The sequence below is a fragment of the Lycorma delicatula genome, chromosome 7 (assembly GCF_047948215.1).
Source record: "Lycorma delicatula isolate Av1 chromosome 7, ASM4794821v1, whole genome shotgun sequence".
Classification (NCBI taxonomy): Eukaryota; Metazoa; Arthropoda; class Insecta; order Hemiptera; family Fulgoridae; genus Lycorma; species Lycorma delicatula.
The window spans coordinates 28,199,073-29,155,418 of record NC_134461.1 but is presented as its reverse complement, the minus strand read 5'-3'; the positions used below and the strand labels follow the sequence as shown (position 1 = coordinate 29,155,418).

The 956,346-nt window shown below is 31.8% G+C and overlaps 6 protein-coding genes and 1 long non-coding RNA gene across 16 annotated transcripts; 1 reads left to right on the top strand and 6 right to left on the bottom strand.

The window, feature by feature from the left end:
* The first annotated feature begins 20,755 nt into the window (after positions 1–20,755).
* Positions 20,756–98,504, top strand: LOC142327952 (uncharacterized). Its single transcript, XM_075371372.1, has 14 exons — positions 20,756–20,897; positions 22,177–22,336; positions 26,249–26,499; positions 37,161–37,355; positions 41,773–41,900; positions 45,108–45,192; positions 54,318–54,412; positions 58,078–58,319; positions 60,746–60,839; positions 63,936–64,064; positions 75,850–76,003; positions 93,503–93,717; positions 97,842–97,947; positions 98,431–98,504. The coding sequence occupies exons 1-14, from the start codon at positions 20,756–20,758 to the stop codon at positions 98,502–98,504; spliced, it is 2,070 nt and encodes a 689-aa protein (XP_075227487.1).
* A 1,167-nt stretch (positions 98,505–99,671) lies between these two features.
* Positions 99,672–105,796, bottom strand: LOC142327488 (uncharacterized). The gene is made up of 3 exons (XR_012756998.1): positions 105,741–105,796; positions 104,500–104,587; positions 99,672–102,227 (listed from the first exon to the last, which is right to left on the bottom strand). It is a non-coding gene; the product is annotated as an uncharacterized LOC142327488 (long non-coding RNA).
* A 40,053-nt stretch (positions 105,797–145,849) lies between these two features.
* Hap40 (Huntingtin-associated protein 40 kDa) lies at positions 145,850–195,687 on the bottom strand. Of its 4 annotated transcripts, none has more exons than XM_075370424.1 (7): positions 195,458–195,687; positions 187,241–187,287; positions 183,756–183,946; positions 177,135–177,357; positions 175,083–175,182; positions 166,429–166,541; positions 145,850–148,536 (listed from the first exon to the last, which is right to left on the bottom strand). In XM_075370424.1, exons 1-7 carry the CDS (start codon positions 195,517–195,519, stop codon positions 148,475–148,477), a joined length of 798 nt encoding a protein of 265 aa, XP_075226539.1. In that variant the 5' UTR covers positions 195,520–195,687; the 3' UTR covers positions 145,850–148,474. The 4 variants fall into 4 exon arrangements, with proteins under 4 accessions (XP_075226539.1, XP_075226538.1, XP_075226540.1 ...); XM_075370423.1 differs by lacking the exon at positions 145,850–148,536 and adding an exon at positions 160,014–162,230; XM_075370425.1 differs by lacking the exon at positions 145,850–148,536 and adding an exon at positions 160,014–162,192.
* A 34,690-nt stretch (positions 195,688–230,377) lies between these two features.
* On the bottom strand, positions 230,378–847,457 carry exd (PBX homeobox extradenticle). 3 transcript variants are annotated; one of them, XM_075370540.1, is made up of 9 exons: positions 846,802–847,457; positions 823,140–823,213; positions 353,687–353,937; positions 331,950–332,140; positions 301,794–301,929; positions 295,006–295,102; positions 282,836–283,002; positions 265,509–265,553; positions 230,378–230,740 (listed from the first exon to the last, which is right to left on the bottom strand). In XM_075370540.1, the coding sequence occupies exons 1-9, from the start codon at positions 846,999–847,001 to the stop codon at positions 230,588–230,590; spliced, it is 1,314 nt and encodes a 437-aa protein (XP_075226655.1). In that variant the 5' UTR covers positions 847,002–847,457; the 3' UTR covers positions 230,378–230,587. The 3 variants fall into 3 exon arrangements, with proteins under 3 accessions (XP_075226655.1, XP_075226656.1, XP_075226657.1); XM_075370541.1 differs by having other exon boundaries at positions 230,379–230,740; positions 282,836–282,984; positions 846,802–847,454; XM_075370542.1 differs by lacking the exon at positions 230,378–230,740 and adding an exon at positions 246,092–246,602 and having other exon boundaries at positions 846,802–847,455.
* A 32,629-nt stretch (positions 847,458–880,086) lies between these two features.
* On the bottom strand, positions 880,087–888,740 carry LOC142328250 (uncharacterized). 2 transcript variants are annotated; one of them, XM_075371901.1, is made up of 3 exons: positions 888,588–888,740; positions 887,469–887,551; positions 880,087–883,472 (listed from the first exon to the last, which is right to left on the bottom strand). In XM_075371901.1, the coding sequence occupies exons 2-3, from the start codon at positions 887,508–887,510 to the stop codon at positions 881,319–881,321; spliced, it is 2,196 nt and encodes a 731-aa protein (XP_075228016.1). In that variant the 5' UTR covers positions 887,511–887,551; positions 888,588–888,740; the 3' UTR covers positions 880,087–881,318. The 2 variants fall into 2 exon arrangements, with proteins under 2 accessions (XP_075228016.1, XP_075228017.1); XM_075371902.1 differs by lacking the exon at positions 888,588–888,740 and adding an exon at positions 888,311–888,549.
* An 11,139-nt stretch (positions 888,741–899,879) lies between these two features.
* Positions 899,880–908,287, bottom strand: LOC142328408 (uncharacterized). 2 transcript variants are annotated; one of them, XM_075372120.1, is made up of 3 exons: positions 908,139–908,287; positions 907,018–907,100; positions 899,880–903,021 (listed from the first exon to the last, which is right to left on the bottom strand). In XM_075372120.1, exons 2-3 carry the CDS (start codon positions 907,057–907,059, stop codon positions 900,868–900,870), a joined length of 2,196 nt encoding a protein of 731 aa, XP_075228235.1. In that variant the 5' UTR covers positions 907,060–907,100; positions 908,139–908,287; the 3' UTR covers positions 899,880–900,867. The 2 variants fall into 2 exon arrangements, with proteins under 2 accessions (XP_075228235.1, XP_075228236.1); XM_075372121.1 differs by lacking the exon at positions 908,139–908,287 and adding an exon at positions 907,862–908,102.
* Positions 908,288–920,589: 12,302 nt separating this feature from the next.
* On the bottom strand, positions 920,590–932,647 carry LOC142328450 (uncharacterized). Of its 3 annotated transcripts, none has more exons than XM_075372237.1 (3): positions 932,560–932,647; positions 931,181–931,254; positions 920,590–923,861 (listed from the first exon to the last, which is right to left on the bottom strand). In XM_075372237.1, exons 2-3 carry the CDS (start codon positions 931,220–931,222, stop codon positions 921,723–921,725), a joined length of 2,181 nt encoding a protein of 726 aa, XP_075228352.1. In that variant the 5' UTR covers positions 931,223–931,254; positions 932,560–932,647; the 3' UTR covers positions 920,590–921,722. The 3 variants fall into 3 exon arrangements, with proteins under 3 accessions (XP_075228352.1, XP_075228351.1, XP_075228350.1); XM_075372236.1 differs by lacking the exon at positions 932,560–932,647 and adding an exon at positions 932,114–932,469; XM_075372235.1 differs by lacking the exon at positions 932,560–932,647 and adding an exon at positions 932,124–932,468.
* Positions 932,648–956,346: the final 23,699 nt, after the last annotated feature.

Here is a 956,346-nt window from a genome sequence, read left to right as displayed (position 1 = left end):
ATTGGGGAGGTTTAGTAGAACAGAAGATTAATAAAAGTGATTATGTACCAGTAGATAACCCACAAAAGGAATGCGCAGATAATAATTTGGATGGTTGTTCGGATCCAGATAATCAAATAGATACTATAAGGGTTTGTAAGTTTGATCGGTACCTAGGTTATTAAAAATAAGATTATACTGCATTATTCAACAATTTTATTTTAATATAAAACTGGTGTTAAGGATTAATTGACTGGATGGACTGGTGTATGTAAGGATTAATTGTACCGGTGAAGAAGCTACCGGTAGAGAATGATTTTTTAATTTTTATTTTACTCGAATGTATTGAATCAGTCGCAGTTTAACTTATTGTTTTTCTAAGTGATTTTAATCCTAAGCGATTTTCATCCAGCTATTCATTGTCTCCAGCGAATAGCAATGAGTTTGGGGTATGACTTGACGGGTAATTATATGGTGCATTTGAAAAGTAAATTTTACACCTGTCATGCACTTGCACAATTCGTAACATCATTCACCATACCGCAGTTGTTGAAGATATCCAGACCCCCCTTTTATATCCAGACATATCTGTAAGTTAAGTGTGATACTCGACGAGTTAACGAACTTTTATCTATTACAGTTAATATACATTTAACTGCAACTAATGCATACATGCTAATGAATTATAAAATAGGACGATGTATATCGAACGAGTCTGCTAGTACATGTTAATCGTATGAGTTCCTGACTGAGGCTGAATAATTGTTTTCACAGTCGGATTAAAGAAACAAAGGTTGTAGCTGCATTACATTCTTTATCACGGTAGCTTTTCCTGGAAACCATGGATAGGCTACACACGTGGCTTATGAAATGCAATTTGTCAGGATTTTACTTTAACATAACTTGTGGAATGTTCTTGGTGAATCGTGAGTAGCATTTTAAAGTTACTGGAGGGAGTGGAGATTTCCTTGATAAACATTACTTTTTGCATAATTTCAAAATTAAAACTCCATCGGCTAAAAAAAGTAAAACTTCAGTGGGCTTTAATCCACAGAACGAGGTGGCCACAAGCCCTTAGATATCCGAAAAGCACTTGCAGTAACTTCATCATGGATTGCCGTCTGTACGCGCAGTCACCCCGTCATATTGAATCCAAGCATTATTAATTTCGTCCGCAGGTAGCTCTCCCATGAACCAGTGAGAATGGCTTCACATGAACAAGCTGAATTTATTGTGTTACTGTGAAAAATATTGAGCAGATAATTTTTCTCCTGGTTTTGTATTCCGTATCCCAGTTTTCTTATATAGAGGGATTTTGTGTACGGCAGAGCATGGGAACGTGAGTTCTAGCGCGTACACATACCCTGATAAATGAAACCGTGCCTCTTATCAGTATAAAAAAGGAGTTAAAAAAATCGAGAATTGTGTCCAATAGAAAGCTGTTGAAACCGTTAACTCTATTGCATTTGTTTTCCACAGTCTTTGGCTAATAAACTTTGAACCGCTTTCACTTGAGCTTATTATGAACTCACTGTGCGCAAGCGCAATGATGGTCTACCACTTAGAGGCTCATAGTGCTTTATCGATCCTATCTTCCCAAATTTCTCGATTAGCGATGTTATGCAGTGGCGGTTAGGAAGTGGTGTACCTAGAAAATTTAAGAGAAACTGGTCTTTCACTATCTGTGTATATTAACCGTGCTAACGGAAGTTCTTTCCAAACACCGTTTGGATAGACAGCCTCAATCGTTTAAAGTTGACAATCATAAAATGAACAACTTTCTCGTCTGAAGGTCACGAGCCTGACCGGCTTGCTGAAGCAAACTTTATATAACGCAGGATTACCGGTTTTTGGAGAAAACATTACTCAAAGCGCATGGAATGTAATCCCCCAACATATGTTTTTGTAAACATATAGTAAACAAAGGTGTAATTAACCTTTCGAACACTCTGTATTATGCTAATTAGATTAAAGGTATGACAGTTTCTGAAAGAATGTTATTTTAATTTTTTGTTAATGTATTCAATTAAATTCTTTAAACATAAGACTCAAATTAGATAAATATTTAAATCGGTCATAAGCTTTAATTTCATAAACGTATTTCAAATATGTATTTACGTACATTACGTATTTCACAAAAAAGGGAGAATTTACGTTATTCTGTTGTACAGAATACGTTTACGTTATACATTACATTATACATTAAATTATCTGTCCCGGCCATGTGTGGTTGCCATAAGCAAAAGTGTCGCTCAGTTTTGCTTATGTGATGTGAGGTTCAGTATTTGTTTCTTCTGTAATGTAATTGTCTATTGAAGTTGAAGATTCATCGGTTGAGCCTACTGGGGAATCAGAAATCTCTTTACAAAAAGTTGGAGCGATCAGAATCGTAAATCAATTTCATGAAGTACTGGTCTCGTAGCTGAACGAACATTGTTTGAATTGAAACCGGTATTATTTGTTAAGCAAAAATAGCAGTCATCATAATGGTTAGTAGGCTCTCGCCAAATCATAGGTAACGCCAAAAGGCAAATGCTCTTTTTTCCTTTTAACCACTGTGTTAGCTAACTTATCACTTGATGCGTGCTACTTGTGGAGCTCAGAATTTATCTTGGTCTCCTAAGGGACAGTAAAATAATGTTTGTAAGCAGTTTTCTTCAGATTCGATGCTGGCTTTCGTTGAATTCTCCGCAAACGTAACAATAAATACTTGGAAAGTTTTTACAAGCCAGAGTATTATTCTTTTTAAAATTCAAAATGTTTTAATTAATGAAAGTAAACTGAAATATTACAGAACATACTTACTTACATTCTTTCGTTCGGCGTTTGGATAGAACAAAAATGCTAGAAAATAATAGAGAAAAGATTGCGTGTCGGTTGGGTACACTGCCGCGTCCAGATCAGGGAGTGGGAACAGAGATGTTTCCGATATTTGGCCATCGGACACGTTTCAGCCGAGTGTAAAGAGGTGGACCGTGGACCGGTCAAATTTGTGTTTTAATCACGGCAGGCCAGGTCGCGCAGTGTGGAGTGCCTGCTAGTTGTGCGATATGTTGTAAGGTATTTGTCCAGATCAACGCAGGGAGAAATAGACTAGCACAGGACCTCTGCTGGGATACTGCATTGAGAGAGCATGTGGACATTATAAACCGAATGTATTAATGGTCTCGAGGGACCTGCGTGGCTGGTTGATCGTTCCATGGTGGCGGTGATAGGCGCCTGGTGTTAAAGCCATGATAACATGGCTTTATATGGACTCAATCGGGTAGTGTTATCATTTTTTCATGCTGTCACTCGCCCAATGCGGATATTGCTGATTTTAATTGTTTTCCTTGATCTCACTGAGGAAATTGCTCAACAAAGAGGGAAGAATATATTAATTACTGAGGATTTTAATTCAAAAAGTGCTGAATTTTCCGGAGAAGTAAGCAATATTCGGAGCCGGCACCTCAGTGACAGGATAAGTGCGTTGGGTATAGTACGCATTAATGGAGCTGGGGCGACTTTCCAAAGAGGCTCCTCTCATTCTGTGATTGATCTCGAATTCGTTCCAATGGAAAGACTTCAAGATTACGTAAATTGTCGATCTTAGAGACCAAGAGTCTTTCTCATCATTTGTATATAGTGTACGAAACAAGGACAGGTGTGGTTAGCATGCATATTAGTGGACTGAAGAGATAGAGGCTCTCAGAAAGCAGACGTGGAAGATGCGAAAGGTGTGCCAACGCTTGTTAAGGAGGAACACCCCTGAAAAGAACATAGCTCGAAGCAATTACGTAACTGCTAGAATTCTATATAAAGCGGCGATTAAAGATGCCGAAAAGAGGTGTTGGAAAACTCTGTGTCAGAGTATAGATCAAGATCCTTGGGGAAGAGGCTTCAGTTTGGTTACTGGTAGACTTGGAAGAAAACTTCCTGCGTTGACTGAGCATCAGGTGAGGGAGCTGATGATTTCGCTATTTCCGCGATGTGATGATCCCGCTAGAGAGGAGATGGTGGCGGATGATATGAAGCTGTTTACAATGCGGGCCATGATTGAGGCATCTAGAAACAAACATGAAAATTGGGAAAACCCAGAATCCGATGGCATACCGGCCGAGATTACAAGAATACTAGTGGAAAAGATACCGGTATAGATGCTGGGGATCATGATCGGTATACTGCTCGATTAGTATATAATACCCCCTACGTGGAAGGAAGCAAAGAGTCGTTTTTATTAAGAAACCAGGAGCTGAGATTTCTTCAGGAGGATATCGACCCATTAGTTGTATTAATAATGCTTTCAAACTTCTTGAGCGGATGCCAATGTCTAGGCGTAGACGAAACATAGAAAGTAGAGTAGGTTTGAGTGATCCATAATACGACTTCCGCAAATATAGATCCACTATGGATGCAGTAGGGCCAGACGATGAGAATAGTAGATGAAGGCGTAGCAGGTACTTGGCGCACAAGGGAGGTAGTTGTCATACTGTTGGACATCAAAAATTCTTCTAATTGTCTACGGTGGAAGGCAATTTTTTGAGCATTGAGACAGAGAGAGTGATACCAAATTACCTAAGGCAGATGGTGCAAAAATATTTGAACAGAACAGGGAACTAATACTTTACGTGGAGGAAACTCAGATTAGATTCCAAGCCACTTGTGGGGTGTCCCAGGGCTCTGTCCTGGGCCCTCTTTTTTGGTGTTTGGTCTACGATGTAGTCTGAGGTTAGAATACCCTAATGGAATTGTACTTACCGCCTTCGCCGACGATCTTGCTCTCGAGGCGTGAGGAGGATGTAGCTGCTAGAGCGAATGTTGCCATTGATATGGTTGGTGATATGTTTTGGCCTGATACTTTTCCTCTGCCTTGCTCATTACTCCAACTTAGCAAGCTGATGTATATTCAATTAGTATGCATAACTACATAGTTCTGGGAGTAAGTAGTAGTATAACCATGGAACTCATGATTTTTGGGGTAGTTATGTTGATGTTAAAATGGATTTCCTTAAAAATTGGATGTCTTTTGTAAAAAAATATGATGTAGGTGATTATTGTAAACAGAGTAATAGAATTCTTAAAATTCTGTTGTTGAAAATTTATATCTTATCTGTGTATATCTATCTTTGATGTATTCCATAATAGTGATTGACTAACCTGAAAGTAGTTGTTAATGTTGGTTTTTATTTTGACTAAATATTTTCTGAGTCCAGACTGCACAGATTGTGTAGTGCAGTCTCTTTTGTACCTGCAAATTGTCTGTTTGAAATTTGATTTGTAAGTGAGGTTTTTGATAGATATATATTGTTAGATTTTTTAAGCCCTTTTGTAATATGGGAATTATTTTCCGGTGACGTCCTCATTAAGAATTTGAAGGAAATCGTAGAATATTTGTTACAAAATTTCTTAGTGTTTGTACATCTGTGCTGAATTTTATTATCTTCTGTTAAATATTTCCTTGTTTTCAAATTGAAAGTATCCATAGAAATTGGGAAAATAATGTTTATTCTGTTTTGTCTTGTTTTTCAAATTGTGCTCTGAATGATGATGAATAGAAGAGCAGTATTATTTTGATTGATCATTCCTCATTTGTAATGAATTTTTTGAAAATTGTAAGTATACACATTAGATAATGCGACATTATCGGAAAGTAATTAGCAATACACCCCAATAAATTATAACCATACACAGATAAAATCACTTCACTATGAATTAGTGGATAAACTAAAGAATCTAGTAATTTTTAGCATTAGTCAAAGATACGTTTACTTTACTATAGACAGATTTGAACAAATCTGTACAAAAAAATACTGTATTTTAGTTAGTTTTTGTATAATTATTTAAATATTATATATATTATTTTCTTATACCTCTTTTCAGATAGTCGTTTGTGTTACAAGTTTATTTTTAAATTTCCTTATAATTTCATCCATAGCTCCGCATATGATTATAGAAGGGACTGGTTCAGAATAATGCATGAATTTGTAGTTGGTGGAATACCTGAGGTAAATTTTGTAACAAATATTGGTGTCTACTCTGATGAAACCGTACACAACAATCTATGTAATCTTGAATTACATTTTCTTGATACGTATGTTACCCTTTGCTGTGGCTTTTTTATTTTAACGATTAAGTAATAAATTTTAATGGTTAATAATTAAATATTAATTTTTAATATCGAACATCTAATATTTCACACATCTTTAATATTTATCACCATTGGATATTTCCTGGAGTTTTTATGATCTGTATTTATGTAAAATAAATAATAAAGAAAGAAAATAAACAGAATAATCTCCATTACAACTGTTGTATGGTGATAGTTGCTGATTATAAAGAAAAATATGTATTTTTAAACAAAACGAAACTGAAAATTAAAAAAGTAATGAGACATAGGGGAAAAAATAAAGCATAAATAGATGCTTGCAGAGTCATATTCTGTTCTTGTATCCTGTATATATCTTATAGGTTTGATGAATTGAAGTTTTTATATTTTCAATGTAATACATCTCAGCATTCTGAGAAGAAAACATCTTTCCTTTGAAGGACTGGTTGATTGCCTGCTCGACTCATCAGTATATTAGATATTTGGTAAGATTTAACCAAATTCATAAAGGAATTTGCTGTCTAATTCAGTAACTGTTTATTGTACATTTATTGTGTAACTGATTATTAATAGGTAATCCATCTTTTATTCCAGATAACTGAGAATTGGTAGCTGAAAGTAAATCCTACTTACACTGGATTGGTTGAAATAATATATACTATATGCTTGACAACATTTTTCTGCAAGGAACAAACAAATTTTGATTTGAAAGTTTTTTTTTAATCAAATTTAAAAATAGTTCTTAGTACATTAAAGTTTTACCGTGTTCTAATATAACTTTATACTGAATTCAAAAATGCAATTTGACTATTTCCAATTGAAGAACAGTGCAGTACCCAAATTTACAATCTGCTCTAAGATTTCATGGTGAGGAGCAAGTAAGTTTAACATGAGGAGCAAGGTGATCCTGCTTTTGAAGCAGAATATTCTTCCTGTGAAACCCATATTATAACTCGAAGGATCAAAGCATTTTATCTTTAAGGATCAAAGCTGAAAGTCTCAAGAATCTTCTCCATACTGATACTAAAGTGTGTTTCTTTTGTAAATGTCAAGAAGTATTTCGAGACTTATATTCTGAAAGAAGGGATTTAGTGTACTGTAACAATATTTGTGTTGTCATGAGTGCAAATCTACAGAATTGAGACTGTTTATTGATGAAAATTGTTCTGAAAGGCTGTGTTGTTTGGCACAATGGCCACAAATTTCCTTCTATGCAATTAGCTTGTGCAACCACCATGAAAGAACGTATGATAATATGAAAATCCTGTTAACACAAAAATTACTGTTAGACTATATGTTTCGATTTAAAAAAGTAATTATGTGTCTGTTTCATTACACTAAAATTTGTTACTTTTTGAGCAAATGGGCTGCTGTACAATGAATGAATGGCCAAATCATGAACCACTTGCACCCAGACAGAAACATGTTGTATATCCCTTTAAGTTGGAAATGATTCTTCTACTTCCACTCGATATAAATAAGGGTTTTTCAAAAACTTTATCAAGGCGATTGATAAATAACGATACTTACTGGATTTCATTATTTGAAAGAAAAATCTCATCGTGTCTGTGACTAAAATCAAGGGAATTTTTGTGGATCCTGAAAATAAGAACTTCGGTTAGAGATGTACAATTCAAAGAGCTGTTAGCCAAGTGGAAAATCAGTATGGAGGTCATTTAAGTTCTGAAAAAACATTTTAAGAAACCCTCCAACTAATGTGAAATTGTGGGTGAGTTATGACAATTATACTGGCTGTAATATGGCCATAAAAACTCATTTTTGGATTTACACCTGGATTTCATTCTGAACAATCTCTGCTACCAGCACATCTGTCATGAAAAACAGGAACTAGTGAATGTGAAGTGCAAGAATGCTTGCAGGTTATTGTTAGATGCTAAACAGGAAAACAGCTCACATTTGTAAGTCTAATAATGATCTGTATGCAGGAATAAATTCTTTAATTTCTTTTAAAGTGTATCACAAAAAAAAACTGTAAGCGTCCAAGAAAACCTATTTACGTATTTGAATTCAGCATGAAAAGTTCTTTTTAGGATTACATATTTTGTTCCTTGTGCCAAAAAAATTTTGTTCGTCATTGTTATCAGACGATATTTGGGCTTTTAAAATTAATAAAAATAATAAATCACTTTCCTTTCCTTATTTAGAAATCGTATCGCTACAGATTCTTTCACCATATGCAATACAGTGATTATCATTATAAATTAAAAGAAACCACACAGGACAAATCTTATACTCGTAGATGTAATGTATATGAATGCATTATTTCTGAACTGAAAGGGACAGCAATCTCCTGGCACATGTAAAGCATGTATGCAATGTACAGAAGTACTTTTAACGGAATGGACATCACTAGTAGAGCTGAAGAACTACATTTTGGAGTGCTGATGTGCAACAGTGGAAACCAGTTTAAAGCAAACTGATCGGTGAAACATTTTTTATCGTACCGGGCTGTCATCCCCATTTAAAACTTCAATTTAGCCTGCCGATCACAACGACTCGTTTAATCATAGGGTAGGTAAACTTATAAAAAGTTAAGAAAAATAAAAGTCATAATGAACCGTAATCCGGTCACAGATGTACTGCTCGAGATATTGTAGTTTTTATAAATCAATTAATGCCAACTGTTTCGACGGGTTTACTTTTATCGTCTTAACGTTTCCAAGAACAAAAGATTTTGTAGAGTTAGCCTGCGGTAAGGAAGTTGTGATTTTAAAAATATAGAAATTTCCTTAATTTATACACAAAAGGAATTTGTTACTGTATGAAGGACGATATACAATTTTTAGTTATGAAATGAATAAAAATTGCTAGTGGTGAATTCAGTAGCAAATCTTAATTTCCTTCCCCTATCATGATTTTATGATTGATCATGTTACTTAGCTAAAATTTGAAATCGGTTAAAGATTTTTGTGTTTTTTACGATGCATGTTGTTTACTTTTAATTAAAAAGTAAAGCGCAGAAAAATAAATATAAATACATTTATAAATGCATACATTTAAATAGATTATATTCTAGAATGAATTTTAACATTTAAAACAATGTTATTTTTAGGATTTACGGGAACTTTCCAGGTATTTACAGGCCAGAAGTTTATTCATTTCTTCTTAGAGTGAGGTTAGTTGAACATCCGATTTATTGCGAAAATTTTAACTTTGCTGCTTGTAAGAATAATATCACTTGGTATAAAAGTAAGTTCAGTTGCTTAAAACTAGTTTAGCATTATTTTGTATATATATATATATATTTTTTTTTTTATTTATTTATATATATTATATTATCTGTAAACATTATTTTATAGACGATAAAAAGTACGTAATAGGTCAAATTTAAAATTCGAGAAACCAAAAGCATTTTGAATTTATTATAATAAGAAAAAAGTTATAGAGATTCACGTAAAAAAATTAATACAGATCAAGCAATATTTAATATAATTTCCTGCTTGCAAAACAGTTGTAAGTAAATTATTTGTATTCAAAATCAATCCTTCGCCGTAATCAGAGGCCTTAAAAGTTCATCCGTTGTAAGCTTATAAAAAATGTAATGTCTATAAGATTTTCCCTTACGATAATATTTATAAATACAAAACTTTTTCACGATTTTTAGTTTGACGTTACTAGCTATATATTCTAGTTCATAAGCACTTACGTGCTTATGTATCGATTACTCGATTTCTACGTACAGATATACTATGATGGCAATTTTGAATGCACTTTTTATTTAGGCGTCATTGAGTGCCAAATTTCGAAGGCGAACCAAGTCGTCTAGAACAGGGATGGCAAATAGAATTTGATCTACGTGAAATAAAAAGTGAAATTTACTGTGATCATGTGTAGAGGAGTTCTATAAACTGAGAACGGTAGAAACAAGTGGAGATCCACATAGATACAAAATTACTACTTTGGTAGTAGTAGATTTTGTAACTTATTCAATTTTTGTTCACCATTTGGATCCGCCGCACTGAATCAATTTTTTTTTTTAAATACGAAAGTGGAAGTGTGATAGATGATTTTAACATAAACCTTTACGAGTAAACCGATAGCGGAAACCATTCCTCGATATATGCTTTCGTTTTCAAGCAGTCACAGTTAAAAGTGGAAAAAACTAGGTAAACTGATCACTAATAACTTTCGTATTACCTTCAGAATTACATCCAATAACACTATTAATTACGTATTAAATGGTTAGGTCAACTGATATGATTTTTTTTTTTGTCTTCAGTCATTTGATTGGTTTGATGCAGCTCTCCAAGATTCCCTATCTAGTGCTAGTCGTTTCATTTCAGTATACCCTCTACATCCCACATCCCTAACAACTTGTTTTACATATTCCAAACGTGGCCTGCCTACACAATTTTTTCCCTCTACCTGTCCTTCCAATATTAAAGCGACTATTCCAGGATGCCTTGGTATGTGGCCTATAAGTCTGTCTCTTCTTTTAACTATATTTTTTCAAATGCTTCTTTCTTCGTCCATTTGCCGCAATACCTCTTCATTTGTCACTTTATCCACCCATCTGATTATTAACATTCTCCTATAGCACCACATTTCAAAAGCTTCTAATCTTCTCAGATACTCCGATTGTCGAAGTTTCACTTCCATATAAAGAGACACTCCAAACATATAGTTTCAAAAATCTTTTCCTGACATTTAAATTAATTTTTGATGTAAACAAATTATATTTCTTACTGAAGGCTCGTTTCGCTTGTGCTATTTGGCATTTTATATCGCTCCTGCTTCGTCCCTCTTTAGTAACTCCACTTCCCAAATAACAAAATTCTTCTACCTCCATAATCTTTTCTCCTCCTATTTTCACATTCAGTGGTCCATCTTTGTTATTTCTACTACATTTCATTACTTTTGTTTTGTTCTTGTTTATTTTCATGCGATAGTTCTTGCGTAGGACTTCATCTATGCCGTTCATTGCTTCTTCTAAATCCTTTTTACTCTCGGCTAAAATTACTATATCATCAGCAAATCGTAGCATCTTTATTTTTTCAGCTTGTACTGTTACTCCGAATCTAAATTGTTCTTTAACATCATTAATTGCTAGTTCCATGTAAAGATTAAAAAGTAACGGAGATAGGGAACATCCTTGTCGGACTCCCTTTCTTATTACGGCTTCTTTCTTATGTTCTTCAATTATTACTGTTGCCCTTTTGTTCTTGTACATGTTAGCAATTGTTCTTCTATCTCTGTATTTGAACCCTAATTTTTTTAAAATGCTGAACATTTTATTCCGGTCTACGTTATCGAATGCCTTTTCTAGGTCTATAAACGCCAAGTATGTTGGTTTGTTTTTCTTTAATCTTCCTTCTACTATTAATCTGAGGCCTAAAATTGCTTCCCTTGTCCCTATACTTTTCCTGAAACCAAATTGGTCTTCTAACACTTCTTCCACTCTCCTCTCAATTCTTCTGTATAGAATTCTAGTTAAGATTTTTGATGCATGACTAGTTAAACTAATTGTTCTGTATTCTTCACATTTATCTGCCCCTGCTTTCTTTGGTATCATGACTATAACACTTTTTTTGAAGTCTGACGGAAATTCCCCTTTTTCATAAATATTACACACCAGTTTGTATAATCTATCAATCGCTTCCTCACCTGCACTGCGCAGTAATTCTACAGGTATTCCGTCTATTCCAGGAGCCTTTCTGCCATTTAAATCTTTTAATGCTCTCTTAAATTCAGATCTCAGTATTGTTTCTCCCATTTCATCCTCCTCCTCCTCTATAACACCATTTTCTAATTCATTTCCTCCGTATAACTCTTCAATATATTCCACCCATCTATCGACTTTACCTTTCGTATTATATATTGGTGTACCATCTTTGTTTAACACATTATTAGATTTTAATTTATGTACCCAAAAATTTTCCTTAACTTTCCTGTATGCTCCGTCTATTTTACCCATGTTCATTTCTCTTTCCACTTCTTAACACTTTTCTTTAATCCACACTTCTTTCGCCAGTTTGCACTTCCTGTTTATAGCATTTCTTAATTGCCGATAGTTCCTTTTACTTTCTTCATCACTAGCATTCTTATATTTTCTACGTTTATCCATCAGCTGCAATATATCGTCTGAAACCCAAGGTTTTCTGCCAGTTCTCTTTATTCCGCCTATGTAATTTCCTTTTTAACATTCTCCCATTCTTCTTCTACATTTTCTACCTTATCTTTTTTACTCAGACCTCTTGTGATGTCCTCTCAAAAATCTTCTTTACCTCCTCTTCCTCAAGCTTCTCTAAATTCCACCGATTCATCTGACACCTTTTCTTCAGGTTTTTAAACCCCAATCTACATTTCATTATCTCCAAATTATGGTCGCTATCAATGTCTGCTCCAGGGTAAGTTTTGCAGTCAACTAGTTGATTTCTAAATCTTTGCTTAACCATGACATAATCTATCTGATACGTTGCAGTATCGCCTGGCTTTTTCCAAGTGTATATTCTTCTATTATGATTTTTAAATTGGGAGTTGGCAATTACTAAATTATACTTCGTGCAAAACTCTATAACTCGGTCCCCTCTTTCATTCCTTTTGCCCAGCCCGTATTCACCCACTATCTTTCCTTCCTTGCCTTTTCCAATGCTTGCAATCCAATCTCCAACTATTATTAAATTTTCATCTCCTTTTACGTGTTTAATTGCTTCATCAATCTCTTCGTATACACACTCTACCTCATCATCATCATGGGCGCTTGTAGGCATATAGACGTTAACAATCCTTGTCGGTTTAGGTTTTGATTTTATCCTTATTACAATGATTCTATCGCTATGCGTTTTGAAATACTCTACTCTCTTCCCTATCTTCTTGTTCATTACGAAACCTACTCCTGTCTGCCCACTACTTGAAGCTGAGTTAATTATTCTAAAATCACCTGACAAAAAGTCATTTTCCTCTTCCCACTGAACCTCACTAATTCCTACTACATCCACATTCATCCTATCCATTCCCCTCCTTAAATTTTCTAACCTACCAACCTTTTTTGTATTTCAGTATAAATTATTGTTGTGCTGAGGTAGGAAGGTTAGATTAGGTTAGGTGTTAGGTAGCTTATAAGGATTTGGAATTATCGATTAAGAGATTGAATTAGATTTCTTTAGGAATTGGGGTTAGGTCCACCTCGTATTTTCATAACTGCGGAGACTGACGCAAAGGCGCGTTTCCTGGGTTCGTAACTTTACATAACGCAAAATTCACTAATCAAATCGAAATAATTTCTGAAATATGTAGCCAAACTGCGTTGTCGTTCCTACAGGCAAAGTTAATGTATTGAAGACGAAAACTGATAAAATTGTTATTGTAAATCGTTATTGTCTACAGTCATCCGTCAGTGAAGTATTTATTTAGTTGCCGGAATATATTTATAAATTTATATATTTATAATATATAAATATATAATTATATATTTATATAATTATATGAATATAATTTTATATATTTATAAATTTAAATTAAAACAGGTGGTTAAATTAAAGCCTACACTTCCAATTCACTCAAAGCCGGATTCTTTCGCATGACTGTTAACCACAACTATAATTTTGCAGACCCCCAGGCAGAAGTTCACATCAAGTCAAAGCGGACGTTTCCGAAATGGCGCAATAAAAAAACACGCAGACTGCTTGATTACACTTCGACAGTTACTTTGCCAAATTAATGTGGCTCCGTCTGATCGAGCAGTGAATGTGTGCAAGAATTAAAATTTTCTTTTTAAAATATAAAAATGATTTTTTGAACGATTTTTAAATATTTAAATAGCAGATAGATCGTGTCTGAGATTTTATATTTTACAAATCTGGTAGATTCAAGGGCTACAAAAATTTAAAAGTCTGATTTTTAATTATTGAGACAATTAAAAATTGTTGAATGAAAAGCTCGTCCCGGGGGGGGGGGGGGGGTTGTAGCACGTTGTTGAAGAAAAGTGTAAGGACGGTGACAACCCTCAATCATAAATAGATGATTTTGAGGTATGAGAATTTGTTAAATTTAATTTTTTACTGCTTCACTATTTAGTGGGGTAATTATTTAAGAAGTATTATACAGACAACTTTTGAACTAGCCATAAAAAAACATAACTCTTGCCTTTTGATTAAGTTTGTTGTCTGAATTTTTTGTCAACATTTTTATTTTTCAAGAGACTTTAAAATTACATATTAAAAAAATCTATTTTTTTGGGAGGTAGGAGCATTTGGTGAATTTCATTTTTGTATCTTTTGCAATTGAAAAGTTACTTCAGAATTGCCGTAATATATTTAACATGTTTACTGAATCATATTCAAATGTCTATCCGTTATCTACATAAAATATTCAGGTTGTGTGTGTTTGAAATTAATACTTGTTTGATCAGAAAAATGATAATCTTTGGAAATGTTAAATCTTTAACATTTCCTTCCATTATCATCTTTTGTGCGATATTAGGAATGTATGTAGAAAATTTTAACTGATTTCTGAATGCTTGTTCAGAAGTAAACACAGTTAAAATGAAAGATCATGGTATTTTTAATGAAATTGCAATTTTTTGTAATTTAATTCTTGAAATAACTTCTTAATGTGAGAAGTTTTACTTTTTTTTTCAGACTGATCGCATTACTGTGTGAAGTTCCTTTTTCCTTAGGTGTAAACAGCATCAATGTTTGTTTTTTTAAAGCAGATAATTATTTTTATTTTTATTTTTATTTAGCAGATTATATTTTACGAGGTTTTTATGAAGGTAATGACTCCTCCCAAACGGAAACGTCTGAAATTGAAGGAATTCCTATAATGAATGGTACAAGTTTGCTTGATAGAATCAACCATATAGTGTTCTCACATACGCAATCATGGAAATGGAAAGATAATATCGTTATAACTAAGAGGGATAATTTTAATATGGTAAGTACTTACATCTGCATTTGGATTATGCAAGGGGAAACAGAATGGTAGCAATAGGGGAAATAACAGGGAAGCAATTACAGTGTATATAAAATGACACTGCCTTTCATTCATTAGTACTTTGATATATCTGAGAAAAAAACTTGTTATTATTTTTTTTTATTTTCATCTATAGATGAAATACAAAAATGCAACTGGTATGTAATTGTGAGATTAAAATAGTTGGGGAATCGATTAATCAAAACTACTGGATTATTATTGTTGGTGCTATATTAAATTTGAAAGTAGTTCATAAAAATACTTGTGTAGAATAAAGCGATTTGTGCACAAAATGAATTGAAAATACCATTAAACAAAGTCAGAAGATTGAGACTTAAAATTGCTTACATTTTATGTTATGTTGCTCAATGAAAGAAACATCCCTTATTGATAAATACAGTGTTAACACTAGGTTTCTTTGAGGTGGAATAAATGGCATTTCAGGTTGCTTCAAGTTGTGCTAATATAAGTTAAATGCTGGAATGAATTATCAGCAGATTAACCAATTCAACAATATAAAATGATTATAAACTATTGAAGATGGGTACCGGAAGAATTAACAAATGTGTATTAAAAAATGTTGAACAAGGATGTATGAGGTGTGATTAAAAATACCCCGACCTTGGTTCAAAAAACAAAAATACATACTTTGTTCAATGCTTGTTCCCTTCAAAGTAAGCCCAATGTGACGTAACACTTATTCCAGCGATGTTTAAACATCGCTGGAACAATTGTTCAGCAATGGAATGTTGTTTAACATTCCAGTTATATTCACTGGAATTAATGTACATAATTTCATACGCAACCAGAAAGAACGAGTCAAGGTCCATGAGGTTCATGCTGCGATACAACTGGTTCCTCAACAAAAAATAATTTTAGACTACATTTTGATTAAACCTCCTAGAATCGGTCATAAATTAATAACTTTTCCTTCTTTATTAACATGTACTGGTTGGAAAATTCTTCTGAGAATTTAGTTCAGCCTAAGTAATAAAAAAGGTGTGCATGACTATGCACATAGTCTTTTGTACATTTATCTGTTTTGACCGTTTCAGTGTTTAGAGCTAAAAGTAAATTTTTAGAACATTTAAAGTAAAAAGTTTTCAAAATAATTTAGTACTTTAGAGATTAGTTAGTCTAAGTTTGTAGTTTTAATTAACAGTAGTTAAATTCTTGTGATAAATTGTATGTAAAAGATTCTACTTCATGCCTTTCAGGCTTTCTCAGAATTCCCCAGCAATTAAAATTCTATACTGTCATTAAGGTTAATTTATTTTTTTAGAGTGTTTTACGAATAAGAGTGGCAGAACCTACTGCAGTTATATCAGGTGGAACTTATCGTTTGATCAATACTAAAGAAAAATTAATGTTGAGTGGATCTGATTCTTATGATTTGTTAGACAATAACTTTGGTTATTACTGGAGCTGTGATGTGAAAGACAATAAAGATTGCAGTGAACAGAAAGGAGGTAACATTTTTTTCCTTAATATAATTATTATCTAATAGTAGGATATCTAATTAAAAAAAATCCCTTCAGGCATCCCGGAAGGCGGAGGTAGACTTAAGAAAAACTTACTCAATACGACAATTTACTCAGTACGACAATGGTTGCGTGTAAAAACAAAAGTTTCACCTATTTAGCATATGACAAGCTCCATCTTCTTACTATTCCAGCAAAATGTTGGTCACTCCTTGCCATAAGGGTTGGTCATATCAAAAATTGTTTCAAACAAAAGTTTTAGGTAATGTTTAGATGACCACTTTAAACAGATTCAATATGGTGCCTACTAAGGGAGGTATGATTTTTTTTGTCATGGAAGCCCCATTTTTTTCCACCCTGTGGGTCAGTGATTGGTGATATCAAAAAACTTTACTTAGATAAGTTTTAGGCCCTTATCCAAAGAATAGTTGGAACATTAAACAAATTCGATATTTTACTTAATAAGAAAGTTATAGCGATATTTTTTTAGAAAAAGCCTCCATTTCTACCCCATGGTCTGATTTTTCCCATTAATGAACTTGATCCAGATTTTGGGTCATTATATTTTATGTATCAATTTGAAAGTGGCACAAAATTACGGCAGTTATCATGTCCACAATTGTTTGCCAAAAAGTTCCAGAAAACAAGAAGAATGCTAAAAATTAAGAGAATATCTAATTATGGAAAACTCCCATCATATTGCAATCATATTTTTTTTTAATTGAGTAAACACATCTATTGTAAGTGTAAATAAATGTTGCAATTGTAAAAGAAGACAACATGAACATGGAGGTTTCTGGTTTCTGTAGTCGGTAAATTAAGTACTATATTATATATTATTTATACATATATTTGCAAATAATGTTTATTGAGTGAGCACAAGCTCGTTCAATAAAAACCCTTTTCATCATTGTGCTTGCTTATTGTTCCATCTGAGTACCTCATCTCAAATTCAGATTTTGGCAATAACCGTTTTTCTATGTTCGTCGTAATAAACATTATTGGCAATTATTTCCGTTCTAAAATACAGGATAGACAAAAAAGAATACCGGGATTATAAAGCTAATAGCATCTCTTAACATTGACTTGCAGTAATGAATCACAAATAAAATAAGAGTAACTCTCGCAGTTTTTTTTTAAAAGTATACAATGCGATTGTGTCCTTTCGTCACATGTGGTCCAAATTCAAACAACAGGAGCATTTGTTCTATATTTTAGCCGGCATGCCTGGGGTAATGAAAACGGTAGATGCTTCAATCTTGTTTCTTAAATGTGGTAGATCTGTAGCACTAACACAAGATCCTCTAGAAAAAAAATCGCATGGTGTCAGATCGGCTGATCTTGGAGCCACCGCATGCAAACTAAACTGTCATCAGGTCCATTCCGACCGTACAGAGTTATGGCAATGAGGAGGTGTATATTGTTGTTAAATCCGGTCCACCTTGCAATTAAGAAAAGAACCATGAACATAGTATTGGAAAAAGTGAGTATTGAAAAAAAACGACCCATAAATTAGCCGTTGGGATATTGTACAGAAAAAATTAATTTTGTTGTATCCCTTTTGAATTGCAAAAGTTCATGGGGATTTTCCGACTCCCAGATTCAGACATGATCATCACTAAAGTCATCTTCATGCTGTAACATTTCGGTTGCCAAGTTGGCATGCACAGCATGCCGACTATGCAGTTTTTTAGGAGTAACAGATTTCTAACAGATTTTTAGGAGTATGGAGGGAAGACACCGTACCTGAATTGTTTTAACATTTTTTTATAGTCTCCCTCGGTTGTCTGGTACTTTTCCCTCTTGTCGTTTTAAACTGATTATGATATTCGAGAAATGTTATTTTCATTATAAGGATCACAAACTTACAATGGAACGCAGTTTAACTGCAATCACAAAATATAAACATTTAGCAAACCGCAGGTCCACAGAGTTGCTAGTGGTACTAGTGATTATGGCTACACCTCATCTAAGGGCTAATATAACACATTGAAACATAAGAAAAAATCTTTTCGTGCATATATGGAATCGGGCTTACATTGAACTACCCTAATCATACATTTTAGATTTGTTCTATTTTTATAATAATATTTAATAAAAAATTACAAAATATTTCGTTATGGGAATAAACTAAATCATAATTTTTAATAATCAAATCTGAAGCAAATAACAGATTTATTTATTATTCTACAGTAATTAAAATAAATAAAATGTAATTATTACATATGACAGTCAGTAGTACATAATGAGTTATGTGCAAAACTAATCTGTTCTGTACATATGCAAAAGAGTGCGACAAAAGTTTTTGTTTTGGTAAAACCTCTTGATAAACCAGAAGAAAACTGACCAGACAAATCGGTATGCAGAATTTCTTTAGGCATTTTTAAAATAAAATTGTTTTTTCTAATTTTGGACCCACAATTTTAACTCTTGATTCTTGTGGTGTGGCAAGTCAAATCTTAGAAAGTAATATATTCTGGAGTAGTTATATTTATACAAAGACAGAGAGAAGCTGACTTAACAGAAGAAAAACAACTTATTTTTCACTTAACCCTTCTGCTACCATCGGGATTCATATGTTCAAGAGCTTGGTAAAATTATACTGATGAGACATTGAGTTGTTGGATTTGCTAATTTGAATGTCCCATAACCTAGTTGATGTAATGAAATAACCTAGATGTTATGAAATAAAATCAAATCATCTTATTTTACTTTCAAATTTGTCATGACAGATGGCAGCACATCCTTGCAACTTTTACAGTGGTCATGTATCAGTTATTTCCCTTAAATTATTATACATTAAGGTTACATAAATGATGTTACAGTTTTACTGAGGAGTGAATATAAAATGGGAAAATAGAAACAAAGCTACATTATTTGGTAAGTTCATTTTTTTATTTACGTTTTTCTTCTCTGGGATGTATTTGTCCCAATAGTATTTTATAATAGTACAATTATGTCCCAGTGGTATTGAAAGATTTAGTATTCACATAAAAAATAGGTTATGTTTATGATGATTACTTGCATTACCTTTTAATTTACATTATTTTACTGCTACTGTGTCTTATAAAATTGTGCTGATTTCAATATGCCCTGTTTTTCATACACATTTCTGTAAAAATGATAAAATGATATTTATTTCTGATTGTTTCAGATATACTTCTTTATTTCTATTGTTTCAAATATAGTAAAAGAATTATCACTCCACAAGAGATATTGGACCAGCTGGAAACTAGTGTAGTTTCAGATGAATCTTTATTTTCTGAGTCTGAGCCAGAACAAGATTAGTCCTGCTAATTCTTCTGATTCTGAAGATGTTGTCAACGACAGAAATGGCGAGGTTATGCAAGTTGAAGGTAATGAAAATCCACTTATAAATAACAATATTAATAATAATGATTTTGTGGCAACATTTTTTTGTGGCATAACAAAATTTCACCATGGTTGAAAGTCACAGAAAATCGACAAACAGCACTCTTGACTAAGAAGGTAACCAGGGCATCACATGAATATGAATGCTTTTTTGAAATATTCCATGAAGCTTGTTTATGTATATTGCACACTGTACAAATCAGAGAATTGAGTTAATGAGGCAGGAAAAATGAATATATATTCCTTATAAAGATTTCAGTGAAATGGTGTTTCAGAGAAAGATATGTTCCAGAGCATTGATGAGTCAATGGCTAAAGTCAAGGGAAGATTTGCATTGAAGCAGTTTGTCATATAAAACTATAAAATGAAGTATAAGAATTTGGGAACAATGTGATTCTGACACAGGGTATTCATATGACCTAAATATATACTCAGGAAAAAGATCAATGAACCAAAAGATGACACCCTTGGTATAGAGTAGTGAGAAAATTATTTCAGATTTTTTTTACTAGTGTCCGCATATACTAGAATAATTTGACTACGCATGTCTTAGAATTCTACAAATTCAAACTGAAAAAGAATGCCAAAGTTTCTAAAGTTAGGCAAAAGTGAATATAAGTTTCAAACGATTGATTCTGGACTGATAGCTGCTAGATGGCAGGGTAGCAAGGAAATTGTAGTTATTACTAATTGTCAACTCTTAAACAAAAAGATGGAAATAAACTTGAGGTAGCCTGCCCTGAATGAATTGCTTTTTTCAACAGAGTAATGGGGGGAGTAGATCTTTTGGACCAGAAAGTTGCTGTATATAATTTGAACAGAAAATCCACAAAATGGTAGAAGAAAGTTTTTTTATAAATTATTGATTGTAGCTGTTTTAAATTTGTGGACCTTATTCAATGAAATGAAACATAAAAAGGTTCCACTGATAACATTTTTTGTTCTATTAGCTGAACAACTGATACCTGTAGGAAAAGAAAACTTTGGGGGTCTTTGGAGCCTTCCAGAATTTGTAGCTAACGTTGGTGATCATTTACCACATCAAGGTAAGACTAGAAGATGTACCAGCTGTTCAATAAACAAAAGGAGGATAATTTCATTAAAAAAAACTATTTTGATAATTATTTTTCATTTCTTTTACTTAGAGGTTTTTAATTTTTTAAATTGTAAATTTTGTAATTTTCAAAAATTTTATGAGTTTGTAAGTTAAGTTATTTTTATTTTATTTTTGTAATTATTTTTTATACCAATTTCTGTGGGTAAAAAAACTTAGCAACAATTTTTATTTTTTGAACCAATTTTTCCATGATTATTATGTGTGTGTAACATTGATAAAATAATTGAAAAAATAAACTTTTCTATTACATTTGATGAATTGTCTCAATTATTCACTCACTACAAGTGAGTGACTGCCCCCAAAGCCCTCCATCTAATTTATAAATATTTTCTGGTAGTATTGTGTATTTATTTATACATGTATAATCCAAATTAGCCAAAATTATACTCTACCAACAAAAAAGTAATTAATTCAAAAAAGTAAATAATTTTGATTCCACAATAGTTTTAACTCTTGATTATTGTGGTTGTGGTAAGTCAAATCTTTGAAAGTAATATATTATGGAGTAGTTAAATTTATAGAAGTAGAGAGAAAGACAACCAGTTGTTTTTCACTTAATAAGCTGAAACAAATAGAATGTGTTGTTGTGAAGTTATAACACAACAAACATATAATAAATAACTTATTATAATTTATGAGTTATAAATAATCAAACCAAAAGTTTAAAATAATTAAGCCTAAATAATAAGTAAGCCTAAGTTATGAATAATCAAGCTTAAGGATGATGTTCATAGTACAAAATAATGATCATGAAAATCTATTCAGATGATGATAACAGTACACATCTGTACAAAATTAACAGAGTGTTTTGTATGAAAATTAATCTATTAAATGGTGAAAATTAAATGCACTTATTTGCACAGTGTATTTTAACTTTGATTTGAGCAAGGCATCACCATATTACATTTTGCTAAGCATAAATTATAAATGATTGATCAGTAATAACGCCAAACATTTTAATAAAAATGAAGTAGAACTAACCTATAGCCTGTTCATTATGTGTACTAGACGCATCTTGTTGAAAGACACATGATTTGCAACTACTGTTTTTTAACTGTTAACTATTTGTTTCTCCTTTTTAATACCGTTTGTGTGTGTGTGTGTGTGTTCATATAATTATAGTAATATTTATTTTTAATGAATTTGTTTAATATAATATTAAATTAGTTAATTTGATACTAATTAATTGTTGTTTTTGTTGATAAAAGATAAAACACATTCCCCTAGCATCACTTTTAAGAGTGGGGAAAAAATAAATTTTACACTGAACGTGAAAAGTGAAAGAAAAGATAAAAGAATATCTAATCACAGTACGCAAATAACTATTCATGCAGTCGAAAACGTGACCGTGCCTGAAGTTCCCATCATGTAAGTGAATGTTTTGTTAAAATTCTTTGACATCCTTCTATCAGTTTTAGAAATACATTACTTATTTCTATTTTCTCTATATCCACCTCTTGGTTGCAAGAATTTTCTTGAGTCTCTTATACAAGATTTCAGTCTCACTTTCATTTCTGCCATTCTAACATGATTTGAAAATTTCTCCGTATAATTATGTATGCAATCATATTAATTTTCATACACATAGTTGTCCCTTATATTAAAATATTTCACTTGTTTATTGTAATTATTATAAAGAATATAATACAATATTTAATATTGTGATATAATTTATTGTAAGAATCAAATGTAGAGTTTGGATAGTTTAAATTTGAAGATGGTTTATTGCACTTGTCAAATTAAATTAATTTTATTTATTGCATACTGTTTTTCAATTTATTTATTCTTTTTCATAAAATTAAAATATAAAGTTATATTTTCAGGTTGTTTACAGTGACTAAACAGAAAAAATCCAATAGTGTAAAAACAGCAACACAAAATATGTACAAAGATTTATGGCGGTATCAATTGAACTGAGAAGTTGGAGTGATTTAAAGTCTGTTTCGGGTGTGTTAACGTGCTATCATGTTCATCAGTACTGTCACTTTGATCATCACAACTGTGTTACATGCCAATTCAAAGAGGAAACTAAATATACTATACCGTTTTGTTGTTTTTATACATGATTTTCATTAGTGATCCAGTCGTCAGTTCTTACTAATTCAAAGTATCATTTCAGTGAGTTGCATTAGCGGTGGGTTTACAGATTCCTGTTCACATTATTCGTAATCATTTTTTCCTCGGCAATTCATCTGCAATTAGATTGCACATACGAGGTCTGTAAAAAAGTAATGAAACTGGTAGAAAAACCTTTTATTTACAATCCAGTTATACATGGACTCCACCTTCGAAATAATTCCCTTGGGAAGCCATGCAACACTTCAAATGGTTTTCCCACTCTTCTTAGCAGTGTTGGAACTCAGAAACCGGAATGTCCTTCAGATGGTCGGTTACATTTTTTTTAATGTTTTCTACTGTTCCAAAATTGTGTCCATTAAACGTTTTCTCCAACAGTAAAAATTTGCAGGGACTGAAATCAGGTGAATGAACTGGTTGAGGAACTACAGGAACATATTTCTTTGTCAAAAACTCATTGATTGAGAGTGCAGTGTGACAGGTGCATTGTCATGATGCAGCATCCAGTTGTCTTTGATGGCTGGTCTCACGTGGGTAAATCTGTTCTGCAGTCTTTTCAAGAATTTCTTGGTAAATATTAGCGCCATTTTGATTTGTTCATTTTTGCTTTTTTGGGACATGGTGAGTTTGAAGTATGCCACTCCTTGCTCTGCCGTTTTGTTTCTGAGTCGTACTTAAATATTCAAGATTCATCACTCATAATAACATTTACTAGAAAATCAGGATCAGTTTCAATTCGCCCTAGATCGTGACACACTTCGACCCTGTTGTTTTCCTGTTCAACAGTGAGATTTTTTTTGGGACCAATTTTGCACAACCTTTTTCATGTCCTATTAGTTTGTCAAAATTTGATTGATGGACTGTGGTATGGTTCAAATTCAATTGTTTTGCAATCAATCTGACAGGTAATCTGACCGGTCGTATCATATCAAGTCTCTTGATTCGCTAAACATTATCGTCACCTTTTGACAACGGTCTTCGAGTCCTCCTAAAAAGTCTCCGGTCTTCCTAAAAACTAGGGCTCTTGACAGAGTATCATCTCCATACACTCTTTTCAATTTTGAAAAGGTTTCAGCAACTTTCTCACAGAATTCAACACAAATCTTGATTGCACATAATTAGTGTCACTAATTTTTGTAACGCACAACTCTTTTCACGAAAACTTTGTTTACGTCTCACATGGCATCAATAGACTAAAAATAGTAGTACTTATTAGTTTACCAGTAACTTTAGAGTATTGCTACTTTGGCTACCAAAAAAAAAACTAGTCACTTTTATTTACAGATGAAACTAGTCACTTTTATTTATATGGGGGACGATCGAATAGCTGTACGGTCAAAAACCTTTAAATGGAATCAATTTTTAATGCGTCTGTTTTGGTTTATTTGCTTCTACGAAACTGTAAAGCTTTCTTTACTGCACGCAACGTCCTTTTGTTGGAACTCATTTGTCTCATTTGTTCTTGCCTTATGATAACAGAGCGTAGTTAAGTTTTATCGTATCAGTTTTTCAGAAAATCATTCCTTGATATAAGCCTGACGTATGGTATGAACTCATTTCTGTTTCCAGCACGCAGTATTAAAATTCTATTTGATTCTTTGCAGTTAATGTGAACACGACAATCATTTTGTCATGCGTCTCACGTTTCGTCTAACTAAACTTTTCATACTTTTGTAAAAACTCCTTTATTTGTGTTGTTTACCTGTGTACTTGTTTACCTGTGTAAGAATAATTCAAATTTATTCCCATTTAATACCTCATTTCCTTAATTAATTTTTTTAGTGAATTATCCCACGGGAAATCTATACTTTACTTCATATTAGTTATTTGTTTCTGAAACGCTTATTTTCTTGATTTTCATCACAGTTTGTCATAACTGATAGTAAATAATTTCAAGTCCTTCAGAATACATTACTTTAATTTTTTGAGAAGATATTTTAAGGTAAAATAAGAACTAAAATTAACTAAAATAAAAGACAATACACAATGGCTGTGCGAAAAAGGCCCTGAATTAGCACACTAACATGCTCTAATAAATTTAAAAAATAGTCTAAAATTAGTAATGAATGATGCATTAAAGTAACTGATATAACTTATATAATGCTGATAATTAATGTTTTAATTGAGGTGTGATGCCTACACCATTACCATTATAATACACATTTGTTTACCTACCCTGGTTCATAGCTAAAGAACTACCACGGGTATAGTATATTAACATTTTTTATACCTAAAACTATGTTCAATTCATAATTAAACAGAAATTAAAGCCATAAAATCAATTTTTGTTTTATAAAATGGATTTTGTGGCTTTACTATGTTTAACAACGTTTGTGATGATGTGTAAGAAACCATAATTACATTTCATAATTACATTATGAAAGTAATGGTTAAACTACAAAAAACATTTTTGATATATGTAGCCATAATAATTTATCTGGCCTGAACTCGCCTCAAATCAAAAGTAGATTACAAATCGTACTTTAATTTTTAAATAGAAAATAAGTTTTTTTATATTAAACAATTTAAAAAATTAGTATACACAAATGCGTAAGGAAAATGTTGCTTCATTTGATTAAAGGTAGAAAAAAAAATTCAACTCTACCTAATTCAACTACACCGGTATCCACGATCTAGTATTCAAATCTGTGTGAAAACAATACCTAATTCAATTACCTTATAGAGTTCAAGACTGTGCATACGAATGTTCAAGCGGCCGATTCACAAGCATCTCCTGTAAATCTTGATGATGCATATAAAAGAAATTACTCAACGTTAATATTCAATAACTATGCTCTATAATATTTTACAAAAATTATACATATATTTATTTTAATAATTTTATCAAACATGGTCTGTTGGTATGATTATATAATTAATAATTAAAAAACCCACTTACCAACAATTCTTTTATATATTGCATTCAGCACTTTTGAAATAGAACTTAAAAAATGTATATTATTACATTCTTAATAAAACTAAAACTTTGTCGTCATGTAAAGTTGTTTATGCAACGTAATAAAATATAACAGTGGTTGTTTTGTGTTTAAAATTATGTCGACATAGTGCCCTGTCATTATGAATGCCTCTACCGTTATAACTGTGGATAATAACGTACTACTACTACTATTACTAATACTACTACTAATACAACGACGACATAATTAATTCTGCTGTTTCACACACCTTACTTTTTTGTTACAGGTGTTTTTGCAATTGCCCAGGATCTTATGGTCTGCCAAGCCCATATGAATATTCATGTTTTAGAGCAGATGTTAAAAAGAGCAACAAATCAGAAGATAAAAAAATCTATCGCTGGAAACTGTTAGCAAAAGGAAAGCCATTCGATTTGTCTACGGTAAAAATAATGAGCTCTCGTGAAAATGATCTAATAATTAATACAATGGCTTTGGTTGCTGCAACAAATTCTTATAACTTTGAAATTATTGCTGAAGGTAAAATGTTGTCTGTTGATGATGTTTTTATTAATCTGTCCAAATACAAGGTGTGTGAGAAAAGTAATGAGACTGACTTTTTACTTGCCAAAGTTATTTTTTTCAAACAATAATATTATCCCCTTCAAAGTATTTCCCTTGGGCAGCTATACACCGGCAGGCAAAGTCGTTGTTCCCACTCCTGGTAGCAGCGCTGAAAAGCTTCAATTGGTAGGGCTTTTAACTGGTCAATTACAGTCTTTTGAATGTTCTCCAGAGTTCCAAAATGATGTCCTTTTAAGACATGTTTCAATTTCGGGGAAAGGAAAAGTCATAAGGACTCAAATCAGGTGAATAGGGGGGTTGAGGAACCGTGGGAATGCGTTTTGAGGTAAAAATTCCCCGATGGAAATGGCCGTGTGACACGGGGCATTGTCATAATGAAGCATCCACTTGTCTGCAATGTCTCACGCGAATCACTCTTTTCCAGAGCCTTTCAAGGACACTTTTGTAAAACACTTGGTTGACAGTTTGTCCTAGAGGAACGCACGATACCCCTACTGTCAAAAAAGCAAATCAACATGGTTTTGATCTTTGATTTGCTCATTCGGCATTTTTTCGGTCGAGGAGATGACAGAGTGTGATATTCTTTGCTTTGACGCTTTGTTTCAGGATCGTACTCAAATATCCAGGATTCATCACCTGTGATCACATGATTGAAGAATTCTTGGTCATTGTCAATCCTCTCAAGAAGATCAACGCACACGTTTCTTCGATTGTCCTTCTCTTCCGTTGTGAAGTTTTTCGGCACCGATTTCACACAAACCTTTCATATGTCCAAAATTTGATGTACGGTGAAAGCGTTTAAATTTAACTGTTCACTCATCATCCTTATTGTTAAATGACGGTCTGATCTCACAAGAACCCTCACATGCTCAATGTTTTCGTCAGATTTTGAAGACGCTCAGGTCTCCCTGAGCGAGGGTGATCTTCAACGTATTCTCGGCCTTCCAAAAATGATTTGTTCCAGCAAACTTGTTAGGACTCTTGAAAAGCAATGTTCCCCATAGGCCTGTTTTCAACTTTTCAAAGGTCACACTCACGGATTCCCCAAGTTTCACACAAAACTTGATTGCACAACGTTGCTCTAAATTCCGATGCTCCATTTTCGTAACTCACAACAAAAACACAACTTCACTGATGGCGCTGTCAAAAATAATGTGTTGGCTGAACGGAGTTGAAACTCGTACTGAGCATGTGGAAGGGATGAACAAACCGGTCTAGCACAGACCGGTAGACCTCAGTGTTGCCAGATCGCTCGCAGTGTTACCAATCTCATTACTTTTTTCACACACCTTGTACAATTCTCTCATTTGTTTTATAGATTACAGATTTGTAAAATTTAGCATTTAAAATGTACAGTTGTATTGGATGTATGTTTTTGGACATCATTATGTAACTTATTTATATGCCAGCTGATTTTGATATTAGGTGAAACCAGACTTCAGACTTAATTTTTTGTTGTTGCTTAATGAAATAAAAGTCGATTTTTATTAAGGGTACTATTAATTTTTCGATTCATTGATGCATGTCTGGGATCCCAATGGGAATACCAAGTTAAGAAATATTGAAAATCTCAAACCATTCTTTTCTGATGCTACTGTACCTATAAAAGACAATAATTATTTAAAACGACTAGTAAATTCTAAATTAGGATTTCAATCATTCAGTGGAATGTACGAGGTCTGTAAATAAAGTAATGAGACTGGTTCAGAAAAACCTTTTATTTATAATCCAGTTATACATGGACTCTTATCATCTTTGAAATAGTTCCCTTAGGAAGCCAAGCAGGCGTTGGGAACTCAGAAACTGGAATATACTTCAGATAGTCTGTTACTTTTTTTTTGTTTTCTACTGTTCCAAAATGGTGTCCTTTAAGTTGTTTTTTAAGTCAGGAACAGGAAAAAGTTGGAGGGACTCAAGTCAGGTGAATGAGGTGGTTCAGGAACTACAGAAATGTTTTTCTTTGCCAAAACCTCATTGACTGAGAGTGTAGTGTGACAAGGTGCATTGTCACGATTGAGCACCTTGAATCAAATCAAAACTATGCTAATTTTTTCTTTGATAGTAATGGCATTATCCATAAGGAGTTTTTGCCTACAGGACAGACTGTAAACCAATATTTTTACTGAGAAATTCTTGAAAGACTGCAGAAAAAATTTGCCTGTGTTAGATCAGCCATCAAAGACAACTGGATACTGCATCATGTGACAATGAACCTTGTCTTACTGCATTCTCAATTAACACGTTTTTTACGGTTCTTGGCCTGAGGTCAAGAAAATTTCATTTATTAGTGAAAGGCGTAATTTTTTATATAACTTAATCAAAAGCAGGGTTGTTTTATTTGTTTTTTCTTACTCATTACATGTATTCCAAAAGAATAACAGGCATATAGTGTTAATTATTAATTAATTTTATTGATTGTGTTCTTGACCCTGGTGTCAAGAGCCGTTTCTTTGTATAACATATTCTTGTGTGTAGTGCCAAGACCCGAATTTATGTTATGAATAATTATTAAATTAATAAATTAATTATTAATTATTTAATTATTAAATTATGTTATGAATAATAATTTGTTATGTTTATGTTATGAATTTGTTATATGTTTATAGCGGTTCTTGCTCTGAGTCAATAACAAAAACATGCAGACATGATCATAAAATGATAAAATATAGTCATATTTTATGGCTCTTACGTCTTGCATCATTGAATGCAGACATATTGATTCTTGTCAGATCGTTCAATCAATAATATTGGTGTTGCAATGCTGCTCCTCAGTTCGTGTACAACCATTGATCTAGTTAGTTGGTGTCGTTTTGTTCTTTAGATAAAATAAGATGTCTTCATGAGTAAAGAAGTTACATTAGCTTTGATGCAACCTGACTGAAAGTGAAAGTGAACCATTTAGTATTGATGATGGCCAGAATTATGAACCTGAAAGTGAATTTAGCAGTGACATTAGTGATAAAAGTGACTGCGAGGAAAGAGATGAAACTTGTCAAAATGATAATAATGTTTTGGAAACAAAACTATCAACGAGTAGTTCGCTCAACAGAGCCAGATCAGCAGGAGCCAAAAACGGATTTGTTGCCATTAGTAAGTTCAGAGACAGGTATTAATTCGCAGCCGTCAGCAAGTCACCAGCAGCAGCCGGACAATTCGCTGTCTGTAAGAACTCAATCACAAAATAATTGGCAGCAGATAGTTGTATCAAATCCTGACTTTCTTGATTTTCCTTTAGACGGACAATATAGTATGGAATCCATTGAAGTTGATAATCCACTCCAAATTTATAGTTTGCTCATAGATAGCGATATTTTTCAATTAATAGTTGCGGAAACAAACTGATACACTACAGAAATACTAGCCAGGAAATGTAGTCCTAAGTCACACGTAAAAAATAGGACTGATACTAATGAGGTTGAATTAAAAAGGTTTTTGTCTGTTATTTTGGTAATGAGATTAGTTCCACTCCCTTCGGTAGATTTATATTGTAGTAAAGATAAAATGTTTAGAAATGAATCTATGAGCATCATGTCCGGGATTGACTTTTACTACTACTCAGATTTATTTTTCAAATAATGCAGAGCAGTCGAAAAACAGACTACATAAAATCAAGAAAGTATTTTATTTTATGTTAAAAAATTTCCATAAATATTTCACCCCTGGAAGGAATATAGTTGTTGGTGAGACTATGATTCCTTTCAGAGGACACCCATTGATTAAACAGTACATAAGTAAGCACACAAGTATGGCATTAAAGTAGTACCTCATTAGTAGTAAAAGATCTGGTTAATTGTTTTCAGATAAGAGTGTAGTCATTTGTACGCTGATAATTTTTATTCTAGCTTAGATTTAGCTAATTACCTTTATGCTTAAACAATAATTTATTGTGGTACACTGAGAATTAATCGGAAGGGCATCCTGGATGATATTAAAACAAGAAAATTGAAAAGGAGGAAATATTCGGTCTTAGCAAGGTAAATTAAAAGTGGATGGATAAACATCAGGTTATGATGATGCTGACAATTGATCTCAAATACCACACAACACTAAAACCAACTGGTAAAATGAATAGAAATAATGAAGCAATCAAAAAACCTCAATGTATTTTAAGGAAATCGAATAAGTGGTATCGAGAAGTAATGTTAGAACTATTACGTGGAACTGCTGTTGTCAATGTTTGGTTGATCTATAAACTCATGTACTTAACTAATTATCTTTCAGTAATGGAATTTTGCCGAACACTGGCAACCCTTCTTGCAGGAGAACAACATGATGTCTACCTACTCCTCCAAGACATATTCATACATTTGTCAGACCTGAAGGCACCAGAAGAAAAAGGCAGAAAATGTATGTTGGTTGTTATTCGAAATTACTCAAAACTATGAGCAGCAAAGAGGCTGATAAAAAAGCAAGACTAGTAATAAGTTACTGTGGTGAATGTGAAAATAATCCCGGACTGTGCTTGGAGTGTTTCAATGACTATCATAAAAATCTGAATTAATGTTTTGTGTATTTTTATTTTTTTTATTTCTTTCATATTCTTAACTTAATCTTATAGATTAAGTTAAAATTTAAACCTTGAATTTTTTGAGTTTTAGATACTCTGAAAAATAATATTGTTTTACAAATTAAATTCAGTTTTGATGCATTATGATAATATATTTACAATTATTTTTCTTAGCTACCGCAATTTAACTTTCACATTTTGATTTTATAATGAATGATGTAGGCCTACTTATTTTAATGAAAATTGTGTAATAATGATTTTGGTTTGTGACAGTTTTACCACTTGCAAAAATTTCAATTTTTTTATGTTAACTGCTATTAATGATGATGCCCAAATAATTTACAAATATATTTTAGTGCACACAGTTTCATGTATATGATATAATTGTTTATTAGAATAATTATTCAAGTTAATTTCCAAAACGAGTTGTTTCTTTATAAAATGTAATTGACTATGATGCATTGTTTAGATTTATTTTCATCCAAATAAATATTTTTCAACAAAATGTAATTATAAGTGTTTTAAGTTTTAATGATATTAACAATAATAAAATTTAAACTTTGTTTTATAATATATAATACATTTATAAAAAATATCTATGTAAAAGTTTATGTAAGTATTTTTTAAGCTTTAAAAAATTTGTTTAAAAATCTTTTAGAGTTTCTGAAATTGTTTATATGGATAACCAAATAATGATTATTATTGAAATTTTTCTAATTTGATTATTAAATGTATTTACCGGTTTATTCTTAATAAAATTGTGTTGTTAAAAAAAAAATTAATGATGATGATCACTAATAAAGATTTTTTGTTTAAAAGTATTGTAAAAAAAGTTTTTACAAGAATGTCATAATTTTTTTTGGAAAAAAATAATAAGAAAATATTTCATAAACGTTTTATTGCCTCTAACCATGGTTCTTGTTGCTGGAGTCAAGAACAGGCAAGAGAAATAAATACTTCATGTAGTGTACAGCATAGTGTAGTAAACGGTGTAGCTACAAAAGATTGATGTAGACTCCAATAGAGCGCTCTGTAAAAGTATGCATTCTTGACGACAGGGACAAGAGCCAAGACAAGAGACTTGAGTCCCTGCAACTTTTTCCTGTTGGTGTCCCTTTGAGGTGTTTTTTTAAAGTTAGTAACAGTAGAATTTTGGAACAGTAGAAAAATATCTAAAGTAGAATATCTACAGTAGAATATCTAAAGGATATTCTGGTTTCTGAGTTCCAACACTGCTATGAAGAGTGGGAAAACTGTTGAAATTTTTCTGAATCAGTTTCATTACTATATTTACAGACCTCATATGTAATTAGCATTAGTGTAGAAAAACCATTGTTCATCTCAGGTAGATGATGCTTGTTGCGTGCATAACATTTCCAATAATAAAATAGTAATTCTGTTCACTGTAAAACTCGTTATGTTGAAATAATGTGTGTGTGTTATGAATCATTTCTTTCATTGTGTAAAACATTCTCAAAAAGTGCAATTATCTTTGTCAACATTGGAAATTGTTCAATATCTTGTTATATTTTCCTGTTATATTGTGACATCATTATTATTTTGTATATACTGTATTATCATTTTACTTAGTGTATATCTTTAAATAATAACCCTTTTTCTGAAAGTTGTATATTAATATTTATTTCCAATAACAAGATTCAAAATAATTATTGAAGAAAATATGAAAACCATTGATTATTAACCATAACATATGGTAAATTGCTAAAATATTCAATATTCAACCTGAAGCAAAATTATTTAACAATACTTTTATGTATAGTATTGATTAAGTATAATAAAAATATTACACACACACATACACGTGCGCATGCGTGCACACAGGCAAATCAATAAATTTAGAAAAAAGCTTGATGTGTGTGAATATGTAAGGCAGCAAATTAGGTGAGTTGGGAAATATGTTTAGTCTTTCATCATCAGATAAAACAAGAGTATAATTTTGTAGTGGCCCAGGTAAAATAATCACAATATACTTAATTTTATGAAGAGGCAATAATATTCTATTGTGAAAAAGCAGACTTGATTGCCTTTCTATGCACTGAGAGCAAAGACCAAATCTGATGTCATTCAGAGAATTTTTAAAATTACCTGAATGACAACAGATTTCTTCAAATATTTATTTGAAGAATGAAGCTTAAAAGTATTGAACTTAAAATAATTATATAATATTAAATTAGATTTATTTAATATTTTTATTATATAATTAATAATAATATTCGAATGAATCCTGAAAGAATTGAACTTCAAATAATTTCAGGGCCTTCAATTTATTAAGACTGGAATGTGACTCGGTGTAAAATTTACCCCTGTAAAAATTATATTCAACCTTTTTACATATCATGATGTAAGTTTCAATATTTTTTTTCAAATCCTTTTTCTCTGGTAAATACAATACCTACAGATCACATGAGTATAATTACCACTAATAGTATGCCTGTTGCCCACAAAGCAAACTTTTTGTTCCCTTACAAAAACCAAAAAGATTTTTGTTAGGGAAATTCTTTTTGGATGAATGATCAAATTGATTTCATTTGTAACAAAATCAAACTGTAATGTTATGCTTTTAAACACTGTCAAAATACAAAAATGGGTGACAGTAAATGATCATGTTTAATATTTACCCTTTAGTTTTATATTTAGATATTCTTTACTAAAAAAGTCACTTATTGTTGGAAAACAATATTTACCTCTTAAAAAAAAGACAACACAACTGTTTTCATGGAATAGAACCCAATATTCTCTGGCTTATGTGAAAGGGCAGTCATTTTTAATACATTTTATATAGTTTTAAAAATAGTTTTACTAATTAAGATAAAATTATGCTACTCTATCAATGAAATTTTAAATATCGATTAGAAAATTAGGAAAACCTATTCTGTGCCCCATTCACAATGAGTACGTAAATATTTGCAAAAATAATTTTATATTTGGTATTTTCACTTGTTTTTTTTTTTGTCTTCAATCATTTGACTGGTTTGATGCAGCTCTCAAAGATTCCCTATCTAGTGCTAGTCGTTTCATTTCTGTATAACCCCCTACATCCTACATACCTAACAATTTGTTTTACATATTCCAAATGTTGCCTGCCTACACAATTTTCTCCTTCTACCTGTCCCTCCAATATTATAGCAACATTCCAGGATGCATGTGGCCTATAAGTCTGTCCCTTATTTTAGCTATATTTTTCCAAATGCTTCTTTCTTTATCCACCCATCTGGTTTTTAACATTCTCCTATAGCACCACATTTCAAAAGCTTCTAATCTTTTCTTCTCAGGTATGAAAATCGTCCAAGTTTCACTTCCATATAAAGCAAGCTCCAAACATATACTTTCAACAATATTTTTTTGACATTTAATTTAATTTTTGATGTAAACATATATTTCTGACTGAAGGCTCGTTTCACCTGTGCTATTCGGCATTTTATATTGTTCCTGCTTTATCCATCTTTAGTAATTCTACTTCCCAAATAACAAAATTCCTCTACCTCCATAATCTTTTCTCTTCCTATTTTCACATTCAGTGTTCTATCTTTGTTATTTCTACTATATTTCATTACTTTCGTTTTGTTCTTGTTTATTTTCATGCGACATTTCTTGCATAGGACTTCATCCATGCCATTCACTGCTTCTTCTAAATCCCTTTTACTCTCAGCTAGAATTACTATATCATCAGCAAATCGTAGCATCTTCATCTTTTCACCTTGTATTGTTACTCTGAATCTAAGTTATGTAAAGATTGAAAAGTAATGGGGATAGGGAACATCCTTCTCTGACTACCTTTCTTATTACGGCTTCTTTCTTATGTTCTTCAATTATTACTGTTGTTTTTGGTTCCTGTAAATGTTAGCAATTGTTCTTCTATCTCTGTATTTGAACGTTATTTTTTTTAAAATGCTGAACATTTTATTCCAGTCTACATTATCGAATGCCTTTTCTAGGTCTATAAATGCCAAATACGTTAGTTTGTTTTTCTTTAATCTTCCTTCTACTATTAATCTGTGGCCTAAAATTGCTTCCCTTGTCTGTATACTTTTCCTAAAACCAAATTGGTCTTCTCCTAACACTTCTTCCACTCTCCTCTCAATTCTTCTGTTTAGAATTCTAGTTAAGACTTTTGGTGCATGAGTAGTTAAACTAATTGTTCTGTATTCTTCACATTTATCTGCTCCTGCTTTCTTTGGCATCATGACTATAACACTTTTTTTTAAGTCTGATGGAACTTCCCCTTTTTCATAAATATTTTACACCAGTTTGTATAATCTATCAATCGCTTCCTCACCTGCACTGTGCAGTAATTACACAGGTATTCTGTCTATTCCAGGAGCCTTTCTGCCATTTAAATTTTTTAATGCTCTCTTAAATTCAGATCTCAGTATTGTTTCTCCCATTTCATCCTCTTCAACTTACTCTTCCTCCTCTATAACACCATTTTCTAGTTCATTTCCTCCGCATAATTCAATATATCCCACCCACCTATTGTCTTTACCTTTCGTATTACAAATCTGTGTACCATCTTTGTTTAACACATTATTGGATTTTAATTTGCGTACCCCAAAATTTTCCTTCACCCTTCCTATATGCTCCGTCTATTTTACCAATGTTCATTTCTCTTTCCACTTCTGAACACTTTTCTTTAATCCACTCTTCTTTCACTAGTTTTCACTTTCTGTTTATAGTATTTCTTAATTGTCGATATAAAAGGAACTATCGACAATTAAGAATTCTTTTACTTTCTTCATCACTAGCACTCTTATATTTTCTACGTTCATCCATCAGCTGCAATATATCGTCTGAAACCCAAGGTTTTCTACCAGTTCTCTTTGTTCCGCGTAAGTTTGCTTCTGCTGATTTAAGAATTTCCTTTTTAATATTTTCCCATTCTTTTGCATTTTCTACCTTATCTTTTTTACTCAGACCTCTTGCGATGTCCTCCTCAAAAATCTTCTTTACCTTCTCTTCCTCAAGCTTCTCTAAATTCCACCGATTCATCTGACACCTTTTCTTCAGGTTTTTAAACCCCAATCTATATTTTATTATCACTAAATTATGGTCACTATCAATGTCTGCTCCAGGGTAAGTTTTGCAGTCAACTAGTTGATTTCTAAATCTATGCATAACCACATGATATAATCCTATCTGATACCTTGCAGTATCGTCTGGTTTTTTCCATGTGTATATTCTTCTATTATGATTTTTAAACTGGGTGTTGGCAATTACTAAATTATACTTTGTGCAAAACTCTAAGTCGGTCCCCTCTTTGATTCCTTTTGCCCAGCCCGTATTCACCCACCCACTATATTTCCTTCCTTGCCTTTTCCAATGCTTGCATTCCAATCTCCAACTATTATTAAATTTTCATCTCCTTTTATGTGTTCAATTGCTTCAATCAATTTCTTTGTATGCACACTCTACCTTATCATCATCATCATCATGGGTGCTTATAGGCATATAGATGTTAACAGTTGTTGTCGGTTTAGGTTTTGATTTTATCCTTATTACAATGATTCTATCGCTATGCGTTTTGAAATACTCTACTCTCTTCCCTATCTTCTTGTTCATTACGAAACCTACTCCTGCCTGCCCACTATTTGAAGCTGAGTTAATTATTCTAAAATCACCTGACAAAAAGTCATTTTCCTCTTCCCACTGAACCTCACTAATTCCTACTACATCCACATTCATCCTATCCATTCCCCTCCTTAAATTTTCTAACCTACCAACCTTTTTTAAACTTCTAACATTCTGCGTTTATATTTTAAATAATTATGGACTTTAATCAGATCTAATATTTTATAATTGTTTATTCTATGATATTACATTGATGGTTTTGCCACACAGTGTCCCTTAATATAAACAGGGAAATGATAGGGGAGCCCGTTTTACCTGTACAGTAGCATATTTACCTATTCCTGAAGGTGATATGTTTTATTATGCATAAATATATATTTATTTATAATAATAAATGTAGATTATTATTATTGTTATTTGATATTTTTTAATTAAAATTGTTGTTTAATTATTATTATTTATAATTTATTTTTTTAAATAACATTTTTTGATTATATTAGTTTATAAAAACAAATGTTTTTAGATTCAGTTAAACCAGAACATGGTGCAATCACAAAATTTGAATTTAGTGTTGAAAAATTTCCAGGCGGTAATGTAGAAATATTTAGAGCAGGGAATAATGATTATCATATAATTGTAAAAATAGCACCTTTTGGAGATTTGAATTTTCCAACCATTTATGAATACTACTTTGTATCAGATCGTGAAAATAAACCAGGTATTTCTATAAATGAAAATTTTTATGGTTATTATTAAAATTAAAATGAGTTGACTGTTGTGTTGAAACAATTACTCCTTTCTCATGAATAGTAATATTTCTTACTATTGCCATATATATATATATATTAGTATTACTTTCCAAGTAATAGTAATATTACTTGGCAGCATCATGAATTACTTAGTATTCACAATGATGGTTTATTAAAGGTTGGTTTTTAGGTGTAGTACCTGATGATCAATGAAACTATCAAATACAATTCTAATTTTAATATAGATGCTGACTGAAATTGATCCACTTTTTAACATATATTATATATTTGATCTTATAAGATTTTTGGTTCGAAGAATTTAGTGTAAAGTTCTCAAATTTTGTGCTTCTAATTGAGGACAAGTCTTGGAATAGTCTGTTGAACATTGAGGTCTGCAGAAAGGCTGTCACTGTGCTTCATTCCCATATTAAATTAAAATTTGTGGCTGAAACTACCATTGATGTTTATTTTGATTGTAATGAGGATTTAGACTCATAATAAAAATCACAGATAGATGTTATGCTTGAAACCACATTTATTTGCCCTTAATACTCTTGGCAAATGCATTTGTTTATACAACATGTTAGAAAATAATTTACAATAGTTATTTTCAATGCAAGTTTATACATAATTCTTGCTTTTATAAATTGAGCAAATTACTTTCATATTGTGTAATATAATAGATGGAATTTCTATCCATTCTTTATACTATTCTAACTGTGCAGCTCTCTACAAAAATCTACCCACTTTTTTTTTATTCATCCAATATTGCATTTACTTTGGAGGCTTTGCCATTTTCAAAGTTAATCCCTGCTTGGTGCTTCTATCAGTATTTCTCATAGGTCTACCTAAAATGCTGCACTTACTTAAATACCAAAATATGAAAGCATGGTATAATTTGGAATTAACAGTTAACAAAGCAGGCTGGATAAAGGATGTAAAACAAATAAAAAGGAAGTCAATATCAAGATCTAATGCCCTGAAGAAATCTCTTGGAGAAGCAAACACGCCATGAATAACATTTATATCTCTGTCAATCCATTTCTTAGGTATGAAAGTGGTGCTCATCATGTCAAGCAAATTGAAATGTAAGCTTGTGAAAGGATAAACATGACTGTTATTTCTTTCATTGTAGACAAAAAATGATGTTATGAGATTAATGATATACTGTTATGCGTCACGGTACATCACATCATTAAATCCAAAATATAGAAATAAACTGCAGCATTATTTTCTTAGAAAATGTGCACAAAAGGAACTAATCTACAACTATTCCCTTTACACCACTGAGAGTATATCTGAGGGTATATCACCACTGAGAGAGATATCAAAATAAGGTTTATTTCTAATTCACATCCTTGAAAAAAAAATCTAAATGAATGATAAATGTGGGGATTATATTACTAATACAATGAGTTTGAAAAGAAACTAAATACCTAAATAAATAACATATGTTGAGGAATTGTATTCTGAGTGAAGGGAGAAATGTTTTCTGCAAAGGTTAATAATCCTGTATTATTTGCAGTTTCCATCTGCAAGCCAGTCAGGCTACCAGTCAGGCTTTTCACCTTGAGATGAAAAGGTGTGTCTGATTGTTTGTTGTTCGTTATGTGTTCATCACCTTTGAAAGATTGAGACAAACGAATATTTCTTGATAATGCATCTTTTGTTATTTATTTAGCTTATGACACCAAAACACAACACCAATTACAGTCAAAAATTACAAACAAAGATTTAAAAAATTAATATATGCTACTGATTCTGGAGTCGCCATCGGGAAATCTTCAGGATTTCCTTCATAAGCTGTCCTAGGGCAAATTTCTGTGAACATTGTGAATAAACACAAATAGTGAAAGACCAGTTTTCAGTTAAGTTTTCCAGGAATATTGGTTCCTATTTGACATAGTGTAAGAGCAGTATTAGAGAAATTTAGGGAGATGGGATTGATAAAGGACTATCAGCAAAGTGGTGGACCACAGACATCAGTACTTGAAGAAAAACTGCAGATTTATCAACTGCTATGGAATTGTAGTCCAGACAAATTCATGCGAAGTTAGACAGAAAAAGATCAGTGTTTCAGCAGGCAGTTCGTAAGAAGCTCGCTCTCATCCCATGAAGTGAAAGTGATTCAAAAGTTGTTGACCACAGACTGTGAAAAGTGAAATCAATTTCTTGCCAACTTTAAAACAATGCATCTGGCCCATGTCACTTCTGCAACTTCTGCAGTTATAAGATTTTTAGGTTTAGTGAGACTGGAAGGTAATAACAGATCCAATATTGATTTTTAAAGAAACTATAAAAAACAAATTTAAATTAAGTAATTATAATTGTTATAATTAATAATTAAAATTTGTCAAAATTTTTAAAAACTTGCTTTATACTTTTGTCATACTTTAATCAAATTATGTGGTAAACCCTGCACCCTTAATTTACTCCCATATGGGGAGGTTAGCAAAAGTAATGGTGTAATTTTTGTATTTTGTAGAAAATGAGTCCCAGTAGGGGTAAATGTTCAAGGACAAGTATGACTGATTGGATCCTTACAGTCGATGAAATTGCTTCAGAAGCGGGTGTTCATTCTGTAGATAGAAGGGTTCAAAGACTATTGACAATATCAGAAACAGGCTTGAGAGGAATTTACAAAAGGGCCATAAATCAGTTTCAATACAAAGGACATTATTTATTTTATTAGAATAATCACTTAGTGAGAAATAGATCCATTACTACATTCCTGTACTGAAATTCATGTATTGTGGAGTGAAGAGCCATGTCTGTAAAGGTGAAAGCTTGTCTATCAGCTGGGAACTTCTTTGCAACCCTCTTTTGAGACTGGAAAGGCATCTCATGAACATGACAATGTGAATGCTGTACAATACTGCCAGGTCTTTGATAAAGTGAAAGGTAATTTCAAGAATAAAAAAGGAGCTGTCAACCAATCAGAGATATGATTCTCCTTCATGACAATGCCAGGCCTCAGACAGATGTTAGCAATGGAATAAACTGATAAAATTTACTAGGAACTTCCACACAGTCTAGATTTTATCCCCTTATAATTTATTTTTGTTTTGGCCAATGAAGGAGGCATTGGAAGGATATCAATTCCAGAGTAACAATGAAAGAAGGGTTTGTGCGCTATTGGTTTATGATATGTTCTCAAACTTTTTATGAAGGTGTATACAAGCTACTCACAAAATAAGAAAAATGTGTAGAACCTCAAGGAGAACAGCAACTAATGTTCTGTATTTTATTCTGTACAAATAAATGTTAAAAATTCCAGTATATATTTTACTATCCTTGCATGTATTGTTAGTATTAAACACATCAGATTTCAATGTAATATATATAATTCAGAACAAGCGTCGCAGTATACTTCATTCGGTGTTGTTTTTTTGCATGACAATTCTTGTCCTCACAGTACTTTTGAATCAATTCCAATGGAACATTTTTGATTATCCCCTTTACAGTTTGGACTTGGTGCCAAGTGATTTTAATCTCTTCACTCGCATGAAGAAATGGCTTGCGTTGCAGCCCTCTGATGACGACGATGATGAACTTCAAAATGCCATGTAAGGTTGGCTCGGTACCAAGGTGGCTGAATTTTTTGAAAACGGTATTTGTAAATTAGTGAAATGCTATGACAAATGCTTGAATTTAAATGGCAACTATGCTGAAAAATAGTTAAAAGCCTAGTTTTAAGTTGCATATATTAAAATATTCTTTTCTATGGAGGTTTTTTATTTACAGCCAAACGAAGGTTACTTTCCAAATCTTTTTTATTTTTTATTTCTATTCTTTATTTCTATTCTTTTATTTTATTTTATTTATTTTTTTATTTTATTTTTTATTTTATTCACAGCAGTTACTATTTCATTTCATTATTAAAATTTTTCTTTCCAAAAGCTGAATGAATAAGAGAAATTTTATTTTGGTCCACTTAGTACTAAAGCTTAAATTTGCAATCTGGTTAACATGTAGAGATATTTATAAAAACTATTTACAGATCAGTTCTTCTCTTTGTCCTTGCTCAGTTTGAACGCTGTACCCAAATGGATGTGATACTTGAATATTATTCAAGTAAGAGATTTGATCACGAATTTTGTCAAAAAAATTGCATTTATTTGTAAGGAATTTTGTTTGTATTTGTGGTAAAATTAATAAAACTATAATTCATACAGCTTCTCTAGTTTTCAAAATAATCTTGTATAAGATGCTGTTAACACTGGCTATGTAATTAGGGACTGAATGTTTTGTTTAGCAAGTATTGTATTTATGACATGCGTGTTAATATTACATTCAATAAATAGCAATTAATGTTAGTGATTTGTTAAATTTGAAAGTGTTTAGATAACAAGAAAACTAATTTTAATCTTTTTTTGTGGTTGTTAGATATATTTTTTTTTTATTGTAACTGGCCAAGGATTTTAAATATAATTCCAATTTCAAGAATGATTAAAGTCAGATATTGTAATATGAGAGGTGGATGTGGAATGATACAATCGCATCAATTTAACTATGTAAGTATTTAACATTACATAATGATTTTAATTTTGGTCATATATTAATAAAATTTCTTTCTTGAATCTATGTTATGGAAGGTGTGATTTTAAATTATTTTGTTAAAAGCTCTTTTAACCAATCTTTCATTAATAATTAAACAAAAAATTGAAATAATCAGATTTCTCACATTAATTTAATACCTTGTTAATCTCTCAATGCCAAAACACCTATCTTGGTCAAGTAAATGATCCAAGTGTGCTCCTAGTCATCCATGTTGCTACTCTAGTTCCAGCCATCCTCTGCAGGGCAAGGAACAAGTAAGCCAGCAACTATATTACACTCCTCTCCAATCTTTCATCTTATCAAATAAGGCAAAAATTTATTGTTACAACCAACTCAGAGGTAGAATAAATTGGTATTTTTACAGATAATTTGTCAAACAAAAAGAAAATAATATATCAGATGAAGGTAAACAGCTACAGATCTGTAGTCTGATTTGTATTATGAAATAAAAATTTTGAATATATAATCAATGTTAAATTTAATTTCTAAAGTTTATACATATTAAACGTTATGTGTTTGCATAGAAGATATTCCATTTTAATTAAGTGTTGTTTAAGATTATTGATTTATTTATTAGAAGAATATAATAAGACTTGAACAGTTCAAATCACAATAATAATTGGCATATATAGAGATGTAACAAGGTATTAAATTAATGTGAGATAAGTGTTGAAAGTGCTCCTAGAATCACAGATTCTCATCAAGGAATAACACCTTCTGTATATACTTCTGAAGCAGGATGTACCTAATTAATGTCCTGCCATCGATACATGAGCTTCCATGTACAGGGAACTTGTACTTGGACTTTGTATCCAAGTACAAACAGGGAAATAACCAGCAAATAGCATTCTAGTAAAAATCCTGATCAAACTAACACAAATTCCAACACAACAGACAAGGAGTTACATCGTGATTCCATCAGAACCTGGGGCTTTATTCCTACCAGAACTCTAAATTATCTGATGTATGTAAATCATCCGGCAAAAGATTATTCAACAATATATTAAAAAATTTCAGCATTATCAAATATACACCTTCTTGGGTCGAGAAAGCCGTAAATGTCTTTCTTACACTTATGCCTAAGACTACACTCCATGGGTTTATTAATTTCCTTGTTCTCTAACAAAGGAAGGCAAGATTCTCTTTTAGATGTTTTAACTTCATGAAAGTAATCAGACCTCTGCCTACTATAGTCTGTAATTAATACCACTTAATAGTCAGAGTCACCCTCACATTGAGTAGTTCCATTGACTGGCATCAAAAAAAGCCAGAGAAAATTTTACTGTCAGACTTTGGTCTAAGGCACAGAGTCTTTCTTTTTCCTGTTTAGCCTCTTGTAATTACCGTTCAGATAATACTGCAGAGGATGAATAATGGTGTAAGTGAAGTGTAGTCTTGTACAGTCAGTTTGACCATTCCTGAGATGTGTGGTAATTGAAACCCAACCACCAATGAACACTGTATCCGTGATCTAGTATTCAAATCCGTGTAAAAATAACTGACTTTATCAGGACTTGTACATTGGAACTCTCGACTTCCAAATCAACTGATTCGGGAAGACGTGTTAACCACTAGATCAACCCAGTGGGTTAAGGCACAGAGTCTAACAGAAAGTATATTAACAAACTTAGTCCAGATCAGTTCACTCTGTACTTTGCAGGAAGTGTCCCTGAACAGGAACCTTGCACCTATAGACAGCATGCAACTTATTTAAAAACAATTAGCTGATGATAGAGTAATCGTCACCAGACATGAATTCTACCAGAAAATTCCTTCCAATAAAGTTATATCCAATGTTAATTCCACTAAACATATTCATACAATCTATCATTATTTAAAAATAGTAGCTAATTCACCAGGAACATTAAAAACCTCCAGACAATATTTCGCAATGAAACTTATTCATTTACCACTATCTGTGACTTCCCACTATGCCATAGAAGTGATTTGCATTTGCGTCAGTACCTAATGCAATAGGGATGGATATTCTCCATTCCATCTTTTCAAATATTCCTCAGCAGCATCCCTGTACTGAAAATATGAACAAGCGACAAAGAAATTGACAAAGACCATTGACAAGATTGATGATGGTATTGTGAGTATCAGAACCTGCTCTAAGAAAACAGTCTATTATCTAAGACCCTACACAGATTCATAGACATATTGACAGATGCAGTATAAAACTTTTCCAGTAATCAAAACTTGACAGACCACCCTTAACAAGTTTTGCAGAAGAACAATTTCTAAACTCCTCAACTTCATCTAATCAACGTGAGACACTCTTGAGCATTTAATTAACTAAACCAACAACCACTATATTTATTCCATAATTAACCATTGTATTCCAATAAATACATCTCAGTAGTTCATAAATAACAACCACATTCCTTATTATGAACAGAGTGCTTATGGTCCTTGTGCAACTTTTACAGTTCACTTCCTCCTGATGTCATCACCTGTTTGAGGCATGATCTATGTCCTATACAATGACATGAAGCAAGTTTATGATAAGAGTTATTTTGAGTCTGTTCCTTGTTGACTTTGTCCTGAGTAAGAGGATTAGTAAAGCGAATAATAATGAATAACTTTGACAACAGGAGTTCCCTACTGAATGTTCAGCTTTCTTCAAAATATTTTTAGTTCTTATTTTTAGTTAAAGATAAATAATGAGCTTATTTGTAATTATTACTGTAGTCAGTCATGTTAAATTTTCAGCTTCTTGTATAACAGCTGTGACATTTACAATATGGTTCAAAATGGATGAAAAATACAAAGGTTGCTTATTTATCTTTTCTATATTTCTATTGATGTTTTAAGTTTTATTTTAATTTAACATTTTTTATTCAGTCTTATTTTACTCTTGTATAAGTATAATATCCTGGAATAGATTAGTAAAATATATTCTGACTTTAGAACTACCTGCATATTAATGCTGTTTTTATTTCATTTACAATTTTAACAAATCTTAATAGTTGAAAAAAAAATATTTAAAAAAAAAATCTTAATATTTAAAAAAAAATTCAAATTATATATATATATATTTTTTTTATCTTAATTTAAAATTTTCAAATAATGTATGTATGAATTGTTAAATTTAATGAATTTTTGTTTGGATAGTACTTCATTTATTAATTAATTTTTTTTTTTTTTAATTTTTACAGGATTCTTTCACACCAATACGGTTAAAAGAAATATTAGTAAGGACAAATTATTTTATAAACAAAAAATGTCACGGTTATCTTTCAGGTATATGAATTTTTGTTATATTTTTCAATTTTTTCTACTTTGGACATAACTCTATATCTGGAAATAAAGGTTGTATTCTGAAATTGCATTTACAAAATAAAGTGGTCTGAGCAGAATATTTGGTTTGGTTTAACAGACAAATTTTTTCATCCCACATTTCTTCCTACATGTGCTGATAATTTCAAGTGCTGGTTCCATTTATACAATCTAAATATAATTCAAAATATGGCTAGATTTTTGCATTTACTAATAACAATTTTCATATTAAAATAATTAAATCAATTACATACAGTGTAAAATTACAGTGGTTGTTCATAAGAGACAAATAATAATGGAAAAACTAAACAGTGTTTCTAAAGTGGTGGGCTGACTATATTTTTTTTGGATTCTACTTGTAAAATTAAACAAAAAATATCCTGAGGAAAAATGGCAATTTCTCCTTCATTCTCCCACTGTCCGACATATTTTTAACAAAAAAGTATGTCAAAAAACTTACAATTTTTTTAAAATTTATGTAAAAATGTGTAAGTTCGGACAGACGAATCACATTGGTCAGCACCTTGGTAATAAAGTTTTAAAATTAGCAAAAAATCAGGCCGCAAATTACAAAATTGTGGCCACGTTTATTTTTCAATCTGTTATCTCCGTAAATATTAATTTTATCAAAATGTATGTTTTTGATAAAATATTAAGCTTTTTATTTTGAACAAAATAACGTTTTATTTTTTTAAATCTGTTAACAAATAGGTGAGTTATGGCAGAAAACTGATGTAATTTTGTCATAATTATTAGGTTTATTATTGTGAGAAAATTATCACTTAATTTGATACTAATTTACAATATTAGAATTATGAAAACGAATATTTAATCGAATTGAGCTTCAAGTGGAGGACATGAAAACACAAAAATTACATCAATTTTCTGCCGCATCGTATTTCATTTTTTTTAATGACTATTTAGCACTGTTATGAAAATTATGAAAATTACAATTATCTATTTTGTTATTTACTTGTAATTTTGTAAAAACTGAAAAATTGCATCAAAAGTTAATGGGTGCATTAGACAAAAAAAAATTTTTAATGTTTCTCTAAGTGTGGTACCATTCTTTGAATTGCTTTTTTGCGTACATTACAGATCTGTAAATAAAATTTTTCTATCATCCTCTGTTTTAAATAAATTACGATTCAAAAAAATTATAGTTAAAATCTGTAAAAAATTATTTTGCATTACCTGTGTTAGAATGATTTCGCTGATACTTTTCTTTTATAAATAGCCTCAGGCACATCCTGAATTAATGTCAAATAGTAATCGGCCAACATGTTACAATTCTATTCCCTTTATGGCGGCTTTCCATCACCGAAATGTCTTGGTGGAAACGTTCACTTAGTCTCCAAGGTTGTCCGGGAAAAAATCCAGATGTGAGTGGAGGAAATGTATTTTCAAATACATAATTCATCCTCCCACAGCTCTGTATGAAGTAAGAAGTTGATTAACAATATCGTGGTAATTGTCGGATTTCTGTTTGCTGAGAAAATTGTTGCAAACTTCTTTAAATGAAGCCCAAGGTGCACTTTCTACATTATTTAACATAGTGTTAAATACATCATCGTTGACCAACTCTCTTATTTGAGGACCAACAAATATTCCTTCTTTAATGTTTCCTTCATTCGGAAGTTTCTGCCTGATGTACAAAAATCCGCGACTATCCTTCATTGCTTTTACAAAATTTTTCATTAGTCCTAGCTTGATATGGTGAGGGGTAAAATTATTTTTTTGGGTTCAACTAAGAGCTCATGAATAATATTTTTCCCATTTGGAGTTAAGTTGTCTCATTTCTTCCACTCTTTGGTAACATAATGTTTAGCCCTAGATTGGCTGTCCCATTCGCAAAGAAAACGCATGTACTTATTATAGCCTAACTGCATGCCTAACAAAATAGCTATAACTTTCAAATCACCACATATGTTCCAGCTATGTTTTTTAATTTTTTTTTTAAGAAAGCCATTAATCAGATCGTATGTCTCTTTCAAATTAATACTATAAGCGATTGGTATCGAAGGATATTTGTTACCGTTGTGTAGATTATTTTCATCAATAAAGTACTGAGAAAATTCTTTTTGTCAGCTTCGAAAGCCTAAAATTTTTATATTTTTTGAAGTAAATTCCAACCTTGCAGTCTTTATCTAACAGTTCCGCTTGATTTTATGATAAATTTAAACATGCATTCAGAGGTGGCTCAGGAACTGGAATAAAAGTTAAACAATAAAAAATGAGCGAACAAAATACAATATAGGAGTTTAAAACGCTAAATATACGCTGAAAAAATAAGAAATTCCTTAATTAAAATTAAAAAAATTTTCAAAAATTGTGGGTGAAAGATAAATTCTGAGTTTATATTTGTTTTCAGCATCAAAAAACAGATTAAAATCATGAATCACATGTTAGGAAACAAAAATTATGTTTATCAGTGTTATCGGCTGTGAATGAGGCGATGTTTTTAATATCTAATTCTGCATGGTTAATTGTCAATCAAATAATATTAAAAATATATTCAGCAATTTCACCCCATGTCTGTTTAAAATCTATGAGAGCATGAACAATAGCATGATCAAATCTCATAAAACCGTTTTTGTAAATTTTCAATTTTGAAGAAAACCGGACAAATGAACCAATTACTGAATCATTATTCGAGAAACCGGACTGTCCGGGGGGAAGAAGGCAACATGTGTTTTTACACTGTAATAATCTCTTATGTTTATGATAAGATTTCGGCTACGCTTGAATAGTATACCGTAGAGATCAGATTGCTTGATAAGATTTTTTATATTTTGAAGATGAAAAACTGGTCGAAATTCACTCGCGGATGTTAAAAAGTCTTTTAACTGTGCAAATTTGTATAAGTGGGTCGAACAGTTTAAATCAAAATTTAGAACAAATTTCATCGTAGCGGAAGACCTGGTGGAAGTTTGACGATTTGCAAAATCATATTAATGATCTTACTCGCGAGACAGAAATTGCAGAAATTTGTAGTGCGAATATCGACACTACAATGTGGTTTATTATCCATGATAAGTTGGCTTACCGCTAAACGTGTTCAAGGTGGGTTTCCAAGACAGTCATTTCAACTACAAAGACAACCGGATTCACATTTGTACATTGTTTTTGATGCTTTTTTAGATTGTAAAAAATGCCAGGAAAAATTAAAAACCTAGAGTTATGGTAAAGTGGCCGACAGAGTTGGACTAAATTTATCGTGATTATTTGGAAGAACAATATACAGTCAGCAGTGAATACTATTGTGGTGTAGTAGAAACAAGTAAAATCTACATTACGTAGGAAACATGGTGGATCTATTTCTAAAGATAATTCTTTTGCATACAGTTTTGTATGCCCTGTACCCGCTCAAAGCAGAGAGCTAACCAAATGTCTGGTAGCAAGGTTTGCTACATCCACTTTACAGTGCTGATCTCGCATTATCAGATTTTTTTGTTTGCTCCTATAGATATTTTACGTGGCACAGAGTAATCAAGAATGGCTGACACAGAGGTGAACAATTCTTTATTATTGTAACAAGAAAGCTCACAGAAAGATACCTAATCGCTGATATGTTGAAAAGTAGTGTTAGTTTATAATAAGGTGACCTTCTTTAGTAAGGACAGTCCTTTTTTTGTAAGTTATGCCCTCCCTCGAAAAGTGTCCTCCTATCGATATTTGAAGACTAATTTGTAAATCTCCGTATTTGATCGATGCCGAGCCGGGCCAGTCCGTTGCGTGTGATGACGTATTGTATTAGACATGACGATTCGTCAAGACTCTGTACAATGCGGCGAAAGATGATACATTGACAAAAAATATACATTCACTGGAAAAGTACTAATTTAAATAATAATTAATAGGCCTGTAAGCCTATTAATTATAGTTAAGTAAAAATGTTACTCTAATTATCCTAAATATTCACTGTCCACCAAACTTTTATTGTAATGGCATAATGCGTGAGCACTCTGTATTATCTTCGTCCTGACTTTAAGGTTCCTCATCGTTCGCAGTGTTGTGGTGGTATACGAAGAACGATAAGTTTTTCTCTTGCCGTTTCGTCAATGACACGAATCTGAAATTAATTTTTTTTGAAGTTATGTTTTTCAGAAAGTCTTCCGGATAACCCACTTCTTTTGATGTAAGCCAATCCTTAATGTAATTCTTCTTTAATGCAGTAGTGGGAATCGTTTCTTTCTTACTTGAGTTATATGGGAGGATTATCCATAACGATAACACGCTTCCTTCGGGAAGTACTGCCATAACTTTAAACTGAAGTTTGGAAAATTACTGCCATTATTTACTACAGTAGAACTTGTGAAATAGCGGAGGTAGGTGGTTGGTTTTTCGTGAAATGCCCTTACGGCACTCATTACAGTCATTGTACTTAACTTTATGGCTAGTTTTATAAACAATTTTTTCCTTGTTTATCGCGGTGTGAGATTACCTTTTTCGTTTAAAATTTTATACATAGTAGCCCAAATTTTTTTTGTATAAAAAACTTTTATACAAATTTTTCAACTACGGAATTAATACTGCCCTAAGGATTTGTTTTTAGGAAATAATCATAAACATAACATTAGCTACAGTTAACCTCTCCCCATTCTTAATTTGTTTTCTTTTTTTTATGGGCACTTTAATAAATTAAAAACGAAATTAAATATACGGCATAAATGGATTAAACAAATTTTAAAGAACAATATACCCAGTAATGCGGTTTGCAGTCCTCACATTCAGTTGAAAAATTAATAATGATTGTGTAAACTTTTCGACGCATTCGGAAAGTGTGTGTCGCGATCGACTTGTTGTCATAAGAGTAGTCTAAGGGGGAAGAAGGGGTGTAAAATACATACTATGTTTATACACTTGTGTTTCAGTATAAGGTTGTGCATTCCAGCGAGGGTATGGGTAGATAAGTAAAATATATTATTTTTTAAATCGCTTATTAAGTTTTCGAGATATAGGCTCATGAAGAAAATAAATTTCCCAGACCCAACTTTTGATAGCAGCATTCCGTACATGCGGTACCTAAAAAATTCGATTTTCCGACACTTTTTCAAGATATATTTTTACTAACTTAATGCAATTTAATTTTTTTATCAACTGCCATGTTTAAGTTGTACTATTTGTTCATAAATTTGAAAAAGTTGTTATAAAAATGCACAGTATGATTAATAATTTGATTTCAGTATTTCACTTTCGCGTTTTTTTGGACCAGGAAAATTTATAATGAAAGAATAATATGACTTAATATATCAATAGCTCGCCGAGTACACCTCGTACTGAAATATAGTTATCTATCTACGTAAAAAACAACAACAATAATTATTTAAAGGGCCAAAACCTCAGGCCCAGGGGAATTAAAAGAACATGGTAAATTATTAACGATATTTATTAATTCAAAGTAGCTACAGATTAGACAGATTTAGAATATACTTTGTTGCCTTAACATTAATGGGAAGACTGAGTTTGTATGTCTCTAACCAAGGAATCATAATTAGGTGTATATCCTGACAAAGATAATAATAATGAGTCTTCAGCATGGGAATCAGTTAGGACAGAACGTTGTTTAGTCTTCGTTAGCTTCAAGTATGAAAATGCCGATTCGCATAGGTATGTAGGTCCGAAACAAGAATAGATATATTCGTTCCATTTGGTGATACTGGGATATTATTCTCGGTTGACATATTTCCAAAAATCTTCTTCGAATTTTCTGGCTTGAAAGATTCAGTTTGTAAAATTATAATTTCATTTTCTAATGCCCTTTGAAATATGTCTGAAATTTTTTTGCTAAAACGTTTCACACTTAAGATATAAATTCCACAATTTCTTTAATTTTTTCAAAATCCTGGAATCTTACCTCAAAATCTTCAATTACTTTTTGGATTTCCGCGACGTATTTGTCGATCTTATTATTAATATTTTTGTTTTTGTAGGTTGTCTGCCATATTTGGAAAATGATTCAGATTATTTTGTTGCAGATCTTCTATTAGCAAAATAAATATAGTTTCATATGCGTCTATGCAGCTGATCATATCAATTACTGTTTTATTTTTACCTTGTAATTAAAAATTTAAATGACTTAATATTGAAGTAAAATCTGTAATAAATGCTAAATCACTAAGCCAAGTTTCATCATTTAAATTTTCACAGTTTCCATCTTGTTCGTGAAGAAATTCTATAATTTCAGACAATAAATCACGAAATCGCTGCAGAATTTTACCTCTGCTTAGCCATCTGACATCGGTATGTAGTAATAATAATTCAGGTTGGCCTTCATCGAGCTGCAGTTGGAAGAGACGCCGTTTGAGGGAACTTCCTCGAATTGAAATAACAATTTTAAATGCTATGTTCATTACCTCTTTTGTGTTTAGTCTCTTGCTAGCTAACACTTGCTGGTGAATTATGCAGTGATACCTCAAAAAGGCTGGGAATTCATCTTCTTTTTGACATAGCGCTGTAAATCTATTTCTGCAACCTATCATTGCAGTTGCGCCATCCGTTGTTATTGAGACTAATTTAAAAAGTGGTACTTTCAAATCATATCTGTCGATTCATCACACTGAAGGGAAAAACAAGTACATCTATTATCATTAAAAACTGCTCTTTTACATCCCCACTCATCCTTTCAATTCGTCGCATCACTGTGTTTCGAGACAATTGTAGATCTTGAATTGCAGCAACAATTTCACTCTTGTTCATGCAGTAGTTGCTGCTTGTGTCTTCAACCTTGGCTTTTTAAAAACGCTTTGTTGATTTGTTAATTGAGTTTTAAGATCCCTAACTTTGTTTTCTCAGTTCAGAATTTGGTGGATAATCTGTTTGATACTTGTTATGTAAAGCTAAAAAATGTCTCTCCAGATTACTCCTTTTAGCAATGGTTACCGAGGTAAGGCATATTAAACAACATTTACCATTCACCATTGTAAAAATGTAATAGAGTTCCCATTCTTCATTGAAGTGATAAGTTTCAGATTTTTTCGGTTTACTATTCATGTCCATGGGTATACAAGAATGCAAAGAAATATGACAGTTTAAAGAATAAATATTGAATTAAAAATTTTTCTAGTAAGTTCAAAAACTCATGAACTGCGGCAATTATCTCCATTACATTGAATGAAATAATAACAATACTGCATATTACGATCGGGGACAGCAATACAAGTATATTAAAATGTAATATAGATATATTCAAATTTACAAGAAGTATGTTAAAGTTACAATATATTTATTACGGTTTACAATACTGACTTCTTAATTTAAATAGAATTATTGTTATTCCTAATATATTTGTAATACTGTCCCTTATTTTTCTCTCAGTGTAATGACCGCAGTTTAGAGATTTGTTGCCAAGAATGCTCACTTATCAAGTAAATAGATAGGTAAGAAAAGCAATTTAATTTAAAACAAAGAAAAGGTACTTACATTTTAAACAGAAGAAGAATTGAAACTTAGCGTGGTCACCGAGGATAAATAATATTGATTAATAATAATACTATTAATACAAAAGAAAAGAAGCTACCGTATGACACTACCAAATATTCAAGCTAACCGACTGTGTTCTTCGATGAGTCGAGTCGTAACTGTTGCGTTCACGCGTTGCCTCTGGTGACAAGTGTAACACAAGTCAAAATGTATTGTGCTGGGTGGGCGGTGATCACAGTGTCAGGCTGTCAGAATTCTAGGAATTTACCTTGGCAAATTCCCAGAATGCATTAAACTATCGCTAGAAAGTTTTGTCTTCTACAATCGCTTCAAAGTCCATGTACACGGAATTTCACCCCAGACAATGCGAGCGATCGACGATCGACCAAAATTGCCCTCGCGATCGACTTGTTGGCCACCCCTGGCCTATATGATAGCTACAATATAAAAAATTTTGAAAATATCGATTAATGAGCTATAAATGTAAAGGAAGAGATTTCTGTATGAGTCAGAACATTCATTTATTCATTAATCACAACTAATTGTTGAAATCTGTCAAGTGATTTATAAATATGCATATGTAATAAAAAGAATGCCATAGTATATGTTGATAAAAATAAATACACGTGGAAACGTGTACAATACGCCACATCAAATTTAAACATAACTTTTCCCACAGCTGACTGAATTGCAATTTTTTTGAAAAGAATAATATTGACTAAACTTGTCATATTATATACGTGTCATTTAGTATACATGATAAATAAATTGTTTCTCTATGAAGTAAGTATTTAGCTTAATTTGTAACTGATACTAAACTCGCAAAAAACATTGCAAAGTTATATAAAAATTCCATTTCAGCTGAAATTGAATTATGAAAGTTAAATCAAAGGTGTATCTACATCAGAATAATTCAACAGTTTCTAATTAAGAATTGTATTACTAATGCATTAAAGAAAGTTTTTATTTCAATTTAGTTGCAAAAAGGTTTTCCTTTTACAATTTGTTGTAGTTTTTAAATCCATACTAAAGTATTCTAAAAGTAACAATAGAATAGGTCTGTCCTGGGTAAGATTAAAAGGTTAAATTTTTCCACAGTAAACCATTTTTCAAAAAATGCCCAACATTTAATTGGGGAGTAAGTAACAATCTGGATTTTTGAGCTATATAAACATTTGTAGTCATGTAAAGTTAAGAACTTAATGTAAGAATTATCATTCTATTTTTATGAAAGATTTTTTATGAAACATGAAACATTTGATAAATTTACAAAACCACAATAAATCTGTGGTTTCATTACTTTCATTATTGAACACTTCAGCAGAGAAAGAATGTGTAGTAAAAATAATATAATAATTTTTATATTTTTGATGGATTAAATTGAAATTAATCTTTGTGAAGCTGTGTCTAAACATAAGCACATTAGATATTCTTGCTTAAAAAAGATGCATCTAAATAGATGTATATTAGGGTATAAATAATTACACAAGCTATTAATGTATAAAAGAGCAGCAACACTGCATAAAAATAAATTTAAATAGTAAATTATTTGTAAGTAATGATGACGTTCAGCAATAAAAGATAAATTGAAACATTTCAATAAAACTGTAATAAAATAACTTTTTTCATCCACAAACTGTTTAATAATTGTTTAATCTAATTTTCAGATGCTTTCATTCACATAATAGTAACGTGTGAAAACATTTTAGAATTCAAACGAGCTGAAAACGTGATAAATGAAATGCTAAGTTTCATTGTGAAGGTATAAACATGAATTATAATTATAGGATTTTATTTGTAAATTAAGTTGATGAAAACTTAATTAATTTAAAATAATGTTTTTTGTTCAATTTATACTATACGTAGACAGAACTGTTGCTAAATTAACCAAATCAACACTAAGCCAAAACTGTGTCTTAAACAAAAATTTCAAAAAGGAAATTAGACCGTATTTAAACTACACACCAAACTAGCCTGTCAGGTTATCTACACAAATTAATATCAGACAAGACTACTCCAAGTTTTAGGGCTACTCCAAAGCCCTAAAACAAGGACAAAACCATAAATGAAACCATAGTGAACCAACCGGCCAGTGATGGCTACTACAACATCTAAGCTCCTCATTCACCTCAACCTTGGACATAATGCTATATACTAGCCTGGTGAATTTGACAGCTGCACTCAGCAAACAGTGTTTTTGATGTAAAGGGTCCCAAAGTAAATAGTATCCAGGCATGTTTGGCTCATGTTGAATGAAGTCATGTGTTATTTTGTAAAATATTAGGTAATTTTCATTAAAGTAATTGTATCAGAGTAACATCAGTGTAACATTTTCCCAGTTTAATAAAAAATTTGATATAGTCTAAAAAATGAAATGTTTCTTAGCTTCTAGGAAGTAGCTAGTCTGTGAGTGAAGATGCTCAGATAGCTGATTTAGGAGATCGATCAGAACTACAGGTAGGAACTTTTTGTAAATCATGTAACAATTAGTCCTTATCATGTGTACCAGTTTAGTCTTTACCAGTGCTTTGTTATTTAATATAAAATAACTTAATATGGAACTAAATATTTAGTAATTATAGTAATATATATTAATAAATAATAATGTCCTTCTTTATTCTTAATCACTTAACATACATGATTTGGCATCGATTCAACAAGTAACCTTACTAGTATTATTACTGGTATTTTCCACAGCAAATAATTCTGAATCAGCTTTACTTTACTCGCTAATAACCAATCCTGAGCCGTAAGTTTTTTTGGCCACATTTACCTTTACTTGGTGAAAAGGAGCCAGTTACTTTAAATTGTTATAAAATAGAATTCATTTTCTAGTCAACACCACACTCCAAAGCTATTTTTCATGTCATAGTGGCATGCTCAGAAAGAAAATAATTTTCAAGTGCTTAAATTTTCAAGAACAATAACCTCACATTACACAGAAAACTAAAAGAATGATGTGGTCAAGCAGTGTAGCCACAACATAGAAATTAACAAAAAATTCCCTGTGTTCAAATTAATTTGCATGCTACTGTTCTACATTATACCCTTTAAACTTGATAACAAAATAGGGTCATCAGTTTGGCCTCTTGTCAGGATTCCACTGATGCAAATGCTTCAGCAGATATTCCATTAGTGTATTTACACAAATATTATTGCCTTTGTATTTGGCATCTTCCAACCACAACAGCCTACCATAACTTAGAATCCTCAACGTTTATCACGCTAACCGATTTGCGGAAGCAAGAGCCCCACGCCTTCCTCTAACACCGAAAGTTTCACATGAAAGCTCTTCCTATATCTAACTTCAATTAGTAGGCTATACACTATATTACTATTACTTGATTGAGTCTGTAAACACCAAAAATACAATCCTTATACCAACAAAAGAAGTGTTGATAAAAAAGGAAAATTTTATCCTACAATTAAATTTATTCTTTATTCACTTAAGAATCAAGAAACAGATTTAATAGAGTTAACAATCCCGTAATGAAAATGTACCGTATCTCTCTGCTCTGGTCCGATTTTGGGAGTGAGGTCAATGCCTACACCCTCCCACACTGCAGCTCCATCCCAGAGTTCTCCACACATCCATCTCATCCTAACAGTGAATATCTCTGCTAGCGAAGCTTGAATATCACTCCTTGGCGAAGTACTAGCCGGGCCCCTAGCCACCTGGATGTCTATTCTATCTATACATCTATAACAGCATCAAACTCCACCATGATTCCATCAAAACCCCCCGGGGCTTTATTCCTATCAGAACTGCAAATTACTTGACGTACCTCTAGTTCTGTAATTTCCACAGATAAAACTCAGAGCAAAAGGCAGAAAATTCCTTTCGGACCCGCAGATTATACCAGATTTCATTAGTCACAACAAATCCGGCAATAAATCATTAAATAGAATATTTAAATCTCACTTTTATTAGAAACAACACCCTGCTGGGTCGAGAGAGCCGACAAAAGAATTTCTTTCTTATGCTTATGATGTCCAAGGACTCTAATAAAAGTAGGCCAAGAATCCCTTTTTGATGTCCTAACCAAATGAAACATTCAGACCTCTGTCTTTGACAGTCATCTACCAAAACCGTTCTCCGTTCAGGATCACTTTCCCGCTGAGCAGTTCTCTTCACAAAAACAACTGTCTAGTTCACCAAGGGGCAATTCTCTCTCGACCTGAACAATGAGGAATTGAATTCTCAGCGGCAGCGGCGGCTCGATAAAAGCCAGAGAAAGTCTTTCTGCCAGATCTTCCAGTTATTTATCATCCAGACGTTGGTCTAAGACACAGTAGTAGAGAAAATTAAAAAATTTAGGCCAGTCCGCCTTCCTGTGCAGGAAGCACCTCTGATGAACAGGGACATTGCAATAAGCATTTTGCAACTACCTAACCAACAAGATAATTAATCGATGATCAGTAGAACAGTCGTCAACAACAGACCAAGCATAATGGTTTGGTGGAAACAAATGTCTCTCGAAACCGTTAGGCAGTATTTGAGTATTATCAGAGATAATCAAGCGGGAATGTAACGTTTTATTGACAGCTTGTTAGGCTAATACGACCTTGTAGGAAGAGAGTGATAGGGGAAATCAGCAAATGATTTCCCAACGTTGACTGAGGAACCTTTCTGGAATATTCTCCTACCATCGGTAATATCAGTATTTGTTACAGAAAACAACCTCCTTCTAATCTACCATTCCAGTACACATTGGTAACTCACCGATATTAAACATTTAAGGCTTCTAATCCATACTTCACAACAAAGCCTTCAACTAATTCACCACTGTCATGTGATTTCACTATGCTAAAGAAACGACTTAGTATTTACATCAGCACCTATCATTATAGGAGAGTTACAAGACAAGAACTCCTACCCCACTTTCTAAATGTTCCTCAGTGGGATCTCTATATTAAAAATACAACCTATCAAACCAAAAATCAAGACCAACAATAACAAGCTTTAACAGCGACATAATGAGCATCAGAAATCTGCCTCAGACAGAATCCAATATCCTCCAACATAGAAACGCCGACATACTGTTACTTCCACTATAAAACTTGTATAAAACCTGTACCATATATGGATGTTATGGTAGAATTATATTGAGGGATCTCCTTTTAACAATTTTATATAACTCAATATGAGAAAGTACCTTGAGAATTTATCTCTCCAAACTAAACCATACAATGAATTAAAAAATACATCTCGACACCCACAATTCTTACTGTCGACAGAATGCTTGCAATCCTTGCGCAACCTTAGACACTAACATTTTGTGAATTAAATTTTAAATACATATTAGTTTTAAGTACTGTCACCACATGAATGACAGAAAATATTAAAATGCTTAATACTTACGCTTAAATACTTGCGTATTTATGAAATTTAATTTGGCTTGTTATATTTTAATTAATTTTTTTCAGGTTGAATTACATTTTTTTAGAGATATATGTCAAGTATTAAGCATATATGTCCATTGCACAATCAAGAAATATGATATCTATAAACATCCAACATCTGAAAAAACTCATTTTGATATAATTTCATTGACAGATATCACTGATTACTTAGTATTTGTTGTTGAAAAACTTGAAACTGACATCAAAACTGCATATCCTGCTCAGCCTGATCATTCTGTGGATGATTATAGAAATTTTATTTTAAAGTAAGTTTTATTTGTTTTGTGTAATATAAATTAGTTGCAAATAAGATTCGCAAGATTCAATCTTATTTGTTCCCACTTATTAGTTTTCAACATTCAACATCAGCTGAATCATAGTTTTATTTTATGAGAGCCGTTCACAAAATTTTTGACAAAGAAAATTTTTTATTTTTAAACATTGTAGTAGTAGCCTTTCAGTATAATACATTTTGACCAACAATTTTCCAATTTTTTAATACCCTTTGATGTGATTTGTCCAATTCTCAAAATAAGCGGTTTAGGTTTGGGGAGAAGTAATTGCTGGGAATCAAATAACGTGAAAACACTAAATGTGAAAACACTTGGAAGTGTGGGTCAAGAGATGTTTGCCTGGTGAAAAATGGACCTTCTTTTTGGCCAGTGTAAACGTTTAAACTGAATATAAGCTCCTTTCAATAAGTCCAGTAGTATGGTCTGTAATATTCCTGGTGATAGACTTACCTTTTTCCAGTAGATTATGAGCACTACACCATGAGAATCACAAAAAATTGGAATCATTAGAATCCTTGAAGAAATTGAATTTAATTGTTTTTGTTTAACTGTTGGGGTTAAACCTTAAAAGTTCTTTATTACATAAAGATGTAATGAACAGCTTTGTTGAAGTTCTTTTTTAATGAATTTTTATCAGTTTTCTTAGAACATTAAAACTTGTGCTTTACTTGATTGCCACAAACAAAGCAAATAAGCACACTCCTCTGAAACATTGCTGTATGCTACCTACAAGATCATACTTTATAAATATCAGTCATTTGATCTTAACTTGTCCCATCTATGTGTCGAGCAGAAAACATTTTGAACGACCCTAGTATATTAACTATAAGTTATTAGTGTAAATAGTGCTATCTTAACCACGAATAGTTCTGCAAAATTAAAAAACATAAGTAAAAGTACTTAATTTAGAAGTGCTGAATTGATTCAGTGACACTCCAGTACGCTCTTCACATGCCGTGTAACAATTCTCGCATACTTTAAGTTTTGGAAATAGGCTGTGAAATATATTTTTCTCTATCTTTTTAAAAATTGTACCGCACTGAATTTACAATAGGATAATAAGTTTATTTTAAAGATATATAACATAAATGGCCTCGTAAGGCTGTCTGAATAAAAATACAGATTTCCACTTAATAAAGATGGAAACTCTCAGATGAGGAATGCTTGAAAAATAAGTACCATTTGGCTTATAAAAAAAGAAAAACAAATTTTTACCAGGTGCTTATGCAAATCAAACCACTTGTCATGAGAATTTCCTTAGTTCATAGAATAAACACTTGCAATGATTTTGAACTACTTTTTGTCATTATTTTTTATATACTCAGAATGCATTATGAAGTTCTCCTGGGACTTTCATAACCTATTCTACTCTTGTAAGTAGTAGGAAAATATTATATAAACATATGTCCTAAAATGCTTAGTTTCAGAGTTGTGGCTAGTGAAAATTGTCGCTCTAATTTCAGCTACCCCGGTGAAGTGAGGTCATAGTGAAATTTTTAGGACGTTGATTAAGAAGCAGAATTTGTGATTTTATATGGTTTTTGAACTGTAAAATCGAATAAATAATACCCAGATCCGTATCTGCAGTAGTTTTTGAGAAAGTATTTGACACAAGTTGGTCGGTCTGTAGCTCGGAGGAACTTCATCCAAGGTCGGTAATGTTTCACATTAAACCAACAGCTGTGTGCTCCAACACAGCCCCATCTGATTTTTTATTATTTAGTAACAAACTTCTATCAAATCAGAAAACAGGATTGTTTTCATGAAACACAACAGAATACTTATTTTTGTAAGAAAGGGTGTTATTATGCTACATTGAAGTTTTTTATCTTCTAACAATTTACTCAGTATAAAATTAAAAAGTTTATCTTTTACAAGAAAAATATTACTTTATCAATAAATTTTAAAATACTAATTGAAAAAATTAAAAACTTAAATTTTCTTTTTCTTAATATTTCCTTAATTGTGAAGTATTTTTTATGTTTAGTGTCTTTATGTATTGACTTTATTAACATTGTTTCACGTGTGTACTTTTTAAATTACTAATAGAGGAGAGACTTTAATCATATCATTTTTTTATATAATTAATTGTGTATTTTGTGGTGCTAGGGGAAATGTTAGGTTTTTGTTGCTAGGACATTTTTTTTATCTATGGGAAATAAATCTATCTATCTATCTTGCTGATGTGATCTGTGTAATGATTCTTCTGCACATGTAAAAGATTTATATATTTAATCAAATTTTAAAAAGATAAAATTGAAATTAAAGTTAATTAAAATTTGAAAAATCCCTGTTTATTTTTTATACTAATCTATATTTAAGACAACATTTTGCTTTAAAATTTATTTACTGATTTCAACTATTAACAATAATTTAAAGGTGAGGTAATTTTTTTCTAGGCCATTCTTCATTATTATTGATATAATTATAGAAAACAAATATATAATTTTAAGAAAACCCTCAACAAAAAAAGATCACAAAGGAATTGAGCAGGTATTTGTAATTTATTTTTGTATTAACATATAACACGTATATCTGTACTGGATGGGTTAAGTTTTATTTTATTATTGATTAATAAAATAAAATAAATTGGTTAAATAAATTTATTATTGGTTTATTTTATTTATTGGTCAAATTCTATGGACATTGTGACGGTACAATTCTCAGCATCTAATCTATTTAGGACATATTGAGGATTAATAAACCATATCATTGTTATTATATGGACATTCATGACATTGAGTTGCACAAAAACCAAAAAATCTTTGTTTTTAACCAAATGAAGAAGCATGATGTTTGTTTGTTTGCTGTATATGTTAACATTTTTATTGTAGGTTGAAGCCCAGCTTTAATAAATTGAATTAATGAACTATGAACTGTGAGCCTCTATCACTATGTTAGCTGGGTTTGGACTAAATGATCAAAGCAATCAAATGAATAATATTACAGAAATAATAGAATTAAATTTTCATTTCAGGAGAAGAAGAAGCATATGGTGCTTGCTGAAACCAAGCAAAAGAAGCATGGTTTGTTTGCTGTATGTGCCCACATTTCTATTTTGAATGAAGTGCTTCCTGGAATTTGCTTTCTTTTAGTGAACGTTATTTAGTTACAAAATGACAGTCTGACTGTTCTTAGTTTAAACTCTCCCTTTCTTGGAATTATATAAGCCACTCATAGTTGGCAAAAATCATTCTTTCTTTTAAGTTTTGAACATTTCAAGTGTTTCAGCTCTATTTTCAAACAAACTTTTATCACTGTTGTTTGTTTTTCTATAAAACCTAACAAAATGTCATAATAACAATTGACTGTATCAGCTGAACAGGTTGAAACTTGTACAATATATAAAAACTTTTGATGACAGATCACCAGCCATCTCCTTATTACTTGCTCGGTGGGTGCACGTGAGAATCTAGGTAGGTTTCAATGCTGAGGATATCTGAAAAGCCAGAGCACCCTTAGTTTCTTGTAGGCAGTTGTCAGATGAAGCAACTCAAGGACACTTCCTGACTAGTTGCTGCTATAACTAGCTTAATTACTCAAGAGCCTACAGGAAAAGTCGAGCCTTCTAATCCCTCCTCTCAATAACCAATGATGATTCAACATATCTACATATCATAAGTTCAAATAATTTTGAATGATTCATCAACAAAGCTTTTGCAATCCCTGGCTTTATTTTTGCAATTGTCCCGTCTTTCTGTGTGCTTTCTTTTTCTGGTTGTAAAGAATTAAGAATTGTTCATACCATTGTCTGAGCTATTTAGTACTTCCTCTATCTTCTTATTGTTGCCAAAGTTGGTGCCACGTAAAAACTCTTGAGGGCCAAACAAAAAGTCTGATGGTGTGAGATTGAGATTGGAACTGTAAGATGGATGTAGCAACTCCTCCTGACCCTACTATTGAATAGCTTCCAAACTACACCTTTTGAAAGAGAACCAGGATGTTTCCTCTTTATTACAGTTTCACTTTATTTTCTGGCACATAACAATATTACTGTGTTGATATATGTTATTTTTCACTGAGCTTCCACTGTGATTTATCAGTGATACTTGTTCTGCCAGATTTAAACCATTCGATCCACTTAAAGAAAACATTTTTTACCACACAGTTTTAACAAGAGTAAATTTCACTGTTTTCAACTGATATTGATATGCACCATGGTCCCCCAGCTTGTTGAACGAGACGCTTTTAGTTTATTTTGTTAAATAGTTTTTCTGCTGCTGCCTTTTAGGTAGTACATAGATACTGATCAGTTTCTTAGTATATAATATGACACATTGCTGCAATTTCCATGTGTCTTGTGAATTTCAACCTTCCAACCCCTCTGTAATCCTAAGATTTGGAGGTGTCCTGCAATCTTCACGTGTTTCCACAAGAGAAATATTAAGGATATTTATTTCACTATGAACTGAAAGACGCAATAAGGTCATGTAGAACAAGGATCCTTTCCATGCTTACCTTATCATAGACAAACTTGCTGCTCATTTACAGTTTGCATGATGGCTTCTCTTTTCTAATCAAAGGCGAGCATGAAACCATGCTCGCCTTTGATTTTTGTTTCATGCACTGTCTGATTTTTTTCTTTTTTTTTTGCTGCTACCTGAAAAATTGCTTCAGCAATGTTCTGCTCTCAGTCTTTCACATATTTCCATATCACAATAACCGGTTTGCAGATATCTGATCTATTACTGAATCACTGAACCCCATGAAATTTCTTATATCCTTATTTATCACAAAAAAATTGTAGAAAAATTAGTTTTTATCATCAACAGAATATTCTTAATAGATAATCTGTGTATTAGCTTTCTATGTAACTTTTATTAAAAATATGTCCCACTTAACTAATGTGCTTTGTGTTATCCGTTGATGAGTGTGGCTCCTTTGAGGCAGAAAAGCAGTGCTTACAATCAAGTAGAAGAAATTATAATAGGCCTTTATTAATCTCAAGGTAATTTACAATCCTTTTTAACCTGGCTTTATTATTATGGTGTTCCAGTGGTGCTGCAGCTTGTTTTTTTTATTCAGCTTTTGATAAAACCATTGAGTCGATTTTATGTGGAACTGAAGTAATATTTCATAAGTAACTTCCTTAAAATGAGCTTTTAATAACAAATCAAAAAGCAGAAAAAAATTGAAACAAGTGTTATAATCTTTTTCACATTGTTTTTTCTCATGTTCTTATTTATCGACTGGTATAAGTATATAACTATATAAGAGGAAATTGATGGTAATAAAAGTTATTTGTTCAGTCAACCAAATAACACCCAAAAATGCAATCTCTATTTTAATTAACATCTATAGAAAACTGTATATGAAAAGATGTTGAATCCAGTTTTCTTGGTGACAAAATGGTTAATTAATGAAAAATATTACATTTAGTAAAATAATTCTTATCTTTTATGGGTTAAAATATTATTTGTTAAACTACTTTTTATTAATCTGAAAAAAAATGTAAGTAAAATTTAATATTTATTATGTTTATTGGAATCTGTTAAAATGAGCCAATTGATGGACTGAAAAATAAATACAATATATTAATTTAATTTTTACATATCTTTTTATTTTATTGTTGAATATTTTTTTTTACAGCTGTATTACATTTCTAAAAATCTTCTTACTATCTTTGAAAAACTTAACAAAATATTTGGAAGGAAATTAGTGCCTGGTTCAATGAAACCCGTTACTGAAAATACAAAATATGTGTTCTTCCATGCTCAGGTACATTATAAGAAAATTTAAATATGTAAATTATCTATAATATTAAATAAAAGTGGTAAAATTTACATGTCTCTGTTTAATATACCTTGCTGCCACTCTTAAAACTGTGAGGAAAATGTACTTAAACACCACAGTTATAAAAGTTATAAATAAGTTTTACTTACTGTTTAAAAATAACTAAAATAATGAGTGTTCTTCTCACTGGCTTCCATCTGTTCCAGTTTCTTCTTCAAGTCTGCCTGACTAACTTGATCATGTTCAAAACTGCTTTTAAAGCTTCTTTTATATGGACTAAATCTTCAGATTTCAAAATTTAAATAGATACTTTACTTGGGTTTATACACTTTCATACACTAAAAGTTTACATTCATAATTTAATGTTAAAATAGCATATTATATGCCAATTTTCAAAGAATTTATTCACTTGGGAATTCATGCCCACACAAAATTGTTAAATCCTTTTGGCTAAATTTCTGAATACTGAATTTGTAGTCAGAATTACATCTTGACGTAAATTACTGCTGCATGCAGATAAGTGGTTTTTTAAATTTACATCTGAACTCTGGCCATTAGGGGATAAGCTTTGTCGCAGTTACCTGTGATCCCTTTTGGGAGTATATAGCCCATAAAATTTTCCTTATTTTCTAGATTGCCAATACTTCTTCTTATGGCTAAACATAATATAACTGCAGTATATCATCTCAGCATCTTTTAGTCTAATTTCTTCCTCCCAATTTTTTTTCATCATTCAACTTTTACACCTTTCAAATATTTTTTCCAAGGTCTTAACTTCAAATCCATCCAGTTCTGTATGTGACTAAAACCCCTGTACTGTCACCATCCCCAAGGTACTTCAAATATGTGACATTATTATTGGGAGTTCTGAAACAATTGCTGAACACTGGTCACTTCATTGCACCAGTTGATCCATCAAAGTGCAGGTATCTCTAGAATGATCCTTAGTACACATCTGACAGTACTTTCTCATTATTGCTACATCTAAAACATTTTCTACATTTACACTAGTTACACTAACAAATCCATTCTTCAAGTTTAGCCTCATATTTGCCATGACCTGTCAATAGCAAAAGCAATAACATTGTTCTTTCACAGCTTCTTATAATGCTACTCATACTATTTTTAGTACACAGTTCTACTGCTTCACCAATTATTTCAGTATACTTCTTACAACTTTGGTGGAGTAAAAGGGAGATCTATAAGTACACAACATTTTATTTGCACTAAGAACTTTTTCTATTGACCTCACAACATGGACAGATTTTAAATTAACAAATACTTTTCTTTCATGTTACTTGTTTCTAGTAAAGCTAAAATTTTGTGATAAAAAAGAAGAGATTATTATATTGGAAATGTCAGACAGTTTGCTTTTTTTATTACATAGTTTTTCAGTTGTTGCCATTTCTCTTTTTAATTATTGAATGACTTTTGCAGCGTAGATTGGTACAATTATACATGAAATTATACATGTGCTCACCATATGTTAGAGAATCAGTTTGTGGGTCAATCTACTGTAGAAGAAAATCTAAGGAATTTTTTCTTGTACCATTTGGGAGCATATGAGGATTAGAAAAACAATGAAATAATGTAAAGTCTGGCACTACAATTGCTAGTCTTATTAAGTGGAGCTCTTGCAAGGGCCAAAGTCTTTGAAACAGATTCTGTGAGATGTAGCCAACTACTGGTTTCTACAAAAGAAACTTAAGCAACATGAACACATTATGTATTAAAATATTTAGCATATGAAAACTCAAAAATTTCTTGATGTTTAATGAGATACCATAAATTCAGTATTTGATGAGTAATGCATTGCTGCATATTTGTGAGGCAAAATATTAATATAATGTTGCTAAATTATTTTTCTGTTTTCATTTTGTAAAACACATTTTGCTCTCACAAATTATTAGTTAGTAGTTAGTTTGGAAGAAGTCTTCCAAATCAGAACACAAAAACAGTCTTCTGTAATGTTGTCATCTTAATTATTTTGTCTTCTAACTAAACCTTAATCTGATTATTCCCTTCCCCATCTTCAGCATACATACATACGTACTGTCACCGAATGACTTCGGTTTTAAGGCACGTGGCACCTTAAAATCTTATGGTAGCATTGATAGGGCTATTTGACGTTATTGGAGTGATGGACCTGAACAGTGCCATCACTCCAAAAACCTTTGTGTGTTTGTGAGGTAGCCTAAAGAATCCAGGACTCTTCGCACGTCAGTCCCTATTTTCAACTTGCGATGCAATGCCATGTAACAGTTACAATCCACAAGGATGTGGTGCAGTGTTAGTTGGCAGTCACAGCAAGCACAAACGAGTGAATCTGTCTGAGTCATTTGCAAACGCCAAATAATGATCTCCTCTTGACTATTATTTCTGCATGAGGAGCTTCACAGTGTGAAACTGTGACACTATAGTATAGTTAATGTATAGATTGGTATAGTTAATGTTGTAGACTGTAGCATTTTATTCACTTTGCCACTCGATCATGAACCACCCTCCTCTGAAAACAGAAAGTCGTTCAAAAGAACGTGATTGATAAAAGGAGGTTGGAAACAAGATTCTTTTGCTGCACTGTCAGCCCACTCACTGCCGGAAATTCCAATATGGTTGGGTATCCAGGAGAAGCTCAGTTATATTATGTTTACTTAATTGCGAAATAACACACTGAATCTCACACACAATAGGGTGTCTGAAGTACATGTCACTAATCGCCTGTAAGACATTCATGGAATCTGAGCAGACATGTTGAAATGTTGGGTTAATTATATTTAAACTTTATTAATAGCCTACAGCTCTGCAAAAAAATACTGATGATGCTGGGTAGGCCACATGTGTGTTCTGTTGTCAACCACAAAACACAACGAACAGAATTAACGTTTTTAGAGCCGTTCGTATAAATTATAGTATTAGGATTCACTCTTTTTATAATGTAAAATTTTTTTTGATAAGATAACCGGGTTTGTATAAATTGACAAAGAGCAAAGCATTATTCAACAAAAGAAGGCCACCAAGGGGGGTAATAATATGGAGCAACACTACAGACTGGAGGAGGTAATTGTGTATTTTGAGTTAAGAAAAGGCGGTGAGTGGACCAGTAGATCTCTGTTCTTCTTGATATCTGTTAACATGCTGGTTGGTTGAAAATATTGCATCAAAGATTGGATGATTTGGTTGCTCTTTAATGCGAGCCACATAGGAGCTTATCGTTCACTTTCGTCTATTTAAAAAGAGATGGCTCGCCACCATCCACCAGCAGACTTAACCACGGGGCTGTATCGATCATCTGTAGAGCATGCGATGGATAAGCAACGCAGCCGTAGCCTAAGCGGGAACGAACCATAACTTGGTAGAAGCGCAACATGCATTTACGATCGACTCCTCAACGGGTATTAGTTAGAACTCTCAGTATGTTTATAATTTTAAATATTTTACGTTCACCTCCTTCAAATGTGTGTATGACTCAACTGGTTCAATATATACACAGTGAGGGTCAAATGCACAATATATACACAGCGAAGCAAATGCACTTCGTTTTCTTCAGAGAAAACGTGAATCCAGTCCTCATATACACCACGATTCTAAAGGTTTGAAGCAGCCTAATGTGTTTTGAAGCAGCCTCTCGTGTGTAGCTAGTTTCAGAAGCTATATAAATTTTTAAATCATCAGCAAATAAAGAACACACAACGGATTTTTGCATATAGTTTGTTATACTATTAATGGCTACGGCAAACAAGGTAAAACTGTGGATACTTTACTCGGGTACTTTCTAGTGTGAAACTTTCGGATATCGTCGTTCCAACTCGAACTCTAAAGGACCGATTATTGAAGAAACCCCTAATGAATGCATGTTGTAGATTCACTTGTACATGAAGTGTATTTAGGACTCCCATCCGCCATGGCACGTCTGTACGCCTTTTGCAAATCGAAAATACAGCAACCAGGTGTTGGCAAAGTAAAAAGGCGTTTTGAATAATAGCATCACGGGTAACTACGTGATCAATAGACGATCTACCTTGGCGGAAACTGCATTGTTCTCTGGCAGTTAGATGAGTTCAACACGCAACGCCGTAGAGGAAAGGTGATTGTTAGGACAGCTCCGCTGAGTTTTTTTCATAATATTGGGATTATTCTCAATATTTCTTGTTATTTTGGTTATAGTTTGAACTGTTTGCCCTTTTATTAATTTTATTGTATGATACGTTGATGTATTTGGGTATTTAATTTAGAATTGTTTTTTTTAGGGTATATAGTTAGCTTAGGCTAACTGGGCTATCTACAGAGTCCGGCATATAAACCTGACAATTTTTGAGGGATAATAATTAAACTGTGTTTCGTACTATTAAAACATTTAATATAAAATCAAAGATCAATTTTTGCAATTTATAGTGAATTACTTACATAGATTTCTTTTTTATTTGAATATTATGTCGTCCAAATGTTTTCCATTACTCCTCACACACTCACTTAACCTCATTCTAAAATTTGACATTGCTCGCTCAATCATCACTTGTGGAACTGCTTCAATTACTCGTTGAATGGCCTCCTTGGCCTCTGCAATTGACTGTGGTCGAGTAGCCAGATCAGGTGAACGTGCTGGCCAAGGATTGTCGCCAAATCGGGAAATCAAACGTCCAGGAAAGGTTTCTCGCAGAACATCCATTGTGATTCTCGCCGTATGGGCGGTGGCACCATCCTGTTGAAACTAAATTTCATGTCCTTGAAAGTCATTCAGTTTCGGTCGCAGAAATTCATTCGTTTACGTATCGATAAGATGTTATTGTTACTCTGCGATTTAACTCCTCAAAAAAATATGAGCCAATTATGCCGAATTTTGAAACCGCATACCACACTGTAACTTATTGACTGCGAAGTGGTTTTTTAAGAATTTGCCGTGGATTATGCGAAGCCCAATGATGATAATTTTGTTTATTCACAAATCCTGACAGAAGAAAATGCGCCTCATCACTTAAAAGAATAATGCCATCCTGGTGAACATTTTCAAGGATGACCTTGCAAGCTGCCCAATCATTTGCATTAAGTTGCTGCACTAACATCATCTTATACGGATGGAATTTCAGGTCGTCATGAAGAATTCGTCGTACACTTCGATCAGAAATGGGTAGCGCAGCAGCATGTCTCGCTGCTGAACGTCGTGGAGACCACGTAACAGCTAACCTTACAGCGTTAATGTTTTCAGGCGTTCTTACAGTTTCATTTTTAAAGCAGACGATGTGTTCCTAAAATTCTTCACCCACAATATCGTACTCCTACTAGGAACAGACGTGTCGATTTAAATTGAAATGTCTGCGAAATAAACGCTGTGTTACAATAACAGAGTCATTATTTTTAAAATAGGCTTCAATTACAAACGCTCGTTGCTACCCGACCTCGACATACTGGCTACTGAAATAGCATGAATAGACCTGTCGATGTACAACACTCCCACCTTCTCATTGACAGTGGTGCCAACGTAACAATTACTACAAAATCGTCAAGATTTATATGCCGAACCCTATATTAGGATAGTTAGTTTTAATAAACTGCCTCTCAGGGCAGGGGTAAGTTATTTGTAAGTATATCTTGATGAGTTTCTTAGCATTTATTTTATTTTTGATTAGCCAAATTATTTGGTTTTTATTTGTATTTAAGTTTATATAGTTGCTAGGTGGGCTACCACTGGCCGATCTTTTGTTTACAAGGTCTGCCAATGGTCAGTTAGTTTTCTTGCCGCTGGTGGGCTGCTTTTTACTTCCTTGTACAAAGTAAAGGAAGTATTGTGATCGCGAAAAATTTCGATTTCCAGATTTCAGCGGAAATATTCATTTTAACCATATCTGAATCCACAATTTGACTTGTTTCGGTGTGACATCTGTACGTATGTATGTATCTCGCATAACTCAAAAACGATTAGCCGTAGGATGTGTGAAATTTTGGCTTTATTACTGATGTTACATCTAGTTGTGCACCTCCCCTTTTGATAGCAGTTGACTTAACCAAACGTACCCAAAAATTCCTAAATCAAAAAAATTTGGATTTGGATTTTCTCTTAACTGCAATAATAAGCCCTCATTGAGATATTTTCAATGATATACATAAGTGGTACTTTTCATTGTTTCCAGAGTTAAAATTAAATTAAAATAAAATTTGAAATGAAATATTTTGAGCTTAGGGAAAGGCACATTGGTTCAAATGAGACTTCATCTCCTTTTTTAACTTTTTTTTTAATTTAAATATATTGATTTATTAATAATTATTCACCTCTCATTGTAAAAAAAAAAGTTTTACGTTAAATAATAATTCAGTTAATATCAGAAGTTTTAATGAAATAAAATGTTATGTACTTTTCATTTTCATTGGGAGGACTGGGTGGTTCTGTTAACTTAGGGAATTCGAAGAGAGATATGAGTCGCTAATGAAGTATTTAGAAAATCCTAAGTGTGGTCTCGGTAAAGTGCGTCAATGACTAATAACACATCTACGGGAGTTCAAATTGGCGGTCGCAGGCTTAGCTGACGGACACGAAAGGCTTGCTAGTAAGCCTGTTGAGGTATGTGAGGTCGTTGTAAAGGAGATTCAGTCCCTGTTGTAGCTTCACAGTCAGCACAGACGCAGCGTAAACGATATGCTGAGATGTTAAAGAAAAAGAGTTTGAGAAAAAGGGAAAAGAAAGAGTTTGTTCTGGAGAGGCAACCGAAGGTTGCTTTCGTGAACCTAAAGGAAGGGATTCCAGTTAAACCACTAAGGAGATTAAGGATGAATTCTAAGTCGTCCTGAGAGAAGAGGTCGATCCGAAATTTTAAATTTGAGGGAGACAAGAAAAAGAGGCTTTGATGACTCTGAATCAGTGAGAAGAACACAAAAATGACAGACGGTCTTTAAGGCTGACTGTCGTTTATTATTTAAAATGAGTAGGCGCAAAGTAGAGTGCTACCATGAGGTATTCAAGGTGAGTACTGAACTTTCAAATCGCTTCATTGCAAGAGGTAGATTGCTGATTTTTCTTCGTGTCGTGTCAAGGAGTATGTTGATATTCAGAGGTGTTTTTAAGTGTTGCCAACATGGACACAGAGTGAGGTTCTGCAAATGTTCTGTTGCAGTTTGTGTTCATTGTGGTGACGAATGGCACAAGCGAGAGGATTACCCTAAGAAGTCGGAGGGTCCGACTTGTCCTAATTGTAGGCATGCAGGTAAAAATCATAAGCACTCTGTGAATAGTAGAGATTGTGGATTCTATCAGAGAGTTGTTTGTACTATTACAGTTCATTGTCTTTAGATTGTTAGGATCAGTCAAGTTAAACGCACCAGGGTGCTTATATTGTCCAAATATTGCTTGGAGAGATTGCTTTACAACAAGGTTTGGATGTTGTTTTGTCCCAGCATCCTTACGTTATTTCTGGTGAACTGCCAGGTTTTTCCCGTTGGAAGAAGTTTAATTGTGGTCCCGATAGCACAATCCGCCCTTCTGTGCAGGAAGGAGATAGATTGCATTTTCATCGGACAGCTCTCAAATTTTCATCTTGTCCGTTTGGATGTTAACAAGTTGCATCTTTATGTTACAAGTTCATATTTCCAGTAATTGGTATCCCGCTGATCGTCATCTTGAGACTTGGGATAAAATTCTAAGATTCTCTGGTCCCAGTAGCGTATTACAACATCCGCACCTTATAGGAGCGGTTGTTAATGCTAAGTCGCTTGTGTGGCACAGTAAGTTTGTGTGGCACCGATGATTGTGAATTGATGTCACCATTACTTGGTTTTTTTTTACCTGCTAATATTTGTGGCTGGAAGGTGGTGGATGATTGCTCGAGAGATCATCGGCTGATTGTATATGAGATCGTTTGTGGATTGAGTGATCACTGCCGATGTGATGTTCCAATTCAGTGGGGTTGTTTTCTGCACAGGCATGCGGACTGGAAAAAGTTTGTTGATTTTCTTTCAGCCAGACTTTGTGTCTTGGATTGAGGTCTGGATGCTCAAGTCTGGGGGATCTGGCAGTTTGTCTGGCACCCTGAGCACTCAAGTCCCTGTATTTCTGGTCGAGAGAGGTTGGCTCCATGTTGGAGCAGGAAATTGTCAGCATTGAAGCAGGTTATAATGAGTTTAAGGCATAGATGTAGGAAGGACGTTTTTCTGTCTGCCCTCTCGACCAGGTTAGGTGTAATATCATGTGTAGTATATTAGGTGTATTACATGTCTAGTATAGTACACTAGTTATTTAATTAATTGTTGCCTGATGACAATGAAGTTGGTGAGACCGCATACCATCTGCAGATTCGCCTGAGGTTGCCCAGTTTCGTGGGGATATGGTATTCTTGGAGACTGCTGAGGCCGAAGTGCATCAGGCTATCTGTAGTCTGGGTAGGGGGAAAGCCCAAGGCTTCGATGGGACAACTGCAAAGCTCCTTGTTCGCTCAGTTTTGGTGGGGGAGGGGGGAGTGTGAGATCATCACATGCGTGTTTAATAAATTATTGTTTGCAGGATATTTTCTGATTTGCTGGATTGTCTGGAAGGGGATTGTCAAATTGCTGTTTAAAGAGGTGACAAAGATCCCACAGTTACTACTTACCGTATAGGCCCTGACATTACTGCCGGTTATTGGCAAGGTCTTCAAATCTTTGTATAAACGAGTGATCCGCAGCGATTGTTGATGGATAAACAGTACGGGTTTCGACCCGTAATGGACACTAAGAATGCCATACTCCGTGTGATGAGTGTGGTTGCTCAACCTGAACTACATAAGCACCCTGGGCATTAAGTTGAACCTAACCACCTAAGGAGTTACAGCACAGCTCAACGGCCCTTGTGGCCCACTAACAAATGGGTGGTCATGATTCTTACGCAATTTTTACAGTTAGCACAGGCCTTGTGGCCTCCTCACCACATGGGCGCACACCAAGGCAAACTTACAAAATTTGGCCCTGTGATTCTATCTTCAGCACTTTTAAACATCTTAAGCCGATCCCTTAGTGCACGCCTGCAGTCTACCAGAAAGAACAACAGGCTGCCTTGATTTTGCAGATGTTAGAGGGATGAATTTATTCATACTATCGAGAATTTGGTTTGTAAACTTGGCAAGTCGGATGTGCTACCACACTCTTAATACTGGCGAAAGGAATCCTTGTACCCAATCCAGTTCGCTTTCTGAACCTCGCGTCTGGGTGTCTGATCTGAGGCAAATCACCATTACCGACTGAAATTACAGTCTGTTAATAATCGCTGCCAAAGAAGTTTTTGGAACCAAGTAAGACGTGGAAAATAGGTAAGATGAGTTTCACCAGGTTAGACGTGTGAAAATATCCTTTACACAAGGATAGATCCATGAACGAAATTTACCTGATGAAGATGACATAAAATGTGTAAGATCCATCATTAAATAAGCAGAGATCTATGTTCTGCCTCCGTCGATCAACTATTTTGCCTCGGGGACAACGAGTCCCATGAATAGTAATGGGCGTTGATATCGCCAATTATTAGAGATGGTAAAGGAATCTGGTAAAATAGACTGGACAGATCATCCTCACTGATATAAGAATTAGGAGGAAGAATTATTTTATAGGTATTCACTTTGAATGGCGCCAATATCTTCACTGAGACTGCAGGAATGTTTTCACTAGCGTAACATCAGGTGGCTATTACGATTTCCTTCAGGAAAACGGCCACACCTTCACGTCATGTGCCCTCAGTTTGACAGTCGCATCTTTAGCAGCAATTGTGATCTATCACAATAGCAAGTGATAGCGAGTCTATTTGTGAAAGGACACATCATCCTGGAGACTGAACTGAGTTTCCTGCACAGTATTAAAGGATTTTCTTCCTTTAGAAGGATTTCAATATCCTCGCAGTGAGAACGAAGATCGCAAACATTCCAGTGAATAACATTTGTACCCTTAAATACTCTTTTCCTGTTATTACACAGTTGCCAGCAGATTATTTGTTAAATACTATTTGGTTTTTCTATTTGCTGTTAATAATTTTCAGGAAGTGCTATGCTTATTAAAGCATACCATCGGCCTCCACATTCTTGATTAGAACTTGAGATAGTTGTGGGGACTTGAAAGCCTGGGAGACCGGAGATTATGAACTAGGCGACGATCTTTTTATTGATCCCTTCATATAGGAATCTTTGTAGTTTGCTGCGTTGTTGGTGCAGCAGGAATATTATATTGTGGTGTACAGATTAAAGTGGTTTTCGATAAACCACTATCGGTCTTTCCACCAATAATACTTTTCTTCTTGTTGGTATTCTTAGTCCCTAACAAAATGGATGTGAACGTGGCAACCTGATCAGATAATCTGAAAAAGCTGTTAAAATTCTGCAGGATCCGCAATACTGATTACTCGCATTTGCAGGGATTTGGTTTGATGTAGCGGCTGCTGAAAAATGGACATCTGTTTTGAGTTTGTCTTTATACTCTTTTCGTACAGCCATAAAAGATAGATTCTGCTCTGTACAAATTTTGAGTATTCCCATCTCGTGAGCAAGCTGAATGTGATTCCCCATAGTTAAGACATTTTTCTTCCTCCTAGTATTCACAGTCTTTGTGGCCTTCTTTTGTGCATTGATCACATATTGCAGTGTTCAAGTAAGAAATTGTAGTGTGGCTATACCTTTGACACAGTAAACATCGCTGAGGGTTGGGAATGAATGGTCATACACGAATAGACATGTTAACCCCACTCATATTTTCTCTGATGGTAAGGGAACGTTAAACGGTAGTATAAGAGAGGGAGTAGGTTCCTCCATTCCGCTCTGATGTTTCATAATTCGTCTCACCTCTACAACATCTTTGGGATGAGGTCCATCGGTAATCAAACAAACATTGATCCCCAAAAGTCTCGGCAAAAGATTACTCCTCAGCTGTGGTATTCAAGGATTTGTGGCATACTGATTTTATGCCCATACCACCCTTGTTGGTGAGACATAAGGTGATCGATTCTCTTCGTCACTAAGTGTGTCAACCAGTATCGTTCTGTCCCTCTATGGCGTTCTTTGTGAGATCCTTTGATGATGGAGCCTCCTTCCTGATTGCTTTGAAAAACAACAACAACAAATCTTAAATTCTTATATTCTGGATGTGAGATAGTGGTTTCTGGTTAGTACCTAGTGTTGTGAGGGTGGTGGTTTTTAAGAGGACCATCAATGATAATAGTGTTTTTCAGAAGACTCTGAAATTCTGATCCCAGTACCTGGGAAATACAAATACACAGGCTAAGGCTAAATGCAGTTTGGTTTGCCCAGGTACCCAGAAGATATCATTGAGACTCCCTACATAGAGGCATGCACCCAACTGCACAATATTTCCACCTTGGGTTACAGTTGTGTTTTGTTAGGTGTCAAAATGACACTGAGTGTAAATGTAAGAAGAAACTGTGTAGAATGTTGTTTTGTGTAGTGTTAGTGTATGTGTATGTATATGTGTATAGTGTAATGTGTTCTGCAGCTCTGTGTAGGGTGGGAAGAAAAGCAGCAGAGGCTAGGGCCGTGGGGACGCCAACTCCCCAGTCGTAAAGAATAAGACTTTCCCTGGGGGTATAAAAAAATTCTTTCTAATTACAAGTTAGGTTTTTCAGTTGTTGCTATTTGTCATTTTAATTGTTGATTGACCCTTGTAGTGTAGATTGGTTCAATTAGATCACTGTATGTTAAAAGTATCATTGTGATTTGGTGGAGGGAAATTGGTTTTATTGTGGGACAACTTACTGTAGAAGAAAAGCTAAGGAATGTTTTCTTGTGTTTTATAATTATTTTTTGCTGTTTTGCAGAAAGATTTACCAAATTTTCTTGCAAATTCTATCATTCCTGACTATACATATTTTCCACGTGAATTTCAAACAACACATAATGATGTAAGAATGATTCTTCCAAAAACTTTAAATGAAACTATTTCTGAATCAAAAAATCATGTTTTATCAGTAAGTATTTAATTGTACTTTTGCAAAAAACTTTAAAGTAAAACAAACTGTGCAAGTACAATCATATATGTGTACAGACATAACAAAATATGAATGCATTGTTGTCATGGTTTTTTGTTATGTTTTTTTGTTAAGGGTAAGTAGCAACTTTTATGATAATATGGGTAATTGTTGCACTATTTATAATGGAATTTATATTAAACTCATTTTATACCCTATTTAACGTGCTCATTTGTGATTTCAGTATTTCTGTTTGTAGAGCTCTGCTAAAGAATTGACTGAATTTGTTTTCATGTCCTAATTTACTGGAAGGCTGAATTTATTTCTGAAGTAATCTGTTGAATCTGAAATTCTGATTCAATGAGATTACATGAATGAGTCTCTGGTGAGGTGTTTTATAATGAGTCAACAAGTCTAGAACAGTTAATTAATGATCTGTTGATTTGTTAATGATTTTTCAACTTATTAGAATTATACATTGTAGTGTTAATTTTTACATTCTTAAAGGACATTTAATGCAAATGATCTAAAACATTAGCGATTGGTTGCTTGATTTACTCTTACACATTCCATCAGAGATGGTGTGGGTGTAATGAAGTAGTTAGAATTTGCAACATTATCTTCATCTGGGAACACTGAAAAAATTTTTAATTTATCACACTAGAGACTTTTTAGGCTGTAAATAAATGGTTTACTACAAAAATTGTAACAAAATACAAGGTTATGACTGAACATTTCCAATGAGCAGAGTTTGGCATGTTTTAAATAACCAGATCTTATTAATTAACTGGAAAGATTTAAACTGTTTGTGAAATTTATTCTCAATAATACCAGTCTTTTTACAGCAGCATGCTAAAAGTGATTTTTTTTTTAAATTTAAATGTTTGGAATTATTTATTTGTATTAGAAATACATAAAATTAATTCCTTTCATATGAGTCATTTTTACTGAAAAGAAGAAAGTGTGTAAGGTACAAAGTTTTTATTAGTGGATGGGGAAACTGCATGTCTGTTAATATTCTATAGATTAACAAATATTTTTTTGTTGTAGATTATTGCTTTTGCAAAGGATCCGTTTCGATGGAATCCTTACGAACGTGTTATGGACTCTCTTATCATATATATTTTTTTTGAAAAGGAAGTCATTGAAAAATATAAATGTAAGTTTATCCGCTATCATGTTATTTTAGTTACATAAAGTTCAACGTTGTAATATTTGTTAAAAATTTAAATCTTGAATTTATGTCTGCTCAATAGAATATAATTTTAATTTTGCATTTACAGATTTGAAGACTTTCAATCAGGATAAGTGTTCTTTATCCTAAGCAATTAAAAGGGTAAATTACCAGTTCTGCAATAACTATTTAATTCAGATAATGTTGTCAAAGATGGTGTCTACTTAACTGTAGATCCCCAACATTATTCCTAAAAAGTAAAAGAGTAACAAATGTCTTAATGCAAATGAATAAAAAATTCAAGTACATAAAATTAGTTGGGAATATTGAGACTATTTTATAAGAAATGTGTATTAAAGATAAAAAAAATGTTACGTCCATCATGGATGGATGGGTGTCAACTTTTTGCTTTTTACTGGCAGAATTTTTAGAATCCTCTTGATTACAAACTTACTGTAAGGTAGAAATTCCCAATTCACTGTTTTTCATTCAGCTTATAGTTGTAGCTGAAAATATTCCCATCTCCAGATGGGTACTCATAAATCGGGAGGGGAGGGGGGTAACATCTATTTATAAGTTACCAATTACATCATGCGGAATCAAAATGAATTTTGGGTCTCTCTTACAGATGGAAATTCAACAGTACTTGAAAATAGTGTTATACAGCATAAGAGAAGAAATCATTTTTTTTTGTACTTCATCCATGAAAATAGGGGGATAAAGAGTTTGTGGTGTTTACCCAATGGTGGTTGTCAACCGGCTTTGACTCACAGGCATCTCATGTCCAGAGAACCAGTCCCCTATTTGCAACATTGCCAATGCCCTCTTAATAGCAGTCCATATCCTGACTGGATTCTTTGTTCTAAGCTGTATACATACTGGATGTATACAACTTCAACCCAAACAGAGGAGTTGGCTTGAACCGCAATTGTTTGTTACTTTTTATGTTGCTGCTACTATTATTATTCATTGTGTGTGTTATTACTCTTGTCTGTTGTTTTCAATTGTTTGTGCTTCAGTGCAGTACAGATTTGTTCTTTGCAGTCACTTTTCGAAAGTGCCTAATTTGATTTCTGAGCTTTAATTTTAATTTTTGAGTTTGTGCATTCTGGTTCCTTTCAAGAAACACATCTAATACTTGCCCATTTAACAGATCGTGAATAAGAGTACAGTAAGAGTACGCAATCAAATTATTCACTAATGTGTGTGTATGTGAGGTTTTACTTTTTACATATTACAGGTTTTTTGTCATGTTAGTTATATATTCATTGTTCATTTTTTATGTAACATAATTATGTAACATAATTAATAAACTAAATTTATATAACAAAAATTTTAAATTTATAGATGAAATATACTAAAAACAACAATGATAAATGAATATAATAATAGTTTTATAGATTAATTATTAAATATTTTATTTTTATTTTTTTCTTAACCACCTCAGCAGACTACAGACTAAAACTAACTCTGAACAGATTTACATATTTCTTCAGGTCGAGTCCTCCTATCCTAGCCTGAGAAGGCCGGCTGACCTTCTTTTCACCTGGATCAGGATTGTTCAGGTTGTCCTTCTTGGCCCTGAGAATGCCCCTGACGAATCGGGACCCACACTCCTCCCAGCTGCTAAGATCATCAGAACCATGTTGTGGGGACTCAGTGCTCTGAAATCCCCATCTAGTATCCCTCGATCTGTCACCTATCCCAACCCCGTAGGGGAAACACCACCGACCTTGTGGCAATTCTGGTCGCCACACCACCTCCTCTGTTCCTATCCCTGAAGGGCTTTACCGGAGATCGTCTATAGAGACCGCCTATATGATTACATCTCACCAGCCAGGCCTTTGGACATCTTCACTTTTCCTATCCTACAGCATAACGCTCTGAAATAGCACCGTGCAAAATGACTGGTGAAACATAGAATTATCGAATCTTCTATTCAACTTTCTCGGCAGAGTTTCCACGTAAAATAGGCTTGTCTTGGAGAGACTCTGTTTTCGCAAGCAACGAGGACGAAGAGTTCAGCTATAAGAAGAGTGCAGAGATCTGGAAAAGAATTAGGAAACTAGTAAGTTGTAACCGAAGAACAACGGATCAATACCAAATTTAGTTATAAAGAGGAAAGACGGCGATTCCTCGAAAATAAGCCCATTCGTGATTGCTCGTGGTATCACAGAAGCTGCTGGAGAAGTGGTTAGAGAAACAAATTGCAGTGGAGGACTGTTTGTAGAAACGTGTTAACGATGTTCAATCGTTACGGCTATTCAAAACCCAAGAAAATCGAAAAGCGGTACAGAAAAAGTACATTTGAGAAAATTCCCTTAAAGGATCTGTGAAACCAGAGATAAAGCTTTTAGAAAAAGATGAACTTTTTCTAAAAGGAGTGTTTTAGAAAATAAAAATAAAATAAAGTGTAACACGTGTACTTCCAAATAGTCACTATGACGTCTCAACTAATTCTTGTTTATTGTTTATGATTATTTTTTTATAGTCTTAAGCGAAACCTATCAACATTGATAATGGTATACATAATATAAATTACCATCATCATACATATCTATTTTATTGTTATTTTATTGTTACCCCTTTAACCCATCCAGCTCTTTCAGATTATGGTATTAAAGAATTTGTAATTGAAAGAACATTTTTCATAATCGTTGTGATGCCTTAATTTCTTGTCTTGCTACTTCTTGCGCGTTGATACTGTAACTCATCGAATAAAAATGTACCGGCAAAATTAACTAATTCTGAAGTTGATTTTTTCCCGTTTTCACCTACAAGCTATCCTGAAACAACAAAAAATCTTTCGCCTGGAACAGTATACACATCCGATTGATGTATTTGTATTCTAATCTCTTTATCAAGGTTATTAAGTGGATAATGCTTGTGGTATTGTTTATATGTTAACGTCACATCCAAACGCCCGACTTTTTGAACGTTTAAATAATTCACTATGGAATATAAAAGCATTTTAATTTTTCATTTCAGTAATCCATTGGCTTTAGTTTCCCTTCACCAACAATCTCAAATCCTAGAGATTTTAACTTTTTAATGCTTTCTACAGTCAATTTGTAACGTTTTTTTTTTTTTTAACAAAAAACTCATTATCACTTTCAGATATTTTTTTTTTGTCTTCAGTCATTTGACTGGTTTGATGCAGCTCTCCAAGATTCCCTATCTAGTGCTAGTCGTTTCATTTCAGTATACCCTCTACATCCTACATCCCTAACAATTTGTTTTACATATTCCAAACGTGGCCTGCCTACACAATTTTTCCCTTCTACCTGTCCTTCCAATATTAAAGCCACTATTCCAGGATGCCTTAGTATGTGACCTATAAGTCTGTCTCTTCTTTTAACTATATTTTTCCAAATGCTTCTTTCTTCATCTATTATATACCCCTCTAGGGGTATATAATAGATGAAGAGGGGACAATACCCCTCTTCATTTGTCACTTTATCCACCCATCTGATTTTTAACATTCTCCTATAGCACCACATTTTAAAAGCTTCTAATCTTTTCTTCTCAGATACTCTGATTGTCCAAGTTTCACTTCCATATAAAGCGACACTCCAAACATACACTTTCAAAAATCTTTTCCTGACATTTAAATTAATTTTTGATGTAAACAAATTATATTTCTTATTGAAGGCTCGTTTAGCTTGTGCTATTCTGCATTTTATATCGCTCCTGCTTCGTCCATCTTTAGTAATTCTACTTCCCAAATAACAAAATTCTTCTACCTCCATAATCTTTTCTCCTCCTATTTTCACATTCAGTGGTCCATCTTTGTTATTTCTACTACATTTCATTACTTTTGTTTTGTTCCTGTTTATTTTCATGCGATAGTTCTTGCGTAGGACTTCATCTATGCCGTTCATTGTTTCTTCTAAATCCTTTTTACTCTCGGCTAGAATTACTATATCATCAGCAAATCGTAGCATCTTTATCTTTTCACCTTGTACTGTTACTCCGAATCTAAATTGTTCTTTAACATCATTAACTGCTAGTTCCATGTAAAGATTAAAAAGTAACGGAGATAGGGAACATCCTTGTCGGACTCCATTTCTTATTACGGCTTCCTTCTTATGTTCTTCAATTGTTACTATTGCTGTTTGGTTCCTGTACATGTTAGCAATTGTTCTTCTATCTCTGTATTTGAACCCTAATTTTTTTTAAATGCTGAACATTTTATTCCAGTCTACGTTATCGAATGCCTTTTCTAGGTCTATAAACGCCAAGTATGTTGGTTTGTTTTTCTTTAATCTTCCTTCTACTATTATTCTGAGGCCTAAAATTGCTTCCCTTGTCCCTATTCTTTTCCTGAAACCAAATTGGTCTTCTCCTAACTCTTCCTCCACTCTCCTCTCAATTCTTCTGTATAGAATTCTAGTTAAGATTTTTGATGCAAGACTAGTTAAACTAATTATTCTGTATTCTTCACATTTATCTGCCCCTGCTTTCTTTGGTATCATTACTATAACACTTTTTTTGAAGTCTGACGGAAATTCCCCTTTTTCATAAATATTACACACCAGTTTGTATAATCTATCAATCGCTTCCTCACTTGCACTGCGTAGTAATTCTACAGGTATTCCATCTATTCCAGAAGCCTTTCTGCAATTTAAATCTTTTAATGCTCTCTTAAATTCAGATCTCAGTATTGTTTCTCCCATTTTTGTCCATCTTTGTTATTTCTACTATATTTCTTTTACTTTCTTCATCACTAACATTCTTATATTTTCTACGTTCATCCATCAGCTGCAATATATCGTCTGTAACCCAAGGTTTTCTACCAGTTCTCTTTATTCTGCCTATGTTTGCTTCTGCTTATTTAAGAATTTCCTTTTTAACATTCTCCCATTCTTCTTCCACATTTTCTACCTTATCTTTTTTACTCAGACCTCTTGCGATGTCCTACTCAAAAATCTTCTTTACCTCCTCTTCCTCAAGCTTCTCTAAATTCCACCGATTCATCTGACACCTCTTCTTCAGGTTTTTAAACCCCAATCTACATTTTATTATCACTAAATTATGGTCACTATCAATGTCTGCTCCAGGGTAAGTTATGCAGTCAACGAGTTGATTTCTAAATCTTTGCTTAACCATGATATAATCTATCTGATACCTTGCAGTATCGCCTGGCTTTTTCCAAGTGTATATTCTTCTGTTATGATTTTTAAATTGGGTGTTGGCAATTACTAAATTATACTTCGTGCAAAACTCTATAAGTCGGTCCCCTCTTTCATTCCTTTTGCCCAGCCCGTATTCAGCCACTATATTTCCTTCCTTGCCTTCTCCAATGCTTGCATTCCAATCTCCAACTATTATTAAATTTTCATCTCCTTTTACGTGTTTAATTGCTTCATCAATCTCTTCGTATACACACTCTACCTCATCATCATCATGGGCGCTTGTAGGCATATAGACGTTAACAATCGTTGTCGGTTTAGGTTTTGATTTTATCCTTATTACAATGATTCTATCGCTATGCGTCTTGAAATACTCCACTCTCCTCCCTATCTTCTTGTTCATCACGAAACCTACTCCTGCCTGCCCATTATTTGACGCTGAGTTAATTACTCTAAAGTCACCTGTCCAAAAGTCACCTTCCTCTTCTCACCGAACCTCACTAATTCCTACTATATCCACGTTTACCCTATCCATTTCCCTTTTTAAATTTTCTAGCCTACCAACCTTTTTTAAGCTTCTAACATTCCACGCTCCGACTCGTAGAATGTTATTTTTTACTTTTCTGGTGACCCATTCCTTAGTAGTCCCCACCCGGAGATCCGAACGGGGGACTATTTTACCTCCGGAATATTTTATCAAGGAAGGCGCTTCCATTATTGCTTTTGAAAATGCAGAGAGCCACATTTTCTTGGGAAAAAAAAAACAGCTGTAGTTTTCCATTGCTTTCAGCTGCGCAGTACTCAGAGGACTGAGTGACGTTGATATGGCCGTTTAAGTCATTGTGACTCACGCCCCTAACAACTACTGAAAGAGCTGCTGCCCTCTTTCAGGAATCATTCCTTAGTCTGGCTCTCAACAGATACCTCTCCGATATGGTTGCACCTTCGGTCCAGCTACTCTGTATCCCTGAGCACTCAAGCCCCCTCACCAACGCCAAGGTCTCATGATTCATAGAGGAGGCTTTCAGATTTAAAGGAATTATCTATTTATAACAAAATAAAAATTCAATTACAATAGTTTATTTACATTTCGTCAATACTAACGACATGCTCACTCGTTTAAATTATAATAATCGTCAGTCAACTCAATAAATTATAAATAAATCATCTATGGCTGCAAAGTCTGTATAAGGTGGATATTCTTCAGTCATATCACCTGAATCTAAACTTAACGGGAAATCATAAAAAAATACGATCTTACTTTTTATTTTTATAACTACCAGAATAATACTACGTTTTACACGTATTAAAATTACAGGAGCTTATATTGATTTGAGAATTCTCGATCCATAAACTGCCGATACTGCAATCCTTATCTGAAAAATCTATCCATACAGTGCTTTTAATTTTAATCTGTAATGAATGTATTACTGTTCGCCTTCAAGGAAATGTTTTTTTTTTCTAATTTCACTATTCAACAATATTGTCAACTCATAACTACCCGTCGGCATGTTTATGTAATGTTTTTTTAGTTATCTCGTAATTATTATTTTCATCTATTTTGACATCTTTATCGAATGCGAAACACAATTTATCGTTTTTATTCTCTTCCGCATTTGAAATAGTGTTGGCTGTCATCAACCACTTTAAACCAAACTCATATTTACTGTCGGAAAGGTCGATTAGAGGAAAAAATGATTTTTTAATCACTGAACTATTACAGTCAATTTATAATAGACACGACAATATTTAGGATAAAAAAATAAACATAATTTATTCGCGTAAAACCTCTATGCAAATTACATCGTCATCGGCTTGATATCTATTATAATTGTACGTTACATTAGATTCTCTACAGAAAAATTCATCAATTTTGAAGGGTAATTCATCACATTACCTATACTATCAAAATAGTCTACATTTTTATTTGTTTTTTTTTAAAAACCAATGAGTACCGCGACCGTTTGAAGTGTCTAAATTAACTATAGCGCGTAATTTTTTCTTTTTTTTTGGTAATGCGTATAACACCTCTAAAATTTGGAATTTTCAACTGTTTCACGTAAAAAATTCATGATCGTATAAAGCGCGTTTCAGTACTGAATTTAGTTTCTTAGCAATACCGCTGCCACCTTTCTTTAATTTCAATCTACCGCCAGATTTAAGTTTCATCGCGTTAATTACTATGTAAGCCGCCGCTCTTTTAGTCAAACTGCTGTCGGGTGCGATCATGCGTTTCCAAGCTCTTTAGGCTAGAGCTTTATCAGTTGCCGATCTCGTTTATCTAGTCCAATTTATTAATGCCAATATCACCACGCTTTTGTACCCGGACCGCAATAATTGTAACCCGGTAAATGTGCTTCAAATGGTAATAAATCTACAGCTTTATTGACTACAGACCCGATAATTCCGCTTCTTTTCTTCGTATTTTTATCTATATATATATATATATATATATATATATATATATATATATATTATATAAAAAAATTTATTTTTTATTCAGATGTATTATTGACTATATTTTCAAGCCGACCATTAGATTTGAGGATCGGCTTTTAACTAGGAAGAATCCGAAAGCGCATATTTGAACATTGGCTTTTTTCATCAGCCTGAATTCAGGTCGATGGAATAACTTAACTTTTTCAATACATTTTTACAATAAACAGCATTTTTAACGACAAAATTTTCAAGGTTAATGATTCTTTAATGTATCACTCATTTATCGGCTGGAATTCCAGCCGATGAGAACTTCATTTTTTCACTACATTTCTACAATAAACAATATTTAACTGGAACCCGTTTTCCTTTTCTACCTCGTTCTTTACGACCTAATTCTTTAATTATGAATATGATTTCATTCGAAACGATCTGGTTTCCAGCGTCATATTCACCTAAAAGTGTTTACATTTTTATAATTATAATTAATTGATTGATGTCCGATACCGCTAAAAGATGTGGATGGTCTTTTATATGGTGAAACAGATCTATCAATTTCAACTATTTGTTTCTCCCTCTTGTACGTGTTTCTAAAGAAAAAAAAATTAAAGTTCAAACGATTAGTTAATTCGCGTAAGAAAGCCGTTCCTTAAATCTGAGGAACGGCTTTCAAGAAAGTACGCCGCGGTCGATCAGTGTTAAGTCGACGATTTATCACTACAGCTTCTATAGCGACCTTTATTTTTATCAGAATCTTTATCAATTACTAGAAAACCGTAACTGTTCGCGTTTCAAACGTGCTCGCATAATGATTTAAATCCATCAAACGACATGTTAACGTTTACGTGTTCATTGTAAATGTGTTGTAAATTTAGACCGCCTTGTCTGAATAATATTAAAAAATTACAGTTGTCTCGTATCAGTTAACAATTGTCTCTAGGAAAGTAATCACTATACTGCTTTCTTTTTCTCCGATTACATCGTCAAAATTCATTATTGAATAAAGTATTTGATCGCTTGTGGCTGTGGAACCTGATCGTTTTCAGTATATTGAGTTCTCGATTTAGATTTATAAATTCAGATCTCTACAACGGTTGTTTTAGAGGTTTTGAAAAATGTACAGATTTAAAAAGCGTAATCCCGTTTTCGTGAAATAAAAGATGAAAAACATTTGTTTTGCCACAGTTTGAGGGATCGCGCACAAAACATCTTAGTAGTGTTAGGTAACAAAGAACTACGTCTATTTCGTTTGGGTGATATCATACCCTAATGTTGCATTTCCAATGGTAAGTTTTTTCTGTTGTATCTCTTTCTATATGAAATATTTAAATTGAAAATTATAATTTATTCGCCTACTCGCAACATATCATTTTCTTTTGGCCAAAACCTTCATGAATGCTGCATGTCTACGTTTAAAAGCTTCAACAAGCTTATCGATGTTATCTTGTTAATATCTATAATGGCAAATTTAGATTTCTGTTGCAGTTCCTTCATCATATATATATATATATATATATTTGTACGATATGTAATTTTTCTAAGTTCCCAGACTTTTATTTACAAATAATAAATTTTAAAGTAAAAATAACACTTTAATATGGCTGAAACAATCAATTCTAACAATGTGTGGGAATTTAAATACGAAAATTAATAAAGTGATTATCAATAAGTTATTGATAAAGTAAATGTTAAGGACAGTTTGCCAAATCATCTTCAAAGTCATAATCATAATATTTATCTAATGGCATGCAATAATCATCATTACCATAACCATGAAGAGTTAATAATACTTAAATAGCCTGAATAAAACTATGTGACACATTTATTATTATCTATACATGAAAGATTAAAAATTCGTCAATAAAATATTGTGTTTGATGTTCAAGTTCAACAACTTCACTCAAATCTATCCATGAATTGTATCTTTTATCGAAAACTAGCCATTTTACATACGCCTTGTCGCCTTTACGTTTAATTTTCTCAGTTTGATATACATCTTTGTTTTTTTGTAACTCGTGTTGATTAAAACGTCCTTTTACGAGTTGATTTCTATTATCGATTAATTCATATGTAACAGGTCTAGATTCAGAGTGCACCGTATGCATTTTGAATATTTCATTCGTCCAATTCGGCAAATAACCCCTATCGAATACTTTTTTATATTTGCTTATGCGAATATAATCGCCACATTAAATTTAATTTTTACAACACTCTTTTTTTCTATCATATTTTTTGTTTAGATTTACTAACACTTGCGCTTCATTCGTCGTATTTATATCTTTCGGTTTAAATATTTTAGCTGAATGGACGGTATCATTGTACTCTTCGACTAACGCTTGCAGCATATCGGTTCACTTGTAGCTGATTTGTTGAAAACGAAATGAACTCTAAATCGTTCTATTGAAACGCTCAACTACGGAAACTTTTTTTATCTGAATATGTGGAATAATGATTTATGTTGTATTGTTTTAACAATGCTTTCACATGTGAATTGTAAAATTCCGTTCCCTGATCCGTTTGAAAATGATTCATTTTACACTTTTCGAGTATCGGTCGCAAAGTGGACGCGACTTCTTCGCCCCTCTTACGCCCCTCTTCTTCTTTAACGGTATAACATACGCGATTTTAGTAAAACAATAACAGTCAAAAAATATTTATAACCGTTATTGATCTTTGAATGAGGAAGCATTTCACCTATATCTTCCTGATACAAATCAAAAACCTTTAATTTCTTCTTTCTAGACTGATGATTACGCCTGGCTGATTTGTTTCTGTCGCTAAATCGGCTTTAATTGACATCTCATTATCGTAGAAGAAAAAAAACAACGTATTAAAATAATGTATTACATAACTCGAGCGAACATTACAATTTCATAAAGTGTTATTCATATAAACTATCTAATTGTTTTAAATTATCAATATCGATCGCTGTATCAAAACGATTGCCTTTTCTTTTAATTTTAAGTTCGCGGCGTGCATAATTGAAAAATTTTACATTTTTGACTCTTTTACTTTTAGATATAAGGTTTCATGATTGGGATATCTTTTTTTCTTAACGCTGATAGCATTATATTTATACGGATGGTCCGGTTATTTTTTTTTAATATAATTTCACACAGTTATCTTCATTATCATATGTAAATGGTACAGCCATAGTTTTCAGTTTCTTTTACAACTTTTTCATTTTCATCTCGTAATTTTTCCGCGATATTTTCAAGCTATAGAAATTTCGCGTTATCTATCATCTTTATATGGATTAAAATCTTCGATGAAACAATCTTTTATAATTTTATTACAACTAACATAAAAACTTGGAGATATCCAAGATGCTATTGATAGTATTAAATCATCACAAACATACTTCCTCTTATGATTTCACACTTACCACCCTGTTTGTCATAGTCTTGTACTTACCACCACTTACTGTCATAGTCTTGTAAGTTTCCAAACCTGAATCGTCAAGACATGCTTTATATAATCGTCGATGTAATACTTTTTTGCACTGTATTTTTTTTTACACAGTTTGCTTTTTTAGTAATTTTATCGTTTAACGTGTTAAAGGTGGTGTACCATTTTCGATCTCAATCCGATAAATTCTATCATTTGATTACCGTTTACTTCATCTTTAAATTTGCCCGATACTTTTTTATTTTTCGCAGAATGATTCGGTTGATCTTTCGGATAATCTGATGTATCGAAATGTTGAAACAGATAATCTTATCTCATGTCGTCGTAAAAATCGTCAGTTTCAATATCGTAGATGAAGTATCCATGTAACATAAACTGATTTTTTCTCCGTAAGGATTCATAACGTTGTAATGAAAATCGTATATTACAATTTTATTATGATCCAATATTGTAAATGCACCGTATCTTTTGGCAATTTGAACGCCGACTAAAAAACCACGCTCTCTGTTTAAAGGACAGTATATTGTGCACTTGTTTTACAATCAATCTGTTCAGTATAGGTTGTTTTAAAACTACATAGTGGCAGACGTAGTTCGTTTATCGTCTAATGTGGTCAGTAATTTTCTACAATTTGAACCGGGTGACACTTCCGACACTGATAAAAATTGCAATCATTATGTTAGCGTCATGAGGATGATTCATTATAGAATCTAAAATTTGATTAAAATGCTGTTTATCGATCCATTTAAAATTATGACTCGTTGAAAATCCATATAAATCATTGGCGTCAACGTAAGTTATGTATTTATTGGGGCGTTATTATAGTTTTTAAGATATTTCTTGTTTGCTGCAGGGTGGTTTTTAATAAAAGTTAAAATGCCGCCTCTGATGCCTGATTCAATAAACATATACATGTCTGCGTCTGTAAACATGCATCAAAAGCTAAACCTGGTGCTGATGTAAATATCGACCTAAAACGATTCTTTTGGTAAATTGGACGCTAATTTTTCCAAACTCGAAGCCATAAATTGAAAAGTGTCTACAAATTTTACACTCAAATTTTTCGATATCCGTTTCATAAACACTGTATATTTTCCAGTAGTTTTAGGTATAATGTTTATATCATTCCAATCATAATCTGGTTGTCTTATTATAAAATGCGAATCGTAACCGGTCAAATTGTAATTAAATATCGGTATGGTATTTTGTAATTGTTTACAAAAATTACATTTATTGCATCAATGCACCTCTATAACTACCGTGTCTATAAGGGAAGGAAAGACAGTGTCTCTCAGCATGTCCAAGTACCGCCCGGAATTAAGGGTTCCATCGATGAAGATCATAATTCTAACATCTCCAACATTGGATGGGTCAATCCAATGGGGATTTTCATCACACCAATATCGGTAAAAATCTATAAATGGCAATGATCTCTTGACTTTTCGGTTGAAAGAGTGCATATATTGTAAATATGTAACATTTTTTCATCAACTTGATTTGCAAAGTCGGATAGGGTTTCCATAAAATGTTCAGCGGCTTTTACTCTTCTGTAAAGTACAGGTTGTTTCGGTAAAACTTGTTTTATTTTATCAAAAACCGATTCGTGACAAGCGAAATATAGAAAATAACTCATCTGTTAGTGTACGTGCGTTGTATAACTATACGATTTTGTATGTATTAGATAATACGGTGTCTGATTCAATATGCATTCAAAATCTGCTGTGCTACAACAGAAATTAATTTTCGTACTTTTTAAATTTTAGTACATTTTCACCCGGTTTTGGCATTTTTATATGTACCGGTTCATTGTAAATACAATGTTTTAAATTAGCTTTCATTCTATCTTCGCTATTTCTACTTTTATAATATAAAATAACGTTTACAAACATCTGTCTAGGATCTACGTATCGTCAATTGAGACCTAACTAGTGAAAAACCTTTTAATAGTCTGAAATACAGCAATAGTGTGAAATATCATTCGGATGTAAATTAATTTTTAAATATAATAATTCGAAATAGTTCGATTTTTCAATTCCGTTAACTTTTAAAGGTCTAACCTCTTCATCATAATCATATATAGAGTGGTCCAAAAGTCGTAGTACAACCTATTATTTCAGAAATTAAGAAAATGAAAAATTTGGATACACCGACGTAAATTAGGAATAAGGATCCACCTTTGGGGAGCATAACACAGCAATGGCCACCATTTTTAATCGCCGTCCATTTATATAAGTGGGAAGGAGAAAATGTGTCGTATCAAGACAGATATTACAATTTTACCAGGATTTGATTTCTGCAATCAGATTTCAAATAACTGTTACAGTGTAGTAGTTATTGGCATCCAAAACTCCTACACTGTTACAGTGGAGGGCTACTCCAAAACTGGAGGGCTAACGTGATGTGTTCAATATGTCGACCGTTTTGTTGAAAGCATAACTCAGTCGCAAAAGCACTTCTGGTACGATTTCCGTGCAGCACAGCGTAATTCTTTGTTGCAGATGGTGAACATCACGAATCTTTTCTGCGTAAATAAGTTGCTTCAAATGCCCTCACAAATAGTCCATAGGTGTGAGGACGGGTGATCTTGGTGGCCATTCCACTGGGCCACGCCGACCAATCCATTGCCCAGGCAACTGGACATCCAATCATTAACGAACTTTTAGCCCAAAGTGTGGTGGAGCACCATCTTGTTGAAAAAACGAAGGGAACGATCCATCTTCATTTAAAAGGGAAGGAAAGACGATGTCTCTCAGCATGTCCAAGTACCGCTCGGAATTAAGAATTCCATCGATGAACGATTGGGCCAACCACACGGGTACCTCATATCTCGCACCACATCATAATTCTAACATCTCCAACATTGGATGGATTGATCAAGTGCGGATTATCATCACTCTAATATCGGTGATTCTGCCGGTTCATCTCGTCACTGACATAAAACATTGCCTCGTCACTGAATAGGATACTCTGTGAGAATGTAGGGTTGCTCTGATATTGACGTAATGCCCATGTAAACTCGAGATGTCTGTCTGGGTCATCCTCAGAAAGTTTTTGCAGCATTGTCGAGGTTGTCTCATCAGTGGAAGATTTGGGACGACCACTACGTCGCCTTTCGAACATAATTCCAGTTTCCTTCAATTTGGATACGAGACATGCAACAGTGTTTTGCGAAATCGGTGGTCTCTCTAGATGGCGCCTGTTGAAATCTAATGCAACTATCTGCTTCGTTCACCAGACATCAGGATCGCCTCAATTTGCTCTTACTTCGTCAAAGCCATCATATGTCACCTGCAAAAGAATAAGATTTTCAATCTTTTGAGTCCCAATAACTTCTACAACGTGTAACAGTTATGTGAAATCTGATTGCAGAAATACCTGGTAAAATTTTAGTTTGTTTTGACGTCACATGACCACATTCCATTTAAATAAATTGACGACGATTCAAAATGGCGGCCATTGTTGTGTTATGCCCCAAACGTGGGCCGGGACCAATACCTATTTACGTTGGTGTATTCAAATTTTCATTTCCTTTAAAACTTCTGAAATAATAGGTTGTACTGATACTTTTGGACCGCTCTGTACAGTTATAGAAACATCGTTGACGATTTCAGATGCTAAAGCAATATCTATCTTGTAAATAAACAGTATAACGTGTGTATCTTAAAGCGTTGTGGATCATGACTGGTTACATGTTTTGATAAAATAGCCCATTTTAAGCAGAAAGCATTATCATTTTTAACATTAATAACAGCCTTTGTTTTTTTTTATTTCATCGGGTAAGTCTGTATAAGAAGAATCACATAATGATTTTAAATTTATTTATACGTAACAATAAACCGTCGATACTGATTAAAGACCAACCGCTGCCTTTACCTTGAAATTCAGATTCAACTAATAGTTTTTCAAACGCATCATCTAAAACTTGATCTAAATCATTATAATTATATATGTAAATATTTTTAGTTTTAAAAGCAATCGATTTGATCACTCCCGACTTTTTTTATATGTACATTCCAATAAGAAATTCAATTTTACAGCATCAGTTGTTACGTACGATTTTAAAATGTTGAAAACGCAATTTTTTATATTGTTTAAAAATAAATAAAATATCTGTATTTGTTTCACCTAAATTTTTATAATAATATGTGATTAAATTTTTGAATGAATTCGCATCACAGGTTCGTTTTTAGCGTAATCGTAATCATTCTCTAAACAGACTCGTTTACAATTCGTGATGTCTATATAATAAATGAATATAATAATTATATTATGAATATGCTACTGCGCATTCTTAAAAAAGCTGCAATTTACGTATAGGAACTTTGCTCGTTATTTAATGTGTACGGAGCCAGAGACGTTTACATTCGCCGCCATCAATACATTAAATCCAAAATAATACATGTTTTCGCATACATTAAATAACACACAATACTCATACCCTTCTTGAATGTATATTGGATTTGCACCATAAGGAACCAATATCTACTTAATATGTATAATAAAATTCCTGTAATAAAAGTTTTATTTTTGAATGTGTAAAACCAGTTAAACAGTTTCGGCCTGAACAGTGTCATAGATTTTCATGGTAGCAGAAGTGCGATGAATTTTTAACTGACACTAGCAAAGATAATAGAATTTATCAAAAAGGTTATTAGTTAACTTGTAGCGAATAATTTTGAGCCAGAATCCAAATATCAGTAGAGAATGGAAACAACAGAGGTCGCCCCAAAACTTTTTGATGTTTTGGGACTCCTTATGTATAAATAGGAAGACCCGATTTCCTAGTTATATGGAAGAACAAAGTACAATCAAACAGTAATATTCCAATATGCTACAAAATAAAGAAAAACCATAAGGAGGAAACATTCTGGTTCTCTTAAAAGATCAATTATTCTGCATTATATAGCCTGCTCTGTATTGCTCAACATACAAAGAAGTTTTTCAAAAGTTGGGTTGTGAGTTGTCATTTTAACCTTACTCTCCTGATTTTGCAACATTTCATGTCAAGAGTTTGGCTAGAGTGGCTTATATACCAATGTGAACAACTCCAATAGAAAGATTAGACACATGGATTCAAACAGTGCATTTAGGCACTGTTTGAATTCCCTCTGTTAGTCTGTTTGGGCTTGAATATTTCATATTAATGGTTTTAAAAAAAAAATTCCATTCAAACTTAAGTGGAAAAGAATTTCTTTCTTTTATCTACAAATTGCTGTTGTTTCAGCTGAGAGGTCAATTTAAAAATTTTGTATATTAAAACGTTTTGTACATTAAAACTAACTGTAGTTAACGTTATGTACATATCGGTTAAAAGTTATTTTATATACGTTATTGCTTGAAGTTATATTTACAGATAATCTAACTTCATATCAAGACTTAATACAAAACTTTCATTTGCGTTTTTACCTTGGTGCACCAAAATCATCTGTACAATATTCTGCTGTTGCACCACCGTCTGAAGCATCACTTAAAGAGATGGATGATTCTATTAATGTTTATATTTTTGATTGCAAAGAATCAATTTTTGAAGTAAGGGTTCTTGAAATCGCACATTATGAATATCTAAAAGTAAGTATTTATATATATTGAGCAAGTATATATTGTTTGGTATATTAATTCACGCTGTTATGAGAGAAATGTTCCGTCACTAATATTTTAATATTTTATCAAAGTGTACGCGCTTTCACGCACATTCATTAAATCAGCCCACACATGCTTATTTTTGGAAGCCACTTTGCCAGTTTGAATCATTCTTTTACAATTTCATTTTAAGTGAAGTATTTAAGAATAATTTAATTTGTAATTAAAAGTAATTAGGCATAAAGTATAATGCTACATAAAAACTGATTACTATTGAGAAAAATCAAGGAGTAAATTTAAAATACTCCAAAATTAATGTAATATTTTTATATCATTGTAATCGCCAAAAAAATGTAATGGGCCAGGCCATTTTTTAACAGGTTATGAGGACAGGATATGGACAGTAAGGATACATTCTTTTAAAATACATGAAGAAACTGAAAAAAAAATTGAATACATGTTCTGTCTTCAAAGTAAACGATCTATCTATATGGATCTGGAAATGCTTTATTTTCGACTTACGAAAAAACTTCTGCTCAATGAAGCCATACTAAAATTCTTGGAATTAAAGGAAAATTTAATTTGATTTTACATGTTTTTTGACCCGTGAAACTGAATAAAACATTTTCTAGAACTATATATTTAATCACTTTTAAGAAAATTATAAAATACCAAAAACCGAAATATCATGCCAAAACAGAATTTGAAGTAAATTTAATTCTGAGAAAATTGAAGAAGAGCAAGAAATTTGGCTAAAACAAAACTGACCAAAACTTAGCAGAAAAATACTTAATTATAATTTGAAATTAATATAATAATATTATTTATAATCAACGTTATTATAATTTTACACCAATATTCAAATTGAAAATGTATGTTTTTAGTAAAATATTTATTGATCTAGACAAAATCAATTATTAAAATAATGTAAATGTGTGTCAGATAACAGTTCTTCTGTCTAAGAAAGCTGCATATGGCTACTAATTAACTCTGTGAGAGATCCTTTGAAAGAAAATTAATCGAGTATTTTAAAAGAGAACTGTTTAATGTTCAGTAATTTTCAGGTATTTAAAAAGTTTGTCACATTTATGGTCACTGAGGAGATAGCTGTGCACTAAAATTATCACATTTAAGTTGGTTTGTTTTTTCATTTGGAAGGTTTATAGTTTTTGCACAACAATCTGAAAAATTCAAGTGGTTGCTTGTTAATTGAAAAGTGCCTTTACCTTGATTGAAAAGTTGCTAATACAATGACTGGAAACACTCCACGTTGTTTTGAAGTGTTTTAAAAATAATTTGTCATAGTAGTACTTCAAAAACTTACTGGAATAAAAATTTAGAAAAAAATTTTTAGTCTAAATTTGACACTAATATTTTTATTGCCTTCTTAGAGAGAATAATAGTGCAGAAAATTCTTTTGATCTAAATACAATTTAATCTATTTTTTCATATTTTTACAAGGTTTTTTATTAACAGAAAAATAACTAATTTTTTCAGATAATTTTCGTAAAAGATATATTTCCTGATTATGGTATGAATGCAACATTTACAAAAATAGATTCAAAGACTTCTTTTATTGTGAATATTACTGATATTGAAAACAATACTATTTGTTACTTGGGTATTTTTTATGTAAGTATGGTATAGTTTTAGTTAACTATACTAGTTAATATAATTGATATAACTAGTTATGACTTTTTACTTTTGTGTTCAAATTATAAAGGATGAAAAATTTATTTTCAATGATTGTCTGTTTATTTAGCAAACAAACCTTATTTTCCTAATTTGTTTGTTCCAATCTGTTCAACAATAAGCAGTCTCTGGCCTAATGAGATGAGGATGATACGTATGAAAGGAAATGTAAATGGGGTCTAGTCTTGTACAGCTGACCATTCCTTAAATGTGTGTACTAATTTAAACCCAACCACTGAAATACACTGGCATTCACTGTTTTTAGTATTAATATCCATACGAAAGTTTTATATTACCTCAGAACAATCAGACTTTGAAAATCAGCTGTTAAACAAGTGATTGTGATTATGGGCTTACCACTAGACCAGCCTGGTGGCAATGACAATGATGCATAAATAGAAAGTAATTACTTGAAAAAAAAATTATTTTTTGTTTTAGTACAATTTTTTTGTGTTTTTATTATTGTTTATAAAGAAAGTTTTTAAAAATTAAAAAATTAATTTTTTCCAATTATCTTTGCATCCTAGAAGCAGAACTTAATTAAAATCAATTAAATTGTAGATTTTGTAAGACCTAGAACTTACAAACCCCAAGAATTTTCAGAAATTTTTTAATATTTATTTTTTAACCTTGCAATTTGATGCATTTAGACCAACGGCTTCAAAATTTTTAATACTCTTATTATAATTTAATATGGTAATTTTGTAAAATAAGCGATTGTCTCAGCTGTGATTTAATCATTTGAAGTGAATATACTTTACTGGGAGCTGAATACAGTGCAAGTGGAAGCACTTCAAAACATAGGTCATGGGAGTTTGCAGCAATAAGCCAAGACCTGTGTGAAGGAGCATTGAACTTCTTTTGAAAGAGAACCTCTTTTTTGGCTAGATATGGATATTTAGCCTGAATAGCGCACCCTTAAATTGATCCAGTAGTAAAGAATAATTCTCTACAATGATAATCTGTCTTTTTCCAGGTAGTCTATATAAGAATATAACAGGTTTGTTGCCCTTAGATTTTCAGATTTTTGCTTCTTTTTACAATTAAAGAGGGATATTAATTGAATTCATTTCATCAAAGATGATGAACTGAAGGAAGCAGTGAGGTTGAGGATCAAGGAAAGACAGCCAGCATTCTTCACTGACTAAATGAGAACTGATTCATCGTTGGGAGACATATGTAATCTGTAAATGGTGATCGCTTTTTCTTACGAAAATTTGCAAATTTAACACTTGAATTTTATGCAAATTTAAATTTTGGTAAAAAGTTCTTATTGTCTGCTATCTGGTCTTATTTTTTGTTTATTTAAAAATAGTCAGTAGAAAGAATTTGAACTTCAAATAGTTAGGAATGAGAGAAAGAGAGAGAGAGCGAGAGAGAGAGAGAGAGAGAGAGAGTGAATCATGTTTATTAAAAATTTGTTTTATTTCAGGATCGCAAACGTTCTCTAAAATACAAATTGGTTATATCAGAAGTAGATTGTTACATCTGGGCAGATAAAAAGAGCTGGATGTTGGATGTTAAGTTGTGTAAAGTAAATATTTATATACCCACTTACTGTATAAAAATTACTTTACATAGAGAAAGAGATAGATACTTCTCGTCAATAATTACATTTTTTTTAATAATCAGTTTAAAACATATAATTAACATTGGTATAAAACATAACGGAATAGTAGCAAAAAAATCTGGACACTAAGAGTGGTACAGTGTAGGTCTCTACTGATAATTTTAAGTAAACAAAAATATTAGTTGGAAAATTTAACAACCACCTTCTTATCTACATTGTTTTCAATTCTGGGGTTTTATCCTTTGGAAGTTTGTTCACATTTTTTGTACTCTTAATTCTTCTTTCATATCTTCACCACTTTGGATACCTCTTCCAAATTTCCATTTTCATGTTGCCTTTTGGCTTTTGCCTCTTTTCTTCTTGGAAGAAAGGAAGAATTCCACTCGACTGAAGATCCCTGAGAATTGAGGAACCCATTCAAATCTTCTATCTATAATCTGCATTTTATTGTTTTTCATTCATATACATGTTCCTTCTATATATAGTGCATGACACCTTCTTAACTAGCTCCCCTTTTAACTGCACTTTTTTTTTTATTAAGTTATAGTGAGGTTTTGAAGAATTTCAATATATAATTATTTCAGATAATTATAAATAAAATTAAAACATTAATTTTGAAGTGTTTTAAAAATAATTTGTCATAGTAGTACTTCATAAACTTACTGGAATAAAAATTTAGAAAAACATTTTTAGTCTAAATTTGACACTAATATTTTTATTGCCTTCTTAGAGAGAATAATAGTGCAGAAAAGTCTTTTGATCTAAAAACAATTTAATCTATTTTTCCTATTTTTACAAGGTTTTTTATTAACAGAAAAATAACTTATTTTTTAAAATATAATTTTTTCAGGTAATTTTCCTAAAAGATATATTTCCTGATTATGGTATGAATGCAACATTTACAAAAATAGATTCAAAGACTTCTTTTGTTGTGAATATTTCTGATATTGAAAACAGTATAAAAATTAAATGTTTTATTTTAATACATATTATATTATCTTATAATGTATTTAGTTATTAAAGTTGTGCATTTTGTTATTTGGGAAAATGACTATCCCAATATAAATGGTAATGTGTAGTAGTTATGCTAGTGTGCAACTTTAATATTATCTTGAGTAGTTTTAATCTTAATATTTTTATTCTTCAAAATGAGTGGTGTGTAGTGTAGCATTGTTGATATGTACTACACCATAATGAATGACACATCTGTTTTTTTATAAAATCATTATACTAAAATGTAGGTATGACTGATTTTTTTTTTTAGTGCTGATTAAAATTCTCTAAACAAGTGTTCTGTGTATTTTATAAAATTCATTTAACAGATTTATTCATTTATTCATTTTGCTAGACAGCTGAGGATCTTGTTCTGGCTTCGCCAGTGAAGAGAGAGTGGAAGCCCTCTATTAGTACTGAAAATTGGCTTGTTTTTGCTTTTATAGAGCCTCTTGATGATGAGGAAAGGGAAGGGAGTTTACATTATTGTAGGGATCTGCATTTGAAAACATCAAAATGATCTGACAGCCTTTTTTAAAAAAAAATTATTTCTTATTGTTTCTGTAGTGTAGCTTGTGCACAACAGCAAAACATCACACCGCTGGAAGTGTGAAGCACACAGTTCCATACAAAAATCTTTGTATCTTTTCCATAAACTGAGAGGTTTACTGACATTAAGCTTAAGGATTATATATTGTAAAGGGGGGGGGGGTGCTGCAGTTCCACAGTGCCTATACGAGCCGCCACTAAAAAATATGTTATCCGTGAAATTTTTGTTAATTACTTCTTAATTAGCAAAAGTAAAACTCAGTAAATTGTAAAAATTCTTTGTCCATTTATTAAGTTAATATTAGACTACAGTATATTAATATTAGTGAGATGGATAATGGCTCTGCATAGTTAAAAAGCTTATTATATGACTGTTACATCACACGTACGAAATATGTTATCCGTGAAATTTTTGTTAATTACTTCTTAATTAGCAAAAGTAAAACTCAGTAAATTGTAAAAATTCTTTGTCCATTTATTAAGTTAATATTAGACTACAGTATATTAATATTAGTGAGATGGATAATGGCTCTGCATAGTTAAAAAGCTTATTATATGACTGTTACATCACACGTACGTTGTTAGGTAACATTGTTACATTAAACATACGTTTAATTTAAATCTATCTATAATGAAATCATTATAAGTAATATAAAAAAAATAATTAATTAGAAAGCATTTACGTTGTATATAACATATTTAATTTATGCATATTTCAAAGATTATTAATAAATTTTCCACAGGTTAATGTTCACAATAACCAATTTGTATGTACGTGTAAGCATTTATCAGCTTTTGCAGCGGGGATTGCATTAATTAAATTTAACCCTCTTAAAATCGTAGAAAATAGTCAAAGTCTAAGTGAATATGAGAACTATTTTTCTGTCTTAATTCTTTCACTTATAATTTTGCTTTTTTGTATTCTTGGAGTTATTGCATGGATGAGGGATCGAAAGGATAAATTACTAGTAAGTAAAGTTGTAACAAATTTTAATTATTAAATTAAATTAGTACATAAAGTAAATAATAAATTCAGTTAATCTACACAAAATTAAGTACATGTATTTTCTAAGTAAATAATGATTACAGATTAATATAAAAACCCATTCATTTTTTATATAATTATTGTTTAGAATTGAATCATATTATTATATATAGTGTACAAGTTTGAGCAGTCTTATCACAAAAGTCTTTTTGTGATATAATAAAAGAAAATTGTTTAAGATTAAATATATAGAGGTCTGTAAATAAAGTAGTGAGAATAGTTTTTTTGGCAGCCAAAGTGGCAACACTGTAAAGTTACTAGTAAACATATGTTTATATGAACAGCTGATTTATATTAGGTATGAATATTTTTAGTCTATTGTGAAATGTGAGACGAAAACAAAATATTAGTGAATAGTTTTGTACTGCGTTACAAAAATAGCCATGATACCTTTGGGCGAGTTTGGCTAGGTTTCGTTTGGTGGATTCGAGTCAATGTCCAGATTGTGAAACTGATACAGCGGACCATGTCCTCTATGTCTGTCCCCGATATGAGGTCGAACGTTCACGACCTGTTAGGGAAATTGAGAGAATACATTCCTTTCTGGATCTCCGTATTAACTGGATGATCCGCAAGGAGTGGTCGGTCTATAGTGGCTCATTTTCTTCGCGCCCTTGCGGTGTGTAGGTCTGCAGAGGATGTTTATTCGAGGTATTTGATCATGGCAGGATCCCGGGGGGCTTAGGGTTCCGGCCTAGGCATCGGATTGGTTGGAGGTAGGCGCACTGGCATCGTGCCACGGTTATATTGGTGTTTATGAATAAATTTTGGGCTCCCGCTGGCGGGGGTGGACATGCTGCCAGGGTATGATAGCCCGTGCGACCGGGGGCGTGGCTTCGTTCCGCCTATGGCGGTCCTGATTGTGACTTTGTAATGCCGCGCGAGTCTCCATGATTGTACCGGGTGGTGGTGCGGGATTTGTCCCCAACTCCTCCGCCGATCGGAATGAGGCTACGTTTCCCTTGTTAAGTGATTTAATTTGGTCGACTTATTTGAATGTAGGTCTGAACTTCTATGTTGCTTAAAACATAATTTTGATCGGTACAAGTATAGCATTGATTTAACTTTCAAATCGTTCGTTTCTGAGGCATTCAGTCACGAACGGTGCTGTCAAATTTGAACTAGGCACGGGGTCCGCGCTTCCGGTTAGTTAGTTGGAAGGAATTGTGTTAGGTTGGATGTGAAGATGTCCGTTTGAGGCATATGTGAAGGCAAAATTTGATTTTTATTGCACTAATGCAAAAGTCTGCCGAGGCACTTAAATCGGTGGCATCCCGACCGAGGCCTGGTGATGACTGTAGAGATGTAATCAGTTACGAGGCTCTAAAGACGACCTCCGGTAAAGCCCCTCAGGGCTCGGAGCGGAGGGGGCGGTGTGGCGACCGGTAACGTCACAAGGGGGGTATCTTCCCCCCTATGGGGTTGGGATGTTCACATGTGTAAAAATTACGTGTTAACAAGTTTTTTTATATTTTACATCTTGTTTAGATTATAATTAAAATTTTTAATTTAATAAAAGTTTTTAATAAAATTTAATTAGTTTAAAAAATATAACCTAATATAAATGAATAAGTTAGATGATACTGATGTTTTTTTGAAATATATAAAATTAAATTTCAGCTGATATTGCAAATTAAGTTCGCAAAATCGCTTCTGTGTATATAATAAGTCATCCTATTTCAATTATTCTGTACTTTGGTTGATCCATACAAATTAATTTGTATTGGCGGTACAAAGAAGTATGGTTATTCTTTTAATAACCAATCTTTAAAATGTCCTTTTTAAAATACTAATCTTTTGTTTGGTTCCCATCAACACCCAAGAGTTAAAAATTAAATTTAATGTGAATAGTAAACATTCAGAGAGTATTGATAATTCTGCTATATTTTTTTAAAAAGTTGTGGATTATTGTCCTACTTTAATTTTAATTAATGAAACTTAACTAATGAGGTACTTTTTCATTTGCCTTTCCCAGTATTAATGATAACAGTATTTTACATGATCAAACTGATTCTTTTTCAACAAATTATACTGCTTTGAATAATTAATCAATAATAAATTATTGGTTGTAAATGTACTGCATTTTATAATTTATCTTGATCTTTATAATATCAACACTATTTTGATGACTACCAAAACAAAAAAAAACGTTTTTTTGGCACGGTATATCAAAAATTAAGCCACGCACTAATAATCACAGTTACAACATGCAACATTTTATGAATGAAATGAAAAAAACATAAAAAATTAAATCCTATTTAGGATTTAATTGTGGAGAGGGTAGTAGCCTCCACATTTGATGTGTTACATATATGTTTGATGTATTACATACTGCTCCATCTTGTCGGAAGAAGATGTACTCTTTTTCATGATCTGTTAAGAGTGTACAATTTTTAAAAAAAATGTGTAGTACACTTCTGTCTGCGTTGACAGTACAGTCTAAAAATATAGGTACCCATTATACCATTACAAGAAAGAGCACACCATGAAGGAAAGATTTTCCCAATATGAAGTGGATACTCAAAGGATTGCAGTCCTCCAATATGTGTGTGTCATCTGCAAAAATAATATCTGGCTTCCTCACTGGTATATCTAATAGCATTGTTGTAAATGGAACCCATATTAAAAAAATTGTTTAAACCCTTTCCCCTAAAATAAACAAAAAAGACAGATGCAATTAATTGATGTATATATATATATATATGTATATATATATATATATGTATATATATATATATATATGTATATATATATATATATGTATATATATATATATATGTATATATATATATATATATATTTAAATAATACAGTATATAATAATGTAGTATTGTTTTTTTAAATATAATTGTAATTCATTTGTTATTTTCAGGATAGAGCCATATTTCTTGAGGACAACTATCCTGGGTACAGACATCCATATTTAATTGGAGTCTTCACAGGCAACAGGATTGGTGCTGGTACAACAGCAACAATTGGATTTCAATTATTTGGAGAGAAAGGAGAATCTAAAGTATATACATCTATTACTTTTGTTTTTTTAATATTGTACCTGTCTGAACACTGTTAAGATTGTCTAAATCCATTGTTTTTTAATAAGCCACTAAAACATTTCCACTTTCTTTTACCTTAAATATATTAACTAAATTTATTTTAGATATAATTTTTACTAAAAAATTAAAAACCTATGGTCCCAATTCCAGTGAAGCAATGCAAAAATAAAAGTCAAAAAATATAAGTATAGTTGTGAAAAAATGCACAAAGATTGTTCTGAAAAAATTGTGGCAAAATCAGCCATTATTTCATAAATTAATTATTGACTGTACGACTTTGTACAATACAATGCCAAATTGTAAATATAACTACAATAAGAGACTGCAAAGGCTGATAAATGTAACAAATATGAGTGATGGAACCATACACTGTAAAAGGAAGGGGTAGAGATAGAGATAGAGATTGAGATGGACTGATAATGTGTTGACAGATTTGAGGGTGATGAAGGTGGCAGGATGGGAAATGAGGGTGATGGTTTAATTGTTGAGGCCAAGGCCCAAACTGTAGCTGAGAAGAAGAAATAAAGAAATGTTCTTTATAATATTGTAGCATTTCCAAAAGTTACATTTTATGGCTGTCTTTTATAAAATGATTATTTAATAAAATAATCATAACTTTATCGGCACTTTGCCAATAAAAAAATGCCCAAAATTGTGTTCGCATTAAACGAAATGCCATATTGCTTTACTTGGACATCAAAAAGGAAGTAATGTTACTTGCTGTAATTAAAAAACAAGGTGTTTCTAGAGTTCTGTCTTACTTTGTCATAAGAATATAAATGAGGGCTGGCTGGAAAGTTGTTTGCCTGACAAAGAAAGCACAAGACTTTTCAGAAATTTTTACTTTTCAACTTTCAAATCAATACATTTAAACCAATGGCTTCCAACTATTTAATATGCTGGATATAATGTGATCTGTCCAATTCTGTAAAATAAGCAGCTGTATTGACTTTGATCTCATCATTTGAATTTAATGTACATCCAACGAGCTACTTCTTCAGGTTTGGAAAGAGTAAACCTAATGAACATGGAAGCACTTTGAGGCATAAATCATGGGAGTGTAATATTCTTCCTTTTTGTTCTGCCTTTTGCCAGGCAGTCTTATGAGCAACAAATCATGAGAATCCCATAAATTGTAGCCATTACTTTTCCTGCAAATGATGTCATTTTTGTATTGCTGCAGTTCACTTACCCCATCAACTCTTTGGAATGTGGTCTGTCATTTTAATGGTGAATCCATGTTGCAATGTTTCAACTCAGCAGAATGGTATTTAAATAAGTCTAAACCATGAAGTGTTCAGTCAAATGTGTTTTTTTGAACTTTGGGCATCCCAAGTGTTTTATCAACTTGAAAGAATGTACGACCATATTTAAATTCAGAAGCCCACATTTTTATGAAAACAAAGGGGAAGAATTATATTTAAATGTCAGTTTTTATGTCCGTTAGAGACCTTATTCGATTGCCACAAATAAGCAACTAAACTTGTGCATTTGAAACTTTGCAGCAGTTATCTAAAGAATAATAATGCTTGACAAATGTCATAATAGTCCACTTGTTCATATCTGGGCCACCTCTATGTCAATGCAAGAATTTTCTGATGATGGATACTTTTTAAAATGTGACATGAGAAATAGGAAGTTGTTGTTAGTTGGAATTTAATCATGATATTTATATAAATTATTCAATATATTTACCTCATTTAATAATTAATGAATGAATTAAGTGTCGTTAAGTGTATTGAAGAGTATATAACATTTTTTTTAAAAATATTTAGTGTTTTTACTCATACATATTGCTATCATTAATAACTATTCATCTGGTTAGTGATTTTATGCTGTTTTCCATAATTATGTTAGATTTTACTCACCATAAAATAATCAATGCAGAAAGGTAAAAACAAAGTCAGCTTAATCTTCCTTCACAGAATCTTATCAATGTATGCTGAGTAAGTAGACCTAAGAATGCAGAGAAACCTCTCAAAAGTGATGACAAGGCTCATTGACATTAAATTTTCTGGCGTAATGTAAAATTATTTTTTACAAGGATAAATATAACTAATATTAATAGCTAATTATATAAGTAATGTAATAGCTCAATCAGTAGCATTTTATAAGGTAGCTCTTAATATAATATTTGCGTGCTGACAAGATGTAAAATAGTTAACGAAATGTTAATATTTAAAATAATCAAGAATTTTTGGTATTTAACAGATATAGCCTAATTTTTTAAAAATTATTATTCTGTTTAATTTGAATTTTATTTTGTCTTCAAAGAATAATTTAATTTGTACTGCTATTTCAGCCGCACATTTTGAAGTGTAGCTACAGAAGAGTTCTTACCAGGGGTTCAGATGACTGGTTTGTTCTATTTACACCAAAATGTTTGGGCTGTGTTGATTATTTGTATGTTTGGTCAGATTTCCATGGAAAATGTCCATCATGGTAATAATTCATACTAGGTTTTCCTCATAGTTACTAAAAATTTAGTTTATTTTAACGGTCGGTCGATTAGTAATTTATAATAAGCTTAAAAGCTTATACATGGAATGTGGAATCAAAATTTTCCACCATACCTTATGCCATGCCTGACCAAGTATGGCGATTCGATTTTTTTATTTCCATCAAAAACAGTTGTGTTTAAACAATTACTGAATTCACAATCCTTTTTCATCCACTATCACGTATATTTAAAAGTAAATAAAACAGTATAATAAGTACAGTTTAATATAATAAAACCAAACTTAATAAATCCAGTGTTCTTGGTAATTTACTTAAGTTTTTCAATCTTAAGTGATACGCTGTTCTTATCATGGCGTTCTTTCAACATATGCCATCTAAATCCCGTAGAACATAACATTATTAAATAAATAGCACAAACAAATGTAACTAGCAGAGTCATTGACCAAAGTTATATTGATTCGTAATCTAATATTTTAAGAAAATCTTTTTGGAAAATTGTATATTGATTGTGGTATACTACAGTGAGCAACATAAAACCGAACCCATAACGTAACCGCTGCAGAATCGGTAGGTAATGTTGGAATGAAATTTCATGAATGATACGTTTAAATTAAATAAGAAAACATAATTTAAATGTGCATTTACTTACCTCAATTTTTTCAAAAGAGGTTCAACGACCACCTGGACATCGATGTAGCTTTTCACCTCGACTGTAGTAATGGGAAGAATCGTGAACGAGTCGTTCCTTCGATTCTTTATACTGAACGAAAGAATCGAGAATCGGTTTGCAGGAGAAACAGATTCTTTTTACCATTCTTAACGATGAAATGGTAGGCGACGGGAAACCAAATCTTTCTCAATTACGATTCGATTCATAGCAATCTTTCTTATGCATAGCTTGTAGTAGGGGATCCTCCTACCACACCAAATTCTAGCCTGCGTGACCAAATTCCACACGTGAATAACTTATTACATCCCCATCACTAATGTTTATTGACATTCGGCAAATTTATTACTTATGATTATAAAATATTTTCATTAAGTGTGCTATTTAACTGAGTTAATCTTAAACAATTAAATTTTATCTTAAGGCCCATAAAACAATTTTTGTTTATCAACTACAGCGAATAAGAGCCAAATATTTTTTTTTTTTTCAACTGTTATATCTTTTTTTTCTTGTTAACCTTCGGAAGAACCGTCAGGAATTACTTCATAAGGTGAATAAGAGTGATATGTATGAGTGTAAATGAAGTTTAGTCATGTACTCTCAGGTTGACTAGTTCTGAAATGTGTGGTTAATTGAAACCCAACCACCAAAGATCACCGGTATCCACGATCTAGTATTCAAATCCGTATAAAAGTATGTGCCTTTACTAGGACTTGAACCTTAGAATTCTCGACTTCGAAATCAGCTGATTTGCGTAAATGCGTTCATTACTAGACCAAGTAAAAGTATTTATAACTAGAAAATTTATCTTAACCAATTTCTCTAAAACTATAAATGACAAAATGAATAATTTAAAATAATATAGCTTGTACCATAACTTATTTTCGAGCGATCCATTGATTCCGTCTTTGTTCTTTTTTTATCACATCGATGTTATTTTATATCTACTTTATGTTTTTACTAATACGCGCACTTTATTACATTGTGACAAATTTGTGTCAAAGTTTTAGGATAATAGCAATCCAGAAGATATTCAGAATGAATATTTATTTTCAACCATTTCGTCTAACATAAAATCGCCTGCTTTAGAATTACTTGTTCGAATAGTTACGTTTGGGCCGACGTTTGGCAAGTTTTATTAAATGGTTACTTAAATAAAACGTTATTATTATAACGCAATTAAACGTTATTATTATTGTTTTTAACATTAATCTTAGAAATGGCAGAATTAAAACTAGAAGCGAACGAATCGCATTTTAATTTTTAAGAAAGAATTAAATCATTAAATTTGCAAACAGAGAATCTGTAATAGCAAATATTTTATGTGAGTATGTTAGAAAATTAGCTTTAAGAGTTATATTGAGAGTTATATTCCGTTTCTTGCAACTCTTAATGCTTGGACCCACCCGTATAACAGGATGCACCGTGGACATCAGCAATCGCAGTTTGCTGGCCTTCGGTCCGCCGATATTCGCCATAAGCCGGTTGAAAGCAGTTATGGCTCTCGCTTTGTCGGCGGCTCTACGAAGCTGCTCAGAAAAGATGAATTTCCGGTCAATCATCATACTGAGGTACTTTGCGGCCGGCTTGGTCTCGACAACCTCTATCCCGACCCTCAGGGAGAGAAGGGTTTCGATACGCTTCTTCGTGAGAACTACGATCTCAGTTTTGTTGAGGACTAGAGACAATCCATGGTCGTCCAGCCAGGCACCGACGCTGTGCATGGCTTGACTGAGCCTCAGTTGGTCGCGGTCTGCAACAAGTAGCGCAACTTCGTCAGCGTACCCAACACAGACATGAAGACAGCCTGAAGACAGATTCTTCAGGCATCTCCAGCCTCAGCAAGCCATCGTAGACGACGTTCCAAAGGTCGGAGCCGAGCCCCTGACGTGATCATAGTCCTAGGCCAGCCTGCCGCGGTCTCGTAGTCCTAGGCCAGCCTGCCGCGGTCTCGTAGTCCTAGGCCAGCCTGCCGCGGTCTCGTAGTCCTAGGCCAGCCTGCCGCGGTCTCGTAGTCCTAGGCCAGCCTGCCGCGGTCTCGTGTTCCTACGCCAGCCTGCCGCGGTCTCGTAGTCCTACGCCAGCCTGCCGCGGTCACGTAAATGAGACCGCAGTTCCTCAGGTATGCGTCCACCATTCTGAGGAGGTATTGAGGGACATGGAACGAATGCTTCAGGGCCCAAATCATATCCACCGTATTTTCTCTCCACCGCTTTCAACTCCACCGTGCGGAGTTGAAAGCGTTTTTAACGTCCAACGTAACAAGAAGGATCACAAGTCGCGAAAAATGATTGTGGTCCTCTGCTCGCCGCACTGCCTCAACAACCTCCTGAATTGCGTCTAGGGTCGACCGACCCTGCCGGAACTGGTTAGGTGACAGGCCACCTGCCTGATTCATCGCCGCAACTAGTCTTTTCTCCGAAAAGAAGAAGAACAAAAAGAAGCAACACAGCTTCTCCAATACCTTCCCAGCTGTGTCAAGCATACACAATGGGCGGTAGGAGTACGGCGACTGGGTTTTCTTTTCCCTTGGGAATTAGAGCAAGATGCGCGGTCTTCCATTTGGCGCTAAAAGACCTAGCCTTCAGACATGCATTAACATGTCTAGTAGAAGACGGGGCCTGCAACGCCCCACTAGTTTGAGTACCTCGGCCGGTATACCGCTGGGGCCAGGGGCTTTTTGCCTTTCAGCGACCGTAGGACTCCCTCCAGTTCCTCCATCGAGAAGAGCGGGAAGTCGCCCACGTTGCCCCGCTCGGCACGGACCGAATGGGCCGGGAACAACATCTTAACGACGTGTTCCGCTTTAGCCTCGTCTAGTGGAGCTGGTAACCGCGAGACCCCCAATCCTCGAGTTACTATCTTGTAACCCAGCCCCCAAGGGTCTGCATCCACGGTCTTCGTCAGTTCTCTCCAGCAGTTCTCTCGCCGCTTCTTTGCCGTATTATACTCGGATGACCTGGCGTTCGCGTCTGTGCGATTTCTTGCACGTTGTGCCACCCGTGTTAATCGAAGACACTCCCGGCGCAACTCCGCAAGCTCCGGTGTCCACCGTGGAGCATGGAAGTGTCGCATGCAGAAGCGATCAGCCAAATGGTCGTAGCAACCACAGCTTCAGCGCCAGCGTCCCTCCCGTTGGTGTTGTTTCCAGAGGCTACCACCCCTGAGGAGATCTTTCTTTTGAATTTATTCTCATCGATTTTATTGACGTTTTATCTTTTCACCAGCCGTGGGGCCCCGGGCGCTCTCGTGCAGCACCTAGGATCCTAAATGAGATATATTGGTGTCGCTACCGGTATAATTATCGACAACTCTCCAGTCCTGGACGAGCGTAACCAGCTCTTCGGAGGCGAGGGAAATATCGGAAATGGTTTACAAATATCTTGGGCGGCGGAACGTCGTCGTGTTCCCTGAATTGAGGATCGCGAGTCCAGTACGTGCCGCCATGTCCAGAATGTATTTCCCTCTGGAGTTTGTATGCACCATACCCCACCGCCCTGGAGTTGAAGTCCCCAGCTACCACCAACCCACCAGCGAGGATAACATCCTCCAGGGCGTCAACTTTCCGGCGAAAGTCCGCTATCGAGTCATTTGGGGATGAGGTAACAGCTAAAACTCATCACTTCAGCGCAGCAGATCCAAACCTATATCTCCGAGATCTCTTCTCAATGCTGTTTCCAAATCCTCCTTCCCTGTGATGCAGTCTAGATCTCTTCATCCTGGAGAACCTCTTTTTTCTCAAGTGAAGAGGAGGAAGAGCGTTGAGTTTTGTGTTAAAAAGGATCGACCAAGTATGAGTATTTGGTCATTAAGAAGAAAGGGGATTTTTTTAAAGACAATCCGTTCGTGATAGTTCATGGGATCATGGGAGCTGCAGGAGGACCTTCTAAAGAGACTAAGAAGACTTATCAGCTTGTTTGTAGAGACTATCAATATCCTATAGTCATCATGGATATTGAAAGCTACGGAGATAGAACTCATCAATGTTGAGATAGTACTGGGATTGTACACTAAATACCTCCAAGGGAGTTGTGTGCAAGGGACCTTCCATACTGCACAGAAGAGATCGTCGAGGAGCTTCGAGAAAGTTGAATATCGACTTTTGAACACTCGACGTAACAAGAGAAGTTGTACCTTCCGCGTAGCATGCTTTAACATTTAAGGCTGGTTTAACAGACTGGTCACATTCTATGCACAGGCTGCTGCTGCCGCCCCCACCCCCCCCCCCTGCAGCCTCCTTTAAACCAAAGGCCATGAAAACTGAACTGGCACCAGCTTTAGACAATTTAGTGGAATAGAGCATTAATGAAAAGATGAAGAGTCGACTAATTAGGGATAGCAACTCAGACGTCAAAATCAAAAACAAACATTATTGAACAAAAGAGGTCATCAACACTGAGGAATGAGCCTTCAATCAGTTCCAAGGCAAAGGACAGTGAAAGCAAAATAAACAAGCGGCTTAATGCCACAGTAGAGATTGCAAAATTTCCCATGCAGTGAACTGAGAAAATAGAGAAAAATACTAGAAAAAGTGAGAGGGAGAGGATTACAGCTGCCCCACAAGTATTAGCGGGGAGTGCATAGTTTCTTGAGTTTGATGCACTGCTGACCATAGCATCTGAGTCTTTATCATCTGATACCGGTAGTAAAGAATCCTGCAAAGGATTGCAGTAAAGCACGGAGGATCCTGGTAGATGCATGGTGGTTCAGGTGAAGGTTTTCTTTACAATATCATTTTTAATTTTGTTAACATTTAAAATTAATAACATTTTGTAATGTACTGCTTATTACAATATTTAGGTTGGTCATTAAAATTCTTTTTCTTAGGTATTGCCATAAATTTACTGTAATAGATCTTAATGAGAAGCAAGTGTTTGATTTTTTTGTTGATAAATGGTTTACTGTGTATTTAAGAGAAATGGCACTTTTAACTCATGAAGTGGATGTAACAGATCCATCTAAAGCACAACATAAAAATTACCTAACTATTTCCAATTCTTCCATAACTTTGAGAGAGAATCATACATTTTGTGGTGTACTAAACAGGTAACTATGTTAAAAATGTACAGTTTTAAGCCAAATATGCCATTCCTTAGATTAATATGTAGAGTTGAACTTCTATTATCTGGATTTTGACCTTTGCAAGGTTGAATATGGATAAAAAAATCCAGATAATTGGAAAATTATTTTTGATACATAGTTTTTTGGTACATAATGGACATATTATATTTAATGGTATCACACTTTACAATAAATGGTATCATACATTTCAATAAAAATGTAATTTAGAAATAGTAAATTCAAAAAAGTAAGAAAAATGTACTTATAAAGATATAATCTTTCAAAAAAGTATGAAATGTAATCTATACATGTTTTAATGTTGATCTTGTTTATGAGATGGAAAGATGAAATTTTATACAAACAATTTATCTACAATATCATTATTCCCTCCAACCAGAATTAATCAATCTCTTCAGAAATTAGTTTTATGATTATAAACACAGGAATAAATTTACTGTGCTTTGTACTATACAAATTGCAGGAAAGGCAATTAAAAAAGCCAGTAAAACAAGGATCAAGTTTCCTGATGCATATACTATAAACTTTGATTTATTCAAAGAAAACATACTAATCACCCGGTATGCTACTGCAGATTTTCAAATCTCTTATTGCAATTTGATTCTAGGTATCTAGATTTTCTTGCCTCACACTTTGCATGCATCCTACAAATATTAGCAATTATATTTACAACTTTCCTGTTAAGTTTAATATATGTGGTTCTCTGTTGTCAATGTCTGTTAAGAGTTCATAGCCATGTAATGAATAGCGAGTAATGAAGCCAATGGCACATTACTCCATCCTACAAAGCTTCCTTTTGCAAAGGAAGCTTTGTTACTTGTGAAAGGAGATCAAAATATTAAAACTGACTAGTTGAAACTAGTTCTTGTTTATTCAGTGACACTAGAGAGAAGGCAATAATCTAGGCTTTATTAAGTCATTTAACTGTTGATTCCATAGTGATTTTTCATTTAATTGTTTAATAGTTCAATATTCACTTGCTGTTTTTATGTACAACTTTGCTTATAGATTTTATAATTTGTTACAAACTTTTAATGTGAATTAACATTGCTTGGTGATCACTTAACCTGAACAGTGTGCTCTTTGATTAATGTAAGTCAGGTTGATCTGTCTGTTAATTCAGTATACTTATTAAATTCTCATAATCCAGCTCTGAGATAATCAGTACACATGTGGTGATATTTAAATCATTTCTCCCCCTTATATTAATGCACAAGAGATTTAAGGATTTTATTTTGTCAATAAATCCTGAAATTATTAATAAACCTTTCTAAATTAACAATACAATTATGAAAAGATTTGTTTTATATTTTTACTCTTTTTTTGTTTTTTTTTTGTTTTATAGCTGTAAACTAATTCTTTGTATTTTATTTACCTAGGCACCCACGCAGCAATCTTACCAGACTGCAACGCATAGGAGTGATGTTATTTACCATATTCAATATAATCACTATACACTTATTTCTTATAAAGATGATAGGTAAATATTAACTGATATTACTTATATATTTATGTCAATTAAAACTTGTTTGACAATCTGAGGCTAGCTGGTTGCAACATGCTTCTAGCCCACCACAAAGGTGATATGTTGGTTTAATGAAGCATATTTTATGTGGCTTAATTATTTAAGTTGTTTAGTAAACACTTATAAATCGCTTGACTAATAGAAAATTGAGAAACAGTAATAATTTTTTAGTTATCTTTATCAAGTGATGAAGAAAAAATGTTTTTCATTTTGGCAGTTCATTTTTGATCATTTGGTGTATGTATATTTTCTCAGTTCAGAGTATCTCAGTTTTAATTATTCTCTAATTTAATTAAAATAGAATTGTATAAGTTAAAAGTTTCCACTTATCAACAATTTTCAATTTATATTTCCATTTATAGGAAATTAAATCTAAAATAGAATTATATATTATAATTTTTCAATTATAAAATACATGATTAGAATAAAACTTAGGTAAAAGAAACCTTATTGTTGCCAACTATTTCTTTTCTGCCAACTAAATAAAAAACAGATCTTCTTTCTTCTCAGAATTTGAATAGAATAATTACAAACGTTTTCAGAATCTTTGATTAAACTACATCCTTATATTATCATCTAGTATCATGTAGGCTTCATTACAAAGAACCACTTTTTTAAAAATTTTTATCTAAATTAGACAATTTGTAATAACATAGTAATTTATTACAATTGTCTAATTCAGATAAAAAAACGACCATTATTGGTGGTCATCTGTTATTTTACCGAGAGTGTACTATACAAAGTCAAAACACAAAGATCAGGTGACTCATCATCCCTATGTTTGTCAGTAATTTCATAGTAGTACAAGAAGCATGCTATTTTCCCAGCATTTCAAATAAGATTATATTTTATTATAGTTGTCATCCTATAGCATTTGAAAATGACAGTTTGTATCCATTCATCAGTCTTTACAATCTCCAGAAAAGTTAATAAGGAAACTTTCTCAATAGTGTCTGGCCTTTTAGTCAAGGTTGTTCATAAGACTACAAAAATTCATGTTACACTCTTATCAAAGTTGGAGAATCCAACTTATCAGAATTCCATATTGTAGTTGGTTAAAACATTTAACAAAAGCCAGGGTTTCGAAGATGACCTCTGATAAAGCCTTTAAGGGCTTGGAATGGAAAAAGAGGTGTGGGGGGGGTGAAAATTATTACAAAAATTTGTAATTTTTGCATTATTAAAAAATTATTTCAACTTTTTTTAGTCTAGCTTGAAAATGAAAAGCAAAAGAAACTTTGTCAATATTTAAGGTGGACATTTCAACATTTAGTGTGTCATGTAAGTGGAAAAAAAATTAAAAACATGTGCTTGATTTCCTGAATAATATTATTAAATTACTTTGTCATTAAATAAAAATGTAGTTTTGTTTTATGTATGGCTAAAATGTAACATTTGAATGGATATACATTGTATAATAGAATTTTCACGTAGCTTATTTTGAGTTTGACAGCATATTTTCCACTGCTGTAGTTTGATCCTTGAATAAACTTTAAATCTTTTTCTTCAGTTGTTACTGAATAACTAGCAAATTTGATGAATAATTGAGAATTTGTTTGATAATTTATTATCTAATACTAATGTTAGATAATATTAAGAGATAGATAAATTTTAAAAGATAAAATTTAACTGATATGAATTAGTATAAATAGGAGAGAAAATGCTATTTTTGCTGGATTTCATCAGATGTCTGGGGAAAAGCTGTAGATTTATCTTGTAAGATTGTAACCCATTATTGCTTGGTATGGCATATGTCATTAGAAACAAAGGATACAATCAAAAAGAAAACAGTATTCGTGAAACTAAATGTAATAAAAAAAGAATGAAATCAGTATGATATTCTTATAGCAAAACATGTTTGAAAGTTATTCATGAGCCATTATCTGTGGCCAACAGTATGATTTATTAAAAAAAATTAAATAATTAAAAGTATATTTTTATTTATAATTTATTTTTATTTTACAGATAAAAAGAAATTGGATGACCCACATTTTATGGCATTAAGAAAGAGAGACTTGTATATAGCAATTATAAGCTTGCTTATTTCAATAGTTGTGACATTTCTATTGTGTTATATTTTCAAGTAAGTAGGAGTGAGAATAACTGATATTTCTCATGACTTATAATTTAGTAGTATAATGCACATCAAAACTTTGTTTTTCACTTTGACTATGTGATTTTAAAACTTTTAGCTATGTGATTTGTGGATTTTTTCAAAGTTTAGTATGGTAACCTCTGATTCAACTATCTTTATGCCTAAAGGTATGTCATTTTTCCTGCATGTTATTTTTAAGAAATAGAATATGATAAAAGAAACAACAAAATCTTTTAAAATTACAACAAATTTTATTCACTAGTATGTAGGATTCTTTACTGAAGCTAATGTAATGAACATCAGCCCATTCACACAAGCTTCTAGTTACTTTGGAAAGTTTATGAAAACTTTATTTGAATCAAATAATAAAGTGGAAATAATTCCTTTCCTAATGCAAACTATCAACTCACTGATCCAGCTAGGCAAAAATGTGTATTTCATTGTAGGTACACCTGGTAACAAACAAGTGAGAATCATTTCTAACCAAGTATACTATGCAACATCTCAGTTTAGTTACTGTGACTCGGTCTCAATATGTGATTGTGGATATGATTTGCTCATGGACGGACTACTCATTATATCATCTTTTTGAGGATGTTCCATTTTCTGATAATTTAGAAAAAATTAAAAGCTGATTGGAAACTGTAAATCTAAATTTATTGCCTCATTTATCTATTTTTTTAGCTTGCTTGTTATAAATCTATTGAATACTAGCTCCCAGTCGCAGCTTCGCTCGCGCTATATGGTTACTTGCATTTCCCGTGGTGGTCAATCTTTTTATTTTATATTTATTAGTCAAGTAACCAGAGGCAGGTGCAGTCAGTCACACATACAGTAACAGTGGCATATCGCATTGGCTGTTGCTCAGTTGTTTCAGTCGAGCTGGATGGATTGATCTGTGCGTATTCGGTCGCTTTCTAAATGTATTTCCCGTTGCTCAGTTGTTTCAGTCGAACAGGATTGGGCTGTGTGTATTCGGTCGCTTTCCAATCTTGACTGTCTTTCGTCTTCAGTCACTGCCGCACCAACAGTTTTTATCATACGTGCTTTTTTTGTATTTCTCCCAATTGAAGAATGTCTTTTAGGCATGGTATGATGTTTTGAAAAAAGATCACAGAATTTAAAAGATTGCATTTTAACACTTTACACATTTTAAATTAGTATCGCACACATGATAAACAAAAGCAGCTATTTATTTATGTTTTTAAACAGCTGTAAAAAATTGTAAATGAATGAATCGTAAAAATTACATATGCATGTGCGTGTGCTAAATCAATTGAAACTTAGGAATAACTGTATGTTAAAACCTCAGCCCTTTTCAAAATTAATCAATTCAATGTTGAAAAAAATGTCATTTTGAAAATTAAAAAAGCTTTAAGGAAGAAATAAAGTGTTTTAAATTTGTTGTAAAATTTTGTTATGTCAGAGGTCCAAAAAAATTAGCCTATGTTCACCGCAGAGCTTCAAAGTGTAGGTGTGCAGAATTTTATACAAATCTGTCTGGTAGATCTCGAGTTAAGTTGGAACAGACAAACATTGATTTTTATATATATATATAAGATTACCTCACAATATAATGAATGATTTTTAACAATTTTGCTTGATTTCATCAGGTGTCAGGGGAAAAGCTGTAGATTACAAACTTGTAAGATTGTAAGCAATTATTGCTGGAAATGATTTTATATTTTTCTGATTTTTATATTTTTTTTAGTGATTTTTTTTTTTCTATATGTGAGAAGTAGCAAAATTTCTATAGGTAGAAAGTATGAGAATGAGAGAGAGAGAGAGGATGAAGGAAGGCAATTGAAAAGATGAAGAGAATTAATAAAATAATAATGCTGACAGACAAATAAATGTAAAAGGTGATAAATCAAGAATAAACAACAAAAGATTTTTTTAAATAAGACTAAAAAGTTTGAAATAAGTTCTGGAAAATAAATAATCCTTCGGAAAAATAAGATGTTTTGTGATGATACCTTTATGCAATAAATTTGATACCTGTAGTTGAGATCTAATCACCTAACACTGTAGCACCCCTATCACCAGGTCTCTACTAATGTCCCAAGAATATTTTTCAGTGTATCATACTCAGTAAAAATTTCATATTGTCATAAGTGTTTACCTTTATTTGAGCTGCAAAAGCAAGAGAAATTTACTGTTTTTCATTTTAACTGTGAAGGATGGTGACTTTCAAACTCATAGAGAATCTATAAATAATCTGTTTCCTGTAGAATTGTAATGTTGTCCTAGTAACTCCAATAAAGAATTCATAACATTGTATTAGACTTTATAATCTTGTAAGGAGACTAAATACAGAAATTCTTGCTACATAACATATAAAAAACAATTTAGTGCCACTTCCAAGAAGGTCCTTAAAAAACTACCTTAAAAAAGGTAGTGACTGTAATTTTAGATAAATTAAGATAAGTATGTCAGTAGGAGTAATTTTTTGAGGTTCAGGGCTCTCACCTTGAAAATCTGGATTCTCTTCTTCATTCTGATCATCTCCTATTTTACACCCAATTTGTAGACCATGTTTACTTACTGGTACTTATAATAGAGAAAACTGACTGAGCAGTACAAACAAACAATTTGTTTCTAAAGAAGTCATTTATTTGTTGGCATATTTGTAACCTTTCTGGTTGTTTGCTCACAAGACTAAAGAAAAATTGGAAAATGTTATTTTTTTTATAAATTCCTACATAATTGATAGTAAATAATTTTATATTGTATAAGTTAAGAAAAATTATATCCATTTTCAGGAAAAGCACATCAGCTCCATATTTTCCTAATGAATATGATCGTAAAACTGACACTGTGATTTTGGTACCAAGAGCTTGTGAAGACTTGCGTATGTTTATTTCTTTCATAAATGCACTTTTAATAAAATCAGTGATCTTAAAATGTTTATTTTATCAATATATATATCAATATATATATATATATATATATATATATATATATATATATATATATATATATATATACCAATTTATTTAATATTTATAATATTTTGTAATGCATACATTATTTTAATTCATAAATTAAACTGATAGAATGTCCTTGAAATGATCTCCCTCATGGTTCCTGGCCATCAGGTCCTGTGATCCATAATGTGAGAATTATAAGATTTTTTTTATTTTTTGATGGCATAATTAATTATATTCTTTAAGTCTCTATTTTTGATTGATTGTTAAGAGACCTAGGTAAATACAGTATATACCTTCAATATTTATCATTAGTTATCAGATGTAGGTTTAGATATCAATAGTCTTGACAAAGAATATTATACATGAATTCTCTTCCCCACTACTAATTACAAACTTTTGTTCTGTACTGTATACTTTACTACAAGATTTATTAATAATTATTTGACTTCATGAGGGGTATTTTTCCATGACATTGGATTGTATCTTATTCTGAACCATCAATACAAAGATTGAAAGAAATTAGACTTGAAAACAGGTCTGATGATGAAAAAATAAGCTGAAGTATAGGTGATGATAATGGTTGTCAGTGCCACCATTAAAAGTTATAGTGGAACATTAATTTTAATTAATTTCATTAAAATTATTAAAAAATTTGATATAAATAAGGGAAAAAAGTAGAGAGTTGCTGAAATGTTGTGAAGGAGATGTTCCCATCTACCATTAAATAGTAGAATGTGCAATAAAAAAAAGTATTTTCTTCAGTTATTCAAAAATGCTAACTCATTGTTGTTTACCTTTTGTTGTCTTCATTTTAACTGTAAAAATATAAATAAGTCGTCACTAAAAATGCATAAACTTTAGCCTAGTTTTGATAGAAGTTTTTAATTTTTTAGCGAAACAGTAGTATTTCTTCATGTTTAATAATTTTATTTTCATTAAATGTCTTTATTAAGGAAAATTAAGGAATTTGTATTAAGAAAATTTAAAATTGTAAGCTTTTTGAAAAAAAATTACTTTATTTTATAATTTTTGTTTTTATTTCATAATTATAAGAAATTTGCCAATATTCATGAAAATAGGAATATATATATATATCTGCTAAAATCACTATAAAATATTTAAAAATCAGCATTAAATGTGTAATATGTAAGTACATATTTGAGGCACGGTTCTAAAGTAAGGGCCACATTGCCATCAGCTCATTGATATGTACCTTGGCGAGAAAGTGTTAAAATGAGTGTGGTAATAACAAATTCTGCCATTTTTAAAGTTCAATCAGTGATTTCTGAAGCAAGAGGACATAATGCTGCAGAAATTCATCGTCAATTGTGTGAAACATATATGGGCCTCTGAGTGAAGAAAAAATGAGGTAGTTGAAAGTAGGCTGTTCAAATGCTCACTACAGAGAACTGGCAGGCTTGTCCGACCTTATGATCTCATTGAATATGCGAAATGAAAAGTGAGAGAAGATAGTCTCTTTTAATAAAAGATTAATAATCTTTCTCTAAAATAGTTGAGAATCGTGGCTGACACTCTAAACTGGGTAAACTGTGTAGACGGTGGTTGCTGAAAATGTTGAAAAGTGCTCACAAATCACAGAATGACATTTGCACATGAATTTTTCAATCGCTTTAACCACGAGGGAGACAAATCTATTTCCCATGTCGTCACTGTGATGAAACTTGGATTTTTTGTTGTTGGTCTTCATTGTAATGCACGTTCATAAGGCTACATGCAAAATGGAAACAATTTAAAAATTAGGATAGGAGATTTTTGATCATCCTTCTTATACTGATCTCGCACCCAGTGACGACTACTATCTCTTCCTATACTCAAAAACTTCCTTTTAAAATGAAAGATTCAAGTTGAAGATATTGGTGTAAAAGTGGTTACAAACCCAGGCGGTGGAATTTTTATGCGTTTTTATGAAGAAGCTTGTTTCACTGCAACAAGTGTTTGGAACAAAATGGTGTGATTATCTAGAAAAATAAGTAAATATGTAAGTATTTGAAACCATTAATAAAGCCTTCATTTTCAACTGTTCTCATTTTGTTAAGATTGACCTTTGACCCTTTCTTTTGAATATAATATTTATATACTATGTATTTTAGATATATAAAGTTATATATTTCACTGTTGTGAGGTTGCACATATTCCATTAGCAAGCTGAGATTTTGTTTGCTTGTTAACAGCAAATTAAATGTTACTTTTCATAATTTTTATTCTAATAAAAATGAAAATGCGTTTTCATTTTCAAATGAAAACATTTCCAAATTCTGACTTGTTGTTGTTGTTGGCATAGTAGCTAATATTTAAATTTTCCTTGTTCCTTAGAATTATCAATGAAATAAAATGAATAATAATGAGGATTAATAGTTTGAAATGAGTTAATTGGGTGAAGATTTTAATCCACGTAGACGAATGGAAATTATTGAATAATTATTGAAATAATACTTCTTTTATTTGGGCAGAAAATTGAGAAAAATGTATCCAGTATTCTCATACCTGGAGAAGAACCTTTTTGAGATTACATTTCTATGCTTTTAAGTTTTGTGAAATGAGTTATGCTTGAAACGTATTAATTTAAATCTATTTCTGCAACTTTGCCTAATCTCTAGATTTATTCAAAGAGAAGTCTACTCTACAAAATAGCATTACAGAACATATGAGCAGACACAGTTATTGATTTTGTTTTATAGGAATTAAAGAACTAAAAATGAAAAAGACTAAACAGGTTAGGAATAAACTATATATGATTTTAAGCTTATTTTAACAATAAATTTCCCAGGGGAATATTTTTTAGAAAAATCTATGGTTTATTTTTTACATGTAATAAAGTTGTATTAAAACCATAACCTTCTCTGAAGAATTTAATCTAGCTGGTCCATAATCTAAAGCAGTACTGATACAAATAACAAAAGATTTGGTTTTTGGATATAATTTATGTAAATATAATATTCTCACTCTTGAACATTTCTTTCCCTATGCTTACATTACATTGTGCCACACTTTGAAATAAGCAATAATGCTGTATATTTGCCACCAATATTACTTATTGATTTCTGTTACACTCTACTGTACAAATGCTACAGATGTACTGTTTGTACATCTCTACAGAGCATGAAAATGAAATGATCAACAAAGGAAGTGTTGTATACAACACTTAACAATTTATTTTAATGTAATATTATACTGGTCCACATGAGTTTCGAAACAGATATGTTAAAAAGCGTAGTCAAATATTTTTTATGCTGAAATGGAAAATATAATCAAAAATCCTTTACCACATCCCATTTTTGGTAGAAAAACTCTTTTCTTTTGCAATATGCCTGGTTAAGACTAGTGACTAATTGCAGAATAAATAAAAGCTGAATCAAACAAATGACAATCATCCCAACCACAATTTAACTAATGAGTCATCCTAGAACAGGGTTGCCAGCATTTCCTGCTGCATTTTTCAAAATATCTTTTACATGTTCATTTTCAGTAACTCCTTGTGTGATGTCTCAAAATTTTCTTTTTCTCTTCTTTTAGCCTCCAAGATATTCAGCAACAAACGATTTCATATGAAGTGGACCATCTCACACTAAATGCATTGTTACACAGTGTATCCACGCCAGTGTAAATACGCCACACGCACCAATTTGAAATTCTTGTACTCACATTCTTACTTACTAAGCACTCAAAAACTGCAAGCCTATTAATAATGTACGTTTTGTTCGATTTAAAAATTTTCTTTGCAAATTGGAAATCAGAGATTGCATTTCGGGACGTGGAATTACAGTCACTAAATCAGGATTCCCCCCCTGAAATCGAGAGTCTGGCAACCCTGTCAGCCTCAGCAGATTTCAAAATTGATGAAAACTGCTTGTGTCCTTTATTTTGGTTGTCCATTGGGAGTTCGTGGTAAACAATTGGTGCCTCATATAACATGTATTAGGCGGAGTGTTAAGGTCATGCAGTGGTTACAAGAGAAAATGGAGCATTTGCCTTTTGCAGTACGTATGGTTTGGCGCACATCAAGTTTGATGTGCGCCAATGATTGTTACTTCTGTTTACAAATATCCACTGGTTTTCTTTAAAAAGAATATTATGTACTGAAATGTTCCATCAGTTACACGAAACCAACTGCTCATGGAGATGATTTCTTGTCCCAACAGCTCCAGATTCCTGGCAGTAGATTTCTGATTCTGAAGGATTGTTCTGAAAAAACTACAACGGCACAAGCTACAAAAGACAAATGATTTCATACCAGAAAAATCAAATAAACCACATCTCGTTTTACAATTGGAACTTAATGATTTGATTTATCATACAACAGGCAGAACTTCTAAGTTAATGATTAAAGGAGTGGAATTTTATACATATTTTATACAGAAACACTTAATAAAATATTTCACTGAAAGATTTGCTGTGTTGTTCACAACAAGTGAATGTTATGTGGTTAAAGAGGGATTAAAAAGAAATACTTTCACTCCTGGACAAAAAATATTATGTATGTTCCTTTAGTCAACCGTCAGCATGTTATTTTTCCTAGATTACATATAAAATTGGGTTGATGAAGAATTTTGTTACAAGCATTGAATAAAGAAGGAGAAAGAATTAAATATTTAAGACAAATGATTTCTGAGTTAAGTAAAGCCAAATTAATAGAAGGAATATTCACTGAACCTTCAATTCAGAAAATCACCCAAGCAAAAACCTTTTGTTGAATAAAAAATTTTGGCTGCTGTTGCCACTGAAATTTTCTGCATTTCCATTTTGACTTTTTCCCACCAAATTTGAGTGCTGTGTAAGTGAGGAGCAGTGAGAACTCTTCCACCAGGGTATGTTGACAGGAGGATGCAACCTACTTTGCATTACTAAGGTAGATGGGACAAATTGATGATAAATGATTACTGTTGCTGTATATACAGAGGTCCTCCAACGTACACAGAAGGAAGAACTAATTTATTCACAAACTAAAGTTATCAAAAATTCTTATCTGTTATAGTTGTATTGTACAAGGTTTTTTTATTTAATATGTGAAATGTTAACGCAAAAGATTTCATTAGTTTACGATTTGTAAACACTAGAGTCAATAATAATGTTAATGTTATTATAAACAAAATAATTTTTATTAACATAGTTGATGTTAATTTATTATTCTATATTGTGTTATAGAGAAATATAGAAAAAGTAAGAACATTGCATCTCTTCTTATGTTTCAACCTCTTAGACCGATTATTTTAACCCCAAAAAGAAAATATGAATATAAAACCAAAAAAGTACATTTAATTCTTGGATGGTAAGTATTCCTACAGCTCTAATTTCCTAAATTTTTTTCTTAGAGATTAGTGATTTCTCTTAATTTTTTTAGTGATGGATCAAAACATTTGATGACCCCCTTTTTAATTTTATAAAAATTAAAAAGAGGATTTCTGTACTTATAATTTCTGTGCCTTGAAGTATCATAAAACATAAATTTACTAAATGAACAAAAAAATGATTTTTTTTTTTAATCTTATTCATTAATCTCATTCTGCCAAAATGTATTTGAAAAAGTCATTTGAAAAATTCCATTTTTTACTTTGTTTTTTATGGATCAAAGAAAAAAGTTTGATTAATTAAAGGTCTAGAGATTTTGATTTAGTTTGAAATGGCTTATCTCTTAATTATCAAAATTACTCATAGTGACATATTACTGAAACCGGCATCCTAACAGAATTTCTTTTTGTAAAGATTTTATTTTATTTCTTTCTGTAGAATATATAATCTACAGATTTATCAAATTAAGAACCAGTTAGACAGTGAGGGAAGATTTCATATCAAACAAGAATTTTATTTCTGTGTAATGTTTTCATAGAAAAGTGTAGATTTTCACTGATTCTTATTTAGCAATTTTTACTATTTTCAGATAAAAACAAGTCACTAAAACTATAATACTTAAAAAACATTTATTTTTCATGATCTGGTTCTTTCAATTCATAAATTATATTACACTAAGAATGCAATTATAATTGTTTTAGAGCCCTGTTTTGCAGTCTATCCATTGAGAACTACAAGAAATTTCATGATTAGGTCATTATTAATCCCAGTCCTTCTGTTTCAATACTTCTGTATATTGTTGATGTATTGGGAACTGTAGCAAAGGGTAACAACTGATTATTTTCTTTCACAGGTGTGAAAGGTATAACAAACAGTCATGTAGTTCAAATCAAGTTAATTATGTAAAATAATAATTGTACTTAATTCCACTTTTATCAATGATTTGATGAAACTGGTTAAGTACTTAGGCAAATATTAAACGTAAGCTTTGTATAATAATATATTGAATAGAAAATAGAAATTTTGCATAAAGCTAAGCTTGAAATTGTATGAAAATGTTTTTTTGGGATTAAAATCTTAAGATTATTTTTGTATTTCCATTTTATATTCTGAAAATTTTGGAAATGCTATAAATGATGATGTTATAGAATTAATACTGACAGTGATGATGATGCTGATAAAGATCTGATTTTGAACTACTTTACCTCTTAAGTATTTTGCACAAGAGAATGTTATGATCAATTTTCTGAAAATGATAGCATTTCCTCTGAAATTCTATATATTTCCCATTGGAATTCTTAAGAGCCCAATTAGCTTCATTTATAATTTTTTTGGCATACCAATTAAGTTTCAAATTAATTAGTTTGCACTTTTAACAATCGAGTGCTACTGTCCTTTTTCAGGAATTATTCCTTTGGCCTATCAGTAGATATAGGTGATCAATATTCATCTGCAGCACTGCATCCTTTTCAACTTCGTGGAATATTGTTTTTGGCGTATTTTTGCCCCTCCCACCACCTTATGCTCCTTAGTACTTTACCTGCACCTCATACTACTGTCTATCCATATAGCTGCTTATAAATATTGTTTCTTGTTTAAAGTATTCATCATAGTAATAATCAACCTTGTAGGACACATCCTGTTGTCCAAGCAGTTGGGGTACCATTTCATAAGGAATGAAGTATATTAAAGTTACAGGTTTTATCTGTACAATTAACATCTTATTTATTTTGTATTCACACAACCTATTGTGTATCAATAAAACAAAATTGAATCTTATGACAATTATACAAAACATACATACGTACAAAAAATAACCTTATAAAATATATTTCAATTAATCTATAAAGCAAAATATTCTTCAATGAATAAAAATATTGCTTTACCAAACATCTTTAAATGAAGGAAGTATAATAACTGTAAAATTCTAAATTTTGCTGGATAGGTTAATAATAAATTATTTCCTGATTATTGTCATTTTTTCTCGCATATATTTACATAGCTTTGAATCAAAAACCATATAATTTTGAAATTCCCCAAGATGCAAGGAACAATATTTTTATTTAAAACTAGATAAAAGGTTGGCCTACGGCTGGTTTCTTATCAAGAAGTATAAGTCTTTCGAATGAATGTATTGTTTGGAAGTATAAATCGTTTGAACTAACGATTTTGTTCACTTACCACCACCTAAAATAAAAATGTTAACACATATAACAAACAAACCCACGCGAGTGTGATAAACAACTACCCGGTTGTTTATCATGCCCTGAACGCCTAGACTGTGCTCCCAGGACCCTCGATGCTTTTGTATCCTCATGATTTTGAGAATATTAAGTATTTTACAAAAATATATTAAGAAAAGAAATATTAGTGAGTAGAGATTATTTTTCTAAACTTTTGGTGTTTTTATATTTAAAATAGGTGTAAGGAGTAAATAATAATAGAATTTAATAATTTTAAGTAGAAATTTAACGTTTAACGAAGACCACGCTATTAATGTAGACAACATGGGAACTTTAAAAAAGGGGTCCCAAGGACCCCCCTTAGAATTGACTTAGAAATTTAGAAATTACGTTTATATTACAAATTTACTGTACTGAAAATTTGTTTGTTAAAACGAAGTAATTACTGTGAAACTGTCTACCTGAGACTACCTGTAATAATTAGTTGACTGTTCCATGCGATTAATTTTACTAATTTATATTGTCATAGATTAATCTTTTTTACAGGGTGATTGTGATTATTGTTGTATTTGTTGAATTTATTGTCGATTCGTTTCGTTCATTTACATATCCAGAAATGAAAAGTTTTAAATGGCTTTCAATTTCGGCTTTGACTTTTTTTATCCAATTTTTTATATTTGAAAGCTTCTTTCATACACTCATCAGTGTAATTCTAGGATACATGTTCAAGGTAAGGTTATATATATGTTATTAACCATTTATATGGTTATAGTGATAATTTGAAATAGGGGAGAATGGCAAGACTGAGTAGCGGGGTATGATGGGGGTAATTGAGTTCTTGACTGATTTTGGTGCCACACAGTGGTAAAAGGATTGTTATTATTAGTGAAGGCGTAGAAGAAGCCTATGTGTAAACAGTAGCTATCATGAGAGTTATTGGTTGAGTGGTTTTTCATGCAATTGATGCGATTTCTCTTAGTGTATTTGTTTTATAGTGGTGGAAAGTGTTACTTGTAGGAATTCATGTACATAAATCATATTAACTCTTTGATGAAACCCAACCTAAAAAAATAAATGCCACATTGACACTTGAAAGAAGAGCAAAAATGACTGAAATAAGCTGAAAAAAATGACAAATTATTTACTGTGACAAGTTTATGCTCTATAAAAAGTCTCTTTACTGTTGTTGAAGAGAATTTATTTGTTAGTTAATAAGAAAGATTTAGATTATCGACCTGAGATGTCTTGCTAATCAAAGTCACACACATGGCTAGAGCAGCTGCATTTAATATCACTGAATTCTCTGATTTGTTCACTCAAGTTTTTGATAGCATAAGTTTTACTGCTAATAGAATGTATAATTGTGACGAAGCTGAGGTAACCATTGTAGCTAAGCATAGGTTAAAAATACTGTCTCTGAAAGGCAGGAAAAGAGTAGGGATGTTTTGCTGAAAGGGGAATATAGTGAAAATAGAGTGTGTATTAATGCTGCAGACTCATACAAGTTCCTTTTTCGTCTTTACTTGAGTATGACTAATTATTGAATGACTGTGCTCCTGGAACTTGGGCAGAAGTTGGGCATCTATCCAAGTAAGATCCGTTGTGTGGATGCAATATCATAATTTTTTGGCTTGACTTAAAATGTTTGTTGAATGGAACAAGTAACTTAACAAGTCTCCAGTTCTTCTTCTTCTGGAAAATTGAAAAAATATGTAAATTACAGACCATGCGAGGGAAAATGTCATGTTGTTGTGCTTTTTGTCACATAACTTTCAACCTCTTGCTTTAAACTTTATGAAACCACTGAGTGTTTTTTACAATAAAAGCTGCAAACATGTCAACTTCTTTTAATGATCATGATATACTTTCTGAGACTGCAGACAGACATCAGATGCCATTGTCACCCCAGCTTGCTGTCACAGAAAGCCCCCAGTCTGCTGCTATCAATGAAACACCAATTTCTGCAAATGTTCAAACTTTCTGTGCAAGAAGAAATCCTACCACTTTCTAGTTGTAGTAGTAACCTTCATTTAAAAAATAAATGTCAAAAGCATGACAAGAATACAGTTTTACGGCGTCACTATACAAAAATGCTGAAACCAGAAAGAAAGATCATCAGAGACTTCTGTTGCTAAATGCCTTTACTGTGGATATTTATACTTACAGTCCACCTTTTTGTATCCACAATTTCCAGATATTCCTTTAAAGTACAGAATCTAAACTGTCAGTATAAAATTATTTTATAAATTGTATCAGTGTTAATAAGATTATTTTTTAAGATTAATAGTTATTTAAATACATTTTTTAAAAGAAAATATTTACATTTTATGAGTTTAGCGGCTCTATTAATCTCTTTGTTATAGATATCACAAAAAGTGACTACGATTCTAATTCATGACCCACTTGGAATATATTCATATTATGATCCAAAACTAACAGATGCTGATTGGTGGATAAGACTGCACAATATTCGATCTCAGCCATGTTATGAACCATTAGGAATCCGGAAAGAGTATGTGAGTATCTTAACTTGGATTTAGCTATTTCATTAACATTATTTTTTATAAAATCATATAAATTGAGTTCGAAAATTTAAAACTATATCCCTATGTTATGATAAATTTTTACTTCATAAATTTCTCCATAAGGCTTTTTTAGAAAATCACTTTATGTATACCGCCCTCCATAATCCATTCAGTCCCAGATGACTGAATGGTGTTACCTTATGGAATAGATCTGAATCCTGTGGAATTATTTAAAATACTTTTGAGATAGGAGGTTTTCCATTAAAATTACTATTTTACTATCTCCTAGCTGTTGATCATATTTTGTCAATTTTCAGTTAACAGGATGTGTTTGGTTAGTAGTACCTGATATGATTATCAAGAGAGTTCTAATACACTATTATTAATGCAACCGCACACTCTCACTACAATATTTGATTCATTGCATTCTTTCCTACTAGTTTCCTAACATGAAAACCCATCTTTCATTATGCTGAAAGTTAAAGGTCATCCACTTTCAACTTTAGATTATCCCTTTTAACTGTACAAATGGATAAGTGGGGTAGCAGGAAGTAGCCTTGCCTTACTTCCTTTTCTTATTGTAGTTTCTGCATTATATTCTTCAAATATCATTCCTGCATTTATTATTATGGGTACTCCATAACATTCTCAGCTTCCTTAATAATGTTATATTCTTGAAATATATTCTTTGTATCTAATCTATAAAATTACTTATAAAGAAAGAGCTATGCTAAATAGCTCTATATGTGGAATTTCTTGTAATTGTATCTATTATTGACAACCTGACACAAATAATTTGCTCCTATAAACAAGACTGTTATTTTTTAAAATGAACATGTATACCCTAGCAAAGTTTATTAAGGAAATTGAGAAATTAAATGACTGGCTGTTTACTTCACCAAAAGAAATTTAGTTTTGACATGCTGATATACCAAGATATACAGTCTTACAGATACACCGTCTTACAGATACACCTTCACACTATTTACTACAGGAATTGACTGCATTCCTCTCATTTCATCATTTCTCTCAGAGAAAGCAGCTATAGCTATGATTGTGCATCTTTGTTCCTTTATCTTTACAGCAATAAGAAAGACTGACAATGCAAAATAATAAATAGTTTTATGCCCTTTCTGTTATGAAACAATTCAAACTACAAGTATACTGCTTCAGCTCAGTAGGGGAATGTTGATAAGAACAGTATAAATATAAATAACTTTATAAATTAACAATATAAATTAACTTTGTAAAACTACAAAGAACAAAATAATATAAATGATTGTAATAAATGGACAAAATTTTTTTATGGTTTATTACAAAATGTGTACACAATCCTAATTTCCTTAGTTATTTTGGCTACTGATGAATTGTACATAAAAAATGGATTAGTCAATCTCCAACATAGCTTTCTCATTTATTATGTGGTATGGTCTTTGGATCTCATTGTTTTTTCTTATCACAGAGAAAATTATTTCAGGAGTACAGTACTTGCACATGAATCTTACTGAAATCTTGAAAAATAAACCAGTTGCAAATTAGGAAAGAGTTTATGCGAGATGTAAACCTGCTCACTTTTTTGGTTGAAATGGATCATGGAAATGCCATCAACTATTTCTTGTGGGGTTGGATGAAATTGTTGGTTTATTCTACACCTATTTGTATACAAAAAGAATTAAGAAATTTGCATGAGAGAAGCTGCAACTGTTAATAAAAGTACTCATAATGCTATTAAGATATGCTTTTAACAAAATGGTGCATTTAACAAAATGACAGACTTATAGAACTGCACTGAATATATGTTCCTTTAATTATAAATAAATAGACAGGAAATTAATAGTTTTGAGAAAAATTAAAATTGTCAATTTTATAAATTTACTTTTTAACCATTTTTTGTGTTTTGAGACCAATAATGTTTTTTAACAATTTCTTTTGCATTATGAAAAGAAAATTGTTCCACAAATTGTAAAGTTTACTGCCACATTTTGGCAGAAAAATCTAATTTTTCTTAAAATTAAAGTTTGTAAACTTTTCTATATTTGCAAGTTAAATTATAGCAAACCTATTGCTAAATTATAGCAAAAAAATTTTTTTTTACTTAGTTTTTTGCAACTTTATTTGGGAAACTAACCTGAAAACAAGGCATTACCAGATAATAAATTAAAACAGTAATACAAAAATATGTACTAAAATCATTTTTTTGTTTCTGTAATATTTCTCTAAGTTAACTCTACCTTAGCAGTTGTTGTAAGACATTTTTGCTTTATTAATATTCCAAATTTACTCCAAATTATTGTCCTGAAATTTTGAATCATTCTCTTTATAAATTTTCTTATTTAAATAGTTTCTGTTGCATATTCTACTGTTTAATTTATTCATTGAATTTGCTTGTTATCTAAGTAGCCCATTATTTTTTGGGGAATTACTGGAATAGACTCTACGGTCATTAGCCCTTTTCCTAAGCAAAAAAGAAAAAAATTACTTTTCCTCTCTTAATGTCTTGGATTGATACCTTTCCTTATACATTGGGCAGTTTCTTGATCTTGCAGAAAGATTCCCATGAAAGTTGACGCAGACAGGTGGATTCCTACATGGGTCATCAGGATGCAATGACTCACCACAACAGATTTGTTTCCTTGTACAATGTTTTGCTGCTGTCCAAATGTCTGATATTCAAAGCATCGCAGTAGAGTTGGGATGAACAACGGACATCTAATCTGTGAAAGCCAACCTTTATTTTTTCTAAACACATTGATGTCAAGACATGCGACGTGGAGGGTACTTCTCCAATGCATCGTGTGTTCAACTGTTGGCACACTACAATTCCCTGTTCATTCAATTCCTCGATGATTTCCTCTTCTGTGCAGTTCAGTAAGTCCCTGCATACAAAACTATCCTCTTTGAGGTATTAACAGTACCATGCAATGTAACTCAATGTCTTAACAGTCTAAATTTCCTTTGCATTTAGCACTGTGACAATGGAAGAAAGTAATGCTCAACATACTTTATAATTGTCGTCCTCTGTGTGTTTGAAGAAAATTGCTATAGAATAACAGAAAATAAATGAACCTATTATTTTTTTAGTATTATTAATTGAACCATAATTAGTATTATTAAAATTGAACCAATAACATCTCTTTTTTAGTATTAGATAATAACTTAATCAAATATCCACTTACAAACAATATAGTCCAATGGTGTTTAATTTAAATTTCTATGTGCAAAGAAACAAATACATAATTAGTTGTATGGTTTGAACGAATAGTACTCTATGTGTAAACCAGTCTTCCTAACCTCCTTTACCGGTCCTTCTGCAGATTCCGAGATGCCGCAAGCTATCATGAAAGGACTATTCTTGAAAAAATCCCCTTCTTTTTTTTTGTAATTAAATATTTCAGTATCGATGTACTGCTTTTTGGTTCGAACCGTCTTTTTTCTAAATTCGTAAACTCAACATTTTTCCCTTCACTTTACTTGCAAAGACAAAGGCCCTCTAAGACAAAGGTTTTTACATGGACCCTCTGCCACAGAAAGTGAGAAGTTAACATGTTATAAGGTGTGAATGGAGAAGCGGTTGAGTATGGCCGAATCACTGATCATGTCTGGTTCTCCCAGCCAACCACCAACCACAAATTTAACACGGGCCGGGAAATCAGGTACTACTTGACCCACTATATCGACATTCCAGGGCTCAGATACCCTTACCCATGGGACAATCCCTGACAAAGGCCAAAGCTACTGAATCATGCTTAGTTGCACAAGACTTTGGCAGAGCGAGCTCACATCAGCTCACCTGCAACCCAGTTCTGCTACCGGGAAGAGGGATAAGCACTTCCCATCCACACTCCGCCCAGCGTTAGCAAAACATATTATAGTTGTCATCCCCATTACCAGTAGTATCAAATCTCAATATAACCACCACAAAATAACCCTCACTACCAAGTCACAACCTCAATCTCACCACCACCCATCAGCATCTTGCTTTTAGACAATGAAGTGAACAAAATTTCACTGTTGGGTGGTGAAAAAGAGAACACAGGAATGGGTAATGCTCAACATACTTTATAATTGTCGTTTTCTGTGTGTTTGATAGAAAATTGCTATAGAATAACAGAAATTAAATGAACCTATTATTTTTTTAGTATTATTAATTGAACCATAATTAGTATTATTAAAATTGAACCAATAACATCTCTTTTTTAGTATTAGATAATAACTTAATGAAATATCCACTTACAAACAATATAGTCCAATAGTGTTTAATTTAAATTTCTATGTGCAAAGAAACAAATACATAATTAGTTGTTAATTACCTTCTTTTTCACCCTTCCACTGTGTTTTTGGACAGATTTGGCGATCAAAGAGAGCCCATCTTCTGATCACTACTGTAAAAACAACTAAACCGCTTTCAGATTCCTTCCACTGACTAAACTAGAAAAGGGAATGAACAGGGAATGTTTCATACACACGTGGAGTAAAAAAAGAACTACCTTCCACCAGCACGCCAGGGTCAGCACTGCGGGAGCGACAGTTCTCTCTCTCCCTTGCAGCTTCATATGCAGTTTCCTATATGGGCATGTGCACAACAGCCAAACACCACAATGCTGTAATAAGTGTGAAGCGCACAGTTCTATACAAAAATGTTTGTACCTTTTTCAACTGGGGGATGGCTACTGACATTTTTAAGCTTTATATATATATAAGCTTATATTTGTACGAGTATAAAGAAAGAATTAAAGAAAAACGACTCATTATATTAAAAGTTATCGATAATATCAAGTGGAAATAGGGGGGGGTGCTGCAGTTCCACAGTGCCTATATGCGAGTCGCCACTGTTCCAGACACATAAATTAAATTGTTGGAACAATCCCAGTTGAATACAAAAAGTTAGGGAAAGTTAACTACTTCAACTACTGTCCCTAAATTACTTTCTTCTTTTATCACTGAAAACATTGCCTAATGATTGCCCAAACAAACTAGGTCTCAATTTACTTTTGCAAACCACTAAATTGAAATAAATCATGGGCGTACATTAATAACATGAATTGTTTAAATTTGAAAAATCAGCATGAAGATTACTATGTACAATCAAATGATGAAAAGTAAAACTTGCTTAGGTAGTAAAAATAAATGAACCTACTAAAATTCATTCAAAAAGAAGAAATAAAAAAAAATCAAGATACATTAACAACATAATTCAAATGACAGCACAATCCATAAACAGGCACATCCAACAAAATGTTTGGTTGTTCCCTGTGGCAGACTCTAATGGAGAGTAAGGCTTTTTTATCATTTTTATTTAATATATATCTACCATATTTATGTATTATGTTTATATGTATCCAAAAATGTATGTAATTGTTTGTTTCTAGTTTATTCGGAGAGTAATGTACTCTCACTGGGCTCAGAAGTGGACAGTAATTGATTTAATATTAGTGACAATTTATTTGATTTTGTTCAGTTTCTTCCTAAGAAGTTTTTGTATTTTAGAATGCAATTTGGCGTATAATCATATTAACAAGTTATTTAATTTTGAAAGTGATAAAGTACTAAAAGTGCCTCAATTCAGCAGAATTTATACACATGAAGAGTTAGTATTTTTATTTCTTCTCTTTAGTAGATTAGTTGGTATGAATGTTTTTAAATTCAAAATATAAAAGTCTGCTATCGCAGACCTTGGCTATAGGTGTACTGCTGCTGCAGCAACATAATATAAAAGGGAAAGTATAGCAATCGACCAAAATTTTGGGTATTGGGGTTTTTGCAAATGTCAACTTTTTGAGATCAATTTCATTTATAAAACACAAAATGTTACAGATGTATGTAGGTACATAAATGTGTGTTTGCCTGTATTTTAATATCTATGAAATAGCTCAACATAAATTCTTGGAAAACTATTCAAATAATTTTTGTATATGGATCATTAGTGGCACTAAACTAGAATGAAACTATGGTAAAACATTGATCAAAGAGATATTACAAAATACACAATTGTAAAATAAAAAATGTATTATTCATAATTAAAAGAGTTAATAATAAATAAGTTAATACATAAATATTTGGTGTATAACAGTTGAAAATGCATTAATGAAAATTATTTGCACACATTAAAATTCAATGTTTTTCATTTTTAATTAGTATTTTAAAATAAAGTTGTTTCTGTAAAAGTAAAGGTAAAATAAGTTCTTTTAATAATGTCGTTAATTTATTAAAAATGGCAATGGAAACATAATTAAAAATGAATTTTTAACTTTTAAGGTGTACTTAGGTGATTTTTGGTAGTTTTCTGTTGTGTAGAAAATGTTTTCTGACTTTTTGAAGATCTTCTAGAGGTATTTCAGAAAATAAAAAACAATATTATTTAACCTAAACAATATTGTTTAGGTTAACTTGTCATCTCACAAAACACAAAGAATTTCTCACATTGAGTAATGATATACTGGCATAATAATACTAGTATAATAATGCTATCCACAAGGGAATTCTGGGAATAACTATCCAAGACTAGTATATCTATCTTGAGAATTGTAATTCAATGTTTTATTGATCAATGGATTTAAGTCCATTGGATAAATGTTTTATCTACTCACTGGATTAAATTACAATCCGTTGAAATTTCTGGTGCTTTTAAATAATTATGGTAAGATATGATTTTAACAATATGAGATGGGTAAAATAAATTGAATATCTTTGTTAAGATCTATACTACTTAAGTAAATTACTTAAATTTCTTGGTAAAATATTAACCAAAGAAATTTGATTATTTTCTTAGATAACTTCACTTATATTAGATAGCTTCACTTCATTATAGAGCAGACTTGTGTTTATTTTTCCACACAATATACAATAACATTTAAGTTAATAAAACAATCAATATATAATGATGGATTATTGTGGGAAAAGGAAAGATAAAAGTCAACTTTTTTAGTAATACCAGGTCCCTTGTGGACTTTCTAATAATAGGAACTCATGTTCTCTGAAATATTGAACCCCCTTTTCCTTTATTTTTAATATTTTCTTTATTTTTTTAATTTTATGGGAAGATTTCAATAACTTTTAACATAAAATTTTGTTTTAATTCATGTATTGCAAAAAAAAAACAGGATACATTGATAGATATGTGTTTAAATATGGGCTTTAAATTTGTTGCCTCTGGAGCTATTCATAATTGGACGGCTGGGTGACACATTTGTGTTATTTTGAGTGATGATTGAGGTTGAAAATCAAATAAGCAAATACTGTGCAGTATCTTCCAGTTAGTTGATTGTAAAACAATTAGAATAATTACAGAAATTTACGAGGATTATTTGGAAAGGTCTTGGCCTGACAAAGAAAGATTTTTCAAAATTTTATGTTACCTTCTATTTTGATACATTTAGACCTACTTTTATAAGTATAATGAGATCTGTCCAACCTGCAAAATAATTGGCTTGTTTCACCTTTGATTTCATCATGTGAAATGAATCTGCCTCCTGGCTCCCGCTAGCCATTCCTCTTTAGATTTGGGAAGAGGAAGTAATTGCTGGGAGTGAAGTACGCTTCACAGTATTACACTTGCAAAAGTGCATTCTCATTGTGGAGAAAGAGCACTGTCTTCCTGACCATATGAGAATTTAGCCTGAAAATCACTTACTAGGTAGGTCCAGTGAAGTGTAATACTCTGTGGTGATGGTTCTTTATTTTCACAGGTAGTTCATGAGCACAACAAGAATCCTAAAAAATTGTAGCCATTATATTTTGTGAGATGGAACATTGTTCGTTTTCTTCGATGCAGTTTTGCACACTGCCAAAAAAGTATATATAACAGAATATATTTTATAACTTCAATTTTATAGAATCTTCAGAAAATGATTTTATTTTCTTTACTCAACTGCTACAAACAAACAACTAAATACATATCTGAAACTTCACAGCACACCATTTGAAGGATCATACTTGACAGTTTTATACTTTGCATCATTTTAGTGTCAGGTCAAGAACTTTTCGAATGGCCGACCCTCATTTATTGCCATTTTGTCTGGAAAACTTTTTTTTCAAATTAGCAAAATAGTATTAAGGACTTTTAAAAAACATATTTTGTTAAAAATCAATTAATTTATGATATTAGTAAAACAATGATGTTTGCAATTTTCATAAGTGAAAATAAATTTATATAGAAATTAATGAAAACATTATTTCTAAATAATGCTGAAACATTAAAAAAGTAATCGTAATTTGTTGGGTGAAATAACTGAAAATAGAGTCATATACATAGTATTCAATAATTTTTTAATTAAATATAGTTTCAACACTTTATTAAATTTATTCCTGTTTTTTAATCTCATCAAATTCTACTGTAACAAAAACTATATAGTAGGCTTTCGATGGAGTTTTAAAATTTATTAATGATTTTTATTGCAAATCATCAATCATATCCATCTTATTGTGCAGGTATATGGATAAAACATTTCTTCCATTCTTGCCACCCACCATTGTTCTAGTATTTCTTTTATCTTCTTCTATACACTCACTGCTGATTAAAATTGTTTATTCCTTTTCCTCCTTAATGGCTCTACAATAAAATTGCACATCACATTGGCTTTACATCACTGATAGAATTGTCATCTACATAAACAAATTTTGTTTCCTTTCTGGGATAGTTTTTGCTTTCTTTGTAATTTTCTTACTTCAATTACCTTTTGAGAATAAGAAAAAGAAAGATAAAATGTTTGTTACAGATTAGAACATTTTCATTCTTCAATTTTGTCATTAAATCATTCTTACTGAACCGTATACCTAAAAAAAATTCCATAAAAAAATACAAATATATGCTTAACAGGCATCTAAAAGGAAATTACCTTTTAATACTTAATTTTCATTTTTTTTTTTCCAGGTTAATGAATTTTTTTCAGCAAAGTATATTAACCAAGCTTTATACAAAATATGATTACCGTGGAGGCTTGCTGGATCCTCAAGGTAAATGCATTTGTACAATGCTAAAAATAAAATAAAAGATTTTTTTTAATATTTTTTGTAGAATACATCATTGTACAGAGTGACACATGGGAGACAAGCGGTTTTTAAATAAGCAATACTGTGTTAATTTTAATATTAGATTTTTTATTGACATGAAATTAAAGCACAATAACATGCCACTTGAATGTAATTATAAAAAGTAATGTCCTCGAGGCGATGTCAATCAATTTGAATGCAGTTCTCAAGTCTCTTCACATGGGCCAACACCTGTGAAGAAATTGTAGCAATTTCTTGAATTATGGAATTCTGTAACTAGTCCAAATTGCGGGGTTTGTAGTTGTAGATACTGCTTTTGAAGTAACCCACAGAAAATAATTGAAAATAGTTAACAGTTGAAATAGACTGATAAGTCGGGAGATCTTGGAGGCCACGGATAATTGCCAAAACATGAGATGAAACATGTGTTGAAGAACTGCCATTGAATCGTTAGCACAAACGTTTTTTAAAGCGATTCTTTGTCTTTGCAGTTATGGCCTGAAGAACGTTAGAAGCATGTGATTGTATCGAGCCAAATTAACAGTGATGTTAACGCCATTTTCTTAAAAAAAAAGTAAAACGGTCCGATAATGCCAAAAGGTCAAACAGCACACTAGACTGGCACTCGTTGAGAGTGCATAGGATGCTGGGTGAATGTTCAGGAGTGTAGTAATGCAGGTTATGCTTATTTACGGTCCCGTTCAGATGAAATTGAGCTTCATCATTCATCACTAACCTACATTTTCATTCAAAATAACTTGCATTCTGTAAGCAATGAACTGGCGTGCAGCAAGTATTGCTGCACGCTTTTAGTACTGCTGCACTCGCTTCTAAGCATTGCAAATAAGAATTTTGTACAGGTGGAAACTTAAATTCTTTACGTAAAATTCTACTTAGATTGATTGCTAACTCACTAGAGCATGTCAGTTGACCGTCCTGGACTTCTGACTAGTGCTTCCCTTGCTTTGTTTTTCGGTGTCATTAGACTGCACCTTGGGCCTTTATGCTTCTTATTTGTAATGTTTTCAGTTGATCTTAAATGTCAACCATCTGCGGATTGTGTTATGACTCGGAACAGCTCCATGCCGACCGGTAGAGAATTTAATACGAAAGAGTCGCTGCGTAGCTGTAATACTCATCACCTATAACAAAACTGTCGTACGCGAACACATCCGATGTTGCCAGTTCCACGGCTCTGTTGTTTCTGAAATTGCGTCTTGTGAAGAGCAGAACTATCCCCACTACGACATTCTCTCATGACCATGCTCTCAGTACTACTCAGTTTAAAACCGTCCATCTCCCGTGAGTCACTCTGTATATCATCTGATGTGTATAACCTTTCTACACTGTGATGAAGTTGAGTTTATTATTTAACCCTCCCTATTAGTTATGCGATTAACCCTGATAAATCTCACACATGGCATCTGAGTTACAAAAAACTGTGTATGATTTTCACTATTACATTATATATCAACCTCAGCTGTTTCTCGTCATGGATACTTAAAAAAATTTTTTAAAATCATTATTCCAACATATACCATGTACAAATTAATCTAATCATTCACCAATTAAAAGCTGCATCATTCCAGTAAATTCCTATGAAAAAACATACACGGTCAGATCGGCATACTCTTGGCGGAGAGATGCAGCTGACATCATCAAGAAGAAAATGTAAAAAACACACAGGGCTAAGTCACTCTACCCCTGCCAAGATTGAGGCAGATTTCTCTTGGTAAACCTTCTAACTTAGCCGCCAGGCCAAAACATATTTTTAAGAATCACTTCTCTGAGCCACTTGTTAATTATGGAAGCATACAAACCAAAAGGTTCATTTCAACTGATTTATTCAGCTGCCATTGTGGGACCACCCTGGCAGTTGATGTCATACCAATTTCAAATTGGAAATTCAAGATTTGTATAAAAATTCTATTTTGCAATTTATCTTTTCTGAAAATATTTTAATCAAATTAAACTTGCCTGATGTAAATTAAAGGGAGAAAGTAATGGTGAATGAATAAAACACTGTTGCTGTCATTGAATTAACATGAATTATATTTTAGATTTAGATCTAATAAAGGTTAATGACTGTAACAATTTAATGCTTCGTCATTACATTTGTAAAAGCTGGATTAGGAAGATTTCTAATAGAATTCACGATCTAGTGACAAATTAAAAGTAAAAAAGTTGTGACAGTAAAAAATTAAACAGCTATTTTTTTTTTTTGTATAATACAATATTAGAAATTAAAAATTACAAAATTAAATTAAGTGGAAAAGAAAAAAAAGAAATCTTTATTTATATATGAGGATACTTCTCACTGGGTCCTTACACATGAAATTATTACAACTTATGCAGGTGCATAGGAGCAGTATTTAGAATAATTATTACTACAGAATGTAAATACACAGTTAACAGATGTAAAAAGTGTTGGGGAAAAAACTTGCATTTTATTAATAAAAATGTCAGTTATTAATAAACTGACCAATCTTATATGTTCAAATTAGTTAACTGTGGCAGCAATTTTCAGCTTGTAAATTCTATTTGTTTTCTAGAACAAATTTCTTTATATTGAGGTTTTTTACACGTAATGAACATATACATATATTTGTATATACTTAAAATATATATGCTTCTGTGTTTGTTTTTAAAATAGAAAATGATAAAACTGGTTACCTGGATGGTTCTTATGTCTACAAGTTACTAGGTGTTCCGAGAATTCGTCAAAAACGAGTTTTAAGTATGAAACATTTATTTTCTGTAGTTTTAGTAAATAAATTCTATTAAAAAAAATAATTAGCGCATTTTGTATTATAAGTTTCTATTTTTTGTACTAGTAACATTATTAAAATCGTTGTGTGTTCCTATCAACCCTTCCTAAACTCTCACCACATTCTTCATCATCCATGGTGAAATGAATACCTTTAATCTAGAAAGAAGTGAAAATTACAGGGTGCCAAATCTAGTGGGTATGGGTGTGGAATAGGTTTAAATTTCAATTTGACAAAATCCTTGGTTGCTGTGCGTGTGTTTGTGTGTGTTCAAGCATTATTGGTTGGCAATTATCGGCTCTGCGGATTGTCAAATATGACACAACATCTTCTAAGGTGCTTTAGAAAAAGGGAGGGTAGGTGTTTCCACCTACTTTTTGGTGCTTCTCAGCAGCTTAGAAAATGGTCAAACACTGCTAGGTTCATTCTCTATTACTTTATCAGCTTTTGATGCTCAGAATGTAATTGCAGTACTTCGATTAACAGTTTCATCACCAAAAACAGCTTTTAAATGATGAGAATATCACTACTGTTCACTTTTTCTGCTGATAAATTGCCACATATAATTTTGTTTTCAGATTCTGTTCCAGTAGATTACATTTCAGCCAGCTCTCATATTTGAGATTTTTGGTGCAATAACCCCGATCACTTAAAGAAGATAACAGATATTACTTAATTTATGGAGGCATCATATAAATAATAAAGAAGTACACTTAATCATGTTTTTGAGTGGAGGAGTAAATTGCCACATTTACTGAATTAAAAATAAAGATGTGTAACAAAGTTTATAAAATAATCATTGAAGATTTTGGGAACAGTTTTTGGATCATTTATTCTTTTATTTTTTTCAGTGATCGTGAGGTTTTGTTTTTATTTTTTTTTTTTTCATTAGTATTCATTTCAAATTCATTTTTATTTTAGTAACTGTTGATTCTTAGACTATTTCACAAAATCATCATTTTTATATACTGATGTTGACTTTTCCCTCCATATCTAACTGTCTGGGGTATGCTCATTAAATAGTACTTAACCATAAATTAGTAGATTATTTGATAATTTGTTCCTGATCTTTTACATCAATTTTTGTATAGATCTTCGTTTAATTTTTCTTTGAGGAAATGATCATAACACAGGTGGGATGGATATATTTTAGAGGCAGATTACTGATGATGATGATTTTAGGGTGCAATTGATGATGCGTCGTGAAGAATAGATATCTTTTTAACAGTGAACTTTCTCATAACTGAATGAACTTCGAACTATAATTAATATTTATACAGGTTTTTTAAAACTTTGGTTTTTAATAGGCTAAAAACCAAATCCTGGTAATCAGTTTGCAGGTAATATGGGCTGTGATAGATTTCTAGGGCCTTAGATATTTATAATGAGCTGGATGCTCTGTTAGTTGCAATATTTTAGTGTACTCTGCTATTTTAAATGATTGTTACAGTTCACTTTATTTAGGTCTGTTTTTTCATACTGCTTTTCTCAAAATAGATAGTTTTTTATTGAGCACTTTTATTTGTTGTGAAAATAAGTAATACCTTTAACTAGGAATGTTTGAATCAGCAGCTCTCAAATTGTGGCATATACACCACTGATGGTATGCAGACAAACAGAAAAATAAAAAAAAATAAAAAAATACAAAATTTTGTTATTTTAAATAACATTTACTGTTATTATTGTTTATTTATTATTTCCCATAACGACACTTAGGCACTCAACGACAACGGGATCGACTTTGTAGAGACGTAAGACCTCTATCAACCAGGAGTGCGGAACTGAGTCAAAGGCCTTCCTGCAGTCTATATAACCAGTATATAGGCTGCCCCGACTCTTCTTTGCCGTTACAGAGATAACGCTATCAATCACTAGCTGCTCTTTCCTAATTGCCTCCTGTACATCTTCTAGAGTGATTAAATGATCTACCATTGTCTGGACTCTATCAACTCGTTTTCGTTCCTCACGAATCCACCTTGCCCCCCACTGTTATGCTGTGAGGAACACGACCAAAGCGGGCCCCCAATAACCCAAGACCTCCTTACTAGTAGGGGACGCGTTCGCCTGAGGTTGTTGCTGAGGTGAAACCTGCAACCGCTTATACAGCTCCTTTTGATTGGTACGGAACAAGTGAGCTTGTTCCCGGCGCATGTTACTCTGCCGATACCGCCGCAGCCGACATGACAGTACCATCAATCGTTGCTTTAACAAATCCAGGACTTCATGTGTCCGGGTGTTTTCCGGGTTCTCATATGTTCGGATTATCGACTCCACCACCGATCGGATCCTTCTACTGGGGTTAGCAGATGTTAAGAAACTGGACAAACGACTAATCTCTTTCCTCAGCTTATCGACTTTCCTACATAATCTCTCCTCCCAAGGTGGACGCTGGGGACTCTTACGCATTGCAGGAGCGACGATTCGCTGGCCATTCGCTATGTCAGGCCATTCTGCGAACAGCCTCAACTTCCTATGACAGTGTGTCTGAGGCTTCGGACATGGCATCGTCTTCTCTTTCTGATGCCAATGACGTTCGCCGGCTTACATCAGGTGATGAAAGCTTCAATGGTGCTGTGAGCATCGTTGCAATTGAATCTAAACTCGCAAGCGATGCACTATCGGCGGCTGATGAACTTGATTCAATGTCTAAGGCTGTGCTTGGGCCGGCTGATACAGATGCTCTCGCCACAGTTCTCTGAGCTTTTGGAGCCTCTGTGCGTACAGTCTTATCATCTGTGTCTGGTGCTTTTTGTACACTCTTCTATTAGATGCTTGATTGTCAGTGTTTTATTACATGGTATGTTGGGTGAATAAATACGAACTACTGCCAATGAAATATTCAAAAAGCTTAATTGATTCCTTTGCAGAAAATGAACTGGTCTGGAAGCAGTGTGTTGGCTTCTGTTATGATGGTACTCAAGTTGTGACAGAAATAAATGGAGTTAACCGCAAAAATAAAATTTGTTGAAGAAAATTGTGTCCTCACTCAATATAGCATCCACAGAGAAGTAAAACATATTAAACAGTTTAAAAATGTTGTCCAGGAAGTAAATTCTATTAAATCTTCAGTCTTAACTCTCATTTATTTTCAAAACTGTGTTCTGAAAAACGGTGTTTCCGAAAAGGATAGTGACCATATTCAGTTATTGCTACACACAGAGATGGGATGACGTTATACAGGATAAAACGCTAAGCAAGTTGAACTACATTCAGAGATGCAGTTTTTTCTAATTGAATTTTGAACTAGCCTATAATCACAACATTAGCCTACTTATCACATATTTCCATAACTTAAATGATTAAAACAACAAATTGATGTGTAGAAGACAGACATATATCAAAAAATTACAAATGATACTGTTTTGAATGAAAACTTCTATGTAGTGTTATGCGAATTCGGAAAATTTTGGGACAGTACACAAAATTGAAGTGAAAGATAATCTCATTAATAATGAGATTAATGCCATTGCCTAGTGCTTACTGACTTAAACACAATTTCTTTCTTCATATTTTACGTGTTTGAGGCGCTAAAAAATGTTTAATTTTAAATGATTATTGCTGAATTAAGAGGAATGGAGAAACAGTGCCTATTAAGTTACAAAATATGTAAAAAAAGGATTAACATTTTTTTTATGGTTCATAATTATAAGTATATATAATTAATTATACTAATGTATTATATTATATATATATATATATATATATATATATATATATATATATAAAGTAATTATATTTCCATTATGTTGATTTATAATTGGTTTCAAAATGTTTTTTAGGAGGTACATGTTTTTTTCCTTCAGCATTAAATCTGTCTAATCAATTTGCCAGAGAATGTAATGATCAACTAGAAAATTCCGAAGACACTACACATTACTCTCCTGGCTGGAAATTTCTGAAACCTGAAGACGTAGTTAATGCAAGAAAAGAGAAAGAATATGAAAACTGGTTTCACTTTACTGCAGCTGAAACAAACACAATTGGAATGTTTGGTACTTTTTATTTTTTTTTATGATAATAAATTATCATGCAGTAAATTCTTCTTTATTTGATCCTTCTGCCTGTTAACATTGGTCAATCGCACATTAAAACTAATTTTTTTTTTAAAGTATAACATTTGTAATTTTTAATTACAAGGGAAGATAAATTATAACGGTAAGTTACTATTAATGAATTATTATAATTCATAATTCATTGAAAAAATACACATCTGAACTTATCGACAGTGCTAGTCTTTCTCCTTCTTATCTGTTATAAACATATCAACAGAAGGTACACAAATGTTGCACAAAAAATTGACAAATGAAGAGGGAGGCTGCTTTATCACAGGTATGTGTAAAACCGGATGAGATTAGTGCCATCAGACAAAAGTGTAATAATTAATAAAATAAATTAGTAAAAATGGATTAATTTATTCAGAGAGTCCTAACCTGGTTCCTGAAATTGCAGTCTAATAATATCAGTAGAAAAAAGCAGCTTTTGAAAAATGAAAACCACAGAAATAAAATGTTTTTGAAATAACTGTCTGAAATAATAAATATAGATCACATATTTTGATAAGGCCCATGTCAGGTTTGTGAAGAAGCATCCTTCAATATGGTGAGATGTGCTGCTAAAGTAGAACTCTTAGAATTCTTGGTGAGTCCCAAGAACTCTCCTTAGTCACTATCAACTCAAATTATGATTACAAAATGCGTTAAATCACTAATTTAACAACAATTTTAATGCTAGAGGCCAAATCCAGTATGTGGAAGCATTTTGAAGCAGTAGATTGTGGAGTTTTGCAGAAATAGCAACAACCTGAGGTGTGTGTACAGATATGTGCATTACTGTGGTAAAAGAGCAAATTCTTGGCCCAAGTATGGATATTTAGTCTGAAATTTAGTCTTGAAAAATGTTTTTTCTTAAACATTTTATGGGCTATAAAATAAGAATCCATAAAGTTTTGTGTAGGCTTAAAAAGTAAAATACTTGTAGTATTTGCAAAGCCACTTTCTGAATCACTTAGAGTCCTGTGGTTACCTCATCCAGATTCTTTCATAATAAAAATAATTCATATTTCCATGCAAAGAAATCATATTTTCATCATTCATATTCATTTACTAAAGATGTGATGTGCACCACCTTTGTTTTGTTCATTTTTTCTTTTTGAGATTAGGATAAAGATTTCCAGAAGAAATTCTAATTATATTTTATCTTCTTGTTAAAATTTAAATATTTGTCTTGAGTCATCTTTGGTGACCAGAGAGAGTAAGGTATTTAACAGCTAATTGCCTGGTTTTGTTTAGATAGCAAATTCCCAAGGTTTGCCCTTAGGCATCCTATATTCTATTCCATCTCTCTATTCTATCTCTATTTATTATTCTATCTATTATTATTATATCTATCTCTATTATTATTCTATCTCTCTATTCCATCTTGCTGAAGGCTTCGATGTCGAATTCCAAGATATCTGAGTCCTCAGATTCTTCTGATTCTCTGCAGTAGATCACAGAGGATCTCCTGTTGCTGCCATCAGATACTGGATCTGACGGTGCAGTCAGCAGTGCATCAGAGTTGAGATTTCGGTGCACAAAAGCCCCCTTACTGCTCGCCCTGTCTTTTAAATAAAGGCCTCCTGAGTTTTTGGAGGCTTCATTGTAGGTCATTCATGTAAATCTGACCAAAAAGGATTCTCCTTTTTGTCCCTTTCTGGATGCTTCAATTATTATATTTTCTATTATTTTCATAATATGGTAGGAATCCGTTATTCAGGCCCGCTTATATTTATTTAATAATAATTTATTTATTATTAAATAAATAATAATTTATTATTATTATTACCTATTATTTGTATTAATATTTTGTTTTTTAAATGTAAATGCAAAAGTTTGTGGAGGCTACTGTACAAAAAAATTACAAAATAATTTACCTGGTATATTTTTTAATAAACTAACTTGAATTTTTTTTAATGAAAAGACAGGATTATTTATTTTTCTGAAAATATCAATTTTATTATCTAATAATTATCTATTATACAATAATAATTATCTATTATCTGTATACAGTAAAATGTTTTTTTGAAAATTGTAATTTTCTTTTATGAACTAACAATCAGACCACCAAGTGTATTGATTATTAATTATTACAAGCAATTAAATAAATTACAAAATAACATTTTTAATTAAGATTCTGATTACTTTAAGGAAAATCTGGCAAACACTATGACGGTGGAGGTTATATCGCATTGCTGAGTAATATTCAAGAAGAATCAATCTTGAAAATAAGCAAACTCAGATCTGAAAGTTGGTTAGATGAATTAACAAGAGTAGTTTTTTTCGAGTTTGTTCTTTATAATGTTAACACAAATACATTTTCTGCAGTTGTTTTTATAGCTGAGAATTTTGCAACGGGGACATATGTTACAAAAATTGAGGTAAGTCTAAAGATTCATCTTAATATAATTGTATAGCAGACTCTATAAAGTGTGGTGATGTTTACCAATGTGATATGATTATGTAATTATTGTACACTCATCATTATACTATGTGTACCCATCTCATTTGCCATATTTCCTTTCTCAGTATAATGTCAGTATTACTGTTGAACAAAAAATAAATTTCAGTAAGCCGAATAATATAATATAATAATATTATATATATATATATATATAATAATATTTTCTTGTATTTATCAGTTCATAAGTTAATTACTTCATACAGCTAAATTTATTAGCTGTGATCATTTTCACTTGAGTAAAAATTGTTAGTCCTTAAATAAAAAGTTAGAATACAGGCTTTAATTCAATTATCTGTATACTATTACTCTGTTTCTGGCAATTCGGTTTTCATTTTATTCTTATAGAATCGTGTCATGTAATACTTGTTTTACAATAATCTTTGTTTTAACTACTATTAATAGTATTTTTTATGCTACTCTTCTGTGACATTTTCCTCCACTCTCTTTTAACATTTTCATTTAATGATCCATTATTCCCATCCTACAAAAGTTTTAATGGATTTTGATAACGGTTACAGAGTGATGTTAAGTTATTTTACAGAGTGATGGTAATACCACACTAGACTTCCAATCCAACCCATCGGCTTTGTCTAGTGGTGAACGTGTTCTCCCAAATCAGCTGATTTGGAAGTCAAGAGTTCCAGTGTTCAAGTCCTAGTAAAGTCAGCTATTTTTACACGGTTTTGAATACTAGATCGTGGATACCAATGTTCTTTGGTGATTGGGTTTCAATTAACCACACATTTCAGGAAAGACTACACTTCATTTACACCCATACATATCATCCTCATTCATCCTCTGAAGTATTCTTAAAGGTAATTAAGTATTCTTAAGGTATTATTAAAGGTAAACAGGAAAAAGAAAGAAGACTTCCGATCCAGAGGACCTTCTTTTATCTTAAATGAAATGATTTTCGATACAGTGACATTGTGTCAACAGTACTCTGCAGAGATGCCAAGGCATCTGTACACATTCTGTCGTATATATAGAAAAAAAAGATACAAAAAATAGAAAAGAAAAACTTAAGATATAAAATAATAATATCTGAAAATAGTCTTAAGTATTCATCTTTGTGATGTGTAGCCTTTATTAAAGTTGATAAAAATTAGACTTTAGTTTCATGAGACAGTTTACTAAAATAATACATAGCTGTGTATTTATGAGTCCTTGTTCCAATCTCTTTAAATATTCTGAATAATTGAATGGATTTATGAAATTATTTTTAGAGCCTATTCTCCTGTGTAACAATGACTGATGATTCTAATAAGTATTTTTTGAATAAATTAAGTGATAATTTGATATTTTTATTTAACTTTTATTTTAAAAATTTTACTAGTTTTTTATATATAGTTTTTGTAGTTATTTATAGTTTTAGTTTTAGCTGACCCCTCCCTCATGCAATTATATCATAGCTAATAATACTGTAATAAATTCCATACATACTTATAAATTTTATTTCAAATTTCGCAATCTCATCTGAAACATTGATCAATGGTAATACCTAAATTATTTGTGTGTAACATTTTCTTCGAATAAATTCATCGCTGATTGTGACATTAAAATCAGTAGGTATACATAATGATAACAAAAAATTTAGAAAGTTGCTTTTCCAATATATTTAAACTTCTAACCAAGAATTTCTATAACATCTTGTAACTGTGTCATCAGCTTAAGATAATATTTTACAATCATGATTTTGTAATTAATATAAATAATCTCTCAAGAATGATTCCCTGAGGAACGTCAGTACTCATATCGTGTAGTTTACTCATTATTATTTAGTCTTAGGTTATTACATATTATGTAAAAATTAAAAAGAAAGAAAGAAAGTAATTGTAGGAAATTAACTTTTGATTCAAATGTTTATCCATAGATCTTTGGGGTTCAAACACAAAAGATTTTCCATGGTTTTTCTATCTGGAATTTTCTTCCCTTAGCTGAAAAGTCCCCTCTTTAATGTGTTGAAAAATTACCTTTTACCTTTTCTCCCTCTTCCATTCAGCTACATAATGACAACACACAGGCACTGCTCACATAGTCTAGTCTCATAAAGGACTCATAAAAGTAGGATTTGTTGATAGACATCACCTACCATCAAGTCATTAGCAACCTTTCATGATTAATGTTGTAACAAAATGTGAAAGTAAGATAATATTCTTAGTCATATTACATGACTTAGATGGGTGAAGCTGCTAATTTACAGTACACGTTACAATTATTACAATAAACATTTTCATACAGAATGTCTGGAGAACTTATCTGGATAATAATTCTGCTCTCATTGTTGGGAACCTTTTCATTATTATTGTAGTAATTCTCTGACATGGTGGTACTTAACATGACTTACTGCTTACTATGTATTACTGTGATCTAAAATCTGATGTAGACATTACATGAATTCCTTGTACGCCAATTAAATTACATATACACACTTTTTTTAGAATGAAATGTATATAAAATTTTATTTCATTAATAACTATTGAATTATTATCCATCGTCATTTTTTTTACAATGAGAGGTTAATAATTATTAATATATTGACGTAAAGACGTCATGCCAAAACTTAAATCAAAATGGATACTTCCATTGAAATCTGAAAACCGAAATTTTTCGCAATCACAGTACTTCTTTTACTTTGTACAAGGAAGTAAAAATCGAAAAAAGTCAATCGTACCACAGAGAAACCAAGTTATTAAGAACAATTCAAATAAGTGTTGTATAATAATAATTTAATAGTTAACTTATCATTCTTATGGATGGATCTTCTGTTGAGCACTATAAAACTTTGATAGCACTGATAAAATTGAAGCACTTTTGTCTACACTGATACTCTTGACCTCATTATCCAACTACATTTTGAACTTTCTAAGTGCTTTCTACCTGCAAAATCAAGTAAAAACACATGGTATTAACAAGGGTTCAGGACTGTACTTTCAGAATAGTAGTTGAGACAAGTAAAATTTCAGTTATGTTAATTTATTAATGCTACCTACCACATAATAACATAAAATCTAAATCATAATATTATAATCTAAAGATTATAATAATCTTTATAATCATGATTTATAAAAGAATTTCTAAATCTTGCTCGTACAACATGCCAAACCATAGGAATTATCCTCTTGAAAATTAAACACGCTTAAGAGACAAATTTCTGCTTGCATGAGTTAATGAAAAAATTTGGGATAGCATTCTTTCTTCCTAAAAGTGTTTCATATTAAAAAAATAAAAAATTTTCATATTTTAATTTTAAGGCTCTTGCTTACTCTGCTGTAAAAAAAATTGAAGTAAAAATATTGAAGATTATATATCAATTCCTGCTGTGATAAAAATTAAGAATTTTCCTTTATATATCTTACTGTTCTCTATTTACTGCTTTTATGTGCAGATGTTGATAGTACGAGGCTCGGCTGATAAATTTTGTACATATATGCATAGCATGGGAGTGAAAATAGATAAAAATGAATAAAAGTACAATACCTTAGCTACAAAATACACTATTTATTTTTCAATATTATCCCAGTTTACACTGCTACAACGTGTTTTTGTATTCCGTCACTGAAAAATTCTGGTGGTCTTTCTCGGATGCAAGTGGCTACAGCTTCCTCCACCTCATCGTCGGTGGTGTAATGATTACCTTTGAGATCCCTCTTGTGATGAAGGAAGAAGTGGAAGTCGCACAGAGTCAAATCCGGCAGATGGCGAATAGACGACTCAAACTTCAGCTTGCGGAGAGCAATCAGAGAGTTTGCGCGGTACCCATTGTGCACAGATTTTACGGTAATCCAATTGTCCTATAATATGGCCTACTCGTTCTTTAGATATACCTAATTGAATAGCGATTCGTTGCTGAATGATTTGCCGGTCACTTTGAAGCAAATCGTCCACCTCCTTTCGATGTTTCTCGACAGTCACAGAAACTGGTCGTTCACTACGAGGTGCGTCCTAAATTAGCTACAGCTGAACAAACTGGTAAACGGATTTCAACACATTATCGCAGGTTTGGAGAGGGGGATTTTAGCTATCATGTGCTGCCATGCCCAACTCTATAATATCTTTTGTCTCCGTGTAGCACGCTAGGGTGCAGAATTTATCAGCTGAGCTTCATGTAAAATTTCCATCAGGTGAAGTTGCTACATAAAAAAAAACTGTTGCTTGACCTCCATGGTACATGCTCTTTAGCATTTCTCAGTCCTTGATCAAGAAGATTCCACATAACAAACCCGAGTCACACTTTGCATTTTTCATATTCTGTATAACTTCTTTACCATTTTCCTTCCTACGATGTTGGTGACTTAATCATAAAAAGGGAAATTTAAATTTCAAAAAAAAAACCATATAATTTTTTAAAATCAAATTAAGTATTATAATATAGTTCTTAAATGAAAGCAACTTTCAGTAATGGATTCATTTTTTTTTTAATTGTTACAGATACGTTCATTAATCTTTCATCTGTACAATATGAGTCTCTGGGGTGCATCTGCATGTTTTTTAATAATCATTGTATTAATTATATTTATTGCACGTACCATGTATTTGTTACAATTATATGGGTTAAAGAATTTTTTTCGAAAAGTTTCAAACGTACTAAGTTTAATAGCATGTTTTCTAGGTTCTACTGCCGTACTATTAACTATTATACATTTGAAATTTGATATATTTTCGAATGAGGCAATAAAAAAAAGTTTATCTGCTCCCATATTTTTAAATCTTTATAAACAAATGGTTCGTGAATACTTGGTGACTGTGCTTATCGCTCTGTTTACATCGACTGTTTTTATCAGATTAATATTTTTTTGGTTTCTTTCTCCTACATTTGATTTATTAAGTCAAACAGTTCATTATATTATCGGAGTTATTTTAACTATTTTGGTTATCTTTTTCTGTTTTTGTATAATTCTTCATCATTATATACCCAATTTGATACAAAATCCTGCATTTCAATCCTATTCTTCAGCATTAATGAATATCTACAGTTTACGCCAACTAACTAAAAATCTTATGCGTCCTGAAAATATCATTTTGCAAGTCGCATTGTGTATTATTGCTGCCGTAAGCTTTTTTTTAACTCGCTTATTAGTTATGTTCTATTATACCATTGCAAGGTATAATCGCACCACTAATCTTTTTCATGTAATAAATAAAAGATCTTTAGCGAGTATCATTTTTGATGAGAAGTATAAAAAGGCAGCAATGTTTGACCAAGATAATTTAGGTGGCCTGGCTGCTCTTGGCGAATATGGTGGCCCAACTGGTCATGGTAGCTCACCTGGTCGTGGTGGTTTGAGTTCTAAGAAAGGAGATGTTTCTTCAGATGATCTTTTTAGAAAAGGAGGTGTTTCAAGTAGTAATTTAGATGAACAAACAATTAGAAAAATGAAGCTTATTACGATTAAAACTTTGCTTGATGCAAAAAAAAGCAATTTTAATTAATAGATTTCAATTTATTAATAATTGAATTTAATCATTAAATTCAATGATTAAAATAATAAAATACCATTTATTAGAACATTAAAAAATGAAAGATAGCTTAATGAATATTTTATTTTATGAATATTTGAAACATACCTGCATATGAAAATTAATATAGACTATTGTAGTTAAATTTCTTTAGATATTATTATATTGTCTTCAGAAAGAACGTGAATTCTGGTCAACATTAACATTTGTTTTTTACGTGTACTGTTTTTTGACAGTATTAAGCGTTATTATTTACAGGGTTATCATATATCTACAAATAAATATATCACACTTATTAATGTGTTGTAATTTCACTCAACTTCTAAAATCATAGCGTAATACAGAGCAGTGATAATTTTTTGTTTTGCGAGAACTTGACATAAGAGTTTCCCATATAAATCTAAACAGAAGGTCATCAATATTTTTTAATAATTAAAAATTGTATTTTTTGTATTTCATTTAGACAGAGTTTCATCACCATCCACAATTTCCTTGTTATGATTAATGTGAACTTAAATTTAATTGTAAATTAATTGAGCGAATTTAATTTATCACAGATAATATACAAAATGACCAATCTTTTTTCTTTGTATTTATGCCAAAATAGGGAAGGTGCTCAATTACCACTCATTTTGTTAAATTTGAGATAATTTTACAAATAATTCTACACTTCTGGTGTTATACTGCAATAATAATTGACAGATGCTAATTGTTTCAACTTGAGTCTGTCATTGACTCAGATTCTTGGTCAAAAAGCATTGATACATTTTCACTTCCTTCCTAAGAGTCTGAAATCTGTACTATTCATTCACTTCAAAGTGACTTTTACAATAATCTAGGTTAATAGAATAATCCTTAATAACATTAAACATTTAATGTTATTTAATTTAATTTAATGTTAGAACTTCAATAAGAACTTCTGGTTTTATTTTGTCACTGGTTAAATAAATAGTAGATGCAAAAATATAGAATTAAATTAAATTTAAATTAAATTTGGCAGTGAAATTTAACTTTCCTACTTACAATACAAATCATATATACACTTCATACAATGCAAATTTAGAACTAGAGTGGGTGTTGCTGAAGAACTTTCTAATTCATTATTTTAATCTAACAATTTCTTTTCATAGCAATGCAATTTTTTTTTTTAATTTTATATGTTTAGTAAACAGGAGTACCTTAAAAAATGTTAATCTAATTAAAAGATCATGATAAAAATCTGTTTGTAGGTGGTAGTAAAACATATATAGATGTGATACAAATAGTGATCGATTTATGGATTCAAAGAAGATTTAAAAAATTTGTAAATGTTTACTTTTTGTTTAGTAAATTTTCTTTCAATAAATATATAAAGTTTACAAGTTTCTATACTGTTTTCTTTACTGCATTAATAACTTTAGTAAATAAGTAATCAGCAGTCATATGCATATTTACTTACTATTGCTTGAAGTGTTACCTAATAACAGTTTTTACTGAAGCGATGAGGAAATATGTCTTCGCGCTACTGAGCATCTCCCAGGGTCTCCATGGCTACTCCAGGAAAATAAAATAAATAACTGGATGAAATTAAGATTAAGAAAAAAAGTAGAATCAAAGTAGAATGCAAAATGGTTTGCATTGGATAGACAATAAAATCATTTGATAGACATAACCAAATGGCTTAGATATCTCTATATTTTCTTACTATGTGTGCCCTCTCCCTGTAACTACTAATACACTTGGCTTATTAATTGATTGGCCTAGTAACTTGGTCACTGTAATTGATTCTAAAAAAGGGCCTGGTAAAACGATTGGGAAGCACTGCCATAAACAGTTGTTTACTTTTTCAATGAGTATCTAGAATCAGGATCTGGAAAAACAAAAATTATTTAAAAAATTAATCTGGTTAAATAAATAAATGTTTTCTTTCATTTGGTGTTTTATCAATAAAGAGTGTTGTAACACTCTTTCTTGTAAGCTGAAGGTATTGTGTTGTGTTACATTGTAACTTGTTTTATTGTCTGGTTTAGTAGAGATGGGTTTTTTTACTATTCTGTTATGAAAACAATAGTATGCTCATAAATACAAGTATATGTTTTAACTGAATAATATAGTTAATTAAAAATATAATGATCATTTAAATTGTAGAGATGTGTTTTGCTCTGTCATTGAAATAAAATTGAATTTTCAGATCACCGTATTATAATCAGTTGTGATAAAATTTACAAAATTTATTTCAATGAGACATCTTAACAAAAGATTAAAATCATATCTTGATAATTGCAAAAGGAATGCTTTAATATAACTTATAGTAGAATAATGTGCACAAAGAATCAGTCTTCAATTAGGTTCTTACTAAGTTCTGTCAGTCTCTCTTCTCCGCCCTTTAATATTGTTTTCCTTTCTTTTCTGAAAAGATCTTGACTTACCCTCATTGCAAGTATTTTCAATCTATCATTGAAAATAATCCTTCACTTCTTGATTAGTAAAAAGGCCTTAGACAATATTTTGCATACTCACTCTACAGTATTTAATGGTTAATAACTAAATATTAATTTTTAATATTCAGTATTTAATATTTCACACATTTTTAATATTTTAAACCTTTGTTTGTTTACTGGAGTTTTTACGTATCTGTTACGTAAGAAAATACCCAGAATCTTGTCCATTGTATTTTTAAATTTTGTATTTTTTAACAAAATTTAACTGAAAACTAAAAAATGTTAGGAAAAAATAAAAACAAAATAATTGCTTGCAGTGTCATATTCTATTCTTGTATTCTGTATATATTCTTGTATCTGTAAATTGCCTATTTAAAAGAAAATGTATTTTTGTTGATCTGCTCACTGATTCGATGGAAGAATTGATTACTTATTTTGAAGTAATATTTTTCTGTCTTTAAACATTTTAAATTTATTTTCCATGTGCTCTTGACTGTTAACTCCTGCAAAACAGTTGAACTCTGCTGTGTCTTTCCAGATACAGTTTGCTATGAAAACTGTCATCTCTCAGGCTTAAGATTTACTAGTAAATTACTGGCATTCTCCACCATCTTTCAGTATTAAAAATTAATATATTAAAAGGTAGGTTTGACGAATTTGAGTTTTTATGTTTATTGATGTAATACATCCTAGCATTCTGATAAAGGAAACATCTTTCTTTTGAAGGACTGATCAGTATTTGATATTTAGTAAGATTTTAAAGTATTGAAATTTGTAAATACCAAAACCCTACAGTGATTTTTGCCTTTACTGGATAAACATCTTAAGTATGCTGTTACTCTGTTTACAATAATCACTTGTGTTACTTCAACATGACTACTCCAAAAGTTATGAGTTCCATTGTTAACTACTTACTCCCAGAGTTATGTAGGTATGCATACCAAATAAAAGCAATTTAATATATACATTAGCTTGCTAAGTTGGACTACTGAACAAGGCTGAGAAGAAAGTACTGAAGCCACAATACATCAGTAGACCTACACTAGGTCGCCAAAAGAAAAAAGCAATTTATGTAAATTTTCAGATGACTTTAGTTTTCACATATAACAGTCTATTATCCAGTAGTGTCAAGGTTCCAATAAAACAAGTGTCTTTACTAACATAAAAGCTTTAAACAAAGAACATGCTGGTATAACAAACTGTGAAATTTCAGTTTAACCCGTGTTAAAAAAAATGTTCCTTGCATTTCTGAATAACACAAGAAATTCTCTGAGTAAAATAACAATTACCCTGGTTTACTGGTTTACTCTAACAAGTGTTGCTTACTTTTATCAAAACAAAATCTTTTCAAATTTCTTCAGTTTTGTCTATGAATTTTTCAAGTGTCTGGATATATCTGTGCATGTTAACTTCAACATAGTGGAAATGTTGAAATTCTATCTGATCACTAAATACAAAAGTTTTCCCTCCAATTCTAAAAACTAAATAATTTACTACTGAATTGGTATTACTGCTAATTAAGTTCTTTTAGAATATTTTGCAGAAAATTTCTTAGGGTATTTTGAGCAAACCAAAATGTCTTGTTCATGGTATTTTCAATGGGAGTATTACCCACAATGGTTCTGGAAAATACAATGGGAGGAATCCAGTAGAGGACTGAAATAAATCGAAATCCTTTTTCTAAGGCTAACAGGTCCGTTTAACAATCGTCCTTTGTAATACTGCCCCTAGCACACAGTAAACAGATTTTCAATGAGAAGAATTACTTTACCAAAGTAGGAATTTATGGGAAAACGTAAGGACTCTGACAATAATTCTCACGGCGTTCTCACGTGCTGAACGGTGTTTGACGTGATGTCATAAGCATTCCAATGTGGATAGTACATGAATGCAAGAAGTGGCTGGGTGAGTTACCGGTAGTAGACAATTAGTGAAGGAGAAAGTACTAAACTCATTCATAAATTGTTAGAATTTTAATTCTAATAATTTTAATTTATATATAAGAATTTTAAGCTAATATTAACTTTGTATTGTAGTATTGCAACGTATTGTAGTATTGCAACACCATTGCAACTAATCCTTATAGTAGGAAGTTTAATATTAAAATAAAGTTATTGTATAATTCAGTATAATCTTACTTTTAATAATCTAGGTACCGATCAAACTTACAATCACTCATAACATCTACTGGAAATTCCATAACCAGAATACTGGATATTCCGAAACCGTCCAAGTCAATCATTCTGCATTCCGTTCGTGTAGTATATACTGATTCAAAATGTTCTTTTCTTATCTCTTTTTCTACTGTACCACCTCTTTCCTGAATTTAGAATTAGGAAACAAAATACGTATAATTCCTTTGAATGCTGGAATATGTATATCTTCTTCTGTTGTGCTAATACATCATCCTTTATTTTCGAAGCAATTCCAGGTTGACTAAGTCATTTCATTTGATCTAAAATAAACAATTCGCGTTAACACTACATGTATATTTCATATAAGGGTGGGTCATATTGTCGGGACATATTTATAATTTGAATACTGCAAACAATAACAGTCATGCATGTTTTTCACATAACTTAACAGGAAGTGTAAGGATGGGAGTTACTGATGCATGTTTCTTTCATTGTGGCAGGGAGTCATCGTGATACGGACCGCCGTTGAAATTTTGTACATTGTGGAGGCGTTCTTAAGTAGTGGAAGTTCCATCATCACACCACAACAGCGTTTCAAACATTTTAAGAAACGGGAAGCACCATCCCGCAAGGACATACAGCGATCTGCTCACAACTTTTGTAAGAGCGCAAACGCGAACAAAAAACAGTCCTCTGGAAGACCTCGATCGTCAAGGTCATAGTGAGTAAACATTGAACGTGTGTCCGATGCCATGGAACACAGACCAAAGAAGTCAACTCGGCAAGTGTGTCGTCAAGTGCATATTCCACATACCATGTGTGCGGTGAATCCTTAAAAAGGTCTTACAACTGAATCAATACAAGTTACAGGTGTTGAATTAATTGTTCGACCACGATAAGGTTCAACGAACCACATTTTGTGACCGGCTAATCAGCAAAGATGCAAAACTTTATCGCGTCCGACGAAGCTCATTTTCACCTCAGTTGATATGTCAATAAACAAAACTATAGATTCTGGGTTAGACAAAATCCACAACTGTTGCACGAAGCGCTACTGCACAGTTCCAAAGTTACTGTGTGGTGTGCAAAGGTGTGATAGGTCCCTATTTTTTTGAGAACGAATATGACGACACCGTCACTATCACCGCTGAGCGGTATAACACAATGTTACGAACATTTTACATTCCCGAAATGATACAGCTTTGTCTAAAGGACATGTGGATGCAGCAGAATGTTACCAGCAGTCATACTGCAGCAGTGTCAATGACAACCCTTCAACGACACTTCCTGGGATGCCTCATCTCTGGATTCGGTGGTATCCATTGGCCATCCAGATCCCCCAATCTAAGTCGACCGGACTATTTCCTATGGGGGTTATCTAAAGAAAAAGATGTACACCACAAAGCTCACTACCATCAATGAACTGAAGGCCAGCACTATGTTGAACATGATTTTAGGGTCAAAGAATGTTCTCATTAAGGTGTTGCCCCATCTAAGGGATGTAATCTTCAAAAACTGAACACAGTACAAAACTCCCATCCTTTGGCAATAAGTTCCACATAGTAGGTAATAAACGTTGTGTTCAACATGCTCCATAAATGCACTTAAATGTGTCCCATCAATATGGCCCCCACATATATATATATATATATATATATATATATATATATATATATGTGGGACTCGGACTGGGACCTCAAGGACTGGGACTTGGTCCCAGTCCTTGAGGGGGGCCCAGGAAAGACGTAGTCGGGGCCTGGGATTTACAGCAAACGTAATCATTTTCAAAAAATGCAAGTCTTACTGGTACATGGAAATTTATGAAGTATTTTAAAACACATAATAGTTATAAAAAAAGAAACACCAGGATCATTCAGAAAATTTTTGGCCTGTTACACAGAGATAAGGCAAGTAGGAAAAAATAAATATTATGTATTATCATTTAGTTGACATGCTGAGAAGTTTGATATCATACATTTAGTTGTGTTTTGTGGTGACTGAGTAAAGCAAACAAGTTTTTGACATTTTCTAAACATGGATAAAATTGAAGTCCAAGTTATGAAGTAATTTGTTTTAAAAATGTTTCACCACAACAGATATACTGAAATAGTTACATCTGTTTTAAAGGATTCTTCCTTTGTTTTGATAACAAATTGGGCTGCAGATTTTAAATATAGTTGAACTCCATTCAGTCAGGATGCCCAAAATCTGCTACAACCAACGAAATCGTCACAAAAATCCTCAATGCTGTATTAAATGATTGCTGACTGAAGATATAAGCTTGCCGTCATAGTAAACATTTCAAAAGACTGTGAATACAATGTTTTTACCCACTCTATAAGTACTGCGTTCATTAATAATCGACCAAAAACACATTCGCCTGAGCATTTCTCAAGGATTTAGAATTACTTAACAGAGATTCTGCTAAGCTTCCTTAATGTTGTATAACAGGAGATGAAACTTGGCTTCACCATTTCACACCAGTGTCCAGACATTGTGTAGGAAAGTCCATCAAAGAAAGGAAAAATGGTTCCATATGCATGAACATCATGGCTATGGTTTTTGAGATTCTTCATGGCTCATAGACTACCTGGAAAAAGGCAGGACATCATTAGGGGGCATTACACTTCACTACTTTACTGATTCAGACTAAACATCCACATCTAGCCAAAAAGATGGCTATTACCTTTCACCATGATAATGTGTGTGTACACACATCTCAGGTCAGTATAAAACTCCATGACCTACACTTCAATGCTTCAAAACGCACTGTATTCACCAGATTTGGCTCTCGGTGAATTACTTCTCTCCCCAAACCTAAAGAAATGGCTTGCTTGAAGTTGGACTAACTGCTTAATTTACAGAGTTGGGGAAATCACATAATATTGAAGATATTAAAAAGTTGGAAAGTAATTGGTCCAAATGTTTTGAATTGCAAGATGATAAAGTTAAAAAATAACATTAAAATTTCTGAAAAATCCTTTTGTTTCTTTATCAGGTCAAGAACTTTCTGAATAGCCAAATTGTTGCAAAGCGATAAATAATTCTGCCATCAAACACCGCATAGGAATATCACCTCTATTCGACTGTAACAAAGTTCACATCTGTTACATCTCAAAGACACATCTGTTAAACAGTTCACAAAAATCAGTTCGATACAATGCAGTTTTGATATAAATCACCATGCACTTTCTATTCTAATCTAATCTCTTTAACAACTCAACCTGCTACAGCCTATATTGTAAATTATCAGTTTCATTAACTTAATTATTTTTCTTTCCTTCTATAATACATTTAACTATTATACTTTCATAAAACTAAAAAAATGAACATTCTTTATTCTGCTTTTGATATTTTACTTATTTCTTTTAACAGTTCATTGTGAAACTACTGAAAATTCCAATAAACTATCCTGAATTCTTAAGTATGGGCTTGATGGACTACATATTAATAGACTGAATATTCTGTTCACAGCCTCTTACTCCTTTTATCCTATCCTCTCCTCCCTTCTTTAATCATAACATAGAATAACAACCGAAGAAGATAAAAATGAACATCAAAATTCACAGACAATATTATTATATTATTTTTTTGATGGAACAAAAAAATAAGTTGGAAAGAATGAAAATTTCAAAATGCAATAAATAATCTTTTATTACTGATAAACTGTATACAAATTAAAGTTACATTAGTATTAATATTATATTAATTGATAGGGTAGCGGTATAATACAATTTTTATATTAATAATATCAGATAAACAAAAATCATATTGTTTAATCAAGCTAATAAATTAAATTAAAATGAATACACTATGAAAAAATAATATAATAATAATATATATAATATAATAATATATAATATATATATAATAATAATATATAATATAATAATTTTATAATATTTTTAATTATTACATTTGGCAGTGAAAAATCAAATAAAATCAATTTTTATCAAACTAAATTTGTTATTTTTTATTATTTTTTAAATCTATACCATCAATCTTTCAGCCATTTTCATAAACTGGTGTTGATGTGTTTCCGCTCTGGGATAAAATGTCGTTATCAAAGCTCTGTATTTAATATTTCTTTTAAAATTATAGACTATTCATAGCAGTGGGGCACAACAAATCTAATGATGCTTATCAATATTGATTATTACATCTTGTATTTGTATTTATCCTACATAAAGCATTATGATTTGGAGCAGTTGATACACTGTTTACTTGGTGGTTGTGTTTGTATAACAGTTTTTTGTTCTGAAGATGGCAGCACTGCAACCAACTTTTCAATTTTTAAATATATGTGCTAAGTTTGTTTATACATGTTAATTGTTTCTAACTAATTTTAATAAAGAACGGAAGTTTTCAATTCGGCTTCCTTTTTTTTTTTGCAAGCTGTCTTCTTTAATGAAGACATGAAAATTAGTGCAATTGAAAATTAGTGCAATGTATTTTTTGTTACAGTATAAGAGTGTTACATGCAATTTTATTCCTAAGTATTTTTTTTAGATAGAGATTTTCTATGTGATCTTCAGGTAAAATGGATCAAAAAGCCTCCTTAGAGTTTTTCTATGTGATCTTCAGGTAAAATGGATCAAAAAGCCTCCTAAGAGAAAAATATAGAAAATATATATGACGAGAAAAATATAGAAAATATATATGACGTCAAATATATATATATGAGGCTTTATAGGAGGCTTAATATATAGGAGGCTTTTTGATCCATTTTACCTGAAGATCACATACAAAAACTCAATCTAAAAAAAAAAACTTAGGAATAATATAGTCATCACTAAACAAGGTTTTGTTTAACAGGTCGTACACATGCTCAATAAACTACAATATTCTTCATTAAAACAGTGGTAAACCAGGGAGGAGAAGGCTTTCCCTCCAAATATTGTACAAAATAGTACACTCCAACAGCACTGATAGAAGGTCATGTTACAATCCTCCTCACATTATTACATACTATTTCTTTTGGGTCTTTTGTAATATATGTATGTATGTCAAATATTTTTCCTTCTGGGCATTTTCTAATGTACAGTTAAATTTTTTAAGTTTATTTTACATACTATTTCTTTTGGGTCTTTTGTAATATATGTATGTATGTCAAATATTTTTCCTTCTGGGCATTTTCTAATGTACAGTTAAATTTTTTAACTTTATTTTTAAGTATTTTTATAATACTTTTACCCATTAAGTAACAGTATGTAAGAGAAAGAATAAAAGCTATATGTGTTCAACATTAACAACTTTGGAACAGAGTGATGGTTATAAGAAGAAATAACACATGTCTTCACCTTTAATCTTTAACTGAATATGATCTATAAGACATCAAAGTGAGAAAATGACTTTGATGGAGGTGCAATCACAACTGCATTTCATTTGAGACCTTTGCAGCTAGAAGAAAGGCTTAGCTTTTTTCCACTTTAAAAAGTGACAATAAAGCTGCAAGCATTCATCAAGAGCTACTAACAAATGTAAATATTAATTTATTAAAATTTTAGATGAAGAATATTATGGAAAAAAGATATTTAATAAAGTAACAGCTTTATTTTGAAAGCCATATGCCACAAAAGCATTTTATGTAAGATAAAATCTGGCATCAAAAGAACGAATCATGATTTTAACAAGAAGAAACCTCAAAAGGCAATTCCCAACCAATGCAGAAGACATAAACTGCAGTCAAAATCCTACAGTTCTCAAAGGATTCAATCAGCAAGAATCATCAGTAATTTAAACTGAAACAGGAGAGCACAAATAACAATATTGCTTTTTGAAGATCGGTTTACAACCTACTCTCAAACATCAATAAAAAGATCCTACGAATAAAATAACGTTAGCTTTAAAGTTTTGTTACTTTTAAATATCACCACTGGCCATTCTTATGTAATAAATGACTCGTGTGAAAATGTAGAAATTGTGTTTCTGCCTCCTAACATGACATCCATTTTACAGTATATGAACCTTGGAATGTTGCAAACTTTAATGCCCAACTATCTAAAAATCACTTTTGAAAAACCAATAAAAAGCACTAAAAGTGCAACAAAATTTCAAGAAAAGCTTGTTCTACAAGATAACAATCGATACAAAAGAATGCAACTGAAAATATTTGTCATGGAAGCGAGTAATATTAAGCAATAGGAGACATGTATGGAAAGAACTTTTACCACCTCATTGTGCAAATGATTTTGTAGAGTTTAATCATCAATTTATCACAGTTGTTTGAGAACTTTAATGCCAGTGAAAGCTAGGTATGCTGTTAACTTATAGTGGCTCTAATCATCTAATGGCTCTAATCATCAAAACAGATTTTTTTAAATTAATAAAAAAAGGGACAAAAAACAGAAAAAAATTTCACAGCATGTTAAAAAAATACGTTGATTTCAATCAGTAACAGCAACAGTATCTACAAGACACCTTAAAATTTGTTTTTGTTCACTGTTAAGAAAAGGCCAAAGCTGTCCTTCAGTCTCACGTAATGCTTCACCATCTTGTGCCTGGCAAGCAAGTGCAAGAGACTGTAAAAAAAGGAATAACTCTTCATCAAGCCAGTTTACTGAAACAAATTATATTACACATAAAAAATAATTTTAAAAAAATGATCATAAATATTTGTCATATATTTTAAAGGAAAAAAAAAATTTTTATTTTACAAGCAAAAAAATTACACTTTGTTCAAATTACTAAAACAATTTTATTATTAAGTGAAATTATTACTAGGGAAAAAATCTTAGTAATTCTGCTTGGTAAAATTTTATGGTTGAAGAAAAAAAATAAGCGTGTGTGTGTATGGGGGGTATGCGCATGCACGTGAAAATTATGGTAATTACGTGTAAATTACTTGACGTATAGCATTCTATAAGTCATGCACTTATATCACTATATTCTAAGAAAACTACCATGTGATGGAATGTAATTCAGCTGCATCCTTTGTTTAAAATAGAATATTAATTAGTACAATATAGACTTTCATGATTTAAAATACTACACAAGACACTACAATTATTAAACTGTACATGGAGAACCATATACCACGTACAGTTGAATAATTGTACTTGTTAGTTAACTTAAAATATTAATGTCCTACTATACACCATTAAATTATTAACATGTACATCAAATAATTAATAATTGTATTATTAATATTGTATTATTATTATTATTGTATTATTAATAAGTAAAATGCACATTATTTGCAAAATATTAACTGTAATAAATAAAGTTCGTTTTTAGGTAATTTCATAAGAAAGCTACCTTTCACAAGAAAACTTCGTGTTTCACATCCCCCAGACCACAAAACTACAATCACTTCAAAAGTTTATATACGAGGGTTATTTTTTTTCAAGGTCCGATATGTAAGTACTTACATAGTTACACTACTTCTCTATTTCTCTACATAGTCGCCACTCCGATTTAGACATTTGTTGTAGTGTGGTACCAACTTTCCAATACCCTTGTCATAGAATGGCACCGCCTGTGTTTTCAGCCATGTTTCTATGCTGGTCTGTAGCTCGATGTCTGTGCCTAGCCAGCTCGATGTTGTCCTCCTAGCCAGCTCGATGTTGTCCTCCTAGCCAGCATTTCATGTGAGCAAAGAGGTGAAAATCAGATGGAGCCAAGTCCGGGCTGTATGGTGGGTGATCAAACACTTCCCAACGAAAACGCTGCAGGAGCTTCTTTGTTGCAGCTGCAGTGTGCGGCCAAGCATTGTCATGGAGAAAGACAATGCCCAATGACAACATTTCCCTCCGCTTATTCTGAATTGCCCTTCGTAGATGTTGAAGAGTCACGCAGTATGAGGCTGCAGTGATGATGGTCACGTTCCATGAATTCCACCAAGAGAACTCCATTCCAGTCTTAGAACAGAGTAGCCATACACTTATTGTTAAAGTAGGTTTGCTTGAACTTCTTTGGTTTACTGGGAGAATGAAAATGCATCCACTTCAAAAAAATCTTCTCCTTCATTGTGGTAGCGCTGGAGAAATGTTAGGGAGGAGAAATGTTAGGGAGGCTTCCATTCTCATTGTTTTGTGAATCCATTGGGAATCCAATAATTTGCGATGCTGAAGTCTCTCACTCACAATAGTGTAGAGAGCTGAAATTTCAGGAAACGAATCACGCAATACAGAAATTGTGAACAGACGATTTTCTCATCCACTCGCTCAATGAGGTCATCAGTTGACACTCACTTCCTTCCCTGCCTCATCCACTCGCTAAACAAGATCATCTGTTGACACTCGCTTCCTTCCCTGACCGCCTGCATCATGAACATCTGTACGTCCTGCTTTAAAGTTCCTGCACTATTGTCGCACTTTGCTGTCATTGAAGTTTCATTGTACACATTACTTATTCATCGATGAATTTCAGCTCCATTACATTCTTCAGCCTGAAGAAATCAAATTACCGCATGCACTGCACACTTGGCGGGAGATGCTATTGTTGTTGACATGTTTACATGCTAGCTGCGTGTTTAGAACTAAACAAAGTGATGCAGCATGAAATGGTGAGCAACACATATATGCAAAGTTCATCCAATTTTTGCGCGGGTTTTTATTTCACGACCGATCGGACCTTGAAAAGAAATATATATTTCTAAAATGGTTGGCTGGCTATCTATACTTTTTCAGATTCTACTTGTAAAAATTAAACATAAGGTATCCTTAGGAAAGATGATGATTTCTCCTTCGTTCTCCATCTGCCATTTTGTTATTTTTATATAAAAATGTATATCTCAAGTTTGGATAGAGGGATCATATTAATATTTGGTAATAAAGTTTTAAAATTATAAAAACATCAGGAATTACCTTTCCAAATTACAAAATGGCAGTCATGTTTATTTTTCAACCCATTATATCCGTAAATATTAGTTTTATCAAGATTTCTAATATTTTAAGCCTTTTATTTTGAACAAAATTACAATTTTTTTTTTAAATTGATTAACAAATTTTCTAGCCAGAAAATTTTAATAAGTAATAATAATATATAATATATATATATATATATATATATTTTTTTTTTTTTTTTTTTTTTCCACTTTCTTGTGGACAAGAATTTTCCACCATTCACTTTCAAATTTATACACATAATATAATGACCCAAAATCTCGGTCAAGTTCGTTATTGGGAAAATCAGACCATGGGGGTGGAAATGGGAGGGCTTTAAAAAAAAACAAAATTAAAACAAAGTTCCTACTATTTTTTTGATAAGTTTAAAGTGGTCGTTAGTCCTCTAAACATTACCTAAAACTTTTGTCTGAAACAATTTCTGATATCACCAACACTTACGGCAAGGGATGACCAAAATTTTGCTGAAATTGTAAGAAGATGGGGCTTATTGTATGCTAAACATGTGAAACTTTTTTCGCATGCAACCATTGTCTTATTGAAGTAAGGGATTTTTTTAAAAAGGGATTTCATTGTGAACACATAACTGGCAAAGTTAGTAAGAGGACCTTTCAATTTTATCAGCACATACGATATCAATTTCGATTTCAATCGTTAATGAAAGGAACTAAATTAGAGCAAATAATTTAACGTTGATTTTAACTCACAAATGAAATGAACTATATTAAAATCGGTCTTCACTGATTTTATTGTTCTGTAGCAGCACCTGGTCAATGAATTAAGAGTAAACAATTCTGATCAATCAACACATCGAAGACATAAATTGACAGAGCTTGGGCATTACCTGGTCAAGTGAATCTTTGAAAACCAATCAAAAGGGCAACGGCAGACTATGAAGGCAATCTAAAACAAAGACAACAGTATATTGCTAACCCAATCAGGTTGGTGTCCAATAATTTGGATGTCGATCAGTTTTAACATCAAAGATAACTACAACTGCCTCACGCGAAATAGTCTTATAGTGCCCCTATCAAAGTAAGTAACAGGAGACACTAAGCTCTCAACAGAATATCGCAGTAGCTTTTATACCTCATTCTGGTTGGCCAAACAAGTGCTCTGTAAAGTAAAGTAAAGCTTTACCACCCTACAAATGCCAAAGAAGGCATCACACGCCTTCTTAGCGACTTTCTGAAAGCACTCCTTGAATCTGAAATGCTCATCAAGGAGTATACCCAAGTACCATTTGATGGCGATCATCAAGCCGCATAGTGGAGAAGCATCATGGTGGTCTTCTCAGGGCTACCATTTGTGCTTCTACACTAATAGTACTCTACAAGGTTGAGTTGCCCGAAATTCGATCTCATTTTTTTGACCAACAGAAGCCATCATCAGCACACGCATGGGAGAGTTCACAACCCAAAAAAGTAATTTTCTAGCACCCCAATCTCATCACGCCCACTGTTGTAATTGATACAAGGCAGAGGGCTACCACAAGTTGTTAAATGCCCTGGATATATCCAAAAATATAACCACGGAGCAATTCTCTCCTGAACAGAACTAAGAGGAATAGTTTTCTACAGCATCCACACAAGCAAGAGAAACCCTTTCCACCAAACTCCTTTAAATCCATTATTCCAAACTCCGGCCAATAATACATCAACAAATCTTTTGCAGTCTACCCTTCAGTACAGGAAACACCCTTGCTGAACTGTAACAATGTACCAGTACACCTGGAGAATCTGACAAAAACTCTTTTTTTTTCTTAAATCTAACAACAGTTATTGTTTGATTTCATTTGGATCAACCTAGCAACTGTAACGGAGTTCCTTTATGAGCTCTCCTCAAACATGACAAATAAAAAAAAATTATTCAACTAAACATTAAAGTTCTGTTCACATCTCTAGCACTTACCAGGTGGTTGATTTTGCCATGTATATTTTTCTAACAATGTAGCTAATCCTGGTGATAACCTCAGAGGAGGAGGTCTCAATAACAGCACAAGAAGGACTTTGGTAACTTCACATCTGTAAATTCAGAAAATAATACAAAAAACCAAATGGTTTTCCATTAATAAAAGTAGAACACAAACAATGAAAATTTCAACAAAAAATCAATCAAAAGAGTCAAAAAACTTAAAATATTTTGGTGAAATAGTTCACCCAAATGTTATTATATAGTGTATTATAATACACTGTACAAGTATATTATTATATAGTGTAGAAGGTCTACATTATTTCTCAGGAAAACTAGTATAAGTTGAAAATAGAATTTTAAGATAAATACATTGTCCTAAATGCAAAGATATTTATAAATTAAGAAAACCAGAAGAAATTTACCAAAATTAAGATGTAAATTTTATAGTCACTTACTAGTATAGTATAGTACAATGGATGAAACAAATATTTAACGTTTTTGAAAAATAGAAAACTAAACTAAGCTGATTCAGAGAAATTGAAAAAAGATCTAAAATTACCAAATATTTACAAAGAAATTATTTTTGACAAACACGCTTTCAGTAAACTAGTAAATGAATCTAAATTTTCAGAGAAACAGAAAAGAAACACTCCTGGGCGTACAACAAAGTATCATTATCATCATCCAGACATGATATTTATATAACAAATAAATAAATAAATAAAGTTAGTTGGCAGTCTAAATTGGCATTGGTCTGAGTCAGACATCCATTAGTGAGCCTAGTGTGCCCAATTTGCAAACAGCACTTCCTCACGACGGTTATTCCTGCATAAGGAGCTCCACGATGATAACAGAACAAAGTTCATTGTTGATGGGAGCATTCCATTCATTTTCTCAATCATCACCCTCTTCAGAAAACACAAGATCATCAGAAACAACACGATTGGTGAAAGGAGGGTGGAAACAAGTCTCTTCTGCCGCACTATCAACATGCTCATTGTCTGAAATTCCAATGGTGGGGATCCAGCAGAAGCTCATAGTTGTGTTACGCCGACTGTATATCACAGATGACAGGGTGTCTGGAGTACATGTCACTAATCGCCTGTAAGGCACTCATAGAATCTGAACTGAACATACAAGTACATGTCTAAATGTTGGACTAATTATATTTAAGGCCTTAATAATAGCATACAACTCCGCAACAAAAAAGAAGGCCGAACATGTATGTTCTATTGCCAACCACAAAAGCACAACCAACAGAATTAATGTTTCCTATAAACTATGGCACCAAAATTCAAATATATCATGTTATATTATATTATCATTTTATATCATATTATAAATTTCTCGTAATATTTAGCCTGATATTATTATTTCTGGGGGAAGTGTCACAAGAATTATTCAAGACATACAGGATGATTGAAAGAAACGGGAAATTAAAAAAATTAAATAACGTGAACCCACAAAAAGTAGTCACAAGCTGAGAGATCAGGCGACCTGGGAGGTCATCTAATGTCACCATTTCATGAAATGACACGAAATGGTGTCATTTTAAAAGATGAGCAGGACTTTGTAAGAGAGCAAGCAGAAAGAATGGGATCCAAGGAGGATAGACTTATACTAAAACACAAAACTGCAGTTATCAAAAAGCAAACAATTCAGTGTAAACGTGAAATATACAGATAGTTTTGAATGATATGGATTTCAGAAAAGATAATGTAAAGGCACTTGTAAAGGCACATAAGTGCCTTTACTTTGTGCCTTGTAAGTTCACGTATAAAAGTCCAGGTAATTTTATTTTTTAGGTGTGTATTATTTGGTTGGACTGTGTAGGCTTTGCAGTAAACAGAAACAGTAATACTACAACAGTTACAAGATTTGAAACCAAAAATAAAAAATCGCGTATCAAAAAAATAACAGATAGGGACTTAATTATGCCTATAATATGCCCATAATTAGATTTTTGTTTCAAAAGATGAGGCAGAAGAGAAAGTAAAATTTTTTAGCAGTTAATCATTAAACTCCCACGACATGATTTATGGCTTGTGATGGGTGATGTGAACGCAGACAGGAAGACATATAATGTGAAAGGAGGAGGCTGGTACAAAAAAACCTCTAGAGAGAAACAAACTTCGAGTGTGACTGCTAAATGTGACAGTTGAAAGTAATTTAAAAATCATGAATATAGCATTTCCAAGAAAGTACATACATAAGGTAACTTGGATTTCACTTAGAGGAAAACATTAGAAATCAAACAGATTATGTCCTAGTTGACCAGAGAAACAGAAGTAACGTTAGAAATATTAGAAGCAATTTAACAAGGCAGATAGAACGCAGATTAGACAACCTTTTGATCTTAATAAAAATTAGAGAATAGTCAGAAAAATCCACAAAAGGAAAAATGAATCAGAATCAGAATATTGCACTAGAATAAAACAGCAAGACAATTTATTACGATTTACAAATTTATAAATTTATAAATTTATCCTGAGTTACAAGAAAAAGAACTGGATAAACAGAGAATGAACAAAAACAAAAAATTAAAAAAATTTTGTCCTAGGTAAAAGTTACAACAGTAAAGAAGCAAAGCTTTGCAAGGGGAGAAATAGAGAAGAATACAGAAAATATTCATATAGAAAATCATCCCCCTCCATATAGAAAATCATAAACAATGAGGATACATTCCAAATGATTACATTAAAATATTCACAATACAAAGTAAAACAAAGCATAGTTAAAAAAAAAACAACTTCATACAAAATTCCCTGAGAAATTCTGTGCTTACAACCCAGTAAGGAATAAACAGAATTAGATGATCAACCAGCAATTATGACAAAATAAACCCCAAACCCAGAGCAACAAAAAAAAACATGCCATAGACAAATCTAAGAAAATTAAAACTAAAAAGAAATAATAACCAAAACAACAAAGAAATAACTAATACCAAAATATAGATTAAAAAACAAATTAAACAATTTCTAAAGAAAAGGAAAGAAAATTCCATCTAAATAACTTCAATGCATCACTAAAAGCCTGAAATAAATCCATATAACCAAGGAAACCTAGGACCCCAAGGAAACTGAATATATCCTAACACCGTAAGCGCAAAGTAAAAAAGTAAAAATAAATAAACTCAAAAAAAAATTTACTAACAGTAAAAAATACATATTAAATTCTAAATTTAAAGGTTTTTTGATGATTTGATTTTTTTTCTTTTCCTTATTTTTTTATTTTTCTTTCTTGTATTTTAGCTGAGATTACCTCAGTTTCTGAGAAGTTGCTGAATGAAGAAGAAAAATTTAACAAGGAATATACCAATAATAATCCAAAATACTGAATTGCTTAATAATAATCCAAAATACATGTAGAAGTGCTTATTAAAAAGGAAAGAGGAGAACAGCAATTAAATTATAAGAAACACAAGATCTCAGTAACAGAATAACCAGAGAAATGTTAAAATGAAGAAATAATTGTTTAATTACACTGGCAGATTTAAAAATCAGAGGAAGAAGAGAATACTAGCTGGATGGAAAGAAATAGTTACAGTACCTATAAATAAGAAAGCCAACAAACAGGCTTATACATACAAAGGAGATATCACAACTAATTATTCACAAAGTTTTCTTAAAAATAATTCCAAAGTATTTAAAACTGTGTGTAGAAAGCTTGGTTGGAGAAGAACAGGGGCTGATTCTATGAAAGGGAAATTTACAAAAAATTAATGTCAGCATTAATAGTGGAAAACCTTAGGAAAAGATGAATAAATTAGAAACACCATCAGTTCTGCTTTTCAATTTAACTAAAAGAGAAAAGCAAAATGTATGTATGCATCGGTGGAAAAATGAACACATTAGCTTTTGGAAACAACCTGGCTGTGCACTGAGAAACAAAAGATCTGAAAAACTAGTGTAAAGTGGAACTGGAAGTAAACTTTCATACATAAACTGGAAGAAATTTAGTTTTAGGAAAAATACAACAATATTGAAAGTGAAGGTAAATGTAACTGGAGAAACAGGCAAAGTTTAAATACTTAAGAGGTAATACTGAACAGTAGAAACTTGTTAGAAGCAGAAACTTTAATGATAGGACACTGAAAACTGCATTAACAAATAACTACCAACTAAACTTTATGATAAATAAAATAAAGTTCTGTAACACAACAGAGAAACCTGTTTATTACATGAAGCAGAACCAATGATACGGAGAAACAAAAATTAAGCGACCGGTAAATAAAGCTTCTGTAAATAAAGTATTAAGAAAGATTTTTTGGTCCAGTTTGTGATAACAGTGAGTAAAGGAGGAAGAATAATAGACACGAAAGAATTATACAAGGAACTAGATGTAATGAATGTAGTTGAAACACGAAGATTAAGATGGCTGGAACAAAAAGACAGCAGACAAGAAGATTCACAAGTGAAAGATGTGAATCAAGTCAGAAGGATAAAGATACATAGGACAACCTAAATTGAGATGGTGACATTAAGTCTATAAAGATCTGAATAAACTGGTAGCAGATACAGTTTTTTAAAGAAGGCTGGTTGGTGAGAGCAAAAACAACTTTGGGATTGAATGGTCAGGAGAATAAAGCAACGTAAATAATTCTTATATACATTTGAAAATAAAACAAATACTGCAATATAACAAAAACTAATTATACTTCAATATTTCACAAGTTATTTTTTTATTTAACCTATTACCTATTCCTGTTACCTATTCCTATAAAAAAAATCAGTGTTAAAAATTTAACACTGCTATAAATCTATGACAAAAACCAGTGGATATTTTATACAGAGCAAATCAAAAGTATGGAAGCCCCTCAACAACTTTAAAACTGTTCCAGATAGAATACTGTAAATTTCAGAATAAGATATCGGTCAACTACATCACCTTTTGACGAGAAATAGTATTTTAACCCCTTCTTCGGGGAGGGGGGGTGGCCCAGGGGTTACGACTCAAATATGTTAAACGGTAACACCGTTTATGTGATACATCATGTTAAAAGTACCTTTAAGACAACAAAAATGGTGTAAATAAACAGTTGGTATGATGTCTGTACCCAAAATGTTGGTACAGACCACCATAATTTTAATAAATTCAAATAATAAAATTAAATAAAAAGAAATTAAACTAGTCTCTTATCAGTGTTGCAAAAATCAAGTTTATTTCACTGTTGTGTAATATTCTGTTTAGTGTTTCATTACTAACTGTTAATTTCTTATGAGAATTAATTGTGATCAGTTGATTAAATCTCCCTTTACTGCATTTGTAGGCCACTTTTGTTATTTACATTTTTTTTTATCAATTGTTTTTTACTGAATTAATTTTTTTTGTGTTACCTACAAACATTGCTATCAATGTCACTTAGTGAACAGGAGAGGCTCAAAATTTTAATGATGAGAGGCTTTGGTGATAAAAGTTAGGTCGTATAATGAAATTTGTGAATTGTTCAATGGAACATTTAATAATTGTAACCCTATTTCGAAAGGTAAGTGTCAAAAATCATCAAGCGATTTGAAGAAACAGGGAGCATTAACAATAGCGAAAAACCAGGGAGGTCTAAATCTGCAACAAATAATAATAAATTGTTAGAGTTTATGTAAGAATTTATTGAGAATCCTCATTCCTCAACTTGAACAGCAGCACAAGAACATAACATTAGTCAAAGTTCACAGATTTGAACATTAAAAAGTGAAAATTCAAACCCTTCAAAAATCATCTGGTGCAAGAACTTAATGAAGATGACTACAATTGAAGACTTGAGTTCTGTGAAATTATAATGAACAATTGTGCAGATCCTAATTTATTAAACAAGATAGATTTTAATGATTAATGCAAATTTTTTTTAAAAATAATTTAAATCACCATAATTGTCAATACTGGACAGAAATTACTGAAATTATTCCTACTGCTATTAGGAGGCAAATACACAGTATCCAGTCAAAATAAATGTGCAGGCAGGTATTGTTGTAAGTACCAATTATTCATTTATACCTTTTTTCTTGTTTTAAAGAGACTTTTAAAATGATTATAACATAAAGAGTGTTAAAATGTTAATACTAATACCATATCCTGAAAGATACAGTATTCTATCTGGAATGCTTATAAAGTTGTTTAAGGTGTTCTGTAATTTTGACTCCCTCTACGATATATAAAATATAAAATATTTTATATCTGGGACTTAACAATATTTTATATCTGGGAATAATGAAAATAATAAGTTTACAAATGAAGTTATGATATTGAAGATCCACTAACGATTACATCAAGTACTGTAACAACACAAAATTACGTACCTATAATGTAAAATTAATTGAAATAAAAAAAGGCACAAACTTGCTGAGAAACATTATTATCTCACTGAATTTTAGACCCTTTAAAAACTTTTTAACATTTTCAAAGTTATTTAAAAGAAGATTTTTGAATCAACTAAATGATTTTTTCTAATTATGATTTTTAATGGAAACCAGTATAGGAAATGAACATCAACAAGGGTCATTTGAAAAGTTCTGTTTGACAAAAAAACACAAGATATTTCAGAATTTTTTTTATCAATATAGTCACCTAACAATTTTGATACATTTCGATCAACAACTTCCAAACTTTTTACTACTTCAGTATACTGTGGTTTTGTAACTCTGCAAATAATGGAAGTCTCAGCTTTGAACTAATCATTTGAAGTGAATCTTTGTCCAGCGAATCATTTCTTTAGGTTTGGTAAAAGAAGAAATCATTGGAAGCAAGTAATCTAGCACATACGGTGCATAAAGAAGCACTTCAAAACATAAGCCATTGAGTTTTGCAACAACAACCACAGGCATGTGCGTGGGTGCATTATTGTGATGTAAGAATACTTTTTTGGCTGGATGTTAACATTTACATGAATAGCACTCTCTAATTGATCCAATAGTAAACCGTAATACTCCCCGGTGATAGTTCTGCCTTTTTCCAGCTGTGACTTTACCTGCAAATGAAACCTACTTCACTATCCTTAATGCACTTTACCAGCTCCCACCCACTGTTTGGTCTCTGGCATGTAATGGTTAGTCCATATTTCATCTACTGTTATAAAATGTCAAAGAAACTTAATGAAATTGAGTTTAAGTAAATCTTACCCTTGAAAATGAAGATGAGTACAATGAAGATGATACATCTGAATGTATCTTTTTAGTTAACTGTTAACGTTGAATTCATTAAGCAGAAAGCTTTTTCATACCCTTAACACCAAGTAGAATTTAGTGAAAGATCTATTGAGATATCTGCAATGTCAGCAACTTTGCGAACCTTCGGATGGTGAGTAGTTAAGACCACATTGTGAATTTCTGTGACAATTTGATCAGTAATAGTGGTTTTTAGTTGTCTCGAGAGAATTCATAATCTTGAATGGATGTATAACCACATTAAATTCAGCAGCTCACATTTTTACTATCAAAATTGAATCTAATTCTTTGAATGTCCATTGCAGTTAAATTTCTTAAAACAGAATGAACAAGCAAACAGCTCAAACAAAGAAATAACAAACAGCTTAAATCTGAATTTTATAATTTTTTTTTGTAAAATTTGTTTGGTTTATTCAATTACTACAAACAAGCAAGCAACTACAGGAACATACTTTGATCAAATGCATTATCTCTGTATACAAAGCTTGTATGCAATAAAGTATTAAGAGACTTCGGAATATTCTTTCATCTTCTCATGTTTTTGAATTGGGGGAAGGATTAGGAAGCTTGACTTTACCTTAATGGTAAAGCCATTAGACTATCTATACAGTCACTGAACATAAAACACAAACCTCGGTCGATTAACAGGCCACCTCTAATGTACACTAAGGATCCAGTGATTCTTCAGGTCCTAGAATCTTTGGCATGGAGAATCTAGTGAGATCAGATCTGAACAAAACAGAATCAATAATGGGAAAGAAGAGACCGTGGTTAAGGAAAATGAGAGAATAGTAAAGGAGAAATCCTCATCTATGGATAGATGATGGTAATTTACTTTACCTTCTAAATCATGATTTGTTACTGACAGAGGACTTAATGTACATTGGGAAGCATTCATTTTTGATTTTCTATAAAATCACTGATTCCTGTAGTAAGTACAGCAACAGTTCTGTAAGGATATTTTGCTAATTTTATAAGCAAACCTTGTCATACCTAAAATACACAATTTTTATGATGAGTTCCTCATCTGCTGTTCCTCATCACTGTTTTTAAAATTAAAAAAAAAAAAAATTATCGAAAGGTAGCCGAGTACATTTCAAAGAATTTTAGAGATCAATATTTATTTATTTTATCTCCAGTAAATGTATTCTTTCTCCATGCCTCAACCAGTTCAACTGAGAATTTATTCCGTATCATTCAAAAACCTAGGTAAAACATTCAATGACTACAATCTGACTACTTGGATGTCCCAATCTGAACAGCAACTGTGCGAAGAAGTAAACACACCAGTCGACAACTTAAGTAACCGATTGGCAATAGATTTTTAAATAGCTCTTGTAATCAAAAACATTTCACATTTTGTGAGTTTTATTTAATAAGACCAAAATTTACACACTGAATTCAACTCCTTTTCTATAAGCACAGCCTAAAAGAACTGTAATATTTTTTATATAAGTACAAATATTTTTTTAAATTAAAATAAAATTGTCATACCTAAGCAGGATATCAGAATAAAGACCAAATGGTACAGATGTGCAACTTTCAACAGAAGCTGTTAGATCACTAGCAGTAGAAAGAGCAGCTTCATAATCACCTGTAACAGTAAACATCTTACCAAAACATTTGTGGGTGGGAGTAACACTCTTTGTGGTGAGTTAAATTCTTTCAGGTAATGTTTAATCTTAAGTTAAGGAAATTACATACTATTACTTGTAATTTAGAACAAGCAGAACATTTTTAACCTTTAAATACCAGACAGATTAAATTGGACAATTTAATTTCTACTTAAAAACAACTGATTATTTTAACACAATCAGCAATCATATCTACACAAAGGTCCCTCAAATATAAAGAATGATTTTAGAAATGGATTTCTTCTAAAAACATTTCAATTAATTTATGTTTGGAAATACTTTTTTCCATTTGTATATCTCTTTTTCCATCTTTTTAACAGAAACTCACATAACTCAAAAACAGACTGAGATATTTTAATCAAATTCTGTACATATGTATAAATCAGCATCTACACAAAAACAAAATTAAATATGGAAATTTTTCATTTCAAATTTCAAAATAATAACCACAATAATTTTGATGTCATTAAAAGTTCAGTAATTTGACTGTTATTTTGCTAAAATCTTAATAATTTAAGTGTAATTAAACTAAAATGAATTCAAAGGATATTAATTGATATAATTTTAATTTTCAACAATGATCTGAATTAATCTGTTGACAAAAACGTATGTCCTTAACAGAGTGAATAAACACTGTACTGGTGATAACAAGTATCACATCAAATTATCATATTTTTAAGCATCACATAAGAGCTTTACAAATGGCAATGTCAATGGTAATGGTTGTGAAGTACCATAGCTCTTACAAAGAACCGTTTCCAGATAGACAATAGTGAAATCATAAACCCATCTGTATAACACATAAATCCAATGCATCAGTTTTTGAGGAATGTATAAAAGAAATTTAGATATACTTAAAAAGTTATAAAATTATTGACATAAAAATTAATTTTTTCATAATGGATAGTGCAACTGTAATATTCTTTAGATAGCTCTTACATCCTTTTAAAGAAAAGTGCTAAAAATTAAAAAAAAGTGAAAAAAGAAGCGCTTAAAGAAGAGAGTAAGATATTAAAATATTTAGGTCCAAAGTAAAGAGTTATCCATGAGTACAGTTATTTTTAATAAACATTATCCGATTCATATAGATATAAACAAGAGAAAGACACATTATAAGAGATGGCAGTCTCACTGATAGAGATACTTGTACAGCTTTGATGGCTGCTCAAGTCACACACAATTCTGATGGCTCAATCTGAATAACAAAAATCCTATTAATATTTCTATTTCTGGAAAATATTTAAAAAAGATACCCAGAACAGATAAAAGAGATCAAATTAAACAGTTTTTAAAACTTGTTTGGAAAGGCAGAGAGATAATCTTCATAAGAGAATTTAATTTTATAGTAACTCTATCTGAATTTACAATTTCATTTGGTTATCAAATATCACACCAATAAATTCAGAAAAGAAAAAATTACAGAAAATTACTCTTTATAAAGATCAGAATTTTTATAAAGAGGCAGTAAACGTGTGAGTCAGATCGTGTCATTATTTCACAGAGGAAGAATAGTAGAAAAATTACTTTACTGTCATCATTTATAGGGTCGTGCATCTACTGACCCAAAAAATGACTTATGAGTATTAAGTTATGTTTTGCCACGACAAATAAGATATAAAATAACTCCATCTTGTGTATTCAACAGCAGATTTTAGAAGTAAATAAAAAAAACATAGTATTAATGACAACTAAAACTAACAAATTATATAGATGATCTTATATGTCAAAAAGTTAAAAAAAAAAAAAAGATACAAAAGATCAAAATTTCATGTATTTACTAACTTCAACGTGAACATGTTAACTGACCAAAACTATCCTACAATTTTAACAAAAGCACTTTAATACACTATCTTTTAAATATATGTTTTTTAATGCGGCTAAAAATGTTACAATTTATATATTACAAACCTACCAGCTTTTAATTTACAAGAGAGTAATTGTGATAATATTGGTAACTGTTGTGGAGGACAAGCTGTAAGAGTATCAGCAGCTCTCCCATAATAGATCGCTGCCTGCTGATAATCACCTTCATCTTCTAATGCTTTAGCAGCCTCTAAGAGGAGACCTGTATTCAAAGGCTGCTCTAATTCAGATTGCCATAGTTTACCAGCTTCTGAAAAACAACTCAACGCACCCTACAAGATAATACATAAAATTAGATAAACAATCTATTCAAAAGATACTGTACACAAAAGCAGAACAAATTATCACTAACAGTCAAATAAAATGAAAAATATGATGGTGAAAAAAATGAAGAATATCCTTTAATTTCAAGCATATGGAGCAGAAAAAACAAATTGAAAACCTACACCGGAGGTAATTTTTATTTAGATTTTTAAGAAGCAAGAGGGCTGGCTTGACCTGTAGGCATATTAGCTATCAGCTTGACTGATACCTAAACAATTGGTAAGTAGAAAATAATCTTTGGCCAATCTCACAGGCAAGTCATCACTACGTTAAACCTCATTAACCTTCAAGGGCTCGCACAGGCTGCGACAGATTGACTGCTTTTTTAACATTTTTATTGATTTTTTTTAGAAAGTAGTTTAATAAGCCAGTTGGGACTTCAGGTATTTTCTAATGAACTATTGAGAGACAAGGTCCCATTATAATGCTGACTGTTGACCACATGAGAGAGTGGCAAAAAAAGATAAATTCCCAAGGGTCTTTAGGCAGCCAATGTGCCACCTATGTGAGCCCTTGTTATAAAATGAGCGTTCACTCTGACCAGTGTGGCGCCTTGTCTTCTGCTGTGTGTTTGTTAAACTAAAATGTAAGTATATATTACTACTTTTTTCATTTTTTTTTTTTCATGTGTTTATAGTGTTATATTTATAAAAATTTGTATAAACATATTTGTTTTTTATTTTATTAGAACCAGAGAAATTTTATATTAAAAATAACTTTTTCTAGTATTTTTAGGGAACGATTCCATACACCAGATGAAATCCTTCAAGTTTTCAATGAAAACTCGAAAACAAGAACGAACCATGTGATATAGACAATGAGTGATATAGATTTTCAGCTGAAAATATTGAAGTAGATGAACACGACAGTGATTTCAAAGTCAATTTGGACACTGACGATAATGAAGATGTAGACGAAACTTCTGACTTTCGCTTCTTCATTGGTAAAGACGTCGACTCATTATGGGCCTCTGATCCTTTGTAACAGTGTCAAAAACAAAATCAAAAAATATAGTGAAGGTTTTTCCTCGACCTAAGGATCTTCTTGCCAAAGTAAAACAGAACTGGATTGTTTTCTTCAAATAGTAAATACTGACATAGTCGATAACATTTTAAAATACACAAATATTTTCATAAAAAAAATTGGCTCATCCTCATTGCCATGAAAGACACTATCGCAAAACTACAAGAACAGAAATACTACCTGCATTTGGTGCAATATTTTTGTTGGCTGTAAAACAAGGCAATCTGACTAACTTGTCCGAATTTTTCACTGTTAACAGCACTGGGCTAACAATTTTCCGGGCGAACTTCAGTGAAAATTGTTTTTGATTTTTATTGAAATGCTTATATCAGAATTGGATGATATAAATAATAGAGTTCAATGTTCTAACAGCGACAAACTAGCCCCAACTAGGAAGTTAATAATCTTGTAAGTTTGATAATCTTGTATCAAACTGCCAAATTTCATATAACCCAGGATAATTTTTTACAACTGACGAAATGCTAATTGGATTTCGAGACCATTGTAGTTAAAAATTAATATAATTAAAAACATTTTAGGCAGTAGAAATAACCATAAATAAACTTTTGGTTATTTTAATGATATACTGATTTATTTATAGATTTGAATTATATCAAACAAATATAAATACAAACATAAATAATGTTATATATATAAATAATAATAAAAACCACTTATGAAAACACCAAAATATCAAATTAAATAAAAACTTACAAATTTCTACAATGGTTTTGAATCTATGGATTTATCTATGTTTTTAAAACACAGATTTATCGGTTATAAAACACTATATCAGACAATGGATTATTATTGTTAAATGTAAAAACAGTTAATTGTCACAATCAACAGAATTAATTATTATTATTAATTACATTAACAAATTAAAATAGGGATTCCAATCTAAATACTTCATTATGTTCAAAATTTACCTGTTATTCACAAATATATACTTTCATACTTGTATTTGAATCATTCCATGTGAAGTGGACCAGGGGTACCCAGTCGACCATCTCCAAACTTCATCAAATTTTGCATGGATTTTTCCAAATTGTAGATCTGTTATCTGCTATTGCTGATTTTCTGTGCTTGAAAAAAGGGTACTTGCTGGTAGTTTGTGCAAACATGCAAAAAATTCTAACTTTGACTTACAATTTTGGAAGGCAATAATAAAGCTATAAGTTTGTGTTTTAATATTTTTGGTTACCATCTTATGCTGAATTCAAATATGTTATTCAGAAGTTTCTTCTTATAGCATCTGGTTTTGAGATATAGCAGCTGAAATTCAGCTAAAACGTTGTTGCAACATTTTGTAAGTTAAAGTTTGAGCTTATATAATTCCTTATCTATTTCTTTAATCGAAACAAGACTTTGTAACCTGAAAAAGGAAATAATTGTATCTAACATCCTAAAGTTTCAAAGCAACTTGAGGCTTATTCAAATTTGGTCAAAACGTTTTTAGCAGCTCGATTTTTTACCTACCTTGGAAGCTTATATCTTAGGTATATCTTCTTAGATTTCGTTAGTTTTATAATAGTTAGAAAGAGCAACATTTAAACTAAAATACCCATTCAGTTTGTTTTTTGACCCATAGTTTATAAGTAGCAGAAAAAAAAGTTGAAAGATAATGCATCTTTCTCACAGGGAGCAAGTTTTCCATAATGTTTATGGATTAAATGAATACTTTCTAGTAGAATGTAATTTCTTATTAAGTAATATCATCCATTTTTCTGCCTGTTAAAACAAAGTTGTTAACTGTATTAGCTGTACCATGCCTCCTATTGAATGCAGAGGAGACAGTCTCAACTAATTACATTTTTTATGGCAAGCACATTTTTTAAAATATTTATTATACATGCACAAATTACCAAAATCATAAACAAAATGAAATATAGTCATAGTAGTAATAACAAAGTGCAATAAAGTATTACAATATTATAAAATACAATAGCTTCAAAATAAAATAGGAATATCCAAAGTAGTCAGAAACGTTTTAGCGCAATACTTTTAATTCCACTTCAGCTTAAATTGTGTCTCAATCATAGACTGGATGTATTCTGAACACATATATTGTCGTCCTGATGATGTTGTTGATGGTGCTTCATGAATAGCACAAATGTGCTGTTCTGGAAAAAAGATTTGCAGTTCTTTTTCAAGATATTGTAAATTTTGGAACATTCTTTAAAAAATCTAATAATATTCTGAAGCATTAAATGTTTTTCCACCTTCAGCTGTTTCACTAGAAATAGACATTTCACTAGAAATGTCCATGGATTAAAAGTCTGTCACATACAAAAGATTAATTATTTTTGATAAGCTTTCTTACCAACTACACGGTGTCCCATATAAAACGCAACCCAACCTTATATTGGTAGGTATTGAAATAATAAAAGGGCATGTGTAAATGTAAATGTGATTTTTATTATAACCATCCGTTACCTTACATTTAGAGTAAATGTTGGAAGTGGCCGCCATCTTTTTGAATACAAGCTTCAATTCTTTTTACAGCGTTTCTTGCAACTTTTATCAAAGTTTGTGGCTGGATATTTAATATAGCTTGTTCAATATTGACTTTCAATTGTTCAAGTGTTCGTGGTTTGTTGCTGTAGGCTTTTTCTTTGAGGTAACCCCATAGAAAAAAATCCGTCGCAGTCAAATCTGGAGATCTTGGTGCCCAGAAGCCTCGACCGTCGACCGATAACACGATTACCAAAGAATTCCTCAACGAAATCAGAAGCTGAACCTGTGTAATGTGATGTCGCACCGTCATGTTGTAGCCAGCAGTGTCTGTCTTCCTCTTCCAAGAGTGCGATGAACTGAAATAAAATATCCTGATATCGTTCTGCATTGATGGTGTACTTGAAAAAAATAGGACCGATTATTTTCTTCCACGATATCGCGCACCACACGCCCAACTTCTGCGGGTGTAATTGTTTTTCGTGATAAATGTGGGGATTTTCAGCACTCCAAATTCTACTGTTTTGGCTGTTTACGTAGCCATCCAAATGAAACCGTGCTTCATCTGTGAAAAATTACGAATCCATAACATTAATTCCCTCACGCAGAAATCGACGGAACCGTTGACAATATTGTAGCCGTTTTTCTTTGTCGGGCTCAAGAAGTTGAATGAACCGTCTGAATGTGATAAGGGCGTAATTGTAATTGTTTGGTCGCCCGATGAACAGTTGATTTAGACAAATTAATTTCAGCAGATAAACGTCTGATCGATTTATTTGGCGGGGCGAGTGATCGGTCTTTGATTTCAGTGACTGTATCTGTATTCAACACTGACGCAGATCTTTTATTAACAGAACCAGTCTCTCTAAATTTTTTAACTAACCTTAATACTGATGTTTTGTTAGTAGCTGGTTTATCTGGGTACTTATGGTGAAACAAATCTTGCACTGCAACCACTGATTTTGTACTGAAGTACGACTCAACAATCACACGTTCATCTAGCGAAAACACCATCTTGTCTCTAGCAATACACTAAACGTTATGATTGTATTGTTGTTACTATCAGTAGTGTTCTACTGCATCGCCGCGATGTTCAGATGTTGGACGAGTCCATTTCAGTAACGAGATTGACTTTTGAAATTTCATGGATGAGTGATTGATGGGTTGCGTTTTATATGGGATACTCTGTATATAATATATGGATCAAAAAACAAAATGCATGGATTATGTTGTTTAAAAGCTGCCCTTTCTACACATTATAAAACTAACAAAATCTTTAAAAGCTGCCCTTTCTACACATTATAAAACTAACAAAATCTGAGAAGGTAAACCTGAGATATAAGCCTTGAAGATGGACCAAGACCAAAAATCATGATAAAATATTTTTGACCAAAGTTGGTGATGGATTTCTCCTGATATAAGATTCAAATTACTTTGAAACTGCAGGATCCTATACATAATTATTCCCTTTTTCAAATTTCAAACTCTCATTCTGATTAAAGAATTAAATAAGGAAATACATAAGCTGAAACTTTGACTTCCTAAATGTTGCAACAAATTTTTGGCTGAATTTCATTTGCTGTATCTCAAAACCAGGTTCCAGAAGAAACTTGTGACTAACATATTATGCATAATAAGCTATATAGCATAAAAAATTAATCAACAGTACCAAAATTCAAATCTGTATCTTTATTAATGATGTCAAAATTGTTAGTCAAAGATAACAATTTTTACATGTGTCCACAAGCTGTAAGTACCTCTTTATTAAGAAGCCACAAAAAATCAGCCACAGCAGATAAAGAGCTGCAATTTGGTTAAACGGCATTTCAGACCATGGGGAACCTCCACCAAAAATTTGATGATATTTGGAGATGGTCAATGGCGAACAATTTGTTCAGATTCATTTGTTTTCTTCGTCCTCTTGCTTAAATGTAAACATCGTCTTTCTTCTTATTTGTTAATGAAGCAGTCGGTCTTAATCATTATTAGAATTATTAATAGTGTGTATTGGACACTTTCCTTTAAAATGTTGAAGAAATAACATTACTAAATTCTATACCTGTTCTAGCTAGACAGCATATTTAATATACATTTAAAAATGTGAACTTAACTAAACGTATGAAACTATTGTAGCATAATGTAATAATTAATTCAATGTAAATTTAAAGTAAATGAAGTGCTTAACAATACTTTATTATCCAGCAATTACTTAATGTATACAGTTTACACAACCAACAAATTACACCGCGGTTTGAATTGTCATAGACAATTTTCAAAACTGACCACCTGACATGAAATGACCCACTTTATATTCATATTTTACTAACCTTCTAGGTATAAATGGATCAATTATTTAAACTAGCACACCTTTCTAATAGCCAGCTTAACTGTAACCAACATTTAATCAGTTGAGCATGACAACAAGCTGCCTTTAATAATTTATCAATAATTTGGTCTGTTAAAGAAAGTCTTTAATAATTATTAATAACAGTTTACTAGACGATACATTTAATAAATTATAAATTCTTGAATAGTAAAGCATGTAAGACTACATTATTATATTACAAAGATATCCCATATAAAGTTGGTTATAATATATTGAATTTGTTGAGGGGGGGGAATAAGCTGTTAACATTATTGTTAACAGTACAGTGTAGATAATATTCAAAGAGAACGAAAAACAATGGCTGTATACATCCTGATTTACAAATGTTCCAGAAATATTTTCATAAATTCAGTGAAATAAAAGCAGTCACTTTGTTTTTTAAATCATCAGGTATTTATGGGACATCTTATACACATTTATGTCAATAATAATATTAAGCATACCTTATAATATTGGATTATCAATAAAGCTATAATTACTCACTTCTAAACGATCTGTCTGTGGTGCTATGAGAGGACCGCTGTTAACTTTTAAAAAGTGACGACCTGCAGAACGTAAAGCCCAAGCCGCATTACTGGAATGACCAAGAGCAGCTTCACAACGTCCAACACCCATCTGGCAAAGACCTGCATACTCGACTACACCTGCCCTCTCACATTCAATTCCCAAAGCACCTGAAAACAAAAGACAACTGCAGACTTAAATTTTACAGGACAAAGGATACATCCTTTGAATAATACATATAATAATACATCCTAGAATAATATAAACTCAGATAATACAGAGACAGCTTAAATCAATTAGAAACAAATAAAAATGTACCACATATAAAAAAATCATCTTTTTTTATAAAAAGGAACATAGAACAAAATTTTTTTTTTTTTTTTGTCTTCAGTCATTTGACTGGTTTGATGCAGCTCTCCAAGATTCCCTATCTAGTGCTAGTCGTTTCATTTCAGTATACCCTCTACATCCTACATCCCCAACAATTTGTTTTACATACTCCAAACGTCGCCTGCCTACACAATTTTTCCCTTCTACCTGTCCTTCCAATATTAAAGCGACTATTCCAGGATGCCTTAGTATGTGGCCTATAAGTCTGTCTCTTCTTTTAACTATATTTTTCCAAATGCTTCTTTCTTCATCTATTTGCCGCAATACCTCTTCATTTGTCACTTTATCCACCCATCTGATTTTTAACATTCTCCTATAGCACCACATTTCAAAAGCTTCTAATCTTTTCTTCTCAGATACTCCGATTGTCCAAGTTTCACTTCCATATAAAGCGACACTCCAAACATACACTTTCAAAAATCTTTTCCTGACATTTAAATTAATTTTTGATGTAAACAAATTATATTTCTTACTGAAGGCTCGTTTAGCTTGTGCTATTCGGCATTTTATATCGCTCCTGCTTCGTCCAGCTTTAGTAAAATTTTAAATAATTATAATTTATAAAAACTCTTTTATGTACCAAAAAGCTTGTGATTCTCTTAATCTTTATTTTCATACTTCTTATAAAAATTCTCTTTCATAAAGATCATTTAAGAGCCTCTTTTTAAACCATATGTTCACATTAGCCACTAATTTCAAAATTCAATACCTCCCCATGAATTTTTATGTCTAAGCACTATAAAGTGCTACACTTGACTAAGCATTGTAATACAGAGATATTCAAAAGTCACATACATCAAAGTAATAAAAAAATAAGACTGAGTAATAATATTGAAAGATTTATTTATATCACAACATACTTTCAAAATGGCTGTCCTGTTCAGTATGCATGTACAAACTCTTTTTAATCAGAAAACTTTGTGGCCACTTTTGTTTGAGGCCATTTTGTGAAGCATGTGTATACTGATCTTGTTAATCTACATTGTTATGTTCATCTACAGTTCCTCCAGTGTGTGTGGGGCATGTTTTTATAGACCTTTCCTTTAAGATGACCCCACAGGAAGAAATCTGGGTATGTCAAATTAGGTGAACATGGGGGTCATAATCCTTTAGAGATGATAGGCTCACCAAAAAACTCACACAAGAAGTACACGGTTTCAACAGTTGTGTGACATGTGGTATCGTCCTGTTGCAACCAAAAACCACATTCACCATCTTCAAGAAGCCCAATAAACTATGTAATGATATCTTGGTACACAAAACCTTTCACTGTAGTTTCAAAGAAAATGGGGCCCACTATTCAATGACATGATATAGAACACCACCCTCTCATTTTATAAGAATGTATGGGTGTTTTCATGTAACACTTGTGGATTTTCAGTTGACAAAATTCTAAAGTTCTGACTGTTCACGTACCCAATAAGTTGAAACCATGCCTCAACAGTGAAGAAATCATGGTCAAGCTCTGCAACTCCATGGTTGTCAGAAGATGTCTGAAACCACTGTAAACATATATGCACAAAAGTGTGACCGCTTCATCACTCTCTGAGTACTTCCATATGAAATCTGAGAGTGCATTGATAGTCTCCTCAAGCTTTTTGAAGGCAAACAGGTTTATTATTAATAGCAAAATATTATTTAATAGAGTTCCCATAAATTCCAATGCTGGGTGAATACCCCTTGCGTACTTCTGATCATCTGTTAAGTGAATAATCACTATAGCAATAGCAATCGATGACATAAAAAAAATTCCCTGTACACTAGCATACCAAAATAGCTGTGCGTACTTTTTTCTTATAATTCTATACTATTTGTATTATGAAAATTTAATACCCTACTCACTCAATGACTCATTACCAAATTTACCATTTCTTGAACATAAAGAAAACAGAAATTTAACCAACACAATACACATTTTACTAACAACTACTAGTTCATTGAATACATAGTAAATGTAGTAAAAATTCTAATTTCTCAATAAAATCTTGGAAAATGAAACTTTACACACCCTAAATGAAGAATAATAAAGTAAATTGTATAATACTAATTAATACAAACCGCAGACTTATATTATCGCTGTATATTTACATATAATATACTTATATTACAAGCTAAAAATAAATTTCAAGAGTATTTTATGATTATATCACATGTTACATTGAAATTATTATCCTTTATATACAATATCACAACAGCAGTTCAAATTTAAATAAACTTTTACTCCTTTTTCACTGTACTATATCTGTGATAGATACCACATTTGTTACATGTTCAGAAAATTAAGTTTACCAAATTAAAGTGATCCAAGACTGTTTTTCTTAGATCTTAATGCATTCAATATTACAATGTCTGACCAAGAAAATCCTAGCACTGTTGCAAAAAAAAATCATAAAATTTTATGGAAGAAAATACAATAAAAATTGCAAGCTTCATGAAAATAAATGTTTGCATCAAACAAAGATGTAAAATTAGGCAAGGTCATTTCAAGAAGAAAGAGAGCACGTGACAAATAAACAGTTATAATCACCAGTAAATAATTGTTGTAAAACTGTTACAAAAGTTAGGAATCAATTTTGGAAATTTTGAGGAATACAACACATGAAATTACAGTAGAAAGTTATATATGTACGATGGTTTCCTTCTCTCCTTACATCAAAGTACTAGGAAAAATATTAAGCAAGTGGCTCAATTCTATCTTTAATTTATTAAATTAATTAAAGGAGTTACTGTTTGTTGAGATATAATTTTGTAATTTTAAATTTTATTAATTCAAATATTTTCTTAGGTTCCCTGAAGTTTTAAACATATTTCATTATTTATTTTGCACAAATATGAAAAACAATAAATAAGCTTCATAAAGGTCCTGTCCAAGAGAAAAAATAACAATGAAAAATGTTATACTGTTAAAAAATTTGTGTAGCAAATACATTTCATTACTTAAAGACAAAAAGTTCATAAATTTTGGTTAAGAATAATGATATGGTTCATAAAACAACCACTTTATTGCTAGCCCATACAATCTTCAATAAAAAGAAATATATATGTATACTCATAAATTAGTACATTATACATACCAAACTGATCACTTGGTTCTGACACATTTGGTTTTCTGAGAAATCTCCTGCAAATAGAATTGAAATAAAACTGCATTAAAGCATAAAATAAATTACAAAATAAACTTTACGGTCATAAATTTGATTAATTATTACTAATAGGAATTTGGGGAAATATTTTATTAAATGCAAGAGGTACGCAGAACATCAACCTTCATGGCAGTTGTAACATTTATGACTTTCATCTAAAATATTCTCAGCTTGAATCCCAGTCTGTTTTCCATACGCTACAAATTTCCATACAATATTTTCTCTAGAAGATTGGTGCCATTATAATCTGCAACAGGTTAGGGAATGCAGCTGTAAAACTCTTCAACAGTCCCTCCCATTTAAGGATAGAAAAAAGGGAATAGGCATAAAAGCAAAATGTAGTTTTAAAAATATGGCAAAAAGCTGATAAATTAAACAGTTTGAAATAATTGGTTATGAAATGAACTGCAAAAAAAATTTTACACAGAAGCTTGTAAAAAAGACTGATGAATCATACATTAAAGCAATTCAGTTAATTAGTTAATATAGTGGTATAATGTTAGGGAAGCATGTACAATTTATATTCTCAGTTTAAAAGTATACTTTCTAAGATGACAAAGTATCAACGGTATTTCATACATTACTTTTTAATCAACTGTACAATTATCACATCACCTCATGCTTTGTACTAATGAACAAAATCTGAAAATACCAAAGCAATGGGTGAGAAGTACAGCCATATAAAACTATTAGAACCAACGAATTATACACCAATATTATAACTTTTATGACTAATATTGTATACTGGGATGTATGATATCTACTTACTTCATTAAATCAACTAAAATATAAAATGGAAAAATCACCAAAATGACCTGGTGATTGAATAACAGAATGAACTGTAAGTAATGAGTAAAATGATTTGAAAAATACAAACTTGGACCCTACTGGATTAGCCTAAAAGTCAGCAACCAATACATTGATTTTTATTACTATTAAAATGTAAATATAAAAAGAATTTCCCCAAAAACCACTTAGTTTTTGTCATCAAACACTTTATATATTTAAAATTATTCTGTGTAATAGTCTGAAAAACATACCGTAATGTCCCCCAATCACATGTAAAATAGACGTTACAAACTATCAAACAATTTTCTGCTATACACTGTTGTCTTGTAACTCTAGCATACAAATTACAAAATGTTCAGTTTGACTATTAACAATTAATTCAACAAACAGGCATTTTCTTAGAGAACTAGTAGTTTTATAAAACAGTTAGCATTATTTTTTTCAAAAAGGTTACCTTCCAAGTACATACAGTTTTGTTTGTTTTAAAGGCAAAATTTGAAATCTTCAACTTCTATTTTTCAAAAAAATGAGGGAAATCTAAAAATGATAACACTGAATGAGAATATGATCAACCAGAAGATTGTCTACCATCTCTTTAACTGCTGCCTTTCATGCTGGCAAACTAATTTCATGTAATTCCAAGAAATACAATCATCACATGGCTGGCTCTGTTACTGATGAAACCAGAGTAATATCATCAGCCAGTAGTCAATGAATGCAAAAGCTGTTGTATGTCAAAGTTCAGCAGTGCTAAATGTGCTGTAAGCAAAAGTGATATCTTAAAAGCAATAAAAAAATGTAAAAACTATGAGGCAACCAGGTTGACATCATTTTATCAAAGATAAAATATTACATTATTTAGTTATTAATAAGTATTGACATACATCTCTAAATTCATGTAAAATCACTTTACAGCTTTTCATTGTACAAAGAAAAGTTACATATAACTTCTCCATTATTACAATAAATAATTATTAAATCTAATCCTTATATAAATTGTATATCTTATCTTTAACTTCTAATACTTAATAACACCTCATCCAGAAAAAAGTTACAATAATAGAAGTTTCAAGTAGATGGGCTGGTTAAAAATTATAAAAGTTTATATAACACTTACTTCTACTAGTGCAGATAAATTATCCCTAAATCTCTAATAAAATATGAAAACTTTTTCTATCGTGATAAAAGCTCATTAAAAAAAAAAGAAGAAAATAATTAATATTTTCTAGTCAAAATGTTCAATAGTAAAATAGAAGTCCTAGTCGTAAAAGTGAACTCTCTGATAAGGATTGAGATCTATTCCCACGTAATAACACTTCATTTAGAGAAGAAAGGAAGATTATAAATCAATAGTTTTAAGGTAAATTAAATTTTTAGGGATTCTGATATTTTTGTTTATTAGTATAAATAAAATCAGACCAAACAAATACATTTTTATAAATACTTAAATATTATACAATATTTAAATTTTTTAAATATTTATTGGATATCACAACAGGTTGATGTCAAATAATTGCTAGGTTAAATGATAATGAATTTCATACCATGTGTAAAATGCCATGACTGATTGAGACTCAAACCCTGAACCTCTATGAAAGGCAGAAATTCCAACTCTTCCCCACAGAGATTGACAAATGAAAATAATTTTCTAAAAACGTCATTATCTCCATAATTACTAATGATGATTTATTTGATAAGCCAAAAAACCTAATTAAAATTATCATAAATTCCAACTCCTTCAAAATGTAACATCTCTTTTCAACTTCCCACCAGTGATAATATTTTTTCAAAACTTTGATAGAAGTCTTTCAATGAAGACATTTAATGGGCACGCTAACATTTATTCATAAGTAGTTTTTTCAAATACCAAAATTTCATGGTTCTTGGATTTAAAAAATCTATCTAACTTTGGAAGTCAAAGCTAAAATAATCACAGTACTGTCCCTTAAACATATAACAGGCAGGAAAGTAAAAGTAATAAGAAGGAAAAGTAACTCAGTAAATATAACCCCAGTCTCTAAATTAGGTAACAGTTTATTCCTACAGCAGCTTAACCATAATATCTCCCTCATTGCAAAAACTAAGAACAGCTCTTTCTAGCAATCATGAGACCTGATTATTAATGAGACAGTTATTTACAAACAGAAAGGCAAACTGCAGCCATACTAAATGAGATGAAGTATCTATGGACTGCTGAAATTTTGCAGCAGTAGCTGAAAAATGATATATCCTGAAAAATAATAACTTGAGCTACCCTAGGCTTTAAGTACTGAACTGAAAACAAATGAAAACTATAACCATATTTTCTGAAGAAATAAAGATTTACCTAATGAAAGTAATGGAAATTTATATGCAAAGAAACAGGTACGACTTCAAATATTTAAAAGGAAGTGCAAATCTAATACTACAGGTTATCCATTTCAGAAGACAATTCCTTCTTTCTTGAGTCTAGAACATACAGAAAGGTATCGTACTAAACAATGATTAGACATAACGTTTTGAAACTAAATTTTGTACAATAAAACCTTAGAAGAGATTTAGAATTTTAGATTTAAGAGATGTAGAAATGATAGTGGATGCAGTAAAAATGAATGGGATTTTAATAAAATCAGGTTAATTGTCATCTTAAAAGATGTTATAAAGATATAAACTAGTAGAGAACCATGAATGGAAATTCATCAGATTGAAGATGAATTAAAAATTCATTTGATTAAATGCAGTAGAAAATAAGATAATGAAGACATGAAATATACATAAATCCTTCCTCATATATATTCCTTCCTAGTATAAGTAAAGAAATAAGATTAATGTAAAATACTATGCAAAAAAAAGTGGTTATAGGCGAGATGTAGAGACCCAAAGAAGAAAAGAATTAAAGAAATATTAATGTGTAGAAAAACAAGAGAGAATTTTGGAAAATAAACCCAATATAAATTAGCAAGAAAGAAGAACGAAGATTGCTATTAACAATTTATAAAAGGAAGAAAAAAGAAACTAATGATAATTTCAGAGAACAAATGTAAGTTTTAGATCTTTCTTTATAAATACCTACTGTCTAATATGCGCAAGCATGAGGCCAAAGGCTTTACCCAATAAATAACTCAGTCCCAGCTTATTTTCATAGAAATGCCAAGTCCACATAAGTTGCCCTCTTTCATTAAATCATACAAGCCATGAATGCAATAACCTATAAAGGCCCCCATATCCTTAGCATGTATCAAATGGGCATCCATAATATGCAGAACTCTACCAGAAACAGAGGGATAATCCCTCTGTTTCTGGTGGAGTTCTGTATCTTATATATCTTTCTCTCTTATACATCTGTATCTTATATTTTATATATATATAATGTATATTAATTATTTATTATTACTGTGAGACAAGACAAAAACTCGTCAAAAGGATATCTTAGAAGATAAAGGTATTTTTGTTCAGGACCAAATTATGATTAAAAATTTTGCACCGATCAGCCCAATTATATGTTGTGTAACAAACTGTGTTTCTTTCTGACATTAAACAACCACCTTTGAAAAGGCAGAGAGAGGCTTTCCAAAAAAAAAAAAACAGCCCTACCTATCACAAAATTGTGAACTATTAATTTCTGAAGAACAGAACTTGATCTACATTAATCTTAACACAACTGTAAACTGAAAAAATTATTTTCAAAAGCTTTCTACATCTAAATCGTTAGTACGTCCAGCAATAATTGGAGGTCTGGTCAAAATCATCAAAAAGATGTCATGAGGTCAGCAACAAAAGAACAAGCACGCCAACAAAAAAAAATGTTTCCTTTTTGCGATTTCAGACTATAACCAATATACCATAATACTGATTATTTGCTATCATATAGTCTTGGGATCAATGCGATAAGTTGTGTGCTTACACTGACATATATAATCATGGTGACATAGATAACTATATCCAATATTAACATTTTATAATTAATCACAATAAAAAGTTTGTGGTCAACAACCAGCAGCTTATGGAGGTCAAATCTCCACACAAATATAACAAATACTTGTTAGTCACCTACATATGTGAATTTCTCTGATGTCATTACCTCCGTCCTGATGTTAGCGCATTTGGACAAATTTATATGACATTACCTCTTCGACAGGTAAATTTATATTTCTCAACATTAATAAGAATTACAACTTGAAGAGGAAAGAATTTCATTGTTAGAAACAATTAACAGAAGAGTATTGGCCATTGAGATTTATAAATGTTTAAATATCAACAAAAAAATTCAGATAAACAGCAAATACTGACCCTAAGAGTGCTGGATATAAGAAATTTGGTGCTTTTACAAAATTTAAGTGAAGAAGAAATACATTTTTTAATTAGTAAAGAAAATGTAAAACATACTGTACTTTCAATCTCATACATTAACACACTGGATATTAAATGACAGGAAAATGAGAACACGCTAGAAGTTTATCTTGTGTAAAAAATGAAAGTAGAAAGAAACTGCATACATGGCATTTCTAATGTCAATACAGAATCTTGAGGTGGCATTTGATTAAGCTTACACAAAATGAAATTTTTTACTAAATAGATTCAACTTTTACATATTATAAGCAATAAATAAACTGAAAGAAAAATTTGTAAGCAGAGTACTAATTCAAGTTTGGAAATGGAAATTTTAGAAATTTTCAATTATACAATCTTTTTAGCAAATACTAACACTGGTTAAAAGGAAACTTGTGTGGCATGTTTTTATTGCAAATAGAAATTTTGTTTGAAAATAAAAAAAATCCAATACAATGAAATGATAGAGAGAAAGAATAGATCCCTAACCAAATGTTACATTTTTATTGTTTGTAATAAAATATGCAGTATTATTGTAATTTTGTATGGGTAATTCGGATAAAATAATGGAAAAATGATTCCATTAATATTTATCACACTAAAGTGGCTAAGGGTTTTAGTATGAAAAGAAAATTGCTGAATAGATGATCTAGCCTGTCTAAAATCATTTTAATCACAAGTATTTCACCTTAACACCTTCTGTAATAAAAATAATAATAATAATAAGAAATAACATAATAAAATTGAATTAACCTTTAAATCAAATTGTTGAACAATTGCAAAAAAAAGCTTACACATATTCACATAATATTATAGTTATTACATTAATTTAAATGAATAAATTTACTTAAATTTGTTTGAACAATTTATTAACAAAATAATAAAATCAAAAATAAATTTCAGACCTCAAGTGGCCATTAAGTTGTTATGTCTGAAATTTGGTTAAATAAATTACACTCATGGCGATGCTGCCTACAAATAAACTCACAGAGGTATGAATCTATAATGATACCTGTTGGAACACACTCTATCTTTTTCGTCTTTTCGCAATGGCCCATATTGATTCAACTATCTGAGTGTAAACCCTCATCCGTGGATCAATAAAATTTTGATCAAGATTCACTGTCATGTGGCAGTAGTAATTCATGTTAGTTACACCATGATGAGAACACCAAATATCTGATATGATAATCAGGCTCTTTAATGTCACTGCTGTATAATCAGAGACTGTATAAAAAAGCACTTATTTGTCTAACAGCAAACCCCACTGAACACCCATTACTGCAAGGAAAATCCATCCATGTTTTTCCTGCACTCACGAAACAAGATTCTTCTAGTTTAACTATGGTGTTCAGATCAGCCATTACTGTCGGATTTTAAACTCTCACCTCCTGCAGATTATTTTTCATGTCAGTCGTGACATTACAACTCATTCCTAATTCTTCGCCACAAAAACTGGTAGTTATATATTCCTTCATCAAGAAGTAAATAAATAAAGCACTGGTGTCAAAAGTTAATTTACTAACTTGAAGCCAAGTACTGTTTTTCAGATTAATTTCGTTTCTGCAGCCACCTTTCCTACAACTCCTATTATTTTGGAAAGATATTAAATGGTTCATTTCATGCCCATTACTGCGATACCATAGGTTATGTAGAATTCCGTTTTACTTTAAGGAATTGAATGCTTTTCATCTTCAACTCGATCACATAAACTAATTGAAAACAACATGTTACCCACACACTAACTTATCACTCACTAACCTGACAGACATGCTACTGTTAGGCAGTGATAATAATATAAATTGAAGAGAAACATGATATCACAGGCAATTATGGTTATTATATATGATTATGAATATAACTAAAGTACTTTTCATGTTAAGATATGTTAATCAGAGAATTATAGACATGAGATAGAAATAGATATTAAAGGTCAAAAATGTAAATAATAGCTTAAAATTCATAAAATTTAATGATTAAGGTTAAGCGTACACAGACTATGTACTGGCCACCGCAAATACAACCATGGAAAATTAATTGATGGTAATTTAATCTGGATTTAATTTGGCACTGAGCATGACAGGAAAAAGTGTATTTTGTTCCAGTGTCTTTTAGTAGTGAAATCTTTCACTACCACAAGTAGAAACATTATTAGGCATAACAATAATTGGAGATTGTTTGAAATCCTAGTTTTTTTACAGTACAAAGGATATATTCATTTAACAGTCAACCATTTTATGAACTTTGTTGATTCTGATTCTGGTGCACATAAACAAACCATTGAAAGGACACAGTAAGGTACCTGGAACTGTGCCAGGATAGAACAATAGAAAACAGTATTTAAATGGCCATATCACTCATTTACTGATAATATCCTTAATACAAAACACATATTCATGCTTTGTTTGAAGCTATTGGCGAACAATACAACTGAAGAATGACCAGAATCTTTTAAAACTGACCCTAAAATTCAGGACAGTGATAATTCCGAAGATGATATTTGAGGAAAAACTAATTCTTTTTTCACTTCAAATACTCATTTTTTAGAATATAAACACTACTTTTATTATCATAATTTTACTAATATGAAGCACATTAGAGCTCAGTCCATAATTATATGCAATTATCCAATTTTTTCAAATATATTATCTTAGATTTTGCTGGAACCATTTTTATGACTGTTCATATAGAAAACTGAACAGCTTTACTGTCGATTTAGCAATTTGTTGCGAGCCTGAATAAAAAAATGTAGTCTAAATTTACAAACAATCAATTCACGCAATACTTTTTTTTCATCATAATGGACATAATTTAATATTTTTTTAAAACAATAATTTCAAAATAATAAACCTTATCCAGATACCTGTCCACGTATACTCACGATACAGCACGCAAGCCATCAAAACTTAGGTTATGTCATAGTATAGTTCTTGCTAAATAAATCACATAAAATTAATAAGACAAACCAAAATCCACTAACTACATACACAGTAGTATTATCTCAAATTTTCATTACAAATAATAAAAAATACATATGGATTGATAACGTACTTTTTTAATTTACTTGAAATATTTTTATAGCGAACCAGAAAATCTTCCATCACATCCGCCATATAGGTAACGTTTAATTTGACAATTAAACACTACACTACAGACTCTGCATATGAGACAACAGATATGTAGAAATTTCATATGATAAATTCGCTTGTTCAAAATTCTTCTTTTACAAGGTAACTTGAAATCACTTCAAAAGCCGCAGACGATAATGTTCTTACTCACAACCTAATCGATACTGTTAGGTGGAAATTTTTTTTGTCATAAAATATCGATAATGTTAACACTTGATTACATGAAGATACATTTCTGTGGCGATCGGTTATTAGTCATAACCTCCCATTTCTTTAATATCATGGGTGTTAAAAACATTTCTTCCTAGGAATCCGACATAATTAACAAAAGGATAAACAGTGTAATATAGAAACTAAGTTACCTATCGGTGTACTTTCAAATTAACCTCTGCTACCTAACTATTCTTTCTTTCCTTCTTTTTCTGTTGAGCCTCTGGAACCACCGTAAAATATTACTTAAGAGCATGTATGAATATAAATGAAGTGTAGTCTTGTACAGTCCCAGGTTAACCGGGCTGGTCTAGTGGTTAGCTCATCATCGCATCGCTCATCATAACAGCATCACTTGCTGTTATGATTACATTTAATATTTGATGATAAAATTTGATTTGTGATCTCAAAAAGCAGCAGCAACATATATATTATTATAAAATAAAACATAGTATACTTACTAGGTAGTCAAGCATTTTTACAGCTTATATTAAAATTGTTTACAAAAAAAAATGTTCAGTATCGTTACTTATGAAGTTTTATTTAAAACGGCTAAAACATATGTATTCTTCAGGTCTATGGTTAAGCATAAGTATCAAATTAGAAAGCTTCATAAGTTGTAAAATATTAATTGGAAGTAGATTTGCAGGTTTGTTTCTATTGCTACAGAACTCACAGTTCCTGTTGACTGACCCCTTTCTTCTTTTTAGATTATAAGATTCACTTGAGTAAATATATGAATTTCCCTTACATAATTTGTAGTTTTTATTGAGGGCAAATAGTATTTTGGAAAAAACAGTTTTAACAGTCCAATGCTCTGATTTTTATTGATTAAGGGTGCAGAAGGGAGACTGTAGACTTAATGGGGCAACCCACTGGGTTGGTCTAGTGGTTAACGCATCTTGGAAGTCGAGAGTTACAGCGTTCAAGTCCTAGTAAAAGCCAGTTATTTTTACACGGATTTGACTACTAGATCGTGGATACCGGTGTTCTTTGGTGGTTGGGTTTCAATTAACCACACATCTCAGGAATGGTCGAACTGAGAATGTACAAGACTACACTTCATTTACACTCATACATATCATCCTCATTCATCCTCTGAAGAATTATCTAAACGGTAGTTACCGGAGGCTAAACAGGAAAAAGAAAGAAAGACTTAATGGGGCAACCCATCAGGTTGGTCTACTGGTGAATGTGTCTTTGCAAATCAGCTGATTTTGAAGTAGAGAGTTCCAACGTACAAATCCTAGTAAAGGCAGTTGGATACTGATGTACTTTGGTGGTTGGCTTTCAATTAACCACACATCTCAGAAATGGTCGACCTGAGAATGTACAAGACTACTCTTCACTTACACTCATACATATTATCCTCTGAAGTAATACCTGACGGTGATTCCCAGAGAAAAAAAAGACATGGAGCAAGAGGGGATTTGAATCTCTCTCTACTAGATGATATTTTTATTTTTCTGAAATCAACTTTTTTTCTAAAATCCATTTTGAGAAAGAACATTGAATACTGGTGTATCTCAATTCTACACTGCCCAAAAAAGAATGTAATGTATTTAGGGTGTATGTATGTTTGTTCCAACATAGCAAATCAACAGTTGAATTGATTTAGATGTTTGACCCAAAGTTTGGAATCCTTAAGATTGAATCCCAAATTGGAATCATTACCGGGATTGCCATAGGTTATATATGTATATATATATATATATATATATATATATATATGTGTGTGTGTGTGTGTGTGTGTGTGTGTGTGTGTGTGTCAGAAAATTAGAGAAAAAAATTATACTAAATACAAAATTGTCACCTGCACACTCTAATTATCCTATATGAAAAGGCAATGGTTTTTTGGTAGTCGTGGTTTTTAATATTTGTGATATTGCAAATAATTGAGAGTAAGTTTATCCTTGGAATAGATTTACATTATAAAATAAGATATGTATACTGCTTATTAAGAAGTCAAGCAGTTTTACAAAAAAAAAAAAGTTTAATATTATTACTTGTGAAGTTTTATTAATTGAAAGCTGCTTGACACGTGTATTCTTCAGGTCTACAGTTAAGTGTAGGTATTAAATTAGAAAGCATTGTTGGAAGTAAAATATTAATTAGAAGTCAATTTGAGGTTTGTTTCTATTGCTACAGAACTCAGAAATCCTGTTGACCCCCTTACTGAACATCAATATGTAAACTTCCCTTACATATTTTTTTTTTTTGAGGGTAGATTCTATTTTCTGAAAATAAAGTTACAGTGCAATACTATGATTTTTGTTTATTAAGGTGGGAGGCTGCAGACTTGTTGGGGGCAAGAAGGGATTTGAATCTCCCTCTACTAGTTGGTATTTTTATTTTTCTGACAGTAAAATCCACTTTGAGAAAGAATACTGCTGAATCTCAATTTTTATATGACTGCCCAAAAAGGAGTGTAATGTACTTAGTGTATATGTATGTTTGTTCCTCTATAGAAGCGCAATGACTGAAGTGATTTAGATGTACTATGACCCTAAGTTGGAATCCTTACGTTACCGGGAATATCATAGACTATATAAATATATATTTATGTATGTTTCAATTGATAAAAAAATAATAATATATGCAAAATTGTCATCCCCACACACTCTTTAATTACCCAATATTAAAGAGTAATGTTTCTTTTTGGCAGTTGTGTTTTTTAATATTTTAGTTACTGAAAATAATTGAGAGCAAGTTTTTCCTTGGAATAGATTTACAACATAAAATAAAATTAGTATACTTTTTAATAATACATCTAGCAGTTTTGCAACCAATGTATCCTTTCAAATTTACCTTGTGCTTCAAAGTAACTGATAGTGTGTTAAGGGGTGGTGGTAATTTATTAAGAGGAGGTGGTTTGGTAATTTATTTTGATTTTCATTTTTTCCCCATTTTTTTTTTTTTAATGTTAGTTATTTTGGTTTTGTTGTTAACTATAAAAAAGGCCTCAAAAATCCAAATATATAATTTAAAAACCTGTAGGTCCCCTGGGAAGAGGTTAAAAAAAGAGAGTTAATATGGAACCAAGTGCTAGTTTAGATTAAGTTTAGGTGACTTTAGCCCACTGTTTTTGATATTACTGTAGTTGCGTATGATAATATTTTACCTGTAAAGCAAAAGCTTGTCCGTAGCTAGAAGTACCAAATTAACAATTATAATTTATTAGAAAAACATTAAAATAAAAAACTTAACTTCTTACGCACACCCAGTTTTCTTCAATTATCTATTTCTCTTCCCCTCTCTCTAACACACACGCGCGCATGCACACACACACTTAAGCACACAACACAATATTGACACCATGTGTATTAAGATAACATTTAAATTTAAAATTGACTACTCTTTCATTTAAACTAAATCACCATTGAATATAATCCTTCCATCTCATTAATTGTAAAATAGAAAACCCACTCTTTTAAGTTAAATTTAAATTAAGATTATTGATACTTCTTACACTTCCCAGCAGGCAGTTAAAGAACTTAGGTCTAGAAAAAGAAAGGTTTTTGTAACAATGTACAATAAGGCCTAGGAACAGTAACATTTTCTATAAAATTCTGCTTAGTTATACAATAGCTTTCATTCTTAGCTATCACCACCCTGACGTTACCACTTCATTTGTAAAAGGTTAGAAGACCTTATAAACAAAGAGTTCTAATGCAAAATATAAATATTTACTGGAAAAAAAGGGGAAAGGATTTTTCCTATTCGCACCACACATTACCTGTACAATAGCATTTTGCAAAATTATAATCAGATGAAGATAGACAATAAATTGAACCTTCATCAGAAACAACATAAGTAAACTTTTTGATCGTTTATTTGTAATAGTAGACATACCAGTATACTGGTTTATAATTCACAATCTTTTGGCAATTCCCTCATTTTTAAAATATTGTTTTTTAGCTGCCATAATCCACACATCTATTTTTTTCTTAGGTTGATCCCCAGCTTCTTTTTTTTACAGTACAGTGCGAACACAGTCCCAACCCAAAAATTATGCGCCCAAGATATTTACATTTGGGATATTGACAGGGATCAATCAATCTAAAGTGCTAGGATAAGTGTGACCCTGAAGGTAAGATAAGTCTCACTCAACTATACAGGACAGTCTCCCTGGATGGTTCACTAGTGGTGACGGGAATGCCACTGTTGCACCTTGTGGCCAAGGAAAGAAGGTACAGAACCACAGATGGCAAAGAGGAGACAAGGAGCCACATGTTTACTGAGCAGCAGGAGAGGTGGAGGAATGCAAAAAAATGACATTGGAGCTACATTTTGATCCCAGAGGTAGCTCCATGGGTCAATAGACCACATGGGGAGGTGGACTTCTGGATAGCTCAGTGGCTAACTGGTCACGGATCGTTTGGGGTCTACCTCTCCAGGATTGGAAGGAAGCATACGGATCAATGTCAGTATTGCGAAGAAATGAACACGGTGGAGCACTATTTATTCATGTGTTCCAGGTGAAAAGAAGAATTGCCATGTGACAGTTTGGACTCACTGGAGAAACTCATGCAGTTGATGATCTCATCCGGCGAGGGTTGGACCATGTGCGCTCAGTGGTTTAGAAGAGTGCTCCACCAGAAGCTACTGCAGGAAAAACGTGAGGAGGACAGCAAGGATGTCGATTGAGTGCGGCATGGGCCCCAGTCTTTGGGAGGGCGTAGCAGGGATATCTCGGCATTGTCCAAAAAAGTGAAAAACGCTTTAATCCACCCGTTGCACAAAAAAGGGAGACAACTGATGTGAACAATTACAGAGGAATCTCTCTGCTGCAAGTTACCTACAAAATCCTTTCTGTTGCCACAAACTCAATTGGAACACAAAACAGGTGAATATCAAGCAGGTTTTCGCCCTAACAGATCCTGTATTGAACAAATTTTCAACCTAAAATCCATATTAACCTATGAAACTAAAAGGAACAGAGATACCATTAGCACTTTTGTCAATTTTAAAAAGCGTACGACTCAACAGACCGGAAATCCATAATAAATACGTCAGAAGAACGAGGGTTGGACAGAAAAAACACACACCTTATAAAAGATACATTAACAAACGTAAAATCCAAAGTGAAATTCTTGGGAGAAATTTCCAGACCTTTTCTGACAAAAACTGGAGTCCGTCAAGGAGACAGACTGTCCCCGCTACTGTTTAACATAATCCTGGCTAAAGTTATACAAAAATGGGAAAAAGTGCTAGTAAGACAAAACCTGTGTGAGACCACTGAAAATGGGAAGAGCAGCAAGACAATTAAACATTGCTTGCTTATCGTTTACAGATGATATAGCAATACTTACAGATTACTTTGCAACGGCTACAAGACAGATCGAAGTACTGAAAGAAATAGCAGAAAATGTAGGGCTCCAAATTTTTTTTGTTAAAAGAGAATTTATATCAAACAGAAAACAAACCCTGTCAAAAATGACCACAAAATATGGACAAATAAATAGAGTGCACAAGTTTAAATACTTAGGAGAAATCATGCAAACCACAGGGACAAAGAAAGAAGCTCATGAAATCAGACTATGGAAACTAAAGAAAGCACTTTGGATAACTGGAAACATTTATAACAAAAAATGCATGTTCAAACAAACAAAGATCAGATATTATAATGTGATTGAACCCGAAGTCTTATATGCTTATGAAACGCTGGTAATGAGCAGGAAAGGGGAACTAGAAAATCTCCAAAAACAAGAACAGAAAATAATAAGGAAAATCCTTGGTCCAAAAATGGCAGAGGAAGGTTTCAGATTAAGATCAAGAAAAAAACCAGAGAGCTTTCTAATATAGTAAAGGACATGAGGAAGAGAAGGCTAAAATTTTACGAACACATAGAGACTTCAACCAACACACCTGACCAGAAGAAACAGAATCAACCAAGAAAATCCAGTTGAACACAAAAGTCCAAGACCTACAGGAAGCTGGAATCTCACCAAACGACAAAAACATGTACAAACATAAAATATGCATCGTTTTTCTTCCGAGGCAATTTCACTAAATGCCTCATGCAGTCCTGGCAGGGCTCGGACACGTGATAATAATAATAATAAAAATCTTAATTTTTGATGGTCCTTATTCTTTAGTATTTTTTGAAAAATATTACTCAGAAATTTTTACCTCTTCCTAGAAAATTACAACTTTTTTTATTTAGAATTATGGCTGTATCTTTGTACTTTTTAAACAATTTTAAAACTTATATTTATTTTATTATCATCACTTGGGGATTATTTTCTTAGAAATTAATTTTACCCGAATGCTTCCGATTGAGTAAGGGAGCCCGCAAAACGAAAAAAAAATGTTTTTTTATAATTTCAAATTTTTAACAGTCAAAACCTACTTTGTCAAACAATAAAATCACTAAAATAACTTTATACTCCTATCATGATGGGAAACTTCCAAATTTAAAATAAAATCAAAAACTTTTTTTTAAATTTCCATTTTAATTTATTTAAATTCAATTTTATTGAATATTTTAAACATTAAAAAACATAAAAATAAAATAAGTATTGGATCACAGAACACAATTTTTTTAAATTTTAATCGACCTCAATTTATAGCTAATGTTTTGAACATTAATACATTTTAATTTAAATAAATTATTTGTGTATTTTATGTCAAATTTAATCGGCTCACTTTAATGAGCAAATTAATCTTTAATTCGATCATTATCTGCAAAAAAATTATTATGCATATTTCAAAATGGTAAACATGACAATAATTACAGAAGCGCTTATGGAAAGCTCAGACTTCTACAATAGAAGGCCTACACATGAAATGGTATATCATACAAATCAAAATGTATTACCTTCATTGAGTGCTGGTGCTGCATTTTATATTCAAACAGATATTCAAAAGTTAATGCAAGATAATATACTAATTAACATAATTGAATAATGAAATTGGAAATTACGGCAGAAACTAATTGAATGTTAAAACAAAATAAAGTTATTTTAATTAAAGATGGTAAACGCCATCCACTTCGCAAGAAATATTAGAATTTCCGAGGTTAATGTCGTCAGAATCATTACTATAATCACCACTGTCACTTTCACTATCTTCTTATAAAGAAATAATAAATAATCCCATAGTATTGACAATAGTGTGTTCTTGTCGCATATATTCAGCTTTTTTTCTTTAGCTTTATCACAATACACCTTACATTTTCTTCTTTTTTTTATTCGTGTTAGCCACTTTATTTTCACATAGACTTTGAGCACCTCTGATATCAAATGTTACGTTATGACTTGCAAGTATCCTTTAGCTTCTGACCAAACCATCTCGGTAGGATTTAAATCCGGGTGATATATTCATAGAACGCCATGCCCTTTTTTTTTTGTAGAAGTTCATCAAACATATTGGCAGTAAACATTTCCCTGTTAGTTTTTACCGATCAGGTTCAGCACCGAGGAAGAATGAGGAACAGAATGCTTCTGCAACCTCTTTATCATATATTCTCTTCTTGAACTGGAAATTGGTGATTTTTGTAAAACGGTATTGTAGTAGGGTGCGTTGTCAAAAGTTACCGCAGAATTATCGGGAAGGTTTGGAATTAACATGTCTTCTGTCCATTTTATGTAATTTTCCGCTTTCATTTGACCCCTGTATCGCCACTTTTGCTTGCCAAGCTATTAAGGCGTTTGTTATAAAATTCATTTCTCATCCGGTGTACACTATAATAAGTCTGCTGCCTTTTGAAATAGAAACTTTTAGCCCGTCACCTGAATCACTACACCACGATTTATTTGTGGTATGAGAAGATAATATGTATGACTGGTCGAGCTAAACTATCTGCCTATTTTCGGTTCTAAATTTTCTTATGGCAATCAGATACTAAATACCCTTAAACCGTATGTTATGTCGCTTAAACCGTACGTTGCTCAGTGAGAACCTTCCCGTTATTTTTGGGTTTTCTCCACCTAAATCCCAATTCTTTTATTATTTTTCTAAACTTGTCTCTTTTCCTAAATAACCGATGGCATTTTTAAGCGCTTACATTTTCGTTTTCAGCGTCGACAGTTGTTTATGAATTTCGTAAAATTCGTTTATACAAGTAAATTCGTTTACGTGTGACTGACACACTTGTCAGTCATCTTGTCCCGTTGCAGGCATTTCACGGGGTTTGTATTTTATTGGAGTAGAGAAAGAAGTCTCCGTCAGATTTTCGGCTAATTTTTCTCGCAACCGCTTTTTCTCTTTTTTCACTCTTTGAGTTGGGATGGCACCCTACAAGCAGCTGCTGTTCTTGTTTCGCATTTTTTAATGTGAATTTTTCTTTTTCTGTTTAGCTTCCGGAACCGTCATAAAGTATTAATTACTTCAGAGGATGATATGCATAAATTAAATGAAGTGTAGTCTTATACCGTTTCAGGTCGACCATTCCTGAGATGTTAATTGAAATCCAACCACCAAAGAAAACCGGTAGGGTTAACTTCTTTTTCCGACTACGGAAATCGATCACCTTCTTGTTTCATAAACTCTTACAAACTATTTATTATTTCCCGGGTCTGTTGTTTTAGTTTTTTTGTTTTTTACGGTAGACTTAAGTTCAGTCATAATTATAGAACACCGATAAAATAAGTACTCAACCGATTATAAAATGCGATTAATTTCCTCATTCAAAACTCGAATAAAAAGAAACGGAATTTACGCAAATGGTCTTTCAGGATCAGCAAATACAGGAGAACTATTAATTGTGTTTTACTCGAGAATTCACTAACTTAAGTTTACGCGTAATTATTTATTTTTATATTGGTCTGACTGTATTTCAAAACTACGAGCACATAGCAAACAACATAGCTATTTTGTTTCTTCATATGATTCTGACAAAGATCAATTATTTCCTGAGTTATAATACTTTCTTGTCCGTGTTTATTTTTACGATAAATAAAATCATGATAGATTATAAACTATGTTTATATAGGTCAGACAATTATAGTATATAATTCAGCGTTTGTCTGCAGATGTATTTATAATAACTGTAGAAAATAGGCTTACATTTTTATAACGTTTAAAAATATACCACAACATTTCTTTTTATAGCAAAATACTTAATCGTTTATAAAGTATACCCAGCGAATTAGAAAATATTTCAAAGTAATCCATAATACCAACCAGTATTTACAAGAAAGCAATTTGCTAATGCGCGTGAAAATTAAACTGAATGTTTTCAGTTTGGCTAACAGGCACCGTACTAGTCACTGTAGTGTAATCTTCAAGAATCATTGTGGCAGTTTTACTTAAACTGATTATTTTTGATAAACTTTTTTCAAATTTTTATTAGGGTTTATAAACAGTTTTTCTGTGTCATATGTGATATTTAAACTTGTAAATAAAATTGTTAAATTACTATATCTAAGCAATGACTCACTGTTTCCCTTTTTTTGCTTCCAACTGTATTTTTTATTCTTTATAAATCAAGCAGATTATTAAAATTTTACTTGACCGACCAAAATTATTAGAGAAAATATACTGCTCGTGTTTGAATCATTGTTATATACGGAAAATAACAAAAACAGAATTTCCTCAGTTCAGTCTAAATATTATTCCTGTTTATTAATGAGCCCCCCAGTTACGGCAAAGCAAACACAAGTTTTTCTACTCGTATTTACTGATGACAATTCTTTTTACTTCAAGAAAGTAGTTGTAAGCATACGAGTAAATCATAATATCAGGTATTAAGTCAAACGGATTACTTAATATGAATTTAAATAAAACAAAAGTAATTAAACACGGAATAAGATCAACAAATCTCTGTGACTATAAAGAAACTTATCCTGACTGATTCATCAGCGCCCAACAAAAACTACTAAAGAAAAATTGATGAAAAAATGTATACTGTAAATGTTCTTCTTACAGTGTAAGTGCACGCTAAGAAAGGATTTTTTTGAAATTGTGAGTTTAATGAGTTAAAATGGATTTTGACTTTTTTTTGAAACGCGGCAATTTTTTTTTTTTATTTCTCGGTAAAAAGTGAAGATATCAGTTGATTTTTGGTGTGTATAATTTTCATGTAAATATCTGATAACCAATTTCTAGATTTTTCAACATTCGACCTTGAAGGAATAAAGAATTTGCATTCTTGCAAATTTTCCCCATTTCCGACTATACTGGACGAGATATTCAGTAGATTTGGACTTGTAAATACTGTCCAGAAAATATTCTTCAAATAAATCATTTTCCGATTTTTTTTAAATTTCGTTTTTTTAAGGGATGCGATGGTGTACGGCGCGACGACTCAACAATGCAGTCATTGTTACTGTGTGTGCGACACGGCTGGCTCCCCCGGTTACTTGACTAAATAACATACAATAGAAATAACTAAAAAAAATTGAAAAATGAAGTACGATAATCTTCTAGTGTTATTTTTCCCGCTAAGAACCGGGAAAATACATTTTTACCCGTACGAAATGCGGGTGATCAGTTACATATAAAAACATCAGAGTGGACAATACATGACTTCCTTGTACGCCTATTAAATTACATTTACATTATTTTTTTTTTTAATGAAAAATACATAAAATTTTATTCATTAATAACTTCTAATATTTTCTTATTTTATTGAATTATTTAATAATAAACAAATAATGAATTATTCATCGTAACACTTTTTTTTTACAATAAGAGGTTAATGCTGGCCTCCGTGGCATCTCGGCCTTTCATCCGGAGGTCGAATCCCGGTCAGACATGCCATTTTCATACAAGCTACAAATCATTCCGTCTCATGCTCTGAAGCATGCCTAACGGTGGACCCGGAGGTTAAACCAAAAAAAAAAGAGAGGTTAATAATTATTAATAAATCAATATATTTAAATTAAAAAAAAAAAAAAGAGTTTAAAAAAAGAGTAGAAGTCTGATTCGAATCGATGTTCCTTCCTCTAAAATCCAAATATTTCATTAGGCTATAACTCTGCAACCGATGAAAATAAGTAGCATTTATGATATATCGTTGAAAAGCTCTCAATCGGAACTTATTACTAGTTAAGAAAAAGTACAAAATCCAAATGTTTTTGAATTTCGGTCTTTTTTGAACACTTTTGGTTTAGTCGATTGCAATCAAAAAGGGAGATGCACAGCTAAATGTTACAATAGTTCTAAATCCAAAATTTCAACATCCTACGGGTAATCGTTTTTGAGTTATGTGTACGTACGTACAGACGTCACGCGAAAACTATTCAAAATGGATTCAGGGACTGTGAGAATGGATATTTCACATTAAATCTGGAAACCTAAATTTTTCTCAATCACAATCATGTACAAGGAAGTAAAGATAATTAATAATTTTAAGATGGAGGCCGACTGTTTTGAAACCCACATTCTTAGATCACATTCTTGGGTCCTGTACTGATAACTGTTGCTCTTAAGATATTACTGTACACTAATAGTTTTTTTATAAATTGAACAGGCTTTAATTTTTACTATCATTATTATTCTCCCACGTGTGTTCATAAGTTTTATGAACACAGCGGGGTCCAAGGGGCAGAGCTCTATGGCTAGACGGGAATGGCGAAAGCGAACCATTCGCAGCCCTTAAATTGGAATTAAAAAAATCTGAAAATGGTTTTTAAATATTTATTTGAAGAGTATTTGCAAGACAAAATCTACTGAACATCTTGTTTACTATAATCGTGATTGGGAAAATTTACAATCAATATTCAAGAGTTTTTTACCTTTCTTCATCCCCTTTCAAGATCGAATTTCAAAAATCTAGAAATTGGCTTTCACATCATTCAGTTCAAACCCAGCTTACACAGTGATAGATACTCACAGTTCACAATTGATTAAAGTTTGTGCTTTGACTGGCAAATCTCCACTACTACATAATTTTGTAGATGAGATATATCCAAAAACCTTCTCAGTTATGCCAAGAAACATGGGTAAAAATTTGGTTGTGATTAATCAAGTAGTGTTTTTTTAATCCCGAACAAAAGCCCTCTACCTCTGCCTGTATACTATGTTTTGGGTATGAGAAAGATTTCGTTCAATGGATGCTGTGTTTGTTAATAGGTAACCAGTAACATATTAGACTGAACACTTCTCAAAGATATTTAGATTTAATTAAACATGATTCCGTTGAGTTTCTTTAGCTTTTTATAACAGTAGATAAAACATCGATTCACCATTACACGCTACAGACTAAAGTGGGTCAGAGCAGGTGAAAGTACACCAAAGAAAGCAAAAATGCTTCCATCTGCAGGAAAAGTTATGGCTACATTTTTGTAAGATTCTCATGTAATGGTGCTTATAAACTACCTGAGAAAAAGCAGGAACATCACCAGGGAGTAATATGCAACACTTCTGGATTGACTTTAGAGTGCTATTCAGGCTTGGATTGTTGCTGCAAAGCTTCATGACCTATGCTTTGAAGTGCTTCTACATGTGCCACATTTGGCTCCCAGCAATTACTTCGTCTCCCAATACCTGAAGAAACTGCTCATTTCAAATGATGAAATTAAAACTGAGACAACCACTTATTTTTGTGCAACTGGACAAATTACATTACACTAAGGGTATTCAAAAGTTACAAAGTCATCGGTCAAAATCTATCCAATTATAAGGTGACTATGTGTAAAATAAAAACAAATTTCTGAAAAATATTGTGTTTTCTTTATCAGGGCAAGAAATTCCTGATCAGCCCTCATACGTTTAAAATAGTTATATACATTCAAATTTTAAACCATTCAGTATACCATGGCACATTAAAGAATAGTCAATCTGATCTATTTATTAAATCAGTTCTGCTAATTTAAGGGATCATTTAGAAATTAGCTGAAATTTATATTTATTAAAGTAATAATTATTATATTAGACTATTTTTTTTTGGGGGGGGGAGGGGAATACTGATTTCTATAATTTCCATATTGTTTTCTATCTCTAATGCTATTTTTATTTCTAATTATTTGTTTTGCAACAGAAAAATTTATTATTTTCTTTTAATCATTAAAATACCAAAAATCTCTTTCTAAAAAGGTTTGGTGATTTTATTAAAATCATTACACACAGTTTTTTAAATATCACTTAATATAAATTTTTCATATTTGGGGTTATTTAGTAACAACTGTTTAATTACTTTCTGCAAGGTTAAATGCAATGTTATATTATTTATTATTATAAAAAAGGTAAATTATTTTGTATAAAAACTTCCCCTACTATCTTCAGCAGTTAGTCAAACTGCTAACATTTTCTGGTGTATGGTGTACGGCTTGGTTTATGAAGTTCTAAAGGAAGGTTGTCTATTTCATTTTGCATTTCAAATTTTCTTTTTCTATTTAGCCTCCAGAACCATCATAAGGTATTACTTCAGAAGATGAATGAGGATGATATGTATGAAGGTAAATGAAGTGAAGTCTTTAACAGTCTCAGATTGACCATTTCTGAGATGTGTCACTAATTGAAACCCAACCACCAAAGAACACCGGTATCCACGATCTAGTATTCAAATCTGTATAAAATTAACTGCCTTTACTATGATAAATTGCATTTCAAACTGTTCTTATCATACACCATTTTTTAATCCTATCATGCAAGTAGCTACTACTGGAGGAGGAACATGGTTCAGAATCTGATGCCAAGATTATTGAAGAAATATTTGGTCTTTCTGTGGGCCAGAAGAGAGAAACCTTATCGCCTGCAGACTAAAAAGGCTGAGGCTGCCACTTTGAAAGAGTTGGAAACGCGATTGGCTGCAACTGATATAGTTTCCAGTGAAGTAGTCACTGAACTAATTGATATGTTTAATAATATGTGTTGAGGTTGAAGAATTTATGGGTAATTAAAGGAACGTAAGAGAGAGTAGTGCTGACTATATACAGTCTCGTCTGCATAAGCTGCGATTCTTGCACTTACTTTCAGTCAAGAGGAATGAAAGGCTTCAGAGGTACATCGAAAGTTTTAGAGCTGGGATGGGCGAGCGGGGGAGTTGATTCTACACCAACACCGGTATTAATCAAGAAGAAATTGGTTTCTGGAGTTGTGCGAACTCCTTCAGTGTTGAGGTCTTAAGTTTTATTGATTGAGAAGCCAGCTGGTGTTACTCCTGAAGCATGCAAAGATGAAGTCATTAAGAAATTGGTTGCCAGGAAGCAGGCATTAAGAATTTTAAGTGTCAAGGAAATTCCTAAGGGTGTGAGAATTGTGGCGAATGACAGCAACACTGAGAATAATATTCAGCTGAATGCAATAGTAAGTCAGTATAGCATTAAGTTGTTGCAGCCTTGCATGATTATATCCCTCTAGAACTGGATGAAGCAGGTTTTGTAGAGGCTTTTTGTGTACAGAACACAAAGTACACAATCAGTGAATTTAATAACTTCTTTAAGGTAATATTTTGTGCAGATAGAAGGGACAGTGGTGAGGTCCACTACATCCTTGAATGTGACAGGAGTTGTGAAGGATTTTCATTGAGAAGGGACGTATTTTTGTTGACTTCACATCTTGTAAAGTTAAAGATTATGTTAAGGAGAGTCTGCGTTTCCGTTGCTTTGGTTTGGGACCGGTGGCAAAAATGTGTAAAGAGAAAGAACTTTGTTCGTTCTGTGGAAAGGAGGGTCACCATGCCCAAGGACTGGTTGATTAAGAAAGAAGGCCTGTGTGTCCTAACTGTTCCCATGTTGGGAAACCAGCTGGGCACAACTGTAGGTCAGATAAATGTTCTGTGTTCAAGCATGCAAGCGACATTCTATGTCGTCAAATAGACATAGTAGTGGATGTTTTATTTAATGTTTTTGTGTTCAGGTTTAATATGTTTATTTGTGTTACTGACCTTATTTTCAGTCATGTTTATGTTTTATGTTACCTTTAGTATTTGTTTGTTTTGTGTTTTTCAAGACTATTTAATATTTTTGGCTTTATTATTAGTTTCTGTTTGTTTATGTTTTTACTATTGCTTTGGTGTTTATTTTTAGGTTTACTTGTCAGTTTATGTTTTGGTTGTTGTTTTGTTGTTTGATGTTTGACAGTTGATATTTTTGTATCTAACTTTTTTGGTTTAGTGTTTCTCATTTTGTTTTGGTTAGTTTACTGATTGTTAGAGTTTTTGTTTTTCATTTTTTGTTTTGATTAGTTATAGTGTTCTTCAAGTTTTGTGTTTTCTTTTTGTTTATGTTGTTCTTGTTAATTCTCATTTGGTGTTGCGTGTTGAGCTCGTCTTTTTACCATTTTCGGGTAGGTATAGGACTAGCTCAGCTCAATCGGTATAATCTTGCTTAAGACTATTAAAAGGAAGTTTAGTTAGGTTAGAGGTGGCATCCAGACTGAGGTGTTGAGACTAAAGATGTCTATTGCTGAAGTATTGAAGATGAACTTTGGTAAAGCCCCTCAGAGCTAGGTACAGAGGGGTTGGAGTGGCGAACATAACTGCCATGGAGGGTGTCTTCCCTTCGGAGTCAGGGTGTATGGTACTCTTTGCTCAGGTACTGGCATTGAGAAACTTTTCAGCGAATATTTGACACATTTCTTGAAATTATCCAGAATATATATAAGCTTTCACTACAACAACCCTTTCCTTGACTGAATAAGATATTTTAGAAAAACATAACTGCAAAGAACATAAACTATACTACCATACCCCGGCAGTATAGTTACATTCTTTGCAGTTGTGTTTTGCACTGAAGTGTAAACAGTAACAACTAACAACAGTAGTAACATGCAGAACCAACTGTGGTGCTAGTAGTAGCAGTAGCAATGCTAGCAACGTTAAAGGTGACATTTGCAGTTTGAGCAAGCTAGGTTCATTTTAAGTTGCTAATTCAATATGTATCTAACATATACATGAGAAAGTTTTTGGCAGTTCTGTCCTTTTACAACAGCATCATGCGAAAACCAACCAACCAACTATTTCAAATTTTCAGGATACATTCATGTTGTCCCAAGGAAGGTTTTAAGCTATAAATCATGAGCTTAACTCCTTGGGGGTGAAGTTGTGAATTTTTCATCTTGGACGACAATCTAATATTGTTTTTGATTTCATTTTTCAACTTAAAAATAATAAGACTATGCATTTTATAACATATTCGATTTTCAGCTATCTACCTTCATCCTTCCCAAGATGTAGGGGTAAATGTCTGAGAAATTAGACAAGTATAAATCGGAGGTTTCCCAAATAAATAAACAATAACAATAAATCTTACTAAGAGCATTTGCATATGTGCGCATATGCCATCAATCAGACCAAACTTTCATTGGAGCACGTTGTGTTGAAGATATACAGCAGGTACCTGTACAGTAACAAAAAACTTGTTTGATTGACCCTCTTTCTTTTAATCACTTGAATATAGAGATGAATTCTATATATACTTGGAATGAATACAGTAAAAATCAAAACATGACCTAAACCGTATTTTAGCAGGTAAACCAACTGCATTCAAGTACCTATAACTTACTTTGATAATACAACAGAACAGTAAAACAAAAAGAAATCAGTATGATAAAAGGAATGGAAAGGCCCTCAATGTACTATTATCACTTACAAAATTCTTTTTCTTGTTTTTTCTGTTCTTCTTATTGACTAAATAATTTAACATTATTCTTTTTTCAGGTAACATCAAAACTATAGACATGCTACATTCTTCTCTTTTTTCACCCTCCCATCTTTCATTAAAACTAACCTCCCTCTACTTATATAATAAGAAAAATACACAAAAATCTATACAAATTTACTGCACTGAAAGTTAATGAATACTGGAAATCCCAAACATACTTAAAAAATAGTCATTCTTTTACATGATGGTACTATCCCCCTAATTCTTACAACCCCTTGCTAACTTGCTGCTTAACAGTTTCATTTTTCTAGAAATAAAGATTAAATAAATTTTACTAGGAATAAAGATTAATTGTACATAACCGATTAGTTCACTGGTTTTCACATTAAACATGTTAAAAAACAATTATTCAATTTTTATCTTTTTTGGTTTATTTATAATTAATAACTGTAAATATTTATTTAAAGCTGTAGATATTTCAAACTAACAAAAATATTTATTTTAACACGTCTTTTGATGTTTCCAAGTCAATGCATTTACGTTAGCAGTATTAGAAAGCAGTAAAAGTAGAAACATCCATGCATCAAGCGGGTTGAGAATATTAAAAGGAATTTCCATGAATATACTAGAAGATAGAGGATGATGACTGGTACCACTTAATGAATAATAATATTTTTTGTATGAGTTATGTTAAACAGACTTGTAGATGTGTCGAAAATGTGAAAATGATAACGTTATCTGACAGAGTAAGTATTATCGCTAGGCATGGATAGTGTACAAAATAATTTCTGGAAAATTGGAAATCTGAGTAACCTTTTTTTCATTTTTATAAAGGCAGTACAGGTAGCAAGCTAAGAAAAAAATACAATCTTCAACATCAATCATTATAATTTTAAAATTGTCTTAAAAGTTACAATACATACAGATTGCCAATTATATAAAATGAAAAACAAATAACAGTATAATATTATAGAGACCACATTATATAAATGTAATTACATACTGTGTTCATGAAAAACTGTTGTGTAAAGGCAAACTATTAATAAAAATATAATTAATAATAATAATCATCATAAAATAATCAATACTAAAATAATAAAAATTACAATGAACAAGAAATATTCTTGCCAGGTTATAATAGTAATAATATTTACAACAAACATTGTAATAAAAAATATCATTTTTTTTGGACATTTTATCATTATTATTACTATCGTATAATATATTATTTTATATTTATTATAATTAGTGTAGTAATAATAATAATAATAATTAATTGTATTCAAAATGCAGTCAGATACTCCGTATACTGTCACATGCATTTCTGCATTCGATTAAAATCATAAACTATAATAATAGTAATTATTATTAGTAATAATTAATTAATTAAAATGTTTTAAGAATAATTGTAACAAAAATAATATTCTAACAATAAATGACACTTATACATACTTAGCTAATAAAAAAAAAACAAATCATCGTCTAAAACTAAATAAAACTTAGTTGTAAAACAATCATTCATACATATCGGTACATACATACATACATATAAATAACATAAACAATTGATGTAAGATTAAAAAAACAAGTTGAATTTATTGTATTGGCGTTGCACAATTACAAGCAATTTTTTTTCCTATGCAACAATAATATTTTAATATTAAAAAATAGTTGGATTCAAATTGTGGAAATTAGTTTTAAGTACAAATAAAGTACTATTAAGATAATCAATTAAATTGGTTTATACTTATCAGAACAAATTAATAAAATGTAATAATAAAGAACTGTAATTAAAAATAAGTAAATATGTAGATAGAAAATTGTTTAATTGTGCATTTCATGGAATTTGACCGCTTGTAAAAATAACTTGTTTACAAATGCTATTTGTAAATAAAAAATTAAACAAAAACACAAAATAAAAAATAAACAATCACACCTATCTATTAAAGAAAAATAATTTAAAATAAGAAGATTATGATCTTCAATAGTAAGAGGGTAATATTTTAACCAATGTATTACTGATATTCATAGGCATGGGATACTCTTTGAAAAAAAGTGTCACAATGCCTACCATTTTCTGGTAAAACTCACACCTGAATGAATAAATGAAAAAGTAAAATAAAAGACCAAATATTTAATGCAATAAATAAAATAAATGATACTCCTGAATCAAGTTTGAGCTAAGATATTTGCAAGAAATGAGTGTAGAGTAATGAGGTAATGGATACTGTATAAGTAGGTTTCTTTATTTTAAATGGGTGGAAGTTTTATAAGGCAGCAAACAGCAGTAAATTAAGGTTTGGTTTTCTGATTTTTTATATGGAAAATAATAAAACTATGTGACTAAAGTAGCCATTAAAGTCTGAATTATGTCACTTATTGCTCGATGTCTGCAGCTTGAATTACACTATTCCTACTAAAAATTTTAATTCAAATTTTTTGAGTTACTGATAATAATATTTTAAATAATTTTTTTTTTATTCCACGAATAACCACAATTTATCTAAAAAACAATCTAATTCATAAAAGTATCTGTCTTTATCATCCACTGCTGAATCGATATGTACCTTGAATTATGACCACAAAAATATAATGATTGATTCTTTTTTTAATAATAGTACTTGCATATGTATAAAATCTTGAAACTAATTCCATAATCTGTCCGCATGCCACTTTTTATTATATTTATTTAAATTAAAGTTAGCATACATAATCTCATATTAAACAAAATAAATCAATTTAAAAATAAAAAAACCAAATATTATTACAAGTAATACAGTTAAAATAAGATTTTATTAATTTACTGAGAATAAACAAGAAAACTATTAAACAGATCAAATTTTTTTTAAAAATCAAAAAGTCTGATGATGTACATGCATTACTTTTCATTAATCACAGTAAACTTTTTGTTTAAATACATATATAAGTGTGCAATCAAATTTTTAAATATAAAAAAATAAATATTATTGTAATAGTAATAGGTAATAAACATGAAACAAAATAAAAAACATAAATAATTTTTATTAATATAATAATAGTTATGTAAAAAACATTTGTGTTCTTGTAAAATACACATTAGCAGTCATCTAATAATAAAAATCACACACAAAATAATCAATTAATTATATTACTTTTTTTAATTAACTATACCTATCTATTATTTAATTTATCAATGATGTATTGAATAATAATCATCATAATAATAATTAATAATAATAATTATATTTGTTTTTGTTGTAAAATCGTATACATTGATGCTTGGATTGTTTAAAAATCCTGGTATATTTCAAGTATTTATTTTTTTAATTTAAATTTAAATCACAAAATGTGTGCTCCGAGTAGATCACACAAAGCACTGCTACTACATTAATAATAATAATAATAACAACAATAATAATAATAATAATAATCATTATATACTAATAAATATACCAACTTCATGAAAGTTGATAAATAAATGTACATATTTTTTTATTTATTTTATATAGTATATTCTAAATATATTATTGATAAATGTATTATTTAAAAGGCAATTAGATAGTGCATATAATATTAATAATAATAATAAAAGTTATTATTATTATTAACAATAATTAATTAATTAATTAATAATGAAGGTACAAAAAATAAATATAGTTTAAATAAGGAAAACAATTAAAATTGTTATAATTAAAATTTCTGTTTCTTACCGTTTACGGTCAATAAAATACTTTTATTTTATAGCATTAAAGAATGATACTTTTTGTAATTACAATAAAAATTATCATAATTTATAAAAGATATGAATATATTTAAAAAATGGAGTTTCTCTCATTTTCAAACCAAAGAGTCAGTAATATTGTAATTTATTTTATTGGATTAGTTTGAAATACTTTATGTTTACAATGAGAATGAAATTAATGACTTATTTTTTCAGGGGAAAGAATGCCTTACAATATTCTGCCTTGCATTCACTTCACCGATTGTTCTTTTTAATACATTTTATAGTACACTGATCGATAAGTTAATGTACAACTAAAAAATTGTTTAATTATAAAATTCTCCAGGAATCTAATTTTCTAATTTTATGTATTTGTTATGCTAACATTTTTTTATGCAAGTACAGTAATGCGTTTTCCTCTCTCCCAGTTATCAATTATAATTATTTAATAAGATTGTTCAGTTTTTTATAAGAAAAATTACCATCTAAATTGTATTCATTAATAAAAATTTATATCAACATTTCCAATGGTAAATCAAAACTATGTTTTCATATATTTATAAAAAAAAATTAATAAGGAGAATAAATAATAAATGCTTTTAGATTTGGAAGTCATATCAGTCCTTAAAAATAATGATCAATTTTTTAAGAGATCAGGGAAGGTAAAAGAGAATAAAACTAAATCAGGCATCAAACAATTGTCTCATTATAGACAGTCTTATAATTGTAACTATCATTCATATGGGAACAATACTGTCTTGAATTTATTATCATTATTTAATAAAAGAATATACTAATTAAACACAAGATAATGTGAGTAAAAATGCATGCAAGCGCACGTGCACACACACACACACACACACACACACACAGAGAGAGAGAGAGAGAGAGAGAGAATTTGATCAACTGTTTTTATATCAATGGTAGCAACAGAAGTTGCAACGAGTATAAAGATATTAGAATTAAGAGAATCCAAGGCTATCTTTACAATGTACCAAATTTTTTTCTGAATTCATCAAATAATGCAACTGCTAAATAATACTTCAAAATTAAAAAAAAAAAAATAACTCTTCTGAAGGACTGATAGTTCTAAAAAGCTTAATCTTTGTGAAACAGCAAATTCTTCTCTGAAGAATTTATGACCTATGAGATTAATAAATAACATAATAAACTAAGCATTTACATGCAAAAAAAAAATAATCCTCATAAAAAATCATTAAATATATATATATATTTATTAATAGCCATTTTATTTTATTATTTATTATAATAAATTTTATCATTGTAATTATTATTATTAGTATTATTATCATCATCATCATAATCATAATTCTCTCTTAATAATAAAATTAAAAATTTAATTATTATTTTAACTAGATCATAATAAATTGTTATATTAACTATAATATTATACAATATTATATCATTATATTGATGTGTATGCTGTACGTATACTGGTGATTGCAATATTAAGCTCAACGTCACTCACTATTGCGTCTCTACTGAACAATGAATAGCAAACAATAATAATATTTAATAATAAATTAATATAATATTTTATTTTAATCTTATTTTACAGCTGACATAGTTAACATAACTTTATATATATATATATTTATATATATATAAACAATTAAAATTTTACTACTCACTGTTCAGCATATTTATTTAATTTATATATATATATATATATTTATACCTATACATATATTTTCTTCTATTTATTTTATTTATTTCCAGCTCTGTCAAATACTAACTGATCTAATTTTTTTTTAATACAAAAACTAATTTAAAAAAAAAGAAAATTAACAATAACTGTACAAAAAACCAATGAAATTCTCAATTAACATATTTCTGTTCCAAAAAGAAAAATTAGCTTTTAAAAATACAAAATGAAAGTCTGGAAAAATAAGACAAGAGGTTTATGATAAATATTTATTACATTTCTTAATGTAGAAGACATGCTAAGAGTACAGAAATCCATTGTAGTCACATACTAACGCACAATAGAAAAAGAAACTTTACTAATATAAGTATATATATGTATATTGTAAAATACAGTATTTATATATATATATATCACTATTTAATTATATATATATACATCCACACACACATATACACAAAACAAAGGAATTGTTATAGAAACCAACAATATATAAAATTGGGGTGAATATAAGTTTGAAAGAGTCCATGAATTTAAATGCGCCAATACGTGTTATAAACGATAAAAACAAAATGTATCTATAAAATATCAAGTCATACTGGAAGATTATTGTTATTATGCTTTTAACAAATTTATTTTTAGGATTATAACTTAAATGGTAAAGAGACAACCTATTATTACTGACTGATGGTTCCGCAAGGAGTAAAAAAATACGGTTCTGTTTGAAAAAGGATGAGAATACATTGAACATGCAAGAAAGGAAATCTCACACAAAATTTACGTTTCATTAAGTAGGAATGGAAAATGGAAAATGGAAAATACAGACTAATGCAGCGTTGCAGAAGTTTTACAGTAGACTTGAAATAATGTCAGAAATTTAGTAAGAATAAGTTGATTAAAACACGCTAAGCAGGTAAATAATATGAGAGATTACCTACAGAGGAAATGGATAAAGAATGTGAAGAATGATTACTGAGAGATGGATGTCAGAGTATGGAAAAGGAAATTAGCTTAGAGCAACAGTAGAATGACCAATTTAATGAGGCTTGGGTCCTCATTGGCCATAGCATCAAGAAACGAGCAAGTACAATATAAATACTCTGTTAAATATAATAAAAGAATCCTTCACGTAACAGTACCAGTATTTATTGATGCTGTAGAATAATTTATTTTTAAATGGTTCTTTTTTAAGCAAGCTGGATTAGAACAAAAAATACTCTTGAAAAAACAACCCAGTCAACAATATTTTTATGGCAAGAAGGCGAAATATCTGGAAGTAGAAACCAATTCACTGATTACATCAAGACAATATCGGCAGATGGATTTTCTGTGTCCATGGAAATGTTGCAATTTAAAGCATGTCAATTATCAGACAGCATGGGAATTTCTCAGAGTGAATTTAAAGCTAATTATGGCTGGGCAAGGCACTTTATAGCACAAGATGACCTCGTGATTTGGTTGGGGACAACAATGGTGCAGTGACTTCCTGACAACTACCAGGAGAAATTTTTTATGTTTCAAAGACATGTTCTGAAGTTATAGAAGATATACAACTATAGCATGGAAATAATTGGAAATGAAGATGAAATTCCCACCCATATTGTTCAATAAGCCAGGTGAAAATGTGAATAAAGCTGGTGAAAAAACTGTGAACAAGCAAACTTCAGGAGCAGAAATACAGCAGTTTACCTTGATGTCATTTTTAACATAAAACCTTGCCTAAGGAGAAGCTAACATATGTAATGTTAGTAACAGTGCAACAGAAGGTATGGACGACAGAAGAATTATACGTGGATTGGTTGAAGACAGTGTGGATTTGGCATCCAGGTGCAGTTACATCACAGGCCCATGCTAGTCATAAAGAGTTTCCAAGGCAATTTAACAGAAAAAGTGATGGAGAAACTGTAGCAAAAGAGGTGCAATATGGTTGCGATACCAGGAGTAATGACTGACATGTTACAACCACTTAACATTTTCATTATTAGGCCTTTTAAGACTCATTTGTGGTGGTGTTGTGTGGTTGGAAGTGATTCCAACTGGGCGTTTGAAGAAAGCTTCCTTATCTCAATTCTGTGAATGGTTCATGACTGCAAGGAAACTCATATCACAAAAAATGGTCACCAAGAGTTTCAAACTCGATCAATGTCACAAAAGACAACACAATATGCCAATTATCATCTGAGAGCAAGGACTATAATGGGGGTGATAAGGAACACTCAGCTGATGAGTACAGCTAGATGTTATCAGTGCAAAATAGTATAAATGATTGTTTTCACAAGGTATGTTTCAAAATGTTGTATTGTTTATTAATAATTTTTTTTTAAAGTGACCTATAGGCCTAATAACTTGAACATAAGCTGCACCCCCTATTTTTCCTCAGTGATTTTGGGTTAAATGTCTGATTAAATAAATCTATTATAACTAGCTGTTAATACACCGATCTGCTTGTTTTTGTATTTTTAAAATTGAATTTAGATGAATATCTCCATAACAGAATTAAATACACTATATGTATATACATAAAACTATAATAAAATGTAACAGAGAGAATTTAATTTGAGATTTCTTTCACATATTTGGAAATTAGCACCCACAGGAAACAGATAAAAATTAAATATAATAAAATTATATTTAATTTTTTTCTAATAAATAAGCAGAAAAACGTAATTTTATATAGCGCTTGTAACTCCATTATTTTCCTGGTTTTATGACACAGATGGAAGTCCTGATGCCAAACTACCAAAGGACACCAGCAGCACACAACGAAAACTAATGGTTAACAGCTCACTCACTAATCAAGTGTGATTTAACTTTGACATTTATATGAATTATGATAAGAACAATGCTAATGCCAGTGTTAGTAAAGAAACAAATTCAACACCAGAAAACATTACGAAATAGAAAAGCAAACTGTGTGATATTAACACTAAAAGGTTCATTATCTCATGAGATGAACGTGTTGTAATAAATATCTGTCTATTCATCACGCAATTAAAGATTACTCATTAAAATACATAAAATATAATTTTTTTTAAAAATTGTATCGATTTTATTTATTAATTTTCTTAAATTTAAAGACAAAGTTAGAAAATATTTGACAATATATTTCAATTTTTGTTCATTAAAATATGCAATTTGGCCTGGAAATATCAATTTTTTTCAATAAAAAGCTGTTGTCTGGCTGCCCTTCCCCCCTACTAAAAGTTTTAAAGTTTTATTATAGTTAAGGCTGAAATAATTTAATTGGTACTTTTAAGTTTTAATTTTGTTTAGAGGTAAGTATAATTAATTTTGAACAATAAACAAATTTAATGAGGCAGAACTTTATAGGGGGGAAATGGGTAAAAGAAATTCTATTAAAATAAATTTGGATAATTTTTTATAAATACAAATCAATCACAGACTACATAAATTGATGTTTAATTCATTCTTAAACCATTCTTCACTGAACCACTTCTCTTTATAGCAACAAAAAAAATGTTTAAAAAGTTAATCTACAATTTACTACATGGCAGCTTTAATTTAATAATTAAAATTTAAATACAAGTCTAGTTATTCTCATTATAAATCTAAACGGGAATTAAATTTAATTAAACTAAAATCAATTCAATAAGTTTAGTTTTAAATACAATTTCTTTTAATTAATTATTTATCTGATAATCTGATTTATTATTTGAACTGCTTTCAACTTATTTGAAATAGCTTTAGAATGAACATAAAACAGAACATCTAATGCTATAATCTAAAATTATAATTGATTGTTATAGTAAGAATTTAAGAACATATGACAATTCTAATACTCGAGAGAGAAAGAGAGAGAGAGAGATTAAAAAGGAGCAGAAATCCAGCTTTTATCCGATAGTTACCTCAGCTGCTGATTTGGTTTATTTGCAAACCCAGACGATAATGATAGGAACACATTCCTCTGTAGTTCAATGAAAACTGTAGAAACTCTTAGCATTATAATGAAAATTCATAATATGCTTCTGCTATAAATTTGGTAATAATAATTTTTGTTACTACAAATCTAAAAAATATTACAAAATTGAAAAAAATTAGGATTTTAAAAGATATAATTATTTTATAAATAGAAATTATAATATTAAAATATACATTATTAAATTAGATCAGTAGATTAACACATTTTATTTTAATTTAAATGTAATAGCGACAATAATTTAAAATTGTTTCAGAAAACTGGGAGCTGCATGAGAAATATATGTCACAAAGATGCTCAAATGCTCCTAATAATAAAAATAACATTTAGTGGAGAAAAATACACTCATTATAAATAATTATTCAAATAAAATAATAGTTTACAGAAAATAATAAAATACATCCAATACATTAAATACATAATAAAGTTACGAAAAAGAAATAAAAAATAAAATAAAATCACAACTGCAATCGCATCTTGCATTTTAACTGCAAAATAATAATATTAAATATATATCATATAAAGAGTATACGTATTCTTTCCATTACATGAATGGAAAATTTAGTTCACACAAACATAATGGAGCGGTGATTAACTGGCAACAAAATTTATTCATTATTTAGCCTATTTATTAATTTACTTATTATTATTAAAGTAACTAATAATAAAAAAAAATCATATAAATTTGTTAAAATTACATTTCTTTTTATACACACAAGAATATAAAATAACATGTGCAAATAAAAATAATACGCAGTACTTATCTATTATTAGTATGCCAATTATTTTCTGTTCTTAATATTGCTCTGTAACAGTACCATTGTTGATTCTGTTCTATTAATGTAAATTAAATTGTAAGCAATCAATAATTTTAATGATCTGATGTAATTCTTTGTTTCTTTCTATTTTCAATTATCTTTTTTCATTACAATAAACTTTTTAAACTTAACATCTTTAATTATTAAAAATAAATTATACTTTAACAAAGAAACATAGCATGAATAAAGTCAACTAAGCACTTAAATGGTAGAACATGTATAAGAGGTGGTATGATAGATGGGACTCGATGAATAAGCGACGTTGGACCCACCATTTAATCAGGGAGATCATACCAAGGGTTGAGAGGAGTTTCGGAGAATTAAACTTCCGGCTGATCCAGTTTCTTGATTGGACATGGGGCCTTTAGATCTTATCTGCACAGCAGAAATAGGGCTGAGGATGCAAACTGTCCATATAGTAGGGAGCATTACACTCCAGAACACTGGTATTCATATGCAGAAGGTGGACAGAAGAGAGGCACAATTGTGAAGTGACAATAGAGCCAATAGATGCCGATACTATTATTCAGCATCTGCTCTCTGGAGCTCGAGAATTCAAGGTAACCTCAAAATACATCACCAGTATACTACAACTGAAGGATCAGGAAGCAAGGGGGGGTGATGGACAGCCCCCTGTGGAGCCGCTGTCTGTCCGGGCTTGCTTAGATGTGCAACGGTGAGGAAGTATGGGACTCTGGGCATAAAAGACCAAGTCCAGCTGCCAGATGGGGACATTAAGAATGCCATAGCTGACTACAGCACTGCTACCCACATGGCTAGAGATAATGGCACCTCCCAGAGTCGTGTTTATGTTTAAATGTGGGTCCGACTCTGGGAGGCTGGGAAAAAAATAAATATTTAAAAGGTGGCTAAATTTATCATTAAGATATCACTTTAAAGGGCAGCTGTAAAATATAATTCAATAATTTCTTAATTCATAATTTTTAAGTTAAATAATTGTCGATTATTAAAAAGAAATTAACATATAGAATTACTAATTATTACATTATTCAAAAAGTAAAAGATACTAAAACTCACATTGATAAAAGTAAGATTGCTCTATAATATTTTTGTACTTTTTTTATTTCTAGTGATAATTCCAGAAGAATTCTTCCGAAGTATAGAAATTTCTATTCTACAGAACTATAAATTCTATTTCATATAGCTAGTTTTGCAAAAAACATTTTATCAAGAATTATTACATCTGATCTCCTAAAGTATACCATTATGCAACTTATCGTATATAAATAATACTCCCCTTCATTTATTTAATGGGCTCTGAGGACACTTTCATATGTCATTATATGCATAAATGTGAAGATAACTGTAAAGATGAATCTGATGAATATCTGAATCTATCTAGATCTCTGTACAAAGAAAGAGATAATTGTAATACCTTTCTGTATTACATTTTCTATTCAGAAAAATCATTACAATTACTGTTAAAGGGATAAAATATTATACATATATATATATATATATATATATATATATATAACAACAAAACCTAAAAAAAAAAACTAATATCAATAGTCAGTCAACTTTCTCAGGATCCCACATCATCAGTCAGTCCATAATTCTACAATCGCATCAACAAACAACAAAAGAGAAATAAAACTTAAAAATTTGGAAAAATAACACTCTAAAAACTACAAAATTTGTAACAACATAATTACACTACCATTATTCTAATAATATAGTGAATTATTCCAATAATGGCAGTGTAGTTGTGTTCTTGTTACAAATTTTGTGGTTGTTACAGAGTTATGTTTTCTAAATTTTTAAGTTTTTATTTCTTTTTGATTGATGCAATTTTATACAATTATGTACTGACTGATGATGTGGGATCCCACTAAAGTCAACTATTAGTATTAGTTTTTAGGTTTTTTTGTTACTGTGTTTGGTGGTTAAGTTATTGTTTTTTTAAATATATATATATATATATATATATATATATAAGATTTGAAATCCATTAATATTAAGATATGAATACAGAGTACTCTTGTGTTAAACAGAAAACAAGTGGAATACTATCAGTCAATAAATGCCAAGTAATTAATTATTAGCAACAAATTAACAACCATTGAAAAAATTATTTTTTTAATCCTAAACCACACTACATAAATACATATATATCCTAAATTTAAAAACAAAAGAAAAGAACAATAATAATAATACCAACAGTCAAAAGCAGCCAAATTAGGCATCACTAAAGGAAAAAATCCAAAATAATCATAATAATAATAAATCAGTAGACAAATGTCTAATATTACAAGAAAAATATTATAAACATGTAATATTTATAATAATATTTTTTTAGGATGCATAACAGAACAATGTAGCTGCTCCTTATACAGCTGCCACTGTCGATTACATCACTGAATATAACAGTCTTAATAATAACAATGCCACTATTATAAGTAAAAAATGACTGCTACTGCTATATAAAAGAATAAGAATATTAAAAAAAAAATTATAATAACTTGTAAATAAACCTTATGTGTATTTATTGTACTAAAAATTAAAAATTAATTACATACTCTAGAAAACAGTTAATTTAGTTATTAAAACATACTAAAACTATGTAATTTTTATTATACCTTCCACCAAATTTAGTTTTTTCATAATTATACACAGACAAACCATTTAACAGATAGATAAAATTTTATCAAAATAAATAAAGGTCAGCAAATTCTAATATATAAATGCGAAAGTTTGTGGCAGGTTCTTTCTGTCTGTTTGCAGTATTATCATACGAGAACCAACTGACCGATTTCTTTCAAATTTTAGATACATTCATGTTATCCCAGGGAAGGGTTTAAGCCCTAGATCAAGGATATAGCCCCCTTAGGGGTAAAGTTATGAAATTCTCCTCATCAAAAGTCCGTGTACTTTTGTTACTATACTTATTACTATAATAAAGTCTTTTGTAATTTACTTTCTTTTTCAGGTATTTTTAAAGTTTGTATACTTCCTTCTTTGTCATTTCCTCTTCTCTTTTCTTTTTTTGTAGAAAATGTTCCTTTTTAGTAATATAAATGCGAACACAGCGAAGGGGTCCAGGAGGCTTGACCCCTTGGCTAAACGAGAAATATTACATAATATGTATTAGCTTTTTAATTTACGTACTATATAATGCATTTAAAAATATTAAATTATACTTAACAGATTACTGAGATTTATTTTGCTATCTTCATCAGCCAAATCAAAGAAGCAAGCTGAAAATTTTTTATGCTTGATTCAATGAAATGGCAAAATATCATTAGTTTTAAGTCAATGATATTCATAAATGATATCTCACTAAAAGAGATAATCTCAAGAGACTTATTACTCTTCCTGGTACCTTAGATGGTTAAATTTGAATTCACCCTACCTTGAAAAACAGCAAAGCGAACAAACAATACAGTGCAACAAACTATGTTCAGACTGAAGTGTGATAGTTATGTACATATATAGAATTATGCGAGATCAAAGGGTAAAAAAAAAACTGTTCAAACACATTGAATACTTTTGCCTACATGATTCAAGCCAAAGTATTTTAATAAATAGAAAAAAAAGATGAATCAAACAGAAACAAATGAAAAAATCTAAAAGGGATATTTTGGACAAAATATACAAAAATTGTAGCTGAAGAACCTTCACGTAACTGGCATAATTCGAACACACAGCTCGACACTTTGCTGAGAACTAATTTCCTAGTAGTACAGAAGCAGTGTTATATGCAACCTTCTTGTGTTATATTACCAATAAATGATATTTAGTATAATCACTTAACAGGTTTATGTCCTTCACTAATTTCAATTACAGCAAGACTAAACTTTGTGTATGTAAAACCAGTAGCTTCCATCAAGATATGCATATTTAAATAAGAGACATGAAATAAATACATAAATATTTACTATAAATAAATAAAGGAGAAGAAAGATCAAATGAATTATATCATTCACATAAGTTTAGATACTTATTATATTTAAAAGATTTTAATATCAAAACAAAATAATTAAAAGCACAAAATCCCTGTTCAGATTTTTAAAAGAATTACTCAGATTCTTAACAGAAATTAAAAATAATGCAATAAGAACTCTAGTAACTCCTTATAAGCTATTAAATTGAAGAGATAAAATTAAAACCAACGAATACATAATTAGATTGTGAGATAGCATAAACCAACCTTATTAATTTTAGGTTGAGATGGGACAAAGACAACTTACCTTAATGAAATTAATTAATTGTACATATTAATTGTACAAAACATCTAAATCTTTTTTATTCAATCTAAAACAAAATTTCTATAAACCATTTACTTTCTTTCTTATTAATTAGAATTTACAATTTTACAATTATGTTATTATCATCCTCTCTATAAGCAACAAACAATACCACATCAGCAACGAAGAATAACCCCTTGTAGTAATTACCTCAATCAAATTGTTTTGTCGAGGAACTGTTTTCTTAAATAATGAGTTATTCAATTTCTCAGGTGCTGCTACTTTTGCTATATGTAACACTGCAACTTTAATTGAATTTAAAATGTCAGTCACTACAGATAAAAACACTTGGTCGCAAGAAATCTTTCATACTACCTGAGGAATTTATTGTAAAAATCCTAAAGTCATGGAGCAAATGACAGGAACCAAGAATCAGCTCAAAAGAGGAGAAGAAATGAGAGATTTCATCGTTGGATTTCATGGAAAAGCAAAGGAACAATAAAAAGTAATCCCTGAAATAAAAGTCTACAGAAAACTTTCTAGTACAAACATAGCTGAAGATTGTTAAGCACACAAAGTCGAATCCACATCACACCTTGTCTCACATGATTAGTCTCCTTACTCAAACCTCAAAAATTCTCACCACAATAATCCATAGAAGATTAGAAAGTAAAACAGATGTGCTTACAGATGAAGTTTTAGGTTTATTTTTTTTTTGGGTTTAGGCGAAGGAGAGGAACAACGGAAGCAATTCTTGCTTTGAGAATGATGACAAAAAGAAGAATGGAAAAAAGAAAGCACACATTCCTTGATTTTATAGACATAGAAAAAGCATTTGGCACTGTTCACTGGGAGATGTTCAAAATATTAAAAAATATTGGTGTAAAATATCACAACAGATGAATAATTTGGCAACTATATAAAAATGTGACAGCTGCCATAAATATTGGTAAAGCACAGGAAGAAGCAAAAATTTGGAAAGGTGTAACACAGAGCTGTAGTTAACATGTTATGTTTTGTGGATGACATTGGCATCAAGATATTTGTAGGTGAAAGCGAAGAGAAATTATGATGGAGGAGGTGCTGAGCAGACAATATAATCTAAGAATAAAACAAAAGTGATGGTCTGTAGTACATGAACAGCCTAGCATAAATGTAAGGTTGAATGGAAGCAATATAAAAGAATTTAGAGAGTATACCTAATTAGGGAGTAACTTAACAAAAGATGGAAAAAGAGAGATATTAAAACTAGGGTTGGACAGGCTAAAACTGCTTTTAATAGTAAATGAAAGCTGTTAACCTCAAAAAATGTTACATTAGAAACATGAAAGAGATTTCTTAAATGTTACATATGGAGTATAGCTCTCTCTATATGATTGGGAGATGTGGACAATGGGAGTAGAGGAGAGGAGAAAACTAGAAGCTCTGAAAATGTGGTTTTATAGGAGGTATTGAAAATGAGATGGATCGATAAGGTCAGTAATGAAGACATCTTGGAGAGAATTGGAGAAAAAAATATTTTTGGCAAAATATTATGAGAGAAGGGATGAACTAATTGGCCATTTTCTGCATCACAAGATCTTGTTAAATAGAATAACAGAAGGTTACATACAGGAAATAAGGAAGAGAAACACCAAGACTTCTGTATATGAAACAAATTGCCAATGATGTCAGAATTAACTCCTACGAGGAGATGGAGCAGAGAACGCAGAGTATAACAGAATGGTAGACTACCACAAGCCAATCTGAGGATTGTTAACTAAAGAAGAAGAAGAAGATCATTCAGTAAGACTGCTGCAAAAAGCATGGGAAAATGTGACTGAAGCAACATTAAAGCTAGCATTCTATCATGCTAGCTTTTTTGTACAAGCTGAAAAGAATAATCTGTGATTTAGAAGACAATCTGTTTACAGAGTGAATAAAATAACTTAAATTGCCACAAACACTTGCAGAAGGATTTTGATGTTAACTTAAGCATCAACGATAACTTGACCACATTTAGGAGACAATGCAATAATATAGAACAAAATCACTCAAAACTATGACAAAGAAAGTGAAGAAAAGGATGAAACAGTTCAGAGATAACACCGTCTTCCAATAAAGAAGCTCTTGATGCTACTCGTCTTGTTTTTACCTATTTCAGCTGTCATAACATTGATGAGAATTTACAGACAGGTTCTGAACATCGAAGAAGAAATAAAAGTCATTTTCTTACAATCAAAATATAAACAATCATTATCAGTTACTTTAAACAGGAAAAAATATTCATCAAAACTGATCCATACAAGTGAAATTTTTAACTTTAAAAGCGATAAGTGACTTAAATTTTTTTTAGCTTGTGTGTATTTGAAATGTTCTTCTATTCATGAATGAAATGATATAAATTTCATTTTTTTACTTCTTTGATATTTTTGTAGTGTGTTAATGTATTTACATAAGTGTTATATGTTTGTGAATAACTACAGACTTGGTACCCAACTTAATGGTAAGTGAATTCATATTTTTGTTACACATTATGCCAGTTCAATTTATATCAAAGTAAGATACTATTACATATTTTATAGCCTTTAAAAAATTATGAATAAAATTAAAACAAGAAATAAAACTTTACAGAGTTGTTATATTTAGGTATGACGTTAAACATGTCAAATAGCATCTCTTCTGGTTTGAAAACATGCAATTCTAGATTTCTTTTCCCCTCTCTCAATGGAAATCTCATTATTGTGGCAAAAACTCTGGGTCCCTTGAAATCTGTTATAGAGATATTTGACTCAAATTTGTAATTGAAAAATTACAAATAAATTGTAAAACAAGGTGTTTGTGAATGTTTGAAAAAATTAATATATAAATTAAAAACTGAAATAACAGTGTATGAATTTAATACATGCCAAATATTTATGATTAATTTTTTAAGGTCACAATACTTATCTGAATAGCTGTAGAAGGATTAGTCATTCTGAGCTTAGGTGGAAGCGAGTTTTGTTAGATATTAAGAAGAATGATTTTCCTAATATCAATATACTTAAAGGTGTCACCAATATATTTTGCGATCCTTGTAGTAACATACTCATAAAAGAAATAATAAATGTACAAAGAGGTAATAATTATTATCATTTCTACATAAATTTAATACCTAATTAATAAGAAACAGATATAATTAAAAAAATTAGAATAAAATTTTTCTCAAAACTGTAAATGATCTTTTAGAGATGATGATACTAATAAAAGATATCATGAAAGAGAGGTGCCGAAAGTAACAAAAAAGTGAATTGGAAAGAACATTTTTTAAAAATAAATCAATGAATGTCTGTCTATGTCTGTCTATTTCATGGTACATAATAAAAAAAGAATATAATTAAATACTTTAGTCAGATGTACCAATGATTTAAAACAAGAAAAACATATCATGATTTTTTTTTAAATATTTTGACAAACTAATTAAAACCATGCATTAAAATATAAAATTTAAACAATTCCACGTTTCAAATTAATTTATTTTTCTTGTTTCCTAAAGAAATGCATATTTAACAAAGAACTTGTTAAACTATAAAAAAGCAAAACAAATTCAATTTAAGTTCAATGTTGGTAAAACAAAACATTGCAGTAAATAGAAGTACGATAGAGTAGTGACATCTAACATTATATATTTGCTATAACTTAATTTTTAAAATTTTTACTAGTATTCAAAAACTTTAATACTAGTTTTGAATAACTGATTTTACTAGTACAAAATCTGCAATTTCATACGCGTAAGTAAAGTACAGTTTTCCTGATTTTTATATTAAAGCATAAATACAACAAAATACTACGAAAAAATAGTTCAGTCAACAAATAAAGAACACAAAAAAAAATATTTTACAAAAATACTAATCCGAAAAAATATAAGACTGAAATGTCATAAGGTAACGTAAACAAATAACAAAAATACATGTAGTAGCAGTAGCAGTGTATCGATAGCAGCACTGAATTAAGAACGCTGCCATAACATGATGTTATGCTACATTGTAATGGTGCTGCTCTAATCCTAGAGCTTAGGCCTCTTAATATCGAGGTCGCTTGAATCACCGCTATCATCAGGATGCAAGGGCTGGAAGTCCGGAATCTGTTCACGAGGTGGATTCCATCCCTCGCCACGAAGTGGCGGTGAACCTGACGCTTTTGGTGTCACGCCTCCTCCCTATAACAAAACCAACGAAGAAATTAATAAATCATCAATAATCACAAAAAAACTCAAAACTACAATCAATTTAGCATTTTAGCCACACTTCCCATTATTTTACCATTAAACAATAACAGTCATCGCTGTCATTATTTCTAAAACAAAAATTTATCACAAACATGACAATCTCTGTGTGCCTAAACCGATCCTACAACAGAGCAAGCAATTTGAAACCGCTTGCTTTTATTCCAGCCCTTGACTGACTGACTGACCTTAGTCCTTGCTAATTGCTGATTGACTCACAATGTCATTCTTTAAATTTCGGACAACACCACTTACAATCTGTAAAAGAACTGAAGGAGACAGATTGATGAGAAAATTAAATAGCTACTGTGGATTTTCTCAACAAAATCACAGATTGTAAATGCAGAATTTTATGAGTGATGACACATGGTTTCATCTATCTGGATATATTACTTAGTTATTCATTCACATAATTTGTAAAAGCTTAATATAAAAAATAATTTTCAAAAGATAAAATCAAATCATTAAAACATGGATTACATTACAGTTTACAATGGATTTACAAATTTATTAAATTACAGTAAAAGTATGTAAACAGTACACACTTTTTAATTTTTAATGTTCATATTTAAGTCCTAATGTTATTTCTCAGTTAATACTTCAAGCTACTTTTACATATTTAACTAGATAAAATACGTTCCCTGAATAAGATTCATTAAATTCATTTGATCCCTACCCTAATAAAAAAAAATTATTGCCCTAAATAGTGAACCTGCGTTAAGGTGAGGGATTGAAGAAATTTCAAGTATTGATTGCACATATTGAAAATGTTTATATTAATACAGTTATGAAAAAAAATTTGCATCAAAACATAAATTAAGCAAATTGTAATTTATACACTAATTTCTTTATGAAATAAAGAAATTATTTAAGTTTTACCTTAAACTCTCCTTAATTCAAATTTGACAAATTGAAAGAAACAGAGTATATCATTGAAAATGCCTTACTACCACAGTGAAATTTTTTCAGTTTTCAATAATAAGACCTCCAGCAACTCTTTTTTTAGTTCCTACCATGAAAAATGTAATTGGTTTTTATCAGATAAATTATGCAAGTCTTTATATATGATTGTTTGATAGATTATATTTTATACTGACAGAATAAAGTAATCATATGGCTTGTGAAACATATTTCTTAAATTCTGCTTTTAAACCTTAATCGATGAGTATTGTTGATGGGAAATATTTCTATTAAAGAAAATACCAGGTACTGAACACCAGCAACTCTAATTGACTGTGAATGAAATTACTTTCTGATAATAAAAATGTTATATGGTATATCGTTTCTAGTAATTACATTATCAGTCCAATATTTTTTTATTCGACTGTTGCTTCAGAAATGCCATAATTTTCAAAGAATTCTAAGTGCAGTAGATCTATGAGTGCTTCTTTCAATAAGATTATTTGTGGCAAGATAAATGACTCGCACCTTATATTTGATTGGCCCATGTTAAGAAATTTTCTACTAAAGAACTGAGCCTTAACCTTTGCTGTCAAACCATTCTTTATGGTTGCATATGCCCTGGATTAATTCACATGTAATTTTTATAAACACTAATTTATAAAGTTTAAAATATACATCACATTTTGAATTAACTTAAAAGTAATCTTCAAACACCACCAATGTCATTCATGGAATAAATTTCCATCGGGAAATTAAAGTCCTTACACAACTTATATGCTGTGAGGCTAAGCCCTTGAGATAAGGCTAGTTTTAAGTTATTTATTCTGTACGTCTACTTTCTGATGTACAGCTAGTTTAAAGAACATTTGCAAACTGTACGTTTGGTTTCTTAACTGGATGTGACTAATTTATTTCTACAAACTGCAGTCAGAAAGATGTAAAAATATAACGGAAATAGAATAGAAAAATGAAATGAAATAGAATCTAGATTAAAACATTTTCCATATTTTGGCTTGATTATTTAAATAACTGTTAACATAAATTAATAACTAATTAAAAAACTGAATTCATCCATATTTCCAAAATCGTTAAAATTTATTTATATAACAAACATAATTTTTTTAAATATTTTAATGCTCAATATCACTGATTTACATGACCCTCACAATTAACAATTACCCTTTTATAACAATTTTAAAATAGTGACTATTGCTAGTCTCTCTTAAAAATGAAATTCTATTAAATAAAATTGAGGAGAAGCTTGAGTAATACAATTGGAAAACCATATATCGACAAATGTTCTTACACTATCTAGTTACATTTTGAACATTTAAATAAATTAATGTGTTTACCTATTAATTTATATATATATATATATATATTTATATATATAAATTTATATATTTATATATTTATATATATATATATATATATTACCGATTTATATATTAAATCGGTGATTGAAAATAAATAAAAAAGGGTATATTTTAATTTACAATTTTAATAATTAAATATATTATCATTTGGAGTACACCCATCTTGTTTAAAATTGGTTTTTTGACATAATTCCCTCACATCAGCATTTTTTTTTTCAAAATTCAAATATATATTTTTTTAAGTACAATAATTATAAATAAATTTCTTTACTTATTTTCAGTCCATCCCTTGCTTTAATAATCCACTTGTTTTTATACGTAAAAATTTTACCTAAAAAAGTAACTAAACCTCGTATTTTAGTTTTGTGCACTGGATAAAGCGTACAAAAATAATGTTTTTGAATGTTTAAACTTCCATGTAGTTACTCACTTTTCATATGGATGAAAAGTGAGTAACTTGAGATCAAATGTTAACAATTAAAAGCAACCATGCATTAGAAAATTAACAAAAAAGAATATATAAACTTATTTTTTTTAAATTTGGTAAAAAAGTTAACAAAAATAAATAAAAATAATAAACCTACTTTACTTTAGCATCTCACTATTAATTTACTCAACTTCAAACACTGTTATAACAAAATATTAATTATTTAAAAACACAATCAAAAATTAGATGAACATGAGCGAACAAAACATTGCTGGAATGAATCCTTAAAGTCTGTACACCTTCAACTCCATCTAAAAACTTTTAACGTCTTGTACTTTCAACATCTTTTTTTTTTACAAAGAGCTCCAATCCTCTCTTGATGAAAAATGTTTCTAAATATTTCCTTGCTAATATTTTACACACAACCAAAGTCTTCAAGAAAATTAATTCCTATATAAATTTTAACAATTCACACGTTAACAAACAACAGATTTTTCAACCATTCTTGACAGACACAAGTAACATCTGTGTCTCTCACTTATACATTCCACAACTGCACACAATGTATAAGATTTATATATGACCTAAAGATCAAAAGGAACTCCTCAATTGCCTAGTTCTGTTTAATATTTGCTCTACCATATTTGGCAGCTCATTTACTAATATTGATACAGATAACCAATAAATATTCTGAAAGGTATGTGTAAATTTTTGGAAAAATTAATATAAATTTTATAGTATTTTCTTTGTTGGATTCACATAATGAATAATACAAAGGCAAAATTAAACTAATTAAAATTCATTTTTTTATTACATAAGTTTGCTGACTATATAATTAAACAAAAATATTAGGTCTAGTTCATCAGATACTTAATGTAATATACTATTATGTTTGTATGTGGTCATAAAGAAGTTTATTTTATAAATGAAGCGTGAAGTAGGTTGTTCTAATTATTTAATATGTGAAGGCAAACCTGATATTAATATTTTACTTTGTAGATAGTTAATAATATATGAAATAGTATTTTAATAATCACAGTTCTGCTTTTCTATACACTTTTATTTCACGGTGACCATAAATTCACCAGAAACATTTTACTAAAAATATAAAAAATTTTAAATTATATAACTGTGAATTCATTCTTAGTAAAGAATCAATTAACTTGAAACTCTATTGATATGATTTTTTTAATTAAAATTCATCTGATTATGTGATCAAAAAAAAGGGATTTTTAACTAATTAAATTTTCTTTAATAAGTCTAGTGAAAGAAATTAATGTCCTAAAGTGATTTTTTTTCATCAAAAAATTTCTACAAAAATCTACTATCGGTAATATCACTTCCACTTCCTACCGAACAGTTATTTTCATACATTAACATAATTTTCTGATTGACTGATTAGCTGTTTCTGACTCCATTTTTTATTCCCTATTCGATTTGTTGTAAACACTGAATGCAGTTCCTGTTGAAATCTTCAAGAGCAACATGTACGTTCACCCAGAACACACTATTATTACATGATGACATCATAGTAGTGTTTTAATGAAAATTTTGCCTTTACGTAGATTTTCAAAGTACTTGATGTGATACAAAGTATCTCCTTAAATCGGTAATATATATTTATATACATGAAGGAATTTTACACCTTCATCATTGGGTCTGATAACACAACACTTATTGTTGTTTCAGTGACAAGTAAAAACAAAACAGCCCAATATATTTTAGCTAATTCAATAATTTTGCGAATCAATTTCTGATAAAACTTTTTCAAAATTTTTTGAATTTAGGAAAAATTCTATTTATTCAAAATTTAAAGCCTTGTTGCACATGTATAGTAAAAGTTATAAATTTTCAATTCCTGATCACATACTGTCTTAATTATAAATTTATTAATTTTTTTTTTTTTTTTAAATTACAGCTGACTTATTTATACAACTAAAGATCTAGCCCTCCCCATTATCAAATGATTTATATTTTTGATACAAATTTATTCCAAAAGTTTATAAAAGTTTTGAAAAAATTATTTATTAATATATAACTGTTGTAATATTTTTTTGGGCATTTATTCATTGGCCAATTAGTTATCTGGACAAACTAGATGGCAAAAACACTTTATCTTAAATTATCTCTTCTGAATGACCATTAATACTAATGTCCATTCCTAAATTCCTAAATCTAACATATTTCCTTTTTCAGCTTGGTATATATTATTTTATCATCAAATGGATTCATTCAGAAGTTATTATCTTATCAAACGACTATAACTATGTGTTTTTTTCACAAATAACAATAGTTTACCATTAGAAGACTGTTTAATTTAATGTTATGAATGAAAAACTGAATTACATCATATTTTACAGAAATTTTTTAACAATTCTTTTCTCAAATAAATAGAAAATGAATAAAACATGAGAAACTGGTTAGTCCAATAATGTTCAAAATGTAATAATTAACAATAAAATAAAAAAATTGGTAACTGAAAGTAAAAATGTGTAGGGAAATCATAAAATAAACAATAAAAGGAGGGAAAAAGTGAGATAGCAATAAATCAATAAAAACCAATTAAATATTAAATAAATTTAATATATTATAATTAATCTAACATTACAATCACTATAAATCGGTTCAATCATTATTATTACTATTATTATTACAATTAATAACTGTAATAATACTAATAACAGAAATAAAAACAAAAGTAGTTTTAAAAAAGATATTTGCTTGCGTATACAATTGTATTGCTATGCTGTCTTGACATAAAGAACCAGCAGAGCATGGCCTGCAAATGATCACAGCTCTTCTAATATATATATATATATATATAAATATATATATATTTTTTTTTAATGAAAAAGAAAATTTCATAAATATACAACTATTTTTTGCATATAAACTTAATACAGATATATTTTTAAACACATAATATACATTATATTGACAACACGCTTTCCTCCAAACAAATTTTTCTTACAAAAATTGAGATTAACATTATTTATAAGCATATTATACACTCACAACAAACAATAAAGTTATTATTGCACAAAATTCATCACAAATAAAAATTCAATGATACATTAAAAACATTAGCACATACTCATGCATACATACATACATACATTAATGCCAAATTATAACAGCTGGTACTGAGTATTTCAAAAGTAATAAACTGCAACATAAAGTACTAGTAAAATAGAACTTTTCAGTTATAACTATGGTACAATATATAAAATTCACCACTCATTACATACCTAATCCTTTGTACACAAAGTTAAAAAAATATGTCCCTCAGTAATCTAGTAAATAATATCAACAGGTAATATCAATATTTTAGAATGTAATTTATAGATTTTCTTTTTTATTATGATCAATACACCATCCTTAGATTTCTAATATATTTACAAAATCATTACAGGATTGTATTTTTATAAAATAAATCATTATATAACACACATTTATTTTAAGCAATCAATTGTGCTACATTTATTATTGAAGAAATTAAATAAAAAAATTCTTTTAAATTTGTATGAAAACTCTTAGCAGAAATTCAAACAAAATAAATATATTTTATAAAATTGTGTCGGCATAAATATTGAAAATTTCAATAAAAAATTATATGAAAAGTGAAAACTATTTTCTAAGTGATGACAATTTTTTTTTTTTAGCAGAAGTCAAACACATCTTAACACAGTGTAATTTATAAAATGATATGACGTGTATGATTAAAAATAAAAACAAAAATGACTTAAAAATACACAAAAAAAAATAATCCTTTTTAAATTCACATTCAGATTTTTGATATCGCAAATTGGAAACACATCTCTAATCCTTAATTAGGCACAGATTCCATATGTCTAAATTTAAAAATGAATTTTAAAAATAACATATTAAACATTTAAAAACAATATTTTTTTTTAATTTTATTTTTAATTAAAATATGGGCAGGCCTTCAGGAAATAAATACCAAATGAAAAGAAATAAGCCATTCTTCAGAAATGCAAAGGTGATAAATCTGCAACTAAGTAAAAGTAAGAAAAAATGCATAGAAACAATAATAACTATTATCAGGGAAGAGCTAAGGCTGTCTGCAGTGTAAAACTATAGTATTTTTTTACTATTAGTTTTCTAACAATACCAGTTTTCTTGAAGTTTCATATGCAAATACTATTAATATAAGAATGATTTAATGCTATATATTACACTGTTGTATTACATATATATATATATATATATATATACTACGCATACAAAAAATTATTAAAACGGATAAAAAACCTTTTTTGCTCTTCAAATCGCAAAAAATGTATTCCCTTTTAATGAACAAGTATAAAATCTGTACTTTACTATTACACTTTAATTAAAAATAATATTTATTTTATATATAAATATAAAAATATAAATTAAGAAATATTTGATACAAATAAAACATACGTACTTCATTCACACAACTATACTTTCACATACATAAAAATACATACATGCATACAAACATACATAGCAGAAAAACTGATAGAAAAGAGATAACGGATTAATGAAGAAGAGAAAAAATAAGGTTAAGAAGTGAATATTACACTTCCATTATTATAAAAAATGCATAAATTTCTTAATATAATTCTCATCACACATCTCACATTAAAAGTAACCGAAATGATATACACCACCTCCTCAGATCATTCTGGAAACTAATACCTTAACTAATAAATTGGCTTAATTGCCTAATAAATTTGGATTTTCAACAAGTTAAGTTTTTTTGCAAAGATACTTGGAACAGATTATGCATTATACCAAATAAAACAGTAATTAATAATACGAGTATATAAATTTTAAGGTTTTATACAGACTGTTATAAACAAAAAATGGTCATAAAATTTAAAAATATTTATTGTTTAGTGGAAGAAAATACTAACAAAAATCATAAAAATTAATAAAAAGAGGTAAAGATAATTTGATAAAAAAATCTCATTAATAATATATCTACAGTTGGCCGTGAATGCTATTTGGCAGCACCTTTTCTAGCAACCACTTTTTCCAAAAGATCGATTGATTAGATCAGAAAAGCATGCCTTACCTCCACGTGGTGCGGCTGGATAGATCAAACTACAGTTTGGCTAAACTAAACATAGCACCTCCACAACTCACAACCTTTGTTGTAATCTTGTCAAATTTATCTGGCAAAATTTAAATCATTATATCATGAAAATGGCTTCTAATGAAAGTGATTAATCTGAACATAACGTTGGGCATTCAAATTCCAGGGATTCCAACCGTTTGAAGCAACTAGGAGAATTGGAACTCGAGGAAAAATTTTTAATACAAGATCTAAAGAAGATCTTTTCTGGTTATGTACAACTTATTCACTTATTCAGAGTGGAAAATTAAAATAATTAACATCAAAATTGAAAAAATTAAATATATTATTATTAACTCTTTAAGAAACAAGATTCCTAGATGAAGAAACAATAAAATCAGATGGATTCAGAATTTTTAAAGGAAAAATTGGAAAAAAAACAATGCCACATCTAGGCAACAGCATTTATAGTAAACACTAAATTTCTAAACTCAGTTAAAGAATTTAAAAGTATTAGCCCAAAACTGCCTCTACTAGATATTAAATCAACCAATAAGACTTACACATTAATCGACTGTCACCCCCCATAAATGAAGGCAATAAAAGCAACCCAGAAAAAGTAGAAGAACTTTGGGAAACTTTAGAATTGAAATTCTGAAATTACCAACCAATAACATTAAGATACTGACATATTTTAATGCCCAATTACATAAAGAAAAGAAATATAATAAAATCATTGGAAATTATCTTAACCAAACAGAAACAGAAGAACTTCTGTTGGAAACAGAAGAACCAACAAAAAAAATTGTGGAAGATTAAGGGGTTGTACCAAAAGGGGTTGGCACAATCTTGTTATTCATATTTTTTCTGATCAATTTGGTATAATATTTATTCTTGTATGATAATTATAAATACGTTTAATAAAATATAGAAAATTATTTGACATGTTGCATATTTCAATATTTAAAAGCTTTGAAAATAAATGTGCTTCATAATTTGTGTTTGACATAGTTTTGAAATTCTGGGTTGGCAGCATGATCTACAGCTGGTCTTGTTATAGAGAAAAGAGCTGTTTTATTGTATCTGTATTGTGTGCTGTGGTAGTTTAGTGAGTTTGCTGTTTTTTTCATGCATGTGTATGTGTGTGTGTGTGTGTGCCTTCGATAATAATTACACACATGCCTAGGTCACAAAACATTTCCAAAAAGTATAAAACAAAACATAATTTCTGTACAAAAAGATGATCAAAACATAACCTCGACTAGTGAAAAGGGAAATATCAACAACTCCTCTTCAATCTGATGTAAGTAAAAGTTTCAGTAGAAGCTCTTCAGATAAAAAATTTCACAATCTCTGCACAAGAATAATAAATTCATGAATGTAGATGATGAAAACATAATTATTTTATTATCATTACTTAAAAAAATATGTTATAAGAGGTAGGGTCATGTCAGGGCTGTGGTGGTAATTTGAAATTAAATTTATCCAATTTATTTAGAGTAAATTTATCCACAATTGGACTTATGTCATTGATAAGTGTTTCTGGTGGTAACTGTGATACTGATAAAAGCTTTTTCTCCTCAACCTCTATTAAAACTAACTGTGGTGATAAAGAACATACTTTATATGATATAAATGTGAGGCTTGTTTATGGGCTACATGCGATAGGCAGAGGATATACTTCTGCTCTTACATTGAGTGGGATTTTTAATCTTCCTAAACCTACTCAATTCAATAAATATACTAAAATTATTAAACATGCTGTTCAATCTATTTGTGAAGATGTAATGTTGGAAGCTGTAGATGAAGCAGTTCAAGTGAATGAAGGAAATACAGATTTAAGTATAGCGCTTGACAGAACATGGCAGAAATGTGGTTTTACATCGCTCAATGGTATTGTTACAGCAACAAGCATGGACACAGGTAAAATGACTGAAGTGGCCACCATGACCAAACACTGTAGGTGCAAAAATAGACTGACCAATGAACACACAATTTATTGTCAGGCAAACTACAGTGGGGTGAGTGGGGGGGATGTTGACTAATGGAGCAAAGAAGATTTATGAACGGTCACTTACCCAAAATGTGCGATACATGACCTAACTGAATGTATTGACAGGTAAAAAGAAATGTATTTAAAACTTTAAGCTTTGTTTTCTGAAAACTTCATTTTTCTGGCTTTCATTTTTATCAACTTCTAAAGAAGATACAATTTTTTTTTTTTGGGTATTCTCACTAATGTTTGTGGGAAGCAGAATTACAAGCAATCATGTACAAAAAAAATTAAAAATTGAAGGTCATGTTTTTTTAGCATTTTTTAGCTTTTTCAAAAAAAATTATAACTTCACTCTAGCACAAAATTTCAAAAAACTATTTCCCTTAAATTGTTCCACAAAACTATGCTTTATAAGTTGTATAAATTTCAAATTATATTAATTACAGGATGCTGAAAAAAAATGAACATAAAAGCTTCTAATTTAACATTACAGAGATAGGGTGATATAACTCCCCTTCATGAGACTGTATCAAAATTTAAATTTAAAAATCATGTCCTCTTATTTTAAAGCACTACCCAAAAAGAAAAAGACATGGGTATCTCCAAATCCAATGTTGGATGAATTTCAATCAGATCATGTAGTACAGAATACTGAAATAAGAAAATTTTTAAATGCAACTTCAGACCATCTCTATCAAATTGAAATGAACTTCATTCCTAATAAAAAAAAACACAAATAAAAAGAAAAAATCCCAAGGTTTGATACTGATCTTTTGAAAACTAAACAAGATGAATTCCAAAAGGCCCAAAAGAAGGTGTAAATAACTATAGAGGAATTTTACTACTTTCAGTAACATACCAAATATTTTTTAACTCCTATTAAACAGGTTAGAACCACAAGTTGATCACAAAATTGAAGAATACCAAGGAAGATTTATAAAAGGTATATCATGTCAAAAACAAATTCTAAGTCTAAAATTAATAGCTGAAACTCACATGTTACAAAACAGACCAATATCCATCTCATTTATAGATTTTCAAAAAGCGTGACTCTGTGGATAGAGAAACATTAATTAAATGTTTAGAATATGGAGTTCATTTCAAGACGGTTAACTTTTAAAACTTATTCTTTACTGAAACAATTTCAAAAGTTAAATTCTTGGGAGAAATTTGCAAACCATATCAAATCAAAACAGGTCTAAGACAAAGAGATTGTCTATAACCCATACTTTTCAATATTGTATTAGATAAAATTATTAAAACAATCTGGGAGAAGAATAACAGACGAATAAAATTGAACACCAAAAAGGGGGAAATAAATCAAATGTTTAGCATTTGCTGATAATTTAGCTTTACCAGCAGGATAAGAAGAAGAAGAAGTAATTGCTCAAATCTTAAAATTATAGTTGAACAGGCTGACTTACAAACTTCCTTTTAAAAAACAAAAAACATGACAAACATTGAAATCTTCAACAAAAAAATAATCCATATCAAATTTGGAAAAGTTACAACTAAAAATTGTAAATATTTAGAGGAAAAGACAAAACTTCTTTAGGAAATAAACTACCAAAATTAGAAAAATTAGCATTTTTAACTAAAAATCTTTAAAACAAAAGAATTTTGTCCATCAATGGTAAAATTAGATACTACAAAGTAATAATTAAACCTGTCATTCTTTATGGTATGGAAATAATTTATTTTACCAATCTAAAAAAAAAAAATATTAGAAGTAGAAAGGAGAATCCTCAGAAAAATTATGTACTTAAAAACCACTAAAGTACTTAGAAGTTAACATCAAACAAAGAAATATATCAGAATATCCACATACTAGAAGCAGATTAAGATTTCTTGGACATTTGATGAGGATGAATGAATCTAGAAAAAAAAGACAAATCTTTGATAAAATTTGGAAATACAGAAATCAACAAGTGCATCAAACAAATGAAAATAGAAATGCAAAAATTCAATCTAACTCAGGAAAGTTTTTCAAACAGAGATGAAAGTCCTTGTACACTCTGAACATATCTGTGGAACAGAAAAAAACCAGTGGTAGGAAGTAGACTAAAGATGAAAAAGGATGGAATCAGAACAGATGAAGAAATTGTGGGAAGAAAAAAAACCCAAACAGTAAAATTTACATGATCGTTTGATGGTCTATTCATAAAAAAATTTAGTCTTTTTACCTGACTGGTACATTAAGAATCTTATACAGTTGACATATATGTTTATACTAACTTGAAAACAAAATGACTAGATCAACTTTCATACTAAACAATCTGTCCCGATCATATAAATAAATGGAATGTACAACAATTTGACAAAAATAAATGGCAAACGATGCATCCCCATTTCTTTCAAAGTCTAAAAACCAAACTTTTTTCAACTAAAGCAAGCAGGATGTCAAATAAAAGTGGCTTAAAAACAAAATTTCAAATGTATATTTTATCTTATATTATTTTATATGTTTGAACATATTGATGTTGGTTGAACATATTGATATTTCCTGGTATGCAGGGTCAAGAGAACTACATCTCTATCAGCACCAACTACATCCACTCTGTTTGCTACAGGTACTACCTATTATAAGTGACTTGTCATTAGTTTCAGAGAAAAAACTCTAGTCTATCTTGCGTACATCAGATCCTTTACATACCTCACAGGCATAATAAATAATGTAAAAAAACAATTGTACTCTTTTTGTTAAGATACAATGCATTATGGATATATATATGTTTGCATTATCTATTCAATAAGAGATTAATGTCTAATAAAAGAATAAGAATAGAAACTAATGTGAGCAGGTAATTAAAATTGAATCGTTACAAATTCTTAAAACAAATATCTCAAAATTATTCATGAATATGGAAAAGATTTTAAGACTATATCTTAGAAATTAAATATAAACTGACAAATAACATAATTTTTTTTTAATGTTTATGAATAAGGTCAACAGACTTTTTTACCCACTGTTAATTAATGAAACTGGAAATATACAAATTATCGATTAAGAAGTACTACTAGAACTGTAAAGGTTCTATAACCACTTCCATAGTAATAATCTCACTATCAAAATTGAACAGTTTTTTCTTCAAATTAATAGTAATTTAGTTGGTAGAAATGCAATGTAAAAGGCGTGGTTCAAAAGTAAGTACCAGTGGGTTATAAAATTGGCAACACTGATTAGTTTGCGCATGCCCAGTGGCTTTAAGCAATTTGTTGGGCATGTAACTACCACATTACCATCATTTTATTGTTGTTTGCTCTTCACGAAACAGTGTGTTAAAATAACACACTTGTTAATAAGAGTGAATAAGAGCAGTAATAACAAATCCTGCCAGTGTAAAGTTTATTCAATGATTAGATTTCTAAAAGCAAGAGGACATAACGCTGCTGAAATTTACCGTCAACTGTGTGAATCATATGGGCCTATCAGAATGAGTCAAGGAGGCAATGAGGCAATGGTGTTATGAGTTCAGATATTCACAATGAATAGAGAAGTGGCAGGCCTAGTGTCCAGATTGCAATCTTGTTGAATGTGTGGTTGCAGAAGTGAAAAAAAATTCTCACTTTACAATTAGGAATCTTTCTCTAGAATTTCCAGAAGTTTCAAAGATAACATTGTCGAGAATCATGACTGACACTCTAGGCTATTGTAAATTGTGAGTACAATGAGTGCCGAAAATGTCAACAAGTGCTCACAAATATCAGAGAATGACATCTGTATGTGCTTTTCTCAACTGCTTTAACCATGAGGGAGACAAATTTTTTCCCATATCATCATTGGTGACAAAACGTGGATTTCATACATCAAAGCTGAGACAAAACAACTATCCATGCAGTGGCCAGTGGCGTCAGTCAATCTGGTTCACCTAAATATAAAAAATTCAAACAAGTCTAGCCTCGAAGAAAAATCACAGCAACTGATTCTGTGACCAAAAGTGTCTGCTTTTGATTGACTTCACAGAACCTGTAACATCCATCAACTGACAATCTATTGGGGAATGCTGAGATCAGGAATTGTTGTTCTTCTTCACAACAATGCATGTCCACACACGGCTGCATGCACAACAAACAATTCAAAAATTCGGATGGGAGATTTTTGATTATTCCCCTTACAGTCCTGATCTCGCACCCAGTGACTACCATCTCTTCCTATACCTCAAAAACTGGCTTGCGTTTCAACGATTTGAAGAAAGTGAAGAATTTAAAATCTCTGCGCAAAAGTGGCTACAATCCCCGGCAGAGGAATTTTATGCAATGGGTTTGAAGAAGCTTGATTCACAATATGAAAAGTGTTTGGAACGAAATTGTGATTATGTAGAAAAATAAAGTAAATGTGTTGGTATTTGAGTAGAAAAATAAAGTAAATATTAAGTATTTGAAACCATTAATAAATTTTTCAACTTTTCTCATTTTGTTATTGATCAGTCCTTAACTCTTACTTTTGAACCACACCTCATAATGTAATAAATATTGTCTGTAATTTGGTGGTTTTTCATATCCAAGTTTTTGCAACTTTCTAACATCCTACTCTAGTAACTATAATAAACACCAGATTACCATATATTATTAAATTAAGTAATGTGAAAGAAAAAATTCAAAAACCTTTGTAGTATTATTAGTATTTCTAAAACTCCTATTAAAATGTATTTAGAATATAGATTCCTATAAAAAAACTTGGATGCTTTTATTTTTTATTTTTTTTTCATAATATATATTCAATTTATTGTTTTGATATACTTATAGATATAATCTAACAAAAATCAGTTACAATGCAAAGTTTTTCTATAAACAAAATTATTTTATAAGTTTACTTGTTTCATGCAACAACTATGTATCAGTTCCAGTTATATCATAAGAGATCTATAGAGGAAATATATAATACTACATGAATATATAATGTTTGTATAGTGTTGTCTATATTTATTTTGTGAAAGGCACAAGACAAAATGTAACATATTAAAAAATTGCATAATCTTGCTCAAGAACATCAATCATTCAATACAGTACAGACTACTAGGGAAATAGTATTGCAATATTTTCTCCATCAAACCATTTAAGAAGCAAAATTTTCAAAAAGTTAAAAATACGAAAAAAAGAAGAAAAATAGTAATATTAATTTACAAAAATAATAATTATATTTTCACAACATGTAATTCCCACATTCACACTTAAATGCAACGCATAAAATATCAAATTACTTCAGTATGTATAATAGAAAAATATAATTCATACACTTCTTTACCCACTAAAAATACATTCAAAACTTATACATTGTAACATGAAAACATATAAGACCGTATACAATAATGAAGAAAAAAAATTATTTATAAATATATTATATATATCAGAGCAATAATGTTAGATAAAGAAGTTTTATAAATTGTAATCTTATTACCCTAATAATAAAATACATATTAAAATTTTATAATCTATGATTTTTTTTAGTGTTTTAAAAATCCTTTAATATATCAACAACATATAAATACGGTTATACAAGGGTTTAAATTATTGAGTCTCATACTAAAGTCCACAATAAAACAATAATGAAAAGTCTTAATTAAAAATAATAAACAAATATAATATTACAATGCCCTTTAAAAATCACTTTTTAACATTAAATTATAAGAAAGTATTGTTAATACTTAAGAACGATTCAATAATTCGTATACTTTGAATAATAATAATTATTATATTTAAGAAAAATCATGTAATATTGTTCAATGAAATTATAACAACTTTTTAAAAAGTCTGTTTTTTTGTTTAATAATTACAATTAATGAAAAAATGATAACATTGATTTATGTTGAGATTTAAAAATATGTTGCAGATGATGATTATGATGATGAAGTAGAAAAAAATTAGTAATATTCTGGTTGCAGTTGCACCGGTGGTAGAACTGGATTGACATCGTGAATGTGTGGATGGACATGTGGACAGACCAAAGTGTTGTTGTTGTTGCTGTTGTCATACTAGCAGCCATGCCTGATTGTGAATCCTCACATCTCCCCTTCTTTTCAGTGATGAACCTGGAGACAGAGGACCCACAATCAGACCTGCACGCCAAATAAATATTTTTTTTTATAATTAAAAATTAAAAAAAAAAAAATTTATAAATAAGCATTATAATAAATAAAAATAATCTAAAAACACCAAGTGCTTGATGCTGTAGGAAATTTTAAACACTTGAGGATAAGTTGACATCAGACAGAAAGAAGTAAAATATACCCGATTATCGATTTACCAAAGCCAGAATTGAGAAATACACCAGGAAGTGAGTTTTATAAAATTTTTATAGAAAAAAGTGAATAAAGACTAGTTTAAATAACATAAGCATTATTACTGATGGCATAATCCATATCGATTCCATATGATGGAGAAGTCAGGTATGTATGTAACATGAGGAATTAGAAGAACCAAATTTATTCAGTAACTACTTCAGACTCAAGTAGAGTTCTGTACAGCCACCGAATAACAAACAACATACCTAGATAGACTATCCCTCACTAAATCAAATATTAAGAATACATAATATTTATGCATCCTAAGCACAGATGGAATGTATAACAAGCCAAAATCTGCAGAACTGCAAAAGGAGGAATAAGCATTAAAAGAAAGGAGTAGGTGTTGAGAAAGTAACAATCTGCTCCAGTGAATGACAAATAAGATAAACAGAACCACCCAAAGAATTAGTTCAAAATGCACCCAAAGATTCTTCCTAGCAGTGGAAATCTGTGTCTCCTTGACCAGAATTCCTCAGGTATAGGGGTATACTTTAACCCATCACTTTTCTGAATAAAAATTTTCTACTGAATAGTTCTAATATGTAAACTTTCTGTAATAAACTGTTTAACAAGGTACAAAAAGAATCAAAAAGTAGGCTCATGCTTATAAAATGAAAACACCCTCTGCCATCCCCAGAGAAGTGGAGGATTTTAGTTGAACTACAAAAGTTCAACTGGACCATCACCACCACTGGAGATTCTATCAAAGCTAAGATTAATTTTTATCCAGTAACCTACATTTGAAAAATGGTTTGCACTACTCATTTCAAGAATGACAATCAAGATTATATATATTGTAATAATATGTTTCAGTTTTCATAACCAACAACTTCCAAGAAAATAGGGATTCTTTCTGAAAAGTGAGTTGTCAGACTGGTCTGAAGGCAGAATTACCTTCCCCACAAAGTATAGAATTATAAAGATGTAGTAAGTTTTCAGGTCTAGATATCCTTATCACAAACTGATGATGTGGGTCTGGTAAAAATTTACTGAATTAAAAATAAGGGAAAGTATGAATAACAATAAAAATTGTAAAGTACAAAAGGGGAGTAAATAAACGGAGCGATCAATTCACAGAAGACAATGGAACAAATGTATCCATCCAAAAAAGTACTTCAGTTCACCTCCACATAGTAAGTTCTTTTCACACAATTTTTAGATCAGGGGATATTTTTAGTCAGGATATGAGCAGAATACTACTGATTAATTATTTTGTGTTTACCATTCAAATAATTGCCATAACAAAATGCTTTTTCTTCAGATAAAATTTGATTTATTTATTAATTTTCTATGAATTTATATTTATTTTCAATAATTCATTTATAACTAATGATAATAAACAAAATTAAACAAACAAACTCTCAACAACAAAGCAAAGTTCTACTTCAATAACAAAGCATCAATACAAATTTTTTTTATACACTATTATGGAATTTATATATCAGTCAAGTTCAGATAATACCCAAATCCGTCCAGAATTCAATTTAACATTTTTCCAAAATTTCCATTTTGAATTAAAAATATTTTAATAACAAATGACATACTTTTTAAAACTGACAAGACCATTTTCTTTAACAGACATCTAAATACAATCTGTGAATGAAATTTATTAAGATTCCATTTCATCAAAATTATCATTCTGTACCTATCTTTTACTTCCAAATGTGATCTTTTGCATCAGCAGTGACTGTCCCTTCATTGATGATACTCTCAAATTCAAAAATACTGTCATCTCAGGAATCATGATACAGGATGGTGCATGAAATGACCCAACAATTGTTTAGGTTAATTATTAATGTGTCTTCTATTAACATCTAACTATTAAGGTGTCTTAAGTTGGCAGTTCATGCATATTAGTTTCTTCTCTTTCCAAGTGCACTGTTTGTGTATCATTCCAAGATGGCTGACAAGGGAAGACTGCCTGTTAAACAACGCATGAAGACTGTTGTATTTTAATAAAGCGAAAGGTGTGGTGCTTACACAAAGACGGTTTCGTGCACATTTTCAAACTCGATGGTCACTCTCATTTACAACAATATGTAGACATTATGAAAAATTTAATAGTGATGGTTCAGTGTTTGAGAGTAAGCGCAAACCAATGTTCGTTCTCTACAGGATGTCGAAGCTGTCAGGGCAGTGTTGCTGAGGAACACAGGCAAATCAATAAGAAAAGCAGCAACAGAACTTGGGAGTTCTAGGTAACTGTGCAGCTAATTTTAAAAACTGATTTGCATTTGTATCCATACAAAATAATAGTGTTGCCTAAATTAACAGTTGACAACAAACATCAAAGAATGACATTTGCTGAATAAGGTGTGAACCAAGACATATTGTTGAACAATGTTTGGTTTTCAGATGAGGTATATTTTCTTCACCTGGATGGGATTGTTAATGTGCTCTTTTGGGCTTCTAAAAATCCACAAGTGTTTCACAAAAAGGTGCATCACACTCGAAGAATTACAGTATGGGTCGCTATCTCAAAGTCACGAGGTAACAGGGCCATTCTTTTTTGAACAGAGAGTGAACAGTGAATGTTATCTAAACATGCTTCGTAATAATTTTGTTCCTCAGCTTCTCGCAAAAGGGTTTCGATTAGAAAAGTGGTTCATGCAGGATGGAGTCAGACCATACAAAGCTAATGTTGTTTTAGACTTTCTGCATGAAACTTTTAACACAAATGTCATTTCAAACAGATTTCCTAATCGTTTTTCGTGTAGACAGAACTGGCCCCCAACAGTCCTGATTTGAATCCATGTTATTATTTTCTTTGGGGATTTCTAAAGGAAATGATTTTCCCTAAACATCCTTATACAGTGATGGAACTGCAAGTGCTGATCGTTGAGGCATGCAACGAGATAACCAAGGATATGTATCGTCGAATTATTAACAACATAGGAGTTCGTGTTGAAGAAGTTGATAGATGTGATGGTGGTCATACTGAATATGTGATAAGCAGAACATAATCTCACAATGTATTTTCCTTTCTGTGCTGTGATCCAAATAAATATTTTTTTAACAAAACCAGATGTTGGATCATTTCGTGTGCCACCTGCATATAATTTAATGCGAAAACATATAAATTTATTAATAATAAATACCTGTGGATAAATATTAAGAATAATTAATATGACTGTATGGTAAAACTAACTGAAGATCAAAACATCCAAAAGAGATTTATGGTACTAGACAAAAAAGTAAACATAAAATATCTCATTTTTTAAAAATAAAACACTTAAAAAGAATACTAAAAATTAGTGAATAATATAAAAAAAATAAATAAATAAACTAATATTAATACGGTTAAACATTAACAATAGTCCTGGGCAAATCAGTCAAGTACCCCCTCCCTGGTCTCAGTCCCTTATACTAGGCACAGCCAATGTACAAGCTTATGATGTCACGAACAGACAGCTTATTACTACTCAGCCTGAAAACATCAACTCCACGTACCAAATCGAAGTATTACTTATTGTCATATTGTACGCGGTAATAACTATCTTATTTACATTTACTAATTATAAACAATACGTAATTAATTCTTTAATAACCTTTATTTATTTTAAATTATTAATTTTTAATAATAAATAAAAGCTTACTTGAATTTTCTTCATGTATCTAATTCACTAATTCAGACTTCTAGTAAGTTCACCATCCTCGCTAAATGAATCACTATCACTGTCACTTTCATTTTCACTTTCACTATCAGAGTCTACACGTATAATATAACGTTCTGTCGTTCTGTGATTTCATCTATCAGTGATTCCAGTTTTTCATACTCCATTTTAAATATTTTTTTTTACTTTTTCACAATAGGGTTTCCAGTCATCTTCATTTGTGAAATTAATTTTTGTCTGTAGTTAATTTTTCAACATTTGTGAAAGAAAATGTTGTATTATGACTCACCACATGTCATTTTACGGCTGACCACACCATCTCAATTGGATTCAAATCAGGATGGTATGGTGGGAGTCTAAGAACACAATGACCATGTTTTTTTTCAAAAGTTCATCCAAGTGATATTTTTGTACTTTAGTTTTATGTAACTTTACTAATTCATATAATTCTGGTTTCAGCATTTTTTAAATATGTAGAACATGGGTGTTCTCCAGCCAATCAGTCATATCTTTTCTTCAGGAATTAGAATTTGATGCTTTATCAATACCTGTATTGTGATAAGGGGTGTTATCAACAACCAACAACACTACTACTGACATTGGTGGAAGATTTGGAATCAATTTTTCATGCGCCCATTTCGTGAAATTGTCTGTATTCATGTTATCATGGTAGTCGCCACTTTTCAAACTGGCTTTCCAAGTTAGTAATGCGTTCAGAATAAAACCGATTTCTCCTTCGGCATGAATTACTATTAAACAGTCACCTTTATTAATTGACACATGAAGGCCCCAGCATGAATTACTATTAAACGGTCACCTTTATTAATTGGCACATGAAGGCCCTCAAAAATGCCATCAAACCACGAATTTGTTGAATAATGCAACTTAAAACATACGTTTCAACCAAATAAACAATTGTATAATTGCTTTTCTGTACTTAGCCATTGCCTGCAAATATTCAATTCTCTTCCACCTGATATCGGATTTCTCAATTAAAATTTTTTTCTGTTATTTTCAGTTTTATGTCATTTGAAACCTAACTCTTTCAAAATAACAGCTAAAGTTGATTCACTGCCTTTAAAATCAATAGGTGACTGAAGTTCTTGTCTTATTTTTTTTTTAAGTATGTAATTCATTCTTCTTTGAATGAAATTAACTATTCTTTTAACTATTCCTAAACCAAAACCGTCCAGTCTACTGACAGGGTTCGAATGCCGTTTATACTTTTTTGGAATGCTGAAAGAACATGATTGGGATATTGACTGAGAAATCATGTATTTTTTTCTCTTCTGAGTTTTTGAACCTGTGTTCTTGTTACCCCACAAGCAGCAGCAGCAGTTCTTTCTTCACATTTTTTAATGCCAATTATATTTGTCATCAGTTAATTTACCTACTTTTAAAGCTTCTTTTTTCATAAAATCATAAACATCATTGATAATTTCACTTACTTGACTCCTAAGTTTTTTTCTTAACTACAGATTTAAATTCTACCATAACAAACCACACTAATAACACACAAACAAAAAATAATATATTACAAAAAATTTGTAAAAAAACATTGAGTACTTATAAAATAATACGACCGCACAAAAACGCTATCTGAATACCTTCACTGAACACGATATAAACTGGACTAAAGTTTATTTCTTTATACACACATTGTGTATTACGAATGATGGATCTAAATATAATCGTGACGAAAGGCATCATTTCTAACTGCATGTATAAATTTATAGGCCTGTACATAATACCAATCAGAATATTAGTCACCGGTTAAGGAATTGTTATTGTTTACAAGATTTAGTCATTAAGCATTCTTATAAATGTAATCAACTCAAGTGGAAAGAATTGAACACGCAACAACATAAATGAATTGTTTGGACGCCCATATTGTTTGTAAGTCTAAAAATGAATTAAAAATAATAATTATGCGCAAAAATAATGATTTGGAAAACAATAATATAATGAGAGAGTCAGCATGTAACATCACAAGCTCATAGATTCGTTGGGGCAACTATATTTCTCACTGGTTTTATAGATGTATAAATAGCTATAATACATATATGAAGATATTAAATGCACAAAATAATTCAAAATTCAGAGACATTAATGAACATTACTTGATCATAGATTTATGTAAACATTGATCGGTATACAGAAATTCAGGGATTTTTTAATTAGTATTTTTAAAAATTCATTAACAGTAGTAATATTGTTTCATAAAACAATTTCTTTTAATTATATTTTAAATAAATTGACAAAATGATTTTTTTTTAAACAGTTTGGTAATTTATTAAAAATGGAAATGAAAGGATAATAGGGAAGGCCCTTTCTTATATGCTGAAACAAATGTAGTTGGAGCAAGCTTATATACTCAATATGTGGCAGGATCAAGGCACACTTCAATGGCAGAGGGGTCCCGTCATTACAAAACAAGGATTTATATAATAAACTTTTTTTTTTGCACTTTATGATAAAAATTTTAAACTTTTTTCTGAAATTTTACATACTTGATTATTTTTTATTTTTAATTATTTATGCTGTCTCACTCACTGCTAAACATGATGGCTGTGATACCTAATTCATTAAAGTTCAAACTTAAAAAAATTCATTGAATTCATTACTGGAATTAAATTTATTTATTTAATTTATAAGATACTATTCTTACAACTATAACTACGAAGTTCTTTCATTATTTGTTTTTTCATTAAAAATGTTGAACTAATGATTTTCTAACTATTTAATTTAAATTAACATTAACTATAAATATTAAATAACTGTAAAATCATTTTAATAATTTTACATTTTTTTAATAGCTTTTTCAAGGTTTTTGTAAAATTAAATTTTTTTACTAAATAATTTTTCAGGCATAATACATTACAGACCCTATAGTACTCTTACTTATATAACCCAAGTAGCATTCTTATTTAATAAGTTCCAACAAAAATTTGATCACAGCTTAAAGAAATATGGCACCTACCATCTGAAATTTTTTTTTTCTTAAATCATAACATATCCAATGTCTATCGAACAACTTCAAGAAAATTTTGCAACTATTCTGGGGGTTTCAAAAACACATACAAACATACAATTTTTATACATTAACCTCCACCTGGTATAGACAAGTCAAAATAAAATAAAAAATATAATGTAAGAATAATGCGACTGAAATATTATAATCACTCAATTACGTATTATAAAACAATCCAACTATCATTCTTTAAAGTAGAATTTCGAAATCAACATATTATTCCTCAACCGAACCCTTTAAACAAGCACAAAAAAAAATTTTAAACAAAAACCCAAGAAAATAAATCCTACAATTGTTCTTTACCACTCCTTTATATGTTATAGTAATAAATCATACTACTTGTAGGTTTATTATTATTAAATAAGATCTATTGTCTGAATCACACAAAAAAAAAGAAAAGAAAAAAGACACCACAACAAAGAATACAGATGTGACAGACGCAACTTCTTTAACCTGTATTTCTGTAGTTCCCCCAATCTCTCGCTTTTACCTCCTTCAGTTAAAGATATTCACCTCTTTAAAACAGATCACCTTTAACAAGACTAATTACTCTCAACGCCTTCTACCACCCTCTGTTCCTTTTCATTTCACCCCTTATGTCATGTCACATGGTATTGCTGTCTACGTACACAAAAAGAGTTTTACAAGTCAATAAGACTGTTAAGAAGAGTATATATAGTAATAAATTCACATACATTAGTCAAGGCACTAAGCTCCTAGCTGTGAACTCTCTCATTTGACTCACTTGTCATTGAATGCAACACATCTATAAAAGACAAACTGTTACAAGAACCTCTTAGTAAGTGTTATAATAATGACACGACAACAAAATCTTTGATGACTTGACATACTGTACGTTTTCATTATAGCATTATTGCTTTATACTGTATTTTACTGTATAATACATCTTTTTTTCATTGAATTTCTTAACAATGAAAACATAAATATACTTTGAACAATTATAAACAAAAATAATCTAAAAAAAAAATCTTTTATTATAATTTTATTTAAGTACAATGGCCAAGCAGAAACAGGCAAAGAAAATTTTTAAAGAATAAAAAACCATAAATAATTTTTTTATCAGAATATTATTAATACGCGGCAATTCACTACAAACAAAATCCTGCACTAATAAAATTATTTTAAAATTAAAAAAGAAAATAAATAAAAGTATTTTTATTTTTCATCATCAGGAATTTAAAAATATATTTTTTTCAGCCATTTAGGTAAGTTTACAAAATTAATAAATAGTAAAAATCCTAATAATCAGAATTATATTAGGTGCAGATCAACAAAGCTGTAGATTAACCACACGTTACCTTTAATCTATTTATCTTTATTTACAATAAAAACATTCAAACTTTTTTCATTATTGGACTTTTCAAAATCAAGTTTTTAAAAACACTAAACTTAGTCAATCTGGTACAATAATTATTAGAAAACTAAATGAATAAATTTTCATAAATTTTAATTTTCATTGATAATTTTCATAAATTTTCACGCATTGTTCATACCAGTAATGCATAAAAATATTAAATGATCTGTTATACAAAAAAAATAGTTAATGTAATATTTCTATTTATTATTTTTTCCTTCAATTTGTTGTTAACAATTTTACACAATCACTCCAAATATAGTGTGGATTTCTCAACTCTCTTTAGTCCAGATTAATGTACCGCACAAAGATCTTCAATTTTACCGAGTTGCATATATTTTCTAAGTACGGTTACTATTTTTGTCAACTTAAATTTTAATACCTCTACATTTTATTAATCAATTTAAAGTGGAATTGAGTACCGGTCACGTTAACCACAAAACAAACATCATCCAAAAATTTATCAGGAAGAAAGAAGCACTCTAACTTCATTGACCAATAGGAACTGTTTTTTTTAAATTACCATCAACTGTTGGTGATTTATCTTTATACCCTTTTATTTTCAATAGACCACTACAGATGATGTTTCAGTTGTTGCAGAATTATCAAATTATCAGTGGAAACTGTTCATTATCTTGCTCGGTTCACAATTCTAATTATTGATTACCAAGGAATTTAATTACAAATAAAACAAATAGGTATATAATTATTTACAAAGAAATAATAAAAAATAAGATACTCACTTTTAATTTGATAACATAGTTTTTTAATCAAAATTAAAAATGCAACCGTTTCATATACTACAGGTCATCAGTTTGAAGTCCTGCAATTTTTCATCACTAATATAATTTGTTTTATTATCTATATACAAGCGAAAAGCTTCATGTAGTTTAAAAATAAAACAAATCTTTAATATTATCTTTTTGTTTAGACAATTTATTACCGATAAAAAATAATTATTCTTTTATTATATTTTTATTTAATCACAATCCATTAAAGGAATCTAAACTTTGAAAATGTTCAAAATTACTATTAGAATAAAATTTAAAAGTAATATTCTTAAGTAATTAAATTTTGATTACTTTACATACATACTTCCTACAAAAGACAACAGTAAAAAATCTGTAAATAAAATTAACATCATACTAAAATTTTACTTTGGTTTTGTAATTCATAATACCAGTAATTCTAATTTCACAGCACAAGCTGTTGAATAAAACGTTTTCTTTTATTCTCATTTAGTCGAATAAGAAATATGTAATACAGACACGGTGATGGAGGAGAACATATAAAACTTAAAGCATTTAAACGAGTTGATAAAGAGTGAAAAGAAGGCAAACACCGACTACCCTGACAAGCAGATGTATTGAGCAGAGGTAAAAGCTCCTAATATATTAAATAAACACATGATAGTTACTGAAATACAGATAATAAAAAACTTGTTCTTATATTTTATTTTTAAATATTAAAAAAATCCCTAAAACTAATATAACTTTAAAACACATTTTTAATTTAAAATGCATTATCAATCTTAAAAAAAAAATAATAATAATAATAATAATAATTGGTCTTCTATCTTCATAATACCTATATTTGGAACAACATATTGATGTTCTAAAAAGGATTCAAAAATCAACATTCAGAGTCTGTTTTACATATTCATATTAACACTATTTTAAAATTAAAATCATATTAAAAAATCATACAGAAGGTTGGGATGATTACTTTGGGACCTATCATGACCCACAAAAATTATAAATGTCAGCTTATTACTTTTTTCTACAATTACATAAGAAAATCATAATTTAGACATCATAATGAACATGGAATATTTCAAAAACTTAATACAAGTTCTGCCTATTTCCTATTAAAATCTTCTTTAATGTTCAACACAATGTTGAAATTCACTATCAACGGTACAAATTCACTTTCTTGGAAAACCCAGGGCTTTAAATAAAAATAATTGTATAAATATCAAAATAAACCTTGAATCATTTGTTGACAGTCACTTTTGGGAACATTATCAGTGCACATTTTTAAAGCACTTAACTAGGTTTAATTTAACTACATTTTTGTATAAGTACACCTAAATCAATTACTACTTTTTTCAGATTAATTAATTTTCAATCATTATTTTCTTATTACAAAAAAATCATAAAAAAGATGTTTAATTAAATAAAACATTACATAAACCATAAAAGAAAAAAAAATACAAAAATAAATAAAACTGCCATTAACTTCTGTTTAGTTAGAATAAAGAATGATTCATTGGTAATATAATATGTATCAAGGAAAAGGATGTGAGAGTACATAATAAAAATAATGTGATGGTCATAGACACAAATCAATTTAATTTCAAACAAAGAAGACAGCAAAGAATCCAGTTTCTCGCACTAAAAAGAACCATAAAAGCGGCTACGGTATAACGATGCAAGTGAACGACAACAAACCAAAAGAGTGAGTAAGAAGAGTAAAAACATATTGTCAAGTGTGAGAGTGCACACATACAAACATACGAGGTAAGAAGTATAAATGAGGAGGGGGGTTTGAGAGAGTTTTTATTGCGAAAAGGCTCTGACGATGATGGGGTGACTTTTCATTACAGCAAGAGGTTATGGTCTATAAACTCTACTGGACATCTTTTACTGACCATCAGGGCTCACAGCACCTTCTTTCATCCCTTTATGATGATTTAACACCTCCATATGACATCAAACACTAGAAGTCTCATCCCCCACACAACACTAGAAACATACTGCACCTTGCCGTGGTTTGTGGCATGTGCTATTCTACTACTTAACCCGCTACAGGTTTTTTCTTTATTAATAGGGAACAATTTTCCTATTCTAGAAATCAGAAAAATAAAAACCAGATATCAAAAATCAATTTAAGGAAAAAAAGAGTAAAGATATATTAGGCTATATTCCACCATCAAGCAAAAATGAAAGCAACAAGATTGACCTAAATCCACACTTTTATTTATACCATCAAAAAAAAGGAAACAAAAAATCCAGAAGACTTAAACTAAATCATTACTATAATATGATATCTTAAAAATTTTCTTCACACCCTTCTATAAAAACCTAACTTCCAAGGCTGAGAAGTAGCATCTGTTTACTTTCATGCAAAAGCTTCTGGGTTCAAATCCCAGCCAGGTTTGGGCTTTTCTTTTCCACATAAAAGATTAACAAAAAAAAATTAAGGCACTTCTCATCTGATCATAGAGACTATAATTAAACATAAGCCTAATTTAATTGTAAATTCACAAATAAATAATACAAAAAACAGGAATACACCCAGGATTTTTTTAAAAGTAGAGATTGAGAAGTCCAAGCTGCATTCCCCCCATGAAAATCCTCTTGAAAGAAGAACATCAAATATAATATAAAGCAAAAAAATTATTTATTTATTTTTTTTAGTTCTATATCAGAAGATTCATTCTAATAATTTTAAAACATGTTTTTGTCTTTATTTATTATAATTATCATACCATACTCTAACAAGGGGACAAAATTCTTATTAGAAATATTATTTTATGCAATTTATGTTAAAAAAATACACCAAGTACAGTAAGAGACTGTAAAAATATTTATTAATATATATAGTATTCAGTATTCTAAATACTTATCTACAATTAAATTAATATAAATCCACTTAATTAAACATAAATCTATATTACTATATATAAAGAGTTAAAACTAAACAAAAAACTATTTAATCAATCACAACTAAATTTTTACCCATGTTTCTTGGCATAACTAAGAAGATTTTTAGTTGTATTTCATCTCAAATATATATATATATAAAGGTTTGTCCGTTTGTTTATTACTGCATCACACAAGAACCAACCGACCATATACTTTCAAATTTGCAGGATACATTCGTGTTATTCCAAGAAAGGTTTTAAGCCATTGACCGAGATTGTAGCTCCCTTGAAGGTTAAGATATAAAAACTATTCATTATTTCTTCGCCCCCAAGGAGGTGAAGTTGTGAATTAAAGATATTCATTAAGGAAAAAGCAGATTAATCCTTTTACAGGTTTTTCAGGTTTCTGTAAAACCCGAATACTATAATTATTAATTATCAGTATTATTCTCACAACCATGAAGATAACATACATTGTGAGGGTCCACTGGGTGGACCCCTCTGGGTAAATGGGAATGGCTACCAAAGCAAGCTCTGTGGTTGTCCAGGGTGCCAGTCCACCGGGAAAAATGGGAATGGTGAGCGAAGAGAGCTCTGTGGCCATGGGGTAGACCCCTTGGTCCTGAGGAGTTCCTTAATTGGTTCCAGGATTTACCTGAGCTGAACTGAGCCCCGAGGGTCCTGGTTCTGGCTAGATGGGCCAGCTAGTAGTATTTATTATGAATTTATTAGATATTCAATTCAAAATTCATTAAATGGAAATATTCACTTATATAACTTAGTGAAGAATTTTGATTAAATTAAATTATATTTATTAATTTTTTATAAGAGATAAATTTTCTAATAAAAAATTAAAAAAGCTGAATGCAAAGCCTGACTAGAATTCAAATCTAGAACTTTTCACATAAGAGATACTACCATTCTACTGTGAATTCAGTAAATTCCTTTCAGCCACAGATTCAACATACACCACATTTTCTTTTGATTCCAACAAAAATAATAAAAAATAAGGAATTTTAAATACTGACCAAATTACATACAGCATGACCAAGAAGCCACCGAAATCCTGCTGTAGGCAATAATTTTAGGATAAATAGAAAAAGTTGGATTAATTTATCAATGAGTTAGATCAGAAATAAATCAGGGAACAGTTGCATAAAAATGACTTGACACAAACAGTTATAGAACTGAGGAGCAGTTAGGAATAAAGTACAGGTTCACTAATAAAAACACATGGAACAGACAATGAAACAATTGCACGATGGCAAAGCTTTAAAAATCTCCACCACAAAAGCAACATTGTTTGCTTGATAAAAACATGTTTTTTAATTAGGCACTGTTAAAGTAGATCTTGCATTAGCCGAATGCCAATACGGTTTGAAACATATGCTGTTGCTGATCACACAGAATAATAATCGATGAAATCAGCTCATAATGCAACTGATTTTCACATCCTGAGAACAGTATTGCAATATCACATAAGAAAGGACGCAAGTCTTTTCTTATGAAAAAAGACTTTTCTTAGTTGTTACCTTTGATGATAATGTCATTTCAATTAATGATCGTGAAGAAAATATGAATGTAAAGATATAAAATGTCATGCTGAATCCCCCATTGTGTTTTCCTGTGCGAATGTATTTTTCCTATAAATATGCAATCTACTAAACTTCACTAGAAATGTAGTTTTCTGAGCAGTAGAAAACACCCGTTTCAAAATAAGAATTACAATGAAATCCATGATATGGATCATGTCATCAAATTCTTTGTCATTGTTACTTTTTTAACAATCCTGTGAACAGAACTTTAGAGATACTGGAATTACAGCTAATGCGGCTTCAAGATTAGAATCATGCTTAACAGGTATAGTAGCACAGACTAGAGCAACCAAACACTCTAATGAGTTTGTGAGTTCCTAAATAAAAGATTTTCAGACCACTCTTGATTGGCTGTGACACTCCATCACCACCAGCTCCATTATCATGGTCACCATGAAGTCCTGATTTTTATCAAGCTGAATAATTAATTCATTGTCGGTTATTTTTAAGACAGATGCATTTTAAGAGGTTATATTTTAAGACAGATTTGTAAGTTGTTAACACCATAAACAAAGAACTGCATCATGCTGTAAAAGAATTATTTACTTTATAATGTTAAAGTAAATAAAATATCAATTAATTAAAAATTACAGCTTTCCCAATTTTAATATTATGAATACACGACTTGCAACCCAACTCTAGAATATAGATATATAATTAACAAATAAATATTGAAAATAAAATAATAACTCCAAATCTATTAAAATTGCTGGCTATCTTGGTTATCAGCTGAAGAAGAGTAGTTACTTCACAATGAAACAGCTATAAGAAGGTTTATATCACTTCAGTTATGTGAAACGACTAATTTGTTTCTAACATATGACAATGAAACTAAAATTTTAATAAAAATTCATCTTTATTTCAACCCTTTTCTATCCCATTGTAAAATAAAATTATTAAATTGTATACAAAATTTATTATTTATAAATTAACCTCTAGTCAGGTATTACAGACAAACTGGTTTCCATAGCAACATAGCACATCTGCAGAAAACATCAGCTAAACTTAAATATCTTCATGAATACAGTCAGTTGCCCTTTCACTTGAATAGTGCATGATGAAATATGGAGCCGAAGGTACCTAATACCACTCGCTTTTTGCAAGCAGAAGAAACATCTGCAGCCAGATCTACATTTCAGTTGAGCATAGTTTACAGTAATAATGTAATGAGTAATGGTTCTATGAGAGAATGATGAAGGAGATTTAAGGAAGGGTGAACTAATGTCCATGAAGGAAGGAGCCTGGAACTTGTCCAGGATAAGTTCACTCGCATTCTATTGTGAGTGAACTTGTTGAAAAAATTGAATGTGCTATTCATAATAAATTCCACCTCACAATTACTCAACTTAAAGAATATTTTCTTCAAATTTCAAACTCCAAATCTTTACAGAATTGTTGAATGCCAGTTCAGAGGTAGATTAGATTTTCATAAGTACTGTGCCCAATGTGTACAGAAACAACTTACGGATACACATAAAACAAAAAGTATGGGAATAGCATTGAGATTTCTCTAGTAATATCAGAATAAAGGAAGTATTGTTACTGGACAGCAACAATACAGTATTTTCACAGGAGATGAAACATTGATTTGGATCATTAAACATTTTCAACCGACAGTGGATTCACATACACTTGTTAAACAAACCCAAAAAATACAAACAACCAAAAAAAATAATGGCTAATGTGTTTTAAGACTGTAAAGGAATTTTGTTGGCAAGATTTATGACGTGAGGTATTACGGCAGAAATTTATTGTGAAACACGTTGACAAAGCTTATTAACAAAAGCAATCATTTTTCTACATGGCAATGCATGGAGTCACAGTGTCGTAGCACTGAGGGTGTAATAAACAAGTTTAAGTGGTAGATTTTTTACCTTCCCCTTTACAGCTCTGATTTGGCAACACCTGATCTTCATACATCCACAAAACTTGAAGAATTGGCTAAAGCAATGATGAACTCACTTGTTTATTGGATGCAGTAAACAAATGGATGGGTACTTTGGTGATAAACTATTCTTTGAACAGGAAAGAGGCAATGTGATATCATGATATGACAAAAGCTTGAATTTGGGTGGGAACTATATATATATATATCTTTCATATATAGTAAATTATTTTCAATTTATTTTTATTACTCAACTGTAATAAATTTATAAATAATCCTTGTATATATTATAAGTGTCAGTAAAATACTGATTGCACAATAAAATGATTTCCTACCTTTACTTAGAACTTAAAGAGCAATATTTTTAAAAGTAGCCATCATTTAACTAAAAATCTAATCTTTATATAAACTCTTAACAAAGTTTATGTTACGTTGAAATTCCATTACTGCAATGACAGGTAAATTAAAAATAAAAGGATGGTACCTTTTATATTTAATTTGCTGTAATTCTTACACATTTTGTTCAAATAAAACTGAAACCATCAATAGTAAAAAAAAAGAATAAGTTGCAATCTGGTAAAGTAAATTTTTCATCCAGTTAGCTGTTTAGAAGCTATACTCTTTAATGAAAGCTTTTCACATAACTATCCCAAAAAGGAGGGTAATGTATTTAGGGTGTATGTATGTACGTTTCTTCCACCATAGCAGCTCAACAGCTGAACCAATTTAAATTTACAGCCCTGCGGTGAAATCCTTAAGTTATCAGGAGTGTCATAGGCTATATATATATATGAGTTTAAATAACTTCAAAAATTTTCAAAAAAAAATTATACTGTATATAAAATTCACACACAGTTTTTAATTATCCTACATTAAAGAGCAATGTTATTTTTTGGCAGTAGTGTTTTTTTAATATTTATCTCTTGTTTCTTTTATAAACGAATTATATTTCATAACACTTTTAATAGCTGTTTCTTTATCATTATTATAATTATAATTTAAATTTATCTATGGAGCCATATAGTCTAGCCAATATTGAAGTATACGGGCAAGAGACGTAAAGCTATCTATAATTTCACATCCACAACGTATACAAGGAGTGTGATGTGTCCAGCAACACATTCAATATTTTATAATTTTCGCAAACAATGAAAAGATGATGAGCCTATTACTGTTTGATCGATTAACCCATCTGGTTAAGAATTTTTAAACCAATTTAGAATTACATCTAAATCATTCATATCTCTTACTATTATAGTCATAAAGTATTCATTACACTACAGCCAAATCAATTAATTTTTCGAAATTATTATTAAAAAAAATATTGCTCAAAAATGTTAACAATATAATATTAAAAAAAATACGATAGTTCTGAAACCAAGGATGGTTGCTGATTGGATCCTTAAGGAAAACATTTCTGAAAACAAAAACTAAAGTTTAAACGACAGAAAATTCACCTTTTTTCTTCTTTTTTAAAATTTTAATTTGCTAAAAATATATACAAAAGTCTGATATAGAGAGAAACCAATCTAAGGGAAGTAATTTTTAAAGTATCATTTATGAGAGAGAAGAATATTTGAGTTTAACTTTTGGCCTAAATCTTCCTCTACTGACTCAAGCATCCACTTAAATTCCTCTAACATAGATTTTTAAATGCTGCAATTAATTCATCCAATACATTGTCTATGAATATCTGCTAAAATCTCTTAGTTCTCTTACAAGCAGACTAATGTCCTTAAAAAAATATATTATTACTGCTTCTGACTCCACTTTCAACCAAATGCACATTAAATCTTATTTTCTTTTTAGCTTGTATTAATAATAAAATTGATCAGCATGAATTGAAACAAAAATTAAAAATAAAGGAAAAAATTATTTCTGTCTGGATTATGGACAAGAGACAGTAAATTGCTCCCCTTGTAACCTAATGTTTCCTCAATACCTGCCACCATCCTAAGGTATAAATCTTTAAAAAATTTTTAAATAACAATAAAATATATTTCTAAAAATTACAATTATGCAATCCTGCATGTAATTTTAACTATGAATAATCTACTGCACGCTTTGGAAAATTAGTAGCAAAAATACCAATGAAAAGAGTAAACAATTCTGTTTAATATCGTAAGCACAACAAAAACTAGTACAATAAATCTGCAACCATTACTGTCTGCTGCTTAAGTAGGTATCAGTTAAAATGCACCCAGATAAACACTGCAGTACCAGTCCTGTTTATTTTGTGCTAGAGATCTTACTGCTACACAGTGACACAATCACTTACACTGTATTTGTATAATTACATAATGCCTCCTTAGCTGTCATTATACACCTCAGATTACAAAAACTTGGTGAAATGAAACTTTTACTTCACACCAATAATGCAAATGCCTTAATGACAAATCAAAGTTTTTAATTTAATCAAACTGGTAATTAATAAACTGTTACTTAATATTTATATTAACAACAGTATACATTATATGTATAAAAATAATTTTAAAATAATATAGTAATAAAGTTTCTAAAAAAAAAGCATAAATCCAATTGCATGTAATAAAACTAATACACAATATTTTAGTAATACACATTGCATAATGAATAATTAATTTAGAAACAATTTAATAACATACTTATATTAATAAAATAAAAAAATTAATATTACTGAAAGATATACAAAAAAAAAATGTTTTTAGTAAGCTCAAGGTAATAATTACTTGTGTTGTCAGATTGCAACAAATAAGTTTAGTTCACCAAGTACTTAATTTGTTCTTGGTTTTACCGTCTAGCTGTTAACAAGGGACTACTGTGTTACTACGTATAAAGCACCAACTCACTCCAGTTCCCTTATTACTTATCAATAACACTGCTGGATAATTGAAAAATTCATGGATGAAAAGGAACTTGTTTTTAATATCACTCACTGTACAAACCAATAAGTGCTTTTCTTAAATGTAAATCATTCAGTCTTCCTACTGTTGCATCATAGTGACGTTAATTGTATAGACTGTTTCGAATCAATTAAGATATGATTTTTAGAACTACTATTATATTAGGAAAGATATATAAATTGCCTTCATTGGCATCATACTGTAATTTCTGTGGCATCTAGTGAAACACCATACTGGTGCTACTAAAATTATTTTTGTATTTTCCACCTTAGTATTCATTATCTTATTTATTTTTAATTCAGAACAAGTGAATTTCATTCTACACAACGAATTTTACAAGCTCCTAGAGTCAAAATCAGAGACTGTTTTCTTCAGTAACTGATTGTCTTATTCTATAAATTCCCAAATAGCATGAACAATCATGGGAATTAACTGTACATACTATATTAATTACTTTCTACATCGTAATAAAATCATAAAGAATATCTTCGGATTTTCTGCGACAAAAACACCATATGCTACCAGGTAACTTGTATTAATTGCATTAAATACTTTAAACATTACACTAAAAAAAGTGTAAACTTAACAATTATAATTAAACAAAAAATGAATACCAAACTCACCTGATGCATGGCATCATAACCGAGACTGCCATCAGAATATGGGGCCTGTCAAAACAAAAATGAAAAATTACTTACAATAACTTAATACGGTTTTATAAAATATACTTATAAATTAAAATGTAATCGCTAAAGGTCGAAGATGAAATCCTTTAATGTGGCAGAAATTAATATAGTAATAAAGACCATATTACTGATACTGCTATACATAAGGACAACTAAACAACCTTCTACTTATAACTATAATAAATGAAAGTAAATCAATAGAAATGTTTTTTTTACAAGAACGACAATAATAGATGTGAAACAAAAAAAGGTATACTTTAACAATAACCAATAAACAAAAAATTTTAATTAAAATATAATAAACAATACAATGAAATTAACTTTATTAACATACTTTAGATATTTTTGGATATGATATTAAAAAATTCAGAACAAAATACAGTCTTCATAAAAGAATGGTGGGGATTTCTGTTAATTCAGATCAAGGGAGTAGGGAAATTTTGAGAAGTTATGTCGGTAGCCCTGATACCCTCCAACCCAAAAGTTTGTGTAACACCAGTTCAAATCACCACACTAGTTTTTGTAATGTTGCTGGTTTTTTGTTTTTTTTACGAAAAAGGCTTTTGTGTTTCATCGCCCGGGTCAAAAAAATTACAAGCCCCTTTTCGGATATTAAAATATGGTTAAAACTAATATAATAATAGGATTAAAACTAAAATAAAATAAACATAACAGATAGGATAAAATATACCTCACGAGTCACAAAATACAATCAAAATTTACGGTTACTTAAAATTACATTTTAAGAAGTATATTGATTCTTCTTAGAAGTAACAATACCCGTTCTAGTACATTCTTATTATTTCCTAGAATGCGACACATGTCTCTGTAATTTGAATTCGCGACGTAAGCCACATAACATATACAGCCCATAAGGATGTGGTGCACAGTCAAGCGGCAGTCTCTTACGCACAGTGGTGCGTTTTCTATTGACATCAGGTATCTGCGAGTAGCTCTTGTATCTCCAAATCGTAATCGGCACAGGCGTAATCGCTTCCTCTTGGTGAAATTTTCTACATGGAGTCCCACGGGAACACAATATCTTTGATATGTCGGAGTTTATTAACCACTGTTGCAGTCGTCACCCTGCCACCTGCTTCAAAGAGTATGTTTAACAGAATTAATAATTTCTGTAGTAGTAACTCGAGCAGTGTATTTAGTTCGTAACTATGTTCACTGTTCAAGAAAAAGCAAAACGCCTTTTGACAGGCTGAATTTAAGTCAGTAATTTTAGTTCAACGTGCTCGATATTATTTCTTTTTTTTTTGCTTAGCCTCTGTAAGACATTGTAAGCCATTACTTCGGAAGATGATTGAGGATGATATGTATGAATGTAAGTGAAGTGTAGTTTTGTACAGTTCTGAGATGTACAGTCTCAGGTCAACCATTCCTGAGATGTGTGGTTAATTGAAACCTAACCACCAAAGAACACTGGTATCCACGATCTAGCATTCAAATCCGTATAAAAGTAACTACCTTAACTAGGATTTGAACCTTAGAACTGTCGACTTCGAAATCAGCTGATTTTGCGATGTCGACTTCACCACCAGACCAACCGGTGGGTTAATCCATAATTCAACTTTTCATATTCAACGTGAATATGGAAAAGAGCCCCGAATGAAAATAATATACGACGTCGGTTCAAACAGTTCGAAGAAACTGGATCTGTTCTCAAAGTAAAATCAACCGGCAAATCATGAGTATCAGACGAAACGGTGGAACGAATTAGATCATCTGCAATCATAGGTAATAACAAATCCATCTCTCGTCGAAACCTCGATTTGGATATTCTAAAAGCAACATTTCAAAAAGTTTTACGTAAAAGATTGAAATTACACGCATAATAATCCAGCTACTGCAGGAATTGAAACCTGATGATGGAGAAAAACGTTTCGATTTCACTGTTGAAATTTTCCACAAAATTAATGAAAAAAAAAAATCGTTTATAGGCGATATAATTTTTAAAGCTACTTTCCATATTAGTGGGTACGTTAAAAAAACACGGTTCACGAATAAGGGGATATGAAAACCCACATGTAATTTTTGAGAAACGTCGCGACACGCCTATTAACATTTAGTGCGGAGGGATGAAAAATCGAGTAATCGAGCCTTTAAAAACTACATTTATCTCGATATGTTAAACGATTACTGCTTTTTTCAGCCGGCTGAACTTGAAAACATGCAACGAACATTTCCAACAAGATGCTCACTCCCGCGCTTTATTGCATAGGCTTTGAACGGAAAATTTGGACATCGATGGATAGGCCGACAAGGACCTACTACAGGGTGTCCCAGATAAAACGCAACCCATCTATCACTCATCCATGAAATTTCAAAAATCAAGCTTACTCCTCTACTCGTTACTGAAATGGACTCGTCCAACATCTGAACATCGCGGCGACGCAGTAGAACACTACCGATAGTAACAACAATGCAATCATAACGTTCAGTGTATTGCTAGAGACAAGATGGTGTTTTCGCTAGAAGAACGTGTTTTCATTGTTGAGTCGTACTTCAAGACGAAATCAGTAGTTGCAGTGCAAGATTTGTTTCGCCATAAGTACCCAGATAAGCCAGCTCCTAACAAAACATCAGTATTAAAGTTAGTTGCAAAATTTAGAGAGACTGGTTCTGTTAATAACAACGAACACAAAAGATCTGCGTCAGTGTTGAATACAGATACAGTCGCTGAAATCAAAGACCGATTACTCGCCTCGCCAAATAAATCGATCAGACGTTTGTCTGCTGAAATTAATTTGTCTAAATTAACTGTTCATCGGGCGACCAAACAATTACAATTACGACCTTATCGCATGCAAACGGTTCATCGACTTCTTGAGCCCGACAAAGAAAAACGACTACAATATTGTCAACGGTTCCGTCGATTTCTGCGTGAGGGAATTAATGTTATGGAATCGTTATTTTTCACAGATGAAGCACGGTTTCATTTGGATGGCTACGTAAACAGCCAAAACAGTAGAATTTGGAGCGCTGAAAATCCCCACGTTTATCACGAAAAACAATTACACCCGCAGAAGTCGGGCGTGTGGTGCGCGATATCACGGAAGAAAATAATCGCTCCTATTTTTTTCGAGTATACCATTAATGCAGAACAATATCAGGATATTTTATTTCAGTTCATCGCACTCTTGGAAGAGGAAGACAGACACTGCCGGCTACAACATGGCGGTGACATCGCACTACACAGGTTCAACTTCTGATTTCGTCGAGGAATTCTTTGGTAATCGTGTTATCGGTCGAGGCTTGTGGCCACCAAGCTCTCCAGATTTGACTGCGGCGGATTTTTTTGTACGGGGTTACCTCAAAGAAAAAGCCTACAGCAACAAACCACGAACACGTGAACAATTAAAAGTCAATATTGAACAAGCTGTATTAAATATCCAGCCACAAACTTTGAAAAAAGTTGCAAGAAACGCTGTAAAAAGAATTGAAGCTTGTATTCAAGAAGATGGCGCCCACTTCCAACATTTACTCTAAATGTAAGGTAATAGATGGTAATAATAAAAATTGCATTTACATTTACACATGCCTTTTTATTATTTCAATACCTACCAATATAAGGTTGGGTTGCGTTTTATATGGGATACTCTGTATATCCTGGCCTCCAAGGAGTCCAGACCTGATACCTTGCGATTATTTTTTTATGAGGGTATATAAAAACCATTGTTTATTAGCAAAAAATACGCGACTTACGTCATTTAAAAGAAAATATTAATGAAGCGATAGTAACAGTAATAGAAAAATGTTAATTCGGGTACGGGTAGAAACTGAGTATCGATTGGGCATTTGCCGGGCGACTAATGATGATGAACTTATTGAAATTTATTAGTTACGTAAAAAAACTGTGTAAGATGATAAATTCGTTAAATAAACATCAACTGTAACTATTTTTCTTTTCATTTAATCCATGTTCAAAACCCCACCATTCTTTTACGAAGACCCTTACATTTTAAAAGATAAATAAACAATTTTACCTAACTTTATAATAATATAAAAACAGTTTTTGTTAATTAACTGCTAGTTTCAATGAAATAAGGCAAATCTAGTATTGTGCAACATTTTTTTTTTAACACTATAAGTTCTTATTCTTGCCTTAAATATGAAATTTACACGAAAATAATTAACGTCTTTAATAATTTAATAAAACATGAAATATAAAATATACTGAACCTTGATTATGTGTGTCTGTATATATATATATATATATATATATATATATATATAAATGAAATGTCTAATAGAATAATAAAATAAAACTTAACCATCAAGACATTTTAGTCCTTATATTAAAATGACTTCCTTAGTCTCGATTCCAAATAATTTAAAAAAGAAAATTTAAATAGTAAATGCTTATTGAATGTTATTGGATACGTTAATAATCTCTAATGCAAACAAAATAAAAGGTAAGAAAAAATAAAAAAAGGAAAATATTGCATCCGATCGTTACACGTAGGATCTTTTCTTTGCTTCCCTTTTTTACGATTAATTCACCATATAACCTCGAAGCTTGTGCACGGGTATACGAAATGGAAATTTTGTAGCGTATGAAAAATGCCATGCCTGACCGGGATTCGAACCCGGGACCTCCTGATGAAAGACCGAGGCACTACCGCTCCGCCAGGGAAATCGGCGAATCAATAAGCGTGGAGCAGACTCCGTTCCCTATTATTGTGGTCAGCATGAAACGTGCAGCTTCGCATCTCAGTTACGATTCTTTCATCACTATGCGGGATGAGAAACACCTTTCATGTTCCAGAATACCGTCCATTTTTGCCCCTTCAGTACAAAATGTATTAATTACTATATCGATTAGATTTGACTAATATTTTTATTTTTTAATATGAAATATAAACTGAAAATTATCTAAAAAGATCAAAATACAGCAGCCGATTGATGTTATATTACCGTAATGAGCAACTCATATACTGATAATCATCAATAAAATGTAGCAGATACTAATATTGAAATTATTTTTTTTTCTAACATAAAAATATACATTAAGGGTTAAAATAACTTCTTACCTTTTTTTAAAAATAAAACATCACAAATTAATTTAAAACTATATTTTTTTTAAAATTTAAATTAAATTTTAATAAAAACGTGATTTATTGAAATAGGTTTTGAAAATAATATGTTTTAAATGCTAACCACTGAGAAGTTCACAAATCTACTAGGCTCATTTTGCAAAGTTAAACCAATGTTTCTCCGGTATTGCCGCTATATCGACTTAAATGTTGTTTTTTTTAGCTACTAAATTTTGTGGCTTATTTACATAAATTTTTTCTTTCAAATAGCCCCGGACAAAATGTCAGAAGCCGTCAAATCCGGTAACCTCGGAGGCCAAAGAAAATCTAAATTTCTCAAAATTATTCGATTTCCAAACTCTGTCCTAAGGAACTCCATCGTGGCTCGGCTGGTGCGTACCGTGACTCCATCTTGTTGAAACCAGCCTTCTTCGACAATCTCCAAGATCCGAAATGAAATATTCCTCACGTTTTTTGCCGATAACCACTGCTATTCATTGTCACCGAAACGCCATTTTCTTTTAAAAAAATAAATAAATAAATACAGCCCGATGATTCTTTGTCGAGAAATAGCGCACACAACACCGTAACTTTTGTGGTTTTGAAGGATGTTCAAGAGTAACTGGTGGATAAGCAGTACCCCAAAAACGAGCGTTTTATTTGATGACGTAGCCAATAAGGTGGAAACGGGATTCCTCACTCGTCCACAAATTACGAACTCGTTAGTATCATCGGGGTCGATAAATTGTCGCCGGTATTCCAGGAGTTACGCGTAATCCTTAGAGTCTATTTTACGGGCTAATCGGATTTTGTAAGGAAACATTTTTAAATCCTTGTGCAATACTGTGCGCAGCGATGTGCGATTAATGTCCGACTAAGTAGAACGTATTCGTGTTGACGTTGCAGCATCTTACGATACACTGTTACAGACTTAATATTTTCATTATTTGTGGAAGATCTTGGTTTTCCTGATCTTCTGGCATCTCCCACCGACCATGACTGTTTAAATTTTAAAACCGTTGAGCGAATGGCTGCGCCAGAAGGTGATTTTCTAGTTTTGTTCTCAAATTAGGAACCGGTCAGAATAGACCGTTAAAGAAGAGTTAGAGTGTGGGGGCAGAATAAGAATTTTACTATTTTGACAACCTAACTCCTATGTAAGAACTAACTAGTACATTTGCATTATATTTTAATTTATAAAATTTCCCTTTCATTAAAATAAAGTTCTAAATTTTACAACTTAATATTTAATTGTTGTGTGCGAGTTTGATTCAATAACTACAAAGCAGACTGATGCGAGGGAGTTAGGAGTATCACTCCTAACAAAACCATAGCAGCTTTTACGAATAACACAAGCAGCTGATTAAGGCTTATTAAGAAAAATAAGAAGCGAAAGGGTTTCATAGCGTCTTAAACAAGCCGAATCTATTTTTACAAATCGGTATGCCGAGCCAAGCCTTCTGAAACGTAATTGATGTTTAGCCTAATAATTGACACTTTCTTTTGGTTCACCGCAAGCACCGACTGTATAATGAATGTAGTTATTCTAATAGAAAGCGATTCTAACAGCATCACCTGTATTGAAAAGCTTTATACGCGCATTCAATCGTAATAAAAACCGGGACGTACAGAGTAACACACCTTAACGTATCCTTTTGTTATGAGATAATGCAACATACGTAGAATCCCACAAGTAAACTGAAAATAAATTTATTATGTAGAATAATATATTTTTAGAGTCGGCTGGCAATTTTCACAAAATTATTGAAATAAATTGATTTATTAGTTAAAAGAGGTACTTCATATTAGAAATACACAAATTAGAAATAGCCAAAGGACTTTTAAAGGCATGCTTTGTCAAATTTTAATATAACTCGTTATAATAAATTATCAAATAATCAATCTAAAATTAATATTTTTATCCACACTTACAGACGAAAGTTTGGTAACATTTGATTTGAAGGTATTAAAAATGAACAACAGAAAAAAGAAGGTTGCAATAGAATATAATGAAAAGAACTAATCGAATATGATATGATACTTAATATACACAGTACGTCTGAAAAGTTCCCGAACTAAATTAAATAAAAATACAAATTAAAGATAAACGAATTTAATCTCAAATTATCACTCTACATAGAACCCTTCTCTAGTTATACACACGTTGCATCGCCGGTACAGCCCGTCAAACGCTCTGGAGAAATCACTTTGTGGGATCCCTCCAACCGGTCGGTGTAAGCCTTTCGGATGGCCGGAATATCGTTGAAAAAGCGGCCTTTCATCTTCAACTTTAGTTTCGGGAACAGAAAATAGTCTGCTGGGGCCAAGTGGGGTGAATAGGGCGGGTGGGATAAAACGGTGATTTAATCTGCGACGTAATAACGTGTTAAAACTGTTGCCATGTGTGTCGGGGCATTATCGTGCGAGAGAGCAACTGCCCGGATTCCGGTACTCGGGCCGGATTCCACGAATGCGACCGCATCAGTAGTTTCATTACTTTCAAATAGTATTTAGAATTCACGGTTTGACCGGTCGGAATAAATTCGTGATGAATCAGGCCCTTTGAGTCGAAAAATGCAATCACCATCGTTTTCACTCTTGATTTTTTCCGCCCAACTTTCACCGGTCTTTGTGTTCCAGGACTCAGCCAAGCAACGCATTGACGCTTCGTTTACGGATCGTACATGACACCGGCTTTCATCCCCGATTACAATTATTTACAAAAACTTCTGGTCTCTATCAGCAGTTTCAACGAACTCTTGAGCAAAAGAAATACGCATCTTGACCGAAGAACAAATTCTTCGGTCAAGAAGTGCGGAACGAAACGGGAGCACACCTTTTGGCCGTTCATTTTTTCTGTTGTACGTACCGCGTCTTTATGTATGTTTAACTGTTCTGTTACGGCCCAAAGCGTAATATGAGGTTGTTCGAACAGGAGCGCGCACACTTTCGTAACGTTTTCGTCGTGAACGGTTATTGACGGCCTCCCGCTTCGTTCGTCGTCATCCGACAACTCTCTGCCGTCATTAAACCGCTTCCACCACGTGTATGTTGCAGTACAGATGCGGCTTCATCACCGAATGCTTGCTGTATCATAGGATAAGTTTCAACAAAAGATTTCAACACAAAATTTGATCGTGCTTCTATGTTCCATGTCGCGAGCTCGCACAAGATCACATGAGCACAACGTACGCGGCCGAATATAACTCGAAACTGAATTGACGAAACGCGATTAAATTTTCATACACACTCGTCAAACATCGTACTAAATAGTTCCTTGGTTGTCAGAGAGATGGCACTACTTAAATCGACGATAGAAATTTAGTTCGGGAACATTCAGCCCTACTGTGTTTATAGGATACAATTATAAGATCATACATTATTGTCTTTTATATTATAAACAACAATAATAAACGATCCGATTTTTGTAAATAACAAAAAAATATATATAATTATAAGGGTAAGTCGATAATTAAAAAGACAAAAATACCTGTAAAAAAATTATTTATTAATTGAACGACAATGAAATTAATGTTACTTTTCAAAATAATCCCCGGCTACATAGGCACTTGTCCCATCATTCTGTAGGCTTTCTTATTCTAGTAGTAAAGTGTTCACTGACAAACAAAAAAAAAGATCTGATGGTGTGATGAGATAAGGGCTGTGAAGTGGATGCGACAACATCTCCCGACCCGATTTTTTGAATAGCTTCCGAGTCTTTTGAACGGTATGGAGTGATGACATTATCCTACAGAAGAATTACCTTTTGAGAGAGAATAGAGACTTTTCCTCCTTTTTGCAGGTTATGCTTTATTTTCTATTTTCTAGCGTGTTGCAAAAGTACTCGCCGGCGATTGTACATTGTTCTTTGAAATAACGGCAATAAATTGGGCCTTTATAATCCCAAAACACCATTAATATCGCTTTACCGGCTGATAGGTGAATTTTCAATTTTTTCCTAGCTGAAAACTCGAATGTTTCCGTTTCATACTCTGACGTTTGGATTCTGGCTCAAAATCATGAATTTAGATTTCATCACAAGTTGTTATGCGATTTAATAAAGCACAACCTTCTGCTAAAACCGTCGTTTAAATTCTGTACAAATGTAAATTTGGACGTCTTTGTGACTTTTAATCGACCATCTCAGAACCCACTAAACATGATTTGTACTAATTCAATTTATCATGGAAAATGGAACGGTCAGCGGCCAATATTCGCACTAATTTCCCGAATTGTTATGCATCTAATCTCACAAATAAATTATTAACGCAATTTTGCAAAGCGTCAGTTAATACGCTTTTGACCGAGTAATGCACGAGTGAATTTTGGCCGTTTTTTTACACCTTCAGAAAATAAAATTTTTATCGCAGCAAGTTATTCTTCTAAGGTAGATATTTTAAGAAGAAACGACGTTTTAAAATAAACAAAAGAGGTTAGGATAATGAAAAGTTTTTTCAACAGCTCATATTTTGTCAGGCATGCATACTCGAACACGAAACTACTTCAATTTATTCCATTAATAGTTTTTCTACTGTCGCCATTCGTCTCTAATTACTGAAAGACCTTTGTATTAATATATAAACAGTCGAATCTCGACATAACGAAATCGAGAATCCCGGAAAAAATTCGTTTTAAATAGTGGTTCTTCAAAAAAATTATTGCTAAACTGTACGTATTATTGCTGTATTAAAATTATTGCTAAACAATTGAGGGAGTATGTGTTAAAATGTTTTGTTAGAATTTTATTGTTAATGGATTGATTATAAGAGAATCTTGAAAATGTTCGCTTTACCATTCAATAAAAATAACCTGTCATTCTTCACTGTTATCAAGAATACTTAGTGCTTGTATACAGATACAATTTAGATACGGAAATCAAAGGAGTACCTTAAACTCACAGAGATATCCAAAATACTAAATTTAATGTTATTATTTTAAAAAAATTAAAAAAAAACATTTCATAAAAATTACTGTATGTTGCTAAATACTGTTTTATGTTAATATTCAGTATGTCATCATTTCGTTATATAGAGGTATGAATGCGTTAAATAAAGGTAAATGTAGACGTAGTTTTATTAAAAAGTCACGGTACAGTAAAAAAATCTGTAAAATCTAGGACTGCGTAACATCGAAGTTCATTATGTAGAGGTTCGATTTTATAAAGTAATTATCAATTATGCTAAAATCAAAATAAAATAGTTTAAAGGGGGATAAATAATGAATAAAAACTACTATTAAAAACACATATAAATGTCGCCTAAAGAAATAGAACAATATAAAATAGAAAACAAGTTCTCTGTCTTTTTTGTAAACTACAGAAACGATAATAATATAACAAAATTCCTTATTTCTATAGCCAAATGTCTTTCCTGACGGCAAATTATATAAAAAAAAACGATTGAAATTTATAAAAACCATAAAGCCTAAGCAGGAATTTAAACAAGATCTTTTCAAGCGAAAGACGAAAACGGTAAAACTTTTCCGTGCAGGTCGGTGAAGTAGTAAGAGTCGAGGGAGTACAATATAGAAGTTACTGACATCATTAGCATTATGCTCTTAGTGAACGAAAGCAAAAATAAGCTAACGAAACGTTTTTCTTTGATGTTATGTTTTAAAGCACTCGTGTATAATACTTTCTTAATTTTAATAAAATTTAAAAGTATTTTAAAGAATAATTTATTATTTACTTATCTTTAGCTTTAAATAAAAAATAACCTTATGATACAATCGATTTGAATTTAATCAGCGATACCGCAATCGACGATAAGAATTCAGTAACGTTAACTGAATTTAATCGGCGTTAGCGTAGTCAAGAATATGTAGGAAACTTTGACTTGATACGAAAAAATTTTATAACATGAGATCAAAAGCTTTGAATTATTATAGATAAGACTGTCCTCTTAATAACATTAAATATTCCCCGAAACTGAAAACTAAAAGATTTTGAAAATAATTACAGTATCGTTTTTCATAATTAAAAACAAATATAACAGTAAGTTACCGATATAACTTTCTCCGAGCAAAACGTTTTACCAAATCGCAAGCGGTTATTTAATTAACGTCCCTGAAGTACTGAAGGTTGCGGAATACAAATCCCAGAATTCAATTTTATTTTATACAGTAAAAAGATCTCTTTTGTTCTTTATCTTATATATCTTGCAAACTAGAACTAATTCGATCCTTACTATGAAATCTACACGCAAAAAACTTGTCATCCGTATCCGAAATAAGTTTTCTGAAACAGATTCAGAAAATTTTAATCGGCACAAGAAATCACGCACAGATTTACAATTTTATTTTGATGTAACAAAAAAGTAACATTTTTTCTAATTGTTATTCATCATCCATCATAAAATGATAATAATTAGATGTCTGCTTGTTGTAACCATATGAACTAACAGATAATCACATTAATATTTTCTTAAAAATAATTTTTTTTTATTATTTAAAAAAAACTGCTGTAATTGCTAACTGAAATTCTAAATTTAAATATAGCAAAAATTACTGTGTCTCTTGTAGTACAAACATTTTGTACCATTAAAAGTTTGAAAGCATCGACCTCTACCTAGAGGGACAAGTAAAAATTCAATTATACGGTAAATAAACCTCAGTTACATCCCACTTTAAAATAAATATTATTAAAAATAAAAATTTTTTCCTATGGAATCACCTCTAAAAAGGTACAAATTCTAAAAATTTGAAATGTAACTTTAGCCTGAACTGACATTTGAAATTTTATTTTTTAGACAATTAATTTTAATGAACTGTTAAAAAAAACAAACGTGAATGAGAAAAAATACAATTTTTTACTGTAACTTATTAAATCTTTAAATAAATTTGAATAATTTATATGCTCGGACAGATATGGTACGGGAATTTATTTTATTTCAACAATATTAATTTACGATATATTCTTACTTCCTTGTAAGAAGTAAAGGAAGATCGCGAAAAATTTCAGTTTTCAGATTTAAACGAAAATATCCATTTTGACCATCCCTGAATGCATTTTGACTAGTTTCAGCATGACGTATGTACGTACGTATGTATCTCGCATAACTCAAAAACGATTAGTCGTAGGATGTTGAAATTTTGGATTTAGAACGGTTGTAACATCTAGTTGTGCACCTCCCCTTTTAATTGCAAACGACTTGACCAAAAATGTCCAAAAAAAGCCCAAAATCCAAACAATTTGGATGTTGGAAATTTTGTTAATTGCAGTAATAAGCCCTCATTGAGAGCTTTTTAACGATATATCATAAGTGGTACTTATTTTCATCGATTCCAGAGTTATAGCCAAATAAAAGTCTAATTTAAAAAGTTTAAACGAAATATTTGGATCTTACAAGGGAAAGGCACATCGGTTCGAATCCGACTTCATCTCCTTTCTTAACTTTTTTTTAATATAAATATATTGATTTATTAACACTTATTAATCTCTGATTGTTAAAAAGTTTTACGATAAATAATAATTTAATAACAATAAAAATAAAAAATATGAAAAAATATTACACGTAATTAACGAAATAAAATTTTTTGTACTTTTAAAAATGTGTATGTAATTTAATAGGCGTACAACGAAGTTATGCGGTGTCAACATCAATTTTTTTTTAAAAAATTCGGCTTTTTACTTATCTGAAGATCAAATTATTATTTTAATTACCAGACAACAAAAATATTTACTTCGACCTAATGCATAAATTACCAAATTTATTTAAACGCTTAGAAAGTTACAATAAAGAAATTTCACGTTCACTAGTTCACATTCTTGTTTTTTTGTGTTCTTAACACGATAATGTAATGTATCTTAAATCTGCAGACTGCAGATTTAAGATACATTACATAACCTAGAGCCAAATTTGTAAAGGAATATTGCGTAAAGAGCTGTCGTTTTGGACAGGATTATTATAGTAAAAATTATTTGCAAACGGTTGTACAGTTTATTATACGATTAAAACGACATAAAATTAACTTATACTTCCCGTAAAAAATATCTAAATATTCCCATTTTCCCTTAGAAAGTCTACGTGTCTTTTTAAAAGGAGAATTAAAATATATATATACGAAGAAATTTTATTACAAATCGATAAGTAGTTATAGGGCAAACTGTTAATAAAACATGTTTCAAAAGATACACAAATCTTTTTTCGTTGAAAACATATGTAAGGGTAAATTACACATTATTATATTTATATCCACATTAGTCGTGGCAACACTGTTCTCAAGATTAGCTCCACACAACAAATAAAATAAATTTATCGTGCGCCAGCGTCAATTAAGAATCTGTTTCTTTTTCTGCATTTACCGACTCGTTTTATGAAAAAACCTTTCCGTTGTCTGAAAGAAAAAATTTTCAGTCGGAATTTCTCCGTGTGCGTTTCCAACAAAACAATAGTATTATATTCGATACACAAATGTCACAAGAATGAACTTGTAGAGAATAAAAACGCCAAGACCCGGACCCTCACTGTTGACCGCATAGGGTTTTGAGAATAAGAAACAGCATATCACTGAGAAAATCTCTCGAAGAGTTATTTCACAGTCTGAACTGTCGACAGCTACTGTTTTCAAACAAACAGAAAATTTAAAATTCCAAATTTACAATTACGATGAAAATAAATCAGACGATGAAAGAATATTTCGAATATCGTCATCGACGAAAGCTTTTATGATAAAATAAGGTCGGATCGTTTTATTTTACTAATACATCTAAGTCTAACCTGAACGGCTAGGTAATCGGTCAAAATAGTGAAAAGTCTAATGCATTTCACGAACAATCATTGCATAAGGCATAAAACTGATGTTTGGTGTGAAATATCCCACGACTGTATAACAGATCCTTTTTAATTATAAGTTTTTTTTTAAATAAAGCCATCGGTCACAAAGTTTGTTGTGATATAATCCAACAGTACGTTACTAATACAAAAAAAAAAAAATAAATAAATAAATGTTGGTTTCGGCAAGATTATCTTTTTTTCAAAAGATGTGCCGATTCCAAAATTGTTTTTTCTTCAGGGATAATTAAAAAGTATCGTTTTTTAACGATAATTCTTATACAATTCTTATACATATATTCTTATACATCTGAAAACTAACTTGGAAGTGAGATTTTAAACGTTGAACAATTATTACAAAAAAAAAAAAAAATGGCTGGCAAATATGAAACTTGCAACTAATCTAAACTTATAGCTCTGTTAATACACGTACACACATTAAGTTTGAAATTAATAATTTAATCGTTAATACATTACATGTAGATGAAAAAATTAAGCTAGCATAAATTAATAAACAAATTAATAAATATAACAACGGGGAGTGTAGGGCGTGAAACGGAGAATGAGAAGGGATGCATTTATTTAAATTTGCTTCAAATTTACAGGTAGCGCGATTGATTAGGACAGTAGTAATTTATTAAATTTTTTAGAGCAGTAATATTTGAATTTTAATTACATTTTTCACTTAAGATGAGAATAATTTGAAAATTTTTCAAATTCTGTACAACAAATTACAAAATATTTAAAAAAATCTTCACGGTTACTACAAACAAAAGAAATGTACTATTTAATAAGTAATTTTCCGTTGTGCAATCTTTAAATGAAGATCATACGATTTCAACTAAATATATTTGCATCGCAATACAATAATATTTGCATATATAATAAATTCTTTTACAATTTTCTTTAAAATTACCAAAGCCAATGTTCTCACTAAATACGAGGGTTATTTTTTTCAAGGTCCGATCGGTCGCAAAATAAAAACCCGCGCAAAGGTCGGATGAACCTTTGCGCATATGTGTTGCTTAGCGTCTCCAGTATGGCCTTCAATCACGCCGCGTCACTACGTTTAGTTCTGAATACGCAGCTAGCGCGTAAACATGTCTACAACAATAGCATCTCCCGCCAAGTGTGAAGTGCGTGCGGTAATTCGATTTCTTCAGGCTGAGGGGTGTAATACGGCTGAAATTCATCGACGAATAAGTAATGTGTACGGTGAAACTTCAATGAGTGACAGCAAAGTGCGACAATGGTGCTGGAACTTTAAAGCAGGACGTACAGATATTCATGATGCAGGCGGTCAGGGTAGGAAGCGAGTGTCAACCGATGAACTCGTTGAGCGAGTGGATGAGACGATTCGAAAAAATCGTCGGTTCACAATTTGTGTATTGAGCGATTCGTTTCCTGAAATTTCAAGGTCAGCTCTCTACACCATTGTAAGTGAGAGACTTCAGTGCCGTAAACTGTGTGCGAGATGGGTTCCCAAGATGCTGTCCGACCATCAAAAATCAATGAGAATGGACGCCTCCCTAACGTTTCTCCAACGCTACCACAATGAAGGAGAAGATTTTTTGAACAAAACTGTCACAGGGGACGAGATATGGGTCCATTTCGAAATCGAAGAAACAAAAGAACAATCCAAACAGCGGATGCATTCTCACTCTCCAAGTAAACCAGAGAAGTTCAAGGGAACCTTCTCCAACAGAAAGCGTATGCTACTGTGTTCTAAGACCGGATTGGAGTTCTCTCGGTGGAATTCATGGAACGTGGCACCACCATCACTGCAGCCTCATACTGCGTGACTCTTCAACGTCTACGAAGGGCAATTCAGAATAAGCGAAGAGGAATGTTGTCATCGGGCATTGTCTTTCTCCATGAAAATGCTCGGCCGCACACTGCAGCTTTTCGTTGCTAAGTCACCCGCCATACAGCCCGGACTTGGCTCCATCCGATTTTCACCTCTTTGTTCACATGAAACGCTGGCTAGGAGGATAACATTTTGGCACGGACATCGAGCTGCAGACCGGGGTAGAAACATAGCTGAAAACTCAGGCGACTCCGTTCTATGACGAGGGTATTGGAAAGTTGGTACCACGCTACGACAAATGTCTAAATCGGAGTGGCGACTATGTAGAGAAATAGCGTAACTATGTAAGTACTTGTTACAAATAACCATTTTTTTATTTTCACTGCGGTTTTAATTTCGTGACCGATCGGACCTTGAAAAAAAAATAACCCTCGTATTTAACCTACGTATTTTAACCTTATGTTAAAATTTATTGTTGTAAAAATAGGCCAAAAAACGTTTTTTTTTTTACACAATCTAAATAATAATAAATAGGTTCACCGCACATCCGAGTACGGTTATATTACAAAAAAAACAACGTCTATGTTTTATCGATAAGGAAAAGTAAAATAAAAAAAATATATATGACAAATTAAAAAAAGTAATATTTTTTTCAAATTTTTTTTATATCGTGATTATTATATATCCATGTCAAATTAAAAACTATCGGTTATTAATATCAAATTTGCTGTGGACTTCGGAAAGTTGAAATTTAAAAAATAATTGAATAAGAACTATTTTTAGGTTTTAGTTGTTAATGAAGTTTTTATTATTATTTAATTTTACTTTATTTTACACTCTTTTAAGTTTATTTTTATTTTAAATTTGATTTTGTCGACAGAAAATTGGAGCCTACGAGGAAAATGCAGCTTAGAACCCTAAAAAGTAAAGAAATTTCCATATCGATAAAAAAATTGGAAAAAAAACAATAAGGGATTCACAGAAACAGTGTAAAATAGATTACTATGACAAGTAAGCTACGATTCACAGAATGCAGTAGTAATATGTGTTATTTTACACCGAGTTTTCAAACTAATTTTCATATAAAAATACTTAAAATATTACAATGGCTTCACACTACACAGAATTTTGAAACAAAATTCAACCCTAAGAAATGATGACGACAAAAAAATTAAAAATATTGTCAAATATACAGACTATCTAATGCGTTTCTGCTTACGTTAACAGGAAAAAACTTACAAGACCGCCACATGAATTTCATCTACAAAATAAAAAAGGTCGATTCATCAAAATCAGTCCATCTGATCAAGAGTAAATCTTCAATGCAAATAAAAATACATTGACAAAAATAAACGGATCGGATTCAGAACCTCCTTCTGTTTCGGAAGTCTGTAAAAAAAAGAAAAAAAAGTAGGATAAACTTACTTTTTTATCTAATAAAAATTGAAATAAAATTTGAACTCGATTACTTTTAACTGTGAATTACTGTAAACGTAAAAAGTGAAATTTACGTACGCTTTTAATTATGAAAAACTACGATGTACAGAATCAAATTTTAAAAACTATACTCGTTTATATAAAAATCATTAAAAATTTATAAAATAACTTAAAAAAGGTTAAATAATATGAAAAACTCCTTACCTGTGATCCAGACATCGGTGAACTGTAGTCACCACCGTTCATGTTCATATTGTAACCCATTGAATCCTGTGGTGCACCAGGGGGTGCCGGAGACATCATCGGGGTCGGTGTTCCTTGTGAAGCAGGACCCATGCTGTACGGTGACGCTCCTGGACATCCACACTTTGCTATGCATTACCACACAATAGCTAGCTAAGTATCACCGTTTACACCGTGTGACACCAGCGAGCAATCTTACGTACTAACTTAATCTATCTTAATTTTATTTAACTTAATAAAATTATAAAAATAACAATAGCAAACAAAAAATAACATTTAATATATAAAAATTAAACATTTACATTCGATATTCGAGTTAGAACGGATTAGAGATCTGAACTTTTAAAGAGGAAAAAATTAAGTATTCAAATACAGTATCGTTTACAGAAAATAGTGTGTAACCGCTGATATAACAACAAATATAAACTTCAATATACTATATAAAATTGCAAAAGAATTTAATCTGTTATTAATTTCATAATATTCAATAACCGTAGTAATAATTTCAGTTTATTATAAAAAGTATGCGCAGGTCATTTCAGAGAGATTTTTATTTAAAGATTTCATCTGTAAAAATTCTCTCGGTCTCTTGATACGTACACAAATATGTACTTAAATAGAAAAATATGGTGAATCATCGTTGCAGGATTGCCGAGGTAAACTCTTGAGATTGCCAGACAGCCGTTTAGTAAAATACATATGAAAGCTTTGTCTAAGTTTCTTCACGTTATGAAAGAAATGTTTTTATGTTGTTCTCTGAAAAATTTGATGCCACAAACGAATTTATCGCATACTAATTTAATTGCCTGTTCAAGCAATCATTATAATCAAAACTATTTGCAGCTGCTTTCACATAGCATTAACAAAAAATAAATATATATGCATATATTTATAAAAAAAAAATTATATTAAAAAATAACAAATTTCGGTCCAATAAGGAAGAAATTTTAGTAAAAAAAAACTGAAGATAGATCAAAGAAAAAATACATTAAGCGTAAATATTATTTTACTATTTTGTATTATTAATTTGTTAAACTAATTTTAAAAAAAGATGATAAAATAAATCATAATTAAGAAGTCTGAATAAGTGATAGATATATTTATTTCGTAAGACCGAAATATATTTCATGTTCATTAAACGACAGTGTAAATGCATCCGAATCGCGTTCAATGTTTCTAGTGATTACGGGGCAAAAACATCGCTAATAAGAACCCAAAAATAAAATAATAATCAGAAAAACCGATACCGTTGAAATATTTTGGGTACGGCTAAGTTTTAATCCATTAAATTTCAAAATATAAGGAAAGGATTTTAAGTTCTGTAAAATCCCAACATAACAAACACAATAGCATCTAAATGCTTTGATAATACAGACTATTTAAAAAGCTTATAAATGCGATTAAATGAAAGAAAAAATTGAGATAGCAGAATGAAAAGACGAACCAAGTAAAAAAAAAAAAAAAAAACTGTAGAGGAAGAGTTAGAAAAATAACTCGATGAAGATGATAAAAATAAAAACGTCGGTCAGAAATCCACAGGAACGAAGAAGGTCAATAATACTTAAATATAGCAAGGAAAGAGAACTGTTAAAAAAAAAAATAAGAAAATGCTGACGTTCAAGAAGACAAATTTGCACAAGTATCTTTATCCTAACCAATATTATTAAGACCTTGAATAGATGGTACACAGCAAATTTTACAAAGCAATGATTAATAGACTTTGAATAAATCGAGACAGACATCACGTAATAAAACGGTAATGAAATAATTCGACATTAACTACAATCTAATCGATCTACATTTATTTCTTTTAAATAATTATATCAAGCGACACGATCTAACAATAATTGGAACAACCTTACATCTTATGGTTTAAGATTCTTAAGGTCGCATATGTTGGATATCTTTAACATAAAAAAGCATTATTTGATTTAATTTTAGAAATGTAAATAATTATATGAAGACTTGTAAACAACAGTTTGGATTAACTACGTGTATACATTACTTGTCTTTCAAGCGGAAATTCTTAAATGACTATTCTTTTTCAATCAGTCAATACGTTATCTTGAAGACAAAACCGACAACCGAATGCCAAGTAATTCAGCTGTACCTACAGTCAATTCTCCATCATACGTACTCCAGAGCATCCTGACTCCGTAAGGAAAGACACGCCTTGCGAGATCCCAATCGACGCACCATCTCCTCCATTACTAGACCTGACGAGCTTTACCAGAGGTCATCGTTCACACCCTCTAAACCTGATAACACATCATAGTCATCGGTCTAGCCTCTGTCAGGATGCCACCGATGCAAATTTCTCGGCAGACATTTCCACGACTTATTATCGCCTTCATACGGCTTCCTCCAACCAACACAGCCTAAGATAACCTCAAATGAAAATTTCCACGAGTTTGTTCCTCAGGAACAAATTCAAGATAAATAATTCCTTTGCCGTCATAGAAGTACGCAGTATATTCTTTAACTTCTAAAGACTGGTTATTTGTCTTCGGGTGATCCTGTTACTTCACTGTAAAATCGAAGTAAAAATCATAGTTTCATTCTATCCCTCATTTAAATTGAAGAATTTTTAAATTTCATTTACAGTTTGGAAGGTATTTCTTATGTATTGCACAAAGTAATACCGCGTCTGATCATAAGAGCAAAAAAAAAATTTTTAAATGTTGCCTCACCCTGAAAAAATATTTTTTCTTTTTACAACAGTTTCATCCCCTGGACTCAAGTTTTTGTTATATTCTTCACAGAATAAGGCACTACCAGAGTACTAACAACCTACCCTTATAAAAGGGGCTGGGTTTGTTAATTTACATCTCACACCTAAACAACAGGAGTTGTGTAATTTTTATTCAAATTTTTACGGTACAATCTTTATTTTACATTACAGTAGTTTTCAATCTTTATCATAGGAGTAAGGGGTAAATTAATTTTTTTTTTTTTAGTCATAATTTACTCGATTTATCTTAACCGTAATAATAATAATAATGGTACTGTCGTTAATTAAGTAAAAGTGCCTTTAATTACATGCGATACTTTAATAAAGAATATGTTAGCAGGAGATAGAATTTATAACTTTTTTATAGTTCAACGAATAAACCCGCTGAAGAAATTTTTTCACTAAATAATGAACTATATAATCAAACACAAGGGAGAAAATAAATGTTTAATTTTATTGTTATGCAAGAGGTTAAAATTAAGAACGATGAAAATTTTGGTAAAGTTAAACAACATCATAACAGATTACATTTTATTTGTTTTTATTATTTAAAAACCAAAATTTTTTAATCGCAAAACTATGAATAAATTTAGCAAAAATCTCATATCATTGAAACCCTTAATGACAACGGGAATAACATGAATCCATGTGACAACTTGTAATTTATGGCACGACAACAAGTGGGCTGTAAGATTTCTCATGAATTAATTGAACATTTAACAACCAACACCGATTTAATTTCTCCCTGAACAAAACTACTGCAATATAAATATTTCCTTCAATTAGATATTTAAAACCCCTGAATCAACAATAAACTGTCAACTAAATTAAGCTACAATTATTATTATTATTATTATTATTATTTATTTATTTATTTATCCATTCGTACAGAATCATCAAACTGATATGAAATTATACTCTCTTTTTAATAACGGATAAAAAAATGAATTTGAAAAACATCAAGTCTATCCAGATATGAAAATATAACTTTTTGGATGAAAGTTACCAATCTGTCACAAAGACCAATGTAATAACAACTTTAATAATTAAACTACAAAAAATTCTTTTTTCATTGAATTATTACATTTTACTGTATTATTAAAATACAATTTAATTGTTACGTGTGACCGATTTAATACTACAACCGCAACTACTGTAAAAAGCCTAGGTAGCACTGAAGAGATGTCTTTGGTCAAAAGTTACAGCAAATGACCGATTCTTTTCAAGATCAAATGTGTAAATTCACTTCTAATAATGATGTAATAACCGATTACAAATATTACGATAAAAAAATACACGTTCATAGAGTTCAAATGAACAAATCATTAGTCTCTCGAGTTCACGCGCAGAGATTTCAATTTAAGAGAAAAAGAATTAACATCGAAAAAGGCTTATACCCATAATAAATAAATAATAAAAGTAAATCTTATCTATTGCGACCTGATATTTCTATCCCGCTTGGAATGTCTCAGGAAGCAAAATTCTGAAAATTGAAGACTGTAAAGCAAGAATTTAACGTAATATTTAGCATAATCTTCAGATCGAGGATGTTAATTAGGTTTATCTGCCGCCGCCAACACAAATTCGCAATCTCCGAAAAGAAGCAACAAACGTAGCGCTGTCAAAAAAGGATACATAATAAGCAGAAAAAGTAGCGGGCTCTATAACACAACCTTAATATTGGCAGCCAGATAATAGAATTATATTTAATATGTATAAAAATTTTATGAAAAGGTGGAGAATTAAAAAGAATTAAGAACAAAAATAAGTAAAATAAATGAGTTATCCGGTTCATTAACAAAAAAGAAAATCGATATAAAATTTCGTCATAGTATATCAGAAGAGAAAAACAATGTACTATTATAAAGAACAATTTTTTTCATCTTTAATTTAAGAGAGAATTGTTTGTACAATTATAAACAAAACACATATAACAGATTTTAAGTACAGACAGGTTTTTTGGAATGAAATTTCTAAAAATAAAACGGAGTATAGTGGACTGCAATAGAAATATTTTTTTTTTTAAATTAAATTTGAAAACAAAATTTATACTTTGAATCATAATAATTCATGACTTCTGAAATGGAACGACCCGGATAACCGGCGTCATCTTCCACAATCGAAATCGTAGCCGTGTACTATTCTTCTTGTCGGTTTGTCGTTGAACGGAGAGGAGGAGGCGCGGGATCTTAGCCGGCAGTGCCAGGACTAAGAAAACCCATTGAAGCTGTCAGGAGCAACGCTACACCAGAGTGATATATTAACTACATTTCGGCTGCTCCGCGCGCCTTTACTACGTACCGTTTCTCTCTCGCTCGTTCTTACCCCCCTCCCTTTACCGCACCTACAAAAGGCTCACTCATACCCTGAATATCCCCTAAGGGCAGTCGCATTCAAAAGTTTCACTGTTACTTCTCATATAAACCTCTGCTACCGGTACAGTCGACTCCGTATGCTACTATATGTACAGAAGTTATAGAGGTCTTCTATTTTTAGACTTCTATAAGAAAGTCATACGTAACAAACTAATAAATAATATCCAAAAAATATTACCTTTTAGTTTCGCCTAAGATAATGTATTCGGTAAAAATATGTATAATTTAATATTAAAAAATTAGATTTAATAATTTACACCTATTATTGTTAAACCATGTGTTTAATGAAAACGTCACTATCTCGTTTTGTTTAAACAAAGCGATAAATTTGTAACAGCCAGGTATGAAGTGCACCTAAACGTAATCTTTCATATAAAAAAATTATATTTATTGCGAAAATTAATTATTTTTTTAATTTAATTCATTGACGACTCTTTTGGAACAAACCTTTTTCAAATAATGTTACATATAAAAACATTATTGTAGCTGGGACGCGGAAAGGGACCAGCACCCTACAAAGCAACTACAACGACATGTATATCATAATATCCATTATGATATACATGCTCGTGCATCAGTATCATCAGGAAGTCGCATTCGGGTACCTCATTTTCATAAATTTGTTTTTCGTACAAAACAAAGCTAATAGAAACCACTTTTTTCCACTTCTATCTTGTCTATCGAAGAGGTGAATAATTAATGATAGCAAACTTTTAGAATTAACTCAAATTGAGCCCGAATTTAAATCATAGTTGATGTCAATGTAAATTTAAATTGTTTCTAAAGAGGTGATTTCTACATCTAGTTTATTTTAAGAAAAAAATGTCCTATTACTCTTTTTAAGGAAAAAAATAAACATACTACAAAACCTTTTACAACTACTGGAAATTTTCTAACAGGTATTTAGAATCTCATACGAAGGAAAAATATTTTTTTTACGATAAATATCAAGTGAGAATAAAATTTTAAAATAATTTTGAAAAAACAAACCTCTTTTTTATGTGTTCTACGGTGCAGATTTTTTTTTTTCAACAATTTACGCATTGATTACACATTTTAACGTAAAATTTTAAAGAGCAAAAACTAAACCAAAGATTAATTTTTTAACTATTATAGTTTTTTTTTTTTTTTTTTTTTTTTTTTTTTTAATTAAAGGCCATTTTAATAAACGGAGATGAATTTTAATATAAAATATTTTTAAATGAGAAAATATTAAAACAAAATTCAAACTACTACGACAGAAACCTTTTTTTAGGATTGACCACCCCGTTATCCGTTACTAAAAAATTATCTAACATCCGGGTAGTTTGGCTAGTAACGAATACGCTAAAATACTGACTATCGTTGGCGAAAAGACACTGTTACATATGAATACTGTCAACAATTTGATGTCAAAACTTCTACTAACATGTCAAAACTTCACACTACACATTAAATCGTTTTAAAGTAAAAATGATAATATTTTTGATAAATTAGACCTATTTTTTGTCACTGAATTTTTAATTTTCTGTTAAATTTTACATAAAAGTCAAGATTATTTTTACATCTGTCGGTCGAAATACTATTTATAATTCACCCTCTTTGCTCCGTACGCTAGTATCATAAATATTGTGGATGTTACGAGGGGTTTCTTTAAGTCTGAGCCTCGTCTCAGGTGGCTCTTTAACATTCGGATTTTAATAGAAAATATATTTGAGCCGATCGATGCAAAACAGTCGATCAATGATCCTACATTTAAAAGATCCTTTCCTACCGAATGGCGTAAATGTTAATATGATTTTGATACGGACGCCTCTCCAAGCACATACGATCAGCGATTCTCCTTGCTGTGGATCCATTAAAAGCCCGAGCTGATGTAAACCGTGGTTTCTATAATTCCTGATATAATATACTGCACAACAAATGTTCACCGTTCACCGTAAATATGGATGTACACCGAATTTAAGAATCGTTAAGGTTCCAGAGTAGGGGTTTGTTAAATGAATATAAAAAAAAAACATGTTTTTCTTAAAAAATTTAGTTTTACATACTATTCGCTTAGTTAGTTTACTAATTACTTTTAATGAAAAAATGTTATGTGTATGCGCCCGCGCGTGTGTAATGGTGACAGCAGTAAGCGTAAACTGTTTAAAAATCAAAAAATTGTTTATTATTAATAGTCGATCTGTTTGGATATATGTCCAGTACTTCTGCCGTCACCTAAATTTTCATCTATTGAAGCTCATCTATCACGAATAGTTTAGACCAGTCATTCTCAACCTTTTTAGCTCCACGACCCCCAAAAAATAAAAAAATATAATGAATATTCCGCGACCCGCCAACCCCAAACCAATGAAACCCAATTAAAACTATTTAGCGGCGTTGATAGCGAAGGGTATGAATAAGCACGTACGAAGTGTAAAAACATGAGCGATTTACAGGTTCCAACTTGATATGTACGAGCTCCTTGTATTAAGGTATGCTTGCATAATATTCGCGAAGAGAGCGTCATGTTTGAACATTCATATGATACGTTTGAACACATCGTGCTCTCAGCAGTCCAAAGAGGCATAAGGAATTGAAGAACATCAGTTTAGTTTCAAATGCGAAGCGTGCGTCTGGTGCTTTTATTTAATTTTTTAAAAGGGTAGTTTCATTGGAAATAATAATTGAGGTTTCCGTTTTTTAGTATGCGGTCAAACGGTGTAACTGTATTTTTTTTTCCAATTAGATTCTTATGCTAAATGGATACATTTGTGAAAAAACGAAGTGAGCCAACTACATCCAGTGAATCCATTGGTAAAAAGACAAGATTGTACAATGACAATTACTTAAATTAGGGGTTTACCTCATCGGATGGAAAGCCACAGTGCGTTGTTCGTTTTCAAGTCCTCTCCGATGAAACATGAAGCAATCAAAATTAATTCGGCACTTGGAAGCTAAACATCCGGATCGTAAACGCAAACCTTGAGATTTTTCGAAAGAGAATTACATACATTGAGAAATCAACAAGCTTCTATTTTTAAATCAAGCCGTACTGATAAAAATATACTTAAAGCATTTTATCTTATAGCAGAGTAGCTAACACGTCCAAACCCCACACTACCCACAGAAAACTTCACATTGCTTGCTGCAATTGATATGGTCAGTGTTTTAATAGGCGTGGAAAAAACAAAAAAAATTTTTTTTTTTAAATTCCGCTTTCTAACGACACAGTATCAAGACGAATCGATGACATGGCTGTCGATGTTCGCGATCAGATAATTCAGCAAGTGAGTTCGAGTGTATTTTTTTGGTATTCAATTTAATAAGACAACTTTTTGTCAGTTATTATGTTTTGCGAGATATGAATGCGATAGGGACAGATCAATCAAAGAAAATATGCTGTTTTTCAAATCAATACCTGGTAATAATACAAGAGGAAACTGTCTTTTTGATGTTTCTTGTGAAGCTACTAAAAATTATAACACGCACGACAAAATGTATTGCATTATGTAGTGACGGTAAAAAGGCTTTGTTTCAAAAAGAATCAATAGTGGATTTCTGAAAAAATTAAAAGATCTCTTATACCAAGGGCGGAATGGACGCAGTGCTTCCTTCACAGACATGTTCTTTCCACAAAAAATATGCCGGGAAATCTGAAACAAATTCTTTGTAAAGCTGTAAAAATGGTTAACTTTATTATAAGTCGGACCATTACAGAATAGGCTGTTTGCTAAACTATGCGATGAAATGGGTGAAAAGAAAAAAAATCTCTTCTATTCTATACAAAAGTCGAATGGTTATCGCGGAGGAAAGTGTTAATCCGGTTATTGAAATTGAGCTATCTGGAAAGAGGTACTTAGTTTATCGCTATACGGATTCCTGGATCCGCTTTCGGGTCACATGTGGGGTGCCACAGGTATCCATCCAAGGTCCCACTTTGTGGAATATTGTGTACGATAATGTACTGCGATTGGATCACCCGATGGGGTGGTACCGATTGTTTTCGCTGATGATCTGGCGCTTGTGGTCACAGCAAGGACTGCTGAGGTGGCGGCGGCGAGGGCCAATTTGGCTATTCGTCTGGTGTAGGACTGGATGATGGAGAAGGGGTTGGTCGTCTCCCGCGAGAAGACGAAATTCATTTGTACGGCGGGTCGGCGACCGATCCCTCCTATGCAGATAGAGGTGGATGGTCTCCCTGTATCGTAGCTGGAATCTGCGAAATATCTGGGCGTCTGGTTTGACCGCAGGCGGTCATTCTCTGTACATGTTAGGGAGGGGTCTATGCGGGCCGAACAAGTACTGAAGTCGCTGAGCCGGTTGCTGAGTAATGTATCAGGGCCACGATTCTCAAAAACAGAAAATTATACGCGCATGTGATTAACTCAGTACTTCTATAGGGAGTTGTTTGGAAGAAGGCGCTGGATTTTGGGGCCAACAGACGTGTACTGAAGTGCGTACAAAGACGAAGTTCCCTCCGTATAGCGTCGGCATACACGTCTGTCTCTACTGAGGCAGTACTAGTTATTATCGGAGTTCCCTCCCCATCCGACAGCTGGGAAGGATGCGGGTTAGAATTATCAATGGTGAAGATTAGGAAGTAGCACATAAGGATCTACTACACCAATGGCAGGATAGGTGGAATGTGCCGTCGGCGGGTCGCTGGACGCATCGACTGATACAACAACTGGAGCCCTGAGTAAGCCGGCCTTTTGGAGAGATTATTTACAGGCTGGTACAGTTTTTAACGGGACACGTATTTCAGGCTTATCTGTTTGGCAGGAAGAGGACGACCGATCCTAATTGTCTATATTGCGGGGGTTATGATACCTCGGAACACGTCGTGTTTCATTATCCGCGTTGGGTTGAGGAGAGGACTATTGTAAACAGGTCACTGGGCCGCTGGCGGTGACTCCGTAATGCATCACATGTTGAATTGTACTCAAAAATTAGGGACTGTGGTGGAGTTTGTAACAAACTTTCTTCAGAACAAGGACACGGAGGATGATGCGGCGAGAGAGTAAAGAAGGACAGTTACCCATGGAGTCGTTGTTCATCCGGGCTTGCCCGGGTAGTCGGTGGTGATGAAGTGGGGGGGATTCTGGAGTTCCTTACCTGTCATTTTTCTTTAGATTAACGAGGAGGATAGGAAGACTGAAAAGATCAAACCGGTGGGGGAAATCAGCAATGATCTATCCCATTAGAGTGGCAATTAAAAACTGAAGATCCAACCGTATTCCTCGGTACGTTAAAGATTGACTGAAATAATTTTGTAGTCGAACCTCCAGCTCGCTTAGTTTTTAGCAGTGAGAATTAAAATTAAAAAAAACCCGAATTACATAATTCCGCTTCAAAAATTACAATAGTTTAATTAATTAAATTAACCTTCCGATATCTACTTGTAAAAATAAACCGATGTAAAAAAGTAAAAATTGACGAGCCGAAGTAGAAATTGCAAATTAAAAGCGAAATAAATAACGAAACGACCCAGAAAAAAAACAGAAAATCACAAGCCCCTACACTAACTACAAAACAGGAGATATATAGAGCGGGGAGTGGCAGTGAAGAAAGAACTGTTAAAAACACGAAATGAAAAATAGACAGCCAGATGTAGAGGCAATTAAACATTTCGACAGAAAAGGCAAAGTGAGGTAGAGATGACAGACATAACCTCAACACATAGACAGAGCTACAGTCATGTCACTGCATTACGTTTAGAAAAGAAAAAAATTTCAACCGACAGAAATAAACAAACGAGTCGACACATAGGTTTCGTCGACGCTCGGTTCACTCATATGTATATATATGTATACACACACACACACACACACACACACAACTAACTACAGACCATACACTCTTGGTGACGTGTATGACGTGTGATGTTAGCGAACGAATTTCAAGTGTTTGATGTGACAACAGATGTATAAAGGCTACTGATATTATAAACAAACCGTGGGTCGTGTATGTGCGAGTGACAAATAAATGTGTCAGTGTATGTATGCACATATGCATTTAACAAAAATAAAATCAATGAATTTTACACGACTATGCTGCAAACAACAGCGAACACTATCACACTATTCAGTGACAGAGCAAGCAGTAAAGCGAACTCTGCCGACAAAAACAAACAGAAAGATATGTAGAATATAAATATACGACATTCTAAATCCCAACGGCTTAAAATAATAATTATAAATTATCAGAAAACATGTTTCACTATTTCAGTACGACTGAGTCAGGCGGAAGGAATTAGCGTGCACATAAAGAAATTTTAATAATATTAATTGCACTTATCGATAGGGCGATAAAAAAAATGCCTGCGCATACAGAACTACACTACATTGGGGCAGTAAGAAAAAAAAAATTATTCCTGTACTACATAGCATGAACGCTTTGTAAGAGAAAAAAGTACTTATAAAATTAAACCGTATATCGGTGAGAAATAAAATGCAGACGACAAAAAAGCTGTTAATAAAAGAACACGACAGACTACTGCACTATTCCGCAAATAACATTACAAGAAGTAACCCCCTCCACTCAAAATTTACTAGCTGTTCAAGATAAACAGCTACATAGTGGGAATATAAAATAATCTACTACTGACTGTTTTCGACATTAACAGTATAAATGGGAAACAATGATCGGTAGCCCTGATTCTATTACCCGACTACACAGTCTATATGAAGTCGATAAAAGGTGTAAGAATAGACTTTCATACTATTTGGAAATTACAGTAGAACTGGTTTTTTTTTGTTCAAAAAGAAAAATATTTTAATAACTGAAAAAATAAATTACTTTAAAAAAATTAAAACAGATATTTAAATTCAGTTGCATTTTACAAACACTCTATGTTGTTTTAATAGTTAAAAAATATACAAACTGTACATTTATCCATACTGAATACAGATTATTTATAATGTATTATGTTTCAATTTTTTTTTATGCTTGAATTCTACTTACAAGATCAAACCGATCGATAATTTGCTTTTTTCTTTTTTTTTTTGTAATATTTTCCATCTTACATATACTAAGATTATTAACAGTTATAAATCGCTCACCTGCTGCTTTCTTTGCCGCATAAAGGTTAGCTTCTTCTTGCGCTTTACCAATATTCTTTTTATATCTTATCCGTTTATTACCGAACCAATTTGACACCTGTAATAAAACAATTCAAAATAAAATTATTACTTAATTTTATTTACCTAAGTATATCTGTTATGTCCCGCAACCAAACGATTGCGGGGCGTAACTGATAATGCCGGTAAACCAGCATTAACGATGTATAATGGTAAAATTATACCAAAATATAAATTATATATATATATATAATGGTGTAAATTCACCAATATTTTTCATTCCGGTGAACCGACATGATAAATCGGTCGTCTGACGGGGGATGTTTTCTATTGTTTGTTCAATAATAACAAACATTCTGCGTCAGACTTACTAAAGAAAGCGAGACGCGAATGGATTCCTAACGCTTCCTTCAAATATCCCGAATACATCGTCCGGTAAGTAGCTCGCCAGGATATTCAGCCCTACGTGTTATACCTTAAATCCCACCGTTCAAGTTTTATCCGTATAACGAACACGTTTGTTCTCGGAGAAGCATTTTTTAACCGGCACCGCTTTTATCCAAGACGGTTTACATACGTCACAAAAACCGAGGTAGATAAAGCTTGTGGAAAACAAAATAGATTATAAAAACGGACTCCGTTCGGCAGGGGAATTATGTTTTTTTTTTAATAATAATAAAAACCGGTCGATTTTTAAACGATTATTTTTGAAAAACAATCGAGAAGTAACCGTATTACATATGTGAAACGGGATTAAAATTAATTTAACTAAAAAAAAAACCGCCGCATTTACCGGAAAAAATTTAATCGTTATATATTTCGTGCTACACCTGCGAAGCGTTTGCCGACATGTAATTACAGTCGACCAATTTGATTACCTTCCGTGAATGTAGTAAACAAAAATATATTATCTTCGGAAATGGAGACCGCTTATACGATAAAGGGTTACAAATACCTAAAAAAAAAAGTTTGCAATGTTCCGTATGAATCTGAGACAGTAACAAAAAGGAAAATGAATTTGGAAACTTTTAAAATAGTTTTGGAGTAGAATAGAATAAATGAAAACTTGACAGAGTAAATAAGGCATGAACCAAAAAAGAGAAAACTATTAAGATAAGACAGGTAGTAATTAACAAATATTTACAGCGACGAATTATGAAATGAAGAATGAAACGGTAAGAGAAAGTAATTATTAAACGCTAACAGAGAATTCAAAATAAAAAATAAATTAGAAATAAATATAGGTTCAAGAAGATGAGAACCTCCTCAGTCCGTAACTGTCCTACGACAGATTTATACTTAGAGAATTGTAAACTACTCGGCTGCGCCAACACAGCAAATAATTTTCTAACAGAATTTAAGATGACATAACGATGACGATTCCAAACACGAACTATCTAACAGGGCTACGGACTTTAATTTCCCCCAAACTCCCTCCGAATTATTTCACGCTAGCAAAGTAAGAACGATATAACGTCCGGTCATCCTTGCACATCCGAGATAAAGATAAAGAATTTTAGCTTTACACTATTTCTGATAGTTTTATCTAATAATATCAGATAAATATATTAATACCAGTATAACGAAGTAATAATACCAGATAAATGAATCGGCAGAACCGTAATACGTCAATGGGTAAACGACTATTCAAAATATTACGTTCAAAAAAGTACAGTCAATTTGTATTTTTATTTGAAAATCCTTACCTACCGATTGACGGTATTCTTTTTTCGATATGTTAGGGGTGATGAGGGAAGCTTAACTCCAGATTTTTAACATCCCCCTTTCTTTTTTCCTGTTTAGCCTCCGGTAACTACCGTTTAGATAATTCTTCAGAGGATGAATGAGGATGATATGTACGAGTGTAAATGAAGTGTAGTCTTGTACATTCTCAGTTCGACCGTTCCTGAGATGTGTGGTTAATTGAAACCCAACCACCAAAGAACACCGGTATCCACGATCTAGTATTCAAATCCGTGTAAAAATATCTGGCTTTACTAGGACTTGAACGCTGTAACTCTCGACTTTCAAATCAGCTGATTTGGGAAGACGCGTTAACCACTAGACCAACCCGGTGGGTTAACATACTCCCTGCCATAGTTTTTTAAAAAACTCAAAAAGTTTTTGAAATGCGTTTTTCTCTGAATCTATGCATTTCAGAGAAAAGTCTTACAAACAAAAACTGTAGAGGACATTCTCCTCTACAATTAATGTGTTTGAAGTTATGCCGTATAATTTGAAATTGAAATACTAGGTGCCGCTGAAGTTGTAAAAACGTGTTTTTTCGGGGTTTTCACCGGAAAAAATTGTTTTTCGTCTGTATTGCATATGGAAAAGTTGTTAATCTCAAATAAACAGACGACTTTTATTTAAACAATTTTCTTGTACGACTTACCGTTTTGGAGCTGTAGCTTGTGAAAGTGTGAAAATGTTGTGAATTGGGCACGTGTTCGAAACCCGTCTACTCGTTTACAACGTTTTTACAACATCCACGCCACCTAGTATTTCAATTTCAAATTATACGGCATAACTTCAAAGACATTAATTGTAGAGGAGAATGTCCTCTACATTATTTATTTGAAAAACTTTTCTCAAAAATGCGTAGATTCTGAGAAAAACGCATTCAAAAACTTTTTGAGTATTTCGAGTTTTTCAAAAACCTAGGGGAGGGGATGTTAAAAATCTGGAGTTAAGCTTCCCTTATCACCCCTAACGCATGGACAAATGATCAATCGGTAGGTAAGAATTTTCAAATACAGCCTATTTTGATGACAAATTGTCTGTACTTTTCCTTTTGTATCTACGAGTAATTTCACCTATTATGGCTTCTTTGAATTAAACGTTGCCGGAATTATTTTACTGTGTTATCGATATAGTTACGAAGCAGCAGGTCACCCCGTTAGTAAACGATTCTACTACTCTCCCGTCGATGTATTTGACAGCTCTATAAAGATTGAACTCGCACGGCCGGACCGGTTTTTCAGAGAACAGACCGATAGGGAACTTTTCTTTTTTTTCCCCCTACATCCCTGGGCCGGACATCCAGTTAAGTATACTCGGCCCAGGGACGTGTCTTTGACTCTAAGGCGGTCTTCCCACCCGCCGGTTTTACACCCGGTACGGCAGGTCAACCGCCCCGGTACAGATCTTTTGTTTGCCTGCCTCTAATTCCCACCAAGGGGGGCCAAGCCCGGCTATGCCGTTCTCAACCCCGCCCGACAGGAACCGGGTCTCGGTCTTTATGCCTTTTCGCCTCTAACCAGTGTGACCAGCACAGGGGGCGCACGCATCCTCCGAACCAGCCCCGCCGGCCGGGTGTAGGTCTTTTCTTTCCCCGCGATTTCTCCCCTGGAGTCCCCGTCCCCTCATTGAAATCCGCACACCAAGGCATGCAGGCTCTCAGAGACGGGGCTGTCCACCCTTCCCTATCACCGAATACACCGATACGGAACTGCTCCGGGAGAACCATACGATGATGCAAAACGTCTGGAGGATATCATCCACTTTGTATTTCAAAATGATCTACGATCCAAAAAGGTCGGAATCAATCCTAACTTCCGTCCGATCACGATAAAATATATAACCGCAGTTTCATAAGAAAGATCCTGCAGCAAGGAACAAACGTCAGTAGGTACGATGACAACGACCGAGTACCCCGACACGTTTACGTTCCGTTCCGACCGAGTCAGAATTCTGTCAACAAAGATACTCGGATGACATCCCGGCAAGAACAAATTAATAAGGTGCTCAAAACAGAGCGACTCGGTCGATTTCACCGCATCCGACCTTCCTGACCCTAGTTTTCTTAAATGTATATCAAAATAAATGTTACTAAAGGTTATTTATTCATGTAGACCTACTTCTAAATATCCGTTCCCGACTTAAAATAACAGCCGGTAATCGGGAAAACTTGACAACAGCGCCTAAATTGGGCAAATAAAACAATTATTTGACATTACAGGCAATAATAATATAAAAAATAACAAATATGTAAGAGCTACGGACAGTGATCAACGTTAATAACTTTTTTTTATTTATAGTATATTAATAATAATATGCTCTGTGTGAGTGTGTGTTGGGCGTGCGTGCGTGTGTTGGTGTGCGCGCACGCCTATATATATAAAACTTAGTATACAAAACAGCGATTTACGATTCAATACACAGAAGTAATAAATTATTTAGAGTACATATAGACAGTGACGCATAAAGGTTTAATTCTGAACAAGCAACTGTACAAGGTCATCACAAAGTCGCTTGAATCAAATACTGTATTTATTACATGTTGGAAATTTAAACCTAACAAAAATCTTTAACGCACACTTTATTTAAAAAAGAGTTTTGGTCTAAAAAAAATATTTAAATAAATATCCAAGACGTTTTTATAATACTGTACTACAAAGGAATTCCTCTCTTTTGTTTTATTATCATAAATGAATTTCTTCGATGCCGTAATTTTTTATTAAAGACTACAAAATAAAAAATAATTATCATATTTTAAAAGCAAAAATTAATAAAACACATCAATTGTATATTTGTTGATAGAATAAAAGGATTCATAAAGGAGTACTACTATATCAGAGCACGCATGGAACATCGTACGCAATAATGTCCTATTATACCGTATCTACTGAAAGAAATAAAAAAGTTTTATTTATTTTTATTCCTAGCGTGTACGTTGCAATCTGTTCAATTGGTAAACAATAAGCAAATCAGCTGATTTGGAACTCTAGAGTTCCATCGTTCAAGTCCTAGTAAAGTCAGCTATTTTTACACGGATTTGAATACTAGATCGTGGATGCCGGTGTTGTTTGGCGGCTCTCTTTTTTTCCTGTTTAACCTCCGGTAACTACCGTTTAAGATAATTCTTCAGAGGATGAATGAGGATGATATGTATGAGTGTAAATGAAGTGTAGTCTTGTACATTCTCAGTTTGACCATACCTGAGATGTGTGGTTAACTGAAAACCCAACCACCAAAGAACACCGGTATCCACGATGTAGTATTCAAATCCGTGTAAAAATAACTGGCTTTACTAGGACTTGAACGCTGGAACTCTCGTCTTCCAAATCAGCTGATTTGGGAAGACGCGTTCACCACTAGACCAACCCGGTGGGTTTTTTTTGTTTGTCGGCTGGGTTTCAATTAACCACAGTCTCAGGAACGGTCGAACTGAGACCGTGCAGGACTACACTTCATTTACACTCATACATATCATCCTCAGAAGTAATACCTGAACGGTAATTACCGGACGCTAAACAGGAAAAAAAGAAGTAAACAATAAACAGCCCCGATGAGATGAGGATTATGTATATGACATGTAAATGAGTTGCAGTTTTGTACAGACTCGGGCCGACCGTTCCTGAGACGTGCGATTAATTGAACCCGCCCATCAAAGTACACCGATATGCACAATCTAGTATTCAAATCCGTATGAAAGTAACTTCGAAAATCCTTCGACTTCGAAAATCAGCTGTTAAACGATAAAAAATTGCACGAAAAAGAACGTAATCTAACGGGTACAGTTGACTTTGAAAATGTAACTTTCCTACCCGGCCGAGAGAAATGGACTACAGCTACCCTCACGAGTCCGAATCACGATCGACTTGCGTGCCGCGTGCTTCTCTACTTAATAATTCACCGGCTCGGGTACTGGGCTGCGGGTCGTCCCGGCGTGAAACGTACTACTTATTATTTAGTATTAAAATAAGAAAATTACCCCGTAAACCGAAGTACAACTCTTCTCGCAAATATGTAAAAGGGTCGGTCAAAGCTCCCTTAAACAAAGCACACAATATAAAGAGGGGATGATACCACCGGGATCACGAGCTACGACCGACTTAAATTCATTTCAACATCGAAAACAAAGTATTTGTTACAGCCAGATCGTCTAACCCTAAATACCCGTTAACCGGTAGTGATAAAAAGGTTTATCACTACCATCCACAATCCCTCATAATCGGTAAAAACTGTTGAATTACAAATTCTCAACCGATGACCACAACGTCAATACGAAAAAAATATTGATATCTGGTTCGGTAGGATAGATTTTCCTTATTAAGGAACCAACAACGTAATGTCGGCTATATTACGCTTTACGTTCCCCAGGCGGTTATTAATTAGAACCCAAGAACGATGGTAATAGGAAGCAAAAAATTAATATACCGCAGCTAAAATTCAATCTGTAAATATTTTACAGGAAAAAAGAATCGACAAACCGTACCGCTAACCGGACACTTATATTCCAAATAACATGACAGCTCCTCATCATAAATTAATATCATTTTTAATTAAAAAAAAAGAAAAAAGCGCTTTAATAATAATAACTGCAACCTGTTGCAAAAGGTATCGATATCGTTTTCTGATTTGTTTTTATTTACATGAAAATTATTTTTATTCCTACTGTATTGAGTAAAAGTATATAATTTTAATCGTAATTAAAATTTATTTTGCCGATAATTTTTAGCGCAAAAGTCCATACGGATAGTACACCGATTACGTAGCTACGCAAAGAATATCAGACGTCACACCTTAAGAACGATTAAGGTAGGTATACTTTTACTGCACTCGAGTCATGTCTTCTTTTAATCCTTCGATCTAGAGCTACAGAGTTTGTGCGTACACCGTATACGGTCATATTGTTACTGTACGTTAAAAATAAAAGAACAGATTATAATCGACGGTCTAAAATAAGTAATAAATAAAACAAATTAATAAAAGTTATTTATTTTTAAAAAATACATAAACACAAAAATATATATATATATATTTACCTGTGATACTGTGATGCTACATTTTCTCGCCAATTCCTCTTTCGCTTCCTCGGATGGGTAAGGGTTACTCAAATGTGAATAGAAATACTCGTTCAATATTTCGGACGCCTGTTTGCTGAAGTTCCGCCTCTTTCTCCTGGAGCAGAAAGAAAACAACGCTCTCTCCTAAACACTAGTATTTTAAAATAACAGTACAACCATCTACTATAAACTAAATCAACAATTAATTAATTATAATTAAATTATCAAAATTCGGTGCGAAATAAAAAAAAAAATTAAATATGAAAGTTATTAATTTAAGATAAATTAAATTAATATAATTATTTTTGCTACATCGACGGGTTGTTGCTAGCCCAATTTTTTATACGTGCAAAAAAGAAGTCTGCCGGTATCAAATGCAGTAATCTTTTTTTTAAATACTTGAATGGAATGTAGCGACGGGTTACGGCAGTGAAAGAAGGACAATGGAAAAACTACAAAGAAAAAGAATACAGACCTTTGAAAGCTGATAATTACGTAAGATTGTAAGATCCGAAATACAGTCTTAATAATAAGAGAGAAGACGATTTTGAAATGAAATCTTTAAAAAAAGATAAGATCTGTTTGTGAGCAATTATTAGGATTTGAAGGTTCAGCCAATAAAGGTAACAAAGGTATTATATGAATAAGATCAAACTGTTGGTACACAGGTGATTCCAAATCAGGCGGCAATCTCCAAGGAGATGATTCTATAGCCAAAAATAAGAAAAAAAGCTTATATAAACATAACTCAGAAAACGGTTCGTTAGCGAGTTTCGGCCCGCGAAACATTTAGCGTGCTTGTGCTTCCTGTTTCCTCTGTGAAATAAACCGTATTCAAATTCTTAGGGTATAAACCGAGGATAAATTTGGTGATTCCTTATTTTTGATCTAAGAAATTGAATAAAAGTAGTCCCAGAACTCTATGTCATTTAGGTTTTAAGAAAAACGGGGTAAAACACGAAAAGGTTTTGTCGGAAAATACACTTTTTTAGGAAAGCGATTCAGGAATAAAAGGAAATTTTGGAACTGATTGTACAGGTTGAAATATGGACAATTTTCAGAAAAACATATATCCGAAAACGTTTTGTTATAGAGTTCGGCCAGCGAATAACTCAGGATATCAGTTCTCCCGGTGAAATGAGGTTATACTGAAATTTTTAAGCCATTATATAAGGGTTAAACTTGACGGTTTCTTACATTTTTTGACCTTTAGATCTCAGTACCGTATTTTCCGTAATTTTCATGATATCAAACGTAAAACAGAAAAATTCGGTGACGAAAAACAAACTTTTTTTAGGTTTGAAGTACAATAATTTTGTTAAATGACTAATAAGTGCATTAATTTTAGCATTAAAACCTATAGAGAATTTACTTCTGAAAAAATTTCTGTAATAAAGTCTATGAAAAACAAAACAAAATATCAATTTTCTTTACATATTTAAAAAAAAAGTTATGAATTAAAAATTAAAAACAGCTATAATTAACAGGCCTTTCATACTAGAACGTATTAAGGGGAGAAATTATCAGGAATTTTTAAACAATAAATTTCCTACATTGCTTAAAAAATTTCTCATAGGCGAAACGAATTGAAATGCACTATCCACTTACTGGAACACAAACATAATTCACCAATGAAGCAAGACAATGCTAGATAAAAGATTAAGAATAAAAATCTCAGTATAACATCATTTCACCGAAGGAACTGAAATCCGGTGAAATCGTGCAAAAATAGTTTGTTTAAAATTTACTTATTACATATTAACACCGAACTTTTTAACTCTAAAAAATTTGAGTAGAAAAAAAACCAGATCGAATGTAAATTTAATTTTAATTGAACAGTATTGACCCCAGATAATTCTACCGGGGAAAAAAACGAGAATTAGACAGTGCAAAAAAAGGAATGCACAAGAAGTGAGAGATATAAAAGCTAGCAGCAAAATTTAGGGTGATACGATATGAAAGGGGAAAGTAAGGGTAAGAGAGAATGAGCGTGCGAATAAAACGAGGGGAATAGAAAGAGGAAACGGTAAAGAGAGAAAAAGAAAGAAAGGTAATCGTTATATAAGCTAGAAGAAATTAATCTGCAGCTACTGTAAGAAAACCCGAACTGTAAGGCGAAACGAAAGAGAGAAGTAGTCGAAAACGGAATAAGAAAACTTTAGTTTCTGTTATGGACTCTTCAGTCTTACTTTCTTCTCCGGTTTCACTCGCTTCCATAATAGATAGAAGAATAAGAAAATACAAGGAGAGAAGAACAAGCAACACGGCATGCCAAGCCGCGCTGCCGCTACGGTAATATGTATATTATTAAACTTTTCCCCGTCTTAACAATCTTACGTAGTCGAATCCACAACGGCAAAGAAACCGTCTAAGACCCCGTATACAACTGAAAACAACAAAAACCGTAAGTCGAGGATGTAACAATATGTACAATCTAAGCTCGGCAAATACTATTCGCTATAAATGCAGCCGATCAAGTATATACAGCATAACATGGTATTCTAAATAAAATTATCACAGATTACTCTATAACATAAGCAGTAAAATGTCTGAAGAAACCTCTTCAGATGTTGATTTACATCGCAAAATAATCTTTAAAAAACAGAAATCCATTTTATAATTATTTAATTTTTTTTTTAATTATTTTAAATTCATACATAAAAATTAACTAACTTAAAGTCTGGGGAGATTTATAATTTACTACAGTTTTGACTCTAATAACTGAATAGAACAGATCCGAGAACTGTATGTCAAGTATTTTTTTTTTTAGACAATTTATTGTAGAACACAAAAATCTATGATAACTTTTTTAAACATTTTCCAATATAAAACATTTTTAATTTTTGGTTTAAAATTATAATACAGTATTTTTCTGACGCGTTTCGGTCTGTTATGTTTTCAGTAAAAGTCGAATTACTTAATTTCTTCTTCACATTGAATTGAGGTTACATAAATAGTTTTCTAGATTCTGCCTACATTACTGTGTCAAACCTAACAAAATTGTGTTTTGTAACACCAATTTTTTAGCAGTCTCACATTATTTTTTTCAAAACTTACTAGAGATCAAGCTCATGTCAAAAAAATCCTATGAAACCATCAAATTTACCCCTTAATTTAAATCGTAAGTATTTCAATAAGGTTTCGTTTTACCCTCGGAGCAGAAATCAGGGTTAAAAATTTTCCGCGAGCTGTAACTTAAAAACGAAGCATTTTCGGGTTATTTACTTTCAAACGTAAACAACATCTTGACAATCTTTCCGTTTATTCATGAGTCCACTCTGTATATAATACATCAGTTAGTTGCAGACTTCTTTTATTTACAAATAAATTAGAAGAAAATAAATGAAATATCGAAAACATTAAACGAAATCGGTACAAATAAAAAAAGTTTTCGTGTAGGAAATTCTACTAATATCAAACATACATTACGCTAGTATCAAATTTGTTATAATTTTTACGTTACTTAAGTACTGAAAAGTAGACATTAAGAATAAGTAGAAACTTTTGAAACCGGTATAACAGAAGGACGTTAAAAATTTAAATGAATAAAGTAAGAGATTAAGAGGCTTATACGACGAATTACAGGAGATATTTTTGCCATTAATTTGTATCGATGTTCCTACTTCTTTATTTCATCATAAGGAGATGAAATAGGTCAGGTTGTGGGCCGTACATTAAGACATCTAAATTTTATTTAATTCGGTAACATCGAACAACGATTAATAAATATAAAACAAATAATCGCTCTAAAGAGTATACTGAAATACGTCGGCGTTAAAAAATTAGCACAGAGAATAAATCGATTTCCAACCGGACAAAATATTCAGACCTCCCGCCAAAAAGATCTGGATTTTGGTCAGTTTATGATTTATTAAAAAGATTAACCGATTTATCTGGAAAAAAATTTCTTCGGAATCTAAACTGACAGAAAAAAAATGCTTTGTTTTTTTTACTGAGGTCTCCAATATTATTCATTACTTTTACAGAAAAAAAAAATCAAAGTAAAACTAAGATCAAGAAAACAAAATTAATAAATCAGTCAAAGGAGGTATTTCAGGTACACAAAACAGTTTTACGTTATAAACGCGCTCAAAAGTAATCTAGCGAAAAAAATCAAAGATAAAAATATAAGTTTTATTATATTAGAACGAACAGGAAAATGTTTTTAAGCTTTGAACGAAACATCGTTAAATTCTGTAGAAAAAATCGTGTTTGAATTTTATAAACGGCGTAATGCATTTTACAATCTTATAGGACAAAAATTGGGGGGGAAACAAAAATAGTGGGAATATCTACCCCTCACAGTAACAAAAAAGATATTCTGGGATTAACCCCGGTAATCTACCTATTTAAAATTGAATTTAAGCAAACAACAATGAAATAAATGCAAATTTAAATAAACTATAATAATAAGAAGAAATACACTGCTCTAAAAAATTCTTAGTTACGATACATTTGTATGTGAACGAGAGGCTTAATATTAATGTTAAACGATATTAATGTTAATTCCAAGACATAATCTGGAAAAATATTACACTTAAATCGATATTAACAAAGAATAATGTTTATTTTTATCTCAAAAGCCTTTTGTTTCTTAATTTAAAAAAATTCATAATTAAAAATCTAACCACCAACAGAGTAGTTTTAAACATATTCCCACCAAAAATACAAGATTTAGTTAACATTTTCTTATGAACAAAAATTACTGAGGACGAACTTAAAAATCGGAGCGGGACAACTCTAAGAAAAGCTAGGTACAAAAATGAAATAACTTATCTATATTTTGATGCCGCTGAAATAAGAAGCATTCTATTTATATTTGAGGGTTTCATCAGCTGAACGATCACCACTCGAGGTAGCGCATTTTTCGACCGACCTACTTCATTTTACTTTATCTTATATTGTTTTTATTTATTAATAGTACTGAAATTAAATTTTACGTATTAAAGAAGTACGTAAAATCTTCTTGTTTCTGCTTGTTTCCACAAAAGTACAAGGGGAACAATTTGTTTTTACTGTAGGACAAAACAATCTTTTGTTCACCGGAACAAATTTTTTTCATATTTTCAGCTAGTATATTCATGATGTTATCGCCTTCAATAAGTGAAAATTTAATTCACAGCGTTAATAACGATAATAACAAATAAGGCCCGAATTCGATTCTATTTTTATATATATTTAAAAACGACAAAGATTTTTGAAACAAATTTGAGTGGAGTCTAATACGGTGTAGACCACTGGTTCTCAAAGAGGGCGATAACGCCCCCTTGTGAGCGCTGGAGGTCTTCAGGTAGAAGACCCACAAGAAATTGGGGGCGTTCAGGCCATCTAGGAAGGCGATGGCTGATTAAAAAAAGGGCAAAAATTATGTTTTTCTGATATTTCAAATAAAAAATTAAATACCTACTACACTAGTACAAATAACTAAAAGGGACACCTACATTTTACGATAAAAAATGGTTGTATTCAAACTACTTTAACTTTGCGACCGGCAAGAGACTTACAAACGAATAAAAAGAAAAATGAAGCTAGAATATTCTACTTTTGACAGTATACTTTAGATTTCATTTTAATAAAAATACTTCCAAATACGACTAAACATGCATTTTAATTGTTCATTACAATGTAAGTTTCAACTCAGAAACAGGATACGTCACGTTTAAAAACATTTGGAGGACACAAGAAAAACCCACCGGGTTGGTCTAGCGGTGAACGCGACGCGTCTTCCCAAATCAGCTGATTTGGAAGTCAAGAGTTCCAGCGTTCAAGTCCTAGTAAAGCCACTTTTACACTGATTTGAATACTAGATCGTGGACACCGGTGTTCTTTGACGGTTGGGTTTCAATTAACCACACATCTCAGGAATAGTCGAACTGAGAATGCACACACGACTTACACTCGTACATGTCATCCTCATTCATTCTCTGAAGTATTATCTGAACGGAAATTACCGGAGGCTAAACAGGAAAAAGAAAGAAAAAGAGGACACTAGAAAATGTTTGAGAATCGATGGTCTAGACAATCCGAAAAGTATAAAGGAAAATAATAAACGATTAAGAAATGTAATGTTTAAGTGGAACGATTGAATTTGAAATGAACTCTTAAAACGAATCGGCAAATACTACAGAAACTTGAAGAGATAATTATAACTATGAATTATATTTTAAGATATCCACGTTTAATTTAATTTCGTAATAAAGACGTATAATATAAAAAAACCCATAAAGGTGGCTTGAAGGTTGAACTATATAAAACAGAGATAGATTTAGAACAAAATAGTCGACTAACTTCGGGGTAGAATAGTCGAAAAGTTTAAAATTAAAAACAAAAAACCTTGAACAGTTCTGCGCAAGAAAACAGAATTCATTACTTTATTTGTTTCCTTTTGAAAAAGTATATCAACTTATTTCACTTATCTAAAATTTTACAAAAACAAACTTTAGATCGAACAATATCGCTAACAAGGGACAGCAGATAAAGAACCGTCAACGTTCCAACTTACAGCTTCATAATAAACCACGCTTCTAATTTGTACCGCTCATATTTTTCAACATTAAATTGAACGTAACTCAAGAACAACTCGACAGATCTTCATAAAATTTTCATATGCATAACATCAGATACATCGCTATATGATATATAAATTTCAATGAAATTGATCAAGTAATTTTGGAAATTTTCGAGCCACAAATGTTATATATATGCCAATATAAGGAAACCACGATTTAAGTAAATGGTATTTTTGTATTCTTCGAACCTCATAACGTAAAGAAAATTCAATTTCAACCCCCACTCAAATCATGCGACCAAAAGCAATAACGAACAGCTGCCGCAAAGAATCTTGAAGCTTGGACTACGAGGCTATGATGGTGCCTGTTATCCTAACTGAAAACATTCGGTTTAGTTTTCACGTGCAGAAGCAAATTGCTTTCTTGTAAATACAACTTATTATTTTATGTTACGGTGGATTACTTTTAAATATTAACTAATTCTGCTGTGTAACTTTTTAAATGATTGTATTTTGCTATAAAAATAAATGTTACGGTATATTTTTAAATGTTATAAAAATGTAAGCCTATTTTCAACAGTTATTATTAACACATCCGCAGACAAACGCTAAATGATACATTATAATTGTCTGATATATATATATATATATATATATATAAACATAATTTATAATTTATACTGATTTTATTTATCGTAAAAATAAACACGGACAAGGCAAGCATTACAACTTAGGAAATGATTCGTCTTTATCAGAATCATATCAAGAAACAAAATAGCTATGTTGTTTGCTATGCGCTCGTACTTTTCAAATACAGCCAGACCAATGTAAAAACAAATAATTACCCGTAAGCTTACGTTAGTGAATGCTCGAGTAAAATACAATTAATAGTTCTCCTGTATTTATTGATCCTGAAGAGCATTTGCGCAGATTCCGTTTCTTTTTATTCGAGTTTTGAATGAGGAAATTAATCGCATTTTATAATCGGTTGTGTATTTTTAGTGTTTTATAATTATGACTGAACTTAAGCCTACCGTAAAAAACAAAAAAACTAAAACAGCAGACACAGGAAAAAAATAAATAGTTTATGAAACAAGAAGGTGATCGATTTCCTAAGTCGGTAAAAAATTAACACCTGATTCACATTAAAAAATGTGAAGAACAGCAGCTGCTTCTAGGATGCGATCCCAAGTCAAAGAGTGAAAATAGAGGTTGCGAGAAAAATTAACTGAAAATCCGGCGGAGACTTTTCTCTACTCCAGTAAAATAAGAACCCCGTGAAACGGCTGCAACAGAACTAGATGACTTTGACAAGACGGGGTATAAACTCACCGGGTTGAACTAGTGGTGAATGCGTCTTCGCAAATCAACTGATTTAGAAGTCGAGAGTACCAACGTTCAATTCCTAGTAAACGCAGTTACTTTTATACAGATTTGAATATTAGATCGTGGATAACGGCGTTCTTTAGTGACTGGGTTTCAATTAACTACACATCTCAGAAATGGTCGACCTGAGACCGTGCAAGACTACACTTCACTTATCCTCTACATATCATCCTCTGAAGTAATACCTGACGGTGATTCCCGGAGGCTAAACAAGAAAAATAAAAGACGGGCTATAAACGAATTTTACGAAATTCATAAACAACTGCCGACGGTGAAGAAGAAAATGAAAGCGCTTAAGATGCCATTTAGGAAAAGAGACGAGTTTAGAAAAATAATAAAAGAATTGGGATTTAGGTGCACAAAAACCAATAATAACAGGAAGATTCTCACTGAGCGACATGACAAGGTTTAAGCGAATTTAGTATCTGACTGCCGTAACAAAAATTTAGAACCGAAAATAGGCAGATAGTTTAGCTCGAAGAGTCGTACATATTATCTTCTCACACTACAAATAAATCGTTGTGTCGGACTAAAAGTTTCTATTCCAAAAGGCAGCAGACTTATTATAGTGCACACCTGAGAAGAATTAAAAAGTGGCGATTACAGTGGTCAAATGAAACCGGAAAATTACATAAAATGTACAGAAGAGATGTTAATTCCAAACCTTCCCGATAATTCTGCGGTAACTTTTGACAACGCATCCTATTAAAATACAGTTTTAGAAAATTCACCAATTTCCAATTCAAGGAGAGAATATATGATAAAGAGGTTGCAGAAGCATTCTGTTCCTCATTCTTCCTCGATTCTGAACCTGATCGGTAAAAACTAACAGGGAAATGTTTACTGCCTATGTGTTTGACGAACTTCTGCAAAAAAAAGTCACGGCGTTCTCTGAATATACCACCCGGATTTAAATCCTATCGAGATGGTTTGGTTAGAAACTAAAGGATATTTGCAAGTCATAACGTAACTTTTGATATCAGAGTTGCTCAAAGTCTATGTGAAAATAAAGTGGTTAACACGAATAAAAAAAAAAGAAGAAATGTAAGGTGTATTGTGATAAAGCTAAAGAAAAAAAGCTGAATATAAGCGAAAAGAACACACTATTGTCAATATTATGAGATTATTTATTATTTCTTTATAAGAAGATAATGAAACTGACAGTGGTGATTACAATAATGATTATGACGACGTTAACCTCGGAAATTCTAATATTTCTTGCGAAGTGGATGGCGTTTACCACCTTTAATTAAAATAACTTTATTTTGTTTTAACATTCAATTAGTTTCTGCCGTAATTTCCAATTTCGTTATTTAATTATGCTAATTAGTATATTATCTTGCATTAACTTTTGAATATCTGTTTGAATACAAAATGCAGCACCAGCACTCAATGAAGGTAATACATTTTGATAGGTACGTTATACCGTTTTATGATATACGTAATTAAATTTAAAATTATTATAATGTTCAACATATTAGCTATACATTGAGGTGATTAAAATTTTAGAAAATTCGTGTTCTGCGAGTAACATCACAATACATCTTACGAAGACCCATTTGTCGTTAATGAAGTAAATGTTATGCAAAAAGGATTGTAGAATGATTCGAATTGCGGCTGTCGCTGCCGTACGCATCAAGATTGATTGCGCCACTAATACTTTTCAGCGAAAAATCGGTAATAATCAACATAATAATAGAATAATAAAAAGCGATGCAAACAAACGATTTAACCAATATAAATAGAAAAAATGCTGAAATATATTAATACAAATTAAATGTAAAGTAAACGTAGAAATCATGGTCGCAAAACCAACAATATTAATAAATCAAACCGGAAATAAACAATAAAATTGAGTAAAACAAATAAAAAAAAAAATGACCTACAAGGATAACCATAACACCACAAATATATACACTATGACTCATCATCACAGCCATCAAGTAATATAAATTGTGTCACATGATTCGTCTAGGGGTCATATATATATATATATATATATACAGATTAGCTGAATTGACGAAACTGATTGATGTACTATTGCCAACATTCAAAACACAAAACAAAATGTACGCGACTATAACGACAAACAAAATTAATAATAGCACATATAAAATAAACAATACGAACGAACGCTAATACAAACAACATAGCAAATCATTTGGCAGTTTTAAACTAGAGTAATATATTTTATGTGTTTTGTGTGTATATATATCTACGTATGTTACAACACATCTACGCAGTTTTATATTCGGTTATAAAACAACCGCATGAATGAAAAAGTAGCAGAAAGAGAAGGGTGGCAATACTGCGTGTCGTTTATGCAACCGTAAAATAAAAATTACACGTAATATAAATCGGGTTGTGATAAAATATAATCATGCAAAAGAATCGTTCAATAGGACGATAAAGTTTTTAGACACCGCTTAACAACTTAATCAAATTTAACAACGTACTTTTTATTTTTTTATAAATACCCATGCTCTTTCACAAGGCGATTTGTTTTTGATTACTTGGAAAATATATAAAATCTTTTTAATAATGTTTCAGGCATTTGAGAAATTTTAACCGTTGAAATAAATAATTTCATAATAAGTCGCATCGAATCAAATAATTATTTTCTATTTTTTCCTTCATTTTTTTATCGTTCATAGACTATAGTTTAATGCGCTCTTATTTACTTTAACCTCATTATTAAATCGTATATTTGTTTAATTATATTCTAATATCGGACTTCCTTTACCGGTTACGTTTTCAATACTTGCGTCTAGAAGCAAATTAACTACCTTGAACGCTTCAATTTATGAGACACGAATCACGCGTTCTTTGTCTCTGCCACAAAATACTAATTTCATATATTCGTTTCGAATCTTCATACGATATAAACCGGCTTTAATTTTCTGGTAATATCACACCGCTTGATATCCTTTATTCTTTACGTTTCACTGTCAAAACATTACAATACGTACAATTTAAACGTTTTTTCAACTTTCCAGATCTGTTTGATACCGGCAAAAGAGTTTTCCTGCCACGTATCAGTCTACTTTTGATATTTCACCTCCTTCTTACTTTTACAACCAAAGTAAAAATATTCTGCAACTAGAGATATATTGTGTTCTATTTTTTTTTAATAATAACTTAATCGCCTTACATTTTTTTTTATTATTATTTAGTTTCAAATGTAACTCCCCTCCCCCAAATATGAATCCACAGTATTCATTATTAATAGACCCTTGTTACAACCAAAATAACAATACATAACCGAATTTTAATATTTAATACTCTTTTTTTTGGACTCCAGTCTTACATTTTTAAGTCAATTACTTTAATCAGGGCAATCAAGATCTCTGCCTGATTTTACTGCAGATTAGTTTCCTCATTTTCAACTATTATTCTTCTCTTAATTTTTACATCGGTCAATCGTTTAGGATTATCTTGGATGAAAAAAAAACTTAAGCTTAAGGAGCTTTTAATAATTTAAGTTTTCTCTGAAACAAAGATACTGCAATTAAAAAATATATTCTATACTCTTCGATAAATTGATGAATAAGAAAAACGATAATTATTCACAATTATAATTTAATAAAAATAAAATCGATATTCATTAATTTTATACACCTAATAATAATAATAGTAACAGTAATAATAGTAATGTATTCCATTAAGATGTTAAAACGGAGATTTCACTCTTTATATAATATTATTACATTATATTATATTATAGCAGAATAAGCCATTATGAAGAGGGTTAACGGTAAACAAGGGGGAGGTGGAGAAGAGAGAAAATGAAGACCGTGTTGCGGAGTAAAAGAAGTATATACGGCGTAAGGTCGTCAGGAAGAATAGGAGTGGGGAATAAGCGCCTCTTTTCATTAGTTCCACGACTTGCAGTTAACTAGAAGTGATGGCACGGAAAAACAAGCGAATAACACAACACAACACGACTGCTGAATAGAATAGAACGTTGTAGAGAAAACAGTACGACGAAAAGCCTCGGTCGCTTACCGAAGTGAGGTCGTGAGCTTCACCAAATTATTATATTGTGATGAACAATACAAAACTGCCTGTCGCTTTTTTTGAATTGACTAAATGTTTCCAATGTTTATAATAACTTATGTAAATATAAGATTTAGTAAAATTGCAGGCACATGTAACAAGATCCAATACACACGCACGCGCGCACACTCATTTAGATTAAATTGTAAATTATTTATAACAGCACGTGCAACATACAAATTAACAAAATATTGCTTTTAAAAGATTTTTTTAACGTTTTTATTAAAACATTAATTTCTTATAACCTAATTATTTTCATAATATTTAATTTTGAGTTAATAAATAGATTTTTTAAAATTTTCTTCGACTGAACGGGGCACAGAATACTTTTAAACCGTTTTTTATACATCACCCTCTTTCGGATCATTTTTGAATAAAATTATTTTTGATGAAGGGAAACTAATCTTAATCCAATTAATAATATAACAGTTATCCAATACATTGCAGCAGGTTCACGGCTCGACCAGCATATTGAGACACTAACAATTACGAATGTTTAGACAAATACAATTTATTAGTCTAAGAACATAAATGAGATAAATAAATAATAATAATAATCACAATAAATAACAACGATAATAATAGTATAATAGTGAATAAGTACGTTTTATGTGCTCTATTCCCAAACGGAAAACAATAACCTCCTCTCGACGTTTATTCACGAATGAGGAGCTCCACGGAGACAAACTGTTCTTAACTGGACAAAGTTTATCGTTGATGGTAGCATCTCATTCACTCTGACACATCATCCCGGGGACGGGAGGTGAGTTTCCCGCAGACACAGTATTAAAGGATTTTCTTCCTTTAGAAGATTTAGATTCCTCACGGCGAGTACGAAGACCGCAAATATTCACCGAATAACATTTGTATTCATAAAAAATACTTTTTCTTCTTATAACCTCTGCGTGCAGATTACTTATCAAATAATACTCGGTTTTTCTTTTTGCATTTTATAACATTTAGGAAGTGCTTTGCTTGTTTTGGGACTTCATCCGACTCCATATCCTCGGAAAAACCTCAAGATGATGGATGGGATTTGGATGCCTGGGAGGCCAGAGATACCGTAACCAGGCAATCTTTTTTTGTAGATCCCTTCATTGGGATCTAAATAGTTTACTGCGTTGTTAGAGCAGCGGGAATTTTATTTGGTGGTAAAACGACTGAAATGGTTTTCGGTAAACCACTGTCGGTCTTTCCACCAAAAATATCCTTTTTTCCCAGTATTGAACGCTGCAATAACAGAAATTAAGTATTTTATCTGGTCTGACAAAGCCAGGACAAATTTGGTTAGTTCTTTACACGATGCGGACTCGTTCTTCATTAGCACATTGTTAGAAATAGCCTGGATAAAACTAACACCGGGAGTTACAGAATTTCTCATTTTGAAAGATTTTTTGCATTCCCGACGAGCCACGGGAAAGAACAATCACTTTTTGTTCAACACAAATCCTTAATAGAGCTTGTTCCTCCTTATAAAGCAGGCATTCTCGAGATCTTGCTGAATGTAAACCTTTATAGTTAACACAATTTTTCCAGCTTCAGTGCATGCGCTACCAAGTCCCCACAGCTACAACAAGCAAATACCTGCTCCTTTGTACAACCAATGTTTTTGCGACCAAAATCCTGACAGTGAAAATAGTCGGATTTTTACAGACTCGGATTTAGTATATACGGTCGCACACGGTTCTGCTCTGTTCACATTATTCACCTCAACCAACAGGGCGCCACTCCTAAACTTTTTAATTGATTTCGGTGAGCCACAAGATGATTCTACGCAATTACTTATAAAAGAGGGAGAAACCTTTGGAACTTTTTTTTTTGTCTTCAGTCATTTGACTGGTTTGATGCAGCTCTCCAAGATTCTCTATCTAGTGCTAGTCTATGTAAAACAATTTGTTTTACATATTCCAAACGTGGCCTGCCTACACATTTTTTTCCTTCTACCTGTCCTTCCAATATTAAAGCGACTATTCCAGGATGCCTTAGTATGTGGCCTATAAGTCTGTCTCTTCTTTTAACTATATTTTTCCAAATGCTTCTTTCTTCACCTATTTGCCGCAATACCTCTTCATTTGTCACTTTATCCACCCATCTGATTTTTAACATTCTCCTATAGCACCACATTTCAAAAGCTTCTAATCTTTTCTTCTCAGATACTTCGATCGTCCAAGTTTCACTTCCATATAAAGCGACACTCCAAACATACACTCTCAAAAATCTTTTCCTGACATTTAAATTAATTTTTGACGTAAACAAATTATATTTCTTACTGAAGGCTCGTTTAGCTTGTGCTATTCGGCATTTTATACTTTTGGAACAGATTTAACTTTTTCCTTACTTTTCACTATAAGAAAGCTTACGTTATATAACTTAGCACTCTGTTACATTACTTCTATCTTTATCGCTCGACACATCTTCGGCTGACAACGTCGATCAAAATCTTTTCAAACCTCCTTTTTTGTTGTTTTTTCAAGTGGACCAAAAACCATCGAAAGATTTTTAATCGGGACGCCCGTGCGGTTCCCACGAGTACCGGCGATTTAACGGACTACTACAGCAGAGCGCGCGGGAACTGGAGCTAGGGCTGCATACAACTTGGTTTATCCTGGTGTCCAGAGGATATCGTTTGAGACTCACTACGAAGAGAAATCAGCACGATAGTTTCCACCTTGGGTTACGGTTGTGTTTAGTAAGGTTTCATAACCACACCGATTGTAAGTGTAAGAAGTAATGTTGCTGTATAAGGGTATATGTTGTATGTTTACGGTGTAAAAGGTTCAGCAGTAAGAGGAAGTGTAAGAAGAAACAGTGTAAGATGTTATGTTGCTGTATAAGGGTATATGCTGTAATTTGCGTAGTGTTTGTGATGTGTTGTATGTGTATGGTGTAGAAGGTTCAGTGGTTCAGTGCGTGGCAGAAAGAAAAGCTGCATAGGCTACGGCCGTGGGATGCCAACCCCTAAAGTCTTAAATAGTAAGACTCCCTGTCAGGGATCAAATTTCCAGCACGATTGTTAAGATGAATGACAATAAGTAACATGGAAGATGAAAGACTATTAAACATAATTATACAAATTCAATGAATATTAAATCAAATACAACAAAACATCAATTTTGTTGCTGTTCTATGATTTTTTTTTTAATTAATATTTCATTACTGACAATTCAAAAATAATTATTCTCTACCAGAAATGGAACTGACAATGGATTTTTTTAGTTTTACACTAAATAATATAATAATAAAAAATAATACACAACTTGGCGGTTTTGGAATGGCTGGAGAACACCTCAGAAATACATTATCATAAGTTCATTATGCAACTATCGAACAGGAAACAAGAATCCCAAAATAAATCTATGAACAACAACACTCCATACAAACAATTAACACAAAGGATATTCACTTAAGTCCCTGAATTCTTAGTAAGAAAAAATAGAATTTGACCTTGACCTGCATTCCAAGTGAATAATGATAAAAGACCAGCTATGTATGGAGAAATAGCAATATAAGACCAACAAATGCAATCAGAAAGTTGACTATCATAAACATATATTGAAAAAAATGCTTTCCCTCCAAAAATTAAACATCCACTTAAGAAGGGCATAAAATATTATAATAATAATAAAAAAAAAGAAGAAATCTTTATTCAATGTTTTTTTTTTTTTTGTTTTTTTTTTTTTTTAAATAAGCGAGTCTCCACAAAGTTATATCTAAGCAAAAAAATGAAATATAAGTTAATATAACAAGATTTAAAAAAATAAGGTGAGATAAGTACAGAGATATAACCACACACAGTATCAACATTCGTGAGCTAATTATTTCAGTTAATAAACATTAATTTACCTTATAAAAAAAATTTGCCACCAACATCGGATCTGTATTTAAAAATATTTTCAATAGAAAAAGAGTTTTAGGTCAGAATAAAATAATGTAGCAAAATTCCTCATATGTTATTTGTATTAGTCAAACTACTCACTACCTGCAGGACATATATATGTCCCACACCAGTACCAAACTTATCTAACAGGATAAAAACTACTGTTAATTTGGTTGAACACAGTCCCAGTGATCTTACATTAACTATTGTAAATAACCAATCGGTTATTAGTTTCTGTATCCAGTACATAACATCTTTGATTGATTTGTGACAAGTGGCATCATTTTTCGCTTTGCTCTATTTTAGCATGTTGCATGTATTCTTATATTTATTTGAGGTTGTGTTTTTACAAAAATTATTTTCAAATATAAAAGACATTTCACTCATATTTGTTAAGTATTCCTTTTTATATTTTTTTATTATTTGAGACATAATTGCCTCACTGCGATGGAACATTATGTTCCATTAGTGTTGAAAAAATTGTATTTTTAGTAAACATGCTTGGACCGCAATGCTCTTGTCAACACACTAAAACTTCACTAATTCACAACACCAGTAAATTCATATCTCACAAAAATTATTATTTTTGAAAAAAAATTGATATTTTTCTAGTTTTTTAATATTTTAAAGAAGTTTGGACTCAATTTGATAAGCAAAATGTGTAAAATAAATCTGAACTGTATTCAGTGTTTGTATAAAATTTGATTAATTATTTCTGGAAAGAGATTTTTATGTGTACAGTATCTGTATTTCTGTATTTATATACAGTCTCTGTATTATTTTACGCCTTGCAGTTTTACGTAGTAACATATATGAATCACCAATTAACCACTGCAAATAATGAATGTTTTAAAATAAATTAATTTAATAATATCCATTTAATAAAATTTTTATAAATTAATTTATTGGTGATAACAGTTCGTTAAATTACACTGGTCAACATACAATTTGGAACTGAAAGGGAGTTCCCTTTCAGTTTATTTGTCTCAATTTATTGGTTTCATAGTTCATGGAATAAACAATACAAATAAGTCAGTACATCTGTATGTTTGCTTATTCACATCTGATTTATATTGTGATGCATGCTGTAGACCTACATTTGATACATAACAATCAAAGAATGCCATTTCATGTCAAGCCAGACATGTACAGACATCAGTGAATCAAGTAATGAGTAATTCAACGTGATGAAATTTTCTTCAGTATGAGTTCAGCACTTGGTATGACTTGCTGTGTTCTTTAGTTGTGGCAGTGGTTTTACATACACATATTGTAAAGATTATTTCATAAGTGTTACCATATATTTAATGAAAGATTTCTATGACAGAACAACTTTTGGTTTTATTTTGTTGAACATCAAGATTTGTTAATTTGTGTGTGTGTGTGTTTTATGCTGTGCTTTATGGCACCCCATGGTGAAACAATTTTATGAAGTATTTTAAGTAATTAAGTATTTATAAATTAACACTTAATTGTTTCTATTGTTAAGTATTTCAGTTTATTTTGATTCCTTAAAACATTTTGAATTTTACAATGAATAAAAATAGGGCTTATAAAAGTTCTCCAAATATTTTTTGTTACGTTTGTGGAGAATTCACCACGAAAAGTCAATGAAAATCAGTATCAAATCAGCTGAAAACTGTTTATAAACATTGTTTTAATTGTCCCTTGAGACCAAGATAAATCCAGGGCTACACATGTGCACAGATCAAGTGCTATGTTTAACTAACCCAGTGGTTAAAAGGAAAAAAAGAGCATTTCCTTTTGGCGTACCTATGATTTGACGAGAACCTACTAACCATTATGATGACTGCTATTTCTGCTTAACAAATGTTAATGGTTTCAATTCAAACAATAAAAGCAGTATCGCATACCCAAATGTTCGTTCAGCGATGAGACCAGTACTTCATGGTACTGATTTACTGATTCCGACTGAATAAGGAGAAAGGTTCCACCAACATATATTGGAGATGGAGACAGATGGAATGAATCTATGATGAGAGACTACTGCTAGATGATAAAAAGAGAAGACTTCACTGAACATAAAAGGAAAAAAGAAATTTACATAAATGTAAATGTCTACAAAATAAAGGTAGGAATTTTAATTAGAATTATTATTATTTTTGTATTCTATTATTTAAGAAGTTTCTCAATATTTTAAAGGGTCATAACCAAAAATCTGAGGGTGATGAAGAAAAACTGGTTTCATTTTAAGATTCAGCATAAAACCCCCATTCCAATTCACTTACTTCTACCTCAGTTCTAAATTAATTTTATTTTTTGCTGACCTTTGTTACAATGTAATTTTTTTAATATCCAAACTTTATCCCGCCGCCATTTTGGGTACAGACATCATACCAACTTTTTATTTGTAACATTTTTCTTGTCTTAAAGAGATCTTTAAAATACCACACAATGGATGTTACCATTTAGAATATTTGAGTTACAACCCCTGTGGTCCAACCGCCCCCCCCCCCTCAAGAAGGGGTTGAAATTCTATTTCTTGTCAAAAGGTAAATAGCTGACCGACACCACATCCTGAAAGTTGCAGTGTTCTATCTGGAACGGTTTTAAAGTTGTTGAGGGGTTTCCATAGTTTTGGCTCTCTCAATAATTATGTAATACAAGAACAAATAATAATGTCATTTTCAATAGTTAATTTTATTCAGAACATTTAAGTAACAATTTTTTAAATTTAATTAGACATTACTAACGTTTTAAAAATAATAAGAATAGCTGTATAAATTAACAAAAACAAGTAAAATATTAGTATCTAATTCAATAAGTTGAGGAATCTTAAAAAAATGTTTCTGTTAAAAAACTAAAACACTTATCAAAAGAAGTAATACAAATTTAAGTAGAAAAAATATAATAAGTGACATAAAAAGAAGATCAACAAGATTGATAACATATATATATATATATTTCTTAAAAATAACCACGCACACACACAAAATAGAAAATGATAAAGAGTGTGAGAATAAATGTGGGTAGTGTGAGATGGTGGTAAAAAGGGGGGCTATACTGCTGATGAAAGGAAAAGCAGCCTAGGGAGAGTTTCTTTTCTTTACATCCCCAGAGGAACCTTTTTCAGGGGAAATAGAAAGCTGGTTAAGGGAGCTTGTCAGACCATGCAACATTGAACACAACTCTTAAGTCTAGGCACAAAACCAGGCAAACCAGCACAACAGACACGGACAATATCAACCCTCAAATAACTTACTTCCAAGTCTTAAGTTCAATTTTATAAAATTAGTAAATACAACATAGATTAAAATAAATAAAATATTATTCATTCATTTTACAGTAAATTAACTATTTTATATATTTTACATTGGAATTTTAAAATAACATTTCAGAAATGATTCAATAACTTAAGTTAAAACAAATATTATTTGAATTTTATCATTAAAATTTAATAATTTTATTTTATTAATTTATTTTAGGATTTCCACATCATTCCCCACAAACATCCGAACCACTATCTCTGTGAGGATACCTACATATCTAGGAAGTGGAATGATCTACACTAAGAACATGTGGCAAGTGTGCACAGAGAACAGAATAAAACTTTAATACATCCACTTGATTTAAACATGGATGCATGATAGCAGGTTTGAAATAGTCTGGAAACTGAAGGGTGAAGCAAAGATAAAATAACAATACGTAAGATATCGTTCACCAGATCACTTAAGTTAAACGATACTGAGAGCGGTTTCACTGCATGCTGTTGTTGCCATTCATTATCAGTGGATCATAGTCATACTCCAGTTGAAAAGTATATCTACTTTATTAAAAAAATAAAACCTACACATATGAAGGATTTGACCACTAATTCTCTTTTCAAATTCTATCAAGACCATCAAAGAATATAATAAAAACAAAAATAATGCAAATTTATTCAGTTGATCCATAAAGTAAAATATAGAAACAGAAAAAAAAATTGTATGTAGAAATAACAGAGATATGCATAAAAATGTACATAAGTTAAATTTATTCTAAATATATTTAAAAGAGTTAAGAGTCCTAAACCGTAGGTTGATAAGAAGAATAATGGAAGAGAATACAGGAGAAAAACAGTCTGGCTTCAGGAAAGGAAAAAGAGATGCCATCAGTCTACTAAGGATGGTCAGAGAGAGGTATTTAGAGAGAAGAGAGAAATGAGCATTTTTCAAAGATGTATAAAAGGCATTTGATACAGCCAAATGAGAGAAAATAATTGAAATTCTTAAAGATGAAAAAGTAGGGCAGAAAAACAGAAAGTTAATTAAAGATTATACGCAAGACAAACAATAACAATAAAAGTAAGTAAGAATATGACTGAATGGGTCGAGGTTAAAGTGTGAAGCAAGAATTCTGCCTTTCACTGACATTGTTCAACATTTAGACCGAAGATATGATACAGAATATACTAGAAGAAAGAGAGGAAGGAAAACAGAAGTATAGGAGGGCAAAAAATAGGGGACGCTTAAGGTTTGCTAATTATATGGTAGTTCTAACACGTGGCACACATAAATTTCAAACTAACAGCCCTGGAGGAAGGAATGAAAGGGTATGAAACAAAAATGAACATAGCAAAAAACTAAAGTAATAAAAGTAAACAACAAAGAGGCTTTAGCTAAGGTAAAGTGAAGGAAGAATAGAAAAGTAAAAAATTAGATATTTTGGAGTATGGTGATGGAGTATTGAAGAACACAATGGAAATAAAAGGAAGGAAAGCAGTGGCAAAAAGGAATCCTTTCAACAAGAAGGAATTACTATGTTGCAAAAGTTTGGACTTAGCGCAAGTTAAGGAAGAGATTAGCCAAATTCTATGTATGGAAGTGTGTCTTGTTTAGTGGAACAGAAGCACGGATAATGAGGAAGAGGGAGAGAACTGGACTGAAGCTTTTGAGACATGATACGAAGAAGGGTAGAGAAAGTAAGATGGATGGACAATGGAAATGAGGAAGCAATGAACAGGATAAAAAAGAAAGAACACTTATGCAGTAAGTACACCGAAGAAATAAAAACCAGTTAGTACAATCACAGTAGAAGAGAAATGACTGTGTTTCATAGATTTAGAGAAGGCATTTGAAATAAACAATAAAACAGGAGTATGAAATAAAGAAGGTATATTAAATAAATAGCAGTAATAAATAAAAATATAAGTGACTGGGTAGGCCTGGGTCGAGCTATTAAGCAACTATGCTGCCTCTTACAGAAACTGTTCAACATTTAAATTGAAAATATCATAAAGAATAAATTAAAAGAAAGACAAGAAGGAATAAGTATAGGAGGAAGAATAAGGTTTGCAAATGATAAGTAGCTCTAACTCATGGTAAATACATGCTTCAAAGATTGTTAACAGTCCTGGGGAGGAAGACATGAAAATATACAAAAAAAGATCGGATGATGGTGAGATTGAAAAATAGTTGTACAATCTACCTTACTCTCACTTTTACAGAACAAAATGTTAACACCAGAAATATTAATAAAATCTTTTTAAAATAATAACGCACATTTCCTCTATAAATTAGAGACAATGTGTATAATGCACCGTATCTTGATAGAAGAAAGACCTGCAGAGCCCAATGAAAGGTGTGAGATTTCACCAGAGGGATCAGTATATAGAGAACATCATTACTTCCCGTAATTCTGTATGATACCTCTTAAAGTTCACATGCTTTGTATGCATCTCAGCTGTATGAAATGTCTGAAATTTTACACACTACTTCAACTTCATAAATATTTATTTCTTTACCGTACCAGCTCAAAATTTATCTTATAGTTGGAGCACATAAAGTGCCTTGCATGCAGGTTATACTGAGTCAATTTTGCTAATGGTAATGGTTTCCATTGCACAGCCACTCATGATGAAATTTATAAATATTCAATAAACAAATACATCATTCAAAAAAAGATTCTTTAAGTGTATATGATTATAAAAAATAAGAAATTCTTGAATACAAGCAGAACAACTTTTTTTAACGAAATAAGAAAAACTTATGATTATAAACATCCATAAATAATATGAACCAATAACGAAACCAAAGGGGTTAAAGGTTCTACTGCAACTGAAACAAATAAAATAAAAACTGTGAAATTACAGTTAATTAATTATTAGACCAAGTATGGTCCCATCTAGTCCATATTATCACGTCACTACTTTAATCATATTTAAAAGTATAAGCTTAAGAAAAAAGGGCTATTTTAATCTCATCCCTCATTTACTTTTAAACACATTTAATTCCTTTTTCTGTTTTTTTTTTCTTAAAAAAAACAATAAGAAATACGTAATAAAATATTTATTTAGGAAAAAGTAAAGAAAATAAAGGATAAATGAAGATAAAAGCTAAATGAATGATAGTGTTATACGAACGTAATAATATCAACACAAGCGAATAAGCAACATGAAGGCGAATAAGGTGTAGTATATACGAAGAGGGAAGCAGTTTTTGTTGTGTAACAACACAGCAAGAGCAGTGCAGTACAGTACGGTATGGTACGGTGTAGGTTAATTTGCATACAGATAGGGAAGGCTGGAGATTTAGATTTAGGCTATCAGTGAGCCGTAGAGAAGCAAGAAGGGTTTAACAGTACAGTAGTCAGGAAAGAGGGTGTGAGGCATACTGTAGTACAAGTTAACTGATGTTATATATGTGTTTGTTATAACGCATAATACAAAAAGAGAAATATATAATAAGTACAAGTGCTTTAATACAATAAAAAAAGCCACTAGTGAAACTTCTGTGTAAAATGAATTCTGAATTTCATAGAAAATAATTAACTTCAATTCATTTAAAATAATTATTTGAAAGTATTCTATTTTAAGAAAGAAAACCAAGAGCAATATGAAAAATAGAAAAGCAAGACTGGAGGAGGGCTTCTAAACTCTGTTTCCTGTATAACAAGAGAATGGAAAAAAACTAATTGAAACATGTGATGTTTTAGGATAAGTTACAAAAGAAAGATATCTCTGGATAAATCTTATTATGATAAACCGGATCACGTTCCACCTAAGACTTCATCCGTTACGACAGGCATGGCCAATAGTTGCCTCTGAACCGAATTGGAAAGAAAACTTTTTTCATGGGCCGAATGAAACATTAAAATTAAAAAATGTTAAACACAGAAACAATTAATTTAAGTAAACAAAATTTTATACAATTTGTTGTTCTTTTATTTCGATTCATTAAGTAAAAGCTTGTTCACAAATATAAGTTGAGCTGAAGATTACTAAATATTTCTTGGCAAGTTTTTTAAATTTCCGTATTTTCCATTATTCAATTGCTTATAAAAATATCTAATATTGAAAAATTGTTTGCAGACACATAAATTTATTACATGGGCCAGATACAGCCAGTAAGCCATGCCTGCGTTACAATGTAGCATTACCACAACTGAAACTCTCATTATTGTAGATACTGAAGTGTATGAACTAATAATAACATGCTGAAACTAAATAAAAGCTGTTTTTTTTTTTTTGCATTAAAGATTATAAAGTAATAGGCCAAGCTCCTCAGATCCTCAAAATGACACTGGGTGCAATCTCAGTGAGCTGCACAAATGCCTAGAGTAGAAGAGGTATTTGATATCAGCTTACTAGTAACTGCACGAGCAGCAAACCTTATCATTTTCTACTGAATTTTTGTAAACTGAGTTCTACAACAAATTAGACTGTAAATTAAACTAAAATAAAAAACAAAATAATTGTCAACCTGTAAAAAGCAGCTAACTATTAGTAACTCAGAATTACCATTTCCACAGTTTTGTAGAAAATCTAATTGTAAAGATTAGGGATTTACAGTATTCCACCTAAAAAATTTGATTAAATTTATTAATAAGCTGTGATATTTCAAACTGCAATGGTTTAAACTAAACCGGCCAACATTTTGAAACAGAAGATTTTACCAGTAAACGGTAAATGCCAACAAAAAGTACAACATGAACTCGTTCAGCTCAGTCAATGATTATGAAATTCCCATCAATAAAAAATAGGTCGCTTAGCAGAGTCTTAAGTTATCTATAAATCTTAAATTAACAAGTAAATGCATTTGAGAAGGTAATAACTGTAAGAAAAGATAAACATGATATAAAAAGCATGTTAGCGAGGCAGTAAAGAGTAGCAAATTTTTTGAAATCGAAAGATTATCACAAAGAAGTATAAAATGGTAAAATAAATTAAAAAAAAATAACAATAAAAAAAATCTTCTTAACTTCAGATGTTTTTCTAATTATTAATTTCTGACTTAAGTTCAAGCATGTGTAGGAAGATGTTGAAAAAATCTGTAGCACATCAACACATCAACCTTGACTGAAATTAAAACATTACAATGATCTGATGAATGGCTGTGAAGCTATTAATTAGTGAAGGAGAACAGTAGAGTGATAAGAACCTGCTGTAAGGAAGAATATCTGTTATAAAAATTTTGTATTTTACAAAAATTTATTTTCAATTTTAAATCAATGATCAATAATAATAACAGAAGAAATAACATGAAACATTTTTTATTAAATTTTACTCTCACCGCCTTACATAACAATTACGACCGATTTCAATAAATTCAATGAATAGTTTTAACTGGGTTCACTGATGCGATATAAAAATACGAAGAGAAACGTCAGTTTTTATGTTACAATAAAATCGACCCACAAGTGTAATAAACATTGGACCCTGAAAAGTTCCTGCAATAATGTATTTTTTATAGATTGTGGCCAGACAAGAAGTCATTCATTCTCAATACATAATGAGTAATACTGCGGTTTCAAGAATGAAGGAAAATTTATTTCACATCAAAAATGATATGGCATATGATCAAATCAAGTTACAATTGGATTACTTTAGCTTAAACTATCTACAAATATTTCTTTAGCTTACACCACTCTGGTATCAGAGAAGGACGCGAATAAAATCAGACAGTACAAACTATTATTATTATTTCGATCAATAAATCTTTATTCTGACGGGAACATAAAAATACATTAGGTAGATCACTTCAATATATGATTTATGTAATCATGTTAATGTGATAAATTATAAGTATAAAACCAAATAGTAAGATAAAAAAATAGGTATGTTTTAAAGTCCATATAAACTATTTAAATACGAACAGTGAAATAATGTTAAAGTAAAAAAATTACTCCAATATAATTCACAATTCAGAAGATACTACTGAAAATTATTCTGAGCATATATTTTATGTACACATTAACATATGTTTATTAATTTAATCTTAACAAGATTATGTGTATGAAGGGAGAATGTGATATACATCCTTTCTATAAAAAAAAAAATAATGTAATACAGAATGTTCATTATTTATTCTATAAATATAAACAAGACTACAGTAATTATATAGAACAGTATGGGTAGGTTATCATGGTGTTAAAGATCATCCAGAAAATCTTCTATTATTTGTGTACTGACTCATAACGATGAAAATTGTCAAATAAACGCAAACACTGATGATTTTATAGTAACTTTCACTATAAAACTCACTAAATAAAATATGAAACATAAAATAAATTCAAAAAAGTATAACTAAAAATCAAAATAATCTATTTAATTAAGAGAAAAAACATTACTGGACTACGACAGAAAGTTTTATTTTTAAATGTAAGTATACAAAGGAAAAAAGCAATAAAAATTATTAAACAACTAAAAAAGGTTATTTCAAAAAAATTTATAAAAGTAATACAATAAAAACAAACAAGAAAAGATGAAAGGATAAATAAAGAGATATGAAATAAGATGATGTTCGGGAGTATTTAAAGTTGTGCAAACAGAATGTCAGTTAAAATGACAAATGGAGTCACAGACACAGTAACACAGAAACACAGTAATGTTCCATCTATTCCACCACTACTACTAGCGGGATAATAATACATGGGGAAACGAACATGAATAAATATTGGTTCAAGGAGTTAACAAGACTGAATCAGTAGCAAACAGTTGTAACAGTAGTAGTTGTCGTCAGGACATTGCACTGACAGACACTCCCCTCTCATCGTCATTGTCATCATCATCTCAGCAGACGTTTCAATAGGCACTTCTCAATACAGTTGTATGTCAACATAGTTATTCCCAAGTACTGCATGTATTTTACATTTATGTAAACACACACACGTGCACATACAAACAATAACATGTAAAAAAATGTTATCGAACAAATTTTACTTCTCTTTTCTTTCTTAGTCATTTAGGATTGATTAACACAAAGAAAACACTACTGATCACAAATTTTTAATTAACTTGCTAAATAATAATTGATAATACTATTTACATAATACTATTTACTTTTATTAGTTTCAGTAAAATGATATAGTCAACACAAAAAAAGAATCCACAAAAAGTAATCCTTTGATAAATGCCATCTTTTTACTTTTTGTAAACAATTTTAATTCTAAGAGATCATTATGACACGTTCTCAAAAATAAATAAGGTTTCCAAGTAAGGATTCATAGACTGGAATTCACAATAGTCAGCATACTGGAATTTTCAGTAGTCTGCGTACTGGAATTTATTTCAAAAGAATTAAATTTTTTATTTAAGAACCACGTAGAAGAACAAGTGCAACTGGAATCAGTAAAAATGAAGCTCTAACAATACTATCTTCACAATTTATTTATTCTCAAAGCAACAATACACTTTTGCTCGATTGCGGCTACTTTACGATAAATGAATACTGTAGTCTACAAGTAATGGCAAGATTCAAACTCAGAACCTTTGGATGAACAGCTGAGATGGTACCGCTCCACCACAGAGATCAGCATATTAATGACAACTACAATTTTTTTCTCAAAACAAAATAACAGTGCAATATAACTGCAAGTAAGAAGATTTTATTATTATAAAAATAAATGGTAGGTATAAAAAAATACTAAATTTTAGGGTCCTGATTAACAATATTCCTTACAATCCTTAAAACCCAATGGTTTCTTCACACATTTCAAGAAGTATTAACATTATTATCATCCTTAACCTAATTTCCATCTAATGTTACAGTAGTGTGCAAATTAATCTGAATACAGATGTTATGTAAATAAAAGGTAACTTTATTTAGATAAAAAAATCATACCTGTATAATTTATGAATATCTACTAATTAATATCCTCATTATTCCTTCTTTACTCTTAATCTCTCCTTTATTATTTATTCCTAATCCTCCTTTATTCTTAATCACTTCAAGTACACGATTTATCATCAATTCAACAAGAATACTAGACATTTTTCTGATCTCTTCATCATGAAACCATATCAATATTATTGCTTTAGTGAGGTCAATTTTTATGTTACAATCCATTTTTGAGGGATGTTTTTTGACTATTGCCAAAACCTCAAAAATAAACAAGGTTTCCAAGGAAGGATTCATAGACTGGAATTCACAATAGTCAGCATACTGGAATTTTCTATAGTCTGCGTACTGGAATTTATTTCAAAAGAATTAAATTTTTTATTTAAGAATCGCGCCAGATGGTTCTTAAATAAATAATAACCCGATATACAATCGGGTTAAGTCTGGGAGTTGCCTGGTGACAGGAGAACTTTAATGTTTCATTCTTTGAAAAATTTTTCTACTTTTTTGGCAGTATGGCACAGTGCCAAATCTTTTTCTCGTTGCCTTGTGGGAATTAGTTTTGAAGATGTGTCACAACCTTTTCCTTCAGAATCTTGATACATCCGTCACTTTTCAACATCTATTGGAAGTAATGAAAACGAGCCTTTAAATGTGAAACAACCCTACAACATTTTTTTCTGGGGTTGTTTAACTGATTGTTGGATATGATCAGGTGATATATTTTCATCTGATGCTTTTCTAATGGAACCATTTGCCCCAGAACATAAAAAAAAACAAGTTACATAAAAATCTGTTACATAAGTGACAAGTTACATAATTTCCACAAAGACATAAAAATGTGTCTGGAAATCATACCACATTATTCCAGTCTTCATTCCTCCAGATAGCATGTGCTTTGGCCTACAAAACAGCCTTTTTTTTCACGTTGCTGGTGTTAAAAGCTGCTTTTTAGCTAGGTCCGACGAGCTTTCCATCCAGCTACAAGAAATTGGCACCTAACAATTTTCAAATGTAAATCTGTTGCGCTGGCTGCTAATTCTTGATTTAAGTCCACAGCAGACAATTTTGGATCAAGTTTAATTTTCTCGATTTCAATTTTTCAGATTTCAATGGAAGTATCCATTTTGACCATCCCATCCATTTCAACTAGTTTAGCGCATGTCGTCTTACATGCTAAACTATATATACTAGTATATATGTATCTCACATAACTTAAAAACGATTAGTCGTAGGATATTGAAATTTTGGATTTAGGACTGTTGTAACATCTAGTTGTGCACCTCCTCTTTTGATTAAAATCGACTGTACCAAAATCCAAAAAATTTGGATTTTAGACTTTTTCTTAACTGCAGTAATATGCCGTCATTGAGAGTTTTTCAACGATATACCATACATAGTATTTATTTTCATCGGTTCCACAGATATAGCCAAATAAAACTTTAGTTAATGAAATATTTGGATCTTACAAGGGGATGACACATAGTTCGAATCTGACTTCATCTTCCTTTTTTTTTAATTTAAATAAATTGATTTATTAATAATTATTAACCTCTGATTGTAAAAACATTTTTACAATAAATAATAATTTAATAACAATAAAAAAAATAAATATAAAAAAACATCAGAGGTTATTAGTGAAATACAGTTTTAAAAAAGATGTGTATATCTAACTTAATAGGCATACAATGAAGTCATGTAGTGTCCACATCAGATTTTTTATATTCAGTATCTTAATGTATTACCTTAACATTATATTACGTGTTTAAATTTAACTAATTACTATGAACTTTAATCACATATAGTTTTTATTTTATAGCCGATCATGTATTTTGTAATATCACTCTAATCAAAGTTTTACCATGGGTTCCCTCGATCCATCCAGGAAAATATAAGAAATATTCCCTTATTTATTCGTGGATTATCATGTATTTCTAATCTTGACATGATCTATAAAATGTATTATTATGTAACGATTTATTTATGTAATATTATTTATTAAATTAAAAAAATTAGTCGATTATTCATTACAATTAATAATATTCATTTCAATCAAACCATCTAACCAATATATTTTTGCATTGCTATTTGAAAGGGTATTTCAAATAGTCTTTCAAAGGGTCTTTTTTGTTTTGTGCAGTTATATTAACTGCACAGCTGTTTAATAAATCGACATCTATATAATGCAATAAACTTACTGAAAGTTAAATGAAATAGTTCTTTCTTAAAATAATCAATTTTATTCATGTTTACAGAAATACTAAAAAAATATTGAATATTTAATGTGTACTTAAGAATTAATTAACTAACACCTTCAAAGTTAATAACTTAATTTATTTAGTAGCATCAACAAAAATGGTCAAGGTCATCTACTACTTTTTTTTTCATATAAAAGAGCGTTCAGCCACAAAGTTTCATTATTATTTTTTTTATATAATAATGTGAAATACAACACTTTTGTCATTTATTTGTATTTTTTATTATCGGTAAATGAGCCTTTGTTACCGATACAAGAGTGTAATATTAAAATAAAAGTTTGTGCACAGCAGAAAAGAAATTCAAACAGTAAATGTAATTTTAATATAAAAATTTTTAAAGAAGAAATTAATATAACGTACAGTATTTACATGAAATTGAAAAAATAGGATCACAATTGTCTTGAAAATTGTCTTTAAAAGTGAAAATCTAGACTGCATTAAATCTATACCTGAGTGTAGAATTTCAACAGAAGAAGAAATCAAAATAAGAAATCTACTGTCTTTAATTCATAATAATTATAATATGAATAGCTAATAATATCTCCCAGATTATAACATATTTTCCCGTTAACTACCAGCATACTACTGAAATACAGATGGACTTAAAATAAAAAATCTATTAATTCTTGAGTGAATGCATCTTTCTAGTGCAGACAGGTTTCAACACCTGAAAAAAGAATTTTTGAGTTTAACGATAATCTCCTATCTAATATAACCGGACAAATAAATACTAAAGAGCACAAACCATCTGGACAGTTAACACAAGACAAAAGCCTAACGACAATGACGACTCTCATAATACACCCTATTGTAAAAATTGAACGACTTCAAATAGTCACGGATGAAATATATTCAGTAAAAATACAAGTACCTACTCTTGCTTTTGTTATAAGCGCTTAAATCTTTACGTTATCTCAGCTTGTCAGCCGGTCGACAACTTATTTATAAATTAATAGAATAAAAAAACATCTAAAATAATAAAACTAAACTGACCTTGCATCAAGGAACCTAGACCGTAGTATCATAACCGCTTCACAAGTGCTCTGTTTAAGTTGCATTTGGATGGATGAAAATTTCTTATGAATTATTTGTACCATCCGTTCGATTTCTTTAGGTGTTATAGGTCTCGTCCGGGACTGTTCTCTGAGGAGGTTCATTACATGTGTTGTGAACTCGTTGCACGCCTAAAAAAATAACAATAATAAACAAATAAAGCTTATATTAGTAAAATTCATTAATATTTTTTTTTTGTTATTAAGTGTATTATAACATTTAAAAACATTTAATACTAAAAATAAATTTACTGCTGTAGTACAATAGTTTTAATCTACTGCGGTATGGAATTTGTGCTTCGTAAAAGCAGGGAACTTCATAAAATACAGAAGATATTTTTTTTTCCAGCGGTTTCAAACGCTTCATTAAAACGGTATCGACTATAGTTTAATAAAACCCAGGATTTCACCCCCAACACACTATTTACTTAGGAAGAAATTAAGCATTATAATAAAATATGTAAGTATGCGAGCAAATAATTACAAAAAAAATTATAATCTCTAGTACAATTTTGAGAAGCAGAACACACGGTAACCGCTATAAATGGATGCGAATATATATATATATAGTATAATACAATATGTCTATAACACAAGAGATTAAGACGGACACCTTTACCCGTGTTGCTGCACACTCATTCCCACCAGAGTTAGATATTTGTATATAGACACCGTATATGGAAAAAAGTAGGTCGATAAGCAGAGCCACCGTTTCCAATCGAACCCCACAAATAGAGAAGACAATACATAACCGCATACCCTTACAATCTTAAATCAGATCCGACGAGCGTCTACCCGAAACCCGCAGAAACACCGCTCGGGAGAAAAGGATCAAGGATCGGGGAAGGGAGCGGATGTATCGGATCGATCGACCAATAAAGGGATTTTGAGACAAATCAGACCGGGAAAATATTTCAAGACTCCCCGCGCAAGCAGCAGGATATCTTTACACTTTAAATTCCTAGGCGGATAGTAGATATTTTTATGCGAGATACAATCGTGTATGTTCTGATCGTATTTTTATTTTTACCTTGAGCGAATCAAAAAAAATGCTGCGGCATATTATATGGCGGCTTCCGGCCCGGCAAGAGCACGGAGGACGCCATATTGAAGGTGATGAATACAGCTTCCTCCAGTGTATGTAGGTATGTGTTAAGTGTTATTCTAGATATATCCTGGGCTTTTAATAACTTATGGTGGCCCTCTGCCTTGTTTTAAATATAGAAATGTGGTTGTACGTGGAATGAAATAAAAGATTCTTTCAAGTTATTTCAGCCATCGAACCGTCGCCCTCCGTATGGCAACTCGGAAGTAGGGAAGACCCTATCCAAAAGGGTGCCTGCAGGGCAGTGTATTGAGTATCCTTCTTTGGATAATTGAGTTCTATTCTATGTTACGGTTCAGATTACCTAGCGGTTGCCGCATTATTGCTTATTCGGATGATGGGCTATTGCTGGTTGAGGGGGATTCGTGGAACGAGATATAACTTCGAGCTGCCCGTGCATGTGAGATTCTCAAATCGTGGAGTCTCCGGCGTAAGATGATTTTTAGTCAAGAAAAAACCACGATGATGTTGTTGAAGGATCGGCTGGCCAATCCACGCCGGGCACGGGTTTCATTGACCGGCCTTCCCATTAGGTATGTTTCTGCTCAGAAATACCTGGGTGTAATCCTTTATGAGAATCTTCGATTCAAGGAACACCTTCAATGTGTTGCTAAGAAGGCTGCTGCTGCCTTTTTTTGGAATCGCAGAGTTACCATCCCGATTGGGGTTGAATTTCCGTATCATGCGTATCCTCTACAAGGGTGTAAGTGAGGCTATTATGTTATACGCTGCGCCTGTCTGGGCTCATCGCTTGATCTTTAGGTGTTATAGGGACATTCTTTTGAGAGCCCAGCGTCTCCTTCTGTTGGCTGTTTTCGGCGGTTACAGGACTGTGTCGCGGGAGACAGTCTGTGTTATTGCTGGCATTAAGCGATTTTTGCCGTAGAACGTAAGGAACGTTATATTTCCAAACAGGATGGTCTTCTTACTTCGGAACGTATGCGGAAAACTGAAACCGGGATTTTACATTTTGGCAGGCCAAGTGGGATGACTCCCCTGTTGGTCGTTACACGCATGGCATATTTCCAATTGTGTCTGATTTGCGCGCGGTTGGGTGGAATTCCCCCGATCGGTATATTATGCAATTCCTTTTCCTTTTCCGGGCACGGTGCTTTTCGGGAAAGATTGGCTAAGTTTTGTTTAGCAGATTCAGGTCTATGCCCGGACTGCGGGGTTGATGACAAGGTGGGCCATGTCCTTCATGTCTGTCCCCGGTAAGAGGCTGAACGTAACAGACTAGTTAGAGAACTTGAGAGAGTGAACTCCTTTCAGGATCTCCGAGTTAATTGGAAGGTCCGCGGGGAACGGTCGATAGTGGCTGGTTTCCTCCGTTTTCTTGCATTACGTACATCGGCTGAAGGTGTTCAAACGGAGTAGGATCCCGGGTGGCTGGGGTTTCGACCGAGACATTTGCTTGGCCGGGGGGAGGCGTTTTGGCAACGAGTTTCGGTTAATTCAAAAGCAATGACTGTTGAAGTCGAGTGGCGGAGCCGCTGTCGGCGGGGGATGACTGTGCTACCAAGAACATGGTAGTCCGTGCAACCGTGAGGTGTGGTACTGTCTTGCCGAGGGCGGTCTTCAGGTATGATGTTTATAGTGGGTGATGGGATGTAGGTCTGAATTTCGTTGTTACCTATAACACATTTTGAACGATATGAGTTTAGCATTGTACCGACTCGTTTCTTAGTAGATAGTTGAGGCATTTACAATCACAAGGGTTGGTATTAACATTGGACTAGACGCGGGGTTCGCGCTTCCGCGGACTCGGTTAGCTAGTTCAGAGAGTGATATTGTTGGAAAAGAAGAGTGGAGATGTCCGAAAGAAGCCTAAAGCGAAGGCGTTGACCGAGATAATAATTTTTACTGATGTAAATGTCTACCGAGGCATTTGCATCGGTGGCATCCCAACTGACGCCTGGCTGATGACAGTGAGATGTAATACAATATCTTAAAACGACCTCCGGTAAAGCCCCTCAGGGCTCGGAACGAAGGGGGTGGTGTAGCGACCGGAATCGCCACAAGGTGGGGTGTCTTCCCCTACGGGGTTGCGATGCGGCATATTATTTTTCCCTATAGAAAAACAGCCACAGGTTAATCCAAAATCTAAGCTTATTTTCGGAAAAAATGTTTTAAAATGAACTTGAAGGAGCCGCGGGAATCGTAATAAATTGTAGATGTACTAAATTGAGTTCAAAAAGATTTTAAAAATAATTAATAATATTTCTTTAAAACATTTTTTCTAGATATACGTGATTTTAATGCCTCATTAAATACTAAAATTTACGGACGTTACGAAATATTTTGAAAACGATAAAGTAAAACGAAAAAAAAATTATAGTGTATGTAATAACTGAAGACGCTCTGGTATCCGCTCCACTGTTCACATCACTCAGCGACTTTTCCTCACGCCAAAGCCAAAGTAGTGTATTCCAAAAGTCATATCAATTAACTTGCAATGACTTACACCGGATATTATTATGACGTCAGTATTTTAGTAATGAAATACGTTCTGGTAATTTGTTATTACAAATAAAATTATTTATGCCTAATATTTTGTTCAAGAATTATACGAAGAAATTTTTTTATTTATTTCTTGAAAGTTTTTTCAAAGTATGTTTATTTCAACTACGGTTTTGCTATAAATAAACAGTAACAATGACGTAATACAAAAGTTTATGAAACGAGTTGTTTATTTATTATAAAATATTATGTTATGATTTTCTTCGATGCGACATAGTTATTTACGTAAATTATTTTTAAATAGGCACGTACGCATTACTTTTGTTGCAACCAGTAGCACGTATTCCGCATGCCGGGTTATAGGAGTGGGGTACAAGAGACAAGTAGAGGCAGCTTGTACGGTGGTTAACCCACCGGGTTGGTCTAGTGGTTAACGCGTCTTCCCAAATCAGCTGATTTGGAAGTCGAGAGTTACAGCGTTCAAGTCCTAGTAAAGTCAGTTATTTTTACATGGATTTGAATAATAGATCGTGGGTACCGGTGTTCTTTGGTGGTTGGGTTTCAATTAACCATACATCTCAGGAATGGTCGAACTGAGAATGTACAAGACTACACTTCATTTACACTCATACATATCATCCGCTGAAGAATTATCTAAACGGTAGTTACCGGAGGCTAAACAGGAAAAAGAAAGAAAAGCTTGTACGGTGGACCCGATTTTAGATTTTTCATATAACAAAAAATTTTCTTACAAATACAAAATAAAAAGTTTAGTTTTAAAACAATTTATTAAGATAACATAACATCCGTTATACTTACTCGTATAAAGTAGAAAATAAATAAAAACAAGAACAAAAACGAATAAGCAGGCGATAATGTAATGCAATAAATGACAACGGGTATTTAAGTAGTAAACACGAACGACAGGCGGAGACAGAAAGAGTAAGCGAGAAAGTGAGACAAGAATGCAAACCGACTGTTTAGTGAATGACTGTCTGACAGACAGGAGGCCGACCGGTAAAGAAGTAGAGTAAAAAGAATAGGAGAGGGGAAGGGGTAAAGTCTGTTTTATGAATGAACGGCATCACATCACATCACATCAAGTGCAGCAGGGAAGTAACTTCGCCGCGACGTCAAAGCGAGAAGTAAAGACGGCCTGCTAAAGGAGGGAATCATGTTCTGTCGTAAACTTGAAAACAACCCCCCTTCCCAAACAAAAGTACCGTAGTAAGTAGGAGAGTTTGAGTTAAGAAGAGTCGGTCTTTCATCTTAGCCAATTCGTATGATGCTAAAATATATATATCTATACACAGGAGTATATGCATAAAAGACCACTGCTTTAAATAATTTTATTATAATATTGTTAATTTTAAGTTATTTTTTGATTACTTTAATAAGCTAATTTTTTACTACGACTAAATTTTTAGCCTAGAACTACATATTATTAAATTAACGCATAACAAACACCGAAAATAATAACGTTAACTATGAAGTCGGTTTTTTGTTGCAGGATGTTATAATATGAAAACCTTCATCGACTCTCACTCGTGACAAATTCTTCCATTTTTCGGTTAACGATATGTATATTTCAAAATCCATTCTAACTAATAGATTTTGCTGTTAAGCAGAATATAATTAAATAAAATTGATTGTATTTTTTTCCACTTACTACTTTTGTTTATTATCCACGTTTAGCAGTTTCGCCGGGATCTCTTAACTCATCAGAGCACTGTATTAATAAATTTAATGCAAAATATAAAATTGTAAAGACGTATGCTTAACAAACTCAAATCATAGAAATAAAATTAACTAATCTTCTATAAACAGAATCTTTTGCTACATAACAAAACTATTATTTTTGGTACCGTAATTTGAATGAATATATCTTTATAAATAAATTTGAATAATTCAAATTAAATGTAATCATTTCCCTAATCCAAATCATGATACTCACATATTTCACGTTTATTAAGTAATTATACGTTCAAATTTTTTAGTGTAAAGGATTTAAATTTCTTGCTATTCATTTTGAAATATCGGCACGAACAGAATAGTTTTCTTAATATCAATGACCGAGATACCATTAAAGTTTTAAATTATGTTTTTATAAAGATTTTATAAAATAACTTTTTTTGCAGGAAATGTGTCTAAGAAATCGCAAAAAAAAATATATATATATATAAATAATAATCACTGAAAGTATTAAGTAAAAAAAAATAATTTCAATATACTGCTTTATTTTTTAACCTAATTAATTTTTAATATTATTAATCGATTTTAATTAAAACCTGTTTAGCGTTTTAGACGCTAACTTCATCGTCTGTTTAAAAATGATGTTTTTAAAAATAACTGTTAAAATTTTGTTATAACCGATCAAATTACACGTCAAAAAAATAAAAAAACTCCTCCTGAACAGATGTTGACACGATTAGAGCCGGATATTATCGGCACATTTCGATAGTCTGCACACCGATGTAAATTCGCCGAAGAAGATAACAGGAAAGTTCTTCACCTTCATTTTCTTTAAAAATACTAGCATGAAATGCTCTTTATTTTTAGGATTAGTCGGGAGCGAAGCGTACAACTCACACGAAGCCTAAGACCGCTACGGTAAAGGAAGAATAAACAAAATATTATATATTTTACTTTGAGGTATCTCTTACTTTATCTTACGGCAGTTGTACGTTAACGCAGGATTACGTTTAAGATAATTTAAAACCGGTTTAAAAAATCATTATAAAAACTACTATTTCGTACCTATTTTTTGCCCACCTTTTATTTATAGTCGCATCAACGGTAAGTCATCAACGACTTAAATATAAGTAACCTCATAAGTAACCCACCGGGTCACTCTAGTGGTGAACTCGTCATCGAAAATCAGCTGATTTCGAAGTCGAGAGTTCTAAGGCTGAAATCCTAGTAAAGGCGGTTACTTTTATATGGAATTCAATACTAGATCGCGGATACCGGTGTTCTTTGGCGGTCGGGTTTCAATCAACCACACGTTCCAGGTACGGTCAACCCGAGACCTATACAAGACTACACTTCATTTACATTAATTCAATCATCATCATTCAACCTCTGAAGTAATACTTTACGGTGGTTCCGGAGGCTAAACGTGAAAAGAAAGATTATGTTGTTAACGTACGAAGTTTATTTCATGAAATTAACTTAAATATTTTTGATGCTACTTTAATATGAGGTCTACCATCATCATGAGGTCTAAAATAGCACCGTTCCAATTTATTGCAAACAGTTAAATAATATTAAGTGTTAGTAAGTAATCTGGTGATAAACACCAAACATTCGATAACAAATATCGAAACAGGAACACGACCGCTAGACTATTTTAGCTGCACCCACACAGTACTCCTGAAAGGATCTCGCGTAATCAAAACCGCTAAATTGAGTTTATCCCGCTACCGCAGAACAGTCATTTGACACATCGCTTCCGGTCGAGCAAACTCTTCGCATCTGAACCCCGTTTAATTGACAACGAATAGTCCCGAACATCGGGCGATCTTTTATTTTAACAAAAATTAATAAAACGATATTAAAAGTAGTAATTATCAACTTTGTCGATGGAAGAAGTGTTAAATTCTGTTATGTATGTAAAGGTTCAGCAACATCGCACCTATTTTTAATTATCAGAAATATTTTTATTGTATAATTATATTTTAATGAAAGAAAACGTAGAGCAAAAACAAGTATTTTTTTTTAAAAAGTTAACCGGGAATCCGTACACCACCTGTGTTAGTAATCCGTCCATAAAATTATAAGACAATATCTACTCATAATGTATATTAATATAAGAAATGAATTGCTGGGGGGAAAAAAGTTAATATAAAAAAAATAATCATAAATTACAGCTTTATGTGCATCGAAATGTTAAACATAAATACTGAACCAAAGCAAAGTATATAATGACAGCTGCTTAAGTGAAATTAATTCCACTGAATTAAGGAAGAAACAGACCTTTTTTATATTCATATATATATATATATATTTGTATGAAGAATAGTTAAACGAAAGAGAGAGACAGATAGAGGGGAGGGGGAGAGATAAAGACAAAGAGGGGGTTATGAATTAATTATAACAAGACAAAATGACGTATTAACGTAACACACATACACAACATATGAATATCTAACTGCTTAGGATCTAACAATAATATGACACGCCATATCCCGACAAATAACAATATACGTATAAATACGTACAGGGAATTGATGCGAGTCGTCATGTTTGTGTTACAACAAGCGGAAGACATTTAAATGCAAATGAAATGAAACTAACGAACGAGACTTAAGACTGACTTAAACAAAAAAAAAAAAAAAAAAAAATTAAGAGACATGTTACGTAAAAGAGGGAAAAGAGAGATAGATAGAATGAGGACAAAAGAGAAATTATTACAGATAGTAGATTACAAACACAACCGAAACGTAATAATAATTAAGCCTCCTGCTCCCGCTACGATAGTCACATCCACCTAAAAAAAAAAAAAATATCTGGTAATAAGTAGTATTTTTAACCTAATTTTTCTTTCATACATTCCATTCGATTCTTCGGTAGTTTTTTTCGAAATTCTTCTTTATTTCTATTTTATATCGTATTAGTAAACAGTTTGTCCTCTTTTTCAAAAGACAATCTTTGTACAAATTGTCTGCCTTTAAAATAAACCAAGATTAACCAAAATTTATTTATTTGTTTAATTTTTTTAAGGGACCTTCTTGGATTATTCCTCGATATCTTCTGTTTTTAATTAATTAATAAATCTTAATTTTAGCGCGATTCTATTCGTAATTTTGATTAACGTAAATTTTTTTTGGAATTTATTCTATATAACTGAAAAATAAGGAACAAAATGACGGAGGGTATCGAATACCTCTACAATTAAAAGTACAGATTTACGTTAAGTAAGTTTGCCTTTATGTGTACAATAAAAAAATCGCTCTACAGTTTATAGTTATATTTTTCTTCAGATAGATATTATTATATCTCGACTGTTAATAATTTTACGCGTAGGTTACTAAAACATTATTACGAGTGAAAAAAACATCGGCGATACACTCGGACATAACACTACGAGAAGGGTCGTCCTTCCTACACGATCACTAAAAATAGAAAAACGATATGCATTTTATTATACATTTACGTACGTATTTTCATCGCTTACTTTTTATCGAATAAATTTAAACTAATGTAATATAAATCAAATTTAAACGAATCACGATTGTAACCGAACAATTTTAAAACAAAAATATACTTTATATTCGAACAGGATTTTATCGAGCAGAATTAATAGTTTTGTATGAAATCTTAAATGAAAAACTGATAAAAATGCATTCCAGAACTGTATTGCCGTAAGTTCCCGAGAAAATTGTAAAATAAAAATAAAAATGGGAAGAAAACTACGGTTTTTTAGGTTTGACGTTAAATTTACCCTGTTAAATTAACCGTAATCAAATAAAACTTGAAAACAACATTTTTAGAGAATTTAATCGTGAAAAATTTATGTAAATAACGTCGGTAAAAAGTGAATAATTTCTTTTAAAAAAATCCAAACCGAACAAAACATTCTGCAGCGTTTGTTTCGTTAACTCGAAATCAATACTTTCCTCATCTACGTTTACATGAACAGTTTTCGTTATTTTGATTAGAAGACCCTATAAAATATTGCATAAAATATCATGAAACACGCGGTATATACTGCAAGAAACAGAAGTTTCTTGCAATACTACTCTACTAGGAATAGTAATAAGAAGTAACTGGGTCTTAATACGTAATCCGAATGGCTAACAGATGAGATGGTTCATTCGATCGATTAAAATAGCTGATGATATAAACAACTTATTACAAATAAAATAATTTTTATTAAGTAAGATAATTATAAAACAAATATCTCAACGGGAGGATTATGAGACAATGAAGGAAAAACCGGGCTAAGGAAAAAATAAATAAAAAATTAACTGAGAAATTAAACAAGGAAAAGGAGAAGAAAAAAGGCAGTAACTTTTATATATATATATATATAAACCATTACCACTTTTTTTTTGTTTTCGTATAAGTTAAGAAGGAAGAAGAAAAGTGACAATTACCGACTTAAGAGCGAAATAATAATTATAAAAAGGAAATAAAAAAATACCCGTGACGAGACAAAGAGAAAAGAAAACAGACGAGCAATAAGTAAAGAAAGAAGGGCAATAGAGAAATTTTCAACTCGACTCGACCCCGCTCGGATTGTAATCAAATCACTTGAATCCGATTAGCATCTAATCGGGCATCGATTAAAATCATCATCGTTATCGTCATTACTAAAACTGAATTAAACATCAGAAGTGTCGGGGTCTGAGGCAAGAAGCATCACCGTCTAAGACTGTGACGTCGAAACGGTGGTATTATTTTAAAAAGTCTCCGCTCACCACCATCGCCGCCACAACCCCCTAAATCTAATCTTTTCATCTTCAATAAACTTCTCTCCATTTAGTTAAAAAAAAATACTATAATACTACATCAGATCGACTAAATTTTTATAATTAATTTATGTAAGTACAAAATACAAGAAGAGAACTAACGTGGAAAAAACCACGGTTATTAATTAAAAAGTATTCTTGAATGGAAAAATAATTTATATTTTTTTAAATAAAAATCTCATTTTACAAGATGAGGTTACGAAGGCTTATAAAATATGTCACCAAAATAAAATTTTATCGAGAAATGAAGTTACTATACTACCTACTACGTTTACCGAGATGAGTTGAAATGTTTGCTCTCCTTTCCCAGATAACTTATTATGCAAATTGTGAAATGTAAAAAAATAACATTTCTTCACCATCCAAAATCGTATGTCGAGTGACAGGGAAAAAGTTATAAGTTTGTTTTTCCATGCGGACGATCGGCACAGAGAGCTTAAAATTTATTCTGACCGAATCAATTTAAACCTTTAACGATATAATTTTTTTAATTCTCCCTCTGATACGACTTACGATGGGTTCCAAATTAGAAAAATATAGTTGCCTTAAGAAACTATGAAGAAATTACAGTTACGCAGTAACTGGTGTTACGACGTGAAATACCTTCATGAAATCATTTACCGAGTCAAATCCTTGGGGGAACAAGGATTTGTGGATGCGATTCCGGCCAAGAATACGAAGTACTCGGTAAATCATTTCAAGAAGGTGTTTCACGTAGTATTTCCTGCTACCACGAAATAATGCTGTCTGCAGAGACAGCAGCAGTGGGCATTATATAACTGAATGTGATAACGAGTTGCGAGCAATATTTCTTGAGAACGGATGGTTATTTGTCGATTTTCAATCGTGTAAGATTAGGTACTATTTTAGAGCGAGTCGGTGTTTCCGGCGCTAAAGATTACGGCGTGTGGCTAGAACATGCATGGACCAAGAACTCTGCTCATATTGCAGTAAGGAGAGGCACCACGCAAAGGACTGTCCTACAAGGAAAGAGAGAAATCCTCCAGGCTGTGTAAATTGTTCCCGCGTTGGAAGCCAGCGTCGCATGATTACAGGTCTGAGGAATCTCCCTCGTACAAGCGTGCGTGAGAAGTATTGTGTAGCAATAACGATATTTGGATTTAGGAAGTTTTACGCGCAGTCTTGATGTTTTCTTTTGTTTTGTTCATGTTTTTGTATATACTTATGTTTTGTTAGGTTTTTGTTGTATTTGTATTGTAATTGTACTGCTCGAGCTGTCTTATTGTTTGTGGTGTCTGCTGTTGTCCTTGCTTCTTGCTTTCATGATCTGCTGCCTTTGATTTTTGTTATTTTGTTAGGCTTGTTTTCTCGTTAGTATTTACTTGATTTTGTTATACTTTTCGTGTTTTTTGTTTTCGTTTGTGTTGTTATAGTTTTCTTGGATCCACCAAGAAACCCGTTTTCCTTTACTTTTTCTGTTGTGTTTATGTTTATTTTTATGTTTGTTTGGTTTGATTTTCTTTAGTGTTTAGTTATGGTTTTCAATCGATTTGTTAGTTTTGTTGTGTTGGTGTTTTTGTTTTGAGTTATTATAGTTTTCTACGGTTTTCTGTATTGTGTTTTTGCTGTGGTCTGTGTTGTTTTTGTTTTGTGTTTTTTTTTTTGGTTACGTTTATTTTTATTTTTGTTTCGTTTGATTTCTTTAGTATTTAGTTATGGTTTTCAGCTGGTTTGTTAGTTGTTTATATGGTTTTGATGTTTTTACTTTGTGTTGTTGTTATAGTTTTCTAGGGCTTTGTGTTTTTCTGTTATGAGTTTTTATGTTTTATGTTCAGCTTTGTTGTTATTATGCGGTGTGTTATTTTTGCCATTAATATATTTTTGCAGTTCTCTTTCTTTTGATTGGATTGTTTTCTTCTATTGTTTAGTTGACTTGTATGCGTTGATGTTTTGTTGTTAGTTTTTTTTTATTTTTGTGGTCTTTTATTTTCTGTTTTTCTCGCCTGGTGTTGCGTGTTGGGCTTGTTCTTCCTTTGGGTTGGTTGTTCAGCTCAATCGGTATAGTCTCGTTCGAAACTTAAGGAAATTGGTTACAGGATCCACATCAGGCGTCAAACACCGATGGGAATGTCACTCGAGGCATTCGCATCGGTGTCATTCTGACAGCGGCCTGACTGCAATATGTCTTGTGACTTTTGAAGATGACCTCCGGTAAAGCCCCTGAGGGCTAAGTACGGATGGGGTGACGTGACGGCCGGATCCGTCACATGAGGGGGGGGGGGTTGTCTTCCGTCCGGGGTCAAGATGATGTCAACTCTAGAAAACTCAGAACCGACCTACCGGCCGAAAGAAGATTGATGCCAGGTAATCCCAGCCGCTAATGTCGACTTTTTTTAGGATCATCGATATTTACAAGGCGCTTCTTTTTCAATATCCGACGAGATTCTGTTTTTATCTTTATCGACCCGGTTCGTTAAAGCGATGTATAAAAATTAAATACAAAATCAAACGTGAAATAAAGCGCACGCAAACATGTGCCGATGCGTTCAAGTAATAGAGCGAACAAAAAATAAAACAATAAACCGGTAAACGTATAAGTAAATCTTACTTAAGTGTCTTTTTTAATCTATTGTTTATGACCGTTTTCAAACGTTCGATATTACTATTATTAGTACGTCATGTAGTATTATTAAAGAAACCCACCTAGATGCCGCTTTATTTTATTTTTATTTGTAACCGCAACTATTCACAATCACTATAATTTTGTTAAGGTAATCACGAAAGACCGCAATTACCACATTATATTCACATCTACCTCGATAGACCGAGAGAGCGCCTGACTATACTTACCGCCACAACCGCAGTACTATTACTACAACTAGTACTAATATGTAAGTATTCCAGTTAAGCTGTACCACACCGGGTTAAGGTTAGGTTAGGCGGTGCTGTTCACTTTTAAAACGTGTAATTTACCGCCCACCAATATAAAAACAAGGAATGATATATATAACCGACCAGCATACAAACACACAGACGGAGAGAGAGAGAGAGAGAACACATCCACCGCATCGGATTACAATGAAAGAAGAAATAATCTTTTTCAGTACTCTACCATTAAATGTATTCTCGCCATTAAATTCTAAACATTTACAATCTATTAAATTTCATTGTCTTTTAATAATACTGTATTATTATATAAATTTATTTATTCATTAAATAAGTAATAAACACTTTTTTATCCGATATAATTACTGTAGTTAACCCGTTTTTCCTCTAATACTCAAATAAATACCAATTTTCTTTTTTTTAATTTAACGCATTATAAAATAAAACAAATGTTTTATTTAACGTAAAAACCCAAAGAAGGTAAACCGTAAAGCTTATCTAATTTAAATATCATCTCTAGGGGCTCCCTTGAAAAATCAGAAGGAGTTTTCAAAGTACAAAAAACGGGTTATCAAATCATAGTTTGGCGCCCATAAATATGAATTATGTATATATATAGTTATTTAGAAAATAATAATTTACGCTTGTGTTTATAAAAAGGAATCCGCAATCTTCGCTAAAAGGAATAATCACTTGTTCTTCACCTCTGTTAAGCCGGACAACATAACTTTTTCATTTAATTCAAACACAATACATCAGTTTATGAGAAAGAGTTTTATTACAGTTCCGTTGCAATTTTTAGAAAATTAAAAAAAAAAATCTTCCCGGTAATTTATTTTAACTACAATTAAATAAAAGATTTTCTTTTATAGAAAACAAAAATAAAAAATTCTATCGAATAGAAAAAAAAATTCTATCGATAATTTTTAAATAATACTAATTAAATAATTAAAAAAGAAACACCGAGATATCTGCATCCTGTTCATAAATATATGCTCACCTAAGTTTCATTAATGCATTCTGAAACGCGAATAATTTTTGGTATTGTTTAAAAAATTACTTCCTTTGATCCATCCAGATAAATCCTAAGGGAATTCCTTTATTTATTCGTGGAATAACATATCTGCCCGTTCCTGCAGCGATCGATGTATTATTATAATTATACAATGGAGAATGAATTAATCCGTACATAGTATTTTTTAAAGAAAATTTTATTTTTAAAAGAAAAAATGTATAATAGTCAATCTTATTCAAATTTAATAGTTTATGTGTCCTTTATTTTTTATTATCTCATTAATCCTTTTTGGCAATGATTCCACTAAGGAAGAACAATGATTTTTGATTTCTTCATCTCGAAACCAAATCTGTATCACTGAACTAATAAAGTCAGTTTTTGTGCTACAATTCGTTTTCCCAAGTCTTTTTAGTAGACCCACAAATTTTCAACGGGATTCAGGTAAACGGAGTTTTCTGGCCATGAGAGCACTCGAATTTTTTGGTTTTTGAAGAACTCTTTTGCTTTCTTTGACGTGTGACATGGTGAGAGTTCCAGTCGGAAAATGAGTTCCGAGTTCTTCTGAATAAGCGGGGGATTATTTTTCTTTGGCATACGTATCGGTCCGATTTCATCATCCCATCCACAAGTATAGTGCTCCTGGGCTCTTCACGTGTAAAACATCCCCAAAACATCTTTTTTGGCTGGGCGCTTGGGAGCTTGTTGCAGGTGTGCCGGCCTCGTAGTCTTCTCCTCTGCTGAATTACGAATGTAGGTTTACTCTCTCACCTTGGACAAAAAAATGAGTCTCGTCTGAAAAGAAAACTTTTTCCACATCTCAATAGCCCATTCTTTATATTCATTTGCCCGTTGAAGTCTTTTTGTCTTCATAACCCGTGTCACTAATCGCTTCTTTTTAGGTTTCCGAGCAATCCTTCCCGCTGCCAACAACCTTCTACGAACTGTGGTATCAGAAACATTAGTCCTACTGGCTCTGAAGTCCCTATTAAGATCAATCGTGGATTAATTTTACTTTTTCTTATTAGTAATATATCCTGTGTAGGCGTGGGTTTTTTACCGTCCGCATTTTTCTTTTCTCTTTGGAGAGACGGTACCTGTTTTCCTAAACCTTTTTACGACTTCATTTAGAATACCTAATCCTACACTGCACTCACTGGCAATCTGTCTGAGTCATTTGTATGTATTGGGACAGAGCAAAACTTTTTGACCGCTTTTGTGGAGTTATATCCATTGTATTAACTAGAAACGAATAACAAACTTATAACAGAAACTCACAAAGTCACCAAAAAATAACTGACAATGAATTATAAAAGCACAAAAACTACTAATTCTGTTGGTATATATATGAACTAACAACATAATCTGAACCACTAATCAGCAAGCAGTCTACCAGAGAATAAAAATTCCCTTTGTTCAGATTAATTTGTTCGCCACTGTATACCGACCAAAATAAAAGATTTACTTATTTAAATTATACCTTAATCGTAAAAATTTTCTTACCGACTGGAAGCTTGTTTGTGTACGTTGATTTTCTGGTTTACAACAAAAAAGGTAGATTAATTTATAGCCCCATTTTCAATATTTTTTATAGCCTTTCATCGCACGAATGTAAATCGTATAAAATATTTCAAGCTATAAGCGGCGATAACCGCTGTAGCTTTCTTTCGTAGCAATTACGTTCACTGTGCAGCTAAGAACGGTAAACATTGAAATCTAAGATTTTTACGGTACTGGATTATTAAACAAACGTACGGCACAAGTATTGTCATTTTTTTTAAATTTTGTTCCGTGTATATATTACTTAAAAAATTAATTTGTTTTGTATACCGGTAAGTGATTTTATACAAAATTTAATTTTAAATTTTGAACAAAATAATTATTTTAAACGTAATAAACGTATTTTAACGTAGGTAATTTTGAACAAATCAATTATTACCTACGATTAAGGTTAAAAGTGGGTATTACAACAACCAAAAAAAAAGTCATTTTAGAGAATGTTATAACAAAACTTAAATACAGCGGAAGGAAAAACACCACCGATTTCAGGAGGGTAAAAAAAAACCCCGATGTGACTTAGATTAACACCGAGTGTGCTAAACGAACTAAAAAAACTTCAACGCAACATAGCTTAACGTTCTACTTCAACCGGCCTTCAGTTCTTATATCGATTAGAGTAAACGTGCCATTAAAAAGGCCCATACCTAATTACTCTAATTAGAGGGTTACTCTAATAAAGAATTTTCTTACTGGAAATAATAGTTTAGTTATTAAAGATATACACGTTTTTACCGAGAAAATCCGATCTAAAGATTATACAAGCGATCCAAATAGATTTGTAATACCAACGAAATGAGATATTCTTCCGAAGAATTGGAATAATAAGCTAACAGAGAACTTGAGCTAAGCTACAAGAATCAAAATATAAAAAGTCTAAAAGTATTAAAAAAATCATAAGTTATTGGTAAAATAAATGTTTTATGTTTTTTTTTTTTAAATCTGTATATTTAATTTAAAAGGCATACAAAACAGTTATGTGGTGTCCACATCAGATTTGGTGAAACATCTGATTATTTATTTCTGTTTTCATTTTGTTGATGGTTACATTATAATAATTTAAAAAACATAGTATTAGTCAGATATAACACATAAATTTATTTAAAGAGTAATAAAGGGACTTTTACTCTAACCTAATATTTCAGCTAAGGTCGGGGATACACGACGTAAGACAACACTCGGTCTTTAATATATTTAAAACATTATTTTTGATTGAATGTTAAAATTCATCGACATGTTATTCATTTTAGTTAGTTATAAAAACTTTAAAGTTTGATAAGATATGTATTTATACATCGTATATATATATATATATATATATATATATATAATAATAAATTAGTAGGCTTCAACTGACAACAAAAGAAAGTATTACTAAAAACTGTAATACTCTGAAATAGTAGTGACTTAAATCAATAGGTAAAGCCAGATAAAAATTTATAAAAAAAGAAACTTCAATACAAACGATTATGGTGTATCGTTTGTGTGCTTTGTTAAATAAAAATAAAAAAACTTTCAAATAATAATTAGTAAAATTAATTATATTTAATATTTTAAAATACCATTAAATTTACGAACAGAAGTAATAAAAAAAAAAAACGAGTAAATTTTATTAAAAAGGAAAATAAAAGAAAATAATAACAATAACTTAGCGTAAAAAGAAAAAAAAGATAATCAAATCTCTAGAAGTTTACAAAGGTAAAGGTAAACTGAAAACGTGGACGCGGACAGGCTAGGCTATGAAAGAGGCGAGGATAAAATTTAACTGACACTCAAGACAAACACGCGATACAACCATCGTAAACATTATTTTATTTTACTTATTATCTGTTTTATTTTTGAAAAAAAAATATTGCAAAAAACATAAAATTCACTGAAACAATACAGCATTAAACTAACTGGTAATGTCCAAGCTCACACATTCTAACGATTTTACTCTTTGAGTAATTCAATTACATTACTCGTAGCATTCTTCGTCTTTATTTTTACCTCTTACGTCGCCTCCCACTGTCTTTCATCTTCGTGTTTTCAAATTAATACCTCCTGAGTAATACTAATACTTTTCTCTTTTATTATTGTTCTTAATTTTCTTCTTGATCAAAACCAATAAATTTTCTACAAAGATTATTTTTAAATAATAAAACGAATAAAAATCTGTACGTACACCGTTCCTTTTTACTTCCTTCCTCCAAGTAAAGAAAGTATTGTGATCGCCAAAAATTTCGGTTTTCAGATATCAACGGAAATATCCATTTTGACCACCACCGAATCCATTTTGACTAGTTTCGGCGTGACGTCTGTACGTACGTATGTATCTCCCGTTACTCAAAAACGATTAGCTATAGGATGTTAAAATTTTGATTTTAGGGCTGTTGTAACTTCTCTAGTTGTGCACCTCCTCCTTTCACTGCAATCAACTGCATCAAAAGTGATCAAAAAATCCCAAAATCCAAAAATCTTGGCTTTTTTTTTAACTGCAGTACTTTGCCCTTATTGAAAGCTATTCAACGATAAAATATAGGTGGTATTTTCATTGGTTCCAGAGTTATAGCCAAATCAAATTTTAATTAATGAAATATTTGGATCTTAAGGGGAAGGCACATCGGTTCGAATACGACTTCTTTCCCGACTTTTTTTAAATTTAAATATATTGATTTATTAATAATTATTAACCTTTGATTGTAAAGAAATCTTTACAACAAATAATAATTCAATAACTGCAATATAAAGAAAATATGAAAAAAAAATCATAGTTATTGGTAAAATAAAGTTTTGTTTGTTTTTTTTTTAAATGTGTATACGTAATTTAATAGGCACACAAAGAAGTTATGTGGTGTCCACATCAGATTTGGTGAAACAACTGATTATTTGTTTCTGTTTTCATTTTGTTGATGGTTACATTGTAATAATTTTAAAAAAACATAGTATTAGACAGATATAACACATAAATTTATTTGAAGAGTAATAAAGGGACTTTTACTATAACCTAATATTTCAGGTAAGATTGTTGAATTAATAATCGTATAAATATTTGATGTTAATAGAAACTAATATTTTAGCAATCGTGTAACTGTCCACTTTATTAAAAAGTTGGAAGATCGTTATCAACTTTCAAATTAAATAAGTTTAAATGAAGTGGAGCAAAAATGTGTATATGTAATTTAACAGGCGCACAAAGAAGTCATGTAGTGTCCACATCAGATTTTTTTTAATAAGGCTGATAAACTGGTAAATTTTATTTCATTTCATATATTTCAAGGTAAAAATATATGAAAAAAAAACTTAAGTCGTACATCAGTTACTCGCGTTCGTTATTTAATTGCTTTGTTTGTCTGGTTTAACATCGACTGATCGTGTTATAATAAATTATTTAATTGTAATGTTTATCGGTTTCTAATTTCTACAGTCTGGCTCTCAACTCGTAAGAAAATTACTTGGGCAGAAATATATTCTAATACAACAAAATACCCGAGTGTCCGTTTCACAAATACGGACGTGCCTACCGACGGATTCCCAACTAAATGAACCGAAATACTTTGCAGAATATACGAATCGCTGAATAAAGCGCATAGTGCAGGGAGGAAGTCAAATTCCTAAAAAAGAAGGCGCCAACAAAAGAACGTTGTCAACATAGATGGAGATGTAGTGGAGGCAGATAGTACGCACAGAAACGGTAACAGTTTCGTTATCGGTCATAGATCTATGAAGAAGTTATTCTTTTATAATTCTTTTTAGCGAGTAAATAACTGATTTACATATAATTAAATGTTACTTCTGAAAATAATTGATGTGATTTAGTTTACATGAATATTGCTACAGAAAAGCAACATTAAAATTAAAAAAACGGTGTTCATCTTATCGATAAGTTTAGAGAGAGCCTTACGATGAATACGGACATCATTTTCCTCAATTAAACATCAAACACATCGTAACAAATTTTTCTATTATTTTAGAATAGATAGAAATGTTTTAATATTTTTTTTACTCATGATTTGTGTAGTTTCCAAAAACATTTTTGATGCTACAGTTTCTGTGTCCATTATTAAAGAATAAAAACACAAAAGTATTTTAATGAAGTAAAACCATTAATCGGTCGCAAAAACGGAATAACAAAACTAAAAAAAAAAATAGAGTTTAATTTTAGGACGTAAATACTGCACACTCTGCTGAAAGATTTACTGGCAGGTGACGATATGGAAGATGAGTGTCGGTATCATCTGCGTGTTAGGCGTGACGTCGCTTCTTTTCGGTTCGGGTATGGCATCTATGGAGATTACTGACGCTGAGGTGCGGCAGGTTATTTGCAGTTTTGCAAGGCGTAAGGCTGGCTGCTGGGTATGACGGAATCGCTGTGAAACTTCGTGTTCGCTCGTCGGGCATAAGCGTCGGTGCAATAACGAAGGTTTTCATTAAAATGCTTTTTGCTGGCTATTTTCCGCTTTGTTGGAAAGGAGGCACGATTAAGCTTATTTTTAAAGGTTGTGACAAGGATGCTACTGTGAGTACGTTGTACAGGCCTCTGACTTTTCTACAAGCGCTCGGTAAGATGTTTGAGAGGGTGCTGTATTTGCAAATTAATGGAAGATCGGCCTCGCGAAATCTCTTGATGGAGTACCGGTAAGGTTTTCGACCGGCGGGGGTAGAAGATGCAATTTTAAAAGCGACTGACAACGTTACTGACTCCGACTCTCCGTATGTCCTTAGTATATTTTTGGCTATACCCGGGGCATTTAACGACTTGTGGTGGCCCTCTGCCTTGTATCAATTACAACGGCGGGCGTGTACACGTGATGACAACGGGGTGCTACAAAGTTACTTTTGTAACCGATATGTAGTTATCCGTGATGGTGGTACTGAGGAGAGTAAGATGCTATCCAAGGCAATGCGCTGAGCCTTCTGCTTTGGGCTGAGGAGTTTGACTCTCTCGTGCGGTTGAGGTTTCGCAGCGGATGTCGTCTCATCGCTTATACCGATGATGGGTTTCTGCTGGTCAAAGGAGACTCGCGGAAGTAGGTAGAATTTCGGGAAACTCAAGCTTATAGAGTACTAGAGGTGTGGAGCAATCACCTCAAAATGGTAGTTAGGCTTGAAAAGACCACCATGATGCTGCTGAAGGGCCGTTTGTCCGCTACGCGGCAAGCCCGTGTTTCAATGACCAGCCATCCTATTCGTTGTGTCTTGTTGCAACGGTATTTGGGTGTACTTCTTGATGAGAATTTCAAATTCAAGAAGCGCTTTCAAAGTGTCGCTAAAAAGGCAAGTGATGTCTTCTTCGGCATTGGTAGGGTAGTCCATCCCGATAGGGGTTTAAATTTTAAGACAATCAACATTTTGTATTAAGGTGTAGCGAGGCGATTGTGCTTTACGCAGCACCTGTTTCGGCAAACAGAATGAGGTAAAATACTACCGCGAATTCTGTTGAGGGCTCAGCGTCTCCTGTTACCTACTGTGACTGGGGACTATAGGACTATTTCGCGCGAGGCAGTTCTAATTATCGCGGGTGTTAAATCGATTAACGTCCTTGCGTCGAACATCAGTTACGTTACGCTGCGAAGAAGTTGGATGATCTGACTGTGCGGCGTATTCGGGAAAAAGAGAAGGAAGGTTTTGATATTTGGCAGGACAAGTGGGATGAGACGGGATGGGCGGTAAATGCACGGTCTCTTTCCAGACGTAAAGGCGTTAATAGTCGTCTCGTGGATCTCCCCAAACCGGCATGTGAATCAGTTCCTTTCGGGGCATGACGCATTTCGGGAAAGGCTGGCTCGATTTGGCTTGGCTGACTAGGATCAGTGTCCTCAGTGATTAGTATCGCATAATGCATATCATGTACTGTACGTCTGCTTAAAATATGAGTTTAGGGGCATGCAGAGGTGGTCAGGGAGCTAGAGGGTATTGGTTCGAGTCTGGATCTGTAGACGAACTGGAAAGTTATAGATGAGTGGCGCACTGTTGAAAGATTTTTAACGTTTTTGGCGCTCGAAAGAACCGCAGAGGGTGTTTAGTGTAGAATAGTAACGTGGGTGGCTAGGGACTGTTTGAGTGCTTTTCCTTCAGACTAGGCATTTGGAGATCGCCTTGATCAATTTTCTTATAAAAATTCAATAATCCATTTCGAATGAATTAGTTTACTTTCTTCGGTATTTTGATATCAAAGAAAAACACTTTATAACGGAAAAATCTTGAAATTTAAAAAATTTAATAAATATTATAATTCAACTAACCTGTTCGTATTTTTCTAACTCCTGGTGGTATATTTGTCTGATTTGTGCGAGTTTAGCCCTATAATCCGAGTGTTCGATAGCATTATCCGGTTGCCCAGGTCCGCCAGCAGCCGCCGCTGACGCAGTAGCCGCTGCTGAAGCACCGCCACCTTTTTCAGGACCGGCAACACCTTCCGCTATCAACATATTATCCAACCTCATTAATTGTGGATCCGGAGGCTCTTCTTCTTGAGTGTTCCTCAGACTCAACACTGCAAAAAATAAAAGAAAAATGATAAAAACAAGAAAAAATACTACAAAATTACAAAACATAAAATTAAAATTTTGTTTTCTCAGTGACCACAGTTTTTCTTTAATAAACCGGTACAAAACTGTATTAAATTAGACGATACTCTCGGTTCGATTAAAAACTGTAAAACCACGTTTAAAGAATTCGACAGCATAAAGATGATAGTTCAGTTCAATACTTTCATATTCCGAGTATAATTATTGAAAGTTTCCTGAAGGAAATTTTAGAATGTACTCCGGTGGCAATTTTATACCCAAAGGTAAAGCTATTTATTCCAGCATTTATTTAAGCCGGTCGACGCAAAATCATTAATTGTCGACCGAGGAATTTTTGATAGACGGGCACCACTACCTGGAAGTACCATAAAGTAAACGTTGATTTGTTTTATCTAATTTCCTAATCCCATTCTGGATAATCTGTTTACCTTTTAAACTATTCCCTTTACCTTAAGCCCTTCTTTCACAAGATTAAAAAAAAATAAGTCGGGCTATTTCTGCGACGGAAGTGCAAAAGGCTATTCATATTTCCTGTCTGACATCACCGTTTCTACAACCGGCAGCAAGTTGAGGTGCCTCCACGCTACGGTCTTTAATTTAGAAGCTACTTGGAGCAAACGATTCCTGAACAGCTAGCACGCTGAGGAAACGGCCAATACATTCGTATGATCTGACGTCTTGCGATTTTCCGTTCTGTGTGATCGTCAAAGACTGGTATTTTCTTCAAATCCAAATTATTCGAACCCGAATTTTAACGTTGTCGTCAGAAAACTCAGTTTGTTTTGTGAATCGAATCAAAACTTTATTAGAAAAAAACGAGTAATTCAGCGGTTGAAAAAACAGAAAACAAATGCACGGCAGAGAGACGACCCCTTGAACACTTCTGATATGTATGAAACACGTGATAATAAACATCTTTTTTTTAACGTATTTTACAAATTGTATATATTAGCAGTAGGAGAAACTGAATTTAGCCCATCCGGTATATTTAAACACACACACACATACTCTCTCTCTCTCTCTTTCAACTATAAAAGTAACAATGTCTATTCAATAATAAGAAAGAATTTACATAAATAAAAAAAAATAAATTCGTATATCAAGACATTTATTTTTCATTTTTTAAAAGAAGCATTAATGAAAATTTAAAAAAAAATAAATAAAATGAATTAAAAAATAAAAATAAAAAGAAATAAATTAAATATGTAGAACCATAAAACAACACATTTGTAATACGTGAAAAAATAATAAAATAAATAGCCAATATTGTTTACTGTTATTAATAATAAAAATTTAACGTACAATAAATTTTTTTATAAAATAATCGTAATAATTTTATACGAACATAATATAAAACTGTAAGTAAATACATCATTTTAAAGAAGAAAGATGAGCAACAAGTAAAGTTATGGAACGAGCGACTGAGATGGATAGACTGTAAAAGGATGACGGGGGAGACGAGAAAGAAAGAAGGGGAGGAAAGTTTAAAGATGCACCTTTAAAGTACAATCAGGCGAAAAGAAAAAGAGGATGAAGAAGAGAGGCAAGCGAACAGTCGGCGGCGCTAGAGAGCATGTTACGACTCAAGCGGTGGTAGCTTTTACGATCTTGCAAGTACTCGTGTAAAACTTTGACATCCAACAAAACCGAGAGCTCTTTTACAATTCCATTCCGCTCTCTGGCAATGGGCTATCACGCATCAAATCAACCTTCTAACCTTTTACCCTGTCACCCTTCCCGCTACATACGCCTACTCTTCATCTTCATCATCATACCACTCGTCCAATAAGTCTAGCCATCATTTGATATTATCCTTCCCCTCCGCCCCACCCGCTCGTTCATCTATCTTAAATAACAGACTGACACTGCTACAATAAAACCTAAGGGAAGTTACTGTAACACGTATCAGCTGTAAGATAAAGTTTTATATACGTGCAGTATCGTATATAGACTCGTCAATTTTATCGTAACTGAAACGTTTAAATCAACTCGAATAAGATTATTAATAATTTACGTACAACACAACTCAAACACATATACGCAATTCAACAGATTGAGAGGGAGAGAGAGAGAGAGAGAGAGAGAGAGAGAGAGAGAGAGAGAGAGAGAGAGAGATAAGCCGATAATACTAAGCAAGATCTTTTTAAATGCAAAGATTCTTCTTGAGTTTAAGTTCAGATTTAGCAGAGAAAAGATTTTAATGAGGGCCGTTCTTAAATAAATAAAAAATAGATCCTGCTCGATCGTCTAAACGTCCAAAGTTACAACAGAAATCTATCTCCAAAATACAGTTGAACCCGTACATGCAGCGACACCTTCCACGAGTACTGACTATTCAAATAGGAATGTTCTGTCTCTTTTACGAGGGTAAGTCAAAAAGTAAAGGGAAATTCTGATTTCCCTCCCAATCACATGTACGGCAGCAATGATTGTTCTGCTATAAGTCATAACCTCTACCAGCTGTTCATTTAAAGTATTGTTTCATCGTTAGCTATTTGTGATCGTGTTTAAAATGAGCTCTCCTTTGTCTGATTGCAACAAGGAGGAAATGCGAGCAGCGATACGTTTCCTCAGTTTAGGAATGGTAAAACCAACCCACCGGGTTGGTCTAGTGGTGAACGCGTCTTCCCAAATCAGCTGATTTGGAAAGTCGAGAGTTCCAGCCTCCAAGTCCTAGTAAAGCCAGCTATTTTTACACGGTCTTGAATACTAGATGGTGGATACCGGTGTTCTTTGGTGGTTGGGTTTCAATTAACCACACATCTCAGGTATGGTCGAACTGAGAATGTACAAGACTACACTTCATTCACACTCATACATATCATCCTCATTCATCCTCTGAAGTATTATCTAAACGGTAGTTACCGGAGGCTAAACAGGAAAAAAAGGAGGGGTAAAACCAGCAGAGATTAATCGTCGAATGCAGCAGCAATATAGAAAGAGTTGTTTTTAGTGGAAACAAGATCTAGGAATGGATTGATCCCTTTAAAAATTCTAGGATTTCTCTCTGTCATGAAACACGGCAAGGTAGGCCTTCCACTTCAAAGACTAACGGCAACAATAAAGCGGTTAAACAAATGATTCTCGGTAATCGACGAATTATAGTTGATGACATTGTAAGCTGTGGCTCAGCATTTTCAATCATCCACGATTCTTTGAACTTCCGAAAAGTCTGTGCTCGCCGGGTTTCACGTCGATTGACAAGCATCCACAAAGAAAATCATTTGAAAATTTCCCAGTAACTTTTGAAACGTTACGAAAATGAAGGAGACAAATTTCTTAAGCGAATAATAACCGTTGATGAGACACGGGTCCATCACTTTGAACCCGACAATAAGAGACAAAGTTTAGCGTGGAAGCATCCTTTTCATCTCCTACATCAAAAATGTTCAAAACTCAAATGTCTGCAGGAAAGGTGATGATGACGATATTCTGTGATATGGAAGGTTCACTTTTGGTTTATTTCACACCTAAAGGCCAATCGGTAAACAGTGGCAGCTACTGCGTTTACTGAAGTAAAAATCAAATCCAAAAGACGTGATAAACTTTCTAAAGGCGTGAATTTTCTTTAGGATAGCGCTCGAGCTCATACGGCAAAAAGAAAAGTCCTTTGCCTTCAAGATCTCAAATCTCGGTTTTGAGCTACTGGACCACCCTCCATACAGTCCCGACCTGGATCCAAGCAAGTTTCATCTTTTTGGCCCATTAAAAGACGAGTTGCGAGGGAATCGTTATCGATCTCATGAAGAGACCGTAGAAGCGGTGAATAAGTTTCTGCACACCAGACCGAAAACTTCCTTCCAAGAAGGAATTCAAAAGCTCCTTAAAATATGAACTAAGTCCATAGAAGTAGGAGGGGTATAATTTACGTGAGTACAAATAAAAATATGTTGATTTTTTAAATTTCACTTAGTGTTCGGCTTGTCCTGGTACATTAAAATTATCATTTTAGAGCGAAAACAATTCAACAGCATTCTGTAACGGTCAACAGTTCCTAGACTGCCAGATTTTAAATGTAAACCTTTTAATTATCTATTACTAATAAGAAAAATTAATCCTACTACTCAGTAAAAACCTTTTTAAACTGAGCATAGGAGCGGCGTATACGATTACCGCTGCCTTTCTCTTGTACGAAGTTGATAATTCGAGGATTGGACAAACCCACAATATCACACCGGACCTAAACTCCCTGGAGATCGACGGGTGCAACAAACTAGGGGTACCGATACCTATAAGCCGCATTACATATCGGAAAACTTACAGAATATTATTATACGAATCGATTAATTGGCTAATAACTTTCATTTGTTTTATCACAATTAGTAATATCAATAATTATTTAGGCAATATAAAACGGTTTATTTCGATCAAAAACAATCCCTCTGTGGATAGAAGACATTGCTTTCCTGCATACAAGTTCCACAGAAAGCCAAACTAATGAACGGGTTATCGGAAGTAAATGGATCTGTTATTACTACACACATCGTTAAATAGATACCTATTTTTTGTAATTCAAATTTTTTAGCCTTCCATCATTTATTGTTCCATAAAATCAAACAATAGAAAGGCAAATATTAGACTTTAAACGACTGAAAAGTATTTTTTACCCTAGAAACATTTTTTTCTGTAGAAAAAAGTCTTCCTAAGTTTGTTTAAATGATAAATTTCAAAATATTATTAAATATTATCATTTTATATAAATAATAAATTATTAATCTATGATGTACATCAATTTAATCATTACTAACTCTATACATTATTCAGATCAAATAAATAAAATGTATTTATTGTGCAAATGTAATTTCTCTTTATATAGCGAAGAACTCTTTAAGGTACACATCCTTCGTTCCACAACATATAAATTACATATAAATATCTACCAAAATATATATATACATATATATTTTTACACACACGTATATATATATATATATATATATATATATGTAAAAATGTTAAGTTCGTTTCTGTACGCTTCAAAAACTCAAAATGTTCTGCACCGATTGAGCTCAAATTTTAACATGATATATAACCCGCATCAAAGATTGTTTTCATCTATTTTTAATAAATCTATCTATCTATTTTAAATATGTACATTTTTAATTTGGAAATGTAAACAAAGGAAAACCAATCAGATCAATGCAAGATGGCCGCTGTCAAACACAACGACCAATCACAAAGAGCCCGTATGGCCGTTGCCAATGTAAACAAAATCACAACTGATTAAGTAACAAATTTCTTTGAATTATATTTAACAGCTAAAACATCTGTATTTTATTTTTAAAAAACACCAAAACAAAAAGAAAAGCCACCAAGAAGGATGACTTACAGTAAATAAATTAAAACACCCAACTTTCTTATAGTCCAGATAGACTATCCAAACAAAAAAAATCGAAATAACCAAATACACAGAAAATAATATCCCTACATAATAACCAAAAAATCCTTTGTTTGGTTAAATATTCACTTTTGTCTGAATTTACAGAAGGCATTTACAACGAAGCATTGATAAATATTGAAGACGACAAGTGCTTAGTTAATGCAAATAAAGTTCTTAGTCAATTGGGAATGCCAGCACCCACCCGAGCTGCGATTGCTTCATTTGATGTGGATTTACGCCGTGAACAGAGTTTACAACGTTGGTGATCTTCAGTCATATGTCCAGTCAAACATTCCCAAATTAAAGCGTGAACAGAAAGGCATTTATGATCGCATAATGCAAATGATAAATGACGGAGTTGAGGAGACCTTCTTCTTGGATGCGCCAGGAGGAACTGGGAAAACATTCCTCATTAGATTGATTCTAGCAACGGTTCGATCAAAAAATGACATAGCCTTAGGCTCTTGCTTCGTCTGGAATAGCTACGACATTGTTACCAGGTGGAAGGACTGCGCATTCAGCTCTGAAATTGCCATTAAACATGCAAATCATTGAGACTCCCACGTGCAATATTTCCAAAGCATCCTGTATGGGAAAAGTATTACAAAAATGTAAACTCATTGTTTGGGATGAATGCACGATGACACATAAAAAATCGCTTAAAGCTCTTGATCGATCGTTACGAGATTTGCGTGGAAACTTTCAACCAATCAGGAATTCTTTAATATTGCTCGCAAGAGATTTTAGGCAAACATTGCCTGTAATTTCTGGATCGACACCAGCAGACGAAATAAATGCTTGCCTGAAATATTCAACACTGTGGCGACACGTACGTACATTACAGTTGACTACGAATATGCGTGTCCAATTGCAGAATGATCCATCAGCTGAGGTATTCTCACGACAGTTACTGGACACTGGAAGCTGCCATTCGATGAGACGTTTAGACGAATATCATTTCCTGATAATTTTTGTAATTTAATAACATCGAAAGAAGAACTGATCGAAAAAGTATTTCCTGATATTCAAATTAATCCTAGAAATCACGATTGGCTCAGTGAACGAGCTATCCTTGCCGCAAAGAATAGAGATGTCTATCAACTTAATAATGTTATTCAATCCAGCATTCAAAGTGAGGAAATTACATATAATAGACACCGTTGTGGAAGCAGATGAAGTAGTTAATTATCCAACGGAATTTTTAAACTCACTTGATCTGCCAGGGATGCCACCACACATATTAAAATTGAAAATAGGTGTGCCAATTATCCTGTTGCGGAATATTAATCAGCCAAAACTCTGCAACGGCGCGCGACTTGCAGTTAAGAAATTGATGAATAACGTAGTAGAAGCAACGATTTTAACGGGGCCTTTCAAAGGTGAAGATGTCCTCATTCCTCGAATACCCATGATCCCGACCGATACACCATTTCAATTTAAAAGATTGCAATTCCCAATTCGATTGGCATTTCCAATCACAATCAATAAAGCTCAAGGTCAATCTTTAGAATTGTGTGGTTTAGATTTAGATGCGGATTGCTTCTCACATGGACAACTGTATTTGCGTGTTCCCGAGTCGGCAAACCAGATAGCCTTTATATCTACGCAGACAGTGGAAAAACAAAAAATATTGTATATCCACAAGTATTGCAAAATTAAACTTCTATGAAACGTATGCTTTGTTTTGTTTCTCATTTCTCATCCATGCAACCACAATGTGCCACAGCGAAACGTAGCGGGTACAGCTAGTATACTTATAAAGCAACTTGTCCTGACTGACTGATTCATCAACGCCCAGCAAAAACTACTGAAGATAAATTGATAAAAATTTATGCACATGTTCTTTTTACGGTATAAGCGCACAATAGGAAAGGATATTCTGAAATTCCGAGTTTAAAGGGTTAAAATGGAGTAACAATGGAATTTACTATATTTTTAATTTTTCGGTAACAAATGAAGTTATAAACTTGATTTTTGGTGTTTATCTTCATGTGAATCTCTAAAAATTAATTTCTAGAATTTTTGCAATTTGACCTTTAAAGGAGTAAAGAAACGTAAAAAAAATCTGAACAATGATTGCAAATGTTTTCCATTTCCGACAACACTAAACGACAACTATTCACATTAGATTAGAGCTTGCAAATATTCTTCAGATAAATATGTAAAAATCATTTTCTAGTTTTTTTTTTAATTTCGATTTTTTAAGGAGAATGATGGGTACGGCGCGACGGCTCAACCAACACAGCTGCTGCCACCGTTAATATTTGTGCGATGCGATTGAGTGCACCTGCCTCCCGGTTACTCGATTAAAAAAAAAAAAAAAACAAGTACGGTCACCTCATAGTGTTGTTTATCGGGTAACGCTAAGAATCGGGCAAAATTATATTTTTACCCGTACTTCGTACAGGTAACCAGTTGCTAATATTTTTAAGACGGAAGTAGAGTGTTTTGAAAACCACATTCTTAGATCACTTATAGTTTCGGGTCCTGTACTGACCAAACTACTGCTCTGAAGAAATTACATAACACTCGATTTTTTTTATAAACTGAAGAAGCTTTAATTTTTATTTATCATTATCATTTATTCTCCAAAGCATGAGTTTAATGCCGAATAGCACAAGCTAAACGAGCCTTCAGTAAGAAATATAATTTGTTTACATCAAAAATTATTTTAAATTAATTAATTAATTTGTTTTACATCAGGAAAATATTGTTGAAAGTGTATGTTTGGAGTGTCGCTTTATATGGAAGTGAAACTTGGACAATCAGAGTATCTGAGAAGAAAAGATTAGAAGCTTTTGAAATGTAGTGCTATAGGAGAATGTTAAAGATCAGATGGGTGGATAAAGTGACAAATGAAGAGGTATTGCGGCAAACAGATGAAGAAAAAAGCATTTGGGAAAATATAGTTAAAAGAAGAGACAGACTTATAGGCCACATACTAAGGCATCCTGAAATAGTCGCTTTAATATTGGAAGGACAGGTAGAAGGGAAAAAAATTGTGTAGGCAGGCCACGTTTGGAATATGTAAAACAAATTGTTAGGGATGTAGGATGTAAAGGGTATACTGCAATGAAACGACTAGCACTAGATAGGGAATCTTGGAGAGCTGCATCAAACCAGTCAAATGACTGAAGACAAAAAAAAAAAAATGAGTTTAATGAACAAAGCGGAGTACAAGGAGCATAGAGCCCTCTGGCTAGTGGGGAAGGGCAAGCGAAGCGAGCCATACCGGCTAAATATCCTCTGACCGCGACGGAAACAAAAGTAACCATATAGCTCGGGCGCGGCAGTGATGGGAATGCTAATATATATATACATAAGTGACTTCATAAGTGCAACCTTCAGTGCTTGCAAAAATAAAAAATAAATAAATAAAATCTGATAATATTTACCTAAGTTTTATGCTAAACTGAAGTTAAAATTGAATAAATTAACATTAAATTGAAATAAGGAAAAAATTATTAAAAAAAATTGGCTTCAGTTTTTCTTAACAACATATTTTTTTCTTTAAACTGACTAAGTTGCGTAACTTTTCTAGATACGCTGCATTGATTTTTAAGTTTACTTCTCTTGTTCCGTAAAATAAAACGTAATGAATCTGTTACACGGTATTTAATTATTAGTAAGATTAATAAAATGGATGGTTAATTATACATTTAGGGTCAGGTACCGACCGAGTAAGTTTAGAGTTTCATTTGTCTGTGCCAACAAAAAGAGAAACAAACAAAATCAATAAGTCAATTTAAAATAAATAAATAAAATAAACGAAAAAAAATAAAACACCCGCCTAAGATAAAATTTCATCGCAGTCGATTTTTACCGACTTATATTAGCATTCTTATCGATAGATGAAGTAAATTATTTTTATTATAAAAGTAAAAGAAAAAATATACATAACTTTTCTTTATATAAAAAACGAACCATTTTATTAATAACGGAACTTATAACAAGTAATTTTTTTTTAAACAAGTAAAATAATACGATTCTACCACGGTGAATAAAACTAAAAATGTTGAGTGCTTATCGTTACAAACAGCGTAAATGGTTTTGATAAATATTTTTTGTTTTTATCTAATTTAAAATATATTCAAAAATATATTTTTTTAATGTTTTTTGAACCATTAAGGCCAACTGTAAGGATGAGCGTTCCACACACATTTCACTTTTAGTTACATAAAACCATATTGTTTTGATAACTGAAAATAAATTATTAAAACAAAAAAAAAAAAAAAAAAACATTTTAATGTATTTTAAATAAAATCGCTCTTTAAAAAAATTAATAAACTACATTTTTACTTTTTATTATTTAGTTTTAAAAAATACATGGATTACAATTAATAATACTGGCATATGATATTATATATATATATATATATGTTATAACAAACATACCATCCTATGGCATATCACTATAAGCATTAATTATTATTATTATTACTTTTTATCCCCGTTATAATTTATTTTATTACTAGCAAACCCGGCTTCGCTCAGGTTGTCCCTCATTTCTATCCCGTATAATCAACATTAAATATTACTGGTGAAACCGAATTTAACCGGTTCAGCGTTTTTGAATTTTAATCATCGACTTCCATATTAACGACTTCATTTTATCGCTATATTTTTATAAATTTAATCGCAAAATTTGAGGTCGGTTAGCGGGTACACTGACCAAACGATAAGAAGGTATTTTTTTTTTCAAAATGAAATGTAGATAATTCTACTCTTGTTTGGAACTATTAGTGTTCAAAATTTCATCACGATCGGAATAAAACGTAGACCTATATGAAAGACAAAAACGGACACCCAGACATTCTTCTTTATACATACATACATACATATATATATATATATATATATAGAACGGAAGATAAATAATTCTTCTAATTATCAAATGATATTAATTATTTATTATCAAAATTCTACGTAAAATAAATTTATAGACAACTATTTATTTCAAATCTATTGGATAATGCGAATAAAGTGGAAAAACATGTCAATATATGATAGGGGAAGGGCAGATAATGTGAATATGATTTTTGATGAAGGGATCTATAAGCTCAGAAGTACGGCTTAAATATTATTTTTAATTGTTAAATACCGTTTCATTAGTAAGGAAGAATAAATGATTGATAGGTCCGTAACATACGGTGACTACTTTTTCTTTCGCTTTTATATCAGGACTAGTTTTGATTTCTTTACAGACTCCAATGATAAGAAGTAAATTTATTTCTAATCATCTATTAACATTAAGAAGTTATCGCATTTACTACTTTATTTAATATTTTAGTTATTTTAATAAATTTTGTCGAGATTTTGACGATTAATTTTATGGATAATATTGTCAACCGAACAACAAACATTTTTTATTTAATCGGCTTTACTAAAACTATATTTAATACCCGATTTCATAGATATATAACAATTTTGTTCTTTTCCAAATATTCTTATTTAGTCCGCTATTTTATGTTCATCAAATAAATTGCATACCTTTCTTTATTTTTGTGACTGAAAAGACTCATTCGATATCTGTTTTGAAAAAATCTGTACATCTATAATGGGACTATATAACATAAGCTATAGGAATACACCGCCTGATAACATAACATCACACGCTTATCGGCACAGACGGAAAGGCGTAATTTACAGAAATCAACTACAGTATTTATTTATAAGTTAACTGAAGAAATTACGACCGTTTTAAAACAACATCTGTTAAAAATATGTAAACTTATTATTATTACTAAAAATACGGTGTTTCTTTTCCATTTAAAAAACTATCAGGTAAATGAGAAAAACAAACCTATACAAAAATCTATCTAACTATTTCTGTAAAAGAAAAAAAGAACAAAGCTGAAAAGTAACTTTTCATACAGTAAGTAGTAAAATGTACGTCAGCGTGAATACGATATAACAGGACATTTTAAAAAGATAGACACACCACACATCGCGCGAGAGAACAACAGGCATAATTAAAACTAGGAAAAGAAGAAAAAATAAAAAAGGGGAGGGAGAAAATTGTATAACAGCGCGAAAGAGGGATGGTCATGTAACATACAAGGGATGTATAAAAAGGATAGTAGGAAATTCCAGTGTCACCCTTCTGACCGCTAAAAAGCTGCTGCAGCATTGACCGACCGTACTGGGAAACGAAATATATACATATATATATCACACACACCCACACACATAGAAGGCACAGTGAAACAGAGGAGAGATGAACGGGCGAGGACGCCGTACCATCCAGGGCCATATACATAGAACTGGTGTTGAACCGGCTATAATTCTTCCACACCGACCCTAACAGGCCTACCAAACACATATACACACCTGTACGTTCATACACATACACGCGCACACACGTTAACGTAGTTAAAAGATTGTACACGTCCAGCGTTTAACCCCCCATCTAGTACTCGCACTGTACTGGAATAAGAATTATTGGCGGGTGTAACACTGTGACCGACCATGTGCTTTAGTCGTCCGACACTCGGGAACTCGCGTACACCGGTGACTCGCATTAACACATACCACTAAAAATAAAACCTCTTAATAAAATATACTCCGTCGCCTCTCTTCGACTGAAATGTGTACCCGAAACAAAATTCTAAAATAATTATCACTATTCGTTTCTTTTTTTTTTAAAGAAAAATTATAACCGCAAAGAAAGAAAGAAGAATATTACTCCAATAAACTAAATAAATAATTCACATAAATTATTAAAACGTACAGACACAGTTTACAAGGATAACATTACACCAGGATATCAATTAATGAATAAAATTACACATCGATTAATTTACCATAATTAAAGGAAATTTATCCTTAATAATCGTGTTTTAAAAAAGGTGCCCGACCGATGAGAACATATAAAATAATGAAAAGCTAACAACGACGTCGACAAATTTTCGAGACAACAGAGCTTAAACTTTTCATCATCTTTTCTAATATATTATTTTCTTGTTTTTATCAAATGGAAAATAATAATAAATTCTGAAACAAACTATTAATTATTAAAATAAGACAAAAATAATGAAAATTTAATTCTACGCAAAGTAATCCTGCTTAAAAGTATTTTCAAAAGCGATTTAATAAACAAAACCACTCGAATAAAAATATTCTGAAGTATTATAACAGAAAAAAATTCTAGCAGTTCTATGAAGAATAGATCTCTCTCGTTTTGTAATTCATTTAACAAACTGAGCCGATAATGAAATTAAATTCGTACAAAAAAAAATAAAAATTCAGTCCTTAACGGAATCGCCAATCGTTTTAGATTACAGAAAGTTAAATCCAAAAATAATTACAAGATAACATTATCGGAGCTATTATCCCGGAGGCATCGATGACCGTGATTGAGAAAGAGGTTATCTTTTTTAAAAATATTTTCAAATTCTTTTTATAAATAAAGTAGACCGAGGGAAAAAAATAAAAATAACCTTATTGACAACCAAAATATGATTTTAAATTTAACATTACACTGCTGTAAAGGAAACAGAAACAATAAAACAAAAAATGAAGTATCTAACTAGTAACCTCAGGGAAATATACTAGAAACATTGGTAAAATCAGTATAGATCACGTCAGGCATGAAGGAAAGACCCATACAACGGCGGCGTGATGATGCAGACCCAATCGCCTCGAAAAAACCCGTTTTAAAAAGTACAATTTCATGCAAAATGTTTCTCATACGTCATTCCACCTAATATCAAAGGATTAAAATGTTCAACTGCACGACAAATACACGATCGGACGAAGTGTTAAATTTAACAGTTAAAAGAGGGTTTGGTCAAAAAATGTTTAATAACCTTTAAAAAAACTGCAATAAAGATAAAAAAAATTAAAATTTGGGGAGTATAGGTTTTAATAAAAAATCAAAAAGAAGCAATACTAGGGTTTTGTGAGGAATTCCTGAGAACAAGAACTAAAAGTACTGTGGTTGCAAACGAGAATGCGAGTTCGGCTGTAGCGGGATAGAGGGGCATTTACTGTCCTTGGTGTGGTTTCTATAGCAACGGTACTGTAACTAGTTCGAACAAAAACATTGTGTTTGCAGTTGCAAGCGCCTTGATATTTCAGCTTCCGTATTATTATACATATTATTACTTCGTTCATTCGCTAGGAAGCGTTCTAACTGTCGAGACGTTTTTACTCCGGCAGTTTTCTTATTCCTTTACTTCTGCGTAGCGTCGTTTAAAAATTTTATTTTTTCTTAAATAGTCAAGTTTTATTGTTTATTTTTATTAACGGCTGTATAAATATATATTAGTTAATAGCTACGAAAATGTATTTTTTCGTAACTAGCAATTCTTTAAAGAATTGCTTTTTAAAAAACGAGTTCCAAACGAAAACTAGGGCAAACAATAGATAATGAAGCCCGAAAAATAATTCGTAGAGTTATAAATAAGTGCGACGAGGAGTATAGCGAGGGTAAAATTGAGCATCCCATTCAGAAAAGAAATCCGAGAGCATCGACATACACTGGAGTTCAGGAGCAGGTCATGTCTAAGATACGAAAGGAAGATTTAGAAGCAGGAGAAAGTGTTCTTACAACTCCAGGGAAAAAGAGACCAAAACATCAAGGAACATCGACATCCGTCGATGAATTTGATAGAAACGCGATTCGTAATTTAATAGCAGATATCTACACAAACAAAAATGTTTCTACAGCACAAAAATTGTGGTCGGCTGTTCGTGAAGCGATTAATTTTCCTTCCAGTATGCATACACTTAGAAGAATTTTGAAAAAATGGGGTTCTAATGGAAAAGGTGTCAAAATATGGGAAAGATTTTGATAGAAAGATCAAATATTGTGAACCGGCGTTCTCGGTATCTCCAGTCCGTTAAAAGAGAACTCGGAAGAACTATTGTCTACAAACGTGGGTGGACAACAACCTTACGTTTGAAAAATACTGCCAAAATAATAAAATAGCGGGCATAACTGCAAATCATAGTTCTGCAAACAGACTAATTACTGTTCACGCTGGCACAAAAAATGGCTTCATAACCGGAGCAGAACTTGTTATTCAGGCAGGTAAAGCGTCTGGGGATTATCATGAACAGATGAACGCTGAAAATTTTGAAAACCAGCCGCAAGAAAAATCAATATCTAACCTTCCAAACAGTTGTGTCATTGTTCTAGACAACGCGCCTTATCGTACCGTCCAGCTAAACAAGACGCCCACATAATACGCGACAAAAAATGAAATCGAGAACTGGTTGGCTAGCAACAATGTTCCATTCAATGAAGACTTGAGGAAGTTTGAATTATCGTCATTATTTGATCGCCACAAAAAAGAAAAGACCTACTGCGTAGATGAAATTCTAAAATTAAAAGGTCACACAGCGCTGCGGCTTCCGCCGTATATGAGTGAATTAAATCCAATAGAATTTATTTGGGGTAAAATAAAAAAGATTAATAAGAAATGAAAATGTTGGTGAAAATCTGAGTATAACGGCACTGATGACTAAAACACGTGAAGCAATTTCATCCGTTTCGAAAGAAGACTGGGGAATTTTCTGTAAAAAGGTAGAGAAGGTAGAGAATTTTTCCAGTAAGAGATTACTGGAAAAATGACGGACGATTGAAAACTTAATGGAAAATGCTATAATACAAATTAATAACGAAGATATGGACGACGACAATGAAGAGCCGTCGTTAGCAGACGTTTTAGCCGAAAAACACTACGAAAAAAATATATTTTAATTGTTTTTCCCTATTTCCCCATCTCAATCACCTCTTTTTTACCTTTATTTAAAAAAAAAAAATTGTAAAAAACAAAAAAAAGATTTTACAAATAAATTAATATAAAAATGATTTTAAAAAAATATAATAAGAAAAGATATTTGATGATAAAGAACAGAACTAAGAAAGCAGACGTATGTATCACATGGTTGTGTGTGTGTGTGTTTGTATAGCTAAAACCAAGATAGTGAATGAACAAATTTAAGGCAGGGTCAGGTTAGTGAGGAATGTTTTTAGAAAAGTATTTACAATACCTATCATGACGTAAACCGCTCGTTAAAGACCGCATTCCTCATCTTCGTATCTCTTCAGCAATCGACAGACTTTTTGTTACTTCCTTGTACGAAGTAAAAGAAGTATTGTGATCGCGAAAAATTTCGGTTTTCAGATTTCAACGTAAATATCCACTTTGACCATCCCTGAATTCATTTTAACTAGTTTCGGCGTGACGTCTGTACGTATGTATGTAACTCGCATAACTAAAAAACGATTAGCCTTAGGATGTTGACAGTTTGAATTTAGGACTGTTGTAACAATCAGTTACCTCTCCATTTGATTGCAATCGACTGCACTAAAAGTGACAAAAAAAAGCCCGAATTTAAAAAAAAATTGCTTTTGGACTTTTTCTTAACTGCATTAATAAGCTTTTCAACGATGTAACATAAATGGTACTTATTTTCATCGGTTCCAGAGTTATAACCAAATAAAATTTTAATTAATGAAATATTTGGATCTTATAAGGGGAAGGCAGATCGGCTCGAATCCGACTTCATTTCTTTTTTTAACATTTTTTTTTTTAATTGAATATATTGATTTATTAATAATTATTAATATGCGATTGTAAAAACGTTTTACAGTAAATAATAATACAATAACAACAATAAAAAATATCAGAAATTATTAATGAAATAAAATTTTATGTACATTAAAAAAAAAAAAAAATGTGTTTATGAAATTTTTATAGGCATACAAGGAAGTCATGTAGTGTCCACATCAGATTTTTTTTAGTAGGTAGGTGGGTGTAAAAATCCATTACTAAAAATAAAAATAAGTAAGTGATAATTTAAAGAAAAGCGAAAGAAATTATGATACGGAAATGTAAAAGAACTAATTCTAAACTAATGAAAAAAAAAATTATAATCTTCATAAATGTAAATAAAAATAGTTCACAGACTCTCTCGCTGCCTTTTAGAACTGTTGATCTCGAGTAAAGTTACTAGCAATTTTAAAATTTACTAGCAAGTTACTAGCAAACTCCTGTTACTGTACTTATTCAAATACATGTTAAAAAAGAACTAAATATGTAAAACATTACTATTATCATCAGAATCCCAAAAATTCTATAAAAGTTAGGTTTGAATATCGAGCGCAATGCCAAATCGCGTTGCAAGCCACTTGCTGCCTAATTCAGAAAAAAATTCAATTATTAGAGTGAAAAAGTAAACCACTTAAGACAATTTATTATCAATGGTAAAAGGTTTATTACTCTCCTGAAACAACTAACCATCCTTAACTTTGAAACCATTCTCACCCAGATAACGTCTGATTTAGACAAATAACAACAAAAAAAATAAAAAATAAAAATGTGAATAAAAATATATTTAATGGTAGCGAGCTTTTTTGTGTATCTTTTCATAGCCGTTTGTACAATGTTTCTAATGGTATTATTTTTTATAACATGAACGAATAAATTTCTATCAAATCCAACCCCCTTTAAAATCGATCTTCCTCTGTGTTGGAAATCGAAATCAATATTTCCAGCACAACTATTTTTTTCTTTTTAATAAAAAAATCCGATAAACTGTCATATAACATTTCCGGCTTTTCCCTTGGTAGATTTTTATTTCGTATACGTCTTAGGGGTTTTAAACATTAATGACTTAATTATGCAATATTTAGAGCACAATTATTAAAAATATCAACATTTTCAGTAAATCCTTTTTTCGTACAGTTTCACCTTCTTAATCAAATGATTCTTTTACCTTAAAAATTAAAAGTATCATTGAAAAAAAAAAAAAATTCTTAGTAAAAGGTTTTGGGTCCCAACTGACTCCTCTTGATCACAGTGACATTTTTATTATCAAAATTAACATCATCAATTATAAAAAAAAATATTGGGTCCTATTTCATCCCCTTAATAGACAGCTAATTCATATCCCGTTTTTAATAACAGCCACGATTTTGAAAACAGATACAGTATCAAAAATGGAAAATGAAATAAAAAATGTTTTTAATTTCCATACGACCGCCTTCTTTTAAAAAATTTCCACGTAGTCTAAATTCATACTAGATACAGTTGGATTTTCAAAAGTGAAAAATGAAGTTTAAAATATCTGTTATTTCAAATAAGATCCCGTTCAGCTCCTTGTTTTTTTTTAGGCTTAAAAGTTTGTTTATCGAGTAATTATTTACTTCAATAAGTCAGCCAGAATCAGTACAGTGTTATTAATCCAGAAGGCTAAAAAAAAAAAAAAAAAGGCTAAGAAAAACTGAAATATTTAAAAACATATCGGTCCTTTGGTCCAAAAATCATAAAAACGTTTCGGAAAGTGTACTTATGTATGTGTGTTGGCCTATATTTTGGTTAATATCTCAAACTATTAAAAACAAAAACAAAAAAAACATGATTACTGTGCCTCCTTACCGGATGAGTTCGAAAATCAGGCAAAATTGTAAGATGAGGTGATATATATATATATAAGTGACTGTGTCAAATTAAAAGTTTTCGGTCAACGGATTTTCCGAGATATGAAGCAAAAACTGTTGAGAAATAATGTTTAATATCACTAACCCATTTATATCAGTTCTTTGGGATTAAATAGTTTAATCGTACTAAAGGTGAATTTTGTACCATAACAATACAAAAGTCAAAAATTAAAAAAGGCGCAAACCACCGTCCCCTAATTAATTTCGTCCAAAATTTAATCTAATCAATCTCACATGTATAAAAATATTTTTTACAAATTTCAAAGAATTAATGCCGAGCTAGTCTGGACATATTAACCAAAATATACGCCAATACACTATGTACATTTACCGAAATATTTTGTAACTTTTTTTGTTTTTTGGACTACGGGGAGGGGGGTTGAAACGTCATTTGCAAAAATTCGATATCTAAAATTTTGATTGATTTCAAACTTCCCCTTTATAGCTGTGCTGCTGCAGAACTGAGCTGTTACCGGGAAAGTAATTTATCGTAAAATAATTTGTCTGTCGTTTACAATAAGAACAGTTAAGTTACTGTAGTTAACAAACGAATTAGACTCATTGCAAAATTATAAAATATACTGCAATCATTAAAAATTGCAGAACTTGGTACCTTTATACTTTCAGGCAGATTCCGTTCCTAAAACAATACAGTTAACTGTTCACAAACGAAAAAATCAACAAATAAGTTAATCGAATTCTAAATTTAAAAAAATTAAATAAATAACCAAACTTTGCCACGATTTGAATGCGGATATAACAGTCAACATCAAACAATACCAGCATACACTAATAATCGGCTTAATCATCAAACACGTCTGTAAGAGAAAACCTGTTTATAGTAACAAATTAAACCAACGTCTTCAAAATTAAATTAACATCATTATTTGAATAAAAATCGGATGTGGACACCACATGACTTCCTTGTACGTCTATTAAATTACATATACTCTTTCTTTTTTTTAAATGAAAAGTACATAAAATTTTATTTCATAAATAACTTCTGACATTTTTTTATTGTTATTACTGAATTAATATTTATCGTAATTTTTTTTTACAATCAGAGGTTAATAAATTATTAATAAACAAATATAATTAAATTTAAAAAAAGTTTTTTTTTTAAGTTAAAAGTTGAAGTCTGATTCGAACCGATGTACCTTCCCCTGTAAAATCCAAATATTTAATTAATTAAAATTTCATTTGGCTATAACTCTGGAACCAATGAAAATAAGTAACACTTTGATATATCGTTGAAAAGCTCTAAATGAGAGCTTATTACTTCAGTTAAGAAAAAGTTCATAATCCAATTTGTTTTTGATTTTGGACTTTTTTGGACACTTTTGGTTCAATCGATTGCAATCAAAAGGGGAAGTGGACAGTCTAGTTGACTGTAGATCAACAATCAGTGTTAAGGACTGTGGATCAACAGTCCTAAATCCAAAATTTCAACATCCTACGGCTAATCGTTTTTGAGTTATGCGAGGTACATGCGTACGCGCACGTAAGTACGTACGTACATACGTCACGCCGAAACTGGTTAAAATGGATTCAGGGATAGTCAAAATGAATATTTCCGTTGAAATCTGAAAACCAACATTTTACGCGATCACAACACTTCTTCCTTTACTTCGTCCAAGTAAAAATACCTTTTCTTAAGATAATCGTTAATATGTACTCTATTAACTAGGTTAAATAAACCTTAATAAAACAAAATTAATATTTAAAAAAATAAGTTAATAAACCATAAATCAAGGCAAATAAAAACCTGTAAATAGTGTTAAAAAAAATATACTTATATATATATATTAGGTAAAAAAAATCTATGAAAAATGTCGATAGAGGCAGTTTTTCATTTTGTTATTTTAATATAAATCATATAACAGAGGAAATATAAAAACATTTTTAAACTACTCTTTTCCGAATAAAACTATATAAAAAAGAATCGATTACAAGCATAAAATAAAAGTATATTGATATCCAGCCGCTGGAGTGAGGTTCAGTGGGAGGGAGAGAGAGAAAGAAGGACGGCATATGAACCGTACTATTTTAGATCGGTTGGCTCATTGACAAGAGAGAAAATGAGAGAAAGATAAACACCTAAAATAAACTGTTGATGAGCGGAGAACTTCTGTTTTAGGAATTCCATATATAATTTAAAAGAAAAAAAAGGGGGAAAAATATAGATGTATTGAGAAAAATCGGTACAAAAAAACATAGGAAACCGAATCGTGGAACCGATACGCTGGAAAAGTAAGGCAGAATCATTGACGAAACGACCAGCGCGACCGACTGACTACTAGCTAATGCAAGCTAGGCCGGCAACCGGCACAATTCATTTAACACTTGCAATTAATGCGATTCAAGTAACCGACCGTCCTGGAATTCCAATTTACAACAAAGCGCAGAACACAGCAGTAGTAATAATACAGAGAAAGGGTGAAATAAAGTAGAAAGGGGATAGAGACACAGAGAAACAAAGATAGAGACCTCCACTCCACTACGCCATCTAACCCCCGGTAACAAACATCCCTCTCCATATACCCCTTCATCAAAGCACCAGACTCATTCCATGGCATACCATCCCCCTATACGTACGTATAGTGTGTGTGTGTGTGTGTGTGTGTGTGTGTGTGTGTGTGTGTGTATGTATGTATATATATATATATATATATATATATATATATATATATATATATATCATACTATATAACACATAACATAGCACACTATACAATCAATTCAATCAATCCCATCATTCCCTAACTTCCTTCCCTACTCCCTTATTTTTTACTCCCTCTAACTGTAAAATATATATATTTTTTAAACACGCACATAAATGTAAAAACATTTAGAAAGAATACAAAATAGTTGTTCATCGATTTCAAAAGAGAAAAACTCATAAAAATAAAACGATAACTGTAATATAACAGAGAATTTCCCCGATTTTCAGACAGCTTCAAATTTAATCCTACTGCAAAATTATTTCAAATATTTCTGTAAGCACCCATTTTGTACTGAATTAAACAAATTAAATAAAATTTAAAAAAATTACACTATTACAGTGAAAATTAAAATAAGGGACAAACCGGAATTGTTGTTCGAAACTGACTGCAGAAAGTAGGTTTAACCGATGCAAAAAAATCAAAAAACAAAATCTTACCGTCCCCCGTCGTACCGCATTGCTTCTAGTGACAGGAAATAAGCGTTTGCCGTGGAAGTACTTCCACTATCCTCGGAAATCTTATTTCTTTTCTAGTATTTTTTTAAAATTAACATTTATCAATAACAATTAAAGATTAAGTCTTTAATAACGTGCTGAGAAGGGTAAGGTGCTGTAGAAAAAAGGTAAAAAGCTGACAACACAATTGTAGGTTGTTTCTGTTGCACGGCTTACACCGCACAACATAATTTAAAATATTTATCATTTTATTTTAATATAATATTTTTTCATATATTTAATTCAATAATTCTAACTAAAGTGCGTGCGCATACCGTATTTAAACCGCGCGGGTGTGGCGGTATTAGCGGCGATGCACTAACTCAATTAATGTAATATCACGTAAAAAAATTAGCTTTTACTATCGGCAGACTGATGTAGCCGCGAGGGTTAACGCACCAGGTACCGAGTCGACCGAGCGATCGAGTTGAGACCCGGCCTGACCGAGTTACTTTTTTACACTTTAAATATAATTCGTTCATTTAATTATACCGCTCACCTGTGACGTCACAACACAGCAGTAGTTTACAGCAGTTTTTGGGGCTGGGTGCGATTTTGAAAAATTTTTTTTCAGATTTTGTTATTTTTTAATCGTTAACAAATGCGCCTAAAAAAGATATGACCTTAATTAGGCGAAATCTCGAGATACTGAGGACGACCTTGTTCTACAGCCTCACCCCCATGACCGCTTAAGTTAAAAATTTAATGTCATCAATGCCCCACATATAGAAGTAATCTGAACAAGTTTGGTCAAAATCGGTCCAATAATTCTGATATAAGGTGATTTAGAGACTGACATCCAACACACGCACGTACATACAAACATTAACATCTGGAAAATTTCCATCCGGTTTTTCAGTCTTTTGGGTTCTTTAGGTGTCAAAACGTCAAGATCCGGTGAAAACCGAATATGTCCAAATCGGAAAAATTGCAATACTTTCCCTTTCAGAGCTATAGCTCTGCTACAGTCCTACCTAGACGAGAAAGTAAAACAAAATAAAACATCAAATTCAGATAGCGTAAAACGTAAAAACTGAAGGCATCAAAAGTATAACCGCTTAGAAACAAGTTTGGAAATGATGACAACATTTGAAATTATGATAGCTTCAGGAATAAATTGCATCAGGAACGTAATTGAAACCACGTGTGTTGATGGCTCGACGTGAGAAAACTTCCCCCAACCAAGGTATCTTTCACTCCTCCAAGGTATCTTTATAAAACAATTTCTGAATAAAACTTTCATTCACGTCGTTCCATCTATTATCGAAGGACCTTACTGTAGAAAATTTCATAAAAAATCGAAAAAAGCATTTAGTTGTAACAACATTACAAATGAAATGTCAAAAGATCGAATTAAAACAGCACCTCCTTTCCGTTCGGTCATTGACGTTTTAATTGACGACCTTTTGTCATCTCTTATATGTTTGAGTGAATTAATAAACTCTATATTTATTTATTTAAGTGGATGTAATATTACCGCAAAAGTTTGACGCTATCATAAAATATAAATAAAAAAGCACGAATTCAAATGAGAATATTTTGGGCTGGACAAAAAAAATGATTGTCTTTTAATTCCCTTCTCTACTTTTAGTAGAAAATACTTTTTAGTAGAAAATAAATAATGTACAAAAGTTAGCGAATTTAACGGATGGGGATTTTAGCATTATTCCAAGTATTGTTCAATGCCACAAACGAGATGTCTAAATTCTTGAATTTTGATATTGCTTTTAACTGTCAATTAAAGGAAATCCCTTACTGAATGGGGTCAATGCCCATGATTCTATATACAATCTTGGGCGAATTAATGTGAACAAGAGGTAATTTTTAGTTAATTATATTGCATCACTGATTCCAGATGTAGTTTAGCTGTTTCTCTCCATTTCAAGTATTTTTTTCCTGTTTATCTTCCAGGAATCACCGTCAGGTACTCCTTCAGAGAATGAATGAGGATGATATGTATGAGTATAAGTGAAGTTTAGCCTCGCACAGTCTCAGGTCGACCATCTCTGAGATGTATGGTTAATTGAAACCCAACCACCAAAGAACACCGATATCCACGATCTAGTATTCAAATCCGTATAAAAGCCTTTACTAGGATTTGAACGTTGGAACTCTCGACTACGAAATCAGCTGATTTGCGAAGACGCGTTCACCACTAGACCAACCCGGTGGGTTCAATTTCAGTCAAGTATTGCATAAAAATATGGTTTTTTTTTTTGAGAGGTTATGTGTACTCCTTACGTATTTTTATTTCGGTTTTTTTCTAGTGTAATTGATCTTCTTGTGATTTCGATAATAAATTCTGAAAAGTAGCTATATGGATCTATCAACTAAGAAAAGAAGCAAGATAATAACACTAGATAAACATACTCGTATGACACAAAGACTGCAACAGCAGAGTGTAAGATTAGTCTAGGTGTAGCTAATAATTAAAACAAAATTTTGAGACGGATATGATTTCACCCCGACGATGAGGTCGCTGAGGAAGAAAACGTAAAACCACCTTAAAAGATGAAGCTATTTTACGTAGAATAAGTAAAATTAATCCTCAGAAAAATAGTTTTGAATTAGAAAAAGACTTAGAATCAGCCGGTGTGAAAATTCACGATTCCACATGAAGACTTCCGGAAAGCGGTCACAAGGGACGAGGCCTATAAGAAAACAACTTCTTACGGACGCCGTAAAGAGGAAAAGGCTTCCTTGGGCCAAAAAATACAAAACTGGAATGCTGAGACTTGGAGAAAAGTCCTTTTCTCTGACGAGAATCATTTTCTAGTTCAGGGCGCAAGCGTACTGCATGTGCGAAGAAGAAGCGATGATAAGAGGGTTTCGCCAAAACCCATCAAAAAAGTTATACAGCATTCTTTAAAGAAGTCCATAACATGTTCTTAGAAGATATTACGTACAAAGTAGTAGCTGCTTCTGCTAGTACTTTGGACCTAAAACTTAAGTACCCATGTCTGGGAGGATGAACATGAAAAGTATATCCCATTATTGGAAAATATGGCTCTACCGGAACTTCAAAAACTTTCAGATTTACTTGTAGTCGAAAACGCTTTTTTCAATAAGATTTGGCTACCTGCAACTCATCAAAGAAAGTTAAGGTTTTCATATCTCAAAAAGGGATTCAGTGTTTGGACTGGCCTGGAAATTCACCAGACCTGAACCTGATTGAAAATTTGTAGGCATTTGTACAGAAAAGACTAAGAAAAATGGACTGCAAATACTAAAGTGAAGACGACTTGTACTGTGATAAAGCCGTGGTTTTACCATCAAGAAATTAAAGAAATGTAAAAAAAAAAATGTTATAGATTCAATGCCTAAAAGAATTGAAATACCAAAAATAATATATTAAACACTGTGCATTCTTTCTATGTAATAAATTTGATTATTTTTGAAAATATACTCTTGTTCACATTAATCTGCAAAAGACTGTACATACAGTTATCATATTTTTAATTCTGTTTCTCAACAGATAAACTACATTAAATCGTTACTTTAATTATTAGTCCCGTCTTTTTTACAGCTACAACGCATGTAAAGCACCATACGTACAAGCTGTACCCATCAGAATTGTAATGATATTCACTGTATAATACAACAACAAACAACATGTCTTCAACGAATTAACAAAGTGACAGAACCGCATATAGAGCTGAGCATCATAATTTCGGTGGCCTTGGAATGACGATTTGTAACAGTACGTCCGTCTCGGTGAAACCACTTCACTCCTCATTCGTATTAGTAAATGTGATTAGGGATGTTCATCCTCTAGACGATGAATTATCCGAGTTTTGCAAGTGATTTTTATCTATGTCAGATCAACTGTAATCATTTTGTTAAAACGTCAAGTAAAATTTATTTAGCAATTCCTTCTCTGAATACAACATTGACGTAGAATCTCTCCCATTCCTTAATCCGATTTAAAAAAAACACGCACACAAATTAAATCGATCCGCTATTAAAAAACTTACCACACCAAATTTCATTATTCGTGCTTTCTTCATCATTCTTTGACATTCCTTTTATTTTCGTTCTGGTCTTCCAGTTCTCTGTCACCAAAGTAGTGCAATTTTTTAATTTTCCATTCTTCCTTCACTTGTCCTTACCGCTAAATCCTCTTTGACGATTACTTTAGTTTCTCCTATATTTATTTTCATTCCGTACTATTTTATTTCTTTCTTCCGGGCTGTTAACAATCTTAAGCGCGTATATGCCATCGGCTAGAATTACCAATCTTTTGCATCTTACTTTGTAAACATTACGCATCTTATTTTTCGTCCTGTTATATTTAATCCTTTTTCTCTACAACATCCTTCCGAAATTTTTCAATGTTAAATTGAGAGGATTATGAAGCGTGTCAACATCCGCAAAAACCCCGACGTGCAAAGTTTGACCCGATCAGTATACTTTCCTCTATATAGTAGTACACCGTAAGCTATATAGCCAGGAAAGTAATAATTATAATTAGTAAGTAATGTTAATTCCCAAACTGTATTTAGCATAACCGTAGTACCTCAAGATCTACTGACGATTGTTTTAACAAAAGAAATGAAGTTTACTTTTAGATTAAGAAATTTTTTTCCCTCAATGGGTTCTTGAGCCCATTTTTACACTCCAACACCAACCAAATAGTATTAAATATCTCTTCCAATATCAAGGTTTCTAATTATTTTGATCTATAAAACAATATATTCATTTAATAATAATAATAATAATATAACATTCTTGAAGACGCTCATAAAATTAGCTGTGTCGAGAATTGATAGGGTAAACAAAATTCGGTCCGCTTATTTATCCATCAAAACCCGATTTTTTTTTCCATTGTTTACTTCATTTTTATAATATCTTAAGTCTTTTAACATATCTCTCTACCTTATTTTTACCACGAACGTTGAAATCTTTTTTCTTTTGAATTTACAATAGGACAACACTTCCTTTCATTGTGTCTAATTCGTAAACGTTAAAAAAGTGTGAAATAAAAAGGAATATTTTCATTTGTCCAATATTTAAAATCATTTAATTTATTTTTTCACTGTTGAAAAGAATTGGGAGTACGAGTAATGAAAAAAAAAAGATAATAAGAATAAAAGAAAGTAGGTAAAACGGAACTCACGAAGAAACTGACAGCAAAGCACAACGTAGCTTAGCATAGCTGAACACAAAGCAGAGAAAGAGGAAGATAGCTGCTAGCGTCACACTCATACCATCATCGCCCATAAAAACATTCCACCGAGCTGAAGAATGTTTAATATCGCGACATTCCCGGGTTGACGGTACCGAATAGTAGGACAGGGAAGAAGGGAAGCGCTGGTTGGTTTGAGGGTCCAAGAGCTCTCCGCATGTCACAATAACCTTTATCAAATGTTATTGCTAAATTGTTTCACTCACTAGCATTATTTTATATATATATATATATATATATATATAACAACGGAATATAATATGCCGAGGAAGAGCAGACCTAGAAACAGCCACGTAAAATCACGACAATCTTTAATAACACTTTGTCTTATATAAGCTATATACAGTATTATACAAAGTATAAATAATATGATATAAAAATTAAAAAAAGGTAACAATATAAAAAAAACCTAAATTAGCCGGGTCAATAGTCCAATTTCTTGACGCAAGAGACTGGCTTTATTTTTTTCACCGATCGTTAAATTTCAATCATTCTATATTATACTAAAAACGGACACGTAATAAAAAAATAATTAGGGGACCATTAAGTTTTTTATGAACATGTTTAGTTTTATATCGGCGAGTCAATGATAGAAAATTAGGTTTCTCGACAAGTACTTGAGATAGATTTGGTGGGGGCGGTAAAATGAGAGATGTTTTTGCAAATATTTCAAAAACTATTCATTTTAAAAAAAATATTTTTTTAAATGAAATCCAATTTGATGTGTATAGAAGAACTTTTAAATAGATTTATAAAAAATATCGTAACGCGCATATATTACACGCACAATTGAAGATATTGTAAATTGATAAATTAGAGGAGTAAAAGGTTTTGGAAAAAAAAGGTTTCACGAGTGGAAACATAATGGTTTCAATCAGTTTTAAGTAAAAAATTTAATAAAACGAAGTTCAGTCGACTATTAAATTGTCCAAAACCAAAGGAAAAACTAAATTTTAAAGAACAAAAGCCGAACTTTGAAAAATGCGATCCGTCGACAAAAGAAGATAGTAAATTATCTATTAAAAGTATCATAAACTATAAAACAAGTGGCGAAGATTCTATAACATTTTCGGAACCAAAAATAACAGACAACCTCCATATTTTACCATTTTAACCAAATTTGGGAAATGAAAAAATTCCTGACGAATGGCACCGATCTCTCTGATACCGGTTGCGTATAAAATATTCTCTAAACTCGAAGAAAGACTAGAATAAAATCTAGGAGATCAGTGAGGTTTTAGAAAAGGACGCGCTCAAAAAAAGAGCAAATCTTCAATTTAAAATCAGTAGTAATTCGACGCAGAAACTCATCAAACAATACAGTGATTTCGTAAGAAATCACGTGATTTTTTAAGAAAGTAAACCGAGAAACCTTAATAAATATATTTCAATCCTTTGAAATTTGTAAACGATTAAAAATTCTAATTAAAGAAACGTATCATCAAAAGTATTTATTCAAAAATAAAATATAGAGGAAACTTTTTAATTCTGTCTTTAAAAAAATGTATTAGAATGTGAAACCTAAAATTACTGAAATGTAAAATAAAGCCGATAAAATTACGATGTAAATCGGGAATAAAAATTACCTGTCTAGCTTTTGCAGACGACTTAGCGATCCTTTCTGAAGATCTAGAATAAGCAAAAACTTAAATTAAGATGCTGATATAAGATAGCTGTGAAAACAGGTTTAAAGTTTTTTACAGAAAAAAACTAAAATTATGACATATTAAAAACTCTCCGAAATCCGTTCGCACAGAAGTAGGCCACCAAATCGAGCCGATTCAAGAATTCATATATTTGGGAGAAATAAACAGGAAGAATGGCCCTGATAAATCTACAACTAGAAACAGAATCTCCAAACTCGAAAGTGCAAGCGGAATTACAAAAAATATTTACAATAAAAAATGCCCTACCAAAAATCTAAAAATCAGGGACTACAGTACGTACTATAAAACCACAATGTCTTTAAACCTGCGAATGCCTAAATTTAAATTTAGAAATGGAAGAGTTAAAAAAATAGAAAGAAGAATAATTTGGAAAATTCTAGGCCCAGTTTATAAAAACGGAAAATATAAATTGAGACGAAACGAAGAAATTTACCGACACGGAAAATTTAGGACAGGGGCCAAAATCAAAAGGAAAAAACCGAAGTGCGTGTGCGTGTGCGTGTGTGTGTGTGTGTAAGAGTTTATAAATATAAATAAAAATTTATATATACTCGTATATAAACTTTTTTTTTAATGAAGTAATTGCCGAAAAATATTTTTAATAAATATTTAATGTTTTCCATATTTTTATTCATAATTGGTCAATTTTGAAAGCGCAGTAAAGAAAGAAAAGGCAATTACAGGAAAATAATAATTTAAAAAGTTTGTTCCTTCGATTATTGGTTATAAAAAACAAATCGCGAAGGAAACACTTTCCAGGTGAAATAACAGAGTAAAGACTTTAAATCGCGTAACTAGATTATCTTTTATCATACAGATAAAAAAAAGCAATAAAATTTTGGAAGAATTGAAAATCTTATATTTTTTTATCGTAAAATCAATAATTTTTAACAAAACTCGAATTTTTTTCCTAATATAATCGTCAATAGATCATTAATTATATTCATTACAGCTCATTAAAATTGTAAATGATAATATCGGAATACAAAAACGGAAACAAGATTAAATAACATGAGAAACATAATTTGAAAAAAGACGAATTTCATTACTACATAGGAGGCGAACAAATTAAATAGCACAACGACTTATACGGGTAAAGGTATTCCGTTATCGCATATTTCACTACCATTAAAAGAAAAAAAAAAATACCAGAGTTCACGGCGCCGATATTAAAAACCACGAGATATGTAGAAACATACACGCATGCGTTTTCTTGCGCGCGCGCGCTCACACACACACACATATTGAGAAAACGTGATACACAGCGTAATATTGAGAAAATGTTTAATTTTGTACAAAGTTTGTTAAAAAAAACCAAAATCTTTTCGTATTGTACTAAAGTAAAGGTAAAACAACGTCGAACGTCACCTAAATATGAAGGGAATAAAAATGCTGGTACCGAGTGCGCGTGTACTGATCAGCTGCGACGTCCTAAGCCACGTCCCGTCGGGGGTCTTTCTAATCTCAATTGAGCATCCCTTTTAAATCGCACATAAATCAATTTACACTCGACGGCACGGCAAGGCGTAGTACAGTACGCCCTACAGAATGAGATGGAGCAATACTCTCCGTTCGAGGGTTCTTCAAAATCCCATCCTTCTAACCGTTACTACCATTCTAAGTCTTCTCTCCTTCGCTTCTTAATTCTAGTATATAATATCGCTCATCTATCCCCCTCTCTATTCGCCCATTTCATTCACAACACAGAACGACGTCATCATCTTTGATCCGACAACGAGAAATGAATGCCGTTAAAGAAAAAAATTCGTTATTCTAAGTTTAAAATTAAGCATATTAAAAAAAGAAACTTTGTAATCAAAAAATTATCAAAATACAGAAATTTTGTGCGCGCGTACGCGACCGACTGATCCACACACGCACACGTACAATACAAGAACCAAACAACCGTCTTTTATTCATCTAGCAACTCATAAAAGTACAACTCGTGTAATTATAATATTTTAAGACATACATAATTTTTTAAAAACCTTTTTCTGAAACTGAATGTCTTTCTAGAAACGTTTTATCGACTGACGCGCTTACCTAATATCATAATATAATGGAAGATTTTGATCATCCATATTTTATAAACCGGGTAAATCTGTTTTGAATTCGATAAATTTCCATCAATTTATTGAAAATAACAACACGCAATCAGACGCATTAAAATAAGTAGAGTGTTACAATTAACGTGGACGAAAGATTTTTTAATTAATTAATGAACAGATTACAAAAAGAGTTTATAATTTAATATACCGACGATATCCTTTATCGTTGTAAGGAAACTCAGATTACATAAACGTATTACTAAATCGTTCTGTACGTAACTCAAAATACATTGATCCACAAAATGTTGTATATTATTACCCGAATTCAATATAAGATTTTAAGATAAATACTGATAGTAAAATAATACAAACATATGATACTATTTACATACGCGTTTGAAAAAATGATAAATTTTCAAACGATTAATTTTAATTTAATGTAAAGAATTTTACATTAAATTACTAAGTCCAAAAAAACTCAGTCGTCAGAAAATTAGACAGTATAGTTTAGTCCCGAAAATCTTAAACGAAGACTGAAAAAGGGTCGAAAAACTGATTTGTTAGAATAATTAAATCAATTTCAGGAGGTTAATAGTATATAAACTAGATATATTTTTAAACTAAATATATTTCTCATTTTTTATTATTATGGAAAGAATGAAGTAGAGCGGTCTAAATACTGATAATAATCAGTTACTGAAGACAAGAATAGGTATATACAAAATACAAAAAGGAAAAATGTAAAAATAAAGAAATCAGGTGATCCGACAAGCCTTATTTGTAAATCCACCCTTTTGTAATAATTATTCCCAAATTTCAGGTCTGATGGAGCAGCCTCCTCCAACCGGTAGATCACACGAAGGATGATACAATGTTGCTAAAATTCCTGGCATCCATTCTGAAGGTGGATTTAGGAGGGTCGATCCCACAACCGCTGAATCCAAAATAGGAAAGAATAAATGTACGATAATGAAAGGGGGGTATACAAATTAGGAAGAATTACTCGCGGTACGAGACAAACGACTGGAGGATAGTTTAAGGTCCCGTTTACGGCGTCGGGGACGCTCACACCGCCCGCTTCGGTGTAGAGATTAAAACGTTTTTACTTGGGATGACAGCAGTGCGATACTGTTCACCGATTTTTCAACGTCCGCCTCATATATGTTTGAACAATAATGCAGTCTCTCCAGAAATTAAATATCAAATCGAGAACAGGTAGAGGGTTATTACACGAGCGACCTCGACTATTCCAAATACTAGAAAACACGAGAAAGTATTCGACCGAGCTACAACCAGGAGGGAATGTTAAGTCGCAACAAAATCTGTGTTAAGCCGCATTACCATTATTTGGTAGACAAAAAAAAACACGTAAAAATTTTCGATGGCAAAAAAAGCGAAATTAAAAAAAAAAGTAAAGCAAAAACGGCAGTAGCAAAGCTAGTAGTTCGTAAAGAATTCTTCACGACAGGAAAAAATAAAAATATAAACATTCTGGAAAAGTAATGCAGAAACTATGTTTACAGTCATAAAATAAAGGAATGACACTATAAGGTCAATTATCCGTAATCTGGAAGAAAACATAAATAAAAATGTTATCGATGAACTAATAAAAAGTAATAAAATAATAATAATTATTATTATTATTACAAGTTATGCACAGTAGGGTTCGACGAGATGCATAAAATCAAAATAAGAATTAATGTTACTCTACTTAAAGGTTACACATTTTTTATCTGAAAAAAAATTCTACCTAATTCAGACTTCAGTCTAAGAGATTATAAAAACGAAAATCATCAATTTCTCCAGCATTACATTACCAACATTAAAAACTCTTCAGATACTGGTTAGCTCTTAAAAGGCGTCCAGGGCATCTTTCAGATATCGGCATTAAATCCCCTTTCTAGTTATTATCTTAATAACTCGCTTTTACAAGGCGAAAAATTACGATACCCAGGTTGTCTGAAATGTTTTGAGCCTAAAATAGAAAGACGTATTTTTTGTCAAATATAGTTTTATTTTTCAACAGTCTCCTTGCAAGTCGATACACTTTTTCCAGCGATATTCTAACCTCTTTAACCCATTCCAAATAATAGGCTGGCGTCTTTTTTCCGCAAAATAGGCGTTTACGTATGCGATAACCTCCTCGTCCGATGAAAATTTCTTTCCTCCAAACGAAACTTTAAGGTTAGGAACAAGAAAAAGTCGTTTGGGGGCAATCTGGTGAATACGGTGAGCGGTCAACCAATTCAAAGTGCAATTCGTGAATTTTAGCCACGGCGACCGTTGAAGTGTGAGCAGGCGCATTGTCCTGATGGAAAAGCACTACCTTTTTCTTTTTCAAATACGGTCGTTTTTTTGCAATTTCTGCCTTCAATTTGTCAAGAAATGATGCGTAACTATCCCGTTATTGTTTTACATTTTTGAAGATAATCGATAAAAAGATTCCGTTACTATCCCAAAAAACAGTCGCCTTGCCGGCTGATGGAACCACCTTCACCTTTTTCGGAGCAGATTTACCATTTACAGTCCATAATTTTGACTGATGTTTCGTCTCAGGAGTGTAGTGATGGATTCACTACATCATTCACTACCATGGATTCATCAAGTTTCATCTACAGTTATGAATCGACGCAGAAAATCTGACTCGTTTTGCTTACACCGCTCCAGCAGGTACTAGGAAATGTTCAATCGAATGCGTTTTTGATCCAAAGCGAGAAAACACGGCACCCAACGCGCGGATACCTTACGCATATCCAATTATTTAGTTAATATATGACAAATACGCTCTTTCGAGATGCCCACAGCCTCTGCTATCTCTCTAACCTGAATTCGTCGTTCGTCCCGTACCAATTGGTAAAGTTTTTCGATGATATCGGTGGTGGTTGCAGTTTTTGGCCGTCCCGAACGGTCATCATCAACCAAGCTGGTACGACCGTTTAAATTCAGCTGCCCATCTTTTCGCAGTGGAAAATGATGGGATATATTTTCCCTGAACAGCGTCCGACTCGGTTTTAATTTGCGTAGGCGTATTGCCTTTCAAATGCAAGTATTGAATCACGGCACGATATTCGAGTTTTCCATTTTCACAAAAACACTCACAACGACTTACTCAAATCTCAAAAAATTATCAAACAACTGAGGGTCCAAAATGGCTGAAATTTTAGCGAGTACCTTTCAACGCATGCGCGAATACAGCCTAACTTTTGTTGACGAGTGCTGCCATCTTCATGTTGAGGCTCAAAACCATTCAGATACCGTCGTATAAGAACAAAAATCCGTGACCAAAAATCAATGTTGGAATATGTTCTTTGTATTTTAGTTCATAATACAACGTAAATCTTCTTTTGAGAACGAACGAAAAATATACTATTTAATTTTTTTTTGAAAACAGATTACCACAACCCGTGTAAAGTTCTTTCATTTACAAAGCTTAACTATATTATACAAAAAGCATACGCGCGCTTCCACGCAACCCTGCTGCGTCCATACACATCGTATAATATATTTTACTTCCAAGACCGACGTATATAACAGTTGTTAAATTGAAATTCTTTAACAATTTAGGTTACACAAAGAACCATTTCCCTTACCGATCAGATACCCGCATCATAATTACGTCAATAGCCGGTGGCTAAATTTTACATATGTTTAAATGGCTCCGCAACAACAAAAAGAAATCAACTTCTTTATAAATCAACAATCGAACTGTATTAACTTGTCTAAAAACAAAAAAAAAATTATATTACAAGAAAAACTAATCATAGTTAACACTTCAAACGGAAAAAAGATAAAAATACAAAGGAAATTATTTACATTTTTTAAAATTAATAATACCAAAAAAAAAGAAAAAAATAGCAGTTAGGTTCTAAAAGGTTCTATGCAATATACGAAATAGAAATAAATATTTGTTCGTAAGAACTTATTGAATTTAGAAATATTTAGCGTAATTTAAATTGCCACGCGTTTCTACACCAGTAGGAACACCACGCGTTTTCCCATTTTATTCTTTATCGATCTCTTCCGACGGCTAACAAATCCGAAAAATTTTTCCTAAATAAGAAAATTTTCTTCATTTAATCGTAGAAATATCCCTCGGCTTGATTCTACTATTAAAGTGATGCAACCGGCAATGTTTACAGTCTAGTTTTACGGTTCTTCACATCAAGATTAACGACGGGTGTCTTCTTTAGAAACCCTTTGTAACTGTTTTTAAACGGTTTATTTATTTCTACATTAATAATGAACTTTAGATCGGCAATCGGTGTCTTCAAGAACTGAAAGTAGTAGACGGCGGAAAAGGTTTGCAGTATTGTCGTCGGTTTCGTTCTCTCTTTGATGAGAACAGTATTGAAATTTTGGATCGTGATTATTTCAGAGACGAGGCACAGCCTCACTCACTCAGATGGCTACATTAACAGCCAAAACTGCCAAATTTGAAGCACTGAAAATTCTCACGCGTTTCATGAACGACCATTACACGTATGTAAAATTGCTGTTTGGTGTGCCATCTCGCAGCTCTTGTTATCAGGTACTTTAATTTTTGAAAAATCTGTAGATGGTGGTTTATCTCAGTTTAATCAAACAGTATATTGCCGTGTTAGATTTACACGAACGAGAATGTCGGTTCCAGCAAAATAACGCAACGTGTCATGCTGCTAATGAAGCGCTGGATGTGTTACGGGAATTTTTTGGCCGTCGTTTGATATCAAAAGGGTTGTGGCTTCCAAGGTCCCGAGATCTTATACCAGCAGACTTTTTCCTTTGCGGGTATTTAAAAAGTATAGTTTTAAAAAACAATCCTCATACACTTGACGAATTGAAGGCTAACATTGAAAGTGAGATTTCAAACATTACTGAGCAAATATCACGAAAACTGGCTGCAAATGTAATGAACGTGTACGAACCTGCATCGGGATCACAGGAAATCATTTTGAACATCTATTATAAAGATATTAAAGGTAATTTGAATACTGTAATATTAAAGTATTTTAACATTAATATTTGTGAATCAAATTCACTCGTTAAACAAAGCGGTTGCTTCCGTTTTGAAACTCCCGTTAAAAACTAAAATTGTTTCTACGATGTAGAAGAGGAACCACCGTGTACGTAACTGAACGCGTTATAATCAGTGTCCTGTTACCGTTAAATGCTGATCGTTATAAAGTAACTTCCACTACTGCGATAATAAAAGGAGTTGAAACATTTACCTCGTACGAAAAAAACGTTTGGATTCCCACACTAACAATAATACCTATGTATATTATGCTTAAACTTGAAACAACGCATAATAATTAAGAGTTGTAAAACAAATAATCAAAATCTACAATAAATAGGTTTTCCTTCATTAATTTTCTACGCTAGATTTCTTTTAATATCTCTTTTAAATTCTTCAAATTTTGAAAGTTTTACAGTACGGTCTTTTCTGACTTGCGATAAATTAATAATCAGGTGTCGTACTATATAAATTTCGTAAGAAAATAAAAAATTATTTTGAAAAATTTTTAGAAAGAATACAAAAGACGTGGACTGTAGTTACACATCCTAACCACCGAAGAGAAAGACAACGGCCTTCTGACGATCCCGCCACCTCTTCCCTCCGTTCCTAACCCTGATCGGGTTTACCAGAGGTCATCTTTTAGACCCTATAAACCTGACAACGTATCACAGTCATATGTTTGGCCTGTCAGGATGCCACCAATGCAAATGCCTCGGTAGACATTTTCATCGGTGTATTTACACGACTTAGTAAGCCTTAATATGGCTTCTTCACACCACGACCGTCTACAGTAACCTAGAACCCTTAAATATCAAATTAACTGATTCGCAGAAGCACGATCCCCGCTCTTTCCTCTAACACCGAAGATTTCACACAAAAACTCTTCTTACATCTAACTTCAGTTAAGACTATACACTCAAATCATTACTTGATCGTGTCTTTTAAACACCAAGAATATTATTTTCATACCGACAGAACACGTTACACAGAAAGTTATCGCTAATCACTTCGGTGAAGTAAACCTTTATCAACTTACCGACGCGATAACCGATTTTAATTAAACCGATGACGAAGCAACATATCAGATTTTTACGAAAATACACATACATAACACCGTTGTACTGATGTTGTACGTGTGTTTTAGATGGGAAAACATCTGATGATGACGCATTTCGTTTAAGTTCGGTTCAGGTGTGCATTTAGTCGGTCGACGTCATACTATATTGAACATCTGGACGGAGTGAGTTTGAGTCGGGAGCGAAAGAGGAAAGGCAAGGTAAGCGGAGAGGGTGTGTTAGTGTACAGTTGAGTGGTAGAAGCGGTGCGAGTGGTCGGCGGGGGGAAGGCGGTGCAGTAAGTAGTGCGAGGGGGGTTTTGAAGTAACACAGTTTGAATAATTCATGCGCCAAATGAAGCACGATAAAGCAAGGGAGAGCAGCAGAAGCACAGCAGCGACAACTCGTAGGAGGTTGAGTCGGAAGGAGGATGGCGTACGGGATGAGGTGAATTTCATAGGTGGAGCGGGGTTGGAGTGGTAATAGTGTGAGTAACAGGGACGGGATATCAGGGGAGGTTGGTTTGTGAGAGGAATAGAGTAAAGAAGGTTATGAGACAACCGACGCAAGAGAGAATTCTGAACGATCTACACAGCAACACATACACATATCTCTAACATAGTGTTTCTCTCTCTCTCTCTCTCTCTATTTTTTTTCTCTTTTAGAACTAGACTTATGCTAAGCACATTTTTGCACTTTGAATACTATTCTTTTGGTTTGTAAGAATCTCTTCATATAGCATTCTTCTCTTATACTTTATATTATCAAATTTCTTTTCATTTTTATACATTCTTCATCGTTTTGATGACACGTTTTGCTTTATACGGAGTGTACTTCACACTAAATTGCACGGCAAATCTCTCAAGAGATGATTCTATAGCCAAAAATAAGAAAAAACGTTCAGATATAAGCAAAGGTCAGAAAATCCCTGTGTGAAGTTAAGCCGTACTACAATTCTTGGGGTATATTTGATCCTTCTTATGATTTTTGATCTAAGAAATTGAATAAAAGTGGTCCGAGACCTCTATCTCGCATAGTTATTAAGAAAAATGGGGTAAAACACGAAAAGGTTTTATCGGAAAATCCACTTTTTAGGTTTGGAATAAAATAACTTTGTTAATTTACCGATAAACACATAAAGGTTTCTATTTACTTTTGTAGAGAATTTAATTCTGAGTAAATTGTTGAAAGTATCGTCTATTAAAAGTAATCAAAATTTTGAGAAAACAAGATACACGGATCGGAAAAGTGATACGATTTTAAACAGAACAATTTACATACAAACGCTAAAAATTATAAAAATAAAATTGAAATGCATCCTTCTAAAACATATTAATTTTTTTTTTTCATAGGTTGGCAATAACAACCGATCAACAATTAAGTTTAGTGTCCAGCAATTGAATATTCATTTGAGCGGTCTTTGTGCCGTTATTGTTCGGTCAGTCATTCAAAAAAGGTGATAGCACAAATTTGTTTTCATTTGGAGAGTTGACGAACATGTTAATTTATGGTATCGTAAATAAAAATGGATCGGCTGCTACGCGTGAATACCAAGAAAATTATCCAGATCGAAGAATACCGGATCGTAAAACATTTGAGGCTTTGGAGAGACGAGTTCCGGAAAATACAAAGATTCGATGCTGGTCGTGAACGTTTTGTGAGAAATGCCGACGCTGAAGAAGCAACATTGAATGCGGTTCAAATATCTCCTGCTTCAATCATCAGAAGGTTGTCACACCGCTTTCACGATTTGCACTCAAATATGTGGCGAACGTTACGGGAACAACAATTATACCCATTCCATACGACAAGAGTACAAGAGTTATTAGCATCTGATTTTGATAAACGGATGAAATTCCGTCGATGGTTAATTATAAAACGTGAACGTCGTCCCGATTTCCTATCAATATTTTAATTACTAATGTTCTACAAGAAATGGCATTGTAAATTATCCAAACACTCACACTTGGGCAGAAGAAAATCCCCATGAGACTGCTATAAGTCATTTCCAACGTACGTTTTCGTTTAATGTGTGGTGTGGTTTTTTTAGTGATAATCTCATAAACCCACCGGGTTGGTCTACTGGTGAAAGCGTCTTCCCAAATCAGCTGATTTGGAAGTCGAGACTTCCAGCGTTCAAGACCTAGTAAAGCCAGGTATTTTTACACGAATTTGAGTACTAGATCGTGGATACCGGTGTTCTTTGGTGGTTGGGATTCTATTTACCACACATCTCAGGAATGGTCGAACTGAGACTGTTTAAGACTACACTTCATTTACATTCATACATATCATACAAGTAATTTCCAACGTACGTTTTCGTTTAATGTGTGGTGTGGTTTTTTTAGTGATAATCTCATAAACCCACCGGGTTGGTCTACTGGTGAAAGCGTCTTCCCAAATCAGCTGATTTGGAAGTCGAGACTTCCAGCGTTCAAGACCTAGTAAAGCCAGGTATTTTTACACGAATTTGAGTACTAGATCGTGGATACCGGTGTTCTTTGGTGGTTGGGATTCTATTTACCACACATCTCAGGAATGGTCGAACTGAGACTGTTTAAGACTACACTTCATTTACATTCATACATATCATACAAGTCATTTCCAACGTACGTTTTCGTTTAATGTGTGGTGTGGTTTTTTTAGTGATAATCTCATAAACCCACCGGGTTGGTCTACTGGTGAAAGCGTCTTCCCAAATCAGCTTATTTGGAAGTCGAGACTTCCAGCGTTCAAGACCTAGTAAAGCCAGGTATTTTTACACGAATTTGAGTACTAGATCGTGGATACCGGTGATCTTTGGTGGTTGGGATTCAATTTACCACACATCTCAGGAATGGTCGAACTGAGACTGTATAAGACTACACTTCATTTACATTCATACATATCATCCTCATTCATGCTCTGAAATATTACCTGAACGGTAATTACCGTTGGCTAAACAGGGAAAAGAAAGAAGTGATAATCTTATAGGCCCTTTTATGTTACCGCCAAAGCTCAATGGAGTGCGGTACCAGCATTTTTTGCAAACAAATCTGATGGTACTCTTGGAAGACATTCCACATGTAGATATGGTTTTTCAATGATGGTGTACCTGCTTACTGCTGTCGTGATATGATGACTCATTTAAATAACGCATTTAATAAGCAATGAATTATCGAAACAGAAAAGCAAAATGGCCACCTGTATCTCAAGCCAGCGGTTTTTTCCTTTGGGGTTGGATGAAGTCGTTAAGTCTACTCCGCTCCTATTGGCACACAAGAAGAATTGAGACATCGTATAATAAAAGCTGGAACTACTATTACACTGGAATAATAATGATGCTCGTATGAGACGTGCCTGGCTAGCGTGGATTCGCCGAGCTGAACTATACATTGAACAGAATGGCGGCCACACCGAGCAACTGCTTTGAAGAAATTTTGAAGCTTTATCAAGTAACCGTTTTGATATTAATCATTTTTAGAAAAAATCCAAAAATGATGTACTTTTATCTTTTTCATCTATTTTTTATTCATTTTTTCCGTTACAGATAAGTTTTTTATTTGTTTTCATTTGCAGTATGATGTTCAAACATTGATGAAAATTGTTCTGTTTAAAATGGTATCACTTTTACGATCAAGTTTGTATGTTTTGTTTCTAATTAATGTTGAACTTCAGATATTTCTGTTAATTTTAAATAGATGTTGTTTACATCAATAATCTCACAATTAAATTTTCTTCAAGTTAACCAAAAATTTCTATTTATTTATCGTTAAATTAGCAAAGTTGTATTATTCCAAACCAAAAAAAGTGTATTTTACGACAAAACCTTTTCGTGTTTTACCCCGTTATTCTTAAAACGTTAAGTGAAATAGAGGTCTGGGACCGCTTTTAGTCAATTCTTAGATCAAAAATGATAAGAAGCACCAAATTTATTCCTCAATTTGTACCCCAAGAATGTTAGTACGGTTTAATTTCACAGAGGGAGAAGAAAGAAACATTAAACGTTTCGCGAGCCGAAACTCGCTAACGAACCGTTTTTTTGAGTTATGTTTATATGAACCATTTTCTTGTTTTTGGCTATAGAATCATCTCCCGAGAAATTGCCGTGCGGTTTTGAATCACCCTGTATATTCTTTCTTCTTCATATCCATTCCTTTTTTTTCCAGTATCAAAAGCAATTAGGACATAATAATTAAAGTTAGCACCTACTAGAAGTTGGCCGGTTATATAAACGACCTTTATATTAATTCCCTTTTTCTCATTTCATTCAACCCCTTATTCTGCATTCTACACCACCATTATCATCTTCTTTAACTGCTCTTGGTAGTTGTAAGGGTAGTTATAAATTAAACATTCATATCACCTTATAAAACACGGACATTGCACTCTCGCATATAAACTAACGTAAACTAACTTTAATTTTCCTTTCTGTTTTCTCTTTGTATCTCTCGCCTTTTTCTGCTTTATCCTTCCTTTTAGTTTTCATTTAATTCCTACTTATCGTATACATAACAAGAAAACCGTTCAATAATGAAAAACGAACATGGTATTTTCATAAAATAAACTGGTATGGGTTTATTTTTATAGACTGTTATAGTAAAAAAAAAATTATTATCGGTCAAATAACGAAATCCCATCAAATATTTTCAAATCCTTGTACTGAAAAATGTACGCGTATTACAAAAGATGTTATATATACACACACACACACACACACATATATATATATACACATACACAAGTACAGTCCGAACGAGAAGCTAATCACTTCTACAAGTTCTCTGACAGTCAATCGGCGATTTCACAGATCGTTGATTTTCTGAACGCGGATGTCACCAGTTGAAGTCGAAGGCCTTCTGGTCAAGGGTCATCTTCGATCGACTGAAAATCGCTTTTAAATCGCGTTAAGCAATCGTAACATAACGTACGATCCACAGAATCATCTCCGTAAACGTTTTTCAAAAGTCGAAACGTTTCTGTGAAAGTTTTTATCAGTTTCACCGAAATTTTTACGAAGTATCGTTGCTTTTGAAAAGTGCAGATTATAAGAACTTCATAGCAACGGGTAAACTGTAACCGATTTTAAGTTTAAAAAAACCACTTGATTAAGTTTAACTGACCAAAAATATCCGCAATTTATATCCTATTTTATATGATATATTCTATTGTACTTTTACTATAGGAATGTATATTTTCGTAATGAATTAACAAAGTACGAAAAACTATGCACCACTAAAATGTGAGATCCCAAATCCTAGATTTGGAAGTCGCATCCTAGTGCCATAAAAATCAATTATACTACCTTAAATAGTACAAATACTTAAAATAACGAGTTAGTGCTGAAAACGTTTAACGACAAGTCTGAAACAATTGAATTTCTTCACGTAAAAACACTTCGTGAGATTCCATACGGGAATCAAGTTGTTAAAATTAAAAGTTATAAAAAAAAAAAATATTTCGAATACATTATTCTCTTTTAATTTTTGCAATATTTCGTCACTATTCATTCCGATATAAAAAAATCATTAAGGACATTCATGTTACAATAAATCTGCAAGCGATGTGATTAGAATAATGCTTAAAATTTGGTCCTTCCTCAGCGACAAAAAAAAACAAATTGTTATTCATATACGAACGTTGGCGGTTTCAATAAAAGGAAAAAATTCTGAATTCGAACTGGATGTTTATTTTACCATTCCTATATATAACTCGCACAACTCAAAAACGATTAGCCTGTAAAATGTTGAAATTTTGGATTTAGGACTGTTGTAACATCTAGTTGTGTACCTCCCTTTTGATTGTAGTCGACTGGACCAAAAGTGTCCAAAACCCCAAAATCAAAAAAAATTGAATTTTTGACCTTTTTTTTAAAGTGCAGTAATCAGTCCTCATTGAGAGCTTGACAAAATTATATCATAAGTGGTACTTGTTTTCATCGGTTCCAGAGTTATAGCCAAATAAAATTTTAATTAATGAAATATTTGGATTTTATAAGGGAAACCACATCGGTTTGAATAAGACTTCATTTCCTTCTTTTTTTTTAATTTTAATAGCCTGATTGATTAATAATTTATTAACCTCTGATTGTAAACAGATTTTTTAAATATTTTTAACTATTTACATATATTGATTTAATAACTAGTAGATCCGGTAATGCTTCGCTATTGCTATATATTCCGCAATTGAAAGTGTGATAAAACATTAACAAAAAAACATTAAGGAAATTCACAATATTTAACCTTTCCCCTTTTTCCCTTTGGCCCAAAAGCAAGAGATTGTAACAATTAATATAAATTCATATTTTACTAGGGTGTTTTTCAATTAAAGTATTAAAAAATACGGTTTAAAACTATAACACAAATTAATTGGTCAAAAAAATAAATTTTGGTGAATTAGAGTATTAAAAAAAACTTACCCTCCCCATTGTGATAAAGATTAAAAATGATTTCGACAACATAAAGCCTAGTTTAGAAAAATATAATAGAATTCAAATCTGATACCGTTCAATAAAACGACCAAAAGTTACTTAATTTATAAAATTCAAAGTATTATTTTGAATTTTTTTTTTACAAAAATAAGAATTTTCATGTTCAACCAGATTCAAGATATAGTGATGTATCTTCAAACATAACTCTGTACAAGACCGATTTAAAAAAAATACGTACATAAAAATTAGGAGAATCAATTTTGTAACCAAAATGTCTTAATTTTTTGAAGTACCTCACAAGTGTAGACACAAAAAATCTAAGGTGAGAAACTCCGGTAACAGAACGTTTCCTTTTGTTAGGACTCCTCTTGCAACATCATATCGAATATGCCTTCTAGGTTATTCTATAGACCGCATGTTTACAACAGCGGGTAAATAAAACAAAAATTTCGAATTTTTGAGCTCTTGCACGAAATTCCTACTTAATTTATTGCAAGTTTTACGAACCGTATTTATAACAGAAAATATATACATATATATATACACGCACGAGTATTCCAAAACCATCATATAAATGTCAAATTTTATTAAACATATCAAGTGTACACAGTACACTATAATATTACAATTAACGAACTGACCGTGAACGGTATCCAAAACTAAATCGGCCACATAAATACATTTTGTACCCTTCCATTTCTCTCGCTCGCTCACCCTTAGGAACTTTATAAAGCATTGTAACATAACAAACGTGTCAGTCAAATAGCAACTAGTCACCAGAAAACACAATTCTGCACTCAACTCGCATACGGACCACTAAACGCATACACATATTTCAACTTACAGACATACACACGCACGAGTCCACTTATATATATATATATATATATATATATATATATATATACAAAAGTAGAAACGAAATTATTAAACTAATTGATAAATAAAAGGAATAAACGAACAGGGCAAAAGTTCATCACACCAATTCTATTTTTATTCTAATACAAATACTAAAAACGGAGAAAAAAAAATTAAAAACGAATTACAATGATTCATGTTGCTATTGATACTGAAACGTAGCCGTTTGTTATAGAAAAAAATAAAAACAATATTCACTGGTATAAAAACAAGACAATAAAACAATTTCGCGTTAAAGAGCAAATAAGAAAGGATATTATTCAGTTATTACTTTCAATAGACTTTTATAATTTATTTAAACCATCTAAAAGATCTTTTATTTAAAAATGAAATTGAAAAATTTTCTTTCTCCTATAAACTTGTTAATTTACTTGTATACCTTTCGTTTACTTATTACAATATCATACAATGATTAAAACTATTTTCACGTATAATAAATTACATTTTTCAATTATGAAAATTTATACGTCGAGTTACTGTTGCGATCAAAGTTTTTCCGAAAAATCTCTTTAATTCATTCAGACAAATATCGAAGCGATTCCTTTTTTACCCGCAGAACAGCACATCTATCGTTCGTTCCTTGTATACTCTATATTACGTGTACAGATTCAAATTAAAAAGTATTTATTTAACTCGCACGCTCTCACAAGATTTGAGACCGGAGTTAACTATCCCGAAAAAAAATAATATAGATGAAAATTTAATTACGATTTCGTTTTTTGCAGAAATAGCCACGACTTAGAAGAAATGGATACAAATTTGTTATAAAAATAAATTAAGAGTAAACCAAAAATAATAATGAAATGTAATAAGAAGGAAGATAGAGAAGCAAATACGGAAAGGGAATAGAAACACCATACTGGAAGAATTTTTATTAAGGTAGTAAAATTATGAGGATGGACAATATAGTGCGCTATAAAACAGCAAACTAACACAAGCAAGAACAGATTTGTACAAAAACAACTGTTAGTATGAAACATAGATCCTAGAATTACAAAGAAATTAAAAAAAAATAAATAAATGAATTAGCGTTTTATTACTAGTAAAGCACTGGCGATAGGAAAATTAAAAAAGAGCCTGATCAGGTCAAACCTTTAATAAAATGTAATGGATATGTTTTTGATAAACACAGAAATATTTTTTATCGATCGAAATAATTAAAACAGTTCAACAATATCTATAGGAATAAGAACTATATTACTTTCCTGGCATCGCTACTCTGCAAGAATGTACGGAAATCAGTCAAAAAATGAGGTACGGGATCATTGGATTTCCCGACATCTCATGACCCAGGGACCACAAAAAATTTTAAAAAAACATCTACGTGTGTCGGCTATTTGAATCTTAATAACATTTGACTGCGTTAACCGAATTTGATGAAATTTTGTAAACATTTGTGTACAAGGAGCGATTAAGTAAAATATCTCCAGGGAGCTGGGTATACAGTTATTTTGGAGGTCAATTTACTCAAAATTTTGGAAATATAACCCCACTTTATATTAAGCACGGTACATGCACGCATGCTTATTTTGCCATTCTTTTTTTTTAAATTTTGCCCCAAAATTCCTCCTTCCGGAAAAATCGAAAAAACTAACTTTATCAATTTATTGTATATTTTTCAACCAAATTAATTTTTACGTCTTCCTAAGCATTTTAGTACTGCAATTGGCCCAAAAAATACTTTTGGGGCAATATTGGAGGCGGGATAGCCGAGAAGTTTAAAAATATCGATTATTTTATTTATTTTTTTTTAATTTTCTCATATATCCTTATTTTTCCATTTAATAAAAATAAATAACCGAAGACATGAGAGTAAAACAATCGTTAGCTTTTTTTACCTCTAACATCACCGACCAAGTAATTAATTACCTAAGCACGAAAATTTATTTTAAAAAAATATGAAAAAGAAACCATGATACGAATTTAATTCATATTCCAGTTCAAGGAATTATTTATTACTCGAATGATTTTATAGCGTTTAAGGTAAAAATAAGAATAAAGTGTTAAAACGTTTCGTTAGAGTAACAACCGGTACATGCTGCTGAAAACAAAATTAACTTAAAAAATATATATTTATCCTTTCTGTAGAGTATACGAGTAAACGATTTGATGCAATCGAGTAAAGATATATTATGATATGTGGTTTTTTGTCGTGTTCTAGTTTATTTTTCAACATACTACAGAATAACCAGTAATTATTCACAGCATATACCATACCCTATGTTTAGTACAATTCTTTGTACGTGTCTTTACATAAAAGAGAGCCATTATTAAAAAAAAATCCTTAACTACAAATTCCAAACACATATCTAGTAGTAAATTTGAAATATTAAAATACATTATAAAAAAAATTACTGCAAAAAATAACTTTTTATATTATCAAAATACACGACGTATAAGTTAATATTTATTTAAGTTATTCAGATCTTGTAACAAGTGTTGTTGACTGATACGTGATTCAGTTTAACAATAACATATATATATATAATACACACACGAATACTGGAAAAATAAACCCGATGATATAATGGTACTACGTGAATCTTTTCATGTAAAACTTTGCGTTATATTATTCCACGTAGGTTACACTACAATAATACATTAATATATCTGCTGTTACTAGATACGATGAAAAATTCTAAATTTGAAAAAAAAAATTAATGTATTTCTATTGATGATTTTATAAGGCCTGACCGGTTAATAACTAAATCATATTTAGCTTATTTTCACAGTAACTTAAAAATATCTGATGTGGACACCACATAACTTCCTTTCACGCCTATTAAATTACATATATTGCTGCGCTTCATTTAAATTTATTTTTTTTGAAAGTGAGATACGATCCTCCAATTCTTTAATAAAGTGGACCCTAGTTACATAATTACATTGTGGTGGACACCACCTAGCATCAAATTTTTTTTGTGGTATCCGTAACAGCATTTTATATTAGTTTATATGTTAATTTTCTTTCACTTCGCTCAAGTAGTTATGTACGTGAGAAAGTGTCGGATCAGTAACGATGCACACAACGGTTCGAATCCGACTTCAGATAGATACCAGTATATTTTTTTATAACTTTTTTAAAATTTATTTAATTGATTTATTAATAAATTATTAACATCTGTAAAAAGTTTTGAATTAAAATGAGAAGTATATAAAATTTTATTTCACTAATAACTTTTGATTTTTTTTCATATTTTTATTTTTATTATTGTCATTATTGAATTATTATTTGCGTACAACTTTTTACATTCAGAGGTTAATAATTATTATTAATTAATAAATATATTTAAATTAAAAAAAAAGGAAATGAAGTCGGATTCGAACCGATGTACTTTCCCCTTGTAAGATATAAAATTTTCATTAATTGAAATTTTATTTGGCTATAACACTGAAACCGATGAAAATAAGTACCACTTATATATTGTTGGAATGCTCTCAATGAGAGCTTATTACTGCAGTTAAGAAAAACTTCAAAATCCAAATTGCTTGGATTTTGGGTTTTTTTGGACACTTTTGGTTCAGTCGATTGCAGCCAAAAGGGAAGTTGCAAAACTAGATGTTACAACAGTCCTAAAACCAAAATTTCAACATCCTACTGCTAATCGTTATTGAATTATGCAAAATGCATACGTACGTACAGACCTCACGCCGACACTAGTCAAAATGGATTCATAAATGGTAAAAATGGATAATTTCCTTGAAATAAGATAACAAAAATTTTACGTGATCACAATACTTCCTTTACTTCGTACAAGGAAGTAAAAACATATTTTGTTTTCATTTGCTTTTTGTTATTTTGGATTTTCTTCAAGTAAAGGCTTCATCTGTCGATTAAATCATCGGCAGACTAAATGAAGAAGAAAATCACATTGAAACTTGCCGGAACGTACATCCAGACAGATGGAGCGACAACGCACACCGCGATGTTTTCGCTAAATTTGCCGCGTTAACTTTTTGGGGACAGGCTCATTTCCAAAAACATTTTGGCCGCTGAGTTCCCCGAATCTTATACCTACACATTTCTATTTTTGGGAGAATGAAACGATCAATTTATAAGAATAACCTTCATATCTCTAGAAGAACTACAAAAATAGCATAAACGGATTTATAAATGCAATCATTCCTTTGTTGCTCGATCGTGTATTTGGAAACGTGCTCGTGTTCGGGCATGCCTGGAGGGAAATCATGGTTTATATTGAGAAACTCCAATAACTAATTTTTTTTTTTATTAAATGGATTTTTAATTCCTTGCACAAAGTAAAGGAAGTAATGTGATCGAAACAAATTTTGGTTTTTCGGGTTTCAACGAAAATATCCAATTTGACCATCCCTGAATCCATTTTCACTAGTATGTGGCGTCAATATGTACGCACCTCAAAAACTATTAACCGTAGAATGTTAAAACATCTAGTTGTGCACCTCCCCATTTGATTGCAATCGACTGAACCAAAAATATCTAAAAAAAAGCCCAAAATGTAAAAGATTTGGATTTTGGACTTTTTCTTAATTTCAGTAATAAGCCCTCATTAAGAGCTTTTCAACATTATATAGTAAGTGGTACTTATTTTCATTGATTCCAGAGTTATAACCAAATAAAATTTTAATTAATGAAATATTTGGTTCTTACAAGGGATAGACACATCGGTTCGAATCCGACTTCATTTCAGAATTTTTTTTTAAATTTAAATATATTGATTTATTAACCTCATTGTTAACCTCCGATTGTAAAAAAAAATTACAATAAATAATTCAATAATAGCAATAAAAAAATCCCTTTTGGCACGCCGGAAGACGGAGGTAGATTTCACTGCCGCTAAGTAGGGGATAAAAAAGATTCCACCTTAAAGTAAAGAAAAATTTCAAATTTAATCAATACGACACAGGTTGCTTGTGAAAAAAATTAACATGATTAGCATAGGACAAACCCCATCTTCTTACAACTCCAGCAACATTTTAATCATCCCTTGTCGTAAGGGTTGGTCATATAAAAAATTGTTTCAGACAAAAGTTTTAGGTAATGTTTAGAAGACTAACGATCACTTTCGATTCGATACTACGTCTATTAATGGAGGAAATATTTTTTTTGTCGTTGAAATCCCATTTTTTCCACCCCTTGGGCCAACGGTTGGTGATATCAAAAAGCTTTACTTAGATAAGTTTTAGGCCCTTATCTAAAGAATAGTAGGTAAACGAATTCGATATTAAATTTAATAAGAAAATTATAGCAATATTAAGTTTTTTCAAAAAAGCGCCCCATTTCCTCCTCATGATCCGATTTTGCCCATTAACGAACTCGACCTAGAATCTGGGTTGTTATATTTTATGTAACAATTTATGAATGAGTGTATGTGATGTGTATGAGTGTAGTCTTGTACATTCTGAGTTCGATCATTCCTGAGATGTGTGATTAATTGAAACCCAACCACCAAAGAACACCCGGTATCCACGATCTAGTATTCTTCAAATCAGTGAAAAAATAACTGACTTCACCAGGACTTGAACGCTGGAACTCTCGACTTCCAAATCAGCCGATTTGGGAAGACGCGTACACCACTAGACCAACACGGTGGGTTATTAAATGTTATGCTATAACTTTATTTACATAGAAAAACGTTAAAACTAATTCTTTTTCTTCTTCATATCCCTTAACTAACTTAAATTAATCTTAAATATACATTAAAATTACTTCGAGTTATTACTCTTTATTTCCGTTCAGTAGGATTTAAGAAAGAGAATAACAAGAACAACGATTCATAATATCCATGAATCGTTGTTTACTTATGTTAAACAGTTTAAAATACATATTGTAATTACATTTACCTAACTACGATCCTAACAAAGTAATGTTTCTTTTTATTTGTCATCTTTATGTAGTTGTAATAGTATCAGTCAAGTACTGAAAGTTACTTTCAAAAAACTTTTACTTTTTAAAAAACGTATATTAATGAACGTAACTTAAGAACACGTATAACTATTTACAATAAAACGCTGTTCGTTTTCAAGGATTAAAAACATGTATTAATCTTCATTTTTCGTGCTTTAATCTTGTACAAATTGATCCATTCGTAATTAAATGCGAATTGAATTCAAACGACAAGTTTATATACGGAAAAAATCACCGTTCTTTAACAAGAACATAAATCTGGGTTATGCATTATCATAATCGGCTGTATTAAAATCGGTCGACCAGGGCAAACAACAAATTACACGAACGGATAAATCAAGAAGTAGAAATATGAAATAGTAGAAAATATAAAAAAGATATAAAAAAGTGTAACAGAAAGTTGATAATAGTTACGTTAAAGGTGGGGAAAAAGTTACGCTTTGATGTGAAAGCATCAGAACGTAGAAGAACATGGGGGGGATGACGTAAAGAAGAGACATATATAAATATAAATATGTACGTATACAACAAGACGATAGAGAGAGAAAGAGCGATAAAATAAGAGAAAGAGAGAGCTCGTTACCCAATTACAGGGCGATAAAGGCGCGCGGCGGTCAACAAAACAGCAAATCTGCGATTAAGCGGATTGTTAAGCTCGGGTTATATGCAATAAACGCTAACTACAAACTATAACCGCGCTAGGAGGGGATAAAACAATTTGGTATGTCGTAAAACCTGACTCCCCGAACCGCCTCTTCTAGATCTAGCAGACGACTACTACTGCTGGAGTTTTACGACAGCACGCGTTTACAATTATTTTATATCCTTTTGAACGGCGATCTCGGCCCTCCTAAGTGTCGCGCTGTAAAACCGCTTCATTCCTTAATAATGCCGCTCCTCATCGCCCTTTACCGACCGAATCCTCGCCCTTCAGCACTCGCTCTCTCTTAAACCGTAACGTGATTTTCCACGATGTTACAAACACATCGCTGTGTTCAAGAGCGGAAGACCGCACGACCTACCTCAACGTACCGTAATTATGAAAATACATACTAGGCGATACTACTTCAAACGACTCCGCTTTGACTTTATAATAATACAATTAGGGCATTTCCTTTACCAAAACTGCTATTAAAATCAACCTTTAATACTAATACTGACGTGTATAACTATTCTACTGGACCTAACAAAAACAATTAATTATATTTGTTAATTAACACCGTATTACCTGTGCTTCGCTCGGGTAATTTTTTTAAAGTTACGTACTAAAATTATACTTACAACAAAAATGAAAAATAACGTTATTGTAAGTATTCATTCAACAAAATCTAAAAATCTCCGTCCAAACTAACTTATATTAGCAGTTAAAATATGAAATGTGCTTTTTTTATAATTATTATCTCGAAAACGACTTAAACCTAGAAACGAGGTATTATTTTAAAAAGAAAAAAGTGTTTTGGAAGTGATAAAGTTGGAAGGATTAATGAGCAACTAGGAAGTAACAGCAGGCTTAAAAAAAATTCCTTTCGGCACGCCGGAAGGGGAGGTAGATTTCACCGGTGCTAAGTAGGATATATAAAAGATTTCCACGTTAATGTAAAGAAAAACTTCAAATTTACTCAATACGACAATGGTTGAATGTGAAAAAAGGTTTCACATGTTTAGCATACGACTAACCCCATCTTCTTACAATTCCAGCAACATTTTGTTTATCCCTTGCCGTAAGGGTTGGTCATATAAAAACTTGTTTCAGGCAAAAGTTTTAGAAAACGTTTAGAGGACTAACGATCACTTTAAAACGATACGATACCGTGCCTATTAAGGGAGGTGTGATTTTTTGTCTTCAAACCCCATTTTTTCCACCCCCTGGGCCAACGGTTGGAGATATCAGAAAAACATTATTTTGATAAGGTTTAGACCCTTATCCAAAGAATAGTAGGTAAACGAATTCGATATTAAACTTAATAAGAAAATTATAGCAATATTTTATTTTTTCAAAAAAGCCCCCAATTTTCCCCTCATGATCCGATTTTGCCCATTAACGAACTCGACCCAGAATCTGGGTCGTTATATTTTATGAAACAATTTGAAAGTGATTGGTAGAAAATTACAGCAGTTATCGTGTCCACAAGAAAGTGAAATATATATAAACGATGTCCCCAAAACCACCGTCAGTTTTGAACTGACGGTGGTTTTGGGATCTGGGGGATGTAAAACGCGAATATATGTCGAAATTATCCGGAAGTCGATTCATGGTATGCAATACAATAGGTAGCTTGCTTTCTAATGAAATCTCCCTAAAAGAAAAGACCATTTATGCGGGAAGTATAAAAAAGAAAAAGGAACCGATAGGACATGTGATGATGGTTAGAGGAAGCAGAATATTACAGGTTACATCGGAAAGGTCAATAGAAGGAGAAAGGAAACGAGGAAAAAGAAGGATGAAGTTAATAGACAAAAGGTAAAGATTGGATACTGTAACGGGACAGAAACGGATGGAAACAGTATTGGCGTTACGACAAAACTCCATATGATTATGACTGTAAAAAGGCTTATAAAAACTACTTCGCAGACTTTAAAAATTAATCTGAGTTTCTTTAACAAAATTTCCATTTCAAAGAACAAGATGTTCGTTCGGGAAATTCACAAGTGTAATGATTTAAATATAATGATATTATGCCTAATTAATCGGTCGTTTAACATTAAACTTTTTTTTTACTGTTCCCCCCGGGAATACCCGTCAGGTATTACTTCAGAGGATGAATGAGGCTGATATGTATGAGTGTAAATGAAATGTAAGTCTTGTACAGTCTCAGGTCGACCATTTCTGAGATGTGTGGTTAATTGAAACCCAACTACCAAAGAACACCGGTATCCACGATCTAGTATTCAAATCCGTATAAAAGTTAGCACAAAGCCTTTACTATGATTTGAACTCTGGAACTCTCGACTTCGAATTCAGCTGAATTGCGAAGACGCCTTCATCACTGGACCAAACCGGTGGTTGTTTAACATTACCTGCTTCACCAATACTTTGGATTATGAAGATAGTACATTACAAGGGCATCAGCCAGAATTTCTGTCACTGAAAGTAATGATGTAAATTACATAGTAATGATTCCAGTCCCTCTTTTGAATGAAATAAAGTTACCACTCGTAATACTAAAAAAATACGTCCGTTCAGCGAGCTTAGATTGTTAAAATGTAACCGTTAGTTCGGTTTAGTGAAGAAACCGGTTTGACAGGTACCCTTAATAAACATGTAACAAAATGGTGGGTATTCTTGGGACTGATTTTATAAATTTAGGAACGTATAGTACATAAACGCATACTTCATAGAAAAAAATCTGATGTGGACACCATATGACTTCCTTGTATTAAATTACATATACACATTTTAAAAAAAAAAGAGAAAAAAAACATAAAACTTTATTTCACCAATAATTTATGATTTTTTTGATATTTTCTTTATGTTGCTGTTATAGAATTATAATTTGTTGTAAAGATTTCTTTACAATCAGAGGTTATTAATTATTAATAAATCTATATATTTAAATTTAGAAAAAAGTCCGGAAAGAAGTCGTATTCGAACCTATGTGCCTTCCCCTTGTAAGATCTAAATATTTCATTAATTAAAATTTTATTTGGCTATAACTCTGGAACCGATTAAACTACGTACCACTTATGATACATCGTTGAAAAGCTCTCAATAAGGGCTTATTACTACAGTTAAGAAAAAGTCAAAAACCCAAATTTTTGTTGATTTTGGGTTCAGTCGTCTGCAATCAAAAGGGGAGGTGTACAACTAGATATTACGACAGTCCTAAATCCAACATTTCAACATCCTAGGACTAATTATTTTTGAGTTATGCGAGATACGTACGTACAGACGTCACGCCGAAACTAGTGAAAATGGATTCAGGGATGGTCAAAATGGATATTTTCGTTGAAATCTGAAAACCGAAATTTTTCGCAATCACAATACTTCCTTTACTACGTACAAGGAAATAAAAAGTAACGATATTAATGCATACTTGCGTTTTCATCGTTTTAGGATCTACTCGGTGTAAAATTAATGAAATTTCGATTAAAAAATTATATCACATGTGGATACGTTTAAATTTCCATAATAATTTATATTTCCGCTAGGATTATCGTAATTGGCGTTTTATTTTCTTCCTTTCCTAGCACTGTCACTGTAAGGCAGAAAATAACACTCAAATCAATTACATATACATATTACATCGTTCTATATTTTCCTATTTTTATGTAAGGAACATTTAATCTATAACAAAATTACGATGCGGTATTTGTTACGAAATAAGAGAAATTGATTCGATTACAAAAACATGGATAAGGTGATATTGAGGGAGTGCTAAATCTCGATAAAAGGTAGATTAATGAAAATTTTATTCTCAATATTTAATTGAAAAATCAAAATTCAAAATATTATCGAAAATAATTCAAACCGGAAAAAACTATTATTAATAAACTTACCGAAATCGTAAAACTATGGTTTTATTTTATTTTTTTTACGTTTTCTGATTATCGACGGGAAATATTATTTTATATTTATTTTTAAGCATCATTTTGTGTGTGGGGGGAAACAGAGCTCATTATAAGAAAAAATAAAGAATGATTAAAGATTAGCTAACTAAAAATAGAATTTTATATAATTTTTTACGACATTTTATTAATTCAACTGGAAATTCTTTTAATTATTTTTTCTTCAAGTCGAGACGCAAACAAAGTGGAAACGATTTATAACCCGTAAATTACACGAAACTCCTTAAATTAGAAGCTCTATAATTTGTATTACTGTTTCCACTTTACTATTACTACTACTACTACTACTATTTGTTACGCCTTGAAACTAATTATTTTTCAAAATTACAATTTATTAAAAGGGGGGATGATATATTTATAAATTTTATCAAAAACGTTTAAGAGTAGATAGAAAGAATACAAATGTATATTTTAAGAATTCCAATATTTTTAATACATCTTTAGTCATTATACGTAAATCAGATTGTTTATCTGAACCGATGCCAGCTTATAATTTGAAAACCACTGCGCCAATCTGAATTATTCATTCACAAATGATTCTTCAAGGATGATTTCAGACGTAAATTCATTTAGATAACCACATTGTCGGGTGAGATTGAAACTTTAAACGGATAGCAAGTTGTAATTATCATACATAGTCGGTTTTCACGTATAATACTTTTAATTAGCGAAAATATGTTCAGTAACGGGTAACGATTCTCTAGTGAAAATTTAAAAAAGTCTTCCGGAGTTTTCGATGCAAGAAGAACGAATTTTATTAATTTAATTCGGTTTAATTCTCATAACAAGAGATATCGCAAATAAAGAAACGTCAATGTTCCTACTTGTAACATCATAACGAATTCTAATTTGCCCCGCTAAATTGAGCGTAACACAAGAACAACCCGACCGATCATCATCAAAAATTAACAACACACAACTTCAGATACGCTACTACAGAATATCTAAATTTCAATGAAATTGGTCCAGTAGTTTTAGAGCTTTTCGATCTCCAAAAGTCTATATTTATAAATAAGGACACCCCAATTTAAGAGAATGGTATTTACTTCTCATACTTCAAAACGTAAACAAAATTCATTTTCACCCCCCCCCCCTTCAGAACATGCGTATTTTCGTTGGAAAATTAGGTAAAAGCGTAGACTGATTTCGTTTTAGAATTGCTTTTATTAAAATCAACTAAACTGTCCTAATGATAGCAACTTAACATAATATTTTATTGTTCATGAAAGTAGGCGAGCGACAAATTTTTTGTAGCGATCGCTACATCATATATATATTTAAATGTATATATAAAATTTAAGGTTTAAAATAATTGCTAAAATGTGTTTTAATTCTCTTGTGATGTTTACGTTCGTTATTAAAACCTAAAGGAAAAATAGTTTTGCTTCAACCGGTTTTTTTTTTTCTTTACTTTAATTTATGTTCATTAGATCAATTACTATTCACTTGTTTTTCTCAATGAATGGGATTACATAACTAAAAACACATTTGTTTCAACCAACCAACTTTTTTCAGCCGGTCATAGCAAATTACAAGACTGAAATCATAGCAATATCTATTCTTCACTTGAGATATTTTTTACCTCTGGTTCGCTCTTTCTAAAAAAAAATAAAAATATTTTTGCTATTTACCCATTCAGAACAGATTTAAAAAAGAAGGTTTTTCTTAAAACTCCTTTTTTCCTTTCTCAGACTTTAAGAACTCATTGAATTACATATAACTTTCAAGATTTTTTTTACATTTTAAACGAGTGATTTCTTCTCTCATTCTCGGGAGGCAGATGTTTAGCAATTCAAACATCTAAACATCTTTGTTGAATTTTAATAAAGATGTCAAAGTAATTTAGCTTTCTTTTCCTGTTTAGCCTCCGGTAACTACCGTTTAGATAATACTTCAGAGGATGAATGAGGATGATATGAACACCGGTATCCACGATCTAGTATTCATATCCGTGTAAAAATAACTGGCTTTACTAGGACTTGAACGCTGGAACTCTCGACTTCCAAATCAGCTGATTTGGGAAGACGCGTTCACCACTAGACCATCCCAGTGGGTCAAAAAAAAAGTAAATTAGCTAAAAGTAAAAGTAATTTAGCTAGCATACATACATACATACATACACACACACACACGCGATAGTGATTTTATTCTTTGTGGAAATTTTGCCAACTTTTTTTGTGAATATTTCATATAAACTTTAGAAGTTAATAACTAAAACGGAAATAACAAAAACTTTAACGACTATTAATTATTGAAGTACACATTACATTTTAAAAACACAACAATAATTCATAGACGGGGATGCAATATATTACGTTACATTTTAAATAGTAAATTTGAGCTAGGGAGATGAGTTTAGAATTTTGTTAAAATTTATATACATTAGTTTATTTTGTTTATCTACAAGTGTGTGCGTGTTTGTTACAAGTATAACGACGGACCGGTCTGTTTTAGCCTGAAACAAGAAAGAGGGTAAATTTTAATTATTCTTTGTAATAATAGTAATAACAGCACAAGTAGCGAGGAAGTGCATTAACTGTGGAATCGGTAAGTGGCGCAGGTTGCAGTTTTTATGAGGCAGGGGCAAAGAGGCGAAGTACAGTATACAATATAGGGGAAAACATACCGGGACCTGGAGCTACGGCAGTACGTGAGAGAGAGAGAGAGAGAGATAGAGAAAGAGAGAATGAGACAGAGTTGAATAGGAAGAGAGAGGATCGAGGGAGAATTTAGGGTAGAGTGGAGTAAAATGGAACGCGGTGGCAGAGTGAAGGAGAGTGTGGGACTGGAATGAGAATTTATCGATATAGCACAACAGCAGAGGAAAACAGCAGCACACAGCGCGGCTATGTAGTAGTAATAGTAGTAGCAATAGTAGGGTGGAACTAAACAAGCATTATACATGTGAGAGAGAAAGAGAGTGGGAGAAAGTAACGGGGAGGGGAACAACAGGGAGATATAGAGGGAATAAGCCTGAGAAACGAGACAACCGAGGCAGAGCAACCCGTCCGGGATGATATTGGATCACACACACAATAACACAAATGCTTGCGCGCGCACGAGCACAATCGCACGCACATACACAACTTTGCGATGTGTGGTGAACGCGCACACAGACCGAAGGATTACATGCGATGTGAAGGTCGTAATTTTTTTTTAAGAAATAATATATAAATAAAAAGTCGCAATGCTTAGATTTTTGATTTGTCTCATTGCAAAAACCTGACCGTCTACAGGCGTTATATTTGATAAGTACGATGAGAAAATTTGCTAAATTGAATCGATATGAACAAACATACACCGGCTGGCTGGCAAATACAAGTAATTTCAAAATAGTTAGAAAGGTGAAAATCAACAAATTTAAAGCACGTTACAGTGACCTATCGATTGTCTTTCTGAGTGAAAGGTCAACCTACGGGTATCTAGCAACTTAATCTAGTAATTACATTTTAACGATATTCATTTCTAGCTTTTATAAACCTTATAGTTAATACATGCACAAAGCTACTTCGCACGAATAAACCACAAATATCTATAGATCATGATCGAATAAACTTGCAAAGGATATCCTCCAGAATTTCAGACGACTCATTCACTAAATGATGCATAACTCACCTAAAATATACTGTTAAGTTCACGGACTGTATATCAGATCTAGTTTCAATAAAATACAAAAAAGCACGTAATGAAATCGACCGAGCGGAGGATATTGCAATATTTCATACAAATAGGTTTTAAATTTTTTTCTAATGTGTATGTTGCAATCTGTTACTAGTGAACAGTAAGCAACCTCCCGGCAGCCCAATGAGTGAGAATGATATATATGTATGACATGATGTATATAAGGTGAAGTCTTTTACACACTCAGGCCGACCGTTCCCGAGACGTGTGTTTAATTGAACCCCGACCATCAAAGTACACCGGTATCTACTGTCTAGTATTCAAATCCGTATAAAAGCAACTAACTTTTACGAGGATTTGAACCTCAGTACCTTCGATCTCAGCTGTTAAACAACTGATCTGCGACAAGTTAACCACTAGACCGGCTGTTAACATTTAATTATCAAAATAATAAATTAGCCGACCATCGATCTTTTTTAAGTACGTCAACATATTTATTATAAATCATTTTAAAAAAAACTCTGACAGTTTCTTGATACTTCAAATTTTAGAAGACGGCGCTAAATGAAAAATAAATAATTACCGACCCTCAATTTTCAAAAGTCGAGTTTTAAAAAAGCAACAATCGCTACCTAAGCATGAGGACTTTAGAATTTATAAATGTCTATATTATTTTTTTACCCTTAACTTTTTATAAAATTTAGGGTATTTTATAAAACAAGATTAATTCCAAAAAAATTAAAGTTTGACTTTTTTAATTGATTTATACAATTATAGTAAAGTAAAAGTCTTACCGGTTAGTTTCAAGTACGTAATTTGATTCTGTAAGTACTTACAAAACTTCATCACTCACCTGGAAAGAACAAAACAAAATATATAATTAAAATAAGATTAGAAACAATAACGCAAATAAATAATATTTTCTATAATTAATTAAAAATTTTATCACTTAATGCTTTTTTACTTTTGCCCCCGTCGAGCGCTTTGTTAGAGATTTATGCTACTTAAAGTTCTGAAATCTGACTGTGCTTTCAACTGATTTTCAAATTACAAAAATGTTCTGAAGTAGCAGGAATCTTTGTGAAATTTGAATATTTGTTACTCTGGAGATGTCTGCAACAAGATATGAAAAAACTGAATCTATTTTTGGGCAGAAATTTAATTAAAATTATAATTAACATAACAAATAAAATGTTCTAATAATATTGTTATCATCGTTATTCTGTAAGTAAGTGCACGTTGCACTGTGATCTACGGAGAACGCGAGGGTTTTTCATGTAACCGAAATGGATTTTCAGCCCTCGAATATTCGTCTATTCCACTTGTTTACTTAGCCTTCGGATGAAAATTAGCTTCGACATAGACAAATGATGGATTAAGCTATCATCAGAGTCCAAACGGTGTAAGATTGCATGTAAAAATTCACGCGATCAACCGAATCGGCGACTTTTAATACCTGAAAAATTTTAATTTTATAGAGGAAGAAAACCTAATGTAATATTCGACGGATCGATGGTTGACCGATGTTCAGGACTAATGCGTATTAAATCGCACAAAATTTTGGATTCTGTGTTACGGCAGTTCGTTCTCTACCCATGTTTTCCGGAGTTCCAACACTTTTTGCTGCTACTTTATGTTCCCGAAGCTCTGCAGGCCGTAGTGCGTGATTATTTGTCCAACCGTACTGCTCTGTTTAGAGATGCGCACCTGGCTGTAGAAAAGTCCGTCACCAGGGGAAGCCCGCAGGATTCCTTTCTCAGTCCCCTGCTGTGGAATCTAGTATTTGACGGATTTCTGAGTTGACATTCCCAGAAGGGGTCACGGATCAGGCTTTCGCCGAAGACTGTCTCCTGTTAGTTCGTGGTAATTCACGACCACAGCTAGAAGACCAGACGTCTTTGTCGACCGCGGAGGGCTGCAAAATTTAAAGATTTCTGTATCCAAGACAAAGTTTATGCTTCTCAAGGGGCTAGACAAATTATCGTACAGTCGTAACCTCCACAATAAATATAAAGGCTGTGTGATCAGCCGAATTAGAGTTCATAAGTACCTAGGTGTTTTGTTTGTTGAGAAGTTGCTGTATAGCAACCACATTAGGCAAGTAGCGGCGGACGCCGTCTCTGTGATGCACAAGCTTAGTAGGATTGTTCATAAGGATTAGGCCGTCGGGCCTCAATTGTACATGGTGTACCGAGGTGTCTTCCAAAGTACGGCCTCTTATGCTGCGTCCGCTTGGGCGCATATGTTAGAAAGAGATCGAGCACTTATTAGGAATTTAAGGAATGCCTAGCCCAGAGCATTAATAGTATGAACTGGCTTTTTAAAACAACCTCTTACGAGACTACAACCGTATTGGGAAAAGCTCTCCCAATCGATTTAGTGGTGAAAGTTCGGTCAGCCATGTGGAAGTTGCGAAGAGGCAGGGAGGCCGAGATATTTGGAATGCGTTTTCGAGCCGGGCCTGTACCGGAGCGGAACGGTGATTACAATGCACCGGTTCTAAATTTCTTTCAGTTGCTAACTCCCGCCTGAGGAGGAGGCGGCTTAGGACCACGACTAAGGGAAGATCCTTGATTTATAACGAAATTGGGGGGATGGTATGTCTCTCCTTCGTTTTTAAGGGCAAAGGGTGCCCAGGTGCTCTACAACCACGCGAAGTTGAACTAATATTTGTTTCGGTTCCTCCTGGCAGCTGATGAGCTGTGCATATGCGGGGAGGTCCAGTCGAACGAACATATGATGTTCGATTGCCCAGCTCTTAGGAAGGCCAAAACTCAGGCCACCCTGGAACTTAGAGGTCAAGGTGAAAATGGGCCACTCATATAAATGTGGCGTGAGCCGCATTGTCGGACACGTGTGGGTATCCCGTGATGCAGTTGCTTTTTTCAACCGGCTAGTTTATTTAAGGGAAAGACTCCTACCTCGCTATCAGCCAATTAAAGTTCCAAGCCCTTTAATATTGGTGGACAGGTACTTACTAGCATTGAGCGACCTAGGCGTGACAGCGAATTGCTGTCTTGAAGAGATAAATTTAATTTATTGAATGTCATTATTTTAGTAGTTGGGTGCGCCTACCCATTTTAGAATATATGATAAGTGAGCGGTAGGACACGAAGCAAGTGGTGAGTGGCACCACGCTTAGTTCGCTCACGCTAGAGGTTAGCTCTCTAGGAGCTAGTTAGGACATTGGTCGCTTAACTGATTCGAGGCTCAGTGGCCGTTTGTGACACAGATCTTATGCTTTAGGGTGACCGAATGGGGTGGTGGCGGGAGAAAATCCATTCAAATCAAGCTCCTTTATGTTTTAAATTTAATGTGGACACGGTTTCCTCACACTTTTTAACTTGTAAGTTAATCGAATGAACAGACATTATGAGCTCGTGATGCAAAATATTGAACCGATTGCGAAATAAACTTCGTAAATTTGTCGCGGAGTCACAGTTTCCATAAAACGATTTAATACAGAACACGATGTGAACCTGACCACCGTTCCGTGTTTACTAAATGAGATTAAACTACTGACAATATATCATCGAGTTTACCGCCCTAACCCGAACGACAAATGAATAACCAAGTGTTTAAATTCTCCGCTTCAATGACGTGCTCTGTACAGAAACTCCACCCCCCAAAAAATTCTATATCAGAAATTTAAAGAAATAACAAAAATAATGCACGAGATCAAATTAGCTTTCATATGTGACATTTTAACGATGAGTGTTAATATAATTTCTAAGAAAATACTCCTTTTATGTTTTGAAAGAAAACGTAAAAAGCATACGTTAATATAAAATTAAGGGAAAAAAACAGAAACAGAAAGAAATTCGGGACTTAAATCATCAGGAATTAATCAAAAAAATTAAATGAAATCTCGGAAAGGTGGGTAAGAATAGTCCTGGTTTATTGATTATGAAGCTAATTTGATTTAATCGTCCTGGAATCGCATTTATTTTTATTCTTATTTTTTCTACGAAGAAACAATTCCAAAACAAAAAACGTGTACTACCAGAATATCGTGAGAAGTACTGGCAAGAAAAGAAGAGGAATCCTAACAAAGTGTTAAGTGGTCCATATAGCTGCCAATCGGCCGAAACGAAAATAATATATTATCTTTATAATATATGAAGATAATAAATAAAAAACTACAAAATAATTCACAATTCAAAAGGCGTTAATGAAAATTATTTTAACAAATATCTACGTACACAGTGAACGGATGCAGAAAATTGGAATTAAAAAAAAAATGTTTCGTATAAATTCATTGACAGAATTGTTTCAGCAAAAGAAAATTTTTTTTAATTAAATTTTAAGTAAATTAATGGGAAGATTTTTTAACGGCTCAGTAAGTTAATAAAATAAATGGCAATGTAAACATAAGAATGTAATTTTTCATTAGCCTAAGATGTTGAGTTACAAGAAAACAATTCTACTGTCTGATTTGATAAAAACAATTTTTTTTTTTAAATGACTATTCGTTTTAACAACAATCGCAAATTCATAAATAAAAAAAAGATAAGTCAATTTTAATTTTCTAAATATCATCTTTACGATTCATACTTTTATTTTTGGGACCAAATAATTATCTAATAGCCCATTTTTCTTACTTGAAAGTTCGTTTATTCTTTTTGAGAAAATTCCAAGAGATAATAATATGTTCATGAGATGAGGGAAGGAATTGGCCACTATGCTTATCAGTTGTATATAAGTTAAATAAGTTGACCTTGCCGGCCTCCGTGACGCAAGTGGTAGCGTCGTCTCGGCCTTTCATCCGAGACCCTGGGATACAGAAAAAATTAACTCATAATTTCTAGAAAAAAAAAGAAATTAAATACAAAGTTAATAATTCTCTAATATACCGATACCAAGTCAGGATTGTACAGATGATGTTCTTCCTGTACATTGTATATGAGAGAAAAACCATCCTTTTGCTTTATCTTCATTCAACAAATATACAAATAATGTAACAAAGTTATTAAATTTAAATGTTTCTACGCTGTAATCAAAACTGGTAAAGTTATCTAAAAACCACCCAACTGATGAAACATAACAAATGATACAAACAAAATACAAGATTATCTTAAAATAACTACAGAGGTATTGAACATAAATAATTTAAAAAATTAAGTTATGTAAGGTCTCTTATTAATTTAATTACGTAATTTACTTTAAAAAAAAAAATTATAATACAACTTTGCTTCACAAACGATGCCAAATTTTTTTTTACAGTCGCATCAACAATGAAAATCATTAGCAACTCACCAATATCTGTGTGAAAGTACCGGTTACTCTTGAACAGACTCAGGCCGACCGTTCCTAAGACTAATTGAAACCCAACCAACAAACAACACCGGTATCCACGATCTGGCAATTTTCTTTATTAGGATTTGAACCTTAAAACTCTCGACTTCGTTATCAACAGATTTACGACGAATTTTACCAATAAACCGATCCGGCGGATTACAAAATTTCACCAAATCGATTTTCACTTACTGAAGAAAAAATGTCAAGTGAGCATAGGTCCGAAAACGCATATTTTTGTGTCTATCCGCCATTTTATATTTTTTTAAAGAAAAAATTACTTTTCAAGAACGGTTGGAGGTAACGCAATAAACCTGAGTACTTTATTTTAAACTAACGTTTTTTAATAGTAAAAAAAAACGATACTCTTCGTTGACATATTTCAAAAGGGGCAGTCGTTTCAATCTTAAATATCTTACGAATTATCAAATTGTGTTTTATTAAAATATTATGAAGCATATTTTTGAGAACAAAACGACACCTTAATCGTAAAAATCCGACAAAAAACAACAGAATTATTGCAAAAAGTAGATCTCAACCGATATGGTGTCTATCTCGTTTTTTTTTATTGTGGAGACTCGCTTGATAACTAAATCAAATTTTCTGATTAAAATTGCTAAATATTTAGCGTTGGAGATATATTTAATAATTAATAATTATTGTAAGAGGTAGCCTAAAAACGATTAATTCTCAATAATAAAAAAAATTGAAAATCAAATACATACGTTATTATGACTTCCTTGTAAGCCTATTAAATTACATATACACATTTTTTATTGCACTTCATTTAAAGTTATTTCATTTGAAAATGAGATACGATACTCCAATTCTTTAATAAAGTGGAGTTACACAATTCCTGAAACTAGAGAACGTATACACGAATTAAGATCACAAGAATTATATCAAACCAAAGAGCGATTAAATGATTGGCAACAAAAAACAAATTGATGATAAACTCCGACTTAGGAAGAATATTGTCCGACTATATCACAGGAGTAATGAACTAAAAGATAAGAATTTTTTGCAATTTATTAAAAATTCGGGCATGTATGCCTCAGTGCAAATGTTGTTCGAGTGAGGGTCAATTTTTCAGTCACTAAAGTTAACATTAATGTAAATAAAATAAAACAGAAATTCCAGAATAATTAAATAAAATTAAACTAGAAAATCCAAAAATAGTACGAAACTAAAATATAATTTTCAATTAATATTAAATAATCAGATGTTTCAGCAAACCATATTACATAAAAACATATATAATAATCCCTACTTAATTACATACACACATTTTTAGAAATACATAATATTTTATTTCACTAATAACTTGATTTTTTTCATTTTTTTTTTTTTTTGATAGTTATTGAATTAGTAGTTATTGAATCCAAATATTTCATAATTAAAATTTTATTTGGCTATAACTCTGGAACCAATGAAAATAAGTACCACTTATGATATATCTTTAAAAAGCTCGCAATCAGGGCTTATTACTTCAATTAAGAAAAAGTCCAAAATCCAAATGTTTTGTCATTTTGGGCTTTTTTGGGCACTTTTGGTTCGGTTGATTGCAATCAAAAGGGAGGTGCACAACTAGACGTTACAACAGTCCTAAATCCAAAATTTCAATATCCTACGGCTAATCGTTTTTGAGTTATGCGAGATACGTACATACGTACGCACAGACGTCAAAATGTCATTCAGTTTAATCAAAAATAATCAAAATGGATATTTCCGTTGAAATCTGAAAACACAAATTTTTTGCGATTACAATACTTCCTTTACTTCGTACAAGGAAGTAAAGATAAATTTCTCATGAACGGCGTACAACAAAAGAAAACGTACTAAGTGTGAGTAACCACCACAAAGATACTAGGCTGCTTAAGGCCACTGTAAGTTACTTAATTGTCAGATCCTGTCAGATTTGAGGCGAATCTACCATTCAACTAGATCGGTCTAACCGGAGGACTTGTCGGACACGACACATTTGAGGCTGGTCCACACACCACAATAGAATTTATAAAATTTCTCGTATAGACTTGTGATAACCTTTCTCAATTGTTACTGAATCACCTGAGTGAATTTTCGCCATGTCTCAGGCTCCAAAAAAATTCCAAAACAAGACTAGAATTGCAATTAATATTTTAAATTTCACTTTAGTTTCAAGGAGGAAACGAACAGCATGGGCAAATAATTGGTTAAATCAGAAGGGGTTAAGCCTTGAAAATTTATTCCCCGGGTTAAATACAAAATGTTTTAAAACAATTTTAAGAACGTGCAAGTAAACCGTTTCAGTAAATTATTTGGCAAGGTGAATTCATACATTAGAAATTACGAGTTTTTAAAATAAATTTCACGAATGACATGAACAAACTGATCGGGTTTCAAGCTGACCGATAAATTCTTTTTTTGTTATTTTTTTTTTTTTTTTTGGTCGGGTGATTGACATAACCTAACAATCGGTAGAAATATCGGAGGGAATCCTAAAGTTAAATGATTTGTTCTTACCTAAACACAATAATTTAGGGACAATTAATTCGATTATACAGATCGGACAGGAAAAAAAGGAAATTTTGATACGTAGCAGCCGTGTAAAGATGGCAGGGCTGTACTGTTGAGGGCAGGGGCAACGCTGCAATTTAGTAACAATAGATCAGCGGACCCGTTCACAACGCGCGTTTGTCGTGAAGGCTTGCAGGGAATTTTCGGGTCACTATAATGAATGACGTCATTATCGCGTTCCATCTAGCCCTGCGTTCAAACAAACATAAGCTGAGAAGTTTGATGAGACGGGTTCAGTTTTAAAGAAGAAACCGTTAGGAGCTCCACAAACTCTGTGAACCCAAAGAATACAATCCAGAAGCTCCCGACATTCTGCTCGTAAACGTGCATCAGCGTTGCGTCTCACCCGTTCAACGAATGCAGCACCAAGAGTTACAATTCCATCCATTTAGAATGCGAATTTTGCAGCTGTAAAAACCAAAGGACCATCTGATTCGGCGGTAGATTTGTGAAAAAGGATGGGAAAAATCAACGACTAACTCGGTTTTATTAAAAACTTGTGGATTTCGGACGAAGTGTAATTCCATGTCAACGGAAATGCGGTTAAAGAAGATCAATATGCGAACCGTTAATGGTATGTAGTGTACTTTTAATTTTCAACAATAAATCCTGCAATAACATTTTTAATGTTGGTGATAGATATTTCAAAATTTCCCATTTTCCTGGCCTACCTTGTACAACAGACCTTCACATTATGGAATTTAGTCGGAAGGGTTGGATGTTTGACCTGAGCGTTGCGAACAATGTGGGTAACATACAGAGGTCATTACTAGTATTTTCGTAGTTGATTAAGGAGGGGCAGTACTATTTACCGTACCGAAACCCATTTTGGAATAGAATTTCGTATCTACTGATCGATTCATACAAACCATAAAATATTTATAATAAGTAGAGTTTATAAAACTTCAAAATGTAAAAAAAATAATATCTTAAGACTATTAAAGTGAAGAAAAGAGAAATTTACGACAAAATCTTACTTAGGATGACGAATCATCCTAATTAATTGATGCATCCACGGTAAGGAAGTTTAATATTATAACGATATGTAAAAGGATAACTGTAAATTAGCATAAATGAAGCATAATAGTATGGAAAATTAAGTATTGAACATTTTAATAATGAAAAATTAGTACAGAACAGAGAAGAAATAAAAAATAAAAAAGATATTACACCCATTATATTATTTTATGACCAAAAACAATTATCATATACTTATAAATTACTTAAATTTATTACTGTGAAACAGGCTTTAATAAGAACAAAATTATACTTTCCTAATGTACTTTTTTTCTTTTAAATATATTAGAAAACGAAGGAGTGGTTATCTAAGTTTTCTCTCTTTTTAGAACACTTTTTTTTATCTTTTTATAATATAAAATGCGTGAACATCACAAAGCTACCGCCATTAATAGATATAAAGTAAAAGAAAATACGCCTGGCTACCCTTCTACTTCTAGAGAAGCAAAAAGTGAAAAACAAACACATAAATTGTTTAAAATTGCACACCCTCTTTCTTATATTATATACATTTTTTTTTTTTTGAAATGATAAAACGCCATTCTATATTACAATTGTACAACACTACGGTAGTACGACGTTATATATACGTATAATAATTTTCATGACAAAATAAAATAAAATATTATAACAATATAATTTAATTCAGTAGAATTTTGAAAGGTATTTATGAAACGCAATAATCAGTAGCAAGAGGTAATTTTTAATTTTATTTTTTGTTCTTTTTATAAAATTCTATTTATTTATAAATAGACGAAACTTTTTCATAGAATTTAAACAAAGCATAAAAAATGATTTTTTTATTTCCTATACATTACTGTACATTACTGGATTGTATAACTGGATTGCAGTTACATATTAATACGATACATGTTTTTTAGTATAAAAAATATGGATAAATGAATATCTGTTGAAAAGATTTTATATTTCGATATTCATCGTTAATCATACCATCATTAAAATAAAAAATATATATATATAAGGAGACTTTATACAATTTTGTGATTACAAAAAACTGAAACACTCTGGAACTTAATATTTTTTCTTTTTAACATTGCATTAGATAAAAAAATAACGGGGATAATAGTCACGTCATTGGAAGATATTGTATTAAACAAAATAAATTACGTAATAGCCCTAAATGGCAGAAAATAATAAATAAACGAAATCCAGTTGAATAAATTTTGAAAATATTAAGAAAAGAAAGACCGTTAAGAAATTGTTGAATTTTCTAGCATACATATCGAGCTTCAAATTTATCATCACTTCCATTATTGAAATTTAAGATAATTTTAAACCTCACAACTCTTTTCTTATTTATTCATTTATTAACTTTAAAAAAAAAAAAGAATAAATAATCAGTAAAAACAGTGGACCTCACGTACCGAGTTATTAAAAAAAAAAAAATGAGACGATTTCAAGACGCAAATTTTCAATTCAATAGATCGTTATAGAATGAGTTACAGATAATTTGAAAGAGTGCTTTCTAAGTTTCGAATAACTATCGCACAAACGCGTTAGTGATAATTACCTCAAAATGGCAAATCGACAACAAAAGTCGTACTATGTTCTCGGGTTCGCGAAAACAAATTTGGTAGTCACGGTGCAGCACGCTATTCGAAGGAGATTCGACATGGTTTCCAAAAAACATTCGACGGTGGTTTCGACAGTTTGAGAAGACCAGTGCCTCTGTTAAGTAAAACTTCCAGAACGACCAGGGGTTTTGGAGGAACAAGAGGAAAGAATTCGTGTTGCGTTTCAGCGTAGCCTACGTAAGTCCACAAATCGAGCTAGCTTACGGTTCCTCAACCGACTATCTGGCGTGTGCTAAGAAGACGTACATATATGAAATCATACAGAATGCGGCTCTTTCAAGCGTTTTCCTATAACGACAAAAGGAAACGACTGAAATTTTGCGAATCGATGCTGGAGAAAATGGAAGACGAAACCTTCATTTCACGTTTAATTTTCACTGATGAAGCGACCTTTCACTTAAATGACACAGTCAATCGTCATAGTGTTCGCATTTGGGGATCGGAACCCCAAACATGTGAACCCTACTAAATGGGAAAAGGCGCATGGCGTAACAGCCCTCGATCGTTTAGTCAGGATTTTACAAATTGAGCTACACAACTTAATCGAATCAGTGAAGCGGAAAAAAGGTTGGATTTGTTCGACTTGTAATTTAATTATGAAATGTTTAATACCAAAATAAAACGATCTTACTGCATTATCAATACCGAATCATCCATTTCTATCGATATTGGACAATATTAATCGATAATTTAGAAGAACGAACCTATTCTTTGGATTCCAGTAAGAGCACTAAACGGTACCCAAAATTGTCTGATGAAGAATGCGCAGTAACCGAGATCGCTTCAGCAGTGAAGGTGAGACGAGTTCAGCTATTAGCAGCGATGACTTAGCCACGGAAATTTTCCCTCTTCTTCTATCAGTCCTCACCATCATACGGTTAAAAAAAGATAGCAGCCAAACGAATATGATCCGATAAAGTTTCTACGCTCATATTCATCTAATAGACTAAATTCCTACAAAAAGTTATACGTACGGTTAAGTTAACCACAGTTATTCGAAAATTCGGTACACCAATAACTTAAGAATTTTGATAATAACAATTAATCCAATTACACATCAAGATATTCTTGTTAAAGAACAAATGGAAGGAGCCTAAAAAGTTTTCTTACGAATTTTATTCAAATTTCTTAATTTGGATTTTAAATTAACGCGATTCAAATGACGTGATATGACAGTCGTTTAAGGATGTTAAAACAATATACCTTTTTTTTAATTTGATTTATCTGTGCATAGAAGTAGAAAATTATTTCCACATTGAAAAATAATAAATGTTCAAGGGAATAAGTAAAAATAGAAAGAATTATTTACAGAACTTCTATTTTTTTTTATTTCGTTCGAACCATCGTGTTCATACGTACACATACTCATAGACCTTCCTACGTATTTTCAACTTTTATTTCCTTTGTTAACCGAAGAAGGTGTAGTATTGGAAAGGAAAATAATAACTATTTCTATTTACCGAGTAAATAGTTAGTTTGTTTTAAAACCGAATTACTTTTATACGGATTTAAATACTAGATCGTGGATACCGGTGTTTTTTGGTGTTTGGGTTTCAATTAATTACACATCTCAGGAATGGTCGACCTGAGATTGAACACTTTCATTTACATTCATACATATCATCCTTTGAAGTAATACCTCACGGTAGTTCCGGAGGCTAAACAGAAAAGATGAGACCTGATTACCCAACGAATCTTATTAAACGAATAAAACGTTAATAAACGAATCCGAAACGGAGAGATTTTCATTTTTCTACAGTTTAAATAAAAGACTTCCCGTTTGAGAGTCGGGTGAATCTCCGCCAACAACTCAAACACAAGAGTGAAAAAAAAAACACACAAGAAAACGAAAAAAGGGAGTTTTACAGTAATGGTTAAGCTTCTTTTGAAAGGTCGCGCGACTTTTCGTTCACTAAAAAAAAAATGTATATATATATATATACTAACATGATAACCAGTAACACCGATTTTTTAAGCATTTTTCTTTATATAAAAGCTCTACTCATTAATTGACACGTTGTACATGTTTTTACTCTTTTCTCATCACGCAAAATGAAACCGCCATTTTGATTCTTCTCAAACAGTAATCAAACGATAAATAAATATTATACGTATAAATGTAATAGAATAATGATAATGATAATATTAATCAACAAAAATAAAATGATATCAAAACTACAAAAAAAACTTCATTGTAAAAGTATTAATTAATCTCTTACAATCAATAAATTGATTTATATCAAAAAATTGTTTTTTTGATGGTTATAATATATATTTTTAAATGAAGATCACAGAAAAGCCAAAGCTGATGAACCGAAAAATGATACAATTTATTTTCGTTTGATCAGCATTAAAAATCAATTTTAATTTTCATTTGTTTCCATTTTTGCCACTCTTTTGTTCGTTGACTAACATCAATTCATGAAACCGGTGAATTTTAGTCAAATAATTAAAGATCCTTTTTTTAAATCTATTATCCTGTATTCTTTAAAAGCGTGCTCCACTTTTATTTTTAAACGGATGGAGGATTTATTTTGAGAAACGATTGATTAAGATAAAACTAATGAAAGAAAAATCCAATTTTTTAGCATAGGATGCGTTACTTCCTTCTAATTCTTTGAAAACTATGTGAAAATTCTTTTCTTTTAGAGAAATAACAGTAAAAATTTTAATAACAGATTCAAATACCAGAAAGCTAAAATATTAATAAAAATTTTATTTTTAAAAATAAGTTTATTTTTCAATTTTGCAACGGTATTTTAAGGATACCATTTTCGGCAAACAAAACAAGATACCATAAAAAAAGAAACAGACGTAAAATTTTCTTTTAAGTAGAACCGCATTTGGAACAAAGCACCGCCACGCATCCTCTCACGCCACAATCTGATTTTTTTTTTTTACAATAATTTATTAGAATCGATCCCCTAATAAACTAGTTTACCTCGATGTAATTTCATGATTATATGTTAAATTTTTTTCAGCTAATAAGCCAAATCAAAACTTTAAAACGCGTGCGCGCACACACACAAAATAGGAATCCATTCAGAGGTTTGTAATCTACGTAGATTTTAATGGGTATCAATCAACTAGAGGACTTCGGCAAAACGTCGAAAAATACAAAAATCCTGGAGTTTCATTTTTGAGGGAAAACTAAACTACCCTTAAGGTATATGGGGCAGTAAAAGTATTCAGTATAGTTTACTATTTCAATACTGTAAAACTAATATTTTTCGACCGTTAAGAATGTCGCACATATAATAGAATAATAGAAGAAGCGTACGTCAACAACAGTCTAGTAAAGGATAAAGGAATAACAATAAGAACCAGAAGAGAAATGAAAAGAGAGGAAAAATAAGTAGAAAAGAAAAAACCAAGGTATATGTGGAAATGCAGACAGAAAGACCGGCAGATAGATGTGAAAAAGGGAAAGATGGCAGAAAGAGCAACGGTAAATCGCCAGAGCAGGGCGGAGAGGACGTTGAGTGTCGAGTATAGTACTGATAGGAATTACCCTCCCCTTGTTATGGGCGAGAGCCGGGAGAGATTGGCGGTGCCGCTAGGCAGGGTGGTCGGCAGCGATAAGGCACCAGTAATGGGTTCTCGATATCACCACAAAGACAAAGTCCCTTACCTCACCGACTCGTTCTACGCCGTTCTTTCATCTCTATCTCGCTTACGTACACCCTTTCCCTTCCTTCAGAAACCTTCATTCCTGTTCGCCGGTCGGCAACGGCAACTCAGTTCCCCGTCTAGAACCGAGGGAAAACGAACCGACCGACCGGCCAACGACCCAAAGATACAATACAGTATTTCAAACGAACAGACGTTATCGCTCCTTACCTCTCTACACACATTAATTATACATTTTATTACCTTTCTCTTAAAAAAAAAAAAATAATAATAAAATAAAGAAAGGAAAAAGTAATATCGAGGGAAATAAGAAGCAGAATGAAAAACAAAATCAATATAAAAAAACGGAAAGTAATTAATGTATGACGATGTAATTAAAGATAAAATAAAAAAGAAACAGATAGAAGTTGTGGGATCGACTTTACAAAAGAATTTTTTTTTCCAAAAAAAGATTACACTAATAGAAAAAAATAAATAAAACAGGAAAAAAACAGTCATTAAATTTTCTTTACCGTCAGTCTAACTGGTTTAATGTAACGCACGACTTCATCCCGCGCTGAATTCAATATTTTAAACTTGTCTAACATTTTCTTCTGATAAATGAATAAATAATTTTCTCAAATTAATTTTTTTTAAACTGTTTCACGACTGAAGCAAAAGAATCCGAACGAAAGTTTTGATATGTTCCAGAATATACGAATTTAAAAAACGAAACCTAAAATTTATTAACACGAGCAGACAATGAATGCAGAGTACCATTATAAGATTGAGAACCACGACTGAAATCTGGAATTCCTATTTTACAGTCAAAACAAAATTGATTTAACACACAACAAAATTTCAAACGAAGAAGAAGCCAACAGAACAAAATAAAATAAAAATTTACCAACGAATTAATTATTACAATTATAATTTATGTCCGTTCTCTATATAATCCAAAATTAAAAAATCCTGGATATCAAAGATTTCACAGATTCTAGGTAGGCTTTTTTCTAAGTGTTTCTTTTTTTTGCATCAGGGGCAAAGGACAATATGTGACACGGTATGTTATATTAATCGGTCATATATTTATAGATTCCATAAATTTGATTTGCGGCTTTGCCGGTACCTCACTAGGTAGATCTAACTTTTCCCATCCTATGGTATTCCAAGTTCTGGCTAGATAGTTAAGAGGATCCTTGCAAAGGAAGCCGATATAAAAACAGCGTCACTGTTATATTTATAGTTTGATCAGTAACTTTGGCAGAGTTTATGTACTTAACCTATACGACGGCAATATAGAAATCCTCAAGAGCGTCAAGTTACTAACAAGATAAAGTCGAACGTACAATTAAATTTATACATTTGTTTCTGTATCGCTATGATTTGTCGTAATCTATGTTATGTGAACACCACAAAACTTTAAATTATAAGGATGAATACGACGAGCAGGTTGAATAAATATAAGCTACCTTAAAGACATTTATATGAGTGCGCGCGCAACGTAGGCTTTAAAGATGTTTGGGGCTGTTATACATTTTGTTTGGCGAAGGTGCTGTGCTGTTCTCCGCGCTACTGTTGCGGTAGATACCATTCGACGCAGAGCACACCGAGATACGAGTTATAATAAAACACAGAAAGAGAGGATATATCGCGGTATGAGTTATAACACTACGAGATGGAGAGGGATGGGGAGGCACCGCTCCGGTTGGCATGCACAGCGCCGAGATGCACGCGTCATTTGGCAAGCCGACACATCATTCCGACGCCGCTTATCGCCCGATTGCCGCCGCGCGCCGCCACAGGGCGTTCAAACAGTACAGACAACACACGCTGTTTAAAGTACACACACGATGTAAATACAATCTACAATGTCGACCGACTATAAAATTCCATAAACAAATACACCGTACCGTTAATTATACATACAAACCTTTAATACAGGTCGTGTAATAATCTCAAATACTGTTACAGACTATTATCAGTAATAGCAGAGCAGTAAATACGTAAAAGTGATAAATTAACGACTGTAGTTTAAAATATACTAATTAAGGCTACAACTACAACCACCGCTACCGGTATACGCAGTCTTACAAGCGATAGATATAAAATAATCTTTTCAAAGAAATTTGGCAAAATTATTGCCGAATTTTCACGACTTTGCATAAATTTTACAATTTAACCATTCACCCCTCCCATCATAATGATAAACCTGAAACTTATTATTAATCTTAGAAATATAGTTATACATGTCGACAAAAAGAAAAAAGATATCTGAAAAGAATATTTTAAACATATTAAACAGAAATATACTAATGAACTAGAAGCATCTTCTATAAAAATAAATCCCGTAAAATCTAAACTAAATATTTTTATTACGAATGAAATCTGTATTAATTTCTGGAAAGGTTAAAGAATTATGAAATCTGGTAAATCGGAGAACGAATGGAGTGGAATTGCTTGGAAATATCACAAGAATTATCGATTTAAAAATAAAAAAATTTATCAAACCTCCAATGCTTAAACATTTTTTTCCAATTTGGTTCTTAGTTGAATACTCTGCGATAAAAAACAGCGACTTTTTAAAAAAATATTTCTAATTTCGCGATTAACTAAGGCTTCCTAAGAAAAACAGATTACAAAAATTCTTTTCTACAACCTGCGTTTTATTTTTTCATTTTTTAATAAGAAATAAGTTAAAGCAATTTTTTATTTATTTTATATTTCATAAAACACTTTTTTTGGAAAGAAAATCATAATTTTCTTTTCAAATGTCTTTAGGTAACGTAAAACAATTTGTAGTTCTTATAATAGAACGCATAACTAAAAGCCTAAGCAAGAATTACTAACAAGCCACCCCCCTCACACATCGATATTTCCTTACTTCGAACCGATTTTAAAAAGCTTATGTTTTAGAATTAATCGAAACAGAATCTACCCTAAAATACGCCAGCCAAATTTCACGACTGTGGGTTAAAGCTAACTCGAACGGACTAAGAAAACGTTTTAGTAAATATATTTGTAGAATTTGAATCAAGAAAGAAGTAAAGAAGGAAGAAATTTAGATATGATAAAGAATGGAGAAAGTGAAATGGATGGACAAAAAAATAAATGAAGAAGTACTGAAAAGTATAAAAGAGTATTTTAGAGATTTGATAAAAACGATAAGAAAGAATAAAAAATCTTAATCGACGTACACCTTACTATAAACTGTATTCAGCAATGGATTACAGAGAGAAAAAATAAATAGAATGCAAGAGAGTAAAAGGTAAAAGAACTAGGATGCTTACGGTTATTAGGAAGGGAAAAGGGAAAAGGGTAAATGAAGATGGTCACGATCGAGGAAAATGAAGGATGGATTCAACAATGAAAGAAGAAAAGGTACATTTTTGATTCGAAACTCGCATACAATAACTGAAAAAAAATGATTATAAAAAAATTGAAACGTAACAAATTAGTAAATATAACAGTTTTTATCGGAATGTTCTAATTTGAAGTTTTTTTATCATTAGTTTTTAATCTAAAGATGTTAATTAATTAGGGAAAAACAATCCGATGTACACATGCGCACGCGCACACAGGAGGAAGACAGAGATCCATCAGGAAAGGACACTATTTTGGAAGATGATTCTGGAGTTAATAAAATAGGGGAAAAAATCATGTTAACGTATGTCCAGAAATACTTTGTTTTCGAGTTACAGCTGCCGAATGATTTCATATTGATTTTTTTCTCCGTAAATAATAATGTAATCCAATAATAAAATTATTTGTGAACACAAATTATGATAAAAAATTATTATATTTTTCGATCTGAAAATTATAATTTAAAAAAAAAAATTTGGCGGAACTGTATCTAAAACGTTTTTGAGAAAAGTCACGTAAAACTAAAAAAAATCTAGACAACAAAAACCATGATGTATAATAAAATTTGATGTAACAAGTTTTAAATCTAGATTAAAAAACACGACTGCCAGAAAAAACTTTTTTAAAAATATTGTTCGCCACCTAGCGGTCGAAATCGGAAACTTTGGGCACTGTTTTTCATTTTCAAATGAGTGCATTGTGAGGGCGTTAGGCGTGCAGACAAATTATCGTACAATCGTAACCCACATATTAAATATAAAGGCTGTGTAATCAGCCGAGTTAGAGTTCATAAGTACCCAGATGTTTTGATAGATGAAAAGTTGCTGTTTAGCAACCACATTAGGCAAATAGCGGCGGACGCCGTCTCAGTGATGCACAAACTTAAAAGGATTGCTCGGAAAGACTACGGGTTGTCCAGCCGTCAAATGTACATGGTGTACCGAGGTCTTCGAAAGCTTGACCTCATACGCGGTGCCCGTTTGGGCGCATAGGTTTGATATGAATAGAGTACTTCTTCAAAATTTAAGGAATGCCCAGCGCAGAGCATTATTGTTTTAAAATCACCCAATCCCAATCGATTTAGTGATGAAAGTTCGGGCAGTCATGTGCAGATAGCGAAGAGGTCGGGAGACCGAGGTATTTGGGATGCGGTTTCGAGCCGGGCCAGTACCGGAGCGGAACGGTGATCACGATGCACCGGATCTAAATTTCGTTCAGTTGTCCATATCCCGCCTGCGGAAGAGGCTGCAGAGCCTCGCGATGCAAGCATGGCAGCTGGAATAGGACGTCACGACTAAGAGAAGATCCTTGTATAAGTTAATACAGGATCTGGGGGGATGGTATGCCTCGAGCTCGTTTTTACGGGCAACGGGTGCCCGGGTGCTCACCAACCACGTTAACTTAACTAATATCTGTTTAGGTTTCGCCTGGCAGCTGATGAGCTGTGCGTCTGCGGAGGTCAAGTCAAATTAACACCTGATGTTTGACTTCCCTGCTCTTGAGAGGGGCAAGAGACCGGGCCACTCTGAACTTAGAGGTCAAGGGGAAAATAGGCCACTCACTAAAGGCGAATCAATGTGGTGAGAGGCGCATTGTTGGACCGTGTGGGAGTTCCTACATACGATTACTTTGCTCAACCGACATCCGTAATTTACTTAAGGGAAAGACTCTTACCGCATTGTCGTGGGAAGCTTACCCTGAGTATGGCTGACCACCAGCCAATTATTATGGCTCCAAGCACTATAAAATGGTAAACAGGTACTTGCTGGCATTCAGCGACCTAGGCGTGGCAGCGAATTGCTGCCTAGATGAAATAAATATTATTATGGATGTCATATTTATTTTTAGCAGTTGACGGGGTGCGCCTACCCATTTTAGAAAATATATTACAAGTGAGCAGTTGGGACACGTAAGCCGGTGGTGTAATGCGCCGCGCTTAGTCCGCTCACGCTTTTGGGTAAGCTCTAGGAGTTATGCTAGGATACTAGTCGCTTAAGTGTTCGAGGCTCAGTTGCCGTTGGTGGCACAGACATTCGGTCCTATGCTTTAGGGCGACCGAATGGGATGGTGGGGAACGAAACGCCAAACAAACCAATATATATACAGAACCTGACACTTCGTAACGTAAAGATTCCAACGCGGGGTCATACATAAATCGATTGAGCCGTTGAGCTGCTACATTGTAGTGTGTATTCACACACCCTACATATATTACATTCCTTTTTGGGCAGTCGTGTTAAAAATGTAATTAAATTGGCAGATAATAAATAAAACTTTGAAACGAATTTTGTAAAGAATCTTAATTCTGAGAAAATTGACGTCGATAAAAACAATGCTTGTCTGAAAAATTCGACTTTGTTAAAAAAGCAAAACGTGACAACTTTTTTCGATTGTAGATAATAGCCAAACAAAATAATATCAATATTCAAGGTAGTAACAAAGCTCTAGAATTACATCCCGATCCTTTCTGGTGAAACATCCTATGCGTGTATTATATATTTATTTTTTTATATGTAACGTTGTTAAGTACGATATCCTTAAATAATTTTTCAAGTCGATTTTTCGTTCAATTATTTTTAAAACAATCGATCGTACCGTTCAGGGGGTACCATGGATGGCAACTCAAAAATTTTAAACCGAAAGTGCGGGCTTGTGACGTCATCTTAAAGGGTATTTATCGAAAAACAATTATTTTGTTGTAAAAAAAAAACTATCGTGCTTCAGGAATCTTAGTCAAAACTGAGGCTATTTAATACTAATCGCATCTAGTCTCAAAAGCGGCATACAATATACTCTATATGAAAAAAGCAGTTACTCTATATGAAACGAAATCCCCACAGTCTACGATACCCAAGTGTTTCAGCGAACTTCACACACTATTTGTTTAAGTCTATCAGCTGGCTACAAATTTTTATTAACTTAAAAAAACACAATATAAATAAATTATAATACGAAGAAAAACTAAAAACTTACATTCACAAACAAATATATTAATAAAAGCACAATAAATAAACAGCACTGGCAAAGGATGGATTAGGGTAAAAAAAACTGAAAAAAAAACCAACTCGAAAAAAAGAAGAAAAGAAACGAGAAGAATTGAAAGAGGAGGAGAAGAAAAGCAGGGAAAGAAGAAACACTCTAATGAGGGATACATTAAGGGAGCAGTTTTCTAGAGAAAATGTGTTTTAAATGAGTCGGCCCATGATTACATGCAGACAGCCCGCACAATTAAGACAGAACACCCGCCACCACTCTATACACTCTGTTACGCGTATCGCGTATATAACCGATGTATATATTATCAACAACAGTAATGTTAAAATAACCTGTATTCAGGAGGGGGGTATCATTCCAGTCAATAATATTATGTTTTACTAAAAGCTAATAAATAAACATTAATTATCAATTATTATTAAACTTGACGTAAACTAAAAAAAATCCAACAACAATATGTAAAATAATTATAACATCAAAAACAGAAAAAAAGACTTCTGAAGAAGTCGCTGAATTGTTCTAGATAATTTCCTTAGAATTACCATTTAATCCCCTTCCATTATTAAGGTTAAAAATTCCGTTCGTTTTCCGAACTTATTTATTACGTATAATTTATTTATTTACCTAATTTTATTATTTAAAGGAAAGACAAAGTTCCAAATTAATTTGTTAAACCATTAAATAACATCAACAACGATTAGAAATAATAATTTTTTATTCTTTCTTTAAATTACTGACTTTTATAAGTCGCCGCCAAATCGAATTTAACCATCATTTGTTGTACTTTAATTTATGCTTGAATACATATACATATACAAGAAATTAAAGTTATATATACAACAAAGGTAAAGTTTTCAATATCTTATTCTTTAATCTGGCAAAAAACTTCAATTTAAATATGTAAAATAATATCGTTTTTAGCAGGCGTATAAACTGGAAAAATCTAAAAGAAATACTTGGTAAAATTAAAAAAAAATATACCGTTCTGTAGAAAACATACCTTAGCATAAAGTTTATAATTTTATTTAGTAAAACTAAAAAAAAAACCCGAAAATTTTTACCTAATTCTGTACCGCATTTTCATTATTTTCATAAGTACTAACATTCAAATTCTACAGTTAAGAAAAATACGATATGATCTCTTTGGAGCACCAAAAATCAAACCTTTTTGAAAATTATACAACAAAAGTATTTCATAACAGCCGCTTAGAAAGCGGCTCCCGACCTGTGCTCCGCGGAACCCTAAGGGCTTCGCGTGCATTTTCCTAGGTTCCTCGGCCGCTCCAGGAAAATAAAATAAATAAAGCTTGGTGAGATTAAAGAATAAAAAATAGATAGTAAAATTTATAAAAGGAAACTTCTTTCTTTCTCCTGATTTTCGCCTCCGGGAATTACCGTTCAGGTATCATCAGAGGATGAATGAGGATGACATGTATGAGTGTAAATGAAGTGTAGTCTTGTACAATCTTTAGTTCGACCGTTCCTGAGATGTGTGGTTAATTGAAATCCAACCGCCAAAGAACACCGGTATCCACGATCTAGTATTCAAACCCGTATAAAAATAACTGACTTTACTAGGACTTGAACTCTGGAACTCACGACTTCCAAATCAATTCACCACTAGACCAACCCGGTGGGTTAAAAAAAAGGAAATAGAAAGTACATTCTGAACGGAAATTCGCTAAATTGAATTCCGCGCCTCCTATATAGACAACGCTTTGTAATTCTGCTGCCGTTACCTCCAACATTGTTGCAGCACGAGATGTTATAATTTTCTAAGTTTTTAAAATAATATAATTTATTTGCATGTACATCACTTAATTGTTTTTATACCTGTTTTACTTTACATTCCCTAACTATTTACTCATATTCCTCCCCTACATAATACTATTCTCCTACTAAACATCACCGTTAACCTTAAGATATTATAGACCAGGAAAAAGGACTCCACCTTAAGAACCGATTCTAAAATAAAAACGGTTCCGAGAATCAAAAACGTTGAGAACCGCTGCAGAAGGGTATAGAAAAGTTTGTAGGCGACCTAAGAAAAAGAACGTCCTATCGGTTACAACGACCGATCGTGCAATGTATAGTAGGATATCGTAAAGAGGATATAATGGTGCGGTGTTCTGCTATGCGACAGGTTTCTTACACCGCCACCCTTGTTTCACTGTTCCAGCTCATCCGTCTTCTTGTACTCTCTACTCTTGACTTCGTCTATCAGTTTCGATCTCTTTTTTCCTTTCTTCTTCGTTCCTTCAAAACTCCCGTAAATAAACTTTTCTTTTTCTCTTGGAACTTATTTAATCCGATTTACTTTCTTTTATGAATTAAATGTAAAAATGATTTTTCCTCAGCAATCGTGCCAAGAACCTTCTCATTTCTCACTCGGTCCGCCCATTTTGTAATCAACATCTTCTTCCGTACGTAAGTTTTAGAAAATTACCAGTTTGTCGTTTCCTTTTTTCCTTAAACCTATGTTTTACACCTATACCGCGGCATATTCTACGCACCCGATCAGTCTTCGACATTAAATCCAAACCTCTGCATACAATCGGTTTTATCATATTAACAGCTTTCAACGTTATTCTTACCTATGTCGATTTTCTTATTCCATGTCGGTAAATTCCCGTAAAATCTGTACGTTTCAACACACTCTATTCTACTTTCTTTCTTGTATCGTCTAGGCGTTTCTTCTCTATTCTTCACCCATTGTATGCTGAAAAGCGGTGCCGATTCTTTTAATAAATTAAGTCTTTTGAGTTCTTGCGATTATAATTATTATATTGTAATTGTAAATATCATTTATATGTATAACATTAATAACTTGTAAATCTTTATGTAAGTTTATCGTATTAATAAACGAATGACTGAAATAAGACTTGATGAGTTCTTAGAGACTTTTAGTAGTCTCGTCGAAGACTGGAATAGGACTGCCTGAACGAAGTGAGGAGCTTACTTATATACTGTGTACGGAGCCGCTGAATCGTCAAGAGCAGAGTGTGAATCCGACCGAAACCGAAGATCTTCAAATTTTAAAAGTTCTAATTTAAATGAAAATGAATGTTTCTCATTAACAGTGAATTTTAAATAACGCGAATGAAACCTATATCTACACACACATGTATGTAAAAATATTTTTTTTTAAATTTAAGTTTTGAAATTAAAGAAAAAGCGGTATTTTTTGTCAACAGAAAAGATTTTGCATTCGGCTTAACGATGGTTAGAACTGCACGAAGAATATGACTATCTACGACTTTGGTACTTAGTTATTACTCGCTATGCCGATGTTATTCTGCTACTAGGATCTAAAACGTTAATAAGACATATTCCGAGTTTACATTATGGTTTCGGGTAAGGTAAATATTTTCATTTATTGTTTTTGTTTATAATAATTATTTATTTAAACGGCGACAAAAGCTGAAGCTCGATATCAGTTACCGATTGATGCTAATGAATTTTGTAATACGTATAAAATATCACGCTTGGCCGGAAATATTACCCGCAATCATCGGATAAAACTAGAGATGCTACCATTCCGCCGCGGAAATCGGCGGATAATAGTAATACTAATTGTTTTACTGAAAGTAGTGTCTAATTAATTTTACGAATAAATAATTTTATTTTTTTAATTTATATTTGTGACATAAAACCACAGAAAATTTTCAAATTTTGATGCGGCAAACGGCCTAAGATGGATAACAGGAAACATCTGTAGCAGTTCTAAATTTTACTGAAGATCTTTTGGTAGTCCTGTAGGATTGGTATACCGTTCCTGATATTTGAATTTACCAACAATTTTATTAAATTACATAAATTTCCACCGCACGCGTAAACAAGCGCATCGGCGAGAACGAACACGCAAGAAGTAGAAACATGTTTTATTCTCGGAAAAATTTACGCGTAAAAAGTGTGAAGAAAAAAAAGTTTATAATAGACGTAGTATAAAATAAATTTATAATCAAAATTCGTTATATATGTACCCGTGTAAAATAAAAGGGTCGATAAAAAATAAGGATGGCGGCATATTGTTAAAAAAATACCGGGGGAAGGGGGAAGCAAGAGAATACGTATAGGAGAGAATACGTACACAGCATAGTACACGGATGATGTTTGACACGATGGAACATGACGCCCGATCACACGCATCAATAACATCGTCGTCACATCATCATATAAACACCGCTGCGTACTTACGCACGCGTATTCGCATACAAATTCAATTGAGCAGCCACTCAACTTTACAATGATGCGTTATAATAATATACTCACACAAACCACCAGAGAACGACGGAACAACTTAAAATCAACATCGTCAAGAAGACACGAACAGAAAATAAATTTCCTTGACTGAATTCATCCGTTTTAAACTGCACACAAAAGCGATCATCGATCGATACTACATTTAAAAAAAAACACACACAATCGATAAATGGGCGCAAAGAAAATTTTAAATGCTTAACGAAATAAAATTTTTCGGTTAAATAAGTATATATATATATAAATTCCACTGTTCTTTACCGAAGGTAGATCGTTTACCAAAGTGATATTTAGTGGAAGAGTATAATACTATTTTTTAAAAGTCAAAAATAAAAATAAATCAATTGTATACGGCATAAAATTTAATTTAGCCTAACGAGCACATTTCTTTTGTTTTAAAAAAAAAGCCGGCAAAGAGATAAATAACTCTGGCAATCAACAAATTTGCCCAACGAAAACTATTACTTAAGAAAAAATTTATTAATAGGTCCTTACTGTAATCACAAAATGTCATACTAATGCAGTAAAATTATCTAATTAGTACAAGAATTTTGAATCTGAAAGAAACAAAAAAAAAAAATCCCATTCGGCACGCCGGAAGGCGGAGGCAGATTTTCCTAAGTTGGGGATAAAAAAGATTTCCACCTTAAGTTAAGAAAAATTTCAAATTTACTCAATACGACAACGGTTGCGTATGAAAAAAGGTTCCACATGTTTAGCATACGATAAGCCCAATCTTACAATTCTAGCAAGATTTTGGTCATCCCTTGCCGAAAGGGTTGATAATATCAAAACTTGTTTCAGGCAAAAGTTTTAGTTAATGTTTAGAGGACTAACGAACACTTTAAACCGATTCGATACTGTGCCTATTAAAGGAGGTATTATTTTTTTGTCTTCGAAACCCCATTTTTTCCACCCCCTGGGCCAATGGTTGGTGATATCAAAAAACCTTTCTTAGATAAGTTTTAGGCCCTTATCCAAAGAATAGCAGGAACTTTAAACAAATTAGATATTTTACTTAATAAAAAAGTTATAGCGAAATTTTTTTTTTTTTTCGAAAAAGCCACCCTATTTCCACCGCCATGGTCCGATTTTGCCCATTAACGAACTCGACCGAGATTTTGGGTCGAGTTATTTTTAGGAAACAATTTGAAAGTGATTGGCGCAAAATTACGGCAGTTATCGTGTCCAAAAGAAAGTGAAATATATATTATAACGAGCCTTCAGTCAGAAATATAATTTGTTTACAACAAAAATTAATTTAAATGTCAGGAAAATATTTTTGAAAGTATATGTTTGGAGCGTCGATTTATATGGAAGTGAAACTTGGACGATTGGAGTATCTGAGAAGAAAAGATTAGAAGCTTTTGAAATGTGGTGATATAGGAGAATGATAAAAATCAAACGGGTGGATAAAGTGACAAATGAAGAGATGTTGTGGCAAAAAAATATAGCTAAAAGAAGAGACAGACTTATAGGCCACATATTAAGGCATCCTGGAAGAGTCGCTTTAATACTGGAGGGATAGGTAGAAGGAAAAAATTGTGTAGGTAGGCAACGTTTGGAATATGTAAAACAAATTGTTAGGGAAGTAGGATGTAGGAGATATACCGAAATGAAACGACTAGCACTAGATAGGGAATCTTGGAGAGCTGCATCAAACCAGTCAAATGACTAAAGACAAAAAGAAAAAAAAAAATATATATATATACACTTCTGAGGAGGCGGTGGTTTTGAGGTCTGGGGGATGTGAAACGCGAAGATATGTCGAAATTTTCCGGAAGTCAAATCATGGTCTACTCATTACAGTAGGTAGTTTTCTTATGAAAACCCACCGGGTTGGTTTAGTGGTTAACGCGTCTTCCCAAATCAGCTGATTTGGAAGTCGAGAGTTCCATCGTTCAAGTCCTAGTAAAGCCAGTTATTTTTACACGGATTTGAATACTAGATCGTGGATACCGGTGTTCTTCGGTGGTTGGGTTTCAATTAACCACACATCTCAGAAATGGTCGAACTGAGAATGTACAAGACTACACTTCATTTACACACTCATACATATCATCCTCATTCATCCTCTGAAGAATTATCTAAACGGTAGTTACCGGAGGCAAAACAGGAAAAAGAAAGCTTTCTTATGAAACGTACCTAAAAGGGGGTTTTCCTCCCCCCTACCCCTTTATGGAAATTTGAATAAAACCAAACACAATCAGAATGTACCTTAGCTACCAAAAGAGCATTAAATTATGTATAAAAAATGTATCTGCTTTTTGGGTAAAATTTTGAGATGCAGAACATATGAGAAATGTATTTCCCTGTGTCTTCGCCGATTAATAACCAAAATAACATGCTCCATATAGAGAGATCGTCCCTAATTTCATTCAAATCGGTTCGCCTAATCTGAATTTACGGAGAAAAAACTAGGCCGATAAATATTCTTGTACATAAATCTTTTCAGAAATTTTTAATTATAAAAATGTGTTTTTTATTTTATTTTTTATTAAACATGGAACATCAAGATTTGAAAAAACTCGACATGCAAAAACTGATCCGATTAACGCGATTTACATTGTATCGTATAATGTATACGTAAATATATAGGTGAGAAAATTAACAACTTAAGTAGGCTCTAAAAAGACATTAAATGTGTGCCCCGTTTTCATTACGGTAGTCGTAATTAGAAATTCCATACATCCAATTATTTTTTCAATGCCTTGAAATAATGTGTCACAATCCTACACTTTCCGTTTAAAATGTTTTATTTGCTCTCAATGGGGCTTCGTGAGGGTTTGAGGGTATAGCGGTATCATGCAAAAAAATATATCGTTTCGAAAGGAATTTCATTTTTTTATCTTTCGCTACTGAAAAGTTATTTAAGCGTTTTTATGTACTTTATGAACATTTTGTATATAAAAGCATTAGGAGTTCTTCACTTTATAACATTAATAAGCGACAAAATAAAGAAGTTTTTTTTAGTATTTTTTACTATTAAATTATCCTAACTCTAGCAATAACATAAAAACAATAAGAATCATAAATAAATTCAGTATAAAATTAAACAAAACAACAACACAATTTTAAAAGAATAATGCTAATAAAATTATAATTAACAGAATTTAAAATTACACAACATCAAATCTTACAAATATGTTCAAATAACAAAATAAAGCAAAAATACATTTGAAGTAGTGTCGTTTCCGCAAGATTATTAGTTTCTTGTACCGGTTCAAGGATATACAGTAGTTTCTACGTATAAGCATGTAGCACGCTAGAGTATACGCACGATCGCAACAGCTGGAGAACCAGCGACCGAGTTGGAAGGAGTGCCGGTTGCATAAGCCGATGTAATGAAGGGGCAGTTTAACCGCAGTACACATCTTGGCCTAATGGGTTACACGACACAAGCACAACTATACATGTATATACATATACACACGCCCACATCCGTATGTATATATATATGTACCCGGTTAAAACCCCTTCATACATAACAGAACAGTACGTAGAGACAACACTTATTAAACATTGTTTCACAACCCTTAACAAACATCACGCGCACAAACGCTTCCCTATCACTTAAATATGGTAAAATAATGAAACGTAATAGCGATTCGCATTCTTGTAAACACAACCTACATCCATCCCCGTACTATGTTAATCAGTACCGTATTTTAGTATTCTACATAATTTTTGTTATCTTCAATTAGCACAACAGACTTAACAGGCGTTTCTTCACATATCTTAAGCTGTTTCAACATCGACAAACTATTATTAAATTTACAGCATTGTACATAAAACAATTATACGATTAAAGAATATTATACAATTCAATATCTATGCATGTATAATTCTGTAAGCATTAATAAATTAGCAAAAGAAATACTTTGTTAGAAAATTTAAAACAATTTATTATCCTTTTGGAAAATATACGGCTGAATAAATTTACATACAGCTGGAAAAAAATGAAAAAAAAGGTGTATAAAAAACATGTCATTTAAAAAATGTATGTTGTAATCTCTTATAAATTATATTAGTAGTTTTTGAGGATGGTAAACATTTTTTTTTTCTAGAAATATATTTAATTTACTAGTAAGCACTTAGTTACAAGGCCATTCTCTACGATAACGAATATAACACGACACCGTTTTAGTTCATTATTTGAAAATTATTAATCAACAACTTGCGTTCAACTTATATATATACATATATGTTGAACGCAAGTTGTTATATATATATGTATAGAATTTAACATTTATTTTTTAAGGTTTCTATCTACAGATCGGCGTATGTAATAAAAGATATCCAGTATATAATGTCTAAATAAAATACATTGTTTATGAACAAGTTTTAGAAAATTAAAAATAGAATTTAACTCTGGAATGCCACAACTTCTTTTAATATATTAAACATACAACTTCTACACTGCATCCAAACAACAACAGACCTTTAACCCTTTCCCAGTCGCCGACAAATTACATATATATATATATATATATGTTGTGAAAACGTGTCGATGACGAAATATTGCGTTTTTGAGTTTTGCCCAGTTTTAGTTTCCGTCGAATTATTACTACGTCCATACATATTTAGTCCCTTTAATTATCAACTTTTTGTTGAAAAGGTGTACTGCTAGATCGATTATCAAAAGAATCTGTTCGCAAATAACCTCGATGCAATCATTGCAACAGTGTTTGCGTATTAAAAGATTACGTAAGCTTGTCAATTTTCCGTTACTATTTATGAAGGTTTTAACGTTTTCTTCTTTATTCAGCGTATTTTTCTATTATGTTATTTGTAAAGGGTAGTGTTTACTACTTATCAAAAAAAGTAGTGGTAAGAGAAAAGTGAATAGTATCTCTGTTACACTGAAGTTACAAGGAGTTGACGATTCATTGGTCTTATCATGGAAAAAAAATTCTTTATCAATGTTTTTATATTACATTATATACTAGTAACAAAATTTAAAGAACATAAAGTCAAAAAAAAATTAACCAAAACAATAAAATTCTAGGTAAAAGAAACAATGGATTGGAAAAGATAAATGGTTTTTTCTTTTGTATAAACAGTATTGTACTGTAATGCGTCATCTAACATTATAAAAGTATCGAATTATATAAAAATTAAGCTCACTAAAATCCGTTTTAAGAATATCCAGTTAATAAAATTTAAAAAAAATTATATATTTAAACTTTGATTGGATCCTCCACCCCCACTATTGCCCCAAAGTATCTTTTTATTTGGGCCATTGCACAAAAACTATGCTAAAAAAAAAAAAATATAAATAATAAAAAGACAGCTTTTCGATATTTGACCTAAGGGGAATTTGGGGACAATTTTTTTTTTTTAAAAAGGTAAAATAAGTATGTACCCATGCACTGAAATTAATATAAAGCAGGGTTATGTTTGCAAAATTTTGAAAAAAATTGACCCCAAAGAGACTACCTATTTCATATCTTGCAGATATTGACCCAAATTTTTATTAACAAATTGCCCATACACACGAGTCTCTGTGCCAAATTTCATACACCTGAGCCAATATTACTCCCCACCCTTTTCTTGTTTTTTTTTTTGGGATCCCTGGGTCAGGAAACGTCTAGAAATGTATTTTTTGACCGATTACTATATTTTCTTCTTGCAGCAATGCTCTAGAACTATGATTACAGGAAAGTAAAACGAATAGCATATACTAACCGTTACTCAATTCGGCTGACTTACAAACGATTATTATTAAAAAGAAATACCTAGCCTTTTATTTGTTATACAAATTATCACTATTTTCCTAAAGTGAAAAAGACAATAAAAAACAATTGACTGCGATTACGATTTGAATCGGAAACAAAAAGAAACCACTATTCAAAACAAAACAAAAAGTTTCAGATAGGTATTATTTATTTAAAATTGGTGTACGTAAAAAAAAAGGTACACGATAAGGGAATCGGTTGTTAATGTGAAAGGGCCAAAGGGCCTCGTTTATTAGTTTCTGTAGGTTTTAATCTACCCCCCCAAAAAAAAAATTGACTACAAAACAATCGAGTCGGACTGCCTCAAAGCCACTTTTATAAAACAGGTGTCGATTCCATCCGTAATTCAACGGGATATATTTACCCCAAAAATAAGAGTAATACATTACTTTCCGTTAACCAACTAAAATATCTGCCACAACAAATTTACTTTTCTCTAAAAATTAGACAGTCGCCCTAAAATTGGCATAATCAATTATCCTATTTGTATTGGGCCAGCAGCATAATTTTGTAGTTTTGTTAAAACATTATTATTGTTTTAATTATACAAAATTACCCTGTTTTATTACGGAATTAAAAAAGTGCACCGACTTACTAATTACTTAACGTTTTTTATTTTGTATTATTTAATTCCCTAGTACCCGAAGTGCACCTCGGCACTCTGTGGAGCCGCGATTTCCTAAACAGGGGCCCTGTGAACTATTACACAATTTTTATTATTCTATTTCCATTATTAATTAAATGTCACAAAATTTTTTTCAATTAAATTTTTAGTGGTTTATGTAATTTTATTTAATCCTTGAAAAACATTATCGGCTATATATCATAGTATTTAACAAATGTAACCGTTTGTATCTATTTGCAAATAAAAAATAAAACAGATTTGATCGGTTATTTTTTATTGTATAGAATAAAATAAAAACTATACCGTAAGAATTTTTTTTTACTAAAATCAGCAGATTTAAAAATCCTCGCTCGTTACACCCCCCAACCTTATTTTCAGACGGTCACATTTGTTACTACGCTCCAGAATCTTACTGAATAGTTAAAAAAATAAAAACATTTTCCCTATTACACCCTTCTTTGGTATATTTTTATTCTGCTCATTCAATAAGACAAATATCGCAAAGGATAAAGGATATCACGAGAAGAAACAACTAATACCAAAGAGAAGAGGATTTTATACAAACAGTAACCAAAACCTACGTTGGATTTTAATATTAAAATTACAAAAAAGACCCTATTCATGTAAGCATCGATTGAATTTTGTCAAACATATCACAAATATTTTTTTTTTTAAATTACAAACGAAATGTGTAATTTTTTTACGTTATGATACTGACAAATAAAAACAGGTAAAATGTAATTTTAGTTTGTCTAAACGGAGTACTGTGGCTATAATAACGGCAACATAGTACTACTATTAGATAGTTGTTAGAGGAGGCCGGGTCACATCGCAGCATGGTACGGCGTGCCGAGCGACGTGGCTGTAGATGAAGTAAAATGCGAGGGAGTTAGAAGCGGAGGAAGACGAGGAGTCGAAAGAGGGGGGGGGGAGCTCGGTTGACGGCAGGAAGGCTGTAAGCAAGCGAGGGGAAGGGGGTTGAAGAAGAGTAGACAAGAGTAAAGATAAGGGGGGCGAGAAGGAGTAAAGCCGAGGGGGGCGCAGAATGGAATGGAACAGAACGAGTGTTTACATTGTTTTCTCGGAGCGGGATTGCCGGCCCCGCAGGGGGGCCATAAAGAAGCTCCGGGGCGTCACTTAATTCGCGCCGGGGGCTTAAAAGTTTTAGCCAATAAAGTGACCGAACCGGAGTGCCCGTTCCAGATTACCGCAGCCACTTGCAGCAGTAGCAGGCAGCAGCTTACCGCCCGCGCTATTTCCCTTCCGCTCCTCGCCTATTTACTATTACTATCGCTTCGGGCATACACTATTATCCTCTTTTCACAAAACACAAATCATACGACGAATACAGACGCAGAACTCAACCGATACCTAATTCTAAGCACTCTTTTAGTGTACACTTAAGATCGAACTTTTATAAGTAGAGAATCCAAACGTAGATATAACTAACAATAAATACATCGTTGTAATCCTTTAAAACCGAGACAAACAGGTTTAAAAATATTATGAAAAAGAAACCGAATGCGGATACCGTATAATAACATAATGCTTGTGATAATATGTAAATATAAAATTCATATACTTATAACGATCACATCGTCCAAAATAGTGAACGCGGGGGTTTAAAAACCGAAAGATACGTATTAAAATAAAAATGATACAACAGCTGTTCCGGCCAATAGTTAATTTGATGTAGTAAAATCGCATAATTTCAACTACACAACTACGATAAGATATTAAGAAATTAAAACGGTTATAATAAACAAATTGTGTGAATAAATCTCAGTAATATTTTACGGTATTAAGTCTTCTTTTTTTTCATAACGTAAAGGACCTGCAACCTTTAAGGAAATACAAACGTTTAATCGGAGATACTGACATAAATACTTCATTACAAACAACCTTCGGTTAAAACTGAACGTTATGTGCTACAAGTTCTATATTATAATAAGATAAAGATCAGGAAAAGTATGTAGGTTATAGGGAAAGCTGAACAATGAAACACCCACGCAAATTCATTTTTAATACTAAAAGTAAACTGACAAATTCTAATTGTTTTATACAATTTATGTATATATGCTCATAAAGGATTAGAAGGCTCCATTTTACCTAGAAGCGACTCTATCCTATGATACAGCTGGTTCAATCAAATAATAGAAATAACAAGAATTCAATACGCGTAAAGGTTTCCTTGTCCTTTTAATAACTAGTCCTTTCAATTGTTAAGAATAAACCGAGCTATAGCCAAAACCACGAAAAACAGACAGGTAAAAGGACTTATAATAACGAAGAAACGATATACCCGAAGAGGGCGAAAACAACAAAACCGAAGGAATACTTAAAGGTTTATCGACTGGAGATCCCATCGATTTCACTTCAGTTGTTACTCTAGGTAAAAGCAGCGCATTGCAGATAAAGATTTTATATCGACCGGTTTAAATAAATCACTTTTTTTTAGATATGCAGAAGAGCTTTCCTAGAACGAGCTTACGCTTCATTAAGGTAAACTCCTGCTGTTGAACTCAACTAAACCGATCGGTTATCTGAACTGATAAAAACGTTCAGCCAGATCTTCTTTGGAGCAAGATATTATAGTAAATATCGATAATTTAAGCCAGATAAGAAAATCCGGAGATATAAGATAGATGAGACGCATCTTCGATTTATCCGCTCTAAGAAAAAAGAAAAATTAGCCGCCGATAAAAATTAATTTAATGAATTCTATTTCTGTGCAAGATCGTAACCAACCAAGGTCCGATGTTTTAGCATTTATATATTTTAATTTTTCTTCATAAATATCAGTTTATCTGATCTACAAAATTTCACCGGAAAACTAAAGGTAGCGCATAGGTTTTCTTTCTATAAAAGTCGACCGATAGACGCATTATTAATAATAATGTAGTCGACCGATAATTCCTTCCTTATTTGTATTTCTATAATATTTCATTTCTGTTTTATGCTACCATCCGTCGGGGTTATGAATGAATTTTTTATACTTTATATATTCAGCCACACGCAATCTAATAAACAGAAGAGGATGATCCGCTCCCGGTCAGAAATCTAGCTCAGTTTCGAGGAAAAAACAATTTTTGTTTAAATATTCTTTTCAAAGGAAAATCATTGATCATCCCTACATCTTTTACAAAAATACCCCGATTCCCGAAGACAGGAATCTATCGATCGTTTATTTCAATATCCTTTCCCACCACCCGTCACATTTTCATTATCCTAGATAGTTCCTTTTCTTTCATTTCCGGTCGTGCGTATATAGATCGCGATAAGTAGATCTATAAAACGATACATCCACGGTACGATCCGTTGCGGGATAAGTCCTGATAAACCTCTCCGAAGACCGTTTTCTGTCTGACGACCGCATTAATAAGTTAAATCGCTTCTGGTATTATGCATAATATCTCTTAAAATACAAACACTTCTTTATTTTACTTTCTTCAAATTAAAATCATTCTGTAATGCGATAACATGCGATCGAGCGAAAAGAATAAACGGGTTTAACGTTAAAAAGAATGAGGACAGATAAAAATATGCGGAAGGATCTATAGCCTCGTAGTTTCCAGGAACAGGACGCCATAAGACGATAGTAAATAAATGGGTCTACATAACGGGACGATACAAAAAGAAGAGCGATGGAGAGATCGACAAAAGTAGAGGAGGTAGAAGATATCACCGAAAAGGAGTACACAAGCGCATACAGCAAAAACGGCATACGGCAAGTCGCATACAAACACACACGCACACAAACATATTTATAATAAAAATATCGTACTAGAAGTACAGTAGAAAGGGCGACACGACGTATTCGTCGGATCGATAGCTGTCATCGCGTGATGTCGCTTCATCGCCTCCTCCCGGGAAATTATCCGACTATAAAACCACAACCGTTTATTTAGCGCGCGTTGTATTTCTCTTTCACTCGCTCAAACACACTCTCATCGTCATCGCCGGGGAATATTTTATTAGTTCCGATTTCCGTCGCTGCTCTAGAGCCATCACTCAAATCGAGACCCGGTGGTAGCGGTAGGGTCGGTGATTGTGTACAACCTACTACTATTATTACAGCTACGGCATTCGCTGAACGAAACGCTTTTAAATATACATTCATTCTCGTCTGACACCCTGTTCACACTCGTACTGTATTCTAAAAGGGTAGCACTACATTTGTTGTTTATATCGCTCGAATAATAACAAAACATATCTAGCAGTCGAAGAGATTTGTACGTATATTATTATTATTATTACTGCTATTATTATTAATATTATGAATTGTTCAAAACCGCCTACCCCATTCATCTTATCTGTAAGCTAAGCTAAACCAAACCGAGCAGCGGCGGTGCAATTCATTATGACGTAACACGCCGAAGCCATTGATTGATTGTTGTCACATGGCGACCCGACCGACAGGCATCCGCTTTACTACATTTTGTGTACTACACTTTACTATATAAAGAGCTTCGCACCTATACAACACCGATATGACTCGCACACAACAATAATCTACCGTAGCGCAACGTTTCATTGATAAATACATACGACAGGATTCTCTTCGTATTTTAATAAAATGAAAATTTATAAATACAAACAAACGAGAATGTTATCTAAATATAAATATTATCTTTAATTAGTAAACGGTTATCTTATGAATTCAAATAAAACAGAAACAAAATACGACCATTATTTCAATTTATTAAATCTGTTGTACTCTTTTGTAAATGTAGAGATCATGCAGGAAAGCAGAAATGATTTCTTCCATTGACCCTCCCTAATTCTTAACTTATAAACGTAAAAGAACATCTATCTACCAAAAAAAAATTGTCTTCTTTTACATTTATTTATTTAGCGAAAAACGTTCCGGTGGCTACTAAGGGCTTCACCCTCGACGTAGAATATCACTTGGGACAAAAATTAAGTGAAACATTAAAGTATGTAAGTAATTATGTAAGAAATTATTTTACTCAAATAACATTTTGAAATACGGTACCCCCACTGAAACTAAAACTAAACGGTATCGAGACTCATGCTTACAAGCTACCGGAAAAAATTTCATAAAAATCGTTTGATCCGGTCTGAAAAATACCAAGCATAACGATAACTAATGGGGAAAAAAACAAATAGGCTTATTATCCAACATCTCTCAATTAAATCAGCCGCGCACATAACCAAAGTGAAACCGATAAAATGGAGTCATCTAATTAGAACAAGAATGTGACTTTTAGTATAAAAGTGACGACAAAATATAAAATGGGTTTAACTCCACTCCTTTATAGGGATCGGAATAAGTCTGAACATCATCAAAAAATATCTTAACTGTATAAGGGATAATAAAGAACTGTATTTGAAAGAATTTACCTACCGTTCGAGTAAAATTTTTAAATACGGGACTCGTGAGGATCGTACTGCTCCGTTGACCGATTACGGCTTAAACCTAAATATATCGATGAAGTACAAAATTCATCGTGCCAAATATCATCCGAATCGGTCCATCCAGACTGGAAGGATGAAGCAAAAAAAAAACCCTAGGCCGATAAATAAACATACGTGTACGTGTGTTCCGGAATTTTTCAGTTCTAAAATTTTGTATTTTGGTTAAAAAGGGTCTGAAATGTTAAGATCTCCAAAAACCCCGACCTGCAAAAATTCACCCTATTAGCATACGTATTTTCTCTTACGTAGTTAGCAAATTGTGTAGTTATTCGAAACAAAAATATAACCGAGATAGTAAATACATAAAAAATGTTATAATTTTTGTAAGCATAAAATTCATTTTAATTATTTAAAAAACCAAGTGCTATATAAAACATTTTTATGATCGTTTTTCGCAAAGATATTTTAATGGAAAATATTGCTGAGAAAATGTGTTTATTAAATTTGTTACGAAGATTCTAACCTGTTAGTGTTTATTTTATGATTAACTTGCAAAGGATGTATTTTAGAAAAAAAATTAAACCGAACTAAAAATTAAATTTTTATGAAAACATTTTTTTTTTTAATTTCAAAAAGTTATCGCTCCTATCTCCTCTAGTGAAATAAAAGTATTCTCTTCTTTTTTTATTTACTTCCTGGAATAAGTTTTAGGAAAAGATTTCAGAGAAAAAGCAAATAAAATTCGAAAGAAATTATTTTTCAGGATGATGGTTCATCGGTTAATTTTACTTAAAGGCTTTGATATAATTGGAATAATAAACAGGTAAAACCGTACTGTTTAATTCAGTTGTTGAAAAATAAAAGAGAGATTTTCGTGAAAGTAAATTATCGTAGGTTTAGAAAAGTTCTGAATTTATACCGTACAAATAAATCGGATTACTATTTAATAGATATAATGAATAACATTAAAATGTAACAATACCTTCTTCATAGGAACAAATGTTTTTTGAATTTTGCAGTTTAATCAAATAAGAAAATCGATTGGCGACTAGATACAAAACACCGGTCGCGGCAAAAAATAGTACAGCCGTTCTCAAGAACAGTAAGCTTTTCCGCGATAGCGAACTGAGGGATCGTGAACTAAAGTATTATCCCGTTGCCCGACTCAACAAACCGACCGATTTGAAAATCAAGTAAGTTTCAATTTCAACATATAACTTAAATCATTAATTCGACTAAATATTGTTTATCACAAGGTATCACGATAACTCCCATATTAACGTAAGGCATTCACGGTAAGTCATTCTTTCTCACGACTACTTTGACAAGAACATCGTCATCGACATAGAATTTGCCGATAAGCCGGGATCTAAAATAACAATAAAAACCGGTGGGGTACCGATAACTGTTTGGTGCCATGCGTCTCTTAGTCTTAAAAGAAATTACACTGATAGTTCCATATTAATAATATGACTTGGACAAATATGTATTGAACTATTTCTTTGGAGTTTTATCAGCTAAATCGTAGACAAAAATTATTTTTAATTGGCCGATCAGAATCTAGGTCCCGGAATCCTGACTTCCGTTTTTTACTTAAATTTACTTTCACTTCTCTATTACGGTAATTTAAACGAAAAAAATATTATTTTTGACGTACTATTATTGATGTACTTAGTATTATTGATTATTCGTTTATAGAGTTTATAAACGATATATGTATATTTACTCGTTTATAGAGAACCTACGTTGTGAATATAACAAATGGAATATAAGTAAATTACGTTACATAACAAATAACTACATTTAACGTCACAAGAACCCTTGTTTATCGTAAACAACTCTAAAAATACAATAATAATTATCTGCTCCATACGTATTCTTCAAATGACTGTTCAATTTTACAACTAGATAAAACAAAAACTCACGTTATGAAAGTAACCGTATGCAGTATTTTTTTATATAGATATATCTATAAGTAATCGTACGACCAAAATAAAAGAAAAACTTTAATATTGTATACGATTACCCATTACGTATATACAAACGATTTTAATGTTTTCTTTTATAGGTACGTGAGCTAAGGTCTCAAGTTAGCGAGGTAATGCTCAATATATCAACATCCCCGCTCAGCCACCCTTCTACTAAATAACGTACAACTTACCGTAACCTTAGTACGTAACATACATCGCGTTTTCTTACCCCACTAACAAATTTAATGTTCTCTGTCGCATACAAACCGTCGTATCTTTTTCCTTACGTTAATTCAATACCGTCGAAAATGTGGCAATCATTCCAAGATTTTTAATTCATTTGTCCGTAAAAATACAAATTGTATATAATAATGAAGAGAAAAACTAAATAAAGAATTAATGAGACCGTATTTTTAATATGTAAAACGAGTGGAAATCATAAAATACTAAAGTCATCATATAAAACAGTCCAGAGTAAAGGTGACACTACTTACAGATGAATAGACAAATCATCTTTACCGACACTTAAGTGGGGTTTTACGCTGATATGCGACAGGAACATTCGGTCGTTGAAGAAAATAATGGAAAATTGCTACATTCCTCGCTTTTCCTAGTAATCCAATCATGAGACATTTGTTATAATACTTGCGTATTGATGCATCGCATTTCAGGAATAACCTGTGCCTGACGTCGTAGCGCTTAAAACCGTTAGATTGTACGATGATTGCATAGGTACAGTAACCGCCACGTAACGGTGAGCTTGGATGATCAGCCCGCACGTTACTTCTATAGCATTGTTCTTTGAAATACTGGCACACCATGATTAGACATTTCTTAGTAGCATAAACATGATGGGACTGTTTTTTACGAAGTATTTTTGTGTATTTACAGTATTAAGTGATATCGCGTTTCAATTACAAAACGATTATTTTTGTTTCAGTTTTGCTTTTCCACGTATATAAAGTTCAGTTCTGTGGTTCTGCCTCCCGGTACGGTTCTTTTGGCTATTGTCGGTGTTTTATTACTTAATCAATTAATGAACGATACGATATTTAGTAAAACGTTTTTAACGTGGTTTACTGTTTAAACGTTTTTCAGTAGTTAATTCACGTGCGAATAGTTACGGCTAAATTCAAGTCTGTTGTGAAAAGGTAATAAACTTCGGAGACAGGCCAGCGAAAATGTAAAAACTACGCGTACGATTTCATGAAAGCATCATTAGATGTAGGAAAATTAAAAAATGACGAGCATTTAATCGGTATACATAAGTGTGAAGAGAGAACTGCAGCTGCCTGTGGAGTTTCCAGGACTTAGGTCTCTTTAGACCTAAGTTCAATACCGTCGAAAATGTGGCAATCATTCCAAGATTTTTAATACATTTGTCCGTAAAAATACAAATTGCATATAATAATGAAGAGAAAAACTAAATAAAGAATTAATGAGACCGTATTTTTAATATGTAAAACGAGTGGAAATCATAAAATACAAAAGTCATCATATAAAACAGTCCAGAGTAAAGGTGACACTACTTACAGATGAATAAACAAATCATCTTTACCGACACTTAAGTGGGGTTTTACGCTGCGCTGATATGCGACACGAACATTCGGCTCGTTGAAGAAAATAATGGAAAATTGCTACATTCCTCGCTTTTTCACCGAGACCAACTCGGTGGGTAAAGACTTTTCTTTACCCACCGAGTTGGTCTAGTGGTTAACGCGTCTTCCCAAATCAGCTGATTTAGAAGTCGAGAGTTACAGCGTTCAAGTCCTAGTAAAGCCAGTTATTTGTACGCGGACTTGAATATTAGATCGTGGATGCCGGTGTTCTTTGGTGGTTGGGTTTCAATTAACCACACATCTCAGGAATGGTCAAACCGAGACTGTACAAGACTACCTTCACTTACACTCATACATATCATTCTCATTCATCCTATCAAGTATTATCTGAAAGGTAATTACCGGAGGCTAAACAGGAAAAAAGAAACAAAAAAAAGGTCCAAAGCATAAACAAAGAAAAAAGTAGAACTTTTTCGATCCGAGGGGCTAGAATGTTCGTTCATCACACCGAAAAAAAAAGTTCTAAACCGGTTACTGGATTAGATGATTTTGATAAAAGTATGGTTAGGCGAACTAGGAATGAATTTCACTCAGAGATATGGGAGCTGCCAACAGTTAACAAACTCTGTAAAGAATTGGAAATTAAAATTTATTTTAACGGCAGTGAAACTAGGTTAAGAAGTATTTTGAAAGAATTAAGATTTTAATGGCGTAAATAGAAAACGAAAAGAAAATTTTAGTTGAAACAAGATATTAGGCAGAAAAGTATTTAACATTTGCAGACGATCGATCAGTGATTTTAGAAAATGTAACCGGGCGATCGAATACTAGAATCCTGTGTTTTATCATCTCATTCGACTGCAAAATTATAGGCTGACGACAGCGATGCAGGACTTCATTTACCGATAAATAAAGGTGAACGCTTAATTATAATTCCCGCCGGAGGTGAAACGGGCTTTATTTCAAACGCAATGTTAACTTGAACAGCCAAATCAAAAAGTGACGATTACCGTGAAGCATGAATACTAAAAATTATTTGAAACGGGCTGAATCTGTGGTTGTTATTTACAACGCTCCGTATCATAAAACCCATTCTGAAAAACTTCCGGTGTCATCAAGCAAGAAACAAAACATGATTGTTTGGCTACAAAACATTATATTCCATTTTCGTCTGAAATGCTTAAACCACAATCATATCAACTAATTAAATTGAAAAAAGTAACTGAAAACGATACCGATTTGACGAATTATTCGAAAAAAGTACGCATCAAGTTTTACAGCTTCCACCCTACCGTCCTGATTTAAACACAATCGAAATGGTACGGACAGAGGTAAAACGACATGTTGCGAGCCGCAACACAACGATTAAGATGTTAGAAGTGCAGACACTCTGTGAAGATAAAATTGATTTGATGAGCGACGAACACTGGAAACCTTATTGAGAAAAGGTTAAAAAAAATCGAAGGTGAATATCGAAGCGATCTCTTTATGTAGTGACAGACAGTGATAATTACACTGAAGATAATGATGATAGCGAGGAGAACGTTCTATCTGAGGAACTAAACGGATAATTCATTTTCCAGTAAGTAATTAAAGAAACAGAAATAACCATCTATCGCAGTATTTACAGTGTAATTAGTAATAGATAATATTTTGTCATCCGTTATTACATTTTACAATTTGCAGTACAGAATTAGCCGACTGTTTCATTTCAAAATTGTTGTATTCATTTGTTAAAAACAGAACAATTATTTGATAAGGGGATTACTAAGAGTGAGGAACATGTTTTTACGTCGGGTAGTAATCATCGCCACTCCAAGCTCGCCATTACTTGGCAGCGACTGTAAATATATTTTATAAGAAGAGTAAAAAGTGTAAATGTGACCGTCTGTTTAAATTGACCACCTTATTGTTATTTAGGCTGAAACGGGCAACAAATTATACAATTAAAGTGAAGATAAACGGATTATTTTCGAGTCGATCAGAAACCCTACTTCAACGAGGACGTACTGATAGGCAACCGTATATTTGACCTAGTTAAACGGAGCGGGTAACCACTTCACTCCTAATTTTCGTTAGTAATTTCGGCATAATGTGCACATTATTCTTCAAAATTACTAGTATCTACTGGAGTGAATCTGATACTAATGACAGTTCGCCTACAATCATGAAGGTTATGACATTTCACATATATACAGGGCAAAAATCATATATCAGGGTTTAAATTTTCATTAAGTTTCAGTCATGAAAATATGAGAATAATATTTTATATTAATTTATTATATATTAATTTTATTAATAATATTTTATATTATTTATGTCCATCGCGTATTTTATTTTACTGTCATATATTCTATGCGGCGACCACTTTTACTTCATGTACATTATGCGAGGTAAGACTATTAAAAAAACGTATCACCCATTTATTTCAAATTTCATAACGCTTTAATTATTTACATCAAATATTCATCTTAAGCAGGATGAAAAATTAAAGTTACGAACCGAAAAAGATTAAATTTAATTTTTTTTAATCGTGAATTAAAGCAGGATATTCATTTTAAACCGTAAAAGATATGTCCAAAAATAAAAATGAAAAGCGAGGTTGAAGTTACAAAGAAGAATTAAAAGGCGCGCTAAGTTTAGACAAATATAGAAATTATGAAATTAAAAGTGAACCCCACACAACTCCAAACGAAAAGATTACACGTAATTGATTTGATGAAAAATAAAACAGTGGCTTAACATTATACTGCCTTCACAGGAAGACCGAGTGTAAGATGAGTAGAAGAAGTGAAACTTAATCCATGAAGATGTCATCGTTGTAAATTTTACGTGGTTTTATTACGACTAAACGGCCGCGCAGAAAGATGACCGCGCCTATAAAAAGACGGAATAATCCGGGCAATTGGAAAACTTTCACAATTTAACAAAGCACCAATTACAATTAATAGATAAATAATATAACTCGACACAATTTTAAATTAATTCGTTCATGAAAACGTTAAAATAAATGAAGCAGTGTTTATTTGAATTTCATTCATAACTAATTTAATTTACAATCTAATTTATTCAGTTTAACCTGTTTCAATGTATTCTCTACTGCAGAGTAAAATTGTTCGGCTTGCCGACTAAATATTTTCTGATGAATAAATAATAACAAGAAACATTGTGAAACGTTATTAAAACATACAATTTAATCGAAAAAGATTCTAAGAAGACAACCGTATAATCCAAATAAATATTAATACAGCACCCCATTTTCTGCATTACACGAACGGAGCAGTCCAAAAATCAGTGTTACCAACACTATTTTTTTTTTTCAAATCTAACAATAAATTCCTACGATCGATTTAATTTTTACACGGTATTGATTTGTTTACACAGATTAATATTAGTAAATACAAGTAAAAATAAACAACTATCGAAATAAATTCGAAAACGCTTTAAAAACAGTTTAAAAAAATAAATTATTTAAAATTTAAGCTATAGAAGACCATTTCCTTGCCAGACAATCATCATCGAGGTACTGACTTGTTTCAGCAAATTAAAAAAATCTCACGTTAAATAGATAAAAACTAAACAATCAAAAGTTAAAAAAATCCACGAAAATATATATTTAACTGTATTTATAAAATAAAAAATATATAACTAATTGTTGACACAAACGAAGTTATAGTTTTAAAGAAAATTACAGTGGAAAGCCTAAAATTCCGACTGAAATCACCAAAAAAATCCTACGAAGACGTTTTGGCTCATTACTTATTTACCGTTATAATGATAATAATTATTATTAATATTTTATAAACAGAAGAAATACTAAACGTTTTGTACTGTTCATTTGGTTGATTATTAATTACTATTATTATTTTCCAAGTATTTAGAAGAACTAACGTGAAAAAGTGACATTTTAAAAACTATCTAGTTTTACGTTTTAAATACTGTTTTTTTTTTTTGTTTGTTTTTATAAACGAGGTTTTGAACGATTATAGGTATGTGAATTTATTTTTTCGGTAACTTAAAAAGTAACGATTATGACTGTCAAATAGGATTGACTTTGTACTCTTTCGCTTTTTTTTTTTTTAGTTTGACAAGAAATATGGAAGAAACACATGTTTAATATAAATTAAACACTTGCAATTGCATGAATCTTTAAATCACTCATTCTTCCTTCCATCTCCTCAACCTCTAACTCTCTCACACACACACACACACACACTCTCTCTCTCTCTCTCTCTCTCTCTCTATATATATATATATATATATATATATATATATATAAATCCTGACTCACTCGTCAACGCGCAGGTCAAATCGTTTAATCTAGGATCTATGTGAATATTTTCAGGATAACTTTTTTTATAATGTAAATACCCACGAAAAGATTTTGGAAAACTCCTATAAGGTACTGAAAAGGAAAGAAATTTTTTAATGTAAAATCTCTATCTCAGAAATCGAAGTGTTACCAGTCGTGGTGGAATCCAGTATTTAAATTCTTCTTAAAAAAAATTGACAAACGTTTCACCATATTTCAAAAATCCAACCTAGGAATGTTAAATGGGAGGGAAAATTTTTTCATCAAACAATATGACGCCGAAGTTGTTGAAGCCGTGAAACTTGGTATTTAGATTTTTGTTTTTATACAAAACGGCACGTGTTTCACAATTTTTCACAAATTCAATTGGGATGATCAAGGGGTGGACCAAAGGTTTGTATGAAAATTCTGAATCTCAACAGAATGTAACGAATAAATAACGATTTAAAAAGTATAAAATCGTACGATAAAGGATAATTTGTAGTATAATTAATTTTGTATATATGATTATGATATGTTTGTGCGGTACAGTCATTCTCGAAATTAAAGGGAAAACCGCTATGCGGTTCTCAAAGAACGGCTCAAATTGGATTTTTGCAGTATTTTCTATTCCCTTAAAAGAACACACCGTTCCTGAACGCTAAACATCGTCAAAAGTCTGCAATGTACGAACATTTCCAGGAAAAAGCTAATCACTATAAAATAATTTGACAACAAAATCCTCGTCAAAATAAATTAGAACAATTTGCCAATATGCCCGTTAAATCATTAATCTTTTAATTTATTGTAGAATTTAAACAAAAATGTTATTGTTTCTTTTGAAAACTTATTCTAGATAAAAAATAAAAATCCACGCGACCGAGGCCGCGAAAAGCAGTTAGTATGAGTGTATATATATATATATATATATATTTTCCTGATGCCAATCACTGTAGGACCACATAAAATAATTTAACTTCTGGCTACTTTTTTATTTTTTGGTACATTTTCATTTCCCGCCCCCAAAAGTTTGCAAGTTTTTCACCTGGAAATAACTCAAAATAACGGAAAATATCGATATTAACAATAATCAGGTTGGAAAAATAACCCAATAACCCGATATAACCATTTATATTTGATTACTTTATAAATATAATCTAGCCAAAAAGTTAGCCTGTGCTCGGTTTGCTCACTAACCTTAACTAACAGTAATGTTTTGATGATTTAAATAATAAATAATTGCAATAATTACTGAATTTATTATTTGAATACTCAAAATAATACTGTTAATTAGTTAACATTAGCGAGCGAAGCGAACATAGGATAAGTTTGGTTAATTATATTTATAAAATAAATATAAATGGTTATATCGGGTTATTTTTTCAACCTGGTTATTGTTAATATTAATATTTCCTGCTATTATGAGTTATTTCAGAGTGAAAAAATTCACGTTTATATTTGCTACCCTTACATCCTCTTTAACTTGCTTGAACCGATTAACGTTCGTCTTGTTACCATCATACTTGTCAAAAATTCTCTTCCTAAACCTGTTTCAGTACACTCTCGTCAGATGTCCGTAGAATGCCGGTCTTCGCTTACGTATTGGTTCCGTGATTCTATCTAACTCCCGGTAAACTTCCTTGGTATCAGTCTTTCAGCAAGTTCCAGTTTATTTACTTCCCCTTGGTTCAGTGCTACGCATTCGACCGCGTATAAAACTCCCGATCGCATTAGTTGTATAGTGCCTGACCTTGCTCATCCTTGAGATCCGTTTCTTAATATACAAGTCATTCGTTAGGCGGTACTATTTAAAAATCTTATTGATTCTGACGTGAAAATACCATGCCTGACCGGGATTCGAACCCAGGAACTCCAGATGAAAGTACCTAAATTTGCTCGTATTCTTAATTACTCAGAGCTCTGTCCGTAATAATTTTGGTAAGTTCTTAATATTCATCATATACACTGTTTTTTCTAGGAAATTTAAAAGCCTGCCTTTTTGGCCATTCTATGAAAAATACTTAGTTATTGTTCTGTCGTTTCTATATATACATATTTAGACACGCGCGCGCGCGCGCGTAATTATGTATGACCATAAAGATATTAAAAGCAATGTTACAACATTATCGCTAGAGTGATAATGAATGATTAAACTGATTTCAAATTTAATTCAAATACCGAGAAAATTTATTAACGTCGTTATTATGTCGCCATCCAACGCAACTATCCTACCCAATTTTTTTTTTTTTTGTAACGTAGATTAATGCTTTTGTGTGAAATAATGAAAAATTTACCGATTAAACCCGAACCTAGTTAATTTAGAAACCGAATTCCGACTGCTATACCAAACGGTCGAATAACAGTTACCTATTATTCACTGTAGTAATAATAATAATAAAAATAACGTTTCTTTAATGGAAATGAACAATAAAACAATAAATAAATTTTATATTCATCTAACAAGTATGTGATCGTGTTTTTATAATCTATTCTACGACAGCATTAGGTCGGTTTGAATATTCGTCTAGGTCATCCGGTGGTAGAATTTTATTGTTGTAGTAACGCTGTTGTAAGCCCTTTTATATTTCTTCCTTTATTTTATTCGTTATATCCTGTCCTCCACCCGTTCACTTCTACTTATACTTCCTCCTAGTCGTCCCTTGTTTTTTCCCTTTTTTTTACCTGTAGTTGTTCATCAAAACAGTGGTGCAGTATTAGTTGGCGTTGGCAGTAGCACGAGGCAGACCGTCGTCAGATTGATGATATTGTTTCACGCGACTTACTCTACGTAACCTACGTGGATTATAAAACAGAACTCCATTTGTTATAGTTTCTTACATTACTTATTCGTTCGTTACTTTACGTATATGTATTTCATAGTAAATTGTAGCTGTAGCATCAACACTACGTACGAAACTTTTACGGATTTAAAAATACCGTCGGCCACATTTTACACGCATGTTTGTAAAGTAACGGTCACGAACGGTTAAAATTATCACGTATTGAATTACGTTTAAATACAACGGATTACGTATGGCTTTTAATATTACAGATAGGGCTCTACTGAAGTATTACGCAAGCGAAATTTTGTTGATTTTATATGTCTACCCTTCAACCCCTACATAAATAACTATAAGCAATTTATTTGTACTTACCGATCGATCCTTAAATAACATAAGATTTCGGTCGTGGATCCAATCCTTTAAAATAAATACATCAAATAACTGAAACAACGTGAACGGAACACGATCCAGATAAGGGAAAATTCCGTGTATAAGAAAAAATCTCTCTGTTTTAAAATTATAAGTATTTATTACAGAATAATTAAAATGACATATTTTATACTGTAGTTACATCATCTTTACTCGCTTAAATCTGTACGATATCTAATTTTTTAAATCCATTACCAAAACAGTTATTACAGCTTGAAAAAACACAAGCATTATACCCTGCCTCTATCAGGTTAACTCCCATGAAACAAAATCATGTCGCACTGAGACTATCGTAATTGCTATGAGACATGTATTACTGTTTCGCATAACGTTTCCATGATTACCACGAGATATGATTCTATACCTCAGTGTGAAACTACCAGTTTTTGGATTGAACAGCTTCGTTTGAAAGAAAAATTTACAAACGATTTACTAGTATCCTTGGCGATTGCGAACTGATTTTCATTTTTAATTTTTAAAATTTTGTGTGCATAATGGGACATTTATATATACCAGCCGGTCAGGACTCGCTTCGAACGCCCAACCGTGAACCTTCGACGCGTTCGTCGTATCCTCATGTTTGTGAGAAATTAAATATTTTACAGAAATAGTTTAAGAAAAGAAATATTAATGTGTAAACAATGTTTTTCTAAATATTTTGTGTTTTTATATTTAAAATAGGCTTAAGGAGTGAGCAGATATAGAATTTAATAGAAATATAATGTTCAACGCTAGCCATACTGATAACAGGGAATTGACTTGGGAACGCCTTCTTTTTCGTTTAGCTTTGTGTGTGTTTACGTGAGGTTGTGTTAGTTGTCAGTCCAACTTACTGCTATCGGCGCAGAGCTGACCACGTAATGCGCCGGCTGGTTGCGCGCCGACTCTCTCCACTAAATAAAGAATCCTTTTTTTTTAATTTTTCTTTTTCTGTTTAGCCTCCGGAATCACGTAAGGTATTACTTCAGAGGATGATATGTATGATTGATATGATAAAAAAGGATTGATATGCCTTGATTTAAAAAAAAAAATCACGTCTCAAATCAAAGTAAATTAAATCACTTTTTCTTATAAATAAGATTTTTATAGTTAAAAAGACCCAAATTAGTTTAGTAATTTTTCTTATTGATTTTGTTTATATCAGATTAGTAAAATTCAGTGATTTTTTTATAGACCTTTAAAATTAATTAACCTATCACTATCACGTTCAGTCCGGGCAATGTAAATAAAAAAAAATATTATAATTTATAATTGTTATTAACATGGTTACCGTTGTTTAGTTGTTTTATTTTCTTTGTTTTCATAATATGGAATACGCTTTGAGATGTGTAATTATTATTCATTGTATCTGGTGGCCACGAAATATACATCTGTCTCAATATTTATTAGATTTTTGAAAACCGAATTGGCAAATAACATTTTTCATTTAAAAATAGTAAGAGCATACGACAGTCACTAAAATAAAAAAAAAAAACGTTTGACTCTGGTGGATACTTTCCTTCAAATGAGTCGGGTAGCCCTGGAAAAATCAAAAATATTATTATAGCTGTCAACCTGTTAAACTATGAAAAGTTTTAATAAAAAGCTGAAATGAATATAAATAACAAAACAAATTTTAAAATGTAGTACATGAAAATATCAATCTTTAAATACATAAACAATATTGATTAATGATCAATCAAGTATCTTCGTATACTGACTGTAAACCAACACAGCGAATAAAAAGACCCTCACAAATGAGAATTGTAAATACTATTAAGCTTATTTTCAACAATTTTCGAAATATTCAACTGCCAAACCGCGATGAGGCTGAATTTGATAAAACGTATAAAATTAGTTTCAAACTTTGGCTGAGCGCAAGTTTCCTTAGTATCAGGTCGTTCATCGTCTAAAATTCCTATAAGATTATGAATCAACAAAAAACTGATATCTATATTCCGGTTGCTAAGGGAAAAAAAGGAAACGCTTGAATGTCTGCAATTATTGAAACACAACTCGATACTTCGGAATCTTCATGTGACTCGATGAGGTACCATGAGAATGACACGATTCGGCAGTAAACATACTGCATCGAAATGAGATAGACCAAACATATATAAAAATTTCTATCCGTTTAACGGCACATAGCTATCGGATAACTCTTTGCAATTATCACCTAAATTCTACGTAAAAAATTTCCTTCTCTTGTATAGTAAGCCTTAAAAAAGACCCCGTTTTTCCGTTATTGAAAAAACCACACAAGTATCGTCAATGTTTCTTCGTTTACGGTTCTGTGTGTTGAATATTAACGGATTTTTCAGAAAATATAAATAATTTCTCTTTTTCCTTTATCGTACGAATCGGTGGCTACAATTTCTCGTAATTCATCATTTTTAACTTGTACAACATTTCTTTTTAATTTTTATTTTATCCAGATGTCATAAAATTAAGAAAATTATCTTTTATTATCACTTTTGCAAATCATACGATTTCTGAGGTTGTTTCTTTATGAGCTTACATCTGTTCTCTTTAATTAACGAATGGGAAAAATATTTTTATTACGTCATATATATATATATATATATACGGATTAAAGCAAACTAATTGATCGGTACTAGGGGTTTTCCGGTTCGGGAAAGAATATCTTGTTTCCCTGGAAACTTTGTGTTGGGCAAGCACCTGCGCCTAAATGGAGCGTTAAGTTTGTCTTGGCATGGGACTGTTTGTCTCGTGGTTCTTCCGAGAACAGATCGTCCTTAATCAACACCACCCCTTTTCCATCATTCTCAATTTTTGTACTAGGTTGCAGATCGGATTCTGTTACAACGGTGCGCAGAATATCCTAGGGCTTGTAGAGGCACTGCATCTTTAGGTAGGAAACATACTTTGCGGACAACATTCCGGTTACTGTTAAAATTAAAACTTACGGCTGAACTGCCTGTTTGTTTTAAAGTAGGGCTTCTTCTAAAATATAAACTGTTAACGTTATTTTTTATTTCAGAAAAAAAAATTTAAGACTAAACCTTTTAGAAAAAAATCAGCTCGATTTTAAAGAACTTAGAATTTTTATAATCTCGTTCTTTTACAAAAATTAATTTAAACTACACCCCCCCCCCACCAACAATAAAGAAACAAAAAAAAAACATTCTACATATTTATTTCTTCAATTCATTTCGGCAAAGAGTTAAAACTTCTACGACAACGGGAATTACCTTCTGTTTGGCACTCAATTAAAATATTAAGAAAAATGCTACATACAAATAATCTTCATACTATAGAACATATATATACATGAACATATGTTTTCAATTTTTTCGGATAAATATGAAGATTCTTTTTTTTTTAGTTCAATTCTAATGCCAAATTTTAAAGTACGGTTATTTGAGATCTTTACAATTAAGATTTATTCTTAACTACGCTGTTTCTTTACAAACACAACGTATCAGCTTGCAAAAAAAATATAAAAAAATCATATATAAAGTAAAACATAAATTTTCGCCTCTGTAAGGGGTTGGGAATACAAACTTGTTAATTTGGGCCCCTTTTATGCTTTTTCTCAACTAAAAATAACCACACGTTATGAAACCATCATATATATAATTTGACCGGAAATGTTGCAAAAGAAAATATCACAGGTAATAGATACGCAAACAGGGATATATATGGGCTTTAAATACGATAAGTTTTGTAAATGACATAACGGTTAATGTTATTCTCATTGTTTTTTTGTACACAGAAATTGTATCCAAATAAATTATCATAAAAAATAACAATACACGAACAGTTTAATAATAGAAAATATAATATAATTATAATTATAATCATCTTATAATCCAATCACTATACGAAAATAGTGATAATAATGATACTAATAATAAATAATAACTGGCAACATTCATTTGTACGTATGAACGAGCAATGCTACTGTATTGCACACTGCAAGGGGTTGGTCGGTAGGATTCACTCAATCCACCCCTAAATAGGGGATAGAGGATGGTATGGGGAAAAGGGTAGCCAGACGACGACTAGGACGAGAAGAAGGGTGGTCGGTGAGGGTAGTGAGGTGGGCCACGTGCAGGAGGCAAAGGGGAGAGGGGATATACCCAGTGCGATGTGGAAAAATCAATGGCCCCGCCCACTCTAACATAACACGCAATTAGCATGCGAACTTCTCTCTCACAACTCACCAATACACGTGCACATATTAAACTATATATATATATATATATATATATATATATATATATATATATATATATATATATATATAGAAAATGTGTGCGTGTGTATGGCGTGTATATATACATACAAACACAAATTATTACTGTTATCCATGGATACAGTCGAAAAAGAAAATAAATATTATTAATTAACGAGATAAGTTAACCTGGAATTTTATATATATAAAATAGAATTCCGTGATCTTAATACTATTAACATTCACAATTATAAGTAAATTCAAAATAGTTACAAGCGTATCGAAGTCGGTTAAGTTAAAACAATGAATAATAAACGAGGGTTAATATCGAACAAATTAAAACAAAACTTGATAAACAGTAAAATATTAGTTTACAAAAGATCAAACAAAATACCCGGATAATCTGATATAAATTTATTTCTCTTTTATATGAATAAAAATTAATCGTTTTATAAGTCTTTAAATTCGAATAATTAACTAACAGAAGCGATTATTTAAAAATATCATAAATATAAATCTAAATTCAGTACCACTGTAATCTATACAGAAATAAATATAACTGAAGTTTAGTCCGTACATCGATCAGAACACGCTTTCATCATGGAGGTATATTTACATTTCTTACCAAAAAAAAACTTATGAAAATTACTCACTATTATTTTGATTAATCGTTTACCTATTTATCCGGTAATCAATAGCACAAGTGAATATTATACGACTAGAAAATGAACCGACTTAAATCTTCGTTAAACCTTACTTAAAAGTTAATCGACCCCATAATGACCCATCAGTTCTTGGAATCAACATAGTAAGCCCAACCGATAAATTTACTATCTGGTGGTCTACATTTCATTTAATATTATTTATGTCCCTGTATGCAGAAAAGTCGTTCGTAAGATACGCAATGGCAAGATACTTGAAAATTGAAGAAAAAAAGCAAGTAATGCAGAGAAACGACATGCAATGATTACATCCTAGCAAAGGCTCTAGACAATTAAGGGGTATGTTTTAATTTTGCAATAATTTTTCTAACTATGTTTCCTTATTTCTCACACCAAAATATATATATGTATTTAAATAAATTTTTTATATTTTTAATATAGTTTTATTTTATTTCTTTAATATATTCTTATATGTGTGTGTGTGTGTGTGTGTGTGTACGTACGCGTATGGTGTAATTCTTACGAAATTATTTTATAAATACATAAGTATTTCATAAAATAAGATATAAGATAAATCTCTAGCATTTTTTTTTATACCACAGCTATGGGTTGAAGATTAAAGTAATTCTTTTTAATTAAAGTAATTATTTTTAAAGAATTAAACACCGACTAAATGAAATCATTGCGCTAAATAATTTAATTTCTTATATCTTTTAATGTTTTATCTTTTTTTCTAAATACGAAGGTCATTCAATAATTAGACACAAATAAACGCAAAGGCAAAACAGTCGGAAAGAGTATCATGACATTTTTAGAACAGTAAAATTGTAACCCTTTGATGACTTTCGATCAGCTGTACAATTGTTCTGTTTATAACCTCAAATCTCGTTTGCGATAGAAGTCCTCCTGATTGAATTTTGAATTATTTAAAACAGCGTGCAGCGATCTGATTTTGCATTTCTTACATGGCGGTAGAAAAATTTAAAGACGGTCTAACTTCAGTGATTGCCGAACACCGTTCCGAACGTCCGATCGAAGTTTCAACTACTACGCTTGAAACTGGCGTAGACTCTTCGTCCAAGAATCCCGACCGGTATTACGGTTGACATAGCTGAAAAATTACAAGTGTCGGTACAAGCCAAAGTACCGTAAAATAAGCGGAAGATGGATTCCGATAGAGTCGACAGAACAACACAAGGAGACAAGAATTCCCAGGTGCACAGAACTGACACAACGGTATCAAAAGAAAGGTGTTTGTTTTTCTACAGTTTTCTACGTTTTAATGAGACGTGGATTCACCATTATGAACCGAAATCAATAAGCGGAGCGTGTAGTGGACGCACAGAAGTTAAAATGTAAAGAAAAAATTCCGAGCCTGACCATCAGAAGAAAAAAAAATCTAATTTTGTCGAGTTTCTAGATCGACGAACGATAAATAGCACACACTACTGTGAGAAGGTTCTCAATAAAGTGAAGCAAGCAGTGTTGAAAAACGCTCTCGATCTCATCGCAAAGGTATCATTCCGCTTTGTGATAAAGCCCGGCCTCACGCAGCTCATGTAACTGAGAAAACCACTGACAAATTGTATCGGGAAGTACTAACATGGCCCTATCGGATTTCTGTTTGTTCGGTCCACTCAAGGATGCGCTACACGGTCAGAAGTTTAATAGTAATGACGACGTCAAAGGAAATGCGATAAATTGACTCTATTATGCCTGCTGCTTTCTTTGCAACAAGCATAAATAAGCTAGTTCAGAATTGGTAGAAGTGTATTAATGTTGCGGAAGATTATGTTGAAAAGTGAAAAAACGTCACATTGATTAAAAAAACGTTTTAGTTCCAGAGCAATTTGTCTTTAATTATCGAATGACTCTAGTTACATCAGAAAATTTTATTTATATATATTACAGTTCAATAACGAGGTATGAAAAAAATATATAAAATATTTTCACATCCTTATAAACAAACTTTATGTAATTTTTCTTTAAAAAAATCTTCCTTTGGATTAGACAACACTGCATATAAAAATAAATAACAATAAAATAATTGTTATAAACTAAGATTAAACTTAGTCTTATCCTAAGTTGGAACAGAAACACGTTTCTCATCACTGTGAATTGTATATCCTGTTTTTTACAGAGAAGAATTTTTAAAAATCAAAGTAAAACAGTTTTGCGAGTTATTTAAAAGATCTTACATTTTTCGTTGAATTTTCATAAAAAATTATATTAAGAATTACGAATAAAATTAACAAAAGTATAAAGACTTTTATTAAATACTTTTAGTAAATACTATTCTGCATTTTGTCCTTTTAATTAAGATAAAGTAAAGATAATTGCAGTTATTAACGGTGTAAAATTATTATTTTGCTCTCAACATCCAACATAAAAAAAATTGTCGTTCAAAAATCCAAAAGGAGATCAAAGGGAAAACAACAGAATGTATCAAGTTCTCATTTGTTACTCATGTTACTTTCATAACCTATTCTACTCGTGAAAATAATGGAAAAAGTTCATATAAGCATAGTGCTAAAATACTTCGTTTGTGAGTTAAGGCTAGTGAAAAACTTCGCTCGGATTTCAGCTACCCCGGTGAAATGAGGTCGTACTGAAATTTTTAGGACGTTAAGTAAGGAGCAGAATTAGTGATTTCTTGTTGTTTTTGACTTGAGAAATCGAATAAAAATCGTCCCTGCAGTAGTTTTTGAAAAATCTCGGGTGAAAACCAAAATATTTGAATAAAAAAACCCTTACTTTTATGTTTGACGTGCAATAACTTTGTTAAATGGGTAATAAACACGTAAAACCTTTAAAGTAAACTCGTACAAAAATTAATTCCGAACAAAATTATGTAAGATAAGTTGAGTTAAACCAAAGAAAAGTTAGAAAAATTCGAATTTTATTTATAAAAAGTTCACACCACCAAACAGGAATTTGGTTTTTGTTTACATTAAATTAAATCTTTTCTGACAAATGTAAAATTGTACCTTTTTTTAAATACAATTCGAATTTTTCTAACTTTGTTTCTCTGTTATTCAACTCATCTAATACAATTTTGTTCAAAATTAAATTGTCTACAAGTTCTGTTTAAAAGATTTACGTTGTTATTTACCCATTTAACAAAGTTATTGCACGTCAAACATAAACAGAATTTTTACCTCAATTTATTGGTTTTCACCACAAATTTCTCAAAAGCTACAGCAGATACGGATCTGGGGCCGATTTTATTCGATTTTTTAGGTCAAAAATCATAGGAAATCATTAATTCTGCTCCTTAATTAACGTCCTAAACATTTCAGAACGACCTCTTTTCACCCGGGGGGGGGGGGAGATTAGCTGAAATCCGAGCGATATATTTCACTAACCGTAACTCGTAAACGAAGCGTTTTAGGACATATATTTATATGAACTTCTCCCATTATTTTCAAGAGTAGAATAGGTTATGAAAGTCCCGGAAGAACTTCGTGATACACTCTGTATATCGTTAGTTGATATTTAATTCTTTAAAAACAATCGCTTCAATTGATCGATCTTCTACCCGCGATCCCAGGACTAAGAAAAAAGTTTATTTCATTAAATTCTTGTTGATTTATAATATAACTGTGACAGGATTAAAATGTTAGACGCTGATAATAAATTTTTCATTTTATTTAACTTCGTTCATTATTTGTCGAATTTTTAATAAATACACTGTACTAGTAATCATCATAGAACTAAATTTAATGAATAGATAACAGTTTAAAAGATTTCCAAAGCGAAATGGAAGTATCTCAATTTTTTTCTTAAATAAAACGTATTACTTTTTAACTAAATAGTAAAATGTTTAATTAATTACGTTAAAAGTATTTAAATAATATCATAAATTGTTTAAAAATAATTAGAAAATCTTGTTTAATTAAAAAGTAGTGAACATTGGGATACGCCCCTTTTAGCTTAAACCAGCATTCGCCTGTAAAAGTTACATTAATTGTTATATATTCGATTAAATTATTGTTAAACTGGATCGCGGCCCCCCGAGCCAGTATAGATTAGAAATATTGGACAGAAGGTGGAAAAAAGGTCGAAGACCTGAATGACTACCGGTAAATAAGATATTTCAACGAGTTAATAATATATATTCTCTAAACGTCTGGGAAGTTTTCTTTTGTCGGATAATAGCTATAATTTATTTCTCCTAAAAAGATTATTTCTTCGTCGTTAAAAAAAAGAACGATAAATTTATTACGTTTTATTCTAGCGCTTGCTTCAATTAGTCGTACAAAAATTTAATTCGTATTCATTATTTTATACTTGTGTTAATATTTTGGGGAATTGTTTTTGGTTACGTAAATTGTTTTTTTGATCACGATTTAAAAAAAACACTTAATTTATTGTATAATAAAATTACGTGTATTCTTAGTCAACACACTGTTATATTTCAATGAATAAAGTTTTTTTATTTTTCGAAACTGATTTTTTTTTTTACCGCTAACAAAACGCTATATTTAACTGGGTTTCGCAGTTATAAATAAGTTACAGTCTACTAACGATGTTGTGATTCTTAAACTGTTTTGGCCGCGGTTAATTTTTAAATCTAAAATTAGACCGGGCAATGAATGAGAAAATTTCACTTTCAACACAAAATTAAAAAAAAAAAAATGTAATTTACAGTGTAAAATTACTTACATTATATCTAAGTAGAACTCATGTCCTTATAATTTAATTACAAAAGTATTTTAAACAAAAAATGTTTTAAGGCTAGATATTAGACAGATGTAAAAAGTAACTGAAGGCACGGAACCTGAGAGGAGGGGGGAAGCACGACTTTAAATTTACGATTTTGTTTTCTTATTAACATTTACTTCTACCGTGAATATTTATTACTACATTTATAATTAATTAACAGGATGTGTACTTATTAAATAAATTACGTTCTCTTTATCCACGAATAAAAAAACTAAATTTTTGCTATTCAAAATAAATAATATTCATTCCAAAATATCTTCCTAGAGTTCTAAATAAAAATATATATATATATATATTATTTTAAAGTAACATTTTAAAGTAACAATTTAAAGACGAATTTATATTAACCTTGGCTGAAATAAACATAATTTCACAACAAAACATACAACAGAGGGCTTGCTTTGTCCTCTTATTTGATTAAACGTTTCCCATATTTTTTCGGACAGGTATATATATTAACCTAAAAAATAATAAGATAAAAAAAAAATAAATCTCAAAAAACTTGTCTTAAAAAGTAACAAATATTTCTTGAATACTTTATTAACGAGGCTTCACCTTCGACCTCACTCCCTAAAAAAATTCATAAAATCTATTAAAAAAAAAAAAATTAATCGAATATCTTATATAAAGATTCTATATCGCATATAGAATTCATAAAATATGACGACTATTTAATTTTTTAACAGTTAAAAACAGAAAAATGAAATTTAGTTAATACTCTTAGCTCGAAAACATATTTTTTCAACAATAGACCACCACATCATCCCAAGCGCTCAGAAGGCCCGTTGACCTCATGGATGCACCAAGCGCTTGGATCGACTTAAATCCTTTAAATTGAAAGGATAAGTTTGTGACAGGTAATTCTAAATAACACTGAAGAACGAAATATTTATGGACGATCTTTCTTTTTCTGTCTAGCGTAAGGTATTTTACTACAGAGGATGAACGAGGATATGTATGAATGTAAATGAAATGTCTTGTACAGTCTCAAATCGACCGTTCCTGAGAATTGTGGTTAATTGAAACCCGACCGCCAAAGAACACCGATATCCACGATCTAGTATTCAAATCCGAATAAAAGCAGCTTCCTTTGCTAGGATTTGAACCTTAGAACTCTCTACTTCAAAATCAGCTGATATGCGATGACGAGTTAACCACTAGGACCGGCCGGGTCGGCTAACGAAAAACTATCAGGCTGCTATAGCAGCCTGATAGTTTTTCGTTAGTAACTAAAATGGCGACCATTTAATGGTTTTTACTTTAATCTCAAAAGTAGCCAGTATATTCCCATGTAGTGATCTCAAGCGGAAAAAAGGATAATTTTGAGGTAGAAACGTATACAAAACTTTATTCAATTTTTTACCTTTCACTGTTGAGCAGTTTCAATTTTTAGAGCTACCGTACCGATTTTTAAAATTAACTTTGGAAAATATTATAGGGCCGTTATTTTGGTTACGGTTGTCGTAGCCCGAACGTCAAAATGTTTGTTTTTCAATACCCTTTAAAATGATTTGTCACAATCTTACCCTTTTCAATTAAAACTTCTGGTTGTCACTCCCTGGGGGCTCGGAATGTAGTGGACTCATACAAAAAAAATATAGATTGCTTTGAGATAGAAACATTCTCTAAATTAAATTTTTGCATATTAACGGCTGAAAAATTATTTAAGGGTTACCATGACTTATAACACCCAGTAAACACACACATACACGCGCGCGCGCACACACATTTTTTAAAGAAACAATTACAAAATGGATACTTCAATATATATATATATATATATATATATATATGTGCGTATTTTTTTCCCGACTCTTAATAGTAAAATACCTTTTTCATTCTTATACTAAGAACCGTCAAAAAATATTCGCTCTAAAATAGGGGAAGTTATAAAACATTTGGTAATCACAGATTTAAAGCATGAACCCTTTATTAGGGTTCCTAATACCATTAGGTTGCTCTAATGGTAAACGCGTCTTCCTAAATCAGCTGATTTGGAAGTCGAGAGTTCCAGCGTTCAAGTCCTAGTAAAATCAGTTATTTTTACACGGATTTGAATACTAGCTCGTGGATAGCGGTGTTCTTTGGTGGTTGGGTTTCAATGAACCACACATCTCACGAATGGTCGAACTGAGACCGTACAAGACTACACTTCATTTACACTAATACATATCATCCTCATTCATCCTCTGAAGAATTATCTAAACGGTAGTTACCGGAGGCAAAACAGGAAAAAGAAGATATTTAAAGCATAAAAAAAATAATAAATATATAGAGGTTACATTACTTTTCACTGATAAAAGATCCGACAATCCGCGTGTATTTTTTATATAAATTTGTTCCGCTTACTTGTTTTAAGCAAACAAAAACAGAAATATTTAATGAATGGCCAAAAGCAAATGGTGCAATGTTTTTTCCAATTCTAATGAAATACTTCGTCGTACTAACTAATATTAGTATTGTAATTTATTTTCGATATAATGAATTGAATTTTATATCCGGTTTGTCTTGACATTTAGGATATTAATTAACATTTACCAATCAGACTAGAGGATTTTGAGTGCAAGTAGATACGTAACTATTACTACTTTTTTTCTGTCTAGCTTCCGGGTACCACCGTAAGATATTACTTCAGAGGATAAATGAGAACGATATGTGTGAATGTAAATGAAGTGTATTCAGTCTTAGTTATTCTGTCTCAGGTCGGACATTACTGAGAGGTGTGATTAATTGAAACCAACCGCCAAATCCGGTATCTACGATCTAGATTCAAATCCGTATAAAAGTAATTGCCTTAACTAGGATTTGAACCTTAGAACTCTCGACCTTGATATCAGCTGATTTAATACGACGAGTTCACCACTAGACCAACCCGATTAATTTACTTTGTAGTTGCAAACAGTTTTGAAATGTTATGTTGGCAGTATATTACTCAGCTGTGTATGACCTAATGGCTTCTAACTTATCTGTACTGGAAAGGAAATAAATAATGTTAGAGACTCTAGAAGAATCGGTTCAGGAAAATGAAGAAGCCGGACTTGAGAATTTCTCTTGATGGTTTGTGGCAGAAACGTCCCTTCCTCAATGGCCACAAGATTGGATACGGGTAAAATCATTGATGTGTCCATAATGACTAAATATTGTAAGTGTAAGAATAGATTAGAGAATGTGTATATAGTATCTTGTCAAGCAAATTACAGCGGTGTAGGCGGTAGAGTGGAGATTCAGGGAGCGAAAGAAATTTATAAGCGATCACCGACAAGAAATGTACGCTATCGCTATGTAAACTACTTTGGAAATGGTGATTCCAAAGCGTTTCAAGTCCAAAAGAGAATGGGCAAGCGTCTGCGACAACTGAAATTACGGAAGATAGGGGTGAAATTAAATGATGGCAGCTCTCTTGGAAAAAAATAGGGTTCCTTAATATTCAAAAATACTATGGTTTAGCAATAAGAAATATTGATAGCTGGTACGCTATACATAAAGCTGTGTAGGCTGAGTATATACACTTATCCTCAACCGATGAAATACCACAGCATGGACTGTGTCCCACTAAAGCCGAGAATTGGTGAAAATTTCAGACGGCTAAAGTTGAATATAAGGAATGTAAACATTCTCAACATTTTCATTTTCCCAGTGTTGTTATGAATAAAGTGAAACAAATTTTCAGGGATGTCTAAGGTACGGAGCTTCTTGCAAGATGTGTAAAAAGCGAGATTGAAAACCCTAACGAATCTGTCAACAGCGTAATTTGAGCAAGATTACCAAAAACAGTCTTTGAAGGAATGCAAACTCTTTAGTTTGGTGTACATGAAGCTGCAAGCTGTTTTAATAAAGAATATATAGTAAGGTGCTTAGTTCTGAAGAGATTGGGGATAACTCCTGGTGTCAATTGTGCCAGGGTTATGGAATCACTAATCAGAGAAAGATTGCGTCAAGCTCATCGTCAGTTGCAAGAATTATTGAATAAAGCTTCAGAAGAAAAAAGAAGTCCAAAAGAAAACTGGAGGAAACACTGGAAGAGAAGGACCAAACTGCTGGATCTTACCAGTCCAGTCCAGGTTTCTACTAAATATAGGTACATTTAACTTTAAACCATGTTTTTCGAAAATTTAGTTTTTTCAGAATTTATGTATTCTTTTTTCAGCTTCTGAAAAATCTACAGGGATGAACTTGTTTTTGGGTATTCAGGAATAACATGAAGTTTAACTTTTGAGTGAAACAAAATTGTAGATCATCTTCAAGTAGAAATAAAAAATAAAAATCACCAGTTTTCAGAATTTAACCAAAAGAAAAATCGTAACTTTATTCTGAAACGAAGTTTTGAAAAACAATTTCCTTCAAATTATTCAGAAAGCTTTCAGAACAATCAATTCAGAAGTTGCAGAGAAAAAGGAGCATAAACTTGTTCAATTTAACATTAAAGTATACGGTAGTTCCAGTCCCCTTAAATTGATACATACTGACGAATAAAATATTAACAAATTTCAACGATAAATAAGAAGATTTCTATACTATTAATTTAATAAACGGGATTTCTTTTTAATTTTAATTCTTGATCTAAAACGAAGTTTTCGAGCAAAATAAGATTTGAACCGGTTGGAAATATAAATAATCAAAATTTTGTCAGGTTGGCACCCTCAAACAGAAACCAATAATGAAAATACAAGGAGTCAATCTATATTAAAAAAATCAACATCTAAAATACATAAAAAATAACAAGACAGAAAACAAAAATATTAAGTCAAAATCTGTAAGCCTTACGAAATGCGGTTTTTCATCTATAATCGGACATTTAGAATAGAATTAAACATACGTGGAACTTCATTTGAATCCTCTATTAAAAAAATAATTTAAATTGCAAACGAACTTTGTAATTACGAAAAACCTCTGTTTTAAAGTTACAGTAAAGACGTATCGATTAAAACTAAGCATGAACCTAATCGACAATGCTGAGTATCAACAAATTCCTCTAGGGTGACAGTGTTTTAATTGGTGTAATCGCTGAGAATAGATTACAACAAAAAAAAAATGCTGGGCAAGAATCAAAAGTATATTTTGATTCTTGTTCCGCGTAAAGCTGTATAAGCTTTCCAGGGAGACATTTATTCAAAAATATGATCATTTATTCAATATGATCAGTTTTTCTCCTGGTAAAATAGATTAGATTACTAGTACCAAAAGAAATCGTGAGATCCAAATTAAAAAAATCTCACTGTGCAAAACTCACAGCAAAACAGCAGCGCGTAACGTAGCAAGGTGAATAGTAGCAAAACGGATGTAAGTGTACAGAACAAGGATGTGTTATAGATTTAGATTTAAGGAGAAGCTTAAGGAGAGAATTTAAGGCGAGATGCTTATCGGATAAAGCCGATACATCTTGCATTACTTCCTAATGTAACACGAAACCTACAATACGATGATCTATACTTGATCAAATAACAAATCAATGGCAAATATCTTCTTAAAGAAAATCTGATGTGGGCACCACATAACTTCCTTGTACGCTTATTACATTACATATATACATTTTTTTTTAAATTAAAAGTACATAAAATTTTATTTCATCAATAACTTCTGATTTTTTTCCTTCTTTTTATTGTTATTATTGAATTATTATAAATCGTAAATCTTTTTACAATCAGAGATTAATAATTATTAATAAATCAATACTTTTAAATTAAAAAAAAAAAAAATAGATGAAGTCTGATTTGAACCGATGTACCTTCTCCTTGTATGATCCAAATACTACATTTTTTTTTTGTCTTCTGTCATTTGACTGGTTTGATGCAGCTCTCCAAGATTCCCTATCTAGTGCTAGTCGTTTCATTTCAGTAGACCCTCTACATCCTACATCCCCAACAATTTGTTTTACATACTCCAAACGTGGCCTGCCTACACAATTTTTCCCTTCTACCTGTCCTTCCAATATTAAAGCGACTATTCCAGGATGCCTTAGTATGTGGCCTATAAGTCTGTCTCTTCTTTTAACTATATTTTTCCAAATGCTACTTTCTTCATCTATTTGCCGCAATACCTCTTCATTTGTCACTTTATCCACCCATCTGATTTTTAACATTCTCCTATAGCACCACATTTCAAAAGCTTCTAATCTTTTCTTCTCAGATACTCCGATCGTCCAAGTTTCACTTCCATATAAAGCGACACTCCAAACATACACTTTCAAAAATCTTTTCCTGACATTTAAATTCATTTTTGATGTAAACAAATTATATTTCTTACTGAAGGCTCGTTTAGCTTGTGCTATTCGGCATTTTATATCGCTCCTGCTTCGTCCATCTTTAGTAATTTTACTTCCCAAATAACAAAATTCTTCTACCTCCATAATCTTTTCTCCTCCTATTTTCACATTCAGCGGTCCATCTTTGTAATTTCTACTACATTTCATTACTTTTGTTTTGTTCTTGTTTATTTTCATGCGATAGTTTTTGCGTAGGACTTCATCTACGCCGTTCATTGTTTCTTCTAAATCCTTTTTACTCTCGGCTAGAATTACTATATCATCAGCAAATCGTAGCACAATACTACATAAATTAAAATTTTATTATGCTATAGTTCTAGAACTAATGCAAGTAAATAACCGTTATGATATATCGGTGAAAAGCTCTCAATGAAAACTTATTACTGCAGTTAAGAAAACGTCCAAAATTCAGATTTTTTTGGATGTTGGGATTTTTCGGACACTTTTGGTTCAGTCGAATGCAATCAAAAGGGGAGATGCACAACTAGATGTTACAACGTCCTAAATCCAAAATTTCAACATCCTACGGCTAATCGTTTTTGAGTTATGCGAGATACATACGTACGTACAGACGTCACGCCGAAACTAGTCAAAATGGGTTCAGGAATGTTCTAAATGGATATTTCCGTTGTAATCTGAAAACCGAAATTTTTCGCGATCACAATACTTCCTTTTCCTTTCCTTCATTCACGGAAGTAAAAAAAAGAAATAAAAGCTTTCTTGAAGAAGCTGTGTTTTATCTACAGGTATTATTATTTTCAATGTTTTGTTTTCTGCATTTTTTTTGTTAAACCGAACAATTTTTAAATTTCGGTACTATCATTATCCTCCCCAAAACCATTTTTGATATTTATTTTGTTATTCCTCTGACCTGTCGCGTCAATAATTAGACTAATTAATTATTTCTTCACTATTAATATGGTCTTCAGCGGTTGATATTTTTTTAAATATGAAACCATTTTATGTGAATTTTGGTTTGCTCGCCCATCTCTCAGATTTTTATCGAAAATAATCCAAGAGTTATTATGCAAGGAAATTCACATTCACTGCGCGTGAATAAAACTTTCTTAATAAATAACATGAAGACTCGGAAACAGAAACAATCGAAATTTTGTAAAGATATAGAAACGCCATTAAACAACTTTATTTTCTGCGGCAACAGACACAGTAGATACAACAAACAGATAACAGCCGTCCGAAAGGAGAACGCGGCGGTTCATAACGTTGACAGATGATATTAAACAATTATTCAGCCGAAATGGTGCTTGTGCACATTCGTAAAGGTGGTGGGGGTGGGGGGCAAGTTTCACGTGATATTGCGGCGGTAGATATTACACGCTACCTGATGTGTGTGTCTGTAAGTGTGTACGAGTGTATGCGAACCGTTTTTAATCTTGTGCCCCACACGGTACACCCGCGGTCTCTACATTCTACTCTATAATACTACACTGCTGTTAGCTACCATTTGTCAGGTTCCACCCGCCGGGCGAGAGATACAGACACCCCTTTTCTAACCTTTACCAAATTACTTTTTAAGGTCGTTCTGGACAGTACCGCCGCCGCGCAACTCGTTCGCTAACACCGCGCCCTATTTTATACCGTATAACTGTCGGACAGAGAAAGAAAGGGTTCAACGAGCACGGCTCTTTCACTATTACTACCGCTACCACTAGTGCTACTATTACTGACTGCTATAGCTGCTACTTACCGCCCGGTTTGCTAGAATAGCCTACAGCAACCTTGCTTCATATCCAGTACGTCGTGAGTCTTTTACAACAAAGCAGCAAAACGGACGTCAGTATTTGACCCTCACGTACTTTTACCCTATCACTTTTATAATATACAATATAATACGAACAATTCACATGACATTCGGTTTTATATATACGTCTATACATATAAGTATATTTATAATATACACTCTGTGTGTGTGTGTGTGTGTGTGTGTGTGTGTGTGTGTGTGTATGTGTATATATATATATATATATATATGCACACACACAAGGTGTACCACGAGAAAACCGACGTACTTTACTGGTGTATTCCTCTCATCAAAATAATGAAAAAAAATCGCATAAACATAGATATGGAAACGCTTTGTTACGAAGTTACGGCCAGCGAAAGATTTCGCCTGGAATTTAGATCCCCTAATGAAATGAGGTCGTACTGAAAAAAGGACGTTAATTGAGGGGCAAAATTAATGGTTTCCTATGTTTTGTGACATGAAAAATTGAATAATAGATACCAGAACTGTATCTCCAGTAATTTTTAGTATATCCGAAGTAAAACTGAAAATTTTGTTGTCTGAAAGCCGTTTTTTTTAAGGTTTGCAATACAATAACTTTGTTAAATGACCAATAAGTGCGTAAAATTTATTAACAAAACTTGTAGAGAATTTAATTTTGAAAATATTGATGTACATAAGACCAATAAAAATTAAATAAATCTTATAAAAAATCAAAAGTGAACAAAAAATGAAACGACCAGTCATATATATAAATATATAAGAAGACGAAATGCTGAAGACTAGATAATTATCACAAAAGAAAAAAGTTACAAGAATAACGATTAAAAAAAAACAGTAGTAGCCGCTTAGATTTAAGACACCAAGCAGAAACCCCAGGAAGTATATGTTATGTGAACACGGTTACTTTACTTTCCACTTTGACTTTAGTGTGCAATGTATATTCCAGCACTCCGTTAACGGTCATTACAAATACGGTCAGCAACGAGCCTGCCGTATACCTCAAAATCATAGAATATACAGGTCTTATCTCTATCTGCTGTATATCTCTTTCTACCTTATCGACGCAGTAATAAAATAATCCTCAAAAAATCCTTATTATACTTAAAATTAATAACAACAAACACAATTAACGCAGTCTAATAAAGCTGATTCACGACATGCCATTTAATCGAGTGCAAACAAATCCTGTATCCTGATTACTCCTTACTTAATAAACGGACAATTTAAAACTTTATAAAAATTTATTTTTCACGTGTTAAAAAAAAAGTTTATTTCAGAATATAAAAAATTTTGAAGATTTGTTCGTCGCAGCGAAATGAATTACAAGAAAAATAATTTTTGCACGTATCATTGACAATAACATAACTAACCCCTACTTTGTTTATACAGACATTCCGTTTAACCGGGCTCAAATACAACAAATCATTTTAATCAAGTCCGTTAAAAGAGGGAAAAGTAAAAACAATCGACACACTATGCGTCCTGCTTTCGAATGGAATGTAACACAGAAACAATTAATGTCTGCACTACAGTAATAAACAGGTACGTTCGCGTAATAATGATGATTAACTGTTTATCCTGAAGCAAATTATTCGACGGAAAATAATTCGCGATAGATTAATATCTATGTATACACACGTCACAGCTTTTTTTGTTAAATACAAAAAAAAAAAAGATTCAATGCTATAAAGATTTCCCTTACGTTTTATTTATCGTATTATATATTTACTTGTAGTTAATCTTCATCCAAGGTCTGGCTCTAACAGTTGACCCTTCAGTTGTATCGGATACTTCCGAACGCCATACATCTCTGGGAATAGGCGAGGAGACTGATTCTTATAGAATCTATACGGGAGAAACAACATAATCCTTTGAGAAACAGTTTTTTTTATAAAGAGTATTCATTTTGTACTTTAATTCGAACAGATCGTGTTTTGAAGCGCTTTTATTTAGCCTATACTCATTCTAGTCTGACATCCCGAGAGATTATGAAAGATTTTGGTTGAAACTGTTCGTCTTGAACTGCAGATCCTCTGCGGATGATCATCTTTCACAATCGCAGCTCATTTACCGATTTTCCTTATATCGACTCCTTCCTTCCTCCTTTTCAGTTTTGACCGGTAAAACGGGCTTTACCCCGTACATCCGACCTTGGCCCGGTTGATTTTTAGGTAAAACAAGGTTTTAGGTAGAAATAAAATATTTTATTACCCGATTAAGTACGGTCTAAAGGTAAGGAATCGGCCACTATTGTATATCCTGTAATTCAGTACTGGTCTTGAATAATAATAGACGCTGATGGTAATGCTGGTTAAATTCAAACCGGCTCTCGGGCTGTTAATTTATAGGCAGAAAACAGACTTTTCCTATGCATAGAAATAAAGTATTTACGTACCACACGTAAAGAGAGGAGGACATATACAGTCAAATTCCTGTAACTTGAATTCCTATAACTCGAAATTTATTCTAATTCTCGGCTGTATTGTATTACGTTATACGGAAATATAATCCCTTTAACTCGAACAAAAATCATATAAGTCGAAATAAAGATTTTTCAGTTTATTACAAAAAATAAATAAAATAAAAAACTAGTTTAACATTAGGCCTAAATACCGATCTCATTTTCAGTTCAGAAATTTTAAATAAGCATGATTCACTTCTTATACAATGCGATAATAAAAAAAAAAAAATAAAGAAGGAAGCGAAATCTTAAACACCCCGCGTCAATATACACCGGAACTCGTTTGTCGTAAGAAGTGTCGGTCAATGTGTCTTTATAACCGTGTTAGCTCGTATGCATAGTTTTCGTATGTCTGTTGAGCTTATTTGCTGCTGTAAACAAGGGGGTTCTTATTCTTTCCTTATAACGACTTTTATGTGTTTAGTTTTTGCACAACTAGGTTCAGTTTGGTTAGTTGTTTTTACAATGTTTCTGTTCTTTTTTTAAAATGTCGAATAGAAATTTAAAAACTACGTCATTAGATGATAAAATAAGGCTCATAATGGAAGTAGACGAGGGAAAAAAGAAGAAAAACGTAATCGCACCGGATTTCGGTACACCACCCAACACCGCTTACAACGATTTACAAAAACCGTAAAAATTTTGAAAGGTCCTAATCTTCGTAACTCAGGCGTTATCAAAAGGGTAAATAAAGTCTGTCAACTACCCCGATGTTGAAAAAAGCGTTTTAGAGTGGTTTAAAAACAGTCGCGATCAAAATTTACCTATCAGTGGACTAATTTTACGTGAAAAAGCCGAGTACTTTGCGAGACAGTTCAATTGTACGGATTTCAATAAGCTAGTGTTTTGGGTTTGCTTAAAATGTTTATAAGTTAACCTTTTGGATTCGCTTAATAAGTTTAGACATGGGCATGGAATAATTTTTAAAAATGTTTGAAAGTGCCATCCCAAACCTGTAGGGGAAGACACCCGGCTTGTGACGCTTCCGGTCGCCCCCCCCCCGCCTCGTTCTTAGCCCTCATGGGCTTTAGCGGGAGTCGTCTTTCCCCCTCTAACTTTTTACATCTCATATTAATAAGCCAGGCCTCGTTGGGATACCACCGATGTTAATGCCTCGGTAGACATTTACATCACTGATTTTCAAACTTAGCTTTTGCCTTCGCTGTAAGCCTTGTCCGGATATCTTGAATGTCCTTCATCGTTACCTTCTGAGAACTACCTAACAGAGTTCGCGGAAGCACGAACCCCGCGCCTAGTTCTACCTTTAATTTGAGCCAATTTCTAGTAAATGTCTCGAAATACGAGGCAATTCAACAATAACATACCACCAGAAATGTTGTTCAGGACAACGAAATTTAGTCCTAGTTCCCTTACTGAACTCAACTTCAGTTCATACCCCTGACTTTGTTTCATTATGGACTCCGGTCTGGTCTACAAGGGAGAGGCGGACAGACCTCCTACTTCCACTCAGCTCTATCGCAGAGTCCCGCGTGAGATTTACTTAATTGTAAAAGTGCCACTGTAAATGAAATTTGTAATACGTGGATAACAGTACACTAAAAGAAATTATGAGCATATACAACGAATCGGACATTCTTAACGCTGACGAAACTGGACTGTTTTACAAATGTTAACCTGAAACTTTAACTTTTAAAGATGATAAACGCCACGGTGGGAAACGAAGTAAAGACCGCGTTACAGTTCTTTTAGGTGCGAATATGTCGGGGACAGAAATCTTCTCTTAATTGGTAAATCGAAAAAAACACGTTGTTTCGCTAACGTTAAATCTTTGCCTATTCAGCATGAAGTTAATAGAAAAGCGTGGGTTACTAGTGAAATCTTCGAAAAATGGTTATTCAAATTGGATCGTTATTAACATTCGAAAAATACAAAGACTGTTCTATTTATTAACAACTCCCGGCCATATCCAAAACTGTTTCCTCTGGAATTGTTATCGATAAAATACGTTTCAAATATTAAATCTAAACTCCATCTAATGGATCAAGGCACAATACAAAATTTTAAGCAAATGTACAGAAAAAGGATTATAATGAAAACGGTTAGAGATGGTTGAAAAGAAATAAAAACCAGAAATTAATCTGCTTCATTGTCTATGGGAAGTCAGAAAATCTTGGAATTATGTGATTGAGCCAACAGTTTTTAACTGTTTTAAAAAAAAAACAGGATTTAAAAACCCGCAACCCGTTATTTTGTTGGAATGTAAAAACAAAATAGCTGTGAAAATCTTTGTTCTAGCAACAATAACGGTGATGATGACGATGATAATGAATGGCAGTCAGTTACCGATGTGTACCCAGTGACGTAACTTTTCACGATAATGTTTCTACAGGCGAAGATGTTGTAGTAACCAAATACCCTACTGACGAAGAAGATGTAATCAATACGATTAACGCAAAGGCAAATGAGAATGACACCATAGAATCGGATAACGACCATGATGAAGTACCCTGCATACCGCCCCCAACTTTAACGGAAGTTACAGATAACGTTGAGTCTGTTCAACGATTCGTTTCCTCAAAAGATGATGTACCAGAATCGGTTTTTTCACCGGTGGCAGATATAGAAAAAAGGTTGACTACAATACTTCAGAAGAAACGTCAGACAACTATCAACAATTTTTTTAATCGATTTTAATTAAATTCAGTTTTTTTTTACGAAAGAGTCGATTATTCTTCACTTTTTATTGTATTTTTTATATTTTTAATTTTATTTGAAAACTTTTAAAAACACAATACTTGAATTTAAAACCGAACCGTTTTTTATAAACTGTACAATAATGATATATTTTACTATTCATAATAAGTATAGCCTTTTGTATTTTTCATTCATTTACGATTTTTGTGTAATAAATTATCAGAAAGAAAAAATCTGATTAATGTACATTATTTTCGTGTGTTCAGGGAAGTTAAGTTTGACTTACTAATTATATATGTATGTACCTATATATATATAGTATGTACTATATATACGTACTAACCAGTAGTACGTACTGTATACTGTATTTATAATGCTGAATCATGCCATGTAATAATATAGCTTTGATATAATAAGACTGTATACGGAAAAAGTGTAATATTTTCTCAAACAGTGCTGTACATTTTACGTGAGTGAATTTACAGCGGGTAGTAATCTCGTAACATGTTATGTTTCTCTAACTCGAATTTTTTTATTTCCTTGAATATTCAGTTATAGGAATTCCACTGTACGTGTATTAGGATGTATAATGTTTGTGTATATACGGCAATATTTACGTTAAACTCTCGTTAATCCGGACCTGTTTCATCGGGATTTCGCTTAATACGAACTGTACACGCGCAGTAACATTTTTTCTATTTATGAAGGCTTTAAACATCTACGAATGCAATTATTACAATTAAGACCGTAGTTTTAGAAAAATATACGAACTCAAGATCTGTGTAATGCCGAAGGCAATGTATTAAAGCCAGTAACGGTCGGAATGAGTAAAAACCCTCGCGCAATTAATTTACTGAAATATTGTATCGGTAACTTATACATATGTTACCGACACATTATTTTCAGTAACAAAAGTGCTTGTTTTACGGCATATCTTCACAGACTGGTTCAACAATTATGCCGTTCCGGAAATAAAAAGTTATCAAATAGATATGCTCAAATTTTCTGCCGTATACGTAAAGGCAGTTATTCTTACTGACAACACTCCATGTCATCCTTCTTATCTTCGAAGGGAAGATGGAAAAATAAAGTGTATGTTTTCGCCGGCCAACACGACAGCGTTAATACAAACCACGGATCAGGATGTAATTTCTACTGGAAAACGGCGTTACAAAAAACTATTTTTAAACGACGTTTTGAAAGCGATTGAAACGAGTGATGACGAGAAAGAAGATAACCGGGGTAACCGTACACTTCAGAGCACTCAATCATACAATTTAAGGTAAATGACCTTCAATTTTACAGCAGCAGTGAAGGAAGTAAAACGTTAATAAAGGCGTGGAATAAAATACTTTACGATTTACCAACGAACTAAGAGAACAATGAGGACTACAATGCGGGATCAGAACTAGAAGATTACAAAAATGTTTTATTAAAAGCAGGAGAACGTGACGCTACCCGTGAAGTATCGAAGCGTGGTCAGAGGCCCACAACGATGATCCTGGTTACAAAAATTTAACAGAGGAAGAAATTGCGGAAGATGTAAGGGGAGACTCAAATTGGGATGATGATGATGATAATAATGACGGTACACCGAAAATGACTCTCGGAGAAACAAAAGAGTTCTAAATTATGTGACTGACTTCGTAGAAAGAAGTAAAAATAAAAAGATTTCTGCGTATTACGAATACTTGCGACAACTTAGATTTTTGGTTTCGAATGAAATCAATATTAATTGTTACGTACAGAAGAAAATATGCAGTTTTTCAAAGTGCTTTCTGGAATTAAATCTGCTGATTGCACATCTAATGCTCCCGAACCTGAGCCGTGTTCTTCAAACGATTTGAGTAGAAACTAATTTCAGCAGAAAGTATACGAATGATGAAAGGTTTTGTTCTATTTTTTACATGAATAATTCATTTATTTAAACGTTTGTTTTTTACTAAATTTTTATAAAATGCTGTATATCATAATTTTATTTTTGTTTATATTCTGAACACTATATTTATTAACCAATTATTTTTTTGAATTGTGGTACATAATTTTTAAGCCAAACAAATAAAAATGTCTTATACTGTAACTAAATAATGGTAACTGCTGAATTATATTCTAAAACGCAATAAATAAGTGTATTTTACAGTAAAGTTTGAGTTTTTTTATGTTTTAAATCCATAATTCTCAAATATTCGTGTTAATCCGGACTTTAGGTAATCCGGACAATCTCGAATCCCATTAACTCCGGATTAACGATATTTTATTGTGTGTGTATATATATATATATAAGTAATATTATAATTTTTATTATTAAACACATAAACGTAATATATATATATATGTAAAAAAAGCAAAAAGGAAGACATAGGATGATCGAGAACGAGAGAAATATAGACAGAAGAGAATTTTGAATAGAAGTATTAAGTAACCTTGTGCTTCAATGCCAGCTCCTCACCTCCTTATACACAGAATTCATATCCTATATAACAGAGAAGTACAGCACACACAAGAGGGAAAAAGAAAGAAAGAATGAAAGAGAGTAAAGAGAAAAAACAGAGAGAGAGAGAAACATAAGGCTGGGGATCGCATCACAAAACCAAATAAATCAAACATTTAATCTCGGGGTGGAGAAACTATGTTGCTGGGGAGAAAGAAAGATAGAAAATCAAAAAGAGAAGAAGATAAAGGTACACGTACACAAACACACCCGCAAAGATGTATAAAGAAGGGAAGAATTTTAGTGTGTTTGTGTGCGAGAGGAGAATATTCCAGAGATAGACTTGCTCGGCTCCGGGATTTCCGGGCCCCTCCACAACTTCTCCTTTTCCTTCTTTAGTACGACTCCCGGCTCGGCTGCCACCCTCTACTTCTACTACGACTGCCGTGCAAGACGGACGGCAGCAGCAGGGCGAATCGAACTGAGAATTGCTCTTCTCGTTGGGGTTTTTTTTTTAAGAAGAACAGCAGAAGAGCCTTCCTGAACGACAAATCATGACCGCCATAACGGAAAGTAACGTAACGTAGTATCCACTAAAACAAGTCCCTTTCCGGTTCAGAACGACTAGGAAAAAAGGTAACCGATAATTTTAACTTAACTTATTGTATGAAGGTGGCCGATCTAATACGCGCGACCGCATACGTACATATTACTTTTGAAATCGGAAGGTCTCCGCTCCGACTTGAACGAATCAACATTAACGGGTCGATCGCAAGGAAAACTATAACAAAATTTATAGAACGTATCAATTATAGAATCGACTATATTTTCCGTTGTCGATACACAGGTTACCGGTTCTTATCTACAATGCAGATGGTAACGTCCAAGGCAAAACTCTAGCGCGTATTTAATACGAACATTTAAATAAATATTTTCTTGTTTCCTAATTCTTAATTTGACTCCCTAAAATAAATTTTCATAAATGATAAATTCATCTTTAAAACCAAACTTGTTTCAACCGTTAGGAAACGAAGCCACACTTTAAATTAAATTTTTCTAGCGCTTAAAATTGGTAAAAATAAGTGATTTCCATAAGGGTGGGAATATGAATTTTAAAACAATTTTGCATAAAGGCTATTTGAGATCAACAATTTTCCAAAACTTTCCAATCGCGTCTAACAGTTTTGTTCAGAAGAAATTTTCAAAAGAAATTCAATAGATTACTAAATAAAATATTATTTTTCACAAATTTTAATTTAAAAAATTTCTTTCGAATAAAATAAAAATATTTAATAAGGATGAGAACACCAAATTTTATGTAATAACCCTGAGACTGACAATCACGATCTCCGTCTACAGGCACGGGTTAAATAAATTTCCTGGTGTGTCATCTATAGTAAAAAATTTTATGAAATTTCTTTATTAAAGATTTACTTTCAGGATTTTTTCTTCTTTTTTTAATATCTGCCTTCATTTCTTCTTATATGAAATACAAAAACGATTAGATAGAATAGCCTCGACTCTCGATCGTAGGCGCGGCTTAGATAAAGCAGTTTGAATCTTTCACTATTAAAGTTTTTTTTGAAGTCCTAAATCTGTGGAATCAAATCTAAATCGACCGACTTCTTTCTACCTAGGTAACCGAGTGGTTTAAATAAAGTTTTCCGAATTAAATGTATTTCTTTTAACTTAACTTTTTCTTTTAAATTATAAACGAATCTTTATAATAAATTTGTGACGACAATTTGTTATAATGCAATCGCTAACCTTTAGGTAAGTCTGTGATAAAAATAATTAAGTTATAATATTAAAAAGATGTTTATTTCTCACGAATCCAAAACAAAAATTCTAATCTTAATAGCATTTAACTAATTTTAAGGGAAATAAAAGATTCATAATAATAAGATTATACCCGTTTTAGCAGAGATTTAGGTTAAATTAACCAGATATACCATCCTCTACATCAAAGTAAGCAAAAATAAACATTTCCAAATTGAAAAAAAATGCCTTAAAAAATATACTCTTGTTTAGTATTTATTCATCAGAGATCCAAATTCTTTTTCAACGTAAAAATTTTTTTTCGACTTGCATTTTAGATAAAATAAAGTCTCATGTTTCTAAAATTGGAGTTAAGAAGATATTACGTCTTAATAAAAAGCCCTTTTTTTTAAATATAAGAATGTAAGATTTAAAATTCAGTAGAAATATTTTAAGCACCTTCAAAACTTGAAAGTCTGGTTATGGATTTCGTAATCAATAATCACAAAATTAATGCGAAGTGATTCTCAAAAAATCTGATGTGGACAATACATGACTTCCTTGTACGCCTATTAAATTATATATAGACATTTTTTAAAAGTACATAACATTTTATTTCACTAATAAAGTTATTAGTGAAATAACTCTTTATTTATTTTAAAGAATTTATTACAATCACAGGATTTAATTATTAATAAACCAATATGATTAAATTAAAAAAAAAAAGGAAATGAAGTCTGATTCGAACCGATGTGCCTTCCCGTTGTTAAGATCCAAATATTTCATTAATTAAAATTTTATTTGGCTACAACTCTGGAACCAATGAAAATAATTACCACATGATATTTCGTTGAAATGCTGTCAATAAGGGCTTATTACTGCAGTTAAAAAAAAGTCCAAAAATCAATTTTTTTTTCGATTTCGTGCTTTTTCGAACACTTTTGGTCCAGTCGATTGCAATCAAAAGGGGAGGTGCACAACTAGATGTTATAACAGTCCTAAAACCAAAATTTCAACATTCTACGACTAATTGTTTTTCAGTTACGCGAGGTATATAAGTGCGTACGTAAATACGTAACGCCGGAACTAGTCAAGATGGATTCAGGAATGGTCAAAATGATATTTCCGCTGAAATCTGAAAACCGAAATTTTTCGCGATCACAATACTTCCTTCTCTTCCTTCAAGGAAATTCGCTAAAAACATCATTTTTAAATCTGAAAATTATCTAAATGCAAACCTAAAAAAACTTAAAAGTTTCAATGAACTTCAAGAGAATTTGACAGCCTTCTTTCGAGAACGTACCGGAAAATCGAAAATCCAAAAAAATATGAATAGATAATTCATAAAAAACTCTCTTACTGACTGTTAATGTGCAATACGTTATCTCCGATTAAAATAGGAGTATCTGGAAAAATGTTCGATTCCATTCTTTTTAACAAGAGATCATAAATGTTTTCTCTTACGTAATTATTTTTACATAAATAAAAATAACCGTAATCCGTTGAAGTAATCACAAACACAGTTACATATAAACAAATCAAAACTAATAATTTTGATTAAACGATAAAAAAATTACAGAATTACTTTTTACAATAAAAACAATAACAGTTAAAAAATAAAAACAACTACAAATCTTTCAAGTTTTTCTTTTAATTCTTTTTTATGTTTTTATTTACTTAAATTTCTAACAAGTCAGCAATTCAGCGTCCGTCCAGTCTATCGTTACAAACTTAACTACTCTACCAACTGCAATTTATCTTGTACGCTATAAACCCCAACTTACAACTCCTACTCTATATGTTTCTTTTTTTTTTTTGTTGACCTATTTCCTGTTTGTTGTTTGTACATTCTGTTGACTGAATCGAATCGATGACATCGAGATTTACAGCGTTTCGAAAATAGAGATTCGTTGTAGATCAGCAAGCCCGTAATAATTTTCAGAATATTAAACTTTTTTAAGGAAAAATAAATAAAATAAAGTCAAATACGAATTTATAGGCTAAATTTATTCTTTATGATTTGTAGATTATGCTGCCGAAAAATGCCACTACAAATTTAAATTAAAGAAATCAAACGGATAGTTCGCTAACATATCGAGTACGCAAACATTTCCTTCGATCGTCAGGGTCGTTCAATAATTAAAAACACAACTAAATGTAAAAAAAAAAGATTATTTTTGTTCAATGACAGTGAAATTAACGCTACTTTTCAACATAATCCCCGGCTGCTTCTATGCACCTTTGCCATCTTTCTGTAAGCGCTCTTATTCCGGCGATAAAGATACCTCGTGTCAAAATTCTACTGAAATTTTATTTCAGGAATATACATATACGAGGGATATCTCTAAAGTAACGACAGCTGGGAAATTTCTCTCCTTAAGGCTGGCGAACCTGTGTCGTTAATGGCCACGCTAGTAATGTACACACTACATTGTTATCTTTAAGTTGTTGCGTTGTAGTATCTTAATGTGAACGATGAAGAACGTTCGGGGAGGGCCTCGATAATCACCGAGGACTTGTTGAAACTCGTCGATGAAGAAATCAGAAAAGATCGTCGCTCAACGATTTTCGACTTGGCCCTTCTTCTTCCTGATGTTTCAAGAGCTGTTTTCAGTCGCATTGTTCATGACCATTTACGCTACAGAAAGGTTTGTGCAAGTCTTAACGGAACGTCACCAAAAAATCCGAATAGGATCTGCTTTGGAATTTTGGATGCGCTACAAAGAAGAAGTTGATGAGTTCCTTAATTCAATCGTTACCGGCGATGAAACATGGATTTCGTATTACACACCACACATAAAACGGCAGTCAAGTGAATGGCGTCATCCTCAATCACCAACCAGACCGTCAAAGGTCAAGCCACAGCCATTTAGACGCAAACTGATGGCCGGTCTTTTGGGATATGTTTGGCATACTGCTGATCGATTTCATGCCGCGTGGAACGACTATAAATGCAGAATTTTACTGTGAAACTCTACGTAAATTACGGCTCACCATTCAAAATCGGCGACGTGGGCGGCTGACCGACAGCGACGTCCTACTGCACGATAATGCACATCCACATGTTGCAGTCCCACATGTGATTTATTGATAGTACAGGCAATTTGTCATCAAAATAGGCTGTATTTGAAAATCCTTACCTACCGATTGATCTTTTGTCCATGCGTTAGGGGTGATGCGGGAAGCTTAAGTCCATATTTTTAACATCCCCCTCCCATAGATTTTTGAAAAAATCGAAAAACTCAAAACGTTTTTGAAATGCGTTTTTTTCTCTGAATCTATGCATTTTAGAGAAAAGTTTTTCAAACAAAAAATGTAAAGGACATTCTCCTAATGTTTTTGAAGTTATGCCGTATAATTTGAAATTGAAATACTAGGTGGCGCTGGTTGTAAAACAACGTTATAAACGAGTAGACCGGTTTCGAACGCGTGCCCAATTCACAACATTTTCACACTTTAACAAACTACAGCTCCAAAACAGTAAGTCGTACAAGAAAATTGTATAAATAAAAGTTGTCTGTTTTTTTGAGATTGACAACTTTTCCAAATACAATACAGACGAAAAACAATTTTTTCCGGTGAAAAAACCGAAAAACACGTTTTTTACAACTTCAGTGTCACCTAGTATTTCAATTTCAAATTATACGACATAACTTCAAAGATATTAATTGTAGAGGAGAATGTCCTCTACATTTTTTGTTTAAAAACTTTTTGAGTTTTTCAAAAACTATGGGAGGGAGGATTTTAAAAATCTGGAGTTAAGCTTCCCTCATCACCCCTAACATAAGAAAAAAACATCAATCGGTAGGTAAGGATTTTCAAATAAAAATACAAATTGACTGTACTATGAGAACATTTAGATGGGGAACTTACGATCATCTATCATATTATCCGGACTTAGCTCCTTCTGATTCCCATTTGTTTGGAAAATTGAAAGAATTTTTTAGCGGTAAGCGATTCGCGTGTGACGATGAACTTAAAAATGCTATTAATCAGTGGCTAAATGGACTGACGGCAGAAGAATACGAGTGATATTGAAGCCGGTGTATCGCTACGATAAATGTGGCGATTATATACAGAAGTAGTACAATGTGTGTAGTTTAAGTGAAATAGAAAATATTTTTTAAAGTTGCCAGAATAGATTTTTTTACAATGAAACTGTCTTTATAGATAACCTCTCGTATGTATAATCGATTCGATGAAGAAGGTTGAGGAGAAATCGCTATAAATATCATTTTCATTTTTCCAACTAAGCCTGGCATGAGATGTTAGTAAATCTTCAGGATCGGTTTGTCATTGTCAATAAAGATACCTGTCTCAGATCAGTAACACATTTTACACGAGTTTTATTATATTTATAATTTGTTATTATTATTTTTTGTGCGTACATATTTTTGACATGTAAATACTTCAATTATGTTATACATTAATCGAAGTAAGATTTCTTTTGCCGGTATTTTCAGTCGATAAAAAAAGTGCCCGTTGACCGTTTCAAAAATCGTAAAACATCCGAACGAGCATAACTTGTTTTTTAATCGATAACGTTATTTTAATTAACGGTATAATTTGTTACATTTGTATCTTTTATATTTATATTCATTCATATACGATTAAGTGTTTAAGCGTAGATAATTCGATAACAGAGTTTTTATTGTTCCAGTCGATATGTTCTTACACTTTAAATACAACTAATCCGTAAATAAATTCCAAGTTCTAATTAGATAAGATTAGATGGCGGATAATATAAATTACCTCCTAAAGCTATACAGCTATACCGTCTGTAGTACGGTGTATTGACTGAACAACGGATTAAATTCAGCAGAATTTGTAATAGACAGATACGCGGCGAGCAGCAATACATATCCTCCCGTAGGACTTATACCCTCGACAGTAAGAGAAGCGAACGTCAACATCAGGATCGACTGGAACAACAGCGGCACACACCGACTAACAGTTAGTCCTGATCGAGTGAGCTGTCGACCTCGTGCTTTTCCTCCTCTCTTTACCTCCTAACCCTAAAGGTTTCATTCCTTGTTGGATCGACCGACAGTGATGGCTGACAGCAGGACGGACAAGGACGCGGAGTTAACCTCCTTTTCCTATCTGTCAATCCTACTTCTTCTTCTGCTTCTTCTTCATCCGTCCATCTATCTCATCATCGCTGTAATCTTTAACATCATTTTTCTTCTCTTTGCTGCAACACTTTCTCTTCGCTGTTCATCTAAGCGGCCTACATAGTCGTACTAAAAATCTTAAAAAGAGTATTTAAACATTATAATCAAAATACGAACAAAAAATCGTAGATTACAAAAATAAGGTACGTTTACTAATTATGTAATAACATAAGAGTTATAAAATAAATCTAACGTATTCTTATGTATGGAAAAACTGGACAACAAAAGTACATCTCATTTTATTTTTTTCAATCGTTTTCAGAAATTGAAATTTGCAGAATTTCAAAATTTTAACGGTATAATTAGAGTACTAGTTTATTATTGCTAATTCAATAATTAAAAACAGTTCACTGCGTGTGTAAATCCCTTTAAAAAACTAAACTAACGGCTATAAAATTATGTTTTAGTTAGTTAATTGTACATATTATTTTAACAGTCTAACATTTAAAAAATTCTCATGTGGACAACACATGACTTCGCCTATTAAATTGCATATAAATTTTTTTTTTTGAAAATAAAGAACAAAATTTTATTGCACTAATAATTCCGATGTTTTTCTTTTTTTCTAATTGTTATTTAATTATTTATTGTAAAACTCTTTTACAATCAGAGGTTAATAATTAATTATTAATAAATCAATATATTTACATTAAAAAAAGGAGATGAAATCGGATTCGACGCGATGTGCCTTCCTCTTGTAAGATCCAAATATTTACTAAATATTTAACTAAAATTTTATTTGGCTATAACTCTGGGACCAATAAAACTAAGTAGCACTTATAATACGTCGTTGAAAAGCTGTCCATGAGGGCTTATTACTGCAATTATGAAAAGTCCAAAATCCAAATTGTTTTGGATTTTGGGCTTCTTTGGACACTTTTGGTTCAGTCGATTGCAATCAAAAGGGAAGGTGCAAAACTAGATGTTACAACAATCCTAAATCCTAAATTTCAACATCCTACGGCTAATCTTTTTTGTTATGTGAGATACGTATTTATGTACAGACGTCAGGCCGTAAACTAGTCAAAATTGATTCAGGGATGGTCAAAATGGATATTTCCGTTGAAATCTGAAAACCGAAATTTTTCGCGATCACAATACTTCCTTTACTTCGTACAAGGCAGGAAAAATATCAACAATTTTTTTTTTATAAAATTTGACGCAGGACTATTAAACGAAAGAATTTTTAAAATCATATCTGATCTTTTTTTTACTGCGGATCGAATACTTCAGACAATTACCTATCTTTTTTTTAAACAATGGAAATTAACAAATCCGACAATATAACAACTATAATTTGTTTCACGAAGGCATGCAGCAAAACAAAACATAAACAGTATGATGAGTCTTATTTTATTTAATTTAGCGCAATATATCCGAAGAAAAACCACTTACCTTTACTTTTAACATAAAAATGAACTATAAATAGCTTATAAAACAGAAATTGAAAAATTGTGATAAACGATACATTTATCTTAAAAAAAAATTATAATAAATTACGTTACGGCTATATTAAAATTTTATCGTGTAAAACAGAAAAAATATTTGTTACCACAATGTATTTCTTGAATACCCGATAAGCTGCTGTTTGTGGATCCTTCAGTAACAATTTCGGAAATTTTTTTAAACCGCTGCGTAAAATTGTCACCTTTCATTTCATCGTGATATTCCTGAGAAGATCTGGATTCAAATACCCATAAACCACCGTTCAAAATCCTATTTTCACTTCCTATGTGACTTACTATTAACCGTTTACCTTTTCCAGCCGGGGTTTTTACCCCGGTTGACAAACCTTTCATAAAAGCATCTTTTGCGCTCTTTATCCACCCATTCCTTTTCCCGTACATGTCCCGAATTAACCCAAGTTTCATCTAGATAATAAATTATCTGTACCTTCTTCAGGAAATCGCTTAATTTCTCTTAAATATTCCCGACGCCGTGAAATAATATCTTCCAGTTTAATCAATAAAGAATTATTTATTATGGATATGAAACGAAATACATCGATTTTAAAACACGACGTAATGCACGTCTAGAAAAATTAGACAGTTCAGAATCGATATTCACGGCATTCAATATTTTGTTCGAGTTAAAAAACTCGTTATTGAAATAAAACGAATAAACTTGTTTTCTTATAGACGTTTTAGTAAAATCGTCCCACTTTTCAATCGTTTTCATACGTTTCAGAGTCTTTTTAGGGCTAACATGTTTACCATCAATTTTGTGTTCTTTATTACAATAAAAATTGTTCTTTCGCTAACTCCTGTTGCACTACTTGCTTTCCTAGCAATGTCTAAGTTTAGTTTCAGGGTTAACTTGTTTTAATCTTATATATACGTTGCTGATTATTCTTTTTCAGATCTACTTAAAAGTTTTCCCCGTTTAAGTTTCACGAAAGAATTACTCACTGTTAAAACCCGATCGGCACAAAAACACGACAGTAAATTAAAATTAATGAAAATATCACCGAATAATACTGTTATAAGAATAAAATATCAAATGATATCCTACCGTACGAAGTAACACGATAAAACAGTGAAATACTTTATTTTACTCAACTGAATAAGTGTGTGAAGCATTACATATGATGTTATCCTCATTAAACATCAATAACAAAGACTGAAAAAAATGTTTAATTGCTCATCATCGGTATGCCACCTATACAAGTGATAACTTACAGTACATTAGCACATTATTCTAAGCACAAAGCAATAATTTTACTTGCACGTGGAAGTAACAGAATGATTCAGCTTGAACTACTCACGCTGAATTCATATTTATTTCTGCCGCACGGTTTTGTGACACCAGGATTAGTCAGTCACCTTTTGAAGATAAAATAATACAAAACTATACAAAAAAAAAAATTAAAAGCAAGTCGACGAAAAACCGGTAAAATACCCGAAAATACTCATAAAATTCATAATGTTACCGAACGGGGTCAGAGAACAACAAGGGATGAAGTTAGAAAAAATGCGGTAAGCCGTAAATGACAATGCGCACTTCTAATTGAAACTCGGGAAAGTCGATATGCATATTTCTCATATTTTAAATGAAAGGAGCCTTTTTTCTACCTGTGTCGAGTGGTCGGTGCACCAATAAAACGTCCTCCCGCGAAACAATGAGATCGTATATGAAATGAAATTGTTCAAATTAAACTGTTCCAATGGGAACAAATATACTGCCGGTTTCTATTTAAGGATTGTACGAATTAGATATGTTGATTTTGTTCACGAACGAAAAGATAAAAAAATGTCGTGCAGTACTACTACTACTACTGTTAAACTAGGCAAAAACAGTTTATCTGTATAAAAGACGTAGTGCCGTACCGATCCACAGTGTGTCGCTTTTGCCTCAAACTAACCCTCCTTGTGTTTAAAAAACAGAATTTATCCTTAAATAGACAAGGAAATAGTTATATATTTTCTACTTACGGAGAATTATTTCCGACTTAACCATTATAATGTAGAAGGATTTCCGAAGGATTCTTATAGCCGAAACCCCCTATTGCCATCGATCCTTTAGTGTGGCGTTTAGTCGAAAAATTTACGGTTCAAATAGATACCTTCACACGCTAAACAATATTAATGTCGGATGAAATTTTTTCTTCAGAAATCCTATGTCGGTTCTAAGACACCACCTCTTCTTCAGCGAAGCCGGACAATGTATAATTGATTATGTCTTCCTATCGTCCCCAGTTAAAAACGCCCCGAGAGATTTTACGCATAAATAATACCCGAAGCCCGGAATCGGCCTTCAGTTATTCTTTGGACGGAACTGTTTGTCTCCTACTTCGGTTCATCCGTGGCTACAACGTCCCTTTTCACGATTCAACCGTTATTACAAATTCCTAGCTTCGGATTCTGAGAATGTAGATCCGACCCGACAAGAAGTTAAAAATTCATTCTGTGGAGGCTGAACAGCTTATAGCGATAAAGACGTGGAATGAGTTGCAGTAGAGAAAGGGACTTTATTTGAGGTAGTGCGCGGACCGATATGGTGACAGTACAATACACCTTACGGCTGAATTCCTGACCGGTTATAGTCGACAATTCCAAACCGTAGTAAAATAACTACTAGAAATACGTAATACTGCGTGTACATTAATAGCGAACAAACCACCATTCAATCAAAGTCAATGTCACTTAACTTCGTTGAATTAACACGGCTATGAAACAAACATTTTTTATTCCTTCTTAAATTCTGTTCATACAATATATATATATATATAATTAGAAGTCACATTTGAAAAATCAATCATTTCAGAAGGAAAGGCATATAAAGTTTTCAATTCATAAAGAAATACTGGGCCTAATACTCCGGGATTCATTAACGGGAGAAGTAGAAGTAATTTAAAGTAATATGGAAATATAATCAGGCGTGTACAATATAGTAAATAATAGAAGATTATCGAAGAATAGAAAGGATCAAACAAATGCATCAAACTAATCAAATTACCGATTTTATTAGTCACGTAATTAAAACCTTGTGTGGTTGGTTAGTAAAGTATTAATTTTAATTTCAAAATTAAAAATATAAAAATACAGGTAAATTTTCACAATTACATACATAATTCAATTGGATTGGGATTCTCACACACACGCGAGTATATACTAGCTGGTCAGGGCTCCGCCTCCTAGACCCCCGCTGCGTTCGTTATCCTCAAATTGTGGCAATAATATTAAAAAATTACAAATTAAAGCTTGAACATTTCTCTTTCCTCCAACGTTTCCCTCGTTCTTCACGTAGCTCTGATACGCTCGTGCTGTACCACGAGCCCCTTTTCCGTTTTGGTTCCCCTTTCCGTTACCCTGGAATATATTATATCTCATTCGAAGGGGCCAAGTTACAGAGCTGAAAATCGGATACGTTAAAAAACTCAGTGTATTACGTCGAAAAATGAAAATCAAAAACGTTATTAGGTCGTCGTCCAAGAATAAAAATTCACAACTTCATCCCCAAGGGGACTAGGGCCACGATCTATGGCTTAAAACCTTCTCCGGGATAACACCTTGAAAATTTGTAAGCAACCTTGTACCTTGAAAATTTGAAAGCAATCGGTCTGTCGGTTCTCGCGTCATGCTGTTACAGACAGAACCGTTACAAACTTTAGCATTTCAGTGAGTGAATTTGATTAATTGCCTCCGATGCTGGAGAACTTAATAAGTATATAGCAATTTATTAAATATACCGGTGGTTTTACATATTCTCTATATTAAAATAAAAACTCGACTGTAAGCAGTAATTACTGAATTTATTAATTAAATAATCAGAACACTAATGTTAATTAGTTGGAGTTAGCCAGCGAAGCGAGCGTGGGTTTTATTTGGTTAGATTATGCTGATTCCGTGTACTGACGAATCATACGTATATCAACATAGCCTACATTCGCTTCGCTCGCTAACCTCGTCTAATTAGATTAAATATATAAATTATATGCGTAATTATCGGCAATTACCCATAACCACCAGATAGATAAAATTTACCGCAAGTTATATATATATGAGATGTGTGTGTGTGTGTGTGCGCGCGCGCGCGCGCGCTGAAACGTTTTATGACTCTGAAAAGACTTCGATTCTTTTTCATAAATATTTTTTTAAAAAATATGATTTTCGATGTCAGTCATCATCCGTTTAAATTTTTTAGTAGACTTTATTAAAAAAAAAAACACACAGAATAGCAGATTACAATTTCATTCCTTACTTCTACTAAAATGAATTTTACGGCTTTAATTTTTTTTTTACAAACTCATTAGACGCTGATTCTTATGTTTAATTGTTTAACTATATATTTTTTCCGATCGAGTGGAAGTAATTACGTAACCTATTAATAATAGGAATTCGTGAATTCCTTTCTCTCATAGAAATATATATATTAATTTACTACCTTAAATTATCTCTTACAATCTTTCTTACGACTGGAATGCATTTTAAATATCTGAAAGTACAAGTGACAATTCAAAAATGTTTTCTCCAAGTAATTATTCCAATTTAAAACTAATCCTTCTAATCAGCACAGAGAAGATGACACTTGTGGGGCTGAAGAAACGTTGAAGAAACCAAAGGGAAAAACCACTTCATTCCCCGATCTCGATAACGAGACTAGCATGAGACTTATTCTAAAGAATGATTTTGCGAATTCTAGGAGTAACTTTGAACTAGGAAAAATCAGGTCAGTTAACTACTATGATACGTTTTAGTTCTAAATACATAACTAAATAATGTTTGTTATACTTCAAATATAATTTTTTTGCACCGTTAAATTTTAATAAAGAAAACAAATTTCCCAATTATTCATAATTTTACTTTAATGAATCTACTTTTAAATTTTGTATAATTTTTAACATTGGAATTACATTTTCTTCCTTTTTTAAGATTAGCTAGTTGGTAATACTGGAAAAATATTTGAAAACATTGAATTTCTAAATATTCTAACAGATCAAAAGTCTTTTTTTTAAAGTTGCGAAAAACAACGTTTTTAATTCCAGAATTACCGAACGAACTTTTATTTTTTCGAATGATAGCTTAAAGAAAAAATTACTTTATAATTTATTTTAAAACGTATGTTGTGATATACGGGCGCCCGGGTATGTGAAATAAAAGCGAACATTAAACAGGATTTCTAGATTTCTAATTTTATCGGACGTTCTCTTGTAAAATACTAATTTTGCTTTTTTTCTATGAAATCCACTGTTTAGTGCAATATTAAAAAAAACTTACTCAAAATTGAACATGACGCGTTGAAACACGAATTTTAAATATAGAATTTACAAAAAAAGAAAAAAAAAGATTTCTTCTAAATATATCGTAATGTTTTATTGTAATTACATGTACGTAAATTATAAGAGTATTTGTAATCATTTTAAACAAAATACAAAAAAAAGGGTCCAAAACATATAAAGAGAAAAAGGCCACGAAAAAGGGAATTAATTATTATAATAATAACAATAATAATACCTCACGTTATCAGGGTGTAACCCTGATGGAAACAAATATACGAGAACGCGGGACATGGAGACACACACACATACACATTAAAAACACAGAGAATTAAAAAGAAAATGATTGACATACAGGAAAATATCACTACAAAAGCATGCATGCAACAACTCGGATACACATAACGTTAGCGTCGTAATATACATTACATACGTGCGTAATACGTAAACGTACGTACAATTCAGTATGACGGAAAACAATCACTGTCACTTGTCATTTTAGCTCTGTTTACTGCTATTTAAATGACAATAGGAATAATAATACTAATAAAATTTAGAAAATAACACAAAATAAGAGACCAATTTAATTTAATTTTCTTATTATTATCATCATTGTCATTTATTATTATTACTATTATTAATAATGAAGGTAAAATGAGAAAATGTTAAATAACCCTTATAATAAATCAAAAGAAAGAGAACAATAATATTTCATTTTAAAATTATTATATTATACTAATTATATCAATTTCTTTTATTTTTATAGATAACATATAATATTTTTTTTGTCTTCATACATGTGTAAGTAGAAAGGGGGTTAAGTAACATACTTCTATGTTATACGTATAACGCGGAAAACTTGACTAAAACATTAGCGATAGCGAAAGTCATGAAAGACAAGACTACCTAAAAGAACTCCGTGTTAAAGTCAAACTTAATAAAATAAAATCAACGCATCTCGATCTATCTAAAGAGTATAAATAAATAATTACAGGGGAAGAAGACAACCGATGGATTTTACACACCGGTAGACCATCTAACCTGGAAATAGCAGTACAGTCTTCACAAAAAACAGAATAATACTTTTAAACTAAGTTTTTTTCTAATTAATTGGCATGTCAATCGAACGAGAGAAATGTAAAATCAGACAAACTCTTCCTGTAATTTTTTTTTATATTAAAAGTTCAACTTATAAAATGATGTTTATTAATCCAATTAATTCAACTTATTACGCTTGATATTTCTCGTTCAATTTTTATTTTAGCATTAATTTAAAATTACTTTGATTAAAAAGTTAAAAGATTTATATTTATGATGTATTTGTTTGGAAAAAAAAATTTGAGATGAAGTTGTATAAAAACATTACGATTGTTATAGAGTTTTCGCTATATGTTCAGCTTCTTCAGAGACTTCTAACACTAAAAGGCGAAGCAAATGTTTTCATAAATTTCATCTCAAATTAGTTTTAAATCTTCAATTTAAGGAATCTTTAAACTTTGATTTTAAGGTTTATAGTTTGCCATACAATTTTCGTCAAACCTTCAAAAATTAAAGCGATTCGGTTTATTGAATAAAATTAATTTCACATTCCACAATAAGCGCTAAAAATTATGATAATTTGAAATATAAGATTATTAGGAAATTATGAAAAAAAAATATATATATACATAACATAACGCCTTCACTAGTCATATTTCCGTTGTTTTCAAAATTAAATTTACATTTTATGTTAAAATCCAAACTAATTCAAGATATGTTATTAATTTTTGTCCACAGCTTGGTAGTGTGTGAAAATGCCATGCCTGACCGGGAAACGAATCCGGGACCTCCGGATGAAACCACGCTACCAGTTGCGCCACGGAGGCCGGCATCCTGGAACAACCTGCGTATAATTTTTGTTACAGTAAATTTAAAGAAAAATCGAGAAGTTGTAAAAGAATTAATGGAAGCGAAGTCGATTTCAAAATAAGTTCGTTTCTTGATGTCGGTATTATTATAATTTATTATTAGTTAAATTAAGCGTACAACGAGTTTCCAAGCTGTAGGCAAAATTAGTTATTTCAAGCTGTTAAATTATTTTTTTTTACAATTCAGTCTGTTTTGTTTTTTAATAAAGTTAAATTTCAATAACCTGTATTCTATTTTTTCTTCAGTAATTTACACGCATCTTTTCAGAATTAAATTTTCTACATTTCTAATTGAAAAAAAAAAAATACAATTAATTAACCATTCAACAAAGTTTTATTACGTTACCCTAAAAACAAAAAAAAACGTCAATTTTTGTATTTTACGTCAGATATCTTTAAAAATAATGGAGATGTTCTGGAGGTCATTTTTTAAAATATTATCAGGTCCAAAACCATAAGAAATATCTAAATCCGCTCCTTAATTTACTTCCCAGAATTTCACTAAGTCTTTATTTCCTCGGGAAAACCGAAATCCGGGCGAAATCTTTCGCTAGCCGTAACTCGCTAACGAAGTTTTTAATGTTTTCCTAGTTTTAGTTGTCGAATCGGCTCCCGACAGATTGCCGTATAGTTTTGAATCGGCTATGTATTTTATATATATACACATATAAATTGCTTTTAATCGGTAATTGAATTTAAATATAAAACAAAATTATTTTTAAGTTACTTACAACAAATCTTAAATATATTTACGAGGAAAGAATAAATAAACGGAAGGGCGATGTACTAAAACTGGTATTTATATTTGCAATGAAATTTATATTTTAAAAAACGGGCAGTATAAAGAATATCAGTATTTTTGTGTTAATTGTAAAATCCACTTACCGTTAGTATAATAACAACATAAACGCAACGTTAATATAATGGCCTGTCGAAAATTTTAATGGAGTACGTCCCTTTCGAATTATTCTTAAAAAATAAATACGTGGAAGTAAAAAAACGATAATTTTTAACGTCGGGTTACTACTGTCATTAAAAATTTATTACGTTCAAGTACGAAGTAATCGTATCGCGACAGAGTGACGATGTTGAAAAATTACGTACAGTTATTAGATTTATAGTCAATTATATGTAATGAACGTATTAACTAAACAATTTAAATACAAGTACTGCCAAAAACAAAGTGGGCGGAGTTAAATACAAATGCGATATTAATTTACGGTCTAAAAAACTGAAAATAAAATACAACGATTGGATTAACGTGTTTTGATAAAATCTAACGAGCGTTAGTAATAAAATAACACTGTAAATCCGCGGGAACGGAATTTTGTAAAACAAAGTTTTTACTTCTTGCGTTTGGTAGTTTTTCATTAAACGGTTTTACTTCTTTTCACAAATAAAATCTAACTTCGTGTAGGCCTTACCAGCATACGGGTAGCCGAGATGTAACTCGCTCTGAAGATTCTAAATTTTACCGTCATTTATATATTTAAGCGCGGGTTAAATAATTAAATCATAAATATTGAAATACTAAATGAATATAAGCTATACTTATCTTTTTTAAAGTAAATCTTAATAACAGCCGGTTATTACGATACGACCTTAAGTAACCGTTTAAACTAATAGCACTGGTCCGTTTATTTATTTTCCGCTAACACTATTTGACTATTATACGACATCTTCCACTTCATGCACAGCACCGCTCAAATGTTAGCGTATTTGGTACACTCAGCCGGTCATCTCCAGTAATGAGAACAGACATAATTCTAAAAAAGGGACAAAACAATATATACTTGACTGAACCCAAAATATGATGCGCGTAATTTTTTTTACGTATATAAATTTAATTTATTGACGCGCTCTTGATTTTTTATCTCCCTCAGAAGATATTAAAATCGACAAAGAAACTTTGTAACTAAAGGGATAACTAACTTACAGTATCTTCTTCTTTTTCCTGTTTAGCCTCCAGTAACTACCGCTTAGATAATTCTTCAGAGGATGAATGAGGATGATATGTATGAGTGTAAATGAAATGTAAGTCTTGTACAGTCTCAGTTCGACCATTCCTGAGATGTGTGGTTAATTGAAACCCAACCACCAAAGAACACCGGTATCCACGATCTAGTATTCAAATCCGTGTAAAAATAACTGGCTTTACTAGGACTTGAATGCTGTAACTCTCGACTTCCGCTAGACCAACTCGATGGGTTAACTTACAGTATCTGAATGTATACTATTCTACCCGGAATAGTCTTAAAGATTACCGTATCAAAATGTAACTCGTAGTACGCTTAATTAACTAATAATAAATTATAAAAATACCGGCATCAGGGAACGAATTTATTTTGAAATCGAGACTTCGCTTCCGTTAATTCTTTTACATCTTCTCGATTTTTCTTTAAATTTGTCGAAACACAAATTGTACGCAGGTTGTTCCAAGATGCCGGCCTCCGTGGCGCGAGTGGTAGCGTCTCGGCTATTCATCCGGATGTCCCGGATGAAAAAGGTTGTTCCAGGATGAGTCGGCCGAACAGAAGACTGATTTAGATCAAAATAAACAAAAAAAAGTTGTTTAAAAACAAACGTAAAATGTCCTATCTGAATTAATTTTCCGTCTGCCAATTGGTGATTTTTTTTTCAATAAAGATTTATATTACAAATACGGATCAAGATGTTATGTTTACGAGTATCCAAAAACAACATTTAATACAAATTGTATAATAATTTTTTATATCATTAACAGCTCCGAAAATATTACTTTTTATATAATTATGTTTTATTATATAATGTTTTATTATTATGAACATTTTTATTTTATTTTTTTATTATGAACATTTTATTTTTATTATGAACAAAATTACATATCATTTGTTCAAGCCAGTTGATTATCTCATCCTCTATTAATTATTATTATTATTATTTATTATAATTATTGCGGTTATTTCTTACCCATAAACAGCTAAGAAATGACTGAAACTGTCATATTTGAGCATCGCAAAAATTATAGTCGTACAATTTTATATCTGCCTATACTTCCTCACTAATTAAATTAAAAATAATATTTTCCATCATTAGTAATAGTGGAACAGCAGTAGTAGAAAATGAAGCGACGAAATAGTACATTTGTTCACGTGAACGTTTTCATTTATTTGATATCGTGAATCACTGTTTTATGTTTGGCCAACACCACCGGGAACAACCCGTATTATAAAAACTCGTTTTATATTTCCAGTAAAATTACATTAACTGAAATAACGTACCCGGAAAATACTACTACTATAAGGTATAAATAAGAATATAAAAAAATAGTTTTTTTCGTTTGCAGATTTGTACACGCATTTTTTACACAGTAGTGTAGAAAATACTGTAATTACTCGTATAATAATATTTAATGTATTATCTGATATTTCTTAAAGGTATAATGAAAAAATAATGATTTTTTTTTATATATAGAAGATAATGATTAAATTTTATTTTTATATGACAAAGCGTTTTCAAGATCTTTTCTACACGTGTTTGTTTCTCATTTGTAATTACGTCTGGTTTTACTTTATGCTGACATCACGGCCGATCGATTTAACATATGTACGGTACGCTGAAAGTAGAAAAATTGGTAATATTTAGAATTAAAAAACTTACACCGGTCACAAAACTTTCATTTTGAATAATCGGAGACGATAAAAGCTTCCCAATCGTGTTTCGATTTTTACTGCGCAAGTCGTACACGAAAACAATGTAACAAGCCACCAACATACTAATTAGATGCAGTTTCATGATTAAGATGTATACATAATATATTATACATAAATCTATTTAAATTAATATTTTTATAGTCCGTAACTGTTCTGTACGTTAAATTTTAACTCTATATATATATATATATATATATATATATATATATAGAATCCTTCAAGTACAGAATTAAAGAAATATTCTTACATTTTTTTTTTACTTTATATCCTTTACATTACAGCGCTTTCGGGCATAAGCCCATCCTCAGTATTGTTTTCTGATTTATCTCCATTTTCATTGACACATAAGACTACCGTGTAAAATCTTTAAACTTGATTACTCTTTTATAACTTCGGTCATTAAGCAAAATATAAAAAGCTTTAAACATTTACAGAAAATACATTTGTTCGGTAAAAAAAGAAAACTTTTAAAAAATTTACTAAAATGGCATTGCAGTTAAACATATTTTCAATAAAATTATTTAAAATTTCTTTTGATGTTGCTTTACATTATGTTAGTACAGTACAGTAATCAATCGTTTAGTTACATTAAAATATTATCAACCGTATTACCAACTTAAATAATTTTTATAAGTATGATCCCAACAAATTAAGTCTCCAGATTCACGATTATATTTGTAAATACAAATTTTTTCTAAAATTTCTGTTTTATTATTATTTTAGTGTTCAATATTTACTTTTTCAATTATTTCTAAATTATTTTCCAAACTAGTTATATTATGTTTATTGATTATTAAATGGTCAGCTACATTTGAAAAACCTATTTTTTTATTTTTAAACGATCTAAAATGTTCATTAAATCTATCCATAAAAGACCTATTTGTTTTTCTAGCAAATATTTTTTCACAATTGTTGCATTTTATTTTATGAATACAACAAAAATCATATTTATTTATTTTTTTTATTATTACAATATTTTAAATGTTTTATTACATAGCTGTCGGGTTTATAAGGAGATTTATATTTTTTATCATTACATGCAATATTTAATTTTTCTAAACTTTTTATACTTTATTTTTCTATACTTTTATTAGTTTTCTATATTTTTCTATACTTCTATACTTTTACTTTTATTAGGCCGAATTTATATAAATATTTTCCTGGCATTTATTTTCATGTGTGGGTTTTAATGTAGTGATGTATATATTATTTAAGTATTTTGAATTAAACCAACCGGGTTGGTCTAGTGGTTAACGCGTCTTCCCAAATCAGCTGATTTGGAAGTCGAGAGTTACAGCGTTCAAGTCCTAGTAAAGCCAGATATTTTTACACGGATTTGAATACTAGATCGTGGATACCGGTGTTCTTTGGTGGTTGGGTTTCTTCAATTAACCACACATAATAAGGATTGGTCAAACTGAGAATGTACAAGACTTACACTTCATTCATACTCATACATATCATCCTCATCCATCCTCTGAAGAATTATCTAAACGGTAGTTACCGGAGGCTAAACAGGAAAAAGAAAGAAAAGAAAGTATTTTGAATTATATTTTTTATGTATATTATCTATCTCAATGAGGTATCTCATATCCATTTTTTATAGCAACATTCCTTATACTATTTATTTCATTATACAATTCCTTTTTATAATTTGTTTATATTATCTCTCTATTTTTCATGTTTTTAAAAATATTAATTTTTTGAGGCCAAGGATGGTTAGAATTTTTGTTTTAATAATTTCGTTTGAACTAGGTCTTTTTATACACTGTAATTATTATCTGATTGTTTTTATTTATTTTAATATTTACGTCTGAAAAGTTTATTTTTCTATTATGTTCTATTTAAATTAAATTCGAAATTTTAAATTGAAATCTATTTAAATGTAAATTATTAAAAAAATTAATTTTAATTGTAATCTTTAGTAAATTTTAGTAATGTTTTAAAATTAAAAAAAAAAAAATTGATTGAACAAATTGTGTTCCGTAAATGTTTAAAATTTCTTATATTTTAATCAATAACGAAAGTTATAAAAAGTAACCAAAGTGTAAAGGTGATGAATAGAGTTACATGTGCAAATGTAATTGAAGATAAATCAAAAAAACATTACTGAGAATGGGCTTATGCCCAAAAGCGTTCTAATGTAAAAGAAATAAAGTAAAAAAAAATATATATAAGAATATTTCTTTAATTCTGTACTTGGCGGATTCTATATATATATAACAAGATATGTTTTACTTAAAAATATTATCTTTATTAATCTCTTGAGTTAATCAATAAACTACACAAACTTATAAATTAAAATTCGCTAAGTTTCACTTAGAATTATCTAAGCTTCCTCCCTCAGATGACAATAAAACATTGTTCAAAAAATATTATCAAGGATGGGTAGAGTAGTTAATTTCTTAGTATGCAAGAGAATTCCGTATGATGTGTGTATGTATGTCACCTGAAGAAGCTTTTCTTTCTTTTAACCTCCGGGGCCACCATTACGTACTGCTTCAGAGGATGAGATGAATGACAAGTAGCGTGTGAAAATGCCATGCCTGACCGGGATTCGAACCCGGGACCTCCGAATGAAAGGCCGAGATGCTACCGCTCGCGCAATGGGGGGCGGCAACCTGAGGAAGCTTATAGAATTTTAAGCGAAACGTAATAAATTTAATTTATAAGTTTGCATAGATGATTGGTTAATTCAAGAGGTTAATAAACATAATATTTTTAAGAAAAATATGTCTTGTTATATTTAATACTATCCAATCAAGACGAAAATAAACTTAAATAAATCACATTTAAGTTAATATTCATATATATATATATATATATATATATATATATATATATATATATATATATATATATATATATTACATAAGACTATATATTCCCAGACTATAAATTTCAAAATAATAGGTTTTTACAGTAAAATTATGTGTTTGTTTATAAAATAAACAAACGAGAATAAGATTTCCATTTATACAATAAATAAATTATTTTCCCGATGTTTGGTCTTAGCATGATGAGAAGATCAGGATATAAAACTTTAAGTGCAAGTGCATACAAATCCTGTGTAGATAGTTGTTAGGCTTTAAAATTAACTTACCGAACACAAATCATTTGTATCTGTAGTGAAACGTACGAATGAAATTTTATCGCTCACCTGAAAAAATAAAACAAAAAAGAATAAATAGTTTTAATTAATAAATATTTTTAACAAAAAAACAGTAATTGATCGTTTAACGTCCTGTTACGATTCGGAAAACAGTGATGTTAAACGAAAAATCTTTAAATTAAACTCAATTATAAAAAAAAACCGTAATTCTAATAAATTCGATTGTATTACATAAAATATTTTTAACTATCTTCATTACAATAATTTTATATGAAACAAAAAAAGTTTCACCTGATTAAATCAATCTTTTTTATTAAATACTCTCGTAATAAAGCAATAAAATAAAATCTAACAGATTCTGTTTTTTTTTTTTTGTTTTATCTTGTTTTACTTTCCCGTCTAGATAGCGGTATAGCAGAGGTATAGCTCTAGAAGGGAAAGTATTATAATCGCTCCAATTTGGGCATATGCGGTTTTCACTGGATCTTGACGTTTTGACACCAAAGGAACCCAAAAAACCGGATGGAAATTTTCCGGATGTTAATGTTTGTACGTACGTGACTACTGGACCGATTTTGACCAAACTTGATCAGATAGGGGCATTGATGCCATTAAATTTTCAACTTAAAAGGTCAAAGGTGAGGCTGTAGAGCAAGGTCACGCTCAGTATCTCGTGATATCGCCTGATTAAGGTCATATTTTTCTTATGCACATTTGTTAAAGATTAATAAATAACAATATTTGCAACAAAAAAATCTTTGCAAAATTGCACCCCCACCCAAAACATGCTCTAAATTACTGCTATATCGTGAGGTTACACGTGAGCGGTAGAATTAAATAAACGAATAATATTTAATGTGTATAAAAAAGTAATTCCGTCTGGCCGGATCTCAAACTCGATCGCCCGGTCGCCAGTACCGCCATACCCGCGCGAATTAAATACGGTATGCGCGCGCGCTTTAGTTAGAATCATTGAATTTAATAAACGAAAAAGTATTATGTTTAAATAAAACGATAAATATTTTTAATTAAGTTCTGTGTGTAAGCCGTGCAAGAGTAACAACCGGGTAGACAGCGCTTTTTACACAGGTTTGAATCACAATCATGAATATTTTTTCATTTAAAAACCACTGCCACCACATTCGTTCTGTTAAATGAATATCAAAAAAGCATACGCGTACACGTAAAATTATCGTAAATTACCTAGTTAACATTAAAAAACAAGTAAAAAGAGGTTAAAAAAAGAAGATATTTTATTATTAAAAGTTTTTTGAATTTTTTTTTTAAGTAGCTCAGAGAGCAACTGTTTTGTATTTGCATTTAATTGTTTATATTTTATACGACTATAAGTCCTACAGGCGGCCATAAAAAAATTAAACTTAATCTTACACTGTACAAATTAGAAAAAACTATAAAATATATAGCGACTGAAATAACTTTATAAAAAAAAGGTTACTAGTAATAATAATGTATTAGATATTATTAGTAAAACAAATTGATTTAAAAAATCTGACGTGGGCATCATATCCTTGTATGCCAATTAAATTACATATACAGATTAGTAAAAGTACATAAAATTTTATTCCACTAATAACTTGCGATATTTTTTTGGTATATTGAATTGCAAATTTTTTTTACAATAAAAGGTTAATCAATAAATCAATATATTTAAATTTAAAAAAAAGAGATGAAGTCTGATTCGAACCGATGTACCTTACCCTTGGAAGATCCAAATATTTCATTAATTAAAATTTCATTTGGGTATAACTCTGGAACCGATGAAAATAGGTACCACTTAAGATATATCATTGAAAAGCTCTCAATGAGGGCTTATTACTACAGTTAACAAAAAGCCCGAAATCCAAATTTTTGTTTTTGAATTTGGGCTTGTTTTGACACTCTTTGGCCAGTTGATTGAAATCAAAATGGGAGGTGCCCAATCAAATGTTATAACAGTCCTAAATCCAAAATTTCAACATCCTACAGCTAATCGTTTTTGAGTTATACGAAGGACATACGTACGTACGAAACTAGTCAAACTAGCCGAAACTAGTCAAAATGGATTCAGGGATGATTAGAATGGATATTTCCATTGAAATTTGAAACCGAAATGTTTCGCGATCACAATACTTCCTTTACTTCGTACAAGGAAGTAAAAAACAAGTATTTCCGACAAAACTGAATGAATCTTTCTTAGGAAAAAAAACTTACTTTTACCTACCAGAAAAGCAGTATTTATTTTCTTTTAGTAAAATTTCATTATTTTTTTTAATTCTGTCTTCGTGGTAAAGCATATATAAAAGTACAAATAATCATTGTACCACCAAAAATAATTTACGTAGTTTTTCACGAACAATAACAAATTGAAATTTATTTTTCTTAAACAAATTTTGTTACCAATAAATTCCAGTTAACTCTTAGTAAACGTTTCATTAAAAAATATTTTTATATTTACCGCAATTTATATTGAAGAAGCCATTATTATCAAAACCGTACTAAACAAATCGTAAAAGTGTCACATTAAAAATATTAAAATGCATATACAATTCTTTATTGTGGTGGAAAAACCGTTTAAAAAAAATATAACAACATAATGACATTTAACAATAATTTTACGATTACTAGTAATACAACCAGACAATTTTAAATGAAAAAAAAGGTACAATAACTTAACACAACACTAAATTATGCGTCGGGTGGTCACCAGTAATAATAAATAATATTTCCTTTTTTTTGTCTTCAATCATTTAACTTCTTTCAAGTCTCTCTCAATTGTTTGACCGGAGGGTAACTTTTTTTTAACGTTCAGCCTTTCATTAAAACAAATTTACTGATTTCGATGGTTCTTTTATTATTTTGTATAAGATAGTTCAGCGGAAATTTTATTTAACGAAAGTTTTCACTACATATATAGACGATTTAATGATATTTTTGTTTTGTTGTAGTTAAATATATACTTAATAGAATATTCGTAGTGACGTAATTAATGTGTGATCCTAATGTCATTGTGTTATTCAAATAACGAAATTTTTAGAAAACAGCTTAAAAAGCAATAAACATTCTCGGAATCCCAAGAGCCTTACGTAACCCGCGTTAGCAGTCTTTTTACGTAGTTACTCTTCTTGTTTTCTTTTATCGATAGTGTCTAATATACTGTTTCTTATAAAAACAGTTTTTTTTTATTTAAAAAAAAAAAAATCTATACTAAAGATTTAATCATACTTTGCTGTTTTCAAAGTTTGATTTTTTGAAGTCTGAATTAATTTAATAATAGTAAGTTCGGAGCGTTTGTTTTTGATATGATGCGGAATTCTATAAGGCGAAATTAAAAAAATAAATAAAAGTAATATATAAGACTAATTATTTTTTGTCTTAGTAGTTTTTAACAGCTATCTTAAGTTTTTTTAAGGTTTTTAAAAAAAAAATTATGAGTTTTTCTGTTTTCTTTCCAGAGAACAGCTCTTTAATCGAGCAGTACTCGGTCTCATCAGAAGTATAACTGCAGCATTCCTGCTGCATGATCATAATAGAGCTACAAAGAGGATTTAAAACGATAGGCTAAAATTTTTCGAACAGGGATTTTTACAAATGTCGACGTTTTACGATTCCCTTAGTCCATAAAACACAAAAAAAAGTTATAAAAATTTCCGGAAGACGTATTTAAGTACAGTAGGTACAGTAAAAAGGATGGCCTGCAACATTATTTCTAAACAGTTTTTACCACATATCTTGAAAACGTATTCATAAGAACAGTTGAAATTAAGCAGAAATATTTGGCTCTGTATAAACCAATTTTGGACTGTTTTTCGACTCCAACCGACAAGAGGGCAACACTGTACAATTTTTTATTTATTAAACTATAGTTATTTTTTAACCGCATTCAACATTTCACCAAATTAAAGTAAAATTTACGCGAATAAACACTTTCTTAAGCCGTAAAAACTAAGAGAACTGAATGAAACCCGTACTTAGAATACTTTAATTTTCAGCATTGAAAATCCAACTTAAGTAGTATTACTTGTAAGTAATACTTCTTACTTATTCTTACTTATTACTTCTTACGTGTACATAGTAAGTAAGAAGTAATACGTAGTTCTCACGTAGAAGACGTGAGAGCTTTCAAAAAAAAAAAAAAAAAAAAAAAAAAAAAAAAAAAAAAAAAGGGTTGAACAGGACTCGAAATTAATTTTTTTTTTGTAATTTCTGATAATTTGTTTTCCAATAATGAATGTTATTATATTAAAATATTATATGAGGCAGATATCGAACAAAGGAGATCACAAATGAGATCCAATTTGTTTTTTTATTAAAACTCTAATTTATTATTTTTTTCTATCGATTATATTCTAAATACTGTATAATTCAGATAATAAAAATCATTTGATAAAAAAATCAGAATCCAAAATCTTTTACTAATAATTCTGATTCTCTACTTAATTATAATTAGGAAAAAGCCATTGAATAATTTTTTAAGGTAAAAATGTCATTTGAAAAACGAGGTGAAATACGATCCAAATTCTTTACAGCGATTTGATTTTTTTACCCTAAATATTTTATAATTAAGTCATTAATATTTAATAATTTTTCGGCATATTTGAGATGAAAATCTATCAAGGGAAAAGCTGGGAAAGTTACGCAACCTTTTGTCGGCTTTTTATTAAAGCGGTTTTAATTCTTTAAACTTCTTTATAAAACCGTTGTTAACTTACTTACTTTCTTTTTCCCGTTTACCCTCCGGTAATTACCTTTCAGATAATACTTCTGAGGAAGATATGTATGAATGTGTAAATGACATGTAGTCTTGTACAGTCTCAGTTCGAACAATCCTGAGATGTATGGTTAATTGAAACCCAACCGCCAAAGAACACCGGTATCCACGATCTAGTTTTTAAATCCGTGTAAAAATAACCGACTTTAGTAGGACTTGAACGCTGGAAATCTCGACTTCCAAACCGGCTGATTAGGGAAGACGCGGTCACCACTAGACCAACCCGGTGGATCGTTGTTAACTTACCGGAAAGCACAATTCACAGCCATTATCTTCATTTACAAGATTCAAATTTTTCTAAAATAATTTACAGAAATTTACGGGAAGGTAATAACATTTTTTTTTTGTAATTAGAAAATATAAATAGCGAATAAAATAACAATATAAATAAAAAAATTGTTAAATTATTCAACCTTATAATTACTTATTTAAGCCGAAAAAAAGCAAACCGTATTTAAAAACAAATAAAAAAAAAAAAAACGTGAAGTAAACATTTTTTTAGTCATAAACAAAAGACTACATCGGTTATAACATAAAATATTTATATACGGGTGTAATTTTACGAGTATGAACATGCACGGTAATATACGCACAATATAACGTGGACGGTAAAATATAATGTTGTAAAATTATTCATTTCATAAAACAATAATAAAATAAAAAAGAAATAAAATAAAATTTTAACATGTACCTGTTTTATTATTACGCACACAGATATAAATATAAAAGGATTGGCGATCTCATCGACAACATCATTAAATTTTAACACGATACAATAATAAAAGTTTTAAGATTATTTTATATATATTATAAAAGTAGTAAGACGGATAATAATATAAGATAAAAGTAAAATAGAAATAAGAAGAATAAAAAAAGACTGTACCAACAAGAAAAATCGGAATAAAAAAAAAATAATAATAATAAAATAAAAAAAATCATGAACGAGAAACGTACAATTAATAACCGTGTCGTCTTCCCCGATCGGTCTTAGGCGTTACCGTTATGATGTGAACAACAACATAACAAATCTTATTCTACTATATAGTATTAAACATCCACGAACGAAGCGTACAGCCAACCGCTTTTATCATTTAAACTCTTTCTTGTTCCGATATCGACTTTCAACCGTGAAGTTTAAAAATAAAAGAAAAAAATGGAAAAAAAGGAAACTACAACAAAAATAGAAAGGAAAAAATATGGTGTACGGCAGTTCTTCGATTATTATATAAGATAACTAACTAAACATCCGATCAACGGATCGGGATCGGTTAAAAAAGAAGAAAAAAACAAAGGGTTAGGCTACTTCGGATAAACGACTTACATATCGTATACAACAGAGTATGCAAATTCAATGTAATACGCCATTGTTGATATTAAATTCCGTGGGAAGCAACGGTGGTTTAACGTTAAATAAAACGTTATATCGACTGTTTCAAATTTACCGATAACGCATTATATTTTATAATATTGAATATTAGTCGAAACGGCATAATCGGACGCGTGTATGAAAAATTTCAAAATAATCCGCCTTTCTGTATAAAATAGATAGCTAAATATTACGCGTAAAAAAAAAATTCCGGCAGAATTCTTCATACGCATTTAATCTTCCTAAGGATATCGGCAGACTAATATCACTCTACTTGATGAACATAAAGTACGCGAGTATAAAAAAACGTACAAAATATTATTTGACTTTTCGAATAAAATTTTAGATGTAGGACCTACCGTGATGATGAACCGTAAGCAGAATTAAATGAGATCACCCGTATTCAGAAATCGTCATGCAAAATTTAATAAAATCTGTTAAGTTAATCTGTTCGGTCTGAATCAAATAAAACGATTACTGAACAATAAAGTCGGATTATCCCCACCCCTACCGTGAATTAAATTTCTCAAATACACAACAAAAGTGACACGCTAATGTAACGTAACATTTAATTAGTACAAGAATGTTAATCTGAGTGGAGGAACTACAAAAATATAAAATAAGGCTTTTTGTCTCCACCTCTTAATGGAGGAACACCGTCAAAACGTATCTCACCTAATAAGGGGGTATTTAAATTGTGGAAAAAATGTACCCTCCTTTTTGATTAAAATTTAAGATGTGAGACCCCCGTAAGGTCCGTATCGATCGTCTGTGACCAAAATTAAACGGTATCCGAGCCGTATACAGAAATTTAATGTGCCCGCCAAATTTCATCCAAATCGGTCCACATAGTATAAAAATATCGAGTAAAGCAGACAAAAAATACATACATACATTCGGAATCTTAAAAGAAATATTCGGAAACACTAAAATTGTTCTTTTTGATTAACGGGAGTACTGAAATATCAATACCTTAAAAAACCCATATAAAAGTTTACGCGGTTAATATAATTTTCCCTTAGAAGAAAAGTTATTTATTAGAATTCTCAGTGCGAAATACGGAAAGCCACCAAAAACATTGTTCGTCAGGCTGTCCGACGAACAATTACGTCCTCAATTTTGGGGGACGTATTGGGATACGTCTCATGAAACGGTGTCCCAAAAAAAAAGCAGCCGACTACGTCCTGACTCCTACTTTTAGATAAACGTCGGCTAGATAAGTATCCTATCCGGCTTCCGCTAAGACAGCCGATCGGCGAACGGTTTAATTGTCCCGTAACATTCCGGCAGTTGTTCTAAATCTTCAATATTCGAGGTACGTAAATCAAAAACACGGATCGGAAAATTACCTTCGTTTACTTTGACGATTACATTCCATTCAAATTACATTTTGAGTACGCATTTATCAAATACAAACATATAATTTTGCGTGCGATCGTGTAGATACGGGAGCACTAACGCAGAGTATTTGTTTTAGTCTATTCACAGAATTATACAGAGTGCTACAGCATCCACTTTAAACTGCCTACAGTTCATCCAGATCTCCACTATAGGATGTTTACAGTAAACGCACAAAAAAATTGCATTTTTAACTAGATCTAAGAGATCGTCCCCTTAAAATCACCTCTTTCCTTTATCCTTCGTTGATGCCTTTCTTTCCCAAGACGCTCCGCGCTAAACAGAGAGAACCTATACAGTTACCGCATTTTAAGCAAAAAGCTTAAAGAAGTATCGAAGTGCTTACTCAGAGTTCAGAGGCCAAGACAGTCCTCATATCAGAAATCGAATCCAGATATCAACTGTTTTCGAACCTGAATTCAAATTTTTCAGTCACCTTAATAAAATAAATCTTTTTTTTTAACATTTTGGCATAAAGATTATTTAACGAAATTCAATCGCAAAAACTTCTACAATTTTATTTGGCATATGTTACTGGACTATACGGCAAAAAATTATTTTTACAATTTCTTTTTGCAAGAGAATATACAACCCTTTTTCCTCTAGCGTCCAATTTTCTCCGATAAAAATAAACTAAGTTATTGTATTTTATATTTGAAATACCGTACGATCAGCCTAAAAGTTTAATGTCGGCCTGAATAATAACAATAAAACTGTTTTACAAACGATCTACACCGGTAAAGTGAATATTAAGCTTCATCCCTTGTTACTTAAGTTCTCCTTTGTTGCAAGCGCAGGTAAAGATATGGTTTCAATTAATATCATTAATTGTAATGTACAATAATTTTTTAAGCGCGTAAACTTTACGTACTTTGGTCATCGGGTTTCAGTTAATGGCACTGCACACGGAACAGTTGACCTTAGGCTATGTAAAAAGAGATTTAATTTTCTTTGAGAACTTCACCGGAATCGTTCCGACAAACAACAGCGTAGAAAAATACAAACTAAAATTTAAAAAATAAAGACACGTAAGGTAATTTCCGATACGATCTTAGCTTATACGATTAATGAACGGTATTAATAACATTTATCAACTAAGTCGACGCTAGAATTTTAATATTTAAAATATGACCCACATATTCTCATACAGCATACCATTTCTGTTTTATTTCTCCTGAGGTATAGGCTACGCACTTCTTATATATGTATGAACTAGAAAGGTGTGCCCCAAGACATACACAGACAAAAAAGGTAGGGTATATGGTCGAAAGAGAAAATGCGTAGAAATAGACATGTGTGTGGGCGTGTGTGTGTGTGGAGAGAGAGAGAGAGAGCGAGTAGAGATCCTGGTCCCGCAATCTAATCGGATACACTTAGTGGGATTGGAACTGTCTGAATAATTCGTGCGGTGTCGGGAGTGTGGCTGGGGACATCAATATCCGATATTATTGCCCGGTCCTGAAGCAACTCATACCAATAACCTTAATGCCACCTCCCGCTCGTATCCCCCTAACAAACACTGCCCTACCGTCGATGCTCCACCGCCATCAGTAGAATGCCTACCTCTGCGCTAGCCGGCTAGCCTAGCGGTGTTCCCTTTATACCGATCAGCCGATTTCTAGTAGATTGGTAAATCTACTAGAAATACCAACACATAACGCATAAATAAATGACCGAAAAAAAAAAACTAGTAAAAAGCTTTTATATTAAATTAAAACTAAAAATGACCACCCGCGTTCGTAAAGTAATTTTTTTTAGTATTAATAATTTTGAAAGAAATAACACAACAATGTAACGAACCGGTACGATTGAGTACAGAGAGTTAAAATACATATATATTTTTTCTTTCTTTTTTTTTTTAACTTAAAATATTAGTTGTAAAATATGAAATTAGAAATCAAAATTTTCATAACCGCGAACAATATACACAAAGGCAACAAAGTGAAAACGCCTGAATATACGAGAAAGTTAAACATTTATTTTGACAAATCCTAATTCTAAATAGTTCAAGAAACTGAAAATCTATATTAAAATAGAATTTCCATTAATAAGTTAAAAAAATAGTGATTAATGGAGAAAATTAGATGTATAATTTAACGTATCAGAGGGGAAAACGTAAAAACAACAACCTTTTTACCTTACTAATATTTAGTAAAACGATTACAACAAAAAGTACGCTAGAGTTCAGAAAACTTTCAAAACTAGATTAAAAACGAAAAGTTCTTTCATAAATAAATCAATAACTAATTAAAAAATATATTTAATATTAAAAAAAAAAAAATACATCAAAATTCTTGTTTGAAGTGTAACGCTAATGAGACGTAAGAAAGTAAAAATTAAAATAATAGAAACTTTTGAAACGCGATGTTAGAAGAAAATACAAAAATTTACTCTAACAGAAAATTTTGGACTACATCCTTTCATTTATTAATTACTAGCTGACCCGTCAGAGTTTTGCTATTGCTAGATTTGAGTACATATATATAGATTAAACGACCACAAATGAAAGTTTGATAAAACATTAAAAAACTGAACATTACAAAATTAAACCTTTCCTTTTTTCCTCTTTCCCTCTTCCAATCTTCACCCCTTCCCCTCTTCACCTATTTCCAATTTTCCTTTCTTGCCTTTTTCACAAAAATATTTCTTTTAACTTAACTAATATATATATATATATATATATATATATATATATATTCAGAATATGAGCCAAATCAGACCGTAAATACAATTTTTCGAAATATCTCAACCCCAGCTCCACCTACCAGGTTCTTTCTTTGCAAAAATATTTCTTTTCACGTAACTAATATATATATATATATATTCTGAATATGAGCCAAATCAACCATAAAAACATTTTTTTGAAATATCTCAACTCCCGCGCCACATAGCAGGTCCAAACTAATTCAGAAACTTTTACGGGCGTGCGCACAACTCACGAAAGTTTCATCGCTATCGGATGAATGGTATAAGAACGCATATTGAAAATGTATTTTCAATATAAAAGCCGATAAAACAATAATCTTATTTTCACACGATACAAAGATAAAGGACATTTTTACAAAGATAAAGAATTTTAAAAACGGAAAACTAATATACAGTAGCAGATCACAGATCCACAAACGGAAAAAACAAACACCGGCATAAATCATTGAAGAAAAAATTAAATCGCACGAACACATATCAAAATAAAAGCAGTAAGTTTTTCGAAATAACTTATTTTTTTAAAAGAATTTATTTTCAAAACGGCTACTTGATTCGACCGACAGAATTCGATAGGGTAAATAAAGTAGCTGAAGGCGTTTCAAAAAACTCAAATGTAAGGACAATAAAGAAAACAGCAATGAAAGACCGTTTAAATACACACACTAGTCAAAAGCGAAATTATAAAGCTACCGGACGTAAAAATTTCAAACTTTTAGATGTACACCCCAACACTTTCCTAACCCGATAAGGTTGGTCGTATCCATCCGCTGAGAATCGATTTTTACGGTTTAGTCGGATACTTCAAAAAACCCCACGATTACGTAAACGGGTGAACTTATTACGTAGCTCTTTAATATCGGAAGGAATATCGTTTTGTCGATGGATTACGGGATTATATCCATTCTGGGAAAATGCGCATCGAATTTCTGAGAATTTTCGGGGGATATGAACACATATAACCGAAAGATATCATAAAACACGTCGGGTGCATCCGTTTCGATTCGCTATTCTTCTGAGGATGGATCTCCTCGTTTCATTATCTTTTCCCCTTATCCTTGAACTTTTCTATCGACTCTGTTTAAACTCCGACCGGATATATCCCGAAGATACGAGGATCAATGGAATTATTAAGTCGTAGTAGATTTATGCCGTCTAGTCGAGGCGAATCTATGGCTGTCCTATGGCCGTATAAAAGAGTCAGACGTAAATCGAACTACTTTTTAGATCCTTTTTTACAATATGCTAACGTAGAAACTATAATATAGAACACGAGAAAGGAAGACATGATCTTGATTACGAAAAGGCAAGGTGTTTTTTTACGGCAAAATATATCAGATTACAAAATGTAACAATTCCTTGAACGGTTTAAACATTTTCTATTTCATTTGTAACTAAAATAAAACTTAACTTTCATAAAATGTACAAAAAAGGAAGAAAATCGAACGAATTAATTCATAAAGAACAATGAATAAATGTTCAAAAAATGTGAAAAGCTTCAGCAGTTTCACGAGTATAAACCGTGTAAGTGAAACTCGAGTCTGGAACTACTAACATTTAATGAATACTTAGGCCTTGAACCTACCGGATTAAAGCAACCATCATCACCGACAATAAATACTTCTAATAAGCGGCTTTCCACAAAAAAATTCTTCATTTTCTTTTTCTTTTTGCCGTAAATCGTGACTTGTCGGGTGTTATAGCACATTCTTTTCTGATACTACATATAAAAATATCTAATAAAAATCAACATAGATACGATCAAAAATGTTTTAAATACATCAAGATGATAATAATAATAATCGATAAAATGAAAACGGTGTATGATATAAACGGACAATGATGATACGGTGTAGCCTGACATTACGAAATGAGAAATTGGCTAAATGATACTCTATAACAAAACGGGGAGGATAGATATAGTAAACGGATGACTGAATGAATGAGGGATAAAACAGAGAGGAGATAATAAGTAAACTGGGGGGAAAGGGATGGAGAATCTCTATCTCTGTCTCTCTCTGTATGAGTGTGTGTGTGTGTGTGTGTGTGTGTGTGTGTGTGTGTGTGTGTGTGTGTGTGTGTTTGTGTCTGTGTGTGTAAGAGAGAGAATGATAGTTAATAGAGCACAGGTTCGGTTACTGACTGTCGCTAATGATTCCAATTTCACGGACTGGCAGCTTCCACAACGGACAGATACCGACAGACAGCCGTACAGACGTACAAACCAGGCAGGCAGCGCCTCAATACTCAATACTACTAGAATACGGCATTAATGATATTAATAAAATATTAAATAATTTTTTTCAGCCAAACGAATATCATATTCTGATTTTTTTAGAAATCATTCGACCCGTTTCATCGTCTTCCGAAATGAAAAGAACAAACATTGACAAGATTTTTTATTTTTTGCTTGATGATATTGCCACATAGCTTGAAGCTTATGCGTGGGATATGGAAAAAAATATTTGAATATTTAATTATGTGATTTTATAAATTATACTAGAAGGTCGCTCAACATTTATTACGTAACCATTAAGTTCCAGAAATAGGCCTACAAAATAAATTCGATTAAATAAAAAAACCTTTTAAAGTGTATCCTCTTCAATATACTTCCTAATTTATTAATGAAATCATAGCGCATGTTTTTCATTACTTAAGACAGTATCGGGAAAGGTCAATCATATTTGCTTCTACGTCATTCATTGATCCAAAATGGAAAAATCCTTTAGCAATTTTTTTTTGTTGAATCAATCGATTTTGAAATAGAAGGTTCAAAGCGACATCGAATGAACAAGATATGTTTTCCATAACTGTAATGCATTTTATAAAAAGAAAAACCTTAATCGATAGAGAATGCAGATGTTTGTCTTAATGGAGAATCCATTTTCTAATTTCAACAAAATCGGCCGTTTTCTTACCAGACATCAAGAATATTACTGATCATTAAGTCTTACCTTGTGGATGAATTTAAAATAAAATCGACGGAAAAATATTTGGTCTAAATACCCTTTTCTTTAGCTTTACAGTAGCAATTGAAGAACATAAGAAAGAAGCCGTAATAAGAAAGGGAGTCCGACAAGGGTGTTCCCTGTCTCCGTTACTTTTTAATCTTTACATGGAACTAGCAGTTAATGATGTTAAAGAACAATTTAGATTCGGAGTAACAGTACAAGGTGAAAAGATAAAGATGCTACGATTTGCTGATGATATAGTAATTCTAGCCGAGAGTAAAAAGGATTTAGAAGAAACAATGAACGGCATAGATGAAGTCCTACGCAAGAACTATCGCATGAAAATAAACAAGAACAAAACAAAAGTAATGAAATGTAGTAGAAATAACAAAGATGGACCACTGAATGTGAAAATAGGAGGAGAAAAGATTACGGAGGTAGAAGAATTTTGTTATTTGGGAAGTAGAATTACTAAAGATGGACGAAGCAGAAGCGATATAAAATGCCGAATAGCACAAGCTAAACGAGCCTTCAGTAAGAAATATAAGTTGTTTACATCAAAAATTAATTTAAATGTCAGGAAAAGATTTTTGAAAGTGTATGTTTGGAGTGTCGCTTTATATGGAAGTGAAGCTTGGACGATCGGAGTATCTGAGAAGAAAAGATTAGAAGCTTTTGAAATGTGGTGCTACAGGAGAATGTTAAAAATCAGATGGGTGGATAAAGTGACAAATGAAGAGGTATTGCGGCAAATAGATGAAGAAAGAAGAATTTGGAAAAATATAGTTAAAAGAAGAGACAGACTTATAGGCCACATACTAAGGCATCCTGGAATAGTCGCTTTAATTTTGGAAGGACAGGTAGAAGGGAAAAATTGTGTAGGCAGGCCACGTTTGGAATATGTAAAACAAATTGTTAGGGATGTAGGATGTAGAGGGTATACTGAAATGAAACGACTAGCACTAGATAGGGAATCTTGGAGAGCTGCATCAAACCAGTCAAATGACTGAAGACAAAAAAAAAACCATTTTCTTTTTCGTGTTTAGCCTCCGGTAATTACCGTTCAGATAATGCTTCAGAGGATGATATGTATAAGTGTAAATGAAGTGCAATCTTGTACAGTCTCAGTTCGACCGTTCCTGAGATGTGTGGTTAATTGAAACCCAACCGCCAAAGAACACCGGTATCCACGATCTAGTATTGAAATCCGTGTAAAAATAACTGCCTTTGAACGCTTGAACTCCCGACTACCAAATCAGCTGATTTGGGAAGACGCGTTCACCACTAGACCCAACCCGGTGGGTTGCTCTAAATACCCAAACCTTAATTTTATTACTAAAACCTAACATATATTCTAAATAGTTTTTCTTAAGTAATTATTTACTTGAAATTATAATCGAGATGTGTCTACCGTTTAAAATCTTGTTTTCTTAAAAAATTATGCGGTCTGACAATTTTGTGCCCGTTTTCACGCATGATTTTTGCGTGAAAACAACAATTTTATGCACATCTCAGGTGTTTATCGACCGATCAGAACGAATGTGATTTCATTTATTTCAAAATAAAAGACATTTTATCGAACGAAAAACATAATTCGATATAACTAATATTTTTATTAGGCTGTCGACGATTAAAAACGTTCAATGGCCACCGTTATGGGATTTTTAAACGTACAATTTTGAAATTTATTTATTTTTGTCGAAGATGCAAGCAAACCGAATTTCATTAAAATATATCTCAATCCGTTCTTCATCGGAATATATTTTTATTTAAAAAATAGAAACACAAAAAGACGCACACAAGGAATCGGCTCCTTAAGTTCGGTCAGCCCATCCGGGCACCTAATATCTATAGTCACAAGTTAGACGAAAATTTTTGTAATCGTTTATTTATTTACGGGTTACGTATAAAATATATCATCCGAAACCGTTGTCTTGTACCCGGATAATCTGGCTAAATCTTCTAAATATACTTACACGTAACTTAAATTTATAGAAAAACTTGATAACTTTTAATTATTTTCTTAGTGAATTTAATAAAGTAATTACATAAACCGTAAGATTTTTTTTCTACTCGATGAAAATACAATTTATAATTTAATATAATAAAATTAAACGTACGTTATTAATAAGAAGAATATAATTTATAAACGGGTGTTGATATAAGATTCTGTAAGAATTGTACTTGCGTACGATGTCGGTCGAGTATAAATTAGTAGGGACATCACGTGTTAGTAATAATAATGTCGGTACGTTTTAAATAAAATAGAAAAGAACAACGGTTGAAAAGAGTACATATAAGAATAAAAGAAAGAAAAGGGTAAATTGAAAGAAACAAAAACGATGATGTATTTGGTGAAAACGTTAGTAGCCGACCGGGTGGGCGGGCCGGGTACTGCTTTTCTAGCTGAAAGAGTGAACAATAATATAGAAACAATGTATTTTCCCATGATAATACCGCACGTTGTTGTGTGAAGAAAGGGCGGTACCGTACTTTATTCCACCCGCCTTAAAGTTACACTTATACTGTACTTGTACAGGGGTGCCGCCATACAGTACACAGCTATTGCCTCAAGTCTGGAACGGAAAGGAAACACCGTTTGTTGGATGTTTTTGTTTGTTGTTTTGTACAACGAAACGACCCGGAGGTGTTGGCCACTGCAGAGCTGTACGCAATAGTAGTGTAAATTTCTTGTATTATTGTACTGTTTTATGTATATGAAGCGTATCTTTAGCATTATATTGGCTCGGTTACAATTTTCACTGCCATCTTTATCGCATTTTTTATTATTTTATTGTTCTTATGAAAACTAGTAAACAATTTTTTCCCTTTTTTATTAGTTATGTACATAATTTAAAATAAAAATTATTCTTACCCAAAATTTATGTACATTAATACATTTACCCGACTACAGAATAAAATGAGTATATTATTAGATAACTAGACTCTTCCCGTCTTAGCTACGGGGCTCTGTGCCTAGGACTCCGCTGTGTTCGTAAATAATAATGATAAATAAAGATTAAAGCCAGTTTAATATTTTAAAAAAATCGAGCGTATTGAAATTTTGCCAGAGCAACAGCTCGGTCAGTACAGGACTCGAAAATTCGAATGATCTAAGAATGTGTCTTTGAAAACAGTCTGCCTCCGTCTTAAAAACAGTAGTTATAGTCGGTTATCCGTCCTTCATACCGGTAAAAATTTACTTTGCCTGGTTCTTAGCGTTATCCGAGAAACACCACTAGGAGTTGACCGTACTTCGTTTCTCACTTTTTACAAATTTTTTTATTACTTTTACTTTATGTTTTTTAGCAAAGAAACCGGAAACAGATGCAGCCACTCGCGTTGAACATACAGTAACAGTGACAATGGCCGTGTTCGTTGAGCCGCCCCGCCGTACACCGTCGCATTCTTTAAAAAATCGAAATTCAAAAAAATCCGAAAACAGTTTTTAGATATTTATCTGATGAGTATTTGCAAGCCCCAATCTAGTGACAATACATCGTTTAATATAGTCGGAAACGGAGAAAATTTGAAATCATTTTTTTTTTTTATTTTTTTTTTTTTAATTCCTTTCACGGTAAAATTCAAAAAATCTACAAATTGGTTTTTAGATCACATGAAGATTACATAAACCAAAAATCAAGTCGATATCTTCAATTGTTACCGAGAAATTAAAAAAATCGGTAATTTCATTGTTATTCCATGTTAACCCTTTTAAACTCAGAATTTAAAAAAAAAACCTTTGTAACCGTGCACACCGTAAGAAGAACGTGTATACAAATCGACTTTATCTTCAACAGATTTTGCTTGAGGTTGATTACGAGACGGTCACGACATCTTATTTTATCGGTACAAATTTATTTGTACCTTTAAAATACAAGAACCCGCACATACAAGAATTATATGAATTGAAAATATATTAAAACGACTTGTCGCGATCAGGCAAAACTAATATATTACGCAAAATAAATATATATATAGGGGATATGTAAGAATGGCAACGGCTTCCGAACTCGAAGATAATCAATAATGTTTGATCCAGTGTAGCGGTTCTAAGATGGCGGACAAAAATTCCAAACGTACCATAAAGTAGTAATTTTTCTAACCATGTAGATCCGCACTTGTTTTTACCTCCCACTATCCTTCACTTGAAATATGAAGCCGTTTTTATTCTTTAATTTTACTCTTTGTAGAGTATAACACAACTCTGACAAATAGATAACGGTTTGTAAGGACTACTAATTTTCATAAAAAAAATTAATACTGTTTGAAACTCATCTCATGTGTATATCACACTTACACACCTATTGCAAATATTTGAAAAACGATTTAAAAGAATAAATAAATACGCATATAACTTAAATATATCACAGAAATATATTTAAAAATATAAATAAATAGGAAATAATTGAAAGATACTCTTTAATTAAACAGAAAGATGAAAAAAATTTCATAAACACGTCATGAAACTGGTACAAAAAATCTGATTTGGATACCATATGACTTCCTGGTACGCCTATTAAATTACATACAAATTTTTTTTTTAATTAAATGAAATCTTATTTCATTAATAACTTCTGTAATTTTTCTTTTTTTTATAATTATTGAATTATTATTTATCGTAAAAGTTTTTTTAAATTCGGAGGTTAATAACTAATAATAAATAAATATATTTAAATTAAAAAAGAAAGTTAACAAAAATGACATGAAGTCTGATTCGAACCGATGTGCCCCCCTTGTACAATCAAAATATTTCATTAATTAAAATTTCATTTGGCTATAACTCTGAAACCGATGAAAATAAGTGCCACTAACGAAATATCGTTGAAAAGCTCTCAGTGAGAGCTTATCACTGCAGTTAACAAAAAGTCCAAAATCCAAATCTTTTGAATTTTGGGTTTCTTTGGACACGTTTGGTTCAGTAGATTGCAATCAAAAGGCACACAACGAGATGTTACAACAGTCCTAAATCCAAAATTTAAATATCCTACGGCTACTAATCGTTTTAATAAATAACCCGACCATTCCTGAGTTGTGTGGTTAATTGAATCCATTTTGAAACTAGTCAAAATGGATTCAGGGATGGTTAAAATGGATATTTCCGTTGAAATCTGAACACCTAAATCTTTCGCGATCACAATACTTCCTTTACTTCGTACAAGGAAGTAGAAAGAAAAGTAAATTAATAAATGTCCCCGGAGATTTTGCCCGTAAACGTGAAGTGTTGAATAGATTCAGGATGAGTGTTCCTGATGCGTGTGGTTAATTGAAACCTAACCATCAAAGAACACCGTATCCATGATCTAGTATTCAAACCCGAATGAAAGCAACTACTTTCATTAGGAACCTTAGAGAACTCTTGACTTCGAAATCAGCTGATTACGACGATGAGTTTTACCACTACACCATCCCGGTGGGTTTTTAATTAAATAAATGCAATAAACAAGAAAACAATTTAAAACGATTACACTCTCTCTTTTTCTGTTTAGCCTCCGGAACCATCGTAAGGTATTACTTCTAAGGATGAATGAGAATGATATGTCTCATGATCTAACTCGCTTCATTTTCCCACTGTTCATCGTTTTGTTATTTTTTTAATAAAACTTTCTACCTTAAAAACTTACTGAGATACTTTAACAAAAATTTAGTGTACATGTGATAATATCTTCTTCAAAACAAATTTAATTTTGAAAATTAAAAAACGGCACCCATCAAGATTTTTAATGGTGGATAGCTCCATAAACATTAATTTTATCGGTTCTGTTTTACATAAAATGTTAAATCTTTTATTGCGATAAAAACTAATAACACCTCATTTAATCAGTCGATAAAACTACTGAAGTACGGATGAAATTGTTATTCCGAAGTTATTAAATCCCGATTTATTCTCCTAATATGTACGTCGCAATCTGTTCAACTAGTGAACAATAAATAAATCTCCCAGGCCCAATAATGAGATGAGGATGATATTTATGACATGTAAATGAAGTGCAGTCTTGTATAGATTCAGACCGACCATTCCTGAGTTAAGTGATTAATTGAACACCAAACATCAAAGTACAACCGATATCCACTGTCTAGTATTCAATCCGTATAAAAGCAACTAATTTTTACTACTAGAATTTGGACCTCAGAACCTTCGACTTCGAAAATCAGCTGTTGCTTCCTAAAACTGATTTACGACAAGTTAACCACTAAACCAGCCCGGTTGGCTGAAATTGTTGAAGTGGCTCGGAAAAATTATGCTGACCGATGATTTTATGCCTGTTTTCACTTCCTACACTAATTGAATCAAAAATAATTTCTGTTTTTAGTAAGAATAGTTTTAATAAAACAATGAAGCGAGATAGGGCGTTTCTCCTCATGAACGTTTTTATTTATATTGATATGCTATATCATCATTCCCTTTAGTTTTTGGGCAACACATTTCGAAACATCCTACAAATAAACGACAAAACAAGAAATAATGTAAAAACCGTTTGTTTATATACACGAAGCTATAAAAGGTTTGTTTACAATTTAGAATAAGCAAAACTGCCTTGTTCCCTAATCCAATACCAAAATGAGATTACACTGAAATTCCTAATATAGATTTTAGGGCAAAATTTATCGTTTTATTATTTTTTTAACCTGAAAAAAGAAATGAAACGAAAACGTAAATTTCCGAGATATTTGTATGTATACTTGTAATTTTTTTTTAACCTCCGGGACCGCAGTTAGGTCTAAAAATGAGATATATGACTAATTTTGAAGCGCGTGAAAATGCCACGCCTGACCGGGATTCGAACCCGGGACCTCCGGATGAACGGCCGAGACGCTACCACTCGCGCTAGGGAGACCGGCATACTTGTAATTGAAATAGACGAAACACACCTTTTTTTTTAAGTTTTGTGTAAATTTCTTTAATTTGCCAATAAACAATAACATCGTAATTGTAGAAAATTTATTCGGAGAAATTAACGTTGTCAGGTCAACCCGTAAATAAAATTCGGCATTAAATTAAAAAAAAGAGACCAAACCAAGGCAAAAAACGATATAAATTTTAAGTCGAACCAAAAATTATTATAATATTACAAAATAAACTATACTAAAAACAAAATTGAATACTGAAAAAAAGAAAAATTAATTAAAAGTTCAGTTTAATTGCAATCTTAAAAAAGTCACCTAAAACACAGAATATTTTACAGTTAAAAGAAAAAAATTTAGGCGAATTTAAAATTATATTTTAGTATCTTAAAGAAGATACTGTGAATGTCGCGGTTAAAGAATGTACGCGTTAGAAATTGAGTTTTTTGTTCCTCTTTTTACAAGAAACATTTTGAGTAAAAAGTTTATCTTGTCGTGGTATATATCTTTGCCGATGAGGTTGAAGTTTAATAATAATTTTGTAATTATAAAACAGACCGTAATGTATTATTTTAAACTAAAATTACTTTTCTGTAAACCTAAGCCGATATCATCTCAATTATTCTTCAAAATACAGAAGAAAAATAAAAAAATACATTTTTTTACTTATTTCGATATTAAGCCCATGTGAAACGCGTAAATTCGACTTTCAGATACTTGTATAAAAGTCATCGGAAAATACACAGCGAGCCAAGTTTATATGTTTCTTTCGTAGAATGCTATTTTTGTATAAATAGCGTAAACTGTAGAATCTAAAAGCGGATTTTAAAAGTTTTTATACTTTATAAGAAGTTTAATTATAATAATATCACAGATTTTTCACCTAATATTGTTTTGTCAAAATATATTTAAACAAAGTTCAATTTCCATATAGCGTATAAGAAAAACAAAACGAATTACTGCTTTTGCATTTGGCAAGCAAAACTAAATCGAGCCGCCTCCATCAATTCAGACTTCACGAATTTGTCATTATAAAAAATATAAAACAACTTTTATTAATAATTTCAAGATTAAAAATAAAATATCGGTTTTAATTTTTAATTAACTTTAAAAGTAGCTAATATTTTTAAAGAGAAAAAAGAAATTTAAAAGATCCGTTAAAAAAACATAATACGAAAGATAAAAAGATTCCGCTCGGTTAAACTGAAACTTCATCATATCATTCCGTTTTTTAAGGCATTGCAACTGCCAAGTTCATAAAAAGAGAAAATTAAAAAGTAATGCTATAAAACCGCATAATTAAACAGTTCATCAACTTAAGTAATGCAGGATCATTAAAATTACAACATTAACCGCATATCATTCATTCCAAACGAAAAAAAGTATATATATACGGCAAGAAAATCGAACTTTTTATATATATATAAAAAAAACCCATTTCTTTTATTCAAGTCATTAATAACAGTATAATTATCGTGAAATAAAAAGTGGTATTTAATGATGCCAATTTTAAGCTAATACTTGTTAATAAAGCCATTTACAACACGTTACATATTAACTGAAATCGCATAACTTACATAACACCACCTATACAACCGTGAAAAAAAATCTGGCTACGATGTCGATAAATTTTCATTATATTTGCACAGAACGTATAATTAACACTTTTTCAACTGATATATTTTACGTGATTACTAAAAAAATAACCATAATTATTCTTTGAATTATATATAAAATAATTTTATAGAATAGGAATTCATTCTGAGTGAAAAGGAAAAAAAAATTAACCGATATTAAATATGATGTATAAATATTAAAGAAAGGCTTAAATAAAAAATCTGACGTGGACACTACATGACTTCCTTGTACGCCTATTAAATTAAATATACATATTTTTAAAAGTAGATAAAATTTTATTTCATTAAAAACTTCTGATATTTTTTTATTATTATAGAATTATTATTTATAATAAAACCTTTACAATCAGAGGTTAATAATTACAAATAAATCAATAAATTTAAATTGTTAGAAAAAATAAATTAAAAAAAAAGGAAGATGAAGTGTGATTCGAAGATGTGCCTCCCTTGTAAGATCCAAATATTTCATTAATTAAAATTTAATCTGGCTATAACTCTGGAACCGATAAAAATAAGTATCACTTATGACATAATGTTGAAGAGCTCTCAATGGGAGCTTATTACTGCAGTTAAAAAAGTCCAAAATCCAATTTTTTTTGGATTTTAAGCTTTTTTGGACACTTTATGTCCGGTCGACTGCAATCAAAAGGGGAACTGCACAACTAGATTCTCACGCCGAAAGTAGTCAAAATCAATTCAGGGATGATCCTTTGAAATCTTAAAAACCGAAATTTTTCGCGATCATAATACTTCCTTTATTTCGTACAAGAAGTAAAAATAATATAAAATTTATGTTACGTAAGCCAATCCCTTAAAAGAAATCGATCAAGAAACTTTTTTTTTTATTAAAAAAAAAAAATGTTTAACAATTTATTTTACTCTACTATAATTGCAAAATATGTTATTTTTGCAAGATAAAACACAAAGAAATAAAATTTGTATTAAATTAGGACCCTTCCGAAATAGACCACCGACACGACAATCACTCGCCCAGTAAACTATCTTTTAGTTTGTTATAATTATCGTATATCTGATCTTGTTGATGTAAAAGAAAACAAGAATGTACGCACGCACACGTTATAAATCTAAATTACATATCGTTTAAAGGAAAAATTATTACACGACCGGTGGTAAATAAGAGAATGATTTATAATTGTGTTACGAGAAAATTGTATGCCTTAAAACTATTTATTAAATCGATTAAGTTTATAGATAAACAGTATGTAATATCTTATTTCCATTAACCTGCCGACTATTGTTATTACTGAACACGTTAAACCGGATTAAGCATTAAGAAATTACTATCGATCAATCAACTTTAATCGATATAACAATCTTATTTTGCAGCTAATAATTTAATGGCGAATTGTAAATAACAAAACTAATTACAAAATACAGTAACAGTTCTTTATTGTATTCACCTAATTGTACATGTACCCCGGAAGCAAATAAAACAAAATTTTGGTTTTACAAATCAAACTAGCAGATCCGTCACGGCTTCTCCTGCGCTATACAGTTACTTGAGTTTCCGGTAGCGGTCAGGAGATGTTAAGCCGGTCAGGGCTCGCTTCACTCGTCCTTCGCGTCTAGCCAGGAGACTCTGCGTCTCGGACCTGCTGTGTTCATTAAACTCTTGCATGTGAGAATAATGTAATGTAATGTAATTTCTTTACAGCAACAATTTTTTAAGTGCAGTACCCGAAACTCTGACTGATCTAAGAATGTGGCTTCGTAAACAGTCGGCCTCCATCTTAAAAATATTTATAGTTGGTTACCCGTACTTCGTACGGGTAAAAAATTATTTTTCCCGGTTCTTAGCGTTACCCGACAAACACCACCAGGAGGTAACCGTACTTCGTTTCTCTTTTTTTTTTTTAAATTTTCTAATTACTTTTATTTTATGTTATTCAGTCAAGTAACCGAGAGGGCAGGTGCACACAAACACGTCGCAGATAGAGTAACAGTAGCTAAGTTGATTGAGCCAGCGCACCCTTTAAAAAACCTTCGCTCTCCTTAAAAAATCGTAATTCAAAATAACACGAAAATGGTTTTTAGATATGATTCTGAAGAGTATTTGAAAGCCCCAATCTAGTGCATATCTCGTTTATTATAGTCGGAAATGGGGAAAATTTGCAATCACTGTTTAAATTTTTATTACCTTTTTTCACTCCTTTCAAGGTCGAATATCGAAAATTACACATACCGAAAATTAAATTGATATCTTCATTTGTTAGCGAGAAATTAAAAAAAAAAATAGTGGTTTCAAAAAAGATTCTAAATCATTTTAATCTTTTGGGATTTTAACCTCTCACATATTTCAAAAAATTCCGTCTTCCGAACTTACATCGTAAGAAGAACATGTATCCAAAGTTTCATCAATTTATCTTCAGTAGTTTTTGCTGGGCGCAAATGAATCAGTCAGTCAGAACAAGTTTCTGTATAAGTACAGAAGATTATTGCGATATTTTTAAAACGCAAAACATGTTTGCGGCACTCATATACCATGTAACAGAAAGAAGCCAACAGAAAAGCTCTTAAATAATGATTCAAGATCATAATTAATTAACTTGCAGCAAAATATAAAAACTACATCTAAGAACACAAAAAAAATTACATTTTAGGCTTACATAATTATACATAAAAAAATAAGTCTTGTTAATAATAAAAATAGAAAATATGCATCCGGTTAGAAATAATTACAAAAAAGGTTATTTAATTTCCCCGTTATTATAGAAGAAAATAAATAACTATATAAAATTAATTAAAATTAAACCTTTTAGCTAAGTATAAGTTAAAAAGCTGACAACAAAGTTGTTATACTTTCCTGGGATTGGTTATTACTTTCCCGTCTATATAGAAGCTATAGAGCTACATACTCGTAGAAGGCAAAGTATGGTGATCGGTAAAAATTGGGCATATCCGGTTTTCACCGAATCTTGACGAACTGACTCCTAAGGACCCCAGAAAACTGAAAAATGAAATCGAAATTCCGTGAAAAAATGTATGTACGTATGTTGGCGTGTAAATCGCCTTATATTTCTAGAACTGCTGGACCGATTTTCACCAAACTTGCCTATAATATTTCTACAGTAGGGGCATTGATGCTATTGAATTTTCAATTCCAAAGGTCAGTCAGGGGGCAAGACGAAATCGTCTCCAGATTTTACATAATTAAGGTTATATATATTTTTTAATGTGAATCCTAAAAAACAACTTTTGTAAAAAAAATGTTTAGCTAAATTTCACCCCCAACCATAAAAATAGTTTTAACTTTGAAGAATTATAGAAGACAGTACACGGGATGATTTTCGTTGCATTTTTTAAAATATTTTTGAGAACAATTATAAAAAAATAACATCTTTTGATTAAAAACTTATTTGCTAAATTGCACTTCCACTCCAAAAAAAAAGTATTAATTTTGAAACGTCGTAGAAGGGAGCACTACAGTGGGTCTTTCTCGTTGCAGTTTTTTCTTCTATTAATATCTCATTGGATCGACAAATTTGTTCTCCATCAAAGTCAGGTAACCCCCCAAACACATTCCACATCCAACTTAGCAGGCGGACTATTGCTGTAGTCGTCCGCTATGCTGTGACGTCACAGATGAGCAGTAGAATTAAATAAATGAATAATATTATTTAAAGTGGCCGCTAGTACCGCCACACCCGCGCGAATGGAATACGGTATGCGCGCGCGCTTTAGCCACAATCATTTTATAAAATTAAACAAAAATTATTGAATTAAACAAAGTGAATTAAAAAAACAAAAAATATTGTATTTAAATAAAGTAATATTTTTAATTAACTGGTATTGTGTATAAGCCGTGCAACAGAAAAAATCCCCGTGACGGGAAAGTCCTACATGTGTGTTGTCGGTTTTTTCTTACATAGTGGAAAAATAATGATACATGAAAAAAGTTATAAAATTTAATATTTTACTTTTTTCAACAGCTGTTTTCTGTAAAACCAATAAAAAATTACCTACGATTTATTTTTTGTCAGTGCGGATGAATTATAATGAAATGTTATTGTAATACTATAATTTAAAGTTTGAATAAACTAATATTTAAAATATTCCAAAAATCAATTTTTTTAAACATCGTTCGGCTCCCCTACACCAAATATTGCCCTCAAAGTATTTTTTGTCGTTTGTACTACACTATGCTTAAGAAGATATTAAAAAGTTCAGTTAAAAAATTTTAAAAATCTGCAATAAATAAACTTATAATAAATATCTTTAGCTATTACGCTAAAAAAAAGTAAGTAATGGAAAATTTTGGAGGTATTTTTTTTTTTTAAATTGTAAGTAAACCATGTACGCCTTTACTGAGCCTAATGTAAAGTGGATTACGTTCGCAAAATTTTGAGAAAATTGGCCTCAAACAATTTATTAAACCCGTTAGAGATATTGATTCTAAACCTTTACGGGAATTGACCCTCAAAAGATCTTTAACTCCTTTGGTTCGTTTAGCTTCGTACCTGGGGCGATAGCTTTACACTCCGGACAATAGTCTGAATTAATCAACCAAATCTGGCCGACCTGTCTCTAAAGGCACCACGTCCAGAAAGAAACTGCATGAGATGCCGATTGGCAGAAATCCAACCGGCAACCTGCATACGTCTCACATCAGTAAAAATCTGACTGCCATAAATGGAAACTTTGGTCATACATTTTTTTTTATGCGCTCAAAAGTAAGTCGGCCTACCTTCTTGGCATCAGAACGTACTTGGCGCAAGGGTATTAACGGGCTTCATAGTAGAAATAACAAGGACTTCATCTCGAGAGACAGTCTTGTAGGCACCGATCACAGAGAGCAATAGGAGACGCTGAGCTCTAAACAAGATATTCCTATAACATTTGTATGTCACTTTATGAGCCGACAGGTGCAGTATACAGCACCCAAAGTTTTACCAACAAACTGCCCCGTATACAAGAGTCTTTGGGCCAAATTTCATCGACGGCTTTATCTAGTTGAAGTTATTAAGCTTCAAGCACGCCAACATATCGATCATTATCTCCCACTTTCTGTTTACGGGGTGCTTGGGTAATGAAACGTAGAAAAATGAAAATAAAAACCCAAACTCCATTTTTTGGCTGATTACTTCTTGCATTACGGCTCTACAGCAATGATATCAGGAATGTAAAAATAATTATTTAAGTTAATATCTTACATTACTTTTTGTTCAATTTACGTATTATTTCATAAAAAATAAATAATAAAAACCATATTTTGGAGAAAATTTATTAAACAAATAGAAAATTATAAAAATTATTACATACACAAAAATGCAATTCTCTTAAAAAATATTCGGTTAAAAATTATACTCAAAACAATTAAAATCAACAAAAATTACAATAAAGTCTTTCACGCAAAATATCATTATTTTATTTTTCTAAAATATATCCTTTAGCATTGTTATAGAAGGAAAAAAACTAAAATAAAAATAATAATACAAAAAAAAGAAACAAAAAAAGGCAATCCAAGAAAAATTCGGGAAATCATACGGAGTTATAAAAAAATATGCAAAAATATGAAATTTATTTTAACAGTAATAAACCCAAATCTTCTTCACCCATCGAAATTTTTAAACCTAAACAGATAAATTATAAAAAAGAGAAAGAAAAATTTTAGGATCCACAAACGAGAATGATATCTGACGAATTAAAATAATAATTCTGAAATACACCAAAAAACTTTCCGATCCGATAAGAATAAAAATTATTAATGTTTTACGGTAACTTTCAAGAATGGACAAAATAATTCACAAAAAATATTCCAATTCTTTAAAAAACAAAAACTGAATTAATTTGGTTGTTAGAAATCAGAAAATATTTGAGTGAAAAACAGATTTCTTTAGAGAAAATTTGGGATTAGGTGATTTTTAGGGAAAGGCATGGATCACCAACAGTACCGACCCTAACATCACATCTCTTTCCAAAAAAAAAAATTAAATAAATAAAATCAGTAAATTTGACATATTTCAATTCTATTCAATTTTATCGGAAATTCGTTTTACTCATTTCCTCTATACTATTTTTTTTAAAGTAAATAAATATATTAACAGTATAGTTCTTTCCTAATGATTTTAAAATAAATGAATTCATCTATATTCAGCTAGGTTTGTTAACAGCTGGTATTTTATATTAATAATGTAACAATATAACTATTTCTGTATTGTTCAGTGTAAATTAAGCAGTCATACAGTAAACATGTATACTATTTAATCATAAATTAAGTAACAATGTAATATACTATTCAATGAAACATTAAGGATCATATTTAAACATAAAGTGAACAATGTCTTTATTAGTTTAATCACCATTTATATACAGGATAATTAATCCTAACCAAGGTATAATACCAAGGTGTTAATTATTCGAACATTAAGTTATTTAGTTTATTTCAAATGATTTTCAAAGCTACAAAATATTTTAAGATTTCTATTAAGAACTACTATAAATCAACCCCGTTGTGCTACTAACCCGCATACAAAAATATTTAAATACTTTGGTAAATAAGTATAACACAACTCGAGTATTTTGAGTACTCAAGTACACGTACAAAATTTTCTACGTGTAATACATAAATAACAATACGCCTGAAATTCTTTATAACATTATATGAAGTAATATTTATAAAAAAAAAAAAAAAAGTAAGCATATGAATGAATGATAGAGAATATGAGAGAGATTTTAAATCATACAAGTTTATATATTATATATAGCCCAAGATGTAACAGAAAAGAGCTGAACGAAGAGAATTTTTGATATAAAACATACAATATATACATGTGGCGAACAGTACAAAAACCAAATCCAAAAGAGGAAAATATATATATATACACAGCAGAAAAAGAACATGTAGAGAGTAATACAAGCTAGTAAGCGAGATAGCACGGACCACGCGTAACTCAGTCAAACTCATGAGACGACACACACAAAACGACGAAACTGATAGTAAAGGATAGAAGATACACGTATATATAATATAGAAGAAGAGAATCATACAGGAGTACAGGAGGATTCCATTTCCGCATCATGGCGTCCCACACAGCTTCCGGCGGCAAAAAACACTACTATATATATATATATATATATATATATATATATATATACACACACACACACTACAATGAGAGAATTGAGAGAGAAAACCAAGCAGAAGCAGTAATAAGCGAGAGAGAGAGAGAGAGATAAAACCCGGAGAACAGAGAAAGGGGGAAGAACGGACTGAACCGAGACCCAACGGTCGAGATGGAAAACAATGGATCGTTATTATTGCAGTGCAATCCGCGCCCGCCGCGCGAGCCTAACAGGAACATAGCAAGGCGGTGCACGTCCACACCAACCATCGCAATAAATTAGAAACCAGCACAAGCACCAGCAGTAACAACAGCCAGCAGAACGACCGACGGCAGAAGCAGCCAGGATCTAACCAACCAACCAACCAGCAATATGTGTACGTGATGCCAACACACACACACAGACTAAGAACAGGATTGGGAAAGAGGAATATAGAATAAAAAAAAAAAAAAAAAAAAAAAATAGGGATCAATGCAGAAAAACGACAGCAGTATCACTGCTCAACAATACTAAAGAAATAATTTAAAAAAGTTTCTTTTTTTAAATAAAAAAAACAAAAAAAAATGGCAGAGATGTAGTTGAACTATCCAACTACTTGCAAAGTCAATAATTCCCACATAAAAAATGATCGATTAAAAATTTTGAAAAAATACACCAAACTATTAAAAAATTTAGCAAAATTTCAACCTGTGCTAAGCTATCATGTTAGATCACATAAAATTTAATTTAATAATTTTATAAATAAAAATAATTTACGGTTTACAATAAAATTTGAAATCAATACATATCATGATAACAGCACTTTAGAAAAATATAAAATAACCAAAATCCATCTTACCGATAAGATATAAATAGGAAAAAATTATACAACTACTACTCAAGTAAGAAGGGCAGCTGTGTTAATACCCCCTCCAGCATCTTAAAACAATAATTTTAAATTACTTCCACCCTCAAAACATCTGATTCATAAAAAGATAAATAAAATAATAAAAATGTACCGATAATGCGGAACAAAACACAAAACGGGGAAAAAGAATGAAAGAAAATCATGTTTTTCTGAAATTATTACCAGATAGTCCTGTAAAAGAATTGAAAACTATATCCATCATTTTTTTTTAAATTTACTGACGATACCCAAATCAAAAGATACAAAAAGAAACCCAAAAAACGTAATTCTAACGGTTGGAAGCTTTTTTTTTTTAAATAATACTTTCAATTAAATTATTTCCAACCACTTTTTTTATTATAAGTTAAGAAAACAATTTAATTTATTAAATGGTGTGTGTGTGTGTGTGTTTTTCAAGATAAAAGATAAATAATATGGGAACCGATTCTAGAGCTTGAAATAAGGAATAAAGGTCACACAAACATAATGTCTAAAAACGCTTTGTTTTTAAAATTTCGCCCGGATTTCAGTTCCTCCAGTGAAATGAGATCACACTGAAATTTTGAAGGCGTTATATAAGTGGTAAACTTGTTACTATATTATGTTTTGACGAGAAAAATCGAATAAATCAGATGCCAGAAATGTATCTTCCATAATTTTCATAACTAATATAAACCAGAAACATTCGGTGATGAAAAATACGCGTTTTTAGGTTTGAAAATATCTGGTTTAGTTTTAAAATATTTGTTAAATGACTACAAATTCGTAAATTGTATAAGCAAAACTTATAGAAAATTTAATATTGAGAAAATTGATGTAATAAGGTTTATAAAAAACAAACAAAAAATCAACATTTATTATTAGAAACAAAACTTGACAGTAAAATTTTAGAAGTTTGTAAAAATCAAAAACAGCAGCTGTTTTTAATACAATAAATATAGAGCTTTAAAAAGTTAAAATATTTTTAAATTACTTTATAAAAAAAAGTACTAGCGGTGGTTTATATAAAAAAAATGTTCGAAAATGCCACAACTGACAAATCGATGCACTTCTCAACTCCTTTAGTTACATTTTCTGTCGCCAACCTAATTATATCTTCGTATTCCTTGATGAGGGCAGCACGATTGAGAATGAGATCGATTAGTTCATCAAGTATCTATTTTTTGTTTGTATACCTCGCATTTCTTGGTGCTCCATCAAATTCATAATACACGTCAATTCTTTTCGCCGATAAAAAATTTCCGGATAATTTTTCCCCGTTTCACGAGTTCTAGTATGAAAGGTCCTCTATTTATTGTTGATCGTGCCACAGCAACCGTTCCTCAAAAATCATTGCTGTAAATTCGATTCGACTACAGCAGGTGGGTTTTCTTCAGACCTCACCGATGTGAATTTCGTGTGTTGTTCATGCAATTACGGGTAAAGTAGCTTCGTCCGAAAATAATATGAACAGAATTAACTGGTAATTAATGTTAACACATTGAAATGTCCAACACCTCCAGTCGTTTGGTACGGTTAGCGGCTGGAGTTATTGAAGTTTCTGAACATAATAAGGACGCAGTCCGTGAGCAAGAATGTCCATACTGTTCTTTGTAGAATGTTGAGCCGTGCAGAAATTCTTGCGTTCTTGTTTTAGGACTCAGCTGTACCACCTGAAAAATGTTTTCCCTTTTATCACATCACTGTGTACCGGTTAACGTTCAGAAGAAACTTGAACTCTCTACCGTTCTCAGGAAGATTATTAAAAATTCTACAAAAATACTTTTACTCGTCCAGATTTACATTTTTAAAATTTTACATATTCGTAAGATTTTTCTGTTAAGTTGGTTTTTAATAGTAAAAGTTGACGTTTTTGTTGTTTTTTATAGATTTTATTAATAAATTTTCCAAAATTAAATCCTCTGTAAGTTTTGATAATAACATTTACGCACTGTTTAGTTATTTAACAAAATTATTGTACTTCAAACCTAAAAAAAAACTTGGTTTTTCGTACCGAATCTTTGTTTTATGTTGGATATTATGAAAACTACAAGAGCTACTTTTCTGGGACCTGATTAATTCGATTTTTTGTCGGATCAAAAACGTAAGTAATCATCAAGTTTACCCCTTATATAACATCTTAAAAATGTCAATAAGACCACATTTCACCGGGGGAACTGAATCCGAGAGAAATTTTTTGCTAGCCGTAACTCGATAACAATAAGTTTTCGGACGTATGTTTGTATGAGTTTTTTCCTTATATCACGCTCTATAATCAATCAATTCCTCCCAAATTATTTCCCTTTCCCCCTGAATCACTCTGTATATCACAAAAACAATATAAATATATACATAAAACACATTGTAATTCCACAGAAAGGAGTACAGCCTACCTCAATTTTGTTCTACACTATCTGTCCTACACTTTCATATGCTTCCAACAAATGTAAAACACCTGAAGTTGTAACAGGCAAACAGTATAACTTAGAGCTGCTGTCAATGAATGTAATGATGTTCATTGAATAATTAGTACCAGCGATTAACAATATTACAGTGTTACTTATATTTTTGATTAAAACCTAATAAACTAAGTAACTAAATAAAAAGGGGAAAATTTATAATAAAATTTGTATTTTGATTTCCTTTCATGTTTGGCAAAAAAATTAACAGAATTATATTCTTTCCTAATAAAGAAGCTACCATACAAAATTCAATAACTTTACGTTAGACTGTATCAGAGATACAGAAATAAATTATTAGACGTAACCTAAGAATATAAATATAAAATTTAGAACACCAAACATTTTGGTGCCCAACCAAATATTCATATATTAATGTAATATATTGAATTTAATTTTTATATTCCTTTTTTTAGAATTAATATTTCAGCCAAGAAAAATTTTAACTGCATTTATATTATTTATTTAAGATGTAAATAAACTGCTCTACATTATAGATAAATATTAACGATGTATAAACAGAAAAACTAAAGTTTGTCAAATAAAAATAATAATTTTATAAATAAATAGGGACGCATAATAAATATGAGTAAATAAAAAAATACACGAAAAAAATTCTTTAAAAATACTTTTCATAAACCCTTTTTATTTTAAATCATTTTTTTTATTCTCAATTTCAACTTTAAAAAAAAAATTATTCGAAAATGTTTTATTTTTAAATTCCAATTAATTACTGTAAAATCAGGTACGAAAACCATTTTTAAATCGCTATATTTTAAATGCGATCGACTCGCATAAAGCCGACTTGAAAAAAAGAAACATTAAAAAATTTATTTTAATAACAAGCTTAAAAAAACGCACTAAAAATACAACAAAAAAACTTTCCCAAATTCTTTAATAAATTTCGATATTTCGAAGTAAACGTGAAAGAAAAAATGATCCGTTTATTAATATTTTAACTTGGTTTAGACTTTAACGACTCAAAATTTAATGAAGAATTGAAACTATTATTTTATTTTAAATTTATTTTTTATTTATAATTAATTTTACTTTCATTTTTACAACAAGAAAACATTCCCAGATGAAAAATCAAACCAAAAGAGACGCAAAAACGATAAACCATCATCTTCAAAAAAAAAAAAACATTGCTAAGGGTCGAACATAATTTAAAAACATACGGATCGAATTAAGAACCTATTCTACCATATATTAGTATATTAAATAATGTGAATAGAAAGAAGTGAACTACAATGCATTCATAACTGGGGGGGGAACCGATTAACTACACGATAATATTTAATATTAACCGATAATATGTTACCTTACATCACACTCTCCAATATCTAAGATTGTTATTTCTCGAGACGTTACACATATTTACGCCAGGTTGCAAGGATTTTGACCAACCGGGTTGGTCTAGTGGTGAACGCGTCTTCCCAAATCAGCTGATTTGGAAGTCGAGAGTTCCAGCGTTCAAGTCCTAGTAAAGCCAGTTATTTTTACACGGATTTGAATACTAGATCGTGGATACCGGTGTTCTTTGGTGGTTGAGTTTCAATTAACCACACATCTCAGGAACGGTCGAACTGAGAATGTACAAGACTACACTTCATTTACACTCATACATTACATATCATCCTCATTCATCCTCTGAAGTATTATCTAAACGGTAGTTACCGGAGGCTAAACAGGAAAAAGAAAGGTTGCAAGGATTAACCCACCGGGTTGGTCTATTGGTGAACGCGTCTTTCTCAATCAATTGATTTGGAAGTCGAGAGTTCCAGCGTTCAAGTCCTAGTAAAGGCCGTATATACGGATTTGAATACTAGATCGTAGATACCGGTGTTCTTTGGTGGTTGGGTTTCAATTAACCACACATCTCGGGAATGGTCGAACTGACACTGTACAAGACTTCACTTCATTTAAACTCATACGTATCATTCTCATTCATCCTCTGAAGTAATACCTGAACGGTAATTGCCGGAGGCTAAACAGGAAAAAAGAAAGAAAGAAGGTTGCAAGGATTACAGTATAGTCTTACGGCATCTGATATTCGTAATTAAATTTTATACCTTTTTAAATAAAGTATACTTTTAAGTTTGAACAATTTTTTAAAAACCTTTTTATTTTATTACGTTCTTTAACTGAAAAATATCAAAATATATCTTCTTCCTAAATCTAATTTGAAAAAAGCGAATTAATTGAAAAAAGTTTTTTAGTTTTACGACATCACAAAACGCCCTTTTTGAAGGCATACAGGATAACTGAATTAGAAATAACTTTTTTTATTAAAATAAATAAAAGAAAAAACAAATTAAATACAAGAAGATGATTTATTTCTTATAAGATTTGATATATAATAAATATAATATCTATAAGTAATCTACTGACGTAAAATAGAAATCGTAAATATTATTATTAATATAAAAGTCAGTTTTAAAACACGGAAAGCTGTTAGAGAATTATTAGCGTTAGTGTCAATGTATAGTGGTCCCCGGAGTGGAAGTCGAACGAGGTGCCAAAGAATGAGAGAACGGCCGCCGGGGGAGTTATAATCCGCTTGATCACGGATCATGTGTCACGCAAGATTTGAACGGCAAATTGCATTGTCTTTGGACGGAGTCGACTCATTTCCTTACTCGGTTACCCCTCATATAACACCTCCGCTTCTTCCCCGCCGTCCCGCTCATACCTTCTCTATTTAACTCTCTCGCTCGATTTCTACACCGCAACCACTTGATATGCATTACGGACGACGACATTTCACCATCTCGACGACACACTGTCCCTTTATTCTCGACCGACTACCCGCATTCATTCGGTACGGCGACTGAAAACATACACGATGATCTCCGCAACATTATCGATCTAACTAAAGCTAACGTCGGCTACTAAATATCATTTACAACTCCGTACTAAAGCGTTTACTCCTTACAAAATATTTACCGAATAAAATGTTTTTTAAAATATTTATAATCGCATATATAATCAAGTATTTTATTATTCATTACACAGGCAGGCGCTACTTTTATTACTATTTTTAGATACTAGAAAAATTATTTGTATATTTTTACGACAGCGCATGTTAAATAATCGTTATTGTACGAAATTTACCGCTGTTTATTATGCGATGTACTTTTGAAGTTCATATACAATAACCTTTTACGAAAGAAAAATTTGCAAGTTAATGTTATCGATACGGGTGCCAGATTTAAATTTTTACTTTCACTAAAAGCGCGGAAGTTAATCACAAATTTATAAATACCTCTACTACATTAAATAAACATTACTGAACATAATTCAACAATAATAAAGAAATTTCCTTAACGAATAAACGAAAAAATTTTGTAAAATTTGTCAAAACAAAAGAAAAATAAATTAGCTGATTTTTACAAAAATATTTTTAAAAAATCACAACAGTTACGAATATATATGTTTATTTTCTTTGTCAAAATGGATTTTCATCGATCAACAGCTTCATCCTTCTATTAGATTTATTTGTTATCAATAAAAAAAGAAAAAATGAACTATTTTAAACATTTTTATCGTTCTTACAAGGCGATGTATTATCCTTCGAACTTAACTTAAAATTTTAACAATATTAAATAAATTAAAGTTCAGAATTGTCCTGCATCTTACATTATTTTTTCCATATAATTACCGTACCATTTTAATTTATTTGGATCACAATACTGAAAATATTTTTATTTTTTTATTTGTGGCAATCATTTTATACATTTGAAGAAAATAAACCAGAAAATAAACTAGTTCCTCTTCGCTGATCTCTTCCTAAGAACTCGCTTGACATTTGAAACAGTATTTTTAAATAAAAGATCATCAAAAAATTCAAGCGTCTGTTTTATATGAATCATAATATTTTTCTTATAGACGCGTAGAAATAATTTTTATTAATTTCAATGAAGAATTTCCTGTTAGGAACGTTGATGACCAATCAACATCAATAAGGTTTGGTAAAAACCATTTTAAAATATGTCCGTTGATGACGCCTCAACTTACTACACCAAGCGTCATCTGACTACGGGATGACTACCGTGTTACAATCTATAAAAAAAAAAAAATGGTAAAAAAAATTTAATTACACCATCAGAATCATCTCCTCTACGTAAAATGTACATAAAACAATATCTGTCGAGTTCTGTTTTATTTTTTCCCCGTGAAAATATAATTTTTTTAATGACGGTTTTTCAACAGATTTTCGAAAAATGAAAATTTAGACAGATATAAAAAAATAACTGACGGCGGTAAAAATGCGAATATTCTAACACGGTCATTTAAACTAAACAATACTAGTATTTAAGCGACCAGGACGTTTCATTTGCAATTCTGATATCTGATGAGAATTTTGTGATAAATTTAGTACTGTTGGACTCGTCAGAACCACAGGAATTCCACTATAACAATTTGAAGTCGAAAAAAATCGATAAATATACGTGACGACTGTAGATTTGAAACTTTTTTTGAACCCGATCTTCGTGGTGGAGGGGTAGCGTATCGACCCTTCATTCGAACCCGGGTGTTCGAATCTTGGTCAGAAGTGGCATTTGTTCATACGGTACAAAATTTCTGTTTCATATTCCCATGCGCAAGCTTCCAGCTTATATTCTGGAAAAAAAATGTAAAATGGTGCGCTTGGAACGCAGTTCGTTCGTTCGAGTACACTCAGTTTCAGCTAAATATTACTGATATCCTGACAAATTTATTAAGAAATTAATAATAACAAATTGCAACCGGACGATACTTGAACGAGAGATATGCCGTTCCATGCACGCCTTTTTAATTCATAAAATATTTTTAAATCTACGTCCATAATTTTATTTCGGTTTCAAATTGTTATAGTCCCATTCCTGTCGTACTGATTATTCCAACTTTCTTTCTTTTCCTGTTTAGCCTCAGGTAACTACCGTTCAGATAATACTTCAGAGGATGAATGAGGATGATATGTATGAGTGTAAATGAAGTGTTAAAAGACTACACTTCATTTGTTTAACCGCTTTATTGTTGCCGTTAGTCTTTGAAGTGGAAGGCCTACCTTGCCGTTGTTCATGACAGAGAGAAATCCTACAATTTTTAAAGGGATCAATCCATTCGTAGATCTTGTTTCCACTAAAAACAACTCTTTCTATATTGCTGCTGCATTCGACGATTAATCTCTGCTGGTTTTACCCCTCCTTTTTTTCCTGTTTAGCCTCCGGTAACTACCGTTTAGATAATACTTCAGAGGATGAATGAGGATGATATGTATGAGTGTGAATGAAGTGTAGTCTTGTACATTCTCAGTTCGACCATACCTGAGATGTGTGGTTAATTGAAACCCAACCACCAAAGAATACCGGTATCCACGATCTACTATTCAAATCCGTGTAAAAATAACTGGCTTTACTAGGACTTGAACGCTGGAACTCTCGACTTCCAAATCAGCTGATTTGGGAAAACGCGTTCACCACTAGACCAACCTGGTGAGTTATTGATTATTCCAACTATACAAAATTTATCGAAAAATGTCTGCCAGATGCCTAAATGATTTTCTTTCACAAAAAAAAACTCATAGGCATTATAAAAACCGATATGAGTTAGAGAAACAATTTTTTATATCAAATTTTATTTACCGTCGGTAATTTTTTTAAAGGTGTCCGAATTTTACTTTTTTAAAAACCTCTTGAAAACCTCGAGTATCTCTTTCTATTTTCACCCTGATAAAAAGGTACAGAAAACGACAAATAAATGTTGATTTTACGCAAAGTAAGTTCGATGAATCTAACGGTGTACTTGACAGTTTTTTCTGCATTAGGATAAAAAAGGCATTTCCCGATTATTAAATGTAAAAAATTTACTTCTTGGGTACTCGTGTTTGCATCATTAGCATAGAAGAAAAGTAACCTATTTCACTTTATACGAATAAATATTCTTAATGAAAACAATTTATAAACACGCGTACAAAACGCGGGTTCAGTTCCAACCCATTCAAAAAAATCTTAATTTTTTTACGTTGAGAATTTATATTCTCAAGAAAAAAATTATATTTGTAAATTTAAAAGTACGACCTGTATTTAAATTCATTAGCGAACAAAAAATATATAAATATGCGCAGAAAAAATTTGATATGAATAAAAAATAAAATAACAATTAAAAAGAAAAAAACCAAATTAGAAATAACATGCACGACATACAATTTAATTCCAACTAAACATTCACCAGTCATTTCATGAACTACCACACAGCTAGGCAATCATCGGATTAAATTTGTTGGACACGAACTGTTGTGAACTGATAAAATTTATTATACTAGTTAGACCAAAGAGCACTGCAGGAAATATATCAAAATCGAAATAACGTTAAAAACGTTATAACGTTTAATTATTATAAAATACAAAACTGTCACGAATAACAATACATTAAATTTAGTGTACATATATGTAATCCGACAACCAACGATAAATTGGAATTTCGGTTGTTATATATACAAACTCGTATTTTCCCTTACACACACACACATTCCTGTGCACGATACAACATACGACTGAGATTTTATATAAATACTAAACTTTTTACCGATTGAAAAAAATAAATAGCGTCGATATGACCTTTTTTAATGAAAACAAAAAATTTACTTTTTTAGAACCATCAGTTTCTATTTTCCACAATTTATTTCGAATAAACATTATTACACGTTAACGTGAAATGAATCTAAGAATAAACAAAAACAATTTTGTAAATAAATTAATTAAATAAAATAATAAACCTCTTAGGTAAACATTTTTATGCAAATGAAAGAACCGAAATTTTAAAGATAAATTTTTAATAAGATTAGTAATTGAAAATTTATATTATTACTGAACTTAATAATACAAGATTATACCGTACGAAAAACGTTCTCCAGATTAAGAGATATATGACCCACCGCGTTGGTCTAAAATAGCGTCGATATGACCTTTTTTAATGAAAACAAAAAATTTACTTTTTTAGAACCATCAGTTTCTATTTTCCACAATTTATTTCGAATAAACATTATTACACGTTAACGTGAAATGAATCTAAGAATAAACAAAAACAATTTTGTAAATAAATTAATTAAATAAAATAATAAACCTCTTAGGTAAACATTTTTATGCAAATGAAAGAACCGAAATTTTAAAGATAAATTTTTAATAAGATTAGTAATTGAAAATTTATATTATTACTGAACTTAATAATACAAGATTATACCGTACGAAAAACGTTCTCCAGATTAAGAGATATATGACCCACCGCGTTGGTCTACTAGTGGTGAACGCGTCTTCCCAAAAAAATCCAAAAAAATTTAGATTCTAAACATTTAAGACCTCATTGAGAGCTTTTCAACGATATATCATAAGTGGTACTTATTTTCATCGGTTCTACAGTTATAGTCAAATGAAATTTTAATTAATGAATTATTTGGATCTTACAAGCGGAAGGCACATCGGTTCGAATCGGACTTCATCTCCTTTATTAAACTTTTTTTTAATTTAAATAAATTTATATATTAATAATTAACCTCCGATTGTAAAAAAAATTTACGATAAATAATAATCCAATAATAACAATAAAAAAAAATATGAAAAAAAATCAGACGTTATTAGTGAAATAAAATTTTGCGTACTTTTAAAAGTGTGTATATGGAATTTAACAGGCGTACAAGAAAGTTATGTGCTGTTCACATCAGATTTTTTTAAAGAAAAATTTAATTGTTATTTATTTATAAAAGATTGAAAAAAAATTTATTACTTACTTAAATATATTTTCTACTTACATTTTATTCTGTTTCATACATTTATTATTTACTTTCTCTTAGCTATTTCTGTTAGCTTTAAATAAGTTTCATAGCTATTTAAATTTTGTTAATGGTTTTTTAATTAAAAACTGAATAAAGCTTTTTGAATTTTCTTGACAGTAAATTCTCTTAAAATTTCTTCGTGAACTGTTAATTTTACCGCTATTCTTTTTTTTAATTATGTAAGTATTTAATTTGACAAGTAAGCTTTTAATTTTAGTTGTTTTAAATCTTTAGCAAAGAAAAAAAAAATATTTAGTTTTATTGTATATTACAACCTGGAGGATTAGTTTTCATTATTATAAATAATACTGGTTTATTTATAACTAAATCAGATGATTAGCGTACATAAATTTTACAAGGTAAATTTACAGTAGTATATTAAAATCCGCTTCAACAGCCACCCGATCTACTCTTCTTTCTTTATCTGTTTAGCCTCAGGAACCACGGTACGGTATTACTCTTCAGAGGATAAATGAAGATGATGTGTATGAATGTAATTGAAGTGTAGTCGTGTACGGTCTCAGGTCAACCGTTCCCGAAATACGTGGTTAATTGAAACCCAAATACCAAATAACAAGGATATCCAAGATCTAGTATTCAATGATCTACACCTGATCTACTCATACTGAATCTACTGTCAAAATCAAACGGATCACAGCTACATCTTATCGATTCAATTCCATTCCTGAAGATGTACCCCTTGTATCTCCGACAACTTATATGTAAATTTTCTACGAATAAAATATACAAATACGAGTATACGAAATTAACAATGGAATATTGAACTGTTACCAGAGTTACATCGCCTTTTAAAATTTCATCATTGTATGATGACAGAAAATGAGTTTAAGATTACAAGATTTAAGGACACAGTTAAACCATTGTAAGTTAAAAAGCGTATAATATAATATTCAAATGCAATATCAAACGATATCAAAATTATCAACAAATTGTAACAGCAGAAAAATAATTAATTTTATTTCAATGACAGGCAGTTAACATAAACTTCAATACTTTTTTAACTAGTTATTTTTATGAGGAAAGAAAAAAATTATGAAGCAAAGATCTCAGCGAAACTAAATTAAAAAAACCTAGAAAAATCAATTAAATAATTAATTATAACAAAATATTATTTATTTGATCTTATAAACAAAAACAAAAATAATGTTTAAAATACCACGCATCGTTAAAAGAATGTTCGCGAAAATGAGTTGAAAATATGAAAAGAATTTAATCATAACATTCAAAACTAACAATAAGAATAAAAGTAATATAAAAATGTAATTACAATTGATGTGTTATAAAATAGCAAACATCAAGCACGCCGAACTGGATTTAGCGAGGGATGAATTAATTACAAACATCTATTCTATACAAAAAGATGTTATTAGATTTCCTGATTCGATTTTTTGACATTAATTAGTCAGTAAGCAAGATTTATTTTTATACGATTAAAGATCATAAACGGCATTGTGTGGGGGGGGGGGGTTTGGAAAAATCCTATTTGATTCCGCATAAAATGCAGCCAACTGTTAATAATTCTATTAAATTCTACTGCAAATTATTTAATTAATCTACATATTTTATAAATAAATTTAATTACAGTGAAAATAAATTTATTAAATGATGAAGAAGTTACCTTTTGAAAACGCGTTCCTATTAATGAAGTTTAATTCGTCTTAAATCTATTAGATATTTGAGAAAAGTAAAGACAAAAAAATTTTTGTAATGAAACTGGTTTATAATATTAACGATGTACATCTTAATTAATTTAAAGGTACAATGCAAAAAGTGTTATAGCTGGCAATGATGTTGAACTATATGCGGAATTTGCATTGAGTTAAAAAAAAATGAAATAATTCCGTAATAAAATTGAAAATTATTTTTACTATAATTTTAAAATATGTCGTAATATATCATTTAAAAAAAAGTTTTAAGAAGATAAGATAGAGATATCGATATCTCTATCATTAATGGGTACATATATCGATATATATATATATATTATAAATAAGATACCGTTGTCAGTATTTGCTTCTTTTTCCCTTAAGTGAAACATTTTCCACTTAAAAAGTTCGTAAGACCTTCGCCGGTAAGTGTCCGCAGAAGTGGACGGCACGGCGAAGACAACGAACTATGTTTACAGCTCTCTGTTTTTCCTGTTTAGATCCTCCGGTAACTACCGTTTAGATAATACTTCAGAGGATGAATGAGGATGATGATATGTATGAGTGTAGTCTTGTACATTCTCAGTTCGACTATTCCTGAGATGTGTGGTTAATTGAAACCCAACCACCAAAGAACACCGGTATCCACGATCTAGTATTCAAATCCGTGTAAAAATAACTGGATTTACTAGGACTAGAACGCTGGAACTCTCAGCTTCCAAATCAGCTGATACCTTGAATTTTGTTACATTTATTTTTCTTCCATTTGATGAAATGTGGGAGTCGAATATGTTACTTTTCCTTTTTTTAAAGGAGACTTCACTAATCGCGCCGCTAGGTAACAGTACTTGATACTACTAGGTAGCGTACAAAAACTTGATAATGTACTTGAAATAATAAAATTTAAAAGAAAATATACTACAGCTTATTTTAATAGTAAATGCTCTTATGTAAATGAAAGTATTAGTTTACAAAAGATTATAGCTACTAATAAAACACAACAGTATGTAAGTGTTGCAAATGTGACAACAAAGATTTTTACGTAAAACAGAAATAAATTCGATCGGTAAAACTTTTATTCTACAGTTAGAACTATTACAACTAATTGATGGAGAAATAAAGAAAGGTTCATTTAACAGTAATATAAAAACGTGTCCACGGATACGATAAAATTCCAGGGTTACACATACAAAATAATAAGTTCAATATTACACCACGGATCTTCGATTCTAGAAGGTCATACCAGTTTTATTGAAAAAGGAAAAATATGGTATGAAGTGAATGATATGACTATCAACAAAAAAAATGGCCGAGAATTTAAAAAAAATGTATATTTGTTTGTCCGAGAAAGGCAATACATTTTAATAATAAATCCAGAAGATAACAATCAGTAATTCATAAAAAAAAATAATAATAACAATCTAACAAAACGTAGTAAAATAAAAAAAAATATAATGAAGTTGTAAACCGTACGGTAAGAGTCTCGCAGATATTTCTTCCGCACAAAAAACAAAAATATAAAGTAATATAAAAGAAAGTGTTTTTAATAAAATGAGTGATACTCAAAAAAGGTAACACACTACATTTCTATTAACAAAATCTGTTATTAATTTAGATATTGTTTAAAAAAAAATACATGTTAAATATATGTATAGACAACAGATAATAAACAATATTATTTAAACAACGAATAATCATAAGAATTGTATTATTTCTGTAAATGTAATATATATTACATATAAATGAAATCGGGCCGGTAAGAGTTTAGTAAAAGCGTTTTCTATTTTTTGCTTTATTATAAACAACACTTTTTTTATTATGTATTATTGTATATCTATTGTCTATTACATACATTTAACATGTATTTTTTAAACAAAATTGTAAATTAATAACATATTTTGATAATAGAAACGTCTTACCTTTTTTGAGATTAGTATAATTTTGTTAAAATTCCAGAACTTTGTGTTTTTTGAGCGGAATATATATCCGTACCCGGTCCAATTTTACGTCCTTAGAAAGACGTATTTAGAATCTTTATCGGGTGAAACACTTGGAGACACTTCGCTCGGAACCTCTCCAAAAATAAATTTCAATAAATTCCCTTAAGACTAACGGGAAAATCGGTAAATGAAGATTCTCAAAAATACCTAACCGATTTTAAATTACCCCTGAAGATACTGTGTCCGATTAAAAACTATTTTCCTTTTTAAGATTTTATCTGTGCGGTATAAGATGACTGAATATTATAGGAGTTCTTAGAATTATTCCGGATTATTTTAATCGTTATCAGGGAGACTAAGGATTCATTAAAATAAAACTGTTCACGTGACGTGCGACTTAGCAACTCGTAACTTTATTTTCTATCTGTTATTAAGAAGCACGAAGGGTTTATATTTAATTTTTTTAGTATAAGGGAGTCGTATTATTATACGTATGTGTTGCTACGAGTAGATAACATGTTTTTGTTGTTTATGTTATTACAAAGGTCGATTTAATTCCGGTTGAACTGAAAAGTTGGCTTGAAGCACGAAACAAGACTAACAGTAAGACTTAAGAGCGACAGCGACAGCGATAGAAGAGAAGAAGCATCAGCCGACTTGGGAATATTCCTCTCGTGAGGACATAAATCAGGAGACGTTGTGTTGTTCAAGCTTTTGTTTAAAAGATAAAAGGGAAAATAAGTTGGAAAGCTGCTCGAAATATTCCATTTTATCCGAGAGAAACCGGGCTTCCCTAGCCGTAGATGCGGATAGAAAGAGACGGAACGACGTAGAAGAGTCAAATAATTGTCTCGGCATTATCATGCAGGGCCTGGGGGCTGGGCTCGGGCTTCAGTCACACTGTTGGAGGGCTTTAATTACGCCGCTGGTAAGGGAGACGGGTGGCGGTCGAAGGGATGGAGGTCGCTTCGACGACGAAGAGACGCGGTAGAGGGTTTGAGGAGACGGGTGAGTAGCTCAGCGTAATTACTGGGAAAGCGAAGAGGAGCCTGCCTGCCTTCCCACCCGATCCCCTCCACCCCTTGTACGATCGCTTTCTCACTCTTTACTTCTTCCATCTCTTACTGTTTCTCACAGATAACTGCTTTAAAACTGTTTTAAATCAATTACTAGCTACAACGAATTCTGTACTCGTTCCCTTCATCCTCCTGCAAAACTCTGATATTGCACTCTGTATTGTATCGACTCCCCGGACTCGATCATCTCGCGTAAACGTTCCCTTCACTCATTTTCTCTCTTTCTCGACTCCTCGCTCGCTTCTCTTCCCCGCCGTTGTTATAAACTCCAGGTATATTTAAATAAATTAATTACCAGTTAAAATAATTACGATATTTTATTTAATTATATTAATACTTTCGAAATTATTTAAAAGTTAATTTGTCGCGAAACATTAAATAATTATTATTAATAAAAACAGATGTTCGGTTACTTTATTTGTTTAATAATCGAATACTTGTATTGATAATAAAAAAAAAATAATTACATTGTACAGCATTTTAAATAATCGTACGATATAAAATTAATAATTATACTTGTTAGATACTAAGAAAACATGAACGTAAAAATATTGGCAATAGCTCTTTTGGAATAATTAGGTTACCTATAATAGCACATTAAATTTCACCAAAAATAATCAACAAAATTGAACATCAATAGGACAATTATGTCGTAAAAAACAAACAATAATTTCCTAGTCGTAATCATGTACTAAGTGATTTTTTTTATGGAGATTTTAAATAGAACATTAATCTATTTTTTAACTGTATAAAAATCTAGACTAAGCCTAAATTAAGAAATACATAAAATAATCGTATAATCCAAATTTTATATATATATATTAAATTTTCTATCAGCATTTTTTATCGTGTGGAGTATATATATATATTTTATTTTTTTTGTATAAGCAAATATATCATTTTAATTATCGACCTACCATACATTTGTCAGGAATATTTTTTCCTACATGTTCGCCGCATCAATGTATCAGAATCATCATGCTGGCAAAACGCAATTATGGATTGTTCATTCCCTGATGATGCTGATTCATTGATGCGGCAAAATTAATATAGGAAAAATATTCCTATCATAAATGTATGGTAGATCGATAACTAGAATTATATTCGTATAGGTGTTTTTAATAAAAAATATATATATTTACACATACACACATATATATATATATATATATATATATATATATAACACAAAACTTGTGTATAAATAAACACACACACTATATATATATATATATATATAGTGTGTGTGGGGGAGGTGTATACAAAAACATGGAAACATTCAATAAAAAATGCCATTTTGATTTTGATTTGTAATGGCCGCTAACCACACTCAAAAAAATAGCTAGCTGGTTTTGTATGAGAAAAAAATCACAAAAAATGCAAAGACCAGATGATATTTGAGTCTTTTTGATAAAAATAGAGAACGTAAAAATACGACACAGACCAGAAACCAAGAAAGTGGAAGGAAGTTATTCCCCCTAAGTTTTCCTACCAATTATACTGAATTTCCGCAGTGAAATATCTTGAATATTAGATGATTTACATATATTGTTCAGCTTTACAATCAGATATTAAAAGATAATGAAAAAATAAAGTTTTTTCAAAGCGGCAATGCAGACAAAATAACTTTTCATTAAATAAAAATCTTCAACTTAGGAATATATTAAGAAAAATATTACAACGTTGTAATTTGTAACGTGGTGGTACCGTTGGGAATGGAGTAGTAGCGACTCTGCCTTTCATCCTAATATTTTGAGTTCGATTTCAGGTGAGGAAATTTAAAAAAAAAAAATCATATAATTTATCATTTTTGGTACCTGTAACAAGATGCCAGCCAGAATAAAACTGAGTATAGAGGAAATTACTGTTGGAATTTCTCTCCTTGAAATCAATTATAAACCTCAAGTATTTACTCGATATTACGTGGTACAATATTTAATTTTGTCAAAAACAAGAAATAAGCGATAATTCGACAAATAGAATATATATAACATTTTAACCCTAATAGTATTAATGCAATTTTGGAAGTATTAATTAGCACGTATGTAAAAATTTTTATAAGCGAAAAAGAAACAAAGAGTATATCATTTTAATAGTTCCTAAAGCTCAAAATTGATTTTCTGTATTCGCTTATAAGAATTTATTACATCTGTAATATGTTTTTTGCGAAATGTAGGCAAATTGTTTAAATTAATAAGAATATAACTATACATATTTTGAGTACAAAATGAAATAAAGCGGCGGAATCTAAAAATTCCCTGGTTAATATTAAACTCCACCCCTGACATTCTTGTTGTTCTCCATCAGTTAATGGATGTCGGGAATCCAAAAGATGATTTTAATTTTACCGATAGCTTTTCGAAACAGAACTATAATAGATGCGTAGCACCACAAGCATAAATTTTTAATTTTCTTCTTCTTCCCCCGGGTTTTCTCTGATCATTTATCTTACCTTCAGAACCGTATGTAAAAAGTTACAATAGCGAGGATTGTGCATGATATAATCCCCCTCCCACAAAAAAGCTCGATTTTCGTCTTTTTAACGTGGAACGAAAGAAACTTTTGTGCTCTACCAATTTTCCCGAAAACCTCATGATCCTTTTAATAGAATCTACGAATACGACAAACAGTCGTATCCAAAACGTCTCCGGTTTCTTGCCGGTCTCTACTATACCGATCTATGATTCTATACCGTACGGCATAACAATCGATTTAATAATAATTCTGTAGCCGTATTCCAGAAGCGGTTTCGTAGCACTGTATTTTCTTCTGAGGTCACTGATTTCAATCGATCGGGCAGCATTTACGGTCGCACCAGATAAGTATATGGATCAATCTTTTGAACCAAGATAGATATTTTTTCAGCGGCAAAGTACGATTAATGTTTCTTCTAATTACCGTTAATTCGGTCTTCTTTGGATTCAACCGGTTAAACTAACCTCATCGGTCGCATCTGCAAGCATTCGCTTCTAATAACAATTATATAAATTAATAATTTTACCTGATTTTCCCCCCTTATTTTATCGCTAACTACGATAAAATAAAAAATAAAAAAAGCAGCTTAACGAGAATTTTTTTACGGATGCAAATCAATTATACGATAACCAAAACCACAGATTACCCAACCTCCTCCCAGCTTCAAAATACAAATATACATATCATAATATAATATAGGGGTATATAATATAGCTATGCTGCGGGCAAGTAACAACGATTTTAACCACATTCAGCAATGCATTGTTGCACGTATACACACACACATACAAAATTATTAATTGACGAATGACAATTCCCCCGTATCATTTATTTCTAAATGAACAAAGCCCCTATATATTCAATGTGTGTGTGTGTGTGTGTGTGTTATATATATATAAATACTATGCGATACGCAATAAACCGCGCATGTATTGTACGGGATAAGAGGTAAATAACTCCTAGCTGAATTGTTACTATACCACTACTCGATAAACCGATGGTATCATCATTATTAACAATACATATAGGAATGATATTGAACCACTTTATCTGCGCGTATCGTACGCACATTCATATCAACATTTTACGATTACGACTGCAAGCGTACAATAATGACAACTGAAACCGGCATCGTCATTCCATTATGTCATCGGTATCATCAATATCTCAAAGGTGATAAAGCAGTTTACATCGATAATTTTCTTTCTTTATAAAAAAAGGAAAAAATTCTTTATAAAAATGATTATTTAAAATTTGCTTAATTAAAAAACTCAGACATTACTACTTCCTACTATTTTAGTCCCTTCACATTCAATTTAAAAAAAAAATTACCAGTTTTATAACTGTTTTATGGAGTGAATGCAAGTGCATTTATGCAAATGAACTATGCTTACGTATGTATCTTTTATTGAGGAGATTTATCGGAAACCACTCATCAAATGCTTACTGTAGTTTAATTTATCCATGATTCGACCTTGGAACCGATCGTAAATAAACGAATTGTTAAAAAAATTACAATTCGCTTCACTACATCATAAGTAAATAACTCGTATGAAGCGACGTTTAAAAGACTCTTATAAACCGGTTTATTGAACAAGTGAAATGTATTTAGGTGAAATCACATTTCAGGGAAAATTACTGCAACCTAGTATGTACCAAACAAAATTTGTGTCAGTATTTTATGGTTTTATCGACGGTCATCCGTTCAGAATTTTTTTTATCGCATTATTTATTGATATTTTTAGGAAGATTATGCGCCAAAATTCACACTCATAATTCCGTAACGGTTTTATAGTTTGACTGTAGACTTTCAAGCAAAGTACACCCGTACGATTTTGAGAACGGGCGATGGTTTTCCTTTACGGAAATCTATGGCTGTTCTTAATTATCTAGAGGAAAAACAAAGTATAGAGGCGAACAAAGTTCTGAAAAAAAAAAAATATAGAAATTTATTTAACATTTAAAAATAACAAAATTTAAATGACTTCATATATTTCAAAGTGGGCCTATCTATCGGTCTCGGTAAGAGTTTCAACTACGGGAACGGACCGCTGGATATTCCATTCCGGTCAGCGTCAATAACGTATACTAATAATCTTCGATCTCTTCTACCGTGTCAAATTGTTTTTCCTCGAGCTTCTTTTTAATTTAAAGAACTACAAAGGGTCAAAATCGAGTGAGAAAAGACAGTAATGTTCGTTTGGGGCTTCCCGTATGTACGAACGGAAATTTTCTATTTGTTCGATAACTAGCAAAAGGGACATAAATTTTATAGCGATGTACTCAGAGTTCTGGTAAACCTGCCGGCAAATAACCGATTAGCAAACAGAAAAAACTTACGCACACCTTAAAGCATTTATCACAAACTTTACGGCGAATTTTCTGCCGTTTTTGAAACGTTTAAACCAAACCTACGCTAGAGTCATCACCGAAACCGTTCCTCGAATCTCCACCGCCGTCTTTTCCGTTTGAAAAAAAATTGACGTTAACTTTTTGCCCCTTTAAGTCGATCGTGTAGACCATCGCAACAATCTACACCTAGAAAATCAAAATTCCAAGATGCAAACAAAACGAGATGTTCCATAGCGAAGGCGAACGCTAGACCGGCTATTAACCGATAATGAGGAGCCACCTAGCGGCAGGATTTCGTATTACAGATCTTCCGCGCGGGACGTTTCGATTCCACCAATTATAAGCACCAAATATAATTCAGACGGTCGGTTAAAAATCATTTAGAGATAATAGACTAATCCTACGTAGAACATAAACGAACCTCCAACTTCCGACGAACTGTGGACTAAATGGATATCCGCTTCATTCGATAGAGGAACTTCCTTCGTACTCCTCTTTGTGGACCGTCAACGGGAAGATGGCTTCTCAACCTTTCTCGAAATATAACTCTGTATTTTATTCTTGATTTTTTCTTCCCGAATAATGTTCCTTATGTTTTAGTTAAACAGCCTCTTCATCCACGCTAAGGTCGTAGACAACTGTTACGTAAGTTACCGGGGTCTTCGGTGTTACAACGGTTTAGTAGATGATCACTGCTTCATGACCGACGCTGAACAAAAAAAATCCTAAATTGTAACAGAGGCGCTTATCAGTGATAACGTCAGGCATCCTTTCTTTCTTTTCCTGTTTAGCCACCGGGAATTAGCGTTCAGGTATTACATCAGAGAACGAACGAGGATGATATGCATAAGCGTAGTCTTGTACAGTCTCAGTTCGACCGTTCCTGAGATGTGCGGTTAATTGAAACCCAACCGCCAAAGAACACCGGTATCCACGATCTAGAATTCAAATCCGTATAAAAGTAACTGCCTTTATTACGACTTGAACGCTGGAACTTCCAGCGTTCAACTGCGAAATCAACTGATTTCCAAAAATCAGCTGATTTGGGAAGACGTGTTCACCACTAGACCCAACCCGGTGGGTGGTTTAATGTCGGGCATCCTTATGCAAATCGGTTTTTATTTATATTTAAACCGGTCATATTAGTTATCGATTTGTAATATTTCTACTCGCTAATTGTACGTGAAACTAACCGAATGGGAACATGACAATTAGGTTAAATAAAGAATACTTGATAAATAGTGAAACAACAAATCGTCCTATATATGTACTCATTAATTATAATAAATAACTTAGCGTATAATTATACGATAAGAGAAAATATAAATGAATTTAACATTTCAAAATTACTATTATTATTATTATTATAACTTTTTTTTATTATAGAAAAATTAATCTGTCACTAACTAACTGACACAGACATCAAATTTACTAGAAAATAATGAAGATAACGGGGCCGTACAGTGAAGTCAATCATCAGTCACTTTCACAAACAGTACTTCAGCAGTCAGCAAAATAATAATAATAATAAAAATAAGTAATTTTTAACTCGCTAGTAATTATTCCGACATATAATAACAATAACAACACAAAATAAAAAATAACAGAATATAATCCATGTAGGGAGGGGGGTTATAGGTCAGTCAATATGAATCTTTAATAACATGATTTAGGTTAGGTAATAAACAAGATGATCAATTTTTTTCTTTTAAATAACTTTCACAAACGTTATAGAAATAAAATTGAGAAATTTAACACTAATGCGTTACGCACTATTGTACCTGTACGTACATTACTGGATACACTAATAAAATAAGAAAAAAAGTACATTTTTAAGTGTAATTTACGGCGTGTTTAATCAATAATAATGTTATTTTAAGTAGTCACAATTAAGTGGAAAGAAAGAACTACGCTAGAATGTTGTTGAACTTTCCCGAGATTTGAATACGGCTTATATAATAAAAAAATTAAGCCTTTCCCCGATAAAATGGAAAATCATAATTATCCCGCCGCGTTATTTTTTTATACCACCGGCAGGGACGATTTATAGTTTCGATCGGATAGTTCCACGATCCATAACGATTCCGGGAATGGACAAAATCGTTCCTATAGAAACGTTGCGCTTGCGTTTTCTTTTTAATCCTGCCTGTTCGTGCTGTTTTAATTCCCGGTAGAAAAACGGTTCATCGTTAATATATTACTTCCATCCGAGTAAACGTTCCCCCGAGAAATTGTTGACAGACGGGCTAAAAAACCTTCAGGAGCTTTGATTTTTTTCTCTGGTTACAGTTACGTTTCGCGGGATACTTTTCCTACGTTAAGATCGTCCTTTCTCGCAAAATCAACTGCTTTTCCTTATCGTAAATAAGTTAAAACTGTTCCCTGTTTTGAAGTCTGCCTGTGCAGTGTGATCCTACCAGGTCTTACAGGCATGTAGAAATCAGTAAAAACCTTGGTCTAGTACGATCCGTAAGAAAGAATTTGTCTACAGACCGAATCAGGACTGCGTTTACGTTCCGGTGGCTGCATCGTAAGCAAAACTGCTTAAATAATTACTCGATAAAACCTCTTCCAATACAAATACAAAAAAAAAATATTTATTTATTTAAAAAATAAATAAAAGGAAAAAGATTAATAATATATTTTAATGTTTTTTAAACCGATACAAAATATTTTTATTTTTTTTTAAATTTGTAAATATTCAATCACGTTACAACATATTGTAAATCGTTCTTAAAGAGAACACTTAAAATAGCATTATGTTTTGCTATTTTACATAAAAAAAATTTAAGTAGATGCAAAAGACCAAACTTTTATACGTATGAAATTATTATTTTTTTTTTAATTAATACACAAATAAAATTGTTATAACGTTAATAAAAATTCATTCGAAACATATAGCAGCCTCTAAATTTAATTTCCCCCACTTTATCGTCCGAGTGTTTTCACAAATCTAATATCAACGTAAATTCTTAAAATAAACAAGCTAACGCACAAAATCGTACGATCGTAGATTTAACAGTTCCTAAAAAATAAACGCAAACATCGCTGCACAACCAAACGCATTCATTCAGTATTTTTAGATCAGGATACGACCAAAGTGTGGAAAAATTAAAAATTCCGAGAGCAGAGTCAGTTTTTTACCGAGCAATAACGTCCGTCTGTTATTTAAAGCAACAGCACCGAAATAATAAAGTAAAAGAAAACAATTTTTTACAACCTTAGTTTCTACCGAAATATCCGTTCAGACATTCGAGCGCGCGCATGGTATTCGTGCCGTACTATTAATGAACGTAAACGACAATCGAAATCTTATAGATATTTCAACGTGCACCATTAAATAGTGATAGGAAACTAATAATAGTTTTACAGCAGATTAAAAAGTAACAGGATTTAACGGTGTAAAGAAAAGTCTATAAATATAAAATTCTTAGAGTGTATTTGTGTTTTTAAACACGCGATTTGTTTTTCAATACGTACAGAGGCTTACAATAAATAATCAATTTACTATTAACATATACAATAAATTAAAAATCTCTAAAAATAACTCAAAATACTTTGCATTTAACGATTTCTTTATGAATTGTCGAACGAAACTAGAGAAAATTATTTCATTATTCCCCTTCAGGTATATTTATTTTTCACGCATCATATAAGAACAGAATTCCTGTCCCTCTTAGTAAATCGATAAAAATTAAGTTTTTCCAAAAAAAAAAAATGTATAATAACAATATGTATTACAACAATACGAGTAAATTTGAAATAGGAGTTACTAACTTGGCCGTCGTTGTTTTTCAAATTAATAAATAGTAAAAACAAACTGCTTCAATGTGATTAACAGACGATTAACTCAAATAATTCGATTGAAGAATTTTATTCCATAAAATACACAGCGAACGAAATCGGTTTTAATATTAAAAAAGGTAAGTATAAATTGACTAACTAATTTATAAATAAAAAGCTGGTAAATGGTAAATTGTTAATTACTTTCCCAATTGTGCCTTCGACAGATTTTTATTTATTTCAAAACGTCATAATGTTCTTACATACTGAACACAAATATGCAATATATACAGTAAAATTGTTACAGAAAAAGATCAATATATTCGGTTAAAACATTTGGGTCCTATTTAACCGAATAGTTTAACAGCCAATATAAGAGCCCAATTTAACGACCCAATTTCATTAGCCAAAACTTGAAAAATGGATACACTTTAAAAAGATAAAGAACTAAAAATATCGTATTTAATTTAGGCCACGGGATTCTTTTTTTTAAAAAAAAGTTCCCCGTGTCATCTACATTAATACAATCGTACTTTCAATCTTAAAATACAAACTTTAAAAAATGTATTTGTCAGGTAGGGATCCCGTAAGTCCCCTTTTGTTTTTGAGGACGTACAAGTTTTTTATTAGAGTAATTATATTTTTCAAGAAGTCGACCAGATTTTGCTCGATGTTACTTAAATTGTGTTTACCTTTAAACTGTGGTGTCGGTATGGCTCCCTGGCTCCTCGGTCCCGGCACGGGTATGGGCCCCGGTGAGCCCGGGACTTCGTGAAAACAGTCCGCGTTAAACTACGTTCTCAGTGGCATAAGGTCTCGCTGCTAAGTCCTTACATAGCATCCGGGATAACGTGTTATAGAAATCTTTTATCCCGAGCAACAGAAGAGACAAAGTCATCCTAACTCGGCTGAAGACTGGACACACTAGGCTTACCCACGCCCATCAATTTGGCTCTCCTCAACAGAATTGTAAAGCGTGGAATGTAAAATTGTCCGTACACCACTTGCTCATCGATTGCCCAATATTCGAATCTATTCGACTTGGGTTCAGATGTAAAATGCTTACTAAACTGGAAAACGCGAAAAAAGATTGTTGCGGTTTCTCTCTGTTAGTGGAATGAAAAGCGTAATTTAGTGGTTTTGCTTAGTTGTGTTTACAGTTTCTTGTTTTTGATGTTTATCGTTTATTACTTACGATCATGTTGTTACAATTAAGTCGCTAATGACTATAACTATAAGAAAAAAAACAAATAGCAAGTTAAACCAAAACCTTTTAGTTACACTAAAAAATTTAAATAAAAACATAATAAACAAAAATGTAATTGTGCCGATCGTATTAGGTAAAATAGATACATAGAACTAGTGTAGAAAACATGACAATTTTTTTTTTTTTAGAAATTAATACTATTTTTAGAAATAAAATTAAATATCTCCCGGTCTAACATAGTAAAAAATAGCTGTGAAAATATTATTAATGAACCAGTAAAAATTTGAACATAACGACTGACTTCGGAAAATAAAAAATTGTAATTTAAATTGATGAAAATTCATAATTTACATTGAAACAAGCACCAGTTCATTTACCTACTAATCCTGATTATAATAGCAGTAGAATAATTCAGATTATTTGTTTACTAATTTTAAAATTTAATTATCTTTTAATTAATTTTTTACAATAAAAAAATTCCTTTCTAAAAAAGGTGACAGAAATGATTACGCAAGTACTAAACGGTGACGCAACATAGAAAAATGTTACAATTTTTTAATTAAATTTAATAAAGAATTTCAATTAATAATGTGAATACACATTCAAAATTTCAATTAATGCTGTGAATATACACATTCAAATAAAGAATTCAAGAGAGAAAATGTAAATAATATTTACGTGATCGGTTAACATTTTAAACGGTAACCTTCTTTTCACCTATTTATTGAAAGAATCTTTTTTTCTTTTTACTAATTATTCACTAAGGCTACATTTTAACAAAAAATTTCAAGGAAAAGATAATATTTTAAAATTTATAATTACATAAATAAAATTATAATTACAATAATAATAAAAGATATTCACAGTTTAGAATAAGCCGTGTATAGATTGATAAACACACACCTTATTTATTATTAGGTCCAAAGATCTAATAACAAAACTTAAGCAGACTTTTTCATGTCATCTTTACATTGCAGTATTTAAGATTTACTGTTAAGTAAAACGCGAAAGAAACCTAATCTATATATAATTTTTACTTAAAAACTGTTCAGCATTAAGGAATAAAATGTTCAGCATTTTAAAAAATTAGGGTTCAAATACAGAGATGGAAGAACAATTGCTAACATTTACAGGAACCAAACAGCAACAGTAATAATTGAAGAACATAAGAAAGAAACCGTGATAAGAAAGGGAGCCCGACAAGGATGTTCCCTATCACCGTTACTTTTTAATCTTTACATAGAACTAGCAGTTAATGATGTTAAAGAACAATTTAGATCCGGAGTAACAGTACAAGCTGTAAAGTTAAAGATGCTACGATTTGCTGATGATATAGTAATTCTAGCTGAGAGTAAAAAAGATTTACAAGAAACAATGAACGACATGGATGAAGTCCTACGCAAGAACTACCGCGTGAAAATAAACAAGAATAAAACGAAAGTAATGAAATGTAGTAGAAATAATGAAGATGGACTATTGAATGTGAAAATAAGAAGAGAAAAGATTATGAAGGTAGAAGAATTTTGTTTTTGTCTACAGATGGACGAAGCAGAAGCTATATAAAATGCCGAATAGCACAGGCGAAACGAGCTTTCAGTCAGAAATTTAATTTTTTAATCAAAAATTAATTTAAATGTCAGGAAAAGATTTTTGAAAGCATATGTTTGGAGCGTCGCTTTATATGGAAGTGAAACTTGGACGATCGGAGAACCCGAGAAGAAATAATTAGAAGCTTTTGAAATGCGGTGCTATAGGAGAATGTAAAAATCAGATGGGTAGATAAAGTGACAAACGAGGAGGTGTTGCGGCAAGTCGATGAAGAAAGAAGCATTTGGAAAAATATAATTAAAAGAAGAGACAGACCTACAGTCCACATACTAAGGCATCCTGGAATAGTCGCTTTCATATTAGAGGATCAGGTAGAAAGAAAATATTGTGCAGGCAGGCAACGTTTGGAATATGTAAAACAAATAGTTAGGGATACTGTAGGATGTAGGGGGTATACCGAAATGAAACGACTAGCACTAGATAGGGAATCTTGGATAGCTGCATCAAACCAATCAAACGACTGAAGACAAAAAAAAAACTTATCAAACATCTAAATTAATAGTAAAATAAGAATCACAAAAAAAAACTAAATCCATACAACAGAATTTAATTTACGTATACGATATGTAAATACAAACAAAAAAACAAGTCCGATTGAAAGAATTCGTAACGTAGGTAATGCGCCCTTAGACAAAAAAAAGAACCAATGAACTTTAAGAAACGATGGTGATATATATGTATATGAAACGTACGAAATGTAAAACAGGGAAAGGAGATGCGTAAAGAGGTATCAATGTTAAAATGAAATATGATACGGAGGGAGGTTGATGCGTAATGGTACGGACCATTGAGCGAGCATCATGCAACACGAATAGTAAGTAACCAGGTTTACCAATATATGTAAACAACACAGAAAAAAAATGTAACCGATAAAAACAACGGATATAAAAACAAAACAAAAACCCAATATAAATATAATAAATAGTAATAATAATACCGATTTATTATTATCCCTATACGTATTGTGGTGTGGTTATATACAAACTGCAATGTAAACCTTAAAACAAAAAAATAAAAGTCATGAAAAACAAAACACAGTCAGAATAAATAATAGAAATAGTAACAGAAAAATTAAATACCGCTTACTTACGCTAAAATAATAACCAATAATTATTGTTATCAATATTGTAAAACGTGTTACTGAAATAAACACTCATTCCCGTGGATAATTATTATCAAATCATAATACATTTAATAAGAACAGTTTTGAAAAAAATAATGTGTTGCAAAAGAAGAAAATTATACAAAATTTAATTATTTATCAAAATATTAACAAAAACGTATTATTTCTTTTAATAATTTATGAAAGAGCAATCGATTATCTTAATCGTCAAAAAATTTCTAAGGAGTAAATTTGTGGTTTTTAGACCCTCCTTCCACTAACATAACGTTCCGTAAGATTTTAAATCATCCCTCATTTTACACTTCTTACGTAATAAATTTTTAAGAACAAAAGTTAAAAATTGAGAAACAAAAAAGTATTTTATTTTTGTTAAATTTTTAAATTACTTAAAATTTCCAACAGTTTATCTTTTAATAAGAGCATAATTTAACAATTTCATACATATGTGTTACTGAAATATTTATGCAAACGTTTGTTATAAATTATATTTTTTAAATAATTCTTTAAGTAAAAAAGCAAAAAGAAAAATACGAGTTCTGTAAATATATGAGACTGGTTCAGAAAAACAATTTATTTACAATCCAATTATACATAGACTCTATCACCTTCGAAATAGTTCCCTTTGGAAGCCACGCAACGCTTCAAACGGTTTTCCCACTCGTCATAGCAGTGTTGGAACTCAGAAACCGGAATACCCTTCAGATGGTCGGTTACATTTTTTTTACGTTTTCTATTGTTCAAAAATGGTGTCCTTTGAGGTGTTTTTTTACAGTCGGGAACAGGAAATAGTCGCAGGGACTTAAGTCAGGTGAATAAGATGGTCGAGGAACTACAGGAATGCTTTTCTATAACAAAAACAAAACAATTAATTGAGAGTGCAGTGTGGCAAGGTGCGTTGTCATGATGCAACATCTAGTCGTCTTTGATGGCTGGTCTCACGCGGGAAACTCTTTTCCGCAATCCTTCAAGAATTTATCGGTAAACATATCTATTAACAGTCTGTCCTGTAGGCAAAAACTCCTTATGAACAACGCCATTACTATCGAACAAACAAAATTAGCACGGTTTTGATTTTTGATGTCCGAGTTAGTTGGAAGTGTGCCGCTCCTTGTTCTGACGTTTTGTTTATGGTTGTACTCAAATATCCAAGATTCATCACCAGTAATAACATTTTTTAGAAAATCAGATCGGTTTCAATTCGCCCTACAAGAACGCGCACACTTCCACCCTATTGTTTTTCTGTTCTACAATGAGGGTTTTGGGACCAATTTTGCACAAACTTTTTTCATGTCCAATTAGTTTGTCAAAACTTGATGGACTGTGGTACGGTTCAAATTCAATTGTTCTACAATAATTCTGACAATTAATCGCCAGTCGTAACGTATCAAGTCTCTGATTCGCTCAACGCTGGTCACTTTTTGACGTTAACGGTCTTCCAGAGCGTTGATCGTCCGCAACTGATTCCCGGCCATCTGAAAATGCTTTAAACCGCCTAAAAACTTGGGCTTGTGACACAGCGTCATCTCCATACGCCCTTTTCAATTTTTAAAAAGTTCCAATAGCATTCTCACAGAGTTTAACACAAATTGCACAACGTTGCTCCTAATTAGTATCGCTCATTTTTGTAACGCACAACAAAAACTCGTTTGTTAATGTCTCACGTGGCAACAATAAACTAAAAATATTAATACCTAATATAAATCAGCTGTTCATAAAACCATACGTTTACCAGTATTTACCATACAGGGTTGCCACTTTGGCAGCAAAAAAAAAAACTAGTCTCATTAATTTATTTACAGACCTCGTGTATGATTTTTAAAATCTTTATATTTTATTATAAATAAAAACTTAAAAATATATATAAAAACTAATATTTATACAGACAATACTTCTGGATCATAGTATTACGACGTTACATATTTTTAAATAATAAAAATGAGAATGCTTAGATATCACAAGATTTAAAAAAATAAAAATAAAACGTGTTTAAGTATATTGTTTAAGTATATTAAGCAATTTAACATAAAAAATTCAAATACAATAGATTTGATATTTATTTTTTTCCGGAATAAATTACAAAGTTTATATTCTGGAAGAAATCTATCACTTCAATTACTTTTTGTACAAAAAAATAAAATCGAATTTTTAAGCTTTATCTTTAACAAATGAAAATCATATTTTGGATGAATTTTCTATGGTGGTATCCCGATGGAAGTGTTTCCAAAATAACGTACGTGAAAAATTTTTGTTTTAACGAAAGATTCGTTTCGATAAATAATTTGAGGACATATTTCATATTTCTGTCATCCATTGCATAATACGTGATTACCACAGCACAATAAAAAAAAATTCTAATGGCAATCTGATAATCAAAGTTTTTCAGGCGAATATGGTTTCAAAATTTAGGATAAATACTCGTAATAACAAAAGATGTACCTTTCTTTTTCCTGTTTAGCCTCCGGTAGCTACCGTTTAGATAATTCTTCAGAGGATGAATGAGTATGGTATAAGTGTAAATGAAGTGTAGTCTTGTACATTCTCAGTTCGACCGTTCAGGATAAATACTCGTAATAACAAACGATGTACCTGCATTAGGTTAATCTCGTCACGAAATTTCTCGGTTAGTGCGTTCTTTGTAAACGATTTTATCCGTAAGCCCAATGTTTTTTGTTTGGCTACTCATTTTAAAAAGAAAAAGTAATAATTTATCGGGGGAAAACCCACTATATAAAAAAATAATAAGTTTTTAAATTATACAAATGGCACCGGGAAAGTTATACAAACGACATAACGGATCATCACAGGAGCTTATAAATTAGCGCGTGATTAGACAGATCTCAACCTGCATTGTGTTGTCTACTCTAGTCTCAATGTCACTTTTCTTAGCTGTGTTAGTGAAAAGGGGTAGTAATGTCGTCGCGGTCGAAAACTAAATACCGGGCATGCACTACAATTTTTCCCGTGGGTTAAGTGTTTAGAGGAAATGACTCCTGTGCTCGAAGAGGATTGTCCTCGTATAAAATTATTTAGGTAGTCCGAGAGTTTTAAAGAGGAAATTTTAATTTTGGGGACGCTCCAAGGTCGGGTCGACCGTCTTCGTCTGTGACTGAGAGAAACATTGCCGCAGTAGGAACATTGCTCGAGACAGGTAGGCGTGCGACATACTACCAAATACAATTGTCCTTCGATATTAATACATTGTCATTTAGTGCTATTGTGCGAGATCACCTTCAAATTAGAAAGCTTTGTACTCTTTGGTTGTCGCATAACTCCACCGACGATCAGATGGCACGTCGTGTTTCACGGTGCCATAAAACGGTGAAAAAAAATGAAAATAGTAAATCTCCCTATGTGAACTGCATTGCGACAGGTGAAGAAACTCAAATGTACTTTATGACGTTCCGATCAAGGCTCCGAACAAAGTGCGGGTATTCGAAGATGAAGAGACCCCCATGATGGTTCGAAAATCCAAATCGGTGAAGAGAATGGTGACCGTATTTTTTAGAGTGAGAGGGGTTTTAGAGCGAAAAGGTTGGAAACTTGGAAAACAGTTAACAGGAAAGCGATAAATAGGAATGCCTGCCTACAGTTGTCTAAGGTCTCATTAAGCTGCACCCAAATTCAAGGATGGAAACACGGTTTCTTCATCTCGATAACCCTCCAGTACACCGCTGCAAAGTTTGCTCTGAGTTTATGGTCAGCAATGGAATAAAACTGTTAGAGCATCCTCCCTATAGTACCAACCTCTAGGGGGAAGAACAGACAGAAAGGGAGGCATTTAACTAGCATGATGACCTCCGATGTCTTGAGACGGTGAGTGTGCCCAGATCTCCGACAAAACATGCCAGTTTTTTTTAAGACTGGTTTCGAAAAATGAAAACGAGAAATTATAAAAATAAAGAAGTCGTTGAACAAAAGTTTCGAAGTGACCTTTATATTATACATTTAATTTTCTATAAGTCGTCAAATTACAAAATTACTACCGACATACAAAAGTTTTATTTGCTCACCTAACTAAAAGTCGAAATTGAAGTAATAAATTAAAATGATTATTTTCTATCTTGCGATTTTATAATGTGTTCATTAAAAACGTTCATTATACGACTAATTAAAAATCCCATACAAACATACTTTTATTTTAAAATTATAAACTTTCTACAAAAAGTAGTTTTAAGTCATTAGATTTTAATTCGATTTTGACCTAAAACGGATAATATAAAAATTTCTACCACCAATCTTACACAGGTCTTAATATTTTAGATCTCCCACCGACCCGCTTAGGGTAAAATAACATTATGCTAAACTCCATCCCCTTTTACTTTTAAGCACACCTAATTAATAAACAACCCCTTACTTTCTTTTCAGGATAACATAACACATAAACAAGAAATTATGATAAGTAGCGACATAAAAACAAAGAAACAAGAAAAAACCGAAAGACAACAGGACATCTTATTAAAATAAAATACGTTGATGTTTTCGGTGACTGCAAATCAGCGTGTAATATAATAATGAATAACAAACATTACAACACGTAAAGACAAAGAGGAAGAATTCGCTTTGTAATCGCACATCCCATATTTTTGTCCCAGTCACAAAGCAGATTTGCTTCATCATTCCCTCTCGGCGAAATGCGTGCGTTCGTGTGCGTATGCGAGTACGGTCGCTTATATTGATCACGTGACACAAAACCTTTCCATCCCCGCCTATCACTTTACCCCTATCCCAGTTATTCCCACGGGACGTCGTTAACATCGGCAGCACAAAGAAAGTGGATGCAGCTGAATAGTCTGCTACCTCATTACAACCTAAAACTTCCTCTCTCTCCTTACATATGTATGTGTATATATATATATCAATAAGCTTAACCATACACATTGCTAGAACACAATCTAATTATATACAACATCACTGAATTCAATGAGACTTCGTATACCGCAATGTTAAAAGCGCACCGCAAAATTACATAATCTTTTTTTTTTAATTAAAAAAGTTTTTCTCAGCATGTTTTTCACAAATTTGGTTTAAATTTTTCATTTAAAAAGTTAAGCGATTTTTACACCCAAATTACGAAAAGTAGAATTCACTGAACAATCGTTGCTACCATGATTCCTGTAAGCTTGCCGTAATTTTCAAACCCATTTTAGATAGGGTTTGCATTTTATTTATTAGTTTCTTTTAAGTAATAAATACTGTATTATTTTTCATCCTTTTATTATATAAACTACATTTATTTACTCTATAATATTCAACTAACCGGCAGCAAATGTTAATTACTTTAAAAAAAAGGTTTAAAATTAAACCTAACAACTGGTTATTAGATGTGAACGGCTGAACAATCGAAAATCCCTCTAATGTAATAAACGAGAATTATAATCCTTTAAAAACGTCAAGCACGACCGAGAATAGACCTGAAACTTTTCGGACCAAAGACAATAACGCCACCAACATTCCACAATAAAGACCGATGAAATATTATTTTTTTCTATAAATAAAATTATTATTTTTAAATATTGATCTTTTAATAAAGTTTTTGTCTGCCCGACTACCTTCAGTTAATATTGTATCTGGCCTAACATGAAGTTAAATATATTTTTTTTAAATATAAAGAAAAATAGCCTACTTCACAAAAAAACATTCAGTCGGTTAAAAACCTAATAAATATAAAAATAAAATTAATGTAATCGATAAAAAAATTCTACCTTAAATCTGCTACAATACATAATTATTTCTGAATAAAATTCAAACCGTAATACATTTGTTTGTATATTAACGACAATAATTTATATATTTGTGCAAATATAAGTTATAAAAACACAAAATTTACACGATGATCAGACATTACTTAAAGAATTTATAAAACATTATATTCCGAAAGTTAGAGGGCTGAAATTTTAACAAAAATTCGATACAAGTACATAAACCGTTTAAAAAAATCTCTCTAGGGTTAAATTTCTCCCTCAACCTCGAAAGAAAACTTTACATATCTATCACTGAAGCAATTTTCTTTAGTTTTAAGAAATTTAACTAAAATTGTTATGAAAATCAAATAAAATTCAATATCAATAAAAAAAAGTGGCTACACAAAAAATAACTTAAGGTTACACATAAATTTAAAAAAAAAATGAGAAGCTAAAGAAACATAATAAAAAGTAAACAATATAATGATACATTAAAAAAAAAGAAGATAAGAAAAAAAATTGAAATCCCAAAAGCCTAACGAATTCCGTTCTTTTCATACACACACACACACACACACACAAAACATTCATTCAAATACAACTTACTATGTTTCATACAATTCATGGATGGCAGAGGACTGCGGGTGAGGGAAAAGTATGTGTGGGGGGGGGGGTGAAAAACCATTGAAAATGGAAGAGCAACGCGCTATCCATCCAACCATTAATAAAAGATAACTACATAGCAAGGAAGAGAAAGATACGCTCTACGAGTGTACGTATATGTGTGTGTGTTTTACAGGTTTTGGAATGAGTGGTTGGTGGATGGTGATATAACTCTTGAGGGTAAGAGTGGTAGGTAATTATAAAGGCACAGTGGTAGTGCTGCCTCCTAGTGGATGGAGATAGAAAAGGAAGGGTTGCTTGATTTCACAGTCGGGCGAATTGTGATCACTACGAGGATATGAAAGGGGGTACAAGGAAAAAGGGGTGGAAAAGAGATAGAGAGATAGAACGAGTAACATGGAGCAATTGATGCAACCGTGCGCATCACAATCATTACACGGCACACACACCGACGTTATAATTTCACATAAATAATTATACGATATATTTTATAACAAATAATATTCTACTAAAACTTTAATAAAGCTTTCACAGAAGCTACTATAAATTAAGAATAATATAATATGTATTAGCATATAACGAATTTATGTCACCGTAAAACGAGATGTTAATGTCACGTTCTGATGAAGCTAACTTACAGAGGTTTGAATTTAATGTTAATTAAGTACCCCGCTAGAAACTACAACTAAACGGATAACGACAGTAACATAGCTATAATCATCTCACCGTAGGAAACCAGCTGTAATATAAAAAGAAGCTTTTCACTTCATACGAATGCCGTATCAAGTGACTAATATGTTTCCACCGACATACTAAAAGAATTATATGCATTAAAGCTCAGAAAATGTTGGCTTTCCTAATTTGACCATAAAAACTATATGTAATAAAAAAAATAAAAATTAAAAAAATACGAAACATAAAATATTAACGGAGGGAAAATCAAAAACAATGAACACAAATTTCTAATCGTAGATTGAAATTTAACCCTCGACCCTCAGCACCGCAAAGTAAAATATGAACAATATTATTTTAATGTACGTCGTTTATTATTTTAATAATTTTTTTTCTATCAACAAAAAAATAATAAAAATATTACGTATTGATTTTCACAGTTTCAAAATCTAAGTTAACGTAAAAAGTTGCAGAAATTATTTACAGGTGATAAAATACGCTTATGATTTCACAAAATGTAAATAAAAATCATCTAAAATAACAGTATTTTGAACAAAAAAAAAAAATTATTTTTTAAAATCGTAATCTCTCCAAGATAAACGTTGGAAATTATTTCTAACGTTTTAAATTGATAACGACAATAACAAAAAATTTAGTTAAAACAATCAAAATGAAATTTTAAGGTGACGGTAGTTTGCAACCCTTAAACCTAATTCCATTTTTAGGAATGTACTTTTACATTGCTTTTACAATACCGAAAACGCTTTATCAATAAAAGATACAAACAAAGGTGTGCGACTACGGTAAGGAATGTTTTCGGTCGGCGTACTGTTCCAGTTAAAGTATGGAACGCGTCAAGGGTCTTAATCCGTTCTGATTAGATACGATTTCAAGAGATAACAAGGGAAAGGTATTAAATTACATAGAATTTGAAGAAGAAATCATCCTTGCAAGAAAAAAATCAGCGGTAAATGAGAACAAAAATAACATTTTCGGGGAAGAAAAAATAGCGTCTAGATTTGAAAGTGAAAAAATAAAAATACAAGATTAACAAAGTCTGTTAGTTGAAATATTTGGGAACAATTCTTCAGATAGAAGAAAGGAAGCACAGAAATATATCAATATCAGATATAGGAAAACAAACCGTACAATTAAAACGGCGAAACAAATGAGAAATTTTCAAAAACAGCCGATTAAGAGATTAAAGGCAGGAATTACAAGCGGGCTGTACGATCGAGTCTGCTATATGCCTATGAAGGAAAAAATAATAATATATGCAACGAAGACGGTTCTTGGGGGAGTGTCGTTCAGTTTAAGAAACCGAATGAGGTTGTACGAATCAAACTGAAAGCAGTATGCTTTAGACAAGATGATGATGGGACGGCGTCTTGAACGGTGGGAACATATAGAGAAGAGAGCGTAGGGGCGTGTGCTGAAAAGGGCGAGAAGGATCAAAACGGATAGGAAGAGAAAGATGGAAGATAAAAAAAAAAACACAAGATACTGAAAATAATTTGGAATGCATTGAACTAAACTAGGAAGGATGTTATAGAGAGAAGGCTACACAAAACCTGACGCTGAATCAGAAAAAAACTACGAAAATAAATTAAGGTTTCTAATTCAGAACCTGTTCTTACTTCAACGAAAATATTACTTGAAATCAGAACCTGTGAAATGTTCTTACTTTGACAAACGCTTATTTAGAAAAAATTAGAAAGAATATTCAAGTTCAGTTTAAATATGTATGAAATTACAATTTTATTTATGAGAGGGTGGTTAAACAGGAATACGTAATATTTTTATGAAATTCAAATAGTTTTGAAACATAAAACTCACTAAATAGCTGTTCATTCCATCGTCATTCGATACTTTAAACATTTAAATCAGTCAATGCCCCTAATACATAAGCGATTTGCGCGCGCGCGCACACGCAATATATATCTTATATTAAAAATTTTGTAATCAAAATTTGTATAACTCGAACTTAGCAGATCTGGATAAACCATTTTGGTTTATCGACTAGTCGATAAACCAAAATCCAAGATGGAGGAATTATTTTTTGGTCGAAACAAACATATTCTTTCTAACAAAAGAAAAATTAAAAGGACTGTAATGATATACGTACTCGTACTATTGACTAAATTTTAAAATTTCTTCCTGCTTGATCGATCTCATAACATCTACAAATTTAAGGTTTTAAGTCGAAAGTAGCAATCGATAAAATTTCTGTTCCGTTTCTGCACTTATCTGAATTTTAATTCTCTCTTGGTCGACAGACGCTTTGTGAATCTTTCGAAGTTATTTACGAAATTGATACATTAGAGTGTTAATTTATGTTTCGGTCAAAACGAACCGATTACAGCGACTCCTTCGACCGAATGATGATATCAGACGACTGGGACGTCGAATTGATGTCATTAGGATCAGGAACTTCGAATCAAAAGATATTATTTAAACCTAATCTCATCCTAAACGAATTACTTTGATATAACCAGCAAGTCGATCATCAAAAACATCGAATTCCGCCTCATTACTAGCGTTTTTTGCTACTTTTTTAAAATTATTTTTTTAACGAATAACGACACACTAAAAATAATAAAAAAAACAACCTTCACTATAATTTCCTTAAATTGCTTCCTTTAAGTGATTTTAATATTATATTAGCCATTTTAATGGCAAACGTAAATAGAAGATAAGTTAAAACTTTATCTTCCATAAACCGATCCAGAAGACTTAAAATTTCATCGACTATAAAAAGGAAACTACTACTGTGAACCGTAAAATGGAGATAAAAAACTTTCATTATAATCTCTTCACATCAATCCGATTCAATCATTCTTTTTACAAACAACTATTTCATACTTCCAAACTTAGCCGTAAAAATTCTCAAATTCTAAAAAAATTGAAAAAAGCAAAGCACACCAAAACTCATTTTGGTGTTTTAACTCCGATTAACATTTTTCCAGACCTTTAAACTTTTAGTAAAAAAAATTATATTATCTTTTATTTTTAACTCTTTGTTTTTTTATTGATTGCAACGAGAAGAAATAAAATCACCCACCCAAAATATAAAATTAATATAACGTATACATAATTATAAAAGTAAAAAAATATATCTATGTAATCTTATGACCTAATTGTCACAAAAAAATACGTAGTTTTTACTTCCTTGTACGAAGTAAAGGAAAAATTTCGGTTTTCAAATTTCAACGGAAATATCCATTTTGACCATCCCCGAATCCACTTTGACCAGTTTCGGCGTACGTCTGTACATACATATCTCGCATAACTCAAAAACGATTAGCCGTAGAATGTTGAAATTTTAGATTTAGGATTGTTGTAACAATTAAGTTCACTAAGGGAACTAAGACTAATTTTCGTTGTTGCGAACAACATTTTTAATAGTATGTTGTATTTCAATTTGCCTCGAATCTATGAGACATTTACATGAAAGTGGCTCGGTAAAGTAAAACTAGGCGCGGGGTTCGTGCTTCCGCGAACTTGGTAAGTTAGTTCAGAGGGCAACGATGTAGGACATTCAAGATGTCCGGATGAGGCCTACAGCGAAAGGAAAAGCCGAGTTTAAAAATCACCGATGTAAATGTCTACTTACCAACGAGACCTGGCTTATTACTGTGAGATGTAAAGAGTCACGAGGGCCAAAGACGACTCCCGTTAAAGTCCATCAGGGCTAAGAAGGGAGAGGGTGTGGCGACCGAAAGCGTCACAAGGGTTCCCCTACGGAGTTGGGATTTGTAACAATTAATTGTGCACATTGCCTTTTGGTTGTAATCGACTGAACCAAAAGGGTACAAAATCCAAATTATTTTGGATTTTGGACTTTTTCTTAACTGCAGTAATAACCCCTCACTGAGAGGTTTTCAACGATATATCATAACTGATACTTATTTTCATCGGTTCCAGTGTTATAGCCAAATTGCATTTTAATTAATGAAATATTTGGATCGTACAAGGAGAAGGCACATCAGTTCGAATCAGACTTGACTCCTTTTTTTTTTTTTTTAATTAAAATATATTGATTTATTAATAATTATTAACCTCTGATTGGAAAACATTTTATCGATAAATAATAATTCATAACAAAAATAAAATTAAAAAATATCAGAAGTTATTAATGAAATGTACTTTTCATTTTAAAAAATGTGCTTATGTAATTTAATAGGCCTACAAGGAAATCATGTGGTATCCACATCAGATTTTTTAGAACATTATTTTGCTTATTAGTTCAAAAAATACGTTGTTGTGGTTATCTGTAGTCGGCTTATTATTATTTTTTGCATTGTTTTTTTTTTGTTTTTATTTCTATAAATAATTATAAAAAACGGCGTACCTATAACTTTCTTCCTAATTTTTAATTTCATCGAATTAATTATTGAAATCGATGAAAAGAAGTTATCGAAATAATTATAGACCTTTACGACTTACTGTATTTATTACTGAAAACTATTTTTTAAAAAAAGTAGCAAAACAATTAAGAAACAGGACGAAAACATAAAACAAAGAAAGGAATAAAATAATCAAAATTCACATACTGAATATTAAGACGCACATATACTGCGTGCCATAAGGTGTCTCTATAAACACGAATACCCAAACAAAAACTTTGACAATAAAAACGATTTTATCGCTATTAAATGGATACGCACAGCACATAAAAACAACAAAATGTAGCTTTTCATCCCTCACTCTATCATTCCCTATTTATCTGCTATATAAATTAAATAAAACGGTAAATAGAACATCAACATAATTTTATTACAATATAAAAAATACACTACTGTAATAAAATCAATTAAAAAATTCTTTCGTTAAATTAAAAAAATTCTTCAAATAAAATTTTCCACTATTTTACACATTATAAATCCTGTATTTACCATTCGAGGAATCACATTACTGGACAATAAATCCAGATCTGAAATTCCAGATCTACATCTCAAGGAATTTTTTACAAGATGTTATCATTTAAAATACCGGGGAAAAAATCGGTAGAAATGATGATTTTATCTCCAGCAGGGGTCAATAATATCGACTAATAAATAATAGGCTGAACTTCACGGCAGAATTTGCTAAACTAATAAAATTGTTTCCTGAAGAAATAAAAGTTGAAATTTTTTTTTTTCTTACGCTGTGTTATTTAAAAAATAAAGTAATAAACAAAAATGTTTAATTATAATTTTAATTGTGACCTAAAATTGCCCTATTGAATGGAAACGACATATACCAATCGTTTTTTAACGTAAGGTCCGATTTAAATTTACCATCTACATCCGCGATGTAAGCAGTTGTTGTTTGCCGCGTAGCTCAATTATTCCAATCGACAGTCAGATGTTAACAACAATAGTTTAATCGTTTTGCTGTTATTTGTTTTTTTTCATCCGTTTACAATGAGTGCTACGATTCTCGATACCGTGAGTATGATGTTCAAGGAGTAACACGAATTTTTATGGCAAAAAAAATTCTGCGGCTGAAATTCACAGGCAAATTTGTGACGTTTACGGAACGAATATTATGTGTGACGCTAAAGTAACACAATAGCCTGTTGATTTCGAATAGGATGAAAAAACGTAGCGGCTGGCCGACGATGATAAATGACAATCCGATTGAAAAATGCTTGTTCTCGATTCTTAACTACTGTGAGTGCCGACACTTACTGTAAAACGTTAAACAATTTTACAAGAGTTATAAAACCAAACGACAGTACTTTTATTTGAACCCACCGGGTTGGTCTAGTGGTGAACGCGTCTTCCCAAATCAGCTGATTTGGAAGTCGAGAGTTCCAGCGTTAAGTCCTAGTAAAGCCAACTATTTTTACAAGGACTTGAATACTAGATCGTGGATACCGGTGTTCTTTGGTGGTTGGGCTTCAATTAACCACACATTTCAGGAGTGATCGAACTGAGAATGTACAAGACTACACTTCATTCACACTCATACATATCATCCTCATTCATTCTCTGAAGTATTATCTAAACGGTAGTTACCAGAGGCTAAACAGGAAAAAGAAGAAAAAAAAAAGCCCTCGTGTATATATATATATATATATATATATATATATATATATATATATATATAATGCAATGCTTAATTCAATAACTAAGCTTCTTTTTTAACATATGAAAAATGTCAAACGTAACCGGAATTAGAAGGTGGGACCATCAGGGTGAAATTTGCGCTATATGCATTATCTAGAAAACCACATTTTGCCACAGCAGGGAAGAAAGAAAATCACTGAATTAGCCACCTAACTCAGTTTTTCTTAAGGCTACGACAATATTAAGCATCTGAAATACAAATAGAGACTAGTAGCATATTTTTATAAGAACAACATGACAAAAATTTTTTAAATTTGTAACGAATTAGTGAAATTTTTGCACAGTGAAACTTTATAGTGAAGTTTTTATTTAATTTACTTAATTGACTATCACAATTTTCGACAAACATTTTTATGAGTTTTTATAAAAGATTTCTCATTCGATCCAATTTTTTGTACCCGCACCATTAATTTACCCCCGTACGGATGATGTTTGAAAAAGTAATGGTGGAATATTGTAATGTAGCCCTACCTTAGTAACTGTGCAAAATTTCATCGATTGGCAATCTCCGGAATTATGTTAAATTAAGAATGCCAGCTTTGAGGACAAACGTGAAAAAAAAATTGTGAGTTAAAGAAAGGCAAGTAAAAATGAAGATTATTTATACAACCGGTCCATAAGGTGGAAAAAAAAAAGATGTAACTTGTAGGGCTGACTACCACCTTCGTTTCGACGAGTCTGGTATGTGTCGCTACGCAACAGTATATTCGGTTCAGTGAAGAAGGCGAAGGGAAACCATCTGTTCCTAATTTTCCTAAGTCCGAAAACAATGATTGTTTATTTTTAGGAATGTCCTAGTGTCTCTTGTCAGATCGCCTCCAACCGTTATGTGAAGGCATCTCATGTACGACATATGAGTACGACTTACAAATTACTATACACACAAAAATAAAAACAGAAATTGAACATATAAAAAAAAGCAGAACACAATACTATTACATAATATATATATATATATATATATATAAGACACATTTTACTTAAAAATATTATATTATTTCAGTATGCAAGAAAATTCTGTATCATGTGTGTATGAATATGTATTGTCACCTGAGGAAGCTTAGAGAATCCAAGTGAAACGTAGTGAATTTATTTATAAGTAAAATATGTCTTGTTATTACGAGTATGTTAAATGTTATCCAATCAAAAGGAAAATAAACACTAAATTACATTTAAGTTATATATATATATATATTTGTGTGTGTGTGTGTGTGTGTGTGTGGTGTGTGCATAACACAAGAGTATAAGTGTATTCATCACAATAACATAAAAATGATTTCTTTTTTTAACATTCAGAAGACCCCTATAAATTCATTTAACATCGATTTCCAAACCACCCCCTTATTAATCCTTTCTACTTTTATAAAACACAATGTGGTAGATAAATGAAATGTCAATGAGTAGAATAATATTTTAAATTTCTAACGGACAAGTTAAAACAGGTGTTTTAAATTCACTATTAAACATTTCGAATAATAAAAAAGAAAGAATTTTTGTTTTTACTCCTCGGTTTTATAGTAGTCTTTATTAATATAGAAAATAATTGATAATTAAATGGGACGGGTTAGATTTCTATACACACATATTTTTACATAACAAAACGCAATAAAGCACAAAAAAAACGAGACGCAATTGCAATACACGAGAGAATGTTGTATTACGAGATTAAAAAGGACACTAAATGAATAATTTATAGTTTAATAAAGGATCTGTTGAAAAAAAATCCTTCAGATTAATAATATCGCAAAACCCAAAATTTTATAAAGATAAAGTTATACATAGCTAATTACAAATTATTCTAATAATAATAACAAAAATACATAAATTAAATTTTATTTTTAAAAAACTTACTGCAACAAACAGGGATAGAAATTAATACGTCGGTAACTAATCAGGTTGTACAAAATATCGAGCCATCTTTACCTGCAAATAAAAAATTAAAACAATTTTTATTAAACGTCATTTAAAAAAGGAAATATAAATGAATAAAACAACAGCTACCTTGTGTTAATGACAAAATAAAACTGAATAAAGCTGCAAACATCGAATCAGATAATATAACAAACACACATTATTTCAAATTCAATTGACTTAAAAGTCGACATTAATCCTGTTTTCAGTTATTACGGAACCCTTCCGCCAAAACATAACATTATGAAATTTGTTTAAATCTTTATTATTTTTATTTTCAACAGACTTTAAAAAAAGGTTACGGGATCTAATTGGACGGCATTTATTTTTACTTCCTTGTATGAAATAAAGGAAGTATTGTGGTGACGAAAAATGTCGGTTTCAGATTTCAACGAAAATATCCATTTTGACCATCCCTGAATGCATTTTGACTAGTTTCGACGTGACGACTGTACGTATGTATATTGGTTCCAGAGTTATAGCTAAATAAAATTTAGTTAATGAAATATTTGGATCTTTCAAGAGAAAGGCACATCAGTTCGCATCCAACTTCATATAAATATATGTTTTTTTAATTTAAATATATTGATTTATTAATAATTATTAACCTCTGACTGTAAAACTGTTTTAATAATAAATAATAATTCAGTAATAACAATACAAAAAAGAAATCTGGAAAAAATCAAAAGTTATTAGTGAAATAGAATTTGATGTTCTTTCATATTAATTAAAAAATTTTACAATCAGCGGTTAATAATTATTAATAAATCAATATATTTAAATTAAAAGAAAAGGCTTAAAAATATATATGTGTATGAAGTTGGATTCGAACCGACGTGTGAATGGTTACGAATCCGACACGTTCTCACTTACATCACATACTTGAACTAAGCGAAACAAAATACAAATTGCTAAGGAAATTTTTAGGGTGATATTTCTTGAGTATAACTGAATATTGCGTGTTAGAATTTTGTGATGAAGACACGTGAACAGTGTACTATTCACACATGCAATATGGTTCAAATCGGTGTCGAGTTACAAGATAAATGTGATTGAGGGCTACTGAATAAAAATCATTTCTTGTTTAGAAAAAATACTTTCAACAATGACAATGATTCAATGTCTTTAAAAAGCCCATATCCATACTATAATGATGTAGGAACAAACACTGATCATTAATCTGCAATTTTACTTTAAAGTTTGAATGTCATTCTTTTGAAACCATAGTAAAGACGAGACGTAAGACATACTGAAAATTTTCAATGTGTAGAAAGAAGTGTTATAAATTCAGAATAAATAAACAAAGATAAAAACCCTACAACACCGTACCCATTTTAAACCCAAGAAAACGTGTTAAAAACGTAAACTAAAGATTTAGTAACCTTTTCCAGTTTTGTTTCTGTTTTCATTGAATTTAATTAAAAAAATAAATACATATACATATAAAATAATGATGAAATGTGATATGCGTGAATAGGTAACACTTACTTGGTTCTCCATTTCTCCTGTGTAAATACTTCTTTTTTTTTATTTATGCATTTGTTTCAGGCTACTTGATAATAAATATCACTATAAAACTTAGTAACCTTCTCCTGTTTCGCTTTTGTTTTCATTTTGTTAATGGTTTCATCATAATTTAAAAAATCTAATATGGACAGCACATGACTTCTTTGTACGCCTTAAATTACATATACAAATTTTTTGAAAATGAAAAGTACATAAAATTTTATTTCATTAATAACTTCTGATATTTTTTCATTATTTTTTATTGTTATTATTGAAATATTATTTATTAAATTAAATTTTTCTTACAATCATAGGTTAATTAATAAATCAATATATTTAAATTAAAAAAAAAAAAGTTAAAAAAAAGGAGATGAAGTCGGATTTGAACCGATGCGCCTTCCCCTTGTAATATACAAATATTTCATTAATTAAAATTTTATTTGATTATAACTGTGGAACCGATGAAAATAAGTACCACTTATGAAATATCGTTGAAAACCTCTTAATGAGGGCTTATTACTGCACTTAAGAACAAGTCCAAAATCCATTTTTTGGGGATTTTGGGCTTTTTTAACACTTTTGGTCTTGGAGATTGCAAACAAAAGGAAAGGTGAACAACTAGAAGTTATAACCGTCCAAAATCCATAATTTCAAAATCCTACGGCTAATCGTTTTTGAGTTATGCGTGGTACATACGTTCAGATGTCACACCGAAACTAGTCAAAATGGATTCAGGGATAGTCAAAATGGATATTTCCGTTGAAATCTGAAAACCGAAATTTTTCCTTTACTTCTTACAAGGAAGTAAAAACATAATATTAAATATATATAAGACTTACATTTATTTAAATAAAGGGACTTTCATTCTATCCTAATATTTCAGGTAAGACTGTTGAATTAATATAAATAAATTAGTATATCTCTGATGTTAATAAAAACTAATATTTTAACAATTGCGTAAACGACCACTTTATTAATTGGAGGATTGTATCTCAATTTCAAATGAAATACATTTAAATGAAGCGCCGCAAAAATATAAATGTAATTTATAGACGTACAAGGAAGGCGTGTGGTGTCCACATCAGATTTTTATAATTCTATGATTCTTTTTTAGTTTATACAAACAAGTTCTTTTGATGACTTTCTTTCATTATACGAAAATTTTATAAACGAAAAATTACAGTGTCACATACACGATTTGGAAATAAATATTATTTATGCATAGTCATTATTATTTGATATTAGATTCAAAATAATTAATGTAGCCTTCATTTTCACGCAAAAATGAACTTAAAAATTTAAAGTAAAAAATTATACATATTACCGCATTCTAGTTAATTCTTAAGTCATTCAGTATTTTGTAACTGGCTTTCTTTTTGCCAATCATTTTCTAATTTTTTACGTCGAGTAGCACTTTTTTTTCGTTTTTTGAACGACTATCAAATTCTTTTAATAAAAATAACACTAAAACATTTTTTTTTAATAGACTTCCAAAAATATTGCAATAAAAAAAATACTATTCGGTTCTTTAAATTTTTAAGTCGGGAGTAAATGAAAGATTAGTAAGTTTTCATCGGTATTTGCACATTTTTAATTTGTCGCCGGCTTCAAAAATATTAAAAATTTAAAGAACAACTGAACCGTCAATATTATATAACTTATTTTTTGTTACGCAAATACTGTTTATAATGAAAGATAAATTATTACTGCGATGAATTTAGACGAGTTCGTATAATCACGAGTTAAGCGGGTAAACATATATAATACGACTCGTAAACTTCTAACGAAAACGTAGGCCGCATTTAAGAAATATATTCTCAACAAAAGTATGGAATCGCATAACCGACTTTGTTATATTAATTCTACATTAAAGCACCGATTCACGGATATCAATTAAGAGCACTGATAAGTCATATTTTTAAGTATATTTTTTTATTATCTGTATAACGTCCAGTATATGTTTTATGTGTAATAATTGTATGTGTTGCTTTTCGTGTGAATGTGTGGTTCAGTATAATAAGAATAACTAATTGCAATAATACAATTTAAACATAGCTTAATATAATTAGCTGGTAAGTAAGCCAGCAACATAATAACATACTTATTTACATTTACATAAAGAACAGTAGTAAATATTTTTATTTATATTAAAAATAAAGAGGAAAGGAACATACGGGACTGACCAAAAATAATTACTTATAATTCGTTAATACAGAATTCTTAAGTAATTAAATGTAAATTACCATAATTTAGCAGAAGTAGGACGATCCCGTGCTTTACTCGATAAGCAACTAAGGTCACTATCCTGGCTTTTTTGGAATCCTTTTACCGAATACAGGTACAATTGCGGTACAACGCCGGATACTTTTTCGAAATTTTACTGCCAAATTAATTAATTAAAATTATAATTTATAAATTTAACGTTAGTTTGACGAGGTTAGCGAGCGAAGCGAACACAGGTTATGCTCGGATAGATCATGTTGATATTCGTCAGTTCACGGAATCGTACGTATTTCAACATAACCTACGCTCGATAAAGTCGTCAAATATACAAATTATATGCAACCAAGCACGTGCTAAAGTACGATTCGTGAAAAAACGGTGAAAATTCTAGCTCTGAAAATACGAAAAAATACCGAACGCAGATTAAAAATTGCGCTCGACAACCGACTGAATTATTACGGCTTCTCCATAAAAAAAGAAGAAAGATTAAAGGGATGGAAAAAAAAACCACCACGCGGATTGATACTAACAAACCTTAAGAGTTCTTATTTAGCAGCCAGTACTTTCCCAGTTTCATAAGCATAAATAATAACCGAACAGAAATTAGCAGAAATTATTCTGAAAATTTCTAAAAAAAGGGGGAACAAAATTATTCAACGATTCAATAGAGAAATACAAAAACTTTATCGACCGTTTTAAAAATTATACAAATAAAACATTTTTCAAAAAATAAAACGGTTAGTTGTTCCTAACACGCACAAGTAGTACGTATAACAGCTTTTGAGTTCGGGTTGAACCGACCGGTATAAGAATAGGATCGTCATATGTTACTTAATACCGAATAAGTAACGCTGAAAAAAATTCGATATATAGCACTAAACAGGGAATAGGATTCGTGATGTTTAATTCAAAGACTACGGGAGCCGGCAACATCGGTAACGTTACTTAGTATGACTATACGGGATGAGATAGGAAAGGCAGTATGAAAGGGTGAAGGGAGTTGTTGTGTATTAGAGAAAAGCAGAAGACGAGAAAGGAGAGAGAGAGAGAGAGAGAACTTTACTAAGAGAAGAAGAAGAATAAGAAGAGGAAGGAGCGTTGCTCTATTCCCAGGTCGCAAGACGGAGAGAAGTGGAATGGAAATTGGAATAAAATGGAGTAACAGGATCAATTTGGTGGGGTCCTTTTTCTTGTGAGCCTTCCCCTCCGTATCCCTCGACCGCCTGATCGTCCTTTCTCGCTCTTCGGTATCTTTCCTTGTACGTCCCTTTTCGTCGTGCCGTGGCACACAGGAGTTGTAATCGGTACTAGACTCTGCACGGCGACCGGGGAGAACTTGCTCCTGCTCGCAGCAGCTGTATTTTACGTAGCAACGGCATCACATGGCGCGGTAACGCGACACAACTAGTAACAATATCTGAACGGTCCCAAAATCCAACTTATACCGACCTACATATATAGACATAACACAAATATAAGCGCATAAGACGGACGGACAGTGAGTGAGAGGGAGGCGAGAATGAAAGGACGACTAAATTCCAGATCGACTAGAATTTAGTCCAAATAGAACCTTCTATAAAAAGAAATATTAAAGAACGAGTTGGAAAAGAAAAACGCTCAAAAACCGGTTAGAAAAATTATAATTAAAATATAAAACTAGATGCTCATTCCGTGAGTTAAAGAATCATCAGTGTTAAGGAAATATTTTATTAAATAATAACGAAAAATATCAACAAGTAAATAACAATGTGCATTTAAGAAAAACTACGATTCGGTAGAAAGAAAAGCGTAATTTAATATGTTCCCTAGAAAAAATCTAAATCGATCTGAAAATTAATTCAAGAAGCTCTGACATCGATACCTATTCCAAAATTAAATTTACAAACGAAATATCCAAACAGTTTTTGACCAAAACCGGAATCGGTCAGACATGGAGACAAAGTATCACAGATACTTTTCCACCAAGGTTTAGGAAAAATTAATTCGAATTTGGAACCTACAATTAAAATTTTAGAAATGCGTTCTGTAATTCTAACAACGAAAAACAATGGGAATCAAATTCAACTGTTTAGCATTTTGGCACTCCTAACCCAAAATATCGAATCGGCAAAAATTCAACTTAACAAGAAATAACAAGAAAAATCCCGTTAGTAACGGAGATTTCAAATCTACATTGAAAAAACGAAATGTTTGATAAATATAAAAAACGCATCGAATTCTAGTTGTTAAACGCAAAACTTTCGAAAAATACAACACTCGAATATTTTAAATATTGAGGAAAATCGATCCGACAAAAAGCGTTAGAAAAAATGGCGATCCGGAAAAAAACCAAAAAAATTAAGAAATCGGTTTAAGTAATAATTAAACCGATCGACAAAAAGAAAATCCTTTTCATAAACGCTTTTTTTTTTGTCTTCAGTCATTTGACTGGTTTGATGCAGCTCTCCAAGATTCCCTATCTAGTGCTAGTCGTTTCATTTCAGTATACCCTCTACATCCTACATCCCTAACAATTTGTTTTACATATTCCAAACGTGGCCTGCCTACACAATTTTTCCCTTCTACCTGTCCTTCCAAAATTAAAGCGACTATTCCAGGATGCCTTAGTATGTGGCCTATAAGTCTGTCTCTTCTTTTAACTATATTTTTCCAAATGCTTCTTTCTTCATCTATTTGCCGCAATACCTCCTCATTTGTCACTTTATCCACCCATCTGATTTTTAACATTCTCCTATAGCACCACATTTCAAAAGCTTCTAACCTTTTCTTCTCAGATACTCCGATTGTCCAAGTTTCACTTCCATATAAAGCGACACTCCAAACTTACACTTTCAAAAATCTTTTCCTGACATTTAAATTAATTTTTGATGTAAACAACTTATATTTCTTACTGAAGGCTCGTTTAGCTTGTGCTATTCGGCATTTTATATCGCTCCTGCTTCGTCCATCTTTAGTAATTTTACTTCCCAAATAACAAAATTCTTCTACCTCCATAATCTTTTCTCCTCCTATTTTCACATTCAGCGGTCCATCTTTGTTATTTCTACTACATTTCATTACTTTTGTTTTGTTCTTGTTTATTTTCATGCGATAGTTCTTGCGTAGGACTTCATCTATGCCGTTCATTGTTTCTTCTAAATCCTTTTTATTCTCGGCTAGAATTACTATATCATCAGCAAATCGTAGCATCTTTATCTTTTCACCTTGTACTGTTACTCCGAATCTAAATTGTTCTTTAACATCATTAACTGCTAGTTCCATGTAAAGATTAAAAAGTAACGGAGATAGAGAACATCCTTGTCGGACTCCCTTTCTTATTACGGCTTCTTTCTTATGTTCTTCAATTGCTACTGTTGCTGTTTGGTTCCTGTACATGTTAGCAATTGTTCTTCTATCTCTGTATTTGAACCCTAATTTTTTTTGCGTTTCATAAACGCAACAAAAAAAATTAACCCAAAATTCCCCTCTACACCAAATATTGAAAAATGAAATCTTAGGTAACTAATTTCATATATAAATATTTTTCCACCAAGAATAAATAACCAATTCCCGGGTTCAACTCTATTGTCAACTTTTTTAAAGCATATTCTTATCTAAAATATAAGAAAACCCGTAAGCAATAAGATAAAAATGTTGTCTGGATGAAATCTAAATGAACCTGATATGAATGCAGATTAACGAGATAAAAAAAAACAATTCGCGAAAAAATAATGCCGTTTAAAATGCGGGAATAAATATTATTTTAAATTTACCAACAAAGTAAGTTTTTTTTTTAATTTTCTCGATAAATATTGTAAATATCAGAACAAAATTATGCTCTGTAGATGAATCAGGTTATAAAAGTCCGTTTAATAAAAGATAAGAGTTTGGATAAATGATTTTATTGTATGTCCAAACCCATTAAAAAATATATAAAAGTCGAATTGAGAACCTCCGTTTCTTTTGGTAATTAATAAATGCTTAACAGATCTTTTTAATGAAAGTTACAGAAAAACAATACCACAAATTCCGGTCGGATTGTTTTCCTCGCTCGTTTAGAAAATTATCCAACCTTACTTCAGATTATTTTTAATTATCTACCTTATCCTTTGTCCTAGATCCTTTCTTCCTTTTTTTCATCTTTCTTTCTTTTAGTGGTACTGCCTAACGTTTTTCTCCCAGATTTATTGTGTAACGTCCACGTGGTATTTATGTTGAGGCACTATTTTTGAACGTGTCCATATCGTCGTTTGTGCGGCTCTGACTTCGGACCTCCTCACCGATATTAGTAGAAAAAGACGTAATTGAGGCTTACCGGTTAGATAAACCCTGACCGCTTAAATTCTTCTAATATAGCCTGAAAATTAATCACAATACAGGGAATTTTTGTTTATTTCTATGTTGTGGCTACATTGCTTGACCACTACCTTTCTTCGTGAAACGTAAGGTTACTATTCTTTAGCTATTTCGCGACTAACTCACCGAGTTATTCTAGTGGTAAACGCGTCTTCCCAAATCAGCTGATTTGGAAGTCGAGAGTTCCAGCGTTCAAGTCCTAATAAAGTTAGTTATTTTTTACACGGATTTAAACACTAGATCGTGATTACCGGTGTTCTTTAATGGTTGGGTTTCAATTAACCACACAACTAAGGAATGGTCGAACTGAGACTGTACAAGACTACACTTCATTTACACTCATACATATCATCCTCATTCATCCTTAACGGTAATTACCGGAGGCTAAACGGGGGAAAAAAGCTATTTAGCGACTGCCATATTATAAACACTGTTATAAGTAGTGTTATAAATAGTTTTATAAGTACTTCCATTTAAAAATAGTAATAAATACCTTTGTGAAAGTATATTTCACTTTTTATTACAAAATCATGTTTCGTATTTTTTTGTTCTGCGTCTTGAATATATAATAGTAGACATAACCAGAAGAAATCAATCGAATATTGTTTCTCTTTCCCAGCATAATAGTATAATGCAACGGTAAATAGCTTGTAAGTGTGCTGTTTGACTAGAGGCGGCGAGTGCTCTTTTAAAACAATTGAAAGAAACCGGCTGGCTCCTTTTCACCTCAAAGGAAAGGCAAATGTAGCCGTAAAAGAAAAACTACTTCGACACAGAATCTATTCTGTGAGAAAAAGAAAAAACTTAATCCAAAATTGTCTACTGTGGATTTATAATCGAGAATTAGCAACTACTGGAACAGATTTACACGTGACAACTGTCAGACGTCGACCTCTTACAGCTGGACGAAAAGCTCGTCAGCCAGCTAAAAAGGAATGCGGAAAAACCAAAAATGTGCAAAAAAAGGCTCTTATGGGCCAAAGCACATGGCTAACTGGATCAAATAAGACTGAAAAAATGTTGTTTTTTCCCCGATGAGATACATTTTTATGTTCAGGGGCAAAGGGATACGTCAGAAAAGCATCAGATGAAAATACATCACCGGCTCGTATCCAAAAATCAGTTAAAACACTCCACAAGGCAACGGAGTTTTCCAACAAGATTTGGCGCCACGGCATACTGCCAAAAAAGTGGAAAGACTTTTCGAACAACGAAACATTAAAGTTCTTCCGTGACCAGCCGACTCTTCAGATTTAAACCCGACTAAAATTCGTTGGGCAATAGTCAAAAAACGACTCTCCAAAACGAATTGTATTACAAAAGTCGGTCTCGTTAAAGCAATAATGTCGATATGGATTCACGATCAATAAATGAAAAAGATGTGTAGTACATTTATTGAATAGATGCCAAATCGTGCACGTCAAGTGATTACTAATACAGGAGGACATATTAATTACTAGATATTTACAAATTGTATAGGCATGATTATTTTTCTAAATAAATTACTTTTAATTAAGTAACATATGTCTTCGGATTAATCTGCACGCTGCTGTACAAAAATAATGAAGATAAACCATCGGGGATTTGAATAACGGCCAATAACTGCTCAGGACAGACCTAACAGCCGCCGTACAGATATCAATACTCTCGTTCTACAAAGGCTAAATAGATATATAAAAATCAAGAATTCGGTAAACATGACAAAAATTTTCAAGTATAATAAAGGACAGATTTATAAAAATTCTCCGATTAAATAAAAAGTACGTTCATCTCACTTAACATACAAAAATATAGCCGTACATTTTAATATTGAGAAAAACCCCTTCTGTATCTCAGATACATACACGGCAAGCGTAGGCTTACATAAATATAAAATACATATACGCAAGCGCAAGCGGCCTTATACATATTAAGTATTAAAGATCCGTTCAGTATGCGAACCGCAATTTCTGGTGTTAGTTTAGATGAATGCTGTTTTAGCTGTTGCTACTTCATTCGAGTTCTTTTGGTTTGTTTGTTTGTTTGTTAAAATTTTCTGATCACGTGTACATGTACGGTATTTCATTCCTCGCATCGTTAACACATACTACACACAAACACCATTATAATACGATCCGATACTTAACTTTATATCGGTTGAATTATAAGTAGTTCGCTATAACAAGAATCTTGACCTTGATATTCGAATTATTTAATTTATTAGGTTTACAAGAAAAAAAATAGTTAACGCTTTTGAATCTGGCTAATGTAATGCTATTATAAATGTTCCGTTAATTATTCGCTGTTCTCCGGTGAAGTTTTTTCCCGACAATCGCAATCACAATTCCCTTAATAATCCGACCGCAATAACCCGAGTTTCTTACAGTACTGAACGACCTGTAGTTATTAACGTATAATTTTTTTAAATTTATTTTAAATCGTATTCTCGCTGTATAAATACATGTCTTTATTAAAACGAAAAAATATATAAGAACGATCCACGTGCTATCGCGTAATACCAATACTAATAATAATAATAATACCGGTAAGAAAATGCACACCTCATACACAATAGGATACATGTATTGGTATATCTTAATGTACGAGCGAGCGCACGCATGTTTGTTTATACGCATTGTTGTTTATATGTATACTTTTTACCGATGTAGACCTGTTCATTAAAAACAACATAACTACTTCATCAGATTCATTTATATTCTATAGATGTATATACATTTTTTTTATTTAAACGTTTATATATTTTGGATAGAAAGCATAGCATTCTAAAATTGTACTATATAACTTAACAGATACCCGTGTGAACCATTAATTTTATCCGAATCACGCTTAGGCTATAAAATTAAAGAGTTATTATTACTACGACTTCTCACTTGGGATCTAAGAGCGCATAATCACTAATAATCCGTCATTCGTTTTCAACTCTTTATAATAAATAAAATTATTTATTTATCATATAATACACGACTTAATTATGTTAATGTTATATCTCGTGTTTCAAACTCTCATTCAAGTATACAAATGTATTCGATAAAATGGGAAAACGAGCTTCAAAAATTATAATATTCTTCTGCCCTGTTTTGTTGTAAATATTAAGCCGAATTACTGAAAACTTTCCGCCTTTTTCGAGAGCGAGTGTCAGTCTACGCGTGTGTTCGCTCGCGCGTAACCTATGGAACAGAATATACAGCAAAGTGTTATACAAAGAGTAGGATATACTTGAAGCGGAAGGAACACCAAGCCAACTATATTAATCTAACGACAACTAAAACGATGTTCCTGTAGATTATCGGTTTGAAATGGAAGAAGTAGGAGAAACGATCCAAAAATGTGGGATGAACGAAAAGCGATTAAAAATAGTAATGAACGATATTACAAGCTATGATGAAACAGTGTAATGGGATGCGGTCATAAGATTTTTTTTTAAACAGCCGTGATTCCGATTCCCCAAAAGCATCGCGCAGTAAAGTATCTGTATGAGTGGACTCTCGGTTTAATTTTGTAATCGGCAAAGGTTCTTCAACAAATTCTGAATAGAAGGCAAAATAAACAAGAACAAATGGTTACAGAACAATATAAATTCGGAAACGAAAGGGAGACATTTGACCGTGTCAAATGGGATAAACAAATGGAATTTTGCCAAAGTTTAAAAGTAGGGAAAAAAAGATTAATTTAAATTAAAACATATTTCCTAAATAAGACGGCTATGAAAATAAAGGATAGTCCTCAAAACTAAACGGTTTGGCCGTTCAGAAAAGTAGAAGAGTACAAAATCTAGATTCATCATCCTTCCTTCCTTCATCTTACAAATTATTGGTTCGCAGATAACACATGCGATTCCCTCCGCGAAGGAAGTGAATTGCACCCTCCAAGAACCAGGCGCATCCCTGCTAGACCGAAACACCTTCGATGGACGGACCGAAGGGGAAACGCGTCGGGAGAACACGCAATATCTCGCTAATCTCTCGAGGAATAACCCAAGTAAAAATAACACGATCTACAGAGGACCGAAACGCGATCCCCGATTCCGACCATCTTAAAATAAAAACAAATACATAACCGCCGTTAAAAATTAACTATCCACTCGGTAATTAAAAAGACCCAGCAGCAAAGGAACGATTTCCAGGCTCTGCGATTAATAGGGAGATAAATATCCCTCTATATCCTTGCGTTCTTTTCCGTTTTAAAAAACAACCTACAATCACAAATAATTTAAAACTCACACATGTAACAGACGATTTCACAATTAGAAGACAGAATACGGAATGAAAATGAATTTTACAAAAAAAAAACTAAAGTAATGAGGGTAAGACAGTAAACCGATAATAAATGTCGCCACAAAAAAGGAAAAATCGAACAAGTAAAAGAGTACAAATAATTAGGTATCAATGTTGACAGACGATTAGAAAAGAGGGAAAAGAAATAAATATTTACCGTGTAGGAAGATGGTGTAAGAACCGGAGAGATCTTGTGAAGTGTTAACGTCTGGAATCTAATTCTATATAATGAGAAACACGAACGCTATGAGTAAAGAAAAAACAATAGCTAAAAGCGTTTGAAAATTGGGGACGTGCAAAAAATTGGAGAAAATTAAACGGAAAATGAGAAATTAAGTTAAGGAAAACAGATGCTAAATCCTCTCCTCTTTTCACGTTTACGCAATTAATGTTACTTACGTTAAAATTTATGGATTTTCCATGAAGAGAAAGAAATATGCGGATAAAAATAAAAACATTAATCCGATATACTACACCGAGCAACGATTCTCTTAAAATACAAAAAAAAGGTTTTTCAATAAATCATTCGGAAAACTTATTCCTACAAATTCATTCAAGAGATGTCACGGTAATACAATGTTAAATTTATAATATATTTAGATACATTAATATGCCGAGCAAAAATTAAAAAAAAAGAAAAGTTAATTAATTTTTGTGTATGTATGTGCGGGTAAAAATGATACATGTACTGAACTAATTGCTTGTAAAGTAGTCTTTAGTGAGCTGAATAACAAAAAAATTTATTTACCGAAATAAAAATTATAGACTAAATTATTTAACAAAAATGACGTCACCAATATACCTTCTTTGTTTTACGACAAGAGTCTCAACGCTTATAAAGGGAGTTAAGCATCTTTTCAGATTCTACTGTACTCGGGAACTGTAGAGCACTTCCAGCTCTTTATTTACGGATAAATAACTTCCAACCCACTTTTGTTTGAACGTACAAAAAAATATACCACCCCGGATACTCTAGAAAATAAACGAAAAAACCACTCAATAAAAACAATCCTTTCTTTAAGATAAGAAATAAATCTAATAGTTTCAAGAATGTTGTATCTTTAACAAAAAAAAAAAATCTGATGTGGGCATCATATGACTTCCTTGTACGCCTGTTAAATTATGTATACACATTTTTTTTTTTAAATGAAAATTACATAAAATTTTATTTCATTAATAACTTATGATATTTTTCAATTTTTTTTATTGTTTGAATTATTATTTATTGTAATTTTATTTTACAATGAAAGGTTAATAACTATTAATAAATCAATGTATATAAATAAATAAAAAATTAAAAAAGAGAAGATGAAATCTAATTCGAACCGATGTGCCTTCCCCTTATAAGACCCAAATATTTCATTAATTTTCATTTGGCTATAACTCTGGAATCGATGAAAATAAGAATCACGTAAAACACATCGTTGAAATGCTCCCAATGAGGTTATTAATGTAAAAATGTTTGGGCTTTTTTGGTTCAGTCAACAAAAGTAATGAAATGTAATAGAAATAACAAAGATGGACCGATGAATGTGAAAATAGGAGGAGAAAAGATTATGAAGGTAGAATTTTGTTATTTGGAAAGTAGAATTACTAAAGATGGACGAAGCAGGAGCGATATAAAATGCCGAATAGCACAAGCGAAACGAGCCTTCAGTCAGAAATATAATTTGTTAACATCAAAAATTAATTTAAATGTCAGGAAAACATTTTTGAAAGTATATGTTTGGAGTGTCGCTTTATATGGAAGTGAAGCTTGGACGATCGGAGTATCTGAGAAGAAAAGATTAGAAGCTTTTAAAAGATTAGAAGATTAGAAAATGTGGTGCTACAGGAGAATGTTAAAAATCAGATGGGTGGATAAAGTGACAAATGAAGAGGTATTGCGGCAAATAGATGAAGAAAGAAGCATTTGGAAAAATATAGTTAAAAGAAGAGACAGACTTATAGGCCACATACTAAGGCATCCTGGAATAGTCGCTTTAATATTGGAAGGACAGGTAGAAGGAAAAAATTGTGTAGACAGGCCACGTTTGGAATATGTAAAACAAATTGTTAGGGATGTAGGATGTAGGGGTTATACTGAAATGAAACGACTAGCACTAGATAGGGAATCTTGGAGAGCTGCATCAAACCAGTCAAATGACTGAAGACAAAAAAAAAATGGTTCAGTCGATCGCAATCAAAGGGAAGGTGCACAACTAGATGTTACAACAGTCCAAAATTTCAACAAACTACGGTTAATTATTTTTGAGTTATGCGAGGCACAAACGTACGTAAAAGACGCCATGCCGAAACTATTGAAAATGGATTCAGGGATGGTCAAAATGGATATTTCCATTGAAATGTGAAATCTTTTTCGCGATCACAATACTTTCTTTACTTCGTACAAGGAAGTAATAAATATATTTCTTTCATATCAATGCAATTGTTGTTTTATTTAAATATATATTTGTAAAAATATAAAATAAAAATAATCTACAATAAACTAATAAAAGTTAAAAAATCTTTTATTTTTAATAACAACTTTTTTTATTAAATTTGAAGGTAATATGGGAGATACGCGACGCAAATTTATAAGAAAAATAATAAAAGATGGTGTCATAATACAGAGTTTTCTAATGGAAGGATGTATAGGCGTATAATTAAAACATTGATCGAGCAGGAGCAGGAAGATATGGAGGAATAGGATATGTAAATCTGTATGCATAATATATTATGTTTGATGCGATTAGTAGAAAAGCGTTGATGCAGAAACTTGGACCCATTTAATTTTTATTGATTTAAAAAAACATACGATACTGTTCTACGGAAGGAAGCGATACATATGTTTAAAATGATAAAAAATAATTTTTTTTTTTTGTTGGGAAAAAAAACTTTCGTGTTATCATCGCCCGGGACAAAATAATAACAAGAGGCTCCTTTTCAGAATTAAAATATTAGGGTTTAGTAAAATAGGGTTTAAACTACGATGAAAAGTAAATCAATGATAGGATAAAACTAAAATAGTAAAGAAACGCAACAATTAGGACAATACACGTAACGCGAATAACAGAATATCAAAATTTAGGAATTTAAGTATATGAATTCTTAGACGTAACCACATCCGGTATAATACATTATTATCATTTCCTAGGACGCGCCGTATATCCCACGGCGATTTAAATTTGCTAATTATAATTAAGAAGGGTAGAAGATCTGTATGAGAATACAGTTGTCAGGGGGAAGATTCGAAATAAGGTTTCAGTCCCATTTTAGGCTACTAAAGGAATTCTCTTTTTAATAGTCGCATTTCTCCATTATTATTTAAAATTTAGCTCACAAAGAGTCTACTAGAGCGGAAAATAAAGATGTATTCTGTGACGGATGAATCGGTCGATGACTTTTTTCTATACATCGCTACCTACGGACGATCATGAAGTCGTTTAGCAACCTGGAAGCGAGGAAGTGATTATAGATGAATCGGAGTATTTAATTCTGGGCGGTGAACGGAAATATATTCGACTGTAGAGATGTAAATTGAAAGTTCGAAGAGGTAAGTATATGAGATCGACGATCGGTAATCAAACGACGTGAGATGCGGAAATTACAAATGCGATAAAGGGAAACGAGTCGGTTCAATATCTGAACCGGTTACGTAGAACGAAGGAATAAGGGCAACACTAAAAAGCGGATTTACCAGGATGCGGTTGAAGGTATATCTCTGAACGGAACGGAAGCGTGGAGCTTGACCGAGAAAACAAAATTAAAACTACAGTCTTGAAACGGATGCCCTTAGGAAAGAATGTAGGGTGGGTTGCAGCGTGATCTCGTCGTTAGGCGGCTGATGGTCGCGATATATGACGTTACCGATAGGAAGATTAATCGGCGCGGAGTGTTAGGATGTCATCGACAAGAAGGTACGGGAATTCGGTACCGCCCGAGAGAAGGGAACGAGATAGACCTCCATGAACACGGATGTACTGAATCGGGAATGTTTCGAAAAGTCGAAATCTCACGAAGGAGAATGTTTTTGGACAGAGTCGTGGGAGATACTTGACGAGACGGCGTAGGCTGTTAAAAACACGAGAAAAAAGTGGAGGTATTTACAGGATTAATTGAAAACAAATAAAAATTAGAAAAATTAATAGCTCTTTCGTAAAGATTTTTAGAGAAGTAAAAATTTAACAACGTATAAAAAATAAAATAAATTGTTACCACCTTCACGATAACAAAATAATCTAGATTTATTAAACTACAATAATAATAAAACTCAAACTAAACTTACCGTAACCGTCCTGATACAAGAATAATTTTTTTTTAAATACAAATAATATTACTAGACCTGAACTGCCAGTAGAACCTTAACTAAATTTAGTCTTCCAGCAAGAAAAATTATAATTAACGTTATTAATTTACTTTTTTTAATGGCAAAAACTAATTAAATAATATTTTTAAAAAACCTTATGTACCACTAAAAGTAAAAAAAAACAACAAAAAAAACAATTCAACTGTACGCCTAACAGTACATTGTTGTGATGTATTATAAAATATAGTTTTAAAAAAGCCTTCAAAAAAAATGAATTACTTTTAAAAAAACATCTCCCCCCATGTAATAAAGGCTGAGAACTAGACCGACCCGCATACTATCGCCTCATTTATACTTCATAGTAATATAAAAAAACCAAAGTTGATTTGATGAACAGTGAAATGTTTGAAACATTTTAAATACCGTAAGGTTTGATGGAGCGTTTTCTTCAGAAAAAAAACTCAAAATACTTTAATGTTTTTAACGATGTTATTCCGATAAGATAACATTCATAAGACGTGAACAAAAGCTCCATTTAAGTCAAAATAATAGCTTAACCGATATTCTTGAAATTTAACGTGAAAATACTTTACTTAATATCCGAATGACATCACGTTGTGTATTATTTCGGTGCGATAAACACGGATGATGAAACGCACGAGAAAAGGTATTAATATTAATCGTTCGTTACCGGATACGTTACCCAGAAATAACTTTCTACAAAATAGTATAAAAACATTTACCGCAAAAAAAATATATTAAAGAAAATTATCTGGGAAAAATAATTTAAAAAAAAAAAAAATCTAATAGAATTCGGGCGAATTCTATTCGTAATAGAATTTTCACTCGTATAACTGAAAAACGTATACAAACTGACGTAATAAAAATATTTATCAATTAACCTAAAACTAAGGCATTATAACTCGATGAGACCTGAAAATTTGTACGCATCTGAATGTTTAACTCTGGGGACGATTAGAAAATATTACTTCAGAAAAGAAGGAAAATGATAAGAAAAAATGCAAAGCCCAAAAATATCAAAGATAGTATTCGATTATTAAAATCAAATAATGGAATTTATAAAAAACAAAAAAAAATTCAAAAAGTATTAAAAAAAATTACAATGAAACTGTAAACCGTAAGAAACTGTAAGAGGCTTGGAGATATTTCTTAAGCTCAAAAAAAAATTTCTGTAATAAAAATAATACTGTTTTTAACAAAATGATATCGATATAAAAAAAGGTAAGACACTACATTACGATCATCAAAATCTGTTATTAATTTAGAATTTTGTTTAAAAAAATACTTGTTAAATAAATGTAATAGACAATAAATATAGAATAATATATAATAAACAAAAAATAATAATTTGTTACAAAACTCATTCCAACCCGATTTCCTTTATTAAACAACCAAATAATCATAAGAATTGTATTATTTCTGTAAATGTGATATGTATTACTTACAAACGAAATAGGGCTGGTAAGAGTTCTGAAACATTTTTTTTTTTTCAATTTTTTGCTATTATATAGAACGATTAAACTTTGTTTATATCTATTGTGTATTACTTATATTTAACATGTAAATTTTTAAACAAAATTCTAAATTAATAACATATTTTGATAATAGAAATGTAGTGTGTTACCTTTTTGAATCATTTTGTTAAAAACAGTTTTATTTATATTACAGAAATTTTTGTTTTTTGAGCGGAAGAAATGAAATCTGCGAGACTCTTATCGTACGGTTTACAATTTCATTGTAATTTTTTTTTTTTTTTTTTTATTATTGCGCTTTGTTAGAATCTTTTATTTTTTTTTATAAATTACAGATTGTTATCTTATGGATCTATTATTAAAATTTATTGCCTTTCAGGAACAAAGAAATATACATTCTTTGAATTTCACGGCCAATTTTTTTTGTTGATAGTCATATCATTCACTTACCATATTTTTCCTTTTTAATTAAAAATAGTATAATGAACTTCTCGAATCGAAGATCCATGATGTAATATTGCACTTATTTCTTTGAAAGTAACCATCGATTTTTATCGTATCCGTGGACACACTTTTTATATTATTATTAAATGAACTTTCTTTTATTTCTCCATCAATTAATTCAAATAGTTCTAATTGTAGAATAAAAATATTACCGACCGAATTTATTTCTGTTTTATTTAACAAATCTTTGCTGCCACATTTGCAACACTTTCCTACTGTTCGTGTTTTATTAGCAGTTATAATTTCTACTAAAACTAATACTTTTTGTTTTAATGAAGTGATGGGAATTACAAAAACCGTTTCATCTTCAGTACTTTCATTTACATAAAAGCATTTACTATTAAAACAAGCTGCAGTATATTTTCTTTTAAATTTTATTAATTTCAAGCACATTATCAAATTTTTGTACGCTACCTAGTCCAGTCAAGCAATGCTACCTAGCGGCGTGATTCATAAAGTCACCGTTATAAAAATAAAAATGACATATTCGAGTCCCGAGCGGTTCATCAATTGGAAATCCACCGGGTTGTTCTAGAGGTGAACGCGTCTTCCCAAATCAGCTGATTTAGAAGTCAAGAGTTCCAGGGTTCAAGTCCTAGTAAAGTCAGTAGTATTTTTACACGGATTTGAATACTAGATCGTGGATACCGGTGTTCTTTGGTGGTTAGGATTTAATTAACCACACATCTCAGGAACGGTCGAAATGAGACTGTACAACACTACATTTACAATCATATATATCATTCTCTTTAGTATTATCTGAACGGTAATTAACGCAGGCTAAACAGAAAAAAAGGAAGATTCATCAAATGGAAACAAAACGTTGTCTAACAAAATTCGAGGTATTTCTTGAAAGTCTTGTTTATTACAAATCTAATTTAACTGAAAAATAATGTTTTCATGCTTATTTTTTAATTTTTTTTTGCTACAATCATTTCACTTTTAGGTTGGATTATATTTAGAACTGTGAACGTTGTTCGTTGACTTCAGCGTCTGCGGATTCTTACCGGCGAATTTCTAACGAACTTTGTGATTAAAAATTTGATGTGGACACCACATAACTTCCTTGTATACCTCTTAAAATATATATACACATTTTTTTTAAATGAAAATTACATAAAATTTTATTTCATTAACTGATATTTTTTCAATTTTTTTATTGTAATTATTAAATTATTATTTAACAACTTATTTTTTTTTAATTTTTAAATAAGTTTTTGTAAAACTTTTTTTAGAATCAAAGGTTAATAATTATTAATAAATCAATATACACAATTAAAAAAAAAAGTTAAAAGATGAAGTCTGATTCGAACTGATGTGCCTTCCCCTTGTAAGACCCAAATATTTCATTAATTAAAATTTCATTTCGTATAACTCTGGAAAAAATGAAAATAATTATCACTTATGATATATTGTTGAAAAGCTGTCAATAAGGGCTTATTACTGCAGTTAGAAAAAGTCAAAAATCTAAATTGTATTGGATTTGGGCTTTTTTGGACGCTTTTGGTTCAATCGATTATAATCAAAAGGGGAGGTGCACCACCGGATGTTACAACAGTCCTAAATCCAAAATCTCAACATCTTATAGCTAATCGTTTTTTATTTATGCGAGATACATACGCACATACGTACGTACGTACGTACAGACGTCACGCCAAAACTGCTCAGAATGGATATTTCCGATGAAATTTGAAAACCAAAATATTTCGCCATCGCTTAACTTCGTACAAGGAAGTAAAAAGCGAAGCTTATTCTTTCACAGACATATTTTCCGAATGAATAATAATAGATTACCTAAAAACGTTTTTGATTTTTACAGCAGAAAAAAGTTAAACCGAATTAGTACATAAAAACAGACAAACACATTAAAGTAATAATTTTTTTTCTGTTTGTATTTTAGAGTCATTTAAGCAAAAGTTTTATAATTTTGAATTTCGGAAAATTGAAGGAAGTCCTTAGCGGTATAAAACAACTAATTAAATTATTGAAATCGTAGCACTCGGCAATAAGTCAAACTTGGGTTAAATAAACATAAATTAAAAAAAGGAAGAATAATAATAAAATAAACAACAAGGCTTATATTAAAAACCTCTTTGTAGTAATTATTTAAAAGTAGGTTGATAATGAAAATTACACTGACAAAGAGAACGGAAAATATTAAATACAGTAATAATAATACAACGAAAAATAAATAAGAAAAAACAACAGGAATAAAGAACCGACGAGTGTATGGGAATTAAAAGCAAAATCAGCAGACCGTTGATTGTATTTGGCTTAATGTAAAATTTCCCCGGTACACGGTACAGAACAAACATCCAAAACGCATTATCAAACACGTACACACACAAACACAGCAATATACAATATGCAACAGTACACAATAATATTTTTAAAAAAGATAACAATAAAAGAACAAAAATCCATTAAAAATGCATTAGTCGAAAGCGTAGAGTCGAGGGTTAATATTAAAATGGAGGTCAAAAGGGTCAAGAAAACATAGATCACCGAACAATACGTTAAAGAAAACACCATTCGGCCGCATATACAGACTCTTCTTTTTGAATGATACGTTAAAAAAGTCAATAAAAACCTTTTAACTAATGAGGAATATTTTTAAACGTTTGGGTTTTTAAAATAATACATAAAATGACCGTGATTTTTAGCAAACCGATATATCACAAAAATTACCTTAAAAAAGACAAACTAAATTAAGCGATAATTTCTGAAAACTATTAACGCACTGCAATAAACAAATTATACCGACACACCTACACCGAAAAAATTAAAATAAATTAAATAATTAATATCTATTCATATAAAAATTAACGTTTGTTCGTTTGGATCGTATACGTTCCTATACTATTCATCCGACCGGGATGAAACTTAGGTGAGTAGTTGTGCACACGCCCGCGAAGGTTTCTCAATTAGTTTGGACTCGGCTAGGTGGCGCTGGGGTCGGCGTACTTCGAAAAATTGTATTTACGGTCCGGTTTGCCGGCTTGGCTTATATTCAGAATATGTGTTACGAAAATGGAAAGAAATACCTCTGCAAAAAATGTACCCGCTAGATGGCGCTGGGGTTGAGATATTTGGAAAAATTGCATTTTGCTCATATTCAGAATATAAATTATATGCAAAGAAAATTTTGCAAAAACTATACCCGCTAGGTAGCGCCGGTGTCGAGATAATATTTACGAACCTAACAAATATACAAACAGACTTGCTTCTTTTATATATATACACACATAAAAGGCAATGTTCGTATGTGTGTCCGCTATTATAGACTAGAAAAGTACTGGACCGATTTACGCGCAGGTTTTTGAAAAATGATCCGCGTTGTCCGGAGAAGATTTAAAGCTACTGAATCCTAGATCTGACAAGTAGAAAGAAAGTTAGGGGATTTATTAAACAGACTACTGTGTCTAGAGAGTAGTTTGAATTAAATCCGATAGGTAGTACTGTTGTTTAGCCGATTGGATTATTTACATTCTGACTTTTATAAAGTGAAAGGTTAATTTCTGTGAAGTTCTGTATTGTTCAGTTTTTTAATGTTTTATCAAACTTTCAATTGTGTTCATTTAATCTATATATATATATATATATATATATATACACACTGAAATCTAGCAATATTTTCAATAATAAAACTAGTATATTCGATTATAAATCTTAACTTGAAAAAAAAAAAATTGTAGAAAAACCGAATTTCGAATCGCGTAAAAATACAATACCTGGTACAAATTTCCCTGCAATAACAGAAAATTTATGACAAACATGCACCGAATTCGTTAAATTAAAATTAAAAAAAAAAAAAAAACAGTCGACAAATATACATACAACAAAATACGATACATATACAACATACTACAAAAATATATAAAGGAGTAACGATCTGACGAAATGATTTAGTTTTTATTTACTTATTTTAGCAATATAATTTCCAGTCTGATTTTAAATAATTTTTTTTTTATCCCATGTTTTCATTAATATTTTAGAGTTGAAAACAGAATGAATGTAGGCTTAAGTTAATTGTAGAGACGTTCATTTAAAAATCAGGAATCTCTGAGATGATCGGAACGATTCTTTTATCGATTTAGTTATTTTTACTTGTACGAAGTAAAGGAAGTATTGTGATCGCGAAAAATTTCGGTTTTCAAATTTCAACGGAAATATCCATTTTGACCATCACTGAATTAATTTTGACTAGTTTTGCCGTGACGTCTGTACGTACGTATATACGTATGTATCTCGCATAACTCAAAAACGATTAGCCGTAGGATGTTGAAATTTTGGATTTCGGACTGTTGTAACATCTGCACAACATCAGTCGTCCATATCTCCTTTTGATTGCATTCGACTAGACCAAAAGTGTCCAAAAAGCCCAAAATCTAAAAACTTTAGGTTTTGGACTTTTCCTTAACTACAGTAATTAGCACTCATTGACAGCTTTTTAACGATATATCATAAGTGGTATTTAAATTCATCGGTTCCAGAGTTATAGCGAAATAAAATTTTAATTAATGAAATGTTTCGATCTTACAAGGGGAAGGCACATCGATTCAAATTCGACTTCATCTCTTTTTTTTAAATTTAAATATATTGATTTATTAATAATTATTAACCTCTGATTGAAAAAAAATAACAATATATAATAATTCAATAACAATAAAAAAAAATATATGAAAAAATGTCTGAAGTTATTAAAGAAATAAAATTTTATGTACTTTTAAAAATGTGAATATATAATTTAATAGGCGTACCAGGAAGTCATGTGGTGTCCACATTAATTTCTTTTCTTTGAGAAAAGTTTTAAAAATAAATTTAAACATATAATTTCATTATTATTAAGAGAGTAATAATAACATTTAAATAGACTGCTTATTTTAATTAACGCCATCGTTTATCGTATGTCATTATTTGTTGGCTACAAGAGCTTTAAAATAATAAAATTATAGTACTGCGATCGCCAAAAGATAGTTACAAAATAGATTGAATTTTATTTTTTTTAAATTTCATTTACACAAATTACACAACATTTTTACACAATCAGATAAAATATTCTCGATATATTATATATTTGATATAAAATCTTCCGTTTCATATTTTTAGAAACGTGATTAGTGCGAGATAAAATGCGAAAGTCGCAAATATATTTTTTATCGAGAAAAAGTTTTAAGTACAAAACTTTTTAAAGCATTTTTAATTTTATTCTAAAAAAGATTTTGGCGTACATTTTTAAACAAAGTTCAATAATTAACTGAACGAAGGTTTAAAATAATTAACAATTTTGATTTTATAGTTTTGAATGACTACATAAAAATTCTGTTATGTTTTAGATAGCTGCATAATTCCGACGAGTAAAAATTAGAATATAGTGCGAATCTTCTTTGGTTTTCCTAATCGCTCGGCAGACATCAGATAGAAATAGAACATTTTATAATATCACGATTTCGTAGATAGGTCGCCGACTGAATTTTTAGCAGAGGGTATTGCCAACTAATAAACCGAACATGTAATTAAAGTTCTGTGTGTAAACCGCGAAATATTTATTTTTGTTTTATCTTTGCGTTCGGCACAAAAATAAAACAAACCTCAATTTATTTAAATTTCAGTTTATTATTTCTAAAGCGTCTGTTTTTTATTTTAGACGAATTTATATTTAAACGGCTAAAGACAGTTTAACGTAAATAGCAGATTATTTTTAACGCCTAAAAATTAGCAACGAAGGATCCGATTTCGATGAAAAATAAATTTCTATCGTTTATTTCTTAACGATAAACTTTCAAGGCCGAAAATAAACATTTTAAACCGATGTCCTCAGAGGTTTCCTTTTTCGTATACCTTTTATCACCGGTAACAATTTTTTATAATATACTGTCTCACTGTCGTCGAGATGAACTTTAGTAAAACATTAAAAAAAAAAAACAACTTTTAAAACAAGGAAATTGATTTAATTCTTTCGAAAAAACCTGTTTTGCACAAATGAACTGGTAAAAATAAAAAATGCCGTAAAGTTCCAAGCCTTTTTGAAACCCCACTCAAGTCTCGTAGATTCTCAAACCGCTTTTAAAGTAACAAAAACTGTCATGTTATTATATCTGAACCGTTCTTTCCCTAACTGTTTCTATATTCAAGTACGAACAGAGAAAAAAATTACATTAAAAAGATTTTAAATCCATTATCCATCAGGATAACATAAAAAAGTAGAAAATAGAATATTATCGTATTCGAACCTTCAACAAGATATCTTTGACTTGCGGAGGCTAAAAAATTGTGTAATTCTGAAGGAAATGAAAAAAAAACATATATTTGATGGATTATGAACATCTACCGAAAGTACTAATTTACAGAAAATACATAAATCTAGAAAAAATAATAAATATTAATAAATCGAATACGGCTAACAAAAATTTGAAATAAATTTTCACCAGAATAAAATCAGATTGATATTAATCATACATAAAAAATAACTACGCTATTTATGTACGTAAAAAATTTAACGGTGATGATTTATAGGCTAATCATTTAATTTAATTTATCCATCAAAAGGAAACAATAATTAAATCAATTTAGAAATAATTAAATCGATTATAAAAATCATAATAAATTACATTAATTACAATAAAAATAAATTAACCTTCAATCATATTGTATTTGACAGATAGCCTAACATGTACAACGGAAAGAAATGTCACACGATCCATAAACTCTGTGAATACAACTAGACAGACAGACACAAACTACACACAACAAACAAACAAATACACACACACACACAAATAAAGAAAAAAACGAGTTCAATAAGGGGAGAAAGAATACGTTAAGTAAAAATAAGTGGAAAGGTTTTAGTGAAGAGGTATTTAAAAATAGCAGAGGGGGAAGAGATAGGAAGACGATAATTCTGTTATCAGTTTAAGTAGTGTGGCAAACACTAAGCAGGCGTTGAAATATTGTAGATGGGGGTCACAAACGATTTGACCTTATAAGTTGCTTGACCTTATCAGTTACCGAGGAAATGATTGCATATGTTTAAATAAATTTGCCGGTTTATATATGGTGTGTATGTGCGCGCTCACATATACACGTGTATATATATATGTGTGTGTGTGTGTGTGTGTATATATATATATATTTACAAATATTTATTCATCCTTATATTCCGTAAACAAAGGAAAGCAGTAATGTATAGTTTAATCCATTAAATGTAGTCGATTATCCGAAAATATACGAAACGGACCGCTTCAATTTATCTGTTCATTCGAGTAGTAACTGATAGATAGCAGGTCAAAGAGAAAAAAGAAAAAAATACGTTGAAAAGTTGATATAAATTATTTTTTAACATAAAATTTCGTTTTTAAATAATTTTTCAATTTTTTGTTCAAATAAATATTAATTTTACTTTATTTAATAACTATCCAAAATTGTATCATGTAACGAGCGAAGCTTTAAAAAAAGGTCCGACTACAGACTGTAGAGATTTATCGGTTTTACATTTTGTTCGCTGGATGTAAACATAAACCAAAAAAAAAGTACTGTTAATAAATGCGATGTTGCCTGCCATAACCTAGAGCAGTAACCGACTTTACAAGAGATAAAAGCCGTTCATAAAAACGTCATAGCCAATCCAGAAAATAAAAATGAGTGGATGACAGGAATAATAGGATATATAAAGTGAGGATTGAAGTGGTTTCCCATTGCATTCTTTGTATAAAATTAGTACGACCGACAAGTGAATTTTATCGATACGAGTGACACTTCACTGTTCACTAAAGGGACTTGTTGTACAGTAAAACCGACAAAACTACTCTCGAATAGAACTACCCTTATCGATATCTTTACGAGATACTTTACATGTACGAAATGAAAAGAAAGCGCTAGATAGCGTGGAGCAACTAATCGATATACCCCTTTTTATACTGGAAAAAACACCGACAAATGGTCGGGGAGATATTAAGAAAAGCGGTTTAATTCATAAGTTTAGATTTGAAAGTTTAAACGTGCATATAAATACAAAATATTATTACAAAGCGGATTAAAAATAAAAGTTAAATTTTTATAAAATTTTACAACTTTTTTATTAGGACATCGTGCCAAATATTAACATCTGCCATCACCAGCCAATCTTAAGCGATTAATCGAATAAATTACGATACATACACACCAAACGAACAACAATATTTACCCACTTCCGTATTTTGCATTTCGTAGCATTTCATGACCCCCGTTGAGATCCTCTCCCGAAGATTTCGAGTAAAATCCTCGAGAGGATAAAAAATAATAAACCGGTAATTTTTAACACCTGATCAACCTCTTTTAAAAATATATATATTTTATTATAACTGATGGGAAATTAAAAAGTGACAGTACGCAACTCCCAGATAAAATTACCGTTTTATGAAATTAACCGTTTACGAAAATATTTCATTAGTACTGCCTCATAAATTTAATTAAAAAGTAAAAGAGAAAATTATCTAGAACTAACAATACTTTTTAAGAAAGGAAAAATTACGATAAAGTAATCACAATTATATGTACTCTTACATTTAATTCTTTTTTTCATATTAATTTTCTTTGGGACTGAAGATGAATGCACTGAATATGAACAGGGCCCCAAGGGAAAATCATTGGGAATTCACCCGCGTTCTTCATTCACCATCATTGTGCGGATAATTCTGACTAACATCTTCGTTACTATGTGCCACATCCGTTCGGTATGATGCTGCATAGTAGTCCCCATGATGTGATCGGGGGGTAAGCGTGCCGCATTCTCTAACGGTTGCCATTTTTTAGGGCTTCTTCGATACCTCGGTTACGCATTCCGAGGTACTTCATGCAGGGAACCGTGGTTCCGATTGGAATCGGCTACCGCCTAACCGCTCGGGTTTTTCGGGTTAAAGCCGAAGTCCGATCTCCGGCGAGCATGAAATGATGATATTTATCGTCTCGTTCCCGGTGTCCGTCACCACCTGTTCCGAGTTAGCCGTTACAACCGGCTCCGAGTCGTCGGCAAACCCGACGGCAGACCAGGACGTCATCTTCAAAAAGCACGACGGACAGGACTTCATCGTAAGCGACGTTCCACGATGTCGGGGCGAAAACATCGAGCCGTAGTCACGATAATATTACTATTAATTAAGTCGTCCAGGAATCCTACATTTAATTGTTATTCTATTTATTTATTTTCTGTTACAAAACTGATCTTTAATAAATATTAATAATACACAAAACACGCTTTACACATTTACGCGTACCTTAATAAGAAGACTTAGTTTCTACTCTTTTATTTATTAAACATATCGATTTATTTTAATTAAAAATATTTCAACTTCAAAAAATCTCAACTACAAGTACGAGCCCTTGTTTCTTATCATCCAGCATATAATATTTTAAAGCTCTCTAAGAGGACGGTAATAACCGGTTGGAGGATCGTTGGACATTAATAATTGAAACCGGAACATACACACAAACAAACGAAACGCCAGTAGAGCGAGCTGATGCAAACGTCTCTCGGGTCGGTCAAGTAAGGTACGAGTACGCATAATGTTAACTATACCCCGCAGTAGCAATAGAGTCGTAATTAGGCATTGTTATACTCCCAGATAAAGTATCTACGTTAATTTTAGCATTTGTAACGGCCATACATACCGATTGTTCAGACGGGTGCATGTTATTAAAAATTTATTTAAGAAGGTCTTTCAAATTTAAAAGTCTTTCTATCAATTCACACTCGGCTCCTGACGATTCAGCGGCTCCGTACAGTTCACACAGCCTCTTTCGGATGCACTCGGCTACTGATGATTCAGCAGCTGCGTACACACTACATAAGCCGGCTCCGCACTACATTCAGTCAGTCCTTACCGACCATCCACCTTCCTTTCCTAACTTATAATTTTATTTCAGCCAGCACATGCGACCCCTTCCGGAGAAGGGGCGCATTGCTTTCTCCAAACACTAGGGCCTCGGTAGGCGTATTCCTGTTAACTCGAAAGGCGCTAACACCGAAAGGACTTCAGCGGGCGGACTGAAGTACGAGTATACGCCTGGTCTCCCACGATCACCCCCTGGTAAGTCATTTCGCATCGGTCTAAAGGACCGGAACGCAAAAATCTAATCCGTCCATAAATAAAACATGAGAATCTATAAACGCCACTAACTAATGACCCCACCGATAAAAGAAAGAAACAGCATAAAGGGACTTTGTCCGGGTTCTGTGATTAGTAGAGAGACAACAATAAACTCCCGCAACCCTTGTGTTCCGTTCCGTTCAGTCAGTCTTCTTCCAGTCTTCTTCTATCAATCTTCAACGTACAAACTTACAAAATATAATATATATTCTTTAATAACGTATCATCAAAAGCATTTATATACACTTATAAATAATCTTGCATTATTCATTCAAATATTAAAGGATCATATCTAATTATGAACTGATAAATGTCTAAATTTATTTATTATTTGAACCGGCGGTAAATACATAGAATAATTACTTTAACTAAGGTACTACATCAAGGCGGATATTATCTGGACAACTATCAAAACTTATTATCGCTGCAAGTAATGATATTTATTTTATAACCTATGCTTTTAGCTATTCGACTCGAGGGCGTTGAATAGAGAGTAGAATAGAGAAAAGATATAACTCACAAGGATCAATATAATTAGCGTTTCGGAGGACTCGGTACATTGATGCACGTAACAATAACATCGGTCGAATCTAGAAGGAAACAGATAAATATTTCACCACTCGCTTCTTTCAGTAAGTTTGGTTTTGTTATTCTTTAAAAAGGTGCGAAAAATTTTCAGAGTGACGTTTCACCTCACGCCAGGTCGCTTACAACGGTTTGTTTACGACAGTCTTACTCTTATAACATAAATTGTCACGTACTAAAATAATAATAAAAATAGCAGTAGTAACGTAAAAAGTAATCCGACAAACATGTTATTAGGTGCATCGTATAAAAAGCATCGTGGGACGATAATATAATATACATCGAGGTGAAATAAAACGTGCTACCTTACTAGGGGTAGAACTCGCAAGGTAAGGTTAAGAAAAGGGAGGAACGGAAAAGAGAGTAGAAACGAAAGGGGAGGAGAAACCACGAGGGAGAGTAACAGAAGGTCGAAGTCGTAGGAGGATAAAGGATAAGACGAGAAAGTAAGAGTGGAAGTAGAAACGGGGAGAAAGACCGAATAGAGTAGAGAAGAGCGAAGTACGGTACGAGAGAGGACGGAGTACAGGGAGAGTATATTTCTGCCGACTCCCCGAAGTCTAATAACCGTTTGACAGGGCGAATGGATATATCAAGCTAGCCGTGCCCCACGGGGCCCTCACAGATTATCACTCCCATTGTCTCCACGTCCCGCTGCAACCGAATAGAATAGCGGCGCTGTAGCGTACTAGTAGTATTCGTCTGACAACAGACGGTAGTATGTACCGTCTACCGACAGCTAACGAACGCTATACTACCGGCGGCCGGCGGCTGAAGCGGTACAGCAGTAGTAATAACAACGGGGGCGGTGAACATTACTGAAATATTAAAACGGTCGGGCCATCACCACGACAAAACCACACGACTGCTTTTGCTACTTGTCCGTCTACCGTTCACAGTTACCCGACGTCAAACCTTCAGCGACCGCTTCCACCGTTACTTACACCGTAAAACTTTTCCGTTAAAACCTCGACTCGCAATAAATAATTTAGTAACTAATCGTAAATATGTACGTACATATTTTTCCACTCGTAAAAAATATATTAACGTAACAAAAGTTAGATTTGTTTATACGTTTGTTTTATTACGACCTAAAAGACCGGATCCAAAACGAAACGGTTGTAAGCAATAAACCCGAATATTTTCAAGAATAATAAATACGGGGCTTACCGAGAGAAATCGACATTATTACATTCACAGTGCGATGCACATTCAAGTGCCAAACCCACCGAAATGCAGGCGAAAAATTACAAGCAGCACCTTCACAATGCTCAAAAAGCCTGTTTTTTAACATCATTACTATTAGAAAAAGCGATATAATTTTTTTTAAATGCTGAACATTTTTTTTATTCCAATCTACGTTATCGAATGCCTTTCCTAGGTCTATAAACGCCAAGTATGTTGGTTTGTTTTTCTTTAATCTTCCTTCTACTATTAATCTAAGGCCTAAAATTGCTTCCCTTGTCCCTATACTATACATATACGCATTTTTGTAAAATGAAAAGTACATAAAATTTTATTTCATTAATAACTTCTGATTGTTTTTCAAATTTTGTTTCGTCATTATTGAATTATTATTTCTTGCAAAACTTTTTTTACTATCAGAGATTAATAATTAATAAATCAATAAATTTAAATTAAAAAAAAGGTAAAAAATGAAAAGGATGTACAGCCGGATTCGAACCGATGTGGCTTCCCCTTGTAAGATCGAAATACTTTATTAATTACAATTTTATTTGGCTACAACTCTGGAACCGATGAAAATAAGTACCCACTTATGAGATATAGTTGAAAAGTTCTCAATGAAAGCTTATTAGTGCAGTTAAGAAAAAGTCCAAAATCCAATTTTTTTTTCTTTTTGGGTTCTTTTGAACACTTTTGGCCCAGTCGATTGCAATCAAAACGAAAGTGCACAACTAGTTGTTACAACAGTCCTAAATCCAAAATTCAACATCCTAAGGCAAATCGTTTTTGCGTTATACGTACGTATAGACGTCACGCCGAAATTAGTCAAAATGGATTCAGGAATGGTGAAAATGCATATTTCCGTTGTAATCTGAAAACCGAAATTATTCGCGATCACAGTACTTCCTTTATTTCGTAAAGGAAATAAAAAGGAACTGAACCGACAACATCAAGTTAGATAAATAAAATTTCCAATCAAATGAATCTTAAACGAAATCGTAAGAAAAAATTCTTTCCGATCATGATGATTTTAATTAACGTTAAAATCAATTCAAACATTAATATAACGTTGCTTAATACAAATTACGCTTATATTTCAAATATTTTTTACAAAACCAAAAGAAATACGAGATGAAGCGTTAACCAGCAAATTAACGCACGCTTCCTTTCGCTAAAAATGTATATTACATCTACTTAATAAGGGTATTTTTCAGGGTATATAAGTATAAAACAAATTTTGTTGACATCCAAAGATAACATAGACAGGAAGAAGTTTTTAAACACATTAAAAATTGTTAACGTCTATCGGACCCGTAAAATATTTTTTTTTTCTTTAAATTAATAACTGTTCAGTCGTTAGAAGAATTTTTAAAAAATGTTTTTCAAAACTGAAAGAAAGATAATTGTCACGAAATATACATTTTTCGCGAAAGAAGAAAAATAATAAAACATTTAATTTGACATGTACATGCGGATATATTGTAACGTACAAAGCGGTCAACGTTCCGGTAAAACTCCTATAAACAGAGTTGAATAGCCCTGTAACCAACTCTAACCGTCTAACTTCCGTTCAAAACAAACAGCTGTACCTTGTACGTCGTTTACACCTGTTCTGTTAAAATTAAATATATATTTTTTTAAACAAGAATTTGAATACACTAACTTTACACATACGTATAGACCTAAAAGTAAACAAATTACCCGAAACGAAACATCTAATATATTTATTATTTACTCTTTCTACATACACTTCATTTACTAATGAATTACGCCAACTTTTTAAATATACAATTTCGATTAAAGTTCACTATCATTATTTTAGCGCTACTCAGCTGTCGTTAACAATTGTAATGAAATTATTCAAATTATTATTCAAATTATTATGTTTAATAAATACAATATTTGCTTTAATAGGAATCGAATTCTCGTAAATTTTATCGTTGAAGCTGAATTACCGGCATTATTTTAGGATTAAAATTTAATCCTATATAATTACGTACTCTGTAATTCTAAACTAATAATTCTAAGAAAAGTAGACCTCGTTCATTTCGGTACTGAATTTAATAAATTCTAATCTAAAAAAAAATCCACAACTAAATAATGTTACTAGTAAAATAAAGTACAATACGAAATTTCCGACCCTAAAAATACTTTGATGGTAACTGATTGTAATAGATAAGCGAGGATAAAAAACAATTCTTACTACATTGAAGTATTTTCGAGAAATACAAGACATGCTTATTTTCCAGGAAGTATTTTCAATTTTGTCTTTCACTTTTTTCTTTGAAATTAATTACATGTCAAAGAGTAAAACCGTTTCATAGAAACAGTTTTCTATCCGTTTTATTCTTTCTTTAAAAGAAAGAAGCTGAAAGAAGCATCTAACGCGTAGCCGCTAAGAAACAGATTCCAAAAGGTTGTAACATCACCAATAGGAAGACCGAGGCTAAACGGGCTTGGCGAAAGAAACCCTCCCGTCGTTCCCAGTCTTACAAAGATAGAAGTTGCAATTTTGAAAAGGAAAAATTTAGTAAAAAAACGTTACAGATCGGTCTTTTCATCTTATAACGAGGAACGTTAATTCAACATTTTATAGAAATCGGACAATGCCTTCAGCAGTAACTGCATCGTAACCATACAAATAGAAACGGGAAAAAATTTAGTTAATTCAGGAAGTTAATAAAACTCTATTTTTCCTCCTAGAAAAGTTCTTATACAATGACCGGAGTGGAATCCTCAACCAAAATTAAAAAAAATTAGTAATTCCAAAGGAAATACTTATAAAATTTATTTGAAATGAAATAAATTTTAATTATTGGATTATGAACATTTTTATAAAAATTAAATCTCCTACACGTTTTACATTCATACTTTAGGAACTATTAGGATACTTCCTACGTAAGAAATGTAGTAGAAATAATGTAGATGGACTACTGAATATAAAAATAAGAGAAAACATTATGGAGGTAAAAGAATTTTTTATTTGGGAAAAAGAATTATTAAAGATGGACGAAGCAGGAGTGACACAAAATGCCGAATAGCACAGATGAAACGAGCTCTCAGTCACAAAAACAATTTGCTTACATCAAAAATTAATTTAAATTTCAGGAAAGAATTTTTGAAAGCATAAGTTTAAAGCGTAGCTTTATATTGAAGTGCGAATTGGACGATCGGAGTACTTAAGAAGAAAAGATTAGAAGCTTTTGAAATGCGGTGCTCAGGAGAATGTTAAATATCAAAATATCAGTTGGGTGGATAAAGTGACAAATGAAGAGGTGTTGGGCAAATTGATGAAAAAAGAAGAATTTGAAAAAATAGAGGTAAAAGAAGAGACTTATCGGCCACATATTAAGGCATCCTGGAAAAGCCGCTTTGATATCGGAATGATAAATTGGAGAAATTGTACAGGCAGGCAACGTTTGGAATATGTAAAACAAATTGTTAGGGATATAGGATGTAAAAGGTATACCGAAATGAAACGACTGGCACTAGATAGGGAATCTTGGAGAGCTGCATCAAACCAGCCAAGTGACTGAAGACAAAAAAAAAACATAATATGTTTATAGATACATAATACGTTTATAGGAACGGATAGATATGCGCTACTCTATGCATAAAAAAAGTAATTGCCTCAGCATTGGTCTGGATGAATAAAGGAAACACCGGTTCTTTAGATCCCACTATCCTTAGCACGGATCTAAGAACACAAAATGAGGAAGAAATAATGAAAGAGAACAATAAGGAGTGGTGGGTAAGAAAAGACTATGTGATAATGGATGAAACTCATCATCATCAACCTCATAATTAACCAATGTTCAAGACCATTTTTGCAACCCTATTTTATATCTCATTCGTTCTGAATAAAGGCAGAAAAGAGTAACCGAGATTTTTTCTACCGTGTACTGGAAATCTAACTAAACGTATTGACTAGTTAAGTCGGATACTTCCACACGACACACACTTCACTTCTGGATAAAAAAAAACTTAGCCAACCCTCAATCGTCTCGTAACTATTTAGAAAAATAACAACTTGTTAACGCATCTATTTAAGGTGGCTCAACGCAAAATCGGGTTGATCGGTAACATGATTGTCTCATCCTGGTCCCGTTAAAGCCCATCAGGGCTAGGATCGGGTGGGTGGTGTTGCGACCCGAAGCGTCACAAGGCGGGTATCTTCCCCTATGGGATCGGAATGCTCTCATCCTGGGAAAAAATAACTATATTTCCCGAGAGATTGCAGGCGAAATAAATGTCCATCGCTTGGAATAGACTTAAGGTATGACTTTGAACGAGGTTGTTCGTCTCTATAAGATTCGAGATGTCGTTCCTTGATCTACCCCGTTCCCGATGATTTCCTCTGGTTTTTCTACACTTCCATCGGATGTCTGTTTAAGATAAGAAAACATTATTGAATTACAGAGTCCTAAATACTTATCAACTTTTACGGGGACGGTTCTGCTAACAGCTCAGGGACTGTATAAAAATCCGTACGGGGCTTGCTGCGTTTATCGACTAAAACCGGGCCTCAAAATTCTTCCTAATTTATACGACCTAGATTTTAGAATTTTTTAACTCTGAGAATTTCAAATCGTAATAAAATATAATATTTCTGGGCGGTGGTTTTACTTCATAGGGATAACAAAACATCTATTATTAAACAGCCGAGAACGATAAAACGTTCAAATGAAATGTATAATTTTACATATGTATATTCAGTATAAAGATAATAAGAAGGTAACATAACGATATAATACGACAGACAGTAACAACAATACATGCCGAGATGATAAAGCAACAACGTTAGATTCAAGACTGCAGAAATGAACATACACAGATGCATGTTCGTTCCCTACGCGCGCTCACATACGTACACACCACTGATGCACGTCATACGATGAGTATATGAAGACGGAATGAGGGATGAAGTAACTACCACCCTTCCCAAATACCACTCGCTATCACAAAGTCGACACAAGAGTGACAGGAGACTACCCGACATGACATTAAACTACATCATATAAACGGAGAGATATGCTCCGAGCATCTCTACAGCCCAACAAACAACATATAGTACAGTACATAACAAACGTATTTCACCTTGTTCTAAACGTTATGCTTCAGTTAACAACTGAGCATCCCCAACATTATATTACAATATTCCAAGTATCATATAATCTTACTTAATATATATATAATATATATATATATATATATATATATATATATATATATATACAATTTTATACGTACTTAATAAGGTATTCCCATTTAAAAGATTTCTTTATATAAATAGAATAATTCATCTCAAAAATTGTTTTTATTTATTGTTCCCTTGGAATGGATTATTTGAACGTTACACGCACGCACGCACGAACTCATGCACACACACACACACACACACACACCCACACACACACAGTGGAACGATATTATAATTTAATTAAATTTTACAGAAGTTACATCGATATTAAAAAGTGTAATCAACCCCTTCCCAATTATAAAATTTAAAATTATTAAATGCATTATTATGATCTTTCTTGTATTTTATCAACGTAAAGCTTTTTAAACTTTAAAAATTTAAACAGTGATTTGGGGAAAAATAAACAAATAGAAAGGTATTAAATAAATAATTAGAAATCAGAAATGAAAAAAATGAAAGAAGTCTATATGAAAGTTTGAAACGTGTACGACAAAAAATGTTATCATAAGACGTACGTACACTGCAATACAGTTCTAAAACCAAAGTTCTCCGCGGTTCAGAGACATTATTTTTGTTTAGATGTAAATTAGCATCAGAGAAGATCTTGATAAAAAAAGACAGAAGAATCCAAAGAAAAATCCCGCGTCTAACCAAAAACGAAAACGGAAATTATGTTCTGATATCAAGAAGAATACTGTGAATTCAGCCCTCTAAAAAGATAGACGGCTGAATTTACAAACTCTATGAAGGTTGCTAATGAGATGAGAAAAAGGCGAGTTATTAGTTCCGGACATCTACGGAGAACGAATGAAAATTGATAATAAAAAAAAAATTAGTATGGAGAACACATGACTTCCTTGTACGCCAATTAAATTACGTATACATATTTTTTTTTTTTTAAATGAACAGTACATAAAATTTCATTAATAACTTCAGAGATTTTTTCAAGTTTTTTTTTATTGTTATTATTACATTATTATTTATTGTAAAAAGTCTTTTATAATCAAAGGTTAATAATTATTAATAAATCAATATATTTAAATTAAAAAAAAAAAAGAGAAAAAGGAGATAAAGTCGGATTTGAACCGATGTGCCTTTCCGTTGAAAGATCGAAATATTTCATTAATTAAAATTTTATTTGGCTATAACTCTGGACCATAATGAAAATAAGTGCCACTTATCATATAATCAAGTATATCATATATCAAGTAGATATTCAACGATATGAAATATTGTTGAAAATCAATGAGAGCTTATTACTGCAGTTAAGAAAAAGTCCAAAATCCAAATCTTTTGCATGTTGGGCTTTTTTGGGACACTTCTGGTCCAGTCGATTGCAATCAAAAGGGGAGATGCACAATTAGATGTTAAAACAGTCCTAAATACAAAATCTCAACATCCTACGACTAATCTTTTTTTGAGTTACGCAAGAATCATACGTCACGCTGAAAGTAGTCAAAATGGATATTCCGTTGAAATCTGAAAACCGAAATTCTTCGCCATCATAATGCTTCCTTTACTTCGTACAAGGAAGTAAAAGTGACACTATTCTTTCAAAATAAAAAAACAGATATGGAACGAAAATGAAGAAAAAATGTAAATTAAGGAAAAGATAATAACAGAAATAAGTTCAGAGAAGAAATCAAACAAATTCGAAGACATTCAGGAAGGTAAATCTAAGAGTAAAACAAATTAAACTAAATGGTCGAAAGAAGGAAAAAAAAATATTCCGAGTAAAAGTAAGAATTGTGAAAAAGGATTAAAGAAAATATGAATTGAATATCTTAATGCGGTCCTGAGTCGGTCTAAAGTAAAAAAAAAAAAGAAATAAAAAAATTCGTTCAAATATAATCCTGACCTAAGATAATCTTACCGAAAAAAATATAATAAAATCTTTAAAAAAAACTGAAATGTAAATATATCTGGGTATTTAACATAATATCAAAACAACATAAAAAAATTATTATTAATATTAATTAATAACTAATCTTAAAAACTACATGCTACATGGGTAATTAGCATCATCTATCATTAAAATTTCACACTAATCTATTAAAAAAAACTTCTAAGACATTACAGCGAAAAGCAGTTATAAATTCTTATTCGTAAACATTTTTCTTTTAAATTAAAAAAAGCAGCAATAATTTAACAATAATAAAAAATTAAAGGATAATTCAGCGGAATAAAAAATTAATATGTGTACGTTATACATAATTAATTAACGTTTACGCGACACGCTCCATACACTTAGTTTCTGTTAATAATGTAGCAAAATCATCTGATAAAGTGCGTTGATATGGATACTGTTTATACATTTAATAGTTCTGGTTTTCGGCAAGGGATGACAGTTACGCAATAGCTTACGGTCAATGACATTCTAAATTTAACATTACTATAATTCCTTTTTTTATACTGTTTTTAATGCATCTTTTATTTTTGGTTTATAAATTAGACTATTTTGTTTTGTTTTTACATTTTTTCATATTTTTATTTTATTCTTCTTTATAAGTTTAATTAAATTAGAGTTAAAGATATTACAATTTACAATACCGCATAAATTACTAGACAATTTGACAGTATTAAACTCACAGTAGCGGAATTAATTTAACAATTTATCAAAACGATCAGCATTATTATACTATTGTCGCAACACATAAATTCAACCAGATAAGAATCAATCGTCTGAAAAAGTGAACCCTGCTGTACTGTACCGCATACGATTTTACTAGAAAAATACACACAATTATGACTAACGTAAAGAGCGGGAATAAAAATAAATTTGCAGCAGAGAAGATGAGATATAGTTCACTTTGAAGTCTCGACGTAGTCGAACAAGTTTGTTTACACGTTTTATTTATTTTCAAAAATGTTGCCTGTTTAAAGGAAAAAGTTTTATACTTATACGTCGATATAAAAATGTAAGCAATCCCCAATTTTAAAAAGGTATACTCCCTTATAAAAGGTTTGAAAAACTTCAAATGTTCATTTAAATATATATGTAAATAAATGTATATGTTCGCGCGCGCGAACACACACAGAGTAGAACAACAAGGAAACGGGACATTTTGAAGTAACTCTCACAATAGTAAAAAAATATGAATTTACAAGTTTTATTGTTGAAAATAAAAAGTAATTACATTCCATTAAGTGCCCAACAAAAAATATTTCAATTTCTAAAACCAATGTATATAAGATGACCATTCGAACGCATGCGTTCCTGGAAGCGATCGATGAGATTTTACAAGGTCTTTGAAACACTTTCGCGGGAATTGCAGCGATTTCTCGAATCCTCGTCTTCAACTCAGCGATAGTCGTCGGGCGAACGGTGTACACTTTACTTTTACGGTGACCCAGCAAGAAAAAATTCCACGCCGACAAATCTGATGATCTTGGGCGGCCAATGAACGTCACCACACTGAGAAACTACGCGGTTACCAAACATCTGCCTAACGGCTGCTGCTGACTCTCTGACAGGACGGGCCGTCGCTCCATCTTGCTGAAACTAAGGATTATGAAGATAAGGAAAGTTTTCAAGCCGTTCTACAAAAATGTCGAGCACATCGACGAACCTTTCAGACGTTGATGTCGTTGCATTCCTTCTCTCATCCTCGAAAAATTAAGGCCAGATCACAACTCCCGTCGATGCGGCACACCAAATTGTAATCTGTTTGCCGTGTAACGGTCGTTCGTGCGACTGACGAGGGTTTTCATCCGCCCAATATCTGCAATTCTGCTCGTTTACATACCGGCTGATATGGTTTGAGCCTCATCCGACGTGAAAAGGTTGCCGACAAAATCGGGGTCACCGTTAATCTTTTCTATCATTTTATCGCAGAATTGCTGTCGCACCACGTAGTCTGGCGGTTTCAGGTTCTGTACAACTTGAATTTTGTAAGGGAGAAACTTCCAATCGCTGTGGAGCATTCGGCGAACAGTTGTTCGGTTTAGGTTCGATGCTGCTGGGTATTTCCTTGTCGATCGTCGTGGGCTCCTTCGGATCGAGACCCGAACTGCTTCAATGTTTTTTGAGGTTCGTCGACCTCCTGGTGGTTTCTTTTTTATAGCTGAACCCGTTTCCTCGAAATTCTCAACCCGTGTCTTGATGGTGTGGCAAGACGGAAGGCGACCGTGACGTCTGAATTCCTGTCGAGCATGTCACACTACCACCGTACTTGCAAAATACCTTCGCGGCAAACGCATGTTGTGTACCGACCACCGGTCCAAGATTACTAAACGGCAGGTAGTTGTGCACCAAAAGATGCCGTTCCCACCTTTCTACAAGTTCCTCAAAGTTGCCGCTACTACTTTCAAAATTTCTCGTTTCCCTGTGCCATCCAGTATTATAATTAACTCCAAGAGCTACAAGTACTTATAAATTTAGTGTAATAATTTTTTTTTAAATCTTAGTAATATTTAATTGCCACCGTCGAATAGATCTATCAATATTTTAGACGTAAAATGTACTAAAAAAAAAACGTAAAATTTAAACAGCTATAAATAATAACTGATGGGGATAAAATTTTGATATTCCACTACGTTCATTTCAATCGGCTTATTAGCCCCCAGTCTAGTAAATTATATTTAAAGAACTCAGGACTTTTGTTTGCAAAAGAAACGCATTCCAGGAAGTGACAACGGTGTTATAATAAATTTGGTGCCGTAAAATTTATATAATACTCTTGCTATCATGTAAAATTATGAAATGCGATGTTTATGTTAAACGCAAACCTTTTTTTAATTCAAAAAAACAAAAAAAAGTTTACGTGCAACAACAATTTTCTCGTTCAAGTACAGTCTGATTGCAGTTCATTATGTATCTACAATTTGTTACTACTAATTTGTTTACAAATTTGTCACAACATTTTACAGTAGAACTGTTAAGCTTAACCTGTGTATATCTGAAAGAGAGAACTGTCGTTCCATGCGCGCCTTTTTTAAAAATCGTTTTAAATCTACATTCATGAAGCACCTCTTAACCATTTTATTTCGATTTCAAATCGTTGTACGGGAATTCATGTTGTACCGACAACGGTAAATTATCATAAGCGATTCTTTTGAAAAAAAAACATCACAGGCCTTTTAAAAGTCGTTCAATCGGACTGTACCCAGAAAAATAAGTGTTAGTTGAACACCGTGTTATAATATAAAATTGTTAATCCCTTTCTAAATTTATTTCAGAACTGTGTAAATTTTACTTTTCCGATGTTGTTTTTTTCTTCATGATTTACTATTTTCAAGCCACTAAAAAAGATATGAGTTGTCAACTAAAATAGATTGATGATGTTAATTGTGTAATTACATTTTTTCTACAAGTTTTTTTTTTTGATGACACAGTAACACGGCTAATTCACTCAAGTTACACGGCATTTAATGTAATAAAGCGTATAGAAGAAAAAAAATATTGATCCTCAAAACACCTCTGTTTATAAATAATTAGTAATTTATTATTACTACTTCATAAATAGAAACTAAAAATAATACATCGCCACTGTTAGCAGTACAAGCGGAAAACAAATATTTACTTTGATTAATATTTTGTTTTGCTATGAAAATCGTTAACACCTGTTTAAACTAGAAATCTATAAAAAAAATTACTAAATTATCAATAATTCTAGAAAATTTCATTAAAAATCTACAACAAAATAATATAGTATTCTAGATAAAAATAACGATATTCAAATTTTACCAAAAAATTAAATGAACATTTTTTTCGTTTCGAAATTGTTAAAATAAATATAATAAATTCTGTTTATGTTTATTCGGTTAATTTTTTATTTAATACAAAATAAGTTTTCATTATTGTTATTATTTTTATATAACAATAAGTACGTGAGTATATTTAGATAAGGTAACTTGATTATCGTAGGGATAATGCGTTTAAAAATGATTACATATTATTAACGTTTTTAACTTGTTATTTGTTTAATTTTTTTTAATAGCATCATTTATGCGTTTAGTTGTTATACACTGTGGGTAAAGGTGGTTACGACTGTTTGTTGGTTCGCACTTTTTTCTCTCTGTGTAAATTACAACTGGAGTATGATTACTGTAATTATGTTGGTTTGTAATTATTATGAGTGTTTTATTGTTATTTTTCGTTGTAATAACGTATAATTATTATTTTTAAATAAGCGTACTGTAAACACGATTCGTTACTGAGATCGGGGTAAGGTGAAAACGATAAAAAGCGACCGGTAGCAAACGTTTATAGTTTGTATTACAAAAAAATTTAGAAAAAAATAAATCCTAGGTTCGATTCCCGGACGTGTATCTTATTTATTTAGATTGTAATTCGTTCGATCGCTGGACCAAGATACCCTGCATTAAGTTTTGTTCTGTCTTATATTTTAATCTCGATTTTTTAACTACCTACCCACCAAACCTAAACTTTACTATTATAACTAGCTGCATGGCGTGCCTACGACACGCCTCCGCAGCTAGGTCTTCCTGGCGGGTGGCGTCTCGGAATGAGATTATTAGGTGCCCAAAATTGATTACCTCTTGTATATGGATATTTACACGAAATATTAATTTTTTCTGAAAGATGAAAGTTGATACACCGAAGTTAAATTAGAAATAAACTCTAAAAATTGATACTAACGAATCAATTTCTTACTCCGCTAGTGGTCGGTACATTCCGGTGCTTACGTTTTGGTTATAGTTCAATATTTTATGAAGAAAAACAATGACATAAATAAATAAAAATTTTATCAAGATTTTAAAACACCACTCGCAAATTAAACGCACTAAAAGTTGAAAAATAATTTTAGGGCGGTATCTCAGAATGAGTCTGACAACAAACTTTGACGGTGAAATGTAAGATTATGTAAAAGGCAATAGTTTCAAATTAAAAATTTGATGAAAAAATTGGCAAAAACATCAAATTTTTAATTTGAAACTATGACTTTCACATAATCTTACATATCACTATCAAAGTTTGTTGTCAAACCCATTCTGCGATACCGCCCTAAAATTATTTTTTACATTTTAGTGCACAAATCTTTTACATATTTTTTTATTTTCTACTTTTTAGTCTTTATAAATTTATACTTTACAGCTACGCTAGCGCACATATTTGAGCGTATTTAGCAAAAGATCGGATCGGTACGTTTTACGGTGGGTGATTACAATCAAAACATAGGGCTAAACGATTTAATTTCCGAATAACCAAGATCCGGTGGATCAAGAGTGTATCCGATGCGTTCGTTAAAAAGTTAGCGCTCGACCTGCTGACACATACGCGTTTGAAACATGGAAATCGGACGAGCGGTTGCCGAGATATTACGTTGGCACCCAATCGCACCGGTTGTAAAATTTCCGAACGTCGCCTAGGGAGCAGTTGAAAATATTATCATCCGACGGGTATCACTGGGAGCGGATGCTCTAACGATGAGGGAAGTCGGAAAAAATTTTCAGAGTACTAGGACCAACCGTTTTCGAGATATTTGCGATTTTCGTCCGAAAATTAAAAAGTACTAAATTTTCCTAAAACTTCGAGATATATGATATATCGATATATAATATATAACAAGTATACACCTGACCACTACGAGTATTAACGAATCGGGATTGATCGGTACCTTCCGGTGCTAAACTAAGGAGGACACACACACAGACACACTTACAAATGTTGTTTAGTAGGGTAGGATTACAGTTTTTTCCTTGTATTTCTTGCTTTTAATTATATGTAATGTTCTTCCAATAAAGAATGCACCCAGTATTTTCTTTACTTTTTAAAAAAATGTGTTAATAACGGCAGCTAGTTCCTCGACTTCCATTCTGCACCTGGTTTACGCAAAACTGACAAATTCTGAGCCGCCTGTTTGGTCTCCTGCCGACTCGGTCGCCGGCAACCGATTGCCCAGTGCGTATCGAGCTTTAATGTGTAGCCGCTGAGAGATTGAAAATTATATGTGACGTCAGGAGTCAATCGGATGAGTCTGAAGGAAGGTCACGCTTCGGTAGATAGGCGATGAAAACTTCCGCGCCAATCAATCTGCTTATGTAAGAAAAATAGCGGCCGCAATTTTTAATAATGAAATTTTATGACAAATTCTTATAAATATCAATACTTCGCCAAATAACAATAAAAATCGAAAATCGTTTACAGGCGCAACCGAGTCGCTTCGCTCGTAAAATTGTAAAATGTAATCGATAAAACATTCGGATATCTGGGTTATTGGACTTCTCGAGAAACATTACGAGGTCTTCTGGTCATAGATTGTAAAAGATCGATTATCTCAATTCTTTATGTAGGATGTTTCTAGGTGTGTGGACATTATTTTCCTATATATAGATGTTTTGTATCGTACTGCGTTCATGATGATCGGCATAGTTACTACGTGTGTATGGGGCAATGAGTTTTATGAAAGTGTGTTTACCAGATTTTTATGAAAATCAGAGTACAGGACAAGAAAGTTTTCTGATAACTGGTTGCGAGCGGAAAAATTTCACAACTATGCAGTCAGTTTTCTTTCCAATTGACCCGATATCACGGTAAACTTTTAAATTTTTTCATAAGAAAAGTGTGTGAAAATGTATATAAAATATTGATTAAAAAAAATTACTTCAAACGACTGAAAATAGTGTCATTCAAGTGGTCTGAAGCGACGTCTTGTTGCCCCATTAAGGTTATAACCCTCAGAAGGATCCGCAATTAAGCAAAAGCACAGCTCCAGGAGGTACCATCGCCTCAAACTGTCCAGCCAGCAACCCCGGAACCAGCCTTTCCCAAGGTCCCCACCCGGACATCCGGGACTCGGTCTTATGTGCCCCGCCTCAAATGAGAAGACCGGTCTTTCTGCGCCCCGCCTCAGGCAGGGAATCCCAGGGTATCCTCTGCCGGGACTGTGATTTTACGATTTCCTCCCTCCGATGTTCAAGGGCTCGGCATTGTCAGCTCAGGGGATCAGGAGTCCCCGGACTTCCTCACCACCACCCACCCGTGAAAACACGAGCGGACAGCAGCTCCATCCGGGGCTGTCCCTACTCCCTTGTGTCGCCGTCCTTCCGGCGTAGAATCTCCATTATGAAGCCGGTTACTGCGTTAAACTTTGCCTCACTAGTAAGTATTAACCTTAAAGCTTAGGTATTGATAACTTATCGACTTAAAGATTTGTACATTTTAGAAAACTTTAGGCCGACAGGTTTAATCGATCCAAAATACTTACAAATTTTTTATTTAACTTCCGATGTCTTTTTTGCGAATTAAATCTAGCGATTAGTTTTTCATCCGATTCCTACCTTACAACCGATTAGAAATTTTGCTCATACGGATTGATTCGGTAACAAAATCTTTCCAACGATTTATTAAAAAAAAAATTGCCGATTTTTATTTATTATTATTTTTAATGTAAACGTTTCTTCTATCTGTTCAACTGGTGAACAATAACAACCCCTCCCCGTGCCTCAATGAGATGAGGATGTAGTCAAATAAATGAGGTGCAATCTTGTACAGACTCAGGCCGACCATCCCTGATATGTGTGGTTAATTGAACCCCGACCGACTAAGTACATCGGTATCCACTGTCAATAAAATAGCTTTGTTTGGACAATTTTTAAATAAAATTAATTAAAAAATTTTACAAATCCTGAATTTTCTGTACCTTGTTCAACGTGTAGATAAATACTTAGATAATTTGTATTAAAACCTTTTGAACTGTTAAATATTTCTTAGTCAATTTACATATTTAATAATTTCATTTGTTTCTTTATTTCATTTATTTTAATTTTTAATAATTAATATGGACTTTATCACAATTATTTTATTTTTTTTATAACTAATTATGTATTTTCTGATCAAACTCAGATCAAGCTTTCACCATGGCTTCCCTTTATTCATCCAGACCAATGCTGAGGCAATTACTTTTTTTATGCATAGAGTAGCGCATATCTATCCGTTCCTATAAACGTATTATGTATCTATAAACATATTATGTTTTTTTTTTTGTCTTCAGTCACTTGACTGGTTTGATGCAGCTCTCCAAGATTCCATATCTAGTGCTAGTCGTTTCATTTCAGTATACCCTCTACATCCTACATCGCTAACAATTTGTTTTACATATTCCAAACGTGGCCTGCCTACACAATTTTTTCCTTCTACCTGTCCTTCCAATATTAAAGCGACTATTCCAGGATGCCTTAGTATGTGGCCTATAAGTCTGTCTCTTCTTTTAACTATATTTTTCCAAACGCTTCTTTCTTCATCTATCTGCCGCAATACCTCTTCATTTGTCACTTTATCCACCCATCTGATTTTTAACATTCTCCTATAGCACCGCATTTCAAAAGCTTCTAAACTTTTCTTCTCAGATACAACGATTGTCAAGTTTCACTTTCATATAAAGCGACACTCCAAACATATACTTTCAAAATTTTTTTCCCTGGTATTTAATACATATTGATACATATGATACATATTATGTATCAATCAGAATAAAATATTTATTTATTTTATAATAATCAGTGACAACAATCGAAAGCTACTGTTATAATTTTTATTCTATAAACTTTAATACGGGGGACTCATGGGAAAAAACCATGCTCGGATATAAGAAAGGGTAATGATTTAAAATCAAAATACGGGTGATTGTTAATACATATGATACTCAGGATATAACTGAACATGTTTTATCTCGTTTATGTATGTGTGCGTGTGTGTGTGTGCGCGCGCGCGTGCATATATGTGTATATATATATATATATAGACATATGAACATTTTTATTTAAAAAAATTTGTTTTTTAAATGGCAGTCTTGCATGGCCACAAAAAAAGTGTTGGTCGCTCGTTACAAATGATTCCAACAAATATCATCGCAAAAAAAAAAAAAGTAAAAATTAACATTAAGAGGACTTCTCTCTGTTCATAACGATAAGCGTCCCACGCTTCTTTTTGCTTACTCGCATAAGAGCACAATATTATCACGGCTGAAACTTTTTTTTAACTTTTTAATATAAATTTAATAATACATCCTTTATAAGTTTATAATTATTAATTACTTATTTTTGGGTAAGAAAATTAATATAAGCTACATATATATATACATAAATAAAATTTCATAACTTTAAATATAATTCTTTAAGTGTTTCACTAAAAAAGGTTTTTAATTTTACATCAGGAAGGTTTTACTCGGGAGAATACCGAATAATTTCGTCAACAATTGCCAGCTTTATTAATTTAAAAAATTTTCGACCACGAAGACAGCGCCAGATAGATATGGTTTAAACTAAAAAAAAAACATTTATTTAAAATGACAAAAAACTAAACTTAAACCATATAGAAAGATGGCGAACTGGTTGGCTATTTAAAGTTCAACTGGATATTTTTACACTCAACAAAATTCCAGGAATGAAATTTTTTTATTCAAACAGACCGTCTGTTATCAAATGGATTTTAAAATTCTGAAGGAAATAAATATTTGTAAACACGTATTTCAGATCGCGAAACATAAAATCAAGGAAGATTAGGGATTGGGTTTCTTCTGTAAAACCTATACCATAAACAATAATTTTCATTTTATTTCACTAATATAACTGCTAAGGTGAAACATTACATTTCTTTTTATTTTCAAAATATATTTATTGAAGTTAGTTTTGCATTTTATCATCAATAAATGACGCTTCAAAAATAATTTTGAAATACTTCATTAATTGTATTGTATTTTAGTTATTTTTTGCTGTATGATTCATAAATTTATGGTTGGTATGTTCTTTTTTTTTTTTTTTTTTATTAAACTTAATAAAGCACTATTATGCCTATTATAATGCACTGTTTTCCTACAGAAAAGGGTACATTTTGTAGCTCCACACAATTTAGTAGTCTTTCTTGTCACTGTGAAACATATAAAATACCTGAATCAGGATTTTTATCACCGTGATGAAGTTGTCATTTGTGGGGTTGAATATCACTAGTATTTCGGTAGTCTTAATTTTACACGTGCTGTACAAAATATGTGATACAGTAAATAGACCGTACCCGTGCACGTACGAGTATATAAACCCGCCGAGTTAGTCTAGCGGTTAAACTCAACATCGCAAAATCAACTGATTTTCGAAGTCGAGACTTATAAGGTTCGAGTCCTTGTAAAGGCAGTTGGGTTTGAATTAACCACACGTCTCACGCGGGGTCGGCCTGAGTCTGTTCAAGACTACACATTCACCCGTATATTTACAATTACACGCCAGACTGCGCACAGATGCTAAGACATATGTGCACAGTACTGTTGACATCATGTCACTGGGCTGTTAATCTGTAACCTGATGTGTATATAATTGTTCAATAATTGAAGAGCTAAATGGAAACAGCGAAAAAATTATTTACTAGAATAAACTTAAACCGTGAAACTTTGTTGATATCCCTGACATAGAAAATAAAATCTCTTCGAAAAGAATTTATAACCTCTTAAGTTTATTTCAAAATGTGTAGCGTACCGTTAAAGAAAGGGGTGCTGTGATAAGATTTTTATTTTCAAAAGTTATAAAAACCGGCCGAAATTCACGTACCGGATGTTAAAAAAGTTAAAGTTAAAAGCGTATTAACCAAGTAAATCTTTACAAGCGGATCTAAGTTTAAATCTGACAGAATTAGTGTCACCGATTTTAGTCACACGGGAAGAACGGTAAAAGTTTCGACTGACTATTTGCAAAAACGCATTACGATCTTATTCGCAAGCGCAGACGCATAAAAATTAGGAAAACTGCTGAAATTTCAAATGCGAGTATAGGCGCTGACCTGATCAAAAGTACGTAATACACGCTTTTACAGTAGTAAGCTAACTAGGTAGAAAATTAACTGAAACCGGGCGTAAGGAGGAAACGTCACGGTTCTATCTCAAAAGGACTATAATTCTTCTGCACGATAACGCCCGGCCTTTACATTCGCTCTACAGACACGTGTAACTATTCGTAAGTCGGAGCGGAAGGTGTCGCCAAATCCACCTTATTGCCCCGATTTCATAAAATCACCTTTTTTTTCCTGTAGAAGTTTTACGCGACGAAATGAACTTGTCAAGAATGCTGTAAATGAATGGCTTATACGTCGAGGTAAACAATTTTTTACCACTAGAATAAGAAAACTCACCGCAAAATGGGACAACTACCTAAATGTAGAAATTGAAAAGTAGCGACTCATTTTCGTCGACAGTTTAACTGTCAGTGAATAAATAATAATCTTTCTACTCATTACTCTAGTTAATTTTTAGACGACCCTCATATATATTTAGATGTGTGTGTGTGTTTATAAACTAAAGAAAGTCGCAAAAACAGTTTTATATTATTAAAATACAACCTCATCACAATCGCATGATTTACGAATTGAATACGTAACCAAAGATATCCTGCAAAGTACAGCGGTTAGATAAACCAGCTTCGTTGCGTCGAGGATAATAATAAATAGCAATTATGCTTGGTTTCCTAGCAATAAAATGGTCTAGTATGAATCATTTACAATTAAATACGCTTAAATACATAACAAAAAATAAACATACGAAATGAATGTTAATAAATACTAACAACCTTTAATTTTTCACTTTTATTTATTTTTTTACTAAAATACTTTATTTATATTGTTTATTCCTTTTAATTATTTGTTTTCTTTTTATCATTATAAATTATATACCAACTAATCTTTCTTCTTCTTATTCATACTCTTTCTTTAAGTTTAAAATATATATATATATTTCTTCATTTTGTTTTCGTTCGTTAGTAAACGAACAAACCCCTCCCTTCACCACAAACTTCTATTCTTTACAGTGATACTGGTTTTACCAGTTCTGTTTCTGTTGTCCTTTTTTCTCTTCTGTTAAACTTATATCATGATTCATAATTTTTATTTATTTTAATTCGCTAGTATTTTTTTTTATGGCTTGACAACAGCGATTTTAATTGTCATATATATCTTACAAGTAATAATGAATAAATATCGGTATAAAGAAAAAAATAATATAATTTATTAATGAATAACCCTTATTATATGTTGTAATAAGCAAATAGTTTTGTATGTGCGCGTGCGTAAAAAAATAAATTTCTACATTATATAACCTTTTATAAAAAATGAAAATATATTGCTTAGTACTGAAGTATAACAAGTTATTTTATTTTTTACAAGTTTCTGATTACCAGTCATCTCGACGGCAATTAATTATATTAAAATATTAAATCTTAATCCTTCAGCTATTTTCTATTAATATACTGAATTCATTTCAACAATAACTGAAAGTACTCTTCAATAAAAGATTAATATGAAACGAGTGTAAAAAATATATTAAAAAACCAGCTACATTAATTGCTATGCAGACGAATATTAAAACGGATATGGAATAACAAAAATCGCCAAGGTATTAAGAAAGAAGAAAAGATTGCTGTTCATGAATAAAAACAATGTTAAAATTTTTAGCGAAAGTTACTGTACATATTTGAGAAAAAATATTTATTAAAAATAAATATCACTAATTCGTAATACATTAATTATTGTTTATTGTAACTGTTCAATTTTTTTTTCTAAGTTTGTAATTTTTAAAAATGAATGTTCCTGAGTGAAATAAGTATTGCTTAAAAAAAAGAGTAATTGCGTTAAAAAATTCTACGTGGACACCACATAACTTCATTGTACACCTATTAAATTACATATACACATTTTTTGAAATGAAAGTACATAAAATTTTATTTTATTAATAATTCTGATATACATTTTTTTCATATACATATAAAATTATTATTTATGGTAAAACTTTTTTACAATCAGAGGTTAATAATTATTAATAAATGAATATATTTAAATTAAAAAAAGGAGATGAAGTGGAATTCGAACCGATATTCCTTCCCTTTGTAAGATCTAAATATTTCATTAATTAAAATTTTATTTGGCTATAACTCTGGAACCGATTAAAATAAGTACCACATATAATATATCGTTGAAAAGCTCTCAATGAGGGCTTATTACAGCGATCAAGAAAGAGTCCAAAATCCAATTTTTTTGTATTTTGGGTTTTATGACACTTTTGGACCAGTCGATTGCAATCAAACGGGGAGGTGCACAATTAGATGTTACAACAAACCTAAATCCAAAATTTCAACATCCTACGGCTAATCGTTTTTTAGTACTGCGAGATACATACGTACAGACGTCACGCCGAAACTAGTCAAAATGCATTCAGGGATGGTTTAAATGGATATTTCCGTTGAAATTTAAAAACCGAAATTTTAAGCGATCACAATACTTGCTTTACTTTACAAGGGAGTAAAATGGCAATAACTGCCGAACTGTTGCTTCGAACACGCCCGAAGTTTTTGAGAATAAGAAAAAAATTGGTTATTAAGCGATTGATAGTCCATACTTTCAACCGACGAACAGTTCGTTATTGAATAAAATGTATGAATATATGTGAACACTTTTGTTAACAGTTTTTTAACAGTTACAAATACGGCTTATATGCAACCGATAAAACAGTAATCAATTTAAAACTATCTCCCAAAACCGAAATTAAAGAAAAATTTATTCGTTTAAATAATGAATCCAGAATCAATAAATCACAAAAAAAAATATCCCGTACTTAAATGAAATCTACTACAGACTGTCAAAGCAAAGGATGTACCTGAATACAAAGACTGCAAGAATTTCTCAATAAATCAACGTAATAAAATAAATGCAATACATACCAAACCGACTCCTCTCTACATTAGTTTATGAAGAACCTAATCAAATAACAATAAACGTGGACAGTCTTCGAACTATCAACCGTCCGCGATTAAACACACCAAAAGCACAAACCGAATGTATTATAAAATATAACGATATCATTACCGTGAACGCCACCGTACAGTATAGAAATTCTAAAGATATGGTTTATAAACGAAAAATTACTTACAAATAATTAGTGGGCATTATCTTCCCTCTTTTCACTGCATAAAAGTTCCAAAATTTAACTCACCTGAAACAGAATAAAATAAATAAAAATTTAATACTTTTAAAAAATAATAATTTCCAACAGATTTATACTACAAAAGCGTAAAATATTCTAGCAAAGAATGACTTTCCCGATTAAGCCGGTCAAGTCGTAAGAATTAACCATTAAAATTCCCAAATTTCGAATAAAACAATTTTGATTTTAGAGCATCCTATCCTTTTTAATTTTGATTTTAGGAGCATACTTACTCTGCTGGAGAAATTGGGAAGAAAAACTCATTTATAAAGAAGTGACCCCTAACAAAAAAAAACCTGACTAAATATTATATGACTTTCTCGGTCAAGTTATAAAATACCTTGCACAGCTAAAAGCTTAAGACTTTAGCTTTAATTTCTTTTTTTTTTGCATGTCTTTCTACGATTTTTCTAGCCGAAATATTCCACTTCAAAGAGAAAAGGCTACTTTTGTCTTTAATGCTCATATCTCCCTATCTAAGCAACTGTATTGATACAGATGAATATCGAAATAAAAGGGATATAATTCAAATATTAAGGATCTGACTTTTATTAAAAAAGAAAGAATTAATTAATTTAAAACAGAATTGTTTAAAAATATTGAAAAAATAAGTATAACTTTCATGGAAGTAATGAAAATACCATTGCTTCTCACTTTGGATCCGGAATAAAGTATAGCTAATTTACCTTTAATAACCCTTAAAGTGATGAAAAGCACAAAAAAATGTAATAATAAAAATTAATAGTTAGAGACAAAAAACAGAACATACATTTTTTACAGGTGGGGAATAAAACTTAAGAAATGTTTTTCAAATTTCATATATAGGTGAAGTATAAGACATTTTTACGTAGTTTTATGTAATCTAACATCCCTTTCAATAAGGCTAAAATAAGTAAAAAAAAAAACAAAAACATCATTTTTTCAGGTGAGAGGTCATTGTTAAAAAAAAAAATGTAGTCATTTTTTGATAGCTATATATGAAGTATAAACTTTAAAAAATAGGAAGATACAGCAAAAGAACACAACAAATTTTTAATTTTAAGAAGTGGAGGATAAATATTTTGAAATTTTTTTTCTGGATTATTTATATACGCATTGTAGGTAACAAATTTGTTTTTAAAACATTTGTTCTAAAATGCCTCTGAAGAAAATCTGTGTTGGTTTTTTTAGCGATATCCTCCCACCTTTATTTACGAATTTTGAAAAAAAAATTAATATGATCAATATTCCATATATAGAAATATTTGAAGCCAATTTGAAGAAAATCGATTTGATCAATCCTGAAATATAAGACCAAAAGCAGTGCTTTTTTTTGTTCTAGATCATAGATTCTCAAACTTTTTCGCCCACCTCCCACATAAAGAATCAAAAATTCTCTAGCGCACTTTCAAATATTTTTTTAACAATTTGTTATTAAAGCTAGATCAGCTAGATCAAAACCTTTTAATATCCATATTTAATTGTATCAATACGTTGCTTAGATCGGGAGATATGCAGCATTAAATACAAAAGTGACCTTTTCATAAAAGTGAAATAGAGACATACGAAAAAAGAAATTAAAAGCTTAAGTCTTACGCTTTCAATGCAGTTTAATGAAAACATTTCGTTTCCCCCATGCGTTCCATCAAACACGACGAAACTCTTTTAAATTTTTAAAACTTTTTCACTGATTTTTTTTTAATTTGATGATTTTTGAAATCTGAAGTATACTGTCAAAAAGTAGAGTATTCATGCTTTATTAATTTTTTTTATTCGTCTCTCTAAGCATGGTTGCAAATTTAAAGTTGTTTAAATACAACCATTTTTTATCATAAAATATAGTGTCCCTTTAATTTTTTGTATTATTGTAGTAAATATTTAGTGTTAATTGAAATATTAGGGAAACATAAATCAAGGAAACTTCCTTGATTTATTTGAGTCTGTGAATAAATTATCCCCACCAAAATGCAAACATTTTCGGTGTTCCTACTGAGGAGATTAAAAAACGAACGGACAAAGTACGGAATAACAGAATTAAAATCCTGGAATTTTGTACTATTAATTAATATTTAAGATTGTACTGTTCTGGTCTTTTCTTAGACTATTTAAACGATGATATGGTAAGAGCGTTTACCAAAGACGTTCCTTACTTGTCAAAACAAAATCTGAACCATAAGTTTAAAAAACTAGGTGTCTCATCTAAAATCATAATAAAACATCGATATATAACCGTTATCCAAATTTATTAATGTAGAATATATTTCATATTTAAAAAATCAGTCCAATTTTCAAGTAAGTTGTCTTTTAGATCGTACATCGCATGTAATTCCTAACATGAAATTTTCCTTTAAGCAAAATTTCAATGCAAGATTGATTAACAACTGTACAACCAAAAAAGAATCGTAATTTTTAATTTTGAGACATACACTTAAATCTTTTAATACGTAAATAAAGAAATAAATCATTATACTCTAAACAGACTTATCGCCTTATAAGTGATAAGGCGAGGTTAGGCCAAGACCTAACTGCATACCATTAGTTTAATTTATATAGAACGCTATCGTCCTTACAATTTTTTTGAAAAAAAGAAACAAATACCACTACGAGCGTAACTAAAAGAATTAAGATTTTTTTTACATTAATATTCAACTCTAAAAAAATCAGAAAACAAAAAAAATTGAATGGAGAAAAATTCAATAAAACCACACAAACGCGCGCGCGTGTACAAAAAAGATAACAGATTGATATCGTGCTACATATATATAAATATATATGTAAAGAAATTTCATATTTTAACAACCAATTAAATTATAATCTTTTCCACCAGATAGAAGTACGTACTTTACCGTACTGTATAACTTACATGCACATTCTATCAAGAATACTACAAGACACAGAAGAGTAGGTGAATATATAGAACGACAGTGAGGGGGGATTGGCAAGGGGGTAAAGGAATAGATGAAAGGAGACAGAGAGGAGTTCTCTTTAAATTGAATGAATAATGCAAAGAATGATTCCGTTTTCATCCCACACCCTCAGTACTCCGGGGATAATTTAAAATTCATTTAAATCCAGAAAGATCCACCGTTCCCGGTTAAGTTCCCGACCCTACCGCCACCGACAAACACCCCCCATCCCACAAAAAAGCTAAACTTCTATCTCCCGTTCCGTAGTACAGGGAGAGAGTATCCTCTTACTATTCGTCGGGCAGAAACTGAGCAAATAAACGGGCCATTGTAGAAGAAGCGAAGGAGTAAGGGGAAATCGAGAGAGAAATTGGGGAGAAAGTGAGAAAGATATATATATATAGTGCGGGAGGAGGGGTTCTTTAGTTAAGAAGTTGATAAAACAACGTTACCGACTTTTTATCATAAGTGAGCAATTCATCCTTTATTTTTAGCCTATTAAAAACAGTAATTCCGTTTATTATTTTTTTATTTTTTTTTATTTTAATAGACGAAAAACAAAAAATAATTATTACTACCCCAACACCAAATAACAATCAACGGACCAAAAAATGTTTGCAAGCAATGATATACGAAGTTTTCAAACAAGTGAAACCGATTCAAGGCATGAAAGTAAGATAAATTTTTACAAGAACAAATGTCTTACTTCGCTTCGTTACCAGGGGTTTATTTTTAATATAAAAATATAAATGCTCAAGAACGGATTGATATATCTTAACGTATTTACATCAAATATTCTCTAAAAAAAGGACTCGATATTGAACAATTTACATTCACAGATTTTAAAATCGTGACGGTTCAATTCAATCTCTAGACAATGTAAAGGATTTTTTTTTTAATCGACACTTCAACTGCAAAAAGATGATTTTGTACATTTTCCTTCGTAATTGAATTTTTTTAGAATCTTTTCTTCGTTTTCATCGCTCGATTCAGTTTCCCAAGTTTGAACGCTTCCTGGACGTGAAAATTTAATTAATTGTACGATTAAGAAAAATTAACAGATCTCTACAAAACAAAAATCAACTGACAAAAATGAACGTACCGAAAACATCGTTTGGAAAATATAATTGAACAAAAATAAATAATTGCAATTACAGATTCCGGACGAGACGAAAAAACAGTTTCAATACAATCCGACGGCATAGCAAAACCTATACCAAAGGACGTAGCATCCTGGAAATTGGACGGTGTGAAATTGGGTAAAATATCAAGAAACCCAAAGCTATGTTTAATAAATGTATGATTAATGAAGAACACCTTACTCGATGCAGTTTATTCGCGCACCACCATCCGCAAATAGTACTCGAAATAATAGATATTTTATATTAAATTAACAATTGAAGCGTTTATATAATATCAAAAGGTGGGCGTATATTATTTTTCATATATTTATACACGTATTCGTTGAAAAATATACAAAGCGAGAATTCAAAGCACTCCTACGTGAATTAAATATTACAAAATATTACAAAAACACGTTAAAATTAAGAATCTCTCAAACATTTTAATCGATCTGTCTTAGCACAAAATTTATAATAATTAATTAAAATTTGCCCCACAACGCCGCATTATAAAAACCCCAGTAAAAAAAAAAAAAATCGGGTAGGGCTAACAAATCGTCTAACAATCGAAATCATTTAATGTTAAATTTTCAATTAAATATTTTTTTTTTTTTGTAAACGGTTCAATATTTTCTTATTTTATATTTTATAGGCGAGGCTACATTTACAGCTGCAAGAGCCATTTCTCATTTCTGTCGTTCCTATTATTCTGCGTTTTCATGTTTAACGATTTATTTCAATAATTCTTTTAGAAGACTCTTTCTTGGTATTTAAAAAACAACTAATGTATAAAAAAACGTCCGATAGGGATACACGGTTGTACGATCTTTTAGTTCAGTCGGATATCTGCACAGATCACACGATCAATTCTGGGAATAGGTAAAACGTTAAGGAATTCCCTAATCTATTCTTCGTGGAATATTCGTGTTAAGGATCCGGGATAACAATCTAAGGTAGTTTAGGTAGACTGTAAGACAAAAAAGAAATCTTTATATAGAAGCAATCTTATAAAATGCTTTTTAGTAGACCGAATAATATGTTGAAGTAAGCTTCAAGATAAATCTCAAATTTCAACGTCGTATTTTTAATCGTATCGTAAAACATTACAGCGAATTAAACATTTATATTATCTATAATTATTAAAACTATATAGCTTTACAATATAAAATAAATCGGTAATAAATGATTATACCGAGAACTAATTAAACAAATTTGGAAGAGGAATAAGTTTTTGCAAAAAAATTATTTAATTCAAATCGGCGAGCGAAAGTAATACATTAAGTCACGGTAAATAAACGAATGTTATTAAATGCGATGAATCCTTCGTCTTAAAGAAAAGACAAAAAAAAAAACAGATGATAACAAATTATTTTATTGAAAAGTAATACATAAAAAATGATGGACATAAATTAAAAGAAAAAAATAAAAAAAAAAAGGATGCGAAGTTTCGTTGTAATGAAACGGCTAGCTTTGCAACACTAGAATTTACTTCACGGTTATCACAGATAGTCACGGTTTTATACAGTATACAAATGTTATGGTACGAGTGTGTGTAAATCTATGTAAAAGCTATACATGTATTTTTTATGAATAATACATGAGCCAGCCCGTTGCAGTCAGCCGGTCAAGCCGAGCCGAAGCCGGCCAGCGAGCCCCGATGCGTTCGTTGTTATTTGCCGCCGCCGACCAAGATCGGAATAGTTGTGTATAAGCGGTCCGTGGAACGAATGGTATGGCGTGGAAGAATCGCTATTCTTGTAATATGTCTAATCTAAACAGTTTTTTCTTCTAAAACTGCTGCTATATCTTATATTCGTTTATATATATATATATATATATATATATATATATATATATATATATATATATACAGTTTTTTTTAATATGTAAAAGGCGGTTAGGAGAGGAAAACGAAAAAGGAGTAAGCGAACACCTATTATTATAATCATCGGCAAAAATATACGAGTACATTATGCGGTGTAGGTATATCAGATTAATAAACACACATAAAATACGAATGATTAATGTATAATATAAAAAAGGTATCAATCAACGAAACAAAAATGAACTGACAGAAAAGTTTTCTAAAAAAAAAAAGAATGAAATATGTTTGAACCGTAGGAAAATTGAAAAAGAAGCCACTGGAAAAATATCATATTACAAAACAAAATAATTCTGTTACAGCTAAATTATTTTATTATAAAATATAGAAACCTAGCATTTATGATAACCCTAACATGATTTTTACGCTTTTTTTTTGTGCGTGCAATTTTCACCCTTAACTTTAATAATAAATTTTTAAAAAAAATGTTACCACAAGAAAGTTTCTAATCAAATCTTCAAAAATATCGAAATATTTTAAACATTTTTTTTTTCTACAGGGTCCCCCTTTATTATGATTAATAAAATACACTGAAAATTTTACTCATTAAAAGGTTGACTCGTACGTAATTTTTGTAATTTATCACATTTTTGTCCTCGTAATTAGATTAATTTTTTTTTAAACCGTCGGCTTAATTCGAAACTATACGATCCACAATTCAAAATTTAAATTATAATGCTGTGAATCATAAAAACGAACCCGTCGACGGTCAAACAAAAAAATGAGCCGAGGGCTTTTCACTAACGCTGTTACAAATGCTCCACAGTTGCATTATGGTCTACCGACTAAAAAAAAAAAAAAAAAAAAAATGCATTCGGATTTACTGTAAACGAAATAAAATATGCATTTTGAGCATAGTATTTTCATTTCGGATCAAAAATTAATGAACGAATCTTTAGATATTGTTATACTGAAACGAGAACAATACTTTATTAAATAATGCATATAACAGCAACAAGCGCATTTATTTACCAGTCGAAGTAATGAACGAAATTAAAACAATATTTAAAAATCCGGCAAACCAGATACTTTTTACAAAAAAAAATATTTTCGACGTGGAACCCAAAATAATTAATTACGAAATAACTATACCAGATAAATTTTAACTTACGTTGGTCTAACCGCGTACTTAAAATTTAGAATCTATAATGCAATAGCTAATTTTAATAATAAAACGTAATTAAATGATTAATTAAAAAATCTTTGAAAACAACCAAGAAAAATTATATTAATGCTATAAAGATAATCGAAAGCAATAAAATTCTGAAAACTGAGCGAGCTTTAGTAGAAATTCAAATAACAATAGACAAAACATCAAACTACAGGATAAATTTGAGGTTCTTGAAGACCTAGATAACATTTCTTACGCAGCTGATAACCACAAAAACGAATCGATAAATTCAATATGTTGTTTGAACAATAAAATTAATTTCCCAGGATTTTTTTTAATACAAATTCTCACGAACCATTAAAAATAGAGAAATGGAAATTTTTCATTTCACAGAGGTGACGGGAATGATTACATCTGTTTACATCAAAATGTTTATAAAAATTACCGTCAAGTGATTTTACAAATAACTTTTACCAAGTTTTTCTAAACTTTTAAAAGTTCTATATGTTTCGTTTTTAAAGCAAAAGTTTAATCGCATAAAACCTTACGATGTAAATGTAAACAAAAGTAAAGTTATTTGTGTATAAAAATGGATTACGTATTCTTCGATGGTTCAAGAGAAAAATTTACAAAATAGTGCCCGTTTTAACGTACTAAGTCGACAAATTGTTTCCCGTGAACAAATTGTTAAAAAAAAAAACCTATCGACTTCAAATCGTTTCGTCTACTACTTTGACGATATCAGTCTTCTTAAAAATAAATTTATGAAAAATCTGCATCTTTAAATGTTAAATGAAAACGTAACACACTGTAACAACACATTTCTCTTTTCAGAAAAAATTAAAAATTGTAACGATTAAATGTTAAACGGTGTTGAAAATTAAAGTTAGAATTTGATTGATAAAATAAATAATTTCTATTTTATTATTAATTCACTAAATAAGATCCACGTTTGTACATGAAAATAAGGAATTAAACGTTGTAATGTATGAAAAACGATAAGGAAGACCGGAATTCGAACCCGGGACCTTACTGCTCCCGAAGGATGGCAAACAAAAATTTGAAAACGTACGAGAGGTTATCTCAAAAGTAAAGACCGCTTCAAAAAAAAATTTCTGAAAACATATGTATTTTTTTATTTCTGTTAATCTTCACACGTCATACTACTACTTTATATAATCGTCACATGAATTAAGACATTTATCGTAGCGATACACCAGCTTCAATATATCTTCGTCGTATTCTTCCGCCAGTCCTACTGATTAGCAGCACTTTTAAGTCCATCTTCATCCGCGAATTGTTTACCGCTGAAAAATTCTTTCAATTTCCCTAACAAACGGTAATCAGGAGCTAAGTTGGGACTACAAGGGGGGTGATCGTAAATTTCCCATCCAAATGTTCTCAGTAAATCACGTGTCGAACCCGTAACATGTGGACGTGCATTATTGTGCAGCAGGACGACGCCGTCGGTCAACCGCCCGTGTCACCGATTTTGAATGGCGCGCCGTAACTTACGTAGAGTTTCTCAGTAGGCTTCTCCATTTATTTATAGTCGTTCCACGCAACATGAAATCGATCAGCAGCACGCCAAACCGATCCCAAAAGTTTGTGGCCGTCAGTGTACGTCCGGATGATGACTGTGGATAGATCTTTGTCGGTCTGATTGGCGATTGAGGATGACGCCATTCACTTGACTGCCGTTTTCTCTCTGGCGTGTAATGAAATCCACGTTTCATCGCCGGCAACGAATGAATTAAGGAACTCGTTACCTTTTTCTGTACAGCGCATAAAAAATTCCAAAGCAGATCCCAATCGGATTTTTTGGTGACGTTCCGTTAAGACGTGCACAAACCTTTCTAAAGCCTAAATGGTCATGAACAGTGCAACCGATAACAGCTCTTGAAATATCAGGAAAAAATCGGAAATCGTTGAGCGACGATCTTTTCTGATTTCATCATCGACGCGTTTCAACATGTAATCGGTGATTATCGAGGGCCTCCTCGAACGTTCTTCATCGTGCGTATTAATTCTTTTATTTCTAAACCTTTTCACCATCTTCGGAAGTTTCTTTCATTCATTATATTATTACCGTACACAGCAACCAACTGCCTAAGAATTTCAGCCGGCTTAACGTTTTGACGGTTTAAAAAACGTATGACTCCCGTATTCACAGTCGGCGGCAACATCGATTTACCTATTTAATTTAAAATGTTATAACTCACACGTAATCGAAGATACAACAACGCGACAACTTACAGACATCGATGCAGTATGCACATAACTAACGTGGCCATGAACGGCACAGGTTTGCCAACCTTAAGGAGAGAAATTTCCCAGCGGTCTTTACTTTAGAGATATTCCTCGTAAATAAAATTCCCTAGCGCTCCATCAAAGTAACAAAGTACTGACGAGCTGTACCAGTCCCGAAACCCTTTTGCCGTTAAGTGCGAAAAACTACTCAAAAATTCTACTTCCTTATCTACCTTTTTTTTCGGTTAAAATAAGAAGTTTTATTTATTTCATTACTAATTTTTCTTTTAAAAAAATAAAAATATTAAAAACATTTAATCGTATCTTGATTTTACGCGTGAATAAAACGCACAAAAAAATTCTAAAAATACTTCGCATTTAGATTAATATCGTATATTACTTTTTAACCCGCAACAGTTGAAATAAAAATATGAATAAAAATTATGAGTCTGAATAAAGAAGTGATATTTGAAAAAGAAAATCTGCTGTATTAACATATGAAATTAAAATAAGAAACTTCATTAATAATCGCATAATAACGTAGAAATCATAGCTGTTATCGAGGAATTAATTCATAAAACAAGAAGACAGCTAATAATTTTCTCGTCTAGATTAGTTTATATCATCCGCACAGGAAAGAAATATGCAATTACACCTTTTCCCTTTATTAGGTTTATTTTAATCTAGAACATTAATATAAAATAATATTACAAACATATAGCTTATAGCATACATACAGAATATACACAAATAGGTTGTGTTAATACCACATGTTTTACATTTGAAATACACACGAAGCTTTGGAAATTCATTGAACAAACCACAACCTTTTATTTATACACACACGCACACACGCGCGCGCATATATATATATATATATGTACCTCGAAATTTTTATTTTTTTTTATTAATTATTTTTAACTAGAACGATTATCACTTGAAAAATACCGTTAGTTGAAAAACCAATGATCAAACCCGTATATTCAACAAAAACACAATGAGAAAATATAAATTAATAGATAATTATCAGGGCCTAGCATTAAAAGTTTTTAAATTCACTTACTTCAAACAAACCAACAGACGTGGGTTAAAAATGAATCAAAATATACCAGTGTACACGAGATGACTTCCTTGTACGCCTTTTATATTACATGTACACAGTTTTTTAAAATTAAAACTATATAAAATTTTATTTGATAAATAACTTCTGATATTTATCCATTTCTATTTTTTTTTATTGTTATTGAATTATTATTAATCGTACTTTTTTCATACATCAGAGGTTCATAATAATTATTAATAAATCAATATATTTAAATTTAAAAAAAGTTAACAAAGAATGGAGATAAACTCGAATTCAAACCGCTGTACCTTCCTCTAATAACATCCAAATATTTCATTAATTAAAATTTTATTCGGTTATAACTCTGAAACCGATGAAAATAAGTACCACTTACGATATTTCGTTGAAAATCTCTCAATATTAAGGCTTATTGCTGCAGTTAACAAAAAGTCCAAAATCCAAATTCTTTTGATTTTGGGCTTTTTTGAAAACTTTTGGTCCATGTGATTGCAATCAAACGGGGAGGTGCACAACTAGATATTACAACAGTCCTAAATTCAAAATTTTAACATCTACGGCTAATCGTTTTTGAGTAATGCGAGATACATATGTACGTTCAGACGTCACGCCGAAACTAGTCAAAATGGATTCAGGGATGATTAAAATTAATATTTCCGTTAAAATCTGAAAACCGAAATTTTTCGCGATAACAATACTTCCTTTTACTTCGTACAAGGAAGTAAGAAGGTTACTTTTTAAATATTTTTCTAAAATGAAATTCCATTCCTAGATTATTAAAAAAATTAGCGGGGAATTAAATTCAAAAACTCTGGAGTTTTTGAAAGAAATATTAGGAATTGTTCCATACCAGGCACTCGCCTTCTGTAAGAAAATTTTATCAGAATGTTTACGTTATCACTGAGTGTATCAATTCACTTTTTTGTTCAGAAATTTTATTTTTTTGTAGTTTAACTGAATAATTCCTTAATAAAATTATCGCGTTCAGAATCTTTTTTCCAACTTTTCAGAAAAGAGTATAAATTTAAATCAACTTTCCGTAAAAGTTTCAAGTGATTATTAACGAATCCCTGAGGAAATATCTATAACGTAAATAATAAATTCATAATAAACAAAATTAATTTTAAAAAATACAATGAAATATATGATTCGAGAAGATATTTTCAAGTTGTTCAACTTAAAAAGAGGCCCAATCACTCCGTATTTATACTAAAGGAATATTTTGGTGTGAGTTGGGTAAATTAATGTGGAAGATGTCGGTACGACTGACGCTGGAGTGGGGAGAACTATTTACTGCCTGCACATTTGAATACTGCAAGTCAGTGTCGAACACCGGCTTTTGAACAAGGTCGAGTACTCGCGTGATGTTTGTTAAAATGCGGTTAACTGTTGAAGAACGTGTATTCGTGACGAAAACTTATTTAGAGACGAAATCTCATGTTGTTTGTCGGTGAAAGTTCAGGCAGAAATTTGAAAAGAAAGCACTAGTGAAGTGTTATTCAGAAGTTAATTAAAAAATTTCGTTCGACAGGTTCGGTGTTAGAACAGAAACGTGCCCGACACAAGTCAGTTTTAACGACGCAGGTCGAACACAACATTAAAGCGGCAGTTTTAAGAACTCCATATAAATCTGCGGATACTAAGCCGGCAAAAGTACATTTCAGTAGGTTCAGTCCACACTGCAGCGGGAGAATGCTGTGATGTTATCTATGTAATTCAGGTTTTCCATGAGCTAACTAATGCTGGTTACACTAAAAGAGTTCACCACTGTCAACGGTTCGAGAACTTTATAAGAGGCAACATTAGCGTTTTTGAACGCGTTTTTTTCACAGGCGAAGTGGTTTCAGCTTGTTGGGTACGTTAATAGTCAGAACAACCGAATTTGGGGTACTGAAGATTCGTACAGTTTCTTTGAATCTCCCCTACACCCACAAAAAATAGGCGTATAGTGTGCGGAGAATAACTGTTAAAGGCGACGAGTAGGAGCCTTTTTTTCTTTGAAAAATTGTGGTTGCTGCCGTTTACCAATAATTATCCAACGGTTAACAGCCTTACTGCAAGAGGATGAGCGTGACTGCTGTTTGCAACTGGACGGCGGCGCTTGCCGTACAGCTCGCTCTACTATAAAGATGCTACAGGATCTTTTCGGTGGAAGAATAATTTCTTAAGGACTGTGGCTACCAAGATCCCCTGATCTGACCGGTCCAGACTTCCTTCTGCGGGATTACTTAAAAGAGATTATTTATAGTAGCGATCCACCGGCCCTGCAGTACTTGAAGACAAACATTACCGAAGCCATCTAGTAAACACACGGCGTACGACTAACATGAGTAGCCCAGGAACACGGTCAAACGTCGTAACAAGTGATAAAAAGCGGATTTACATCATTTTCAATACCTTCTGTAAATTATTATGTAAGTGTTTCCCGATAAACTGTTATTTGTAGACTAAACTAAACTATGGGGGCCTCTTTTTTAAGTTGAACAGTGTATAATGGTATTGCAGTCCAAACGAGAGAGGACTGGATTATAGTTCTGAATAACTTTCTGTTAAAGATTAATTTTCCATATACGCTCGAAGGTTGTACCGTGGGAATACGAAATGGAAATTTTGTAGCGTATGAAAAACGCCGTGCCTGACAGGGATTCGAAAAGGATCTCAAGATAAAAGAACGAAAGGGCTACCACACCGTCACGGAAATCGGCATTCTGGACACGTATTTCCATATCGTATGAAAGAGTGAACGGTGAACAGTTCAAAAAGTGTCAATCTTATTCTTCATGTTAATCTAGGAATAAAATTGTTCTTCTTACATAAAAAAGTGTTTACAGAGCGTGTTATACACGAGTATAAAAACCACTCGCAGCAGAATAACTAATCGCTTCATCCGTGTATCCGAAACATACTCACCAGTACCAGTAAGATGTTCCCTATATTTTAAAAAAATCATTTTCTTTTTCATTACAATACAGTATAAAATAATATAAACGTATTTTAAAGGGATCGGTTAGTTAATTATTTTACAAAACGATTAACAAACGTTAAGTTTTTTCATCTTTTTTATAACTATTCATTAGTTGCACGTCACTTCATAAAAAGGTACATTCATTAGCATCATTAACACCGATAATTAAACTCAAACTTCATTGTGACAAAAAACAACACGAGGAACGAAGATAATAATTTAAAAAAACTATTACTGTCTTTTATTACCTTCTGTTATAGGAAGCAGGAAGGGGGGGTCGGTTTTTTCCTATAACAGGCACACAAGACCTACATCTTAGTATAAAATACAGTTTAAAAGCCGAGATATAAGAAAACCAAGCTGATAAAGCGCCAAACAGACGCGTTAAAAAGTATTTACGAGCAAGAATCCGGCAGACAGCATTCTGTCTTCTATCTTTTCTCGAATCGGCAACAATAAGTGTTACGCGTTAGCGTACGTGCGCGTGTAGATTTGTGTGAGTAAGCGCGAACAGTTCGACCCGTAACTGCTAATTACATCAAATCTTAAGCCGTGTTAATTAATTGCCTGAAACTTGACTAGACTGTTAACAACCGAGCGATAAAAACACGACCGAGAGAAAAGGATATAGTGAAATTAAATACTGTTGTTAAAGAAACGTAGTCCTCGTTTTCTATATATGATGGAAAGGAGGGTTGATGGGAGGAAGAAAGAGAGAGTATGCAAAATGAAGGCATTTCTTGGCTACCGATCGATTTTTGACATCCTTATTTTTATGAGTTTATATAAAAATAAATTAAGATTTAATAAAGATAAACAATTAATATTATAATAATAAAATTATAGAAATTACTTTGACCGATATCTATCATTGGTTAAAAATGAAGTAAAATTTGTAGGTCGTATAAACTGTGTTCATAGGAAAGGAAATCAGTGCCCAAATCATTATAAAAAAGTAACTAGTATGTATAATTATTATTTTCTGATATATGTGTAGGCAATTCGAGTAACACAAATTCTTTTGATAGAACGTAGTCGTATCGCTAATAATTTTGTTTTAAATTAAAACAATTGAGTTCAACAAAGAAATTAAATTAATAGAATAAAATTTAACAAACAAAACTAAATTTTCGATAATAATGTTACTTTATTAGTAAAACCGTTAAGGACCTTTTGCAGGGACACGAAACGTGATTGTCGAAAAGATACTACCCATACTATATATAAACGTGCAAATTATTCCGAACACAGGGAATTTTTTGTTTATCTCTAGTTGTGGCTATAATGCTTGACCACACCCATTCTTTAAGTTGTCTGTGTAATGTGAGATTATTCTGTGGTTACAAACCGATTTTCATGTAATAAATAGTGTATTTTGAAAATTTATTTCATTTTTATTAAAAAATCATATTTTCGTATTTTTTTTATTCTGCGTCTTGAGTATATAAAAATAGACATAGCCACGAAAAACCGTCGGAAAATTGTTTCTCTTTCAGAGCGTACCAGTATAACACAATAACAAATAGCTTCTGAATGTGGTGTTGGACTAGGGACAGTAAATGCTATTTTACAACGATTTGCTATTTTAAAACAATTTAAAGCAACCGGTTCCTTTTCACCTCAAAGAAAAGACAAATGAGGCCGTAAAAGAAAAATCTACTCCTCCAACACAGGACAATTATTTGAGTAAAGGAAAAGTTAATTCAAAATTACCTGCTGCGGACTTAAAATCGCGAATTAGCAGCCAATGGAACAGATTTACACGTGACAACTTTTAAGACACAGACTTCTTGCAGCTACACGGAAAACTAGTCGGCCAGCAAAAAAAAGTAGCTTTTAACACTGGCAATGTGCAAAAAAAAGGCTTTTGTGGACCAAAGAACATTCTAACTGGACCAAATAAGACTGGAAAAATGTTACATTTTCCGAAGAATCACAGTTTTTTTATGTTCAGAGGCAAAGACTTCCGTGCGTTACAAAAGCATCAAATGAAAATACATCACCGACTCGTATCCAATAATCAGTTAAAACATCTCACAAGACAACGGAGTGATCTGACAAGATTTGGCGCCATGTCCCATAATGCTAAAAAATTGGAAAATATTTTTTAAAGAACGAAACGTTAAAGTACTTCCGTGGCCAGACAACTCCCCAAACCTAAACCCGATTGAAAATCTTTGGGCGATAATCAAAAAACGACTCTCAAAAATAAATCTTACCACAAAAATTGACCTCATTAAAGTAATACTATCGGTGTGGTTTCACGATGAATAAATAAAAAAATGTACATTGTTGTTACCAAATCGTGTACGTGAAGTGATTAAGAATAGAGGAAGGCATATTAATTACTAGATATTCACAAATTGTACAGGTAGGATTTTTTCTAAATAAGATTCCTTTTTATTAAATAACAACTGTGTTCGGATTAATTTACACGTTACTGTATACGACGCATACTGTATAGAAAAAAAAACTCAAGTAAGCTGTGATAAAGAATCGCCGCCCTTCTCAACAGCTGTACTGGTCGCTATTTTGGAACGGAAAATTTTATGAAAAATACTACTACACTTGTAATCCGCCTAACACCAAGGTAAATTACTTCAAGATTTCATAAAATTTGAAACCGCATTCCCAACAACCTCATTATACCAACAAACAGAAGAATTACCAAAAACTCAAGTTAACAAACAGGGCCTCGCTTCATTAGATCGATAAGCATTGAAAAAAGCGCACATAAAAAAATTACCGAAAATGTAAGTTTTGGTACATGTTACTGATAAATCGATATTAAGTGTAAAAAATTGTACAATTAAAAACATTTTTAAGGTCAAACTTTTAAATTTCTTTGAATTAAAAAATTTACTTCCTCAAACGTAGGGATCTAGGTCCACTATTTTAATTTTACTTTAGTGTAGAAATAAAATTAACATCCGTTCTAGTGTAGTCATTAGTGTAAGTAAAAACGTTTTTACTTCTCACGAAATATCAAAGGAAACGAGTGCAGTATTATTAAAGTTATAATATGTTTCGTTTCACGATCTTAATGATTTGTAAGATTATCCGACTGGACAGTAAAATTTTTAAAAGTTCAGGTACAAAGCTCAAGCAAAATTTGAACGGTTAAAAAAACTAACGATTCCACGTTTTAAATATATATAAAACTTTTTAATATATAAGATCAAACTAATCTTTTTTCAAAATCCTGCCAAAGATAATTTAAGAAAAATATATATTTACGCTACAGATTTTCTCAAATTTCAAAATGAAAAAGAGGGAAAACTTAATTAAAGGATAGAAACTAAATATAGACTAAAAATAACGAAAAATGATTTTATATACATATTCACACACACACACACGCATATGTGCTACTAGAATAATAAAAGGGTATGCTTTTAAGACAAACAAAAATTAAAAATTAGAGGAAAAGCGCAAAAAAACAATTATAAATAAAAAATAAAAGGGCGTGGTAAGGGAGAAGTGGATGACATGAAACGAAGAAGAAAAGATAGAAATAGACAAAGACAGGGGGTATAAGAGCGAGTGAGAAATGTTTCATATATATATTTTATATCGAAGAACTGAGAATATCTCGAAGAGAGAATGTCAGAAGTTGGGACAACAGAACGAGTAACTTTTTGAACTTAGTAAGTTGCAAGAGAAGCAGCTTTCCAAGTTGAGCAGACAAGCGAAGACGCCCCCTATCTTGGAATTATTCATAGCAATCCCCTCTTAAAATACACACACACACACACACACACACACACCCATAACTTGTATCTACAGGCAAGCAGACAACACATCGGATTATTACTATCAAACAGTAAACTGAATATTCTTAACAGTATAATACTATTCTATATATTGTATAAAACTAGTTAGTATTATAATTAAATATAATTTATTTGAATCGGACTGCGTATAATTGTACGGCACGGTTAAAAAAAGGTTGCACGTAAAATACATCGTACACCTACATCTAGAAATTCAGGGTAATTAAATCAATAGTGAATAAATAAAAAGGAGCAAATAAATTAAAGCACAGTAAACAAGAAACTCATTTATAATCTAAAATATTAACGATTTAATTTTATCGAAAAACCTGATATAACTATGTAATTTGTGATTTAGCGGTGAGTTTCAAGGTAATAAATTCAATTCAATAATAAAGTTAATAAAGTCGATGTTAATTTCATTTTAATCTGTGCAATATTATTCTGTACAAATTTTATTTCATTACTGGAACAGTTAAAAAAAAGAAAAACTGGAAAAATTAAAGAAAACCATCCTTTTTCACGGTTTTTTAATCTAACTTCAATTTAAACCTATAAGAAATTCACATTCAAAAAATAGGTCCGAATAATTATCCAGTAGCAATCAAATTAACTTCGAAATAACCGATCTTTTCTCATTAACCTACTTCATTATGGACAGCTTCAAATTTCTGTTTGTACATGAAAACTAAAACACGAAGGATTATGTATTTACATACAATTATCATCAACCTGTTATTGATTTATTCCTTTTCAAGAAGTAAGATAGACTCTGACAATCCTCCGAACGAATCATCCCACTGGTGTAACATTCAGGAAGAATATCAGCAAAAGATTTCAAGGGAGAATAATTAAACAGATGCAAATTAAATAAAAAAATTGTAGCGAATATTATATAAAATTTGAAACGTTTCTTATATTAATCTTTTTTATTTTTATCGTATAAAACTTAATTTTTTTAACACCCAAAATTAAAGCAAAACAATTTGAAATAACTTTCATAGAAAATATCGACTGATAATTCCTTTCCTGCAGACAAATAAAAAGTGAGGAAAATGCCCGGAAGAAGTTACTCGATTAAAAAAACAAGAAAAAATAATTATATCCTTCAATACAAAAAAGTATTTGATATTTAGGATTATGTTCGATTAAGGTAGGTTTTTTGTGATTAATGTATTTCTTCAATCGAGAGAAAAAACAAACATTACGCAGAAACAGACCTTTATATTATATTAGAGAGAAAAACGTTACGAGATGCTGTTAAGACCAATACGCTGATGTAGAAGGAAGTCGATAGAAATGCCCTATAGGAGAACAAGAACCACCCGTAGATAAACGAAATCGAAAAAAATATTCTGGACGAAATAATAATTTGTTCAAGTAGCCTAGCCAGCGTTCCTTAGCAATCTTACAGAGGCTTATTTACAAGGTTTATTTTTATTTCTTATTAAAAGTTTCTTCTAAAAATCGTTTTTTGATGATTTATATTCGCATAATAATATTATATTTTTATGCAGACCATTTTTTTAAGTTGAATGATACAGCGAGATAAAATTTATCTCAAACATATGCTCGAACCAGATGTAAGGCGGTGGAATCGTCACAAATATCTTTATGCAACTATCATTGTACTGTGTACAATTACCGCGCATAACCGCGTATTACATACTTTGGAAGTAAGGCGAAATAAAATTAAACTAGAAGTTAATCCCAAAACGTAATATTTGCATTTATAAAGAGAAAATGTTTAATTAGTTGGTGAGGTTTTTAAAATACAAACCCCTTAAAATATTCTTCAAGAATATTATTATGATAAACAAAAAATAAAAACACGATCAATTATCTAAGTATAAAATCTTAAGTAAACGATTACGGACTTCAATTACAACCTAAACTTATCTTTTCTTTTTTTTCTGTTTAGTTTCCGGGAATCACCGTCCAGGTATTACTTTAGAGGATGATACGTATGAGTGTAAATGAAGTATAGTCTTGTACAGTCTCGGTTCGACCGTTCCTAAGATGTGTGGTTAATTGAAACCCAACCACCAAAGAACACCGGTATCCACGATCTAGAATTCAAATCCGTGTAAAAATAACTTCCTTTACTAGGACTTTACTAGAACGCTGGAACTCCCGACTTCCAAATCAGCTGATTTGGGAAGATGCGTTCACCACTAGACCAACTCGGTGGGCCTTAATATACCATCTACACGAAATGAAATTCGCTCGTTCACTGTCCTCCTCGCAGAATTCTCTCGGTGACCGACGTCTCGCAGACTCTCCTCGCTGAACTGACGTCTCGCAGCCTCTCCTCGCGGAACTAACGTCGTAACGTATCCCTAGACTGGTTCGCAGAACTGATTTTTAACCGGTTTTCCCAGGAGTATTTATACGCCTGTCTTCTTTACCTGTCGGACCGGACCCAAGAAGCGTGAAATTATCGACCGAGCACTTTCGTTCCATGCATTCCTTGCGTTGGTCAGGTAAAAACATTTTCCTTGCTCACGGTAAAAACATTTATTCATTGTGTGTCAACGGGCAGTATTACAAAAGACGATTATTAAAGATCTGTTACCTTTACTAAAAGGGTTTCTTTTAGTCCCTTTCGGGATTCCTCCCGTTATTATATTATCGACTACTTTTTTCTTAATTGGTAGGAATCCGTTAATCAAGTCCGCTATACCGGTTTTGTTGCAATATATACAGCTTCAGGGCTCAAAACATAACAAAAAAAACTCCACTGGGCGCCTTTATGAAAAAATGATCGAAGTAAAAAGCTTATCATCACCGCGCCACTTCTCGAGTCGGCTGTGAGAAACGTATAAAACAATACTCCAGCAGTTTAATCGGTTTAAGGAAACAGGTAGCTTCTTAAAGGGGAAGTCACCAGCCATGCCGTCCGTGTCCGAACAGAATGCGGAACGGATCCGAGCTCTTCTTGTACGCGTAATCCAAAAAATCATTAACAAGGCACAGTTTAGAGTTAGGAATAACAAAGTTTACAAAGCGTAAGACACTTAGAGTACGTGCGGATATGATAAAAAGTTTTATATGAAATCAAACCCGATGACAAAGAGAAAAGATTGGAGTTTGCAGCTTTAACGCTTAACAACATCGATGAAAATGTGGACTACCTGAAAAAATTCATGTTTTCAAATGAGGCGAATACCATATTAGCGAGTCAATAAGTCCAGATCACGCGACGCTTACCAATGAACGACCGCATTGCGAACTCGTCCATTTTTATAGAAAGCGTAATTAACGGAGATATTTTCTGTGATACGCTCGAACACAGATCGGCGATATCGAAGAAGAAAACGGATAAACTTTCTACCTAATGCGCTCCGCCGCATTACAACGATCGTTTCCGCGCCGCATTAAATATTCGGTTTCAAAACCGGTGGATCGGTTGGCCACCAAGGAGCCCAGGCATGAACCCGCTACATTTATTTTTGTGTTAACATGTGAAAAACATTGTTTATTCGAAGAAAATCCTTGACATCAACCGCCGCTTACGGGAGAGGATTGTTGCGGGAGTAGTATCCATTACACACAACACGCTGTGAGAATGTGCTGGATTATCGTCTGGACGTGTGCAGGACAACGGGATAACGGGACAACGGGTGCACATATCGAAGTTTATTAAACACCAAAAAAAATTCAGAATTTACCCTTTAATTTATATCTATTCATGTAAGTAATACTTTAAATATAATGCTGTTTAAATAATACTTGAATCCGTGGAGTTCTTTTATAAACACTGTATATTCGCTAAAAATATTACGTCATCATTTGATTTCTGATTAAAGATAGTCGTGTTTAATCAGCCGATCGATTAATCGTCGTAACTAATTTCACACTTTGTTACGGTTTATTCAAAATTATTATGTAGTAAGATCAAAATATAAAACGTTTAAAACTTTAGATATTTTAAATCTACGGACTGTTTATTACAATTGAAAAATGTAATCTTAAATCCTTTTCCCTGAAGTATTTAAACTTCGGGAAAAGTTTTTAAACGCTTTTTATTTTCTCTGCAGATCCTCTTTAACTGTCGATAAACTGCCGGAATAATGTGCTGATCTTTTTGTAGCCGTTTTAACAGCGGCAAATAAATATGATTTCTTGATCCTTGATCGTCCTTTTTCATCGGCAAATGACGCATAAATTTCACAACTTTCAGAATGAATTTCTTTGTTGGAGAAGACATTTTATATTAAAATATTGTAAATTAAAACAGTATATATATATATATATATATATATATATATATATATATATATATATATATAATTAATAAAGTAATAATTTAACGAGCGTTAACGCAGGAATCGATACGTCAAGCATTTAAAATAACAAATAAATAAAAAATATTGCTTTATCAATGATTAACAGATTAACTAATGTTTTCAAGAACCGAGATACCAGACAAAGAGTACAACAAAGCCAACGTACTTTATTCCTTCTCACCGATTCGTCGGACGACAGGAGTCAAGAACCGGCTCGGCTATAGTATAACGTCACAGTATTCGTAGCGACGACCTAAAAAAACTTCCAAACCGCATCTATTTTTCATTTTTTATCTCATCATTTGCCTAATTACTTACGAAACGATATTTCAATCGTTTGGTCCTATACTTTAAAATTACGACCTTACTTTAATGTAGAGCGTAGCCTAGACTATAAATCAGAACGGGGGAATTAAAACCGTAAATGATACTGTTATATCCAATTAGCCGACGGGAAAAACGGTAACAAAAAAACAAACTATATAGAAATTCAAATAATCAGAATCAAAAAACAAATCTTCATTCCCCTGACGAAAAATAATTAACCTTTGAACTTCGAAAAATAAATATGTAACAAATTTTGCGATCCGATTAGAGGATGAGCCGAAGTAGCATCTTCAAACAAGCGTCCGTATAGTTTGATCCGTGAAAAGATAATTTATATCGACGAATAATTTATTTTAAGAAAAATTTAATTTTTCTTTTCCGATCTCTTTCCGTATCCTTAAAGACGTTCGGATCTTATAATATTTCACGTTCGATCGTGTCCAGTTACGGTAGTAAGATGAATTACCGATATTCGTCGCATTTAATCGTTCGTACATCCAGTTTAAAAAAAAACGGTCGAAATCATTCCAAACGAAGAATATTTCGCCCGATATCCGAATAGAAATTACAACAATTTAACGTTCCTCGCAGCTCTCCTCCTCGTTTACAATCGATTAAAAATTTACGTAATTAGATTACAAAAGAGAATCGACAATAGATTTATTTCCCGGAAGGAGCGAAGTAACCTACGTTCAAGGGAAAAATCGACTGAAAATTTTTTAATAATAAAAAAAAAAGATACCATTTTTCCTTTTTAATCGAGATTTGATTTATTATACAGAATTATTACAAATGAAATATACACTTTTGATAGCTTAGGAGTTTTTTAAAGTTTATGTATGCATATCTGCTCTGCTACTAATTTCACCGATTGATGTGTCATGTTATCAGTCAGGCAAGATGGACGCTACTGCAGTAGAGAAAGCTTTTTGTGTGCTGGAATTAGCCTAAACAAATTCGGTTACTGTCGTGCAGCGACGTTTCACAACAAAATACGGTAAATCACACCGACAAGAAAATCAATCTACGACTGGAATAAACGGTTTCAAAACACAGGGTATCTGCGTAAAAAGAAAAGTGCTGGAAGACCTCCTTGTTTCAGAAGAACAAATCGATCGTGTGGGTGATATGTAGAGACGGGATTATATGCAACATAAAAAGCTTGAAATGTGAATGAAAATGCTTAAAATATGCATGAAAAGTGTCAAAATATGCAACTTTAAATAATAAAAAAACAGTAATTTTCAGTTTTGTTATTTAAAAATCGGCATACAATTAATGAGTAGTTCAATAACATATCGATAAATTCGATAATTAACGGTTATTTAACATTTTGTTACTTTCGTATACAATCAAAATCAGAGGTACTGTTCCGAGGCTCTAAGAGCCGTGCAGCTAATAGGTTTGGCCGGCTACAACGTAAGATTTCATTTATTAACAAGGTACCTTGTCGAAAAATATTGTAAATATAGCGAAAATATGCATCATCACTAGCTTTTCAACCGGTGAGAATGGGATTAATATGCAAATACATATAATCCGGTCTCTAGTGATGAGTATCAACGTAAACCAGGCGAATCAACTAGATCGGCGAGTTTAGCAATTCCTCTGCCGACTGTGTGGAAAATCCTGTGGAAACATTTGAAAATTACACCTTATAAATTACAGTCGGTACAAAGTTTAAATGTCGTCGATAAAATCTTACGTAATACATTTTTGTGTGGAAATGCAGGAACATGTTGAAAATGACGATGGATTTTTTCATCGTCTAATTTTCGGTGTTTCACATCAGTGGAAAAGTTAATAAACATAATGTAAGTACACGGGGTACAAAAACCCAAGAGAAAGATTACAACACACACTCGATTCCCCTAAAATGAACGTACTTTGCGCTGTATCTCGTGAAAGGGCGAACGGGGCCGTTTTTTTTTTTGTTCACCAAGCGACAGTAACCGGAGTAATTTATCTGGACATTTTAAGCGAACGGTTAACGCGCCTCAACTCGAAAAAAACTTCGTTTTTGTACAAGATGGAGCTCCGCCTCACTGGCACTTACAGGTCAGAAATTATTAACGCCTTTCCAGAACGCGGATCGGCCGTGCAAGCAAGGAAAACATGGTGTTTAAGCGTTGGCCACCACGTAGTCCAGACTTAACGCCTTGCGACTACTGTTTATAGGGTTATGTAAAAAAAAAAAACAAGGATTTTGTACCGCCCTTCCTGTTGATATCGACGACTTAAAACGACGCATCACAAATGCTGTTGGTACCGTTGACAGGCATATGCTTCCACGTATTTGGGACGGATTCGACTACCGTGTTTGATTGTCGTGTTACAAACGGTGCACACATTGAACATTTATAAATAAAAACTTAAAGAATTCTTCTATATTATCGTGCAAGTAATCATCTATCTTAACTCCTAAAAAATAAATCTTTAATAAGCTATCGAAAGTGTATATGTCGTTTGTTATCTCTGTACTTTTCCGTTCGTTCTTTATAGCGGTAATCTTATGATTAAAAAATATTAAAGCAACTTTATTCAAAACAAAAAAAAAAAAATGAAAGGACTAAAATAACAAAAACAATATATTTTTTCTAAAATCGAAAAACGTACTGTTACGATTAAAAAAAATAATAAAAAATATGAAAATTAATAATACTAAAGTAATCAAACGTACCAAAAGTTAAAACCGACAAAGCCCGGTTAAACGGACTGTACTCGAGTAAAAAACAAAAGATGGGAAAAAAAATTCTAGTAATAAGTAAGATTACGAAGGAAAATTAATAGGAAGGGGGGAATCGGAGGAAATAATATAGAAGGGGGAACGGGACGAGTAAATGATAGACCGGGGGGCTGGTAGAGGCGTTCCTGGAATGGGTGGAGCGGAGCGGAACCCCGCCCTACGGTATACCGGAGTTGTCATCTTTACGAGCACAGCACACAGCACCGGCAAGCGCCCGCGTTCTGTGCGACCTAGGCGAGAACGGTCGGAAAACGGGAGAACGAAGAAACAGCCTCGCTTCCGTGTACAGCTCGACGGAATTTAACACACAATTCATGCGATAACTAAATTTAGTAAACCGTGTATTATTTATACGTTATAGAGTTTATACAGACACCCAGAAAGAACATTTAACTACACATAACATACATCGAAATTATATATATATATATATGTACACAAGGTACTATAAGAAACACAATTAATAACAACTTTTAAATATTAACACGTTGAAACGAACTGATATTAAAAAAACCCACAAATGAAAACAAAAGTAACCGAGGCCATTTCACGTTATTTATATTAATCCTAACAAACCGCTTCCAAAATTCTTAACATCTATAAATTTCATTATTTGTTATTAACCATATGAGTACAACAAAAATAAACAAACAATGATTAAATTAATATATAGATCGACAACAAAAACTTAGCAAATAAAAATCATTAATTTTTTTTTTAACACACACACACACACACACGCACACACACACACACACACACATATATATATATATATATCATTCATACCACACTACCAATAAGCAAAACCATACGACATGGTAAATGTCAAATCACAAATGAAAACCAAAATATATAACAATTTTGATTGAATGAATTTTAAAAATTATAGAAATTTTAACTTATTTTGTAATCGTCAAAAAAAAAATTAATTAACAAAAAATAGCTTAAATATTCAAAAAACCACCGGAAAAATAAATACACGCAAATCACAAAAAAATAAAAGCAGAAAATGTTCGTACCAATCAAAATTTTCATTGAATTGTAAAGAAAATGAAACATATATCATAAATTATTAGTTAAATCAATAAATATTAAAATTTCTTATTCGAAGCGTAATAGTAAAAAAAAAAAAAAAAAACAGCTCCAACGTAGTACAAAAAAAAAACAAAATTCACTGTGAAAAAAACTAACTTAAATCATTTAGGCCTAAAATTTACTGTTAACAAGGCGAGCATATTGTGTAGCTTAATTAGACGTGAGAAACCCGCGTATTAAACTAAAAAAAAACGTATACGGATTACAAATAATAGGTTTGTAGACCGCACTCCCTACTAAATAAGAAAAAAAATAGACAACGATGTTGCTGAACACCTGTATAAAGATATGATTACGCCAAAAAAAAAAAAAACTGTTTACAAAAATTTTACATTAAAAGTAAAACCTGATGGCAATTTCGATTGCAAAACAATCATAATAATAAAACACTTTTGAAAATGTATAAAAAAAAGGATTGCATTGTATTAAAACAGATGAAGAAATAAAAAAATTGAAAAACTTTTTTATATTTGATGTTTCATCAAATAACATCAATACAGGTAAGTGGCTTAAAACTCGCTCATATTCAGAAAACGAAAAGAAGGTTTTAGTAGTTTACTTATTTCTGTTTGGTATATTTAGCGTAGATAAGAGCCACCACATTGACATTTTCCATTGACATTGCATTACAACAAAATAAATGTTTTTATTCGAAATTTTACTTAACGAAAAATTAATTACTACTAAAGTAATTAGGTTTATTAGTTATCCTTTTATGTAGCTGAAAGAAGGCCGTTTATTTTATCGGCTGTTGTATGTACAACCAGAACGAATTTATCTTTCTTAGGTAACGAATGATAGACGGTAGTTATCGGGAACACTTTTACCTGCGTCATCATGAAATTGATTTCAGTAAGTGAAATAGAAAAGGAATTGATTATAACTTTAATAATAGTTTTTCTATATATACATATTTTTGTGTAATAAACGCTGCCCGAACGTGAAGATGATAGATAATTCTACGTACAAATGACAACAGCGGAAAAACTATTTAATAAAATAAACTGAAACCGTATGACGCGTTAAAGTCGGAAATCCCGACATAGAAAATATCAACTCTTCGAAATGAATTTCTATTATTATATCTTTTGCTTATTTCGAAATTATGGATTCGCCTGAAACTTGTACCGTGGAAGTACAGCATACTCTGATAAGATTTTTACGTATTATCTGATGATGTAAAACCGAGAGAAATTCACTAGCAGTTGTTAAAACGTTATCGTAAAAAGTTTATTAACCCTGCGAATGTTTATCAGTCGATAGAACAGTTTATATCGGGCAGAGTAAATGTCAAAGATTTCATCGTAACGGAAGACCGGTGGAATATTCGACTCGCGCTTTGGAAATTCACATTAATAGATTTTAATTGCGACGACAGGCGCGTAAAATTAGAGAATCGCTGAAATTATTATCGGTTCTACAAATTCCATTACCTATATTAGCAATGATTGCGGTATAAGTACTGGTCAAAAACCGAAATGAACAGTATACGTATATAAATATTGAGGTGGGAAATTGTATTTTCCTTAAAATATTCGCAAATGTTTTTTAACCATTTTTTATTCACAAAACAGGATGTTTGTTCCCAAGTTCAAATCAAGATGGATATCTAATTACAATCAGGATTGTACTTCGGTTCAAAAGTACATGATTTTAATTAGTTCCAAGATCGGTATAGGATTACCAAATCATTACAAAACCTTCTTTTTTTTCTCCCGCAAAGAAAATTTGTTATAAAGGTTACCATCATTTTTTAAAGTATTATTCCGAGAAGATTTTAAATATATTTCAAGATCCAGTAAATATAGTTTATAGTGACCTCTAAGGGACCGACGATTTTAGGTCATTATAACCGATGTTTAGGTAGCTTAGTGATATTGCTTTAATATAACATCTACACGGGTATTGTAACACAGTAATAATCATTAAAAATAATCATTTATTTCCATAATAAAATAACATAACAAACAAAAATACGCAATAAAAAATACAAATATGATAGAGTAAAACAAGATACTGAAAGATTGTAAAAATTACTTTTTCTACAAAAAGTCTATTATTTTACTTTGTTTCGAACATTTTGTGTTTAATACAGTTTTTGAGGGTTCTTTTCTAAATCAAAATAAAGGCTCTTAGTTTTTCATTACAAACTTACGTAAAACTAAGAAACCGATACCGAAGCGATGTCCTTATTAGTTTCGCCATTCTCGAACCTCCTAAAAATGTGCGTCTTTTCCTCTATCGTGAACGTTTTAATTTAATCACTATCGAATGAATTACACAGGATTCGTAAAAACGTTTAAAATACTGTACCCGCACGATATAGTACGCTCACAGCACAAGATTAATAACAACTGAATGCGGCTGCTTAAGTTTATAAATAATGTGGTACAGAAAGAAGATAAGAAAAACAAGAACTATAGTGCACATGCAGGTTAAAAAGGAAAAGGTATTTTAACCGTCCAAATATTTCTGTGCCAACAATGTACAAATACTACGTTACTGATGAATCACTTCTGTCCGTCATTATAAACGATAAAATGTTGCATCGCAGTAGGAAAAATAAGTCACAATAACAGATATATCACTACAACCGATGTCATCGTAAATAATGTACATACGGTATTTATGCATTAACAGCATATTAAACCAACCAAGAGACAAGTTTTTGGTCGTTAAATTCTATATGTCGTTATATCCGATGTCAGTATAAACGATACTTACTGTATTTGCAAATACAAATCAACAAGGTATGCTAAAATGTTGAAATAATTTGAGAAAAAGATTAGGCTCAAAAATAATTTACAAAACTTTTATTTAATAATGTAAAACTAGATGGTGGTTTCGATTATTAAACGGTCAACAATAGTAAACATTAATGGAAAATCACAGGTAAGAAAGTAAGTAAATAAAAAAAAAAATAAAAAATTACGTTAAACAATATTTTTGAAATAATGCAAAACAATATTTTTAAAACAAAACATATACAATTTTCTCTTTCTTATATGTAATATAGATAACTTTAATATTTACATTAAAAAAAATAGAATATATGTGTTCTTTGTTTGTATCAACGAACGCTTAAAACTGAATAATTCGTTACGTCGATGTGAACGATTCTTTCGCTGAATTTTAAGGATGCTTTTAGATGTAGATTTATCGGGTTAACTCAATAAGGTTTAAACAATTAGCATATCGTATTTTGCAGCATATTTTTAACATCGTACATTTTTATTCGGCGACTACAACACGCCGTAATAAATAAGTAGCTGATTACAATAAGTTAAATTTAGAAAAAAGATTGAATTTTATATTTATTTATAAAAATCACGTATTGTTCTGAAAATATCGCATTCAAAAGGTAAAAACGATCTTTGTAGTAGTCGAATAACCTAATTTTTCATACCGACCGGTATATTAATACTATACTGTATATGTGTAATAATTAAAGTTATTTCAGTAAAAAATAATTAAAAAGCTTTATATTCCTTTGTTATCTTTGCATTCCGAATAAAAACAAAAAAATTACATAACTTTCCCTCATTATCTAAATTTCTGCCAGTTTTGAACGGGATCACGCATGAAAATATGTGTTCAAATGAACCCGAACGATTAATTAATTTCCAATGGAATATAAAAATTAACACGATTAGAGTATACCGCGATTTCAACTAAATCTTAACATGAAATAACTATCACTATGTCGTTCTCTTTTCCCCTTTGGGTGAATAGAAAGAAAGATTACTAATTAAATCCGCTATATAAGTTTACTATTTTTTTTCATTTTTAATTTACACATATCAAAATGTAAAAAAAAATTCAAGCGATGAATATTAAAGGTAATATGGCATTGCATACAACTAAAAAAATTTTTTTTTCTGATAATTCAAGTGAGGATTCCTTTCTGAATCTTGCACGAGCAATATGTTTTGTTTGTTTCCGTCGGGAACTCGGTGGAGAGGGGATGGTGATTCAAAACATTATCTACCTGCCTTAGAAAGAGTGATGGTGGAGAGGTAGTCATTTTTATTTTTCAATACAGGACCGTTGAACTTCCATACACTGTCTCCATTTAGCCTGTACAGAGGTTAACCTACAGTAAAAAGAATTTTTACCTTGCTCCTCAAACTACTCTGAAAAACCTGCTTTCAATTCATCATCGTTGTGAAAATGTCTGCCCCGAAGATTTTTCTTGATGTTTCTGAACAGGAAAAATCACTGGGGGCCAGGTCCGGACTTCTTGGGAAGGTGAGTAAGTTCTTTAAATCCACACTCCCTCAAAGTTTGTTTTGCAACGTGTATTGAGTGGACTGGAGCATTGTCATGCAAATTCAAGACACCTTTGGTTAGGTTTCCTCCCAGTTTTTTATTTATTGCTGCCCGAAGCTTCTGAAGATTGAAGATATTCATCGTAGACATTACCAGCGATAGTCTGCTTGCGCTCCAGGTATTCAATCAACAAAATTCCCTCTCACTATCCCAAAATATTGCGGCAATGATCCTCCCATCCGATGGATGAGTCTTCAATTTTTTGGGTGTTGAGGATCCTTGTGTTTCCAGTGCATGAATTCTTGTTTCGTCTAGGATTCCAGTAATAAATCTATGTTTCATCACCGGTCACCAACCTGCTGAAAAAATCCGTAGGATTCATTTCACACAGCTGCAAGTTCTTCGCACTCAACTGCGCACGACACTATTTCTGATATGGTGCGATGTTCCGTGGGACCCGTCGGGAAATGACTTTTGTCATGTGTAAATTGTCATGAAGAACTGTTATAATCGTTCCCACAATCTGTAGAAAGTACTGTAACCCTAATGCGCCAGTCTTCCACTTTCTGGCAGATGTAGGGGACGGTTGCTTCCACACATCTTCCGTTACGGAGATCATTTTCGATGAATCCCTGCCCCGCTTAAATTCTTTGAACCAGAATTTCACTTGGTGTTGTGAAAGCGCATTATCCTACTATAGATGTCCTTCGGACATTTCCCTTCTTTGGTGAGAAACCTTACGATGTCTGATCGGTGCTCCAATTTCTGCAAATCCGTCGCTAAAGCCGGGTTACTAAATCGGGAGGACTACTGCATCAACAGTTGTAAAAGAAATTCAATCACAATTAGGTCGTAGCACACGCATTATGAACTACATATAGGTACCAAACACATCACAATATCTAACTCGCAACACCCCTAGGTAGATAGCTTTTTGAGTGCTCTTCGTATATGCTGTAGATCGAAAACAACCTTTTTAAATAATCTAAATCTTTTTAAATATAAAAAGATTTTTTAAAATTTTATTTGAAAAAAAATTAATTAAACGTTTAAAAAATCTTTTTTCAAACAGAGTCTTTTTTTGGGGGAATTTGGACCGAGTGGTCTCATCCAGGTAATAAATAAAATTTTTATTACGAGATAATTCATTTGTAACAGTACAGGGGAATTACATGTAAACAAATTAAAATATAAACTATTTATTAACATGGAATAACTTGTATACACTACATGAAACAGTTCATCGTTTAAATACAGGCTTATCGTACTCCGGCTTAAAAAATCATCACTACAAAAAAAAACATCTCTCTCGAAAAAAAAGTGGAACGGAAACATATTTAACAAAACGAAAATAAAATCTACCGGTTTTAAAAAGACACATAATAAAAATAATAATCTAAATTATGTATAGAATACCAGTCAATAATAATAAGATTTACAACCGGACATATATATTAAATAAACGGATTTTGACAAGCCATGCCAAAATTACACCCTAAAAATAAAGTTACATAGAATAGAAAAGTAGGCTACACATTCTCATAGAAAGTCACGACTTATAACGATAGTTATAAAGTATATAAATTTACTTTTAACAATAGAAAAGAATTTCTACTTCTATTGTATTTTTAGGGTTGTTAAGCGCCTTTGAAATACGTTAAGAAAAGAAGGGATGGTCGTCGACCGGTCGGATGGGTTTGGAATTTCAAATCATTGTTGTTCGCCTTAGCTCATAAATCTCAGCATTCATTTCTACCGTCGACTTACATGCTCTTACCGAACGTAACCGCCCGTCGACTAAGGGGTTAAAGGCAGACGAGAAGTGAAAGCGTCTAATCGTCGTTAACGCATACGAACACTTAGCCAACTACTCGTACACTTTTGTATATATTTTTAACTTTTATTTCCTTTCTTAACCGTAGATGTAATACCGGAAAGGAAAACACAAAATATATCTATTCAAAGACTGTGCAAAAGCGTATGAAAAAAGATATATGGAAAACTTTAACTATCGTATACGGTTAGCTTGGATTAAGACCAAGACCTCACGAATTTTATTATAACCTGCTTGCGCTTTGTGTATTCAATCGACAAAATTCCTTCACTATCCCAAAAAAATTGTGGCCATGATCTTCCCAGCCGATGGATGGGTCTTCAATTTTTTGGGTGTTGGGTATCCTTTGTGTCTCCAGTGCATGGACTCTTGTTTGGTCTGGGATCCCATTAATAAACCCATGTTTCATGACCGGCCATCGACCTGCTGAAAAAATCCGTAGCATTCCTGTCACACTGCTTTAAGTTCTCCGCACTCAACTGCGCACGACATTACTTCTGATGTGGTGTGAGGTTTCGTGGGACCCGTAGGGAACTGACTTTTATCATGTGTAAATGGTCATGAAGTATTGTTACAACGATTCCTTCGGACACCCCACAATCTGTAGCAAGTACTACAACCCTATCACGCATGTCTTCCATATCCAATCTGTCCGCTTTCTAGCAGATGTCGGATCCGGTTGCTTCCACAGGTCTTCCGTGTGGATATCATCTTCGATGGAGTCCCTGCCCCGCTTAAATTCTTTGGACCAGAATTTCACTTTGTACTGTGAAGGCGCATCATTCTTTGACTAACTTTAGCTCTCTCTTTTTGAGAAAATCTTCTTCCCTTATAACTCTTGGTTTTTTCTGAAAATTTTTAAAAAATTGCTTACTTCCTTTCTGAAATTATTTCGGTTAAAACTTTCTTTTTCGCTACGTATAATTCGTATACATCTTTTTCGATGTCTCAAAATCAGATTCATTTTATTTATTGTCCTCCACTACTTTTAAGTATCCGTAAAATCCTTAATTTTCTTTTGCTTATAGAGTCCCTTTTTTCAAATTTTCGGTATTATTTTCCTTCGATGTTAATATATTTTGATCTTTTTTTTTTATATTTAATCCTACAATGTTTCTTAAAATGTTCTTTTTTTTTAATTATTTTTTTCCAGTATCGATTCTTTGACTGTCTTCATCGTTTCTGCAGCATGTAAGAATTCTTATTTAAAAATTACGTTATAATGTTTAAATTTAGTGTCAAAAGAATGAAATTTTTGCTATATATTTTTTTAGTTGATAAATACAATTATAATTATAATAAAAAATAAACAAGAAATTGTAACCTGAATATTAGAAAAGTCAATAGAAATTGACTGCATTATTTATTTATTTGCGTTTAAATTAATGAAATCATCGGTTTAGCAGACTTATTTTAAAATATTACCATACGTTATTTAATAAGATATAAATATTTAACTTCAAAGTTTTCCAATCGGTTTCACTTTCTCAGAATTCTTAGATTCGATAAACAAAACTAAAATATAACGGAACTGACCTTAAGAGGCCGTTATGAAGCAACATAAATTTTTCTATTTTCCTTATGTGTAGGTTGCAATCTGGTCAACTACTGAACAATAAGCGACCTCCCTATGACTAAGTGAGGACGATATGTATGACGTATAAATGAGGTGTAGTCTTGTAAAGACTCAGGACGACCATTCCTGAACGCGTGGTTAATTGAACCCGAACTACCAACGTACCGTATCTACCAACGTACCGTATCTACCGTCTGCTATTATAATCCGTATAAAAAACTAATTTTTATTAGGATTTGAACTTCAGAATCTTCGACTTCGAAAATCGGTTGTTAAACAACTGATTTGCGACGACGAGTTAACAGTGAGGTGACATAACGACAAGATAAATATTTTGTAAAAATTACCGATAAAAAGAACAATAACTTTATGGTGCGTTATACTACGAGTATATAATTATTACACAAATACATTAATGTTCAACACTAAATTATTATTAATATATGAAAAATATGCTTACTAAATCGCCGTATATTTCACGTTAAACATTCAACTCACCTGAAACAGAAAAAAAAATCAATAAAATATTAGTCAAATTCGTATTTGTAAGTATTAGTTAATTTCGTAAAGATTGATCGATTTACTCGTAAATAGTACGAAAAACAAAAAATTCTTGATTTCTTCACGTGCAATTATTCACAAAGACAATTACAATATATATTAATATCATATATTTTATTTGATCGTGGCTATAGTCACAAAAAATCCTGCAAGTTCTACGCCCAATTTTAATTACAATCATGTAATATTTTAAATACTATTTGAATTACCCGATGAAGGATGAGGCGGCTCTTTTTATCATTTCTTTTCAAGGTAATTGAAAAAAAATTAATTAAAAGGAATTCAATTTTGTTTTAATAGATTCTCTATTAAATTTTTTCTTTCAAAAATAAATCATCATCGCAAGGATTACAATTAAAAAATTTAAACATAGTTTTATTGGAATAAAGTAACAAAAAAATTTACATTCGAAAACGATTTACAGAAACTTTTACTTAAAATTGAAACTTAGATGGTAATTTCAATCTCTAAAACAACCATCAATGGTAGAGTAACTGCGTAAATATTACAAATAGAATTTAATTAATTAATTAAAAAAGTTAAAACACAATTACAATAAAAAAAATTAACGTACAAGTACATAGTAGTAACAAACTTAAAATAATACTACAACTATTTGTGGCATAATAGAAATTTATCTCTTTAAAAATTATGCCGTTCTCTGATTAAAATTTTCATAAAATCAATCGAATAAAAGTGCTTAAAAAGCTACACAAGTTACATACTAAACTTCATTTTATAGGATAAACAAATCCTAACATATAAATAAATCCAAAAGTAGGCCGAATTAAATACTCATATAAAACGGAATTATCGTTTAACGACTATCTTTTATTTTTAGAATAACGGTATCCTCTCAGAACAAGAGAAATAAAAATCGTTCTATATTTGATCAATCTTTAATATAATTCAACAATCGGGAATGTAGGAAAAAAGTTCATTCGCTTAACTATAATAATCCTACCCTACTAAACGTCATTTATATGTATGTGTGTGCGTCCCCCACAGCTTAGCACCGGAATGTACCGATCACTAGAGGAAAATCCCGACTCGTTAGTACATCACGTTTCGTGGTGGTCAGGTGTATACGTTATTATACATCAATATACCGTGTATATATATAAATAAATATATATATATATACATCGAAGTTTTGGGAAAATTTAGTACTTTTTACCCGGATCCGAATTTTCGGAAGAAAATCGCAAATATCTCGAAAACGGTCAGTCCTAGCGCTCTGAAAAAATTTATTCGACCCCCTCATCGACACTTCATCGGCTCAAAGTAATACCCGTCGGATGACAATATTTTCAAGTGCCCCCGGGGCGCCGTTCGGAAATGTGAGAAAGGGTGCTACGGGGTTCCGTAATATTTCGGTAACCGCTCGTCCGATTTTCACGATTCAAACGGCGTATGTATCAGTAGGTCGAGCGCTGACTGTTTAATGCATCGGGTACAATCTTGATCCACCGGATCTTGGTTATCGGGAAATTAAATCGTTTAGCCCTGTTCTGGTTGCACTCAACCACCGTTTGTACCGATCCGATCCTTCACTAAATACGCTAAAACCTGTGCGCTAGCGTAGTAGTAAAGTATAAACTTATGAAGTCTAAAAAGTACAAAATAATAAATATATATAAAAAAAGCTTTTTAAAAAACACTCATATTAAATACACAAAAAAGTAGAAAATAAAAAATATGTAAAAAATTTTTTTTTTTAAATGCTACTCTTAAATTAAACGCACTAAAATGTAAAAAATAATTTTAGGACGGTATCTCAGAATGAATTTGACAACATATGATGATGATATGTAAGATTATGTGAAGATCACAGCTTCAGATTAAAAATTCGATTTTTTTGCCAATATTTTCTTACGCGTGATGAATGGCCTAAAGAGTGGCAATGGCCTAAAAAAAAGCAAAAAATCAAATTTCTAATTTTTAGCTATGACTTTCACATAATCATACATATCACAATCAAACCCTTGTCAAATCCATTCTGATACCGTCCTAAAATTATTTTTCACCTTTTAGTGCGTTTAATTTAAGAGTGGTTTTAAATATTTTTTATTTATTTATTTATGTGATTTATTTAACTATAACCAAAAAATGGGCACCGGAATTTACAGATTACTAGCGGAAAATCCCGATTCTTTGGTATTCATTTCTCGAGTTAAATTTCTATTTTAACTTTCGTTACATCAATTTACATCATTCAACAAAAAATATTTTTACACAAGAGGTAATCAATTTTGGACACCTAATAATCCCACTCCGAGACCACCCGCCAGGGCCTAGTTGTTGAAGGCAGGCCCTGCAGCTAATACTTGTATAAGCGTATACATATAAAAAGGAAAGTAATGAAAAAAAAGCTACGAATCCAAATGCAAAGGCTACAACCAGTTTGGCTAACGAATAATTAATTACATTTGAGTTTCGAGTTCATAATTTTGGGACAGTAAAAAAACAACAAAAAAAAAAATATATATATATATATAAAGGGAACAATAACAACCCTGTGATAAAACCCGAAAATCTGTAAATCGCAGTGTCTGCATGCATCTGAATGTTTAAATTTACATACAACCCGGTAACAGTTAGAAGATAAAAAAAGAAAAAAATTCTAGGCCCAAAAATCAAAGAACGGATTCGATTAATAAAAATCTAATGATGAAATTTACAAAAAACTGAAAAATATTTTACAAAGTATTAAAAAGCAATGATTATGTTTTTTATGGACACATTTTCTGAATGTAACCACATTCAACTTTTCTGAAGGTGCATTATTTTTCAACCAACCTCGTATTAATTTTTTTTTTAAATACATTTTCATAACTAAACGATGATAAAATCTACTATATTATTTTAATGATATTATTTTTATTATTATAAAGTGTTTAAACAAAAAAAAATGTGATAAAAATAATTATATTAAAAAATTATATATGTATATAACTAAAAATGTAAATGTTCGTTTGTTCCAAATCTTAAACTTCCGAAAGTTCTTCACCGATTGCTTTGAAATTTTTACACAACTATGCATTCGAATAGGTGCGTTTTTATATACCTGATACGTCACACCTGTGACAAATAAAAACATGTTTTCTTTTAAAAACAGCGTTATCTGTTGGACGTAAAAGCAACACACGCTGTACGAAACATTTTACGATTCCATTTCAGTGTTTCCGATATGTGTGTCCGCTATAGACTAAAAAACTACTGAACTGATTTACGGGCGAGGAAAAAGGGAGAATCGGAAAAGGGAAATAGGAAAAATTAAGAAGGTGAAAATGGAAAAAAATAAAAAACGGGAAAACGAAACGGAAAGAGGAAACAATAATATCCGGAAAATTTCCATCCGGTTTTTTTAGTTTTTTGGGTACGTTAGATGTAAAAATGTTAAGATCCGGCGAAAACCGCATACTCCCAAATCGAACCGATTACAATGCTTTCTCTTCTAGAGACCTCCTAGAATTTCTGATTTATCGCATCGTGATTTTTTCTTGTATGAATAAATCAAAAATATTGTTTCCCCGAAAAAAGTTACGAGACCAGAATCAAATAAAACAAAAGAATTAAGGAAGCGATTACAACTGTATATATATATATATATATATATATATATATATATATATATTTTTTTTTTTTTATTTTCATTTAATTAACCCCAAAAACCTCAACGTTCTTTCATGATGACCTGTATTACGATCGCACATTTTTTTAATATTTTACAATTTATTTTTAACAGCCAAATTATTTTAATTACTCTACGTAAAGATAAGGTTCAATACATTCCTTTTGTTGGTTGCTATCGAAATAATTGAAGTTTGTTCTCGACACAAAAATTTTGTTAATGATTAATACGATTATATCTAAATTGCTATATGTATTTCAGGATGATTAAAATTTTTTTATTTTTTATTCAGATGTTAGCAATTTAAATGTGTGTGCGTGTTCCGATGATAATTTAAGTACTATTATTTCATACAAATATTTTAATTAGTACGGATTGTATTAATCTATTTTGATCTACGTATTTCTTTATCCAGTATAATGATGACAACCGATTAAAAATGTAAAGGACGTAAATATAAATTATTATTACCTTATATCGAAATTAATTTACTTTCAATAAATTTGTTTTTCAGTGTATTTAGTAATTATTAATAATGATTAAAGCTCGCTACTACTACAAACAAACAACAGGTATACACGAAACGAATCAAAATGTTACTTAACAATACGCAACTTCTTTATCTTTACTATAATTTAATTATATTATTAATTACTTATCCTTATTTAACATTTATTTAATCTATTTCTCTTATAATATAATTACACCGAAATGAAAAAACATAATGAATTTTTGTTGTTTGTTAAAAATTTATAATTAAATTTGCACAGATAGAATATTATATAATTTTGTTACTTCTTCTTTATTTGTCATTCATTACTTGATTACTCCTTTAATTAACATAGTATATTATTTCTACGCAATGATGATCCCATTATAAATATAAAAAATCCGCTGGCATAACTTTCCAAGCTTTATCCTCGACAGATTTTTATTTTAAATAGATCACTGGTTTTTTAAAAATTAATGACATAATTATTAATATATATATATAATTTTATAAATTATATTAATTTAGAATTACAACTGAGAAAATGTGCTGTAAAAAAATGAGTTAGATTTGACCCGCTTCATCAAATGACGTTTTTACCTTAATAATTATCCAGTATTAAAAGTACAATCCAGAAAAAATTAAAATTCTTAGGGTGCCAATTGAACTTCTTGACCAGGTGTCGTTTTTATCAAAACATAAAATAAATATTAAAAATTAAATAACAAAACTGCCGAAAACAAACTGCTCTTTAACATAGGATAATTACTAATATAAGGAATTAAACCGCGTGCGGGTAACAATTTTGTATATAATTATTTTTTTTTAAAGTTTTTAAAGTATATATATATATATATATATATATATATATATATATATACACACACATACATATTTATATAGTCTATGACACTCCCGGTAACGTAAAGATTCCAACGCGGGGTCATACATCTAAATCGGTTCAGCAATGAGCTGCTATAGTGGAATAAACATACATACACCCTAAATACATTACATTCCTTTTTTGGGTAGTTACGTAATAATACCGAATTTAGAGTATAATCGCTAAAAAAAAATAAAATTTAATACAAAACGTTTGGTATCATTTGATCCATTTGGTCGACAGCCACTTCAGTAACACTTTTAGTTAGAACCGCAATTTTAAATATAAAGCGCATCAGAAATTATAAAAAATTCAATTTATTTATTTTTTTAAATTCTTAAATCGTGTCCTGTGGGACCTTCTTTAAAAAAAATTCAAGTCGTCTACAATAAAACTAAATACTAAATGGATTTTCAATATCAAAAATTAAAGTTTAAAAAAATTATATTTTAAGTACGGGTACCATTCATTCAGCTCCTTGATTTTGAGGGATTAAAAGTTAGTTTATTGGAATAATTAAATACTTCAACAATTTTTCCCGATTTGATTAATGTTATTTAACTAGGCTAAAAAAAAATTAATAAGAGACAAAAAAGGGAAAAAATCGGTAACGTGATGCCCTCTTGCCCGATGGGTTCGAAAATCAGGCCAAACCTGGTGTATATATATTCGAATCAATATATATATATATATATATATATATATATATAAATATATAAATCAGAAAAATCATATATATAAATATCAGAAAATATATATATTTTTTTTTCTGATTCGAATTAACAATTGTACGCATATTAACATGTTCATGATTTAATTTAATTTGTATTACATTGTTGAAAAATATATATAATTTAACGTGCGTACATGTCTACTGTATGATGTACAAAATATGAGTCTACAAATGATAGATCGAGACTAGACTAGAAGAGACAAGAGTGGACTGGCAGATTCAAGTGCTGAGCCTGCTTATGTAGTGTAGATGGAGCAAAGTGAATCGCCAGAAGCTGTGTGCGGTACGGAGCCGAGTAAACCGTCAGGAGCTGTGTGAATCATACGGAGCCGTGTGAATCGTCAGGAACTGTGTCTCAACATATTGTCCGCCGTAATTTACCATATCTTACGATAATATAAAACGATTGAATCCAACAAGCTTAGCGACTATGCCGTAACGTATGGTTGCGTGTTACGCACTAACAATTAATGAATAAAAACACAAGTTTAATAAAATACAAACAAATTATGTTGAAAAGAATGAAAAACTAATATTTAACATCACATAGTACCAAACAGCAGTGTTGCCTGAACAATATTAAAGCTCAATTTTTTACGGCGAAAACTATTATTCCTCCTTTTAATTTTATCCAAAATCTAATAGCATCAGTGAGCATTACAAAAAAAAAAAATTAAATCATTATCGTAGAATTTACATCGAACCAGTCCCGAAAGTATTAACAAAAATAAAGGCCAATAAATATAATTACATGACAGAAATTTCTATAACGTACTGTATTTTCTGAACAAAAGAGGTCTTCCAGACGTCCAAATTCGTAAAAATTCCGATGTCCAAAATTTTCTCACTCACCGCTGTACTTTCCCTTTATAGGTATGCTATATAACCGGAAAAGTAAAAGCCAATTTATAAAACCCGATGTATTAACGATCACTTCGATAATAAAAATTAGTATTCTAATAGAAAAAGATTTAAATGCGTAACTTTTTATTATCTCAAAATTTGAAGATTCTTAGCGAGAAATGTCAAATGAATGGTTTAAGCAATTAAATATATCAAATCCAAATAAGCATTAAATGGATCCGCATATTTTACTTTTCTCAGAGGTTGTTGTATTTATAACAGGTTATCTAATAATAGAGGAGGTATTATTTTAAATTAATTCAATGAGTTTTGGGATAAAAAAGTCACGTGTTAAATGTAAATTATAAATCATTTAAATTATTATTTTTTTAAATACAACGGAAATGACCGGCAAATCGAGTAGAACTAAAGAATTTTGTTTGTTTCATAAGTAAATAAACAAAATTTTAAATCAAAACCGGTCTTTTATTTAAATAAATTATAAACAATTTACGTAGGGAAAAAAGAGTAAAGCAGAGTAATAAAACGCAACATAAAGGAAAATAAAGAAGATATTTTTATTTAAATTAAATACTTTAATAAAAGCAAACCAAATATTGTATAAAATTGTGTCATTAAATTACCCTAATAAAATTAACGATGCATGGGCTAATAATAAATAAAATATAAAAAAGCGAGTTGGCAATGGCGAACATTTATGCAGAAAATAAATTTTCTTTTATCTAACAATGATTTAGTAATTTGAATATACTGTAAAGCGTTAAATGTGTATATTTTTCTGTAATGTTTAATGAAACACGTTTTATTGCCGATGAAATACGGACAACAGAAAAAAAGAAAACCGATGAAAAGAAAGTAATACAGAAACGAATTCGAGAAAGTTTAATAAAAAATGGAATGAAAAGAGATAAATTTTACAGAATTTGATAGAAAGGAGATAAACTGTGAATTAAGACATCCAAGGTAAGCGAATTTGTTTCTAAAGGTAAAGTACGTAATGAAAACAAAACTTACATGATGGCTCAGTTTGTACTATGTGGAGCTAATAGTTATATCACAAAATAAAAAATAAAAGAGAACTGCATGAAACCAGTTAGATAACTAATGACATTTTTATTATTTTTTTTTTAGTTATTATTTTTACCCACGACAGAACCGATATATGCGTTTTGGGAAAAAGGTTCTGTGTATGCTTATCTCATTTTCCTTAAAAACTACAGGACCGATTTCGATGCGGTTTTCGCATTACATAGGCACCACTTCAGAGCAGGTTCTTAAATTAGTTTTACGGTTATAGATCACCAGGGGGAGCTGCAGCAGCTGTGTTTCTCTAAAGCGGTTGCGCCGATTTTGATGCGGTTTTTTGTATTACACAGATATCATCTCAGAAGCCAGCCGGGCTGGTCTGGCGGTTAACTCGTCATCAGAAATCAGCTGATTTCGAAGTCTTGAGTTCTAAGGTTCAAATCCTAGTAAAGACAACAAGTTACTTTTATACGGATTTGAATACGATGATACCGGTGTTCTTTGGTGGTTGGATTTCAATTAACCTCAGATCTCCGGAACGGTTGACTTCAGACTGAAGAAGACTACACTTCATTTACATTTATACATATGATACACTGAAGTAATACCTTGCGTGTTTCCGGAGGCTAAACAGATAAAAAAGAGATATATCACCTCAGAGCAGGTTTTTTAAATTTTTTTTTAAATTAGTTTTACGGTTATAAATCGCCAGGGGTCGCTGCAGCATATCTATTTATATCTGCTGCAGCAGATATGTATCTTCAAAACGAGTATGTGGGTTATTTAAAATTGTATTTTGTTATAACTCTGGAATCAGTTAAAATAAATACACTTATGATAGAAATATCGTTTAAAAGCTCTCAATGAGAGCTTATTACTGCGGTTAAGAAAGAGTCCAAAATCTTATTTTTTGGGTTTTGGGCTTTTTGACACTTTTGGTACAGTCGAATGCAATCAAAAGGAGAGGTGCACAACTAGATGTTACAACAGTCCTATATCCAAAATTTTAACATCCTACGGCTAATGGTTTTTGAGTTATGCGAGATACAGACGTCACGTCGAAACTAGTCAAAATGGATTATTTCCGTTGAAATCTGAAAACCGAAATCCTTTGCGAACACAATATTTCCTTTACTTCGAACAACGAAGTAAAAATTAAAAATAAATCTCTGAAAGGAGGAGGAAGAAATAATCCTATGTCGACTGTAGTGTCAGTTTATTTTCAAATATCATATTAATTCCGGTTTGAAATTAAAACACACTTCGATTACAATCAGGATCTATTATAAAATTAATAATGCAAGCGCAGTTGTTTCCCCGATGACCTCGACTTTCTCGTATTTTCGTAATGCGAGAAGAAAATTGTAATACAAAGGTCTTTGAAATAATTGACAGGCAAATAGCAATAGCGGAAAAACTATTTAATATAGTAAATTGTAGCCACCTAACGTTCAAATCGGAACCGTTGATAAAGAAAATATAAGCTGTTGGAAAAGAATTTCCATAATAATTTCTTTTGCTTATTTCAAAATGTCGATCCCGTTTGAAACGTGTACCGTGAAAGAACAGAGTACTGCGATCAGATTTCTATCTTCTGAAGGTGTAAAACCGGCCGAAATTCATTACCGGATGTTGAAACGTATTAACGTGCACGTACTTATGAGTGGAACCAACAGTTTAAATCGGACGGAACAAGTATCACCGATTTTCATTGTAATGGAAGACCTGTGGAAGTTTTGACTGCCAAAGAATCGTAAGATCATTAATGCGAAAACGCATTAATGATCTTATTTGCGAGGGCAGACGTATAAAAATTTGGAAAATCGCTAAAGTCTGTAGAACGCGTTCAGGCACTGTCCATTTCATTATCCCTGACAATCTGAATTACCGCAAAACCTATTAGATTTGGGTACCGAGAAGGTCAAATCAAAATCGCATTTGTACGGAATTTAAACGAAGGTTTTAACGGAAGGTGATGCTTTTTTTTAAATAATAGCTTGTGGTTAAACTTTGATGATCATTAAAGCCGAAATCCGAACGTCAGATTATAGAATGGAAACATCCGAGTAGGCTCACCAGGAAAACATTCAAAATCTATTCTTACTAGAAGGTAAATCGATGTTAATGGTTTTTTAGGACTCTAAAAGGGCAATGTATTGCGATTATTTGGAAGATCAACGCGCAATCAACAGCGAGTACCGTTGTGACGTGCTAGCAAATAAAGTGAAACTCACCGTAAGAAAACGCCCCGGGTCTCTTTCAGTGGGCGTAATTCTTATGCACAAAAAACACGGGAAGCTCTTCAAAAGTCGGGTCGGGAGGTGTTGCCACAAGCATCGTACAGTCCTTCAGTTTTTTGTTTCGCTTCAAAGTGTTTTTAACCGGTAACGAGTTCGGCAATAATTACCGGTATCAAGAACGATTCAGACATCGAGGTGAAAAATCCTTTACTTGAAATAGAAAACTCACATGAAGATGGGTAAATACCTAAATGTCGCCGGGGATTATGTCGAAAAGTAGCGTTACTTTTATACCGTCAATGAATAGAAATAATTTTTATACGGTTATTTGTCTCTTTAATTATTGAAAGTCGCTTGTAATTAGCTAATGCGGTTAAGTTTTTCATGAAGCGGAAAAAATATTTTAATATAAGCTTATTCTCGACGGTTTCCGAACAAGTTTTCGTTACGATTTTTTTTCCTATCGCTTACAGTATCGTATCTCGCATATTATTTCTCTTTTCCCTAAACGTTTGAGGTATTATATTTTAGTCTACCTACCTTGTGTTATTTTTTTTAGGCTACAGCCTACGTACATATAATACATAGAGAATGTTTGTAACGTTTTATATTATTCGGTTTGGACAGGTGTCCCTATTATATTATGTTCTTTATTCGTTCCCTTTGTCTCTTTCTTTTTTTGAAATTTATATTTGTTTATATCTTTATTTATGCTGCATCGTGTGTGTTTATGAAACTTTGTTTTTTTCTTTCAGCGTTTTGTTTTATTTTAAAAATTAAAATAAAGTACTACGTGTGAATCTAATTAAATATAATATTTTATTATTTCGTTTTTTTTTTTTAACATTACCTATCTTTCATCTTTTAATTCTAAAAAAAATCGTAACTTCAAAGAAACCGTTTTCTTTTTTTTTCTTTTTTAAATAAAACATATTGATCTATTTTTAATAAAATATATTCTCAAAATCGTATTTTTGTTATCGATCATTTACGTTTTTCTCCTTTCTTAGTTTATGCTAGTTTAAATATTGTTTAATACTGAGCTTAATTCCTGGTCATTATTTTCTTGTTATTTGTTAATAGCTTTTTTGTTTTTCTTTACTCAGGCGTTTCGTATTTTATTTATTTATTTCACGGAAGTAACCCGTTGAATAATTTTTTACTCTAATGTTTTGCTAAAATTTATTCCAAACCTGTAAAAACAAAAAGTGCAAACGGTCCCTAATTATTTGAAATTTTCCTCAAATTATATTAATGGCCAGTAAAGTTTTTAAAACGTTTTATATATGAATGTTTTTTAAAAAAATAGGGATGTTTTCTACGTTTGAAATTAACAAAAAGTAGTCATTTCTTATTAAGAAAATTTATTTTTTTTCTGTAACGGTTTTACTATAATCCATCGAGGAATTCTAAAGCTGTCAAAAAAAAATTTTCACCGATAAGACATCATCGTTAAAAATGAATTTTTTTTTTATTTTTTACGCGTGTGCATTATTATACCTTTATTGTAAAGGTGAATTTCTCTTCAAGTAATGAATTCAATTTCTATATTATCCTGAATGAAACAGAGCGCGGGATGTATTACCTAGAATCTGGACTTGGACGTCTCGTTACCGGTTTCTTTCCAAAAAAGCAAGGACTATTTATTTAAAACTTTACAGTGTAACCGTACGGATTGACGAATTGCTTTCCGATACTTCTGGATCGTAGAAACTTTGAAACAAATTTTTGAGTGTTTCGTGTGATAGGAGCGCACGATTGTCCGTTTCTCTCTTCGTTTGTTCTCCTTTCTTTTTTTCTCGGTGTTTGGACCGGTATTAGTTTGGTTCGGTTAAAGAGTCCTGGCGTTTAAATATTATTACTGAATAGTACTTAAGCGACAATTTTTTTTCGTACGAGGTAAATTTTTTCCGATTAATCTATCCGTTCCTTTATTTATTAGTCGTATCGCTTTAAAAACTATGTTGTAAGAAACAACACGTACTGATCAACGAATTTTACTGTAAACAACTTAAAAGCTTACAAATTTATTTAACGTGTATTTTTTCTAGTATTTAAATAACAGGCCATCGAGAATAAAAAAAACTAAGGTTATCAAAGATCACTTCGTCCATCTCCGGAATCGTATGAAGAAATCATTCTGCAACACCCCATCTCACCGCTGAATATGAAGAAATTGTTAACGTGTTGGATTGCTACTCTTCTCGGAAATTTATCCTTCGTTTCTTTTTTAATAGAAATTGTAAAACAATACAATAAAATGTATCCATTTTTAAATTAATGATGTTTAAACAATAATACTCAAAACAATTTGTTTGCAGTGCTTATACGCGTAAATGCAGTACATACAGTTTCACGAAGCTTTTCTCGTACTTCATAGGCCTATTCATCTGATCAAAATTTTGAAAACATTTCGTATAAAAATATAACTTTTTAAATTAAAATTAATGAAAGATTTTCCCAGATTTAATGGTTTTTAAAAAAGGTTTATTCGGTTTTTATTTATTTACATCACACCATTTTTCTCAGAATTAAATTTTCTACAATAATTGTTTTAAAGTTGTATTTAATAAAAATTAACCACATCTAAAAAATGTTCTTTTCGATTTTCTTTTGCGTTTTTTTACGGAAGCTACAAGAGTTCATAAGTTTTTGCTTCCTTGTACGAAGTAAAGGAAGTATTATGATCGCCAAGAATTTCGGTTTTCATATCTCAACGGAAATATCCATTTTGACCATCCCTAAATCCATTATAATTAGTTTTCGCGTGACGTCTGTACGTATGTATCTCGCAAAACTCAAAAACGATTAGCCGCAGAATGTTGAAATTTTAGATTTAGAACTGTTGCAACATCTAATTGTGTATCACCTTTTGATTGCAATCGACTGGACCAAAAATGTCCAAAAAAAAACTCAAAATCAAAAACAATTTGGATTTTGGACTTTTTCTTAACTGCAATAATCAGCCCTCTTTGAGAGCTTTTAATTGGTTCCAGACTTATAGCCAAATAAAATATTAATTAATGAAATATTTGGATCGTACAAGGAGAAGGTACATTCGAATCAGACTTCATTTCGTTTCTTTTTAACTTTATCTTTTAAAATTAATATATTAATTGATTAATAATTATTAACCTCTGATTGTAAAAAAAAAATATGTATATGTAATTTAATAGGCGTACAAGGAAGTCATGTGGTGTCCATATCAGATTTTTCCATTTTTCACGCACGATTTGCTTAAAAAACCACAAAAAATTTGGCTCAATAATCTGTGTTCGTAGACTTTTAGTATAACATTATTTGACATTTAGAGCAGAAATCTGAGACAAATATTTCGCCAGCTATAACACGAGAATAAAGTGCGTGTTTTAAAAATTATTGTGATGAGATGTAACTCCTATAAAGAACGGGAGAAACTTCCTGATACACCCGGTATGCATGTATAAGTGTATATATATATATATAATATATATATATATATGCATACTCAGATGTTATTGTGCAGCTAAGTGGTTTTCCTTCTTTCGTATTTTTCGGATGAATACCAATGGAAATTTTGTAAACCAGCGTTAGTAACAACAGATTTGAGGATACTCGAATCCGTAGTTTCTTTTTAGGATAGAAGACTTAATTAGCAGTGAAGTATGTGTTGATAATAGGCCCTTGTTAAATTTATATTATGTAATAATTAAATACAGTTACTGTACATTTTAAACTGCTAAGCGATATTACCTACGTACCACTTAGATGTTATTTTGTTTCTATATATAATTTTAGGTAATTTATTTAACGCGTAACGACTCATCGTTTCGCATTTTAAATTTTTATTTTTTTAGTAATTGCACATATTATAGATTGATTGATATCAATTTTTTTAGTAGAAATTTGTATTTAAAATGATGTGGTATGTTGTATTTTACCGCTTATTATTGAATTATTATTTACTGTACATTATTTTTTTACAATCGGAGGCTAATAATTATTAATTAATCAATATATTTAAATAAAAAAACAGAAGTAGAAGTCGGATTCGAACCGATCTGCCTTCCCCTTGTAAGATCCAAATATTTCATTGATTAAAATTTCATTTGGCTATAACTCTGGAACCAATGAAAATAAGTACCACTTATGATATATCGTTGAAAAGCTCACAATGAGGGCTTATTATTGCAGTTAAGAAAAAGCCCAAAATCTAAAATATTTGGATTTTGGGCTTTTTTGAAGACTTTTAGTCGTTTTTGCGGAAGAAGTAGCGATTACAGAGGTAAAAGACCATTCAAACGGTCAGCTACTTCGAAGCGAAAAAAATTGTTCATAGTAGATCGCTGACAATAATGTCTTACGCAAAGATTGCTGCAGCTCCTGCAAAATCTTTCAAGCCGAAAGACGAAATCAAAACTAGAACCAGCTTTGGCCAGTATAATTGAATGTATTATTAATGAGAAATTTACGATCAACCAGAAAAGACGGCCGGTCCAAAACCGGTAAAGAAGACAACAGATGCGAACAAAAAAAGGGTTTTTACCGAGAACTATGGTAAATTATGGTAAATTTTTTTTTTACCGAGAACTATGGTAAAAGAAAGTGAAACCAAAACAAAGTACAAATTGAAAAGAATCCTCATTCAGGGAAGTGAGAAGCAAAAGATAAAGATATTAGAAAATGAGGATATTGAACGACCAACTACGCACGAACGCCCCCGAAAGCACGAGGCCTTTAAGAGAGAGGGCAAGCACTTCAGCCGTTCCACACACTTACCGGGATGTGCATCTGATCACAACTCTGATGCAATGCTTAACGCACCATCTAAGGGCGGTATCATCTGACGCCGGTAGAAAAAAATCCTCCGTGATTTAGTGCGGAGTATCAGAAGATTCCACCTCCGAGGCCTCAGACTCCCTGGAGGTCGTTAGGAAGATAGAAAATAAAAGAAAAAAAATGGCATAAAGGTAAACCTAAGCATTAGATAATATGAATGTAGTCAGTTTTATAAGTTTATTGAAGAATTTTACACGCTTTCTGACAGATATGACAACATTTCTTTGAAATGGGAAATGGAAATATATTTTTAAGTGGCATGACCCTATACGCCCTTATCATCTTGTGTCTTTTGGGAGGTTTTAATGTCCGATTACAAGTCTATTTTTGAATGATCTGCCTTATAAGACTAGTCTTCTGATGAGGACGCTAGTTATTTTACCACGGAGGGGAGAATTTGTTTTCTTTTGGAAAAGGGCTAATGACCCACAGCAGTCGATGCCAGCAAAACAAAAATTAGGATAATATATTATAGAGAAAAATTAATCATTTTATGTGCAATAATAAAAAAAAATTGAAAAAAAGGGAACCCAGAACTGTATTTCCATTAGTTCTGAGATAATTTTTGAAACTAAGTTAAAGACTTTTTTTTTTTATAATTTTTGCCAAAAATGTAATTTCTTAAATTTCCAATAACCAAACTAAGCATAAGAAAAAAATTTGTAAATATTTAACCATGTGAAAATCGATGTACTTTAAGTCAATACAAACCAAATAATCTTTTTTTTTTCGTTTAGGCCATCTATGGATCACGTTAAAATAATCTGTTCCAATGTTTTTTCATGTTTTGAATCATAATTTTACTCATTTTTTCGATCCATTTCTTTCCTTTTTTATCTTCATTGTTTGCTTCTAGTAATTTTAGAAAGAAATTTGCTCTGTTCTAGAAAGAGATTATACATTAACTTAAAGATACAGTTTTCTCAAAATCCGACCTCTTTTGAATCGGTTTTTTTCTTTCAGTAAAAATTGTTTTTTTTTTCATTATTCTACTATTACTCATCTAAAACATGTGACCAAAGAAATACAGTCTTTACTGGGCTGCCTGGGAGAAATTTTCAGATTTTCAATAAATTTCTTAATTACTTTTTTCGAACTCTCATATTATTATTAATATCGGGGCCAAGTATTTTTTTCTTAGAATTTTCTTTCTTTTTAAGGATTTTTTTTTCACCTTTAACATTAAAATTCATTATTAAAAAAAAAAATCTGAAAATTTGTGTTACAAATCTTTAATAACAAAAATCTTTTTTAAGCTCAGAAGAGGTCGAATTAAAGTCATACAAAGTTGCAGGATGACTTCTGTGATGTCAGTAATAATTTTTTTTTTTTTAATTTGTTTAGGGATGGGGTGATACGACCATACAAATTTAAATAGTAGACGCTTTTTTAAATTATGTTCAAATTTAATAGTTAATAATTAGTGTATAATATTTTCTAGGGATGTTAACGTCCAATTTTTATAAATGTTATAAAAAGAGGACGAAGTGTTTACGGATTTCGGTTATCGCTTATACCTCAAAACAAAGTTTTCATAAAAAGAAATTTGGTAAAATGAATTCCATTTAAGAAAAATTTTGACGTTAGATCGTAAATATATTTTTTCTTACCTGTTTATCACTTCTTCGCAATTTTTTTAATATTAATTCGTAAACCCTTCTCCAAAAGCATGAAATATACCGATTTCAATATACAAAAATTCTATCGTGATTTAACGACTGACTATTTTTGGGTAAAATATGTTTCCAGACGATGCCGAACAATTCATAACATTCGTCACCGCTTTTTTGGGGCAATATTGTATTACACATTTCTTATGTAAAAATCGACTCGAATTTAGATCATCGGCAGGAAATATTTTATTCACGAATTGGCCGATAAACCTTAAAAATAGCAGTTTGCAGATCCCCGATTTTAAGATTTCTTGTAAGAGACGGATGCAGTAATTAAGTGTACGCTCAAAGATCCGTTAATGAAAATGAACATTTATACGGAATCATGTTTGCGCGCATGAAACAAGAAAACGGCCCAAGAATGTAAAAGACTGTAGTCAGGTCTGTAAGTCGTCGCGGTGAAATTTGCATATAAAACAAAAATGCGCCTGTAACTACGGAAAATACGGCAGAAACTTCTTGAAACGCCCGGTAAATACGTTGTTAGCGAGTTGCAATTAAAAAGTGTTAATAACAATTTATGAAATACACCAAAATATAGCAAGCTTAATACAAACTTTTATCAATTTATATAAAAAGTTTTTCATCATCAGTTGTAAAATACTACGTCGAGTAATTCATTATTGTTACATGTATAAAGGTGAAAGTCGATCGTACATTACTCGATATAATATATTTTCTATCTTAAGATAAAGCCGTGGATTACAAACGCGTTCAATATAAATTTGTATTCAAAAATTTTTTTTTAAATAATTAAATATACAGCCGTATGAAATAACGTAGCAAATTGGATCCTAGCAGCAGAATAAAATTATTTACAAAAATAATTACTATTTCACTTTGTTAAACGTTTACGCAGAGATCTCTGCTTCGTCAGAAAGTAATAAAATATAAATAATGTACTAAAAACATATTTTAAAAATTAAATATGGAAATTTAACTATACAGAATTAAAAACTATATTTTAATTTTCATTAATTATTTACCTTGGAATACCTTGTGACTAAGCGTATAAGATCTGTACAAAAGCCTTTAACATAGAGAAAAATATATATATATATATATATATGTACAAAGCCAAGTAAATGATAATGAATTTTTATAAATAATAAAATAGATTTTATTAATAGGGTGAACAACCTGATGAGTTATTGTTTGTTACTCGTAAGCCACAATTAACAGATTATAAGTTACTCTTAACAATGAGATTTTTATTATGCAGAAAACATGTGACTGTATAGTTAATTAAGAACACACTGTACGTTTTTGTGCTCAAACCATACAGCAAACAAAAATTTTAATACTAAGTTGTAAAGGGCCCCTGCAAACAGAAGAATAGAAGTTAAACAAAGACGGGTATAAAAATAACAATGAATCAGAAATAAAAATAATAATAATAATAAAACCTATACAAGGAAAATCCATAGGATAGAAGTACCGTAATTTTATCTATATACTCGTTCATGTACATAATAACCACTTATTTTATAATTGCATTATTTCATTTCTATAAACTCATATAAATTAATCATCACACACCACAGGTGTATATATAACTAACTAGTTTGCTTGCTTCATTTATCATACAGTGAAAATAGTTTTTTTTATTTTGCAGCTACTACACAAATGAAGTAGATAAAACCATCACTACTCCTCTTACATATGCAATTTACATTATACTGCAATTCCTAAATTTTTGTACAGATGAATTATTGTAAACGCAACGTGAATAATTTTACTAGAATTTTATAATTTGTCATTATTTTTTGCGATACAATATTTTCCTGGCTTAGTATCCGACTTTAATAGAAATCTACGTAAAAATCAATCTTTTTCGTTAACATTTCGATTTCATATTTAAAAGAAAAAATATCTGCCGATGTTTTGAATAAAAAAAATAATAATTTTGAATATACTTCAATGCTAGTAATTTTCCCGAAAATTCCACAATCCCGAAATATTGCGGACGGTATAGTGGACTAGCGGTTAGAGAAATCCTGAGGCTCTCCGTTTTGAGTGGATTTATTTCGTCTCCATTCATTTACTTTCCCTAGTTAAGTATTTCTTTTTTTTATCCTCGAACGATTTCTTCCCGGCTGCATTCTGAATTTTACCCAAATGATAATCGGAACTTTTATAAGGGAGGAATTTTAGCGGTACCGTGTCCTTCGTTGAATTTACTTAGTTGCGGTCCCTCGCTAAGAATTAAATTTCCTATCGATGGTTGTACGGAAAGAAACGATCCCGTGCAGAAATAGTCGTAGGTAATACCTGGCATTCTACGCTTACTAAATACCACAAGTTATCGCTTGTGAACTTAAGATTCTCTTCTCTTTTTAAAAATTATCTTACTCTACTAAACGGTATTTGTATGTGTGTCTGTGTGTCTCACTTAGCTTAGCACCGGAATGTACCGATCACTAACGGAAAATCCCGATTCATTATTACATATCTCGTGGTGGTGAGGTGTATACTTGTTATATTGTTATACCGATACATTGTTACATCGATATACCGTGTGTGTATATATATATATATATATATATATATATATAGATATCGAAGTTTTGGGAATATTTAGTACTTTTTAACCGATGGGGGTTGAAAATTTATTCAAACCCCATCCGCCTCCAGTGGATGATAATATTTTCATGTGCTCCAGGAGCGACGTTCGGAAATTTGAGAGGTGATCGATGGGGTTCTACCGTAATATCTCGGAAACCGCTCGTCCGATTTTCACGATTCAAACGGCGTATGTATAAGCAGGTCGAGCTTTAACTGTTTAACGCATCGGGTACACTTTTGATCCACCGGATGTTGGTTATCCGGATATTAAATCGTTTAGCCCTATGTATTGATTGTACACACATGCCGTAAAACGTACCGATCCGATCTTTCGCTAAATACGCTAAATTATGTACGCTGGCGCAATTGTAAATTATAAACTTATCAAGACTAAAAAGTTGAAAATAATATATAAAAAAACCTTTCAAAAACCACTCATATTAAATGCACTAAAAAGTAGAAAATAAAAAATACGTAAAAAGGTTTTTAAAACTCCAGTTTAAATTAAATGCACTAAAATGTAAAAAATAATTTTAGGACGGTATCTCAGAATGGATTTGACAATAAGATTTAACGGTGATTTGTAAGTGAAATTTATAGTTCCAAATTAAAATTTTAATGTTTTTGCCAATCTTTTCTTACGCGAGTTTGCACCCCAGTCTAGGTCATTCATCACGCATAAGAAAAAATTGGCAAAAACATCAGATTTTTAATTTTAAGCTATAACTCTCACATAATCTTACATATCACCATCAAAGTTTATTGTCACATCCATTCTGAGATACCGTCCTAAAATTAGTTTTTACATTTTAGTGCGTTTAATTTAAGGGTGGATTAAAATTTTTTTTACATATTTTTATTAATTTATTTATGCGATTGTTTTGCTTCATAAAATAAGGAAGTTTAGCCAAAAAGTAGGCACCAGAATGTACCGATACTAATGCAATATTCCGATTCCTTAGTATCAATTTCTAGAGTTAAATTTATAATTTAACTTTCATTATATCAATTTTCATCATTTCAAAAAAAAAAAATATTTTTACACAAGATTAATCAATTTTTTTACACCTAATAATCCCATTCCGAGATGCCGCCCGCCAAGGGAACCCGTCCGAAGGGCCTAGCTGTGGAGACGTGTACAAGCTTGTACAATTTTAAACTCGTAAGAAAAAATTCGGGATATTTAAATTTAAATTCACACCTTTTAACTTACGTGTAGGATGATATAAACAATAATTTTTGCAGTATTCGATTTAATGGTTTTAAATTTCTTACAATAATTCACAGCTGAAGGTTTTACTGCACGTGAAATAAAATTTCTTTTAACGTTGTTTTAAGGGTTTTCCTTTTCTAGCACCACCAACGTTTCACTCGTTTACGGTTCTCTTTTCTAACCGGTAAAACATTCCCTAACTACAAAAAAATAGTGTTGTTCCACTCCGAAATATTGATAACGAAACAAAACGAATTCAATTATTCTTTAAAAAAAAAGAAAAAAGAATAGTACATGAACATTTTCCATAGGACAACATTATTTAAACAAAAACATACTTTCATAAAAAACCGTAAGTACTAGTACAAATGTTCCTAATTCCATTATAGTTTTTATAAATTCCACCAGATTACAAGAATTAAAAAAACTATTCATTGAATTCAAACAGATCGAGTTAATATAGAGCTCGTTTAATTTATTATTTTTTTTACAATAACTGCTACGCACGGGTACGGTAAAGTAGAACAGTTCCGCGCTCTCGAAACACATAGTACAGGCAAAGGATTGAAAGTTTATTTTTTAAAACAAAAAATATTTATAAAATAATAATATAGCTCCACATATATATTCTAGTTTTATTTACAGCCAGCATATTAGTTATTAATTTACTTTGGAATCGTACTAATAACAAGCAGTAGGCTAGGAGATGGTTTAATGATATCTTCTATTTAACGGCTACCTACCTAATCGTTTGATTTTGTAATTATATAACCACACATTCTGACTAAGCGTGACGTAATAATACAATTAATATACATTCATTTTGTGAAATGAAATCCTTCGAAAACAATTTTGATACCGTAACCGCGCAGTGTTCAAACGCTCAAAAATGATTGTGATCAGAGAAAACTGTCGTTTAAAATTTAATTACTACGATGTTCAATTAACCGTTCATAATTTCTAAGTTAAACGGTTCGATCCGCAATAAGGAATCAACGAGAAATTACTATGAATCGTACGAAGACTGTACACGTTATTGTTACGATTCGTTAAGCGATGATTCTAACGACTTCGGTATCTTTTATTCGAATCCGCCTTACAATTTACGTTTCATCTTTATTTTTCTGTTATCATTTTTATCGTATTATAGTTTGTTTATCGGTTCCAGGGCGTGCGCTCGTGTGTGTACACTGTTATACAGAACAAAGAGAAACGGTTGAATATATACATATTTAATATTATTGTTGTTTTATGATATAATTCTAATATAGTGTAAATTATAAAAGTAGAGTTCGATCCTACAGGGAGGTTAGTCAAGTTGTTTTTACTATATATATATGCATGTGTATACGCGCCTATGCTATATTTATATACTGTGTTTAGTATATATATATGTTGTAATGTTGTAAGCTATTTCTTCGACTGGCTTTTGCTTAAGGCTATGTTTTAATTGGCAACTATGTATTCGTAGAGTACACGGGATAAAATGATCGAAGAGCGTATGAGATAAAACGAGACGGAGATATAACGACGCTGCTAGGTTGTTTAGGTTTATTGCACCCTATCTACTGTACCGGGTTTATATAATAATAAATATTACAGCGTCTCAGTTCGGTACATATTTTTATCTGTCGTACAGGCTACTCGGTATTTTATATTATATACGTACTTTTCTTATTCTTTATTGTATTTATTTTACGAACGGATTTTTATTACAGAAGGCTATATTCTGTTTGTAGTTTTTATTACGGTATTACATCAGTTAGCATTCTTATAACGCTTCATCCAGGCGATACGATCTTTACGAAAAGTCTTTTGTTACATTTTTTCAACAAAAATACGACATACATAATACCGTAATCGACGAAATGGAAAAAAAGTTCTTTACCAACGACGGGAACAACCCGTTATCGATTTTGATCGGTCACATTTCTTAATGAAAACCGTCGCCTATCCCTGGAAATGTAAGGCATATACAAATAATAATTTTTTTAAGCTGCCAATCAGCTCTTTTAACTTCGTATTTATCACATCCGCACCTTGAATACCCGTTTTAAATATTTTATACAATCTTTTCTTTGGTACTTTTTCGGCAGTGAAATTTTTGGAATTACACTGCCGAATTATAATTTGTATATTTAACGTTATTTAGACATGGTTAGCGAGCAAAGCGAGCGTAATTATGTTGATATACTACTACGATTCGTGTACGTGTTCCGTGTACCGACGAATTTTGGCTGTGAAATTTCGTAAGGAAGTACCTGGTCTTGCATTAATTTTTTTTTTTTTTTACCTTTACATATCCTTTTTTTATTACTTATTAAGTAATCCTGGAGGTCTTATTAATATCTAATTCGTCTCTACCAAGTTTATAACAAATCTCTCTCGATTCCTACTCGATTTAAAATCAGACTAAAGAAGGTTTTCCACTTAATCCCGATAATTCTAAAATATAAATTTATATTTAAATTTACGTTTTAATATATTTTTAATTTTAATACGGTTAAAATTTATGAGTACGTAATCTAAATTAAAAAGTCACGAGTAAGACTCTAACAAAAGAATACATTAGAATGAAGTAAATCATACTTAGCAAATTTAATTTATAGATTCTATAAAAATTTCAAAACTATAAATAATTAACAATGAAAATATGTTTATACTTATTTAAAAAAAAAAGAAAGACCCTAATTCCGTGTTCAGACTACCGGCAAGCAAAAACGATTTTAAGTAGGTTGTCTAATAAACATTTATACACTGAGACTTACAAATAACCCAGAGGCAACTCTGCTTGGAATAAAACCGAACAGGAATCAATTAATCGGCCTATAATATACAATATAAAAATAGTTTCGATATTAATATTGAAAATTTCATCCTAGTTAACATATTTCTTAAAAATTAACACTAATATAAATAAGTTTAAAACAGTTTTTATAGAAATTATATCCGAGCCTTACTTATCCGGTTAAGTGCCACAACGTCAAGGCCGGGCTATTTGTACAGACACCAAGTACGATCGATCGGAAGCAGAAGACCCGCTACCGTCGAATCCTGCAGATATTATTCACGCCGTATTTCTTAAAGCACTACTATCCTTTACACGAATCCCGAAGCCTTTCGGCAGTAACTAACTAAACAGGAACGAGGAGACAAATAAGGAAAAGAGATGAACGATGAAATAATCGTAATCGGTCGACCGGGGACCGCAAAAGAAAATATCACTCGGAAAGTAACGCGGCCGATTAAAGCAGAAATCATCCATTAACAGACTGGCGTCAGAAAGGAAGGACACTGTCAAGAAAATCCTACCGTATCCGTAACGCTAAACCCAGAATAACTTAAGCGAATAAAAAACTAAACGTAAAATAAAAATAAGAAGCTGTAGGAAAGTTTTATAGTTTTAATAGGAAAGTTTTCGATTTCAAAACTTTCCTATATGCGACGTTACACTTTCCCCACCGATCGTCCGATAGTCATAAGAATACACCTTTAATGACCGATATACAAGTCGCCGTATTATAAAATTGTAAATTCATCCGATCAATAAATATTAAACAAGATACAGACACATCAAACATACAGAATTTCATTCTGGTAATCTTATTTATAATATGGGACCTCACATCGAGAAATGCAACAACAAAAAAATCTGTAATCCAAAATTTTGATGTATAAAAATAATTTTCTTTATTATTGTATTATTACGTTTAGTACCGCGGAAAGTTACAAAAAAAAAATAAAAATAAAATGTATTACAAATTTAACTTACTTTTTAACTGTCACGATATATTTTTTTTCCTTCGGAATTATATTTAGAAGACTAAAACAGTGCGATTACTGTAGGGCCGCATAATAAATAGGATCCAGATAAAACCCATTGAAATACGATATTGAAAAAAAGTATTGCAAAAAATGAAAATTTAAACGTAAGAAAACTATCTTAACAAGTGAATACGTAACAACGTTACATATGAGTTGTTACTTTATAAATTTTAAATATAGTACGTTACCTTGAAATAATCTACAAACAAACAAACAATAAATATAATACATGGGAAACAGCTGGTATACGTAAGTACTAACTACCTAGCCTTAAAAGTTACATCAGCTATTTAACTATACTACACAATCCATAAAAAAAAAAAAAAAAAAAAAAAAAAAAAAAAAAAAAAAATATTCATTGAAGAGACGTCAGTGTGAAAAAATTCAATTCTATGAATTCACGAATAAATAAATTACTACTGCTTCATGGAAAAAAAAAGCAAAATCACACGACAATATAAACACGAAAGTAATATTTTTAATTTTTCTTCTCGTTTTTTTAAAATGATTTTTATTACTATTTATGTTAAATCTCTTCCAACATTTTCAGCACCAACTGAAGACTCTTCCCCTCTCCCACTCTCTCTCGGTATGCCTTCTTCAATAGTGAATATTTCTTTCAATAGGTTTTATTTGAACGTCTTCCATTTTTCTCGGTTCTAAACAAAATCTTCCTTCTTTTCCTTATAGCTTCTTCTTCTTCTTCTTCTTCTTCTTAGTGGTTCTTCTTCTTGGTGGTATGCCACCATACCATCCTTCTTCTATTTATTTATCTTTATCTTTTTATTACACGTCCTGAAAAATAAATCAATTCTTATCTATCAGAAAATTTTGTTTTTAGTTCAACTATTCGCCGTAGAGATACGCATCGTGATTCTTTACTATTGGTAATTCATCCTGTACAACGAATCAATTCGTGCATATAATAATATATATCGGAACATTTTATCATTTAATCAGAATCCGCTGAATGTCTGACGTATCGTGAGGCGTCAGCATAAATGTAAATAATTTTACTTTTGTAAGTACAGTTCTGTGTTGTACAAGTAAGTGAATAAATTAGTTTACTTCTCTATTTTTTTGTAATTTTAATTTATAAAAAAAAAAATTATAACACGCATTATTTTTAAAAAATTATTTTTGGGGAGAAAGGACCCTTCTAATATTTCTCTCCATGAAGATTTCTTTAACTAAAGAATATTTCTACAAAGGATATGCCCCGACAAATATTATTTCCTTTTCCTTATCTTTAAAAAATTCTACTCCCGTCCAATAATTATCGATAAGTCCTTGATTTTCATTTAGTCTACCAGAAAAATAAAACTGGTCATCGAACATTTCTTCCTTACAGCAGACACTTTACATAATTTTTATATTTTTTTCTTATCAGAAGGAACAGGAATTGTCTAAAACGAACTTGAATTATCTGAAACGTCTTTATCAGCTTGCACCGGGGGCCGAGTCGTCTACCGCAGCTAGATGTACAGGGAGAAATCTTTTAGCTGAACAGCTGGGTCACCGTCAGTACCGAGTTCTTTTATAAACTAGGATGTTGAGAGGTTTTCCTCTTTACTGGATTATAAATGATATTAGAATTGACGATACACATCAGCAGTAAATAGACATAAGCGTTTTCTCCACCGCTTCACACATATATGATCAAAAGCCCATTATATACATGCTGATCAAAATAACTAGAAAACAACGGTTCAATAAAAATTAAACAACAAAAATAAAAATTGATAAATACAATTTTGTTATAAATCTACAAAACAAAAAAAAAAATGAAAATCAGTAAGTGAGAAATACAAATCGTTATTGAAGAATTTGAACTGAAAAATTGTTACTAACCTGAATTATGAGGAAATTAATTTCGAATATGATTAGGATCATCGTCAGAATTATCAAAAATATTCTTTACATAACAGAATCTTCCGATTCAGTAACTTCTTCATCAGTAAGGCCGCATCGTTTTAGACCAAGACATAGAAATTTTTAGGTAAATTAAAAAGATCGCAGGGAATCAATCTCATTACATTATATAAGATGGTTTGTAGATTAACAGGTATATGTTTCCAACACCTACTTTTTTTATTATTTAAACAAAGATAAAAAAACGTTATTTTTTAGTTTTTTGCTACTAAATTGAAAATCAATGGAGAAATCATAGTATTTCAATGAGATAATTTGTAGACAATTAAAATACCTTTATAACGAACCCTTGAACGACTTGATCGATCCATTTACTTGTCAGTAAAAGCTGCTTATAAAAGCAGTTTTTTTATTTCTCTGTCTTGGCCTATTCCAAATTCAATTACGCGTAACCCCGAACCGACCGAGTGAAGACAGCGATCCGGTCAACGTCTCGATACCATCAAATTCGACAGTCGTAATCGACTTATATCGCTTCGAACAGCATCTGATGGAGAGCTTACAATTAACTAAAAACACCGCTAAAGATTATACACAAGCAGATATGTAGTGATCTGACGTGATGATGCATTTAAAAGTTTGTAAATACGGATGCCGTCAAATGACGTCTGCAGTGAAAGTGCTAACTAGCTACAAAATTTTTAAATATCCCCTAAGTGCGTTGAAATTTACAGTAGAGCACCGGTATCTCCAGTTAAATACCTAAACCCAAATCGGTCTTTTTATACATCTACCGGATACGTAATAAATTCCCAGGATAGGAAATCGGTAGAGGTAGAGCCGTTCGTACAAAACCAAACACCAAGGAAAAAGCAAGCACCTCTGAACGCTCTCCGCATCTATCTATACAACGATCCGTTTACCTTAAGCAAAACCCACAGAAAAAAGGAGAGATAACAGGAAAAAGAATAGAAAGGAGAAAATACTACTATCTACTGATAGATTTTTCACCGAACGAAATAAAAAGAGCAAACATACCAAAAGGAATATTCTGAAGGTAGATTTCCATCCACCCACAGAATATTTCTAATGATCGGATCGTTACCCAGGGATATAGAAGCAGATGAACAAAGATATTTGCATCGATCGGCTTTATTTTACGTAACCGACTACTGTTCTTAAGACGCCAGGATTCCCCAGAAAATACACTCGGATGTCAAATATCCTTCCTCAAGGAGAACCCTTAATGGGTTCAGCTGATAAAATCCTCTGAATTTTAAACAATTCAAAGGAAATAAAAAGAGTAAGATAATATTTTTAAAACATTTCATAACGTTTTATTTTATAGAAACCAGATTAAAAAGAAAACTATCTATAATTTACTAACAATTAATTTGAAGCTGTAATTAGTCAGAATTTTAACAAAAATATTATTCCTTTATGCGCCTAATAATACGAAAAAGAAGGTAGGATTGTAACGCCTAATATTGTTTGTTAATATTATTTGTTTGAAGCCAGTTTTGCGTTTTTATTTTACTTTTTTTCGTATTTAAAATAAAGGTGGACCGATAGAATGGATGACGTAAAAAACATTGTTTTCATATAAAAAAAAAAAAATAAAGACTAGAAACTTATATCTGAATAAAAATAGAAAAAAATGTTCAAAAATGACGTAAAGACTACTAGCTAGGTTGAATTAAGGCTCTATACAATAAGTGAACGCGTATTACATTATGATACTGTATATTTTCTTTTTACTTGAATTTCCCGACTAATATTTTTAAATTTTCGTGCGAAAAACTTTATATATTAGTGATAAAGTTCTTTATTAATAATGTTATATTTTTGCTAATAACAAATCACCGTGATTTCGTTTCTTTTCTTTCTCTAAACGCCGTACTTCTAAAAGTATAAAAGCGTTATACACGTTTGATAAAGGTGTAAAAGAAATACGATGGATCGTTCGCTTCGTCGATACTGAAACCGATAATTTCATTTACTCACAATCTACTTTGACCCTCAATCTATTTTTTTCATTTTCCTTTTTAAATCGATCAATAAACGATATTCAATTTAATGTTTAATTAATCAGAACCGGTTACACGGTCTTAAAAACTGATAGTTTTATTTTTTTTTTACATTATAGTTTGTCAGAATATTATTTTACATCAAATCATACCCGCAGAAAACAAGCAAAATAATTCAAGTACATTTTATATGAATACAAATAATCCTCTGTAAATAATAATTACTCGTTTTTTATACGCGTCAATAAAATATATTACGTAAATCATTATGTAATCGCTTCATTTTATGTAATACTTCATTATGTGAAGTATTGTTATTATATAACAATTTTTAAGTTGTTTATATACTACGTAACTAATAATTATAAATATAAAAATTTTACTAAAAAAATAAAAATATTTTATTCCTAAGCATTAGAAAAATGAAAACAAAAAAACGAACAACACATAGGCTCTGTGCCAAAAAAAATACACGCTTCCCAATGACACAAAGCACAAACAGAGAAAAAAAAAGATGAATGGATATGTGATACAAGCACCAAAAACTATTCGAATTCAGCTGTAAGCCCATATACAACTACAATGGTCGTAGTCCCAGAATCTGAAATGAGTAGTGCGTATACACGCACTCCTGTATATATATATATATATATATATACAGACACACACACGCGCGCGCGCGCGCGCGTTTGCACAGGGTAGTACAGAACAATCCGACAACATTAAAATTGCCAGCGCCACACCGCTACCGTAAGCAGAAGAGATACGACCGACCATCAACTAACCAACAAACATATCAACATCAAACCGTGTTTATATACCATTTCCACAAAAAAATAAATAAATAAAAAAAAAAAAAAACATAGTATGTAGAACAGCATAGAACGGTTTACCCTGGCGCAGGAAACCTGAAAGCCCGTAATTAAAATATAAGGAAACTACTCGTAGTAAAACACGCCAACTACAAAAAATGTAATGGTAGGCGTTAAAACCGCAAGGAATGTCAACTACCTTAAATGAGACATTGGAAATGTATTAGCTATTCCCAAGAATAACAAGAACCTACACCGGATTCACTATGGAAAGGTCTACTTTCTTCAGTGAACCGAATATACTGTGTGTTGCAGTACGCCCTGCCACTCTCACAAATGTAACTTGACTTCGTCCGTATTAAGTCTCTACTCTGAATAAAAAAATTCCAAGAATGTCAGCATAAATAAAAAAAATTCTCAAACAGAAATATTCGTGACTAATTAAATAACTAGACTTGACTAGTGCACCGTTATTTTTAGAAAACCACTATAAAAATAATCTTTTCATTCGAATAAAAATATAATGTTAACGAATGTTTCTCTTAAGTTTTTCAAATTTAAAACAAAACGTTAAAGACAAAAAAGCTAATGAAATTCGGGCGAATAGAATTGAAAACGCATACAAGTTAAAACAACGTATTTAAAAAAAAATCTTTATAAATTAACACAATTGATAAATTGTGTTATCTATTACGATCTAAGATTATTAGAATTTATTTCCTCGCCGCATTAATCTTATCAATTATAGGGGGGAAAGGAAAATATTTTAAAAAGTATTAAAAACCGAAGATTATGTTTTTACGGACACATTTTCCGATCGAAAAATAATAGATAAATTAAAACATTTTTAATTTTACAGCGGCTAAAGAGTTAAACCAAACCGGTACTTGGAAACAGAAAAAACTGACAAGAATTAAATATTTCCGATGATGATATTTTTTTGTCTTCAGTCATTTGACTGGTTTGATGCAGCTCTCCGATATTTACATCCTACATCTCTAACAATTTGTTTTACATATTCCAAACGTTGTGTATCTGCACAATTTTTCCCACCTACCTGTCCCTTCAATATCAAAGCGACTATTCCAGGATGTCTTAATATGTGACCTATAAGTCTGCCTCTTCTTTTAACTATATTTTTCCAAACGCTTCTTTCTTCATCGATTTGCCGCAACACCATTTGACACTATCTTCCTATCTGATTTTTTACATTTTCCTATAGCACCGCATTTCAAAAGCGTCTAATGTTTTCTTCTTAAATTCTCCGCTCGTCCAAGTTTCACTTCCATATAAAGCTACGCTCCAAACATATACTTTCGATAATATTATCCTGACGCTTAAATTAATATTTAAGACATCCTGTTAAGTTATATTTCTGACTGAAAGCTCGTTTCGCCTGTGCTATTAGGCATTTTAAATCGCTCTTGCTACGTCGATCTTTAATAATTCTACTTTCCAATTAAAAAAAATTCTTCTGCCTCCATAATCTTCTCTCCTCCTATTATTTTACACAGCGGTCCATCTACATTTCATCTTTCGTTTTGTTCTTGTTTATTTTCACGCTGTAGTTCTTGCGTAGGACTTCATCCACGCCATTCCTTGTTTCTTCTAAATATTTTTAACTCTAGGCTAGAATTTCTCAGCAGCATCAGGTCATAAATAAAAGACCTGAAAACCGACTAACAAATCAATACTAGTCATATTACAATCGTACAAAACAAAATAATCAGATGTCGCATGTAACGCTAAAAAACATTAATAAAATAATAATAATAATAAACGTTCAAGGTCACTGATAGCTTAGCCCAGAGAAGGTTAAAATAACAATAAACAGCATTAAGCACTCGTACATACGGCTCGAGCAATCCAACGTAGCCTTCATTGGCTTGGTATCGTCTTCTTGTATCCCCGTGTTTTAATTGATCGTACGCTTATTACAACGAAAATTATAAAACATGAATCAGATAGTTAAGGACTAATGATCTAATAAATTAAAAGATTAGCACGTTAAAAAAGGAATGGGGAATCAGTCGCTAACTGCCGAGTAGAAGAAAAATCTTATTGTAATCTGCTGTATTATTTTAAGTAATGTTCTGTACAAAATTCAGTTAGTTACCTTATAGAGGAGTTCAAGTACACAAACTGCACGTACGAATGTTCAAGCGGCCGATCAAAAGCATCTGCTGAAAATTCTGATGCATATAAAATATAACCACGCGCTATTATATTTTAAATTTTTATATACGTTTAAATTTAAATAAATTAACACATTTTATCTGAGTTTTAAAAAACTCAGATAAAATGTCTTAATTAGACAATGAGTTATAAAATTGTCAGTTGTCCACAAACAATAAAATTTCACTAATAGCTTAGATTAAATTTGTATGATAATAAACAAACAATAAATTCAATTCGGTTTTCGTCAGCTGATTGCGAGAAAAACGTAGTGCTGTCAGCATTAAAAGATGCAACGGGAGGATGAATATTTTTTCTATTATATTATCCAATTCCCAATAATTTGGTTCAACAGTATCCGTTACATATTTTATACAGTTTTTCCATTCCTGTTGGCCTATTTTAAAGGCCTTTAAGCATAGATTTTTAACATCAGATATTTTAAAAAGGAATATTTTCTGACGCTACGTAACTTTTGATTTGTCCTCAAATTAACTCGAACAGGTCGAGTTGATTACCTCCACTGTGTATACAATGGAGGTAATCGAAGCATGGTTTTGACACTAGATCGTGCTAAATCATCGATTTTATACGCATTAAAATTAATTTTAATACGCGAAACCCTTTGCAATAATCGGACCTTAAGTTCATCCTCTTCAAAAATCACTCCGTTTTAATTCAGTCATATATATTAATATCATTCTTTTTCCAAGACGCGGCTACAATTTTTTCCATTTTACATGAATGATACGGGATGTTGTTTAAGACAATAACCGAATTATCTTACAGAGGGGGTAACACATCAGTAAACCGTTTCTCAATATATAAAAATCGTGTACTTTTTTACGAATAGCATTTTTATCGAAATCGTTAACGTTTTCTTCGATTGATCTACGGTTTTTTTTTTTTTTTTTTTAGGAAACCGTAATTAGCGTTATTTTATACTAGCGAATCACAATGTACAATGAAGCAGCACAACTTCCACTTATATTAACAGTTTTATTAACGAAATCCAAAATCAACCCCGTTGGATTACTGTGTAATTCACTTTTATAAGCATTTAAAATAATGTCCTTTGCCGCACGACTTAGGGCTTTTTTCGGAGGAGATTTTAAAATCGTGAACTATTACCAGCTGAATCGGTTCAGACATGGTATCAAAATGATGGTATAACTCGACTCCTACAGACACAAATCTAGTAATACACTACATTCGCGTTCCAGTAAACTTAAAAAACTGCATTATTATAACTTTAAAAAACACTATCGTAAACAAATAACATAAACCCAAAAGTTGAACACGAGATTTTCTGTTGAATAACAGAAAATTAAGTGATCAAGGGTTTTAATAAAATTGATATACCATACATACATACCATTTTACAAACGTTTAATTACACGAATAAGATGAGTGTATACGAGTAATGATTATAATGTTGTATATGGATAAGGCCGCGTTGTGAATCGGAACTGATACACGGGACGTGCCTCAGCTGAATCATGACTAACTCGCTCACACAAACGCAACGTTTGCTTATTCTTCACTCTATAAGATAACCCAATACAGTAGGGTTAATTTATGATTAATTAAACGCAACGCCATATTATTTCATAATAATAACAATCGACTACACTGTATATAATAAATATGTCTATACCAAACAGTCTGTTTAAACCGTAATATTGACAGTGTAATGTGTAGATGTAATAATATCACACGTTACACAAGAACCGCATAAACACAAGTTCCAATTAAAAAGGGTGAAATTCAATAATTTATATCAATATAAAATTTAAATTTAGTTAAACATACGTTTTAACTAAATTAAAATTTTATCGTTATATTCTGTGATCATTACATACGGACTGTTTTAAATGAAATCCTAAATGTTGCGTACGTAAAATTTACTCTTAGGCGGAGGCTTATCAGCGCTTAGATTTTTACAGCCAATATAATGAATTTTTCACTTTATATCAGACTGAAATATTATAAAAATAATTTTTTTTTTCTTATAAAATACTAGTTAAAAAGTATTACAGTAAAGAAAAAACGTTTCATTAATAATGTTACTTACACTTCCAACCCCACCAGCCCGTTAGAAACTGATAAGTAATTAAAGAAGTGAGCAGAATTGCCTTTTTAAATTTTCATTTATCAAAATCAAGCAATCCGTTATGAAAATTATTATTATTATTATTACATCAGGTTGATAAAGTGAAAGGACTGTAATTAAAAAAAATATTATGTATTAATTACAGTAAATATAGTTAGTACAGCTGGAATTTATCTGAACAAGGAATAATTTTATTTTTACGATAATATATTTACGTTTAATGCAAAACAGAAGTTAAAATTAAAACTATTATGAATTAATGAAACAACTAATTTTAGCTAAATTTAACGACTTAAAATTTAAATTATGAATTTTTAATGTAACATTTACATCTACACTCCATCCCGTTTTGAAAAAAACGACAACAAATTTTTTCATAATCAAACCTAGAAAATAAAAATAAATAAATTTACTAGCAAATATTTTTTTTGAGAGTTTTATTTGCGGAAGAATTCTGCAAACTATTAATGAAACATTTTATATCGATTAATCGATCAAAATTTACTTTAGAAATAAAATTTCGCGATAAAAAAAAAACATTTTTTAGGAATTTTTTTTTTAATTGTTAATATAAAAACTTTGGTTTTAAACTCTTAACTGCTAATTTTTTTCTATTTACTTTATTTAAATAAATTAGTTGGAATTTTAAATTTTCTTGATTTTTACCCAGTAATTTTTTATTCATTTTCAAAATTTTTTTTTTTTAATCTTTTAAGTATTTAATGACAAAATGGGTTTTTTACGGCACTGTTTCATTACAAACTAGTTTTTTTATACACTCATACAACGCTCGCGCGCGTACGAAACAGTTTAAATGTGTAGACTCTAAATCGCCTTTAAACCCTTTATTTTATTGTAAAATCGGTATACGTTTGTAAAATGTTTACCGTTAGTTTTTGTTAGTTGCGCTAAAAAAAAAAAATTCCAGTAAATCTTTTGGTAGCTGTCAACTGAAACATAAAGCGTTTTCGGATAAAAATTTTTCTTTAATTTTATCAATAGTACACGTTACCAAAGCATTTCAATTACTTCATAATAAATTTCCTCTCCTCACTCTCACACACTCTCTCTCACTCTCTCTCTCTCTCCGTGTGTGTGTTAATGTGCGCACGCGTGTGTGTAGGAACAAATTTTACGCGGTGAATTAAAAATAAAAAAATTAGCTAAAGTTTTAACTACATTAATAAACACATACTTTGAATAATGTTGCGTAACAAATATCACGCAGAGTAAAAATGATATGCATTCAATTATTTCGGAGGAATAAATGCAAACTACATTTATATAAAGGAAATTTACACGTATGACGACCGCTTTTTATTTACTAAAATCAAACACGAATAAAAAAATCATTATCTACTAATAAATCGTTTACGACGTAACTGTGAAAAAAAGAACAGTCACTATTCCGAAGGTTGTTTTTTTCTATTTCATTTTATTATTTAAAGGATACAGCTAAGTAACTAAGAAGTGAAAATATAAACCGTCCAAGAAAATTAAAAAGGCAAATTATTAACAAACAACTAATGGACAGTCAGACAACATGAAGCAAAAGTCAGGAAAATCGGTTAATATATTCAATATATCTGTCTCTGGAGAACCCACCTTCGATTCTTCTTCAAATAGTTCACCATATTAAATTTACTCAAAAAGGCGACTGAAAAACAATAAGTAAAATAATATATATTTGCTTAACAACAAAATTTATTCATTATAAACGCATACAAGAAATGCCTACATAAAAAGTCACGTATCACGAGGTAACACACGGCTTATCTTACTAAATATCAAAGTTCATTATAATTTACACGTATACAAATGACCCATAAACTAAAATGTAAACAGAAATACACACACATACACAATAAACCTTATTTAAAAGTTTCTTATTACACAATAAAGAAAAAAAACACAAGGTTACTCGATAATAAATAACTTACAAAAAAATTTATCATAAACATGCAACCGGTTGTTGAAATCACAAAATATTTTTGTTTAATAGAAAACGATATTTTAATACGACAATTTACGGGCCTTTCATATTTAAATTTTCATTTATAAGCGATAGAAAGCAACAGCACAACTCATACAAATAAAAACATTACAATTCAACCGAATTAAAATCGTGTAATAAATACGCATTCGCTAGTTAACGTTTGATATACGAGTTTTATCTAAACGAAAGAAAACGGATATTTAGCGATTTCAAAGAATGATGAATTCTAATACACGGATTTAGAATGAATTAAATAGGCAAAACGAAAATAGAAAAATCGTATACGAAAGGGCTGAGAAAGAGGAAGTTTAAAAAAAAATGAATTTCTAATAATTAATTTTAAGTTTTTGATCCGAAAATATTCAAGATTTGCTTTTCGATATATCTTATCCGATTAAGTTAAATAGGAGAGAGTAATTCCACAATCATTTTATAAATCTAAAAATCAAAAGAGACAGTGCGGGTATAAACGATTTAAAAAATTAGACAGGCGCGAATAACAATTCGTTACACAAACTAGACCAGACGGTTAGCTAGCATGCCGGTTTCTATAATAGGCCCACAAAATACCTCCATTCGACTTTTGAGACTTTATAAAAATAAAGCCGTCAGATTTCAAAATAAATTGCATCATTTAGATTATTGTATGCCGTGGTGATATTAAACATTTATTTTTTTACTTATTTTTTAAGATACGTATCACGCGAGAACGAAAAAAGATACATTTTTTGAGCTTCCCATTGTCTACCTTGAATTTAATCATCGCTTCATACCATAAAACCACTGAACCGATCGAGTTAAAATTTTTATACGAGCTATCATATTCTACTACCTTAGCGCCTACCGTATTACAGATCGGTATCTTTAACCGGTTTTTGAGTTGTCATTCGATTTATAAAATTATCTTTGGATCTGTAATCTGAAGCAACCGACACGAGACAAGATCGTTACTTACATCGTTATTTTAAATCGATTAATATATTTGTTAAAAAGTATCGATAACGTACGTTTGTTACGGATTTTTATTTAAGAGTTCATCGACAAGGCGGCTACTGAAAACGTGAGAATTACTCCTCTTTACCTAGTCGGTAATTTTCCTGTAGAAACCGGTCCTACGTTGTCAAACGTTATGTACATATTACTTACAACGGTAATTTTTTTTTGTCTTCAGTCAATTGACCGGTTTGATGCAGCTCTCCAAGACTTCCTATCTAGTGGCAGTAGTTTCATTTCGGTGTATCCCTACATCCTACATCCCTAACAATTTGTTTTACATATTCCAAACGTTGCCTGCATGCACAATTTTTCCCTTTTACCTGTCCTTCCAATATTAAAGCGACTATTCCAGGACGCCTTAATATGTGGCCTATAAGTCTGTCTCTTCTTTTAACTATATTTTTCCAAATGCTTCTTCTTCATCTATTTGCCTCTACACCTCTTAATTTGTTACTTTATCCACCCAACTGATATTTTGATATTCTCCTGAGCACCGTATTTCAAAAGCTTATAAACTTTTCTTCTCAGATACTCCGATCGTCCAAGTTTCACTTCCATATAAAGCTACGCTCCAAACATATACTTTCAAAATGGTAATATACAAACCCAAATCCATACCTATTAAGATCCGGGATGAAAAGTCCATTTAAAAACAAGCAGTTTGCATTATGAATCATTATTATTATTGCATTAAATTAAGCCTTCATAAAAATAAAAAAAGTTGTCCACACAGTTGTAAGTCCTACAACTGTGGGTTGTTTCTGATGTACGACTTATACACACAATTTAATTAAAAATATTTATCATGTTATTTAAACATAATATTCTTTCGTTTACTTAATTCAATGATTCTAACTGAAGCGCGCGCGCGCATACCGTATTTAATTCGCGCGGGTGTAGCGGTATTAGCGGCGACGGTCGGCACTAACTAAACTAATGTAATTTCACAACTTACGTAGAACAAATTTCGATTGTACGGTCGGCACTGGTGTAGCCGCGAGGCTTAACGCACCAGGTGCCGAATAGATCGGACGATCGAGTTCGAAACCCGGCCAGACCGAGTTAATTTTTTACACATTAAATATTATTCATTTATTTAATTATACGGCTCATCAGTGACGTCATAACACAGCAGACGACTACAACAGCAGTTTTTGGGGTAGGTGAAAGGCGATTTTGCAAAAATCTTTTTATAAATATTATGTTTTATTTTTTAAAAAATGCACCTAAGAAAGATATGACCTTAATTAGATGAAATCTCGATATACTGAGGATGACCTTGCTCTACTACAGCCTCACCCCCTTGACCTTTTAACTTGAAAATTTAATGGCATCAATACCCCATATATAGAAGTAATCTGACCGGGTTTGGTCAAAATCGGTCCGGTAGCTCTGGACATATAAAGTGATTTAGATGCCACACCCGAACACACACACCTACATACGAACATTAACATCCGGTTTTTTTGGGTTCCTTAGGTGTCAAAACGTCGAGATCCGGTGAAAACCGGATAAGCCCAAATCGGACCGATTACAATACTTTCTCTTCTAGAGGTATAGTTCTGCTATAGCGCAATCTGAACAGGAAAGTAAAAGATAGTAAAAAAAATAAAATAAATTATTAAAATTTCTTTTTTTTTAAGTATGTCTTTATACCGTCATTCAGATGTATTACGTTTTTTTTAAATCTAATCAGACAATTCTTCCACCTTTTACGACCAGATCGACAAAAAAAAAATTGAAGTTATATCGTGCGCTTTTTCCATTGTGATTATGAACAAACTGTAAATTGACAGGTGTCCGATGCAGTGAAATAACTAAATAAGTCCAGTATTACTCTGATGGTGGTTTAGGATTAAAAGAATGGAATACACATCGCCTCGGTAACACTTGGCAACATCGGTGACGCGGTCAATGATAAAGTTCCCTGTGCCTGTTTCCCCTTCTTCCAAACGCCTCTCTAAAGGAATGAATTCTTAACAAATGTACGTTTAGCGATACGTTTTATTAAATAACACATTCATCGAATTAAAATACCGTTGACGCTAATAAATCTTGTCACGTATTTCTAAGCGGTATAGATCCAAATAATCTCGACTGTAATCAAAAACGTTTAGATATATCGATCTGAAATTTCATACCTGACAGATTATAGAACAGATTAGCTTTCGTAACAATTTGAACGCGAATGGCCAGAATGTTATTTAATAGGAAAAATCGATTTAAATCGATATACAAAACAGAAAGTTAAAAAAACGGGGAACCTTTTTTTTCTAACACCAATCGCGGCGAAAAAATTAATCTAAAAGGTTTTACAGTCTGTTGAAAATCTAAAGGACGGTTTTAATTTTATAAAACTCAAACCGGGTGCACGTACTTTCACCGATGACATATCGGGTGTCTCAGGTTCCATTCACGATAAGGTTTTGGAACTGAATGTTTTTTTAACCGACCATGTCATCATTTACTTCCGTATTATAATAGTCGTTAAAAGCGTGTTCAAGGTGAAATTAATAATTAAAAATAAATAAATAAAACCGACTTAAATATACACATAAAAAAAAAAAATACACACCAATAAATGAGATAAACTTTTTTATTAGACAGAATAATTACAAAACTATTCATCCAATAATGAATGACTAATCAAATAGGCTAAAACTTACATTAGATGACGATTTGCATCGTAAAAAAATTACTAAATTTTGGTCACGGGCCGTGAAATAAAAAATAAAAAACTACTTGGTTTATTTCAACTTTTTGAAGTCGGTTCCAAATATATAGTTAAAAAACAAAAACTGTATTAAAATTTTATAAAACTTCACTGTGTTCTGTTTTGGAATACGATTTATTTTAAAAATATGTTTCGTTTCAATATTTTGGGGCTAAAGATTAAATTGGTAAAAACAAAAAGACGCTCAATGTAAAAAAATTTTAAAATGGAAAAACCAAGCGATGTATACAAAAATAAGAAAAGGAACTTAAGGAAAGGATATCAAATAACTACCAATGAAACGTGAGCTACGGGTACTTTAAATACGGAAATAGTTATTTTACCACTAGGTTCTAATTACCTAATTTTGTTGACGCTTCGGGGGAAAATACTTTATATCAAAATGATGCATTTTGTCGTGATGAAAAAACGGGTGGGATTGATGAAATTTTTACCAATTTTGAAGTCCGTTAAAAAGGGGAAAAAACAATCATTGGAATGTTAAAAAAAATTGTTTGTAATTATTAATGAAAAAAGCAAATGTTATAAAATAAATTAATAACAAAATTTGCTTAAAAGCAATAAATTTACAATAAATAAAACAGACTTAAACAAAAATAACAATTTTTTATCATTCCTGAAAGGTTGAGCATCAAAGTCGACGCAAAAAGAAAATAACTTACTAACCGACGAATGAAAACCATCATCGACCACGATAATAAAAATAAGGAAAATAATTTCGAGAAATGACCAAACATAAGCTAAGGATATCTGAAATTTTTTTTTACTTTAAGGTTTACGATTACTTTTTTATTTAATTTTCGTTTAAAAATATATTGAATATCAGAATGAAATTTATTGTAATATAATGATTCGTGAAGAAACGGAAAATTTCACAAAATAAAGAAAAAATGTTTACATAAACATCGGTGCGCGGAAACATTGTTTTTCGCTTGTGAAGAATTTCATCATCTCTGCTTCAAGAGTGAAAGGAAGTCATATTAAAATTCTTGGAACTCAAATTAAGAGGTATATCTGATTGGCTTTTACTAGAAAAATTGAATAAAACCGTTCGCATAATTTTTTTCTATAACTTTAGATAAAATTATGTAAAACAAAAAAAGTTAGCGTCGCAAAATATTTATTTTTTATGTGTTTGGCATACAGTAACTTCGTTTAATTGCCAGCAAACAAATAAAATTTAGCCACAGAATTTGTAGAAATTTTAATTCTGGAAAATTTATAAAGTAACACGGAGAGGAGTTTAAGAAATTTGACTTTTTATTAAAAACAAAACACGGCAGAAAAACAGTTTTAATCCACCTGTACATATGGATCCATCATATACAATTCCATTCCGTGTATGTAAATAGAATGACGCCGTAGAGATCCAGTATTAAGGAATGATTTTTCTAAAATATTCCTGTTAGACAATGTAGGAAAAAATTACAATAGGACCATCGTTGGAAGTTAAAAAAACTAACAATTGTCGTTTAGCGCGCGACTGGAATCTTTTTATACCACCTATTCAAGGGAGATTTAGCATTTTACTTATTTATTTTATTTATGAGCGGGAGATTGTAAGAGATATTCTTCTCTTCATTACGTCTAAAAATTTAAACAAAATTAAACTAAGAAACGATATACAATCATCCAAAAGATTAATATAAAAAGTATATACTGGCTACTCCAATACAAAAAATAAAAAAGACACAAATATATACCGAAAGATAAAATAAATTGATATACTTTACAACACATAACAGGTGCAATAAAAAGTACTAAGAATAGGGAAGGAAAGGGTAAACGTAATAGAAATAATAATAATAATAAAAATAATAATGCGGTTGAAGTAGGAGTGAAAATGTTATAAAATCTAGGATAGTCATTTGAAAACAGAAAGAGCAAAGCAAGTGCAAAGGCAACGACGGGTGGCATCACAAAATTTTACACCCCCATAAAAGCTGGAAGTCTATGACCTATGCAGTCATAACAATTTGGTGCAACAGGTTGGTAGCTTGCAGGGAAATATTGGTATTGTTATGGGATACTATAGTGTACTGTTACTATAAAGCGGCGGGTAATGTTTAAGTGTGTGTATCGGGGTACATATAACCGACCTCACATGTACATATATATATATATATATATATATATATATATATATATATATATATATATATATATATATATATATATATATATAATATAAATATATATATACATCGGTACTACACATACTCCAGCGTGTTTGACACGCTATGAATGACTGACTAATATCTAACAATGTACAGCTTAGAATACATTAATATTTAGTTACCGTTGCTAGAGTTTAAGTTATTAGTTAATAACATACAAAAGAATTTTGCGAAATTAATTATACAAAATTCGTCGCGAAGACAAATAGGAAAAAAATAATTTTCTAATCGGTCCGTCATCGAATACGCGGTGCACACCGATCTAATTACATAAAATAAGAATTTCACTTCAATTTTTTCAGGTAGCAACAGTGATATCACCTCTTTCCCGCTGTTTTTAATCAACGATGACAATCAACGATGACAGTTTCTTTACATATATTAGATCAGCTGCACTATAATGTGTTTGCTACGCGTTTCAGGAGATTTTAATTATTACTTTTAAAAAAAAATTGTAACCTAAAAAGGACGCCTTCCGTTAACTAACTTTGTTGTACAATTCTCTTTAGGTCAAGAGGATACGGGAAATTTCCGTCAGATATATCACTTAAAATTCAACCGGTAAAATTAAATTATTAATAAAAAAATGAAGCCGATCGCTTCCACCCCCTAAGTAAAAAGATCACATCGGATAAAAGAGAGGTACAATTAAGAGACGATAACTATTTAATCAGAAAACGTAAGGCAGACCCAAAGAAAAACGGCTTTTACTTGCTCTTATTATCGAAATTATAATTTGTGATTTAACATTTCACCAAAGGCTTTGCTGATGACAAGGAAGACCCGCTAGAAAAAAAAACTTATTCTTCATACGTACGGTATAATACGTCTTCCACGGGACGAAAAGTATAAATTCAGGAAAAACGGGGATGGGAAAAAACGTGTTACTTTCAAATTAATCACAAATATCTTAAGAGTACAGCGTATCCGGAAGAATAAAAATAGTTTTAACGTTTCCTCATAAAACGATATCTAGGAGTCATGTAGAGGAATGAAGCAGGGAGAGACGATATCTCCTGTTTACTGGAATAGGATATTTTGTTCCTACTTCGAGAAAAAATATATGGAATGCATGCAGTAACATGATCTGTCAGTTTTTTTCTTAAAAAAGAGAAGAAAATGAGTCAACGAGTTTCAACAACAAAATTTGTTAAATATCCTGAGGAATAGATTACTCTAAAAAATTTTCACGAAATGAAGTGTATTGAAATTTTGTGGTCCGTTCCTCAGCAATGATTAAGAAAAAAATGGTTTGCATCACTAATAAAAACGTTTATCTCTTCACTATGAGAGGACATGAACTTCTTATACAGGACGATGAAATATAAGAAAAGTGTAAAAGTTTAGTGCACTAAATGCCTGATAGATAAAAAATCTTATAGGATATGAAGTAGTCGAATAATAAAATTCGATGAAAACTTTAGAAAATAAAATTTCCTTGTTTCCATTAATTTTTCAAGAGCGAGCTTGTGAAGAAGAAACTAAAAGGATCTGTTTTAGTTAACGGACGCCTCAGCTATTAGGATTATTATGCGACTGTGAAACAAAAAGCTTCCTGGATCGACCCATAAGCATATTCCTGCTTCACAGAGGATGAAAACATCGTATACTGTATACGTCCCGAAATCCTCAGCATTAATCTATCAAGGGTCTTACCTCTACAGAACCGAAAATGAGGAAAAGGGATTAAGGATAAAGAAGGATCGGGTGGAGAGAAAGAAGAGAGAACGAGACAAAAAATGAAAATTAAAAGTCATAGAAAACAAAAATTCAGACGAAGGGAATAACTTTTTACCGAAATTCTTTACCTTTGCGATAAATCATTAGTTGAAAAAGCGAAAATAAAGTTTTACAACTAAATTTTTAATTAAATCGCAACGAAAAAGTAAAAGCAAACGATACGAGCTATCTTAAAAAGTAATAAAATATTATTATATAACTTTTACGACAAAGATAATTTTTTTTAATGACATTTACACTTAACCGACAAAGTCTCTAATATATGAACTATTTATATCAAAGAGAAGTTTAGCTCGGAAGGAAAAGGTAGGAGAAGAGACGGGGGTGAAGATAAAAGAGGAGGACAATATATGTGTATACTTACTTACAGCTATGATGAAGCAACCGAGTTACAAAACTGGACATATTCCGCCCTTCTCTCGCATCGTGTTTTAGAATTATTCTAACAATAATTATGTTTGTACAACATTATAACATTGTAATATGCATTGACACGCGCATCGTTTATATTAGACAAAATACGGTGCTGTTATAATTGTACGTAACGAGCACCGATTAGGGTTATGCATATACAATTAATAACCGACCCAATCTTATCGTTAAAACAAACTGAATACGGAGGCGGAGGCGTTCCAAAGTAAATGCGTACGGACATAAATTATATTAAAATGCAGGTACAGTAATTATAAAACAGATACGTTTAAAACGAACGAGTTCGTTTTATATATTAAACATCGATGTAAAAACGTAAATCAAAATTTACGCTCGTAAACTAAGCCACAATTTCATAGATTCGAAAGCGTTAGTAACAAATAAAAGAAAAACTCTATCCCGCGGTATTTAAAAAAAGTAATTAAAAAAATCACACTTTTAGCTCATTTACAAACCAGCAACGCTAAATATATTCAAACGGAATAGTCCATTCCATTTACGTTTGCAATTTACATAAACGAACACTGTTTTCTTGATTGTTGCCTAAATATCAATAATCAACAAAATGTTGACTGGAGCTTACTTTCTTTTTCTGCAACTGTCGTAAGGTATTACTTCAGAGAATGAATGAGGATATGTAGTCTTGTACAGTCTCAAGTTGACAATTTCTGAGATGTGTGGTTAATTGAAATCCAACACCAAAGAACACCGATGTCCACGATCTAGTATTCAAATCCGTATAAAAGTTAACTGCCTTTACTAGGATTTGAATCTTAGAACTCTCGACTTCGAAATTACCTGATTTGTGATGACGAGTTAACCAGTAGACCGACCAGGTGGGCTATCTGGAGCTCACTAAAAATTATTAAGGCAAGTCCCAGTATTATTGAATTCAACATTCAATATACATATATATATATACACCGTAAACAGGCGATATCTCGAGCACACTAGGAGAGGTTTTACTAATCCAACCTTGTGCTGGAACGGTTTGTTTGCAGTACTAACTAACTATAAATGAAATGGATTATGAAGAATTCCATTCATTTTTTTTTTTTTAATAGACAAATGGATACCTATCCATTTCTGACTTGAACTACATAATATAAAGTGTACAGAAGTATGTATATAGTGTAGAGATTTGAATAAATATTTATATATTTGTACACTAAACAAATTAAAATTTAAACATTATTTTTTTAAAAAAACTTCTTATAAATGTTTCTAAGAAAACAAAAAGATCCTAAAATTATACATCATACGATTTTTTTTTTGTCTGACCTCTTTTATAATAAAGACAATTATGGACAATAGAATATTATGTAACAATTAATAAAAATCTAGGTTAATAGATAATCTACATTCATGTAAAGTGCTGTGGTAGTTTATATAATAGAATTGATTTTAATAATTAAATTAAGAAAAAAAAACAACACGAGTTTTAGAAGATAATATAAATTTCTACGGGGTTACAACTGGTTAACGAACAGAAGAAACATTTTTTTAAAAAATTATCACAAAAACCCACAACCGTTTAAAACTTTATTTTTATGAATTTTGTTTCTTTTTATAAAAAGATATAAATTATTTTTATATAGAAATAACAAAACCTCCACATTTAAAAATATCAATTCGAAAAATGTTAACGTTTTGTTTATGCAACCTATCGGTTTGAAATTACAGTTCTTTACTAAACGATGCGTTATAGCAGTGGAGATATTTCTTCTTATGAAATGGATTACGAATACATCCATCCACCAACCTATATACAATACATATAGATTCGTGCCCCCCCCCACACTAAAACATCTGAGCCCTGTTAATTTGGTAATAGAGATGTGTAAATGATAAATATATACATATATATATATAGAAAAATTTATCTTTCTTTACGTATATATTTAATCCAATTTTTGGATTGGATTTCAGAGAGCATATAAGAGAAGCTGTAAAATGTAGTAAAATCACCCAATATTTTGCTTTTCGTTGTCTACAAATTTGTAAAGCTCTATACAACTAGCGTAAACACGATTACGGATTAATGGATCTGGATTCAGAAAGTTATCAAAGAACGAGAAAAATTCGAAAGCTACCTAGGAACAAATTGTACCCCCGTCTCAGGAATCGTTTCTTGGTCTAAAATATTTCATTACCATTATCTAATCACCTTAAAAGAATAACATTTTTTTTTAAGATTTTTATATTAGCAGTAAAAATCTAGCTATCTTCACATGACCTCTCTCTCTCTCTCTTTTTCCTGTTTACCCTCCGGTAACTACCGTTTAGATAATACTTCAGAGGATGATTGAGGATGATATGTATGAGTGTAAATGAAGTGTAGTCTTGTACAGTCTCATTTCGACCGTTCCTGAGATGTGTGGTTAATTGAAACCCAACCACCAAAGAACACCGGTATCCACGATCTAGCATTCAAATCCGTGTAAAAATAACTGGCTTTACTAGGACTTGAACGCTGGAACTCTCGACTTCCATATCAGCTGATTTGGGAAGACGCGTTCACCACTAGACCAAGCCGGCGGCTTATCTTCACATGACCTACACAGATCGTACTCGTATATTGTGATTTTTAGTCAACTCTATCTTCATTGTTATTATCATCCCTTTTTTTTAATGAAATTAAATATTGGGGATGCCGGATATATTCTTGAATTAATTACAATCGCAATTTTACATGTGTAATATTCTTTTTATATAGTAATAAAAACTACACCGGGCGAGGTGGAAATCAAAGGTCGGTAAAACGTTACTGGCGGATGAAATTACACCTAATATGTTTCATCAGTTGATACCTACTGTTTTCTGCCGAAGTAGGCAGAGCCTCCACTAAACCCAGTCGGTCAGCTCTGGCAGTAAACCCTACTTATCCACGAGTCTTTTGCTTGACCTAAACTCAGAATACGTGTCGGAATGCGGGTTGTTGTTACGTAGCGATGGAATTAAATGTAAAGACGAGAACCTTGCGCTTAAAAGCGAAGTACTTTTGCCTAACGAGGGACTTTTCGACCCTTAACAGAAAAGTCACAGATTCTCGTAATCAGGAGATCAGTCGTACGCCAGATGCCTCTACTCTTACCAAAAATTTCTCGGTGAACTACCACGACGGCTTCGGAATGAGGATCGAAAACATAGAAATCGATTACGGATATGAACAAAGAAAACAGATGGGTACGGAACAATGTTTTATATACTTACGAGAGATTTTTAGTAAATGGAAGCGAGATTAACAAAATACGTTTTCTGAGGACTCAAAAAGCTTGAAGTGTGCTTTAAATAAAACTTACAATTATTTTTACTACATGCTCCTTTTTATGATTGGATTATCTCTTTTCAAAAACAGTATTTTCATTTATTATTACAGTTCTCTTTTACATAATATTAGCCCACTACTGTGTATTTAATAATCATAATCCTTAAGCAAATTTAATATAGAATTTTAATGAACATTATAACAATGAAAATAGAGTTACGATTAAAAATTAGACAGAAGAAAAGCAACAAATCAGTTTTAAACGACAAACGGGAAAAATTTCAATAAAAAAAACAGTACAATAGATTTACAAACATAAAACCTAAACGTAAAATTGAATTTCTGTTAATTTTAACAACCAGTTAAAAATAATTTTGCAATTTTTTTTAATAAAAAAAAGACCACAAAAATAAATTTTTTATTAAATAATGCAGGGAAATTTATTAACATCCGATATCTTTTTTTTAATGAATTTAGAATAATAATAGTAATATTATTATTTTACGCAGTACCAAAGTTATAATAGCATAATGAATGTGTAATTTTGCAAAAAGGGCTGTTTGTTATTACGATGAACTCTTTAGTTTTCCACTTTCCCTCCCTCCGACTCTTTCTATCACCGTTTTGTGTGTGTCATTTTGCGCTCATGATTATTCAAAAGTGTAATCAATGAATACAAACAAACAGCTCTACCGTATTATACGAACTAGGTTTGTGGAGATGATAAAATGATAGGATAGAGAAAGAGGTTAGAATAAAAGGGGTTAGAGTTAGGAGAAGGGCACGGTAAAACTTGTTAAGTACCACAAAACTGATGGTGCGAGTTATTATTATAATAAGGGTGGCGTTTGTGTCTATGTGTACACACACATACATACATACATATATATATATCCGAGTGTAGGAGTTGTTTGAGCGTAATAATGCAGATTATTTAAGTTAAGTGGTGGTTGTTTCTAAAAACATTGCATTTAGCCGACATCAGTCCGATATTCGTTGGAACTCTCCATTACTAGCTACGTGTTACGGTATAATGTCTCGTAATTATTATTCATTGTAGTGTACAGTATGCTTCCCGTATATTATTTATTATTAACCGTACTTAAACAATTTATTACGTTTTTACCTTTATAACAATAATACCCGCATTTTAATATTAAATTTTATCGTACTATCATAAGCTTTATTCCTCTTCTATTAATGATCGGGATGCACTTTTCAAAACCTTTTTATTCCCCATTTTTTTATCGATTTAACTGGTTTTTTTTCTTACATTCTCTTCGTTTCGTTATATTTGTTCGTTATTTTATTGACGTTCTTCCGTTTTTTGAAGTCCAGTATAATTCATTTAATTGCCTGGACCGGAAAAAAAATAAAAATATACATACATATATATATATATATATATACAGGGTTATCATAAAAGAATGGTGCGGTTTTGAACATGGTGTTTTGAACCAGAAGTACTTACAGTTTGTTTTTTATTTTTTCAAATTTGTCGTCTCAAACATTTTTTTACATAATTAATAAATTTCAATGTGTGCGCCCTTAGTCGCTCGACAATTGTCCAAACGATACTAAACTTCTCTCCAAACATTAGTTAAAATTTCTTCGTTAATGGTTGTCATAGCTTCATTAATCCTGTTTTTTAAGCGGTTTAGGTCGCAAATTTTTTGTGTATAAACAACGGTTTTGATGTAGCCCCATAAGAAAAATTCGCAAGATGTCAGGTCTGGACTCCTTGGAGGCCAAAGTACGGGTCCTTGCCGGCGTATCCATCGATTTCCAAATTTTTCGTTCAAAGCGTCCGTGTTCAACGCATTGAAGTGCGGGGGAGCACCATCTTGTTGGAAATGAAGTCGATGAATGTTTTCGAGTTCATCCGGCTGAGGAAAGCAATAATCGGTTAACATGTCAAGATACGCAACTCCATTAATTGTTTTTTCAGCAAAGAAGAAAGGCCCTATTCACGATTTTTCATCACACAACACCAAACATTAACTTCAGGCGAATCGCGTTGTTTCTCAATAATTGGGTGTGGGTTTTCAGAGCCCCATATTCGTGAATTGTGTCTGTTAACGCATCCATCCACATGGAATGTAGCTTCGTCTATAAAAATTATATCGTCTAAAAATGATTCGTTTTCACTTATTCTATCCAACATTTCAACAGCGAAATCGTAACGTTTTACACCATCATCGGGTTTCAATTCCTGCAGTATCTGGATTTTATAAGCGTGTAATTTAAGTTTTTTATGTAAAACTTTGTGAACCGTTGATTTTGGAATACCTAATTCGTCGCTTCGATGGGAGATGGACTTCCCAGGACTTCTAATTGCAGATTGTCTAATTAGTTCAACCGTTTCGTCCGGTACACTTGGTCTGCCGGTTGATTTCTGTTTATTAACCGATCCGGTTTCTTCGAATCGTTTGAACCGACGTGTTATGTTATTTTTGTGTGGCGGATCTCTTCCGAATTCAAGTCGAAACGCACTGACGTTGATGTTGTTTCAAAAAACTAAGAATACCGGTACAATAACGGTAGTTTAGTACAATCGAAATGGTAATAATACTAGTATAACTGTAATTAACGTTACACTTAAACATACATAAGGTAACTGCTTTTGAGTAGAACTGTAAAAAGTAAAACGATTCTAATTTGTGGAAACCGATAATACTAAATGTTTTTAGAACAGTTGATATATAGCGCAACAACCAACCGACAAATTCCACGGCGATACCTAGAAAATGTAGGATGTGTTACAAACCCGCTCTTTCTATTTAAAATTTTTTAGTTGCTCTCCTCGGGATCCCCCGTGGTTTGGGGAGTTATAATAGACGGTTTCGAGGTAGAAGGATTTGCTAAATTTCATTTTTATAGACGTTAAACCGTAAAAAGTTATTTAAGGATTCCCATATTTTAATAACACTCCGAATAAATTATTTAACGGTATTAAAATATAAGCTAGTCATTCTAAAAAAAAAAAGGAACAACTTAAATTATAACCGATGATGACGCATACAACGAAGGATTTTCGATGTGCTACTTATAAAATTATAAACTTATATTATTTATTTATTTATATATTTTCTTAAACACATATATATATTACATACTTGTAACTATACCAAGACTAAGCAACACTAAAGAAAACTTTTAAACGAAAAATTATTCTAGTCAGTTGGAGAGTTCTCTTATCCCCCACAGAACAAATTAAAACATAAAATTATCCCATTATTATACATAGACATAAATGTACTTTGCGATAAAAAACATTCCGATACAGTTTACTTTACCGAATTAAAGCAGTACGTATTGTTTCATACAAAAATTAATCTGCTGCTCTGCACTATCTCAGTCTTTCTTACGAATTCCTTTTTATTCCGAATTATCTTCATTATAAATCTACCTCTTTGGTGAAGAGTAAAAATGTCAATTGTACGGCTAAATATCACCTCTATTTCAGCGGGCTTGTTATGCTGACATTGAACAGTATATTTGGCTGAATGGAGAAAAGACAACAGGAAACTCCTCCTCGCTTTCCGAATAAAACCTGGCACAGGATGATATTTTTGAAAATTGCTTTTTCTTTAGTTTTTTGTGTGACTGATCGCCTACAGCCGTATTACATATAAATTATTCACACTTATCTAACAGATTTTAGTGAGAAGGGTTTGTGCGAGCAATATTTGGAAAATACTGAAACGAACTGTGTACAAGATAGTGTAAATAAACTACAAGCAGATTATAATTGTACTTATAAGAAAATATACGATAGGTTATAAGAGAATATTCTGACCATCTAATCTACCTACCGAAGGGTTACGAGGGAAAGGATCGGTATTTCTAATGTAATATAAATATATATATATATATATATATATATAAAACAGTGTTAGTAAGTTAAACTGTTAAGAAAAGAGATTTGCGTTGTTTAAAGGCGGAGGATGAGACGAAGAAAAAGCCAGAGTAAAATAAAACCTGACAAGCAATCCCGTTTAGGATGTAGAAGGCGGATATAAGTCCGTCCAGTGAGGAGCGGTAGATAGAACCTTTCTTGTTGGCACTAAGTTGACCGTTGAGCAACAAATCGGTTTATCTGACTTAAGCAATACTATGCGAGAAAAAAAGGATAGGGATAAAAAAAACCGTAAAAAAAGAAAAAGAAGAGGTCTTCGAGCTTTCTCTGAAGCTCTCCGAATGACTGACTGCTGCTGAATACTCCTGCCTAGCGCTGACCGATGCCTTATATATATATATTCCCCCTTCTGTTTCTTAACAACTAACACTTCCAACCTGTTGCAATCTATCATAAAAAACAAGTTTCAAAATAATTTAAAGGAAACTTTTTTCTGATTCGGCTAAAAAGAAAAATAATATAAACAAAATAATTAATATCTGATGAAATACTTTGAAAATATTGAATAATTAAAAAGAACAATATTTACATAGGGCAAGTCAAAAAGTAAAGGGGAATTCAAAAAATAATTTTATTTTGTACTTACATAAATAATACACGCATTATTTTTCAACATAATCCCCTCCTACTTCTATGCACTTAGTCTATTTTTTAACAAGCTTTTGAATTTATTCCTGGAAGAAAGTTTACGGTCTGGTGTGCAGAAATTTTTACACCGCTTCTGTGGCCTCTTCATCAAATCGATAATGATTCCCTCGCAACTGTTCTTTTAATGGACCAAAAAGATGAAAATCGCTTGGATCCAGGTCCGGACTGTATGGAGGACGGTCCAGTAACTCAAAACAGAGTTCTTGAAGACAAAGGATTGTTTTTTTGGCCGTATGAGGTTGCGTTACCCTGAAGCCAAATCACGTCTTTAGAAAGTTTACCGCGTCTTGTGGATTTGATTTTTTGGTTGAGTAAACGCAGTAAGCTCAAAGTAGTTGTCACGTTTTACCGATTGACCTTTAGGAGTGAAGTAAACCAAAAGCGAAACTTCCCAGACTATCGTTATCATCACCTTTCCTGCAGACAACTAAATTTTGAATTTTTTGCTGTAGGAGATGAAGGACTTTTCCATACTAACCTTTGTCGCTTTCTCTCGGGTTCAAAGTGATGGGCCGATGTCTCCATCATGTCTCAAAGTGAAGAAAGCAGTCTCCATCATATTCGTAACGTTTCAAAAGCAACTGGGAAATTTTTTACACGATTCTCTTTGTGGATGCCGGTCAATTGACGTGGAACCCAGCGAGCAAAGACTTTTCAAAAGTTTAAAGAATGATGAACGATTGAAAATGCTAAGCCATGGCTTATATTCAACTCATTTCCAATATGATCAACTGTAATTCGTCGATTACCGAGAATCATTTGTTTAACCGCTCCAATTGTCGTAGTCATTGAAGTGGAAGGCCTACCATGCCGCTGTTAACTACAGAGAGATATTCTATCATTTTTAAAGCGATCAATCTTGCTTCCATTCAAACTCTCTCCATATTGCTGCTGCATTTGACGAATAATCTCTGCTGTTCTCCCCTCTTCTGAATTGAGGCAACGTGTCACTGCTCGCATTTTTTCTTCGAGACAATCAGAATACTTTCAATAAACAGCTGATAGAGCTTATGAGTTACAGTATAACAACCATTGCTGTTATACATGTGACTGGGAGGGAAATCAAAATTTCCCTTACTTTTTGATTTACCCTCGTATCATTTGCTTCCTAGGATGTTACAATATTTTTTTCTCGTTTGGAATAATGACATTTTTTACAAAAGTAAAATACTGCCTTCTAAAAGGCAAAAAGCCATAGTTAAAAGAAAAACCTTTCGATAGAATGTCTCGAGATTTATTGTTCGGTCGGATTCTTGCTCAAGCCGTACCGATTCCAGGGACGGACGTGTACTTCGTTAAGTAAAACCGAATCTGTTTAATACATCATTGGAAAATTTTTCTTTTTTTTAACGATATACTTGCACAAAATCGACGATCGGTAATACATTCCATCTATATTTTGATAGAAATATCCCAAAATTCTAGGGAATTGCGGACGGGTTGGACGCTTAAAATCTGAAGATTCTTTGAAGCATTCCTGCGAAGGATTCGTTCGTTTCGCGTTCCTTTGTATATCCATTTTTCATTGTACCCGATCGATCATTCTTGATCGTTCTTTCACACGCCAAATCGGAAATTTTAGCTACATTTCCGTCGGTTTCGTGGTGCGGGTGCCGCAAACTTTTAAACCTATTCGCGTATACGTGTAGTTTATCGCGGATCCCTGCTACGCTTCTGATCGATCCGGAAACGTTTTCCTGATTTTTATACAAAACGTCGAATGTAGAGGCCGAGATGATTATAGAGTAAAACCAAATTTCCTAACAACCTTTTGTGCATGTATACAATCCTGCCGTTAAAACCGGTCTAAGCAAATGTTAATGAGAATAATAATTAAATATCTCGGATATACGTAATAATGACATCGGTTTTTTCCAAATATTTTTTGTGGAATTATAATAATTTCTATAAAAAGAATAACGGAGAGTTGCATTATATATTTATTTTTGTAGATAATAACATAATTTGCATCCTGGACATTGTTTTATAAATTAATTTTAAAATTATGATGTAAAGGTTTGTTCGACAGCGTTGTACAGATATATTTTTTTTACCCTATTTTATTATACGTAACAACTTATTGGAAATGATTATTTAATTTTGAGACATCTTCCTACGAATTTCGAATTTATTTATTTAGGATATAAAAATACATCCTCAATTTTTTTGTTTCGCATATTCTAATCTTTATATTCTTTTACTGACCTTGCCCTCTTCTTTGTTTTAAACAGAATTCACTGATTATTATCTCTAACGACTTATCCTTTTGCAAGATTCATTAATGATCTGTCGCATCTTCGAAAATTTGTTTTCATTATATATTCATTAAAATCACATAATTTGGAATACTGTCTGTAACAATAAACTTAAAAAAACTTTTGTCTATGCTATTTTTATGTAAAAATATTTAGATTTAATACCAGGAAATACTTTTACGTGTAAAAACATTGTTCCTTGGGTAGGTAAACTTACGACGTCTTGTTTACTTTGCTACATCATCTATAATTATATAACGAACTTATCTAACAAAATTCTGCAACTATATTTTCTTCTATCTTAATAATGTACTTCCTTCACTACTTTTCCCTTTTGCTCCGTTTCATTACCTTTGTTTTACTCTCTCAAAATATATACTTCCCATTCCCCACGGGGATAATTCCAAATCATTTCTCCTAATTTCAATCAAAATAAGCATATCAATCTTAAATCACTGAAAAGTATATTTCATATTTTTCTTCTGGTATATCTATTGTTCTTTTTAAATACAAAATTAAAAAAAAAACAACCTATGAGTGTACGATACCGCCTGTATTTCATTCCTATCTGTACAGCATCTTATGTTGTCATTTCCTGCTCTTATAATTATCTGATTAAATTTATAACCATAAATAAATCTTATTTTTCTATAAATCAATTCCATTCTTAGTAAACTCTTAAAAAATATTTGATAATATCCGAGCTACATCATCAATTCTTTTTTCAAGTACTAAAAATTTGATTTGAGTAGCAGGGTTTTTCGTTATTTTGCCTTTTAAAGTTAATCAGAGTATTAAAAAGGTGTTCCCTTTGATTTCTGAATTATTACTATATATATATATATATATATATATATATACAAAAGCTTTTTTCAACTACTTTTTTCCGTTTTATAATGCTTAACCAATGTAATTATTTGCGATGGAACACAATACAGAGAATAGAGAGAATAGTTTGAAATATGTATACATATAATAGTATAATTCCTCCTATCGCACTATAATACATTGACGACAAAAGCCGTTCGATTCTATCAACGAGAAAGTCGACTACGATATTCAGGTTATTAGGAAAAAAGAAGGGAATTTAGAATGAGGGAGAGAAACAGATAAAGAGAGAGAACAAGCAAAAGAGAATTTCTACCTGTGACCACTACGATCCGCTGGGGTCGTCCAAAGAAAAACCTTAAATTTCCTTCTATTGTATAGTAGAAAAAAGGTTCCAGTTATTTCAGCAACATGACAATACCTTTTCGAAACTCGATCAAGGAATGAATGCGTTCGGTGTGTAAGTGTGTGGGCGCACACACGCACACACACTTTGGCTACAAGGGAAAATGTCGCCCTCGTTCAACTTCACGTTCGACGACCGCTCGCTAACTCATTTGGTTAGAAGGCTTAACCTCTCTGCCCGTTCAGCCACTAAATATTACTTACCAATGAAATTTATCTAATTTCTTAGTGCATACAAAAATAAGATCGCCCAAACGAATAAAGTTAAAACTCCATCGCATAAGCTAATTTTCTAAGGATTTCGTCAACAACAAAATTGTTTGAAAAGAAAAATCTAATTACACAAAGATCAAGTCACTGATACGGCACTTCAATTAATATTTCAAATAAAAATTAATTTTAGAAAGACTGCAACATAACTACGAACTAAACACATCACATAATGGTAATTATGTCTAAAACAATCACCCTTCAAGAAAAAAACAATTTCAGAAATCTGAACTAATTTACCATCTCAAGAATACAGATTAAAAAAAGAAAAAAATATATAATATATACACACAATGTTTATTAGAATCTAATTGTTTTGTAAATTTATTCGTGTACAATACCGCTCTGTAAAATACATTTTAAAAGTTTACGCCCGCAAAAAAAAAAAAGAAATAAAAACAATTAAGCCCAATTTTAGATCGACTATGAAACGAATTGCGTGCAATCTTTAACAAGTTTTGCTCAAGCATTACGGCAATTAATGAGTTCACTGCCTCGGTGTTTTTGTGTCGCGCGTTAACCGGCCGTGAGAGTCCAAAAGGGATCTCTCTCTCATTTCGAATCGGTCATGAGATTCCAAGCGGAATTTCAGACTGTACACATTTTCAAACGCTGTTATTCCTTTTGGAGTCTCATTTGCTTTTTTCTTACTAGGTCACGTTGCTGTTCAAATTACAATGTTTACTACGGTATCTTTAGCCCGTTGAATCGTTACGATACCGTATCGACGATTTCCTCAAAGGTAAGTAATCCTCACAGATTATTCCCCAAAGCACCGCTTTTTAGAAAATCTATGTAAATATACAGATACCTACGAATTTTAGAAACGATAAAATGAACATTAATCGGCAAAATAGTTACTTGGGTTAATTAACCCAAGTAAATATTTTCTGATGTCGATAAATATTATCTGTATATTTACATAGATTTATTAAAAAGTGGTGCATTAGGGAGTAATCTTTGAAGATTTGTTACCTTTGAGGAAATCGTCGATGCGGTATCGTAAACTTACATTAATACAGTTGTTGCGAAAGCACATCGCCTTTTCACAGCAGTAACTGAACTTAATTGGCCATTACTGATTTCTGCGAATCAATAGTTGAAAATTCAATTCAAGCTGACAGCGCGTACGTCAACCAGATCAATATTTACAAAACCTTGTATTAATTCGAATTGACGAAGGGAAGTGTGCAATGTGTTACAGAAAATGCAGTTCTGCAAGGGGAAGAAAATATGCACAATCCCACTCCAACAAAACAGGCACTAAATGTTCTACGTAATGCCAAGTATTTTACTACAAAAACTGTTTTTTTGAACAACATAAAGTAAAAAAAGTGACAATTTTTATATGTAATGTTATTGTATTAAGTAGTAATTGATGTGTAAATAATTGTAACGATATTTGATAATTATGCAATGGGATGGTAGTAAATTATTTTACCGTAATGTCTATTTACTATAGGAAGTAACAATTTCCATAAAATTAACGTATTACTCATTCACGATATTTTATTCAAGTGTTACTTCTGTATACTTTAAAGTAAGTAGTGAAGTAAATATTTTCTATACTTGCTCTTAAACTTTAAAATTATTACAACAACTGAGACTTTACAAGGATCTCATCCGCTAAAAATCCACGTAACTCAAATTTTGCTCGCCTTGAAAGCCATGAGACTCCATTTGGAATCTTACAAATTTTTACTTTTCTGCACCAAAAATATGTTTTATACGGTGCACGGAAGGTTTCTGTGAAGTTTTAAAAGCAAATTTTAATTTTACGAGTGCGCGGCCTGGTAAGCAATACTCACACAGTATATACAATACATCTTACAGTGTATAAGATGCGGGCCTGTTACGCGATCACAGTGACTCCATTTGGGTACTCGCGGGAGTCAAGTTGTTAGAAATGAATAGTTTCCGTTGCCCAGACATTTAAAACGAAACAATTCAAACGTTATCTCACTCTTATATTACAAAAAAGTGGCAGAATTCAATCTGCGATTAAAGATACAGGTGACGTCATCAGCGCAGGAGTACAGTGTGTACGTACAGTGCAGCACGCCCGAGTAAAACCTGACACAAGCGGTAAATAAATAAATCTATCATCATTCCGGTCGGTTCATAATATTATACGTTATATAAAACGCATCAGAAACGGTTAATCGTGCTGGCCCACGGGTAACAAAAAAATGATACATTCCATTATTTTAATACACTAAAATAATAATGATGTAAAAAAGGAAAATATATAAAATCATAGAATAAAACAACTATGAAGGCGTTAATTGAAAAAAAAGAATTTTAACACCCTTTAGAGGTAAATTTCTCTTTAATTAACATTATTTAATAATTTATCCACAAAAAATATTTAAAAAAAAATATGATTAGAAAACTTACTAAAATTAAAAAGGAAAACGTAACGTGTTACTTTCCTTTAGGATTATTCCTGAAGGCAACAGGGAAAATATTGTTTAGGAATAACTAACTCTTTTTATCGAAATACAAAAATTTATAAATATAAATTTATAGAAATTAAAAAATGTAAAATTAGATTTGTATAGACGCGTTTAACAGCCTCAAACAATTATCTGATACTCAAGTTTTTATCCCGTAAACTATTCCGATACCTTTACTCCTTAAACATTACACTTTTTTACCCTGTTCAACACTACACTGAGAGAAAATTTACCCATAGGTTAATAATTAAAAGGGAAAAAGAGTAATTATAACAAAAACAAAATTATAACCTTCTCGATTGTGGCAAGAAACACGGGTAAACATTTGGTTGCGATTGATCGAGTAGTTATTTTGTTTATCCCGAACAAACAAAAACCCTAACCATATAATACTATAGATATATGAATCCTATGTATAAAACCGTAAATCGTATTACGATAAACGTTTAATAATATAAGACTATCAAAAACCGAACGCATCAGGTCACAAATCCCAAAAAAAAGGCGATACAGAATTAAAAGGACTTTAAGACTTCAATCTCTCGGATTGTATTGTACGTATCACTTCGGTGCAATGGCCTTGACTATAATGTAGAAGGTAAGGTATACGACTGCGAGAGAAGAGAAAACGAACGAGCGAGATAGAACGAGTGAGATATTGTGCGCCCAACCTATACCTACGGTCGACTAGCCCAGGTGTACGGCCTCCTGCCGCGCCGAGTAGTCTGCCCCTTTTATTTATTACTACACCTCGACTCCGCCTGGCCGCCAGCTCGTTCGCCTCCTAAGCTGAGCTGAACTCGGCTGAAAGTCGCCTCCTTCCAGAATAACATAACGAACGACCGACAGAACGTTAAAAAGTTAAACGTTTAGGAGACGATCTCAAACAATAATTACAAAAATCAACTTGAAAATGAAATTCATTAAAACAAATAAACGACCGAATAACTACACAGAATTAACCAAATAAACTACAGAAGGAGTAGATTATATTTTATAGATTACAACAACTACATTTTATATTTTGTAAGAAGTTTTCCGGGAAAATATTTGTTAGGGTAGTACAATTATGCATTGATTTTCTTTGTGCTCTGCGATTCCAGATTAACCAAAATTAATTTTCATGAAACGAATTCTTTTTAATCGTACGAAAGATTTGGTATATATAGAACCTTAGATGGTGGACGCCATTGTGTTGAAACAAAAGACAACAAATTCACCGATTAACTGAATAGATTACACTCGTATTGTTTTTAATCGATTAATATATTTTCTAGAATAATGAATTTATCAGATGCTATTTTCCTCGATGCTTTAACCCCAAAATACTTATTTTTTTCTTAATTATTTACTATAAAGGCGTTTCGGGAAGTTTTTGCCGCATTTTATAAGCGTATTCCCTCTCATAAAAAGTACTGAAAAATGTTCATATTAACATATCTGTCGAAGCGTTTTGTATTCGAGACGCGGCTAGCATAACATTTCGTCCAAATTTCTTCTCTTCAGGTCAAATAGCGGCACAAATTATTGAAGGAAATTAGTAGTTTTATATACCATTTTACTTCAAGAACCGAAAAAATTAGGTGTCGACGAGCACACTTTTTTTAGGTTCAGTCCAAATATACTTCGTTAAATATCCGATAACCACATCAAAAGAGGACCAATACACATTTCAGAAATCCAACAAATAAAAAATAATTATATGAAATAATAACGACTCAACAGTAAGAAGATAATAAATAAGTAAATAAAATCTGGTAAAAAAAAATTAATTAATAATTCTGAAGGCATTAAGCTGATAAAATACTGGAGTACGTATTTAAGTATACCTTAAACGAACGTACAGAAAATTACGGTTTATTTGATTATCAAAATGAAAAATGAAAAAAAAAACAAAATCGGAATATCTTTTAGATAATAATGTATTTCATAAAAAAATAAACCGAAGTAAAAGGTCCAATTCTTTTATAAGGTACGTCGAAATATTGTGTGTCCTATGTAACGCAGAACAGTTCTTAATAAGGAATTTTTTTTCTATTATTTTACATTCACAAACACAAACGCGTAAAGATGTCAACATTTAATTTTTATTTTCGAAAAATAGTTCTAAACGAATCACAAAAAAGTCCCTTTTATCTTGAAAACTTAATTTGACTTTCTGTAGACGCCATCGTTCCAACGTTTTCAAATTATATTAATAAAAAAAGTACTTACAGAATTACATTTTTAACCTACAAAAAAGCACACTTTTCGTGTATTCAGAATATTTTAATACCCAAAACTTTCGTGAGAAAACTAGCGCTAGGTACAGTCACCTTAATTTAGTCAGTACAATTAAAAAAGAGGCCGATATAAGGAAAACATGTTAAAAAAGACACTAAAAGGAATTATGCCTTTTTCTCGGCATAAACTTAATTTCCGAATTACTTGAACCTAAATTTTTATCATAACTGATCGTTTTATAAATAATTTACCGATACTCCTTGTTTATTTTTAGACCTCTCTGTTTCGAACTTAAAGTATCCGTTTATTTAAAAAAAAAGTAGTTCAAAATCACACATGAGAATGTGAATGTAAATATTTCCGGTCAGGAGTTAAAACCGGAAAAAAATTTTAAATACGAATAATAAATGGAGAAATAATCGGTGAAAAGATTAAATTATACAATAAATACGGAAAGAGCCCGTAGAAAAGACGGTCGAATTTTACTTTTCTAAAAGTACGCGATCTTCCATGTACGAAATAAAAATTAACGGACGGATATAACGTGAAATTTGGTTCGAGACAAAAATCTGACAGACGGTACTGCGATAAAAAATGACTGCACGAAAAGGGGAAACTTGGCTAAAGAATAGCTAGCTGTAGGGCAGTCGATTACTTTCAAACGGGGATGCAACAAAGACAATGCCGACTTAATCAGCCTGGTTTTTTTCCCTCAAGTCATTAACGCTTTCTGGATTATATAATAATACAGCAAATATAACGCTGAATGATTACTAACCTAAGACTTCACTTTTTTCTGGATTTACTTTTAATAAATAACGTTTTAATAAGCTAGGCCACGAAAGAAAAAACCACCTATTTTTATGTTAGCGACTCTACTAATAAGAATTATCGTATTTTATATTTATAGTTAAAAAACTATTTTTTAACCAAAAGTAAATATAAAAACGATCGCTTAACTTTTTTAATAAAAATTCTACATTTAAGAAAAATAACAAAAAAATAAATAAATAAAATATTCCTTAAAATTAATAGTAAATAGAATTCATTTCGATTATTTCGGAAACGATTTAGATAAGCCGTTACACTGCAAAGCCGGTTTAATAAAACAAATTCCTATCGTGACTTGTATAAATCTCCCTATTGGTTTTGATGAACTGAAACTCGACGGATGAATTTTAAAGTGAATTGCGACGTACGTTAACTAGGGTGGGGGGTATACTGCGTCCGGCGTAAAATGCGGCAGAGAGGATAAATTGAAAACTAAGTCGATTCAAACAGAGAGCAAAAAAGAAACACTTAGTCGTTTATAAAAATAATATCGTTTATAAAAATTATTCGACTTACCAAGAGTATTAATTTCTTTTTCGAAAGGTTTTACTTTTAAAAACGCTAATGTTTAATAGAAAATGAATAACTATAGTCGTACGTATTAATAATTTAATCAGGAGTTTAAAAAGTTATACGCAAATTACATTAATAATAATAAAATTATTACTAAATAATTTATAAAATGATTCAATAATAATTTGAAGACGGAATTTACAAATTGAAAAATGGAAAATAAATTTCCAAAGATATAGAAAAAATTTTAGGATTTAATCCGAAAAAGAAGATTAAAATTTTATATACGTTTATACAGAATGAACAACAACAGATCTGCAAAACAAAATCACAATGGCGGCAAGATTTAAAGAAATATAAAAAGATTTAAAATCGTTGAATATCTAGAAAAATTTGATTCAAGAGAGAGATGAAATTAGGAAACTGATTTTTTTGAGAGACAAGTTTCCACAGATAAAAACACAGGATAGGCGAAATAAAGGAAACGAGTGAGCGAAGGAATGAAGACCTTTTGTGAAAAGAAAAGCAAGTCCAAACTACGTAAACGCGATTTTTAGAGATCGAAAACGAAAAATAAAACTTTACAGTGATAAATATGCGAAGTAAATCGATTTCAAAAACTGCAACGTTGTTACTTTACATCAAATTTTTCATTTTTTCAACTAGGAACATTTTTTTAGCGGTTTTCATTAATTCTTTCAGAATCAAATCCGTAGGGCTGTGTAGAAGCTAACTGTTCTGATTATATATTATAAAAATCTCATAAGCCGATTAAAACTCCACAAGAGCAGTACATTTACGTATCAAAATCAAGACCGCGATTCACTTTTTCCGTACATACAGCGGGTGGCCCGAAATTCAACTTTACCCTTAAAAATCTTAAGCGGCCATATGAAAAACAAGGATAACCGATTTATAATTATATGTTGCTTACAAATTAATTGTACGTATAATTTGATAATATTGGGATGTAACACGCTAAGAATTTATACCTCAAGGTTATACACAGCCCGCCTACGACCGAGTACTATATCGTTTACGCCAGTTGTTCCCAAACTTTTCCGAGCCGCGGCGCCCTTTATCAATTAAATTTTTTCCATGGCGCCCTGCCCTAAGTAAAAGTACGACTACTCGTAAGTAAGAGATAAAGATAAATAAAACTCGTGTATCTTCATTATATTTTTACTTTATTAACATTAAATTAACAATTACAAATATCTTGGTTCAATTAATTATAAGCTTTTACAATATTTCGCGGCTCCCCGGGGCGCCGCAGCGAACAGTTTGAAAATCACTGGTTTACGTCACTTCCAAACGTAAATGAAACAGATTTTAATCGATAATATGTCGAGTTCAATATTGAATAATTTGCTTCATTTCGATAAAAAACTATGGGTGGGTTCAACTATACAGGTACTATCAGTACCTGTACGGTAACCGCATAAAGATTTTGTTTGACGGTTCCGTAAATATCTTTGTGTTACGTTCGATAAAAATATGAAATTCAATACAAATTATCAGCTTATCATAGGAAACGAATGTAGCCTACGGTTTCTTTTTACAATTTCCGTTTGAAATCGTTATTCGTTAAAATGACTGATAATGATAAAGTGATTTAAGAAACAACGAAAAAAATCTGCTTACGTTTAGCGAGAATAAACTTATTCTCATTTCAGTTTTTTCAACACAGATTACGGCAGCGATGAATAAAATAAGACAAATATAAAATGGAGCAATTATTGAGGTTGAAACATACTTGCAAAAATATTATGATCGTACTATAATTTAAAATAAATAAACTTAAAATAAATTTGGTGTTTAAAAGTGGATTTTTGAGTTAAATTTAAAGTTACCCTAACAAAAACTTATATAATTATTCATTTGAGTTAATAAAAAATGTCTTTCTAATAAGGCTACTCAGAAAATTTTCAATCCGAATAGTAGAATGTCCCCTTTAATGTTGATAATGTTACAGTTACAAAAAAATAAATAATTAATAAAAATGTGGAAGAATATTTATTATAATAAAATGATACACGAAAAGAGAAAGGAAATAATTAAAAAATTAATGATTAGCTAAATTATAATAAAATATAGTATAAAAAAATTTAAAAAAATATATTTTAAAAAATTATCAACGTTTCAGTGATAAAATAAATTAAAACAGAGATATATTAATAATCAACGCGTAGTAATAATAACACTGTACATGGTATATTATAATTATCATTATCATTCACGACGAGTTTCACAACATATGGCAAGAAAATTACGATAAGAAATCGTATATTAATATCACAATACCTAATTACTACGATAAAACCAAAATGGAACGAAGATAACATTTTTTTTTAAGTTAAAAAAGAATAAATAAAATAAAAATAATAAACTTGTAATACATAAATCTACACTATTAACATTCTACCACGACCGGACAGAGACCGATTATTTGTCATTTAAAATTAAAAGTTTAATTAATTAATAAATCCTCCCCCATCAATTAATAAACTTTTAGTTTTTACAGCAGAAAACTCCGTAGCTGTTTTCATATTCCTCCGGTACAAATTCTTAATTATTATTTGGAAAAACCTAAAGCAAGAATAAGGAAAGTTTTCTTTTTACAAAAATGAAGCGTTCAAAAATTAACGTGAAGTGTTATAATTTAGATCAGGTATTAACGTAAAAATTGTATAATTCTTCCAAAAAAAAAAATTACAAAAGAGAATCCGAAAAGTGCTATTTTAGCGGTCGCCCTGGATTCTACAGGTGTTATAATTACGAGCGTATAATTACGTCAATTCATCTTTGCACACAGATTTACATGGCGAAGAGGTTCAAAAAATTATTGGGACGATTCGTTACACGTTATTACGCAATCTACAGCTCTAAAATGTACGCGTATTAACCCTGTTAATATTTTTCCGTTCAATAATTTACACAAGGAAAGCCCGCCGATGTCAAATGTGGTGCCCGGGAAGACTGCAGTTCCTTAGATGTGTCTTATTCAAACCTCCATACAGGTGAGCAAAAAAACCCTTTTTTGTACTCTAGTCACTGTCAAAAAAAATTACAATGAAATTGTAAACCTTACGGTAAGAGTCTTGCAGATATCATTTCTTCCGTTCAAAAAACAAAAATTTCGGTAATGTCAATAAAACTGTTTTTAACAAAATGGTACTGATACTCACAAAAGGTAAGACACTACATTTCTATTATCAAAATCTGTTTATTAATTTAGAATTTTGTTTAAAAAAAAAAAAACATGTTAAATATATGTAACCCACCGGGGTGGTCTAGTGGTTAATGCGTCTTCCCAAATCAGCCGATTTGGAAGTCGAGAGTTACAGCGTTCAAGTCCTAGTAAAGCCAGTTATTTTTACACGGATTTAAATACTAGATCGTGGATACCGGTATTCTTTGGTAGTTGGGTTTCAATTAACCACACATCTCAGGAATGGTCGAACTGAGAATGTACAAGACTACACTTCATTTACACTCATACATATCATCCTCTGAAGAATTATCTAAACGGTAGTTACCGGAGGCTAAACAGGGAAAAGAAAAAAAAATATATATATGTGTAATAAACAATAGATATACAATAACAGATAATAAACGATGTTTAAGCTTTCCATATAATAAGCAAAAAATAGAAAGATTTGTTACAAAACTCCGGTCCGATTTCATTTATATATAATACATATCACATTTACAGAAATAATACAATTCTTATGATTATTCGTTGTTAAAATAATATTGTTTAATATGTTTTATCTATTACATATATTTAACACGTATTTTTTTTTAAACAAAATTCTAAATTAATAACAAATTTTGATAATAGAAATGTAGTGTCTTACCTTTTGTGAGTATCAGTACCATTTTGTTAAAAACAGTTTTATTGACATTGCCGAAATTTTTGTTTTTTGAACGGAAGAAATGATATCTGCAAGACTCTTACCGTAAGGTTTACAATTTCATTGTAATTTTTTTGGATATCACTGAGTTTTATTAAATTACTCTTTTATTTTTTTTATAAATTACTGATTATCTTATAGATTTATTATTAAAATTTATTGCTTTTCAGGAACAAAAAAATATACGTTTCTTGAATTTCTCGGCCAATTTTTTTTTGTCAATAGTCATATCATTCACTTCATACCATATTTTTTCCTTTTTTAATAAAACTGGTATAATAATGACCTTCACGAATCGAAGATCCGTGATGTAATATTGCACTTTATTACTTATAATAAAGTAAGTGAAACCCTTGATTTTTATCGTATCCGTGGACACACTTTTATTATTAAATGAACTTTTTTTTATATCTCCATCAATTAATTCAAATAGTTCTAATTGTAGAATAAAAATCTTACCGATCGAATTTATTTCTGTTTTACGTAACAAATCTTTGTTGCCACATTTGCAACACTTTCCTACCGTTCGTGTTTTTTGTGTTTTATTAGCAGCTATAATCTCTTGTATACTAATACTTTTATTTTTTTTTAATGAAGTGATTGGAATTAATAAAATTGTTTCATCTTCGGTGCTTTCATTTACATAAGAGAATTTACTATTAAAACAATCTGTAGCATATTTTCTTTTAAATTTTATTATTTCACGTACATTATTAAATTTTTGTACGCTATCTAGTACTATCAAGTACTACAACCTAGCGGCGCGATTCGTAAACCCACCTTTTTGAGGAAAACGTGACATATTCGAGTCCCGTGGTTCATCAAATGGAAGAAAAAACGTTGTCTAAAAAAAAATTCGAGGTATTTTTTAAAAGTATTCTTTATTGCAAATGTAACTGAACTTAAATATAATGTTTTTATGCTTATTTTTTTTATTTTTTCCCCCATGTTCATTTCACTTTTAGGTTAAGTCATATTTAGAACCGTAAACACGGTTCGTTGACTTCACCAGTTCCGTGCCGTCCAGTTCTCCGGACTCGTCCCGGCGAAGTTCTAACGAACTTATTGATTTTGAACCGATTAGGCGACTGCATTCCATTAGGGTGTCGCTTTGGTCATATATTTGAGAGATTTCACAAACGGGGGAAAAAAGCTTTTACGTCCTTTTTTACATCGGTTATCGTTTTCCAGGGTATCTTCAGAATAGATAAAGCAATTTATCAGAAATTTTGTACGATAACTTCTCAATGCAGTCTTGAAGCCATATAATTTCGGCTACGACCTGTCAAGGATGTTGATGGGAGACGATCATTATGTTCCGTATCTCACGAAACTTTACTCAAAAAGTAGAATAATTTATTTTTAAGTTAATTCTTTCTTTACTTGAATGATTACTTTAACGTTCGCTTAATTTTCCACCTATGTAGTTGTCCAGGCCACATCCCTCGGTTTTTTAAATAAATAATTTCACTTTTTTTAAAAAGAATAAATTTATAAGAGTAAGAATGATTTACAGTCTTATCTTTGAATTGATAATTAAATTTTAAGCCGCTACACAAATACAGGAAAAGTAACACCGTAGGTGTTTTTCAAAGAATTATCTTAAACAGAATATTACTAATACAGTTTTACTGAAACAATAAGCGATAACCGTTTTTTTTTAACATTTTTATTTGTGTCGAACTAGTATCAAGGAAAACTATTTAAATTACAATTACGATACATTAATACTATGTAACTTATTTTTCTCTCGACTAAACCTATACATTGTTTAAGCGAATCATTCCAGTCTATAAAAAAAATCAATATCTACCTACAGAGCCAATAAAATTTAAACACGTATTACATGATAATCAGATGAAGATATAATGAAATTAACTGAAGCTGTGTATCGGTAAAATTGATACAGACACAAAAGATTCGGAGGGAGGCATATTCTTGTAGTTAAGTGTATTTTTCATAACGATCGGTCAAAATCATTCAATAGTAACCGATGGGTGTTTTTGTATTCTTTTTATTTTTATAGCGTGTGCTGTGTAACAATTTAGTAAAGGTTGTACTTAAAAAAAAATCTAGGGTAGATAGTAGGTATGTAATATAGTACACGGTAATGAAAAAGCAACATAAAACTAACTACATAATAGCCACTACATATATATATATATATATAGCTGAAAGTATATAATACGTCACATAAAAACCTTTACCGGGCAACTACACCATCCAGCTATTACCACATAGCTCGCGTGTGACAAACATCAATCCGTGATTGTTTTAAATAACTATTATTTCCTGTTCCGGGGAGGAGAGGCTCCGCCCGCTAACAACACCACCCCCTTTATGCACCATCATCATCGTCGTCATGCCAGATGATACAAGTTCCCATAATAGTATTTTAGATACGGTTTTCGTAAGTAATTATTTACGAAATGCGATGTAAAATTTTTTTTAAATACAATTTCTCGAACGCTAAGTCCTGAGTCTAAAAAAAAATTGCTTGAATTATATTATATGAAAAAATTAAAATTATAATAAATTTTAATAATGTCAAAAATTAAAATAAGAACATGAATAAAATAATTACTTTTTAAACGTACTATCGGAAGTAAAAAAAAAAATGTCCTACTTCAATCTCATGTTGAAGTGACCAATCCATTTATACTCAATATATAAATCTGCAGATAGGGAAGGATTTTCCTTTGGTGGCTTATAAATATCCGGAGAGAAAGCTATTTGTTTATAGTGTTCTTTTTGTCGACTGAAGAGTCCACTAGAATCTTCGATAAAAATAATTCTATCCGGAAGAATTTGTAACGATAACGTATACCTACAATCTGAAAGAGGAGCACTTTTTAAGGTGGTGAATTAATGAATTTCGAGGTCAATCTAGGTGTAGATCGTCTTCTTTTTCTGTATCACTGATCCCATCTTCCGCTTAGCTCGATGATTACTCGATTCATCCAACGGTCGTCGTGGGATCATTGAAAATACTGCGTCCTCGATATTTGTGTAGTTCGGTGAACCGACTCTATCGACAAATCAGGTAGCTATACAAAAAACACCCTAATACATTTCATACTAATAATTAACTGCAACTGCAACCAAAGTTCTAGTGTAATAATTATCTACTTGCCGACAAATAAACAATGGAATCCACAGTAAACGGATAATAACCATCCTATGTAACATAAGAAGAAAGAAGGAGACCGTCTAACGAAAACGGAGATAGCAAAAGCCAGACTGCCAGACAAAGAAGTCGAAGTCGAAAAACCTCCAAAACCCAAATTCCCTTTTCCTTCGTTGACGTTTTAATACAAATAGGTACCCAACCTCCTCCAGCCAACGTGTGTATTCCTCTCCACAAAGGGAATGCATTACATCCTCCACAGAACTAGGGCCTCACCAGGCGGATTCCTCGTAGACGAGAAGGCCTTCAGAGAACAAACAGAAGAGGAATCCTTTTGATTAAAAGTTTTGCAAATCTCCGAAGGAATAATCCCAGGGGAAGCTCTTACGGAACTCACGATGTAAATAAACAGAATCGGAACGCGATCCCAAACCCCTGACAATCTTTAAAACAGCTTAAATATAATACATAACGATTTTATTAGAATGATCCGGCAGCAAGGGACAGATGTCCAGGCTCTGCAATAAGCAGGAGGATAAAAAATCCTCCGATACACTCACGTCCCGTTTCCATGTAAATTGATAATTATGAAATACCTGGATCGTCGTGTTGAGTAATATATAGGAAATTAAAGGGAGTGAAGGAAGGACAAAACGCCCGATCAACGATATTTAAGAAAACTGTTTGCGTTGATCATGGAAGTTAACGCTGAATGTCGTTTCTCTACAGGTTATAACTATTTAATGATCGCTAAATCACTAGTCGATGACACTAAAATCATTTTTTCCCGCTTGCTGTAAAGGCTCAATTACACAAGGGCTAATACGGTTAATGATTTTTAATAATAAATATAGTAATCTACCAGAGCGTTAAAATTTGATTCATTTTAAGGGATTATATAAATGTCTGCGTTATTAACGGTTTTACAGCTATTATTAATTTACTTAATGCCATTCCAATGCTGTATACCGTTATATAGTTTTATATATATATATACCGTTATATATATATATCGATACGTGATATATCAAAAGAAAGAAAAGAATCATCGATATAGTCTTCCGTGCGACCTATATCAATACTAATCTTACTGAAGGACTTTAAAACGATAAATTCAACGGTAAAAAAGTCAAACGGTTAACTTGTCGTCGTAAATCAGTAGTTTAACAGCTGATTTTTGAAGTAGAAAGTTCTGAGGTAAAAGGTAGTTGGTTTTGTTATACGGATTTGAATACTAGCCGTGGATACTTTGATAGTCGGGTTTAGTTAACCACATGTGTCAGGAACGGTCGACCTGAAAAGACTACATCTCATTTACATGTACATTTCATCCTCAACTCACTTGGCCGAGAGGGGAGGGGTTTCATATTGTTCATTAGTTGAACAGATCGAACGCGTAAGCAACGCATTCATTTCATCAAATTTTTTTTATAAAAAAAAAAAACCTTTTCTTCAACCTATTCGATCTTACTCACATATAAAAAACTATGCCGCATTCATCGGTTCAAGTTTTCTATTTTGTACACCAAATTTTTACGTTTTTGGACCCAAAACGTTTTTCGTCAAGTAGTAGACACTTCAGTTCAGAACGGCTAATTTAAAATTTCTGTTTAATAATACGAGGTTAGGCTGATTAATTTTGCACACTAGCTTGCTACACGGAGACAAAAGGTATTATCGAGTTGGGCGTGGCTGCACATGATAGCTAAAATCCCCCTCTACAAACCTGCGATAATGCGTTGAAATCCGTTAACCGGTTTTTTTTTTTAGTAGCAGTTAAAATAGAATCGAATACGGTCAATATGTTAACACGGTTATAACAGCGCGCAGCGATCGAATTTTTAACAACAGAAAATGTGAATCCTACGAATATGTTTCATCGTTTAAAAGCGGTTTACGGTAGTGAAACTGTTGACAGGAGTACTGTGAATAGATGGGCGCTGAAACTTCGCGAATGTGACTGGTAAAGCGTCAATTGATGACGCACCTCGCATTGGACGACCAGTTTCTGTGACTGACGAGATACATCGAAAGGAGGGGGACGATTTGCTTCAAAGTGACCGACGATTCACCCAGCACGCATCGCTGTTCAGTTAGGCATATCTAAAGAACGAGTAGGCCAGATTATCGAGCAATTGGGTTACCGTAAAATCTATGCCCGACGGGTACCGCACAAACTGACGGACGAACACAAGCAGCGTCGTGTCGAGTGTTGCAAAGAACTTTTACAGCGGTAAAAGTTGCCGAAGGAAACGATTTCCTTTTCAATATTGTGGCCGGGGATGAAAGTAGGGTACATCACTACGACCCGGAAGAAAAAAAGGCAAAGCATGAAATACAGACATTACGATTTGCCAAAACCCAAATAATTAATAACTCATGCCTCGGCGAAGAAGCTCCTTTTGACGATGTTTTGGGACGCCAATCGCGATTATGTGACTGAATATCTGAAACATGAAACGACTATTAACTCCGAACGTTACGACACGCCAGACAACGAGTATGTCGCGTTCGGAAGACCACCATGCCCGTATAATCTTGCAACATGACAATGCGCGGCCTCACACCTCATTACAGAGGCTCTCCGCAAGCTCAAGTTTCAGCCTCTTCCGCATCCGCCATACTCGGCAGATTTGGCTCCGGGCGACTTCCACTTCTTCCTTTATCTCAAGATGGATCTCAAAGGTAATCATTACACCACCGACGATGAGGTGAAGGAAGCTGTGGTCACTTGGATCCAAGAAAGACCGCCAGAATTTTTCAGTGACGGAATGCAAAAACTTGTCACACGTTGGGAAAAGTATATCTTTGTGAACGGGAATTATATTGAAAAATAGATACTGCATTTCACAGCTAAGATATGGTACTTTTATTCATTTTTTATTTCAGTCCAATATCCCTTTTCATTCCCATGCTACGCAAATATGAGCAAAATTTATCAGCCGAGCCTCGTGTTTCTATTTTCGACAAGGTGTTTAAAAGAATTTGGATAAATTAATTTAAAACGATGATTAATTCGACGGGGAAATGGTATCTGAAGAAAATATTGTTTTATGATTACTGCTATATTACCCGGCGAGAAAAGGGAGATTTTGCAAAGATTACGTAATAACTGTAAAGAGCAAAACTGTTAAACCGACCGCATAATACTGCTACTCCTAGACTGCAACCGAGAAGCTATTCGTAAAATTTCGATAGTATCGCGATCAACGATAAAATATTATTTATAAGAAATTTGACAGGACATATTGCTATAATTTTTTCTTTCTCATTTCAGATCGGCATAAATTAAATTAAAAAATACGCTAAAAAAAAGTTTTTCTTCGGTTTTTTGACGTACAATTTCAATATCAATAATGAAATGAAAATATCTGGGTTAACAGAAAAACGGTCGGGAGATAAAACGATACCGTTACGAAGACGCGAGTCATGAAAATTCGAATTCATCGTTAAAGAAATAACGTGACTATTCTAAGCACCATTCAACTTGGCGGGTGACTCTGTATAGGAAAAATGTTAATCTATACAATGAACAACATTTTCCGCATAAAATGTAAAAAACAAAGCTTACCTATCGCTTCTTTTTTCTTTTTAACGAAATGAAAATAGAAAAAAAAGCACAATACTTATCAGATTTTAGAAAAAGTAGAATTTACCCAGCTATAAATACATAACCGCGACGATAAAAATGAATGTTAATACCTGTTCATGTAACTCTTATTTAATAGTCTGCCGAGTACCGGTTCGATTAAACGATTCTTAGAACACCATTTTTGAAAAAGACGAGTATTTTGCGATAAATTTAATATCGCTGTAAAGGTCAATTCAACATAAATTCGACTATTAAAATTTTAAATCGAAATAAAATAATGCAGACCTACGATGTTGCAGTTATTTTATTAAAACAACGGGCTTGGAACGGCAGTACTTCGTTGACGTGTACGCAGTTTCAATCGGACACACATACATTCTGCTGCGGTAAGAAAAATAAACTGTAAATTACAAGTTAATAATGACAAATTGCAGCTTCTATACGCTGCAATCAGACCGAACATGATCGAGTAAAGTAATCAATAACGTTTAGATAAAGAATATATTAGAAAATGAAATTTTTATCCCCGTCAATTATTAGTTATAACTGTCCAATTCTTTATTTTCCGAAAATCTTCTAAAGAAACGTATTTTTTTCTATTAGCGCAATAAAACGGAAAACAACTAAGTGTTGTTTTATACATTTTACGCAGAAAAGATAGAGATTCTAATGCTGTAATTAAACTTTTACTTTCACACCTCCAGGGCTACGCTGCAAAAAGAAGTGTATTGAGATCAGTAAAAAAATTGGATATAGGTTTTTTTATTTTGGATTCTCGACATTTCACGACCCAGGGACCCCCCAAAAAAAGCAAAAGAATAGTGAGGGTAATGTTTGTATGTAAGTTCATATGTATATACGAATGTCGGCGTGTTTGAAGCTTAATAACATTTGATCGGATGAACCGATTTTCATGAAATCTTGTACTGAGGCTTGTGTATATGAGACAATTTGTTGGTAAACTTTTGGGCCAATTTTATCAAAATTATGCAAACATAATCCCGCTTTATATTACGCTCAGTACATGCGTGGATGCCTTTTCTTACAATTTTTCAGAAATGTTTGTTCCAAAATTCCCCCTTCACATAAAATCGAAAATCTATGTTTCTATTTATTGCATATTTTTTTAAAGTTTTCGTAAGCATAGTAATAGTGCAAGTAACCAACTGCAAAAAAAAATAAATATATATATATACTTGGGACAATACTGAGGGTGAGGAAGCTGATTAAAGTTTAAATATATCGACTTTTTTTAATTGAAAAAACTTTTTTTGTTTTTTTTGTGTATTATTAGTTTTCTGTAATATAAGAATAAATAACCGATGCCAGGAAAGTGCAGGGTGGCACACGAAATGATCTAACATTTGTTTTGCAATAATTGTTTAGGTTAATAATTATAAATGCTTTATGTTGACAGAAGCGATAGCAGTTCATAAATATTTTCTTCTCTTACCGAGTGCCCTGTTTATGTATCATTCCAAGACGGCTGACAAAGGAATAGTGACTGTTGAACAGCGCGTAAGAACTGTATTGTTTTTTAATGAAACGAAAGGGTGGTGCTTACAAAAGACGGTTTCGTGCACATTTTCAAACTCAGCGATCGCCCTCAATTAAAACAATACGTAGACTTTACGAGAAATTTAAAAGTAAAGGTTCAGTATTTGAGAGTAAGCGCGCAAACGGCCATAATATCGATGTCAGAGCAGCGTTACTGAGGAGCCCGGGCAAATCAGCAAGAAAATCAGCAGCGGCACAACTTCGGATTTCTAGTCGATTTGTGCAGCGAATTTTAAACCGATTTGCATTTGTACCGTACAAAATAATTGCGTTATCTAAAATTAACCGTTGACAACAAACATCAAAAAACGGCATTCGCTGAACGGGCTGTGAACTAAGACGTACGGTTGAACAATGTTTGGTTTTCAAATTAGCAACATTTTCACCTAGACTGGGTCGTTAATAAACAAAATATGCGTTTTTGGGCTTCCGAAAATCTACACGTGTTTAACGAAAAGGTGCATCACGCTCCAAGAATTACGGTACGGGCCGCTATCTCAAGTCACGGGGTAATAGGACCATTCTTTTTTGAACAGACAATGAAAAGTGAACGTTATTTAAACAAGCTGCGTAATCATTTTGTTCCTCAGCTTCTTGCAAAAGGGTTTAAATTAGAAAACGCGTGGTTCGTGCAGGATGGAGCCACACCACACACAGATAATATTTTAGACTTTCTGCATGAAAATTTTAACGCAAATGTCATTTATAACCGATATCCTAATCGTTTTGCGTGCGGATAGATCTGGCCCACGAACAGTCCTGATTTGAATCCGTGTGATTATTTTCTATGGAGATTTCTTTAGGAAAACATTTTTCCCGTACAGTGATGGAACTTCGAGTGCTGATCGTCGTGGCGTGCAAAGAGATAACCGAGAATATGTGTCGTCGAGTTATTAACAACACAGGAGTTCGTATTGAAGAAGTCGCTAGACGTGATGGTGAACACACCAGTATGGTGATCATTCTGAACACGTGATAAGTAGAACATAATCTCTAGGAATATATTAAACATCCTCATTCGTCCTCTGAAGTAATACCTTACGCGGTTCCGGACGCTAAACAGAAAAAAAACAAAGGTACATAGTAAATACGTTGCATTTTACTTTTCTCTATTGCGATACAAAAAAATATTTTTTTACCGTACGTAATGGATCATTTCGTGCGTTATCCTGTATTACAACTTTTTTGTCGGTCTTTTTTCTAGGATAATTTTTGACGGGCGACAACACGAAAAATTACCCTTCATGTAATATCGGTCTTAATAAAAATATAATAAAAAACAATACAGCTACGACAACCGACCGCACGGCCGCTTTTACAAGTTAAGAAGTCGGTGTCGTCGCTTGCAACAGAAAGATCTAAGAATCTTGAACGGATACGGCACTCATACAAATATGAACGTAATTTAATGAAATCCAAATTGAAAATTAAGGAATTCCTTCAGAAAAAAAAATGAATACGGATCGAAATAAGATAATATTGATATAAAAACACGTTTTTTATTTTTTGTTTTTATCAGCACTAAATTACAAAAAAAAAAATTATATAAAAACGCAGTAGTCTATAGTCATAGACGAAAAATTAAAAATTAATATTTATCAATATTTATTTAAAACAATTATGGTATCGCAGAAAAAACATCTAAGCGATTAAAAAAAAAAAAATACTGACATTAAAGGCAAAAAAAAGAACGACAGGTTTTTTTTATTATAAACTTAACCGTATTTAGAAAACATAAAAATAGCTATAACAAAAATGTTTCGTAATAAATTTACAAAATAGAATAATAAAAGTTTCTTAAAAAATAGAAAAAAAATAATAATAACAACGATAAATCAAAAATAATGACAAATAAAACTGTCAACCATCAGATTATAATATTATCTCCTTCATATTGAATCTATTAAACATAAAAACGTACACAGTGCATTACTTAAATGTTTTTTTTTTTACAAAAAATAAAATAATAATTACGATAATAATCCTTTATTACGACGAAGAGAATGTATTTAAGCAAAAAAAAAAACACGTAACAAAAATTTATATAAAATAATTCTACGAAAGATCGAATATTTTGCAACATTTACACGGATAAAATAATGGAACGCTTAATAGTTCAGGATCTGAAAATCTTGTACCCATTTGTAAACGCTAAAATTATAGATAGAGCTTAAAATTATGCAAGCGAACAACAATCGAACTTAGCACTCGAAGCGAAAATTTTGAAAATCACCTACGGTAACGTCAACAACAGCAAGTAACCTTCCGTCTGAACGATTGTTAAAACGACAATATTATATGAAAAACAAGAACGGATAAACGTGGCAACTATCGCAGCAACAACCGTTTTCATAAAAAAATATATACCAAATTTTATAGGCGAATATAAGGCGTGACAGAAGGCATATCAGACGAAATGAACTTTCAGAAAGAAATACGGATACAAGAAAGATTTATTTTTGTCCTCACATTAATTACAAAAATGCAATTTTTATAAAAAAAAAAAAAAAAAAAAACTACTACTTGCCTAGTATTTACAGATCTGAATAGATTATTCAGTAACTTACAACGGAAAAAAAACGGTTAAATTTTAACAAACATTTCGACTTCATTACAGCAAAGAATAATTGATTATAATACGTGTAAGAATAGGTTGAAGCTCTGACCAAGAAGTGAGATAAGGACGAAGTAATGGCATCGATTTACTGTCGGGAAAGAAAATAAAATAAAACAAATGTAATTAGAAAGGAAGATAACGAGGAATTAAATATTGAGAAAGGGACAAACAATATACCAGAAGTCGGAAAACTTCGTTATTTTGGTATTAAAATTACAAAGGAAGGGCATAAAGAAAAATAATAGACGCCTCTGAAATATCATTTTACAGAATGTTCAAAATTAGCCGAGATGAAAAATTTCATTTAAGAAGAAAACGAATTAGTGAAACTGGTGACAAAATCTTATAGAAACGAACTAAATTAATTAATAGAGTTTAAATTTCAATAATTTGGCTATGAAAGAACGTTTACAAGGTAAAAATTGTGAAGGAAGACAATATTGATATATATATAAAACAGATAATTGCAATAAAGGCGTATTAAATATCTTAACATTAAAATATTAGCAAAAAATAAGGGACTGATAATAGCATTAACCGATAACTCTAAAAAAAAAAAAAGTAAAAACTATTTCCATAACTGGATGTCGGGGAATTTCACAGACTAAAGCTCTAAGCTTTTTGTGACGGAGATCGATAAATCGAGGTCTCCATCAGTTGTTTAGAGTAATTCACAAAAAGGAAAAGTCACAGCTTACGGTCCTGACGACTAAAAGGTGATCCGACAAACTTCCTAAGGTCATTTAACTCCGATACGTTTCAATATCGGTAAACTGTTTTCTCTATCGTCTAGGTTACATTAGAACCAAAACTGAATTTAAAAGCTCTAATCATACAAATAAAGGAAATAAAAACAACCGCCGTTATCGAAGGAAAGAAGGAAAACTTCAGCGAGAAGGGTTTTGCCGGAAGGTTTACTGAAAATTCAGATACTTCCACAAGCCTAACGATTTCGGTAACTAGCGAAGATGTTCCTTCAGGAAACCTTAGACTGATCTAGAAAAAAAATTATTTACGGTTGCAGATATTAACACAAAATCATTATCAATAATCTTCTGTTTCAATCCCGGGATAAAAACGATTGGATCAAATTAGAGGCATTCGGTAAAAGCGACCGATACCCTATCAGGTCTTGAAGCTTTCCCGTGGACAAGATTAGTTGTCTCATCCGTGGTTTCTTTTGCCAAAAGATTTCCTTCACATCAACCGATTGATTTTGATCCATCCTTCAGCATTTTGGATCCTGTCGGTGTAGGTCTGATTCTCCTGGACAGGTCCGAGGACTTTGTTTCCTGCTATGTGGCTGAATACGTGCCCATCGGGTAAACCCGGACCTTCTAACCGCTCTTAGATACAAATACAAGATGGCAGCTTCCCAAGAAGTTTTGTGATTTGAAAACAAAACATTTTCAAATATGCCATTTTTTTATTTTCACCGATAGAAAGCATTCCCGAAGTAAATCTGTCAGTTTTTCTTTCATGAAACATCATTTAGTGTCTCCGTATGTATTATTTTATACAAATTGAGATAGGATCAAAAATTATTTAGAATTTTAAGGCAAACCATCACATTTTCCTGATAAAAGACACGTACATACATATCAAATTAAAAGAAAATAGATAAAGAACAAAAAAAGGTATTTTTTAATTTTTTATTTTTCTATAACGGAATCATAAGCGAGTAAAAAAAATTTACGCAAAACAGGAGATATAATAAATTCTGAAATACAATCTAAAGAAACAACATTAAAATAATAACAAATATTAATTGAAAATTATATCGTATAGATGTAAATTGTTATCTTTCAATGGTATTTCTTTAAAAAAAAACAGCCACCTCAAAACGTATAAATTACAAATTTTTTAAATAAACGTATAAAAATTCCAATTATTTGAACACGGCAAACTAAAATATTTAAAAAAAGGTAAAAATTTAAGGAATTAAGAAGTACTTGTACTATTAATTGAAAGTTATATTATTTTTTCTTAATACTTAACCGACACCTATACGAAATAAAACTTGTTTCGAGGAACGCAAAAAAAGAAAAAAAGAAAGCAAATTTAACGTGGATAAAAAACGTAAAGAAATTTTACCGAACGTGAACTAAGGCTCTGGAATGTGAAAATATACGTATTATTTTTATAGAAATTTTCCGATTAACTTTCGTACGTAAATATTTTGAATATCTCAATAACTTCGGTCTTCACACTGATAAGTTATAATAAACGAAGCATAAATAACAAAAAAAAAGAATAGAGAAAAGCAATTTTGAATTGTGTAGACGGTTCAGTTCAGTTTGTTAAAAATTCTTCCATGTTCATTCGTACAACGGGACAAACTGACGAACCTCATTTAAAAAAAAAAAAAAGGAAAACGAATGACAGAAATCGGTCCGTTCGGGGAAAGGACAAGGCTTAAATACAAAAAAAAAAAAGGTCTAATCGATAACGTCCTTCTTTTTTTTTTTGAGATCGATAAAAATTTACAACCCCTAAAAACAATAAAGTTGATTACCGAAATCACTAAAATACAATCTTATGAACTAGAATTCATAAGGTATTTCGCAACACGATAAATTAATATTTATTATAAAAGATTAGATAGAGGTGGAGGTCCTTTCGCATAATTTACTGTACATCGAACAAGTAACTGCAGCAGGCGTATCTACGGTACACAAGCCCGATAAGGGGTTACTCACTAACATAACAACCTACACACACAGATCTAGTTAACACAAAATGCACGGCCGGCGTACTGCGGTTTAGAACCTTAACTGTGTGCGCACTCAGTCGGCGTCATTTTATCTGGGTATTCCTATATTTACGAGCACACTAACTTGTGACAATGCTTATCAGCCACTACTTACGCAACAGAGCACACACACACGCACACAACTCCACAATAACAACTACGTAAAACATACAGGTTGTAGAGGATAAGTCATCTGGCAGCATTTAAGCGGCCTTTCTCGTCCGATGAAATTAAATAGTAACTTACGCGCGCGAGCGTGTGTACGTTGTTTGATTCCGTAAGAAAATTATTATTTTTGTACGGTTACAATTTTGGTGGATCTTTAAAGTTATATTCTGTTAAAAACAAAACAAAAATAGTAATACGTTAACAATACGATCTAAATATTTTTGCATATAATTTTATAACAGTAAAAAATCTGTACAAAATTACTAAAATTAAAACAGAATACATATTTTTTTTTAATCGACTTTTCGAAGAAAAGTACAGCATTACTTTCGGTCGCACGGCGGGATTGGTCGGCTGAAAATGAAGTTTCTTTACGATTTGAGGTATGGGGGGAGTACGAAAATACGATTCATTAAATTACAATTTCCTAATATATATATATATATATGTGTGTGTGTGTGTGTGTGCAAATATATTCAGATATGCTTCGTAATAGTGCATGTAAAAATTTGATGAAAATTGGTTGAGTCGTTCCCAGTTACGCTTAATTTCAGGTCAACAACAGACATCTTAAATCTCAATTTGAGGTTATGTTGAATTTGCATTGATGTATTTTTCATATGCGTTTATGCAGCAAGTGAAAGTGGTGAGACAGTTTAAACTTCATGCTCATGTGTAGGGTCTGCTCGTTGTTTTTAATTATTTAATCAAATTACGATTATAATAATTTAATTTTCTTATAAACAGAAAATATATTTAATATTAAATTTAAAAAATTTAAAAAAAAAAACAATTAGATAATAAACCGGGTTAGTCTAGTATTAAACTCGTGGTCGTAAATCAGCTAATTCGAAGACAAAGTTCTCAGGTTCAATTCCTAATAAAGGTTTTTATTCGGATTACTTTTATTCGGATTTGAATACTAAATAATGGATGCCGGTGTTCTTTGGTGATTGGGTTTCAATTAGCTATACGTCTTAAGAGTAGGCGACCTGAGTGTGTTAAAGACTACAAATTTACCAGTACAGTTATATTACACTGATAAGTAGCTAATGACTTTAATTGTTGATGCGACTATATATAAAAGTATAAAACATTTATTTTTCCCATTTTTTCATGTGTTTTGTATATTGTGCAAAAAAATTAAACGAAATAAAATAATGAAAAGTCAATATTTTTGCGTAGAATCGGGCAAGAATTTATTTTTATTCAAAATACCGAGCGATTAGCAAGGACCGCGCGGCTCGTATGGAAAAAGTAATTTACAAAAAAAAACATAAAAGCGAGCAAACTGCACCTTGATGAAAATAATACAAAGAAATATAAAATCTAAACAGTGCGCTGAAAACCACAGCCCCGAATCGCGCACCTAGGTATAAAAGTCATTATACGAACATCGCACCTCACCCTAGGTTAGGCGTATTCTAACAGGCGAAGTGCACACCGTTTACCCGAGTTAAATAAATAAATAGCAAAGTATGTAATTTTGTAATAATACGAAAACACTAATTTAAAATCTGATGTGGACACCAGATGACTTCCTTTTGTACGCCTATTAAATTACATGTACACATTTTTTGCTGCAACTTCATTTAAATTTACTTTATTTGAAATTAAGATAAAATCCACCAATTCTTATAAAGTGGACACCACATGCATCACATTTTTTTTTTTTTTTTTTGGGGGGGGGGCGAAAAACGCATGTGCGTTATCATCGCCCGGAATTTTTTGATGAAAAGGTAAAATAACACTAAAATAATAAAAATAAGTCTTAATACTAATATAAATTATATAATAAAATATTTAAAACTAAGTTAAAACAAAAGTTAAAAAGCAAAATAAAATTCAAAACTAATATCACAAATGGGGTCTTTAAAAATTTGTGTGGTGTCCGTATCAGCATTTTATATTAGTTTATATATTAACTTTGTTTCACGTCGCTCAAATAGTTATGTGGTGTAAGTGAGAACGTGTTGGATCCGTAACACATCGGTTCGAATCGGATGTGATGATTTGTTTTGTTTTAATTTAAAAAATTTATTAATAATTATTACCTGCTGTAAACATTTTGAATTAAATGAAAAGTAGATAAAATTTTATTTCACTAATAACTTCTGATATTTTTTAATATTTATTATTTTTTTATTGTTATTGAATTATTTTTTGTAATTTTGTTTTTATAATCAGAGGTTAATAAATTATTAATAAATCAATATATTTAAATTAAAAAAAGGAAATGTAGTCAGATTTGAACCGATGTGCCTTCCTGATGTAAGATCCAAATATTTCATTAACTAAAATTTTATTATAACTCTGGAACCGACGAAAATAAGTACCACTTATGATATATCACTGATAAGCAGTTAAGAAAAAGTCCAAAATCCAATTTTTTTTTTTGATTGTGGACTTTTTTGGACACTTTTAGTCCGGTGGATTGCAATTAAAAGGTGAGGTGCTCAACTAGATGTTACAACAGTCTTAAATCCAAAATTTCATTATCCTACGGCTAATCGTTTTTGAGTTATGCGAGATACATACTACGTAGGTACAGACGTCTCGCCGAAACTATTCAAAATGGATTTTTACTTCCTTTATTTCGTACAAGGAAATAAAAAGGAACGCAGATTTATTTAATCCCTAAATTATAGAACGATACATTAAAATACGATTTTACTTACAAAATTTAAGATTCAATTTTAACCCTTACTTTTAAAATAAATCTTTTATTAAAATATATAAGATCCAAACATTTCACAAGTAGCAGTCATTTCGAAGTCTGAGTATTATAGATCCTTAATTTTAACAAGTTCGTTTACACTTTTAAATTTGACATATCTGCTTGAAATTATAAAAAAAAAAATTGTTTTAATTATTTAACACGAAGGGGTTTTGTAGATCCTTCCATTAAATCTTGAGTTAAACGTTTCGCAGCACTTCGTTGCTCTTTCTAAACCAGCTTTTTGACTGGACCATATCGTCGGTAGTAACACTGCATATATATATATATATATATACTCGTACATATACATATATGGAAACAATCAAAATATAAATATTTTCGGCTGATAACGGGTTAATGATCAGTTGTAGGCTTGGTGCACTAATCGTGTTCTCTGCAGGCGCACCCATCCGGAGGTAAAAAGGTAATAAGGAAACTACGAGTGCGAAGTTCATGTACGCCCGCGGAAATTTATAGCTTAACTTTTGTCAGTAATTATGTAAAAAACTATTTAGATCTACTAAAAATGACACCAAGGTATATATTATGATTCAATTGTAATACAATACTAGCCGAAAGATTAACGCTTTCGGAACGAATAAAATAATCTTGAAATAGTCTACGCAGAACATAAAAAATTTTCGATTTAAAATAAAGATCTTTAATTTAAATTATTTGGAAGATTCTTATAAGGGAGCCGTTAAATGAATTTTTTGTTCAAAATTACAATAGAATCGTAGAAATCGATAAAAATGTAAGTTTGATCGTAAAAAATCTCCACAAGTGAAACATAATCGCAAACAAGCACAGATTCTCCGTAGAGATTCCTTAAAAGAGACATTACACATCTGAATCTACTCTCCATGTTGGGTTTTTTGTTTAGTCTGAAAGTTTTTGAAGAATTCCGCTTCTGACGATATAAAGATTGTAAAATAATTCTTTTTTATGAAGGTTTTTCGTGGTCTAACATGATTAGAAGGTTTTTCGTGGTCTTATAACGACAGACATAATGGTCTTGCTAGAAAAAAAAGGAAAGACTATTATAGTATCTAGGAATGAAGAAATATTTCAATCTTCAGAAAATAATTTCGCAAAAGATGGGCTGTAAAGGATTTTTCTCGATAACCATTTTTATTTGAATTACGATTCAGTCGAATTTGACTTCTATCCACGAATCGCATACGAGCACGAGAGGTGTGACGCGAAAGGATGCTGACGGTGGAGACGTCGTCAAGCTTCAGCCGCCGCGGCATCGTATGGTGCCTTAGCAAGCGGTACCATCGTCGGTCACACAAATATTTTCGTAAGGTCGTTAAATCCTCCGAAACGTTTAGATGCGTGCGCTGGTCGGGGATACGATGTTGTCACGTACCCGAGTCTACAACCGGGCCGGCAAATTTAAAGGCTGGCGTGAAGGGGTAAAAAATGAAACGCAACGAGCTTTAAAGGACAAGCTTGGCGGACGGCAACATTCGATCGCCGTGACCTCACTGAAGACGATCAGAGTCTTACGGTCGCTTTAGTCGCTTAGGAAGCGGGTAAAACCACGTAATTGCCGATTCCATTATCACAAATTACCTCAGGTTCCGCAAAGTCTGTGTAAGTTTCAAGACTTTTGTCCAGAAATCAAAAACAGGCCCGACAACAAATTTGCCAAAATCTTCTGAACGATTTCGACGAAAGGAAAGTCATTTTTTGTATCGAATAATAAGACGTTAAGACACGAGTCCGTCGCTACACTCCCTAATAAAAATCGGCGAGTTATGTAACGTCTTAAAAAATGGAGAACCTTGTCGTGTAAAGATAAAAACAAGTCCGTCAGCCGGAAAAGTCCTCGCGGCCGTCTTTTGAGACCGGAAATGCGTATTACTCGTCGACTTTTTCCACGAACGTTACGCTGTGAATGCTCATCCCACTGCCGGTTCTTAAAAACGAAGAGAAAGCCGCCTACAGGAACAACAGGCGCCGTCAGCCGATTAGAGATGTAATTTTCTTTCACGAAAACCAATCGTTTATTCACGATAAACCGGACGAAATTTACTGGGAAACATTAGAATATCCCCCTGCAGGTCCAATTTTATTCCCCTGAAATTTCTTTTGGTTCGGACCTCTGAAGGAGATACCAGGAAGTCATCGATTTCACAGCGAAAACGAGCGGAGTTCGTGCCCGATCGGCTGTGACACGTGAAGATGAAATTCACTAGCTCCTCTATGTTAACCCACCGGGTTAGTCTAGTCCCAAATCAGCTGATTTGGAAGTCGAGAATTCCAGCGTTCAAATCCTAGTAAAGCCAGCTATTTTTACACGGACTTGAATAATAGATCGTGGATACCGGTGTTCTTTTGTGGTTGGGTTTCAATTAACCACACATCTCAGGTATGGTCGAACTGAGAATGTACAAGACTACACTTCATTCACACTCATACATATCATCCTCATTCATCCTCTGAAGTAATATCTAAAACGGTAGTTACCGCAGGCTAAACAGGAAAAAGAGAGAAGCTCCTCTATGTTGCGGAAAATGCGTAGAACTTCAGGAAGACGGGTAGAAATGCAATAAATATTTGTTTTTTCTGTACAGATAAATGTTAAAAACAAAACTCCGATTTATGCTTGACTGACCTTCTGGCGTTAAAAAATATGAATTAAGAAAAAAAAGTCGAAATCTTTTATTATAAAAAAAAACCCGCAATCAGGAAAATTTAACAAAGATGGCCACAAAATTAACTTTTTTCGTTTTATTATACACTCCACATAAAGGTTTTCATTCATTAGGATAAATAAATATGTTAAGAACCCGCGTATGTTTTTTTTAAAGGCCAATAGCTAAAATAAATCTGTGTAAAAATGATTTCCCCACCGCTGCAAAAACCACGATCTGTATAAAATGAATTCAGAATAAATAACATACAACCGACTATTGTGAATATACCTTCCGCTTGAAGACGTTAAAGACTATTTTCTAATAAAACGACTTATTTCTTATTAAAAAAATTACACGAAAAAAATTTACGCACGAAATAACAATATTTATAAATAAATGTTAGTTATAATAATTAAACAAAACACATTTAAATATAAGTAGAAAGACTAAATGACGAAATGAATACAACGAAAACTATAATTAAAGCGATTAGATTATATTATAAATAACACAAAAACACAAACTCAAATAAAATTATAAATATTTATGACTCGATTAGAACATTTAGTAAAATTGCGTGCAGAGCTGTAAAGTAATTAATCTATTGTATTTTAGTTTAATGTATGTAAAACGAACCCGTCATTATAAAAACATTTCATTATAGACAAAGAAATGTTATTGCGGTGTAATTATAAAATAAAAATAAAAACGAAAGATTATTTTAAAAATAAAAGATTAATTAAAAATCGCCCACGAGAATAACAAGCCGTCCGATATTAGCTCGCGATTAATTCTAAAAATCTGAATAAGGTAATAAAAGGGGGAAATTTATTTAATTTCAGTCGTCTTGTTCCAGACAGTATAATTACAGTGCGTCATTACGTGAAGTACAATAATACGATACATGCTGAAATGAATTTATTATTACTTAATCCATGGGAAAGTAGTTTAATAAAAGATACATAACACTAATATAATTAACATAAACTACAAAATTAACGAGTGTATAAATTATTGTTATTAAAAAATTTTTTAAAAATAATAATAATAAACGTTTAAACAAATTTTTAATTACTACTTTCGTACAAATTTTTATAAAACTTCCAGGCATTTCCTACCGAAAAATAAAATATTTCTATCGATAGTCGATTTATTAAAATTATTAAAAATTGGATATTCTGGAAGTGCCTTCCCTAAGGAAGATATTCTCGAGCGGCTTTTCAAGAATCCGAAAAAATATCGACTATTTATTGCGTAACATATTTTTAATGGAAAAAGCAAAATCATCCACGAGTAGTCGCTTTTGAGTTCATTTCATAGCAGTACACCGACGGGAACGTCACTCATGGCATTCGCATCGGTGGCTTCCTGGCCGAAGCGGACTGGAATATGTCAAAATCCGAGAATGTCTTCCCCTACGGGGATCAGAATACCCCTATCGTACCGCAGTTCTGGTCGAAAGAGATTGGCCCCTTGGTGAAATAGGGAGTTATCTAACACGAAGAAAGCTGTCTGTCGTTTACGGACGACCTCTCAACGTGAGGATGATCCTGAGCGGCGGGCAGTTCTTATCGGCGAATACAAGAACCGGAGATCCAACTATTTTAATACAGTTCGGACGGCCAAGAGGGACTCGTGGCGTTCCTTTGTGAACGAACTGGGGAGTCTTGTTTGGGGTTCTACGACATAAACGTAGAAAGAACGTTCTTCTGTCTGCTCTCTAGACCCGGCAGGGCATAGTTTCGGATAACTCCGGAAGTTTACGCACACTACTCGACGATCTTCAGCTTGGTGACGGCGAAGCTTGAGAGACCGCATACCATCTGCGCGTACGGTATGAGGTCGCTTTGTTTCGCGGAGATGCATTATCTGAAGAGATTGCTGTGGCCGAGGTGCGTCGGGCTATCTGTAGCCCTGATAGAGGTAAGGCCCATGGTTTTGACGGACTGACGGCTGAGCTCCTTGTTCGTTCGGTCGGAGTTAACGTGAGAATTATCACACGCGTATTTAATAAATTATTGTTCGGCGGGATCTTCCCAGTGTGCCGGAAGAAAGGGATTGCAAAATTGTTGTTTAAGGAAAGCGACAAGGATCCAACTGTTAGTTCATCGTATCGGCCTGTGACGTTGCTTCCGGTTATCGGCAAGGTCTTTGAGAAGGTATTGTATCTACGTATAAATGAAAGGTTGGCCTCGTGTAGGTTGCCGATAGAAAACCAGTACAAGTTTCGAGATTGAAAACGGTTGATATTCTAGCTCTTGAGAGACAGGAGCGGTATGTTACTAAAAAGTTGGGCGAGTACATGGCAAGCTAGGTGGGATGAGACTATCGATGGGCGATATACGCACGATCTCTTCCCACACATTAGAAGCTTGCGGGGCGCCTCATGGGTTCAAGCACGAAACTCAGTTCCTTAATCGTTGCGGGGCATTCAGGGGTAGACCGGCTGGGTTCGGCCTGGTGGATTCGGGTCTGTGCCTATAGTGATGAGTGCAGGACGATGCGTTGTATGAGTGCGCCAAACACGATCTGGAGAGCACCGGAGTAATTTGTCGACTGGATAACGTCAGAGGAACGCCTGACATCAGTCAAAACTGAAAGGACCGGGCTGAATGGTCAGTGATTGCAGAATTTCTGTACTATTTGGCTAGAAAACAGATTGCAGAGGGAATATAGGGTGCTGCTTTGTCTTGATCCTGCGTACTTTGCTTTGTTAGTGTTACATCGTTTTAGTTATTTTGTTATTAGTTTAAATTTCGTGTTTTTCCGCGTTTGCGTCGCATATGAACTCACTTTACCTTTCGGGTAGGCAGGTGATTCAGTTCCTTCGACGACTACAGTTTTCCGTCTTATTTGAGATGCGTTTTGTTATTTTTAATAATAGTAACACCGATGGGAATATCTCCTGTGGCATTCGCATCGGTGGCATCCTCGACTGAGCGATGTCATATGCCGAGATTTAAAAGATGACCTTCGGTAAAGCTCATCAGGACTAGGTATGGAGGGAGCGGTCGGAAAGTGTATTCCCCTAGGGGGTCACGATGCCCCTATCGTAGTTAAACCGTTCCGACCGATGTATTACGGTGAGATAAATGTCCTTTATCCGAGCGGTGCCTTAACGTTCTTTCAGTATCTAAAAATACTTCGTTCTCGTTTACCTAAAAGTAACTGAGAGTTAGTTAGATGAATCGGAGAACCTTTTGGAAATTTTGATGAACAACTCCGGTCCGGATAAGGGACCGGAGTCCCTTATTCCTATACTGCGCGAGCACTAACTGGAAAATCAAAAAATAATTTCTCTGATTTCTGAAAGACCGATAACCGGATACGACATAAGGATGTAGAAATATTTAAAAGTACTGCGTTCTCGAAAAAATGAATATTTTGAGAGAAGCGGCTTTGTCTATAGATTCCTGTTCAGGAATTATAAAAAGGCCGACCTACGGGTAAAGTACTTATCACGTAATTCCAGCCACACAACCCGTACAAACGAACTGTTTTTCAAATATACCGCCATTTTAGACAACCCACATTGAATATTCTACGTAACTGTCGTACAGAAATATACCGGCAAATGTTTTTGATCAAATCATCAAAATAAAGCAGTTTTAATACAAGACGTTTTGTTACGGAGAAACTTGAAGAAAATAATTCAAACGCTATTTATCACTGCATTAATTAAACAACGAAGTAAAAATACCTGGAAAAGTTATGCCTTTTTTTTTAGAAAAAAAAAACGATACAAACTTTATAAGTAATAACTTGATCAACGTTGTACCGGCATTTTTATGTTGTATTTTACAAAGATTACAACGTCTGATTTTACTTGATAAAACACTTCAGCCGACAAGAAGGATATTGGTTTCGATATTGTCAGGATGAACCTAGGACCACTAGAACAACCCCACACACTGGGTGAAAATGATGAAAAGAGGCATCAACGATAAGAAGGAAAAAAGGAGTGAATGATGAATGAGAAAGACTGATCTACTCGAGCTGAAACTTATAAAAAACAAACAGCAACGACCAGAAAAAAGTCTTGTCGCGAGATTTTTTTTTGCAAACTCTAAAGACAAACAGAATGATAATACTAAAAAAAAATCCATAATAACTGTTAACATTAAATGTAACATCGTGTAACATGAAAAAAAGGAAAGAATTAAAATAAGTCTTTTTGTAAGTCAAATAAAAAACAATAAGATACAGAAGAGCATACAAATAATAACAAGAACAAGAGGATGTTTTACAAGAAGAAAGGAAATATGAAAGGGTAGAAATGTTAAAGGTTGAAAGAAAGTACAATGAGTGTGTACGGGTGTATGAGTGAGTATATATATATATATATGTGTGTGTGTGTGTGTGTGTGTGTGTGTGTAAAGTAAGAAGTACATGACGAAGAAGGAGTGGTAAGAAGAAATACCAAAAGAAAGAGTGGGAAGAATGCTATCCAAAACGAATAAGAGTAACAAAGATGGAAATACTTTAGTAGCAGAGGTGTACAGTACTTATAATAGCAGTAGGAAGAAGTATGCAATGCAGTCATTAGCACGGTGCTTAATGAATGGCTTTTGTTTTTAAGCGAAATGTTTAAAGTTTTAGTAAAGAAGAGGGTGCGCGCATATTATATATATGCGCGCGAGAGAGAGTGAGAGAGAGAGATAAATAAACAAGGAGAACAGAAAGCGGAGAGAGACAGATTGGGTGTTCAGTTTCGTTCTACTACAGAGAGAAGAGAGGCAATTTGGGAGCATGTCCTCCATCTCTTTACCGACCCACCCCCCCTGCTCTAAGGTCTCTCATTATATCTCTTTCTACTCTCATTCGTGTGTTAAAACTTCATGAATAGCTGATTCGCTAAGAACAACGAGTATTCTGCTGGAGTTATGAATAAATTGCCACCAGAGTTCAACTGTTCTGGGGCAATAATAATAATACTAGCTGAATTAATACAGTGACGGTAAATAGAGATCTGTTCTCTAAATACACACACACACACACATATATGTGTGTGTGTGTGTGTGAATGGAGAATCAAGCATCAAGTGAAAACTGAGGAGTACTACGCCATAGTTAAGATTAGTAGACCGAATGAATACAAATATGTAATACAGTACTGAGAGAGTCGTCGATTTGCCGATTGGTCATAACAGTAGGGCACTTGTGCCGGGTACGTGTGTAGTCGTAACACGACCATAGTCAAGTACAGACGTACTGTACAATATAATATAATGAAGCAGAAACGACGGCACTTCATTTTAACCTAACCGCTCCATTTCATTTAATTTTACAACATTTAATTTCACTATATTTAGAACAGTCATATACTACTAGATTTCACTTCATCTTTAGCTAATATTACTATTTAAAAAAAAAGAAGATAGTGCAAGTAAGCTAATAAAAATTAACCACATTATAAAATTTTTAAAATTGTGTAATTTCCACCACATAATAATAGATAATTTTTTTACCCCGATAACTTTATAATTTTCATGGAATAAACAAAAAAACACGATTCGGTTAAACATTCTGACTGGGAATGGAGACATACACTTTGAAATAAACCTGCTACATCATTCCTTCCTGAAAAACGTTATTCTTTACAACTAATCAAGAACGGTTAAAAAGAGAACTTCACTACTGCGGATGATACGTATCTATACAAAAATTCAAAAAAGGTTTTTTTATATATCATGAAAAATAAATTTTATAATCATTTAAGAAAACAAAATTAAAAAACCCAAATTACAATCGATCGTCCGCTGCAAAATTATATTGACCGGTAAAATCTGTACGAGAGTAAGAAACTAGTACAGCTTTCTTGAGGTTTCAGAGGTTTGTAGGCAGCTCGGTCTCTTGTTATTGTAATGTGTATAACTACGAGTTTTATTATGTTCATAAACGTCAGGTCATTCATTTGAATCCGAAGAAAAAGAATCTTAACCTGGAACGGTATCTAGGAACCCTTAACCTTAAAAAACGTTCTAGTTCGGCCGGGCATCGAACGAAGCAGCTTCCTCTACGGGATAGCTAGCGCTAACCATTCGCGCGACTCCGACACACAAAATTATTTTATCGAAAAAAGAATTTAATTACGAAAGAAAATCTACGATTACAAATGAGACGGTTTAAAATCCTGGAACGGTTTTCGGAGTTTACAAACACGAAGTTGCTTAATTCTTAAATAGATATTTGAAATTAAACAATTTTTTATTAACATTCTCTCAATTCGACTTTTTTCATTTTTTTTTTCTCCATGGATACGCCTTCAAAGGAACACTCGAATATCAATCCGTATAGTTCTTTTTTTTCTTCCAAAAGTTCTTCATTCTTTCGGACTGTTTAGCACTTCTTTCTTCGGTCCATTCTCGATGTTGATTTTTTTTCTTTTCACCGACAGGAATATTTAATTCAAAAATGTTCTCTCTGAATTCTTTTCGATCTAGACAGTAATCTAATATTAAATAATTTGAGCTCTTCTTTCATCTACTTAACATAGCCTCCTCGAACGTTATAATTCCAGAGGTATTGAAAATCTGTTTGTTCAGTCTTCATCGGTTCATTCTGACCTTGGGTCCGTAGAATTTTAGTCGTCGTTTTCTTACTCTTCCAGATCTTCAATAATTTTTATCGTATCTCATTATTTTTTCTCAGTATACGGCTTTCTTGGACCGTAAATCCTGCTTAAAATCTTTCTTTCTATCTTGAGAAGATTTTCAATTCCAGTTATTTTGTAGTTTCCATGCCGTACAAGATTACTGGTCCTACAACTGTTCTATAATGCGTTAATTTTTGCAATTATAGAAAAATTCTTTTCATTATAATTTTTTTTCCATTTTTTCTTTTCGATTTTTGCATCTGTAAGACCACGTTCCAATCTTCACCTTCCTTGCACAATATTCTCTCGTTCTTTTCCCTTCTTTCTTTCGTCCATTCTAGAGCACCTCTATTCCATTCTCTTTCTTTAAAACATTTAATCGATTCAATTTTCTCTTTATAGACTTTTCTGGCTGATATTTCGTTTTCTGAGATGTTCTGGTTGTTTTAGATTGAATTTAACCTTTTTCATCCATTCATTTTTTTAAATCCAAATCCTACCTTGAAAAAAAAAAATAAAAAAATAATCTCAAGAGAAATTAAAGAAATAATACTTTTATAAAAATCTTTTTTAAAATTATCTGGGAGGAAACTGCAAAAATCCCGCGTAATTTTTAGATCTATTCATACAGAGAACGCTGTCAGATTTTGTTAGGATCACTGATGTTTCTTTTTCTATTCAATATGTATTTTCTATTAATGAGAATATATATATATATAAATAAAATATCCTCACCATGTAACTTCTTGGTAGCTTTTCATAATTCATCACATAAGCTTACCTGTAAAAAAAGAAGAAATTTATTAAAACAAAATAATAAGTTATAACATATATAGGTGAGTTAAAGTTAGTTTCCCGAAATATAGATTTATGTTCTGTAAAACGTAAGAAATTTTGGTATTGTTGTTGGTAATAAAAGATATAATTAGTATACAATTGTTATTAACTATGAAAATTGAGAATAATGACATTTAAGTAAACAAAATCAGGACGAGATTTTACGGTTCAGTATTGGACAAAAGTATTGCTTTTGTTTGTCCGTGAAAAAATGCTTGCGAAATTTCCTGATTCTTCACTACCACCCGTGAAAGTTCGTTACAGGTGAAATTAAAATTTCAAAATAATGGAGACGTTAGAAATGTTTCAGGATCAGACTGTCCTAGAAGTAGTTCCACTTTAGAAAACAAGCGACAAGTTGGAGAGAGATATTGGCGAACGGTCTACAAAAGTCGACCAGAATGTCCTCCACTGGGATGGAAAAATCCAAAAAGACGTTTGAAAAAATTCTAAAGGAATTGAAGTTTAAGTGTTATCCGCTAAGATTACTTCGTACACTTCGTGAAGTTGTAAATTTTACGAGGAATCTATTATTTGTTTTGTGAAAAATTAATATTATTATTTCACTCGGTGATACGGGCTGATGAAGCTTGCTTCCAGTCGAACGGTCAAGTAAACCGTCATAATTATACTTATTAGGCTGATTAAAATCAGCCTAGCTGAGTTCACGTTTGGTATGGAATCACAAAAAAACCGAAGTGTCGGGGCTCTATTTCTTTGACGAAAATATAACAGGCGAATTACGTCTTGAGATATTACTAGATATTATTTCTAAGCGATTAAACGAACCGATGTCCGACATCAGCCGTTTCGTATGTTCAGCAGGAAGATGTAGGGGAACACCTCCTCGCTACGTTCTTCCAGTTAGACTACCTCGATCAATCTTTCATTAAACGGTTACGATGCCGAGGGACAGTCGATGGTCATAACGTTGGTCTGAATTTTTCTTCTGTGGAATAACAGACGTAGTACTTTTTTCAAATACGAACGACCCGAACCGTCTTAGACTGTTGAAAATTCATTTGATTTTATATGTCGAAACAAAATTCTGCCGGATAAAATGTTTAATTCACCGTTTTGACGTTACACCAATGCGTGAAAAAAGGAAGACGATATTTTTAATACTTCTAACGCGTATTAAATATGTAATGTTTGTTACTGTGAAAAATTGACAAATGTGAAACTGAGCTTTTACCCGGCCCAATATTATAAATATATACACGCACACATCTCTCTATGGGGAGGGGTAGGCCTACAACATAACCTTTACTGATAAAAAGGCAATATTACAAAATAACAGTATTGCAAATAACAAAGACGATAAAAAACACCTTCACGTATATGTAATGTAAACAGAGTCCAATATACGTGTAAACCTGTTCACTGTCTTAACTTTTGTACGATAGATAACAGCAATATATCATATATAAAGCACTGAAAAATATTTTTATATACCTAAGTCAAACGATAAGGCAGGTAGATTATTTATATAAAGTATTATATAATACTTTATATAACTATAATACTATAATACTTTATATAATGGAACTGGGATGAAAAAACAGAAGTAACTTTGAACCGGCACAGAAAAAGTAAAATTATTTAACGAATACTGTAACAAAATAAATAAACGTAATGTAAATCTATGACGCAGCCTAACTTTTCGCGGCATTGTGTAGAAATCAAAATTCTATTCTTAGAGATTAAAATTTTACTTTCATAACCTTATTTATTATTTTTTTAACACAAAAAAGATATATTTAATAAAATTATTTGTTAATCGGTACAGTAAAGGTATAAATTCAACCCGTGGGTAACAATATTTTGGGCTATTTGAAAAAAAAAAAAGAATTAATACTATTTCACGATGAAAGAATTACTAATAATGAAATTAATATTCGATAAAAAAAATTTCAAATCGATAATTTCCAACAGTTTTCCCTGATTAGTCGAAGTATTTGTTTTATATAACATATTGTTAAACAAAAAAGGGGGATACATTAACGCTCTCCGTCCCACTATGTTTTATAAATATTAGTAATTTCCCGGATCGGTGGCATAACAAAATCAATCTTCCTTTTCATCGGAACAAAATTTGATAATACGTTAAATTGTACCAAAAAATACGGCCGAAATAGACTAAATAAAATAGAAGAAAATACCAATTGTATGTGAGTACTGAGTGCGGACGCCGTTTGCTGCTTTATTCCAACTATTTTTAGAAAATTCATGAGCTAAAGGTAAGTGTTATAAAATTTATCTTGGTAACTTCATTTATTAATATTTTTTAAAAGTAATATATTTCAATTTTGAATATACTGCAAAAAAAACTGCATTGTTTGTAGAACATATTGAACACAGGAATTGCGAATTCGTTTCTTCTGTGTTTTAGTATATAAAACGTTTGGTTTAAAACATGAAGGCTTGGGGCACTCAGATCCGGCCGTGCCAGAGGCACGAAGGTCTACTGGTCCTATGTGCCCCTAACCACGTGATTTCATATTATTAACCAAATCAACATTAATAATTAATTTATAACAATGAGCCTATTTAAATACATTTGAAAATTAATATAAATTAATTACATAAATTTCTTTTAATAATAAAATGATTTTATTCATTGATGCAATAACGAATTAGTTTTATAAAATATTCAATAAAAGTTTTGTAATAATCTTACATATCAGACATGTTATTATTACCTATTATTTAAAAGTATCAGGTTACAAATTAACAAAATTAGTCTAGATATAAATAATTATGAAAAACATGCAGTAAAAATTCTTTTTGCTTGTCCTCGCAGACGGTACGAACTTATAAGAAGAAATCTTCAGGGCCAACCTGGAGAGAGGAGTAAGTATCCTGCACGCTTGATACAGCAAAGAATACGAAAAGCTTCACTTTCATTTAGTATACCAAAAACACGTCTTTTGAGAAGGGTAAAATGGAAAATTGTTTCGGGCAATAGAAATGATAACTTCCGGTGTTTTCCGCAGTTCTAGAACAACCGCTGGTAAAACATATTCTTGATGTAGAAGTTCGATTTTACGGACTTACAGCTAAGGATGTTAGAAAAATTGCATATGAACTTGCTGAAAAATTGGATTTAAAACCTAATTTCTGTCAAGCTAATAAAATGGCTGGTTACGACTGGCTTGCGTTATTCAAAAAACCAAACCCTTCTACAGTATTTAGAACCTCCGAACCTACGAGTATCGGCAGAGCTGGTGGTTTTAATAAACAAGTGAACAGATTTTACGACATTCTAAAAATTACAATCGATAAGTATTCTTTAAAACTGCGCAAATTTACAACACACATGAAACCGGCCTTTCCACTGTGCCAATTCCTAGAAAGATTATTGCGCTAAAGGGTCGAAATCAGCTTGGCCGCGTTGTAAATGACAAAAGAGGAACTACAGTTACTGTAGGTCTGTCGGTTTTTCAGTTTCAGGGCGCTATATTTCACCATTTTTGTTATTTTCACGACAAAGAATGTCTCCCAATTTCTTAAAGGGATGCCCGCCCGGAACAGTCGGCTACGCCAACGGCTCAGGCTGGATGGACGATTTCATAAAATATCTTGAACGTTTTATTGAATCAGCGACACCAAACATCTGAAAAAATAGTTCTGCTAATACTCGACAACTATGCTACTCATCGTACTTTGGAAGGAATAGAATTAGCCAGAAAAATGTTTATTTTACTGTCATTTCCACTGCACAGTAGTCTAAAACTACAATCGCTTGATGAGGTGTGTTTTAGTACACTAAAAGCACAAATTGCAAGATATTGTGATAACTGGGTGACAAATCACCCAGGCCAGCGAATAACTATTAACGAAGTATCAGAAATATTTTGAAAAGCATAGCTCAACATTGCAACCATAGAGAAAGCAGTTAAAGGATTCAAAAGAACCCGAATGTCTTATGACAGAGATGTTTTAAGCGAAAATATTTTATTCCATCAACATTATCTGAACCTGAAGTAAGCCACGCTGCGAATCGACCGTGTACAAAGTACATCAATTCACAACAATTTTAATCCATTATCAGTCCAATCAGCAGAAAATCAAACCTTTTTTTCTTTTTCCTGTTTAACCTCCGGTAATTACCGTTCAGATAATACTCCAGAGGTAAATGAGGATGATATGTACGAGTGGAAATGAAGTGTAATCTTGTGCAGTCTCAGTTCAACCATTCCTGAGATGTGTGATTAACAGAAACCCAACCACCAAATAACACCGGTATCCACGATCTAGTATTCAAATCCGTGTAAAAATAACTGTCTTTACTAGGACTTCAACGCTGGAACTCTCGACTTCCAAATCAGCTTATTTGGGAAGACGCGTTCACCACTAGACCAACCCACTGGGTTAATCATCAAAGCCTAAATCAATCCAGACAGTAGTCAACTGTCTAAAGCAATTTGAATGTAAGTGGATCGCCTAAGAAATTTTCCAAAATTTTAACCGAAGGATCGCCAATTCCTGTGAACGATAAAAGTAACAAAAATTAAAAAAAATCCCTTTCGGCACGCTGGAAGGCGGAGGTAGATTTCACCGGTACTGAGTTGAGGATAAAAAAAATTTCACCTTAAAATTAAGAAAAACTTCAAATTTAATCAATACAATAGTTGTATGTAAAAATAATATTTCACATGTTTAACATACGACAAGCCCCATCTTACAATTCCAGCAAAATTTTGGTCATCCCTTGCCGTAAGGGTCGGTCGGTCATATCAAATCATACGTTTTAGGCCCTTATCCAAAAAATAGTAGGAACTTTAAACGAATTCAATTTTTACTTAATAAGAAAGTTACAGCAATATTTTGTTTTTTTTTTTTCGAAAAAGCACCCCCCCCCATTTCCACTCCCATGGTCAGATTTTGGCAGTTAACGACCTCGACCGAGATATTTTTAAGGAACAATTTGAATTTGATTGGCGCAAAATTACGGCAATTATCGTGTCCACAAGAAAGTGAAATATATAATATAAACTTTTGAACTTATATAATATAAACTTATGAACCATTACAATAGGTAGCTATGAAATCTAGCTAAAACATTAGTTGTTCAAAAATATAATGAAATAAATATAATTTGTACTTTGGGGGGTTTTATATTTATAACTCCTTAAAATTTGATAATTCATTCGGTTTGAAAAATAGATATTTTACATAAAAATATAAACAATAATTTATTTTTAATTATTAAAGATCTTTTACTGATTGTGAATAAAAGTCCATCACCTCGTTTATATTAGAGAAAACATCGGACCATTAATTATTTAATATCCCGTCATTTAAATACTAAGTAATGCGTTGATATAAAGTGTAAGCTGTCCCACCCTATTCGAATTGTATTATAATATTAAATTTAAACTTATTTTTCATGTTATAATTTATTTTAAGCGTGTCATTACTCGTGTATTATTCGTATTTTTTTTATAATTTTGTTTTTATAAGATTACGCTCTCTTAAATGTAATGTTTTATCTCTTTAATTTTTAAATAGCAAATGTAATAATATTTCTTATTACTTCAGACCGGAACACTCGTTTATAATTCTATTTTGTAATATGCCAACATTAGAATATAAAAAAAATAAATAAATAAATATATATATATATATATATATATATATATATATATATTGCTTCAAAGGATGACTCAGGTTATGTATGAATGAAGTGTAGTTTGCACAGCCTCAGGTCGACCACTCCTGAGATGTGTGTTTAATTTAATCCCAACCACCAAAGAACACTGGTGGTATCCACTACCTAGTATTCAAATCCGTAAAAAGGTTATTTTTGTCTTTGCTAGGATTTGAACCTTAGAACTCTCGACTTGAAAATCAGCTTATTTGTGATGACGAATTAACCACTACATCATCCCGGTGGGCTTACCAATTAAGCCTTCAACATCTGCGAAATCGAATTGTTACAGCAGTGAATTCAATAAACAGGAATCGCTTACCGATAAAAATAAATTGAGACCGATTAAAATAATTAACTGTTATTTATAAATATAGATTTTTACATCCATGTTCGAAGTATTATGATCGCGAAAAATTTGGGTATTCAGATTTGGTCTGATATTTCCATTTGAACCTCCCTGAATCCATTTTGATTATTTTCGGCGTGACATCTGTACGTACGTATGTATCTCGCATAACTCAAAAACGATTAGGCATGGAATGTTGTTTTGAATTTTGGAATGTTGTAACATCTAATTGTGCACCTTCCCTTTTGATTGCAATTGACTTGACCAAAAGTGTCCAAAATCCAAAACATTTGAATTTTGGAGTTTTCCTTAACTGCAGTAATAAACCCTCATCGAGTGCTTTTTTTAACGATATATCATAAGCGGTAATTATTTTCATCGGTTCCAGAGTTATAGCCCCAAATGAAATTTTAATTAATAAAATATTTTCTGTTACAAGGGGAAGATACATCGGTTCGAATCAGACTTCATTTCCTTTTTTCAATATGAAAAGTATATAAAATTTTAATTCACTAATAACTGCTGATTTTTTAAAATGTTTTTTTATTGTTATTATTGAATTATTATTTATCGTAAAACCTTTTTTACAATCACAGGTTAATAATAATTAATAAATATAATTATATTAAAAAAAGATGAAAAAAAAATTTCATCGGTGTTAAGGAGGGGATAAAAAAAATTTCTACCTTAAAGTAAAGAAAAACTTCAAATTTATTCAATCCGACAAGTCCCATCTTACAATTCCATCAACATTTTGGTCATCCACTGCCGTAGGGGGTGGTATATCAAAAACGTTTTCAGACAAAAGTTTTTGGTAATGTTTAGAGGACTAACGACCACTTTAAAGCGATACGATACTAAGCCTATTAAGGGAGGTATGACTTTTTTTGTCTTCAAAACCGTATTTTTCCACCTTCTGAGTCAATGATAGGTGATATAAAAAAAGTTTACTTATCTAAGTTTTAGGCCCTTATCCAAAGAATTGTAGGAACTTTAAACGAATTCGATATTTAACTTGCTAAAAAGTTAAGAAGCTGATAGATAGTGTAAGAAATTAAAAACTACAGGTAGGCCTGCGGTAGGAAACGAAACAGAATCCGCTAAAAAGTCATATGAAAAAAAGGCTAAAAATTGAAAGAAGGGCCAAATAAACTTGTACTAGAGGCCAAGAAATTAACGAAAAATAAAGCAGAACAAAAAGAAGGCGGGCGTAATTCTACAATTGCGGGAAAGACTAATTCTAAGACGAGTTGCAGGATAGAAATATTTTCGGTTGAAGATTCAAGTGATGACGTTGGATAATTATTATCTTTGCATCTATTGTTCGAAACCAGAAGGATGGATAATGTGCCAAACTTGGAAATTTGAGCACATTATGCATGTGCAGGGACAGTATCATATGTGACATTTCTAAGAAGAAAAATAATGAATAAAGAGTATGGAACAATATAAATTTAGTAATAAGTGTAATAATAAAAATAAATAATATAGTCGTAACACAGCGGTTTATATAACTGAATGAAAACACTTAACAATAAAAAAATAATGTGTAGTTTATTTATTTTAGTTTGGGGCACATGGAACCCCCCAAAGCGTGGGGTAAAGAAAATCTGTTTTGCATTACGTACATTTTCATTGTTTTTTCTAGAAAATATTATTGATATAGCTTTACAATCGATTAGTACAACAATACAAAATACAAGTATTAAAACACTAGTTTTTGAAAATTTTTAAAACCGATTAAAACAATATTAAAAATCGATTAAAACACGCGAAAATAATTTGGAGGGTCCTCTGTACCCCGACGTAACCTAGAATTTCTTAGAATTTTTTTAGTTAAGATTTGACTATTTTTTCTGTACACTTTTTAAGACGTTGAAAATAAATATCAAAGAAAAGAAAAGATTTTCTATTTTTTTATGAATAGCCAACAGCATCCTTCTTTTGTACTTCATAATAAACAGGAAAGTGAAAAGTAACAAAATAAAAGTAACGTATCGTGACAGAAAATACAACAATAAGTTACCGGTTAAGAAAGGCTATTGTATTTTATCAAGTCGTTGTTTGGAAATTTCTGTTTAATCTAAATAAGCAAAATAAACAGCATGTTAAAGTAAAAATACAAAATTCTTAAGAAAGAACAAAGTGTAAAAATAATAACATAAAATAAAAATTATGAAAGAAGTCACATAAATCGCATTTATATTACAAAACGGCCAAATACTTTTTAATGTATATAACTTTTTTCTTCATAAATAAGTAAAGTACAACTGTAGTACCTCCAAAAAAGTAATGGATAGAGCTACAATGAAAAACAAATCACGGTCATAGGCGGAGGTGGTTGTTGCTATGGAAACGAACGTCTCCGTGTCATTTAACTGGCTATTGACATAGGTTTCCATGGTAACTAACTATTGCCCCTACCACCTTATTCAAATTTGAATATCCCCACCATCATGAAAATTACTATATATAAAACATTACACGAACAGGAACATAAAATGCTACATTTAAAATAATTTACATAATTGCATAAACATATGTAAATTAAAACGTCATAAAATCTAATTAAAAATGCTAACGCAATTAATATATAATTACAATACAACAAATAATTAACAAACAATAGCGAATTAGTTATTAATTAATTCTCTTCAAACTTGTATACGACAAGTTTTAAAAATTTGTAAACTGTTTCGTAATTAAAACCGCAATACTTATTAGTAAGAATATTAATCAACTAATTTAATAGTATCGTAGATACAGACCGGAATAGAATCGCTAGATCAACGGTTTGATACGAGGAAACATATTTCTTCAACAAAAAAAAAAAAACAGAATAAATTATTAATTTTAAAAGCAGAAAGCTGCATAAATTTAAAGTATAATATAAATTTTACCGAAACTAAAATAAACGTTCGAACAAATTTAATTTCTAAACAATTGTGTATGTATAGTTCTCGGAAGCCAGTAATTACAGTATGTTTGGTTGCAAATACTAGATTCAAAATATTCTTTAACGATGCGGTTGAACGGTTCATTTTGATACTTCCGTATCCATAAAAAATTCAATTCTGGACGTGCATGAGGGTTATAAATTAAGGAAACCTTAGATTACTAAAGTTTTTAGTCGGCTGTATATTAGCTCCGATAAAAACAATTTGTTATAGCAAATCTCACGAAGAAACGTAAAAAAATTTCAGTACATTTTCTTTAAGCGGAAACAAAATAAATAAAAACGTTCAGGTAAACACGAGTCTGAAAACTTTTCGTTTTCGAGTTGTACCTAGTGAGAATTTTCTCCCTAATTTCCGCTTCAAATGTGAAGTCGAAATGAAATTCGTTGAACTTATATTAAGAAGTAAATTTGACGGTTTATACGACTTTTGACCTGAAAAACCGAGTAAAAACTGTATCTTAAAATTTTTGAAGAACTTACTGTAAAATATAAAACATTGACGTCGCAAAACACAACAAAATAATATTCAACGCGGCTGAAATTTACGAATCGATCCTGATACATAAAGAGCCACTCAAGGAATTTTAGATCGAGCAAAATATTGTGTAATCAATGAAGGAAAACATTTTGAACAATTATCACAGCAGAGAGAATTGTAAAACGTTTTTATTTTCTTATTTTTAATAACCGATTTGATCTGTCGATAAAAGGGTCGTTCAAAAGTTACAGATAAATGGCAACAGCGCAAAAAATAGAATAAACTGAAAGTGACTAACGTTCAAGTTGGCACTCCTGACGTAGAAAAAAAATCAGGAGTACCAACAAACTCTTGACTTATTCGAAAAAATGAATAGAGATGATTTTCAAAAAAATGTGGATTATTATAACCTCTTATTTCAAAATGTCGGCTCCGCTTGAAACGTGTACCTGAAGAAAAAACAGTGTATACTTTCAGTCACGTTTTGGTCTCTTTTGATTTTATTAAAGTCAAGTTTCTCAACACTCTTAAAAAAAAAAGAAAAAAGTAGGCACCGTTCAAATGACTTCACTCGCACTGGACTTTCTTGGAATTAAAATTCTCTACGAATTATGTAGTAAAATTTCTGATTTTTTATGATGATTTAAAAAAATAACGGCACGTCAAAGCTTAAAATTTATATTTTGAGACGCCAAGTTTTTATGTTTTACAATTTTTTTTTCAAATATAACTAGAGTTACAGCTCTAGGACCTGTTTTAATCCGATTTTCAGATCAAAAAAAATTGTTTAATCCGTTTTTAGACAACGTTTGATAAAGTCATAATAAAAATGTTAAAAATGCCGTACTAACAAACTACTGGAAATCTGTCTAAAATTAAACGGGGATTGTACGAACGGTATTTAATCCTTTATAAATATTACTTTTCTAATAATTATGGCAATGTTACGGAATAATCCAACTGTACTACAGATAAAAATTTAGCTTAAAAGTGATAATAGTGTTAACACGCACACATCTCGGCGTTTTCAAGGAAACCCCGTTTTTAAGAACGAATGAATATTTTGAGTTTTAATAAATTAAGTAAAATCGATATAACATATAAGGATGATATTTCGGATCGTGCGCATGTAAAATATAAATGTAAATTAAAGTATTTAGTATTTAAGGACGAGTAAAGTTCAAACCTTATGTACCTAATATATCGATTAAAAACTATACTATTTTTTGAAGTAGGAAGGAAAGAACACAAAAATTGCAAAATTCTTTACAAAAGATTAAAAAAATACGATAATACACGTAAAAAGCAGATTAGCATGTGTACATACTAAGAGTCGGTTCAGGGCAAAAACAATTTGCCGGTATCAAATATTTGTATGAAATAAAAACAAGCTTTATGTTAGCGAAACAAGATCGATAGAAATGAAAAGTGCAAGAAAATCTGTAAAGTATAAATGAGAAGTTGTAAGGACGATATGAAAAATAATGAAATTTGTATTAAAAACTCTTAAAAAAATAAGGGGTAAATGGAACTGTAATGTATTAATATACATTACAGCAACGAAAATTAACCCATCTGATTTTACAAGAAGATTAAGATATATTGAAAAAGAAAATCGACAGGTTCGGACAAGATTATTAAACCGTTCAAATAAATGATCTACGACAAAAATAAAGAATAAATCTAACGAAGGAACTGCTAGAAAAACACAAATCACAATAATAATTCTCTTTTATGTTTATCCGATTAAAGAAAAATGGAATTAGGAAGAGCATATAAATTAAAAGTAAACTCCATTCAAGAATTCGAAATGGAAATGAAGTTATGCGGTTACTGAAGCGATAGAGGAAAAACAGTTACCGCATAGAGAAAAAACGGATAACATTACGAGATTTAAAAATTCAAGTTATAACCACCGACTTTGATTTTTAACTCCATCAGAGAACGCTCAGATAAACAAAAATACGGAGCGTTAGTTTTTTTTAAATAAAACATATTGTATACCGATCGATTAAGATTTTACGAAAGACGAAAATCAAATTTAAAAACCAAATGAAAGAAAACAAAAATTGTAAGCGGTTAATCGTAATAATTTTTATCATCTATTAATTTAAAAAAAGAGAAAAAAGAACGGTAATAATCCACAACTCGGCCGTTCACATTTAATGTGTATGGATTCAAGAGTTTCGTTTGTTAGAAACGCCGTCAGAATGCAGCACCGCTCGGAGTAGTGTGTAATATGGGGAAAGCAAAAACGCGGCGGCCACGATTCGAAACCTAACGTCGCTCACAACCCGACCGAACTGCACTTTCAAACCCCCTTCCACGAACATTCAAACCTCCATACCGCACCGCTCTCCTTTTATCACAACCTCCATTGTTCACAGGCACAATCGATATCCGACAACGATTATATCGATTAGAGGAGTCACTCGACTCGACTAGCAGTAGCCCTCAATGTATATGTACGTATGTATGTGTGTACCGTGAGAATGTGTTTTAGTAAGTGTGCGAGTTCGGTAGAGGAAAAAACACTTGATGGTACATTTCTATTTTTAAACCTTCGCTCTTCTTGCCTCACTCTTCCGACAACGATTCCATCTTTGTTTAAACTGAGAATAAGAGAGACGGCAATATATTGTAGGTGTAGTGTGTGTGTGTTTATATATATATATTTATTTATATATGTGTGTGTTTGTGGTATATTTATTTATTTTCTCTCGTTTTGCCAGATAGGAAGAAACGTTAAATCGGCTGGGTGCCCGCTGTTGTGTGCACACATGCGCGCGCATACATACAAACACACATACACGCAAAAGTAAGGAAGGCAGACGACGAAACAGTACAACAGTAAAGTGTCTGAAGCTTCTTGACACAATTATACATCCAGTCACAAACGGTTTCAATAAAAGTAACTTAGAGAAGTAACTTAATAAATTTATTTTCCTTACCTTTTTATGACTTTTCATAATAAAAATAATAAAAAAGGAAGTGCGCGCGCGCGCGCGCGCACATACACAATCTAGATAAATCGTAAACCGATTCTAAAAAACCACGAAAATAATCGGAATCGCTTACAAAAAGAAAGACTTAAAGAGGATCTTGCATATGTAATATTTGATTAGTGTTTATTTAGTTTCGGTGACAGCAACCGTTTCTTTGTTCGTATGTAATTGAATTACACTGCAAGTCCGGCAGGCTTCGTCTTGCGTTCACAAAACCTATATACCCAATAGCGTAGCCTAGAAACTGGAGTAGCATACATTAATACGTTAATCGGAACCGGACCACAAACGCTTGCCTGAACTGTAATAAGAATCTCCTTAACTTACAATTTAAACAGTAAGGTTGTTTAGTCGGAAGTCGGGTTTGTCAACCGTTCGCAAGTGTTAAAAAACGCTTAACTACAAGCTGTAAATTTTACCCGAACAAAAATTAGCGATAATACGGCTTTTAAAGGATTTGAATCGATGTATTTTTTAAATAAATTTAACGATTACAATATATTTTAATCGGGGAAAACTTAATAAACTAAATACATAATACAGACTTAATGCAATATGTACTGTAAAAATTTACTTTTCGTTGTACTGTATACATTATATGTATATAAATTTTTAATACCATTTGTTTTTTTTATTATCAATATTATAAAATATATAATTATTATTGAAAGAAAAAAAACAACATTACTCATAAACAAAAACAAAGACAGAAAAAAATTGTAAGTGTTTTAATAAATTAATATATACATATATTTCACATTTGAATAAATAAAACAAATGCAGCATTTAAAAACAACTATACATTTATCAAATGAATTTTAAAAAAGACAAAGAAAACAATAATTTTAAGTGTAACGCGTGTTTTTTCAATAACGATTTTTCTTGTATATTAATAACGGTAATTTTTATTTATTTAATCTAATTAAGGTATTTGAGATCTTTAAAAATGTTTTAATAAGGTACTTTGCATGTAAAACATTTAATTACACAGGCAAAAATCGAATATTTACGTGCGTAAAATAATAAATATTATAATAATTATAATTTATTCTCATCTGTTACAAATTACATATTTGTTATAAATTTACGTAGTAACTTATTAACATTTTTTTTAAACATAAAATAAAATAAACACAATTACACAGACATAAATAAAATATGCACAGATATAGTAATCCCTCGCTATTAGCGGTTGCTTCACCCAATTTTCTAAAGAATGAATTTTACTAGTATAACTGCAAACAAATTTAAAATAAAACTATACAAATAATTTACCAGTTTTATGAAAATCAAAACAAAAAGCTTGGGTATCAGCACCTACTTACCGAGCGGTTTCATTTTTTTGCGAAACACGGTGAACCTTATAAGAAAGCATTCAAAGTTCTTATTTTAACTGACAACGTTCCAGGACATCCACAAGAAGTAACATTTTTGTTTTCTCACGTATAAGTGCTATTTCTGCCACCAAATACATCAGCTGTAATTCAACCTTTGGATAAAGGGATCGTCGCTGCTTTAAAAGTTTGTTTTCTGCGGCGGACTTTCAGCAGATCGATAAGCGAAACAAAGGTAGATAGATGATTCATCGACTGTGACTCAGCGGTGGAAAAATTACACCGTTACAGATCGGACTGTAAAGAATAAGGAGTCATTTGATGAAATTAAATCGTCAGCGATCAACGTAGGGTGGCTGAATGCGGCCCAACATTGTTAAGAAAAAATGAAGTCGAAAAAAAACAAAGACAACAAAACCGCTGATAAAATTGTGAACGATATTGTACAAGTAGCGCATAAAATTCAAGGGGAAAGTTTCAACAAAATCGACGCTTTAGATGTTCAGCAGCTGATGCACTGTGACAAGGAAGAGCTCGCGGAAGAAGAACTTGAAAAGCTGATAACAGCCTTTATACCTATTCCGGAAGGTGAAGACACAAGTGAATTACTAAATTAAAAAACCTGTAAACGAAATCTTTTGTCCAGCTAGGCGGTTAGTAACGAAAGTTTCTGAAACTGAACCCTTTTTTAAAGCGGTCAATAAATTTTAAACTCCAGCATGAAACAGCATTAGCTACATACAGTGAATTTTGCAAAGAAATTAAAAAACAAAGAAAAATTACCGTTTCTTTTTTATGAATAAAGTTAACATAGGCCTACATTATGTCGTTCTTACTGTTCAGTGTTTATACATATTGTACATAAGTTTTTCATTGTTCAAAATTAAAATAAAAACAGAATACTGTACTTAACTAAAAATTTAATAAATATGCTTAATATACGTATAAAAATGAATGTAGCCATAATACGACTACACTCATTCATAAGCTCATATGAACTCATTAATATTTTAGTGTACAAAATTGAAATCCGGGTTATTTAAAAAAAAACTTAACTGCCTTTTTTCCAAATAAATCTAGTTTTGTTATTTAAGCGGATCAGAACCCCCGCGAATAGTGAGGGAATACTGTATATGGAAATATACATGTATAATAATCATATTACAAAAATAATAATAAAAAAAGAAAATTACGCATACTCTTGATATACTATGATTTTGAGATCGTAAAAGAATGAAAACAAGGAACTCCCGAGGAAATAATAAACGGCAGTTACCAACTTTATAACTTAACAAACGTTAAAATTGGAATTGTTAAATAATTGAATCATTTACACGGCTGCTATTATACTAATATGAATGTTTTCGAAAAAAAAGAGAAAAATTACATTTTATATATATATATATATATATATTTCAAAAACCTTAAAAAATACTAAATTATGAATGTACCGCCGAGTGATTAAATAAATATCACTTGTAAATAATAATTTTTATTCACTTGTAAACTTTTATTATAATTGTTACATTAATTAATATTTTAACCATTTATTTTCATCTTTTTCAGTTTTATTTTCTAATTTCTATATATATTATATAGCTGTATAAAAGTAGAAGAAACAAGAATTCGTCATCTCGATGAAATTATAATTAGCATTTTCAAATATTTAATTTAAAAAACTTTAAAAAAATAGAAAATAAAACTGAAAAAGATGGAAAATAAATCGCTAAAAGTTAATTAATACGAAAACTATTATAAAAGGTTTCAAATAAATAATCAATCTACAATTTATATTTAATTAATCATAAGGAGCTATATTTATAACCTAATTAAAAAAATATATATAAATGAATTTATTTACACAAAGAATATAAGAAACCGGCTATATAAAATCTGATGTGGACACCACATGACTTCCTTGTACGCCTTTTAAATTACATACACGCATTTAAAAAAAAAAGAAATACACATAAAATTTTATTTCATTAATAACTTCTGATATTTTTTAATATTTTTTTTTATTGTTATTACTAAATAATTATTTATCGTAAAAAGTTTTTACGATCAGAGGTTAATAATTATTAATAAATCAATATATTTAAATAAAAAAAAAAGGTTAAAAAAAGGAGATGAAGTGATTCGAACCGATGTGCCTTCCCCTTGCAAGAACCAAATATTTCATTAATTAAAATTTTATTGAGCTATAACTCTGGAACCGATGAAAATAAGTATCACTTATGATATATCGTTGAAACGCTCTCGATGTGGGCCTGTTACTGCAGTTAAGAAAACGTTCAAAATCTAAATTCTTTGAATTTTGGGCTTTTTGGACACTTGGTCCGGTCGATTGCAATCAAAAGGGGAAGTGCACAACTAGATTCTCACGCCGAAATTAGTCAAAATGGATTCAAGGATGGTCAAAATGGATATTTCCGTTGAAATATGAAAACCTAAATTTTTCGCGATCACAATTCTTCCTTTACTTCGTACAAAGAAGTAAAAATAGCAGATCGATATTAATTTGTATGCGGAATAACAATTTCAATCATAATCTAGTCTGAAATCGTACTTAAAACAAATGAGTTGTTCGCAATAAAACGATAAAAATTTAAATACATGAAAATGGGAATCTGATTCCACCGGCTGATTAAACAGGAGTAAGTGTTTTTTTATTTTTATACAGAGAGCCAGGATAACAACATCTATATCGGATCGTGTACGAAGGAAGTTTTGCCCGAAGTTATTTAGGTAATGAATTTTCACAATAAATATAAGTATATAAGTAATATAAGTAATTCACACCGAATCGAATATATAACCGTACCGTAAAATTGAATAACGTATGTTTTTATTAATTCAATACGGATTAAGAAGCTTAGTTCGATACACGCATACTTTTAGGACGTATCCGAACAGTGAGAGCCCCGCTTAACCCATTCACAAACTATTGGGACACTTTTGCCCAAGATCATAGTGCAGTATAGATCGACGACTACATTAAAATGCATATATATATATATATATATATATATATATATATATATATATATATATATACACGCGCGCACACACAGAGATAAATTTCTATTAAGCGACAACCTTAAACTGAAACGGAGCATTATGACAGCAGCTCTTTAAGTCCGAGATGGATCGATCAAGGGTTCGAAATAAGTCAAAAAAAAAAGGTAAAAAAAAAAATGAACGGACGATGAGATAAGATGATCTAAATCGCCAAAGAACAGCAGCACAAGACAAACAACCCTTACTAAAAATTGTACACGTCACCATCCAGGAAGACGCCCATCGTTCCCACCGCGTGATAACGGGCATTTTACCCTTGACGGGGTAAATCATCACGTAACCGATCGATGAATGAGCTCGTTTAACTATACACACTTCAAATAAATAATATAACGACAAATACCGGATATTAACTGATTAAGCGACTGAGAACAGCATGATTTTCTGTACACATAATCTACCCTAACGTTGTAAAATCATCTAAATAAACTATACTGAAGATTAATCGACTAAACAAACGAGATTAATTATCAGGAAAGAAATAAGATTTTAACGAAACTTATACGATGAAGTCATCGTTTAAAATATAATTTTTACTGTTTTAAAATTAAGAAAAGATTATTCCTACTTTCAATTAACAAAAATTTTCAACAGAATAAAAGAAAATCGAACTTTTTCAGGAGAAAACTTAAAAACTTTGAAGATTTACCCCTACTTCTAACCGAAACTATCCTACATCGATAACTGGAAAATATTCGTGATGATTTTTGCCTGAACAGGAAAGTTCATTTAATTGTTAATACAAAAAGTGTATCCATTGATAACAAGAGAGAAAAAATTATCGTACCGTAATTTTCAATTCGAATCAATAAATACAAAATCAATAATTTTATTGTAAAAAAAAAAAAAAAAAAAGAAGCGATCGATAATATATTTCTTTTAATAATTTTATCGCACAACAGAGGACTTGTTTTTTCTTAGACAGGAATAAATTTTCTCTTTATATAACTCATTTGCAGTCAGGTATACTCGAATACCGCTAAACGAGCTGGGATAGGAAAATTCGAATTCCTGTACACATTATTTTACTGTACGTTCCGAGTATCATAAAGCGACCGTACTCTTCTAAATTGAATGTGAAGTAAAGGGAACGGTAATTACAAAAGGAGTAGGAGTAACAGGTATGCTATTCGGATCAAATTTAATTTTTATAAGTTAAGAGTAGCAAGAAAATTTAATCGACAACGGACAGGCGGACAATCACAGTTACAGTATAAATTGAATGTGTTCTTAGCAATTAAATTACCCGAAATAGTAATTTAACAGGAAAAGTGACAAACCTCCCATTAAACCACGTATGGAACAAAAAAAAAACAACCTATGACAGTTGTTGGAAATCTATTTGCTTTACTCTTTTGCAAAACCTCATTTTCAGGGAATCAATCTTTAAAACCAATCTTACCCCGAGGGGTGTGGAGGTAGATAGGTAAGATGTTATTTTTTCTCATTTTTATTTTTTTAAATCTATTTTTTGTCAATATATAGCATTCAAAGAATGCTATACGAAAACAGCGAATAATACAATTAAAAAAAAAAAGTAATAACAACAACAATGTCGTTTCTATTATTGTTACTTTTATTATTATAATAATTATTACGATTAAAAAAGTAATAATCTGTACACACATCTTTACGCTGGTTGCGTTCACTTAAAAATAAATTAGCGACTCATAACGACATTAAAATCTAACCTTAACATCAACTTCATTCCTAATATGTATTACACAAGAATAAAAATAAAAAAAATCTCAAGAGCATACTATTATATATCCAAGACATAAATATGATTTTTATTTTAAAAAGGACCGTACTCACAAAGACGGCGACTAAAGAAAATGTACCCACGACAGAATGTGTGCGCGCGCGTGTGTGTTAAGATACCAGCTGGCCTTGTCTCACCGTTCTGTACGAGTATACTAAACACCATATATTATTACGACAACGGCTAGAACGCACAAGCGCCCGTTCTAAATAAAATACAATACGGCATAATATATATAAATTGATTAGCATAGATAATATTTAAAAAACAAAAATCGATTAAATAGTAAAACAGAGTGTAAAAATAATAATAAAGAATAAATACAACAAACGCAATGATTTTTAATTTTTAATAAATGAAACTCGATGCTAACCACAACTGCTTTCTAAATCGTCAAATGAATAGCACGAATCATAAATTTAAATTAAAAAAATCATCAGGCGTGAGGTCGATACACTTCGAATTACACCATATACTTTACTATATTATTTTCGACCCTCAAATCGATCTTAAAGCTAAACTAACCGGTCGTAAAATAAATCATATTTTAAAAATATTTGAGTTAAAACTAAGTACGTTAACAACCAAATTGAAAACAATACAAGAAATAGTTTAAAGGGAATTCAAACATAAAACCTACTTCCAATTATATTAAAATCTGAATTATTAAGTACACTTCGTGAAGTCAGTAAAAACACAAAAATATCTTAATAATTTACGAATCTTTAGTTCCGACTTCAAAAATTGAAATTTAAAACGTAATTAAAAACTATTTTATATTATTTGGCTTTTCAAAAAAAAAAAACCGTTGGCTATATGATGAAAAAAACGATTTAATCATACAACTCCTACTTGCAACTAAGGGACATACACAAGCTGAAAACTGCTGTCAGGGACTGATTTTACTACTTTGAGCTATCAACAAGGAGGACGTGTCCAGAATGGATTTGGCGATCGACAAAACTGTGTGCTGATAATGAAAGAGAATATATAGATGTAACTAAGTAAGTTTTCGGTTACATTTTTAAAAATATTTTCTATTGTTCCAAAATGGTGTCCTCCTGTAAGGTGTTTTTTAAAGTCGGGAACAGGAAAAAGTCGCAACGAGTCAAATCAGGTGAATAAGGTGGTTGAGGGTCCACAGGAATGTTTTTCTTTGCCAAAAATCCATTAATTGAGAGTGCAGTGTGACAAGGTGAATTGTAATGATGCAGCACCCAGTTATCTTTGACGGATGGTCCCACGCGGGGGCACTCTTTTCCGCAGTGTTTCAAGACTTTATCGGTAAAAAAATCGATTTTCAGTCTGTCCTGTGGACAAAAACTCCTTATGGACAATGCCATTACTACCGAAGAAACAAATTAGCGAGGTTTTCATTTACTCATTTTTGCTTTTTTGGGACGTGGTGAGTTTTATTTTTTGCCACTCCTTGCGCTGGACTTTTGTTTCTTGGTCGTATTCAAATATCCAAGATTCATCACCAGTAATAACATTTTTAGTAAACCAGGATCGTTTTCAATTCGTCCTAGAAGATCGCGGCACACTTCCGACCTGTTGTTTTTCTGTTCAACAGAAAAGTCTTTTGGGATCAATTTTGCACAAACGTTTTTCATGTCCGATTTGTTTGTCAAAATTTGATGGACTGTGGTACGATTGAAATTCAATCGCTTCTGCAATCATTCTAACAGTTAATCGCCAGTCGTACAGTAAAAGTCTCTGATTCGCTCAACATTGTCGTCACTTTTTGACGTTAACGGTCTTCCACAAGGTGGATCGTCAGCATCTGATTCCCGGCCATCTGGAAATGTTTTAAATCATCTAAAAACTTGGGCTCGTGACAGAGCGTCATTTCTAAATACCTTTTTCAATTTCGAAAAGTTTCAGTACCATTCCCACCGAGTTTAACACAAAACCTGGTTGTACAACGCGGCTCATAATTAATATCGCTCATTTATGTAACGCACAACAAAAACTCGTTTCACGAAAAGTTTGTTTACGTCTGACTTGGCAACAGTGACTAAAAATATTAATACCTAATACAAATCCAGCTGTTCATATAACTAATACGTTTACTAGTAACTTTACAGCGTTGACACTTTGGCTGCCAAAAAAAAAATAAATAAAAAATAAAAATAAAAAATAAAAAATTGTCTCATTACTTTATTTACAAACCTGGTACTTTCCACATAAAGAACGTTTTGTAGAATTAAGTAACCGGAGGAAAATTGTCGCGTCCTATTAAAATTCAAAAAGGAAAAATACAAATGACAAGATATCCGGGATGACACTTCTTTAGGCAACAACAAACAAATATGTAAACTGGAAAACAGAGAAGTCTAAGGGAGATACTCGAAACGAGAGAAACTAAGTCGATGGACCGTATATAAAACGTTCCACTTTACATTTGGAATATATATGAAACAGATGAAAATGTACAATGCAGTAAATATACAAGGGTTAACTGTTAAACACAAAACAGAAAGAAACGGAGAATAGGATGAAACCGATCAAATAACTGACGGGAAAACGTTTTTTGTTTTTTTCTAAAGATTGATTATTATTTACTTATTTTTGTTATCGAAAAAAGAGCTAACGCCCAATTATAAAGCCAGTATATTTATTTTTTCTGGTAATTTGACTTTTTTAACGTATGAAAAATTCGCTTTTAACTGAAAGACAGAAACGTTTTCATGGCCGCAGAGATCGCTTTTGTATTATAATACTAATAATAATTTCTAACCTTTTAATAACTTACAAATATTTGTTTAATAAACGTTATCGAACATTTTAAATAAAAAGATAAATTTTTTCTTTGCCCTAATAAAATTTTATTTAGAACTTGCACTAAAAAACGCTTGCGAGAGAGAACTGATATTAATTAATGTAAAAAAAATCATCTTTTTTTAATTATAAATATTATTTTTATTAATAAATAGATGATAAAATAAACAACCGTAAATAAATTATCTACTTAATTGTAAATGTACTATATCGGATTAATGCGGTAAAATATTAATAACAGTAATAAAAAAAAATTAAAAGTTAAAAAAGAAATACTTTTAATTTACGAAGTATTATTTTATAACACATTATAGACAGGTAGTGTGTGTGCGTGTGTGAAGTAAAACAGGAGGGAAAGAGGCATGACAAGGTAGAGTATTATAAAAAGTCGGCCTGGTACGATGACGTCAGGGGCTCATCTGCATTCTCCCGACTCCTTGTATCAACCGACAAGAAACCGGTTGGACCGCGTCGTGAGTATATATACATGGGGCAGAAAAGAAAAGATATATATATATACGGATTAAAAAAAAAGTTATTTTTTTTATCTTCTAAAACTATACTATTCGTTTAACATTCAAACTGTTAAGAGATATGTGTTAGAGCCGTACCTAAATAAAGAAGACGTTCAAAGAACATCTGTGAATATATTTAGAAGTACACTAACGTAATATTATAAATATTTTCCCGTCTATACGTAGAAATATTTTTCCCCACGTTTTGTATACTCGTGGATATGAATGTTAAGATAAGAAGGTCTAACTCCGCTGTTTAACGTAAAATATAATAATATATTATTAAAATTAAATTTAATTAACCGAAGCAACAAGCTAAGGAACAGATAAATCCGACATTAGCATTACAACTTAAATTTTTAACCTTTCCCAAATAGCTGAAAAACTTGGTTCAAGGACGACTTATTTATTTTTTTATTTATTAAAAAAAATATATATTATATTAAAAAATTAATTTATTTTATTTTTCAATAATTGTATTTTTACTAGACCTCTTATCAGGTATCATTAAAAGTATAATAATTATAAAGCGTTATAATAACTTAACTATACTTGAGCGAAACAAAGATTAATCTCTTGAAAACTGTGAAAGGTGAGAAACTTTTATACAATTCTTTTTTTTTAGGAGCGGGGGAAATACGAATCTGAAACCTCCAAAGATGTCTTCTAATGTTAACGTTTAAACTAAAGAATAAGAAAATGTTCTAATCGTTACGTTAAGAGTATTTTAAATGCGCATATCGTACGGATTATAATAAAAATGGTACATCCATTCTAAGGAACAGCAAGCATCCCGTTTTAAACTTACGAAGTAAAAGTAAGTAAGTAATAAACTAGTCACTTAATGCGCAAAAGCGATAGAAATTTTCAAGAATAGAATATTAATAACGTTCTTATTAGGTTATAGAAACCTTCAAAGGTTTCTCGTTATCTTTTTCACCGAGCGGAATACACTGTTATACAGGATGAGTCACAGGAACCTGACGATTTTTAAAGCAAAATAAATCGGGAATCAAAACGGCTGCGAACTTGCACGCCAGATGCGATTTCAGTAACAATAGAGCGATCGACTGCTGTACAGCCTGCACAGCCTGTACAGCCTGTATTGGGAACAAATTTTGAAAATAGCGATTCAATTGTGGTTACACAGCGATTATACTTTCATTATTTCAATATTTCCCGCCACGGTGCCGTTCCTAGGCAGAATACGAAAAAGTTGTGGATAAAAAAAATATCCGAATTACTGCTTCTGCAACGAAATACAAACCGATATTTTGCAAGCAGCGATGCGAAATCTGCGGGACAGATTCCTGATGTTTCATGAGCTGTTCTCGGTCGCATTGTTCATGACCATTTAGGGTTCAGAAAGCTAAGTGCACGTCGGGGGCCGCAAGTTTTAACCGAACGCCACAAAAATTCCGAATGGAATCTGCTTTGGAATTTTTGATGCGTTACAAAGAAGGCGATGAGTTCCTTAATTTAATCGTTACCGGCGATGAAACACGGATTTCGTATTACACGCCAGAGAGAAAACGGCAGTCAAGTGAAAGGCGTCATCCACAATCTTTTGAAAGCAAACTGATGGCGACAGCCTTTTGGGTTCGGTTTGGCACATTGTCGATTGATTTTATGCCGCGTGGAAAACAAAATGTAGAAGCCTACTGCGAAATTTTACGCAAGTTACGTCGCGGCATTCAAAATCTGCGGCTGACCGACAGCGTCGCCCTGCTGCACGATAATGCACGCTCACATGTTGAGGGTACGACACGTGATTTACTGAAAATATTTGGATGGGAAATTTACAATCACCCACGATATAGTCCGGAGTTATCTCCTTGTGATTACCAATTGTCTGGGAAATTGAAAGAATTTTTGAGCGGTAAGCAATTCGCGGGTGATTCTGATTACCATTTGGGAAATGAGCGGTAAGCAATTCGCGCGTGATGATGAACTTAAAAATGCTGTTAATCAATGGCCAAATGGACTGGTGGCAGAAGAATACGAAGAAGGGTTATTGAAGCCGGTGTATCGCTACGATAAATGCCTTAATTCGTGTGACGATTATATACAGAAGTAATATAAGGTATGTAGTTTAAGAGAAATTTAAAAAAAATTATTAAGTTTTCAGAATAACGTTTTTTAAAATTAAACTGTCTTTACTTTAGAGATAGGCTATCGTACTAACAGCTCATTAAGTGCTCAATCAAAATTCGAATTTTTAAACAAAGTAAACCCTATTATAATATCACTTTAATACAACTTTCGTAGCAAATAAATTGTTAATTGTAAATTGCCAAACTTCATTACTGACCTAAAAAAATTTGTGTGTAATGTTATGACAAATTTTAATATCCTTCCGTAATAACATCCGGTTAAAAAAAAAAACCTAAAACTTTCCAACAAGCATTCTTGTAACAATTATTTCGAAATGAGTTTATAGTTTAACGAGTTTACTGTTTTATATATATTAGCATCCCTGCCGCGGCTTCGTCCGCGCTACGTGGTTACTTACGTATCCCGTCGCCGTCAACATATTTTTATTTTATCCCTTTCAAACAAGTCGCGTCGCACATACAGTAATAGTGGCCGATGTTGGTATAAAGTACCATCCCTTAAAAAATAAAAATTAAAAATAAAACAGAAAATTGTTTTCGGATATTTATCTGAAGAATTTTTGCAAGCCTAGTGAATATCTCGTTTAGTATATTCGGAAACGGGGAAAATTTATAATCGCTGTTCAACGTTTTTTACCTTCTTCACTCTTTTGAAGGTGATTTTCGAAAAATCTGGAAATCGTTTTTAATATTCATATGAAGATTACGCAAACCGAAATTTCAAGTTGATATCTACATCCGTTACCGAAAAATTAAAACAACAGGTGGCTTTTCAAAAAAAAAAAAAAATAAACAAAATTCATTTTAATTCTTTAAACTCGAAATTTCATAAAATCTAGAAACCGATTTGTTGATAGTAACAAGAAGATTACACACACCGATAAATCAAGTCGATAATTACATTTTTTTTACATAAAAATTAAAAAATTAGTAATTTTCATTGTTACTTCATTTTAACTCTTTAAACTCGGAATTTCAAAAAAATCCTTTCTTAGTCCGCACTTACACCACAAAAACGTCTATGCAAATTTTCATCAATTTATCATTAGTAGCTTTTGTCGGCGTTGAATACGAATCGCTCTCGACATAATATATATATATATACCGTTTCGGATAATCAAGAGTTTGATTAATTGTAATATGGATAATGGAGTTTATGGGATAAACATTATAATAATACGACAAATAATTATAGATATGAAATAACTAAAAACAGTTATTTATATAAAGTACCGTGAATTTTGGTCGAGTACAAAGGAAAGAGGAGTGGAAAAAAGATTCATAAATGAAGAACTGAAGAACAAGTATGAAGGGAGGTATAGCAGACGAACGAACAAGCATACGATAGTATAGCATAACAAGTGAGGTGGTGCGAAGGAGTGGGGGAAGAAGAGATTCAGATCGTAAAGATTATAGCGCCGTTTACAGTCGTTTCCCAGTCCATATTACACGGAGCAAAAGAAATAAGCTTTTATTTGAAAGCTAAAACCACTTGACGACATCAATTTGCCACAAAATCACTGAATACTATACATACTACATTTTACCCTCATTTTATTATTATTATTATTATTATTACTACTACAACTAAATGAATGCAGAAAAACGAGCCGCCAGACTTCACCGTAACTGCTGTAGCTGACCTGTGTAAGATGAATATGTGTGTACGTGTATATATATATATATATATATATATATATAGACCTGACTCGTTCACTCACTGGTTGCTCTCGTTTTACGATCTTTTTATCGAGACATATAAAAACAACAACTCACCGTCTCTCTGAATGGGTGAAAAAGAAGTAGTAATAGTGAGAGGGGAGGTAGGGTTACAGTAGAGATGATGGGTGGAAACGAAATGAAGTTGATGACTTCTTGAATCGTGATGTCGTCAACTACCTAGAGACGGACACAAATAAATATATACAATAATAATAAACTACTAAAGGTACCGGTACCAAAATTAAATTGACATGTACACAATAATAATAGTAATAATAATATTATATATAATCAAATAAAAATCAAATCTGAATATAAAAATAAAATAACAATATAAAATCCACATAAACATGCTATAGCAGTAGTAATACAACGTACATAAAATTTCAAAACCGAGGAAAAAACAACAAAAAATTACTTTATTAAAAATACTCTATTATCATCATCAACGGAAATAAACTACAATTTTTTTATTGAACAATAGTCATAAAATACAAACAAAAACACACACGTAAGGAATAAATTATACATAAAATTTTATCTGGTAATCAATAGTAAATAATTTCATCCTTTCAATAAAGATATATATATATATACACACACACACACACACATATATATATGTGTGTGTTACATTCTTCCTCAACTATAAAAAAACCATTCATAAATTAAATGATCTTTTTTGTGGAGGAAGCGAAAGGAAATTAAAAAAACACCCACTCAATTTATCAATGCAGCCAGTAAGGAAAGAGAACGGGATGAAATCACACATTATTTTCTTATTAAGATAGGAAACAAACTGAAGCATAACCCAGATGATATTGTACGACAGGTTATCTCTAAAGTAAAAACAGTTTCGTTGTAAAAACACTTACTCTGAAAACTTCGTAAATATTTTTTATTTCTCTTAAAATAAATACCTTATACTACTTCTCTATATAATCGCCAAACGAATTAAGACATTTATCGTAGCTATACAACAAATTTAATATACCTTCGTCGTATTCTTCTGCCTCATTAACAGCATTTTTAAGTTCATCGTCACCTGCGAATTGTTAACCGCTGAAAAATTCTTTCAATTTCCCAAACAAGTGGTAATCAGAAGAAGCTACGTCGGGACTATATGCTGAGTAATCGTAAATTTCCCATCCAAAGTTCTCAGTAAATCACGTGTTGGATCCGCAACACGAGGACGTGCATTATCGTGCAGCAGGACGATACCGTCCGTCAGCCGCCCGCGTCGCCGATTTTGAATGGCGCGCAGTAACTTACGTAGAGATTGGAAGTAGGCTTCTGTATTTATAGTCAATCCAATGGAATGAGATCGATCAGCAGTATGCCAAACAGATCCCAAAAGACTGTGGCCATCAGTTTGCGTCCAAATGGCTGTAGCCTGACCTTCGTTGATCTGGTTGGTGATTGAAGATGACGCCATTCATTTAACTGCCGTTTTCTCTCTGGCGTGTAATACCAAATCCGTGTTTCGTAGCCGGTAACGATTGAATTAAGAAATTCATCTCCTTTTTCTTTTTAGCGAATCAAAAATTCCAAAGCAGATCTCATTCGGATTTTTTTGTGACGTTCAGTAAAGACGTGCAGCATCTGACGTACACAAACCTATCTGAATCCTAAATTGTCGTAACGATGCGATCGATAACAGCTCTTGAAACATCAGGAAAAAGAAGGGTCGGTCGGAAATCGCTAATCATTTCTGATTTCATCATCGACGCGTTTCAACAAGTCCTAGGTGATTATCGAGGGTATCTCCGAACGTTCTTCATCGCGCACATTAATTCTGTTACTTCTACACGTTTGACGCCAGTTTCGAACGTTTTTTCATTCATTACATTATGATGATTATTACATTACATTATTATGATTATCACCGTACACAGCAACCAACCGCCTATGAATTTCAGCCGGCTTAACGTTTTGACGGTTTAAAAACGTAAGACTCGACGCATTTCACAGTCGGCGGAAACATCGATTTTCCTATTCATTTTATAACTAACAACTCGCACAAAATCACAGATACTAAAACGCGACAACTTACAGGCAATAATGCATACATTAGTTACGCGGCCATGAACGACACAGGTTCGCCAACCTTAAGGTGAGAAATTTCCCAGCGTTCTTTACTTTAGAGGTGTTCCTCGTATATACTAATGAGGTACCCAAGACGCTAGCAATTTTGTTGCTGAAATATCTGAGCTTTTCTTTACAGGTTAAAATTTAATCCTTCATTCAGTAATCAATATTAAAACTATTATTAACCTACGGATAATAATTATATTATCTACAATAGTTATATGTATAGTTGTATGTATAGATATTTTTTTAATTCTGCTCTGCCCACCATACGACAGAAATAATCATGGTTATGGTGTAGGACCTCCAGATCCTGTACCACTGAAATATTTTGTTGTTTTTTTTGTGAGCAGGAAATAAAAAAAGTTTTATTTTCCACACTACAAATAATAGTCTTTAGAAGAGTCTCTAATTTTCTTTAAATGACTAACTGGGGTTAACATTCACGAGTTTCAAAGAAGTTCCCCCTCCCTTACTTTAGTCCGAATTTTTTTATTTCAGTAGGATGGAGTGAAGACATTGTTAATACATTCCTACCATAACTACTGATAATTAAATGCGATTCGATGAATTTGTCATCAAAATGCCCTCGTTGAAGACGTTAGAAGTCACGGGTTAAACGAGAATCAATGTTCATGAAAATATCAACCGATTAAAATAAATTGCATTAACAAAATGGAATAACAGTATAAATCTAATTCAGATTCGGTTAACTGAGAGTGAGAAAACATATTCTCCCGGGCACAAAAAACAATTTCCGAATCTACGCGTAAGACTTGTTGGTTATAACGACTCCGCAAAAAGCGAGTAAATTTATTTATTTATAAATAATTTTCTTCTTCACTAAATATATATAACAATTAAAAAGAAAAGAATGATAAAGAAACGGGGAAAAAACGATGTGATAATTTTTTTTAGAACAAGATAATACAGTATTTATTATTTTAAAGGATAATGTTTTATAAAACGAAAAGAATGATATTAAGATCATTTAAAAAAATGATAGTGCTAATAATTGAAACGACCCTGGTGGAGTATAGAGGAACTAAACAACTGATGTGATACTATATTATAGTACATTGTAGTAGTACGGCATTATTATTGTTAAGTGGAATTAGGAGTTAAGGTTGGTGGTGGAAAAAGAAGAAGGCATAGAACAGAATGGAATAGTCCGGTTGACTATTTGTCTGTGTGTGTGTGTGTGTGTGTGTGAGAGAGAGAGAGAATTACGAGTAGAAAATAAGGTGGGCAGTAGAGAGAAGAAGGTGGAGTTGGCTAAGTAATTGAACGTACGAGAAGAAAAGAAAATGAAAGAATGAGAGAAATAAGAGAAGCATGCAATGCAAGCGAGACTATAATACAGCAGTCTTTTGCTTTTGCTATAGCCACACTACACGATCTCCACACCGTTGTTGGCCTCTACACAACCAAAAATACAAAACGAACCCCAATCACACTCACAAACTGCATTATTGTGTGCGTGCGTGTGTGTGTGTGTGTGTGTATATATATATATATACAATAACATGCCAGTTAAAAACTTGGTTCAGTTAGATAATTGTATAGTATTTACTGGTTTGCCCAACCCAACAAACAATTCTATTTAGCCAACCCTATCATTGTTGCCACCTTACCTGCCTTAAAAAAACTCGACAAAAAATGCAGGACCTAACCATTACATAATTTATGTTCTTCGAATAATGAAGAAAACTGACATCGGATAATTTAGTTCGCCGCTCTAAAACAACATAAGTAAAACAAAAAATTAAAAAAATCAAACTAACTTTTTGTTCGGTCATCATCAATCATTTTACTAGTTTGCTGTTTGGTCCCAAATCCTTTCTGATCTATGCTAATCGATTAACTTCTAAATATTTACTAGATCCTAAATATTATATATTTCATGTATTCTAATCTTGTAAACCGTAAAGAAAGACATAAGCAAAGAATTTTGATCTTTATTCACTTCTCAGTAACCAAATTAATTAATGTTGTGTGTGTGTGTATATATATATATATATATATATATATATATATATATATTGAACAACAATAAACCTTTTCCCGAAGATTCTTCCATAATGTTCACGTTTCTCCAAATCTTTTTCATCAAAAATATCTAAACCTCTATTCGTTTTCTGGTTTTCATACTGTAATTATTTCATTAACATAAATCACTACTATATTCGAGACAAATGTTTTGACAAATTTCTAATTAATAGATCGTAAATTAATGATAGCATATTTCTGTACGGTTAAAAAGTTCTCTCTCTCTCTCTACTGTTCTAAAAATTTGCTTCGGATGTCTTCCGTATTTCAGCCATTCTTTGTTAATTTATTATCTAATAACCGAATTCTATATCTGCTACACCATATTTTCCTATCATAACATTAAGTATTTATCTAAATATGTTCGGTTTTTTTTTAAGGCCGTAAAGGACCACTTTAGTCAGAATAATTTAAGTCTTTTCTTCCGATCTTTTGGCCTTTAAGTTCTTAGCTTTTTACTTTCTCCCAATATTTAGTCATTCTTAATGATCTTGCTTTACGATCCTCTTTTGAATAAACCCTTTTCGTATAATTAAAAGTTCTTACTTTAAAGATGGTATTCGGATCTTTAATAACAAATTTTAATTTTTCGGATTTATTAAGTAAATCTTCGTAAGTCAAATTTAATTCTTGTATTTCTTCTTTAATTTCTTAAATCCATAATGGCGGATTTTTTAAAGACCAAAATCGATCGATAATTCTCTTAGTAATCCTATCCTGCGGTAATCTTAACAAGTGTGCAGAAAAGAAATTCGCTTCTTTTTCACAGTATCAATTAAGGATTCCAAGTTTTCGTACAGAAATTTATTAGGAGATAATCTGTTTTATATTTTTTGTTTATGCAGGTTCTAAGAATCCTGCGTTCAACTTTAAGTAAACGTTCAGTCCTATTTTTCTGATTTAATCTAAATAAAGTCTCGCTCGCGTAAGTAATTACTGGTTTAACCACAGTTTTGTAATGTCTAATTTTAGTGTTAACCGAGAGCGATTTTTTGTTTTAAGTATTTTTGGTTACTTGTAGCACTTTAAATAATTTATTAAGTCTTTCGGTCCGATTTGTTTTTCGTTACAATTACAAGTAATGATCTCTCCAAGATATTTAAATATTTCTACAAGTTCTTCTTTGTTTCCATTAATATTCACAGAATTAATAACTAACGGATCTTCTATAGCCATCATTTTAGTATTTTCGTAAGAAATTTTAAGTCCAATTTTATACGCAAGTTCTATACTTGTTATTTGTATTCTGGCTTCTGCGATACTATTAACTAATAAAGCTAAGTCGTCGGCAAATCCTAGGCAATTTAAATTTAAGTTATCTGTTTTGTATTCTACGTGATATTTTTTGGATTAATTCTAAACCGTTCGCGCATCAGAAATTCTAGTGCACAATTAAATAATAAAGGCGAAAGTCCGAAGCCTTTTCTCAGTCCGGATTTTATGTAAAAAGGTTCGGAAAATTCGCTACGAAATTTAACTTTAGATTTTTTATTTGTCAATGTTAAACCGATCATATTTACCAATTTAGGATCCAATCCGAGATTTCTCAGAATTTTTAACATCGAAGGCCTATGTATGCAATCGTACGCTTTTTGTTTTATTATGCAATGTTCGGTTTTATTATATGTTTTTTATTCTCTTTTGTTTTCAAACTAAAGTTTTACTCGGTAAACCATGCTGTTTATTATTTTTTCAGATTTATTTTTAGCTTTTGTAAAAAACACAACAAATAACTTCAAGTATATTAGTTCATAATATGAACTATGAAACTATATTCGACGTATATTCAGTTATAATTTTCTTCTCTCCTCGCATTGTTTACTTCATTCCCAAATCGTTGTTTTACTTCTTCCCTAACAGTTGAAAATCAATGGACATAGAAAAAATCCCTGACAGATCCATTTTTTTAACTAAATACCCGAACCGGAAAAACGTTAACGATTCACAAATTTTCATTAGATGAAAGGCTTTGTTTTAAGAGGAAATATTAATGTAACCGGAATTAACTAGAAGAAAATTAAAAATTTGAAATACATTCGAAGAGTATATTTCGAATACATTCGACCTACGAAAAGGTTCCGTAAGTTGTATCTTATTTCAAAAAGTATTAGATATTATTAGAATAAGTCTGGAGCCGAGAGAGTCACCTATCTTTTTCACTCAAAAGAATAACATTATCGAATAATAACACTGGTCAATAAAATTTTTTGTTTGTAAAATGAGAATGAATGGCTGACTCTTATAGTAATTTCTATACTGTTTTTATATATGTTAATAGAATTTTTCTATAGAGTTCAATTTTTTTGTGACTGAAATTTCTTTTGAAACAAAAAACTTACAGTGAACATAATATGACAATATATTACATGCAGTTCGTAATCACATAAAATCTATTTCTTTTGGATGTTCTGCTGTAATTTCTGTAGGTCGGCTAACATCTTTGGGTTCCATTTTCCCTGGTATCGTGTTTCCATTGTACATATCTCCTGGTGAAAGCGTTCTCCATGTGCGCCGAGATTGTTAGGGAAAAAATCCAAATGCGAATATAAAAAATAGATTTTGAGCGAAACGTTTCAACCAAGTTCTTTGTAGTTTTGAAGGAATTCACTAAAAAGTTCTCTGTAGTTACTGGCCTTACGGTTTGCAAGGGAACTAGTTATAACATTTTGAAACGATTTCCACGCAGCAACCTCCAAGTCATTCAAACAATCTTCAAACGCCGGATTACTCACTAGTTTTCTTATTTGTGATCGAACAAATATACCCTCCCTTATTTTAGCATCTCTTGTATTAGCGAATTTGTTTTTAGAAACCGAAACCTTGCACCATTACGATTCTTCGCTTTAAAGACATTTTTTAGTAAACCTAGCTTAATGTGTAGTGGCGAAAGATAAACTTTTTCGGGTATTACTAATGCCCGACTAAGAACATTCTTCTCTCCTACAGTCAGTACCTCTCTCTTTGGAAACTGCTCTTTTATGTAATGGTTTTTCCTATCCCTGCTGTCACACTCGCAAAAAAAGCAACAGAACTTAGCGTATCAAAGTCGCAGTCCAAGTAAAAGCGCTATTACATTCAGATCTCCACAAATATGCCGTAAATATTTCTCATACTGAATCCTGCTCCTTAAAAGTTTCATATTTTCATAAGATTCCTTCATGTGAACTACATACGCTAACGGTATTGACGGGTATTTATTTCCAATGTGAAGTAGAACAGCTTTCAAACTAAGCTTTGACACGTCAGTAAAAAGTCACTGCACATCAGGTTGGTGCATGTGTTGTAAAGCTTCCAGTAATGAGTACATATCATTACAGTATACTCAGTTTTCATACTCAGAGAAGTTCAAATTCTGACTGTCTAAGAAAGCACCTATTTTAGTGTTTGGTTGTAAAAAATGCCATCCTTTCAGTCTTGATGCCAGTGCACCAAGACTGCACAAGAAAATGCATCAAGCACTTCTGCTTGATTCTTTGATAAGTTTAGATCACGAACCAGATCATTTAATTTCTGACCGATTAATTAAATGGAGTTCAATACATCTACTTTCTAAAAAGTATGGATTTTCATCGCCAGATAAGTCAGCACAAGATTCGGCATTTTCATCTTCATCTAAGTTACATGTTTCTGGTGGTACTGGAGTTGGCAGCTCATGGCTATGTGGCACTAGCCTCATAACAGAGGGAATATCAGGGTATTTAACGGTACGTCTAGTTTTAGTTGTTATCCCAGATATCTTTATTACACAAAAATAACAAACTGTGATGTGATCCTTCGGTTCTCTCCAAACCACTGAAATTGCAAATGGCACGTGACGAGATCCATTTAGCCGACCGGTCAACAATGTTACACAAGAAGCACAGCAAAATATGAGGAGCCCAAGAATTATCCCGATTACCTAATTTTCAACCAAAATACAGTTCGTACGACTTTTTTATGACTGGATTTATATTTCTTTACTGAGACTTCAACGTTACCTCACACAGATGTAGCAGAAATTGTTTGGTTGATTAATTCAACTGCGAGGCATTGTCAATAAATTACAATAACTAATATTGTTTAAAAAAAAACTAATTTAATAAACATACACTCACTTTACGGAACAACATATACCCGCAAATACGAAAGCCAGTTACCAAACTGAATTTTACACACACAACTCGAACTTGAATGAGAATTAAAAAAAATTTCTCTAGTCTGCACGACAGTTTATAAGTAAATAAGGGACTGTAATAACTAAAGCTACTTAGTTAATAAATAATATAATAAAATACGTTCACAAAATGCTACGCTTATGAACTTCATGCACTGTACTATCTGAAAATAAGAACGGTAGTTCCAAAAAAACCAAGTCTGATGGAAGAATTCTGATTTCACCATTGAAATCGGCATGAAAAATACTATAAGAATCAGTTATTCACTTCTCATTAAAAAAATCATTGTCGATCAGTGTAATCAATACGATAGTCGTTTATAGATATCGACCGCGGAATTAATACAAATTTCTACTACGTTTCAACAAAACAACGTGTCGTCAAACCCATTCGTTATTGGAGATTAATAAAATGAAGCGAATAAGTCGAGATTGAAAAGGAAAAGAAATAACGGTAAGGACGTATATCTAATCGGTAGAACATTTAAGAAAAAAACAACGAAATATTATCGCGACAAAATCGTTAGATGTATTCATTAACTATACAGTCGGGTTATATCCGCATTCGGCTCGATTAGGTTACAAAAGAATATGTCATTAATTTAAAAAATCTGATGTGGGCACTACATGACTTCCTTGTACGCCTATTAAATTACACATATATATATATATATATATATATATATATTCTTTTAAAACGAAAAGTACATAAAATTATATTGCATTAATAACTTCAGATAATTTTTCTAATTTTTTGCTGTCATTATTATTTAACGTAAAGATTATTTACAATCAGAGGTTAAAAATCATTAATAAATTAATATATTTAAATTAAAAAAAAAGTTTAAAAAACGGAGATGAAGTCTGATTCGAACCGATGTGCTTTCCCCTAATAAGATCCAAATATTTCATTAATTAAAATTTCATTTGGCTATAACTCTGGAACCGATGAAAATAAGTACCACTTAATATCGTGAAAAGCTCTCAAGAAAATGTCCAAAATGCAAATTTTATTTGGATTTTGGACTTTTTGGACACTTTTGGTTCAGTCGATTGCAATCAAAAAGGGAGGTGTCCAATTAGATGTTACATCGGTCCTAGATCCAAAATTTCAACATCCTACGACTAATCGTTTTTTAGTTAGGCGAGATACATACGTACGTACAGATGTCACGCCGAAACTATTCAAAATGGATTCAGAGAGATGGTCAAAATGGATATTTCAGTTGAAATCTGAAAACCGAAACTTTTCGCGATCACAATACTTCTTTTACTTCGTACAAGGAAGTAAAAATTCTGATACGACAAAAAAGCACTTGTTACAGGAGGAACATTCAGAACCAAAACTTTTATCTCTAGTTGAACTTGGAGGTCGTAGTGTGAAACACAGAAGTGTAATAAGAGGTAATAACAATGCGATACGATTAACAAATAGATAATACCAATACGTAAATTGTAACGGAAACAATACAGTACTAAAAAACTATTTTTTTCAAGCAATCCATCCGTTTATTTATTTACTAACTACTTCCCTTTACACACACAGAAAGACATACACACACACACACACACACAAATTAGACCTGTTTTTACTAAATACTTATAAAATAAACCAATCTCCAGGTAAGATATTGCTATTCTACACGATCGGTGTTGGCAATAATACAAACATTACCACTTACTTATATCAATCAAGGTTAAGAACAAAACTAAACAACAGGTGCATATGTGTATGTGTGCGCGCGCGCGAGAGAGAGAATATATTTTTAAAGAGATGATACTATAGCTCCTGTACTGTATTCTAGATTTCTGAATCGTATTAAATAAAACATACGGATATCACATATAACAGAAAAATATTTATTTTACTTAACATAAGCTAATAATTTATAAAGTAACATGTTTATTTAGATGTGCACATTGATTCCGGTGTGCGACACATTTCCAATTTTATCTGACGATAAGAGAAAAAAAAACTACTTTTCAACTGACATTCAAAATTACTTTGTGATGGCCGAAAAGTTTACTAGAAAATGAAAAAGTAAGGAAGCGAATTAAAAATAAGAAGAATATAGAGAAAGGTCAACAATATAAAAAGAATAAAATAAATGAATACTTTTTCTGATCGCTAATAATAATAATAATAATAATAATAATCATACAGATCATGTCCGGAATAAGTAGATATGCTATTCCACGAGATAAAAAAGAGGAAATTCTTCAACGATTGCTTTAGATGTATCAAGAAAACCGTTGTAAAACCTTGATCGGAACACCCCGTCACAAAGTACACCGCTAATTATTAATGATTACAGTCCATATTAATTATTTACAGTAGGAACACGTGAAATAATGTTAGGATGATGGAAATACTAAATTTTAAAACTTACAAAACAGTTGATAGTTCAGAAGGCTATAATGAAAATGATTGAAACATTTTACGTACGCGTTGAACGAAGTGAAAAAATTCAGGTTTTTTTAAAGTTTTTTAATTATAATCGTAAAAGAAATACTCTATTTTAAGTAATTTTTAAAATTTTTCTTTAAATAAATCTGTAGATAAACCTTTTGAACGGTTCGGAAATTTATTAAAAAAAAAAAGGGAAAAAAAGGGGAAACGGATGAATAATACGGCATTTTCTCGTAATCCGATTATTCTGCTATTATTAGAAAATTTTTCTGTTGTCTGGTCTGATAGAGGTAATTTTTTTAAGAATACGTGAATGTTCTTTTTTAGCAAAGCGCTTTCATAAATACAAACGCGAAGCTTTTTTGACGTTTTTAATTTTCTAAATATCAGTTTAAACGATTATATTTATGGGTGCCATAAAATGATCTGACAACCCGTTTTTGTACCTTGAAATACTCTCGTTATCGTTAATGAGAATTCTAACCGTGCGATCACCGATGTTACGTTTACCTGAGAAGCACAGTAGTTCGGTTTTTAAAGTTAAACGGTTACAACACCGCAGTGAATAATTTATTGAACTGCTACCGTAGAATTTTCAAGTCCTTTTAAATAATTGTCTTCAGATATAGATATAATTGCGTCATCTGCGTAAACAGTGACGATGAAAGTTTCGAGTTTTTGAGGAAAGTCTTTAACAAACGATAAAAAAGCACGGGTTCGAGGATAATTCTGTGACACTCTGCGTGTTCCACATTTTAAAATAAAGGCCTACATTTTGCACGTCTAATTTTATCAAAAAATGAAATTTCGACTTCCTGTTTCCGATCGGTTAGATATGACTTTAACCTATGTAAACAACTCCTCTGAAAAGCCGGCTAGTAGGCTTTTTCTTAAAAACAAAAAGCAAAGTGAAATTATATTTAATGCTTTTCTGAGATCGCAAAAAATTGAAAATCAACTCCTTGTTTTCGATAAAAATATTTTCTAAAAACGGGAAAATGATAATTTTTTACTAAAATCGTGCCTATGAAATAATGTAATGCAATTTAAACAAATAAAGAAAGAATAAAACAAAGAAAAAGCAAGAAAACTAGGAAGATAAGAGAAGGCAGAGGAAGGTGCAATTACCTATATTTATACGAGCAATTTAGATTATAAATTTAAAACGAATAAAACCTAAAAAATAAAATTGAAAAAATATATACGTACAAAATGAAGTGATGGAAGATAGAAAAAATATTTAAAAAAATAATTTAACAAAAAAAAATTAACGCGGTTGATATTACAGACGATAAAAAAAATAACTTTTTAACATGTTCATAAATTCAATACACCAATTTTAAATTACAGTATTAATAATTCAAATTACAGACAGACGTTTCTAAATAATTTTAGTCTTCATTAAAAAAAAAAAAAACTACAAAATCATCTCAATTAGATTTCATTAAAAAGCACTTAAAAAATATTTATGCCCCAGTTCGGTCACGCATACGTGCAACTGCGTTAGAAACCAGCTTTTTGTTATTATTTGTTAATATTAGAATTAGCATATTATGTGTAATTACGAACAAGATCCGGTATTATCTTGTAATAAATAAAAATTAGAGTTTACAAAATGAAATCTCTACTCAACACTTAATGTATTTTGCTCGGCTTTTAATTTCCAACTGAACTAATCGATATAAAAAAAAATTTAATTTACCTCCCGCCTACATTTATTATAAAGTTTATGTAAGTTTGGATATTTCACGTAGTTAAATCTAAAAAAAAATCTTATGAAATTAGGAAGAAATGTACAAAACATATATTCTCATACAAAAACACTTACTCTACGTTAAAAAACACTAACTGAAGAAGAACCCGCCAATGATTTCTCATGTCAGGTCATCTATGATAGTTTGGTTGCGATATAAAAAAAGAAATAAAATAAATAAATCGTTTTTATTAAACGATTAGGATCTCGTTTATATGATGGCTTTTCGGTTACCAGCCGTTTATCAAGTAATATTAATTAAAAAAATAATAATAACACGTAAATAAACTATCAATTAGAACAATAAATTGATCTAAAAATTGGAGAGTATCAAGTTGGATTTAGGAAACGAAGATCTAGCGCAGAACCGTATTTTAGATTGAAAACAATTATCAGGAAATACAATTTATCGAACAAGAGAATAACGATCACCTTTTTAGATTTTAAAAAGATTTGTGTTTCAGTCGATCCGAAAACTTTGTTCTTTAAGAATTTGGGCAAGACCCAAAACTAATAAAGCTCATCAAGCACTCTCACAGATACGAAGTCCAAGATTAAATCTATTGTAGACCGATCGAAATAATTCATTTAGAGGAGAAAAAATTGTTATCTGGACTTTTATAAGTGGAAATGGTAAAGGGGCTCATAATAAACGTAAAAAAAAATAAAAGCGTGAGCGGAGACGGTGGAGGGTTGATTTGGGGGGTTGAAAATGGTATTATTGCGATTTCCGGCGAAAGTTGACGTCAGAAAAATTTGTGGTTAATTAAGACAGAGAACGAAAAAAAGAATAGATTTTTCGCATTTTTCTCGGAAATTTTGAGGTTATGTTAAAAAGTTATCTCTAAAAAAGTTGTATATTTTTGCATGATCTACAACTTTAGTATCGAAGAATTTTTTTTCAATCCCCAAATCACTCCACCACCTCCGCTCACGCATTTATTTTTTTACGTTTATTATAAGCCCGTTTACCACTTCGACTTATAAAAGTCCAGATAAAATTTTTCTTTTTTTGAGTGTAATTTAATCGGCATATTAAATGAGAATTATCTCATTCTTTTGGAATCAAAGACTCAGGCAGGGGTACGGTCTCTCTGTCTCCTCTTCTCTTTAGTGTAGTCTTGGAAAAGGTCAAAAGAGAATGGAGGAAATTTTACGAAGATAAAAGCCTAAAGCAAGTTAAATCGGGATATACGAGGGAGAACCGTACGTCGATCGTACGGCCTTTGCAGTTGATCTTGCTCTCTTGCCAGAAGACTTAGAAATGGCAGAACAGAAGTTTAATGTTCAACACGGAACGGTAAAAAAGGCAGGCTTACAGATTTCCATAGATAAAACAGAGTACACGACAAATATTAAGAACGCACCGAAATTCTTACGAACAGAGCTCGGAAAAATTAAGAAGAGTAAATTTAGATACCGGGGTAAAGTTACCCGACCGAATGAAACGGATAAAGAAGTAAACAGCGTCACGAACAAAAAGATTCTAAAATCCCATCCTAAAGAAGGTACAATAAGAAACGGATCTCAAAAATGAGCAAGATGAGACACTACACAACGATAATTCGTCAGGAAGTATTATAACGCGTAACCCTGAACCAAGGGAAAAGAGATAAACTGGAACTTGCTGAAAGACTGATGATATTAAGGAGCTTTACCGGGAATTAGATAAAATCACGGATGGGATATGTAAGCGGAGATCGGCATTCTGCGGATATCTGACAAGATTGTATTGAAACAGGCTTTACGAAGAGTATTTTTTTTAACAAGTGTAATGATGAAAAGACGAACGTTAAATGATTCAAGCAAGTTAAAGAGAACCTAAGGAAAGCGTGAATTCCAAGTGATGCAGAAGATGAAAAATACGCTAACCTAAAGCGGTCGACAGAAAGAAGGAAGCGGCACAGTGAAAGAATATCGTGAGAACTAAGCGGCTATCCAGAAATTAACTATGTAGTCCAACAGTGACCCGTGTCGAAATAAAAAATAAACTATTTCAAAAAAGAGGGTACCATAATTGAGATAAAAGAATTTCTCTAAAACGAAGTATAAAATAAATAAATGATTACAATCGGCGAATCGAAATTATTTTTTAAACATAACCATAGTACTTAGAAATAAAAATTTCCCTTAAATTTTTTTTTTCTTAAATTTTCCTTTAAGTATAATACAAAATAAATTTGCGTAGTTTGCCAGAATGCTGGAAATAAATTTTCTGCAAAAAATTAAGTAAAATTATTCTCGTCGATTACTTTAAACTAATAACATATGAGAAATAACGCGACAGTAATTATTTGTGAATTATGAAAGATTAGCATATAATCGAAAGGAATGGAGAAGTACAGCAAACCAGTTAAACGCACATAAAAAAATGAAAAACTAAAAAAAAAAAATGATATACTAACTGCGCGAAATACAAATACGTATCCGAGATTCTGTTCGAAATTTAATAAGAATAATAATAAAACGAACGAGAAAAAAGTATTTTCGCCATGAACAGTGTGAAAAGTATCGATTGTGCGGTAGACAACTCAATTAGCCAGCCAGATTTAGGGCGGCACTTGCACAAAAAGCGGAACAATTGAGTTTTTTGGAAGCGAGTTGTTTACGGCGCTTCCCATAAACCGGCATCTTTATGGCGACAGAGCAACGGAAGGAATGTATCTGTTCGAAGTCCGGGAACCGAGCGGGGCGGAGAAGTGGTGATAGCGAAGCGGACGAGGGAGGGAAAACCGGTGCGCTCCGGCTCTCGCACACTCTCTCTCGCTCTTACTCGTAAGTTTACAGAGTCGCTATCTCTCTCGTTCAGCCTATCCCTCTGTTACATTCCCCTCGTTTTTATTTGTAGCAAAGCCGACGTTTCTCGTTTCCACCGATTCCCCGTCTCATCCTTTACTCGACAAAACTACCCCGTCGCGCGTGCAAGCGATACATAATTTTGAAAAAAATGTTCAAAGCAAACAAAAAGAACGGTGTTGTTACATAGCACCGTCGAAGCGTATGCGGAGGCCGCAGCTATACAGCACGATTCGCTATTTTAAAACGAACATTTCGGTCGACGGACAAACAGACAAGCCAGAAACGTGACAATTATTTAACGTTAATTCTGATACAACTACACAGAAACAGATAAAAATAAAATCTATATAATGTTATCGGTATTAAAATTTTGTTTTATTTAATATATGCGTACATAAAACAGAAAATTGCTCGGTACGTTTGTTCGGACTTTTAAAACTCACAAGCCGATTTGGTATTGACGTCGATTCAAATTTCTAAATTTCTGCTGTATAGCATTAATAAAAAGATTATGGGGGGGGGGGGTTTCCTCTTCGTCAAAAGCAATGCTTTGCCATTTTTTCCGCTTAAATAATCTTTTAATAAAAAAAACTCAATCCTTAAAAAAAATTTCGGTGAAATTTAAGATATTCTCAGTTAATGTTTTTTTTTAGCTAAAGTACGGGAGTAAAACGAAGGATCCTTTGCGTCTTAAGTTATTTATTTGATAACAAAACGTAATTAGGCGGTAGAAATGAAATGTAAAATAAATTTTTATTTCTGTTTTTTGATCGCGTTATTTTAATCGACGAGGATGATAATTTTCCACAGCCTTATTGGAATCGCCGACTTGTTCGCAGAATTTGTAAATTTAAATCTCTTCGTGTTCGGTAGTGGTTTTTCCTACAAGATGCAAGTTAGGTTCTGAATGACAGATCGATAGAGTAATTTTAATTCCGGGGATATTCAGATAATTCAGAAAATTTAATGCGGTAAAAAAAAGGGACAAGGTTTAATCGATGTACGGAACTATTCGAAGAACTCTAAATGTGAAGTCGATAAAGAACAAAACAATCCTTTAGTTTTATACAATAATCACTGTACCGACCGGATTAATCGGAAATGAGATCCAGGGTACTGATATTCGATAACGTAAGCGGAGTGCAGGTAAGCAGAAATAATCTTTTTTTGAGAGTTTTTTGTGCGTTTAACGCCGATCACAAAGGTTCATGCGCGGAATGAAGATTTAGGTACACTTTGAATACGATAATAATAGAATCGCGTTATATTTATTTAATCGGTACCGCAGTGCAAATGGACTTACGAAGCGATGGATCGACCGGTTTTAATTCACAACGGCCATCATCAAGCTTAAAGGTTGACAAGAATACATGTTTGGCTCGGGATAGAAAGTAAGGACACGCGCAGGCCTGCGGCATAGGTTACTGTAATAATTGTGCGTAGACATCTACTAAATGATTAAACGATATACTTTGCGATATACCGTAGGATTTAAGGTGTTGTTCTTTAAAACGAAGATGACTGTAATAGCAAAATGAACATTTCTCAAAGCCAAACGTACACGCATACACGATCGAAGAGGAATTAAAATATTTTATTCGTGAAAATTAAAATTACTTTGTCGTAGTAAAATCGATAGTCTAAAAAAATTATTTTTCCCGGTTACGTCAACGAATTTTCTTTTCATTGTTCTTATAAGAAAAAGCGGTTTGAAATATCCGAAACGAGTTTCTTTTTATAAAAATTTTCCGACGACTTAATGAAATTTAAATTTACCGATCTCTATATTTTATTACGACTATTTTTATTCGTAAACCTACACTACATTATATCGTAATCGGTACTTATAAATTATAATCTCAAGCAGCATATTTTCATTTTATAACCCGCTTAACAGAAGAGTACCTGGATCTTATTAACGGAGCGGTAGCTCTTAATCTTTCATCGGAAAAGTCAACAGTTCAAACCTCGGGTCGGCTCGGAAGTTTTCATATTTTACAAGATTTCCACACCGTATTCCAAGACAACACCTTCGAAAATTTATTTCAATCGGTCATAAATATTCGTTCGGTAACATTGGCTCGCGCAATTCTTAAGAACTTAAATTTAAGAACATACTTCGGCCGGTTTCTCTTACCGATCTGGCTATCGGCCTTTCGTGCGCAACACTAATGAAACATTGACCGGTTCATTAAGAAATTCTACTTGGGAAGACCAATAAAGACTTTTTTAAACTTCGCTAAATTTAGCAGAAAATTCCACGAAAAAGCACCCGGATCCGTGAAAAAGCGCATAATGTACAATTTACATTATGTCCGTATTACGATATGCAAAGACACTAAGCATAAGCGATGAAATACCGTATATAATTTTCAGTAACTTAAAAGTAAAACCGGATTATTTTATTTACGACAATCGGAATTAAATTTGTTCATATACGTATCTTTTTTTTTCCCAAACAACTTGAAAGAACTCAACAAAATAGATAAAATTCTATAATATACGTTTAGCAGGCCTTCACTCTATTAGACTGCTTTAATTGAAACAGCGTAAAAAGAAAAGATAATAGCGTGATATTTAACTCCGACACATTTATATGGAAATACAAGTAACGATGAAATAGATGGATAATTCTATACTTTAACGGAGAAGATAGAACCTAAAATAACGCTGTTACGTTGAAAACAAACAGATTATAAGTGAAACTATACAGGACGGCCGGTCTTGACCTTCGCAAACTCCCGCAATAACTCTGGTGCCATACGAAAAGAAAGTTTTTCTTTTCATACTACGTAAATTCCATCGATGTTATATTTTTAGCAAATAATTTCAATAATAATTTTAAAACGCTACGGAAAATTCGATATTTCTTCCGAAGCTGCGAGTTTTAATTTTTATATAGACGTAATCGATCGGCCGACCTAACTTATATATTCTGGCTGTAGTTTTAAATCGTTTAGAATAGATCTAAATTTACTGCTGATAAAATAAATAGCGTGTTCTATAATAAATAATTTCGTAACAGATGTTTCTTTATAAAACATTTTCCCACTTCATTAAAGTTCACTAACCTAAACCGGAAACACCCAAAATTTGCTTAACGAAAAAAGAAACTTTTATTGAAAAAAAAATTACATTACTCAAAGTATTAAAACCGATCGAAAACCTAAACGACCGTTTTTTATTTAATGATTACAAATTCGATTCCCGATCGGGCTTGTAATTTTTCATTTATTATTATTTTATAAACCGAAGAAACAATTTTCAGGATTCTTCTGGTGAATTAAATAAAAACGTTAAAAAATATTAACACGATACAAAATATAAATTAAAAATAATCAATCGAATTAACCGAAATGCTCCTGGGTAAAGACTTTAAAACACAATACGGTTAAACAGTCGAAGAACAAACATAAATTTTAATGACAAAATTACAATGTAAAACAAATCCATCAAAACTAAACATAATCGACCATTATACAATAACATCGACAATACAACGGGGCAGAAATGTAATGCTCAATAGCTCGTAACTCGGAAATGAAGAAACAGTCAAATGAAAATAAATAAAAATCGCTGGACGCCAAACAGGTGGAAATAGACTGTAGAATAGAACAAAATTTAAACTCCACAAGAGCCTCGGCGGTAACACGAGCTGTGTATGGCCGAGCATATCGCACGCAGTGACAGCAGGTCTCGGCATGACCCGCTTTAATATTTAGTAAGCATAAAACCGGTTAAACCGTTTGTTATTCGGTTGGAATATTGGATATCGGCAAAGCTTTTCCTCAAAGGGGATGTCTAAACCCATTGTAGAGAAGCTTTTTTATTATCTGTTATCTGAAAAAAAAAAAAAATTGTTAGTCGGAGAATAAGTCGCCGATCAGTAGCTCCCATCTCGGGTAAAGGAACCCTATATCCTGAGTAATTAAATAAGCGCGATAGATTCGTCCGTTGTCTTGAACTTTACCCTTTTATAGTTGGATTTTCAGCTCGTCTCTCAGTCTTTGTGCAATTTAGCCGTTATAAATATAATTTTCTAATCCTTGAATCCTTTTGTCACCGGCGTTTATTTCTGGGGATTTCGGGTAGACACCCGATGGAAAAGAATAAAATCGAGGGGACCTTCACAGTTACCGCATCCATAATATTTTTGTGATTCGTTTGCTGTCCAGTAACTATACGAAAGACCGATTCGAATACAAGATGTATATCGGGTTAAAGCGATAACAATTCTAAAGAGTCTTAACAGATAAATCAGAATGTATAGGCGTTCTGCAACATTAAGAAGGTTCTGCTCCTAGAATATTTTCGTATAACCGCGAGGGAAATAACGCATTACCGTAAAATTATAGCCATCCTCAAAAATCAGAGTAGTTCCCGAAAAAATTTCTACGAATGGCAGGCAGCACAGCGCCGTATAGAGTTCCTATCCCGTCCTGAACCTGTATTAATGATAAAACGGTGCAGATTTTATACAATAAAAATACGATAACGGTGAATGTGAGCCTAGCCTTTAACCTGTATTGCTACACGACTAAGTTCTAAGCACACTCACAAGGCGCAATAAAAACCGGCTGAGAAGCGAAAGCGTTTTCGCGGTCCTAAATTACGGGCTCAACATTTTACAAAACTATGTCATCGATCCGTTTTAAAAGGTCTATATTATTAAATATGCTTTTCCAAATTTTAACGATTTTATTACATTTATTGTAAATTACACTTAAATTTTATAAAGTCTGATAAAATAATTCCGGAATATAGTTTATACAATTTTAAAAAGCAAATGTAATAAGAATAGATTTTAAAATCATGGAGATATGTATATCTTCATCGAAATGTGTTTTTTATACTTCTAAGTGCGCAGGTACAAAACACTATTAAGTTGTATATAACTTAAGTTTTGCATATATAGGTTAAGTTTTTCTGATTCATTAAACCGTATTTTCATGCTCTTTTTCAATTTATCATGTTCTTTTTTTACACGCAAATTTTAACAATCTTTCAACTTGAAGACTTACAAATTAACTATTTAATCTGAATATTAATGATTTTTAAACTTATTAGGTTTTATCATTCCGGATTAGAGAGAACCAATTAAAATTTACTGCTCAATCAATCGTTTAATGATTTCGCCCTGCGCGTCTATTTTTTCGAAATTTTAAAAAACATCAAACGTCAATCGTCTACATATGGATAAATAATTTCTGAAGCGCACTTTTGAAAGCGGTATCAGTATACATATTTCTGGTACAATAAAATCACAGAAATTCTATTTTTCTTTTATAGTTATAAGTCGCATTAACTACTTATTAGCGACTACACTTAAGTTAAAATGTTATATAAATCCCCCCCAAGTTAATAAGCTACGTCGAGGAGTGGGATGATGAAATCTTCATACCGTCAACAGTACAATGTCAGAACCAACCGATTTAAATGAACGGTCACTAATCCGTTTATGTATCATATTAAAAGAGTATGGGTAAAAAAAAAAAAACGTTTTTAAGAGCTTATTTAGAATTAGTAAAAATTTAATAAGTATACTAAACGCAAACTTCTTCTTCATCTTTGCTATAACAGGAACAAAGCGTTTTACACTATCTACTTTCGAAGAGAATCGGTATCTCCACTACTTCATCAGTCGATCTACTTAATCTTCTTCTGCATTTCGGCAAATACTCTGTTTAATCGCGGTGTAATTTTTGCGCCCGTGCGTTTTAGGCGAATAAAGCACTGCTCTTTAAATTCCTTTACAATTCTAATAATACATACACAACAGCGTGGAAATTAATCCAAACAAGGGAATTTATCTTTATTTCTAAACTGTGGCTAAAGCGCTTAGCACAGCCATTCTTTTAGTTTTCTGTGCAAGGTGAAGTTATTGTTCTTTGATTATTTAACAATATTCATATAAATAATGTTACTAGGGACAGTGAATGCTATTTTAAAACAATTTAAAGAAACCGGTTCCTTTTCACCTCAAAGGAAAGACAAATGCGGCCGTAAAAGAAAAACTACTCCGACATAGGATCGGTTATCGCTGAAAAAAGTAAAGTTGATACAAAATTACTTGTTGCGGACTTAAATCGTGAAGTAGCAGCCAACGGAACAGATCTAAGTGCGACAACTGTTAGATGCCGACTTCTTGCAACTGGACAGAAAGCTGACCAATTAAAAGCTGCTAAAGAGCAGCTTTTAAAACTGGCGTTGTGCAAAAAAGGCTCTTGTGGGCTAAAGCACATGCAAGCTGGACCAAACAGACTGAAAAAATATTATGTTTTCCGACGAGTCGCAGTCATTTTATGTTCAGGGGAAAAAGGTTTTCCATATGTTAGAAAAGCATCAGATGAAAATACATCACCGGCTCGTATCCATCAATCAGTTACGCATCCCCTCCAAAAAAAAGTTTAGGGTTGTTTCGCATTTGAAGGTCCTTATTCGTTACTTCCAGTAGATGATATGTTGAAAAGCGATGGATGTATCAGGATTCTGAAATTAAGGGTTGTGAAAAAATTTCAAAACAGTTTCCCACAAGACAACGGAGTGTTCCGAAAATATTTGGCGTTATGCCATATTGCCAAAAATGTGGATAAATTTTTCGAACGACGAAACATTAAAGTAGGACCGACTATTATTTACTAGATATACACAAATTGTACAGGTGATATTTTTTTTCTAAACAAAGTTACATTTTATTAAATATAACTACGTTCGGATTAATTTGCATGCTACTGTATATATAGATCAGTAAAAAAGAGTTCACGTAGGCCATAACAGTAAGTCGACGTTATTCCCAACTATTTCAAAACTGATTATTTTATGAAAAATATAAATTCACTTGTATTCCGCCTGACCAGTAAGGTACCTTACGTCAAGACTTGAAAAAAATTTAAAACCGCCTTCGACAACAACCCCGCCAAAGACATACAAAACAAAAGAAATGTCAAAAACTCGAGTTAACAAACAAGACCTCGCTTCATTAGGTCGATAAACATTGAAAAAGGCCCCGAAAAAAAATTATAGAAAATGTAATTTTTTATTGTGTTAGTGATAAATCGATCGATATTAATTGTAAAAGAAAAACTGTAAAAACAAAACCATTTTTAAAGGTAGAACCTTTTTAAATCTCTTTCCTCAAAGAAATATACTTCCTCAAATGTAGGGATCTAGGTCCGGTGTTTTACTTTTAGTTTTGTGTAGAATAAAAATTAACATCCGTTATAGTGTAGTTAATATAAACCACATTATTAAGAGTACTATACGGTATTTTTAATAAACATACCGATGTTTAAACATCAGGCAGCACGATTAAATCCATTTAATCATAAATTAAGTGTGAACGACTGCATTTAAAATACATCAAATCCCTTTAAATTAATCTTGAAGAACGAAGTACTGTATGTAAATTTTATGTAAATCTTAACGGTTATATTTATTTGATAATTTATCAAATTTATATAATTATTTACGAATATTAAAAATTTTTACAGAATCAATAAATATACAAATTTTCAGTGAAACAGTTTGAAATGACAGTCGAGATTCGTACCAGATATAAATAAACACAATCGGAGTAATTAAATAAAATCGTAAATACGGTAAAATTTATCAAAGTCTGATTTACGACTTTTATACTATACGCATAAATAAATGTTTTCGATTATGATTAACGTATATAAACAAATGCATTTTTAAATAACGTAAAAAATGAAACGATCGGTTAAAATACAAAACTAAAGAGATGTTTTCTTCGCTAACTTCGTTTTTTCCTTAAACAATAATTAAAAGTGTTAAAAGAACTGTCTAACTTATAAAATACACACGATTATTTTTCTCATATAAGTCTGGTAATTACGTATGTATCATGTATTATTATTATTATTATATTCATTGTTATAAACAACAGAAGATGTACACATTATATGCATACGGGTAAGTGTATACGTACGCGCGTATACACACACAAAACGCATACAAAATCCTATAAATAAGGCCGATAATGAAATCTTTTAAGGCGTGTTCCCAGCACACTAATTGGGCCTCATTATGCGCTGCCCTGTACAGTACACTGCCTCACTGCCTGGCTGCCTATCACTATATCTCCCCTGCCTGTCGGTCCCCGCCGTACTCCTCCCCTTCTGACTCCCTTCGCCCTTCCCTTTTAACTATATAGCTACACAACAACGCGTTACAAGCAAAGCGGCTCGATTCGAGTTGTCTTGACTGACTTATGTTAATTGTACACGACCACGACTAAGCGAAGCAAAGCCTTGGATTTCCAACCGTCCTGCTGCGAAGGTACGGGGGCGCGCGCTAACGAACAACGCGTACGAACGATACACCCCACCACGCCCCTTCTAACGACATACCATATTATTTTCATTATCATTATTATTATTACAAGTATTAAATTATAAAATTAGAAAAATACAGAACAATAAATTTCCCCGTTTATGAAATCGCGGGCTTAAGTATATTTAACAAACGAAATTGGATTTACGAAAAAAATACTTATCGGTGGAAAACGGGAATTTCTGCGGTTACGATTCGTTTTCGCATTCTAAATAATGCGGATTTTTTATTAATCTTTTTAACGCCGCATATCAGTCGATCGTTAAGTACCGGACAGTATAGATGTTAAGATTACACTCGAAAGATTAGCCGGGTTAACCCGTAAAGCGGTACATTTTAATGAACAGATTATTATAGTAATTCCTGAATTATCGTCGGTATAGTTCGACGTACATCGGCTATCTTTGCACGGCTCAAATCGTTTAAAGAAATTTCGAAACGGATGGTTCACGATAATCTTTCGTGGATAAGTTCAGATAAGCCGTTCGGGGTTGAAACTTTTGTTTCTGTAAAATCCTTTCACTTGTTCGTGTCGTAATCTAAAGAACAAAAACTGCGGACCCAAGACGATTTAGTATATATATATATATATATATATATATATATATGAAATCCTGCAGATATTAAAACCCCCAAAAAGGTCAGTCGTTTTCTCTTTTAATGCCGCGAAGACGACTACGACGATAAAGACGACGGCGGTCGTCACTTAAAATCATATTAATGTAATTAAGAATTGCCACTGAACTTTCACTTTGTAAATAAACGATCTATGCATTTAGTGTGCTTCAATAAAACAATATCTGACCTTGGGGGGGGAGGGGTGGAGAAAAATGGTTACAATTTCAAGGAGTTAGTAAGACTACGCTTAGCTGTATAAAAAAAATCTTATTCCCGATACGTGTATAAACATACAATATATACAAAGGATTTGGGGATGTGCCAGAGTGAATCAAGTTCTTTGGCCTTAATCTAATTCGAACAGCATCAATTACAGTTTATTACAGCACCAATATAAAACAAGTATTACTCAAATAGAATTTCTTACTGGTAAAACTGAAAAATAGATAAATAAAATTTCACGTAATTTTTGTACATCGGGCACAACAATTTATACTTAAATAAGCGTAACGAGGTAGATCCAGTCTTTAAGATTAAATTTTATTTGAATCCACGCTTTATTAATTAATCACAATATATTATACAATGCTCTGATTTTACACGCAAACAATTCTTTTTTAATAAAAAAATGTAATATTTTATACACATCTATAATTCAAATAATACAGATTCAACCACTTGTATAAACATTTTTAACAGAATCTCACCGATTAATTAAACCGCTTACGTTATATTTAAGTAAAACGTAACTCCTCTACTTTATTTAAACAGGGTTTACTACGACGTTCTCCCGGGACTTTTATAACTATTCTACTTGTGAAAATAATGAAAAAAGTGCATTTAAACCTATGTCCTAAAACGCTTCGTTTGCGAGTTACGGCTAGTGAAAGATTTCGCTCGGATTTCAGCTATCCCTGTAAAAAGAGATCGCACTGAAATTTTTAGAAAGTGAATTAAGGAGCAGAACTAGTGATTTCGTACGGTTATTGACCTGAAAATTCTAATAAAATATGTTCCACAACCGTACCTGCAGTAGTTTTTGAGAAATCTTGGGTGAAAACGAATAAATTGGGGTAAAAAACCTGTTTTATGTTGGACGTACAATTACTTTGTTGAATGGGTAATAAACATAGATCTTTTATACCTAACTTGTAGGGAATTTAATTCTGAACGAAATGGTATAAGGTAAGTTGAACATAACAAAGAAAGTTTAGAAAAATAAAAATTTGATTTAGAAACAGTACATTACTACACCTGTCAGAAAACTACTTATTTAATGTAAACTAAAACCAAATTCTTTTTGGTGATGTGAAAAATTTGTAAAAACTAAATTTTCTGTAAAAAATTACTCAAGATAATAATTTTTTTTAATTAATGACAGAAATAGAATAAATTATATAAATAATTATTATTTCAAAGTTGGCAATAAATAATAACGGCTGATCAATAACACGCAATTCTGTATTAGTGTTTAAATCATTCTGAAAGGTATAAAGTATATCAGGTATTGTGGACTGTGCTGTCAGCGAAGGTTTTCGGTGAATTTTAGTTTGAACGTGATCGGATTGCCACAGAAGTAATGCCGAACCTATTTACAGCAGACGAATATGCTGATATGGTATTTATTTTGGGTGTAGGTAATAGTAATGCTGCAGCAGAATATGAAATACGTTTTCTGAATCGCAGGATTTCGGATTCCGAACAATTAGCGCCTCTTTTCGCAATCTTCAGGAAACAGATTCAGTACCTAGGAAACAGATCCAGTAGCATTCCTAACAACTACGAACGATTTGCCCAATACAACGCTTTTAATTATTATCGATGAAGATCAGCGCAGTCATGGCGTCAGTACAAGTCTTTCTAAGCGGATCGGAGTTTCGCATTCGACGGTTTGGAGAACGCATAAACAAAACATATTTTATCCTTATCATCAACAACCAGTTCAACATCTACACCCAGGAGACGGTCTGCTTCGCATGGAGTTCTGCAACTGGTGGCATACAAATCGACAACTCAACAAGGATGTTTTGTTTACCGACGAGGCAAGTTTCGTTCGAGAAAACGTCAACAAGTTACGTAAAGAGCAAACGTGGGCGGAAGTAAATCCTCATCAAACAGTGGAAGACAATTTTTAACACCTATTTAGCATCAATGTATAGTACGGTCTTCTTCACAAACAGCTGTTTGGACCGTTAATATTACCTGGCCGCTTAAATGCTGAGATCTGCTAGCACTATCTTAAAGAAAGATTGCTGCAACTACTAGTAGATGTTCCTCTAGCGCTAAGACGCAAAATATATTTCCAGCACGATTTTGCGCCTCCCCGTTTCACTTGTGCCGTTTCCACTCGCTTAAATTTATTTCCCTGTGAAATGGATCGGTCATGGAAGTCCATATTCTTGGCCACCAAGATCGCCTGATCTAACACCTTTACATTTTTGCGTCTGGGCACGGATGAAAAATATTGTATAAAAAAAAAAAAAATACATTCTCGCGAGGAATTAATATGAATGCGTCTGTGCAACTTAAGGACAACCCTGAAGAACTAAAAAGAGCAACAGTACAGAAACGTGCCAAAAAATGTGTTGAAAATGGCGAGCTAATTTTTTAACATTTATTATAAACTGGTACGTATCCTATTATGCACTTTGATCCGATGTACAGTTTCTAAATAAAATTCGAATTTTTCTATTTTTTCTTTGCTTTATTCAACATTTCTTACACCATTTTGTTCAGAACTAATTTCTCTACAAGTTTTGTTTAAAAGTTTAATGTGTTATTATCAATTTAACAAAGTTATTATACGTCAAATACAAAAAAACAGGGTTTTTAACCCAATTTATTGGATTTTCACCGGAGATTTTTCAAAAATTACTGTAGATACGGGTCTGGGACCTATTTAATCGGGGTTTCACGTCAAAAAACATAAGAAAGCACTAATTTGGTCCCCCCCTTAATTAACGTCCTAAAAATTTTAGCACGACCTCATTTCACCGGGGCAACTGAAATCTGAGCGAAATTTCACTAGCTGTAAACCGTAAACGAAGCATTTTAGGAAATATGTTTATCGAACTTTTCCATCGTTTTCACGAGCAGAATAGGTTATGAAAGTCCCGTGATACACTCTGTATATAAATTACAATATCTGTATATCGGGTTTGTATGTACCAACGTCCATTTAATATTCCGGAACCTCTGGACCGATCATAACAGACTCTTTTAAAACTGTCAATTGTTTTAAGGCTTAAATTTATTTAATCCATTAATTTAATAATAGTTTGCCCGACTAATTCGTTTTGAAACGAATTGTAGTCAAACGGTTTCTGTGCAAAATCTTATTTTGGCATTTCCTGTGTACTGATATATTAACAATTTTGAAATGTTATAAAATGCGGAAAAAATGTTAAATGTTATAGAATCCGATTTTAAAGGATAAGTGGATCGACGTTAAATTTTTGTAGCAAGCGCAATCAATGTATATAGTTAAAATTCTCAGTAAAAGTTATCGAGGTTAGTTTTATTACCGTACAAAAGATATTTTCGACGGCTATTTTGGTCTGAATCTGTTATATAGATTTGTTTATTGTTTATACTACGGGATGACGCACTAACGACATAACCATTTTTAACGAAACGTTCAGATCGATTTTATACCGTATAACTTTCAGAACCGTAAATATACATTTACGTATATGTCGGGGAAACGTTGAAAGAAATATCGAATGGCCAGAAAGGAGTAAGCATGGGAAGAAGAATATAAATGTTGTCAGATCTGCTGATCGTAGCTAAAGACACTCAAGACATTACAAGGAACGATAAAAGCTTGGAAGTAGGTATGAAGGAATACGGGATGAAAATAAATCCGAGGAAAAACAAATATTACGAAAGGAAAGATACGGATGTTTTAACAGCAGAATGAAAAATTGAACAAGTAGAAAGACACAGATATTTTGGGACAGTACTAATTGAAGACTAATGGAGTAAAGAAGAGATTAACAAGAGAATTAAAACGACAAAGGAAGCCTTTTTTAGAAAGAAAAACCTACTCTACAGCAACACGGATATGAACCTAACGAAGAGATCAATGCTATGTTTCGAGTATAAGTTTCTACGGCAGCGTTAACATGGACTCTGGGGAGAAAGGGAAAAGATAAAACGGGTGGACAGAGCCACGTAGAAGTATTAAGAATAAATGAACATAGAATAATATCGGCGAATATCAGAAGGAAGAAAAGGAACTGGATCGGGCATATAATTCGGGGAAAAGAAATAATAAATACAGTTCTTGAAGACTCCACTGAAGATGAAAAAAAGAGGCTGAAGTTAATAAATTATATAAAGGATAGTGAATGTTATGTCGAGACGAAAAGAAAACCACGGGGCAGAAACAGATAGAGACAACAGCGGTGGCAGGGATCTGCTAACAGGCAGAATTCCGCATGAAGATGACGAAATGAAATCTTATTAATACGAGCTGATATTTTTAGCATTCATTTGCGTAGGATGCACTTTGAAAAATTATACCTACATATACGTAAAAGAAAAAATAATAAACATGCTCTACTTTTGGCAAAGAGTCTACACGTTCAAAGTGAATTTTTAGAAAATCTTCCAACGGGGAATACGAATTCTATTCTACTACTGACCGTTTTTACGGTTTACACGTTGAAAATATTTTTTTTTTCTCTCCAAAATTGTTAATAATATTTAGATACAATAGTTTTAAAACATTTCAAGAACGCAAAAATTAAAAGCAAATAATATTCCGAATAATTACAACGAAAAATTTGTTCAACTCTAAATGACCGGTGGGTGTTCGCTCGCCTGAGACAAAGAAAGAAATCATCTGGTACCCGGCAGGATACAGCGCAGTTAAACTTGTGTTAAAGCTAAACATAGGTAACGGAATCTTACAAAAGCAACCGACTATATACAATAAGTTTCTAACCTTCACCGACAAGTACCATGTATTTGTGCGAGTGTGTGCACGTGTGTGTGTGTGTGTGTGTGTGTGTGTATATATATATATATATATATATATATATGTAGATACAAACACAAGTATGTGTATGATTCATAAAGCGAGTGTTATCATTAATTAATTACGTCTGTTAACAAACAGCAAGTACAAACACAACACATCACACATCACGACCGAGCTAGTATAGTGTTATTACTAATAACACTACTAAATAATACGGTAATGGGAGTAATTCAGTAATAATTAATACACTTGTTAATATATCAGCATTGCAACCGTAAACTACAGTACACTATTTGTATTATTGCAACTACGCGCACAAAGAGACGGAGAGACACGGTGATCGGGGAAAGTCGAATCCAACAAACATTTCTAGCCGGTTTTTGGGGAGGCGAACGACCACGATTTAGGAAAACGGGATAGAGGTATAGAGAAGGTTCATAAACAGCGGTCGTCCGTCCACCGAAAACCAAAACCAACATAGTTTCACCGAGCGTTATGATAGAGCAAGCAAGGCGCAAAAGAGGGACAGAGAGAGAAAAGAGAAATTAGAGGAGGAAGAGTGACACGTTGTTTAGTGTAACCCATTAATTAAACCCGTAAAGTAGCGTCAGAGCGATGGAAACAGTCCACGCGAGCGCGCGCACACACACACACACACATATGTGTGTGTGTGTATATATATATATATATATATATATAATACATAAATAAACAAACAAGAGCGCGCAAACATTCATTCGCCAAGAGTAATTTTGTCATACGGTTCGGTTGGCTGGCTAGTCGGCTGGGAGTTGGCTAAGTCTCATCAAAACTCCCGCCCGAAAACACTTAGTATACTGTTAGCTTACAACAGCTTAAAACATAACGGGTCCACTTCTGATGGACGTCATACACAATTGTAATTTAATATAATGTATAGTTCTCTAAAGATAATTAATTAATTATTAAATAACTAAAACACAAGCATTAACTAACGCGCGCGCGGGCGGGCGCACAGACACACACACATACACACGGTGAGATGTTTCAGTTAGTCAACAAACAGAAAAATGCATTTAAAAAAATATTTTATAACAACTTTCTTATTTATTTTTCATAATTAAAGACGGTAAGTAAATTAAAAGCCATTCGTACAATTTTGTCTGACCGGTTAAATAATTATAAAAATCAGAAGAAATTCATTCCTAGGTTGTAGTATTATTATAAAACACTGAATAAAAATTATAAAATTACATTCTGGGTTGTTTGAACACAAAAAAAGGAAAAAAAAGAAAACGCTATGAAATCCTGTTAGAAAGGAAGACAATCAAGAATTAATTATTAAATGTAGGAGAACACAATATACCAGAAGAAGAAGAACTTTTTTTTATTTGAGAAATAAAATTACAAAGGACGGATCCAGATAATGCAGAAATAAAAAGTTGACGGTACAAGTAATGAGGTTCGATACAAAAAGCAAGTTTCTGATTCTTAGATCAAATATGCATCTAGAGAAAACTTCTGTAAATATTTACGTGGAATAATAAGGGTTTTCGGAAATCAAACTGAACAGTAAGAAAACTCAGCGAAAAAAGGCGCTTCAGAAATGCAATATTACAAGAGGATGATGAAAATCGGACATTGGTCGATATAATTCGAAATGAAGTAGACTTAAGACGTACAAAGGGGGAAATAAATAGAAAAATGTGATTAAATGATATTAATTGTTCGTAATAATGTCTTTTCTTTTTTGAAAGGAGAGTAATTGTTTATCCCCGGTACCTAAGGCCATGCAACGGAAAATTTTGGCTTTACGTTAATTATTTTTATTTTATTACAAACAACCATTAACGTACATGTTATGTAAATACCATACTTTATATATACAGTGTGTGTGTCTGTATATATATATATAAATCCGATCTGGGATAAAAGTTAGTTCCCCTACAAATTATAAATCGGTTTAAATTTTCTAACATTCTGTAACAGGTTGAGAAAGTTTGGGTTTTGTAGCGAGTAATAATGAACGGATAATCACTAGTCAATTGTTGTTAAGTTCTTTTTTATATTTATATTGGGAATAATGGCATTTAAGTACACAAAACGAGGATGAGCATTTACGGTTGAAGATGATAAAATAACAAGGATACTGCGTCGTGAAGATTTCACGCGAGATTACCTAATTATCAATATTTCCGACGTCGATGTTGAACGTCACGGGCAGAATATAAAATTATAAAATAGCGGAAAGATTAGAAGTTGCGTAGGCCAATTACTGTTAGTCAACAAACAGAGAAATAGATTTTCAAAAATATTTTATAACAACTTTCTTATTTATTTAAAATAACTAAAAATGGTAAATTAAAAGCCATTCGACTGAGTAGGCATAAAACCGGTAGCACTTTACAAAAAAACACCGTATTACGTTGACAAAGTTTAAGTGTTATCTTATCAACCGAGATTACTTCATACGTTTAATGAAGATAACTTTGATCAAAGGATGGAATTTTGGGAGAAATTTATTACTCTGTGAGAAGCAAATAATCATTTCTCTAGTTCAGTCGTATCCTGTGACAAAGAATGCTTCAACAAATTGAAAGTCACAGCAAACCGTTACGATTGTGTTTACGGTCTAATGAAAATATCGCAAAATTTACGGAAGAGGAACTTGTTGTACCGAGAGATCATGTATAAAGGTATATCACAAAATAAAGAAATGAACTGTAACAGGCATTTCATATCTTGACGTACCGTATACACCAGTGTATCAGGCGCAACATTTTCAACAGAATGACGGTTTCAAATACAGCCTAAGGGTTGTACGTGGATTTTAAGGTTTCACAATGATAATGATGTAACCGTAAAAACTTATACGAGAGGTTATCTCTAAGGTAAAGACAATTACACTGTAAAAACATTTATTCTGTAAACTTCGTAAATATATTTTATTTCTCTTAGACTACATACCTTGTCTCTACATAATGGCCACATGAATACATTTATCGTAGCGATACACAGGCTTCAATATACCCTTGTCTATTCTTCCGCCGCCAGTTCATTTAACCACTGATTTTACAGAATTTTTAAGTTCATCGTCACCCGCGAATCGCTACCGCTCAATAATTATTTTAATTTCTCAAACAAATGGTAATAAAAAGAAGCTAAGTCCGGTATATATGGTGGCTGATCGTAAATTTCCCATCTAAATGTTCTCAGTAAATAACGTGTCGGACCCGCAACATGTGGACATGCATTATCGTGCAGCATGAAGACGCCGTCGGTCAGCCGTCGCCGATTTTGAATGGCGCACCGTAACTCACGCAGAGTTTCGCAGTAGGCTTCTGCATTTATAGTCGTTGAACGTGGCATGAAATCGATCAGCAGTATGCCAAACCGATTCCAAAATGCCACTGTGGCCATCAGTTTGCGTCCAAATGGTTGTGGCTTGACCTTTGTCGGTCTAGTCAGCGATTGAGGACGACGCCATTCACTTGACTGCCGTTTTCTCTCTGGCGTGTAATACGAATCCGTGTTTCATCGCCGGTAAACGCCTTTTTCTACGTAGCGCATCAAAAATTCTAAAGCAGACTCCATTCGAATTTTTTTTGTGACGTTCCGTTAAGATGTGCATCAACCGACATGCATAAACCTTTCTGAAGCCTAAACGGTCATGAACAATGCGACCGATAACAGTTCTTGAAATATCAGTTAAAAGAAGGACCAGATTCCGAAATAGTTGAGCGACGATCTTTTTTGATTTCATCATCGACGCGTTACAACAAGTCCTCGGAGATTATCGAAAGCCTTCCCGACGTTCTTCAAGGTGCACATTAATTCTGTTATTTCTAAACCTTTCACACCATTTTCCGACGTTTCTTACATTCATTACATTGTCACCGTACAAAGCAACCAACTGCTTATGAAATTCAGCCGGCTTAACGTTTTGACGATTTAAAAAACGTATTTCCCAGTCGGCGGCAACATCGATTTTCCTATTCATTTTATAACGTAATAACTCACACGTAATCAAAAATACAACGCGACAACTTACAGACAACAATGTAGTGTGTAAATTACTAGCGTGGCCATGAACGACGCAGGTAAGCCAACCTTAAGGAGAGAAATTTCCCAGCGGTCTTTACTTTAGAGATATCCCTCGTATATTAATCGATCAATCCATACAGAATTGTAATGCAAGCTCCTATGTTTTGACTACAAATCTAAATCCAGAGAAGTAAAATAATAAAGAAAAAACAACTTGGATACGAATAATTGCCGGAATTACAAATTTAAACCCTTATCTACGACTTGGGGCCAGACTTAACAGAAGCTGTCCTTTGTATTTTTCCCACAGGTACGCTATTTTTATTTCATACGAAAACATTTTTATCGATCATTTTGTGGTCATTTTCCGATGAGTTTTCACTGTGACAAAGACCGTTTAGTATGTAAACGTTTAATGTACAGTTGAACTGCAGACGAGTTGAAAAAAGACTGCGTTAGTTCACCGATGGAGAAAAGTAACTTGTTATCGCTTATCCAAAAGGGTGTGAAAATGGCGCTACAGGCAGAAAATTTGATATGCAGAATCCTGCATTCGTGAGTGTCGAAAAAAATAAAACGAATTTCCCAGAGCCGATAAAAACAAGGGAGGATTTTTGCGGAAAACGCTAAATATCCCGAAATAGAAGAAAAAACTTGCCGCTCATTGGATTCTACTTGTCGATTTCTACAGAAATGTGTCAAATGAAGGCCCTGGAAATTTCCAATGAATTAAATATCGGTACGAATGTATTTTACGTTAGTCTAAGCCGATTTCATTGCCGACATAGTTTTTCTATTGAAAGGACGACAACAGTACAGCGGTAACCAGAAACGTACGAAGATAGACCCAATAATTCTAAATATGTCAAAAATTACGTAAAAGTAAAGATTAATCCCTCGATCAAGTCGGGAATGCGTATCAGACACCGGTGACTTTCGAAATGGCATCGACAACAACTGACTGTGTAGGTGTAGTTGTTCTTTCAGAACGTAAAAAATTTCACTCGAATGTAATTAAAAAAACAAGTACTTAACGGTGAAAGATTTGCAACCGATATTGTCGTAGGAGCGAGCACAAGTAAAGGGACAGATGAGTAATGAATTATTACTGGGCCGGATTAATAACCGTCTGGGAACGTCAAGCAGGCGCTCATTGAGAAAGCCTTCCGTACTTGTAACCGACAGTTTTACACTCGAACAGTAATGCGAGGACCGATTGCTGGAAAGTGTGTTCCGGTTTATTATTCCGGTGAAATGACATCTATTCTTCAACCTGTAGATATCTGAGTAAACCGACCGCTAACTAGAATGCCCGATAATCACTACAAGCACACAAATCGCGCACTACAGATACTGTACACAAACCGAATGGCCAACATGATATACGAGACTACATCATCCGGTAAAATTAAGGAACGGTCTTTGATACAGATTTATAAGTGGATTATTGCGGCTCGGTAAGAAATACCGGATGATCTTATTAAAAGATCGCCCGAGAAATATACGGTAATTAAAAACAAAATTTTATTACGAACACAAACACTTTTTAAAACATTATCGTTGCAAAAACATAAACAAAAAGGTACGAGGGGAATTAGCTGTATATAGAGTACAATACATGAACGCGGCAGTTAGATTCGAATGGTGATGGGAAAGAGCGAAGGGGTAAGTGGGAGAAGGTTGAAATTTGCACATCCGCAGTTCTGATTGATAGAACCTCTCCGGATGTAATCTTTCGACACCGAGCCGCACAAGCACATACACACACGTAAAATAAATGTGTACGTGTAGCCTACTGTAGTATACAGTGTGAGGGGGGAGACCAGCCAGCACGACGGTTCAAAATGAATAGCAACAGGACAAAGTGATATGTCAAACAAAAACAACAATAACGCGTCACAATGACACACCACTAGCACCAAAGAGTGAGTGATTGATACCGGTAAAATATAATACTGTATGTATATATATATATATATATATACACACACACACACACTCACACGCGAATAAACGGTATACGAGTGTATCACTTACAAAGACAGTTTGTCTGACAGATTTTCTACGAATTATAAATAAAAACTGATGAAATTCTCAAACAACTAATAATAGTGATCTTAAAAAAAAGTACCGTCTGTTAGTTACAGATGCTCAAAAATTGATTAAACTTCACTTCCATTAACCGGTCGGTCGTTAAATAGTTCTGCACCAATAAAAAATTCAAAAAATACATACATTATCGGCAATAAGAATTTTTAAGAAAAACTTTTCAATAAAATACAAAATAATCTAAAATGATAAAATACCAATGTATCGTTTAAACAGTGCCAGTACCTTGGACCCGGTTATTTACCCGTTTAAACAAATACCGGTGAGAAACTTTAAACCGAACCGTTACAAATTAAAGAAAGTTGCGACATGTAACTTTTTGGATGAAATCGAAGAATGAAAACGTAAATTAAACTAAATTGTGTATTTACACTTTAGCAAACGTTAACATACTTACCGTATAATTATTTATTTACAGACGAGAGGCTGTCTGTTGACCGCAGGCGGCGGCCCGGGAAAAGGTGGTGGTCCTCTGATGCGCGCAGGGGTGAGATCTGCGCGTAGAAGGTATCAGCATCGTCCCCTAACGTAGATTATCGTTGATGACGTGTCCGCTGAGAGCCTGCGTGTCTACCGGCGCGTCCGAAGTGAATATGTTCATGCCATCAAGGAAGCCAAACTCAAATATCAGCAAGACACCATGCGCGAGTTGCAGGTACTTGCTGACATTCAGCGACCTAGTCGTGGCAGCGAACAGCTGTCTTGACGAGATAAATTAATTTATCGAGTGTTATATATGTTTTAGTAGTTAACGGGATGCGCCTACTCGTTTTAGAAATATATGACAAGCGAGCGGTGGGACACGAAGCAAGTAGTGTGTGGCACCAAGCTTAGATCGCTCGCGCAATTAGGTTACCTCTAGGAGCTAGTTAGGACACTGGTCGCTAATCTGATTGGCGACTCGGTAGTCGTTCGTGGCACAGACATTCGTTTTATGTTTTAGGGCGACCGAATGGAGTGGTGGCGGGAGAAATGCCATGCAAACCAATTACCGTATATTTATAAAGAATGTTCGAAGCAAACGCCCGGCCCAGCGATGCACTTTTGCGCTCGATTGATCATACTCGTATTGAGAGTCACCTGACCCGAAACGTGGTTTAAAATTTTGTTGATTTCTTGTCGAATTCTAATCTTCAAATAAACCGAGGAAAAAATCGCAACTAGAAATATAAGGCGAACGCGTAGGCCACCGTTTTTTTCTGAGGGTTCGTTCTTCTAAAAAAGGCACATGAACGCGTTCTAGTGAATCGTTTGAACCGCGACACATTGTTTCATCTTGTCGAAAGAAGTCGTACTCTTTTTCACGATCTGTTAACCGATCGTAGAATGCTTCGAAAATTGTCCAGTACACTTCTGTATCGACGGTTCGGTCAAAAAATGTCGGCCTCCCTATACGATTACTAGAAACAAGCGCACCGTTCACAGAGTTTCTCATCGTGAAGTGGACGCTCAATCATCCGGTGAGGAGTTTTCAGTCATCCGATAACTGGTGAGAACTAACAAGTCCAGGTAAATGAACCGTTTCGTCTGACGTGAAATACAGCAACATTATCCGTCGACAATGTTTATGAGAGGTGAGTAGCAGTAATTAAGACGTTTGTACAGTCGTTACACGATAGATATCAAATTTATACCTTGAAAAATCTTACAGCAAGATGCGTATTTTACAACGCTTTGTCGTGTTAACTTATAAATTTTTTCGGGCCGGCAGAAATTCTTTGAATATCGGCCAATGCTTCTGACGTACTAACGGAAGGTCGCCTATTTCGTTTTGCCTTTGAAACCGACCACGTTGTAAGCCATTTTTTAACGAATCGTATATGATACTATTTCATTGGATATGACGTTCGAAACTTTTTCTGCTAATATTTAATGCGTTTCTTCCACAAAGTCCATTGCTTCCGCTACAGAGACCCTTTCCTCGACCGAATAAGGAATTTTAGATAAAGAACTATTGCAAAGAACATTATACTATACTACACTGAAGCGTGAACAATTTACAAACGGCAACAATAGTGTAGACTCTACAGTAGTAACAAACACAACCTGTAATGGCGCTAGTAGTAGCAGTGACGGTAACAACGTTAAAGAGTCACCCATATATAGCGGGCGGCGTACAACTGTACATATTACATGCGGGAGAAATAGACTGATGAGTGGAACAGTTAGATAGTCATTCGTGTACGAAATCTCGTATAGCTGCGTATACTTAAGTAGTATGCAGCATATTGTAAGATATTTTCAGCATAGTTAGTAGCGAGGAAAGCCAGCCGTCACACTACGAGTACTGTAAATAAAGTAATGAGACTGGTTCAGAAAAACGTTTTATTTACAATCCAATTATGCATGGACTCTGTCACATTCGAAATAGTTCCCTTGGGAAGCCACGCAACGCTTCAAAAGGTTTTCCCACTCTTCATAGCAGTGTTGGAACTCGGAAATCGAAATATCCTTCAGATGGTCGATTACATTTTGTTTTCTACTGTTCCAAATGGTATCTTTTGAGGTGTTTAATTAAAATCGGGAACACGAAAAAGTCGCAAGGACTCAATTCAGGTGAATAAGGTGGTTGAGAGGAACTACAGGAATGTTTTTCATTGCCAAAAACCCATTAATTGAGAGTGCAGTGTGACAAGGTGCATTGTCATGATGCAGCATCCAGTCGTCTTGGCTGGACTCTCGCGGGTAACTCTATTCCGCAGTCTTTCAAAAATTTCTCGGTAAACATATCGATTTACAATCTGTCTTGTAGGCAAAAGCTCCTTATGGAATATGCCATAACTATTGAAGAAACAAATTAGCACGGTTTTGATTTTCTCATTTTTGCTTTTTTGGGGACGTGGTGAGTTTGAAGTGTGATACTCCTTGGTCTGGCGTTTTGTTTCTGGGTCGTACTCAAATATCCAAGATTCATCACTAGTAACATTTTTTTAGAAAATCAGAATCAGTTTCAATTCGCCCTAGAAGAACGCGGTACACTTCCACCCTGTTGTTTTCTTTCCTTTCTTTTTCCTGTTTAGCCTCCGGTAACTACCGTTTAGATAATTCTTCAGAGGATGAATGAGGATGATATGTATGAGTGTAAATGAAGTGTAGTCTTGTACATTCTCAGTTCGACCATTCCTGAGATGTGTGGTTAATTGAAACCCAACCACCAAAGAACACCGGTATCCACGATCTAGTATTCAAATCCGAGTAAAAATAACTGGCTTTACTAGGCCTTGAACGCTGTAACTCTCGACTTCCAAATCAGCTGATTTGGGAAGACGCGTTAACCACTAGACCAACCCGGTGGGTTACCCTGTTGTTTTCTGTTCAACAGTGAAGTTTTTGGGACCAATTTTGCACAAACGTTTTTATGTCAGGTTCGTTTGTCAAAATTTGATAGACTGTGGTACGGTTCAAATTCAAGTGTTCTGCAAACATTGTGACGGTTCATCACCGGTCGTACCACATCAAGTCTCTGATTCGCTCAACATTATCGTCACGTTTCGACGTTAACAGTCTTCCAGAGCGTTGATCGTCCGCAACTGATTCCCGGCCGTCTGAAAATGCTTTAACTACCTAAAAACTTGGGCTCGTGACAGAGCGTCATTTCCACACGCTCTTTACAACTTTGAAAAAGTTTCAGTAGCATTCTCACAGAGTTTAACACAATACCTGATTACACAACGTTGCACATAATTAGTATCACTGATTTTTGTAACACGCAACGAAAACTCGTTTCACGAAGTTTGTTACGTCTCACGTGGCAACAATAGACTAAAAATATTAATACATATAAATCAGCTGTTCATATAACCACATGTTTACCAGTAAATTTACAGTGTTGCCACTTAAGCCGCCAGAAAAAAACTAGTCTCATTACTTTATTTACAAGCCTCATATGTGTATAGCAATACGCCGCCCGGTAAAACTGCAATTCGAGACGTTCGATTCGGTTTTAAGTCGCTTCCTATATAAATAACTTTAATAACGTAACAGTGAGAGATCATCGTGCCCGTTAAGAAATCAATGTTATTTTAAATACCCATTAATGTTTACTGCTTCTGACAAAGGACGTTCATCAGCAAGCAGCAAACGTAAAAATGATAAAACTTTCAATCTGCTAGCTGCGCTGTCGGATTTAATCCTCTTAAAGATCTTAGCGTGGTCCTGGTTTCCTGAAGAAACCAGGACCACGCTTATAGTAGCTGATGTCTAAGAAATGCGGTGGTGGTGGAACTTGTTAACGAAAAAAGACCTCTTTTAATTCAGGAATCTAATGGATTATCACAAGTAGTTATAATTACACTCCTACACATCTGAACCGGATCAACAAACTGGTTCCATGGTAAACTTAAAATATACTATACCTAATTCATATATATATACGTAAATAAGTCGATTATATTCGGAGAACAAAATTAAACGAAGGTTAATTGAACGTTACAGTTAAAAGGTACCAAAATAAAGTAAAATACAACTTAAGAAAGATGTAAGTAAATAAAGACGCTGAGTTTATACGCATAACAAGAGCGTAAACACGATTTGTAAATAAAAGAAAAAGACGCTAAAATTAAATTGAATCGATCAAAACGCAGCATCAAAAAGGCAACAGAGATAAAAGATCAAGCTAACAGACTTCCTGTGTCTTTTTTAAATGACAAAGAATCAACTACGGGACCACCAACTGACACAAGACCGACGGACAAATGAATGAGCGCTGACATCAACTGGACTGCAAGATACGCCAGTCATCCACAGTACACGTAATTGTTTTATATATATATATATATATAAAATAAAATCATAACTGTAACGGCCGCAATTCTACAGTGACACCATGCACATTAAGTATATAACTGGACTGTTCTGAAAGTAATTTCAATTTATTATAAACAGAATTTTACTCTTAAATAATATTAAAAAATTTTTTCCAAATTTAAAAAAAAAATTGCTTTATATTTTTTTGTCATGCTTCAGTCAAATTGTTATCATACATTGCATGAGTTTAATTAGTAGGTTAATTTTTAATTTGGATTTCAAAAGATAACATCATATATTGAAATTTCTATTATATATATAAAATATCAAACAAATTGTCATTCAAACATTTACTATACAAAGTTAACGAGTAGTGAAGTTTTATAGTGACGTTTATATTTCATTTACTAATTACAATTTTCGACGAACGGCTATCGGATTTGTCAACTGCGACCCCAAAAAACCCGTATAGCCGTTTAGTAATTTTTTACACCCGCACCCTTAATTTACCCCCGTACGGGGGGGGGATGTTTGAAAACGTAATGCTGGAATATTATATTGTCACCCGGCTTTGATAAAAACAATTGAACTCTTATTTCATCCTTGTAAAAAAAACAAAAAAAAAACAGTATATTGCAATTAGAAGATCTACATTAATATCCACCAGGTGAATTTATCTTTTTTTGAGGTACCGATCAGCATATTATTCACTTAAATGCTTTAAGGCCCCAAATTTATGTCTTCCTTTTTTTATCATAATTATACAGAATTTATGATAGAATGAAATTTGAAACATTTTTTTTGTCTTCAGTCATTTGACTGGTTTGATGCAGCTCTCCAAGATTCCCTATGTAGTGCTAGTCGTTTCATTTCGGTATACCCCCTACATCCTACTTCCCTAACCATTTGTTTTACATATTTCAAACGTTGCCTGCCTACACAATTTTTTCCTTCTACCTGTCCCTACAATATTAAAGCGACTATTCCAGGATGCCTTAATATGTAGCCTAAAGCCTGTCTCTTCTTTTAGCTATATTTTTCCAAATGCTTCTTTCTTCATCTATTTGCCGCAATACCTCTTCATTTGTCACTTTATCCACCCGTCTGATTTTTAACATTCTCCTATAGCACCGCATTTCAAAAGCTTCTAATCTTTTCTTCTCAGATACTCCGATCGTCCAAGTTTCACTTCCATATAAAGCGACACTCCAAACGTATACTTTCAAAAATCTTTTTTTGATGTTTAAATTAATCTTTTTTGTAAACAAATTATATTTCTGACTGAAGGCTCGTTTCGCCTGTGCTATTCGGCATTTTATGTCGCTCCTGCTTCGTCCATCTTTAGTAATTCTACTTCCCAAATAACAAAATTCTACCTCCATAATATTTCTCCTCCTATTTTCACATTCAGTGATCCATCTTTGTTATTTCTACTACATTTCATTACTTTCGTTTTGTACTTGTTTATTTTCATGCGTAGGACTTCATCTATGCCATTCATTGTTTCTTCTAAATCCTTTTTACTCTCGGCTAGAATTACTATATCATCAGCAAATCGTAGCATCTTTATCTTTTCACCTTGTACTGTTACTCCGAATCTAAATTGTTCTTTAACATCATTAACTGCTAGTTCCATGTAAAGATTAAAAAGTAACGGAGATAGGGAACATCCTTGTCGGACTCCCTTTCTTATTACGGCTTCTTTCTTATGTTCTTCAATTATTACTGTTGCTGTTTGGTTCTTGTACATGTTAGCAATTGTTCTTCTATCTCTGAATTTGAACCCTAATTTTTTTTAAAATGCTGAACATTTTATTCCAGTCTACGTTATCGAATGCCTTTTCTAGGTCTATAAATGCCAAGTATGTCGGTTTGTTTTTCTTTAATCTTCCTTCTACTATTAATCTGAGACCTAAAACATTATAGATTGAAAAAAAAAATTGGGATGAATTTATTGTAGCGGTTAAAATAAGTACGGCTGTTTTGAGTGTAGCTATCAATCTATTAAAGCTTATGAAAATCAGGATGATTGGAAGGAAAAACTTTTCTCAACAGTTTTGAGAAAAGAATTTGATTTCCAGCGATTAAAAAAGGGTTAATATTATTTTAACTAAACCGCCGATGATGTTTACCGATAAACAAGTACATTTTAAAATGAATTACGTAATTCAAAAAAGAAAGAAAGAAAATCGATTAAACAAAGTTAAATAGTCGAAAAACATTTTAAGATATAAAACCAAAGGGATATTAATAAATATGTAAATATCTAAAACAGTTAGTTGGCTGACCTGTTTTCTCTTTAATCTCACAGAGGACGCTGAATAACGATGGTTTCATACGATGACAGTTGAGGGTGTGCTTCCTGAAAAAAAAGAAATAATAATAAATAGAATTTAAATCTGTAAATGTAAAATTTATATAAAAAATACATTTATTTTAAACGGTTTTTCATAAATTGTTCATAATAAAACGAGATAATAAAGAGAAACGATTTTATGTGACTTTACTACACACATCCATACAACCGATATGGAATGCCATTAAAAATTACAAAATACCGAAGGAAAATCCAATCAACCGTAAACAAATAATTATTTCTGCTGTCGATATGGTATATAAAGTTCTATTTATCACTATCGATCTAATTACAATTAGCACAGAAGGGGAAACATTAAAAGTATCTTAAAGTTTTTATGCAGGACACGTTTATTAACGATAAATAAATCGTTAATATTTTATTCCGTAAGCATATAACGGGTAGATATGCTCTTCACAAGTAAAATAAAGGGAACTGTCCCGACACTTTACCGAATATATCGATGTAAAAACCTTCATGAGATCGGCATAAGAAAATGTACAACTATAAAAAAAAGATTTTAAAACCCATACTGTTTGTCGTTTTTTTCCGACCGGTTTTCAAGCTTCTGCCGGTCTGGGCGCGTGCGTATAGGCGAGTGCAATTAATAGCTACCGGCTCGCCAGGCCTGACTTAGCCGCAGTGTAAGTGTAAATGTACCGGTAAACGTGCAGTCTGGAACAGACTCAGGTCGACCGCTTCCAAGACGTGTGGATAATTGATACCCGACCGCCAAAGAACATCAGTCTACCGTTCAAATCCGTATAAAAACGACTGTCTTTAATATGACTCGAACCTTAGAACTCTCGACTTCGAAAATCAGCTGATTTTGCGGTGACGAGTTTAACCGCTAGACTAACCCGGCGGGTTTAATGCCCGTATTAATTATCTAAAATAATAACAAATTAAGTAACGTACAAGGTATACTTATAAAGATAGTAAATGTAAAAAATAGCTTTAAAATAGAAGAAATACCGATTTTAAATAAGTCGGTAGAAAGATCTTTATAACCGTTCGCTAGTTTCATAAAAACGGAAATGTAAGCGTAATAAAGCCCTTTCTCGTCAACTGAAATTTGTGTGAAGTTATCCGAAAATAATTCTTTGTCCCGTTTGACAGAGATGGGTGTTGTTAATTTTTAATAACGATTATTCTTTTTTTTTTAGTAAAGATTACACATACGTAAACATAAGCGCAAGGATAAATTAAATTTTTCTAAATATCTGTCTACGTCATTCATAATTTTTTACGGACGCCAATTATGTGATTCCGAATTTTTGTATCTTGAAAATTCGTTCTTACTTTTTGAGTGCCCCGACAGATGATATTACAAAACTATGTAAGAATAAATAATAAATGATGATGACGCGCTTAGCCTTTTATTGAGGAGTATCAAAAGAAAACAGTACGGTTTCATTTTGTCGCAAACGAAATCGGTTTTAACATCCCGAAAGAATTTATTACGACCAAACTTTTCGCTTTAAGGCCAACAAAAATACAATCGTTATTATTAGTGGAAATACTTCTTCGTGCGATCATCACGTTACGTTACCTGTGAATCACGATACAACGGTTTAATCCGTATTTATTTACAACCGATTTTTATGTACAGTTATATTTCATCGGTTGAATAATTTTTTGAACCGTTAAAGTAGAATTTAATTTTTTTTTTAAATAATTATTTTTATATATAGAAAAGGTATCGTGTGCGAAGAAGGTAACAACGAACGTTTTAAGATTTCGAGGGTAGTCATTAATAAAAAATAAATAAAACAAGGCGCCGAGGACATTTCACTGCGCGGCACTCCGACCTTCTCCATTTTCAAGCGAAGACATATCTATATTCCTATCAAAAGATGAAATTTCAACTACTTGTTTACGGTCAACTCCTCTGATAACGTAGCCGCTAAGTTTTTCAATCGTTAAAAAAAGTGAAAATAGATCAAATGCTTTACCGAGATATCAAAATTTTGAAAACGGTTTCTTTTTGTTTTGATATTTTACTTTAATAAACTCGACTAGGAAAACAAAATTCGCTCTTGGAACATCATATTTTCAATGAATTTATAAATTTGATTTTTATTTATTTATTTTCTATATTTTAAAACGTAATTGTGCAATAATAAAAAATCGAAATATAGCTATTATTAACTTAAAAATATTAAGGTCGGTGCGCTCCACGTACAACATTACGTCAGTAAGATATACTCTTACCGATTGATTTGATGGTGAATAGCTCGCTTCTGCGACAATAAAACACGAAGCGTTATTCTATTTTATACCTCGCTCGTTTGTTTTGTCCGATAAAGAAAACATAAATTTAAATTATAGAAAAATAATTTTAACCCGACTCAAATTTAAGCCGGTGTAAATTTTTAGATGTACCAATACATCTGAAATGATTTAAATAAGATCTGTGTAAAGCGATAAAAACTACCGTTTTATCGCAATGCGGTGATATTTAAAAATAGAAATGCGATTAAAAAACCTTTAATACGAACTTTAAAAAAATATTACAAATTTTCTAATTCAGGTTAACCGTAAAAAAACATTCTCTATTCACTTAAAAAAAATAATAATCACTCGTAAGAAACGTAGGTATTTTACTTGAAGAAGAAAAAAAAATAGTGTATAACCGGAACAAAAATCGTTATAAATTAAAAAAAAAAAAATATGAGATAAGATGTGATATAAATTTTTTGAAAGCGATTCTACTGGTATATTTTAATAGAATAATTAAAAGTAAAACTGAAAAAATATACATAAAACATGAATACACCGTATAGATAAAGAAACTGAAAAATTTCTTAAAAAATTAATTAACATCTGCTTACACTACAAATAATAAATTAATTAAATAATAATAATTATAAAAAGACAATAAACTGTAATGATTCTAACCTTAACAAACCCAGGTATATAGCCTGGGTTGTGAGGATTCCGTAAATGTTCTATACGCGCAAAAGAAACACACTGATAATGTTAAAAGCAATAAACCTGAAATTTCTAATTTTGCCAAACATATTTTAGATGACGATCATACTTACAATCTAAATACATTTATAAAAATGTTAGATATTTCTTACAATCATTTTAATACACATAATTTAGAGAAATTCTAAACATATAGTAACAAAAAAAATCTAATTAACGAACAAAAATTAAAAAAAAAAAAAAGATAAATTAACAATTACTAAATACAAACATAAAGAAATAATAATCGTTCCGTTTTCGATAACATGGTTTTCCTTTTAATTACATTTCAATCCAGCAGAATATCTTTAATATTCTTTTCAGTATACTATTAACATACAAACAGTCATGACTGCATACGTACTTTAACTTTTGACTTCATTATAATATTTTACTTCTCTGATGATGGTTTCAAAAAACCGAAAGATCTCGAGAACTTAACACTTATTTGCTAGTAAGGTGGATATATCGCTTATTAATTACTTATAATTATTTTAAGATATGAAAAACTGTAACTACGGTAGATTTTTAGAATTTTCTTTTGCGAACACCACGGGTCCGTTAATTCGAGTCGTTACAAAATAATGAAAAAGGTCATTTTTCAAAGTAATATCGCACACATTAACAGAAAACCGGCTGAAAAATGTTTTAAGCCCGCTGCAGATTTTGGTACCATTAAGCACGATTATCATTAACCGATAAAATTCGAAAAATATCGTCGATTATTTTTTCCTTTTTTAAAACCTAAAATACAATTCTGGATTTTAGTTACACCAGGTGTATTTTTACAAGAGAAAAATTATATTAAATCATTAGGAAATAATACTACGATGCGATATATCTAATTTATAAGGAAGATAGGTTTTTAAATTTAAATTATAAACACAAACTCCTTAAAATAAATAATTTTTTATTATTTACGCACACGGTGACGAATAATTTTAGCAAAAAAAAAAAGCAACCTTTTTTTTCGGTTTCGGAGGACAGCCGCAATGATTTTATAAACCATTCATATATTTTATAGTACTGAAGATATAATTCAAAACGTAATACAGACTGGCGGTGGGGTTCAATTCCCGACAAGGGTCTCGTTTTTTTCCAATCCTGTCTCTCTTCTTAAATAAATTATATACGAGTAAAAAATTAAACTAAATTACGTTAAAAAATAAACTAAAATTTGTTAAATCTAAAACATTTCATACACGTACGTAATAAATAAATAATATGTACATAATATGTACGTAATAAATCTGCTGTTATCGTCTATAAAGGACTAAATCTTTTTTTTTTTTTTACTTCTTTATAACTATTTCATGGAATATTGGAGACCATTCTAAAAATCCCTGAAAAAATAAAGTCATAAAATTCTAAAATCTCTAGGAACATACATCTACTAGGAGCAAACAACAAGATTCAATCAGATGCATACATAATTCTGTTGTCGGCAGTCGTTTGATTCGACAAAGCGAAAATCTACTAAAAAAATTTCGCGTGGCGATCAAACATTAAATTTTGAAAAATAAAACCGAATAGGACATTAAATCCAAGCCGCCTCCATCGCAGAACAGTTTACGATCGGTTCGGTTATTTTAGGAACGGTCATACGATCACAAACGAAGTGAACGTTCCTGACGGCCCGTGACATAACAACCGCAGACAATAACGAAAACTTCACGACATGAAGATCGAGTATGGAAGATTGCAAGCGCAAGATGCCGCTAAAACGATAGGCATCTCAAATCAACGGGAGCATTATATTATATTTACATATGCGAAAACTATCCGCAAGAAGGATGCTGCATTCGGTTACGTTCGATGAAACGCGCGATCGAGCTAATTATTTCTTAACACCGGTCGGAGGCTGTTTCACGTAATCGAAAGAAAGTTTTGCGTAGTTTCACAACAGTCGATGAAACTTAGATAAATACCGAACTAAAACAAAGGTAAAGTCAAAATAGCGGCCTGCAATCGTTCAACTCGTTCCAAATAAAAATGAAAACCTTTGCGCCGTCAGGAAAAGGTGATGACAAATTTTTTGGATTGTTCGTGGCATTCTGGAGAAAAAGTAAAACGACAATCTGGCAGTACTATGAATCCTTATCGGATCGTCTGAATGAAGAAAAAATAGTAAATTAAAAAAAATAATAATAATAATAAGGGGCTTCTTCATTAAAACTATGTACTCTTCTTCGACTGCGACAGTAAAATTGTTCGAATAACGCTACAAAATTCCTCCGCATTCCTCGCGCTCGTCAGACTTGGCACCTAAGGGCTATTATCTAATTCAAAATATTTCAGACTTGGCGAAAAAAGATTTACGCGAAAGATTAAGTTATTGTCAAAGCATCTGTCTTGTTTGAAGACTAATATAGTACTGTAAAGGCGGGATCGCCGTAACTTGAGCGTAATCGAACTGCGCGTATAGAGTTAAAAGATTAGGTCGAGAAATAATGATTTCCCGCAAAAGTTTTTGTCTTCCTTATTTTTATAACGAATATCAAACCTCTTTTGACAGCGAGATCGAAGTAGAACACAAATAAGTTTTGAGAGTACGTTTACGGCAGAATCTTATAAAAAAAAATTATAATAAATAAATATCGGAGGCTTTAACAAAATGTAAAATAACAGGAAGTAAAATCATAGATAATTATCAAAACCGCCCGGATAAATGAGATTTTATTATTGTAGTAAAAAAAAAACAAAAAAAACAACGGTACAAAAGCATGTGTAGTTTTGGCCTTATATTAAGGCGTCAAGAGTTATAGAAGAATAAATAACAAAAATTATTAAATACAGTATTTTCCGGATAATCGGACCACTTCGGGACCGGAGGTAAATGCCCCTATTAAACGATATTAAAGAAAAATGAGGAGCTATGCAAAAAATACGGTGTACGGGTGTACTCTAATTATTAAACTCGAATTAGCGATTTACTATTCTGAATTTTATTTCTAATATTAAGATTACATGAAAAATATTATAAATTACAACACAATAAAAATATAACGTACAATACGCGTCTAATAAAATACATTATTTACTACTATCCTTTTACATTACATAGCTACATATAAATACAGGCCTATAACATTAAAAAGAAATCCTGTTTTGGTACAACGCATTACCGAGTAGTTTTTGTCATCTTACGTAATTAAAAAGAAACAAAATAAATAAAACAAAGCGATCGATAACCAAAATAGAGGTACAAAATTCAGTAATGATTCCCGTTTATGAACGGTAAAATAAAAAAATACTTTAATGCTCTTACTTGTTTAAACTTTTAAACAATTATTTTACTTTATCTCGTCTCCCTTTTAGTACTAGGCGTTCTACAAATTTCGCACATACTCGTAGTTTTTCTAGCGGGCTTCCTTCTCGTATAAAATACTGCTGAAGTCCGTCAATGAATTTTTTTGTACTTTTGTAGATAAGCGTTTGACATCGGGTGCGTCATCTTATTCAATCTCGTCCGGTTGTTGAGTACAGGTAATGTTTTTAATCATTTCTTCATCACCGGTTGCATCCTCATCATAGCGTTGTATTTTTTCGTCTATATTCGACGAAAACTCTTCAAAATTTTTAACCCGGCGCTGCAAAAAACGTAATCGTTGTCATCAGCATCGACTGTTTCAGTATCATCGACGGCATTGATTTTTAAACCGCTTTTGGCAAAGCGATTTCTGATTGTGCTACTTTTCACTTCATCCCGACTATCGGCTACGAACTGAAATACCTGCAACAAATTTACACGTGCACTAACATCTTTAGCCGTAGGCGAGCAAGTCAAAGTATTTCCTTCAATTTCTTGTAAAATGTAAGTTATTAATTTACTTTAAACTAAAATTTATAGTTTATTTAAATAATTTAAAATTTTTTATTACACTCATGTCAAGCGGTAGTATTAAACTCTTATTCGGCGGCACGAACTCAATTTGAAAGTTTCGTAAATCTGCATTACGATGGGAAGCACAGTTATCAATAAACAGGTAAATCTTTCTTCATATTTTCTTTAACTCGTTGTCCCAAGCGCTCAGACAATCACAAAAAATTATACTCGTCATCCAGGCCTTTTTATTAAAATAGTAGCACACAACTGTCCATTCTAATCCGCTTAAAACATCGTGGTTTACCTGCTTTACCGATAAACAAGAGGCTTTAATTTGCCACTGCCAGTCAATGTAACACAATGAACAACGGACTCGCAATGAAGAAAATAAAAACATTTGCTTCGCCATAACTGCATGATGTCAACCCACCGAGTTGGTCTAGTGGTGAACGCGTCTTCGCAAATCGGCTGATTTCGAAGTCGAGAGTTCCAACGTTAAAATCCTAGTAATTCCAGTTACTTTTATACGGATTTGAATACTATACCGTAGATACCGGTGTTCTTTGGCGGTTAGGTTTCTATTAACCACACATTTCAGAAATTGTCGACCTGAGACTGTACAAGACTGCACTTCACTTAACACTCATACGTATCATCCTCATTCATCCTCTGCAGTAATACCTGACGGTGATTCCCGGAGGCTAAACAGGAGGAAAAAAAACGCATGATGTCACCAGTATCGCCACGCACTACGAACTGTGCAGACCAGTGATAGAAGGAAGTTATCTCCCTCAACACAACATTCAACAACAGTTAAGCGATTTAAATCGCTAATAAAATTGTGATATTTTAGAAGTAAAAGAAAGAAACGAACGAGCTAGTGGACCTTATAAGCGGCATTTTGTACCGTTAAATGAGCGTAATTTTACACGAATTATGCCGATATGTTTCTGTTTTAACAAAAATTTCCCAATTAAACGGCTGCCCCGAATTCCCGGTGGTCCTATTAACCGAAATCCACTGTATATAGCTTTAACAAAACCATGACACATATGTATATACGAGTGTCCCGAGACGTAACGACTAATTTAAAGGACCGATTTAAGATATCAAAGTAAACAGAACAACTTCATGTGGAAAAACGCCCTATCTCGCTTTATTATCCTTCTGTCTGCCATTTTTGTGTTTTTACATTAAACATTTATAATTGAAGAACGAAAAATTATGCGAACTTACAATTTCGCGCCTATTTTTACTTCATAATTTTTGCAAACAATTTAACGTCTTCAGCCATATCTCAGCCGTTTAAACAAAGGAGTTGTCATTTCATTCACGCTAAAAGGCTAAAAATTTTGCCTATTAAAACAGTCGGATAAAAACGCTATTTAAAGAACTGTTAATGATTAAAAATTTTAATGGCCGCCATTTTAGAATCTTCAAACTTATCTCTTTTGTAAAAAAAAAGTACTTTTGTGTAAATGTACATCAAATTTAATTTAAAATATATCAATCCGTTCGTACAATTAAAAAAAAAAACAAAAAAACATATTAAGTCTGTTTAGAAAATAACCGAACATTTTTAATTACGTCCCAATGGAAATAATTAGTGACGAGCGGTCGGCAGCAATGTGTTCCGCATGACCTCCTCTGTAACTACATGTTCTTGGATTGTTGATATCTCGTTTAGTTTTCGTGGTATTGTCGTTTGAGTGCAACGCGTTCTAAGTGTTAGTAGCGATTTTTATAACGTGCTGTTTCCGGGAGCAACGACAGACACAACGTAAAATTTTGCGTGAAACTGAAGAAGAGCCGCAGCAAAGTTTGTTCCTCGTTTGATGATCGAACGGCAAAAAGAACATCGAGCGGACGTTTGTCGGCGACTTCTTGAACAAGCCGATGATGATGAAACATTCATGCGATGAATCGTAACGGGAAACAAAAGCCGGGTTTACGGCTACGGCATCGAGACAAAAGGTTAATCGTCACAACAGATCCGCAAAGAATCTCCACGCCTCAAAAAAGCACGTCGGTCTCGATCCTACGTCAAAGTGATACTCTGTGATCTTTCGATTTTAGACGAACCGAGCATACTGAATTCTCACCTCGAGGTGAAACAGTGAACCGTGGGTACTATCAAGGCGTTTTACAAAGGTTACGAGAAAAAATCCGTAAAAAGAGGCCGGAGTTGTGGCGAGACAACTCATGTTTCCTTCCCCACGACGATGCGTTCGCACACTCGGCTTTGTCAATTCGTCAGTTTTGTGCCAAAAATCAGATGACTGTCTTTCAGCCTCCCTACTCGCCACAACTGGCTCCTTGCGATTTCTTCTTATTTTCGAAATTAAAATCGGTGATGAGACGCCACTTTGAGACTACTGATGACATACTGCAAATTCGTCACGGACCTTACAGGCCGTTTCAAATGAAGCTATTAAGGACTTCTTGGCGAAAAGGAAAAAACGCTGAGAAAAGCGTGCGAATAAGGGAGTGGAGCACTTTGAAGAGTACAAGGACTGATAATCTGTAAAATTAATAATAAAGATGGAAAAAATAAAATTCGGTTATTTTCTGAACATACCTTGCACAAAAGTTGGGGACAGAGAGAAAGTGGAAGGGTGATAGGGTATGAACCCTCCTGCGATCTCTCAATCCCCTCTAAACTCCTCCGTCCCTCTCTCTTTAAACTCTCTCTCTGGGTGGGTGTGTGTGTGTGTGTGAGAGAGAGAGCGCGCGCGCGATAATAATTAATACGCTTAAAAATGAGCAGCATGGAAAATAAGAGAATCTAAAGTGAGAAGAGCAAGGCAGATTCAACCTCATCCATCATGTTGTTGATAAATAGAAAACTAATGTCTTTTCTATCATCCAAAAAGATGTGCAACTAACTTGCACATTATTGAAGAAAAAAAAAACATTCTACTTTTTAAAGACGTGGTTTTTAAATTAAAAAATCTACAACGAGCAATATTGTTTGTAAAATTTAATCTAAAAACTTGAATTTTTACAATCAAAAATACAAATGAAATTCTTCTGATCTCAAAAGTTTGATCCCTATTTTTATATTTCATAATTTAATACTCTTTTCGAGAGGTTTTTACACTATAAAAATTTTTTTTTAGAAGTTTCTTTGAAGGCTAAGTCCTATAAATGTGAAATTAATATTTAAAAAAAAAAGGAACATCAGTTTTTGATTCGCGATTCGCGTCGATTTTGCGCGCCCATAAATGTTCCAATGCATTGATCCGGTCTTGATTAAATGTTACTTAAACGACTTATTTCTCTTACCTTCTACTGACGGATGTTATTTGTGCGGGGTTTAATTTTTTTTTACAAAAGTAAGATTATTTATATTTAAAAAACAACTTTATTCTTTCGATAGATTAAGGTCAAACAATTTTCTCTTATAATCTATTAAGTATTACATATTAATAATTACACGTACTGTTGTCCTTCAAAACGGGTATGTAAAAATCAAATTTTCTTATCCTCTAGCCGACGAACCTAAATTTATTTTCGATGAAAACTTTATTCGATGAAAGGTGAATGAATATTTTTCCTAGTCCTCGTTCACTTTTAGTAATCGTACAATACAATTTAAATTGTATTGATTAAAAGGGTTACCGATAGACAGTAATACTTTTTCCGTGATGATCCGTATAAAATTTACATACGATTTTTAAGTCTTCAAATAAAGAAAGAATTACTTAATTCAAAACCGTCAAACAAATTTAATGTATAATTAAAATTTACTTGCGATTAAATGTAAACCGATTTCGACGATTTTTATTTTATTTTAATTCACTTTCTGGTGGTTCTGTAATAATTTTTTTGCAAATAATATCAACAAAAACTTTTGTCGATGAAAAATTACATGGAAATGTACATTTTGGAAGATATCTTTATACTAATTTTATTTATAAATATATATATATATATATATGTGTGTGTGTGTGTGTGTGTGTGCGCGCGCGCGCGCAATTTTAAGAAAATTATTTGGAATATTTGAGGTAAAAAATATATTACAATCTTAGCCAACAGTCAATACTAGTTACAAAGCAAAATTTAATTTTATTTCATTACTTATTCTATTTTAACGTTGGCTAATAGCCCTTTGCTTTTTTTTCTGAAGGCTTCTTTTTTAATAACGGCAATCGGGTCATAGATCTACCGACATTTTAATAATAAAATATTAAGTAAAACAGACTCAAACGAAGTGAGTTTCAAAAAAAAATCCTCTAAAATGGGAAAAAATCAAAAAATCAAGTAAAATGAAATAACAAATAAAATACAATCCAAAAATTTTAATTTCGACTTATTAAAGTCGGCTCCAAATTAATCTTTTACTGTCAAGTACTGCTTTAACGGTACAAATATTTAAAAAAATTAAAAAACCGACAAAAGAATCGCAAAACTTTCTGGGGAAAGTTTTTAATTTTAAATGATAAAAATTTAAATGAACAGCAGCACGGGTTCTGTTCATTATGTTCAACAGAATTTTAAAATGGAATACTACAATAGAATTAAAATTTCATATAAAATTTATTAAAATATAAATAAAAACTGTAAATATTAATTTTATGATCCGGTTTTTACGAATGCAAAAATCAAACACCATATCGGTGCTAAAAGATAATAATTTTATTAAATGAAATAATAACTGTGAGCATTATCTATCGATGAATTCCTGGTTCAAAATGTTAAAACCGTCCGCAGATACATTTAAAGAGCGGTTATACTTAGCTAACCGATAACTTTTTCAAACGTATTTTTTTTTTTTTACAGCTCCGGTTCAAGTTTACAGCATCATAAATTACTTTTAACATATTTTAATCGTATTCACGGTGTTATGTGTTTATAAGGTCTTGCCCGTGCCGGGACACCGATAATTTATTAGACTGTTCTATCAGCGCGGATAGATACACTGTATCTATCCGCGCTCAGAGAAGGCTCAATTTTCCGACGACGGGCTGGCGATCATACCCGTAATACGCCATGAGAAGAGGAAAGCAATAGGGGCGATTAAACAGAGAAACTGAAGGAGAGTACGATCTGCTTAATAAAATGATGTTCCGTTGACGAAAATAAACGTCGAATCTTTATTATAAAATCCCTTATTATACGTTCAACTTACCGTTGATTACAGTAGAACCATATCCGAAAAAATCTGATGCGGATACCACATGACTTCCTTGTACGCCTATTAAATTACATATATAAATTTTTAAAAGTACATAAAATTTTATTCCATTAATAACTTCTGATATTTTTTCATATATTTTTTTAATTGTTATTATTGAATTATTATTTATCGTAAAATTTGTTTTTATAATCAGAGGTTAAAAATTAAATAAATCAAAATATTTTAAGTTAAAAAAGTTAAAAAAAGTCGGATTGAACCGATGTGCCTTCCCCTTTTAAGATCCAAATATTTCATTAAAATTGTATTTGGTTATAACTCTGAAACCGATGAAAATAGGTACCGCTTATGATACATCGTTGAAAAGCTCTCGATGAGGGCTTATTACTGCAGTTAAGAAAAAGTCCAAAATCAAATTTTGTTTTGGATTTTGGGCTTTTTTGGACGCTTTTGGTCCGATCGATTGCAATCAAAAGGGGAGGTGCAAAACTAGATGTTACAACAGCGCTAAATCCAAAATTTCAACATCCTACGGCTAATCGGTTTTGAGTTATGCGAGAGACATATACGTACGTACAGACGTTAAGTCTAAACTAATCAAAACGGATTCAGGGATGGTCAAAATGGATATTTCCGTTAAAATCTGAAAACCGAAATTTTTCGCGATCGCAATACTTCCTTTACTTCGTACAAGGAAGTAAAAATAAGATAATCGCTGGTGACGAAAATATTTTCGAAATACTGAAGTCCTGGTTCATAATTTATAACCGGCGAATTCAATCAAAACCAGAAAATGTGGACGACGTAATTTCGGTAATGGTTATACGTAACTTAATAAAAAAATATAGCGGAATAACGGGCGGAACCGAAACACCATCTGACTAGAGTATCGATACAGAACAAAAGATCTCGCTTAAAATTTTCCGTCGCCGGATATAACTTCATCACGAGATGCTTTTCGTATAAGCGAGGGTTTTTAAAAGTTACTTTACTTCAGAAATCGGATGCGACAAAAAACACCGTTGTTTGTAACAAGATTGTAAATAAATTACTTTTCTGAACCGGCCTAATTTGTCGCTATAAGAAATAAAACACTACACGTATTTATCACCGTAGGTTTAATTTCAACAGAAACCTTATTTATCTTTTACGATTTATAGCCGCATATTTTTAATTTTCTAAATCATAAATTACAGGATGTCGCCGCACAAGTACCGTTCATCATTCGAATATAATATTTTGAATGCGGTAATTAATTAAAGTAATGCAAACTATAATAATGGAATATTTGAAAAATATAAAATTATTTAGGAAAGCGTACACGATTTAAAAATAATAACGCTATTGCACATTATTTCGAAAGTTAAAACCGAGAAATATCGTTCCCGCGTAATTTTATTTTTATCGTCTGCACACGTATAGAGCAGCATTTTTGTACGGTACTGACACGGACCGGTTCGATACCGAATAATAAAAAAAAGCAATCTATTTTGATTCACACACGGGTAGAATTTCACTGCACTGTGAGAAAACGTCACTGTTGTATCTGAATAGACCGTTAAACAGTATCGATCTTTCTGTGAATATCCGTTACAACGCGAAACGTTTACGCGTTATTGAAAATCACTCGACCGAATTTACAGTCGCCGAAAATCGTATCTTAAACTTTTTTTCTGAAAATGTCTAATTCGGCATAAAAAATACTAAAAAACAGCAAGTTTTTTATTTAAACTAAATACGATTAATACCGTAAATCATTCGTTCTCAAAGCGGGCGATAACGCCCCCTTGTGGGCGCTGGAGGCCTACAAGGTGACGGTAGAAGGCCCACAGAAAACTGGGGGGCGTTCAGGAGGTGTAGGAAGGCGATGGCCGATTAAATAAAAAAAAGGCAAAAATGATGTTTTCCTGATATTTCAAACTAAAATTAAATACCTACTACACTAGTACAAATAATTAAAGGGGCACCTATATTTTACGATAAAAAATGATTGTATTCAAACTACTTTAACTTTGCAACCAAGAGGCTTAGAGACGAATAAAAATAAATTAACGGATTTAGTGCTGTAACAACGTTGCTAACCAAAAGAGAAATCGGCTGCATGTTACCGAACACGGCGACTTACGGCTGTTTTTTAAGTAAATTCGAGCCTGATATTAACAAACACGATGACGCCCGTTAGACTCATCTTTCCCATTAATGTAATTGTAATTTTTCAATTCAAACCTATGTTTTAATTACTGTATTGTTATATCGAATATGATATCGCTGTTTTTGTTATGTAACTACATAGATACAACTGTAATTTTTTTTTAAAGCAATATTAATAAAAATACTTCCAAGTATGATTAAATATGCGTTTTAACTGTCTCATTTAAAATGTAAGTTTCAACTCAGAAATAGGATATGCCACTTTAAAGAACTCGTCTTAAAAACGGCAACTATAATTATTACTTTTAACGGTAAGTTTAATATTTTTAGAAAATTTCTGATTCTCATTACGGGGGGTGGAAGAAAAAGAGTCAATGCTGTAAATATTATTTCAGATTTTAATTTTTTTAATAGGATTATATTACGTACACGTACAGTTATAATTGTAAAACTATATAATTTTATATATTATAACACATAATCCTGACACAACAAGAAGGATAACATATACATTAATACGGATACGACTTGAATCCCGTTTTCTTTCGCCGTTTCTAAAATAATTTTCTTAAATTAACGTTTAAAGTTCGGAAAACTAAAAAAAATCAAATCGTATCCGTTAATACTGTTTAGATTACGAAAAAGGAACCGCTTAACTATTTCCCAGGCAAAAAGTTCGCAGAATTATTTTTTTTCTTCTGATAAATTTTATTACCCCGTACCATTTAATTTTATTTATTTTTACATGGCGATAAAATATTAAATAAACGACGTTTAAACAGCGAAGGTCTAAACATACAGCCGATAAGGAGATATTAGTCCCAAGAAATTTTGGTAACATAAGTCCTTTTTTGCATTAGGCAAATAAAACTTAAGAGAAATTACTGAAAAAATTAAATTTAAAAGTTCTTCATACGTAATCAAATTATAAGTATCGAAACGGAAGGCGAATCAAAATTTACATTTGGAGAAGTTTCTTTCTAAACGAATAAATCCACTATAACTTGAAAATCAAATTTGTACGGCATCAAAACTGACAGTTTTTTTATTACAATCTGTATAATACATTTACTATTATTATTGCTTAATGAAAATTATTAAGAAAAGCAATATCAGTTCCTACAGGAATCCTTGAAAAAATGTCCATCGGTTAAAACAATAAAAATTAGCTTAGAAGAAATATTTCTAAATCGATTTTCGTAATTAATATTAAAAATAAATCACAGATTTTTCTTTCTTTTAGCTTAACATGGGAATACGATACGTAAATTTTGAAGCGGGTAAAAATGCCAAACCGGGATTCGAACGGTAGATAAGTTACTAGTGGTTAAGCTTATCCTACGAAGATAGAGATGATATCACTATGTAGGTCTATAGTGATATCATCTATCTTACTTACTAGTCGATGCGATTTACTATTGTTTTGCTCAGAATATTTTATGCTTCAATTTTACTTATTGAGCAACACAATTTATTTAAAGAAAACCAGTCCAAATTACGATAATTACGCGTAAAATCAACCTCGTTTCTTTTTGCACGTTTTCCTAAATAATGCGATTTGAACGTTTCACAATTTCGTTAAGGCATCTTAATAAATTCATATAAATTGTTTCTTTTTATATAGTATAATGGTTTTTGGTTTTAGGGGCATGCCCCTCACAAAACTACGTAATAAATAATTATTTATTTTGAAATAAATAAACTATTCGTTTTAAAATAAATTTTAAAACTGCACTTAAAAAAATTTTTTTTTACAAAGTTTGAATACGATTTTATTTTTCTTTTTGCAGATTTTTTTAAACCTGCAACTGATATATATATATTATTTATATTTATGTCGCTTAATTAAATAGAAATATTAATTTTAAAATTGAATAAAAAGTTGAAAATATGCAGCATTAATTTGCTTTTACGATTAACAAATACTTTTTTCTAGTTTTTTCACGATTTCAAACCTTACTTTTATTTTTTATTTATTATTATATTTTATTCATTTTTTACTCGTACAAATTTGTTTACTATTCATAAGACGTTCATGAAATCGAAAGGAAAAATTAAAAGACCGATTCTTAGATTTACAATACGTTTAGTTTCATCTAATTTAATTATTACTATATGCTTGCTAATATTACTATCGTATTACGAAATCCGATATATTTAAAAACTTTCATAACCGTACAAAATGTTTTAAAATTTATCTAGAAAATTTTTTCTAACGATTCACATTTTACTGTTATTTTATGGAGCACTTCGACTTATAAACTTCTGAACGTGTAAAATTTGGCGGTACCTACGGTAATTTCAAAATAAACTTTGAACAATAACTTTATAAATATAATCGGCAAGGCAAGGGAAAGTAAATATCAAATGTCATTCCGTTCCGACACACCGGGTTTAATTTAAAATATATACATACATACATACTTTTCCCTTAATAATTTAAATCGTACGTATAAAATTGATGTAAATTTTATATTTAATAGCAGAAAATGACATTTTTTGCCACAAAATTACCGATTTAAACACTAAAACCGATCCAACAAATTATTATTTTTCACCCGGTAACGATTTTTAGTAAAGGAAACGTGAAAAACAATCAGAAAAATTAAACCTTTAATAATGAAGCGTTTTCGTTTAACAACCATCAACAAATACAAAATAAAAATAAGCTTAAGAGAAATTACTGGAGAAAATTTAAATATAGCCTAGTAAAAAAATAAAATTAAAAAACAAACATTTATACAGCATTACAAAATAATGTCTACTTGTATTTACAGTAAAAAATTGTCAAATCTCGATATGAGCAGTCAAGTTGAAAGAGCAAAACCTTTGCATAAAATAATATACTGCCGTTTTCCCACCTTTTTTCTCCCAAATATTCTGGAACTAGGCGGGTGGAATACGGTGGCATTTTTGGGGGTAGATTTATATACCTGACGCCGATCAAATAAAAAATGTGAATTTGCAGCATATGACAAATTCTGCGCCTAATTATACGATTTGAATCGGAAACCTTTGGATTAAGAAGCTAAAATAAATATAATGAAAAATTACATTACACGTAAAATGTATTTACTACACATTAATCGTAGCTTGTAAAAAAAAATTAAAACCTGCATCGGAACTCTCTTAAGATTCTATAAAACGTCACACACTAACTTAAAGCTAATTCTTTTCCACCTTACTTCATTAAGAACCAGACGCGTGTCGTTTATAATAAATACACAATATAACTAATATTTTCCTCCGGATCCAGATCCGTGCATTTTTGAACTTTTTTTTCATTTACCGGCCGTTTTGTAAATAGTAATTACTTTAAACAAAAATTCAGAAACGATCATTTTCATTTACTTCAATAATACATGTTAATTTCAAAAATCAAATTAAAAGTCACTATTACTACGTCGAGGATTGAAACGATGTATGGAAAAAATCTTATATAATAATTAATGTCAATTCTGCGGAGGGGAAAGAGTACTGTAAGAAACCAAGTAGCAACATTTGTTGCTGTAGACCGCTGCTGATAACACAAGAGCCGATTTATAATTTTATTTCGTGAGCTTTTAGCATTTGCCTCCTTTAGAGCGAAATATCTAATATCGCGCTTTTACTCACAAATATAATATATTCACGGGATAATATTATTATAATAAAAACAAATATTCTGACCGAAATAGCTGCTTTTACTTGAAAAATTATCGGTAAGTGGGGAGATCAGTAACTGGGAAAAAAACACGCGCGCCCATATACACTTAAACTGAGTCAGAAAAACGAAAAATATTAATGTTTCATGCAGTTACTAGAACATATTTTTAGAAACTTTTTTGGATGTTTTTAACGAATGTAAATTTGCCGAAAGTTGATAAGCAATCTTAACTACAGCTTTTTTTTGGAGAGCTTTAAAAAAAAGAAAAAGTATATCGAACAGAAAAGTGGTGGGGGAATAAAATACGGCTACTCTTTGTTTTTTGTTTTTTTAACGACAATATTAACGAGTTATTAATTTATTAATTAAGCTTCAAAATAATCCGTAAAATAAAACTTGATTCTGATAATGTTGTAAAGACTTGATTATTATAGTATGAAAATCAGATCAGTATTTTGCTATAAAAAAATAAAATTAAATATCGCCACATATAACTGTGAAAATTGTGAACATACCAGGATAACACTAATTTTCGTTTAGTCAATATAGATCCGACACCGTTTTCGCCGAAAACGAATACAAATTTACGTACATAAATAGAATGACGTTATTACTCGCAGCGTTTTGTCGAATAAAAAAGAACAATAACTTTTAATTTAAATACGAACGATAAATCTTCGCTTTAAATAATTATTCCGATTAACTAAATAACTGTTTCATTGAAAAAAAAAAGATTGTGAATAAAAAATTAAAATAGCACTAAGTATCTTTAAAAAAATGCAAGATAATACGAATAACTGTTAATATAAAATTATCTCTTTTTTGTAGAGTAAAGTTTCTTTAACTGAAGCTCCATGTACAACGATATTCTATGTCGGATTCTCGCTTAGTTTTAGGAACAGGCCGCATAATAAATCTAATCGTATCTATTCGTCCACTACATGTATTCGGCAAATACTAACTGGATATTTTATACAGCTGTTTTTACTATCTTAAAAAAGTAAAGTAATCGATTTTTACGGCTTAGAATCTGTGATCCCGAACGGTATCTGATGAACTTCCAGTGCTGCATATTTTTTTCTTATCGTAATAATTTCTTACAGCGGGAATATAATATATCGTATAAGATAGGATTTAAATTACAGAAATCGGTGACTTTTTGGTTAGTTAAACTTAATCGTACGGTTTCTTACATAAAATCGGTTACAATTTAACTACTGCAATGAAATTCTTGACGGTCGACCGCTACGGGATTGAGTTTTATTCGTTTGATCGGATTCTTACAATATAAATATGTACCGCTCGATATTCAAAAATAAATGAACAAGTATTTACATAAAAATAGAAGCGGCATCTAACAATTATTTAAAGAAAAATACGTTATCAAAACTTCTTATATAAAACTAAAAAAACCTACCGCACATCAAAAATAAGAAAAAAAATTAAATACGTTAAAAATAAAAATTTATCAAGATAAACTACGTAAAACAATTACAGTAATTAAGAAGTAAAATCGAAAGAAAAATGTCCAAATTTTTTTTATGTTCCGTAAAATAGGCGGGAGAAGACTGAACACACCGAGCACTTGCTACGCGTATCTTAAAATGACACAAAACATGCTTTCATTCAAATTTGTTGGAACATTTTTTGGTAACGCGTAATATAACTCTTTTTATTAATAAACGATAAAAACTCGGATTTAAGCGTTAAAATTTGTATTTAATTCCAAAATATTATAAATCCGTTAAAAATTACCGTAATAGGATGCTAAGTATATAAATTTATAAGAATGTGTAGAACACGTGTACATAAAAAAACCGCACAAAATGAGACACAATGTGGAGTATCAGCGTCCAACAGTTTAATTAATTGTACGTGATATTCAAAATAGCGTCTCCAGGAGTATAGCGTCTCCAGTATTCAAAATACTGGCCAGAAGTTGATGTTATGAGTTCCCGATTGGCCACCTAAAAAGGGCTCGAAAAATAAGGGAGACAGTCCATCTGATAAATAAATAAACGTGAAGGATAACAACCGTTAAGGGAAAAATGTCAAATTGTAGCCGAATTTTATGTAATTATTCCAACCCGTCTATTGAAAACTAAATACATTGCGAAGAAAATGACGGCCGAATTAACCTCCCGTCAATAATTAAATAAACTTGAATCTTAAACGCGTTAATATCTAAGCCTAAATAACTGTAGATGCTTTCAAAAATTTGTTTAATAATTAATTCGATAGTTTTAGATTACAGTAGAATAAGAAATAATTCTAATACCTCTAAAACGTTCGATAAATAAATCCGATCGACGTACTACATTCAAGTACAAATACACACGAATTGAAAATTTCAAAAAGATATTTTACATTAAAAAAATACAGCCAAAATAAAAACTACAAAGAGATAAAATGAATAACAAAAGCAATTGGAAACTGTCAAACATTATATAAGCGGTGTTATTGTGCCTACAAACAGTTCTTAGTTTTCTTCATTAAAAAGTAAATTATTTTCCATTATAAAAAAAAAATGTAAAGAAAATAGATGTTTAAAATTTTATCCTTTTTACTTAATAATAGGTATGAAATCCCACATAAAATACGTTCATTCACTAAAAGGCATCTATAATATAAGCGATTTAAAAGATTTGAATTTTAATTGTTAATACATATAAATAATTTTTTTTTAAATATATTAAAAAACTACTTAGATAAGGTTTTTTTGTTTCATTTCAGGTTTTCATTTATTTTCAGGTGTGCTAATCCACAGATGACTTGCCCAACTGAATTGCTCAACTGTCCCAGAATTGCCTAAATGGATCAAGGGAAAACGTGGTAAACCCTTCATCAGGGCAGCTACACAAAACACAAATCATCTAAAAATGCTATTGATAATAAAATAAAACAACAATTTAAAATCACGCTATAAAAAGGCGGGTAAAAAATGTAAAATTTGACAGAGGAAGGAATATTTTAATTGTATTTTAAATATATTGTAGGAAGATTTTTCAAATTTATTAAAAATAAGCCGCTTTTCCGTGCCAAAGTATTACTGCTTTTGAGCTACAAGTTAACAGTTCTACGGCCTGTTTGGACAGACAAATAAAATATTATTAACAATTGTATTTCTTCAACGGTATAAGAAAAATTTATTTCATTATTCACAGTACACGATTTTTTATCTACCTACATAGTTTTGTTTGTTTTATTATGTTCATTACAAAGGAACGACTTTTAAATAATTTAACGCTTACTGATCATAATTATTGGAAATATTTTTTCTATTCTTTCAAAAAGTTTACAATAACGTAAAATAGTACACAAACGGATGTTTTACCAGTTCGTTCGTACTATTTTATGTATCAAAAGTTCAAGATTTCTATTTTGATCTGTTGTAATACGTATAAATAAACAAAATACAGGTACTTTACCAAGGATTTTATCGATAAAATAACACAAAAAAAAAGTTATTATAATGCGTAAACAAAAAAAGATAAAAATTTATAAAATTTAATTCAAACGAAATATATAAATAACACAAAAAATTATCAAATTTGATTAATTTATACTTAAAATAAATATAAAAGAAATACACTAATGATGAAACTCAGAATTTCATTATTTTTAACCCGGTTAATAAAAAAACATCTACATTAATCAGTATTAATAAGAATAAATAAATACGAAAAGGTTGCACAAAAATTTTGAAAAGAAAAATTAATGATAAAAAATAATCACTCGAAATATAAAATAAAATAAAGCACACAGTTACAAATATATGTATGTGCAACATGCTTTAAATTAATAATAAAAAATAAATAAATAATAATACTAAATTATAACTCAAAAACCAAATTCTACACCTCTTTAAAATAGAAAAGTGGGGATATTTAAAAAAAATAACCTTACATAAAATAATAATGAAAAAAGGGTATTCCTTCTTCCAAATTCTTATTGTGTAGAATTAAAAAATAGGTTATGTAAAAAGCAATAATTTTACATCAATATATAAAAAAACATTATTTTTTTATACAAACAATGAAAAAAACACGCATAATTAAGCCCACATAACTATTAAATTGTAAGAAAAAGTACATTAAATTCTAAAAATTAAAACAAACGTAAAGTAATAATTATTTCATAAAAATAAAAATTCTGAAATAAATGCATATCATTTTCTACTTTTCGTTTTTGTTTTGTAAAAAAAAACCTAAGTGATTTGTTATAGTTGCTTTTTTTTGTTTTTTATATTTTTACATAAATATTAATAAATTCTTTGTATCTACTGAAGATAATTGTATAATAATCGAAGTATGCAATTAATTCTAAAATTGTATTTTTTTAAAATAAATAATTAATTATTAACCAATTTTACTTTATTTCAATAACCGTTCAGCAAACAATTTCTATTTTGGTAATTAAAAAATACTTTAACTTTACAACGCTTAAATTAAATTATAATTTTAACTGATGAATTTCCGACTTAAATAATATTTATTTTTGTTTTTTATTTATTTATTTCATTTCAAGAATCTCATATAAACGGGTAAAATTATTAGATAAATGATATTAATATCATTTTGATGACTTCTACATTAAATAAAAGAATATGAAGTAAATAAAGGAAATGCATTTATTAATTAACCTTTTTTTTAAAAAGAGAATTCAAATAAATTATTTTTACATCCATGAACGTGAAATTAATTTTTTAAAAAACTTTTAAATTATTTAAATCTGATAACACAAATTTCACACAACAAAATTTGCAAAATTTTACTTGAAAATAAATAAATGTTGAAAACAAAAATTGTTCACCATTATTAATTAATATGGTGATTTATCAAACGTTAGGTTAATTTCTTTTCAATGTAAATTCAATATTTTTTTATAAATAATACTACAGTTTACATCATCATTGCAAATTGCAAAAAAAATCAAATTATAAAAAACAAAATATTTATGACAAAAATTATGCTTTTAATCAAATAAAAGTGTAAAGAAATAATAACATTTATAACAAAAGATGCGTTCAGGCAGGCCAAATAATGGATTTATTAACGTTGTAGATTATTATTTATAAATTTATGAATTATATAAATTGTGTATGATACGTACAGGATAAGAGATTAAAAGCGAAGAAAATTTATTTTTGTTTTCAAAAATTACTAAAACAAAACATAAAAATTCTCCAAGGGAATTAAGCCATATTATGAACTATCATTAATTCAAAGTCAATTGGAAGTGGAAAAAAATTAAAAATACTGTCTGATGCTAGTTTTTTTTTAATTGTCTGATTTTTTAATCAACTAATTTATTGAAAAATGTTAAACAATTATGAATGAAATTTAAGATAATTACATACCAAAGGAATAATCCAAACTAAAATATAATTTTTAGATCCATCATTCTCTTCTGCACTATGAAGAAATGATTCAAAAATTTTTCATGAAAATAAAATTTAACGTTCCAAATAATTCCAAGAAGAAACAACTACAATTATAAAATATACTACTGTGTGAAATTCTGTTTCAAAACAGGTACATTGAAAATTAAAGATGTTTTAATTTTGGTAAACTGGAAAAAATACTGTATAACCTTAATCTGAAAAACCTAACTTAAAATCAAGTAATGGTTCTGGTTTACCTACAAAAGATTATTGTAATACCATATTAAGGTTAGGTTATAACTGGCTTATGAACACTAACGCATGCATTCATACATCATATTTTGACAGAATAAAGGATCTAATTAAATATTAAAAAATGTCAAATAAAACGAAAATAATGGCGTTACCTTCTGACAGAGATATTTTTTTAACACAAACTAAACTAGACAATATAAAAATCTGAACTGCAACTACTCACCTAGCCTGGGCTTCATCCAATGACTGATCGGTAATATTCATAATTTGTTGCAAAATTTCTCCGATATCTTGTTTTCTCGTCTCCTGGTCCGGTGTGGCAGGGGCCCCGTGGTTTGGATCCACAGGTTGCATTCCATAAGGTTGCGGCATCATTCCTACTTGACCACTAACAGGATGCATCATACGATTCTGCTCGTCCATAATATTTCTAACCTAAAAATAATCAGCTGCTCTATTTGCGGTCTGTTTCTCGTTATTTGATCACTAACATTAACGGGGCCTGACCTAACCTACAACCTAATGTTACACTAAGACTCACGGCTCCAACTAACGACACACAAACAAAACATTGGCGGCACTGAATTAAAACACTCTCTTAAAAAATAATGTCACTACAAACAAACACTTATCACACGGCACGCGGTACTCGATGTTCACGGCATGCATCCACCTAGCACAACAGTGTATAACACTAATAAATAATTGTCCGTTACAAGTGCTTGACGTACTGGGGGTATGATTCGGGGTGGTGGGATCCTCCTACGTTATGCCACTCAAAGTCCGTACGCCATAAAACCTTCAGTCCAAGTGCCATTTAGAGAAGTGAGACTTTGAAAACGGACCAATGAGAAGACGAGTTTGCGCGTCTGTTCTCTTGTATACTGCTGCCAATCATAGGGGGCGCCACCTACAGAGTCGTGCCGGTAACACATGTGTTCTGGTTAAAACACGATATGTACACATAAATGTGTAAGGAAAGAGGATATCGATCTATACCGACCTACTGCTTATTGTGGATGCATGTAATTCGTAAAAAAAATAATATTGTTAAGCGACTCTAAGGTAAAGGTTTCTTTCTCGGTCTTCTATCTGAACAGAAGCCAGCCCCCAAATCCTTTGTGTCAATCAACTCTTTAGCTCCGCCTCCATGAGAAGCTGCAAAAATGATAAAATATAATACTACTAAAAAGTTATAACGATTGAAAATTGAAGATATAATAAAAACAAGAAAGAATAACATTTAAAAATATATATTTCATACATATAAAAATGTAACAACAAGAATTATAAAAATAAAAGTATTGGCGCCCTAGGTGATTTACGTCGTAGCCATTGCGAGAATATCATGGCCGACTAGCAACGTGCGCAATGACGTCACTATTCTTTTCGGCTCTTGCTAGTTTTCTTTGATAAGCTGACGCTATCTGTCAACAAATTTGTGAATTATGATACCTAACGGTTCTAAAAAGTAATTTTATATTTACGCACAATTCTTGAAGTTATAGCATAAAAATAAATATAATCATTTTAATTATAAAACATTATGACGATATATAAAAATATAACAAAACAAGTAATCTTTTATGAAAAAATACCGATGAGAAATTAAAGATAATAAACGCCAAATCTACTAACCCGAATTATATTTAAAAAATTTATTTAGAATTAAATTATAAAATATTGAGTACAAAAATCATTCTATTTAAGGTTACTTTCATTACGAAATGACAATTTTATTTAGATAAGGTACTCAATCAAATTGAAAGTAAAGTATATCAAATTTCAAATTTAATCGTTCACGTCTTTGTTTAAGAATGTAAAATTAATCATTTGAATGATCATCATTTTGTGTTCTTATCAACAGGTCCCTTGTACTACTGTTGTCTCCATCTGTTTCTGTCCCATGCTTCTTCTTTCTCAACATAGCCTTCACTGCCTTTATATCATTTATTAACTTCAGCCTCTTCTTTTTTCACCTTCAAGTATTGTATTTATTATTCCATTACCCCTAAATTATACTGCTCGACCCAGTTTCCTATACTACTGATAGTAGCCAATATTGATCTATCTTCACTCATTCTTCTTAATAATTATGTGTTACTTCCACTCATATTATGTTCTGTCCACCCATTTTATTTTCTCTTATCCTCCTCTTCTTAAAAGTCACGATCTTGTCTTTTTTCCCAGAGTCCATGTTTCATTACCATACAAAAGTATTCTCCAAACATATAATTTTACTAATCTCTTCCTCAGGTTCAGATCCATGTTGCTGTAGAGTAGGTTTTTCTTTCTAAAAAAGAGGCTTCCTTTGCCGTTGCAATTCTCGTCTTAATCTCTTCTTTATTACACCAGTCTTCAGTTAGTACTGTCCTGAGATATCTGCACCTTTTTATCGTTCAATTTTTCCTTCTGCTGTTATTACATTCATATCTTTCATCTCATAACTTTTGTTTTCCACACATTTATTTTCATCCCTACTCCCAAACTTTTATCATTCCTTTAATGTCTTAAGTGTCTTTAGCTACAGTCAGCAAATCTGACATAATTTATAATTCTTCTACCTATGCTTAATCCTCTTTGGCCATCCAATATTTCTTTCAACATTTCCTAAACATAAAGGGTGAATAGTGTTGGTGACAAGCAGCAACCTGCCTCACTCCTCTGCCTAATTCTAACTGATTTGTGAGATTCTCATTTATTTCCACAGTTGATTGTTGCTTCATATACAATTATCTCCTATCCTTTCAATAAACTTTTCTTTCTTTTAGAATCTCCAATAACTTTTCTCACTGTATTCTGTCAAATGCCTTTTCCATATTTATAAAACGCAGGCTCAATCCTCTTCCTCAACACCTCTCTCCAGTCATTCTGATCAGCCCTACAACTTCTTTTGTTCCTTTTCTGAATCCAAACTGTTCTTCCCCAGCATTCACCCCCATTTTTGTATCAATTTCTATTCATAACTCTCAGCATTAGTTTTGCAGCATGTGGTATTAAACTGATAATTTTATTTTCTTCATATTTTTTGGTTCCAACCTTTTTAGGAAGCAGTATTGTTTTAACAAAGTCTTCTGGCCATACTCCAGAATCATAAATGGTATTGCACATTCATAATATTTCACATATTCCTTCATCTTCTAAACATTTAAAGAGTTCTATTGGAAGTTCGCCTACTCCTTTTTCTTTCCTGTTCTTCATGTCTTTTAATAGCTTGTATGATTTCAGATCTCAAGATTGGTAGGTAGGTCTTTCTCCTTTTCCATAACTTCTTCCACCTCAGCTTCCCATTTTTCACATTTCCTTCTGCCTACAAATAGGTACTCTGCATAATCTTCCCTCTGTTTCTTTATCTCAGTTTCATGCACACTTCCATGATCTTTCTTCTCAATTTCTCCCATTTTATAAGTAGAATTTCTTCTATCCCACGTGGCATTTTTTAACTGTTAAAAAAGTGAGAGTGTAAAAACATTTATAATTTTAAAAAAAGAAATATTTTGATGTTTCCTGGTCCAGAAGCTTTAAACCCTTATTTTACATTTACATTCACTTCATATTTCAGTTAAAGTTGTGTTTATCTTTAAGCTGACTGGAGTTTATACAAATTTTAATACAGTATAACATGTAGCTTTTAAAAAAATACTATTAAATAGAAAACAAGCCCTATTTTCAAATATGGTGCTCCCAACCAGGGTAAATATGTCTTGATCTCCTGAGGGGTGTTTGGAATGGGCATGTATGCTCTAAGCCATGTATTTACTCCTGTGTAATTTGCGTAATATTTATTTTAAGACATTAAACCTCCATTTATTTTTGTGTTGTCTATGAAATAAGAAAAAATAAATAAAAGTGTATCTTTTCTTATTTTTTATTTGTTGTTGGAAGAAAATTATTTGAGTGTTTGTGGATCAAATCCCACACTTCCCAGATCCAACTAAATCTGGTGTCATTAAATTGTAGTTTCTTTATGAATGGTGTACATGTAGACTGTGAGTACTAAAAACATGGTATTTTTACCTGTAACACGAACCACTTTTTGCATATTTAAGTGAATTATTGATGTACCTCCTCACTAAGGCTCAATGAAATAGGAAGAGCCATTCTCAGAATAAAGTTATTATTTTCCATCAAGCCAAATATACTCTTGCACATTAGCATACATGCCCCATTGACTAGTAGATATTCAACACATGGAAAAAGCTGTATAAGTAACATCATCACTTTCATAGAAAGTGACCCAGATTAGTATTTTTTATACATTAGATGCATTAATGTGTCAGCCACAATAAAGTGACAAAGTTATGTACCTCTTCTAGCAAGAATCAAAATATCACATAAAAATGTGTATCCCTTTGATTAGAATGGGACATTTAATTTTATCAACGGGAAATATTACTTTTTTAACTTGGTTTAACATATTTTAACAATATTTACTTGTTCAGTAAGGAACCACAAAATAAAGTTACAACTTTGCCAATAATTTCTAAAGTTTTTTATCTGCTAAAGTAAAACATCTCTAGTGTAATAACAGAAATCCCTAAAATCAGTCATCTGAAAATTCATATTCTTTTCCATGTCAGTTTTTTTAGTTCTTTTCCGGAAATATTATTTACTAATTTCCAACTGATTACCCAAAAACAGTAAACTTCTTTCCCTACTCTTCGCATCTAACCCAAGTTTAAGAATGATAAGGGCGCATCTTCTCTTAAATCTGCAGTAGGACTTCTTTAGGTTTGCTGCTTGCAAGTTGTTGAACTGTCTGTAGATTATTGTAAAGCTCATGCACATTTTTATAATATTTACAATTAAATATATATATATATATATATATATATATATATATATATATATATATATATCAGCAAAAGAAAATTAAAACCCAAGAAATTGTAATATTTGTTCACTATTTTTTTTTTTATTTGGGGATCTACTTTTCCTTGATTAAAAATAGGTCTTTGCATAATAACCTCACAAAATATATACTTTTAACAAAGATTATAAACCATAAAAAAATCATAAAAGTCAAAAATTTTAAACCAGTGAAAACTTTTATTTATTTTAACAACAATATTCTTCATTTACATAACTTTTGTACTCTTAAATACTGCTTCTGACATTCTGGCATAAAAGTTGTAAATAAATTTTTCATAAATGCTATTCCTCAATACTACCATGACTTTCTTGGCCTTTATTAAATTCCATGGAACCTTTCCTTTTCAACATACATGGATAGGGGAGAGTGTTTATTTAAAATATGCATCAATAATGCATATAACAGAATTATACTGTTATTTATAGAGTAAAACTGTTTCTGTATTAAATATATTTTCATTTAATTTTAAATAAAATTGTAGCTCCTTTACATAATTAAGTATTTAAAAAATAAATAGTAGAACATAAGGGTCCTTTCACTCAGGCTAAAGAATTATGCTGTTAAATGTGAAAATATGTTGCCTAGTTTTGATATAGGTGACTTTTTTCTTTTTTAGAAAAAAATAGTTTTTCTTCATTTGAATGCATATAATAAATGTTTGCTGATGTAAGAATATTTTATTTATTAATAATTTAGTTTAAATGAATCACATTCAAGAAACAATAAATAATGTATGAAGCATTAATATGCTTGTCATAGAAAAGGTGCAATTTAAGAGATCCAAGCCAAAGGAGCTTGATGGATTTTAAAAAAATATTTGTTTATAAATTTTACATGACTTTTAATTTTTAAAGAACTGTAAGAGAAATTTATATAGTAAATATTAAACTCAAAATAGTTAAGATTTTATTTGTAATCAAATGCCCAAGTTTTAAGGAAAATGTCAGCAGTAAGCAGTATGTTTTTTAAAAATAAAATTTTAAGTGGAATCAACCATTGGGATTAGTCACTATCAAATTGTAAGACTGTGTCTGACATCATTTAATTTTGTTGATTTATGGGAACAGGTACATTAAATATGGTTTTGAAAATTGGGATTTTACTCTTACTTTACATCCTTCAGTTTTTAGAATGCTATTTTTGAAACATTACAAATGGTCATAAAAGATCAGGTTGTAAGGTATGAACTTTTTGTCTTACCTATCAGGACTCTATAAAAAAAATAATTGAGCTGAATGAAAACTGCATTAAAGTATGATTTAATTTTTACAATCTACCAGAACTGGTTTATTAAACCTGGGCTATGATATCATCCTTACTCTACATTACTTCCACTACTTTAAAAGCTTCTATTACTCCTTAAGATACTACAGGTTTGTTGAATAGCATAACAAAACACGTTAACGCTTTACAATTACCATTAACTTCACCAATAAAGATGTCATTAATTAGCTCCAAAAGATCCTAAAAAAGGAAAAGTTCCCGTGCTTTAAAGTGAGTTGTTCATTATTAAATAATTTTATTCCTCATCTTATATTGTGGAACAAATATATTGTAAGGAGATGCACTTTCCTGTCTTTCTCAGAACCTCAAGGTCAATTAATATAGTCTTAAACATAGGTAGGTAAGAATTTAAACATAACAAATAATAAAGGGTGTAGAAAATTTGAGGAAATTATGAGAAATAGTCAAATAAGGTATGGAAAAATAAATCAGAGTTAAGATATTACAAATCAATTTATTTCATAAAATTACAAAAAAAAAGGAAAAAAAACAGATAAATTCAATTACAAAGTAATTTACTATATTTATAAAATATCGATTTATAAAAGTCTAACAAAATATTACCACTATTTTAAATAATATTATTACTCCATGGTAGAATTTACTAAATGTAAGTGAATATTAAGGATAAAAACAACAGCCTGGTGGTGATCCTTTGCTGTATATTCCTGTTCAAATATATCATATAATGATTCCTACAAAATTAATGTGTTCTAATGAATTTCCATAAATTAAATGTATATACATTTAATCACTATATTTTTGTAATATATATAGAAATCTACTATAATTACGGTTAGAGTATGTACAAATTAATTTTATATAAACAAATTATAAGTTCATCAGTATAGCAAATGGTGGTTAGTCCTTATGACCAACCATCATAAGCTATCAGCCGAACAAGTCATTTCTTTATTTTATACATATGGTTTCCACAATGTTGGGCAAGATAAAAAATCTTTTCCTTAAATAAAAATACTAAAAACTGTGTGGATTTCAGTTTTATTATTTTTTACCCTTATTTTAAGCATCCACACAGTAAGAAAATTACTAAATTAGATGAAATTTTAAGATGTATAGGAAGTCTGGTTCTAAATAATTAACAAAACCTGTTAGTTTGATTTTTGTGCAATCCTCAGTTAAGAAACAAGGTCCTTGCAAGGCTCCACAGGAACAGGTAGTTACTACAAGAAAAAAGAGAAGTTGCCCTGGTGGCTAGTGGAAGAAACAAGATAGATAATTGTTTTGAGATAACAGACAGGATGGATGGAAGACAGATCTGTATCGATGCATAACATGAAGTAAACACCTGTAAAAGCAGATCTAATTTCGCAGTTATGAACTGACTTTAAACAATGACTGAACAGTCTTGTAAAGCGGGTTTGTTTAGTATCTTCTTCCCATAAAGAATAAACCAAAGACTACTAAAAAATCACAGCACATAACTTTCCATGGTGTTCATATAAGACACTTATTTACAGTAACTATATTATCAAGATAACCGACTGATTTATTACAAAATTTAAAAAAATAAAATATCACAACTTTATGCTGTTGAGTATAAATTAAATCTTAAGATTACTGTAATATTAAATTCATTCATCATCAAAATCTTACAAATAATAATAATTCTAGTTATAAATTATTGTGTAGTAAATAATATGACAATGATTTGCCATAAAAAAAATTTGTAACTGAATAAAGATAATAAGAAATAAAATTAACAAGTTTTTGCTTTTATGTCAAAACTATATTCTTACTAATAAAAATACCAATATTTACTAAAAATTAAAATTGGCTTAGGTATAAATTTACATTAAAAATAAAATAAAACAATCTTACTAATGAATACAACAATTTTATAAGTAATGTGTAGAACCAATAATGTATGTAAATGGCAGGCATGTAGTAATTAATTTAATAATTAGAATTTTATAAGTAATCATATTATTACAATAATAATGTTTAATCCATATTTTAATAATGTCAGGGACCAAAGGGAACAACAATGGCCTATATCGTTTTAACCTAGTGGTTCCACATACATCTGAAAAGTAAGATGATTACTGCTATACCCAATATGTTAATACTACAACAGTAATAAATACAATACAATGCAATTTTACTCACCAAAGTTAAATAATGCTGAGTAGTTCACTGCTCACTACCAACATTTTTTAGTATCTAATGAAAAGAACACTTGAAACCACTAAGTTTTATTGCTATTATAAATTAGTGGAAAAACAGGAGCTGGGAACTGCTGCTGTCTTTTCCACAGACATATAGCAGTAGGTGCCCTCCTCAGCAACTATGATGGCGAAGTTGGAGCAGTGTACGCTGCTGTGGTCAAATTGGAAAAGCTAGTTTCTCCTTTTAAAGCAGTGTCTTTGATCGACTCCTAAGCCAGTATACATAATCTATTGCGCAACAACCAAACGGACTGCTGGAGGACGGTTGAGTATAGAAAAACACTGGAAAGCCTGGGAAATCGCAGGTGGATACTGATGTTTCAGTCATATCTACATATGTGGAAATGAGGAGGCTGATAAACTGGCCAAGTTAGGAAAGACTACTCAACCTAGTTGCCCACATCCTAGCATTCATCCAGGGCACTGGTCGATGCAGCAGTCAACAGATGGGACAAACAGTGCCTCTTCTAGACGGCTGCTGGTAGGAGGTGGGAGCTTTGGTTACTGACAGTCCTATCAACCCCTGGCCTAGCTGCCTTCTGACTAAAATCTGGCCACAAATATCTTGTTTGTCACCTTCACCGCACCCACGTGCTGCCATCTCCTGAGTGTCTGCTGTGTGGTTGCAGGACAATGGATGGTGGTCACCTGAGAGAACTTCCAGCCCTGGACCACACCCAGCTGGATGAGAGCCTGTAGTTCACAGAAGCCCTTCTTTATTGGTCAGTGCGGTGCCAAATGGCTCAACAGCCAAGGGCGGCCATTGGCTAGTAACTAAGTATAAATTATGTTATAGGCAGCTAATATAAAAAAATACAAGTATAGACAGCTCATAGTCTTTTTAAACTCTTTTTCTATAATTACACATCTCACGATCCTACAGATCTACTCTCTTCCTGTAGTTTGTTATCTGAAACCACTATTTCAAACCATCATGTATTTTACTTTGCCATTTCAAAAATTTAGTATACCTGTAACACCATATTTACTTTAAACTTAAAGTTCATTATTTTTTTAACATTTGTGTTTAAATTCTAGATTATAAACATGAGTATATCAGAAGTCATTATTCACTTTATAATATTGTTTTTTTGAAGCTGATTACAAATTCATTTGGTATCCCGACATTATTAATGTTTATATGCCTACAAGTGCCCATGATGATGATGAGGTAGAATGTGTATATGAATAAATTCATGAAACAATTAACACATAAAAGGGGATAAAAATTTAATAATAGTTGGAGATTGGAATGGAAGCATCGGAAATGGCAAGGAAGGAAATATTGTGGGGGAACATGGGCTGGGCAAAGAAATGAAAGAAGGAACTGACTTATTTTTGCACAAAGTATAATTTATTAATTGCTAATACCCAGTTTAGAAATCATAATAGAAGAATATACACATGGTTATATTCTTGGTTGAGTACACATACTCATGGTTAAGCAAAGATTTTTTTATTAATTGTCGACTGCAAAGCATATCCAGAAGTAGACATTGATAGTGACCATAATTTAGTAGTAATGAAATTTAGATTGGGGTTTAAAAACCTGAAGAAAAGGTGTCAGATGAATCTGTGGAATTTATAGAAGCTTGAGGAAGAGGTGGTAAAGAAGATTATTGAGGAGATCATCGTAAGAGGTCTGAATACAAAGATAAGATAGAAAATATAAAAGAAGAATGGGAGAATGTTAAAAAGGAAATTCTTAAATCAGTACAAGCAAACTTAGGCGGAACAAAGAGAACTGGTAGAAAGACTTGGATATCGGAGGATGTATTGCAGCTGTTGGATGAACGTAGAAAGTATAAGAATGCTAGTGATAAAGAAGGTAAAAGGAACTATTGACAATTAAGAACTATTATAAACAGGAAGTGCAAATTAGCAAAAGAAGAGTGGATTAAAGAAAAGTATTCAGAAGGAAAAAGAAATGATCATTGGTAAAATAGACAGAGCATAAAGGAAAGTTAGGAGAATTTTGTGGTACATAAGTTAAACTCTAATAATGTATTTAATAAAAATGGTTCAGTTATTTATAATAGGAAAGAAAAGGTTGATAGGTGGGTGGAATATATTGAAGAGTTATATGGAGTTATAATTACAAACTGATGTTATAGGGAAAGTGGAAGAGGATGAGAAGGGAGATACAATATGAGATCTGAATTTAAAAGAGCATTAAAAGATTTGAATGGGAGAAAGGCTCCTGGGATAGATGGCATACCTGCAGAATTATTGTGCAGTGCTGGTGAGAAAGCAATAGATAGGTAACACAGACTGGTGAGCAATAATTATGAAAAAAAAGTTTCAAGAAAAATATAGGGACCAGGGAAGTAATTTTAGCGCTCAGATTAATGGTAGAAGGAAGATTAAAGAAAAACAAACTGACATATATGGCATTTATATATTTAGAAAAAGCATTTGATAACGTAGACTAGAATAAAATGTTCAGCATTTTAAAATTTGGGGCTCAAGTGTAAAGATAGAACAATTGCTAACATTTACAGCAACCAAACTCCAACATAAATAATTGAAGAGCCTAAGAAAGAAGCAATAATAATAAAAAGGGAAATGTTCCTGATCCCTGTTACTTTTTAATCTTTACATAGAATTAGCAGTTAGTTATGTTAAAAAACAACTTAGATCCGGATTAACAGTGCAAGGTGAAAAGATAAAGATGCTACAATTTGCTGATGTTATAGTAATTCTAACCGAGTCTAAGAAAGATTTAGAATAAATAACGAATGGTATGGCATGGGTGAGTCCTATGCAAGAACTACCACATGAAAATAAACAAGAACAAAATGAAAGTAATGAAATGTAGTGGATAGACCACTGAATATAAAAATAGGATGGGAAAAGACTATGGAAGTAGAAGAATTTTGTTATTTGAGAAGTAGAATTTCTAAAGATGGACGAAGCAGGAATGATATAAATGCCAAATAGCACAAGTGAAATGAGCTTTCAGTCAGAAACATAATTTGTTTACATCAAAAATTAATTTAAACATCAGGAAAACATTTTTGAAAGTACATGTTTGAAGCATAGCTTTATATCGAAGTGAAACTTGGACGATTGGAGTACCCAAGAAGAAAATTTTTAGAAGCTTTTGAAAAGTGGTGCTATGAGAATTTTAAAAATCAGATGAATGGATAAAGTGACAAATGTGGTGTTGCGGCAAACTGATGAAGAAAGAAGATTTTGAAAAAAAATATAGTTAAAAGAAGAGACAAGACTTATAGGCCACATCTTAAGGCATCCTAGAATAGTTGCTTTGATATCGGAGGGATAGGTAGTTGGGAAAAAATGTGCAGGCATGCAATGTTTGGAATATATAAAACAAATTGTTAGGGATGTAGGATATAGGGGTACACTGAAATGAAATGACTGGCACTAGATGGGGAATCTTGGAGAAATGCATCAATGACTGAAGACAAAAAAAATGATAAAGTTTACATTTTAAAAACCAATTTAGCTGTTATTTTATTGTTTTTTTAGTTGCTATTACTTAATAACTACTTTAGATACTACCAGAAACATAACCATGTCATACACTGGAGAAGACTTCCTAACCTATTAGAAGGTACATGTAGACTGTTTTTGACATTGTACAGATTACCTTCTTATTTTTTCATTGTCTGCAAGCTGAGCCTAACAGTGCTTTATGATTTTTACAGATAATACTGCTGAAGATGTAATCTACAGTCCTAGCACACATGACATTTAGAGTGAACCTTCCTCTCACAAAGGTAAGCCTAAATACATTATTTACTAAAAATATTGTTAAAAAACATATTTTATTACTATACTGTGTGCTTTCTTTTAAATCCCTGATAATTTTATCAAAATTGTGTTCAGGTTGTTTTATTTAGCAATAGCATCCTCCTCTCATTTAATAAAAATGTTATTTGCAAAAATGTTCTGTTATTTTTTCGATGGAATGAAGTAACAAAATGTTGCAGATGGACCATCTTCAAAGAAAACTAAACATCCAGGGAGAAAAAACAATAAGAATGCATCTCTGGAAAAAAAGGCATCAAATGCATGAAATGCTGGTAAAGCATACACAAATTGAAAAGGTGAATTTTTAAAAGGCATGAGGGTAGAAAATTAAAATTTTTTAATCACAACAGGTGCTTCCAGTGCAGTAAGCAGATGAGTGAGAAAGAATGTAAAAAATAATTTTTGATGAATATTGTGGTCTCAGTGACTAGGAATTACAATTGCCATATTTAAAAGACAAGAAAAAATCAAAGGTGTGAAGTACAAGGATCTCAAACACTGCCGTTTATACTTCCTACATCACAACTTTTACAAGTTGCTTCCTGCAGATAATGTACAAACTAGACTGCAAACCTCACAAAGAAGAGCTGAACAACAGAAGAATGCTGAAACTGACATTTCAACAGAAATGGAGAAAGAACCAGAAGTGAACAATATATGACATTGACTTGAGACTAAATTGCAGTTATGCAAGAGACCAGTGATGTTTGAATTTTGATTTAATTTACTTGTTTATAGTAAAAATACAATACTTTATTTTACCTATACCCTATTAGCTTTACTACAGTTTTTTTTTTCATTTGCAGCACACGGGTGCAAACATGACTTATTACAGAATGACTAATATAAGACATAATGAGTTATCCAAACACAGACTTATACCCTAATTTTAAAAACTATTTTGTGTAAACATTAAATGATTTTCACTCTTCCTGTTTTTGCTCAGAATAAAATTTTACATTAAACTTTCTGTTGAAAAGTGGGTTTTCGGCACTTCTAATTTTTGCCCTCTAGACCCTTCATATAGAGCATTAACAACTTGGTTAAGTGAAATTTTAAACTATTTTGAACAGTATGTAATTTTTCTTGTAACTGTATTACATTTTTATTATGAAATCATGTCATTCTTTTTGATAAATTCTGTACAACCCTCGCTTTTTAATTATGAATAACCTACATTTTGTAATCTAAAAATCTGAATGTGAACATTTTATATATTTGGATTATCAAGACCTTATTACCATCCTTTATGACATCTCTCTTTAATTCTTTGAAATTCTTTCAATATGAAATTTAACTAATATGCCCTTTTTATGGCCGACAATCATAGTATATAAAAAGTGGATAAAATTACAATTTTTTTTACACATATGCAAAAAAAGATAAACAATAAATAAATCACATACTACATGATAACATTTTATATGATTACATATAAAATTTTCCAACTATTTTTTAAATGTAAAAAAGTCTTTACTACTATATACAACACACAACATATTGTGTATGTAGGACTGTTAAATAGAGCAAATGACATCATGAGTCAGTACGGCACCACCTAGAGTTATAACTTGCAGAATTCACATTTTACACAAAACACTTGCATATTTGATTGATGTGTTTTGTTACACATCTCACTTCTTGCTTCCTTGCACCCAGTAGCTTAGAAAGCATGAGAAATTCTCTAACACTAGTACATCATTCAATAAAATGCAAATCAGCCAATTTACTGATGAAAAGTTATTATATTCCACTTAAAAAGTGTGAATTTATGATTACAAACAGAAAGGAAAGATAATCCTTTTAATTTACAAAAGTTAGGTGGTAAGTTAACAGACTTAAGGCCGACCACAGGTTTACTTTGTTTTTTATCCTGACCTCCTACAAAGCACACCATTAAAAAAAAAGATGTAATCTCTTTTATTAATGAACAATTTAATAAACAATTGGTGTATTCCACACAAAAAAATTCAATCTTTCAGTAGTTTCTGAATAAAACATAATAAATAAATAAAACTGCTACCTACAAAATCATTAGTGATGATTTAAAAAGAATATACCAATAGTGAGATTTAAGTTTAGATACAGACTAAAATCAAAGTGGTCTGAATGGGAAGGAGTTTATAAATAGAAAAAAGTAGTTTTTTCTATAAAAATCAAAATCTGATGTGGACACCACATAACTTCCTTGTACACCTATTAAATTACATACATTTACACATTTTTTTATTAAAATGGAAAGTATATAAAATTTTATTTAATTAATAACTTCTGTTATTTTTCATATATTTTTTTTATTGTTATTATTGAATTATTATTTATTGTAAAATTTTTTTACAATCACAGGTTAATAATTATTAATAAATCAATATATTTAAATTAAAGAAATAAAGAAGATGAAGTAGCATTTGAACCGATGTGCCTGCCCTTTGTAAGATTAAAATATTTCATTAATTAAAATTTTATTTGGCTATAACTCTGGAACCAGTTAAAATAATTACCACTTATGATATATCGTTGAAAATCTCTCAATGAGAGCTTATTACTGCAGCTAAGAAAAGTCCAAAATCCAAATGTTTTTTATTTTCAGCTTTTTTGGTCCAGTCGATTGCAATCAAAAGGGGAGGGCACAGCTAGATGTTACAACAGTTTAAATCCAAAATTTCAACATCCTACGGCTGCTAATCACTTTTGAGTACATATTCAGATACATACGTACATATGTAAATACAGACGTCATGACAAAACTAGTCAAAATGGATTCAGGGATAGTCAAAATGGATATTTCCGTTGAAATCTGAAAACTGAAATGTTTTGCGATCACAATACTTCTTTTACTTCGTACAAGAAAGTAAAAAAGCAAACATTAATTACTATTTCAAAAAATCCTACAACTTAAATGATTTATTAATTTTGAATGTCTAATCGAGGGCTAATCTCAGTCTGTATACCATAGTTTGAATGTCCTGATGCAAGAAGAGATTATACTTGTGTGGTAATCACGGTTTTTTGTCATTAATAAAATAAAAAAGAGTAATTTAAAAGTATTGGGGTTTTTGTTTGAAATAGATAATGTTACATACTAAAATACCATAATTCACCACTGCTCTCAATATCAACATAAAAAAAATAAATGTAAACTTGTAATTTTATAATGGCCATATTGCCAAAATAAACATCACATGTTGAGTTTGTTGAATTTATGATAAGCTTGGTATTAAATTTATTTGTATGAATTGTTTATAAATTTTATTCCTAGTCAATTTCTTCTTTTCACTTAGTTCTGACTGCCTTTTCATAACAAGCTGGTAAGTTTCACATTTAAAATTTTAAATGAACGTATTTAGCTTTAAATTCTTTTTTTTTAATCAAGCTATCAAAACAATTTATAAAAATGAAATCACTTACAGATCCTTTTATCTTCAGTATTTCTTTAAAGTATACATCAACAGGTTTTTTAACACAGCTAGAGTACTTAAAAGCTTCAAAGTACAATTCATTTTTCTTTTTTTCCTAAATCCAAATCAAAAATGAACAAACTTATGAACAGCATAATGAAAATCTGATATACTGTGATTTCCAACCTGTAAAAAAACACTGTGAAACAATAAAAATTTTCTACAATCTATCTCAACTTTACTGCACGCATTGCTAAACCACATGATGGAATTTTGAATTAATCTGTCTAATAATTTAATCTTTCAACTGTGAATTTAACAAGAAGTTTATTGACATTAATCATGAACTTGGACTTTTTGAACTTCATTCATACTTTTACTTATTGAACTTTAAATACATTCTGGTGTGTTACTAATCAAAGAGTCTAGCTGTTCATGCTGTCTATAAATAATAAAATCTAGTTTATTTATTTCTTTTTTCCGTTTTTTTTTTTAGTTAAATCAATAATGGAATGAACATCTTGTTTAGGTTTATCTAAGAATTTGATTGCATGAAATTCTGGAGATAAATTTTTTGCTAAACTACACTGATCGGCAGAAATAGGGTTGACACATTTCATAAAGAGAACTCTCTTAATTCATGTGATATGATTTTATCTATTACATGTTCCAGACTGGATTTCCTGATGGTTCCAATAATTTATTTTAAAGCCAATTCAGAAAAAACACTGAAAATGAAACACATGACACATATAATTATCAATATTTCCATTTTCAGAATATTCACACATGGGTTCGCCAATAGATAGGACCAGAATAGATTTTTGATATTCTTGAAACATTTTTTGCCATTTATAATAAGCTGCCAATCCCTTAGTAAGAACTGGCCCTGTTTTAGTTTTATCTTTACTATCAGCTACAGCTACAACAGTATAAAATTTAAGCATATTAATTAACATTTCAGCTTCAACTAAATCTGTTTATGAATCCTTAAAATCAATACTACCTTCATGTTCACAAATATAATGAAATTTGCACAAACTTATTGTTGAATCCGGAGATATAAGACCAGATTCAATGCCTAGTGTTATACCAGCTCCAAAGACTAGATTAGAAATTAGAGCATCAGCAGCAGCATTAATTACAAAATCTGTAAACCATTTTTAGGCAAACAAGCCACAGACATTTCACAAATTACTTCAAGAGAATTTAACCCTATATAAAGACCATCTTTAGGATACATCATACAGCATTTAGGCAGTTTGTTATCAGACAAGAATTCAGACCATGATTTATACTTTCTACAGTTCATATCAATAAAAATGGAAGAATCAGATAACCCATTATTATTATCTAAATCATAATTAACATCTGATGTTCTAAAGACAACAACAAATGTAAATTTTCTGTTATTTATTTTTTCTAAACATGAAATAACGTACAAAATTATATAAACGATCACTTTTGTGATCCTTATTTAACATTTATCTATAATATCAAATATACCACTACTGTGATCCTTTATATTTTCTATTTTCTCCTTTAATTTGAACAGTGTTGTTTGTTTATCTATAACTGTTACAAGAACAAATTCGACCTTTTCAGATAATTTATCTTATCTGACTGCATCCCACAATCAATCTACAACATAAATGAACACTTTCTGTTGGAAAAACCATTCAGATTGAAGCCATTCTAAAAATGCCTGCACATAAGATAACATATGCATGTATCTATAAATCCTTACTGATTTTTTAGTCGATGATTAAAAAAAATGTATTTTACATGTTTAACACATTGAATGATGAATAAACATACCTAACCATTAGTTATTCCTTTCACAGGATTTAATATAAAGTCAGACTTTTTGTTAAAAGATGCTGTCTGGTCAAGTCTATTGATGATTATTTTCGTGCTTTACATTCTGAAATAACACATTCTACTTTTTTAGAGGGCAGTTTGATTCATTTTTGGACAGTACAAATTATGATATTCTAAATAATCATTTTCATTATTATTATTTACATTTTATACAATTTTAGCTGTTTGTGTTTTTATTTTCTGTTCAATCTGTACAGCATTTTATCTTTTTGGAAATGCAAATAACTATGCTCTAAATAACAATATGAATGAAGCTGTGGTAAGTTAAAAAAAATAAACAAGAAAAAACAAAACTTGATACAGAACAAAATAAACATGAATAAAAGAATGAAAAGAAGTTCATGTATAATGTAAAAAGAGACACTACCAGTGGTTGTTAAAGGGACCCAAAAAATGCATAAAAAATCATTCGTAACCAGGCTGGGAACAAAATACTATTTATTAACAACGATTAAAAGATAACAATAAACAGGTTTAAAAATGTTATTTTTAAAATTAGTTAATAGCTCCATATTAGTGTCATTAAAGTATGTTTATTATGTAAAATGTTAAGCATTTCATTATGAACAAAATGATACATTATTTTTGTTTAGGCACAGATATGCATCCGAGGGCGTAGTTTTGAGTGTGCATGACAGGTATGTCACAAAAAACTGTGTTACTTCTAGAACTAAGCAGTACGTGTTGTGCTATTCAGTTCATCATTCCTGTCGAATTTTCTTTGTATATGCGTTTTTATTATTAGTATAATAATATTATACTAATAGAGAAGTATATACGTATATGCGTTTATACAAAACGCATAGCGATAGAATCATTGTAATAAGGATAAAATCAAAACCTAAACCGACAACGATTGTTAACGTCTATATGCCTACAAGCGCCCATGATGATGATGAGGTAGAGTGTGTATACGAAGAGATTGATGAAGCAATTAAACACGTAAAAGGAGATGAAAATTTAATAATAGTTGGAGATTGGCATGCAAGCATTGGAAAAGGCAAGGAAGGAAATATAGTGGGTGAATACGGGCTGGGCAAAAGAAATGAAAGAGGGACTTATTACTTTTGCACGAAGTATAATTTAGTAATTGCCAACACCCAATTTAAAAATCATAATAGAAGAATATACACTTGGAAAAAGCCAGGTGATACTGCAAGGTATCAGATAGATTATATCATGGTTAAGCAAAGATTTAGAAATGAACTCGTTGACTGCGAAACTTACCCTGGAGCAGACATTGATAGCGACCATAATTTGGTGATAATGAAATGTGGATTGGGGTTTAAGAACCTGAAGAAAAGGTGTCAGATGAATCGGTGGAATTTAGAGAAGCTTGAGGAAGAGGAGGTAAAGAAGATTTTTGAGGAGGACATCACAAGAGGTCTGAGTAAAAAAGATAAGGTAGAAAATGTAGAAGAAGAATGGGAGAATGTTAAAAAGGAAATTCTTAAATCAGCAGAAGCAAACTTAGGCGGAATAAAGAGAACTGGTAGAAAACCTTGGGTTTCAGACGATATATTGCAGCTGATGGATGAACGTAGAAAATATAAGAATGCTAGTGATGAAGAAAGTAAAGGGAACTATCGGCAATTAAGAAATGCTATAAACAGGAAGTGCAAACTGGCAAAAGAAGAGTGGATTAAAGAAAAGTGTTCAGAAGTGGAAAGAGAAATGAACATTGGTAAAATAGACGGAGCATACAGGAAAGTTAAGGAAAATTTTGGGGTACATAAATTAAAATCTAATAATGTGTTAAACAAAGATGGTACACCAATATATAATACGAAAGGTAAAGTCGATGGATGGGTGGAATATATTGAAGAGTTATACGGAGGAAATGAATTAGAAAATGGTGTTATAGAGGAAGAAGAGGAAGTTGAGGAGGATGAAATGGGAGAAACAATACTGAGATCTGAATTTAAGAGAGCATTAAAAGATTTAAATGGCAGAAAGGCTCCTGGAATAGAATTACTGTAGAATTACTGCGCAGTGCAGGTGAGGAAGCGATTGATAGATTATACAAACTGGTGTGTAATATTTATGAAAAAGGGTAATTTCCGTCAGACTTAAAAAAAAGTGTTATAATCATGATACCAAAAAAAGCAGGGGCAGATAAATGTGAAGAATGCAGAACAATTAGTTTAACTAGTCATGCATCAAAAATCTTAACTAGAATTCTATACAGAAGAATTGAGAGGAGAGTGGTAGAAGTGTTAGGAGAAGACCAATTTGGTTTCAGGAAAAGTATAGGGACAAGGGAAGCAATTTTAGGCCGCAGATTAATAGTAGAAGGAAGATTAAAGAAAAACAAACCAACATACTTGGCATTTATAGACCTAGAAAAGGCATTCGATAACGTAGACTGGAATAAAATGTTCAGCATTTAAAAAAAATTAGGGTTCAAATACAGAGATAGAAGAACAACTGCTAACATGTACAGGAACCAAACAGCAACAATAAAAATTGAAGAACATAAGAAAGAAGCCGTAATAAGAAAGGGAGTCCGACAAGGATGTTCCCTATCTCCGTTGCTTTTTAATCTTTACATGGAACTAGCAGTTAATGATGTTAAAGAACAATTTAGATTCGGAGTAACAGTACAAGGTGAAAAGATAAAGATGCTACGAACAAAAGTAATGAAATGTAGTAGAAATAAAAAAGATGGACCACTGAATGTGAAAATAGGAGGAGAAAAGATTATGGAGGTACAAGAATTTTGTTATTTGGGAAGTAGAATTACTAAAGATGGACGAAGCAGGAACGATATAAAATGCTGAATAGCACAAGCTAAACGAGCCTTCAGTAAGAAATATAATTTGTTTACATCAAAAATTAATTTAAATGTCAGGAAAAGATTTTTGAAAGTGTATGTTTGGAGTGTCGCTTTATATGGAAGTGAAACTTGGTCAATCAGAGTATCTGAGAAGAAAAGATTAGAAGCTTTTGAAATGTGGTGCTATAGAAGAATGTTAAAAATCAGATGGGTGGATAAAGTGACAAATGAAGAGGTATTGCGGCAAATAGATGAAGAAAGAAGCATTTGGAAAAATATAGTTAAAAGAAGAGACAGACTTATAGGCCACATACTAAGGCATCCTGGAATAGTCGCTTTAATATTGGAAGGACAGGTAGAAGGAAAAAATTGTGTAGGCAGGCCACGTTTGGAATATGTAAAACAAATTGTTAGGGATGTAGGATGTAGAGGGTATACTGAAATAAAACAACTAGCACTAGATAGGGAATCTTGGAGAGCTGCATCAAACCAGTCAAATGACTGAAGACAAAAAAAAGAAGAGAAGTCAGATGCATTCTACCCTTTTCCCTCTTGATGGGAAGATGGTAGAAAGCATCAGCTTTTCTGATGACGTGGTATTGCTAGCATAAAATATAATTTAGTCAGTGTGTGCAAGGACTTTGGTATGAAACTCAATAGTAAGAAAACGAACTGTATCATGATTGGCAAGAATAAGAAAAGAATGTCAGGTAACCTAGAAGCAGAAGAAGTCAAATAGGTGAAGAAAAACTTGTATAGTGGAACCTTGATAAACATCTGAAGAAAAAACTTTCCAAATGTTTTGTATGAATGTAACATTATACGGGATGGAGATGAGGACTTATTTAAGGAAGGTGAGAAAAACATTAGAAGATTTCAAAATGAGGATCTGAAGAAGGATGGAAAAGATAAAGTGGGCAGACAAAATTAGTAATGATGGGGTGTTAGGGAGAGAGGGAGAAGGTAGACCACTACTGCAGACTTTGAGAAATAGAAAAAAAATAGGATAGGATATATATTACGGAAGGATGGTTTGTTAAAGATTGTCTTAGAGGGTACAGTAAATGGTAAGAGAGGGAGAGGGAGAGGAAGATGAAGACCTATGATATTAAGGTAGAAAGAAGTTATGGTCATACAAAAAGGTTAGCTGAAAATAGAAAAGAATGGAGAGCTAATGCTTTGTAAGGACCTGCTAAATAGCAGAACACTGATAATGATTATTATTCATATAGTATGTTTTGTTTACTTGTTTGTGTAGTAATTTTAAAATAATTTCACAACGTAAATTCGTCAAATGTTACGGAATTAATGAAAGAATTTATAGAGTTGTACTAGAATACATGCATCTTTAAGTTAAAAGCAGCAAAATATAGTAATAAAATGTTAAGTAATGCAACATACAAAGAACTGGTTGATCTGATAGTCAATTTTTACAATACTGAAGAAAAATCTGTATTAAAAAACATTACTACCATGAGAGAATGCTTCTGGAAAAAATTTTCAGTTCACTAATTAAATTCATACAGTCAAATTATTTCTCTGCATATTTCAATTTTTTCCCAGATTTTCCTATTTTTTACTCATTTTTTTCTTTCAATTTCAGTAATTATAATTATATCTACTACTTTTTGACAATACTATTCATACAATTTAACTGCACTTTGTGAATCAGCCTGAAGAATTAACTATTCAGTGATGAAATAAAAATAAAACTGGAAGTATACAAATCCTGACATTCAAGATTCTTTGATTTCACTGAAAAGTGGATATGTGTGGCTTTCTTTACATAAAACTATTGAAGTATTTCTTATTCATATTTCATACAAAATTATCAATATCTTTATGTTTAATTAAAGAAAGAATTAACAACTTCTATTCCTTCTGCACTGAAAATGTTATTAATTCTAACATATTTCACTTGCATGTTTACATGGTGCAAAGTTGGTAACAGTAATTAAACAACTTTTGAATATCTGTTTTCCTAAATGTTGAAAATACATGTTATTTCTTTGTTTAAAAGCACACGGATGATCACTAATCCAATACACATTGAATTTAATGTTAACTATTAACAAATTGATGTATTTTTATATTTCCTGATGTTCAAATCCAATTAAAACTAAACTTATCAATTAGGTTCCTAAATAATGATTAAATAAAAATTATACACTCGTATAAATAAAACGTAACAATCTATAAACATATATTTTCTTATCAGGGAGCTTCTTTGGGCACTTATTTTATTTGATAAGTCATTTTAAATTAAATTTCTATTTTAAACCTGAAAAGAAAAATATCATTTAAAATCAATCTTGGTTAGCCATTCTGTAATCAGCTCACATATCAAGAGACTTAATCCCATTATTATCACCACCATGTTTTTTGTCATAAAATCACATATAACATATTTTGAAAGCTATATAACCAATTTCTGTGGCAGAGTGGGAGTATTTCAGCCTTTCACCTAGAGGTCCCAGGTTCAAATCCTGGCAGGCATGGTATTTTTCATATGCTACAAAATTTCATTTCCATTTTCCATGTACAAATTTCAAAGCCTGTGTAATTTCATCAACCAAAAAAAAAAAAATAATAAAAAAAATTTTCTTTTCAAATATAGACTTAAAAAATTTAGTCTGCTTGTAAAGCAATGAATTCATAGAATAAACGATCTTTAAACACAACCCTTACATAAATTTGCATCAAAACATAACTATGTCTCATGCAAATTTTTAATTTTTTAGCATTTGAATTTTTTTCTGGTAAAGAATGGCTTAAATAGAACACTATTTTAAATTCTACAAAAAACTAACAATAATTAGGAAAAACAGAAAACCAAGGTACTAAATACAACATTTTAAATACTATACTTTAACTATCTATATATTAATGATACATTAGTTATGACAGGAGATTTACTAACAGCTACTGTAAGATTTAGCATAATTTGGGGTTTTATTTAACTAATCCTGGAATAACTATTACTGAAAAATATCACTATTACAGTAGCTTTTTCTAAGTTCTTCAGTTTCATTACCTCTTTTTTTGTAGAATTTAATACATCTTTTATTTTTTTAAATATCAATCTAAACTGATATAAAAAAAAAATTATTCACATCTTCCATGCTTACTCCTAATAAATAAATTAACACTTTAACTAATATTAAGATAAATGAAATTCATTAAAAAAAAAAAAACATTAAATATTGTAAACTATTAATTTTTTACAGGGGTAGTCAACCCAAAAACCTTTTTTATTTTGCAGATATTCTGCTGTTTTACATACAACAATAATTAATACACAAATTTAGATTATCGTACAAAAACTCATGGATATACATTCATTACAACCCCTAAAAATAGGGTGGGGTTAAAAAATAGCGATTCATGGGGACGGATATTTCTCAAAAACTATTTATCCCAGAACCATCATTTTTGTGACATATGAAATCGAAAATTTTGCACTACAATTTGTAGAGAGAGTTATTATTCACTTGTTTTCAGTCTCATAATAAAATTACACCTAAAAATTGTTCAAAATTTTCTTATTTACTTGATATTTTACTCCTCAATTTTTTCATAAGTATTTTAAAATACCCTCTTTACAAATCACAGATCCACAAATTCTTATTTAGAAGTTGAGTTACAGCTGTTCTAGTGTTTCAATAACCTAATAATCAATTTTTTGAGAAAACATACATATATTCTGATATATTTTTACTTAGCCAAAAATGTTATCTTAAAATAATCCAGCTCCACATGTTTCTCCTTCTTCTTTCTCTTTTCTTAAATCTTCTGGTCTTAGATTTTTCTTCTTTATTGAAATGCTGCACTCTTGGAAGTTGTTTGACACTTTCTTCTTTCATTTCATTGCTTTCCTATTTGGAAACTGTTGTGATCAGGTGACATATCCTCTTGTGGGGTATGTTACCGAAATTAAACTACCAACACTTTCCTGAGAAGCACCAGCTAATTGTTCACATTATGAAATTTTTGTTTGACATTAACTTTTTTCGTCGATTTTTTTTAGTTCAATTTTTAATTTAATTGCCTTTTATATCTGCTTTCGTTTAGTTCTCTGTTTAGTAGGGGGCATTTCTAACCGCTATTTATTAATAATAAAGTTTTTATACAGAAAATAGAATGATAATAAAGAAATGAACTTGAACTGAATATGATGAAAACAAAACTAAATTTTTAGGTTATGAATGAGGCCATGACAACGATAATAAATATTCGTTTAAACTATTTACTAATTAATATTCTCAAATATGAGATACTGATTAAAGTTCAGCACACTAATATACAAAAAAACTGCATGAAAAATTTTCCATAAAAATACTTTTTTTGGGGGGTTTCTTTGGATCGACTACCCCTTTAACATAAATAACCGTTCCCGATAAATAATAAACACCAGCACTGATAAAATGGTACACGGACTTTCAATATCATTATAAAAACAATTAAGTAAATACAATAAATATAAAGGCTCATTTAATATTTATATTTAATTTCTCATTTATTCCACAATGTCATACCACAGAAACGAATACATTTGTAATAAAGGAGTCATTTAGGATAAAATACTTCGCATAGAGGTATGTGTTGTGTGCATCTGCAGAAATAAAAAGTTTTTAATACGCCTATATTGATACATGCATCACCTAATTCATTAAGAAATTGAAGCCTCAAATTTTTAATTAAACTTTCCTTAATCTAAAATGGCCGAATACTTTAAAATAATGGATACCACAAATTAAAAGATTTATAAAAAGGTTCATATCCAAAGGCAAAATAAATGGACAACCCGTATAACCCACAGGAAGAAAAAAGATGAAGAGTAATGGCCGCAGCATTTAAAATTATTATAATTCATTTAACAAAAAAATGTATTTACAATCTTTTCATTATTGTTTATTCACCTTTTAATTCTGTGATTCAACAATGGCAATTTAAGGCTTTATAACTTGTTTCCGTTATTAATTAATTAAGCATGGTTGTTTAATAATTTGTGATCTCTCTTTTTCTGTTTAGCCTCCAATACCACTGTAAGATATTAGCTCAGAGTATGATATGTATGAATATACAAATGAAGTGTAGTCCTGTAGAGTGCCAGGTCGACCACTCAAGATGTGTGTTTAATTCAAACCCAACCACCAAAGAACCCTGGTATCCACGATCTCGGATTCAAATCTGTACAAAATTAGTTGCCTGTAATAATGGGAAGAATCGTAAATGAGTCGTTCCTTCGATTCGACTCTTTATACTAAACCCACTGATATTTCAGTGACTAAACCAAAAAAACCGAGAATAGGTTTGGGAGAAACCGATTCTGTTGATGATTTGAATTATGAATTGGATAGGCGAAAGGGAACTAAATCTTCTCAATTACGATTCGAAGCAATCTTTCTTGAGGAGTCGAATAAGAATTGAAAATTGAAGACATTTAGTACGTATTCTTTAATTTAGTCGAACAGCAGTATGAAGAGAGATCAATGATCTATATATAATTGGGTAGGGGATCGTATGGTGTAAAATACAATTAAGGGTTCAATATTGAAGCTACTTCAGCGCCGCAGAATGAGCGGCTGGGAACTAAATAAAACCATTGTACGCTTGCGCGACTATATCGTGATTGTAAGGATGTTTATTTTACCAAGTCAACCAAAAGAACGGTCATTTTCGCAACACAAGCAAAAATTTACGCACAGTTGTAGAAAATTTATATAGAAATCAATGTTCAAAATACAAAACAGTACACTTTTACTGCATTGGTATAAAACGTGGTTTTATTCCTACTCTTACATCTGCTGCGCATGCGCCGTTTCATTTTATTTAGTTCTACCACTCAGTGGCGCTAGTTCATGCTTCAAATTTTACCAATACCAATAAATGGATTCCCTATATAGAGCTATATAGAGATCAGTGCGATAGAGTTTACAGTACAGGTAGTGGTGGGAAGGAAAAGAATCTGACGAATATTTTTTTTACGAATCCTTCTGAGAATCGATTCCTGAAAAAGGAATCGTTCATCCCATCATTAGTTGCCTTTACTAGGATTTGAATTTAAAAATCTCGACCACAAAATTAGCTGATTTGCGATGACGATTTTTTTTTCTAACCTCCCGGATCATCTTTGGGCATTACTTCAGAGAATGAGATGAATGACATTTTTCGTAGCGTGTGAAAACGCCGTCTGACCGGGTTTCGAACCCGATGACTTGTTTACCACTAGACGTTGGGTTTAATAATTGCGACACAATAATTAATTTTAGAATGAAACTGCCACAAGTTTCTTCCTTTTTTAATTTAGAACTTTTAAGCAACATAATATTAGATTTAAGTTCTATTTTACGATTCCATATTTATTTATAATAAAAACAATTAATTACCTTAGTTTTTGCACCTTCCTAAGTTATTCTACTCATTTCAAAATGATAAATTTTCCTTTTTTATAGCATTAATTTTATTTCATAGTCAAATCTTTCTTTAAAATCCTTCATTGGTTTTTTTTTTTTATTAAAAGTTTATCAAAATTAACTGGGATAGCTGAGATCCTTTTCTCACTTTTCATTCTCTATATTTTTCTTGATTAATCCTATTTTTGTTAAAATCTTATTTGACTTCATACTACTGAAACCTTTCTTAAGATCCAGAGATGACATGCAAGTAATTTTTAATTCAGCCTACTAAAGATTAATCCGAGTTAAAATTATCTCTCTTGTACTGATGTGGTTCTGACAATCAAACTAGGCTTCATCTATACAACTTCAGACCTATCCTGGTTACTGTTTAGGGTGAATAAGATATCAGAATGTTAGTGTTAGTGATTAGACTTATATTTTCCTTACATTTATTCTGACATTTTACTTACACTGAAGTGATTCTTATCAGTCAGTAAAACTACTGCTACTTTTTTGTCCTATAGTTTAAACTTAAGTTATTGCTGTGAGTTTTTTTTTGTTTATAAATACGTTAGGATAGAGATGAAAATTGTAAAAATCTGACCTGCTATGGTTTTTGTAAGTTTTCTAATAGTTTATTCTTAATGTACATATTTTTATAATGTTCTCTTTGTTTAGACAAAGAGAAATATTCATGTTAGTGAATTTATGTTTCTGAGGTGGCTCAAATCTTCTTTCTCCACAGTTGGGTGAAATATACCCGTCAATAATGACACATGTTGTCAGGTACACTTAAGTAATGCCTCTATGGGACTTGACATCTTATACTGCAAAGCGAATGGAAATGTTCTTAATAGCAGTGTCTCCAGATTCATCTATTTTATAATCGCTGGGAGCAATCAACCTAATGTTTGACTCATCCAGTACTATGAAATCACATCTCGTTCCACTGCAACTTTCCAAGTAAGGTTGTGAGCAGTCAACATTTTGTTCATGTTAATTTAAAGACACTTCATGCTCTAGATGCATTACATCCCCGGTCTCCGATTTGGTGTCCCACCTTGCCACATTCTAGGCATTTTTGAGGCTCCATGCACTCTACTGCTTCGTATCCCGCTCCCCCACAATTGAACCATAGGGCGTTGCGATTGGGCACACAGCAATTCCTCAACAGATGTCCCCAACCCCAGCATTTGTAACATTTCACTTCATCCGATCTAATCTCAATGCAGCAAGAATGCCAGCCTACCTTAATTCTGTATTTATTGACCACAAGTTTAGCAGCTGTTACCCCAGAGCAGGACTGTTACCTTTTGTGTTGTATCAAACATGGGTCTCATCAATGAGACTCGAATCGGGATATCAAATCCTACCTCTTTTTTGATCGCCGCATTGTCAATATACAAATCTTTCACATGGAAAACCATCATTGTGGTCAATCTTCTACCACAGCATCAGCGATCTTGTCACCCAGGCACCATGTTACACGAGCTTATATACGGATTTGAATACTAGACTGTGGATACCAGTGTTCTTTTGTGGTTGGTTTTCAATTAACCACACTTCACAGGAATGGATTGACCTGAGACTGTACAAGATACACTTCATTTACATTCATACATATCATCCTCTGAAGTAAAACCTCATGATGGTTCTGGAAGCTAAACAGAAAAAAAATAAAGTTGGGTATGCGGTAGCTTTATTTCTTAATAGACATTTACAATGAATGTTTCCTAACTGGTTATAAGTAGGGAGTGAAATATTCAAAGCTGATTATATTTAACTCATTAAATAGGAAAAATGTTGACATCGGAGTGAACATTATTGAAGGAATTTATGATAACCGTTTTCAGCTTTTTAATGGGCAGAAGCTAAGTGATAATTAAAATATATAAAAGATTGAGAAAGAGGAAAATCGGTTCATTAAAGAATTTTTACTTTTGTATCACAAGATATCTTTGATGACTGCATCAGCCAAGGTTAGGAATCAGAATAGAGAAGGTGTAGTTAAATCATTTAGATTTTGTTGATGTAGACCTAATTGTTAAATGCATAATAAAAGAGCTAACAGATAAGCCTCATGACTTAATTGAAGATATAAGAGATTTGCCTATTATGTGAACCTGAATAAATGCAGACTTCATCTCCATAAACTGTGAGCTAAAAAATTTGTTAATGAGCGAGTTCCAAATAAATAGTGTGAAGATAATTTACCTTCTCCACTAGAAAGGTAAAGGTGGTCAGTCTTCCGTAATTGTTTAGAGATGTGCTGTAGAGGTTGGAAGAGCATAATAAGAATTATTTAGATCAAAAGTAGACATAGAAATAAAAATAAAGTTATGAAGCAAATTTGATCCTCCTGCCTTAATATACACTACTGAAACTTGGACTTTGAATCATGACACAGAATAAGCCGAGAATGGTGGAAAGATATACTACAGGAATTACTAGAATGATTTTGAATTCTAAGGTAATATAAAATTCATTAAATATTATGTTTTGAGTTTCTTCTTTATAATCGTATGCTTCACAAAAATCAAGAGAATTCATGTCGACATATAAAATTCACGATTACAATTCTTCGTAAGTTAACATTAAGCTATTAATGGTTTTCAATGAACAATAATAATAATAAGATTTTTGAGCAATTCCGCACATTATTTATTATCCACCCGACGGATGAATCACTCTTGGATTTACAGTCCACTAAATGAATATTTTTAGGTTTTAGAACCAACAATCTTGTTGTTTAATAGTTCAAATATTCGACTAATGCCACCTTTTTAATCTTCAGCCATCTTATTGTTGCTCTGTATGGAGTCAACCTCCACCACAAACACCATGTGAAATTGCAGTTCAATTTCTTCACCAATGAGAACTTTCATCTGTGGTTTAAATGTGAACAGCTGTCCTGCTTTCAATCTGCCAGGTTTCTAATATCAGGAACCCTTCTAAGAAGTGACAAAGTAAAAGGATCATCGAGAGCTGCCAGATCGACCACGACCACTATGTCCTTATCCACACTACCAAGACAGGAATCCTTATTGTCTTCCACATAACTATAAGCAGCTTTAGGCCAGCATTTAACTATCAGACCCACCACTTCATCATCCTCGATCCAATTTATGAAAACGCACAGTCTGTTTTAAGTGATGCAAGGACGGTCATTTCAAGGCCGACTGTCATGTGAATGTTAGAGGTGTTGATCTTTGCAGCAGAGGCGTAGGCTGCCAGTCAGGAAAAGATGATTAAATTACTTTTAACGAAAGCTAATCATAGCCCTCTCTTGCATGATTTGACTGAGGAGTTGGCTAAACAGATGGATGTTGATTTTGTTATCATGTCCGAGCCAAACAAGTATGTCGCATCTGGTGTGCAGATAGAAATGGTGATGTTAATGGTAGAGTTCATTGGAGACTGGCAGAGAGAGGAGATGGCTTGATAGTCTTGGAGTTAACACCAGCTGTACTTGTTGGGGTGTACCCCAAATTGTGACATTCCCCATTATGCTGAGTTCATGAATAGGTTACATGAACTGGTCACTCGAGCAAGAAGAAGGGTCATAATACTGGGCGACTTCAATTGCAAGATAATAGAAGCTGGCTGCATTGTCACTAACAGGTGGGAAGAGATCCTTGTGTATTTAATGCACTGGCATGGACTACATTGCCTAAATGATGGTGGATGTGATGTGGATTCCCACATACATGGCTAGAGGACATTCTTCAGTCCTCAAACTCGTTATTCTAGACCTTTGCTTCTTGAAAGTGCTTAGGGAGGATATTGCTAGCGATCATCTAGACATGTCAATTGAGTTGCAAGGTCTGTCACTGAAAGTGAGGGTCAGTGGCCCGCCGTTCTGTATGTCCAACTGGTAGGTGGACATGGTTGTAAATAGAGTAGTAGAGAGTGATTGTTCAATTGAAATTAACTCCAGAGGGGCTTCAAGAGATTATCAAAGATGAGATTGCATGGTTTGAGATGAAGTATCAGGATTTCAAGCCGGTATATTGGTAGACCCCCCAAGAATTGCGTAGATGCGGAGGAAGTTACAATCCAGCCAGCGATGTTTGCAGCAGTTGGGTCGAAATGATAGGGCGGAGTATGTTGAGGCTGCTTGAGATTATAGAGATTGCAGACATGCCCTCGATTATGAGATTAAGACAGTAAAGCGCAACAAATGGATGGAGCTGCGCGAGGATTTGGATAGAGATCGCTGAGGGAGGGCCTACCAGATAGATTGTGATGAAGAGATTTGGTAGGCGCCTCCCTGTATTGATGATGGATAGGGCGAGTGTGAGGTGGAAAGACCCTTCCCTTGCGCCAAATGAAGAATAGTTGGCTCTCCAGTTTTTGGGAAAAGTAGATATACTGTTGATAAAATTATCATGGCAATAAACAGATTGGAGAATGAGAAAAGTCTGAGACTGGATGGAATCCTGACCAAGGTACTAAAGGGCCTTTTTGGAGGGTGCCATAGTACAAATTTTCAATAAAAAACAGGAAGGTGGGACATTTCCAGTCTGTTAGAAGGAAAAACGGCTTGTCTTCCTTCCCAAACATGGTGCTGATGACATGGCTGGAGGGTTTGGACTGTTATGTCTCCTTAACAATTTGGTTAAAGTTGCTGAAAGGTTGTTGGCATCAAGATTTAAGAAGGAGCTCAACAGAGAAGGTGGTATACATGAAAATCATATCAATTTTGTGCCAGGCTGATTGGCCACTGAAGCTGTATCTTGAGTGGTACACTGGGCTAAGGAGGTTAGACAAGGCACATGGAGGATGAAAGGTATCCCTGTTTTGGTGTTCTTGGATATCTGGAATGTGTTTGGTTCCGTGCCTTGGGATGTTATAATGTCTGTCCTGTAAATAAGGGCATTAGTAATTACCAGATTGAGTAAGTTGGCAATTATTTAAATGCGAGATGGATCAAGACGGAGACTTTGGAAGGGTGTTTCAGTTTCCTGATGTTTGAACCCTGAGGGAGTCCCACAGGGTTCAGTGTTGAGCCCCCTCCTTTGGGACATTGTTTTTGATGACATATTGGATGTTCAGTTGCCGCAGCATATGCAGTCAATAGCTTATGCGGATGATTTAGTCCTTATGATTAGTGGCAGGACAGAACAGGAGATCCTGCACAGGGGCAATAATAAGCTTGATTTGATCCACGTATGGCTGAGAGATCACGATCTGGAACTTGCTCTTGATAAGTGTCGATAAGATTCCTTAACAAAGAAACGTAGAGTTGTTCCCATCAAGTTGGTGGTCAGGAATCACCGCATACAAGAAAGCCTTAAGGTGAAGTACCTTGGTGTGACAATCAACAAGTCACTATGGTTCAGTGAAAACGTTTTGGAGTGCTGTGAAAGGGCTGAAAGAACTCTTAAGGCATCTGATGACTTCACAGGTTGGACCGCGGGCATCTAAACATTGAGCCATTATGTCGGTGGTTTTCCATTATGTTATATGCCACACCTGGCAGGAAGGATGCAGTTAGTATACAGAGGAACCGAGGCAGACTAGAGAGATTTCATCGAACAGCCTTGTTATGTGTGGTGGCAGCCCCATAGAACGGCTTCTTATCATGTGGTTTGTGTAATGGTCAAGACCCCTCCGAATTTGATTACTAAGCATGTCCATAAGTCTGAAGGTGGTGACAGTGCTGAAGTTAGAAATGAAACACTAAGAATATGGCAAGACAGATGGAACTTGGGTGTCAAGGCTGGATGGATGAGGAGATTAATTCCTGATTTAAGAGTATGGTATAATAGAAGGTTTGGCGAGACAAGTTTTTATCTGATGCAAATGTTATCTGGTCATGGTAATTTTGAAGTGCATTTGTATGGAATTGGGAGGAGGGAGTCGCCTGACTGTATGTATTGTGGTGAACAGGACGGTTGAGCACACCCTCTTAAAGTGTGAGGAATGGATGGAACAATGTAGTTGGGCTGCTATTGAAAATCTGGAGCCGAAGGACATAGTTGCATATATGCTGACGTCACAGAGTAACTGGAGGAGTACTCGAGGAAGGTGCTTCGATGCAACGATATGGAAGGTAGAAGAAGAAGGTATTAGTGTAGGGTTGGGTGAACAGCCTCAATCGGGAGAGCTGGCATGCCGGTTTTGATGATCGATTGAGGACTCCAAGTGAGACTAGTTTAGGGGATACAAATGAAAAGACCCAATACCGGTGGGGGAATCCAGTAATGGACTACCCGCATTAGAGTGGACAATAAAGAATGTAAAGATCCAACTGGGGGGGCTGACCTGCCATGCTGGACTTACTGCCTGTAGGGGGGAGGCCCCTTAGAGTTAAAGGACACTCCCCTGGGCTGAGTTTTACTTAATGTCCAGCCCGGGGGAGTAGAAGAAAAAAAAATTAGTGGCTTAAAAGTGAAGTAAAGTAAGTTAATACATTTTTTGCTTTTAAGTGAATCTATTTAAGTTTATTAATAAGATCATTTACTATTAATTTTTATCTGTGATTATTATCTAAGTAAATCATCATTTTTTTCCTTGGCTAAGGCCGATTACATATATTAATTCAAATAAAGGTTTATAATTATTAATATAAAACTCTAATAAATTAAGCAACATCAATTTATGTAATGTTTTAAACAGACTTTCAGTACTGAATTACCAACATACAGAAAATAAATTTGTAGCCTAAAGGTACTAATCAGTGAATAAATGGAATGCAGCATCGACCATTACCATGTAACATTCAGCCTCATAGTTCTTGTAGTCCGAACTACTCCTTGACACTGGAGGTGTTATATGGACATTAGAATGTAAGAGTATCGTCTCAGCCAGGGAACTCAAAGTTGGTTGCAATTATTTTAAAACAAAAGGAATTTAAGAATAGGAACCACTAGGGAGTAACGGTAGAATATATAAATAGAACATAGGATTAACTAAGAATGCTGAGGTTAAAAGAAATGTAAGATACAAATTTATTATAAGTTCATATTATAAATTAGTTCATTTTGTAAAAATAATTATTTAACATGAAATTCTTTCAAACATGACTATAATAAATAATCAGTACTATGATAATGTAAATTCACTAAACACACTAACATACGGATTAAATAAAAAGTTCATGCATACATTATAAATTTAACTTTTAAAAAAAATCAATAAAATACAACAAGGGTAAACAGAAATTGCACAAGGTTGAATAAAATTAATATATTATCAAATTCTATTATTACAAATACATATTCAATGAGGTGTAATAATTCTCAAGAATGTAATAAACTTTAAATTTAATAATGAATAAAATTACACCAGGAGTTCTGAATATGTTCTGAATTTTGAGCAAAAGAGATTCCTACATAACTACCATGTGGTGGTACTAAGTTACCATGTGGTGTGCTGTGTCACTGTATACCATAATAGGCTTTATTATTTTGAAAACGAGGATGGTGATGAGCTCATGTCACATCAGATTGATATTTTGATGTGTTGAAAAACTTTGTGCCACAAAAACTACTCATTTCCAAAAATTATTGACACTTGGTTTCAACAAGGTGAATCAACATCACACAGCATGAATATCAATGGTTGCTATATGCCAATTGTTTGGCAATAATATAATTTCAAGATGTGACATTCCATGGCCTCCCACATCTCCTGATTTGTTGGTGTCCGATTTCTTCTTGTGGGGTCATCTTAGAGGCAAAGTGGTTAGTGGTCGACCTGCTACGACAGAAGAACTCAAAGCCAAGACCTGAACTGCAATTTTTGAAATTCCTGTTGAAATGTTGCATCAAACCATGCAGAGTTTCACCACAAGAATGCAGGAATGTCTATGCAGACAACTTTAAAAAATAGCGTTTTTTTTCAATTATTCATAAATGATATGCTTTTTCAGCACCAAAATATGTAGACAGTAAGTAGTAATGAAAATCATAACAGTCCAATATAATTTAATAATAATCAAGGCACAGCAGTCAAGGGATTTTCTTCCTATCATGCAAGATAACACCATTCAGATTACATCCATCAGTTTCAGTATAAAAATATAGATACTAATCAACTATATTATGTGTAATATAAACAATTATATTATACATATTTCAGATTTCTTGATTCAGAAACAAAATATGTACATTGTAAGTAGTAATGAAAATCATAGTCAAATACAATTTAATAATAATCAACGCACAGCAATCAAGGAAATTTCCTTCCTATAATGTAAAATAACACCATTCAGATTACATCCGTCAGTTTCAGTATAAAAATATAGAATATCACTGCTTGATTCTATTATAGCCATATCACCAAAAAGGAAAGTGCATGTTGAATTCTTTGGATGTATTTCTGATAACAGCGGGATTAAATTTATTTGTTTATAAATTTCCTCTTCAGTTATTATATCATTTTCGTTTCTTTGTTCCAATTCCTTTTTTATAACAAATCTGTAAAATTGACCAGCTCTGTTTGATTCTTTTTCCTGAATAAATTCATTCTCAAATTCTTTATTAATATATTGTATTTTTTGCAACATACAATCTAAAGATTTTTCAAAAATAAATTGACTTATATTTTCTTTTTTTACGTTATGTTTATCATTAAAATACGCATCTTGAGTAGTTTCATGACAAACAGAATAAGTAAAAGCTTTGAAGTACATATCATATTTTATGTTTCTTGATTCAACATCAAAATATTTACAATAATATTCAAATTTACAAACTGCATGATGAAAATCATATACCTGATATTTTTTAATCATTTCAAATATTTTATAAAACAGCAAACGCTGCCTACGAGTTAATATATTTTCATCATTACAATGAGTGCTGTATCGTATGACAGATGTTTTTGTTAATTTTTCCAGTTCTAATAAACCTACAATGTTAAATTCAAATGAAAAATTATTTCTCTGATTAACCATCCATTTACTTGTTTGTAAACACTTCAACATTTCATTACCAAATTTCTTAATCATACATTGTTTAACATGATCGATGCTACTGACCAAAATTTTATTCAAAGATTTTAATTCGAGATGCACTTTATAAATATAATCTAATTTATCAATTTCTTTATTTATTGCCTGTTTCGTTAGCTTTACAATTAAACAACCACAGCGATGCATTTCTGTTAAATCCTTAAAATTTACAGGAAAATCTGGTAAAAATATTTCTAATAATCTATTGAAATCATCTACAGAATTTTCCAAGAATTTTGTCACATCCTGCACTTTCAAAAAATTTCTAATTTTATGCGATATGATATTATCTATAATAATTTCAACATCCAATTTACATCTACTTATTATATATTTCAATGTGGATTCAGAAACAACACAATTGAAACTGAAAAGCAACATTTTGGATATGGCTGAATAATCAAGTTTACCATTATTTTTATATTGATAAAATGCGATAGTACCATATAAGCCGACATTAGCACCACAATAAACCCTAGCAATTTTTGACATATTGTTTGCCAATTTATATGCCTCCGATCCCTCAACAATAACTGTCCCTACTTTAATACCTTTAAAGGCAGCTGCAGCTCCAACAGCACAACCTCCAACCCCACTAATTAACATTTCAGCTACAACTAAATTTGTTTTTGAATCCTTGAAATCAATGCCACCTTCATGTTTCTCAATATCATGCAGTTTGCTTACACCAGATCCTAATGCATACAACCCACTCACAGATGATATAGCACCTGCTGCAATTAAAGTACCTGCACCAACCGGATTACAAATTAAAACACCAGCAGAACAGACTGCAGCAAAATTAACTCCAAAATCTAACCCATTCTTTATAATACTTTTCAGTGAACAAGCCACAGACATTTCACAAATTACTTCAAGAGAATCTGTCCCTTTATAAAGACCATTTTGAGGATACATAATCATGCATTTAGGCAGTTTATTATTAGACAAGAAGTCAGACCATGATTCGTACTGCCTACAGTGCATATCAATTAAAATGAAGGAATCGGATAACCCTGTAGTATAATAATTATTATCTGAATCGTAATTAACATCTAATGATGTTCTAAAAACAACAAATTTAAATTCTTGTAGATCACTTTTTGTTAAACATGAAATAAATGTGCAACCAAAATAATAATATTCACATTTAGAATATGACTTTATTTTGTTTACTATTTTTTCTTTCAAACTATCGAGTTTTTCATCTTCAGGCATTGCTACTTTAAGAGCGAATTGTACCTTTTCATTTAACTGATCTAGATCAAGCTTATCCCATAAACGGTCTCCCATCTCCACAAACCTCTGTTGTTGGAACATCCATTGTGTTTGAAGCCATTTTGCAAAGACCTCCGCCTAAAATAATAAACGTATATTTCAGATAAAAATTTTATAAATAAAAAAAACCAATTAAGATTAATTTACTGCACACAAGTATGTCGCACAAGAATTAGGTGAGTGTGACTATGTACATGTTTATTTTCAAATGACTGTGAAAATAAGCAAAATCTCTTCTAAGAGAAAATGAATAGTTAACTCTTCTGAATACTTACAAGCAAGGACTTCAAAATTTGTTACTAGAAATAGTTGAATTCACACTTTTACTTTCACAAATTTTTTCTTCATTTTGTATTTAATTAGAAAAATATATAAACTGATCTAAAATGCGTTTTTAAATTTGTTTTTATTTTTTTGTTAAATTTTAAATACTGCAAAAAATATACATTGAAAGCTTTTGTATAATTTTATTTCAAGGGGTGTGGATCCATTTATGAATTTATGAAATTTTTTTTGTTTTACTGTTTTATTAAATGTCTTGAACCAGGAAGTAATTGGTCTTAGTTTGGCTGCTGAACAATTTCAACTTTTGCATCATCAAAATGTTGCATCCTTGACAATATTGAATTAAGTTGTCTGTAGCTAAACATTCAATGGTTCTGGAAGTTATGTACTTTCTCCAGTATTTAACCTTGAGACTTCTTAATGGCCATAGCAAGGGCAAGTTTTACAAGAAATTGTCATCTTCTTAGGTAAACAAAAAGCGGGTCAATATCTATGTCCAACTCATGGAATATGAGAGATTACACCAGCTGATGAACTGGTAAATACTTTTCGTTACAGGCTAATACTTATGTAAAAAAAAAAATGCAGTTTAGCCTTATTCCATCATATACTGTGTTTTGTGGAGTTACTCAATCAATTGGAAATATTGTTCAATGTTTCTCTATCATCAGAATCAATGGAATTGCTTATGTATGTGGAACAAAAGTTTGGTGCTGCAGCAGCAGCAAACGTTTGTTCCACATACATAATATAATAGAGAGAGGTTAATAGAAAAGGAGAAAATAAGACGTCTAGTTAATAGAAAGAAAAAAAGAGAGGTTGGTTACTTGAATTTAGGCTGAAACTGAAAACATTTTTAGATTATAGCAAAACTAAATGAAACAACATTGTTTTAAGACAATAAAAATTGTGAATTAGGTTTTGATTCTTACAATATTATCGGAGAGGTATCTGTTGAGAGCCAGACTAAGGAATGACTCCTGAAAGAGGGCACAGCTCTTTCAGTAGTTGTTACGCGTGTAGGTCAGGAGGACTTAAACAGCCATATCAACATCACTCAATCTTCTGAGTGCAGTGCAGCTGAAAGCAATGGATAACTACAGCTGCTTTTTTTCCAAGAAAATATAACTTTCTACATTTTCATACAATAAAGATGAAAATGTTACCAAGCCTTCCTTGGTAAAATATTACAAAGGTAGACTAGGCCCTATTCACATATCTGGGTGTGGACTACTAAGGAAGGGATTACCAGAAAATTAAATTTTACATTACACAAGTCTGAGTGTGGAATGTTAGAAGTCTAAAAAAGGTCGGTAGGTTAGAAAATTTAAAAGATAGAAATGGATAGATTAAATGTAGATGTGGTAGGAATTAGCGAGGTTTGGTGGGAAGAAGAAAACGACTTTTGGTCAGCTGATTTTAGAATAATTAACATGGCTTCAAATAGGGCAGGCAGGAGTAGGTTTCGTAATGAACAACAAAATAGGGAAGAGAGTAGAGTACTTCAAAATGCATAGCGACAGAATCATTATAATAAGTTTAAAATCAAAATCTAGCCGACAACAACTGTAATGTCTATATGCCTACAAGTGTCCATAATGATGATGAGGTAGAGTATGTATACAAAGAAATTGATGAAGTAATTTAACACATAAAATGATAAAAATTTAATAATAGTTGGAGATTGGAATGCACCATTAGATAAGGCGAGGAAGGAAAAATTGTGGGTGAATGTTGGCTGGGCAAAAGGAATGAGAGGGGACCGACTTATAGATATTTGCACAAAGTATAATTCAGTAATTGCCAACACCCAATTTAAAAATCATAACAGAAGAACAGACACATGGAAAAAGTGAGGTGATACTGCAAGGTATCAGATAGATTATATCATGGTCAAGCAAAGATTTAGAAAACTTGTTGACTGCAAAGCTTACCCTGGCTACATTGATAGCGACCATAATTTATTGATAATGAACTGTAGATTTGGGTTTAAAAACCTGAAGAAAAGGTGTCAGATGAATCGGTATGATTTAGAGAAGCTTGAGGAAGAGGAGCTAAAGAAGTTTTTTGAGGACATTGTAAGAGGTTTGAGGAGGATAAAAAGGGGAGAAACAATACTGACATCTGAATTTAAGAGAGCATTAAAAGATTTGAATGGCAGAAAGGATCCTGAAATAGACGGCATACCTGGAGAATTACTGCGTAGTGCAGATGAGGAAGCGATAAATAAGAAAGAATGGTGTAATTTTTATGAAAAAAGGGAAGTTCTGTCAGACTTCAAAAACAGTGTTATAGTCATGATAACAAAGAATACTGGAGCAGATAAATTTGAATACAGAACAATTAGCTTAACTAGTCATTCATCAAAAATCTTAACTAGGCTTCTGAACAGAAGAATTGAGAGGAGAGTGGAAAAAGTGTTACGAGATCAATTTGGTTTCAGGAAAAGTACAGGGACAAGGGATGCAATTTTAGCACTCAGATTAATAGCAGAAACAATGTTAAAGAAAAACAAACCAACATACGTGGCATTTATAGACCTAGAAAAGGCATTCAATAACGTAGACTGGAATAAAATGTACAGCATTTAAAAAAAGTTAGGGTTCAAGTACAGAGATAGAAGAACAATTACTAACGTTTTTAGACCAAAGACTTTGAAAGTAATACAGTTAACTTTTTAAAAATCAGTACACACACTGCATATTAAGAAGTGTTGTTATCTGCTTAGCTCCATTTAGGTAAAAGGATCATCAGGACTCTTTTGTAAAAAGCACTGGATTATATTGTTTATCTCTTTACCAGTTAACTTGTACTGACAAACTTACTATTGCATCGTTGATGAAATTAATTTTTTTTTAACAAATGTTCGATATTAATTTAAAACAGTCATTTTTAATCTATCTATTTTAGTCGTCAGGGATCATCTGTAACTAAGAGCGATGCTATTTTGAGTTCTTCCCACTCCCACAACATTTTTCCCTCTACAATAATATTTGACAATTTTAACCAACCACCACTATAAATGAATAATAGAAGAAAATATATACTTACATTCAAACAATGTATATTTTTAACTAAAATAAATTTATTGGATTACATTTTTAATTATTTGGATGCAACATATACAAAATGATCTAAAAATAATTACGTTGAACACAAATCAAAAGTTAAAAGAATGAAAATATTGCAGTATTACTTCCCAGACAAGTATCAACTTATACATTGTTGGCAAGTGTTGTACTTATAAATAATAAATTGAATACTTCTTAAAGGTGTTATTATTTTTATTTATATTGTTACAATTCAGTTGGTTAAAAACTGAATTCTATGGAAATCGTGATGTATTAGTTTGAGATTTACGTTTATTATAACAAGGTATATAAAAAGGTAACCTTTTTTATATACCCATCACAAGTACTCATCCGTAGGGTAGTATATTCTCTGCTACTACATTACTGAGAATGTCTCGGTGAATTATACTTGATGATAACTGTACATTCTATCTTCCATTTCTTTACGGGGTTAACTTTGAAATATTGTTTATCAAACGGATTCAACTTTTGTAGATAATCATTTATGTTCTTCTCACAACTCACTATGTAATGTGATTTATGGACAGACAACAATTTGCCATTAAACACTGATTAGTTATTTAGGCATGTTACATGATCGAGTCAGATCAATAAATAATTGTTTTGAGAAGTAAACATATGGAATAATAATTAGATAATTAAATATCAGAGTAACTATAAATAAAAATATCAATAAAACATAGAATATCTTTTTCACCTTAGGGTCTTTTGTATTATTGTTTTTAAGATCTAAAACCATTATGATCCCTTTTTATGACTTTATGAACACTATTTGCATACCTGCAAAAAAAAAAACACATATATATATATATAAGACATGTACCTAAGAAATATCTAAATAACTAATAAATATTTTACCAAAATACATCCTAACTGTAGAATATGATATTGGATAAATTAAAATATTTTACTGTATAGCTCATTCTTCTGTTTAATAATTTTGTAGCTTTAATATTTAAAATACTTTTTAATGATTACAATTAGTTATATAAGGTAAAGAAATAAAAATGGCAATATGCTCTCTTGCGAGACCAGTATGATTTCTCTGAAGAAATTATCTTTATTATATTTCAATTCTTCATTAATTATATTATTTTTGGAATCATCAGAAACTTTTTTGCCTGATAAGAGATGATCAAATGACTGATAGATGTACACAACAAATTAGATTCCGCTCTAAAGGATTCTTTCCTTTCATTTTCGATTAAAAAATGAGTTGTAAAATTTAAACATCCAAAACCTACAACTGATAAAAATCATCATAAAAATCCACAATGCTGTACCAGTTTTCGCCAATAAAAATGTATGATATTTTTACTAATAAAATAAAGTAACATAAAAGATTAACAAAATTATTATAAGCAGCTAGACAACCAGCAGAAAAAATATAAAATAGGTTTGCATAATATTTAATGGTAATCTATACAGATATATATATATATAAACAAATTTTTTTTTTCTTAATAATTAATGTTATTATATGATATGTTACATTTAATGTAACATATCATATAATAAATTTATATATAAATTACTTACTGCCAAACTGGAGTTCCCGGGTACGATTCTTGTACGAAAAATCGAATTTGTTCTTTTGATAGAACTGTTCTCGAGGTTTAAAAGGAAAATACAAAACATTCACAAAAAAACCAATTAATGCATTAACTTAAAAAAAATTATCAGAAACGCTATAAAGTTAATGTAAGGTAATACTATTATAAAATGCAAGTTTATTACTGTCTTTAATCAAAAATTTAATTTTCTCACTATTGTAATAAAAGCAGATAAGCAATTAATTACATATATATATACATACCGAGATAACTTTTTCTTCTTAAAATAATTTCCACGCAGATTCCTCCTACCACCCAATGTCTAAGACAGTACAGGACTTAAACTTTCTAAATATCACAAATACTGGTTTTGTTTTACTACCATAGAGAAACCGTAACTAACCGACCTCGTTGTATATATAATTTAATACTAAAATAATTTTTCAAACTAATAATTTTAAAGTCGTTCTCAATTAGTACCATGATTCTGTTGTTGTGAATTTGCATTTAATTTTCTTTGTTCATCAAATGTCCATGTTTTCTACACAAATTATTTTGAAGAATAAATGCACCGATCTAAGTAGCAATTTGTTATATTTAGAAAAAATACTGTAATTCCCCGAAAAATAACCTGATTCCGAATGACCGCCTTTTTTAAAATAGCGAAACTTAACAAATGAGTTCGACATAAAATAAAGTAAAATATATACTTGAAATAAAGTGTAGATAACGAAATACGTTAAGATTAACATTGGTCTGGAAACGCTCCGTTAGCGAAACATTTCGTTCTGATTGGTGGGCAAAGACTGAAATAAAACCATACTGACATTCTAGGAAGCCAAAAAATTATGGAGGTAAACTTGATTGCTTTTGATATTAAAAAAGGAAAATAAAAACACGTTCCAAACCCTTTCCTACAGTATGTTTCATAATATTCTACGTAAAACAGAGAAAAATCGTCTAAAAACAAGTTCTTGTTTGCATTTGTAACAAAAACTTTTTTATATGACTAAGAAATGAGTAAAATTTATTATCTAAACTTATAGAGGATTTAATTTTTGAAAATTGATGAAGCCATATATATTTTTTGAGACTCCCTATCTAGTGCCAGTCGTTTCATTTCGGTACACTCCTACAAAACAAATACAAGTTCAAGTAGTTTGATTTTTTTACCAACATTTCCCGTATAAAAACAAAGGGATTACTTGGTCAAAACAGTTTTGCTTTCCTACAAAGTGGAATGACACAAAAAATAGTGTTGTATTAATTAATAAAATCAGTACAAATAATTTTCAAAGAATAAAATTTAAGCATCTTTCTTGAATTCACTGCCAAATTGAAAATTTGAGAAATTATGATTTTGTAAGTTAGCAACAGAAATCAGCTAGCCAACAATGCATTTTATGACATATCATCAGTGGGTTGCACTACTTTGTAAATTGTTGCCAATACACTGTGGTTTAATTAAGTGTGTATCTTTTAATTGACATCTTACTGCAACAATGCCTTTGTTATTTACAACTGAGGAATATGCTGGTACTTACCTTGGGGATGTGTGATGGAAACTGCTGCTGCAGAATATCAAATTTGTTTTCCTAACCAAAAAGTACCAAATCCTAAATAAAATTAGTGGAATCTGCCATACGCTATGAGAAACAGGTACAGTTCTGAGCATTAGTACTCACCATGGCCGTTCTGCCCATCATGATGCCGTTATTGATGAACCATTATCGTAGGCTGTCTGGGTATTAATACACAATGCCTTTCTTAGCAAATTCGGAGTTTCCCAGTCTATGATGTGGAGGACACTTTTTAAATCAAGGTGTATCCTTACCATAATTAATGAGTGAAACATCTTCAACCAAGAGGCCCTCCTCTTTATTTGCAATATTGCAGCTGGTTGAATAAGAACCAGTTGCAAAGGTTCATTTTACTCACTGACAAGCCTCAGTTTAATCGGGACGGCATCAATAACCTTTGCAACGAATACAACTTGGGCAGAAGTCAATCTATACACGATGTTAGAATGTAATTTCCAACACTGATTTAGCGTCAATGTGTGGTGTGGTCTAGTTTACGATCAGCTAATCGGACCATTCATTCTCCCACTGCATTTAAATTCTGACATTTACTTGGAATTTCTTAAGGAACAACTATCGCTGCTATTAGAAAATGTTTTGCTAGTATCAAGATACCGCATGTACCTCTTCAACATGATGTGGTACGCCTCCCCACTTCTCATGCGCCTTTCAACATATTTAATGAGCAATTTCACAGCGATGGAATGGCTGTGGTGTAGACTCCTAGCCACCAAAACCACCATCACCTGATCTAGCATCATTAGATTTTTGCATGTGGGGTTGGGGGAAAAGCAATGTGAACAAGAACGAAGTTCAGTGTGAAGGGTTAGTTGCTTGTTTTACAGATTTTGCCCCACAAATTAAGGAGAGTTGTACAGAATTGCGGACAGCAACATTGGCAATCCAAAAGTGAGCAGTCAAATATATTGCTGTAGGGCATATTTTTGATAATTTACTGTCAATTTCATTAAATGCGTCAATTAAATTTTTATTTTTTTAACATCAATTACATGTTAACTTCATTTTCTGTAGTTGATAATGTTTGAAAGTTTTCATAAGGAAGTGTTAATAATAAAATCAATTTCTTGAACTAATATCTGTTTTTTGTATGGCTGCTTTACAACAATTTTCAAATATTAAATATACAAGATTTGATAATAAATTTTATGCATTTCTTAGTAATTTGGTATTGCAAATGTAAAAAAAACATGTTTTTAGACAAATTTTTTTTCTATTTTACATAATATATTATGAAACTACTGGAGATATGGTTCTGGAACCCATTTTATTCAGATTGTCTGGTCAAAAACCATCAAGTTCACCCTCGTAATTTGAGTTCCTAGAATTTCAGTATGGTTTTATTTCACTGTTTGTCCAGAAATCAGGATGAACCGTTTTGTTAGCCGGAACTTGCTAACGAAGCATTTCTGGACCCGAGTTTATCTGAACTATTTTCATTACTTTTGCTAGTAGAATAAGCTTAGAAAATGCCAGTAACACTATCTGAATTACTCTATGTAATAGCTTCCTGCAAAAACTGTTTTCCATTTAACAACTAAATTATTTTAAATTTAATAAGAATTAATAATTAGTTAAAGAAATAGTAATGAATTTTTAATATGAAAATATAACTTAATTTGACATAAAAGTAAATACATGACAATAATTACTGTAATACATATTTTTTTCCAAACATACTATTCTTTTGATATAAGTAGATTTTGTTGAAAACAATTTCATTTTGGGTAATATTCTCTGAAATATAAAGAAAGAAGAAAGAATAACTAAAACTTATGTAAAAATCAACAACTATAAAGAGTGAAAAAATAAAGCGTTCACCTCTTTTATAGAGAAACGCTTGCTTTCTAATTGTAGTGTTGTTTAGTAAGTTATAAGGTGTTAAGCAGCATCTTTAGTAATAATTAAACTTTAATTGGCCATTACGAATAACTCTAGTATAGAATTTTATTAACCTCAAGTCGGTTCACTTTATTATGATATTTCTTCTCTGAAAAAATGGTTCACTGAAAAATTTATGTTTTGTAAAAGTTACATCACAATCTTATCTAAAATAATAATATAAAAGATATATAAACCTAACTACAACTTTATCATTGACACTTTATTTCATAAACAGTAGTAATACTGAAATTATATTTTGCCTTTTCAAACAATAAAACATCATTTATACATATGGTTGTAAAATGCACATTATAAACAAAGCATTACATAGTAATAATGTTATAAAAAAGATCAATTAAAACCCGTTTAAATAATGCTAAGATATTAAAAATATGAAAAACATACAGTTTTCTTTTTTAGCAATATTTGAAAATTACACAGTACTAATAATAACAGCATTAAGGTTGGAATACTATTTACATAATTATTTTTTTTTAAATTGTCTTTTTATCCACAATATTTCAAAAAATAGCATTAATTTTTTGGTAAGCAGTAAATAGTAACCAATTTTTTGAAACCTTAAAGGAAGTTTTATAGTAATTGGTAACTATTTGTTATTAATATAATAAAAATATTTTAATGAAATAATCAAACGGAATAAATCTTTTTCACCAATAATAGAATTTTCAAAAATTCTCATAAAGATGACTTATTCTGAAACTTATATAGACCTACTTAAATTGAAAATATGTGGGGGCAAAAATGAATAAAACACATCGATTTAGTAAGTCAGTCTACTATTTTGAAAGTTCAGATGCAACTTTCAGTTGGAAAAAAATTTACTACTTCATGTACTAAACTAGATTTTATTAATTTCTTTATAAGTATTATTAACTGAAGGTGTTGTGTGCTTGAATTGGCTCTTACTTTTCTCAGGGCCAGTTCAGTAAAGGGCACTGAACTGACCCATGGCTTAGTATGCTAAACGATGATTTGACTGCTAAGACTAAATTATTGATGCACATTTTTATAAAAGAATAATAATACTCATGCTTGTATGTAAAGGTTACATAAACTCTCAATTTTTTAAATTTTAGAAGCTTTTGATTTTTTCTCTTTAAAGTTAAACAAAATATTTAAGATATTTAGTCACTATTTTGAATCTTGTGACAAAAAGGTTTAAAAAAATACATATTACCTATTCATCAATCACAGATGTACAGCATTTTAAATCTAAACAGTGAAAAAGTATATGAAAATATGATAAAAATTTGGTGAAGAGACTGTATAATAATTAAAATTATCATAAATTACCTTCTTCGGGTATTTTACATGATAAACACTCAGATACAATGAGTATAGTCACTGCACAATACAATGTATTCTTGAAGGAAACTTATCGGATTGATTGAAAAATGGATTTAGTCAAGGAATATTTTATGGGAAAGTGTTACGATAGATGTTTAAGAGGTGGAATGGGAGACCTGACTTTCATCAGACAACCCTTTGACCACAAATTTTTGTGCTACCTTTGGTTAGATAGAAAAACTTGGAATCCAACCAAAAGGGTCGATATCACGTTATGCTCCAATAAATAGTAGTTGCCCTACCAGCTACAGGAGATGCTGAACGATGTCATAGGCATAACCAGGGCACTGACCTGACTCCAATGAATCTTATCCTAATTAAAAAGAATAAAAGTTATGAAAAAGAGAAGAGAGAATGGGAAGAGTGACCCGTCGAATGGTTGGCTCTAATCCAGGTCGATCAGAATATGCTGCTACAATTTGCAGTTCGTGATGATGCAGCCATACAAAGTAACTTTTATAACTGCTCACTTTGGTAAATATTCTGACACATCCATTTTTGTCTCCTTCTCTACAAAGTACCTGTCAAAAATCTCCCTGCAAGCAAATAACAATTGCTATGCAGTTAGATCTCTTGCTACACGTACTTGGTTTTTTGTAGATTTTTCACCAATTTTAATTTTTTTTTTGTTATTAATTTGATTTCTGAAGCAGTAACTACAAGGACAAATGAGAACAAAATGAATATTTTCACTTCATAAATACAATTCAATTATGTAAATGTATGAATTAACAAAGATCAACATTAAAAAAAAATACTATGAAAGATTGGTCTCATTTAAGCAAATCAAAACTGACTACTATGGTTTTGAAATGATGTACAATCTAGATGATATGTACACATTTTATCTATTTCTATAACATTTATTATGCAGGAAGCATAATATTTAAATAATAAGTGTGTTGAGGTGAATTTGGATGTATGGGGTAATATAGAATGTATGACTGAATTATGTGAATTTAAGCAGTCGACAATCTAAATAAAATACATCAAAATTTCCTTATTACAATAAATTCTCACTTACTGTTGGACAATTATCATTGTGGATGACAATTATCATGGACCTAATAAGAACCTGACTCTAAAATGGTTAAATCGTATACTTTTTGATGTAATAAAGAAAGTTTTAAAAAAATGTGAGCAAAAAATAGGCTATTTTTTATTTTTATTGCAAAAAAATTTGCAGCCATTTGAAAACATATTCAATATCATTAACAATTGAGTTTTGAGGTTGAAGTGAAACTGTGCCATAAACTAAAATAGTTTTTATTTTTTAATGGAATACTCTTATTTATTAATAAGAAGTATGGGATTTTTGAGTCTCAAGGGTTAAGTTACTACTACTATGGGCATACATTAACTTATAACCAGACTGCTTAATCCCCACCGCTATGATGATATCACAGTAATGATCACACTCGCCTGTCAATCAGATGCTCCCTCTTTGTCTTTGTTGTACTCTTGTTTTTGCTGTATCCATTTCTTTAACAATATTAACTTTTCTGCGGCTGCTACTATACTTTTTCAAAGTAATATTTCTAAATATCATAACATATTTAGAATTCTCTAATTCAGAATACATTTTTATCTTACTTGGTCTACCAAGATTAGCCACTGCAATACTGTTTAACAGTTTAACATTTTGTTCTTCTTGCTCAATTATAGACCAAATTAAAACCTAAAAAATATAGTATTACATCAGTTTTAAATTGTCATTGGAAGGACCATTAAATGAAAATTACAATTTAGAAATATCTTTAAACGAAGGAAATCATCAGCATTTTTCCATAACTACAACATTATTATATAAAATTCAGTCTTAAGCATTGGTGGCACGATTATGACTGGTAAAAGAATGAGACTGAAGTTGTTCATCCTGGTGATTTTTAAAACCAGCCATCACATTTATTCTGATCTCCCAAAAAGAGAGAAAAATTCCAGAATGATAATTGGAAAGAAATTAGGCAGCCAAAAAACATACTAAAAAAATTAAAATGCATAAATTAAAACAAAACTTATTTCTAAAATACAAATCAGGCTAGCATGTGCTAGTAAGTGATGACAATAAAATAATCATATTAAGTTCAGGAACAGCACTTTTCAATTTGAACCGGTGTAAAGTAGAAACTAAAACTTTTTACAACACCAGAATTATAAAATATTTTCAAGACTGCTTTTCATAGTTAATATTTATTTTATAACTGTTATTTTTTACTTTCCCAACTTTAACTACACATGCTACTGTAACAGTAAAGTATATAGAACGGTCAAAAATGAAAGAGATTTAAATAAATTGTAAACAATCTGTAAAAAAATCTTATTTCAGGCCCCCACGACCAAAAAATTATTTTTGCCAGGTGTGTATATGCATATGTGTGTATTTATGGGACACCTGTACATGGTCTTATAACTCTGGACTCCACAGACCAATTTTCTTCAAACTTGATAGACAATATCTTCAGGGTGGAAAGAATATATCAAATTTTTTGAAAAATTGGTGGGAGTGATTTGGCCAAATAAAGATTTCAAATGTATACTGGGGCAGTTCAGAAAACATTTTCTAACAAAAGTTGAATTACTTTTATTAAAATCACAAATTACAGGTTAATTACATACAATTACAGGTTAATAATTATTAAATCAATACATTTAAATTAAAAAAAAGGGAAGTAAAAAAAGAAATTAAAAAAAAGTTAAAAGCAAAAACAAAAGGGGATGGAGTCTGATTCGAACGATGTACCTTCCTTTAAGATCTAAATACCTTATTAAATGAAATTTTAATTTTAATTTCTATTACAATCAAAAAGAGAGGTGCACAAGTAGATGTTACAACGATGTTAAATCCAAAATTTCAACATCCTACAGCAAATCGTTTTTTAGTTATGTGAGATGCTTATGCACATACAAACGTACGTACAGACGTCATAATAAGTTAATTGTGTGTGACCAGGCTTATTACCCTGCATCAACATACAGCTAATGATACTTGACTACCTAAAAGAAACACAAGGCAAAAGAAAGTTTCTACACGATTCATAACAAACAGTTGTTTGTTGAACTCAGCAGGTTTTAAGAGACTGAAAAAGAACATTTAAGAAAATAAGTGCTTAAATATATGGTACAATACTCTAGACAGGTTTATTCAAAAGCAGTCAGGTGCAGGAGAGTTTGCAAGATAATTTAGGTAATTGACAAGTTTGTAAGATAGGAGCAAATGAATTGATGGATAATAAAAGAAGTAAAGATTCTCAAGTAGTTTGGGAACAATAGACATTATACACAGAAGAAAGGATACCCAGGGAACATCCCACATTAAATAATGGAATTTGATAAATATATGAGGGCTGTTTTTTTCAACATCTGATCATTCATCTAAGTAAACAAGAGATAGGCAGGAGCCATATCTGTGCATTGTATGATTGCATCCCCCTACCCACCACAATCTATGCCATTGCCGGCTCCATTGCATTAACCTGAGCCAAGCTATAAGCAAATGAATATGGCCACCCCGCTCCATGCTTCCACCAAGTGTGAGTTTCGAAGTGCGATAAGTTTTCTGTAAGCAGAATGATGTAGTGCTGCTGAAATCCATCGCAGAATGGGCCTAGCGTATGGTGAAAACTTTATGAGTGATGGCAGTGAACAAGAATGGTATAGGAAATTTAAAGAAGGGTGAATGGATGTCCATGACAAAGATGCGTAATGATGCAAGTCTGTTGCTACACGCTGTGTGGTCTTTTGATTTTGCTCGTGACACACAAAGGTTTATAAGTTAACTTTCTGCAGAAATTTTTAGCAACAGGAAAACAATAGTTACAGACTTTTAGGACCATAAAGGTGTCTTGTTGGTGGACTTTATGGAGCAGAAGACAACACTAACAAAGAAAGTTTATTGTGAATCTTTACGCCGCCTCCGCAGAGCGATCCAGAACAAATGAAGAGGCATGCTCTACTTCAGCATGGTTTTGATCCATGACAATGCACGACTGCAATGTGCTAAGGTGACGCAACACTTTCTCAAACAATTCAAGTGGGAAGTCTTCGACCATCTACCGTGTAGTCCAGATCTAGCATCAAGCGATTTTGATCACTTTCGAGAATTGCAGCCATGGTTTCGGCAGATAACACTATGTCACCAATGAAGAAATTCAGAAGGCTGTCAAGACGTATGTTACCCGGTGGTGGCAAACTTCTTTGAAGAGGCATCGGAATGCTGGTGTCACAATACAACAAATGCCTCAATAGTTTTTGCGATTATGTAGAAAAATAAGTTAGATACTAATCAACTTTTAGTAATAAAATCATGGAGTTTGAAAAAAAAAACATACCTCGTAATTATCATACTGTGATAACCAAATCATAAATAGCTGAATACAGGTAGAATTTTAAAAAAAAGGTTTATGTTATGATCAATGATGTAGATGAGAAGGAATTTTTACGTTAATTTGGACAAGATCCTTGATGATTATCCATGTCAATGTTTATATAAGAGGGGACTTCAATGTGAAAACAGGAAAATAAACTAATGTGGCAGGCACTAGGAACTTTGGATTAGGAATAAGAAATGACAGGATTACAAGGACAGTGGAATTTATAGAGTAACAGATTGAATATAATAAATTTATTCTTTAAAAATGTTCTGAGAATTGGACTTGGAGAATAAAAATGAAACTTTTTATTGTAATCAACAAAAAATAAATCTGGCCAAGAATGTAGACGTAATCAATATAGAACCAGCTGGGGTGTTTTTGCAGTTAATAAAATCAGGTGGGTATGCAACAAATCCTAGTAAAGGCTTTTACACGAGCTTTTAAACGTATTTCAATACTAGATCGTGGAGACCAGTGTTCTTTGGTGGTTGGGTTTCAATTAACCACACTTCTCTGGAATGGGTCGACCAGAGACTACACTTCTTTTACATTCATACATATTATTACCTTATGGTGGTTCCGAAGGCTAAACAGAAAAAAAAAGAAAGGTGGGTATCAGTGCCCACTCTAGGGGCAGGCAACCCGGACATTTGTCCAGGGCGGTATTTTGGCTGTAAGTGTGAGAAAAATATTGATGTGTTAAATACCCAATTAATAGAAAATTTCACATATTGATTTTTTTCGTTCGCTATTAATTTACAATGCTTAGCATATTTATATTGTTTATTGCTTATATTGTTTATTATATTTATATTGTTATTGAAGGAATTTATAACTTTTTTCAGTTTTTTAATGGGTGGTAGCTAAGTGGTAATTAAAATATATATAGGAGCGAGACAGAGGGATATCAGTTCACTAAAGATTTTTTACTTTAGTATCGCAAAATATCATTGATGACTGCATCGGCCAAGGTTAGGAATCAGAATAGACAGGGTGTAGTAGTTAAATCATTTAGATTTTGCTGATGTAGATCTAATTGTTAAATGCATAATAAAAGAGCTAACAGAAAAGCCTCATGACTTAAATGAAGATATAAGAGATTTGCCTTTTTATGTGAACCTGAATAAATGCAGACTTCATCTCTATAAACTGTGAGCTAAACAATTTGTTAATGAATGAGTTCCAAATAAATACTGTGAAGATAATTTACCTTCTTCACTAGAAAGGTAAAGGTGGTCAGTCTTCTGTAATTGTTTAGAGATGTGCTGTAGAGGTTGGAAGAACATAATAAGAATTATTTCGATCAAAAGTAGACATAGAAATTAAAATAAAGTTATGAGGCAAATTTTCCTCATATACACTACTGCTTCTGCTTTAATATACACTACCAAAACTTGGGACTTCATATCAAGACACAGAATAAGCCGAAAACGGTGGAAAGCTTTACTACAGGAATTACTAGAATGAATAAGAAAAGAAACATATGGATCAGACAGCAAACAGGTCGGCTTCAAGATATAGTAAAATGCATAGCAAAAAGGAAATTGATCCGCAAGTGATGGCACATAATATGAGGAAATGATCAGGAGGCAGAAATTATATCATGGAGACCTTGGAAATGGAAATGAGGAAGAAGGCTCCCAGGAAGAGATGAAAAAACTGTGCAGAGGGGAGACTTGGCTGCTTGTGATAGAACAGAGTAGAAGAGATTGATTGTTTTCTTCTAAGTGAAAACTAGTTAGTAAGTGAAAACTAGTTAAAATTAGTTAGTTGAAAACTAGTTAGAAGTGAAGTAAAGAACTGTTAATATACATTTTTTTTGTTTTAATTGAACTTCTTAGTTTATCAATAAGATCACTTGATATTAATTTTTATCTGTGAATATTATCTAAGTAACTCATCATTACTTTAACTTGGCTAAAACAGATTACATACATTAATACAAATAAAGGTTTATAATTATTAATAACAGAACTCTAATAAATTAAGCACCATCAATTAAAGTAACATTTTAAACAGACTTTCTGTACTGAATTACCAATCTATAGAAAATAGATTTGTAGCCTAGAGGTACTAATCAGTGAATAAACAGCATACAACATCGTCCACTACCATGTAACATTCAGCCTTATAGCTCTTGCAGTCCATACTACTCCTCGACACTCAAGGTGTTGTGTGGACATTAGGATATTAGAATGTAAGATTATCATCTCGGCCAGCAAACTCAAAGTTGGTTGTAATTATTTTAAAACAGAAGGAATTTGATAATAGGAACGATAAGGGAGTAACGGTTGAATATATAAATAGGACATAGGATTAACTAAGAATGCTGACATTAAAAGAAATGTAAGATACAAATTTATTATAAGTTCATATTACAAATTAATTCATTTCGTAAAAATAATTATTTTACATGAAACTCTTTCATTATTGTAACAAATAATCAGTACTATGATAATATAATTTCACCAAACACACTAACATACGGATTAAATAAAAAGTTCATGCATACATTATAAATTTAATAAAAATCAATAAAATACAAACAGATTAAATAGAAATTGCAAAAAAGTTACAAAAATGAGTAAAATTAATATATTATCAAATTCTATTATTACAAGTAGTCATTCAATAACGTGTGATAATTTTCAAGAACGTAATAAAATTTACATTTAATGACGAATACAATTAAATCAGGAGTTTTGGATTTTGAGCAAAAGAGAATCCTACATGACTACCATTTGGTGTGCTGTGTCATCATATGATATAATAGGCCTTTATTATTTTGAAAATGAGGATGACGATGGACTCATGATTAGTCACATCAGACCGATAATTTGGTGTGCTGAAAAACCTTGTGGCGGTAAAACTACACTCATTTCCCCAAATTATTGACACTTGGTTTCAACAAGATGGATCAACATCACACACAGTATGAATATCAATGGTTGCTATATGCCAATTGTTTGGCATCACAATTTCAAGAAATGATGCCATTTCATGGCCATGCAGAGTTTCACTGCAAGAATGCAGGAATACCTATGCAGAGATGGAGATGGAGCTCACAAGCAAGATGTTATCTTCAACAAATAATTTTTTTTGTATTTATTCATAAATGATATATTTTTTTCTATTTAAATGTTATAAATAAATTTATTTAATAAAAATTTTTCATAAGGATATTTAATTTCACAATTTCCCATTTCCCTGAATCACCTGCACAAAAGTATTGAAATACATTTTTCAGATTTCTTGATTCAGAAACAAAATATGTACATTGTAAGTAGTACTGAAAATCATAGTCAAATACAATTTAATAATAATCAAGGCACATCAATCAAGGAAATTTCCTTCCTATCATGTAAAATAACACCATTCAGATTAAATCCGTCAGTTTCAGTATAAAAATATAGAATATCACTGCTTGATTCTATTATAGCCATATCACCAAAAAGGAAAGTGCATGTTGAATTCTTTGGATGTATTTCTGATAACAGCGGGATTAAATTTATTTGTTTATAAATTTCCTCTTCAGTTATTATATCATTTTCGTTTCTTTGTTCCAATTCCTTTTTTATAACAAATCTGTAAAATTGACCAGCTCTGTTTGATTCTTTTTCCTGAATAAATTCATTCTCAAATTCTTTATTAATATATTGTATTTTTTGCAACATACAATCTAAAGATTTTTCAAAAATAAATTGACTTATATTTTCTTTTTTTACGTTATGTTTATCATTAAAATACGCATCTTGAGTAGTTTCATGACAAACAGAATAAGTAAAAGCTTTGAAGTACATATCATATTTTATGTTTCTTGATTCAACATCAAAATATTTACAATAATATTCAAATTTACAAACTGCATGATGAAAATCATATACCTGATATTTTTTAATCATTTCAAATATTTTATAAAACAGCAAACGCTGCCTACGAGTTAATATATTTTCATCATTACAATGAGTGCTGTATCGTATGACAGATGTTTTTGTTAATTTTTCCAGTTCTAATAAACCTACAATGTTAAATTCAAATGAAAAATTATTTCTCTGATTAACCATCCATTTACTTGTTTGTAAACACTTCAACATTTCATTACCAAATTTCTTAATCATACATTGTTTAACATGATCGATGCTACTGACCAAAATTTTATTCAAAGATTTTAATTCGAGATGCACTTTATAAATATAATCTAATTTATCAATTTCTTTATTTATTGCCTGTTTCGTTAGCTTTACAATTAAACAACCACAGCGATGCATTTCTGTTAAATCCTTAAAATTTACAGGAAAATCTGGTAAAAATATTTCTAATAATCTATTGAAATCATCTACAGAATTTTCCAAGAATTTTGTCACATCCTGCACTTTCAAAAAATTTCTAATTTTATGCGATATGATATTATCTATAATAATTTCAACATCCAATTTACATCTACTTATTATATATTTCAATGTGGATTCAGAAACAACACAATTGAAACTGAAAAGCAACATTTTGGATATGGCTGAATAATCAAGTTTACCATTATTTTTATATTGATAAAATGCGATAGTACCATATAAGCCGACATTAGCACCACAATAAACCCTAGCAATTTTTGACATATTGTTTGCCAATTTATATGCCTCCGATCCCTCAACAATAACTGTCCCTACTTTAATACCTTTAAAGGCAGCTGCAGCTCCAACAGCACAACCTCCAACCCCACTAATTAACATTTCAGCTACAACTAAATTTGTTTTTGAATCCTTGAAATCAATGCCACCTTCATGTTTCTCAATATCATGCAGTTTGCTTACACCAGATCCTAATGCATACAACCCACTCACAGATGATATAGCACCTGCTGCAATTAAAGTACCTGCACCAACCGGATTACAAATTAAAACACCAGCAGAACAGACTGCAGCAAAATTAACTCCAAAATCTAACCCATTCTTTATAATACTTTTCAGTGAACAAGCCACAGACATTTCACAAATTACTTCAAGAGAATCTGTCCCTTTATAAAGACCATTTTGAGGATACATAATCATGCATTTAGGCAGTTTATTATTAGACAAGAAGTCAGACCATGATTCGTACTGCCTACAGTGCATATCAATTAAAATGAAGGAATCGGATAACCCTGTAGTATAATAATTATTATCTGAATCGTAATTAACATCTAATGATGTTCTAAAAACAACAAATTTAAATTCTTGTAGATCACTTTTTGTTAAACATGAAATAAATGTGCAACCAAAATAATAATATTCACATTTAGAATATGACTTTATTTTGTTTACTATTTTTTCTTTCAAACTATCGAGTTTTTCATCTTCAGGCATTGCTACTTTAAGAGCGAATTGTACCTTTTCATTTAACTGATCTAGATCAAGCTTATCCCATAAACGGTCTCCCATCTCCACAAACCTCTGTTGTTGGAACATCCATTGTGTTTGAAGCCATTTTGCAAAGACCTCCGCCTAAAATAATAAACGTATATTTCAGATAAAAATTTTATAAATAAAAAAAACCAATTAAGATTAATTTACTGCACACAAGTATGTCGCACAAGAATTAGGTGAGTGTGACTATGTATATGTTTATTTTCAAATGACTGTGAAAATAAGCAAAATCTCTTCTAAGAGAAAATGAATAGTTAACTCTTCTGAATACTTACAAGCAAGGACTTCAAAATTTGTTACTAGAAATAGTTGAATTCACACTTTTACTTTCACAAATTTTTTCTTCATTTTGTATTTAATTAGAAAAATATATAAACTGATCTAAAATGCGTTTTTAAATTTGTTTTTATTTTTTTGTTAAATTTTAAATACTGCAAAAAATATACATTGAAAGCTTTTGTATAATTTTATTTCAAGGGGTGTGGATCCATTTATGAATTTATGAAATTTTTTTTGTTTTACTGTTTTATTAAATGTCTTGAACCAGGAAGTAATTGGTCTTAGTTTGGCTGCTGAACAATTTCAACTTTTGCATCATCAAAATGTTGCATCCTTGACAATATTGAATTAAGTTGTCTGTAGCTAAACATTCAATGGTTCTGGAAGTTATGTACTTTCTCCAGTATTTAACCTTGAGACTTCTTAATGGCCATAGCAAGGGCAAGTTTTACAAGAAATTGTCATCTTCTTAGGTAAACAAAAAGCGGGTCAATATCTATGTCCAACTCATGGAATATGAGAGATTACACCAGCTGATGAACTGGTAAATACTTTTCGTTACAGGCTAATACTTATGTAAAAAAAAAATGCAGTTTAGCCTTATTCCATCATATACTGTGTTTTGTGGAGTTACTCATTCAATTGGAAATATTATTCAATGTTTCCCCTATCATCAGAATCAATGGAATTGCTTATGTATGTGGAACAAAAGTTTGGTGCTGCAGCAGCAGCAAACTTTTGTTCCACATACATAATATAATAGAGAGAGGTTAATAGAAAAGGAGAAAATAAGACGTCTAGTTAATAGAAAGAAAAAAAGAGAGGTTGGTTACTTGAATTTAGGCTGAAACTGAAAACATTTTTAGATTATAGCAAAACTAAATGAAACAACATTGTTTTAAGACAATAAAAATTGTGAATTAGGTTTTGATTCTTACAATATTATCGGAGAGGTATCTGTTGAGAGCCAGACTAAGGAATGACTCCTGAAAGAGGGCACAGCTCTTTCAGTAGTTGTTACGCGTGTAGGTCAGGAGGACTTAAACAGCCATATCAACATCACTCAATCTTCTGAGTGCAGTGCAGCTGAAAGCAATGGATAACTACAGCTGCTTTTTTTCCAAGAAAATATAACTTTCTACATTTTCATACAATAAAGATGAAAATGTTACCAAGCCTTCCTTGGTAAAATATTACAAAGGTAGACTAGGCCCTATTCACATATCTGGGTGTGGACTACTAAGGAAGGGATTACCAGAAAATTAAATTTTACATTACACAAGTCTGAGTGTGGAATGTTAGAAGTCTAAAAAAGGTCGGTAGGTTAGAAAATTTAAAAGATAGAAATGGATAGATTAAATGTAGATGTGGTAGGAATTAGCGAGGTTTGGTGGGAAGAAGAAAACGACTTTTGGTCAGCTGATTTTAGAATAATTAACATGGCTTCAAATAGGGCAGGCAGGAGTAGGTTTCGTAATGAACAACAAAATAGGGAAGAGAGTAGAGTACTTCAAAATGCATAGCGACAGAATCATTATAATAAGTTTAAAATCAAAATCTAGCCGACAACAACTGTAATGTCTATATGCCTACAAGTGTCCATAATGATGATGAGGTAGAGTATGTATACAAAGAAATTGATGAAGTAATTTAACACATAAAATGATAAAAATTTAATAATAGTTGGAGATTGGAATGCACCATTAGATAAGGCGAGGAAGGAAAAATTGTGGGTGAATGTTGGCTGGGCAAAAGGAATGAGAGGGGACCGACTTATAGATATTTGCACAAAGTATAATTCAGTAATTGCCAACACCCAATTTAAAAATCATAACAGAAGAACAGACACATGGAAAAAGTGAGGTGATACTGCAAGGTATCAGATAGATTATATCATGGTCAAGCAAAGATTTAGAAAACTTGTTGACTGCAAAGCTTACCCTGGCTACATTGATAGCGACCATAATTTATTGATAATGAACTGTAGATTTGGGTTTAAAAACCTGAAGAAAAGGTGTCAGATGAATCGGTATGATTTAGAGAAGCTTGAGGAAGAGGAGCTAAAGAAGTTTTTTGAGGACATTGTAAGAGGTTTGAGGAGGATAAAAAGGGGAGAAACAATACTGACATCTGAATTTAAGAGAGCATTAAAAGATTTGAATGGCAGAAAGGATCCTGAAATAGACGGCATACCTGGAGAATTACTGCGTAGTGCAGATGAGGAAGCGATAAATAAGAAAGAATGGTGTAATTTTTATGAAAAAAGGGAAGTTCTGTCAGACTTCAAAAACAGTGTTATAGTCATGATAACAAAGAATACTGGAGCAGATAAATTTGAATACAGAACAATTAGCTTAACTAGTCATTCATCAAAAATCTTAACTAGGCTTCTGAACAGAAGAATTGAGAGGAGAGTGGAAAAAGTGTTACGAGATCAATTTGGTTTCAGGAAAAGTACAGGGACAAGGGATGCAATTTTAGCACTCAGATTAATAGCAGAAACAATGTTAAAGAAAAACAAACCAACATACGTGGCATTTATAGACCTAGAAAAGGCATTCAATAACGTAGACTGGAATAAAATGTACAGCATTTAAAAAAAGTTAGGGTTCAAGTACAGAGATAGAAGAACAATTACTAACGTTTTTAGACCAAAGACTTTGAAAGTAATACAGTTAACTTTTTAAAAATCAGTACACACACTGCATATTAAGAAGTGTTGTTATCTGCTTAGCTCCATTTAGGTAAAAGGATCATCAGGACTCTTTTGTAAAAAGCACTGGATTATATTGTTTATCTCTTTACCAGTTAACTTGTACTGACAAACTTACTATTGCATCGTTGATGAAATTAATTTTTTTTTAACAAATGTTCGATATTAATTTAAAACAGTCATTTTTAATCTATCTATTTTAGTCGTCAGGGATCATCTGTAACTAAGAGCGATGCTATTTTGAGTTCTTCCCACTCCCACAACATTTTTCCCTCTACAATAATATTTGACAATTTTAACCAACCACCACTATAAATGAATAATAGAAGAAAATATATACTTACATTCAAACAATGTATATTTTTAACTAAAATAAATTTATTGGATTACATTTTTAATTATTTGGATGCAACATATACAAAATGATCTAAAAATAATTACGTTGAACACAAATCAAAAGTTAAAAGAATGAAAATATTGCAGTATTACTTCCCAGACAAGTATCAACTTATACATTGTTGGCAAGTGTTGTACTTATAAATAATAAATTGAATACTTCTTAAAGGTGTTATTATTTTTATTTATATTGTTACAATTCAGTTGGTTAAAAACTGAATTCTATGGAAATCGTGATGTATTAGTTTGAGATTTACGTTTATTATAACAAGGTATATAAAAAGGTAACCTTTTTTATATACCCATCACAAGTACTCATCCGTAGGGTAGTATATTCTCTGCTACTACATTACTGAGAATGTCTCGGTGAATTATACTTGATGATAACTGTACATTCTATCTTCCATTTCTTTACGGGGTTAACTTTGAAATATTGTTTATCAAACGGATTCAACTTTTGTAGATAATCATTTATGTTCTTCTCACAACTCACTATGTAATGTGATTTATGGACAGACAACAATTTGCCATTAAACACTGATTAGTTATTTAGGCATGTTACATGATCGAGTCAGATCAATAAATAATTGTTTTGAGAAGTAAACATATGGAATAATAATTAGATAATTAAATATCAGAGTAACTATAAATAAAAATATCAATAAAACATAGAATATCTTTTTCACCTTAGGGTCTTTTGTATTATTGTTTTTAAGATCTAAAACCATTATGATCCCTTTTTATGACTTTATGAACACTATTTGCATACCTGCAAAAAAAAAACACATATATATATATATATAAGACATGTACCTAAGAAATATCTAAATAACTAATAAATATTTTACCAAAATACATCCTAACTGTAGAATATGATATTGGATAAATTAAAATATTTTACTGTATAGCTCATTCTTCTGTTTAATAATTTTGTAGCTTTAATATTTAAAATACTTTTTAATGATTACAATTAGTTATATAAGGTAAAGAAATAAAAATGGCAATATGCTCTCTTGCGAGACCAGTATGATTTCTCTGAAGAAATTATCTTTATTATATTTCAATTCTTCATTAATTATATTATTTTTGGAATCATCAGAAACTTTTTTGCCTGATAAGAGATGATCAAATGACTGATAGATGTACACAACAAATTAGATTCCGCTCTAAAGGATTCTTTCCTTTCATTTTCGATTAAAAAATGAGTTGTAAAATTTAAACATCCAAAACCTACAACTGATAAAAATCATCATAAAAATCCACAATGCTGTACCAGTTTTCGCCAATAAAAATGTATGATATTTTTACTAATAAAATAAAGTAACATAAAAGATTAACAAAATTATTATAAGCAGCTAGACAACCAGCAGAAAAAAATATAAAATAGGTTTGCATAATATTTAATGGTAATCTATACAGATATATATATATATAAACAAATTTTTTTTTTCTTAATAATTAATGTTATTATATGATATGTTACATTTAATGTAACATATCATATAATAAATTTATATATAAATTACTTACTGCCAAACTGGAGTTCCCGGGTACGATTCTTGTACGAAAAATCGAATTTGTTCTTTTGATAGAACTGTTCTCGAGGTTTAAAAGGAAAATACAAAACATTCACAAAAAAACCAATTAATGCATTAACTTAAAAAAAATTATCAGAAACGCTATAAAGTTAATGTAAGGTAATACTATTATAAAATGCAAGTTTATTACTGTCTTTAATCAAAAATTTAATTTTCTCACTATTGTAATAAAAGCAGATAAGCAATTAATTACATATATATATACATACCGAGATAACTTTTTCTTCTTAAAATAATTTCCACGCAGAATCCTCCTACCACCCAATGTCTAAGACAGTACAGGACTTAAACTTTCTAAATATCACAAATACTGGTTTTGTTTTACTACCATAGAGAAACCGTAACTAACCGACCTCGTTGTATATATAATTTAATACTAAAATAATTTTTCAAACTAATAATTTTAAAGTCGTTCTCAATTAGTACCATGATTCTGTTGTTGTGAATTTGCATTTAATTTTCTTTGTTCATCAAATGTCCATGTTTTCTACACAAATTATTTTGAAGAATAAATGCACCGATCTAAGTAGCAATTTGTTATATTTAGAAAAAATACTGTAATTCCCCGAAAAATAACCTGATTCCGAATGACCGCCTTTTTTAAAATAGCGAAACTTAACAAATGAGTTCGACATAAAATAAAGTAAAATATATACTTGAAATAAAGTGTAGATAACGAAATACGTTAAGATTAACATTGGTCTGGAAACGCTCCGTTAGCGAAACATTTCGTTCTGATTGGTGGGCAAAGACTGAAATAAAACCATACTGACATTCTAGGAAGCCAAAAAATTATGGAGGTAAACTTGATTGCTTTTGATATTAAAAAAGGAAAATAAAAACACGTTCCAAACCCTTTCCTACAGTATGTTTCATAATATTCTACGTAAAACAGAGAAAAATCGTCTAAAAACAAGTTCTTGTTTGCATTTGTAACAAAAACTTTTTTATATGACTAAGAAATGAGTAAAATTTATTATCTAAACTTATAGAGGATTTAATTTTTGAAAATTGATGAAGCCATATATATTTTTTGAGACTCCCTATCTAGTGCCAGTCGTTTCATTTCGGTACACTCCTACAAAACAAATACAAGTTCAAGTAGTTTGATTTTTTTACCAACATTTCCCGTATAAAAACAAAGGGATTACTTGGTCAAAACAGTTTTGCTTTCCTACAAAGTGGAATGACACAAAAAATAGTGTTGTATTAATTAATAAAATCAGTACAAATAATTTTCAAAGAATAAAATTTAAGCATCTTTCTTGAATTCACTGCCAAATTGAAAATTTGAGAAATTATGATTTTGTAAGTTAGCAACAGAAATCAGCTAGCCAACAATGCATTTTATGACATATCATCAGTGGGTTGCACTACTTTGTAAATTGTTGCCAATACACTGTGGTTTAATTAAGTGTGTATCTTTTAATTGACATCTTACTGCAACAATGCCTTTGTTATTTACAACTGAAGAATATGCTGGTACTTACCTTGGGGATGTGTGATGGAAACTGCTGCTGCAGAATATCAAATTTGTTTTCCTAACCAAAAAGTACCAAATCCTAAATAAAATTAGTGGAATCTGCCATACGCTATGAGAAACAGGTACAGTTCTGAGCATTAGTACTCACCATGGCCGTTCTGCCCATCATGATGCCGTTATTGATGAACCATTATCGTAGGCTGTCTGGGTATTAATACACAATGCCTTTCTTAGCAAATTCGGAGTTTCCCAGTCTATGATGTGGAGGACACTTTTTAAATCAAGGTGTATCCTTACCATAATTAATGAGTGAAACATCTTCAACCAAGAGGCCCTCCTCTTTATTTGCAATATTGCAGCTGGTTGAATAAGAACCAGTTGCAAAGGTTCATTTTACTCACTGACAAGCCTCAGTTTAATCGGGACGGCATCAATAACCTTTGCAACGAATACAACTTGGGCAGAAGTCAATCTATACACGATGTTAGAATGTAATTTCCAACACTGATTTAGCGTCAATGTGTGGTGTGGTCTAGTTTACGATCAGCTAATCGGACCATTCATTCTCCCACTGCATTTAAATTCTGACATTTACTTGGAATTTCTTAAGGAACAACTATCGCTGCTATTAGAAAATGTTTTGCTAGTATCAAGATACCGCATGTACCTCTTCAACATGATGTGGTACGCCTCCCCACTTCTCATGCGCCTTTCAACATATTTAATGAGCAATTTCACAGCGATGGAATGGCTGTGGTGTAGACTCCTAGCCACCAAAACCACCATCACCTGATCTAGCATCATTAGATTTTTGCATGTGGGGTTGGGGGAAAAGCAATGTGAACAAGAACGAAGTTCAGTGTGAAGGGTTAGTTGCTTGTTTTACAGATTTTGCCCCACAAATTAAGGAGAGTTGTACAGAATTGCGGACAGCAACATTGGCAATCCAAAAGTGAGCAGTCAAATATATTGCTGTAGGGCATATTTTTGATAATTTACTGTCAATTTCATTAAATGCGTCAATTAAATTTTTATTTTTTTAACATCAATTACATGTTAACTTCATTTTCTGTAGTTGATAATGTTTGAAAGTTTTCATAAGGAAGTGTTAATAATAAAATCAATTTCTTGAACTAATATCTGTTTTTTGTATGGCTGCTTTACAACAATTTTCAAATATTAAATATACAAGATTTGATAATAAATTTTATGCATTTCTTAGTAATTTGGTATTGCAAATGTAAAAAAAACATGTTTTTAGACAAATTTTTTTTCTATTTTACATAATATATTATGAAACTACTGGAGATATGGTTCTGGAACCCATTTTATTCAGATTGTCTGGTCAAAAACCATCAAGTTCACCCTCGTAATTTGAGTTCCTAGAATTTCAGTATGGTTTTATTTCACTGTTTGTCCAGAAATCAGGATGAACCGTTTTGTTAGCCGGAACTTGCTAACGAAGCATTTCTGGACCCGAGTTTATCTGAACTATTTTCATTACTTTTGCTAGTAGAATAAGCTTAGAAAATGCCAGTAACACTATCTGAATTACTCTATGTAATAGCTTCCTGCAAAAACTGTTTTCCATTTAACAACTAAATTATTTTAAATTTAATAAGAATTAATAATTAGTTAAAGAAATAGTAATGAATTTTTAATATGAAAATATAACTTAATTTGACATAAAAGTAAATACATGACAATAATTACTGTAATACATATTTTTTTCCAAACATACTATTCTTTTGATATAAGTAGATTTTGTTGAAAACAATTTCATTTTGGGTAATATTCTCTGAAATATAAAGAAAGAAGAAAGAATAACTAAAACTTATGTAAAAATCAACAACTATAAAGAGTGAAAAAATAAAGCGTTCACCTCTTTTATAGAGAAACGCTTGCTTTCTAATTGTAGTGTTGTTTAGTAAGTTATAAGGTGTTAAGCAGCATCTTTAGTAATAATTAAACTTTAATTGGCCATTACGAATAACTCTAGTATAGAATTTTATTAACCTCAAGTCGGTTCACTTTATTATGATATTTCTTCTCTGAAAAAATGGTTCACTGAAAAATTTATGTTTTGTAAAAGTTACATCACAATCTTATCTAAAATAATAATATAAAAGATATATAAACCTAACTACAACTTTATCATTGACACTTTATTTCATAAACAGTAGTAATACTGAAATTATATTTTGCCTTTTCAAACAATAAAACATCATTTATACATATGGTTGTAAAATGCACATTATAAACAAAGCATTACATAGTAATAATGTTATAAAAAAGATCAATTAAAACCCGTTTAAATAATGCTAAGATATTAAAAATATGAAAAACATACAGTTTTCTTTTTTAGCAATATTTGAAAATTACACAGTACTAATAATAACAGCATTAAGGTTGGAATACTATTTACATAATTATTTTTTTTTAAATTGTCTTTTTATCCACAATATTTCAAAAAATAGCATTAATTTTTTGGTAAGCAGTAAATAGTAACCAATTTTTTGAAACCTTAAAGGAAGTTTTATAGTAATTGGTAACTATTTGTTATTAATATAATAAAAATATTTTAATGAAATAATCAAACGGAATAAATCTTTTTCACCAATAATAGAATTTTCAAAAATTCTCATAAAGATGACTTATTCTGAAACTTATATAGACCTACTTAAATTGAAAATATGTGGGGGCAAAAATGAATAAAACACATCGATTTAGTAAGTCAGTCTACTATTTTGAAAGTTCAGATGCAACTTTCAGTTGGAAAAAAATTTACTACTTCATGTACTAAACTAGATTTTATTAATTTCTTTATAAGTATTATTAACTGAAGGTGTTGTGTGCTTGAATTGGCTCTTACTTTTCTCAGGGCCAGTTCAGTAAAGGGCACTGAACTGACCCATGGCTTAGTATGCTAAACGATGATTTGACTGCTAAGACTAAATTATTGATGCACATTTTTATAAAAGAATAATAATACTCATGCTTGTATGTAAAGGTTACATAAACTCTCAATTTTTTAAATTTTAGAAGCTTTTGATTTTTTCTCTTTAAAGTTAAACAAAATATTTAAGATATTTAGTCACTATTTTGAATCTTGTGACAAAAAGGTTTAAAAAAATACATATTACCTATTCATCAATCACAGATGTACAGCATTTTAAATCTAAACAGTGAAAAAGTATATGAAAATATGATAAAAATTTGGTGAAGAGACTGTATAATAATTAAAATTATCATAAATTACCTTCTTCGGGTATTTTACATGATAAACACTCAGATACAATGAGTATAGTCACTGCACAATACAATGTATTCTTGAAGGAAACTTATCGGATTGATTGAAAAATGGATTTAGTCAAGGAATATTTTATGGGAAAGTGTTACGATAGATGTTTAAGAGGTGGAATGGGAGACCTGACTTTCATCAGACAACCCTTTGACCACAAATTTTTGTGCTACCTTTGGTTAGATAGAAAAACTTGGAATCCAACCAAAAGGGTCGATATCACGTTATGCTCCAATAAATAGTAGTTGCCCTACCAGCTACAGGAGATGCTGAACGATGTCATAGGCATAACCAGGGCACTGACCTGACTCCAATGAATCTTATCCTAATTAAAAAGAATAAAAGTTATGAAAAAGAGAAGAGAGAATGGGAAGAGTGACCCGTCGAATGGTTGGCTCTAATCCAGGTCGATCAGAATATGCTGCTACAATTTGCAGTTCGTGATGATGCAGCCATACAAAGTAACTTTTATAACTGCTCACTTTGGTAAATATTCTGACACATCCATTTTTGTCTCCTTCTCTACAAAGTACCTGTCAAAAATCTCCCTGCAAGCAAATAACAATTGCTATGCAGTTAGATCTCTTGCTACACGTACTTGGTTTTTTGTAGATTTTTCACCAATTTTAATTTTTTTTTTGTTATTAATTTGATTTCTGAAGCAGTAACTACAAGGACAAATGAGAACAAAATGAATATTTTCACTTCATAAATACAATTCAATTATGTAAATGTATGAATTAACAAAGATCAACATTAAAAAAAAATACTATGAAAGATTGGTCTCATTTAAGCAAATCAAAACTGACTACTATGGTTTTGAAATGATGTACAATCTAGATGATATGTACACATTTTATCTATTTCTATAACATTTATTATGCAGGAAGCATAATATTTAAATAATAAGTGTGTTGAGGTGAATTTGGATGTATGGGGTAATATAGAATGTATGACTGAATTATGTGAATTTAAGCAGTCGACAATCTAAATAAAATACATCAAAATTTCCTTATTACAATAAATTCTCACTTACTGTTGGACAATTATCATTGTGGATGACAATTATCATGGACCTAATAAGAACCTGACTCTAAAATGGTTAAATCGTATACTTTTTGATGTAATAAAGAAAGTTTTAAAAAAATGTGAGCAAAAAATAGGCTATTTTTTATTTTTATTGCAAAAAAATTTGCAGCCATTTGAAAACATATTCAATATCATTAACAATTGAGTTTTGAGGTTGAAGTGAAACTGTGCCATAAACTAAAATAGTTTTTATTTTTTAATGGAATACTCTTATTTATTAATAAGAAGTATGGGATTTTTGAGTCTCAAGGGTTAAGTTACTACTACTATGGGCATACATTAACTTATAACCAGACTGCTTAATCCCCACCGCTATGATGATATCACAGTAATGATCACACTCGCCTGTCAATCAGATGCTCCCTCTTTGTCTTTGTTGTACTCTTGTTTTTGCTGTATCCATTTCTTTAACAATATTAACTTTTCTGCGGCTGCTACTATACTTTTTCAAAGTAATATTTCTAAATATCATAACATATTTAGAATTCTCTAATTCAGAATACATTTTTATCTTACTTGGTCTACCAAGATTAGCCACTGCAATACTGTTTAACAGTTTAACATTTTGTTCTTCTTGCTCAATTATAGACCAAATTAAAACCTAAAAAATATAGTATTACATCAGTTTTAAATTGTCATTGGAAGGACCATTAAATGAAAATTACAATTTAGAAATATCTTTAAACGAAGGAAATCATCAGCATTTTTCCATAACTACAACATTATTATATAAAATTCAGTCTTAAGCATTGGTGGCACGATTATGACTGGTAAAAGAATGAGACTGAAGTTGTTCATCCTGGTGATTTTTAAAACCAGCCATCACATTTATTCTGATCTCCCAAAAAGAGAGAAAAATTCCAGAATGATAATTGGAAAGAAATTAGGCAGCCAAAAAACATACTAAAAAAATTAAAATGCATAAATTAAAACAAAACTTATTTCTAAAATACAAATCAGGCTAGCATGTGCTAGTAAGTGATGACAATAAAATAATCATATTAAGTTCAGGAACAGCACTTTTGAATTTGAACCGGTGTAAAGTAGAAACTAAAACTTTTTACAACACCAGAATTATAAAATATTTTCAAGACTGCTTTTCATAGTTAATATTTATTTTATAACTGTTATTTTTTACTTTCCCAACTTTAACTACACATGCTACTGTAACAGTAAAGTATATAGAACGGTCAAAAATGAAAGAGATTTAAATAAATTGTAAACAATCTGTAAAAAAATCTTATTTCAGGCCCCCACGACCAAAAAATTATTTTTGCCAGGTGTGTATATGCATATGTGTGTATTTATGGGACACCTGTACATGGTCTTATAACTCTGGACTCCACAGACCAATTTTCTTCAAACTTGATAGACAATATCTTCAGGGTGGAAAGAATATATCAAATTTTTTGAAAAATTGGTGGGAGTGATTTGGCCAAATAAAGATTTCAAATGTATACTGGGGCAGTTCAGAAAACATTTTCTAACAAAAGTTGAATTACTTTTATTAAAATCACAAATTACAGGTTAATTACATACAATTACAGGTTAATAATTATTAAATCAATACATTTAAATTAAAAAAAAGGGAAGTAAAAAAAGAAATTAAAAAAAAGTTAAAAGCAAAAACAAAAGGGGATGGAGTCTGATTCGAACGATGTACCTTCCCTTTAAGATCTAAATACCTCATTAAATGAAATTTTAATTTTAATTTCGATTACAATCAAAAAGAGAGATGCACAAGTAGATGTTACAACGGTGTTAAATAAAAAATTTCAACATCCTACAGCAAATCGTTTTTTAGTTATGTGAGATGCATATGCACATACAAACGTACGTACAGACGTCATAATAAGTTAATTGTGTGTGACCAGGCTTATTACCCTGCATCAACATACAGCTAATGATACTTGACTACCTAAAAGAAACACAAGGCAAAAGAAAGTTTCTGCACGATTCATAACAAACAGTTGTTTGTTGAACTCAGCAGGTTTTAAGAGACTGAAAAAGAACATTTAAGAAAATAAGTGCTTAAATGTATGGTGCAATACTCTAGACAGGTTTATTCAAAAGCAGTCAGGTGCAGGAGAGTTTGCAAGATAATTTAGGTAATTGACAAGTTTGTAAGATACGAGCAAATGAATTGATGGATAATAAAAGAAGTAAAGATTCTCAAGTAGTTTGGGAACAATAGACATTATACACAGAAGAAAGGATACCCAGAGAACATTCCACATTAAATAATGGAATTTGATAAATATATGAGGGCTGTTTTTTTCAACATCTGATCATTCATCTAAGTAAACAAGAGATAGGCAGGAGCCATATCTGTGCATTGTATGATTGCATCCCCCTACCCACCACAATCTATGCCATTACCGGCTCCATTGCATTAGCCTGAGCCAAGCTACAAGCAAATGAACACGGCTGCTCCGCTCGATGCTCCCACCAAGTGTGAGTTTCGAAGTGCGATAAGTTTTCTGCAAGCAGAATGAGCCTAGTGTATGGTGAAAACGTTATGAGTGATGGCAGTGTATAAGAATGGTATAGGAAATTTAAAGAAGGGTGAATGGATGTCCATGACAAAGATGCAAGTCTGTCGCTACACGCTATGTGGTCTTTTTGATTTTGCTCGTGACACACAAGAGGTTTATGATAAGTTAACTTTCTGCCGAAATCCCAGATATTTTTCAAGTCTTCTCTGCACACATTTGTGACTAAATACAAACGATACTGGAAACTGCGTGCATGTTGAGTGATGGTCACAAAACCCAGTGAATGGCATCAGCCCTAATGTTTCTCAAGCGTTACGACAATGAGGGGAAAGAGGTTTTAAAGTCTATCGTTACTGGCGATGAGACTTGGTTCCAGTATGACAATCCAAAACCAAAGAACAGTCTAAGCAGTGGATGCACACTTCTTCTCCAAACAAGCCGAAAAAGTTAAACAGACACTGAGCAACAGGAAAACAATGGTTACAGACTTTTAGACCCATAAAGGTGTCTTGTTGGTGGACTTTATGGACAGAGGACAACATTAACAAAGAAAGTTTGTGAACCTTTACGCCGCCTCCGCAGATAAATCCAGAACACATGAAGAGGCATGCTCTCCTTCAGCGTGGTTTTGATCTATGACAATGCACGACCACACTGTGCTAAGGTGACGCAACACTTTCTCAAATAATTCAAGTGAGAAGTTTTCAACCATCCACCGTGTAGTGCAGACCTACCACCAAGCGATTTTTACCTCTTTCGAGAATTGCAGGCATGTTTGGGCAGATAACACTTTGTCACCAATGAAGAACTTCAGGAGTCTGTCAAGACGTATGTTACTCACTGGTGGCAAACTTCTTTGAAGAGGGCATCCGAAACCCGGTGTCACAATACAACAAATGCCTCAATAGTTTTGGCGATTATGTAGAAAAATAAGTTAGATACTAATCAACTTTTAGTAATAAAATCATGTCGTTATGTCAATGTGTTTTTTTTATAGCAATGGAGTTTGAAAAAAAACAACCCTCGTAATTATCATACTTTGATAACCAAATAATAAATAGCTGAATTAGAGGTACAATTAAATAAAATATTAACTCGTCAATTACAGGGTTTGTAGAGATGAAGGGAAAGGCAGAAAGTTATTTAAATATGAAGGATAGACGGCAGATTTATTATAATGGTAGTTAGGAGAAAGAAGGCAGAAATGAGTTTTTAATAATTAAATATAAGGATTTACAAATTATCAGTTTAAAAACTCATTCTCACAGAATTTTGAGTTCATGAGTTTAATTTTGAGTTAGTATGGACAGAAAATTATAAACAGGATAAGGATAGAAGAAAATTCAAGCAAGTTTATGTTATGATCAATGATGCAGATGAGGAGGAATATTTATGTTAATTTGCACAAGGTCCTTGATGATTATCCATGTCACAAAGTTTATATGATAGGGGAAACAGGGAAATGAACTAATGTGGCAGGGACTTGGAATTTAGGAGTAGGAATAAGAAATGACAGGGTTACAAAGATAGTGGAATTTGTAGAGAGCAACAGATTGTATATAATAAATTTATTCTTTAAAAATGTTCTGAGAAATGGGCTTGGAGAATAAAAATGAAACTTTTTATTATAATAAAAAAAAAAAATCTGGTTAAAAATATAGATGAAATCAATATAGGACCAGCTGGGGTGTTTGTGCAGTTAATAAAATTGGGTGGGTATGCAACAAATCCTAGGAAAGGCTTTTACATGTACTTTTATACGTATTTAAATACTAGATTGTGGATACCAGTGTTCTTTGGTGGTTGGGTTTAAATTAACCACTTCTCTGGAATGGGTCAACTTGAGAATATGCAAGACTACACTTCTTTTACATTCATACATATTATCCTCACCTTGTGGTGGTTCCGGAGGCTAAACAGAAAAAAAATAAAGGTGGGTATCAGCGCCCACACTAGGGGCAGGCAACCTGGACATTTGTCCAGGGTGGCATTTTGGCTGTAAGTGTGAGAAAAATATTGATGTGTTAAATACCCGATTAATAGAAAATTTCACATATTGATTTTCTCATTCACTAAAAATTTACAGTGCTTAGCGTATTTATATTGTTTATGTCTAAAAGCTAAAAATATTTACACTATTAACTAAAAATTAACACAGAATTTGTAAAGGCTGCTGCTTGAACTTTGATCATGCAATTGAACATCAATTCTCTGGACAAAATAACATTAGCACACGAGCAGAGCACTGCTTCAACTTGTTTGAACATGCATAGACTTGCTTATTACCTCTAATTATAAAAGAGCGGTTTCATTACACAATAGCATTATTCTTGCTATTATGTCGGTAATGATAACAAGTGGAAGTTCATAAAATTTACTTCAGTGCCATTTATTCATTTTTAAATTTTTTAATTTTTAAACGTAAGTTTGTCTATAATTAAGCTGTTGTTTAGCTTGACAGACACTAGTTTATTGTAAATCGATATCTAATTGAAACAATGAAAGCGTTTTTAAACAAAATAAATATTTTATATATCCAAAAAGGCTGTTTATTGAATCAATATTGTATCAAATTTGAACGTATTCTATAGGTATAATTGTTTATATTTTTTTTTTTTGAAAATAATTATTTGAATCATCAATATAAGACATTTATGAAGTTCATTGCTTTGATAAAAGGCATTTTATAATAATATATTTCAATAATTGAACTAAATAAAATCTCAAAATCAAAATTATAAAATTGTTTTTAATGACTATTTATGATTTGTTGAAATATTTGTTATTATAAAATACAGATATAATAACACTGGAGTTTTTTTACACTCACAGGATATGAAAAATATTTTGTGTAGCGTAAAAATAGCTTTATTTCTTAACAGACATTTACAATGAATGTTTCCAAATCGGTTATATCTAAATAATCAAATCTGATCATATTTAACACATTAAATAGGAAAAATGTTGACATCTGAGTTAATGTTATTAAAGGAATTTATAACTTTTATCAGTTTTTTAATGAGTGAAAGCTGAGTGGTAATTAAAATAAATATAGGAGCGCGACAGAGGGATATCAGTTCACTAAAGATTTTTTACTTTAGTATCGCAAGATATCTTTGATGACAGCATCGGCCAAGGTTAGGAATCAGAATAGACAGGGTGTAGTAGTTAAATCATTTAGATTTTGCTGATGTAGACCTAATTGTTAAATGCATAATAAAAGAGCTAACAGAAAAGCCTCATGACTTAAATGAAGATATAAGAGATTTGCCTTTTATGTGAACCTGAAAAAATGCAGACTTCATCTCTATAAACTGTGAGCTAAAAAATTTGTTAATGAGCGAGTTCCAAATAAATACTGTGAAGATAATTTACCTTCTCCACTAGAAAGGTAAAGGTGGTCAGTCTTCCGTAATTGTTTAGAGATGTGCTGTAGAGGTTGGAAGAACATAATAAGAATTATTTAGATCAAAAGTAGACATAGAAATTAAAATAAAGTTAAGAGGCAAATTTGCCTCATATACACTACTGCTTCTGCTTTAATATACACTACCAAAACTTGGACTTCATATCAAGACACAGAATAAGTCGAAAACGGTGGAAAGATTTACTACAGGAATTACTAGAATGAATAAGAAAAGAAACATATGGAACAGACAGCAAACAGGTCGGCTTCAAGATTTAGTAAAATGGATAGCAAAAAGGAAATTGATCCGGAAGTGATGGCACATAATATGAGGAAATGATCAGGAGGCAGAAATTATATCATGGAGACCTTGGAAATGAGGAAGAAGGCTCCCAGGAAGAGATGAAAAAACTGTGCAGAGGGGAGACTTGGCTGCTTGTGATAGAACAGAGTAGAAGAGATTGATTGTTTTCTGCTAAGTGAAAACTAGTTAGTAAGTGAAAACTAGTTTTGAAAACTAGTTAGTTGAAAACTAGTTAGAAGTGAAGTAAAGAACTGTTAATATACATTTTTTTTGTTTTAATTGAACTTCTTACTTTATCAATAAGATCATTTGATATTAATTTTTATCTGTGAATATTATCTAAGTAACTCATCATTTCTTTAACTTGGCTAAAACAGATTACATATATTAATACAAATAAAGGTTTATAATTATTAATAACAGAACTCTAATAAATTAAGCACCATCAATTAATGTAACATTTTAAACAGACTTTCTGTACTGAATTACCAATGAACAGAAAATAGATTTGTAGCCTAGAGGTACTAATCAGTAACGATTGAATATATAAATAGGACATAGGATTAACTAAGAATGCTGAGATTAAAAGAAATGTAAGATACAAATTTATTATAAGTTCATATTACAAATTAATTCATTTCGTAAAAATAATTATTTTACATGAAACTCTTTCATTATTGTAACAAATAATCAGTACTATGATAATATAATTTCACCAAACACACTAACATACGGATTAAATAAAAAGTTTATGCATACATTATAAATTTAACTTTAATAAAATACAAACAGATTAAATAGAAATCGCACAAAGTTACAAAAATGAGTAAAATTAATATATTAACAAATTCTATTATTACAAGTAGTCATTCAATAACGTGTGATGTTTTTTAAGAACGTAATAAAATTTACATTTAATGATGAATACAATTAAATCAGGAGTTTTGGATTTTGAGCAAAAGAGAATTCTACATGACTACCATGTGGTGTGCTGTATCAATGTATGGCATAATAGGCCTTAATTACTTTGAAAATGAGGATGACAATGGACTCAGGATTAGTCGCATCATATTGAAATTTTGGTGTGCTGAAAAACCTTGTGGTGCAAAAACTACACTCATTTCCACAAATTATTGACACTTGGTTTCAACAAGATGGATCAACATCACACACAGCATGAATATCAATGGTTGCTATATGCCAATTGTTTCGTAATCATACAATTTCAAGAAATGATGACGTTTCATGACCTCCCATGTCTCCTGATTTGTTGGTGATTTTTTCTTGTGAAGTCAGCTTAAGCAAAGTGACCTGCTATGACAGAAGAACTAAAAGTCAAGATCTGAACTGCAATTATTCAAATTCCTGTTGAAATTTTGCATCACAAACCGTGCAGAGTTTCGCTACAAAAATGCAGGAATGCCTATGCAGAGATGGAGCTCACCAGCAAGATGTTATCTTCAACAAATAATTTTTTTGTATTTATTCATAAATGATATATTTTTCTCTATTTAAATGTTATAAATAAATTTATTTAATAAAAATTTTTCATAAGCATATTTAATTTCACAATTTCCCATTTCCCTTGAACCACCTGCACAAAAGCATTGAAATACATTTTTCAGATTTCTTGATTCAGAAACAAAATATGTACATTGTAAGTAGTAATGAAAATCATAGTCAAATACAATTTAATAATAATCAAGGCACAGCAATCAAGGGAATTCCTTCCTGTCATGTAAGATAACACCATTCAGATTACATCCGTCAGTTTCAGTATAAAAATAAAGAATATCACTGCTTGATTCTATTATAGCCATATTACCAAAAAGGAAAGTGCATGTTGAATTATTTGGATGTATTTCTGATAACAGCGGGAATAAATTTATTTGTTTATAAATTTCCTCTTCAGTTATTATATCATTTTCATTTCTTTGTTCCAATTCCTTTTTTATAACAAATCTGTAAAATTGACCAGCTCTGTTTGATTCTTTTTTCTGAATAAATTCATTTTCAAATTCTTCATTAATATATTGTATTTTCTGCAACATACAATCTAAAGATTTTTCAAAAATAAATTCACTTATATTTTCTTTTTTTACGTCATGTTTATCATTAAAATACGCATCTTGAGTAGTTCCATGACAAGCAGAATAAATAAAAGCTTTGAAGTACATATCATTTTTCATTTCTCTTGATTCAAAATCAAAATAATTACAATAATATTCAAATTTACAAACTGCATGATGAAAATCATACACATGATATTTTTTAATCATTTCAAATATTTTATAAAACAGCAAACGCTGCCTACGAGTTAATATATTTTCATCATTACAATAAGTGCTGTACAGAATGACAGATTTTTTAGTTAATTTTTCCAGTTCTAATAAACCTTCAATATTAAATTCAAATGGAAAATTATTTCTCTGATTAACCATCCATTTACTAGTTCCTAAACACTTCAAAATTTCATTACCAAATTTCTTAATCATACATTCTTTAACATGATCGATGCTACTGACTAATATTTTATTCAAGGATTTTAATTCTAGATGGACTTTATAAATATAATCTATTTTATGAATTTTTTTATTTATTGTTTGTTTCGTTAGGTTTACAATTGATGAACCACACCGACGCATTTCTGTTAAATCCTGAAACTTTACAGGTAAATCTGGTAAAAGCATTTCTAATAATCTATTATACTCATATACACAATTTTCTGAGAAGTATTTCACATCCTGCACTTTCAAAAAATTTCTAATTTTATGCGATATGATATTATTTATAATATTTTCAGGATCCAATGTATATCTACTTATTATATTTTTCAATGTGGATTCAGGAACAACACAATTGAAACTGAATAGCAACATTTTGGCTATGACTACATAATCAATTTTTCCATTATTTTTATATTGATAAAATGCGTTAACACCATATAAGCCAGCATTAGTAAAACAATAAACTCTAGCTAATTTTGGTATATTTTTTGTGAATTTAAATCCTGCCGATCCCTCAGCAAGAGCTGTCCCTGCTTTAATACCTTTAAAGCCAGCTGCAGCTCCAACAGCACAACCTCCAACCCCACTAACTAACATTTCAGCTACAACTAAATTTGTTTTTGAATCCTTGAAATCAATGCCACCTTCATGTTTCTTAATATCATACAGTTTGCTTACACCAGATCCTAATGCATACAACCCACTCGCAGATGATATAGCGCTTGCTGCAATTAAAGTACCTGCACCAACCGGATTAGAAATTAAAACACCAGCAGAACAGAGTGCAGCAAAATTAACTCCTAAATCTAACACATTCTTTATAATACTTTTCAGTGAACAAGCCACAGACATTTCACAAATTACTTCAAGAGAATCGGTCCCTTTATAAAGACCATTTTTAGGATACATAATCATGCATTTAGGCAGTTTATTATTAGAGATGAACTCAGACCATGATTTGTACTGCCTACAGTGCATATCAATTAAAATGAAGGAATCGGATAACCCTGTAGTATAATAATTATTATCTGAATCGTAATTAACATCTAATGATGTTCTAAAAACAACAAATTTAAATTGTTTTAGATCACATTTTGTTAAACATGAAATAAATGTGCAACCAAAATAATAATATTCACTTTTAGAATATGACTTTATTTTGTTTACTATTTTTTCTTTCACACTATCGAGTTTTTCACCTTCAGGCATTGCTGCTTGAAGAGCAAATTGTACCTTTTCATTTAACTGATCTAGATCAAGTTTATCCCATAATCGGTTTCCCATCTCCACAAACCTCTGTTGTTGGAACATCCATTGTGTTTGAAGCCAGTTTATAAAGACCTCCGCCTAAAATAATAAACGTATATTCAGATATAAAATTTTATAAATTAAAAATAACAATTAAGATTAATTTACTGCACACAAGTATGTCGCACAAGCATTAGGTGAGTGTGACTATGTACATGTTTATTTTCAAATGACTGTGAAAATAAGCAAAATCTCTTCTAAGAGAAAATGAATAGTTAACTCTTCTGAATACTTACAAGCAAGGACTTCAAAATTTGTTACTAGAAATAGTTGAATTCACACTTTTACTTTCACAAATTTTTTCTTCATTTTGTATTTAATTAGAAAAATATATAAACTGATCTAAAATGCGTTTTTAAATTTGTTTTTATTTTTTTGTTAAATTTTAAATACTGCAAAAAATATACATTGAAAGCTTATGTATAATTTTATTTCAAGGGGTGTGGATCCATTTATGAATTTATGAAATTTTTTTTGTTTTACTGTTTTATTAAATGTCTTGAACCAGGAAGTAATTGGTCTTAGTTTGGCTGCTGAACAATTTCAACTTTTGCATCATCAAAATGTTGCATCCTTGACAATATTGAATTAAGTTGTCTGTAGCTAAACATACAATGGTTCTGGAAGTTATGTACTTTCTCCAGTATTTAACCTTGAGACTTCTTAATGGCCATAGCAAGGACGAGTTTTACAAGAAATTGTCATCTTCTTATTTTTTGTCTAAACAAAAAGCGGGTCAATATCTATGTCCAACTCATGGAATATGAGAGATTACACCAGCTGATGAACTGGTAAATACTTTTCGTTACAGGCTAATACTTATGTAAAAAACAAATCCGGTTTAGCCTTATTCCACTATATACTGTGTTTTGTGGAGTTACTCAATCAATTGGAAATATTATTCAATGTTTCCCCTATCATCAGAATCAATGGAATTGGTTATGTATGTGGAACAAAAGTTTGCTGCTGCTGCTGCAATCTCCACATTACTGGTAGATTCCAAACAATTGCCACGAATGATAAATTGTACTGCAGTCAGGATCATTATATAATAGAGAGAGGTTAATAGAAAATGAGAAAATAAAACGTCTAGTTAATAGAATGAAAAAAGAAAAAAAGAGAGGTTGGTTACTTGAATTGAGGCTGAAACTGAAAACATTTTTAGATTATATCAAAACTAAATGTAACAACATTGTTTTAAGACAATAAAAATTGCGAATTAGGTTTTGATTCTTACAATATTATTAGGTGTGACTTTCCAATTTTTATGAGTTGGAAGCAGTTGAAAAAAATTAGATAAAGTAATACTGTACTAGTTAACAATTCATTTGAGTATGTGCTTAGTCAAAGTCATATTTAATGATAATGGTAATATTATTGTAGGAACTCTGAAACATTCCACTTGGTTTTCTTCGACTATTATAATTTCAAAAACTGTAACTCTAAATTATTATTATCTGACTTTAATGTGCCAGCCATTAATATGAGAAAACTTAGAAAATGTTTCTTACGATAAAGGTTATCATCCAAATTTAAATGTTCTAAATGTTGCTGCTACTCACCGTACATATTTTTATAGAAATTATAATCTTTTACAATCAAACAATTTGTTAAACTGTTGTGGCAATACTCTTGATTCGGTTATTCTAATCTTACTGACATTAATGTTAATATTGCTTATGATGAAATTTTGAATGTGATAAATATCATTTATTTTTAGAGATAATGGTATCTAAAATTTTGAATCCTAATCTTATATCTGATAAATACAGAATAAATTATAAAAATGTCAAAACAGTTCAATATTTACTAAATAATATCAGTATTATATTAGTGTAACATCTTTATAAATAATATCAGTATATTAAATTAGTAAATAACTAATATAATATCAGACCTCCTCTATGAATCATGAAACCTTGCCGTTGGTGAGTGGGCTTGAGTACTCAGTGATACAGAGTAGCTGGACCGAAGGTGCAACCATATCGGAGAGGTATCTGTTGAGAGCCAGACTAAGGAATGATTCCTGAAAGAGGGCAGCAGCTCTTTCAGAAGTTGTTAGGGGCGTGAGTCAGGACGACTTAAACGGCCATATATACATCACTCAGTCCTCTGAGTACTGCACAACTGAAAGCAATGGAAAACTACAGCTGCTTTTCCAAGAAAATGTGGCTCTCTGCATTTTCAAATAGCAACGATGGAGGTGCCTTCCTTGGTAAAATATTCCGGAGGTAAACTAGTCCCCCGTTCGGATATCCGGGTGGGGACTACTAAGGAGGGGGTCACCAGAAAATTAAAAAATAACATTCTACGAGTCGGAGCGTGGAATGTTAGAAGTTTAAAAAAGGTTGGTAGGCTGGAAAATTTAAAAAGAGAAATGGATAAGATAAATGTGGATGTAGTAGGAATTAGTGAGGTTCGGTGGGAAGAGGAAGGTGACTTTTGTTCAGGTGATTTTAGAATAATAAACTCAGCTTCAAATAATGGGCAGGCAGGAGTAGGTTTCATAATGAACAAGAAGATAGGGAAGAGTAGAATATTTCAAAATGCATAGCGATAGAATCATTGTAATAAGAATAAAATCAAAACCTAAACCGACAACGACTGTTAACGTCTACATGACTACAAGCGCCCATGATGATGATGAGGTAGAGTGTGCATACGAAGAGATTGATGAAGCAATTAAACATGTAAAAGGAGATGAAAATTTAATAATAGTTGGAGATTGGAATGCAAGCATTGGAAAAGGCAAGGAAGATAATATAGTAGGTGAATACGGGCTGGGCAAAAGGAATGAAAGAGGGGACAGACTTATAGAGTTTTGCACAAAGTATAATTTAGTAATTGCCAAAACCCAATTTAAAAATCATAATAGAAGAATATACACTTGGAAAAAGCCAGGCGATACTGCAAGGTATCAGATAGATTATAACATGGTTAAGCAAAGATTTAGGAATCAACTCGTTGACTGCAAAACTTACCCTGGAGCAAACATTGATAGCGACCATAATTTGGTGATAATGAAATGTAGATTGGAGTTTAAAAAGAAAAGGTGTCAGATGAATCGGTGGAATTTAGAGAAGCTTGAGGAAGAGGAGGTAAAGAAGATTTTTGAGAGGACATCGCAAGAGGTCTGAGTAAAAAAGATAAGGTAGAAAATGTAGAAGAAGAATGGGAGAATGTTAAAAAGGAAATTCTTAAATCAGCAGAAGCGAACTTGGCAGAACAAAGAGAACTGGTAGAAAACCTTGGGTTTCAGACGATATATTGCAGCTGATGGATGAACATAGAAAATGTAAGAATGCTAGTGATGAAGAAAGTAAAAGGAACTATCGACAATTAAGAAATGCTATAAACAGGAAGTGCAAACTAGCTAAAGAAAGTGTTCAGAAGCGGAAAGAGAAATGAACATGGTAAAATAGACGGAGCATACAGGAAAGTTAAGGAAAATTTTGGGGTACATAAATTAAAATCTAATAATGTGTTAAACAAAGATGGTACACCAATATATAATACGAAAGGTAAAGTCGATAGATGGGTGGAATATATTTAAGAGTTATACGGAGGAAATGAATTAGAAAATGGTGTTATAGAGGAAGAAGAGGAAGTCGAGGAGGATGAAATGGGAGAAGCAATACTGAGATCTGAATTTAAGAGAGCATTTAAAGATTTAATGGCAGAAAGGCTCCTGGAATAGACGGAATACCTGTAGAATTACTGCGCAGTGCAGGTGAGGAAGCGATTGATAGATTATACAAGCTGGTGTGTAATATTTATGAAAAAGGGGAAGTTCCGTCAGACTTCAAAAAAAGTGTTATAGTCATGATACCAAAGAAAGCAGGGTCAGATAAATGTGAAGAATACAGAACAATTAGTTTAACTAGTTATGCATCAAAAATCTTAACTAGAATTCTATACAGAAGAATTGTGAGGAGGGGAGGAGGAAGAAGTGTTAGGAGAAGACCAATTTGGTTTCAGGAAAAGTATAGGGACAAGGGAAGCAATTTCAGATTAATAGTAGAGGGAATATTAAAGAAAAACAAACCAACATACTTGGCATTTATAGACCTAGAAAAGGCATTCGGTAATGTAGACTGGAATAAAATGTTCAGCATTTAAAAAAAATTAGGGTTCAAATACACAGATAGAACAATTGCTAACATGTACAGGAACCAAACAGCAACAGTAATAATTGAAGAACATATGAAAGAAGCCGTAATAAGAAAGGGAGTCTGACAAGGATGTTCCCTATCCCTGTTACTTTTTAATCTTTACATGGAACTAGCAGTTAATGATGTTAAAGAACAATTTAGATTCGGAGTAACAGTACAAGGTGAAAAGATAAAGATGCTACGATTTGCTGATGATATAGTAATTCTAGCCGACAGTAAAAAGAATTTAGAAGAAACGATGAATGGCATAGATGAAGTGTTACGCAAGAACTATCGCATGAAAATAAACAAGTACAAAACAAAAGTAATGAAATGTATTAGAAATAACAAAGATAGACCAATGAATGTGAAAATTGGAGGAGAGCAGATTATGGAGGTAGAAGAATGTTGGTATTTGGGAAGTAGAATTACTAAAGATGGACGACGCAGGAGCGACATAAAATGCCGAATTGCACAAGCGAAACGAGCCATCAATCAGAAATATAATTTGTTTATATTAAAAATTAATTAAAATTTCAGGAAAAAATTTTGAAAGTATATGTTTGGAGTGTCGCTTTATATGAAAGTGAAACTTGGACGATCGGAGTATCTGAGAAGAAAAGATTAGAAGCTTTTGAAATGTGGTGCTATAGGAGAATGTTAAAAATCAGATGGGTGGATAAAGTGACAAATGAAGAGGTATTGCGGCAAATAGATGAAGAAAGAAGCATTTGGAAAAATATAGTTAAAAGAAGAGACAGACTTATAGGCCACATACTAAGGCATCCTGCTTTAATATTGGAAGGACAGGTAGAAGGAAAAAATTGTGTGGTCAGGCCACGTTTGGAATATGTAAAACAAATTGTTAGGGATGTAGAAGGTAGGGGGTATACTGAAATGAAACGACTAGCACTAGATAGGGAATCTTGGAGAGCTGCATCAAACCAGTCAAATGACTGAAAACAAAAAATAAATAGATGTACTTATTATGAATTATTTAAGAAGGAACCAAGTATATGTAATACTCATAGTCATAGAGATATTAAACTACACTGTAAAAGTTGAGGAACCTTTATCTGATTTCAAATCTTTTTTCATTTGCTAATAAAAATTACAATGGAAGATCTTATTCATATCAAAAAATGAGTATGCTGCTGGTAAGAGGTCTGATATAGAATTTTAACTAAAAAATTTAGGAGGGTCTGCAATAGTAATGTTCCTTGACTGAAGTTACATTTAACTACAATTGCTTCAGTGACATTATTTTACCTGAGAATGATGTTGAAGAGGCAGTTTGCCAGCTTAATAATTCTTCAATGGGACCGGAGGATGTTTATCATCTTTTAGTTAAGAAAATGCGCCCGCCTTCTTTCTACCATTTTTAACTAAGCTCTTCAAAGGTTCTTTAAATACAGTGTTTGGAAAATTTTCTATGTAAGCCCATTATAAAAGCACTACTTAAATAAAAAGTTTATTATAAAACTTATTATAAAAAGCACTACTTTTAAATAATTCATATATCAATAATTATTGTTCTATCAGCAAATGCAATGTTTTTTCCATTATATTGAATCATCTTTATGAGGATATTTTTAATATTTGCTAACACATTTTGAACAGTTACTTTGTCTGTCCTAATTTATAGCAATGTTTTGACTTTCATGTACCAATTAGACTGCTTAGGTAAAATTTTCAATATTTTTGTATTTCAAGCGATTTCTCAAAGATCACCTATTTCTAGGATATTTTTACAACGTAATGAACACTCAAGTTGGGTAATCATTTATAATAGTAGATTAAGTAATATTAATAACTTATCAAGAATACTTTAACTTATGAATGATAATTTTATATACTTATACATATATTTTTGTTTATATGATTTTGTATTCATGGGTTTCATAAATGTTTAGTTGAATTAAATAAATAAATAATTTTTATGAAAATTTTAGACTGCTACATACCTGACCTGAATATGAAACTGACACTGTGGTATAATATTAAATATGATAATGCAAACAATAAAAGTCTTGTTTTTGTTTCAGTAACCAGTTACTCGATCAAATTTTATTATAACATCAATTGTATTAATAAGGACCAAAGACTTTGAAAGTAACACAGCAGACTTTTTAAAAATCACTACTCACACTCTTATTAAGAAATGATATTACATCTTTAATCCTCATTTAAGTAAAAGGATCATCAGGACACTTTTGTTAAAAGCACAGGATTATATCGGTTTTCTCTTTACCAGTTAACTTGTACTGAGAAACCTACTTTTGCATCATTGATGAAATTAATTTTTTTTTTAACAAATGTTCAATATTAATTTAATACGATCATTTCTAATCTATCCGGTTTCATGGTCTGGAATCATCTGTAGAGTGATGCTATTTTGAGTTCATCCCTCTCCAATAGTATTTGACAATATTATCGACCCATCACTCCAAATCAATAACAGAAAAAATTATACTTACATTCAATATTAAATTTGTAATTAAATCAATTTATTAGGATACATTTTTAACAATTTGGGTGCAACATGTACAAAACGACTAAATAATTTTAAAATAATTATGTTGAACATATAAATCAACAGTTAAACGAATGGAAGCATTGCAGTATTACTTCACAGACAAGTATCAACTTATACATTGTTGGCAAGCGTACTTATAAATAATAATAAATTGAATACTTCTTAAAGTTAGCTATTATTATTTTTATTTAAAATGTTAGAATTAATTTAGTTAAAAACTGAATTCTATTGAAATCGTGAAGTATTAGTTTGAAATTTATGTTTATTATAACAAGGATATTGGAACCTTTTTTATATACCCATCACAAGTACCCATCGCTAGGGTCAAATACTACATTACTGAGAATGTCTCAGTGAATAATTCTTGATGATAACTATACCTTCTGTCCTTTTCTTTACTGGGTAAACTTTGAAATATTGTTTATTGAATGGATTCAATGTCAGTGGATAATCATTTATGTTCTTCTCACGATTCGCTATGTAATGTGATTTATGGACAGACAACCATTTGCCATTAAACACTGATTAGTTATTTAGGGATGTTATACAATCGAGGTCAGATCCATAAATAATTGTTTTGATAAGTAAATATCTGGACCAAAAATTAGATAATTAAATATCAGAATTAACTATGAATAAAAATATCAATAAAACAAAAATCTTTTTTTCACCTTATGGTCTTTTGTATTATTTTTTTTAAGATCTAAAACCATTATGATCCTTTTTATGAACACTATTTGCACACCTGCAACAAAAAATACATAAATAAGGCATGTACCTAAGGAAATATCTAAATAACTAAACCATATTTTATTAAAATACATCCTAACTATAAAAATAAAAAGATATTAGATAAATTAAAATATTTTACTAAATACTCATTCATCATGCATCACTCTTTCTTCTTTTTATATTTTTGTAGCTTTGTCATATATACATTACACCATTATAAACAATTAAAATACTTTTTAATGATTTTCTTATATAACGTAAAGAAATAAAAAGGGCAACTGCTCTCTTATGAGACCAGTATAGTTTCTCTGAAGAAATTATCATTATTAAATCTCAACTGTTCATTAATTATATTGTTAATATTTTTGTAATTATCATGACAGTTTTTGGCCTGACAAGAGATGACCAACTGACTACAATATTTGACAAATATGATCCTTTAAATGTTATACTGTGTAGTTTCTGATGCTTGTGCTTGTAGAGGAACAACATAATTAATGTTATAAAAATGTTTTGTTATAGTTATAATGTTTGACAATTATTACTTGATGGGATAATTTGTTTAATTTTATAATTTACTGTAAGTACAACTTGTTATTTCAAATTAAATAAAATGATTTTTATATGTTGCTTCATACTAAATACAAATATAATTTTTATTTCTTCGAATGAAATTTACATACTATTTAATTTCTAAAATAAAAACTAACTTGCAATCATCCAACTTGAATCCTAAAGGTTATATAAATAAAAAAATAACTACGTATGCAGTTGCATTTAGTTTATTCTTTCGAACAATCATGTACGATACAGAATACTGGACGTTATCTATAAAAAAAAATTGTATAACTAATTGTTTCAAACTGCCTCACCATTACTTACTGAGAAACTGGAGTTCTTATGTTCGATTCCCGTACGTAAAAACGGCTTTTATCTTCTTTTGATGGAACTTTTCTGGAGGTTTAAAAGGCAATACAAACCATTCACAACATATCTAATTAATGTGTCAACTTCAAAAAAATTATCCGAGACACACTAAAGTTAATGTAAGATGAAACGATTATTAAACGCAAGTTTAATACTGCCCTTAAACAATACTACAACATTAAAAATTTAATTTCCTCACACTACTATAAGATTAGCAATTGATTATATACACACTATATAACAGTTTACAGTTAAATTCACTTACACGCAGAAACTTCAGGACTCAAAGTACCTAAATATCACAAATACTTCTTTTGTTTTACTACCATAGAGAAAGCGTTACTAACTGACCATGTGATATATACATAAATTAATACTAAAATAATCATACCTACTAATAATTTTAAAGTCGCTATCAATTAGTACTAAGATTCTGTAGTAGCGTATTTGCTTTTAATTTTTTTTGTTCATCAAATTTCCATGTTTTTGCACGAGTTAACTAAGTAGCAATTTGTGATATTCAGATAGGCATACTGCCTACACTAGTGGATGAAAAACTGTAATTCCCAGAAAAATAATCTGATTCCGAATTAGCGCCTTTTTTAAAGTTGCGGAATTTAACAAATGCATTCCATATAAAATAAAGTAAAATATATACATATAATAAAGTGTATAACAAACATGATAAATCTAATAAATAAATTGTTTATATAATAAAAAATTATATATAAAGAATGTATCACGAAGTTCTCCCGGGACTTTAACCTATTCAAGTCGTGAAAATAATGGAAAAAGTTAATAAAAAAAGGTGTCTTAAAATGCTTCTTTTGCGAAAAGAAAGATTTAAAAGAAAGTAACGGCTACTGAAAGATTTCGTTCGAATTTCTGCCACCGGTGAAATGAGGTCGTACTGAAATTTCTAGGATGTTAATTAGGGGGCAGAATTGATGATTTCATATGGTTCTTGACCTGAAAAAAAAAAGAAAATAAGTTCCAGAATCATATCAGCAGTAGTTTTAGAGAAATCTGGGGTGAAATCCTCAGATGTGGGGGGTAAAAACCTGTTTTTTTAAATTTATTAATATTTATATAAAAATAGTGAATTTAATTCTGAACAAAATGGTGTAAGATAAGTTGAATAAAACAAAGAAAAGTTAAAAAAATTCGAATTTTATTTAGAAAAAATACACTAGACTGAAGTTCATTAAACATACCAGTTTATAATAAATGTTCAAAAATGAGGTCGCCATTTTTAACACATTTCTTGGCATTTCACATTTCTCGCTTCTTACTGCTATTGTTGCACTTTTTAGTTCTTCAGGGCTGTCCTTAGGTTGCTCAGTCGCATCCATAATTATTCCTCATGAGAATGTAATTTTGTTTTGTATACAATATTTTTCATTCATCCCCAGAAGCAAAAATCTAAAGGTGTTTCAGGCAATCTTGGCAGCCAGGAATATGGACCTCCACGATCAATCCATTTCTCAGGAAAATGATTTAAGTGATTGGAAATGGCACAAGAGAAGTAGGAAGGCGCATCATCATGCTGAGAGTATACTTTGCATTTCAGCGCTAGAGGAAAATCTTCAAGCAGCTGTGGAAATTCTTCTTGAAGAAAGTACAAGTAGACCTCAGCATTTAAGCGATCAGATAATATAAATGTTCCAAATGGCTGATTGTTAAGAAGGCTGCACTATACATTGACGCTAAATTGTTGTTGATCGAACTGTACTTTCTTGTGTAAATTACAAAAGATTGCAAGCACTTGATCAATGGTAAAGACCATGGTTGTTATTTGAGGAGATCTATTGAGATGCATTTTAATTCATTGCATGGTTAATTTTGGATAAATTGTCAAGATGCTTACATTGCTCAGATCAAGTTAGCTGAAATTTTCTGCAACATCCATACGTAGTACAGGATGAATGCCAGGTTTTAATAGTTGGGAAAAAAATTTTAATGGAAGTAACAGTATGTCCATAGTTCTGTGTAGGAGACATTAAATTGTGTCTTTTTAGGCAGGTTCTAATGACTGATCATGTCGCTGTTAAACTTGTTATTGGTGGTCTTGATTTCTGTGTTATTAATTCGTATTTTCAATATAAAGATCCCACTGAGGAACTAATTTATAAAAGTGGAATAGAATTCTTGGTCTTGTTGGTAACTATCTGTAGTGCTAGGTCTAATATACATGCTACATCACTTCTTTGGAATAGTGGAGTCACAGATGAAAGTGATGGATTAGTTGAAAGGTTTGTTGTACAGTATGGTTTAGAGGTCTTTAATGTTTTTGGTGAGTTACCAACATATGCTGGAATGGCAGATGGAAGGAGATTGTTTGGTGGAACAAATATTGATATTACTGTTGGTAGAAATATTCCTGATGGGTTTATGCATAGTCTGTTGATTATTCTAGTGATCAATTAATTATCTTTGCACTGGATAGTGAGGGTGAGTTGCTTATAAATGCAATATCCCTTTTCAGCAGGGGCTCTGCCTGCACAGAACGGCAGACTGACCTAAATTTGTTAACATTATCTCTGCTAGACTCTGTGTCTTAGACCAAAATCTGGATTATAATCCAGATTTAGCCAGATGTAGCCAGAGGAAAGACTTTCAGTAGCTACATCGATGCCACTGAGAATACAATTCCATGCAGTTTGGGTCGAGAGAGAATTGCTCCTTGATGGACTAGAGTTGTCTTTGTTGAAACAGTTCATGAACAGTCTTAGAAGAGCTGCTCAGTGGGAGAATGATCCTGAATGGCAAGCGGTTTTGGTAGATGACTTTTGAAGGCAGAGGTTTCATTATTTCCAATGGAATCACAGTGGAGCACCTGGTCTGTTCTGTCGGAATTTGTGTTGATACTTTGACTAAAATATTTAATACGATGATCTTTGCTGGCTATTTCCCTGTTTGCTGGAAAAATGATGTTTTTAAATTGTTGTTTAAAGGTGGTGATAAAGACCTGACTGTGAGGTCCTCTTATGTGCCTTTATTATTCCTGCCAGTTACTGGAAAGGTTTTGTATCTTTGTATTAGTAATAAGTTGAATTCATTCAGTATAGTTTCTGAACAGGTAAGGCATGGAAGATGCTATTCTTATGGTTATGAGCATTGTTTGTGCTAGTGAGTCTATCTCTTCAGTATCTTTTTGCACATATCATGAGCATTTATAATCTATGGTGGCTCTCTGCCCTGTTTCAGCTATATAAGTGTGATTGTACGCAGAATGAGCTGAATGTGTTATGTAGTTATTTCAGCAACTGAGATGCTGTTCTTTGAGACAGCATCTCAAAAGTAGGAAAGATGCTACCTACAGGTTGTATACAAGGTAGTGTTTTAGAATCCCTGCTCTGGGTTGATGAATTCGACTCCTTGAAGCAGGTAAGGTTACCCAGTGGATGCCATGTCATCACCTATGCAGATATGGGCTTTTGCTGGTTAAAGGAGATTCGAGGAATGAAATAGAATACAAGGTAGCCCAGGCTTGTAAGATACTCTATTTGTGGAATTTTCAACATAAGATGTTGTTTAGCCCAGAGAAAACAACAATGATGTTTCTTAAGGGAGCGGGCTGGCTGTTACACAACAACCTGTTGTAAGTAACCTGTTGGCAGGTTACTGAATTATGTATGTCCTGCCACAGAAGTATCTAGGTGTTGTTATCCTTGATGAGAAAATTCGATTTCAATGAGCACTTTTAGCATTTCAGAACTATGTGTGTTCTAAATAAGGGTCTATGCAAAGCTGTAATACTGTATGCTGCACCTGTCTGGGCTTATTGAATCAGGTACAAGTGTTATAGGAACATTTTGTTGAGAGCCCAGCATCTCCTATTGTTATCTGGGATTGGTACCTATAGGTCTCTCTCTCAAGTCCTTGTTATTATTGGTATTAGGCCCACTGCTTTCCTTGTGACTGAGTACCAAGCACATTATGATGCCAAGAAGATAGGCCAACACCACTAGGCGCATAAAAAGAAAAAACCAAGGATTCCATTTATGGCAGGTCAGGTAGATTGAATAATCTAGTGGCCATTACATGCACAGTATTATTCCTGACGTAAGAAGTATATAGGTTGGCGGATTTTTCCCAATTGGCATATTACATAGTTTCTTTCTGGATGTGGTGATTTTTGAGATAGGTTGGCCAGATTTGGTTTGATTAATTCAGTCTTGTGTTCAGAGTATAAGCCCATTAATGATGTGTGCAATGTCTTATATATCTGCCCCAGGTATGAAGCCATCCAGTTTTTTTTTTTGATCTAAAGTGCATTTTATTTATTTTTACCTGATCCTTGCAAAAATGTATTAGCTATTTTGCAAAGTGTACTAGTTAGAATTTGACATAGAATGTCTTTGTAAAATCTGGATTCAGCAAAGATGCCGAGAATTGAAAAAGTTTGGGATCCACAACGCTAGGCACTTTCATATTATTTGAATCCACTTATACCACAAAAATCAAACATCTAAAAGAACTGATAATTATATATTTATCAATAACACACTTTTCAACCCTACCAGTATCATAAACTAATTGAGTGTGCAAAGTGCCACTTAACTATTTAAAGATCATACAGGAAATACTTTTTCTGTAATTAAATAAAATTTAAATTGCTCAGTAAGTTTTAATTGCTTAATATGTCATGTTATTAGAGTTTGTGGATATCAGAAACTATAAGTCAATCTGGTGAAATTCAGTTTACCATGCAAATGACTAAACAGAAAATTGCAATTCTTTGGAGAAAACTATTTTATATAATTTTTTCAAATACAATATATATTTATATTTTTTTCAAATATAGCTATTCATGTTGATATTCAGTTTGTAATCTAAATTCCTCAAGGTCAAATGTTTAAGAAATCAGTAATTATATTTTTGAAGAAAAAATTTCAATAAAACAATACTTTCAGTAATAAAAAAAAAGATCAGCTGTAATGATAAAATACACATGTTAGGTGCTCTAACTATGAACATTCAAATCACTGTTGAAACTGGCATAGCTCTTTTCATGATAACAAGAATCTCATTTCAGACTTATTACAAAACATAAGAAAAAAAGTGGTTTCCTATTTTTTCAGTCTTCCTTGCTGAGCCAAACATTCTGTTGGATGTCATTATGCACAAGCCTACTGAATCCAGCAAATAATAACTTCTTCCTGTTCAATACAGCATCTGAATGTATACTGAACTTCATTACTCTCAGAGAGTTTTACTCTCAGAGAAAAACTTGTAGCTATTACAAGTTTCTCTTACACCTCAGGTGCTTTATACACATTACAAGGCATAAGAAAGACAAAACCAATAGCATTCAGCAACAATGTCCCATTCTGTTGAGAGATAATGCACAACATACATTGATTTTTACTTAGTAGGGAGATAGTAATACAAAACCTTAAGTACAGAATGATTACTATTATTTTAAATTCATTTTATATTAAAAATAAAATGTATATGGGTATATATATATATATATATATATATATATATATATATATGTGTGTGAGATTAAAAGCAAGCTTCAGTTTGGTTAGAATAATCTTTTGTAGGAAAAATGTTTGAAATATAGATTGAAAACAACAATAATTTTGTTTTTCTTTTTTTGAAACAATGTATAAATATATATAATGTTTTAAAATACATCTTTAAAAATTTACTTATTGTTTAAAAACATACTTAAAATTTATTGAAGAAATGCTTTAATTAAATAAATATGCTTTAACTAATTACATATATACAGAAATTTTTTTTAAACATTTTGCTGAACTGCATCAGTGGTTATATTTATATAAATTTATTAAAAAAAAAACCAACCGATTTGTATTTAATTTGTAAGAGCACTAACCACTAAAAGCACATTTGGCAACAATAATGTCAGTACTATAAATTAAAACTTATATTTACATGCCGGATAGTAGGACAAAATTAGATTTACCACGGTAAGGAAAACCTTCAAAGAGGTAAATAAACAAAATGAAGAGAATTTCTGGTTACAGAAATTAGCCATTAAGACAGCTTCATTTTAACGGAAACATGATTAAAAATAGATAACTTGGGCAAAGAATAAGTAAAGAAAATGAATCTGCTGGGGAAAAAAAATGAAAAAATAGAATTAAAAAATTCAGGAATGTAATATAAAATCTTTTAAAAACAAATATTACTTCTGACATTATATTATGATAATTTTCCTTTTTTCTTTCATTTAAATTTTATTTTATTTTTCATTCCTATATTTGTTCCTTTGTAACACACCATTGTTAATGTTTTTTAATTGCACAATTTGCAAAACAAGCATTTATCAGTTTGCTTTTTTTTTTATATTCTATTATTTCATTCATTCTTTCTAACTTTGAAAGCATTCATAAATTAACTGGATAAGTCTGAAAGTAACTCTTTGTTGTATCACAACAAAGAGTATATTATGCAATATTGCAGTCGCTGCGATTATGCTTTTATCCTTATTATATTTTAACCTTCTTTCTGTAACTAAAAATCATGGATCTCTATTTTAATAAGCCATACTCTTTCTACAGGGTTCTTGAGCTCACAGTTTCCTCTTGGAAAAGTTTTTCTTCTGCGGTGTCACAATGTATTAATGATGCTATCAGGATGTTTTTCAGGAATATCACTGTCTCAAACTAATGTTCTCTGGTCTCTTGGATGCGTTGTCAGAGAATTCTGTAGCCTTTTTGGTGTTTTTACTGGTGGTAACATGTGTAGCTCTGTCAGTCTGAGCGTTTCCAGTGGCATACTGCAGTCGCTGTTTTGCATCTTTTAAGTAGACTCATCACCTCTCTGTGGTTTGCAAAGTTTAGATTTCTATGGACATGTACCCGCCTGATCGTGGCAAAGAGGTGGCAATGAGTTCTGGTTGTAAGTACCCTGTTACGAGTAAGGGAATACTCCCTTAAGTCCTACTTGCATTCTTAAGTAGTTATTTTATAACTGATCCAGAAGTGGCTAAGAGGTACAAAGAATGACAGGGGAATACAGAAGGTGCCCAGCTGCTCGTAGCTCGCTGCGGGTAGTCGTCACACATGTGGGCTTGTCCAATTTTTCCAGTAGGAGGAAGATAGAGAGCGTTTCATTAGTTAAATGTCAGGACAGGCTAGGAAATCTCTGGCCATATCTGAGATTGTTGAGGTGAAAAAGTCCAGGCGGAAGAGGAAGCCGGAGCCTGTTCCTTTGACCTTGTCAGAGGTGGAGGCCTCAGATATGGATACAGGATTATCCACCCGGGTTGAATCTAATCTTTTGTTGGAGGCTTTCAAAAAGGCGATGGGCAGACCAGGCAGTTCTGCCCTGCTGGCACTCCGTGAATAGCAAGGAGTGTGGTTGTTACAAGAGGGTAGTTGAGATTTACTTCAACTCTCTCAATGGTTAGATTCCGTCAAATTAATGCCCAGGGTGCCTATGTAGTCCAAATTTAACTAGATGAAGTTGTCGAAAAACGGAACCTCGATGTTGTTCTTCTGCCACACCCGTATGTGGTCAAGGGTGATCTGCCAGGTTTCCCCGATTGGAGGAAATTTTTCGTTGGTGACAGCAAATCTGCCGTACTGTGCAGGAAGTCCTTTAGATAGTGTCTTCATACGGCAAGCCTCTGACACGCATTATGTCGTTAAGCTAGTCGTGGATGGTGTGGACCTAGTTGTTGTTAGTTTGTATTTTCAGTACAGGGATCCCACGAACAGCATTTAGAAAGATGGGATAGAATTTTTAAGCTGGTAGCTGGTCGTCCGATTCTTATAGGTGCAGACGCGAAAGGCAAATCGCCTCTTTGGCACAGTGGGATCACAGACGCCGGTGGTGAGTTAATTGAAGGTTTCATTGCGCAGCATTATTTCGATATCTTTAATGTAGCCGGTAAATTGCCCACTTTCGCTGGTGCAGTTGAACGGCTGAGGGCCTTCCATGATATCAACATCGATGTTATTGATAAGGATACATTAGTAAGGATACCACAGGTAGGATTCTGAACTAGTCTGTAGTCGATGATTGCGTGAGTGATCGATCATCGACTGATAGTTTCTGAGTTAGTAGGTGAGCTACGCGATGTCTATAGGGGAAACGTCCCTGTTCAGTAGGGGCGCTTCCTGCACAGGCTGGCGGATTGGTTTAGGTTTTCAGATATTCTTGCGGCCAGGCTTCGAGTCTTTGTTCGAAGTCTCCGTTAGACGACCTGGCAGAGAATTTTTCTTCTGCGGTAGTTGAAGCCGCTGAGCAGTCGATTCCCAGAAGCACGGGTCGAGAGAGAATAGCTGGATGGTGGACTCGGGACTTGACCGCGATAAAGCGGACTGTAGGCCGGCTCAGGAGAGCCGCACGGCATGAGGGTGGCCCTGATCGGCGTGCAATTTTGGTTGTGTACTATCATCGGAAGAGGGTCGAGTATTTTCATAGGGTTGATGTCTTCTAAGCGTGATTCCTGGCACTCTTTCGGACAAGAGCAGGGAAATAAAGACCAATGGGGTGTTATCTATAGAGTACTTGGTCATAAAGGGAAAAAATACATTCTTCTGTCAGCTTTCTCGACCCAGAACGGAGTTGTTATAGACAAAAACCGTGTCCTCACTTTTCTGATGAACGATCTGCTTGCAAATGATACTGAGGTTGGTAAAACCTCGTATCATCGACGGGTTCGCAGGGAAGTGTAGGTTTTCGCTCTGAGATTAATTTTAGGTTGACCGATATTAACATATGCTGATGGACGATCAGTACGGTTTTCGCCCTGGCAAGGGTACAGAGGACGCAATACTTAGGATAATGTATCTGGCTTCGTCCAGTGAGTGCAAATATGTAATTAGCGTCTTTTTGGACATATCTGGGGCCTTCAATAACTTGTGATGCCCCTCTGCCTTGTTTCGACTTCAGCAGCGTGGGTGCATGCTAAATGAGATTAGAACTCTCTCGAGCTACTTCAGCGATAGAACCGTCGTCCTTCGTGATGGCGGCTCGGAAGTAGGAAAGATCCTGTGCAAAGGTTGTCCAAGGGCAGTGTTCTAGGTCCACTCGTCTGTGTCGTTGAGTTCGACTCTCTCATGCGATTGAGAATGCCCAGTGGCTGCCTCATCGTGGCTTGACATTGGGTTGCTGCTGGTCGAGGGCAATTCGCGTGCTGAGATAGAGCTCAAAGCGACACAGGTATGTAAGGTTCTCAGGTTGTGGAGTCTTCAGCATAATATGGTTTTCAGTACGGAGAAAACCACTATGCTGTTACTTAAAGGTTGTCTAGCCCCGACCTGTCACCCGCGGATTGTGATGGACGGCCTTCCGATTAGGTGATACCGTTCAGAAGTGTCTGGGTGTTATCCTTGATGAGAGGCTTCCAATTCATGGAGCACCTTCAGTTTGTTGCAAAGAAGGCCATTGATGGCTTCTCTGGTGTCCGTAGTGTCATTCATCCCGATTGGGGGTTGAATTATCGTACCATGCGTATTCTTTACAAAGGTATCTGTGAGGCCATTATGTTGTACGCTGCGCCCGTCTGGATTCATTGTTTACAATTCCAATGTTATAGGGATATTCTTTTGCGAGCCTAGCATCTTCTATTGTTAGCTGTTGTCAGCGGTTACACAACTGTCTCGAGAGAGGCAGTCTCTGTAATCGCTGGCATTAAACCCCTTCATATTCTAGCTACGGAACGTAGAAAGCGATACATCTCCAAGAAGGAAAGCCTTCTTACTTCAGGGCGTATGCGAGAAATTGAAGACCAAGGTTTTGACTCTTGGGAAGCTACGTGGGACGATTCTTCTGCAGGTCGATATACGCATGGTATCTTTCCAAATATTAGGGAGCTGCGAGCAATTAGTTGGGTTACCCCCAATCGGTATACAACTCAATTCCTTTCAGGACATGTTGCGTTAGGGATGGTTTGGTTGATTCGGGCTTGTGTCCAGACTGTAGAATCGATGACACCAGGGACCATGTCCTTTATGTCTGTCCCCGGTACGGAGCTGAGCGTACCAGAGTTGTTAGGGAACTCAAAAGTGGATTCATTCTTTGACCTGCGGGTCAATTGGAAGACTCATAGAGTCTGGACTATTGCGGCTGACTTCCTCCGTTTCCTCGCCCGGAGCAGAGCGACTGAAGAGGTATAGTAGAGTAGCACCCCGGGTGGCTAGGGACCGCCTGGGCAGTTTGATTGGCCGGAGGTAGGTGCAGTGGCATCAAGCCATGGTTAGATAGTATTAGTGGTGATTTATTTTTTATTGTTTAGCTGTCAGCAGAACGGCGACTGCATTGCCGTGGGCATGGGTTACCACGTAACCGTGAGGTGTAGAGGCGTTTTGAATGAGCACACGACACTGTCGGCGGGATGGCAACTGCAATGCGAAGGGCATGGATCCCGTACATCTGAGGTGTAGCGGCCTCTCGATGAAGAATGAAAGCACAAGTAAATGTCACGCAGGACTCTGCGATGGAGCTGAGTGGGAGTAAGAGAGGTCTGTCCGCCTCTCCCTTGTAGACCAGACCAAAGTCTGTAAATTAACCTAAGTCTGTGTATGAACTAAAGTTGAGTTCATTAAGGGAATTATGACTAAATTTCATTGTTGTGAACAACATTATTTTTGGTGGTATGTTGTTAAATTTGCCTCGAATCTTGAGACATTTACTAGAAATTTGCTCAATCAAAGTAGAACTAGACGCGGGGTTCATGTTTCCGCGAACTCGGTTAGCTAGTTTAGATGGAAATGATGTAAGACATTCAAGATGTCCGGATGAGGCCTACAGCGAAGCCAAAAGCTGAGTTCATAAATCACCGATGTAAATGTCTACCGAGGCATTTACATCGGTGACATCCCAATGAGGCCAAGCTTATTACTATGAGATGTAAAAAGTCAGAGGGCAAAAGATCTTGATAATATGGATTTATAACAGAATCCTCAACTCAATAATATAAAATAATCTACCAAAAAGAAATAAATTTGTTAAAGCAGTTGTTTAAAGAACCATCGAAAATGAATAAAAACTAAATAAATCATTCCATTCAACAAGCTGGGAATTTTATATCTCTCAATGAATGCAAAAAATAATTACAAATGAATGAATCTGATAACAAAAGCAGAGAAAGAAAGAAAATTTTATTCTCTTTAAAAAAAAAGAAGATATTAACAGTTTCATTGAAATTTACTTTATTTATTCAGTTCCTTCCCAAAACGTTTTAGGGAGTGATTCAAGTAGTGTTACCAGTAATTTCTGAGCTTATTCTACTAGTGCAAATAATGGAAAAACGTCAAATAATCATGTCTGGAAACGCTCCGTTAGCAAATAACGGCTTGCATAATATTTCGTCCTAGTGGTGGGCAAACAGTGAAAAAAACCATAGTGAAATTCTAGGAACCCAGAAAATTATAGAAGTAAAATTGATAGTTTCTTATGTTTTTTGAGCTGAAAAATTAAATAAAAATGGTTCCAGAACCATATCTCCAGTAGTTTTCATAATATTCTACGTAAAACATAAAAGATTGTCTAAAAACACATTTTTTTGAATTTGAAATATAAAAACTTTGTTAAATAACTAAGAAATGAGTAAAATTTATTATCAAAAACTTGTAGAGAATTTAATTTTTGAAAAGTGATGAAGCCCAATAAAAAAAAAATACAAGTTCAAGAAGTTTGATTTTACTACCAACACTAACCGTATAAAGACAAAGGGATTACATATACGAAACATGTTTGCTTTTCTATAAAGTGCAATGATACAAAAAGTAGTGTTGTATTTAAAGATAGAGATAAAATTAATAAAATTAAACAGAAAATCAGTACTAATGTTTTTCAGACAATAAAGTTTATGCATATTTCCTAAATTCATTGTCAAATTGAAAAATTATGATTTTGTAAGTTAGTAACAATAATCAGCTGGCCAACAATGCATTGCATTACTATTGTGAATTGTTACCAATACAGTGTAGTTTAATTGTGTGTGTTTTAATTTATATCTTACTGCAACAATGCCTTTATTATTTATGACAAGTAATATGCTGATATGGTATTTACCTTGGGGGTGTGTGATGGAAATGCAACTGCTGCTGCAGAATATCAAAGACCTTTTCCTAACCACAGAATACCACATCCTAGAAAAAATAGAGGAAAATTAGAGGACTATGAGAAATGGGTACACTTCCCAGCATTAATACTCACCGTGACTGTTCTGCCAGTCATGATGCCAATATTGATGAAACTATTATTGTAGGCTGTCCAGGCGTCAATACACAATGCCTTTCATAGTGATTCAGAGTTTCCCAGTCTATGACATGGAAACTGTATAACAAGTTGTATCCTTACCATAATTAACAAGTATAAAATCTTCACCATGAGGTCCTCCTCTTTATTTGCAATATTACAACTGGTTGAATAAGAACTGGTTGCATAGGTTCATTTTACTTATTCATGAGCCTCAGTTTATTTGGGACAGCATCAATAACCGCAACAAACACACTTGAACAGAAGTCAATCCATAGATACAATAGAATGTAATTTCCAACACCGATTTAGCATCAATGTGTGGGTGGTCTAGTTTACGATCAGCTAATTGGATCATTCATTCTACCAGGGCATTTAAATCCCGACATTTACTTGGAATTTCTTAAGGAACAACTGCCGTTGCTATTAGATGTTCCACTAGAATCAAGATACTGCATGTATCTTCAGCAAAATGGGGTGCCTCCCCACTTCACATGTACTGCCTCAGCATAGTTAAAGAGCAATTTCCATAGTGATGGATTGGCTATGTAGTGACTTCTGGCCACCAAGACCACCATCACCTGACTAGCTCAGTTAGATTATTGCATGTGGAGTCGGGGGAAAAGTATTGTGAAGAAGTTCAGTGTGAAGATTTAGCTGCTTGTTTTACAGATGTCGCTGCACAAATTAAGTAAAGTTGTACAGAATTGCAGTCAGCAATGTTAGCAAAACAGTTTACTACTGTAAACTTCATTAAATGTAACAATTTCTATTTTTTTTAACACTGCATCAACTGAATGTTAACTTCATTTTCTGTTGCTGGTAAAGTTTAACAGTTTTCATAAGAAAGTGTTAGTAATAAAATTTGTTTTTTATGGGGCCACTTTACAACAATTTTCAAAATTAAATATAAAAGTTTTGATAATAAATTTTATGCATTTCTTAGTAATTTAATAAAATTTTTTTGTTGCAAATATAAAAAAAACATGTTTTAGACAATTTTTTTCTATTTTACATCAGATATCATGAAAACTACTGGTAATATGGTTCTGGAACCTATTTCATTCAATTTGTCCATCAAAAACTTTACGAAACCATAAAGTTTTTCCCGTAATTTGAATTCCTAGAATTTCAGTACAGTTTTATTTCACTGTTTGCCCAGAAATCAGGGCAAAAGGTTTCGCTAGCAGAAACTCGCTAACGAAGCATTTCTGGACTCAAGTTTGTCTGAACTATTTTCATTACTTTTGCTAGTATAAGCTTAGAAAGTGCTGGTAACACTATGTGAATCACTCTGTATAATAGTTTCCTGCAAAAACTATTTTTCATTTAACAAATAAATTATTTTAATTTTAATAATAGTTAATTATTAGGTAAAACAATAGTAATGAATTCTTAATATGAAAATATAATTTAATTTAACATAAAAGAAAATACACTACAATAATTACTATAATACTTTTTTTTCCAAACACATTCTTTTGATATAGGTGGTTTCTGCTGGAAGCATATATTCAAATATTATGTGAAATATAAAGAAAGAAGAATAACTAAAACTTATAAAAGAATCAACAAACTATAGAGCGAAAAGTAAAAGCATTCAGGTCTTGTATAGAAAGAAGCTTGCTTTTGCGATGTAGTAAGTTATAAGGTGTCAAGCAGCATAAATTAAGTATTAATTAACCTCTAGCATAGATTATTGTTAAGTTAGCAGATGACATTATGATAATTCTTTAGCGGTTAGTCATTATCCTGTAGATGGTTTATTCACATATGTATTTTATACTTGAAATGGCTGATTTTAATGAACAGTATAAACTTTGGATTGTGTTAACAAATATGAAAATTCACAGAAAATGATGATGAAATATTCATAAAATTTATTGATAAAATAATGAAACAGATGCGGCCTTCACAAATGGTTTCACAAACAAAAACCGATAAAGAAAATAATTATGAAAATAATAATGAAAGTAATTCAAAAAATGAAATTTACATTTCAATATAAATTTGAATTACTACTTTACCATTCACACTTTATTTCATAAACAGATTTATTAATACTGGAATTAAATTTAATACAATGAAGTTCTATTCAGTGAGTTTCTACAAAAGACTATAAAAATACCTCATCTAAAAACGTCTAATAAAAATAAAGGGACGATATCTGCAGATAAATTTTATTCTCGACTCATTTCTGCTGTCCACAAGAATGATGACGTCTTCCCTATATGGAATCCTGTGAAAATATTAATGTTTAAATTCTGTAGTCAGAACTCTAGAATGACATTAATACAATAGGGCAAACATTAATAACATTAGGCTGTAGACATTCTCCTACTTAAATATTTTTCCATTACATATAGACTGTCAATTTGCTGTGGTGTAATTTGGTAGTCATATTTTGCATTATCTCTTAATATAATTCTAAATATAAATGTATTAGTACTAAAAGAAAAAGTTACAAATTATAAAAATACAGATCGTTTCCGTATTTACCTCTTAGTAACAGAAAAAATACACTTTCATGTTTCGAGCAATGTTCTACCGGCTAATTCATTGTGAGATATTACAGAAGTAGTAAACTTAAATTCTGAAAAAACTTTTTAAATCTCCCATATAAGATGTTAATGAAGCTTTATTGAAATTGTCACCCATCATAAATACATTCTTTTGTTACAATTATAAAAGTGAAAGCTTTAAACAATTTTTTTAAAGATTTACTCTAAATTTTAAACTGGCTCTGATCAAGTTCAAGAATCGATAATTACATTTTTATGGAAATTTAGTGCACAGTTGTTTTAATGCTGATAAGGATGGCAGATCTTGTAGAAAAGAATCTTGCCTGAAATACTGCAAAAGATATGATAATCTTTGAATGTGGATGACATATAATTAAACAACTTTTTTGTCTACAACTGCTTCAACAGAGAGTAGATTTTGCTGGTAACACCATTCAATAGATTGCAAAAAACAAAACATCTTGGTGTTTTAAAGATATATAATCATTAGAAATACACTATTATTCCAATACAAATTCCTGAATGACTGCAAAAAATCCTTATTGCATTTTTAAATAAAGGTTCTAGATATAAAATGATGACCAGTAAATTTTGTTAAAGATTGTCCAGTAAGGCCAAGCATCTATTTTAGCATCTTTTGAAATCTAATTTACAACCAACAGATCTTTTATAATTTTTACAGGGCTAATTTATTCTGGAATAAGATGAGTTCAAACAAAATAAAAAGAAAGTTCATGATGATTGTTGACAGGCACTAGAGAATGACACTAACCTGTTCAATGAAATCCAATTAAATGACAAGATTGAGAAAGATGTTATAACTGAGTATTCTGTTGAGGAGAAAAATCACTAATAATATTTTTTTAAGAAGTGAAGCTGTGGTAAATTAGATAATGATGATAGAAAACAATACTGAAGAAGAAACTGCTAGAAGAAAAGGTTTCAAATAACAATCTACTAAAAGCTTTTAGAACTATAAGAAACTATCTGTATCAACAAAAAGAATCCAATGATGTGTTTTCTCATTTAAATAACTAAATAGGTAATTTTTCTAAAATAAATCATTTTAAAAAAAAAAGTAAAAAATTAGTAAATGATTTTCTAAATAAATTCACAATTCATTTGAAAAATCACATTTCCGTAAAGGATAATTCAACTAGAGGTAAATGTATTAATTTTACACAACTTATATATGAATTATCTTGTTTTTTGTCATTTGTAAATAACTTGCATTAAATTTTACTAAGAGATATCAGTATACTACTAAATTCATTATTATTTTACGATGTCATCCTTCATTCCTATTAAACATTTTTTATATAACAAAGATTTTACAGTTTACAAAAAATATTTATAACAGGGAGGTCCAATTGTAAAATATTTTAATATTCTTAATCTTTTTATTTTTAATATAATGAACCTCAGAAATGTTTTTAATTACAAAAAATAATGTGGACAAAATGACAAATGAAAATGCCAAACCCTTGCCAGGAATCAAACCTAAAAATAAATAAATAAATAACTTAGAAGCTATATTAAATGGCCTACCAGTTGGTCAATTGTTAATGAGTGATTAACATTGTGCAGTAAGTATTGAAAGTGTAGTTTTTGCATAGGTTGGAAGGGCTATTTTGGACATGATGAGATAACTACATTATTCCAGAGCCAAAGTGAGATGAAACATACACACGTGCTTGCCTGAGTGTATGCAAGTATGTTTCTTTCACCAGGCAGCAGAAGCCAGTCTCATTCTCTTTCCCATCCAAAAACTCCCACTACATTCACCTACCAACACCAGCACATATCCAGAGACAAACAAAATGAACTATTGTGGATCAAACAAATAGGTTTATAAATCTTACTCAACAAAGTTTTTCCTAACTGGTTTCTATTTATTATAAAGATTAAATTTTAAATGAATAAACAAATAAATATGGCTTTTTTATAGTACAATGCAAATTTTGTTGTAATATAATGTTATAATTAACTATAACCTTAAAAATCAATATTATACATTACATACACAGTTATAATCCCGACTCCCGTAAGAGAAGAAACTTGCCTTGTGACGATCCTGTTCACCACACCAACCCCTCCCACCATTCCTAGCCCTGATGGACTTTACCAGCAGAGGTCATCTCTTAGATCTCTAAACCTGACAACACATCACAGTCATCAGTTTGGCCTTTGTAAGGATGCCACCGATGCACATGCTCCACAGACATTTCATACAGGAAAAAATACATTAAGTGTTTATAATAAATACAAATATCATCTAGTGATTATCACTAATAGATCTACTATTTAATTTTGATCTAATCACAATACTATCTATTTATTTAAATTTGTATTATATTATATTAATGTAATATAATCATTTTTATACTTAATATTATCTTTAAAATCTAATTTATTGTACCTATAAAAAGAGCAATAAAAGCCTGTAACAGTTTAAAATAGATGTTAACAAACAACAAAAATTTTACTACCAGGCTCATTGAATACAATAAATCAGCTAGTAAGCCCATCTAATAATTTATTTGTAAGCTTAAACACAACGATTTTTACTTCCTTGTACGAAGAAAAGGAATTGTGGTGGTGAAAAGTCTCAGTTTTCAGATTTCAACAGAAATATCCATTTTAATCATCCCTGAAGCCATCTTGACTAGCTTCAGCGTGACATCTGTATGTATGTATGTATCGTGCATAATTCAATAACGATTAGCCACATAGGATGTTGAAATTTTGGATTTAGGACTGTTGTAACATCTACTTGTGCACCTCCTCTTTTGATTGCAATTGACTAAACCAAAAAAGCCCACAACCCACCAACATTTGGGTTTTGGACTTTTTCTTAACTGCAGTAATAAGCCTTCAATGACAGCTTTTCAATAATACATAATAAGTAGAACTTATTTTCATTGGTTCCAGAGTTAAAGCCAAATAAAAGTTTAATTAATTAAATATTTGATTCTTATAACGGGAAGACATATCGGCTCGAATCAGACTTCATCTCCTTCTTTTTAACTTTTTTTTTTTTAAATTTAAATATACTGATTTATTAAGAACTATTAACCTCTAACTGTAAAAAAAATTACTATAAATAATAGTTCAATTACAATAAAAAAAAAAATTATGAACAAACAGAAGTTATTAATGAAATAAAATTTTATGTACTTTTCATTTAAGAAATTGTCTATATGTAATTTTATTGGTCTACAAGGAAGTCATGTGATGTTCACATCAGATTTTTTCTTATATGGTCAGAGCTAGTGGTCCAGTAGTTTCTTCCAATTCCAACTTCAGTGAGCAATTTTTAAATTTAAAATTAGATGGCCTAGCTGTATAAAAAAAGTTTCTTGTTATCAATTAAAATGGATTTTTGTAGTACAATGATTGCAGGCTGTCATTTTAATAAACTATTGTCATTTTGATAAACTATTGTCTTACTGACTGGAGATTGAAAAAAAAAGGCTGAAAAATATTGAATGTACAAAATAATAATATATAACCCTTCATTCCAAAAATCTGTTGCTTATGTAGTACTCTATTGAACGGTTTTTCTTTTTATTCTTTTATCAGATCAGATTATTTACCTTTTTTATTTTGTGTAAATGACTTTATTAGTGGTACCTTGTAAGCCAATCCAAATTTTAAATAAAAAGAAGACTAAAAAGATTGGAAATAAAGTAAATGTTTTATAAAAATAATTTTAAAGTGCGCATAAATAATAAATAACCCAGTTTTTTTTGGTTCTTTAAAATTTGGATTTTAAAAATTGCTGCCAAATTAAAAACACCTGACTACCCATATTCTTCAAACATTTAATTTAAAGCCAACTTCAATAAATTAAAATTTAAAAAGACTAAAATAAAATAAGCTTGGTTTTTATTTATAGAGGTTGACAAAATCATTTCAAGTATGTTTACCAATGGACAGTAAATTAGCAGTAAAACATATAAGAAAAGCAAAGATGGAAAATAGGATGGAATGGCACACTATAAGATTCCTCACCCAAAAAAGTCATAAATCATCATCTCTTCTGGATTAAAGATCATATACAATAAAATCATAGTATGTATAAAAGGTAGCAGTGCATTTAAAAATAATCAGGAAATGGCGGAGAATAAACTACAAGTGTGAAAACATTTGAAGACTTTTATAATAGATGACAGCACTGATTGCACTGATGCTTAGTCCACAAAATCATGTTTGATATTAAAAAGAACATGAAGATGAATTCTATGGCTATGGATAGAAAAACTCAAAGTTACTTGCCAGCAAACATCATTAATGTTTTGGTACAAGCAATAACAAAATGCTTCTTATGCGTTCATCACAAAAACAGATGAGACATGAAAGCATTACTTAGCATCCAACAACAAACACATTTAAACACAGGGATGTCACATAGGGTCTTTTAACCAAAGAAAAGCAAAAACCACACAATTAGATTCAACTGAACAATGAACTTTTTCATGTAAGTCCACACAATACTTCAGGCCTTTTTTAAGCATAAAAAATGCAACTTATTATGCTTATTTTGAACAAATTACTGAACTATTTATTAAAAATACAAGATGTGTTTTTAAAGTAAGGTCCATTTTGAAATAAAAACAAACCTGAAAAATATTAACAGACTTTAATACTTATGCATAAAAGCTACATTTATTTACTACTTTTCTATAAAGCTCCTTCAACTTCAACAGATTTTTCATAGAATTTCACTAGCTTCATTATCTTTCAAGAAACTCCACTGCCAGTGGCTTAAATCATGCAGTAACGCCATTTTTAAATTCATCATCATTTTCAATCCTCTCTCATGTAAGCTGCTGTTTAAGGTGATGATAAAGAAAATAATCACAGGGAGCTAGGTTAGGACTATAGGGTGAATGACTGAGGATTTTTAAGTGAATTTTTTCAACCGAATCACTGTCTGATTTGACAAGCAATGTACCCTTTTTATAAAAAAAAAAAAAATAAATAAATAAAAACAGTAGTCAGAACTGAATGTTCTGATCTAAACTTCTTCAGTGTAGGAGCTGATGAATGCAGTCATCGTACTGACTACTCTTTTGTCTGAAATCAAATAAAAAAAATTCCATGTTTCATCTCTGGTATCAATTCACCACCTTCATTTTTGTAACACCTCAAAAATTTAAGCGCTGAAGCAAGACGTTTTCCTTCAGTGTGTTGATTAACATCTTTGGCACCCATCCAACACACAGATTTTTTATAGCTCAATTTTTCAGTCAGTACTTGATAAATCAAAGATTGTGAAACATCAAAGGAAATAATGACACAGTGAAGCACCAGTTTTTCAAATCTTTTCATCAAATTTTCTGATCAAATATGACAGCCGGTTGCTACATTCTTCAACATGAATGCTGTACAAATGCTTCTTGAAATTAATGACACCACTATCTCACTTTAGTGTTACTCATTATATTTGACTTGTAAACATCACAAATTTGCCTGTGAATTTCAGTCGCATAATTAATTTTTGCTATAAAAAAAATCAGATTACTCCTCGAACTTCACACTTGGCAGGATCACAGATTGTAGCCTCATTATAAATGGATGAATACAAAACAATTAACAACAAAATAACTAAACTATTATCGCTAATAGCTGATTATTGAAATAACTGGGCTATGCAAGTGCCATCTGTTTACATTGCTTATACAGGTGGAAAATTAAAAATGATCTTAATTTAAAAACACACCTTGTACAATTAAAAAATTATCCTTTAGAGAAACAATATTACTGTCACTGAAGTTTTAAATAATATTAATTGAAAATGCCTGATTTTTAACCTGTGATATATATACATAAATATGTGTTCAAAAGTAATTTTCAGCAACACCTTTGAATTACTTTGTATTTTTATTTAACGTACCTTAACATTATTTTCATATGTTTACATTTAAATAATAATTAACATGGACTTTAATTTAAAATTTATGTTATCATATTTTTAATTTATCTCATAATAATGTGATCTATATAATTTATTATACACTTGTCAGAATATAAAATTTATTTTTGATTTTATTTAGATGGAACGACTATTATGGACTTAAAGACTTATTACGGAATTCTGAAGGAGAACAACATGTGGATTTCCTCTGGCATATCCTCAAAGGTCGAGAAATTCTTATCATCAGAATAGGAAGAGTCTTTTGTTCTACACCTCTTTTGTATTCTTATAACCTCAATATACTTATAAATATTTTAAAAGTAGAGGGCTCTATTAGATCATATCTAAATATATTCATAAAAATTGTGAATTTAATTGATTTATCTTCTGTAAAAAGAATATTAATATTTAATGAAAAAAAAAAAATAAATAAATATATATATATATATATATATATAAGCATATATATTTAAACAGTTTTAATAAAAATAAATGTAAAAATAAAAATATTAAGAAATTAAAAGATTGTCTAAATAAAAAGAAATTGAGAAAAAAATTACCATGAATAAATACGTAAAGTTGTAGCTAAAAAACAGTGCATAGAAAGAAATATAATCAAGAACAATTAGCATGAAAATGGCAAGAAAAAATATTCTTTTGATCTGATGCAGATGCATTGGACTTTTATGAAATCAATTATTTATAATATTTTCTTTTCATCTAAAAAAATATTACAGTGGCCGTGCAAGGTTAGTAGGTGTTAAGTAAATAAAGGGTCATTAAAAAAAGGCGCCTGTAATTTTAATGTAAACTATTCAGATAATAATCTACCAAATTTTTTGATAATTTTATTTAATGGCTTTGAACCATTGAGTTTATGCTGTACACTACCTCAGTCAGTGCATACAGTGAAACAGAAAAAATAATATTAGTTGTCATAAACCAAATTTATATTGGTACAGAAACTTCTCATATAAACAGATTTATTGACCGTCACAATTAAGGAATTTGGATAATTTTTTTATACGATCACAGTCTCCTAAAATAAGTAATCGCAATGCGGATTTATATGCTCATGTAGTCTGTTTATTCATGTGCATTAAAAGAACAATTATAAACAAAAATTACTTGGCTATGCTAAAAACAGAGTCTTTCTTCAGATTGATGATAGTGAAAATAAAAAAAATGTGTAGCAGGCCTCTTTCAGTAAGATGATGTATTATTGCTACGTTACAGTAGCAACATTGGATTACAACGTATTAACCTTTACAGATCATGTAGCCATTTAACTGTCTATGTACGGCGTCAGTTTTAAAACGCTGTTACAAAATCATTTTATATGGGATCTAAGTCAGTTATTTTTTTTTATATTCATAAAGGAATCAGTTTTATTACACAATTTGAATGATGTTTATACGATGTAAAATGTTTTATTTAGACTAGAAAGAATATTTTCTCAGAAATGTGCTTGTGTGTGACTTGTGTATTATAATTGCTATGAGGGTTACGTATTTATTTATTATTTACAAAAATAGCAACTATGTTTCATAAACAAAGCAAAAAAAAAAATTTTTCGCTAATAAAAAACGCAGTAGAAATGCGCAAAAAAATTCTGCAATTAAATTATAATTTTTGTACCGTTTCAATTTTTTTGTTGTTGCAGGCATAAAAAATATCCAACCGTAACGGGTTTTTTTTTGTCAAAATCTGTTAAGTCTCTGTAATTTTTTGAAATTTTTTTCACAAGAGGGTAGCATACGACTATGAAGGGAGGCAATCAGATACCAACATATTTTTGTGGATCAACCGTGAAAATTAGAGCGCTAATCAACCGCGGATCATTGTGGTGGGAAATGAAATTGTAAATTATGATCCCAAAGTCAGAAAATATGATTCTGTTTTATATCAAACTAGAAACCTCGATCTGATTCTCATAAAACTTCTTTCCTGAGAGTAAAATAAGAACATAAGTCTATGAAGACTGATGATTGGACCGATTGATTGGATCATGCCATGATCCAATCAATCAATGCATGTTCAATTGCAACTCGACGCAATTGAACATGCATCGAGTTGCAGCAAAATTTGTTCCTTGTTTGATGACCAAACAGCAGAAAGAACATAAAAGTGAATGTTTGTTGACAACTTCTTGAATAAGCTGATGATGATGATGAAACATCATGCAAGGAATCATAATGAGAGATGAAAACTGGGTTTACAGCACGACTTCAAGACAAAAGTTCAATCACCACAACAGATCGGCAAAGGAACTCCACGCCTCAAGAAAGCATGTTGGTCTCGATCCAATGTCTAAGTGATGCTCTCTGTTTTTATCAATTTTAATGGAATCATGCATTTTGAATTTTTGCCTCAAGATGAAACAGTGAACCGTGTGTACTATCAAGGCGTTAACAACGGTTACATGAAAACATCTGCAAAAAGAGACCAGAGTTGTGGCAAGAAAACTCATGGCTCATGGTTCCTTCACCAGGATGATGCGCCTGCGTACTCAGCTTTGTCAATTTGTAAGTTTTGTGCCAAAAATCGTGTGACTGTTCTCCCTCAGCCTCCCCACTTGCCAGACCTGGAACCTTGTGATTTTTAATTATATCTGAAATTAAAATCAGTGATGAAAATATGCCGTTTTGAGACTATTGATGACATGTAGCAAATTCGTCATAGACCTTAAAGGCCATTTCGAATTAAGCTATCCAGACTGCTTCGCAAAGTGGAAACACTGCTGGGAAAAGTGAAGGACAGTACTTTGAAGGGAACAAAGACCAATAATCTGTAAAATTAATAATAAAGATTAAAAAAATAAAGTTTCGTTATTTTCTGAACAGACCTTGTACTGGATGATAAAAAATTAATATTGAAATATTACAATTTACTTTTAAATTAATAAATGTATAATTAATTAATGTATATATATAAAAAAATAATACTACACAAGATACCAACCGATAGAAATTTATGATAAAAAAGAGAACAATAAAGCTAGCACAATAAAGACAGTACTTAAAAATTAAGCAGGCTTCATTAAATACCAACAATATCTGACATAGAATCTGTAATTAAACACCTAACAAACTAAGTTTGTATTTATTTTTATGATTACAATTAGGAATAGATATTGATACATGAGCATACTTTACATCTGCAACTATAATTATTGCAGTTCCAACGGGAATTAAAGTCTTTAGATGAATAGCAACAATGAAAGGAATAACAAAAAAAAAAAATCACCTCAAACAATCTGATCAATAGGATTTGTATTCCTATTCACCATTGGAGGATTAACAGGAGTGATTCTAGCAAACTCATCAATCGACGTTATTTTACACGACACATACTATGTAGTAGCACATTTCCATTATGTTCTATCAATAGGAGCAGTTTTCACTATTGTAGCAAGAATCATTCACTGATTTCCATTAATAATAGGTATAAGAATAAATAAAAAATGATTAAAAATTCAATTCTCAACTATATTTCTTGGAGTAAATTTACCTTATAGAATATATGGAGTACCTTATACAATGTCTAC

Coding starts and splice junctions, on each gene's coding strand:
- LOC142327952 (XM_075371372.1), top strand. CDS start 20,756: ATGAAACATAAAAAGGTTCCACTGATAACATTTTTTGTTCTATTAGCT. Junction 45,193..54,317: donor ATGTCACGGTTATCTTTCAG/GTATATGAATTT, acceptor TCTAATTTTCAG/ATGCTTTCATTCACATAATA. Junction 54,413..58,077: donor TGCTAAGTTTCATTGTGAAG/GTATAAACATGA, acceptor AATTTTTTTCAG/GTTGAATTACATTTTTTTAG.
- Hap40 (XM_075370423.1), bottom strand. CDS start 195,519: ATGGCGGATGTGATGGAAGATTTTCTGGTTCGCTATAAAAATATTTCA. Junction 175,183..177,134: donor CTCTTGTAAATTAAAAGCTG/GTAGGTTTGTAA, acceptor TTACTGTTACAG/GTGATTATGAAGCTGCTCTT. Junction 166,542..175,082: donor TATTCTGATATCCTGCTTAG/GTATGACAATTT, acceptor CTGAATTTACAG/ATGTGAAGTTACCAAAGTCC.
- exd (XM_075370540.1), bottom strand. CDS start 847,001: ATGGACGAGCAGAATCGTATGATGCATCCTGTTAGTGGTCAAGTAGGA. Junction 332,141..353,686: donor AGTTAGAAAAATACGAACAG/GTTAGTTGAATT, acceptor TTATTTTTTTAG/GCGTGCAACGAGTTCACAAC. Junction 301,930..331,949: donor TCTAGGTTCCTTGATGCAAG/GTCAGTTTAGTT, acceptor TTTCTGCTCCAG/GAGAAAGAGGCGGAACTTCA.
- LOC142328250 (XM_075371901.1), bottom strand. CDS start 887,510: ATGGTTTTAGATCTTAAAAACAATAATACAAAAGACCCTAAG. Junction 883,473..887,468: donor ATAATACAAAAGACCCTAAG/GTGAAAAAGATA, acceptor TTATTATTTTAG/GCGGAGGTCTTTGCAAAATG.
- LOC142328408 (XM_075372120.1), bottom strand. CDS start 907,059: ATGGTTTTAGATCTTAAAAACAATAATACAAAAGACCCTAAG. Junction 903,022..907,017: donor ATAATACAAAAGACCCTAAG/GTGAAAAAGATA, acceptor TTATTATTTTAG/GCGGAGGTCTTTGCAAAATG.
- LOC142328450 (XM_075372237.1), bottom strand. CDS start 931,222: ATGGTTTTAGATCTTAAAAAAAATAATACAAAAGACCATAAG. Junction 923,862..931,180: donor ATAATACAAAAGACCATAAG/GTGAAAAAAAGA, acceptor TTATTATTTTAG/GCGGAGGTCTTTATAAACTG.